Source organism: Lissotriton helveticus, chromosome 2_2, assembly GCF_964261635.1.
Source record: "Lissotriton helveticus chromosome 2_2, aLisHel1.1, whole genome shotgun sequence".
In the NCBI taxonomy this organism is placed as follows: Eukaryota; Metazoa; Chordata; class Amphibia; order Caudata; family Salamandridae; genus Lissotriton; species Lissotriton helveticus.
The window spans coordinates 114589564-115661789 of record NC_136060.1 but is presented as its reverse complement, the minus strand read 5'-3'; the positions used below and the strand labels follow the sequence as shown (position 1 = coordinate 115661789).

General features: G+C 45.9%; 2 protein-coding genes, 2 long non-coding RNA genes and 2 pseudogenes across 10 annotated transcripts in view; 2 read left to right on the top strand and 4 right to left on the bottom strand.

The window, feature by feature from the left end:
• Positions 1–221078, bottom strand: part of CLOCK (clock circadian regulator) — a 1757788-nt gene extending 1536710 nt beyond the window's left edge. For 3 of the 4 annotated variants that reach the window (XM_078678181.1, XM_078678183.1, XM_078678184.1), the window contains exons 1-2: positions 220942–221078; positions 70847–71084 (exon numbers count right to left, since the gene is read on the bottom strand). The gene's annotated coding sequence lies outside the window, so the exon portion shown is untranslated. The remainder of the gene's footprint in view (positions 1–70846; positions 71085–220941) is intronic. The other variant, XM_078678182.1, reaches the window with a different exon arrangement.
• Positions 221079–404372: 183294 nt separating this feature from the next.
• On the bottom strand, positions 404373–406588 carry LOC144821753 (uncharacterized). The gene is made up of 6 exons (XR_013608421.1): positions 406490–406588; positions 406007–406076; positions 405772–405870; positions 405548–405660; positions 405377–405459; positions 404373–404886 (listed from the first exon to the last, which is right to left on the bottom strand). It is a non-coding gene; the product is annotated as an uncharacterized LOC144821753 (long non-coding RNA).
• A 6575-nt stretch (positions 406589–413163) lies between these two features.
• On the top strand, positions 413164–415377 carry LOC144821752 (uncharacterized). Its single transcript, XR_013608420.1, has 6 exons — positions 413164–413270; positions 413684–413753; positions 413890–413988; positions 414099–414211; positions 414300–414382; positions 414873–415377. It is a non-coding gene; the product is annotated as an uncharacterized LOC144821752 (long non-coding RNA).
• Positions 415378–482929: 67552 nt separating this feature from the next.
• Positions 482930–957344, bottom strand: PDCL2 (phosducin like 2). Of its 4 annotated transcripts, XM_078678175.1 has the most exons (8): positions 957190–957344; positions 950558–950647; positions 884633–884753; positions 827733–827823; positions 709016–709159; positions 600113–600321; positions 581160–581258; positions 482930–483024 (listed from the first exon to the last, which is right to left on the bottom strand). In XM_078678175.1, exons 2-8 carry the CDS (start codon positions 950591–950593, stop codon positions 482996–482998), a joined length of 729 nt encoding a protein of 242 aa, XP_078534301.1. In that variant the 5' UTR covers positions 950594–950647; positions 957190–957344; the 3' UTR covers positions 482930–482995. The 4 variants fall into 4 exon arrangements, with proteins under 4 accessions (XP_078534301.1, XP_078534299.1, XP_078534300.1 ...); XM_078678173.1 differs by lacking the exon at positions 482930–483024 and having other exon boundaries at positions 580905–581258; XM_078678174.1 differs by lacking the exons at positions 482930–483024; positions 950558–950647 and having other exon boundaries at positions 580905–581258.
• Positions 633385–634645, top strand: LOC144821942 (uncharacterized; annotated as a pseudogene).
• LOC144821305 (hexosaminidase D-like) lies at positions 669288–671880 on the bottom strand (annotated as a pseudogene).
• Positions 957345–1072226: the final 114882 nt, after the last annotated feature.

The window sequence follows — 1072226 nt, the reverse complement described above, 5'->3', positions numbered from 1 at the left end:
CACTATTTTCGCCCTCCGCTGAGAACGGTTCCAGCAGAGCCTGAGTGTTTTCTCTTCTAAGGTCAATGCTCTAAGATCTAGTTTCTGTTGCAGTGCTATGAACGAGAGGACGCGGCGAGGGATGCCTCCCGTTCTCTCCAGACCCGGCCCTCTGAATTCTCTCGCTATTCCTTGCGTAAGCACCTGCAGCTGGGCCGCCAAGTAGTACAGCTCGAAGTCCGGGACCGCTAGCCCTCCCTCAGTCTTCGGCCTCATAAAGGTCGTCAGTGCCACTCTACGACGTCCCGTGCCCCAGAGGAAAGCCACCACCATTGATTTCAGAGGTTTAAACATGGCGCCGGGTATCCACACTGGTAGTGTCCTAAAGTAATACAGAAACCTAGGGAGCGCTATCATTTTGAGCAATGCTGTGCGGCCCGTCATTGATAGTGGGAGGGTAGTGGTAAATGTGCATGCCTAGGTACTTCAGGCAGTTAGGCTCCCATCGCACCGCTCGCAACTGGGTAGGCTGCGGCTCCCCCTGCCGCGCTGGGACCAATTCACTCTCAGTCCAGAGGTCTCCCCGAAAACCGAAAGCACTCCCTCGGCCCCTGTTAGTGCTCCGTCCGCATCTTCCAGAAAGAGCAACAGGTCGTCCGCATACAGTGATATATAATTTTGCCCATCTCTGCTTTGTAATCCCCTATAGTGGGCCCCCGTTCTTATCGCCACGCCAAGGGTTCCACTGCCAGGGCAAAAAGCAGCGGGGATAGCAAACATCCCTGTCTCGTACCCCGTTCCACAGGGTACTGTAAGGATATCAGCGTGCCAACCCTCACCTGGGCCACCGCCGACTTATATAATACATTAGTCCATTGTCTCCTAGCCCGAAGCGTCCTAATACAGTATATAAATAGTCCCATTCCAGACTATCGAAGGCTTTTTCGATGTCTACCAAAAGTATTACTGGCTGTTGCGCCCCCAAGTCGTCCTCTCCTAGCAGTCGCACCAGTCGCCGGATGTTCGTAGTTGTGTTTCACGTTGGTATGAAGCCAGCTTGGTCTTCATGGACTAATGTGGACATGTGGTGTAACAATCGGGTCGCCAGGATACTACTCAGAATTTTGTAGTCTGCTGTCAGCATCGACAGTGGCCTGTAAGAGGACGCGTCCCTGCCCTCTCTTCCCGGCTTCAGCAGCGGTATTATCAATGCTTCCCGCATTGATTGCGGCAACTGTCCGGATTCCCTCGCTTCTCTGTAGACCTCTTGGAGTCTCGGCGCCAATAGATCCACGTATTTCACATAAAATTCTATGGGCAGCCCATCCAGCCCTGGGGTCTTGTTTCGGGCCATACGTTTTATTGCTCCTCTTATTTCCCCTAACTCTATGTCCTTTCAAGCAGAATGGATTTATGTACAAATTTGCCGACCCGAAGTACTTTAAAAAAATAAGATTAAAGGTACTGAAAGATCTAGCAATGCTATGGTACAGAGTTAGGAGGGCAACAAAGACACCATATTTTAGTGCAATGGCACAGATTTGGAATACACCAGGAGCTCTGAGCTGGTCAGAGGACGCGTTGGCAAGTTCACTAAAACTAGTGGGTCCTCAGAGATGGGGGGATTTGTTTATAGAAGGTAGCTTAGCACCGTGGAGATATTGTGAACACAAGTGGGGACACAAGTTTTCTAAGTTTAAATATCTCCAGCTACAAAGCTGGGCCGCCGGGAAAGAAAATTTAATTGGGCATTATAATGTTTTTAAAGAAAAACTGGCTATGGAGACCCCGATTAAAAAAGAAGTGGCGATGTGGTATTGGTCAATAGTGGAAATGGAGGGTGGACCTTTTACATTGCCGGAGACCCTGTGGGGAGAGTGCTTGCCGAGGATCACGACAGAGGACCAATGGCAAGTAACTATGTTGATTCTTTACAAGGTGGTAAAACCGGCGAATTTAAGGAGAAACCACTTGATCACTCTCCACAGGGCGTATTGGTCACCAAAAAAAAAGGCGAAATTCAAAGCTGGCGGAACAGTGAGGTGTACCAAATGTAGCAGCCCGAATGAAGACTTGCACATGTTTGTCACATGCCCGGCGATAGAGGACTTCTGGAAAGCAGTGAGTAAATGCTTGTCAACCGTACTGGGCCAACATCTTGAGGTAAGCCCCAAACTTGTTATGACGGGAAGAACTGATTTACAAGGTAAGGGCTTCAACGACAAAGCAAAACTGGTGTTTTATGGTATAATGGTGGCACGGAGGGAAATTTGCAGGATGTGGGTATCTGCAGACCCTCCGTCAGACTTGAAATGGTTAAGAGCTATGAGACCTATAGTTAAGCTAGACATGGCTGGTCGGAATAAGAAGAGATACAGATTTTGGACTCCGTTCCTACAATACTATGGGTGACGGTGAGAGGGGCTAAGATAAAGGTGCAAATAAGTCCTATGATTAAGCCTCTCCAAAATCTCGGCGGAAACTTGCTTCAAGGAGGAAGGGTGAGTGGGACGCACCTACTTCCAATAGCACTATTTCTACCATATGAGATGAAATTGCCCTAGGGTGGAACCGCGACAGTAAGGGGTGAGGAGAGGCGAATGAGGACAACAAAAAAAAAGGTCAAATATCAGATCGCATCCAGTTACATATGTCCAGTATATTAGAAAGAGTACTTTGACCCTTCAACATGTTGATAGAGCACTACTGTGTAAGATCAGAACCTCCCCTTATAGACCACTAGCCCCTATATTAGAAATTCACAAGGCAAAGGGCTTAGGAGCGGCCCACTATGGGGCTGAGCTGTGGGGTCTGGATAATGTAAAAGAGTTGACCTGGGCCGAAAATAGGTTTATAAGGGCAATCGTGAACCTCCCAGGATGCACATCCTTCATACCCCATAGATCTGATTTAGGGTTAAGATGCATAGGATATTATGCTATCCTAAGGGCGCTCACCTTTTGGCTAAGAATCTGGGTGAGTAGAACGAAAGTACCCCTAAGGTGTGCTATGGGCGAACTCCTTGATTTACATAAAAAACGGGGCGGGTCAAATGGCTCAAACAATTGAGGGATTGGTTTATCAAGCTTAGTATGAGTTATCTATGGGATGAACCAGGGAGTATTCAGAAGGCGACTATTCCGTTTTTTAAAAAAAGGTTCTGGGCTTTTATGGACCATGAATACTTGATAAATAATTTTATTGGCCCGCTTACAATACATTTTCTTAACTTTAAATGCGAGCTTACCTTTGAATAATTTTTAGATGAAATTGAGCCCGTTCAGGCCAGAGCTATATATTTGCAGTTCAGATATGGAATTTTACCATTGTACGCTAGAAGAAGTACCTGGGCCAATGCACTTATTTCATCTATATGTGTGTTTGGATAAACCAGAGACCATAGGACATTTTCTCTTTTTCTGTACTGCATATAATGATTATGGGAAAAAATGGATCATCCCTGTGTGTCGCATTTTATCTTGCATTCGCCCCTCTGATGCCGTTAGGATATTTACGTCTGATAATAACAGATGGCTTGTATTTGCACTAACTAGGTATCTTTTGTACTCGTGGCGGAATCATATGAATCGTATGAAGTTGCTGGTTTAATCTTAAATACTTCAGTTTGAGATCACAAAACTTATTTATCTGTGACACAATGTTGAAACTCGACAGAGTTTGTTCCACTTTCACAGAGCGGTCTCGTTATTAACTGCAGGAGTTCACGGAGCACGCTTCGGTTTGAAGAGCACATCAAATGCAGGTTTCATTTGATACGTGTTTGTTGGGAATTTCTTAGGTTGATCTGTGTTAGAGTTCACAGAGCACGTTTTGAGCACAGAGAGTACATCTATTATAGGTTTCACCGTACATGTGCTGGTTTGGAATTTCTTGGACTTGTATGCTTGTGGGGAGTTGTGCACCTTTCATGTATGAGCGAGCATGTCTTTTTTTGGTGGCAATAACTTTATCATTTCAAACATCACAGTTAAAAACTTGCATGGTCGGCATTTCACTTTGACTTTTGGTGTCTTTCTTATTTGTCATTGATCTATACATAATTTTTTGGCTACTGAGGCCTGAATCGAACTATCCTCCGTTTCCTTTGCAGACTGTATTAAGAGACCCCTGATGAAGGGTCTGAGAGGACTCGAAATGTATTGGGTTTTGCGATAATCACAGTATTTATTGTGATAAATAAAATGAAGGATTATGAATAATAATAATCATTGTTGTGAGTGAATTAAAAGCAAACAAACAAAAATATCACTTGTTTGGAGATGATTTTATTGGAGAAGATCACTATAATCCATTTGAGGTTCAGAAGAAAAACTTTGCAGTTTTAAAGCTAGGAGCGCCCGTCTTTATCCAATCCTAGCATTCTTGAATTGCCTATTGTAGCGCTTACAGACATGCGCTAACGACAGGGTCGCACATTGATCAAATTGATTTTAAAGAGGAGTACACCTAGGTACTATTTTGTGCGAATAATGAGGACATGTCAGAAGGATAACCAAGCAACTAAGCATTACTACACCAAGCGTGATCCGATTTATATTTGGGAAGTTCTGATTCTCAGCTAATTAAGGAGAGTTTCGTAAATGTATGAATGTAAGAGTTCTTAATAATCCTCGCAAAAAACGGCAGGTACTAGTATATCTAGACAGACATGAAATAGACACTGCTCTCCTGCAGGAGACACATATTGTGGTACAAACACACCCTACTATAGCCTCCAAATGGAGCAGCCGTTGCTCAATCTCTAATTACTCCACATATGCTCGTGGGGCGGCTGTGCTGTTTAGACGTAGACGGCACTTCCGCTTAGAGTAGGAAGACTAGTAAAACACCAAATAATAATGTCCCCCCCCCCCCTCCCGAACTTTGGGTCCAGCACTTTAAAGGGCAACTTGATTCCTCGCATAGTATCTTCGTCATGGATACAGGCTGAGACACACTCATTACCCCTAGTGCCAGACTGCAATGGGAAACCGATCTGGGGCCCATCCTTTTGGACAAAGAGTGGACTTATTGTAAAGGTCAACTGCGAACATTCTACCTAATAGAATGCTCCGGCTCATCAACTTCAAATACATCCATCGAGTTTTTCACACTTCCCCAATACCTTTTTTCACACAAAACTACTGCGCTTCATGTGGTGCACCAGGACAGACTTCTTACCCCTGGTGTGGCTGTGCCCAGAGATAGCTTATGGAGATCACACCATTGACCCCAAAGGTCGCCTTACTGGGATGCACTAGAGGGGTACCACATACAATGCGCTGCGTTGTCTCATTGGCACTGTTGTTGGCAAACGGTGTTCTTTGCGTGAGGTAGAGATCATAGACCAAGGGATATAAGACCGGCTGGAAGATAATATTTTGCAGCGACCAGCTGGAACTATGCTACAATGCCACAACTCATCGCCCAAGGAGCATTTGGGACCTGCTATAAGTATACCTATTAAGCCAAGTTATCAGTGGCATTGTGGCAAGCGTAACAGATGAGAGCTGAGAGAGCAGAACTCAATTTGGAGATGGCTGCACTGTGTCATCACAGGTAACTGGGCAAAAGACTAAAAGAAAGGTTGATGTCACAGACGGGCAGAGAAATGCTGACCCAGCCCGTAAGTCAAAGGCCAGCACAACACCATGGTGGATTTTAGCCACTGTGTGCATCCCATGATCATGCAAGAACGCAAGATAATGTTGGGATTGTCTAGCATTGTTGATAATATGTTACAGAGCTGTGCGTGTTTAATTGTTATTTCTTGTTTTCTCTTTCTTTCTCACCTTTTTGTTTGTGTTGTGTAACTGATAAAAACTAATAAAAAGAATATATATAGTAAGGAAAAGAGCTATGTTGGATAATTGTTCAGGTTCTGAAGGGCAAAGTCTTTTTGGCCATTTACCTATGTAAGTACCTCCAGCATCTGTTGAATGCAATGAATTGAATTGAATTGAATTGAGCTTTTATATAGCGCAACTGTCACCCTACAGGTATCCTGGCGCTCAGACTTAGAACAATCAGCCTACACGCAACCGAAGCAACCGTAGGGGCAGTGTTAAAGGTCAGTCCTAGGGAAGAGCCAGGTTTTCAGGCTCTTTCTGAATTCCATCAACGAGTTGGCCTGTCTAATGTTCTGTGGCAGTCCATTCCATAGTTGGGCGGCCACCACGCTAAAGGCCCTCCCCCCCCATCCTGGAGCGCCTAAATCTAGTAGTTGCCAACAGGCCTGTACTAGAAGATCGCAGCTGCCTTTTTGGATTATACCACATAAATTTCCCTCGTAACGGGTTAGGACCCAAGTTGTGCGCAGCTCTAAATACAATGCAAAGTGATTTAAAATGCACCCTTTCCCTGATGGGAAACCAGTGAAGTTCTCTCAAGGCCAGCACTGTTGAGGACCTACGTTGTTTATTCAGCACCATCTTTGCCGCCATGGACTGGACTCTCTGAAACCCCTGAAAGATATATTGCGGCGCTCCCAAATACAGGGAGTTGCAGTAGTCCAGCCTACTCAGCACTATGTTCCTCACTACCAAGGTGCGCGTATCTTTAGGGAGTAGTGTAAGGATCTGGCGTAGCATACGCATCAAGGATAGGCATACCCCCACAGTCTTGTTAGCCTGTGATTCCATTTGAAGGTTGCTGTCCACCCAGACTCCCAAGTTTCGCACCGTTTTAGCTGGGGTAAGAGGTTCCTCTTCAGGTGTAAGCCTGAACTCCAGGGGTAACTGTAGGGACAGTCTGGCCGTGGGGCAGTAAACCACCTCTGTCTTCCCACCATTAAATTGTAGGGAGTTACTCCTGAGCCATCAAGCCGTCTACCGCATACACTCCTGGAAGAGGTCCATCGACACTGCTTGTCTCCCCTCAAGGGAGAATACCAGTTGAGTGTCGTCAGCATAATTGACCAAGTCAATGCCGAAGGATTTAATTATAGGGAACAGAGGCTGAAGGTAGATGTTAAACAGGACAGGGCTGATCGCAGAGCCCTGCGGTACCCCGTATTGCACTGAAGACTTACTAGAGGTGAAAGGTGCCAAATTCACCATCTGCTGTCTTCCTTATAGGTAGCATCTCAGCCATTTCAAAGCCTGACCTGACACCCCTATACTCTCCAGCCTTTCCAACAGTATTACATGGCTCACCGTATCGAATGCGGCCGACATATCGAGTAACACCAAAATGGTGTCACTCCCACTGTCGGCTCGCATCCGCAGATTGTCCAGTACGGTCGCCAAGGCGGTCTCTGAATATGAGGAAGAAGTCACAGATAGCAAATTCACTTTAAGGATGACACTAGCATCATCGTTAAAAGGAACAGATTCTTCACTCACTTACAACAAAAGCCTGAACTATAGACAGATGTTTGCATTAACTAAGAATTTTAGCATCCATGTACAAATTTGATGGAAATCTTAATAATTATTGGAGAGATCAAATTGTAGTCAATGTTTTGTTTGGAAAATTAAAGAAAAATTGCTTCATTGTAGGAACCCCACTCTACAGGAAACAAATAAAAATACTAAAGCAACTGAAATATCTCTCAAGCGATCTAAAAAATTAGGGAGGTATATTCAAAAGTAGAGAAAGTTAATGCCATCATTGCTAAACCATAAGTTGCATCACCTGGACTCAAGCAGACGATTAGAGCTCGGGCTTGCACCCACCTGGGTGATCCACTATTGAACTACAAGTACCAGAATCCCGAGAGGCGATCCGGAGGAGGGGCTAGCGGTGTGCGCTCCATTGCGGTGGTTTCTAGAGCTCGGGCTATGTCTACAGGTCTCAATTTTATATGTGGCTTTAAGGCCATATGGTCAATTATACGTCGTGTTCTGCAGTTAACAAATCTTTTCTTAAGTGCAGGAAAGTTGGACATTTTCCCAGGGTGTGTTAAAGTGCCTAAAAAATGCCACTAGTCAAATAGGTTGGAGAATGTACTCAAAGTGCAGAGGAAATGCATGAAGTCGATAGCAGAGTGATATTATCCAATCAAACAATGGAGACTTCTAAATATTTTTTTTAAAAGGCAGGTTGTCCTCTTTGCAAGGATCAAAGTTTGAGAAATTGATGTCAAGGTCAGGGTAGATTTTGATCACCAATTTCTACTGTGATAGACAAACTGTACTTCAAAGAATGGCAGCATTTGAAACTTTGTCCAGACATTCGTACAGTAGCCTTTGATGGTCATAGACATGATGGGGTAGTTTTGGGAGAATGTCTTGAATAAAGATAAAAATCTTTTTTCAAAAGTATTTGTAGCTTAAAAGGGTAACAGTGTTTTAGTTGGAGGGATCAAGGGTATGTGGGATTGTATTGAGACCTGGTACAGAATGTCCTATCTCTTCAGTGAATTCCCAAGACGTTCCTGTACATTCACTTGAACTTTTACTTAACAAATATGATTCGCTGTTTGAGGAGAATGGTCAAAGGCTTTGAGCATAGAATCATTTTAAAACCTAATCCATTCCCCTTTGTTCAAAAGGTAAGGAGGGTTCTATTGTCCATAAGGAAACAACTCAAAGATCACTTGGATAAACTTTGTTGTGAAAAAGTAACAGAGCCAGTTGACTCATCATAATGGATTTCTCCTACTATGGCAGCTAAAAAAAATCTGTAGATTTGAGACTATGTGTAGATTTGAGGACAATGAATAAAACATTTTGGCAAATTGTATTCCACTGCTGAAAACTGAAGAAATGTTGGCTCAGTTGTGGCATGCTAACATTTTCTCCATCCTGAGATTTGAGAGCTGAATATCACCAGGTGGAAGTCAGCAAAAATTATCTGTTGTTAACAGCTTTTAATACACATATTGGGGCATTTAAATTCTTCTGAATGCCTTGTGACTTCGCCTCAGCTGTGTCTGTATTTCAGAAATTGATGTTTCAAGTGTTTGGTTTCATGAAAAATGTGTTAGCTTATCAAGGGGACTTTCTTGTGTTTTTTGATAATGAGCATGACCATTTGCAGTATCTGTTTAAAGTGTTGGGAATTTTACGGATTCATAGCATCACAGTAAAAATAGAAAATGCTAATTCATGGTGAAAGAATGAGAATGTTTGGGCCATGAGAAGTAGCCCTTCCCCGGTAATCAGAAATCAAGTATGATCTTTCCTTGGCTTTTGTGAATATTGCTCAAGGTTTGAATACAAATTTGCTTTTCAGATTGAACCTTTGAGGAAGCTTTATGGTGGAGAAGAGTTTTGAGGGACCAGTGTAGAGGAGTCTAATTTCAAATCCTTGAAAACATAAATTAAGTCAAACTGTGGAATGTTTGTTTGTTTGTAAGGTTTTAAATAGCGCTGGCTGGACCCGGAGGTATCAGCGCGCTTTCCAGGAGTATCAGACCATATTTGCAGGTTACATCATTACAAAGGGTACACAGTTATTAGAGCATAGCTGTACAGTTACATGTTAGGTCAAGACAAACAATAAGGACATATGCGTAAGGGAAAAAAAGCAGGCACAGGGAGAGATTCAGCGGAGAGGGGGAAGGAGCAGGGGAAGTAGACAGCTAATTAAGGAGGGAAAGAGGAAGGGGAGAGATACAGCATGAAAGAAGAGGGGAGGGTGACAGGGGTACAAACCAGTAGACGAGTAATAGCTGCGTCCAAAGTCAGGTAAGCTGTGATCCCAGGAAAAGTGGCATCATGCCCCCCAACTCTATTGCGAGAGGCTCTTTTTACGCAGTGGACTCTCTCAGAGGGGTCTCTGAGACACGAAGGCCTATCAACTGGATCCTTCCCCAAAAGGGGGAGAGGGAGTGATTTGGCAAGGGGAGCCATACCATACCTCAACTGTGAGAGGCTGCCTTGGCACTGTAGACTCTCTAGGAGAGATCAATGAGACGCCAGAGTATAAGTAATTGGATCTTTCCCCAACAAGGGGAGAAGGAGTGCTTAGTTAAAGGTCACAAGGGACAGGGGCTAAGAGGCGTAGCAGGCAAGAGGAGAGAGTAAGGGGAGAGGGGATAGGAGCAAAGAAAGTAGACAAAGAATGAAAGAGGGAAAGCGGTAGGGGAAAGAGAGGGAGAGCATAAAAGAGGGGGGAGAGGGAAGGGGGCACACACCGGTAAGCGGGTAAAAACCTCGTCCAAGGTCTGGTAAGCTGTGATCCCAGGGGAAGTGGTATCATTCCAACATCTCTGCTGTTTGAGGCTCCCTTTATGCAGTTGACTCTCTCAGAGGGGTCTCTGAGACTCCAAGGGCTACCTACTGGATCCTTCCCCAAAAAGGGGAGAGGGAGTGCTTTGGCAAGGGGCACCATACCATACCTCAACTTTGAGTGGCTCCCTTGCCGCTGTGGACTCTCTCGGAGGGATCACTGAGACTCCAGAGTATAAGTAATTGGATCTTTCCCCAACAAGGGGAGAAGGAGTGCTTAGTTAAAGGGCACAGGGGACAGGGGGCTAGTAGGCGTAGCAGGCAAGGGGAGAGACTAAATGATTGTATATTACTTTTCAACGGAGTGAACAAAGAAATAAGATATCCAAGGTGGTAGAGAGAGGGAGAAGAGGCAGATGAGATGAAAAAGGTGATAGGAGAAATGGGGGCCTGGGGGGGAGAAAGAGTGAAGTCCTTCCAGCCAAGGAGTAATGTCTGAGGGTCGGCAGGATGAAGTCCAACAGTCTGAGGGAGAGGACAAGAAACAACAAAATGGTGGTTCTGTTCGCGACACACCATTTTGCGCCGGCAGTTCCCAGACACATCACTGGACCGTCACTCTGAGGCAACTCCAACTATGCAGTGATAGGGCAAACTATGCAGTCACATGTGTGGGATAAATGCGGAAAAACAAACTCCAAGGAGGAATGTAAGGACAATATGGTTCCTTTTGCCTCAAGGAGTTTGTAAAAGTACAAACATTGTTGTCATGGTTTCAGAAAGGATTTGGAGTTATAATAACACTCCCCGATCCACAAAGGGTGTGTCTCCTTTTATACTGTTGAGGATGAGACATTCATTGAATGAACTGCCCCCTAGTTGGGTGTTGAATAAACTCAAGTAAAAGAAAAGTTACTGGATTTCGAAGAAATATGTCAAAGAATAAATTATGTTCATATGATAACCTAAAATGTGAGAGAAAGGATTATTTTCAGGTGGTTTATTTGGTAAGAATCAAAAAGACTAACTTTCAAAAAAGAAAATTCAAAAATGTACTGAACTACTGATGCGATTCGAGTTTCTAAACATGCCATCACAGTGGACAGTGGCAAATGGTGGAGTAAAAGCTTGACAGCCAAGCTTAGAGACCTTGGGGATGATATAAATGTTCCTGTGTCAGATTTCAGTGAATGGGGCTCGATGGTGACAGTCAAATTAACAAGTCCACAATAGCAAATGCTCTTGGTGATGGAGGTTGGGCAGATATTCCAGTGTGAGCTGCTGTAAGCGGTTCTCTAGAGTATAATACATGCCTGGAGACTCCTATTTTTGTAAATAACAGAGCTAGGACACAAATCACACATATTTGGAAGACAATGAGTTATCTAAATGTTTTTCAGATATTTGGGAGACTGTTCTCTTTATTTTTGTTTTTCCTTAAGCTTTAACCAAGTTGTGTTTGGGGTTTATGTGTGCCCTGGAGTATACTTGTAGCTTTCTGATCATACCAGTACTTCATGAGCTCCTGGCTGGCCTCCAGTTTCCTGCTTGCCTTGGACATGTACTCTGCCATTCGAGATCACAGGCCAGCACATAGTCCAGCACATTGTCCTTGGCTTCCTTAAAAGCTTCTCCAAGGACTCCATCAGCAGGCACAATTTCCCCCTCTCAGGGTGCCCAAATAACGGTTCAAAGGGACTGAAACCAACCCTTTTTTGTAGGACCTCCCTGTAGGGAAACAGAAGGCATGGGAGGAAAGCATTCCATCTCCTCCTGAGTTCGTCAGACAACCCATTGATCATGCCTTTCAGGGTCTAGTTGAACCTCTACACCAGACCACTAGTCAAAGGGTTATATGGAGTGGTCAACTTGTAGTTAACACCACATTCATCCAACATTTCTTTCAGATAGGGGCACAAACTTTCTGTTCAACTATCTAGAAAAACCTTCTAGCCACTTTAGGAGCAGTAATGGTTTGGATGGGGACTGCCTAAGGGTGCATTGTGGCATGGTCCACTACCACCAATATATACTTGTTCCCTGCTGCAGTAGGTGGGTGTAATGGACCAACAATGTCCACGCCCACTCCTTCAAAGGGAGCCCCAATCACTGTCAGTGGTATGAAGGGAGCCTTTGTCTAGCCCCCTGCTTTGCCACTGCCATGACAGGTAGCACAGGAGCTGCAAAACTCGTTTACTTGCTCAGACATATAGGCCCAGTAGAAATGGTTCAGCAACCTGCTCCATGTCTTAGCCTGTCCCAAATGTCCTACCAAGAGGATATCATGACCCAAGGTCAAGATAAACTCTCATGTCCTTTTGAGGCACTATCAACCTTCTGATAGCCCCTTCCTTGAGGTTTCTGGCCTCGGTATAAAGAAGTCCATCCTCCCCAAAGAGTCTGTAAAATCCCTCCTTTTGCTTGGAGGCAATCCACCTCAAACTCTCAAGGGTGGGACGGTCTCTCTGTCCCTGAAAAAACTTCTCACTGGAGGGCAAACCGTCTCCTGTCAGCTCTGCCAAGTCTGACAGACCTGGCAGGGATGCAACAGCAGACAGTCCTGTCCAGCGGAAGAGAACATCTAAGTGGCCAGGAGGGGGGACAACAATAACCAGGGACTTTTCCTTCCCTTTATTATGATCGGGGTAATTCCGTGGTTGCAATGTAAAAGAACTGGCCCAAAGAGACATTCAGAATTGAACAGACAATTCTAGTTATAAAGACTCGGGACGCCCTTGCGTATTTTATCTGCACAGGGCCTGCAAGCAGAGATGATCTCATGAGTAGTTATGGGGTATTGCAGCACAAGTTACTTACCTTCGGTAACGATATATCTGTAAGAAATAGTAGTTCGTATTGGATTCCGGATCCAGTCTGACGCCTGAGGTTATTCTAAGGTAAGGAATCTAATACTAACCTGTTTCTTTCAGATACATTTGACAGCAAAAACTATTCCAGTCGATGCTGGTGGCTGGTTCTCCACCCTTCAATAATTGTTACCATTGCACAGCTAGGGCGACAGGCACAGGCACTCTGCGTGTTGGGGAGGTGGGAGGTTTCCAACTCACCTAGCAGGGCTGCAGGGAGAGTGGAGTTGGGGAAACTGTTTCATTTTGTTGTTCGCTATTTTCGCTCAAGACGGATATAGTCGTACCATAATGCATGTTAACACTAGCCCAATCGGGGAGGGGGAACGATCCGCATCCACCAACTGTTATAGCTACGATAATGGGTGAATCAGCTAGTATCCGCGCCTGGACCTGGAATGTGAATGGGCTGGGTAATAATATTAAACGGACACTTGTCCTTCAGCACATTAAGCAGCATTCCCCAGATGTAGTGTTGTGTGGCGTTTTAGGCTCCGATTGAATTTTCTCGATTCATGCCCTTATATAGGTACAATTCTCATCTATATCTATACTACTATTATAAAGGAAGAACTGTGAACCTTTGAGGCGGGTAAACTCGGGAACCACAGCGCCAATCCACACACCCGATACATCGTTGTAATTGTCAGGGTGTGCAGATGGACATAGGCTATATACCACAAAAAAATATACGTTCTTTAAAAAATATACGTCAAAAAAAAAAAGTAGTCCCTTGGAAGTAGCGCTGGCCGTGTGCGCTATCGACGTGCATGCTGACATCATCAGGAGCACGGGGAGGAGCGGCGGACAGGAGCGGTGAACCGTGAACTTTGGCGGACTGGAGCGGGCGGAGGTACGTGAAGCGCGGGGAGGAGCGGTGAACTTTTGCGGACTGGAGCGGGCTGAGGAAGGTGAAGCGCGGGGAGGAGCTGTGAACTTTTGCCGACTGGAGCGGGCTGAGGTACGTGAAGCGCGGGGAGAAGCGGTGAACTTTTGCGGAATGCAGCGGGCTGAGGAAGGTGAAGCGCGGGGAGGAGCGGTGAACTTTTGCGGACTGAAGCGGGCTGAGGAAGGTGAAGCGCGGGGAGGAGCGGTAAACTTTGGCAGACTGGAGCGGGCCGTGTGCGGCTGATTGGGGGCCCTGAAGGTGGCGATCTGGAGCGGGCTGAGGAAGGTGAAGCGCGGGGAGGAGCGGTAAACTTTGGCGGGCTGGAGCGGCCTGTGTGCGGCTGATTGGGGGCCCTGAAGGTGGCGGTTAACTTTGGCGGGCTGAGGAAGGTGAAGTTTGAGGCTGAGGAGCGGCGACGCCCACGGTGGGCTGACGTAGGTGAGTGTGTGGTTGCAGCGTGGAGCGGACAGGAGCGGGGAAGTTTGAGAGCCTGATTGCTCCCGGATAAGTTTGGGACGGGCTGCTAGTTACTCTTATATAGGCATAAGAAATCAAGCCCTTATTGAGGCATAGCCCATGCTACCCAAATACAGGCATGGCTACTTCCATCCGTTCACCAAACGTCACACCGATTTCTTGGAAAACCAGCTTAAGCCGTTAGGGACTTCCCCTTGCTTGAATATTGATTTCTTCAAGAACTCAGTTAGTCTTATGATGAACAACTATTCCCTAGGGGTTCATTCATGACGTTCATATGCCCAACTTTACGTTAACTATGGCATTCCTAAACACCTTCACTTGCTATAGCAAACTACGGTGGTTCGGAGCAGTTCGAAGACCTACTTGTTCGACGCAGTTCGCTACAGCAAGTGCCGAAGGAAGCCGACTCTCCAGCTGACGCACTAATCAGGAAGCTGCCCTTCTCTACCGAGAATCCAGCTCTAGTGTTTCTGACTCCCCTTGCTGGGTTCATTCTAAGGTATGGAGCTGATTAGAACCTAGAGAAACCTTCGGTAGATTCTTGGCAAAAACAAAACCTATGCTAAACAATAATTACTTCTTCCCTCGTCCTAGACTTATGTTAGGTACATTGGGGTTGGCGTATTTTAGAAGCACCAGTTGAGTATTTAGGTCTGTGTTATTTATGTATTTATTTTTATATAGCTTAGAAACCATACAATGCTCTTACAGTATTATTTCATATTACTGTTTACGCAGTAAACATTATACTTTGCATTCTGTCTAACGATTGTAGCAGTTCACCTCTCTTGCATGAGAAAGAAGACTGTTCAATAAACCTTTTCTTGAAAACGCCCGTCTCACTATTTCTCTGCAACTCTGTAGAAACGAAGCATGCACGATTGACTGATTAAAATAGTTATCTATTGTTTCCACGACTCAGAGATATATTCCTATTCTTGGGGAACAAAGTTGTCATGTTTATGCGATTGTCAGAAACTAATCCCTGAATTCGAGAAAGTTTCTAGTGACCCCTGAGCTAGCCTGCACTTACTATTAAGTTTCGTATCTTCGATAGAGACCTATTGGCATAAGTCCTATGTCAAGCCTATAGGACATATTATTCCAATACGCAGAGCCGATTGGGAATATAGGAACTACACTACATGACGCCCAACATTCGGTAAGGCAATCATTTAACGCTAGATTCTAAAGGAACTCAGTCGTGCTTTTCTCAGAGACCCCTTTTTCCGTAATACTCCAATAGACGTCTGGAGAGGGTAAAGGGATAATATCCGCCATAGCTGAGTAGGACTAAAAAATTCTATGTATTAGTTTTTGGTTTGTTCAAAGTTGAAGGATACAGTATTCCAAAATATTGTGCACCTTATCTTTGTTTTCTTGAAACTTACTTTGCAAACTTTCAGTCAACAAAATGGCCGACTAAGATAATCCCGGGGCCAGTGGAGCTACAGGGGACAACGCCGTACAAGCTCTTAACATAACAGGTTTTAATGAAACCGACGAGGATGATACATTCATTCCTCCAAATTTAAGGAAAGCCATCACTATAAAACCTATAAAAAATGGCCTATCAGCAAGAGGTGGTAGGGCAGTTTTTGTGATAGAGGTACATGAATATCATCAGACAGAGGCATTCTATTTGTGGATAGTGTTCCCTGAAGCAGATCCAAGAACACGTGTTTCACTTCTACAAAGAAGTAAGGGTGGGCGTGGTTCGCGAAGTAGCGCTACGCGAAGCTACGCCAAGTGCACTTCGCGAACTTCACGTAGCACTACGCGAGCTGCGTAGTAGCATGTTCGCACTGTGCAAGATGCGTTTTCAATGATTGCACAGTGCGGACAAGCATCCGGCACTGTGCAAGCATTGAAAACGGCATCTTGCACAGTGCGAGCTGTAGTTTTCTGATGCTCGAGTAGATTATTACTCGAGCGGCAGCTTTCTCAACGCGAACAGGTAGTTTCTCATTGAGAGCGGTCGCGAGCATGCGCAACCACTCACAATGAGAAACCTGACCTCCTCGCGTTGAGAATCTCGCCGGGATGTAATTTTGCTTGCTCGCGGTCGCGAACATGACGTTCAGGACCGCGAACAAGCAAAAAATGACCGCTGCACTACGCTACGCTGCACTACGCATGTTCGCACTGTGCTACGTGCAGCTCGCGTAGTGCGAAGTTGCGAAAACTTCGCAAACTCCGCGAGCGTAGCGTAGTGCTTCGCCCAGGGTTACAAAGAAGATGAACCACCAGAGGAATACATTCCTTTCGAGGATATTGAAATTCCACTAACTTACCAAGGGCATGCGCTCTGGTTTAACCATTTGAATGCTATGGGAATTCCCCTGCTGTGCTGGGATTCCGGGATCCTCATGCTTTCATGACGAGCTGGGCTCGTCATCAGCGTAGCAGCAGGCTACTTCATGACGAGCCCAGCTCGTCATGAGCGTGGAAGGGGTTAAAGGCGCCTTAAAACATATAAATCACATTACCAGGCTGGGTCCACTAGGTAGACCAGGAGCAACATGGCTGGTATTAGCCAGCTATACTTCACATCCTGAAATTAATGTAATGATGGATGCGGAACTACGAGCTCAACTAAAAGAGCTAATCAAAATCTATAGACAATTGGTTCAATATGTCATGCAGACTTTCACAGTCCAACCAGCAATACTGATTCCACAGCATCCTCCCCACCAGGGGAACACAAATAAAATTACACCACAGACTTTACATTCGGTCGTTGGTAGATTACCCGCAAAACGGGAACAAATTCCATTCTGGATAGCTCAAAAAATTACTCAAATCGAGGCAGTATTTCCTAATACTATACCCCTCATGAGAAACACAGAATTTTAACAATCTGTTTACCAATGGAGATCACACCACACCTGGAGGCCTACCACAATTGGGGTACAGTCTTTGCTGCTATCTACACTAAAACACATGGTGTTCCGTCTATGGCAGTAGTACCAGATGTCCTGAAACAGATTCAAAATGAATACGGGGCAGAGCCTGCTTTAAATCTAGGTATGAGGGAAGGAGCTACACTTGCAACCAAGATGGCCGCGTAAGCTCCCGGCTCCGCCGACCTCCGCCGGTAGCTGATAAATCCTGATACTTATCCTGAATTCGCACCAGACTCCCGTGTGGCTGAACCGCTGCTGATTCTAAAGGTACAATCCCGAACATTTTATCGCCTCCATTGATGAAGTTATGCCGTATTTAATTTTCGGCCTAACCCAGCGTGGAAGCCGGGGCCTTGCTTTCTGACCCATCCGGGTTGGAGTTGAACAACATCGGCCGTGAGACTTGGACGGAGTCCGGTCCTTCGAAGTGGAGTATATCCTGACCAGGTTGGATGGTGGTCCTGTGATCCGGCTGCCGCTAAGTGTGCGGCGGCAAGACGCATCTGTGGCTGTGGATGGGGGTCCGTTGCCCGAGGGCCCTGCTGGGCCCCCGGGGTCGAAGGGTCCGGATCCTCGCTCGCGGCGACTGGATAGAGATCACGAGATCGACTGGTCGCCCACCATTACCGTCCGCTCCGCCTGTGCCTGTTGCCCCGGAGTAGTCGACCTTCGGGGTTAATGATCTGATCTGTCGCATCGTGAGAGGAGATGGAGCGGGCGGAGTGTACGCCGTCGCTGAAAACCGTAATGGCCGACATTGGGGCGCTTCATTCCCGGATCACCGCCATCATCCACAAAATGGTCGTAACAGCTGAGGCTATTTGTTTGATACCGGACTCCGACCCTTTGCTAGATTCGAAACGCGTTGTGTTACCCGTGCAGCCGGTCTCGCTTGAAACAGAGGGCCCCGTGCGGAAACCAGGACTGGTGTATATTGTCAGCTCACGAACAACAGCTTGCGAGCGCGGAACTACCAACATTTCATCATTTTCAATGCCGCTATCGCCCAAGATGGACACAACTGATCTTCTATTCCTGTAGAACGCTCCAGTGCATATCGGATTGACTTCCCATTTTTCTCCTCCCAGCTGGTTCTACTACGTTCACTAGACTTACTGTCGATGGAAGGGTATTTTTGTTTGATTTGCGGACTTGGTGCACTGGAACTTTGGACTCGATCCTACTATCCTGATTTTGACTTTCTTGAACGCTTTACTTCCCCTGTCAACATGGCGGTTCTAGTGGTGAGAGCTCGCACGAAAGATCGGAAGGGTCAGGGATGAGTTTGATTGTCTGGGTTTGATATAACGGCTTCATTGGATGCGGGACTTGCAGTCTATAACAATGCGGGAGTCGGGCGGTTTTTATATACTTCCCCGGTTTGTTTGGCTTGTAATTGCTCTTTTTGAATGTTTTAATTATATTCTGGGGTCGTTTGCTTCTGGCGGGGGGTAGAGGAGACCGGGAGCCTGTATGACATTTCCTCCTCCACTCTTTTCCTTCTTTTAGGATTTAGTTAGTTGGGCGACAGGCACGCTGCTAGTGGGGTCAGGCCGTAGCCATTGCAGGGGTGCAGGGTGGGGGTATGGGGGGGGGGGTTGTTTTTGTCCTTATTTAGTTCTATGGCCTTTTTCTTCCTTCTTCTTTTACAAGAGGTGGGTTGCTTATCCTGAATCGATCTTTTTCTCATATCTGGGTGTCTACTTTGGTCTTACCTGTTCTGATTTGTGGGTGAACGGGCCTCGTAGGCCTTAGCTTAACGGGGTTGTGATCGTGCTATTTTTTCTCCCACTACATACCTGCTAATGTTTATGTCTTGTATTCCGCATTGATTTGTGCCTCGATGGCTTGTTCGCCTACTCACCGTTGTAATGTAACCCTTTGTATGATACCCGATATCTATACCATTTCCTCTTGTTTTTTCTTCTAATAATAAAATATATATATATATATATATATATATATATATATATATATATATATATATATATAAAAAAATCTAGGTATGAAATTACTGAAACAGGTCTCAACAATAATATTAGCTAACATTGAAGGTAGGGCAGCATCTGTGGCGATCTGCCAGAAGTTAAGGGAATTTGCTGTAACTGAGCAACCACAAGAACTGGCAAGAATAATTGAAAAATCCTGTGAAGAATTAGCCAGAGACAGTCTGGGTGGGAAACCAGTGAAACCCTAACTGTCTGAAAGTCCTGAAAAGGTCTTTACTAAAAACACTCCTACCCCTATTAAAAAGAAGTGGGAAAACACCAAACAAACTTCTAAAGAGAAGCGTTCTCAATCCTGAGGTAGGTCTCCTCAAAAGGAGCCCTCTGAAAGAAGGTATAACCTCAGGAATAGGGATAATTTGAGAAAACCTGATAGAGATCAAGATACTGATACACGTTCCTCTCGTACCTTTCAGAGTTCGTCACAGAAATCCGAAAGAAGAGGACAGTTAAAAAACAAGGAAGAACGCGTGAAGTCCAAAGACGATCAACACGTTCAGAAAAACAAGAAAACTCAATTCACCAAAAAGAAAGTAGCAGGTCTGAAAATCAGATATGCCGAGGATCTTGAGGACACAACTCAAGAACGGGGAATGGGGTCAGACAATGTTGGACAGCGCAGCAGAAGTCACCATAGCTCGCAATAACTTGAAAGATCATTTGGAGGCAGTGGACTTGAATGAATTTATTGAAGTTGAAACTGCAGATACTGGGGCGGAGTTAAGATGGCAGGTTGACGCCGCCAGGAGAAGGAGGCAGCATGGAGTAGCTCCTCTACCGCTTCCACATTGCGAGGAAAAAGCGTTCGTATAGTGCTTCAAGCCTCTGAAACTGGAATAGTCAAGAAGAAAGTAGTACAGTAGACCTGAGCCTGCTCTACGAAAAATGTGCTACGGGAGAAACTTAGAGAGGTGAAAATACCGGTCCTCAAGATGAGCGAACGCTAAGACGGGAGGGAAAAAGCTCTAAAACGTTAAAAACGCCAAGAACTTTAAGACCGAAAAATCCCATAATTTCTACAGAAGCTGTCTCCTACCATATTCAGCGCTGATGCTGCAGCTTGTTTGCTGTCTGAGCAGAAAGATCCTGCCGGTTTGGAGACTCAGAAGGGCCTGTTCGCTTCCAGGACGGGCGTTCAGCAGGGCCGCCAGCGGGGCGGGTCTCGGCTTGCTATCTGCTCAGCTGTGCGCAGGATCGGGCGAGGACCGGACGCCGTGGCTGACAACAGAATCGTGGCATACCATTGGATTGATGGCAGCGAGGCAGAATACCCGCTCCACCCGTACCGGCAAGATTGGAAAGACAGGGAAACTGGACGTTTCAGGTACGGCGTCTGCCAGTGATTTAAAATTGACAATGGGCAAATCTGTAGCTAATACGAAAATAAAGGCGGTCATGGGCGTCGGAGCTAAAGGTGTAACCATTTCGGCAGCTTAACAAATGCTCCGCCCGGCCGTGCTCAACATAGGCGCTGGTAATAATAATACTGATGTATCGGCTCACTGTGGTGAGACTCTGAATCACTCTAATCTGCTTTCTCCAAGCGAATCAGATGGAACAGTTAATAAGGAATCAGACGTTGTAGTTTTTAAAGGTAAGAATACAGTTCCTTTAACTGAAGATAATGGGGCAGCCAATTCAAACGCGGCTAACACAGGCAAAGAGGTCTTAAGGGACACGGACACGGACAAACCCGAGCTTAATATAGAGGATGGATCTGTCTACAGGGTTGGTCATACCAGAGAGAATGGATACGATATAATGTTAGACAGAGAGGCTGCCGAAGGGTATGTAAAGGTTGACAACTACTTAATTACTGTACCAGCAGAGATCCACGTCCTCACAAACATCAGAACTGATGTAATTGACCACACTGATGCAGCACAAACAACTCGGCCGAAAACAGACTCAGTCATAACCGGACTAGCCGCAGAGAAACAACTCGGCGAAACCCTATCCGGAAATAATGCAGTAGAGTGCTTACTAACCGACGCAATAGAGATAGCAGAAGAGAGCTCTAACCCCGACTATGAAGAGACGCTTGACGAGGATGAAACCGATACAGAAGCCTCACACAACAGACCTAATATCAGTAAACTATCTGGCGTAAGAAAAGCAAAATCGAAAGTTAAAACTAAATTAAAAACCACTGTCCGGAAACCACAGAACAAAGATCCCTCTGCTACCAAGAAGGGGCGAAAAGCTATTGCTGACGACAGCCCGCTGAGAAAATGGATCAAAGCTAAAGGGGGAGTGAAAAACATGGCCTTAGGCTATCTGGGGCAAGTCTTGATGAAGATTTGCACTCAAGTGACAAAAATACCCTTTCTAGACTTGAGAGCACAAGAACGCTAACACCAGGAAACGTGGACGCAACAAGCCCATCAACTTTGTTGGCGGATCCTGAATCCAGTGACTTGGATACAGTTACGGCCACACAGCTTAATACTCTCGCTTCAACTTTAGTGAATTCGACCACCAGCTCACAAATAGACTCTATAAGCTCAAGGCCAAGCTCAATGTTAATGGAAAGAGGAACAGATAATTGTTTATTGGGTCTATCAAACATCGATAAAGAGAAGGTGAACGCGTGCCCTAGCTCTCCCCTTGCCAACACGCTGGCCTTAACTTCGGACCACAGCAATGCACCAAGCCCTTCGCAGGCCCTATCAATGATGCAAGAGAAAATAGCAGACTATGTAACCATCTCCTCCATGGATCTAATTATGCAGACTCTCTTGGCACAAAGACAAGAAAGCCAAAAACATTTCTTGCAGCTAAGAGAGGACAGCACTAAACTACAGGCATTTATGAGTGAAGTGTGCCAAAAGCTTGGAGGGGTCTCGCAGGAGATGGAGGATCTAAAACAGAGAGTTGTGGAAGTGGAAGAAGGTGCAACTCGATCCGAAGCAATAACCAGATCTCACTCAATACGTGTATCTAAACTGGAAGCCAAGGAGGAGGACATGGAGAATAGGGCACGTAGGAATAACCTCAGACTTTTTGGAATCCCCGAGGGAACGGAGGGGGCTGACCCCAGATCCTTTGTTGTGAACCTATTTCAAAAGGCTTTCGGTGATCTATCAGATTGGGACTGAGATTCCCAATTGCAGCGGGTGCATAGACTACCTCTTTTTCAAAAGAACAAAGACAATACATTTCCTAGACCGTTCCTGATCTACTTTGGGAACTTCCTGCTGAGGCAAGCAGTATCTCTCAAAGCTAAACCCAACAGCCCGGTTACTATAGATCGCATCACTTTTTTTGTGCGCTCAGACTTGAGTAAGGGCACAATGGACCGACACTGGGAGCTTCGTAAGTTGATAGATTTTTTTAAGGCTATAGGCTGTACGGTTTATTTACAAGAGCCTGCCTGCCTCAAAGTGATTAGAAATGGTCAGACATTCTTCTTTACTGAACAAGAAGAGGCGGTCCTGTCTCTAGAAAAATTCACAACTGAGAGAGGCAATTGAAATGATCACAGCAGGATTTGTCCTCGATCTCTTGACTTTTACTGTTTGAATTCGAAGCAGCAAATGAAAGTATAAAGGGACATATTGGGATGAATTTATTTCTTATTCTTAAATGCATTCATACATAAACTTCTTTACTCTTCTCTTTTACCTCATTCCCTTTTTTCTTTTTCCTCTTTACGCTTTTCCTTTCTGACGAATCGAAGATTTCACTTGGAAGCAGGTGGGGGTCGCCTCCATGCTTACCACTTCACTGTGCTGCCACTACAGCGGCAGCAAGGGATAGAGGGGTGCTCCCCCTTAGGGACTTGAGGGTGATAGGGTGGGGTAGGGTAATGGGCAAGGGTGGGTTAAAAAAAGGGAGAAAAAATGTATTGCAAGAAAGAATTATGGTTCAGACAAAAGCAAGCCATGTTTGTTTAATAAAGATTATATTCAGAGGAGAATCAAAGGTACTAATATAAGATATGTTTAAGTTAAGACTATTGGTTTGGAATGTTGCAGGCCTCAACAGTAAGCAAAAGAGGAGATTAGTACAAGAGGAGGTCGATTTGTATAAACCCCATTTCGCGCTTTTATCAGAAACTCACATTAGCTACCAGGATAGAAAGCTGCTGTCCCAAATGGGGTATGACCTGGTGGTATGCTCAACTTTGGGAGCCTCAATTCGGGGGTGGCCATTTTAAAACAAAACGAATAGAGATCGAAATTCTTAAGACTGCATCAGACGCACGGGTGGGCAATCGCTCAAGTCCAATTCGAACCTAAAAAATGTGTTTTGTGTTTGGTATACGGGCCTAATATAGACGACCCTAAGTTGTATGAACAGCTAAGTATAGAGTTATTAGAGTGGGAGGGGGAGGTCTTGGTCATGGGTGATTTTAACTGTGTTATTAACTACAAAATAGACTCCACGGGACAGGGCTCCCTAAATAGGATGCGCAAGGTTAGGTCTGCAATTTTGGAACTTGGTAGATTGCTTAATCTGAAGGATGTATGGCGCTCTAAATACCCCTATATAGCGGGACATACTTACTATTCGGCGCCTCATAGATCCTGTTCCAGATTAGACATGGTTTGGACAACGGATCAAATAGCAAGCAACTGTAACATGGAACTATGTCCGAGGATCACATCCGACCATAATCGGATATTATTAGAATCTGAAATTAGGGATCAGAGGCGGGACATACGACATTTTACATTCCCAAGATATTTACTTATAGACTCTCGCTTCGTCGCATCATTAAAAGAACACATTAAAGAATTCATAGAGCTGAACATTAACTCTGCTAAGATTAACATAGTCTGGGACTCTTGTAAATGTAGTATTAGGGGGTTCGCTCAGCAATATATCTTGAGGGCAAACGCCGAGAATCGTCGAGCCACCAAGCTAACTACCTCTAATATACTACAAGTAGAACAGCAACTAGCCGAAGCTACCACACATGAAAAATCAAACATTGACGAGTTAAGAACAGAGCTGTGTAAATTATAATCATCTGTTAAAAAGACTCTTAGAGAGAGATACAGCGCAAAATCCATAAGTATAAAATGGCTCAATATGAAGGTGGAGATAGAATCGGCAAAGTGCTGGCTTACAAGGCAGCAGACAAGAAAGCGAGAACCAAGATTAAAACAATCAAAGGTCCCTATCTATGTGAATATGGCCAGCCAGATCAGATCTTAGACCAGTTTGTCAGCTACTATCGAAACTTGTTCACCCCAGACAACGCTCCCACTAAGGCTGCAATGCTGCAATACCTTAATAAACATTTACCCATTCAAAGAGAGATTGATATAGAAGCCCTCCAACAACTTTGCCCAAAAATAACACTAACTGAAATAAACACTGCTATTTTAGCTTTACCCTCGGGAAAAGCTGCTGGAGAGGACTGCCTACCCATGGAATTGTACAAAATCTGCTCACAGGAACTATTGCCTCTCTTAGAATCTGTCATCAATTCTATAGCTAAGTCTGGGAGGGCTCCAACATCTTGGAAAATAGCTAAAATAGTTTTTTTTCTTAAGATGAACAAATCTCCGGAGGAATGCGGTTCTTACCGACCGATTTCTCTGCTCAACTCAGCTGCAAAAATCTTTTCTAAAATTTTGGCAAATCGCCTAGCCCCTATTATGCCGTACTTGGTCAATGTGCAGCAGCACGGGTTCGTGATCGGGAGAGACACTATGGCCCATGTGAATACTGCAATTACAGCTTTCGACGTAGCCTCAAATACCCTCACCCCACTCGGAATGGTCATGCTAGATGCAGAAAAGGCATTTGACCAAGTGGGTTGGGAGTATCTCTGGGAGGTGTTAAAGAAGATGGGCATTCAGGGCCAAGATCTCGATTGGGTATGTTCACTGTACGACAATCCGCTGGCCAGGATCAGCTATGGGGGAAGGGAATCAGCGAACTTCCTGATAGGGAGGGGAACAAGGCAAGGGTACCCTCTGTCCCCTCTGCTCTTCGCTCTGTCTTTGGAGCTATTTCTAAATGCATTGTCTGTACAAGCCAATATTATTCCAACTCATCATGGCGGTGAGAGCTTAAAAATAACTGCCTTCGCAGATGACATTGCGGTATACACTACAGATTTAGTCAGAGCCATCCCAGAAATAGTAAGAGAAGCTGCACAGTTTGGCAATGTGTCAGGATATAAACTAAATGTAAGCAAGACACAGGTCATTGCTAATTACAAACCAGCGGTGTCAATCCCTGGCACATGTCAAAGTGCGACATACTTAGGAATCAAGTTAGCAGCAAATATTGATAAGATAATAACAATGAATTACGATTCTCTATTAAAGGAAATCGCCCAAACTTTGAAAAAATGGCACAAGATCCCGTTCAGCTTAGTGGGGCGTATCAACCTTGTAAAAATGAAGATTCTGCCCAAATTATTATATCTATTTATGGCCATACCTATACAACCTAGCAAACTTTTTTTCAAAAAACTGGAAGGTATCTGTAGTAGCTTCATATGGGGCTACAAAAAAGCCCGTAGGGCTATGAAATTCCTGGAGCTACCAATCGAAAAGGGGGGATTAGCTTTTCCCGACTTTAGGCTATACTTCCTCGCAACTTTTTTTCGTCGTATACGAAGCCTGATGAAAAATGAGAGCTCGTTATTTTACCATCAGTACATGTTGGGACCTGACTGCAACCAATTTTTATTTTGTGTACACTATCCTAACTATTTCAAACGAGTAAAGTTTAAGACAGCTAGACATATCAAAAAAATTTGGGACCAAATCATGATCATTGACAAGATCTCTTTCTATAATGCAGAGCTCAGACTATGGGGTAATCCAGGCCTACCAGATATTTTCTCAAACGGGGCAGGAAACCTTTGGGCTAGACACGGCATTAACACTTTGGGGGATTTGTATGGCCCAAATGGTCTCCTAGATTTTGACACGCTAAAACTCATATTCAAATTAAGTGACGATATGTATTTTAAATATATTCAAATAAGAGATCACCTGCTCCGAAAGATGAAAATTTCTGAAGTGGCCCAATCGGACACATTAGTATGTCTATATTCTGACAAAATAAAATCACTTATTAGCTTGGGTTATGGACACTTAATTCGGGGCAAAACTGACGATAGTATCAAAATAGCAGCTAAATGGTCTTCTAGATTGGGAATGAATATTAACCCCACACAGATCCTATCTTCACTATGTCACATAAACTCGATAGTCCATTCCTCTAACCTGAGGCTGCAGCTATACAGAACTATTACGCAGCTATATTACACTCCGCAGAGAATATCTAGTTGGGCGCAGGGGAATCAAGCAAATGACAGAACAAAATGCCCAAAATGCGATATGGAAGCTGCTGGCATAGAGCATATGCTTTTTTCTTGTCCGCGGTTACTCTCATTTTGGAAGGGCATAACTGATGTTTTAATTAGCAAACAAATCACTACCCCAATACTTACAGCACACTTGGTTTTACTGGACATTCAAGATGTTAGCTGTCAACAAAGATTTAATAACCATAATATTCGCCTGCGCCAGGCTAGTCATAGCTAGATCATGGATTTCAAAAGAACCTCCAAATATATTTAAATGGTGGACTTTCATAAATGAAATAAACGTAATGGAACTCTCGCTAGCAAGACTCAGAGGTCCTATGGTATTGAAAAAGAAGGAAAAAATCTGGCAAACTTTTTTTTCGAGCTCCGAACTATGAACTCTTTACTATCATGATTGAGGAGGCCAAGCTAAACCTACGGTGACTTCTGTTAAAAAATATATTTGTTTTCTGAAAATGTAACAGCTTCTCCTCTGTCTTTGATGTTAATCGATCTGATCTTTTTTTTCTTTTGTTTGCATAACTTATGTCATGTAAAATTTCATTGAGTTGTCTTTCTTGCAATAATAAAAATATTTAAAAAAAAAAAAAAGTATTTCAGGTGCCGCCAGGTCAGGAAAAAAAAAAAAAAAAAAAAAAAGAAACTGCAGATACCAGGGTTAGTTGTCCACATAAGTTATATGAAGTAACATACAGCTAGATTCATGAAAGAAAAATCGGCTCACAAAGGGCCAGATTCTGCGAATCTGGCCCTTTGCGAGTGCAATTTTTGCATTTGGGATTAATCATCCCAAATGCAAAAATGCTATTTGCAAAATCGCATATTTGCGAGAATTTGCATTTAAGGAATCTCTATTTGAGATTCCTTAAATGCAATTCATTAACCATTTTTGAATTGCGAATTCGCAATTTTTGGGCGCTATTTACCACGAAGTCTGACTTCGTGGTAAATAGCGAAAAAATAGAAAAAAGCACTTTAGTGCATTTTTCTCAATTGCATGTTACACACACACATGTCCTTTGGACATGTGTGTGCGCAACTCCTGTGTAAATTTGCATTTCAGGGGTGCTACAGGGTGTCCTTTGGACACCCCTGGCACCCTTGAATTTGCATCCTTATTTGCGATTAGCAAATTGCTAATCGCAAATAAGGAATAACTCCCCATTCATTCCTGAATGAATGGGGAGTTATTCCTTATTTGCGATTAGCAATTTGCTAATCGCAAATAAGGAAGCAGTAGGAATTGCAATAAATATTGAGATTCCTACATGAATCCCGTTTTGCAAGTCCTTAATAGCGATTCCTTATGAATCGCTATTAAGGACTCGCAAAACGGAATGATGATGAATCTAGCTGATAGTGTCTAGCCAGGGAGATTTTATTGCCGCATTTAGAGACTAGTATGCCGCATTATACGGGGCGTCTGACTCTGCCACTAGGGAACAAATGGAGGCTTTCCTGTCCACCTTAACATTCCCAGAAATACCGACATTGGTTCGGAAAGGCCTTACAGGACACATCACACCACATGAGATTAAGGTTGCTTTGAAAGGGCTACCGCGCAATAAAACCCCTGGCATGGATGGACTCCCCATTGAATTTTACGACACGTATGCCGAGGCTCTAGTGCCCCAACTAGTGGAGCTATACAAAACAAAATGGGAGAAGGGCTCCCTACTCATCACAACAGCACAAGCCCTGGTCATATCGCTGCCAAAGCTGGAAAGAGACCATACTGACATGGCTAACTACCGGCCACTATCGTTGTTACCCACTGAATACAAAATATTGAGTAAAGTGTTGGCTAACAGACTACTTCCACATTTATCGAAATTGGTTCATATAGATCAAACCGGATTTCAACCGGCGCGCAGTACCTCACTCAACATTAGGAAACTACACTACCTGATGACAGAGGCTCCGAAACGCTACCCACATGCGGGCTGTGTGTCGCTGTACCTCCGACAAGCATTCGACTCAATTAACTAGGGATACATGTTTCAGGTACTATCAAAACTTCGGCTACCGGAAGAGTACATAACATGGCTACGATTGTTATATAACGCCCCAAAGGCACGCACTAGAACCGGGGGACATATTTCAGAGGAATACACCATACATAAAGGGACCAGACAGGGATGCCCCTTATCGCCCCTCATTTTTATTTTGGGGCTAGAGCAGTTAGCCATAAAGCTGAGACAGAACTTTCTAGACTGGGGGATACGGATAGGGAACACAACCCACTTATTTTCGACCTAAGCTGATGACATTCTTATGTACATATATGATCTCCGCATGCCACTAACCCCATTGTTCGAGACATATCGACATTTCGCACTCCTATCGGGCCTGGCTTTAAACACTACTAAAATGCATGCCTTTTTCTTCACTGACCAGGGGGGCATTACTGACGTAGAAGTCGGGGGTACCAGAATTCAAGTCACACCGTCCACGTTTAGGTTTTTGGGCATCCAAATATACAGGACGCATGAGGATATGTTAGAAGGCAACTTAAATAAAGCAATTAGAGCTTTACGGTCTAGTGTCACTTTTTGGACAGCACTGCCACTATCTATCACAGGAAGATTGCAAAAATGGTTGTTTTACCAAGGCTTCTATATTATTTTATGAATTTACCGCTGCTGGTGCCACAGGCTACTTTTAAATTACTGAACACTCTGGTCACAGACCTTATTTGGGTAAAGGGCAGGGGACGCATCAGTCTTAAAAAGTTACAAGTGGGTACCCGGACGGGGGGTCTGGAAGTACCGGACTTTCGAGCTTCCTATTACGCATGTCAATTACAATGGTTATCGTATTGGACGGCGGGACGTACCTTGCAGGAAATAGACTACACAGACACGGATATTGACAACGGAGCATTGCATGCCTTGCTCCTGCCAGGCAATAGAACCCCGAAAGACCTTCCCCCCCTTATTGCAGATTGCATTGAGATGCTGGAAAGCGACGCTACAGTACACAAATACACCCCATGCGTACGCTGGCAACATACCGTTATTATGTATCCCATTGGCTAGCGGTAGGCTCACCAAACGCAAACTGACACCCTAGCTGGAGGTGGGTATTAGCACAGTGGCGGACTTATTTGGAGAGGAGACGCTGCTGGATCATGATACCTTCATAAATGAAACCGGTGCCCCGGTACAACTATATCTAACACATGCAGAATTGAGTCGCTACATAAAAACACACTGGGCCCCACAGAGGAGGGCACCCCCGATAACAAATTGGTCAAAATGGTATACTACATGGGAAGAGGGCGACACCTGATTAGATGGCTATATGCTGGTATTAGCTCCCACACAAGAGCATCCTTAGATGCGCTGAAGGCTATTTCGGGGTAGACATAGGCAGAGACCTGACAGACAAAGTATGGTCAATAGTACTTGAGCACCCTCGGAAAGTCTCAAGGAACACCAAGTTCAAATGTATTCAGACAATGGTCCTACATCGTGCGTACCTAACGCCGACTAGGCTGGATAAGATGTTCCCCCAGACATAACACTCATGCCCGAGGTGTATGCTAGAAGGGGAAGGTTTATTGCACATGTTATGGGAATGTTCGAAGATAAGGAGATACTGGAATGCGATTAGAAGAAGGACTGGTGCGGCCGCACACCTTGTCATTGATGACACAGTATAGGAATGCATTTTAGATCTCCATGTTCATATATCCAAACACAATGTACAAAACCAGTTCATAGACCATGCATTAATACTGGCTATCAGGACCATCACCATGAGTTGGAAATCACGTAAACCCCCTGAAGTGCATGCTTGGTATACAGAAATGCTGCGTTGGGGTGGCGCAGAGGACGCTGCGTTGCCCAGGGAAGAGATTAGAGTACTACGTAAAACGCCAATTTCTCTTGAATGGGAAGCTATGTTAGAAGGGATGAGGTCACATAACACAGATCCAGAACATTAAAATATTGTACACTTCGCAGGGCAGGATGCCCATTCCACGAGAACCTTGCAGGTCATACGAAATGTTGTACCTCTGTATGCGTTGATTATGTTCATGTGCTGACGGGACTGGCTAATGTATATATATATATATATATGCAATAGACAGATGTAGACTGTGGTTTGTGGGGTGGGGGAAGTTGGGGAAACTTTTGGTTGTTTATGTATGTCATTGGAAAACACGACAGATCCGAGTACTGCCGCAGTGCAAAGTGTAATGCCCGTGATTGGAAACACAAGTATTATTGTTCAGGGGAGGTATGCACATTATGCTCTGTAACACTGTCAGATAAAATATATAAGCGGACTGTCAGTAACTAACTGTACGTCATATTTTGCAAAAACCCAATAAAATAGGTTTAAAAAAAAAGTTATATGAAATAACACTCCGGATGGAGGGGGACATACCAAGAAAAGTGAGAGCACTCTTTTGGGAGTGACTCTCTAAGGGTTATGACATTCTTCTAGCCGAACAGGACAGGCCACCACAATTTGTCCGGGAATGCCCACATGGCGAAGACATCATTATGCCAGCCTTCTCCAACCATACTCCAATTCATTTAAAATATACGTATGCCAGGAAATGGTCAGTTGCCAAGGCTCCTGCATTATATAAAAGTTATGTAGGATGGGATGAGGATTCTCCTCACCATAAAATCCAGTTAAAAGAAATCAACCAACTGCACAAAGGCAGTACCCAGTTAAGCAGGAAGCTAAAAAACAGGTCAGTGAGATATTAGATCAACTTCAAAACCAGGGGGTGATTGATTGAAACCTGCACCTCGTCAATGAATAATCCTTTGTTTCCTGTCTCCAAACCAGACAATACATATTGTCTAGTCTTGGATTACAGACATCTAAATTCTTGTTGCAAAACTTTTTGTAGTACAAAATGCACACAGTGCAGCATTAATGAATAACATTGTGCGTAAAAAATATAAAACCACATTAGATGTTTCTAACGGTTTCTTCTGTCAAAACATTGCACCAGAAAATAGGTATTTGACCGCTTTCTCAATTATGGGGACACAGCGTCACTTCTGTCGTCTCCCACACCGATTCAAGAATAGTCGTGGGTTATTTTCAGTGAGGGTAACAGAGTTACTACAAACTTATGATGATGAAGCATTATCATATGTCGATGACATCTATCTGACAGACGATGACTTGGATAGGCACTTGAACAGGGTGAATACAATTATACTGGGATTCGCCTCTGAAGGGTACAAAATCAATTTCAAGAAATCAAGAATTGCCCACCTCAAAGTCCTTTTTCTGGGATATGAGTTATCAAGTGAAGGCAAAAGCCTGGCAGCAAACTTTCTAGAGAACTGTGCGCTGCTCCAACCTACAAAAACGCTGAAAAACTTACAGTGAATTCTAGGTTTCCTGAATTTCAGAAGAACATACATTCTAAACTACACAGAAAGGGTTAAACCTCTCTACGAATTAATCAAACCTGATTTCAAAACAGTTAATTGAACTCAAAAACACACAGTAGTTTTGCGTTCATTGCAAAAAGACATGTTAGCAATAAAACATTTGCAAACACGCGTAAACGTACGCAATTTAGTGATCCGAATCACTCCAGGACTATGCGGATTCACGTACTTAACTTTTAACAAAGGTGAAAAAGTACCAATAGCTTACAAATCTCACTTGTACACACAAGCAGAAATGAAATTCACTTCAACAGAAAAAATTCTGACAGCGGTTCAAACTGCAGTAGCAAAAGAGAGAGCCTCCGCACAGGGTAAACGCATACGGTTGTTACATCTGTACCTGCCTTAGAGGCAGTGATGAAAGCAAGCATTTCAAATGCTAAAGCTTTACATCCGAGATGGATACAATAGGTTAATTCTCTTGCTGCAACAGACGTTGAATACGTTTTTGACCCTTATTTGAAAAACATATGCATTTCTACAATACGAACAACAATGTCCTCTGCCTACTGAAATTCTGCCTCTAGAGCAGTATGAATGTATAATTTATACTGACGGATCAGCTCAACCCGCTACGAAGGGTAAACAAGCCTATAGTGCGGCATGTGCGATCGGTAAAGGTCGCTGTCGCGATGGCAAATTCCGACCAATGGTCACTAAAACTCAATCTCTAGGCGATTGTACAGCTCAGCGAGCTGAACTACAAGCTTTCAAGATGGCGCTTGAGAATACGGACCGCAAATTCCCCACACTCATAGTGTGCGATTCGTATTATTGTATTATTGTGTTCAATCTTCCAACAACTCAGGGAGTTATCACTTCAGCGCCAGGACACCGGTTGGTACTAGTGCGCTTTATAAGTGTTAAAAATAAATAAATAAATAAATAAATAATGAATACTTGCAGAACTGGATTCAAAACGGTTACAAAGATGCAAAAGGTGGCACAATCAAGCATAAGTTGCTTTGGGAACAAGTGGTTCAGTTATAACAAGGACTACAAAACACGTACGTGATACATACACTGAGTCATCAACGTGATGGCGTTCACGTTGAAGGGGATTCATTGGCTGATGGAGCCGCGAAGGCAGTTGTGCAAACGGCTTCCGTAGCTGCAATCACTCGTTCAAAAACGAAAATAGACCGCAAAATAATGTTAGCTGTCAATGCCACAAGCAAAGGCAGCGGTGCAGCGTTACCTAATAAGTTTCCACTCAAATACTCATATATAATTGATGCAAACTCCGTTCCTTTTGCTCGAAGGGATCTCAAAATCTATACTAGAATTAAAAGAGACGCACTGGTGGCCAAGGATGAATTCTCACATTCACACATTTGCAACTGCCATGACTGCAATAGAGATCGCAGCAGGGAACGCCGCCAGATACCGGACTACAGTGTAGCAAGCCCAGTACAGACACCATTATTAGACAGCATTAGACTTTCTACATGCAGACGTCCCTATGGACAATGCGGTCCCACAAATGTTAAGACAAGATTCATTTGGATGTGGCCTCAGCACTCGACTGACGCTCAAATTGTTATAAAAGATTTGCGAGTCTTTATCGGCACATACGCAGTCGGCACGCTACATTCTGACCAGGGTTCTGCATTTAGCTCTCAAGCTTACAAGGAGGCCATGGCTAAATTGGGCGTTGCATTGCGGTACTCAAGTCCATTCCATCCTGAGGGAAATTTGGTAGTCGAGAGAAAAAACCAGGACATTAAGCAATCTATAACAGCTAGGGTATTAGGCTTGGGTGACGCGTGGGTCAAACATCTAATAAGTGTCCAACGTAGTCTTAACAATCTGCCAAGAAGTTCCCTAGGCTGTATCACTTCATATGAGGTCCTTTTTGGGACCAGAATTTCAATTTCGGATCTCGATTGTCAGACTTCAGTGGTAGACCAAAAACGCTTTGATATCAAAGACCGTTTGGCAGTTTTACAGGACTTAAATGAAATAAGAACGAAACAAAATAACGTGTTCCTGAAGCCAACCACCACTGAAGAGAAACCGACAGTCCCAGCAAGGCCTGTCTGGAATCCTAAGCTTGGGGATCTAGTCAGAGAAAAGATCGCAGACAAGAAGGAATTTGGGCCTTCTTACAGACAACCAGTATCTGTCCTAGCAATCCATGGATCAAGAACAGTATTACTGCAGCCCCTTGCTGGTATAAAGGAGAACAGGTCCATGTCCATCGACCTGGTCAAACCACATCATGTGGCCGATCATAAGCAGTAGGCCAAGTGGACTCCTCCAATGTAGCAGACGCCCTAATCTGGCTACTATCCAAGAGGTTCAAACTGAGACACTCATCACCTTTGAAGAATCTACAGTGCGAAAAGAAGGACTATACGACAAAGCTATGGAACTTGTACCTCTTGAGACCCAAATAACAGTTCGTCAAGAAACACCTGTCTGCAACGAAGTAGCATCAGACTACACAAATGCAACACGTGATCAAGTGGTTCCAGCGGTTTCAACAAATCCTGATGCAATCCCAAGAATTGACAGAACTGCCTCTGGCTATTTCATTAACTTTGATACATTTTCCGAGGATCCCAGCGAACCTGAAACGACGCCAGAAAAAAGAACTTTCAAAGAACAAGCAAATTACTTTTTTCATCACCTGGAAAAGACTTATCTGGTTTCACCTCGGATTGAACTTTGGATTGTGTTGGGTGTGCTTTTTCTTCTACTTTGGTTGACTCTGGTCACTTTGGTAATGCTGATAAATGGAAGATATGTTAAAAAGGACACAGCAAGTAAGAACATCAACTTACTACTAAAGCCACGCAAATCATCTCATTGTGAACAAAGAGACCTGTCATCAGTGAACATCACAGCCGTTCCTATACCAGGGGGTATAGCTTGGGACAGAACTGAATTACATTTTTAGCCCGTCGGAGCTGTTGAAGATTCCACACCAGTTCAAGATTTCCTTGAATGACTTTGTTTTATCTACTACCTTTTTTGATGATTGGGACTTCGAGACTGTTAATATGATGTCACACTTGTCTGCAAAGTTTACAAATCATGAATATTTAGAAGGTTCATCAGATTATGAACAAATGTATTGCTATAATCACTATGGTCATCATTTCTTGCACAAATCTGCAAATCCTATAAATGTACTGATGTATAACCAATAAGAACATTGTCCTACGCCACCAAAGGGTAGCTCAAAAACATTTTTTAAGAAATTTCCATACTTTTCAGGTTTCAATGTATACAACCCAGAATCATTTTACTTTAAAAATGTTAATAAGACAGGAATGAAAAGTATGTTGACAAATACCAAGCAAATTTATTCTGCAGCCTTTTATGCTCAGCTGTCTTCACTAGGTTTCGACTTTTGGAAAGACAACATTGAGACAAAAACTGTCTGGGGCACAAACGATAGGCAAGTGCAGGGGATAGAAGCTTTATTTAGAGTCTGCATCATCCCAGAGCAAATTATGTTTTTGAATGACACTGCCAACAGACATCTTGTCTTGGGATAGCCAAGATCAAAGACCTGAACAATCCGTCCATACCTACACCTACACCTGATAGAAGAAAAACTTCAGAGGGGGAGGTTGACGTACATACTATTTTGCATCACAACAGAACAGATCCAGATTGGAAAAAATTATTAATCTGGCCCACAGACACAAACAACTGTCAATATAGATTCCTGAATACAACACAGGGGTTCAAATTCACAAGGCCAGATCCAAGATATGTTCAGAGACAGCACCAGGAATAGTAACAACATGCAGTGTAGGGAAACTGTGCCTTGAATGGTTACATAGATCTACACTCAAGGATGTAAAACAACACTTATCTTTAGTTAAAGATGGTGCTGACCTAAGGGACTTCTTGCAAGGACCTACTAAACCGAATCATAAACGTTTTATATATGCCGGTATCTATGCTGCTTATAATGAAGCATGGAAGATTACCCAAGCAGAGACTGCAGAACGTATACGAGAAATTGATCATATTAACTTAGAGAAAACTCTCTCTGTGGTTGACAATGGGTTAACTACTCTGTCGTCCAGAATATATTCTTTGGACAGCATAGTATCCTCTGCCATAGACATAATGGAACAGGACTTGGTCATGTTGCAACATGTCAGTCGCAAATACGTTCTATCATGCTATTAGGCTGGATGTTACAAAATCTTCGTTCAGACTATGTACCTTGGCGTTTAATCAATACTACGTCACTGTTTTCAGAATTCAATGTCACTGATAAACAGATCAAACTGGCACAGAAGGGAGCAGACTATACGGTGCTGAGCATTGAAAAACTGGAAAGATTGCAATTTACAGTCGCTGAAAAACCAGCCATTGAATGGATCACACACGGAACAATCACTCTGCCTGTTACAATTTTCCATTTTCAATATTGCCTAAAACATATAGCAACAGACACATATGAAAGGTTGGGTAAAGAATACATCAATACATTCTGGGAATTACCATACACACACAAATGTTGGAGTGGGGGGAAAGAAGTGTTTCTTAGTGGTAAAAAGTGTGAAAACGCACTAAGCGTTTCTCTCCTTTGTCAGGGTATTAATTTATACGGGGCCTGGGATGGTTCCTCTAACATCTTATCCTGCCACCTGCAAGGTTCACCAGCTGCGGTGATTGATCCAATTTTTGGACAACTTTCTAATGGAAGTTACTTCATGTTGAACGATCACAGCTGCTGTGGAATGTTGCCAGGTTTACCCTATCTCATAACTGTGTCAGCCAGGGTTCACTTGCTGTATGCAAGTATTGTTTCCAAAAACCAAGACAGACCGGGAGTCGCCGTTATGGCCTTCACTGAACATCTCTTCTATACGAATTGATACTTTAAGCAGAATGAAAGCCATACTTTTACAGAAAACTGTGCCACTGACCTCTGCCAAAGAGACCTATGCTCTGCAAGTCGCAAGGACTTCTGCAAGATTATTGGTCGGGACCTTTTAAACGGGACCTTTTAAACGGGACCTGAGTTTTTATTTTTAACTACAAACTTCCCTAGACATTTCTCAGAAATGTTAAGTCGTATCTTAAACATGTCTGATACGAGTGGTATTGTACATGTATTTAAGACAGTTTTTTCGAGATTGTTAGCACCCTTTGAAGCAGTCCTAGGAATATTTCCAAACTTCATGCACTCTGTGTTTGGTGGAATGCCTCTCATTTTGGGACTCGCTGCAGGAATACTATTTTTGCTCCTACTGCTTCGATATGGCAGGCCAATCCACGAGCGACACCTAGATCACCGTGGAGACCACTCTACTGGCGATGAAGTGTCATGAGCGCATCGTCCAAATTTTGGGATTGACTTGTTTAAGAGAATTAAATACCACACAGTTTCTGTCATTCAGACTAATTTGGCAAGATTGCATCTTACCTGTTCTACGCAGCTTGCTATGCGGAGAAGAATGTGTGTTAGACATCTGTCTCACACTCCCATCAGTCATGCCAACGGATGTTGATACTTTGCTTGAACCAGTAACGGCCCATGCACTGTGTTGTCCCCAGCGGCTACCAATTCTGATGACGACATTCATTGAGATCTCACAGACGCAAAATGCTGACGGTGAGGTACGAGAGGAAACAAGCACATAGGCCTCATCCACTACGAACATTGCTAATGTGACCAATGCTGACGGCGATGCTTCACAACTATGTGCGGTTGATCTTCTTAACGAGGTAATCCAACTCTCACCTACAATGGTAGACAACTTTTTTACAGACTTAGAAGATTTGATGTTTTCTTCAAACAAGAACACTGACTTTTGATTTGGCACACAGTGTTCTGAGAGAGACTGAATTCGACCTTCATTTTGCAAAAAAAAGTTCTAACTTTATAACTCTTTTTTTTTCTATGATTAATATTTTTTCCAAATTTGTATTTTTCATTTTTTGGCACAAAGTAATCTGCTTAAAGTAGAACTATTCATAGAGAACTAGATTTCTTCGAAAAACTTCCAGTGACAATATTTGACCTTGTCAACATTTATACAGTTTATGTAAACTGCCATGAAATGGTTTTGTCTTTTCTTTTCAGTATCTACGAGCCATTTCATAAATGTATTTTCATGATTCATTCAGATAGCATTTTTTTGAGAATGTCACCTATATGCTTGGAATGAAACATTGCTTTAAATGCGTACAGCACCAATGCGCTTTTCGTGTACAACCAGTACCAGTGCATTTTTTATGTATTTTGGGTTGGTTTTAACACATCATGTTTAGTTATTATAACGTATTTAGAACTTAGTAATGTTGTACATAAGAAAGCGCAGTGGGTGTTGTGTGGCGATTTAGGCTCCGATTGAATCTTCCCGATTCATGTCCTTATATAGATACATTTCTCGTTACCCTTATATAGGCATAAGAAATAAAGCCCTTATTTAGGCATAGCCCATGCTACCCAAATACAGGCATGGCTACTTCCATCCGTTCACCAAACGTCACAACGATTTCTTGGAAGAACCAGCTTAAGCCGTTAAGGACTTCTCCTTGCTTGAATATTGGTTTCTCCAAGAACTCAGTTAGTCTTACAATAAACAACTATTCCCCAGGGGTTCATTCATGACGTTCATATGCCCGACTTTACGTCAACTATGGCATTCCTAAACACCTTCAAGCTATAAATATACCTTCACTTGCTATAGCAAGATAGGGTGGTTCGGAGCAGTTCGAAGACCTACTTACCCGACGCAGCTCGCTACAGCAAGTGCCGAAGGAAGCCGACTCTCCAGCTCACGCACCGATCAGGAAGCTGCCCTTCTCTGCAGAGAATCCAGGTCCAGTGTTTCTAACTCCCCTTGCGGGGTGTTGGGAAATCGAGTCCCGAGAAAGAGATACCAACCTCGTTCATTCTAAGGTATGGAGCTGATTAGAACCTAGAGAAATCTTCGGTAGATTCTTGGCAAAAACAAAACCTTGCTAAACAATACTTACTTCTTCCCACGTACTAGACTTAGGTTAGGTACATTGGGGTAGGCGTATTTTATAAGCACCAGTTGAGTATTTTAGTCTGTGTTATTTATGTATGTATTTTTATATGGCTTAGAAACCATACAATGCTCTTATAGTATTATTTCATATTACTGTTTACGCTGTAAGCATTATACTTTGCATTCTGTCTAACTATTGTAGCAGTTCACCTCTCTTGCATGAGAAAGAAGACTGTTCAATAATCCTTTTTTTAAAAACGCCAGTCTCAGTATTTCTCTGCAACTCTGTAGAAACGAAGCATGCACGATTGACTGAGTAAAATAGTTATCTATTGTTTCCAAGACTCAGAGATATATTCTTATTCTTGGGAAACAAAGTTGTCATGTTTATGCAGTTGTCAGAAACGAATCCCTTGTTGTGAATTCAAGAAAGTTTCTAGTGACCTCTGAGCTAGCTGGCACTCCCTATTAGGTTTAGTATTTTTGATAGAGACCTATTGACATAAGTCCTACGTTAAAGAGGAAGAGGTGTGGCGCCGCGGCCAGGGCGACTGACACCGGACACTGGGGCTCACGGTTCGATCCCCGGCTCCGGTGCAGGGGTCTGCCCAGCACCATGTGACTCTGGGCAATAGCTCGCTTAATCTTCCCGACGGCCCCCAGCGCCGGGACACCACTTCGGAGGTATCTGTGCACTTTACAAATACTGGATTTACAAATACTGGATTTTCTTAGGTTTAGTATATTCAATAGAGTCCTATTGACATAACTCCTACGTCAAATCTATAGGATACATTTTTCCAATGCGCAGAGCCTATTGGGAATATGGGAACTACACTGCAGTAGTAATGATGCAAGAGACGCATTTTAGGGGGAGCTGATATAGGGCCATAGACAGTTTTGGGTACAAACTGGTAGCTCACTCTTGGTACTCGGTGGATGCCCGGGGGGGGGTTAGGATTTTTGATTCGCAACACATTGCCCCTCGCCATAGACGGCATCTGGTCTGATGATGCTGGCTTTTGCGTGGCAGTGGCAGGCAGATGAGAGGGGCGCTCGATTGTACTGTGCTTGTTCTATATACCTCCGAGGCTACACACACTCACTCTCCCAAAGATCAGCACGCTTTTGGTAGGGCTTCCCACTGGCACCCTTTTGGTGGGAGGGGATGCCAACGCAGTTGTAGATCCTCAGCTAGACATCTCCAAATTACCGGCGAGTCAGAAAGGAGAGCAGGCCACCTCGGCCATGGGTTTGGTGGACCTCTTGGAGGAAACATAACCCTTCGGAACAATATAGATATTACTCAGCGCAACATGGCTCCTTCTCAAGAATCGATTATTTGTTTACGCAAAACGATAAGGTGGGATATTTTTCAACACTGTTACACATGTCCAGGGGCCTTTCGGACGATTCCCCTGTCGGTTTTACCGTCCAGGGCCCGTCCACTAGCAGAGCAGCATTTCCGAAGATTGACCCCAGGCGGCTAAGGGACCCCATATTAAGAGATAAACTCCGTGAAGGAACTGACCTTTACTTTAAAGAAAATATAGGATCAGTAGAACCACACCGGACCATCTGGGGGGGCCAACAAAACAGTGCTGAGGGGTCAAGCCAGGCGCTAATAGGGGGAAAGAGAAAAGCTGAGGCATTAAAATTATGGTTGTTAGAACAGAAGATTCTTAACATGAAGAGGGAGGTGACGGCCAGTGGGGGTGGCGACCGGCGACATGAACTAGCTTTGCGCCAGCTGGAGCTGCATGCCTTGGCTGACGGTGAAGAGCAAACAAACGCTCTGGCTACGCAGCACCAGCTGCATGACATGGGCAACAAGGGCTTTAGGCTATTGGCCTGGCTTGAGAAAAGGGACAGGAAGCGATCGTTGGTGGTCAGCATTGGGGACAACGTTGGGACATTCCAAAGGTCCAGTGTAGGAATAGCAGAAGCCTTCGCTTCTTACTATGAAAGCGTATACTCGCTGGTGAGCACAAGGTCCGAGTGTGATTGTGACGAGTTGCTGAAAGACTTTTCCCTACCAACACTGTCCGTCGGGGCATAGGAGGCCTTAGATGCCGACCTAACAGAGGAAGAATTGTCCGGTGACCTGGGATCCTTAATGTCAGGGAAGGTAGTAGGTCCAAAACATGCAGGTGGAGGCCCGGGAGGAGGGACATTTGCCCGCTGACCAGCACGCAGCCACAATCATGGTCATATACAAGGATGGCAAGCATCCAGACCAGTGCAATTCCTACCGGCCAATTTAATTGCTCAATGTGGAGGCAAAGGTGCTGGCAAAGGGCTTGGCCAACAGTCGCTCACCCTACAACTGGAAAACAAATTAAATTACAACACACCAGTGACTGCAATACCCAGAACGTTGTGTACGGGATAAAATGTCCATGTGGCAAGATGTATGTGGGCAAAACGGAACGCAAGTTAAAAATTAGAATCACTGAACATAAAAGCAGGATTCGGAACCAAGCTATGTCATCACCTCTAGCCACACATTGGAATGAAGCAAAACACACCATCTCAAAATTGCGATTTTTCATATTAGAAAAAGTTACACTTCGCAAAGGGATGGACAATCATTAAAAACTGCTGCAACGTGAATTATATGGGATCAAAACGTTGAACACCATGTCCCCCATAGGTCTCAATGATAGGTTTGATCTATCGTGTAAGGTGACCAGTATGTTTCAGACACATTACTAGTCATAAGCACAGAACATACAGGCTCTTTGTGCAAATAGCCTTAGAACCTATATAGCCTTAGAGTTGAAACGGTTAACACACAGTGTTTGCTTACTTTTTCATTGATGTGTAAATGAGTACACTTGACAAATGATGCTTATAGTTTGTGGAGTACACCAAGAAATGTTATTTAAGTAGTTTTGTACATTTTATATGATGAAAGTGATGGTACCAATTATGTAAATCTAGCATTATCAATATGGCCCATATGTTACATACCAACATTAACAATGTATGAAATACCTCCATGAGCAGCCAACAGTCACACTTCCCCGTTGAGGGTACCATCTCTGTTGAACCAGTGATAGAAAGATGGGTTATTGTAAATTTTCAGTCACATGTACTACCTTCGCGCTTCATCTTAGGTTATCTGGTTTATCACTGTCACTTTGAAGAGGTTAATGTGATCATTGTAGCATATCTGTAAATTTGGTGGTAACACCGTTTTCTCAAACAAGGTAACATTAGCACACACACTCGAGCGTTTAGATTGATAGAACCACCATATCAAGAGATTCACCCGCTATCGATAACTTTTATTTACACATTGTATGATGGCGGCCTCTTAACCAGCAGAGGCCCCACATCTCGTTGAGCATAGTCTGTCATTGATGTTCACACGCAAATGCGGAAACAACGTAAATAAGGCTCTCGCCGATGGCGGCACATCGGAGCTTTTTCAGCGACCTCGGTGGTTTATACACAGCGCGCTAAACGACTGATAAGGTAGGAAAGGTTCTTTTGACCGGGCTACTTAACAGTTTAATATCGCTGTACAGCACGAGCATTAGCTCACATCTACAATATCTTCTTGGTATCTATCTGTTTTTAGGATACCGTCGATCTTAAGCATATGAGGTATGTGGCATATATAGTAACCAGACATAACCTAGGGTATGTTGATATCATCTCATCAATATGATTGGTATTGTTATGTCTTACACAAAGAGAGACATCTTCTTACACCACGCACAGGTATGACGTCTGTTTGTAACGATTATATTTTATGCAACAGTTTAGCCGGCTTAGGCAAATGGTGGTACTGACACAAGGATGTGTTTTGATTTTTTCACAGTTTCACAGCAACATAGACTGTGAACAGTCTGGTAAGATAACAGTTACGTATTACAGAGAGCAGCTAGTTTTCCGTGTGTGTTCTTGAACATGGTTACTCATAAGGATTTTTTTGATTCTTTTAATTCTTTCAATTCCCATAGATATCAGAGTGAGACATAATTTCACACAGGTACGAAATCCCTATATAAATCACATATCATACCAAGCAATACCACTCATAGACAAAAAGACAGACAATCATGGGCATTAAAAACATATATTGTTTATTTACTCTTTCAGATTGGCCCCTGAGGAAGGTACCAGGCTGGTACCGAAATGCATTGGACATGATGAAAAAAATGTGTTGAACTGATGTCGAATGTTAAAAATGTATAATGAGTAATAATGTATGTAATGATTTGTGCAATATCAGCAAGGATATGAACATATGTGTATATATTTTCAATAATTGTCATGATGAGTAGTTAATGACTGATATATATAAGATTGCAATTTGACAAAATTGTGGTGAAGTTTGATTAACGGTTCAGGTGTGATTTCAACACCAAGTGAACAGTGCGCGACTGGACAAGTATTTTTACTTGTTTTAACCTTGGCCAACAGTCTGGCATCCGTAATTATTTTTTAGTAAAATCTTTTTATTGTTTTCCACCACAAACAACACCCATGAGAATGTCTGAGCATGTATACATCAAATAAATTCTCGGTATAGACGAGGGAAAAACAAGGCATTAATTCTTACTGCCCAGAAAGATAAAGTATAAACAACACATGAAAACTGGTGGTCTGGTGAGGAAATATAAAAGATAGTCACAGAACTAAAACAAATCACTTGCCTATATGGCAACTAGTGGTAGTAGAAAATTCTGACACAAGTACAACTCCATGACAGAAGAGACCCTGAGGAGGGGAAAAAAAAAGGTAAGGATGACGAGGGAAGGGGACGACTGCGGCGATTAGGCTGCTTGAAGTGCGCACAGCGCTAAGCCTCATCTGTGCTACTCTTATCATTTGTTTTCTGTGTGATTTTACGACACTGTGTTCATTTGATGTCTTTTTAAAACTTGCCTAAACTTACCTGCTGTTCCTCTTGCTCCTGACCCCGTTCCGCCGCGGCTGTGTGCCGATCGAGCGGAGGGTCTTCTTGCGAGCAACACGCCCCACACTACTTCCTGCCTGCCACACTCTTCACGTAGGTTAGCGTGCTAGTTGTTCTTCCTTCACCTGGACTATTTAATATGGTGATCAAGCGCAGGCGCAGCGGGCGGGCGCAGCCGGGACCCGGGGCCAGTGATACTGCCCGTTTGCTCACCTATTCCTCCACCGACCTGTTTAACTTTCAAATCGGTGAGTCTTTGAGCCCTAAAGCCGAGAATATAGCTATGGCCTGTGGTATTTTACTCCCCCGTGACGCCTCCCTTGGCCCTGACGCTGTGTGTAAGCAATCTACAGGCGCTCCCTCAGTTGCCCTTGGAACTTTCATCTTCAAATCCGGACACTCTTGCGATCACCTCCTGAACACTAGGTCCCTGGTCAAGCACCAACTCGAGATCTTCCAGCTCCTGAATACAAATTCTATTGATATTCTCCTTTTATCAGAAACCTGGTTGTCTGAAGAGTCCAGCCCTGATATTCTCGCCGCTATTCCCTCTGGTTATTACATATTGCACACAAACCGGCCTCAAGGCAGAGCGGGTGGAGGTGTCGCAGCCGTCATTCGCCATCGACAAGTTCACGATCCTGGAAGAGGTTTCTCTCCCCAGGGTCGACAGCCTCATCCTGAAACTCTCCTCTGCTAGATCCTCCCTTGTCTGTGCACTGTTTTATCGCCCACCTGAACCTATGCCCCTCTTTCCTCAGTTATTCGGGGACTTAATCTCTCAGCTGGTAATTAATAACGCCAGGGTTGTCATTATGGGGGATTTCAACTATTGGCCCTCGGACACCCGCGAGAGTAATCTCTCGGTAGAATTCTCCGATCTTTTGCGGGGTCTGAACTTCTTCCAGCATATTCATGTTCCTACACACATAAAGGGTCATACTCTTGACCAAGTCTGGACTTCCAATATCGATATCACCCCTCCTTCCATTTACCCCTGTTCCTGGTCCGATAATTTTTTCATCTCTTTTGCATTGGCTTACACTCCCTTTGCTCCTCTGACCCCCGCAACTAACATTATAGCCCGTAATTGGAAAAGGGCTAACCTAGAAGATTTTCACTCGCTATTGGCTGCCTCCGTCCCCTGCAACCAGGCCTCTATAACCGCCCAAGCCTCTCGCTTCGACTCCTGGCTCAAAAGTAGCCAGCGACAAGGTGGCTCCCCCGAAAAAGATTAAGTCCAAACGTCCCCACGACGCCCAACGTTGGTTCACTGACCAACTAAAAAAGGATAAACTGACACTCCGCCAAGCTGAGCGCCGTTGGCGCCGTAGCTACTCATCCGAAGTAAAATCTGAATATGTTGCGCTGTTAAAACTATATAAAAACTCCATTCTTCAGGCAAAAAAGTTATACTTTTCCCAAAAAATCCTAAACTCTGCATCCAAGGTAAAAGATATTTTCTCCATTGTGAAGGAGCTCACACAACCTGATAGGGTGACTCTTCAAGCTGTCCCCTCACAATCACTGTGTGACTCCCTTAATTCATATTTTATTGACAAAATTATCACCATAAAAAATAACATCCCTAGCCCTTCCTCTCCCTTTGCCCCGAGCCCTCCCTCTCAGAACTCATTTTCACTGGCTGCCTTCCCCCCTATCACTAAAAGCGACTTTGTGGCTCTACTAAACAAAGTGAGCTCGGGCTCGCCAAATGACTGCTGCCCTCCGCAGATTCTCAAAGCAGCCTTTCTTGCCTGCCCTGACCCTCCACTTACACTTCTTAACGAATACTTAGCTATAGGTATCGTCCCGACTCTTTTGAACACGCAGCTGTGGTCCCTATCCTGAAAAAGCCTAACGCTGATCCTCTGGTCCTGGCCAATTTTCGCCCCATCTCCCTGCTTCCTTACCTAGGTAAGATCCTAGAGACGTTACCAACTGTCTTAGTTCTTTTATTGAGAACTCTAAGTTCCTTGACCCTCAGCAGGCGGGCTTTAGGCCAGCCCATTCCACCGAATCGGTCATTCTGGCGGTGATGGATGAGCTCAGAAAGGGTGCTGATAATAACATCTCCCAGGCACTCGTGCTATTGGATCTATCTGCGGCCTTTGACGCGGTCGATCACGACCTGTTGATCGACCGTGTCAACAACGCTGGTGTTCAGGGTCGGGCCCTTGACTGGATCCGATCATTTTGACATCGGTGCACTCAGGCGGTCTATCTGTCTACCTTTGTAGCACCTTGATCCAGTCTGACCTGCGGAGTCCCCCAGGGTTCTGCCGTACCGCCTCTCTTGTTCAATCTCTATATGCAGCCCCTGATTGCCTCTCTTTGTAATAGCCCAGTTACCATCTTTAATAACGCGGATGACCTCCAGCTGGTTTTTAATCTTGAAACCACCTCCACATCCCGCGCTAATTTTCAATCTACCATGCTCTCGATTAACGAGTGGATGTTCCAGAGCCAGCTGAAGTTAAATCCCGATAAACGGAACTTGTATTAACCAGGGGACTCGCTAACCCCTGGAATGCCAGTTTTTGGCCATCTTCTCTGGGCACCCCCTCCTTCTAGCTGACTCTGTGAAAAGTCTTGGCGTTATCATTTGCAAAGACCTCTCAATGTAACCTCAGATTAGCGCTGTCACCTCGGCCTGCTTTTTACATCTTCGCAGGATCCGTAAAATCTGTAGGTTTCTGTCTACGGAGGCTCTCACACCGGTCATCATAGCCTTGATTACATCTCGCATTGACTACGCCATCGCTCTTTACGCTGGCATTCCTGCCTACCAGTTGCGCCGCTTGCAACTCGTGCAAAATCAGGCAGCCAGGTTAATCTTCTGTCAGCCAAAACATCTACACATCTCCCCGCTATTAAAGAAACTCCACTGGCTGCCGGTTGCCAAGCGGTGTATCTTTAAACTCGGCTGCACCATTTTCAAGGCGCTACATGCTCAAGGTCCTGCTTTTGTTGCTTCTAGAATCTGCCGGTACATTCCTTCCCGTGATTTGCGCTCCTCCCATCACAACCTCCTCACCACTCCAGCAGTTAAACGCAAAAAGCATGGTAGCCTCCGATTTGCGCTTTTGGCTCCTAGACTACGGAATTCACTTCCGAGCGAACTCAGATCCTCTCCCAGTTACGCTCTCTTTAGATGTTTACTTAAAACTCATCTCTTCCGGCAGGCCTTTGTGTAATTCCGCACCCTTCTTCTCCCTGTTGTCTCTAGCGCAATGAAACCGCCTGGTGTCCGTGCGCTGAATAAATACTTTTAACATAACATAACATAATTTTTCCATCAACTGCCCTTCGTGGTCAGTGTCATCATTTGGAACTCCAAAGATACCCCTGTCACCTCAGTTCTTCTGGCAGCAAGCCAAAAGCTGGTGGACTAGGCGGGTTATGAGACCAATGATACAAGAAGGAAAAATGACAGGCTGAGTATCTCAAAGGTATACTGACCAAACGAATCAAAGATGCAGTGCAAAGACAGAAGTGTGAGTGTAAGTGAGTTAAAAAAGATACAGCAGTGGTCCAAAACACATTTATTGGTGACCACTGATGAACTTACTAAAAAACACAGTGTCGGCTTTGAAATTATTATTATTATTATTATTATTACTGAGTTTTATATCGCGCCTGGTTACCCTTGGGCATCCCTGCGCTCTTCCAGAAAAAACAGAGGCACCATAACAAAAGACAGAGGCATTAGGCAGGGAACAGGTGGGTCTTTAAAAGTTTACGGAACCGTAAAAAACTCGTTTCAGAGCGTAGAGATAACGGAAGGGAGTTCCACAAAGTTGCAACGTTTATGGAAAATCTTCTGCCGCCAGTCCTGGCCTTCCTTACTCGCGCAACTTGTAGCAGATGTTGGTGATCCGAGCGCAAGGTACGAGGGGCCTTATAGGGTTGGACCATCTCCCGTAGGATAGGTGGCCCTTTGCCCTGCAGGATTTTGTGGGCCATGCAGAGTGCTTTAAAATTCACCCTCTCTCTGATGGGAAGCCAATGAAGCGCCTTAAGCGCCGGACGGGCAGATTGGCGCCTGGGCAGATCCGTCAAAAGCCTAGCAGCAGCATTTTGTACTTGCTGCAGTTTGTTTAGGGTTGTTTCTGGAGCCCCCAGAAACAGCGCGTTGCTGAAATCCAGCCGTGAGATGATGAGTCCCTGGATTAGCAGCCTCCTCGAAGTCATCGGGAGGAGAGGTAGGATCTTCCGGGCAGACCGGAGCAGACCAAAACACACGCCTGCTGTCTTTTTAGCGTGGGTCCTAAAAGAAAGGTCCAGCTCTAGCCACACCCCCAAGCTCTTAATCTCCTGTTTGGGGGTGGGTGCCACTCCCAGGCAGCTGGGCCAGCTGCTCGATGAGAGGGAGGGAGGGGAGTTCCCCAGCATCATCAATTCGGTTTTCGAACCGTTAAGCTTGAGTGCAGAGCTGCACATCCACATAAAGATCTGAGATAAACAGGTGTGCAGCCGGTCGGGTTGGTTTGCCGCCTGGGGGAGCCCTACCACCAACTGGGTATCATCAGTCAAATTTTATCTACCGATAAAAATGGTCTACTAGTTTCAGCCGTAATGGGCAAGAGGACCCCGGCTTTCTTCAGGACCTAGTTGTAATAGCTACTGCATTAAGTGCAATTTTGAAAACAGTAGGAACAAAAAAGCAAAAATGAAATAAACTTAAGAATCATCACCATGTTATTCCATGTGACCAATCACAGTACCTCTATGCAGAAAGGATGGTTATTCATACCTATCCTGTGTGAGGTAACCAGCCTCACCTCACCTGGCTCTGACTCAGGTCAAGGGAGGCACCGCCCTCTCCGTCGATACCTCTGGTGGTGTCCTGAGGCACCTCCCCCTGCCAGGTCTACTAAGTCCTGAAGAAAGCCAGGGTCCTCTTGCCCATTACGGCTGAAACTAGTAGACCATTTTTATCGGTAGATTAATTTCAAAGCCGACACTGTGTTTTTTAGTAAGTTCATCAGTGGTCACCAATAAATGTGTTTTGGAGCACTGCTGTATCTTTTGTAACTCAGTTTTCAGTTTTTTAACATCTTTATTTCGAAGTTTTCCTTCATAAAAGACAAGCATATAAAATACATACACAAAACACATTTCTAATATATACAAATTTATACATACAGTTAGAATTTTCAGGAGTCTTGTTTAAAAACAAATAAATGACAGTGAAAGACGTTTAAGTACACGTTAATACAATTAATAAAAGTCAATTCAAGAATACTACCCAGAATACTAGTTTGAAGAGTAAACTTCATTACTCAAGCATTACAGTGTTTATACTGTAGATCTTGGAGGGGAGCAGTATGAGGTACATGGATAAAAATCATACAAGTCCCAAATGGAGATGGGGCCGTCACCTTCGTGGGGCTGGCAGGATCGTAAATAGGGGACAGTGTTCCTATTCCTAAATTTAACAAGGATTAGGTCCCCGGGAATGTCCTTAGGTAGAGAGCCTAACCAGCCCACCCTTCTGGCACTCAGTATACCTCCATCCTTATTGGGTGGCAGTGGTCTATTTTTATCTAGCCAGAAGGTGACCTTGTGTAATAGGTCCTGGTATCTCTCGGGTTTCCTGCGTGAGGGAGCTGGTACTCCAGAGAGAACTAGCACAAAGGGGGCGGCTTCCGGGGGCAGGTCTATATGTGCTGCTCTGTTTGCCTCTGCTCTAGCGGCTGAGTAGTTTGTTAATAAGGGTTTGGGGACAATTTTAGTGACCAGTGGAGGTTGGCACTTAGGGGGCTGTTTAGTAGTCCGGACATTTATTTTTGAGCTGTACAAAGGTTTATGGGCAGTTCTAGCATCAATTAGGGGTAGCATGCTGGGAAGTTGTCTATCAACGGAAGCAGATTTTGTTATGTCCGTCAGCATAGGGCCTGCAGGTACAGTAGGTGAACTGGTACAATTGGGTATTGCCATATTTATAACAGATGAAGAGTTAGTCTTAATAGCCATCTCTATACTTGCCAGCCTATCCCCTAAAGAAGTAATTCGTTCTAGCAGGGGTGCCATTACAGAATTTAACAATTGTTCAAGCTGAGGCATTAATTGCAATAGAGGATCATCCAAGCGTTCAGCGACCCCCCTGGGTATGATGGAGTTTGTGGCAGGCGTTGGGGGATCGATACAAAGTTTTTGGTTTTTAGGTTGGAATTCGCAATCATTTGTCCCGTTATGTTTCCTTTTCATACTTTGGGCCGGCAACACCACAGTGGCCTGAATGTTATCCTCATTGGGTGGTAGGGGAGGTTCACAAGTTCTGTCAGAGGGAGCGTTAGTAGTAAGGCCTTTTACGGGGGGGGGATGTTATTGGGATGAACTTAGTCCCACACAGAGCATTTAATTCCTCCCAGTAGGACAAGATTGGCAAGCTAGCTGGGGTGTGTGACGGGGATAACAATTGGGAACGGTCATCAATATCAATTTCGCAGGTATTGGTGGGTGATGCATAACTCTGGAAAAGATGTTCCATTCTCTGGTAGTGCTATGGAAGTTTGGTATGCCCCCTTATATGACACTGAAAAAGAAAAAAAAGAAAAACCAGGAATGTCCGCGAATAGTCATGTACATGGTATATATAACTGTACCTTCTATTGCTATGGGGCCAGGAAACGTGGCCCGTCCCGTCCTCCTCGTACCTCTGAGGGCCACAGAGGGCCCGCCCTTTGCCCGGGCCTAGCCCGGCGCTCCCGCGCGCTCCCGCGACGCGGGACTGTTGGGGGACTTTGTAGCGCCTCCTGGCGCGGAAGTGGTATCCCGCGGCTTCCTGCCGCAAATCAGGCTGGGGATTGTAGTCTCCCCCGCACGGCTGCCGCAGCGCGATGTCAGGGGCTGCGGCGGCGGGGGGAGACAGCTGGCAGGGTCCCGCTAAAGTGGAGGGTAAGTGCTCCAAGCCACACAGGGCTTCACAGGTCCGTTGTCTAGTGGCCGCCCGCTCCCCTGAGACTGCTGGGGGACTTTGTAGCGCCTCCTGGCGCGGAAGTGGTATCCCGCGGCTTCCTGCCGCAAATCAGGCTGGGGATTGTAGTCTCCCCCGCACGGCTGCCGCAGCGCGATGTCAGGGGCTGCGGCGGTGGGGGGAGACAGCTGGCAGGGTCCCGCTAAAGTGGAGGGTAAGTGCTCCGAGCCACACAGGGCTTCACAGGTCCGTTGTCTAGTGGCCGCCCGCTCCCCTGGGACTGCTGGGGGACTTTGTAGCGCCTCCTGGCGCGGAAGTGGTATCCCGCGGCTTCCTGCCGCAAATCAGGCTGGGGATTGTAGTCTCCCCCGCACGGCTGCCGCAGCGCGATGTCAGGGGCTGCGGCGGCGGGGGGAGACAGCTGGCAGGGTCCCGCTAAAGTGGAGGGTAAGTGCTCCGAGCCACACAGGGCTTCACAGGTCCGTTGTCTAGTGGCCGCCCGCTCCCCTGAGACTGCTGGGGGACTTTGTAGCGCCTCCTGGCGCGGAAGTGGTATCCCGCGGCTTCCTGCCGCAAATCAGGCTGGGGATTGTAGTCTCCCCCGCACGGCTGCCGCAGCGCGATGTCAGGGGCTGCGGCGGCGGGGGGAGACAGCTGGCAGGGTCCCGCTAAAGTGGAGGGTAAGTGCTCCGAGCCACACAGGGCTTCACAGGTCCGTTGTCTAGTGGCCGCCCGCTCCCCTGGGACTGCTGGGGGACTTTGTAGCGCCTCCTGGCGCGGAAGTGGTATCCCGCGGCTTCCTGCCGCAAATCAGGCTGGGGATTGTAGTCTCCCCCGCACGGCTGCCGCAGCGCGATGTCAGGGGCTGCGGCGGCGGGGGGAGACAGCTGGCAGGGTCCCGCTAAAGTGGAGGGTAAGTGCTCCGAGCCACACAGGGCTTCACAGGTCCGTTGTCTAGTGGCCGCCCGCTTACACTCACACTTCTGTCTTTGCACTGCATCTTTGACTCGTTTGGTCAGTATACCTTTGAGATACTCAGCCTGTCATTTTTCTTTCTTGTATCATTGGTCTCATAACACGCCTAGTCCACCAGCTTTTGGCTTGCTGCCAGAAGAACTGAGGTGACAGGGGTATCTTTGGAGTTCCAAATGATGACACTGGCCATGAAGGGCAGTTGATGGAAATCCTTACCTTTTTTTTTCTCCCCTCCTCAGGGTCTCTTCTGTCATGGAGTTGTACTTGTGTCCGAATTTTCTACTACCACTAGTTGCCATATAGGCAAGTGATTTGTTTCGGGTCCTGCTTCTACACTTGTTCTGGGACTACCTTTTATATTTCCTCACCAGACCACCAGTTTTCATGTGTTGTTTAGGATTAGAATTGGGGATTAAAACTGCATGGGTCTTTAAACACCCCTTCTCTCTCCCTCACCAGGAGTTGGGTCTTTTTTGAACAGAAAGATAAAGTAACAGGATCCATCTCAAATGTCCCGGAGTCACCCGCCAGAGTCAGTGACTATGGCAGTTACAGGATACAACACGAAGCAATACACCTCCGTTATAATGCCCCATGCATTAGTTCCATTCCCATTTCGGCCCCCAACTCCCCCGCCCAATACCCTCCCTCCCTCCCGCCGGCGTGTCAACTATGATAATGTGTGTAATAAAATGTCAGGTCCATTTAGTAATGTGGATCATACCTGTCATCTAATTTACATCTTGAGTAGGTATAGTAACTATGTGAGGAGGCACGGGGACACCACTCGCACTTCCCAGCATTGTTGTGGGCATTATTCTACTAGACCTCATCCCCCGTCAGGGCACTCATCTCTGATTCAGATTCTATATCCGCCCCCTTCCGTTCGGTGACAAGGGCCTCCCACGCTCGCGCCCCCTCTAGTGCTTTGTCATTGTGGGACCTATGTGCCTGCTGCAGGCAAACTGTGCCCTCGCTGCTAACCCACATGAGCAATGCAGCCCTCCATCTAAGGTAGCTGGGCCCCGCCGCAGCCTTCCAATGGGATGTAATATCTCTCTTGGCGAGCAGCAATCCCAAGTCCAAGAATTTACTTGTCAGTATCATTTTACTAGTATGTGAAAACCAATGCAACAAGCAGGTCCCCTTAACCGGAGTAAGCTGTTGCCCCTTTACTCTGCAAAGCAGCTCAACCACTTCCTCCCAGTACGTGCCCAATTGCGGGCCATCCCACAGCATGTGCACCAGGTCTGCGTTCCGCAACGTGCATCGGGGGCATTGTGCAGTGTCCACCTGGAAATATTGGTTGATTTTTGCGGGTGTAAGATATGCTCTGTGCAAAATAAAAAATTGGATCAATTGGAACCTGGTGTTACTAGTGCCCTTCCACGCTCTCTTAAGGATGTGCAACCAGGCCGAATCAGGTATCTCTTTGTTTATATCCGCCGCCCACTGCGCTTGCAGCTTCTGTAGCGGCGTCAACCCCTCCCTAATCATGCGCCTATATAAGCAGGTGACCGCCTTATAGGTACCCGCTGCCATCACTACATATTGGCACGCCTCGCTTACTGGTGGTTCCAAAAGGCCAGTGCCCCAGTGTTTTTGGATGGACGCAACCAAGGCCGCATGTATTAGAAAATGACCCCGAGGGAGCCCAAAACTCTCCTGCAACGCGCTATAAGGCAACAATACGCCATCTCCAAACAAATTCCCTACCACCTGTAATCCTAACATCTCCCACTCCGCAAGGACAGACCAGTCCCCCCCATGCAGCAGGGCCGTACACATCCCCAGTGGTATCTCTGGGGCATAGGGTCGCTGCACGCCAATTCTATTGTGGTATCGCTTCCAGCAGGGTCTTAAAGCGCTTTCCTCGACCGATAGTTCGGCAACTCGCAATTCTTGTTGTAGTACGACGTATGATAGTACGTGTCGCGGAACATCCGGTTCGAATTCCCGTTCCAGTCCTCGGAATTCCTGCGCCACCGCTTGAGTGAGGCCCTGGAACTGTGCAGCCAGATAATACAGCTCGAAGTCAGGGGCAGCAAGGCCCCCCTCAGCTCTTGGCTGCATCAGTGTGTCCAGTGCTACTCGGCCCCTTCCCGCTCCCCAGATAAAGCCTCCCACCGCTGAGCCGAGCTGTCGGAATAGCGCGACTGGTATTCGTATGGGTAAGGTACGGAAAAAGTATAGTAGTCGAGGAAGTGCCACCATTTTTAGCAACGCCACCCGACCCGCCACCGATAAGGGCAAGGTTCCCCAGAACTGCATACTGCTCCTAAGACCTCTTAATGCCCTGCCTATATTACCCTCAAGTAGATCCTCCTGGGTGTGATATACGTGCGTCCCCAGGTAGGGGAGGCATCTGGCCTCCCACGTTACCTCAGATAAGTGTGTAGGCTGGGCACACGCTCTGGAGACCGGAAATACACAGGTCTTCGCCCAGTTGACTCGCAGGCCTGAGATATCTCCAAATCGGCGGAGCATGTCTCGTGCTCCCTCCAGTGCCCCTCTAGCGCCTTTCAAAAAGACCAAAAGGTTGTACGCGTATAGCGAGATATAGTGCATTCGGCCACAACTCGTCAGGCCTTGAAACTCCCTTCCCATTCTGGCTCGCGTCGCCAAAGGTTCAATGGCAAGGGGGGGAGAGGGGGCAGCCCTGCCTGGTGCCGCGCCCCACTGAATATGAGGAGGAAATGACCCTAACCACCCTCACCCTGGCGCTCACCGAGGCGTACAATATGTCCATCCAGCGGATATAGCCCTCCCCAAATCCGAAGGCTCTGATGACAGAAAATAGATAAGGCCACTCCAAGCTGTCAAATGCTTTTGCAATGTCCACCGAGAGGACTATTGCTTGATCTTCTTTGCCATAGTCCTCGCCCAATATACGTATCAGCCTGCGTATGCTACTGGCCGTGTTGCGTGTTGGGATAAAGCCGGCCTGATCTGGGTGAACCAACCGTGTCATAAGGGGGAAGAGTCTGGTGGCCAGCACCCGACTCAAAATCTTATAATCAGTGGTGAGCATGGATAATGGCCAATACCCTGCCGGGTCCGTGGGGCCCTTACCTGGCTTTAGGAGGGGAATAATAATGGCTTCCCTAGTCGAGGTCAGGAGCACACCCAGCTGCTTAGCCTCCCTATACATTGATAACAATCTAGGAGCCAGGACGTCAATGTAAGCCGAGTAGAACTCAATGGGTAGCCCGTCGCTGCCAGGAGTTTTGTTACGGCCAACTGTTTAATGGCGCTAAGAATTTCAGCTATCGAGATATCCCGTCCGAGGGAGTCTGCGTGTTCCGCCTCCAGCGTAGGCAGCTCCAAGTCTTCCAAGAACACCTGTCTGTCCCCTTCTCCAGTCCGCAAGTGGCTCGTATATAAGGTAGCATAAAAGAAACGGAACCGATCATTTATTTGATGTTGTGTATATTCTAATACTCCCGATTCAGAGGTCAGCGCCAGAACAGGGGCGCATCTGGGGAGGAGGTTGGCCAGCCACGCTAACAAGGTGCTTGATATATTCCGTTCAGCGTGTGCGCGGGCTAGATAAGTTCTGTGGTCAAAGCACCGTAAGCGTTCCACCACCGCTGCCACCGCTTTGTTCAGGGTCTGGACCTTGTCTCGCGCCTCCGGGTTAATGGAATGGTCACGCTCAGCTGCCCCGAGAGACGTCTCTGCAGCCTCTATTTCCTGCAGTAAGAGCTTCCGCACTCCCTCCCATTTAGCGATGCAAAACCCTTGGGTAACTACCTTGAAAGCGTCCCATTCCAAGGCCACTGTCGTAGCCGTGCCTTCATTCTCAGCAAAGTATCTCTCAATCCGGGCGCAATCTCAAGGTCGGGATAGCAGAGCTCTCCGCGGCCCAGAAGAAGCTCACTAGCAGTGGATTGTGGTCCGAGATGGTGCGCAATAAATACTCGCTATTGACTACCATAGCAGCCAGACCTGGACTACACAAAACCGTGTCAAGCCGCACATGTAAACTGTGTAAAGCAGAGAAGTAAGAGTAATCCCGTTCAGCCAGGTGTTGTGCTCGCCAAACATCTACAAGATCCCAATAATCTTGCCACTGGGTCCTGACCTTCGCTAATTTATTAATCGGGGCGCCTGACAGCGGGGGGGGGGTGGGATCTATCGAATATCACATCTGTGATGGAGTTAAAGACTCCACCCATCAACACTGGGTTTGTAAAATAAGTCGCCAGGGCTTCAGATAAGTGCTCGAAGAAGGGCGGCTGCTCCACACTAGGGGCATAAATGCTGCAGAGGGTCACCTCTCCTCCATCTAGGCGCCCCTTAACCGCCACAGGTCTATTAGTTGAGCAGTCATCTGAAATGGGACCCCAGCCCTAATCCAGATCAACTCTCCTCGTGCGAAAGCTGAATAAGTGGTGTAATAAAGCTGCCACGCCACCTACGCTGCAGCGCCAGCCCGTCTGCCCTGGTCAGGTGTATTTCTTGCAGAAATGCTATCTGCGCGCCCCTGCGTACTAAATAGGAATGGACTTTATATCTGCGCTGCATGGAGTGCAATCCCCGTAAGTTCCAAGTTACACACTTCACATCAGGTAATAGACCCACAGTACGAGCACAAGAAACATACAAACTCTTCAGTTCTCACTATACAAGCGGGCAGGTGCCACCCCCCATTCCAACCAGCCCATCTCCCAACAATCCCACCCAACCCGCAATGTCACCCTCCCCCCCAAGAACAGGCACTAACGTAGTGAATCCCATTCAAACCAGCCCAACTATCACTACAAACGATGCTAAGGCTATCTAATGGGGACCATCCGGTGGGGGTTGGATAGAGCCTAGCAAATAACCCAAACAGTCAGAGCAGTTTCCAATTACTGCCCCAGGAATCCCCAAAAAACCATAGCCATCCCGCTACCCCCCCCACATAATGTTGCATTCACCGTCTACTTAGGCGTGGCGCTGATATATCCATAACCCAGAAAATCTATAAACGAGGTCCCATATATAGCCCGCCCCAATATTCACTTTTCAGCATCCAGTCACAGCAGCCCCCGACTCCCATGAAGCACGCAGAGTTTACTCATCTAGTAGTCCATCCGCCGTTCCCGGGGTGACCAGCAGCAGATGTGTATTGTCCGACGCTGTAGAGTCCGCTTCTGATTGACCCTTGTCAGTGTCCAGCTCGGAGCCTTTCGGCGAAGTCAGCGGCATTTCTCCGGATATTGCCGTTACCGCTTCCAGTGCCCCTCTGCGCTCCAGCTCCGTTTGTGAGGTATACGGTGTCCGCAATCCCCGCCATCGGCGCCTTATGCGTTGCGATCTGAGGTGCTGGGAATCTGCAGCCAACTCCTGTGCCTCTCGTTCTGGTCCATCTTTACCAGCTCTGTAGGACTCCAGCCACTCCCACGCATCCTCCAGCGTGTCATGAAAGTAGGTATTCCCATCTAGTATTGTGCGCAATTTGGCCGGGAAGAACAGGGAATATTGGATCCCCTCTGTTCGCAGTTCTTTCTTGACCGCCTGGAAGGACGCGCGCGCCGCTGGGTTTCAAAGGAACAGCGTGACCTTCTTGTTAGCCACCTGGAAAGGGCCATCCGTACGTGCCTTCTGGAGAAGCAAGTCTCTGTCCCTGAAAGGCAACAGGAGCGCCACCACCGGCCGGGGAGGGCGCCCCTGCTGCGGAGGTCTCGCAGGGACACGGTGCGCGCGTTGTAGAGTGTAGAAAGCAGACAAACCCTTCGGGGCCACCACCATTTTCAGCCAGTCTTCTAGGTAGCTCACCATATCCGATCCCTCTATCTTCTCCGGCAGGCCCACCACTCTGATGTTGTTCCGCCGGTTCCTCCCTTCTGCGTCCTCAGCGCGCTTTTCCAGCGCTGCAATCCGGTCCAATGCACCCGCCATCGTTTCAGTCAGCGCGGTCTGTCCTGGCGCAACCTCCTGGACAGCGTCCTCTACGTGTTTGACCCTATCCGACAATTTCGAGTGATCAGCTTGCAGAAGGCCCAGCTCCGTTGCCACCTGCGCGATGTCCTGCTGTAGGGCAGTGCGGGAGTCCGCTATGGCAACCAGGATCTTATCGAGCTGTCGCTGCAGCCCCGGGTCCTGAAACAATCCCTGCGGCACCTGCTCAGCCTGGGATGGGGGCTCAGTGTCGGAGGGTTTGGGGTCCTCCTCCTTTCTCCCTCTGGGCTGAAACGCCGGAAGTATCGCAGGCAGCATCGAGGGCCCGCCCTTAGGCCAAATGAGTCAAAATAGCGTCTCTCCGCTGCTCAATCTGTCATCAAAGTTGCCACACAATCAAGCCGCACCCCAGCCACCGGGCGCCACAGTTATAACATCCAGTCAGGCAGAAGTCATAGACCAGGTGTCTCACCGGTCGGCCCAGGTCTCGCTGGCCGGGTCGGAGGATGAGAGAAGGCCCAGAGCTAGGCCGCAGGGCACAGCAAGGCAAGTATCCCGGAATGTGCTTTCCGCGCAGAGCGCATCAAGCTTGTCGGGTCCTCATCGTACCAGGCGCACCCGGGCAGTTTGAAGTATGGGCACCTACTCCAAATCCTTACTTCGCCATCGCAGTCATAGCTGGCTAGTCGCTACTATGTAGCCCGCGGGCCGGCCTGGTGCACCCGGAGAAGTCGCTCTGTCCCAGCAGTGCCCACCTTCACCCCATAATAGATCCTTTGCGACTGATGCTAGTGTAAGCCCAGTGGCACCACAGGCTAGAGCAGTGCCGCTTACTACTAATTATTCCTTCGTCACTGCGGCCGCGTCGGGCGGGTCCCTGCACCGAAGCCCCCAGCGCCGACACAGCGCTCTCAGTTAGGCCGCTCCGCTCCTGCAGCGCTCAGCGCCACTCTCCAGTGGCTACTCTTCGGCCGATGCCGGTGCAGGCCCAGTGTCGTCGCCGCAAAGGGGAGGTGGGAGGCCACACTCACCGGATGTCACCCAACTTCGCAGATATTTGCCGGATAACTAGGTCCGGTCTCGGAGCTCCGCAGCATTCGCCGTCCTGCCCCGCCCAGTCTAGGGTCACACAGCCCACACTCGCCGCCTGTTCCTGAGTCCCAGCCGTTGTCTCAGCCACTCCCGATGCCCTGGGGTATTCCTGGGAAGGGGGGGACCCCCTGGGGGCCTTCGCATCAGCAGCCTGGGCCCCCAGCAGCGCAATCGTAGCCTCCTCTGGCCCGAGGCGCCCACCGATGCAGGCCGCCTCTCGCTCCAGTGCAGTGGAGCCAGCCACTCCCCCAGCGCCGTCTCCTGCCTGGGCTGATCTGCTCCGCAAGACCGACCGGGGCAATAGCTCACAGCCCAGCGGTCCTGGAGCTCTAGTGCAGGTGCGACTCCTCTGTTGTCGCAGGCTGCTTACGCCGTTCTGCCCCGCAAGGCGAGATGCCCCGGTACCAATACCAGCACGGCAGGGTTCCTCACGTGTGACGCGGCCCAAGAGCCGACTCAGTGTATGGCGCCTCCATTTTAATCTCCTCTGCAGCGTCCAATGCGGCTTGCGACACCATGCAGATCTCCCGGGTTCCGCCGTCCCAAGAGGCGAAAACACTCCGGATCAGCTCCCCTCAGCTTCACCTGTCCCCAATGGGAGTGTGGGGGGGGGCCTAGGGTTAATTATACAGGAGAAATGCGGGGTTCCCTAGCAGAGCTTGGTGCTCATGCTTCTCCTCGCCTCGTCATCACCACTGTAATCCACGTGGATCAATCTGGCTTTAATCCTAGTAGAAGCACTCGTCATAAGTTGCTGAGAGACTCTATGGTTCTCCACCTGACAGAGGACCTCTCATCCCAGCAGACGGCGCTGATGGCACTGGACGCCTCGATGGCCTTCGATAGTATAGAATGGCCTTATTTATAGGCAGGTGCTCACCAGGCCGGGCTTTTGCCCCAATTTCTGTCATTGGGTGAGACTGCTTTACTAAAGCCCAATGGCTCAAATAAGAGTCAACGGAGCACTATCTAGACAGTTCCCGCTGCGAAGGGGCACTGGGCAGGGCTATCCGCATCGCCATTGCTATTTGCCTTGCCATTAGAGCCATTGGCGCACTGAATTAGGACTGATCCGATGATCTGGAACCTAGAAGCACTAGGGGGCTGGGAGGAATGGGTTTGGTTGTACGCCAACAACATAATCCTATATCTGGCAAGGCCATATTATTCCATTGCAAGGGTTTTGAATAATTTTTTGTTGTTTGGGAGCTATTCTGGATACTCTAGAAATTGTTGGACAAAGTCGGTGGTCTTCCCGCTGTCAGGACCCCCTCCCTCCCGAAGCTGCCGGCGAGGTGTGTAGCCCCAGTCGTGACGGAAGGTTTTAAATACCTGGGCGTTCACATCACCATCGACCACCAGTTGTTCCTCAGGAGAAAGATCTCCCCCCAACTTGATAGGCTCCACACAGATATGCTGCATTGGCGCACCTTGCCACTGTTCGTCATGGGCAGACCTGCCCAATACAAAATGATGGTCCTACCACATCTTCTGTATATCCTGCAGAATACCCCATACCCCGTTCCCCCAGCAGTCTTCAAGCACGTGGCTCAAGAGCTCCGGGCGTTGTTCTGGCAGGGAGGTACACCCAGGACAGCACTACACCAGCTGCAAAAAGGGGTTTATGATGGCGGCTTGGCCATCCCAGATATTAGGCTGTACTACAGGGCCCCACAGCTACTAGTTATAAACTATGCGGACAATGGAGAACTGGCCTATAGGGTAGGTAGAGACACAACGCGGGGAGGGAGCTATGAATCATTCCTATACACCCGCAAGACATTCCCAGAATGGCCTACGCATACCGCAACTGTGGTTGCATATTGGATTGAGGAAAACAGGTTTCTGGGATGGCAGGGTAAATTAACCAGCACGACACCCCTATGGACTGGGGACCGACTGAAAGAGGTGGTCACACTAGGGGGTGTCAAGGGCTGGCTGACTATAGGTATTGAACGCTTGGGAGGCGTTTGGAGGAGCGGCGTTCCTCTTCCCTTCGAAGACCTAAAACAAGAATATAGCTGGACTCCGGCTCAAAGATTGAATTATCTGAGACTCACACACGCCCTACAGAGACACATACAGTGGGGTATGATCATTCCCGACCACTCCCCTTTGGAAGACAGGTTGCTGGTAGACCCCATCCCTGAGAAAGCGACCTCAACGATATATCGCAAACTCATAAATATTATACCAGACCCCGTATCGGCCCTCCGCGCTGCCTGGATTGACCTAGGTAATATAGAAGACGATGATTGGATAGAGGTGCTGCAAAGCCGCAGGGTAATCACAATCCGCACTAGATTTAGGCTGGTACAGCTTAGGATACTGCTCCGCTCCGCTCCCATTACCCATGCACACTCCTACACAAATGGGAAGAGCACAAACAGCGCTTTGTAACAGAGGCTGCCAGCGGGAGGGCTCCTTTTTAGATCTCGCCTAGCGATGCAGCGCATGCGCTAGGGGCCTTGGCGAGACCTATTGTTGTCGGTTTGGTGGGCGAAGGGGGACGGGACAGGAGTTGTGCACGCGTACGCACATCTCCTGTCCGTGCTCGCGGCGTTTGAGCAGAACGCGCGCATGGACGCACACCCACCTTATATTAAATTGGTAGAAGGATGGAGGGAGACACATAACAGCTCCCTTGGCAGGACGTTTTTTTTCACTGGGAAGGGATTTCAGGGTGATTAAAAAAGAGCAAATTTGAAATTGAAGTCTGCAGTTTCTATGGCTTCCGACATCCCGCTGTCCACCTCGCGCTTGCTGAGTCGGGCTGTACTGCTGGCTAGGCCACAGTCATTTTTATGACAGACACATTCTGTGCCTGCCGCAAAGATACAGCCATTTTTTGTTGCTGCCAGCAATTTTACGGTTTTGTGGCCACAAAATGTAGCAAATTAGTCTGCGGTGTCCTTGGAGTATCAGTGCGTCACTAAATGGCACAATGGGAAAATATGTGCTCCTTTCTAAGTGTCTGGTCCTATTTTGTAGCCTAAGCCAAACTCGGATTGTCTGGGGAAAAAAAATATACGAAAACATACATGTTTCTATCCTATTTTAGTAAGGTGTTTATATTTTATGTCAATTAATTCGACTGTGTAGATATTTCACCATACATGACACAGATATTAACCCTTACTATCAACCTGATTGCTCATCCAGTTCCATTTGCCTTGATTTTACTGGACCAACAACAAACCACTGTTAGTTATTATAGTTAATGAAAATGTGTTTACCCAAAAAAACCTCAAATGTTAATGTTTCGCTATGGTATCTAAATGGAACTAAAACTCAGTGAACTCAATGCACATATTAGAAATGAGAAATGCATTATTTCAGAACTGATTACATTGTTTGAGCTAATTAAAATATATGCTGGCTCTACCACATCTTATTTGTCCAAAATGTTGGCAGACACCAATTCTCACATGAACCTGCAGGCAGCCGGCTTGAAACTTCCAGTAATCTCAAAGCTTCCTAGCCTACTGCCATTGAGGTGTCAACAAGTAGCGACACAGCCACAACACAGCAGAACAACAAATGAGCTGTTGTCGGGACAACTGAATAAAGGTAATTTTTAGTTGGGAATATTGCCGGGCAATGACCAACACCGCGCGCTTTCCTCTGTAGTAGAGGCCCTTCACTACTCCCAGCTCGAAACTAATTTTCCTGGTACAGGGGTTAAGGAGGCACCCTACTGACACAACACAGCACGTGACACCAGGAGGCCCCAGTCCTTCCCTTATCACTGAACTCTCGTACGTATTTGTCACAAGACGGACAGCGACCTCAAGCGGTAGGTAGGCATGCTCTCATAACCAAGTAAATAACTTCTTTCACGCCTAGTCTCAGTTAACACGAGTGCAGACTAAAACTCCCAATATCCACCAAGGTGTGAAACAGGCACAACGCTATTAAAATATTTTGGGCTTATTTACAAGCTACTGTGTCACTGGTGCGTCATTTTTAACATGGGGAAAAAGTGAGGTAATGGCCACGCAAGGGGCTTGTAAATAAGCTTGCCAGTGTCAGGTCACATGACGGCGCACAATAACTGAGGTAAATTCCAGCAGGCCGGGGAGGATTCAATAGCAAGAGACAGAAAGAATGTGGGAGGGGGAAGGTTGGAAGAAAGCGCTCGGGAAGGAAAGTTAGAGAGAATGAGAGATAGAGACAAAAAAAATGCGGCCTTGTGTAATGGAACTGGTGTCCATGTAAAGAGCTCCAATACCTTTGAAAGGAGGATTGGACACCTGATAAGGTTACTTAAAAGTTACTCCTAAGCGGGGGCGGGGGAGGAGCAAACACACCCAGCAATGGGCAGGGCAAGCATTTCCAGAAATCGGGTCAGGCTAACCTGATAGCCATTATATGAGAAACAAGCATTTGCAAAGCAATAGGTCTCGCCTTTACGCGAATTTGAGCTATTAACATTGAAATGATAATGCCTTTTATTAAAAAAAAAATTAAACATAAATAAAAGGCATAGTCATTTACAATGCCAATAGCTCAAAGTCGCATAAATGCAAGACCTATTGTATTGCAAATGCTTGTTTCATATCTTATGATAATGTCCTGAGATCACTCAGATCAGGCAGAGAGTCACAATAATAATGTTGAGGGTATCGGGAACAGAGGTCCCAATAGACGCCAGATGGTTCCTTCTAATGATTAGGGGAGAGATAGGCCGACCCAGACATGTCAACCTCGGGCTGGCACTGGTGGCACGTATTGCAAAACGAAACATCGGCAGGTGCTGGGGTGCGCCCCAGCCACCGTCAGTGACTGAGTGGGAGAGAGATCTAGACTGGTGCCAATGAGCGGAAGAGACTGTGTATAAAAGTAGGGTGTGTGTCAAGGAATGGGAAAAGATATGGTCATCATGGCGCAGATACAGGAGGGCATAGTGTAATTGGGGACCTGCATCATAGTCCATTCACTCTGTAATGTATGATAAGATCTCTATGCTTATGCGTTTCCCACTCCTGATGATGACTTATCGCAATGCTGTTCTTTTCATTCCTTAGAGTAAGGAGTCTGCCTCACCTCCCTATGAAATACTTTTGTCACTAATCGACCAAGTGATGTGCATGCATATCTGCTTAAGAATGAACAGTCTTCTGAGCTTGTTTATTAAAAAGTTATAAAAAAAAGATCTGGAAGATCTGGCAGGGATGGAATCCCTTCCTTAGAGGTCATATATCCTCCCCATCAGGTTCAGATTCCTCCTGCACCTACGGAGTTCCCTGGGCTAGCTCACCAGACACAGTGCCCTTGTCCTTGGATGTTTGGCCCTTGGCCCAGGGTCCAGGCATCCAGCTTTTCCGTTCCGGATAGTCTGTGACGTGGTCACAGCACATATCCACTCAGGGAGCTCCAATATTCTCACATGGAGCCCTCTTTCCACCTCTCACCACTCATATGCTTTGAGATCATTGCTCACTAAACACTGGACTGGGAGTACAGGATACACAGCTACGTTCATAAGGCCTGTCACACCTCCTCATTCCAAATCCACCTCAGCCATGGTATAGACTTTGGTACCACCGTCTGCGTAGGTTATCTAGTGAAACTCACCAGGTGGGATTCTCTCTTGAGGCACCAGGGTGCCTAGAACCATAATCACAGTAGCCCCTGTGTCTCTCAGATCTCAACCTCCCACTGACTTTAGGTCTCTGCTGTAGGAAGCAGGCTTTGTGTATACTATACCAAAGTAAAGTACAGTGTGCATAGAGTCCAATGGATCCCCGAAGGAAAGGAAGAAGTAAAAGTAGATAATACCTTACTTTCTATTTTGGTAGTGTGGGTGAGCAGTAAGGCTTTATTAGAGGGTAGTGTTACGCATTTATTGTACACACTCAGGTAAGAAATGATTCCACACACTCAAAAAAATATTTTTTAGTTGTATTTTATTTCTAGAACAAAGCAAGGAAAGGTGCAGGTAAGTGAAATAATACTTTGCAGGAATAATACAGTTGAATTCAGTTGTATGTGATTGGTTTGGATACAGGTAGGTCAATTATTCAGAAACAGTTGAATTTACTTTTCAGTTACTATATGATTACTTTTTAGATTACTTTTTCTACTCAGTGTGATATGCCTAGATATCACACTGTGGCTTTTCGTAAATGAAAGGTAAGTGAATCAATTTTTTAAGCACACAGTTTCTTATGTTTTCATAATTCCACATTTAGAATTTTTTTCACAGAAAAGCAGTCAATGAAATCCTAAGGGAGCAAATGAAGTTATCGGTTTAGAGGTAAGTACTTGGTTTCGTGAGTTGGTGTTCTGGGATTAGAACAAGGGTTCCCCAAGGGTCAAGGATGCACTTTAAGAGCACCCTCAGTGGCACTTTGGCAGCCGGGTGCAGACTGCTGAGGCCCAATGTTATCCAATCGGGGAAACATCCTTTACAACGCGGTGTTTACACCGCGGGGCCTTTACGACAAAGCCATTACAACGCAAGTCGTTCCTACGACTTGCGCTGGATGGCGCTCTTGCTCAAAGAATAGTTTAATTTTCTATTAAAACACCTTCCCTACTGTTACGTGGGCTGGAGTTGGAATAGAACATTAAAATTATCCACAATCCAGCGCACTCCAACACAAGTCGGTGTAACGACTTGCATTGTGATAACTGCGTCGTAATGACATACATCCGGGGTTAGAGGGCCTCCGTTTGGTGGCTGCTCACGGACAGGCTACTAGGTTGAGGGAGCAAAGCTCCTAGGGTTTAATAAGGACAAAGGGGGATCTGATTTAGCACACAAGGTGTACCCACAGTGTCACAGGGGCAGCCGGGTGCAGGGTGCTGATTTGGCGTCTGGTGCCCTGTTTTTTACAATGGGAGTTGCCAGTTTTGGGTTTTGGCTGCAGGCTTGGTCCAGGAAGTCTTACGAGAGGAGCCGACAGCTGGGTAGGTAAGTTGGAGGGCTCGGCGACGTAAGTGCACCTGAGATTCTCTTCGCCAGGGCGCATAACGGATGCAGGGGTGACTTATGTACCTTACTGAGTAACTCGCGATGAGCTGGGTCTCCGGGCAGAGGCTGCAGGTGACATTGGGAGTCCTGGACGGGTCAACCCTCTGTGGGCTCGGACTCAGGAGCCCTGGGGAACCTCGCTTAGACTGGTTGGTGTTGGGTGCAGCAGTGGTTCGAGACATCAGGTTTCTTTGTCCTCTGCAGGGTCGGAGTCTTTCTTGGGTCTTTCTTTTGAACAGAGCCGCTGTTCACAGAAGAACCAGTCTTTGTTGAAGGCAGTCAGACATCCCAGGGGTTCTGGACATCGCTGGCTGCAAGACAAGGTGAGTTTTGGTGCAGGATCTCTGGAAACTGCAGAGGGTAGGGCTGGGACCAAGTCAGTTTTCTCTGCAGTCTCCTCTGCTGGGCATCTTCTTTTGTCCTTCTTCTTCGCAGGTTGTCAGAATCGCTCTCCTTGGTTCATGGCTGCCCCCTAAATACTGTATTTAGGGGGCGTTTTAGGGGTCTTAAGGTCAGTAGCCAATGACCTTAGGGTGACTACACACTTGACTTGGTGTGCTCACCCCATGTGGGGGAGTGGGCACAATCCGTAATCCTGATTGCAAGATGGCGGGAACTGAAGAATGGGCTTCACCTAGCCTCCCCCACCTGAGGAGTGGGGTTGACAGAGATGGGCACATCTTCTGGGCTGCTCTAATTTTTCCCACCTGTCTTCCAACAGAAAAGGGGGTTAGACAGGAAGGGGGGCTGCTGATAGCAGCAGAGGCTGAGGGTCGTGTTACAAAGGCAGCAAAGCCTTTGAAGCTCCCCTGCTACATATGGCTCTTCCTGACCTGGCGGATGTGTGAACACCTCTGCCCAATAAAGGCTTTGTTTCTGGGCCCAGGGAACAAAAAGCTCCCACCCCAGGGGTTCAGAAATATGTCTTGTGGTGGCAGGCTGGTGTTTACCTGCACGGGAACCCACCAGAGGGTGGTAGTTTTTCAGGGGCATTTCTAAGATGCCCTATGAGTGCGTTGTATAATAAAGCCCACACTGACATCAGTGTGGGTTTATTATGCTGTGAAGTTTGCTACCAAACTTCCCAGAATTCAGTAAAGCCATTATGGTGCTGTGGAGTTCTCAATGGCAAACTCCCAGACCATATACGCTTTAAGGCTTTACTGCACTTACAAAGCCTAAGAATGGACTTAGACAATGTAGGGGTATAGTGCTCCTACAACTGTACCCTAACCAGTGGTATACTGCACCCAGCAAGAGGGGTGCATCCCGAAATGCATTGGGCTATTGGATCCTGTAATTGTAATTGTGATGTTTGTGATTACAGCAATGTAGCATTATATGAAGGAATATGATAGCATGTTGCCACTCAGAATTATTTAACTGATGGACTGTCAATTGTAGGTGTTGTCTTTGTATTAAAACATAGAAAATGTTTATTTTTAAACATTCACGTATTGGTTGAAAATGTTAAACTGTTATAAAAGCGGTTTTTGTTCAAGTTATTTTTGAGTGTGTTTTATATCAGTGATAAAGTTATTCAGCAGTGCTCGTGGGGTCCAAAGAATCTTTGACTTTGGCCGCATTGTTTAGGTTAGGCAGTGTAGACAGCTGCAGATATACGCACTGTTTTAAATTGTCAACCCAGAGCAAACTAGGTGTGCATGATACATAATAATAGTTGCACAAGTATGTCTGCCATGGTGACTCTTCATTTTTCTCTGCACCAAAACACGCAGCCTGCAAGGGCAGTGTGTGTGTGTGTGTGTGTGTGTGTGTGTGTGTGTGTGTGTGTGTGTTAAGATACAGGCCCTTTAACGGTGACACAATACGTGCTGCAGCCCTTAGAGGCCTTCCCTGGTCACAGTGCCCTTGATATCTTTTATAAGGGACTTACATGTGGCCAGAGAGGTACCAACTGGGAGTACCAATGTACAGTTTTGGGAAAGAACACAGGCCCCGGGAACCTGATTGGCAGGGACCCAGGGAACATCAAGTCAAAGTGCATCAGAAATCTGGCAAAAGTAGGAGGTAGGGGGTACTGCAACAGAAACCTAGTTCCCTTCATCTGCCTGTACTTATCCATGATTGGAGATAAGGTGGCCAGGGTTGCACTATTCACCCTGCTCAAGGACACAAAGGTTGCATCTGCCACTTCCCCACAACTCTCTGGGGCACTCTCCACCCCCACACATACACTAGCAATCCCTGGGAATGGCCCACTTCTGGGGGGCTTCTTTGTGCAGACAACATCTCCTTGCTTGTGCCCTGGCGGATTAGTCAAAGCACTTGCCCACCTTTGAGAGATCAAACAACCTACCATTCTTTCCCTGATACTCCCTCCCTTTCAATTTGGTTTCGCTAGGGCACCCCCCTCCCCAACCAGGTTTTTGTGGGTCTTTTGAGGACTCCTTCTGTTTTTGGCCTTTTTCCCATGGGCTTTCACCTGGGAGTGGACCTGTCCTCCTTTCTTTTGATCGCCCGCCCCCTCTGATATTGATTGGAAACCCGGGTTCTCACCCACTCATCAGATGCTTGCCTGAAGCTCTTTGGGGTCTGTCAGCTTAAAGTCCACTAGGTACTTCTGTAACTACTCTTCAACACAATAAGTTAAAATGTATTCTTTCAAAAACAAATTACACAATCCCTCATAGGTGTCTACGGCATTACCAACAATCCAGCCTTCTAGTCCTTCACTGAAATGTCCACAAAGTCCACCAAGGACCGTGTGCTCACTTTTTGGGTATCTCTGAACTTCACTCTGTACTGCTCTGGAGTCAGACAAAACGTCTTGACTAAGCATTGCCTCATGTGAGACTAGGACTTTGCCTCTTCCCCCTGCAGAGTCAGGTGCCTATCCCTCACAGCTACTGGAATCAGTTCCCACAAGAGTGAACCTCAATACTTAGGATGAAGCCCCACCATTTCAAGGGGCACTTCAAATGCAGTCAGTCATTTATCAAGGTCATCCCCCTCTGTGTACCCCGGTATTATACCCATGGAAGCTTGTGGTCAAACCAACCACCCCTGGACATCACAATGTCATCTTCAATTTCACTGCCATTTCTTCTCTCCTCCTCCCTCTGCCATTTCTTATTAGCGAATTCCAGTTTCTCCCTCGCTAAGGCTATGGAAGCTGGCTGGGCCTCCATCTGCCTCTCTGCAGGAGACAGTGGTGGTTTATGTGTATGGGGCCCTGCCCTGCATCTACATCTGGTATTATGTATCTAGTCTTAGAAGCAATGGAGGGGGCATCATCATCACCCTCGTGGATGATGCTGGGTCCACTCCCCTTCATTCTCCGCAGCTGCCCTAGTCCAGGCTTTCAGGGACTTAAGCAGCCCTGCCTTCCTAATCTTGATGGATGCAGGCAGCTCCCTATGCCTAAACTGTGTCCTAAGCTCAGCCATCTTGTGTTTAGTCTGTTTAGCTAGGACTAGCTCCATGGTATCACTAGTTTTGGGTCACAACAACTATCAATCAGACTTAGAACAACTTTAGAAAAATCCAATCAATGGATCAAAAATCAGTTTAGTCCAAATTTCAAGAATTCAAAATCTTTGTTCTAGGCAATTCAGAGGATTTTTAAGATATTCATTTACTTAACTGTACGGTGTACTTTTAAACACAGCACTGAACACCAAATGCTGGAAAGTGGGTTATTAGTGATGGTAAATATGCATCTACCCTCTAAGGCCAATACATGGTCTAGTGCTCAGTTTAGGTCTCAAAACATTATTCCCATGCTCAACCCGAGCAGTCAGGCTTAACTTAGGAGGTAGGTATGTAAAGCATTTAAAAACACCAATTGAGTAAATAATGAAGAAACAACACATAATTTTTTTTTAAAATCAAAATATGAACTATTTTTATCTTTAAAATGACACCAAAATGACAAAACTCCACTCTAGGGAAAAGGAAATATGAATTTGAAAAGATCTAACACTGTCTAGCACTAAAAAAACATATTGCGCCACTTTGGGACATCTGGTCGCGCTGGACTAGGACAATGTCAAAGTTTCAGGCCATCCAAAATGGAGCCCTGCTCGGATACACTTAGTGGGAGGACCCGGTCAAACTTTTACCTTCAGAGTTTTTAAGCAGGGCGAACCTGGAATCCGGGCTTGGGTCTTGCGGTTGAGTCGGTCACCTGTATGAAGCTTTTTTCCAAAGTTGCTCCAAACTTCTGAAGCTCCAAAGGGTCCAACACAATGCAAGGCCCTGGAAGCTCCAAAATGGTTCTTGAAAGATTGGGACCACAATTCCCACAATGCACTGGACAAATCCCTAAAAGTCCAATGGACACACTCCAGGCAAGGAACACTTGGTGGTGATGCAGGAGATCCCTGTTAACCTGTAGCTTGCAGGGAGTCCACTCTTTAATCATTTAGAAGCAAGGTACATCCTCAGGGCTGTAGATCCAGATAATGCAACAAGACCAGTTAGCCAGAGTGCAGTGCCTGGTGGTACAAATAAAGTTTCTAGCATGGCAATCCCCCTTCTCTTAGTTTCAAGTAGCAGATCTGGGAGGTTCTGACCCTCTCACATTTGTATTCACTGTTCTCTGGGGTCACGCTTGACAGTAAAAATGTATACACAATTACAGTTGGCAACGCAAAATACTATCTCTCTAAATAGAGCCTAACAAGGATTATTGTAGTGCATATCTTATATCCTTGCGGGTTGGTCAGATGAATCACAAACCCCAAACCCCTTGCCTACTATGGTAATCCGTGAAATGCCATGTAACAGAATGTCTGCCCACAGGCTTTGGCACAGTGGAATAAAAACCTCCTTAAAAGTCTGATGTCTTCAACACATGCTTTTCACAGCAAGTAGGTGTGGTCCACTGTTATAGCATTTCATAATAAAAAGGTCTAACCTCTGAAACATGGCAATGCTTTTCCCAATGATCCGATAAAGCCTTTAGCCTTTACCATTGGGTTTACACCTTACAAGCACTTTTTTGTGGAAGCACACAACTTCTCACCAATCACCACATGTACTCCTGACTCCAAACGTGGGTGGAGCCAAAGCCCCTCTCTTTATGATTCTCAAATAATTGTCTTACGATTGCAGCGCTGTCAAACCAGTCCATAAAAACCAAAATAGTTTACAGCTTAAAGGAGAACTCTCACCTTGCTGCAAGGTTAAGTGCAGTCAGCGGTGTAGTCATCAAGTGTCCAACTGCATGACAAAGCAGCTCCTGTGCAGGTCCCGGCATTGGACAGAACCTGAGAAAGTAGCAACAGAGGTAGACGTCGGAAGCTGATTAGGTACTGCTTAGGTACGACATTTTCTTACTGACATGATGAGCAGATCGAACAGCCTTATTCTTTGTTCCTGCTTGTGTTGTAAGCCACTAGCCAACATTTCCTAAGATCAGAAATATAAAAAATATAGCTGTTGTAAGGGAGAGGTATCATGAGTGACGAGCGAACCCATACTTTACTAATATTATATCAAGTTGTACACAATGGAATAATACAATGCAACAATGGCAATACTGGTGTCAGTTCTAAGACAATGGGCATTCACGAACATTTGAGACCATTCCAGAATTACTTTTTTAGTTTCGTAATTTATTCAAACCCTAGGCATGCAAGGAGTTCATTTACATGTTCTAGATACCACACTTATATCTTAACTTGCTTAAGTCCTCTGACGACTTCTAACAAAAGTGAAACACTTCTATCTTAGAGAGGCTTGAATGATATTAAAGTATATGCTGAAAATGTTTCCGCACACAGAATAAAAAGGCTTAGCAGCAAAGGGAAAAACCTTTTTATAGACTTTCATGGAAGCTAAGGAAAGGAGCCCCTGATCGCAAATTGCTAGGATGGAGGGTCCCTTGAACAAAAAAACAAGCATTTGCAATGCAATAGGTCGCCGCATTCACGCGAGTTTGAGCTATTGGTATTGTAAATGGCAATGCCTTTTATTTATGTTTTAGGTTTTAAAACATAAATAAAAGGCATTGTCATTTACAATATTAATAGCTTAAACTTTCGCAAATGCAACACGTATTGTATTGCAATAAAGGGCCTTCTCGACCTCTTGTTAGATTGTAAATATCAGAGGATGAGACTGGCCTGCGACGTCTTTATAGTAGTGATAAATAGTGCAGTGAAGAAGATGTGTAAGTGTTGTAAATTACACAGACACAAAGTGTAAAGTGAGAGTTAACTCCTTTACCGCGGTGCAAATTCCGCCGCAGTGCGGGTTTTCTATTAGGTGGGCGGGGCCGCGTTGGCCAACGGACGTGCGCAGCACTACAGAGGTAGTGCTTGTGACGGCCGTTGGCTGACGTGCGCACGCAAGGGGTTAAATATGATCCGAGCTATAAACACTAACAAAGAGCTCCAACACCTTTTGCTCTGGGATTACATTGTCATGGGGGGGGGGGGGGCTATTTCCTGCCATCTTGTGATTGGAGTGTGCAGTGTGGAATTGCGTTAATGTCATTGGTATCTTTGGCCTCATAAAAAACACTCCAGCAGTAGTAGGGCCCTGGTGCAGGGTAGGCTGTGCTTTATGGCAGGCAAGGAGGGAGGGAAGTATGGTCTCGGCTGAATCTCCGGCCTCATACAGTGCCCCTGCTACTACTAGTGAGCGAGAGGCACAGAGGTGGTGGTATCGGTGGCGGTATTGGTTAAGCTATTGGTTTTGGTATTGGTGGCGGTGGCATTGGAGGTACTGGTGGTGGTGGTACTGGTATTGGTGGAGAAGGTACTGATATTGGTGGTGATGGCACTGATATTGGCGTTTTTGGTATTTGGTGGTGGTATTGGCAGTTAGTGGTGATATTGGGGTAGTGGTGGTGGTATTGGCGGTGGTAGTATTGGTGGTGGTACTGGTGGTATTGTTCGTGGTACTGGATTGTGTTGGGATTGGTGGTGGTGGGATTTATGGTGGTGATATTGGTGGTATTAGAGGTGATGGTGGTATTGCTGGTGGTATTGTGGGGGTGGTGGTGGGGTATTGGTGGTGGTGGTATTTGGGGTGGTGGTATTGCTGTGGGTGTATTGGTATTCATACTGGTAATGGTATTGGTGGTGGTGGTATTGGTGGTGGTGGTATTGGTGTGGCGGTATTGGTGGTGAGGTATTGGTGTTGGTGGTATTGGTAGTGGTGGGATTGATGGTGGTGGTTTTGGTGGTAGGATTAGTGGTGGTATTGATGGTGTTGGTATTGGTGGTGATGGTATTGGTGGTGATGGTATTGGTGGTGATGGTATTAGTGGTGGTATTGATGGTGGTGGTATTGGTGGTGGTACTGGATTGTGGTGGGATTGGTGGTGGTGGAGGTGGTATTGGTGGTGATGGTGGTATTGGTGGTGGTATTGTGGTCGTGATGGTGGTATTGGGGTGGTGGTATTGGTAGTGGTAGTATTGCTGGTGGTGGTATTATTGGTGGTATTGGTGATGGTATTAGTATTGGTGGTGATGGTATTGGTGGTGGTGGTACTGGTGGTGGTGGTACTGGTAGTGGTGGTACTGGTATTGGTGATGGTCTTGGTGGTACTAGTGGTGGTACTGGATTGTGGTGGGATTGGTGGTGGTGATATTGGTGGTGGTATTAGTCATTAGTGATGGTGATGGTGGTATTTGGTGTTAGTGGTATTGGTGGTGGGGGTATTGGTACTGGTAGCGGTGGTGGTATCAGTGGTGAAGGTGGTATTGGTGGTGCTGGTATTGATGGTGGTGGTATTGGTGGTGGTGGTATTGGTGGTGGCGGTGTTGGTATTGTGGAATTAGTGGTACTGGTATTGGTGTATTGGTGGTAATATTGGTGGTGGTAATATTGGTGGTGGTATTGGTGGTGATGGTATTGGTGACAGTGGTGGTATTGGTGGTGGTGTTTGTGGTATTGGTGGTGGGGTATTGGCAGTGGTGGTTATATTTGGTGGTGGTGGATTTGGTGGTGGTGGTATTAGTGGTGGTCGTATTGGTATGGGTATTGCTGGTGGTGCTAGCATTGGTGGTGGTTATGGTATTGGTGGTGGCAATATTGGTGGTATTGGTGGAGGTATTGCTGGTGGAGGTATTGGTGGTGGTGGCATTGGTGGTGGTATTGCGATTGTGGTAGTGGTGGTATTAGTGTTGGTGGAGGTATTGGTGGCATTGGTGGTGGTTGTGGTATTGGTGCCAGTATTGGTGGTGGTAGTGGTATTGGTGGTGGTTGTGGTAATGGAGGTGGTATTGATAGTGCTGGTGATATTACTGGTAGTGGTGGCAGTATTGGTGGTGGTACTGGTGGTGGTATTGATAGTGGTAATATTGGCGGTGGTGGTATTGGCGGTGGTGGTATTGGTGGTGGTGGTATTGGTAGTGCTAATATTGGTGGTGGCGATATTGGTATTGGTGGTGGCGGTATTGGTGGTGGTGGTATTAGTGGTGGTAGTATTGGTGGGGGTATTGGTGGTGGTATTGGTATTGCGGGTGTTTGTGGTATTGGTGCCAGTATTGGTGGTGGTAGTGGTATTGGTGGTGGTTGTGGTAATGATGGTATTGGTGGTGGTGGTATTAATAGTGGTGGTGATATTACTGGTGGTGGCGGCTGTGTTGGTACTGGTGGTGGTAGTGGTGGTGGTATTGGTGGTGGTGGTATTGGTGGTGGTATTGGTAGTGGTAATATTGGTGGTGGCAATATTGATATTGGGGGTGGCGGTATTGGTGGTGGTGGTATTAGTGGTGGTACTATTGGTGGGGGTATTTCTGGTGGTATTGCTGGTGGTGCTGGCATTGGTGGTGGTATGGTATTGGTGGTGGCAATACTGGTGGTATTAGTGGAGGTATTGCTGGTGGCGTTATTGGTGGTGGTATTGAGATGGTGGTAGTGGTGGTATTAGTGGTGGTGGAGGTATTGGTGGCATTGGTGGTGGTTGTGGTATTGGTGCCAGTATTGGTGGTGGTATTGATAGTGCTGGTGATATTACTGGTAGTGGTGGCAGTATTGGTGGTGGTACTGGTGGTGGTATTGGTGGTGGTGGCATTGGTAGTGGGAATATTGGTATTGGTGGTGGCGGTATTGGTGGTCTTGCTATTGGTGGTGGGGTATTGGTGGTGGTGGTATTGGGGATGGTATTGGTGTTGGTGGTGTAGGTGGTGGTATTGGGACTGCTGATGGTGGTTTTGGTATTGATGGTGGTGGTGGTATTGGTGGTGGTGGTGGTATTGGTGGTGGTGATATTGGTGGTGGTAATATTGGTGGTGGTGATATTGGTGGTGGTGGTGGTATTGGTTGTGATGGTGGTATTGGGGTGGTGGTGATATTGGTGGTGGTACTATTGCTGGTATTGGTGGTAGTATTGGCAGTGTTGGTAATGGTGGTGGTACTGGATTGTGGTGGAGCTGGTGGTATTTATGGTGGTGGTAGTGATATTGGTGGTGGTATTAGTGGTGGTGGTGGTGGTATTGGTGGCATTGGTGGTGGTTGTGGTATTGGTGCCAGTATTGGTGGTAGTAGTGGTATTGGTGGTGGTGGTATTGATAGTGGTGGTTATATTACTGGTGGTGGTGGCTGTGTTGGTATTGGTGGTGGTGGTATGGGTGGTGGTGGTGGTATTGGTGGTGGTATTGGTAGTGGTAATATTGGTGGTGACGGTATTGGTGGTGGTTGTATTAGTGGTGGTATTGGGGATAGTATTGGTGTTGGTGGTATTGGTTGTGATGGTGGTATTGGAGTGGTGGTGGTGATATTGGTGGTGATAGTATAGCTGGTAGGGGTGGTGGTGGCATTGGTGGTGGTATTAGTGGTGGTGCTGGTTGTGGTGCTATTGGTAGTGGTGGTATTGGTAGTGGTGGTATTGGTTGTGAAGGTATTGGTGGTGGTGGTAGAATTGGTAGTGTTGGTAATGGTGGTGGTACTGGATTGTAGTGGGATTGGTGGTGGTATTTATGGTTGTGGTGGTATTGGTGATGGTAGTATTGGTGGCGATGGTCGTATTGGTGGTAGTGGTGGTTTTGTGGTGGTAGCGGTGGTTTTGTGGGGGTGGTGGTGGTATTGGTGGTGGTATTTGGTGGTGGTGGTATTGGTGGTGGTGGTACTGGTGGTGGTGGTATTGGTACTGCTGGAATTGGTGCTGGCGGTATTGGTGGTGGCGGTTATGTTATTCATTTCTTGTAGAGCGCACGTTCACCGGGAGGTTTCATGGCGCTAGCTCTAGCATGTGCTGGGACCGTTGGAGGAGTTACATGTGGGCCTGTTTAAACAGCCATGTTTTGAGCATCTTCCTAAAGCTCAGGAGGCTGTTACAAGATCGGATCTCTAATGGAAAGGAGTTCTTGAGTCTGGGGGCTAAAATCGCAAACCTGCTGCCACCCTGATGTTGTAGGTTAAAAGACAGGGTGGTCAGAAGTTGGAGGTTGGCGGAGCAAGGGTTACGAGAAGGGGTGTACCTAGGTAGGAAGCATGTGTTAAATTTGGAGCTCCGGCCATGAAGATGATGCAGGCCATCTTGAATGCTGTGCATTGGGGGATGGGGAGCCAGTGACGTTTTTTTAGCAGGGGTCTGGCAGATTGCCATCTGGGTTGCTGATGGATCAATCTGGCCGCCTGGTTCTGGACTAGCTGGAGGCGTTTACTAAGGAAGAGTGGTAGGCCCAGGTATATAGAGTTAGCAGAATCCAGGTGTGATAGTACCAAGTCTATCACAACCTGAATCAAAGCCGAGTGGGTGAATATACGACTGATCTTCTTAATCCTGCGTAGCTGGAAGAAGCAGGTGGAGACCTCTGTGCCTACTTGGGTTTTTAGAGATAGCTCATTGATAATGATCACCCCTAGACTTTTGACCGAGGTGGATGGGGGGAGAGCCAAGTTCTGCTGGCCAATAATGTGGGCCCCAGCGGGTTTGACTATTCCCGTTCAAGACTAGCTTGGTCTTGCCGGGATTCAGTTTCAGATGGTTTCGGTCCATCCACTGGCATATGTGAAGCATGGTGCCCTGGAATTCCAGGATTGATTCAGGGGAGTTGTCTATCGTGAAGATCAGCTGAAGATCATCCGCATAGTTAAAAGTGGTAGTTTTTCGTGCCTTCAAGGACTGAATCAGAAGTAGCAGATACAAGTTAAACAGAAAGGGAGAAAGTGAGGATCCCTGAGGGACCCCCACATGTAGTAGATAGCTTAGGTGCAGTGAAAGGGGCTAAGCGTACCGCTTGAGTGCACCCGCTGAGGAAAGACCTAATCCAGCTGAGAGCTGAGTCACGGATGCCAGCCTGTTCGACACGGTCCACTAAGATGACATGATCGCCCGTGTCGAACGCGGCCAAGAGATCTAGAAGGACCAGATCTATGAGGGGAAAATGATCTAGAGTGTAGGGATTTGATATCATGGCAGGAGGGGCTCCTTGGAACAGGAGCTAGGGATACTGGCTTTGATGTTAACAATTTCTTACAAAAAATAATTATTTAGGGAATCACACAAGTCTTGGGTCGCAATGGGCTTGCGAAAATTCTCTCTGCATTGGATAGCTTGTTCACTATGGCGAAGATATCCTTCGATTTATTGTTAGACTTTGTGATTCTTGCCGAGAAGTAGGTGGCTTTGGCTGAGATAATGGCTTTTTTCTAATCTTTGCGGGCAGTCAGGTAGTGATGTGTTCCTTCAGGGGTATAAGTGAGTCTCCATTTCCTCTCTTTTTGGCGTATATCTAGTTTTTGAGCTCTTAGCTCAGGGGAGAACCATTTCTGAAGTTCAAACGGCGGGCGAGTTTGAGTTTTTTGAGCGGGGCATGTTTGTTGCTGGCTGCCAATAGCCAGGCTGAGATGTTGGCTTCAAAGATATTCACATCTGGATTGAATGCGGGGGTGGAGCTAGTTAGACAATCCAAGAAGTCCTGTTTATTAAGGGTGCTCCTTTTCCTGATCAAGCCCCCCTTGATCGTGGGGGTCTTACTGCAAATGGGAATTGAGACTGTAAATTTTATTACATGGTGGTGAGATTAGTTGTCCACACCTGGTCCAAAGTATGACCTTTGATATGTGTAGCCGAGGAAATATGGTGGGTAAAGTTGAGGTTAGATAGTAGTTCAGTCAGTTCAGTGGCATGGAGCCCGCCAAGTTCATCGTTGCACCAGTAGTTTAAGTCACCTATTAAAAGTATTTTTGCATAGTCTGTAGCAAGATTGGCCAACTGCTCGCTCAGAGAGAGGGGGGAATAACGGCATATATTGCGGGGGTCTGTATATCAGGACGCAGATTAATGGTCCCTTGCTGGAGTCAAGCTTAATGGTCATGTTATCTACTGCAGGGAGGTTTAGGGAGGACATGGAAGTGAATTTGTGATCTTTGTGGATGATGGCAGCTACTCCACCACCCACTGGTTGCCGGCTTACATGTAAGATATAATAGTTTTGCGGAAGGGCAGCCAGTATATCAGGAGTGGAGTCAAGATTTAACCATGTCTCCGTAATGAAGAAGATGTCAGGTTTGTCCGACAGTAGGAGTAAGAAAATGTCTAACTAGTGCTTGACGAGAGAGCTAGTGTTGAGGTATAGTATGCGTAGTGCAGTATTTTCGACATGGGCGGGAGTCGGCACCTGACACTGATGAAGAGTAATGTACGGGAGCTTGTGGGCTATGCTCCAAACTTGGTGGATTCCTGTGTATTTAAGATGTGCGTAGATGGCTGGGCAGAGCATGAGGTCCGCCTGATGGAGATTTCTTAGTTCCTCGGAGGAGTAGGTGGTGATTTGGACAGGGGGACTAGCCCCTGGGCCCGTCCTGGCGCAGACGTACTTGCCATTGGCGCGCCCGCTGCGCACGTCCACTGCGATCCCGCACTGCGTGTGGCATTTGTAGCTGCTCCCTGCCTCAGCCTCTTCCCCCATTCGGCGTGATTGGCTACAGCTTAGGGGTGTGCTTAGGAGAGCGCGAGGGAACCTGCTTCACTAGGAGAATGCGAGCAAGGTATTTTTAAGATGTCAATCACCCAAAGTACACACAAATTCAATTCTGTGACAATATTAAAATATTTTTTTTTAAAGATCAGAGGGCGTAACAAACAGTCTGCAAGGTAGCGGCACGAAAGCTAAAGTGCCAGCTCCCGCGCAGCGTGTGGCGTTTGTAGCCGCTCCCCGCCTCAGCCTCCTCCCCCGTTTGGCGTGATTGGCTACAGCCTAGGGGTGTGCTTAGGAGAGCGCGAGGGAACCCGCTTCACTAGGAGAATGCGAGCAAGGTATTTTTAAGATGTCAATCACCCAAAGTACACACAAATTCAATTCTGTGACGATATTAAAATATTTTTTTTAAAAGATCAGAGGGCGAAACAAACAGTCTGCAAGGTAGCGGCAAGAAAGCTAAAGTGCCCGCTCCCGCGCAGCGTGTGGCATTTGTAGCCACTCCCCGCCTCAGCCTCCTCCCCCGTTCAGCGTAATTGGCTACAGCATAGGGGTGTGCTTAGGAGAGCGCGAGGGTACCCGCTTCACTAGGAGGATGCGAGCAAGGTATTTTTAAGTTGTCAATCACCCAAAGTACACACAAATTCAATTCTGTGACAATATTAAAATATTTTTTTTAAAAGATCAGAGGGCGAAACAAACAGTCTGCAAGGTAACGGCAAGAAAGCTAAAGTGCCCGCTCCCGCGCACCGTGTGGCGTTTGTAGCCGCTCCCCGCCTCAGCCTCCTCCCCCGTTTGGCGTGATTGGCTACAGCCTAGGGGTGTGCTTAGGAGAGCGCGAGGGAACCCGCTTCACTAGGAGAATGCGAGCAAGGTATTTTTAAGATGTCAATCACCCAAAGTACACACAAATTCAATTCTGTGACGATATTAAAATATTTTTTTTAAAAGATCAGAGGGCGAAACAAACAGTCTGCAAGGTAGCGGCACAAAAGGTTCCCTGCTAACGACCTCAGTTGTTAAGACCCCAACGCCTCAAACTGTTTTTAAAATGTGCTTATTGAACTGCTGTTCGATGCCCAAGCACGCAATTGAACTTCGTCTACTGTTGGAAGAACAAGATACAGATGCCTTATTTCTAACCGAAACATGGCTCACCAACACATGAAATCAGGCGCTGGTTCAAGCATTCCCCCGGATATCTGATTCAGAGGTATGAGCACGAATTAAGTCGAGGAGGGGATTTGGCTATTATTTATAAAGACAAAATCAATTGTCGTATAGCAGCTAGCTTGATTCCCGACTGTGAAAGTCTCTCTTTTGCATTTGGTTTTTCTCATACCTGTACCATTTCTGGGGTCCTAATATATCAGCCTCCAGGAGCTATCAGTCATTTCGGTAGAGACCTATGAGAAGTAATAGCTAAATCAGTAAGTTCCCTCCCCAATTTCTCTGTGCTAGGTGATTTTAATATCCATTTTGACTATGTATCCCCACCCGCTGCAGAGGAACTAACCAATACTCTGAGTGCTCTTTCACTTAATCTGAAAGTGACTGGCCCCACCCACCAAAAAGGCCATCTTCTTGACCCGTTTTTTTCCAACATTTTGAACCTCGCTGTTGAAAAACCCATCCCCATACCTTGGTTGGATCATTACATGATTTCCTTCGCATGGACCCCTCTGGTTAGTAGTCAGCCACTGGAATTGGTTAAAAAAGTAGTCGTAATGGTCTAAACTCCCTACTGAGTCCTGGGCACTAACCCTCGATAATACCAGACCTGCGTTAGAGGGTGATCCTGAAAACGCTAACAACAAATTTAATAATTGGCTTGACTCCTCTTTAGACCTGTTGGTCCCCAAAAAATGGATGACCAATAAGAAAGGTCTGAAGAGAATAGCTTGGTACTCTCCCAAGCTCAGAGAGTTGAAACAAAAATGTTAACGCTTGGAGAGAAGCTGGAGGAAAGACTTCTCTTCCGTTAAGAAAACCAAATGAGAGAGGCCACCAAAGCCTACAAAGCAGAAATTATAAGTGCTAAATCCTTATACTATGAAAAAAGGATTATCGCAGCCTCCAACTCCCCTCGGGAAATCTTCCAGATTGCGAAATCTTTCCTTAACCCCCGTTCCTTCTCTGCCCTCTGATGACATTCTAGGACGGTGTAACAATCTGGCAAAGTACTTTAAAAAAAAAAAAGAAATTGAAGGTATTTATTCGACGTTTCCCCCCTATGTCAGCATTTTTAAACACCCCCACTTTGGAGGAGCAAACACGAATTTGCATAAACAATCCCCCCCCCCCCATGGATATGAAATCCCTAAAAAACGATCTCAACCAACTGAAATCTGGCTCCCCTAGTGATGTGGCCCCCCCCACTATTCTGAGTCAGGTTTCCGATACAGTTGCTACAACCATACTGGACCTTATTAATATCTCACTCTCCTCTGGATCCGTTCCCTCTCTCTGGAAATGGGCCATGGTCAAAGCCCTCCTCAAAAAACAGAGTTTGGACCCAGAAGTAATTACAAACTACTGGCCGATCTCGCTCCTGCCAGAGATCTCAAAAATTGGTGAAAAATATGTTAACTTCGTTCTCTCTGCCTTCCTAGAGAAAAACGCTTTCACCCCTCACAAACCGGTTTTTGACCCAAACAGAGCACGGAGACTGCCCTGCTTGCAGGAGTTGAGGAAACCAGGAAAATTCTGGATGTTGGCGGCTCCGTGGCGATTGTCCTGCTCGACCTCAGTGGGGCCTTCGACACCGTTAACCACCAACTATTGATCTCAAGACTTCGAGAGTTATTGGAACTGCACTCAAGTGCCTAGATTTCTTTTCTGGACAACAGATCATTCCAAGTATTCGAGGATAGCTTTATCTCTGAAAATATGCCTCTGAGATGCGGGGTGCCTCAGGGTTCTTCCCTGAGCCCCACGCTTTTTAATGTGTATATGACCCCCCTTGCCGAGGTTGTTAAGCCCTTCGGCATTCAGATTGTCACCTATGCTGACGACACCCTGTTGATTGTGTCTCTCAACCAATCTGACAATGTGGAGACTAATCGGCCATCTGCTTGGAAAGGGTCTCCGCGTAGATGGACAGCTCATTTCTAAAAACTAAATGGGTCTAAAAACGGAGCTGATGTTTTGTGGCAAAACCTCCACCCTGGATGCCAGCTCACTCTGGCCCAGATGCTTAGGTGCCATGCATCCTCCCAAAGATCAAATTAAAAGCCTTGGTGTTTGGCTGGACCACACCTTAAACTTCAAGGCGCAAGCAGGTAGGGTGGCAGGGACTTGCTATGGGATCCTGAAGATGTTTAGGAAAATTCTCCTGCTGCTGCAGTTCAATGCTAGGAGACTGTTGGTTCAAGCCCTAATTCTCTCCAGACTTGATTTCGCCAATGTGCTTTATTTAGGTTCTCCGTGCTCTACTATTAAAAAACTTCAAACTGTACAAAACTGTGCAGCACGTCTCCTTATGCAGGTCCATAATCGGGAATCCGCAATAACGCATATCGCCTCTCTCCATCGGCTTCCGGTTGCGGAACAAATTCAGTTTAAGGCACTGTGCATCGCCCCTAGGAGTCTTTCAGCTAAGGGTCCACCGATCCTTCGATCTATCATCTCCCCCTATCAACCCAAAAGATCTCTGCGCTTCGAGAATAAACATTTGGCATTTGTTCCCAGGATAAATAGATCTCGGAGTGGTGGGCGCATGTTCTCATATACCGCAGCGAAATGTTGGAACCAGCTTCCTAACTACCTTTGTCTGGGGGACAACTATCTGTCTTTTCGCAAACTCCTGAAAACTTTTCTGTTTCCATGATACCTGAATGTAGCACAGTGATGACTCTGCTTCTAGCGCTGGGGGGCCTTCTGGTAGCCATGCGCTTCATATTCATTCATTCATTGGTGGCAGTGGTGTTTTGGTGGTGGTATTAGTGGAGGTATTCGTGGTGGTGGTATTGGTGGTGGGGTATTGGTATTGGTGGTGGTATTGGTATTAGTGGTGGTATTGGTAGTGGTGGCATTGGTGGTATTGTTGGTGATGGTATTGGTGGTGGCATTGGTATTAGTGGTGGTTGTGGTATTGGTGGTGATGGTGGTATTAGTGGTGGTGATATTGGTGTTGGTATTGGTGCTGGTGATTGTGGTATTGGTGGTGTGGTATTGGTATTGTGGTGGTGTTAGTGGTACTGGCATTGGTGGTGGTGGTATTGGTGGCGGTATTGTTGTTGGTGGTGGTATTGGTATTGTGGTGGTGGTATTGGTGGTGGCTTTGGTGGTGGTATTGGTGGTGGTATTGGTGGTGGTATTGGTGGTGGTACTGGTGGTGGTGATATTGGTAGCAGTGGTGGTGGTGGTATTGGTGGTGGTGGTGGTGTTGGTATTGCTCATGGGGGTACTGGTGGTAGTAGAATTGGTGGTGGTTTTGGCATTGGTGGTATGGTTGGTGACGGTATAGGTATTGGTGGAGGTGATATTGGTGGTGGTGGAATTGGGGAAGGCGGTTTCATTGGTTGTGGTGGTATTGGTGGGGGTGGTGGTGGTATTGGTGTTGGTGGTAGTATTGGTGGTGGTGGTATTTGTGGCAGTGGTATTGTTGGTGGGGGTATTGATGGTGGTGGTATTGGTGGTGGCAGTAGTATTGATGGCAGTAGTATTGATGGCGGTGGTATTGATGGTGGTGTTACTGGTGGTGGTGGTATTGGTGGTGGTGGTATTGGTGGTAGCGGTATTGGTGGTAGCGGTATTGGTGGTAGCGGTGGTGGTGGTAGCGGTGGTGGTGGTATTTGTATTGGTGGTGGTGGTATTGGTGGTGGTTGTATTGGTGGAGGTGGTGTTAATAAAACAGGCTTTTGAAAACACTCCGTCAGGTGGCTTTAGTACAAATGGTTTGCAACGCAGATGTGCTGTTGTAAGCTACAGCCAATTAGCACAAGATTGTGTGCTCCCTAGAATTCGCATGACTTAATTCGCTAAGCATTTCTAAATCCATTTTACTTCGGGGGGGGTTTGCAACAGACACAAGATAATGCTGGGTTAAAGTGATTAAAAGAAGGACCCCGTGTTACAGGGGCGGCTGTGCTGCTTAAAGAAATACAAGCGGTTTCAGCTGAAGCAGAGCATGTCCAACCTGCAGTAAGAGAAACTCAATAAAGTAAATAGTGCTTACAGACTAAATAACAGGTCCTGTGTAACAACTGTAGTAAAAGGGCCGGTCACCATGGGCGGGTACAAATGTAGACAGCCTTACTAAGGAGTGACTAACAAGCCTATTAATGAATCTGAAGGCAGCATTTACGAAAGACAATGACGCACGTGAATGAAAAATTTAGGAGGAGAGTGGGCGCGCCTTCTCTCCCATACTCTACTACAGCAGTCTCGCAAAGCGAGCAGCGCATGCGCGGACCCATTAGGCTCGACCTAAAAAGGAGAAAAGACTACTAAGTTGATTAGACATATACTGCTAGACACAAATATATTTCGTATGCAAATGTATAAGTAAACCTAATAACAAGCTGAAAGGAAATGCATCAGCCCAGCAGCTGGCAACATAAGGGGATTGCAGTATTCAAACACTACTATGGTATGAGTCAGGGCATAATCAGAGATGCTTTATCATTGCTCTAATATAATACGATTTCTGTCATAATTTGTCGCTGCACTACATGGCACCAAACGGACAAGTGGATTTTGTTACATGACAAGTAGATTTATGAAGCAACCTGCCACATGGACAAGTAGATATTTTATTAAATTCCACACCCCTGCTCAGGCTTTCTTCAATAAAAAAACAATTTTGTGTTAAGACCGGAGGCTTTGTTTGCTTTACTTTTTCCACAGCGGAAAAAACAATAACACTACATTTCCCATGGATGCTCGGGAAAACAGTGGTTTTACAACAGCCAATAGGGATTCAACATCTCCCTTTTTGTCTTATGTAACAGGTGGGGTGCCTTCTATCTTCACAGCTCTGCAGCAGGTAAGTACCCATTTCTTTGATTTCCTGGCAATATTATTGTAGTGATTTACTTAAATTTGTTTAAAAACTGTGCTGTGTTAAGGTCCTGGAAGTGGCATTCATGGGTGATACCTAATTAACAGGCCCCCAGCCAAGGCAGCCCTCCCAGCAGTACTGTGGGGTTTTCTTACCACGATGGGCCAATAGTAGCGGCACGTGGAGCCAAGATCCTGTCTGACAGGCTGAATCGCTGATCAGAAACGAAGGCTTCAAACGTGTGCTTTTCATAGTGAGATAATTATGTGGGCTCTGTCCTTCCTGGAGCAAGTGGCAAACTATTTTCGTTTTCTGGCTGTTCTATATGATAATTAGGAGGAGAGTGGGCGCGCCTTCTCTCCCATACTCTACTACAGCAGTCTCGCAAAGCGAGCAGCGCATGCGCTGACCCATTAGGCTCGACCTAAAAAGGAGAAAAGACTACTAAGTTGATTAGACATATACTGCTAGACATAAATATATTTTGTATGCAAATGTATAAGTAAACCTAATAACAAGCTGAAAGGAAATGCATGAGCCCAGCAGCTGAAAAAGCTAAGGGTTGGTTTTTTTATTTTTTTATTGAAGGTTTTACTAACAGAACAACCAGGGTTACACTGCCTGGGTTTTGGGTTCAAAATCAAGAGGTGGGCAAAGAACAGAGTGTAGTCCAGTTTGAGACCTTTGCTACTGATGCAACCCTAGGTGGGAGGTGGGATTGAGGCGGGGAATGAGAGCACATGTCCCTGGCAGATAAGAGTGGCGGGGAGTGAAAGTGATGATACAGATTGGAACAGTGGATCTGAGGTAACGGGTTTTTAGGAACCCGTTGGTGCCAGGGGATAACACCCGAAGACCTCTGAGTTCTCCCTTGTTCCGGACCACAGAAACACGGAGTCTTCTAGTCACAGTCAGAGATCAAGTTTTATTGGCAGCTACCAAGTAACACGTGTCCCAGAAGTACACCACACGGGGAGTATATTCTCGGGAGACTGTTCGTTTTTACAGAACCAGCCTTCTCCTAATATACAAAAATAATGGCTGCAAGCAAGAATTCTTGAGTTTATGATATGGCTATACACATATTTCTACAATAATACAAAGAGCGAAGTCATGTAAGCAAGCCCACATTTTAGATGTTCAGTTCGTGATAGATTACCCGGTTAGGCCCGGAACTCCCATCAGATATCGATGAAACACCAATAAAGAAAGGCACCTCCTAGTCATAAAACTGGCCATAAAACAGGGAACGTGGACAGGTGCATGTTTGTAGAAAGCATGGTCTGTATGTAGTGAATAGGTTGTGGAATGTTATGCATTGATGTTATCGTTTGGGCCACTGGGCGAGGAGCTGCCCAAACAGGTTTGGCTAAAGGCAATGGAGTCAGTTGGGACAGGTCAGGGGGAAGTCAGGGAAGGTGGACGTGTCCTTTTAGATCAAGCTCGACCTTTAATTGACTTATCATGAGGGCAAGACGTAAGATGGACGTCGTTTACAAAATGGAGTCTAAAGGGTCGGGACGGAAACTACGATTTAGGGGTGTTGGCAACCTTCGATTATGATGCAAATGCATAGGAATGATGTCCTAATCATTATCGGTCTGTTGACACCAAATTCGTCATGGTACGTTGATATTTTGTGACACGGGTATTGGACCTCGATATCGGGATGACAACAGGGTCCAGATTTCCAGAACCACAGACCCTCCTTTTGCCCTTATGTAAGGCAATAACTCATGTTAATCTGAGTCTAAATCTGTATGCAGGAATTCGTGGAGATGATGCTGTAGCATCATTCTGTTGCTCAGTCCGTCCTTTAACACAGGCTTCCGTACACATGAAGTAGCACAGAGGCCACAGAGCGCAGGAGCGCACTGTACACACAGGCAGAACATAAACAGAAGTGCTAAGATCATCCCAATGAAGATCAGTGTTTTCCATCCCCAGGCAGTGATCAGGCCCCAGAACCACCCTAGCAAGGACCAATCTCCTTTTTCCACGTGAAGGGAACCAGATATTTCGTGTAGTTTAGAGATGGTCTGGTACACTGTCGGTGCGTTATCAGGGATGAAAATGCAACAACTGGATTGGATCACTCTACACACACCACCACGATCGGCGAGTATGATATCTAGGGCAACTCGGTTCTGAAGGGTCATAAGTCGATCCGACTGAAGCTCGGTTGTCAAATTGCCAAGGGCTCCGGCCGTTTCAATCACGGCGGATTCAACTATCCTTGCTAATTGACGGATATTCCTGCTGTTCACCATAGGCCCCCAAAATGGCAGAAAACCCTTTGCAAAGTCAGCGAATTCCTGACTTGCGGTGTCGTCTTTACTCACGACACCCCTAGCTGTCCTTGTCCGATGGTAATCTGCTCTGGCCGTGTAGGTGGGAGGCAGCAGAAATGAGATAAAACATTTACCTGAGAAGTCAGGGGGCAACCATGTGTAGGCTTGGTCGTGGCAGACGAAATACGTGCCTTTGGCTGCTAGGAGTATAGGGGAGGTTCGGGAAGCGAACACATGTTTCCGTGCATATGCTCTTTCCTAATTGTGCTTTGGGATCCATACCGATACCTTGTAAACATAAGTGACCTCGGTGGGGTACTATCCAAACTGGGCGGGATTTCTTCGCTGTCTGGCTCTTACTCAGGTAAACCCCATATTTAGTTACGTTCCAACGGGCGTACGGAGTGAGTTCATCTTTGGGAATCGTTAGATAGGTGTCGATATCCCTACTCATATTTCTTATCCCTGCTATTAGTGCCTTGTTACTGAAATCGCTCTCAGTGGAACGGGTAGGGTATGGTTCTAGGGCGAATAAGAACGTGGTCTGGAAAGCCCACAGAGAACCATGATAACTGAATGGCAGGACGAAGTATGGGATACCCTTATCAGTCGTGTGTGGCATGAGTCCGCATATCCAACAGTTTGATGTGTTCATTATGGATTGGTGTTGGTGTAGGAGTTGAATGAATGAGTTGTTTACGAATTCGAGTCTTCTGGCAGACTCGTGTTCGGGTAGAGGGTGAAAGGAGTGCGGGGAGAGAGTGGGAGGAGGCGTTGGTCGAGTGTCATTCGAAAACAAGGAAACTTGAAATACGAACAGAGCATAACCAGTCAAGAATATCACTATGCTACACAGCATTAAAACACATATTATTAAAAATCTTCTTCTGGACAGTATTGTACACAATTGTCTTTCAAAGTTCGTAAGTTTGGCAGGTCTCTCTACCCTTGGAAACTCCATCCTCTACTTGCTGCCCGCGGTGGTAGGTTGATTCTGCCAGGGAGTGCGCTCCGTTCAGTCCAGGGTAACTCCCTCGGACCAACCAGAACCGTTGACCTAAAACTTCCCCAGTTGCACTCCCCAGACTTCAACCGCGACCCTAGCAGCGGAACCGGATGGCGGTTCGAAAATCCAAAATGAGCAAGTTTCCTGAGAGTGAGAGAGCTGAAAAATCAAAAATAGTTCGTAGGGGAAAAGTAATCACATTAGTTTGCTTTTTTTTTTATTAGTCTCTTGGGCTAGATCTTAGGTTGTACCGTCGTTTCCCAGGTACGGTGTGGTCTTCAAACAATGTCTCAGGTTCGGTAGTGTCCAACTGCATAGACGGTGGCACAAGTCCTTGCAAAATATGATCACTCTCTTTTTCGGAACCAGTCTCTTTCAAACGTGCATCGCTGAAAGGGATGAAGCGAGGTACGGATTCTGTCTCTGAGTCGGCAAGTCCTTCATTGACCCACCGGTCGTATGGAAGGGGTAGAGGGACCCGTTTACAATGGGTCCCATGTACCCAGTTCTTTTTGCCTTCCACCCGAACGGCTGATCTCGTGGAAAGAAGTACCAGGTGCGGTCCGGTCCACCTCGGTTGTTCGTTGTTGGTGCGCTGGAAGTTCCGCACCAAAACCCACGTGCCGGGTACGATGGTGTGACCTGGATCGTCAGAGGCTGGCGGAGAGGAACTGTGAACCTGTTGGTGTAAAACACGCAATTTAGTTGTCAATTCGCACAAGTAGTCAAGCAGTACGGGGTGTTCTATTTCGCTAAGTTTCTTTGGTCTTGGCACGCCCCAGATGTTGACTGGGCGGCCAAACACTATCTCGTGGGGGCTAAGTCCTAATCTGGAATGGACAGTCATTCTGGTCGACAGGAGTGCTAGAGGCAGGGCGTAAGGCCATTTAAGACTTGTACTGGCTTGGATCTTGGCTCATTTCAGCTTTAATGTGCCATTGTAGCACTCTACTAATCCAGCTGATTGGGGGTGATTTGCAGCGTGGAACTTCTGGTATATGCCTAGACACTCACACACTCTCTTCATCACGCATCCTACAAATTCACTTCCATTATCACTCCAGAGAATTCTAGGCATACCAAACCTCGGGAAGAACTCTTTGACAAGGGCTTTGGCAGTTGACAAGGCGGTATTGTCCTTAAGGGGGTACGCTTCCACCCACCTTGAAAAGGCGCAAACAACAACGAGCACATATTTCAGATTGTTGCACCTCTCCATGTGGATGAAATCGAGCTGCAAAACCTCGAACGGATACATTGGAGGCGCAAAATGACCAGCTGGAGTTGGGGTTCCCCTACCGGGATTGTACTTTAAACATACCATACAGTTTCTGACCACATTCTCTGCATATTTTGGGATATTACTATTCTGCCATACTGGGGCCAATAGTTTACATATTCCTCTCGAACTGATGTGTGCAATTCCATGAGCCATTGTTACTACTGCAAGTACATATGCGTTAGGTAATAGCCATCGCTGGTGTTCCGACAATTCGACCCAACAACCATTCGTATCTAATCTACCTGTACTTTCTCTCCATTCATTCACCTCTTTCTCAGTCGCCTCGGCTTGTATAGATTTCACGCTTTCAATGGTGTCCTCACACATTCCCACATCAGTAATCCATCTAGCGGGATCTACAACATACATCCGACTCATCGTGTTCCTTGCAGTCTCTTTCGCAACCTCGTCTGCAAATGCATTCCCGCGGCCAACATCATCCTGAATCTTTTTGTGTGCACTGCATTTCATGATGGCAACTTGTAGTGGCAAGGTCAGTGACTCAAGGAGTTTATTAACTAGCTGACCATGTTGTATCTTTGCACCATGTGACGTAAGGAACCCACGTTCACGCCACAATCTCCCAAAACTGTGAGCCACACCAAAGGCGTATTGGCTGTCAGTGTACACATTCACTCACTTTCCTTTCGCCAACACACATGCTCTAGTAAGCGCAATCAGCTCTGCAGCTTGTGCAGAATTGTGGGAAATGCGCGCGGTCTCTATAATGGTGTGTAATGTCGTTACGGCATATGCTGTAGTCGTATCACCATTCGGCAATTTGAAACATGAACCATCAACCCATAAAGTATCATTGCATTCGGGAAGGGGAGTGTCCTGTAAGTCTACTCTCCCTTTTCTCTCTTCTTCTGTCCTAAAGCAGCAGTCATGTTTATCAATCTCGTCTGTTTCTGTCGGGATGGGTAGTAGCGTAGCGGGGTTGAATGTATCACACCTCTTTATGTGGATGTGACTTGCTAACAGTGTCAGTTCGTAACTGGATAGTCGAGCGCTAGTAAGATGTTGTGTCTTTGTCCTGTTTAGCAAAATGTCTACTGCATGTGGAACCATAACGATCAGAGTATTATTCATGACTAATCCAGCAGACTGTCGAATGCAGACAGCTGCTGCGGCGGTAGCCCTCAGACAACTTGGTAGGGCTTTAGCCACAGGGTCTAGAGTTGCCGAAAAATACGCGCATGGGCGCTGTTTGTCCCCAAAGTGTTGTGTTAGGACTGATAATGCACAACCTTCCTTCTCATGGACGTATAATGTAAAAGGCTTACTGTAGTTGGGGTTTCCCAACACAGGAGCCGAACACAATGCATTACGCAACTCGTGGAAACTCGTCTGACAATCTTCAGACCAGGGCATAGGATTGGGTGTGTCTTTGCAGAGTAGTGCCAGCAAGGGTTTAGCTAGTAGTGAGAAATTCGGTATCCATTGTCTACAGTACGATGTAATGCCCAAGAAGGCTCGAACCTCTCTCTGTGTCCTTGGGGCACTCAGATCTGCAATTGCCTGTATTCTTTCTGGTGTCAGTCTCCTTCCCTCCTTCGACAAGATGTGACCTAGATAGGTTACCTCTTGTCGGCAAAATTGTAGTTTGGAAAGAGAGACTTTGTGCTTCATGTCACATAAGTGACGCAATAATGATAATGTGGCATGTTTGCAAATTTCTTCAGTGTCTCCAGCGATCAGCAGATCGTCTACATACTGAATCAGAGTTGACCCATCTGGCAGAACAATAGTGTCCAGTTGTGCTTTCAGGGCCTGGCTGAATATTGATGGGCTTTCGCAGTAGCCTTGAGGAGCGCACTTGAAGCGGAAGCTCCGTCCTCCTAAATTGAATCCAAAAATATCCCTACTCTCCTCAGCAATCGGGATGCTGAAGAAAGCGTTCTTCAGGTCAATCACCGAGAACCAAGCTGCTGAAGCTGGAACCATGGTCAATAATGCAGTAATGTCGGGGACAACGGGAAACTGTGGGATAACTACCTTATTCACTTCTCTGAGGTCAATCACGAACCTGTACACAGGCGGTTGTGAAGGATCAGTGCGTTTTAAGACGGGCAAAACTGGACTGTTACAAACATTTCCTGTTGTTTCCTCGATAACATCTTTATCGATCAGATCATAAATGATCGTCAACAACGCCTTTTCGCATTCGCTAGATATTTTGTATTGGGGAATACGTGGCAACCTAACGTTGGCTTTCAAAGTTATGACATGCGGTGCTATCTCCAAACGACCGACATCATTAGAACCATTAGCCCAAAGTATATCAGGGAGTGATGACAATTCAGTTGGAATATTTTCCTTTGACACATACATTGGAGAAATGACTTTCTTACCTAAAGTAAGTTGTACTCCCAAGGGGGAACAGTATAAAGTCGCATACAACCTCTTTAGTAAATCCAAACCTAACAAATTTTCACCACAACCTGTTGTCAAAATGAGGGGTGCTTCTAATTCGCATGGGCCAACAGAAAGTGATATAGGACTAGAGATCGGGTTTCTAACAGGGGCGCCAGAGAAACCTACTGAGACATTCATTTCGCCAGACAAAGGTGCGCCAGGAAGTTTCGAGTGCATAATAGAACTTTTTGTAGCACCAGTATCCAGCAGAAATGGCTCTGACACTCCTGAGGCAATTACCTCGACATAAGGTCCATTCTGATCTACTGGAACTGAAACGACTCCCTCTCTTTGTCCATGGCTGTCCTAGCAATCGTTACCCTCAGTATCGTGTTCGGTGTAATAGTCGTCAGCATAGTACTGAGCTGACCTAGACAATGCATTATTCTGTTGGTCAAAGCTGTTCATGGAATTCTGAGGCGGAAAAGAAACTGTGTTCTGGGAGAAATTTCCACGACCCCTACCTCTAGGGGCATGTTGAACACCTCTTCCCCTTACACCCGAAACGCCGTTTAACCGTCGCGCAAGAGCCGGACAATTACTTTTGAAGTGACCCTCTTCCTTGCAATACGCACATTGATTCGGGCCATACGGAAGACGTTGATGGGAAAACTCATTTCCTTGCGTGTTTCTCGAATACTGCTGTTGTTGCTGATAATTGGGCTGACTAGCCACACGAGGCTGATAGGCCTGCTGGAGAAGAACTTTAGTTTTTAAATCTTTCGTCTTTTTGTCTGCCTTATCTAGCTCGTCTTTGCGCCTATTTTCATAGTACTGGGCTGTGGCTAAAATCTGCGCTGACGTAGAGACAGCCCAAGCACTCTCTGAATCTTTTAGTTTATTACATAATTCAGGAAGTAAGTTATGTACGAATTTGTCTACAAACAATCTTTGACCACCCTCGGTAGCCATATCTTGACCACTATGATCGGTGAAAGTCTCCTCAAATCTCGTGAAAAAGTCAGACACATTCTCATCTTTCTTCTGCTTACACGCAGATAGCTTATCCCAGTTTACGCGTACTTCGAGCATTATTGTTTTCATGTACGCGATAATCCTACCGGGAAGTTCAGCTATTAACGGCTCAGGTTTAAAACCACCAATTTGTCTAGCATCTGTAGCGGTAATGTTTGCCCATGAGTCACCTAGTTCCTGGTCATGGTTCGTATGACGAATTTTACTCCATAAAGGATGTGGAACAACGTTCCCAAACAGCATGTCTATATCCGCTAAATTCATTATACATGAGCTTGCAGTTTGCGATAACTCCTTATAATACCCAGTCGGGTTTTTACGAGGATCAGGTAGTGTCTGCTTGAGTGCTAAAACTTCTGATCTTTTCCAGGGGACATGTACCCATACACGCTGGAAATGAGGCAGAATTGGTGGATTTGCATTCGCATCACCTTCCCTCCAAACCGGAGGAACCTCTCTCATGGGGTACTGTCTCGCTCTTTTCCTACTAGATGTACCACATTCAGATGATGACCCAGAATTACCACCCATACTTCGATATGATAATATCTCAACTGCTTTTTCGACATCGGGACCTACGATCATACCTTCCCCAAATTTAAATCGTACGTTACACAATTCTCGAGTGTTGCTTTCTTGACCATTATCTTCCAAATCCTCACACAGAAAAACACACATCTGTTCAAAAACGTATCTTTGCGTTGGTTCATCCCATTGACGGAAGACGTTCATGACAGACTCTATATCATATCTCGCTGTATCCATAGCCCAATTCCGTGCTAACTTATTCAATGATTCCCTCTCCTGATAATCAGGCATTTGGCTTCGTAATTGTCTTTGTCCCGTATTAGGGGTCGTTGTAGGCGACCGAAACAGTGGTGAAGGAATGTTAGTAACAATGCTGGCCATTTTATGCCAGACAGAAGGTGAAAGTGGAGGAATAACTGGTGGCAGAACAGAGTCACGCAAAGCAGAAACAGAAGCATTCGTAGAACGAGTATCAGAAGAAATAGAAGGTGCGCTAGGCGAAGTTGTAGGAGGAACAGGAGGACAAGTAGATGTGATCGGTGAGCCTTGAGGAGGCTGCACCAGAGAAATAGAAGCCAGCTGAAGAGCGGCTGGTGAGTGTTGTAAAGGAGCCGGCATAACAGCTACCAGAGGTGCAACTAAAGGTTGCGGAGGTGCTGTGGCATTTTGCGCATAGGGTGGTGGCGAACTTAGCAAATGCGCCATTAATGGATCTTTTTCGCGCTCCTTTACTGTCTCTTGCTGAAGAGCTGGTAAAACAGGATAGCATTTATCTATTGCCATTTTACGTTGCCTGTGCAACTGCTCACTCATTTGATCTTCGTTGTCTTTAAATTTTATCGCGGCTTGCATTACCGAAATACCTCTTTCTCTCTTATTTTTCTTTTCTAATTTAATTTCCTTTTGTTTGGCCTCTTTACGCCATAAACGGAAAGAGTCAAACATCGCCGGCCGGGCTTTCTTCTTGAACAATTTGACCTCTAAATTATCTAAAATTTCTGAGTCAAAACTACCATATTGGGGCCATTTTAAAACACCATCCTTGCGGGTATTTTATCCATACTTCATTATATGTGATAGGACCTACACCATGCTTCACATAGAGCTCATACGTTGGAGTTCCAATTGGAGGAACCGGACAAGAATCCTCTAATCGGGAGTCCTTACTACAACCAAGACAAAACAAGTTTCCAAGTCTGCTAAAACCAGGCATCTTCGCTCACTAGTCTAGCTTCAAACTTCAAAGGATTATCTGTTACGATATTTTCTCGTGAAAACACGAGTCCTTCGGCTTTGGGGCTTGCAAGTACCAAATCAAAGCGTATCTCAAGGATACCAAAAACTAAGGACAAACTAAGGACTGGGAGACGCTCCACTCATACTTAACTGAAGTATTTGAAGATCTGTGACGTCGCTAGAAGACTCGTCTATCGTTTCGCTCTACCAAGGATCACTGGGTCCAAAACAAGGCGATAGTCAGGGCAGCAGTCCTTCGTAGCCGTCGGGACGCGGGGAACCTCGCAGCAAAGACCTTCGGAACCACGTCGACATACAGGGGTCGCTGAAGTGGCTGGCCGTCCTCCGGAATTTTCACACGAAGCTCCTCACGAACATCTGGCTTGGACCGTTGCCGCTTGATACCGCCCCGAGTTGGGCGCCAACTGAGGTAACGGGTTTTTAGGAACCCGTTGGTGCCAGGGGATAACACCCGAAGACCTCTGAGTTCTCCCTTATTCCGGACCACAGAAACACGGAGTCTTCTAGTCACAGTCAGAGATCAAGTTTTATTGGAAGCTACCAAGTAACACTTGTCCCAGAAGTACACCACACGGGGAGTATATTCTCGGGAGACTGTTCGTTTTTACAGAACCAGCCTTCTCCTTATATACAAAAATAATGGCTGCAAGCAAGAATTCTTGAGTTTATGATATGGCTATACACATATTTCTACAATAATACAAAGAGCGAAGTCATGTAAGCAAGCCCACATTTTAGATGTCCAGTTCGTGATAGATTACCCGGTTAGGCCCGGAACTCCCATCAGATATCGATGAAACACCAATAAAGAAAGGCACCTCTTAGTCATAAAACTGGCCATAAAACAGGGAACGTGGACAGGTGCATGTTTGTAGAAAGCATGGTCTGTATGTAGTGAATAGGTTGTGGAATGTTATGCATTGATGTTATCGTTTGGGCCACTGGGGGAGGAGCTGCCCAAACAGGTTTGGCTAAAGGCAATGGAGTCAGTTGGGACAGGTCAGGGGGAAGTCAGGGAAGGTGGACGTGTCTTTTTAGATCAAGCTCGACCTTTAATTGACTTATCATGAGGGCAAGACGTAAGATGGACGTCGTTTACAAAATGGAGTCTAAAGGGTCGGGACGGAAACTACGATTTAGGGGTGTTGGCAACCTTCGATTATGATGCAAATGCATAGGAATGATGTCCTAATCATTATCGGTCTGTTGACACCAAATTCGTCATGGTACGTTGATATTTTGTGACACGGGTATTGGACCTCGATATCGGGATGACAACAGGGTCCAGATTTCCAGAACCACAGATCGGGTGTGTAAATTCAATGATTGTTGACAAAGAACAAGCAAATTGCTTAAAGCTGTGACAGCCCATGGACAATCACAAACATCATCCCGTTTAGATGATTATTGAACAAGGACCTGACATAGAATACAATTATGACTTCAACAATGCACCAAAATTTTGCTTCAACTTAGGAACATCATGGATAGTTCGATATAATCCTGTCACAGACAAGAAGAATCACAAGTGGTCTTTTACGAACATTTGTGTCAGTGAGGCAGGCTTAGCAGCGATGTGGAATTCCTATAGCCCGACACCCAGGACATATTGTTTGGGGTCAAGGGTAACACATTTTCATGTGTATTTTGTCCTCCCTGCAGTACATACCCTTTGGCTGCCAGTTTGCAGCACCACATTATGGATCAGGGAAGGGCACTGTGTGTAGTTAAGTTAATATTTTTTCCATATGTTAATTCTGTTCAAACTTGTATTTATGGTCCATTAATTGAAAGCCTTTATTATTAGGGTGAGCGCTCTAAGTAAATGGTGGAAGCTCTGACTGCGCTACCGACAGTGGTTCCAGTATAAAAATAGCAAAAATAGATTTGGTCTAAAAAGAGCACGTACAGCCACAGTATTTGCTGGGATTGAACAAAACTACTTTGTGTGCAGATATGCTCCTTGTGAAAGAGCAGAAAGCTGTCACTCATAGTGAAGCCTGCCGATTCAGAGAGAGAGAGACAGAATTTTAATAAATGCAAAAGGTCATGGTCAATGCCATATCAAATTAGGGGCCCAATTAAAGTCTCAAATGTGCACCCATGATATATGTAATTGCATTAAGTGCAGCTATACAGCATTTGTGAATTCCCATGAATTTACAGAAGCAGGACAAGAAATAGTACTCCTAGAAAATATTTGTGAACTGCATTTTAGCATGAGCAAATATGCATGTGTAGATTTGTTCATACTAAAATCTGAGTGTTTGCAAGTTCACTTTCCTTCCAACCACTTTTTTTGCCCAACTCTGGAAGAAGGTTTACGTCTGCCATTGTCAGCAGCAAATGTCCACTATTTCTCAGTATGGGAAAAGATCAGAGATGAGTTGTTGGAAATCCTTAAAATATGCAAGTTAGTAGGTTTACACAGACTCAAAAGAACATTCTAACCCTGGAACTAATGCTTACCACTACCATCAGCCCCAGTATGTAGATCTGCAAAACGTGGCAACATAAGGGGATTGCAAGTATTCAATCACTACTATGGTATGAGTCAGGGCATAATCAGAGATGCTTTATCATTGCTCTTATATAATAAGATTGCTGTCATAATTTGTCACTGCACTACATGGCACCAAACGGACAAGTGGATTTTGTTACATGACAAGTAGATTTATGAAGCAACCTGCCACATGGACAAGTAGATATTTTATTAAATTCCACACCCCATCTCAGGCTTTCTTCAATAAAAAAACAATTATGTGTCAAGACCGGAGGCTTTGTTTGCTTTACTTTTTCCACAGCGGAAAAAACAATAACACTACATTTCCCATGGATGCTCGGGAAAACAGTGGTTTTACAACAGCCAATAGGGATTCAACATCTCCCTTTTTGTCTTATGTAACAGCTAGGGTGCCTTCTATCTTCACAGCTCTGCAGCAGGTAAGTACCCATGTCTTTGATTTCCTGGCAATATTATTGTAGTGGTTTACTTAAATTTGTTTAAAAACTTGTCTGTGCTGTGTTAAGGTCCTGAAAGTGGGATTCATGGGTGATACCTAATTAACAGGCTCCCAGCCAAGGCAGCCCTCCCAGCAGTACTGTGGGGTCTTCTTACCACAATGGGCCAGTAGTAGCAGCTGGTGGAGCCAAGATCCTGTCTGACAGGCTGAATCGCTGATCAGAAACGAAGGCTTCAAACGTGTGCTTTTCATAGTGAGATAATTATGTGGGCTCTGTCCTTCCTGGAGCAGGTGGCAAACTATTTTCGACTTCTGGCTGTTCTATATGATCTATCCATAAATGCTAAGGTTTCAGATTACTTATGTGTGACTTTTTCATGTATTTATGAGTGGCACTCAACAACAAAATGTGTGGCACTTAGAGTAACACGTTCTGGCATGCAAAACCAAGCAATGAAGTCAATGGAAACAGATAAATATCTGAAATTACACCCATTTGAGCAACGAGAAACTCTAAGAAGATCTTGAAACTGCTGCAAAGCGGCTGAAATGCAAGGGCACTAACCTAGCTCACTGTACTGTAAAACAATTGTGCAACTATGATATTAAACAATAAGCACGTCTTTCGGAGGCAGTACTTTATTAACGTTCTTTGAGGATATACAAAGACACATTCAGTTTAATAAAAAGAAAATACTCACTGGAGATTGTCACTTCCATTATAAAATAAGCAAAGTACTATTAAAGTCCATATGTACATGTAGTCAAGACCGAGTACAACACCTTCCCAAGTGGGCAATACTATGAATGTCAAACAGCACAGTGACAGACATCACTGACTCACTCTTTAGGAGCGAGCATTAGCACAGGTGGTGGCAGGAGCAACAATGTGTTTTGGCTTCCCTCAAGACCTCCTTGTAATGGATTCTCTTATTACGACTCTCCAAGAGTGCTAATCATCTCTCTCTAGTCCCTCTATCACAAACATTCTATTGCTTTTATAGTGCTGCTCATACCAGTGCAGGGTGTCAGAGTACTTTACATCACAGACACAAAACACAGAGAGAATGAACCACCCATGTGTAATTCATTCTAGAAAATGTTATATGAGACAATGAGGGTTACAAGGTGTAGGAATGACGTCATCCATACTAGTAGGCAATGTATTTCACGAGTTTTGCCTGAAGAAGCGCAAACTCTGGATTTAAAATGTACCACAATGGTTGGGATTGGTTTACTAATAAGAATGCATTTCTACTCATATTAACCCCATTTAGCAAAATTCAAATAATGGAACACTGGGGGGAAAAACTACTTTCAAACCTATGCTAAGCACTTTACATGCAGCTGATGTCTTTAATCACACTTTTTAGGTCATTACAATTGTAATTGTACTTATATAGCGCTTATACCCGGACAAGGCGTCAAAGCGCTTTTCGGCAACTAGCACCCTACTCCGGAATGAAAAAAGGATTAGTGTTGGATTAGTATAGGTAAACAGGAGTTAATTTGAGCAGTGGACATGCAAGGTTGTTAGTTGGCTTAAATAGGATAATGGAGGGATAGAAGAGGGACGAGTCTAGAAAGTGTTATTGGGGAGATCATAGTAGTAAGATGAGGTTTGGGATGGGTAAAAGGAGAGATGGAGGAGGGAAGCGTCTCTAGAAAGGGATTAGGGAGATCATAGTAGAAAAATGAGGTGTGGGATGAGTCAAAGGAGAGATACATGAGGGAAGAATTTAGAAAGGGTTATTTTGGAGATCACAGTAGTGGAATGAGTCAGAGTGGAGGTAGAGGATATATTGTGAGAGGTACAGGGTGTGACAGATTAATGCATTGGAGAAAGTGAAAGGTGTTTTTTTTTTCTTCTACAGTAGGAGCACAGTAATAAGCCTAGATACATAACTACATAGAAAGGGTCTGTATTTATAAGGAAGATAATATATTGAGATTTAGAGTGGTATTGAATAAACTCAGACTTTCAAGTTTTGATGTACTTGAAGCCAATTCATTTGTGTATTTTTATAACTTTTTTAATTCTTTTATCTTTTCCTAAATATTTGTTTAAGTGAAGTACTTGTAGATAACAGGTATTATACTATTTACATATTGTGATAAATTAATAAATTAGAGACCCATAAGCATTTAATCAAATAACGTTTACGAAACCTTTGCAATGACTTATAAACATGTTAAGCATGGAACAATATATATATTTAACCATATTTAAAGCATATTTGTTAAGCAGACCTAAAGAATATCTATATATTTTAACAACCATAGCTATTATACATATTTGTACGAACACATACACATATCTAGATACACATACACACATATACATACACACATATATATATATATATATATATATATATATATATATATATATATATATATATTATATAACATATATATTTATATATATTACCTACTGGCAATAGCCAGTAGGTATATATAGTTAGGACTAGCTACCATAGGAAATCCGCAACATTCTATTGGGAATAACTTTGGCGCCGGTTGAGGAATTTGCGTGTAATTTTCCCAAATGTTGGCCAGCTCCGCTGCGCTCCTTCCCTGAAAGTTTCGGGGAGATTCGTGAAGTGGGGGCTGAGAAAAAAAGGGGTTCCCAAAACGTGTTTTCCCCATGTTAATTTCCATAGGACGTTCTGACAAGGCTACAGCCCGAACCGCTGAATGGAATTACACCAAACTTGGCAAAATTGTAGGGACTGGTGTAGTATGTTTATCTAGGGACCTGTATCGATACTCCTATTTCTGACCCTTGTCCGGTTATAAATCACTAATATCCCTACAACGGCACAGAAACCCGTTTCATAAATTAGTCATAGCGCATGCTGTCACATTAAGCAAGCACTATTTCTCCAGCCCCCTAGAAAGCACACCGAGTTCTTAAACAAATCCAAGCCTCAAGCAACCTGGGAAATCTCCGCCTGCTATGTTTTGATTTTGTCCGAGAACTCCTGTAAAGCACTGCAAGAACGATCAGTTCTTAGTGACATCTATATTGACGTCTTATGTCCATCCTTACGTCAAACCCAGCACCTCTCAGGTATAAATATACCAACGCTGCCCTAAGCAGAGACACGGTGGTGATGACCTTGGAGCAGCGACTACTTGCCGGAGAGCCCAGCTGATGCAAGAGCCCACGGACGCTGCCCCTCCCCTTTTGACGCGCTGAGAAAGACGCTGTCTTTTCTCCTGCCGAGAAATCCAGCTTCCAGCGTTTCCAGCCCACCTACGCGGGTGACTGGGATACCGAGTCCTGAGAAAGAGATACCAGCCCTCCTGCCTTCTAAATCCCAGGTACTGAACTGACTAAACCCTTACAGAGAATTCTTGAGTCAGATTCTTGGCAAAACAAACTTAACTTAAACTGCTACTTACTTACTCCTTCCCACGTATTAGGCTTAGGTCAGGTACACTGGGGTAGGCGTAGTTAGAAGCACCAGTTGAGTACGATTAATCAATGTATATATGTATGTATATCTTTTATCCATTTTAAAGTATCATATGGCTAGGAAACCATATCAATGCTTTTACAGTATTATTTTATAATCCTGCTTTTACTATATGCATTCTACTTAACCCTAAGTATTGCAATTGTAGCGATTCATTTCTCTTGTATGAGAAAAGAGACTGATCAATAAATAACACCTTTTATTGAAAATGCCAGTCTCTTCTTTTCTCTACAATCTGGTGAAAGTATGCACGTATTGACTGAGTAAAATAGCTGTCTTTTGTTTTCACACGACTCTAGAGATATACTCTTGATCAGGGAGAGCAAAGTTGTCATGTTCTATGGTTGTCAGAAACTAAATCCCTTCTCGTCTATCCAGGGAGGTTAAACTCCTCCTCGTCTATTCGAGAAAGTTTCTAGTGAACTCTGAGCTAGCTGGCACACAAAACTTAAGTCTAATATAGTCAGTAAAAGACCTAGTTAACCTCTGTCCTACGTCTATACTACTGAAGATATTATTCCAATGCGCAGAGCCTATTGGGAATATAGGAACTACACTACATGGCGCCCAACGGTTTGGTAAGGCGATAAATCTAACGCAAGACATTAGAGTAACTCAGTCGTGCTTTTTCACACAGACCCTTTCTCCCGTAAATACTCCAAAGACGTCTGGAGTGGGTAAAAGGTTAAAATCCGCCGGAACTTAGTAGAAAGAGATTTCTATGTATAGTTTTTGGTTTATTCAACGTTGAAGGAAACAGTGTTCCAAAATATTGTGCACCTAATCTTTGTCTCCTTGGAAACCTGATCTGCAACAAAAAAACCTTCCTGTCAGTAAAATGTCAGACAGCAAAGGAGAAAAGGAGGCAGCTAGAATAGCAGCTCAACTCCTAGCGGATGACACAAGTCTCCTGCAGACTGACCCGGGTGCAATACTCATCCCGGTCAACATAAGAAAAACTATAACACTCAAACTTATAGAAAATGGACTAACACCAAGAGGTGGTACAGTCATATTCGTAATTGAGGCACATGAATATCGGCAGACAGAGGTATTCTATTCATGGATAAACTTTCCAGCAGCAAACGCTGTCACAAAAGAATTCCACTATTATAAAATATAGGAACCTCCGGATGCGTACACTCCTTTCGAGGAGGTGGAAATCCCATTAAAATACCAAGAGCACCTGCTCTGGTTTAAAGGCGCCCTAAAACATAATGATCACATCACCAGGCTCGGTCCACTAGGTAGACCAGGAGCAACGTGGCCGGTTCTAGCCGGATACACACCACATCCAGACATTGAAAAGATGTCAATACCAGAACTTTTAGCACAGCTAAAACAACTGATTAAAATTCATAGACAATTAGTTCAATATGTAATGCGGACTTCAACAGTCCAACCAGCTATTAACATTCCACAAGTGACCCCACATCAGGGGAACACAAACAAAATAACACCACAGAACATACAGTCATGTCTGGGTAAAGTACGCGCAAAACGGGAACAAATTCCATTCTGGTTAGCACAAAAAATCACTCAAATAGAGGCAGTATTTCCGGATACTACACCTGTTGAGAAACACAGAATTCTGACTATCTGTCTTCCAATGGGGATCACACCACATGTGGAGGACTGTGACGCTTGGGGCACAGTCTTTGCTTCCATTTACACAAAAACACATGGTGTTCCGTCCATGGCGGTAATACCAGATGTACTAAGACAGATTCAAAATGAATACGGTCCAGAACCTGCTTTATCTCTGGGTATGAAATTACTGAAAGACTTCAAGCAGGTCTCAGCTTTATTATTATCAAACATAAAAGGGGAAGCAGCATCTGTGGCGATCCGCCAGAAGTTGAAAGAAACAGATATAGCAGAACAACCATTTGAACTTGCCAGAATCATAGAAAAATCCTATGAAGAACTAGGAAGAGATAGTTTGGGTGGGACACCAGTAAAACCCCAACTAACTGAAAATCCTGAAAAGATATTTATTAAAAATAATCTAAACACTTCAAAAAAGAGCTGGGATGGAAATAAACAATCCACTCCCAAAGAAAAAAGATTCCAGTCCAGAGAAAGGTCTCCTCGGCGGAGAGAAAGATCTCCGGACCAAGGACACAAGTCTCCCCAGAGGGAGCCCTCTGAGAAAAGATACAACCTTAGAAATAGGGATAATTTAAAGAAACCTGATAGATATCAAAATATTGATACACGTCCCTCTCGATCTTTTCAGACCTCCTCGCAGAAATCGATAAGAAGAGGACGGTCAGAACACAGGGAAGAGCACGTCAAGTCCAAAGACAAGGAACCTGCTCATCAAAGTAAAAAATTACAATTTCCAAAAAAGAAACATGCCGAGGATACTGAGGACACAGCTGAAAAACGGAGAGTGGGCTCAGACAATGCTAGACAGCGCAGCAGAAGTGAGCATAGCTCGCAAGATCCTGATGAATCATCTGGAGACAGTGGACACGAATGAATACATACAAGTGGAAACTGCAGATACCAGAGTTAGCAAACCTCATAAAATATATGAAATAACATTACGTATAGAGGGAGATAAGACTAGGAAAATAAGGGGTCTATTTTGGGATAACCTCTCCAAAGGCTATGACATCCTTTTAGCTGAAAAAGACTGGCCACCGGAGTTTGTCAGGGAGTGCCTTCATGGCGAAGAAATGATTATGCCTGCCTTCTCAAATCACATTCCAATTCATAAAAAATATACACTTGCAAGAAAGTGGGCAGTAGCCCAGGCTCCTGCATTATATAAAAACCATGTGGGATGGGATGAGGACTCTTTTCCTCACAAAATCCAGTTAAAATCTCAACCAACTGCACAAAGGCAGTACCCAATTAAGCAAGAAGCTAAAAAACAGGTCAGGGAGATCTTAGATCAACTTGAATACCAAGGGGTGATTAAAACATGCACCTCACAAATGAACAATCCTTTGTTTCCTGTCTCCAAGCCAGACAATTCATATCGCCTAGTTTTGGACTACAGACATCTAAACTCATGTTACAAAACTTTTTGCAGTACAAAACTCGCACAGTGCAGCACTAATGAATAACATAGTGCGCAAAAAATACAAAACAACATTAGACATTTCTAATGGATTCTTTTGTCAAAATATAGCAGCTGAAAGCAGATATTTGACCGCTTTCTCAATAAATGGCTCTCAGAAAAATTTCTGTTGTTTGCCACAGGGGTTCAAGAACAGCCCAGGATTATTCTCAGCAAGAGTAACAGAGTTACTTCAAATGTATGATGATTATCTTATGTCGATGACATCTATCTAACAGATGATGACTTGGATACTCACTTGAAAAGAGTGAACACCATAATACTTGGGTTCGCAGCAGAGGGTTACAAATTCAACTTCAAAAAGTCAAGAATTGCCCATCTAACTGTCCTGTTTTTAGGATATGAATTATCAAGTGAAGGCAAAAGCCTGGCTGACAATTTCTTAGAGAAATGCGCTGTAATCCATGCACCAAGAACGCTGAAAAACTTACAATCAATTCTAGGTTTCCTGAATTTCGGAAGAACATACATTATAAATTATGCAGAGAGGGTTAAACCTCTCTATGACCTAATAAAACCAGATTTTAAAACAATCAATTGGACTCAAAAACACACAGAGATTTTGAGATCATTGCAAACAGATATGTTAGCTAAAACAAAATTGCAAACACGCGATAACACACGCAACCCTGTGATTCGGGTCATCCCAGGAAGATGCGGATTCACATACCTAACCTCTAATGAGGGAGAAAAGGTACCAATAGCATACAAATTACATTTGTACACAGAAGCTGAAAAAACATTCAGCATTAAGGAAAACATTGTTCATGCGGTTCAAACAGCTGTAGCAAAAGAAAGAGACCAAGCTGATGGCAGACAGATTACTGTTAGAACAGCAGAATCGGCTTTTGAGGCATTAACAAGCCCATGTAATTTACCTACTGTGGCACTAAATCCAAAATGGATACAATGGGAAAATTCTCTTGCTACAGACAAAGTGAAATACTATTTTAACCCGGAAATGAAAAGATTAAAAATTTAGAATATGAAAGAGAATATCCTCTGCCAATCGACATTCGGCCCATACGACAGTACGCCTGTGTAATATATACAGACGGACATGCACAAACCTCAGTTTGGGGAAAACATGCCTATAACGCCACATGCGAAATTGTTAAATACGTGTGGCGCGGAGGTAAACCGAGACCTCTGGTAACTAAAACACATTCAGTGGAAAATAATTCAGAACAACAAACTGAAATAATAGCGTTAAAAATGGCGCTGGATAATGCGGATCGCAAATTCCCGACACTAATAGTGTGCGATTCGTATTACTGCGTCAAATCATACAATAACGACTTGCAGAAATGGGTTCAAAACGGTTACAAAGATGACACAGGTGCCACAATAAAGCAAAAATCGCTTTGGGAACACGTAGTTCTTTTACAGAAAGAACTACCAAAGACTCACGTGATACATTCACTGAGTCATGATCGTGATGGCGTTCACGTTTCAGGGAATTCATTGGCTGAGACAGCCACAGCGGAAGCAACTAAATCGGCCTCCGTAGCTACAAAAAAGCGTTCGGAAAAATACATTGACGGGGAAACAATGCTGGTGGTAAAAACGTCATCGAAAGGCGACTGCTCAGCACTACCCATCAACTATCCACTCAATTATACATACATAATAGATGCAAACTCCGTTCCTTTTGCTCAAATCCCTGGAGTGGGGGATAGAGTAATTCCAAACACGAACAGGAGAAACTTATTAGTGGCAGACGCACATATGGGTGAGGGTCTAAGACACCTTAAAATCTTGGAATCTCTGAAAGAATTACAATCAATATACTGGTGGCCGGGAATGAGCCTGCAAAACTACAAATTTGCATTTTACTGTCAAAACTGCAACAGAGGCCGCAGTGGCGAAATGCCCGGAGGAGTACCAATGCCCTTCTTTTAGATATCATAAGAATAACAATGAAAAATACCCAGGAAAAATGCGTCCCTTAAATAATTATTTGAGACTAACTTCACTTAAAATGTAGACCCCAGCTCTCGGCTGACGCCAGAACTGTTATAAAAAGATTCGCGAGTCTAAAACGGCATATACGCAATGGGCATGCTACATTCTGACCAGTGTCCTGCTTCTAAGCTCGAGCTTGGGGGGAGGCAATGGCCAGCATGGGCATTGCGGGATTCTTATCACTTCCTTCCTGAGGGAAACGGGATGGTGGAAAGAAAAAACCGAGGCATAGAGCAATCTATAACGGCAAAAATATTAGGCTCGGGGGCTGGGTGGGTCAAACATTTAATAAGTGTCCAACGTAGTCTTAATAATCTGCCAAGAAATTCTCTAAAAGGTCTCAGTCCGTATGAACTATTGTTCGGGACTAGAATGCTAATCCAGGACCTCGATAGTCAAACTTCAGTGGTGAAAGAAAAATGCTTTGATATCAAAGATCGTTTGGCTATTTTACAGGACTTAAATGAAACAAGAAAAGACCTGAGCAACAAAGTTGAAACATCAGCCAACAGCCACTGAAGAGAAACCACCTGTCCCAGCAAGGCCTGTCTGGATTCCAAAGATTGGGGATCTGGTCAGAGAGAAATCGCGGTGAAGAAGGAATTTGGGCCTTCATACAGAAAAGCAGTACCTGTCTTAGCTATCAACGGAACAAGTTCAGTTGTACTACCGCCCCTTGCTGGTAAAAAGGAGAACCGAGTTGTATCCATCGACCTGGTTAAACCACAATCATGTGGCCGATAATAAGTAGTAGGCCAAGTGGACTCCCAAGAAATAGCAGAACACCAAAGTTTGCTACAAACTCAGAGGTTCAAACTGAGAGACTAATCACATTTGATAAACCTACAGTGAATCAACAAGGACTATGCAACAAAGCCATGGAACTTAAACCTCTTGAAATCCAAATCGCAATAATGCATCAAGAAACACCAGTCTACAATGACGTAACCACTGACTATGCTAATGAAACAAAGAAAATTCCAAAAGCAAAAAGAAATCCAGAAGCTAGTGAAACACAGGACAGAACTGCATCAGGCTACTTCATCAACTTCGATGACTTTTCTGAGGATCCGAGTGAACCTGAGGAACAGCCGACAGCATCAAAGACTTTTAAAGACAAAGCAAAAGAACTCTTTCATAAACTACAAGAAACCTATGTGATTTCTCCATGGATTGAATTTTGGGTGGCACTAGGTGTATTTGTCCTCATACTTTGGCTCATCATGGTACTATGCTTGAGACATTTCATTGAGGGAAAATATGTTACAATGGACACAGCAAGTCAGAAAATCAACTTGGTCCTAAAACCACACAAGTCTTCACACATTGAGAAAAGAGAACTTTCTTCAGTAAACTTCACAGCCAATCCTATACCCGGTGGGGTAGCATGGGACAAAACTGATTCCGACATATATGGTCCGGTCGAACTCCTGAAGTATCCTCATCAATTTAAGGTTTCATTAAGTGACTTTGTAAAATCGAGCACATTTTCTGATGATTGGGACTTTGAAAGTATTAATGATATGATGTCAGACCTAGTTATGTCAGCTAAATTTACAGAACATGATTATTTACAGGGTTCATCTAATTATGACCAGATGTACTGTTACAACCACTATGGTAACCACGATCTGCATAAATCTGCTCAGCCTAGAAATGTTTTTAATTATAATCAATGGGAACATTGTGCAACTCTGCCAAAAGGCAGTTCAAAAACATTTTATGATAAATTCTCATACTTCTCTGGGTTTAACACAAGTAATGCAGAAACGTTTTATTTCAAACTGTTAAATAGGACAGGAATGAAAACCATGCTTACAAATACAAAATTAATCTATTCGTAAACATTTTTTGAAAAAATGAATACATTCGGCTTTGATTTCTGGAACAATAATGTTGAAACGAAAACAATCTGGGGTACAAAAGATTGGCAGATCAAAGGTATAGAATCATTATTTAGAGACTGCATGATCCCAGAACAAATTATATTTTTGAATGACACAATTCAACAGACAACATGTCTTGGTCTAGCCAAAACTAAAGATTTAAACAAACCGTCTATTCCAAAGCCAACACATGAAAGTAATAGCATTATACAGATGTTGAGATAGACGTATCCCATATTTTAAACCAAAACAGAACACATCCTGATTGGAAAAAATGGTTGATCTGGCCCACAGACACAAATAACTGTCAAGATAGATTCCTGAATAAAATACAGGGGTTAAAATTGACCAGGCCAGACCCAAGATACTCCCAGAGACAACATCCAGGGATTATAACAACATACAGTGTAGGAAAACTCTGCTTCGAATGGCTACGAACATCCACACTGGCAGAAATTAAGCAACACTTAACTTTACTTAAAGAAGGTGCTGACTTGCGTGATTTCATTATGGGACCACGCAAACAGCGTAAAAAACGTTTCATAGCGGCCTCTATATATGCAGCTTACAACGAAGCTTGGAAAGTAACTCAAATTGAGACAGCAGAGAGAATACGGGAAATTGACCGTAGTAATTTGGAAAAATCACTTTCTGTTATGGACAATGGGTTAATGACTCTGTCTTCCAGAATATATTCACTGGACAGTATTGTATCCTCTGCAATCGATATAATAGAGCAGGACTTACTAATGTTACAACATGGTCAGTCTCAATTACGTTCTATTGTACAGCTTGGCTGGACGTTACAAAATCTGCGTTCAGGCTATGTGCCTTGGCGTTTAATCAACACAACGTCATTATTCACTAGCTTTAACCTTACTGATACACAAATCAGCTTGGCACAAAAGGGAGCAGAATATACAATTCTGAGCATTGAAAAACTTGAGAGATTACCATTGACAATGTCAGAACGACCTGTCATTGAATGGATAATACATGGAATCATAACTATTCCGATAACGACTTTCCAATTTCGATACTGCCAAAAATATATACAGGCAGGCCAGTATGAAAGGTTGGGTAAAGGATACATTAAGTCAACATGGAACCTACCTTATACACACACATGTTATAGTAAAAAAGGACAGAGTGTATTCCTTAGTGGAAATAATTGTGAAAAATCACTAAGTGGTATACTTCTGTGTCAGGGTATTAATTTGCATGGGGCCTGTGAGGGGACTTCAAATAACCTTTCATGTCACCAGCTCGGCACACCTGCAACTCGCATAGAGCCATTCTTTAGACGGCTTTCTAACGGGAGCTACATTCTAATTGTCTACATTGTCTACATGAGCCCCCTCGCAGACATCGCACGCCAGCACAACCTCAACATCATCTCCTACGCCGACGACACCCAGCTGATCCTCTCCCTCACCAACGACCCCGCCACCGCCAGAGCCAACCTTCACGAAGGGATGAAAGAGGTAGCCGAATGGATGAAGAACAGCCGCCTGAAACTGAACTCGGACAAGACGAAAGTCCTCATCCTGGGATCCTCACCCTCCGCCTGGGACTACTCCTGGTGGCCCCCCGCCCTAGGCAGCGCACCCAAACCAGCAGACCACGCACGCAACCTGGGCTTCATCCTGGACTCCTCCCTCTCCATGACCAGACAAGTCAACGCCGTCTCCTCGTCGTGCTTCAACATCCTGCGCATGCTACGTAAGATCTTCCGATGGATCACCACCGAGACCAGGAAGACGGTCACCCAGGCCCTCGTCACCAGCCGTCTGGACTACGGCAACTCCATCTACGCCGGAACCACCGCCAAACTCCAGAAGAGACTCCAACGGATCCAGAACGCCTCAGCACGACTCATCCTGGACATCCCCCGTCGCAGCCACATCTCCGGACACCTGAGAGATCTGCACTGGCTCCCGGTCAACAAGAGAATCACCTTCCGTCTCCTCACCCACGCACACAAAGCCCTACACAACCAAGGCCCAGGATACCTCAACAGCCGCCTCAACTTCTACGCTCCCAAACGCCAGCTTCGATCGACCGGCCACGCCCTCGCCGCCGTCCCCCGCATCCGAAGAGCCACCACAGGGGGACGGTCCTTCTCCTACCTCGCTGCCAAGACATGGAACTCCCTCCCGACCCACCTCCGCCTGACCCAGGACCACCTCGCCTTCAGGAAGCAACTCAAGACCTGCTGTTCGAGCAGTAGCGGACCCCCCTCCCCTTGCGCCTTGAGACCCTCTGGGTGAGTAGTGCGCTATATAAATGCTTTGATTGATTGATTGATTGATTGATTGATTGTGGATCACAGATGTTGTGGCTTGCTGCCAGGAAAACCTTATCTAGTAAGCGTGAGCTCCATGGTCACTTGCTGTGAGCGAGTATTGTTTCCAAATGACACTCCAGACAGGGAGGGAAAAATGTGGCCAAGTTTGAATATATCTTCTATTCGAATTGATACTTTAAGCAGAATGAAGACTGTGCTTCTACAGACGCCAGTACATTGACGTCATCAAAAGAAACGTATGATCTCCAAGTTGCAAGGACAACGGGAGAGATACATGTATTATTATCAACAAATTGCCCCCTACACTTCCCAGAAATGCTAAACGAAATCTTAAACATTTCTGATACGAATGGTATCGCAAGTGTATTTAAGCCAATTTTTTCGGTACTACTGACACCGTTCAAAGCAGTCCTGGGTATTTTTCCTAATTTTGTCCATTCTGTCTTTGGCGGACTTCCACTCCTGTTGGGACTCGTAGCAGGCATCTTATTTTTGCTACTCCTGCTTCGTTATGGCAAGCCATGTCATAGACAAGACTCCAGCAACAATGGAAGAAACGATCCTAGCTATACGCTATCGGGACCGCATAACTAAAGTCCTTGGATTAGCCCGGCTACGGGATCTGAATATGACCTGGTTTCTTTCATTCAGACCCATATGGCAGAACTGTGTCTTACCTGTGTTAAGATGTATGCTATGCGGCGAAGAATGCGTGTTGGACACCTGTCTTACACTACAATCAGAAGTACCATTGGATACAGATACTTTGTTGGGTCCAGTAAAGGCTCATGCATCGTGTTGTCCCCAGCGGTTACCTATCCTGATGACGGCATTCGTGGAAACTTCACCACTGCGATTAAAGGGTAGTGAAGTACAAGATGAGAGCAGCATCAGCCAGGTACGACCTTCTGTAAGCAATACTGATCGAAACATCATTGAAAGCGATCATGCGCACGACTGCATGGTAGCGACATTCTCCAACTTGGTCGAACTTTCACCTGAGGCGGTAAACTGTTTTTTTGAAAGTCTGTCTGAAATGATGTTTTCCCCAGAACAAAAGGAATAACTTTAAGCAAACGAGCACACAGTGTTCCCTGAACTCTGAATTTGGCCTTCAGCTTTGAAAAACAAAAGCTACCGGGACTATTTTTTTCCACTTCCCTTGAAAACGAAAACTATTTTCTCGATTCCAAAATATTTACTTTTTTTTGGCACTCATCCTCTGCTTAAAGTAGAACTATTCTTAGAGAACAGAGCTTCTATTTTTAAGAACTCTAGAGACAATACATTACCTCAGCCTCTAGCATATTTACAAATAACTGTATTTTACATGTGATGGAGTGGTCTCGCACTTTTCTTCTGTATTAAGAGCCATTTCATGTGTTATTTTCGCAACTCATTCTTGCTGATATAAATATGCATCTTTTTTTGAATGATTACACTGCTTGAAAGCATATAGTATCTATACTCATTTCCGTGTATTTCGCATATGCCATTTTTCAAATGCAAATAATGTATTTTGAGGTGGTACGGTATACACATGCACTATTAGTTATGTTTACTACTGCTTAGGTTAGTAACTATGGACATGAATGCGTGGAGTGGGTGTAGTATGTTTATCTAGGGACCTGTATCGAAACTCCTATTTCTGACCCTTGTCCGGTTATAAATCACTACTATCCCTACAACGGCACAGAAACCCGTTTCATATATTAGTCATAGCGCATGCTGTCACATTAAGCAAGCACTATTCCTCCAGCCCCCTAGAAAGCACACCGAGTTCTTAAACAAATCCAAGCCTCAAGCAACCTGGGAAATCCCCGCCTGCTATGTTTTGATTTTGTCCCAGAACTCCTGTAAAGCACTGCAAGAACGATCAGTTCTTAGTGACATCTATATTGACGTCTTATGTCCATCCTTACGTCAAACCCAGCACCTCTCAGGTATAAAAATACCAACGCTGCCCTAAGCAGAGACACGGTGGTGATGACCCTGGAGCAGCGACTACTTGCCGGAGAGCCCAGCTGATGCGAGAGCCCACGGACGCTGCCCCTCCCCTTTTGACGCGCTGAGAAAGACGCTGTCTTTTCTCCTGCCGAGAAATCCAGCTTCCAGCGTTTCCAGCCCACCTTCGCGGGTGACTGGGATACCGAGTCCTGAGAAAGAGATACTAGCCCTCCTGCCTTCTAAATCCCAGGTACTGAACTGACTAAACCCTTACAGATAATTCTTGAGTCAGATTCTTGGCAAAACAAACTTAACTTAAACTGCTACTTACTTACTCCTTCCCACGTATTAGGCTTAGGTCAGGTACACCGGGGTAGGCGTAGTTAGAAGCACCAGTTGAGTACGATTAGTCAATGTATATATGTATGTATATCTTTTATCCATTTTAAAGTATCATATGGCTAAGAAACCATATCAATGCTTTTACAGTATTATTTTATAATCCTGCTTTTACTATATGCATTCTACTTAACCCTAAGTATTGCAATTGTAGCGATTCATTTCTCTTGTATGAGAAAAGAGACTGATCAATAAATAACACCTTTTATTGAAAACGCCCGTCTCTTCTTTTCTCTACAATCTGGTGAAACTAAGTATGCACGTATTGACTGAGTAAAATAGCTGTCTTTTGTTTTCACACGACTCTAGAGATATACTCTTGATCAGGGAGAGCAAAGTTGTCATGTTCGATGGTTGTCAGAAACTAAATCCCTTCTCGTCTATCCAGGGAGGTTAAACTCCTCCTCGTCTATTCGAGAAAGTTTCTAGTGAACTCTGAGCTAGCTGGCACACAAAACTTAAGTCTAATATAGTCAGTAAAAGACCTAGTTAACCTCTGTCCTACGTCTATACTACTGAAGATATTATTCCAATGCGCAGAGCCTATTGGGAATATAGGAACTACACTACACTGGTACGCAGAAGTGCCTTTGCTATATTTGGTGAAAATTGCTCCAGTGGTTTTTATGAAAATTAACTTCAAAAACACATATATATCTGGGCGGAGCCTAACCACACATCTCATCGTGAGATTTGATTGGCTGTCAGCACTTCATCCAAGAAGTGTTGGCAGCCATCTTGGGACCAATATACATGATAGCACCTCATTAAAAAGCATTGTAGTTATTAGAGGGTTTTAGGACTTTAGTTACATTATAAATAATTTGTTGATGCTACCATACTCATTTTAGGAATTGTGGTGTGTTCTAAGGTGATTTTACCATGTGAAAAAGCCTTCTGCTGGGATATCATGAATCATGTTTGAAAGAAAACTATTATCTCATGCTTTTCCCACAGTGGTTTGGAAGGGGATCTATAAGCTAAACTGAAAGCATATTTTCTGTAAATTCACATTATCTTTCTCAGTCATGTGAGAATGAAGTCTGACATTCTCAGTAAAACATGTACATCCAACAAGGACAGAGACTGTCAGTGGATTCCTTTGTGTTCTACTGCAGCCTCCTAGAGTGTTCTAAAGAACAACTAGAGCGCTAACAGTCCTACTTATTGCAAAGGTATGGCACACCTGAAGCCATCTTGATTGGAACAAAGTGGTAACTCTTTAAACATTTAATTTAAAAAGGAACAAAATGAGGGGGTATATTTTGCCATAGAAATTATGATTAGTGCTGCAGAAAGAAAAATTAGGGCACATTTTGAGTGACTTCCCAAATCCTCTTCTATTTCATTAAAAAATTCTGACATGCAGTCTCCCAAGATGGCCACCAGAGACAAAAGAGCCCAAATATCACCCAGATGTAGCCCAAGTATAGCCCAATGACAGAATGTCCCAGAGTGTTCTAAAGAACAACTAGAGCGCTAACAGTCTTACTTATGACAAAAGTATGGCACACAAGAAGGCATCTTGATTGGAATGAAGTGGTAAGTCTGAAAACATCTAATTTAAAATTGAACAAAATCAGGGGGGTTCATTTTGTCATAGAAAGTATGAATAGCAGCAGACTCCCCTGGTGAGCAGTAGCTTTACTACAGTGATCTAATGAGCAACTAGAGTGCTAATATTCAGAATTTATGGAAAATGTGTGACACATCTGAATGCCTTCTTGATGGAACCAAAGAAAACAAGCATTGAAAATGCAATAGATCTTGCCCTCGTTTAAGTTAAAGCCATTCTGTTTGTAATGAGGTGGCTTTTTAGCTTTGCTTTTATTAGTGTTTTTAAAACTTTCATGTAAATAACATGCATATGTATGCATATATGTATATGTATGCATGCATTTATATTTGTATTTATATAGATATGCAGATTATATATGTTTATATATGTATGTGTATATATATATGTATATATATATATATATATATATATATATATATATACACACATACATAAATGCATATGCATATATATGCATATATATATGTGTATATGTGCGTGTAGAGAGAGGTGTAGAGGTAGAGGTAGAAGTGTAGAGGTAGAGGTGTAGAGGTAGAGAGGTAGAGGTAGAGACTAGTAGAGAAAGAAGTAGAGAGAGGTAGAGAGGTAGAGAGAAGAGAGTGAGTAATAGAGTAGAAGTGAGTAGTAGAGAGCAGTAGAGAGAGTAGCAGAGTGAGTAGTAGAGAGTAGTAGAGTGAATAGTAGAGTGAGTAGTAGAGAGTGAGTAGTAGAGAGTGAGTAGTAGAGAGTAGTAGAGAGTAAGTAGTAGAGTGAGTAGTAGAGAGCAGTAGAGAGTGAGTAGTAGAGAGTAGTAAAGAGTGAGTAGTAGAGAGTAGTAGAGAGTGAGTAGCAGAGAGAGAGAATAGTAGAGTAGTAGAGAGTGAGTAATACATCGAGTAGTTGAGAGTAGTAGAGAGTGAGTAGTTGAGAGTAGTAGAGAGTAGTAGAGAGTGAGTAGTAGAGAGTGAGTAGTAGAGAGTAGTAGAGAGTGAGAAGTAGAGGGTGAGTAGTAGAGAGTAGTAGATAGTGAGTAGTAAAGAGTGAGTGGTAGAGAGAGAGTGAGTAGTAGAGAGTAGTGAGTAGTAGAGAGTAGAGAGTAGTAGAGAGTGAGTAGTAGAGATTAGTAGATAGTGAGTAGTAGGGAGTGAGTAGTAGAGAGTAGTGGAGAATATTCCAAAGTTTGGCACAGCACCACTTGCACAATAAGTCCAATCAAATCATATCGCTTAGAGTCCTTTATTTGCACATTTAGCATTTTGAATTCTGTCTGAATAGTACCTTTTATTTTAGCTTTTTTGATTGATGACTTGCATATTCTGTTAAGTTTGCATAGGTGAAGCTTTATCTTGATTGCTGTTTGTTTTGAGCAAGAAGTGCTGCAGTTTTCTAATTTGCTGTTTTATTTTTTTAGTTCTATATTTCACCAAAGTGCTTGTTTTGTTTTGTCCTGTTTTGGTGTTCTTAGTGGTACTAGGATATCAAAAGCTTCCTGTAGCCAATCGAAGTATTTGAACATAATTTATTCTGTCTAGATCGGTGTTGGATGTTAGTTGTATTTCTAAATATTCAAAATTGAGTTTGCTCCACTGTAAATAGGTGGATGCATATAAGGTGGTCTTAGGTGTGTTGATTTGTGGTGTTTTATGTTGGAAAGTTACTAAATGGTGCTCCAACCATGTAACTGGAGTAATTCTTTGAAAGGTAACTAGTACTGGATTTGCAAAAATGACATCTAGGATGTGTCCAGCGATGTACTTGGGTTTGTGTATGACCAGATGTAGGTTCAGTGATGATAGTTATTGGACGGGCATAGTGGGTTTGTCAAACCAAATGTTTAGGCCACCAAGAATTTATAAGTTAGATTGTAGTGTTGTAAGTTTTGAAACTGTGTCGATAAACGTGTCTGGGAATGCTGCACTGCTAAGTGGTGGTCTATAAAGGAGGGGGAACATACAGGAGGAACTTGGTGTAGGGTTGCATCTGGTGATGAGGGTCTCACAACATTGTATGGAAATGTCATCAGCTTAGGTGATATTTATTTTATGCTTGAATATAACAGTAAGTCCACCTCCTCTTTTGCTTATATGATTTTGTGTGATAGTCTGACAGCCTGGAGGAACTGTTTCATGAAACACTGGAGCAATGTCAGCTCTCAACCATGATTTGGTTATGAAGAGTAAGTCAGGTTGTGTGACAGTGAGTAGGTCATAGATGTGGTGCTTGTTTTTAGAGAGTGATCAAGCATTTATTAGTAGGCAGTTAAGAGATTGTGTTTTGGTGGTGGTGTGACTTTGATTTCTAGAACAGTGAGCAGTCATTTTTTTTAAAAACAAATGTAATTAGAGTTTACAATTTTAGACAAACACACATCATGTAAAGTCCCTGGGCAAGGTGCATACATTAAGAGAGTGTGTTGGAGCCAACGTATTAGAACAGTGAGCAGTAATGTTTGAACTTGTAGCAGATGTGTCATTCGTGCTGGTATTACTGTATGAGGATAGCAATAGTGTTGTTTTTCTATATCGTATTCCTCCTCCAGCAGGCTTAAAGGCATTTTATTGGGTCTGCGTGTGTAGGTGGTGGAGAAGGTGGCTGAGAGTGAGTTGGTGAGCTGTGTTGTTTTTGTAGAGTAGCTTTGTTGTGTGATAGACCTGGAGATGCAAAGTTTTGAAGAGATGTGTCGGTTTAGGGTGAAAGGTGTATGGGTTAGGGGTGGTGGAGCATGTGAGTCATGTTTTAAGGCTCTAAATTGTGCAATGGATGAGAAGCAGGTGAAGGAGGGTCGTTGCATTAGGGCATTTGAGGTGGGTGTTGTTGAAGATAGAACATTATGGACTAAAGAGTAGTTAGGATGCATATTTAGTCAAGAGGGTGGAAGTTGATGTATGTTTCTAATTTTCAATGGAATGTATTATAAGATTGTGTGCGTATGAGATTTTGATGTGCTGGTGTGTGCGTTATGTTTTGTTTCAATGGAGCAGTAAGAAGAGATATTGATGTGGTTTCTGAGAAGGATTTGTATGTAAAGTACCGTTGGTGAGTGGAAGTTCAATGGTAAAGGGGGTGGTGATATGTTTTTGACAAGAGTGTATGTGGTGTGTGAAAGGGAATGTATAAGAGTTATGAGTGTTGCGTTAGATTTGTTAGCTTTTGTAGATTAGGATTACAATGTATGAATTGCAAATAACAAAAAGTGTTGCGTTAGATTTGTTAGCTTTTGTAGATTAGGATTACAATGTATGAATTGCAAATAACAAAAGGGTCTGTGTGACAAAAGCAGTAACCATTGAACTATCCACACAATAGAGAGTTCTGTGATATGCAGAATATGCGTTCTTTGCAGCAGGCATGTTAATCCCCTGTGATGCTGTTTAGTCTAAACTTGCATTAGACAAAACTACTCTCCTATCGAACGATTAGGAAAATTAATCACCACATTATCTTTGACTTAACAAATAAGTCACTGACAGTGCTGGGTAAATAGTCCTCGCTGCTTCGAGCTTGTCAGTGTAGCTTCAGTCTGTGGAGTCACTCACTGCAGACAGCTGCTCTAACAATGTTGTGATTTGCTGAAGAGAGGAGTCAGTTACCGTTCAAGAGAAAGCAGGCTGGAACAGTGGACCTCCTCTCTACTGACAATACAGTACTGCGTTGCATCTCATTTGCAGCTGTGGATTGAATTCACAGTAAGAGCTCACGGTGTGGCACACTGTCTTCAGAGCTGTGACCATCACCTTTAGACACTTGGAGCTCGCTCTCACTGTGACTGGCACAGCCCCCAGCAACCCACCACAAGCAGGCAAGGGCAGCACGGGTCGAAAAGGTCACAGAAGTACTTTAATTGTTAATGCTGCCAGTTGCATTAGCAATTCCTAAGAGACCAGGCTGTGGCAGGAATTTGAAATTAAAACATTCTGCTGCAGCCCAGTCTGCACTGAGCTGTCAGCTGACAAGAGTGCACTGGAATCGGCCCGTGACAGCGACAATAGAGGCCTGTACGGCTGGTGAAACTATGATGTCTGGGGGCTTGTGCAGCAGCAGCTGGGCCCAGAGGCAGCAGACAATGATTTAAGGTGGTAGAGACAGAATATGCTCAGGACACACTGGGCCTAGCGCACGTGTCCCAGAGGCCGAGGCCTGTCCTGACCACAGCAGATTTGTTTTTTCAACTCTGCACCAGTCGCTGCAAAAACACTGCATCAAAGACACAGTTGAATAAGTCACCATAGCAACGATTCAGCGATTCCCCTAAAGCTGACGGAGGTGAGCGCAGCTAAATAAACTGCAGGGCAGGTGGCGCACAGCATGCACCCAAATCGATTTTGTTGCTTAATTATGTGCAGTGCCTCATTGCACATTCAATTGGGGTTTAATGCAGTGATGGGGACACCAGCAATAAAAGTATGTTAGTCTAACTCCTGATGCTTGGTAATTGGTAGGCTGACTATAATGCTTCCTGTAACCATAACACCTCTCTCTTGAGGTCTGTATTAACGTTGGGACCCATCACAAGGGTACCCTATAACCATACATGTTTAGTAACCATCTGACTGAGCTAATTTTCAGACCCCACAGTGTTTTTTCTTTTGACCCCCACACACCCAATTGGTGTCATGCTTCATCATTGGGTCTCATCCTGGTCCCTATTAACCAGGATGGGCTCAACCATTTTCCAGGGAGCATGGTGGATATTAATCTTGACAGGATCTACTAGTGAGAAGAAGAGAATAAAAATATTTAAGGTCACCCCATTATATGAGTTTCTTTGGTATAGCGAAACATCAAGATTTCTGGTTGTTTGTGGAAGATACAGGGCCCTTACATCCTATTAATTAGTTGGCATGTTTCAGCCCTCGTGGATAGGCCACTAGGGGTTTGGGGCTTTCATCAGGACTTCTCTAGATGCCCTATAAATGTAATTATGTTTCCTAAAGTCAAGTCCAATTTTGGAAGAGTCTTGGTAGAACAACAGGCAACATAACTTATGACACATATACAGGCCTACTTGCTTGAATTATTGCTGCAGGCATATATTAATGTCCTTTATGGTATTTGATGATTGCGTGCGACAATGCAGTGGAAGAAATGGGTACTGCCAGCGGCACAGTACCTTTGGAGTGAGTTTTGTTATCGGGACATGCCCCCGCCTGTACCAGTTTGGTAACATTTGGGTGGTGCGGTAAGTCTCACTAAGTACGGGATTAAACTTCTTACACAACTCTTGCATTACCACTTGATTCATAGTTAGGCAGGCTTTCTTGAGTTCTTCTAAAAAAGAAGATCCTACAAAGAGAATCTGGTTTGGAGCAAACATGCACTGTGGTTTGAAATGTTACGGTGTTGAATCATGGTGGAACAAGACATCAGTCAAGAGACATTGTTTGACCAAGGAACCTATATGATCACAACGTCATATTGGGAGGGAAAAAATTAGCCCAATGAGTTTGTAATGATGTAGTAATACCTGAAGTTTTTGATGATCAATTTTGATCTGGAAATGATATTGGGATTTTAACTATAAACTTCTGCACTTTAAGAAAAAACTTCCATGATGACAAAGCTTGCACTCCATGACTGAACCGTTTTGCTCCAAGTTGTCATCTTGTTGCAACTGCAATTATGCTGTTCTAACAGCTTTTTATACAGCATATGTCATTACAAACTTCTTGGTAGCATCTGGGCCAGTGCAGAAGTTAGGATGCCATTAGAGCTTGAAAGACTCTTTTAGCAGTTTTCCCAATTAAAATCAGGTCTTCAAATTTTCTTTCTTAGGAATGCAAGAAATGCTACAGGAATAATCACAGGCATTCTAAATAAACTGCCTATAGAAATTGGCAAACCCCAAGAAGCACTGATGTTCCTTCACAGAAGGAGGAGATACTGACTCCAGTACTGTTTCAATCTTCTTTGTGTCCATGGATAATCCTTTCCGAGATAACATGAATCTAAGATATTCAACTTTAGTTTTTTCAAATACACAGTTCTCTGGCTTAAAGGTTAGATAGTTGTTTCTCAGTGGTTGCTACAGACGTTCTTCTAAAGACCTGGGGAAAAAATCAGGATATCATCTAAATACAGTATTACATTGAGGTTTAAGATGTCTGTAAAGATGTTGTCCATAAAGTGTTCGAAAGGCCAGTTTCCATTCCGCTCCTGGTTAATTTCATAGTAAATTATATGCTTCTCTGACACTGTGCGTTATAAACACCTGAGCGCTTTTGACCAACTGTAAAATGCCTTTTATTAAACAAGAGGATAGGCATGGCCTACTCCGCAAAATTTGAGGAACCAACTTATTTAGCCTGAGGCTGCCTCAAGAAGCACCTCAGATATGGGGGAAAAGGTGGAAGCATTACGGACTAGAGACTGCATTTGTAGGTGATCCAAGGAGCAAAGTACGTAGGAAGGGGTACTTACAAGCAATATATACCAGATTTTCTGCACGATCTTGTGATGGGTGTTGAGTATTATGTCCCTGTAATAAAACTGATAAAGTGTTATAAAACAAATATCTTTCGTTTTAAATGTTCCTGTTCATTTTTTGTTTTTTTCTTTACAATTGGTTTTTCATGATTTGGTTTCCTCAAATGTTGTTTCTCCGTTTTCGTTTTTCCTTTAATCCACATACATCCACATCCATAAGAATGCTGGCTTAGAAGTAACAAAGCGTGCATGTTCCACTAAGGTTCCTCAAGGGAACTGGGTAAAAAGACTTTCTACAAGCAATTCTATAAGGACATGAAATATTTCTTAGAAATTTTGATCTGCAAAGCATACTGTACCTCCATGGGCCTTTCCATGGGATTCACGGTCAGCTGTTTGGTCTAGATCTCTTTTCTCCCGTGCCCTGATTGTGGGGTAACTAATGACTGCACCTGAGCCCAATTCATTCTTTTACCCAACTACTAAGTAAGGGAGACCAACCTGAGAGGTAACCATAAGAGGCATCAGTGGTGAAGACCCATAATGGAGGAGTGCACCCAGGGACATGGTCTTGTATAATAAGATGGATTGTGCAGTATTTAGTACTGCTGTGGGATAAAACAATGTTCTTTACCTTAAAAGGTAAGCATTTCACTGGACATTGAAGATACTGGGTCTATTGTTTGGGTTTGCAGAGTCACAGTAGGACGGGCCCGACAACACTAGTGGCAAATTACCTCAACTGCCACGACTGAAGTACAGGAGCCCCTGTTTACGCTATTGTTCTTGGGTCGGACACTTGGTGGCAAGCAGTGTGAGATCTGCAACTGCCATATTGGCCAGAACAGAAAGTTCAGCTTGAGCACGCCTTTACATGCTCAGTACAATGGCATATACATGGTTAGTGGAATGGACCATAACACCCTGTCCTTAAATCAGTTAAGGGATCTGTGCTAGTGAAGGGCTCCCAGTAACAACGATCGAGAGAGCTTTATAATTTGTTAAGGACCAGTTGTAGAAACAGAGCAGTAAAGAAGAAACTGATAAATCTTGGGGAAGGGGAGTAGGAATGGTGGGAAGGAGTACTGTAGTATCAGGCTCCCGCTATACCTTAGCATAGGTTTTCCCCAGACATACTCCAAGTGTATTCCCAAGTTTTCTTTGGAGCAATTCCCCCAAGACATTCCTCCCTTACTTTCCCGTGTCAGAGCAGCGGGAATCGGAGGATCGGCCTTCGTCTGGCTGTCCTCCTTCCTGAGTGACCGCACCCAAGCAGTGCGCTTGGGTGATTTTTCGGCGGACTTTCGTGCGGTTCAATGCGGGGTCCCCCAGGGTTCATCCCTTTCCCCTCTGTTATTTAATTTGTATATCACCCCCCTCATCTTCGCCCTCCAACAGCTGGAGGTCTCCGTTTACAACTATGCGGATGACCTCCAGCTTTATTTTTTCCTTATCTTCTTCCCCCGAGTCCATATCCACTTTCCAGTCTGTCATGACCTTCATCCAGGACTGGATGAATTACAACCACCTGAAGTTAAACCTCGACAAAACGGAGTTGGTGTTGACAGGTGGTTGCTCCAGTCCCTGGTCTTCTCTCTTCTGGCCCCCTTCCTTAGGTCCCTCCCCCCCGACTCCATCTTCCTCTGTAAAAACTCTCGGATTCAAACTGGATGACCAACTCTCCCTTCATTCCCAAGTCAGCTCTGTTGTGTCCTCGTCCTTTCTCTCCCTCCGTACTATCCACAAAGTCTCTCGATTTTTCTCTCTCTCTGCCCTCAAACTCATAGTCCTGGCGATGATTACCTCCCGCCTGGATTACGGCAATGCCCTCTACTGTGGCATGCCCGCGTACAGCGTGCAACGTCTCCAGCTGGTTCAGAATCAGGCGGCCCGCCTGGTATTTAACTTGCCCAAATCACACCACGTCACTCCCCTCCTCAAGTCCCTACACTGGCTCCCCATACGAGAACGAGCCCAGTTTAAGCTGGGCTGCATCATCTTCAATGCCCGGTCCGGCTCAGCCCCTGCTTTTATCACTTCCGAAATTCAACCCTATGTTCCTCCCAGGGAGCTACGCTCATCCACCCAACAACTGCTCGTAGTTCCCCGTTTCAAACGCAAAAAATGGGGAGGCTCCAAATTCTCTACACTCGCCCCTGCATTCTGGAACTCCCTTCCGGCTCACCTGAGATCCTGCGCCCAGTACACACTTTTCCGTAAGGCACTAAAAACCTTTCTCTTTACACAAGCCTTCTCTCCATAAGCTCCTTTTCTTGTGTTCCTGCTTTCCTGCCCCTCAGGGTTTTAGTACTTTACAGCGCCATGAAACCGCTTGGTGTACGCGCGCTTAAGAAATATTTTTAAACTCAAACTCCCACGCCACAGTTGTAAGGGTACCACTGTCACCAACGTCAGGTTATTTTTTTTCCTGGAAGGTTAAGTCCAGCCTAGACCCTGAACTTGTAATTGACTTAAGAAAGCTAAGGCTGAGGAAGAGGAGAAGGCCAGGGAGTTTGAGAGGAAGAGGTTGAGATTAGTTTTCCTAAATCAAGAGTCAATGAGGCAGGAAAAAAAGAAACAATGGGCCTGTGAAGAAAGATCAAAGGGAGTGAGAGAAGAGGTAAAGAAAGAAGCAGGAAAAAGATAAACAAACGAGAGGATAGCTTTGGATAAAGAAAGGCTCAGGATAGTGGCAGAGACACCCAACATCTAAGAAAAGAGATTCCACTTCCAACTCAACAGGAGTACCTGCCAAGGGTCCAAGAGTGCTTGTGCTCAAGTATGTGGAACGCCAGGACATTTTGGACTAGTTTGTGAGTTTTGAGATCGCTTGTAGAGTACAGTTTTTAGATCATGTGATATGGCAGACTTTGGGAGAATACTTGTAGCTGGTCAAATGAACTATGAGCAAATGAATGAGATCAGACAGCTGGGGCTGAAGTCAGCTCAATACCTTTAAAGGTATAAAGGTAGCAAGAGAGCAGAAGGAGTCCCAATTTGAAACATGGATCATGGTGTGTAGTGTGACTGGAATGAAACCTGAAGTGAAACACCAAGTGCATTCTCATTATGGGCAGATGGCTACTCTCTGTGTCCTGGGTATAGTGAATATGGTGGAGAAGGCAGCATACCGTGTTTAGTAGGGCTCAGTACTGTAAGCAGATATGTTCACCTTTGTAACTGGGAATGATTGAGGTCTAGTCCCCCCTCCCCGCTGTTCCCCCCCCCCTTCTCGGCCAAAGTTCAGCTGTTATGTGGCTGCCCAGGACCTTGGCCATCATCCCATGTATATGTCAAGAACATGTGTGGCGCATGCAGTAGACTTGTGATAGTACACTGTGTGTACGTTTGTGTGAGTGAACCTGAGCACTTAGGCTAGTATGATCAATTTTGGATGCCTCTGGCCTAGCACAAGACAAGACAGAAGTGAATGGTTCGATCTCAGCTGCATTTCACATGATAACTTGAGGCCCGATTAGGGTTGCAACTGACATCGGCCTGGCTGGGACCCTGCATGTCATGAGCTTCACATCGGCCCAAGCAGGGCTGCAGCTGCCAATGTCTGGCCCGACATGGCCCATGATAACTGTGCTGTCAAAGGGGACCGCTGTAGCTTGCAGCACCTGGGTAAGAGCTACTGCATCGCAGGACTAAGCCAGTCGGGTGCACAGACTGATGTGGCCTGCACCTGGCTTACTGTAGCCGGCCTGAATATCCTCGTTCAGTGCGGAGGAGCTGACATAACTATTTGAAAAGATTGAGGAAAAATCACCCATCTGCTGCACAACAAGGAGGAAAGACTTGAGAACTGTATTGAATTTTTCTGCACAACATTTTTAAAAATGTTGGATGTGTTGCAGTGATGAGGTAATATTTCAGGAACCATGAGACCCATATACTTCATTTTGGTGTAAAAATATAGGTCTTGGGGGTCAAGTAGTCTTATAGAAACAGAAAATGACTTCTCAGAGCAACCCTTACACCATTTTCAGAAATGGCGGCAATAGTCTTTGGCTAGCGCTGGGACGCCGCGTTGCTGGGGCAGCTATGCACTATATAAATTCAAAAAATAAAATAAATAAATAAGAGGAACAATATATATAGAAATGTTTTAATTTATTTATTTAAGAGTTTTATATAGCGATGGCCAGACACGAAGGTTTCGGGGCGCTTTACATCATTTATCGTGATGAGATCAGCGATACAATTTTTCAATAAATAGCATTGTCTCGTGTCGTATCCTGTTCACGCTTGGTACTAGGAGCAAGAAATTAAACAAATAATGGTTTTTGATCCTTTTATGTGTTCACCAAACAATGTTTATGATCGGACTATGAAAAAAAAATAAGGTTTATCACTCCGGTTTAGACACATTTTCATAGTTCACTTTATATATTTGTTTCAGCAATTGCTCGTGGTACATTTGCAGAATGTTGAACATTTGAGAACAGCATATCGAATGACTTTTTTTGTAGCACAATTTTTGCAAGTACATGTACGTTTAAGTTCTGTGGGTAGAGGCTTTAGAAATAGCACCCCATCAATATCTTTCCAACCAAATTCACACAGATCTTTATCTACATATGAATGATCCAAAATATTTACACATGTTCTGATCAAGTAGAATGCTCTTTTAATGTGTCCACGCACAGAATATGACGTTTGTGGAAGGTCACTTAGATGGACTGATCTCCTAAACTCACTGTACCAAAGATTGTCAACTGTGTGACAGAGCTTGATTTCTTCACATGCAGGAGGTATTTTTCTACCTCTTTAAAGTCACATTCTACTTCTGTCTCAGCAAATCCTTTTAGAAATTTCACAGGTTAAGCAGTTAAAGCTCAAAGCAATGTTCCAATTTTGCTCATAGTGTCATCACCCGCAAGAATATGTGCCATGATGAGAACATTGGGCATTTCTGGGTCAAGTTTGTTGTACAGAAGATGAAGCGGGATTAAGTGTTTTTTCTTGCCTGTTCCATAACATATCCATAACTCTGAAAATTCTTGACTTTTGAACATTGCAACAAAACAAAGTAGCAAAATAATAACGTGTCATTTGACAGTACACTGACTCGACTGGGACCATTTCGAACAGCAAACTCGACACAAAGATCAGCTTTCTCCAATTTACTGTGAAGTTTTTGAACAATATGTCCCATATCTTTTAAATATCTCTCTGCACGCACCAACTCCTCATTGACAATCATTTAATTTGCAATAATTGGAAATTCAGTGTTCACTGAAGCATCAGCAATCTTTTGGCAAGTTAACATCTTCAGGTGCATCATTTTCAATGCTGATAACCAGAATTTATCAAGTTGCACAGGTATAGGTGTTGAATTTTTGTTGAAGGCAAGGACAATTGTGTCACTTGTAGACATTTGTCTGATTCTCTCACATTCTTTGACAGATAGTTCACGAGAACTGTCAAAGACAATGTGCAGACTGACTTTGATATCTTTAGAACCGTCTGAACGACCGCTCCGAAATTTGGCAGGGATGAAATCTTGACCACTCGCAATTATGACGTACAGTCCACAACAACAGCAGTTTTCAATGAGGACACCTTTTCAAATTGAAATTCTTCAGGTGAAAGGTTTTTTAGAGCTGTGGTTCAAGTTTGTGCTTCACTGGTTTGGTTGCAGCTTCTCCATCAAATAATGTTTTTGTTGAAAGAAGATTGTGCATCAGAATGTCCTTGATAAATTCACCCCTTTCTTTTGCTAAATCCATCTGTCTATGTGCTTGTGAAAGTTGTTTTGTAGTGGCTGGTTGAACGAAACTCTTACTATGGCAATTAAAGCGTGGAAGCTTAGATTTAGTAATTATGTCAAACAGCTTTTTCTCTTTCAATACAAATCTTTTCTGATAAAGTTCTGCATATAGTTTCGATCCATGTTCCATGACATTTAGTAGACATGTCTTTATATCGTTATCAACACATTGTTAATGTCACGAAGTTGTGTAGTCGAATAGGCTCAGTCATTTCAGAGGTGTTTCCTTACTGCTTCATGAAGCAAAGAAGGCTGTCAACATGATTATTAAAATGTTCCCTTCTCTTTCCCACAAGTTCATGGTGTGGAACCGTTTCATTATGGAGCATTAATTTTTAATTTGTCATCTTTCTGAAAACATTGCAAATAGAAAGGACTTCATGGTAAACTAGCTGCCACTGAGCAACATATTCACTTTTACATGTCTGACCAACAATTCCCTTGGAGCTTTTCTGTGATCTCTGGATAGTCTATTCCAGTTTCATATCTGGAGCCACAGCATTGAACCTTTCCTCTCTGTCTTTAACCACAAAATGTCTTTGGATGAATTTTCTGTATAAGTATAGTTTTTCAACCTTTAGCTTCTTCTGTCTTCCCAAATACCAGGAGCTAGATCTCAGGTAGTGTATGCGATCAAATTTGCTAAACACAGTAATCAGTGACTCCACAGTCTTCAAGTGCACCTTCCTGATCAGCATTTACCAAGTTTTTAACAAGAGCTATCTTGAATAAAACATTTTCCAAGTACCTGCAAAGTTCAGATTTTTCTTCACATTCTTTGACAAACTCTACAAACTTGTTTTCAGGTTTTTAGATTTTGAACTGAGTGTATTGAACGTTCCTTGGCTTTATATTATGTCTTTTGAATGATGTGCACCCTGTGCCTTGTTCACTTCTGAGATAAGATATGCAAAACTTAATTTGTGATTCTTGTTCCAGAAAGCATTCCAACGCAATTCTTCTATAGCCTCAGATATGGTGAGCCTACCTTGTAACAAAAGAACATAATGTGTTCCGCTCCCAGTTGCGCTAAGTGTATGTGATCCCAACAGATTTCTGACACGTTGCATGGGACTGTGTCATGTGCAGTTACAGATGTTTTGTGGTGAGGTACAGCAGGAAGTGCGCAGAGTGAAAAAGGGGACAGTGGAATTTACCACCCAACATTGCCTGCTGGAGCTGCTACTACAGATTTGCCCAATTGGGTTTAGTGCAGGCACAATGACACATAGCCATACACTGGACCAGCCCCACCTCACCAACTTGGTCTAAATGGAGGGCTGACTTTATGGAATGGGTGGCTGAGGAGAAGTACCAGCTCCGGAGGGTCCGCACTCACAATCACAAAAAATCTGCCTGATTCCTTCTCTATTCATCAATAATAGTGCAAAATGGAGATCTGCACCTGCGCACAAAGAACACGTTACTTAACTTTGATAATGCTCTTTGTTGTGGATACTCTATCAAACTACAGCTTCCTCACCATGTGAATAACCCTGGGTGCCAGACTGGGTCAGTATAGATTTTTTAGCAATTACCTCACACGTCGGTCTGTCCCACCCCATATATATTGTCAGGACTCCTACATAGCAGGCACCTCCGCATGTTGACATCAGTTTTTCTCTAATATCTGTCAAAACTTTCGGACATGGAGTCTTCAATAATCAGATTGTGCCAGTGTGCAGATCTCTAGATTGGAATCTTATTAGTATAGACTAGATGAGTCTATTACAGAGAAAAGGAGAGTAGGCGACTCAATGAGAAGCTGTGGTTAGATAGATTATCTACCAAAAAGTAACTTGGTATTCGGTTGGAAACTTCTAACCGTAGATTCTTCACCTTGTAAATATATACCAAAGTAGTACCCTCCCAGGTGGTTGGTCTGGTGAATAGCTCAGACCAGGAAATCCTGCAGGACAGGATGGGCAAAATGCCCCTCATGCCGGACCTGGTTATACAGACAGAGGGGCTTTGGGAACATGTGAAGTGATGCCCAGACAGCAGCCTTGCAGAAGTCCAAGACTGACCCACCAAGTACCAGAGCAGTAGTAGCTGTGTTTGCTCTAGTGGAATGAGAAAAAAGACCTTCAAAAGGCTGTTTCATGGCCAGTGCATAACAGATCTTGATACACATGACAATCCATCTGGAAAAGGATCCTTTCTGGGCCTCTCTCCCCTTTTTCTCCGCAGAAAAACACGCAGAGGGCCAATAGTCTATCCATTGTTCTTTGGTGCAATCCAAATAAAAGTGGAGGGCTCTCTAATTGTCAAGATGATGAAGTCTTCCTCATCAGATATATGAGGTGTGGTGAAGAAAGCTATATAGTTTTCTAGACTACTCTAAATGGAAAGGTATGACAATCTTTGGGAGAAATGCAGCTTACATACTAAGAACGAGATGGTCTAGGAAGAAGGTGATGTACGGCTGTTGGACAGACAGTGCTTGCAATTCACTCAAGTGACACGCTGATCTGATCGCTATGAGGAATGTAGTCTTCAGCATAAATAGGTGCAAAGAAAAGATTTTCATTGGTTTTAAAGAGGAGCACATAAGGAAAGTGAGAACCAAATTAAGGTCCCACTGAATCATCACAAACGGCGTTCGCAGGAATATAGGTCAGCCCTTTCAAAAACCACATACAACGGGTGATTTGAATAAAGATGGTTGATCAGGTAAACGTAGGAATGCCCGGAGGGTCGATAGATAACTGTTAACTGTTGCCACAACAAGGCCTTGCTGGCCTAGCGAAAGACAAAAACAACAGTATGTCGGACAACTATGTCCGGATATTTCTGGATGACAAGAAAATGTTTCCTAGCAACCTGCAAAGACTTTCAGTGGAGGGGTACCTGGCTACTAAGATGACCCCTACGACCTCATGAGGACGTTCAAATGGCATCAACTATCACTGCTCAAATTGCTTGCATGGAGGTGGAGGTTATGCAAGCTCGGGTGCTGGTCTCTGACCGGATTCTGCGACAAGAGGTCTTCCCAAAGAGGCAGCAGGATCAGGAGGACATATGCTCATGGTCAGAAGTTCTGGGTACCAAACATTATTTACCCAGCCTGGAGCCAATAGGATGACTTGGACTTTTTCAGAACTCTGGCAGAAGAGGTGGAGGCACAAAGGTGTAGAAGAGTCCCAAGCCCCAATCTAAGCGAAAGTTGTCTCCTAGAGAGAGGTGCCTTGGGAACGCCAACACACAAAAGCTTGGACACTGCACGTTCTCTGCGAAGGCAAAAAGATCAAGCCAGGTTTCTCTCCATTGCTGGAAGAAGCCCTGTGCTACCTGAGTGCAGTCACTATTGTGATTATTGTGATATGCTAGGCAATGTTGGCTGAGTTTGTCTGCCTTAGTGAACAAAGATCCTGCCCGGTATGATCAAGGGAATGCCCCGATGATTCAGCCACTTCCAAAAGGTGCAGAGCTTCCTTGCACAAGACCCACAACCTCACTACATCTTGTTTGCTGTAGTACCACATGGCATGGTCGTAGTGACGTCTGTGAGAACCTGCACCCATTTCCTCTCGGTGGCGGGGAGAAACACTTTCAGTGCCAAGTGCATCGCCCCAAAGTTCCAAAAAGTTGATTTGGAAATGGGATTTTGCCCGAGACCACAGTCCTCTGATCTCTCCACCTCTGCCAGATAACCTTCTCAACCCAGCAACAATGCATCCATCACAGCTGCTAGCTCTAGGTGAGGAAGGGAGAGGGGTCTGCACCAATCCAATTAAGGTCTAGCAGTTACTACTGCTGGGCTATTGCGGTCTCCTCTTACATCTGTATGTAATCTGACAGATACCCTTGGTGCGGGGCCCATTGCGACTTCAAACCCAACAGCGGAGCACGCATGTGCCACCTGGCATGGTCCACAAGTGGGATGCAGAAGGCCAAGAGGCCCGAGGCCTAAGGACCGCTCTCACTGAGACCCAGGTCAATGATTGAAACATTAGGATCATAGTCCAAATTGTCCTGAACTCGCTGAGGCAGAGTAAAGGCTCAGAAAACCACCATGTCCAGAATGTGTCCCCCCTTGGAGTTAAGGTGCTCTTGATGCTGTGAGCAGTCGGGAGGGGAGTCATGTGCATGGTGTCCTGTCCCTGTTGGACAAGGTTGGGGATGTTGTGTTGGTCCTGGCACACAAACTGGGTGGGCATGTGTGGGCCTGTTGTTGCACTATGTTTGTCTGAGGAAACGGGCATTCTTTGCTGTGGTTCAGTTGCTAAACAACTTGATGCAGCTACGGGGCTTGTCACAGTGCTGACGGACATGAGAAGGTTTCCTGCACTCCTGTGGCATAGGTATGGGGGCTGAATACCATCTTGACATGGAATGTCCACGGAATGGGGTCCTATACTAAGCGGCACAGGGTGCTCTACTTCCTGAAACGTCATCAAATTGTCATAGCATGTCTACAGGAGATGTACTTGGATGGTGCAGAGGCAAACAGGGTGGCTAAAAAGTGGAGGGGACAGGTCTTACACACTACTACTCTACATATGTTAGGGGGGGGCATTGGTTTGGGCGACACCGTGTATACCATTTTCCCTTACCTACACAAAGGCTGATGTTGAGAGCAGGTATGTGCTACTACAGGGTATGCTGGATCGGAAGGCTGTGTCCTTGCTCAATACCTATGCACCAAATATCAAATATGGATGATCCACACTTTTATAACAGGGTACAGCACTTGGTTAGTCAAAATGAAGGTGCACCCCTATTATGGTGATTGATGGGGGCCTTGGTAGATCGCCACCCCGCGCAGGCACTAAACCACGCATTACAAATGCCCTGAGGACGATGATGCCTAATCTGGCCCTAGCTGACGATTGTCGTTCGCTTCATCCATTACTGAAGGCATATGCATGCCATTCCCTTACTCACAACACATTAAGGAGATGGGATAGGGTGTTGGTGGCCATTGTGCCCCTCTCTAAGCAGGTGACTAGATCTCATTTAGCTACATTCTTGTCCGATCACTCCCCTGTTTGTTGTATGCTGAAGTGGGTGGGGGGCTGAGGCACAGAAAGGGGTGTGGAGATTCCCAGTGGAGGTCCTGTCGGAAGTGACGGGTAAGGAGGTGATGTCACAGGTGTTAACTTAATACATGGAGCCTAACTGGGGCACAACCATTTGTAGGGCCACCAAGTGGGAGGCTATGAAAGCAGTGTTGTGGGGACAGTGTCTGGGATTGATGTGTGGGTGAAAGAACTTCATACGGTGGAGACTAGTCTGGCCATTATGCAGGCGCGGAAGCGGTCTGATTCGATCTCATGCAGAGAAGAGACTAAGGTGTATCGGTGTATAGTGGAGAAGCTGGACAGATTGGACAACTATACACTGAAGCAATATCATCAGAGATTGCATCAGCAGGATAAGTCAAGCAGGCTACTGGTCTGGATTTTGTGCAGGGGGGGCATTAACCCCAATATCCCATCTGAACCCCCCAGAGGGCGTGACGGAGACCTTGAGGGCGGACATCGTGACAGCTTTTCGGTGCCACTTGGTGGGGAATCCATATATTACAGGAGACCAGATTCTGGCTTTCCTTGGCAGCTTAGTTGGACTTGAACCTCGCTACAGATTAGTTGTGTACAGGGCTGCGAATGCTCCCTAAGTTTAAGGCTCCTTGTGGAGGGGGCGGGGGTAACAGGTTTCTGGTGGAGTTCTACCCTGCCCTCACACGCGGTCTTCTCAAGGTTTTCCTGAAAGCTAGGGAGAAGGGGTGCTGCCGCCCACCATGAAGAAAGGAGACATCTGTATGTTACCCAAGCCAGGTGGGGATAGAGCGGACCCGGTGGCATACAGACCACTTACCATGATAAACAGGGACGTAAAAGTTTTATGTAAATTCTTGCCCAAGAACCCGGTGATGAGGGACCTGATGCATGAGAACCAGTGTGGGTTTATCCCAGGTCATAGCACGGGGACGCATCGGAGGCGTCTAACACAAGTGCTTCATGAAATAGAGGGCGGGGTACGGAAATTGTAATTGCATATATATAGCGCTTTCTACCCCTGACAAGGCTACAAAGTGCTTTTCAGCAAGTAGCAGGCTACTCTGGAACCCCAAATGTATAGGAACATGGGAGTTAATTTGAGCAGTGGACATGCAAGTATGTTAGTTGGATTGACTAGGATAATGGAGGGATAGAAGAGGGAAGAGTCTAGAAAGACTTATGAGAGTTCACAGTGATAAGATGAGGTTTGGGATGAGTAAAAGGAGAGATGGAGAAAGGAAGAGTCTCTAGAAAGGGATTAGGGAGATCATACTAGTAAAATGAGGTTTGGGATGAGTTAAAGAAGGGATACATGAGGGAAGAATTTAGAAAGGGATGTTTCATAGTAGTAAACTAGGTTTTGGGGTGAGCCAAGGAGGGATATAGGAGCAAAGTGTCTGGAAAGGGTTATTTTGGAGATCGTAGTAGAATGAGGTTTGGAATAAGTCTGAGAGTGGAGGTAGAGGATATGTTGAGGAAGGTATAGGGTGAGAGAGTAGTGCATTGGATAGAGTCAAAGTTTTTATTTTCAAGTAGAAATAAAGTAATAAATATATTTGTTGATGGTCTCCATTGACTTAGAAAAGGCTTTCAACACTGTGGATGGGGCGGGGGACCTGCTCGAGGTCCTGAGGGTCATGGGGTTTGAGTCGTAGTTTTGTGCACGGATTGAGTTACTTTACACTGGCCCCAGTGCTAGGCTCCGGGCGGGGGTTCGGTTGGACAGTTGGGAATTGGATAGGGAGACTCGACAGGGCTGCCCACTGTCTCCTCTCTTATTTGTCTTGCCGATTGAGCTTTGACAGTGTGGGCCTGCCAGGAATTGTACAGCTGAGGCATAGAAGGGCCTGCTAGGAATTGTATGGTGGAGGCATAGAGCTGGGGGTGACGCTGCACATCTTATCGTTATATGCGGATGATACTTTGTTTTGTCTTAAGGCCCCCAGAGAGTCCCTCAGGATTCTGCTGCGATTACTGGATGAGTCTGGTGACGTATCAAGTCTGAAAATGAATCATAGGAAGTCATTACTGTTCCCACCGGTGGCATTGGTGGGAACTCAGAGAAATGGTCTGCCTGATATCGTGCAGAGGAGGGAACTTGACCACTTTCGTTATCTGGGAGCAATGGTTGCGCGCACAAAAGAAAAGCAGCTGGGGGTCAATATCGGGATGATGCCAGACTCCCTGCATTCCTCAGTGTCCTTTTGGAACACGTTGCCATTGTCGCTCATGGGCAGAATTGCTGTCTCTAAGATTTATACCATTTAGAACTCACTGTGCTCTTTGCCCTCAAGTGTGTTTAGGCAACATTACTTCTTCGGGTGGGTAAGTGCAGTAGAGTAGCTCGGGTCAACTTCATGAGGAGTTATGAGGGTGGCCTAGAGGTGGCGCAGCTGGAGTTTTATTATTTTACTGCCACTATGCAACATGATGCCTGGTGGATGGCAGACAGCTGTAACTGGGAGAAATAACTATTGACAGAACTGGTTGATGGTACTTAGTTCTCGGCGTTGTTGATGGAGGGGACGGGCATTTCGGATGCTTTACCATATGTGTTTAGACATACCCCTTACATGTGGCAGAGGTTGGTGTCTACAGTACTGAGGTGTGTGCCCTTCCATCTGGAGCTACCGGTATTGATTCTTGCTCCGATCCAGCAGGTGGATGCCAATATGTCCTTCCAAGAGTGGCAGGTTGGACCACATTCCCCGCGGGCCAACAGTGTCTGGCTCATTGGGACCCTGTTGACCTGTGGTTTTGGGATGACACTTGGTGTCTCAGTTGTATAAAGCTATAGTGATGAATGTTGCGGGTCAGTTTTTGCATGCATGGCTGGCATGGGAGGTCAATGTCGGTTCACCCCTGTGGGACACACTCTGCGCCCATGTTTGTGCCCTAACAAGGACGGTTTCTAGCAACGCTCACTTTAAACCTGGTCCACTTTAATTTCCTCCATCCATTCTATTCTATAAAGCACTTATTTAGCATACAGCTACCCGTAGGTATCCCAGCGCTGCCATTGCGAAGGCGGCTATTTCAACAGATTGGAGGGAGTTATTCTGAAACAGCAAAGTGTTGAGTAACTTACGGAACAGAAGCTCCTTCATAGACAATCTGAGAGAGGTGGGGAGGGTATTTTATCATTTGGTTACATTCTTCTGAAAATAGAAATACAAGTAGAAATACAAGTAATATTTTATCTTTCCCTGAGCTAAATGAAGAGGACTTAATGGACCTAATGACAAAAGTTAAATAAGGGTCACCCAATGATACCAGTCCTTCAAGTGTTTTTTTAAAATCTGTATTGACCCATTTTCCAGACTTGGAGTTATTTCTTCTTAACCTGTTGCTCAATCAAGGAATCGTCCCCTGTTTCTTTAAAAAGGCAATTGTAGTCCCCTTACAAAAGAAAGCAGGTGAAGACCCCACTTGACCTGAAAAAACTATCAGCCAATCTATCTCCTCCCCTATTTGGCAACATTACTTGAGACGCATGTAGCTCAACATCTTTGCTCCTTTATAGAGACCTCAGGTTTCCTCAGTCCATGCTAAGCGGGCTTTTGCCCTGCTCATTTGACAGAGGCAGCGATCCTCTCGGTAGTAGATGGCATGCGAGGTGAAGTAGATAATGTCGACACTCAAGTCCTAGTCCTCTTCGATCTGTCAGCGGTCTTTGACTTCTTGGCTGACCGTGTTAGGGCTGTATAAGGACTTCAGGGCTCCGCAATCAACTGGATTGTCTCTTTTCTCAAGGACAGATCTCAATCAGTTAGACTTTACGCCTTCAATTCCCCTGAAGTCCAATTAAATTGAGGGGTACCAGAAGGCTGTTGTCTTTCCCCTCATCGTTTTAATGTATATAGATGCCCTCTGGTTCAATTTCTCAAAAACATTAAAGTTAACATTTTTAATTATGCTGATGACATGCAACTCCTTTTCATGATTGACAGCACTCCAAATTTTAGGTTGTATTTCCAAGACACCATGCTGTTCATCTGGGATTGGATGAACAGAAACCATTTGAAACTAAACTCTGACAAAGCAGATAGTGGTCACCAAACATAAGCTTGAACTTGGAGTCCTTCCTTCTGGCCCAATGAGATTAGTCCTCTCCCCTCTCAAAAAAAGTCAGTAAAAAGTCTTGGTTTCATGTCCGACGAGGACCTATCTCTGAAACTGCAACTCAGCTCAGTGATATCTTCCTGCTTTTCCCCAACTATGCAGAAGTAAGAAAATCAAGAACTTCCTTACTATCAACGCCTTGGTTCAAGTTATATTAACTGTGGTCATGCCAAGAATTGACTATGCCAATTCTCTTTATTTGGGTCTTCTTAAACATCTTACACAGAGACTCCTGTTGATCCAAAACCAGCCCATTTGGCTGAATTATCAGCTTCCCAAATATTGCCATATTTCTAAAGTGACAAAAGACCTTCTGTGCCTCCCAGTTCCACAGAGATCAACATTCAAAACATGTTGCACTATTTTCAAAGCTTTACACATGAAAATACCAGCTTTTATTAAATCTCAGATTCCAAGTATTCCCCCACCAGAGCTCTTGTGGTCCAGCAATTTAAGAAGAATAGGACAGGTGGAGTAAGCTTTTCAGTCACTGCTCCTCGTGTCTGGAACTCCCTGCCTCTGCAACTCAAGACCACCTTAAACTATGGGCAGTCCAGACAGATGCTGAAGACTAGGCTCTTTAAACAGACCTATTAAGTAGCCTGAGTCATGTTGGGACAGTAACCCAGCACCAAGAGACCGTATGGAATATGTGTGCCCAAGAAGCGACAGTAACATAACATAACATTGTTACGGAAGGACTGTCCTTACCAACGGCTCTTCTGACTGAGGAATCTTGGCTAGAGAGGCACTGGAGGACCGTAAAGTTTTCCCCAGGAGATATAAGGGAATCAGGGAACTGGAAATCCGAGGCCCTATTTTCTGAAAAGCTCTATGGGTAATACACAGTGATTTAATTTTAATCCGCTCTGCCACAGGGACCCAGCAAAGGGTTTTGAGGATTTGGTGAGTGGAGTGTTGTCAGGGAACATTATGGAGTAATTAAGCAGCTGCATTCTGCACCACTTACCATGTTTTTCTGTCATTTGGGAGCACCCAAGAATTTCTGTAGTCCAGGAGAGAGAGCAGAAGGGCCTTGACTACTAGCCTCTTGGTGAGCAGGTGAACTGGATAGAGGATCTTCTAAGCATCCTAAGAATGCAGAACAATGATGCCCCAACTTTTGTTGCTTGTGGATCCAAAATATGCTCATTATGGCCATTTTTGGAACAGAAGGAGGGCCAAGGCAGTTCTGCCAACCCAAAGCCATTATAGGATTAGGATTGTTGCCAAGGGCCAGGAGCTCCGTTTTATTTCCATTTAATTTCAAACAAGAATTGTTCAACCAGGTAGCAACTTTCTCTAGGAAAGGGCCCAGGGAAGGGGAGTGAAGATTGTATTGGATTGTGAGTAAGAGAGAGGACTAGTGGCATATCGTCAGCATAAGAGACGATTAAAATCCCATATGAATGGACAATGTTAACTAGTGGTCTCATGTATAAATTAAACAGTGTGGGGCTCATAGAAGAGCTCAGGGAAAGACCCTGTGGTACATCACACCTATGTGAGGCCCCCGGCTTTGTACAAGAAGTCCCGGACTATCTCATCTGCATATTCACACTGTGGGTGTTTGGGGGCAGATTTCCTGCATATGACCTGGGGTTGTGCACATGCTTTTTGGGCCCAGGTGGTCGTCAAGCTCACACATACCAAGGCACTGCTGGGAACCCTTACTTAAGATTTCTGTTTATTGGGAAGCATTTGTATGCCCAAGGGATGTATGTATTTGCAGCTGGTTTGTTGTTGGGTGACTATCATATGGATGGGCAGCACACCCCGTTAGAGGAACACTGGAATAGGGATGTGGTGCACCTTGGATGCTTAACTGTAATGTCATTTGTTGATTGCCTCCTACAAATCTATTATTGTTAACACAATGGAATATCCCTTCAGTCACTCCCTATGCACTGTGACTACTGTTGTAAGATGTGCACTGATGGTTGGCATTGATAACTTGAAACTGAATATATATATATAAAGAGTTTAAAAAAAAAAGAAAAGAAAAACAATGTCAACAGGTTGCCTATCATCTGGAGGGGGGTTACGACTGTTTGTGGTGAGCACGCCTTTTACCACCCAGTTGTGAAGGTATGAGAAGACTGGTATTCCCAACCTTCGCAGACGGGCAGAGACCACCATCATCACTTTTTTGAACATCAGAGGTAAACTGGAAAGGCTAAAGAAGAGCAATGAGAACTGAAAGTGATTGTGGCCGACCTGAAACTGCAGCATGATGCTGTGGAAATAGGCATCCTGCAGATTCGACTCAATCATCTAGCCTCCTGCACCCAGGGCAGACAAAACGTGGAGCAGTGTCAGAATTTTGAACTTGTCCTTCCAGAATAATTTCAGAAGGAGAAGATTGAGGGTAGGGCAGAGACCTCTGTCCTTTTTTGGCACCAGAAAGTAACAGGAATAGCAACCAGTCCAGATTTCTGATGCAGACACTCTATGCTTGCTTTGGGCAAGAGAGCTTGAACTTCTCCTCAAAGCATGGACAAATGGTCCTCCAGGAGGCATTGTGTTGAAGGAAGCCTGTTCGGAGTTGGGCAGAAAGAGCAGAGAGTAGCCATTCTGCACAATTTGGAGCATGCACTGGTCGCTTGTGATGCTCCTACACCTGGGGAGGTAAAAGCCAATGGGCCTCCTACTGGGCGATCTTGTACCACTGAGGGTAAATTAAAACTGATTAGCAGCGACTTTGGAAGGAGGAGCGAGGGTTTGAGTAGTTTGTTGCTCCTTGGGCCTGGATGCTGACAGCTAGACTTCCCTTCTTCAGCCTTGAAAGGTTTGGGAGGCGTAGTGCTGCAGAGACAAGGTCTGATGCTTCCTCAGTTGAAACTATCTTACCAAGCTTTGAAAAGGGCGAACCTGTTGGGGAAACTGCAGCCCAGGTAGTGCTGAACCAAGAGTTCATGCTGTCATACTGCTCTCTTAGAAAGCGCTTGAAGGATGCGTCTGCCTGTTGCCTTTGAATGTGCCATTGAATGACATGTCCATCAAGGACTGTTGGAAGTTGCTTGAAAAACTTGTGGGGAGAATCCAAGAATGGTGCCAAAGCACCACACTGGTTCTGACTGCCCTATTCAAGCAGTCGGTAGTGTCCAGGCCCAATTGGATGGAGTACTTTGTTGGGCCTGGCCATCCAGAATAAAGTGTTAGAAGTTGGGCCTAATATCAATGCCCAGGAGGCAGATGGTGTTTACTGATCAGAGGGCAAGCCTGGCATAGAAGATTATTAGTTTGGCGAATGCCTCCATGTGTTTTGGCTCTGTATAGTGGGACATGTAAAATGTATTTGGGTTCAACCTACTTCTGGAGGCCTGCACCGTAAGACTCTCTGGAGTTGGGTGTTGGAAGAGTACGGAAGGGTCTCCCAGAGTAGGCCAATGGCGAATTGCAATCTGCCGATTTACTGAGGAAAAGATCATGCCTTTCCCCAGGTCGCCTGAAATGTATCTGTCAGCATTTGATAAACATTAGGAGAGGCCCCCGAGATGTCTATACTGGGTGAAGGACCTCTGAGAGGATGTTGGTCTTTACTTCAGTAGTTGGTAAGGTAAATTCTAGTACAGCTACTGCTCTCCTTAAGACAGACACTGGAGGCAGATTCCTCTGAAACCAGAGCCAGTGTGGGTGAATGGAGGCCAGTGTCAGGGGATTTTTTAAGCCCGTTAGAACTCCGTTGGTCAAAAATGAGTTTTTGTGGTTGTGGATATGTCTTTCGTCTTGCATTTCGTATTGGTGTGGTAATGTCTCTGAATCAGAATGAGGATGTTGTTGGGGTGGTTGCAAATTCTGTTGAGGCTGTGGTGGATAACCATGCGAGTCTGAAAGGACTAAGACTCCCCCTCCGGTGCCAGTGGCACAGGTGCCAGCGTCAACACTCAGGATAGTGGCATTGGTCACAGTGCTGTCACTGCCATCTGGCTGGGCGCCTGGAGTCAGGGTAGAGGACAATACTGGGTCAACTAGCACTGTCAAGGACAAATATGTCAGCTGTAGATTGAATGGCGGCAATCTTAAATTCTTAAGGGCCAAGGACCCTCCAGAGAAACCCGGTCTGGTTCAATCCATGGCCTACTTGAAATCACAGAGTTGTTTAGGTATCTCCGATGGCCCGGAGAAGTCGGGAAGCATTAGGATGAGAGCCAGAGCAAATTCCAAGAACTGAGATAGAGTTAGTGGATTGTAACTAGGGCGTTGTACGACACATCATGGTAGGAGTAGCAAGACAACAGGGAGCTGTGCCTCGATTTTGACTTGTTAGATGTACCTGAAGATCTTGACATCAAAGATGAACGATTTACAGAGCGTTCAAGAACAAGACTGCATCTGCGCCATTGACTTCCACAGAGGCCTGGCCTTCTTCATTTTCTGACAATGTTCTGTGACATCGAGTTTAGCTTTGCAGTTTTGAATGGTCTTTGGGTACATTTTCACACACTTGTTGCAAGACCTTGAATCATGTTTTAAGCCCAGACACCGGAGAAAGACAGGCTGGGGATCCATCCCCGACATCTGCTTATGCCAATCCTTGTACGGCTTAAAACCTGGTGTTTTCAGTGGGGACATGTCCCTTTGTGTGAAAACGTCTGTCAGGTCTGACAGCAAGTCGAGGTTGCTCCTATGAAGGTGCCCCAAGGTCACAACAGGAGTGTGTTGGACCCAACACAAACCTGCAAGACACCACCTACTGATGCCAGGGAATTACTGGAAAAAATCTTTGGATCTATGTCTTGCGCCTGGGAGTATTTTCAAGACAAGGAATCTTTGGTCAGAAGTATCTATCAGAAATGTATAGCTCCGGGTGTCTCTGCAAACTTTAGGCTGCCTGTCAAGTCCCTAAAAAAATGAGAACTGCAAGTTTTTAAAAAATGGACAAATTCATTTAGCTACTTCAATAAAAAAAAATTGTAAAAATGTACAGAAACAGATAGTATTTTTCTTCATCAAAGTAAATAAAAATGAACACACTTCAATGAATAACTAACCAGGTGCATTACAGTTCTAAATAGCAACACTGCTAAACTATGCTAACAATACCAGCAATATCTTTAATACTACTACTTCAGCTTATAAAAAAATCCAAACTCAAACAAGCACTGACCTTGAAAGCCAGATCTGTCACACTGAGGGTTGATATGGTGGGAGAATGCGGATTTGAAAATAGATCCTTCATATGAGGGCTGACGTAGTAAAGGAGGAATGATTGATTATTTTGTGGAATGGCAGACTGGCGGCGGGGGTCGGATAGGCTTAGGTGTCGGATTGGGTCCTACACATCAAGGTAGGTTCATCTGTCACACTGGTGGGCTGCTGTAATTGTGGTTGGGGTGAAAGGAGGCGGAGGGGGAGTGTAAACGATTTCGCCCTTACCACTCATTTAGGGTAGAAGACTAGTTAGGTACCCTGGGCGGCGATATAGTGGGATGAAGTGTTTTCTGGCAAACAGTGAACTGACTTACTGCGGCAAGAATGAAGAGTAACTCCAGAGAAAGTTGATGGTCTAACATTGAAAGTAAGATGACCAATCTCCCTAATAAATGAAAAACAGAAAGAAGGTCAACTGACGCACAGAGGAAAGGTCGATCTATCACACAGTGGAATGATAAGGGATGATCCTAACAGAGTTCACTGTCCTACTTTGAGAAGATTGATCATGGACTGGAAAATCACATATTGAGGAAAAGTTGCTCTACCATATCAAAACGTGTCACACTAATGAAAGCATGCTCTGTCACACTGGAGATAACTGAGATGCCTTATCATGAGAGGCTGAAATATACTCTTCGGGAATGTGGGTGTATCATAATAGTGACAGACATGGAATGGAGTTAAAGGTTGATCTGTGACTGGGCTACTGACATACCGAGTCACACTGAGGAAGCTGATCTAAACTCCTTCATAAATAATTGTTCCCATCTGGCTTTATGAATTCTAATGAATTGAAGAGAGTTTGGTCTTTCACTGTGGGATTTTATTCTGTCCACATGTACCTCCGAACAAACTTTGCCCAAAGAGCAGACTCTTCCTACACATGCCGCCCCCTCACTGCCCAGCTCCTTCCAGCACATGGCACAGTACCTCTTTACATACAGAAACAACACCTTGTCTTGGCATGAGTACGCAGGGCGAACACAGCAGCCATGCACCAGCACCTCCACTCTGAGGCATATGTGCAGAGGTGGATGAAGGCAGGAAACCTAAGGTCAGGGTCAGCATTGGAAATTATAGAGACCTTTGGACACCGCAGTAAGCCCTAGGGCTACCCAAAATGAAGGGCCCGTCAGGGCTGATCAGTGCCTGCTGACATCTTGGCACTGCTCAGCCTATGCAGCTGGTGAGCAGCTAATAGGGGCCCAGAATCCAGGCTTCTCTGAGCAGACATGGGTGACATGAGACCGGCTCAGTTTCATGTCACCAGATTTCAATTTTCGTAGACATGAAAAAAGAAACACTGGAAATAGCACACACTTCGAATAGCTCTTCTTTGAAACTCTTTGTAGTGAGCTACAGCTGTCAACATACTCAAACAAGCATTTGCAATGCAATAGGTCTCGCATTATTAAAGTTAGAGCTATTGGCATTGTAAATGGCAATGCCTTTTATTTATGTTTTTGTTTTTAAACATTTACAATGCTAATAGCTTAGCTCCTTCGCTGCGGGGGTAATTCCCCCGCTGGGCTGGGGGAGAGGGGGGCGTGCACAGCGCTCCCATGCTCATGACGAGCTGAGCTTGTCATGAGCTACAGTGCTCCTGTGCTCATGACGAGTTCAGCTCGTCACAGGTGCATTGGTTCCTGTGGAATGCTCAGCACAGCAGGGGAATTCTCCCCGCACCTGAGCGTTCCATGGCCCATGATGAGCTGAGCTCGTCATGAGCAGTGGAGCACCGTGCCTCATGACGAGCTCAGCTCGTCATGAGCATGGAAAATGTTAAACTCTCGCAAAAATGAGATCTATTGCATTGCAAATGCTTGTTTAATGGTCGCCCCAGACACTACTTCCCCAACCTACCAACCTTCAGCTATAGGACAAAACTGCAAGCTTATCTTAACAAGTCCATACCTGAATACATCGTGCTTCGAAGAGCAGCACATGCGCTGCTCAAGAACGACCTTAAAAGTCTCTGTTTTAATAGCATTATACAATATGGTCGGGTATACAGGGAAGAGCCGATTCTGCAGCTAGGATGGCTAGAATGTTCAGGCAGTGTTGGATAGTTGTCAGGGGCTATTCATTTGTTGCCTTTTAGAGGATAAAGAACATTATTTTCTGCTCCTAAAAAATGTAATAGGTGTCAGGTATAAAGGGCTTTTATGTTAAGCGCTACACATGGAACATTGTTTAATGTAATGGATACCTAGTGTTAAGTGGTCCTTTTTTTCAGTGACTTTGTGTGCATGCGTGTGTATGTATGTGTATGTATGTGTGCGTGCTTTTGTGTTTGGGTTTGTTTGTGTGTGTTTGTATGTATGTGTGTGTGCGTGCGTGTGTGTTTGTGTGTGGGTGTGTTTGTATGTGTGTGTGTGTGTATTTATTTATGTATTTGTGTGTGTGTGTGTGTTTTTCTCAGCAGATTATAGGTTCACATCTCTGCTGGGCAGCCTCTGCCTTTCATCCTTTGGTGTCATTGTCCCTCTGACACGTCATTGGTTTTACACGAGGAGGGACTTGCTCTTGGCGTTTCCTTAAACCCTGCTATGATGCATGAATGAGACTAGGCAGCAACGGAGAGGATTCTTTAACGTTCTGTCCTGTGCAATGGGTGATCTAGAGGAGCTGGTCAGTGGACATTTCAGCATGCACAAAATGTTAACTAATATGCACTCTTACACCTGACCTTCTCTCGAAAACTGCGACATATGTGTTTTAGTGTAAGGTTTTTTGACGCCAGGGTAGAACATGAAAAACGGGGGCCCTGCAAGTCATTTTAGGACAGTACATCACGCTGCATGGATATGATCCACTGGTGCAGTGCATACATCACGTTACACAGCTATACACCACTGCTTGAGGCACTGCATCCATCTGCAGCTATGCCATACTGCTTCGTTACACTGTATCACACTGCATAGCTATAGGACACTTCTGAACTACACTGCACCATAATGTACAGATGTACAACGGCGTTTCAGCGGCACTGCATCAGAGTGCACAGATAAACAATACTGCTTCGTTGCACTGCATCACACTGCATAGACATGAAACGCCTCTGCACTACACTGCATCATGTCGCACAGATACACAGCCCTACAGTACATCACACCATTGTTTCGGTTACCCTGCACCACACTGCGGGGATCATTAACCCGAACCCACGGCACGGCATCACACACTGCACAGTTATGACATTCTGCATCACACTGCACTTCAGTTACACTGCAACAGTTGGACGCCATGACCACAGTGTTGGGGGCCAGGCCAGCCTACACCCCCACACCTCTCGGGGACCACCGTGACTATATCTGATTCTAACAACTCTCTGTGAACTGTTCACGCCATGAGCAAGATTACCTCACTTTTAACATCTAATACGGTTTAAAGCTTGGCGCTATGTTTGGCGCTATATAAAACGTGCAAGTATAGAAGAGTGAGCATACAGAGTGCAATGAAGTTGCAAACACTGCATGAAGCGCCCTGCGTGACCCCTCGTCCCTTCACTCACCTGCAGACACCCGCCAGTGGTGGGACCGCGCTCGTGTTTTGGGTTGGGGGTGGAGGCGGTCGCAGCGCTCCTGACACTCTCCGTCTTTGGAAGAATGCAGGGCAGCGGCGAAGGGGTGAGATCACTGCCGATTGTCACGGAGACTCGCGGGCTGTGAGGGGCTGTGCTTTTGGAGGCTGCAAAAGTTGGGGGGAGTAAAACCGTGGCCGGCCCTCCCTCTGTGGAAGGGAGGGGCGGTGCCTTCATGGGGTGGAGAGAGACTGGACAGTTCAGAGACAGGTTACCCAAACAGGGCCTGGTTTGAAGCACAATTCCTATGAGAGGCGAGTGAGGAATGTATATATATTTAAATATATTCACAATGTAGAGGAGGGAGTGGCTTTCTGCCAGCATTTAACCCCTACTTTGGTGCGTGCGCCCAGACTTGGCAGAAATCGAACTCGCAGCAGTGAAGCCATTTGACCAGGATCACACGGCGCGGCCACACAGATGCCTGGATTTCAGTGTAGGTTTATTTTGCCACTGGGCATTTTTTGCCTCCACATGAAAGGCTCTGCGACCCCTCGATGGCATACACGCAGCGTGAGGCTGCAGTTTTCCCGAAAAGCACCCATAGGGGCCTGTGGTCACAAAATGCCAGTGGGTGGTTTGGCGAGAGAGGGTGGACGGGTGCATTAGACAACATTTTCTAGAGGAAAGGCGGTGGGCAGATTAAATAACCTGCCTTTATAAGCGCGGGAGGCCCAGGCGGTAAACGGGCCCAAACAGGCCTGGGACGGAAATAATGGATGACTGGTGTAATGAAGGAGGCAGGGCAAAGCCGGGTACCGCGCGCGGGCCATGAGTCACGTGAGCAGGGGTGAGGTGAATGGAAACACGGGATCTGTCAGTCAAATGTTGAGTTTCTCCTACACCACATACCCCATAAGGATGACCCCCCAGATACGATTCATGACGTGCACCGCCCTCACACACCACACACACATGAAGTAGCAGAGCTCAGACGTCTGTAAATAGGTCACAGCGGGTGGTGGATTTAAGCCTGCGTGTGAAAAGGACACATGTTATAGTTCCGCTCACTTCAAGCGAAAACTTCCCAGTATTAATGGCTTTCCGCTGTTCGACGAGGCGCTGGGCTGCGTGTGTGTGTGTGCGGGGGAGTGTGGGAGCAGGGCGCAGTGCGGGAGACGCTGAAACATGTTGCAGGCAGAGGCGCTGTCATGGGAAGTTCTCATCGATAAACTCGGCTACGTGAACATTCCCACCATAGAGGCCTGGCCAGATGCTGGGCACAGCACCGCTGCTAGTGATTATAGCCGACAAGAAAGCCCAGCGGGTTAATGTGCCTGGCGCAGAGACGCCCGGTGCGTGTGTCGTGTTTTATCGAATGTCAGCAAGACAGCTCCGTGGATTAATGTGCCTGCCATGGAGATGTGTGCGTACGCATTCGGGTCCAGTTCCACTAAAACAGCTCAGAGGGTTGACGTGCCTGTTTAGAGATCCGTGTGCAACAGGCACGTCAGCTCAGTGGGTTAACGTGCCAACAAGGCTGCGTGGTCCCGATTACACCTCATGCCTTTTGATCCTACCCCGGGGCAGGTGAGGCTGGGGGGCATCGGTACCTGAAGGTGGGTGGCGAGGCCAGCTGCATCCCCAGGAAGGGCGAGGATCCGGAGCGCGGAGAGGAGCCATTCCCTGGATCCGCCTTAGCGGCCGAGACGGGGGGAGGGGGCGGGCCGGGGCGGGGCTAGTGGGGCGGACATTACATTTATGAAAGTGAAGATACAAATAATCGGTGGGCAAATTACCAAAAAGAAATGCTCTCAGATCGCATTTTCCTTTGAGATCAATCGTATCATTTATTGTGCGTTTGCCACACAGAAGAAGTGCTCACCCAAACAAGCTCAGTATCCGGGCTGGGAGGAGTGGGAGGGCGGGGGCTGCCTGCGCATGCGCAACATTTCAAAGTTTCGTTTTGAGGTCGGAGCGCGAGCCCGGCCCCGGAGCGACAGCGAAGTGCCGTACCTGAAGTCCCGGGACCCAGGAGGGGGCCCGGGTGAAGACCAGCGAGGAGACTTCGGGACCCCCAAGCCTAAGGGGAGAGCCTTGCATCTTGCAGGCAGGGCAGAGCAGCTCGAGTGCTCTGCGAGGCTCCCGAGAAGCCCGAAGCCCGGTTAGGTAAGAGAAAGGAGGGGAGAGGGGGTTGCCTGTCTGGGTGCCTGCGTGTGTGTGTCTGTGTGTGTGTGTGTGTGTGTAAGTAAGTGTAAGTGCGTGTGCGCGCGTGTGTGTGTCTGTGTGCATGCATGCGCGTTAGGCTGACTTGCTGGGAGTATGGGAAGGAAGTGCACGGCGCGGCGCGGGACGGAACGTGCGCGTTCGCGCACCCAAATCCGGCTTTCAAGCTCGTAACACCCTCTTGTCCTTCCTTCCCCCGAGACAGGCAACTATAAGTCTCCAGCCTGGACGCATCCTTTGGATGCTAATTCCAGGCGAGACCTAAAAAGCACTTCCAGTGCAAAGAGTATGTTTTTATTACTTAAACATAAATAAGGCACTCAAAAGACAAGTGGATGTGAGTACATCAGCACTGCCATCTTTGAATGCATTTTGCTAAGTTTATAACAAAATACATTCATAGATGGCATGCACACTGGCTATCTCTGAATACAAATTTTAAGTATTTTGTTAATGCACTATCAAAATATATTGAAATATGCCCTCTAGGTGTGTGCATACTCACAAGCAGCCATCATGAAATGGTTAAAACCATTTTAAGCTGAAAGCCCAACTGTAGCGTGGTGTGCAGCCCCGAAAGAGCAAAAGCACTTGGGTGGCAAAGAGCTGTTGGATGGGGAATAGTAAGGGTGAAAGTAAAAATAGAAGGGGTTGGGAGAGGAAAGGAGAGGAGAAAGAAGAGAGGAGAGGAGATAAAATAATTCCTCAGATTCACTTCATTGCAAGGCCAGATGTCAGTAGTAGATGAATACATCATTCAATCAAAACAAAGTAAGACAGGAAAGCTTCAGGGTGGGACAGACCGACGAATGGGGTGGTAACTCATCAAATCAGCAACAGAAAATTGATACACAATCTAGGAATTCATTTTGTTAATTCTTTAACAAAATTGATTCAGACATGGCCGCTTTGGATTTGCATGAATTCACGGTGGCCATTTTTTAATTCAAATAGTAAGTATTTTGTTAACGCACTAACAAAACATATTGAAATAGCACCTCGAGTGCTTGTGCATACTCACAAGTGGTCATCATGAAATGGTTAATAAACATTTTAAGCTGGTTGCCCAACTATTGTGTGGTCAGTGGCCCAGAAAGAGCAAAAGGGTTTGAGGGGTAAGGAGCTATTGGGTTCGGGGATAAGGGGAGTGTAAAAAGAGAAGGAGATGGGAGAGAAGCAGTAACATTGAGAGGAGCTAAAATAATCCCTCATATGCACTGTATTGCACGACCTGATGTCAGCAGTAGAATACATCACCCAGTCAAAATACTAATAACGAAATGCTACCGGAGTGGGACGGTCACAAGAATAGAGAGGAAATTAAATATTATATATATATATATGCCACACGTCTTTTTAAACCGTTTGAGTACTTTTTCTAGGTTTATCACCTTGCATGGTTTTTAGAGGAGATTGAGCAAAAACAATTCTGTAAACTGAGGCAGTGCCGATGACCCGTTCGGGTTGAAAAATGTTGCTGTTACAATTTGATGGAAACTTATTCACTGCGTGCGGGCTGCTCAATCTTGTATATACTTGTATATACACGAGATTCACCTTTTACATTGTGAACAGGACTCCCACCTGTTGCCCTGCACCTTCCTCACATGGTGGATGTGGCTGGGACTATTGCAGTAACCTACATGAGAAACCATAACCATCCGGCCCCCCTTCGCCAACCTATCGCTATTGACTGATTCACCGGAAAGCAAGGAGAGAAGCTGTAGCTGTGAAGATCGAAGCTGCGCACAAAAGAGCTGTTCAGAGGAACATGGAGGGTGAGGGTCTTGGCATTGCAACCAAGCTGTAATTACACAGCTGGTGGAGTGTGTTTTTAGTTTCCATCTGTGAATTATTTGAGAACTTGGAAGATTTCAGCCCTAGTTTTCTCAGGATATTATGTACCTCCAAGAATGAGGGAAGAGAAAGAATATTGACGACATGAACGAATCAAAGGAGAAAAGGATTGAGGCAGCCAGAAATCTCTTCAATGATCATGAAGAGATGTCAGTTGGCATATTAAAGACACAAACATATGGGAATCTTGAAGCCACTACGACTCTAAAACAATGACGCAGCCTATATGAGAAACAAAATAACCAGATGTTGGGAGGTAATGTCCCTAGAAAATGACATAGACCAGTAGGAAGGGTCCCTATGGGCCTCAGGGTTTTCATCACGCCTACATACCAGAACCGTTGGAACAAGTTGTGGAGGAACCTGCCAAACTGAAAGCCACTCTAGATAAACACAAGGAACAAGAGGAGTTTTTGACACAAATGGAAAACAGGCTGGCCAAGTATGAGGAGGAAATCAAAAAGAAGAAACACAAATTTTTGCGTGACAAGGAATATGCCCAGGGGCGAATCCTGACTTTTGGTCGCAGGTTTGATGACGCTATCCACCAATACAAACAAGTGGGAGCACTTAGGCAGCAGGAGTTGGTCAGCTCGGAGTCAGGTTACAACAACTTTCCATCTGGATTGGAAGATCACAAAATGGCTGTACACAGGGAATCGTTCTCGTTAACATCACTGGACGAATACCGTTTTTTTAGGTTGAGCTTTCGAGACCTCTTGTATATACTTTTAGTATACACTTTAGTATATAATTATATGTGTATGTACTTTGAGGGCTCTAGAGATCAGCCCTAGGACTTGTCAGCTTCTGCTTAGGGATTGTTTTTCTGTTCAACTGCCTCTATTTAACGGTTTTGATAGAAAACGAATGTTAACAAAAAAGGGAGAGAGAGAATATTACCTTGAAATGGATTCGTTCTCCCTGAGTTACATTCATAAACAAGAGGAATCCATTAGGAAGTGGGTAGAAGGTGTCCCTACTGTGGTTGGGAACACACTAGTTGGTTTTGGGTACCCCTCACACACCAACAGGCCCCTTGGTGTCATGCTTCATCATTGGGGTCCTCGCATCCCTCTACGGGATGCGGCGTGCTGCGACCGACGGTTGCGTGGGAGCACTCGTTTTGACTATGTGTGGTGTTTGTGAGGGATTTTATAGGTGAGTGCTGTGGTGGGGTTTAGATAGTGAGTGGAGTCTAAAAAGTGCCTGGCTCGTGGGGTAGCAAAAAACTTTAATTGGCCCCCGGGCTGGTACTCGTAAAAGGGTGAAGGAGGAGGTATTGGCGTGACCTATGTGCGCCACCTCCTATGTGTGTGTCAACATGTTTCGATGTAAAAACATCTTCTTCAGGACTGGGGTACACAAATCCCCACCTTACTCACGTTTTTCTATTTTAGGTTTTTTATTTCTAAAAAAGTGGAATTTACAAGTGCAGGTATATCAATTTACCTACTGAACAACCGCTATTTAGCTGACCTGTAAGGAGAAGGACAAAAACATTTTTTCAGGTGGTCCATTCCTTGAAAAACCATAGGTCTGTTTACCCGTGGCTACAGTCATAAAAAAGGCAGTGCGGTTCGAATTTGTCAAGACACGTTAGTGTCATTCTACACATGAGGAACGTGCCTATGGTGAAAATTATTTAACATATCAAAAAAGACACATACAGGACAGACACACATGTAACATAAAACACACAATCTAATGATCGGGTTGTAGTCAGCCCATGTGATACTTGTTAAGTCATAAACTTATTGTGGATAATAAGAATATTCTGTGAAGCTCACAGTGGGCATAACATACTGTTTTGTTAGGAGTTTATTACTCCATGAGACCGTACTAACGTAGGGGTTACCCGTGCTTCCTTGCTGCCTGTGAGGGAAAAATACAAATACCGCTGTTTGTCTTGGTACTCACATATTTGTAGAGGTGGTAAGTTCTTTCGTATTATGGTGGTATTACTCACGAGTCTATGAGGAGAATCCCTCTTCGCTGACCCTTACGCCGGCTCCGTTAGTTGTGCCTGTGTGTTTGCAAAAGAGCCCTATATATACTATCGCTGTCACGCCCTTAATTGGATTATTGGTAAGGTTTGCAACTGGGGATGTCTATATTTGGTTCGCCGGTAGTTGGGTTTGTTTTCTGCTTCTCTTCCGGATCGCGCATGTGCGGTAGTTAGTTTTACCCGGTCACGCATGCGCGTTGGGCTACAAAGCCCTGCTGTTAATCGCGCATGCCCCGAAACAACTACTGCTTGCTTCTAGACTTCCCCGAGCGCCTAGGGTTCGTGCCAGCACTGAGCATGATTGAAAATCGGGGATTTATTTTCAAAAAATGAAAATAAAATACAGTATGAATTTTACAAACTGGGCAATCTGTTTATAGTTCAAACATTAGTGTATACCGTTAGTTCAGAGGGATAGTGATACTATGTAAAACTAAAGGAATTTCATTCATCTTATTGTTTACCTCATCTACCCTACGAGCTGTTCTGGGTTTAGTACATTCATGGATTTCAAGGAAAATGGTGGTGTTCAGAATTATTGTTCCGAATTTTGGAGGAGGCGAATTCTTTTGTATTAAAATAGAGGGGGGGGGGAAGAAATATATATCCAGGATGGTACCCTCTTTTATATTAGTTGTTTCAAGGTTTTAATTGCACCATGGGATGGCGTCATTTAGTCCAGATATATGGGTACCTAAGCGGAAAACCCAAAGTTGCTCTTTTTCAAAGAGACCCTGTTCTGTGGGTAATTGCTCGATTACAGTCCAGTAGATGTCATTAACACAATGTCCCATCTCCAGGAAATGAGCCGCCATCTTGGTGGTACTTTTTTTACAGCGGATATTGCTCTTGTGCTCATTGAGTCGTGTTTTCACTGCTCTGGTGGTCATGCCAATGTACTCCAAGTGGCAAGGGCACACAATCATGTAAATAACATTCTTGTCGTTGCAGTTTGTCATTCTTCGTTGGTCCCATTTTGTGCCATTGGCGAAGGTCAGTTGTTTACTTTTTCTGGTTAGGTGGCAGCTAGCACAGTTGCCACAGGGAAAATGTCCCTGGATTCCTTGTACTGACGGTTGTTGTTGTGGAGTTGGTTTTGGGCGTGTGTGCACTAGTATGTCCTTAAGTTTTTTCCCACGCCTATGGGAAAACATTGGTTGGTGGAGATTGAGAAACCAATGTTTTCCCATAGGCACAAAATGGGACCAACGAAGAATGACAAACTGCAACAGCAAGAATGTTATTTACATGATTGTGCGCCCTCGCCACTTGGAGTACATTGGCATGACCACCAGAGCAGTGAAAACACGACTCAATGAGCACAAGAGCAATATCCGCTGTAAAAAAAGTACCACCAAGATGGCGGCTCAATTCCTGGAGATGGGACATTGTGTTAATGACATCCACTGGACTGTAATCGAGCAATTACCCACAGAACAGGGTCTCTTTGAAAAAGAGCAACTTTGGGTTTTCCGCTTAGGTACCCATATATCTGGACTAAATGACGCCATACCATGGGGCCAATTAAAACCTTGAAACAACTAATATAAAAGAGGGTACCATCCTGGATATATGTTTCTTCCACCCCCCTCTATTTTAATACAAAAGAATTCGCCTCCTCCAAAATTCGGAAGAATAATTCTGAACACAACCATTTTCCTTGAAATCCATGAATGTACTAAACCCAGAACAGCTCGTAGGGTAGATGAGGTAAACAATAAGATGAATGAAATTCCTTTAGTTTTACATAGTATCACTATCCCTCTAAACTAACGGTATACACTAATGTTTGAACTATAAACAGATTGCCCAGTTTTTAAAATTCATACTGTATTTTATTTTCATATTTTGAAAATAAACCCCCGATTTTCAATCATGCTCAGTGCTGGCACGAACCCATGGCGCTCGGGGAAGTCTAGAAGCAAGCAGTAGATGTTTCGGGGCATGCGCGATTAACAGCAGGGCTTTGTAGCCCAACGCGCATGCGTGACCGGGTGAAACTAACTACCGCGCATGCACGATCCGGAAGAGAAGCAGAAAACAAACCCAATTACCGGCGAACCAAATATAGACATCCCCGGTTGCAAACCTTACCAATAATCCAATTAAAGGCGTGACAGCGATAGTATATATAGGGCCCTTTTGCAAACACACAGGCACAACCAACGGAGCCGGCGTAAGGGGCAGCGAAGAGGGATTCTCCTCATAGACTCGTGAGTAATACCACCATAATACGAAAGAACTTACCACCTCTACAAATATGTGAGTACCAAGACAAACAGCGGTATTTGTATTTTCCCTCACAGGCAGCAAGGAAGCACGGTTAACCCCTACGTTAGTACGGTCTCATGGAGTAATAAACTCCTAACAAAACAGTATGTTATGCCCACTGTGAGCTTCACAGAATTTTGTTATTATCCACAATAAGTTTATGACTTAACAAGTGTCACATGGGCTGACTACAACCCGATCATTAGAGTGTGTGTTTTAGGTTACATGTGCGTCTGTCCTGTATGTCTCTTTTTTGATATGTTAAATAATTTTCACCATAGGCACGTTCCTCATGTGTAGAATGACACGAACGTGTCTTTACAAATTCGAACGCACTGCCTTTTTTATGACTGTAGCCACGGGTAAACAGACCTATGGTTTTTCAAGGAATGGACCAGATGAAAAATAAATGTAGTCCTTCTCCTTACAGGTCAGCTAAATAGCGGTTGTTCAGTAGGTACATTGATATACCTGCACTTGTAAATTCCACTTTTTTAGAAATAAAAAACCTAAAATAGAAAAACGTGAGTAAGGTGGGGATTTGTGTACCCCAGTCCTGAAGAAGATGTTTTTACATCGAAACATGTGGACACACACATAGGAGGTGGCGCACATAGGTCACGCCAATACCTCCTCCTTCACTCTTTTACTAGTACCAGCCCGGGGGCCAATTAAAGTTTTTTTGCTGCCCCACGAGCCAGGCACTTTTTAGACTCCACTCACTATCTAAACCCCACCACAGTACTCACCTATAAAATCCCTCACAAACACCACACATAGTCAAAACGAGTGCTTCCACGCAACCGTCGGTCTCAGCACGCCGCATCCCGTAGAGGGATGCGAGGACCCCAATGATGAAGCATGACACCAAGGGGCCTGTTGGTGTGTGAGGGGTACCCAAAAACAACTAGTGTTTCCCAACCACAGTAGGGACACCTTCTACCCACTTCCTAATGAATTCCTCTTGTTTATGAATTTGATAGAAAACGACCATCAGAGGTCAGTAAAATACCAGAATTGTTCTGCTGAGGGACTTTCTTTTTTTTACATTTTTCTGGCAACTGCCTCTATTTATTTTTCTTGATAGAAAACGACCACCAGAGGTCAGTAAAATACCAGAATCACTTTAGCATTCTCTAGATTTCAGTCTATAGAAATTGTGTTGTATTTTCAGTGATATGACCACAGAAGGCCCTGCTTTTATATTAAAACAGAGCTTTGGACATTTCCCGCTGAAAGGCAATATATCTCTCCATGTGTTCCTATACCTGGCGTGTCACGCAGTTTGGTGCTTACTTTACCTTCATGTTAAAGAACAATAGATGTTTTAGCACCCAGGCTAATGTGCTGCATAGCTAAATACATAAGGTCCCAAAGGTGAAACCGATTGCTTTGCAAATGCTTGTTTTACAAAGGAAGTAGACAGGGCGAGGAAGACCACCCGGGGAGGAGGACTAGGAGAAATATACAGAATAGGAAGAGGACAAGAAGAGGGGGTTGGAACAATAAAAGACAACATGCAGCATGGGAAGACAACAAGGCAAAGACAAAATGAAGGGTGAGAATACACTGACTGTGGTTAATCTTCCCTCACACAACCTGACTCCTCCAGAGAAATTGGTCTTGGAACTTGGTCTTACCTTTTGTCTTACAGCAGACCTGGACTACTGCAGAACTAAGGGCCACATGTATCAACCAATTTTGCGTTCACAGATGGGCCAATTGCGCACGCATATAAAGGCTTTTTACATGTATCAAAACCGATTTTGCATTCAGTAACCGGTTACCGAATCGCAATTCGGTATTTGGAAGGGGTGTGTTTAGGGCATCCCTTTCAAATAGGGAATCCTAATGGTATGTATGAATGTTTTGTGACCGTGAATGCACTCGCAAAACATTTGCATTTTACCACCTACTTCAAGTAGGTGGTAACCCTTTTGACAATGGGAAGGGGTCCCCAAGGGACCCCTTCCCCTTTTGGAATGGTTGTAAAAACGTTTAAGAGCAGGCAGTGGTCCCAAGGACAACTGCCTGCTCTTAAAAAATTTAAGAAAAAAAACGCAACCCGTTTTCCTTTATTGAGAGAGAGCTGCATTAAAAAAATTAAAGATTGCTTTATTTAAAAGCAATCACGGACAAAGTGGTCTGCTGACCTCAGCAGGCCACCAACCTTGTGATTTTAGCGATTCCTATGGGGTCGCAAATTGCGATCTACCTCATTAATATTAATGAGGTAGGTTGATTTGCGACCCGCTAGGAATCGGTATATGAAACTCATGGAGTTTTATACATTGGAAATTGCGTTTACCTAATTGTAATTCACAGAAAATCGCAAGTAGGTCAGTGCAATTTCCAAATTTGATACAAGTGGCCCTAGAAATATTTTTGTTTTTTCATATGTAAATTAAAGCTCAAAATCCTGTTTCTTCAAAATCCTAAGAAAGTCCATGAGGCTGGTAGTTCTGCAAAGGTCTAGGCTCTAGGCTCAGGACAACATTTCAGAGGATTAGCATATGGGTGACATCAGAGTCCTCTAGTCATTAGTGGAACTTGAAGAGGGTTTGACTAATTGGGATACAGAAAAGGAGTTCCTCTAATCTCTTGATTTAGAGCTTGGTAGAGCAACCACTACTTCTTTCAAACCCAAATCTCGATGTCATACTGCTACTCCATACGACATGATAGATACATTTGATGAAGTAGTCATAAGAGACCTCCTAAAAATGTGGTACAGTTTGAGGGACAGCTATGCCAATTACCTCAGTAGAGACCAGAGGGATGCACTTAGAACCCTAGGGGAAGATCAGGATGTGGTCATCAAACCATCGGACAAGTAAGGAAATGTTGTCTTGGGCGATGCCAACAAATACTGTAATGAGGCATTTAGACAGCTTGACACCATGGGCAACTATGAGAGAACCACCTCCAAGGCATACACCCAGGCAGTCTGTCAATATCCGTTGATGTTCCCCATATGGCGGGACCGAGGGCTTATCAGCACGGAGGAATTCCAATTCCTATGGGTGAAACAGCCAAGGGCCCCCTGTTTCTATATGCTCCCCCAAATATATAAGAATTGAGAGAATTCACCAGGGAGGCCCATAATCTCAGCAAACAACAGTTTCTTGGAACACACATTGATGTTATCAGACTTTTTTCTCCTACCCTATGTCTTGGTGTCACCCTCCTACTGTAGGGACAGCACAGATGTCCTCACCAAGATACAAGACATTCCCTGGCAGGCACACTACCTTGTAGTCACGTTAGTTGTGGTTGCTCTATACACCTGCATTAATCATAATGTGGGAGCAAAAGCATGTGAATACTTCTTAAGGGACAAACCATTGAGCAGATAGGATCACTCTACCCTATTATTTGAAAGGTTACACTTTTGTTTGAACAACAATTTCTTTTTATTCAATGACATTTGGTTCTGCCAGTTAACCTGCACTGCGATGGGAAGTTGGTTTGCCCCTAGTCATGCTGAGATTTTCATGGGTTGGTGGGAGGCAAATCATGGGTGGTCTGAAGAGAATGAAAAATGGACTAAGTATATTACATATTGATGATCTCTTTGTCATTTGGGAAGGTTCCAGGGAGGATTTAAATGAGATGTGAGGGTTGAGGTCACAGGTAAAAGAATCAGTACCAAACGGTATTGAAAATAAACTGCGGGTACCAGCATCTTGCACACAGACAGTCATCACCCACAAAATCTCAAATGAAGCATCTTTTATGGGGAATTGCTCCGTGCCAAATGAAAATGTATCACAGAGGAGGCCTTTGAGGAAGAAAGACACAGGATGTTCAATAATTTCAGAAAACGGGGTACCCCTGTAAGGTTTTGGAGGAAGCCAGAGTGAAAGCGGCAGGTACCTACATGGTTTGCCATCCTACAAATATAACTAAGAGAAAGGAAGAAAATACAGTGATACTGATCACCACCTATAACAACAAAAGTTAAGTTGTCATAAAAATGATTGCCAAACATTGCAATTTGGTCAGGAATTACCCCATAGTAGGCAAGGAAGTGAGCCATTTCCTACATATCACCTATTGTGAATCCAAATCCTTGCATGATATCATTGTGATTAGCTACACAGGCACAAACAGAAGGAGAGAGGGTTGGCAACATGAACAAAAGAGCTTTTTAATCGGGGGGGCGGCGAGAGTGGCGCTCCGCACATGCTTTTTGTCCACATATTGTGGTGGACTGGCGACTTCGGACGTCTTGTCCTACTACCAAGCTTCCCACCTCTTGGTGCTTAACGAATGGTGGTATGGGGAGCGGAGTGACCCTACCTACGCCCTGGAGCGCTTCCTGATGGACCCCGACACGCTGCACACGATCCTGTATTCAGCGGTTAAAAGGAGGAGGCTCCCGGCGGTCACACAAACCGTGTTCCGCATATGGCGCGGCGCGCTCCATAGAATGGGGTGGTGGAACAGATTGACGAGGGAGACCCCGTTGTGGCAGAACGGGCAGCTGCCGGAGTTGATGTCCCTGCAGGGTTTCCGAGGCTGGGATGCGATCGGTATCTCGGCCGTGGGTCATGTGGTCCGGGGTACGACTCTTAAATCGTTCCAGGACCTGCGCGAGGAATACGACATGCCTCAGACCCAATTTTTTAAATATCTGCAGCTTCGTCACGCCCTCGCCCCTACCCTGCGAGGTCTGGACTCGTTGCCCGAGTTCAGCCCCCTGGAGGCGAAGGTCTTCATGGGAGAATTGGAGTCCAAGAAAATCTCGTCCATATACCAAACGTTGGTTACGCATTGCTCGACACCCCTGGACTCTCTGCGGACCACGTGGGAACGCGATCTAGGAGCATTTGAGGAGGAAGACTGGAGGGAGGCACTCGAAGCTCCCAGGGGAGCGGCCATAGCAGTCCGGCTACGATTTATACAGTTTAAATACTTACATAGAGCATACTACACTAGGGACAGGCTATGGAAGGCGGGCTTGATTGCATCTCCCATCTGTTTGAGGTGTGGTAAGGAGACTGGAACGTTCCTGCATACTGTCTGGGCATGTGAGGGCCTGCGGAAGTTTTGGACGGGTGTCTGGAATTGTTTGTCTGAGGTACTGGGCTGGGACCTTCCTCGCACGCCACAGTTAGGCCTCCTTCATGTCCTGGAACGGGTGGGAGGAAATGTTTATAAGCGCCACTTGCTGCTGTTGGGTCTTGTGGAGGCCAAGAGGGATGTGGCCCGTGCATGGAAGGACCCCAAGGCTCCCCTGTTGGGTGTGTGGAAGAAGGGGCTGGACTATTCAATGGGCCTGGAACGCCCGATATTTGAGGCCCGGGGTTGCCCCAAGAAACATTACAAAATTTGGAAACGCTGGGCTGAGTACAGGGGGCTATGGCTGGAGCCGCCAGCATGTGATGGACCGGGGGAAGGACATTTGGACATTGTGCCCGAGTGAGGAGGGTTCCACACTTCGTCTACTATATTAGATTCTATGTATGGTCTAATTTGACGCTGTGCAGGGGGTGGGGTGGGGGGGACCTCGGGTGGGAACCTCGGGGGGTGCTGGGGGGAGGGCGTTGGGGCTAGTGTTTGTGTTTATATAGCTGCTTGAATTGTCCCATAATGTGATTTTTGCCTTCATGCTCGCAGCCTCCCCGGACTCGGGACGCTGTATGTTTTCTGTAACTCTTCAACAGCACAATAAAATTTGTTCTGAAAAAAAAAAGAGCTTTTTAAAGAGAGGCATTTGTAAATCCTGCAAGAGCAGCAGTAACACTAAGACCTATAAGACAACAACAGGTAAATAGCAGAAGATCAATAGATTAATTACATGTAGCAATAATTTCTGTATATATATTGTGGTGTGCCTATGTGGGCTCACGTATGTTGGGACCACCATTGGCCCAGTCAAGAAAAGAGTTCTAGAAACCTACAGGGCCATCAAGAATCTAGATGTAACTTACCCTGTTGCGAGACATTAGGCCAAGAAACACGGATGTGCTTTTTGGAATTGACAGGATCGAAATGAGCACCAAAGGTGGCAACAGTGAGAGGCAAATAGGACATTGGGCCAAGAAGCACAGATATGTTTTAGAGAGGCAGCTAAGACAAAGAGAGTCAGAGTATATAATTTTGCTCGGGAGCAAGTTCCCTGGAGGACTCATCAAGAGTGAAGTACTCTATATTTACGTTGGCTGATGTGGTAGCATTTTCTATTAGGTTATCCTGACTAACTCAGTTCTGCAGGTCCCTACGCCTCTGTACTCTTCACTATCAACTTTAGCTCCTTAGCTGTCTCTGTCTATAATCTTTAGTCTCTCCATTTTGGGCTATTGGTCTACCGTGCTGAGGGTCAAATAGGGAACAATCGATGAATGGGGAGTAACACAGGGGAGCAGCACAATAGGGTAAGGCACCCTAACAGGTATACGATGATCAGGGTTGTACCAGGCAATAAGGGCACAACGTCGGGTGAGCATTGGCATGACTCGCATCAGACACTTCAGATCTCAAACATGACGAGATGCAAATTACATACCTCCCTCGAAATGAGTCACTATGACCAGTGCACATTGAAATAGGTTGCACTAGACGATTCCCACCACACACAACAAAGAGTTCATTCCATACCTTCCTGAACAGGAGGCACCCCCTTCCGGTGCACGATGGTCGGGTTGCACCAGACGAGACTGGTCACACACACAGCCACAGGTTCATCATAGCCACATGAGGTAGAATGCGGCACTACTATGGGAACAACCCCCCACATTCGAGGGTTGCACCCTGTGAATCGGACACCGCACGCAATGAGTATGCAGTCAGCGTAGCGCATGAGAGAGATGCAGCACGATTGAGGAAGTGGGTCACCTTTGATCCTGCAACCAGTGAATCAACTTACCACCAACAAGAGGGTTTTGAATGTCTGGGCTTCTACATTCCGGGATCCACATGCCTTCGATGCAGGCAAGATTTCTGGGCTAGGTACTAAACAATCCGGTCCCCAGGCACAATCTTGTTTCAACGTTCATACCACACTAACTATTGAGATTCAGTAGCCGATGGCATAATTCTCAATGTGCACGCACTTCCACACTGCCTCATCAGTGAGGATGTGCTTGGGCCCAGAGGCACCACAAGAGAATCAGCAACACCTCAGCAGTATCCTCCTGGGAAGGGCCGGGCTTCAAGGCAGGGGATGCTTCCTGGGGGGAAGGGGAGGGGTGTTGGGAGGTGTCCCCACTGTATGAGAAGACACACTCGGGGCTGGCTGAAGTGTGAGTGATGCCTACCGGGGTGGGGGGTGCAATTGCTCCCCACAAGCCTGCACTGACGGACCAGCTACCTGGTTGATGGGCTATCGGGTGGGTGGTACACTCAGTGTGTTGTCCCACTACTAGCCAGTGAAGTATATGTGGTGAACTTGTTTACAAGGCACACTGAGGTACGGCACCTGAACCCATCGCGTACGCAGCCCCTTGCCCAGTGCAGGCGAGGCGAGTGCCCGCACCTTCCTTCTGCGCTACAGTGAGAAGGTGCCCAGATTCCTAAGTTCATGCAGAGAGAGTCGGCAAAGACTATGAGGATAAAGCAAAAGGTTTTGGGGTCATTTCCCTTAAGAAGGGCCATGTCCAACAAGCTGTCTTTTTCTAATTCCTTTACAAGGAACATTTCTGTGTAGATTCAAACACACTTCACATGAGGGCCCCTAATACTATGTTTAGTTCTCAAGCACAAGTTTACTTGATTTGTGGAGTAAAACTCTAAATCATCCCTTTATAATCCCTTTAATGATCCTGGAGGAAAACAAGAATAGTTTTGGTGGAGAGGGTTAACATCTGGGTATGGCTGGCCGCCAAGTGAACCCTTAAAAAAAATAATTGTGAAGCTTATAAAGCGCATGGTTACACTTACCAGTGTGTCCCCGCGCTGAATAAACCGCTGAATAAACCGCTGAGGAACCCGTCCTGGCCTGTTCCTGTGAGGCGCCCAACTCCTGGGCACCCCCCTGGTGAAGCCAGGCATCCTTAGCGATTAGGGCCTGTGTGGAGACTAAGCAAGCTATTGCCCAGAGTTGCAGCGTGGGACCCCATGATTAGAGTAGGCACCGTGCCGAGAATTATCAGGTCCGCGGACATTTGAGCTCAAGACCCTGCCGCGACGGGAATTGAACCCTGGTCCCGGGCCAGACCTCTGCATCAGGGTCTGCCGCTCTAATCAGTGAGCCACACTCCTCCGAAGAGTATGATAAACCTGAGTTAGCCAAAGGAAGGGAATAGAACTTGGACTTTATATTTGAAGTGGATTTAATTTATATGTGTTTGGCGAAGCACAAAATATATTCAGTTTCAGCATATAAGTTTTATTAGTGGAATCAGCTCTTGTTGCGTGCAGGGTCTTAAGGCAAGCTGGAGGTATTTTTATGAATACAAATGCTATGTCTGAACCAGCTAGCTAGTCAAGCTGAGGCAGGCTGGTTTGTGACTTAACAATTGGTCATGGTTTCTTCAGGTGATATGGGTCCATCTTGGCTTGCATCCGTGCGTCTAGTATGGTCTGTCCCACACTGGAGTGACAAGGGTAAGACATCAAGGTTCTTACTCAGATGATGATGAATATACAGAGGGATAAGACAGATGGCATTCAAAAGGTCTTGCCTTACAGACAATCAAACACCTGAATGGGATGATCTTCTGTTTGAGGAGGATGCCAAGGCGATGGCCCAAGAACAGCAGGCTAAGGATCAGGAACTCTTAGTTGAGCAAACAGTGGTCCAATCTCCTGATTGGGGGCGGGGTGGATTGTGGAGCAAGAACCGGCTGTGACCGAGGAGGCACAACTGACGCTGTTGGTTGGGGTCACTACTGCTGGGGTAGGATGGCAGGGTAGCATTTAAATGTGCATCATGAGCTTCATAGAGTCTAAACAAATCTGTGGGCACCTGAACCATTAGAAATATGGGGAAAAACAACAGTTCCATGAAGTGTTACCCATCCTCTTGAATCCTCCTCAGAGTCATCATGGTTGAAAAGAATGTGTAAACCCTGATGACTAGCTGTGGGTTCATCTTTATCATTCTCCACATGGTCATCTAAGTAAATCTGCATCTGTGTGTGTGCTTCTGGCATGTTGTGTTGTGATATAGGGATTTAGCATAGTGCAGAATGTCTCACTCCATACAGAGGATCCGGGCGCCATCATCTAGAAGTGGAGGCAGCGACAAGATTCATCCTGGCATTTACTATGAAGTGATGTTAAAAAGCCATGTTTTCATTACTTTTTTGAAAAGCAGAAAAACAATACTAGGGTGAATATGAACAGAAAACTTGTTCCAGTAGTGAGAAACCAGAAAAGAAAAAGAACGTCACCACTGCGGGTAGTTCAGATTCTACAAGAAACAGCCAAAGCAGTATCAGAAGATCTCACCGCACTCGCTGGAAAATAGAAACCGACGCCTGACTGAAGTTATAAAGGACCTGTCCCATACAAGGCCTTTTGTGTGAGACAAAGGAGTTTAAATATACACCTTTTCCAGATAGGTAGCCAGTGCAGAAAATTAGGTACTGGGCTTATCCTAGTATCTGAAGGTAAATGGCAAACAAACAGGCTGCTGAGTAGGATACCAACCGAAGCCGAGACATCAAGGAAGTGTTCATGCCCACCATCAAGGCATTGCCATAATTCAGACGGCTAGTTACCAATGCCCGAGTCATCTTCTTTCTACAGTTTAAAGGTAGCCATGTAAAAACCTTCCTACAAAGCTGAAGCATGCCAAAACAGTTATCGCATGTGGCTCTACAATGGCTTCTCATCCATTATGAAGCCCAGATTTCCTACTGCATTTCTAAGGCAGGGCAATCTCCCAATTTCAGGGGCCACCAATCATCTGACCATGTTTGTATAAAGTTTCCAAAAAGCATAACATCCGTCATAGGTCTATTTAGTTGGGGGAAATCGGTTTCATCCACGAAGCCACGACACACATGGAGTCTCCAAATTGATTTTTTTAGCTCTATTTCCTGACCAACAAAACCAACTGGGTATCATCAACATGTGAAAGTATCTCAAATCTAAATGATCTTACAACATTGGCCAAGAGGGCCACGTAGATGTTAATGAACGGAAGACTCCGTAGATTCCTGAGGAACACCACAGATGTTAACACACAGTTTAGATTTGAAAGGGGGTATGTAGACCATGTAATCCACGTAATCCAGGAATATAGGCAGTGGATCAGGAGTAATGTGTTTTGGTGAAATCCATGACTGAATTGGAACTGTAGACACCAGCAAACCGACAGGTATCGATATAATGAGAGCTGTTGTCACTCTTTACGATGAGGCAATCATCATCAATTTTGCCATCAATGTCACAGTCGTTTTTGGAGTTATTGATAATGTCATTGTTAGTGTCCCCACCACTGAAGGGTTGCTGTCAACAAGTGCACCATTGACAGAGTTGTCCTTGTTCAACAGTCTGGCTGATGACCAGGTCTTGCTGAGGTGCTGAAGATGATTTAAGGTCCAAAAGTGGTCTAAGATCCCGGGATATACACCTAAGGGTGGTCTCTGTGTGGCATATGCGGATTAAATTTGTTTGTTGTTTTGAAGGTGCAGTGCCTGAGACGTCATTATCAGAGAAGGGAACTTTAGGAGAGAGTGGGAAAATTAAAATTGGTGGGATTTTTCTCAAGTGCACAGGGATTAATCGCAAGAATTTGTAGGTGAAGTTGCGCTGGTTGAGATTTTGCTTAGGTTCAATTAATACTTTCTGGTTATATGGAGATCTATAACTTCTTTTAGTGGAGCAGAAAAGAATGTATTTGTGTTTAACAGGTTGTTAAGATCAGAGTTTGGATAAGTTTGATTGTAAAGGAGGAGTAAGTTGCTCGAGGTGTTGGATTGACATCAGAGTGTTGCGTTGCAAATGTTGGTGTGAAACCGCGCTGAGATTGGTTGACGGTGTCAGAGAAAGCCGTGCAGTAATTGGAAGCTAGAACGATAATAATGTAGTGTATTATCGGGAAATACAAATGAAATGATTGGTAAAGGACATTAACATGTGTTATTCAGAAATTTTACATTTTAAAAAGCATAAAAACATTGATGCATGTAAATGTGCCTGTACCTACTAGAGACGGAGTATCGATACCACCTGAAGGCTGCCCGCTTTGTAAAGGACTTTAGAGAAAGGATTTCATACATGGATAGATAATTGAATGAAATACACTGAAAAAGACTGACCTTTAGCTTTCCCACAAAATATTACCTTTAATGTACGAATTCTTGAAAATTCAATGAGACAGATTAATGATATTAAACCACCACCTAGACCTATGCAATATGAAGCTCCTGGAGAATGGGAACATGTGGCCCATCAGAAAGAGAAGGAAAAATATCAAGTGAGCTATAAGTACACTTTAAATAAATATGTAGAGGCTAAGTAGGATGCAGATGTGGAGGACGGATGTGGAGGAGGGATATTGCAGAAGGAACATGAATGTATCCTGTATTAGTGGCAGAAAGGAATGAGGGAGAGAAGGGCCAAGAAAAGAAAAAACAACATGAAAACTCTCAAACTCTTACATTAACTGATGAGAGTGGTGAAGAGATCAATGAGTTTTTACGCGAATTCTTGATATATCGACCACCACCAAATAATGCAGGACAGCTACAGACTGGGACAAATCAATTTGTGGGAATCTAACCAGATGCACCAGCATTACCAAACAGTTTAAATCCTATAAGTCCTTTTTTGATTGAAGAGCAAACAGCTAGAGGAACAGGGTTTAATAACCCCATTATACTGAATGCTCCAGATGCTCTTTCAGTTCCAGTAACCATAGGACCTGTGGTTCCTTTGTATCATCCAGGTATGATTTGGAATGCAAATACAGGCCTTAAATGTTCCCACTGGATTGGGGGTAGCACATATTATTTCACAGGAACATTATAGAGATCAAGTAAATTCCACTTTGACATTTCCAAATGTAGATACCTCACAATAAGGAAAATATTTAGGAGTTAGTGCAGGGACTATTCAAACTTTTTTATCACATAACCAAGTGAGACCAACCTCATTAAAAATACTGCAGAGGGAATTACAGAGACTCCTAATAGAGGACTGCCGGCTATGACAGGAAAAACTTTACAAATGGGAACTCGAAGTTCTGAAAACCTGTTTTACTCCACGGGTGGAGGGAGCTAGTGGAGTATCGCAAGAGGTTGTGTTAAATCAACTGGTAGGGCCTACTCCACAAGAAATTGATGATTGGATTAAGGACATAGCACCTTTTACTTTTGACAAGAAAACGAAAGATCAGGGAACTCTAGGGATGATAGCATTTAATGAAAACTCACTTGAAGTAGCAAAACTTAAGGTGCATTTGGAAGAAATTATTTTGGGAACCATTAGTCCTGGAAAAATTGGTAGCTATCAGGATGATGAATTATTGTTCCTATCTAAAGACATCTCTAGGAGAGCTAGAAATACTCATGAAAAATGTACTAAAAAGTTGCACAAAAATATGGGATGGACATCCAGAAATCAAAAACATTACGAAAGACTTATCACTTAGATTTTAGTGACAAGGATCTCGAGAGTCTAAACCCATCTGGAAAAAGATTACAATTTAAAGAATTACAGTCCACACTTAATAAATGGGGTGACTTAGAAAGATTGGGAAGGCGCATGGGCTAAAAAGAAGGAAACCAAAGCAATTATGCCAATGTACCCAATGTTCAAAGGAGAAACTGAAAATACAGAAACAAAAATATTTCCGATGAAGGAAGTGATAGGAGAAGGTTATGTACATGTTCCTTGGATAAGACCCGATATATTGTCCTTTACAAATTATTTTCTAAAACGGAGTAAAAAAAAAAGTTGGATGGTATAGGCAAATTGATCGATTTGTGAAGGTTTCAAAAGAGATCTAGATACATTGTTTGGCACTGTGGAACCAAATGATTTATGGACTGAATGTAAGATAGCTGTACACTGGCCAGAAACAGAACCTGCGAGGGATTCGAAAACTAGTGCACCCTCAGCTGGAGTAATGAAAAAATACAATAAGGTCATTACTTATCATTACTTATCTGAAAGGAAACAGATTGAGTAAATATTGACAGAACCACACGAGTTGAAAGAGACAGTGCATGCGTATTGTGAGAGACTTCTGCAGGCATTTAAGCAGTATAGTGGAATGGAAAACATGTCAGGAAAAGATATGGGACACTTTGTATGTTGATTAGTCTACGGATTAAGACTCGAAATACGTGCAAGGATACAGAAGCATTTGATTTGTTGGCAGAGCAATCCCATAGATTAAATGTTTTGGTATGCATAGTATTGTGGAGATGAAGTGGATTCCAAGCATAAGAGATTTAAGGAAAAGTTTATTTTGGCACAGATGAAGGCAGCAAAGAAGGGTTACATGGGAGTTGGTGCTGACGGTTCAGTTGTAGCGCAGGGTAATGGTCAACCGAATATTGTATGGGAGGAGTAGAAGGAGCTCAACAAAGGAATGCGACAAATCAAGGCAGAAGAAAAGGTGTTTCAATAGAGATGTTGAAGAAATACTCAATGATGACATATGTGTGAGAAGTTCGGGCATTGGAAGTGCAAGTGTAGGTTGAATCCACTGAATCAGATGAATGGACAGATATCACAGGGCAAATCTATGCAGGCTTAAGCAGACGATATGATGCAAAATAAGCAGACCCAAAGTCAGAAGAATTTAAATTAAAATATACCACAAGCTCCTATGCCCTACATTAATGGTCAGCTTCAAAAACATAATGTAAACATGGAATTCCAAACAAATTATCAAACAGACACACACCCGAAGGTAACTCAGCAATACTTAATACAGATTGATGACAGTGATTCTGATTGGTCCCAATGACTATGCCTGAGAGGGGAGGAGGATGCGTACTTGGCACCTCCTTAGAGGTAGATCAGAGTGGTCTTTATGTAGATGGCAAGGTAAATAGATCCCTATTTCACTTCTTGTTGATACTGGTGCTCCCCACCCTACTGCAAGAACAGCAGAAGTTCCCAACCTACACTCTCAGCAGAAAGAATCCAAGTTGTAGGTGTTTCAAACCGACTAATGTCAACCACAGTATCAGAGCCCGTCAGGATACAAATTGGAACATTTCAGGATTTGCACAGATTTACGTCAGGGCGCTGACGTGGGGAGGGTGAGGGGCAGGGTGGGGGGTAGTAATGTATGGATTACGGACTTTAACAGGTAAGTAAATATATAAATAAATATAACGAATTGTGTTGCGCGCACTGCATCGCATTTGGTGATGCAGTGTACACAACGAAATTCGTTTTATTTATTTATATGTTTACTTACCTGTTAAAGTCCGTAATCATACATTACTACCCCCCACCCTCCCCCTCCCCACGTCACCGCCCTGCAGTTACACCTACTACCGGCAACGGCTGCAGATATGTGATTCAAATCTAGTGAATCTTTTGGGTCGAGATTTGTTGTGCAAATTGAATTGTTCCATCTATTGTACTCCTAAAGGATTAGTTTTCATAAAAATAATGAAGCTATTGTATTCAAAATGGCAAAACAAAAGACTGAAATCGAAGGGTTATTTTCTTTATTGTAAATCATCACTTGTCTTTAGAATGGAGAGACACGGTGTTACCTGAATTTTGACATTTCATGGGAAAAGATACTGGGCTGATCAAAGGATTGGCTCCAATACAGATTACTTTGAAACCAAATTAAGAATTTAATCTGATTCCACCATACAATTTGAGCCCCAAGACGACTGCAGGCATAACACCTCTCATTGAGCCAATGATTGAACACGGGGTTTAGAGGGAAATCATGGGGAGCTCATGTAATTCACCTATTATGGCAATTCTGAAACCATCGGAAAATATCAGATCGTGCCGGATTTGTGCAAAGTTAATCAGACTGATGCCATGTTGTCCAATCATGCCAAATCCAGCAGTGATATTATATCAGATCCCATGTGGAGCTCAGTGGTTCTCTGTCACTGATCTGTGTCAAGCCTTCTTCTCGATTCGCTTACAACGAGATAGCCAATTTTTATTTGCTTTCCGGTTCGGACACCGTGTTTTGGCATGGTGCGGAGTTCCTCAAGGGTATACAGAGAGTCCTTCCATCTTCAAATATTGAAGAAGAATCTGGAATCTTTGTCATTGCCGAATCATTCTGTTTTGATAGAGTACATTGATGACTTGGTGACAGAGACAGGTACACAGGAGGCTTGCATATGTTACACCATAGCATTTCTGAATCATCTGGCAGTAAGTGGGCATAAAGTAAATTTTCAGGAGAGAAGTCCTTTATTTGGGACATCATATTGAAAAGGGAGCCCAAAAGGTGTCACAGGGTCAAATTACTGCCATTCTGAAGATTAATTCGCCAAGTACACAAAAGTAAGGTTGCATGTTGACAGACAAACTACTTCAGAGGCTTACAAACAAAGCCGAATTGTGGTGGTAAAATGCCCAGCCCATCGACAAGGAAATGATTATGTGACAGTCGACAACAGCTATGCGAATGAGAGTGTGCACTATTGCAATCTAAATTCAACAAACTGATGTCACAGAATGCAGGAAATAAAAGCTTTAAAAGATGAGGTGCCAGAAGCAGAAAGACAGGGATTGATCAAAGCAGGATACACACAAATGTGGAAGATGAGGTGTGGGTAAATATGGAGGAAAACCAGTCCTACCTGATAGTTTATTGTCACCAATGGCAAGAAACTACCATAGTCCCGCACATGTTGGGAGAGATGCTATGATGCAACTTCTCCAACAAACATGGTTCAATCCCCGATTCCAAGCTGTTGCAGAGATGTTGTGCTAGAGGTGTACAAGATGTCAACAACAAAATGTGGAAAGGGAAACATTAGTCACTATGAGTCATGTAGGAAGATCTGGAGGACCTTTTAATAGGATGCAGCTCGATTTTATTGAGATGCCCCCTTGCAATGGATAAAAATATGTTCTAGTGATTGTAAGTTTGTTCTCTCGTTGGGTGGAAGACTCTCCAACCAGGCGGAATGACAATTTAAATGCAGCTAAACTACTCCTTAGAGAGCTTATACCACGATTTGGATTTCAACCTTTTTGGAATCGGATAGAGGGATTAATTTTAACAATGAGGTGATGCGAATGCTTTGTGCACCATTACAAATTGAGCAGAAATTGCACTGTGCATAACAACCATGAGGCATCTGGAGTGGCTGAGCAAGTTAATGGAACGCTAAAGTCCCTTCTGGCAAAAGTGTGTGCGTCTGAGTCTCTGAAATGGCCTGAGCGCCTACAATGACAGGAAAGAGTAGGTGCTACACAAAGTCAGGTTAAGATTTAATTTTGTAAAGCTTACCACTGATGTGCCTTTAAAGCTCATATTGATGATAACATATGAAGTGCAAAAGAAACGTACAAAATAATATGTGAAATTATGCTGATGAATTAAAAATATGTAAAGAGAATGCTATATTTATATGGAGATATAGTAATTCATATTAATGGGATAATATGTTTCATTGAAGAACTATTGGTATTTTAGCACAATTTCATTGTATACAAACTGTATTTCATGAAGGCCTCAACTTTGCTTCCTTTCCTAGTACGAACTTATGAACATAATAGTCTAAAGTCTAAGGGAACTTTTTGTGAAGTTACCACTTGTGTTTTACTTTTCAATCGCCTTCTTTCATGGTTGTAGCTTACTTAACTAGACTTGCAACAAAAGTGTTACTTCTGAAAGCAAATACTTGAGAATGGATAGACAAAGGATAACAGCATGGAATCTCCTTCTCTTTAACCCCTTCCCTGCGCCGCGAATTCTGCCGCGGCGCGGGGGACTAGGGGGCGGGTGTGGCACTTCGGTGCTCATGATGGCTCCACGCCGTCATGAGTCACGGGCGGCGTGTGCTCATGACGGCGTGCTGCCGTCATGACCCCGCCCGCTCATTAATTCGCCTGCACAGGCGGGGAATTAATGCCACGTGGGCGGTGCAGCAGCGGCATGACTGCTCCACGCCGTCATGAGCACACGACTACCGTGACTCATGACGGCGTGGAGCTGTCACAAGCACGCAAGGGGTTAAATGCAACAAATTATTGTATGCTTGCACTTCAGAGGTTCTAAAGAAAATGCGAGCAATTAATTACTTAATTCTTCTAGATCTGTATACTTTTACATACTTTTACATACTACATCATCTCATCCTATCTAGAGTGACCAATGGAACAGAGTGGTCAGATAAATTTGTTGATGTCAAGGTGCGTAAACCTGAATCGATGGAGTAACTCGCTCTCCTTAGCACTTACTCGGTCTCACCTTTACCCGTTTTGCGGTAAAGAGACTGACAATTAGGACTCCAGAATTAATGCGAAATCTGACGGAATACTGCGATCTGCTGCCGGATGATATGCCAGCATAGAGGAACATTTTCGTCTGAAAGGGTCCGTGTCAAGCAGCTGTGGAATTCACGCTGCAGTGCAGACAGAGGTAGATGGATAGGAACTGGTCATTTGGAATTTGCTTAACTTTCCTAAAGGGTTGGTATGAGACGCAACTGATATTCTTTACTAATTAACCTTCTTTTGATATATATCTCCCTCGACTAAGGAAGATTGCTCCTGCATATTTTAATCTCACTGAGTTTGCAAAAGCCTATTAACCCGTTAAGTGCTGCCGTCGGCCGTTGAACGTTCGGAGCACTACCTGGCTGGTGCTGTGTACATTCAACGGCCGACGCAGCCCCGCCCATTCTTTAAAACGGCCGCACTGCCGCAAAAAAACGGCCGCGGTTACCAGGTTAAAATCCTGATTTGATTTTAGGCTGGATGCTGTGTCATTTAACCCTAAATAGATAATATAAATTGAGATCTATTACTCTGCTGATTCTGACTCATTATTTGTTATGCCTGAAACTTAATTTAATTTGGGGAATATTCAAATTTGAGATGAGGTTACTAAAAAGATTGCTCAAAATATAGGAGGTGCACATTTATCTTATTCCTGGTCATCATTTGATAACTGCTCATTCCCTGAATATTTCAGTCCCTTTGAGCACAGAACAAGAGCCATCAGAGGACCAAAGAGGTTTGACATGATGGTTAATGGTAATCTGGGTTGAGGAGAAAATTAAACAATAAATTAACTTTCATTGTAGTCCAGCACTTTTATGCTACATCACTCCCTTACCCTGACTAGAATGAGGGTCTCTACTTGGACAGTGTGCAAACCACTGCCAACTAGAGACTCCATTTCCAACAGGTAGTACTTATCTGCAGCAAAAAGAAAGCAGAGAGCACTCTCAAGCAACTGGAACAACCAGAACTTTAGAAGGAAGTGAGGAAGGGGTATGAAGCACATCCGAGAAGAGTAGACTGCCTCCTCGCTTGGAGGTAGGTATTGCAGCCTGTTTCTAGCATGCAGGGATAAGGTGAGAACTTCTGTAAGTAGAATCTTATTGATCTGACCAAGAAAAGAACTTAAATCTCCTGTTCGCAATTTTAGAAAGAGAACTCACCTGGGAACCTTTATTCAGTCATATTCTTGCATGTCTGAGTGTATTGAGAAGTTTATTTGAAGCTCCAATTGGTGGTGACCTGAATCCACCTTTAATCTGTAACAGTTTGTATAATGGAGACATTTAAAAAAACTATTTGGTTTACAGACTATGAATTTTCAGATTGGTTACAATCATGTAAGAAGAGAAGAAGTTGATTGTAATTCACTTTATTGTTTGTTCTTCACATCAGCCTAGGGCAGCGATTTCCTAAGAGTCATAAAAAAGTGCTAACTAAGGGAGGGAGAGTTTCACTTGGGCATTTTCAAATAGTAATTCAGTGTGTAAACTGTTATAGCCAGTCTTCACAAAGCAAAAGACACTGGTGTGTGCAATGCCACGCCTTTCTAATGCGCACCTACACTTTGTTGCGGAGTTACGCATTACTTTGCAGTTGAGTACACAATAAAACAAATGAAAAATATGGTTTTCAACCATCCTTAACAGCATTTGTTTTCCTGTACTGTCATGCTGAGGCTTCGCCAACTGCGGTTACTCAATTTCAAACGTTTACTCTAGTTGAGGCACTTAAGTTTTCCAGACTACATGGGTCGCCTTAGGTCATGAAGTCAATGAACGCCAAAACAAAAGCTGGAAGCTCTTCAGATACACAACATGTCCAAATTAGGAACAGGTTTACTGATAGCCACACTAATAACACCGACAAATCGAATACTTCTGTACAACGGAGGATTCAGACATGGCATGTTTTATAAATAAAAAGCAATTCAATCAGCCCTGAAAAAGCAGAGAACGCGATGCAACAATTGCATTTCAACAAGGTAATGGCTTGTTGCCGTAGTATTTTTTAGGTCTCGCTTGCGCCGCTTAGGCAAAAAGACCTATAGCTATCGCTTCTGCTTTTCAGCCAAAGACGTGCACGCCTTCCATTGCCTTCAATGGCAACGCATGCACGTCTGGCGATTCAATTGCGGGAGCGAGCTCCGCCATATGGTAGGAAGTATCGCTCCCGCAAGTAAATCGCGCAGGTCCCCCGCCTCCCCCCTGCTGCCACGAGAGCTTCTGCTTGTTGTAGTTGCTCTTGCTCAGAAAAAACAATTGTTAGGAAACCTTTTTGTCAATTATCATTGTATTCACAATTTGTCAAAACCTTCAAACAGTTATTGCTTCTTTTTTATGTTTGATCCCTGTTCTCCAGTGCAATCGACAATCTTAAAGAGAGCTTCACGGCCATTGCAATCGGCTGTCACTTCTCTCTCTCAAGTGAGTTTTCTTCTCCTCACCTAATGTCTCAGCAACTAAAGCACTGTTAGTTGGCGCGTGTAACGTTTTAATGCTATACCTGCCTTACCGGATTCCAAACGTGGAAGCTGGAGCGGGACTTGCTCAACAGGAGTCACGTTACAATGCCGTTTCTAGTTATGCGGTACAAAAGGAGGTGGTGATGGACGGAGCATCTGAATCAATCAAACACTCACAACCAGTCAAAAGATCTGGGTTTAATCCATCACCGTTCTTTAGCCCACTCTGCCACCCCAGTTCAGACATGGCTATATGCAAATCAGTCTGACCCTGCGCCTCATGGGAACAGTCCAGCCCGAACTGCCAAGCCATGCCTTCCCTGGACCGGAAACAAGCTTCCGAGGACCGGTTTCTGGCATTCCAGCCGTCTTCAGCCCGGCTTGCTTGAATCCAGTGGCAAAGTGAGCAAGGGACTCACGTCTGAGGGTCAGACTGATTTGCATATAGCCATGTCTGAACTGGGGTGGCAGAGTGGGCTAAAGAACGGTGATGGATTAAACCCAGATCTTTTGACTGGGTGTGAGTGTTTGATTGATTCAGATGCTCCGTCCATCACCACCCCCTTTTGTACTGCTTTTGGCCGCCATAAGTGTGGCAGGGTATGCTCAGACGTGAGTCCCTTGCTCACTTTGCCACTGGATTCAAGCAAGCCGGGCTGAAGACGGCTGGAATGCCAGAAACCGGTCCTCGGAAGCTTGTTTCTGGTCCAGGGAAGACATGGCTTGGCAGTTCGGGCTGGACTGTTCCCATGAGGCACAGGGTCAGACTGATTTGCATATAGCCATGTCTGAACTGGGGTGGCAGAGTGGGCTAAAGAACGGTGATGGATTAAACCCAGATCTTTTGACTGGGTGTGAGTGTTTGATTGATTCAGATGCTCCGTCCATCACCACCCCCTTTTGTACCGCTTTTGGCCGCCATAAGTGTGGCAGGGTATGCTCAGACGTGAGTCCCTTGCTCACTTTGCCACTGGATTCAAGCAAGCCGGGCTGAAGACGGCTGGAATGCCAGAAACCGGTCCTCAGAAGCTTGTTTCCAGTCCAGGGAAGACATGGATTGGCAGTTCGGGCTGGACTGTTCCCATGAGGCACAGGGTCAGACTGATTTGCATATAGCCATGTCTGAACTGGGGTGGCAGAGTGGGCTAAAGAACGGTGATGGATTAAACCCAGATCTTTTGACTGGCTGTGAGTGTTTGATTGATTCAGATGCTCCGTCCATCACCACCCCCTTTTGTACCGCTTTTGGCCGCCATAAGTGTGGCAGGGTATGCTCAGACGTGAGTCCCTTGCTCACTTTGCCCCTGGATTCAAGCAAGCCGGGCTGAAGACGGCTGGAATGCCAGAAACCGGTCCTCGGAAGCTTGTTTCCTGTCCAGGGAAGACATGGCTTGGCAGTTCGGGCTGGACTGTTCCCATGAGGCACAGGGTCAGACTGATTTGCATATAGCCATGTCTGAACTGGGGGGCAGAGTGGGCTAAAGAACGGTGATGGATTAAACCCAGATCTTTTGACTGGGTGTGAGTGTTTGATTGATTCAGATGCTCCGTCCATCACCACCCCCTTTTGTACCGTTGCTAGTTAGGCAGCATCATCTACATTTTGACTAAAGCCCACACCACCCCCACCACACCTGCGACAAATGCAATCATTGCTGTTTTTTATATTGCTTGCGACCTTGACGGGCACTGAAGCGTGTGTGTGTGTGTCTCCAGCACACCCAGGTGTGACGGTGCTCGGCTGTGTGTCTGGGGTCTGCCTGCGTGCGAGTGCCTCAATATGGTAACAGCCCCGTGAGCGCTGTGGAAGCTGCAGCTCTTCCCTCTCTGCCCCCGGCTCCTCTGTCTGCAAGGAAGTCGCTGCTCACGAATCTCCTCTCAAGTGCCTTTAGCAGGTGTGTGCCAGGTCATGAATGGACCCTCATTTCTCTCCAGCTGCAGAAGGGGCTGGAGAGACAAAACCGGTCCGAGGTTTTTTAGGTCTCGCCTGTCGATGCGCATGCGCATCGAGCAAGCGAGACTATAGGGGCTCATCCAGACTTTATCTAACTTGCAAGGAATCGTGGCGATTCCTTGCAGTGCCCGTGACTTTTAAGCTCAATGCGCATGTGCATTGAGCTTAAAAGCGCGTGCACATGCACCCAGCCGCCTACTCTCTCTCTCAGCCTTCCCACAACTCCGCCCCCTCACTACTTGATTGCACGGCCGCTAGGCCGTGCCTCCCCTACTCTCCTCCCCCCTCCTCCTCTCCTCCCATGCCTGCCTGCCTCAACTCTCCGCCTCCCGCCCCCTCCCCCTGCACGGCCGCTAGGCCGTGCCTCCCCTACTCTCCTCCCCCCTCCTCCTCTCCTCCCATGCCTGCCTGCCTCAACTCTCCGCCTCCCGCCCCCTCCCCCTAGTTTACAACGGATGCATGCAAACATGTTTTTTCAGATTGCAACGTTATTTTAATATTATATTATAATCTCTATATGTCATACTTACATGGGCAGGTAAATCCCCAGGAAGTACAGTGCCCGGTGGGTTAGTGTCCCTGAACGAAATGCCAACCGTACGGATATATAAACCGACTTCCTGGGTCGCAGGGCCGGACCCGGAGAGCGAAAATGTGTGTGGCTATGAGCCTGAGGACGCTGCTGGAATGAAACTTACTTCTCTGAGCATCGGGTTAAACTCCGAGGTCACGCGCCTCGGGCTGTCTCTGCCCCGACGAGCTGGGACACGTGTGCTTCAGACCCTGAATGCCCCGGACACGCTACGGGAGTCTCCCCTCCTCCCACCCTCCCAAGAAGCAGGTCCCTAAATTGTTCAGACCCCGAGACCTCCTGGGCATGTCTCACGGGGTCTCTCCCTCAACAAACAAGAAACGCGTGTTGTTCAGACCCTGAGAGCCGCAAACACGCAGCTAAGTGCCCCCTCCCCCAGCAAGCTGTTTCACTGAGGGTTCAGACCCTGAGCCAACCCCCCCCCCCCCTCCAGCCCCCCCCAAAAGTAACACCTTTGCTTGATTTCGGGTCCTCCGCAGAGAGGGGCCGGTGCTTACCTCGCCCTGTGCCCGGCTCAGGCTCCTGGGGTCGGCACTCGCTCCCTGCCTGGGACTCTCCGCCGGGCTCGACTGGCACAGCTCGGACAGGGCTGCAGCCTCGGTGGCGTGCCCCCTCCCGCCCCTGCACAGCCCCCGAGCTCCGCTGTGACACTGAGCGCACTGCTCACCTGACTGACGGACAGCCCCCGCCTCCACTGACTGACTGACACAGCTCCGGGACACAGCTTTCAGCAGCGCCTCGTCCTCTTCAGAGGCACAGCTCTTCTTTCAGCAGCACCTCGTCCTCTTCACAGCCACAGCTCTCAGCAGCGCCTCGTCCTCTTCAGAGGCACAGCTCCCCGCCTCCACTAACTGCCTGCCACAGCTCTCAGCAGCGCCTCGTCCTCTTCACAGCAACAGCTCTCAGCAGCGCCTCGTCCTCTTCACAGCCACAGCTCTCAGCAGCGCCTCGTCCTCTTCAGAGACACAGCCCCCGCCTCCACTGACTGACTGACACAGCTCCGGGACACAGCTCTCAGCAGCGCCTCGTCCTCTTCACAGCAACAGCTCTCAGCAGCGCCTCGTCCTCTTCACAGCCACAGCTCCCAGCAGCTCCTCGTCCTCTTCAGAGGCACAGCTCCTCGTCCTCTTCAGAGGCACAGCTCCTCTTTCAGCAGCACCTCACTCTCTTCACAGCCACAGCTCCAATTTCAGCAGAACCTTGGTCTCTTCACAGCTCCAATTTCAGGAGAACCTTGTTCTCTTCACAGCCACAGCTCCAATTTCAGCATCATCTCATCCTCTTACCAGCCATCGTCTCAACTTTCAGCGGCACCCCATTCGCTTGCTAACCCACTGCTCGACTTCAGAAGCATTTGCCGTCGCCCCGACCCCACAGCTGCAGTTTCAGCACCACCTAGCCACAGCTCTAAATTTGGTAGCACCTCATCGACCCCCAGGCTACAGCTCCAGATTTAGCAGCACCTCGCCCTCATCAGGAGTCACAGCTCCAGTTCAGCACCGACCCACAGCTCTCCAATTTTAGCAGCAGCTCCCCCAAACCACAGCTCCAGTTTCAGCAGCACCTCGCCACCCTACTGAGCCACAGCAACTGGATAGCAGCACTCCCCTCCCCCGAGCCACACCTCCAGCCTCAGCAGCACATCACCCTTCTCCCAACATCGTCTCAACCTGGTCCGGATCCGGGTCAAGAGCACCCCACCGTGACCCTCAGCAGCACCTCACCCTGACCCTCAGCAGCACCTCACCCTGACCCTCAGCTCCAGTTTCAGCAGCTAGAAACTCGATCTTCTCCAGTTCCACAGCTCCACTACCAGCAGCGCCTAACCCTATTCCCAGTCCACAGCTCCACTCCCAGCAGCACCCGCCCTATTCCCAGTTCACAGCTCCACTACCAGCAGCGCTCCCTTCTTTTCCCAGTCCACAGCTCCACTCCCAGCAGCACCCGCCCTATTCCCAGTTCACAGCTCCACTTCCAGCAGCGCTCCCTTCTCTTCCCAGCCCACAGCTCCACTCCCAGCAGTCCCAGCAGCCCCACCCTCCTCCCAGTCCACAGCTCTACTCCCAGCAGCCCCGCCTCTTCCAAGTCCACAGCTCTACTCCCAGCAGCCCCGCCCCACCTCCACTTTGTTGTCTAGTTGGCAGACTCAGCTGAGAGGCCAACAACTGAATGGGTGCATGCAATAGGTCTCGGAGCATTTGAGTTAGAGCTTTTAGATTTGTTTATGGCTTTTTTTCTTTGTAATTCTTTAGCATTGCCTACAGGAAACAAAAATGCTAAAGATAAAAAAAAAAAACCATAAACAATTCTAAAAGCACAAACTCTAATGCTGCGAGACCTATTGCATTTCCAATGCTTGTCTAGCAAGCCGCCCACCGCCGGGCTCTCGAGTGGCCTCTCGGCAGGAGTCAGAGGTCGAGCTTTAATAGATAAACTGAATTAGCTTTGATCTATGGCCAGCCCATAACAAAGGCACCCCCGTGAATGCAATGGACGCTGACACGGGGAAACACATGCCCATTAGGATTAATGAGGCGCTTATATGGCATTGTCACACAGGCACTTTGTGTCCCACTGACTTTTCGTCGGTTCACGGAGAGGGTGGGCAGGCTCGGCCTTTAATCGGATGCAGGGAGCGCCTGAATGCGGTGATTATATGGAGAGGCCAGTGGCGCAACGTAAACTGATGCTCACCCCTGCAGAAACTGACGAGGAGTCCCTGAGTCTCAGATATTCATAGGCCTTGGGTGTGAAATGGGCCCACTGAAGGGATGGGGCCCCTCGTGAACCGCAGGGGCTCAAGAGCCTCCGTCACGCCCCTGGGAGAGGCTTGCTGCGGCTCGGGGTGTCTGACACCCATGAAATAACTCTCTAACACGGAAGGGAAGTTGTGCATTCAGTGCAGTCAGATAATACTGTGCAAAGCCGCATATGCAGGTATCAATGTCAGGGGATGAAAGTGTCCCTAGGAACCCACTGCTGGCGCTGCTGAATGCCAGGGTTGTTGAATAACCAAGGCTGACTGTCTCGAGTCCAGCTCATGTCTCTTACACCACACAGTGCTTGTCCCTTCTCTTTGCCTCACTCTCATCCCTGCCTTCTCCTGTCATAGATGTTTTCGTATCTTTCGCTTCCTACTTTTTTTTTTTCTGCATTGATGTCTCTTGGTCAAAATGATGGAGGTATAGAAGACCCGGTTCCCAAAGATGAGCGCAAGTGCTCACCCCTGGCACTCGCCTGCACATACTAAGCACATACATCCAATCCTGTGGTGTAGAGTGGTTCAAGACTTCGGCATAAGCCAGCCTCAACCAGCGACATAAACACAAGATAAATGGGCAGCTTTATGGAATATAGGCTTTGGTTTGGCCTGTTGTGAGAGGTAATTCTCTTATAGTGATTAAAACACCCCTGTGAGAGAAAGCCATGATATAGGCACTTGAATTAGATAAGGATTTTTTTCAAGTACAATCTTAGTAAATATCTGTTGCAGCAAACGATCACTTGGGACTTTGAATTATTTATTGAGTTTGCCTAGTCCAACTTTGTGTAGAACTCTATTGCTATTCAGTAAGGGAAATGTATTTCTTAAATGTTGAGTGATAATAAGGAACGAGGGCCATTGATATGGTGGTGTACTCGGGGAAGACCAAGTGAATTATTGCATGTTCTCTTCCTTTGCCCTGCTGTTCTCGTCGAGAGGAAGCCATGTTTCTAGCCTATATTGAAAATCTTATCAGGGACCTATATGAAGCCGCTGCACTTCTCTGTTCCCTGGGTATGGAAAAGGTAAGAGTCGTGATGAGAAAGAAATTGTTTTGCATCGTTTTAAGAGAATTAATCGTTTTAGTATAGTAATTATGACCTTTTTTTATTATTAACAGTTTTAATGAAGTGATTTTGATGTAAGTGCAATGACTGTGGTAATACTGTTTATAAGGATTTGGAATCCTGAATACACGTATATGTTGATGTTAGCTGTCCACTCTAGGAAAAGTAAGCCTTGTTGATTTTTCTTCTAGCGGGCCTTTTATTGTTCTCTGGTAATAATGATTCTGTTGGTTTTATTGAACTTTATGTATTATAATTAAATGTGTTTTACAAGCTTTCATGTACACCTCCAGTATGTGAATTAAGAAATGTGAAAGAATGTCTTACACTGTTTATAAGAATTTGGAATTCTGAATAAATATATATTTTAAATAAAAAAGGACTAAGCCCTGTATGCTCGGCAGTACTACAGCTACATGATATTCTCTCCACTGTTTCTTTACAGGCTTGTAAAAACAAAATCAGTCATGAAAAGAGATTTCTAGCAATCACACACATTTTGGAAAATCAAGCAATGCAAGCTTATTCTTTGGCCATACTCACTGAATGGGACACATTATTTTTCAAGAAAATTTAAAATTAAGCTGGTTTAAAGTCCTAAGTGATTTAAAAAATGATAAATGTGCCCCTGTTCCTTTGATCAGTGGGTTTATTAATTTGGGTGTTTTGTAATTTAGCCATCCCACTAATACTCCTCGCAAGAAGCAAAGATGGAAATACTGAGTTTCAGCGTTAAGTAAGGGAAGATGTGAATCCTCGCTAGTACGGTAACACTGAATTATAGTCCGAAAAAATGCAAATCAGTCGCTGACCTTACATTATCTACTTGACTGGCCCGCCGATGGTTAACCATAAATAGGTATTTTTGCTATCACGGTTTCTTAAGTAAACAGAGCAATATTCACCACGGTATCTTTATAAAATTAATATTTGTACTGTTAATAGCCAGAAGATCTGTATTATTGCGGTCACACCCAAAACATCCTTCTCCCCTCTTCCCTCTAAACCACCCAACTTTTGGTACTGAATAGCTGGACACAATATACTTATTTATGTATTTCTTGTCCTACTTACTGCTGGATTGTGGCAAGCTGTTAGAGAGAGTCATAGGGCCATACAGTGGGAAGGAGAACCAGTTTCTATTTATTTATAGTAAACACACGACAAGCTAATTGCTCTTATGAAGTCATGGCTCACACGTTACAAATTGACGGCATTGAAGGCTAACTCACTCCATGACAATGTTCTTTGCAAATGGTTGAATGTAAATCGGGTGACGTTTTGAAATGTTTTAAATATTTTATATTCACAGATAATTAAAATGCTTGCCTGTCCACTAGAAGTAACCATAGAACCTTTCCTTAAAATAACACAATTCAAGTGCGACCCTAAAGTCCCTTAGATATCGTTTAACAGAGATGATGGTCCATGCATTTTCTGCTAATGTAAAACGGAATCATGTATGTTTTGCCCTGCAACTCGAAATTGTAGTATAACACAGAAGTTGTATCGATTGATGAAAGGAATATGTCAACTGCTATAAGAGTATACAGTTCTAGCAACGCAGAGGGAGTGTTTGCCCAAGAGGGGGGCAAGGGGGAGATGGGGTACTGCATGCATAAATAGTTTCTGGTGAGTGACTGAATGTACAAGTGCTTCTGTAGCTGTCACTGTACCTGAAAGAGAGGCTCTATGCATTTGTGAACATCTATGTCAATTGTTTGGCATAGAGGCCTGCAAGTGCACAATTAACGTATTCAACTCAAAAGGCCATCTGTCAATTTATTAACAGCATCCTTTATGGCATACCTAAAGCATATCTTAGAAGTATTTTATGTGCACTAAAGAATGGATTTGATACTTGAGAAAGACCTATAACATGCCAAGTGAAGCTTGAAGTAAGAATACACAGACAAGGTCTCTAGTAGCCATCACCCATGATTCATGAACTATTTCCTGCATGGTTCAGAAGGCTGTGTCAGTACTTTCCTATATATATGAGTGTAGCAGTACACCTGAAGGAGTACCATAACATATTTACGATGTATGTAAGTGCGCTGGTATGTGGCTGTATGTTTTAATAGCTCCATGGCTGTCTAAATGTGTACATAAGAGGCTGCACAAATACTTCAGTGCCTCTGTAAGGAATGTATATGTACTATTGTAGCTGTCTGATTAGGTTGCAAAGAGGGTTTATGCTTTTGTGAACATGTATATCAGTTACTTTAGGGGTGCATACTTTATGTAGTACTTCGCATAGGGGCCTACAAGTGCTCAAGTAACTTATTCAACTCAAAAGAACATCAATCAATCTCTTAAGCACAAAATCGCATCCTTCATGGCATATGTACAGCATATCTTGGAAGTGTGTTATGCGCACTAAAATGAGGGTTTGACAATTCAGAAAAACCTATAATATGCCTAGTGAAGCTTGCAGTGACAGGGCAGAGAGACAGCGGCAGCCGAGGAAGAGCCCCCCCCAGCAAATAAAACAGGTTTTAAACTTGATTCGTTGTCGTTTTATTTTAATTCCCTGGACCGGCTCACAGGACTCTGATGCGCATTGAAGCTCTCTGGGGCTGGAAAGAGCAGGCACAGGCTCCCAGTCTGCCTGGGAGCGCAAGTTGCAGGCGCTTAGGCCAATCCTGACGCTGGTTTCCTGCAGCGTCAGGCTTTGGCTCCAGTGCATTCCGGAAGCCTGTCTCCAGAACCAGGAACAGCGCAATGGGGGGGACTTAAGGTAAGTTGTTGTTTTTTTTCGGGTTTTTGTATCCCCCAAACCACTCCCCTCCCTTCGGCCCGGCCCACCCCGCCTCTTTGGCAGGTACGGGCCACTACTGCACAGACAGGGTCTACACTAGTAGCCATCACCCATTTTGGAATACTATGCCTCTGCATGGTTGAGAAGATTGTGCCAGTACTGGCCTACATATTCTGAGGGAGTGTAAAGATACACCTTTATCAGTGGCAGGAGATTATTAGTATATAATTTTTTTAGTTTCTATAGTGCAAACTCAACCCGAAGGTATCAGAGCACTTTACATGATAACCAGTTGTGTTACAGACGGACACATTCATTTTGTTAGGCACAGGGAGAATGAGTGATTTGCCCAGAATCACATGATGTTGAGCATCCCTGTCGAGACTCAAGCCTGGTTCCCCAGCTTCGAGGTTGAGGTCGACTGCTCTAGCATTAAGCAACATCCTCTCCCCCGATGTTAAGTAAATGTGCTATTATGTAACTGTCTGCTAAAATACCTATATGGCCATCTAAATGTGTGTGGAAGTGGCCATATTAATACTTCTGTGCCTGTGTTCGGCAATACAGAGCTATGCAGGTATGGCTGCGACTACCTTTGAGTCTGCTGCATGTATTACTAGTTTCTGATGAGTAACAGAGGCTAATGTTTTTCTGACCATATATGTCAGTTGCTTGTGGGATGGCATACTGTATGTAGTACTTGGCATAGGGACATGCAAGTGCACAAGTAACTTAGTGAACTGAAAAGAACATCTGTCATCTTTTCAGCACAAACCAGAATGCACCTACATTATCTCTCACATATGACTTGTGCATACTGAAATTTGGATTTAAGACTTGACAAACAGCTTTTACATGGCAAATCAAGCTACAAGTGAAAGTGCACACACACGACGTGTACTACTAAGCATCATCCATGATTGAAAGAGAATTTCCCTACATGAATGAGAAGGGTGTGTCAGTACTTGCCAACATATCTGATACATTGTAGGAGTGCGGGTCTTACAGGCCACTCTCAATTATTACAGATTCCAAAATCCTGGCTATGACCTCGCCTCGAGAATCCAACCACTATTATAAACGCTGGTACTGCCAGACCAACCAGGCTTCACACCAACCTGTTCCACAACACACAATCTTCGCACCATTTTCGCCTCTTCCACCAATTAGACCCCAACATGGAAGCAGCTGCAGTGTTATTAGATGCTGCCTAAGATTTTGATTCTATAGAATGGCCATTTCTATTCTCTGTGCTGCAGCGAATGAGTATGCATCAAACCTTTGTTAAGTGGATAAAACTGCTTTACACCGAAGAAAGTGCCAGGATAAGATTAAACAGCAGTACAACAGAACCAATGAGTATCAGAAGGGGCACACAATAGGACTGTTAACTGTCCCCATTACTACTCACTCTGACTCTCAAACCACTGGTGTGCAAAATACGGCGACAGCACACAGACTAGGCTCTGCAATTTGGTTGAGACTTATCAGCATATCACTATATGTGGATGATATGGTACTTATATGTCAGAAATACCACAACTCATTTATCTCTACTAATAAGAGAAGATATCTGATTCGAACACTACGTTGGGTTAGGTAGAAACTGGTTGAAATCAGTTCTCCTCCCATTGACTCCACACACACAACAGTTCCCACTTGACTTTCCTCTGGACTGGAGCCATGACCCGGCTATTTTTTGGGGAATTTGGGTCCATAGCGATACGGATTTGGTCATACGGGAAAATTATGGTAGACCAATCTCTCAACTGGAGGGACAAGTCGCCAGATGAATTAGACTCCCACTGTCACTAGCAGATAGAATTGGACTTTTAAAAATAATAGTCCTCCTTAGGTTCCTGTGCCTATTCATTCATTTTCCAATCACGCTGCCTCTTCACCTCTTTAATACCATACGCTCTCAAAAGATAACCCTAATATGGGCAGGCAAACAAACTAGTATTAAATGGGCAGAACAAATACTATCACATGCACAAAGAGGAATTGGAGCTCCTACACTATATATGTATTACCTATGCGCCCAAGTACACTATGCACGTTATTGGTACCAGCCCCACTAATATATACCACACTTAGCAGTAGAATCGTATAATGCCCACCCCTTTCTGCTCACAGCCACTTTCACACAAAAAAGGACCAGTATCCCTCTTGCTCAGAAATGAACACTGTAAAGTGCACAACAATGGTGTGGCAAACTATTAGCACCTTGGCTCAAATGTAGCCACTTTATGCACCAGCACGCCTCCTCACACACCATTCAGACTTATCAGTGACACATGACACTAGGACTTTGAATCTATTGAAAGACACTGGCTTTACAACCATGGGGGATGCTTTCCGAAGTGGATCATTCATCTAACTCCTGGAGCTTTCCACAGGACAACCACAAATCCCTCTCCTTACTTTCTCATATTTCTGTCTACTAGGCTTTATAACAAAGTTGCATCCTTCCTTTCCTGTAGAGCCCACCACTCTGGGATCCCTCCAAGCTGTGCTCACTAGCTCAACGCATCAACGCTTAAACGTGTTACCACTATACTCTACAATGCAATTTGGAAGGAGAGGCATGCTGGCATGCAACAAGCCCTCAACAGATGGAATGCACTACTAGACACACCCTCACTGTAGAAGAAAGGGGCTTCTGTTGTACGCTCACTGTCATGCTCACTTCCCAATACAATCTTCACATCATACTCTTCAAATATCTCCAACAAATGCACTACATACCAGCCAAGTTGTTCAAATAAGGGCTACGAGTAGATGTGAACTGGTCCAGATGCAGAGCAAAACCAGCTGATTTACTTAATCTAGCCTGGCCATGCAAGCAAATTAACCACTTCTGGCTCAAGATATTGAGTGTACTCACAACTATGATGTCGAAGTTGGTCCCACATACCCCTCAACTGTGCCTTATAAGTCATAATAAGCCACTCCAACCCGCTCATCTACGGATTATGGCAGTAGCATTGTTACTTGCAAAGCGAAGAGTAGCTATGAATTGGGGGCAAAAACGTATACCCAAGTTAAAACACTTGATTAAAGACATGGTATATTTTAGAAGGAGACAACGCGCTCGGCACGAAAACACACGATTGATGACTACAATCGGAGTGATTATAGAAACTCACTTCCGGAGTATCATTTTTATGCTCAGGCTCCTCAACAGCTGGTACAAGTTAAGTGGTTTGCCTGAGGTTGACATAGAACAAAGTGTCCAACAGTGGTGTGGCAACGAGGTGTGTAGCCCTGACGAATCTGCCAAAGATACTGAGCTAGAGAAACATGTTGGCAATAGGTAATGGTATGAGAGAATAGCTACCAGCCTTTTTAATTCGACAGTGCACATCCAGTTTCTATGAACAAAATTGCGGAGAGGTGTGCCTGCTGATTTTAAGCACTTTTGTTTGTCACTTGCAGACTGAATCTGCATCCACGTTTTCTTGCACTTTTTGGTTTGTTACTTTGGACACACTCTTCTTTTGAACGGAATGACGACCAGTGATGAGAAAGGGGCCTAGTCTGGAGATTACATGCCAGTTGCCCAGTGGGTGGTGCTCCCGTGAGGTGTCATTCGGTTCCTCACACATTTTTATGTAGAACTCTGTCTGTTTTCAATCTTATGTGGTGGATACTTGGTATTGATCAAGGTCTCAGACAGTATTTTGTTTGCTTTATGCGACTGTCAAGAACTGTTGGCCAATAGGTGTTCCTTTTAACTTTTCAAATATTGGACGTATTACAGTTAATACCCCCGAAGAAAAATACGGTATATAGGGGAGAGTAACAGTGATCAGGATTACAGGACTGGTCTGTTATACAATTCACTGATATAACTTACGTCTGAAGGACAGGGTTCTTTGTTGTTGACAGTTTTTTTAATGGAGGGCAACCCTGTCTGTTTCTTCCCCTCTGAGCTCCTTTTCTGTGATAGCCCACATACCCCTCAACTGTGCCTTATAAGTCATATTAAGCTACTTCAACCCGCTCATCTACGGATTATGGCAGTAGCATTGTTACTTGCAAAGCGAAGAGTAGCTATGAATTGGGGGCAAAACGTATACCCAAGTTAAAACACTTGATTAAAGACATGGTATATTGCAAAGAGTGCTGGAGCTCTTCTTCATCACGTCCAAAGGACATTTGGAGCTCGCTTATGGCCTATCTGTTGTCCTCCCCTGCCGAGTCATAACTTGATTGTAACATTTGTCTTACTGCACTGATATTAAAGGGATAAAGGATGTGTGGGATTCATACTGAATGATTATATTACCATGCTGTACTGTCACTGTATAAATGATATGCACCTATATACTACTTCTAACTGCCTCTGAACTGTACATTTATATGATTGAAAATTGATTTTCAAAAAATCATAACTTAACTTGAAATAATTATGAACCTTAAAACTAAAGACTCAAGGCACATTATCTCAAATGAAATGTTTAATAAATAAATATATTAATAACGAAATATTATTTAAAATTAGTTTTAAAAATCCCACCTTCACTAGCATTTTTACACAGTTATAATTGTTTTATAAATGAACTGAATTAGTATATATCTATGGAAGTTCAAATTCAAAATAAATTTAATTAACCTTATTTCCTATGGGATCTTATTTTAACCTGCTCCCTCCCCTGTTTTCTATGGCATGTGTTGCAGTACTGTTTTGGGTCCTTTTTGTTATAATAACTTTATAAGTGCAGTTTGTCACGGCAATGGGCTTACTTCTTTGTTGGTGGGTGTTTGTATTTGCATTTCCTAAACTGTTCTATAAGTCCCTGCAATTTAGGCGTAAGTAGTTCCCATTTTCCAGCCACGGCTCTAGGTACCTCCCACATTTACTAATAAAACGTACACCTGTGTTTGCAGGGTTCAACACATATGTGGGGGAGACCCCTACGTAGGAATGATGAGAGAGGCAGAGGTCTCTGTAAGTCAGTGAATCGCATTTTGTAATACAGGAGTAGTACTATTAAACATACTACAAAATGCAGTTTGAAAAGTCACCATACTCTGCTCTGGATGAACAACTATCTCTACTAACCGTACGCCTGACTTCTGACACAGTGGTGGCTGTGACTACTCCAATAAATGCACACTGTGATGGATGTGAGGCAATAGGCAGAGGGAGGGAAAATGACACACAGGTGGAACTGACTGTACTGGGGGGGGGGGCGCACATATCTTTATGGTACACTGAAACATCTTGAACAAAACAAATTAATGCCTTAAACTTTTGAAGCTGAACCATAACTGTATATATCTTTCTTCACATTGTCACCTTGCGCCTTACGCTGTTCTTCTCCACATGTCACTTGCGCCGTCACTTTTAATGTCATGAGCAAAACGTGCACCTATTTTCTTTGGCTTGCCTTCACAATTTATGCCCACAGTGCTGATATAACTGTATTGTATAAATTGCCATTCTAAAAACATGATGCCATGAGCACTTCCACACCAAATAATATGAGCATCCCTTCTTCCTTCGTGTAATGTCTTGTACATACATGTATATTCGCCCTTTTTTCACTAATACCAGTTGAAACACTGGTGCTAATTTTCGCTTATTTACCCAGATCTCAACATGGTTTATGGGTTTTTGCTCCTGTCGCTATCTACTACCTCTGGAAGCACAGCACCAGTGAGATGTGAACCTCAAGGATCCATTGACGAACAATGGGGCCGAGCCTGCACGTAAGCACAGGTGGCAAGCAACACTAGGTTTAAACTGACAATTCCACTTCCTTCATCGACCATATTCCCCAAGTACTCCACAGAATCGCCCCTGAGACATTTCTGCACAAGACCTAGACTTGGGGCAAATCTAGAACATGACTGAAAGTGCTTTCTATTTATATTTGCTCTTGAAGTATGCACAGCCAAGTACTGAAAATAGGCAACTTGCTACCAATAAGGTGCTGGCGTATCTCTGGAAAACAATTGGCAGACAAGTGATCCCATGCAAGCAAATCTGAAAGCGCTTTAAAAGTATCCACTTTGCTACCCTTCACCCAACCATCCATAGCTCTGCAAAAGAAGGACACATTTTCTACCCAAGTGGTTCCCTCCAGCTTCTTACAATTCCTGAATCTCTGTCTACAGAGTTCTGAGTCAAACCATACCTTGTCATCAGGGTTTACTTCATGTGAGCATAAGACATCCTATTCTCACTGGGAGGTCTAACAAAGTATCCCTTCCCTCACTCACAAAGCGGCCCCACAACCCAGATCCCCAAACTTTCTCAGGGACCCGGTGGGCCAACATTGTTATCCCATAGGCTCGAAACCACTCTCCAATATACTCATGCATATGGAAATCTTTGATGACATCTTTGGGGATATATACCCTGCCTTTTGAAGGCACAGATGGTGCGCTACCACCAAAGGGATTGGTCTCTAAGCCCTTTGCCTTGATCTCTAACTCCCTCAACATCCTCTCATGCTCCATTCTCATTCTCGCTCTCTCTCCAAGGACAACCTGTTATTCTCTATTTCCCTCTGACCCTTCATCTTAAGCTTAGCCTCCTCCAGCTTGTGTACCCTATTTCTCTCCCTGTCTTCCAGCTCTCTGGGGGACATGTCTTTGGAAGAGATTCTACTGCCAGGTGGGGACAGTACCCCTTCCCTAGCTGGAAACACTGGCCTATCCAGTTGCCCATTTGCATCTCCAGCTGGCTCCACCACCAGATCAGGGGCATTTCTTGCTTCTGCCCAGGCCCTCAGCGCCTTTTGGTAGTTATCCTTTTTGGAAATGCCTGGTGTAGCAACTTTCAACTTCTCGCAGAGCTGCTTGAGCGGTTTTAAAGTGTAGGTTTCCAACCTCTCTTCTTCAAAATCTAGATTCATAGATGCAACTGATGCTGGTTTACTCATGGCAGTAAGAATTGGCAGTTCTCAAGAAAAATAACAGTCCAAGGAAAACAAATTCTACCCAAAAAAGTATGTGGTCGCGTTTGGTCTGCACTCACTAGTAGTGTACACCAATCACTGTATATGAGTCACAAATTGAAATTGAAATTGAGTGGTATTTATATAGCGCATGGCTACCCGAAGGCATCCCAGCGCTTTGAGGAAACCAGGGCAGATGATCATGCGGGATTTAGGGAAACAGCCACGTCTTGAGGGATCTGCGGAAGGAGAGATGGTTGGATTCGGCCCGAAGAAGGTGTGGAAGAGAGTTCCACAATTTAGCGGCATTTAGGGAGAATATTCGGCCTCCGCTTCTGGCTTTTTTAATTTTCGGAATAGAAGCCAGAATAAGTGATTTGGAACGGAGGGTTCTATTGGGCTCATACCGTTGAATGATATCATTAAGGATAGGGGGCCTAGGTTATGGAAGGATTTGTGAGCGATGCATAATGATTTGAAATTGATTCTCTCCTGGATAGGAAGCCAGTGGAGAGCCATCAGAGCTGGCCTGGCTGATTGCATTTTAGGGACATTGAGCAATAGTCGGGCAGCTCGATTCTAGGTGGTTTGTAGCCTGGCAATGGTGGCCAACGGGGACCCTAGGTAAAGCACATTGGCGTAGTCCAGCCTGGACAAGACAAGGGCTTGTACCATGATTTTCCTGGCCCCGAACGGTAAGACGGGAAGAATTTTATGTGCAATTTGAAGGATGCCAAAACATGTAGGGGCTGTCTTCCTAGCTTGTGGCTTGAAGGACAAGACTTGGTCCAACCAAACACCCAGACTTTTAAGCTGGGGTTTGGGCGAGGGGGCAGGGCCTAAGACGGAAGACCAGATTTCTCTCACATTGAGTGGGGAACGATTTCCCAGGACCATGATTTCCCTCTGGTCCCCGTTAAGTTTCAAGAAGGAGTCCCTCATCCAAGAGGCTATCTCTTGGAGGCACTTATAGGGACCAGGGGAGTTACTGTCTGATTTGATAAGTCCAATCACTAGTTGCGTGTCGTCAGCATACGTAATAATATGGATTCCAAAAGGAAGAACTGCCTCAGCTAGAGTGCAAGTATAAGCGTTAAAAAGAGTAGGGCTCAGGGAGGAGCCCTGAGGAACTCCACAGCAAAGAGGAGTTTTCTTGGAGATAGCCTCGTTGTGAAAGACTTGAAAGGATCTATTTTCAAGGAACGACTGGAACCACGCCAGCCCTGTTCCAGAGATGCCTAGGTTGTGAAGCCTTTGAATTAAGATCTGATAGTTAACGGTATAAAAAGCCGCGCTGACATCGAGCAGCAAAATTACCGCTGTGCCGCCTGAGTTCACCACTTTCCTAGCTTCCTCCATTACCGAGATCAGGGCTGTTTCTGTTCCCTGCAAAGGGCGGAAACACGTCTGCGTTCGGTGGAGGAGATTATGAGTCTCTAAAAAGGTGGAGAGTATCGTGTTGACATATTTTTCAGTAATTTTACTGATCCCGGACAGGAGTGAAATTGGGCGGTAGTTTCCTAAGACCAATGGGTCAAGGGAAGGTTTCTTCAACAAGGCCTTAACAATTGCTTCCTTCCATGCGGGGGGGGACCACTCCTGAGACAAGTGAGGAGTTAACTAGGTATAGGATCACCGGGAGGACTACCCCAGCTACTTGCGCGAGCACTCGTCGGGGAACGGGGTCTTTGGGAGAACCGCTTTTAACTTTAGCAAACAGAATTTCTAACTCTGGTAGTTCTAAGGGTGGAATTGAATCAAGAAGCGGCTGAGTTCTAGCTGGAGAAGAAAATACCAGAACTTTGTTTGTGGGGGGAAAGGAAGAGGAGAGAGAGGAGAAAATCAGCAAAAATATCACACTGAGCTCCTGAAGTGTCCGGTGGGAAGGAATTGGGGGGGAGTTTTGAAAGGGTTTTTACAATATTGAAAATCTCACGCGGGGAATTGGATGCAGCTAGAATTTGTTCTTCATAGAAAGTAGCCTGAGCGGATCTGATTTCCGCTTTGTAAATGTTAATACTCTTTCTGTATTGTTCCTTTATTGCTGGGGAAAATCCTTTCCTCCAGACTCTCTCTATTTTCTTACAATTCCGTTTCAGCTCATGAAGGGCCGCTGTATACTAAGGTTTTTGGGGGTTTTTGATCTTGACTTTTATTTCCTTTTCAGGAATGAGGGTGTCCACATAATGTTTAAGCCAATGATTGAAATTTTTGTTGGCTGTGGCTACATCAGCCGATGGTGCTGGTTTAGTGGTTTCCAGGAGGTTGACCCATTGCTCTAAGGGCAGTTTGGACCAAGGCCTGGAAATAAGGAAGAGGGGAGCTCTGTTCGGCATTTTTCCTGGTGGTGACCAAGTGAATGGTATCAAAAAATGGTCTGACCAACGGGTGGGAATGGGATTTTCAACGAACAAGGTGTCCAGATTGGAGAAAATTGCGTCGAGTGAGTGACCCTTAATGTGAGTAGGTTTAGTAACCTTTTGTATGAGTTGATAGACCGTTAGGTCGTTAGTGAGCTCAACTGCAGAGGTCTGTGAGGTGTCATCGAAATGGAGGTTAAAATGCAAGTCCAAATCCTCACCGCTGACCACCAATGTTAGAACTGGGGGTCTCTAGTTGGCAATGGTATACACCTTTGACCAAATAGAGACCCCTGCTTCTAAGTCATGGAAAGGGGATTACACTACTGGAGAACCCGTGCTCACCCCCTTGGTAGCTTGGCACGAGCAGACAGGCTTATCTCAGAGGCAGCGTGTTAAGCATTTGTGAACACAGGCATTAATACAGTGAAAACACTACAGATGGACAGCACACAGGTTTTATAAAAATAAGTTTTCTTTATATTGACTTATCAAAAGACCATAAACAACAAAAATCCACAATACTGTACTCAATAATAATTTTTCAAGATGGTAGAAATAATTCAGAAATAGGTTATTCACTTAAAAGCTGTCTTTAGCAACAGATAATCCCAACTGGAGCTATCACAACGTCAAGGTCAAAGAAATCCCAGAGTATGGCGCCGACCGCGAGATGCACGGCGTCGGGCCGGAGTCAAAACAGACCAACAGAGACCAGTACCTGGGAAACGTGAAAACAAAGATAGCTCACGGAGTCGGGGAGGTGTGGCGTGGTTGGCGCATTGCGGCGTCAGTTCCTTACTTCGGGGGAGATGATGCGTCGGTGTCCTGGATGCTTGCGCAGGCAGGGGAGGTGTCGGTTCCTGACCGGAGAGGAGATGACGTCACGATGGCGCCAAAACCACGGTTCCGTACAATGTCACGATGTCAATGGATTCTTGACCACCCACTTCGACGATCGGCTCCGCGATGATGTCGGCTTTGGAGTCGATGCGGCATAGCAGCAGGCGTTGAGCCGACGTCCCAAGTCGGAGCAGCGCTCATGGCTATGCCAGGCTTACGATGTCGTTCGCTGGCGTCGATGTGGCACGGCGGCCGGCTTCGGGTCTACGCTGCAAGTCGCAGCAGCACTCACTGCTTCGATGCAGATGACTGCGTTGCTCGCCGGCATAGGTGTTGCAGAATTCCTTCTGTAGCAGCTAGAACAGCAAACAGAAGGAGTGAAGTCTGGTATCCCTGAGACTTCAGTCAGGAGGCAAGCTCAAATCAAGCCCTTGGAGGAAAATTTTGCAAGATGATGAAAGTCCTTTAGAAGTTCCTTCTCCTCTCCTTGGCACTGAAGACACCACTGTAGGCCAACCCAGCAACACAGCACACTGGCAGGGGGGCAGTACAACTCCTATCTTCCTTGGTTCGTCTCCTTGGCAGAGGTTTGTATTGTTGTTCCAGAAGTGATCTAAAGTCTTGGGGTCTGGCCCCAATATTTCTACTAGCAATTATTTTGTCCTTTGAAGGCAGAGGTTCCTGTGCCCAGTTCAAACCGGTTCGTGCAGTCCTGGAGCACTTTGTTAACAAGACTCCTTCTTTCCTTTGACAGTGTGGGCCAGGGACGTCTGACGCACCACAGTAGGTGGAGCCAGCATTGTGGAAGGCAGGCACAGCCCTATTCAGGTCCCAGGTGTAACTCCTCCCACCCATCTGCATGCAGATAGGTCCATTCAGCCTTGTGCTGACTCACCCTGTCTCCTGGAATCCCCCAGCCCCGGTCACTCACAAAACCAGACACACAACACACAAGCTAGCAGAGTCAGGCTGTATGGTTAGGCAAGAAAATACCTACTTTCTAAAAGTGGTATTTTCAAACACAGAATGTTAAAGCCAACTTCACTAAAAGAAGTATTTTTTCATTCTGAGTTCAGGCATACTAAACTCGAATTTCTACCATGTTCCCTGAGTCAGTTAGGATTATAAAATGTTCTAATCCAACTGCCCATTCTGGCCTATGGGGAACAGATAGCCTTGCAATAGTGAAAAACGAAAATGACTGTAATTCACTATTAGGACATGCCACACACACCAGGGTATGTCCTACCATATACGTACAATGCAGCCTGCCCTTGGGCCTACCTTAGGGGTGGCTGATATGAAGAAAAGGGAAGGTTTAGGGACAGGCAAGTGGGTGCACTTACCAAGTCGACATGGCAGTACTAGACTGCACACAGGCTCTACAGTGGCAGGCCTGAGACACACTTTACAAGCTGCTTCTGTAGGTGGCACAACCAGTGTTGCAAGCCCACCAGCAGCATTTGATTTACAAGCCCTGGGCACACATGGTGCACAGTACTAGGGTCTGACAAGTAAATCAAATAACCCAATCATAGAGTCACTAATCAATACATCAATTTAATATAGAGAGCACTTGCACTGTGGCACTGAATAGCAGTGGAACATTGCCCAAAGCATCTAACCAGCAAAACAGATCAAAAACAGATGAGGTAATCAGTAAAAAATGGAAGGGAGACTCACGCCAATGGCACCAGGTCTAACAGCTAGCAACACTAATCTTCTACTAAACAAAAGGCTTAATTAGGAGCAAGGTCCTGACAAAGAATTTGGATTGTTCCTGCAGGAACGTCCATTTGATAGCTGAAAAGTGCAGAATGCCCCAAGACAGAGAAATCTGTTGCCTACCTCAAAGAACTCCAGTGGACTAACTGGAACAGGATATTTTGACTTCTCGTCCTTTTGGAAATTCCCCTATGACTAGAAGTTGGAGAAGTTCCTGAGGAGAAATAAAGTTGTGCCTACCTAGAAAAATCCTGTGGACATATCTGGTGGTCCTAGAAGCAGAGTTTTGGGAACTCTACTGTGTTGCAAAGTCATCATGTGCGCTGGGCACCCCCCAACATTTTGCTGACTGATGCCTAACCAGGGCCATTGCTAAGCCGAAAGGAACAAATTAGAATACAGTTAAAACACCTAACATACACTAGGGTACACAATCGTATGGTGGGGTAACCGCCTGTAATTGGCATGACCTTCCCCATAAGACCCAAGTATATATTGTCCTCCACAATTACACAGGCCTCTGTTCCCTACTGTTGCTTAAAGTCTTCACCCGCTGGAGTTCACCATTATGCTGCTTTCTGCTCCCTCACGCCTTCACCCGAGTGTCCACCGCTGTAGTCTCCAGGTAAATCCATGCTCTGTTGAGCCTCACTCCCAATCAGGCAGCTGCCTGTATTGTAGTCCCTGCAGCCTGGGCCACTGCTCACCGCCATGAGCCCCGGCTGCCGATGCACCCAGAGGCGTCGTCACCGCTGTCCCATCGTTACGCGGTATAATTAGACGTGGCCATATGCGGGGCAATCAGAAGGGCAGCGGGTGTGCTACACATCGCCGACACCCACCGGGGGCCACAGGGACACTTCTTCAGTCCTCCGGTCACAGGTCCGGCCTCCAGCTCCCCGTGGGCTCCGCCAAGGGCTAAGGTCCCGGACACCTCCCCGGGCGCCACTACACTCGAGTCCCCGGCGTCTCCTTGCTGCAGGCCCAAGCCCCTTCCGTACCCGTCCGCGGCTCCGAGCTTCAGCAGCACAGCAGGGGGAAACAGTCCCGACTCACAGAAGAGAGGCCCAGCCAACGCTCAAAAGCTGGTGTCAGTCTCCTATTCTCCACCGGTGTCCACCGAGAGCGAGGCTCCTGGTCAGCCTCCCGCTCTCCCAGCCTTGCTCTCCACACCAGGCTCCAGCATCACTGCTCCGGGCAGGCCCGATGTTCGGATGTCACCGTCTGCGGGACAGCGATGCTCCGGCAGAATCCACTGTCACCGAACCAGGCGCCCGGGGTGTTCAGCTGCACAGGACAGTGTTGTGTCTTACGAAAGATTGTGACAGACAGACGGGGTATTGGGGAAGACATGGAGCTCTACTGAGTTGCGGCCATGGCGACACGTGGCTCAGCCACGCCCCCCCCCACAGGCCTGACTATTAAGGCAAGCAAGTGCCAAATAGGGCAGAGTTCCGTGGCGTTTCGGGTCCCTCTGGTAGGTGGGGGCCATGTACAGCCCTTCCAAGCTTGGACAGCCCCTGTTACCCAGACTCAGGTCAGGGCATTTCTTGGACATACGGGGTATTCACAAGGTTTGTTCAAAATTATGGGACCATTGTGGGGCCCCTAACAGAACTCACTTCTTTTGACACTTTGAAAGCTGCTATGTGTTCAGCACCAGTCTTACTGGCCCCTGATTACACAAAAGAATGTGTAGTTCAGACAGATGCTTCAGAGCAAGGGATTGGGGCAGTGTTGCCACAGCTAAATGAAGCAGGAGGCTTCCTCCCAGAGAGCAGAGGTGGAGTGTCATTGAGAGAGAGGCTTTTCCTGTGGTGTGGTCCTTGAAAATATTGAGACCATATTTGTTTGGGGCTCACTTTGGTGTTCAAACTGACCACTGGCCTCTCAGGTGGCTCATGCCGATGAGAGGGGAGAATCCCAAGCTGTTAAGGTGGTCCATTTCCCTACAGGGATTTGACTTTACAGTGGAACACATACCTGGGGTTGCCCATGCAAATGCAGATGGACTTTCAAGGTTTTTCCACTTAGCTGATGAGGACTACCAGGGTGTAGGTTAGTAACCCATCACCTAACGTTTGGGTGGGGGGCTATGTTGCAAAGTCATCCCGTGCCCTGGGCACCCCCCAACTTTTTGCTGACTGATGCTGGTGGTAACTGATTTTGACTGACGCTGGGCTCTGCCTAACCAGGCCCAGTGCTAAGCTGGAAGGACCACATTAGAATACAGTTAAAACACCTAACATACACCAGGGCACACTATGGTATGGTAGGGTACCTCTGTAATTGACATGACCGACCCCATAAGCCCCTAGTATATAATAGGGCAGGGGATTGAAACTGCCTAGAAGTCCCCAGCACCCTGGGGCATAGCAGTTTAGAGGCCAATAGCTTTTTCTGCACTTTCATGTGTGCACTGCTGAAGCCTGGGGTCAGTTTAAAAACAGCCCTGGGTGCCAGGACTGCTTTTAACAAGTAGATTGTGCCCAAACTCTACTTTGGTGGTAGGAGCACTTAAGAATGGAAAACCTATAATGTTTTGGCATATTAGGGAACCTCAGGGTCTCCCCTAGGTATCCCAGGGGTGGGGAGGGGAGTCAGTTATGTATAAGTTACACCCTAATAACATGAGTTTTTATATGCCTGGGTAAAGTGAAATTTCACATTTCACTCCCCACATTGCGGTAAAGTGCTGCTCAAATTCGACTTTGATGCTAGGAACACAGTAAAAGGATAATCTGCTATATTTCTACAGATTCAGGACCCCTAGAGTATCCCCTAGTTTCACCTGGGGTGGGGTTCCAGTAGATATAAGGCAAGTACTTATAAAATATGTTTTTGTAAGTCCTGGTGCTGGAAAAATGGTCCAAGTAATTTTTCCCATTGCAAACCCTTGTTACATAGATTAACATGGTAGGAAGTTATTGATTAATAATTATTGGTAGGAGAGGACTAGACTGGCCATTCAAAGACTTCCCAGAATGGTAGTAGTAAATCCAACAATATCATATAGTTGAATTTCTCCTAAAGTGTACATTCAAGAAGTTATAAGGCTTTCTTGTTTGTAAGTCCAAATTCCGCCTTTCAGTGGTCTACCCTGATTAGTCAGAGTTAAGTGGATTAGCCAGGCTGCTTTGAAGAGGTGATAAAGAGCTCCTGGGGTTACCAGCTCTGCTGGGAGGGCAGTGTGCTGGTCCATAGGACTGCCAGGCCAGGGGGTAGAGTCGTAAACCATGCTCTTCAAAGGCAGAGGGGAGGCATGGGTGTCAGTTGCACTTTTACACTTTTGACCCAGAGTCAGGGCTAGGCTTAAGGAAGGTATGTGCAGATAGTAGTGGGAAAGTCTAGGGAAATAAGCCATCCCTGGGGGTGTGTTTAGCCAGGTCCTGACTCTCTGCTGGAAAATCAGCCATTATGGATTTGGAAGATTTAATGCACTCTGGGACAAAGTAATGCCAGGATGTGGTCATCGCCTTGAGGAGTTACCCTGCTCCCATTGGTCAGGAGTGACCTGCTGCTTGACCCAGAGAATTTTGAATAAGTATTTGAGAGGGACAGATCCATCCAGATCTGCTGCTTGAAACTTACTGAAGGCCTGCTGAGAATTTTTGCTGGGCAAAAATTTCTAAGGCCTGACCCCTGAAGACTGTAGCAATTGAAGCTGAAGCCCTGTGGATTACCTAGCTGCAAAAGGACACAGAGTGGACTCCCTGCAAGCTACAGGTTAACAGAGCTCACCTGGACATCCCTAGAAAGAATTCCCAGCCTGGAGTACCAGTGGATTTGTAAGGGTTTTGTTCAAGTGGATTGCGGAATTGAGCTTTCACACTTTAAAGGACCCTCTTGGAGATTCCAGAACCTTGGATGTGTGTTGGATACTTTGGGACCCGCAAGCAGAACTTCAGGAAAGAGTTCTAACTGGACCCCGCCTGCTGGAGAAGGCGCACAACACATTTGGTGAGATTCTCCAGATCAATTTCTAAAGGTGTCCCTGTCAGAGAAAACAAAATGACTAAAAGGGGCACTGTTGGTTTCTAAGCACTAGTAAGTGACTAATCTTTAAGAATGCATATCTCTGGTTCCCTACAGTGTTTTTTTTCATTTTGGTGTCATTTTAAAGATAAAAATACTACTTATTTTTATAAATTGGTGTTGGATTTTTATTTTGTATTGTGTCTTAATTATTTACTGAAATAGTGTTTTTAAATGCTTTACATACCTGTCTTTGAAGTTAAGCCTGTCGGCTCGCAGCCACGTTACCAAGGGTTGAGCGTAGGAATAATTTTCCTATGCTGGGTCCCACCATGTGTTAGAGGCTTTATTGCCAGTGGCAGACCTACATTTGCCACTACCAATAACCCACTTTCCAACATTTGGTGCTCAGCGGTGTGGATGAGGACTTGTGTTTAAAAGTACATCTTTCAGTAAAGTGAATTATGATGATAAAAATCCTCTAAATTGCCTTAGAACAAAACTTTTCAGTTAGATTTTTGGAATTTGGACTAAACTGTTTTTAATCCATTGTTTTGATTTTTCCAAATTGTTCTAAGTCTGTTGTGCCTACTTGTTGTGACCCAAAACTAGGGAACCATGGAGCTGGACCTGGCTAAACTGTCCCAGTTCAAGATGGCTGATCTTAGGGTACAGTGTAGGCTTAGGGGGCTGCCTGCTTCCAGGAAGCTTAGGAAGGCAGGGTTGATGGAGTCCCGAACGGCCTGGGCCAGGGCAGCTGAGGTGAAGCAGGTGTGTTAAGATGTTCCCCCCAATCTCACCTGAGAGAGGGGTGAGGATGAGAACTTTTCCATTGTGACTAGTGTTTGCCAGGTGAATCAAGGTGGTGGTGGGAGTGAGGAAGGGTCCCTTAATCAGGTATCACTACTGTCCCTTGCAGAGAGACAGCTTCAGGCTCAATTACAGTTGATTGCCTTGGAGAAAGAGAAATTCGAATTGGCTAAGCGAAAATGGGAGAGGGAGGAGGAGAAGAGGAATGGTGGCAGCGAAAGTAAAGAAGATGCTGAGATGTCCAAGGGTGGTGGAAGCAACCTTAGTGTCCCTGGGTGGGGTGAATATTGCCACCATTGCTGACTTACCTCCAAACATGGCCAAGTACAGGCAGAGGCCTAAAGTGAATGGGACTGAGGTTGAGGCTATCAGAGACACTGGGGCTAGTGTAACAATGGTCCTGGATGAACTGGTGCCTCCAGAGAGGGTGTTCCCTGGTGAGTTTCACCAGGTGACATATGCAGACACCACTACCAAACTCCATCCTACGGCTGTGGTGGATTTGGAATGGGGAGGTGCGACAGGCCCTCTGCAGGTAACTGTGTCAAAGGTGCTCCCAGTCCAGTGTTTACTGGGCAATGATATTAAAGCCTCTGCATGGTCAGAGGTGGAGAGAGGACTCCATATGAAAATATTGGAGCTCCCTGAGTGGGTATGTGCTGTGGCTAGGTCACAGACTAGCCAGAAGGGAGGGGCTGGACACTTGGACACTGGAACAAAGGGCCGAGATTCCAAGGACAAGGGCACTGGGCCTGGTGAGCCAGCCCAGGGAACTCAATAGGTGCAGGAAGAATCTAACCCTGATAGGGAGGATCTGGCATCTGAGGGAGGGACGCCATCCCTGCCAGAGCTGTCAGATTTGGCAGAACTGACAGGAGCAGGTGGACCCTCCAGAGAGGAGTTCAGTGAGGGACAGCGTGACTGTCCCACCCTTGAGAGCTTGAGGTGGATTGCTCCTAAGCAAGAGGAGAGGGATGACAGTGAGTTTCACAAACTCTACTGGGAAGATGGACTGCTTTATACTGAGGCCAGAAACCTCAAGGAGGGGGCTACCAGGAGGTTGTTGGTGCCCCAGTAGTACAGAGAGTTCATCCTGACTTTGGGTCATGATATCCCTTTGGCAGGACATTTGGAACAGGCAAAGACATGGAACCGGTTGGTGAACCTTTTCTACTGGCCCCTAACATCTGAAAAGGTAAAGGAGTTTTGCAGCTCCTATGTTACCTGTCAGGCCAGTGGCAAGGCAGGGGGCAAGACAAAGGCTCCCCTAATACCACTGCCAGTGGTTGGGGTTCCTTTTGAAAGGGTGGAGATGGACATTGTTGGTCCCCTGGACCCAACTACTGCATCAGGGAATAGGTATATCTTAGTGGTAGTTGACCATGCCACTAGATACCCTGAAGCCATACCTCTTAGAACCATTGATGCTCCTGCGGTGGCTAGATCACTGCATGGTGTGTTCACCAGAGTGGGTTTTCCAAAAGAGGTGGTGTCAGGTAGGGGCACGAACTTCCTGACCTGCTATGTGGGATGAGTGTGGTGTGAACTATAAGTTCACCACCCCCTATTACCCACAAGCAAATGGTCTAGTTGAGAGAGCCAACAAAACCCTGAAGGGCATGATAAATGGGTTGTCAGAGAAACTCAGGAGGAGATGGGATGTTCTCCTCCCATGCTTACTGTTTGCCTACAGGGAGGTGCCACAGAAAGGGGTTGGTTTCAGTCCATTTGAGTTGGTCTTTGGACACCCTGTGAGGGGGCCATTGAGCCTGCTGAGAGAGTCTTTAGAGAAGTTTCTTAAAGAAGCAAAAGGACAATGTGCTTGAATATGTGCTAGGCCTGAGATCTAGAATGGCAGAGTACATGTACAAGGCAAACATGAAACAGGAGGCCAGCCATCAGCTCATGCAGCACTGGTTTGATCAAAAGGCTACTATACCAGAGTATACTCCAGGACAATGGGTGTGGGTGTTGGAACCTGTGGCTCCCAGGGTCCTCCATGACAAGTTGAGTGGGCCGTATCCAATCTTAGAAAAGAAGGATGAGGTTACCTATTTGGTTGACCTTGGCACCCCCAGGAACCCCCATATGGGTAATTGAACCATCTGAGAGTCCATGGGCCAGTCCAGTGGTGCTGGTACCTAAACCTAATCCTCAGGGGGACCCAAGGAGTTAAGGTTCTGTGTGAACTACAGAGGATTAAATGCATTCACAAAGACCGACGCTCACCCTATACCTAGAGCTAATGAGCTAATTGATGGTTTAGGTGCTGCTACGTACCTGAGTACTTTTAATTTGACTACTGGTTACTGGCAGATTGCCCTCAATGATAAAGCAAAGGAGAGGTCAGCATTCTCCACACCGGAGGGACATTATCAGATCAAGGGAATGCCCTTTAGATTAAAGAATGCACCTGCCACCTTCTAAAGGCTGGTGAACAGAGTCTTGTCTGAGTTGGAACAATTCAGTGCAGCTTACCTGGATGATATAGCTGTATACAGTTCTACCTGGGGGAATCACTTAAACCACCTAAGGGAAGTGTTTCAGGCCGTGCTGCAAGCAGGCCTGAATATATATTTTTTTAATAAATGTTTTTATTAAGCAGCAGACAAAATTCACCATTGTATATTACGAGCAAGGGCATTACCAATTCCGCATATTCAATCCATAACACAGTAAATCAAGTAGCATTTCACAGTACAAATCAAGGGGTATCAAGAGTCCCAGAGTCATGCAAAGGAGTCGGAGGAGTACAGAGATCACCTCTGTAATGGTTCCATGGCCCCCACACTGTACTCCATTTCCCAGGGCACCCTCTTGTAACATAAACCGACCTTTCCCGAAACATAGACCAGTCTAGGTCTTCCTTCCATTTTCCCAGTGTGGGTGGCTGACGGCCCCCCAGAGCTGTGCGATATTCCTTTTTGCAATCATTAGTGCCAGAGTCGCCCATTGCGTGGTGTGGGATGTGAGATTCGAAGGTTCCCAAATGTTCAGGTGGCACCTACGGCCTCAGGCCGTAGGTCAACATTAAGTACCTCCCGCAGAGTGCTATGTGTTGCTTGCCAATAAGTCTGTATGTGCGCACGGGACCACAAAATATGGATAAATGTGCCGATCTCCCCGCACCTGTGTCTGCACTCCCCAATTTTTGCTCTGCCCATTCGTACCAGGCCCGGTCCTGTGATGTAGATCCTCTGTAGAATTTTGAGTTGTACCAAGCGTAACCTTGCCTGGACTGCTACTTTCCTCGGGGAGGAGACCCCCTCTTGCCAGTCTTCCTCATCAAATTCTAAGCCATCTGTAACCCACTTCTGCTTCAATGATAGTAGTGGATCGCCCATATTATTAATCAGGTTTTTTGTAGTTCAGGGAGATGGCTTTCTCCGGGAGATGGCCATTTAGTAATCTGTCCTCCAAGAGGGAGGCCTCTGGCAGTATGGAGTTACTGGTAACGTGGGTGAGCTAGGCATGCCGTATTTGAAGATACCAGTAATATTCAGTGTCCACCAAGCTGTACTGCTGTTGTAGGGAAGTGAAGGGAAGAACAGACTCCTTACCCCAGATGTCTTTGATTTGTGTGTGTCCAAGAAGGTCTCATTTGTCAAAGCCTTTGATCCGCCACAGACTACCCAATTACTCAGAGCTCCACAGTGGCGTCGCCATGGTGTGTCTGCGATCCCAAACCAGCTGTTTATTAGCTACATGCCACACATGGACCGAATGTGCAGTCGATCCTGTAAGTGGATACCTGCGGGGCCCGGCATATAGCACCCTGCTGTACTCCCCCACCCTAGCCCCCCCCCCATTCCCGGAGCATCCATCTATCCATCCCAATCGTACCAATTAAGGGTTAATTTGGTGTGGGCGATTCTGGGCTTACCGTCCCATAGGAGTTCTCTTTGGAGGGTCTCTATGTCTTTAAAATAAGACGTGGGAACAGGGTCAATTGAGTTCTGGAGGGTGTATAGGAAGTGGGGCAGTGCCATCATCTTGAAAAGGACAGCCTTACCTAACAATGAGAGGGGTAGAGACTTCCAGCGCTTGACGTCACTTTTCAGTCTCTGCAAGGGTGGCACCAAGTTACGGATGAAGCGGAGCTCCGAGCTTAGCGTGATGAAGATGCCAAGATAACGAAAGCCGTCCAACGCTATCTGTATCTGGCAGTCCCTCGGGAGAGTAGGTGGTTCTCCCGTTAGGACGTAGAGCACAGACGAGAACAGTTTATGGTAAATTCGGAGTAGCTCCCGAACACTGCGAGAACGTCCAGGAGGCCGATCAAGGAGGCTCTCGGGGAGGTCAGGTACAGCAGAATGTCATTCGCGTAGAGCAAAATCTTATCCTCCCAGCACGGGGACCACCACATCCCAGGAATCACTTGATCCCTACGGATCGATGGCGCCAGGGGATCCAATGCTAACGCGAAGAGGAGCGGGGATAAAGGGCACCCCTGGCGCATGCCACGGCTCAGTTGGAAAGCTGGAGACTTGCGGTTGTTCACCACAACTTGAGACATGGGGCTGGAGTACAGCAGGCGAACCCAGCTCTTAAAGTTTGGACCAAATCCCAATTTATCTAGCACAGCAAAGAGATATGGCCACTCAACCATATCGAATGCCATGGTGGCATCCAAGGATACCAACATGGCAGGTTCTAGGATAGTTGGTACTCTGCCCAAAACACCATGCAAGCGGCGTAGATTGAGGGCGGTATTGTGATGTGGCATAAAGCCTGACTGGTTGGGGTGCACTAGTGTATCAATAACTTTAATCAAACGCATAGCTAATAATTCGGCAAGGATCTTAGGTTCTGCATTTAGTAACGATATTGGTCTATAGGACGCACAGCTGGTCTTGGGTTTCCCCTCCTTATTTAGGACGACAATATTTGCGACTCATTGATCAAAGAGGAGCATCCCCTTTCCCTTGCTTTCAACGAATATCAAACGGGGGTACAGGGCTATCTTGTCCGGTCTCAATTTGTACAGTTCAATCTGAATACCATTAGGACCTGATGCCTTTCCAGAATTCATTCCCCGTATTGCTTGTACCACCTCATCGCTCGTGAGAGCGTACTCGAGATATTCACTATTTTCATCTGAGAGGGTAGGAAGTCTGATAACTCTAAGCAAACCACTGCTGTAATCCTCTGTATATTTACCAGATGTGCAGTACACCGTTTGAAAGTAGTAAGCAAACTGGTCAGCTATTTCCTGTGGGTCAGTTATGGGGACAGTGTCTTCACTTCGTAACTCGGGCACAAGATGGGCCGTCCACTCCCTCCTATCCAACCATGCAATGAGCTTCCCTGCCTTATCGCTAAGCTCATAGATTCTGCTCTGCGTGTCCCTATCCAGAGCCGTGGCTCTATTCACAGCAATGATTTTAAAGTCGTCTTGTTTCAGATTAAGGAGATGTAATTTTTCGGGTGTCACCGCCTGAGCTAGCACCTCTTCTACTCTCAGTATTTCTTCTTCTGCTCACACTAAATCTATCTGTTTTTCTTTTTTCTTCCCCACAATCAGGTAGAGGGTCTCCCCGCGAATAACTTTTTTGTAGGCTTCCCATAACGTCTGAGCTGAATCAATCGTCCCCTCATTATGTTGAAAGTAGTTGCCTGTGGCTTGGTCTATTTTCTTCTGGATTTCCGGGTTGCGCAAGTACCAGGAATTAATAGGGCTATTTTCCCGGCGCTCATTTGACCCAAGACTACCTTCATCCAGACCGGAGAGTGATCCGAGATGCCTCTAACCAAGTGACCAACCTCCCGGATATTTAATGCCTCCGCTGCCAGGACCAGGATGTAATCAATTTGAGACAGACTATGATGGGCTCCCGATATGAACGTGTATTGGGTCCTGTCAGGGTTCCTCCACCCGTTTACCAGTCCCATAGAGTCAGGAAAATCCGGTAGCCACTTCTGTGTGGGTCTGAGTTCTCGCGGGGGATTGCGGTCAAGTGTTCCGGAAAGCACTGCATTAAAATCTCCTCCTATCACTAAGATGCCTACGGGGAGGGATAAGAGTATGGTACCCAGGTCTTTGAATGTGTCAATCTGAAATCCGGGGGGGAACATAAATTGAAACAAATGTGGCCGTCCTACCTTCCCACATACCAGAGACTCCGATATACCTACCCCTTGTATCAGACCATGTGGCTTTCACGGTAAGAGGGAACGAGTTCTTAGTGAATATGCCCACCCCTCGTGACCCGGTAGTAAAGCCCGCATGTGTCGTCAACTTGTAACCTCCCTTGTTAAGAGCCTGGCACGAGTTCCCAATGAGGTGTGTTTCTTGCAGGAGGATGACATCTGGGGCCTGTCGCCTAATGTATTGGTGGACCATGTCACATTTGACCTTGTCCCCCAGTCCATTTACATTCAAGCTGAGGACTCTAACCCCTATGTCACACTGTGTATCCATCTATCTTAATGTTTAGAAGTCGCTCTTGCTTGGTAACCCTGTTGATGTCGACAAAACAAACACAAACCACAAACGATAAATCTCAAAACAGATCAATCCTTCCCAACTGCCCCCTCCCTGCACCAGTTCCCATTATCAAACTTGCAGAGTGCCTGTCGCCCACAAACACCAACTAAAAGTTGTAAATTGGGGTACGTGGTGCCCCCCCTCTCATAATATTGCCCCACCAACTGTCCCCAGCTACGGATCGACCATTGCTCGCCTGTAGAAGATGCATGGCGACTCTGAACAAATCCCTGGCTCCCTCTCGCAACCAAGAATTTATCGGACAAACCTTTAAGGCCATGACTCCAGCTGTCTCGGACCTTCCCCTCGCCCCCATACATTACCCCCAGTCATTTACCTCTAGTCAATCAGCTGGCCTCCAACCAGTCCGCAGCCATCTCAGGCTGCTCGAAGAACCAGGCTCTGCCATCTGCTTCCACACGGAGCCTGGCTGGGAATAGCATTGCGCATTTATAACCCTTCTCTCGTATCGCATTTTTGATCCCAAGGAAAGAACGCCTCTGTCTCTGAACCATCTGAGTGAAGTCTGGAAAAAAGGTGATCTCTGTGTTGTCATATCTGAGACGAGGCCCCACTCTGGCATGTTGGAGGATAACGTCCCGATCTCTGAAGTTCAGTACCCTGGCGTGGATTGGGCGCGGGGGGGGGGGGGGGGCGGCTTCGGGGCGGCCCCCCGGCACTCTTTGGCCTCCCAATAACAAAGAACTTTCAGAGTCCCTTTGGCTGCAGGTGTTTAAGAATGAGGTCCTTTACAAAGAGGTCAGTGGCCTGCCCTCAGATTTTTCTGGAACTCCCAGGATACGTACGTTGTTGCGCCGCAGTCTTCCTTTGTAGTCATCCATCTTCGTTTCTGCGTATTTCCGAAAGGTTTGCAGTTCTTTAATATCAGTTTGCACTTGAGAGGTATCTTCCACCAGACTCGCGGTTGTAAGTTCCAGTTGCTTGATTTTCTCACCGTGTTCGTTTTGGTCCACCCTAAGTAGGTTGACTTCCACTGATATTGCGTCCATCTTTTGCTCCAATGATGTCTTGATTCCCGCGATTGCTTCCAGCACTTCCTTAGGGGTGGGTTCCGGGTCTGACTCAGTATATACTTCGCTGCTCTTACCCATGGGGGAAGGATCAGGTAGAGATGTCTTGGGGAGAGGGTAAGGGTTGAGTCTATTTTGCTGCACCGGTTTGCTTCCCCTTGACGATGCCATGGCGTCACTTATGTCTGTCTCGCCGCCACCAACTAGTCTGACCGGGCGGCCGTCCAATCAGCCAGGGACCCCAGGGAGCAACAATCACTCGGTGTCGCAGACAATGTCGCCAACTCAAAGTCGCCTGTTGGGCTAGGCTGTGTCGGGGGTTGGAATGCCTTCAGGGTGGAATTGTTTGTGTTGTGGCACGGGAAGTCAAGGCCAGCTACCGTTCAAACCCCTGAATCTGCTACCGTGGGCAACGGCGTGTACAGGGGAGGGCCTCAATCCCCATTGCGCCCAATATTCGAACTTAGTGCGAGGAAAGCCACCGAGTGGAAGTCTGGACCCACCCTCCACTCACCACGATGGCTGCTGGCACGAGGTACAGCACTTCATCTGGGGCTGATCACTCCGGATTGCTTCTTTCTGGTTGGGGTCCCAACCTCAGGGCATCCCTTTACGAGCTGCTATCGGCAGGCCCCCGGTAATGAGCGAAATATAACTGTCCCACGTCCCCACCAGTGCGTGATTCACCTGTTACACTAGGTGTTTATTCTTACTTGTGTGGAGCCTCTTTTCAAATGGCCACTAGGTCCACCGAGGGTATCCGCTGTTTTGTCCGCCTTGGCTAGGTAACAGGGTGTGATCAAGTCCTCCACACTTACACAGGCCTCTGCTCCCTACTGTTGCTTCAAGTCTTCACCCGCTGGAGTTCACCATTATGCTGCTTTCTGCTCCCTCACGCCTTCACCCGAGTGTCCACCGCTGCAGTCTCCAGGTAAATCCATGCTCTGTTTTGCCTCACTCCCAGTCAGGCCGCTGCCTGTATTGTAGTCCCTGCAGCCTGGGCCAGTGCTCACCGCCATGAGCCCCGGCTGCCGATGCACCCAGAGGCGTCGTCACCGCTGCCCCCTCGTTACGCGGTATAATTAGACGTGGCCATATGCGGGGCAATCAGAAGGGCAGCGGGTGTGCTACACATCGCCGACACCCACCGGGGGCCACAGGGACACTTCTTAGGTCCTCCGGTCACAGGTCCGGCCTCAAGCTCCCCGTGGGCGCCGCTAAGGTGCCGGATTCCTCCCCCGGCCGCCACTACACTCGAGTCCCTGGCGTCTCCTTGCTGCAGGCCCAAGCCCCTTCCATACCCGTCCGCGGCTCCGAGCTTCAGCAGCGCAGCAGGGGGAAACAGCACCGCTCCCGCTCCAGTCCCGACTCACCGGGCAGAGGCCCAGCCAACGCTCAAAAGCTGGTGTCAGTATCCTATTCTCCACCGGTGTCCACCGAGAGCGAGGCTCCTGGTCAGCCTCCCGCTCTCCCAGCCTTGCTCTCCACACCAGGCCTCAGCGTCACTGCTCCGGGCAGGCCCGATGTTCGGATGTCACCCTCTGCGGGACAGCGATGCTCCGGCAGAATCCGCTGTCACCGAACCAGGCGCCCGGGGTGTTCAGCTGCACAGGACAGTGTTGTGTCTTACGGAAGATTGTGACAGATAGACGGGGTATTGGGGAAGACACGGAGCTCCACTGAGTTGCGGCCATTGCGACACGTGGCTCAGCCACGCCCCCCCACAGGCCTGACTATTAAGGCAAGCAAGTGCCAAATAGGGCAGAGTTCCGTGGGGTTTCTGGGCCCTCTGGTAGGTGGCGGCCATGTACAGCCTTTCCAAGCTTGGACAGCTCCTGTTACCCAGACTCAGGTCAGGACATTCCTTGGACTGACGGGGTATTCACAATGTTTGTTCAAAATGATGGGACCATTGTGGGGCCCATAACGGAACTCACTTCTTTTGACACTTTGAAAGCTGCTATGTGTTCAGCACCAGTGTTACTGGCCCCTGATTACACAAAAGAATTTGTAGTTCAGACAGATGCTTCAGAGCAAGGGATTGGGGCAGTGTTGCCACAGCTAAATGAAGCAGGAGGCTTCTTCCCAGAGAGCAGAGGTGGAGTGCCATTGAGAGAGAGGCTTTTCCTGTGGTGTGGTCCTTGAAAATATTGAGACCATATTTGTTTGGGGCTCACTTTGGTGTTCAAACTGACCACTGGCCTCTCAGGTGGCTCATGCAGATGAGAGGGGAGAATCCCAAGCTGTTAAGGTGGTCCATTTCCCTACAGGGAATTGACTTTACAGTGGAACACATACCTGGGGTTGCCCATGCAAATGCAGATGGACTTTCAAGGTTTTTCCACTTAGCTGATGAGGACTACCAGGGTGTAGGTTAGTAACCCATCACCTTACGTTTGGGTGGGGGGCTATGTTGCAAAGTCATCCCGTGCCCTGGGCACCCCCCAACTTTTTGCTGACTGATGCTGGTGGTAACTGATTTTGACTGACCCTGGGCTCTGCCTAACCAGGCTCAGTGCTAAGCTGAAAGGACCACATTAGAATACAGTTAAAACACCTAACATACACCAGGGCACACTATGGTATGGTAGGGTACCCCTGTAATTGGCATGACCTACCCCATAAGCCCCTAGTATATAATAGGGCAGGGGATTGAAACTGCCTAGAAGTCCCCAGTACCCTGGGGCATGGCAGTTTAGAGACCAGTATATTTTTCTGCACTTGCATGTGTGCCCTGCTGAAGCCTGAGGTCAGTTTAAAAACAGCCCTGGCTGCCAGGACTGCTTTTAAAAAGTAAATTGTGCCCAAACTCGACTTTGGTGGTAGGGGCACGTAAAAATGGAAAGCCTACAATGTTGTGGCATATTATGGACCCCCATGGTCTTCCCTAGGTATCCCAGGGGTGGGGGTCAGTTATCTATAAGGTACACCCTTATAAAATGAGTTTTTATATGCCTGGGAAAAGTGAAATTTCACATTTCACTCCCCACATTGTGGTAAAGTGCTGCTCAAATTCGACTTTGATGCTAGGAGCACAGTAAAAGGAGAATCTGCAATGTTTCTACAGATTCAGATTCCCTAGAGTTTACCCTAGTTGCAAATTGGGTGGGGTTCCTGTAGATATAAGGCAAGTACTTATAAAATATGTTTTTGTAAGTCCTGGTGCTGGAAAAATGGCCCAAGTCATTTTTCCCATTGCAGATCCCTTGTTACGTAGATTAACATAGTAGGAAGTTATTGATTAATAATTATTGATAGGACAGGACTAGGTTGGCCATTTAAAGACTTCCTTGAATGGTAGTAGTAAATCCAACAATATCATATTGTTGAATTTCTCCTAAAGTGTACATACAAGAAGTTATAAGACTTTCTTGTTTGTACGTCCAAATTCAGCCTTCCAGTGGTCTGCCCTGATTGGTCAGGGTTAAGTGGATTATCCAGGCTGCTTAGAAGAGGTATTAAATAACCCCTGGGGTTACCAGCTCTGCTGGGAGGGCAGTGTGCTGGTCCATAGGAATGCCAGGCCAGTGGGAGGAGTCATAAACCATGCTCTTCAAAGGCAGAGGGGAGGCCATGGTGTCAGTTACACTTTTACACTTTTGACCCAGAGTCAGGGCTAGGCTTAAGGAAGGTATGTGCAGATGTAGTGGGAGAGTCTAGGGAAATAAGCCATCCCTGGGGGTGTGTTTAGCCAGGTCCTGACTCTCTGCTGGAAAATAAGCCATTATGGATTTTGAAGATTTGGTGCACTCTGAGACAAAATAATGCCATACTCTACAGGATGTGGTCATCGCCTTGAGGAGTTACCCTGCTCCCATTGGTCAGGAGTGCCCTGCTGCTTGACCCAGAGAATTTTGAATAAGTATCTGAGAGGGGCAGAGCCCTCCAGATCTGCTGCTTGAAACTTACTGAAGCAAGAAGTGTCCTGCTGAGAAGTTTTGTCGTGCAAAATGTTCTAAGGACTGACTTCTGAAGACTACACCACCTGAAACTGCAGCCTTGTGGATTACCTTGCTGCTAAAGGACTAAAGAGTGGACTCCCTGTAAGCTACAGGTTGACAGAGCTCACCTGGACATCCACACGAAGATTTCCCAGCCTGGAGTACCAATGGATTTGTAAGGGTTTTGTTCAAGTGGATTGCGGAATTGAAGTTTCACACTTTCAAGGACCCTCTTGGAGATTCCAGAACCTTGGATTGTGTGTTGGTTACTTTAGGACCCGCAAGCTGAACTTCAGGAAGTAGTTCTAACTGGACCCCGCCTGCTGGAGAAGGCGCACAACACATTTGGTGAGATTCTCCAGAACAATTCCTAAAGGTGTCAGAGAAAACAAAATGACTAAAAGGGGCACTGTTGGTTTCTAAGCACTAGAAAGTGATTAATCTTTAAAAATTCATATATCTGGGTCCCTACTGTGAATTTTTTTCGTTTTGGTGTAATTTAAAAGATAAAAAATATTACCTATTTTTATAAATTGGCGTTGGGTTTTTATTTTGTGTTGTGTCTTAATTATTCACTGAAATAGTGTTTTTAAATGCTTTACATGCCTGTCTTTAAAGTTAAGTCAGTCTGCTCGCAGCCACATTACCAAGGGTTGAGCATAGGAATAATTTTCTAAGACCTATGCTGGGTCCCACCATGTGTTAGAGGCATTATTGGCAGTGGCAGACCTACATTTGCCCCTACCAATAACCCACTTTCCAACATCCTGTTACTGGCAAAATGAAATCGGAGTCTTAGGATACAGTTCTGAAGATTTAAAGACTTTACTACAAGGTAGTTGTGTTATCAGACGGTCTGCAAAACTCTTTGAAAATATTTCTCTCCTGGAGGACCTGGTCAACCTGCCTAGCCTACCAAGAAAAAGATGCAACATCATTGTTTTTACATTTGCTTGAGTATAACATTGAACAACTTTTTCCACTGCATTGCACGAGGCACTTGGTTATTTCTAACCTTTGATCTTTGTATTTGATATTCTTTATTTATGTGACATTTTTCTTATGAATTTGTTGTATTTTTAACTATCTGTGTGCATTTTAAGTTCATTATTTCTTAACTATAATGTTGTTTGATTAATTGAATATCACATGCACATGCATTTTCTCTGAGGAAATCCTGCTGCTTATAATCCACATTTGTAAAGCGCACAATCACCCGTAAGGGTCTCTTGGCGCTGGGGGCCGTCGGGAAGATTAAGCAAGCTATTGCCCAGAGTCACATGGTGCTGGGTTAATCTGCCGCCGGTGCTGGGGATCGAACCTTGATCCCCAGATTCCGGAGTCAGTCGCCCTAGCCGCGGCGCCACACCTCTTCCACTATAAGGCAGCGCCGTGGATTCCTCAAGGATACTAATTTATCTATGTGGATCAGGTTGTTGGACATAGCAAGCGCTGAGCTACAACTCAAATGAAGACTGTGGCCTCTGTCATCCACATCTTAAAACTCCAAACTTGTAATGCCCGACAATTTTTGCCTTTTAAAAAAACGCTGAAAACAATCCCTTCTGGGATGTGTTAGAACCTGAAAAATACGATTTTACCAATGTGCCTGACAGACCTATCATAATTGTCTCCTCTTTCCAATCGAATGTTTTTGTGAAATAACTGAAAAGAATACTAAACATCTAATAGATCTAATATCTAATGAAATACAAGATTATAGTTGATGGAATGTTTTCTCTCTCTCTACTTCCTTTGCTGTAGGTTCGATCATATGTTTTGTTGTTATGTAGAGGGGGAACATTTCTTCTATACATTAATGCAAGCCTAGAAACGGGTCAGTACAAACAATATCTAGCTAGCTAGTTGTACTCAATACCTCTATGTTGCGCAATATTGCAATTCTTTCAATCAATTTATTTACAAACATATTGAAACTGCTGCTTTTCATTTATTGCAAATCTCACCCTACTTTACATGACCAGCACTCATTTATGGAATAATCTTTTCTCCAACTTAATGCCACATATAACGAGCATTGGCATAGTCAACAGGTCTCGCCTTTGGGACCTTATAATTGTTTAGACATGCAACAGTTGATGTTGTTCCACCAAGGATATTGTACTGCATAACTAAATACTTATAAGGGTTCAAAGGCGAGACCTATTGGCTAAGCCAATGCTTGTTTTAACATATTCATGCCGTCCCAATGCAATGACGTTAAAGCCTTGGGAATCAAAGGGCTTGCAAGGACAACATCACCTCCTCAAAGAAATCCTTTTATATGGAAATTGGGTCAGTGGGCAGATGGAAAACAGCAGGAGAGAGTGCCAAAAGGAGCTGGGGAGAAGGGGCCTACGAGGAGGGGCACTGGCCGCACGGGAGCGGCAGGGTGACCGAGTGGACACTGTCCTGTCCGGTTGCTCCCCTCGCCCTCTGCCTCCCCCAGACGCTACATTCACTGCTGGCTGCATTCGCTCCTGCCTACCTGCCTGCCTGCCTGCTGCTTAAGCGCACTCAGCGCTCGGTATCGTTTTTGTGCAGATCTAATTTATTTATTTAATTGTCTTTCTCTGTATTGTACTCGGCGCTCGCTAGTACTTGCCTGCTGATACTATATTGAGGTCCATCTGCGCACTACTGCTGATTTATCAGAAAAGAGACGATTGTAGAGTGCATTTTCAGTGTTTATCTACTTTGTAGCTGTGTTTACCCTCGGCAGCCCGTGGCTCCTCCCAGATCCCGCCTCCCAGCCGCCCCTCCCACGCTCCACCCCCTCCACCATCCATTTATGGCCAATGCCCCCACGCGCAGCGTCCACGCGCTACGGCCACGCCGAAGGTGCGCCAAAGGTAAGCCCGTCTACGCCCGTCCGCGCCTGGACCGCGCCCAGCGCCAGACCCCCTGCCCCTCGCGCTGCCCAGCCCTCCCGCATCACCTACGATGCCGCCACCCTCCTAGCCCTTAACCCCGGCCGCGCCCCCAACTGCGTCCAAGCCGCTCCTGGACACACCCATGGTCCTTTCTCTTGCTACTCCTGCAAATTCATCGGCACCAACAACATCTCCGCTACAACCACACCACAGATTCCCGACCCCAACCACCTACAATGCATCCTGCTCAACACCCGCTCGGTCCATAGGCATGCCATTGACCTCTGGAATCTACTAGACACCATCTCTCCAGACATCGCCTTCCTTACAGAAACATGGATGAACGCTTCCTCCGCCCCAGACATCACCATTGCCATCCCTGAAGACTATAAGATCACACACAAGGACCGTACCAGCCACACAGGAGGAGGAATCGCTATCGTCCATAAAAAATCAATCCACATCTCAACCAGCTCTGACGTCAACCTCGCCAACTCTGAACACCTTCACTTCCAGATCCACATCGACCCCAAGACCACACTCAGAGGCACCCTCCTTTACAGACCACCAGGACCCCGCGCAAAGTTCAGTGAAGACATCACGGACTTCATCACTCCACACGCGCTCCCCTCCAAAGATTACAACCTTCTGGGAGACCTCAACTTTCACCTTGAAAATAACAACGACCGCAACACCACCACCCTCTTGGACAACCTCGCCAACCTCGGACTTAAACAACTGGTCACTTCCCCCACCCACATAGCAGGTCACACACTCGACCCCATCTTCACCTCCAGCAATCATGTCTCCTTCAGCCACACCACGGATCTCCTCTGGACTGACCACAGCTGCGTTCACTTCACCTACAACAAGCCGAAACCCACCAACCACCTCCAACCAACTCTGCAAAGAAACTGGAACAAAATCACCATCGACCAGATCTCCTCATCACTCCTTCTAAACACCCCAGCCCACTCTTCTAACCCAGACCAAGCCGCCGCCAACTTCACCCTATGGTTATCCAACACCGCCGACATCCTAGCACCACTGAAAAAACGTCAACGCAAACCTGGCAGCAAGAAGGCCTCATGGTTCAACGATGATCTTAAGAAGTCCAAGAAACTCTGCCGCTCCCTTGAAAAGGCCTGGAAAAAAGACCCAACCACTAGCACCAAGGACGCCTTCAAAAACGCCACCCGCACACACCACCAACTAATCCGAAAGGCCAAGAAAACAGCATTCAAGGATCGACTAGACAACAACGCCCACAACAGCAAGGAACTTTTCAACATCGTCAAGGAATTCACCAACCCCTCGGCCAACTCCAACGACATCACCCCGTCTCAAGCCCTCTGCGACTCCCTAGCTCTATTCTTCCACAACAAAATTGCGGACATCCACAACAGCTTCGACAACCAACCCGGAGACCAACCCACCCAACCTCATGCTGAACATTCCCCCCCCTCGAACACTCTTAACGACTAGAACCCAATCTCCACTGAGGACACCATCCGCCTGATGAACTCTATCCACTCAGGATCCCCCACAGACCCATGTCCGCACCACATCTTCAACAAAGCAGACTCCGTCATAGCACCGCACCTCCGAGACGTCATCAACTGCTCCTTCAACTCCGCCACCTTCCCGGAAAGCTGGAAACACGCTGAACTCACCGCCCTTCTGAAAAAACCCACAGCGGACCCCACCGAACTCAAAAACTACCGCCCCATATCGCTCCTTCCTTTCCCAGCCAAAGTCATCGAGAAAGCTGTCAACAACCAACTCGCCGCTTTCCTCGAAGCCAACAAATCCCTCGACTCCTCACAATCTGGCTTCCGAGCAAAACACAGCACTGAGACCGCCCTCATCGCAGCAACAGACGACATTCGAACCCTACTGGACAATGGAGACACAGTTGCCCTCATCCTCCTCGACCTCTCTGCAGCCTTCGACACAGTCTGCCACAGCACCCTTTTACAACGCCTCAGAAACATCGGAATACAAGGAAAAGCACTCGAATGGATCACCTCGTTCCTCACCGGAAGAACCCAGAGGGTCCGCCTTCCACCATTCAAGTCCGAAGCCACTGAAGTCATCTGTGGCGTACCACAAGGATCCTCACTCAGTCCCACCCTCTTCAACGTATACATGAGCCCCCTCGCGGCCATCGCTCGCCAACACAACCTCAACATCATCTCCTACGCGGATGACACTCAACTGATCCTTTCTCTCACCAATGACCCCAGCACCGCCAAAACAAACCTACACGAAGGAATGAAAGAAGTTGCCGAATGGATGAAACAAAGCCGTCTGAAACTGAACTCAGATAAAACAGAAGTCCTCATCTTAGGTACATCCCCCTCTGCATGGGACGACTCTTGGTGGCCGGAAGCCCTTGGAAAAGCACCCACCCCGACAGACCACGCACGGAACCTAGGCGTTATCCTGGACTCTTCTCTCTCAATGAACAGACAAGTCAACGCCGTATCCTCATCCTGCTTCAACATTCTTCGCATGCTCAAAAAAACATTTCGCTGGATCCCCACCGAAACCAGAAAAACAGTCACCCATGCTCTGGTCACGAGCCGACTGGACTACGGAAACACCCTCTACGCGGTACTACCGCTAAACTCCAGAAGAAACTCCAACGAATCCAAAACGCCTCAGCCAGGATCATATTAGACATCCCGTGTAACGAACACATCTCTGGCCACCTGAAAGACCTCCACTGGCTACCCGTCAATAAGAGGATCACTTTCCGACTGTTAACCCACGCACACAAATCACTCTACGACATCGGACCAGAATGCCTCAACTCACGACTGTCCTTCTACACCCCCTCCCGCCAACTACGTTCTTCCAGCCAAGCCCTCGCCACTGTACCCCGCATCAACAAGACCACCATGGGAGGCAGATCCTTCTCATACCTGGCAGCTAAAACATGGAACTCACTCCCCACCTACCTTCGCCTTACCCAGAACCACCTAGCATTTAGAAAGCAACTTAAAACGTGGATATTTGACAAGTAATCCTCCTCCCCTCCCTAAGCGCCTTGAGACCCTCTGGGTATGTAGTGCGCTATATAAATTCTCTGACTTGACTTGACTTGACATGCAGGCATGGTGGCGTGAGCCATGGGGAACATGCATTGGTACCGTGCCCCTGGATACGGACGCCTTCCAGGTCGCAGTGGGCAGCATGTCCCAGGTAACGCATCTGCAATGAACAACACTGCTTGGGGTGTATTTTTAGGAGCTTGTGAGTAGACATGGTAGAAAAATACATGCAAGCCCACTCATTGATGCATGCAGAAAGGCGAACCTTTGTGGCCTTCACCAAGAGCAGAGCTCTGCCAGGCCGTTTGGCTGGCAGTCAGTCAAGAAAATGTTTCCAACTCTGCCGATGCAGACACAACTAAAAAGGAGTTTTCAAAGCACGGCTGAGATTTGTAGGACTTTTTTTAGTCTAGCGCCTTATCTGCAAGGAGGCTCTGGAGCACTATTATAGGCGCTCATAATTGTGTTCTGGACGGTCTAGGCAAAGAGAGAGATAGGGAGAGAGAGGGGAGCTGAGAATAAAAAGAGAGAAAAAGGAGAAGGACGGAGAGCGAAAGGGGAGAGAGAAAAAGAGGGAATGAGAAAAAGAAACGGAGAGAGATGAGAATAGAGGAAAGAGAATATGGGGGAGGGAGAATGAGAGAAAAAGCGAGAGAGCGCAGGATTGAGGGGAGGTTTGAGGTAGAGTCAGGAGTTCAAAATGCTTGGCGCCTGTTCAAGAGGTGAGGGGGCGGGACTTGTTCCGAGCAGATGACGTCAGGAGCTGGCATCACACCAACTCTCAAGGCACACTCAAGATCAAGCCACTGACCAATGTCTGGTGATGCTGAGCGAACAAAAGCAACAGAAAGCCAACATCTGGGCACTGGAGCTGCTCACCAGACTGGCAATGCCCACTACAACCTCACAACAGCACTGGCACGTTTCGTCTGCCACCAGCTCTTGGATAAAACAGCACATATAGACAAGAGACGTATGGTGAAGCAAGCGCCAACCTTTCATATGGGGGAAGACACGACCTGGTCGGTTTCTGTCAGTGTACGGTTCGCACAATACTACACAAAACGGCAAGAATTATACACAAAGCAACACATGCACAGCAGGGAATGTGAGAGGAAAGGCACGGTGTTATATACAGTAGCGAGTACAATGCAGCAGTCAGCAGTTCCTCACAAAGGTAGGCACATTAATCTGTTTGGGTTTCAAGGACCCCTTTCTGCATGTAAATGGGATAATAATCTGGAGCGAATCCAGGGATTGTGCGCAGTGAGAAGGCGAGCTTCAGTGGCCTTGGCGCCAGCCATGAGTGATTGATCGGATTCCCACAGCACAGAACACGACACGAAGAGAGCCATCACGGGCCAGCCCCTGGCAGGGGAGTACCGAAGGTGAGCGAGGAAAAGCGCCCAAGATCACAAGCTGTGCCTGCAGGGGAGCGGGTGAAAACACTGCAGGAGAGAGAGGGAGGTGAGGTAGGGTAAGCTGTTTTAATGCACTTGTGCTTGTGCTGGCATCCGCCTTGCGGGAGCGAGCAGCAGCGGCGCGAGAGCCATATGTTTTTAATTACCAAGCGCCGCTGCCTGCTTCCGCATGGTGGATGCCAGCACAAGCACGAGTGTGCTTGAAAAGGAGCAGACCGATGGCTAAAGGCCCTCCTAGAGCAGCGCATACTCGCTGCCGGGGCGAGACCTAAAAAGAGTTGTCTGATAAGAATATAACCTTAAACAATTAGACGTGACTGATGCCAGAATAGCGGTCAAAGAAGTAAAACCTATCTCAGTTGATGCTGCATGTGGTTAAAGTGAACAGCCTCTACTTGTGGTGCACAAGTCCAATTGTAACAAGCATTAATGTATCGGTTTAACCTCTGTAATGAATAAAGAGCGGTTTTCATCAATCATCATCCGGGAGAAGGAAAGAGCTCCCTGACAAATAACACAGGGTGGGGAGAATGTGGGGCAGCAACCAGAGCGGCTGATTCGAGAGCTGGGGATCCGGGTTTGAGTCTCGGTGGGGCTGCGCCACATACTGTGATTCTATGCAAATCACTTAAACTCTCCTGGTGATAAATTATTATATAAATATGCTGCAAGAGTAAAAAGCGAAACTTCATGGAAATATAGTTCCACCAAAGTGGATGTTAACAGTATTTCGGAAACAGGAAACCGATAAGGGAAGCAGACAAGGAAAAAGCATTGGTTAATGTAGGAAAATATGGTACAGCCCATAGAAATAGAAGAAAGGTAAGTTGCACGCCCAGTAACCAAAGAGAAGCCAGGAAAGAGAGGAGGTTGGAGGTAAGTTCCTTTTAATTTTATATTAAAAACTATAGATTCCTCAATCACAGCGTAAAAGTTACGCAGGGGAAACCTAACAATGTAAGTAAACTAAGCAAATTTGCTGTTAGTCTGAAGGATATGCTTGTAATCTAATTTTAAAAAAGAGAGAATTGGCTGTCAATCGATAGGAAAGTTGTGCTTCTCTAAAATACTCAGACCATTGGATGGACACAAATTAATAAAAGTGAACTGTATTGGGATTCTGGAATATTGTGAAGCATGATTTTTGTGTTTTAGACAATCACACATTAAATTACTTCAATTTAAGGAGAGGCAATATTTAATGAAAGAAAATTACAGAAATATCTTGTATCTATACATTGTGCCTGGGGAGTCTGGAAACATGTTTTATGCTCTTGCACTTAGCTACGTTTTTTTACAAGTAAAATACTTGAGTCCAGTTGTTTAAATTAAAGTAGTAGTAGGTGGTGGTTTCTGGGTCATCAAATAAAACTATAGACTCCAAGGAAAGGTTTGTACACATTGTGACTTCTAATTTACAAATGAAAGGTCGCATATTCTTTCAATTTGTTTTACTTTTTTATTTAAATGTTCCGTTTTCAACACAATATCAGGCTCAAAATATCTACTGCTCACTCACTATTGAGAGTTGGATTTTATCAGGGCAAGCAAGTTTTAGGGCCTACTGGCCCATCCTGTTGAACGAGCTTGCCCTGGCCTCATTAGCTTATTGAGAGGGCTCTTCTCTTTGACGAAGTAAGATGCATGCATTACATGGATTGTTGACTCATTTCGGAGTATGTGTATGAAGACTGTGTATTTGGTAGTGGCTTGGCAGTGCTCCGGTTAACCGCTTCAGCGCAGCGCAGATTCCTGCGCTGTGCTGAACGTTCCATTGGGCTTATGGAACCATGACGGAACGGTTCCGTCATGAGCACAGCTCAACCGACGCTCATGACGGAACCGTTCCGTCATGAGCATAGAAGGGGTTAAAACACAGCCCACCTGGTGGTTGGTGTCGATCATGGTCCACAGAATGATATTAACATGTGAGATATGTGTGTAAAATACCAACTGCCACCAATACATTGAGCGTTGTGTATAAAGTGTCCTCTTCTGGTAACATACAAATTCATAAAACTCTCGTGCATTAAGAAACAATTTTTTTAAGAATACAAGCTTTATTCAGTCTAGTGATACTCGGCCCTCTGGTGAACAGCAGCGCGAGCTACTGTTTAGCTGCTGAACACTAACATGCAGAAAAAAAGTTGAATAAACAGGTAAGCCTTTATTAATCTGCAAAGCAAATGCTTTCCTGTTTGTTTAACCTTTAATTAGACCTCTTTACACAATCCCTGACCCACCCAGACCCCCTACTGCCAACCTGCTGGCATCAGTTCGGCCCACGGGCACATCACAGACCGTGCTTTGTTGCCTCTGGGTAAATGTTTGTGAGTACCCATGATCCAGTCAATATAGTGACCCCTGTGGAACCATGTGGTTATCAACCATAATGGGATAGAATTATTTACGCAATACATTTGACAGTAGGTCTTTAGGTAATCCTTTAATATCTCTTTCTACCCAGAAACTCTCAAACTACAAACAAGTACTCACAACCAGGGAACGAAATCCTGCCCCTCTGAATAAAGTAAATAATAATATTAATAATAATAATAATAATAATAATACTAGATATTTGTAAAGCGTGACAGATACCTCAAACAGAAGTGTCACGGCGCTGAAGAAGACAGTAGTGCCACAGAAGTTGGACAAGACCAGTTCTCCGGGCCCTAGTCCGCCCCAAAGAGCCAGGTTTTAACCATTTTCCTAAAAAAGGTCTCAGTTTCTATGGTGCGGACGTTACTGGGCAGAGAATTCCACAGTTTTGCTGCTCCAAGCGTAAAAGATCCGCCCCCCCATGCACGACTTCTTGAAAAAGGGAAATACACAGTAAAAATTGTGAATCGGACCTCAAGGATCTAGACTGCTTATATCCAAGTAATCTTTGTTTTAGACTGTTAGGGCATTTTTCATGCATGGCTCGGAATGCCTGTGTCAAGGCCTTGAATTCAATTCTCTTGGCCACTGGGAGCCAGTGAAGTGTTTTTAAATGCGGAGAGACATGTTCACGAAAAGGAACTCGCCTGATCAGCCTCGCAGACGCATTTTGCACCATCTGCAGGTGCTTCCTCCCAAATGTGTGACTACAGGGTGGATTTCTCCCCCTCCCCCCCCAGACCAGTGAAGCTTGTTCCCTCTAAAATATTGGGTAAGTGATTGCACTACAGAGATGTGGCACTTTTGTTACACAAGTGCTGTCAAGTGTTTTCTCTCATGTGTGAGTAGCACCATTCCCTTACTGATCAAACGACAACGCACTGGAATTTAGTTGAACGAAAGCCACAGGTCACTCAGAATATGAGATGGATCTTATGGAGAAATGAGAATAAAAAGCAATGTCCGGCAAATTCGAATCTATGTTAGTACATTCTAGATCCAAAAGTACTACATGAGAAGAGAGGGAGAAAGCATATGCGTTATAAATGTGCATGTAAGCAACTCTCACTGAAATTAAACCAAGCTGCCATGTAATGTGCTTTTTAGAATATACGTTTGATAAAACCATGTTGATGCTGGAGACACATTTTGCAGTTCATCCGAAAATAAAGAGATTGAAAACGTGCAGGGCAGTAACACCCACGAATCACTTTGCGCGTTTGCCTTAATAGTACCAAATTGTAGGTAAATATTACTTTGAGGGAGCACACCCAAACAACTGAACTACCTGTTGCGCTTAAATGGTAAGTCTTTGCACCACCTTGTAAACCTACACGCGTTACTCAGAACTCAGGTATAAGGTACTTACTATTTCAGCAAATATGTCAGTAAACAGGTTGTGAAAAACATAGTGCAAGACATTTTCAGGAACACCTAACCTTTTTAGAATAAGGCTAACCTGTTGTGCACGCTTAGAATGAGATGCAAAGGACGACAGACCCACAAAGAGAATTTTGACTACTTCGGAAAAGAATGTAAACAGTCTATGAAAATCACAACAGGTGAACCTGGAGGAGGCCTGGCTGAGTCTCCATCAGGATCCAGACAGAACAGTTCCCTCGGGGCACAGGGCGCTGCAGTGCTCTACTACTTCCACGCCCTCCCCGGCTGCCGGCAAGGAAAAGTGGGTCACTGGGCCTAGCAGGCAACCCTCTCATCATTCTCGTGTACACCGGTCTCTTCTGTTCGCACTGCTGTGCCCACCGCGCTACGCTGGGTTTTGCAAAGTGGGAGGCAGCGACTGGGCAGAAACCAGCCGGCTGCCTACCACCCCGACAGCTACCTAGATCTGTCTGCTCGGCGGGCAGCGTCTTCTGGGCGCAAGGCTACACCTACCCGCACAGAGACACCACACTCGGGCGGTGAAGCCGTCTTTGACCCCCTTCGCTGGACTTCAAAACCGCACGGGACCCCCAGCTGCGACGGGTGACTGCTGTCAGAGCAGCTCTGCCATCGTCGACAGTGCGCATGCCATAACCACTCAGCGCGTCTCCCCCCTCGATGTCAGTACGCATGCGCCCGCTGGGAGGAGCCCGAGGACTCTCGTTGCGAAGCTTTTGCTGTATTCGAAGTGCGTTACCGTGTCTTTTACAAGTACATTATGATTTTAGGCTAATTTCTCTCCGACCTCGCTTCGCTTTTTTATGCAACTTGTTAACTAACCATCTTTGAGTGTGAAATAATACTTTGCGAGCTCAGACTTAAGGCGTAAAGCGTTCTGATACCTCAGGGTCAAGACAAGTTCGCGCTATATAAACAACCTACGATGAAGAAAAAAAGTCGCGTATTTATGAGTTGAAGTGTAACTGTGCATATCGCTGTTGCAAAACAAAACATCAGAAATTCGCAAAATATAAAGCAATGTAAAACTTGAGGATCCACAACGTTTACTTAAAATGGTTCCCTGTCCACTCTAGGATCGGGCCCTAGGCCCTCATGCTGGAAATGACTGGACACACTGGATACTGGGTGCAACTGGCCCAGAGCACGTGCGCTCGGCCACTTTTATTAGAGCTGTGTCACCTGACCAGTGACATCAGTGGTGGGTGGGTGTTTAGGGTAAATACATTGTTAGCACTAGAATGCTAACTGACTCTGGGGCACTACATCCCTCCCAAAATTGGTAAAAATCAAACCAAACGGAAAATGTCTAAAATCCTGTGGGGAAAAGAAAAGACACGAAAGTGTAACATTGGACCTATGTTTTCAAACGAGTCTCTTTTGCTGCTTGCAGGCCGCAAGCAGTGCAGTTCCTGCATCCAGGACCAACAGTTCTCTGTGGCACAGTTCGCAGTTGTTCGGCGGGTTCATTCTTTGTCTGTGCTGTCTGGACGCTGTTCTCAGCCCTGCTTTTGCTTCACCCAATTGGTGATGATAGAGAGATGGATGACATAGGTGTTGACTGTCTTCTGGCTTTTCTTCTCCATTCTGGCTTCGTGATGTTTCCGGGCAGGCTTCAATGTTGTTTCTTGGCAGGTGAAGAGAGTAGGTGCAAACATCCTTCTCACTAGGATGCCCCTCTCGCCGGTGTTCTTCTCTCACTAGATGTCCAGGAGAACCTCATTACCAGGTTTCCACTGGACTGGTGTTTTCGGTCGTGGTGCTCTACCATAGCCTTCGGGCCGTGAGCAGGGCGCTCCACGAGCCTCACCGTTGTGTCCTAGTTCCACCTGAAGGTTGGGTTGTCGACTCTTTTCCTTGCTCGCGAGGCTTTCATCCCCTTGGGTCCTGCAGACGCGCAACTGTGGATCTGTCTCCCGTGCGGGATTTGCTGCCACCAGAGTCCCTTGAGGCCTCTGCTTCCTGGGTTGCCACGGGCTGGTGTGAGGTGGTCAGTTCCTCAGCTTCCGGAGGCCTGAGCAGTCTCACCATCCAATCTTCCGCTCAACCCCAGAGGTAGATGTCGCCAACAGTCTAGCTTGCTCTCTTCTACGATCGCCATGTGGATGGCTCGTAGGTAGCTGTCCTTGATCTGTGCTGCAATTGCTCTTGCCAGGCCTTGTCTTCCAGTGCACTCAGATGTTCAAGTGCCTGTCACCTTTCTTCTTTTCGCAGGGGCGGCTACTTCTTCTTTCTTCTTCCTGTGGCGGAGGCCACTCTGATTTCTCCTTCCTTCTTCTTGCAGTGGCAGTGTGCCACTCTGACTTCTTCTTCCTTCTTTTTGCAGTGGCAGTGTGCCCCTCTGACTTCTCCTTCCTTCTCCTTCCAGTGGCGGTGGCCACTCTGATTTCTCCTTCCTTCTTTTTTCAGTGGCAGTGGCCACTCTTCTTCTTCTCGCGACGTGACCTGGCCCTGTTTTCTTTCATCTTCTCTGGCCAGGCTTCCCCATGCAGCGCGTGCACTCTGCACGTGTCCTCCTGGTCTTGTCCTAGTCCTAGGACACTATCTTCTTGTCACTTAGCTCCCAGGGTTAGCGTCGCGACCTTCACTTCCACTTTCTGTCGCCTCCATTAATTGTGAAGTTGAAGTTCGTTGGTCCATGTCCACGGACTGCGCCTTGGCTGAACTTCTTGGACCTCGTGCTGGTCCCTTCTGCCGAGGTCTGGCAGGTAGGCTTCGTGGTGCGACCATCTGGCTGGCCGACTTCTTGGTGCGCCATCTGGCTGGTCGGATTCGTGCTTTGTGACCAGGCTGAGTGGTCAGGTTGCTCTTGTGCTGAGTCTTCCATGCTGTGGGTTGTCGGCGCAACCATTTTTCTTACATCGCAGTTTGATTGCTTTGGTGCGCAACTGGGTGCGCTCTTCGGGTGTCCCTTGTGGTTTGCTGCATTGGGCTGGTGCAGTCTGCACTGCTGCGCATTTGTGTCATGCGGCGTCGCGCTTCCTGTTGCCGGGTTCCACAACCATTGTCGGTTCGTGAGGGGTGCTCCTACTTTCGCCATACTGCTGCAGCGATGACCTGTGGCCACTAGGCATCGCTGTGTTCTCTTCCGGCGTGGCTTAAGTGCTTCTGGAGTGTGTGCTTCTGGAGGGTTGCGTCACCACTCGTTGAATTTCTTCTGGTCTTTCCTTTCATGTGCGCTGATGGCTGCGCTCTTTGTTGGCTTTTCTTCTGCGCATTTGCTGCGTATGCTCTAGAATGTCCTGAGTGGACTTGCTGCACTCCTGACGCGCTTCTGGGGCTTCTGGCGCATTTCTGGGGTTTTGGCGCGTTCTTGTGCTTCTGGCGCGCTCCTCCGCCGACGCCTTTTATCTGCTCAGGCTGTGAGATGGCTTGGTGGCGCTCCGGCGTGGCTGTGTTCTTTGCGATTCTGGAGTGTTCCTGCGCTTGGTCAGACTTTCCTTGTGTGCCTGCTAGGTAGGTTTTTCCTTTCTATTGGCAGGTGCTCTTGGTTCCCGTGAGACGTCGCTGCCTCACTCTGGTACCATCGCGCGCTGTCCTGTGGTGTTGGCGTGTCGCTGTGCAGCGCCACCTTCTGGCTGTGTAGGACTCTCGCTGCTCTTCTACTTTCTGGGAATAATGGCAGTCTGTATTGTCCCAGTGCACCTGCCTACTTCCCATGGCCCTGTTCAGTGTCTCTTGGGTTGCCTTGTGCGTGTCTGTGTTTTACGCTGCTGCAGTACCAGGGATGGCCATTAGATGGCGGGAGAGCTCCTTGGCAGGCACCGGCAGTCTTTCCTTTCATTGCCTTTCATTTCTATGGCCGGTGCTGGTTTCTACAATGCAGTTGAGGGAGTGGGGCACCAAGACCACAGTAAGTGCCTTTCACTGCCTTTCTCGTCCTTGCAGGCCCGGGTGTGCTCGCTATCTCTTGGAGGGAAGAGTTCTTGGGGGCAGAGGAGCTTGAGGGCAGCCCAAGGCAGTCGCGGTGGTCAGCCTCCTTACAGCTGGCTTTTCACTTTCCCCCCATTGTACTGCGGCATGGGCAAACGCTGGGAAAGGCACGTTTTAAACAGCGACAGGCTGGACGCTGCATTAGTTCTCTTGCACCCCGCCGCTGCAGCTTCAGTCCCCACACGCTGCGCGGCGGGGAGGGGTGTCGGTGTCAGCTGGTCTCTGGGCCGTTCTCTGTCTCAGCTGCGCATACACATGTGGGGCGAAGCAGGCGGCCACGGCTTGATGGTTTCCTTGATGCGGGTGGGCTCTGCTTTGATTATTTGTACCTCTCCTCTTCGCTCTCTCCTGCTGCGGCAGCCACACACTGTTCATAGAGCTGCATGCGCGGGGAGAGGGAGTCGGCGGTGGTAATCCGCGGGTGGGCCCTGCTTCAATAGTCTCGGCAGCTCTCCTTTGAAGTTATTCGCACTTCACACACGCTGCGCGGCGGGGGATGGGGGATGCTGCGGGTAGGCCGCGGGTGGGCTCCGCTGGCCTCGCTTCACCGGGGGGCCAGTAGCCTGCGTCGCTCGCACTTTGGGGCAAAGTTAATGTTCATAGCGGGTGGGCTTCGCTTTACATGTGTTGCTGGCGGCGCTAGCTGGCAACCGCCATTATTACTGTTGTGAGCGTCGCGGGTGGGCTCCGCTTTCGGCGAAAGCAAGTGTCTGGGCTCACCTTCGGCCAACGGGCCTGTTCAACCACACGGGTGGGCTCCGCGTTGGTTCCTCCGTGGCGGGGTCAGTGGCGGCGGACGCGGGTGGGCTCCGGTTGGTCCGCTTATCTTCCTCGGGGCACCGCCACGGCAGGGCGGATCACGGGAGGCTTGAGAGGTGCGGGGTGGGCTCCCGGTCACCTTCTCATTTCCCTCCAGGCCCGGGGCTCGTCGCACGTCCCGCGGGCCTCTCGACTGCCGGCTCCTTTTCAGGGGGTGTGCCGTCGATGCAGGCAGTTCTCATCCCCTTTTTCCTCAAGGTTTTCTTTTAGCTGGCACGCGTGGGCACAGCTAACCCTCGTCGCCATTGTAGGGTCGGGCCCTAGGCCCTCATGCTGGAAATGACGGGACACACAGACACACTGGATACTGGGTGCAACTGACCCAGAGCACGTGCGCTCGGCCACTTTTATTAGAGCTGTGTCACCTGACCAGTGACATCAGTGGTGGGTGGGTGTTTACTGTAATTACATTGTTAGCACTAGAATGCTAACTGACTCTGGGGCACTACACACTCCAAACGCGACCAGAACTTGAATTAGAAATACGATTCTACAAAGCCAATACTTTTTGTTTTGTATAATTCATACAAGTAAAAGATATGGGGTTACAAATTCCGGTTGATATAAGGTCTCTGACCTCTCTAGCCCAGTTTAGGAAACAGCTGAAGACCTGGTTGTTCATCCAAGTATATAACCACTAAGTGATTTCCTTGCCACCGCTATTTGAGCGCCATGAAACCGTTGGTGTACGCGTGCTTAAGAAATGCCTTTAACATAACATAACAAATAAAATCCCCCCTTGCAATGGCCTGAGCGGGATCGTGATCCCAGAATTGCGGGCTAGGGGCAGGGGCATAACACAGGCCCCCGCAGCCCACGCGGTGCGAGGGGGCCCGAAGCTCCAGGGGTCTCCCTCGGCACTGCACTCTGTTCGGAGAGCTCCTAATTGAGCCAGGAGGAGGCCCCTCTACATACCTTGCAGGGAGACCCCCTCAATTTTCGTTACGCCAGTGGCTAGGGGCAACAAGAAATAAATAACATGCACCAGGAGGAGCCGGATTCCACATTCTAGACTTACTCTGGAGCCCCTGGTCGATGGCTCGTTGGTGCCTGCTTAAAAGTGTGGAGGGGCAAACAACCTGTTGTGTATGCATGCGCTCTTTCTCGTGTTTATTCTCGCGCATGTATTTCCTTTCAATTGTATCTCGTGCAATTATTATCTTTTGAATACATGTGTCTCGCTACACGGCACGATATGTTATCATGCCGTTCCACACTGTACAGTTACTGTAAGAGCAGTTGCTGCTGACTGTCCGGAGCCTTCAGATGTGTTGCTGGGAGTGCTTCTTTATCCACGATTAAACTTACTATATCCATCATCAATTCATGTGATTATTGACACGACAATTTGGCGAGGAGGGACGGAGCATCCGGAAGCATTTCTGGCTAAATTTTAAATAAAACTCATTTCCCTATGAGCATCGAAAATTTATAGTCACGTCTTTTGACGCTGATGATTTTTCCTGATCATCAACAACAAATATAATTAAGGGGGACCCAAGGGCAATTTATTGACCAGCTCTTAATACACGCCCCAATTACATATATCACAAAAGTATTAGAGGGTCAGAATCTCAAAGGTGATTACCAAGAACAGAGGTGGTTACCAAAAAAGCCAAACAAAGAGAACTATAACAACCAAGTCAGGTTTGTGTCCGATCTCTGGCACCCATCAGTCACCACTCGGAACCGCCCTTCATCATTTGGGGCTAGTATCTAAGGCCGCAGGGGCAGGTGATCAAGTAGATTAACTTGTCGCTATTGCAATTGGTGAATCTCAATTGCCTCCATGGTCTAGATGTACCAATGTCAATCTCTGTGGTTTTTGACGTCTGGGCACAAGATTGACATGTGCCACATGGGTGATGACCGGCTACTGGGGGGAGGTCCCATAGAGTACCTACTGCTCTCGGGGTCTCGTCACGTGGTCTAGTATGGACCATTCGGTCTCTCAAATTAGGTCCTCTCTTGAAGGCGAATAATGGCTGTGGAATCGAGTGGGGTCCTGAATTCAAGTGGTGGTCTATCTTGAATTCAGGACCCCACTCGATTCCACAGCCATTATTCGCCTTCAAGAGAGGACCTAATTTGAGAGACCGAATGGTCCATACTAGACCACGTGACGAGACCCCGAGAGCAGTAGGTACTCTATGGGACCTCCCCCCAGTAGCCGGTCATCACCCATGTGGCACATGTCAATCTTGTGCCCAGACGTCAAAAACCACAGAGATTGACATTGGTACATCTAGACCATGGAGGCAATTGAGATTCACCAATTGCAATAGCGACAAGTTAATCTACTTGATCACCTGCCCCTGCGGCCTTAGATACGTAGGGATGACCACTCGTAAGATCAAGGTGAGGTTGTCTGAACACAGAAGTACCATCAACTGTAAGAGGCAGGCTACAAGACTAACAAATCACTTTATCACCTTGAACCATCCCTCTACGTCATTTAAATGGACGGTCCTTGAAAAACCGTTCATCCCGTCCCATGTCACTAATGTGAGTAACTTCCTGCTTAGGAAAGAGCAAAAATGGGTTTTGACCCTTGGCACTGACCGCACAGGGTTGAACGACGACATACCGTGGTCTTCGTTCTGATACTATCACCCATATTCTGCGGTGTGACCTAGGTTAAAACTAGTGCTAAGGTTTGCTGGTTTATAAATGTAAAATCCTTTCCAACTTCTTATATCTAAGGAGTCTCTCAGGCAACATACCTTGATTGTCAGAGGGTAATGCTGTAACACAGGGCACATCGCCACTGCTGTGGTGATGTCCTGATCACAGGGTGACTCCTACTATCTTTGCAAGGCACAGAGGGACTATGTCTGGTTCTCGCTAAACATTATGTAGACTTCCAGCCAGGTTTAACATCTTAGTCCAATGGAAATATTTTTTCAAAATTTTTTCAATGATTTGGACAGCGCGGTATTTACTGGCCATCTGTGATTTTTATGCAGTGCTTGCACGCATGTCTGGAGGGTAAGAGGCATGAACATCGCACTGATCTGCCTCAGCCTAACACCATAAGCTCGGTGTCTATTGACGCTTGTTCAGTCTATGGTGTTTACTAACATTCACATAACAACGTGGTGACTGCCATTGATTGGCTAGTCGACCCGAGCAGCTACCCAATCCTTGCACGTGAGAGGACTCTCAATGCAGCGTCCAACCAATCACAGTGCGTCTATTCTATCGACGCATGACGCACCTCTTCCCCACATCACGTGGGCAGTTCTGGCCAATCAACGGGTACGAATTAAATAGAGAGTGTAAACACTCTACCGGTACCTCCCCAGACGGCACAGATGCCGCGTTGGAGTACCGACGGTTAGGTAAGGTGAATGCGAAAGTATTTTCCTCTTTATATCACGGGGGATAATACAATATTTTGTATTTGCCGACTGAAACGGCGTTTGCCTACAGGGTTCAGTGCTTTGGGCTGCCGAGTGTCACGAAGCGTTGAGTCTGTCACGAGGGGTCCATTGCATATCAGCTTGCACTGCTTAACTCTTGGTATTTTTAGAAACAACGAGGGAGTCACAGCAACTGATATGGCATTACTTCCTGGAAATACTTGTGGCAGTAAGATTAATTAACATAATAATAGTAAGTCTGTTGGAAGCTGGCGGCTTACTACGAGTGGACATTATTATGGACACTTGACTGCAGAGGCTGTGAATGGGCATGACAACGAGTATACCGTTCAACAGGGTCACACTGGCACATTATCAGACTCTGGTGTGCCCCAGCCTTATACTTATACTTATACTTAGACAATTGGTCTTGGCAGCTCCTCTAGTGAATCTTCTGTTGACATTTTGGTGAGTGATTCACTTGCTTGATTTACTCACCTTTTCCAGAGCGGTGCTTCGCCTTTGTCCTGAGCCGCAGCCAGGTGGGGTGAGGTGTTTACTTCTTACTAATCAGGTAAGAAGTAGTCCGTGAAATTTGTACTTAACTCTTTCACATTCTATTTTTACGTATGACACTAGTACAATACAGTGTGCAATGATTGAATATCCTGGATATAGATCTCACCTATGCTAAGAATGTACGATGGTGTATAAGGTAGTTTACTGTGGTGAACAGGTGGTGGTTGCTGTGTTTATGCCATGTCTTTCTTTTTCAGTGATTTACTGAATTGGTAAGGAGTAACGGAACGAGTACACCTAGAAGGTTCAGGTGACATACAAAATTAACAATGAAATCGTTCCAGTATTTTTCTAGTATTTTTCTTGTATAGAACACATTATCTCACATTTGGTTTTTTTTTTGTTTGCAGTAGCGTTAAAATTTAGGTCCTGAAGAAAGCAAGGCCGCATGGCCAATAATTGCTGAAACATGTCGACCACGTTCCACGGCTAGACAGTTTATTAATTTCGCTGTCTTGGCTATTTTTTAACCTTGGTGTCAGGAGCTGTACTTTAATAAAATATATTTTTTGCTCTTCAAACCAATTTTACCCACTTTCCTTATCACTCTTGGTATTACTTATCCCTAGCACTGCACTCTTTTTTTACCCCACAGCCACGTTGTGAGTATATATCTAACTCACCTCAACCATCCTTATCCCACAGGAGGGCTAGCCCTTCTCTGTCGGAGCAAACAACAGGTTTGGTGTTTGTCCTCGGAGCCCCAAATGATGAAGGGCGGTTCCGAGTGGTGACTGATGGGTGCCAGAGATCGGACACAAACCTGACTTGGTTGTTATAGTTCTCTTTGTTTGGCTTTTTTGGTAACCACCTCTGTTCTTGGTAATCACCTTTGAGATTCTGACCCTCTAATACTTTTGTGATATATGATTTTTCCTGATCTACAAAACAAACGCTGAGGATATTTCTGAGATTAACAAAGTGAAGTTGGGAAACTCTTTACTCACTTTTTCCTTGTACATCGACGCGTCTCTTCCTCAGCTTCCTACTTTGCGCTGTGTGCGCGAACATCGTCTTCACATCGTTTTCGTTTTCCACATGAGATTGCCGTGCTGACGTGTGGAAAATTTTGGGCAAAAGCGATTGGTTGATTCCGTTGAGACGCTACTCTCCCGTTTTTTCTTAACGAAAGAAAAGAGGTGACTTAATTTTCTTCCCGTTTGAATACAAACCACGAAGTGAAAAGAAAAGAGTTATCCACACCTTAAAAGATCGAGTGACTGGGAGTTATCCACACCTTCAAGATCGTGTGACTGTTTATTTTTATTTATTATTTGCCTTAATGTTATGTAGTAATGTCACTTACTATTTACTAGTTTAATTAACCCTTTTTTCAGACTATCATTATTATTACTAAGTGTGATTTCAGTCACACATCTTCTTCATTATGCGTGCGCAAGGTTACACCCTTTCTCCACCACAAAGTTATTGGTCAGCAGGTGGCTCTCCTTGTATGCCTTGGATTGAATGGAAGGCTTTTTTTTTTTTTAATTACATTGAAACTTTAGATGCCAATGGGAAGATGAAAGCTCCAGAAAAGAAAGGTATTTTCTTACATTGCTTGGGACCTGAAGGATTAAAAGCATTCAATCAATTGCCCATATCACAAGCTGGTGGTGATATGAATGTTTTTGATAAAGCTGTATATGACTTTGACAAGTATTGTTCTCCTAAGGTGTGTATAGGAATTTCCAGATTTAAATTTTTTCAGAGGAAACAGTTAAGTGAAGAATCTGTAGACAATTTTGTGTCTTCTCTGAAAACTTTGGCTTTAGATTGTAAATTTGGAAATTTACAAGAAGATCTTATAAGAGATCAGGTAGTTATGCACTCAAGTAATGATACCATAAAGGAAAGATTATGGATCAATGGTGATGAAAATTTAGATTTTGTTGTATCCATTGTAAGAAAAGCAGAACTTTCCTGTAGGAGTGCACAACAAGTCAAAGGTAAAGAAGTTTCTATCAGTAAAGATATTGTTTCCAAGATAAATCCTAAATATGATAATAGAAATAAGGATTTTTCAAAAAAGAAACGAATCTTTCCCTCCAAAGGGAATTCTGAAGAGTTCAAAGGTGACTTAAAGTGTTTCAGATGCAACAGCAAATCACATTTGGCAAATAACAAAATCTGTCCTGGTTTAAAACAGAAATGTTCAAATTGTGGTTTAATGGGACATTTTACTTCTGCTTGCAGAAGGGGTAAAATGAACCAAAAAGTGAAATGTATCGAGCAAAGTGACAACAGTGATGACGAATCTTTTACAAATGACTCTAACAACTGTTCTTTTGTGTTAAATGTAAAAGAGTCTATAATTTTAAATGTGAATGATACTGGGATAAAAAAAAAACCATTATGTGATATGGTTATTGGAGGTGTAAAAATCAACATGTATGCTGATTCAGGTTCACCTTATTCTATTGTATGTGAATCTGTCTGGAAAAAAATATTTGTGCATAGATTAGGTAACCATTTAGAGAAGAGTGATATTAATCCCGAAGGGTACTCTGGTGGAAGGATAGACATTTTAGGATTCAGAACATTAGTCTTCAGATTCAAAAACAGAAAGTGTATTGCAAAGTTGTATGTCTCAAAAAAAGGTCCTTCAGTACTTAGCTGGTTCGACCAGGGCAAACTAGACATTATTTTGAATCCCAATAGCCCTAATCCTGTAATGTTAATTGATGAACAAAATGGAATATCTACTTTGATGTTGAGTAAGTTTCCTAATGTTTTTTCAAAAGGCATTGGGAGGTTAACCAATTTTCAACACGAAATTCGCTTAAAGAAAAATGCCTGTCCTAAATTACACAAAGCTCGAAATATTCCTTTTGCTGTTAGAGAGGAAGTGAAGAATGAGTTAGATGCTTTAGTGGAAATTGCATAATAGAAAGAATTGAATCATCTGAATGGGTTTCGCCCATAGTGGTTGCCAGACGATCCAATGGCAAGGTCAGACTCTGTATTGACCTTCGCCACCTTAACAACATTGTTGTGGATCAATTTCCCCTTCCCCGCATTTCAGAAATGTTATCAGTTGTTGGTGGTTCAAAATTTTTCTCTACCATTGACTTATCCGCCGCTTACCACCAGATTGAGCTTAATGAGAGGAGCAAAGACCTAACTGCATTTATCCCTCCATTTGGGTGCTTCAGATTTAACAGGATGCCTTTTGGTCTGGCATCTGCAGCGGCCATTTTTCAGAGGGTGATGCAAGACATTCTAAAAGATTGCAAAAATGCCATCTGTTTCCAAGATGACATTTTGGTCTTTAATGATGACAGAGATAAGCACATTGCTGCTCTAGAAGAAGTTTTAAATGCTCTGAATGTACATGGTCTTACCATTAAGTATGAAAAATGTAAATTTGGTGTACATTCTGTTAATTATTTAGGCCATGAACTATGTGAAGAGGGTATCAAACCGAAATCTTCTCTTTTAGAAGCCATTGAATCTGCCCCTCATCCTCAATCTAAGGATGATGTCAGATCCTTTTTAGGACTAGTTGAGTTTTATGCAAGATATGTACCTGATTTTTCTTGTAGAACATTTAATATCAGACAGTTGATTAAGAATAGAGTTGTTTTTGATTGGACAGATGAGTGCGAAAAAGAATTTTGTGATGTGAAGAATGCTATTTGCTCAGCAAATGCACTTTCTTGTTATGATCCTTCTTTACAAAACATTATTACCACTGATGCTAGCTCAAAAGGGCTTGGGGCTGTATTTACTCAAAGAACTAAGGAAGGAAAGGAAGTCATTATTGCACATGCCTCTAGAGCCCTTACCCCTTCTGAAGTAAAGTATTCCACAATAGAAAGGGAGACGTTGGCGTGCATTTGGGCTCTAGAACACTTTAGAGTGTTTGTTTGGGGTAAAGAGTGTACATTGAGGAGTGATCATAAACCCTTAGTACGCCTTCTCACTACTGAAGGGATGTTGAGAGCTTCAGCCCGCATTGCACGCATGTCTATGCGTTTACAAGATTTTATTTGTGACATACAATATGTACCTGGAAGGGAAAATGTTTCTGCTGATTTTTTGTCAAGGATGCCTTTACCCATTCAAGAAGACTTGCGTAATGAGTGGGATGATTTTCAGATTGCTATGATTCATGATGAGGGTCCCATTTCTATTGATCAGACTTTATGGAGAGAGAAATTTGAAGAAGATGAAGTTTTGAAGAATGTGGCAAGTTACATCACTGATGTTTGGCCTGATAAGAGGTACATTAATTCAGAATTGAAGAGTTTCTGGGAGGTGAGATCAGAACTTTTATATTGTGATGATGTCATTAAAAGAGGTGAACGTATTGTACCACCAGTAGGTGTGAGGAAAGTCATAGTTCTACAGGGTCATGAAGGTCATAGTGGCATGGTCAGAACTAAACAACAAGTTAAGCAATTATTTTGGTGGCCAGGCATGGATGTGTTTATTGAGCGGTTGGTTAGGAATTGCGTTACTTAAGCGAATTCTGATAAATCTTTGGTTACTCTTAAACCCAATATGGGCGTACATACCATTCCTGACAATCCATGGGAAACTATTGCTATGGACATTATGGGTCCTATTGGTTGTGATTCTAAATACATCATTGCAGCTATTGACATTTTTTCTAAATGGCCCATTATCAAGATTGTGCATAAAATAGATACTGACTCTGTTTTGTGTTTTTTGGATAAAATTTTCATTGAAGAAGGCCTACCAGTTAGACTCATAACTGATAATGGGGTCCAATTTAATTCTAACAAAGCAAACAATTATTTTTCGAGACTTGGCATAATTCATTCCACTACTTCTCTCTATAATCCAAGTGGGAATGGAGTGATAGAGAGGTTCAATAGAGTTCTAAAGGGTGCTATACAGTCTGTTGGTAGTGAGAACCAAATATGGGAAGTGGAAATTTTTAAGAAAGTATGGATGTACAGAACAACTATAAATTCCATGACTGGATATTCTCCTTTTGAAATCATGAGAGGAAGACTTCCCAGAACCAAAGTGAATCCGTCATGGTTAGTAAAGTCAACTTCTTCTAATGTGGATCTAGGAAAAGTTAAAGAGAATCTTATTCGTACCCATAGTACCAATAAAAAGTACTTTGATGAGAAGTTTGGTTCAAAAACAGATCCGAAAGTAAAAATTGGTATGATGGTTAAAGTCAAAAAGCCTTGGAAGGTCAAGAAAGGTGAAAGTTTATTCATGGGTCCTTTCAAAGTTATTGAGATTTAAAAAAATTCAGTGAGATTATCAGACAATAAAGTTTGGAATCTCAGTAGGATTGCTATTCTCAAAGCTGATAAGGATGTTTACTGCAAAGGATCTACTTTGAAAAATTCAGATTTTTCATATTTGGATGAGGATTTGAGTGGAGATGTAGTTTGTTGTGATATAGATACAACACCCTGCTGTTCCAGTAGTAACATCACTCAAGATGTTGGTGTCCAATCTCAACCTCAATCTCATTCTCAATCTATCTACAGTAATGATGTTTCTTTGCAAAAATGAACTACAAGAAAACCAAACTGGTTATCAGACTTTGTTGCTTATGTTATAGGAAAATTTTAGGCTTAATTTATTTTATTGTTTTTTGTTTCATTTCATAAGGGAGGAAGGTGTGTTGTGTATGCATGCGCTCTTTCTCGTGTTTATTCTCGCGCATGTATTTCCTTTCAATTGTATCTCGTGCAATTATTATCTTTTGAATACATGTGTCTCGCTACATGGCACGATATGTTATCATGCCGTTCCACACTGTACAGTTACTGTAAGAGCAGTTGCTGCTGACTGTCCGGAGCCTTCAGATGTGTTGCTGGGAGTGCTTCTTTATCCACGATTAAACTTACTATATCCATCATCAATTCATGTGATTATTGACAAGACACAACCGTTAACTAATTATACATTACCATTCCTGTTGCTAAAGGAATACAGACTCTAAATCAAAGATTAGTGAGTTTATTTCAAAGTGAAGAAAAGTTGAACATATAAATACCTCAAGACAAGGGTGTAAAAATACATGGGCATTAATACAAAGCCAAACCTACGGGCAAAGTTTAGATGGTGTAACACGCACAAGATGACGCAAAAGATTACTGCGCCAACATCAAGAGTTCTCTTCATTGGAGGTTCATAAGTAAAAAGCATTAGTCTGTCTCTACACTACAACTAACATGACATCCCTTCTTAGCATTCCCCAGTCAAGCACAAGAAAAGGTGTCAGAGCTTGATGACTTCCTAAGAAGTACACTCACGTTGAATGGGTCAAGTAGCATAAAGCTAAAGAGCTCATTCTAAGATGCTCTCCCCTCTCCAGCACTGGCCGAAGTCTCCCCCGGACTCTGTCCCTAACCCCAACATCAAATCATAGGTCACACCCATTGTCACATCATGCAATCATCCCATCTAACTGGACACCTTACAGGTAACTTTCCATGGGGTAGCGATGCTCCCATGCTCTCAATCAATCAATCAATCAATCACAAGATTTGAAAAGTGCACTACTTACCTGCGAGGGTCTCAAGTCGCTGAGGGAGAGGAGGGGGGGGGTTGCCTCTACTGGTTGAATAGCCAGGTCTTGAGTCGTCTCCTGAAGGTCAGCAGGTCTTGGGTCTGTCATAGCTTGAGGGGAAAGGTGTTCCAGATCTTGGCGGCGCTGTGGGAGAAGGATCTGCCTCCGGTAGTGGTTCTCCGGATGCGCAGGACGGTGGCCAGGGAGAGGTCAGCGGAGCGGAGGTGACGGTTGGGAACGTAGAAGGAGAGTCGACTGTTGAGGTAGGCTGGGCCGGTCTTGTGGAGTGCCTTGTGTGCGTGGATCAGGAGTTTGAAGGAGATTCTCTTGTCGACGGGGAGCCAGTGCAGGTTTTTCAGGTGGGGGGTGATATGGCTGTGGCGTGGAATGTCGAGGATCAGGCATGCAGAGGCGTTTTGGATTCTTTCCAGTCATTTGTTGAGCTTGGTTGGGGCTCCTGCGTAGAGGGCGTTTCCGTAGTCGAGTCTGCTGCTGACGAGGGCCTGGGTGACTGTTCTTCTCGTGTCTGTCGGGATCCACCTGTAGATCTTGCGAAGCATGCGGAGGGTGTTGAAGCAGGAGGAGGAGACTGCGTTAACTTGCTTGGTCATTGTGAGCGGTGAGTCAAGGATGACTTCCAGGTTGCGTGTGTGGACGGTTGGTGTCAAGGTGCCCCTAGTGACGAGGCCCACCAGGAGTCGTCCCAGGCTGATAGGTTGGAGCCGAGGGTGAGGATCTCCGTCATGTCTGTGTTCAGCTTAAGTCGGCTGCACTTCATCCAGTCGGCGACAGCTTTCATTTCATCATGGAGGTTGGACTTGGCGGTGAGGGGGTCCTTGGTGAGGGGGAGGATCAGTTGAGTGTCGTCGGCATAGGAGATTATGTTACGGTCGTGCTGTCGAGCGATGCGTGCGAGTGGAGCCATGTAGATGTTGAACAGTGTTGGGCTCAGGGAAGATCCCTGGGGTACGCCGCAGATGATCTGGAATGGGAGGAGGCGGACGCTCTGGGTTCTGCCGGAGAGGAAGGAGGTGGTCCAATCCAGGGCCTTGTCTCGGATCCCTGCGTCATGGAGGCATGTGTGTAGTGTGCGGTGGCAGACAGTGTCAAAGGCGGCGGAGAGGTCCAGGAGGATGAGGGCCGCCGTCTCGCCGTTGTCCAGCAGGATCCTGATGTCGTCTGTGGTGGTGATGAGGGCGGTCTCTTGCTCGTTGACCTTGATTCCCAGACCTTCTTCAGTGAGAATGAACACCACCCACAATATCAGTACCGCTTGTTCAAATATATCCTCTCCTCCCTAAGCCTAACTTCCAAAACAAAAGCGTTATTCTGACAAACAAAGATGAATTTCTCCACCTGCAACAGAAACGTGAAAAAGAGAAGACTCTGCATACACATGAATTATTTAGAAAAGTTGCCTAGAGAGCCAGGGAAAAATACACATGAGGCATACAAATTCAGCTGACATAAGAAGCAACATGAGATTTCATTAAACACACATATAAATGAACACTATTACTGCGCTCGTTTTAAATCAATGCGTTACATAACAGCAAATTAATTTCTCGTTAGTCAATTGTAAAATCAAAACATTAAGGCTTCATCATGTAGATCACCAGTACAAAGTTACTTTCTCCATGTTGTACGAAAATATCTCTATCACTTTACTTTACACTTTATTACATGATGACTTCTAATAAACAAATGTGAACATGACAAAGGATTATATGTGTAGGTGCGAACTACTCGTGATTTTAATGCACCCCTACAAATGAAAGAGCACTATCGCGCTCTATCACACCCTTTGTAGTGCGGTTGAGACTGGACCACCTGAGGTCCACATCTATTTTATATAGCCTTCTAGCCATGCCTGGTAGTCAGTTTGCTTGGGGATCAGCATGGTATTATGCTAAGCCCGGTGGAACAAAACATTCCAGCGAACGTTCGTTCAAGATTGTCCAATTCACCCCATAGTACACACAAATACGATCCCTTTAGGAAGGCCTTCAGACGGTTCCGGAACGAGCAAATCCGATTCGGAGACTATGTTTCCAACCGAATCGTCCCCCGTTCCAAACGACCACGTACGATGCGAAGATCTCGTCCGTGCCGACCGAATCCTTTCCGAACCTGATTCTGTCAGTCTTTAGTCGTTCGGAGCCGTTTTGTGCTGTGCAATGGGGCAGGCTTCCGAACGAGTGAGTATGATGCCTGATTCTGACAGCCGTACAAACTCTGTTTTGGCGAGACAATAAGGATTTGGGAATCTGACTTTGGGGGCCATAGCAGGCCCCCCTTCACCCGGGGCCCTCCGTATAGGCCATAGGGGGGATGTCTATGGGTCCCCCCAATCCAAGCATGCACAGTGCATCAGGTACAGCTTTTCCCACCCACCCCTTTTTGCAATGGGAGCCTGTGTACGCGTTCGATACACAGGCTCCCATAGAATTTAATGGGAGTCCGAGCAAACCAAGTCCGTCACTATAAGGATGCATCGGAATCGGTCGCACGGACTCCCGGAGTGGGAATCGCTTGGAAAGTTCTCCAAAACTGAGTCATTCGGAGGGCTTTCCTAACAGGATCGGAATCGGGCCCAAAGTCTTTTAGTCTCTAGCTGTGAACAGGGTTGGGCCGCATGTAATACCTCTGACTTGGGGTTACAGCAGGGCCATAGCCAGGATTGTATAGTTTGGGGGCATGGCCTTACCATCAAGGACAGGGAAAAAATGTTCTCGGGTGGAGGAGGAGTAAGTTGGATGTAGCTTGCAGTGCTGGTGATTTTTAAAGCCTATATATATATATATATATATTCTTAATGGCTGCATTGCTTACATATTTAAAAGAGATGTTTCCACGTGCCAAAAAAGGTTATTAGGTGTCATTGCAGGTTTTACACTGCAGCATTCAGGCTTCTATGATAGACCTAAACCCATGTACATTAAGTGCTGCTGTCCACAGGTGACATTCATCTTTCAATGTCATAGATGTATTTCCACACGTTATATTATGAAATGGTAAAGAAGCCAATCATGGAGTAGCCAATTTCAACATGTTGTAGAGGTCAGAGTACATACACTGGGCACTGAAGCGCAGTGACCCGGTGTGCAGAATCTTAAAAGAAGTAATACATTGAGGAAAAAATGGGGGTAACCATATAAAAAGGGGCATTTTTTCCCAGCCATGTTCCAATTTTCTAGCATTTTAGATCTATATATTTTCTGTTTTCATTACAATCCTTAAACAACCTTACTCTGTTAAATGTTCATTCAATCTGTCTTGAAGATTATTATATCAAGTGCACTAGGTTTGTTTATTAGTTTGGGAAGTACTGCCCATTGTGTCAGGATAATGGAGATTTTCGAGGAAATCTAAAAAGTGAGAACCTACAAAGGATAGTTCTGTCAGGTGTGTGGCTATTTTGGAGTAGGCCATAGGCTTGCATTTAAATATTTGTGCAACAGGAGAACTATTGAGCACTGCTGGGGCTGTCATTTTTTGTGATAAGTAACACCTTTCTTCAAAATAATAGCAGGAGTTGCTGAAAGGCACAGATTTATGTTGTTGTTTAAGAACTGGAAATAATAGTTTAGAGTGTTTTTTTTTACAGACATATTGGTGGTCACTGATGGGAGTGCCAATGGGCAGCTGGCACTAATATGTATAACATGCAAACACTTTATTGATCAAACTCAGGGCTTGATATTAAACCATAACCAATGAGCATTGATGTTTTTTGACACACTTGCTAACAGTATTCAATTTGACTATGGATTCGTTGAAGTACTTATCAACTGCAACCCCGAACCTACAGAGGTATCTTTTAATTTGAGTTTTCATCAGTGTTACTCAGGGCCGTACTGAGATTTCAAACCAGCCCTGGCAATTTCGTCCGACTGGCCTGGGGGTGGGTGGGCACTGGCAGGAACACTGCTGCGGTGCTTTTCTTACAATGGGCCGATTTTGCAGCACTGCTGCAAAACTGGCCCCCAGTAACAAAAACGGCCCGACCAGTCCAAAACCGGCCCCCACCCCATCAGGCCCACCGGGGAAACGCATGGTGTCTGCTACGCCCAGTCTGGCCCTGTTGTTACTAACCCTTTGAGCTTAAAAATGTGACTTTGTCTTAAATATTCGCAAATAATCATGGGGGGGGGACGCTGGATCGTCCAATTGTAAAGTTGTCTTTGAATTGATCCCATTTTAACTAATTTGACTGCTCCAATGTGCTTTGTAATTATCTATTTGCCACCATATATGACTAAGTCTATGGCAAGAAAACGTCCAAGTGCTATGCAGAGTTGTTTTCTAGTTCGGGTTAGTTTTACTCCAGTATACCCTCCCGATGTACTGTATGTGTAACACTGGAAAGTCCTGTTCCCACAGATTGCATGAGGGACTCTGGCACCCCTAATGTAAGAATGCCTTTAAAGTAAGTTCAAGTTTGACTAACATGAACTATGTGTCTCCCGCTTTCACCTCTGGTGAGAACAGCATTAAAAAAACATGTGTAATATATATATATATATATATATATATATATATATATATATATATATATATATATATATATATATATATATATATATATATATATATATATATATATATATATATATCATGCATGGAGACGCCTACGCAGTTGGACAATTCACCTCCTTTATTGTGGGCAGCAAAGAAAACAGGTAGCACCCCACCACAAGAATTGCCAAACATGTTTCGGGCTCCATGCCCTTGCTCACTGGCTGCAACACACAAGTCCCAACAGCTGTGAGGACTTTTGAACACTAACCCCGCCCAAATGGGACGTTCCTTTGCCAAATTGCATTGTGGGGTGTGTAGTCCTTCTTTGCCCATAGTGGATGCTGTGCAGGCTTCGTGCTGAAAATAAACCCCATAGTGGGTCCTGAGGCAGGGAACCGCTGCTTAGACTGCTGATATGCTGTCCCCACAATACAGGTATGTCGAACTCCTCGAGGTGCTGTGAAATCCGTGCACCAAGGTCCGCTGTATAGCGCGGCGGGGCGTCTCCGCGGCGAGGCACGCCGCAATTAAGTCTCCAAAAAACAGTTACACCATGCATGGAGACGCCTACGCAGTTGGACAATTCACCTCCTTTATTGTGGGCAGCAAAGAAAACAGGTAGCACCCCACCACAAGAATTGCCAAACATGTTTCGGGCTCCATGCCCTTGCTCACTGGCTGCAACACACAAGTCCCAACAGCTGTGAGGACTTTTGAACACTAACCCCGCCCAAATGGGACGTTCCTTTGCCAAATTGCATTGTGGGGTGTGTAGTCCTTCTTTGCCCATAGTGGATGCTGTGCAGGCTTCGTGCTGAAAATAAACCCCATAGTGGGTCCTGAGGCAGGGAACCGCTGCTTAGACTGCTGATATGCTGTCCCCACAATACTGGTATGTCGAACTCCTCGAGGTGCTGTGAAATCCGTGCACCAAGGTCCGCTGTATAGCGCGGCGGGGCGTCTCCGCGGCGAGGCACGCCGCAATTAAGTCTCCAAAAAACAGTTACACCATGCATGGAGACGCCTACGCAGTTGGACAATTCACCTCCTTTATTGTGGGCAGCAAAGAAAACAGGTAGCACCCCACCACAAGAATTGCCAAACATGTTTCGGGCTCCATGCCCTTGCTCACTGGCTGCAACACACAAGTCCCAACAGCTGTGAGGACTTTTGAACACTAACCCCGCCCAAATGGGACGTTCCTTTGCCAAATTGCATTGTGGGGTGTGTAGTCCTTCTTTGCCCATAGTGGATGCTGTGAAGGCTTCGTGCTGAAAATAAACCCCATAGTGGGTCCTGAGGCAGGGAACCGCTGCTTAGACTGCTGATATGCCGTCCCCACAATACTGGTATGTCGAACTCCTCGAGGTGCTGTGAAATCCGTGCACCAAGGTCCGCTGTATAGCGCGGCGGGGCGTCTCCGCGGCGAGGCACGCCGCAATTAAGTCTCCAAAAAACAGTTACACCATGCATGGAGATGCCTACGCAGTTGGACAATTCACCTCCTTTATTGTGGGCAGCAAAGAAAACAGGTAGCACCCCACCACAAGAATTGCCAAACATGTTTCGGGCTCCATGCCCTTGCTCACTGGCTGCAACACACAAGTCCCAACAGCTGTGAGGACTTTTGAACACTAACCCTGCCCAAATGGGACGTTCCTTTGCCAAATTGCATTGTGGGGTGTGTAGTCCTTCTTTGCCCATAGTGGATGCTGTGCAGGCTTCATGCTGAAAATAAACCCCATAGTTGGTCCTGAGGCAGGGAACCGCTGCTTAGACTGCTGATATGCTGTCCCCACAATACTGGTATGTCGAACTCCTCGAGGTGCTGTGAAATCCGTGCACCAAGGTCCGCTGTATAGCGCGGCGGGGCGTCTCCGCGGCGACGCACGCCGCAATTAAGTCTCCAAAAAACAGTTACACCATGCATGGAGACGCCTACGCAGTTGGACAATTCACCTCCTTTATTGTGGGCAGCAAAGACAACAGGTAGCACCCCACCACAAGAATTGCCAAACATGTTTCGGGCTCCATGCCCTTGCTCACTGGCTGCAACACACAAGTCCCAACAGCTGTGAGGACTTTTGAACACTAACCCCGCCCAAATGGGACGTTCCTTTGCCAAATTGCATTGTGGGGTGTGTAGTCCTTCTTTGCCCATAGTGGATGCTGTGCAGGCTTCGTGCTGAAAATAATCCCCATAGTGGGTCCTGAGGCAGGGAACCGCTGCTTAGACTGCTGATATGCTGTCCCCACAATACTGGTATGTCGAACTCCTCGAGGTGCTGTGAAATCCGTGCACCAAGGTCCGCTGTATAGCGTGGCGGGGCGTCTCCGCGGCGAGTCACGCCGCAATTAAGTCTCCAAAAAACAGTTACACCATGCATGGAGACGCCTACGCAGTTGGACAATTCACCTCCTTTATTGTGGGCAGCAAAGAAAACAGGTAGCACCCCACCACAAGAATTGCCAAACATGTTTCGGGCTCCATGCCCTTGCTCACTGGCTGCAACACACAAGTCCCAACAGCTGTGAGGACTTTTGAACACTAACCCCGCCCAAATGGGACGTTCCTTTGCCAAATTGCATTGTGGGGTGTGTAGTCCTTCTTTGCCCATAGTGGATGCTGTGCAGGCTTCGTGCTGAAAATAAACCCCATAGTGGGTCCTGAGGCAGGGAACCGCTGCTTAGACTGCTGATATGCTGTCCCCACAATACTGGTATGTCGAACTCCTCGAGGTGCTGTGAAATCCGTGCACCAAGGTCCGCTGTTTGCGCGGCGGGGCGTCTCCGCGGCGAGGCACGCCGCAATTAAGTCTCCAAAAAACAGTTACACCATGCATGGAGACGCCTACGCAGTTGGACAATTCACCTCCTTTATTGTGGGCAGCAAAGAAAACAGGTAGCACCCCACCACAAGAATTGCCAAACATGTTTCGGGCTCCATGCCCTTGCTCACTGGCTGCAACACACAAGTCCCAACAGCTGTGAGGACTTTTGAACACTAACCCGCCCAAATGGGACGTTCCTTTGCCAAATTGCATTGTGGGGTGTGTAGTCCTTCTTTGCCCATAGTGGATGCTGTGCAGGCTTCGTGCTGAAAATAAACCCCATAGTGGGTCCTGAGGCAGGGAACCGCTGCTTAGACTGCTGATATGCTGTCCCCACAATACTGGTATGTCGAACTCCTCGAGGTGCTGTGAAATCCGTGCACCAAGGTCCGCTGTATAGCGAGGCACGCCGCAATTAAGTCTCCAAAAAACAGTTACACCATGCATGGAGACGCCTACGCAGTTGGACAATTCACCTCCTTTATTGTGGGCAGCAAAGAAAACAGGTAGCACCCCACCACAAGAATTGCCAAACATGTTTCGGGCTCCATGCCCTTGCTCACTGGCTGCAACACACAAGTCCCAACAGCTGTGAGGACTTTTGAACACTAACCCCGCCCAAATGGGACGTTCCTTTGCCAAATTGCATTGTGGGGTGTGTAGTCCTTCTTTGCCCATAGTGGATGCTGTGCAGGCTTCGTGCTGAAAATAAACCCCATAGTGGGTCCTGAGGCAGGGAACCGCTGCTTAGACTGCTGATATGCTGTCCCCACAATACTGGTATGTCGAACTCCTCGAGGTGCTGTGAAATCCGTGCACCAAGGTCCGCTGTATAGCGCGGCGGGGCGTCTCCGCGGCGAGGCACGCCGCAATTAAGTCTCCAAAAAACAGTTACACCATGCATGGAGACGCCTACGCAGTTGGACAATTCACCTCCTTTATTGTGGGCAGCAAAGAAAACAGGTAGCACCCCACCACAAGAATTGCCAAACATGTTTCGGGCTCCATGCCCTTGCTCACTGGCTGCAACACACAAGTCCCAACAGCTGTGAGGACTTTTGAACACTAACCCCGCCCAAATGGGACGTTCCTTTGCCAAATTGCATTGTGGGGTGTGTAGTCCTTCTTTGCCCATAGTGGATGCTGTGAAGGCTTCGTGCTGAAAATAAACCCCATAGTGGGTCCTGAGGCAGGGAACCGCTGCTTAGACTGCTGATATGCCGTCCCCACAATACTGGTATGTCGAACTCCTCGAGGTGCTGTGAAATCCGTGCACCAAGGTCCGCTGTATAGCGCGGCGGGGCGTCTCCGCGGCGAGGCACGCCGCAATTAAGTCTCCAAAAAACAGTTACACCATGCATGGAGATGCCTACGCAGTTGGACAATTCACCTCCTTTATTGTGGGCAGCAAAGAAAACAGGTAGCACCCCACCACAAGAATTGCCAAACATGTTTCGGGCTCCATGCCCTTGCTCACTGGCTGCAACACACAAGTCCCAACAGCTGTGAGGACTTTTGAACACTAACCCTGCCCAAATGGGACGTTCCTTTGCCAAATTGCATTGTGGGGTGTGTAGTCCTTCTTTGCCCATAGTGGATGCTGTGCAGGCTTCGTGCTGAAAATAAACCCCATAGTTGGTCCTGAGGCAGGGAACCGCTGCTTAGACTGCTGATATGCTGTCCCCACAATACTGGTATGTCGAACTCCTCGAGGTGCTGTGAAATCCGTGCACCAAGGTCCGCTGTATAGCGCGGCGGGGCGTCTCCGCGGCGACGCACGCCGCAATTAAGTCTCCAAAAAACAGTTACACCATGCATGGAGACGCCTACGCAGTTGGACAATTCACCTCCTTTATTGTGGGCAGCAAAGACAACAGGTAGCACCCCACCACAAGAATTGCCAAACATGTTTCGGGCTCCATGCCCTTGCTCACTGGCTGCAACACACAAGTCCCAACAGCTGTGAGGACTTTTGAACACTAACCCCGCCCAAATGGGACGTTCCTTTGCCAAATTGCATTGTGGGGTGTGTAGTCCTTCTTTGCCCATAGTGGATGCTGTGCAGGCTTCGTGCTGAAAATAATCCCCATAGTGGGTCCTGAGGCAGGGAACCGCTGCTTAGACTGCTGATATGCTGTCCCCACAATACTGGTATGTCGAACTCCTCGAGGTGCTGTGAAATCCGTGCACCAAGGTCCGCTGTATAGCGTGGCGGGGCGTCTCCGCGGCGAGTCACGCCGCAATTAAGTCTCCAAAAAACAGTTACACCATGCATGGAGACGCCTACGCAGTTGGACAATTCACCTCCTTTATTGTGGGCAGCAAAGAAAACAGGTAGCACCCCACCACAAGAATTGCCAAACATGTTTCGGGCTCCATGCCCTTGCTCACTGGCTGCAACACACAAGTCCCAACAGCTGTGAGGACTTTTGAACACTAACCCCGCCCAAATGGGACGTTCCTTTGCCAAATTGCATTGTGGGGTGTGTAGTCCTTCTTTGCCCATAGTGGATGCTGTGCAGGCTTCGTGCTGAAAATAAACCCCATAGTGGGTCCTGAGGCAGGGAACCGCTGCTTAGACTGCTGATATGCTGTCCCCACAATACTGGTATGTCGAACTCCTCGAGGTGCTGTGAAATCCGTGCACCAAGGTCCGCTGTTTGCGCGGCGGGGCGTCTCCGCGGCGAGGCACGCCGCAATTAAGTCTCCAAAAAACAGTTACACCATGCATGGAGACGCCTACGCAGTTGGACAATTCACCTCCTTTATTGTGGGCAGCAAAGAAAACAGGTAGCACCCCACCACAAGAATTGCCAAACATGTTTCGGGCTCCATGCCCTTGCTCACTGGCTGCAACACACAAGTCCCAACAGCTGTGAGGACTTTTGAACACTAACCCGCCCAAATGGGACGTTCCTTTGCCAAATTGCATTGTGGGGTGTGTAGTCCTTCTTTGCCCATAGTGGATGCTGTGCAGGCTTCGTGCTGAAAATAAACCCCATAGTGGGTCCTGAGGCAGGGAACCGCTGCTTAGACTGCTGATATGCTGTCCCCACAATACTGGTATGTCGAACTCCTCGAGGTGCTGTGAAATCCGTGCACCAAGGTCCGCTGTATAGCGAGGCACGCCGCAATTAAGTCTCCAAAAAACAGTTACACCATGCATGGAGACGCCTACGCAGTTGGACAATTCACCTCCTTTATTGTGGGCAGCAAAGAAAACAGGTAGCACCCCACCACAAGAATTGCCAAACATGTTTCGGGCTCCATGCCCTTGCTCACTGGCTGCAACACACAAGTCCCAACAGCTGTGAGGACTTTTGAACACTAACCCCGCCCAAATGGGACGTTCCTTTGCCAAATTGCATTGTGGGGTGTGTAGTCCTTCTTTGCCCATAGTGGATGCTGTGCAGGCTTCGTGCTGAAAATAAACCCCATAGTGGGTCCTGAGGCAGGGAACCGCTGCTTAGACTGCTGATATGCTGTCCCCACAATACTGGTATGTCGAACTCCTCGAGGTGCTGTGAAATCCGTGCACCAAGGTCCGCTGTATAGCGCGGCGGGGCGTCTCCGCGGCGAGGCACGCCGCAATTAAGTCTCCAAAAAACAGTTACACCATGCATGGAGACGCCTACGCAGTTGGACAATTCACCTCCTTTATTGTGGGCAGCAAAGAAAACAGGTAGCACCCCACCACAAGAATTGCCAAACATGTTTCGGGCTCCATGCCCTTGCTCACTGGCTGCAACACACAAGTCCCAACAGCTGTGAGGACTTTTGAACACTAACCCCGCCCAAATGGGACGTTCCTTTGCCAAATTGCATTGTGGGGTGTGTAGTCCTTCTTTGCCCATAGTGGATGCTGTGAAGGCTTCGTGCTGAAAATAAACCCCATAGTGGGTCCTGAGGCAGGGAACCGCTGCTTAGACTGCTGATATGCCGTCCCCACAATACTGGTATGTCGAACTCCTCGAGGTGCTGTGAAATCCGTGCACCAAGGTCCGCTGTATAGCGCGGCGGGGCGTCTCCGCGGCGAGGCACGCCGCAATTAAGTCTCCAAAAAACAGTTACACCATGCATGGAGATGCCTACGCAGTTGGACAATTCACCTCCTTTATTGTGGGCAGCAAAGAAAACAGGTAGCACCCCACCACAAGAATTGCCAAACATGTTTCGGGCTCCATGCCCTTGCTCACTGGCTGCAACACACAAGTCCCAACAGCTGTGAGGACTTTTGAACACTAACCCTGCCCAAATGGGACGTTCCTTTGCCAAATTGCATTGTGGGGTGTGTAGTCCTTCTTTGCCCATAGTGGATGCTGTGCAGGCTTCGTGCTGAAAATAAACCCCATAGTTGGTCCTGAGGCAGGGAACCGCTGCTTAGACTGCTGATATGCTGTCCCCACAATACTGGTATGTCGAACTCCTCGAGGTGCTGTGAAATCCGTGCACCAAGGTCCGCTGTATAGCGCGGCGGGGCGTCTCCGCGGCGACGCACGCCGCAATTAAGTCTCCAAAAAACAGTTACACCATGCATGGAGACGCCTACGCAGTTGGACAATTCACCTCCTTTATTGTGGGCAGCAAAGACAACAGGTAGCACCCCACCACAAGAATTGCCAAACATGTTTCGGGCTCCATGCCCTTGCTCACTGGCTGCAACACACAAGTCCCAACAGCTGTGAGGACTTTTGAACACTAACTCCGCCCAAATGGGACGTTCCTTTGTGGAAAAGTAAATTTTGCCATGTTCTGTGTCCCTACGTGTCATCCATAATATGTTATGTGTGCATGATTAAATATGCATATGCATTCCCCATGTCCGATTAATGACGCAATCACAGTTGTGTCCACCTCTAGTATGCCAGTTACTAGTCCTCGTGAATACTACGAATATCAGGCCTATGTAAAGATACGTTGCCACGTTTCTCAGTGTGCACGTTATTCCATTGTAAAGTCTCCGTTTCTAGGCCTCAAAAGGGCCTGGACACCAGATTCAGCTCCTGTCTCCTGAAGCCTCGCTGAGGAGCGATACAACCCCCACCTGTATCCTCGACCCTTCACTTACTTCCTGCCTCGCAGTGCCCGGTCCAGCCTGGCTCAGTCTCTGAGTCTGCCAAGAATATGTTATAGTTCCAGTTATCAGTTCAGTCCTCCTTCTCTGCATTCCTAAGCTACTGAACTGCATCAATAGTTTCCGTCATTGTCTAGCCTTCACGTCTCCACGTTAGAGAAATACTGCATTTAATGGTCATTTAATATTCTTCATCACGCACTACATGTAGAATAATGCATGGTCCAGTCTCAGAATCAAGTTAGCCTTTCCCCTCCTAACTTCTAGTTCCTATCAACATGTTCCCTAAACATCAGATACTAGATAGGGTTTAGGTACATGTCGCTCCGACCCTCCAGACTTCAGTCTCTGCTCCTAGCACAGAGTTCATAGCCCCCAGCTTCTCCTAGTGATACGTCATTGCCAGTTTGCGCGCACCATCAGGTTAGAGGTCCCGGCTCCTTCGATAGCCCCCTCCATGGTTTCCGCCCCATTCATGACATATCCTGTTACGTCTGCACCACATGTCTATGTATACGCCCCGTTACACCTACTTTCGCCCTTATCTTTCGCGACTGCTACGCGTCACACTTTCTGCTCCACCCACTGCTACGCCTACTGCAATGTAATGCTATGTGTTTGCGTTATGTATATATGCTCATGTATTGTTATTAAAAGTCAGCGCGCTCATCCCAGATCCAGCCCCAGCAGCTGCTGGGCCCTGTCATCCTATTCCTATGCAGGTTGTCCTGTTCCTGTCCTTATGCTGTATTAAACCTGCAAAACTCCTACTACCTCGAATCTTGACTCTTATTTATTGAGCTATCTGTTATGATATATGTCTAGTCAAAAAGAGAGGTATTATTTATTTATTTACCACATAATGGCGCCCGAATAGGGACTTGCCCTTTCCCCACGCGTCGGTGAAGCCACGCCGACCCCCTGACCCTCTGCAGTCGTGACGGAACTCTTCTGCGCAGTGGCAGATATTTCTGCTCAAGTATCCCTCAGGCCCACGGAGGAGACGGAGGAGGCGGTCCAGCATCCAGACGAGACGGTGGAGGAACGCGGCGAGTCCCGACCAGAGCCCAAGCCAAGAGTCCAAGGTCCGAGGTATCCGGAGGTCCACCCGTAGCTGAAGTCCGAAGTCCGAAGTTCGTCGTCGTAGCAGTCTAGTCCAGTCTGAGGCCTTCCGTTCTTGCTGCCCGGTGAGTACCGTTACTGGGGTGGTATCTAGACAGGGTCAATTTACTTGACTCTGGTCTGTGGGTTGGTGGTACACAGTCCCACAAACGAATTGTCCACTTCGGTGGATGCGGGTCCTGACGTGTCTCTTTATGAGACCGGTAAGTTTCGTACTGTTTCAGCAGTGCATCTAGTTTCTGCTCTAGTCAGTTTCTGTTCTCGAGAAAATTTATGTGTTCTGTTCTCAGTATTTCCAGGTAGTATTCTGTTCGAACTGTTATTTTAAATGTTTTTCATGTATTTTAATGTCGTGGTATGAATGGGGAATAAGTATCGTGTTCATTGTGTATTGTATTGTGTCTAGATTACAGTTCAGTCATGCCCATATTTTCCAAGTTACGTCAGTTAAAAACTAGAAAGGGTCTGCTGGAAGCAGCAGTTCCCGTCCCGCCCAGGGACAGTCCAGGTCACTTTATGTATCAGAAACATGGCATAAGTGCCATATTGTATCTAGATTTATGGGTAGAGTATACCAAACAGTTAGAAGAAAAGTATAGATGGCCCGTATCGGGTACATGGGATGCCGAATGCATCATGCGAGTAGAAGAAGCATTATGGAAAAAGAAAGCCAGACAGTCACAGAAAGATGCCATCGAGTTATGGCGCAAAGAAGCTCATAAAAGAACTGAAAAAGAAATCAGAAAGTCAGAATTAAGTAGAGAATCTCAAGAGCGAGCCCAAGAAAAAGAATTAATCGAGATAGGTGAACAAGTCAAAACTGAACAGAGAGACAGACAGAGGCATGCCCTTATTAAGGGTATGTATCCTCTTCTTGCCGAGGGCTTGCCAAAAGCGACCCCGGAGGCATCCAGTAATTTCCCGCCACCATTAGTTCCGACCAAGCTACGTCACAAACCGACCGCAGCTGATATTTTTATTTCGTCCTATCTGGACGACACAGTCCCTGAATATGCAGATCCTGTTCGCGCTCCGCCAGTCCCTGTAAATCAGGCACATCCTGCTCCTCCAGACACCGGGGCACCCCATGCAGTACCTGCTACGGTACCCCCGGTCCAGCCAGCATTTCAATTTCCCGCTCCGCCACGAAGAATATCAGTCGACGATTCTAGTCTAGGGGCCGCAGGAGGAGGTCCTCCTCAAACCCCGCCGCCACGCAAGCGTTTATCAGCACTCGAATTACATGCTCAAGCATCACAGCGTACTCCCAAGAGTAATAAGTCTGTTGCAGAAATCAGGCAAGCCCTTGGCGAATGTGCCTATGACCCAGTCCCAGGCGAGAATAATATGGTTTTATATTCAGTACGCGTAAGGAGGGTGACCGAGTATCTAGTCACCCTACCCAATATGAAAGAAGATCTAGACAGAATATATCGTTTCATCCGTACAGGGGATGATCCAGAAAGTATTAGTGATGCCATGTCTCAAAGGAAAGCTGAGATCCAGCGTATGATATTAAAGTTTTTAATTAACTGTCTAATAAGAGAACAAGATTACCCGTCTAAAGATCAGGCCGAAATGAAAACCCTGACAAAGTGGAGTGATAATATAGCCGAGGGTAAGCACAATACCATTAGTGCCATGGAGAGTATGTACAAGAAAATCCGTAGAGAAATAATAAAGATACACGAACAACGTAAAGCAGCACAAGTAAGCGAGAAAGAAAGTAACTCTGATACTGAAGAGGTAGAGGACGAGAATCCCGCCAGAATAGCGTATGTAGGAAAATCTAGATTTCCAGATCGCCATTTACGCCTAGAACACAAGCCAATTTTCCATCATTCAGCACCAGAACAAGGTTCTCTAGAACAAGTGTTTCAAGCTACCGATCACATTCTGAAATCACGAATCGGTTACAGTGAGTTAAGTACCATGCATGAACAGGAACTAGCCCGATCAGCAGTCCGATGGATTACTGATTCTACCACTTTTCCAGACGAAATAGTGGCACAAATGTTTCTGAAAATGCCCCCAGCCGAACAACGACTGGTGGGTATGTATATGATCCAGCACCTCATTACTTTGTATGAGGGTCAGCACTCTGATCCAGGTCCGTTACACGATATCCTGAACGAGTTACTCCAGTATAGATGGAAAGGTCTAGGTACCGACTTAATTAGTGTCATTCTAGAGCAGCGCCACAAATATAGAACGTTTCTGAACCCGCATTTTGTTCATGTCTCACCCCCAGAAAGTAAACCATTTTACATGGAAAGACAGAACCCGTTACGAGAAGTGCATCCAGTTAAGACAGAGGACGGTGAAATGCAACGAGTGTTTGTTTACACCCCGATTACAAAGATGGAACTCCTCGAAATGAAGAAATTAATTCCCTGTCATGACAAAGATCCAGCAGGGTTCCATAGAGAATTAAAAGACATGCTCCGTATGGGAGAATACACTTACCCAGATATCATTAAAATGTTAAAGGTCCTGTTGCCCGCAGGGGTGTATGAAAAGCTAAAGGAAAAAGAATGGGAGGTGGGAGAGAAAAAGATCGATTGGGCAGTTCTAGAAGCTGAAGACAAGGCACGCGTACCAGGTACCGGTCTAGGAGAGAAATGCAAAGAATTACCAGAATTATTGATTCAAGTTTTACCCAGATTATTGACAACTAGAAAAGAAGACTGGGATGCAATCTCAGCCTGTAAACAGAAACAAGAGGAAGATGTTAGTGATTTCTATTCTAGGTTTGAAAAATGTTTTAGCATCAATAGTGGCCTCAAGACAAGTAGTGAGCCATACCCTCACCTTTTTGTTACTAAATTAGTCGAGAATTCAAGTCCACAAATTAAGAATCGAGTTTTGAAAGTCGAAAGTACCTGGCAAGCTAATACCCCGTCCCAGATGTTGCAGATGCTTCAGTACCACCAGAATAGAATCAGGGAAGAGCAAGAACACGAGAGAAAACGTATGAAAGATACGAAAATGAAAGTACTAGTTGCACAATCTGTTCCTCAAGACAGTCAGAAGAGGGGTCCGAATCAAGCCAGTCATCCTGCAGCTCCCGTTAAAGGGAACTGCAATTATTGTAAACAGCCAGGTCATTTTATAAATGAGTGTGCAGTTCTGAAACACAACATAGCTACTGGTAAGACTAAAGAAAGACCACGTCCGCCTAGACAAGAACAAGTTTCACAGACTCCTCAGCCACAGAATGCACAACAGACAGTTACCGTACCGCAGCCTATCGCTGCAACACAGCATGTTACATCACAGATGTACCAGTATGCACAGTCTGAGTATCCAGAGTACCAGCAGTATTCATGAAACAGCCTAGAGAGGGAGGTAGGCTTGCCTCTCATCGAGATACCTGTAGATCAAGAAGGTCCCTATGTTCACAGTCAAGTATTAGGGAAAGACAGAAAGTTTTTGATTGATACAGGGGCAAGTAGGACCACAATTAGTCACGCCGAAGTTCCAGGGGCTCCGCTCTCAGGCTCAAGAAATGTTTCCCTTGGATTTTCAGGAAAACCTATCGTAAATGAGATTTCAAAGCCAGTTACTCTAGAAGTAGGTCCATTGTCCCGCACTACTGATCTGTTACTTACTAAGTCATGTCCAGAAAATCTATTAGGCATTAAAACACTGAAAGAGTTAGGCGCAGTTATATGTTGTTCCCCAGAGGGAATACGTCTGTTCCTGCGTGACTTCAAGGGTCACTATGTATTACGAGATTTTGATTCAAGACTGTCTAATGTTCCGCAGCACTTATGGGCGCAAGGTCCAACTGATGTAGGTTACATGCAAATCACACCCTATCGTGTGACTCTCAAGCCAGGTGTAGTGTTACCACGAATCAGACAGTACAGATTGCCACCTGAGGCTGTAGCAGCCTTATCCAAAATTATTGACGAGCTCATGGCTCAAGGAGTAGTTGTAGAAACTGACTCCAACGTATGTAATTCTCCGATCATTCCAGTCATGAAACGTACTGATCCAAATGCACCCCCAGTATATCGATTAGTGATTGACCTACAAGAGCTTAATAAATGTATTATTCCGCAGTACCCAGTTGTCCCAGACATCTCTTCTCTATTGACAGCCATTGATTCCGAAGCCACGTTCTTCACTGTCATAGACCTCAAGAACGCATTTTTTAGTGTTCCTATTCATCCAGACAGCCAGTTCCTTTTCGGATTTTGTTTAAATGGAAGGAGCTATATGTTTACACGAGCTCCTCAAGGTTTCACAGAAAGTCCTAGTATTTACAGTCAAGCACTTAAGAGACAACTTGATAATGTTCACATGCCAACTGACACTGCCCTGCTCCAGTATGTCGATGATCTACTGATCACAGCCCGTTCTGAACGTGATTGCGAGCGAGCGTCACTAACAGTTCTGTATTTCCTGGCCGAGATGGGGCACAAGGTGTCCCCTTCGAAGCTTCAATTCTGTGTCCAGCAAGTGGTATACTTAGGACACTTACTGTCCAAGAGGGGTAGGCAGTTGACACCAGACCGTATCCAGTTAATAGCGAGTCTTCCTCAGCCCAAGACCCAGAAGGAGGTACGTGCCTTTATCGGCCTTACTTCTTATTGTAGACAATGGATTCCTCAGTATGCATTTCTAGCCAAGCCACTGATACAGTTAACGACACAGGAGGCAGCCGCATCGACTGTTCTCCCTTGGACATCTGAACATACACTTAGTTTCAACGAGTTAAAGAAAGCTTTATGCCAAGCTCCAGTTCTAGCCACACCGAACTACAGTAAGCCTTTTACACTTTTCGTCACAGAACGCGAAGGTACAGCATTATCTGTTCTCACACAAGATCAAGCAGGACAATACAAGCCCTGTGCTTATTTTTCTAGCACATTAGATCCAGTCGCCCAGGCTTTGCCTGCGTGCCTCAAGTCAGTTGCAGCCACAGCACTAGCTATCAGACAAAGTGATTCCATAGTTTTAGGACACTCTCTGACAGTGCAAGTTCCACATTCTGTGGAAGTTCTTCTGAACCGAACACAAACTCAGCACTTGACAATTGCACGTTTAACAGGTTATGAATTGACACTGTTCCAGCCACACATAGAAATCAGACGCTGCAACATTTTAAATCCTGCTACATTGTTACCATCAGTTAATTCAAATTCTGCCACACATGATTGTGTGGAAGTAGTTAACATTACGACAAAGCCAAGACAAGATCTGACAGATACTCCGTTACCAGACCCCGACCTGACACTTTATGTGGATGGTTCATGTATGAGAACTAGTACAGGAGAACTAGTCGCCGCGTATGCAGTGACTACTGACACCGAAGTTATTGAGACACACCGTATTGACACTCTGTCCGCTCAAGCAGCAGAGCTAGTTGCTCTGACACAAGCCTGCATACACGCCAAGAACTTGAAAGTTAATGTTTATACAGATTCACGCTACGCATTTGGAGTTGTACACGACTTCGGAGTGCTCTGGCAAGAGAGAGGTTTCATGACCTCTCATGGAACCAAGATTCAGCATGGTCTCCTTATTCAAGCTCTGTTAGATGCCATACATTTACCGACATCTATCGCTATCATGAAATGCAAAGCACATACGAAAGTCACTGACATTATTTCCCAGGGTAACGATCTAGCAGATCGCACAGCCAAGCTTACAGCACAGACTCCAGACATTCCAGTTAACATGACACATACTCCAGATCCGATTACATGTATGACAGTTAAGGACCCTACTCAAGATGTCATAGATATCCAGTTACATGCTACTCCCGATGAAATCAAGAAATGGTCCGAACAAGGAGGGGTCCAGACAGATCAAGGATGGTTAACGAAGGGTAGAGCCACATGGTTTCTCCCCGACTCTATGGTTCAAGTCATTATTAATACCGCACATAGTCCAGCACATTTAGGAGAAAAAGCTATGTTAGATAGTATCCAGAACATTTGGTTCAACAAGCATTTACGAGCTGCAGCCAAGCAGAAAGTCCGTACCTGTATGATATGTTGTCAGTTTAATCCAGGTAAAAGTGTCCCGGTGGAACAAGGTGGATTCCAGCCCCCTGACCACCCTTTTGAAGTCCTCCAGATGGATTATATTCAGATGGAGCGATGTCGAGGTTTCAAGTATGTCCTTGTAGTTGTATGCGCTTTGTCCAGGTGGACAGAAGCATATCCAGTCCCAGATTACACAGCCACGACCACTGCCAAGCAGTTGGTTCGTGAGTTCTTCCCCCGTTATGGACTCCCTAGAGTCGTATATTCTGATAACGGCCAGCCATTCTCATCCGAACTCATGAAGCATGTTTCCCTTTTGCTAGGGTACCAGTGGAAGTTCCATTGTGTACGCCATCCTGAAGCAGCCGGTCTCGTTGAGAGACATAATCAGACTCTGAAAATCCGAGTCGCCAAAATATGTAAAGAAAAGGGTGTGGACTGGCTAGTAGCTCTGCCAGTCGCTTTATTTTATATGCGCATGGTCGCACATTCCAGATCAGGTCTGTCCCCGTACGAGGTCGTTTTCGGCCGCCCCCCTAATATGTGGGGTACTCCTAGACCCCGAAGTATTACCGATGTTTCAAGTAATATGCTGACAGATTACCTAGCTTCCTTGATGTCTGCCCTCAACTCATGTCGTTCACAGGTTGCCGCCGCATTTCCAGATAACACCGAGGTGACACCGCACAAAATCGTTCCAGGATCCATGGTGATGGTCCGCAACTTTGACAGATCAAGTCCGCTGGAGCCTCGATGGAAAGAGCCCCGACAGGTCCTCCTCACTACCCGTACAGCCGTGAAGTTGGAAGGACGCAAAGGCTGGGTACACCTTTCTCATGTCAAACTTTTTAATGGACTGAAACCCGTCTTAAAGAACATTTCCCAGGATTCAAAGGATTGCCAGAATATTGTTCTCAAGGACTGTCCCGCAAAAGACATTGCTACAACCCCTCCCCTGTTAGAGAAAACTCCGCAGCAGGAGTATAAACAGAAATTAAGGTCTAGTAAAATAAGTCAGCCAGTTTGATTGTCTAAGTCCTCCCCTAGGTGAAACGGTTAGACTGTTTCTGACATGTATAAAATAGACCCCCATAGTGAGAGAGTTAGTCAAAACTCAATCCGATGTATCGTTTTTCTATGTTTCATATTATTTCTCAGCATTATGATTTCCTGCACCAGTTATGCATTTTTCCTATGTTTCCCAGTTTCACATGTAAATAAGTCTGCTAATGCTACAGTAGAGCACACGTTTAGTGATCTGCCTCCTCACGAACTGTCCTACCGCCTCGCCATGCGAAATAACTCATTTATCCGCATGTTACATTACTCACACCAGACCAGCAATGCCACTAATTGTTGGGTGTGTGGTCGACTCCCCCCTTTCCAGACCCCGAAGGGAGTTCTGCCACTTTTTCCTTATCCATTCTCACATAATGGTTCGTGTGGAGCATGGTCCACGTTAACGTCATCCTCAACAGATATGTCTTTTCTTAACAGTACATGTTTTCCAGACAAGCAAGGTCTTCCTCACCGAACAGGTTTAGATCTAGAAAATGAAGTGTATAATTTAGGTAATTATTCGTCGAATTTCATGGTCCTGAATGTTCAGTCTGATACTACTCCAGACTTACCTGCTATTTCAGTACTACCAGTCAAAGGCGAATTATGTGTCCGAAATAATGGCTCCGTACATGTAGGACATAGTGATTGTACTACTATTGTCAAGTATAGTGACAGTGGGAAATCTATTTTCAAAGCTTCACGTCATTCTTATTTTATTTGTGGTCAAACCGCATATGTTCGTCTGCCCCTCGATTGGGAGGGAACCTGTTACATTGCCTTCCTACTGCCACCAGTTTTCCTAGCCCCACCTGATTATCATAGAAATACACATCTAGTACACGTTAGACATAGAAGGGAGTCCCCAATTGTCGATTATACTGAAACTACTCTAGAACAGTACACAGATTTCAATAGAGGTTTCTTTTTCTTTATAGGACCTATCCAGAATAGTAAACTAATCCGTAGGTTAACCAGAACCCTTGAAGCTGTAGTAAATGAGACTGCCTCTGCTCTAGGTAACTTAACTGAAGAGCAATCTGCTATGAGATTTGTCGTTTTACAGAATCGTCTCGTCCTTGACGTCATACTGGCCGATAGGGGCGGGGCTTGTAGAGTCATCGGATCTAGTTGCTGCATTTTCATTCCAAATAACGCGCCGTCTGTTTATTCAGCTATAACCAGACTCCATAAAATTGCCCATCTGATACACCAAGACCCAGGCACCTGGACATGGTCCGGTTGGTTCTGGAATATAATTTCCGCATGGGGATGGAAAATATTGTCCTTTCTAGGTATTGCAGTAGCGATCATATTCAGCTGCTGCCTCTGTATACAATGTGGCCCTGCGATTTGCGGCATTTGTGCTACCTCTTGTATTCCTAGTCCCAAGCCCAGTTCTAAATCCCGTTCCAGGATAATTCGAGACGAGCAAATGATACTGTATGAAATGATAGACGGTATCATGAAAATTGATGTTTCCTGATGGAAACGTAGTGACAAGGAGGGAATGTGGAAAAGTAAATTTTGCCATGTTCTGTGTCCCTACGTGTCATCCATAATATGTTATGTGTGCATGATTAAATATGCATATGCATTCCCCATGTCCGATTAATGACGCAATCACAGTTGTGTCCACCTCTAGTATGCCAGTTACTAGTCCTCGTGAATACTACGAATATCAGGCCTATGTAAAGATACGTTGCCACGTTTCTCAGTGTGCACGTTATTCCATTGTAAAGTCTCCGTTTCTAGGCCTCAAAAGGGCCTGGACACCAGATTCAGCTCCTGTCTCCTGAAGCCTCGCTGAGGAGCGATACAGCCCCCACCTGTATCCTCGACCCTTCACTTACTTCCTGCCTCGCAGTGCCCGGTCCAGCCTGGCTCAGTCTCTGAGTCTGCCAAGAATATGTTATAGTTCCAGTTATCAGTTCAGTCCTCCTTCTCTGCATTCCTAAGCTACTGAACTGCATCAATAGTTTCCGTCATTGTCTAGCCTTCACGTCTCCACGTTAGAGAAATACTGCATTTAATGGTCATTTAATATTCTTCATCACGCACTACATGTAGAATAATGCATGGTCCAGTCTCAGAATCAAGTTAGCCTTTCCCCTCCTAACTTCTAGTTCCTATCAACATGTTCCCTAAACATCAGATACTAGATAGGGTTTAGGTACATGTCGCTCCGACCCTCCAGACTTCAGTCTCTGCTCCTAGCACAGAGTTCATAGCCCCCAGCTTCTCCTAGTGATACGTCATTGCCAGTTTGCGCGCACCATCAGGTTAGAGGTCCCGGCTCCTTCGATAGCCCCCTCCATGGTTTCCGCCCCATTCATGACATATCCTGTTACGTCTGCACCACATGTCTATGTATACGCCCCGTTACACCTACTTTCGCCCTTATCTTTCGCGACTGCTACGCGTCACACTTTCTGCTCCACCCACTGCTACGCCTACTGCAATGTAATGCTATGTGTTTGCGTTATGTATATATGCTCATGTATTGTTATTAAAAGTCAGCGCGCTCATCCCAGATCCAGCCCCAGCAGCTGCTGGGCCCTGTCATCCTATTCCTATGCAGGTTGTCCTGTTCCTGTCCTTATGCTGTATTAAACCTGCAAAACTCCTACTACCTCGAATCTTGACTCTTATTTATTGAGCTATCTGTTATGATATATGTCTAGTCAAAAAGAGAGGTATTATTTATTTATTTACCACACCTTTGCCAAATTGCATTGTGGGGTGTGTAGTCCTTCTTTGCCCATAGTGGATGCTGTGCAGGCTTCGTGCTGAAAATAATCCCCATAGTGGGTCCTGAGGCAGGGAACCGCTGCTTAGACTGCTGATATGCTGTCCCCACAATACTGGTATGTCGAACTCCTCGAGGTGCTGTGAAATCCGTGCACCAAGGTCCGCTGTATAGCGTGGCGGGGCGTCTCCGCGGCGAGTCACGCCGCAATTAAGTCTCCAAAAAACAGTTACACCATGCATGGAGACGCCTACGCAGTTGGACAATTCACCTCCTTTATTGTGGGCAGCAAAGAAAACAGGTAGCACCCCACCACAAGAATTGCCAAACATGTTTCGGGCTCCATGCCCTTGCTCACTGGCTGCAACACACAAGTCCCAACAGCTGTGAGGACTTTTGAACACTAACCCCGCCCAAATGGGACGTTCCTTTGCCAAATTGCATTGTGGGGTGTGTAGTCCTTCTTTGCCCATAGTGGATGCTGTGCAGGCTTCGTGCTGAAAATAAACCCCATAGTGGGTCCTGAGGCAGGGAACCGCTGCTTAGACTGCTGATATGCTGTCCCCACAATACTGGTATGTCGAACTCCTCGAGGTGCTGTGAAATCCGTGCACCAAGGTCCGCTGTTTGCGCGGCGGGGCGTCTCCGCGGCGAGGCACGCCGCAATTAAGTCTCCAAAAAACAGTTACACCATGCATGGAGACGCCTACGCAGTTGGACAATTCACCTCCTTTATTGTGGGCAGCAAAGAAAACAGGTAGCACCCCACCACAAGAATTGCCAAACATGTTTCGGGCTCCATGCCCTTGCTCACTGGCTGCAACACACAAGTCCCAACAGCTGTGAGGACTTTTGAACACTAACCCGCCCAAATGGGACGTTCCTTTGCCAAATTGCATTGTGGGGTGTGTAGTCCTTCTTTGCCCATAGTGGATGCTGTGCAGGCTTCGTGCTGAAAATAAACCCCATAGTGGGTCCTGAGGCAGGGAACCGCTGCTTAGACTGCTGATATGCTGTCCCCACAATACTGGTATGTCGAACTCCTCGAGGTGCTGTGAAATCCGTGCACCAAGGTCCGCTGTATAGCGAGGCACGCCGCAATTAAGTCTCCAAAAAACAGTTACACCATGCATGGAGACGCCTACGCAGTTGGACAATTCACCTCCTTTATTGTGGGCAGCAAAGAAAACAGGTAGCACCCCACCACAAGAATTGCCAAACATGTTTCGGGCTCCATGCCCTTGCTCACTGGCTGCAACACACAAGTCCCAACAGCTGTGAGGACTTTTGAACACTAACCCCGCCCAAATGGGACGTTCCTTTGCCAAATTGCATTGTGGGGTGTGTAGTCCTTCTTTGCCCATAGTGGATGCTGTGCAGGCTTCGTGCTGAAAATAAACCCCATAGTGGGTCCTGAGGCAGGGAACCGCTGCTTAGACTGCTGATATGCTGTCCCCACAATACTGGTATGTCGAACTCCTCGAGGTGCTGTGAAATCCGTGCACCAAGGTCCGCTGTATAGCGCGGCGGGGCGTCTCCGCGGCGAGGCACGCCGCAATTAAGTCTCCAAAAAACAGTTACACCATGCATGGAGACGCCTACGCAGTTGGACAATTCACCACCTTTATTGTGGGCAGCAAAGAAAACAGGTAGCACCCCACCACAAGAATTGCCAAACATGTTTCGGGCTCCATGCCCTTGCTCACTGGCTGCAACACACTAGTCCCAACAGCTGTGAGGACTTTTGAACACTAACCCCGCCCAAATGGGACGTTCCTTTGCCAAATTGCATTGTGGGGTGTGTAGTCCTTCTTTGCCCATAGTGGATGCTGTGCAGGCTTCGTGCTGAAAATAAACCCCATAGTGGGTCCTGAGGCAGGGAACCGCTGCTTAGACTGCTGATATGCTGTCCCCACAATACTGGTATGTCGAACTCCTCGAGGTGCTGTGAAATCCGTGCACCAAGGTCCGCTGTATAGCGCGGCGGGGCGTCTCCGCGGCGAGGCACGCCGCAATTAAGTCTCCAAAAAACAGTTACACCATGCATGGAGACGCCTACGCAGTTGGACAATTCACCTCCTTTATTGTGGGCAGCAAAGAAAACAGGTAGCACCCCACCACAAGAATTGCCAAACATGTTTCGGGCTCCATGCCCTTGCTCACTGGCTGCAACACACAAGTCCCAACAGCTGTGAGGACTTTTGAACACTAACCCCGCCCAAATGGGACGTTCCTTTGCCAAATTGCATTGTGGGGTGTGTAGTCCTTCTTTGCCCATAGTGGATGCTGTGCAGGCTTCGTGCTGAAAATAAACCCCATAGTGGGTCCTGAGGCAGGGAACCGCTGCTTAGACTGCTGATATGCTGTCCCCACAATACTGGTATGTCGAACTCCTCGAGGTGCTGTGAAATCCGTGCACCAAGGTCCGCTGTATAGCGCGGCGGGGCGTCTCCGCGGCGAGGCACGCCGCAATTAAGTCTCCAAAAAACAGTTACACCATGCATGGAGATGCCTACGCAGTTGGACAATTCACCTCCTTTATTGTGGGCAGCAAAGACAACAGGTAGCACCCCACCACAAGAATTGCCAAACATGTTTCGGGCTCCATGCCCTTGCTCACTGGCTGCAACACACAAGTCCCAACAGCTGTGAGGACTTTTGAACACTAACCCCGCCCAAATGGGACGTTCCTTTGCCAAATTGCATTGTGGGGGGTGTAGTCCTTCTTTGCCCATAGTGGATGCTGTGCAGGCTTCGTGCTGAAAATAATCCCCATAGTGGGTCCTGAGGCAGGGAACCGCTGCTTAGACTGCTGATATGCTGTCCCCACAATACTGGTATGTCGAACTCCTCGAGGTGCTGTGAAATCCGTGCACCAAGGTCCGCTGTATAGCGCGGCGGGGCGTCTCCGCGGCGAGGCACACCGCAATTAAGTCTCCAAAAAACAGTTACACCATGCATGGAGACGCCTACGCAGTTGGACAATTCACCTCCTTTATTGTGGGCAGCAAAGAAAACAGGTAGCACCCCACCACAAGAATTGCCAAACATGTTTCGGGCTCCATGCCCTTGCTCACTGGCTGCAACACACAAGTCCCAACAGCTGTGTGGACTTTTGAACACTAACCCCGCCCAAATGGGACGTTCCTTTGCCAAATTGCATTGTGGGGTGTGTAGTCCTTCTTTGCCCATAGTGGATGCTGTGCAGGCTTCGTGCTGAAAATAAACCCCATAGTGGGTCCTGAGGCAGTGAACCGCTGCTTAGACTGCTGATATGCTGTCCCCACAATACTGGTATGTCGAACTCCTCGAGGTGCTGTGAAATCCGTGCACCAAGGTCCGCTGTATAGCGCGGCGGGGCGTCTCCGCGGCGAGGCACGCCGCAATTAAGTCTCCAAAAAACAGTTACACCATGCATGGAGACGCCTACGCAGTTGGACAATTCACCTCCTTTATTGTGGGCAGCAAAGAAAACAGGTAGCACCCCACCACAAGAATTGCCAAACATGTTTCGGGCTCCATGCCCTTGCTCACTGGCTGCAACACACAAGTCCCAACAGCTGTGAGGACTTTTGAACACTAACCCCGCCCAAATGGGACGTTCCTTTGCCAAATTGCATTGTGGGGTGTGTAGTCCTTCTTTGCCCATAGTGGATGCTGTGAAGGCTTCGTGCTGAAAATAAACCCCATAGTGGGTCCTGAGGCAGGGAACCGCTGCTTAGACTGCTGATATGCCGTCCCCACAATACTGGTATGTCGAACTCCTCGAGGTGCTGTGAAATCCGTGCACCAAGGTCCGCTGTATAGCGCGGCGGGGCGTCTCCGCGGCGAGGCACGCCGCAATTAAGTCTCCAAAAAACAGTTACACCATGCATGGAGACGCCTACGCAGTTGGACAATTCACCTCCTTTATTGTGGGCAGCAAAGAAAACAGGTAGCACCCCACCACAAGAATTGCCAAACATGTTTCGGGCTCCATGCCCTTGCTCACTGGCTGCAACACACAAGTCCCAACAGCTGTGAGGACTTTTGAACACTAACCCCGCCCAAATGGGACGTTCCTTTGCCAAATTGCATTGTGGGGTGTGTAGTCCTTCTTTGCCCATAGTGGATGCTGTGAAGGCTTCGTGCTGAAAATAAACCCCATAGTGGGTCCTGAGGCAGGGAACCGCTGCTTAGACTGCTGATATGCCGTCCCCACAATACTGGTATGTCGAACTCCTCGAGGTGCTGTGAAATCCGTGCACCAAGGTCCGCTGTATAGCGCGGCGGGGCGTCTCCGCGGCGAGGCACGCCGCAATTAAGTCTCCAAAAAACAGTTACACCATGCATGGAGATGCCTACGCAGTTGGACAATTCACCTCCTTTATTGTGGGCAGCAAAGAAAACAGGTAGCACCCCACCACAAGAATTGCCAAACATGTTTCGGGCTCCATGCCCTTGCTCACTGGCTGCAACACACAAGTCCCAACAGCTGTGAGGACTTTTGAACACTAACCCTGCCCAAATGGGACGTTCCTTTGCCAAATTGCATTGTGGGGTGTGTAGTCCTTCTTTGCCCATAGTGGATGCTGTGCAGGCTTCGTGCTGAAAATAAACCCCATAGTTGGTCCTGAGGCAGGGAACCGCTGCTTAGACTGCTGATATGCTGTCCCCACAATACTGGTATGTCGACCTCCTCGAGGTGCTGTGAAATCCGTGCACCAAGGTCCGCTGTATAGCGCGGCGGGGCGTCTCCGCGGCGCCGCACGCCGCAATTAAGTCTCCAAAAAACAGTTACACCCTGCATGGAGACGCCTACGCAGTTGGACAATTCACCTCCTTTATTGTGGGCAGCAAAGACAACAGGTAGCACCCCACCACAAGAATTGCCAAACATGTTTCGGGCTCCATGCCCTTGCTCACTGGCTGCAACACACAAGTCCCAACAGCTGTGAGGACTTTTGAACACTAACCCCGCCCAAATGGGACGTTACTTTGCCAAATTGCATTGTGGGGTGAGTAGTCCTTCTTTGCCCATAGTGGATGCTGTGCAGGCTTCGTGCTGAAAATAATCCCCATAGTGGGTCCTGAGGCAGGGAACCGCTGCTTAGACTGCTGATATGCTGTCCCCACAATACTGGTATGTCGAACTCCTCGAGGTGCTGTGAAATCCGTGCACCAAGGTCCGCTGTATAGCGTGGCGGGGCGTCTCCGCGGCGAGTCACGCCGCAATTAAGTCTCCAAAAAACAGTTACACCATGCATGGAGACGCCTACGCAGTTGGACAATTCACCTCCTTTATTGTGGGCAGCAAAGAAAACAGGTAGCACCCCACCACAAGAATTGCCAAACATGTTTCGGGCTCCATGCCCTTGCTCACTGGCTGCAACACACAAGTCCCAACAGCTGTGAGGACTTTTGAACACTAACCCCGCCCAAATGGGACGTTCCTTTGCCAAATTGCATTGTGGGGTGTGTAGTCCTTCTTTGCCCATAGTGGATGCTGTGCAGGCTTCGTGCTGAAAATAAACCCCATAGTGGGTCCTGAGGCAGGGAACCGCTGCTTAGACTGCTGATATGCTGTCCCCACAATACTGGTATGTCGAACTCCTCGAGGTGCTGTGAAATCCGTGCACCAAGGTCCGCTGTATAGCGCGGCGGGGCGTCTCCGCGGCGAGGCACGCCGCAATTAAGTCTCCAAAAAACAGTTACACCATGCATGGAGACGCCTACGCAGTTGGACAATTCACCTCCTTTATTGTGGGCAGCAAAGAAAACAGGTAGCACCCCACCACAAGAATTGCCAAACATGTTTCGGGCTCCATGCCCTTGCTCACTGGCTGCAACACACAAGTCCCAACAGCTGTGAGGACTTTTGAACACTAACCCCGCCCAAATGGGACGTTCCTTTGCCAAATTGCATTGTGGGGTGTGTAGTCCTTCTTTGCCCATAGTGGATGCTGTGAAGGCTTCGTGCTGAAAATAAACCCCATAGTGGGTCCTGAGGCAGGGAACCGCTGCTTAGACTGCTGATATGCCGTCCCCACAATACTGGTATGTCGAACTCCTCGAGGTGCTGTGAAATCCGTGCACCAAGGTCCGCTGTATAGCGCGGCGGGGCGTCTCCGCGGCGAGGCACGCCGCAATTAAGTCTCCAAAAAACAGTTACACCATGCATGGAGACGCCTACGCAGTTGGACAATTCACCTCCTTTATTGTGGGCAGCAAAGAAAACAGGTAGCACCCCACCACAAGAATTGCCAAACATGTTTCGGGCTCCATGCCCTTGCTCACTGGCTGCAACACACAAGTCCCAACAGCTGTGAGGACTTTTGAACACTAACCCCGCCCAAATGGGACGTTCCTTTGCCAAATTGCATTGTGGGGTGTGTAGTCCTTCTTTGCCCATAGTGGATGCTGTGAAGGCTTCGTGCTGAAAATAAACCCCATAGTGGGTCCTGAGGCAGGGAACCGCTGCTTAGACTGCTGATATGCCGTCCCCACAATACTGGTATGTCGAACTCCTCGAGGTGCTGTGAAATCCGTGCACCAAGGTCCGCTGTATAGCGCGGCGGGGCGTCTCCGCGGCGAGGCACGCCGCAATTAAGTCTCCAAAAAACAGTTACACCATGCATGGAGATGCCTACGCAGTTGGACAATTCACCTCCTTTATTGTGGGCAGCAAAGAAAACAGGTAGCACCCCACCACAAGAATTGCCAAACATGTTTCGGGCTCCATGCCCTTGCTCACTGGCTGCAACACACAAGTCCCAACAGCTGTGAGGACTTTTGAACACTAACCCTGCCCAAATGGGACGTTCCTTTGCCAAATTGCATTGTGGGGTGTGTAGTCCTTCTTTGCCCATAGTGGATGCTGTGCAGGCTTCGTGCTGAAAATAAACCCCATAGTTGGTCCTGAGGCAGGGAACCGCTGCTTAGACTGCTGATATGCTGTCCCCACAATACTGGTATGTCGACCTCCTCGAGGTGCTGTGAAATCCGTGCACCAAGGTCCGCTGTATAGCGCGGCGGGGCGTCTCCGCGGCGCCGCACGCCGCAATTAAGTCTCCAAAAAACAGTTACACCCTGCATGGAGACGCCTACGCAGTTGGACAATTCACCTCCTTTATTGTGGGCAGCAAAGACAACAGGTAGCACCCCACCACAAGAATTGCCAAACATGTTTCGGGCTCCATGCCCTTGCTCACTGGCTGCAACACACAAGTCCCAACAGCTGTGAGGACTTTTGAACACTAACCCCGCCCAAATGGGACGTTCCTTTGCCAAATTGCATTGTGGGGTGAGTAGTCCTTCTTTGCCCATAGTGGATGCTGTGCAGGCTTCGTGCTGAAAATAATCCCCATAGTGGGTCCTGAGGCAGGGAACCGCTGCTTAGACTGCTGATATGCTGTCCCCACAATACTGGTATGTCGAACTCCTCGAGGTGCTGTGAAATCCGTGCACCAAGGTCCGCTGTATAGCGTGGCGGGGCGTCTCCGCGGCGAGTCACGCCGCAATTAAGTCTCCAAAAAACAGTTACACCATGCATGGAGACGCCTACGCAGTTGGACAATTCACCTCCTTTATTGTGGGCAGCAAAGAAAACAGGTAGCACCCCACCACAAGAATTGCCAAACATGTTTCGGGCTCCATGCCCTTGCTCACTGGCTGCAACACACAAGTCCCAACAGCTGTGAGGACTTTTGAACACTAACCCCGCCCAAATGGGACGTTCCTTTGCCAAATTGCATTGTGGGGTGTGTAGTCCTTCTTTGCCCATAGTGGATGCTGTGCAGGCTTCGTGCTGAAAATAAACCCCATAGTGGGTCCTGAGGCAGGGAACCGCTGCTTAGACTGCTGATATGCTGTCCCCACAATACTGGTATGTCGAACTCCTCGAGGTGCTGTGAAATCCGTGCACCAAGGTCCGCTGTATAGCGCGGCGGGGCGTCTCCGCGGCGAGGCACGCCGCAATTAAGTCTCCAAAAAACAGTTACACCATGCATGGAGACGCCTACGCAGTTGGACAATTCACCTCCTTTATTGTGGGCAGCAAAGAAAACAGGTAGCACCCCACCACAAGAATTGCCAAACATGTTTCGGGCTCCATGCCCTTGCTCACTGGCTGCAACACACAAGTCCCAACAGCTGTGAGGACTTTTGAACACTAACCCCGCCCAAATGGGACGTTCCTTTGCCAAATTGCATTGTGGGGTGTGTAGTCCTACTTTGCCCATAGTGGATGCTGTGCAGGCTTCGTGCTGAAAATAAACCCCATAGTGGGTCCTGAGGCAGGGAACCGCTGCTTAGACTGCTGATATGCTGTCCCCACAATACTGGTATGTCGAACTCCTCGAGGTGCTGTGAAATCCGTGCACCAAGGTCCGCTGTATAGCGCGGCGGGGCGTCTCCGCGGCGAGGCACGCCGCAATTAAGTCTCCAAAAAACAGTTACACCATGCATGGAGACGCCTACGCAGTTGGACAATTCACCTCCTTTATTGTGGGCAGCAAAGAAAACAGGTAGCACCCCACCACAAGAATTGCCAAACATGTTTCGGGCTCCATGCCCTTGCTCACTGGCTGCAACACACAAGTCCCAACAGCTGTGAGGACTTTTGAACACTAACCCCGCCCAAATGGGACGTTCCTTTGCCAAATTGCATTGTGGGGTGTGTAGTCCTTCTTTGCCCATAGTGGATGCTGTGAAGGCTTCGTGCTGAAAATAAACCCCATAGTGGGTCCTGAGGCAGGGAACCGCTGCTTAGACTGCTGATATGCCGTCCCCACAATACTGGTATGTCGAACTCCTCGAGGTGCTGTGAAATCCGTGCACCAAGGTCCGCTGTATAGCGCGGCGGGGCGTCTCCGCGGCGAGGCACGCCGCAATTAAGTCTCCAAAAAACAGTTACACCATGCATGGAGACGCCTACGCAGTTGGACAATTCACCTCCTTTATTGTGGGCAGCAAAGAAAACAGGTAGCACCCCACCACAAGAATTGCCAAACATGTTTCGGGCTCCATGCCCTTGCTCACTGGCTGCAACACACAAGTCCCAACAGCTGTGAGGACTTTTGAACACTAACCCCGCCCAAATGGGACGTTCCTTTGCCAAATTGCATTGTGGGGTGTGTAGTCCTTCTTTGCCCATAGTGGATGCTGTGAAGGCTTCGTGCTGAAAATAAACCCCATAGTGGGTCCTGAGGCAGGGAACCGCTGCTTAGACTGCTGATATGCCGTCCCCACAATACTGGTATGTCGAACTCCTCGAGGTGCTGTGAAATCCGTGCACCAAGGTCCGCTGTATAGCGCGGCGGGGCGTCTCCGCGGCGAGGCACGCCGCAATTAAGTCTCCAAAAAACAGTTACACCATGCATGGAGATGCCTACGCAGTTGGACAATTCACCTCCTTTATTGTGGGCAGCAAAGAAAACAGGTAGCACCCCACCACAAGAATTGCCAAACATGTTTCGGGCTCCATGCCCTTGCTCACTGGCTGCAACACACAAGTCCCAACAGCTGTGAGGACTTTTGAACACTAACCCTGCCCAAATGGGACGTTCCTTTGCCAAATTGCATTGTGGGGTGTGTAGTCCTTCTTTGCCCATAGTGGATGCTGTGCAGGCTTCGTGCTGAAAATAAACCCCATAGTTGGTCCTGAGGCAGGGAACCGCTGCTTAGACTGCTGATATGCTGTGCCCACAATACTGGTATGTCGACCTCCTCGAGGTGCTGTGAAATCCGTGCACCAAGGTCCGCTGTATAGCGCGGCGGGGCGTCTCCGCGGCGCCGCACGCCGCAATTAAGTCTCCAAAAAACAGTTACACCCTGCATGGAGACGCCTACGCAGTTGGACAATTCACCTCCTTTATTGTGGGCAGCAAAGACAACAGGTAGCACCCCACCACAAGAATTGCCAAACATGTTTCGGGCTCCATGCCCTTGCTCACTGGCTGCAACACACAAGTCCCAACAGCTGTGAGGACTTTTGAACACTAACCCCGCCCAAATGGGACGTTCCTTTGCCAAATTGCATTGTGGGGTGAGTAGTCCTTCTTTGCCCATAGTGGATGCTGTGCAGGCTTCGTGCTGAAAATAATCCCCATAGTGGGTCCTGAGGCAGGGAACCGCTGCTTAGACTGCTGATATGCTGTCCCCACAATACTGGTATGTCGAACTCCTCGAGGTGCTGTGAAATCCGTGCACCAAGGTCCGCTGTATAGCGTGGCGGGGCGTCTCCGCGGCGAGTCACGCCGCAATTAAGTCTCCAAAAAACAGTTACACCATGCATGGAGACGCCTACGCAGTTGGACAATTCACCTCCTTTATTGTGGGCAGCAAAGAAAACAGGTAGCACCCCACCACAAGAATTGCCAAACATGTTTCGGGCTCCATGCCCTTGCTCACTGGCTGCAACACACAAGTCCCAACAGCTGTGAGGACTTTTGAACACTAACCCCGCCCAAATGGGACGTTCCTTTGCCAAATTGCATTGTGGGGTGTGTAGTCCTTCTTTGCCCATAGTGGATGCTGTGCAGGCTTCGTGCTGAAAATAAACCCCATAGTGGGTCCTGAGGCAGTGAACCGCTGCTTAGACTGCTGATATGCTGTCCCCACAATACTGGTATGTCGAACTCCTCGAGGTGCTGTGAAATCCGTGCACCAAGGTCCGCTGTATAGCGCGGCGGGGCGTCTCCGCGGCGAGGCACGCCGCAATTAAGTCTCCAAAAAACAGTTACACCATGCATGGAGACGCCTACGCAGTTGGACAATTCACCTCCTTTATTGTGGGCAGCAAAGAAAACAGGTAGCACCCCACCACAAGAATTGCCAAACATGTTTCGGGCTCCATGCCCTTGCTCACTGGCTGCAACACACAAGTCCCAACAGCTGTGAGGACTTTTGAACACTAACCCCGCCCAAATGGGACGTTCCTTTGCCAAATTGCATTGTGGGGTGTGTAGTCCTACTTTGCCCATAGTGGATGCTGTGCAGGCTTCGTGCTGAAAATAAACCCCATAGTGGGTCCTGAGGCAGGGAACCGCTGCTTAGACTGCTGATATGCTGTCCCCACAATACTGGTATGTCGAACTCCTCGAGGTGCTGTGAAATCCGTGCACCAAGGTCTGCTGTATAGCGCGGCGGGGCGTCTCCGCGGCGAGGCACGCCGCAATTAAGTCTCCAAAAAACAGTTACACCATGCATGGAGACGCCTACGCAGTTGGACAATTCACCTCCTTTATTGTGGGCAGCAAAGAAAACAGGTAGCACCCCACCACAAGAATTGCCAAACATGTTTCGGGCTCCATGCCCTTGCTCACTGGCTGCAACACACAAGTCCCAACAGCTGTGAGGACTTTTGAACACTAACCCCGCCCAAATGGGACGTTCCTTTGCCAAATTGCATTGTGGGGTGTGTAGTCCTTCTTTGCCCATAGTGGATGCTGTGCAGGCTTCGTGCTGAAAATAAACCCCATAGTGGGTCCTGAGGCAGGGAACCGCTGCTTAGACTGCTGATATGCTGTCCCCACAATACTGGTATGTCGAACTCCTCGAGGTGCTGTGAAATCCGTGCACCAAGGTCCGCTGTATAGCGCGGCGGGGCGTCTCCGCGGCGAGGCACGCCGCAATTAAGTCTCCAAAAAACAGTTACACCATGCATGGAGACGCCTACGCAGTTGGACAATTCACCTCCTTTATTGTGGGCAGCAAAGAAAACAGGTAGCACCCCACCACAAGAATTGCCAAACATGTTTCGGGCTCCATGCCCTTGCTCACTGGCTGCAACACACAAGTCCCAACAGCTGTGAGGACTTTTGAACACTAACCCGCCCAAATGGGACGTTCCTTTGCCAAATTGCATTGTGGGGTGTGTAGTCCTTCTTTGCCCATAGTGGATGCTGTGCAGGCTTCGTGCTGAAAATAAACCCCATAGTGGGTCCTGAGGCAGGGAACCGCTGCTTAGACTGCTGATATGCTGTCCCCACAATACTGGTATGTCGAACTCCTCGAGGTGCTGTGAAATCCGTGCACCAAGGTCCGCTGTATAGCGCGGCGGGGCGTCTCCGCGGCGAGGCACGCCGCAATTAAGTCTCCAAAAAAACAGTTACACCATGCATGGAGACGCCTACGCAGTTGGACAATTCACCTCCTTTATTGTGGGCAGCAAAGAAAACAGGTAGCACCCCACCACAAGAATTGCCAAACATGTTTCGGGCTCCATGCCCTTGCTCACTGGCTGCAACACACAAGTCCCAACAGCTGTGAGGACTTTTGAACACTAACCCCGCCCAAATGGGACGTTCCTTTGCCAAATTGCATTGTGGGGTGTGTAGTCCTTCTTTGCCCATAGTGGATGCTGTGCAGGCTTCGTGCTGAAAATAAACCCCATAGTGGGTCCTGAGGCAGGGAACCGCTGCTTAGACTGCTGATATGCTGTCCCCACAATACTGGTATGTCGAACTCCTCGAGGTGCTGTGAAATCCGTGCACCAAGGTCCGCTGTATAGCGCGGCGGGGCGTCTCCGCGGCGAGGCACGCCGCAATTAAGTCTCCAAAAAACAGTTACACCATGCATGGAGACGCCTACGCAGTTGGACAATTCACCTCCTTTATTGTGGGCAGCAAAGAAAACAGGTAGCACCCCACCACAAGAATTGCCAAACATGTTTCGGGCTCCATGCCCTTGCTCACTAGCTGCAACACACTAGTCCCAACAGCTGTGAGGACTTTTGAACACTAACCCCGCCCAAATGGGACGTTCCTTTGCCAAATTGCATTGTGGGGTGTGTAGTCCTTCTTTGCCCATAGTGGATGCTGTGCAGGCTTCGTGCTGAAAATAAACCCCATAGTGGGTCCTGAGGCAGGGAACCGCTGCTTAGACTGCTGATATGCTGTCCCCACAATACTGGTATGTCGAACTCCTCGAGGTGCTGTGAAATCCGTGCACCAAGGTCCGCTGTATAGCGCGGCGGGGCGTCTCCGCGGCGAGGCACGCCGCAATTAAGTCTCCAAAAAACAGTTACACCATGCATGGAGACGCCTACGCAGTTGGACAATTCACCTCCTTTATTGTGGGCAGCAAAGAAAACAGGTAGCACCCCACCACAAGAATTGCCAAACATGTTTCGGGCTCCATGCCCTTGCTCACTGGCTGCAACACACAAGTCCCAACAGCTGTGAGGACTTTTGAACACTAACCCCGCCCAAATGGGACGTTCCTTTGCCAAATTGCATTGTGGGGTGTGTAGTCCTTCTTTGCCCATAGTGGATGCTGTGCAGGCTTCGTGCTGAAAATAAACCCCATAGTGGGTCCTGAGGCAGGGAACCGCTGCTTAGACTGCTGATATGCTGTCCCCACAATACTGGTATGTCGAACTCCTCGAGGTGCTGTGAAATCCGTGCACCAAGGTCCGCTGTATAGCGCGGCGGGGCGTCTCCGCGGCGAGGCACGCCGCAATTAAGTCTCCAAAAAACAGTTACACCATGCATGGAGACGCCTACGCAGTTGGACAATTCACCTCCTTTATTGTGGGCAGCAAAGACAACAGGTAGCACCCCACCACAAGAATTGCCAAACATGTTTCGGGCTCCATGCCCTTGCTCACTGGCTGCAACACACAAGTCCCAACAGCTGTGAGGACTTTTGAACACTAACCCCGCCCAAATGGGACGTTCCTTTGCCAAATTGCATTGTGGGGGGTGTAGTCCTTCTTTGCCCATAGTGGATGCTGTGCAGGCTTCGTGCTGAAAATAATCCCCATAGTGGGTCCTGAGGCAGGGAACCGCTGCTTAGACTGCTGATATGCTGTCCCCACAATACTGGTATGTCGAACTCCTCGAGGTGCTGTGAAATCCGTGCACCAAGGTCCGCTGTATAGCGCGGCGGGGCGTCTCCGCGGCGAGGCACGCCGCAATTAAGTCTCCAAAAAACAGTTACACCATGCATGGAGACGCCTACGCAGTTGGACAATTCACCTCCTTTATTGTGGGCAGCAAAGAAAACAGGTAGCACCCCACCACAAGAATTGCCAAACATGTTTCGGGCTCCATGCCCTTGCTCACTGGCTGCAACACACAAGTCCCAACAGCTGTGAGGACTTTTGAACACTAACCCCGCCCAAATGGGACGTTCCTTTGCCAAATTGCATTGTGGGGTGTGTAGTCCTTCTTTGCCCATAGTGGATGCTGTGCAGGCTTCGTGCTGAAAATAAACCCCATAGTGGGTCCTGAGGCAGGGAACCGCTGCTTAGACTGCTGATATGCTGTCCCCACAATACTGGTATGTCGAACTCCTCGAGGTGCTGTGAAATCCGTGCACCAAGGTCCGCTGTATAGCGCGGCGGGGCGTCTCCGCGGCGAGGCACGCCGCAATTAAGTCTCCAAAAAACAGTTACACCATGCATGGAGACGCCTACGCAGTTGGACAATTCACCTCCTTTATTGTGGGCAGCAAAGAAAACAGGTAGCACCCCACCACAAGAATTGCCAAACATGTTTCGGGCTCCATGCCCTTGCTCACTGGCTGCAACACACAAGTCCCAACAGCTGTGAGGACTTTTGAACACTAACCCCGCCCAAATGGGACGTTCCTTTGCCAAATTGCATTGTGGGGTGTGTAGTCCTTCTTTGCCCATAGTGGATGCTGTGCAGGCTTCGTGCTGAAAATAAACCCCATAGTGGGTCCTGAGGCAGGGAACCGCTGCTTAGACTGCTGATATGCTGTCCCCACAATACTGGTATGTCGAACTCCTCGAGGTGCTGTGAAATCCGTGCACCAAGGTCCGCTGTATAGCGCGGCGGGGCGTCTCCGCGGCGAGGCACGCCGCAATTAAGTCTCCAAAAAACAGTTACACCATGCATGGAGACGCCTACGCAGTTGGACAATTCACCTCCTTTATTGTGGGCAGCAAAGACAACAGGTAGCACCCCACCACAAGAATTGCCAAACATGTTTCGGGCTCCATGCCCTTGCTCACTGGCTGCAACACACAAGTCCCAACAGCTGTGAGGACTTTTGAACACTAACCCCGCCCAAATGGGACGTTCCTTTGCCAAATTGCATTGTGGGGTGTGTAGTCCTTCTTTGCCCATAGTGGATGCTGTGCAGGCTTCGTGCTGAAAATAATCCCCATAGTGGGTCCTGAGGCAGGGAACCGCTGCTTAGACTGCTGATATGCTGTCCACACAATACTGGTATGTCGAACTCCTCGAGGTGCTGTGAAATCCGTGCACCAAGGTCCGCTGTATAGCGCGGCGGGGCGTCTCCGCGGCGAGGCACGCCGCAATTAAGTCTCCAAAAAACAGTTACACCATGCATGGAGACGCCTACGCAGTTGGACAATTCACCTCCTTTATTGTGGGCAGCAAAGAAAACAGGTAGCACCCCACCACAAGAATTGCCAAACATGTTTCGGGCTCCATGCCCTTGCTCACTGGCTGCAACACACAAGTCCCAACAGCTGTGAGGACTTTTGAACACTAACCCCGCCCAAATGGGACGTTCCTTTGCCAAATTGCATTGTGGGGTGTGTAGTCCTTCTTTGCCCATAGTGGATGCTGTGCAGGCTTCGTGCTGAAAATAAACCCCATAGTGGGTCCTGAGGCAGGGAACCGCTGCTTAGACTGCTGATATGCTGTCCCCACAATACTGGTATGTCGAACTCCTCGAGGTGCTGTGAAATCCGTGCACCAAGGTCCGCTGTATAGCGCGGCGGGGCGTCTCCGCGGCGAGGCACGCCGCAATTAAGTCTCCAAAAAACAGTTACACCATGCATGGAGACGCCTACGCAGTTGGACAATTCACCTCCTTTATTGTGGGCAGCAAAGAAAACAGGTAGCACCCCACCACAAGAATTGCCAAACATGTTTCGGGCTCCATGCCCTTGCTCACTGGCTGCAACACACAAGTCCCAACAGCTGTGAGGACTTTTGAACACTAACCCCGCCCAAATGGGACGTTCCTTTGCCAAATTGCATTGTGGGGTGTGTAGTCCTTCTTTGCCCATAGTGGATGCTGTGCAGGCTTCGTGCTGAAAATAAACCCCATAGTGGGTCCTGAGGCAGGGAACCGCTGCTTAGACTGCTGATATGCTGTCCCCACAATACTGGTATGTCGAACTCCTCGAGGTGCTGTGAAATCCGTGCACCAAGGTCCGCTGTATAGCGCGGCGGGGCGTCTCCGCGGCGAGGCACGCCGCAATTAAGTCTCCAAAAAACAGTTACACCATGCATGGAGACGCCTACGCAGTTGGACAATTCACCTCCTTTATTGTGGGCAGCAAAGAAAACAGGTAGCACCCCACCACAAGAATTGCCAAACATGTTTCGGGCTCCATGCCCTTGCTCACTGGCTGCAACACACAAGTCCCAACAGCTGTGAGGACTTTTGAACACTAACCCCGCCCAAATGGGACGTTCCTTTGCCAAATTGCATTGTGGGGTGTGTAGTCCTTCTTTGCCCATAGTGGATGCTGTGCAGGCTTCGTGCTGAAAATAAACCCCATAGTGGGTCCTGAGGCAGGGAACCGCTGCTTAGACTGCTGATATGCTGTCCCCACAATACTGGTATGTCGAACTCCTCGAGGTGCTGTGAAATCCGTGCACCAAGGTCCGCTGTATAGCGCGGCGGGGCGTCTCCGCGGCGAGGCACGCCGCAATTAAGTCTCCAAAAAACAGTTACACCATGCATGGAGACGCCTACGCAGTTGGACAATTCACCTCCTTTATTGTGGGCAGCAAAGAAAACAGGTAGCACCCCACCACAAGAATTGCCAAACATGTTTCGGGCTCCATGCCCTTGCTCACTGGCTGCAACACACAAGTCCCAACAGCTGTGAGGACTTTTGAACACTAACCCCGCCCAAATGGGACGTTCCTTTGCCAAATTGCATTGTGGGGTGTGTAGTCCTTCTTTGCCCATAGTGGATGCTGTGCAGGCTTCGTGCTGAAAATAAACCCCATAGTGGGTCCTGAGGCAGGGAACCGCTGCTTAGACTGCTGATATGCTGTCCCCACAATACTGGTATGTCGAACTCCTCGAGGTGCTGTGAAATCCGTGCACCAAGGTCCGCTGTATAGCGCGGCGGCGATGCTCCGCGGCGAGGCACGCCGCAATTAAGTCTCCAAAAAACAGTTACACCATGCATGGAGACGCCTACGCAGTTGGACAATTCACCTCCTTTATTGTGGGCAGCAAAGAAAACAGGTAGCACCCCACCACAAGAATTGCCAAACATGTTTCGGGCTCCATGCCCTTGCTCACTGGCTGCAACACACAAGTCCCAACAGCTGTGAGGACTTTTGAACACTAACCCCGCCCAAATGGGACGTTCCTTTGCCAAATTGCATTGTGGGGTGTGTAGTCCTTCTTTGCCCATAGTGGATGCTGTGCAGGCTTCGTGCTGAAAATAAACCCCATAGTGGGTCCTGAGGCAGGGAACCGCTGCTTAGACTGCTGATATGCTGTCCCCACAATACTGGTATGTCGAACTCCTCGAGGTGCTGTGAAATCCGTGCACCAAGGTCCGCTGTATAGCGCGGCGGGGCGTCTCCGCGGCGAGGCACGCCGCAATTAAGTCTCCAAAAAACAGTTACACCATGCATGGAGACGCCTACGCAGTTGGACAATTCACCTCCTTTATTGTGGGCAGCAAAGAAAACAGGTAGCACCCCACCACAAGAATTGCCAAACATGTTTCGGGCTCCATGCCCTTGCTCACTGGCTGCAACACACAAGTCCCAACAGCTGTGAGGACTTTTGAACACTAACCCCGCCCAAATGGGACGTTCCTTTGCCAAATTGCATTGTGGGGTGTGTAGTCCTTCTTTGCCCATAGTGGATGCTGTGCAGGCTTCGTGCTGAAAATAAACCCCATAGTGGGTCCTGAGGCAGGGAACCGCTGCTTAGACTGCTGATATGCTGTCCCCACAATACTGGTATGTCGAACTCCTCGAGGTGCTGTGAAATCCGTGCACCAAGGTCCGCTGTATAGCGCGGCGGGGCGTCTCCGCGGCGAGGCACGCCGCAATTAAGTCTCCAAAAAACAGTTACACCATGCATGGAGACGCCTACGCAGTTGGACAATTCACCTCCTTTATTGTGGGCAGCAAAGAAAACAGGTAGCACCCCACCACAAGAATTGCCAAACATGTTTCGGGCTCCATGCCCTTGCTCACTGGCTGCAACACACAAGTCCCAACAGCTGTGAGGACTTTTGAACACTAACCCCGCCCAAATGGGACGTTTCTTTGCCAAATTGCATTGTGGGGTGTGTAGTCCTTCTTTGCCCATAGTGGATGCTGTGCAGGCTTCGTGCTGAAAATAAACCCCATAGTGGGTCCTGAGGCAGGGAACCGCTGCTTAGACTGCTGATATGCTGTCCCCACAATACTGGTATGTCGAACTCCTCGAGGTGCTGTGAAATCCGTGCACCAAGGTCCGCTGTATAGCGCGGCGGGGCATCTCCGCGGCGAGGCACGCCGCAATTAAGTCTCCAAAAAACAGTTACACCATGCATGGAGACGCCTACGCAGTTGGACAATTCACCTCCTTTATTGTGGGCAGCAAAGAAAACAGGTAGCACCCCACCACAAGAATTGCCAAACATGTTTCGGGCTCCATGCCCTTGCTCACTGGATGCAACACAGAAGTCCCAACAGCTGTGAGGACTTTTGAACACTAACCCCGCCCAAATGGGACGTTCCTTTGCCAAATTGCATTGTGGGGTGTGTAGTCCTTCTTTGCCCATAGTGGATGCTGTGCAGGCTTCGTGCTGAAAATAAACCCCATAGTGGGTCCTGAGGCAGGGAACCGCTGCTTAGACTGCTGATATGCTGTCCCCACAATACTGGTATGTCGAACTCCTCGAGGTGCTGTGAAATCCGTGCACCAAGGTCCGCTGTATAGCGCGGCGGGGCGTCTCCGCGGCGAGGCACGCCGCAATTAAGTCTCCAAAAAACAGTTACACCATGCATGGAGACGCCTACGCAGTTGGACAATTCACCTCCTTTATTGTGGGCAGCAAAGAAAACAGGTAGCACCCCACCACAAGAATTGCCAAACATGTTTCGGGCTCCATGCCCTTGCTCACTGGCTGCAACACACAAGTCCCAACAGCTGTGAGGACTTTTGAACACTAACCCCGCCCAAATGGGACGTTCCTTTGCCAAATTGCATTGTGGGGTGTGTAGTCCTTCTTTGCCCATAGTGGATGCTGTGCAGGCTTCGTGCTGAAAATAAACCCCATAGTGGGTCCTGAGGCAGGGAACCGCTGCTTAGACTGCTGATATGCTGTCCCCACAATACTGGTATGTCGAACTCCTCGAGGTGCTGTGAAATCCGTGCACCAAGGTCCGCTGTATAGCGCGGCGGGGCGTCTCCGCGGCGAGGCACGCCGCAATTAAGTCTCCAAAAAACAGTTACACCATGCATGGAGACGCCTACGCAGTTGGACAATTCACCTCCTTTATTGTGGGCAGCAAAGAAAACAGGTAGCACCCCACCACAAGAATTGCCAAACATGTTTCGGGCTCCATGCCCTTGCTCACTGGCTGCAACACACAAGTCCCAACAGCTGTGAGGACTTTTGAACACTAACCCCGCCCAAATGGGACGTTCCTTTGCCAAATTGCATTGTGGGGTGTGTAGTCCTTCTTTGCCCATAGTGGATGCTGTGCAGGCTTCGTGCTGAAAATAAACCCCATAGTGGGTCCTGAGGCAGGGAACCGCTGCTTAGACTGCTGATATGCTGTCCCCACAATACTGGTATGTCGAACTCCTCGAGGTGCTGTGAAATCCGTGCACCAAGGTCCGCTGTATAGCGCGGCGGGGCGTCTCCGCGGCGAGGCACGCCGCAATTAAGTCTCCAAAAAACAGTTACACCATGCACGGAGACGCCTACGCAGTTGGACAATTCACCTCCTTTATTGTGGGCAGCAAAGAAAACAGGTAGCACCCCACCACAAGAATTGCCAAACATGTTTCGGGCTCCATGCCCTTGCTCACTGGCTGCAACACACAAGTCCCAACAGCTGTGAGGACTTTTGAACACTAACCCCGCCCAAATGGGACGTTCCTTTGCCAAATTGCATTGTGGGGTGTGTAGTCCTTCTTTGCCCATAGTGGATGCTGTGCAGGCTTCGTGCTGAAAATAAACCCCATAGTGGGTCCTGAGGCAGGGAACCGCTGCTTAGACTGCTGATATGCTGTCCCCACAATACTGGTATGTCGAACTCCTCGAGGTGCTGTGAAATCCGTGCACCAAGGTCCGCTGTATAGCGCGGCGGGGCGTCTCCGCGGCGAGGCACGCCGCAATTAAGTCTCCAAAAAACAGTTACACCATGCATGGAGACGCCTACGCAGTTGGACAATTCACCTCCTTTATTGTGGGCAGCAAAGAAAACAGGTAGCACCCCACCACAAGAATTGCCAAACATGTTTCGGGCTCCATGCCCTTGCTCACTGGCTGCAACACACAAGTCCCAACAGCTGTGAGGACTTTTGAACACTAACCCCGCCCAAATGGGACGTTCCTTTGCCAAATTGCATTGTGGGGTGTGTAGTCCTTCTTTGCCCATAGTGGATGCTGTGCAGGCTTCGTGCTGAAAATAAACCCCATAGTGGGTCCTGAGGCAGGGAACCGCTGCTTAGACTGCTGATATGCTGTCCCCACAATACTGGTATGTCGAACTCCTCGAGGTGCTGTGAAATCCGTGCACCAAGGTCCGCTGTATAGCGCGGCGGGGCGTCTCCGCGGCGAGGCACGCCGCAATTAAGTCTCCAAAAAACAGTTACACCATGCATGGAGATGCCTACGCAGTTGGACAATTCACCTCCTTTATTGTGGGCAGCAAAGAAAACAGGTAGCACCCCACCACAAGAATTGCCAAACATGTTTCGGGCTCCATGCCCTTGCTCACTGGCTGCAACACACAAGTCCCAACAGCTGTGAGGACTTTTGAACACTAACCCCGCCCAAATGGGACGTTCCTTTGCCAAATTGCATTGTGGGGTGTGTAGTCCTTCTTTGCCCATAGTGGATGCTGTGCAGGCTTCGTGCTGAAAATAAACCCCATAGTGGGTCCTGAGGCAGGGTACCGCTGCTTAGACTGCTGATATGCTGTCCCCACAATACTGGTATGTCGAACTCCTCGAGGTGCTGTGAAATCCGTGCACCAAGGTCCACTGTATAGCGCGGCGGGGCGTCTCCGCGGCGAGGCACGCCGCAATTAAGTCTCCAAAAAACAGTTACACCATGCATGGAGACGCCTACGCAGTTGGACAATTCACCTCCTTTATTGTGGGCAGCAAAGAAAACAGGTAGCACCCCACCACAAGAATTGCCAAACATGTTTCGGGCTCCATGCCCTTGCTCACTGGCTGCAACACACAAGTCCCAACAGCTGTGAGGACTTTTGAACACTAACCCCGCCCAAATGGGACGTTCCTTTGCCAAATTGCATTGTGGGGTGTGTAGTCCTTCTTTGCCCATAGTGGATGCTGTGCAGGCTTCGTGCTGAAAATAAACCCCATAGTGGGTCCTGAGGCAGGGAACCGCTGCTTAGACTGCTGATATGCTGTCCCCACAATACTGGTATGTCGAACTCCTCGAGGTGCTGTGAAATCCGTGCACCAAGGTCCGCTGTATAGCGCGGCGGGGCGTCTCCGCGGCGAGGCACGCCGCAATTAAGTCTCCAAAAAACAGTTACACCATGCATGGAGACGCCTACGCAGTTGGACAATTCACCTCCTTTATTGTGGGCAGCAAAGAAAACAGGTAGCACCCCACCACAAGAATTGCCAAACATGTTTCGGGCTCCATGCCCTTGCTCACTGGCTGCAACACACAAGTCCCAACAGCTGTGAGGACTTTTGAACACTAACCCCGCCCAAATGGGACGTTCCTTTGCCAAATTGCATTGTGGGGTGTGTAGTCCTTCTTTGCCCATAGTGGATGCTGTGCAGGCTTCGTGCTGAAAATAAACCCCATAGTGGGTCCTGAGGCAGGGAACCGCTGCTTAGACTGCTGATATGCTGTCCCCACAATACTGGTATGTCGAACTCCTCGAGGTGCTGTGAAATCCGTGCACCAAGGTCCGCTGTATAGCGCGGCGGGGCGTCTCCGCGGCGAGGCACGCCGCAATTAAGTCTCCAAAAAACAGTTACACCATGCATGGAGACGCCTACGCAGTTGGACAATTCACCTCCTTTATTGTGGGCAGCAAAGAAAACAGGTAGCACCCCACCACAAGAATTGCCAAACATGTTTCGGGCTCCATGCCCTTGCTCACTGGCTGCAACACACAAGTCCCAACAGCTGTGAGGACTTTTGAACACTAACCCCGCCCAAATGGGACGTTCCTTTGCCAAATTGCATTGTGGGGTGTGTAGTCCTTCTTTGCCCATAGTGGATGCTGTGCAGGCTTCGTGCTGAAAATAAACCCCATAGTGGGTCCTGAGGCAGGGAACCGCTGCTTAGACTGCTGATATGCTGTTCCCACAATACTGGTATGTCGAACTCCTCGAGGTGCTGTGAAATCCGTGCACCAAGGTCCGCTGTATAGCGCGGCGGGGCGTCTCCGCGGCGAGGCACGCCGCAATTAAGTCTCCAAAAAACAGTTACACCATGCATGGAGACGCCTACGCAGTTGGACAATTCACCTCCTTTATTGTGGGCAGCAAAGAAAACAGGTAGCACCCCACCACAAGAATTGCCAAACATGTTTCGGGCTCCATGCCCTTGCTCACTGGCTGCAACACACAAGTCCCAACAGCTGTGAGGACTTTTGAACACTAACCCCGCCCAAATGGGACGTTCCTTTGCCAAATTGTATTGTGGGGTGTGTAGTCCTTCTTTGCCCATAGTGGATGCTGTGCAGGCTTCGTGCTGAAAATAAACCCCATAGTGGGTCCTGAGGCAGGGAACCGCTGCTTAGACTGCTGATATGCTGTCCCCACAATACTGGTATGTCGAACTCCTCGAGGTGCTGTGAAATCCGTGCACCAAGGTCCACTGTATAGCGCGGCGGGGCGTCTCCGCGGCGAGGCACGCCGCAATTAAGTCTCCAAAAAACAGTTACACCATGCATGGAGACGCCTACGCAGTTGGACAATTCACCTCCTTTATTGTGGGCAGCAAAGGAAACAGGTAGCACCCCACCACAAGAATTGCCAAACATGTTTCGGGCTCCATGCCCTTGCTCACTGGCTGCAACACACAAGTCCCAACAGCTGTGAGGACTTTTGAACACTAACCCCGCCCAAATGGGACGTTCCTTTGCCAAATTGCATTGTGGGGTGTGTAGTCCTTCTTTGCCCATAGTGGATGCTGTGCAGGCTTCGTGCTGAAAATAAACCCCATAGTGGGTCCTGAGGCAGGGCACCGCTGCTTAGACTGCTGATATGCTGTCCCCACAATACTGGTATGTCGAACTCCTCGAGGTGCTGTGAAATCCGTGCACCAAGGTCCGCTGTATAGCGCGGCGGGGCGTCTCCGCGGCGAGGCACGCCACAATTAAGTCTACAAAAAACAGTTACACCATGCATGGAGACGCCTACGCAGTTGGACAATTCACCTCCTTTATTGTGGGCAGCAAAGAAAACAGGTAGCACCCCACCACAAGAATTGCCAAACATGTTTCGGGCTCCATGCCCTTGCTCACTGGCTGCAACACACAAGTCCCAACAGCTGTGAGGACTTTTGAACACTAACCCCGCCCAAATGGGACGTTCCTTTGCCAAATTGCATTGTGGGGTGTGTAGTCCTTCTTTGCCCATAGTGGATGCTGTGCAGGCTTCGTGCTGAAAATAAACCCCATAGTGGGTCCTGAGGCAGGGAACCGCTGCTTAGACTGCTGATATGCTGTCCCCACAATACTGGTATGTCGAACTCCTCGAGGTGCTGTGAAATCCGTGCACCAAGGTCCGCTGTATAGCGCGGCGGGGCATCTCCGCGGCGAGGCACGCCGCAATTAAGTCTCCAAAAAACAGTTACACCATGCATGGAGACGCCTACGCAGTTGGACAATTCACCTCCTTTATTGTGGGCAGCAAAGAAAACAGTTAGCACCCCACCACAAGAATTGCCAAACATGTTTCGGGCTCCATGCCCTTGCTCACTGGATGCAACACACAAGTCCCAACAGCTGTGAGGACTTTTGAACACTAACCCCGCCCAAATGGGACGTTCCTTTGCCAAATTGCATTGTGGGGTGTGTAGTCCTTCTTTGCCCATAGTGGATGCTGTGCAGGCTTCGTGCTGAAAATAAACCCCATAGTGGGTCCTGAGGCAGGGAACCGCTGCTTAGACTGCTGATATGCTGTCCCCACAATACTGGTATGTCGAACTCCTCGAGGTGCTGTGAAATCCGTGCACCAAGGTCCGCTGTATAGCGCGGCGGGGCGTCTCCGCGGCGAGGCACGCCGCAATTAAGTCTCCAAAAAACAGTTACACCATGCATGGAGACGCCTACGCAGTTGGACAATTCACCTCCTTTATTGTGGGCAGCAAAGAAAACAGGTAGCACCCCACCACAAGAATTGCCAAACATGTTTCGGGCTCCATGCCCTTGCTCACTGGCTGCAACACACAAGTCCCAACAGCTGTGAGGACTTTTGAACACTAACCCCGCCCAAATGGGACGTTCCTTTGCCAAATTGCATTGTGGGGTGTGTAGTCCTTCTTTGCCCATAGTGGATGCTGTGCAGGCTTCGTGCTGAAAATAAACCCCATAGTGGGTCCTGAGGCAGGGAACCGCTGCTTAGACTGCTGATATGCTGTCCCCACAATACTGGTATGTCGAACTCCTCGAGGTGCTGTGAAATCCGTGCACCAAGGTCCGCTGTATAGCGCGGCGGGGCGTCTCCGCGGCGAGGCACGCCGCAATTAAGTCTCCAAAAAACAGTTACACCATGCATGGAGATGCCTATGCAGTTGGACAATTCACCTCCTTTATTGTGGGCAGCAAAGAAAACAGGTAGCACCCCACCACAAGAATTGCCAAACATGTTTCGGGCTCCATGCCCTTGCTCACTGGCTGCAACACACAAGTCCCAACAGCTGTGAGGACTTTTGAACACTAACCCCGCCCAAATGGGACGTTCCTTTGCCAAATTGCATTGTGGGGTGTGTAGTCCTTCTTTGCCCATAGTGGATGCTGTGCAGGCTTCGTGCTGAAAATAAACCCCATAGTGGGTCCTGAGGCAGGGAACCGCTGCTTAGACTGCTGATATGCTGTCCCCACAATACTGGTATGTCGAACTCCTCGAGGTGCTGTGAAATCCGTGCACCAAGGTCCGCTGTATAGCGCGGTTGGGCGTCTCCGCGGCGAGACACGCCGCAATTAAGTCTCCAAAAAACAGTTACACCATGCATGGAGACGCCTACGCAGTTGGACAATTCACCTCCTTTATTGTGGGCAGCAAAGACAACAGGTAGCACCCCACCACAAGAATTGCCAAACATGTTTCGGGCTCCATGCCCTTGCTCACTGGCTGCAACACACAAGTCCCAACAGCTGTGAGGACTTTTGAACACTAACCCCGCCCAAATGGGACGTTCCTTTGCCAAATTGCATTGTGGGGTGTGTAGTCCTTCTTTGCCCATAGTGGATGCTGTGCAGGCTTCGTGCTGAAAATAAACCCCATAGTGGGTCCTGAGGCAGGGAACCGCTGCTTAGACTGCTGATATGCTGTCCCCACAATACTGGTATGTCGAACTCCTCGAGGTGCTGTGAAATCCGTGCACCAAGGTCCGCTGTATAGCGCGGCGGGGCATCTCCGCGGCGAGGCACGCCGCAATTAAGTCTCCAAAAAACAGTTACACCATGCATGGAGACGCCTACGCAGTTGGACAATTCACCTCCTTTATTGTGGGCAGCAAAGAAAACAGTTAGCACCCCACCACAAGAATTGCCAAACATGTTTCGGGCTCCATGCCCTTGCTCACTGGATGCAACACACAAGTCCCAACAGCTGTGAGGACTTTTGAACACTAACCCCGCCCAAATGGGACGTTCCTTTGCCAAATTGCATTGTGGGGTGTGTAGTCCTTCTTTGCCCATAGTGGATGCTGTGCAGGCTTCGTGCTGAAAATAAACCCCATAGTGGGTCCTGAGGCAGGGAACCGCTGCTTAGACTGCTGATATGCTGTCCCCACAATACTGGTATGTCGAACTCCTCGAGGTGCTGTGAAATCCGTGCACCAAGGTCCGCTGTATAGCGCGGCGGGGCGTCTCCGCGGCGAGGCACGCCGCAATTAAGTCTCCAAAAAACAGTTACACCATGCATGGAGACGCCTACGCAGTTGGACAATTCACCTCCTTTATTGTGGGCAGCAAAGAAAACAGGTAGCACCCCACCACAAGAATTGCCAAACATGTTTCGGGCTCCATGCCCTTGCTCACTGGCTGCAACACACAAGTCCCAACAGCTGTGAGGACTTTTGAACACTAACCCCGCCCAAATGGGACGTTCCTTTGCCAAATTGCATTGTGGGGTGTGTAGTCCTTCTTTGCCCATAGTGGATGCTGTGCAGGCTTCGTGCTGAAAATAAACCCCATAGTGGGTCCTGAGGCAGGGAACCGCTGCTTAGACTGCTGATATGCTGTCCCCACAATACTGGTATGTCGAACTCCTCGAGGTGCTGTGAAATCCGTGCACCAAGGTCCGCTGTATAGCGCGGCGGGGCGTCTCCGCGGCGAGGCACGCCGCAATTAAGTCTCCAAAAAACAGTTACACCATGCATGGAGATGCCTATGCAGTTGGACAATTCACCTCCTTTATTGTGGGCAGCAAAGAAAACAGGTAGCACCCCACCACAAGAATTGCCAAACATGTTTCGGGCTCCATGCCCTTGCTCACTGGCTGCAACACACAAGTCCCAACAGCTGTGAGGACTTTTGAACACTAACCCCGCCCAAATGGGACGTTCCTTTGCCAAATTGCATTGTGGGGTGTGTAGTCCTTCTTTGCCCATAGTGGATGCTGTGCAGGCTTCGTGCTGAAAATAAACCCCATAGTGGGTCCTGAGGCAGGGAACCGCTGCTTAGACTGCTGATATGCTGTCCCCACAATACTGGTATGTCGAACTCCTCGAGGTGCTGTGAAATCCGTGCACCAAGGTCCGCTGTATAGCGCGGTTGGGCGTCTCCGCGGCGAGACACGCCGCAATTAAGTCTCCAAAAAACAGTTACACCATGCATGGAGACGCCTACGCAGTTGGACAATTCACCTCCTTTATTGTGGGCAGCAAAGACAACAGGTAGCACCCCACCACAAGAATTGCCAAACATGTTTCGGGCTCCATGCCCTTGCTCACTGGCTGCAACACACAAGTCCCAACAGCTGTGAGGACTTTTGAACACTAACCCCGCCCAAATGGGACGTTCCTTTGCCAAATTGCATTGTGGGGTGTGTAGTCCTTCTTTGCCCATAGTGGATGCTGTGCAGGCTTCGTGCTGAAAATAAACCCCATAGTGGGTCCTGAGGCAGGGAACCGCTGCTTAGACTGCTGATATGCTGTCCCCACAATACTGGTATGTCGAACTGCTCGAGGTGCTGTGAAATCCGTGCACCAAGGTCCGCTGTATAGCGCGGCGGGGCGTCTCCGCGGCGAGGCACGCCGCAATTAAGTCTCCAAAAAACAGTTAAACCATGCATGGAGACGCCTACGCAGTTGGACAATTCACCTCCTTTATTGTGGGCAGCAAAGAAAACAGGTAGCACCCCACCACAAGAATTGCCAAACATGTTTCGGGCTCCATGCCCTTGCTCACTGGCTGCAACACACAAGTCCCAACAGCTGTGAGGACTTTTGAACACTAACCCCGCCCAAATGGGACGTTCCTTTGCCAAATTGCATTGTGGGGTGTGTAGTCCTTCTTTGCCCATAGTGGATGCTGTGCAGGCTTCGTGCTGAAAATAAACCCCATAGTGGGTCCTGAGGCAGGGAACCGCTGCTTAGACTGCTGATATGCTGTCCCCACAATACTGGTATGTCGAACTCCTCGAGGTGCTGTGAAATCCGTGCACCAAGGTCCGCTATATAGCGCGGCGGGGCGTCTCCGCGGCGAGGCACGCCGCAATTAAGTCTCCAAAAAACAGTTACACCATGCATGGAGACGCCTACGCAGTTGGACAATTCACCTCCTTTATTGTGGGCAGCAAAGAAAACAGGTAGTACCCCACCACAAGAATTGCCAAACATGTTTCGGGCTCCATGCCCTTGCTCACTGGCTGCAACACACAAGTCCCAACAGCTGTGAGGACTTTTGAACACTAACCCCGCCCAAATGGGACGTTCCTTTGCCAAATTGCATTGTGGGGTGTGTAGTCCTTCTTTGCCCATAGTGGATGCTGTGCAGCCTTCGTGCTGAAAATAAACCCCATAGTGGGTCCTGAGGCAGGGAACCGCTGCTTAGACTGCTGATATGCTGTCCCCACAATACTGGTATGTCGAACTCCTCGAGGTGCTGTGAAATCCGTGCACCAAGGTCCGCTGTATAGCGCGGCGGGGCGTCTCCGCGGCGAGGCACGCCGCAATTAAGTCTCCAAAAAACAGTTACACCATGCATGGAGACGCCTACGCAGTTGGACAATTCACCTCCTTTATTGTGGGCAGCAAAGGAAACAGGTAGCACCCCACCACAAGAATTGCCAAACATGTTTCGGGCTCCATGCCCTTGCTCACTGGCTGCAACACACAAGTCCCAACAGCTGTGAGGACTTTTGAACACTAACCCCGCCCAAATGGGACGTTCCTTTGCCAAATTGCATTGTGGGGTGTGTAGTCCTTCTTTGCCCATAGTGGATGCTGTGCAGGCTTCGTGCTGAAAATAAACCCCATAGTGGGTCCTGAGGCAGGGCACCGCTGCTTAGACTGCTGATATGCTGTCCCCACAATACTGGTATGTCGAACTCCTCGAGGTGCTGTGAAATCCGTGCACCAAGGTCCGCTGTATAGCGCGGCGGGGCGTCTCCGCGGCGAGGCACGCCACAATTAAGTCTACAAAAAACAGTTACACCATGCATGGAGACGCCTACGCAGTTGGACAATTCACCTCCTTTATTGTGGGCAGCAAAGAAAACAGGTAGCACCCCACCACAAGAATTGCCAAACATGTTTCGGGCTCCATGCCCTTGCTCACTGGCTGCAACACACAAGTCCCAACAGCTGTGAGGACTTTTGAACACTAACCCCGCCCAAATGGGACGTTCCTTTGCCAAATTGCATTGTGGGGTGTGTAGTCCTTCTTTGCCCATAGTGGATGCTGTGCAGGCTTCGTGCTGAAAATAAACCCCATAGTGGGTCCTGAGGCAGGGAACCGCTGCTTAGACTGCTGATATGCTGTCCCCACAATACTGGTATGTCGAACTCCTCGAGGTGCTGTGAAATCCGTGCACCAAGGTCCGCTGTATAGCGCGGCGGGGCATCTCCGCGGCGAGGCACGCCGCAATTAAGTCTCCAAAAAACAGTTACACCATGCATGGAGACGCCTACGCAGTTGGACAATTCACCTCCTTTCTTGTGGGCAGCAAAGAAAACAGTTAGCACCCCACCACAAGAATTGCCAAACATGTTTCGGGCTCCATGCCCTTGCTCACTGGATGCAACACACAAGTCCCAACAGCTGTGAGGACTTTTGAACACTAACCCCGCCCAAATGGGACGTTCCTTTGCCAAATTGCATTGTGGGGTGTGTAGTCCTTCTTTGCCCATAGTGGATGCTGTGCAGGCTTCGTGCTGAAAATAAACCCCATAGTGGGTCCTGAGGCAGGGAACCGCTGCTTAGACTGCTGATATGCTGTCCCCACAATACTGGTATGTCGAACTCCTCGAGGTGCTGTGAAATCCGTGCACCAAGGTCCGCTGTATAGCGCGGCGGGGCGTCTCCGCGGCGAGGCACGCCGCAATTAAGTCTCCAAAAAACAGTTACACCATGCATGGAGACGCCTACGCAGTTGGACAATTCACCTCCTTTATTGTGGGCAGCAAAGAAAACAGGTAGCACCCCACCACAAGAATTGCCAAACATGTTTCGGGCTCCATGCCCTTGCTCACTGGCTGCAACACACAAGTCCCAACAGCTGTGAGGACTTTTGAACACTAACCCCGCCCAAATGGGACGTTCCTTTGCCAAATTGCATTGTGGGGTGTGTAGTCCTTCTTTGCCCATAGTGGATGCTGTGCAGGCTTCGTGCTGAAAATAAACCCCATAGTGGGTCCTGAGGCAGGGAACCGCTGCTTAGACTGCTGATATGCTGTCCCCACAATACTGGTATGTCGAACTCCTCGAGGTGCTGTGAAATCCGTGCACCAAGGTCCGCTGTATAGCGCGGCGGGGCGTCTCCGCGGCGAGGCACGCCGCAATTAAGTCTCCAAAAAACAGTTACACCATGCATGGAGATGCCTATGCAGTTGGACAATTCACCTCCTTTATTGTGGGCAGCAAAGAAAACAGGTAGCACCCCACCACAAGAATTGCCAAACATGTTTCGGGCTCCATGCCCTTGCTCACTGGCTGCAACACACAAGTCCCAACAGCTGTGAGGACTTTTGAACACTAACCCCGCCCAAATGGGACGTTCCTTTGCCAAATTGCATTGTGGGGTGTGTAGTCCTTCTTTGCCCATAGTGGATGCTGTGCAGGCTTCGTGCTGAAAATAAACCCCATAGTGGGTCCTGAGGCAGGGAACCGCTGCTTAGACTGCTGATATGCTGTCCCCACAATACTGGTATGTCGAACTCCTCGAGGTGCTGTGAAATCCGTGCACCAAGGTCCGCTGTATAGCGCGGTTGGGCGTCTCCGCGGCGAGACACGCCGCAATTAAGTCTCCAAAAAACAGTTACACCATGCATGGAGACGCCTACGCAGTTGGACAATTCACCTCCTTTATTGTGGGCAGCAAAGACAACAGGTAGCACCCCACCACAAGAATTGCCAAACATGTTTCGGGCTCCATGCCCTTGCTCACTGGCTGCAACACACAAGTCCCAACAGCTGTGAGGACTTTTGAACACTAACCCCGCCCAAATGGGACGTTCCTTTGCCAAATTGCATTGTGGGGTGTGTAGTCCTTCTTTGCCCATAGTGGATGCTGTGCAGGCTTCGTGCTGAAAATAAACCCCATAGTGGGTCCTGAGGCAGGGAACCGCTGCTTAGACTGCTGATATGCTGTCCCCACAATACTGGTATGTCGAACTCCTCGAGGTGCTGTGAAATCCGTGCACCAAGGTCCGCTGTATAGCGCGGCGGGGCATCTCCGCGGCGAGGCACGCCGCAATTAAGTCTCCAAAAAACAGTTACACCATGCATGGAGACGCCTACGCAGTTGGACAATTCACCTCCTTTATTGTGGGCAGCAAAGAAAACAGTTAGCACCCCACCACAAGAATTGCCAAACATGTTTCGGGCTCCATGCCCTTGCTCACTGGATGCAACACACAAGTCCCAACAGCTGTGAGGACTTTTGAACACTAACCCCGCCCAAATGGGACGTTCCTTTGCCAAATTGCATTGTGGGGTGTGTAGTCCTTCTTTGCCCATAGTGGATGCTGTGCAGGCTTCGTGCTGAAAATAAACCCCATAGTGGGTCCTGAGGCAGGGAACCGCTGCTTAGACTGCTGATATGCTGTCCCCACAATACTGGTATGTCGAACTCCTCGAGGTGCTGTGAAATCCGTGCACCAAGGTCCGCTGTATAGCGCGGCGGGGCGTCTCCGCGGCGAGGCACGCCGCAATTAAGTCTCCAAAAAACAGTTACACCATGCATGGAGACGCCTACGCAGTTGGACAATTCACCTCCTTTATTGTGGGCAGCAAAGAAAACAGGTAGCACCCCACCACAAGAATTGCCAAACATGTTTCGGGCTCCATGCCCTTGCTCACTGGCTGCAACACACAAGTCCCAACAGCTGTGAGGACTTTTGAACACTAACCCCGCCCAAATGGGACGTTCCTTTGCCAAATTGCATTGTGGGGTGTGTAGTCCTTCTTTGCCCATAGTGGATGCTGTGCAGGCTTCGTGCTGAAAATAAACCCCATAGTGGGTCCTGAGGCAGGGAACCGCTGCTTAGACTGCTGATATGCTGTCCCCACAATACTGGTATGTCGAACTCCTCGAGGTGCTGTGAAATCCGTGCACCAAGGTCCGCTGTATAGCGCGGCGGGGCGTCTCCGCGGCGAGGCACGCCGCAATTAAGTCTCCAAAAAACAGTTACACCATGCATGGAGATGCCTATGCAGTTGGACAATTCACCTCCTTTATTGTGGGCAGCAAAGAAAACAGGTAGCACCCCACCACAAGAATTGCCAAACATGTTTCGGGCTCCATGCCCTTGCTCACTGGCTGCAACACACAAGTCCCAACAGCTGTGAGGACTTTTGAACACTAACCCCGCCCAAATGGGACGTTCCTTTGCCAAATTGCATTGTGGGGTGTGTAGTCCTTCTTTGCCCATAGTGGATGCTGTGCAGGCTTCGTGCTGAAAATAAACCCCATAGTGGGTCCTGAGGCAGGGAACCGCTGCTTAGACTGCTGATATGCTGTCCCCACAATACTGGTATGTCGAACTCCTCGAGGTGCTGTGAAATCCGTGCACCAAGGTCCGCTGTATAGCGCGGTTGGGCGTCTCCGCGGCGAGACACGCCGCAATTAAGTCTCCAAAAAACAGTTACACCATGCATGGAGACGCCTACGCAGTTGGACAATTCACCTCCTTTATTGTGGGCAGCAAAGACAACAGGTAGCACCCCACCACAAGAATTGCCAAACATGTTTCGGGCTCCATGCCCTTGCTCACTGGCTGCAACACACAAGTCCCAACAGCTGTGAGGACTTTTGAACACTAACCCCGCCCAAATGGGACGTTCCTTTGCCAAATTGCATTGTGGGGTGTGTAGTCCTTCTTTGCCCATAGTGGATGCTGTGCAGGCTTCGTGCTGAAAATAAACCCCATAGTGGGTCCTGAGGCAGGGAACCGCTGCTTAGACTGCTGATATGCTGTCCCCACAATACTGGTATGTCGAACTGCTCGAGGTGCTGTGAAATCCGTGCACCAAGGTCCGCTGTATAGCGCGGCGGGGCGTCTCCGCGGCGAGGCACGCCGCAATTAAGTCTCCAAAAAACAGTTAAACCATGCATGGAGACGCCTACGCAGTTGGACAATTCACCTCCTTTATTGTGGGCAGCAAAGAAAACAGGTAGCACCCCACCACAAGAATTGCCAAACATGTTTCGGGCTCCATGCCCTTGCTCACTGGCTGCAACACACAAGTCCCAACAGCTGTGAGGACTTTTGAACACTAACCCCGCCCAAATGGGACGTTCCTTTGCCAAATTGCATTGTGGGGTGTGTAGTCCTTCTTTGCCCATAGTGGATGCTGTGCAGGCTTCGTACTGAAAATAAACCCCATAGTGGGTCCTGAGGCAGGGAACCGCTGCTTAGACTGCTGATATGCTGTCCCCACAATACTGGTATGTCGAACTCCTCGAGGTGCTGTGAAATCCGTGCACCAAGGTCCGCTATATAGCGCGGCGGGGCGTCTCCGCGGCGAGGCACGCCGCAATTAAGTCTCCAAAAAACAGTTACACCATGCATGGAGACGCCTACGCAGTTGGACAATTCACCTCCTTTATTGTGGGCAGCAAAGAAAACAGGTAGTACCCCACCACAAGAATTGCCAAACATGTTTCGGGCTCCATGCCCTTGCTCACTGGCTGCAACACACAAGTCCCAACAGCTGTGAGGACTTTTGAACACTAACCCCGCCCAAATGGGACGTTCCTTTGCCAAATTGCATTGTGGGGTGTGTAGTCCTTCTTTGCCCATAGTGGATGCTGTGCAGCCTTCGTGCTGAAAATAAACCCCATAGTGGGTCCTGAGGCAGGGAACCGCTGCTTAGACTGCTGATATGCTGTCCCCACAATACTGGTATGTCGAACTCCTCGAGGTGCTGTGAAATCCGTGCACCAAGGTCCGCTGTATAGCGCGGCGGGGCGTCTCCGCGGCGAGGCACGCCGCAATTAAGTCTCCAAAAAACAGTTACACCATGCATGGAGACCTCGAGGAGTTCGACATACCAGTATTGTGGGGACAGCATATCAGCAGTCTAAGCAGCGGTTCCCTGCCTCAGGACCCACTATGGGGTTTATTTTCAGCACGAAGCCTGCACAGCATCCACTATGGGCAAAGAAGGACTACACACCCCACAATGCAATTTGGCAAAGGAACGTCCCATTTGGGCGGGGTTAGTGTTCAAAAGTCCTCACAGCTGTTGGGACTTGTGTGTTGCAGCCAGTGAGCAAGGGCATGGAGCCCGAAACATGTTTGGCAATTCTTGTGGTGGGGTGCTACCTGTTTTCTTTGCTGCCCACAATAAAGGAGGTGAATTGTCCAACTGCGTAGGCGTCTCCATGCATGGTGTAACTGTTTTTTGGAGACTTAATTGCGGCGTGCCTCGCCGCGGAGCATCGCCGCCGCGCTATACAGCGGACCTTGGTGCACGGATTTCACAGCACCTCGAGGAGTTCGACATACCAGTATTGTGGGGACAGCATATCAGCAGTCTAAGCAGCGGTTCCCTGCCTCAGGACCCACTATGGGGTTTATTTTCAGCACGAAGCCTGCACAGCATCCACTATGGGCAAAGAAGGACTACACACCCCACAATGCAATTTGGAAAGGAACGTCCCATTTGGGCGGGGTTAGTGTTCAAAAGTCCTCACAGCTGTTGGGTCTTGTGTGTTGCAGCCAGTGAGCAAGGGCATGGAGCCCGAAACATGTTTGGCAATTCTTGTGGTGGGGTGCTACCTGTTTTCTTTGCTGCCCACAATAAAGGAGGTGAATTGTCCAACTGCGTAGGCGTCTCCATGCATGGTGTAACTGTTTTTTGGAGACTTAATTGCGGCGTGCCTCGCCGCGGAGACGCCCCGCCGCGCTATACAGCGGACCTTGGTGCACGGATTTCACAGCACCTCGAGGAGTTCCACATACCAGTATTGTGGGGACAGCATATCAGCAGTCTAAGCAGCGGTTCCCTGCCTCAGGACCCACTATGGGGTTTATTTTCAGCAAGAAGCCTGCACAGCATCCACTATGGGCAAAGAAGGACTACACACCCCACAATGCAATTTGGCAAAGGAACGTCCCATTTGGGCGGGGTTAGTGTTCAAAAGTCCTCACAGCTGTTGGGACTTGTGTGTTGCAGCCAGTGAGCAAGGGCATGGAGCCCGAAACATGTTTGGCAATTCTTGTGGTGGGGTGCTACCTGTTTTCTTTGCTGCCCACAATAAAGGAGGTGAATTGTCCAACTGCGTAGGCGTCTCCATGCATGGTGTAACTGTTTTTTGGAGACTTAATTGCGGCGTGCCTCGCCGCGGAGACGCCCCGCCGCGCTATACAGCGGACCTTGGTGACACGGATTTCACAGCACCTCGAGGAGTTCGACATACCAGTATTGTGGGGACAGCATATCAGCAGTCTAAGCAGCGGTTCCCTGCCTCAGGACCCCCTATGAGGTTTATTTTCAGCACAAAGCCTGCACAGCATCCACTATGGGCAAAGAAGGACTACACACCCCACAATGCAATTTGGCAAAGGAACGTCCCATTTGGGCGGGGTTAGTGTTCAAAAGTCCTCACAGCTGTTGGGACTTGTGTGTTGCAGCCAGTGAGCAAGGGCATGGAGCCCGAAACATGTTTGGCAATTCTTGTGGTGGGGTGCTACCTGTTTTCTTTGCTGCCCACAATAAAGGAGGTGAATTGTCCAACTGCGTAGGCGTCTCCATGCATGGTGTAACTGTTTTTTGGAGACTTAATTGCGGCGTGCCTCGCCGCGGAGACGCCCCGCCGCGCTATACAGCGGACCTTGGTGCACGGATTTCACAGCACCTCGAGGAGTTCAACATACCAGTATTGTGGGGACAGCATATCAGCAGTCTAAGCAGCGGTTCCCTGCCTCAGGACCCACTATGGAGTTTATTTTCAGCACGAAGCCTGCACAGCATCCACTATGGGCAAAGAAGGACTACACACCCCACAATGCAATTTGGCAAAGGAACGTCCCATTTGGGCGGGGTTAGTGTTCAAAGTCCTCACAGCTGTTGGGACTTGTGTGTTGCAGCCAGTGAGCAAGGGCATGGAGCCCGAAACATGTTTGGCAAATCTTGTGGTGGGGTGCTACCTGTTTTCTTTGCTGCCCACAATAAAGGAGGTGAATTGTCCAACTGCGTAGGCGTCTCCATGCATGGTGTAACTGTTTTTTGGAGACTTAATTGCGGCGTGCCTCGCCGCGGAGACGCCCCGCCGCGCTATATAGCGGACCTTGGTGCACGGATTTCACAGCACCTCGAGGAGTTCGACATACCAGTATTGTGGGGACAGCATATCAGCAGTCTAAGCAGCGGTTCCCTGCCTCAAGACCCACTATGGGGTTTATTTTCAGCACGAAGCCTGCACAGCATCCACTATGGGCAAAGAAGGACTACACACCCCACAATGCAATTTGGCAAAGGAACGTCCCATTTGGGCGGGGTTAGTGTTCAAAAGTCCTCACAGCTGTTGGGACTTGTGTGTTGCAGCCAGTGAGCAAGGGCATGGAGCCCGAAACATGTTTGGCAATTCTTGTGGTGGGGTGCTACCTGTTTTCTTTGCTGCCCACAATAAAGGAGGTGAATTGTCCAACTGCGTAGGCGTCTCCATGCATGGTGTAACTGTTTTTTGGAGACTTAATTGCGGCGTGCCTCGCCGCGGAGACGCCCCGCCGCGCTATACAGCGGACCTTGGTGCACGGATTTCACAGCACCTCGAGGAGTTCGACATACCAGTATTGTGGGGACAGCATATCTGCAGTCTAAGCAGCGGTTCCCTGCCTCAGGACCCACTATGGGGTTTATTTTCAGCACGAAGCGTGCACAGCATCCACTATGGGCAAAGAAGGACTACACACCCCACAATGCAATTTGGCAAAGGAACGTCCCATTTGGCCGGGGTTAGTGTTCAAAAGTCCTCACAGCTGTTGGGACTTGTGTGTTGCAGCCAGTGAGCAAGGGCATGGAGCCCGAAACATGTTTGGCAATTCTTGTGGTGGGGTGCTACCTGTTTTCTTTGCTGCCCACAATAAAGGAGGTGAATTGTCCAACTGCGTAGGCGTCTCCATGCATGGTGTAACTGTTTTTGGAGACTTAATTGCGGCGTGCCTCGCCGCGGAGACGCCCCGCCGCGCTATACAGCGGAACTTGGTGCACGGATTTCACAGCACCTCGAGGAGTTCGACATACCAGTATTGTGGGGACAGCATATCAGCAGTCTAAGCAGCGGTTCCCTGCCTCAGGACCCACTATGGGGTTTATTTTCAGCACGAAGCCTGCACAGCATTCACTATGGGCAAAGAAGGACTACACACCCCACAATGCAATTTGGCAAAGGAACGTCCCATTTGGGCGGGGTTAGTGTTCAAAAGTCCTCACAGCTGTTGGGACTTGTGTGTTGCAGCCAGTGAGCAAGGGCATGGAGCCCGAAACATGTTTGGCAATTCTTGTGGTGGGGTGCTACCTGTTTTCTTTGCTGCCCACAATAAAGGAGGTGAATTGTCCAACTGCGTAGGCGTCTCCATGCATGGTGTAACTGTTTTTTGGATATATATATATATATATATATATATATATATATATATATATATATATATATATATATATATATATATATATATATATATATATATATATATTCACTGAAAAAACTATAGGTTTCAGGGGCGTTATAGTTAGTTGGACATTTCACTCGTAAAAAACCATAGAAATTCCCATGTTATAGTTAGTTCAGCTAACTATAACTCGCGCGCCCGCAATGCACTGCTGCTGATGAAGTCACACATTGGCATGGTCAGTGACATCACTCATGACATCACTGATGACATCTCAAATGACATCACTGATGACACCACTGAAGGCATCATCCAGTAAATCTGTATTTTTCTGAAAATTGAATATGTTTTATATATGTATATCTTAAGTTCGATGGAAGAATAAATGGATATATAAGTGTCTAAATAGATCATTTTTTTAATCAAATTGATTGTATAACTGACTGATTAAGTGTATCTTAGTGAATACATGGGTTAGCGAGTAATGTTTAAATATGTAAATATCTGTATCAGTCTCTCACTTTGTGTATAAATGACTGCATAGGTTGGTGAGTACCTACATGAGTTTCTATATGGGTTATTATTTGTTTTTTTGAGCATCAGTATGATAGTGTGAGTGTCTGTGTGGTTTGCTGGGGGGTATTACTTAGTGCATAGATGCATGAATGAGTGAGTTACTGTTTGTATGTGTTGAAGATAGTATGTGTGCAGGACTGTATTGTTGTGTAGCGTTTAGAGCTCCAAGTGAATTTTCCTGATTCATGCCCTTATATAAGTACAATTCACATTGCCCTTATATAGGCATAGAAATCAATCCCTTATTTAGACATAGCCCATGCAGACCAAATACAGGCATGGCTACTTCCACCCGTACCAAACGTCACAACAATTTCTTGGAAAATTGGCTTAAGCAGTTAGGGAACTAACTTCCCCTTGCTTGAATATTGATTTGTCCAAGAACTCATGTACTTTGCAAAGAACCACTATTCCCTAAGGGTTCTTTCCTGACATTATTATGCCCGTCTTTCCGTCAATCTATGGCATTCCAAAACACCTTCAAGGTATAAATATACCTTCACTTGCTATGGCAAACTATGGTGGTTCGGAGCAGTTCGAATATCTACTTGCCCGACACAGCTCACTACAGCAAGTGCCGAAGGAAGCCGACCCTCCAGCTGACGCACTGATCAAGAGGCTGCCCTTCTCTCACCGAGAATCCAGCTCCAGTGTTTCCAAGCTCCCCTTGCTGGGTGTTGGGAAATCGAGTCCTGAGACAGAGATACCAGACCTCCTTCATTCTAAACCAAGGTATGGAGCTGATTAGAACCTAGAGAAATCTTTGGTAGATTCTTGGCAAAAACAACTAAACCTATGCTACACAATACTTACTTCTTCCCGCGTACTAGACTTAGGTTAGGTACATTGGGGTAAGCGTATTTAGAAGCACCAGTTGAGTATTTTAGTCAACATTATTTATGTATGTATTTTTATATGGCTTAGAAACCATACAGTGCTTTTACAATATTATTTTATAATACTATTCTCGCTATACGCATTATACTTTGCAGTCTGCTTAACGATTGTAGCAGTTCACTTCTCTTGCATGAGAAAGAAGACTGTTCAATAAACCTTCTTATTGAAAATGCCTGTCTCTCTATTTCTCTGCAAACTCTGTTGAAACGAAGCATGCATGATTGACTGAGTGAAATACTTATCTATTGTTTCCGCGACTCTAGAGATATATTCTTATTCTTGGGAAACAAAGTTGTCATGTTTATGCGGTTGTCAGAAATTAATCCCTTCTTGTGAATTTGAGAACGTTTCTAGTGACCTCTGAGCTAGCTGGCACTCACTATTAAGTTTAGTATATTCGATAGAGACCTAGTCGACCTCAGTCCTACGTCTAATCTATAGATATATTATTCCAATGCGCAGAGCCTATTGGGAATATAGGAACTACACTACATGGCGCCCAACGTTTGGTAAGGCACTAATTTTACGCTAGATACTAAAGTAACTCAGTCGTGCTTTTCTCAGAGACACCCTTTTCCCGTAAAATACTCCAATAGACGTCTGGAGTGGGTAAAGGGATAAAATATCCGCCGTAGCTGAGTAGGATGAAAATCCTATGTATTCGTTTTTGGTTTGTTCAACGTTGAAGGATACAGTGTTCCAAAATATTGTGCACCTTATCTTTGTTTCCTTGAAACTTGCTCTGCAAACTTTCATTAAATAAACATTTCCCTAAATGGGGATAAAAACACCGCAACCGGTGGAGCTACAGGCAGCAACGCCGTACAAGCTTTAAACTTTACAGGTCTCCAAGAGACTGACACGGATGCTATAAGCATTCCAGAAACTTTAAGGAAAGCCATCACTATAAAACTTATAAGAAATAGCCTATTATCTAGAGGTGGTAGGGTCGTTTTTGTGATAGATGCACATGAATATCATCAGACACAGGTATTCTATTCATGGATAGTCTTCCCTGAAGCAAATACAAGAACAAAAGTGTTTCACTTCTACAAAGAAGATGAAGCTCCAGAGGACTACATTCCTTTCGAGGATGTTGAAATTCCACTAACATACCAAGAGTATGGTTTAAAGGTGCCCTAAAACATACACATCACATTACAAGGCTCGGTCCACTAGGTAGACCAGGAGCAACATGGCTTGCTTAAGCCAACTACAGACCTGACCCTGACATTGAAGCAATGTCAGACGATGAATTACTAAGTAATATACAGAATTTAGTACAATTATATAGTCAGTCAGTCATCATACTTTATTATCGGCCATGGGCCATAAAAACAATACAAGGATAAAACACATTGGACTGATCACAAATACAGAAGTGTAAAAACATACATTTTTAGTGTGAGACACAAAAGTTAGAACTGGATAAAATCAGATAAAATGCCTTAAAATTGAGTTTAAAATATTGATAGGATAAATAAACACAGGGCAGTTCCATTGCTGAAATAGGACTTTAGATGCTAGCTGGAGGACTGAACTTATCGATCTGGCCACTTGCCAGCCCCCTTCTTGTTAAGAGATAGAAACCACCTAGGCGCTGGAAGCAATAACAAGTGCCTTAAGCTTAACACTTCTAAGGCACCACATGGAAAATAGAAACCTAGAGGTCACAAATACCAGTAGAGGGGAGGAATCATATTTTAGAAAAGGTACACTTCTTGATAGTTCCTGATGCCTAGGTTTTTACAGAGTTGGATAATCCATTTGGCTCTTGCTTTAACATATAAAGGACAGAATAGAAGAACGTGCATGTCTGATTCTACACTGGCGTTGCAACCATGGCATCCCTCAGATGAAGAGTTTACACCTGCCCACTTATCCGTAGAGGCCCTTACCGTTAGCGTTCCGTGTCTAAATTGGACAAAAAGTTTTTTTGCTAGGGGGGGCTGGATACAGTCCAGGAATTGTTCAGAGCAATATGCAGACTTAACCTCCAGAAATCTTCAGCTTAACACCCCTATTGCACTGTTCTGTAGTATGTTAGCCATGTGATGATCCTTAAATGTAAGTGCAAGAGATTTTTGGGAGATACAGGGACATGTCTGTTCGGGTGTGAGCCATAAGTCAGCCCTTCCCAGTGAGTAACATAAGTGTTTAATGTGCATGAGCAAAGGGATCTTCCCTGCGCCCAGGGTAAGTAGGAAGTCCTTCAATTCCTCCCTAAAGTAAATAAGCTTGGGGTACTCCAGAGGCGTCTCAAATAAAATAGAGGGCGGTTAACTATTGTGTCCCTAATTGGGGTCAATCCCACATCTAAACGTAATGGAAGCAGGGGGTATTCTGGGGAAGACGTAAAAGACGTCTCAGAAAGCCATTCTCAATCGCTTCCAGGGAGGAGGCGTTGACATGTCCCCAAAGCTCGACTCCATACAGCGCACCTCCTCTTGCTTGGGCCTTGTATATTTGTAGTGGAGTGCCTAATATTTTTTGAGGGCAGTTATTATATACCTTCAAAATACCCACCGAAACTTGTGCAAGTTTTAAATTTGCTTTGGCGAGATGGGACCGCCAGTCCATCCAATCATTCAGGGTAATCCCCAGATAATCAAACGTGGAGGTACTTTCCAAGGCCAGACCGTTCATGTGAGGATGGGGACAGTTTACTGATCTGGCATGGTATACCATATATTTGGTTTTGGAAAGGTTAATCTCCAGGTTCCTTATAGAGCAAAATTTGCAGAATGCTTCCAATGTTCGCTGAATGCCCATTGATGATTTGGAAAGAAGTAACGTATCATCAGCGAACATTAACGCTGGTACAATACAATCTGCCAAACGAGGAGAATCTAAGTCCTTCGTTCCTCGGAGATGGTCAACCAGGCCATTGAGGAATAAGGAGAAAAGTGTGCGTGCCAAGACACACCCCTGCTTTACCCCCTTTTCAACTCTAAAAGATGCTGAAAGCTCCCCCTTTTTTCCGTAGCGCACCCATGCGTAGTTGTCTTGGTGCAGACGTTGTAGCATATGGCAGAGGTAAGTTGGAATTCCCATTTTTTTCAATATGGCCCAGAGCTTGTCTCTATGTACAAGATCAAACGCAGATCGGAGATCTACGAAGATCAAGTACAGGCTACCCCCTCCCCCCGATCACCACTTTCCGGTGAATTAGTTGTAGTCTGAAAAGTTGGTCTGTTGGTCCAAAAAATAAGAAAACTAATTTCACCAAAAAGAAGGTAGCTGGTCTAAAAATCAGACATGCCGAGGATCTTGAGAACACAACTCAAGAACGGGGAATGGACTCAAACGATGTTGGACAGCGCAGCAGAAGTCACCATAGCTCGCAAGAACTTGAAGGATCATCTGGAGACAGTGGACTTGAATCAGTCCATCCAAGTTGAAACAGCAGATACCAGGGTTAGTGTCCCACATAAATTATATGAAGGAACACTCCCGGATGGAGGGGGACATAACTAGAAAAATAAGAGCACTCTTTTGGGAGAAGCTCTCTCAGGGTTATGACATCCTTTTAGCTGAACAAGACTGGCCACCTGAATTTGTCAGGGAGTGCCCACGTGGCGAAAAAATCATTATGCCAGCTTTCTCCAATCATATTCCAATTCATAAAAAATATACCTATGCCAGGAAATGGGCGGTAGCCCAGGCTCCTGCATTATATAAAAATCATGTAGGATGGGATGAGGATTCTCCGCAACATAAAATCCAGTTAAAAACTCAACCAGTTGCGCAAAGGCAATACCCAGTTAAGCAAGAAGCTAAAAAACAAGTATGGGAGATATTAGATCAACTTGAATATCAAGGGGTGATTGAAACATGCACCTCATCCATGAACAATCCTTTGTTTCCTGTCTCCAAACCAGACAATACATATAGTCTAGTTTTGGATTACAGACCTTTAAACTCTTGTTGCAAAATGTTTGCAGTACAAAATGCGCACAGTGCAGCACTAATAAATAACATTGTGCGTAAAAAATATAAAACCACATTAGATATTTCTAACGGTTTCTTCTGCTAAAACATTGCACATGAAAGTAGGTATTTGACCGCTTTCTCAATCATGAGGACACAGTGTCAATTCTGTTGTCTCCCCCGGGATTCAAGAATAGTCCAAGGTTATTTTCAGCCATAGTAACAGAGTTACTACAAACCTAGGATGATGAGGCATTATCATATGTAGATGACATCTATCTAACAGACGATGACTTGGATAGGCACTTGAACAGAGTGAACACCATTATTTTGGGATTCGCCTCTGAAGGGTATAAATTCAATTTTAAGAAATCGAGAATCGCTCACCTCAATGTCTTTTTTCTAGGATACAAGTTATCAAGTGAAGGCAAAAGCCTGGCAGCAAACTTTCTAGAGAAATGTGCGCTGCTCCAACCTCCAAAAACGCGGAAAAACTTACAGTCGATTCTAGGTTTCCTAAATTTCGGAAGAACTTACATTCTAAATTATGCAGAAAGGGTTAAACCTCTCTACGAATTAATTAAACCAGATTTCAAACCAATTAATTGGACTAAAAAACACACAGAAATTTTGCGTTCAGTCCAAAAAGACATGTTGGCAACAAAACATTTGCAAACACGCGTAAACGTACGCAACTTAGTGATCCGAATCATCCCAGGAAGATGCGGATTCACGTACTTAACCTTTAATGAAGGAGAAAAAGTACCAATAGCTTACAAATCACACTTGTACACACAAGCAGAAATGAAATTAACTTCTACAGAAAAAATTCTGACAGCGGTTCAAACTGCAGTAGCAAAAGAGAGAGCCCGCGCACAGGGTAAGCGCATAATGGTCGTTACTCCTGTACCTGCCTTAGAGGCAGTGACAAAAGCGAGCATTCCAAATGCAAAGGCTTTACATCCAAGTTGGATGCAATGAGTTAATTCTCTTGCTGCAACAGACGTTGAATACGTTTTCGACCCTTATTTGAAAACACAAGAATTTCTACAATATGAACAAGAATGTCCTCTGCCTACTGAAATTCTGCCTCTAGAACAGTATGAATGTATCATTTATACTGACGGATCAGCACAGCCCGCTATTAGAGGTAAACAAGCTTATAGTGCTGCGTGCACGATCGTTAAATGTCGCTGGCGAGATGACAAATTCCGACCAATGGTCACTAAAACTCAATCTCTAGGAGATTGTACAGCTCAGCGAGCTGAACTACAAGCATTCAAGATGGCGCTTGAAATACTGATCGCGAATTCCCCACACTCACAGTGTGCGATTCGTATTATTGCTTTAAATCTTAGAATGAATACTTGCAGAACTGGATTGAAAACGGTTACAAAGATGCAAAAGGTGGCACAATCAAGCATAAGTTGCTTTGGGAACAAGTAGTTCAGTTACGACAAGAACTACAAAAAGCTCATGTGATCCATACACTGAGTCATGAACATGATGGCGTTCACGTTGCAGGGAATTCATTGGCTGATGAAGCCGCGAAGGCAGCTGTGAAAATGGCTTCCGTAGCTGCAATTACTCGTTCAAAAATTAAAATAGACGGCAAAATAATGCTAGCTGTCAATGCCACAAGCAAAGGCAGCGGTGCAGCGTTACCTCAAAACTATCCACTCAAAAACATATTTGACGCAAACTCCGTTCCTTTTGCTCGAATTCCTGGAGTGGGGGGGGGGGTAGAGTATGTCAGTGACTGTCTGGGACTATGTGGGGAACACAGTCAGGGACTTGGGCAAGGACTAGGAACTGGGTAGAAAACATACACAGGAAGGGGAGTACAGCGCTGCCCAGGATCATACAGGGAGTCAGAGGAGAAAAAGGGATCCAAAGGGGGAAACCTGTACAAGTGAACAAGATGGGTAAGACCCAGAAAGGAAGGGCACTCACAAGGCAATTTAGCATTCAGACTAACTACACCCAGGACAGACGTGCAAGACATATATATAATACAACATTAACAATAAAGGGGGGTGTGGGGTAAAGCATTTAGGAGCTCCACCTGGTAAGACTGAAGCTCAGTAAGTTTCTTACACGCAATTGCTGTTACAGATACTGAATGCAAATACCCACATGTAGGATATGCATGCTAAGGCAGGGTCTGTGGAGCTTATACCTATAGTGATGTTATAAATGTAACTCAAAGACAAAACTCACAGTGAACAAGAAACACCACCTAGGTAGTCAGCTGAGCCCACGGATCCTGGCGATCAAACAGGAACACGCAAGGCATTAACAGCAAGGGGGTAGAACTAAACACAAGCACAATAGACAAGGAGCTAGCGAGGAGGAGTGCCTAACAGGAAAGGAAGGATATCACAGGGCACACTTGGCAGAAAGCAGGTAACAAACATACAAGGTAACAGAAGTAAGACAGCAGAATAGAAAGACAGCAAACTAGGAACTGGAACCAATGAAATGGGAAGAAAGGCAGGGACTGGAAAGGGATATACAGAAGGGGAGGATACAAGAGTATAGTAGAACAGTGCAGGTTAAGGATTCAAGAAAACAAAGTATCATAGAAGGCAGTGCTGGGGCAGGAACAAGAAGTGAGCTAAGGCTCAGGAGTCAAAGCAGCACTGCAGAGAGTGCCAGTTCAGGAACAGGGAATTACCAAAGCTTCAGGAGTCAAGGTAGCACTGCAGGCAGTGCTAGTTCAGGGACAGGGAAATTACTAAAGCTTCAGGAGTCAAGGTAGCACTGCAGGTAGTACTGGTTCAAGGAAACAGGAAAGAGCAGCAGCTCAGGAAACATGAAATGCTGGGACTCAGGAGCAGAAACTAGAATTGAGCTAAAGCTCAAGAATCAAGGTAGCACTGCAGGCAGTGCTATTTCAGGGACAAGGGAAACTGCTGCAGCACAGGAACTCTGGAAACCAGGATAGCAAAAGCTCAGGGAACTCTGGAAACAAGGATTGGTCTCACCGGTAAACAGCTACAATGACCAACCTTTGCCTGAAGGGAGCTGGGGCTTAAAAGAGCTCACAGTAATCATATGCATCAGGTGTGAGCAGGCTAGCTGCAGCCAGCCACAGGGGAGCTGAATTCCTCCACCCATCGTTGGCCTGCAGTGGTGGAGACAAAGCAGTGAGCAGGGAATTCTGGGTAATGGAGTTTCAGGTATGAGTAGGCTGGCTTCAAGTATAAGCAGGCTGGCTTTCACAAAACCCGGCATGGATTGGGAATGAATGTCAATTCCTAAATGATGTCCAAATGCCTGGAAGTCAGGATATGCATACAGGGGAGTGTCTGGAGGCATATTAGAACACTGGAAAGCCCCACAATTCATCCCCCTGGTGGTGGGCATGAGAGCACAGGGAGCAAATCGTGACAGAGTAATTCCAAACAGGACACGCAGAAAAGCTTTGATACATGAAGCACATTTGGGAGAGGGTCTGATACATCAGGGGATCTCTAAATCTATAGTAGAATTAAAAGAGATGTACTGCTGGCCAAGGATGAATGGTCACATTCACACATCTGCAATTAATTGCCATGACTGCAATAGAGATCGCAGCAGAGAACGCCGCCAGATACCTGACTACAGTGTAGCCAGCCCAGTACAGACACCATTGTTAGATATCATTTGACTTTCTACACGCAGACGTCCTTATGGACAGATGCGGTCCCATAAATATTAAGACAAGATTCATTTGGATGAGGCATCAGTGCTCGGCTGATGCATGAACTGTTATAAAAGGTTTGCGTGTCTTTATCGGCACATACGCAGTCGGCACGCTACATTCTGACCAGGGTCCTGCGTTTAGCTCTCGAGCTTACAAAGAGGCCATGGCCAACATGGTTGTTGCATTGCGGTATTCTAGTCCATTCCATCCTGAGGGAAATTCGGTAGTGGAGAGAAAAAAACGGGACATAAAGCAATCTAGGATACTAGGCTCGGGTGACGGGTGGGTCAAACATCTTATAAGTGTCCAACGTAGTCTTAACAATCTGCCAAGAAGTTCTCTAGGGGCTATCACTCCATATGAAATCCTTTTTGGAACTAGAATGATTGTGCAGGACCTTGATTGTCACACTTCAGTGGTGGAACAAAAACCCTTTGATATCAAAGAATGTTTGGCTGTTTTGCAGGACTTAAATGAAATAAGATCCAGACAAAGTAACGTACTCCAACAACCACTGAAGAGAAACCATCCGTCCCAGCAAGACCTGTCTGGATTCCAAAGATTGGGGATCTAGTCAAAGAAAAGATAGCGGACAAGAAGGAATTTGGGCCTTCTTACAGACAACCAGTACCTTTCCTAGTCATCCACGGATCAAGAATAGTATTACTGCTGCCCCTTGCTGGTAAAAAAGAGAACAGGTTTGTGTTCATCGACCTGGTCAAACCACATCATGGAACAAAGCCATGGAACTTGTACCTCTTGAGACCCAAATAACAGTTTGTCAAGAAACGCCAGTCTAAAATGAAATAGCAACTGACTATACAAATGTAACAAGTGATCAAGTGGTTCCAGCGATTTCACCAGATCCTGACGCAATCCCTACAATTGACAGAACTGCCTCTGGCTATTTCATTAACTATGATACGTTTTCCGAGGATCCCAGCGAACCTGAAACGAAGCCAGTAAAAAGAACTTTGAAAGAACAAGCAACAGAACTTTTTCATCAATTGGAAAAGACTTATGTGGTTTCACCATGGATTGAACGTTGGATTGTGTTGGGTGTACTTTTTCTTCTACTTTGGTTGACTCTTGTATTTACTTTGGGAATGCTGATAAATGGAAGATATGTTAAAAAGGACACAGCAAGTAATAACATCAACTTACTCCTCAAGTCACACAAATCATCTCATCGTGAACAAAGAGACTTGTCATCAGTGAACATCACAGCCGTTCCTATACCAGATGGTATAGCTTGGGACAGAACTGAATATGACATTCTTGGTCCGGCGGAGCTGTTGAAGATTCCACACCAATTAAAGATTTCCTTGAGTGACTTTGTTTCATCTAGCACCTTTTCTGATGATTGGGACTTCGAGACTGTTAATAATCTGATGTCAGAATTAGAAATGTCTGCAAAGTTTAGAGAACATGAATATTTAGAAGGTACATCAGATTATGAACAAATGTATTGTTTTAATCACGATGGTCATCATGTCTTGCATAAATCTGCAAATCCTAGAAATGTATTAACTTATAACCAATGGGAACATTGTTCTACGCCACCAAAGGGTAGCTCAAAAACATTTTATGGCAAATTTCCATACTTTTCGGGGTATAATGTTTCAAATCCGGAATCATTTTACTTTAAAAATGTTAATAGGACAGGAATGAAAAGTATGTTGACAAATACAAAGCAAATGTATTCTGCAGCCTTTTATGCTCAGCTGTCCACATTAGGTTTTGACTTTTGGAAAGACATCATTGAGATAAAAACTGTCTGGGGCACAAAAGACTGGCACATGCAGGGATTAGAAGCTTTATTTAGAGCCTGCATTATCCCAGAGCAAATCATGTTTTTGAATGACGCTGTTCAGCAGACATCTTGTCTTGGGTTAGCCAAGATAAAAGATTTAAACAAACCGTCCATACCTACACCTGATAGTAATAACACTTCAGAGGGGGTGGTCGACATACATACTATTTTGCTTCACAACAGAACAGATCCTTATTGGAAAAATGGTTAACCTGGCCCACAGACACAAACACCTGTCAAGATAGATTCCTGAAAAAGACACAAGGGTTCACATTCACTAGGCCAGATCCAAGATATGTTCAAAGACAGCATCCAGGGATAGTAACATCATACAGTGTAGGGAAACTGTGCCTTGAGTGGCTACACAAGTCTACACTGAAGGAAGAAAAACAACACTTATCTTTACTTAAAGATGGATCTGACCTGAGGGACTTCTTACAAGGACCTAAAAAACCGCATCATAAACGTTTTATATACGCTGGTTTCTATGCTATGTATAATGAAGCATGGAAGATTACGCAAGCACAGACTGCAGAACGAATACGAAAAATTGATCGTATTAATTTAGAGAAATCTCTCTCTATAGTTGACAATGGGTTAACGACTCTGTCATCCAGGATATATTCTTTGGACAGCATAGTACTTCTGCCATAGACATAATGGAACAGGACTTGGTCATGTTGCAAGATGGTCAGTCGCAATTACGTTCTATCATGCTATTAGGCTGGACGTTACAAAACCTTCGTTCAGGCTATCTGCCTTGGCGTTTAATCAACACAACGTAACTGTTTTCTGAATTTAATCTCACAGATAAACAAATCAAATTGGCGCAGAGGGGAGCAGACTATGCGGTGCGGAGCATTGAAAAACTGGAAACCATTTATAGTGGTTGAAAAACTAGCCATTGAATGGATAATACACGGTACAATCACTCTGCCTGTTACAATTTTCCATTTTCAGTATTGCTTAAAACGTATACCAGCAGGCCTATATGAAAGGTTGGGTAAAGAATACATCAAGACATCCTGGGAATTACTTTATACACACAGATGTTGGAGTGGGGGGAAAGAAGTGTTTCTTAGTGGCAATAATTGTGAAAATGCACTAAGCGGTAATCTCCTATGTCAGGGTATAAACTTACACGGGGAATGCAATGGTTCCTCAAACAACTTATCCTGCCACCTGCAAGGTTCACCAGCTGCAGTGATTGATCCAATTTTTAGGCACATTTCTAATGGAAGTTAAATTATGTTGAATGATCACATCTGTTGTGGCGTGTTGCCAGGTATAGCCTATCTCGTAACTGTCAGCCAGGGTCACTTGCTGTATGCAAGTATTGTTCCCAAAAAACAAGACAGACCGGGAGTCGCCATTATGGCCTTCACTGAACATCTCTTCTATACGAATTGATACTTTGAGCAGAATGAAAGCGATTTTTTTACAAAAAACTGTGCCATTGACCTTGGCCAAAGAAACCTATGATCTGCAGGTTGCAAGGACTTCTGCAGAGATACACACCCTATTAACTACAAACTGCCCTGTACATTTCTCAGAAATGTTAGGTCGTATTTTAAACATGTCTGATACGGGTATTGTACATGTATTTAAGACGATTTTTTCGGGACTGTTAGCACCTTTTGAAGCAGTCATAGGAATTTTTCTAAACTTCGTGCACTCTGTGTTTGGCGGACTGCCTCTCGTTTTGGGACTCGCAGCAGGAATACTATTTTTGCTCCTTTTGCTCTGATATGGCAAGCCAAATCACAAGCGATACCCAGTTCACCATGGAGAACACTCTTCTGGCAATAAAGTGTCATGAGCGCATAGTCCAAATTTTGGGATTAACTCATTTAAGAGAATTAAATACCACATGGTTTATGTCATCCAGACCAATCTGGTAAGATTGCATCTTACCTGTTCTACAATGCCTGCTATGTGGAGAAGAATGCGTGTTAGACATCTGTCTCACACTCCCATCAGTCCTGCCAACGGATGTTGATGCTTTGCTGGACCCAGTAAAGGCCCATGCGCAGTGTTGTCCTTAGCGGCTACCAATTCTGATGACGGCATTCACTGAGATTTCACAGATGCAAAATGCTGACGGTGAGGTACGAGAGGCGAGCGGCACACAGGTACCATCTAATTCGAACATTGCTAACGCGACCAACGCTGACGGCGATGCTTCGCATCTTTGTGCAATTAATCTTCTTAACGAGGTAATCCAACTTTCACCTACAATGGTAGACACATTCTTTTCAGACTTAGAAGATTTGATGATTTCTCCAAACAATAACACTGACCTTTTAATTAACACAGTGTTCTGAGAGGCTGTGAATTCGACCTTCATTTTTTCAAAACAAATTTCTAACTTTGGAACTCTATTTTTTGGCACAAAGTAATCTGCTCATAGTAGAACTATTCATAGAGAACTAGAATTCTTTGAAAAACTTCCAAGAGACAATATTTGAGCTTGTCCACATTCAACCAGTTTATATAATCTGCCATGGAATGGTCTCTACTTTAGCTTCTGTAATTAAGAGCCATTTCATAAATGTATTTTCATGATTCATTCGGATAGCATTTTCAAATGTCAGCTATATGCTTTGAATGAAACAATGCTTTAAATGCAAACAGCACAAATGCTTTTCGAGTACAACCATGACCAATGCATCTTTATGTATTTCATGTTTAGATGTGTTTTAATGTGTTTAGAACTTAGTAATGTCGTACATAATAAAGTGGAGTGGGTGTTGTGTGGCGTTTAGAGCTCCGAGTGAATTTTCCCGATTCATGCCCTTATGTAGGTACAATGCACATTGCCCTTGTGAGAAGTTGGCCTGATATGTGATGTCCACTATTCTAGTGGGCACCCTGTATCAGTCCAGTCAACCCTTATGGTGATGGTTGTAAAGTCAACCTTATAGACCAGCTATCCTAGTGGTAGCATGGACAAATCAGTCTTAGGCTAAACTCAAGAGGGCATGTGAAGCCAGCTGTTTTACCATATGCAATCCTTTTAATACCAAATGAAAGGACACCACACAGGATATATATAAAATAAATATGTATTTATTACTAAATTAATCCTCTGAACTCTTTATGAAGTCAAAGGCACAAGCACATACACAAGATACTTACTAAACATACAATAAGTTGCACAAAATACAGTAATGCCCTAGGGGCACTTCGAACCATATACTAAAATAGTGGTATAAGAACCACGCCAGGAACAAAGGAAAGGCCTAGGGCCTGGTGGATCGCTGGGGCTATGCTGTACTACCAAAGGATAGGGAACAGGAGGCCCATGGGATGCGCGTGCAGTGTCTTTACACGCACGCGAGTTACCATAGAGTTAGAATGGGAACGAAAGAAATGGAAACTAGTTATTTTAGGACACTTCCGGAGGGACTAGGGAAAAGCTACTTGAAACTAGGACACTAGGATAGTCAATACCCACAGGCGTACCGAAATACTCGCGTTACCTCACCCACAGGAAGCGGTTGCATAGGTGTCAAAGTGTGTCGGGTTTCGTAGCTGATTCTTATGGAGCCTTGGAGAAAGATGCTGCAGGCGACCAGGAGAGAAGTGTCCGGTTGGATCCAAGGGCGGATCGAGGATGAAGAGTACCTGAAAGCAGAGTGACAGAGTCTGGTTCACTAGCCAGTGACCAGGAAGGAACCAGGAAGGAACTAGGCGATGTCGCGAAGCAATCAGGTGATGTCGTGAAGCTTGTCTCTGCAGCCACGTGGACCGGGAGGTGTCGACGATGACCAGGCGCTGGATATGGACTGTCCCACGAAGGCTCTCGCTGTCAGCGGTATCGGCTTCCGGATTGGAGTCAACAAGCCTTGGCAAAGGCGACCCACACAGGAATCGAAAATGGCTTCTTGATCAGACCAGCAAGGTCTGATGGACTTCTCCTTTTCAGGGAAGCAAGGGCCAGTCTGGAGCAACCAGACCAGCAGTGTAGATTCAAGGTTTCGTTGTCATAGAGGCCACTAGCCAACGGGCAAGTGACCGGACAGACGCATCAAGCAGGAAAATGCAGAAGGGCCCCACACCGAACTCTTGGAGTGTGGAGGGCTGATCTTTGGTGCAGTTGGTGCTCGGGGCTGGGGCTTCTCAATCCCCAATGCACAACTTCGAGAGTACCTCTAAAGTTGCACAGAAAGCAATTTGCTGGCTTCCCAAGATGGCTGGTCCCACGTCTCTCGTTGCCTCCACGGGTCTCAGCTCTGCTGTGACTGTGGATCGGGCTGTTGGAAGTCTGGAAGTCTGGGTCTTGTCAGGCTCTGTGCTCGGGCTCCGGCGGGAACGTCGACAAAGCAAACCATTGATCGCTTGATGGTGCCTGCTTGTGCAGGGTGGTCACTCCTTGACCACAAGGGAGATTCTTCATTCTTCTATGTCGAGTAGAATGTCGAAGGTCCAGAGTTTCGTTTCAAGTTTCAGTCAGGATACAATCTAAAGTCTTGGGACTCAGCTCCTACCTATATACCAAATTTAGGAGCTGGATTACCTGCTAGGTCCCTCCTATGGGTGGGACCAGGGAAGAGGGTGGTTACACCCCTTTCCCTTTGTCCAGTTTCGCACCAGAGCTGGGGCTGGAGTGCCCCAGCACCCGTTTGAACAGGACTATGCATGGGACACCTTGTGTGCCCCAGGCAGTGTCTCATTTCATTCAGCCCTCCCTGTCCCAATAAACTATGGCCTGTCTGGGGTGGTGCTAGCACCTCCCAAGACAGGAAACCTATTGTCCAAGGACTCCCAGCAGCAGGAGGTCAGACTTGTGTCTGTGGCAGCAGCAACCATTTTGTGATGCTGGGGCTCTGGTTAACTTTAACCGGGATTAGTAGGAACAACATGTCTTCTCTCTCTAGAAGGGTGGAATGCTACCCCCGTCGCCAGAACTGGTGAGGGGGTGGTATTCTAAAGCGTATGACACCTTACACGACATGTTTTGATAAAGCCAAACCAATGTTAGCATTTAACCGTGAGGTTCATAATGCACTTAAGAGTATATGGTATGGCTATATCCTTGAACAGCTATAAGGACATGGTTCCGAAAGCTGCAGACAGGCTCAACTCATGCTAGAGCACCATCTCACATAAAACCAAGTACTCTGCCTTCAGGATTGTTAAGGCCTGCCATAGGAGTGACTTATAGGTGTATATGTGTCTAGATATAAGGTTAGATATAGGAATACTATATCTAAGCAAGGTGTGATTACACAACCTTGCCCCAGCTGAGTGATCAGCCAGTTGTGTCAGTTTGGATGGCCAGCCAGGGGTGGCAAAAGATCAGCCCCTGGTAGGCCTTGAGTGCACCTATGCCCTGGGTACCTATGGTACACTGTACAGGAACTCACAAGAGTGACCCAATTTCCAATTAGTATGTACCTAAAGTACATGGTGTAAATTTAGAGAGAGAACAGCAGGGCTGTGGGTCTGATTAGCAGGCCCACAGCCACATCTAAGTCGAAAACCAGTGAAGCAAAAAGCAAAAAGTGGGGTGATCATAGGAAAGCAGACTCTACTCTCCTACAGCCCTTATATAGGCATAGAAATCAATCCCTTATTTAGACATAGCCCATGCAGACCAAATACAGGCATGGCTACTTCCACCCGTACCAAACGTCACAAAGATTTATTGGAAAATCGGCTTAAGCAGTTAGGGATCTTTCCCTTGCTTGAATATTGATTTGTCTAAGAACCTTCACTTGCTATGGCAAACTACGGTGGTTCGGAGCAGTTCGACTATCTACTTGCCCGACGCAGCTCGCTACAGCAAGTGCGGAAGGAAGCCGACCCTCCAGCTGATGCACTGATCAAGAGGCTACCCTTCTCTCGCCGAGAATCCAGCTCCAGTGTTTCCAAGCTCCCCTTGTGAGGTTTTGGAAATTGAGTCCTGAGATAGAGATACCAGACCTCCTTCATTCTAAACCAAGGTATGGAGCTGATTAGAACCTAGAGAAACCTTTGGTAGATTCTTGGCAAAAACAACTTAACCTATGCTACACAATACTTACTTCTTCCCGCGTACTAGACTTAGGTTAGGTTTATTGGGGTAGGCGTATTTAGAAGCACCGGTTGAGTATTTTAGTCAATGGTATTTATGTATGTATTTTTATATGGCTTAGAAAACATACACTGCTTTTACAGTATTAATTTATAATACTATTCTCGTTGTACGCATTATACTTTGCAGTCTGCTTAACAATTGTAGCAGTTCACTTCTCTTGCATGAGAAAGAAGACTGTTCAATAAACCTTTTTATTGAAAACACCCGTCTTTCTATATCTCTGCAAACTCTGTTGAAACGAAGAATGCACGATTGACTGAGTGAAATACTTATCTATTGTTTCCGCGACTCTAGAGATATATTCTTATTCTTGGGAAACAAAGTTGTCATGTTTATGCGGTTGTCAGAAACTAAACCCTTCTTGTGAATTCGAGAAAGTTTCTAGTGACCTCTGAGCTAGGTGGCATTCACTATTAAGTTTAGTATTTTCGATTGAGACCTAGTCAACCTCAGTCCTACGAGTAATCTATAGGATATATTATTCCAATGCGCAGAGCCTATTGGGAATAATGGAACTACACTACAGTATGGGTGGATGAGTGTGTGTATGGGTGTGTTAGTGAGTGAATGACTGTCTCAATAGTGTCTTTATGAGTAACTACATATGTTGTAAACTAGTATATGTCAGTATTTGTGTATATAAGTGAGTATATGTGAGCGTGAGAAATTGGAAGAGTTCCTGTATAAATAAGTATGTGTTTTTATAAGTGATGGTTTAAGAAAGTAAGTATGTGTAAGTTTCTGTAGAAGTAAGTGTGGTGGTGCGTGTATAACTTTATATATGTGTGACTATGTGTGTGAGTAACTATGAATAAGTGGCGGTGTGTAACAGGATGTATAGGTATATGAGTAGATATGATGAGTGAGTGCATGTATGAGTGACTGTATGGGACTGACAGTGAAATAGTGGATGTGTGTATAGATCTTGGAATTACTGGATAGGTGTGTTGTAACTGGTATTGTTATGTCCATTGTTTTGAAAATGTTAGTTTGTATTTTTGAGTGTTTGTATCAAAGGTTATATTAGGGTGAGAGGATGTTTGCCACTCTATCACAAGGATGATGTCATCAGTGATGTCATCAGTGATGTCATTTGAGATGTCTTCAGTCATGTCATGAGTTATGTCCCTGACCATGTCATGAGTGATGTAATATGTGACGTCATCAGCAGTGCATTGCGGGCGCGGGATTTATAGTTAGCTAAACTAACTATATTGGGGGAATTTCAATGGTTGTGTACGAGTGAAATGTCCAAATAACTATAACGCCCCTGAAACCTATGTTTTTTTCAGTGAATTTCTAGGGTTTTTTAAATGATCATTTCTAACTATAACATGACTGAAATCTATGTTTTTTTTAATGAATTTCAAAGGTTTTTCAAATGCTAATTGCGAACTATATTGTGCCAGAAACCTAAACCCAAGTGTTTTTAAAATGTGTGTTTCTGAGCCTTCGGTCGGTGTTTCTTGCATGCAGACATTGTTGGCACCCAATGCCTGTAATCCTACCGCTACTTTTTGCCTTTTAAGTGAATTTCTAAGGTTTTTTAAATGCTAGTTTCTAACTATGCCTACAGAGGTAGGACATGTGAAGAAAGAAGAAAAAACACACAGAAAGAAGCAAAAGAAATGCAGAAAGAAGCAATAGAAGTCCACAATGATGAAAAGATGAAAAAAAGTGCAGAAAGAACAAACAGAGGAGCAGAAAGAGTCCGTGTTGCAAAATCATCCTGTGCCCACAAGTTTTTTAGAAGGGTACTGGTGGTAACTGACTGACTCACCAGGCCTAGAGCCAGTACTATGCTAAAAGACACTTAGAATACAGTCAACCACCTACATACACCAGGGAACACTATGCGTTGGGGTACACTTGTGATTAGCATGGACTCCTCTGTAATGCCCTAGTACATAATAGGGCAGGGGGATTAAAACTACCTCTGAAAACGCGCTACGGAGCGTGTTTGCACAGTGGTGAAGGGAGGGGGGCTGAGGTGACATGTTTGCAAACACCCCCTGTGGAGTGTTTTAAGTTGGGGAATTAATTCCCCTTTAATCCTGAGGGTCCCTGGGGTCCAACTAGCCCACTAGGTACCTCTAGTAAGCGCCACAGAGCTGCTTTACACAGAGGTGTAAAAAGGGGCATGGCTGGACCACCTCTCTGCAACGCAGGCCTGTGGCGCTTACTGGAGGTACGTGGTGACCTAGTTGGCCCTCAGAGGCCCTCAGGATTGAAGTGGACTTAATTCCCCAATTTCGAACGGGCCACAGGGCATGTTTGCACACGTCACCTCTGCCCCGCCCCTCCCTTTACCACTGTGCAATGGAGCCCTGTGGCATGTTTTAAATTGGTGGAATAAGTCCCCTTGAATCCTCAGAGTCCCTGGGTCCAACTAGCCCACCATGTACCTCCAGTAAGCACCACAGAGCTTAGTTGCAGAGAGGTGGTTCGAGGCTACGCCCCATTTTACACCTCTCTGCAATGCAACTCTGTGGCACTTAATGGACGTACGTGGTGGGTTAGTTGGCCTCCAGGGACCCCCAGGATTCAAGGGGACTTAATTCCCCAACTTAAAACGTGCCACAGGGCGTGTTTGCACACTTGTAACATCAGGCCATGCCCCCTCCCTGCACCAATGCGCAAACGCACTCCCTGGTGCGCTGTAAATTGGGGATTAAGTCCCCTTGAGTCCTGAGGCCCACCTCCAGTAAGCGCCACAGAGCTGCGTTGCAGAGTGGTGTAAAAGGGTCATGGCCTGGGCCACCTCTTAGCAACGCAGCACAGTGGCGCTTACTGGAGGTAAGTGGTGGGCTAGTTGGCCCCCAGGGACCCTCAGGATTGAAGGGGAATTAATTCCCCAACTTAAAACGCGCCACAGGGTCTGTTTGCACACATGTCACCTCAGGCCTCGCCCCCTCCCTTCACCACTGTGCAAACGTACCCCGTGGCGCATTTTGATTTGGGGGATAAAGTCCCCTTAAATCCTGAGGGTCCCTGTGGTCCAACTAGCTCACCAGGTACCTCCAGTAAGCGCCACAGAGCTGAGTTGCAGAGAGGTGTAAAAAGGGGGGTGTCCTCTGAATACCTCTCTGCAAGGCAGCTTCCTGGCACATACCTGAGGTACCTGGTGGGCTAGTTGGCCCCCAGGGACCCTCAGAATTGAAGGGAAATTAAATCTCCAACTTACAACTCACAAGGGGACACGTTTGCACAGTGGAGAAGGAAGGGGGTGGGGCCTGAGGTGACATGTGTGCAAACACGCACTGTGGTGCGGTTTAAGTTGGGGAATTAATTCCTCTTGAATCCTGAGGGCCCCTCGGAGGCCAACTAGCCCACCAGGTACCTCCAGGCCATGCCCCTTTTTACACCTCTGTGGCACTTACTGGAGGTACCTGTTGGGCTAGTTGGCCCCCAGGGACCCTCAGGATTGAAGAGGAATTATTTAAGGCCTGAAACCTATGGTTTTTTAAGTGAATTTGCAAGGTTTTTTAAATGCTAATTCCTAACTATATAAGGCTTGAAACCTATGGTTTTTTCAGTGAATTTGCAAGGTTTTTTAAATGCTAATTCCTAACTATATCAGGCGTGAAACCTATATTTTTTTTCAATACATTTCAAAGGTTTTGTAAATGCCAATTCTATTAGCGGATAACGTTTATATATGTTATTATCCTTCTGGGACCACCTGAGCAGCCATCTTGTTTCTCAGGAGAAGTGAGGCACAAGAGAGCACAAAACAAGAGTGGAAAACTTGAAAGGGGGCAGGGTTGAGACCCCCTGACCCCCTAGTCCTTCTTAGGGGGTCCCAGAAGGACCACCAAGTGCAAAAAAATTATATATATTTTTTTAAATCGTGGGGTACGCGTACGGTGCGCGTACCCCGCGAATTTCTTTTTTTTTTGCCCTTGGGGGTCCTTTTGGGACCCCCTGAGAAGGGCTAAAGGGTTGGGGGGTCTCTACCCTGCCCCTTTTCGTGTTTTCCACTCTTGTTTTGGGCTCTCTTGTGTCTCAGTTCTCTTGAAAAACAAGATGGTGGCCAACACTTCCTGGTTTGGACAGTTTGGAATGTTGACAGTCGACTGCCAGCCAATCAGAAACTCACTCGCGCACGTAAGGGTACGCGCACGTACGCGTACGGTGCACGTACTGTGAGCGCATATAGATATATAATTTGCTCAAGTTCAATTTTCCCAACAACTACTGGAGGGATTTTCACCAAATATAGAAAAGGCACTACTGCATACCTGTCCCTACCATTTTGCCAAGTTTGGTGTAATTCCGTTCAGCCGTTCGGGCTGTAGCCGTGTCTAAAGGTCCCATAGAAAATGCCATTTGAAAAGTTTCAAATTCAATTCTCTCAAGAACTACTGGAGGGATTTTCACCAAACATGTCTATACATATACATCACAAATACATAAATATACACATAAAAATACATATAAATGTGAATGAGTCGCAATACTGATTCAGCCCATAACTTCACAAATCTTTAACTCAATTTGTGTACAGAATTTCACTGGTATACTTAGTAAATATAATACCAATCCTACATGTAAACGCCATGGTTCCTAATATCAGCATTAATGCTGGATTGTAATACTACCATACCAAACAGGTTATTGTAGTCATCACATGTGAATATACGCTTTAGTCCCAAATACCTCTAGCAGATGGTCATATCATATTTGCATTAATATTCATTTTCTTTATATTGATATTTCATATATCTCCATATTTGTGAATGCATATTCTATATTTTTAATCATGAGTTGATCATTTCATCTGAAAGTGCTTTTGTGCCTAGAAGCATCAGCATAATGTGCAAAGTTTTCTACCTAAAAGTGCTGAGTGCTAAGAAAGTGCAATACATGATCCAAATATAAAGTGCTAGTGCTAATATAAACCCCAAATAACTGTTGAAAACACCTGAATAAAATGAAATCTTATCGTGTCAAGGTTGCGGTGTTCATTTACTTCTATTGGATGTTGAATTATCTAAAAAGTCACAGTTTAAGATGAGTGGTAATGGGACACAAATTAGTTTGTTTACCGGAAATTATGCATATCTTCAGTGTTGTTTAACCCATTGGGTGTTTTACAGTCCAATTCAAGGATCATACTGGTCTCCAGTTGCCTCAGGAGCTTCTCCCTGTTACCACCTCTTCTAAACTTGCGGATAGCCTCAACAACGTAATAGCAATTTAAATTGTTGCTGTGAACGCTCCTAAAATGACATGCCACAGGGTATGCTGTGTCATTGTTTACAATTACTCTTAAATGCTGCAATATTCTGACATGTACCTGTAGCTTGGTACTCCCAACGTATTGCAAGCCATAGGTACATGTCAGAACATACTCTGGGGGATTATTGCCGAAAATTACTTTACCGAGTGGCGAACTTGTGGGCTCCTACCTGCTGCCCTTCATTTACGCGGACCCTGCTGCTTGACCTGCCGTGCTAGCCCACCTCCCGCTGCCGCACTCCAACTCCATCTTTGTGTGGCCGCAGTGTGGAGGGGGGGCCGGTGGTATAGCAGGACTACCAAGCCCAGCTGCCTTTGCGGCCGGTAGCCGCACCCGGGACAATCGCGCCAGGAGGCGCTTAAATAACTGCCTCATCTTCGGGGGAGCGGGGATTATTGCCGAAAATTACTTTACCGTGTGGCGAACTTGTGGGCTCCTACCTGCTGCCCTTCATTTACGCGGACCCTGCTGCTTGACCTGCCGTGCTAGCCCACCTCCCGCTCCCGCACTCCAACTCCATCTTTGTGCAGCCGCAGTGTGGAGGGGGGGCCGGTGGTATAGCAGGACTACCAAGCCCAGCTGCCTTTGCGGCCGGAAGCCGCACCCGGGACAATCACGCCAGGAGGTGCTTAAATAACTGCCTCATCTTCCGCGTCGCGGGAGCGCGCCGGGAGAAGCCCGGGACAAGGGCGGGCCCGTTTAAGCCCGGCCAAGGACGGGATGGGCCACCCCCCTTTCATCTCTTCAATTCTACACTCGGGGATCCTCTGTGTGAGTATTCTAGTCGAGTATACCTTTTACTTGGTATAACATGGCAGCAAGAGAGAGTAGGAGCAAGATGGCCAATGCAAATCTAACTGGAACCATGGACAATTTCATCGTCAGGGTTAATTCAGTTATAGACCAGGGGATTACCATAATGGAGAGACGGGTCTCACAGGACTTAGCAATTGCCAGAAGGTCGTCAATGGGGTATATTGCCAATGCTCGGACACCAGAACACCATGGGCTTATCAGCGACATTGGCACATCCGTTATACCCGAATTACCAAATTTGGACTTGGTAGCTCCTGATCTAGACAACCTATCAACAGGGGCCAGTCCACAGTATCTGAATCGCTATTATTGTCACCACTTAAACTACCTATAGCGGCCAGTCCCATCAAAGAGCAGAGTACTAGGCAATTATGAGAGAGACGCCAAGGGGCGATTCTAAATATAAGCATGGGCTGGACAATGATACTGTTGGGAAGAGAGGGAATCCACCTAAAAAACTGCGAGCAACCGTAGCCATAGGGAAACAAGCTGCTGTGATTACTCCTGTAAATCCAGCAGGGCTTAGTGAAGATCTAGTACCCAAGACAGTGGTATCCCAAACTAAAGCTGGAGGTAAGAGCTCAGGGAGCACAGGGCAAAATGCATGGGCGGAGGATCCCTTATTAGTTAAAATGGGTGAGCTTCTAAAACTCTATCTTCGTCCAGTGGAAGACAGACTAGCTAAGATCGAACACCAATTAAGTAAGATCGAACTCTCGTTATTGGGAATTGTTGACTCCCTAAAGATGGTAAATGTAAATGTAAATGTGGGTGTACTTGTAAAGCGCACTGCGACTCCATGGAGTATCCATGCGCTGAAGACCGCTGGGGAACCCGTCCTGGTTTTCCCTGTGAGATGGTCCCTTTCTGGGTATCTCCAAGGTGAAACCAGGCATCCCTGGCGTCTGTGGGGGGCCGTTGTAGAGATGAGGCAAGCTTAATGCCCAGAGTTGCCGAGTGTGTTCCCTGGTTAGAGTAGGCACCGAGGCGAGAATTATCGAGTCCATTTTTACCCTGGTCCACGACCCTGCCGCGTCGGGAATTGAACCCTGGTCCCGGGCCGTTCTCTGCTTACGGGTCTGCCGCCTCTAACCAGTGAGCCACACCACTCCACTAGTAGGTAACTATACCGAGGGTCAATGCTCCATTAAAAAACTCCCAGGGAGGAAACGTTGTCACTGATCGGGTGACCTCGGCAGCCCTGACCACTACCTTACAGGCTCCAGCGACTATCCAAACTAATCCATCTGTGGCACTAGCAGCTAACAATCCTACCCAGTGCAAACCAGTTCACCTGAAAGAGGGAGTTGGTGCCTCTATAGCGCAGGTCCATGGGGAGGTACCCGGGGGGGGGGGGTAATTAATATCGACCTGCCCCGGAGGCAAGCAATTATTTGGTGGTATTAGCAGGGGTCCCGGCGCTGAACAAACCCGGCCAAGAGTCTTATATGGCAATGAGGAATAAAGTTGTTGAATGGCTGAATAAACACAGACCATTACCATCGCATATTTCGAGTAAAATCCTTATGGTACGAAGGGTGTCCTGGGTGGGCCATAAGCCTAAGGATATTAGGGGGGTTGCGTCCTTGTTAATCTCAAAGACCCTAGGACAGTGGAGTATATTTGCAATTGGAAATATTACAGTCCTGGAACTTCTATTTTGTCACTCCCATTGTCCTATTTTTATCCCTCTAATTATTTCTCCCCTGTAGATGCCGGGTGGACACTAGTAGAGCGAAATGGAAGGGGGCTATTTAGAGGGGGCAGGCACGAGTCCCTATTAGCCCAGAGGGAAATTTTAACTCAAAATCGGTATAGTGGTCTTGAGGCTGTAGATTGACTCCAGGCTTACGAAGGGGTATTCACAAACACTTCTGTCTTACCTAGTAGTGGCACTGCCAGTCCACCCAAATTACCCCCGTGTCCTGGTCACAAACTGCCAATTATTGATCTAGTAACTCTGGGGAACAGTAAAGAAAATGGACGGAGCCCTGGTTTACCTCAAGAAGGCCTGACATCGTGCAGCTTTTCTATTGGGAACTTCAAAATTGTCTCATGGAACATAGCGGGTTTACGCAGCAAACTATCCCTTCCGGACTGGAATACTTTTATTGATGACTATGACCTATGTGTATTCCAGGAAACATGGAGTTTCGAGCCATTGTTTAAGCCCAGTTACTCGTGTTTCTGCATACCAGCTACCTCCTCTGGACGTGGACGCCCGTCTGGAGGTCTCATGGTCTGGGTTAGGGCTGCGCTTAACTACAAAATTGTCCATCACCCATGCCCGACACCGGACCTGATGAGACTAACAATTAAGGGCATAAAGGGCGGCATTACCTTAGAACTTTTCAACATCTACGCAAGAGGTACTCAAGGAGGGGCATAATCCTCAATTATTTCCATCTTGTCTGATGTGCTTCTCTCCTGCCCCCCTGACTCTTTTATTCTGATTGCTGGCGACCTGAACTGTACGTTTGAACCCCTGGCATCTGATGACATTTTAGGAACCCATGATGAAGACGCTAGATGGGGTATACCCACATTGTCGATTTTGCCAGTGAAGAAATGGTCGCCGGTGGCAATTCAACTGAATGCACTTATGTTGGAATTTGGCCTAAGAGCTGCTAATGGGCGCACGCCCTCTGATGCTTTGGGGGCAAACACATATAACAGGGTGTCGTGTCCGAGCAGAATTGATTACATAATACTTGATAAGAGGCTTTGGAAATATCTGTGTGACATGATTGTTATACCATCTATTGATAGTGACCACAACCCTTTATCCCTCTCCATGTTGGAATTGTGGCAAGATAGGGTGTCCTGCCCAAACGTGAGCCCTAAGATGTCAACAAAGGCAATTATACCATCCAACTGTAAAAGGTTTCTTAAGTGGCCAAAATTCATTTTGAATGAACAAAAAAATATAGCTCTAGCGGAAATCTTAAGGGATCAGACCACCAAGCTTTCGGCAGCCTGTCTGGAAGAGGCTGGGTCCTCAGTGGTGGAGACAAGCTATGTGGAAACAATTGACCAGATGAGTTTGCTTTTTCTAGAAGCTCCGTCTCATAGAAAGCGCCCCTCGAGCAGCAAGCCTCTGGATAAGTGGTATAATAAGGAGTGTAGGAAGAAAAAGTCAGCATTAATATCAGCTGTTAAAACCCACAATACTGTAGAGGTGCGTCTGACGAGAATACAGTACAGACAAGCCATTGTAGAGGCGAAAAAGGCATGGGAAGAACTATATTGGACTAGTCTAAAGACAGCGAGCCAGTCCAAGAACGGCGAGGTCTTCTGGGCCCTGGTCAGAGGATCTAATGATGGTGGCAGAGACCAAATCCCTAATCACATTACTGATGGGGAGTGGTTCGATCACTTTCGGAGACTCTATGCGGGAGAAGAGATCTCAGAGAGGTGTGGGTCCTCAAGTCTCCTTTTGGTATCCACCCCGACCCCTTTGGGCTCCTTTGACCGCATAGGGAAAAATGAGGTGGTGGCGGCCAAAAACAAAATTGTTACAGCCAAGGCCCCGGGACAAGATGGCATACCGGGTGATTTATTTAAAGCAAACGCTGATCAATGGGCCACCTACTTTGTATTTGTGATCAATGCCTTGCTAGAAGGATCTCCGGTCCCAGACTCTTGGAAGGGAGCGGAAGTGATCCCTATTTACAAAAAGGGCTCGAGAGGTGACCCTGCCAATTACCGTCCAATAAGTCTTATTGACGCTGGACAGAAGGTGGTTGGCAGGGTCCTCCTGGAGAGGATCCTCTCGTGGGCTGAGGAGAATAACATTATCTCGCAATTCCAGGCAGGGTTTAGGGCATGCATGAGCACAATTGACTAGGCCTTCCGGCTGGTACTTCTATACTGGAAGGTGGTAACCATTGGCAAAGGCGGTCTCTATCTAGCATTTATTGACTTGAAGATCGCCTTCGACCTGGTCCCCCGAGACCGCTTATGGTCGGTCTTGCAGGAGATGGGGTTTCCACCGCCCATTTTGAATCTCCTGGTCCGTATGCATGATGGAAATTTTGCCCGCATTAGATGGGGCACCCAGGATCAAAAAACTGAAAAAATTCCTGTTAACATAGGTGTTCGCAGGGATGCATATTGGCACCAACCCTGTTCACGTTGTTTCTGAACGGGGCTGTTTCTTTTTTATCAGAAATTAATGCCGACGCTCCTGTCTTAGCAGGTGTCAAAGTCCCTGCACTACTTTTTGCAGATGATACCCTGTTGGTATCGAAAATCCCAGCAGGACTACATAAGTTATTAGATAGGTTCCGTCTCTTTTGTAAGGGGAGGGGCTTAGTAATTAATACTTTGAAAATGAAGCTCCTATACTTTAATCCTAGTAGGTCGTCAAAATCCTCAATTGTACTCGATGGTGCACCTCTAGAGCGAGTGAAAGTTTTCGATTATCTAGGGATCAGAATATCAGATAATCTGAAATGGCACCCACATATTGAAAAAATGGCCCTAAACCACAAGCGGGTTGTGGGCGTGATAGGGAGAAAACACTGTGCCTCAATCTCTAGGCCCATTGCCCCAGCATTAGAAATGTATGCTGCCAAAGCTGTGGGCTGTGCATCATATGGAGCTGAACTTTGGGGCTTCGGTAACATAGATACCCTTGTCACCGCAGAAAACAAATTCTTTAGAGAACTTGTTTCGCTCCCTAGGGGGACCCCTAATAAGCTACTTTTGAGCGACCTGGGTCGTCGCTCAATCAGGGATTTAATCACTTTGCGTCCCCTTCTTTATTAGGCCCGATTATGGCGTACCACTGAGTTGTCAAGATATGCTGACGGGTACACAGTCAAAATATCGAGTTAATTATGTCGAATTGCACTAATATCGAGTTGTCAACATCGAAGGTAATAAATATCGATGTAGTAAATATTGTTGTGAAAAATATCGATTTGAATGTATAGGTAATAATATCGAGATAAGTAATGTCGATAATAGAAATATCGATATATATAATATCGAAATGTCAAAATATCGACATTTAAAAATATAAAAATATATGTTTTTAATATATTATTAATAATAAATGTTAAATAAATTTGCCATAATATTTAATTTTAATATAAAATATTTATATAATGTATTATCAATCAATCAATCAATCATGCCATTTGTATAGCGCACTACTCACCCGGGAGGGTCTCAAGGCGCTTGGGGGGAGGGGTATGCTACTGCTCGAACAGCCAGGTCTTGAGTTGTTTCCTGAAGGCGAGATGGTCCTGGGTCAGCCGAAGGTGGATGGGGAGGGAGTTCCAAGTCTTGGCAGCCAGGCAAGAGAAGGATCTTCCTCCGGCCGTGGCTCTTCGGATGCGTGGTACGGCTGCGAGGGCGAGGCTGGTGGACCGTAGCTGGCGGGTGGGCTTGTAGAAGGTCAGGCGGTCGTTGAGGTACTTGGGGCCCAGGTCGTGGAGAGACTTGTGTGCGTGGGTGAGGAGCCGGAAGGTGATCCTCTTGTCGACGGGGAGCCAGTGCAGGTTCCTCAGGTGGCTGGAGATGTGGCTGCGTCGGGGGACATCCAGGATGAGTCGGGCGGAGGCGTTCTGGATGCGCTGGAGTCTTTTCTGTAGCTTGGCTGTGGTTCCAGCGTAGAGGGCGTTTCCGTAGTCCAGTCGGCTGGTGACGAGTGCCTGGGTGACAGTCTTCCTGGTCTCGGTCGGGATCCAGCAGAAGATCTTGCGAAGCATACGCAGGGTGTTGAAGCACGATGAGGAGACGGCGTTGACTTGTCTGGTCATCGAGAGGGAGGGGTCCAGGATGAAGCCCAGGTTGCGTGCGTGGTCGGTTGGCTTGGGTGCGGTGCCCAGGGCTGGGGGCCACCAGGAGTCGTCCCAGGCGGAGGGCGAAGATCCCAGGATGAGGACTTCCGTCTTGTCCGAGTTCAGTTTCAGGCGGCTGTCCTTCATCCACTCGGCGACGTCTTTCATCCCTTTGTGTAGGCAGGTTCTGGCGGTGTCTGGGTCTCTGGTGAGGGAGAGGATCAGCTGGGTGTCGTCGGCGTAAGAGATGATGTTGAGGTTGTGCTGGCGTGCGATGGCTGCGAGAGGTTTCATGTAGATGTTGAAGAGGGTGGGGCTGAGTGAAGATCCTTGCGGGACGCCGAAGATGACTTCGGTGGCCTCGGAGCGAAACGGGGGGAGGCGGACTGTTTGTGTTATTATATATTTTAGGAGCGGGATGTTGGGTTTATAGGGGATAAGGGTGGGGAGTGTATTAAAAATATAAATATGAAAAATAATATTTAGAATTCTTTTTTCCTAAAAATTAGATTTCGAAATTTAAATTTTGAAATATGAAATTAGAAATTTGAAATAATATAAAAATTTTAGGAGCGGGATGTTGGGTTTATAGGGGATAAGGGTGGGGAGTGTATTAAAAATATAAATATAACAAATAATAATTAGAAAAAAAATCATAGAAATTAGAAATCGAAATTTAAAATTTGAAATATGAAATTAGAAATTTTAAATTATTTAAAATTTTTAGGAGCGGGATGTTGGGTTTATAGGGGATAAGGGTGGGGAGTCTATTAAAAATATAAATATAAACAATAATAATTAAAAAAAAATATCATAGAAATTAGAAATCGAAATTTAAAATTTGAAATATGAAATTAGAAATTTGAAATTATATAAAATTTTTAGGAGCGGGATGTTGGGTTTATAGGGGATAAGGGTGGGGAGTGTATTAAAAATATAAATATAAAAAAAATATTTAGAATATGTTTTATAGAAATTAGAATTCGAAATTAAATATTTGATATATGAAATATGAAAATCGAAATTATATAAAAAATTTAGGAGTGGGATGTTGGGTTTATAGGGGATAAGGGTGGGGAGTATATTAAAAATATAAATATAAAAAAATAATAATTAGAAAAAAATAAATCATAGAAATTAGAATTCGAAATTTCAAATTTGAAAGATGAAATTAGAAATTTGAAATATTTTTTAAATTGTTGGAGCAGGATGTTGGGTTTATAGGGGATAAGGGTGGGGAGTGAATAAAATATCTATGAATAAATATGTTTTATTGAAAACATAAAAATATTGATATAAAATTTTGTAATAAAATTTTAGATTTGGAATTTTTACATTTCACATTTCAAATTTGAAATTATAAAAAATATTATAAAATTTCACAGTGGGATGTTGTGTTAAATGGGATAAGGGTGGGGAGTGGTTACAATATTTATATAGAGATGTTAATATTTAGTCAAATAATACTATAGAAATATGAATATACATTTAAAATTTAGAATTTGGAATGTGAAAATTGAAATTAGAACTACAAATAAATGTTTATGAGTGGAATGTTGCTTTTATAGGGGATAAGGGTGGGGAGTTTTTAACAAAACCCTACATAGTTAGAGTTGCCAGCACCTACCCTAATTAAATGTAGATTGGATTTGGAATAGTAAATTAAATAGGTTCAGTGTCCAGCACCTACCTTAATTAAATGTAGATTGGAGTTGGAATAGTAAATTAAATAGGTTCAGTGTCCAGCACCTACCCTAATTAAATGTAGATTGGAGTTGGAATAGTAAATTAAATAGGTTCAGTGTCCAGCACCTACCCTAATTAAATGTAGATTGGAGTTGGAATAGTAAATTAAATAGGTTCAGTGTCCAGCACCTACCCTAATTAAATGTAGATTGGAGTTGGAATAGTAAATTAAATAGGTTCAGTGTCCAGCACCTACCCTAATTGAATGTAGATTGGAGCTGGACTAGTAAATTATATAGGTTCAGTGTCCAGCACCTACCCTAAATAAATGTAGATTGGAGATGGAATAGTAAATTAAATAGGTTCAGTGTCCAGCACCTACCCTAATTAAATGTAGATTGGAGTTTGAATAGTTAATTAAATAGGTTCAGTGTCCAGCACCTACCCTAATTAAATGTAGATTGGAGTAGGAATAGTAAATTAAATAGGTTCAGTGTCCAGCACCTATCCTAATTAAATGTAGATTGAAGTTGGAATAGTAAATTAAATAGGTTCAGTGTCCAGCACCTACCCTAATTAAATGTAGATTGGAGTTGGAATAGTACATTTAATAGGTTCAGTGTCCAGCACCTACCCTAATTAAATGTAGATTGGAGTTGGAATAGTAAATTAAATAGGTTCAGTGTCCAGCACCTACCCTAATTAAATGTAGATTGGAGTTGGAATAGTAAATTAAATAGGTTCAGTGTCCAGCACCTACCCTAATTAAATGTAGATTGGAGTAGGAATAGTAAATTAAATAGGTTCAGTGTCCAGCACCTACCCTAATTAAATGTAGATTGGAGTTGGAATAGTAAATTAAATAGGTTCAGTGTCCAGCACCTACCCTAATTAAATGTAGATTGGAGTTGGAATAGTAAATTAAATTGGTTCAGTGTCCAGCACCTACCCTAATTAAATGTAGATTGGAGTTGGAATAGTAAAGTAAATAGGTTCAGTGTCCAGCAGCTACCCTAATTAAATGTAGAGTGGAGTTGGAATAGTAAATTAAATAGGTTCAGTGTCCAGCACCTATTCTAATTAAATGTAGATTGTTGTTGGAATAGTACATTTAATAGGTTCAGTGTCCAGCACCTACTCTAATTAAATGTAGATTAGAGTTGAAATAGTAAGTTAAATAGGTTTAGTGTCCAGCACCTACCCTAATTAAATGTAGATTGGAGTGAGAATATTAAATTAAATAGGTTCAGTGTCCAGCATCTACCCTAATTAAATGTAGATTGGAGTTGGAATAGTAAATTAAATAAGTTCAGTGTCCAGCACCTACCCTAATTAAATGTAGATTGGAGTTGGAATAGTAAATTAAATAGGTTCAGTGTCCAGCATCTACCCTAATTAAATGTAGATTGTAGTTGGAATAGTAAATTAAATAGGTTCAGTGTCCAGCAGCTATTCTAATTAAATGTAGATTGTAGTTGGAATAGAACATTTAATAGGTTCAGTGTCCAGCACCTACTCTAATTAAATGTAGATTGGAGTTGGAATAGTAAGTTAAATAGGTTTAGTGTGCAGCACCTACCCTAATTAAATGTAGATTGGAGTGGGAATATTAAATAAAATAGGTTCAGTGTCCAGCATCTACCCTAATTAAATGTAGATTGGAGTTGGAATAGTAAATTAAATAAGTTCAGTGTCCAGCACCTACCCTAATTAAATGTAGATTGGAGTTGGAATAGTAAATTAAATAGGTTCAGTGTCCAGCACCTACCCTAATTAAATGTAGATTGGAGTTGGAATAGTACATTAAATAGGTTCAGTGTCCAGCATCTACCTCAATTAAATGTAGATTGGAGTTGGAATAGTAAATTAAATAGGTTCAGTGTCCAGCACCTACCCTAACCCTAATTAAATGTAGATTAGAGTTGGAATAGTAAATTAAATAGGTTCACTGTCCAGCACCTACCCTAATTAAATGTAGATTGGAGTTGGAATAGTAAATTAAATAGGTTCAGTTTCCAGCATCTACCCTAATTAAATGAAGATTGGAGTTGGAATAGTACATTAAATAGGTTCAGTGTTCAGCATCTACCTCAATTAAATGTAGATTGGAGTTGGAATAGTAAATTAAATAGGTTCAGTGTTCAGCATCTACCCTAATTAAATGTAGATTGGAGTTGGAATAGTAAATTAAATAGGTTCAGTGTCCAGCATCTACCCTAATTAAATGTAGATTGGAGTTGGAATAGTACATTAAATAGGTTCAGTGTCCAGCATCTACCTCAATTAAATGTAGATTGGAGTTGGAATAGTAAATTAAATAGGTTCAGTGTCCAGCACCTACCCTAACCCTAATTAAATGTAGATTAGAGTTGGAATAGTAAATTAAATAGGTTCAGTGTCCAGCACCTACCCTAATTAAATGTAGATTGGAGTTGGAATAGTAAATTAAATGGGTTCAGTGTCCAGCACCTACCCTAATTAAATGTAGATTGGAGTTGGAATAGTAAATTAAATAGGTTCAGTGTCCAGCAGCTACCCTATTTAAATGTAGATTGGAGTTGGAATAGTAAATTAAATAGGTTCAGTGTCCAGCACCTACCCTAATTAAATGTAGATTGGAGTTGGAATAGTAAATTAAATGGGTTCAGTGTCCAGCACCTACCCTAATTAAATGTAGATTGGAGTTGGAATAGTAAATTAAATAGGTTCAGTGTCCAGCAGCTACCCTATTTAAATGTAGATTGGAGTTGGAATAGTAAATTAAATAGGTTCACTGTCCAGCAGCTACCCCAATTAAATGTAGATTGGAGTTTGAATAGTTATTTTAATAGGTTAAGTGTTTAGTATTAATTAATATTTTCTTTATATTGGATTTGGATTAGTAAATGTTTTATGTTCAGTGTCCAGCATCTACTTAAATAAATTGTAGATTTATGTGTGAATAGTAAATTGATAACAATAGTTTATTATATATGTAAAAAATTATAAGATCTATATATATGTAGTTAAAAATATTTTATTTTTATATATTGGTAGTCATTATTTAATAATGGGTATTAGACCAAAATGACACAGTTTTACACAACATTTTTCTTTATTTGTTCATATAGTACATAAAGCAAATAATACATGTTTTTAATGATTTTATACAATTTAAACAAATAAATAAAACTAAATTGTCAAAAAAAACTTAGATTTTGGATACTTTTCCAGTAAAGTACATTTTTGGTATATGTAAATAATATAGTAAATGAGACAACATTGAACAATATAATATATAGAGTATATACATTTTAAGAGAAATTAAAATTAATCAAAATTGTTATTAAATGACATAGTAAAACATTTGTAACATATAAATGTGAACTTCAATATATGTTATATATGTAGATATATTTTCAAATACAACATAGATATTAATTATTGTTAATATCATACAATATCTTTTTTACAAATTTTTTACATTATAATATCTGTTAGATATTTGTAATTTATTAATATTAATTTTATAATATTAATATTAATACATTAAAAATATTAGTAACATTTTTTACATAAATACTAAAAAAACAGCTTTTATTTTCACTAATTTTAACACATTATGTTTTTCTTTATTATAACATTAAATATTAAACTATGTTAATAATTAATGTTATTATAAAAAAATAATATTAGAATAATATTGTTATAGAAAAAATAATAATACATAGCATAAATGTACAACATTAATTTATACAGTTTTAACAATTTTCTACTAGTAAAACAAATTTATTTGACATTTATTTCACTATTATTTTGGTAATACTATCATTTGGGTCTTTTATTTTGTAACCGCTCTTAGTCTTTTTAGGTCATTTTAGAGCATTCAAGCTCGCGGTTGGAAGCTACGTCACGTCTGAGAAGGTAAGAGTGCTATTTGTTATATTTTAACTAATTTAAGTAAATTTTGAAGGTATTAGTTTGTTATTTATTGTTTGTGGACTACTATGTTAGGGTGAACTTCGTATGTAGTTGGTTATTTACGTTTTTATGTTTTCTTAGCGTTTTCTCAGTAACGACCTTGGAGTTCTTGTGTTTGTGGCTTTTTATTTAGTTTTGGTTAGAAATATGTATGGTCTAGTTATTAATAATGTATTATTCTAAGTTTTATGTGGGTGGGAATGTTTATTTTTCTCTTGTAGGTTTTTGGAAAGAGCCTTTTCCGTTTCTGAGCTGTTACGTTTTTTTTTTAAGAAGTGTATTTCAGTTGTTGTAACTGATATGTGTTTTACACTTCGTTTATTTTTCGGGTTTCCTGGAGCGTTTTTTAAAATTTTGTACCATTTTTGGGTTTTTGATGGGTTTAGAATAATCGATTTGTTTGGATTTTGGATGCATTTTGCACTGTTGTATTTTAGCATTTTATTGGGCCAATTTTTTTTATGCTGTGGATTTATTACAAAAAGGGGGTGGTGATGGACAGAGTATCTGAGTTAATCAGAACACTCCTACCCAGTCAACAGATCAGGGCTTGATCCATCACCATTTTTTAGCTCACTGCACCATCCCAGTTCAGAACCTGGCTATATGCAAATTAGTCTGTCCCTGGCCCAGTGCATCATGGGAACAGGGCAGACCAAACTACCAAGCCAATTCTTCACTGGAAAGGAAACAAGCTTCCGGGGACCGGTTTCTGGCATTACAGCCGTCTTCGGCCCGGCTTGCTTGAATCCTGATGGTGCAATGAGCAAGGGACTCATGTCTGAGCATACCCTTCCACACTCATGGTGGCCAAAATAATTACAAAAAGGGGGTGGTGATGGACAGAGTATCTGAGTTAATCAGAACACTCCTACCCAGTCAACAGATCAGGGCTTGATCCATCACCATTTTTTAGCTCACTGCACCATCCCAGTTCAGAACCTGGCTATATGCAAATTAGTCTGTCCCTGGCCCAGTGCATCATGGGAACAGGGCAGACCAAACTACCAAGCCAATTCTTCACTGGAAAGGAAACAAGCTTCCGGGGACCGGTTTCTGGCATTACAGCCGTCTTCGGCCCGGCTTGCTTGAATCCTGATGGTGCAATGAGCAAGGGACTCATGTCTGAGCATACCCTTCCACACTCATGGTGGCCAAAATAATTACAAAAAGGGGGTGGTGATGGACAGAGTATCTGAGTTAATCAGAACACTCCTACCCAGTCAACAGATCAGGGCTTGATCCATCACCATTTTTTAGCTCACTGCACCATCCCAGTTCAGAACCTGGCTATATGCAAATTAGTCTGTCCCTGGCCCAGTGCATCATGGGAACAGGGCAGACCAAACTACCAAGCCAATTCTTCACTGGAAAGGAAACAAGCTTCCGGGGACCGGTTTCTGGCATTACAGCCGTCTTCGGCCCGGCTTGCTTGAATCCTGATGGTGCAATGAGCAAGGGACTCATGTCTGAGCATACCCTTCCACACTCATGGTGGCCAAAATAATTACAAAAAGGGGGTGGTGATGGACAGAGTATCTGAGTTAATCAGAACACTCCTACCCAGTCAACAGATCAGGGCTTGATCCATCACCATTTTTTAGCTCACTGCACCATCCCAGTTCAGAACCTGGCTATATGCAAATTAGTCTGTCCCTAGCCCAGTGCATCATGGGAACAGGGCAGACCAAACTACCAAGCCAATTCTTCACTGGAAAGGAAACAAGCTTCCGGGGACCGGTTTCTGGCATTACAGCCGTCTTCGGCCCGGCTTGCTTGAATCCTGATGGTGCAATGAGCAAGGGACTCATGTCTGAGCATACCCTTCCACACTCATGGTGGCCAAAATAATTACAAAAAGGGGGTGGTGATGGACAGAGTATCTGAGTTAATCAGAACACTCCTACCCAGTCAACAGATCAGGGCTTGATCCATCACCATTTTTTAGCTCACTGCACCATCCCAGTTCAGAACCTGGCTATATGCAAATTAGTCTGTCCCTGGCCCAGTGCATCATGGGAACAGGGCAGACCAAACTACCAAGCCAATTCTTCACTGGAAAGGAAACAAGCTTCCGGGGACCGGTTTCTGGCATTACAGCCGTCTTCGGCCCGGCTTGCTTGAATCCTGATGGTGCAATGAGCAAGGGACTCATGTCTGAGCATACCCTTCCACACTCATGGTGGCCAAAATAATTACAAAAAGGGGGTGGTGATGGACAGAGTATCTGAGTTAATCAGAACACTCCTACCCAGTCAACAGATCAGGGCTTGATCCATCACCATTTTTTAGCTCACTGCACCATCCCAGTTCAGAACCTGGCTATATGCAAATTAGTCTGTCCCTGGCCCAGTGCATCATGGGAACAGGGCAGACCAAACTACCAAGCCAATTCTTCACTGGAAAGGAAACAAGCTTCCGGGGACCGGTTTCTGGCATTACAGCCGTCTTCGGCCCGGCTTGCTTGAATCCTGATGGTGCAATGAGCAAGGGACTCATGTCTGAGCATACCCTTCCACACTCATGGTGGCCAAAATAATTACAAAAAGGGGGTGGTGATGGACAGAGTATCTGAGTTAATCAGAACACTCCTACCCAGTCAACAGATCAGGGCTTGATCCATCACCATTTTTTAGCTCACTGCACCATCCCAGTTCAGAACCTGGCTATATGCAAATTAGTCTGTCCCTGGCCCAGTGCATCATGGGAACAGGGCAGACCAAACTACCAAGCCAATTCTTCACTGGAAAGGAAACAAGCTTCCGGGGACCGGTTTCTGGCATTACAGCCGTCTTCGGCCCGGCTTGCTTGAATCCTGATGGTGCAATGAGCAAGGGACTCATGTCTGAGCATACCCTTCCACACTCATGGTGGCCAAAATAATTACAAAAAGGGGGTGGTGATGGACAGAGTATCTGAGTTAATCAGAACACTCCTACCCAGTCAACAGATCAGGGCTTGATCCATCACCATTTTTTAGCTCACTGCACCATCCCAGTTCAGAACCTGGCTATATGCAAATTAGTCTGTCCCTGGCCCAGTGCATCATGGGAACAGGGCAGACCAAACTACCAAGCCAATTCTTCACTGGAAAGGAAACAAGCTTCCGGGGACCGGTTTCTGGCATTACAGCCGTCTTCGGCCCGGCTTGCTTGAATCCTGATGGTGCAATGAGCAAGGGACTCATGTCTGAGCATACCCTTCCACACTCATGGTGGCCAAAATAATTACAAAAAGGGGGTGGTGATGGACAGAGTATCTGAGTTAATCAGAACACTCCTACCCAGTCAACAGATCAGGGCTTGATCCATCACCATTTTTTAGCTCACTGCACCATCCCAGTTCAGAACCTGGCTATATGCAAATTAGTCTGTCCCTGGCCCAGTGCATCATGGGAACAGGGCAGACCAAACTACCAAGCCAATTCTTCACTGGAAAGGAAACAAGCTTCCGGGGACCGGTTTCTGGCATTACAGCCGTCTTCGGCCCGGCTTGCTTGAATCCTGATGGTGCAATGAGCAAGGGAGCTAAAAAAACGGTGATGGATCAAGCCCTGATCTGTTGACTGGGTAGGAGTGTTCTGATTAACTCAGATACTCTGTCCATCACCACCCCCTTTTTGAAATTATTTTGGCCACCATGAGTGTGGAAGGGTATGCTCAGACATGAGTCCCTTGCTCACTGCACCATCAGGATTCAAGCAAGCCGGGCCGAAGACGCCTGAAATGGCAGAAACCGGTCCCCGGAAGCTTGTTTCCTTCCCAGTGTAAGAATTGGCTTTTGTAGTCTGGTCTGCCCTGTTCCCATGATGCACTGGGCCAGGGACAGACTAATTTGCATACAGCCAGGTTCTGAAACTGGGATGGTGCAATGAGCTAAAAAACGGTGTTGGATCTAGCCCTGATCTCTTGACTTGGTGAGAGTACTCTGCTTAATTCAGAGACTCTGTCCATCACCACCCCTTGTTGTAAATTATTTTGTCCACCCTAAGCGTGGAAGGGTATACTCAGATGTGAGTCCCTTGCTCATTGCACCATCAGGATTCAAGCAAGCCGGGCCGAAGACGCCTGAAATGGCAGAAACCGGTCCCCGGAAGCTTGTTTCCTTCCCAGTGTAAGAATTGGCTTTTGTAGTCTGGTCTGCCCTGTTCCCATGATGCACTGGGCCAGGGACAGACTAATTTGCATACAGCCAGGTTCTGAAACTGGGATGGTGCAATGAGCTAAAAAACGGTGTTGGATCTAGCCCTGATCTCTTGACTGGGTGAGAGTACTCTGCTTAATTCAGAGACTCTGTCCATCACCACCCCTTGTTGTAAATTATTTTGTCCACCCTAAGCGTGGAAGGGTATACTCAGATGTGAGTCCCTTGCTCATTGCACCATCAGGATTCAAGCAAGCCGGGCCGAAGACGCCTGAAATGGCAGAAACCGGTCCCCGGAAGCTTGTTTCCTTCCCAGTGTAAGAATTGGCTTTTGTAGTCTGGTCTGCCCTGTTCCCATGATGCACTGGGCCAGGGACAGACTAATTTGCATACAGCCAGGTTCTGAAACTGGGATGGTGCAATGAGCTAAAAAACGGTGTTGGATCTAGCCCTGATCTCTTGACTGGGTGAGAGTACTCTGCTTAATTCAGAGACTCTGTCCATCACCACCCCTTGTTGTAAATTATTTTGTCCACCCTAAGCGTGGAAGGGTATACTCAGATGTGAGTCCCTTGCTCATTGCACCATCAGGATTCAAGCAAGCCGGGCCGAAGACGCCTGAAATGGCAGAAACCGGTCCCCGGAAGCTTGTTTCCTTCCCAGTGTAAGAATTGGCTTTTTTAGTCTGGTCTGCCCTGTTCCCATGATGCACTGGGCCAGGGACAGACTAATTTGCATACAGCCAGGTTCTGAAACTGGGATGGTGCAATGAGCTAAAAAACGGTGTTGGATCTAGCCCTGATCTCTTGACTGGGTGAGAGTACTCTGCTTAATTCAGAGACTCTGTCCATCACCACCCCTTGTTGTAAATTATTTTGTCCACCCTAAGCGTGGAAGGGTATACTCAGATGTGAGTCCCTTGCTCATTGCACCATCAGGATTCAAGCAAGCCGGGCCGAAGACGCCTGAAATGGCAGAAACCGGTCCCCGGAAGCTTGTTTCCTTCCCAGTGTAAGAATTGGCTTTTGTAGTCTGGTCTGCCCTGTTCCCATGATGCACTGGGCCAGGGACAGACTAATTTGCATACAGCCAGGTTCTGAAACTGGGATGGTGCAATGAGCTAAAAAACGGTGTTGGATCTAGCCCTGATCTCTTGACTGGGTGAGAGTACTCTGCTTAATTCAGAGACTCTGTCCATCACCACCCCTTGTTGTAAATTATTTTGTCCACCCTAAGCGTGGAAGGGTATACTCAGATGTGAGTCCCTTGCTCATTGCACCATCAGGATTCAAGCAAGCCGGGCCGAAGACGCCTGAAATGGCAGAAACCGGTCCCCGGAAGCTTGTTTCCTTCCCAGTGTAAGAATTGGCTTTTTTAGTCTGGTCTGCCCTGTTCCCATGATGCACTGGGCCAGGGACAGACTAATTTGCATACAGCCAGGTTCTGAAACTGGGATGGTGCAATGAGCTAAAAAACGGTGTTGGATCTAGCCCTGATCTCTTGACTGGGTGAGAGTACTCTGCTTAATTCAGAGACTCTGTCCATCACCACCCCTTGTTGTAAATTATTTTGTCCACCCTAAGCGTGGAAGGGTATACTCAGATGTGAGTCCCTTGCTCATTGCACCATCAGGATTCAAGCAAGCCGGGCCGAAGACGCCTGAAATGGCAGAAACCGGTCCCCGGAAGCTTGTTTCCTTCCCAGTGTAAGAATTGGCTTTTGTAGTCTGGTCTGCCCTGTTCCCATGATGCACTGGGCCAGGGACAGACTAATTTGCATACAGCCAGGTTCTGAAACTGGGATGGTGCAATGAGCTAAAAAACGGTGTTGGATCTAGCCCTGATCTCTTGACTGGGTGAGAGTACTCTGCTTAATTCAGAGACTCTGTCCATCACCACCCCTTATTGTAAATTGTGGATTTATTACTACATGGATTGTTATGGATCATTGGATTTGCTAATTACGTTGTTGTGAAAAGGTAAATGCATTTATATTATTATTTTTTGTGGGTTGGGAAATGTTCTATTTTAAAACTATTTATGTTGAGTTAGATATTTTTTTTGTCTACAAATTTAGGGTTAGTATTTTCAGTTTAGTGTTTTGGCTATCATTTTTAAGTATTCTAGTCCTCTTGTTGTGGGGTAAAGTTGTACTTGTTGTTATAAATATTGGTACATTTGGGCTGTTTGTCTTGATAGTTTGGGCTTTAATTGTAAGACAGATTGCTCCATTCTTAATTCTTGAAAACTTTGTTCTTTTTGTATTGCTGTTAGCAGTTTGTGTAGTGTAGGAGTTGTTCGGCCAGTTGAAGATACAAAGGCATTATGCCAACCCTCCACTGCGTTGTTTGTCTTGGCTTCTTGGTTTAGGGTTGGTAGATATACATTCCACCAAGGAATTAGGAATTTAGGTTGTCGTCTGTGGCCTGACCTGTGTAGTCTCCCCACCCAGGTGTCCTCAAAATAATCCAAAAGTGGAGCCAATTGTTGTTCATTTTGTGTATAGAAAGGACTTTCTATTAAAAGGTTATAGTGTTCAGCCACATCGGTGATTGGCACTTATGCTAGGGCAATGAGGTGTTTTATTTGGTATGCAAATGTAATATTGGTTGCATATTCAACACTAAGTGTTAATTTTTGCAAATGTCGCCATAGACATTGGTTAAAATGGAAGTAACATCCTTGTATGGATGTGTGCGGATATGTTTTAAGGATAGAATTTATCATTGCTTGTTCAAAGTCTATTATAATTTTTAGGGGAAAGAAGTCTCTTGTTTCTTCTTTTATTTTGTTTAATATTTCAGTGTATGTAGAAGTTTGTTTGTTTGGTAACAAACAATAGATGAATGGTATGCAGGTATTATGGAATTGCCAATGTATAGTATATAATTGATAGAATAGTTTAGGGCATATGCTAAAAGTCACATATGATCAATTGGAGGAGGGAGAGAGAGTACGGATCCTTTCAGTCTCCTTTTAGTAATTCAAAATCAATGGGGAAAGGATCACTAGTCCTGCATAACCAAGGTCTGCAGGTAGGTAAATTGGTGTCTCCCAAGTAAAAGACCCTCATACACGTGTTTTTGAAAAGTCTCGTAGCGGTATATGATGTGTCCCCGCTTTTTCACACGTGTTTGTGCGTAATCCTTGGGTCAGTTTTTGTTTGCACCCTCCACCAGGAGGTTTTACCTTAGGTTAAAACAGTAGTGATCGTGGATTGTGGGTAGTGAAATAAGTGAGAAAAGGGGAAGGATATTAAAATACCCGGACAGCCAGGGATTCGTCTTTAATAAGTCTGGATTCGGGCAAAATAATGATGTTTGTGCAGCTGTGGAATTGACTATGAATTCGAGCGTACTCATTTAGTGAAATTAAAGGGCGGTCGACATGTTTCAGCCTTGGTTGCCGTGTGGTCGGTAGGCTTTCTTCAGGACCGTTAAGTGATAAGGTGAATGTGAAAGAATAGGTAAAATTATACCCTTATTCTTCTGACAGTAGAAGGTTACACTGTACCTGTAATGAGAGGAGAAAGGGTGCACACAACATGTAGGGAAAAAGGGGGTAAGGGAGAACACACAATTATTTACATTGACATAGTATCAAAATCAGTTGATTTTGGAAAGGAAATGGCAATACTTTACACAGGATCACAGTCACATCAGGCATCAACTTCCTCATCCTTATGCTTCAGTAAAGAGTGAATATCATAAGAAGGATTATTACAGTGCTGTGTTCTAAGCTTCATTGCTCTTTATGTCTATTAGTACCTCATTGGTACTACAGTGAATGATATCTTTGATATTGCACAATCATTCTTGGTGGTATTAGAGTATGTGACATGCTCGTTATCAATGGTCTTCAAAATACGTCAATACGACTATAGTGTTGTAATGGTTGGCATGATACTGTTTGCGGTTTTTATAAGTGCGCGCTCGAAATGGGCGTGTGTTTTTGGGGTGGTGGCCCTTCGTGTCCCAAAGTTCTTATTGTTAAAGTTGCTCGGTTTAAAGGCATGATACGTCTCGGCGCTATGCGATTATCGTTGTTTATTGCAAAAGAGGTGTATAGCCGGTTGAGCAATTTATCGTACCTCTAGTGTATCGAAGCATTGCTTCTTTGGGGAATACGGCAGGTGGGGGGAGGCTTCACTGTTGGAAGTCAAGGGTGTAATTAGTAGAGGGGTATGGTATACTTGCGGTTTTCTCCAGTTTGTAGAGAACAAGACTCTCTATACCTCTAGCCTTCTCCGCCCTTCTTGCAGCATGTGCTGTCTCTGCCTGTGATGACCCGGAATAGGTCGCGGGTGTGTTTCCGGGCTAGTTAAATCTCGAAGCCATAGAGATAGAAGAGTTATCTGGTCGTATTTACATGTATTCAGGTATATTTTCCAAACTAATGGAAAATCATGTTGACAGTGTGGCTGTAATGTTTACATTGGAGAAAACGATTTGTTAATTATGGAAAATAGGTCGTGCTCTTTGGGCAAGTATCAGCGGACTATGTTGTGTGTTACTTTTGTCCGTCTGGATCAGAGGTCATGCGTACAGTGTAGCTGTAATGTTTACATTGATCGGCTTGTGTGAAGAAAACGATACATTAATTACGGAAAATAGATCGCGCTCTTTAGGCATTGTCAGTCAGGGTCAGAGATCATATTCCTCATGGGTGTCCATAGTGAATCGCCAGGGAAACCAAAGAAAAGTTGTCATAACTTGGAGGCATCTAGTCACGATGTTTTTATTCTGGTTTATCTATTGAGGGATAACCAAGGAATGGCATCATTGAGGCCAGTGCTATCTGTTTTGAGCCTGTGCACTCAACGTTCCTCTTTTTCAAACAGGATTTTCGCTGCATTCCTGTCTATTGTGTCGAGGGTCTCAAGGATAACCCACTGTAGGTCGTTCACCGTGTGGCCTAATTCTTTGAAATGGGTTGACATCTTTGTAGTTGTTCTTTTGCAGTTAACATTGCTGCGGTGTTCGCAAAGCCTTTGTTTCGCCTTTTGGCATGTCATGCCAATATATCTCATTTGGCTTGGACAAGTGACCATATAAATGACATGGCTTGTGTTGCAGTTAGTATGTCTTTTTAATTTCCAATTGAAATCCGGGAGTAGCTGTAATTCTTTTGTGGGTTTTGTGATGTCACAGACTGAACAAGCTCCGCATGGGTAGTGTCCCGTTACTGGAGGGTTGTTCCACAATCCTGGTTGTTCCTTCTTTTTCTTTGGCGGTGGTCGTGTATGTACCAATAAGTCCTTAAGGTTTCGACTTCTCTTATTCGCGAACCTAGGTTTAGGCCAGTTCAGGGTGTTAGATGTAACTATTCTCCAATTTCTATTGATTATTTTCTTCACGTGATTCGTGACCGGGCTGTAGGTGGTTACACATGTGATCCTCTCTTCCTTTTGTTGAGAACAAGTCTCTAGTAGGGCTTCCCTTGGTTGATTGCGAGCCCGTTTTTTACATGAATTGATCACTTTTTTGGGGTACTGACGGACCAATAGCTTGTCACATAGCTCACTTGCTTGGCTCTTATAGTCAGACACTGTACTACAATTCCTCCTAAGGCGGAGGAATTGGCTGTACGGGAGATTCTCCCGTAAGGGACGGGGATGGAAGCTTTGGAAGGATAACAAACTGTTCTTGGCCGTTGGTTTGAAAAAGGTGCGGGTTTGTAATGTGTTGTGTTCCACAAAGATGGTGATATCTAGAAAGTCCAGGGTATTTGCATTTGCAATATATGTGAATTTTAAGCACTCATCCTGGGTATTTAGCCAACAGTGGAAATCTTTTAGGGTTTTTTGGTCTCCTTTCCATATCAATAAAATGTCATCTATATATCTCTTCCAAAAGAGAATATGGCAAAGGAAGGGGTTGCTCTCATTGTGGACAAAGGTGTGTTCAAAAGTGCTGACATACAGGCCTGCCACACTTGGGGCGAATGTACTGCCCATAGATGTTCCATGGCGTTGGAGAAAGAGAGTGTCTTTGTACTGGAACATTTTTTCTGTTAGAGCTAATCTGCAACATTCCAGTACGAAGTGTCTGGGGGTTTTGTAGGGCCATTCGATGCCAAAAAGTATTGTCTCTAAAGTGTCTAGTGTTTTTTGCTGGGGCAAGCTTGTATAGAGGCTCTCTACGTCTAGCCCTACTTGGAGCATTGTCTCTTCTGAGTATTCAAAGTTTTGTAACATATTCAGAAGGTCACGTGTGTCTTTTAGATAAGTAGGTGTTTTTTGGACCAGTGGTCTCAAATACTGGTCTGCAAAATCTGAGAGTGGCTCTAAGATCGAATTGATTCCGGAGACTATTGGTCTCCCTGGGGTGGCATTCTCCCTTTGTGTGTTTTCGGAAGGGAGTAAAAGTATGGCGTTGTTGGTGTTTTTATTTCCAGATATTCTGCCTCCTTCTTTGACACCCAATTGTTAGCTTCCGCTTCCTCAACCATCATGGATATAGTTCTTTGTAAACGAGCAGTGGGGTCTATTGTCAGGACCTCATAGAATTTCGTGTCTGCAAGGAGATCCATACACTGTGTGTCGTATCCGGCTGTTGATAATAGGACTATTCCGCCCCCTTTGTCCGCCGGTATTAATACGATCTCGTTGTCGTTCTTGAGTTCAGTGAGGGCCAGTTGTTCCGCCTTTGTGATGTTTTGAAAGGGTTTGTGAGGTTGTTGGTTCAGTTGGTCCACCTCTCTCATTATTGTCTGCTCAAAGGTACATATTTCGATCGGGACCTGTGAGTTAAGGGGGCAGAATGTCGACTTGTTCCTCAGGGTGGTATCACCTTCTTGTGTTGGTTTCTGTTCATCTTTGAAAAAAGCTTACAATTTCAAGGTGCGGCAAAAAGCTTCTAATTCGCACTTCATTTTGAAAATGTAAGTTTTTGAGGTGGGGACATACCCGAGGCCTTTATTTAGGACACTGATCTGGTCCTTTGTGAGGATTTTATCTGTCAAATTTACGATGAGGTCGTTGGACCCGATCCAGTCTTGGCCTAGGTTACGCTCCTGGTTTCGACCTGTCTAGTTTGGTCGGACCAGGTTACTCCTTTTTGTCTGGACCGGCGATTGGACTGGCCATTCCCTAAAAAAGGACGTCCTTGTTGATAATTATGGCCTCCTTGTTGCTGCATCTGATGATTCATTGGCACCTCAAAGTATAGGTTGGGCCATCCTTGGAAATGTGGGTTGAAAGGATGGAACGGCATGTGTTGGCCCCCATTCTGAAAGTATGGAGGTCACCAAAAGTTGTTGTGTCCTCTTCTGTTGCCTCTCCTATTCCGATAATTTCCTCTCCCATGATTTGTGGACTCGTCACCGCTCTGGTCCGAGCTATCATTGGAGGATATGCTGTTGGAATCATTATTTGAGGAGTTGTCATTTGGCTTGTAATCCTTACTACTGTACGGATGTATGCGCTCTAGCGAGGACCTTTTTAGTTCTTTGGCTAGTTTTTGCAGTTTCGTTTGAGTAAGGTATTCTTGACTTTCTTTCATCTCTTTGTTTATTTCTTCCAAGCGGTTCTTATAGATGGTTATATTCACAGTATTGTTCAATTTTGTTTCTAAGATTTCTATTTTTACCGTGAGTTCCTCCGTTAGTCTCGTAGCAGTTTTTATTATGAAGACTAGATAGTCCCTGGTACATTTCCAAGAAATGGACGACCAATCTTTTCGGAATGCTAAATCTTTTAGGAAGATCCGGGGGGGCATTTGTCACCCATAGTCCTCTGGGAGCTGCATTGACCCGAAGGTACTCGGTCATTATTATCCCATGTACAGCCGTTCTTATTTGTTTTTCTTTATTTCGCTCAGTTCATCCCATTCTGCAGTGGAAGATAGAGTTTGAGAGAGGTCACCTTCTATGAGTAGTGGTGGTCTGGTAAGTATTGCTTCAATTTCCTCGGTGGTATAGCTGAGTCCGAAACTGCCCGCCATGGTTGAATACCACAGTGGGGTTGTTTTAAGTGAACTCACGTTTTGGGTTCCTTAGAGAAGTCTCCCACAGCTGCACGCTGCTTGTCACCTATGATCAATTGGAGGAGGGAGAGAGAGTACGGATCCTTTCAGTCTCCTTTTAGTAATTCAAAATCAATAGGGAAAGGATCACTAGTCCTGCATAACCAAGGTCTGCAGGTAGGTAAATTGGTGTCTCCCAAGTAAAATTATTATTATTATTATTATTATTATTATTATTATTATTATTATTATTATTATTATTATTATTATGCGTTCTTATATAGCGCTCGATTACCCGCAGGCATCTCGGCGCTTGCCTTGGGAACCCGTCCTGGCTATTTTCCTGTGAGATACACGTAATGGGCATCCCCAAGGTGAAAGCCAGGCATCCCGCCGCGGGATGCCTGGCTTTCACCTTTGGGATGCCTGGTGCCTGGTGACCCTCATACACGTGTTTTTGAAAAGTCTCGTAGCGGTATATGTTGTGTCCCCGCTTTTTTACACGTGTTTGTGCGTAATCCTTGGGTCAGTTTTTGTTTGCACCCTCCGCCAGGAGGTTTTACCTTAGGTTAAAACAGTAGTGATCGTGGATTGTGGGTAGTGAAATAAGTGAGAAAAGGGGAAGGATATTAAAATACCCGGACAGCCAGGGATTCGTCTTTAATAAGTCTGGATTCGGGCAAAATAATGATGTTTGTGCAGCTGTGGAATTGACTATGAATTCGAGCGCACTCATTTAGTGAAATTAAAAGGTGATCGACATGTTTCAGCCTTGGTTGCCGTGTGGTCGGTAGGCTTTCTTCAGGACCGTTAAGTGATAAGGTGAATGTGAAAGAATAGGTAAAATTATAACCTGATTCTTCTGACAGTAGAAGGTTACACTGTACCTGTAATGAGAGGAGAAAGGGTGCACACAACATGTAGGGAAAAAGGGGGTAAGGGAGACCACACAATTATTTACATTGACATAGTATCAAAATCAGATGATTTTGGAAAAGGAAATGGCAATACTTTACACAGGATCACAGTCACATCAGGCGTCAACTTTCTCATCCTCATGCTTCAGTAAAGAGTGAATATCATAAGAAGGATTATTACAGTACTGTGTTCTAAGCTTCATTGTTCTTTATGTCTATTAGTACCTCATTGGTACTACAGTGAATGATATCTTTGATATTGCACAATCATTCTTGGTGGTATTAGAGTATGTGACATGCTCGTTATCAATGGTGTTCAAAATACGCCAATACAAGTATAGTGTTGTTATGGTTGGCATGATACTTTTTGGGGTTTTTATAAGTGCGAGCTCGAAATGGGCGTGTGTTTTTGGGGTGGTGGCCCTTCGTGTCCCAAAGTTCTTATTGTTAAAGTTGCTCGGTTTAAAGGCATGATACGTTTTGGCGCTATGCGATTATCGTTGTTTATTGCAAAAGAGGTGTATAGCCGGTTGAGCAATTTATCGTACCTCTAGTGTATCGAAGCATTGCTTCTTCGGTGAATACGGCAGGTGGGGGGAGGCTTCACTGTTGGAAGTCAAGGGTGTAATTAGTAGAGGGGTATGGTATACTTGCGGTTTTCTCCAATTTGTAGAGAACAAGACTCTCTATACCTCTAGCCTTCTCCGCCCTTCTTGCAGCATGTGCTGTCTCTGCCCGTGATGACCCGGAATAGGTCGTGGGTGTGTTTCCGGGCTAGTTAAATCTCGAAGCCATAGAGATAGAAGAGTTATCTGGTCGTAATTTCATGTATTCAGGTATATTTTCCAAACTAATGGAAAATCATGTTGACAGTGTGGCTGTAATGTTTACATTGGAGAAAACGATTTGTTAATTATGGAAAATAGGTCGTGCTCTTTGGGCAAGTATCAGCGGACTATGTTGTGTGTTACTTTTGTCAGTCTGGATCAGAGGTTATGCATACAGTGTAGCTGTAATGTTTACATTGATCGGCTTGTGTGAAGAAAACAATACATTAATTATGGAAAATAGATCGTGCTCTTTAGGCATTGTCAGTCAGGGTCAGAGATCATATTCCTCATGGGTGTCCATAGTGAATCGCCAGGGAAAGCAAAGTAAAGTTGTCATAACTTGGAGGCATCTAGTCACGATGTTTTTATTCTGGTTTATCTATTGAGGGATAACCACGGAATGGCATAATTGAGGCCAGTGCTATCTGTTTTGAGCCTGTGCACCCAACTTTGCTCTTTTTCGAACAGGATTTTCGCTTCATTCCTGTCTATTGTGTCGAGGGTCTCAAGGATAACCCACTGTAGGTCGTTCACCGTGTGGCCTAATTCTTTGAAATGGGTTGACATCTTTGTAGTTGTTCTTTTGCAGTTAACATTGCTGCGGTGTTCACAAAGCCTTTGTTTCGCCTTTCGGCATGTCATGCCAATATATCTCATTTGGCATGGACAAGTGACCATATAAATGACGTGGCTTGTGTTGCAGTTAGTATGTCTTTTTAATTTCCAATTGAAATCCGGGAGTAGCTGTAATTCTTTTGTGGGGTTTGTGATGTCACAGACTGAACAAGCTCCGCATTAGTAGTGTCCCGTTACTGGAGGGTTGTTCCACAATCCTGGTTGTTCCTTCTTTTTCTTTGTCGGTGGTTGTGTATGTACCAATAAGTCCTTAAGGTTTCGACTTCTCTTACACTGCAAATATGTTTCATTATAAGTCGTTCTCCGTATGGAATGCTTTTTATGAGATGCATTGGGTGTGAGCTGCTGGCATGTTATGTGACATTGCCGCCTGTCTCCTTTCGAAATAACGTTGTTTCTATACTTTCTTTATTTATATATACCCTTGCATCTTAGAATTCAATGTTTTTCCGACTCATATGTGAGGTAAATTTGAGGTTGACAGAATTAATGTTGATACTCTCAATGAATTCCCTGGCACTCTCCTCATTGCCCTTCCACACAATAAAAAACGTCACTGCATGACATGTTGATTATATACGAACTTTGTGAACTTTCCTAAGGACCTGTTCCTCCCACCAGCCCGCATGCCAGTATGCATAGCTGGGGGGGAGAAACAGGACCCTATGGCTACACATCACAGTTGCTTATACATTTCTGTGCCAAACAAAAAATAATTATTGTGCAGGCACCACAAGATAATGTCCAACAGCATTTTGTTATGATTATAACAATTAAGAGGTCTTGTATCAAGAAAATGTATCACCGCATTAAGGCCGGTTCCATGGTATATGCTAGACCTGCAACTACGGCACTACTCCTGAGGCGGAAGCCGGGAGGGGCGAGTTGCACATATTGTGATTTTAAAATTAATACTTTTCCACTATCTTGGTTACTTTGTTTTAACTGGCATTGCATCTTTGCCTGTCTTTTCACTCTCTCCTGAGGCGGAAGCCGGGAGACGATACCTCACGCTATCTCTGCTTATCTCTGCCTTTCTTCTCACTCTCTCCTGAGGCGGAAGCCGGGAGATGACAGCCTGCGCTCTATTTTAAAACTGTATTTTATTCCCGCATTGTAAACTCCTACCTTGCCACTTCTCATTTTTGCGCCACATCTTGGCCACCCTCTGCTGCTTTGAACCTGCGCTGCCCCTTCTCAGCCGACTAGGAGCTGAGGGGCATTGTGGGACTAGGAGGCTGAGTGAAATTGGAGCGGCCATCTTAGGAGAGGCAGGCTCGCTGGTCGGCGGACTAGGCGTGCTGACTCACGGTCGGGCGCTATAAATCAATAAGGGGATGGATCCGCGCAGCGGACGCGCCTCCCCCGCGCCAAAGGAGCGCCTAAGGAAAGCCCGTCTGTGCCCGTCAGCGTCCCAGAGGTGGCTGGTGGCGGACGGGTGGGCGTTTACTCGCGCAATTCTTCGGGTAATACACTGAGGTATGGTTCAGTACAACTTAAGAGTTTAAGGGGTAACAGCAAGGGTTGCGATTTAGCTTTGCTCCACTGCGCTAAGGACAACTTCTGCTGCCCCAGATGCCGTTGGAAATTGAATAAGAGCGGTATTAAGAAGTCCCCCCTGATATCAGAGAACGATTGTGCTCAGATGCCGGATAAGGGGTCTCTGAAAAAAAACGTTACCTGTGTGCACTGCTTAATACTCGGTCTTTGAGCAAACATGCTCTGGACCTTTTTAACCTATTATTAGAGTGCAAGCCTGCACGTCTTTTTTTAACTGAAATCTGGTTAGGGGAGTCCTCAGGGATATTGTCAATGCCCTCCCCTTCAATTACTTTAGGATAAGAAAGGACCGGGGAACTGGCAAGGGAGGTGGGGTTGCTTTGGTGATTGATAGACGCTTTGAATGCTCCATTGTCCCGACGGAAGAAATTCACGGGGCTGAGGCACTGGGCTTTTGTCTGACACTTTCTCCCTATCAATCCTGCGCTGGATTGCTGGTTTATAGACCCCCTGGCCAATTGGCTCCTTTCATGAGCAGCTCCACACAGTGATTTCTGCTCTGAGTATGAAATTTAAACATTGCCTACTGCTAGGAAATTTTAACATCCACATGGATCAGTCAGACGCTGTGGACACCATTAAGAGTCTGGATACCACCAAACCATTGGGCTTAATACCCTATCTGACGACCCCTACTCATAATAAAGGCCACAAGCTGGATCAAATATTCTCTTCCATCCCTATTGATGGGCCGTACCTGAACCAGTGTTGTGGTCCGATCACTATCTTGTGAATTTTGACATCTTGGATACCTTCGCGTTCACAATAAGGGCTCCTGGCCACCAACCCTTGAGCCCTCGTGCTTTTCACCGGGTATCTGTGGATACGATAGCACAGTACATGTTGTTTACGGGCCACCTTGAGGAAGATCTAGAGCTCTTTCAAACTTGGTTTGCCAAGTGCCTTGATGAAGTAGTGCCGTCCCTGGTAGGTCGCAAAACTTCCACCCGGGCCACGGCCCCCTGGTTCACGCAGGCACTTAATATCAGTCGCAGGCGCTGTAAGAAGGCCGAAAGAGCATGGCGACTGAATTATGATGAACCACTGCAGGAAGCCTATAAGCTGTGTGTTAAGTCCTATCATAAAGAAATCTACCTGGAAAAGAAATCATATTTCGCCAGGAGAATTGATGCGGCCACGAACACCAGTAAGGAAATTTTCATGATAGTGAAGGAATTTACATCGCCAGCCTCCATTACACCTAGGTGTTCTTTTTCGGAACCGTGGGTCGTTCAATTGGCAGGCTTTTTTGCTAGCAAAATACAAAACATCCAGGCGTCCTTCTCGCCCGTTACTCCGGTGATGGCGCCTTGTCCAGTGCTTTTTCCTCTTCTGTCCACCGCGGGGCGGCCAACCCTGTCTAAATTTCCTACTCTCGGACCGGAAGCATCGTTGGAGCTCTTATCCAAATTAAAATCAGGCTCCTCGCAGGACCCTTGTCCCGCAAAGTTTCTGGCCAAAATAGCACACATCATCAATCCTATAATTAATCCTATTTTGAACCAGTCCCTCGAGATGGGTGTGGTGCCGCAGGCCTGGAAACAGGCTCTTGTTCTGTCCCTTTTAAAAAAGGCTTCTCTTGACTCTGATGTCCACGCCAACTATAGGCCTATTTCTTTGCTCCCGGCTTTGGCAAATGTTGTGGAACTGTCACGACCTAGTATCCTCGGGGTCAGGGTGATGCTGTAAGGGGTCCACCTCCAGACTGCCCTAAGCTCTGAATATGAAACCACAGAGCTTAAAGGAAATCAGGCAAAAGGAAAGGTCAGGAAGGGACTGGAATGGGAAGGGAGGCTGAAACGAGAGAAAACAACAGAACACACTTAGGTTAATAAGCACACAATGCTGACTACTCTCGGTAATTCTCACTAAATCACCACCTACCACTCTTGCTAACTGTAAAACTTCTTCTCCCTCTTGGTAGGTAGCGAACGGAATCACTTCCTCCTACAAATCATATCTGTAACACAGAAAACAACAATTCAATAATCCAAAAGGCGGCTCCACACCCCTCTTGCACTCCTCCAATTATTCACCCTCCATGCGTACCTTCCAGCCTTCCTGGGATCAACTATAAACTAAATATCCTTTGAGATAGTCCTCTTAATCAGCAGAGGTTTATATCCAGAAAGACAACGTCTTGCAAGGCTTCAACAAAAATCCGGATTCCAAAAGTCAGCCAAAACAAAACGATGTTCTCAGAAACCAAAATCCAGCATTAGTAATGTACTTGGAAGCGCCTCACAACAGACGCTTTACTCACAAGGATCCAGGATGTGCACACACCAGCCGGTGAATGAACCGCGTGCAACAGCTGCTGCACTCCAGATCAGGAAGCCTTAGCTCCCTGCTAATGTATCCCCTCAGCCGAGAGAATAGGAGTTTTTCTAGGCAGCCGCCTGGAAAACAGCCGCGTCCCCTGCTCCAAACACGAAGGACTTCAGAAACGCTACTCCAGCCCAGCCGGGACGGAGAGCGCAGGGGGATCAGGAAAGACCAGCAAACACACGGCGGAAGCCTCACGCCGCTTTTCCTCGTAAGGAGCTCCGCTTGGCAGTACAACCAAACGCGGGAAAACACAGGTTCAAACCACCAACTCCAAGGAACCAAAAATCACGTACACAGCGCCCCCTCTGGTGGTGTCCTAAATAGATGATGACGCTTCCTACCATTTTAAGCCTTCTGGTAGTTGTAGTTAATGTCACTAGTAAAGCAATGTTAGCACATCCAGCGCTACTGGCACTCAATCCATGACAGGAACAGCACGCCCAGTCCGTTCTTTCAGATTTTCTGGAGACTCACGAGGTCCTCCACCCCACCCAGTCGGGGTTTTGTGCAAATATGACCACAGAAACAGCACTGCTGGAGGTGTCTGAGGCCATCAGAGAGGTCCAGGATGTCGGAGGTAAAGCACTACTGGTGATGCTGGATCTCTCGGTGGCTTTTGACACCGTCCCCCACAACCGTCTCCTCTCTAGACTCTCTGAGATTGGTGTGGAAGGGACGGTGTTCAAATGGTTTAAGTCTTTTCTTTCTAACCGCCAACAGTCTGGGCGCCTCTGTTCTCAGCTGTAGTGCCGCCATTGGAGGTGGGAGTCCCTCAGGGGTCCATCTTAAGTCCCACACTTTTTAACATTTATATGTCCCCTTTGGCGGCGCTCGCTGAGTCTTATGGTGCCCAGATTGTCTCATATGCCGACGACACTCAGCTTCTTTTTACGTGTGAGAAGAATATGGACTTCAATGGAGAGCGCATTAAGAGCTGCCTTGGAGCCGTCTTCGCCTGGTTCCAACTGAACCAGCTGAAGTGTAACTCGGACAAATCCGAGGTCCTCTTTTTTGGTTGTCCTCCAGATTCTAGCTCGAAGTCCTGGTGGCCGGCGGCTATGTTTCCACCGTCCGCTGACACGGCGGTTGCTAAGAATCTTGGTGTGAAGATGGACAATTGTCTCACTTTTAAACCTCAGATTCAGAGACTGGTTGGTCAGTGCTTTGGTCTTTTAAAAATGCTTAGAACATTTCTGCCACTTCTATCCCTTGCGCACAGAAGGACTACGGTCCAAGCCTTGATAGGCTCAAGGCTGGACTATGCAAACGTGTTATACCTTGGCCTCCCTGAGTACCTCCTGTCACGTTTACAGGTGGTGCAGAACTCGGCAGCGTGAGCAATCTTTGGCCTTAGCCGGAGAGCCTGCGCAACTGGACTTTTGAAATAGCTTCATTGGTTGCCTATACGGAAACGTATTGCTTTCAAGGCTCTTACCATAGCTTTCAAGGCCTTGCATGGCTCGGGAGCCTATTACCTTAGGAACAGAATTGGCTCGCACCAGCCGTCCAGAGCTTTGCGCTCTGCGTCACTGTCGCTGGCTACGGTACCGACTATTAAACAGGCTCGCATTGGGGGTCGCTCTTTCAGATATCTGGCGCCCCGATCTTGGAATGCACTACCTTTGTCTCTGAGGAAGACTGAGAACTTGCTAACATTCAAAAAGGATCTCAAAACGTGGTTGTTCGGCCAATAATTCCATCTCCTTTCCTTGTTCTGTGCCTTTGTCAGGTCTGAAAGCGCCGGGACACTCTGTTTGAGTAGCTGAGCGCTCTACAAAACACCGGGTAACATAACATAACATAACATATGCTTGTGTATGGGGACTCAATGTCTAATGTGATTAGCTTTAAGTCTTCTGCCCAATTTATTGTGTCCAGTTTGACTAAAAAGTCCCCTGTGCCTTTGACATAGGTTGGTAGCCCTTTAACAATGCCCTGTAAAAAGAAATCCACATATTGTGCAATGTGCTCCCCCATACTGTTGATCGCAGAGATGATGGTTCTGCCTGGTATGGGTATGACGTTCTTGTGTACCTTCGGGAATGTTACGAAGTAACAACATTTCACAAGGCGGGGCAGGCAGTAGTCCATTCAAATCAAAATCCACCTTCCTGCCAGTCATGCCAAAGGATGCCATCGACATTTATCACGAGAGAGTAACTGAGGACATAAAAAAACGATACCATGAAGTCAAACGTAAAAAACGCAACAAACAGTACAACAAAATACAACATGCCAAGCTAATCAAAAAATCAAAAGACAATCATGAGGTAATTATTAACAAATCAGATAAGGGCGGGAATATTGTGTTATGGTCCAAAAAAGTATATCTGCTAGAAGCCAAGAGACAGCTTAACAATGAAGAATGCTACAAAAAAATTACCATGGAGGAATGTAACAACGCCAAGGAAATCCTCAAGAAAGAGTTGCAACAGTGGAAAAGGAAGGGACTGATATCTACAGAAGAATACAAATATATGTACATTGAATATCCAGTGGTCCCCAACATATATTTTATCCAGAAGGCAGTGCCCAGCGCCAGGACACCCTAGGGTAACAGAGCCCATATGAAGTTTTATTAACATTAACATTATAAAATAATCTGGAGACCTTGCAGTGACCATGTAATTTGTGCTATTTCTATATATTGTGACCTATTGGTAGCGTCAACAACACAAGATGCGTGCAAACAAGGCACAATTGCCTTGTTGAAACATTTGGCTGAAAATGGACATAAAGTGTCCCTAACCAAACTGCTTTATTGCCAGAAGAAAGTCCTATATCAGGGACATCATATTGAGAAAGGATCTAGAAAGGTGTCTCAAGAGAAATTTTTTGCCAGTTTGAAATGTAATCCTCCCACAATTCAAAGAGAAGTCAGCATGTTTATTGAAATGACAAGCTACTGTCATCAGTGATTTCCCAACCTTTCTCTAGTGGCAAAGCCTCTACGGAGGCTTACACACTATGATGTGTCTGATGCATTACCATGGGACAACAAATGTATGAGTAACTTTCTCAAGCTGAGAGATAGTGTCATGCCTAAGCTCTTGAAATGCCTGACTATAATAAGGATTTTTGTTTGTACTCATGTGAACGCAATAGGTGGTTGCCATCTGCACTTACACAGACCCATAGAAATTCTAAATGTCCAGTCACCTATTTTTCCGCCACTCTTGACCCAGTAGCAATAGCATTGCTGGGTTGCCTAAAGTCAGTGGCTGCGGTTGGTGGCAGCATGCAGAAATTTGAGGATATCTTAAAAGGATACCTCCTTACTGTTATGGTTCCCATCTTGCTTACCCACAAGCAAACACAACACAGGATGCATAGTTGGCTCACAAAGTATGAATAGCTCATTCGTGCAGCAGATAACATTACTTTGCAAAGGTGTAAGAGTCTGAATCCTGCCACACTGTTTCCTTTGTCTGTTACTGATGAAAATGATGATGGGTTGACCATGCTTGTCTTGACGTTATAGATTTGTGTGCCAAGCGAAGACCCGACATTCAAGACGTCCCTCTGGAAGAGCCCGATTGTATGTGAACAATCGGGCTGATGCGAATCCTGAATGCAGCTCTGCAAGTGGATCAGAGGTTCCATTGTAGTCAAAGGCCTGAGGCATCAGGTTTCGTTGAATAGATCAATGGGACGCTGAAGTCCCTACATGCGAAAGTGTGTGCATCCACCAAGCCCTTCCCTTGGTGCTGATAAGTCTTCAAAGCACACCTGATCGGAGGACAGGACGGTCCCCCCACAAGATCCTCATAGAAAGAGCTATGAGACACAGTAAAAATTGATTGATTGATTTTGATTTTTGACTGCCATAATCCAGGTGGACTGTTACAAATGAACTGAAACTTTGCTGAAACATAGGCAATGTCTAAAGGCCCAGACTCCAGTAAAAGAGTAGGATTGTCACTTTAGAAGAAGCTGAAGTAGGGTTAGGGATAACTACTGAAGATAACCAAATATATATATATATGTTTATGTATATTCCAAAACACAGTTCGCTGCGATTCAAGCCTCTTTCTCGACGGCGGGCCGTGGCGGGTTAGCGACACCCTTTGGATCCCGCAACACTCCGTAATTTAAATTTTTTTGAAAAACAGAGCCACGGCACCAAGATTACTGATACGGTGATTTTTAATGGCAGCTCTCTACGCGTTTCAGAAACAGAGTTTCCTTGTTCACGAGTAATGAGGTGTTACACATTCACAGTTTAAATAAATATCACGTGACAGTGCTCTAAACAAAAAAGTGAAAAAAGACTTCTCGCATTCGTCGTCTTGTTTAACATTAACAAATCCACATTCAATGTTCGTGTATTTTTGGAAGCAGTTCATTATTTGAATCAATATTTAAAACAATAAATCATTATGTTTCTTTTCATTTGAACAGGCTATAACCTCATTTTTTATAGTCTATCAATGGGTTCAAAATGTCAGTAACTTTATTGACAGATCCAACTTTTTGATTCTGCTGCATCAGTGTATGGATGAATGGTTAACCATCTCATCTCTAGTGTATTTACACTTGAAGTTCAGTGTATTTATAAACTCATATTCTGTACAATTCTGCCCTAGTGGGCTTACTATCAGAAATGACAAAGCAAGAAACAAATAATAAGTCTAACAAAAGAGCCTGACATTGTCTACATGTATCTTTCCGTTGCGACAAATTTTCGAAACAATGCTTCCAACTTCAACAACATATTTCATGTCTGCGAGATCTGCAATTATATAAATGTACAAATGTAATTCACATGTATTGCCCAAGTGGGCTCGTGCTTTTGAAATGTCCCGCATTATTCTAAAGTCCATAATGCAGTTTAAGCTGCTCATCCATCAGACTGCCAAACAAGGTTTCGTCCCAGTGGGCTCAAATATCTTGCACGGTGTGCACAATGTTGAGAACTATTCAATTACATTTGTTGTTGCTGCTTGTGCTGTAAATTAGCCCAACTGCACGTATATATATGCATATTATCTAATGCGAATGAAGTTTTGTACATTTAATTTTATTACACATATTGCGAGCGGACTGCAACATTGTAGCCAGAAGTGTGTCTTTTATGTCTATGCACCACGTGGTACAGGATGTATTGTACCCGTTTCACTTTAAAAGAATGGCGATGTAACTTGTACTCCACCCGTGAGCAAGAGGTAGGCTTACCTCGAAACGCGTAGGGTTTGTTCCTTTGCCACTAAACCTAAGCACTGCACTAACGACTTGGGCCTCGACTCTGGTATCTTGAAAAGAAGAGTGTGCCAGGAATTTGAGTAATTTTGGGGTTTGGCGATCCCGCCGAGTGCCCGCTGTGAAAGCGGCAGAAGCACGCCACCTTCGTGTCTTTGGATATATATATATATATCCACACCCCCATTCCTTTACTACATTTTATTCACTTATCCTCATTCCCCATGTTCACTCTCCTTCTCCTCACTCACCTCCCACACTCACCTTCTTTCAGTCCCCCTACTTCACTTCCCTTCCCCTCTCGTCCCTTTCTTTGCTTTCTCACTCATTTTCCTCTCCTCTCTCACTGCACTCCACTTCAGTTACTCTTTTTGATTTTTTTAAGAATACAGCTCTTTTTTGAGAATTGGAGGTAGTTCTTAAAAGAACTTTTTTTTTCTTCTTTTTTCGTTTTTTTCTCAACAAAAACAAAAACAGGGAATGTCAAACTGCTCAACAGGAGCAAAAAAAAAGAATCAAAATTAGGGATGGGGACGGCAGCGGTGGTTCTCACAATGTTCAGACCATGTTCATAATACTTTGTTCACCATAACAAAGTAGTTCATCACACTCTTTGCATTTGATTGTGATGCCATCAAAAACAGGCTGAATATTTGGAATCAGCTGTTCTGGTCGCCCTTGCACCGATACATTTGCTCCTCCAGTTGAAGTAGAGGCACCATCCCTTGGAACCTCTTGTGCCAGAGCCCTGACACTCTCCCGGGCATAGTTTTGAGGATGCCTGCGTTGAACGTGGCGAATCATAGTTGAATTTCCGAAACTGTACTTCCTTGTGGGGTCTCCTCGGGAAAGTACAGTATTGCAAATTTTGCACTCCACCTTTGGAGCATTTACTTTCTTTTTATCAGCAGGTATTGAGAAAAATTTCCATATGAAGTGCTCCTTTACTCTAGGCTGAGGAGCCTCTTCTTCTATGAACCCATCTGAGTCCTCACTGCTACTGGTGGGTCTAGCAGCCATGATAATTCCAAAAAGGGTGAGCAGCAAAAAACAGGTCTTTCAGTCACAAAAGTGAAAGAAGAAGTGAAGGAAATGGGTGAGGTTTTCATTCTTTGTAAAAAAAAACTGTTAGCAACCAATGAAAAGTGTTAATTTAAGGTCACATGACTTGACGCGCTTACGCTGCGCGCACCGGAGCGCTTCCGGGGGTGCTTACGCGGCGCGAATTTAGGCGCTTCCGGGGGCGCTTACGCGGCGCGCCTGAGTGACGTTTTGGTAGCTTTACGGAAATGCAAAATCATTTTCATTCGGAAAATCAAAAATACTACTTTTATAGGCATGGTACTGAATGTCTTGCATTGTTGTTTACTTTTCATACATATGTTTTTTTTACGAACGCAGAAATAGCGCTCTCGCTGCGCTCTTGGGAGAGCTTACCGGTGCACGCACCCTGAGCGCCCCAAGTCAAAATGACACGGGTAAGCTTACCGGTGCGCGCACCCTGAGCGCACCAGGAAAAAAAGATAAAAAAATGAAAAATACATTGAAAATTTTAAAAAAAATAAAAAATTATAATAATTAATACTTATACAAAACAGCTAATAAAAAAAACACGAAAAATCGTAGGTTACAAACTCGATATACAGAGGAATTAGCTTTTAAAAAACCTTTGAAATTCACTGAAAAAAACAGAGGTTTCACAATCGTTATAGTTAGGAATTAGCATTTAATAAACCTTTGAAATTCACTGAAAAAACCATAGGTTTCACATTTGTTATAGTTACCTGAATATTTTACTCATACAAAACCATTGAAATTCCCACGTTATAGTTAGTTGGACTCACTATAACTCGCGCGCCCGCAATCCGCTGCTGATGATGTCACATATTACATCATTCATGACATGGTCAGTGACATCACTAATGACATCACTGATGATATCTCAAATGACATCACTGCTGACATCACTGATGAAAAATATGTTTTTTTCAGTGAATATATATATATATATATATCTGCAATACCTCGCAGCAGCAGCACTCCACCCATCAAATGGAAATACGAGGGATGGACCAACTTGCAGCATTCAATTATTTATTTTAGTTCCCAAACAGCTTGCCACGACGCGTTTCGGCCGTCCCTGCGGCCTTGATCACATCAAATATATATTCAAGCTCCAACTCCTCAAACAACAAATACCGCACTCCCGGGGAGACTTCAACTTTCTTTATTTAGCTCACAGTGACCACGGTGACCATACAAACAACAGACGCGTTTCGGCAAACGTGCCTTTGTCAATTTTATATATATAATACATAATTTAATTTCAAACAAAACCACATTTACTGGATGATGCCATCAGTGATGTCATCAGTCATGTCATTTGAGATGTCATCAGTGATGTCACCGACCATGTCATGAATGATGTAATATGTGACATCATCAGCAGTGCATTGCGGGCGAGTGAGTTATAGTATAAGGGAGGAATTTCTATGGTTTTGTACGAGTGAAATGTCCAGCTAACTATAACACTCCTGAAACCTATGGTTTTTTCAGTGAATATATATATATATATATATATATATATATATATATATATATATATTACCTACTGGCGATAGCCAGTAGGTATATATAGTTAGGATTGATTTCCATAGGGAAATCGCAACATTCTATTGGGAATAACTTTGGCGCCGGTTGAGGAATCTGCCTGAATTTTTCAGCAACTTTGCCTCGCGGCACTCCGGTCCTTCGCTAAAAGTTTGGGGGGGATCCGTCAAGCGGGGGTCGAGATAAAAGGGGGGTCCCAAAACGTGTTTTCCCCATGTTAATTTCCATAGGGCGGTCGGTCGCACTTTTAGCTCGAACGGCTGAATGGATTTTCACCAAACTTGGCAAAATTGTAGGGACTGGTAGCCCGATGTGCCTTTTCTATGTCTCAAGATATGTGCTCCAGTGGATTTTGAGTAATTTAGGTTCAAAAAAATGTATATATCTATAGCAGCTTACGTGTAAGCTTACTGTAAGCTTACTGTAAGCTTACCTTTTGAGCTCGAGATGCATTCTGATTGGCTGCCAATGTCTGTCAACACTCCAAAACAGAAACTGTTGGCAGCCATCTTGTGCCTAGGTAGACTGAGGCACAGGAAAGCAGCCAACCGGCGCCAAAGTTATTCCCAATAGAATGTTGCGATTTCCCTATGGAAATCAATCCTAACTATATATACCTACTGGCTATCGCCAGTAGGTAATATATATATATATATATATATATATATATATATATATATATTCACTGAAAAAACCATAGGTTTCAGGAGTGTTATAGTTAGCTGGACATTTCACTCGTACAAAACCATAGAAATTCCTCCCTTATACTATAACTCACTCGCCCGCAATGCACTGCTGATGATGTCACATATTACATCATTCATGACATGGTCGGTGACATCACTGATGACATCTCAAATGACATGACTGATGACATCACTGATGGCATCATCCAGTAAATGTGGTTTTGTTTGAAATTAAATTATGTATTATATATATAAAATTGACAAAGGCACGTTTGCCGAAACGCGTCTGTTGTTTGTATGGTCACCGTGGTCACTGTGAGCTAAATAAAGAAAGTTGAAGTCTCCCCGGGAGTGCGGTATTTGTTGTTTGAGGAGTTGGAGCTTGAATATATATTTGATGTGATCAAGGCCGCAGGGACGGCCGAAACGCGTCGTGGCAAGCTGTTTGGGAACTAAAATAAATAATTGAATGCTGCAAGTTGGTCCATCCCTCGTATTTCCATTTGATGGGTGGAGTGCTGCTGCTGCGAGGTATTGCAGATATATATATATATATATATTCACTGAAAAAAACATATTTTTCATCAGTGATGTCAGCAGTGATGTCATTTGAGATATCATCAGTGATGTCATTAGTGATGTCACTGACCATGTCATGAATGATGTAATATGTGACATCATCAGCAGCGGATTGCGGGCGCGCGAGTTATAGTGAGTCCAACTAACTATAACGTGGGAATTTCAATGGTTTTGTATGAGTAAAATATTCAGGTAACTATAACAAATGTGAAACCTATGGTTTTTTCAGTGAATTTCAAAGGTTTATTAAATGCTAATTCCTAACTATAACGATTGTGAAACCTCTGTTTTTTTCAGTGAATTTCAAAGGTTTTTTAAAAGCTAATTCCTCTGTATATCGAGTTTGTAACCTACGATTTTTCGTGTTTTTTTTATTAGCTGTTTTGTATAAGTATTAATTATTATAATTTTTTATTTTTTTTAAAATTTTCAATGTATTTTTCATTTTTTTATCTTTTTTTCCTGGTGCGCTCAGGGTGCGCGCACCGGTAAGCTTACCCGTGTCATTTTGACTTGGGGCGCTCAGGGTGCGTGCACCGGTAAGCTCTCCCAAGAGCGCAGCGAGAGCGCTATTTCTGCGTTCGTAAAAAAAACATATGTATGAAAAGTAAACAACAATGCAAGACATTCAGTACCATGCCTATAAAAGTAGTATTTTTGATTTTCCGAATGAAAATGATTTTGCATTTCCGTAAAGCTACCAAAACGTCACTCAGGCGCGCCGCGTAAGCGCCCCCGGAAGCGCCTAAATTCGCGCCGCGTAAGCACCCCCGGAAGCGCTCCGGTGCGCGCAGCGTAAGCGCGTCAAGTCATGTGACCTTAAATTAACACTTTTCATTGGTTGCTAACAGTTTTTTTTTACAAAGAATGAAAACCTCACCCATTTCCTTCACTTCTTCTTTCACTTTTGTGACTGAAAGACCTGTTTTTTGCTGCTCACCCTTTTTGGAATTATCATGGCTGCTAGACCCACCAGTAGCAGTGAGGACTCAGATGGGTTCATAGAAGAAGAGGCTCCTCAGCCTAGAGTAAAGGAGCACTTCATATGGAAATTTTTCTCAATACCTGCTGATAAAAAGAAAGTAAATGCTCCAAAGGTGGAGTGCAAAATTTGCAATACTGTACTTTCCCGAGGAGACCCCACAAGGAAGTACAGTTTCGGAAATTCAACTATGATTCGCCACGTTCAACGCAGGCATCCTCAAAACTATGCCCGGGAGAGTGTCAGGGCTCTGGCACAAGAGGTTCCAAGGGATGGTGCCTCTACTTCAACTGGAGGAGCAAATGTATCGGTGCAAGGGCGACCAGAACAGCTGATTCCAAATATTCAGCCTGTTTTTGATGGCATCACAATCAAATGCAAAGAGTGTGATGAACTACTTTGTTATGGTGAACAAAGTATTATGAACATGGTCTGAACATTGTGAGAACCACCGCTGCCGTCCCCATCCCTAATTTTGATTCTTTTTTTTTGCTCCTGTTGAGCAGTTTGACATTCCCTGTTTTTGTTTTTGTTGAGAAAAAAACGAAAAAAGAAGAAAAAAAAAGTTCTTTTAAGAACTACCTCCAATTCTCAAAAAAGAGCTGTATTCTTAAAAAAATCAAAAAGAGTAACTGAAGTGGAGTGCAGTGAGAGAGGAGAGGAAAATGAGTGAGAAAGCAAAGAAAGGGACGAGAGGGGAAGGGAAGTGAAGTAGGGGGACTGAAAGAAGGTGAGTGTGGGAGGTGAGTGAGGAGAAGGAGAGTGAACATGGGGAATGAGGATAAGTGAATAAAATGTAGTAAAGGAATGGGGGTGTGGAAGGGTAAGAAAAGAGCAGTGATGTTGAGGAAAGAGTGGAGATACAGACTGGATAAAGGCAAGTGAGTGTGAGACAAGGTGAGTAAGGGAGTGAAGAGATAGAGAAAGTGAAAGAAAAAGTGAGAGTAGAAGACTGAGTGAGGGAGGAAAGAAACATAAGTGAGGGAGTGTGGCTGTGTTATGGGGAGTGAGCGTGATAGAAGAGGAGTGACAGACTAATGGGTCAGAGAGAATGAGGCTAACAGAGAGAGAATGAGGGAAGGGGAGTGTAGAAGTAAGAGGACAGAGGCAGTAAGAAAAGGAATTAGTGAAGTGGAGTAAGGAGAGTAAGGGAAGGAAAAGAGGAAGGAAAGTAAAGGAGAAGGTTTCAAAGAAGGTGAGTGTGGGAGTATGGCTCAGTTATAGGCAGTGAGCGTGACAGAAGAGGAGTGAGAGACTAACGGGACGGAGAGAATGAGGGTAACAGAGAGAGAGTGAGAGAAGGGGAGTGTAGAAGTAAGAGTACAGAGGGAGTAAGGGAAGGAATTCGTGAAGTGGAGTAAGGAGAGTAAGGGAAGGGAAAACAGTGAAGGAGTAAAGGAAGGGAAGTGAGAGGAAGGAAAGTAAAGGAGAAGGTCTGAAAGAAGGTGAGTGTGGGAGTATGGCTCAGTTATAGGGAGTGAGCATGATAGAAAAGGAGTGAGAGACTAAGAGGACGGAGAGAATGTGGGTAACAGAGAGAGGGTGAGAAAAGGGGAGTGCGTAAGTTAGAGGACAGAGGGAGAAACAGAAGGAGTTAGTGAAGTGGAGTTAGGAGAGTAAGGGAAGAGAAAAGAGTGAAGGCGCAAAGAGACAGGAAGGAAAGTAAAGGTTAAGGTCTGAAAGAAGGTGAGTGTGGGAGTATGGCTGAGTTATACAGAGTGAGTGTGACAAAAGAGGAGTGAGAGACTAAGGGGACAGAGAGAATAAGGCTAACAGAGAGAGAATGAGGGAAGGGGAGTGTAGAACTAAGAGGACAGAGGGAGTAAGAGAAGGAGTTAGTGAAGTGGAGTAAGGAGAGTAAGGGAAGGGAAAAGAGTGAAGGAGCGAAAGAAGGGAAGAGACAGGAAGGAAAGTAAAGGAGAAGGTCTGAAAGAAGATGAGTGTGGGAGTATGGCTGAGTTATAGGGAGTGAGCGTGACACAAGAGGAGTGAGAGACTAAAGGGACGGAGAGAATGAGGCTAACAGAGAGGGAATGAGGGAAGGGGAGTGTAGAAGTAAGAGGACAGAAGGAGTATGAGAAGGAATTAGTGAAGTGGAGTAAGGAGTGTAAGGGAAGGGAAAACAGTGAAGGAGTGAAGGAAGGGAAGAGAGAGGAAAGAAAGTAAAGGGGAAGGTCTGAAAGAAGGTGAGTGTGGGAGTATGGCTCAGTTATAGGGAGTGAGTGTGATAGAAGAGGAGTGAGAGACTAAGAGGACGGAGAGAATGGGGTAACAGAGAGAGTGAGAGAAGGGGAGTGAGTAAGTTAGAGGACAGAGGGATTGAGAGAAGGAGTTACTGAAGTGGAGTAAGGGGAGTAAGGGAAGGGAAAAGAGTGAAGGAGCGAAGGATGGGAAGAGAGAGGAAGGAAAGTAAAGGAAAAGGTCTGAAAGAAGGTGAGTGTAGGAGTATGGCTGAGTTATAGGCAGTGAGCGTGACAGAAGAGGAGTGAAAGACTAAGGGGACGAAGAGAATGAGACTAACAGAGAGATTGAGGGAAGGGGAGTGTAGATCAAAGAGGACTGAGGAAGAAAGAGAAGGAGTTAATAAAGTGGAGTAAGAAACTGCTCATTTTAATTGGTTGTACTTTTGAACACTTTGAAAGTCACATAACTTTCACCCATCCCCCAGTGCTCATTCCCCTGTTACCATGATAACTCCCTCCTCACCCAGCACACAGTTCAGAAGTTCATCATACTATGTTGCAAAAAAATGCAGCAAGTGTGTTTGACCTCTCAATGTACCAGCTAATCATATGCAATGTTTCTTGAAATGACTTTTCCTCAACCATTGAAATCACTTATTTCAAAAAACAAAAGCATGCACCCTAATTTTCAGTGCAGAATTTTTAGAAAGCACCAATCATTTTTTGTTTTTCAAGTGCACTGAATCTCAACCACTGTTTTACATAACTCCTACTTTCAAACTGCCATTTCATTTCCACAACTCATCTGAATACAAGCACATCTACCTTCAAGATGCCAAAAGTCTGGATTGTGGGTCATAGCTTTGTCCACTGGAGTCAAAAATACGCAGCTAACAGAGGTATTTATACAACCTTGATTTACCAAATGTGGACATTGTATGGATTGGACAGAGAGGATTGAGAAGTCACCAATTGATACCATTGGTAAAATCCTTTATGCATCTACCACACCCTGACCTCATAATTGTGCACTGTGGTGGCAATGACCTGGGCACTTTGACTGGGGTAGGTCTGGAAATGCTTTTAAAGGACATCTTTGGGCAATTGATGTCACTTTTTCCCAAAACTGCCTTGGTATTGTCTAATATATGCCAAAGGCAAAAATGGAACTGGTCCAACCAATTTTGTCCACAGATTGAGAAAGCAAGGAAACATGTGAATAAATCTGTTTCTGCTTTCCTCAGAGACTATGGTATGGGTTCCATTTACCACAACAACTTGTGTTATTACATGCAAGACATCAATAGGAGAGATGATGTGCATTTTACAGATGAGGGGAATAGAGTTTTCCTCTTGAATATAAGACTCTGTATTGGTACCTACTTGTAGGTACAAACAACACTCACATAACACAACAGCTCTTTTCAGAGCTACCCTACCTCTAAGCACTCTAAATTATTTTTTACTATAATTTTTTACACTGTTTTTCCCTGTGGTGCGCTCAGGGTGCGCGTACCGGAGCGCGCACCTGGGAACGCACCCAGCGCTTACCCCGCGAAAATTAAAAAAAAAAAAAGTTTTTTTGCCCTTCAGGGTCCTTCTAGACCCCCCTCAGAAAACCTAGGGGGTCAGGGGGTGTCTACTCTGCCCCCTTTTAATTATTTCCCCCTTTCTTTTTCACCTCTTGTGTCTCGATTCTACCGAGACACAAGATGGCGGACTCTCCGGACTGTTTAGAATGTTGACAGACACCCCACATCCAATCAGCTTTCCGCTCTCGCACTCGCCGGTACGAGCACCTGTGAGCGCTCGGAGCGCGCCTATAGCTACATATGTGTTTTTGAAGGTAATTTTCAAAAAAACCACTGGAGCAATTTTCACCAAATATAGCAAAGGCACATCTGCGTACCAGTCCCTACAATTTTGCCAAGTTTGGCGTAATTCCGTTCAGCGGTTCGGGCTGTAGACTTGTCAGACCGTCCTATGGAAATTAACATGGGGAAAACACGTTTTGGGACCCCCCCTTTTTTCTCAGCCCCCACTTCACGAATCCCCCCACAACTTTCCGGGAAGGAGCGGAGCACAGCGCGGCAAATTTAAGGAAAATTACAGGCAGATCCCTCAATCGGCGCCAAAGTTATTCCCAATAGAATGTTCGGAATTTCCTATGGTAACTAGGTCCTAACTATAACTACCTACTGGCGACTGCCAGTAGGTAATATATATATATATATATATATATATATATATATATATATATATATATATATTCACTGAAAAAACCATAGGTTTGACACCAGTTATAGTTAGCTGGATATTTTACTGATATAAAACCAATGAAATTCCACGTTATAGTTAGTTGGACTCACTATAACTTGCGCGTGTAATGCACTGCTGATGACGTCACATATTACATCACTCATGACATCACTGATGACACCATCCAGTGAATGTGTGTCTTTCTGAAAAATAAATATGTGTTATATATGTATATATTATTGAATATCTTAGTGAATACATATATTAGTGAGTAATGCTTAAATAGTTCAATATATGTATTAGTGTTTCACTTTGTGTATAAGTGCCTGCATGGGTTGGTGAGTTGCTACATGTGTATGTATATAGGTTATTAGATGTTTTTCTTAGTATCAGTATGAGTGTTTGCATGGTTTGGTGGGGGTATTACTTACTACATAGATGCAAGAATGGCTGAGTCTCTGTTTGTATGTGTTTTGAAGACAGCATATGTGCAGGACTGTATGGGTGGATGAGTGTGTATATGTCTGTGTTAGTGAGTGAATGACTGTCTTATTAGTGTCTTTATCAGTAACTACATATGTTTTAATCTAGTATATGTGAATATTGATGTATATAAGTGAGTATATCTGAGAGTGAGGGATTGTAAGAGTTCCTGTTTAAATTAGTATTTTTCTATAAGTGATTTTTTAAGAGAGTAAGTATGTGTAAGTTTCCTTAGAAGTAAAGTGGTAGTGTGTGTATAGCTGTTTATGCAAATAAATGGATGTTCAATAGTTTATTTGCATCTGTGAGTATGTGTGTGAATAATTTTTGGATGACTTTCGGTGTGTAACAGGATGTGTAGGTGTATCACTACATATGATTAGTGAATATATGTATGAGTGAATATATAGAACTGTTGGTGAATTAGTGCATGTGTATATAGATGGTGGAATTATTGAATTGGTTGTTGTAACTGGTATGGGTATCTCCATTTTTTTGAAAATTTTAGTTTCTGTTTTTGAATATGTGTTTCAAGGGTTAGATTACAGTGAAAGGAGGTCTGTCACTGTGTCACAAGGATGGTGTCATCAGTGATGTCATGAGTGATGTAATATGTGACGTCATCAGCAGTGCATTACACGCGCAAGTTATAGTGAGTCCAACTAACTATAACGTGGAATTTCATTGGTTTTATATCAGTAAAATTTACAGCTAACTATAACTGGTGTCAAACCTATGGTTTTTTCAGTGATTTTCATAGGTTTTGTAAATGCTACTTCCTAACTATAACGTGTGTAAAACCTATGGTTTTTTCAGTGAATTTCATTGGTTTTTAAAATGCTAATTCAGAAATATCTCGTGTATGCAACCTATACTTTTGTCAATAAAGTTCTGGCAATATTTTTTTGGGAAAAAATCCGTTTTCTTCACCGTTCAAGTTGCATAGAGACTCCTTGTAAAGCGATACAGAATTAGAAAGTCTGTACCTTGCCTTTTTTTCAACGCATTAAAATTTGTCTATAAATAAAAATAGCCTTTCTAAACTTTCGTGCACGACCCGGTGTGCGCACTCTCGGCAACAGTTCTCAATAAAATGGATAGCGCATTTCCAAGCTTTCGTGCGCGACCGACTGCGCGCACCCGCCTATATATTTCGTGAAAACTTTGCAATCTGAACTTATTGAATTTCTTCATAGACGCATCAAAGAACTTATAATACGTCAAAGAGACTAAACCTAGGCTTCTTTTTTAATATTATGAACATTTTCATTAAATGGAGCCGAATGTCTTTTTAAACTTTCGTGTGTTACCGAATGTACACACCTTGGTATTTTAAAAAAATATATAAAAGGTTTTATACTTTAACAATTGTATGCTTGAATCGAGCTCAAAAGATATATTAAATCCGAATATGTTTGAATTTACTTCTTTTCACGTTTTGAAACTTCGCTGAATTAGACCGCTACTTCCAAATGGCGTACGTGACTAGATACTATCACCGCGTACACGTCCTGAGACGCGCATGTGAAGTCATGTGACTTGAAAACAACACTTCCAATTGGTTCTTAGTAGTTTCTATTCTGCAATTTACACGGAGTACTCCACCCACTTCTCTCACTATCTTTTCTACTCTCAAAAGAGAACAACGTTCAACACCCTTCGGAAGACTTTGCTGAAATGGCTGCCGCCCCGCATTCATCTTCCGAATCTGAAGGAAATGAGCGACTACCTTTAAAAAGAAAAAAGGAATCTTTTATTTGGCAATTTTTCACTTATCCTGAAGAACAAAAGAAAGTTAATGCGCCAAAAGTTACCTGCACGATATGCAATAAGGTTCTCTCAAGAGGAAATCCAAGAAAAAAATATTCCTTTTCCATACATACCATGGTGCGGCATGTCAAACAAGTGCACCCTGTTGAATTTGCAAAGGCATCGACAAGAGCCCTGGCCACGCTATTACCATCAGAGGTGGCCAGCACATCTTCTGGTGGACGACCTGTATCTCCATCGAGTGCTGTGATGGACTTGAGACCATATCTTGCAAAGGTGCACATGAAATGCAATGAGTGTGGAGAAATTCTTCTGTACGGAGAGCAGAGCCTCATTCTTACTAAACTAAAAATTGAGAGTCATAAATGCCCCGAGAAAAGATAAATTTCTTCATTTCATTTCGATCCTGTGTCACACATGAAAATGTTGTTGCAAGTTTAAAAAAATCAAACACAACATAACACTTGTTTAAAAAGAAAAAAAAAAAAAAAAAAAAAAGTTATTTTTAGAACTAACTCATTGTACCAAAAAGAGCTCCAGGAGCATATTATAAAGGGGGTTTATCTCCGCTTTTTTGGCTTTTGTTCGTGCGCGACCGTGTGCGCGCACTCGCCTATATATTTCGAGAAAACGTTACAATTGCAACTTATTAAATTTCTTCATAGACCCATCAAAGAACTTATACTACGTCAAAGACACTAAACCTAGGCTTCTTTTTTATTATTATGAAAATTTTCATTAAATGGAGCCGAATGTCTTTTTAAACTTTCGTGTGTGACCGAATGTACACACCTTGCTATTTTCAAAAAAATATATAAAAGGTTTTATACTTTAACAATTGTATGCTTGAATCGAGCTCAAAAGATATATTAAATCCGGATATGTTTGAATGTACTCCTTTTCACGTTTTGAAACTTCGTTAAATTAGACCGCTACTTCCAAATGGCGTACGTGACTAGATACTATCACCACGTACACGTCCTGAGACGCGCATGTGAAGTCATGTGACTTGAAAACAACACTTCCAATTGGTTCTTAGTAGTTTCTATGCTGCGTCAATACCTACGCCTGCTTCAAGCACATGCACAGTTTTGAAACAGCATGGGCCTGAAGGGAAACGACCACTACAACAAGGCCGTTTCAACGAAAACTTTAACCACGCATGCATTACAACGCATGCGTGGTTACAACGACAGCCTTTACCACGCATACTTTTACTACAAGGTACGTAGTAAAGGCATGTGTGGTAAAGGGTACATATAAAAAAGGGGGATTTGGGGGGGCTTTCTCCCCCCCCCCCAAAAAAAACCTCACCATTAGACGTGATGTGCAGGCAATCGGCATCTGAGAGGAAGGAAAAGGCCGGTTTCTTTTTTACTAATGACGTCACCACGCTAAAATACGTGGAAAAAGATAGGCGTGTAAATAGCATTCCGTTGTAACGCATGCGTGGTAAAGGCATGCGCTACAACGGAGTTCGTTGAAAAAACATACAACCGATGGCTGCAACATAGCTCGGCGCCGCCGCCCACCCCGCCCAAAATAACGACAAACCCTATGCAAATATTATAAATAAATACAACACACCAGCAAAGTAACAGAGTAAAACGTTTTATTAAATAACTATTTACATGCCAGCCTGCTGCAACATGAAAACAACACTTCCAAAATGATCGACTACCTTTAAGAAGAAAAAAAGAATCTTTCATCTGGCAATTTTTCACTTATCCTGAAGATCAAAAGAAAGTAAATGCACCAAAAGTAACCTGCACGATATGTGACTCGTTTCTCTCAAGAGGAAATCCAACAAAAAAATATTCCTTTTCCATACATACCATGGTGCGGCATGTCAAACAAATGCACCCTGTGCAATTTGCAGAGGCATCGACAAAAGCCCTGGCCACGCTATTACCATTAGAGGTGGCCAGCACATTTTCTGATCGACGACCTGTATCTCCATCGAGTGCACAGAAGGACTTGAGATATTTAACTATATATGGTCTATAACCTATGGTTTTTTCAGTGAATTTGCTCCGCCGCCCACCCCGCCCAAAATAACCACAAACCCTATGCAAATATTATAAATATATACAACACACCAACAAAGTAACAGGGTAAAACGTTTCATTAAATAACTATTTACATGTCAGCCTGCTGCAACATCGATCCAAATGCATGACACTGTTCCTGTCAAGGTAGCATAGCTGGCGGCCTAGGGGTGGAGGACCGTTGTGCAAATACCCCGGGGAGGACTCTGGATATGCTTGATTCCAGAGATTCTTCGATGTCACTGCCTTCCACAAATGTCATAAGTCCTGGATGTTCGGTGCCATACTTGAGGGTTTGACCTAAAGACACGTCCTGCGGTGCCCTAGTCCAACCATCACATATACCTCCGCCAGGAGACGGCGTGGGGTGCACTGGAAGGGAGAGGCGGCGCGAACGAGCCTCCCCCACCTCCCAGGTGAAGGTTTCTCAGCTACACCCCTAAAGACACGTCCTGCGGTGCCCTGGTCCAACCATCACATATACCTGCGTCAGGAGACGGCGTGGGGTGCACTGGAAGGGAGAGGCGGCGCGAACGAACCTCCCCCACCTCCCCAGGTGGAGGTTTCTCAGCTGCACCCCAGCACTTCACTCGACATAGGCGGCCGGCTCCCGGGGTCCGGCGGAACTTTTAGCCGTTTGGTGACTTTTCCATTCTGGACCTTGTCCCCCAATCCGTTTGACCTGAAGACACGTCCTGCGGTGCCCTGGTCCAACCATCACATATACCTGCGCCAGGAGACGGCATGGGGTGCACTGGAAGGGAGAGGCGGCGCGAACGAGCCTCCCCCACCTCCCCAGGTGGAGGTTTCTCAGCTGCACCCCAGCGCTTCACTCGACAAGCTGAGTTGCGCCCGCTCCTGCAGCACATTGCCTCGCTCGGCCAGCTCAATTACGCCTGCTCTTGCTATTACAGCGTCTCACTCGCCATCCGGCTGAATTGCACCCACTCTTGCGGTACAGCGACAGGCGGCTGCCACGGAGCTCAGGAAATGGCGGTCGGCTCCACAGACTTGGGCCTGGCCTGCAAGGATGGCTCTGGACAACCCTGAAACTCGGACGCTTCACTGCTACGGCATGGGCCCCATTCCCAAAAGCGTCCCATCAGCCTTGAAGATTCTACAAGAGTCACAGGGGCTCCCGACTCCCGCAGAGTTCCGGTGGGGAGCTTCTGCCATGATTGCTCGCAGAATGGCCACGACGTAGCCACGGGGTGCTCTCATGCTAACGCCAGCTTCAGTCTGAAACTTCCAGAAACACTGTAGACTACCAATTCAATCAGTTCCGGTGGAGCCCCAACGACGTATCGCGTTGTTGCATAATGCGTCATATGACACGCCGCGTTAGCGCACCCGGAAGTCCTCCGGTGTGCGAGGCGCGAAGCGCAGCTTCCCGGAAGCAATCCGGAGCGCGTAACGTAAGCATAACAGGTCATGTGACTTGTTAATAAAGCTTTTCATTGGTTTAGAAATATTTTTATGAGCATATTTGACTATTTTATTAAAGACACTACACATAACCTGTTTTTCAAGTTATGTTTAATTTTAAATGAAACGGTTTACATTTTCACTTTTTATTTCCAGTAAATTTTAAAAATAAATGTTTATAGTTCCATATGTACACACCTTGGTATTTTTAAAAAAATATATAAAAGGTTTTATACTTTAACAATTGTATGCTTGAATCGAGCTCAGAAGATATATTCAATCCGGATGTGTTTGGATTTACTCCTTTTCACGTTTTGAAACTTCGCTGAATTAGACCGCTACTTCCAAATGGCGTACGTGACCAGATACTATCACCGCGTACACGTCCTGAGACGCGCATGTGAAGTCATGTGACTTGAAAACAACACTTCCAATTGGTTCCTAGTAGTTTCTATGCTGCGTCAATACCTACGCCTGTTTCAAACACATGCACAGTTTTGAAACAGCATGGGCCTGAAAGTCACTGAGTGAAATATCATACATTACAGTCAGCCACTTTCAAGACGCATTCCTTCAGAGGAACACTTACCGTTTATTAGAGGTAGATCGTCCGACTCCACCGGAGGACACCCCTAATAAAAAAGACATATATATAAAATGCGGACTAGCCGCTGTATCGTACTAGCAAACTTTAACTTAAAAATCGTTAGAGAAAACAAAAGGAATCAAACAAAATCAGTAGGCCACTGATAGGATCTCTTTTTGACCTCGCTAAAATAGAAACATTAGGAACAACCCCTCATGAGAAATATGAAACTAGTGAGAGAAACCGAGCTCGACGCCATCTTGCCCCCTTTTAGGCCCCATCACGAACATACATAGCCCCACATAGCAAAACGTGATCTTATCGCCTGCCCAACTTCAGATCTGACCCCCCCCCCCTTTTGCTCTCATGTCCTGTCGGAATGTCCGGCTGTAGATTACAATCACATGTTACATTTGGGAGGGGAAACGACATCAGAGCGACAAATATTAGAAATATACCACACAACAGCAAAATAACAGGTTAAAACGTTTTTATTCTTGAACAAAAATATATTAAAACAACTATTTACATGACAAACGGCCGCAGCAACAAACCCACAATGCATTTCATCGTCTTCTTCACGCCGTCCCTGTCCCTCCTTCCCCAAAGTAGCAATGTTGGCCTACTTTCTAGTAGGGTTTTTGAGCGTCACAAAGTCTACAAAAGCCGTCGGCAACGGCCTGGGGTGGAGAACCATTACGCGAATAGTCCGGAGGCGACACCATGCGCCAAGGCCTGTCCCTAGGATGAACCAAGGGATTCGTTCCTGGGGCCGTGGCAAAGAGCAGCCGGCCGCCATCGGCCGGAGAAGGCATGGGCCCGACCCTAGATGAACTTGTCTTCCCATTCTCTTCCTCTTTCGGCGCCTTGCAGGCAACGAGGGGGGGATGTCTTGCATATGCCTCCGACCCCCCCCCTCTCTTCATCGCCTGGTCCGGCCATAACAAATGTCAGCAAGACGCCGTGGGGTGCACTGGGAGGGAGAGGCGGCGCGGACGAGCCTCTCCCGCCTCCCCAGGTGGAGGCCCCTCAGCTGCACCCCCAACGCTCCACGCACCCGTCAAAGGACTCGTCCACTCTTGCGGTGCAGCGACGCTCCACGCACCCGGCAAACGACTCGTCCACTGTTGCGGTGCAGCGACGCTCCACTCACCCAGCAGGGTCTCGTCCACTGTGGCGGTGCAACGATGCTTCGCCCGACAGACTTGAGTCCATCTGCTCCTGCAACCCAGTGACTGCCGGTGGTTGCAGATCTCCTAAAAATGGCGGTCGACTTTGCAGGAATGGGCCTGGCGTGAAAAATTGGCCTGGTCGCCTGTTAACCAGAAAATGGGCCCCTGTCTTTCCTTTCAAAATGCTGCCAACAATATTTTCTGAATGGAAGACACCTGTCCAGAGGCGTTCTCCTCAACTTTGAAGATTCTACGAGAGCTGCGGAGGGCCCTCGGCCTCCGCGGGCCTCCGACCGCCCCCGATGGAAAAGGACTGCCATGATTGCCCGCAGAACGACCAAAGCGTAGCCACGAGACGTTGGCGCTCTCATGCTGACGCCAGCCTCAGTTTGAATGACCAGCAATCCGGGGCGCGGCGCGGAGCGCGTAACGTAAGCATAACAGGTCATGTGACTTGTTAATAAAGCTTTTCATTGGTTTAGAAATATTTTTATGAGCATATTTGACTATTTTATTAAAGACACTACACATAACCTGTTTTTCAAGTTGTGTTTAATTTTAAATGAAACGGTTTACATTTTTACTTTTTATTTCCAGTAAATTTTAAAAATAAATGTTTATAGTTCCATAGGCTGAAGCACGTCAGCTTCCCACCCTATGTCATACAATTCTGACAAATCGGCATCCTCATCATGTTCTTCATCATCCTCAGGATTTAAATCATCTAAGGGATCCACTTCCACTGACGTTTCAATGACAAGTTCAACGATAAGATCGAGATCAACGGATTGCTCATTATCACTCATGGTTAATGTTGTCGTTATCTTTAAAGAAAGAGAACAACAATGAGATGTTGCAGAGTAAGAGACAAATCTCAGAGACTATAATAGTAAAATTGTTTAACAAGAGTAACATTTTGCAGCTATTATTTAGCCATGTCCAGCGATGCTGAGGAGGTGAGTCCTATGTCCAAGTTTTCAGTGAACAGGACTCATCTCTTTTTAACCTTGGATAAGCCTCACCAACTCTGTGTCCCCTGCTCATACTTAAATGTAAAGGGGCAGATTTATTAACTGGCGCATCCCCACAGATGCACCAGTTAATGTGCACCGCTGCTCTGCCACCCATGGTGTGCCGCATTTACAATGTGGAGCACCATTGAGCAAAAACAACACAGATGCGTCACGCATCTGTGCCGCAAAAGCAGCACATTGCAGGAATCACGTCGTAAGCGCGACATGTCTACTGCAATGCACAGGAGCAAGCCACAAATTGCATGGTGCATCACTCCTTATGCCTGTTTCAAACAGCCGTAAGGATTTGATTCAGCAATGCTATAAAGCTGACTCAGTGAAATCTTCTAAATTTCACTGTGTTAGTTTTACAGGGCTTTCATGCAAATGAATGCCCACCCTGCAACAAAACGCCTATATGAAACCTGACGCAGGTTTCATGTGGTGTAGAAAATGAAAATGTATATGTACATAAAAGGCGTTCATTTGTGTTCACCCTCACCACTGTTGGAGTTAAAGCGAAAGTCACGGCACAGTGGCCCCGCCATCTTTCCCCCTTTTAGGCCCCATCACGAACATAGATAGCCCCACATAGCAAAACGTGATCTTATCGCCTGCCCAACTTCAGATCTGACCCCCCCTTTTGCTCTCATGTCCTGTCGGAATGTCCGGCTGTAGATTACAATCACATGTTACATTTGGGAGGGGAAACGACATCAGAGCGACAAATATTAGAAATATACCACACGACAGCAAAATAACAGGTTAAAACGTTTTTATTCTTGAACAAAAATATATTAAAACAACTATTTACATGACAAACGGCCGCAGCAACAAACCCACAATGCATTTCGCCATCTACTTGACGCCGTCCCTGTCCCTCCTCCCCCAAAGTAGCAATGTTGGGCTACTTTTGGGCTGCTTTCTAGTAGGGTTTTTGAGCGTCAGAAAGTCTATAAAAGCCGTCGGCAACGGCCTGGGGTGGAGAACCATTACGCGAATAGTCCGGAGGCGACACCACGCGGCAAGGCCTGTCCCCAGGATGAACCAAGGGATCCGTTCCTGGGGCCAAGGCAAAGAGCGGCCGGCCGCCATCGGCCGGAGAAGGCATGGGCCCGACCCGAGATGAACTTGTCTTGCCATTCCTTTCCTCTTTCGGCGCCTTGCAGGCCACAAGGGGGGGATGTCTTGCATATGCCTCCGACCCCCCACCCCTCTCTTCATCGCCTGGTCCGGCCATAACAAATGTCAGCAAGACGCCGTGGGGTGCACTGGGAGGGAGAGGCGGCGCGGACAAGCCTCTCCCGCCTCCCCAGGTGGAGGCCCCTCAGCTGCACCCCCAACGATCCACGCACCCGGCAAAGGATTCGTCCACTGTGGCGATATAGGGACGCTCCACGAGCCCAGCAAAGGGTTCGCATACTGTGGCGGTATAGGGACGCTCCACGAGCCCAGCAAAGGACTCGCCCACTGTGGCTGTATAGGGACGCTCCACGCGCCCCGCAAAGGACTCGTCCACTCTTACGGTACAGCGACGCTCCACTCACCTAGCAGGGTCTCGTCCACTGTGGCGGTGCAACGATGCTTCGCCCGACAGGCTTGAGTCCATCTGCTCCTGCAACCCAGTTACTGCCGGTGGTTGCAGATCTCCTAAAAATGGCGGTCGACTTTGCAGGAATGGGCCTGGCGTGAAAAGTTGGCCTGGTCGCCTGTTAACCAGAAAATGGGCCCCTGTCTTTCCTTTCAAAATGCTGCCAACAATATTTTCTGAATGGAAGACACCTGTCCAGAGGCGTTCTCCTCAACTTTGAAGATTCTACAAGAGCTGCGGAGGGCCCTCGGCCTCCGCGGGCCCCGACCGCCCCCGATGGAAAAGGACTGCCTTGATTGCCCGCAGAACGACCAAAGCGTAGCCACGAGACGTTGGCGCTCTCATGCTGACGCCAGCCTCAGTTTGAATGACCAAAAATTCTGCAGACTACTGATTCGATCGGTTCCGGTGGAACATCAGTATGACCCGGTAGGAAAGATTGTTGCCCCTCAATTTCTTTGATTGATGGTTCATGTCACCGGTCCCTTCTGTTGCCCCTTAACGGAACTTCTGGACTGCCGAAAGAGATTCTGGTCCAACCCCGAGTTGGTGGAGACATTTTGACTATACTTGGGCTCGCCTGACCCCACCCAAAATGGCGCCGATATAAACGAAACTCGCAATTCCCCGTTGTGTTCCGGATGCTCAGACTTCAGATCATGAAATATGGATGCAGTTCTTGAAGCACATGGCGGGAGGGGATGAGTATTGCTTGAACATTCGGACAATGAATTGATATTAAGTTCTGACGCATCATTAATTACAGTATTATTGAAAGGTCGATTTTTCAACACTGATGGTACTTGCCCACAATGAATTTTCGATATGATTCTATTGCACTTATCGTACCTTGATGAAATAAAATGACCACCGACTCAGTTATGTTTTCCTCAGATAAATATGCCCTCTTGTACAGCCCCAATCTGCTCCGTGGCTGGCCCACGTAGTTTTAGGCCTGCATTTGTGCGTCATCACTTACGTGGTTGTATGCCTGCATTTGTACGTCATCATTTTTGAATAAAGATTTTGTGAAAACCAAATATAATAGTAGCTCTTGAATTGGTAAGTTCGAATACATAGCCATTGTTTCCGATCTACGTAAAATACAGGCGAAATAAAGCAAGTCGGTTACTGAAAGGTCGAAAAGCAAAGTGCCCAGAAATAGTGAAAATGTAAATGATCCAAGTCTGCTACGTGTATTTTTTTCTTTTGTGCAACATAACGCAATCGATAAAGGTCCCGGTGTTCTGTTTTACCTTGTATGCCACATATCTCAGGGAAATTGTTTCAGGTGTACACAAAAGAAAAACTCGAATTACTAACAATTTTTGGGGCAGATTTACAAACCCCTATCTCCATGGGAACGTCACTTTTTGCGATATTCCCGTGGCGATATGGGTTTCGCCCTATGTACAAGGCACCATTGAGCCACTTACTATGGCTTAACGCTGCTTTGCAAATAAGAACCACTTTCATGCAATACTTAACGTGAAAGAGGTGGGCAGTGGGTGTTGCGATGGGCGTTCCACTGCAACAGCCATTGATTTTTTAACGCTGCCTCCTATTTACAAGGGCAGCGTAAATAGGAGACTGCGCCATAATTAAAACCAGGAAACACCTGGACTTAACTTGACGAAACGAGGATAAATGCTTTATTTCTCCTCGATTTTGCTTTTTTCATGTGTGCTGCCTTATGCAGTACACATGGAAAAAGCAAAACGCCTTGGATTTTTTATGTTCAGGAAGGAGGATCTTCCTGTACATAAACAATCTTCCCCTGCACGCAGTCACACTTGCACTATGGTGCAAGGGTGCCTGCATTGCCGCTACCCTGCTGAGTGTAGCGCAAGCGCAGGGGGAAACACAGGGCTGCACCATATTCTTGTAAATATGGCCAAAACCCCCGTTTCCGAAGTGGTGGACCGTGTCATTAAGCCAAGGAGGATAACGACACGCTCCTCCACTTCTGTGAATTTACAAAAAACTAAATAATTTAATGGGAAGATTGGTGCTGCATCCCAGTGACAAACCTTTACATGGCTGGTTTTATTTTGCTGTTCGAGGCTCCTGATCCTGCAAGGGCCAGTCTGGAAACCAAAAGCAGCCCTAGAAAATGTTTTCAGACCACTCCCCATACGGTGCATACCAAGTGCAATGAGTGAGCCTGACCACTACAGAGGGTGCTTTGGCATGCTCTCCCCCAAAGGTTTTTGGGAAACAATGGTGCAGTCTACAACACAGTTATCATTACAGATTGAATTTTATTAGCTTTCAAAGAATAGTAAATGAAGACCTTATTATGCACAAGGATACGACAATCTGGGAAGAAAAATAAGTTACTTACAAAAGCAGTAAGTAACCCACTGACGTATGCATATAACATTTTTTTAAATTAAATACATAATACATATTCTTTGCAGTAACCCTCTGTGCTACATTAGATAAGTTGAAGTTGCCACTGGACAAAACTCTCCTCTCTCCAGCAGGTACATTAATCACTGGTGTTATCTTGACACTTTTATTGTTGCTCCAAAACTGATAATTCTGCAAGGAACTTTGAAGTGCTTTTAAAACTGCTGCCTGCGGACCCCCTGAGAATGGGTCAAGGACCCCTGGGGGTCCGCGGACCACAGTTTGGGAAACACTGGTCTAACCACTAGCATTTTCATGTATCGTTCCTAAACTGAAAGGCCAGAGACCTTCATCCATTTATTAACATATAATGAGCCTTATTTATGTTAAAAGTAACGCACCGGCGGCGCAAGGCCTTCATAAATCTGCCCCAATATACTTCCTCATAAGAGTGTATAATTAATTTTGCTAAACCATATTCATTTTTCATCAACTATACCGTTTGTATTTTATGTACTAGTGGCTATACCGATTACTTTGTTTTTTACAATGTCTGCACTCGTATTAGATAAGAAACTTGCCTTGAAAACAGTGCATTTCTGAATAAACATTTCAAATATACACGTTCTCTCTTTTAATCCATAATCTCAACTAAAATGATTGTATATTGAAACAGTATTCATGAGTTCCACGTAACTTCAGCTGTACTAACTTAATATTTTCTTTTGTCGACCTGATTTACTCATACTAGAACCCACAGGCCTATAACAGCCCGTGAACCCTTTCTTTTACAGTACATGACAAAACAAACAGTTACAGACTTACCTTTACCAATGCTTTGTACGATGTACAACAGTGACAGTCACAAAATAGATATTCGTTTGACGGAAGTCTCAATTATGCTGCTATCACTGCAACCAAAATTCAATGGCACAGATATCCAGTCAATACAGACTCATATATGTCTCTTCAGCCAATCATATTTCCTCCCGCAAAATTTTGTATTCAAATTTACATTTCAGTTGGTTGTCCCTCACAATATTTTCAATGTCACATAAAAGTCACCCATCACCCATTGCCATCTCTGGCTGTTTCCATGGTAACACCTCATTCTGCACCTGGCTGAAGGCACAGGTCAAAAGTTCATATCTCAACGTTCTACAGCAAACTAACAACACTGTTTTCCCTCCAGAAACACCTGCCTATCCACAGCTCTGTTACATGTCATTTTTTTCACACCCAATACTACTTTTTCTTTTACATAACATTAACATGCAACGTAGTCTTCAATCTTCACGTATTAGAATCAACCAATCATCTTTTGTTTTTCAACCACACCAAGCCTCATCCATTTTTTTATCCTGAATTTCAGCTTCTAACTGCCATTCCACTTCCACAACCCATCGGAGCACGACTGCATCTGCCTTGAAAATGAAGGTTTGGCTTTTAGGACACAGCTATATTCACTGGAGAGGAAAATATGCAGCAAGCAGTCGAATTTCCAACCTTGATTTACCAAATGTGCAGATAACGTGGATTGGGCAAAGAGGATTAAGATGTCACCAATTAATACCATTGGTGAAAACTTTTATGCATCTCCCAGAACCAGACCTTATAATTGTGCACTGTGGTGGGAACGATCTAGGCACATTGACTGGGGTAGGTCTGGAAATGCTTCTAAAAGACACCTTTAGACAATTGATGACACTTTTTCCTCGAACTGCCTTGGTATATTCCAATATATGCCAAAGACAGAAATGGAATTGGTCCAATCAACATTGTGCACAAATTGAGAAAGCAAGGAGACATGTTAATAAATCTGTTTCTGCTTTCCTCAGAGATTATAGCATGGGTTCTATTTACCACAACAACTTGCGTTACCACATGCAAGACATCTATAGGACAGATGGTGTTCATTTCACGGAAACAAAATCTTCCTCTGCAACATCAGACTCTGCATCGGTACTTACTTATAATTAATAATTAATTTAATTGTGGGTTTATATAGCGCTAGAATCAACTCCCGGAGGAGTATCTCCGCGCTTCGACCACTGGGGAACCCGTCCTGGCTCACCCTGAGAGATGGTCCCTAATGAGTATCTCTAAGGTGCGACCAAGCATCCCCGGCGGTCTGGGGGGCCGTTGTGAAGATGAGGCAAGCTAATGCCCAGAGTTGCCGAGTGTGGTCCCTGACTGGAGTAGGCACCGAGGCGAGAATTATCGAGCCCGCTGACCCTGGTCCACGACCCTGCCGCGTCGGGAATCGAACCCTGGTCCCGGGCCGTCCTCTGCTTACGGGTCTGCCGCCTCTAACCAGTGAGCCACACCACTCCACTGTATAAATGCAGAAACAACTCAATAAACACAAGGGCTCTTTTCAGAGCCACCTTATATCAAAGAACTCAAACTTCTGATTTATCTCCATTTTCACACTCTTGTAAATAGGTGTGCGCGCCCGAGTGCGCGCACCCCGCAACTTTTTTTCAGGAAAAAAATAAATATATATTTTCGCCTTTAAGGACCATACTGCACACCCTGAGAAAACCTACGCAGCAAAACAATCTCTACCTTCTCCCCTTTCCATGTTCCAACGCTTTGAAATGACAATATATTTACTCGCAGTGACAAAATGGCGGTCAACACTCCCTGATTTCCTTCGAATCGAACGTTAACAGACGTCACGCAGCAAAAAAAAATTCCGCTCGCGCGCAGCCGCTTCAGTGCGCGCACCCGTCCGCGCTTATAGATATATAATTGACTTTAACTTTAATTTTCTCAGCAACTACTGAACGGATTTACACCATTCCACAAAAAGCGTAATCTGCGAGCCGGACTCTACAGTTTTGCCAAATTTCTTATAAATCCATTCAGCCGTTCGACCTGTAGCCGTGTCTAAACGTCCTATGGAAAATAACATGGAGAAAACACGTTTTGGGACCCCCCTTTTATCTCAGCCCCCACCTTACCAATCCCCCCCAAATTTTCAGGGAAGGAGCGCAGTGGACCGAGCCATCTTCTTTGAGAAATTCGCAAAGATTCATCCACCAGGGCCAAAGTTAATCCAAATAGAATGTTGACGATTTCCTATGGAAACTAGGTCCTAACTATAACTACCTACTGGCGACCGCCAGTAGGTAATATATATGTATAAATATGTTAGAAGCGGCTGTCTCTAGTTGGCAGAGGTATACACTTCTGACAAATAGGGACACACCTTTTCTAGTCAGGGCAAGGGGATCACACACTTAGATAACCCCTGCTCACCCCCTTGGTAGCTTGGCAAAGCAGACAGGCTTATCTCAGAGACAGTGCGTTAAGCATTTATGACCACATACAGTAATAAAGTGAATACACTACAAATGGACACGACACAGTAGTATTATAAAAATAAGTATTTTTATATAAGGCTTAGCACAAGACCAAATAACGACAAAAATATACCACAGTCTTAATAAATACTCTTGGAAGGAAAAATAATAGTTCAAGCACGGTTTCTTCTTAGCACAAAAGTCTTTAGTATCAAAAGCAACTCTTCTTCTTAAAAACACAGTTCTTGGCAACAATGTAACCCACACGGGAGTCACACGACGTCGAGGCAAAGTTAATCCAAAGGTTCGGCGTCGACCGCGAGGAGCGCTACGTCGAGCCCGGAGTCACACAGACCCCAACAACACAGTACCTTGGAAAAGTGAAGCACTCGATGATCAGCGGCGTCGAGATGTCTGGCGTCGCGTCTTCGGCGTCGATCGGGCCTCGGAGTCGGGGCCATCTGCAGCGGCGTCGACCGAAGTCAGGCGGGAGCAGCGCTCACGGGATGAAGCAGGATACGGCGTCGTCGATGTCGATGTTGCAAGAGTGAGCAGCGCTCACGGCGTCGAGAGGGCTCGGCGTCGATGCGATCAGCGGCGGCGTCGACACAGGGTCACTTGGAGCTGGAGCCGAACTCGCTACTCACTGGCGTCGCTACTGGCGTCGATCGGGCCCGGCGGCCGGCGTCGAAGGTGCGGGACACTGGAGCCGTTACTCACGATGTCGAGCTGGATTCGGCGACGTCCGTCGGCGTTGAGATTGCTGGATTCTTCAGAGGTGCTGGATTTCAGGTTCCAGCAACAAGCACTTTCAGAAAACAAATGAAGTCCTTTGACCCTGTGACTTCAACAGGAGGCTGGCACTTCTTCCAGCCCTTGGAGATTTTCTTAGCAAGTTTGAGAGTACACACTCAGTTCCTCTCTCCTGGTTCCTTGGCAAAAATAAAGAAGCAACTGCAGGATTCCCCCAACAAACAGCACTCTGGCAGAAGGGGTAGACAGTCCTTGGATCAGCAGGATTCTTGTCCTTGGTTCAGGTTTCCTTGTCAGAAGTGATCTAAATTCTTGGTTCAGGGGTCCTTCTCTTATACCCCTTTTTGGCTTTGATCCCTTTGTCCATGCAGGGGAATTTCCCCCCATCCTGGGTTTGTTGTGGGTGTTGCCAGGCCTAGGCACCTGGCCTATTCACTGTGCAGGGCAGAGTCCTCAGCCGCCCAGCAGGAGCGGAGCCAGCATTGTCACTGGCAGGGGCAGGTCCATCAGTTGCCCGGCAGGAGGTGGGGCCAGGAAAGTCCCTGGCAGGCACAGAGTCATCAGTCGCCTGGCAGGGGGCGGAGCCAGCATTGTATCAGGCAGGGCAGGCTATCAGGAGCTACTCTTCCCCTACTCTCAATGCAAATGCCCCACTCATCCCACACTGACTCATTCAGACCTCTGGAGCCACCCAGCTCCTGTCACACGCACACCAGAACCAGCAGAGACCGGTAGACAGTTAGACAAGAAAATAGCTACTTTCTAAAAGTGCTATTTTCAAACACAGAGTCCAAAAACCATCCACACAAACGGATGCGTTATTAAACCCTGAGTTCAGGGATACCAAACTCGACATTGCACCATGCTCCCCGAGCCCGCTAGGATTATAGCATTAATAATCCTGGCAGCCCATTCTAACTGATGGAGAGAAGGTTACCTTACAATAGTGAAAAACGAATATGGCTGTAATTCACTATTAGGACATGCCAACCTTGTCAGGCTTGTCCTACCTTATGCTTACAATGCACCCTGCCCTTGGGCCTACCATAGGGGTGACTAACATGAAGTTAAGGGAAGGTTTAGGGACTGGCAAGTAGGTGTACTTGCGCAGTCCTTGTGACAGTCAGACTGCACGTGGTCTAGCAATGGTAGACCTTCAGACATACTTTTACTAGGCCGCTCTTGTGGGTGGCACAACATGTGCTGCAGGCCCACTCGCAGCATTTGTATTTACAAGCCCTGGCACTCCTGGTGCACTCTACTAGGGACTGACAGTAAACCAAATAAGCCAAACATGGAAGTCAATCAATACAGCAATTTCACATAGGGAGCACTTGCACTGTGGCACTGATCAGCAGTGGCACAGTGCCCAAAGCATTATACCAGCAAAAACATCGTAAACAGAGGAGGCAAACAGAAAAAATGGAGGAGAGACTCATGCCAATGATGTCAGGTCTAACACGTGTCCCCTCCAGCTGAAATGTGGGGAGAACTACCCTTACCCTAGGGAGTCCTCATCACTAAGGCGGAAAAATCTGGACAGACCATCAGCATTGGCGTGATCTGTGCCAGGGCGGTGTTCCACCGTGAAGTCCATCCCCTGTAGGGAAATGGACCACCTCAACAGCTTTGGATTCCCACCCCTCATCTGCATCAACCATCTGAGGGGCCTGTGGTCTGTCTGAACCCGGAAGTGAGTCCCAAACAGGTAGGGTCTTAGCTTCTTCAGTGCCCAGACCACAGCAAATGCTTCTCTCTCTATCGCACTCCACCTCTGTTCCCTGGGAAGTAACCTCCTGCTGATGAAGGCTACAGGTAAGTCTCGGCCCTCTTCATTCACCTGAGCTAGAACAGCCCCCACGCCATGCTCTGAAGCGTCCGTCTGGACAACAAATTCTTTAGAAAAGTCGGGTGCTTGGAGTATGGGTGCTGTGCACATTGCAGTTTTCAGGGTGTCAAAGGACGTCTGACAGGCGTCAGTCCAGTTCACAAGTCTTGGCTGCTTCCTGGAAGTCAGCGAAGTTAAGGGGTGCACAATGTTACCATAATCCTTAACGAACCTCCTGTAATAACCCGTGAGACCCAAGAAGGCTCTCACCTGAGTCTGGGTTTTGGGCGGTGCCCATGCCAGGATGGTATCAATCTTGGGTTGCAGGGGGGCCACCTTGCCACTCCCTACTTGGTGCCCCAAGTACACCACTAAACCCTGCCCAATCTGGCACTTACTGGCTTTGATTGTGAGACCTGCTCTGCGCAGGGCCAACAACACTTCCTGGAGGTGGCGCAAGTGTTCCTCCCAGCTGGCGCTGAACACTGCGATGTCGTCCAGGTAGGCGGCACTGAAATCCTCCAGTCCAGCCAAGACATGGTTGACCAACCTCTGGAAGGTGGCAGGGGCATTCTTCATCCCAAAGGGCATAACCCGGAACTGGTAGTGCCCATCTGGTGTGGAGAATGCTGACCTCTCTTTTGCCCCATCAGTCAAGGCGATCTGCCAGTACCCAGACGTCAGATCAAACGTACTAAGGTACCGGGCAGCCCCTAACCGATCTATGAGCTCATCAGCTCTGGGGATGGGGTGCGCGTCAGTCTTGGTGACTGAATTGAGTCCTCGGTAATCCACACAGAACCGAAGTTCTGGTGAAGCACCAGGCGCTGCAGCCTTTGGGACCAAGACCACTGGGCTGGCCCAAGGACTGCTAGAGGACTCAACCACCCCTAAGGCAAACATTTTGGAGACCTCCTCCTTGATGTATGCTCTGACCTTGTCAGTCACTCTGTAAGCCTTGTGCTTCACAGGAGTGCTGTCCCCGGTGTCCACATCATGGACACACCACTGAGTGACACCAGGAATCAAGGAAAACAGATCAGGGAATTGTCCCAACAATTGGCGACAATCCTGCTGCTGTTCAGGGGTCAGTGTGTCAGAGAGGACAACACCATCCACTGACCCATCTTGCTCTTTTGCAGACAGGAGGTCAGGAAGAGGCTCACTCTCCTCCTCCATTCCAGCATCTGTAGCTAGGAGCATGCCCACTTCGGACCTTTCTAAGTGGGGCTTTAAACAGTTGACATGCAGGACCCGCAAGGGGTTCCTGGGAGACTTCAAGTCCACCATGTAGGTGACATCGCTCTTTTTCTCCACAACCTCAAATGGTCCAGTCCACCTGTCCTTGAGCGCACAAGGTTCCACAGGGGACATGACCCAAACTTTCTGTCCAGGCTGAAGCTCTACCAGAGTGGCCTTCTGGTCGTACCACCGCTTCATCTCTTCCTGGCTGGCCTCCAGATTTGCCTAAGCAAGATCTCTGAAGCGCCTAGTCTGGTTCCTAAAGGCCAGCATGTAACTGTATACATCCTGGGGAGGTTTCCTGGGAGATTGCTCCCAGCCTTCTTTGACCAGACTCAAAGGTCCTCTTACCGGGTGTCCATACAAAAGCTCAAAGGGGCTGAACCCTAGAGACTTCTGTGGCACCTCACGGTAAGCAAACAACAGGCATGGCAAGAGGACGTCCCATTTACGCCTCATTGGTTCTTCAAGACCCAAAATCATGCCTTTAAGGGTACGGTTGAATCTCTCAACCAACCCATTACCTTGAGGGTGGTAAGGAGTGGTGAACTTGTAGGTTACCCCACACTCCTTCCACAGAGACTTCATATAGTTGGAAATTAAGTTGGTGCCCCGGTCTGACACCACCTCTCTGGGGAACCCCATTCGGGAAAAAACACCCATCAGTGCCCGTCCCACCACGGGGGCCGTCACTGTTCTGAGAGGGATGGCTTCCGGGTACCGTGTGGCATGGTCCACCAAGACCAGGATGAACCTGTTGCCCAGGGCTGTCTTGGGGTCCAGGGGCCCAACAATGTCAATCCCCACCCAGGGGGTACTGACCACGGGAAAAGGTTGGAGGGGAGCCTTCTGCTTCGGCCCGCTTTTCCCACTTGGCTGGCAAGTTTGACAGGTCTTGCAATGGATATCTGTATCCCTTCTCATCTGAGGCCAATAAAAATGGGTGACAAGCCTGTCATAGGTCTTGTCCTGCCCCAGATGTCCAGCTAAAGGAACGTCATGAGCCAAACCCAGTAGGAAGGCTCTGAAGCGCTGGGGTACCACCAGCACACGGGCTGACCCAGGCTCAGCAGCCTTAGGCTCGCTATACAGGAGATCGTTCTCCCAGTAGACCAAATGTGACCCTGACTGATCACCTGTTGTCTGGGCTGAGGCCTGCTGCCTCATACCCACAAGAGAAGGGCACACTTTCTGTTCTGCACAAAATTCTTCCCTGGAGGGACCACCATCCTGCTGCCAGTGGGTCAGCTCGGGCAGGTCTCCCAGTTCAGCAACTTGTTCACCTGTGGGTTCCAGGGCATACCCCTCAAGTTCTGCCTCCTCCTGGACCACGGGAACTACGGGGGACGGTTTCCCGCGCCCCCTGCCTCTACTCTTCACAGCTGGGTCCTGGGCCATACTTTCAGGCTCCAGAACCCCATCAACACCCTTACTTGCTGTCATGGATCGAGTGGTTGCACACACCCACTCTGGCACACCCAACATTTTCAAATGTGTCTCCCTCTCCACCTTAGCCCAAGGGGAGTCTTCCAAATCATTGCCCAGGAGACAATCAACAGGCATGGCGGGCCTTACAGCAACTTGAAGAGTACCTGAAACTCCCCCCCATTCAAAGGAAACTTGAGCTACCTCACACTCTCTCTGGGAATTGTCAGCAGCTATCACAGGGTAGAATGCGTGGGGAACAACCTGCTCTCTGGACACCAAGTGACACTTGACAGCTGTCACACTCGCTCCGGTGTCTCTGAGAGCTTCCACTCTATGGCCATTAATGGTCACCCACTGCCTATATTTCTTAGTGTTACTAGGCAGAGGGGGTGGAGGGACCATTTCCATGTCTCCTAAAGAGACCAGGGACATCTCTGCGGGACCCTCCCCACCATGGGCAACCATCTCCTCCCCTCCCAGGGCTACACTCGCCAGCTGACAGGGTGGTGCACTGGGTGGTGCACCAGAATTCTTCAAGGGACACTGAGGATCATAAAAACGGTGTCCCACCTGCTTACAAGCGAAGCAGGTCATTGGGCCCCTATGACCAGGTTTACCTGGCGGGGCCTCTGATTTCTTCACAGGGGGAGGCTGGGAACCCTTCCCTTGGTTCCCTTGGGGATTACTTTGGGGCCCTTTCTGGAACTCCCTCTGTTTACCCTTGTCCCCCCCACTCTTCTGCTGGGGACCCTGCCCACCTTTGGCTGAGTCTCCCACTGGACCCTTGTGGACCCTAGTACTGACCCAGCGGTCCGCCTCTTCAGCAAGTTTTCTAGGGTTAGATATCTTGCTATCAATAAGGTGCTGGCGCAGCTCTGGAAAACAGTTATTAGACAAGTGCTCCCAAGCAAACAAATCATAAAGAGCATCATAACTTTCCACTTTGCTGCCCTTTACCCAACCATCCATGGCTCTGCAAAAATATGACACATATTCCACCCACGTCGTACCAGGCAACTTCTTACATTCTCTAAAGGCCTGTCTGTACTTTTCTGGGGTTAGGCCATACCTTAACATTATAGCATCTTTCATATGAGTATATGACATCCTATCCTCAACAGGCATGTCTAACAGGGTATCTCTTCCCTCATTCACAAAGCGACCCCACAACCCCGCTCCCCAATCCTTCTCAGGGACCCGGTGGGCCAACAATGCTAACTCATATGCTTTAAACCATTGACCAATATCCTCATTCTTCTGAAAATCTTTGATCACATCGTTGGGAAAATAAAACCTACTTTCTGCAGGCACAGATGGGATGCTGCCACCAGAGGGATTCAATTCTAACTCTTTAGCTTTGAGCTCCAACTCCCTCAACCTGGTATCACGCTCCAAAGCTAACTTCTCTCTTTCAAACTCTAACCTTTTGATCTCCAGATCAGCTTCTCTCCTGCCTCTTGCATTCTCTAACTCCAACTGCCCATCTATCTTAAGTTTTGCCATTTCCATGTTGTATGCTCGCTCCTTCGCCCTTTCTTCTCTTTCTTCAGGAGAAAGACCCTTGGAGGAAACACTGCTGCCGGGAGGGGATGTGGGCCCATTCCCTGGCACCTCCTCCTCCCCTTCCCCTGTCGGTACCACCACCGGATCAGAGGGATCTCTGGCCTCTAACCAGGCCTGCAATGCTTTGAGAAATTCTGGTTTGTTTTTGCAGCCTGTGGTAGGAACTTTAAATTGCTTGCAAAAGGATTTCAGATCCTGTAACGTGTAATCCTTTATCTTACTCCTATCAAATTCCTCCACAACAACAACAGGGGTAGTGACTCCGGCATCACTCATGGTCAAAACTGGCAGTTCAAAAATCAAGCTTCAGGAAAGCGGAGAACAAAAATAGGATATCCAACCAAAACAGATTGTGGCTGCGCTATGGTCTGCTTTCACTATGTAGCGCACACTAATCACTGCACATGGGTCATAAATGCAAAGTTCAAATCCTCACCGCTGACCCACCAATGTTAGAAGCGGCTGTCTCTAGTTGGCAGAGGTATACACTTCTGACAAATAGGGACACACCTTTTCTAGTCAGGGCAAGGGGATCACACACTTAGATAACCCCTGCTCACCCCCTTGGTAGCTTGGCAAAGCAGACAGGCTTATCTCAGAGGCAGTGCGTTAAGCATTTATGACCACATACAGTAATAAAGTGAATGCACTACAAATGGACACGACACAGTAGTATTATAAAAATAAGTATTTTTATATAAGGCTTAGCACAAGACCAAATAACGACAAAAATATACCACAGTCTTAATAAATACTCTTGGAAGGAAAAATAATAGTTCAAGCACGGTTTCTTCTTAGCACAAAAGTCTTTAGTATCAAAAGCAACTCTTCTTCTTAAAAACACAGTTCTTGGCAACAATGTAACCCACACGGGAGTCACACGACGTCGAGGCAAAGTTAATCCAAAGGTTCGGCGTCGACCGCGAGGAGCGCTACGTCGAGCCCGGAGTCACACAGACCCCAACAACACAGTACCTTGGAAAAGTGAAGCACTCGATGATCAGCGGCGTCGAGATGTCCGGCGTCGCGTCTTCGGCGTCGATCGGGCCTCGGAGTCGGGGCCATCTGCAGCGGCGTCGACCGAAGTCAGGCGGGAGCAGCGCTCACGGGATGAAGCAGGATACGGCGTCGTCGATGTCGATGTTGCAAGAGTGAGCAGCGCTCACGGCGTCGAGAGGGCTCGGCGTCGATGCGATCAGCGGCGGCGTCGACACAGGGTCACTTGGAGCTGGAGCCGAACTCGCTACTCACTGGCGTCGCTACTGGCGTCGATCGGGCCCGGCGTCCGGCGTCGAAGGTGCGGGACACTGGAGCCGTTACTCACGATGTCGAGCTGGATTCGGCGACGTCCGTCGCCGTCGAGATTGCTGGATTCTTCAGAGGTGCTGGATTTCAGGTTCCAGCAACAAGCACTTTCAGAAAACAAATGAAGTCCTTTGACCCTGTGACTTCAACAGGAGGCTGGCACTTCTTCCAGCCCTTGGAGATTTTCTTAGCAAGTTTGAGAGTACACACTCAGTTCCTCTCTCCTGGTTCCTTGGCAAAAATAAAGAAGCAACTGCAGGATTCCCCCAACAAACAGCACTCTGGCAGAAGGGGTAGACAGTCCTTGGATCAGCAGGATTCTTGTCCTTGGTTCAGGTTTCCTTGTCAGAAGTGATCTAAATTCTTGGTTCAGGGGTCCTTCTCTTATACCCCTTTTTGGCTTTGATCCCTTTGTCCATGCAGGGGAATTTCCCCCCATCCTGGGTTTGTTGTGGGTGTTGCCAGGCCTAGGCACCTGGCCTATTCACTGTGCAGGGCAGAGTCCTCAGCCGCCCAGCAAGAGCGGAGCCAGCATTGTCACTGGCAGGGGCTGGGCCATCAGTTGCCCGGCAGGAGGTGGGGCCAGGAAAGTCCCTGGCAGGCACAGAGTCATCAGTCGCCTGGCAGGGGGCGGAGCCAGCATTGTATCAGGCAGGGCAGGCTATCAGGAGCTACTCTTCCCCTACTCTCAATGCAAATGCCCCACTCATCCCACACTGACTCATTCAGATCTCTGGAGCCACCCAGCTCCTGTCACACGCACACCAGAACCAGCAGAGACCGGTAGACAGTTAGACAAGAAAATAGCTACTTTCTAAAAGTGCTATTTTCAAACACAGAGTCCAAAAACCATCCACACAAACGGATGCATTATTAAACCCTGAGTTCAGGGATACCAAACTCGACATTGCACCATGCTCCCCGAGCCCGCTAGGATTATAGCATTAATAATCCTGGCAGCCCATTCTAACTGATGGAGAGAAGGTTACCTTACAATAGTGAAAAACGAATATGGCTGTAATTCACTATTAGGACATGCCAACCTTGTCAGGCTTGTCCTACCTTATGCTTACAATGCACCCTGCCCTTGGGCCTACCATAGGGGTGACTAACATGAAGTTAAGGGAAGGTTTAGGGACTGGCAAGTAGGTGTACTTGCGCAGTCCTCGTGACAGTCAGACTGCACGTGGTCTAGCAATGGTAGACCTTCAGACATACTTTTACTAGGCCGCTCTTGTGGGTGGCACAACATGTGCTGCAGGCCCACTCGCAGCATTTGTATTTACAAGCCCTGGCACTCCTGGTGCACTCTACTAGGGACTGACAGTAAACCAAATAAGCCAAACATGGAAGTCAATCAATACAGCAATTTCACATAGGGAGCACTTGCACTGTGGCACTGATCAGCAGTGGCACAGTGCCCAAAGCATTATACCAGCAAAAACATCGTAAACAGAGGAGGCAAACCGAAAAAATGGAGGAGAGACTCATGCCAATGATGTCAGGTCTAACAATATATATATACCAATCTGTATTGAACATTGAGTGGATATATAACTGTCTGGATGGAGGATTTAGTAGCTGCCTGACTGTCTGTTTAAGTGAGTAATTAAAAGTGTCTCACTAAATACATGGGTTAGTAACTAAACTATGTAAATGTGTGTATCACTGTCTCTGTTGTTGTATAACCTGCTGCATCAGTTGGTCACTAACTGCATGAGTGTTTATACTAGTTATTGATTGGTTGGCTGATTGTTTGTATGGAAGACTGAGTGTGTGTGTGGTTGGGTTGGGGGTGTGTAGCTCTATGCATAGATGTGTGAGTGGTTGATTGACTAAGTGTATGGTTTTAAGAGTGCATGTGGAAACAGTTGTTTGGGTGACTGAGTGTGTTTATTTGTGTGTTGGTAAGTGAATATATGTCTCAGTGGTACATCTCCAACAAAGTACAAAAATAAAAGGCATTGTATGTGAGAGTTGGTGAATATAAATAAGTATACGTAAGAGTCAGTGATTGTGTTACTATGTGTATGAATAAATGAGGTGTTGTGTGTATAACTGTGTAGGTGAGTAAATGTAAGTGTGATTGATTCTTTTCATGAGTGAGTAGGATGACTGCATAACCGACTAGGATTACTGGTGATGTGTCAATGTCTATATAGGTGTATGAGTGCATTTGATAGTGTTCTATTGATCAGTGACTGCATGTATAAGTGATTCTGTGGGTAAATGGGTAGACTTAGGAATCAGTGAGTGGGTATGTAGTAACTGGTATTGGTGTGTCAATGGTTTCAAATATGGTACTCTGTATTTTGCAGTGAGTGATCAAAGGTTATAGTAGTGTGTGATGAGGTGTATCAGATTGTCACGTGGATGATGTCATCAGTGATGTCATCAGTGATGTCATTAGAGATGTCATCAGTGATGTCACTGACCATGTCATGAATGATGTAATATGTGACATCATCAGCAGTGCATTGAAGGCGCGCGAGTTATAGTTAGCAGAACTAACTATAACGGAGGAATTTCTATGGTTTTGTACGAGTGAAATGTCCAGCTAACTATAACACCCCTGAAACCTATGGTTTTTTCAGTGAATTTCTAGGGTTGTTTATATGCTATTTTCTAACAATAACGTATCGGAAAACTATGTTTTTTTCAGTGAATTTCAAAGGTTTTTTAAATGCTAGTTTCTAACTATAACGTGCCTAAAACCTATGTTTTTTTAAGTGAATTTTTTTTTTTTTAAATATCTTTATTCAGTTTTTTCCACATACAAAAAAAACCTCCCCAAGCCCAGCCACCACCCTCCCCTGTCAGAGAGAAATATATACAGATCCTTGATTCGTTATAAGTTATACCCTTATCTGTCAACTTATTACAGAATACAATCAATTACAGTTTTCATAACTGTTACATACATCACTCTTAAAAAGAATACCCTATTGAGCATAGTATTATCAGAACTAAGAAATAGTCTAACTTTGATTACAGGTTATCTTAGGACTGACACCAGTCTAGTAGGGGGGACCAGATCTTCACCCCTTTTCTACGCTGTTTCCTACCCTTCCGTTTATAGATGGCAATTTCCATATTGGAGATTGCTAACAGCCTAGCTAGCCACTGCTGCAAGGAGGGGTGCCTCAAGATCCAGCCATGCTGAGGCAATGCAGATTCTTAAAACTGCCATAGCAATAAAAATAAATGAATGACCTATCCTTGCATTACTGGGATCTGCCGCCTCTAATAAGATAACATCATTAGACAGTACTATTTCAATTTGGAGTACATCGGTTAGGAATTTCTCCATTTCTTTCTTTAATGATATTAGTTCAACACATGTGAAAAAGATATGTATGCTGTCAGCGTTAAATAACTTACATCTCGGGCAGCAGGTCCCCTTACCACTCCCCCACTTAGCAATTTTATCAGGCGTATAATATAAAAAAAACAAGTTTTAAAAAACTGTGCTTGTAATTTCGTTGACATGAGAATACCCTATTGAGCATAGTATTATCAGAACTAAGAAATAGTCTTACTTTGATTACAGGTTATCTTGGGACTGACACCAGTCTAGTAGGGGGGACCAGATCTTCACCCCTTTTTTACACTGTTTCCTACCCTTCCGTTTATAGATGGCAACTTCCATATTGGAGATTGCTAACAGCCTAGCTAGTCACTGCTGAAAGGAGGGGGCCTCAAGATCCAGATATGCTGAGGCAATGCAAATTCTTAAAACTGCCATAGCAATAAAAATAAATTCATGACCTATCCTTGCATTACTGGGATCTGCCGCCCCTAATAAAATAACATCACTAGACAGTACTATTTCAATTTGGAGTACATCGGTTAGGAAGTTATCCATCTCTTTCTTTAATGATGTTAGTTCGACACATGTGAAAAAGATATGTATGCTGTCAGCGTTAAATAGCTTACATCTTGGACAGCAAGTCCCCTCCCACTCCCCCACTTAGCAATTTTTCAGGCGTATAATATTAAAAAAAAACAAGTTTTAAAAAACTGTGCTTGTGATTTCTTTGACATGAGAATAGATTGAGATATGAAGTATGCGTAATTAAATTCATCATTAGACATTCCTACTTTTTCCTGCAACTTCTGTGCAGTTTTCTCCATATCGTCAGAGAATACCGCAGTAATGAGAGAGTATATTTCCCCAATAGTACTTGTTTTAATGTGTATTAGTTTCCCCACAATACCCACTTTCTCAAATTGTGCCCGTCCCCCACCTTTCGTAACAAAAAATCTCTGATTTGGAGATATTTGAAAAAATCCTGCCAGTCCAGCTTGAAATCTTTTTTTAGTTCTTCAAAAGATTGTACTCCTGTAGCGGAAAAGAGACAGCCTATCTGAACAATTCCTGCCTCTTTCCCTTTATTTATACAGCTACCTCTGAAAATGTAGGTGAAGATTGGGTTATCACTTAAGGGGGTATAAAATTATATTCGCCCTATGCCAAGCATTCTTCTTACCGATCCAGTACCTTAAACCCCTGTAAGCATTTTATATCTGACTTTTTTGTGGTAGCTATCATGTAGTTGACGCTATAGATATCCTCTACTTTTGCTACCTAGGACCAGTTGGAAAATAGATGGTGTATTGTCTCCGGGTCCCTCAGCCCCCTCCATGTTCTGCATTAACTCTCTACTATATAATAACATGGAAGCCCATTAATATGCTTTTAAGTTTGGGAGAGCTAACCCTCCTCTATCTTTAGAGAGGGTGAGGAATTTATAGGCCCGCCGAGGTTGCAAGTATGCCCAAATAAAACTAGAAAACATACGCACTGTTGATTTAAACCATTGAGCTGAAAATTCTAGGCACATCGCTCTAAATAGATATAAACTTTTAGGAAAAAACACCATCTTCACAACATTAACTCTGCCAATGATAGAGAGATGCAGGTTATCTAGGCGTTGGAGATCTAACTGCATTTTGTCCATCATTGGTTTTAAATTTAGAGTAACCATATTATCAAGTTTAGATGACATACAAACTTCTAAATATGTAGCCTTTTCTATTACATGGATGTCATTCATACTAGCTTTGTTGTTCAATACTATCTGCGTTTCCCCTTGATTCAGTGCTTATCCGGAAACTAATCGGAAGTTGTCAGCCTCACTTTCAATGGCTATCATGGACATATTAGGATTGGCAGTTACCACAGCTATATCATCTGCATACGCTATGGATTTGGTGGGATAATCCTGTGACCAAATAGATTTTATTTCACTGTTTCCCCCAATTCTACGAATGAAGGGATCGAGGTATATGGCAAATAAAAGTGGTGAACATGGGCAACCCTGTCGTGTTCCGCGTGATATTGTAAATTCTTTAGTTAGAATCCCATTCACCATTACTGCCGCTATGGGTTTAATATACATTTTTTGCACTGCCTGGATATACACATCCTTAATTCCAACCCTATCCATGGCAGCCCACAGATATTGCCAGGAGACCCTATCGAATGCCTTCTCGGCGTCCAAAAGAACCAATGCTATAGGGGCTCCGGCAACCTCCATACAGTCAAACAGTGTGATCACTCTCTGAATATGATTTATAGTGGATCTCCCTGGCACAAAATCATGTTGGCACTTGGCTATTACTTTATGGATGATGGGTGCAATTTTATTAGCCAGGATTTTTTAATATATCCTTCAGTCGGCATTAATGAGAGTAATTGGTTGGTATGAGCCTAGTTGTTCAGGAGGCTTGTTGTTTTTTTGGAAAAATAACTATCTTAGCCCCAGACCAAGAGCTTGGAGGCTGGTCACCTTTAAAAATATGTATAATAGGATTTGTCAAAATACTACTAATTTGATCCAAAAACATAGAATTCAGATGGGATACAGTCCATTTCTGTTGCTTTCCCTTTTGTCTAGCTTTTAATTGTCGTTAAAATCTCTTCCATGTCCGGTATATCCTCTAAGGTTGCCTGGTCTACAACGTCCAATTTTTCATTATCTACCTAATCTAAATACATTTTGATATCTAATAGATCACCCCCTACCACCGCAGTGTATAAGTCCCGGTAAAACGCCAGAAGGCATCTCTTATAAGTTCAGGGTCAGTTATTTGGCCTAACAGAGGATCACATATCTCGCGTATCAGATTTGCAAAGGTCTGTTGCCTTGTGCGTACGGCCAGTTGGTTACCTATTTGTTCATTCACCTCGTACACCATTTCCTTTTGTGACAAAGCTTTTTTAATCAATCAATCAATCAATCAATCAATCAATCAATCAATCAATCAATCAATCAATCAAGACATTTATAGAGCGCACTACTTACCCGGAGGGTCTCAAGGCGCTAGGGGGGGGGGTGCTGCTACTGCTCGAACAGCCAGGTCTTGAGCTTCTTCCTGAAGGAGAGGTGGTCTTGGGTCAGGCGCAGGTCGGACGGGAGGGAGTTCCAGGTCTTGGCGGCCAGGTAGGAGAAGGACCTTCCTCCTGTTGTCGCTCTTTGGATGCGGGGGACGGCGGCGAGGGCGTGGTTGGTCGATCGGAGGTGGCGTTTGGGAGCGTAGAAGTTGAGGCGGTTGTTGAGGTAGCTCGGGCCTTGGTCGTGTAGGGCTTTGTGTGCGTGGGTGAGGAGACGGAAGGTGATTCTTTTGTTGACGGGGAGCCAGTGCAGGTCTCTTAGATGTCCGGAGATGTGGCTGCGTCGGGGGATGTCGAGGATGAGTCTGGCTGAGGCGTTCTGGATCCGCTGGAGTCTCTTCTGTAGCTTGGCTGTGGTTCCGGCGTAGAGGGCGTGGCCGTAGTCCAGTCGGCTGGTAATGAGGGCCTGGGTGACCGTCTTCCTGGTCTCAGTGGGGATCCACCGGAAGATCTTCCGTAGCATGCGCAGGATGTGAAAACAGGACGCGGAGACGGCGTTGACTTGTCTGGTCATGGAGAGGGAGGAGTCCAGGATGAAGCCCAGGTTGCGTGCGTGGTCCGTCGGTTTGGGTGCGGTGCCGAGGGCGGGGGGCCACCAGGAGTCGTCCCAGGCGGAGGGCGAGGAGCCCAGGATGAGAACTTCCGTCTTGTCTGAGTTCAGTTTCAGGCGGCTGGTTGTCATCCACTCGGCTACGTCTTTCATCCCTTCGTGAAGGTTGGCTCTGGCGGTGGCGGGGTCGTTGGTGAGGGAGAGAATCAGCTGGGTGTCGTCAGCGTAGGAGATGATGTTGAGGCCGTGTTGGCGTGCGATGGCCGCGAGGGGGCTCATGTAGACGTTGAAGAGGGTGGGGCTCAGCGAGGATCCTTGAGGGACGCCGCAGATGACTCCAGTGGCCTCTGACTTGTACGGTGGTAGACGGACTCTCTGTGTTCTTCCGTCGAGGAAGGAGATGATCCATTCCAGTGCCTTTGTCGGTAAAAGTGTTGGTAATTGCTGCCTTAGCAATGGCAACCTGACTTTGTATTTTTGCCAGTTCCTCTGCCCCACTGTTTCCTGTTGTCACCCTTACCAATTCTTCTTCGGCCAACCTTAAATTCTCCTGAAGTAGCTTTGTAGATTCCCTAGCCAGTTTATTGGCATTTAATGAAAATTTCAGTGTTTCCCCATGAAACTCCTGCTTTTAAGGTATCCCAGATGATTTCAATTGACATGCTCCCTATATTATCTGCTAAAAAGTTTGGGATCCACTCTCTCATGTGTGCACAATATTCAATATCTAAACGCAGGGATTTCTCGAAGGTCCAGGACCTTGATGGTAGGTTACCCATACTTATTTGTAAAGTGCAAATTAATGGGTTGTGATCCGATAGGACACGTGGTAGCGTTTCCAATTGGCATTTTGATTTCAGTGAGTTGGAGATAAATATGTAATCGATTCTTACATGAGTAAGATGGGGATTAGAAAAAATTATACCCTTGAACATTGGGTTTTAAAGTCTGCCAACCATCCACTAGCCCATGTGTCTGACACATAGTCTTAAAGGCCCTAAAGAGTTTAGGTTTACGGCCAGCATATTGCCAGTCCTCGTTCAGAGGCCAGTCATTAGGAAGGTTAATGTTAAAATCATTAAGGGAAGTGGCCAGTGCGTAAGTTCATTTGAGATCTCATCAAAGACCGTCGGATCATCAGTGTTGCTTCCATATATTCAGTCATAAGCTTTTATTCGATATGCAAGATATCTTATAAGCACATTTACAATATAATCATTACAGTGTACAAAAAAACATTGCTTTAAGAAGTCAGTATAAAACACATTTAAAAGGGATAAAAGGACATGAAGTGCCCATAGATAAATTAGCTAAAAAAGAGAATTAAACCGCTACTGACAATCTCTTACAACGAATAAGCAAAAACTGTTTTAAAAATTTTGCGGTTCCACACACAATAGGGGGGGAAGTGTCCGTAATTAGGATGCGCAAGGCTACTAGGTGGCTACGTGTACCCATATTTCGGAAGAGAGGTTTCAACCAGAAGCTCCTGGGCCTTGCATAGTCCGGGCATTCAAATAGGACGTGAGCAATGGATTCAACCTTGTGCGGACAACAAGCACAGTTAGGGGAAGATCGGGCCGCTGATGTCCACTTCGATACCACAGCACCTAGCGGGAGAGATCCAACTCTAAATTTAAAATAAAGAGCTCGGTCAAGGGGGAGGGTGATCAGGTCCAGGTAGGGTTCAAAGGCCACAAAGTCTTTAATTTGTAGGAAGGAGACAGTGGACTTACAGTGGTTCGAGTTTGTAATTAGGCGCTCCGCCGTCCATTTCCAGTAAAGCGTCTTGACCACTTCTTTTGGAGGGGCTGAACGCGATGACCAACAGTCCCCTAGTCCGATCTTCTCCAAGAGCTTTTTAGTTTCCCTTAACCATCTGATCTTAGCCCAACCCCCCAGACTCATTCCATATATTGCACAAAGTGTAAACTTTGTCCCACTCCCATATTGACATTCGGTGACTGCCCAGCGGCCAAATTTGTCAGCTTTAGATCGACTAAACAAAATCCCACTCCCTTTGGCTAAAATAGCTATCGCACAGACCCTAGCACCCTGCATTGTTGCGCATATCAACCTAAACCCAAGTGTTTTTAGAATATGTGTTTGTGAGCCTTCGATGGGTGTTTCTTGCATGCAGACAATGTTGGCACCCAATGCCTGTAATCCTACTGCTACTTTTTGCCTTTTAAGTGAATTTCTAAGTTTTTTTTAAATGCTAGTTTCTAACTATGCCTACAGAGGTAGGACATGTGAAGAAAGAAGAAAGAACGCACAGAAAGAAGCAAAAGAAATGCAGAAAGAAGCAACAGAAGTCTACAAAGATGAAGAAAAGTGCAGGGAGAAGTAAGACGTGCGGAAAGAACAAAAAGAGGAGCAGAAAGATGCCTTGTTGCAAAATCATCCTGTGCCCACAACTTTTTCAGACGGGTACTGGTGGTAACTGACTCTGACTAACCAGGCCTAGAGCCAGTGCTATGCTAAAAGACACTTAGAATACAGTGAAAACACCTACATACACTAGGGAACACTATGCGTTGGTGTACCCCTGTGATTAGCACAACCTCCTCTGTAGGGCCCTAGTACATAATAGGGCAGGGGGATTAAAACTACCTCTAAGTCAGAGGTGCAGAAATATGCTACTTTAACTAGTAGTCGCGTTTGCAGAGTGGTGGCGAAAGGGTGCTGGGCGTCCAACCAACGCTCAGGAATTCCTCTGCGTAGGACTACCAGGAGGGATTCTTAGCCCCCATACTCCCTCAGGACTAAATTGGACTTCATCCCCCATCCCGTAACCTGCCACGAGTCACGTTTGCAGAGTGATAGCGAAAGGGGGCCATGGCCTCCGAAGACGTCTTAGCAATCCTACTGTGTGGGACTTACTGGAGGTAACACGAGGGGTAGTTGGCCCGAGGACATCCTTGGGGGGCAACTTCCTAAACTATTACCTCCAGTCAGTCCCACACAGCAGCATTGGTATTGGTAAGTACTCGTACCAGGCCATGCCCACTTTGCCCACAACACTACAAATGCACTCCCTGGTACGCTCTTGGATGGGGATTTAAGTCCCCATCACTGCTGGGGGTCCTTTAGGGGCCAATTACCATACCTTTTACCTCCAGTAAGCCCGACGCAGTGGGATTGGTGAGAGGTAGACAAAGGCAATGCCCCCTTTCTCCACCACTCTGCAAATGCGCCCCCTGGCGCGTTGTAATTTGGGAGATTAAGTCCCCTTGAATCCTGTGGGCCCCTGGGGTCCAACTAGCCCACCAGGTACCTCCAGTAAGCGCCACAGAGCTGCGTTGCCGAGAGGTGTAAAAAGGGGTGTGGCCTGGACCTCCTCTCTGCAACGCAGGCCTGTGGCACTAACTGGAGGGACCTGGTGGGCTAGTTGGCCCCCAGGGACCCTCAGTATTGAAGGGGTATTAATTACTCATTGTAAAACATGCCACAGGGCACGTTTGCAGACTGTTGCTGTGAGGGGGCGTGGGTCCGGCACGATCCCGGGTTCTGTATTATTTTATTTCTTTGGAAGGGGGGGCTGTGTGGCCCCCCTTCTTTTGAATTTTTTTGGGCCCTGAGGACCCCATCCCCCAGGGCGTTACCCATATTTTTTTATAACAAAATAATTGACCGTGAAGGGTGCCGCGTGGGCCCCCCTGCCATGGCCAATCTCCATCCCCGGGGACCCCATCCCCCAGGGCATGGCCACATAAATTTAATTGTTTTCTTATGGCGGGGGTGGGCTGCGTGGCCCCCCTCCTGAGGCCTCTATTGGCCCCGGAGACCCCATCCCCCGGGGCTGGCCTTTATTTATTTTTTTCTTTTTCGAGGAGGGGGCCTGCGTGGCCCACTCCCGGGCCACTTCTATCCCCCGGGACCCCGTCCCCCGGGGCTGGCCCTCTCCGTTGGGGGGGAGCCCCAATGCCCCTACGGTCACTGCTGGCTCCCCGTGTTCTGCGGGAGCCGGCATTGCTTTTCCACATGGGGAGCTGCTGACATGCATCTCCCTGTGTGGAAAAGCAATCTGGTTGGATTTTGGAAGAGAGAGCAGGTTTTCCTGCTCTCTCTTCCAAAATCCAAACCAAGTTTGCTATGACAGCCATGCGGCTCCCGCCTTGCCATAGCAAACGGCAGTGTGCCGGGGTGGGCACCCCGGGACACTGCAGGAGCCGGCCCTGGGGGCTCCGAATTTGAATAATTAGTGCCCCAGGGAGGTGGCAGACCCTCGGGCATATGGGGGGGCTCAAGCCCCCCGACACACAGATGTATTCTATTTTATTTTTAAAGCCTCAGTGGGTGGCGGTCCCCGGGTGAGCTGGGGGGCTGTGTGCCCCCACAAAATAATTTATGAAAGCCCTGGGGGTGGTGGTCCCCAGGGCTTGGGGGCGCCTTAGAGGCCCCCCACCGATTAAAAAAGAATTTCCGAGGGTGGCGGTCCCCGGGGTTGCGGGAGGGGGCTGTGTGCCCCCTGCAAATATTTATAGAAAGCCCTGGGGTGGTGGTTCCCGGGGCTGCCTTTGCCCCCGCAAATATTTTTTGACATGTCCCACCCGGGGGCTAATTAATAACGAAGCGCGGGAGCCCTTTGATAAATCTCAAAACAATAGGAGACTTAATAAATAGGGCTGATCAGGTAAACACAGAAAAGCCAACAAGTAGCCCTTAACCGTGGCCACAGCACAACCCTGATGAGCCAAAGAAAGAGCAAACTAAAGAACATTTGACAAGTGGGCCTTTAAAGGGTCAATGGATCTCTCTCCACACCATTTAACAAATCTTGACTATCTGTAGGAGTAAATGGACTTGGTGGAGTGTTGCCTGGTCGACAAAATATCATCCACCATGTCAGGCGGGAGAGAGATGGTACTCAGGTTTCCCCGCTCAATCTCCAGACATGAAGGTGCAAACTCTGGAGGTGGGGGTGTAGAACCTGCCCCTGCGACTGCGAGAGGAGGACTGCCCTGAGAGGGAGACAGAGTGGAGGGTGCCATTAGAGGTAAAGTAGATCTGTGTACCACACCCTTCTTGGCCAATCCGTGGAGATCAATATAACTCGGGCCCGGCCTTGGCGAATCTTCCTCAGAACCTGAGGAATCAAGGGTATGGGAGGAAACGCGTAAAGGAGTTGTGAGCCCCAATGAATGAATGAATGAATGAAGTGGAATTTACACATGCGCAACTTAGCCCCATGGGCGTCAAGGCGCCTTGCAACTGAAACGCATCCCCCAACGCTCCCTGACTCGGAAACTGCAGAATGGCAGGCAGTGTGCATTCTCGAGAGTGGCAAACAGGTCCACCCACCTCATATACGGAAGACGTGATGACCTACCTCTGGATGAAGCCTACACTCGTGGTCAGCGGAGAACTGCCGACTGAGATTGTCAGCACGCACGTTCAGCACCCTGGCCAGATGATTTGCCATCAAGCAAATCCGATGATCCTGAGCCCAGGACCAGAGCCGCAAGGCCTCTCTGTAGAGACGGTACAACCCTACTCCTCCCTGTTTGTTGACATACCACATCACGGTAGTGTTGTCCGTCATGACTTGAACCGACTGACCATGAAGGGAAGGGAGAAGGCCTTGAGCGCCAAACGTACCGCCCGCAATTCCAGAAGGTTGATGTGAAGCAACCTTTCCTCTGGAAACCAAAGACCCTTGATCTCCAGATCCCACAGATGAGCACCCCACCCTAGGGTAGAGGCATCCGTTATCACTGTGGCCACCGATGGAGGAAGGTGAAAGGGCTTCCCTTGAGACAGATTGCCCTCCATGCTCCACCAGGAAAGATCCGCTGCACCTTCTCTGGAGATCCTGACTGACTCCCTGAGATCTCCGTTGTGCTGATACCACTGCCTGCGGAGACACCACTGGAGCGCCCTCATGTGCCAGCGTGCATGGTTGACCAACAGAATGCAGGAAGCGAAAAGACCGAGCAGGCAAAGGACCTTCAGAACTGGAACAACCGCTCCATTGTGGAATATAGGGATCATCTCCTGAATTTCGAGAATTCATTGCGGAGGAGGAAATGCTTGCACACAGTAGTGTCCAGTACCGCCCCTATGAACTGGTTGCGCTGTGGGGGCACCAGGTGAGATTTGGGCACATTGATTGAAAAACTCAAGTCAAACAACAGTTGAGATGTTACCCGCAGATGAGCAGCCAGTCGTACGGATAGGGGAAAACAGGAATCCCCGATCTTCTGAGATGAGCTGCCACCACTGCCATCACCTTTGGGAAGACTCGAGGTGCAGTAGTAAGACCAAACGGGAGGACTGCAAAATGGTAGTGTTGCAACCCAACCGTAAAACGGAGATTCTTCCTGTGGGACTTCAGAATGGAAATGGGAAAATACGCATCCTGTAAGTCGATTGACACCATCCAGTCCTCTTCCTGCAGCACTAGAAGAATCTGTGCAAGGGTCATCATCTTGACTTTCTCCTGTTTCAGGTAAAAGTTCAAGATTCTGAGGTCCAGGATCGGACGTAACCTGCTGTCCTTTTTGGGGATCAGGAAATACCCGGAGTAGCATCCCTGACCCCTTTACTGCTCTGGAACCACCTCTATTGCATCTTTTTGAAGTAATACAAGAACCTCCTTCTGTAGAAGAAGCAAATGGTCCTCTGAAAAATAACCTTGTCAAGGAGGGTAGGAAGGAGGAAATTCCCGAAAGGAAAGGGCGTACCCATTCGCCACAAGGTTTAAAAGCCAAAGGTATATTGTGACTGATTTCGAACCTTGCAGAAAGTGAGACAGCCGACCCCCTACAGGACCCACATGTTCCAGGATGGGGGATCTAGGGCTGCTTTCCTGCGATGCCAGAGGGAGCGGGAGAGGCAGAAGAGGACGAGGAGAGATTGCGGGCTGAACCACGTTGACGACCTCCACCTCTTCATCTAAATGATTTATAGAGTGGATTTTGCTGCTGCTGCTGCTGCTGTTGAGGTTGATGGAAGTTATGAGAGGAAGACCTTCCAAAGCCCCGATATGTCTTGAAGCCTAAACCTCTCGAATGGGTCTGCAATCCTAAGGATTTTGCAGTGGCTCTGCTATCCTTAAACCTCTGCAAGGCTCAATCTGCTTTTTCCCCAAAAATCTTTGACCCATCAAAGGGCACATCAACAAGAGTAGCCTGGACATCAGGGGAAAATCTAGAAGAACGAAGCCAAGTTTGCCTTCTTGTAGCAATGGAGGAGCCCATAATTCCTGCTACTGAGTCAGCCGTAACCAGACCTGACTGAATAACTTGTCTAGATGCAGCCTGCACATCTAACAGAACCTCCATAAAGCTTCCTCTTTCCTCTTCAGGTAACTTTGGGGCCAATTGCTTTGCTGAGTCCATCAAAGCAGGCAAGTAATGTCCCAGAAGACAAGTGGCGTTGGTGGATTTCAGAGCCATGCAGAAGAGGAGAAAACCTTTTTAGCTAACATCCATTTTCTTTGAGTCTCTGTCAGCTGGGGCCTGTGGAAAAGCACCTGAAGATTGCTTGAAGCAAGATGCCTGCACCACCAAACTCTCTGGAGATGGATGTGAAGAGAGAAAACATGGATCCCCTGGTGCAGTCCTATACCTTCTAGCCACAGCCTTAGAACCAGCAGGCGAAGGGCGGGTTTACGCCAAACCTCGAGGATAGGATCCAACAAATTCTCATTAAGGGGAAATAGAGGTTCAACTATAGAGGATGGTGCATGCAAAACCTCTGTCAATAAATTTGGCTTATATTCAGCAGTAGGTAGCTGCAAATCCAACAGCTCTGCTGCTTTCCCTATTACCAAATGGTAGGGAGCAATCTCCTGAGGTGGTGAAGCCCTTGTAGAAGAGAGTTCCCACTCTGGAGAGGTATCCAAACCAACTCGCCTTGTTCTACCTCCTCTGTACGGTACTGCTCTTCTTCTAAAAGCCTCTGAGCTTCTCTCCGTGAACGAATCCGTGGGCACGGCGCCGGTGGTGTCGAACGCAGCGCCGCCGTCAAAGATGGCTCCGAAGGTATCCTCTACTTTTGCTACCTAGGACCAGTTGGAAAATAGATGGTGTATTGTCTCCGGGTCCCTCAGCCCCCTCCATGTTCTGCATTAACTCTCTACTATATAATAACATGGAAGCCCATTAATATGCTTTTAAGTTTGGGAGAGCTAACCCTCCTCTATCTTTAGAGAGGGTGAGGAATTTATAGGCCCGCCGAGGTTGCAAGTATGCCCAAATAAAACTAGAAAACATACGCACTGTTGATTTAAACCATTGAGCTGAAAATTCTAGGCACATCGCTCTAAATAGATATAAACTTTTAGGAAAAAACACCATCTTCACAACATTAACTCTGCCAATGATAGAGAGATGCAGGTTATCTAGGCGTTGGAGATCTAACTGCATTTTGTCCATCATTGGTTTTAAATTTAGAGTAACCATATTATCAAGTTTAGATGACATACAAACTTCTAAATATGTAGCCTTTTCTATTACATGGATGTCATTCATACTAGCTTTGTTGTTCAATACTATCTGCGTTTCCCCTTGATTCAGTGCTTATCCGGAAACTAATCGGAAGTTGTCAGCCTCACTTTCAATGGCTATCATGGACATATTAGGATTGGCAGTTACCACAGCTATATCATCTGCATACGCTATGGATTTGGTGGGATAATCCTGTGACCAAATAGATTTTATTTCACTGTTTCCCCCAATTCTACGAATGAAGGGATCGAGGTATATGGCAAATAAAAGTGGTGAACATGGGCAACCCTGTCGTGTTCCACGTGATATTGTAAATTCTTTAGTTAGAATCCCATTCACCATTACTGCCGCTATGGGTTTAATATACATTTTTTGCACTGCCTGGATATACACATCCTTAATTCCAACCCTATCCATGGCAGCCCACAGATATTGCCAGGAGACCCTATCGAATGCCTTCTCGGCGTCCAAAAGAACCAATGCTATAGGGGCTCCGGCAACCTCCATACAGTCAAACAGTGTGATCACTCTCTGAATATGATTTATAGTGGATCTCCCTGGCACAAAACCATGTTGGCACTTGGCTATTACTTTATGGATGATGGGTGCAATTTTATTAGCCAGGATTTTTTAATATATCTTTCAGTCGGCATTAATGAGAGTAATTGGTTGGTATGAGCCTAGTTGTTCAGGAGGCTTGTTGTTTTTTTGGAAAAATAACTATCTTAGCCCCAGACCAAGAGCTTGGAGGCTGGTCACCTTTAAAAATATGTATAATAGGATTTGTCAAAATACTACTAATTTGATCCAAAAACATAGAATTCAGATGGGATACAGTCCATTTCTGTTGCTTTCCCTTTTGTCAAGCTTTTAATTGTCGTTAAAATCTCTTCCATGTCCGGTATATCCTCTAAGGTTATCTAGGGAGAGAGTACCCCACTAACACCAGGGAACAGGGTACAGTGACAAGTAGTCAATGGGAGATCCCTGGGTCTATATTCAAGTATAGACTATTTAACTTGCACAACACTCTATCTCTGCATGCAATCCTCAAGTTTGAACGGAGTCAATTAATTAATATAGAAAAAGGAATTTAAATTTCCACACTAAAATATGAACGTTCACAATCTTTTTAATCGAAATATAAAACAATACATATCAATTGACAAATTAAAATTTCAAAGAATGATCTTTGAAAAGAAATCTCTCTTTAAAAACACAAGGCAGGTAATAAAAACAAAACATTACAGTTGATCACATACATACTGACATTAACTTAAATAATTCCCAGTATACATCATAAGCAGGATCTGTAAATAAAAATAGTAACTGGTCACAAAATGAAATGTACAACAAAAAAGACAAAAAAGCCAAACCCCTATAATTTGTGGTTGACTGATATCTTTACCACCTTTGGTAGCTGGATCCAGAGGTCATTAGATAATCAAACCGTGACGTCAAATGTACCACTTATGCGTGCATATCACTTGCTCACTAGACCTTTCTTTGGATTCTAAATTGGACAAAGTGCGTCGACGCGTTTCGGTGCAAGGAACAAAGAGATATTGCAGCACCTTCCTCAGGACTTGCCGTTTCTTTGGGGGTCACCGGCTTCAGAGAATGTTGCTTTACACCCTTGCTGTAGATATATGAGGAAAAGCAAGGTATAACTGTTTTGCATGGATCTCAGTATAATTACACAATTTGCTGTATATATTCTGCATATATTGTCTACTCCACTCATTATATGAGTGTATATATTCTAAGACATAATCTGATCCTTGCCTATTACCTATGTTGACTATCCACTTCTGTTATTAGTGTACATATTATGGTCTTTACATTGGCAGGAAAACAGTTTATGTCACCTCTGTGTTCTTTACAGGTAAATCTCGTTACTCTCACATAACCCAACGTCCATTTCCTGAAGGTTCTATTAATCGTTTCCCTGCAGGTCATATACGCAAAACCTCACAAATATAGCATATTGTCACTTCCCTCCGTAGTCATTTTAGTGTGGAAATCGTGAATAGGGAAGGGGGTTAAGTGATCCCCTAGAGCCCCTCTCCCTCTAGGGACCACCCTTTGTTCCAGAGGTATGGGTTGTTATCCATGTAATTCGTGCTTACCGTTGGACATTACAACAGTGTATCATATACGATGTAGTTGGAGGAATAACCTTTCATCTTCCGAGGATGGTCTCCCGGTCTCTCTAAGTGGGAACACAGATTGCATTTCTCAAGGACTTTATTTCCATAGGAGTCACACTTATAATGCACCTAAGTATCTGGTATAATTACCTTTTAAATATACACTTGAAGAGAAGGGAAACCTGGGGCCTCTTATCTTCCTAGTTTATCAGAGATACCACTTTTGCCTTCTTTCGCCTTCTTTATCCCGGCTTATAGAAGTTCTTAACAGAGGCGGAAACACATAACACTGTTTAAAATTGTTATCCTGCTCTTTATTCATTTTTTACCACCTTCCTAGATTTACCATTAATATATATGTTCCCACTATTTACCTTGCATCCACTCTTAGATGGATAGTGGGAAGTTGATCCAAACTTTGTTTTTGGTTGATAGCGGAAATTCTAGGTTCCTTCATTCATGACCATATTTATCTATTTAAACATGAATTCTCACGTTAGAGGCATTAACTCATATACTCCCTACCCCCGCTCTTCTTATACTTGAAAAAGGTTTCTATTTAGCTATGTTAAAATTGTGCACCACGATAGGAGGATTATCTCGCCTTACCTCAAACTTTTAAAAGCATATCTTGAACGGGCATACACCAACTTAGCATCCACCTTGAACTGGATATGTTCTATTTAAGAAGAAAGTACATGTCGGTATATATTTAATCACGATTATATCTTGTATTATTTAAAACTTGCTACAGCCTGCATATCATGTACGGGGATGTCAGCTAAAGTGTGCTCGGCTGCATCTGTTCGTTACTATTTGTAACTTCCCCGTTTTTTGCCAAATTGCTTGGGTTATTATCGTGATCTGACCTCCGCCCTCTGAAATCAGTGCATGTAGAGGACCCTTAGTTTCTTTCAAATGTTGATAGTGACAATTTTATTTGCGGGACTATCGGAGCTTATATTAAAGGGGTTCCCTGCTCACTCGATGTATTATGGTTATGGCAGCCTTCCTCCGTAATCTGCCCTCTCTCTATAGGTAACCGGGAGGATCCCCCCGTAGTATGCCATTGTATCGATCAAGGGGTCTTACCGTTATATGGCGCGGGTTCTGCTTCTGCCTCGTTCGATCTCCTCGGGTACCTTCGCTTTGGGTATGCTGTATTTAGACGCGTTTTAAAGAGGTTGATTGATTAGTTAATTTCACCTGGATCGCGCACATGCGCATATCGCCCATCGTTCTTGGCTATTTGTGGCGCCATCTTAAGATGGTGTTGTTTTAGTTATTTTATCGCAATAGCCTGCATTGGACCACTAGTCTCGGTATATATATATTGAGAACATGTTTAATAGATCATTTCCTAAGGCTTATGCTGAGCGGTTTTGTATTTATACGCGTTTTGAAGAGGTTGATTGATTAGGTAGTTTCACCTGGATCGCACACATGCGCATATCGCCCATCGCTCCTGGCTATTTATGGCGCCATCTTAAGATGGTGTTGTTTTGGTTATTTTATCGCAATAGCCTGCGTTAGACCACTAGTCTCGGTATATATATATTGAGGACATGTTTAACAGATCTTTTCCTAAGGCTTATACTGAGTGGTTTTGTATATTTTATATTGTTTTAATTTCCTTTTTTTTAATATGAACCGCGCTCAGAAGTCTAAATGAAGTCCCTCTGCGTTTTTAGTGTTTTATGTCTGAAATTTAATATTGGCTAGGTAGTGTCGGTTTTTTTAATTTTAGAGTCAACTTTTACGGAGATTCTAAGGTATTTTTTATTGATGCTAATCAGAAAGGGCATTCACAGATCCCTTTTCCTATTATCTTGAAGGACCAGTGTAGCCATTATGTTGTTACTGATGCCTACCCTTTACAGTATTTCAAAATTGGGCTATCTTCTTCACTTACTCATTTATTCCGTTAAACTTCTACCTTTATTGCTACTAATTGAATACATTATATAGTATCTTTACTGTTCGTAACTGTCATTTTTTAGAGGTCCACTGTGTTTGTCCCTTAAGTTGCAACTTTTCTTTACTTGCTCCCCATTATATGAGTGATTCCCACTCTTCTCGTGAGTTAAGGCCGCATTTAATGGTGTTGAATTTTACCATGAACCATTGTTCCTGTTGCTTCCTCCTGTTTTTACTGTTTCCTAATCTGGTTTGTTCTATTATCCTCTCGAGAATGACCCATCTCAGATCTTTCTCACAGTGTCCTTTCTCTTTCCAGTGTGACACTAGTGGCGCATTTTCCTTGTTGTTCCTGATTGCAGATTTATGTTCTCCTATTCTAAGCCTCAACTCTCTACCTGTCTCACCTATATATGCCTGATTGCAGGGGCACAGGATCATGTATATTACATTTTTCGTTTTACAGTTGTTCAGTGTGGTGATTTCGTGAGTGGTTCCATTGTGTTCTACCTTTTTGGTAACCATACATAGTTCACAGATGCAGCAGCTGCCGCATTTGTGATTCCCTACTGCTCTGATTCCTGTGAGGGTAGTTTGTCTTTCTACAATGTCTTCCCGGTATGTGTGTACCAGGGTCGACCTCAGGTTTTTATTTTTCCTGTACGCAAATAGTGGCCGCTGTAGTGTATTTTCAGTACCATCATTAAGGATTTTCCAGTTGTGATTAATTATATTCTTCACCTGATTGGCTACCACTGAGTATTGGCTCACCATATCTATTTTATCCTGTGTTTTATTTTTTTATTTTTTGGTCAGCAAACAGTCCCTGTTGTAATATCTGGCTCTTTTTAAAGAATGATCTATCAATTTTTTTGGATAGCCCCTGTCTCTGAATTTTTGCTTCATCTCTTCAGCGTGTTTATAGAAATCCTCTATTTCTGTGCAATTCCTCCTCAGACGGAGGAATTCTCCAAATGGAATAGAGTCTTTTTGACTCCTGGGGTGGTAGCTACCATAGTGCAACAGTGTGTTGCGATCAGATTCTTTTTTGTATAGTTCTACCTTGAGTTGTTGGTCATGTGATTTTATGCAGATATCCAGGAAGTTAACTTTAGTTTTACTATAGGCGGCTGTGAATCGAAGGTTCACGTCGCCTAAGTTTAGCCAGGACAGGAATTCATCCAGTAGTTCTGCTGTTCCCTGCCAAATAAAAAAGATGTCGTCTATGAAACGTGCCCAACTTCGAATATTTTCGTAGTATGGGCTTACTTCATTATAAATGTGTTTGTTCTCAAACACACTCACGTAGATGCAGGCTAAGCTCGGCGCACAGGTTGCGCCCATGCTCGTCCCCTTTCGTTGGATGTATAAGTCTTTTTTGAATAAAAAAAGATTAGTCAGGAGAACCATAGAGACACACTGGACTATAAACTCCTTATTGCCTCCCACAATGTCCGTTTCTTCCAGGAGGGTCCTAATAACCTCTATCGTGTCTCTTTGAGGTATATTGGTGTAGAGTGACTCTACATCGAGAGTCACAAGGAGTTCAGTTTCTTCATCGTACTCCATTCCTTCCACTTTCGCTATCATGTCGGCAGTATCCCGGATGTAGGATTTCTGCTTCTCTACCAATGGTTTTAGGAACCTGTCAGCGTAGATGCTTAACGGTTCCAGCAGTGAATCAATAGATGCGACTATAGGTCTGAGGGGAGGATTGTCTATGCTCTTGTGGACTTTAGGAAGTCCATAGAACGCTGGTGTCTTAGGGTTTGTATTATTCAAAAATTTCAATTCCTCTTCCGTAATGTCTCCTTGTGTGAATGCTTGATGAAGAAATTTCTCTACCTCTTTTTTTAGGACGTTGAGTCTATTCTGAGGTACTCTAGTATAATGGCTCTCATTTGAAAGAAGAGTCATCACTCTCTTGTCGTAGTCGTCGGTACTGAAGACGACTACTCCTCCACCCTTATCTGCGGGTTTTATTGTGATCCGCGTATCTTTAGAGAGGGAGTCTATCGCCTCTCTTTGGGCTCTGGTGATGTTGTGGTCCTGGAAGTGTTTTTTATTCAGGAGTGTCCCTATTTCTAGTTTCACAACTGATTCGAAGATTTCAAGATTTTTGTCCACCATGCCTAGACTTGGGGTGAACGTAGACTTGGCCCTAAGGCCTGAGTCCTGTGGGGCTTCCCTAATTGGTCTATCCTCAAAAAAGCGACGGAGACGGATTTTCCGGAAGAAGGATCTCAAATCTTTTTCTAATTGAAATTTATTGATTCCTGCTGTAGGTACAAAATTAAAACCCATCCCTAGGACTTGTTCTTCAACCTCGGTTAGCATCCTATGTGACAGATTGATGATGGGTGTTTTTTCTACCGCCAGTATACCTTGTTCCTGGTGCGTTTGTATTCTTGAGGGGCCTGGTTATAATATTATACAGAAAACCAGATACTAATAGAAATGAAGGCACAAGAGTAAGATTCCAGCAAAGGAGACCAAGACATTTAAATTTCTCGGGCACCTCCGAAAGCAGTGGCGAAGAAGATACACACATGAGGGAAGACGATGATTATGCAGGACCTAATAGAGAGTATGAGAAAGCTTTTTTAGACCAGCGCCCACAGAGAACGCGGGGAGGTTTTCGAGGCAGAGGGAGAGGTCAATATACAAAGAGACCAGCTCCAAGGGAACAGGAACAAGAATACCAACAGAACCAGGCCCCTCAAGAATACAAACGCACCAGGAACAAGGTATACTGGCGGTAGAAAAAACACCCATCATCAATCTGTCACATAGGATGCTAACCGAGGTTGAAGAACAAGTCCTAGGGATGGGTTTTAATTTTGTACCTACAGCAGGAATCAATACATTTCAATTAGAAAAAGATTTGAGATCCTTCTTCCGGAAAATCCGTCTCCGTCGCTTTTTTGAGGATAGACCAATTAGGGAAGCCCCACAGGACTCAGGCCTTAGGGCCAAGTCTACGTTCACCCCAAGTCTAGGCATGGTGGACAAAAATCTTGAAATCTTCGAATCAGTTGTGAAACTAGAAATAGGGACACTCCTGAATAAAAAACACTTCCAGGACCACAACATCACCAGAGCCCAAAGAGAGGCGATAGACTCCCTCTCTAAAGATACGCGGATCACAATAAAACCCGCAGATAAGGGTGGAGGAGTAGTCGTCTTCAGTACCGACGACTACGACAAGAGAGTGATGACTCTTCTTTCAAATGAGAGCCATTATACTAGAGTACCTCAGAATAGACTCAACGTCCTAAAAAAAGAGGTAGAGAAATTTCTTCATCAAGCATTCACACAAGGAGACATTACGGAAGAGGAATTGAAATTTTTGAATAATACAAACCCTAAGACACCAGCGTTCTATGGACTTCCTAAAGTCCACAAGAGCATAGACAATCCTCCCCTCAGACCTATAGTCGCATCTATTGATTCACTGCTGGAACCGTTAAGCATCTACGCTGACAGTTTCCTAAAACCATTGGTAGAGAAGCAGAAATCCTACATCCGGGATACTGCCGACATGATAGCGAAAGTGGAAGGAATGGAGTACGATGAAGAAACTGAACTCCTTGTGACTCTCGATGTAGAGTCACTCTACACCAATATACCTCAAAGAGACACAATAGAGGTTATTAGGACCCTCCTGGAAGAAACGGACATTGTGGGAGGCAATAAGGAGTTTATAGTCCAGTGTGTCTCTATGGTTCTCCTGAATAATCTTTTTTTATTCAAAAAAGACTTATACATCCAACGAAAGGGGACGAGCATGGGCGCAACCTGTGCGCCGAGCTTAGCCTGCATCTACGTGAGTGTGTTTGAGAACAAACACATTTATAATGAAGTAAGCCCATACTACGAAAATATTCGAAGTTGGGCACGTTTCATAGACGACATCTTTTTTATTTGGCAGGGAGCAGCAGAACTACTGGATGAATTCCTGTCCTGGCTAAACTTAGGCGACGTGAACCTTCGATTCACAGCCGCCTATAGTAAAACTAAAGTTAACTTCCTGGATATCTGCATAAAATCACATGACCAACAACTCAAGGTAGAACTATACAAAAAAGAATCTGATCGCAACACACTGTTGCACTATGGTAGCTACCACCCCAGGAGTCAAAAAGACTCTATTCCATTTGGAGAATTCCTCCGTCTGAGGAGGAATTGCACAGAAATAGAGGATTTCTATAAACACGCTGAAGAGATGAAGCAAAAATTCAGAGACAGGGGCTATCCAAAAAAATTGATAGATCATTCTTTAAAAAGAGCCAGATATTACAACAGGGACTGTTTGCTGACCAAAAAATAAAAAAATAAAACACAGGATAAAATAGTTATGGTGAGCCAATACTCAGTGGTAGCCAATCAGGTGAAGAATATAATTAATCACAACTGGAAAATCCTTAATGATGGTACTGAAAATACACTACAGCGGCCACTATTTGCGTACAGGAAAAATAAAAACCTGAGGTCGACCCTGGTACACACATACCGGGAAGACATTGTAGAAAGACAAACTACCCTCACAGGAATCAGAGCAGTAGGGAATCACAAATGCGGCAGCTGCTGCATCTGTGAACTATGTATGGTTACCAAAAAGGTAGAACACAATGGAACCACTCACGAAATCACCACACTGAACAACTGTAAAACGAAAAATGTAATATACATGATCCTGTGCCCCTGCAATCAGGCATATATAGGTGAGACAGGTAGAGAGTTGAGGCTTAGAATAGGAGAACATAAATCTGCAATCAGGAACAACAAGGAAAATGCGCCACTAGTGTCACACTGGAAAGAGAAAGGACACTGTGAGAAAGATCTGAGATGGGTCATCCTCGAGAGGATAATAGAACAAACCAGATTAGGAAACAGTAAAAACAGGAGGAAGCAACAGGAACAATGGTTCATGGTAAAATTCAACACCATTAAATGCGGCCTTAACTCACGAGAAGAGTGGGAATCACTCATATAATGGGGAGCAAGTAAAGAAAAGTTGCAACTTAAGGGACAAACACAGTGGACCTCTAAAAAATGACAGTTACGAACAGTAAAGATACTATATAATGTATTCAATTAGTAGCAATAAAGGTAGAAGTTTAACGGAATAAATGAGTAAGTGAAGAAGATAGCCCAATTTTGAAATACTGTAAAGGGTAGGCATCAGTAACAACATAATGGCTACACTGGTCCTTCAAGATAATAGGAAAAGGGATCTGTGAATGCCCTTTCTGATTAGCATCAATAAAAAATACCTTAGAATCTCCGTAAAAGTTGACTCTAAAATTAAAAAAACCGACACTACCTAGCCAATATTAAATTTCAGACATAAAACACTAAAAACGCAGAGGGACTTCATTTAGACTTCTGAGCGCGGTTCATATTAAAAAAAAGGAAATTAAAACAATATAAAATATACAAAACCACTCAGTATAAGCCTTAGGAAAAGATCTGTTAAACATGTCCTCAATATATATATACCGAGACTAGTGGTCTAACGCAGGCTATTGCGATAAAATAACCAAAACAACACCATCTTAAGATGGCGCCATAAATAGCCAGGAGCGATGGGCGATATGCGCATGTGCGCGATCCAGGTGAAACTACCTAATCAATCAACCTCTTCAAAACGCGTATAAATACAAAACCGCTCAGCATAAGCCTTAGGAAATGATCTATTAAACATGTTCTCAATATATATATACCGAGACTAGTGGTCCAATGCAGGCTATTGCGATAAAATAACTAAAACAACACCATCTTAAGATGGCGCCACAAATAGCCAAGAACGATGGGCGATATGCGCATGTGCGCGATCCAGGTGAAATTAACTAATCAATCAACCTCTTTAAAACGCGTATAAATACAGCATACCCAAAGCGAAGGTACCCGAGGAGATCGAACGAGGCAGAAGCAGAACCCGCGCCATATAACGGTAAGACCCCTTGATCGATACAATGGCATACTACGGGGGGATCCTCCCGGTTACCTATAGAGAGAGGGCAGATTACGGAGGAAGGCTGCCATAACCATAATACATCGAGTGAGCAGGGAACCCCTTTAATATAAGCTCCGATAGTCCCGCAAATAAAATTGTCACTATCAACATTTGAAAGAAACTAAGGGTCCTCTACATGCACTGATTTCAGAGGGCGGAGGTCAGATCACGATAATAACCCAAGCAATTTGGCAAAAAACGGGGAAGTTACAAATAGTAACGAACAGATGCAGCCGAGCACACTTTAGCTGACATCCCCGTACATGATATGCAGGCTGTAGCAAGTTTTAAATAATACAAGATATAATCGTGATTAAATATATACCGACATGTACTTTCTTCTTAAATAGAACATATCCAGTTCAAGGTGGATGCTAAGTTGGTGTATGCCCGTTCAAGATATGCTTTTAAAAGTTTGAGGTAAGGCGAGATAATCCTCCTATCGTGGTGCACAATTTTAACATAGCTAAATAGAAACCTTTTTCAAGTATAAGAAGAGCGGGGGTAGGGAGTATATGAGTTAATGCCTCTAACGTGAGAATTCATGTTTAAATAGATAAATATGGTCATGAATGAAGGAACCTAGAATTTCCGCTATCAACCAAAAACAAAGTTTGGATCAACTTCCCACTATCCATCTAAGAGTGGATGCAAGGTAAATAGTGGGAACATATATATTAATGGTAAATCTAGGAAGGTGGTAAAAATGAATAAAGAGCGGGATAACAATTTTAAACAGTGTTATGTGTTTCCGCCTCTGTTAAGAACTTCTATAAGCCGGGATAAAGAAGGCGAAAGAAGGCAAAAGTGGTATCTCTGATAAACTAGGAAGATAAGAGGCCCCAGGTTTCCCTTCTCTTCAAGTGTATATTTAAAAGGTAATTATACCAGATACTTAGGTGCATTATAAGTGTGACTCCTATGGAAATAAAGTCCTTGAGAAATGCAATCTGTGTTCCCACTTAGAGAGACCGGGAGACCATCCTCGGAAGATGAAAGGTTATTCCTCCAACTACATCGTATATGATACACTGTTGTAATGTCCAACGGTAAGCACGAATTACATGGATAACAACCCATACCTCTGGAACAAAGGGTGGTCCCTAGAGGGAGAGGGGCTCTAGGGGATCACTTAACCCCCTTCCCTATTCACGATTTCCACACTAAAATGACTACGGAGGGAAGTGACAATATGCTATATTTGTGAGATTTTGCGTATATGACCTGCAGGGAAACGATTAATAGAACCTTCAGGCAATGGACGTTGGGTTATGTGAGAGTAACGAGATTTACCTGTAAAGAACACAGAGGTGACATAAACTGTTTTCCTGCCAATGTAAAGACCATAATATGTACACTAATAACAGAAGTGGATAGTCAACATAGGTAATAGGCAAGGATCAGATTATGTCTTAGAATATATACACTCATATAATGAGTGGAGTAGACAATATATGCAGAATATATACAGCAAATTGTGTAATTATACTGAGATCCATGCAAAACAGTTATACCTTGCTTTTCCTCATATATCTACAGCAAGGGTGTAAAGCAACATTCTCTGAAGCCGGTGACCCCCAAAGAAACGGCAAGTCCTGAGGAAGGTGCTGCAATATCTCTTTGTTCCTTGCACCGAAACGCGTCGACGCACTTTGTCCAATTTAGAATCCAAAGAAAGGTCTAGTGAGCAAGTGATATGCACGCATAAGTGGTACATTTGACGTCACGGTTTGATTATCTAATGACCTCTGGATCCAGCTACCAAAGGTGGTAAAGATATCAGTCAACCACAAATTATAGGGGTTTGTCTTTTTTGTCTTTTTTGTTGTACATTTCATTTTGTGACCAGTTACTATTTTTATTTACAGATCCTGCTTATGATGTATACTGTGAATTATTTAAGTTAATGTCAGTATGTATGTGATCAACTGTAATGTTTTGTTTTTATTACCTGCCTTGTGTTTTTAAAGAGAGATTTCTTTTCAAAGATCATTCTTTGAAATTTTAATTTGTCAATTGATATGTATTGTTTTATATTTCGATTAAAAAGATTGTGAACGTTCATATTTTAGTGTGGAAATTTAAATTCCTTTTTCTATATTAATTAATTGACTCCGTTCAAACTTGAGGATTGCATGCAGAGATAGAGTGTTGTGCAAGTTAAATAGTCTATACTTGAATATAGACCCAGGGATCTCCCATTGACTACTTATCCTCTAAGGTTGCCTGGTCTACAACGTCCAATTTTTCATTATCTACCTAATCTAAATACATTTTGATATCTAATAGATCACCCCCTACCACCGCAGTGTATAAGTCCCGGTAAAACGCCAGAAGGCATCTCTTATAAGTTCAGGGTCAGTTATTTGGCCTAACAGAGGATCACATATCTCGCGTATCAGATTTGCAAAGGTCTGTTGCCTTGTGCGTACGGCCAGTTGGTTACCTATTTGTTCATTCACCTCGTACACCATTTCCTTTTGTGACAAAGCTTTTTTAATCAATCAATCAATCAATCAATCAATCAATCAATCAATCAATCAATCAATCAATCAATCAATCAAAGACATTTATAGAGCGCACTACTTACCCGGAGGGTCTCAAGGCGCTAGGGGGGGGGGTGCTGCTACTGCTCGAACAGCCAGGTCTTGAGCTTCTTCCTGAAGGAGAGGTGGTCTTGGGTCAGGCGCAGGTCGGACGGGAGGGAGTTCCAGGTCTTGGCGGCCAGGTAGGAGAAGGACCTTCCTCCTGTTGTCGCTCTTTGGATGCGGGGGACGGCGGCGAGGGCGTGGTTGGTCGATCGGAGGTGGCGTTTGGGAGCGTAGAAGTTGAGGCGGTTGTTGAGGTAGCTCGGGCCTTGGTCGTGTAGGGCTTTGTGTGCGTGGGTGAGGAGACGGAAGGTGATTCTTTTGTTGACGGGGAGCCAGTGCAGGTCTCTTAGATGTCCAGAGATGTGGCTGCGTCGGGGGATGTCGAGGATGAGTCTGGCTGAGGCGTTCTGGATCCGCTGGAGTCTCTTCTGTAGCTTGGCTGTGGTTCCGGCGTAGAGGGCGTGGCCGTAGTCCAGTCGGCTGGTAATGAGGGCCTGGGTGACCGTCTTCCTGGTCTCAGTGGGGATCCACCGGAAGATCTTCCGTAGCATGCGCAGGATGTGAAAACAGGACGCGGAGACGGCGTTGACTTGTCTGGTCATGGAGAGGGAGGAGTCCAGGATGAAGCCCAGGTTGCGTGCGTGGTCCGTCGGTTTGGGTGCGGTGCCGAGGGCGGGGGGCCACCAGGAGTCGTCCCAGGCGGAGGGCGAGGAGCCCAGGATGAGAACTTCCGTCTTGTCTGAGTTCAGTTTCAGGCGGCTGGTTGTCATCCACTCGGCTACGTCTTTCATCCCTTCGTGAAGGTTGGCTCTGGCGGTGGCGGGGTCGTTGGTGAGGGAGAGAATCAGCTGGGTGTCGTCAGCGTAGGAGATGATGTTGAGGCCGTGTTGGCGTGCGATGGCCGCGAGGGGGCTCATGTAGACGTTGAAGAGGGTGGGGCTCAGCGAGGATCCTTGAGGGACGCCGCAGATGACTCCGGTGGCCTCTGACTTGTACGGTGGTAGACGGACTCTCTGTGTTCTTCCGTCGAGGAAGGAGATGATCCATTCCAGTGCCTTTGTCGGTAAAAGTGTTGGTAATTGCTGCCTTAGCAATGGCAACCTGACTTTGTATTTTTGCCAGTTCCTCTGCCCCACTGTTTCCTGTTGTCACCCTTACCAATTCTTCTTCGGCCAACCTTAAATTCTCCTGAAGTAGCTTTGTAGATTCCCTAGCCAGTTTATTGGCATTTAATGAAAATTTCAGTGTTTCCCCATGAAACTCCTGCTTTTAAGGTATCCCAGATGATTTCAATTGACATGCTCCCTATATTATCTGCTAAAAAGTTTGGGATCCACTCTCTCATGTGTGCACAATATTCAATATCTAAACGCAGGGATTTCTCGAAGGTCCAGGACCTTGATGGTAGGTTACCCATACTTATTTGTAAAGTGCAAATTAATGGGTTGTGATCCGATAGGACACGTGGTAGCGTTTCCAATTGGCATTTTGATTTCAGTGAGTTGGAGATAAATATGTAATCGATTCTTACATGAGTAAGATGGGGATTAGAAAAAATTATACCCTTGAACATTGGGTTTTAAAGTCTGCCAACCATCCACTAGCCCATGTGTCTGACACATAGTCTTAAAGGCCCTAAAGAGTTTAGGTTTACGGCCAGCATATTGCCAGTCCTCGTTCAGAGACCAGTCATTAGGAAGGTTAATGTTAAAATCCCCGCAAATCATTAAGGGAAGTGGCCAGTGCGTAAGTTCATTTGAGATCTCATCAAAGACCGTCGGATCATCAGTGTTGCTTCCATATATTCAGTCATAAGCTTTTATTCGATATGCAAGATATCTTATAAGCACATTTACAATATAATCATTACAGTGTACAAAAAAACATTGCTTTAAGAAGTCAGTATAAAACACATTTAAAAGGGATAAAAGGACATGAAGTGCCCATAGATAAATTAGCTAAAAAAGAGAATTAAACCGCTACTGACAATCTCTTACAACGAATAAGCCAAAACTGTTTTAAAAATTTTGCTGTTCCACACACAATAGGGGGGGAAGTGTCCGTAATTAGGATGCGCAAGGCTACTAGGTGGCTACGTGTACCCATATTTCGGAAGAGAGGTTTCAACCAGAAGCTCCTGGGCCTTGCATAGTCCGGGCATTCAAATAGGACGTGAGCAATGGATTCAACCTTGTGCGGACAACAAGCACAGTTAGGGGAAGATCGGGCCGCTGATGTCCACTTCGATACCACAGCACCTAGCCGGAGAGATCCAACTCTAAATTTAAAATAAAGAGCTCGGTCAAGGGGGAGGGTGATCAGGTCCAGGTAGGGTTCAAAGGCCACAAAGTCTTTAATTTGTAGGAAGGAGACAGTGGACTTACAGTGGTTCGAGTTTGTAATTAGGCGCTCCGCCGTCCATTTCCAGTAAAGCGTCTTGACCACTTCTTTTGGAGGGGCTGAACGCGATGACCAACAGTCCCCTAGTCCGATCTTCTCCAAGAGCTTTTTAGTTTCCCTTAACCATCTGATCTTAGCCCAACCCCCCAGACTCATTCCATATATTGCACAAAGTGTAAACTTTGTCCCACTCCCATATTGACATTCGGTGACTGCCCAGCGGCCAAATTTGTCAGCTTTAGATCGACTAAACAAAATCCCACTCCCTTTGGCTAAAATAGCTATCGCACAGACCCTAGCACCCTGCATTGTTGCGCATATCAACCTAAACCCAAGTGTTTTTAGAATATGTGTTTGTGAGCCTTCGATGGGTGTTTCTTGCATGCAGACAATGTTGGCACCCAATGCCTGTAATCCTACTGCTACTTTTTGCCTTTTAAGTGAATTTCTAAGTTTTTTTTAAATGCTAGTTTCTAACTATGCCTACAGAGGTAGGACATGTGAAGAAAGAAGAAAGAACGCACAGAAAGAAGCAAAAGAAATGCAGAAAGAAGCAACAGAAGTCTACAAAGATGAAGAAAAGTGCAGGGAGAAGCAAGACGTGCGGAAAGAACAAAAAGAGGAGCAGAAAGATGCCTTGTTGCAAAATCATCCTGTGCCCACAACTTTTTCAGACGGGTACTGGTGGTAACTGACTCTGACTAACCAGGCCTAGAGCCAGTGCTATGCTAAAAGACACTTAGAATACAGTGAAAACACCTACATACACTAGGGAACACTATGCGTTGGTGTACCCCTGTGATTAGCACAACCTCCTCTGTAGGGCCCTAGTACATAATAGGGCAGGGGGATTAAAACTACCTCTAAGTCAGAGGTGCAGAAATATGCTACTTTAACTAGTAGTCGCGTTTGCAGAGTGGTGGCGAAAGGGTGCTGGGCGTCCAACCAACGCTCAGGAATTCCTCTGCGTAGGACTACCAGGAGGGATTCTTAGCCCCCATACTCCCTCAGGACTAAATTGGACTTCATCCCCCATCCCGTAGCCTGCCACGAGTCACGTTTGCAGAGTGATAGCGAAAGGGGGCCATGGCCTCCGAAGACGTCTTAGCAATCCTACTGTGTGGGACTTACTGGAGGTAACACGAGGGGTAGTTGGCCCGAGGACATCCTTGGGGGGCAACTTCCTAAACTATTACCTCCAGTCAGTCCCACACAGCAGCATTGGTATTGGTAAGTACTCGTACCAGGCCATGCCCACTTTGCCCACAACACTACAAATGCACTCCCTGGTACGCTCTTGGATGGGGATTTAAGTCCCCATCACTGCTGGGGGTCCTTTAGGGGCCAATTAGCATACCTTTTACCTCCAGTAAGCCCGACGCAGTGGGATTGGTGAGAGGTAGACAAAGGCCATGCCCCCTTTCTCCACCACTCTGCAAATGCGCCCCCTGGCGCGTTGTAATTTGGGAGATTAAGTCCCCTTGAATCCTGTGGGCCCCTGGGGTCCAACTAGCCCACCAGGTACCTCCAGTAAGCGCCACAGAGCTGCGTTGTCGAGAGGTGTAAAAAGGGGTGTGGCCTGGACCTCCTCTCTGCAACGCAGGCCTGTGGCACTAACTGGAGGGACCTGGTGGGCTAGTTGGCCCCCAGGGACCCTCAGTATTGAAGGGGTATTAATTACTCATTGTAAAACATGCCACAGGGCACGTTTGCAGACTGTTGCTGTGAGGGGGCGTGGGTCCGGCACGATCCCGGGTTCTGTATTATTTTATTTCTTTGGAAGGGGGGGCTGTGTGGCCCCCCTTCTTTTGAATTTTTTTGGGCCCTGAGGACCCCATCCCCCAGGGCGTTACCCATATTTTTTTATAACAAAATAATTGACCGTGAATGGTGCCGCGTGGGCCCCCCTGCCATGGCCAATCTCCATCCCCGGGGACCCCATCCCCCAGGGCATGGCCACATAAATTTAATTGTTTTCTTATGGCGGGGGTGGGCTGCGTGGCCCCCCTCCTGAGGCCTCTATTGGCCCCGGAGACCCCATCCCCCGGGGCTGGCCTTTATTTATTTTTTTCTTTTTCGAGGAGGGGGCCTGCGTGGCCCACTCCCGGGCCACTTCTATCCCCCGGGACCCCGTCCCCCGGGGCTGGCCCTCTCCGTTGGGGGGGAGCCCCAATGCCCCTACGGTCACTGCTGGCTCCCCGTGTTCTGCGGGAGCCGGCATTGCTTTTCCACATGGGGAGCTGCTGACATGCATCTCCCTGTGTGGAAAAGCAATCTGGTTGGATTTTGGAAGAGAGAGCAGGTTTTCCTGCTCTCTCTTCCAAAATCCAAACCAAGTTTGCTATGACAGCCATGCGGCTCCCGCCTTGCCATAGCAAACGGCAGTGTGCCAGGGTGGGAACCCCGGGACACTGCAGGAGCCGGCCCTGGGGGCTCCGAATTTGAATAATTAGTGCCCCAGGGAGGTGGCAGACCCTCGGGCATATGGGGGGGCTCAAGCCCCCCGACACACAGATGTATTCTATTTTATTTTTAAAGCCTCAGTGGGTGGCGGTCCCCGGGTGAGCTGGGGGGCTGTGTGCCCCCACAAAATAATTAATGAAAGCCCTGGGGGTGGTGGTCCCCAGGGCTTGGGGGCGCCTTAGAGGCCCCCCACCGATTAAAAAAGAATTTCCGAGGGTGGCGGTCCCTGGGGTTGCGGGAGGGGGCTGTGTGCCCCCTGCAAATATTTATAGAAAGCCCTGGGGTGGTGGTTCCCGGGGCTGCCTTTGCCCCCGCAAATATTTTTTGACATGTCCCACCCGGGGGCTAATTAATAACGAAGCGCGGGAGCCCTTTGATAAATCTCAAAACAATAGGAGACTTAATAAATAGGGCTGATCAGGTAAACACAGAAAAGCCAACAAGTAGCCCTTAACCGTGGCCACAGCACAACCCTGATGAGCCAAAGAAAGAGCAAACTAAAGAACATTTGACAAGTGGGCCTTTAAAGGGTCAATGGATCTCTCTCCACACCATTTAACAAATCTTGACTATCTGTAGGAGTAAATGGACTTGGTGGAGTGTTGCCTGGTCGACAAAATATCATCCACCATGTCAGGCGGGAGAGAGATGGTACTCAGGTTGCCCCGCTCAATCTCCAGACATGAAGGTGCAAACTCTGGAGGTGGGGGTGTAGAACCTGCCCCTGCGACTGCGAGAGGAGGACTGCCCTGAGAGGGAGACAGAGCGGAGGGTGCCATTAGAGGTAAAGTAGATCTGTGTACCACACCCTTCTTGGCCAATCCGTGGAGATCAATATAACTCGGGCCCGGCCTTGGCGAATCTTCCTCAGAACCTGAGGAATCAAGGGTATGGGAGGAAACGCGTAAAGGAGTTGTGAGCCCCAATGAATGAATGAATGAATGAAGTGGAATTTACACATGCGCAACTTAGCCCCATGGGCGTCAAGGCGCCTTGCAACTGAAACGCATCCCCCAACGCTCCCTGACTCGGAAACTGCAGAATGGCAGGCAGTGTGCATTCTCGAGAGTGGCAAACAGGTCCACCCACCTCATATACGGAAGACGTGATGACCTACCTCTGGATGAAGCCTACACTCGTGGTCAGCGGAGAACTGCCGACTGAGATTGTCAGCACGCACGTTCAGCACCCTGGCCAGATGATTTGCCATCAAGCAAATCCGATGATCCTGAGCCCAGGACCAGAGCCGCAAGGCCTCTCTGTAGAGACGGTACAACCCTACTCCTCCCTGTTTGTTGACATACCACATCACGGTAGTGTTGTCCGTCATGACTTGAACCGACTGACCATGAAGGGAAGGGAGAAGGCCTTGAGCGCCAAACGTACCGCCCGCAATTCCAGAAGGTTGATGTGAAGCAACCTTTCCTCTGGAAACCAAAGACCCTTGATCTCCAGATCCCACAGATGAGCACCCCACCCTAGGGTAGAGGCATCCGTTATCACTGTGGCCACCGATGGAGGAAGGTGAAAGGGCTTCCCTTGAGACAGATTGCCCTCCATGCTCCACCAGGAAAGATCCGCTGCACCTTCTCTGGAGATCCTGACTGACTCCCTGAGATCTCCGTTGTGCTGATACCACTGCCTGCGGAGACACCACTGGAGCGCCCTCATGTGCCAGCGTGCATGGTTGACCAACAGAATGCAGGAAGCGAAAAGACCGAGCAGGCAAAGGACCTTCAGAACTGGAACAACCGCTCCATTGTGGAATAAAGGGATCATCTCCTGAATTTCGAGAATTCATTGCGGAGGAGGAAATGCTTGCACACAGTAGTGTCCAGTACCGCCCCTATGAACTGGTTGCGCTGTGGGGGCACCAGGTGAGATTTGGGCACATTGATTGAAAAACTCAAGTCAAACAACAGTTGAGATGTTACCCGCAGATGAGCAGCCAGTCGTACGGATAGGGGAAAACAGGAATCCCCGATCTTCTGAGATGAGCTGCCACCACTGCCATCACCTTTGGGAAGACTCGAGGTGCAGTAGTAAGACCAAACGGGAGGACTGCAAAATGGTAGTGTTGCAACCCAACCGTAAAACGGAGATTCTTCCTGTGGGACTTCAGAATGGAAATGGGAAAATACGCATCCTGTAAGTCGATTGACACCATCCAGTCCTCTTCCTGCAGCACTAGAAGAATCTGTGCAAGGGTCATCATCTTGACTTTCTCCTGTTTCAGGTAAAAGTTCAAGATTCTGAGGTCCAGGATCGGACGTAACCTGCTGTCCTTTTTGGGGATCAGGAAATACCCGGAGTAGCATCCCTGACCCCTTTACTGCTCTGGAACCACCTCTATTGCATCTTTTTGAAGTAATACAAGAACCTCCTTCTGTAGAAGAAGCAAATGGTCCTCTGAAAAATAACCTTGTCAAGGAGGGTAGGAAGGAGGAAATTCCCGAAAGGAAAGGGCGTACCCATTCGCCACAAGGTTTAAAAGCCAAAGGTATATTGTGACTGATTTCGAACCTTGCAGAAAGTGAGACAGCCGACCCCCTACAGGACCCACATGTTCCAGGATGGGGGATCTAGGGCTGCTTTCCTGCGATGCCAGAGGGAGCGGGAGAGGCAGAAGAGGACGAGGAGAGATTGCGGGCTGAACCACGTTGACGACCTCCACCTCTTCATCTAAATGATTTATAGAGTGGATTTTGCTGCTGCTGCTGCTGCTGTTGAGGTTGATGGAAGTTATGAGAGGAAGACCTTCCAAAGCCCCGATATGTCTTGAAGCCTAAACCTCTCGAATGGGTCTGCAATCCTAAGGATTTTGCAGTGGCTCTGCTATCCTTAAACCTCTGCAAGGCTCAATCTGCTTTTTCCCCAAAAATCTTTGACCCATCAAAGGGCACATCAACAAGAGTAGCCTGGACATCAGGGGAAAATCTAGAAGAACGAAGCCAAGTTTGCCTTCTTGTAGCAATGGAGGAGCCCATAATTCCTGCTACTGAGTCAGCCGTAACCAGACCTGACTGAATAACTTGTCTAGATGCAGCCTGCACATCTAACAGAACCTCCATAAAGCTTCCTCTTTCCTCTTCAGGTAACTTTGGGGCCAATTGCTTTGCTGAGTCCATCAAAGCAGGCAAGTAATGTCCCAGAAGACAAGTGGCGTTGGTGGATTTCAGAGCCATGCAGAAGAGGAGAAAACCTTTTTAGCTAACATCCATTTTCTTTGAGTCTCTGTCAGCTGGGGCCTGTGGAAAAGCACCTGAAGATTGCTTGAAGCAAGATGCCTGCACCACCAAACTCTCTGGAGATGGATGTGAAGAGAGAAAACATGGATCCCCTGGTGCAGTCCTATACCTTCTAGCCACAGCCTTAGAACCAGCAGGCGAAGGGCGGGTTTACGCCAAACCTCGAGGATAGGATCCAACAAATTCTCATTAAGGGGAAATAGAGGTTCAACTATAGAGGATGGTGCATGCAAAACCTCTGTCAATAAATTTGGCTTATATTCAGCAGTAGGTAGCTGCAAATCCAACAGCTCTGCTGCTTTCCCTATTACCAAATGGTAGGGAGCAATCTCCTGAGGTGGTGAAGCCCTTGTAGAAGAGAGTTCCCACTCTGGAGAGGTATCCAAACCAACTCGCCTTGTTCTACCTCCTCTGTACGGTACTGCTCTTCTTCTAAAAGCCTCTGAGCTTCTCTCCGTGAACGAATCCGTGGGCACGGCGCCGGTGGTGTCGAACGAGCGCCGCCATCAAAGATGGCTCCGAAGGAGGCACAGATTCCACACGAGGTCGAGAAGAAGGCTCACCAGACGGCGCTGAGGATTCCATCAACGGCGTCGAGACTCTCGGCGCCAGAAATTGCCATGACGGTGCCATCGGCATGAAGGGCATAAATGGTGCCTGGGCATGGTGTAGGGGCACACCCAAGTTGAATGCCAGCGGACCCACAGGACCAGAAGGTGATCCAGATGGGAAAGCAGCTCTTGTAAAAACCCAGTACATTGCATTTAAAAAATGCGACGGATCCGCACCTGGAGCCGGGAACTGTGGATATGGATTCGAGCCAGCATCCAAACGGGGAGTGTCCAGCGTCGGAACATTCGGATCCACTACCGAATCTACCGGTTCAATCTCTTGTACAGGAGAAGGTGGAACTTCCTGAATCGACTCGGCGTTTCAAGATGGAGAATCCCTCGGCACCGGAATGCTTCTAGGTGATGGAGACTTCTACGGGGTCACACAAGGAGAAGGAGATACTAAGTCCTTGCGATGACGTCGAAGTGCAGGCAAAGTCGACCTCGAAGCCTTACCCTTCAATGAGCGGCGCCGAGATCCATATCTTCTTTTTTTCTTATGTTTCCTCAACTTCAATGTATGTGAAGTCGACGACTTCGAGTTTGACTTATCTTGTTTCTTCGCCTTGGCCAGAAAAAAATTAGCTTCCCGTTCTTTAAGTGCTGTAGGATTCATTTTCCTGCAGAAGGAACAGTCCTCCACATCGTGACCCGAAGATAAGCACCACAAACAATCTTCATGGGGGTCAGTGATGGACATTCGACCCCCACATTCCCTACAGGGTTTAAAACCCGACTTCCTCAAAGACTACCTGACTTCTAGCAACAAATAAATCAGAAGAAATAACAAAGTAACCCCACAAAATATGGAGCGTGCTAGAAAACCGTTACGCGTCGACAGCGCAGAAAAAAGGGAACTGACGTCATCGTGCCGACAAGGCTCTCGTATGGCTCCTGTGACGTCATGCGGAGTCGTGAGCGAAGCCAACGTTCTCGTCGGCGTGGAGAGCTAGGAAAAAATTCCGCGGGATGCTAGCGCTGGGGATATTCATAAGGTGAGGAATCCACAGGCAGATGTATCCATCAGAAAGAGGGAACAGAGGTGCAGAAAGAGGTAAGAGGGATATAGAAATATGCAAGAGAGGTACAGAAAGGAGCAAGAGAAGTGCTGAAAGAAGCTCGAAGGGTGCAGAAAGAGGTAAGAAAAGTACAGAAAGAATCAAACGAGTTACAGAAAGAGGCAAGTGAAGTGCAGAAAGAAGCAAGAGCAGTGCAGAATGAACCAACAGAGGTGCAAAAAGAGGCAAGAGGGGTGCAGAAAGAGGTAGGAGAGGTACACAAAGTGGCAATAGAGGTACAGAAAGAGGCAGGGGGCAGATGGAAGGAAGAGAAGTGCAGAAAGAGGCAAGAGAATTTCTGATAGAAGCAACAGGGGTGTAGAAAGAAACAAGAGAAGTGTAGAAAGAGGCGAGTGAGGTGTAGAAAGAATAGCAGCGCAGAAAGAACCCTCAGAGGTGCAAAAAGAGGCGAGAGGGGTGCAGAAAAAGGTAGGTGAGGGGCACAAAGAGGCAAGAGAGGACAGAAAGTGTCAGAAGGAGTGCAGAAAGAAGGAAGAGAAGTATAGAAAGAAGCAACAGAGGTACAAAAAGAGGCAAGAGAGGTGCAGAAACAGGCAGGGAAGGTGCAAAAAGAGGGAACATGGGTGCAGAAAGAGGCAAGAGAGGTGCAGAAAGAGAAAAGAAGGTGCAGAAAGAGCAAAGAGGGGGACAGAAAGAACCAAGTGAGGTACAGAAAGAGGCAACAGAGGTGCAGAAAGACGCAAGAGAGGTGCCGAAACAAGCAAAAGAAGGGTTGAAAGAGACAAGAGAATTGCTGAAAAAAGCAACAGAGGTGTGGAAAGAAGCAAGAGAAGTGTAGAAACAGGCACATGAGGTGCAGAAAGAGGCAAAAGAAGAACAAAAAGAGGCAAGAGGGGTGCAGAATTATGTAAGAGAGTAGCAATAGAAGAAATAGCAGTGCAGAAAGAACTAACAGAGGTGCAGAAACAAGCAAGAGAGGTGCAGAAACAAGCAAGAGAAGTGCGGAAACAGGTAAGAGAATTGCTGAAAGAAGGAACAGAGGTGTAGAAAGAAGCAAGAGAAGTGCAGAAAGAGGCAAGTGAGGTGCAGAAAGAAGCAGGGGTAAACAGACATAATATCGACTACAAAATATCGAATGGACATAATATCGAGTACAAAATATAGGCTGGACAAAATATCGAATGGACAGAATATAGTCATCAAATATATCGTTTTGAAGGTAAGTAATGTAATATCGAATGTTAGAAATATAGAAAGTTAAAATATCGAAGTATATAATATAGGTTATTAAAATTATCGACTTTTTAATAATATCAAATTTTTATAGTGTTTGTTATGTTATTATATGTGTTAAAAGTGTGTATTTATGTTATAATTAATTTTAATTAATGAATTTTGTTTATTTATTTTTTGCGTAATTTAATTCTGTAGCGAGTTGTGGGTTTATAGGGGAATAGGGTGGGAAGTAATTTAATTATAATTAATTAAATATGTAAATTTATATATCGGTATTCATTTTTAATTAATTGTTAATTAATTTATATTTGGTAATTAATTAAATTTTAATTGGCAATTAATTTTAATTAATTGATTAATTGCTAATTATGTTAATTTTACTAATTTATTTTCTGTAGCGGGTTGTGGGTTTATAGGGTAATTGGGTAATTGGGTGGGAAGTAATTTATTTATAATTAATTAAATATGTAAAAATATTTATTGGTTTTTTTTAGAATTAAATGTTAATTAATTTTTTATGGGTAATTAATTACATTTTAATTGCCAATTAATTTTATTTAATTGATTAATTGCTAATTATGTTAATTTTACTAATTTTTTGTCTGTAGTGGGTTGTGAGTTTATAGGGGAATAGGGTGGGAAGTAATGTATTCATAATTAATTAAATAATTCAATTTATTTAATTGTATTTAATTTGAATTAATTGTTAATTAATTTTTAATTGTTAATTAATTAATTGTTAATTTGTAATTAATTTGAATAGGTAACTAATAGTAAAAATTAATTGTAATTTGTAATTTTAATTGTTTAATTATTATATTATATTAAATTGGTAATTACTTTTAATTAATTTTTTATAGATATTAATATATATTTTTTTAAATAATATGAGAAGTATTTACTTTCCCTACTGTTGCACTCTCTGGAGTGGGAATAGTAATTTTAACCCCAATGCTATCCAATGCTTTCCCTACTGTTCCACTCTTTGGAGTGGGAATAGTAATTTCAACCCCTACGCTATCCAACGCTTTCCCTACTGTTGCACTCTTTGGAGTGGGAATAGTAATTTTTACCCCTACGCTATCCAATGCTTTCCCTACTGTTGCACCCACTGGAGTGGGAATAGTAATTGTTACCTCTACGCTATCCAACGCTTTCCCTACTGTTGCACTCACTGGAGTGGGAATAGTAATTTTTACCCCTACGCTATCCAACGCTTTCCCTACTGTTGCACTCATTGGAGTGGGAATAGTAATTTTAACCCCTACCCTATCCAACGCTTTCCCTACTGTTGCACCCACTGGAGTGGGAATAGTAATTTTTACCCCTACGCTATCCAACGCTTTCCCTACTGTTGCACCCACTGGAGTGGGAATAGTAATTTTTACCCCTACGCTATCCAACGCTTTCCCTACTGTTGCACTCACTGGAGTGGGACTAGTAATTTTTACCCCTACGCGATCCAACGTTTTCCCTACTGTTGCACCCACCGGATTGGGAATAGTAATTTTTACCCCTACGCTATCCAACGCTTTCCCTACTGTTGCACTCTTTGGAGTGGGAATAGTAATTTTTAACCTTACGCTATCCAACGCTTTCCCTACTGTTGCACCCACTGGAGTGGGAATAGTAATTTTAACCCCTACGCTATCCAACGCTTTCCCTACTGTTGCACCCACTGGAGTGGGAATAGTAATTTTTACCCCTACGCTATCCAACGCTTTCCCTACTGTTGCACTCTTTGGAGTTGGAATAGTAATTTTTACCCCTACGCTATCAAACGCTTTCCCTACTGTTGCACCCACCGGAGTGGGAATAGTAATTTTTACCCCTACGCTATCCAACGCTTTCCCTACTGTTGCACTCTTTAGAGTGGGAATAGTAATTTTTACCCCTACGCTATCCAACGCTTTCCCTACTGTTGCACTCTTTGGAGTTGGAATAGTAATTTTTACCTCTACGCTATCCAACCCTTTCCCTACTGTTGCACCCACTCGAGTGGGAATAGTAATTTTTACCCCTACGCTATCCAACGCTTTCCCTACTGTTGCACTCACTGGAGTGGGAATAGTAATTTTTACCCCTACGCTATCCAACGCTTTCCCTACTGTTGCACTCTCTGGAGTGGGAATAGTAATTTTTACACTTCGGCTATCCTACGGTAATAATATTGATTATTATTTAATTATATTATTTTACTATATATATATGTTTTCACAAATATGATTGTAATTTTTTTTATATAACTTTCATTAATTATTTAATTATTATAAGGTAATTTAAGTATTTTTAAGTATATTTTAGTAATTAATTTTTAATATTAATTTAATTAAACATTGTTTTTAATAAAGTCGATATTTTTATAAACTATATTTTTGTAAACGATATTTTGTACTCGATATTTTTGTACTTACCTGTTTGTAGATACAAAGTCGATATTCTGTCTGTCGATATTTTGTCAACGATATTTTTGATAGTCAATATTATGTCCCTCGATATTATGTCAGTGATCCAGAGGCAGGATCAGTGCAGAATGAACTAACAGAGGTGCAAAAAGAGGCAAGAGGGGTGCAGAAAGCAGTAGGAGAGGTAAACAAAGAGGTAAGAAAGGTGCAGAAAGAGGCAGGAGGGGTGCAGAAAGAAGGAAGAGAAGTGCAGGAAGAAGCAGCAGAGGTACAGGAAGAGGCAAGAGAGGTGCAGAAACAGGCAGGGAAGGTGCACAAAGAGGGAACAGTTGTGCAGAAAGAGGCAAGAGAGGTACAGAAAGAGGCAAGAGAGGTGCAGAAAGAGAAAAGAGGGGTGCAGAAAGATGCAACAGGGGTGCAGAAAGAAGCATGTGAGGTACAGAAAGAAGCGAACACAAGGAGTTAATGGAAGTAGTGCTAAAACTTTTCAGACACTCACCCGCAGTCACAGATCTGGGTTGAATCCATCATCATTCTTTAGCTCACTTTGCCACATCCAGTTCAGACACAGCTATTTGCAAATCAGTCTTGATCCTGTGCCTCATGGAAACAGTCCAGCTCGAATTGCCAAGCCATGTCTTCCCTGGACCGGAAACAAGCATCCTGGGACCGGTTTGTATATGGCTGGGTCCAAACTGGAATGGCATGGTGAGCAAAAAAAAGATGGATTTAAGCCCAGGTCTCTGTACTGGGGTGAATGTATGACATTGTTCTACATTCGTGGTGATTAATACTGAAGACTATGAACAAAAAAATGCTATCTATGTTATATGATCCTAAATTCTATCTAAAAATAACATCTAATCCCACACAAAAAATAACTACAGAAATTCTACATCTAACAAATCGAGCTTTGAATGCAGGTGAAATTAACAAAAAAGAATATGATTACCTGAATAATTCTAAGGGCAAAACTTCATGTGTGTACGGTATTCCTAAAATACATAAAGACGTGAAGGATTCCCTTTATTGACCCATAGTATCAACTATTGGGTCGGATTACAGAACCCTTATCAAATTTTATTGACAATAAAGTAAGGCCAATTATCCCTAAAATTCAATCGTATATCAAAGATACAGGGGACATGATCAATAAAGTGGAACATCTGCAATTTAATACCATACCAACATTTAAGTGACATAGAGTCACTATATAGTAATATCCCAGAAAGAGAAGCTCTGGAAGCAGTCAAATGGTTCATCAATGAATTTGATATCCCATTTCCCAAACTATTCCTAATTGAATCCTAAAGATAGTCCTAATGGAAAATGTCTTTGAATTTGGTCACAATTTGTTTCGCCAAATAAAGGATGTAAGAATGCGAGCGTCTGTAGCACAGTCAATAGCAAATATTTACATGGCCCTATTTGAGCTCAAATTTATACATAATGAAATCGCCCCATTCTTTGAATCAGTTTCCCATTGGTCCAGATATATGGATGACATCTTCTTTATCTGTTCACTGCACACACTAGTACTAAAGAAGTTGAGTTCTTAGATATACTGATCAGACAGAATTTAGGTATTTTAGAAGTAGATCTATTTGTTAAACCTACTGCGAGAAACACTCTTCTCCATTTTAATAGTTATCATCCTCATAATCCTACAAGCGAGCAAGATTTTACAACAGAGATCATTTATTGAAATACTCCAAATGACCTAAAACAAAACAAAGTGTATGTGTCACCAAACATTCAACGATGAACGCTGTAGTTAGGCAAATCATCAATTCTAATTGGCACATTATTAACAGTGATCCTGAATAGGATCATCACTATGCTAAACCCTTATTTGCACATCATCTAAATAAAAACATTAAAGACATGATTGTTCATTCACGTTTTCAACCAAAAACTGCGGGAACTGTTTCTATTAAAAATACAATTGATGGCAGTAGACCAATCAAAGGAACCTATAAATGTTCATCATGTAAATCCTGTGAAACAGTTATGGAAGTAGAAAGGTTGATTCATAATGGGCACACCATACATGCAAACCAAATGTGGAACTGCAAAACTCAAAATGTGATCTATTTAATTATTTGTCCATGCTAACTAAGCTATATCGGAGAGACGTCCCAAGCAATTAATATCAGAATTACAGAACACTGCTTTGCCATTAGGGCTGCCAAATTAACAGCATCCCTAGTGAAACATTATATAGAATTGAATCACAAACCAGAAGACATGAAATGGCGCATTTTAGAATAATTTATAAATTGCAGATGAGAAAGGTGGACTAGAAATCCGTAAAAAAATAGAGGTGGATCGGCTTTTTTCACTTAATACCTTATCATGTGGATTAAAAAATGAATTACCGTGGGAAAACGCTGTTTAATAAACTATGGTAATTAAACATAATCTCTGCGAGATTATGATTCTATATATTTTATGCTAGCAAATTTATAATGTTAGGTAGAAGATAATACAAGATTTTTTCGAATAAGATAGATCTAAATGGTTTTGATAACTAAAACTAATAAAGTTATCTAAACACAAACAGGAAGTAAGAAGTGTCGCCTTGGCCTGAAAATAAGTTATCAGTTTAGTGTTTTTCAACTGTAACTAAAGATTTAAAGATTTTTTTAGAATAAGACAGATCTAAATGTTTTTAATAATGAAAACTAATAAAGTTAGCTAAACACAAACAGGAAGTAAGAAATGTCGCCTTGACTAGAAAAGAAGTTAGCAGTCTAGTGTTTTTTAACTCTATCTCTTATATAGACATCACGTACCTAGATATTTCATTACATTTTGTCAATATTATTTTATCCATAAATAGAGTTAGTCTAAATCAGGAAATAAGAGGTGTTAGCTTTGCGAAAAGGATAATAGTTAACGCTCGAATATCCCAAAGTATTAATTAGAACTACTTAGTGCAACGTCACTACAGCGCATCGAACCCAGCTGACTCTTAACCGAGTAGAATCACCGCTATTTAAATCTTTCATACGGTGACGATCCTTGATAGACTGAGCACGCATCTCACGAGCGCTCGCGAACAGATTCGACGACTAAATCGCCAACGCGATAAAAAACGGTAAGTGATGCATAGATAGGGAAACTGCCATCCAGAAAGTGGTCTATTAGGAAACAGACTCTGTTAATGTTTTCTTTATCCCCTTTCTCTTTCGTCTCTATTTAGAATCGTTTTTCTTAGTATAAGATAGATATCCACGTCCTTTAGTCCAGTATCGGGGTTTACGGTAAAAATATTTCACAGTAAGCGTTTTTTCATCGCAGAGTCTTGCTTGTTAAAAACATCATTGGAGAATTAAAATATATCTAATCCACAGTTTTTTGTTCCTTTTTTATCTAGAGACCTATCTGGCTAATTATTTGGAGATTGCAGCTATCCAACACACATAACGGGGATATCAAGTGCTTTAATGTTAATAACACACATGAAACTTGGAGATTACGATACTTATTAAATCTCCTCGCAAAACTATTTTAAAATATATAACCATGAGATACATTGCTAATATAATTCATGGTTTGGTACAGATTATATTTGCTGAACAAACCAAAATATCTTATTTGGTCTACTTCAAGGAGAAAAGCCTCATATAAATAAATCATCTTGTAAGCATCATTCTCTTCTTTAAATTCTTTTTCACAAGGTGTTGGAAACTGGCAAAGGGAATATCTAAACAATTTTCTACTATAATCTATAACTCCAAATATCACCCTCTTAACTTTAGCTATTTCAACTCATTTGTCTGCTATTCTGTATGGTTGAAGTCTTAGAGTCTTCCATTAAACTATATAGTTAACTCAATGTATATAAAATGAATTTCTCAGTGTGACCTGCAATGATTGATATTATTGCTTTTAGGTGAATGTGGTATTCCTGACGAAGGAATTACAACCGCCGAAATGCGCGTTGAAGATTTATCCTCTGCCACAAATTATTGTTCTTCTTTTTATTGTCATTTACCTATGTATTAAGATATTTTGTATAATGAGATATGTGTTGATTTAGTAACACATATTTTTTTAGAAATAAGGGTGTTAACCTTTTTGAGGTCCTTTTTTAAAAAAAACTGATTTTAAACTGTCATAGTTTGTTTTATTGTAAATAAAAAAATAAACATTTGATACATATGTTATCCATGGTCTACACACTGGAAACTCTTGATAAATTGTGATGTTTCTTTGGGTGATTAAATCAATACTAGTTAAACTGTCTTTTGCCTCGGAATATATACTCTGTTGCATTGTTCTGCATTCTGTCCATCAATTGTTCTTTTTGCAGTTCTCTTTGTACAGAAAGACGCAACAGAGGTGCAGAAAGACGCAAGAGAGGTGCAGAAACAAGCAAGAGAAGTGCAGAAAGAGGCAAGAAAATTGCTGAAAGAAGCAACAGAGGTGTGGGAAGAATCAAGAGAAATGAAGAAAGAGGCAAGTGAGGTGCAGAAAGAGACAAAAGAGGTGCAGAAAGAGGCAAGAGGGGTACAGAAATGTGCAAGAGAGTAGCAGATAGAGGCAAGAGCAGTGCAAAAAGAACCAACAGAGGTGCAGAAAGAGGCATGAAGGGTGCAGAAAGAGTCAAAAGAAGTGCAGAAAGAATCAACAGAGGTACAGAAAGAGGCAAAAGTGATACAGAAAGAGGGAAGAGAGGTGTAGAAAGAGGCAAGAGAATTGAACAAAGAAGGAAGAGGGGTGCTGAAAGCGGCAAGAGGGGTGCAGAAAGAAGCAAGTGAAGTGCAGAAAGAGGCATGAGAATTGCAGAAAGAAGCAACAGAGGATTAGAAAGAAGCAACAGAGGTGCAGAAAGAGACAAGAGGAGAGCAGAAAGAGGTAAGAGAAGTGCACACAATACAACAGAGATGCAGAAAGGGGGAGGATAGGTGGAGAAAGATGCAAGAGGGGTTCAGAAAGAAGTACAGAGGTATAGAGAGAAACAAAAGATGTGCAGAAAGAAGCAACAGAGGTACAGAGGCAAGAGGAGTGCAGAAAGAGGGAAGCGGGGTGCAGAAAGAGGCACAAGGGTTGCATAAAGAAGGGACAGAGGTGCAGAAAGAAGCAAGAGAATTGCAGAATGAACAACAGGTGCAGAAAGAGGGATGAGAGATAGAAACAGAGGCATGAGATGTGCAGAAAGAAGTAACAGAGATGCAGAAAGAGGCAAGAGGGGTGGCAGAGAGAAGCAAGAGAGGTGCAGAAAGAAACAAAAGTGCAGAAACAAGGAACAGATGTACAAAAAGAGGCGTGCAGAAAGAGAGAAGAGGGGTGCCGAAAGAAGCACAAGCGGTGCAGAAAGAGGCATGAAGGGTACAGAAAAAAACAAAAGAAGCGAAGAAAGAAGGAACAGTGGTGCAGAAAGAGGCAAGGGAGGTGCAGAAAGAAGCAGGTGAGGTGCAGAAAGAGGCAACAGAGGTGCAGAAAGAAGCAAGAGAAGTGCAGAAAGAAGCAACAGAGGTGCATAAAGAGGCAAGAGGGGAGCAGAAAGAGGGAAGAGGGGTGCAGAAAGAGGCACGAGGGGTACAAGAAGAAGCAAGAGAGGTACAGAAAGATGGAAGAGGGCTGCAGAAAAAGGCAAGAGGGCTGCACAAAGAAGCATGTGAGGTGCAGAAAGAGGCAACAGAGGTGCAGAAAGAAGCAAGAGAAGTGCAGAAAGAAGCAATAGAGGTGCAGAAAGAGGCAAGAGGGTTACAGAAAGAGGCAAGGAAGAACCAAAAGAGGTGCAGAACGAGGCAAGAGAAGTACAGAAAAAAGCAACAGAGGTGCAGAAAGAGACAAGAGGAGAGCAGAAATAGGGAAGAGGAGTGCAGAAAGAGGCACAAGTGTTGCAGAAAGAAGGGACAGAAGTGCAGAAAGAGGTAGGAGAAGTGCACACAAGTGCAACAGAGATGCAGAAAGGGGGAGGATGGGTGGAGAAAGAGGCAAGAGGGGTTCAGAAAGAAGTACAAAAGGTACAGAAAGAAACAAAAGATGTGTAGAAAGAAGCAACAGAGGTACAGAAAGAGGCAAGAGGAGTGCAGAAAGAGGGAAGCGGGGTGCAGAAAGAGGCACAAGGGTTGCATAAAGAAGGGACAGTGGTGCAGAAAAAAGCAAGAGAATTGCAGAAAGAACAACAGGTGCAGAAAGAGGGATGAGAGATAGAAACAGAGGCAAGAGAAGTGCAGAAAGGAGCAACAGAGATGCAGAAAGAGGCAAGAGGGGTGGCAGAGAGAAGAAAGAGAGGTGCAGAAAGAAACAAAAGTGCAGAAACAAGGAACAGATGTACAGAAAGAGACGTGCAGAAAGAGAGAAGAGGGGTGCCGAAAGAAGCACAAAGGGTGCAGAAAGAGTCATGAAGGGTACAGAAAAAAACAAAAGAAGTGAAGAAAGAAGGAACAGTGGTGCAGAAAGAGGCAAGAGAGGTGCAGAAAGATGGAAGAGGGCTGCAGAAAGAGGCAAGAGGGCTGCGCAAAGAAGCAAGTGAGGTGCAGAAAGAGGCAACAGAGGTGCAGAAAGAAACAGGAGAAGTGCAGAAAGAATCAACAGAGGTGCAGAAAGAAGCAAGGGAATTGCAGAAAGAACAACAGGTGCAGAAAGAGGGATGAGAGATAGAAACAGAGGCATGAGATGTGCAGAAAGAAGCAACAGAGATGCAGAAAGAGGCAAGAGGGGTGGAAGAGAGAAGCAAGAGAGGTGCAGAAAGAAACAAAAGTGCAGAAACAAGGAACAGATGTACAAAAAGAGGCGTGCAGAAAGAGAGAAGAGGGGTGCTGAAAGAAGCACAAGCGGTGCAGAAAGAGGCATGAAGGGTGCAGAAAAAAACAAAAGAAGTGAAGAAAGAAGGAACAGTGGTGCAGAAAGAGGCAAGAGAGGTGCAGAAAGATGGTGAGGGCTACAGAAAGAGGCAGGAGGGCTGCACAAAGAAGCAAGTGAGGTGCAGAAAGAGGCAACAGAGGTGCAGAAAGAAGCAAGAGAAGTGCAGAAAGAAGCAACAGAGGTGCAGAAAGAGGCAAGAGGGGAGCAGAAAGAGGGAAGAGAGTGCAGAAAAAGGCACGAGGGGTACAAGAAGAAGCAAGAGAGGTACAGAAAGATGGAAGAGGGCTGCAGAAAAAGGCAAGAGGGCTGCACAAAGAAGCAAGTGAGGTGCAGAAAGAGGCAACAGAGGTGCAGAAAGAAGCAAGAGAAGTGCAGAAAGAAGCAACAGAGGTGCAGAAAGAGGCAAGAGGGTTACAGAAAGAGGCAAGAAAGAACCAAAAGAGGTGCAGAACGAGGCAAGAGAAGTACAGAAAAAAGCAACAGAGGTGCAGAAAGAGACAAGAGGAGAGCAGAAAGAGGGAAGAGGAGTGCAGAAAGCGGCACAAGTGTTGCAGAAAGAAGGTACAGAAGTGCAGAAAGAGGTAGGAGAAGTGCACACAAGTGCAACAGAGATTCAGAAAGGGGGAGGATGGGTGGAGAAAGAGGCAAGAGGGGTTCAGAAAGAAGTACAAGAGGTACAGAAAGAAACAAAAGATGTGCAGAAAGAAGCAACAGAGGTACAGAAAGAGGCAAGAGGAGTGCATAAAGAGTGAAGCGGGGTGCAGAAAGAGGCACAAGGGTTGCATAAAGAAGGGACAGAGGTGCAGAAAGAAGCAAGAGAATTGCAGACAGAACAACAGGTGCAGAAAGAGGGATGAGAGATAGAAACAGAGGCAAGAGAAGTGCAGAAAGGAGCAACAGAGATACAGAAAGAGGCAAGAGGGGTGGCAGAGAGAAGCAAGAGAGGTGCAGAAAGAAACAAAAGTGCAGAAACAAGGAACAGATGTACAGAAAGAGGCGTGCAGAAAGAGAGAAGAGGGGTGCCGAAAGAAGCACAAGGGGTGCAGAAAGAGTCATGAAGGGTCCAGAAAAAAACAAAAGAAGTGAAGAAAGAAGGAACAGTGGTGCAGAAAGAGGCAGGAGAGGTGCAGAAAGATGGAAGAGGGCTGCACAAAGAGGCAAGAGGGCTGCACAAAGAAGCAAGTGAGGTGCAGAAAGAGGCAACAGAGGTGCAGAAAGAAGCAAGAGAAGTGCAGAAAGAAGCAACAGAGGTGCAGAAAGAAGCAAGAGAATTGCTGAAAGAACAACAGGTGCAGAAAGAGGGATGAGAGATAGAAACAGAGGCATGAGATGTGCAGAAAGAAGCAACAGAGATGCAGAAAGAGGCAAGAGGGGTGGCAGAGAGAAGCAAGAGAGGTGCAGAAAGAAACAAAAGTGCAGAAACAAGGAACAGATGTACAAAAAGAGGTGTGCAGAAAGAGAGAAGAGGGGTGCCGAAAGAAGCACAAGCGGTGCAGAAAGAGGCATGAAGGGTGCAGAAAAAAGCAAAAGAAGTGAAGAAAGAAGGAACAGTGGTGCAGAAAGAGGCAAGAGAGGTGCAGAAAGATGGTGAGGGCTACAGAAAGAGGCAAGAGGGCTGCACAAAGAAGCAAGTGAGGTGCAGAAAGAGGCAACAGAGGTGCAGAAAGAAGCAAGAGAAGTGCTGAAAGAAGCAACAGAGGTGCAGAAAGAGGCAAGAGGGGAGCAGAAAGAGGGAAGAGGGGTGCAGAAAGAGGCACGAGGGGTACAAGAAGAAGCAAAAGAGGTACAGAAAGATGGAAGAGGGCTGCAGAAAAAGGCAAGAGGGCTGCACAAAGAAGCAAGTGAGGTACAGAAAGAGGCAACAGAGGTGCAGAAAGAAGCAAGAGAAGTGCAGAAAGAAGCAACAGAGGTGCAGAAAGAGGCAAGAGTGTTACAGAAAGAGGCAAGAATGAAGCAAAAGAGGTACAGAACGAGGCAAGAGAAGTACAGAAAAAAGCAACAGAGGTGCAGAAAGAGACAAGAGGAGAGCAGAAAGAGGGAAGAGGAGTGCAGAAAGAGGCACAAGTGTTGCAGAAAGAAGGGACAGAAGTGCAGAAAGAGGTAGGAGAAGTGCATACAAATGCAACAGAGATGCAGAAAGGGGGAGGATGGGTGGAGAAAGAGGAAAGAGGGGTTCAGAAAGAAGTACAAGAGGTACAGAAAGAAACAAAAGATGTGCAGGAAGAAGCAACAGAGGTACAGAAAGAGGCAAGAGGAGTGCAGATAGAGGGAAGCGGGTGCAGAAAGAGGCACAAGGGTTGCATAAAGAAGGGACAGAGCTGCAGAAAGAAGCAAGAGAATTGCAGAAAGAACAACATGTGCAGAAAGAGGGATGAGAGATAGAAACAGAGGCAAGAGAAGTTCAGAAAGAAGCAACAGAGATGCAGAAAGAGGCAAGAGGGGTGGCAGAGAGAAGCAAGAGAGGTGCAGAAAGAAACAAAAGTACAGAAACAAGGAACAGATGTACAGAAAGAGGCGTGCAGAAAGAGAGAAGAGGTGTGCCGAAAGAAGCACAAGGGGTGCAGAAAGAGTCATGAAGGGTACAGAAAAAAACAAAAGAAGTGAAGAAAGAAGGAACAATGGTGCAGCAAGAGTCAAGAGAGGTGCAGAAAGATGGAAGAGGGCTGCAGAAAGAGGCAAGAGGGCTTCACATAGAAGCAAGTGAGGTGCAGAAAGAGGCAAGAGAGGTGCAGAAAGAAGCAAGAGAGGTGCAGAAAGAAGCAAGAGAGGTGCAGAAAGAAGCAACAGAGGTGTAGAAAGAGGCAAGAAAGGTGCAGAAAGAAGCAAGAGAGGTGCAGAAAGAAGCAACAGAGGTGCAGAAAGAGACAAGAGGGTTACAGAAAGAGGCAAGAAAGAAGCAAAAGAGGTGCAGAAAGAGGCAAGAGAAGTACAGAAAGAAGCAACAGAGGTTCTGAAAGAGGCAAGAGGGGGGCAGAAAGAGGGAAGAGGAGTACAGAAAGAGGCACGAGGGGTACAAGAAGAAGCAAGAGAGGTACAGAAAGAAACAACAGAGATGCAGAAAGGGGGAAGTGGGGTGGAGAAAGGCAAGAGGGATACAGAAAGAAACAAGAGAGGTACAGGAAGCAGGATCAGAGGTCCAGAAAGAGGCAGCATGGTTGCGGAAAGAGGGAACAGGTGTGCAGAAAGAGGCACAAGGGGTGCAGAAAGAATCAAGAGAGGTGCAGAAAGAAGCAAGAGAAGTGCAGAAAGAAGCAACAGAGGTGCAGAAAGAGGCAAGAGGGTTACAGAAAGAGGCAAGAAAGAACCAAAAGAGGTGCAGAACGAGGCAAGAGAAGTACAGAAAAAAGCAACAGAGGTGCAGAAAGAGACAAGAGGAGAGCAGAAAGAGGGAAGAGGAGTGCAGAAAGAGGCACAAGTGTTGCAGAAAGAAGGGACAGAAGTGCAGAAAGAGGTAGGAGTAGTGCACACAAGTGCAACAAAGATGCAGAAAGGGGGAGGATGGGTGGAGAAAGAGGCAAGAGGGGTTCAGAAAGAAGTACAAGAGGTACAGAAAGAAACAAAAGATGTGCAGAAAGAAGCAACAGAGGTACAGAAAGAGGCAAGAGGAGTGCAGAAAGAGGGAAGCGGGGTGCAGAAAGAGGCACAAGGGTTGCATAAAGAAGGGACAGAGGTGCAGAAAGAAGCAAGAGAATTGCAGAAAGAACAACAGGTGCAGAAAGAGGGATGAGAGATAGAAACAGAGGCATGAGATGTGCAGAAAGAAGCAATAGAGATGCAGAAAGAGGCAAGAGGGGTGGCAGAGAGAAGCAAGAGAGGTGCAGAAAGAAACAAAAGTGCAGAAACAAGGAACAGATGTACAAAAAGAGGCGTGCAGAAAGAGAGAAGAGGGGTGCTGAAAGAAGCACAAGCGGTGCAGAAAGAGGCATGACGGGTGCAGAAAAAAGCAAAAGAAGTGAAGAAAGAAGGAACAGTGGTGCAGAAAGAGGCAAGAGAGGTGCAGAAAGATGGTGAGGGCTACAGAAAGAAGCAAGAGGGCTGCACAAAGAAGCAAGTGAGGTGCAGAAAGAGGCAACAGAGGTGCAGAAAGAAGCAAGAGAAGTGCAGAAAGAAGCAACAGAGGTGCAGAAAGAGGCAAGAGGGGAGCAGAAAGAGGGAAGAGGGGTGCAGAAAGAGGCACAAGGGGTACAAGAAGAAGCAAAAGAGGTACAGAAAGATCGAAGAGGGCTGCAGAAAAAGGCAAGAGGGCTGCACAAAGAAGCAAGTGAGGTACAGAAAGAGGCAACAGAGGTGCAGAAAGAAGCAGGAGAAGTGCAGAAAGAAGCAACAGAGGTACAGAAAGAGGCAAGAGGGTTATAGAAAGAGGCAAGAGGAGTGCAGAAAGAGGGAAGCGGGTGCAGAAAGAGGCACAAGGGTTGCATAAAGAAGGGACAGAGGTGCAGAAAGAAGCAAGAGAATTGCAGAAAGAACAACAGGTGCAGAAAGAGGGATGAGAGATAGAAACAGAGGCATGAGATGTGCAGAAAGAAGCAACAGAGATGCAGAAAGAGGCAAGAGGGGTGGCAGAGAGAAGCAAGAGAGGTGCAGAAAGAAACAAAAGTGCAGAAACAAGGAACAGATGTACAAAAAGAGGCGTGCAGAAAGAGAGAAGAGGGGTGCTGAAAGAAGCACAAGCGGTGCAGAAAGAGGCATGAAGGGTGCAGAAAAAAGCTTAAGAAGTGAAGAAAGAAGGAACAGTGGTGCAGAAAGAGGCAAGAGAGGTGCAGAAAGATGGTGAGGGCTACAGAAAGAGGCAAGAGGGCTGCACAAAGAAGCAAGTGAGGTGCAGAAAGAGGCAACAGAGGTGCAGAAAGAAGCAAGAGAAGTGCAGAAAGAAGCAACAGAGGTGCAGAAAGAGGCAAGGGGGAGCAGAAAAAAGGAAGAGGGGTGCAGAAAGAGGCACGAGGGGTACAAGAAGAAGCAAAAGAGGTACAGAAAGATGGAAGAGGGCTGCAGAAAAAGGCAAGAGGGCTGCACAAAGAAGCAAGTGAGGTATAGAAAGAGGCAACAGAGCTGAAGAAAGAAGCAAGAGAAGTGCAGAAAGAAGCAACAGAGGTGCAGAAAGAGGCAAGAGGGTTACAGAAAGAGGCAAGAATGAAGCAAAAGAGGTGCAGAACGAGGCAAGAGAAGTACAGAAAAAAGCAACAGAGGTGCAGAAAGAGACAAGAGGAGAGCAGAAAGAGGGAAGAGGAGTGCAGAAAGAGGCACAAGTGTTGCAGAAAGAAGGGACAGAAGTGCAGAAAGAGGTAGGAGAAGTGCATACAAATGCAACAGAGATGCAGAAAGGGGGAGGATGGGTGGAGAAAGAGGCAAGAGGGGTTCAGAAAGAAGTACAAGAGGTACAGAAATAAACAAAAGATGTGCAGGAAGAAGCAACAGAGGCACAGAAAGAGGCAAGAGGAGTGCAGAAAGAGGGAAGCGGGGTGCAGAAAGAGGCACAAGGGTTGCATAAAGAAGGGACAGAGCTGCAGAAAGAAGCAAGAGAATTGCAGAAAGAACAACAGGGGCAGAAAGAGGGATGAGAGATAGAAACAGAGGCAAGAGAAGTTCAGAAAGAAGCAACAGAGATGCAGAAAGAGGCAAGAGGGGTGGCAGAGAGAAGCAAGAGAGGTGCAGAAAGAAACAAAAGTGCAGAAACAAGGAACAGATGTACAGAAAGAGGCGTGCAGAAAGAGAGAAGAGGTGTGCCGAAAGAAGCTCAAGGGGTGCAGAAAGAGTCATGAAGGGTACAGAAAAAAACAAAAGAAGTGAAGAAAGAAGAAACAATGGTGCAGAAAGAGGCAAGAGAGGTGCAGAAAGATGGAAGAGGGCTGCACAAAGAAGCAATTGAGGTACAGAAAGAGGCAACAGAGGTGCAGAAAGAAGCAAGAGAGGTGCAGAAAGAATCAACAGAGGTGCAGAAAGAGGCAAGAGGGTTACAGAAAGAGGCAAGAAAGAAGCAAAAGAGGTGCAGAAAGAGGCAAGAGAAGTACAGAAAGAAGCAACAGAGATGCAGAAAGGGGGAAGTGGGGTGGAGAAAGGCAAGAGGGATACAGAAAGAAACAAGAGAGGTACAGGAAGCAGGATCAGAGGTCCAGAAAGAGGCAGCAGGGTTGCGGAAAGAGGGAACAGGTGTGCAGAACGAGGCAAGAGGGGTGCAAAAAGAGGGAAGAGGGGTGCAGAAAGAGGCACAAGGGGTGCAGAAAGAATCAAGAGAGGTGCAGAAAGAAGCAACAGAGGTGCAGAATGAGGGAGAAGGGGTGGAAAAAGAAACAGGAGGTGAGAAAGAAGCAACAGATCTGCAGAAAGAGGGATGGAGAAAGAGGAAAGGGGTGCAGAAAGAAGCAAGAGAGGTGCAGAAAGTAACAAAAGATGTGCAGAAAGAAGGAACATTCTGCAGAAAGAGGCAAGAGAAGTGCATAAAGAAAATAAGGGTGCAGAAAGAACAAGAGAGATAAAGAAAGACGCAAGATAAGTGCAGAAAGAAGCAACAGAGATGCAGAAAGTGGGAAGAGGGGTGGAGTATGAGGCAAGAGAAGTGCAGAAAGAAGCAACTGCCATGCAAAAAGGGGGGAGAGGGGTGGAGATAGAGGAAAGTGGGGTGCAGAAAGTAGAAGACATGTGCAGAAAGAGGCAAGAGTGGCTTGCACACTATTAGTACCATATTAACACCCACATTTAGCAATGAGTACCAGATGACCATTCTAGGTTTACAAAGGACCTTTCACCACTCTGTAACACTTGTCGCTGCATTTTTGGTAACGTTTGATCCGTTTGAGTTAAAAATAGGGTGTTTTTTGTTCAAATCTGCAGATTAGGCAGCAAATGATGAATTATGTGGCTAATGCGGAAAATGTATAATTGTGAAAATATTGGTGTGGCCAAATAGTTGCATAATTCCAGTGGCCCTGCTCATACCTCTGACTAGGTCCAGACATGCTCCTCAGTGATTCCTTCTTTTTTTTGTCTCATTGAGTTCATAGTTTAGCTTCTATGGAAACTAGGAAGACTAAATCTGAGGTTACTACACCACAACAGAGACTACCATATCACATATTTACTCTCCATAACACATTATCCCACTCTACATAATTCCTATAAAATAAATACCACATACTTTCTATACACATAATTTCACTGCACAATTTACTACATAATTCCACTACACACAATGTAAATCCACTCCACTCCGAAAAACATGATTAAAATTTTGTTACATTTACATCACCAATAGCTCTAACTCTTGCAAATGCGTAACATATTACATTGCAAACACTTCTTTAACTAGTAGTCACGTTGCAGAGTAGTGGATAAAGGGTGCTGTGCCTCTGACCAGAGCTTAGGAATTCTGTTGCGCAGGACTTAGAGGAGGTACCAGGAGGGCTTCTTGGCCCCTAAAGTCCCAATCCTACTGTGTGGGACTTACTGGAGGTAACAAGAGGGGTACATGGCCCCAAGCATCTCCTGGCGCGTTCCAAGTTGGGGGATTAAGGCCTCTCGAATCTTGAGGGTCCCTGGGGGCGGTGGGGGGGGGCACTAGCCCCCCACGCATTTTCACAATGAATCCCCGGGGAGGTGGCAGTTCCCAGGGCTGCGGGGGCCCCGTGCCCTGTGGACAAATATTAAAGCCCTGGTGAGGTGGCGGTCCCCGGGGCTGCAAAGGGCCCCCTGGGCCCCCACGGGCCCACTGCATAAAACAACATTGCCCCCGGGACCAAGCCCACCCAGGGGCCTTCAAAAACAAAGAGCCGGAGCCCGCGCTTCATTTTTTTTTGTTTCTCTCAGCTGTATTCCTGCACCCAGCACGAATTCGCCTGATTTGTTTTTTTTAAAAAAATGCTTTTTTTGGCCCTAGGGTGTCAGGGTATTTCTACCCTGCCCCCTTTACTTGTTTTTTACCCTTTTTTCCACTGTTTTCTTGTTACTTGGTTACAGAGTCACAAGATGGCTGCCAACACATTCTGGTTTGGTGTGTTGGCAGTCAATCAGAAATGAGTTCATGCTTGGGAGGGTTCGCGAACCCTCCTCGGTGCGCAGATATCAATATTTTTATTTTTTTAATTTCTCTAGAACTTCTAAACGGAATTACACCATTCAAAGAGTGCTTTCTGAACCAAGAGTTACCTTTTTGCCACGTTTGTTGTAATTCCGTTCAGCAGGTCGGGCTGTAGCCTGTTCCAAAATTCCTATAGAAATAACATGGGGGAAAACATGTTTTTGGACCCCCCTTTTTTCTTGCCACGCCCGCCCCCCCCCTTGATGAATCACCCCAAAACTTTCAAGACAGGAGCTGACTGGAGCAGGCCATTAGTTTTGAAATTTGGCGAAGATTCGTCAACCGGTGCCAAAGAAATTGGCAAATCAAAAAATGCTTTTCCAATGAATAATAGGTCCTAACTATAACTACCTACTGGCGACCGCCAGTAGGTTATATATATATATATTCACTGACAAAAACAAAGGTTACAGGGACGTTATACTTAGGCTCAGATTTTAACCCATACAAAACCTTAGAAATTCAGCAGGTATATTTAGCTGAGCTAACTATAATTTACGCCACCGCAATGTACTGCTTAGAGGCTCATATATTACATCACTGATGACATGGTGTAGGAAGCTGACTCTCTGTATAGTGTACTAAAAAGAAGTAGACTGTGCAGAAACTCCAGAGAATCCCCAAATGGTACGTAGAGGTAAAGGGTCAGATAATTCTAATGCTCTTTTTGTGTTAGTGTGGGCGAGCAGTTAGGCTTATCAGAGGGTAGTGCTAAGCATTTTTGGTACTCCCAGATCAGGAGGGGGTGGAGGGTAGAGCTAAGGGCATGTTTATCCTCGTGAGGTGTGTGGGAGGCCAGTATTTGGGAGAGAGGGCGGTGCTGTGCTGCTATTCCTGGAAAGCGCCCTGAACGAATTTTCTGAACCACAGTTTTATTTCACATAAGATCCCTTTTGTTTCCCGCCAGCCCTGTGGGTCATGTTAATGCAAATGCCTAGAAAGCTGAGGTTTTGTTCCCTGCTTCTACCAAAGAGTCTCTTCTTAGAGGTCAGCGCTGAGGTTATGTAAGATTACACATATGAGCAAGGAAGGCACGCCTACGGCGTGGGTCTAGCTCAAAGAGCCAAGAAGCGCAGGTATAGCAAGCCGAAGTGATACAGGTACAAGTAATGACTGTTATGTGCGGAAGGGGGAGGGGATGGCACGTAAACAACACATCACCAAGTGTTCATCAGTAAACAGAACAAGCATTTGCAATGCAATAGGTCTCACATTAGGAAAGTTTGAGCTATTGGTATTGTAAATGACACATTTTTTATTTATGTGTTGGTTTTGAAAATAGCGAGATTAATAGCTGTCATTTACAATGCCAATAGTTTTAACTTTCGCAAATGTGACACCTATAGCATTTGTAATGCAACATGTTTTGTATTTACTTGACTTAGATGTATTGATATTACAAATAAAAATGGCTTTTAATTTTTTTAAATAATTAATACTAAAATAAAAGTTATTGTAATTTATAATGGCAATAGCTTAAACTTTTGTAAATAACTTTTGTGAAGATTAGGTTCAGTGTATTTTATTGTGACGAAAATCCAAGAACAGAAGTGAAATATTAACATCTTTTTGTGACATTTGTAATAAAGCTTGAAACATTGAGAGAACATATTTGAACCAGTTGTTGTTGAATGGTTGCACAGATTGATGCTGTGGTGGCGCTGAGTGATGTTGTGGTGGCGACGAGTGATGCAGTGCCATTCAGTGATGCTGTGGTAGCGAATAGTGATGTTGTGGTGCCCCTGAGTGATGCTGTGGTGCACATGAGTGATGCTGTGGTGGTGCGATAGATAGATAGAGGGAGGGCGATTGATAGATAGAGTGAGGGGGATAGATAGATAGAGGGAGGGCGATAGATAAATAGAGGGCGATAGATAGAGTGAGGGCGATAGATAGAGTGATGGCGATAGATAGATAAATAGAGTGAGGGCGATAGATAGATAGACAGAGTGAGGGCGATCGATAGATAGAGTGATGGCGATAGATAGACAGATAGAATGAGGGCAATAGATAGACAGATAGATAGAGTGAGAGCGATAGATAGATAGCTAGAGGGCGATAAATAGATAGAGGGCGATAGATAGATAGAGTGAGGGTGATAGATAGTGAGGGCGATAGATAGATAGATAGCTAGATAGATAGAGTGAGGGTGATAGATAGATAGATAGAGGGCAATAGATAGATAGAGTGAGGGCGATAGATAGATAGATAGAGTGAGGACGATAGATAGTGAGGGCAATAGACAGATAGATAGAGTGAGGCTGATAGATAGATAGATAGATAGATAGATAGATAGATAGATAGATAGATAGATAGATAGATAGATAGATAGATAGATAGATAGACAGATAGATAGATAGATAGATAGATAGGTAGATAGAGTGAGGGCAATAGATAGATAGAGTGAGGAAGTGGCGTAGCTAGGGAGGGGCGGGAGGGGCGGGAGGGACAGACCGCCCCAGGCTGCACTATTTTGGGGCTTGTGACACATTCATATGGGAGGGGGACTAGATTTTCCTTGAGTCAGAGAAGGTAATAACAAAGAGAAACAGGATTTGGAACACCCAGTGGTGCTCGAACAATTTTCAGAGTGGCGTTGCTGCCATCAATGTTTCATCACTGAACTCACAATGTTGCACATATATTATTAAAGCATGGTGTGTTCTCGCACTGTCATTTATAGACAGCACAATCTCCATTGAAGGGGTCACTTAACTTGCAAAGACATACAGTTTTACAGATAAAACTAATATAGTGCAAAACGATGTGTGGAAATCGGGTGTCAATCAATCAAATAAACGGGATTTGCATAGCGCTACTTGTCACCTCTCAGGGTATCTAGGCGCTGGGGGGTGGGGCGGTGCTGCTGATGAGGGACGTTCATCGAATGACCATGTTTTTAGGCCCTTCCTGAATTCCTTCAGGGTGGCAGTCTGTGTGTTCTCCTTTGTACTGCCAGTCACCGGTGGATTAAACTGTGTAGCCTTGGACCATGTCATGTATGTGCATGTAAATTGCATGATCGAGGTAACTATTAGCGGCGATACTATGTGTCTCTCGGTCCTTTTTCCCTGGCACCCCTCCAGGAGCGGCAATTTGAGAGATGGCCCCGGGCGCCACAAGCTCTAGCTACGCCTCTGAGGTTATGTAAGATTACACATGTGAGCAAGGAAGGCGCACCCAGGGCGTGGGTCTAGCTCAAAGAGCCAAGAAGCGCAGGTATAGCGAGCCGAAGTGATACAGGTACAAGTAATGACTGTTATGTGCGGAAGGGGGGAGGGGTTGGCACGTAAACAACACATCACCAAGTGTTCATCAGTAAACAGAACAAGAATTTGAAATGCAATAGGTCTTGCATTAGGAAAGTTTGAGCTATTGATATTGTAAATGACACTTTTTTTTTATGTGTTGGTTTTGAAATTAGTGAAATTAATAGATTTGTCATTTACAATGCCAATAGTTTTAACTTTCGCAAATGTGACACCTATAGAATTTGTAATGCAACATGTTTTGTATTTACGTGACTTCGATGTATTGATATTACAAATAACAATGGCTTTTAATTTTTAAAAATAATTAATACTTAAATAAAAGTTATTGTAATTTATAATGGCAATAGCTTAAACTTTTGTAAATAACTTTTGTGAACATTATGTTCAGTGTATTTTATTGAGACGAAAATCCAAGAACAGAAGTGAAATATTAACATCTTTTTGTGACATTTGTAATAAAGCTTGAAACATTGAGAGAACATATTTGAACCAGTTGTTGTTGAATGGTTGCACAGATTGATGCTGTGGTGGCGCTGAGTGATGTTGTGGTGGCGACGAGTGATGCTGTGGCATTCAGTGATGCTGTGGTAGCGCATCATGATGTTGTGGTGCCCCTGAGTGATGCTGTGGTGCCCCTAAGTGATGCTGTGGTGGTGCAAGAGATAGAGGAGGGCGATTGATAGAGTGAGGGCGATAGATAGATAGAGTGAGGAAGTGGCGTAGCTAGGGAGGGGCGGGAGGGACAGACCGCCCCAGGCTGCACTATTTTGGGGCTTGTGACACATTCATATGGGAGGGGGACTAGATTTTCCTTGAGTCAGAGAAGGTAATAACAAAGAGAAACAGGATTTGGAACACCCAGTGGTGCTCGAACAATTTTCAGAGTGGCGTTGCTGCCATCAATGTTTCATCACTGAACTCACAATGTTGCACATATATTATTAAAGCATGGTGTGTTCTCGCACTGTCATTTATAGACAGCACAATCTCCATTGAAGGGGTCACTTAACTTGCAAAGACATACAGTGTTACAGATAAAACTAATATAGCGCAAAACGATGTGTGGAAATCGGGTGTCAATCAATCAAATAAACGGGATTTGCATAGCGCTACTTGTCACCTCTGAGGGTATCTAGGCGCTGGGGGGTGGGGCGGTGCTGCTGATGAGGGACGTTCATCGAATGACCATGTTTTTAGGCCCTTCCTGAATTCCTTCAGGGTGGCAGTCTGTGTGTTCTCCTTTGTACTGCCAGTCACCGGTGGATTAAACTGTGTAGCCTTGGACCGTGTCATGTATGTGCATGTAAATTGCATGATCGAGGTAACTATTAGCGGCGATACTATGTGTCTCTCGGTCCTTTTTCCCTGGCACCCCTCCAGGAGCGGCAATTTGAGAGATGGCCCCGGGCGCCACAAGCTCTAGCTACGCCTCTGAGGTTATGTAAGATTACACATGTGAGCAAGGAAGGCGCACCCAGGGCGTGGGTCTAGCTCAAAGAGCCAAGAAGCGCAGGTATAGCGAGCCGAAGTGATACAGGTACAAGTAATGACTGTTATGTCCGGAAGGGGGGAGGGGTTGGCACGTAAACAACACATCACCAAGTGTTCATCAGTAAACAGAACAAGAATTTGCAATGCAATAGGTCTTGCATTAGGAAAGTTTGAGCTATTGATATTGTAAATGACACATTTTTTTTATGTGTTGGTTTTGAAATTAGTGAAATTAATAGATTTGTCATTTACAATGCCAATAGTTTTAACTTTCGCAAATGTGACACCTATAGAATTTGTAATGCAACATGTTTTGTATTTACGTGACTTCGATGTATTGATATTACAAATAACAATGGCTTTTAATTTTTAAAAATAATTAATACTTAAATAAAAGTTATTGTAATTTATAATGGCAATAGCTTAAACTTTTGTAAATAACTTTTGTGAACATTATGTTCAGTGTATTTTATTGAGACGAAAATCCAAGAACAGAAGTGAAATATTAACATCTTTTTGTGACATTTGTAATAAAGCTTGAAACATTGAGAGAACATATTTGAACCAGTTGTTGTTGAATGGTTGCACAGATTGATACTGTGGTGGCGCTGAGTGATGTTGTGGTGGCGACGAGTGATGCTGTAGCATTCAGTGATGCTGTGGTAGCGCATCATGATGTTGTGGTGCCCCTGAGTGATGCTGTGGTGCCCCTAAGTGATGCTGTGGTGGTGCGAGAGATAGAGGAGGGCGATTGATAGAGTGAGGGCGATAGATAGATAGAGGGAGGGCGATAGATAGATAGAGGGTGATAGATAGAGTGAGGGTGATAGATAGGGTGATAGCAATTGATAGAGGGAGGGCGATAGAGTGAGGGCAAAAGATAGATGAATAGAGTGAGGGCGATAGATAGATAGACAGAGTGAGGGCGATCGATAGATAGAGTGATGGCGATAGATAGAGTGCCATAGACAGATAGAGTGAGGGCAATAGATAGACAGATAGATAGAGTGAGAGCGATAGATAGATAGCTAGAAGGCGATAGATAGATAGAAGGCGATAAATAGATAGAGTGAGGGTGATAGATTGTGAGGGCGATAGATAGATAGATAGATAGATAGATAGATAGACAGCTAGATAGATAGAGTCAGGGTGATAGATAGATAGATAGATAGATAGAGGGCAATAGATAGATAGATAGAGTGAGGGCGATAGATAGATAGATAGATAGATAGATAGATAGATAGATAGATAGATAGATAGATAGATAGAGTGAGGACGATAGATAGATAGAGTGAGGGTGATAGATAGATAGATAGAGTGAGTGCGATAGATAGTGAGGGCAATAGATAGATAGATAGAGTGAGGCCGATAGATAGATAGATAGATAGATAGATAGATAGATAGATAGATAGATAGATAGATAGATAGATAGATAGATAGATAGAGGGCGATAGATAGAGTGAGGGCGATAGATAGAGTGATGGCAATTGATAGAGGGAGGGCGATAGATAGAGTGAGTGCGATAGATAGATAGATAAATAGAGTGAGGGCGATAGATAGATAGACAGAGTGAGGGCGATCGATAGAGAGCGATAGATAATTAGATAGAGTGAGGGCAATAGATAGACCGATAGATAGAGTGAGACCGATAGATAGATAGCTAGAGGGCGATAGATAGATAGAGGGCGATAGATAGATAGAGTGAGGGTGATAGATAGTGAGGGCAATAGATAGATAGATAGCTAGATAGATAGAGTGAGGGTGATAGATAGATAGAAGGCAATAGATAGATAGAGTGAGGGTGCTAGATAGATAGATAGATAGATAGATAGATAGATAGATAGATAGATAGATAGATAGATAGATAGATAGATAGATAGATAAATAGATATTTAGAGTGAGGGCGATAGATAGAGTGAGGGTGATAGATAGTGAGGGCAATAGATAGATAGATAGATAGATAGATAGATAGATAGATAGATAGATAGATAGATAGATAGATAGATAGATAGATAGATAGATAGATAGATAGATAGATAGATAGATAGAGTGACGGCGATAGATAGATAGAGTGAGGCAGTGGCGTAGCTAGGGAGGGGCGGGAGGGGCGGACCGCCCCAGGCTGCACTATTTTGGGGGCTTGTGACACATTCATATGGGAGGGGGACTAGATTTTCCTTGAGTCAGAAAATGTAATAACAAAGAGAAACAGGATTTGGAACACCCAGTGGTGCTCGATTAATTTTCAGAGTGGCTTTGCTGAAATCAATGTTTCTTCACTGAACTCACAATGTTGCACATATATTATTAAAGCATGGTGTGTTCTCGCACTGTCATTTATAGACAGCACAATCTCCATTGAAGGGGTCACTTAACTTTCAAAGAAAAACGGTTTTACAGATAAAACTAATATAGTGCACAAACGATGTGTGGAAATCGGGTGTTAATCAATCAAACAAACAGGATTTGCATAGCGCTAGTTATCACCTGTGAGGGTATATAGGCGCTGTGGGGTGGGGCGGTGCTGCTGATGAGGGACGTTCATCGAATAACCATGTTTTTAGGCTCTTCCTGAATTCCTTCAGGGTGGCAGCCTGTGTGTTCTCCTTTGTACTGCCAGTCACCGGTGGATTAAACTGTGTAGCCTTGGACCGTATCATGTATGTGCATGTGAATTGCATGATCGAGGTAACTATTAGCGGCGATACTATGTGTCTCTCGGTCATTTTTCCCCAGCACCCCTCCAGGGGCGGCAATCTGAAAGATGGCCCTGGGCGCCACAAGCTCTAGCTACGCCTCTGGGTGCTGTGTTTTCAAAGATAAAACCCCTTGTGATGTATTCCTTGTGTGTCCAGTTTTCTGGCAACAATTGAAATCATGTGGAGATCACTCTGGTGAATAATGTTCCTGCTGGAGCAAGATCAGCTTTTTGTCTAGTGGCTAGGGTGACCAACTGGCCTTGACGCAAATTCAGGACGGTGAGTGTAAAGATTCAGGACAAAGGGTCAAAATTCTGTACACAAATTCAGCACAGAAGGTCAACATTCAGGACAAAATTCATCCAATAAAATCAACTATTCATTACACATTTACCTTATTTCTAGAACCAAGTGAACCCTAGCCCTCTCCAACACTCTGTACAATTGTCTAGTTAAAGGCTATCAAGTTTGAGCAATTAATAAGCAGTCAGGTGTACAAGTCAAGTCAAGTCAAGCAAGCTTTATTCGACGATTGTCATAAAAGCATATTCCACATATAAAAAGTACATGCATAAAATGAATAAGACTAAGTTAAAATTCCAGATCATAAAATTCATGAAATACATAACATTCAATCAATTCATTACCAATACAGATATGGACGATACTATTGCACAATGGTTTAGGAAAGATGCTTGGCCTACATAATTCTTATTATTCTTTCAGCAATTGGCCTCTGATTGACCATGCCCAGCCTAAAAATTTCGCCACTGCAGTCAGGTGTACTTTCAAATGCACTATTTATCACCAATGTATTGGAGGAGAACTTTGTATTCACCAATAATATAGGCCAAACATGTTTTAAAATTAGCGATCATTTCCCCAAATCATCTGTAGAAAAACCCTCATATTTATGTAGCCCTTTAAAAATTATATACAATTTTCTCAATTTCTGCTGTCCCAGTTTAGTAAAATGCACTGTCTACCACATTATCTGAAATGTGGCACCGTGCTGCCTAAACAACATATAGATAATCGAGAGTGAGACTTAAAAAACAAAATCTGTATGCTGATTGGCGCCATTCTGACCCTGCTGTGAGGGGAGAGAGTTGGTTGCACAGACTCAGGGTGGGGATGCTGCAGGGCTTTAAGATCACTATAATTTCAAAAAGGGGGTGGTGATGGACAGAGTATCTGAGTTAATCAGAACACTCCTACCCAGTCAACAGATCAGGGCTTGACCCATCACCGTTTTTTAGCTCACTGCACCATCCCAGTTCAGAACCTGGCTATATGCAAATTAGTCTGTCCCTGGCCCAGTGCATCATGGGAACAGGGCAGACCAAACTACCAAGCCAATTCTTCACTGGAAAGGAAACAAGCTTCCGGGGACCGGTTTCTGGCATTACAGCCGTCTTCGGCCCGGCTTGCTTGAATGCTGATGGTGCAGTGAGCAAGGGACTCATGTCTGAGCATACCCTTCCACACTCATGGTGGCCAAAATAATTTCAAAAAGGGGGTGGTGATGGACAGAGTATCTGAGTTAATCAGAACACTCCTACCCAGTCAACAGATCAGGGCTTGATCCATCACCGTTTTTTAGCTCACTGCACCATCCCAGTTCAGAACCTGGCTATATGCAAATTAGTCTGTCCCTGGCCCAGTGCATCATGGGAACAGGGCAGACCAAACTACCAAGCCAATTCTTCACTGGAAAGGAAACAAGCTTCCGGGGACCGGTTTCTGGCATTACAGCCGTCTTCGGCCCGGCTTGCTTGAATCCTGATGGTGCAGTGAGCAAGGGACTCATGTCTGAGCATACCCTTCCACACTCATGGTGGCCAAAATAATTTCAAAAAGGGGGTGGTGATGGACAGAGTATCTGAGTTAATCAGAACACTCCTACCCAGTTAACAGATCAGGGCTTGATCCATCACCGTTTTTTAGCTCACTGCACCATCCCAGTTCAGAACCTGGCTATATGCATATTAGTCTGTCCCTGGCCCAGTGCATCATGGGAACAGGGCAGACCAAACTACCAAGCCAATTCTTCACTGGAAAGGAAACAAGCTTCCGGGGACCGGTTTCTGGCATTACAGCCGTCTTCGGCCCGGCTTGCTTGAATCCTGATGGTGCAGTGAGCAAGGGACTCATGTCTGAGCATACCCTTCCACACTCATGGTGGCCAAAATAATTTCAAAAAGGGGGTGGTGATGGACAGAGTATCTGAGTTAATCAGAACACTCCTACCCAGTCAACAGATCAGGGCTTGATCCATCACCGTTTTTTAGCTCACTGCACCATCCCAGTTCAGAACCTGGCTATATGCAAATTAGTCTGTCCCTGGCCCAGTGCATCATGGGAACAGGGCAGACCAAACTACCAAGCCAATTCTTCACTGGAAAGGAAACAAGCTTCCGGGGACCGGTTTCTGGCATTACAGCCGACTTCGGCCCGGCTTGCTTGAATCCTGATGGTGCAGTGAGCAAGGGACTCATGTCTGAGCATACCCTTCCACACTCATGGTGGCCAAAATAATTTCAAAAAGGGGGTGGTGATGGACAGAGTATCTGAGTTAATCAGAACACTCCTACCCAGTCAACAGGTCAGGGCTTGATCCATCACCGTTTTTTAGCTCACTGCACCATCCCAGTTCAGAACCTGGCTATATGCAAATTAGTCTGTCCCTGGCCCAGTGCATCATGGGAACAGGGCAGACCAAACTACCAAGCCAATTCTTCACTGGAAAGGAAACAAGCTTCCGGGGACCGGTTTCTGGCATTACAGCCGTCTTCGGCCCGGCTTGCTTGAATCCTGATGGTGCAGTGAGCAAGGGACTCATGTCTGAGCATACCCTTCCACACTCATGGTGGCCAAAATAATTTCAAAAAGGGGGTGGTGATGGACAGAGTATCTGAGTTAATCAGAACACTCCTACCCAGTCAACAGATCAGGGCTTGATCCATCACCGTTTTTTAGCTCACTGCACCATCCCAGTTCAGAACCTGGCTATATGCAAATTAGTCTGTCCCTGGCCCAGTGCATCATGGGAACAGGGCAGACCAAACTACCAAGCCAATTCTTCACTGGAAAGGAAACAAGCTTCCGGGGACCGGTTTCTGGCATTACAGCCGTCTTCGGCCCGGCTTGCTTGAATCCTGATGGTGCAGTGAGCAAGGGACTCATGTCTGAGCATACCCTTCCACACTCATGGTGGCCAAAATAATTTCAAAAAGGGGGTGGTGATGGACAGAGTATCTGAGTTAATCAGAACACTCCTACCCAGTCAACAGATCAGGGCTTGATCCATCACCGTTTTTTAGCTCACTGCACCATCCCAGTTCAGAACCTGGCTATATGCAAATTAGTCTGTCCCTGGCCCAGTGCATCATGGGAACAGGGCAGACCAAACTACCAAGCCAATTCTTCACTGGAAAGGAAACAAGCTTCCGGGGACCGGTTTCTGGCATTACAGCCGTCTTAGGCCCGGCTTGCTTGAATCCTGATGGTGCAGTGAGCAAGGGACTCATGTCTGAGCATACCCTTCCACACTCATGGTGGCCAAAATAATTTCAAAAAGGGGGTGGTGATGGACAGAGTATCTGAGTTAATCAGAACACTCCTACCCAGTCAACAGATCAGGGCTTGATCCATCACCGTTTTTTAGCTCACTGCACCATCCCAGTTCAGAACCTGGCTATATGCAAATTAGTCTGTCCCTGGCCCAGTGCATCATGGGAACAGGGCAGACCAAACTACCAAGCCAATTCTTCACTGGAAAGGAAACAAGCTTCCGGGGACCGGTTTCTGGCATTACAGCCGTCTTCGGCCCGGCTTGCTTGAATCCTGATGGTGCAGTGAGCAAGGGACTCATGTCTGAGCATACCCTTCCACACTCATGGTGGCCAAAATAATTTCAAAAAGGGGGTGGTGATGGACAGAGTATCTGAGTTAATCAGAACACTCCTACCCAGTCAACAGATCAGGGCTTGATCCATCACCGTTTTTTTAGCTCACTGCACCATCCCAGTTCAGAACCTGGCTATATGCAAATTAGTCTGTCCCTGGCCCAGTGCATCATGGGAACAGGGCAGACCAAACTACCAAGCCAATTCTTCACTGGAAAGGAAACAAGCTTCCGGGGACCGGTTTCTGGCATTACAGCCGTCTTCGGCCCGGCTTGCTTGAATCCTGATGGTGCAGTGAGCAAGGGACTCATGTCTGAGCATACCCTTCCACACTCATGGTGGCCAAAATAATTTCAAAAAGGGGGTGGTGATGGACAGAGTATCTGAGTTAATCAGAACACTCCTACCCAGTCAACAGATCAGGGCTTGATCCATCACCGTTTTTTAGCTCACTGCACCATCCCAGTTCAGAACCTGGCTATATGCATATTAGTCTGTCCCTGGCCCAGTGCATCATGGGAACAGGGCAGACCAAACTACCAAGCCAATTCTTCACTGGAAAGGAAACAAGCTTCCGGGGACCGGTTTCTGGCATTACAGCCGTCTTCGGCCCGGCTTGCTTGAATCCTGATGGTGCAGTGAGCAAGGGACTCATGTCTGAGCATACCCTTCCACACTCATGGTGGCCAAAATAATTTCAAAAAGGGGGTGGTGATGGACAGAGTATCTGAGTTAATCAGAACACTCCTACCCAGTCAACAGATCAGGGCTTGATCCATCACAGTTTTTTAGCTCACTGCACCATCCCAGTTCAGAACCTGGCTATATGCAAATTAGTCTGTCCCTGGCCCAGTGCATCATGGGAACAGGGCAGACCAAACTACCAAGCCAATTCTTCACTGGAAAGGAAACAAGCTTCCGGGGACCGGTTTCTGGCATTACAGCCGTCTTCGGCCCGGCTTGCTTGAATCCTGATGGTGCAGTGAGCAAGGGACTCATGTCTGAGCATACCCTTCCACACTCATGGTGGCCAAAATAATTTCAAAAAGGGGGTGGTGATGGACAGAGTATCTGAGTTAATCAGAACACTCCTACCCAGTCAACAGATCAGGGCTTGATCCATCACCGTTTTTTAGCTCACTGCACCATCCCAGTTCAGAACCTGGCTATATGCAAATTAGTCTGTCCCTGGCCCAGTGCATCATGGGAACAGGGCAGACCAAACTACCAAGCCAATTCTTCACTGGAAAGGAAACAAGCTTCCGGGGACCGGTTTCTGGCATTACAGCCGTCTTCGGCCCGGCTTGCTTGAATCCTGATGGTGCAGTGAGCAAGGGACTCATGTCTGAGCATACCCTTCCACACTCATGGTGGCCAAAATAATTTCAAAAAGGGGGTGGTGATGGACAGAGTATCTGAGTTAATCAGAACACTCCTACCCAGTCAACAGATCAGGGCTTGATCCATCACCGTTTTTTAGCTCACTGCACCATCCCAGTTCAGAACCTGGCTATATGCAAATTAGTCTGTCCCTGGCCCAGTGCATCATGGGAACAGGGCAGACCAAACTACCAAGCCAATTCTTCACTGGAAAGGAAACAAGCTTCCGGGGACCGGTTTCTGGCATTACAGCCGTCTTCGGCCCGGCTTGCTTGAATCCTGATGGTGCAGTGAGCAAGGGACTCATGTCTGAGCATACCCTTCCACACTCATGGTGGCCAAAATAATTTCAAAAAGGGGGTGGTGATGGACAGAGTATCTGAGTTAATCAGAACACTCCTACCCAGTCAACAGATCAGGGCTTGATCCATCACCGTTTTTTAGCTCACTGCACCATCCCAGTTCAGAACTTGGCTATATGCAAATTAGTCTGTCCCTGGCCCAGTGCATCATGGGAACAGGGCAGACCAAACTACCAAGCCAATTCTTCACTGGAAAGGAAACAAGCTTCCGGGGACCGGTTTCTGGCATTACAGCCGTCTTCGGCCCGGCTTGCTTGAATCCTGATGGTGCAGTGAGCAAGGGACTCATGTCTGAGCATACCCTTCCACACTCATGGTGGCCAAAATAATTTCAAAAAGGGGGTGGTGATGGACAGAGTATCTGAGTTAATCAGAACACTCCTACCCAGTCAACAGATCAGGGCTTGATCATCACCGTTTTTTAGCTCACTGCACCATCCCAGTTCAGAACCTGGCTATATGCAAATTAGTCTGTCCCTGGCCCAGTGCATCATGGGAACAGGGCAGACCAAACTACCAAGCCAATTCTTCACTGGAAAGGAAACAAGCTTCCGGGGACCGGTTTCTGGCATTACAGCCGTCTTCGGCCCTGCTTGCTTGAATCCTGATGGTGCAGTCAGCAAGGGACTCATGTCTGAGCATACCCTTCCACACTCATGGTGGCCAAAATAATTTCAAAAAGGGGGTGGTGATGGACAGAGTATCTGAGTTAATCAGAACACTCCTACCCAGTCAACAGATCAGGGCTTGATCCATCACCGTTTTTTTAGCTCACTGAACCATCCCAGTTCAGAACCTGGCTATATGCAAATTAGTCTGTCCCTGGCCCAGTGCATCATGGGAACAGGGCAGACCAAACTACCAAGCCAATTCTTCACTGGAAAGGAAACAAGCTTCCGGGGACCGGTTTCTGGCATTACAGCCGTCTTCGGCCCGGCTTGCTTGAATCCTGATGGTGCAGTGAGCAAGGGACTCATGTCTGAGCATACCCTTCCACACTCATGGTGGCCAAAATAATTTCAAAAAGGGGGTGGTGATGGACAGAGTATCTGAGTTAATCAGAACACTCCTACCCAGTCAACAGATCAGGGCTTGATCCATCACCGTTTTTTAGCTCACTGCACCATCCCAGTTCAGAACCTGGCTATATGCAAATTAGTCTGTCCCTGGCCCAGTGCATCATGGGAACAGGGCAGACCAAACTACCAAGCCAATTCTTCACTGGAAAGGAAACAAGCTTCCGGGGACCGGTTTCTGGCATTACAGCCGTCTTCGGCCCGGCTTGCTTGAATCCTGATGGCGCAGTGAGCAAGGGACTCATGTCTGAGCATACCCTTCCACACTCATGGTGGCCAAAATAATTTCAAAAAGGGGGTGGTGATGGACTGAGTATCTCAGTTAATCAGAACACTCCTACCCAGTCAACAGATCAGGGCTTGATCCATCACCGTTTTTTAGCTCACTGCACCATCCCAGTTCAGAACCTGGCTATATGCAAATTAGTCTGTCCCTGGCCCAGTGCATCATGGGAACAGGGCAGACCAAACTACCAAGCCAATTCTTCACTGGAAAGGAAACAAGCTTCCGGGGACTGGTTTCTGGCTTTAAGATCACAGCAGATGCGGCAGCTGGCCCCTGCAGTGAGAGGTAAAGAACTCTCAGACAGTTCGCTCTAATGGCCAAAATTACAGACAAAAGACGTCTATGAAGAATTCCTCACGGACAAGAGGCCCAAATAACGGGCGGTCCGTGCACTTTATGGACGGTTGGTCACCCTACTAGTGGCAGTTTTCACCCAACATTAAGTAGCACAGAGGGTTAATATGCCTGCTGCAAAGAACATGCACATGCAGATCACTAAAGTGCTTATGTGGGTAGCCTGGTTGATGAAGAGTAATACCAAGAAACCAGTCCCAGGATGCTTGTTTCTGGTCCAGGGAGGACCTGGCTTGGCAGTTCGGTCTGGACTGTTCCCATGAGGCACAGGGTGAAGACTGATTTGCATATGGCTGGGTCTAAACTGGCATGGCTTGGTGAGCAAAAGAATGATGGATTTAACCCAGATCTCTTGACTGCGGGTGAATGTATGATTTATTCAACATTCCGTCCATCATTTGTTTGCGTAGCACTTTTCACCCTAAGTGGGATGGGTATGCCCAGACGTGGATCTCTTGCTCACTGTGCCACTGGATTCAAGCTAGCCTGGCTGATGAAGGGTGATACCCAGAAACTGGTCCCAGGATGCTTGTTTCCGGTCCAGGGAGGACCTGACTTGGCAGTTTGGTCTGGACTGTTCCCATGAGGCACAGGGTCAAGACTGATTTGGGTGCTCCATTGAAGGTACAAGCACAAGATTGACAATCTGGGACACAAATAAGAAGCTGGCAATAAATAATAGTAACAATGAAAGCTAAACTGCCAGGCCCCATTATGTTCTTTGTAAGCCTCAAGATGCCTCACAGCAGACAGTGCATGCGCTGTCTTGTAAGCTTGACCTTAAAACAGTATTGCATTAACCATACATGAAAATCCGGTTAGTGCAGCATGCTTTTTATTAACATTGGTGAGCGGAAGGTAGTGGATCGGGGGGTGGAGGGGGTAGAAGAGAGAGCAAGTTGAGCAGAGCGATAGCGTGCTATTTATTTTTGTTGAATTGTTATGTATCTCTCTCTCTCTCTCTCTCTCTCTCTCTCTATCATTCAAACAAATATGCGACAGCAGGCATAATAATTCAACTCAATTTTCAACAACAGTGCACTTTCAATGTATGTATCCCTTCACTAAGAGTTCACTAAGGGTTCAGCTCAGCTATGCTCATCTCTGACCCGGTTCGAGCGGCAAGGGGTAGGTCTTTTAGCCGACTCCGGAAAATCAAATCGACACCAGATTATAGGTGTTGCCGTACTGCTTTGGACATGGATTGGAGCATGTGGTAGCACTGAGTTAGGTTACCCGACATTCATGCAGAGCCTGTTCCATAGTACTAAACGTGGTAGGTAGCACCTGCACCCAACACATTGTGTAGATGGTTCTTTTACACTAGGTCGTGAAGAATTGCCGAGGATCACTAGGACCGCTAAGCATGAAACATGTTGACCGTCAGAGATGAGCATAGCTGAGCTGAACCCTTACGACAGCAAGCTGCCACTCTTAGTTTGTTTTTAATCAGATGGATAGCCAGACTGAATAAAGTCATATTTTGGAGTATCCAACTTGTTTTAAAACCACCTCTATTCACTCACATCTACACCACTAGGCCCCTCATACACACCGCACCATGCGGCCAGGAACAAAAGATCTCTGCTAAAGAGGCCCTTTATGTGTCCCCTTCGGGTATTGCAGCACCAACCCGACGAGGGGCAGGTCCATATGATGAAGCATGACATGTAGCTTGCTGGGTGTGTGAGGACCCTAGTTCCGACAAGAGGAATTCCCTTCCTTCACTGTTGTGTTTCCTCTGTTTTTTCTCTCTCTCACCCACCCGAGGAACTGCATACCCTTTTCTCCTACTGCTTGACAGGGCATATATGCTGCACCTCTCCGTGTTGATTGAGTCAATGTAACAAACCCACATACCTGCATGTGTCAAAAATGTATCAATATTGCTGACAACCTGCTCCTCCCACCAGCTGAGGTAAAGACCTGCAAAACTGGGGCGAAACAGGTCCCCATTGCAGTACCAACTGTTTGGCTGTAGATCTTACTGTTAAATGTGTGTGGGGCATGTGCTCATCAAGTCTATTCGCATCTTCCTGTGCAATAAGTAGGAGAGAGATCTGTTGCGCAAAAAGTGACGACGTGAGGGATGCACGTATACAGACTATTCACGTCTAAGCACTTCAACAAATAATCTTCATTCCATACTACAGCCTGGATCTTTCTTAAGAAGTCCCTCGTATCTTTCACATACGCTGTGAGACTCTGCACCAGAGACTGTAGAAAAAAGTCAACGCATCTAGGCGTATTTTCAAGGCAGCTCCCCCTCGAGGAGACAATAGGTCTTCCTGGGGGATTAACGCTGTCCTTATGAATCTTAGGAAGCAAGTAAAGGGCTGGTAATTTAGGGAATCTACACATCAAATATTCATATTCCTCATTTTAAATGAGACCCCTTTCTTTCCATTCAGCTAGTTGTATTCGATATTTCTTATTAGATGCCTCATACTTAGCTCTGGTGCTCAATTCATATCTAGATGTATCACTCAATTGTCTGTTCCCTTCATTCAGGTATCTTTCTCTTGACACTACCACAACATTGCCTCCTTTATCTGACTTTTCTTTTATAATTGATTGATCATTTTTCAATTTTCAATAGCTTCTGCTTGTGCTATCGTGATATTGCTTCTCATAAAACATTTCTTCTAGACCGATTTACAAATTCTTATTTGATACCACTTTCAAAAACATCAATGGCATTATTGCAAACTTGTGGCAAAAAAATAGATTTTGGTCTGAAACCACTTTCACAGCTTAGATCTATACATATACAGTAGGTAGTTATAGGGCTTAGTTTTCATAGGTAAAAACATCTGTTGTTTTCCCAATCATTTTGGCTACTTTTGCGAATCTTCACTAACTTTTTAAAACTAGTACGCACCTGAGTTCTGCTGCTGTGTGGAAAGTTTCAGGGGGATTCATTAGGCGGTGCCCAAGAAAAACACATTTTCTAAATGCAAGTTTTTGTTGGGATTTTAGACACGACTATAGCCCGAACCGCTGAACGGAATTTATACCAAATTTGGCCGGAAGCTAGCTATTGTTCCAGGAAGAGCCTTTTATGCAATTTGGTGTAAATCATTCGTTCAGTAGTTTTTGAGATATTAAAAGAAAAACACATTTGTATTGCCTGGGGGCTGGTACGGGGTGTCACTAGTCCCTTTCTAACCCCTGTCTGGAGAGTGGGACCTGTGCAGCCTTTTCACACTTGTGGGCCAATAATCGAGTTGCAAATGATGAGGATGATCATTTCACATTGCTGACCTCTAGTGCTCCCTTTGAGGATTTTTGATGGAGTCCAACTGAATCATAGGTCGCTCACCCCATTTTGATTTGCTACTCTTCATTACTATCTTCCCATTGCGGCCATCTTTCCTGTTTATTTCTTTAATTCCCTACTTTTCAAGAATCCATTAACACTAGACTAGATCTAATTTTTCACGGCAAACTGATAGAATCCTCTAATCTTGTTTTAGCCTGGAGCTCCACCTTGTGGCCTAATTATGAACATCAACCCACACTTTTTTCTTATGGAACTTATTTCCTTTAACCCTCTGTCTGGATCTTCCTATATACTTTCATGTCTTCATTTGTGATAGCTTATCAACACTTAGCCGGTGGTCTGTAGAAATACTAGAATAGCAAGCTGATATCTTCTCCACAGGTACCCATCCCTTGTTGACAATCTATTAACCTACTTACACTATTGAATACTTTGTTGTTGAACTCACTAGCCCGCTGAGCCACTGCTAAGCTCTATCCCTTACCAGACATATATGGCAATGACTTAGCACTGTTCTTTCAATTCCTGATCTGTAAGTGTAATTGTACTGTCCAAGACCGTCTAGACTATTTTATCTTGCACTCCTGTGGAGGACCATATTACTACTTTTACTTTCTTATTATCTTGTTGGTTTTCAAAATTGCAGCAGAGTAAGGAACACTTGGGGGTAACGCATGGGCTGTGGATCACCATTTCAGTATTCCTCCGACTCTCCCCTCCCTGATACATCCCCCTTTACCGTACCCCTAATTGCCCTCACAACCTTCTTCTAACTCTCTACTTCTCAGCCCCGTCCCAACATGCCCCCCTTCAATGACGCACACATCCCCCATGACTATACTCTCTCCAAACATGGCCCTAATTCCTGGACCATCCTTTACCCCCCAATCTGTCTAAAAATACTAAGAAAAACTTCAAACATTAACTACTCATTGATAACCCTGAAACACTTATCGATATCTACCTCAGCCTCTCTTCCGCCATTAAAACCAATTACATCCTCTATTCCAAACGCCCCTCCAAATGGAAAAGCATTTTCCTACGTCAGCTCCCAGTCACTCACTCAATCAAAATTCCCTATGGATCTAAATTATCCACTACTCCCTCCCCAATTTTTCCAGGTGCAATCAACATCTCCATCTTCAAAACGGGTAACATCCTCATACAAGCCGCAGAATCACACCTCGCCATCTTTGAGCACTTCAGCACCTTGTCTCTCCACCTAGACAAAATGATCCCTTATCCTCCGCATACCCAACCGCTCAACACCCCCTGCTCCCTCCCTTTCCCCATCCTACTCTCCCCCTCCCCTGTCTTCCCTCCTACCAACACCATAGTCCAAACACCTATTCCCCACTCCCTTCCCCCGTCATCTCTATAGCCAATGCCATCTCCCAATCACTGTTGCCCATACATTATCCTCCTCCAACAATCCTCCCTCTTCCTGACATCCCCACTGCACTCCCCCTCTTCCAACCACTCACATACTCCAATGACTTGTCCCCCTCAACCCCTTCTAAAATAACTAACCCTATCCTCCCTCCTGGACCCCCCAACCTGAATCCCTACCCTCCACCCTGGCTCTCCCTCTGTACTACCTCCGGTCCCTCCTTCACCCTCTCCTAATCCTCCATCACTACCACTGAATTTCTCGCCAGCGTTAATCCCCAACACAGTCCTACTTCAAACTCTCTGTGCCCTCATATTATCTCTATCCACATCACATGAGTTCTCAAATCTCTTGTCCTCCATCACGCCACCACCCACGCCTAATAGCCTTAACTCTACTACTCATTCCACCACCATTGACCTCACACACCCTACAGACAATTGCCCCCTGTCTGCACCAAACACCATCCATTCCCTCTCACCCTCATCCTCCCCTTCTGAGATCCCCCTCTCCTCTATAAACCTGGCCCTACACAACATTGAACTTAATCTCTCTTTACTGACGAATGAACTCACTCGACTTAGAGAAGATGTTAAATCCCTCAGCTCTGGAACTCGACTCATGCGTGCAAATTCCCTGTACCCCAACTGCAAAATCCCCGCCAACTTCAATCGTCATCATTGGAATACATCCCCCCTCTACAACCGGATGTCTAGGCCTTGCCGCACCTCGAACCACATCTCCCCATTCAACCTCTCTGACCTACGCAATTCTTACCATCCTAGTACTTTAGTCAACAACCCACCTCCCCTATACATTATACAACACACCTTGACTGATGTGCAGGGTGGATACGCAGCCGCCACGGGACTCTGGGAAGGTAGAGTAGTGAATGTTGTCTCACTATATGCACCGCCTGGTTTGCAGCGTCCAACCCTGCAAGAGATTGGAAACTTGGTTTTGGAGTTACCGATGGGCACCTTGATACTTGGAGGAGACTTCAACCTAGTTATGGATGGTCTCTGAGATAGACTTCCGCCTAGACAAGATCCACCACGGGGCTCCCAACTCCAGAGGTTTGCTGACACTTTGGGACTAGTGGATGTGTGGAGATGGCTGAACCCCCAAAACACACACTATACACTCCAGTAGGGTGTACATGGCAGCCAATCCCGGCTCGATTACTTGTTCACGGATGCACAAGACATACATGACTTCGTGGGACCCTCAACTTTGGCACTTGGTATATCCGATCACTCCCCGGTAGTGGCAGTCTTTGGTGCACAGCGGGTTAGGCTCCCGGGTACTATTAGAATACAGCCATGGGCTCTGAAGGTCCCCCACATTTGGGAGGGTCTTCGCCAAGACACCGACTTTCACTTTGCAGAAAATGTGGGGTCAGTCGAGTCGGCGGCCACGCTTTGGGGGGCATATGGTGTGGTAATCAAAGGGAGTGCATTGTCGCGGATGGTGGGTCAAAAAACTGAACGGAACAAGAGGGTGGTTGAGCTGGAAACTTACATTTTGCAATTAGAGAGGGCCCTTGCCACTGCTCCGGATCCTGACACGCAGCATAATATTGGACTCAAGAGACATGATTACAAACAACCCCTTCTAGAGGACGCTACTCTGCGATCCCTGGCCACGAGACACAGTATATATGAGCAAGGTGAGCGCACGGGTAGGCTTCTCGCGCAAGGAACAGGCGACAAGGTGGGTTAAAGCGATAGCGGGCCCGGATGGCGCGCTCATAACGGACCCTAAGGGGATCACCCTAAGGGGATCACGAACATGTTCACCGCGCACTTTCAAGAGGTCTACCGGGTCATGCAGGACTCTCAGGCCAGTGGGCCGCAGACCTACTAGCCACTATAAACGTGGCATGCTTATCGCTGCTAGATAGCGAGTTACTCGACGCTGACCTTTCGGTGGCAGAAGTCCAAAAAGCTATATCAGCCGTCAAGTCGGGTAAAGCGATGGGTCCTAATGGCTTGCAGATTGAGCTCCTTAAACCTATGGCCACTAAGGTGGTGCCCCACTTGTTGAACCTCTATAATGAATGCTACGACTTGGGCCATCTGCTGATTGAAATCCACGATGCGGCGATGCGTCGATCGTGGTGATTTATAAACCTGGCAAACCGGCGGAAGACTGCAGGTCGTACCGTCCCATCTCGCTGTTGCCGGTGGAAGCGAAGATCCTCGCCAAACTGGTGGCAAATCGCCTACTCCCCTATCTTCCCGACCTAAACCATCCAGATCAGTCGGGCTTCATGCCGGGCAGGAATACCGCCAGGAACCTCCGCCGTGCGAACGTAGTACTGGGGAGATGTTAATACCTATGAGATAAAAGCTATACTACTGTCACTCGACGCTACTATGGCGTTCAATACGGTTGAGTGGGAATACCTCTTCGCTGTGCTCGCCCGTATGGGGTTGGGCCCTAAACTGGTTGGGTGGATCAGGTTATTATACGGGCAACCCACGGCGCATATCTCAGTTAATAATCACTGCAGTCCGCTATCACCACTCCTTTTTGCCATGGTGCTGGAGCCTCTGGCAGTGTGGGTGAGGGGAGACCCCGAGATCAGAGGCATAAAATAGACCCACAACCATGAGGATCGTATATCGCTCTACGCGGACGATATACTATTATATCTGGCCTCACCGGCGTGGTCCATGCGTCCGGCTCTTCACATCTTTCAAATATTCGGGGCACACTCTGGTTATCGGATCAACTGGTCCAAATCGCAAATGTATGCCCTTTGGGGCGAACCCCAGACCAGCCCAAGATGATATGACATCCGAGTGGTGGACCGGGGTTTTATATACTTGGGCATTTTCCTTACGCCCGACGAGAATCTTTTCAATAACCTCAAGAAGCCCCTAGAATGTCTGGGATCAGATGTCATGCATTGGAGGTCGTTGCCCCTGATGCTGTTGGGACGTGCTTCCCTGTTTAAGATGCTCACTCTGCCGGTTTTTTTGTATGCCCTGGAAAATGCTCCATACCCTATCCCTGAGTCGTATTTTTCGCAAATTGAGGGGGCGGTGCGGGAGTTGCTCTGGGATGGTCGGCCCCACGAATAGCCATTTCTAAACTTACCATGGGATGGTATGACGGGGGTATAGGTCTGCCAGATCTACGCCTCTACTACCAGGCGTTGCAATTGGGGCCTATTAAGAGATGGGCCTTTGGACCTCATGACAACCACAATTTCCGCACAGACCACTGGCTAATGGGTAGGGGTGGTTATAACAGGGCTCTGTACTCCAATCATCGGACGCTGAACCTACAGGCCCCACGGCCCGTACGGATGAGGTCTGGCACAAAGTACAGCACAAGTTGGGGTGGCGCCACCGTCTCACGAAGGCAATGCCGCTATGGGAATCTGATCTCTTGGGATGCCTTAGTTCATGCCCGGGGTTCGACAAGTGGGACTTGATTGGAATCTCCAGGGTTGGGGACCTTTGGGTTGGGGGTAAGAAAGCCAGGTTCGCAGACCTGCAAGCCAAATACCACCTCGCCCACTCAGAGACTTTTAGATATCTTCAAATCAATCACACGATTTACTCGGCCCTCCCTTGAGATGGTACCCTTCCAGAATCCTCCCCTGGAGGATCGACTGGTATTACACCCCATGGACCGCAAAGGAATATCCCTTACGTATAAAAAATTAGTCAATAACCGGACTGACCCGATGCTGAAACTGAGAGCGAGCTAGGAGCATGCCCTGAGTGCGCTGGAGGAGGATGATTGGATGGAGGCTCTTGCCTTCCCTAGAGAGGTGGCTATTCCTCAAAGACTACGACTGGTACAGCTAAATGTGTTACACAGGGTCTACTTTGATGCCCCCCTATTGTTTCGATTGGGTAGGACGGACGCACGCTGCTTAAGACACTGCAACCTGACTGGCACGTTCACACACATACTCTGGGACTGCCCCCACATACAAAGCTATTGGACTGATCTTACTCGGCAAATATCCAGAGCCTGTGGCAAATCCATTCTCCCCTCCCACAAGGCCTGCATATTTAACATATGGGACGCAACAGACCTCTCCCAGATGGAACAATCGTGGGCAGCAATGGGCTGGACTTTTGCCAAACGTAATATCGCTCAAAAGGGGGGTTCTGAGGTGACACCTAGGGTGAGAGATTGGGCGACTGATATGGACCATGCAATGGTGGCTGAGAAGACGGTGTTAAAGGATGCCCCAAAAAATGAGAGAGTAAATGGGGGAAGTGGAACAAATATAGAGGATAGATATGCATCTCTCCCACTGTGGAACTGCGGAGGGAGAGGCGGACAATACTGGGGCAACAGGATGGGTCAGGAGACATCATATTACCGGGGGAAGGCCCTTAGAGTACAGCGGGGTAGTAGAAACATGCTGATTCGCACTGGTTTCCATGGATCGTCAGGATGTTCCCGCTTGTCTGGATGGCTCTGTACCGTATTGAACAATGTGTTGCATATCCTTTTACTCTGTATAACTGATGAACTGTTGATCCTTGCTGCTTATTGCCTTGCCACTGATGACTTTGTAATGCCTGGATGGCGGCTGTTTTTTATCAATAAAATTGTTTAACAAAAAAACAACACCCCCCCTACTCCAACATCCCTGCCATTCTAGGTACCGACAGAATTCCCTCCTCCCCTGCCTCCCCCATACCTCCTCCATGACTCCCTACCATCCACTCCTGCCCTCCCCAAACAACCCTAAACCAATCACCTTCATGCTTGTTAACTGTCGATCTGCCATTCGACACGCCACTGAAATCTCCGAATCTTTCCTTAGTGAATCAATTAGCATTGCGCTCCTCACGGAAACCTGGCTCAGTGACCACTCAACAAGCATGCTTGATCTACTGTCCCCTCCCGGATACTCATTCCTCAGAAAAGTCAGACCTAACAGAGTAGGGAGAGGCCTGGCCATAATCTTCAAAAACAAACTTCAGCTCTCCCTTGTTAACAACTCTGGCCACTCCACCTTCGAATACCTTGAAGCTGAACTTAAAGTTCAAGATACCCACCCTATTCATTTACATTCTATCTACCACCCTCCTGGTGATCCACATCTCTTTATTGATGAACCTTCTGACTTGATGACACAATCCTCAATATCGAACTCAAAAAATCTCTTCCTTGGGGACCTCAACCTCCACTTGAATGACACCAATGATCCCACTACCACCCACTTCACCAACCTTCTCGAGATCAATGACCTCAAACAAATGTGTCAGTCCCCCACCCACACCAAAGGAGCCATCCTGGACGCCATCATTACCAACAATGACTAGGCCTTCCTGACCAACATTATCCCCATTGACTGGTCCGACCACCACCTCATATTGTTCTCCATTACCATCACGTCCCCTCCGCTCCCCTCCCCACTAAACAAATCAAACCCATGAAATGGATCAGAATTCTAAAATGTATCCCTCCTGACCAGCTTGAGTCCAAACTCCAAGCTTAACTGCTCCTCACTCCTCTCTCACAAAACGCAAATGAGCTTACTGATCACTTTAATAAAGCTGTCACGGATGTCCTAGACCAATTGGCCCCTCCTAAACTTAAAACTCTAAGAAACATCCCTTCCAAATCATGGTTTAACCTAGAACTTAACAACGAGAGATGCTCATTTATACTGATGGAAAGAACCTGGAGACATCATCCCTACCACTCAAACCTGACACTCCTCTGATCAGCTAGATCTACATACCCAAAACACATTTTTAATGAAAAGGCATCCTTCTTCCATACACAACTTGATCAGACTAAAAACAAACCTAGAGAACTGTTCAACATTATCCCTCACCAAACCTCCTCAGCTCCGCCTAACCAGACGGCCTCAACCGCTAGATGTGAAGAAATTGCCCTCTTCTCTGAAAAAATCGCCAAAATAGATCAATCCTTCCGCTCAATGCAGATCCCAACCAACCCTCTACTTACTCCTGACATCACCTCTAAATCACACACCACACTCCACCCTCATACTCACCCGCTTCCTCACCTCACCCTAACCCCTACTCACAGATTCCTTCTCCTATTACCACCCTTAACTTCCACCACACCTTCCCAGCACTACTCCTCTCGTACCACAACCAAAAACCAATGCCTCCTGGCAAAATGTCCTCCCTGTAACTGAGTGTGAAGTCCACAGCATCATTGCTAAACTAAAACCATCCTCCCATACCAAAGACCCCTTCCCTTCTAACCTTGTCCAAGACCTAAAGCACATCATTGTCCCATCCTGGACTACAATCATCAACACCTCCCCTGTTACTGGAAGTGTCCCTAGCTCCCTTCAACTTGGTCAAATCTCCCCCATTATTAAAAACACTAATGCTGATCCTAATGACCTAAACAATCCCCGCCCCATCACTAACCTCCCCCTTCTTTCTAAAGCCCTCGAAAAATGTGTCTTGCTCCAATTAGACATACACATCGAAAAATTCAACCTTTTGGTCTCCTTACAATCAGGCTTCAGAAAAGGCTGCAGCACTGAAACTGCCATACTAAACATTGTTGACGACACCCACCACTACCTTGATAATGGTGAGACATGTCTACATATCCTCCTTGAGCTCTCCGCAGCTTTTGACACTGTTAACCACTTTGCCCTACTTAATGTTCTCAAAGATCATTTCGGCCTCAATGGTACTACCCACAAATGGTTTGTCTCCTCTCTTCAACATTGAACCCAGCAAATTAAAATTCAATACTGTCCATCTAACCCCACTCCGGTCTCCCTAGGAGTCCCCCAGGGATATATTCTCTCACCCTCCCTCTTTATAGAACCCCTCACCCTCATCTTAAAGCAAGCTGGAATCAACTACCCCCTTTATGCCAGTGGCACCCAACTCTACTAAAAGATCAAAACCTACGCTGACATCATATACCTTAATAACACTCTCACTAAAATCCAATCCTGGTTCCACCTTAATCATCTCAAACTCAACCCCATAAAATGGAAATCATTCTCTTCTCCTCTAAAAACAACCCTCTCCCCGTTCAAACCTGGATCTCTGACCTCAATGCGCTCAACTGCTTTCTCTCCTTGTCCAACTCGGTAAAATCTCTTGGTATCTCCATCAATAACAATCTTAACCTCAATGTCCACATCAAAAATTTGACTAAAGGTGCCCTCTTCACTCTCCTTCATCTCAAGAAAATCAAGCCCTTTCTCCCAACTGAAGATTTTAAATTAGTGGTTCAATCCCTGGTCCTTTCACGAATCGATTACAGCAATGCGATCCTCACCGCAATTCCCAAGGTCCACCTAGCACCACTCAAATCTGTACTCAACCTTGCAGCCAGGCTCATCTCTGACTGTAAACAGTTTGACCACATTTCCCCAGCCCTCAAAACTCTTAAATGGCTCCCCATCGAAGGCAGAGCTGTTTACAAAAACGCATGCATCACACACAAAGTCCTCCACCAAAATGTACCACCATACCTCGTCGATAAACTCTGCAAAGCTAGCACCTCACGACCTTTGAGAAGCATTAACGCTCTCCTCGTTGTCCCACCCCTGCTAAAAAAGAAGTCCACACAATCCCGCTCTTTCTCCGAAATGCCCCTTACATCTGGAATGCCCTCCCCAAGGACCTACGATGCAACCCCTCCTACACCAGCTTTAAAAAAGACCTCAAAATGCACCTCCTCAATAAATATTGTGGGTCTTTACCTGCGGCTTAAATTCAATCTGCTGTATCTTATATTTATTTATCTCTACTCTGACTGTCTGTTTACTTGACATATATAATCTCAAGCCGTTCTTTCTCTGTTTTACCTGCTGTTATTCCATAATGTTGTAATTTTTTTTCACTGTTTCTAGCTCTGTCATGTAAAGCACTCTGATGTTTTGTAACTCCATGATGTTGTCATTTAGTTTTACCGTAATAAGCTCTATCATATAAAGCGCTTGGATACCTCCGGGTCCAGCCAGCGCTATATAAAACCTCTAAAATAAATAAATACATTTGCATATGGTTGGGTCTAAACTGGGGTGGCATGGTGAGCAAAAAAACAATGGTTTAACCCAGATCTTTTGACTGGGGGTGAATGCATGACTTATTCAGTATTCTGTCCATCATTTGTTTGCGTAGCACTTTTCACCCTATGTGGAATGGGTATGCCCAGACGTGGGTCCCTTGCTCATTGTGCCACTGGATTCAAGCTAGCCTGGCTGATGAAGGATAATACCCAGAAACCGGTGCCAGGATGCTTGTTTTTGGTCCAGGGAGGACCTGGCTTGGCACTTTGGTCCGGACTGTTCCCATGAGGTACAGGGTCAAGACTGATTTCCATATGGCTGCGTCTAAACTGGGGCGGCATGGTGAGAAAAAGAACAATGGATTTAACCCAGATCTCTTGACTGGGGGTGAATGTATGATTTATTCAGCATTCCGTCCATCATTTGTTTGCGTAGCACAGTTCCCATGAGAGCCCTGGACCCTACCCTGCAGCAGGATTTCACCTCAAAGAATAAGAGTCTCTTGACTGGGGGTGAATGTATGATTTATTCAGCATTCTGTCCATCATTTATTTTCATCATTTGTTTGCTTATCACTTTACACCCTATGTGGCCATATGTGGGATGGGTATGCCCAGACGTGGGTCCCTTGCTCACTGTGCCACTGGATTCAAGCTAGCCTGGCTGATGAAGGGTAATACCCAGAAACAGACCCCAGGATGCTTGTTTGCAGTCTAGGGAGGACCTGGCTTGGCAGTTTGGTCTGGGCTGTTCCCATGAGACAAAGGCTCAAGACTGATTTGCATATGGCCCGGTCTAAACTGGGGCGGCATGGTGAGCAAAAGAACAATGGTTTTTACCCATATCTCTTGACTGGGGGTGAATGTATGATTTATTCAGCATTCCGTCCATCATTTGTTTGCGTAGCACAGTTCCCATGAGAGCCCTGGACCCTACCGTGCAGCAGGATTTCAGCTCAATAAATAAGAGTCAGGGATGGTGAATAGCAGATTTATCAGATTACTTCATGCCTTGAGTGAGTCAGACATGCTCCATGCAACGGAAAACATCCCATGCTACATGCACTAAATACAATAAGCACATCCTTCCCTGACTTCCGCTGCACCTCTTTTGATGTGCTGCAGCCATTAGATGGCAGGTGCCAAGCCGAGGACGTTTGGTATTGGCTAGTAGTTGATCAGTGGGTGGGCGTGTGTTCTACGCTGCTCTGTGTGTAGCTGCTGCTGAATGCTGCTGCCAGCTGTGGGTGTTCTGCTTAATTTAAAACTTCGGTCCCCGGCAAGGTATATTACATGCCTTCCCTGTTAGCCGACTCAGAGAGGTGATCTGGAGTGGAAACCCTGAGCCCTTGGTGCTGTGTTCTTGCCTGATGGGCGGTGTCAACTAGGAGATTCCGTGGCACAGACTGTGAGCATGAGTAGGGAACCTGCCAGATGGAGGCTGGAGCGGCAAGAGAGCCGGGCAACCTAGTGAGCAGCACTGGAACAGAGCAAGGGAAGGAGGCAGGCTTTTGCCCAACTACCTTCCTGCCGGAGCCGCCACCGCCTACAGAGTAGCCACAGTAGTACTGGCGGAAAGATTTGGACACTCAGGCTACATTGGGTAAGTCAGGAATGTAGCCCCTCCGCTGTAGATGTGCTACCTCCAATGTCCCTAACTCCATGTTAGGTGGGACCCCTCAGCCCAAACGAACAAGTAGCACTTCTGATAAGCCAAATAAAATGCCTATTGATGCCAATGTCCGAGTGGGTGCTATCGAGGCTGGCTCCCGTCCACAGGAGAGAGATCTTAGTGGACGGAGTGTGATAGAACATGTTCAGGGGACCAGAATTCAGCCGCTAGCAGAACTCAGTGGAATCTCATGGAGTTTTTAGGTAACTTCTCGGAATTACTTGGAGTAAAACTCTGTGAGTTCCGCCCAACCCTAGAATGAAGTGAATGTGAGGTAGGCTTTCTAACACCTCAGAATTCTCCTGTGTTGAGGCCATCCAGACATAGACGTATTCACCAGAAAATACAGTCATAAAATACTGATTCTTTGCCAGCAGGCACTTGCTGTCATGTTCCACAGCGCCAAACGATCACGGGCAGCCTAAAAGAACAAAAGACTACAGTTCCCGGCATGCCTCGCCTACGTCGCGTACAACGCGAGTTGCGCGCGCATGCCAGGAAATAAAGGAGTGAAGCCGACGGCGGTGAAACGCCGATAATTCCGTTTTGGCGGGGACGTTTCTGGAGCCCAGGATCGTAGCGGTAGGATTCGACTTGTTGTCCCAAGTCCGACGAGACCGTGAGTAGTCTGGTAATTGGCGGTGTGAGGCGTTGGTTCCATCGATCCCAACAGCACACCTGCCAGCAGTATTCGGAGTGGATACTTCACTCGGCTGAGTGTTTCATGAAGGTTCCTAGACCTTCGCCTTCGGTCCTAGACGTTGTTTGGTATTGCGTTTGGTCAGAGGAACAGAGACCTTTTGTTGGTGCAGTGCCAAGCATAATATCACGCTGTATATATCTGTATATAAGTATTTCAGTTGCGATGGGACTCACTTGAAGCTTATCACTGAGCCTCGCTATGTCTAATCTATGAAGGAGTAAGCCCACAGATCCTTCAGGTGTGATAGCTTACTTATGAGAAACTGTAACGTAGTGTGATTTCAACACTGTGTTCAACACCTAAGGAGCATTCTCTCTGTTCTTCTCTGGGAGGTCCCCGTGGAGAGCAGTATTCATTATTCTTTCATTATCTCGTTTCTACAGGAGACAGGAGGGGTATTGGAGAAAGGGAATTGTGGATTACCCATAAAATAGGAATAATGTACTATTTATGGTATGTGTATGGCACCTTTTGATCTACAACAGAAACAATCGTTCCCATTTACCAGAAGGCATTGAATGGTGTCCGTTTTGTCTTTTCAGCTGGGTACAGTTCCTCATACCACCTCCAACCACTGTCTCCATTTGGATTTGATCTTTGTGTATTTTCCTTTACAGGTATTGGTTAGCCACAGTGGGGTGTTTTTGGTTAAGGGACATTTATTGTAGAAAACTACTGCTTAGAGTGAGGGAGATAGGGTGTTCTAAACTCTTGTCCTTTGTTGTTACAGATCTCCCTCCCTGCTGTCCCCTTCCTTTCCCTCGCCCCGCTGTACTATCTCGGTTGTTCGTTTCAATGCATATTGGACTCTGAGGTAGTTCGGTAGGGACGGGTATTGGACTCTCAACACAGCCCCGAGGAAGTCTGAAGCCGAGCCTGATAGAATTATCGGCCCAAGGATTTTGCCTCTTCTTGGCTGTGTTGAGTGTCGCCATGACTACCCTAGAGGATGTCCTGGCTGCTTTGGCCTTAGTACAGGTGGAGCTGGCAGCGTCCAATAGAGAGGTAGCGGCCTCGAGGGCGGAGAATGCGCAATTACCAGCCAGGGTGGATAGATTGCCCACAACTACAGCAACCACAGGGGCTACAAGCGGCTCTTCCCCTACCACTTCCGTGGTGGTGGAGATGCCGGCACAAATCCCTCTAGCCCCACCTGAACGATACTATGGGGACATTAAAAAGGTTCAGGTGTTTATGACACAGGTTCAGATGCACTTTATGTGCAAACCCAAGATGTTTTCCACACATCAAGCGAGGGTAGCTTTCCTTATACCATATTTAGAGGGGGAAGCTGCACAGTGGGCTGTTCCAATAGTCAGAAGGGATGACCCCCTCCTATATCACTGGGACAATTTCAGGGAAGAATTTGAAAAAACATTTGATAGGAGGGCAGAGACCTTCACGGCGGACAGAGAGTTGCTGAAGCTGAAACAGGGAGAGGCCGATCTTGTTACCTATCTCAACAATTTCAGAAGACTCGTGGCCGAAACCGATTGGCCGGAAGCCAAGAGAACAGCCTTGTTCTATCAAGGACTTAGCGAAGAAATGAAGGACGTGTTGGCGCAGATAGACCCTCAGCCCCGTACTTGCTCTGCCTTAATAGACCTAGCCTTACGCTTGGACCATCGCATGAAGGAAAGGAAAGGAGAGCATAAGAAGAAGGAACGAGCAGTGATGCCTTATGAACAAGCCAGTAGCGGGGACAAACCGGCTACCTCCTCTGAAGCAATGGAAATAGGGGCGGTGCGAGCCTCGTTAACCGCTAGCGAAAGAGAACATAGGCGCAAACAAGGATTGTGTCTCTATTGCGGGAAGAAAGGCCATTTCCTGCGTGAATGCCCGGTGAAACCTAAAAGTAACAGGTTTCGGGGAGGACAAAGGCTCGCTGGAGTAGCAGAAAAAGAGTCCGAAAACTCCACAGCTTGATGGTGGATGAAGGGAAACCCTCAAGCACACATATTATCCCTTCACTCACCCCGAAGCTAGAAGACGAGCGGAATCATCTCTTTTTGAACATGATCATGGTGATTGAGGACGTGAAACAGGACGTACATTTGATGATTGACTCTGGGGCTACGGGTTGTTTTATGGATTATACCGAGGCTCGTCGATTGGGAGTAAGACTCGTCCCCAAAGACATACCTGAAACGGTCTACGCAGTAGATGGAAACGAACTGCACGCAGGTCCCATAAAATACCATACGAGGGAGTATGAAGTTGTGTATGATAATACCCACCATGAAAAGCTGGTATTCAACATTATTGAAGCCCCACAGTATGGGATCATACTGGGTCTCCCATGGTTACAAAGACACGACCCTGACATACGATGGACCGCTAAAACGATCCAGTTTCTTTCTCAGTATTGCATTGAACACTGTTTCTCGACGACTTGGAGCCCGGCAACCACATTAGCGTCTCTGCAGACGATAGCCACAGCAGCGGAAAAAGACGTGTCCCTGCCTTCATGTTACGCAGAGTTTGGGACGGTCTTCAGCGATAAAGAGGCAGAAGAACTTCCACCTCACCGGGCATATGACTGCCGCATCGACCTCCTCCCAGGCTCTGAAATCCCCAACGGGAGAATTTATGCTCTTACTCTACCTGAAACGGATACATTGAGAGACTATCTAGATAAATATCTGTCTCTAGGATTCATTAGACCATCCAGATCCCCTGCAGCATCTCCTTTGTTCTTCATACCTAAAGCAAATGGTGAAAAAAGGTGCTGCATCGACTACCGAGCATTAAACGCCATCACCGTTAAGAACCAATACCCGCTGCCCTTGAACCCCAGTGCTACTGGAACAAGTCCGTGCAGCGCGCATCTATACGAAATTGGATCTGCGTGGGGCCTATCACCTTGTTCGCATTAGACGGGGTGATGAGTGGAAAACGGCCTTTAAGACGCGGTACGGACACTATGAGTATTTGGTGATGCCCTTTGGGCTCTGCAATGACCCGGCCGCTTTTCAGTTCTTTCTAAATGAAGTGCTTCGCGAATATCTGGATCGTCATGTAGTCGTCTATATTGACGATATTCTCATCTATTCGAATTCAACCGAGGAGCACGTAACACATGTAAAATCCGTGTTGCAAGCGCTACGGGAGCATCATCTCTTCTGTAAAATCACCAAATGTGAATTTCACGTAACAACAGTGGAGTTTCTGGGTGTAATGCTGACGCCATCAGGACAGGTGATGGCAGAGAGAAAAGTACAGGCCATTGTGGGGTGGCCAAGTCCTAAGAACGTCAAAGACATTCAGAGCCTGTTGGGGTTTGCCAACTTTTACAGGAGATTCATAGCTGGTTTCTCCGGAATGGTGTCACCTCTCACGAGGCTTACGAAAAAGAACGTACCATTCGTGTGGGATGAGGAAGCGCAAATCGCTTTTGACAAATTAAAGACAGCATTCTCCTCAGCACCGGTATTAACACATGCCAATCCTGATATCCCGTTCATAGTCGAGGCAGATGCCTCTGAAATTGCTCTGGGGGCTGTGTTGTCCCAAAAGGAGGGTTCTACAGGCACTCTTCATCCGATAGCCTACATGTCTCGGAAACTCAGTCCTGCGGAAATAAACTATACAATCGCAGAAAAGGAACTGCTAGCCATTAGAGACGCTTTCATGGAATGGCGTCACTGGCTGATGGGGGCTAAACACCAGATCACGGTGTATACCGATCATCGAAACCTGCAGTTTCTAAGGGCCGCAAGACATCTGTCCCCTCGACAGCTTCGGTGGATGCTGTTCTTCGAGGAGTTCCGGTTCGTGGTTACGTTCCGGCCTGGTACCAACAACAGGAAAGCGGATGCACTAACGAGAAGAGAAAACCACCTGCTCCCTTCGGAGAAACCCATTCGGTCAATCATCGAGCCGGGAAAGGTCATAGGAGTAACACACACCAACCACTTTTTGTCTGGAGTCAGGAGAGGAGTACAAACCTGTGTGTGGCGCACATGGCTCAGACATCATCCAGAATGGAAAATAAAACAAGGCGTTCCAATGAGAGGAAAGCAGGTCCTAGTACCCACGAACGTTTTGCGTAAAACTGTGTTCTCCTGGTGCCACGAGGTTCCTTGTGCCGGTCACATGGGATTCATCAAAACGTTGGAGAAAACCCAGAGACAATTCTGGTGGCCTTCCATTCGACCTGATTTGAGCCGATGGGTGGCAGAATGTGTCACCTGTAATCAAATGAAAACGGACCGGCAAAGACCTCAGGGACTGTTACAACCTCTGCCCACTCCGGAACTCCGTGGGAGAGGTTCTCAGTTGACTTCATTGTGGGTCTTCCGAAAGACCAAGGCAAAACAGCCATAGTAGTGGTAGTGGACTTTCTGACAAAAATGGGCCACTTCATCGCCTGCGCTCAGGTGCCTACTGCGGGCCAATTGGCTCAGCTACTTCTGGTGAACGTTGTAAGACTGCATGGCCTTCCCCGGGACATTGTATCAGATCGAGCGGCCCAGTTTACGGCCAGATTTTGGAGAACATGGTGTACCGCATTGCACATAACCTCATCAGTGTCCACCAGTTTCCATCCGCAGACGGATGGACAGACGGAGAGACTGAACCAATCCTTGAAACAGTATCTCCGATGTTATGTAGAAGGAAGCAGTGATTCTTGGGTGGATTGGTTGTGGGTGGCAGAGGTAGCCTATAATAGCACCCAACATGCATCCACACAGCACACTCCTTTCTATTGTTCCTACGGGCATCACCCCAGATTCACCCCCATGTTGTTACCATCAGATAATGTGAGGCTGCCAGAGGTAAGGGAACGATTGTTGCGGGTACGCAAAGTTCTTTTGGATACACGCAGGAATCTTGCACGGGCCAAAGCTAGGTACAAACACCAAGCCGACAAACACCGGAGACCCAATCCGGTATATCGGAAAGGAGATCTGGTGTGGTTGTCTACCAAAAACATCAAGTTTAAGAAACACAGTGTGTTTAACCCCCGGTTCATTGGCCCTTACCGGGTGGTGGGGCATGTGAATCCGGTGGCTGTGCGTCTACGCTTACCGGCGCAGTTGCGCATCCATCCTGTTTTCCATGTTTCGCTCTTAAAACCCTCCAAATGTCCTGTTCGTAGGGCCCCTTTGCCTATCTGGGTACAACGGGATAGGGAGTATGAGGTGAAGAGTGTCTTGGACTCTAGATGGGTGAGGGGTCGCCTGCAATACCTGCTCTCCTGGAAGGGGTTTGGTCCGGAGGAAGATTCTTGGGAACCGGCGGGGGCCGTTCAGGCTCCCCGGTTGGTGGCCAAATTCCATCGATTGTTTCCTGAGAAGCCGCGGGCGGGACTGGCCCCTTTGTGAAGGGGGATGTACTGTCATGTTCCACAGCGCCAAACGATCACGGGCAGCCTAAAAGAACAAAAGACTACAGTTCCCGGCATGCCTCGCCTACGTCGCGTACAACGCGAGTTGCGCGCGCATGCCAGGAAAAAAAGGAGTGAAGCCGACGGCGGTGAAACGCCGATAATTCCGTTTTGGCGGGGACGTTTCTGGAGCCCAGGATCGTAGCGGTAGGATTCGACTTGTTGTCCCAAGTCCGACGGGACCGTGAGTAGTCTGGTAATTGGCGGTGTGAGGCGTTGGTTCCATCGATCCCAACAGCACACCTGCCAGCAGTATTCGGAGTGGATACTTCACTCGGCTGAGTGTTTCATGAAGGTTCCTAGACCTTCGCCTTCGGTCCTAGACGTTGTTTGGTATTGCGTTTGGTCAGAGGAACAGAGACCTTTTGTTGGTGCAGTGCCAAGCATAATATCACGCTGTATATATCTGTATATAAGTATTTCAGTTGCGATGGGACTCACTTGAAGCTTATCACTGAGCCTCGCTATGTCTAATCTATGAAGGAGTACGCCCACAGATCCTTCAGGTGTGATAGCTTACTTATGAGAAACTGTAACGTAGTGTGATTTCAACACTGTGTTCAACACCTAAGGAGCATTCTCTCTGTTCTTCTCTGGGAGGTCCCCGTGGAGAGCAGTATTCATTATTCTTTCATTATCTCGTTTCTACAGGAGACAGGAGGGGTATTGGAGAAAGGGAATTGTGGATTACCCATAAAATAGGAATAATGTACTATTTATGGTATGTGTATGGCACCTTTTGATCTACAACAGAAACAATCGTTCCCATTTACCAGAAGGCATTGAATGGTGTCCGTTTTGTCTTTTCAGCTGGGTACAGTTCCTCATACCACCTCCAACCACTGTCTCCATTTGGATTTGATCTTTGTGTATTTTCCTTTACAGGTATTGGTTAGCCACAGTGGGGTGTTTTTGGTTAAGGGACATTTATTGTAGAAAACTACTGCTTAGAGTGAGGGAGATAGGGTGTTCTAAACTCTTGTCCTTTGTTGTTACAGATCTCCCTCCCTGCTGTACCCTTCCTTTCCCGCGCCCCGCTGTACTATCTCGGTTGTTCGTTTCAATGCATATTGGACTCTGAGGTAGTTCGGTAGGGACGGGTATTGGACTCTCAACACAGCCCCGAGGAAGTCTGAAGCCGAGCCTGATACTTGCATCCAGAATCGCCAAGTAAGTATTTTTGAGTGTGTGCTGCAGAAAGATGGACTACACCTGCCCACTGTTTCTGTCAGGAAGCAGGGTTGGAAGTATGTCTTTCCACTTACACATGGAGGTACGATACTCTAAACCCACTTGCTCTGAGTCCATTTCAGTGCAGGAGAGGTTCTTGCAGAGTGTGGCACTGTCTAAAGTGAAACTTCACATGCGTGAAGAACACATTATATGACAGTGTTCAGTCGACAAACTACATTTCCCAGCAGGCAAACAGCTCTCACTTATGTCAGAGGCCATGTTGAATATCTGGACTGGATGTAGCTACCTTAGAGGCCCACAGCATCTTTGCTAGATATTCATTTTTAGACCTATTAGTCTGACAGTCATTCTCTTGAGCACTCACTATTTGTTGATTTAAACAGAACTTCTGTATTCAGGGACATGCTTGCTTAGGCTCGAGCCTCTTTGTAAACATACAAAGCTGAGCTGAAATGTTTTGATTCAAATGTATAGTGGTGATATCGGCAACCCCCCACTCAGCAGTAATTAGTCGCGCTACGCAAAATAAACAGTCCACACAAGATTCTGTTGGAGAAAGTTTGCTGCAGGTTTATTACATACCAGGAGTATGCCAACTTGGTGGGTTAACTTTGTACTCCTGAAAAGGTACCCCTCGTACCAATCAGCCTCCGTTTCACCCTCTAACTACGCCTGCAACACAAATGAATACATTAATATGTTCAATTAATTAGCCAGCCCTCACATAGGCACGCAGGGTAAGTGGTGGGAGGGTGACAGCGCATCCAGCGGGAGGACAAAGAGGATGGCCAGTGGGTAGGGGCAGGTATAAGTACCTGTCTCCAACTCACCACACACCGGAAATGACGCCACGGAGGCGCCAGACCCGAGGAAGGACTCCCAGAGGAGGGAGTTCCATCGACAAGGATGGGGAGGCGCCGGAAGCAGCACTAAGAGGCCTCCCTCTTAAGGGGCCCACTGTGTGCACCGCGGGCAGCCGCATTCATCCACTACCTCCTCCGCCTCATCAACTGCTTCCACATTCCATGTATCTGGTGGATTCTTACTCATATTTAGTTCAATAAGGGTCTACCTCTGTCTTCTTGAGGTTCTGTTCCATGTCCGTTTCATCAATACTATAGTGTCTACACATAATAAAGTGACTTGTTATTTGAAATATCCACTCATCTGCTACTTTATTAGACGTCTGGCCAACAGATAGGAGAAAGACAGACATTCAAATGTAAAGGATCTATCATGAAGTTTAACAAAGACAACCAATATTTTGGAGAAATCAAAAATTCATGCTGAACGTCCCATCAGACTTTTGTCTCAAAAATTGTGAATTCCGTTCTAAAATCTTTCTTTTGCTACTGAGCAGAGTATTCACTCTTTAGATGACCACCCTAGACTCAAATTCTCTATTGAGTGAGCCACGAATATTAGATAATTGGACCAGCTCATGGTGTCCTTTGGTCATTAGGACACAGGATGTCCACCATCCAAAAGATGAATTGCTAAATGTTGTTCAGCCAGTATGAAGTATTGTCTTTTGAAAACCAACGCCCTCTTAGTGGGAGATGTATGGTTCCACGAGGAGCATGTCTCATAGAGCAGATTTGTATGCAGGAGATTCATTTATGGTATCTGCAAAGCTACCAGACAGAAGACTTACCATTTAATCACCTAACACTGATCCCTGGGCATGAATGTGGATAGCATGGCAGCACTGGAAGAAGCCATTTTCGTAAATTGTTTCATTAGGGTAAGCCCTACTTACAGACCTACAGCTTTTGTTATAAGATTTGTTGAGATACCACTTAGTATTCAGAAACAAAAATGTGAATCTATGAATGATCCAACCCTGGAGAAAATTTAAGTGACCGAGCAGAGAATAATTTAGTGACAGTTCTCTAAGACTTACGCATTTCATAGATTCACATGCGGTTCTCCCACCTTCCTGTAAAAAGTTTCACTTATCCTGCATGACCTTTCACAAATGTACTAGACATCTGAGCTAAGGAAACATTTTGGGGAGGGTGGAATCGAAATTTGCCTACCATAGTAACGGTAAGTTTAAATTCTATTAAGGACACGGAGGCGAGGATTATGCTTTTCTTTCCATGCTTTATTGTTATACAACCAAACACAGCAGCTAGAAAAGCACTAAAACTTTTTTTGTATTCCAATCTCATTGAAAAAACGTAAGGAGAAAAACAATGGGGTCCGTAAACTACAACCCCCAACAGTTCAACGGGGGATATGTTATCCTAGTACTTTCACAGTGTCAGTGCTGCATAGAAAGGGCGTCCATCCTATGAAATCCCCCTCTTTCTTCGCGCAAGTACGCCATTTGATTACTGGTCCTGTTTTGCAACATCATTCCCTAAAAGAAAAGACACCACATAAGAATCTACAAGACTAATTCCAATACTATCATGCCTCTATGAACAACTGCGAAACCAAATCTGCCATAGCAAGACATAAGTTTAACAAAAGAGCTTACTTACTCAAGTACGGGTGAGTTCACACCAGGCAGGTACTTCGGGTGGGATAATCCTCACCTCAGTGTCCTTAATAGAATTGAAAGTTACCGTTACTATGCTAGGCAAATTTTGATTCTATGTCAGGACCGGAGGCTCTGATTATGCTAGTTCAAAGCTTACTAACCACCAACCGAGCTACATCCACCACCGGTTTGAAGTAAAACCTTTTAAAAGTGGAATCGGAAGACCAATCCCCTGCACTCATAAGATCCTCTAATCGAGCTCCTAGAGAAAAAGCCTTGGAGGCCATCGCGCCCCTGGTCGAATGAGCTCCAAGCAGCTTTGTGTCAATACCCGCTTCTTGCATGACCCATCACACCCACCTGGCTATAGTGGGAGAGGAGACTGCTTTGTGCAGTTTTCTTAGTGCAATAAGGAGTTGCTGCACGCCAAGAGGGCAAAATTCAAGAGTCATGTCCTCATATGTTTTAAGGCAATTCACCACACAGAGTTTGGGGACACCCGAAAAGGCTGGGTATGAGATTGTTCTTGATGCCGACTTAGTTCGGCGAGCCACCGTAAAAGTAACCCCATCCGGGGAGAAAACCCTTGCTGTAATGTCCAAAGCGCAGACGTCAGAAACCCGGCGACAGGAAACCAGACATAATAGCATGGCCAACTTAGCCGAAAGCTCCTTCAAGGAAAGATACTGATTGGGTTGCCAGGATAAGAAAAGGTTCAAGACCAAATTGACGTCCCAGAGGGCGGAATATCTTGGTTCTGGGGGCAGTGACAGGAGAATCCCCCGCAGAAGCCGACAGACGAACGAATGCTCCCCAACCGGGGCCCCGTCTACCGGGCAATGAGCCGCAGAGATCACAGAGCGTATCGCATTAATAGATCGGTACACCAGATGGCCCGTTGCCAATTCTGCCAGAAAATTCAGAATAGGAACGATGCCTGCGACGACGCGATCCAAGTCCCGTTGAGGACACCAACGTATCCACTTAGTCCATGCGGACTGATGGCGTTTTGACGTACTATCTGCCCAGGCTTTTGCCAAGAGTGTTTGAGCTGATCCCGAAAGGCCTTGAAGCGACCAGCGTCTCCTGAAAGCCTCCATGCCATGAGGCAGAGAAAGTCTAGGCGGATGAGGTGATGCCGCTCCCCATCCGGATTGAGAAGAAGATGAGGAAGCGGGGGAGTAGGATTGAAGAGTCCCAAGAAAGTTCTAGAAGAACCGGAAACCAAACTTGAGGCTTCCAACATGGCGTCACCATCACCAAGTCTGCCTCCAGGTGCCGGATCAGGGCTGCCGTCCTCACAACCATCGAGAAAGGTGAGAACGCATAACCCCTCTCCTGGCTCAAGTCCTGAAGGAAAGCGTCCGTGGCCTCTGCTAGAAGGTCGGGTCTCCAACTGAAGAAACGCGGGAGCTGATGGTCGAGACGGGACGCAAAAAGGTCCACCGAGAACAGACCACAGAGGTCGTTCAACCACCTGAAAACTGGAACGCCCAGTTTCCACAGGCTGGAATCTTTCAGATTCCTGGAGTGCCAATCTGCCACTTGGTTGGCCTGGCCCGGGAGATATTGAGACTTGGTGAGCGAAGCAATACTCTCAAAACTCCTTCTCGAGATCCGCCAAGGCCCTGGTACTAGGGCCCCCCCAGGCGATTGACATAACGGACCGCCGAATCGTTGTCCATCTTTAGCAACACACACAAACTTGCTTGTTCTCTGGTCCAACAGCGGACTGCGAATGAACCCGCCAGGAGCTCCAAGCAGTTGATGTGCAACTTCTACCTCTCTAAGGACAAAACGCCGCCTGTGGAGAATTCTCCACAACGTGCATCCCATCCGGACCTGCTGGCATCCGACTCTATGACCATGTTCGGTGCTGACCAGAAGATCGTCCGACCATTCCAAGCCTCCATGTGCATCAACCACCATGACATTTCCTCTTTTGCTTCCTCCGATAGGGGGGACTATCTGATCGTACGATAGGCCTCCCCTGAGGTGGTGCGCTTTTAGGTGTTGCAAGGCACGATAATGAAGGGGCCCCGGAAAGCTTGCCTGAATGGAGGAGGAGAGGAGACCTACCACCTGGGCAATCGGACGGAGCGAGGTGTGGGTCCTGGAGATAGTCTGCCGCAACACATGATGAATTTTGGCCATCTTGAGAGAGGGCAGACTCAAGGAGAAATGGATGGAGTCCACGACGAACCTGAGGAAAACCAGACTCTGAGTCAGGAAAAGGACCGACTTTGTCCCGTTGATGATAAACCCCAGACCTTCCAAGATGGACACCGTCTGTTGCAAATGAGCTGTCAACTTCTGAGGGCACTGAGCCATGAGAAGGATGTCGTCTAAATACACTATCATCCGTACACCCTGACTCCTTAAAAACTCTACCACCGGATGAAGCACCTTTGTGAAGCACCATGGTGCTGATGAAAGCCCGAATGGAAGGGCAGTTAATTCGTAATCTTGTCACTTCCAACAAAACTGGAGGAACCGTCGATGGGGAGGGTAGATAGGAACCACTAGATAGATGTCCTTGAGGTCCAACATTACCATCCAATCGTGCGGCAGTAGAGCATCCCGGAGATGAATCACCTCCATTGTGAAATGCCCGTAGACCAACCACCCGTTGAACTCTTTGAAGTTGATCACCGGCCGACGCCCCCTTCGGTTTTGTCCACGAAATATATATGTTGCTGAGGAAGGCATTGGGATGCCAAGCTTATCGACAGATTGCTCCTTTCCTGATCAGCGGGGCATCGATCACGGAAAAGGAAATGGGGTTTGGAAGCTCTTCCTGATGCGGCAGATTGTAAAACTCTATATGAAAACCCCTGATGGTCTGTAAGACCCAGGCATCTGACGTCAGTTCCGCCCAAGTGTCCTGGAAGGCCGCCAGACGACCTCCAATACGCACTTGCTCTGCAGATATGACACTTACCGCCTGATCGGCCACCACCGGTGTTTTTCTTGAAGCCGCTGTAGCCTCGAAAGCGTTGCCCCCTGGTGGGGTAAAAGTTGTTGTAATTGGCTGAGGAGTTGTACTACCCTCGCCCGGAAACATGTCCCTTGTTACCATTCTGCTGACTACAACGGCCAGTCGTGCGGCCCCTACCGCGACCGGCCCCTTGGGAGAAACGAGCCTGGAAGACCCTTTTGATATTGGACTGGGCCTTGTCCAAGGAAGTGAAAGTGGCTACAAATTTACCCAATGCTTTCACGAAGGTGTCCCCAAACAGGCCCCCTTGAGCCACAGTGCCTGCCTCCGAAGAAGCCAAGTCGCCCAACTTTGGGTCCAGCTTTATTAGCAGAGAACGCCGGCGTTCAGTCGACAGGGCGCAGTTGGCGTTTCCCATAAATATTATCGTCCTCTGTGCCAAATTCGTCGGGAGATAGGGTGGAACCTGTCACTTTTGCCTGTTCCGCCATATCCAGGATCTTCGTCATAGGGCCTATGAGATCCAGGAGTTTATCCTGGCAGGAACCCCAGTATCGATCGATTCCTTTGCGGGGGTCTTCATATATTTGGCCAGGGAGGTAGCCATTTTCGAATCGAGCTCAGCAGTGAGGGCTACCTTCCCCTCTATCTTGAGACGTGGACATTCCGCCCTGAGACACCCTCTTGCCTCCTTTTCAAGTGGCTTGCGGAGGCATCCCCGCCACAAACTTGGCCACCTTATCCCCAAGTGCCCAGGCTGCGGAAAGCGGATGCATAGTGTCATCTGGATCCAGCATACCCGTGTCATCCTGTGGTAAAGTGACCAAAGAACCGTCCGGGTGCCAAGAACGCGAAGACCCCTCATCATCAGAATACGTCGGGGAATCTCCGTCATTAGATGGGGAACCAGGTGCCGTGGAAACTGAAGGCTCCGGCGGCGGAAGATGCACAGGGGGAGGTGGGCCAGGAAGACGCTCTTCAAGCGCTCAAAGGCATCCTTATCTACCCCCTTCTTGGGCAGTGGGGGACCCCCTCCCATAACGGGGCTTGGTGTGGGGGTAACCGCTAATAGGTGAGCTTGCGCCAAATTTGCGCACTCTGCAACAATGCAGTTAGAAAGGCGCTCCTCCATGGGGGCCACCACCTCATTGACACACTTAAAGATGGAGCTGTCAACTGCCTAAAAAATAATCATCATCTAATGGGAGATATTGGGCAGCCTCCTCCTCCTCATAATAACTGCCCTGCTCCATCTTGGCACCGAGGGGACAAACTCGAGGTAATTATTCAAGGAAGATGGACTCTTCACGAACCCTGGGAGGAACAATTCCCTTACAAAACTGAGGCAGGCTGGGCCTGTGCTGAATATAGGCAGACCTGTGGACTGCAAGAGGCTTTGATGTGGGCAGGGCCGCCGGGGTTGCACTCACCCCGAGCGTGCAGGCCTTCAGCGAAACTGACCCGGCCTTTCGGCCACCCAGCACGCTCAGCAATAAGATGTGTGCAACTTGCCCACAGACGATTCACAGGGACTCACAGGCCACGTAAGGAGCAAGGAAACGCTCCTGCGGACGTGAGGGGAACCTGAAATGCAAACAACAGCAATAAAACCAATGAACACATACGCGTTCCCCTCAGCGTCCGTCAGCAATTTCCTGCTGAACTCAGAACATTAAAAGAAACCCAGTCAAACCTCAATCATTAGAGAAAAAACAGAATGGACTTAACTGGCTGCGAAGCGAAGAAAGAGTAGGATTTCATAAGATGGACGCCCTTTCTATGCAGCACTGACACTGTGAATACAAAAAATGTTTTAGTGCTTTTCTGGCTGCTGTGTTTGGTTGTATAACAATAAAGCTTGAAAAAAAGCATAATCAAAGCCTCCGGTCCTGACAGAATTCAGGGTGCTCTCCTCTTATTCACTGGAGTTGGGGGTCTATTCAAATTATGTGATTATGCTACTAAAGTGATTCAGAAAAGGGGGTGGTGATCAACAGAGTGTCTGAATTAAGCAGACCACTCTTACCCAGTCCAAAGATCAGGGCTTGATCCATCACCGTTATTTAGCTCACTGCCCCATCCCAGCTCAGAACCTGGCTATATGCAAATTAGTCTGTCCCTGGCCCAGTGCATCATGGGAACAGGGCAGACCAAACTACCAAGCCAATTCTTCACCAGAAAGGACACAAGCTTCCGGGGACCGGTTTCTGGCATTTCAGCCGTCATCGGCCCGGCTTGCTTGAATCCTGATGGAGCAGTGAGCAAGGGAGTCATGTCTGAGTATACCCTGCCACACCTATAGTGGCCAAAAACGATTCAGAAAAGGGGGGTGGTGATGAACAGAGTGTCTGAATTAAGCAGACCACTCTTACCCAGTCCAAAGATCAGGGCTTGATCCATCACCGTTATTTAGCTCACTGCCCCATCCCAGCTCAGAACCTGGCTATATGCAAATTAGTCTGTCCCTGGCTCAGTGCATCATGGGAACAGGGCAGACCAAACTACCAAGCCAATTCTTCACCAGAAAGGAGACAAGCTTCCGGGGACCGGTTTCTGGCATTTCAGCCGTCGTCGGCCCGGCTTGCTTGAATCCTGATGGAGCAGTGAGCAAGGGACTCATGTCTGAGTATACCCTGCCACACCTATAGTGGCCAAAAACGATTCAGAAAAGGGGGTGGTGATGAACAGAGTGTCTGAATTAAGCAGACCACTCTTACCCAGTCCAAAGATCAGGGCTTGATCCATCACCGTTATTTAGCTCACTGCCCCATCCCAGCTCAGAACCTGGCTATATGCAAATTAGTCTGTCCCTGGCCCAGTGCATCATGGGAACAGGGCAGACCAAACTACCAAGCCAATTCTTCACCAGAAAGGAGACAAGCTTCCGGGGACCGGTTTCTGGCATTTCAGCCGTCGTCGGCCCGGCTTGCTTGAATCCTGATGGAGCAGTGAACAAGGGACTCATGTCTGAGTATACCCTGCCACACCTATAGTGGCCAAAAACGATTCAGAAAAGGGGGTGGTGATGAACAGAGTGTTTGAATTAAGCAGACCACTCTTACCCAGTCCAAAGATCAGGGCTTGATCCATCACCGTTATTTAGCTCACTGCCCCATCCCAGCTCAGAACCTGGCTATATGCAAATTAGTCTGTCCCTGGTCCAGTGCATCATGGGAACAGGGCAGACCAAACTACCAAGCCAATTCTTCACCAGAAAGGAGACAAGCTTCCGGGGAGCGGTTTCTGGCATTTCAGCCGTCGTCGGCCCGGCTTGCTTGAATCCTGATGGAGCAGTGAGCAAGGGACTCATGTCTGAGTATACCCTGCCACACCTATAGTGGCCAAAAACGATTCAGAAAAGGGGGTGGTGATGAACAGAGTGTCTGAATTAAGCAGACCACTCTTACCCAGTCCAAAGATCAGGGCTTGATCCATCACCGTTATTTAGCTCACTGCCCCATCCCAGCTCAGAACCTGGCTATATGCAAATTAGTCTGTCCCTGGCCCAGTGCATCATGGGAACAGGGCAGACCAAACTACCAAGCCAATTCTTCACCAGAAAGGAGACAAGCTTCCGGGGACCGGTGGTGCTGGATCTTCTTAACTCCTCCATCTCTTCCTGTACAGTACCCACTGGATGGAAGAGAGCTATGGTACGGGCATTGTTGAAAAAACCCACTCTCAACCCAGAAGATCACTCCAGCTACCGCCCAATCTCACTACTTCCCTGGGTAAGTAAGGTGCTGAAGAAGTACATAAATATCCAGCTAGTACAATTCCTGGAAAGCAACTCGCTCCTCGACCCAACCCAGACAGGATTCAGGCCCAAGCATGGCACTGAAACTGCCCTGCTTGCAGTCACTGAAGAGTCACGAAGGATACTAGATCAGGGAGGATCAGTGGCAGTGATCCTCCTTGATCTAAGTGCGGCCTTCGACTAAGCATGAGCACAAAATCCGCTACGCTTGTGGATTTTGCGAATTTTCGGTAAATCCGCGATCCGCGAACTCTCGCGAATTTACCGAAAATTCGCAATCCGCGAGCGGCGGATTCCGAGGCCAAAAGTTCAAGCCTTCCTGGCCTGTTGTTGTAACTAATTTACGATGGCGCCGGCAAGCTGCCAGCGCCATCGTAAAATAGTTACTAAATTAGCTTCAACAGGAAGCACTAATAGATAAAATCAAGCAGGCGCTCGTGCATCTGCTTTATTTTATCTATTCGAGCTTCCTGTTGAAGCTAATTTAGTAACTATTTTAGGATGGCGCTGGCAGCTTGCCGGCGCCATCGTAAATTAGTTACAACAGGCACAAAACGGTGGCGTCTTCTTGAATAAATATGAAGGGCAGGGTTCATTCTGGCACGACGGTCCTGGCACAAAAATTAAACCTCAACCGCAAGCACTTTCAGATATCGATTAAGCATGTGCCCTAGTTGAAGCTTAAATTCAGTGACTCATTCATTGGCCCAAAAACAATTGTGAGCGTTGTCAAGGCTAGGCATATGTGCCTTCTTCCCTAATATACCATCGCAAATCAGCTGTGATGCTGGACAGAGGCCTTTGCATCCTTGACTTTCACGAGCGCAATCCTCGTGCTGTTCCTGTGGCCAGGAGCTTCTGTATCTTCATCTGTTGCTCTGATCGGTCTCTGACCTTTGCTTTAATGCACACAAGAGGCATGTGCACTCGCATGGAAGCCCCGTCCGTTTGGCCCCGCCCACACACTCGCGGTGTGCACCGTCTTCCCGCCATTTACCCACTATGATGGACAGCTCACTCAAGGGACCCCTGCGCCCTTCGGCGCGATTGCATAGTAACACACACCTGGTCGCTGTAGACAACTCTCTGGCACTTTAGGCAGCTGTAGTGTAGTAAAAGCACTATACAGCTACCCAACGAGGTAGCACTTACTGATTATCTAGTAGAAAGTACTCCAGTTGAGTAGAGGTATGGCACAAAACGGTGGCGTCTTCTTGAATAAATATGAAGGGCAGGGTTCAATCTGGCACGATGATCGTGGCATGGAAGCCCCGCCCCAAATCCGCTGATCCGCAAAATCCGCGGATTTTGCGGATCCACGATCCGTGAATACGCAAATCCGCGAATCGTGGATCCGCAAAATCCGCCCATGCTTACCTTCGACACGGTCAGCTATGCCACCTTGCTGAACCGTCTATGCAACATCGGTGTCACAAGCGATGCTCTAAGGTGGTTTGATTCATTCCTGAACAACAGATCTTTCCAGATCTTTGACGGGGACACAATATCAGCCAGAAAACCCCTGAACTGCGGGGTACCGCAGGGCTCCTCATTGAGCCCTGCGCTGTTCAATGTATATATGAAACGGCTGGCTGGGATCGTCGAACCTTACGGTATAAAAATTGTATCATATGCTGACGAATCCCAGCTAGTGGTTTCATTGGCTCAAGAGGGTACCAGACATACGTCAGAAAGTCTGATGAAGTGCCTAGAGGACATCAAGGAGTGGATGACTTGCTCCTCCTTAAAACTTAATGGAGATAAAACCGAGCTCATGCTCCTGGGCCCGGTATCACCAGTGTCATTCACCTCCTTATGGCCTCCGTGCCTGGGCACCCCTCCCACCCCCAAGGAAAGCGTAAAAAGCCTAGGAGTATGGCTTGACAAAAATCTCTCCTTTTCCACTCAGGCGACCAAATTATCCGCCACCTGTTTTGGCCTACTTAGAACACTAAGGAAAGTCCTTCCCCTCCTTCCAATGGAAGCCAAACAAGTGGCAGTACAGGGCCTGATTCAGTCCCGGCTGGACTCGAACAACGCCCTGTATGTTGGAGCCCCCGAGATGACCCTGCGAAAGCTACAAGTGGTGCAGAACTGTGCAGCCCACACCCTGCTACAGATTCCACGGACGCAGTCTGCCAGACCCGCATTGAACAGCCTACACTGGCTTCCAGTGAGACAGAGAGTGGCATTTAAGACATTATGCCTTGCCCACCGCGCTTTCTGGAAGTCAGGTCCAGCTATCATCGAAAAGCTAGTTACTCAATACCATCCTAAGAGACACCTCCTATCTACGGAGGCCTTCCTGGCCGTGGTACCCAGAGTAAGGAGAGCCAGGACCGGAGGAAGGATGTTCTCCTTAAACGCCTCTAGGATGTGGAACTCACTCCCCCTACAACTCCGGACTGATTCAAACCTACTCTCCTTCCGCAAACAATTGAAAACCTACCTGTTTACTAGGTCCACTGAATCCTAATCTCTCCGCTACTCCCAGTTCTGTCTTCATGCTTCAGCGCTTGGACGCCCAATGGGCAGCAACCGCGCTATATAAATAACAATACAATACAATACAATACAATTCTTCACCAGAAAGGAGACAAGCTTCCGGGGACCGGTTTCTGGCATTTCAGCCGTCGTCGGCCCGGCTTGCTTGAATCCTGATGGAGCAGTGAGCAAAGGACTCATGTCTGAGTATACCCTGCCACACCTATAGTGGCCAAAAACGATTCAGAAAAGGGGGTGGTGATGAACAGAGTGTCTGAATTAAGCAGACCACTCTTACCCAGTCCAAAGATCAGGGCTTGATCCATCACCGTTATTTAGCTCACTGCCCCATCCCAGCTCAGAACCTGGCTATATGCAAATTAGTCTGTCCCTGGCCCAGTGCATCATGGGAACAGGGCAGACCAAACTACCAAGCCAATTCTTCACCAGAAAGGAGACAAGCTTCTGGGGACCGGTTTCTGGCATTTCAGCCGTCGTCGGCCCGGCTTGCTTGAATCCTGATGGAGCAGTGAGCAAGGGACTCATGTCTGAGTATACCATGCCACACCTATAGTGGCCAAAAACGATTCAGAAAAGGGGGTGGTGATGAACAGAGTGTCTGAATTAAGCAGACCACTCTAACCCAGTCCAAAGATCAGGGCTTGATCCATCACCGTTATTTAGCTCACTGCCCCCATCCCAGCTCAGAACCTGGCTATATGCAAATTAGTCTGTCCCTGGCCCAGTGCATCATGGGAACAGGGCAGACCAAACTACCAAGCCAATTCTTCACCAGAAAGGAGACAAGCTTCCGGGGACCGGTTTCTAGCATTTCAGCCGTCGTCGGCCCGGCTTGCTTGAATCCTGATGGAGCAGTGAGCAAGGGACTCATGTCTGAGTATACCCTGCCACACCTATAGTGGCCAAAAACGATTTAGAAAAGGGGGTGGTGATGAACAGAGTGTCTGAATTAAGCAGACCACTCTTACCCAGTCCAAAGATCAGGGCTTGATCCATCACCGTTATTTAGCTCACTGCCCCATCCCAGCTCAGAACCTGGCTATATGCAAATTAGTCTGTCCCTGGCCCAGTGCATCATGGGAACAGGGCAGACCAAACTACCAAGCCAATTCTTCACCAGAAAGGAGACAAGCTTCCGGGGACCGGTTTCTGGCATTTCAGCTGTCGTCGGCCCGGCTTGCTTGAATCCTGATGGAGCAGTGAGCAAGGGACTCATGTCTGAGTATACCCTGCCACACCTATAGTGGCCAAAAACGATTCAGAAAAGGGGGTGGTGATGAACAGAGTGTCTGAATTAAGCAGACCACTCTAACCCAGTCCAAAGATCAGGGCTTGATCCATCACCGTTATTTAGCTCACTGCCCCATCCCAGCCCCATGTGATCAAGCCACTTCTGTGGTGAAACGCGTTATGGCTGACTAGCGAGAGAATAAACGCTACTCTTTGCACTTACTTTGGGTTTGTGTCTGCTTTTTCGTTGTATGCTGGAGGACAACGTGCGGCATCCGATTTTTTCAAGCAGCATCTTGGATATATATATATATATATATATATATATATATATATATATATATATATATATATATATATATATATATATATATTTTTTATATATATATATATATATATTACCTACTGGCGGTCGCCAGTAGGTATATATAGTTAGGATTTTTTCTCTATGGGATTTTTGAAAATTCTATGTCTAATAACTTTGGCGTTTGTGGACGGAATTGGCTGAAATTTTCAGGAAAATGGCACATTTTGTTTCTGAGCAGCCCTTGAAAATTTGGGGGGGGTTCGTCAAGGGGGGCCGAGAAAAAAGGGGGGTCCCAAAACGTGTTTTTAACATTGAGTTTTCCATAGGGCGGTTGGCCTCACTTTTAGCCCGAACGGCTGAATGGATTTGCACGAAACTTGGCAAAATTGTAGGGACTGGTAGCCCGATGTGCCTTTTGTAGGTCTCAATATATGTGCTACAGTGGATTTTGAGAAATTAACGTTTAAAAAAAGATATATATCTGTAACAGCGGACCGGGCAGCGCTCCAGTACGCGTACTTTTCGCGCAACGGAGCTTTGTGAAGCGAAGCTGATTGGTTCTACGGCGTCTGTAAACATTCCAAACAGTCCGTAGCGGCCGCCATCTTGTCTCTCGGTAGGATCGAGAGAGAAGAGGAGGCCAAAGCGAAGGGGCAAATGACCATAAGGGGGCATAGTAGATCCTCGCTGACCCCCTAGGTTTGATGTGGAGGTTTTAAAAGGGCCCCGCGGGGCAAAAAAAAAAAATAATAATAATAATCGAACGGCTGAATGGATTTGCACGAAACTTGGTAAAATATTAGGGACTGGTAGCCCGATGTGCCTTTGCTAGGTCTCAATATATGTGCTCCAGTGGATTTTGAGAAATTAACGTTCAAAAAAAGATATATATCTGTAACAGCGCTCCGCTTCGCGTAACGGAGGTTTGCGAAGCTGATTGGTCATTCCTTCACTGGGCTATAGTTGGGCTACATCTGGCTGATATTTGGGCTACATTTGTTTTTTTTGTCTCTGGCGGCCATCTTTGGGCTACATTGGGCTACATTGGGCTTCATTGGGCTTCATTGGGCTACATTGGGCTACATTTGGGCTCCAACATATATATAGGCCAATGTAGCCCAATATATATTTTTCAAAGTTAATTTTCGTAAAAACCACTGGAGCATATATCTTGAGACATAGCAAAGGCACATCGGGCTACCAGTCCCTACAATTTTGCCAAGTTTCGTGGAAATCCATTCAGCCGTTCGAGCTAAAAGTGAGTCCAACCGCCCTATGGAAATGAAGGAAATGAATGGGTAATTTGTAATTAGCAAATAGCTCATCGCAAACTAGGAATGGTAAAGAATCGCTATTTATTCCTTAAAGTTCGCTATTTAGGAAATGCAAAAAACTTTGATGATACATATGGCGGTTCATCTCTAACAAGATAAGAAGCATAGGGATAGATTTATGATGACTGGCGCATCACCAGGGATGTGTTAGTCATTCTGTGCCGCTGTTCCGTCACCTATGGTGTGCTGCATTTACAATGCGGCGCATCATGGGGCAAAAACAGCACAGATGCGTGATGTATCTGTGCCGTAAAGGTGGCGCATTGCTGGAGTTGTATCGCAAGTGTGATGAACCTCCAGCAAGGGTCGGGGGTGCCCCTGTCGCAGGGTTTCTGTTCTCACACAGAACTGTGGACAGAGGATTGGAACCTCGGCGAATTAGGGTGTCCCAAAACTCACCTTAGTAATCAAAAACCCCTTAGCAAGCTAGGTACAGTGTCACATTGGATATAACAAACTCTCAATGTTTAGACAATCCAGAATATGAACTTATAGTACCTCAGGATACGTGGAACTCATGAACAGTCGGTCGTTATATATTTCTTAGAAACCAGAACATGGAGTTAAGAAGAACACATGTGTATTTGAAATGTTTATTTACTAATGCCGTCTTCTCAGGCGTAGTATCTTAGATAATACAAGTACACATATTATCAGTAGCAAAATTACCAGCATAGTTACTAGTACATAAAAAGCGAATGGTGACAGTATGTTAACATGCTGTAAATGAATAAGAGTTAGCAACACTTATAAGCAGCCGCGGGCCGTAGAGGGAGTTACGGTGGGGCAGGGAGGCGGGGAGGGGGAGGGGCAGGGTGGAGAGGGCTCCACCCTGCCCCTCCCCCTCCCCGCCTCCCTGCCCCACCGTAACTCCCTCCACGGCCCGCGGCTGCTTATATCTCACCCTCCCTAATACACATATTATATTATTTGCTAAGAAGGTCTCTTTGTGTTGGTTTAGGGTGTGCCCATACTTTAGTGTCTTAGATTTGAAGGAATCACATCAGCATACACCAGCTCTCTCTTCATGTGAACCGCATCAACTGTTGTGTATGTGTGTTCGGCAAAGCAATATAAAACCCGCCTCATGCCCAGAATTGGCAGAAGTTGCACTTATGTTATGAGTATGAAGTCGTGGAGATCAGACCTCATAACAATTCTGTATCGTGTTGTTCTTGAAACTTCAGCACTCGCTGTACAGATATAGTTTAACAAGCAAAGCAGATAGTAGAGCAATAACATATTATTCTCATGTAAACCACGATGAACTACTAGGTTGAAAGCTAAAGCAACAACTAAGTGTCGTGTGCAGAAGTTGCAAAAAAGGAAAAATGGCGTTTAAACCGGTAATGAGCCCATGCTAACTTAACACGGTGTAAAGATATCCAGGACCTAGATGACACCTCCCCATGATCCGGAAACGAACTGAATAAGATAATAGAAGTGCCATCTCATGAGAGCAGATTGCAAGTTTATATGTGGACGGTCCGCAAGGTAAAGCATTAAAAACTAGGAAAATTTAATGCTAAAGAAAAATAAAACAGCCAAGTACTTTATCGAGTCTTAAGCCAATAGGCAAGCTAAATAATAAAAACTTGACAAATAAGTCAATGAATTGTCAATGAAATGCTAGTACTCAGCATATCAAACATGAAAAAGGTCTATGACATAACTGTGTATACAAAATAAGCTGCAACAGCCTCCAATAGGAAGTCACCGTCTTCATCCGAAAAGAGTTCAGCCATCCAATTTAAAAGCGGAAAAGAACATACGTGCTCTCCCAGCACCGGATCCTCTATCACCATCAGAGGACAGCTCGGTGGGTTTTCAAGAAAGACTGTGTTGCCACCAGTAAATTCCAGGGACCAATTAGTCCATGCATCAATGCCACAGCCATAATCCTTTCGCCAGGACAAACCAACTCGTGAGTAATGATAGGAGTCATCAGCTGATTAAAGTCGACGTCAGGAGAAACCGGTCCGCAGAGACACAAATCAATGGCCCAATCGAAATCACAGGTCAGGCAGTGAAATACAGGCTGGACACAGGTGAAGTAGGAGAATCGAAAAGATAATCCATATGCCGTGCTTAATATCGCCAACGGCATTGTGCCATAATATTCTAGCATGCGATTGCGGAACAGTATCAGCAGCTGCAGGGCGGGAGCTTGCACAGGAGGGACATCCATATTTAAAAATGTAAAAAAGCACAAGAGCGTCCGCTGGTAATGCAAGTAAAAATGGGAATCCACGAAGCAGTGTGGAAAAAATAGAATGAAAGAAAGCAGGGATGACTCCAAAGATTTTCTCAAATGAAGTCACGAGACCACTGGTAACAACTTTAAAAAAGTGCGCCTGGGCCTTTGTGGAGGACGCGTTAAAGATAGTCCGAACCATCTTGCTGAAATGGAAAGGCAAATCTGTATTGAAAAGGGTCTGCACCTCTGTACGGGTGTTCGCTATGTGAAGCACGAAAGTTTCACGGGCCGAACTCAAGGCCACCTCTCTCTGAGACAAAAGAGCTCTTATTCTTGCCATGCCGTTGAAATCTGCTCCCAAGGTTGGTATTTGTGGCGAGATTGAAAACTCCCTATGTTCATGTGTGGGAGGAAATAGAACATTTCTGCAGCAAATAACCCGTTCACTTACTGTTACGATAAAAGGAATACTTTTAATTAACCCAGAACAATCTTCATTATTGAGCATCAAATAACTACCATTTTCCAACAACTTGAACGTGGGGATGATAGCAGGAACTGGCGTGCCTTGCAACACGCAAGCCATATTTGGTCGGTGTTTGTTGCATGAACCGTGTAACTGTATGTGCCTACACATTAGTGAATGATGTGGCGTCTCAGTGCATTCCTCTCCATTCAGATAAACTTCTTGATCATCTTTGAAACATCTGTATGTGTATGGAAGCGACCAGACCTCATGAAGAAAAGCACTACCTAAAGGTTCATAACGACCTATTGGTATATATTTCATACAATTTGAAAACTTATATAAAGCAAAAGGCAGCGTTATTAAACCGTGGATAAGGCACGTTGCCAAAAAACCCGCAATCCTCTGCTGATGATGTCACTGAGCATGTCATGAATGATGTAATATGTGACATCATCAGCAGTGGATTACGGGTAATAGTATCTCTAGTTTACTCCCTTATAGCTGTCTTTCTTTTAACATAAGTGTCTGTTTCCTTCCCTTATACTTACTGTTCTTTTTAAAAAAAAAAAATGTTGGTTCACTTCCGGTTCGCGTACCGGCGAGCGAACTGGGAAGCGAACTACGAGAAATAGAGGTTGGCACAGTTCCAAATATTGTACCAATTTTTTAATAACGGGGAGGTAGTTCTGAAAAGAACTTTTTTTTTATTGTTTTTGTTGTTTTATATTTTTTTTATTATTTTTCTGAACATTTTTTTACTTTTTTTGAATTTTTCTGAACAGTTTTATATTTTTTTGGGTTTTTCTTGGAGGGGGCAATGAAAACGATTCATTGTAAAGGGCTCAACAGGAGCAACAACACAAAAAAAAAGTATTTATTATTTTGGGCGTTTCGTACAAACTTGCATATGATAGTCAATAGCTCTGTTGATCAGAGTGATGCTTCTTTCTCCGTAGCAAATGAATCCATTGCAATGTACGCAGACGTGTTTTACTTCACCAAATCTCATTTGTATATTTGGCACCATCTCCCTGCCCTCTGGTCCCGTTACTTCCGGTACAACAGATCTTCTGGCCATAATAGGGAGATTATCTAGGTCGTTCCGAAACTGTGCAGCACTGTAGTTGTTAGGATGCCACCTAGTCATATGGCGATGCATTGTGTAGTTTCCGAAACTGTATTTTTTCTCGGTCCCTCTGGACAGTCTATCTTGACATATAAGGCAAGTTACGTATCTTGCATTTACTTTTTTCTGACCTTTGGGAATTTTAAAAAATTGCCAAATGAAGTTTTCTTTCCGGTGAGACGTCCTGGGCTCCTCAGGCAAAAACTGCCTCTCTTCGTGCTCATCGTCCTGTTCCTCTTCTTCCTCTTCTTGTTGAATTATAACTTGAGCAGGTGGTCCACTCTTCCTTGGATGTGGTGGAGGTGGTGGGGAAGCACCAGCTGAAGCTACTAAAGAAGCCATTGCTCACTGGTAACAAAGGGTCTTTCTCTCACAATGATGAAAGTCAGAGTGAGGAAAGAAGGAGGGATTTTCATCATTTGGGAAAAACAAGAGTTCTCAACCAATGAAAAGTGTTCATTTTAGATTATATGACCTAGTCTTACATCATTAGGAAACCAAAAGTGAAATGAACCAATGAAAAGTGTTATTACCAAGTCACATGACCTGCTGTGTTTACGTTAAGCGCTTTGCAGGGCCTCCCGGTTTGCTTCCAGAAACCTGCGCTTTGCGACTCGCTTCGCGTACCAGTTCGCTAACGTAGCACGTCATATGACGTATCACGCGACAACGGGAAACGTCATGCGGACGGGAGGCGTCACGATGTTGTTTTCTAACGCGGCAGTTGCGGTAAAGAAACGTTTACCGGCTCACGGTCTATTTCGCGGCATCAAGGTCAGCTAACGGGAAGCTTCCCGATTCGCGAAGCGGGAACGAAGAAAAAAAAATATTTAAAAAAAAATTATTCATAAACATATAAAATATATTTTTGGATTTAAAGAAGAATACATTTTACAGCTACAGATATTAGCTGTTAAAAAGCCAATGAAATTCACTGAAAAAACCATAGGTTATAGACCATATATAGTTAGGAATTAGCATTTACAAAACCTTATTTTACTCACACAAAACCATTGAAATTCCATATATAGTTAGTTGCACTAACTATATATCGCGCACCCGCAATCCACTGCTGACATCATTCATGACATGGTCAGTGACATCACTGATGACATCACTGATGACATCTCAAATGACATCACTGATGACATCACTGATGACATCTCATTTGACATCAATGACCACATCACTGATGATATCATCATGTGACAATACAATGCATCTCCTCACATTTTAATATAACCTCTGTTTCACCCAGTGTTAAATACAGAGTATAATTTTTGAAACCATTGACACACCAATACTAGTTACTACATACGCACTCACTGATTCCTATGTCTACACACACATTCACTCATTCACCCATACAATCATTCATACATACAATCACTCATCTTTACAACACTATCATATGCACTCATACACCTATACAGACACTCACAGTCTGCCACTCATCCATGGAGTTACTCACACACCTAGTCAGTCCTGTAAAGAATCAATGACACTTCCATTTTCTTGTCTATACAGTTAAACATAGAGCACCTTACATTTTCAAACATATACTAACACATACTTACCTTCTTATACAATCATTGATACAAGTACACATTGATCTGCACAGAGTCACACACCTCCCAGCCAGCCACACACACACTCAGTCTCCCATACAAATACTTGGACAATCAATCAGTAACCCATATAGTTAATCATATAGCTACTGATCAACACATGCAGCAGTTTACAGAACAACAGACATAATGATGCACAAATTAAGACAGTTTAGTCACTAACCCATGCACTCAGTGAGACACATTTAATCACTCACTCATACATTCAGTCATGCACCTACTAAATCCTTTGTCCAGACACTTATACTTCCACTCATTCTTCAATATGTAAGACACATTTTAACTTTACAGAAACATACAGTCACTGGATGTTGTCATCAGTGATGTCATCAGTGATGTCATTTGAGATGTCATCAGTGATGTCATCAGTGATGTCACTGACCATGTCATGAATGATGTAATATGTGACATCATCAGCAGTGGATTGCGGGTGCGCGATATATAGTTAGTGCAACTAACTATATATGGAATTTCAATGGTTTTGTGTGAGTAAAATAAGGTTTTGTAAATGCTAATTCCTAACTATATATGGTCTATAACCTATGGTTTTTTCAGTGAATTTTCAAGGTTTTGTAAATGCTAATTCCTAACTATATATGGTCTATAACCTATGGTTTTTTCAGTGAATATATATATATATATATGTGTATATATATATTATTTTTTTTGATACTCCTTCTTTTGTATCCACAAAGAAAAGGGAACGGACTCCACTTGGTACTTGCTTTGATATTTTATTTTGTGCTTCTCGCCGCCATGATGCGTTTCGGGCTACCCAGAGCCCTTGATCACATCACATGCTCTTGTTTTTTTCCCATTTTTAAAGTGACACAGTTCATTACGTGAAAATATAGATATAAAAGACATACTATCTGTTCGATCTCTGTTTTTAACTCTGCTTTTAACAAATATACCCGTATATAGTTTTAACTCATTTTGATAAAAACATGTGTGAACATATCAATAAGTATTACTGTATAAATACATATATAAAATATTAAACACATGTTTAAAAGAAGGTGAGAACTGGACATATAGGTTCATCTTATGCCTGCATAATGCATAAAAAGATTTTTTCATAAAATTAATTTTTCATCATAGAGGCCCCCATGTGCAAATTTGCGTTTTAAAACAATCATTGTATAAATACAATATGTTAAAACAAATTATACATAGTAAAAATCAAGTCAAATTCTAGTACCAATTGTTCATAATATTGGTCTACCTTTTCTTTTGAGCTGGCCTGACCTGCCCCAATGTCTATCCTTCAATGAGTTGATTTTCAATCTTTTTAGAACCCAAACATCTTCTGTAATTGGGTTCCTGTATTCTATATACAGTACAAAGTTAGTGCAAAGCGTGCTCTGAAAGTGCTAAAGTGATATTGTGATGACTAATGTTCATCTCTAAATTGTTAAGTAAAGTGACACTGTGCTTGTATGTTTGTTGTTTTCCAGTGTGCCATCAGCCCATGGGCACCACTGGCAAAACATTGGATTTTTTAGGGAAGAGAGGACGAAGATATAATCATATAATACATTACATTAAAAGGATATGTTGTCAGTGTAGATTGCTCGTATTATAACCAGGTATACAATTCTTCAGTCGTGTTTGAACTGTGTGGACTCTTGCTATCTAAGTCTAAGATGTATTTTGTCTCGAGTCGTCTGAGTATTGCATCTCTATTTCCTCCCCTTCTCAATGGGGGGACATTGTCAATTACGCAGTACTTCAACTGATTGAGATTTTTATTGTGGATCTCGTTTAAGTGGCATACTACCGGATAGGAGCTATCATTATTGGTTATTGCCGGTAAATTCTGTAATATCCTCTTGTGGGCCTGGAGACGTGTGCTGCCCACATATCTCAGTCCTCAAGAGCATTCTAATATGTAAACAGCAAATTCAGATTTACACGTTAAAAACTAACTGATTAAAATTAGTTTGTCATTAAAAGGTGTATGGAATGTGGTCCTGCTTTCTCCATATTTACATGCTTTACATGTTGTACACCTCACAAAGCCTCTGCGCTTTGTTAACCAATTGGTATTGATGGGAATTTCAGGACTACTGCTCACTAGATAGTCACTAGTACTGCATGCTTTTCTAAATGTTATAGTGGGTGAAGTTGACATTGTATCCCCTATAACCGGGTCACTTAAAATCAAGTGCCAATTTTTCTTAATTATTTTCCTGAAACTATGCCTTTTTTTGTTATAAGTTAGGATTAGCCTAGGATTGTTTGTTTTATTTTCTGTGTTGTCTGTCTGTTTTGTTTTGCTGTTCAAAGATCTGTTGTTTAGCCCCGCAGTGAAGGAGCTAAACAACAGATCTTCTCTTGACATAGATTTTGTACATGAAATTGCTTGATCTATGACTTTTTCCGAGTAGCCTCTTGCCAGAAATCTTGATTTACATTCCTGTTGGACTATATATAAGTCGTTGTCATTGCTACATATCCTACGAATACGCAGCATTTCCCCGTATGGAATACTCTGCACTGTATGTTTGGGATGAAAGCTGCTTGAGTGTAGGATTGTATTTCCTGCTTTGGGCTTGCAATGTAAGCGTGTATGTATCTTGTTGTTCTGTACATAAACCTCCACATCCAGAAAATATATACAATTTGTACTTATATCAGATGTGAATTGTAGATTCATGTCATTGTTGTTCAATTTAGTAATAAGATTTCAGCACTTTCTTTGTCACCACGCCATATTATGAACAGCTCGTCAATAAAGCGGACCCACTTGACCACATTTTCAGTTCAAACTTTTCTATGTTCTATTCTCAGCACCTTCTCCTCCCACCACCCCATATGGGGACAGGCGGAGCTGGACGCAAAACTCGCGCCCTTAGCTACACCTCTCTCTGGTGGTACACCTGCTGCTCAAACATAAAGTATTTATTATTCAGACAGAAATTAGTGAGGTCAATAAGCATTTTGTTGTGAACATGATATTCAATGGGCCTTGTGCCTAGATAATAGTCTAATGCCCTTAACCCATCCCTATGGTGGCTAGAAGTGTATAGATTGGACACATCCATGGACACCAGAACATAATAATCTTGCCATTTAAAATTATGTAGCTGCCTTAAAAAGTCTGTATTGTCCTGTATATATGACGGTAGAGCTTTTACGTGTTCTTGAAAGAACGAGTCTATATAAACAGATACATTTTCCAAAAGGCTTTCCTTTGCAGATATTATTGGTCTGCCTGGGGGTCTCAGTTTGTCCTTATGAATTTTTGGGATGAAATATATTACTGGCATTCTCGGGTGTTCTTTCTTAAGGAACTTGAGTTCTTCCTGATTAATCAATCCCATATTTTTCGATGCCAGTAATTTGATAAATAGTTCATCCTGCTTTGCTTTCATGATAGATTTTGAGCTTAGTTTGTAACAATTGCGGTCTCCCAGTTAGTTCAAGGCCTCCTCCATATATTGTTGTTTTGGCCAAATGACCACATTTCCCCCCTTGTCAGAATTTCGGATTATTATCGAGTCATTGTCCCACAATTGTTTCATTAGCTGATGGTATTTCTGCAGTTGCACATTATGTTTCTTTTTTTGATTCTGAGTTTTGAAGTGCGATTTCCTGATTTCAGAAGTTATATTCCCATTGAAAGTATCTATCGAATCCCTGGTCATTATTGGCACAAATTTAGATTTTGTTTTGAATTTTGTAACAGGTGCGGTATTGATGTTAATCTCCAAGTTTCCCATAGCCACTTGGGTAGGTTCCTCATTTATTGATTCCTCTCTTTGTGACATGTTGAGGTCACGAAGCAAGTTCACATCGGAGGCTGTAAGTTCCGCACTAGTTCTTTGCTGACTTCTACTAGGGGCCATTTTTGTAATTTATCTGTTCTCAGTTGATGGAACGTCTGAAGTTTTATTTTTCTGATATATTGATATATATCTGCCCGTATTTGTGGGTACTCAAAAATCCAAATTAATATTGGCCAGATTTACGATGGAGTTTTTATTTATGTTGTTACAACTTAATTGTGGCGCCATCCCCTCTTGTTCGATATTTTGTTGTTGTTTTGCGCATTCCCTCCTTCATTTCCTTCTGTCCCAGCGCCTGGCCTTTCTCCTTTGTTTATGTAGGTGTTTGGCTTCCTGGGATGGAGTGTCTGGCGCCTTTGCTTCCATGAAAAATTCCGCTCTTCAGCCAAAGTGTGTCCCCTTTTGTGATATTTTGTTACCCCTGATGTGCTTCGATTTGCTTCAGCTTCTGATTCTGTTCCGACTGAGGAGCTCAGATCCGACATTGATGATGCCGATTATATTCCCCTTTTCGATCCGGACATGGGTCCAGCTTCAACTCTATAATTTATGTTACTTTTCGCAGCTTTTGCTGCATCAAATTTGCGCGAAAAAGTAAAAATTTGACCATGCTCATAGTCATTTTTATCGCGCTGAAATTTGAACACTTTTCTTTTTTTTGGATTATTTCCTCTTCTTTTTTCAAACGCGATAGCATTTCCTCTTTCATTTTGTTCCCCATATTGTCGCCTTCAAGTCCCTGTAATGAAGTACAAACACGGTATTATGTTTGTACAAGTATTTTATTCACGGAGCGCCGGGGCTGGCTCCCTCTAACTGTAAGCGCCAGAGAACAGTGAACCCGCCTACCACTTCCTGTGACGTGGTTCCTGTTCCGTTCTATGAACACTAGAGCGCTACCATATCTCCCCCCTTTATGCACAATAAACAAATTTACAAATGTCTTACTTCCAGTCCATTTCATAGTCCTTGAATCTCTCAGGTACCTTAATTCTCCGTCCTGCTCGAGTTTCCACTCTCTCATTCTTTCTCTCTTCTCCCGTTGTCTCGTGTTCCCTTCTCTCTCTCGTACCTTCTATTTCCCCGTCCTTTGTCTTCTTCTCACTTCCTTCTTCGCCTCTGCTTCCTCCTTCCGTTGTCTCACTCCGCACTCTTCCTTCACCTGCCATTAGTCCTTCTGTTCCTTTCACATTCTTTCCTTGCCTTTCTCCCCCTTCACTTTCTCCTTCCTCAAAGACATCCTCTGTTCCTTCTTCCTCCTCATCTTCCCACTTCAGTATCCTGCTGCATTTAGCCATTCTGTCCATCGACCAAATCTTACCATCGCTCAGGAGAGCTGATCTAGCGTAGGGTTCCACCACTTTGAGGGGAGGTGAGAACTTGCTCTCCCCTTTCCTCTTCATGATGGCTAGCTTCACCCTTACCCAATCACCTTTGTCTAGTTCTGTACTGTGAGTGTTCCGTCTTCTGTTGTAGTGAGACGTGTATACTTCCTGAGCTCTCTCCAAATTTTTCCTGACTACTGCCGGTGACCACTTACTCTGGACAACCAACTTCCTCCATGCTGCATTGTCCTTGGTGAAAGCTTCTCTGCCTCTTAAGATCTTGAAGGGGCTGTAGCCTGTGCTACCCGGTGTGATTCGGTATGCCCAAATCATCTTCTCAAGCTCCCTTTCCCAATCCTTTCCATCCTCAATGGCTGCCTGTATGGTGCCCATTATCACCCGATTAAAACGTTCCACTTGGCCATTTCCCGCCGGGTGGTAGATCGGGGTGTGCTTCACTTCAATTCCGTTTCTGTTGGTGAAGGCTGTCCACTTTTCCGAAGTGAACTGGGGTCCATTGTCGCAGGTGATGATCTTTGGGATACCTTCGCTGACAAACGTGGTGCGCAAGAACTTTATCACTGCTTCAGTGTCCGCTCGCTCCAAGACTTGTATCTCGGGCCATTTAGAATACCTATCAATGGCAACCACCACATACTTTTGAGTCCCCTCCTTGTTCAGAACTGGTCCCATTATGTCCACCGACAACATCTCCCATGGCCCATCTGGAATCGGAAATCTTCCCAGCGGTGGCCTCAGCATGCTCTGAGCTTTGTCCGACTTTGCACAAGACTCGCAGGTGCGCACGTGTCTTTCTACCTGCGCATCGATGGCTGGCCACCAGTAGGCTTGTCTGGCCAAAGCTTTCGTTTTCGTGATGCCCTGGTGCCCTTCATGCAGCAGGGACATCAGTCGTTCCAACATGTTCCTGGGCGGCACCACTTTGTCTCCTCGGAGTAAGAACATTGGGTTTTCAGCCAAGGACAGTTCTTCTCGGACTTCCCAGTATCTCTTCAGTTCCTCCTTTAAGTGTTTTTTCTCCGGCCAGCCATGAACTACGTATCCTTTTACGGCCTCTATGTCTGTGTCTTCCCTGTAGGCTTCTTCCCAGTCCTGGGCGCTTATCACTTCTCCAGTGTCCTGGATGGTGGCTACTACGTACCCATCCCACTCTTGCTTTTCCTCATTTCTTGCTTCTTCCATGGCAGCCGCCCTACTTAGGAAGTCGGCCACTTTGTTCTGCGGCCCTGGGATGTGCTCAACCTCATAAACAAAGTCCAACAGCCGTAGGGTCATCTTGGTGATCCTTGGTGTAGCATGATCATGTCCACTTGATGTCAGGACACGAACTAAAGGCTTGTGATCGGTTTTCACTAAGAACTTGGCACCCCACAAGTACTGCCTAAATTTCTCCACCGCCCAGACCACCGCAAGCATTTCTTTCTCCACCACACTGAACTTCTCCTCATTGGGCGATAACGAGCGGGAGGCGAAGCTGACAGTCGACATCTCTCCTGACTCCTCTCTCTGCATCAGTACTGCTCCTAGGCCTCGGTCACTGGCATCCGTGGTGAGAATAGACTCTGCCTTGGGGTTGAATCCTTTGAGAGGAATGGCTGTTCCCATTTCTTGCTTGAGAGCGTCGAACTCCTTTTGCTCATCTATTCCCCACTGAAACCTGTTCTTTTCCTTGAGGAGTTGTCGTATGTAGTGTGTCTTTGTTGCGAAATGAGGAATAAATTTGCTGTAATACTCGGCCATTCCTAGAAATGACCGAACATCTTCCTTCCTTTCCGGAGTGGGTGCCTCCATGATGGCTCTCATGTTTGTTTTCTTCGGAGTTATTCCTTTTCCACTCACCTCATGGCCGAGGTATGTGACCGACTGGACTCCCAAATTGCACTTAGTCCATTCGGCAGTCAATCCGTTGTCTTGCAGTTTCTGTAGCACCTTGTGAAGTTTCACATTGTGATCTTGCCTCGACTTCCCCATTATCAGAATGTCATCCTGGAAGAAGAGGACATCCTTCAGGTCTTTTAAGAGCTTGTACATGATCTTCTGGAACACGGCCGCGGCCGAAGCTAGGCCGAAGGGCATCCTCACGAACTCATAGCACCCGAATGGTGTAATGAACGACGTGAGGTGGGTGCACGACGGATGAAGCTTCACTTGATGGTAGGCCGACGAGAGGTCCACCGTGGAGAACCATGTGACGTCCTTCGTTTTCGCCAGCATTTCACTGATGCGCGGCAAGGGGAATTTGTCTATGACAATGTTTTTGTTTAACTCTCTTAAGTCCACGCAGAGACGTACCTTGCCGTTGGGCTTTTGGGCTACAACCAGGGGGGACAGCCATTCTGCACTCTCAATCGCCCTGATGACCCCTTCCTTTTCCAACCTATCCAGTTCCATTTGTACTGCCTCCCTGCTGCGGAACGGAATGTTCCTTACTTTGTGAACTACTGGTACTGCTCCTTCCTTCAGTTTGATGAGGTGTGTGTACTTGCCCAGCTCGCCGATCTGCCCGTTGAATACTTTGGGGTATGTCTTCCGCCACAGCTGCACATCTTCTCTGACCTCCATATCCATGAGTAGGATTTTCTCTATGCCTCCCGGGTTGAGCTGGATCCCCAAAGCTCCTTGGTCCTTCCAACTCAGCACGGACGGGCCTCTCTCTGCGACGTACAGCTTGTATTGCGCGTGACGTCCTCTAAATTCAAACAAGAGCGGGCAGTATCCTAACATGGGGATCTTTTGTCCCGTGTACGTAACCGGCCTCACATCCATGGGTAGGAGTGTTCCTTTGATCCTCGACGCAAAGTTGTCTTCCCATACCTGTTTCTGAATGATTGAGATGGGTGCTCCACTGTCCGCGATCATCTCCAAGGGTATGCCCCCTATGTGCATATCAAGTCGGGGCCTGTCTGAGGTGGAACCATCCATCTCCAAGATTTGGACATCTATGTACAGGAATTCCTCCTCTTCCCCACAATTGTCTTCCTGATCGCTGGGATCCTCTCGCTGATCTTGGTCCACCAAACGCACCACGGCATTCTTCGGTTTCCTGCGACACACCTTCTCATAGTGTCCAAAGATGTTGCAGTAGGAACATCTGGCCTTGAAGGCGGGGCACACCTTGTCGTTTCCCAGATGGGTATTGCTCCCACACCTGTAACACTGGTTTTTTCCTGTTCTTTGTGTCTTGCTGTCCGCCTGTGATTTAGTGGATGAGTCAGCTCTATTTCCTCCCTGGGTCTTCCGCGTCTCATTCTGCTTCCTACGGTCGTTTCTGTTTGGCGCCATTACTCTACACACCGCTTGCGATTCCTGGGCGTCTCTCTTTGCTGCTTGGGCACACCTTCTCTATAGCTCGGCTTTCTTGACCATCGCCCAGATCTCCTTGAGTGGGGCGTCGCCATTCACCCACAATTTCTCCTGTATGTGGGAACTAGAGGTATGCATAATAATTTGGTCCCTGATGAGTTCATCATGCAGCCCCCCAAATTTGCACGTGACAGCCAACTTCCTCAGTGCTACGACGTACTCGTCAACAGACTCTCCGCTCTTCTGCTTCCTCTGAAAGAAGTTAAATCTGTCAATGGCGACACACACCACAGGCCTGTAATGTGCGTCCAAGTCTTCGATGGCATGATCAAACACCTCCGTATCCGTTGCGGCTCTTTCTCCTTTCACAATGGTGTCATAGATCCTGAGCCCTTCTGGACCTAAGTTATGGAGCAGAATCTTCTTTTTCCTCTGACTCGTGAATGCGGTTTCGCCTTCCTCTTCCAGCGCTTCCAGATAGTTGAGGAAGTACCTCTTCCAGTCTTCCCATTTTCTTTCCGGTTCTCCGCTTTTCGTGAGGAAGGGGACTAGTTGGGTGAGGGACGTGCTCTGGCTCGCCATGGCTGGGGCGTTCCTCTTGGCCTTAGGTGCGACGACAGTCTGCCTGGATGGACTCCCTGGGGCGCTTTGATCTCCTCCCTCGTCCTCTCTGTGCTCTCCCTCGCTGTCCTCTCCCAGTCCACCCTCTGTGGTGAGAGATTCTGCTCTTGAGCTGCCTCCTGCCTTCACACTCGATGGGCCTGCAGTCTCCGCCAGCGTGCACCACTATACTCTGTTGCTGGGGCACAGGTGAGGGCTCACAGTGATGTTTTAGGGCTGGGTACCTTGTTGTATCCCCTCAGGTGTCTTCTTCTGCCTTGCTGTGCTCTCAATCCCTGTAGGGCGTCGTTTTCCAGTGCAGTGGCCTTTACTGGGCTCTGGAATCGCTGTAAGGCCCCTTTCTGGCTCGTGGCTGTGCAGGTGCCTTTTTTCGCGCTTCTTTCCGCCTTGCCGGCTCCTCTGCCGCGCTCCGTGGTCGTTTTGCTTCTCACGCGAAATGCGTGCAAACGGTAGGGGTCGCGTGATCGTTCGGGTGTTTACCGATCCCATCCTCGTCGCCACTGTAATGAAGTACAAACACGGTATTATGTTTGTACAAGTATTTTATTCACGGAGCGCCGGGGCTGGCTCCCTCTAACTGTAAGCGCCAGAGAACAGTGAACCCGCCTACCACTTCCTGTGACGTGGTTCCTGTTCCGCTCTATGAACACTAGAGCGCTACCTCAATTTTTAAGTTAATTCCATCAATCTGTTGCAGATCTCTCCTATCTATATCCGCATATTTAATCAATATCTCCATTAGTTTTTTAGATGACTACAGGTTGCATTCCCCGCACTCTCTCAACATGTTTAGGTGTGTTTTAGCTCGGAGCGAGCATATTTCGAAGTGCCCTAGGGATCCTGCCCACTTCTAAATATTTAGATAGCGACTTGTGTTCCCACCATTTTATTTGTTCTGATTTTTACAGTTTCTCCAATTTTTGTAAAGTTCTTTTAAGCTTGTACAATTCGCTTCAGTGCCTTCCGTGCTCATTTGTCCTGGGGTCGGCATACATGTATACATGTATACATGTGTGTGTATATATATATTACCTACTGGCGGTCGCCAGTAGGTATATATAGTTAGGATTTTTTCTCTATGGGTTTTTTGAAAATTCTATGTCTAATAACTTTGGCGTTTGTGGACGGAATTGGCTGAAATTTTCAGGAAAATGGCACATTTTGTTTCTGAGCAGCCCCTGAAAATTGGGGGGGGGGGTTCGTCCAGGGGGGGTCGAGAAAAAAGGGGGGTCCCAAAACGTGTTTTTAACATTGAGTTTTCCATAGGGCGGTTGGCCTCACTTTTAGCCCGAACGGCTGAATGGATTTGCACAAAACTTGGCAAAATTGTAGGGACTGGTAGCCCGATGTGCCTTTTGTAGGTCTCAATATATGTGCTACAGTGGATTTTGAGAAATTAACGTTTAAAAAAAGATATATATCTGTAACAGCGGACCGGGCAGCGCTCCAGTTCGCGTACCTTTCGCGCAACGGAGCTTTGTGAAGCGAAGCTGATTGGTTCTCCGGCGTCTGTAAACATTCCAAACAGTCCGTAGCGGCCGCCATCTTGTCTCTCGGTAGGATCGAGAGAGAAGAGGAGGCCAAAGCGAAGGGGCAAATGACCATAAGGGGGCATAGTAGATCCTCGCTGACCCCCTAGGTTTGATGTGGAGGTTTTAAAAGGGCCCCGCGGGGCAAAAAAAAAAAAAATAATAATAATCGAACGGCTGAATGGATTTGCACGAAACTTGGTAAAATATTAGGGACTGGTAGCCCGATGTGCCTTTGCTAGGTCTCAATATATGTGCTCCAGTGGATTTTGAGAAATTAACGTTCAAAAAAAGATATATATCTGTAACAGCGCTCCGCTTCGCGTAACGGAGGTTTGCGAAGCTGATTGGTTCTCCGGCGTCTGTAAACATTGCAAACAGTCCGTAGCGGCCGCCATCTTGTCTCTCGGTAGGATCGAGAGACAAGAGGAGGCCAAAGCGAAGGGGCAAATGACCATAAGGGGGCATAGTAGATCCTCCTTGACCTCTTAGGTTTGATGTGGAGGTTTTAAAAGGGCCCGCGGTGCAAAAAAAAAAATAATAATAATCGAACGGCTGAATGGATTTGCACGAAACTTGGCAAAATTGTAGGGACTGGTAGCTCGATGTGCCTTTGCTAGGTCTCAATATATGTGCTTCAGTGGATTTTGAGAAATTAATGGATCCTGCGTTGTAATAGCTGCGTTGTAACAGCATTGGCATCTATGATGTTACAACGCGTTATTTTACAACGCAGACCGTTACATCGCAATTTTTACAACGCAGGAACTATTACAATGCAAACCTTTACAACGCATGTCATTACATAGTAGATGCTATTACAACGCATGGCATTACATCGTAAGTATAGGTAAGTATACCTTTTTAAAAAAAATGTAATTAAGTTAATTTAATTTAATTAATTTAATTAAAATACATTTTAAAATAGTAATTATTTTTATTTAATAAATTTAAATCTATTTATTTAAATTAATTTTAATAAAAATTGTAATTTTTTTTATTTAATTAATATAATTAAATTAATTTAATTTAAATATTTTTTTGATTGTAATTAAATTAAATTATTTAAAATAATGTATTTAATTTAATTATTTTAATTAAGAAATGTAATTAATATAATATAATTAATTTAATTTAACCTAAAAACACCCCTGTACCCCAAAACCCAAACCCTACCCTGAAACCTAAAAACACCCTTGTATCCCAAAACCCAAACCCTACCCTGAAACCTAAAAACACCCCTGTACCCCAAAACCCAAACCCTACCCTGAAACCTAAAAACACCCCTGTACCCCAAAACCCAAACCCTACCCTAAAACCTAAAAACACCCCTGTACCCCAAAACCCAAACCCTACCCTGAAACCTAAAAACACCCCTGTACCCCAAAACCCAAACCCTACCCTGAAACCTAAAAACACCCCTGTACCCCAAAACCCAAACCCTATCCTGAAACCCTACCCTGAAACCTAAAAACACCCCTGTACCCCAAAACCCAAACCCTACCCTGAAACCTAAAAACACCCCTGTACCCCAAAACCCAAACCCTACCCTAAAACCTAAAAACACCCCTGTACCCCAAAACCCAAACCCTACCCTGAAACCTAAAAACACCCCTGTACCCCAAAACCCAAACCTGAAACCTAAAAACACCCCTGTACCCCAAAACCCAAACCTAGCCCTGAAACCTAAAAACACCCCTGCACCCCAAAACCCAAACCCTGCCCTAAAACCTCAGTACAACAAAACATATACTCCTATACTCATACTTATTTAAAAAATTACTTAAATTAATAAATTTAATTTATAATATTTAAAAACATCAATAAATATTTTTATTTATTTTTATTTATAATTAATATTAATTAAATCAATTATATAATATTAAATAAAATTAAAATAAATTATATACTTACCAATACTTACGATGTTATGGTATGCGTTGTAATAGCATCTGCGATGTAATGCCATGCGTTGTAATGCCATGCGTTGTAATGGATCCTGCGTTGTAATAGCTGCGTTGTAACAGCATTACGACGTAAAAGTTGCGTTGTAAGTGATACACACCATCTGTAACAGCGCTCCGCTTCGCGGAGATAAAATTATATCTGTATTACCTAGCTGTTGCTAACACTAGTTAGCGACGGCTAGTAGGACCATCTTGGGCCCCACTTTGCATGTGAGTGATATTTATCACTAATGACATGCAAAGTGGGCATGCCAAGATGTTAGCGACTGGAAACAGTCGCTAACATCGCTATCTCCTATTATCTACTTTTGGAAATATTCGCGATAAGCGCGAATATCTCCAAAAGTTAGCACCTGCCCTGAGCAGTTCTTAGCCATGTTATCCAATGGGAGGTGGATAACATGGCTAAGAGCATTAGCTCGGTAATGCATGAATATCGCTGAGTTTTCAGCGATATTAATGCATTGCGGTCGTTTTTTATCGTATTTGCGATAAACCTTGATAATAGCAAGGTTTATCTGCGATAATTTCTGACGATGCTTAGCGGTAAAAAAATCGTTGCTAAGCATCGTTAGGGATAAATATCGCTTAACTTTGGTAATATGCCCCAACGTCTGTTAACGTTCGATTCGAAGGAAATCAGGAAGTGTTGAAAAACATTGTCTGCGCCATCTTGTCTTTTTTCAAATGCCACACTTTTGTCGTGCACGGCAGTCATTTTAGATGCCTTGACCAGACCCACTCTGTGCACGCTGTCGATCCTTAGCATGGCTCCCCACCCTCGCAAGCATCTCCCCCAGGCAGTGGTCACCCCCGCTCTCTGTCTTATGCATGGGTAATAAACCTCCCCCCATCTGCGCTGCTCTTCCCTGAGAATCACACCCTGTGCCCTCCCGACACCTCCCTTTCGCCCTATTCACTACCGCACCCTCTGACACTCCTTTTCCTCTGTGTCCGATTGTCCAGGCCGGTCCTAGGGTATCAGCTAGCCCTGCAGATGTAGTTTATGGCCCCAGCTGTAAAGAATCACCCCTCTTCAAAGGAGTTATAGTAGATCAAGGCCCACACTCGATGAGATCCGTCACAGCAGACGCGCTCCTATTATCTGAAAACCATCCTGTATTGTGATTGGGGAGGGGACCGAGCCTGAAGCGGAAGATTCCAGGGATGACTCTTTGTACATCAAAGTTTTTACAATTATGTGTCACATTAAAAATATATAGCACTCCGACAAAGTAGTAAGATTATAAAACTTTAATAACTTATAAATATATACAAGAAAACAAAAACAGTAATAACATATAAACATTTTTAGGGAAAAACAACGAAGTAGCGGTCGGCTGTGCGAATAGTCCCAACGCAGCACAACGTCCAGATTTCTGGCGTGGGGCGTCGCGGGGGGTGGGTCATCAGTAGCAAACTGTTGTGCGAATAGTTCCAAGGCAGCAGAACGATGGCACCAAGGTGATGTCCAGTAAGTGTCCGCACTGGTTTTGGTATCCTACAATGCTGCTCCGAATAACGGCGTGGGGCGCCCCGGGGGAGGCGGCGTGAACGGGCCTCTCCAGGTGGAGTCTCATCTGTTGTAGTGGGGCGCCCCTTTACCGTTTCAGTTGCCATTCCGTCCGTTTTTGGTCCACTGTGTCAAAAGCCGCAATTCAGCTGAGTTGCGCCCACTCTTGTGGTGCAGCGATAGGCGGCTGCGCCCACTCTTGCGGTGCAGCGATAGGCGGCTGCGCCCACTCTTGCGGTGCAGCGATAGGCGGCTGTCACAGGACTCTCAAAATGGCGGCAGGCTGTTTCCTTTTTGGGCCTGGTCCACTGAAATGGCCCTGGGACACCTTGGAAATCGGACGCTTGTCTGCTAGGTCTTGGACCCCATTCTCGAAAGCGTCCCCTCCGCCTTGAGGATTCATCAAAAGTTTTGGGGGCCCCCGACTCCTGTAGGCTTCTGGTGGGGAGCGGCTGCCATGATTGCTCGCGGAATGACCACGACGGAGCTATGAGATGGTGGTGCTCTCATGGTGACGCCAGCTTCAGTCTGAAACATCCAGAAACAAGGTGGGGCTTTCATCGTTTGGGGAAAAAAAAAAGTTTTCATCCAATGAAAAGTGTTGTTTTTAGGTCTTATGATCAAGCCTTCCATCATTAGGAAACCAAAAGTAAAATGAACCAATGAAAAGTTTTATAAACAAGTCACATGACCTGTTATGCGGCATAGGGTATAAAATGCGGAGAAAATACGTTGGCACGTGAGGCGGCGTCAGTAGCGGACCGATGTGCGAATAGGCCGAAGGCAACACAACGCGCCAAGATCCGGATGGCACCGAGGTGGTGTCCAGCAAGTTGCAGCACTGGTGTGGCCATCCTGCAATGCTGAAAGTCGGCGTGGGGCGCCCCGTCGGCCTGTGAGTTTGCGTCAGTAGCGGACCGATGTGCGAATAGGCCGAAGGCAGCACAACGCGCCAAGATCCGGATGGCACCGAGGTGGTGTCTAGTAAGTTGCCGCACTGGTGTGGCCATCCTACAATGCTGAAAGTCGGCGTGGGGCGCCACGTTGGCCTGTGAGATGGCGTCAGTAGCGGACCGATGTGCGAATGGGGCCAAAGGCAGCGCAACAATGTTTTTCTGAATAAAAGACACCACTAGGCGCTGAGATGCGAAGATCCGGATGGCACCGAGGTGGTGTCTAGCAAGTTGTGGCACTGGTGTGGCCATCCTACAATGGTAAAAGTCGGCGTGGGGCGCCCTGTTGGCCTGTGAGATGGTGTCAGTAGCGGACCGATGTGCGAATGGGGCCAAAGGCAGCGCAACAATATTTTCTGACTAGAAGACACCACAAGGCGCTGAGATGCCAAGATCCGGATGGCACCGAGGTGGTGTCTAGCAAGTTGTGGCACTGGTGTGGCCATCCTACAATGGTAAAAGTCGGCGTGGGGCGCCCTGTTGGCCTGTGAGATGGTGTCAGTTGCGGACCGATGTGCGAATGGGGCCAAAGGCAGCGCAACAATATTTCCTGAATAGAAGACACCTCTAGGCGCTGAGATGCCAAGATCCGGATGGCACCGAGGTGGTGTCTAGCAAGTTGCTGTACTGGTGTGGCCATCCTACAATGTTGAAAGTCGGCGTGGGGCGCCCCGTTGGCCTGTGAGATGGCGTCAGTAGCGGACCGATGTGCGAATGGGGCCAAAGGCAGCGCAACAATAGTTTCTGACTGACACCACAAGGCGCTGAGATGCCAAGATCTGGATGGCAACGAGGTGATGTCTAGCAAGTTGCTGTACTGGTGTGGTCATCCTACAATGCTGAAACTCGGCGTGGGGCGCCCCATTAGCCTGTGAGATGGCATCAGTAGCGGACCGATGTGTGAATAGGCCGGAACCAGCACAAGGCGCCAAGATCCGGATGTCACCGTGGTGGTTTCATAGTTGAGAGGCACTTCATCTGCAGTGGGGCGCCGAGATCCGGATGGCACCGAGGTGATGTCTAGCAAGTTGCTGTACTGGTGTGGTCATCCTACAATGCTGAAACTCGGCGTGGGGCGCCCCATTAGCCTGTGAGATGGCGTCAGTAGCGGACCGATGTGTGAATGGGGCAAAGGTAGCGCAAGAATATTTTCTGAAGAGGAGACACCACAAGGCGCTGAGATTTGGTTACCACCGAGGTGATGTCTAGCAAGTTGCCGCACTGGTGTGGCCATCCTACAATACTGCTCCGAATAACTGCGTGGGGTGCCCGAAGGGGGGAGGGGGGGGGAGGCGGCGTGAACGGGCCTTCCTAGGTGGAGGCTCGTCTGCTGTAGTGGGGCGCCCCTTTACCGTTTCAGTTGCCATTCAGCTGAGTTTCGGCTGCTCTTGATGCTACAGCGACAGGCGGCTGCAACAGGACTCTCAAAATGGCGGCCTGTTCTTTGGATTTGGGCCTGGTCCACTAAAATTGCCCTGGGACACCTTAGAACTCGGACGCTCGATTTTTTTTTCCTTTCCTGTACATGCAAAAAAAGGTAAATGCCCGGTACGTTACACGCTTCATCTGCCACGATGAACTCTCCAGAGGAACCGAAAAAAAATATAGTTATGGTAACTATACCATGCATCGTCATATGGAGAGGTGGCACCAATTAATTATAGTGCTGCATAAAAGAGATTTGGAGGAGAACCCCTGACCTGCTAGTACATTCATCAAAGAAGTGGCACTGATAGCATCAGAGGCAAGGGAAACGGTCCTAAATATTTAGAAGAACTTTGGAAAGATTAAAATGACATGTTTAGATTGTGGCAAATTAATTTCATGTGGACAGATGAGTGTTACTCTAATAAATACAGCATATGAACATCATCATAGTCGATGGTTGGTAGAGACATTTTGACTATATCCTGGACCTGCCCGTCCTCGCCCAAAATGGCGCCGGAATAAATGGTACTCGTAACTCCTTGTTGTGTACTGGTTGCAGAACCTTGAAATCACGAGATACGTATGCAGTTTTGAAGCACATGGCGGGCGGGGACGAGAATTGATTGAATATTTCGACATCCCTATTGATATTAAGTTCTGATGTGTTATTGATTACTGTACTATTGAAAGTTCGAATTAACGTCACCCATGGTACTTGCCCGCAAATGTATATCTAGATAATTTTATTGTAACTGGCCCTGTCGTATTTTAATTATAAAATGTACGTCCACCGATTCCGTAACTGTTAGACACCTTAGTTCTTGCAACCTAATGGCCCGCCCGTTACGTTCCTCTACAGTGTAAATGTCTACTCATCATATACGATTACAGTTTGCTCCGTGGCCGGCCCACGTGGTTATAGGCTCGTATTTGTATAATGAAATTTTCACAATAAAGGTTTTTAAAAGAAAACATGGTAGTAGTATATACATTGGTAAAGTTTTTAATAATAGTCACTGTTTTAGAATCATTAAAAGGCAAGTGAAATAAAGCAGACCAATTACATGAAGGGTAAAAGGTATAATACGAAGGAACGCAGTAAAGATAAATGGTCAAGGGCTGTTGTGTTTTCTATTCCTGCAACATAAAGTGATCGATAAGAATCTCATATTCAGGCGTATCGGCGACTAAGACAGCAGGTCGACCCTCTTTTGCTCAACGGCTCCGTCATGGGACGAAGAAACGCTCTTTTTCTCGAAAAAAGAATATATTTTACTTGCAGGACAGTTGTAAATTTTCCGGGAAAGTACATTAGCCTGGAACATTATAACATATATTTAAGAAAAAATAATGTTCGGAAGTAATAAAAAGCGTAATTTTTAGGTCATATGACCAAGCCTTTCATCATTAGAATAAGAAAAGTAAAATGAACCAATGAAAAGTTTTATTAACATGTCACATGACTTGTTATGCTTACGTTACGCGCTGCGCGCCCCGGATGACTTCCGGATGCGGTAACGCGGCGCGTCATATGACGCATTACGCGACAACGCAGGTCCAGAATATAGTCAAAATGTCTCCACCAACCAGCGGTCGGAACACAACCCCTTTCAGCAGGCTAAATAGTTCTGTTAAATGACAACAGAAGGGACAGGCAACAAGAACCATTAGTCAAAGAGGGGAGGGCTAGTTCTTCTCTACCGGGTTACATTGGGGCGCTACCGGAACTGATCGAATTGGTAGTCTACAGTGTTTCTGGATGTTTCAGACTGAAGCTGGGGTTAGCATGAGAGCAGCACCATTTCGTAGCTCCGTCGTGGCCATTCCGCAACCAATCATGGCAGCCGCTCTTTATCGTTATTTTGGGCGGGGTGGGTGGCGGAGCCGAGCTGTTTTGCAGCCATCATTGTGTGGAGTTCAGTTCATTTCACTAGTTTTGTATTTGTCATGAGGGGTTGTTCCTAATGTTTCTATTTTAGCGAGGTCAAAAAGAGATCCCATTAGTGGCCTACTGATTTTGCTCGATTCCTTTTCTTTTTTTTTTTAAACGATTTTTCGTTATCTGCAAAGACTAAACAGAGTATTGCGACTCTGTGTTTTTTTTTTTATTTTTTTTATTTTTTTTATTTTTGAAAATCTTTATTGGTCATAAACACATGGAATACAGCTCAGCGCCTACAACCCATATCCCTGGGCCGGCTTTCACAGTGTCTCGAAAGAGGATGGACAAGCAGTCCTAATAAAGTTATGGGATGCACACAGCAAGCCGCCTACAACCCATCCGGGCCGGCCGCGTAAGCATTAAACATGGGTCATAGAGGAAATTGCAGAAAATCCGCTTGATTACACTGTGAGATTTGAGCAGCAAAGCAATGAGGTTAATTTTTACATTTAAAACAACTTAACAACGTAGTTTGTTCATTTCCTTCCCCTAGCGACTCCCCCATATTGGAGCAGTGGAATGTTGGAGCTTAGTTGCGCGGGGGGCGCAAGGTCGAAGTCACTGTCCAGCACCGGATGCCAGGCAATGCCGGTCGTGTCATTACTACTGCAATAATGTTGACTTAACCTCGGGGAAGGTAGTTTGCTCGCTTGCCATGCAGAGAGTACGATATTTTGTCGTGCTATGGATGTGGTGCAGTGGATGATTGTCTGAATGAGAATATCCGTTCCGAACCAAGTCCGAATAATACAAGAGGTGAGAGGGGGGGGGGGACGCTCGTCACCCCGCAATCCCGTCACACCGCGTCCTGTATGTCATGTATCAGGGGGGGGGTAACAGTAGGTGCCGCGCGTGTTCACTTACGCAGGTCCCAAAGCAAGCCATTTCCAGCAGGGGGTAGCATATATTGGAGGCGCGCGTTAGAGTAATGCCATTGAAAGTGTGTGAATGAGTATAACCCACGTGTGTTAGCGGAGCGGTTATCGCTGCAGTCTACCCCTCAATTATCCTCCTCCGCAGAATGCTCATCAGTGTGTAAGTGAAGTAGGTACGAAGTAAGAGGACCCCATAGATCTTTGGGTCGTGATTTAGGTGGTAAGAGGTCAGCATAGTTGTGTAATTGTTCTTGCCAGGTAGCCATGCAACTCAACCAGTCCTTAAATTTAGGTGCCCGCCCCCTGCCCCATCTGCATGCCACCTGACGTTTGGCCAACAGGAGGCTTAGTGCAAAAAATTTGCGGTTCGTCTGAACAGCAGGGTGAGCTAGTCCGAGCAGTGCTATCTTAGGACAGGGGTCTATGGATAGTCCGAGCATTTCCGAAAGAGCTTCAAACACTTCCACCCAGTACGTGGCGACTGCTTGGCATCCCCACGCTAGATGTATAAAATCTGCTCCCGGGATGCCACATCGGAGACATCTATCGTCGTCTTTGAGGCCTAGACGGTGCAGCTTTGCCGGCGTGAAGTAGATCCGGTGCAAGAATTTATAGTGGAGCAGTCGGAGACGTGTGTTTCCGGTTACGGCATGTGTGTGAGAGCAGCTCGTCTCCCACTGCTCGTCTGACATGGGATCGGGTAGGTCAGCGTCCCAGTCCTGCCGGGCTCTAAAGGAGGGGGGCGATGGAGCTACCTGGACGTGTTTGTACAACATGGAGACTACATGCTTCGGGACCGTGGCCTGGAGCAGGGAGTGCAGAGGCGTCAAGATTTCTGGTTCGTCCGGAAAATTGGGCGTGACGGATTTTATGTTTTGTCGGAGGCGGACATAGAGGAAAGTATCCATCATCGTGGGGGTGTTGTCCCCAAAAATCTGCACAGCCGTGCGGAAGGCGCCCTGCAGGTAAAGATCTCCCCATGTGTTTATAGCGTATTTGGCAAGGAATTTACGTCCTAATTCTTCTCGGGCGATACTCACCCTGGGGTCATTAGCCACCGCCATTAGAGGCGAGTAAGCGAATAGTACTCCCATATGCCCTGCTATGCGCCTCCAGGCTCTGACAGTACAGTCCACCGTAGACGGGTCTCTGTCGGTCATACTGACCGTAGTGTAGAGATACCCAGAGGGTTTTTCTGGTCTCATATAACCATCCTCAACCGCCAGGTGGGCCATAAATGGAGGGGGATGGAACCAGTACGCAGCAAAATGCCCCTGGGCACAATCGTAGTATTTTCGGAAGTCCGGGACTTCAAACCCTCCCTGGTGGTAAGGTAACATCAGGGTTTTCAAACTAAGTCTAGCTTGTTTGCCTCCCCAGATCAGTCGCGAGAGCTGGGAGTCGAGGGCCCGAAAAAAGCAAGACCCCGGGCTATAGGGTATATTCGTAAAAAGATACAGTAATTTGGGGAGGACCACCATCTTAATAAGTGATATGCGGCCCGCCATGGATAGAGGAAGATGTAGCCACCTTGTAACGCTGTCTGTCAATTTGTCCAGGACCGTCCCATAGTTAGCCCTGATAAGGGCCTCTCTATTCCTGGTGATCTTGATTCCTAGATATTTTATTTCATCGGATTCCCACACCAGGGGGTATTCAAGAGGAAACTCCGAGGTCTTGTCTGTCAAGGGGAACATAGCAGATTTCGCCCAGTTGATCTGTATCCCCGCTATAGCCCCGAACTTAGTAATCTCGCGCAATAAGGGATTTAGATTATCTCGTGGATTGTCTACGTATAGGGTCATGTCATCAGCGTATAATGCGATCAGAAGTTGCCGTTCCGGGTAGACTAGTGCACGATGTTTGTGGTGTTGTCTAAGCTTCGCGGCTAGGGGTTCGATGGCGATCGCGAAGAGTATCGGGGACAGGGGGCAACCCTGTCGGGTACCCCGATAGATCTCAAACGGAGCGGAGCGCGCACCGTTGAGCAGCACCGTAGCTTGGGGTTTATAATATAACAGCCGAATCCAGTCCAGAAAATTAAATGGGACTCCCATCCTTTCGAGCAGGGTAAGAAGGTAGTCCCACTCCAGGGAATCGAACGCCTTTGTAGCGTCCAGGAAAACGGCAGCAGCTTCGCACCTGGGGTTAATATCTTGCAGCACTGCTTGTAAAGTACGCAAATTATGGGACGTGGCACGGTTCGGGACGAACCCCGCCTGATCTGGAAGGACGAGTCGTTCCATAAGGAGGTTAAGACGTGTAGCGAGAACTTTAGCTAAGATCTTGCTGTCCGTATTCAATAGCGAGAGGGGCCTGAAGGAATCACAATGTTCGGGTGGCTTACCTGGTTTCAGCAGCGACGTTATTAATGCTTCCCGCATCGTGAGGGGGAGTGAGCCTTCTTCCAATGCCCCATAAAAGACCTGTTTCAGTATGGGTGCTAATACATGTATAAAGGATTTATAAAAATCTATCGGAAGGCCGTCCGACCCCGGCGCTTTCCCTGACTTCATGGACATGATGGCATCCTTGATCTCATCAAGTTCGAGCTCATGATGAAGGAATTTTTGCTGGGACGGTCCCAGCCAGGCAATAGCAGTGTCATCTAAATATTCCTGCAAATTGAGCGTGTCGTTCCTATGTGAGGTGTAAAGCGAGGTGTAGTGTTCAGTTAACACTTGGAGCTGTGTCACGGTATCGTGGTGTGGTGTGCCATGTTTGTCCAATAAAGTTGGGACATAATTTTGATATCGAGGGGTTCTGACTGCATTGGCCAGCGCCTTGCCAGGTCTGTCTCCCTCACCATATACCCGAGCATTGAAGGGCTTACCCAGAAATTTGCCTTCCCTATCCGCCGCTTCTGAGTATTCGTTCAGTTTTTCCCTGATCTGAGCATGTACTGCGCCGTCCCAGTCTCCATTCGCCATTTCTCGCTCCAGCTGACGGAGCTCCAATTCAAGCTTGTGTATGTCTGTTCGCAGCGCCTTGAGAACTCCTCCCCCTTTGGCAATACAGCTCCCCCTCATTGTCACTTTAAAGGCCTCCCAAACTGTAGTGAGACTAGAAACTGAATTGATATTCCGTTCAAAGAACTCTGTGATTTCCAGCTCCAATTCAGCAGTGAAGGCAGTGTCAGTCAGGTGTGCGGGATTTAGGCGCCAGTTCAGGAAAGGGGGTGTTGTAAGGGGAATGGTTAGGGAGAGAAGAACCGGGGAGTGGTCCGAGTATGTGCGCGCCAGGTGACTTGCTTTGGTTAACCATGGGGACAGACCTGCTGAGACAAATATATAGTCAAGGCGGGCCCATGTGGAGTGGAACGCAGAGCAATGAGTACCCTGTTTGGCGGTGGGATGCATATGTCGCCACGCATCCACCAGGCGGTGCTCCTTCAGTATTCCTATTAGTGATCGCTGAGTATTAGTATAATGAGAGGCATGTGGGTGCGACCTGTCCTGTGCGGGTATGAGGGCCGTGTTGAAGTCTCCTCCCAGCACCACGTGATCTATCCCCAAAGCCTGTATTTTCCCCCACAGGGTGAGAAGAGCATCAGGGTCATCAGTATTAGGACCATAGTAACATGCAAACAGTATTGTGTGTGAGTGTAATTTCCCCCATAGCATACAGTAGCGCCCCTCAGCATCTATCTCAGTCCCAGCTGGAGTGAACTGTGTTCCTCGTTTCACCAGTATTACCACCCCTCTAGCGTAATTAGAATAGGAGGAGAACACCCTGCTCACAGCCCATTTAGAAGCGAATGGAGGGGAACCGCTAGGCATCAGATGAGTTTCTTGCAGCATAGCTACAGATATCCCGTGTCTGTCAAGATACCCCAGTATTTGTCTTTTTTTCTTCGGGTTATTCAGCCCACGTATATTCCAGGAGGTTACTCGGAACTGCGAGGCGGGCTGAGGTTCAGTTACGTCTCCCATAATTCTAACGGAAAAAATGAGCGCCAATCATCCACAACATCCATGCACAAATAACAAATGGCAGCAGATATAGGAATCGAATCCCAACTACCCTCTCGGTATGCCCAACTTCTAGCGTGAGCAACAAACAATTCTGTCCTGCAGGTAATATGTTGGAACATTCCCCCACCCACTCCGGCAACCCTAACTCGCCGGGCATCCTGAACCCACCCAATCCCTACTATCCCTCCCACTCCCCAACTTAAAAACCCTAGAAATGTCACGTATCCCTCCATTCTACCACAAGAAGGGGGGGTTTGGGGCTCGCCCATTGGGGTACCGTACTAGGGGCACCAAACTTGCCATCCACCTCCCTACTCGCACCCACTTGGAACCAGGTAAAGACCCGGTCTCTTGGCGTGGGACGGAGGTGGGCGATCGAGCCTGCCAAATATGTATACCAAGTCAAACAACATTATTGATTTGCATCTCACCATGGTGCAGGCGTCTAGTCCGTCACCACTTCTTGTCCACGGAGCGGTCATTGTGAATATGGACTATTCCTGCTGGTTCATAGGCGAAGTGGATCTGGAGCGATGGTTTTCAGCGCCTCCTCTGGTTTCGTCCGCCCTGTGGCGTTTAAGAAAGTCCTCCACCTGCTGAGGATTTTGAAAGAAGTGCTGTTTGCCCCCGCAAGAAACCTTCAATTTCGCCGGATACAACATGGCGTATGTCATCTCTCGATCCTGGAGCTTTTTCTTTACACCTACGAATTTCCTCCTGGCTTCCTGCACCGCCGGGGTGAAGTCCGGGAAAAATGAGAGTGTAGTGTTACAGTAACTCACCGTGCCAATCTCTCTCGCTCGTCGGAGCACCGCGTCCCGGTCTCTATAATTGAGAAATCTCGCTATGATGGGGCGAGGTTGGGCACCTGGCGGTGGGCGTGCGGCCAAGGATCTGTGGGCTCGCTCCACTATTAAGTGCGAGGAGAACGATTCCTTACCAAAGAGTTCGATGACCAGATTTTCAATGAACACCTCCATTTTCCCAGTGTTGGTGGACTCCGCAAGGCCCAGGACGCGGATGTTGTTGCGCCTGGACCTGGCTTCTAAATCCTCGTTTTTCTCCGCGATGATTTTTAAGAGCCTGTCCATTTGGGTCACCTGCCTGGCATTCGTAGTGGCACCATCTTCCAGATCTGATATTCTATCTTCCGCTTCTTTAAGTCTGGTGTCGTGCTGTTCCAGTTTGGTAACCACACTATCCATGCGAGTATTTATCGTGTCAACTTTGGCGTCAATGCTTGTTAGACTCTGTTGCATGGTCAGCAGCAAGGCTTTCCAGTCGTCACCCGGTGGTCCACGGGCGGGAGGGCTACCTTCGGGTTCGTGCGTGTTTCTGGAGGCCCGTTTAGATTCAAACGGTATTTTGGTCTGTTTGGCGTCATTGCGGCCCATGTCGTGTCTAGGTGCACGCGAAGCCGGCGTGGTAGGAGCAGCCAGTGTGTGGTGACGAGAGGTAGCGTCTATGTGACAGGGCGGAATTGCAGGGCGAGGAAAAAAACACTCTTGGAAGTGGCACTATGGGCGCAGTGTATTTCAGAGGTGATGTCTGTTTGAATTCTTCGGCTCACGAGCCCAAAGTAGTGAGGCAGGGCTAGTAACCAATGTCTCCCCAGCCACAGGTGAAGCAGGAGAAGCAATTGACTTTAGCTTGATCCGCCCATCGACACATCAGCCAGGGTCTCTCTATGCGGACCACAACAGGAGAGTAACCAGAAGAGCAACCAGGAAAGTGGTAATTATAAAGGGGGCCAGATCACATCGCAGGTTATGCCCTGTAGCAGATCAAGTGGTTTTGGTCAGATATCGCCGGCCCTGTGCCAATGTTCAGTGTAGCCGGTGGGCAAAGTCACGTAAGTAGGCGAAGGAGCGGTGAGGCGGCCTCCGCGCCTCGTCGATGTGTGCTGGGAACGATGAGCTCTCTGGGCCGGTGTGTTGACAACCCCCCGGCAGTGTACCTCGTGTATTGAAAGGCAGGAAGGTCGTCTCAGGGGAGCAGGCGGGTGCAGAGAGCGCCGTAGGAGGTGCATGCAGGGTCACACAAGAAGCATGAATGAGCCCACCGCCCAAGGGAGCCAGCAGGTAGATCACAGTAATGTGAGGGCGGCGGGAAGGTCATAAATAGCAAGTGGGACTTGTGCAGCCTCAATGCGCTACAGCGCAGGATGTATGTTTGCTCCCTGCAAGAGTTCAGTATTGTCCCAGCTGTATCAGCGCCTCTGCAGTCCAGAAAGTAGTGTGGGAGGCGGCGCCAGATAGTGCGTCTTGTCACTGCCCGTTGAAATCCGCTCCGCCGCTAATGGCCGTGTTCGCGCCTTTTTTTTTTTTTTTCGCCGTTAACGGCCGCCTGCAATCACCCCCAGGATGCGGCAGTAAGGGGAAGGGCTCACCTTCAATGTAGGGAGGTCCCCTTCCAGCAAGAAAACAGGCGCAGAGGAAGCGACGGCACAGCGTGCGCTCCCCAGTTGATGTGTCCGCAGCTCCGATTAGGCCGCAAATCCCCGGAGTTGCCTGGCCAGCCGGTCCCGGAGCGGCGGGTCACTGGCAGACAGCCCGAGCCGCCTCCGAGTAAGGCCGCTGATATCTCCGCTCCCAGACGGGTGATTTCAACGCTGCTGGCACCGCTGAGTGCGGAAAAGCGCTGCGGTCACCACGGTGGGGAGAGAGAACAGGTATCCCCGGTCAGGATGGTCAGCAGGATCGGTCAAAGGCTCGATCTGGCGAGAGCCCCACTACAGTGCGGCCATCTTGGTTTGGCGCCACCTAGCGCCCCTTGCGACTCTGTGTTTGTTTGTAAATAGAGAATGAACCAAAGAGAACCAATTCTAAAACAGTAAATACTTGGATAACAATCAATCAAATGGAGAGAGAAGCAGGCACGACGTATTACAACGGGGGCTAAGGCCTGCGTTAACTAGCCTTCACTATGTGCAAAGAGAGAGTACTCCTAATAGAAATGAGGGGGGGGCACCATTCAAAGCAGATCAGTGTGCATAAACACGAAAATGTTTTCACTTACCACGTACTTGACATTCGACAGCTTATGATATTTGCTATTAAAAAACCATTGAAATTCACTGAAAAAACCATAGGTTATAGACCATATATAGTTAGGAATTAGCATTTACAAAACCTTGAAAATTCACTGAAAAAACCATAGGTTATAGACCATATATAGTTAGGAATTAGCATTTACAAAACCTTATTTTACTCACACAAAACCATTGAAATTCCATATATAGTTAGTTGCACTAACTATATATCGCGCACCCGCAATCCACTGCTGATAATGTCACATATTACATCATTCATGACATGGTCAGTGACATCACTGATGACATCACTGATGACATCTCAAATGACATCACTGATGACATCACTGATGACATCTCATTTGACATCAATGACCACATCACTGATGATATCATCATGTGACAATACAATGCATCTCCTCACATTTTAATATAACCTCTGTTTCACCCAGTGTTAAATACAGAGTATAATTTTTGAAACCATTGACACACCAATACTAGTTACTACATACGCACTCACTGATTCCTATGTCTACACACACATTCACTCATTCACCCATACAATCATTCATACATACAATCACTCATCTTTACAACACTATCATATGCACTCATACACCTATACAGACACTCACAGTCTGCCACTCATCCATGGAGTTACTCACACACCTAGTCAGTCCTGTAAAGAATCAATGACACTTCCATTTTCTTGTCTATACAGTTAAACATAGAGCACCTTACATTTTCAAACATATACTAACACATACTTACCTTCTTATACAATCATTGATACAAGTACACATTGATCTGCACAGAGTCACACACCTCCCAGCCAGCCACACACACACTCAGTCTCCCATACAAATACTTGGACAATCAATCAGTAACCCATATAGTTAATCATATAGCTACTGATCAACACATGCAGCAGTTTACAGAACAACAGACATAATGATGCACAAATTAAGACAGTTTAGTCACTAACCCATGCACTCAGTGAGACACATTTAATCACTCACTCATACATTCAGTCATGCACCTACTAAATCCTTTGTCCAGACACTTATACTTCCACTCATTCTTCAATATGTAAGACACATTTTAACTTTACAGAAACATACAGTCACTGGATGTTGTCATCAGTGATGTCATCAGTGATGTCATTTGAGATGTCATCAGTGATGTCATCAGTGATGTCACTGACCATGTCATGAATGATGTAATATGTGACATCATCAGCAGTGGATTGCGGGTGCGCGATATATAGTTAGTGCAACTAACTATATATGGAATTTCAATGGTTTTGTGTGAGTAAAATAAGGTTTTGTAAATGCTAATTCCTAACTATATATGGTCTATAACCTATGGTTTTTTCAGTGAATTTTCAAGGTTTTGTAAATGCTAATTCCTAACTATATATGGTCTATAACCTATGGTTTTTTCAGTGAATATATATATATATATATGTGTATATATATATTATTTTTTTTGATACTCCTTCTTTTGTATCCACAAAGAAAAGGGAACGGACTCCACTTGGTACTTGCTTTGATATTTTATTTTGTGCTTCTCGCCGCCATGATGCGTTTCGGGCTACCCAGAGCCCTTGATCACATCACATGCTCTTGTTTTTTTCCCATTTTTAAAGTGACACAGTTCATTACGTGAAAATATAGATATAAAAGACATACTATCTGTTCGATCTCTGTTTTTAACTCTGCTTTTAACAAATATACCCGTATATAGTTTTAACTCATTTTGATAAAAACATGTGTGAACATATCAATAAGTATTACTGTATAAATACATATATAAAATATTAAACACATGTTTAAAAGAAGGTGAGAACTGGACATATAGGTTCATCTTATGCCTGCATAATGCATAAAAAGATTTTTTCATAAAATTAATTTTTCATCATAGAGGCCCCCATGTGCAAATTTGCGTTTTAAAACAATCATTGTATAAATACAATATGTTAAAACAAATTATACATAGTAAAAATCAAGTCAAATTCTAGTACCAATTGTTCATAATATTGGTCTACCTTTTCTTTTGAGCTGGTCTGACCTGCCCCAATGTCTATCCTTCCATGAGTTGATTTTCAATCTTTTTAGAACCCAAACATCTTCTGTAATTGGGTTCCTGTATTCTATATACAGTACAAAGTTAGTGCAAAGCGTGCTCTGAAAGTGCTAAAGTGATATTGTGATGACTAATGTTCATCTCTAAATTGTTAAGTAAAGTGACACTGTGCTTGTATGTTTGTTGTTTTCCAGTGTGCCATCAGCCCATGGGCACCACTGGCAAAACATTGGATTTTTTAGGGAAGAGAGGACGAAGATATAATCATATAATACATTACATTAAAAGGATATGTTGTCAGTGTAGATTGCTCGTATTATAACCAGGTATACAAATCTTCAGTCGTGTTTGAACTGTGTGGACTCTTGCTATCTAAGTCTAAGATGTATTTTGTCTCGAGTCGTCTGAGTATTGCATCTCTATTTCCTCCCCTTCTCAATGGGGGGACATTGTCAATTACGCAGTACTTCAACTGATTGAGATTTTTATTGTGGATCTCGTTTAAGTGGCATACTACCGGATAGGAGCTATCATTATTGGTTATTGCCGGTAAATTCTGTAATATCCTCTTGTGGGCCTGGAGACGTGTGCTGCCCACATATCTCAGTCCTCAAGAGCATTCTAATATGTAAACAGCAAATTCAGATTTACACGTTAAAAACTAACTGATTAAAATTAGTTTGTCATTAAAAGGTGTATGGAATGTGGTCCTGCTTTCTCCATATTTACATGCTTTACATGTTGTACACCTCACAAAGCCTCTGCGCTTTGTTAACCAATTGGTATTGATGGGAATTTCAGGACTACTGCTCACTAGATAGTCACTAGTACTGCATGCTTTTCTAAATGTTATAGTGGGTGAAGTTGACATTGTATCCCCTATAACCGGGTCACTTAAAATCAAGTGCCAATTTTTCTTAATTATTTTCCTGAAACTATGCCTTTTTTTGTTATAAGTTAGGATTAGCCTAGGATTGTTTGTTTTATTTTCTGTGTTGTCTGTCTGTTTTGTTTTGCTGTTCAAAGATCTGTTGTTTAGCCCCGCAGTGAAGGGGCTAAACAACAGATCTTCTCTTGACATAGATTTTGTACATGAAATTGCTTGATCTATGACTTTTTCCGAGTAGCCTCTTGCCAGAAATCTTGATTTACATTCCTGTTGGACTATATATAAGTCGTTGTCATTGCTACATATCCTACGAATACGCAGCATTTCCCCGTATGGAATACTCTGCACTGTATGTTTGGGATGAAAGCTGCTTGAGTGTAGGATTGTATTTCCTGCTTTGGGCTTGCAATGTAAGCGTGTATGTATCTTGTTGTTCTGTACATAAACCTCCACATCCAGAAAATATATACAATTTGTACTTATATCAGATGTGAATTGTAGATTCATGTCATTGTTGTTCAATTTAGTAATAAGATTTCAGCACTTTCTTTGTCACCACGCCATATTATGAACAGCTCGTCAATAAAGCGGACCCACTTGACCACATTTTCTGTTCAAACTTTTCTATGTTCTATTCTCAGCACCTTCTCCTCCCACCACCCCATATGGAGACAGGCGGAGCTGGACGCAAAACTCGCGCCCTTAGCTACGCCTCTCTCTGGTGGTACACCTGCTGCTCAAACATAAAGTATTTATTATTCAGACAGAAATTAGTGAGGTCAATAAGCATTTTGTTGTGAACATGATATTCAATGGGCCTTGTGCCTAGATAATAGTCTAATGCCCTTAACCCATCCCTATGGTGGCTAGAAGTGTATAGATTGGACACATCCATGGACACCAGAACATAATAATCTTGCCATTTAAAATTATGTAGCTGCCTTAAAAAGTCTGTATTGTCCTGTATATATGACGGTAGAGCTTTTACGTGTTCTTGAAAGAACGAGTCTATATAAACAGATACATTTTCCAAAAGGCTTTCCTTTGCAGATATTATTGGTCTGCCTGGGGGTCTCAGTTTGTCCTTATGAATTTTTGGGATGAAATATATTACTGGCATTCTCGGGTGTTCTTTCTTAAGGAACTTGAGTTCTTCCTGATTAATCAATCCCATATTTTTCGATGCCAGTAATTTGATAAATAGTTCATCCTGCTTTGCTTTCATGATAGATTTTGAGCTTAGTTTGTAACAATTGCGGTCTCCCAGTTAGTTCAAGGCCTCCTCCATATATTGTTGTTTTGGCCAAATGACCACATTTCCCCCCTTGTCAGAATTTCGGATTATTATCGAGTCATTGTCCCACAATTGTTTCATTAGCTGATGGTATTTCTGCAGTTGCACATTATGTTTCTTTTTTTGATTCTGAGTTTTGAAGTGCGATTTCCTGATTTCAGAAGTTATATTCCCATTGAAAGTATCTATCGAATCCCTGGTCATTATTGGCACAAATTTAGATTTTGTTTTGAATTTTGTAACAGGTGCGGTATTGATGTTAATCTCCAAGTTTCCCATAGCCACTTGGGTAGGTTCCTCATTTATTGATTCCTCTCTTTGTGACATGTTGAGGTCACGAAGCAAGTTCACATCGGAGGCTGTAAGTTCCGCACTAGTTCTTTGCTGACTTCTACTAGGGGCCATTTTTGTAATTTATCTGTTCTCAGTTGATGGAACGTCTGAAGTTTTATTTTTCTGATATATTGATATATATCTGCCCGTATTTGTGGGTACTCAAAAATCCAAATTAATATTGGCCAGATTTACGATGGAGTTTTTATTTATGTTGTTACAACTTAATTGTGGCGCCATCCCCTCTTGTTCGATATTTTGTTGTTGTTTTGCGCATTCCCTCCTTCATTTCCTTCTGTCCCAGCGCCTGGCCTTTCTCCTTTGTTTATGTAGGTGTTTGGCTTCCTGGGATGGAGTGTCTGGCGCCTTTGCTTCCATGAAAAATTCCGCTCTTCAGCCAAAGTGTGTCCCCTTTTGTGATATTTTGTTACCCCTGATGTGCTTCGATTTGCTTCAGCTTCTGATTCTGTTCCGACTGAGGAGCTCAGATCCGACATTGATGATGCCGATTATATTCCCCTTTTCGATCCGGACATGGGTCCAGCTTCAACTCTATAATTTATGTTACTTTTCGCAGCTTTTGCTGCATCAAATTTGCGCGAAAAAGTAAAAATTTGACCATGCTCATAGTCATTTTTATCGCGCTGAAATTTGAACACTTTTCTTTTTTTTGGATTATTTCCTCTTCTTTTTTCAAACGCGATAGCATTTCCTCTTTCATTTTGTTCCCCATATTGTCGCCTTCAAGTCCCTGTAATGAAGTACAAACACGGTATTATGTTTGTACAAGTATTTTATTCACGGAGCGCCGGGGCTGGCTCCCTCTAACTGTAAGCGCCAGAGAACAGTGAACCCGCCTACCACTTCCTGTGACGTGGTTCCTGTTCCGTTCTATGAACACTAGAGCGCTACCATATCTCCCCCCTTTATGCACAATAAACAAATTTACAAATGTCTTACTTCCAGTCCATTTCATAGTCCTTGAATCTCTCAGGTACCTTAATTCTCCGTCCTGCTCGAGTTTCCACTCTCTCATTCTTTCTCTCTTCTCCCGTTGTCTCGTGTTCCCTTCTCTCTCTCGTACCTTCTATTTCCCCGTCCTTTGTCTTCTTCTCACTTCCTTCTTCGCCTCTGCTTCCTCCTTCCGTTGTCTCACTCCGCACTCTTCCTTCACCTGCCATTAGTCCTTCTGTTCCTTTCACATTCTTTCCTTGCCTTTCTCCCCCTTCACTTTCTCCTTCCTCAAAGACATCCTCTGTTCCTTCTTCCTCCTCATCTTCCCACTTCAGTATCTTGCTGCATTTAGCCATTCTGTCCATCGACCAAATCTTACCATCGCTCAGGAGAGCTGATCTAGCGTAGGGTTCCACCACTTTGAGGGGAGGTGAGAACTTGCTCTCCCCTTTCCTCTTCATGATGGCTAGCTTCACCCTTACCCAATCACCTTTGTCTAGTTCTGTACTGTGAGTGTTCCGTCTTCTGTTGTAGTGAGACGTGTATACTTCCTGAGCTCTCTCCAAATTTTTCCTGACTACTGCCGGTGACCACTTACTCTGGACAACCAACTTCCTCCATGCTGCATTGTCCTTGGTGAAAGCTTCTCTGCCTCTTAAGATCTTGAAGGGGCTGTAGCCTGTGCTACCCGGTGTGATTCGGTATGCCCAAATCATCTTCTCAAGCTCCCTTTCCCAATCCTTTCCATCCTCAATGGCTGCCTGTATGGTGCCCATTATCACCCGATTAAAACGTTCCACTTGGCCATTTCCCGCCGGGTGGTAGATCGGGGTGTGCTTCACTTCAATTCCGTTTCTGTTGGTGAAGGCTGTCCACTTTTCCGAAGTGAACTGGGGTCCATTGTCGCAGGTGATGATCTTTGGGATACCTTCGCTGACAAACGTGGTGCGCAAGAACTTTATCACTGCTTCAGTGTCCGCTCGCTCCAAGACTTGTATCTCGGGCCATTTAGAATACCTATCAATGGCAACCACCACATACTTTTGAGTCCCCTCCTTGTTCAGAACTGGTCCCATTATGTCCACCGACAACATCTCCCATGGCCCATCTGGAATCGGAAATCTTCCCAGCGGTGGCCTCAGCATGCTCTGAGCTTTGTCCGACTTTGCACAAGACTCGCAGGTGCGCACGTGTCTTTCTACCTGCGCATCGATGGCTGGCCACCAGTAGGCTTGTCTGGCCAAAGCTTTCGTTTTCGTGATGCCCTGGTGCCCTTCATGCAGCAGGGACATCAGTCGTTCCAACATGTTCCTGGGCGGCACCACTTTGTCTCCTCGGAGTAAGAACATTGGGTTTTCAGCCAAGGACAGTTCTTCTAGGACTTCCCAGTATCTCTTCAGTTCCTCCTTTAAGTGTTTTTTCTCCGGCCAGCCATGAACTACGTATCCTTTTACGGCCTCTATGTCTGTGTCTTCCCTGTAGGCTTCTTCCCAGTCCTGGGCGCTTATCACTTCTCCAGTGTCCTGGATGGTGGCTACTACGTACCCATCCCACTCTTGCTTTTCCTCATTTCTTGCTTCTTCCATGGCAGCCGCCCTACTTAGGAAGTCGGCCACTTTGTTCTGCGGCCCTGGGATGTGCTCAACCTCATAAACAAAGTCCAACAGCCGTAGGGTCATCTTGGCGATCCTTGGTGTAGCATGATCATGTCCACTTGATGTCAGGACACGAACTAAAGGCTTGTGATCGGTTTTCACTAAGAACTTGGCACCCCACAAGTACTGCCTAAATTTCTCCACCGCCCAGACCACCGCAAGCATTTCTTTCTCCACCACACTGAACTTCTCCTCATTGGGCGATAACGAGCGGGAGGCGAAGCTGACAGTCGACATCTCTCCTGACTCCTCTCTCTGCATCAGTACTGCTCCTAGGCCTCGGTCACTGGCATCCGTGGTGAGAATAGACTCTGCCTTGGGGTTGAATCCTTTGAGAGGAATGGCTGTTCCCATTTCTTGCTTGAGAGCGTCGAACTCCTTTTGCTCATCTATTCCCCACTGAAACCTGTTCTTTTCCTTGAGGAGTTGTCGTATGTAGTGTGTCTTTGTTGCGAAATGAGGAATAAATTTGCTGTAATACTCGGCCATTCCTAGAAATGACCGAACATCTTCCTTCCTTTCCGGAGTGGGTGCCTCCATGATGGCTCTCATGTTTGTTTTCTTCGGAGTTATTCCTTTTCCACTCACCTCATGGCCGAGGTATGTGACCGACTGGACTCCCAAATTGCACTTAGTCCATTCGGCAGTCAATCCGTTGTCTTGCAGTTTCTGTAGCACCTTGTGAAGTTTCACATTGTGATCTTGCCTCGACTTCCCCATTATCAGAATGTCATCCTGGAAGAAGAGGACATCCTTCAGGTCTTTTAAGAGCTTGTACATGATCTTCTGGAACACGGCCGCGGCCTAAGCTAGGCCGAAGGGCATCCTCACGAACTCATAGCACCCGAATGGTGTAATGAACGACGTGAGGTGGGTGCACGACGGATGAAGCTTCACTTGATGGTAGGCCGACGAGAGGTCCACCGTGGAGAACCATGTGACGTCCTTCGTTTTCGCCAGCATTTCACTGATGCGCGGCAAGGGGAATTTGTCTATGACAATGTTTTTGTTTAACTCTCTTAAGTCCACGCAGAGACGTACCTTGCCGTTGGGCTTTTGGGCTACAACCAGGGGGGACAGCCATTCTGCACTCTCAATCGCCCTGATGACCCCTTCCTTTTCCAACCTATCCAGTTCCATTTGTACTGCCTCCCTGCTGCGGAACGGAATGTTCCTTACTTTGTGAACTACTGGTACTGCTCCTTCCTTCAGTTTGATGAGGTGTGTGTACTTGCCCAGCTCGCCGATCTGCCCGTTGAATACTTTGGGGTATGTCTTCCGCCACAGCTGCACATCTTCTCTGACCTCCATATCCATGAGTAGGATTTTCTCTATGCCTCCCGGGTTGAGCTGGATCCCCAAAGCTCCTTGGTCCTTCCAACTCAGCACGGACGGGCCTCTCTCTGCGACGTACAGCTTGCATTGCGCGTGACGTCCTCTAAATTCAAACATGAGCGGGCAGTATCCTAACATGGGGATCTTTTGTCCCGTGTACGTAACCGGCCTCACATCCATGGGTAGGAGTGTTCCTTTGATCCTCGACGCAAAGTTGTCTTCCCATACCTGTTTCTGAATGATTGAGATGGGTGCTCCACTGTCCGCGATCATCTCCAAGGGTATGCCCCCTATGTGCATATCAAGTCGGGGCCTGTCTGAGGTGGAACCATCCATCTCCAAGATTTGGACATCTATGTACAGGAATTCCTCCTCTTCCCCACAATTGTCTTCCTGATCGCTGGGATCCTCTCGCTGATCTTGGTCCACCAAACGCACCACGGCATTCTTCGGTTTCCTGCGACACACCTTCTCATAGTGTCCAAAGATGTTGCAGTAGGAACATCTGGCCTTGAAGGCGGGGCACACCTTGTCGTTTCCCAGATGGGTATTGCTCCCACACCTGTAACACTGGTTTTTTCCTGTTCTTTGTGTCTTGCTGTCCGCCTGTGATTTAGTGGATGAGTCAGCTCTATTTCCTCCCTGGGTCTTCCGCGTCTCATTCTGCTTCCTACGGTCGTTTCTGTTTGGCGCCATTACTCTACACACCGCTTGCGATTCCTGGGCGTCTCTCTTCGCTGCTTGGGCACACCTTCTCTATAGCTCGGCTTTCTTGACCATCGCCCAGATCTCCTTGAGTGGGGCGTCGCCATTCACCCACAATTTCTCCTGTATGTGGGAACTAGAGGTATGCATAATAATTTGGTCCCTGATGAGTTCATCATGCAGCCCCCCAAATTTGCACGTGACAGCCAACTTCCTCAGTGCTACGACGTACTCGTCAACAGACTCTCCGCTCTTCTGCTTCCTCTGAAAGAAGTTAAATCTGTCAATGGCGACACACACCACAGGCCTGTAATGTGCGTCCAAGTCTTCGATGGCATGATCAAACACCTCCGTATCCGTTGCGGCTCTTTCTCCTTTCACAATGGTGTCATAGATCCTGAGCCCTTCTGGACCTAAGTTATGGAGCAGAATCTTCTTTTTCCTCTGACTCGTGAATGCGGTTTCGCCTTCCTCTTCCAGCGCTTCCAGATAGTTGAGGAAGTACCTCTTCCAGTCTTCCCATTTTCTTTCCGGTTCTCCGCTTTTCGTGAGGAAGGGGACTAGTTGGGTGAGGGACGTGCTCTGGCTCGCCATGGCTGGGGCGTTCCTCTTGGCCTTAGGTGCGACGACAGTCTGCCTGGATGGACTCCCTGGGGCGCTTTGATCTCCTCCCTCGTCCTCTCTGTGCTCTCCCTCGCTGTCCTCTCCCAGTCCACCCTCTGTGGTGAGAGATTCTGCTCTTGAGCTGCCTCCTGCCTTCACACTCGATGGGCCTGCAGTCTCCGCCAGCGTGCACCACTATACTCTGTTGCTGGGGCACAGGTGAGGGCTCACAGTGATGTTTTAGGGCTGGGTACCTTGTTGTATCCCCTCAGGTGTCTTCTTCTGCCTTGCTGTGCTCTCAATCCCTGTAGGGCGTCGTTTTCCAGTGCAGTGGCCTTTACTGGGCTCTGGAATCGCTGTAAGGCCCCTTTCTGGCTCGTGGCTGTGCAGGTGCCTTTTTTCGCGCTTCTTTCCGCCTTGCCGGCTCCTCTGCCGCGCTCCGTGGTCGTTTTGCTTCTCACGCGAAATGCGTGCAAACGGTAGGGGTCGCGTGATCGTTCGGGTGTTTACCGATCCCATCCTCGTCGCCACTGTAATGAAGTACAAACACGGTATTATGTTTGTACAAGTATTTTATTCACGGAGCGCCGGGGCTGGCTCCCTCTAACTGTAAGCGCCAGAGAACAGTGAACCCGCCTACCACTTCCTGTGACGTGGTTCCTGTTCCGCTCTATGAACACTAGAGCGCTACCTCAATTTTTAAGTTAATTCCATCAATCTGTTGCAGATCTCTCCTATCTATATCCGCATATTTAATCAATATCTCCATTAGTTTTTTAGATGACTACAGGTTGCATTCCCCGCACTCTCTCAACATGTTTAGGTGTGTTTTAGCTCGGAGCGAGCATATTTCGAAGTGCCCTAGGGATCCTGCCCACTTCTAAATATTTAGATAGCGACTTGTGTTCCCACCATTTTATTTGTTCTGACTTTTACAGTTTCTCCAATTTTTGTAAAGTTCTTTTAAGCTTGTACAATTCGCTTCAGTGCCTTCCGTGCTCATTTGTCCTGGGGTCGGCATACATGTATACATGTATACATGTGTGTGTATATATATATTACCTACTGGCGGTCGCCAGTAGGTATATATAGTTAGGATTTTTTCTCTATGGGTTTTTTGAAAATTCTATGTCTAATAACTTTGGCGTTTGTGGACGGAATTGGCTGAAATTTTCAGGAAAATGGCACATTTTGTTTCTGAGCAGCCCCTGAAAATTGGGGGGGGGGTTCGTCCAGGGGGGGTCGAGAAAAAAGGGGGGTCCCAAAACGTGTTTTTAACATTGAGTTTTCCATAGGGCGGTTGGCCTCACTTTTAGCCCGAACGGCTGAATGGATTTGCACAAAACTTGGCAAAATTGTAGGGACTGGTAGCCCGATGTGCCTTTTGTAGGTCTCAATATATGTGCTACAGTGGATTTTGAGAAATTAACGTTTAAAAAAAGATATATATCTGTAACAGCGGACCGGGCAGCGCTCCAGTTCGCGTACCTTTCGCGCAACGGAGCTTTGTGAAGCGAAGCTGATTGGTTCTCCGGCGTCTGTAAACATTCCAAACAGTCCGTAGCGGCCGCCATCTTGTCTCTCAGTAGGATCGAGAGAGAAGAGGAGGCCAAAGCAAAGGGGCAAATGACCATAAGGGGGCATAGTAGATCCTCGCTGACCCCCTAGGTTTGATGTGGAGGTTTTAAAAGGGCCCCGCGGGGCAAAAAAAAAAAAAATAATAATAATCGAACGGCTGAATGGATTTGCACGAAACTTGGTAAAATATTAGGGACTGGTAGCCCGATGTGCCTTTGCTAGGTCTCAATATATGTGCTCCAGTGGATTTTGAGAAATTAACGTTCAAAAAAAGATATATATCTGTAACAGCGCTCCGCTTCGCGTAACGGAGGTTTGCGAAGCTGATTGGTTCTCCGGCGTCTGTAAACATTGCAAACAGTCCGTAGCGGCCGCCATCTTGTCTCTCGGTAGGATCGAGAGACAAGAGGAGGCCAAAGCGAAGGGGCAAATGACCATAAGGGGGCATAGTAGATCCTCCTTGACCTCTTAGGTTTGATGTGGAGGTTTTAAAAGGGCCCGCGGTGCAAAAAAAAAAAAAAATAATAATCGAACGGCTGAATGGATTTGCACGAAACTTGGCAAAATTGTAGGGACTGGTAGCTCGATGTGCCTTTGCTAGGTCTCAATATATGTGCTTCAGTGGATTTTGAGAAATTAACGTTCAAAAACAAGATATATATCTGTAACAGCGCTCCGCTTCGCGGAGATAAAATTATATCTGTATTACCTAGCTGTTGCTAACACTAGTTAGCGACGGCTAGTAGGAGATAGCGACCATCTTGGGCCCCACTTTGCATGTGAGTGATATTTATCACTAATGACATGCAAAGTGGGCATGCCAAGATGTTAGCGACTGGAAACAGTCGCTAACATCGCTATCTCCTATTATCTACTTTTGGAAATATTCGCGATAAGCGCGAATATCTCCAAAAGTTAGCACCTGCCCTGAGCAGTTCTTAGCCATGTTATCCAATGGGAGGTGGATAACATGGCTAAGAGCATTAGCTCGGTAATGCATGAATATCGCTGAGTTTTCAGCGATATTAATGCATTGCGGTCGTTTTTTATCGTATTTGCGATAAACCTTGATAATAGCAAGGTTTATCTGCGATAATTTCTGACGATGCTTAGCGGTAAAAAAATCGTTGCTAAGCATCGTTAGGGATAAATATCGCTTAACTTTGGTAATATGCCCCAACGTCTGTTAACGTTCGATTCGAAGGAAATCAGGAAGTGTTGAAAAACATTGTCTGCGCCATCTTGTCTTTTTTCAAATGCCACACTTTTGTCGTGCACGGCAGTCATTTTAGATGCCTTGACCAGACCCACTCTGTGCACGCTGTCGATCCTTAGCATGGCTCCCCACCCTCGCAAGCATCTCCCCCAGGCAGTGGTCACCCCCGCTCTCTGTCTTATGCATGGGTAATAAACCTCCCCCCATCTGCGCTGCTCTTCCCTGAGAATCACACCCTGTGCCCTCCCGACACCTCCCTTTCGCCCTATTCACTACCGCACCCTCTGACACTCCTTTTCCTCTGTGTCCGATTGTCCAGGCCGGTCCTAGGGTATCAGCTAGCCCTGCAGATGTAGTTTATGGCCCCAGCTGTAAAGAATCACCCCTCTTCAAAGGAGTTATAGTAGATCAAGGCCCACACTCGATGAGATCCGTCACAGCAGACGCGCTCCTATTATCTGAAAACCATCCTGTATTGTGATTGGGGAGGGGACCGAGCCTGAAGCGGAAGATTCCAGGGATGACTCTTTGTACATCAAAGTTTTTACAATTATGTGTCACATTAAAAATATATAGCACTCCGACAAAGTAGTAAGATTATAAAACTTTAATAACTTATAAATATATACAAGAAAACAAAAACAGTAATAACATATAAACATTTTTAGGGAAAAACAACGAAGTAGCGGTCGGCTGTGCGAATAGTCCCAACGCAGCACAACGTCCAGATTTCTGGCGTGGGGCGTCGCGGGGGGTGGGTCATCAGTAGCAAACTGTTGTGCGAATAGTTCCAAGGCAGCAGAACGATGGCACCAAGGTGATGTCCAGTAAGTGTCCGCACTGGTTTTGGTATCCTACAATGCTGCTCCGAATAACGGCGTGGGGCGCCCCGGGGGAAGCGGCGTGAACGGGCCTCTCTAGGTGGAGTCTCATCTGTTGTAGTGGGGCGCCCCTTTACCGTTTCAGTTGCCATTCCGTCCGTTTTTGGTCCACTGTGTCAAAAGCCGCAATTCAGCTGAGTTGCGCCCACTCTTGCGGTGCAGCGATAGGCGGCTGCGCCCACTCTTGCGGTGCAGCGATAGGCGGCTGCGCCCACTCTTGCGGTGCAGCGATAGGCGGCTGTCACAGGACTCTCAAAATGGCGGCAGGCTGTTTCCTTTTTGGGCCTGGTCCACTGAAATGGCCCTGGGACACCTTGGAAATCGGACGCTTGTCTGCTAGGTCTTGGACCCCATTCTCGAAAGCGTCCCCTCCGCCTTGAGGATTCATCAAAAGTTTTGGGGGCCCCCGACTCCTGTAGGCTTCTGGTGGGGAGCGGCTGCCATGATTGCTCGCGGAATGACCACGACGGAGCTATGAGATGGTGGTGCTCTCATGGTGACGCCAGCTTCAGTCTGAAACATCCAGAAACAAGGTGGGGCTTTCATCGTTTGGGGAAAAAAAAAAGTTTTCATCCAATGAAAAGTGTTGTTTTTAGGTCTTATGATCAAGCCTTCCATCATTAGGAAACCAAAAGTAAAATGAACCAATGAAAAGTTTTATAAACAAGTCACATGACCTGTTATGCGGCATAGGGTATAAAATGCGGAGAAAATACGTTGGCACGTGAGGCGGCGTCAGTAGCGGACCGATGTGCGAATAGGCCGAAGGCAACACAACGCGCCAAGATCCGGATGGCACCGAGGTGGTGTCCAGCAAGTTGCAGCACTGGTGTGGCCATCCTGCAATGCTGAAAGTCGGCGTGGGGCGCCCCGTCGGCCTGTGAGTTTGCGTCAGTAGCGGACCGATGTGCGGATAGGCCGAAGGCAGCACAACGCGCCAAGGTCCGGATGGCACCGAGGTGGTGTCTAGTAAGTTGCCGCACTGGTGTGGCCATCCTACAATGCTGAAAGTCGGCGTGGGGCGCCACGTTGGCCTGTGAGATGGCGTCAGTAGCGGACCGATGTGCGAATGGGGCCAAAGGCAGCGCAACAATGTTTTTCTGAATAAAAGACACCACTAGGCGCTGAGATGCGAAGATCCGGATGGCACCGAGGTGGTGTCTAGCAAGTTGTGGCACTGGTGTGGCCATCCTACAATGGTAAAAGTCGGCGTGGGGCGCCCTGTTGGCCTGTGAGATGGTGTCAGTAGCGGACCGATGTGCGAATGGGGCCAAAGGCAGCGCAACAATATTTTCTGACTAGAAGACACCACAAGGCGCTGAGATGCCAAGATCCGGATGGCACCGAGGTGGTGTCTAGCAAGTTGTGGCACTGGTGTGGCCATCCTACAATGGTAAAAGTCGGCGTGGGGCGCCCTGTTGGCCTGTGAGATGGTGTCAGTTGCGGACCGATGTGCGAATGGGGCCAAAGGCAGCGCAACAATATTTCCTGAATAGAAGACACCTCTAGGCGCTGAGATGCCAAGATCCGGATGGCACCGAGGTGGTGTCTAGCAAGTTGCTGTACTGGTGTGGCCATCCTACAATGTTGAAAGTCGGCGTGGGGCGCTCCGTTGGCCTGTGAGATGGCGTCAGTAGCGGACCGATGTGCGAATGGGGCCAAAGGCAGCGCAACAATAGTTTCTGACTGACACCACAAGGCGCTGAGATGCCAAGATCCGGATGGCAACGAGGTGATGTCTAGCAAGTTGCTGTACTGGTGTGGTCATCCTACAATGCTGAAACTCGGCGTGGGGCGCCCCATTAGCCTGTGAGATGGCATCAGTAGCGGACCGATGTGTGAATAGGCCGGAACCAGCACAAGGCGCCAAGATCCGGATGTCACCGTGGTGGTTTCATAGTTGAGAGGCACTTCATCTGCAGTGGGGCGCCGAGATCCGGATGGCACCGAGGTGATGTCTAGCAAGTTGCTGTACTGGTGTGGTCATCGTACAATGCTGAAACTCGGCGTGGGGCGCCCCATTAGCCTGTGAGATGGCGTCAGTAGCGGACCGATGTGTGAATGGGGCAAAGGTAGCGCAAGAATATTTTCTGAAGAGGAGACACCACAAGGCGCTGAGATTTGGTTACCACCGAGGTGATGTCTAGCAAGTTGCCGCACTGGTGTGGCCATCCTACAATACTGCTCCGAATAACTGCGTGGGGTGCCCGAAGGGGGGAGGGGGGGGAGGCGGCGTGAACGGGCCTTCCTAGGTGGAGGCTCGTCTGCTGTAGTGGGGCGCCCCTTTACCGTTTCAGTTGCCATTCAGCTGAGTTTCGGCTGCTCTTGATGCTACAGCGACAGGCGGCTGCAACAGGACTCTCAAAATGGCGGCCTGTTCTTTGGATTTGGGCCTGGTCCACTAAAATTGCCCTGGGACACCTTAGAACTCGGACGCTCGATTTTTTTTTCCTTTCCTGTACATGCAAAAAAAGGTAAATGCCCGGTACGTTACACGCTTCATCTGCCACGATGAACTCTCCAGAGGAACCGAAAAAAAATATAGTTATGGTAACTATACCATGCATCGTCATATGGAGAGGTGGCACCAATTAATTATAGTGCTGCATAAAAGAGATTTGGAGGAGAACCCCTGACCTGCTAGTACATTCATCAAAGAAGTGGCACTGATAGCATCAGAGGCAAGGGAAACGGTCCTAAATATTTAGAAGAACTTTGGAAAGATTAAAATGACATGTTTAGATTGTGGCAAATTAATTTCATGTGGACAGATGAGTGTTACTCTAATAAATACAGCATATGAACATCATCATAGTCGATGGTTGGTAGAGACATTTTGACTATATCCTGGACCTGCCCATCCTCGCCCAAAATGGCGCCGGAATAAATGGTACTCGTAACTCCTTGTTGTGTACTGGTTGCAGAACCTTGAAATCACGAGATACGTATGCAGTTTTGAAGCACATGGCGGGCGGGGATGAGAATTGATTGAATATTTCGACATCCCTATTGATATTAAGTTCTGATGTGTTATTGATTACTGTACTATTGAAAGTTCGAATTAACGTCACCCATGGTACTTGCCCGCAAATGTATATCTAGATAATTTTATTGTAACTGGCCCTGTCGTATTTTAATTATAAAATGTACGTCCACCGATTCCGTAACTGTTAGACACCTTAGTTCTTGCAACCTAATGGCCCGCCCGTTACGTTCCTCTACAGTGTAAATGTCTACTCATCATATACGATTACAGTTTGCTCCGTGGCCGGCCCACGTGGTTATAGGCTCGTATTTGTATAATGAAATTTTCACAATAAAGGTTTTTAAAAGAAAACATGGTAGTAGTATATACATTGGTAAAGTTTTTAATAATAGTCACTGTTTTAGAATCATTAAAAGGCAAGTGAAATAAAGCAGACCAATTACATGAAGGGTAAAAGGTATAATACGAAGGAACGCAGTAAAGATAAATGGTCAAGGGCTGTTGTGTTTTCTATTCCTGCAACATAAAGTGATCGATAAGAATCTCATATTCAGGCGTATCGGCGACTAAGACAGCAGGTCGACCCTCTTTTGCTCAACGGCTCCGTCATGGGACGAAGAAACGCTCTTTTTCTCGAAAAAAGAATATATTTTACTTGCAGGACAGTTGTAAATTTTCCGGGAAAGTACATTAGCCTGGAACATTATAACATATATTTAAGAAAAAATAATGTTCGGAAGTAATAAAAAGCGTAATTTTTAGGTCATATGACCAAGCCTTTCATCATTAGAATAAGAAAAGTAAAATGAACCAATGAAAAGTTTTATTAACAAGTCACATGACTTGTTATGCTTACGTTACGCGCTGCGCGCCCCGGATGACTTCCGGATGCGGTAACGCGGCGCGTCATATGACGCATTACGCGACAACGCAGGTCCAGAATATAGTCAAAATGTCTCCACCAACCAGCGGTCGGAACACAACCCCTTTCAGCAGGCTAAATAGTTCTGTTAAATGACAACAGAAGGGACAGGCAACAAGAACCATTAGTCAAAGAGGGGAGGGCTAGTTCTTCTCTACCGGGTTACATTGGGGCGCTACCGGAACTGATCGAATTGGTAGTCTACAGTGTTTCTGGATGTTTCAGACTGAAGCTGGGGTTAGCATGAGAGCAGCACCATTTCGTAGCTCCGTCGTGGCCATTCCGCAACCAATCATGGCAGCCGCTCTTTATCGTTATTTTGGGCGGGGTGGGTGGCGGAGCCGAGCTGTTTTGCAGCCATCATTGTGTGGAGTTCAGTTCATTTCACTAGTTTTGTATTTGTCATGAGGGGTTGTTCCTAATGTTTCTATTTTAGCGAGGTCAAAAAGAGATCCCATTAGTGGCCTACTGATTTTGCTCGATTCCTTTTCTTTTTTTTTTTTAAACGATTTTTCGTTATCTGCAAAGACTAAACAGAGTATTGCGACTCTGTGTTTGTTTGTAAATAGAGAATGAACCAAAGAGAACCAATTCTAAAACAGTAAATACTTGGATAACAATCAATCAAATGGAGAGAGAAGCAGGCACGACGTATTACAACGGGGGCAAAGGCCTGCGTTAACTAGCCTTCACTATGTGCAAAGAGAGAGTACTCCTAATAGAAATGAGGGGGGGGGGCACCATTCAAAGCAGATCAGTGTGCATAAACACGAAAATGTTTTCACTTACCACGTACTTGACATTCGACAGCTTATGATATTTGCTATTAAAAAACCATTGAAATTCACTGAAAAAACCATAGGTTATAGACCATATATAGTTAGGAATTAGCATTTACAAAACCTTGAAAATTCACTGAAAAAACCATAGGTTATAGACCATATATAGTTAGGAATTAGCATTTAAAAAACCTTATTTTACTCACACAAAACCATTGAAATTCCATATATAGTTAGTTGCACTAACTATATATCGCGCACCCGCAATCCACTGCTGATGATGTCACATATTACATCATTCATGACATGGTCAGTGACATCACTGATGACATCACTGATGACATCTCAAATGACATCACTGATGACATCACTGATGACATCTCATTTGACATCAATGACCACATCACTGATGATATCATTCATGTGACCATACAATGCATCTCCTCACATTTTAATATAACCTCTGTTTCACCCAGTGTTAAATACAGAGTATAATTTTTGAAACCATTGACACACCAATACTAGTTACTACATATGTACTCACTGATTCCTATGTCTACACACACATTCACTCATTCACCCATACAATCATTCATACATACAATCACTCATCTTTACAACACTATCATATGCACTCATACACCTATACAGACACTCACACTCTGCCACTCATCCATGGAGTTACTCACACACCTAGTCAGTCCTGTAAAGAATCAATCACACTTCCATTTTCTTGTCTATACAGTTAAACATAGAGCACCTTACATTTTCAAACATATACTAACACATACTTACCTTGTTATACAATCATTGATATAAGTACACATTGATCTGCACAGAGTCACACACCTCCCAGCCAGCCACACACACACTCAGTCTCCCATACAAATACTTGGACAATCAATCAGTAACCCATATAGTTAATCATATAGCTACTGATCAACACATGCAGCAGTTTACAGAACAACATACATAATGATGCACAAATTAAGACACTTTAGTCACTAACCCATGCACTCAGTGAGACACATTTAATCACTCACTCATACATTCAGTCATGCACCTACTAAATCCTTTGTCCAGACACTTATACTTCCACTCATTCTTCAATATGTAAGACACATTTTAACTTTACAGAAACATACACTCACTGGATGTTGTCATCAGTGATGTCATCAGTGATGTCATTTGAGATGTCATCAGTGATGTCATCAGTGATGTCACTGACCATGTCATGAATGATGTAATATGTGACATCATCAGCAGTGGATTGCGGGTGCGCGATATATAGTTAGTGCAACTAACTATATATGGAATTTCAATAGTTTTGTGTGAGTAAAATAAGGTTTTTTAAATGCTAATTCCTAACTATATATGGTCTATAACCTATGGTTTTTTCAGTGAATATATATGTACATACATATATTTATTATATATGTGTGTAGGCACTGAAGTCACTGCTGCCGCACCACTTGCCCTGGGTGTTGTCGTCGTGGTGGTGAGCCGCAATATATTGCTCTATAGCGGTACAATGAGGCCGCTAATAGACGCACTCACTGGTCAATTCTTGATGTTTTCTTTTTTGTGTGGACCCCCCTCCCCACCAACAGACGCGTTTCGGCGTGAAAACCTTTTTCAATGTCGGTGCCCTCAAGCCAAGCACTGACTTAAGTACAAACCCATTGGTGCATGTGGTAATCACGAAGTAAAAGTAAAAATAAAAAACGTTTTTTCCAGCCTTAATTCATGGTGGCCATGTTATAACGTCCAAAAACAAATAGTGGTAAATGATAATTAAACCAAATAAGTTATTTACATACACAGGGGTAAACATTTTTGGTGTGCACATTGATTTTGCTCTTCCTATTGAAGAATATATACAATTTATCTTTACAAAAGTACACAAAAGTCATACATGCTGAGATGTGATATAGTTTGTGTTTCCCCTCAGATTTGTGCCCTGAATGGGCTTATATCTGTAGTTGAACTGATGAACTTGTTCATAATCCCACATTATTTGCCTTCGACCATCATTACACTTATCGATGAATGTTAGAAAGAAAGATACACAATTCCTCAATCATCTTGCATGTATCGCTAATGTTTCGGAGCGATAGCTAGACTGTATACCCAAATCAATTATGTCAAATGCCAGGCTTGCTCACCAACGATTTAATTATGTTTTCAACCAAATTTAAGTGAGAATTTTACTCTTGACGACCCATTTTATCATTCACATTTTGACTAATGATAAAGGGTTATAAACACCTTACAGAATACCCATGTATGTAGATAAAAATATTGAAAGGTGCATGTTGGACCCGGCCTCATGGCGTGGTCCTACCCCTCCCGCATGGCGGGCCCAGGACGACATCGGCCCTCCATCGAGCCACGGTCACCCCCTGGGCACGACCCTACACGATCTACCGATGAGAGCAACCACCCTGGCAAACCACAGCTCTCCCCCCTGGAACATGGCGTACCCTGCACGCCCCACCACTGCCGGTCCAGCTACCACTCCGGATCCCCCCTACAGGCCCGCCTCCATCTTGGGCCCATCACGTCCCGAGCACGTGGCCTCGGCCCCGGCCAAGGCCCCAGCGAAGCCCCGACATCGAGGCACCAAGATCCCCCCGGGTGGTAGAGTGGCCACTCAACGGATCCAAGAGGAGGGGAGTTTCGATGGCCCTCCAGCCGTCCCCGGACGCCTGGTATCGATCGCCCTCCGGCCTCCCTGGGCGCTGGCTCCACCCCCCTGCTGGGTGTCTGGACACCACCATCCCGGCCCCTCTGACCCCCCAGGCGCGAGGATCCGGACATCAAAGGACTCCAGTCCTATATCTGGGCCAGCCCTGGAGTAGGACGCCAGTTGTATCCTGGAGTCAAGAGCCCTGCTGACGCTGTCGCGGCTGACCCGAGAAGAACTCATTACCCTGAAGCCTGAACCCATCTTTGGAGCCTGCTGGCGCTGCCGCGGTCCATCTTAGCTGAACCATCTTTGGAGCCTGCTGGCGCTGCTGCGGTCCATCTTAGCTGAACCATCTTTGGAGCCTGCTGGCGCTGCCGCGGCCCATCTTCGCCGAAACCACCTCGAGGCCTGCTGGCGCTGCCGCGGCCCCCTCTCCGTTAAAGACCATCTGTCGAGTTCTGCTGGCGCTGCCGCGACTCGACCTCTCGGAACCCCCCCGGCTCGAGGATTGAGAGCTGTGCGCAGGGTATCCCGTCCTTCACCAGTACTGAGACTGTCCCGCTACCCTGTCCCTTATTTACGAGACTTTTCAGATCCCTCGATCTGCCTGTACATATCGCTGAAGACAAGCAACCTTTATTCTTGATAAAGCCTAAGAACTTATCCTCTTGTGTGGTGTCCATTTGTAGTGGTGTGGTTACTCTGCTGTACGATCCTAGGAGAGGACCCTCACCCAGGAGGCCTCTCGATAACGCTCGGCTACTTCTAGACGGAGGGGTGGACCTAGGGGTGGTCAGTCAGACATCTTCTGCCTCCCCCGGGATCGCCTTTCTAACATTGGTGGCAGGCGGTGCGATCCGAGCCAACGCAAATAGTACAGAGAGTGATTCACCCGCTACCGATGAAAACACACCGCGACCATGACTACTCAAGAAACCAGACCGACTGCAGAATTCCGGAAAGAGAAAATGGAAGAGTACAGTCATAAGGAATTGAAACAATTCTGCAAAGACCTGGGCATCGCTACCACTGGCCTAAGCACCAAGGAAGACTTTAAATCGGCCCTGCAAACATGGGTGGAAGCCGAAGACACGCCACCCCAGAATGAAGATAACCCGGGCCAGAACGGATGCCCGGAGACCGACGCGTCCCCAGCGGGGGAAAGACCCGCAAACCTAGACACGGGCCTGTCCCACGAAGACGCCCGAGAACGAGAGAGGAACCGGCTCCACGAACTAGAGCTAGCCCGACTCCGGCTAGACGGAGAACTACAGCTGGCGGAAAGAAAAATAGCCCTCGAGCAACTACGGCTAGAAGGAGACCTGGAGGAGAAACGAAGACAAAGAGACCTCGAAGAAAAGAAACTCACGTTCGAGCATGAGCGTGGCTTAAAGGAACTAGAGATCAAGGCCAAGACGAATGAGGCCAGCGCCTCGGGGGGCAAGACCTCGCCCCTCCTGTGGACACGAAGGTGCACATACCCAAGGATTTCGTCAAAGAGTACTATAAGAACGACGACATCCAACAGTGGTTCAAAGCCTATGAAGTAGCCATGACCGCCCATCGAGTACCCCTCAAGGACTGGGGCGCCGGCCTGTGGGGGAAGTTCGTCAACGAAGGGAGGGACGCCCTGCTAGAGCTCCCCGATGCCGAGATGACCTCGTACGAACACATGAAAACTGCCCTCCTCACTCGCTACGGACTTACCCCCGAAATGTACCGGCAGCGATTCCGAGACTGTAAAAAAATCCCCGGTACCACATGGGTGGAATACTTGAACTTTTATAGCAGAGCCTTCGAGGGGTGGATCAAAGGCAGTCAGGTCACCACCTACCAGCAGTTGGTCGACCTCATTATATGGGAACATCTTTCCAACAACTGCTTCATCGAACTCCGGCAGCATCTCCTCGATAGCAAACTGACAGAGCCGCGAAAATGAGCTGTCGAGGCTGATAGATGGGTGAGCACCCGAGTCCCCCGGAGTCCGATGGGAGACTACGGCCGGGGATCCCCGGGGAACCACCGACCACGAGGCGGCGGAGGAGGCCAGAGCAGGGGCCGAGACGTCCCCACGGGGTCCTCCACTACCTCCACTTCGCCAGCCCTGGGCCGAAGGGGGGCCCCTCCAGCACGACCGGGGCCCCGCCCGAACGACACTTGCCACAGATGCCAGCGGCTGGGTCACTATGCTAATGATCCTCTCTGCCTGATGAACCAGCGATCCGGCACCACCGGTCCTCCAAACCGCCAAATCGCGGCCGCCGCCCTGGGAGAAGAAAGAGGCGAGGAAGAGGACGACGACCCCGAGCAGGCCGAGTGGGAGCCCGCTGCTATGTCCTTGGTGTGCCTGGGTGAAAGAGACATGATCCCCCGAGCCCCGATCCCAGGCAACACACAAAAGTACCGCCAATGGGTCACCATTAATGGACACCGGGCCGAAGCCCTCCGTGACACTGGAGCCAGCGTGACGGCGGTCCGCTGCCATTTGGTGACCCATGAACAAATTTTGCCCAACGTCCTGTGCCCAGTACGGTCGGCGGACAACCCCGAGAGCTTGTGCCAGATGGCCCGTATCCCCTTCGAATGGGGAGGGGTGTCGGGCATGCTGAAGGTGACCGTCCGGGACGATGCCCCCGTGGACTGCCTCCTCGGGAACGACCTGGAAAGTTCCCCCTGGGCCCACGTCGAGCGGAGAGAGCATCTGGGGATGCTAGGCCTTCCCGAGTGGGCCTGTGCGACCACTCGATCCATGACCGCCCGGGCCTCCGCCCCGAACGAAGACACCCCGCCTGAAGAACCGGAGTGGCCCGCACCTCCGCGGCCTGCCGTCCCCGAGGAGACCGACCCTGAACCCGGGCCCCAGGGGCCCAACCACGAAGACCTCACCGAGCTCGGCCACCTTCCCGAACTAGCCCAATGGCGCCAAGAAGGTGGCCCCACCCGCGAGCAGTTCCGGCAGGAACAGAAAAAGTGTCCCTCCCTCGAGGGAATCTGACAACAAGCCGCCACGCAAGCCGCCGGAGACCCATCGGGGTCCCACTGGGTCTATTGTGACCACGATCTCCTATACAGTGAGCAGGAAATTGCCGAACTGGGGGCCAGCCGAGTGCTGGTGGTCCCCCTACAATTCAGAGACTTCCTCTTGAACCTGGCACACGACGTGCCCCTCGCCGGGCACCTGGGGCAGGACAAAACCTACAGCCGCCTGGTGACCCATTTTTACTGGCCAAAAATGCGCAACGATGTGAACAGCCACTGCAGAACCTGTCCGACCTGTCAAGCCAGGGGGAAGAGCGGGGGGAAAGTCAAGGCCCGCTCCAACCTTTTCCCGTGGTAACAACACCCTTCGAGCGAGTGGGGATCAACATAGTGGGGCCCTTGGACCCCCGCACCTCTCAGGGACACCGCTTCATCCTCGTTCTGGTGGACCATGCCACCCGCTATCCCGAAGCCATCCCCCTCCGAACCATCACGGCCCCCGTGGTGGGCCGAGTGCTAATGGGGATCTTCTCTAGAGTCGGCTTCCCCCGAGAGGTTGTGAGTGATCGGGGCACAAACTTTATATCTAAATATATGTGGTCCCTGTGGCAACAGTGCGGGGTCACATATAAGTTCACCACCCCGTATCACCCCCAAGGAAATGGACTTGTAGAGCGGTTTAACCGAACACTGAAGGGGATGATCAAGGGCTTAGAAGAGCCGCTACGACGCAGATGGGATGTCCTGCTGCCCTGCCTCCTGTTTGCCTATCGAGAGGTGCCCCAGAAGTCCCTGGGGTTCAGCCCCTTCGAACTGTTGTATGGGCATCCTGTCCGAGGTCCCCTCAGCCTGGTCAAAGAAGGCTGGGAGACGGCTGTCCGAGATGCTCCACCGGATGTCTACCGGTAGCTCCTGACCCTCCGCAACCAGACTCGGAAGTTCCGGGAACTTGCCGAGGCCAACCTGGAGGCCAGTCAGGAGGAGATGAAACGCTGGTATGACCAGAACGCCTCGTCTATCGAGTTCGAGCCGGGCCAGCAGGTCTGGGTAATGTCCCCGGTCGAACCTTGTGCCCTTCAGGACAAATGGACGGGGCCCTTCAAAGTGGTGGAGTGTAAGAGCCCCGTCACTTACTTGGTGGACATGGAGTCCCCCCGGAACCCCCTCCGGGTTCTACACGCCAACCGGCTCAAGCCTCACTTTGCCCGCACTGAACTGAGCCTGCTGCTAGCTACAGATGACGGAGCTGAAGACGACTCCGAGCCCCTACCCGATCTCCTGAGCACCACCGAGAAGGACGGCTCCGTCGAAGGAGTCACACTCTCCTCTACCCTGACCCCCGGACAGCACCAAGACTGCCGAAAGCTGTTGGGGCAATTTGCAGACCTATTTTCCCTCACTCCCGGGGTCACCCAGTGGTGTGTCCACGATGTAGACACCGGGGACAGCCCGCCTGTACGACACCGGGCTTTTCGAGTTCCCGACCGAGTTCGGGCCTGCATTCAGTCCGAAGTTGCCAAGATGCTAGCTCTGGGGGTAGTCGAACCCTCAAACAGTCCCTGGGCCAGTCCCGTTGTCCTGGTCCCTAAAGCCGCCGCCCCCGGCGCACCCCCGGAGCTCCGGTTCTGTGTCGACTACCGGGGGCTGAATTCTGTCACCAGGACCGACGCCCATCCCATCCCCCGGGCAGATGAACTGATCGATCGCCTGGGGGCCGCCAAGTATCTCAGCACCTTTGACCTCACGGCTGGTTATTGGCAGATCGGCCTCAACCCTGGTGCACAAGAGCGATCTGCCTTCTCGACCCCCGACGGCCACTTCTACTTCAAAGTGATGCCCTTTGGCATGAAAAACGCTCCGGCCACCTTCCAGAGACTAGTGAATAGAGTGCTGGCGGGGCTAGAAGAGTTCAGTGCCGCATATCTGGACGATATTGCGGTATACAGCCTCCACTGGGACGAGCACCTGACACACCTCTGGGAGGTCCTGACGGCCCTCCGACGGGCCGGACTGACAATAAAAGCCAGCAAGTGCCAGATAGGCCAAGGGTCCGTGACCTATCTGGGGCACGAAGCAGGGAGCGGCCAGGTGGCTCCCCTCCAGCCAAAGATTGACGCCATCCGGGCCTGGGAGCCCCCGGTCACCCAGACAGCAGTCCGAGCCCTCCTGGGGCTCACTGGATATTATCGGCGCTTCATAAAAGACTATGGGAGCATTGTGGGGCCCCTCACAGAACTGACCTCCAAAAGACTACCACAGAAGGTGCACTGGACCCCCGAGTGCCAAGCAGCCTTCAAGACTCTAAAGACTGCCATGTGCACCGCCCCTGTGCTCCAGGCCCCCGACTACAGCCGAGAGTTTGTGGTCCAAACCGACGCCTCGGAGCACGGCATTTGGGCGGTCCTATCCCAAGTAAACCCTGAGGGAGTCGACCTTCCCGTGGCCTTCATCAGTCGGCGCCTGCTGGCTAGAGAACAACGATGGAGCACCATCGAGAGGGAAGCCTTCGCCGTCGTGTGGGCCCTAAAGAAACTCCGGCCCTACCTCTTCGGCACCCACTTCCGGGTACAGACCGACCACCGGCCCCTGCGGTGGCTGATGCAGATGTGGGGCGAGAACCCGAAGCTACTGCGATGGTCCATCTCCCTCCAAGGGATGGACTTCACTGTGGAGCATCGCCCTGGCAACGACCACGCCAATGCGGATGGCCTGTCCCGGTTCTTCCGCCTCGGCGAGGAGAACCCCCAAGAAGATGGGTGACTCTCCCCTGCCTTCAGCTGGGGGGTACGCGTGTTGGACCCGGCCTCATGGCGTGGTCCTACCCCTCCCGCATGGCGGGCCCAGGACGACATCAGCCCTCCATCGAGCCACGGTCACCCCCTGGGCACGACCCTACACGATCTACCGACGAGAACAACCACCCTGGCAAACCACGGCTCTCACCCCTGGAACATGGCGTACCCTGCACGCCCCACCACTGCCGGTCCGGCTACCACTCCGGATCCCCCCTACAGGCCCGACTCCATCTTGGGCCCATCACGTCCCGAGCACGTGGCCTCGTCCCCGGCCAAGGCCCCAACGAAGCCTGGACATCGAGGCACCAAGATCCCCCCGGGTGGTAGAGTGGCCACTCAACGGATCCAAGAGGAGGGGAGTTTCGATGGCCCTCCAGCCGTCCCCGGACGCCTGGTATCGATCGCCCTCCGGCCTCCCTGGGCGCTGGCTCCACCCCCCTGCTGGGTGTCTGGACACCACCATCCCGGCCCCTCTGACCCCCCCAGGCGCGAGGGTCCGGACATCAAAGGACTCCAGTCCTATATCTGGGCCAGCCCTGGAGTAGGACGCCAGTTGTATCCTGGAGTCAAGAGCCCTGCTGACGCTGTCCGGCTGACCCGAGAAGAACTCATTACCCTGAAGCCTGAACCCATCTTTGCAGCCTGCTGGCGCTGCCGCGGTCCATCTTAGCTGAACCATCTTTGGAGCCTACTGGCGCTGCCGCCGTCCATCTTAGCTGAACCATCTTTGGAGCCTGCTGGCGCTGCCGCGGTCCATCTTAGCTGAACCATCTTTGGAGCCTGCTGACGCTGCCGCGGCCCATCTTCGCCGAAACCACCTCGAGGCCTGCTGGCGCTGCCGCGGCCCCCTCTCCGTTAAAGACCATCTGTCGAGTTCTGCTGGCGCTGCCGCGACTCGACCTCTCGGAACCCCCTGGCTCGAGGATTGAGAGCTGTGCGCAGGGTATCCCGTCCTTCACCAGTACTGAGACTGTCCCGCTACCCTGTCCCTTATTTACGAGACTTTTCAGATCCCTCGATCTGCCTGTACATATCGCTGAAGACAAGCAACCTTTATTCTTGATAAAGCCTAAGAACGTATCCTCTTGTGTGGTGTCCATTTGTAGTGGTGTGGTTACTCTGCTGTACGATCCTAGGAGAGGACCCTCACCCAGGAGGCCTCTCGATAACGCTCGGCTACTTCTAGACGGAGGGGTGGACCTAGGGGTGGTCAGTCAGACATCTTCTGCCTCCCCCGGGATCGCCTTTCTAACAGTGCAATATTGTTTTTGAGAATATTCCAATAACTATATGATGGAGTTACATAACATAAATGTGTCATACAACAGAAATTGCAATGCAGTCACAATATGTTGGAACCTAAAGATGTCAGGTCACCTAGGGTAGCCTGGCCTAGGGTAAGACAATATCAATAGAGGCACATGTGTAAAAGTTGCAAACCACCCAGCAGTAACCCAACGCAATATCACTCAGAAATGACGCTACACCAATGTTTGGAAAAATACGGGCTTGTTTATAAAAATAATCTTTGCTCTTTTGTCTTCAGAAATCACAGCTCAGTGTATTACATTTACCCATGTGATTATTAGGGTTTTCAAAGTTGCCAAATCATGAAAATTAAGCAGTTTTTCCACTTAATAGCACATTACATTTTAGTCATGAGATTTAGTAAATTCCTCATAAATTGTCAAAACATTCACACTACTTGGCTTGTTAAAATTTGCATCACATTACAGTAGAACCTAAGGAGCAATGTCTGCACTCCGTTAGTAAAGGGTTTACACACTTACTCCCTTTCCACTACTGACATCAAGAAGTACTGGCTAACCCTTCACATTTCCCCTAGTTCTGGGCTTGCTCTTCTGGAGAAATGACACGCTGAAGGCAATGAGCCAATCTGGGTATATTCAGAAAGAATCAAACAATCTATGTATACCCTTATGGGAGTCTTCAAGGGCGCTGCACGGTTTGGGCCAGATCCTTTGTTTAGTCAATTATTATGCCTTGCTTCCCTGCCCTCGTTTCGATTTACTTGTGAGGACCACTTCCCCCTCTGAACCTTCTCCTTACTTGTTGTCGAACTGTTGGCTGGTGTCTTGGTTCACCAGAAGGGGGGAAGAAACGGCAAGAGAAAGGAGCCGAATGACGCTAAGGCTCACCAGCCTTTGGGGGCTCCTCGACTTTCCCCTCCTGCTCAAGCCAGCTCCTCCGTGTGGCGCTCGAGCAGGGGAAAGAGGACACCGCAATATTCCCGAGCCGCTGCTGTACTCTAGGCGCTTCCCTGTCCGGTCCCGCCTCCACCTTCCTTGAGGGAAGCGGCACGACCGGGCATGTGCGGGAGAACAGCGGCTCAGGTTAAAGTCTGCTCGGCTCTGTGGGACTGCCTCCTCCGGACCCGCCCACACGCGCCGACTGACGCGTTCCTTTAGCAGGGCCGGCACTTGACAAGAAACAGGGAAAGAGAGGGCGATTCTCCTCACGATGTCACCGCCGCAGCCTCCGGACTCATGGCGCTGTAGGCAGGCTGAATCAGGCGGCCAGTACACTCTGTGGCGCCTCGCTAGATACTTGATTCCAGCCCCACTCCAGTCGATCTACTCCTCTTTGGCAAAGGCCTACCCCAGGTAACGGGGAAGGGGGAAAAATAGGTGTGTTTTTAATGTCTGATGACTCCTCTGCTGCTCACAGTCCCTTTAGCTATTGATGGGAGTATCCAGGAGTCACTTCCCTCAAATTCCGCCCTAAAGCCTCTTTTCTTACTGGGCCGGGGGGCTTCACTCAGGTACAGTCTCCCTCACCCACGCCTTACACTGGGACCAGGGGAGAACAGGTGCCCAGGGTCTTCAGGATTTCCCACCCAGCGGGGTCAGGTCAAGTAACCAAAGGGAGAGAGGGTGGTGAATCAATAAGGAGCGTCCCTAGTCTGGGAGGTCAACCTTTTGACTATCCTACCCCCACCTTCTGCTACAGCCTATCCTCCAGCCAGCCCACTCTGCAAGACAAAATGGCTGACCAGCATTCCGCCTTATATAGGCTGACCCTCAGAGGTCCAGAAGGGACCAGAAGGTTCTGGAATGTCCTACTCTATCCTATGGGACAGGTTCCAGATATGTCAGTTGTGACAGTTGGTAGCCACCATTTTATGACTCCAAGGAAATTCCTGTCAGGAAAGGCCTCTAGGCCTGAGGTGAAAAACTATGAGGGCGAAAGAGCACCTATCCCCTAGACCAACACCTTGAAAAATCTAGTGGACACAAAAATGAATAAGGTTATGAGGGGCAAAAAGGGAACAAAAGAAATAATAAATTGGAGGGACTACGCAAAGGGCCAGACAGGTCTAACACGCGTCCCCCCCAGCTGAAAGTGGGGAGAGCTACCCAACCCCTTGGGAGTCCCCATCACTAAGGCGGAAATACCTGGAGAGACCGTCTGCATTGGCGTGGTCCACTCCAGGCCGATGTTCCACCCGGAAGTCCATTCCCTGTAGGGAGATGGACCATCTCAGCAACTTGGGATTCTCCCCCTTCATCTGCATTAGCCAACGAAGGGGTCGGTGGTCAGTCTGAACCAGGAAGTGTGAGCCAAACAGGTATGGCCGCAGCTTCTTCAGAGCCCACACCACCGCAAAATCTTCCCTCTCAATTGCACTCCACTTCTGTTCCCGGGGAAGCAGTCTCCTAGATAGGAAAACCACAGGCTGATCCAGGCCCTCTTCATTCAGTTGCGATAACACTGCCCCAATGCCATGTTCTGATGCATCTGTCTGGACAATGAACTCCTTGTTCCCGGCGGGAGGGGAACCCAGAGTCCACCTGAGGTGACCGGCTGAGGAGATTTGATACCAGCCATCAACTCAACCCCCCCCCCTTTTTAAGGAACTAAGAGACTGGTATTTACAAGGTCTCATGAAACATAAAGCACCAAGGAGAAACTAAACCACCAAAGGACTATTAAGGGATCAACCAGGTATTGGTGCTGAGTCACCTCCCCTGCGCTCCCTGACGCCAACTGGGACACCTGTGCTGGTCTGCCACTGTCGTGTGATCTGTCCTGTCTAATCTGCTGACCTGCTTCCAACTAAAATAAGCTGCCTGCTGGCTAAGCGCCCTATTCCCTAGCGCTAGCACCCTGGTCTACCTGTGCTGCCTGAACTGCCTTATTTATGGGAAGGCCCCCTGCGAAGCGCTGTACCTGAGAAGCGCTATTGCTTTAACTATCCCTGATTGCCCAGCACTGTCATCTGAGGATCTGTGTTTGCCTGGAGCGCTATTGAGAAGACTGGGAGCCTGCTGTTATTGCCCCTGAATAGCGCTGTTATTTGCTGACCTGCTGCGACTCCAGAGCCCCTTGGTCGTGCTTCTAAGCTCTCCAGAGCCCCTTGGTTGTGCTTCTAAGCGCTGGGTGTCCGTGAACGCCAATCCAGCCCAGCGCTCCTCTGCCCAACTAGGCACTGCGAAGTCTAAGTGCTGTGGGTGACCTGGAATCCGCTATTGCATATGTGAAGCACCGCCCGACCTACCGCTATAGTGTGGGAGCCCTCAGGACTCTCCTCACTGTCATGTGCCCCTTGGGCGGCCCTCGGTGCCTGGAGAGGGCCGCCGCCGCGTTGCTGTGTGCCGTGATCACCGCCGCAGCCCAGCCCAAGAAGAGAGAGTCTCCTCGGCGGACCCCGATGCCATTAGAGGGCCGCCGCATTGAAGAGAAAGGCCGCATTAGGCCTTGAAGCCTCGTTCCTGCCTCACGTGACCAGGGCGCTCGGCCGCGATCTTCACAGGCCGCACCCCGCCTATTGCCGCGACGCTTTTTGACTGGGCTGAAGCGGCCTTACTGCATGCCCTGCCAGTTACGTCCGGAAACAGCTGATGAGCGTCGCCGGGGGGCCCCGGAAGAAGCCCTGGCCCCCCCTACACCAGAACCGGCGCAAGGGTTCCTTGAGGAGCCGAAGAAGAGAGGTAAACCCTCGGGGAGGAGGGCGGGAGGCCGGAGAAGGCTGCGAGTACGCCCCTCCCCGGGGGAAAAGTTGTAGTTGGGCCCCGTTGGCCCTCATTGGCCCTTTGCAGCCAGCAAAGTCAATGAAGAGCTGGGCATCCAATCGACAGTCTTTAGATCTGTCCAGATAAAAAGACACCGCCCTCTTGGGGTCCAGACGGTGTAATCTCTCCTCCTCCTTGGAAGGGTGTGCGGGAGGATAAAAGGTAGGGAGGGTAACAGATTGACCAAGGTGGAAAGGAGTCACCACCTTAGGCAGAAAAGCAGCCCTGGTCCTAAGAACCATTCGATCAGCATGAATGGACAAGAAAGGGGGCATGGAACTAAGAGCTTGAAGCTCACTTACCCTCCTTGCCGAGGTTATTGCAACGAGGAAAACTGTCTTAAGAGTCAAAAGCCTCATAGGGCATTTGTGAAGAGGCTCAAAGGGAGCACCCATCAGAATGGTCAAAACAAGATTTAAGTCCCACTGAGGCACAATAAAAGGAGTAGGAGGGAACTTATTCGTGAGGCCCTTCAAAAACCTTAAAACCACAGGAGATTTAAAAAGAGATGGCTGGTCAGGCAAGCAGAGAAATGCCGACAGCGCTGAAAGATAGCCCTTCACTGTGGCAACAGCAAGCCCCTGTTGCGCCAGAGAAAGGGCAAACTGGAGAACATCAGACAAATGGGCTCTCAAAGGGTCTAAAGAGTTCTCCCCATGTCGTAATTTGGCAGTACCTGAGTTAGCGTTTAGCTCAGCTACACGAACTTTTCTGTGTAACTTGACCAAATGTTCGGGGGCCATTTCATATTTGGTGGCTTCCATTTTGTATGAACATGCGGCCTCGTGGTCAGCGTGCCCTTTCGTCCTTCCTCCATGCCAATGAACCTTTACCCTGCCCAGCAACAGGCTATTTTTAGCAATGGCCAGTCTCGCGCATGCGTACATCTGATCTCTGGACTAACGAGTGGTCACTCCTTAGGAATGTTCCCCAAACTGACCAGTGATATTAAGCCCCTCCCACATGCTGGCTGTGTTCCAAAAATGTCCTTATATGTACCTAAAACTGTTCCAATGTATACCGCCTACCTTTTTATTGCTTTTAAACTGTATAAAAGAGGTCGCGCACCGATGTTCGGTGTGATACTTCTTGCATTGCCGAAGGGTGCTGTAGGAATGTACCACCACCCCATGGGGTCCTAATAAATTTGTCTTTTGCATTTCCAGTTTCCGTGCCAATTTCCATTATATGGTGTTCGAGAGTTTTTGCAGAGTATGTAGGCCTGACAGAACCTGACACCTCAATTGGCGACAACGAAGGGACTCATCGACGACTCGGATGCCCGAAGGAGAGGTCACGACGAAAGATTGGAAACTCGCTATGGACGCGTACGCTGCCACTGAGTGATCCGAGTCTTGGCACCCACGGTGTTTTTTCCTTTCCTCCTGATCTGACCTTCCAGGTGGCGCCGGTCTTCGACTGAGATCCTGATCGTTTGGCTTGTCGTGTAGTGCCCGTTTGGCTGATTCGGCTACGGAACTTGGCAGTTGGAATCTGTACACTTTTCGAAAGTATTTGGTAAGCTTATGTTTGGTAAGGTAGTCTACTGACACTTACTGTGGCTTTTTGAATTTGAATTTGAATTTGAATTTGTATGAGTTAGCTAACGTTTGGACCTATGATTTGAATTATATGTGGAGTGCACCTCACATAGGCAGGCATGTAGGGATATTTCTCTGATTTTGAATTTGTTTGAACGACACATCGTGCGTAAAGTACATTTAAGTGCCATTTGTTGTAATATCGCGTTTTTGTGATATTTTGAACATGCCTGTTCTCAGCACACTCCCAGGAATGTGCTGCTTTGGAAATGGTACCACTTATCGATTAAATGAATGCCAGCCGGCTCCCCCAGAGGGAACTCCTAATCGCGAAATGTACATTAAATTTGGCCTTCCTCCCATAATGTATAGCGCATTATGGCACAAATACACCAAAACTGATCGTGAATTGCAATGGCCACTACATGGGTCATTTGATTTGCGAAAAGTTCAGTATGTGGAACAGTGTTTGTTTCAGTGAAGGTCTAGACAGGATATGTTTGATTGTGTGCGTATGTGGGAGAAAGCGGTGCGTGAACGAATGAAGCGTGCAGAAGCCTTGGCGGACAAAGAGCAGCGAAAGGCTGCTCGGGATAAAGCTTTACAGCTACAGGAGAAGGAATTGCAGGAACAAAAAGAGAAAGAGAGTCGAGAACGTAATTTACAAGTTAATGGTCAGTTTCCTATTCGACGTCTTCTTTATCCTGTCCTTACTAATGAATTAGATGATTTTTCATTGTTAGAACGTTGCCCGCCTCCGTATGTTCAGCCTACGGCTCCGGATGAGGATTCGGACGAGGATAGTCAGAATAAACAGCGTACCAGGTTACCTACCGATCGTATGATGGAATTGCGTTCGGTTGCTCGTAAACTTAATGTCAATACTATAACAGTTTCAGAGGTTGATGATCTTATGAGTAAATGGTCTGATAAGGAACGATTATATTTTTTAGATCATTTTGCAGATGAAGTTGTTGACCGGTTTAGGAAGCAATCTTCTGAGTTGGAACCTAAAGATATATCAGTTGGTCGTGATAATTTTCGTAAAGGCATGTTTGTTCTTTCAGAGGCGGATGAATTTTTCCGACGGTTGATCCTGCTACGGGATGAGGCGACACGATTGCGAGCAGCGAGAAAGGCATCGGATCCATCAGCGTCTGGATCGACGGATATTTCCAGAGAGTGCCCTATCTATGGATTAGATAAGAGTGTCGCGGTTAATGTTATGCCTATGCGAGAAGCTGCACCTTTGTATGTCCCTCCTAAAGGGGATGGTACGGATGATGATAAGACGTCTAAAGATGCAAAGGGCTATTTTGTGTATAATTGGGTTTATACGCCATGGAATAGAGCAGATGTTATGGCACTTAAGAATGCTTTGCTTGACCCCCGTAAAAATCCAGCAGCTTTCTATGAAGGTGTGGAGAACGCTATTTCTTCGTGCATTATGACATTAGTTGATATTGATCTTTTCTTTGGTTTGATATTGCCTCCTGATATGTGGAGGACGATTCGTAAGTTTGATGATCGAGCGATTTTAGGTGCAGAGTGGAAGGACATAGCTAGAGCTGATTTAGATAGGGAACCTGCATGTAAGCCGTGTCAATTGATTCTAGATTTACCGACGGCTATTTTGAATAAGTTAAAAACGCTTGTTCCCCCTAAGAAAATTGATTGGACAGTATTGGCGTCTGAATCGGTCTCTGATTTCTTTTCCCGTTTTGAGGAAGCATTCCATGATTACAGTGGTCAATTATTAACAGAGGACACGGGCAGGCACTTGTTTGTAGACAAGTATGTGGCTAATCTCCTACCGGAGATTGCAAAACGATTAAAGGCTAGCGAAAGTTCATGGACCACTGCAACGCCCGCTTCTTTATTGACAATGGCTCAGTATTATGAACGACAGGAATTGGAGGCTAAAGAAAGTAGTGATAAGAAAGCGAAGGACTTAAAGACGAAGGTGATGTTGGCTCAGGTTCATGCTACGCAATCGAGAGGGAATGATAGGGGTAGACGAGGATCGTATGTTACGTCTCCCCCTCGTTCTGACATTTCTGAGGACCAGTGTGCATACTGTAAACAGTTTGGACATTGGATCGCAGATTGTCCGGTACTTCGTGAACAGCGTAGTCAGAGGGGTCGAGGAAGTGGAAGGTCACGGAATAGTTATTCAGGGCCGAGAGGTGGAGCGAATGATCGTGGTAGGTTTGAAGAGAGGGGTCGTGGTCAGGTTGAACATAATACTTTTGATCGACGAAATCAATATCAGATAGCTGAAGGAGAGAATACTGAGTCTCAGGATAATAGATATGCATAGGATTGCGTAGGATGGGGTGTGGAATCGGTTGAAGTACCAGTCGATCAAAGGGGTCCATATATATCAGCACATGATTTGGGTTCTACTGATCAGTTTCTGGTTGACACAGGAGCTACTCGTAGCGCTCTGTCCAAACACTTGGTTCCAAGGGCTCCCCTGTCTGGCGAAACAATTACTGCAATAGGGTTCGATGGAACACCTTCTCTAAGTCCATTGTCTCAACCCCTTACATTTCATGTTGATAAATTCATTGCCCCATGTCCGTTCCTATTATCTCCAAATACACCAGATAATATTATGGGACTTGATATGCTAAAGCATTTTCGTGCAACAATACGCTGTGCCCATGAAGGGGTGCGGGTTATTTTGAATGAGAACTACCCAGAAATTGAGAGATCGTGCCCCCTGCAGGAGGCCGATGCATTAGCTTCCCTTCCAAGCACGTTATGGGCTGTTTCCGATACTGATGTGGGTCAAATGATTATTCCTCCTGTGCGTATTACTGTAAAGGAGGGAGCGATTTTGCCTCGTGTTCCTCAGTATAAGATCTCCAGAGAAGGCGAAATAGCTTTGACACATATTGTGAATGACTTGATAACGGCAGGGGTGGTAGAGGAAGTTCCCTACAATGTTTGCAACAGTCCAATTCTTCTGATCCTAAAGAAAGATACAGATACTAAGATCTATCGTTTCATTATTGATTTGAGGGAAATTAATAAGATAGTTGTACCGCAGTATCCAGTAGTATCTGACATTACAACATTACTTACTTTGGTTCCACCCACATCTACTACATTTACGGTGATCGATTTGAAAAATGCTTTCTTTTCGATTCCCATTCATCCTGACAGCCGATACTTGTTCGGCTTTACACTAAATAATAAATCTTATAGATTTTGTCGAGTTCCCCAAGGTTACACAGAAAGTCCTAGCATTTACAGTCAGGCTTTGAAACGACAGCTTGATTCTTTTGATTTGCAGTCTGGGGTGGCGCTTATCCAATATGTCGACGACATTTTGCTCGCGGCAGACACACAGGAGCAATGTGAGAAGAGTACACTCTCCCTACTTTCTTTCCTTGCTAACCATAATCACAAGGTTTCACGAAAAAAGTTACAATATTGTAGACCAAAGGTGACCTACATCGGTCATCTTTTGTCTAAGGAGGGACGTGCATTGACATCAGATCGAATTCAAGCAATTTTAGATACACCAGTCCCTTGCACGCAGAAGGATGTTCGTGCTTTCATAGGTTTGACGTCCTTTTGTAGGCAATGGATACTAGGATTTTCGCATATTATAAAACCTTTGTTAGCATTGCTGTCCAAAACTGCACCAATTCCCCTTGAATGGACGGATGAATATCATAATGCTTTTGAACAATTGAGACAAGCTCTTTGTTCTGCGCCAGTGTTAGGTACACCAGATTATACAAATCTCTTTACACTGTATGTACATGAGAAGGATGGGTGCGCATTGTCAGTCTTAGTACAGTTACATGGAGACAAACAGAGACCTTGCGCATATTTTTCAGCGGTACTCGATCCTGTGGCTCGAGGACTGCCTGGATGCCTTCGAGCAGTTGCAGCAACAGCAGTAGCTATACGGCAGAGTGAGGGAATAGTCTTGTCGCACAAATTGCTGGTGTTAGTTCCCCATGCGGTAGATGCACTATTGAACCAAACGAAAAAGCAGCATCTAACCAGTGCCCGTTTAACGGGATACGAGTTAACACTGTTGGCGCCACACATTACATTGAAGAAGTGCGCCACTCTGAACCCTGCTACTTTATTGCCATATCCTGTTACTGAGACCCAGGAGGAAAAACAACATGATTGTGTTTTTCTGACTGACGAACAAACAAAGGGTCGTGTCGATTTACAGGACACGCCACTTTCAAATGTAGACGGGGAACTGTGGGTTGATGGATCGTGTGTGAGGTTGCCAGATGGTACGGCTTCCGCAGCCTATGCGATCACAACACTCAAAACAGTGGTAGAAACAGCACGGATACCGCAAAAATCTGCCCAAGCAGCTGAATTGATAGCCTTAACGAAAGCATGTGAGTTAAGTGCTGGTCTATGTGTGAATATCTATACTGATAGTCGTTACGCCTTTGGAGTAGTGCACGATTTTGGCCTACTCCGGAGGGAACGAGGGTTTATGACCTCACACGGAACACACATCATGTACGGAGAATTAGTATGTGACCTCCTGAATGCACTATTATGTCCAAAGAAGGTTGCGATAATTAAATGTAGTGCACATAAGAAAGTGACAGACAAAATAGGGCAAGGAAATGCTTTTGCAGACCGCATAGCGAGAGAGACTGCCATGTTGCAAAATGACTCCCCTATGTATGTGGTGAGATCACAAGCTGAGCGATGGCATGACGCTAGAGAAGAAATCTTAGATATACAGAAGTCAGCATCTGAAGCAGAACTCGCAAACTGGGCAACAGAGGGAGTACTGGATGATGAGGGTTGTTGGAGAAGCAAAGATATGGAAAAGTGGAAATTACCTGCTGCTTACTTGCAAGCGATGGTTCAAATGACACATGGGCTGGCACATGTTGGAGCTCTTGCAATTACTAAATTGCTTACACGAGTTTGGGAGCATTCTGAGATTGCCAGCACGGCTAGGAGAGTAGTGCAGACCTGTCTGATATGCCTACAGTACAATCCTGCTAAAGGGACCTCTACTCCTAAAGGAGGGTTCGTTCCACCTACTGCACCATTCGAAGTACTGCAAATGGATTACATCCAGCTTGAGCGCTGTAATAACCTCAAATATGTCCTAGTGGTGGTGTGTGCCTTCAGTAAATGGATTGAGGCCTACCCTACGAAGGATAATACAGCATTGACAACAGCTAAGGTGTTACTCAAAGAGTACTTCCCGCGTTATGGTGTTTGTAAATTTTTGTGGAATGATAATGGTCCTCATTTCGTTGGGAAAGTAGTGGAGCATGTCCTGAAAGGATTGGGAATTAAGCAAAAATTTCATGCTGTATTCCACCCGCAGTCAGCAGGTCTGGTAGAGAGGTACAATGCGACTCTGAAGCTGAAGCTAGCGAAGATTGTGGCATCCACGTCTTTGAAATGGCCGGACGCTTTGCCTTTGGCATTGCTGTCAATTAGATCAGTGCCACATTCCCGATCTGGCCTCACACCCTATGAAGTGGTGTTCGGAAGGCCCATGAATATTTGGGGAGTTCCAAAGCCTCGTTTGATACATGATGTGCCTTGTATAATGATGAACGATTATTTGGCACGATTAACAAATGATTTACTTTCTATTCATCAACAGGTTCGAGAAGCGCTCCCCGACAATTCCATTGGAAAGGCTCACAATCTTCGTCCTGGCGATCATGTCATGATTCGAGCATTCGAGAGATCCAGCAGTTTGGAGCCGAGGTGGCGTGGCCCTGAACAGGTACTGCTGGCAACGCGAACGGCTGTGCGTGTCACGAATAAGAAGCGGTGGATACATTCAACGCACTGCCGACGCGTCTCTCCGGATCTAGTGAACCCTACCGTGTTGTCTGACTACCGAGACATCTTGGACGCGGAGAGGAGCCCAGCTGTTACGCCTCACGAGTCGGAGGGAGCCTTCCCGGACCACACTGTTTCTGGTGGAGTGAAGTACAATCTGCGACCAAGGAAATAATATTTTTTGTATTTTTCGAGACTGGTTAGTAACCGTTCCGAGGTTTGTGAAAACGGAAGCCGGGAATATCAAGGGGGGGATCAGTTCTGCCCAGTGTAGCGACACCCGTCTTGAATCTCGGAGAAGAAACCAGCGGCAGCCTCGGTTCTCAGCACTATATTTTTATTTTTAGTTAGGTTTTTGAGACTTTGTTCTTTGTACTATGGCACCTATGACATTGAGAAATAGAAGAATTCTGGGTGCAGTTCTTTTTACTGTGACAATAGTGGTAATAGCAGTAATAGCTTGGACTATAGAAAGACTGTTTCCTGCACGGGACTATTTACTGCCTACCACTCCAATTCCATCCGAACATTTTCATTTTACTTTGCCCTATCATGAAGAGAGACATAGACAGACTTATTTGAATAACAGTTTCATTCAAATTTTACACCATACACACAATATGACAAATACCTCCAATTGTTGGGTATGTGGGATGTTGCCTGGACATCAGAAGAAAGGAGGAACTCCACTTATTTCTCTTCCTTTTTCTCACAATGGTTCGTGTAATGCTTGGTACACTCTTCTCTTTACCTTAAGATGGCCAACAAAAGGTGGACTACTTTTCCGATTGAACAAGGTCTGTTACAACGATCGAGATGGCTATCCACAAGCTGAAGGAACTAAATTTGAGTGGGAAGAATATCGACCGGACAATGTATCTACACCTCGTATTTTCACCAATCAGAGACTTACAAATATGTCTAGTTTACATGTGATTACAGTTATTGATACCAAAGCAGATCTTTGTATTAGAAATAAAGGAACAATTCCAGTAGGGAGGAGTGAATGCAATACTACTCTCACATTTGATACACCTAATGGTATTTCTTTTGTGGCCTCACGAAACACTTACTTTATTTGCGGTAATAAAGGTTATCATCGTCTTCCTCTTGGATGGTTAGGCACGTGTTATATAACTTTTGTATTACCCCCTGTGTTTATTGCCCCGCCTATGTATCATAATGATTTTGTATTCTATCACGATTTTATATTGAACAGAGTTAAGAGAACATTGAATATTGATGATGTTGACCAAACGGATACCTCACTACAACAATATGTGGATTTTAATTTAGGCCTGTTCTCTTTTGTTGGTGCTGCTTTAAACAGCAGGAAAATAAGGCGATTAACACGTGTTGTGGAAGCAGTTGCTAATGAAACTGCCTCTGCTTTAGGGAATATAACTGAAGAACTCCAGATTACGAGAATTGTTACGCTTCAGAACCGGATGGTTCTGGACGTAGTGTTAGCTGATCGTGGGGGTGCGTGCCGCATCATCGGAAGTAGTTGTTGTGTTTATGTCCCTGATAATTCACCATCTGTGTATGATGCCATTTCTAAATTGCACAAAATAGCTGCTGAAATTCACACTGACAATGGTACTTGGACCTTTTCTGGTTGGTTTTGGACTCTGCTCAATACATGGGGTTGGAAACTGTTAACGGTTCTATGCGTGATTATTGGGATATTCTTCTTCTGTTGTTTATGTATTCAATGTGGGCCTACTTTATGCTCTGTATGTATTACTGCCTGTATCCCATCCAAACAAGCTATTGCTAAAAATGTACAAATGAGTAATGCCGAAGTAATGAAAATTATGATGATAGATATTGACGATGAACATCCGGATTACTTCCATTATGAGGTAGCTTCAGCTAAACGCTAAAAAGGCCGTCTGTCGTAATTTGGCAGTATCTGAGTTAGCGTTTAGCTCAGCTACACGAACTTTTCTGTGTAACTTGACCAAATGTTCGGGGGCCATTTCATATTTGGTGGCTTCCATTTTGTATGAACATGCGGCCTCGTGGTCAGCGTGCCCTTTCGTCCTTCCTCCATGCCAATGAACCTTTACCCTGCCCAGCAACAGGCTATTTTTAGCAATGGTCAGTCTCGCGCATGCGTACATCTGATCTCTGGACTAACGAGTGGTCACTCGTTAGGAATGTTCCCCAAACTGACCAGTGATATTAAGCCCCTCCCACATGCTGGCTGTGTTCCGAAAATGTCCTTATATGTACCTAAAACTGTTCCAATGTATACCGCCTACCTTTTTATTGCTGTTAAACTGTATAAAAGAGGTCGCGCACCGATGTTTGGTGTGATACTTCTTGCATTGCCGAAGGGTGCTGTAGGAATGTACCACCACCCCATGGGGTCCTAATAAATTTGTCTTTTGCATTTCCAGTTTCTGTGCCAATTTCCATTATATGGTGTTCGAGAGTTTTTGCAGAGTATGTAGGCCTGACAGAACCTGACACCTCACCCACACCAAGCGACAAATTTTGACCACCTATAAGAATAGATGGACTTAGTGGAGTCACGCCTGGTTGACAAGATGACATCCACCACGTCAGTGGGGAGAGAAAAAGAACTCAGGTTGCCCCGTTCAATCTCCAGGCATGAAGGTGTAAGGTCTGGAGGTGGGGGTGTAGAACCTGCCCCTCCATCTGGGAGAGGAGATCTGCCCTGTGAGGGAGAAGGAGCGGCGGGTGAGAGAAGAGGTGGGAAAGATCTGAGTACCACACCCTTCTTGGCCAATCCGGGGCGATCAATATAACTTTGGCCCGGTCTTGGTGAATTTTCCTCAGAACCCGAGGAATCAAGGGAATGGGAGGAAATGCGTAAAGGAGTTGAGAGCTCCAACTCAACTGAAACGCGTCCCCCAAGGCTCCTTGCATCGGATACTAGAGACTGCAGAATAAAGGGCAGTGAGCATTCTCTTGAGTGGCAAAAAGGTCCACCTGAGGAGTTCCCCACGTCCGAAAGACGTGACGAACTACCTCCGGATGAAGCCTCCATTCGTGGTCGGCAGAGAACTGTCGACTGTGACTGTCTGCACGAACGTTCTGAACACCGGCCAGATGATTTGCCATCAGACAAATCTGATGGTCCTGAACCCAGGACCAGAGACGCAGAGCCTCTCTGCAGAGACACAGCGACCCTACTCCTCCCTGCCTGTTGATGTACCACATCGCGGTCGTGTTGTCCGTCAGGACCAGAACCGACCGACCGCGAAGGGAAGGGAGGAAGGCCTTGAGCGCCAGACGTATCGCCCGCAACTCTAGAAGGTTGATATGAAGCAACCTTTCCTCTGGAGACCAAAGACCCTTGACCTCCAGGTCCCCCAGATGAGCACCCCACCCTAGAGTGGATGCATCCGTTATTACCGTGGCCACCGATGGAGGAAGTTGAAAAGGCTTTCCTTGTGACAGATTGCCTTCCACGCTCCACCAAGACAGATCCGCCGTAGTTTCTCTGGAGATCCTCACCGACTCCCTGAGATCTCCGTTGTGCTGATACCACTGCCTGCGGAGGCACCACTGGAGTGCCCTCATGTGCCAGCGTGCAAGGTTGACCAATAGAATGCAAGAAGCCATCAGACCGAGCAGGCGAAGGACCTTCAGGACTGGAACGACCGCTCCATTCTAGAACAAAGGAATAATTTCCTGTATGTCGCGAATCCTTTGAGGTGGAGGGAATACACACAGTAGTGTACAGTACCGCACCTATGAACAGGTTGCGCTGGGAGGGCACCAGGTGAGACTTGGGTGCATTTATCGAAAAACCCAACCTGTGCAACAACTGAGTTGTCTCTTGCAGATGAAGGAGCACCTTCTCCGGCGACTCCGCTTTGATCAGCCAGTCGTCCAGATACGGGAACACAGGTATCCCTGACCTCCTGAGATGTGCTGCCACCACTGCCATCACCTTGGTGAAGACTCGAGGTGCAGTAGTAAGACCAAACGGAAGGACCGCAAACTGATAGTGTTGCGACCCAACCGTAAAACGGAGATACTTTCTGTGCGACTTCAAGATGGGAATATGAAAATACGCATCCTGCAAGTCGATCGACACCATCCAGTCTTCTTCCAGCAGCGCTTGAAGAACCTGTGCAAGAGTGAGCATCTTGAACTTTTCCTGTTTCAGGTAAAGGTTCAAGATCCTGAGATCCAGAATTGGCCGAAGCCTGCCATCCTTCTTGGGGATCAGGAAATACCGGGAGTAGCACCCCTGACCCCTTTCCTGCTCTGGAACCACCTCTATCGCACCTTTTCGGAACAGTGTCAGGACTTCTTCCTGCAGGTGAAGCAGGTGGTCCTCCGAACAATAACCCTGACAAGGAGGGTAATTTGGGGGGAACTCCCGAAAGGGAAGAGCATACCCATTCCCTACAAGATTGAGAACCCAAAGATCCGATGTTATCAATTCCCAATCTCGTAGGAAATGGGTAAGCCGGCCCCCCACTGGGCCCACATGATCCGGAATGGCGGATCTAGGGCTGCTTTGCTGCGTTGGCAGGGGGCTGGGAAGGGGAAGAGAAGGAAGAGTAGGAGATTTGACGAATTGAGAACGGCCTCTCTGCTTGCCCCTATAAGATCTGTACAGCGTGTTTTGCTGCTGCTGTGGCTGCTGCTGCGTAGATTTGTAGGATCGAAAGGAAGATCTGCTAAATCCTCTAGTACGCCTTCCAAAAGTTCCCCTGGTCAGAAGGCCCAACGACTTAGCAGTCGCCCTGCTGTCTTTTAAAGGTTCTAAAGCAGCATCTGCCTTCTTTCCAAACAAACCAGATCCATCGAATGGTAGATCCATCAATGCAGACTGGACATCTGTTGAAAACTCAGACGATTTCAGCCATGCAGCTCTCCTCGTAGCCACCGAAGAGCCCATGACCCTCGCCACAGAATCTGCAGTGTCTAAACCACTCTGTATCACCTGCCTTGCTGCAGCCTGAGTGTCCGAGATAACCTCCTGGAAGTCCTTTCTATCATCTTCCGGTATCTTTGGCACTAACTGTTTTACAGTATCCATTAGTGCGTGAATGTAACGCCCCATCAGGCAGGTCGCGTTTGTGGACTTTAATGCCATGCTGGCAGGGGAGAAAACCTTTTTAGCAGCCTGATCCTGCTTTCTCGACTCCTTTTCAGCTGGAACTTGAGGAAAAGCTCCTGTTGATCGTTTGGAACAGGCAGCCTGTACCACCAAACTCTCAGGTAGAGGGTGAGTGGATAAAAATTCTGGGTCATCTGGAGCAGTCCTGTACCTTCTGGCAACAGCTCTAGACACAGCTGGAGTTGACAAGAGTTTCTTCCTAACCTCTAAAATAAGATCTCTAAGGGCATCATTAAAGGGCAGCAATGGTTCAGTCACCGATGAGGGAGAGTGAAGAACCTCCGTGAGTAGATTTGATTTGAACTCAGCAGTAGGTAAAGCAATGTTCAACAAATTTGCAGCTTATTAAATTACAACGTGGTAAGGAGCCACATCTTTAGAGGGTTCGTCTGTCACTGAAACCAAATCCCACTCAGGGGACAGTTTAAGACCACTGGCCACCGAAAGATCCTCATAAGGGTCCACAGGATCCTGTAGCTCACCCTCCTCCAAATACTCCTCACGATAGCTCTCTACTTCCATAAGCCTCTGGGCTTCACGCCTCGACCTATGCTTCACTTTCAAAGCCGTCGGATCCACTGTCGACTCCGTTGAAGCCGGAGCCGGCGCTGAGCCCGACGCCGGACGAGGAAGACTTCCACGACGTCGTTCGGGATTCGGCATCAGAGATGATGGAACCGGCGTCGAAGGATTCGGTGTCGTCGACTTCGGCGTTGATGGCTTCGGAGTCGAAGGCCTCGCCGGTGTCGGGAGATGCCAATACAGCGCCGGAGGCGGCATAAGGGGCATAAAGGGCGCAGGGGCATAGGTTTGGGGGACACCCAGACCAAATGCCATCGGACCCGTGGGACCAACAGGAATCCCAGAGGGGTACATAGCCCTGGAGTAGATGCCATACATTGCATTTAGAAAATGCGTTGGATCCTGACCTGGAGCCGGGAAGGTTGGATACGAACTCCCAGGTGGATCTTGAGGGTGCGGAGTCGATACGACGTCGACCTCCTCTTCAGGCTGGTGCACCGGAGTCGATAGACCTTCAGGCAACGGAGCCTCTCCCTCTCCCACTATCTCCTCTTCACCTTCATCCTCCCGATCCGGAGAATGGGATGGAACCGGAGACTGATTCGCTGTTTGCTTCGGTGAACCAGGCGAATTCGCATGCGACGCCTCACCTCCGGCGTCATGTTCTTCCGAAGCCGAAGACATCACTTCTTTTTCTACCAGCTTCACCTGCGACTTCGGCTTAGAACCCGAGTCCTTCTTTGAATGATGCCGGGATTCATGAGATCTTTTCCTATGCTTCTTTTTTGACGATCTCGAAGCATGGGCCGAGGACGAATCCGAACGCGACCTCGAGTGAGATCTGGACCTCGAGCGTCGAGTCCACGATCTCGATTTCTTCTTTTCTTTACTCCCTTTAAGCTTTGCAACAATAAGCTTAGCTTCTCTCTCCCGGAGGGCCTTAGGAGTCATCTTCTTACAGGATCGGCAGTCTTCGACATCATGGTCGGAGCTAAGACACCATAAACAACATTCATGCGGATCCGTAATGGACATGGTTTTGCCGCATTCTCCACAGGCCTTACAACCCGTCTTCTTCGAAGACATGTTGAAAGAGGAGATAAAGGAATACTAACAATATAGAGTAACAAAGTTACAGTTAAAGCTACGGACGATCCCTAGAAAACCGTTAGCGTCGACGACGCGGAAAAAAGGGAACTGATGTCATCACGCCGGCGTGGGCCTATTATAGGCGTCGGTGACGTCAGCGGAGTCGCGAGCGATGCCGTGCCTCTATGACGTCCGAGTCCACGTCGGCGCGAAGCTATGAAAATAATTTCCGAATGTTGCTGACGCAGGGGGATATTCACAAGGTGAGGAATCCACACGGCAGATGTATCTATCAGAAATGTTTTCTCCCACTTTGTGCTGTATTTACGGGAAGCCTACAGTTATTTATTTACATGTTTTCTGCTGTAAAACGCTCACCCTTGCTTGGTGTGAAGTGGGTAAAATGCCTGCAGAACCAATGAGATGCAATGTCATTTGGTTGTCTCCTTAATGTATTTCTTACAGGTGCTGACAAGAAGCAAGGCTACGGTCAGGCCTGTGGTTATCTATATTTAATATTATCTAATATTCAATATTTATCTGATATTTTATATTTATTCCTCTGAGTATTTATTACAAAGTGTTGAAACATATGTATTCTGAAGGAAAACTAATAAGTAATTGATACTGTAATTTTTGATTACCTTGACTCTGCTCTATATAAAAGTTATCTAATTTTTATACAAACTAACTGGAGTGGCGTCATTCATTGCGTGCCCATTTTTACCGTCTCAGTGGTTGTGTGTGCTGTATGGTCGCTTTACACATAAGCTTTCGGATGCCTACCCGCTCGTGCCATGCTACCCTCGGGGAACTGGTGATCCCAGTTCCAACATATTGGTGTCGAGCGGTGGGATCCAGGACCTGTGACCATGTAGCACCCTCCAGTGGGACAGGGTGCACTGTAATTAGGCTACACACCTATTGTTGGCAAGCCTAAGTAATTGACCCCTCCAATGTCTAGCCTGTAGAGTGTATCAATATCTGTTAGACCTAATCCTGTCACCCACGTCCTGGTATCTTTTCCCAGATTTATCTGAGTCCCCATCTGGCATAATGGAGTTTTGTCAGGGGATGGGGGTGCCTGTTGGGCGGAGAACCGGGAAGAAGAAACTCCGTACCGCTTTGAGTGCATGGGTAGGAGCCCACCCAGAGGGGAGAGGGGATGGGGAACAGGAGGGGCAGGTCACACCCAGGGAGGCGGGCACACCAGAAGACCCAGGCCTACTCAACATTGTTGTGTCTGACAATGTGCTACCGGGAAGATGTTCTGGGGCAGGGAGTAGAGTATCTCGGGGGTGTGCGTCGTCGAGGATGCTAGAGCATGAGAGGGAAAGTGAGAGTCTTGCAATGGATGAAAGGAAGCTGGCGCACCAGCTTCAGCTAACAGAGTTAGAGCTGAAAGCCTTGGAATTATGTGCGCCAGGTACTCCTAATGGTGGCAGCGTACCCGAGGTTCGGGGTTCAGACCAGTCACAGGGTGTAGAACCTGGACTGGGGTTTCAGGTTCAGGAGTTTCCTGACCTGGAGGGTGGGGTACCGGTAACTAAGGACCCTACCGGTGTGACTCCCAGGGGTACCTCTCGGGGTAGGAGGGTGCGGAACTCTGGGAGGGGGTGCGGAGGGAGGAAGGACTCTCCTCTGGCATCGGACCAGCCACAGGGTGCAGATCCTGGGTTGGGTGGCCAGGTTCAGGGGTTGCCTGACTTGGCGGGAGGGACCTCTGTACTCAGAGCCCCCTCAGTGGTGACTCTCAGGGGTACTACTCCAGTTGGGAGGGTGCAGAACTCTGAGAGGGGGTGCAGAGAGAGGGAGGACTCGCCCCTGTCACCAGTTCAACCTAAGGGTTTAGACTCTAGGTTGAGAGGAAGAGTGGTCCAAAGGTACCACGGGCCTGGGGCTACTGCCCCCACTCTGAGAGAAAGCAAGGGCCAGAGGCTTCTGGATTGCCTAGAGGTCAGTCCTGGCCGCATCCCACTAGGGAACACCAGTGGGGTGGTTTGATTAGTGAAGAGCTGGCGGATGCCATTGAAGTAACGGGCCTGCGTCCACCTTTTTCCGCCCCAAGCAGGGAAGCCCATCAAGGTGATGATCGGTCTACCCTGGCTTTTGGCTGGGGGGGAGACGTGTAGGACTTGGCCCTTTCCCCAGAAATGTTTCGCTTTTTATTCCTTTAATTTAGGATGTCCCCCATTGTAATAAAAGGGTATAGGCCTTGTGTAGTGGAGATGCCCTGCGTAATGTTAAATTAATGTTAAGGTACAGGTGCCCTCTTCCCCTAACATGGCTGCCCCTGACCCCTGCTACTGCAGCGTGGTCCATTCAGGCGCATTCTAGTGGTCAGGAGCTGGCTGGAACCCTCCAAACAATGTATCAATACTAGCCTGCCAGCCTGCCCATAGCCAGAATGGTGGAACCTCCTAGAACCTCCTGGAACCTTCTGGAACAGGTGAGGTGACACCAACTACTACTGCCAACTGTCAACTGGCACTATATAAGGAAAGGGAGGGAAACTTTCCTGTCAGACTGAGGGACCACAGACCTGGGGGAGAACCTACGCAGGAGTTTTAGGCAGTGGGGCCTAGTCAGGGACCTATGATACTGGGAGTGACAGGGCCTAGGTGTTGCCTTCCAAGTGTTGAGGAATCCTGAACTTACCCCCTGATCTAGCCCGGCCGGAGGGGAACCCAGAGTCCATCTGAGGTGACCGGCTGAGGAGATTTGATACCAGCCATCAACTCAACCCCCCCTCCCTTTTTAAGGAACGAAGAGACTGGTATTTACAAGGGCACAAGAAACATAAAGCGCCAAGGAGAAACCAAACCACCAAAGGACTATTAAGGGATCAACCAGGTATTGGTGCTGAGTCACCTCCCCTGCGCTCCCTGACGCCAACTGGGACACCTGTGCTGGTCTGCCACTGTCGTGTGATCTGTCTTGTCTAATCTGCTTACCTGCTTCCAACTAAAATAAGCTGCCTGCTGGCTAAGTGCCCTATTCCCTAGCGCTAGCACCCTGGTCTACCTGTGCTGCCTCGAACTGCCTTATTTATGGGAAGGGCCCCTGCGAAGCGCTGTACCTGAGAAGCACTATTGCTTTAACTATCCCTGATTGCCCAGCGATGTCAACTGAGGATCTGTGTTTGCCTGGAGCGCTATTGAGAAGACTGGGAGCCTGCTGTTATTGCCCCTGAATAGCGCCGTTATTTGCTGACCTGCTGCGACTCCAGAGCCCCTTGGCCGTGCTTCTAAGCGCTCCAGAGCCCCTTGGTTGTGCTTCTAAGCGCTGGGTGTCCCTGAACGCCAATCCAGCCCAGCGCTCCTCTGCCCAACTAGGCGCTGCGAAGTCTAAGTGCTGTGGGTGACCTGGAAGCCGCTATTGCATATGTGAAGCACCGCCCGACCTATAGTGTCGGAGCCCTCGGGACTCTCCTCACTGTCATGTGCCCCTTGGGCGGCCCTCGGTGCCTGGAGAGGGCGCCGCCGTGTTTCTGTGTGCCGTGATCACCGCCTCAGCCCAGGCCAAGAAGAGAGAGTCTCCTCGGCGCCCCCCCCGCCGCATTGAAGAGAAAGGCCTTGAAGCCTCGTTCCTGCCTCACGTGACGGGGCGCTCGGCCGCGATCTTCACAGGCCGCACCCCCGCCTATTGCCGCGACGCTATTGGCCTGGGCTGAAGCGGCCTTACTGCATGCCCTGCCAGTTACGTCCGGAAACAGCCAATGAGCATCGCCGGGGGGCCCCAGAAGAAGCCCGGGCCCCCCCTACACCAGAACCGGTGCAAGGGTTCCTTGAGGAGCCAAAGAAGAGAGGTAAACCCCCGGGGAGGAGGGCGGGAGGCTGGAGAAGGCCGCGAGTTTGCCCCTCCCGGGGGAAAAGTTGTGGTTGGGCCCCGTTGGCCCTCATTGGCCCTTTCAGGCACTGAGATGGGGCCAGGGCCCTATTTACACACGAAAGGCCCCGGAGTTGGGCCAGAACAGGGACAAAGCCCATTGGGGACAGTTGGGCACTGAGTTAACCCCTGGCTCGGGTTCCGTTAATGATTTGACTTAAATGATTAATCTGGCCTAATGAACTGGTCGCCCTGTCTAAGAAAATGTTTATTCATGGTTGATGAAATGTTTTACCTTTGCCTAAAGAAAGGTTTTACTCGTGCCTGAGGAAATGGGGTTCCTAGCCCCAGTGAAATGGTTGCCTTCCACCATGAGAGGGTTATTCTTATTTAAGGTGAAATTGCCTGATTCCTAATGAAAAGTTTTACATTAGGGAAATGCTTTGCCTCTAATGAAATGTGGGTTTTTGCATAATGTCATGTTGCCTGATCTTTAAGGAAGTGTTCTACATTCCGGCCTAATGCCATGGTTATTCGGACTCAATGGGATGTCTACCTAATGGGATGTTTACCTAAGGGGATGCCTATTCTTGCTACATGAAATGTTTTCCCTTACATGAGGAAATGCTTATCTGTGCAAAAGGAAATGTTTAGTCCTGTTTAGTTCTGCAATCCTGGAGGGCCTATAGGTAACTATTGAAAAGGGTGTCCCTATCTACTGGGAAGGTTTACCCTGGTTAACTAACTGTGCTACATTTAATGAAAGATTATCCTTACCTGATGAGATGGATAATTCTGTCCTAAATGAAATGTTTATTCTGGCCTAATGGGATATTCGTGCTCCTGCAAAAGGAGATGTTTCTATTTTCATAAGGAAAGGTTTTACATGCGTAAGCCAAGTCCTCTAAGCTCAGGCTTACCTGTTGAAATGTTTAGGCCTGCATAGGGGTCTGTTACTGTTTTCCATAAAGGTTGTCTGATTCTTGATGAAATGTTCTAACTTCTGCCAAAGGAACTGTTTATTCCTTTTTTTTACCTGAAGAAAGGCTACCCTGATTAAAAGAAATGTTTACTCTTACCTGATGAGATAAGTAATTCTGGCCTAATAAAATGTTTTCCGTTGGCTTCATAGGAAGTTCGAAATCTGCTCAAGGAGAATGATCTTTCTGGCCTATAGAAATGTATTATAACTAATGAAATACGTAGCCCTAATCTAGGAAATGCTTATTCCTACTGGGAGTGATTCCTAAAGTGGTTATTCCTGATTAAGGAGATGGTTAAAACTGCACAAGGGGATGTTTAATCTTAATGAAATGTTTTCTCTCACTTAGTGCTGTATTTACAGGAAGCCTACAGTTATTTATTTACATGTTTTCTGCTGTAAAACGCTCACCCTTGCTTGGTGAGAAGTGGGTAAAATGCCTGCAGAACCTATGAGATGCAATGTCATTTGGTTGTCTCCTTAATGTATTTCTTACAGGTGCTGACAAGAAACAAGGCTACGGTCAGGCCTGTGGTTATCTATACTTAATATTATCTAATATTCAGTATTTATCTGATATTTAATATTTATTCCTCTGAGTATTTATTACAAAGTGTTGAAACATATGTATTCTGAAGGAAAACTAATAAGTAATTGATACTGTAATTTTTGATTACCTTGACTCTGCTCTATATAAAAGTTATCTAATTTTTATACAAACTAACTGGAGTGGCGTCATTCATTGCGTGCCCATTTTTACCGTCTCAGTGGTTGTGTGTGCTGTATGGTCGCTTTACACATAAGCTTTCGGATGCCTACCCGCTTGTGCCATGCTACCCTCGGTGAACTGGTGATCCGAGTTCCAACACTCCATCTCTGCCCTGACGTCCAGAACAATATCTTATGGCACTGTAATTAGGGGGACAGTAACCTGATGCCAAACTCTAGGCCCTAAGTTTTGTTAGTACCCACAAGTTGAGATTGGAGAGAACCTGTATGTGCAAATGTTTTTAATGCTATGTTGCTAACCACCTGAAACTTCTGGAATGTTTCAGATCCTTCTCCATGCAGGAAACAATTATTAGCTACTTACCTTCACATCACTGCTTTCTGGTATTGACAACTTAGGGCCTCATTAGGATGGCGGGCGGATCGCCACCGCCGGCCTGGCGAGGACAATCCACCCGCCATCCGTGCCGGAATGACCCCCGCCATCTTGTTATGGCTGGGGGTCCGCGGCGGACGGAAAGACTGTCCGCCGCTTTTCCGCCCGGTCGACATGTCGACCGGGCGGAAAAGGCTTCTATATGGTGGCGGTGTCTTTCAGACACCGCAAGCCATATTAGCATGTACTATTGTGAATACCTTTCCGTGGCGGGCATGTGGAGTCTGCTTTGGGGGCCCCCATGGACTCCAGGGGGTGGGGGTGCACATGGAGGGTACCTATGGTACCCCCCTGCCTTTCAAAGAACAACGTGGCAGGCTCCGCACAGTGCCAGTCATGTTGTGCTTTGAAATGCACAAAATGTATTTTAGCATTGCGGCGGGTGGTGCTTTTAGCACCGCCCGCTGCAATGTTAAAAATACGGGATGTGCCCGCCACTGTGGTGGGCGCATCCTAATTGCCCCCACGGGACCCCCGCCCTTATGGCGGGCGGTCCCTTTCACCGTGAGGCCGCCCACCATCCTAATGGGGTCCTTAGTTTTGAAGGAGGGTCCTGCTTATTTATCCCCATTTCCTTTCTGTGTTCTTTTTAAAAAAAGAGAACTAAGGGCCAGATGAAAGGGAGCATATTTGCTTCACAAAAGGTTAGATTCACAGAATTGGGCCATTTGCAGGAGCAAAAAGGCTTTTTTGTATGTATGAAACACAAATTGTGATTTGGGAACATGTTAGCGAATCACAATTTGGGTTTGCATCTAAATACTGAATTGGAATTTGGAAGGGTGTGTTTAGAGCGTCCTTTCCAAATACAGATTCTGTATGGGATATATTTGCAAACAGGAAGGTGTCACAAAGGGACACTGTCCCCTTTTTGAATGTTGGTAAAACATTTTTAGGAGTAGGCAGCAGTCCCATGGACCCACTGCCAAGTCTTAAAATTTTTTGCTTAAACATATGTATTTTTTTAATGTGCCCTGCTTTTCTTTAAGGAAAACAGGTTGCATTAAAAAAAATTGCTTTATTAAAAAGCAATCACCAAACATTGTGGTCTGCTAACCTCAGCCAGCTACCATCTCTTTGATAGCTGCGATTCATAGTGGATCTTGATTTGCAATCTACTTTAATAATATTCATGAGACAGGTCGAATTATGATCCACAATGAATTGTGTTTTTGCAAACCGACCCATTAGTACGTAAGTCGGTTCGTAAAAACAGAATGGATTAGGTAAACGTCGGTGCACAATTTGCTTTCTTCATACATCTGGCTCCAAACGTTTAGTTTTTATGCATTTACCAGTATTTATAATTTAAATTATGGCTTGAAAAGACCAGAAAGTGTGGGTTTTTAATTTGGCAATATAACATTATCGAATTTTCTAAGACAGGGTCTTATTTGAAAGAAATATTGCTTGCTTCTAAATAGCAGCTGGACATTGAGTTTCTATGAATAATAATGATCACCTCTTCTTAGAGAACAGACAACACGTAGGTGCTTATTAAGATGTCTCTCGGAACTGCCTCCGACTGACACCGTCTCGGTACCGACCGAACTCCGGTTGGTGGTTGCGACTGATTGATTACGATGCGATCAAACACTGTTCGGTCAGATACTCACATTTCTCTATGGAAGCTTGTGTTACGGCCATAAACCAGCCGTAATACAGGCTCCCATAAAGAAATGTGGGAGTGTGCAAAGCCCCACACCCTGTGGTAGGCACCCCATGGTGCCTGTCACACAGTGCATGGATTTACAAGGGAGCACCCTAGGTACCCTCTCTGCCAACAACCGTAGGCCTCAGGGGCAAGGGGGACCTGCTGGGGACACCAAAGTCGCTTTCTGACAGCCTCTCAGTTTCAGACAGGCTGGTACGGAAAGGCTGTGGGAAACCGACATCGTAATCCCGACGGCGGAAACGGCGTCCATAGGGCATTACGGTGTGGTTCCCACAAGCCGGACGACTCTGAGAGCTGGTCCCAACTGCATCGGAATTACCGGATGTTTCATGCTCCGACCGTCGACATTATTCAGCAGTTGGACCACAAAGTGATCGTGTCGGTTGGAAAGCCTCGGACCGCAGTCGTAAAGCTTCCGACTGGAGGTCAGAGGCTTTCCGACCAACATCGTAATAGCCCCCATATTTTGAATTAAACTGTGTGCATTTATGCCGATATTCTGCCACTTATAAACATCAGAGAATTTCTTTGTAAACAGTACCAGACACTAAAACTTAGCAATTTGTCAAACAGCTGTATGTTTATTTTTGCTTTAATGTAACGCTTCATGTACAAAAACATTTTCTTCATATAACATGGTGCTGGGGGCAAGGTTGATGGAACGTCTGAAATAATTTATCCTAGCCAACATTCCAAATAGTACATGACAATTACATATTGCTATCAGTGCTAATGTTGGACTTAACAAGTTCCTCACATGAACCACCACAGTCACCACAGAAATTATCATCATCTGAGTAGTGAAAGGAAGTACTTCTAATTGAAGGCTTCATCTTCTCATCAATTTCTTTCCTGTTATCTTTTCTCGTGTCAGAGTGTATGGCACCTACTTCTGTCAGCTTCCATTCAAGTCCTGCAATAATACGTGCAGTTTTGTTAAGTAAACACACATTTGAAATATACTGACCAGAAAGTGAATATATGCACAAATTATTTAAACATATTATTATATTTACTCATTTCCGATAATTGTTAAGTTTTCACTTCTGATCCGTGCCAGTAAGAGTGAAGCAGAAACAGGGTAGTGTGTAAAATATAGCATTCAATAGGCAATTTATGAAATAAAGCAGAGAAGGAAATAATGAGTGCTGTGAGCAAACAAGTATTGGTAAATCTAATAGGTTTTACTTATGTGAGATCTCGTTTGTTTTCCAATATTTTTAGGTTTTGCCTGCACAACGCTTGCTTTTCATTTGTACCTGTGCTTGCCACTATATTTTCCTCTGTTACTTGTGGCTGTAGTATACCGTTTCCTGTTTCCTCTGTTTTCATCATGTGCTTTTCTTATCAGTTTCCCGGTGACCAAGTACTATTTCCGTCTGCATGTGGAACTTTTTTCTTTAAGGTTTTGCAAGCTGCGACCACCCCTGCTTGTCCCCTCATCCCCCAGCACAGCTGGTTTTTTTTAGGCGAGGAGTGATTGAGTTGCCCGGAATAGCATGCTGTTGAACTCACACTGTGACTTGAATCTGCTTTCCCAGTTTTCAGTGCTCTTTCTTTTAACTCGTCGTCTTCAATATCTCCATTAGTCCGTAAAGCATGGCTGTCCTTGTGCCAGATGTACTGCTTATGCTATATGGCCGCTTTTATGTTAACTTAAATCCCTACTCAAAACATGCTCGTCCTGTGTGCAATTTTACAGCATGTCAGCTGCATGAGACGCTTTGATCGTAAAGTGCTGATGTTTCTCGTGCTTTGCGGTTTTGTTGACAGCAGGCATTGTAAGCTAGTGAGTCTGACTGGGCTCCTGACCCAGACCAAGGTGGTGCACATATGTTCGGAACCTTCTGGCCTTTCAATTTTCACACTTTTTTTCCTGTTGCAACCCATACATTTCGGCAAGTGAAGCTTAGTTTCTGTTACACACTTTATTTCATGGGGAATTGTTTTTGTTATTTTCATCCAGCCACCTTTACTTACAACATAGGAGGTACTTTGTTTACAACGAGTGCAGGCTCTGTTAAAGGTATTATTTATGTACCAAAAGGGCTCTAGTGCATGTATTTGCACTGTGACTCTGGATGTCCTGGGGACAGAATGGCAGTGACTCAGGCTCTAGGGCAGTGGTTAATTATTACGCAATTTGCGTATCTTCTGGCTCAAGCAACTATTTTGACAGTCTTTAGGGAACCTGCATGGATATTGGCATATTTGTTCAATTTTTTTCTGCCTTTTACTCTGTCATTGAGCTACCCCCACCACATCCAGTTCAGTTTGTGTAACTGTTAATATTACTGATCCTCTGTAGCCACGTCCGAAGTGTAGTTTGCTAAAGATCACACAATCGTCTGAGATGCCGAGCTTCATCACCCATCACTTCCCACTGAACTACAGTCTTCTCCCAAAGTCCTGCTGCATTTAGCCGTTCTGTGAAAGCTCAGTGTGTGATTTTCCACTGCTCCCCATATTGTATTGTGTGCCCCATGGGTACTCCTGTACCACATTAGTAAATATAATTGCACTTACGACGACCATCTCATTCTATGCACAAATTGTGTTTTAGTAACTTGTAAAATGCACAATTATTTGATTCTAGATGAGCAAGTATCTGGTTTGTGCATTAATGCTGCATCGAACTAACCAGTTTTTTGCGCTCATGCATAACAGCTTGTTAGTGCCCACATTTTCAGTGGTATAAGTAGCCAGTTTGTGGCGCACATATTATCCAACGGTAAAAGGTGGAAATGTTCCTGTGTGGATAACCTGTGACCAGTAATGTTCCTGCGTGGATAACCCGGGGGTTCTATCCTCTCCTTCATGAGTAGGTGCCCACTTACAAGAGGTTTGCTACTTAATTGGGCCCTGCGAATCTCTCTTCTTCTCTCACCCCCATGCTCCTGTTACTTCTTCTCCTCCAACCCCGTGCTCATGTTACGTCTTCCCCTCTGATCCCGTGCTCCTACTATTACTTCTTCCCCTCCCACCCCGTGCTCCTGAGGCTTTTTTCCCTCCCACCCAGTGCTCTTGTTACTTCTTCCCCTCCCACCCATGCTCATGTTACTTCTTCCCCTCCCACCCCCGTGCTTCTGTTGCTTCTTCCCCTCCCACCCCATGCTCATGTTACTTCTTCCCCTCGAATCCTGTGCTCCTACTATTACTTCTTCCTCTCCCATCCTGTGTTCCTGATGCTTCTTTCCCCTCCCCCCCAGTGCTCCTGTTACTTCTTCCCCTCCCACCCAGTGCTCCTGTTCCTCCTCCCCCACCCATGCTCATGTTACTTCTTCCCCTCCCACCCAGTGCTCCTGTTGCTTCTTCCCCTCCCACCCCGTGCTCTTGTTGCTTCTTCCCCTCCCACCCCATGCTCCTGTTATTTCATTTCCTCCAAACCCATGCTCATGTTACTTCTTCTCCTCTGATCCTGTGCTCCTACTATTACTTCTTCCTCTCCTATCCTGTGTTCCTGATGCTTTTTTCCCCTCCCACACAGTGCTCCTGTTACTTCTTCCCCTCCCACCCCATGCTCATGTTACTTCTTCCTCTCCCACCCTGTGCTCATGTTACTTCTTCCCCTCCCGCCCTGGGCTCCTGTTACTTCTTCCTCTCCCACCCTGTGCTCATGTTACTTCTTCCCCTCCCGCCCTGGGCTCCTGTTACTTCTTCCCCTCCCACCCTGGGCTCCTGTTACTTCTTCCTCTCCCACCCTGTGCTCATGTTACTTCTTCCCCTCCCGCCCTGGGCTCCTGTTACTTCTTCCCCTCCCACCCCATGCTCCTGTTACTTCTTCCCCTCCCACCCCATGCTCATGTTACTTCTTCCTCTCCCACCCTGTGCTCATGTTACTTCTTCCCCTCCCACCCACGTGATACTGTTACTTATTCCCCTCTTACCCTTGTGTTCCCTGATTCTTCTTCCTCTCCCACTACTTGCTCATTTTAAACTTTCAAGTTCATTAGTTTGTACTATTTCTTTTCCATTGTGGTCTTCTTAATACTATTTTTCATATTACTTTCAGTTTGCCACTTCTGTTCTTCCTTTTCATTTTTTTCTTTCCGATGTCCTATCCTCTAATCATTACCTATTATGGATTATGTGGAAGGCTTCCCTTCCAACTGCTGCCGACCTTTCTTTTGATGTCGATTCTCCTTGCCATGCTTCCTTTGACTGCTCTTCATCCTCATGAAATTAATCGCAGTGCTTCTCGGCGCTGTTTCGAGTCTGCACAATCCTCCTCTTAGGTCTTTCTCACATTGTTGCTCTTTATTTCTCCACATGCTCCTGGTCTTGCTGGTACTTCTTCCACAACCTTGTGCATAAGGCTTTTCGAATGCTGCAGCTGTCTTCTCCTAATTCCTACGCTCCCCTCTGCTCCTAGTCCACATACCGCTTTTCTGTTCTTTCTCCTTGTACTATGGGTCATCCATTGCTGTTCATTGGCCTGTTACCATGGTTGCGATCTTCATGAGGTATAGCACTGTGTCAATTTTTTTTCCGATCTTCTGATAATGGTGCTAGTGCTCCACTCTAACTGGATGTACCATACTTCATCTTATGTGTTTAATTTGCTGGTGCATCATGGAAGATGATATTAACTTGATCGTTAAGTAGAGGTGGCAAGTCCATGGTGGCAGATGTTGGAATGCTATATTTTTCTCAGTTTCATGCACACTACCACCACTTACCACCTGTTACTGCACAATATATTGCCTTTCTCAATAAACAAGTCATTACACTTTATGGAGTTCCTTTAAATTACCTTGCACAACTGCTCACCAAGCTAAAACTTGAAAAAACTAAATTATTATTAATTACATAGGTGAATCCTAATGCATTTGCCAATGTTTGTTTAGAAATGTTGCACAGCAATCCGGGCTGATCTGCAACATGGATGAAAGTAAAGGAAATATTACCCTTGTAGGCAGCCAGTACTAAGAAAAGAACGCGGGAGGGACGGGTAGGTATAAAGAGGGCCTGCACAATACATGCACTCTGGTGGAGTGCTAGTTTGTGTTAATGAAGATGTTCTTTCTTAAAGAAATGAGCTCTACCAAGGCAGCAAGTTGGAGTATGATTAGCGTTGAAATGTATTGAAGTTGCAAACTTCTATCTCGTATTTAATGTGTTAAATGCTCGACATGCTACCTTGAAGAGTTAAGCATTCAGCAGGAGCAGCGCTTTAAATGGTCAGGTACTGTCTGGTACTGAGTCTCTTCCCTTCCTTTAATTTGAGAGGGAGAGTACCGGCACATCTCAGGACTACTGCTACACATTTAATGGGAGACTACTGGCACTCCTCAGGAGCAAACAGGTACTCAAATTAGTGAGTACCTGCAGTTTATATTTCCATTTAAAGCACTGAACAGGAGTAATTCTTCTACTATCAAACATGCCTACGACCCTAGCATACCACTGGTACCATCACAGAAACTGCACAGCAGCCACCAGCTGACCAAGGGCCGAGAGGTAAGGCCTTCCAATCAGAAGCAAAGGATTTGCTTTTTAAAACACAATTCATGTGGTCAAACTGTATGCAGTATTAAAAATGCGGTCACGTGCTTATGGCACATTTGGGTAAAAAGTCAAGCAAACGTTTCTTGCTAGTGGCAGCTGTCACCCGAGCATATTAAAAATAGAAGGCAGCGTGCAAGTGAATATAACGTGCCCATATGATGCTCACCTGTCGTCTGAACTCACTTAACTCCACCTACAAGAAGGCATACAATTAAGAGTCCAAGGGCTACTCATCATTGTCCTCGGGGATGTTCCTTTTGAGTTGACCTCCTGTAAAGTCTCTGTCAAGAAGCTGGCGGACTGCAGGTCCTGGAATGACATGCAGCCTACTGCTGCAGACTGAAGCACGCTTTCTCGCATCACACACGGAGCGGTGCTGTGGGCTAAAATCAGTCTGGGTTTAATCAGATTACTCAATACTCTTATCTTCAATTTTAAAAGAGCCCAAGGGGTTCAGTCTGTGCCATAAATATCTTAATCCTGGTCGATCAAAAGGGCCCCTATGTAGATTACATGATTATGTTAAATGTGCTATCTGTCTCATTGGCACTATTGCTAGTCACTCAGCTCTAAAAACTCCTGTCCATAGAAGCAGTCGGTATTTCTAATCAATGAGGTCCTCCCTATATTCCCGATCCTGTCTCCAATTCTCCAGGTCCCATTAGTAATACACATGACTTTTTGACAAACCGAATTTGCTCAACTCATCTGTTAGACAGGGACACATTCTGTAAACTGAATTGTACTGTATTTTCCATTCCGAAAAGGGTGTTCTTAAATATACCTCAACAACAAGAAAAGCAGGTTCTCACCTAATTTTGTGAGAGTTTAAGTTGCCAAAGTGAAGTTGATAAAACTTTTATGTCCTCTGATTTAACTGTGTGTAGAATCCTTTTTTTCCTGGATATTCACAAATAGGATTCCATTGCTATACACTCTTCTTTGTTCCGTCTTGATTTATGTTTTAATTTTTAACACCCAGTTCTTTTTGATCACCTGTACTGATATGGTAAGACGTACTTTCCTTTACATGTGCATGTTGCATTATGTCACAATTTAGCATGCCTGGCCCTTTTCATGGCTTGTTTGATTCTGTGTTTGCTAGTTTGTGACCTCTAGTATAGCCATGGCATAGCTCCTCAGCTTAGGCCATGTTGACGGTAGATTTTGTTGCTGTGCGATTGGGTTTGTATTTTGTTTGTAATGCTGTCACAAAATGGCTGCCACTTATCTGCGCTTGGGTATTTTTTGTCAAACAGTTTTGGAGTATTTACCCTTTCTTTTCCTTTTCAGGTATATGTTATGTTATATTGTATTTTGGTTTAGCTGCCCCTTTTCACAGCTTGTGTGACCCCTGGTTTGCAAGCTGGCAGACCTCCAGTATCGCCGCTGCATAGCCCTTTGGCTTACCTAATGTTGACAGCATAGTGCTTTGCTGTTTTTGTGCCATTTGCAGGACCATCTGGGACACTAGGCTGTGATGGTCACTGGCACAGGACCATTCGTAGCAACAGAGGCACACGCACTATCGGATACAATTATGGACTCCGCTCGGAGTAGCAGGCAGTCCCTTTATTTATACCTGAGGCTATGTCCGTCCTCAGGCTGCGTGCAACAACTGGAGCACAGCCTCACTACATTCGTCTCAACCATTACAGTTCCTGAAGGTACAGGATCGGGGCAGTTACTTATTTAAATATTTATTTTTTAAACTTTATTTTCAATTTTTAAATCATATCGTAAAACTACAGAGATGTGTAATCCAAAAAGAGAAGATGGCATATTTTGCCATTACACGTATGTAACGAACAATAATGAAACACTAGAATGCACATCATGTTAGCATCAAATTCCGTCTCACAATGCCACAGTAAGAATATTTCAAAATCTACACAATTACATCACTATTGAAAAAGAGTTGTGCAGAGTCTGCATTCCTCAAAGCATTACATTTAGTGGGTGGAGTCAGGTGTGGACAGTGTCAGATGATAATCCCTCAAAGGGTGGCAGATATCTTTCGGGTGAGAGGTGAGTGGTTGTAAGGTTGCATACAATTCACTATTAGTATTGCAATAGATTAGTCTGTTTATCCATGCTGCCACTGTAGGTGAGTGTCTGACTCACCAATGTTTGGCAACCTCTCATTTGGCCAGAAGTAAGGCAATGGCAACATACCTGTGCACAAATTTGGGGACGTCGTGGACATAAACCAATCAGGCTAGTATCGGGGAAGGTTCAAGCTACACCCATCATCTCACATATGGGATTATCATCCTGTCCCTTCCCTGATAAAACATCTCTGAGCTCCTTCTTTAAACACCGAAGTAGTAGCTCCCAGTGGTGACTAGGTTTTCCACACTGGTAAGGAGGACCCATATGATGAAGCATGTCACCCTCGGGTGAGTGAGGGTTCTTATCCTTAAGGGATGTCTCCCCCAGTCACTCACGCTTGTAGCATCACGTTTGAGAGAGGCACTACACATTTGCTTACATACACATGTCCAAGACTTTAGGTGTTCTACTTTTGTATTTAGTTTGCATGAGGGAACGTACACCTATCAGTCTATAATCTATCATCCCTCCAGACCCCTAATCTACGGTAGTGTTATATAAGGTTCAAGCGTAACCCGGGTCATCAAAGCAAGTCTGGTGAATACCTCTCTCCAGTATGTTGCTACACGAGGACATGCCCATGCTACATGGGCAAAGTTTGCGACTTCCATGTAGAATTTTGGACAATTTGATGTGTGATTGTAGTCATGGCGGGCCAATGCTGCGGGTGTGATGTAAGCTCTGCATACAAATTTATAATGTAGCAGTTTATGACCGATGGCAACTAGAGACAAAGCACGTTTGCACCCAACAGGCAACCCCACACCTTGTCCGTAAAGGAATGCCCCAAGTCCGAAGGCCATGCATTTCTGAGTCTGGAATCGCATTTTGATAGCAGGCTCAGGCAGGGGTGGTACAGTTTGGAAATAAGCCTGTCTCCTTCCAAATCACTAACGTCAGTAGTTTGAATTCAGCAGGGGCTAATAGGAAGATTAGATCTATGCTCTTAGTGCACTCTGAAGCTGTTGGAACACAAAATGGTCCATCTGGGCAGCGTCTATAAAGCATGGTTCTTCTGTATGGGAGATAACATGCCCATCTGGTAAAACGTCTTCAAATGTGTGCAGAGCATGGTTCGTCAGTGCGCGCTGGGCCAACCGTTCCTGAGTTATAGGAAGCCATGGGTTGTCTGCCAGGGGGCCAGCGGGGGAGTAGAGAGCCTGGCCACCCAACATCCGAGTCAGCCACCTCCAAGCCCAACAAGTTGTGGACAGTGTTTGTATGTCTTCTGGATTTAGTGGGAGGCCTGTCAGAAAGTAGTGCTCTCAGTGACTTTAGGGCTGCGAGGTCTGTTATGGGTTTAGAGCGTGGTTCGCAGGCATCTGCATGATACCAGTGTCTGGCATATTGGCATTGTGCATCAAAATAGTAAAGATGTAAATGAGGGACTCCAAAGCCTCTGCGCTCATAGGGGAGCGCAAGGGTGTCTCAGCCAATTTGAGGCTGTTTACCTACCCAGACAAGTTGTGTCAGTATGATCCACAAAGTCGCAGAAAACAAATTGGGGAATGGAATCGAAATGTTCTGAAAAAAGTTTTTAAAAAATGGGGGAGCACCACTATTTTGATAATGGCTATGCATCCCGCTATGGATAGTGGGATGCAGATCCAGGGCTACACCTGGGTGGTTAGCCTATCCACTGCCAGACCATAATTTAAGCGTATGACTTGTTCCTTTGTCTCGATGTATATGGATGCCCAGGTGGCGAACAGAGCTTTCACACTACTTCAAAGGAAAGTCACAATGCAATCGAGTATTCGCATCTGTTGGTGGGAATAATTCTAACGTATTTCAATTAATATGGTGGCCGGACATTTCCCCATACCGGATTAATTCCCTAAGTATCAGGGGCTACTTTGTCAGCAGGATGATGTACAAAGAGTAATACATCGTCGGGAAAGAGTGAAACCAGGAGTGGGTCAGGTTTAAATTGCAAACCTCTCTTAGCCTGAAGATGGATCACCAGTGGGTCCATCGCTGCAATGAAAAGTAGTGGTGAGAGGGGGCAACGCTGTCATGTCCCTCATGTTATTGTGAAAGTGGCTGACAGTGTACCGTTGACGCTAATTCGAGAAATTGATAGCGAGTAAAGAAGTACTATCATGGATGAGAAGTTATGTGGAAAGAACGTTTTAGAATTGACGCATCCAGGAATGGCCATTCCAATGAATCGAAGGCTTTCCCTACGTTCAAGAGGGCGACCAGAATGGGCACCATAGGAGATATTCTATTAAGGACAGCAAACACTGTACAACGATTAAGGACATTGAATGATGTGGAACAAAGCTCGAATGGGCCAGGTAAATAATCTGGTTCGTTAAGATGGCAAGGTGGGTCGACGATAAGGATAATGGCTGATAGGAACTGTAATGCTGTGGGTCTTTACCCGGTTTTAAAAGTAGTTGATCACCGTCTCTCGTAACATAGGTGGTAAGACACCCCTCTCCAGAGCTTCCGAGCAAAGAGCAAGGGTTAGGGGCTAGGAGATGTTTGTACGCCTTGTAGAAGGCACCAGTATAGTCATTAAGGACAGGTGCTTTACAGCCATCCATTGAGTAAATCACCTGAACAATCCCCTCAGCGGTGAACGACTCTCTAAGAAACTGTTGGTATGCAGTATTAAGCCAGACCAAGGTGCTCTCGCTCAGGTAGGCCATCCTTTCAGTGCCAGCAGTGCTCAGCCTGTATATCCACTGTCCCTGTGAGGTGAGTGCCATCTGCTCAGTGTAACTCTGAGATATATGATGTGCCCCTAGGGGGCTTTAGGAGCCTGGCTAGAGTATATCCCGCCTTCACCCCCTCTTCGTAGCGACGGGCCCTGACATATTTTCCCAAATAGTTGGCTTCATGCTCTGCAGTGTCTCTAAACTCGGGCCCCTCATATAGTAGTTCGGCTTTGGCCAGATCCGTCTCAATGTGAGTCAGTATCCGATGCAGATAGCGCAGTATTCAGGCATGTTTAGATATGGGAAACATCCTTTACAACGCAACTTTTACCACGCAGTGCTATTACCAAGCAGGTTTTACAACGAAAACCATTACAACGCATTGCGCTGGGGGGCGCTCTAGGATAGGGAATAGATTTAATTTACTATCCAACACCTTCCCTAGTGTCCACGGGGACTGGAGTTGGAATAGTAAATTAAACTATTCACTATCCAGCCCCCCAAAGCGCTATGCGTTGTAATGGTATGCGTTGTAAAAACTGCATTGTAACAGCCTGCGTGGTAAAAGCATGCGTTGTAACATCATACATCCTTAGATATACATGTGACCCTGGTGTATTCCTCAAATGCTTCCCATAGGGTAGCCTGTTATTGAACCGAGTATTTGTTGAGTTCAAAATATACAATGATAGCTGAATGGAACTCTGGTCAAAAGAGATCATCGTGAAGTGCCACATTGGGGAATCGCCAATGCGATTCAAAGCCGCCCGCAATAGGAACACTCAGTGTCATCACAACAGGAAAGTGATCAGAACGTGTTTGTGGGAGCTGCATGACCAAGCGGATCCATGGTGTAAGCGTGGCCGATAGAAACCAATAGTCTATTTGCGTCCAGGTGTCATGGGGCACAGAATAGAATGTGTATGCAGAGGAAGTGGAATGTGGTAGGCGGCGGGGCGGCATGAATCACGGAGCTTGGTGGTGCCACAAATGTCATGTAAAATATGTAGCGAGTAGGGCTTACCCGCCGTGTTCTGCACTGTGTTGTCTAAAGCTAGGTCAAGGGGCATATTAATGTCCTCCCCTAGGGCATAAACATTGGCAAACAATATTCGATATCCAGCTAAGAGACCTGCCACTAGAAGATACCTGCACTCCTCCTCAGATCGGGTGGCATAGGGCTGGAACGGTAGGCATTTATTTATCAACTTAGCCACTTGACATTAGTATGTACTGTAACTGGAGAAGAAACAATGTGGACCCCATGTGTTGTAATGAGAGGTAAATGAGTCTCCTGAAGGAAGGTTATGTCGACATCCTAACGTTGCAAATAATGCAATACCTGTTTGCCTTTACGTGGGCTGTTGAGGCCCATTTATTCCAAGACATGAAAGTGGTCTCTGTGAATGGGCGTGGATAGTACGGGGAGGCATTTGTCACGGGCAACATCAAATCATGAAGGATCAGGCATGGTATGTGAACATAATGGTGCATCATGGAAAACAAAGCAACATTAACAAACCAACAACTGTAGTTCCCTTCCCTCCACCCACACCTGGTGCCAAATTGCCAAGTGGATCCCCATATCAGCAAATATCTCCATTCAGAGGGCTGCGTCTCGGTACTGACTTGCGGCGGGCTTCCACATCAGGCCCAGTGTTCAGGTCTCAAGCGGTCCGTAGGTGGGACAGTCAGATTTCCTGCAGAATTCTATGGCCCTCCTTTGTCGCAGCTTCCCAGTGCAATCAGGGGCAATACAGATCGCATTAGAGGCACGGGCTGCACGGTGCGACCCGCCCTCCCTGTGCCTAAGGCTCGCCCGCGGCCCCTCTCACTGTGGGGCCTCCGAATAGTGAGGCCAAGTTCAATTCTACCCTCTGAAGTGTTGCAGCTAAAAAAACACAATGACCCCCATACCATGAGGAAGTCTCCCATGGTGTGGGGTCATTAGTTTGTCTTTTTTTCAAGAACAAACTCCTGCATAGCTGAGGAATACTATACAGGAGGTCACTCTCCCAATAGATCAGGTGATCCTCTGAGCTATCACACGCTGCTTGGCCTTATCTTGCTGCCTCAGGTCCTCAAGAGTGGGGCACTTCTTTTGAACTCAGCAGAACATCTTACTGGATAGCCCATCTTCTGCTTGCCAACCAGCCAGCTCAGGGAGGTTTCACAGGGCAGCAATGCCCTCCCCTGTGGGTTCCAAGATGTCATCCTCAGGCTCAACCTCCTCCTGGAGCATGAGAGATTTATAGGCTGATTTCCCATGCACCTTGCCCTTCTTCTTCTTGGCAGCTACCGGGGTCATTTTTCAGGCCACAGGCCTCCTTGAGTACCCTCCTGGGCTGTAATTGACCTCGTCATCAGGCAGACCCACTCAGCCAACACCTAACATATCCACATGAGGCTGCTGCTCCACCTACAGGCATGGCAGGACTCACAGCTACTACCAGGGAACTTGAGACCCCCTGCCCTACTCAAAGGGAACAAGAACCACTGGGTAAAACCTTTCACCTTTGTCTGCTACGACAACCTTCTGGAATGTATTGGGGATTGGATTACCACAGCTGAGGAGACACGGTTACATCTGGCAGAAGAAATACTGGCTCCTGTGTTCCTCAGAGTCTCCACCCTCTGCCCAATGATCGTGAACCACTGCCTGTACTTGGAAGTATTGGTAGGCATGGGGGCTTTGGACACTATTTCGTTATTAACCTGGGACACTAGGTAACCTCTACTCTACCCCCATGCTAACTACGACAACCTCTTCCCCAAGCAGCACACTGGACAACACTGGTGAGCCCTTTTGGGATATTTGGTGTCTGACTTTATGTGCCCATACCTATAGTACAGCTAGCACTTGGGGAGGAACTTCCCTGACTTTCTAGTGGGCAGGTTGGGACTCAGTATCCTTCCCCTGAGAACTATACTTGGGGGCCGTTTGGAGAACTTATTTTTAAGTTTGTCTCCCCCTCTCTCTTCTGGTGGGGACCCTGTCCCCCCTTTTGGTGATCCCCCAGGTACCTTCTTGTGGACCCTGGTACTGAGTCATTCGTCTGCCTCCTTCGCAAGCTCCCTAGGAGCAGTGAGCTCACTATCCACTAGGTGCTGGTGCAGGTCTGTAAAACAACTGCTGAACATGTGCTCTCTGGCAATCAAATTGTACAGCGCTTTGTATACCTCTACATTACTGCCCTTCACCTAACCATCTAGTTCCTTGCAAAAGTGAGCTGGCTGTCCCTAGATTTCTGCTTATCCTTCTTAGGTGTAAGACCATATTTTCTAACAAGTGTGTCCCTCAGGAGTGGACACTTGGAGGCCCCCCTTTGTGGCTTTCCATTCCACATTCAACTCAAACATCTTTTAACCTCATCGCTGCAGCGGCTATTCCGCCGCAGCGCTAAGGGGTCGGGGGGCCGCGCGGTGCTCCCATGCTGGTGACGGAACCGCTCCGTCACCAGCCGCGGTTGAGCTGTGCTCATGACGGAGCGGTACCGTCATGGCCCCGCCCACTTAATAGAACGCGCCGCGCAGGCGTGTCGGGCGGGCCATGATGGAACCGCTCTGCCATCAGCACAGCGCTACCGCGGCTGATGACCGAGCGGTTCAGTCATCAGCACGGAAAGGGTTAAAGCCTCTGTAGATCTGCCTTCTTGAGGTCATCCATGTTGATCAACTCTGTCTCCATTGTTAGCAAAAAAGGAGGTGAGGTAGCTTAAATTTGGAAAAAGGAAAAATAGCCAAATCAAGAACTAAATGAATTTAAAAAAATCTTACTTAATGTCAGATTATTTTCAGGGATTGTAATGTTACACAAAAACAGAAGTACTGGATCCCACCACTAAGTTCAAATGTAAGAAATTGGGTTTTTAATTGAGGGAGGTAAGGATCTTTCTAAAAACAATAACCATAATCCCTGCCAGAGTGAACCAGAAAAGTCACTATTAACCTGGGCTTAGCTCTCAAGTAGGTTGGCACAAAATCAGCCAGGCTTAATATAGAGGCATTATTGTTAAGTATTTATGCAGCACACAAATTTGTTGAGATTTATAGAGCGCAGCGAATACCCTAGGGCGTCTTGGCGCTAGTAAATTCCACCAGTCCACACTCGTTGCATGAGGCTCATTGGTTAAATAACCATGTTTTTAAGAGTTTCCGGAATTGATAAAGGGACGAGCTCGTCCTGATGTTGTGCGGGAGGGTGTTCCAAAGTTTGGGGGCAGCCACTGTGAAGCGACGGTCACCCCAGGAAACTTTCTTTGATCGTGGAATAACTAGTTGGTGCAAAGAGGAAGAGCGGAGCTGTCTTGAAGGTACATAAAGTTTCAGTTGGTCTTTAAGCGAATGTGGTCCTTGATTGTTTAAAGCCTTGTAAACTATACACAAAGACTTGAACTTAATTCTATTTTCGATTGTGAGCCAATGATACTGCCTTATTATTGCTGATATGGATTCAAATTTTGAAGTTCCTGAGAGCAGACGTGCCGCCGCATTTTGAATTGATTGTAATTTGTTTTTGACCCTAACCTGAGCGTTGAGGAAAAGACCGTTACAATAATTCAACGCTGTTAGAACTAAGGAACTCACCAAGGTTTTGATTAAGGTCTCCGGAAGAAAGGGTCGAATCTTACTGATCATTTTCAATCTGAAGTGTGCCGTTGAAGCCACTTTGTTTGCGTGGTCCATGAAACTGAGTCCATCATCGAAAATGACGCCTAAATTCCTGACTTTTGATGTGGGGGTGGGAGGGGAACCAAAGGCAGCTGGCCACCAGTAGGAGGACCATGCTGGAAGAAGCGGACCAAAAATAACTACCTCGGTCTTCTCCGAATTAAGTTTGAGGCAGTTAGTTGCCATCCATTCTCCGATTGCGAGCAGACCGTTTTTAAAGTTTTGCGCTACTTCTCCTCCATCACCCTTGATAGCCAACACCAACTGCGTGTCATCCGCGTACGATGTTAGGCTCATCCCATAAGCCCTGATGACATTGGCAAGGTCCGACACATAGATATTGAATAGTGTCGGACTAAGGGATGAGCCTTGGGGGACACCGCATGGCAGCGAGAGTTGGGCAGATCGAAAAGGTCCAAGGGTGACCGCTTGCGTTCTATCTGCAAGGAAGGAGGCAAGGAGATTTCTGGCTGAATGACAAATGCCCAGTTTTTCGACACGGTCGATCAGGATGTTATGGTCGACCGTGTCGAAAGCTGCTGATAGATCTAGCAGTACTAAAATTGCAGTCCCGCCTTGGTAACGAATGGCCCTGACATCATCGGCGGCCTTTATAAGGGCGGTTTCAGTCCCATGATGTCTACGAAAGCCAAATTGAGAGTCGTCTAGCAGTCGGTGTTTCTCGATAAAGTCTGAAAGTTGGAAATTCATGGCTTTCTCGACTACTTTAGCTAAAAACGGTAGGCTCGCAATTGGCCTATAGTTTTTAAGCTCGCTTTTATCCAAGCCGGATTTTTTTAATAAAGGTTTCAGCAATGTTTTTTTTAAGGCATTTGGATAGGTCCCGGAGGACAGGATGGCATTACAAACTTCAGTCAGCACCGGTATAATGGAATCCATGACTGGGGTTAGTGCTGAAACTGGACAGGGATCAAAGGCAGAGCCTGATTTAATGGTTGAGACAATGGTCATCGTTTGGTCGTCTGTAAGTTTGTGGAAACTTGACAGAGTAGTGGCTGGAGATGGACAAGGAGAGATGGTGTTCGTCCTGGATGTTTTGGAGGTGAAGGCTTGATAAATGTCATCCACTTTGGTAAAAAAGAAATTCGCCAGATCATCGCAGAATTCTTGGGAGGGAACCGGGGCAAGGTCAGAGATATTACCTGCCAAGATTTTAGTTATTTCATATAGGCGTTTACTTGAATTTATGGCTTGGTCAATTTGATTAGAGTAATATGATTTTTTTGCCTTGGTGATCATAGCTTTATAAAGTGCCAAAGCTTCTTTATATTCTTTCTTACTGGCCAAGTCATAATTTTTTCTCCAAATCCTTTCCAGATTCCTATTACTTTGTTTTTGCCGCCTCAGCTCGTCAGAATACCATGGGGCAGTCGGATTGGCTCGGTTTCTGGACAAAGATTTCGAACACACTGTTCGTTCGGTAGCCTGGGTGAGCCAGGTCTGGAATTTTAACGTAGCTTCATTGGGATTGTTGGGCACCGTAGGACGCATATTGTCCAGCTGTATTTTCAGTATCAAACAGTAATACAGTGACAACAGAACACAAAAACCACACTAATTAAGAAAAATAGAGTAACATTAAATAAATAAAATAACACCAAAACAAATTAAATCCAATCAGTAGAACTAGAGTTATGATTTTTTCAAGTTTAGGTGAAAAACAGCATCTAAAGATCAAAGCGCCAACCGCAGGTACTTGGTTGTGTGAGACCGGGGCAAAGTGGAATGTTAAGGCTGAACACGATGGAGCGCCGTTCTAAGGCTACTTTTTGGTGGAAATCTTCCTAAGTCTCAAATGTCAGGTTTTGACTGGAGGAGCACCTTCAACACCACTCCCAAGTGCCCAAGACTGGTTGGGCACCCCGTAAGGGGGGCCCGGACTCACTCCACACAAAGCTCAAGTGCAAGGTGTCTGGAGCTTTTATGTCCCTGTAGCTCACCCAAGAGTCCAACCATTGAGTCACTTTGGTAGTCCTGGGAGTAAGCAGCAAGACAGTCCTCAAGCAGCAGGGCAGTCCTCTGGGGGTACAAGGCAGGCTTCAAGCAGCAGTGCAGTCTGCTGGTAGCAGCAGGGTAGTCCTCTAAGGTACAATGCTGGTCTCAAGCAGCAGAGCAGTCCTCTGAAGTAAAAGGCAGTCATTCTTGGTGGAGGGGTCTTCCGTGGTCAGAAGTGTACTGAAGAGTTGGGCTTGGGGTCCAATATATATACCCGGTGCCCTCTATTGAAGTGGGGCCAACTTCTAGGCCATCGCCCATCTTTTTCTGGAACTGTCATTCATTCTGCTGCCCATGCTCCAAGTGATCTAGGGTTACAAAAGGATGCTGTTAAGTTTCTTTGTGAGTGTGCTGGAGGCAACCCTTTGAAATGTAAGTGGGGCAGGGAACTGCTCCCCCCTCATGCATCCTGCCAACACCTAGTCCTCCTTTGTCTCACTGTCTGGGAGGAATGCACAAAGGCCAACTTCCAACTATTCACTGTCACGTCACCCAGAAAACAGGCTGTAAGCACAACATGATCCAGAAAATGCTAACTTTCTAAAAGTGGCATTTTTAGAATTGTGATTTAAAATCCGAAGTTATCATTAAAGAGGAATTTAAATTACAATTCTTTTGAGACCAAACATGACATTTCTACTTCAAAATCAAAAGTTAGCACCTATTAAATGTAATCCAGTAACCTAATGTTATCCTACAGAAGAAGTAGGAACTAATGTGATCCTACGGGAGAAGTAGGCCTCACAGTGGTGAAAAACGAATTTAGGAGATTTTCACTACCAAGACATGCAAAACTTAAAACCACATGTCCTACATTTTACATACAATGCACCCTGCCCTATAGACTGCTTAGGGCCTACCATAGGGGTGACATATGTATTAAAAAGAGATTTAAGCCTGGCAAGAGGTTTATTTAATGCACAGACCCTGAGTACATGTAGTACCACTCTGCTGGGGACTTACAAGTAACTTAAATGTACCAATTGGCTGTAAGCCAATTTTACTATGTTTAGAGAAGAGAGCACAAGCACTTTAGCACCAGTTACCAATAGTAAAGTACACGGAGTCCTAATGCCAACAAATCAAAATTCAGAAAACAGGGGCAAAGGCAAAATGTTTGGGGGAAGACCACACCAAAGGCTGTCAGCTCTAACAAATGTAGAGTTCAAAAGACTTTAAAATGTTGAAGTTACATTGTAACTTGCTCTGGTTGGGAATTCTGATACCCACTTTGGACGAAGGTTACTCTCCAATATCAACTTGATAAAGTGAACAATTTAGTCCCATATCTAACACAAAATGAAGTTTCATTGACTTCAGAAGTTCATTTATTTTGAACTCCAGAAAGCACATGCTGTGGTAGATACAGAATGTCTACTGATCATACTGTACCCAACACACTTTGCTGATCTACTTGGTGCTGTTTTTAAATCCTCCAATACTACAGATGTTGCCTACACTCATAAGACGATAAACTCCACAATGCTTCCTGCTATAAGACTGTCTTTGGTGCGTTCCCATCTCTTCGGGGTTCACCTATTTCAAATGTGCGCAGTGGATTGTTACCTGTTTTCCCCATTGCAGGCGCAACCAGCCTCAATACATGCTCCTAATGTGATGAATTTACTTTATTCTTTCGCACACACTGACAGCATGCTATTGATGTTTATTTGGGGTGGGTTTGTTTTTCATTCTGCATGAACACTGACATTTGACTTTTATGGTCTTTAACCACCAGCAATAAGACTCATGTTTCAGTGCCACACCTGTTGTCACACAGCTACTCAGCATTCTTTTGGAGCATCAATCTGTGCACATTGTGGCAGTGGTTAATTAGTAAAAACATAAGTGCTGGGGTTCTCGTCCGGTGGCAGCTTGCATTAGCCCATTTCTCCTGTTGCCTAAAACAGAACCAACTACTAACCATGGAAGTGGGGATAAGAAGTGGTGTAATGGACAGAGCTGCCAACTTCGGAGCTGGGGAACCAGGTTCGAGTCTCCGCGTGTGCTCAACATCCTGTGATTCTGGGCGAATCATTTAATCTCCCCGTGCCTACCATAAATGAATGTGTCCTTAACTGGTGCTCATGAAAGGCGCTGGTGTTGATTAAGTGCCAGTGCTGAGCACCCGAAACCACCAGCTCAAATTAAGCACTGCTCTGTGGATAGGTCAAAGCTCATTCAGCAACTTGCAATGTATTGCTTGCTTTATGGCACATTACAACATTCATCATCATGACTGCTACCTTTGAATCACATCTCATGTGCCATAATGTTCTTTTACTTCACAGATTGTGTCATCAATATCACTTTACTCTTACTGCTTCGCCTACTGAGGCACATATGAAGTGTTCACATGCATGCACATTGCTGCCCTACTCGTCTCGCTATCAGCCCGTTCAAGTACAATTTTCAACTTCTTTTCAGCTACAGCATTTCACATTCGAAAAAATATTACCTTGAAGTGGCTTCCATTGAATGATACATTACATTGACCTATGGATATGGACACTCTGGGCAGTTATTGTTTAAAGACATTTTTCTTTAAAGTATTCAAGATGCCACAAATGCAACGGGAAATTATTCTAACATTTATGACTATCAAAGAAGATCCTATGATGCACAAGTTGGTATATCTGTACTTCCTTAGGGTAATCTACCAGGTGTGGTCAGGATAGACCATAGCACTCAACAAAGAGAGAGTTTGAACAGATGAGTTGTTCTATAATGTTAGCCGAATTTGATGCACAGACATGACAATATGTAGCTCTGAAGAATAATGTGTGACAATTACCTTCCACTTTGAGATGTATACCTCCGCATTCATTACGTCCAATGAAGTGTCCCATAATCTGACCATTTTTGTACACAATCACTGTAGGTAAATGTGTGTCGTGGTAGTTTGGGATACAGCTGTTCACGTTGGCTTTTAGGAACTTGGTTTCTGGATATTTTCTTGCCAGCACGCCAAGATGATTATCAATTACTGAGCACATTGGTATGCTGAAGAGAGAAGAAATACTTTTCAAGCTTCATTCTAGATCTCGAGTTATTTAGTTATTTGCCGAAATCTGGAAAGCACATTGCATGTATTCTCCATGTCTCATATATTTAATTATGTATATACTTTGAAACTGGTATTATTGTATTTCTCTCGCCCTGAAGAGGTCGTGGGGTCTTCCCCTATCGACGAAACACGTGTTGGCTGGGCATTGTGGAAGTAAAGACAAAGAAAAGAACACAAAGGAATACTCTTTCTTACACAATGAAGAAAATGTTATTTTTATTTTGAATATGTGCGTGTGCGGAGGATAGTAATTGCTATCAAATATAAGTCACCTACACATGTAGACTGCAATCAGCGGGACTGTGCAGTTTAAGGGCCTCAGGGTTTGAAGAACCAGAGCTGGAGTACAGGATGGTACTATAGATTATTAAATGATGCTAAAATATCTCATTAGGTTAAAATACTCACTTTAAGATACAGTCATCTGCAAGTCACAAGTCTGAGTCACAGCGAGACCAACTCTAGGTCATTAGAGTGAGTACCATTACATTCTGTATTTTGTAACAGTAAAACCTGCTATTTGCAGTAATCAGAACTTCAGAAGTGTCATACAAGTGACATATCTAAAAAAAGCTATTATTACTAAATTATTGTGTTGACCAAAATAATCTGTTTATGGTGTTTTATTTTTTAACACAAACTTTGTTGCAGTTTATCTATGTATACAAACCTCGTTATCATCAGCGTAAAGTTCAACAGCATATGTTACATCGAGTAAACATTACACTTCCAGTAACAGGAATGGAACAGTGACATTTTCTATCGTACAATTGAATCCTGCCCGTGCAAACGTCCCCACCCCAGCCCTCCCGTCTACATCTCTCTGTCGTCTCCTAAGTAGGGATGCAATGGTGTTGGGCAGTCGTTTTTGTGAACTGCGAGTGTTGTACAATACATGTGGGAGGACCTTTACAGCCCCTGGAGTACGGCTCCACTCTGATATCAGGGCAAACAACTCCCCCCACCGGTGTTGGGTAAAAGCCAGTGTCTTAAACTGAGGAAAGAGGGTGTTGAGGCGAGGGGGGTATGTACCTAGCATTCTTTAGTTCATTGGTCATGGTGAACATTCAATTCTCACTGTCGTCCTCCCCGTTCAGCGCCCGGAATGCCTCCAGCAAGACATCCCATTCTATTGATATTGGCCTCTTGCGTAATCTTCTGTATTCCTCGCGCCGGATTGCTCCACTCTCTGCTAAACCCCAGTGTATCACCTCTTTCCGCCAAAGGATGACTGGTGGGACTCGCAGGTACTTCCAAAGTCTGGTCAGCAGTCGTTTTGCTAACAGTAGAGATTTTAGGATCTAGAATATCAGCCTAGAATAAACTGATCTAGTGTGCACCAATGGTCTTTGTCAGTTAACTCCAAAAGTGTCGCCCCAATGCTAGCCCAATAAGCTGCTAATGAAGGGTAAGCCCACAACATATGCGTGAGATCTACGTACTGTGTGTGTCACCAGGGGCAGCTCTAGGAGGCCACAGGGAACATTGTATTGATTTTGTGCAGTGTGAGGTAGGCCCTATGGAATACAGAAAATTGAATACATTTGAATCACAAGTTACGAGAGACCTTCTTGGGTTGTTGTAAAAGAAAGGTGCATTCTCTGTCAGTGATCTCCCTAATAAAATCTGCTTCCCAACTTATTTTAAGAGGATCCAATGGTAGGATAAGCCATTGGATCCTGATACTGCCATTGGATCAGGTGTCTACTGTGGCTCATGGCGTACAGTGCATGTAGCAGCTCATGCTTTTCCGGTTCCTTCCCAACTGGCTCCCAGTGCCTGCAGACGTACCAAGAATACTAGCATGTGTTAAAAACAGTGTTTCGGCAACCCATGGGTGTGCGCAAAATCAGAGTGTTGCATTAGTAAGCCATCTCCAAACAGAGAGCCTTAGGACAGTTCCCCTTTTTCTCCCGGAGATGTAGCATCCTAGCTGTCAAGGTACCCAAGTGGGGTGGGGAGCCGCATAAGGGAATATTAGGGGCATTAGGCGTCAGGAACGCAATATATCTAAGGGCAATTCTGCAATAAGAGAGGGCTGTGCATAGTCAAATGGAACCTGATGAGAGCACAGGGGGGTGGGCGGGGGTTGGGGGGCGTCAGGGCAAAGCGGCCTATGCAGATGTCCTCTGCTAAGCATTCTGGCAGTGTATCTAGTTTCTTCTGCGTTGTGTCCAGCCAGCCAATATGCCAGCCATTGTAGCTCCCCAGCTGTACAATAGACCTTAAATTCTGGAGCACCCATGCCGCTCCTGTCCATCTGTAATCGCAGCTTAGTAGGGCTAATTCCGTGGAAACCGCTACCCCAAGTCGCCTCACAGGTCATTGAAGTACAGGATCATATTGTCCGCGTATAGCGTCACCGAGTGGACTGTACATTATATATAGTTTCCACAACCCCGACCTCCTGGTAGATACACTGTGCAAGAGATTCCACAGCTCTAAAACAAACAATAATGGTGACAGTAGGCAAACCTTTTGTGTCCCACGAGACACCCGGTATGGGGCTGAAATGTATGGGCCCACCCTGGCTCTTGTCGAAGGCTCTGAGTACAACAGATGTACCCAACAGATATATGCTGGGGACATCTCAAATGTGGTCCGCCAACATAAAGTCCCAGCTGATGGTGTCAAATGCTTGTTGGATATCAAGGGAGAGGCATCCAGTGAATGGGTAGCATTCTTTAACTGCATCAATTATGCGGAATAAACTGTGTATATTTAAGGAGGTATTGTGGCGGGGGCGAAGCCACATTGATCAGCGTGTAGTAAGTGGGGGAGTAGGGAGATACTCATTGTTTAATAAAGACAGGGCTTATAAGAGGACATGTCAGTGGGTGATATGCCAGGCTTGAGGAGTGAGGTCACCAGTGCTTCCCGAGCCGAAGGTGGAAGCATCCCTTCCTCCAGTTAGGTGGTATACATTTTTTCGAGGCGAAGTATCAGTCACGAAGCGTAAGTGGAATAGAATTCCACTTACAGTCCATCAGAGCCTGGTGTTTCATTACGAGCACGCTCCTTGGTGGCCTCACGTATCTCATTCACTGATATAGGATCTTTAAGGGCCTCACTGTCAGCCGCTGACACCTTGGGAATTTCGATATGACTTAAGAACGAGGTTATTTCGACTGGGTCAGAGGGAGGTGGGACGTATTATAACTCAGTGTAGTAATCCCAAAATGCATTGCTAATTTCCAATTAAGTCTCCACTGTATCATGTGTGAATGAAGAGGATGGGTGGAGGCGACCGTTCTGGTTTAATCAACCTAACAAGTAGCATGCCTAATTTGTCTGCCTCTGTGTGCATTCTCTGGCTATAGACTCTATAGTGTAGGACCTTGAGGCGTTCGAGAAGGTCAGCATAGGCTTTCCGAGCATTTTTTAATTGGGACGGGCTATTTGCATTTTAAGTCACTGTTCTAGTGGGCCTAAGCTGTTTCTAACCTGTGTGAGTGCCCTCAAAACGAACCCAAGGACCCCCACCAATGTGCTAATGGATGTCCCTCGCACCAGCACCTTAAAAGCTTCCCATTCAATCAAGAAGGAGAAGGCCGTGCCAGTGTTTTCTGAGAAGTACATGTCAATGGCTGTAGCAACGGTCTCTTGAAACACTGTGTCCTCTAGGAGTAAAGGTTAGAGGCGCCAGGTGGGGATCAAGGCTGGCACTTGGCCCCAAACCAGTGTGATTCCCAATAAGTTATGGTCCAACAGTGTCTTACCTAGGTAAGTAGCATGAGTAACCTGTGGTTGTAGATGGGATGCACAGAGGAACCTGTCTAGGAAAGAGTGAAGTGCATGTGGGCCAGAATAGAATTAGTATTCCTTCAAGCCGCTGTTACGTTACACCAGACATTAGAGAGATCCAAATCCGCTGCCCACTGTTGAAGCGCCTTGATCTGCAGTGATGGGAGTGGCAACCCAGAACTTGAAAGGTGGGGGGTGCAAAAGGTCCAAAAGAACATTCAAAACTGCATTAAACCCCTCCAAGAATCCATGAGAGATGTGCCCAATCCGTCAGAACTGTAGACAGGTGGAATAGGAACATATCTTGCTCCTGATTCATTGCGTACAGGCATCTGAGCACAATCGGTGCTCCCTCCAGGCTGCCTCGTAGCAGAACATAGCGACCCTGTGCGTCAAACTTGGACTCTTGGACCAGAAAGGTGACCCCCCGCTTGCACCCAAATCGTGGCTACCCTGGCAAAGGCTGAGTAGGATGTATGAAAGAGCTGACCCTTTCCTCTCTTGTGCAAGCTCTGGGCTTCTACAGTGGTGAGGTGTTTTTTCTGCAGATCGGTTATATTCGATTTGATTTGTATATTTGTAAAGCACAGCTATGGCTCCGGAGGGAGCATCCTGGTGCTACACAGAAGAAACCAGATTGGCTGGGTAAGTATGAGAGAGATCCTACTATACCAGTGAGGAGCAGAATGCATCCGTCAGCCCAAAAATCCAGGTTTTCATTGATTTTCTAAATTGAGTCTCTGATTCCATTGCCCTTAGGTGTGCGGGCATGAGATTCCATGCTGTTGTTCCCAAGAATGCAATGGGTTTTCCTCCTTTGGTTTTATACCTAAAAGAGAGGGGGCATAAGAAGGTTTGCTGTGGAGGATCTGAGGGTCCTAGCCGTGACATAATGATTGAACTTGCCTGCCAGGTATTTAGGTCCAGTGTCTCTAAAGGCTCTGAAAGTAATCACAAGGATCTTAAATAAAATTATTTTCTGAATAGGCAGCCAATGCAGCATCTTAAGAGCTGAAGTGGCTGATGAATGACAAGGGATTTTCAGCAGTATGCGAGCTGCTGCATTCTGTAAAATCTGTAGCTTTTTTACTACTAATTTGTTGGTTCCTGCGAAAATGCTATTGTATTAGTCTAATCTCAAAAGGATCAGTGCCACTGTCTTCCTTACAGAGCACGGAATGTAATCAAAACATTTCTTGATGTTTTTTATGAGGTTAGAACACATTCCTGCCACTGAGAGAGAGGCGTCAAATTTTACTGCAAGGTTCTTGGCGATTTCCACTATATTTGATGGGGCAGGTCCATCTTCTGGCCACTATTGAATCGGTTTGAAAAGATTGTCTATTCCTATCAATAAAATCCTAGTTTTATCCGTGTTACATTTAAGGTTGTTTAGTCTCATCCAGCGGATGACCTCTGTTATACATTGCCTAAAATGAAGCTATGTTTTGGTTGTGTCTTTATCCAGGGCCAAGATTAATTGTGTGTCATCTGCGTATGAGGTTGTAGCGATATTGAAGGAGGATGTTAACGGTATCAATGGAGCCATGTAGATATTAAAAAAGAGCGTACTGAGAGAAGAGCCTTGTGGAATGCCTGAGGTAATCTGGTGTTCGGTTGAGAGGAAATGTCCTAAGGCCACGGTTTGTTTACGGTTAGTAAGGAAGGACTGTAGCCAGGCCAAAGCTGTTGAGGATACACCGTTTTGTTTGATTCTGGACAAAAGAATGCTGTGCGAGATGGTATCAATTGTGGCTGACAGGTCTAATAGACCAGCATTAGGTTTAGTGTGTCTAATACTTCCAGCAATGCAGACTCAGTTGAATGTTTAGGGCGAGAGCCAGATTGGCTGGGATGAAGTATCTTGGCTTTCTCGAGGAAGTCGGTAAGTTGTCTACTGACAAGTTTTTCCGTAATTTTGCCAAGAATGGGTAGTAGTGATAAGGGATGAAGATTGGAGAGTGGAGGGGTCTATGGTCTGTTTTTTTTTTCAGTGGTTTGATAACTGCTATTTTCCATTCTTACGAAACTGTCGCTGTAGTTAAATATGAATTCATTTAAAAAAAAAAAAAGAACTTTATTTAAATTTTCATCTGGCTTACAATATTGCATGGTTATTCACTGCAATCAGAAACATTTGTAAAACAAATAGACATCATTTGTGGTTCAAAACAGAAAGTACCGTACTTGTGCAAAGGTTATCAATAGTCCATTCCAACAGGGTGGCATATAGCATATATTGAAACTATCCAGTCTGATAAACCCGGACCAGCGAGCCCACACCTGTCATCACAACCCCACATTTCCTGATGTAATAAACAAAATAACAAAGAAAATAAGGTGGGCCTAAAAATTACCCCATCCCCGTGGTTACAATCCCAGCAGGCTGTTGTGATGTGGGGGCAGAACCTCTCTCTAGTAAATAATTTTTTAATGGTTCCCAAATATCCCTTGGGCGAGAGGCCGGGGATAAAGTCGTAGTGTAGTGTGTGCAGTTAGTGTTGCAGTATGTGAGACTGAGTAGCCAGTCTTTTACTGTGGGGGAGACACGGCTGCAACACTTAAGAGCTATTTCCCTCTTAGCGAGCAATAATGCAATGGCGATGAATTTACGCAGCTTCTTTGGTAGCCCTTCCACATATCCCAGCATGGCCACTTCCAGGGTGGGGGCCAATACAAGGTGAGTCATTTGTTCTATAATCCTAAAAGTGGATCTCCAGAAGATCCCAATCTTAGTGCAGTTCCACCTCAGATGCGCGAAGTACGCCTGCGGACCACCACACTTAAGACAGGAGTGCGACCGATTTGGGTCCATGGAATGAATCCTAGCCGGGGTAATGTAGACCCTCCACAAGTACTTAAAATGTATAATCTTATGTCTGCTGTTTAAGGAGACCTCTTTGCTTTGCGCCCAACAAAATTACCAATGTGAATCCTGTATGAGGTGTCCGATGTCCCGCTCCCAAGCCTCCCATATCTTGGTGTCTCTGCTGGGGATTAAGGACATGCAAGATTTATATAGCTTCGAGATCAGGTGTTCTCCACCGGGACTCGAAATTAGGAGGGTGAGAAGAGGAAAAGGCTCGGGCTCCAATGGATATCTCGAAACCTTAACTCTGACTGCCCTCCGTATCCTACTAAAGATAAATTGGTCCATAAATGTTGCGTCACTGAACTTCCTCCCTCCGTACTAGAGAAGATATGTCCCTCTGGGAACAAGACCCCAAATGTATTCATAGAGCATGCAAGAAGTGTACACTGCACCAGCTTCTCCTCTGTGATGGGGAGTCAAGGGTTATTAATAACTGAGATCTCAAGTGAGTATAGGGCACCACCTTCCGTCACCCTAGCCAACTTCTGCCAGGAGCAGCTGGTGGGTGATACTGTCTGAATATCCCGGGGGTCTCTTGGGAATCCCTGCGGCAATACCGTGCAGAACGGCGCAGGAAGTACCAGATCTGTCTCAGGTCTAGAATATGGAATTTGTGCGTCTGGGTGGTACCAAGAGTGGGGAAAACTGCACTGCGCAACCAGATAATAAACCTGAAAATTCAGGACTATAAATCTGCCTCTCTCATATGGCAAAGTCATGGTGTCACAGCTAACTCTAGAACTTCCACCCCCCCAAACCAACCTGATAAGGTGAGATCGCATTGTGAGGAAAAAGGAATTGGGGAGAGGAATGGGAATGTTATGAAATTACTATAGAACTTTAGGGAGCATGATCAACTTCAGCAACACGACCAGCAAGAGAGAGGGGGGATTTCAGCCATCGCTCGACCTGCTGCATCAAGTTATGCACCTCCGGGCCATAATTTAGGATGATGATTTGCTCTGTGTCACTATGCACCCGAATACCTAAATATTGGGACGACTCCTCACACCACGCAAGTGGGAACTCGCTCTCCCATCGTGTAGTGCTCGGGGTTAAGGGAAAGATCTCAGACTTAACTCAATTTATAAATAACGCAGAAAAGACGCAAAATCGAATAATCTCACGGATGAGTGGTTCAAGATTCTCCCTGGTGTTGCGAACATAAAGTATAATGTCATCTGCATATAAGGAGGTTAAAAGGGGCCCCGTATCCTGGAAGTGGTGAACCAGAGGGTCTAATGCCAATTTGCAAAGCAACGGGGAGAGAGGACATCCCTGTCTAGTGCCACACGTAAGGGCGAATGGCGAGGACAGGGCGCCATTAAGGCAGAGTCTGGCTGTGGGCCTGGAGTAAAGTAGCGCAGTGAGGTCAATGAATCCCTTGGGGATACCCAACTTTCCCATCACCGCCAAGAAAAAGGGCCACTCCAGTGAGTCGAAAGCCTTTTCCGTGTCAAGTAGGCCCGCCGTGGCAGGGACATCAAGGGCTAATCTTTGTATCACTGCGAATAATGTGCGATGTTTTAGCGCAGTCGACCTGTGGGGGACAAAGCTCGACTGGGCCGGTGAGATTAATTTAATATAATAACAGTGCTAGTCGCAGCGCGGTCATTTTGGCCAGAATTTTATACTCGAGGTTTAAAAGTGACAGTGGTCTATAGGAGCCGCACAGTAGCGGATCTTTCCCGTTTTTGGAAGAAGAATTATTACGGCCTCGCGTAAAGTAGGGGGGAGCTCTCCACGTTCAAACACCTCTGTCAGGTTGTAGACCAGCGCGCCTGCCTAAAAACTTCAGTTCCCAGCGACCTAGGGCTCACAACTACTGTTCCCATGATTCCCGGCGGTGCTGCAGGATATCACGGGGCGGAGCCAGGCGATCGGGGCACGTGATTCTGTTTGGCGGCGGGAGCGGCTGCTCCCATGTGTCCTGGGATTCCTGGTGTGATTTTTGGCTGTTCCTATCGATCTGGAGGAAGACACTGTGATCGGTAAATGGTAACGCGCTGGCTAGCGCGTTTGTTGTTCTTGCTTCTAATTTCAGGCTCGGAGCAAGCTCTGATTTTGTTTTGCCTCGCGGCTGCGAGGGATCATTTCTGTGCATTGTTCTCTGAGTAGTGTTACTCGTTCTGGGACAAATTACGCAGCGGTGCGACAAAGGGAGTTCTGTTGTGGCATAGCAAGTGGCGGAGTGCAGGGGGGGATGAGGACCTCCGCACTACCGTCATGAATAAGTGACGATCGTTTTGCACAGCCTGGATTCGGATATATAAATACCAAAGCGGATGGCTGTAGTGAAATAACTACGCCATACCGTGTTTGGGTTACCCTTATGTGTTCCCAGTGTAAGGGAAACATTTTGAGATATCATGGTGTAGGAGGATTTTGTTAAAACTTCAGCTGGAACTCCTATTCATCTTTAGGCACGGACGTGCAGCATTTTTCCTTTGTGCTTTATTGATTTGGATGGAACTGATTCTTCAGAGCTTCCATATTACAGGCTATGGGGTATGCTACTTGTGAGAACTAATGTTTTAGGCAGATGGTGTTTTTTGCAACATTTTCATACGTTTTCTTGTGTTGTGCAGGATAGAAGGAAGTCTGAAGAAACAGCAGTATGGTGTATGCACACGTTTTCTACAGGTGAATCTATGGGGTGTTGCCTAGTGAGAATATAATGAGTGTAGGGTTAAGGAATGTATTAACCTTTGTATATTTGTCTTCCAGCTTCTTTTTCCCTGCTGCCCCCTTCCTTCTTCCCTTTATTCTTTTTTGTTTTTTTTTCCCCTTTTGGGGTTTTTCCCTCACCGTATCGTCTGAACACCCTGTGTTTACACTTCAGGGTGTTCGGAAGGTCCGGAGGTGGAGCATTGTTGCTGCATGCGGATCCTGCGGAGTGCAATCCCGACACCTCATTATACACTTCCAGTAAATAGGGTGATAGGAGATCTTTATGGCTTTTATAAAATATCCTGGTAAAGCCGTCAAGTCCGGGAGCCATCGAGCCATTTATGGCATCTATGGCACTACTAATTTCCTCGGCCGAGAATGGTTCCGCAAGGAATTTCTGCATAAACTTCTTGAGCCATACCATGGCAATCTCGGCGAGATAGTTATTATGGTCTTCCTCGCTGTGCGACACCCGAGTACATAGTGGAGAAGTATATTAAGTGTTCATCACAAATCTCAGCAGTGTCAGTTAGGGTCTGGGCAAATGCGGAGCGAATCACAGTAATACATGAACGCCCAGCCGCGGGTCTCAGCAGCTGCGCCAACATCCGCCCAAGCCTATCCCCCTCCCCATATCACCTCGCAATGGCGTGTTTACTTAAATAGCTACTCTCACGTTGCGCAGCCTCTTTAGACTCTGTAAGGAGTGTCAGTCGAGGGTTCTGGTGCGAAGGGTCATGCTTTATTATCTGCTCCCTATCTAATGCTTCAAGTTGCTTCTCGTTACGCGCAATCATATTACGGAAATCTTTGAGAATTCCAGCGCGCTTAGAGATACACACACCACGCATATAAGCCTTAAATGCCTCCCAGAGTGTGGCCCATGAGCCAACCAACCCTTTATTCAATTTGAAATATTCAACTATTGCCTCCCGAAGCTCAGAGAGAAACACTGCATTGGACAGTGCCGGCCCAGGCAATCACCACACCCTCTCACATCCCTCAGGCCTAGGGACACGCAACTGCAACACTGTACTGCATTTGCCATTTTACACGTGCTAAATCACATGTTGACCTCAATTCCATGCAATACTCTGATCTTCCATTTTATTTCATCGCACTTCCATTTTGTGCTGCTTTGCCCTGTAGTTACACTTAAGCAGAAACATAAACAGGTTTTTCACGTAAGTCAGTACAAATGGGTGCGAGGCATCTCGTGAGGATGACTCGTGAGGTTATGGTGTACCTTCAGAGTGTTTTTCATGCATTCCATACTTATCTCTAGGACATAGGGAGGATGGCCGTACAGAGCTCCAAGGCCGGGAAAGGAATGTCTTTGGCCTCAGCACAGCCCAAACAGAATCTGGCCAGGTCTGTCTGGGCGGGTCTGATGCAAAGATGGGGGCCAGCACCTGTGAATAGATGGGCGAGAGCGCCTGCTAGAGGCTTCTCGAAAAGGTTGATTTAAGCTAAAAAAAGCAGTGTCTGTGGGGTGGAGCTCAGGAACTCAGTCTTGGAGTGGACGCACTCGCGGGACAACTTTGGTGCCCGAAGAGATTACTCCCTGAGCCCCGGTCTACGGGTTCCCGACTTGGTGTTCAGTGCTTGGCCCAGGGATGTTGAAGTCTCCGGTGCTGCAAATGAATATGGTGAGGTGCTTTGTACATTAACTGTTTATATACCTGTATTCACGGTTTCATATTTATGTATATAGTATGGTGTATTCATTGTTTATTGCCTTTCACTCGGTGCCTAAGAATTTATTAGTTTCAGTGACTTATTGCCTTTGCTTACAATATTAATAAAGCTCATTTTTCACCTCCAGAGGAGTGTTGGAGTTTCTGTGTGAGCAAGTGGTGTGCGTAAGTTCAGATTACGCAAGTGGGCAAAGCAATACATTTTGGCGTAGTCGGTGGCAGGATTCGCGCTGGAGCATGAGTATTCTAAAAGCTCAGGATTAAGTGAGAGCTGGTTTGACTGTCTGGGTGAAGCAACGCCAGAAGATGTTTTAAATTGTTTACAGAAGGTTCCTGTGGAGAAAAGTAAAGAATTATGTACAGTGGGTCGCAGAGGTTGGGTTTTATTGCATGCCTACCGTCAAGTTTTTGACAAATGTTTATCTCTGCAGCGGGAACAGTTGAGCTTAGAAAAACAACTTGTTGAAGCTAAGAACATTTCTACAATGCTTTCCTGTCAGAATAAGTTATTACAAGATAAGTTAGAAACATATCAGACAATAGCAGAACGGGCAGCCGTGTTGCTGAATACAGATACAAGAAGAGGAGAGGGCGAGTTAGTAAACGGAAGGTTCATTTAGCGATTGCCAAAGCAGGCTTAGATTTTGACCCATCAAATTGGGACTCCAACATCTGGGAATCGTCAGAATTCTCCTCAGAAGGAGAGCAGCCCTTGCAAGGGGAGGGACGAGACGAGGAAGGAAAAAATGCTAAGAGATTGGAAGCACAGCCCATTCTAAGACGGAAACTTCAAATCGCTCCAGGGAACCCAGATGGAGTCATGTTAAATAGTTTGGAGGATTTTACCCAGCAAGAAATAAGTGATCTTTTAGCAAGGTTTAGACAGAGGCCTGGTGAGACGCTATTAGCTTGGATGGTGCGCCTCTATGATCACGGCGCTTCTGGGGTCATGTTAGATGAGGGGGACGCTGCTAAATTTTGTACTCTCAGTACTGATCCCACTGTGCAGGGATATTTTCGGACCTTCCATGGTGATGACCAAACTACCCTGTTGCAGCTAGCTGCACGGGGGTTTGGTCACAAGTACCCCACAGATTCAGACTGGCCTGGGAATGAAAAACCATGGTTTACCCTAAGAGATGCTTCTCAGAGAATTAAGGAGGAAGGGATTAAGTTGGCGGTTCTTGTAGGTGAGGCGCATAATTTAATGGGTCAGTTAATGACTGTGTCAATGCGGAACAAAATTATTCGTTTGGCGACCCCTGCATACAAAGCTGTGGTAATGACTTTGTTAATTAATCAAACTGGTGATACCATAGGAGAAGTAGTTGAGGCAGTCCGTGAGCTGGGAGAGTTTGGGGAATGGGCCAAGCCAGACAGAGCTTCACGCCCAGAGTCCCGTACTGATAACAACCGAGTGACCAGACGTGATATGTTTTTAGCACTGTTAAAGGATGGGGTGTCAAGAAGTGAGATTGGGGGGGCGTGGCTGAGCGCCGGCGAACATGGCCGCTTAAGCCGAAAGCTCCGGGCGACTGACCCTCCAACGGACATAAATCCGGCAATAATCCGATAAGTTCTGCTTACTATCGGTGTTGTGGGCTCCCTGGGAGACTGCGGCGCCCTCCGGTCTGACTCCGGACCCCGGTGACCCTCCACCACCGAGCGGTGGCTTGCGATGTCTCTGCCCGGAACAAGAGCCTGGAGCGGGACCGCGCATCGGGCGGCCTCCGCGCTCAGGTGAGGCCCCGGCTTCAGGGCCTACCCGCCTGTCCTTGCGGAAGCTCCGAGACCTCGCTACTGGAAACATCGGCACCATCGGAGCACCCCCGGCTTAGGTCACCTGGGGGGGGGCGCTTTCACCCCAACATAGCGCCGGTGATCCGCCACAGACGGCGAGGAGGTGAGACCAGCCCATCCTCTAACAGGACCGGAGACTGAGGCCACGACGTCACGTGGCAAACCCGGGCTGGGTCCTGCATGTCCACGGTCCCGCAGACGGCGTGGCCTGACGCAGGGGAGTATTGGACATCTGCGCGGCACGGTATACCCAGCAGCTTGCCTCGCTCTTGGTGCAGGACGGGTCAGGGGACCTCCATAACACCATCGTCGCCATTGCTGAGCGCAACCATATCCTGAGGGCCGTTGCGCTGGCCCGTTAGCCGTCGAAGGACACATAAGGAAGGTGCGTAGGTGCTTTTCCCCTGGTCCGTCGCTGAGGCAGAGCCATCTGTAGCAGTGGACCCACTCATCTGCTGTGACTATTGCGGCTGGAATAGGGACGGGAAGCCATCTTGTTGCCGCCACGTGGAGAGCACATAGCTTTGGTGTACGGACCGGTCCCAGTGGAAGCAGCGCAAAGAAGGGGCAGCGAATCTCTGTGTAACCCCAAGGTTCTTCCCCCCCAAGGGTTGCGAGTTACTTGCCTTTATTGGCTAGACGCTGAAGCCGCTTGACTGCAGATCGAACAGAGGGGACAATTAGTGTAACCATGAGATCCAAGACTGGCACCTCCACGCAAACCAACAAGCTGGATAAATACACGGTGCAGAAAAGCACGCCACAGAAGGCAACGCCGGCAGACGCACAACAGAACCAAAAAGAGCCGTCTTTATCTAATATCATGGAAGCCATCCACTCACTGGGGGCGACCCTGGAGACTAAAATAGATAAGATATCCATCGAGGTGAATCTCCTCCGCGCGGACCTAAACAAGACGTCCGAAAAGACCAAGGCCAACGAGGCTGACATCGTCGAGCTGAAAACGTCTGCGAAGCGGCTGGAACAGCGGGTGAGTGACCTGGTCCACCAACACCGGCAAATGGCACTTCATCTTGATGATCAGGAAGGACGGGCCCGTCGGAGTAACCTCCGCCTCGTAGGCGTGCCGGAGGGCCTTGGTGGACCCAGTATGGAACTCTTCGTAGAGGACTTGGTTCTCAACCACCTCAAACCCAGGCGTCTGTCGAAATTCTTCACGGTCGAACGCGCCCACCGGGCGCCCATCCTGAAGCCGAAACCAGGAGCACCGCCTAGGACGATCATCGCAAAAATCCTCAATTACAGAGACAGGGACGCCATCCTACAAGCGGCAAGACAGGTGGGGGACCTGCATTATGAAAACGCTACGATCCGCTTCTTTCCTGACTTTACCCTGCAGGTCCAGCGGGAGAGGAGATCCTTCATAGGTGTAAAAGCGGCCCTCAGGGAAAAGGGTATCAAATACATGATGTTCTTTCCCGCCAGACTCAAGGTCCTCGCTGGCGACAAGTCCTTCTTTTTTACTTCACCCTTGGAGGTGTAGGACTGGCTGGACAATGGCTTGCCTGCTAATGGGAGGGGAGCGGAAGATCACAACTGGAGGGAGACACAGGCATCATCTCCGGGCTCTGCGACTGGAAGGACAGACCTGGATCGACAAAGCCAACACTCCTGGGCGTCCAGATCTGCCAGTCCTCGATGGGACATCCCAGAAACGATGGATGGCCGGGGAGACTGAAAGGCCTCAAGACTACTGTTTGGTAAATCATTGAATAGAGACCGTTGCCATACCCGCATATGTTTGTGACTGAGGGGTGATCTATATCTGCTGAATGGGAATGTCATGAACACGTACCGGACGCACTTAATGCAGAACTTATCTCTTGCACAGTCTTTTACTGTTATGTTGGGGGGGGGGAGGGAGCCTGGGCGGCGGACATGGCCGGTGCCAATGCGCACCCCTGACAACAGGTCCACCAGGAAGGGGAAACAGGTTATTTAAGGTTGTAGTTTCTTCCTCTTCCGGGGTACGTTTGGGGCGAAAGGCACTCTGCTAATTGGGGATGTGGGTAGTTTCAGACCTACGGAGCAGGGGAGCAGGGAGGGGGGTTGGTACTTGGGGGGTGGGGGTTGGAGGCGGGGGCGGGATGGGAGGAGGGGCAGTTGGGGTCGGGTATGGAACTAAGACATGCTTAGTAACGAAACAATCCATGTGTATTTCTCACTTGCTGCATTGGTTTGATTTTTCGGGGGGGGAGGGAAGGAGGGGGGATCAGGATGTTTTTGCAGTCACAAATTGATATATCGAATAGAGTCGAAGGGCGCATCGGAATGCATGATCAAGTATTCTCGCACAGCAACGGCTATGGCTAAGAGGTGGGACAAGAGTCTTAGGGTCCTCAGCTGGAATGTGAACGGGCTGGGGGACAGGCTTAAGCGGACTATCGTTCTACAATTTATCAAACACCATCGCCCTGACGTAGTGCTGCTACAAGAAACCCACCTGTTGGGTAACACATGCCAAGCACTCAATAGATGGGGATGCACCCTGGCGGTCCACTCCGGCTTCACTTCTGGCTCTAGAGGGGTGGGAATCCTTCTGCGCTGTTCCTTGCCCCTCCTCATTGACCGCACAGATACTGACCCACAGGGCCGTTTTGCAGCACTGTCGGGAAGGTGGGAGTGTCGCAGGTTGAATCTTCTTTCCTCTTATATCCCACCTGGTCTTCAAACCCAATCTTACATAGACCTGGGCACACTCCTCCTCTCCCTTCCGGATGGCCAGTTGATCATTGGGGGGGACTTTAATGCAGTCGTCTCAGGAACCTTAGATAGACACCCTCCCAGAGACACGCCACAAGGGCAACGATGGCTAGCCGACTTTATAGAAGCCTTTGGTCTAACAGATGTGTGGCGACTTCTGCACCCCACTGACGCCCACTTCACATTTTTCTCCGGCCCGCACCACTCATTCTCCCATTTGGAGTACATACTCACCCCGCTTCAGCAAGACACGGTCATACAGGACGCCACACACTTAGCACGAGGTATATCAGACCACTCACCAGTTTTGGGCACACATTACGGTTGGAACCAGACGAGAGGGCTGCATAACACCGATAAATCCCAGGCACCTTAAAAGTGAAGAGCTCAAGAAAGCGCTGACCATTTCCATGACTAGATACTTCAAACACAATATTGGGACAGTGAACTCCTCTGTTACACTGTGGGAAGCATTCAAAACGGTGCTTAGGGGGGAGGCCATGTCAGCAATTGGCAGCCGCCGTAAAGACAAGGAGGCACAGGTCAAGACTGTAGAAAGAGATCTCGTGGCGCTGGAGGAGGCGGCGCGACTGGACCAGAAGCCAGAGTCGCTACAACGGCTGCACCTTAAAACGACAGAATATAGGGAGTTAACCACGTAGGCGGCCAAAACCGTGACCAGGGACACGAAAGGCAGGATATACGATCAAGGAGACAAAGCTGGTAAACTTGTGGCGTGGTTAGATCGCAAGCAGCAAGAGAATAGGGTCATCCCAGAGATACGCACGCCCTCTGGGGCGGTGGTCACGGAGCCCCGAGAAATTGTAGCGGAATTTGCACGACATTTCCGGCAGGTCTACAGTAGGAGATCTGACCGCCCGGAGGAAGACTCTGTGGCATTACTAGCAGACATCCGAATGCCATGCTTGTCTGACGAAGACCGAGACACACTTGACCTCCCACTCGACACCGTCGAGCTGGAACGTGCTATCGCAGACCTCCGTCCAGGTAAGGCTCTTGGACCTAATGGTCTTCCATTTGAGCTCTACAAGCTAAAACCGGACGCCCTTAGCTCACACCTCAAACATATGTTCGAGGATAGCAAGGCGGCGGGCTCCCTACCACGTGACCAGCGCATAGCCACCATCGTAGCCATACCAAAAGAAGGGAAGCCGAGAGAGTTGTGCTCATCATACAGACCTATTTCGCTACTCAACGCAGAGCCGAAAATACTGGCTAAAACTCTCGCCAACAGACTCCAATCGGTCCTACCCGCCTTGGTACATCCTGACCAGTCAGGCTTCATGCCCCATCGCAACACGGCACTCAACCTTCGTCGCCTCAACGGTGTACTGGGAAGGTGTCACACCCTACAGGAAGATGCGGTGGTAGTCTCTCTCGACGCCACCATGGCATTCGACACCCTAGAATGGCCCTACATGGTCGCGGTGCTCCGTAAACTGGGCTTCGACCCAAACTTCATAGCATGGATTCGTCTCCTCTGCACGGAGCCATTAGCCCAAGTGGTAGTTAATAACAAGGTCTCCGAGGTCTTTGGCCTAGAAAGGGGAACTAGACAAGGATGTCCACTTTCCCCCTTCCTGTCCGCACTCTCTCTCGAACCGATTGCTGCATGGATAAGACAAGACGTATACCTTAAAGGGATTAGATGGGCCGAGGGGTGGGAGGATAAAATCTCCCTATACACAGATGACATCCTCCTCTACCTGACGAGACCCCGAAGGTCCATTATGGCGGTACTTGACATATTTACAAGTTTCGGTAGAAACTCCGGGTTCCAGATCAACTGGAGCAAGTCTCTACTCTACGCCCTTCATGGTGGCCCGCCTGTGCTTCCCAGTACCTGCCCGATCACGTTGGCGACAGACGGTTTCAAATACCTGGGGATCTTTGTCTCCACAGACAGGGCCAGGATGTACGAGAAAAACCTGATGCCGCCTCTTAGACGTCTCCAACGGGACTCCATCACTTGGCGAAAGCTGCCTTTGTCCCTGTTGGGCCGCGCAGCCCTTTTTAAAATGATGGCTCTGCCGCGGTTCCTATATGCACTTCAAAACTACCCTGACCTGGTGCCTAACTCTTACTTTACAGGAAGTGGCACAGCGAGACCTCCTCTGGTCTGGTACGCCTAGAATTGCGCTACGAAAACTCACACTGGGTTGGTATGATGGAGGGATAGCCCTCCCAGATATCCGTAGATACTACTGGGCAGCACACCTCTCTGCGATTAACTAGGGAACATACAGTGACGGGAACGACCCAGGGTATGGGATGGACAGGTGGTTCCTCCCCGGAGGGAACTTTGAAGCCGCGCTTTATTCTCGACCCGGCAAATACCCACTTACAGGAGCGACTAAACACTCGGTACAAATATGGCAATAGCACAACGTAAACTTGGCTGGTACAATGTCCTCACCATGGCCACTTTGCTTTAGGCATCCGAAAAATGAGGCACCCTGGGGAAAACTAGAGGCTTCCGTGAATGGGATCTTATAGGTATCTCCCACATTATGGGGGCCCCAGGGAATCAGATCTTTCACCTACCTGCAGGAAACCTATGACCTAGCCCAAACCGAATACTTTAGATATATACAAATCAGACACTCGCTCCAGACTACCATAACCCCAGGGACCACACCCCCACAAGCCTCTCCACTTGAGGATAGACTGCTAGATGGGCACCTGCCAGAACACGCCATCTCCCTCACATATAAAAAACTAATAAACAATTCCCCTGATACACTTCTCTCCCTTAAAGGGAGGTGGGAGGCGGATGGGCTGGAGATCGACGACGAAGAATGGATGAGTGCTTTGGCCTCCCCTAAGGAGGTCGCAATTTCGTCTAGGTTAAGACTCATTCAACTCAAAATATTGCATAGAGTTTATCTCTCCTGTACTAGGCTGCAATTAATGGGTAGAGGAGGGGGGGGGCTCTGCAGGAGGGGTTGTGGTGAAACGGGCTCCTTCTTTCATATAATATGGGAGTGTTCGTTGGTGCAAAGATACTGGTGGCGTGTGACATGCTGCATGCAAGAGGTGTGGGAGGTAACATTGCGACCAGAGGCCAAGAGATGCCTCTAAACATCTGGGAGCCCACAGACTTGCCTGCTAAGGGGAAGCTCTGGGTCACGCTGGGACAAATGGTGACCAAAAGAAACATTGCTCGCTTATGGGGCGCCTCTGTCACACCGACACTGACCGAATGGAAAAGAGACATGGACTGCAGCATGCTGCAGGAAAAAACTGTTTACATGGCATGGGGATGCCCGCGAAAATGGGGAGAGGTGTGGTCGCGTTGGAACGACTTTAGAGGTAATTTGTGTGAGTCTCCCCAGGTCCGCCGCTCTGGCACAGAGACCCTGGACTGAAACCACTCCACCTCAACTACTGTTGTCTTATATGCTGTCATAATCATCACTAATGTATGCCTGATGCTGTACCTGACTTGCTCGTACAAATGTACTGACTGCTATGTTTTCGCTCATTTTTGCAAATAAAAAGAGTTAAAAAAAAAAAAGAAGTGAGATTGATGGTATTGAGACGAAAAGCATGTGGGAGATGTACCGTAAGCGAGGACTGGATAGGAAGGAGGGGAGTAGGCATGTGAATAGAAAAGATAACAAGAAAGTGAGTCGTATAGAACTGGAGCCTGAGGAGAAGACCGAAAAAGCAGGTCAGGAGAGAGAGAGGAAGTGGGAATCTCATTTGAGAGTGACAAAAGAGAAAGGTTGGGACTGAGATTGCACAGATTCAAATGGGGACCGGGAAGAGGGGGAGTTGTTCCCTGAGGGTTACCCAACATTGTATTCAGATCTGCGCCGGTGCAAGGATGGGCTCGCAAAGATAATAGACCACATGTGAGGGTTGAGATCTATAGGAAAAAGAGAAATGTTCAGGAGGTGCGGGCTTTGGTAGACACAGGAGCGGAGGCCACATTGAAACATGGCAATCCACGAAAATTTAAAGGACAGTATTTTACCATCACAGGTTTGGGAGGACAGGAGACACCAGCAGTCCAAACGGTAATTCAGATGAAAATAGGCAGACTTCCCAAGAGAGCATACACTGTTTTGATTGTGCCTATTCCTGAGTACATTATTGGCATTGACATTCTGAAAGGTATGACCCTATACTTAGATGACGGATGCTATCAGTTTGGGTCAAAGCAGTACTTCTCTGTAGCTGCTGTGAGGGTGGGGTGCTTGAAGATTCCCCCAGTGAAGGTGCCCCAAGCAACAAAAGTGGTTCACATAAAGCAGTACAGGATTCCAGGGGGACATGATGAGATTACCGCAACTATTCGAGACTTGGTAGAGGCGGGGGTGGTGAGACCGATTACCATGGCGTGGAATAACCCCGTGTGGCCCTTGCGCAAACCTGATGGAAGCTGGCGCATGACAGTTGATTACCGCGAGCTTAATAAGCATACGCCCCCATTGACAGCCGCGGTCCCAGACGCCATCACTTTGATTGAGAAAACTCAGAAACACAATGGGACACGGTATGCGGTACTTGATATTGCCAATGCTTTTTTCACAATTCCACTTGCCCCTGAGTGCCAGGAACAATTCGCGTTCTCATGGGGTGGTAGGCAGCACTCGTTTCAATCTCTTCCTATGGGGTATTTACATAGTCCCACGATCTGTCACCTGCTGGTGGCAGAGCATTTGGACGAGGTGTCAATCATTTCTGGAGTACAACTTTGTCATTACATTGATGATGTGTTGATTCAAGGAGAGACCCAAGAACAGGTGCAGGCTCAACTAGACAGAGTGGTAGAGCACTTGCAAAGCAAAGGGTGGGTGATTAACCCCAAGAAGGTGCAGGGACCCTCTCAGAGTGTGAAGTTTTTAGGCATTCAGTGGCATCAGGGGCACAGGGAAGTGCTTAATTAACAACAGAGGTGGTCAAGACTCACACATACATCCTGGTATCCAGCAGGAAAAAGACAGACTGTCTCCCTTAGTGTGCCCAAAGTGACTCCTGTATCACAGGAGAGAAACAAAAGAGGGCCTGAAACTCACCTTATGTTCCAAACAAAACGAAAACAAAAAAGTCGCCTTGTTTGTTAAGAAGGACCCTCACTCACCACTAGTTGGTGACATGCTTCATCATCGGGTCCCCGCTGGGGTGACCGAATGTCCCCCCAGCGTGCTACAACGCCTGATTACAGCGGAGCAGGATGTGGTGAATGTAACAGTGCCGAAATTAAGAGGTGACTATTTGTGAGGTTGTGAGTGTATTAAAAAATGCGAGATTGTGTCCTTTCAAAAAAAAAATTTAATATAGACCAATCTGCATTGTATAAAAACAGGGTGAGCGGATTCCACAGGTTCTGAGTTACGGAACCGGGATCCTGGTCAATAAACAATGGTCAACATGTTTCTGCTGTTAATTGCGTTTTGCTCAGCATTCATCAGGACCTACACCAAAGTCCTCCGGTGGTGTGCACGCGCTAAGGTGCACCCTCCCGAGAGGCTCAAAATGTGAAAAAATATTTACAGTGATCAAGAAATTGTCTTGATGTAATCACCACAAATTTAGTAGTGAGAAAAACCTGTAAATAAAATGGACAAACAGGAGACAAACAAACACAAAACATTAACAGAGATTAGCCAATGCTTTTGCTTAGTCTGAAGTACTTCTGATCACTGTTAATTACAGTTAGTGGCCTCGAAACTAATTGGTATCGTGCCAAAACGCAGGGTGTGACCCCGAGTCAAGAGGTTGCCTGCACCGAGATGTGAAGGCTTCCCGTCCCAAGAATGACGAGTATATGTCACTACCATCATTGTGTGAATCATAACAAGTAGTGCGTGTTACCACTATCGAACGATGTGGTTTGTTACATTGCAGTGCTTAGAATCGTATTTGTTTTTTATCAGACTCATGGGTGGTGGTCGGAATACCCTGGACAGACGAGGTGACCGCCCCACACACAATGTTGAAGAAATGAGAATGCACCCACCGCATCAAAGACGGAATCATGCCCTGTCGGAAAAAGTCAGCGCGGGACATTTTCACGCGATGGCAATCTATCATGAAATAAAAGCCATTGAGGATTTTAGCCGGGACCAAGCCCTGTTGAAATTGCGGACTCGCGCTGGTCCCTTTTTGTTGGAAACGCTAAAAATCCCCCCAGGAGAACTTACTTTCAACACCGCGGCTCCCCGTGAGGCACCTACTTGCTCGGCTGCTGACGTCCGGGAGTGCCGGGGGTGGGGCGTGTGATAGTTTTAAAGAAAGTCCAATGTGATTGGATTGGCGGCGCACGTGGGTAGATTAGTGGCGCGCCCTGACTCAGTTTTAAAGGGGAAGTGCCCTGAGCCTGTGGACACGGACCGGGGTTCGAGTCCCATGGCCGGTGTTTGGATATTATTACCATAAACAACTTGAACCAATGAAATGCATCATTATTTTAAATTTCAAGAGGACATTATATTAAACCTGCAATTTTCAAAGAGAGAAGAGGAAACCATGAATAGACAAGAATGTTTTTACTAACAAACAACCAGGGCACAGTGAAGATCTTAAACACTGGCGTATTTGGATATTATTACCATAAACAACTTGTACCAATGACAGGCATCATTCTTTTAAGAGGACATTATGTGGCACCAGCAATTTTCGATGGGAGGAGAAAGACATACATAGACAAAAGGGTTTACTGGCAAACCATCAGGGCACAGTGAAGGTCTTAAACACTGGCGTCATGGGTTGCTGTGGATCAGGTATGTGATTTCCTGAGGGTCTCTATGATGAAGGAAGGAGTACACAGTTATCCCTACGGCCAGGTAGGGAAAAATGGGCAGATGAAATTTATTTCTGCTGTGATTAGAACATGACCATGTTATCTCCTGAGGACACTGGCCCATGGTATATCGTCGTTGAGGCCGGTCTTATTGGTGCCCAAGCGATACACCCACCGTTGTTCTTTTTCAAACAACGTGGATTCAGTGGCACTGGCCAGGTGCTCCAGGATAGTCCAATTCAGATCATTAGTTGTGTGGTTAGATTGTACAAAATGAGCAGTCAATTTAGTTGAAGATTTTTTGCAACGAATATTGCTGCGATGCTCACAGATTCTGATTTTAATACGTCTGGAGGTCATTCCCACATATAATAGACCGCACCTGCAGGTGATTAAATACACCACATTTGAAGTGTTGCAATTTGTGTGGCAACGCTGCTCCCAGCGTGTGCCATCCGCCAGATCCAGAAACTTTGTGTGGGAGGTAAGGTGGCAAATGTTGCAATTCCCACATGGATGGTGACCAATGACCGGGGGTAGGCCCCATGCGTTGAGGACACTCGGTGTTTATTCATTGGTTGTTTTATCCCTCGGTCTAGTATGTACAAGAGAGTCCTTGAGACTGGAGGCTCTCTTATATGAAAAAAGAGGTTTCTGCCAATCCTTTTTATTACTGGTGATGATCTTCCAATTCTTTGAAATGCACTTGCTCACTGCATTTGATAGTGAGTTGTAGGTAGTTACACATGTTAATGGTATTTCGCCGTTAACTCGTTGGGGCTTATCTTCCAGAAGTGCCTCCCTGTGTTGGTATCTGGCCCTCTTCTGACTCTTGTTGATGATTCCCTTCGGATACCCTCTGTGTTCTAGTTTGGTAGTAAGTGCGGTAGCTTGTTGTTTGTAGGTGGACAGGTTGCTACAATTGCGCCTAAGCCTTAAATACTGGCCGTACGGAAGGTTCTCCTGCAGTGCCCGTGGATGGTAGCTGGTAAAATGCAACAGATTATTTTTTGCAGTTGGTTTGTAAAAAGTGCTGGTTTCCAAATGTGCCCCTGTCTTCCTAATAGCAACATCCAGAAAGGTAAGTTCATCATGGGAATATTCATGGGTGAATCGCAGATGGTCATCGCAGGTGTTAACCCAGGAAAAGAACTCTGTGAGAGTAGTTTCGTCGCCATGCCAAATCATAAACACGTCATCTATGTAACGTTTCCATACGGCGATGTTATTGCCGTATGGATTGGTGGGGTTCAGTATGTGTTGTGATTCAAAATCAAAAACGTACAGCCCTGCCACCGATGGGGCAAAAGTACTGCCCATTGAAGTCCCTGTTGCTTGTAGATAAATCTGACCATCGTACTCAAAGAAGTTGCGTTTCAGGGCAAGGGTGGCACAGTCAACAACAAATTCTCGTGTAGTATTGAAATTCCAAACCTCTCGGTCTAGTGCTTCTTTTACTACCTTAATGGTCTCATCCTGTGGGATGCAGGTGTACAGACTCTCAATGTCCATTGAGACCAAAAAACATGGATCACTAGGCAGGGTAACTGTACTGAGCAAATGAAGGAAACTCTTAGTATCCTTGAGATAAGTAGAGTTGGATTGAACTATAGGTCTTAAAAAGAAGTCGCAGTACTGGGAGAGTGGTTCCAGGAGTGAGCCCAGACCGGAAACAATAGGCCTCCCAGGGGGTGGTAACACGTTCTTGTGTGTTTTTGGTAATATATAGAAATACGGGACTCGCCCCTCTGATTTTGTCAAAAAGTCCGCCTCCTTCTGGGTGATGCAACCATCTCTCTCTGCTGTTGACACAAGCTCAATGATTTCATCTCTCAAGTCGTCTGTAGGGTCGACCCCAAGCGGAATATAGTTGACAGCATTGTTCAAAAGGCGTCGGCACTCTGTTGTATAATCATTTTTATTCAAGATTACAATTCCTCCCCCTTTATCTGCACTCTTAATGATGACCTCCTTATTCATTTTTAAGGATTGAATGGCCCTGAATTCCTCAGCAGTCAGATTCTTTTTTATTTTTTATATATTTTTATTAATTATAACACAAGAGTAGAAATGTACATTTCGGGTATCATTGGTATAACATATTACAGTGGCGAACGGGCAGATGAAATAAAGAAATACAATCCAATTGTAGGCCTCTGGAAAGCATCAATACCAGCCGAAGCTGGGTCAAAAGAATACAAGACAAATAATCATAAGCAAACATTATCAGAATCTGCCCACCAAGGATACAGGATATAAAATTAGACACTCGACACCCGAATATGCATAACAACAGGCTCAGGAGAATATGCCACATCTCTTGTGGAGAGGGGAAAAGGGAAAAGATAGGTCATAGAACAAAAGAAAGGAAAAAAAAAAAAAAACACAACCCCCCACCCTGCACCCCTGTGGATGGCTACGACCTAACCCCACTAGCAGTGTGCCTGTCGCCCCCTAAACTACACCCCAAGGAAGGGAAAAGACGGAGGAGGAATATCTTACGACCCAATGCGGGCTCCCGGACTCCCCTCCCCCCCGCCGCGAACAGATGTTCCCCACCATGGTACTAAGAGAGGTAAAGCAGACTTATAAGCAAACTGATGGAGAAATCACCAGGAGAGAAAATACCATCCCGCCCAGCCCCAGACATAACAGAGGCAGCAAATCCCATTCTCGAACACAGTCAGTACACCAAAGCCAAAAAAGAAGAATCCCATATGGCCCTCACTCCCACCGATACCACCCAGCAGTGTCAAAGGAAGTCTCTGTACAGAATTAAAACAGTCAAGTTCAACCCTGGCCTCTACGATCCATCACACAAACCCTCTCCAATAGGACCAGCACAATAGCAAAGGAGTCAGAACGTTGTAGAAAGGGGAGAAGATCTATATAGCATGAAAGGGTCAGAAGAGTCAATTCTCGAAGTCTATCAGGGATACGAAAGTCAATCCAATGAATATCGATGGAGGTCCCCAGAAACGAAGAAAGAAAAAAGTCCTGTGAGGGCGATGACTTTGCCGAGTTTGCTGGCTGGTTAGGGGCTCCAGTCGCGGGCCGCTGTAGTTGCGCAGATATAATAGGCGTCAGATTAGAACGATGCTCGGGGTTCTCCTCCCGGATAAAATCAAACTTTGCGGGGGTCACCATATGGTGCGGGTCTGACTCTGGGCTAGGGTCCGGTCTCGAACAAACAGTCTCAATGCGTACGGTTAGGTTGTGGAGAGCAGCCTCCATTTGCCAGTGAAGAGCCCCGATGGCGGCCATGACGGTCCCCAGCGTCGGTCTACACGCCGTCCGATCCATCTCCGCTTAATCGATGACAAAGCAGGTCATCAACCCCGGAGGTCGGCTACTCCGGGGAAACCAACTGGAGTGGGGTGGGCGAAGTCGACTGGCGACTGTCAGGCTGTGTGCTCGTTACACCGCTGCCAAGAGCGGGGGGCCCCCCCGCGGACCCCGAGGGCTGCAGCAGGGTCCCAGGAACCAGACCCCCACTCACCACGGCATCCACGTCTCGTCGCTGTCTAGCGAATATACGCAGGGACTCGAGACAACCACCAGGATCGAGAATTTGTGTCACTCCAATGAGACCGGACCCTGCCAGGTACCCGCGGCCGATGTTGTTCAACTGAAACCCGGCTGGGTCAGTACTCGAGGCCCCGGCTTACAGTCTGGAGAAGGCCCGAAAATGACAGACGGTGTAACTTCGTCAAAAAAGGTGATAAAGACTCCGGGATTGCGTTCCTGGACTCAGTGACGATTCGGACACACGGGAGTCTGGCGGGAGGTCAGGATTAAGTTCAGGATATATCCATCAGCGACGGAGGTCGACGGAGCCGGGAGCTTATGCGGCCATCTTGGTTGCTAGCGTAGCTCCTCCCTGATTCTTGAAAGGGGTCGGTTCTTGGAGTTCTTCCACTTCCTTGGAAACAGCCTGCTCAAATGCCAGGATATCTGGTGTAACAGTGTGTGGAGGGGGGGTGAAAGTGGACTTGAGTTTGAAATCAGTATCACCCTCCATCCCTTGAACTCGATCATGGTTAGAGGTTTCAAAAAAGTTCTTTAGCCGGAGCTTTCTAAAAAATTGGTTCAGCTCACAGTGAAGTTTGAAACGGTCGAGTCTAGGGGTGGGGATGAACCCTAGTCCTTTCTCCAGTACATCTGTCTCTGATTGTGAAAGGATGTGGGAAGATAGATTAACCACTAGGGTTTCACGTTGCTGGGCCCTGGCCTCTGGTCCGCTGTTATGGTGGTTGTGAGGTCCCTTGTTCCCTCCTGTATGTCCCAGTGTACCTGGTTGGAGCCTTTCTGCCTCCCCCGGTTGCCCCGCCTGCCTCTGTCCTGAAAAGGATGCGGGTACCCTTGGGGATTGAAATTGGGATATGGCATAAAATTCGGATTCAGAAGAGGGCCAGATACCAACACAGGGAGGCACTTCTGGAAGATAAGCCCCAACGAGTTAACGGCGAAATACCATTAACATGTGTAACTACCTACACCTCACTATCAAATGCAGTGAGCAAGTGCATTTCAAAGAATTGGAAGATCATCACCAGTAATAAAAAGGATTGGCAGAAACCTCTTTTTTCATATAAGAGAGCCTCCAGTCTCAAGGACTCTCTTGTACATACTAGACCGAGGGACAAAACAACCAATGACCAAACACCGAGTGTCCTCAACGCATGGGGCCTACCCCCGGTCATTGGTCACCATCCATGTGGGAATTGCAACATTTGCCACCTTACCTCCCACACAAAGTTTCTGGATCTGGCGGATGGCACACGCTGGGAGCAGCGTTGCCACACAAATTGCAACACCTCAAATGTGGTGTATTTAATCACCTGCAGGTGCGGTCTATTATATGTGGGAATGACCTCCAGACGTATTAAAATCAGAATCTGTGAGCATCGCAGCAATATTCGTTGCAAAAAATCTTCAACTAAATTGACTGCTCATTTTGTACAATCTAACCACACAACTAATGATCTGAATTGGACTATCCTGGAGCACCTGGCCAGTGCCACTGAATCCACGTTGTTTGAAAAAGAACAACGGTGGGTGTATCGCTTGGGCACCAATAAAACCGGCCTCAACGACGATATACCATGGGCCAGTGTCCTCAGGAGATAACATGGTCATGTTCTAATCACAGCAGAAATAAATTTCATCTGCCCAATTTTCCCTACCTGGCCGTAGGGATAACTGTGTACTCCTTCCTTCATCATAGAGACCCTTAGGAAATCACATACCTGATCCACAGCAACCCATGACGCCAGTGTTTAAGAACTTCACTGTGACCTGATGGTTTGCCAGTAAACCCTTTTGTCTATGTATGTCTTTCTCCTCCCATCGAAAATTGCTGGTGCCACATAATGTCCTCTTAAAAGAATGATGCCTGTCATTGGTACAAGTTGTTTATGGTAATAATATCCAAATACGCCAGTGTTTAAGATCTTCACTGTGCCCTGGTTGTTTGTTAGTAAAAACATTCTTGTCTATTCATGGTTTCCTCTTCTCTCTTTGAAAATTGCAGGTTTAATATAATGTCCTCTTGAAATTTAAAATAATGATGCATTTCATTGGTTCAAGTTGTTTATGGTAATAATATCCAAACACCGGCCATGGGACTCAAACCCCGGTCCGTGTCCACAGGCTCAGGGCACTTCCCCTTTAAAACTGAGTCAGGGTGCGCCACTAATCTACCCACGTGCGCCGCCAAACCAATCACATTGGACTTTCTTTAAAACTATCACACGCCCCACCCCCGGCACTCCCGGACGTCAGCAGCCGAGCAAGTAGGTGCCTCACGGGGAGCCGCGGTGTTGAAAGTAAGTTCTCCTAGGGGGATTTTTAGCGTTTCCAACAAAAAGGGACCAGCGCGAGTCCGCAATTTCAACAGGGCTTGGTCCCGGCTAAAATCCTCAATGGCTTTTATTTCATGATAGATTGCCATCGCGTGAAAATGTCCCACGCTGACTTTTTCCGACGGGGCATGATTCCGTCTTTGATGCGGTGGGTGCATTCTCATTTCTTCAACATTGTGTGTGGGGGGGTCACCTCGTCTGTCCAGGGTATTCCGACCACCACCCATGAGTCTGATAAAAAACAAATACGATTCCAAGCACTGCAATGTAACAAACCACATCGTTCGATAGTGGTAACACGCACTACTTGTTATGATTCACACAATGATGGTAGTGACATATACTCGTCATTCTTGGGACGGGAAGCCTTCACATCTCGGTGCAGGCAACCTCTTGACTCGGGGTCACACCCTGCGTTTTGGCACGATACCAATTAGTTTCGAGGCCACTAACTGTAATTAACAGTGATCAGAAGTACTTCAGACTAAGCAAAAGCATTGGCTAATCTCTGTTAATGTTTTGTGTTTGTTTGTCTCCTGTTTGTCCATTTTATTTACAGGTTTTTCTTACTACTAAATTTGTGGTGATTACATCAAGACAATTTCTTGATCACTGTAAATATTTTTTCACATTTTGAGCCTCTCAGGAGGATGCACCTTAGCGCGTGCACACCACCGGAGGACTTTGGTGTAGGTCCTGATGAATGCTGAGCAAAACGCAATTAACAGCAGAAACATGTTGACCATTGTTTATTGACCAGGATCCCGGTTCCGTAACTCAGAACCTGTGGAATCCGCTCACCCTGTTTTTATACAATGCAGATTGGTCTATATAAATTTTTTTTTTTGAAAGGACACAATCTCGCATTTTTTAATACACTCACAACCTCACAAATAGTCACCTCTTAATTTCGGCACTGTTACATTCACCACATCCTGCTCCGCTGTAATCAGGCGTTGTAGCACGCTGGGGGGACATTCGGTCACCCCAGCGGGGACCCGATGATGAAGCATGTCACCAATGGATGTATGACGTTACAACGCATACTTTTACAACGACTACCATTACAACGAATTTTTTACAACGCAAAAACTTTTACAACGCATACCATTACAACGCAAGATTTTACAACGCAAGTACCTTTACAACGCATACCATTACAACGTAAATATTGGTAAGTATATAATATTTTTTTTAATATAAATTATTTTAAATTATTAAAATATAATTAAATTTTATTTAATTTTATTTAATTAATTTAATTTAAATATAATTTTAATTTATGTTTACAAATTAACCCTGTGCCCCAAAAACCCAAAACTGACCCTGAACCCTTAAAATATTTTTTTTAATTTAAATTAATTTAAATTATTAAAATATAATTAATTTATTTTTAATTACATTTAATTAATTTAATTTAAATATAATTTTATTTTATTTTTACAAATTAACCCTGTACCCCAAAAATCCAAAACTGTCCCTGAACCCTAAAAATACCCCTTTACCCAAAAACCCAAAACTGTCCCTGAACCCTAAAAATACCCCTTTACCCAAAAACCCAAAACTGACCCTGAACCCTAAAAATACCCCTTTACCCAAAAACTGAAAACTGACCCTGAACCCTAAAAATACCCCTTTACCCAAAAACCCAAAACTGACCCTAAACCCTAAAAAATACCCCTTTACCCAAAAACTGAAAACTGACCCTGAACCCTAAAAATACCCCTTTACCCAAAAACTGAAAACTGACCCTGAACCCTAAAAATACCCCTTTACCCAAAAACCCAAACATATAATATTTTAAAAATAATTATATACTAACCAATACTTACGTTGTAATGGTATGCGTTGTAAAGGTACTTGCGTTGTAAAATCCTGTGTTGTAATGGTATGCGTTGTAAAAGTTTTTGCGTTGTAAAAAATTCGTTGTAATGGTAGTTCGTTGTAAAAGTTGCGTTGTAAAGGTTGTTTCCCGTCACCAACTAGTGGTGAGTGAGGGTCCTTCTTATCAAACAAGGCGACTTTTTTGTTTTCGTTTTGTTTGGAACATAAGGTGAGTTTCAGGCCCTCTTTTGTTTCTCTCCTGTGATACAGGAGTCACTTGGGCACACTAAGGGAGACAGTCTGTCTTTTTCCTGCTGGATACCAGGATGTATGTGTGAGTCTTGACCACACTTGCGACACCTAGCGGGATAATATCACTTTTTTCTCAGTCACTCCTCTGTTGTTAATTAATTACTTATTCGGGGTATAGGAGTGTCCTTTCATGCCCTTCCTCTCTTGTTGTTATTGAGGGAGCACAGGGAAGTGCTGCCACAAGTGAGGCAAAAGATCAAAGAGTTTTCAGTGCCAAAAAACAGGAAGGAAGCGCAGCGTTTCATTGGATTGTTTGGTTTTTGGAGACAGCACATTCCCCATTTGAGTCAGATTTTGGCCCCTCTGTACAAGGTTAAGCGGAAGAAGCATGAGTTTGAGTGGGGGGAGGCACAGCAAAAGGCGTTTGAGTCAGCGAAGGAGGCTATACAGCGTGCCTTGGATTTATGGCCCATACGAGAGCGACATATTGATTTAAATGTAACTGTCCAGGATCAATATGCAACCTGGAGCCTGTGGCAAAAGCAGGGGAGACAGAAGGTGCCCCTAGGGTTTTGGACAAAGAAATTACCTGATGCTGGACAGCAGAATACTCCTTTTGAGAAGCAGTTGTTGGCATGCTATTGGGCTGTGGTGGATACCGAGTAGTTGACCCTAGGGCACAATGTGTTTTTGAGACCTGAGATACCTATCATGCAATGGGTGATGAACTCACCCAAGACACACAGGATTGGGCATGCACAGGAGGCTAGCGTCATAAAATGGAAGTGGTATATACAAGACAGAGCACGAGTTGGTCCGAAGGGAACCGCAGTGCTGCATGAGCAAGTGGCACAGACTCCTGTAGCAGATGCAGAAATGTTGCACAATGTACCTAAAGTGCGGGAGTCCCCGGTGAAATGGGGTGGGCCTTTCTCAGAGTTGTCCGCAGAGGACAAAAAGCATGTGTGGTTTACAGATGGCTCAGCCAGATATGTGGGGACTAAGAGACATTGGAAGGCAGTGTCATATAATCCAGTGACCAAAAAGTTGTTGTCAACTACTGGAGAGGGGAGAAGTAGTCAGTTTGCAGAATTGTATGCGGTTTACCAGGCGTTAAAGCAAGAGCTCCCTGGTACATGTCACATTTATACTGATTCATGGTCTACGGCCAATGGGTTAGCCACTTTCCTTCCCACATGGCATGCTCACAATTGGATGATTCACAACAGGGAGGTCTGGGGAAAGGAGTTGTGGCAGGAAATTTATGAATTGTTGTCACAGAGTACAGTTACAGTGTATCATGTCGATGCTCATTGCCCGACTGACTCACTAGAGTGTTGGTGCAATTCCTTTGCAGACCAAGAAGCGAAGATTCATGAAGCTGAGGTGGAGACGCAGGATTCTGATTTGGTGGGCATGGCTAAATGGGCGCACCAGAAAAGTGGACATTTGTGCGAGCGAGCCACTAGCAGGTGGGCTGAAGGTAGAGGGATGTACATTCCCCTAGATTTGATTAAGACTGCAATCATTCACTGTCCTGTTTGTCAGCATACTCAGCACAGACCAGTTCCACAGGTAGTGAGAGGCCAGTTAGGCAGAGGGAAGTTACCAGGGCAAATATGCAAATTGATTTCATCGGGCTGATGCCAATGAGTCGAGGATGTCAGTATGCCTGCACGGTGGTGGATACCTATTCTGGCTATCTCATCGCCTTTCCATGCAAGAGAGCAACCTAGTCTAACACTCTGAAAACTTTGAATTTGGTGATCTTATGCTATGGAAATCCATTGCAGGTCCAAAGTGACAATGGGTCTCACTTTACAGGAAAGATGGTGCAAGATTTTTGTGTGCAGCATAACATTGAGTGGATCTATCACATACCCTATTACCCACAGGCAGCGGGTTTGATTGAGAGAATGAATGGTTTGCTGAAAGAGCAGTTGAAAAAGTTGTCTGATGGGTCATTGAAGGGGTGGAGGGATCACTTGTCTGATGCATTGCTTATTTTGAACAACCGACCCCTTGTGGATGCAGAGACTCCTTTCATGGGTATGTTGACCCCAGCTTTGCAGATTAAGCCCCATGTGGCCACAAACACGATTCTGTATTGGGAGACAGCTCCCGGAGCTTTGGCTCCATATCGTGCCACACCAGAGGCTGCGGGTCTTGATTTACATGCCTTGAAACTTTATCGATTGCAAACACGAGACATTACCTTGATTGAGACAGGAATTTGAGTTCAAATTCCCCCAGAGCATTTCGGGCTAATTGCTCCTCGATCTGGGCTTGCCCTTAAAGGCATCCAGGTTTTAGGAGGGGTGGTCGATGCCGATTACCAGGGGGAGATCAAAGTTATCCTATTGAACAGTGGAAACAATGATCTGATTGTGCAACCCGGTGACCGCGTTGCCCAAATGGTCATCATGCCGGTTTATGGAGGAAATGTCATGAAGGGGATGGCCCCAGCCCTTCTAACTGTGCGAGGAAAGGGCGGGTTCAGATCTACTGACAAGAACCCAGGGGCGAAATTGTGGGTGGAGTCCCCAAACAAACCTTCTGAACCTGCAGAATTGATCGCTAAGGGCAAGGATAATATCCTAGTCATCAATAAACCCGGACAGGAAAAGTGGGCAAATGTACCTGCTGAAAAATGTTATTTGCGAGAGTGATTATACCAGTTTGTTTTCTGTTTCTAGATCACAGTATGGCTTGCCGCTGCGATGATTGCGCGGTGTGGTCGGTGTTTGGGCGTGTCCGGAGGGGTCCGGGAGGGTCCGGGGATGCCGAAGGGGATCAACCGCCCGACTCGGATGACAGCATTGTTGCAGCAACCGGATAACATCTGGACCTACTTGGCCGGGAATGTGCTGAAAACTTCCCACTTCTGTATGAGAAATCTTCAGAGTACAGCTGATATAATATCCACCTGTCTTGTCGCCGTACCTACCCCTGCACATGTGCTCCTACACATCTTTAACCAAACTAACTTTGATGGGGTAGTGGAGGAAAGTGATGTTCGAACACATCTGAGTCTTTATGAGTACTGTCACTTTTGCCCGGAGGTTACAGATAGCCTCTGGAGGAACATGACGAGTATTGTTACTTACAATATCTCTGGAGATGTTTGCTATCAACTAACTTGTGACCCTGCCCAAATTGGCAAGTGTGGCCAATTGAAACTAGAGAAAAGCAAACAATTGTCCCCTGATCAACAAACATTATGTCAGTCACGACGTGACAGTTTTTGTAATAATGTGACCAATTATATGGTTTGTAATCACACAGTATTAGCCACTAGTCATGTTAACCATGTGAAATTACCTAAAGGATGGATGTTCTCGTGTGGTAATATTTCATACACTTACATACCAGCTAATATAACTGGAGGACCTTGTGGCTTATCACGATTAAGCCTTATGCTTTTTCCCATGCATTCTGGTACACGTATTCGCTCTTCTAGAGCCACTATTCAATTACCTGAGGATTGTGACTCCGATATTGAGTTGCTTTCTAGAACAGAATATACTAGTTTGGCTCTTTCCATTGTAGGAGTGCCAGGACTGTCCGTTCGTTTATAATGCCAGGACAATTGCAAAGCTTGTCTATTTAATAGTGAAAAATCTCAATCATACTTCTGCCGCTTTAGCTGAATTATTATTAGATGTTCAAGGAACGAGAAAAGCAGTTTTGCAAAATAGGGCAGCTGTGGACTATTTGTTGCTAAAACATAACCACGGTTGCGAGGACTTTGAAGGGCTCTGTTGTTTCAATTTATCTGATCATTCTACATCTATCCATGCACATATCAATGCTTTAAAAGATTTAGTGAAAGGGGTTACTCAACACGTTGACCAAGGATGGTGGGATTGGTTGTTTGGATGGCTGCCTAATTTTGGACAGCTTCGGTATATCTTGGGTGTTATTATAGTCATTATTTGCATTTTTATCTCATTATGTTTTTGCATTCAATGCATTCCTAATCTTTTCTCCCTTTTTCGTCCCAGATCGATGATCTTTAGGCCAATGGGGTATGATGGGTGAATCGAAGGTCAAGGGGTGGAATGTACTGCATTTGCCATTTTACACGTGCTAAACACCATGTTGACCTCGATTCCATGCAATACTCTGATCTTCCATTTTATTTCATCGCACTTCCATTTTGTGCTGCTTTGCCCTGTAGTTACACTTAAGCAGTAACATAAACATGTTTTTCACGTAAGTCAGTACAAATGGGTGCGAGGCATCTCGTGAGGATGCCTCGTGAGGTTATGGTGTACCTTCAGAGTGTTTTTCATGCATTCCATACTTATCTCTAGGACATAGGGAGGATGGCCGTACAGAGCTCCAAGGCCGTAGATAGGGAAAGGAATGTCTTTGGCCTCAGCACAGCCCAAACAGAATCTGGCCAGTTCTGTCTGGGCGGGTCTGATGCAAAGATGGGGGCCAGCACCTGTGAATAGATGGGTGAGAGCGCCTGCTAGAGGCTTCTCGAACAGGTTGATTTAAGCTATAAAAAGCTCTGTCTGTGCTGTGGAGCTCAGGAACTCAGTCTTGGAGTGGACGCACTCGTGGGACAACTTTGGTGCCCGAAGAGATTACTCCCTGAGCCCCGGTCTACGGGTTCCCGACTTGGTGTTCAGTGCTTGGCGTTGAAGTCTCTGGTGCTGCAAATGAATCTGGTGAGGTGCTTTGTACATTAACTGTTTATATACCTGTATTCACGGTTTCATATTTATGTACCTAGTATGGTGTATTCATTGTTTATTGCCTTTCACTCGGTGCCTAAGAATTTATTAGTTTCAGTGACTTATTGCCTTTGCCTTCAATATTAATAAAGCTAATTTTTCACCTCCAGAGGAGTGTTGGAGTTTCTGTGTGAGTAACTGGTGTGCGTAAGTTCAGATTACGCAAGTGGGCAAAGCAATACAAACACCACCGGATAATGGTCTGAGTTTGTACTTGGGAGATGCTGGGCCACTCTGTACCATGCTACCAAATTGGGGGAGACTAGCCAAAAGTTTAACCTGGTCCATGTGCCATATTGGGCCGCATAATGAGTGTATGCGGCATCCGCTGGGTTACGCTGGGTCATACATCGACAATACCAACCGACTCACATATGTCTAACAAAACGTTGCGTGCACGGGGTTTAGTACCTGGAGCCTTGGCTGCGCTGTCACGCCCCGGATCCAAAAGGAGATTAAAATCACCACCCATACATATGTGGTCAGCGTCTCATTGGAGAAGCTGTGTGTGAAGCCTCTGGAAAAATTCAGGACTGTCGACATTAGGCGCATACACGCTAATGAACGCAATTCTGTGTCCCAGTAAGCGTCCCTCCACAATAGCCAACCACCCCTCACTATCGTTGCAAGCTTTTGTGAATTGAAAAGTTAAACGTTTTTGGATCATGACAGCTGTACCCCGCGCATATGTGCTGTATCCTGCAAAATAGCGGTGTGGGCCCCAGCTCGACGCAAAAGTGGTGGTGAGAGTCATGGGAACGTGGGTCTCTTGCAAGAACACAATGTCTGCTCCGTGGCATTGTAAATAGTGAAGGGCGTGTTTACCTTTCCTGGGGTTGTTGAGTCCACAGACATTCAAGGTGATCAATATTAGATCGGAAAATGGTGTCAGCCTACCCTGTCTCGCCATCCCAGCATATTGACCCATCTCTCTCCTCATCCACCGCTGGTAACACCCAAAAACCAAGCTCACTGGTCCAATTTCAAAGCTTATGACAACCTCTCATCTTGAAAAGTCTATCCTCCTTAAAACTGAATAGCCACTTCAATGACCCACTCCCCTCCAACTACCTGGAAGTGACCTCCCCATTCATCATTCCCATTTGGACCACAATCATCAACGCCACCCTTCTTCAAGGCTCCATACCTCACTCCTTAAAAACCGGGCAAGTCATCCCTGTCCTAAAAAACCCCACTCTGAACCCTGCTATTCCAGACAGCTTTAGAACTATATCCAATATTCCTCTTGCTAAAGTGCTGGAGAAATGTGTGCAACTTCAACTGAGCCAACACATCGCTAATTTCAACCTATTAGATGAATTCCAATCCGGTTTCAGGCCTGGGCACAGCACCGAAACAACTATTCTTCACATTGTAGACGATGCTCTTCAAACCCTTACCCAAGGCAAAACCTGCCTCTTAATCCTACTGGATTTATCCTCTGCATTTGACACAGTCAACCACGAGAAACTACTTGAACGCCTCAAACACAGGATGGGAATAGGAGTTACTGACATCAAATGGTTTGGTTTCTTCCTCCGGAACTGCTCCCAGAGATTCTTAGTTAACAGCAACTTATCCGCTCCTTCTCTGATAACACTCAGTGTCCCTCGAGGCTCAACTCTGTCCCCCACCCTCTTCAATCACTACCTCAAACTGCTAGCTGAAATACTCCTACATGTACACTGGAAATACCCAGATCTACATCAAAATCTCCTCCATGGAGAAGATTAACTGTTTGAATGTGGCTCTGAAGTAAACGATTCAATGGTTCGCCAGCAACCAGCAACCAGCAACCAGCAACCATCTCAAGCTGAATGCACAAAAAACAGAGTTCCTTCTACCCCCCTAAAAACACTACTGACATCCTGGAATGGACCAACTCGATCACAGCACTTAATTTCACACCAACCCTAGTGGAATCTGCCAAATCTCTCGGCATAACCCTGGACAGCCAACTGAATATGCGTGACCATATCAAATAAATGGCTAAAACTGCCAGGTTCAACCTGAGCTATTTAAGAAAACTAAGACCTTTCCTTGAAACTGCAGTCCTAAAAAACGGAGTCCAGGTGTTAATTATCTCCAGGATTGAATGCAGCTTCTCAACCTTATCTGGCCTACCCAAGATCCCCACTGCCCCCTGAAAGCCTGCCTCAACGCCACAGCAAGACTTAACAGGCTCAAAACAATTTGACAGCATCTCCCCGCATCTGAAGGCGTTAAACTGGCTCCACTTTGAAGCCAGAGTCCAGCTCAAACTGGCTTGTATCACGTGCAAAGCACTATACACCAATTCCCCTGCATATCTTGCCAAGAAACTCTTGGCATCCGGGGGAATCAGAAACTCTTGGTCCGCCAGAGACCTTGTGCTCCAGCCACCCTGCTTCCGTAAGGATAAAACCTATGACGAGAAGTCTTGGGCTGCACCCAGAACATGGAACTCGCTGCCGTCCTCCATCAGAAGAATCCCTTCTCTGTCAACCTTCAAGAAGGAAGCTAAAACATTCCTAAAGAGCAAATTCCTCCCTTAATTTTATTTCACCTTGCACTCTGCTCTGCGGCAGTGCTCTGGTTATTCTAAAATATCTCTTGTCTGCTTGGCTGCTCCTATTCTCTGTACTGATTCATTATTCCTGCATATGTAATTGTAGACTCTCTCTGCATATCGTTGACTCGCCACCCCGCATATGTAATGTGGCTTTTCATTGCATTTTGCTGACTTGTTGCCCCCCTGAATATTGTATATACCCGGAGTATGTCCTAATGTAGTTACTTCCCTCATTTTCCTATCTGTGTTTTTGCTTTTTTTGCCTGTGTCAAACCTGTATGCAACGTCTTTTACCTGTAAAGCGTTCTGATACCCTAACCGGTCACGTTCGCGCTCTATAAAACTTTAAATAAATAAATAAAATTGAACATGATTTTACTTGTGAATTGTAAGTGAACCATACCATGCTGCAGTATAAAAAACAAGATTACAACTATTGAGTGCCCAACAAAGCTAACATTCCCCCTACATCCCCCCACCCAATCCCTGCCCGCCTTTCAGCAGGGAGTGTCCCAATTGAACAAGTGTACTCTTGCATCATGTAAACACCCATATGTCCAAAGCAGGAGTAATACTAGATACATTACCCGAAAGATAAAGTAACACAAACTGATACACACTTGGGGGGTGGCAACACCACGCCAGGTACCTGACCTAAAGGAACAATGAAGATGTGTCATTCGCCCAAAACAAATAAAAAATTAAATGTCACATGGTAGATAAAGCTGCCCATCATCAACCAGGGCTACACCCATTCAGTCATTAGAGAACAAATTAACACTGGCCGCCGAACCACTATGAGGGGGAGATGACCTAGACGAATCCTTAGTTTTATGGTCACTGTTGCCACCCTTGTAGTCTCTGCAGAGTTCTTGAACTGCGGAAGGATTGTAAAAAATGTGAGACCGGCCCTCAATGTCCACACGGAGACGAGCTGGATACAGCACACCATATCTCAACCCCAAATTTCCCAGCGTTGCCTTCACTCCAGTGTATTTGCCCCTGGCCACCTGAACCATTGCTATAAAATCCAGGAACAGGGCTAAGGTAGTACCTTGCCAGGAGACGGACCCTCTCACTCTTGAAAGCCGGAGCTCCCTGTCCCGGTAATTCAAGAGGCGGGCAATAATGGGTCTTGGTGGATATTACGGTTTAGGGTGTGGGCCAAGTGAGCAGTGCGCCCTCTCTACAAGAAAAGTGGGATTGAAGACTTCTTTGCAGAAGATGTCCGTGAGTAGGGTCATTATCGTCGTTTTTTGTTTTTTAATAAATCTTTTTATCAACATACATCGGCATCAAATACACACACAGTACAGAGGAATTAGCAAAATTATACATGTTGGAGACAATAAGTGAGAGCCAATGACAACATTACATTATAGGGGTAGGTTACAGGGTAAGGGGATCATCATGTTCAATACTATTTGGTGGTTGGCATATCTCTCCTCGGGATGAGTTTCACAGGCCCCATATGCAGGACCATTTTTTGGGGCAGCACCTGGCCACATAAACTGTTTTTCCTCTGTGCATGCACCAATCAAGGTCTTTTTTCTAGGCCTCTATTGTGGGTGTGTGGGCCGCACCCCACAGTTGTGCGATATTCCTTGTTGCAAGCATTAACCCCAGTGTGACCCATTGTGTCTGGTAAGTGTTCAAGTCCGTAGGCTCCCATATATTTAGGAGGCACCTACGGGCCCCTGGGTTAAGGTGGATGGCCTGTACTGCATTGAACGTGTTGTGTACTTTCTGCCAAAAGCAATGTATGTGGTCGCATTCCCATATGATGTGCATGAATGTTCCTAAGTGGCCACATCCCCTTCTACACTCCTCCTAGTCAGCCCTCCCCATCTGTACCAAGCGGGGCCCGTGTGGAGGATTTTGAGCTGCACCAGACTAAGTCGCTCTGGGATTGCAACCACTTACGGGGTAGATATTGCCTCCTACCATTCTCCATCGTCCATTTCAATACTATGCCTTATCCATCTGTCTCGTAACAATTAGAGAGGATCTACCATGTTGTTTATCAATTTCTTGTATATTAAGGAGATACTTTTTTCGGGTAGGTGGCCATTTAGTATTCTATCTTCAAACGGGGAAGACTCGGGAGGAGTGGAACCCTCTGGCAGAAGGGATCCTAATGCGTGACAGGCTTGTATATATCGAAAATACTCAGTGTTGGCTAATTCGTATTGCTGTTGCAATGTAGTAAAAGGATTTCACCTCACCGTTATCCCAGAGGTCTTTGATACGCCAGATCCCGATAAGTTCCCACTTGTCAAACCCCTTTGATTTCCTTAGGTTACCCAGCTTCTCGGAGTCCCACAGCAGAGTCGCTAAAGTCTGATGACCCCATCCAAGGAATTTAGTAGCGACATGCCATATGTGGACTGAGTGTTTGGTGGGGCCAGTCAATGTGTGAGGCTCAGGTTTGGAATAGAGCGCTCTATTATAGTTCCCTCCAGGAAGGAGCCACCTATCCATGGTATAGCCAGGATCGTCAGGCCGACAGTAGGTGCCATGGTTAATGGCTGTTAAGTGTGCCACCCAATGATATTTTTTGATGTCCGGGAGGCTGATACCCCCATCGTACCAGTTTAATGTAAGCTTGTTTAGGGCGATGCATGGTTTTCCGTCACACAGCAAGTCCCTCTGGAGGCCCTCGAGTTCTTTAAAGTAAGTCATCGGGACAGGATCTAAGGAGTTTTGCAGATCATAAAAGAGGCGGGGGAAGGTCATAATTTTGAAGAGGGCTGCTTTGCCTAATAGTGAGCGAGGAAGAAACTTCCAACTGGTTATATCTTGTCTGAGTCTGTGCAGTGGCGGGAGAAAATTGCTGTTATATCGGACTGAAGAGTCTAATGAAAGAAAAATACCTAAATACTTGAAACCCACTGTGTTGATTTGTATAGGGCAGCCCCTCAGCTGGGCTGATGGGTCTCCCTTGAGGATGTACAAAAGGGACTTGCTCCAGTTGACAGAGAATCCGGAATATTTGCTGAAGATTGCTAGTATATCCAAGATCGCCACCAAGGATTTCCTGGGGGAGGCTAGATAAAGTAGGATGTCGTCCGCATAAAGCGAGATGTGGTTCTCCCACTCCCAGGACCAGCGTAATTCTCGTATGACTGGGTCTCTACGGACCCATGCTGCCAGTGGCTCCAGGGCTAGGGCAAACAGGAAAGGCGAAAGTAGACAACCCTGGCGGGTCCCGTGACTGAGTGTGACCGATTTTTTGTTGTTAACCACCACTTGTGCCAAGGGCTCATTATACAAGAGCCGTACCCATTGTATATAGTTAGGACCAAACCCCATCTTTGCCAATAATGCCCAGAGATAAGGGCATTCAATAGTGTTGAATTGCCATGGTTGCGTCCAGGGATACTATCATGGCTGTCTCTTGGATCATGTTTGCTCTACCCAGCACCCCGTGGACTTTGCGCAAATTCAAAGCTGTATTACGGTGTGGCATAAAGCCGGATTGATCTCGGCGAACTAGGCCTCCAATTATCTTGACCAGTTGATTGGCCTAGAGGTTAGCCAGAATTTTGGGTTCAGCGTTCAAGAGAAATATCAGTCTGTACGAAGCACAATCAGTTTTGGGTTTTCCTTCCTTGTGAATGGTAGCTATGGTGGCGATCCTCTGATCTCCAGGCACTGTTCCCCTTTAAAATATGGTGCCCATTTATCAGGTCTAGGTTTATATAATTCAATGGGAATACCATTGGGGCCAGTGGCTTTTCTTGAGTTTAAAGATCGGATTGCCTGTGCTATTTCATCTGCCGTCAAGGCACTCTCCAGAAAATTAAGTTCATCTAAAGAGAGCTTGGGGAGCCTAATATCTCTTAGTAACTCATGAGAGTCTTCTACGGTGTAGGGTGCTACGGCAGTACAAACGGCACTGAAATGGTTGGTGAATTTGTCCACGATATCCTGCGGGTCTGTAAGAGGAGCATCTCCAACATCTCTAAGTTCAGGAACCAGTCTGCTTGCCTACTCTTTTTTATCGAGCCAAGCTATTAATTTTCCAGCTTTATCTCCTAGGTCGTATATCCTTCCCAGTTTGTCTCTCCCCAGGGTTTTAGCCTTATCAGTCACTAATGCCCTATATTTGTGTTGTTGGAGACTCAGAAGTGCAGTTTCTCTGGTGTGACTCCAGTCTCCCTTTCTCTTTCCAACCGACAGATCTCTTTTTGCTTTTCTTTTTTTGTTCCGGAAATTAAGGACAAGGCGTGACCGCTGGATCACTGTCTTGAAAGCTTCCCATAGTGTCTGGGAAGAGGTCACACTCCCCTCATTGTCTATGAAGTAGTTGGGCATGGCTTTGATGAGATCTTTACGGATTTTCGGATCCCAAAGGTACCATGGATTAATAGGGGCAAGTCTCCCCACTCTTATTTGGTTGAGAACTGAGTGAACCCATACCGGAGAGTGGTCATAAATACCTCTGGCTAGGTGTTTGATTTCGTGAATATGAGTAGCTTGTGATGCGGGGACTAGGAAACAGTCTATACGGGAGAGGCTATTATGTGCCTCCGAGTGAAAAGTGTGCTGTATCTTATCAGGATGATACGTTCTCCACCCATCTACCAACACCAGTGCCTCAAGAAAATCTGGTAATCAGCGAGAGGATGGCCCCACCGCCAGAGGAGGGTGTCGGTCCAGTGTGACCGAGACTACTAAGTTAAAGTCGCCCCCAAGAACCAATAGGCCGTCTGGTATAGAAAGTAGAATAGCGCTAAGATCTTTAAATGTGGTGTTTTGCAGGCCTGTTGGTATGTAGTGTTATGGACCGTCCTTTCCATGTGCCCGGTACTCCTATATATCTACCTCGATCGTCCGGCCATGTGTCGCTTGCAGCGAGGGGGAAGGAAGTTTTCATCATGATACCAACTCCCCTTGAGCTGGATGTTAACCCTGCATGTGCTTTCATGTTATACCCCTATCTATGCGTTGCTTTACAAGAATTGCTGACCAGGTGAGTTTCTTGAAGCATGACAATATCCGGGGCCTGTCTCTTAATATATTGGAGGACCATGCTGTGTTTGATCTTATCCCCAAGCCAGTTAACATTTCAGCTCAATATTTTACACTTTTGTCCCATTGTGTAGTCATAGAGCACTGAATAGATCCGTGCGTCCTCTGTGGATGATACGAGACATATTGCCGATGTTATAACCACAACAACAAACAAACAAAAACACCAACCCACAACACCCCCCCTGCTGCCCTGCACTCTGGGTGTAGAACTGCCCATTTTAAAACCTTGCAGATGTCTGTTGCCCTAGTGAATAACTAAAAGTAGGAAAAGTAGGGGTGCAGCACACCGTTCCTCTGCCCCACCTTCCAGACTGGAACCTTGCATCCCCAAAGGAGAGTCACACACCAAAGTCTTGGGTATCAACAGTTGGGAGAAAATCCCCCCTGGCGGTCTGCAAGAAAGCAACCCGTTACCTGTCTCAACCCAACCTTGGACCCAGTGTACTCAGACAGGTCTCAACCTTAGTCCCGTCCACATCAACCAGGGGGCTGGGATGTCACCTCATCTCCGCTGCTGCGACTATTGGGGCTACAAACCACCCGCTCTCAATCCAATCAGAAGCCTGCTCCGGGTGTTCAAAAAAACTGTCTTTTCCCTCCGCTTCAACACGAAGATGTGCCGGAAACAGCATAGCATACTTCAAGCCTCTCTCCCTGAGTTTTTTTTTCACCACAAGGAATGTTCGTCTCTGTCATACCAAAATACAAAACAGAGATGTCTCGGTCCACTGTGTGTGCTTCTGTACTAGTAACTAAGAACCAACAGGAATTATACAAAAGAAAAATGAGTTACATCTGGCTGAGAAATTCCCATCAGCCCACCCTTCTGGCGGAATCTCATCATGTGGGAGTTGGTAAACAATCCAAACACCGCCCAAACCATCAAGTGACGGTGCGGATGTGGATATCGAAACAAACTCTAGCCAGAATGTTACTCAAAAGGGTGGTGCTCATGAAGTGCAGTGCTAAAGTGAAAGTGATGATTAAAATTAACTACTTAGACAAAAAATATGTTTAATGAGGATTGTCCAAGTGTCAAGGTTAAAACCACGCCTGGTAGTCTAAATCTATAACTACACTATGGCGCTGTGCAGGACGGTCAACATGTTTCAGCCTAAATGGAAACTCTATCCGGCTTTCTTCGGGACCCTAGTGATGGTAAGCTACTGCAACGAAGAAAACAAAAATATGTGATAAGGATTTGCAAAAATAAAGATTAAATAATATACTTTACAATACTATTATCTACCAGGAACTTGGAGCCCCAATGTACACTGGAAGAAGTAGAATGTCTTTCTCCTGTTGAAAAAAGAATACACAAGAAACACACATATTTACATGTATATATCCACATAGTTACAAAGAAACAGTACAGACAGCACAACTGCGTGAGTAAATTGTACTCAGCTTAATCATGAGCATAATAGCCCTATCACAGAAAGGAAGTGCCTTTCGGTAATACTTACCCAGCTTTTTGTGGGAGACAGCCTCACCTCACCCGGCAACCGCTCGGGAATATGAGGCCCGCTCTGGTGTATAAGAGAAATTATGGACATATTTAGCAAGCACTGTCTCATATGCCCAAGCAAATTACTTTACATCTAAACCCTAACAATTTGTTGTGGACGCTATCCTGTCACCCCATGGCCTAATCTACTCAGGTGCCAGCAAAAAGAGAGAAACACAGAAAACTCAGGCTTATAAATAATACCAGAAGAGTTTGTGGCATTGTCAAAAATGAAAACAGAAACTACCCTGTTTCATTTCTTTCCATGTCTTATCTTATACTGAATATATAGGGTAAAGAAACAGATATCTGCAGGTTAAAAACAATTATTCAAGCCTACATCCCTACAGCCAAGTGCCAATGGCGCAAAGAATAATGAGGGCCTTACCTGTCCGTCGGTACCTCTCTCAGGCATCCGAGAGGAAGTGGAGGTACCGACTGGACTGCCCCTAGTGTTTTTATAACGGGGCTGATTGGTTAATTACCTACGTTTGCAGGCCAATTAAGATCGCGTTTGTAAAGCGCCATGCCAATCTGCGCATGTGCACTGCCAAACCAAGTTACAACTAGTTCGGCGGGCGTGCGCGGAGAACGCTGAACAAAGCGCACATGCTCCACAGGGTAACACTGCTCCCTCGCGCATGCGCTGATGCGTACCTCCCCAAAATACATAAACTGTACACAAAGTGAACTACTGTATCTTCGTAGCAGAATTAAAATCATGCAAAAACTGAGGTGAATGTATAGCGCTCTATAGTGACAGACACTCATTTTCTCTTCTTGTTAAAGAAAAGCATATCGTCTGATTGTCACCGCACCCTCCACTTAATATATCTTTAACATACATGTAATTTGTTTATAAAAGGAGAGGGATTTCAATGCATCCCTATTTATGTACATTGCTATTTATTTAGGGGATGCTATTTAGAGGAAGATCTCCATTCAGGGGCAATCACCGCACATGCCCACAAGAAGGGACACTACTCTCTCATCTAATCACTCACTGGAAAGCAGCCCTTTGCTCGAAGGCAATTGATTCTTAGATCCACATATAGAGGAATAAATCTTTTTCCAAGGTAGTCCGTAAACGTACAGTATCACTACACTTCGTGTTAGTTAAACCAGGGAGTATATAATATCTTAAGAGGTGTCAATATATCTGTTTGTCTTTCACTTGATGGTTTGGGCGGTGTTTGGATTGTTTACCAACTCCCACATGATGAGATTCCGCCAGAAGGGTGGGCTGATGGGAATTTCTCAGCCAGATGTAACTCATTTTTCTTTTGTATAATTCCTGTTGGTTCTTAGTTACTAGTACAGAAGCACACACAGTGGACCGAGACATCTCTGTTTTGTATTTTGGTATGACTAGATGAGGGAAGTGAGATGTCAGGTCGGTAAATATATTCCCTTTGACCCTCTTTAAAGTATTTTTATTGATGTTCGTCTCTGTCTCTGCACCCTCTATGTGAAGTCCGGGAAGAAGGTGATGTCAGCATTATCGTAACGGAGAGGAGACCCCATCCTAGCGTCCTGAAGAATCACATCTCTGTCCCGGAAGTTCAGAACTCTCGCCAGCATCGGGTGCGGGGGGCCCCTGGCCTCGGACGCCCCCCGGGACCCTGTGAGCACTTACGATGACAAAGAATTTGCTGAGGCCTTTGGGTGCTTTAGGATAAGGTCTTCAACAAAGAGGTCAGTGGTCTGCCCCTCAGCCCGTTCTGGCACCCCCAAAATGTGTATATTGTTGCGCCGAAGGTGCCCCTCATAATCGTCCAGCTTAAGTTTGGTGAATTTATGGAAGGCCTGTATGTCCTGGATCTCTCCTTGGAGCTATGAGACGTCTCCCACCAGGCTAGTTGTGATGATTTTCACCTGCTTGACTTTTACATTAAGCTTGGTAAGGTCCGCTCGAATCAGGTTCACATCGATCGAGATGGAGTCCATTTTGTGCTCTAGGGAGGTCTTAACACCAGTGATCGCGTCCATGACATCCTTTTAACGACAACTCCTGGTCTTCTCCTCCCTGGTCGCCCAAGGAAGTACCCCATGATTTGCGGCCCTGCAGTATGTCATTGGGTAAGGCGTAGCAGCCCAGTTTTTTGGATCCTTTAGACCATGTGGTTTTGTTTCTGTCCATTGTTACTTCGCACTGTCTTATAGGCCCTCTCAATGCGACCCGGTCCCCTCTCCGGTCCCAGCGGGGTAGTCATTGAGGGGAAGGTGCGTCCCCTCCCTCTGTCGTCAGGTGGCAGTCTGATAACAAGGCACAGGACCAGTAGAAGGGTGGGGTAGGACTGTCTGTCCCACAAGCACTCGACTGCTAACGTGGCGGACAGTGCTGGGGCTCTGGCTCAATCTCTTCCTGCACTATATGAAGTGAGCACACTGCCGCTTAGTCAGTGTTCATGGCTCTCAGCCCTAGGCGTAACGTAATAAGGCCGCTCTTCAATTCCCAAACGGCATACAGATGACCCGCGATGTTTTAAAGGTACATGTACCCCATTGCTCACTGCCCAACACCCTCGCCCCGGAATGGTGGGGGAAGAGTGGCCTCTACGTTCTCGCTTCTATGCTATTGACAAAGCGGGTCAGTCCAAGAAAGAGGGGGCCCCCCAGCACAGCTCCAATTTCAACACCTGGGCCCCCGCATCTTGCTGCACTCCCGGACATACACTGCTGGCCAGAGCTCCGCTGCAGCAGATCAATGGCGTCTGGTCCACACGTCTTGCTCGTGGCCACTGTTGGATTACCCGGTGCCAGCAGACACCCTCGGTCAGTCACCGCGGCGCACGGAGATCCTGCTCGGATCGCCCTCCTCGGGGACGGAAGCCCCCATCACTACAGACAGCGCCTGGAGCTCCCGTGTGGAGTGGGTGGCGTTACCCTGTTTCGGCCGCAGCTTCAGTCGGCACTCTAGTCCTCAGTTCTGGCACTGCAACAGGCCTCCGCCACACGGGACCCGTAACTTTGGGCACGGGCGGTCGTCGGGATCGGGAGTTGCTCGATCCGCCTCTGCTACATCTCCGATGTGTAACTCCACTCCGGGGAGGCGGATAAGTGTAGCGGATAGCCGTGGGGAAGACAGTGTCTACAGAGCTGTTGTGTTAGGCGGCCATCTCGTTCCGAAGCTTGACCACGCCCGCCCAGATCCTCCTTTGGCTACCTCCTTCAGGATCTTTTCCAAGCGGTCTAGACACTTGGTTGACTGTGCTGCGCCATCTTCCAGATCAGACACCCTAACTTCCAGGGTGTCCAGGTGCTTTTCACGTGTGGTGCCGCTAGTATCAGGGAGTTTTTCCAAGGTGTCAAATTGGCCAGCAAGGGCCCAGAAACCAGCCCTCATTTCCTGGAGCAGTGTTCCCGAAACCTCAGAAGGATCGCTGGGGCCTGTATCATCCTGACCACCCTCTGCCATATCCCCGCCGGACTCCGTAGACTGCTCGTTGGGTCTACCAAACTATAGCAAACGTTGCTTGGGGTCTTTATACCACATTGCCTCCAACACTGAATCGTGGCAGCCAGTCTATTCTCGGGGCTCCAGCTATGAGATAGGCCTATTCCTCAGTAGCCCAGCCCACCACGACAGACCACCGACCCGGTCAGACGATGCAGGGGATAGTAAGTATCCCACACGAGCACAGCAGGACACTGTATGCCTGAGTCAGCCTTCACCAGCGGGAGCAGGCTCTCACTAATCAGTCCGGGCCTCAGGTAGATGAGGAGTACAGCAGTGCCACATCACAGCCAGCCGGAACCACAAGGACCAGGGCCTCTCTCCGCATCGTCCAGCGGACCACAGCAGAATCCGCTGTCTCATGAGTCACCCAACCTCACCCACGGCCCCCCGACTGGCTCGAGCTGTCGGATAGCTGGTCCCTAGGCTCGCCCCCGGTCCCTCTCACTGGGGGGCCACCAGAGCTAAAACGGGCCCGTCTCAAGCAGCCCACCAGGGCTAAAGGTAATATGCAGCAGGAGGGGGGCCGTAAGCAAAGCGGGTTCACCTCAGGTGCATGGGGCCCATGCGCTCCTTTCTTCCGGGAGCAAGATCGCGTCTTTGCAATCTGCGCAGCCCGGTCTCGCCCGCGCCCCACTGATTATACCGGCGCCGGCCTTCTGCACTCGGAGGCTGTGGTCTGTGGCGGTCCCGGTTGCCCGATCTCCACAAATGGCACCGAGTCACGCAGGAACCTCCGAGGGGCCAGGGCAACTGTCTCGGGTGCGCTAGGGGCAGGATGAGTGAATTTTGCTGGGAACCCTAGCGGAGCCTCAACGCTGCGTGGCCATCTTGGTCGGCAGCTTGGCCACGCCTCAAAGATGAATTAATTCTCTTGTTAACTACTGGAGTCTCAATGTCCAAGAGCTTGTGAAAGATCGCAGGGGGACACGCGTCAAATGGGGATCCTGATTTACAAGCAATAATGACTCGGCGTGACTGTTTCAGTGAGATTTCCTCAAAAGCCTGAAAGTACGGTCATATGAAGGTAGGATCAGGTTTTAGGTCTATCAACTGTGTTTATTCTTTTTGAATATTAAGCATTTTCTTTTAAAAAAAAGACTGAGATCTGGTCGCATTGCATCTGGGATGGTGGAATCTCCTTAGCTAACGCTTTTGGGTCAGTGAAGGATTTTACCACTGTGAAAATAATTTTTTGATCATTACATACCTCTAGGATTTTGTTGGAGAAATACTCATTTTTTGCTAGCTTGATTTACGAGTTGTTTTTTTCTGCTTAGTCTAAAGAGGTTCCGTTCTTAAGCCCTGTAAGGTCTTCACTGGAGGTGGAGTCCTGCAAGGATAGGCGTATACCAGGGTGCTGAGGTTTTAACATTATGTTTGTTTTGCACTTGCTCTACAGGAGCTAGTTTGTCACTGATTTCTGTTACCCATGTGTTAAAGCGGTGAGTGTCCTCTAATGTGTTACCTGTTAGAGTTGGTAGGGTGTTAGCTAACTTCTTAGCCCATTTGCAGCTTGGCAATGAGGTTGACTTTTGTTTGGGAGGGTGAATTAATCCTGGGAAGTTGATTATAAATGGCATTAACTAGTATATGGGCTTGGAGCCTATGTAATTCTGCTAGTACCCAGTACCGCTTATGTAAGTAGACCATTCTACGAACGTTCCAGGTAAGTATGTTATATGAACTGGGTATAGTGGCCATTGTACTGATAGTGCAACTAGGTAGGCGCAGTCCGCACTTGTCGATACATATTATTCCACCCAATAACGATGGGAAACATCCATTACAACGCAGTGATTACATCGCACTGCTATTACAACGCAACTATTATAACACAACTGCCTTTACATTGCATGCCATTACAACACATGCCATTACAACGCATGTCACCACAACACATGTCCTTACAACACATTCCATTAGAACACATGCCATTACAACGCATTATAAGGTAATTAATGGATATTTTTTAGTTTTAGGGTGGGTATGGGTTTTGGGTTAGATGGGAATAGTAATTTTTACCCCCACACTATCCAACAATTACCCTACTGTTGTACTCACTGGAGTGGGAATAGTAATTTTTACCCCTACACTATCCAACACTTACCCTACTGTTGCACTTACTGGAGTGGGAATAGTAATTTTTACCCCTACACTATCCAACACTTACCCTAATGTTGCCCCCAAAGTATTATCCATTGTAACGGTATGCGTTGTAATGGTATGCGTTGTAATGGAATGTGTTGTAATGGTAGTTTTTAAAAATGCATGTTCTGACTGCCGTAGTCCTGCCAAAATTTTGCACTACGATCTATGCGCTGTGACTAAAACAGCAACAAAAGCTGACACGGTGATTTTTTTTTCTTTTAAAAAGGGAAGCTACGTTTTTAAATACTGCTTGACATGTGCTAGGCAACTCGAAGCTGATTGCGAGTTGCGAGGTGGTACATGGGCATATGTTTTAAAATTGTGAACCTTCACTTGTGATAACCTACCTGCACTTTGATACTAGCCCACAGCTCTCCCCAGTCACCCCGGTCCGTCACGGCAAGTGCCGATTGCACGGAGGGTGCAGCGGGGACCGAAGGAAAGCACACTTCCGGTCAGGGGCATTTCCGGCTGAGCAGTCTAGTCGCTCAGGCCACTTACAGAGCCCTACTTAAGACAGGAGCACAGCGGACGCGGAGTCGATGTTCTGACTGCCGTAGTCCTGCCAAAATTTTGCACTACGATCTACGCGCTGTGACTAAAACAGCAACAAAGGCTGACACAGTGATTTTTTAAAAAAAGGGAAGCTATGTTTTTAAATACTGCTTGACATGTGCTAGGCACCTCGAAGCTGATTGCGAGTTGCGAGGTGGTACATGGGCATATGTTTTAAAATTGTGAACCTTCACTTGTGATAACCTACCTTCACTTTGATACTAGCCCACAGCTCTCCCCAGTCACCCCGGTCCGTCACGGCAAGTGCCGATTGCACGGAGGGTGCAGCGGGGACCGAAGGAAAGCACACTTCCGGTCAGGGGCATTTCCGGCTGAGCGGTCTAGTCGCTCAGGCCACTTACAGAGCCCTACTTAAGACAGGAGCAGATCGGACGCGGAGTCGATGTTCTGACTGCCATAGTCCTGCCAACATTTTGCACTACGATCTATGCGCTGTGACTAAAACAGCAACAAAGGCTGACACAGTGATTTCTTTACTTTTAAAAAGGGAAGCTACGTTTTTAAATACTGCTTGACATGTGCTAGGCACCTCGAAGCTGATTGTGAGTTGCGAGTTGGTACATGGGCATATGTTTAAAAATTGTGAACCTTCACTTGTGATAACCTACCTGCACTTTGATACTAGCCCACAGCTCTCCCCAGTCACCCCGGTCCGTCACGGCAAGTGCCGATTGCACGGAGGGTGCAGCGGGGACCGAAGGAAAGCACACTTCCCGTCAGGGGCATTTCCGGCTGAGCGGTCTAGTTGCTCAGGCCACTTACAGAGCCCTACTTAAACCATGATAAAACGGACGCGCGCAGCGGGCGCGCCGCATGCGCGCCGAAGGCCAGGGCCATGACCCCTGTGCAAACCATGCCAAATCCAACCAAGAAGGTCTACAGTGGGGCACAATTGAGGGCACTTCAGACGAAACCAACTTGTGCCACCCTTAATCCCAGGGAAGAAGTTAAACACTGCACTAGTTGTGCGTTGCAACTCTGCTACATGCCATGCAAGACAACAGGACAACACAATGAGTTAGCGATGGCCACCACAAGTACACAGCTAAAGGCAGCTTTAATCAACACTAGGTCCCTGGTGAAACACAATACAGAAGTAGCCATTTTGATAGACACGTACGAACTAGATCTACTATTTATAACAGAAACGTGGGCCGATAAATCGTCGGAAATTGACCTAGCACTGGCAGTTCCGGCTGGGTACTCCATTCTTCGTGCAGACAGAATTGGTAAGAGGGGAGGAGGGTTGGCTATCATTAGCAAAAACACACTCAAGGTGAGGGGGTTGGAGGGAGCAAACTCCCCTGATTGTGAAACCCTGCCTTTTAAAATCCGCATCACAAAACATTACACATTCAATGGCCTGTTGTTGTATAGGCCTCCAAAGGCTAATGCCCCTTTAGCACAACTGCTGGGCCCAGCTCTGGAGTCCAGCATAACTGGGGCAGACTATACGATCCTGGGGGACTTTAATATCCACTTAGAAAAAATGGATGACAGCAACACAGCACGTATTATAGAGGCCATGACCAGCTGTGGCATGACCCAATTAGTACAACAGGAAACGCACTCTGCGGGACACACTTTGGACGGGATCTTCTCCAATACCAACATCAGTGTCAAGGAGGTGGTGCCTGTCCCTTGGTCGGATCATAAAGTGGTCCATTTCACCCTAGCTGTGGACCAAGTAAAAGCGGTCAGGGCCCAGCAGAGGGGGGCCCACACATACCAGAACTGGGACAGAATTGATATTGCCAAGTTACAAGCACAGCTTGGGGCCACTATATCCGGCTTAGATCAAGACTGGGAGGTAGCCACATCCCAAGTTGAGAATTGGATCAAATCTGCAGTCCTCACGGTGGCTCCAATAAAAACAAGCACTGTAAACACAGAAAATTCTCGGCGCCCTGGTTCTCTGAGAACCTAAGAATACAGAAACAGACCTGCAGGCGGGCTGAATGGAGATGGAGGGACAACTATGGGGCTAGAGAGAAAGAACAGTACTGCAAGGCATTAGCCACATATCAGAAACTGTTTGTGGAAGAAAAATCGGCTTTCTTTGTAAAGAAAATCAACGAGGCAAAAAATTCGAGTAAGGAACTATTTGCCACCCACCGTAAAGAAACTCACGGAGCCCGTGGCAAAACAGGTTGTAGGGAGCACAGAGCTATGTAATGAATTAGGGTTATTCTTTACCGATAAGGTGAGACTCATTAATGACTCCTTTACTCCTCCACACTATGATCAACAAAAAACAGGAAACTCCCAGCCCAATCAAGACCCACCCACAGTCTTTAGCTCCCCAAAATTCAGATTCTCAGCTCCTTCTATTGATCATGTCAATCATCTAGTTCTATCAACAAAATCAGGGAGCTCTTTGGACCCATGCCCCCCAAGGTCATGCACATGTTCCCAGAGCTGCTTAGCACCCAACTTCAGCGGCTCCTTGCCAACATAATACAGTCCAACTGCTTCCCGAAAGCCTGGAAGACGGCTTCCGTGTTGCCACTTCTTAAGAAGCCCAATCTCGATCCTACCATCCCCGCCAATTTCAGGCCAATCTCAAGAATTCCATTCCCGGCGAAGATATTGGAAAAATTATTGAATACACAACTCGCAGGGTTTGTCAGGGACTCCCATGCCTTAGATGTTTCCCAATATGGGTTCCGAGAGGAACATGGGACAGAAACTGCCTTATTGATGGCAGCGAAGGAAATTAGGAGCATACTGGACGCAGGGGGGAAGGCCGCCCTCATTTTGTTAGATCTATCGGCGGCCTTCGAAACAGTGTGAACCATAACATTCTCCTAACCCGGCTGGAGGAAATAGGCCTACATTCATCAGCAATTACCTTACTGGCCTCCTTCCTGGGAGAAAGATCTTTCTCGGTCCAGCTCGGTGAATTCACTTCAAGGTCCTTCAGTCTGCCTTGGGGGGTACCACAGGGCTCCTCGCTGAGCCCTTCCCTGTTCAATATTTATGGTGCCCCCTTAGCCAACATCATTAGAAATTGCGGGTTCATCCCACTCTCCTACGCGGATGACACCCAAATAGTGGTGGCAATTTCAAGTAACACTACCGAGACTGTGGAAAGATTTAGGCATTGCATGGGCCAGGTCAGTCATTGGATGCAGGCTAACTGCTTAAAACTTAATGGCGACAAATCGGAGGTGATGGTCCTGGGGGCTGAACCCAACATCTGGTCTAGCAACTGGTGGCCCGACAGCCTCGGAAGATGTCCATCGCCAGTCGACAACGTAAGGAACCTTGGGGTCACATTTTATTCCAAACTCACCTTTAAGACTAAAATAAACAAACTCGCATCCCCTGTATGGTACACACTAAAACTAATCAGGAAGCTGCTGCCATACATTCCACCGGACACATGCAAAACCCTGGTCACCTTGCTGGTTCTCTCAAAATTAGATTATCGAAACGCACTTTATGCAGGCTTACAAAAACAGCTATTAGCAAAACTGCAGCGGATGCAGAACGCGGCAGCACGGCTGGTAATGAACATTCCTAGGTTTGAACCAGTGGCCAAAAAATGAGAGGTCTACACTGGCTCCCTATAGATAAAAGGATCCAGTTTAAATCAGCGTGCCTGGCCTACAAAACACTGCATGGATCGGGTTCTCACTTCCTAAAGAGAAATCTAAAACCATACGAACCATCCAGGACACTAAGATCAAGTAATACTATACTACACATAACCCCCAGATTTAAACAACTACGCTGGGGGGGAAGAAGTTTCCTACGAAATACAGCAAAAACATGGAACAAGCTTCCGATGGAATTAAAAAACAGCCCCTCACTGATGGCCTTTCGGAAAAACCTGGAAACCTGGCTTTTCTCAGCTTAGACCAGCACTGTGCACCACTAGGCTCTTTTGACTTCTGCAGTTCAGATCATCAGCGCCAAGACGCCCATGGGCATTCGTGCGCTCTATAAATCCCCCAATCAAATCAAATCAAATCATGGTATGCGTTGTAAAATCATGCGATGTAATGGTAGTTGCGATGTAAAAACCATATTGTAAAAGCATGTGTTGTAATTGTTTGCGTAGTAACGTCATATATTCAATAACTATAGGTGATAGAGTCAAGAAAGCAACAAGGTCCCCGAATACTCAGTCCAGCGATAATTCTTCTTTCAACCAAACAACAATGAATATCATAACATTAGAACCAGAGAAAACCAAAGGCCTATGCTTGTGGGGTACATCGTCAATGCCAGATTGGCAGATGCTACTGGCATCGGTACTGAGTCTGAACCCGGGGTCCTTAAGATATTTGGACAGTAATGTGATTCTCATAAGGAGAAGAGTAATATGCATATGGGTGTCCAACAGTGATAATCGAAGCTGACATTATAGGCGCGTGTGGGTAGTGGACGAATGACACTCTCCCTGAGGGAACAAAGTAAAAGACTTGGAATAATACCTGTGAAGGGGCACTGGAACCCACATTGGTGCTTACAGGAGACCCCAATCAGAAAGCATAAGTATTATTGTCCTAATTTACTCACGATCTTCAGCCCAGCAGGTCATTAGCCATCTGTGGCGTAAGCGTGGGAAACAGTGCCATGCTGCGGGGAACATCCTTTACAACGCAACTTTTACCACGCAGTGCCTTTACGACGCAACTATTACAACGCATGTTATTACAACGCATAGCGCTGGGGGGCGCTCTAGGATAGGGAATAGATTTAATTTACTATCCAACACCTTCCCTACTATCCACGGGGACTGGAGTTGGAATAGTAAATTAAACTATTCACTATCCAGCACCCCTTAACGCTATGCGTTGTAACAGCATGCGTTGTAAAAACTGCGATGTAAAGGCATGCTTGGTAAAACCATGCGTTGTAATGTCATACATCCCCATGCTGCTATCCATGTCATAGTCCGAAGCACTACCACATGATAAGCTGGAAATGGAATGCAGGTCGGTGGCTGACAGAACGGTCGCCGATTGGCCACCAACTAGCCTTACAGGACTTGCCAGCTTGTGCTTTCTTCGACATGCCACGTCTCCGCCATCCGGATGGTCGCTGCAACTTTGGAGGCGAGAATCACGGCCAACTGTGTCTTTGGGAACCAGGGAAGTGGCGATCCAGCTAGTCTCTAGCTGCCGCAGGCGTGTTGAAGAAACTAGAGTGTTGTTCATGTATAACCTTGAGTATAGTCAGTAAAATTAAGGCATATGTGAGAATTCACCTCCTCAAATGAAGACCATTATCGTTGACCAGCTAGGGTGTAGTTGAGGAACTATGAGACTATTGTGCCTTTAACAGTTTTTGGTGTGTTTTCACATGCTGCATGAAGCAGCATGATCTGGTCTCTGAAGTAAGTATCTGCGCTACAATGGGCCTTGGGGTGTGAGTTTGAAATAGGTTTCCTCGTTGGTACAAAATGCCCTCTTCAACTGTGAAGAGGTACGAAATGTCCGTCGACCTCCGCAGTGAGAAGCCTGAATTGAGCATGAATGAATTGAGTGGCAAGTGGGTCCTCAGTGCCTTCGGGCATGACCACTATACACCCATTGTTTCTGTGTGCCCTTCCCTTCGCATTCTCGGCGCGGGTTGAAATTGGCCGACCTGTTAATGTAGCAGTGCCACCAGAGATATATGTTTCACTTGGTACTGCATTAGTGTGGACAGCACCTTCTCGTTTTAACTCTTGTAGCCAGTTTGCAGTGATTATCTTTAAGGAGGCTAATATCCGCGGTAATGATGCTGAGCTGTTGTCCCATAGCAATTCTGGAGTCTTGTATCTCCTGTAGGATAATGTCCAGCTTGTCCATGGGAGGGTGTGTGTCGCCATTGTAGGAGGTATACAATCTGCCGGCGTCAGGGGGGAATGAGCTTTAAGAGGGCATGGATCAGGAGAGAGAGCTTATATTCAGCTAGGGGGTTTGGTTTTGGTGCGCCCCTTATTGAATCACATTGGTTGTATGCGGCACCTCGTGGAAAGCAGGGCCTGTAGCTGTGTCTAGGACAAGATGGGGGTGGTGACAGCTCCATTTTCACAGTCCGCTCAAGGCCACCTCGCCAGGGTTCACAGACAGTGGATGGGCATGCAGAGAACCATTACTGCAATTGGCTCTTGTGCCCTTGATGCTGTAGGTGTCAGGTGATGGTGCTCAGGCTTCCATTCAGAGGACATTGCCCGTGGGAGGCTGAAGAGTCCACTATACAGGGAGAGTAGTTCATCCAGCAAGCACCAGGCAGTCCATTCAGTGTATCCCACTCTGCCTGCCTTTCCACAGGCGCTGTGCTCCAGCTGTCCACCTATCCGACACAGTATCCGTTCAGCTGTCTCGCATGTCTATGGTGTCTGCTTGCTGGCTTGCAAGCAGTAGCAGTGTAGTGGAGGCCTATGCAATCAAGGCCCACAGAATCCGGAACGAAGCTTTGTTCCAGGTGAGTCACCTGGAACAGCAGATGTGGGAGTTCCCCGTCTAGGAGTATGGGGTGATCAGGCCATACCATACGTCTGATTCTGTAGTACCAGGCCACACCAGCAGTCCTGGCAGTAGTTTAGGCCTTTCAGGTAGCTCAGGCAGTTCAGGCCTTCAGCCTCCCAGCCAGTGCTTACAGAGCTTGGCATTGTAACAGAGTCTTAGGGGGTACCTCATTCCTCTGCAGGCCCCCAGGCTGGTGTCTCTTAAAAGATTGGGCAACACGGGGAGGCAGTGTCCACTCAGCTTGAGGGTGGAGTTGATTTTGCTAACACTGGCCTTGCTTGTCCACTAATATTAATGGACCTGGACGTATAGCATGTAAGGTATATGGTATTCTACCCTGGAACAACATCCAGTGTGTTAGGTTACCAAGCAAACTTGTTCACCTGGTAGATTTCTCTTGGCTCGGAGGTATCATTTGGAGCAGTGAAAATTGACAGAAGTCTCGTGAACATCTTTCATAACTTACCTGGAAAGTATTCACATTAGGAACAGACAAAACCTGCCAGAGGTGTCCCAGTTAGATGTTTACGTGTCCCTATCTTCTTCCCTGAGCTAGCACATGTACAAAATATCTGTACTAGTGATGTTGTAGACTTTCATTATATGTTGAATTAGTGCAGAACCTATGCATAATGGCAGTAACAAACATGGCACTTATTGAGGCAATAATGAAAAGAAAGTACATTTTATGAAAAAAAGCTAACATGATAAACTCCCTTGGACAAGCAATGGGTGGGGGCAAAAATTACACCCGCTCTTGGGGAAGGTGAAGGTAGAAATTAGTATAAACCCCTCTATGCTTGGCAGGACAAGGAGAAGAGACCCCTAATGCCACCTGGTTACAAAAAATCACAAACTCCCCTACATGTATTTTAAATTCTATACAGATGTTTGTGAACATCAGGAGAGATTTAAAAAACATAATAGTTGAGCCCAGAGATACAGATACAAGCTGTCTGTAGTAGGGCCTTCCTTTTGGAACAAACTTTCTGTATTTTATAAACTTGGCTTTCTCTGAGCAGTAGTATACAGATTAAACACCGTAAGTAATGAGGGTTTCCCTTGTGTGACGTGTATGCTATTGGTGGAGTGGGCGGGGGTGAGAGCAGAAATGCAAAGCGCATTATTAAATCAGGCTTTTGGTTGTTGCCAGTGCACCCAGAGGACTTTCAATTGCTGCTTATTCAGTTCGAAGGGCAGTGGTATGTTGACACAGCCCTACCGATGGAATATTCGATTTTGTGCACTCTGTTCGAGCATTTCAGTTAATTCTTACAACGGATGTTTACATGGTGCATGGGGCACAAATGGGTTACGCATCTATCTGGATGACTTCGTCTTTGTTAGTCTTCTTTGTTAGTCATGCAGGCTCTGCGGACTGCCATCCCTTGTTGGTAGGTTTGCAAAAGCTCATGTAGAATATTGGGGTTCCTTTGGCACCTGAAAAGACTGTTAAGTTAAGTTATGTTATGTTATGTTAATTGCATTTCTTGAGCGCACAGTTACCCAAGGGTGTCCTGGTGCTGGCTACTGTCTTTCTAATTACAGAGTTTTATTGGCCTATGTGGCAAACAGCCAGGTGTTCAGCCCTTTCTTGTGAGCCCACAGACAACACTCTCCTTCTTGGGGATACAGCTGGACTCTATGATCATGGGGGCACGTTTGCCGGCGGACAAAAAACAAAACATGAAATATTTTTCAGGGTGAAGCATGTGCCAAGGATGGACAATGACTTTGCAAAAGCTTTGTCTTGTTCACAGTGGGAGAGATTCCATGGGCTGGCCACGGAGGCTGACAGAGCATGTTGACAGAGCTATGTACAGTAGGAGACAGAGGCTGTTCCAGCTGGTGGTAGGGTCTTTGGCGGCGTCCAACCGGAAATCATAAGCAGAGGTGTGGGAGGAGTTTTGAACCCTGGGGCGCAGAGGAGAATCACAGGATGGGAGAGATTTGAGAATTTGGTGCAGTTTATATTGGCGCTGATGGAAAAAGGGCTTTCGCTATTCACAATTGCAGGAAAGTTTACAGGCATTGCCTTCATGGGTACGTTGTTCTGGGGCTATGCACGCTTAGTGGAGGAATTGGGAAAGAGGATGTTGGAAGGATAGGCCAGGGCGCAGGTCTTTATGCAGGTGATTTGTTCAGTGCAAGCTATATGCAGTACAGAAGGGGAAACAATCTTGTTCGCCACCTTGATGATCTTGATATTTTTTGGTGCCTTCCATGTACCGGAATTGGTAGGCGCAGGGGTGATAGGGGCCTTCTATGGGAAGAAGTGTTGTCCCAAGAGTCTAGTGGTAGGAATTCGGCTGCAATGTTCTAAAATCGGTCAGAGGTCGACGGGAACGAGGGTAGTTTTGTCAGTTTAGGTGTAGGGACTCTGTCCGGTAGCATGGGGTAGGAAACGATGGGCGCATGGAGCATCACACGATGGGGAGGTTTTTAGGCAATGGGGATAGCGGGTGAGTGACCGCTTTCCAACTGCTGGCAATACTGCAGAAAGTCCTTGTTAGACTTGGGTTTGTAGCTGCAGAGTATGGCATGCATTATTTTCGAATCGTGGTGGCAATAGAGGTGGGGTAGATGGTCTTCAGATTGTTTTAAGAGGTATATCAGATCAAGTGGGGGGGGGAGGGGTGATGGTGAGGAAGTATTTTCTCCCTTAATGCTGTTTTGTATTTCAGTTTGGTTCTGGGCCCGGAGGCTACCGGCTTCTCTGTTTGGATCATGGGTCATTAGTTCATAAAATGGGTCGACCGGCAAGTTGGAAAGAGTCACCAGGGTCGAAATCTGGGTTTATATGCATGTGCACTTTTGGTGGCATGGTATAGGAAGGGTGGTATGTGTTGGGAAGAGCAGCTACCCAGCCTGAACAAGTTTATACAAGGGAATATTTGTCCTGTTGTTTTGCTGGTGCAATTAGGGGAAAATGATTTGGTTGTGGAGAATGCTTGGCATTGCTGCAGGCGATGAAGCAGAATTTGATGTAAATCAAAGCGCAGAGATCAGGGTGCTTTATGTTGTGGACGGAGTTTATACTCAGGAGAATTTGGGAGGTGCTTGCATGCCGGCAGCAATTGACAAGGCTAGGAGGAAAATACATAAGGATATGCGATGATTTTGCAGGAGAGGAAGGACTAGGCCAAGTAGAGCATTCAGACCTGCGATATGATACAGTGGAGATTTTTTGGGGGATGGGGTCCACCTTTCTCAGTATGGGATTGAGTTATATTTGTTGAAGGTAAAGGATTTTTTAGCACAGCGGTAAGCTAGACAGTTTGTTGGGGCAGAGTCAGGCTAGTGCCTTTTTACAAGTGGCAGTTAGAAAATGGCCACCTTCCTTGCAAAATTTGTGAAAGATCCCCTCAAAGGCATTGACCATTCCTAGCACTCATGTCAGGATAAGTTGCTGGATGCAATAGGGCCTGTTACTAAAATCCTTGACATGGCGAAGGAGGCGAAGGTGACAGGTTCTGCTATCTCTCCCGACGTTCTGTCGAATTGGGCACAAAGGGTGGTCATCTTCTTAGGGAACGCCAATTGCGCCCTCTCGACCGAACCTTGACGATCGCTCCTGATCTTATTGGACCCGAAATTGGGTGACTTGGCCTCCTCGGAGGCAGGTGTGGTGGCCCAAGGGGGTCTCTTCAGAGACCCCTTCATTAAGGAATTAGATGAATTTATTTCAACCTTTACCTCCCTGGACAAGGCCCAGTCCAGTATAAAAATGGTGTTTCAGCAACGTTTCTCTCGAGGGGCCGGTCGTGGTAGGGGCCACGCGACCGGCCGTAACGGTCAAAATTTTACCAACAACTGTCAAGGCTCCGGGCGAGGTCAATACAACACCTCTGCCCACTACCCGTTTTTTTTTCCACCAGAGGACAGCGCTTCAGAGGTCGAGGTGGCTTCAGGAATAACTCCTGCAACACCAATTCCAGCGGTAAGTGTTATCCATGCAGAACAGGTTCGTATTGGCGGCTGTCTAGCGGCCTTTCCGGAGGCTTAAGCAGCAGTTCCTGCAGATGCGTGGGTCTTATAGACGATTTGCAGCATTCACATAGAGTTTTACAATCATCCTTACCAGGCAAGACCCCTGCGCCCTATACTTTTCTTAATGACCGATGCGCAGTTGATCGACGAAGAGGTCTCGGAGCTGCTCCGCAAAGGGGCCATTTGTCGGTCAACTCGGCATCCCTCAGGTTTTCTCAGCAACATTTCCTGGTGGAAAAAGCAGATGAAGGCAAACGGCCGGTAATCAACCTCAAGGAATTCAACGGGTGGTTGGTCTATCGGCATTTCAAGATGGAAGGGATCCATCTTCTCCGGGACGTTCTTCTTCCAAACGATCAGATGGTATGCTTGGATCTCAAGGATGAGTACTTGGTGGTACCCATTCATCCCCCACACCATTGGTTACTGCAATTCATCTGGAAGGATCAGGTTTTTGAATTCACTGCCCTTCCGTTTGGGCTTTCTTCAGGCCCTTGGTGTTTCACCAAGCTGTTTCACCCAGCGGTGGAATTTCTGAGAAGTCAGGGCATTTGGATGATTGTCTATTTGGACGATATCCTCTTGATGGCCCAACAATGTCCCGAGAAGCTGGGCCTTCAACTTCAACAGATGGTTTCCCTGCTTCAAGGGCTAGGGTTTGTCATCAACAAAGACAAGTCGGTTCTCTCTCCATCCCAGAGTGTGGTATTACTTGGGTTTGTCGTAGACTCCCTCCAATCCTCTTTAAGTCTTCCGTCTCGGAAGATGGCCAAGATTCCGCATGTGTTGCGTCAAACAAAGTCTCACACCTCCCTCTGACAGATTGCCAGGGTGGTGGGGCTTTTATCCTCTTCCATCCAGGCAATCTTCCCAGGGCCCCTTCATTATCGAGCCCTCCAAAGTCTCAAGGCGCACATGACTTACGATCAGTCGGTCCCCCTCTCAGCAGAGGTGAAGGGAGAGATGTCCTGGTGGCTCACTCGCATTGAAGCCTGTAACGGCCGGGCGATCTTCGGGTCAGTTCCGGATCTGGTAATAGAGTCCGACGCCCGCAGGTCGGGTTGGGGCGCCTGCTGCGGGGATTTCGCCACAGGTGGCGCCTGGTCGTCAGATGAGCAGGAGTTGCTTGGAACTTCTGGCGGGGTCCTTTGCAGTACGCTGCTGGACCAGAGATTCAGTGCGATCATGTGTTCTTCTAAGGATGTACAATGTCTCAGCGGTTCGATACGTCAACCATCTAGGCAGTCCACGATCTCGGGCTCTAGCGAATTTGGCAAAAGAGTTTTGGGATTACTGTCTGGCCCACCATATCTCCGTGACAGCGGAGTACTTACCGGGTCAGGCCAATCAGGTGGCGGATTGGCTCTCCAGGCATCTGCGGGACTCCAGTCAGTGGAAGATGGACGTCCAGGTATTAGGATGGCTGAACGATCCATGGGGTCCTTTCTCAGTGGACCTGTTTGCGTCTCGCTTAGACCATCAGCTCCCACGGTTCTTCACCTGGAGGCTGGATCCTCTCGCAGAGGCCACGGATGCTTTCCTCCAGGATTGGAGTCAGGAGAAAGCCTATGCATTTCCTCCTTTTTCAATGGTGGTGCGGGCGGCGGCCCAACTTCGCCGCCAGAAGGTGGAGATGGTGGTGATCACACCCTTTTGGTTGTACCAAGTTTGGTTTCCAGTTCATCTAGAACTTTCTTGGAATTTTCCAATCCTACTCCCCCGGTTTCCTCGTCTTCTTCTCTATCCGGACGGGGAGCCACATCATCTCATAATGCAAGGTTCTCGCCACCTCATGGCATGGCGGCTTTCTGGCGACGCTGGTCACTCCCAGGCCTTTCGAGATCAGCTGAGGACCTTATGTCCAAAGCCTGGGCAGTCAGTACCGCAAAGCGTTACCGTTCCGCCTGGACTAGGTGGGTGCGTTGATGTCTTCGACGGGACCTAAATCCCCTGGTCGCAGGCTACATTTCCGTTCTGAATTTTTTGGCGGAGTTGGCGTCAGACGGCTGGTGTATCGCACCATTAACGTAGTGCGTTCTGCGATTTCGGCAGCTCACTACCCGGTAGAAGGAGCTCCGGTTGGTGAACATCCTTTTGTATGTAGGCTCCCAAGAGGTATCCGCCTTTCATTATCCCCAGAACCGCGTTACTCAGTCCTTTGGGATGTCAATGTCGTTCTGAATCTTTTTCTATCATGGCAACCTAACAAATACCTTTCTTTGAAAGAGCTGTCAGCTAAGTTGTCCATGATTTTGTGTTTGGTGTCTTCCCGTAGGGTCTCTGATGTACGAGCTTTGGACATCTCGGCAAGGGTTTTTTTCCCCGGAGGGGGTTATCTTTACAGTGGGGAGTCGCACAAAATATCTGTGTCGAGGACAATTTTGTACCCAGCATTTGTAGATGCCCCTAAGCTGTACGTTGTTCAATGCCTAAAAGCATATGAAGACATGATGTTGGAAATTTGTCCTCCGGGCGAACTACAATTACTTATTGCCTTACGAAAGCCACACATGGCAGTCTATTCCCCCACCATTGCCAGGTGGGTGCGATGGGTCATGCAAGAGGCAGGTATCGACACTAAACTGTTCGGGGCTCACTCAGCTGGAGGAGCCATGGCTTCTAAGGCTTTTTCTTTGGGAGCTCGTTTGGAGGACTTGATGCGTGCTGCGGATTGGTCCTCGGATTCCATCTTTAAGAAGTTTTATTTTAAACCAGTTGTGGATATTGCACATTTGGTGGTAAGTAAGCTTTAAACTAGCATAATCCGAAGCCTTCGGTCCTGACATAGAATTGAAATTTGCCTAGCTTAGTAACAGTAAGTTTCAATTCTATTAAGGACACGGAGGCGAGGATTATCCCTACCAGGTTACCTTCGGTTGAGATCCCGCCCGTACTGCAGTAAGTAGTCAGAGTTTAATTTACCTGTAGATTGTGCTTTGCTCAAGATGTTGTGATGTTCGACATTGGGTTATTGAAGAGTGTAGTTTTATTTTATGATGCTTACGCTGTTGTATTTCTTCTGTTAGGGAATGAAGGTTCAAAACAGGACCAGTAGGATGTTGGCGTGACTCGCGCGAAGAAAGAGGAAGATGGCACAAGATGGACGTCCTATCTAGCTGTCATGGACACTGTCAAAGGACTAATGTTGGACACGACCCATATGATGAAAAAAGGGTCATTCAGATCAGGTCGATTACCCCTTTTCAAGATTTGCCCGGCGTTAGCCGCCTCTCACCCAACTTACTGTTACCAAATAAAGAGGCAGGCGCTGGAGACTGGAAGACAGGAAACAGGAGTTTATTCCGACGGAGCAGAACACGTCAAATCAGACAACAGGGTATCTTCTCGAGGTGCTCTAACCGCATCTCTGAGGCCTGGCCTCTTATACACAGTTTTATGGCTTTATTACATTTGTGACATCCGTGGTATTGCTTTGAATTACGAAAAAGGCATCTTTGGAATCCCCGGTTCAGGCCCGTTCCCACACATATCTACAGTAGGAGTCCCCACCCCTAATCTCAGCATGATGGCTATCGCGCAGCTGGACATTCCGCTGGGAACAGAAATGCGGGTGATCGGTCGGGTCTAAGGGTGTGAGGGCATTGATTAATCCCCGCTCCTTTGAAGTGAGGCGAGGTCCTACTGTGGGGGCAATAAACTGCATCTGTTGGGCTAAGTGATGGCCTGGGATCAGGCCGGACAATCGGGCGAGGAGGAAGGGGTTATCAAAGGGCCTGTTCTAAGGGTGGGATGAAAGAGCGAGGGGGCTGTCAGGGCGCGGGGGAATACTTGCGAGGCTGGGGAGTGAGGGGGAGAGACGCGCAGGCTAATGGCAGTGGGCAGAGAGGTCATCACACACAAAATGGCTGCTATCTATGTTCGTGATGGGGCCTAAAAAGGGGACAAGATGGCGTGGCCACTGTTTCGTGACTTTCGCTTTACTTTCAACAGTGGCGAGGGTGAACATAAATGAACGCCGCTTATGTACATATACATTGTCATTTTCCACAGTCGCCGCTTTTTAACATAAGTCAGTTCATTTCCGTGTTTATCATAACTAACGGGGTGTACATATAGTCGTGTGTGGTCAATGAGATAGCGTTTGTCAGTACTGGCGGATTGCATATAACTATGTGTAGCCGATGCGACATACGAGGTGGAATACATATGAATTTACATTTGTCGTGTTTAAAAGTGACTGATGAAACATTTTGAAGGCAACAAAAGTGGTTGAGGGAGGAATTTAGTCCAATACAAGCAATTAGTCAAAAGGGGGGGTGGAAAGTTCAGAAAAGGGGGGGGGGTCTTCGCCACAGTGTCTTTTTAGTAGCGAGCCATCACTGGTAGGCTCTGGTAGTTCGTTTTCTTCTGTTGGCGCTGTTGAGCACCTGCGGTGGAGCTATAGGTCCAGCTCGGATCCTTCTTTACCCGTCGCAGGGTGCGATCTGTCCTCTGCTGTTAGACCACAGTCCTGTTTCCTAACTAATCTTTTTAAGGGTGCCTCATGCTGGGCACCTGCATTTCTTTCTCCTTCCGCGGCAAACCCTACTCTACCTAAATGCTGTTCTTCTTCTCTGAGTCAAAATCCACGTGAAAAGAAAAAGGGGGGGTTTGTCGGATAATCGAGGGAAGAGAGGGCGGAGTGGGACCAGATCTTCGAGACAAACCAAGGGAGCAAAGGGTGATGAGCAGGCAGGTCCATCAATCGGGCTCAAAGGGGCGGGGACTTCTGGCACGCGTGGGTCAACAAGCAGAGGGCTTCAAGGCAGCCCTCCATCCTTTCATTTTCCCCGTTTGAGAGTGGTGCCTCGTCCCGCGTCCCGTTGCTCTGCGGCTCCACCTTAGGTCGAGGTCACACGTGCCTCATGATCTGCGGCCAGGTTGTGCGTCACGTCCGGCCCCTCTCCTCCGGTGACTGTGTATCTTTGAATGGGTAAAAAAACAGGTTTTAGAGAACTGGCAGGAGAGGACATTTATACATTTCAATTCCGCCCCAAATCTAAGTAGTTGGGGGTACGTTCATCGGTTACGGTCAGAAGTTATCACTGTGGAGCATGTATACAGGCATGTCTACTGAGTACATACTAAGTCTATTTGGCGTTCATTCATGACGTATAGGGAGAGAGGTCAGACTCCTATCAACTGTGTATTCCCTCAAACTCGAAATCGGATCCTTCGGTAGAGACTCGTCTCTCTAACCCAAGCCCTGGCAGTCTTCCATCATCATGAGAGAGGGGTAGAGGCTAAACATTCTTTTCTCGGGGGGCAACAGTTAATCAGGGCCATCAGTTATACTTCGGGATATGGAGCTGGGGTCAATCGGGAGGAACGGGGACATTTTGGACATCCGTGTTTGGGTGCAGAGAGGTGGGGCAATCTGGGCATTGGGGATTGTGTTTCTAACGAACTGAGAACAGAAAGCCACTGACATATAGTCCCCCTGTAAAAAAGGCCAGATTTAGGGGACATCAGTCGTCTTACCTGTCCTTTCCTTCATAGCCAATTCGAGTTCCATCATTTTACAGAAAGGAGAGGTAGTAATATGGCAAATTACGATTGTTTTAGTTTCTGTCAATTTGCCGAACACCTTTGTGTTCGAAAACCAATTAGGCTCGTGCCGGCGGGGCACAACGTTACCACACAAAGGAAGAGGGAACAGGGGGACCCTCGGAGGGAGAGTCATCCGCATTTTAAATGAACTATTCGGTACACGTACGACATGGAGAGAGAGAGAGAGAGAGAGAAACGTGTACAATAATAGGCCATTTAGTGCGCACACAACACAAAACAGTAGGGGTCATGTTATATAGAAACACAGACTGAGGGACGACGTAAATCCACACACTACGTACACATGAATTCAGGCGGGGGGGGTAGTACATGTATTATATACAAAAACCCAAGACAAAACATAGAACAGTACTTGGCCAAAGAGATTTCCTCCTGCATGCTGCGCATCCTTAGTATCCTATTTAATTCACCTGGCTGTCTTTTGCTGTTGGCCTCGGTTGCAAATACTTACACCTTTGTCAATTGTTCGGGAACTAACCTGGTCGGGCTAATACTCACGGTGGGATCTTCGAATCGTTTTTTAGCGAATGGGTATCCAGGCTGAGGCAACGGAGGGTGTCAGTCGGGAGAACAATGGGCAGCTTTGAGTTTCACGGCTATGAGGGTGCAAGAAGGAGGTGGTAGATCTTAAGCATTGGCAATATTCCTAGTCTTCCAGGAGGAGGGTACTTGGGTAAACCTCACCACAAAATATTCCTGAACCTTCCCCTATTTAGTTACCGTATGAATCTACTCATAAGTGCACGTCATTCTTGGTTGCATTATTTGGGGTGCCGGTTGGAGTCATATTTTTGTCATAATGCAATAACTCGCCAAGTTTCTGCTTCAGGCCACCCTTCCAGTCGCTGGGTTCAGGGAGAGAGAGAGAGACAGTCGTTTCTAAGTAAGGGAGTGTTATATCTTTGTTTGTTCGTCGTGTATAGGCACCATGTTTAGACCCCTTTTCCCCATTCCATCGGCCGTTCGATCATCACTCAAAAACATCTCTCTTATCAAGTCAAACGTGTGCAACGTGTATCCAGTCGAGTTATACACATCCGGGCATACACGCGTGCATTCATATCACACAAATTCGTCACGTTCTCAGGGGCAGTCCCCATGGATAATATATAATTTTTCCCCGCGGAACCATGGCGTGTTGCTTAGGTCTTCTCCATTCTTTAATCGATGTTCTGATGTGACCTGCAGAAAGAAGGGGAAAAGAAGGGGTGGGGGCAGCGTTTTAAAACACATCCGCGCACATAAACCCGAAAAGGCTTTTACTTACCACATACTCGACCTATCTCCGCGGGATGCAGTCCCTTTCATCTCGGCGTTTTAAGCCCAGAGGGACTGGTAGTGCGGGAGAGATAATCATTGATGGACTGTGTATTGCATAGATCGCCCAAGTGTGGTATTGCGGATCGTGTGTAGGGGAGGGTCAAAACAAAAGGGCAGTCAGTGTAAAGTGGGGGTGCACGGAAACTAGAGGGGCTAGGTAGCATTCCTTCGGAGTGGCTTAGGGGCATCTGAAACAACTTCCCTGATATATGTGGCATATAAAGTAAAGGCTAAATACCGGGACCTTTATCGATTGCTTTACGTTGCACAAAAGCAAAAAAACACACGCAACAAACCTGGACCATTCACATTTGCAATATTTCTGTGTACTTTGCTTTTTTAACCTTTAAGTAATCGAATTGCTTTATTTCACCTGTATTTTACGTATATCGGAAACAATGGCCATTTATTCGAAACTTACCAATCCAAGTGCTACAACTATGTTTGCTTTTCACAAAAAAACTTTTATTTAAAAGTGTTGGCGTACAAATGCCGGCCTACAACCACGTGGGGCGGCCACGGAGCAGACTGGAACTGTACATGAGGGCATATTTATTTGAGGAAAACGTAACGGAGTCGGTGGTCGTTGATTTCATAAAGGTACGATAAGTGCAATAATATCATTTCGAAAATTCATTGTGGGCAAGTACCATAAGTGTCGAAAATTCGAACTTTCAATAATACTGTAATCAATGACGCGTCAGAACTTTTTTTTTTTTTTTTTTATAAAAATCAAACAATTTATTAAATTGCAAAAAAGAACCGAGCAGTTAAAAAAATAGCGAGCTATTTCAGTGACCTCCCTGAGATTTTGCGGTTGATCTCCCCTGATTTGGGCTAGTTTGCCTTCAGTGGCCTCTGAACTGCTTCAAGGGCCTCGTAGTCTGTTTTTGCTGTATGTTGGAGGCCTTTTCAGTTCTGGCTAGACCAACAACTACTCATCTGTATTGTACGCAAGCTAAATTCTGTGCTCACCCTACTATCAAGAGAAGCAGGGACTGGACCTTCTAGGATCAGATTAGTTCAGTATGGTAAACAGGGGACAATAGCCATATTCCATCACAACTCGAGGCCAACTGCCACTGAATAGAATGTGCCTGGTGTCCAAAACTAGAACCAGAGGAGCAAACATTAACACCAGAAACAAGTACTAGATCATGCTAAATCAGGAAGTAGGGATTCCACCTCTTCTTCATAGCTCATGGGGCTTTAGGACTGCCAAAGCTTCTATATATGGCCAAGAGTTCAAGAGTTCTATCTCGTAAACCACCCAACTACAGTAACTGCTTGTTCCATTCAACGCCAGATAGAAACCTAGAAAGCGACAACAATCTAACCATGCAACCAGATGTACAGCAAATGAACATAGTTCCCTGCTGAGTGGAATATTTGTCTAGATAGGTTCTCACAGAGAGGTCAAGAACTGGGACAAGAAATAACAAGGAACCCTGACAATTTCTTGATAGCTCATCTGGCAAATGTGTCCCAAATAATCTCACATTCACATCAGAGAGGCTCGACCGCTGTGCTCATTACTGCCACAAAAATGTTACTCGCGCAAAGTGATACAACTAAACTCAACGCTCAAAGGACCTCGGTTGTGAGAACACCAACATAACTCTCCAGCATGATATCATACAGTGGTTTAATTTGGGTAGGACCATGGGTGATATGCAATTATCAAACATGTCTGGTATCTCTAAGTTGAACCTACCTCTAAGATTCTTTGCAGCTCACCCATTCTGCAACCCATGAAATCACTTCCTTGAAAATTGACAGAGAGAGTGAGGTAGACTTATTGGCCCCTAATGCATTCTGCTAAAATAGTAGTATAAAAGCGAACTCACATTTCATCATGAATTTCGGAGCAGAGAAAGCTTCAATACCCAAAGTTGAACTCCTGTTCCAAAAGAAAACCCGAAAGCCCCATAATCACCAAGTCTGGTGGTGGGTGACCACATAGAATTAAACCCATCCAACCAAGGACACAAAAATGTAATTGTGGTTAAAGTCTTGTTCATAGGCACGTTTTCTCTTGGGCTTCATTGTAGGGTTTCATTGTGTTTTGCTTGGCTACCGCCTCTTCAGAATGGCCTTTGGTTGCGCATTGAGTTTGTGGATTTCATGGTAATCTTTAACAAACTCACGCAGAGGGTCCATATGTGGATTTACATACTCCTCCATCCACTCCTCCACTGTGTCAGGGAAAAAGACCTCCTCCAGGTGACCACGTAGCTGCTGAATCACAGCCTCCAACTCCTCGTGACTTTTCAATACTGTGCTGCCGAACAGCTCCATCTTGTACGGGTTCGCGAAGTGATGCTTGCGGTGGTAGCGCGAAAACCAACCAGGTATGTTGTGCCTGGCATCATTCATTACATCACGAACCTTCAATTCGAGCTTGTGATGGATCTGATTCACCAGCTGATAGATCTCGGAGCCTGGAAATGCTCCTTTCCCTTTGCAAATGTTTGAAGTCAAATTTAGGTCCTGAAATCCCAGTGATTCCAAAACATGCTTCTTAGCTTCCTTGGTGAAATTACCGTGTTCCAGGGTCTGCAGGCAGACGGCAAGGGAAGGAATACCCACAGGCAGCAACTCGCAAAGCGCCGAAAAGTGATCATATCTCTGCCACCCCGTCAGAGCGATGCCTTGGAAGGTGGTGTTAGGGAACTCTTGTTGAATCTGGAATTCAACACGCATATATCGTGAAAGATACCCCATTGTCGGCATCTCGCGGGTGCTTCTCAGGCGGTCTGGCTCCATCCACGGTGGTTCTTCTGGTGCATCTCTATCGGAGTCCAGACCTGGTCTGGGCCGCTGGCTCCTTTAAATGCACTAGCAAACCAGACGGTTTTAAACCCGAGTCCTTGGTACTTGGTGATATGCCGTCTGATCTGTCCCAGTTCCAATTTTGGTCCATAGAGCCATATCACAGGTGCTGCATGCTTCGTAATGCCAGATTTCTTAATGGAATCCTCGCTAATCCATCTCAGCATGTCGTCCCACATCAGGAGTTGGACCCCTTTGTACCTAGAAGTCAGGAAGCTCACCACCTTCTGAATATGGTTGAGGTACATCTTTCCCAGGTCTCCATTGTTGCTATTCATCCATGACTTGGAGTCGTGGCCTTCGCCAAGAGAAAAGACCTCATCAGCGCCAATGTGAACCCAGGTTTTCTGTGGGTGCTTGTCCAGAACCTGCTGCAGAATCAAGGTCACCAAGGGGAACGTTTCAACAGCATGGGGGTTCAAGCTGTTGGGGTACTTCTCGACCTCCCTCAAGTGCTTGTACTTGCCATGCTTCAGGACGAACTCCATGTGTCCGAAGCATTGCACCAAAGGGACCACTTCCAACTTATTGATCTCAGCCAAATGCAGGATCTTCTCAATGTCTTGTTCACTGTAAGCATACGGAGATCCGAGATCCGAGAATCTGGAGCTCCCCATGAAATGGAAACATGTCTTCATACTCTATCAGAAGTCCAGTGGCACCAAGCTTGGCAAAGAGCGGGAACACCTGTTCAAAATAGGATACTTTGGGAGCAGCCCCCTTGAGGTCCAGGTGGACAAGTCTCATCTGTCTGAAGCCTTCTGGGGCTAGTTGAACACTGCAGATCTTCCATTGCATTCTGAGCCACTTCCTTTGGGGGTTCAGGAGGCAGTTCCTTCCTCTCCTCATCGTGTAGAGAATCAATGCCTGGGGTTTTCTCCCAAAATAAATTCTGAGGTTTTTTTGGTTTGGGAACTAGTACGTCTTCCAACCTAGGAAGCCGTACAATACTTGAGGACTTTTGATTGAAGAGAAGCTTTGTAGTGGCCAAAATGACAATGACCAGGACTACCACTCGCAGGGTGTTCATCCGCATATATCGTGAAAGATACCCCATTGTCGGCATCTCGCGGGTGCTTCTCAGGCGGTCTGGCTCCTCAGAGCAGCGGGTATGACGCGTCAGAACTTAATATCAATTCATTGTCCGAATGTTCAATCAGTACCCATCCCCTCCCGCCATGCGCTTCAAAAACTGCATACATATCCCATGATATCAAAGCTGAGCATCCGGAACACAACAGGGAGTTGCGAGTTTCGTTTGTACCGGCGCCATTTTGGGTGGGGTCAGGCAGGTCCATGTATAGTCAAAATGTCTCCACCAACTCATGGTTGGACCAGAGCCTCTTTCGGCAGTCCAAAAGTTTCGTTGAAGGGCAACAGAAGGGACCGGTGACATGAACCATCAATCAAAAAAAAAAGGGGGGGGGGCAACAATCTTTCCTACCGGGTCATTCTGGTGTTCCACCGGAACTGATCAAATCGGTAGTCTGCAGTATTTTTGGTCATTCAAACTGAGGCTGGCGCCAGCATGAGGGCGCCAATCGTCTCGTGGCTACGTCTTGGTCGTTCTGCGGGCAATCATGGCTCCCCATCGGGGGGGCGGGGGCCCGCGGGGGTCGGGGCCCATTTTCTGGTTGACAGGCGACCGGGCCATCTTTTCACGCCAGGCCCATTCCTGCAGAGTCGACCGCCATTTTTAGGAGTTCTGCAGCTACCGGCAGTCACTGGGTCGCAAGAGCAGACGGAATCCAGCCTGTCGGGCGAAGCGTTGTTGCACCGCCACAGTGGACGAGACCCTGCTGGGTGAGTGGAGCGTCGCTGCACCGCAAGAGTGGACGAACCCTTGTCGGGTGAGTGGAGCGTCGCTGCACCGCAAGAGTGGACGAACCCTTGTCGGGTGAGTGGAGCGTTGGGGGTGCAGCTGAGGGGCCTCCACCTGGGGAGGTGGGAGAGGCTCGTCCGCGCCGCCTCTTCCTCCCAGTGCACCCCACGCCGTCTCGCTGACATTCGTTATGGCTGGACCAGGCGATGAAAGAGGGGGGGTCGGAGGCATAAGCAAGACATCCCCCCCCCCTGTGGCCTGCAAGGCGCCGGAAGAAGAAGGGAATGGGAAGACCAGTACATTCCGGGCCGGGCCATTCACCCCACGACTTCTCCGGCCGATGGCGGCCAGCCGCTCTTTGCCACGGCCACAGGAGCGGGTCCCCCGGTCAGCCAACCGCGGGGCTCGTCGAGCGGAACGCTGATACATCCTGGGGGCAGGCCTCGGCGCGTGGTGTCGCCTCCGGGCTATTTGCGCAATGGTCCTCCACCCCAGGCCGCCACCGATGCTACCTCGCCAGCTGATGGCATTTGTAGACTTTCTAACGCCCAAAAACCTACTAAAAAGTAGCCCAACATTGCTACTTTGAGGAAGGAGGGACAGGAACGGCGTCAAGCAGACGGCGAAATGCATTGTGGGTTTGTTGTTGCAGCCGTTTGCCATGTAAATAGTTGCTTAATATATAGTTGTACAATAAAACGTTTTAACATGTTACTTTGCTGGAGTGTTGTATATTTATAATATTAGCGTAGGGTTTGTCGTTATTTGGGCAGGGTGGGCGGTGGAGCCGGGCTGTCTTGCAGTCATCATTGCGTTGAGTTCGGCTCTTCTCACTAGTTTCATATTTCTCCTGAGGGGTTGTTCCTAATATTTTTTTATTTTATTAGGGGTGTCCTCCGGTAGAGCCAGATGATCTACCTCTAATAAATGGTCCGGGCTGAACCAACTACTGAACAATGGGGGGGAAGATAGGCATGACGGGTTACAATGGGGACAAATGTCTGCACTACCTATCCTTCACTACTTTGCGGAGACTAGGTAGAATATTTCTATTCTACAGTATTCGCAAATAGGGAATACCCAAAGAGAGAACCAATTCCAAACAGTCAGTGTTCGGACAAATAATCAATCAATCAATATGAGGAATAAAAATAGGCGCGACGGGTTACAACGGGGGCAAAAGCCTGCGCTACCTACCCTTCACTATCTGCAAAGAGAGAGATCTTCCTGTTCCTCCCTGTTTGTAGGCAGAGAAGATCCTTTCAGAGAACCAATTCCGAACGATCAATGTTCGGTCAAACAATCAATCAATGAGGGATAAAAATAGGCACGACGGATTACAACAGGGGCAAAAGCCTGCGTTACCTATCCTTCACTATCTGCAAAGACTAAACAGAGTATTGCGACTCTGTGCTTGTTTGCAAATAGAGAATGATCCAAAGAGAACCAATTCCAAAACAATAAATGCTTGGATAACAATCAATCAAATGGAGAGGGAAGTAGGCGCGACGGGTTACAACGGGGGCAAAAGCCTGCGCTACCCACCCTTCACTATCTGCAAAGGGAGAATACTCCTATCCTTCCCCGTTTGTAGACAGAGAATCTCTCAGGACAAAACAATCAAATGCGTAATACTAGTATTTTCCAATGACAATCAAACAATCAATTTGCAATTCGTCGTGTTACACGACCTTACCCGGACCGTATGGACAGTTTCTCGTCTTCCGCTTCCAGCGCCCGATCGTCCTCTATTCTCCATAATTGCTGTGGCACTCCTGATGGTTCCCAGTCAGGACCGTAGATCACTCGAGAGAGGTCTGCTCGGAACCAGTGAAGTTCGGATGATCGGCTGCCAGACAAGGGTCCATCGGGCAGGAGCTCTTCCCGATCGTTGCAGTCGTTCACTCTGTCGTTGGGACCTCTCCCACTGGATCCACGTGTCGCTGATGGGCCCCACGTTTGGGACGCCAATTGATGAAAAAAGGGTCAGGCAGATCAGGTCGATTACCCCTTTTCAAGATTTGCCCGGCGTTAGCCGCCTCTCACCCAACTTACTGTTACCAAATAAAGAGGCAGGCGCTGGAGACTGGAAGACAGGAAACAGGAGTTTATTCCGACGGAGCAGAACACGTCAAATCAGACAACAGGGTATCTTCTCGAGGTGCTCTAACCGCATCTCTGAGGCCTGGCCTCTTATACACAGTTTTATGGCTTTATTACATTTGTGACATCCGTGGTATTGCTTTGAAGTACGAAAAAGGCATCTTTGGAATCCCCGGTTCAGGCCCGTTCCCACACATATCTACAGTAGGAGTCCCCACCCCTAATCTCAGCATGATGGCTATCGCGCAGCTGGACATTCCGCTGGGAACAGAAATGCGGGTGATCAGTCGGGTCTAAGGGTGTGAGGGCATTGATTAATCCCCGCTCCTTTGAAGTGAGGCGAGGTCCTACTGTGGGGGCAATAAACTGCATCTGTTGGGCTAAGTGATGGCCTGGGATCAGGCCGGACAATCGGGCAAGGAGGAAGGGGTTATCAAAGGGCCTGTTCTAAGGGTGGGATGAAAGAGCGAGGGGGCTGTCAGGGCGCGGGGGAATACTTGCGAGGCTGGGGAGTGAGGGGGAGAGACGCGCAGGCTATTGGCAGTGGGCAGAGAGGTTATCACACACAAAATGGCTGCTATCTATGTTCGTGATGGGGCCTAAAAAGGGGACAAGATGGCGTGGCCACTGTTTCGTGACTTTCGCTTTACTTTCAACAGTGGCGAGGGTGAACATAAATGAACGCCGCTTATGTACATATACATTGTCATTTTCCACACATATGGATTGATGGGATTTGTAGTTGGTTTATTTGAAAACTGCATTTTATTCCTGGTTTAATGCTTTTTCCCTTTGTTCTGGGACATGTAAGCATTTGTTGAGCTTTTCTAGGCTGCTGTGAGTTTTGTACTAAATGAAGAGCGAAGAAGGAAAAGCACAATCCTCGCCTCCGTGTACTTAATAGAATTGAAACTTACTGTTACTAAGCTAGGCAAATTTCGATTCACCCTCCTTGTCGCCAGTGAAAAGATGCCTTAAATGTGCAGGTAAGTGAATTTTCTTTTTTCCTTTATTAAGCATCTAGGTACACAACTGGCAGGCAAGCAGGACCACTCCAACTGCCTCTCCAGATGTTGAAGTTAAACATTCCTAGAATCTATTTACATTCAAACCCCTCTTATATCACAATACTTCCACTACAAGCTAAATCCAACACTCAGGGTGAGCAGTGCCAGATACATAAGGCCGTAAACTGGGGAAGAATATGTCCGCGCGTTTTTTGTGCCGACACCCATGTTACTTTCAGGGCAGGGAGGGGCTCCGGAGGGTCACTTCCCTCTAGTGTTGCTGTTTTAGTCGGCATGTTTACTACTGTGTCTGCGCCCACCCAGCAGGTGGCACTGCAAGGGCACTAAGGGAATGTAGTTCAGGGGGTTTATGTGGCACAGATATTAAAAGCGATGAATGATGGTAAAGGTGCAGAGGAAGAAGTGGTTTACTTTATGGGCCGATAGCCATTCAGGACAGTATAGGGACCTGCATGATAATTTTATTGAAAAAACAGGGGGAGCTGCTGAATGTAGCTAAGTCAAAGGGTAAGGCAGTATTTAGTAGTGGTGAGGCTGCAACATTGGGGGAGCTGAAGAAAAAGGTGAAGAGGGTTTGGTTCAAAGGCAATTTTGGTGCAGGGCTGGTGGGTTTGAATTCAGGGACAGGCGATAGATGGTATGGGTGGAGAGGGAGCTGGTGTGACTCATGGGGTCCCTGGATCACAGGGCCACCCAGGAAGCAGAGGTCTGGAGGGATATGATCCTGCAACACCAGTATGTGAGGCTTGTGGTGATCGACAGTGTCTGGCAGGGTCCGTTACTGCCTGGGTAAGCCAGGCAGTAGTGAGGCGATGGTTGTTGGCAGCCTCTCCAACTCCGAGGGATAATTTGTCACTAAAGATGTTGTCACCTTAGGATGTATGATGGCGGGGTGGGTGATGGCAAAATTATTTTTCAAAACAAACTCCCTCAATTCGAAAAGCACCTTAGAATGCTGTAGGTAGCTTGCGCATTTCGTTTATATAAAGGCCTTCAATGCTTCTAAACTTTAACTATGTTCAATAATGGTATATAAACTAATTGCATCCTTGGTGACCAAACGGTAATCAGTTTCCCATGGGATTTCTGCAATTTGATTCAATAAATCTTTCCTGTCACGAACAAGCGAGGGGAGTGTTGCAACCAGAGGAGCTAAATACACATTAATGTATTCCAACACCCTTTCAGTATGAGACCCAGTACCTGAAAGAATTGGCCGTCTAGGTGGAATGTTTACTTTTTTATGTATATTTGGACAAAAATAAACCATGGGCATTCTAGAGTGTTCTATATTAGTGTTAAAATATCAACATTCCATTTTTTCAATTTGTAATCTTTATTCGATGATTAAAAATCACCATAAAAGTGCAAATATACATTCAATTCATTTCTTTTTTAAAAAACAAACCATCAAATTGACATGTATCCTAATATGAGTACAGCAAGAAGGTCCCAATGAGTTAAATAAAACATTGTAATCCATTAAAAACAATCACAGAAATCTCACAGTCCCCCCCCTCCCTCTGGTTGCTCTTAAACGAACAGGTACCTTGATAAAATTAATGATGCAGCACAGTGTGAGGGGGTCCGACGCCTGTTTTAAAAAAAATCAGAGCCTCTTTAGCACATTTTATATTAGATTTTTTCAGAATATCTACCAAGAATCTACGTCTGGGTTCAGAATAAAATGAACATAACAATACAAAATGAAGGGAATCCTGCGGAGACCTATTGTCGCAGCCGCAGGTTCCCTTCTGCTCAATAGTAGATGAATACCCTAATGGTGATCCCAATAAATATGGTAAAAAATGTAGCCTAAAACGGGTCATTAAAAACCTTTCCTGTGCGTTGTGTAACAGATACAGGTAAGGTTCCCTTCCCTCTGTGGTTATATGCGCACACCGTGATCTTAGCTCTTTCTTGTTCTGTTCTCTGTGCGACTTTGTGTGCAATAAACACTTTTTTAACAATTGTCTTATGCTGGAGGGTGATCGTTGATGGGTCGGTAAAAAGATTCCCTTGGCCCAAATTTACCAATACAGATTTTACGTAACTGAGCCACGGGATTCGCGACCATTTTTCTCTGCCCAGGCAGTCCTTCAGTATATCCCTGCTTAGGCTCGCCTCCGGGTTTATCCAGATTTTAAGCCAGGCTAAAATTGGCCTAACTTTTATCAAATCTTCACGGTAGGGGATACCTAGCTCCCTGTGTGCTATTGCGGCTGGTAGGTTGTGTGGGGCTTTCAGGACGGAGCGCAGATGTTTATTCTCCTCCCGCTGCAGTTGGCAAATTTTTACAAAGCCCCACACTTCTGCCCCATAAGTGACTTTAGAACAACACATTGAGTTGTATAGGATCATCACCTGTTTGGGGCACCACCTCCCCAACCTTCAGCCATAACCAGCTATTGCCCCATTAGCCGCATTCATTTTACGGCAACGATCCTCTATCAGGGCATTACATTTTAGTGACTCATCAAATAGTAAGCCCAGATATGAGAATGATTTAACCTTCTCCATCTTGAGACTCCCTATCGTGAAGGTGCATTTGTTAGAGGGTTTTTTTCCAGCACATAAAACATAGGATTTACCCAAATTGACAGAAAGGTCTAATGAACCCATAAAAGAAACAAAACCATCAATTAAAATTTGTAAATTCTTTGGTGTACGTCCGAGGAGGACCTCGTCATCTGCATAAAGTAACACAGGGAGATGACGCGACCCTACTCGTGGACAGTCAGATCCCAGCTGTAAGAGGTACTGCTCTAGGTTAATAATATAGAGGGAAAATAAAAAAGGTGCCAGGATGCAGCCTTGACGTACCCCACTTTTGCATTGGAAGGAATCAGTGCAGCCACCCTCAATGTTATACCTAACTTGCACTGAGGTATTACTGTGCAGTTCCCTTAAAATGTTAATAAGGCCAACCTCTATCCCCATACAGGTCATCATGTTCCAAAGCTTGCCTCTATTGACATGATCAAAAGCAGCTGCCAGATCCATGAACCCCATATAAAGGGATTCGTCACTGGCCATAGTGTATTTAGCTGCTATCATGTAGACGTTCAAGCATTGGTCACTCGTGGAACGACCCATCCTAAAACCGTACTGTACGTCTGAGATAATATTATTTGCTTCTGTCCACTCAGACAAACGGTTTAATATTCCCCTTCCCAAGATTTTGGGGGATACATCGATCAGGGAAATGTGGCGATAACATTGTGGGTCATCCCTGTTACCCTTTTTAAAGATGGGGACAATGATAGCAGTAGACCAGGAGGGCGGTAAACCAAAGCGGATTGCAGTGTTAATGACTCTCGTCATTATGGGGGTCCATAATTCCACCGAGCTGAGGAACAAATCAGGCGGGATTCCGTCCGGTCCAGGTGCTTTGTTTTTTGACAGCCCCTCGATCCCTGCCTTGATTTCTTTTAGAGAGAAAACTACAAGCTGACCATGGTCAGCGTTCCCTTTTTTGTGCTGTGTGTCTGTTTCGTGGTTATATAGACCCCTCTAATGAGTAATCCACCTATCAGGCGTGATGTTTGTTCCTAATTTTGGGGCCAGATCATCCTGGAAAGTAGGTCTATTTATAATTTTCCAAAATTCAGTCATATCCCTAATTTCCCCCGCTTCTCTAAGATCCGCCCATCCTTCTGCTTGTAATGCCTTTTTCCTCCTGCACAGCTCGCTTTTGTATTTTTTTCTGAAGGACGCCACCCGAGTGACGTCCCTAGGCTTTATTTTAAGGCTTTCCTTAAGCTGCCTCAGGGCTTTAGAGCAGTCTCGGTCAAACCATCGCGGCTGACTACCAGACTCTTTTACCTTGGCACTAGTCTTTGACATCCCATCTACCAGATGTGCTATGTGTGCGAAAGCTGTGAGTAGCTCCCTCCCTTCAATTGTCTCATCTAAACACGCCTCAAAAGCTGTTTTTCCCTTCTCCATCAGTGCTACATAGAACCTTTCCCCATCAATCTTAGCCCACCTTAGGCGTCTGCCCTGGTCAGTAGCCCTCTCGGATACTGCTACAAGCTTATCCCGAATTGGGGCGGGCTGGTACAATATGTCTAACACCAAAGGGTTATGGTCGCTAAACGGGTTCCATTCAATGCCAACCCTAGGGATTTTATTTGTAAAAGCCCTTGAGGCGATGATGTAATCGATATAAATTGAGCATCCTCTACCCTAAATATCAACATTCATTATCAAGAAGTAAAAATTCTCCATGATATCTTTTTAAATTCATTGATAGTTGAGTCTTTGATAACGGAAGGATCCCTTGATCTACAGGCACAGAATTATCTACATCACTCAGCTGTCTGACCATTTCCTTGTCATAATCCACGAAATCCATGATAACCACATTACCACCTTTACCATCAAATTATTGTTATTTTTCTTTTTCTAAAACGTAAAATTCATTGAGTACCAATTTCTGAAAAACATCAATCACATTATTGTTTCCTAAATCAGCGACATAGTTAAAAAAAGATTTAAGTTCACTATCAGGGGTTGCTATTTCTATTACACCCAAATGTTCATCTACATCATCAATATCTATGATGTTATCATCCTCTAGACTCATCAATGTTGCAACATCTTCAAGGTCCTTAATAACTTTACAGCTCACATCTTCAATTATTTTAACAAGAGATCTCTGTTAAGGAATTTTCTCAAAAAACACTTTCATTGTGAGGATCCTTGTGAATCTCAATAAATCTGGCTTAACTCATAACTCAACCATGTTCCTCAAAGGATCACAATGTAGTCCGTTATTTAACACTTTTGGTTTAATCTTTGTGAGTTCTCTTTGTGACAGACTGATTTTTTTTGTAGCAATGTTATTGGGTTTTAAAAAAGCAGGAAGACAGTCGAACCTTCATAGTATCAGCACCTAACCTATAATTACTCTAATAATAAAATTACCTTCCTATCAACATAGGGAAATGCATGCACACTGGTCTCAGTGCTAGTTCCAATAGGAACTCAACAATATAAACAAAAGCACTGGTGCACCACAGAATACCAACAGTAAAAATGATGATTTAAATCCAAATGATAACATGAGAGAGAAGGCTCCTCAGTTTCGATTTCTTTATTCTGTTATAGAGTAGAAAAAACACAGCACAGCCGATGCGTTTCGTCCAACTTGGGACTTCTTCAGGGCAGATTAGGAGTAATACATCATTTTCTATGTAGACTGCAATAAGAATGCGCTATGTCTCGAATTGGACTCCACCATATAAATATCGAGGGGGAAAGTCCAATATTCCCAAACGGAAGATATTATAAATAGCACTTCGAGGAGGTAGAATAACAGTGTTGCTCCACGAGGGATCTTGTTGTAATATGGATCCCAATAGTAAGCAAGCGAAGATTGAAGGGCAGATGCACAATGATATAGTCGGTTGTACCAATGATGCTGTCACCGAAAAATCAAGGGCTTGTAAGGTTGCGACCACGTCTAATAATTCTAGAAGTGTAATTCTTGAATCTCCTTAACTGTAGAAAGTAAATGCCCCATCAGGCATCACCACCGGGTTCTAGAAGTGTAATTCTTGAATCTCCTTAACAGTAAAAAGTAAAGGCTCATAATGGAACAGTCACGGCCAGAAAGACACTATCGTCACGAACGCCAAGAGTGCTGAGGTCCGTCCAGAGCTGCTAGACTGACCCCAGCACTCTTGGCGTTCGTGGCGTGCTTTTGTTTATAATGTTATATAAATATCGAGGGGGAAAGTCCAATATTCCCAAACGGAAGATATTATAAATAGCACTTCAAGGAGGTAGAATAACAGTGTTGCTCCACGAGGGATCTTGTTGTAATATGGATCCCAATAGTAGGCAAGCGAAGATTGAAGGGCAGATGCACAATGATATAGTCGGTTGTACCAATGATGCTGTCACCGAAAAATCAAGGGCTTGTAAGGTTGCGACCACGTCTAATAATTCTAGAAGTGTAATTCTTCAATCTCCTTAACTGTAGAAAGTAAATGCCCCATCAGGCATCACCACCGGGTTCTAGAAGTGTAATTCTTGAATCTCCTTAACTGTAGAAAGTAAAGGCTCATAAAGGAACAGTCACGGCCAGAAAGACACTATCGTCACGAACGCCAAGAGTGCTGGGGTCCGTCCAGAGCTGCTAGACTGACCCCAGCACTCTTGGCGTTCGTGGCGTGCTTTAGTTTATAATGTTAGTGGGTTTCTTTAAGCACAGCTTTCCATATGGCATTAGACGTAGTACATATCAGTAGATGCTTTGGATCATATTTGGTAACAGCATATCTGAAAATCTCTTTGTGACAGACTGATAATAGTGTTTAAACTCTGCCTTCTTCCTTTGTGCTCTGTGCCGTTGTCTTTTCCCCATATTTTTCTGTCTTGTCTCCTTTTAGTCCTCTCTTCCCACCTCTGTTTCCTCTGTTTGTCTGGATTTTTGAACTTGTTCCTCTCTTCTTTTTGCTTGGCTATCCACATGCTTTTTAGTTCTTGTAAAAAGGTTACAGATTTTTTACTCCCTGAGGTATCACTTGGATTTGGTATGACTGAATCTGAACCACTGATATTTTCGTCTACACTCAGCAATATTTCTTAGTCTACTAGGTGTGATAATTTTGCAGATTTTCATAAATATATTAGAAATTTGCTCTTCGGAGTGACCACTGCGCCTTTTACCAGGCCGGGTCACCCCCTTGCCTCCCACGCCTGCCGCTGCCTGCCTTCTGCTTGCTGCTAGGACGACCCAGCCGCCGCTGGGCCGCCCGGATCTCCCCCTGCCTCCCACGCTTGCCGCTTGACCCAGGGACAGTCCCGCCGCCGCCGCCGGACGCCCAGAGGTTCCCGCCGCTGCCCCCCTGCGGCCCCGCCCACCACCAGCCCATTGGCCGCCCCGCTCCCGCCACCCAGCTGACCCGCCCACCCGGCTCTTACTTATGACGCCCCCAGAGCGACCGCGCGCAGCGGGAGCACCGATTGAGCGCCGAAGGTGCGCCAAAGGTAAGCCCGTCTACGCCCGTCCGCGCCTGGACCGCGCCCAGCGCCAGGACCCCTGGCCCCGCAGACCCCAGCCCACCCGCCGGACGTACGACGCCGCCACCCTCAACGCACTCAACGCCGGCCGAACCCCTGGATGCTACCGAGCCACCCCGAGACGCACCCACGGACCCTTCATCTGCCAGTCCTGCAAGTTCTCCTGCATCCGGACCTGCACTGCACCAGCGTCCACCAAGCAGAACACCAGCAGCAACCACCTGAAGAACAATAGTTACTTACCTGTAATCTGTGGTTCTCCAGTATTGGTGTCTTTCATAGATTCACATGCCTGAATCATTCCCCGTCGTCGGAGTAGGAGTCCCACGGTATATAAAAAAGCAGTAATAAGCCATTTGTACATAGCAAATAACAGTTACAATAAACCAGGAAGTGAAGTAGCCTCAGCTACCAATGAAAAAACTTCCACATTAGTGACCATCCGAGTCATTATGTTAGACCAAACTGCAGCCAATCAGGCCACAGCTCCCACCTAGGTATTCTCCCCAGAGACCCAGGCTGTCAGATTTTTGTAGCACTGGAGTGTACCAGAGTATATACAGCTATATCATAACAGTCTGGGTGAGACTCTGAGGGGAGGTGGGTGGGTGCATGTGAATCTATGAAAGACACCAATACTGGAGAACCACAGATTACAGGTAAGTAACTATTGTTCTTCTCCAGTATTTGGGGTGTCTTTCATAGATTCACATGCCTGAATCCGAGTAGTTAGCAGTAATACAATATCTCGCTCTTATACGCCAAAACATAGTTATCATGCATAAAAAGAAAGCAATGCAACATCATAAGAAAGCGTAAAGAGTGCAAAGGAGGTGGGAGAGAACACCAGAGGCTCACCTTACTGAAACAGATTTCGCAGGACTGCTCTCCCCACCGAGGCATCGGTGTCGCTTGAAGAATCCAGACAGTAATGCCTCGTGAATGTGTGTCTGCTGGACCATGTTGCTGCTCTGCAAATATGCGGGAGAGGCACACCAGCAAACAACGCAGTTGAAGAGGAGACTGCTCTTGTAGAATGGGCTCTAGGTAAGGTCTGTAAGGGTTTACCTGCTTGTTGATGGCAGAGCCCTATCGTGGATGAGACCCACCTGGCGATAGTCTGTTTAGTAACAGCACAGCCTTGTCTTGGTCTGCCATATGCCACAAATAGCTGATCCGTCTTCCTGATGGCAGCTGTTCTTGAAAGATAAAATTTAAGGCATCTCTTAATGTCTAATGTGTGTAAAGTCCGCTCAGCTGGTGACTGCGGATTGGGAAAAAATGTCTTAAGTATCACAGGCTCATTGAGATGAAAATCCGATGGTACTTTGGGCATGTACTTCGGGTTGGTGCGTAGTATCACAGAGTCAGGTGTGAATTGCAAGAATGGTGGCTTAATGGTGAATGCTTGCATGTCACTCACTCGTCTGGCTGATGTTAGTGCCAGCAGTAATGCAACCTTCCAAGTGATGAACTTGAGATCGACCTTATGAATAGGCTCAAAGGGATGGCGAAGAAGCTGTGCTAGGACTATATTCAAATGCCAAGATGGAGGTGGCCGGCGTACAGGTGGAAACATACGAAATAAACCTTTAAAGAATTGTTGTATTATCCTTGAGGAGTATAGAGAAGTCTTACCGTCCTGACGGTATCGTGATATGGCGGCTAAGAACACTTTAAGTGTTGAGTGCGCCAAACCTGATTTAGCGAGCTGCAAAAAGAAGGGCAATATCGCTTCTGGCTCCGCAGTCATTGGATGCAAATTCATAGTTTGGCACCAAACACAGAAACGTTTCCACTTTAGTTTATAAGTTTTGTTTGTGGAAGGCGCCCTAGCATTGGCCAGGACTTCCTGACAGTCTTGTGGAATGTTCAAGTGCGCAAACTCGTGGTGTTGAGGAGCCAAGCCGATAATTTCAGAGATTGAGGGATGAAACACCTTGCCTTCTTGGATTGTTAGAAGGTGTGGAATTCGGGGCAGTTGAATTGGCTCGCACTCTGATAGAAGGAGAAGCTGCGTGAACCAATATTGTCGTGGCCACCGTGGAGCAATCAGGATAATTCGACACGGTTGCTTTCTCATTTTCTTGATGACTTTGGGTATTAGCGGAATTGGCGGGAAGGCGTAGGCAAAGATCCGTTCCCAATTGAGTGATAGAGCGTCCCCGCAAGAGTCCCTGTGGGCAATCCAGCTCGCAAAGTGAGTACATTTCTTGTTCTGATAAGTTGCAAACAGGTCCAGATCGGGGAGACCCCACCTCTGGAAGATCCGATCCAGCGCTGGCTGATGCAGTTCCCATTCGTGAGTGCTGTTCTTGGATCTGCTCAGCGAATCTGCCAGTACATTGGCTACTCCCAGAACATGCACCGCTGACAAGTTGATGTCGTGATCCAGAGCCCAAGTCCAGATCTCTTGAGCCTGTTGAGACAACCGGGCTGATCTTGTGCCCCCCTGCTTGTTCAGGTAATGCATGCTCGTTGTGTTGTCTGTTCGAATCAACACTGTGGAGCCTTGTAGGATTGCCAGAAAGGATTTTAGGGCGAGGAAAATGGCTCGTAACTCCAGCAGATTGATGTGCCATTTCTTCTGTTGAGCGTCCCATTTGCCGCTGATCGTCATCCCTTGAAGGTGAGCGCCCCAACCTTCTAGGGAGGCATCCGTGGTTAATATGAATCTTGGGACTTCTGCGAGGAAGGCACAGCCGATTTGTAGGTTGCGTGCCTGACTCCACCACAGGATTGTGTCCTTCATTCGAGGCGTCAGTGTAATGAGATCCTCGAAGGACCCCGATATCTGCATCCATTGGTGACTGAGTTCCTCTTGTAATGGTCTCATCCTCAGACGACAGTTTGGAGTGAGAGGGATGCACGAAGAGATCATCCCTAGGAAAGATTTGAATCTCCGAACAGAAACGTACTCTTTTCTGAGGAGTGTGGTTGCCATCGTTCTGATCTTTTTCTGCCTTTCGTTTGAAATGAAGACCTGGGCGAGCTTGGAATCCAGCGTTGCTCCTAAGAAGGACTTTCTTTGAGATGGAATTAGATCTGATTTCTCGAAGTTCACTGAAAACCCCAGGCTTTGAAACAGGCAAAGGCATTTTTGGACATGGTCGTTTGCTGTGGCGTAGGAATTGGCCTTGATAAGGCAATCGTCCAGATAAGGGTATATTTGAATTCCCTGCAATCGTAGGTGCGCCGCTACGGGTGCTAGCATTTTCGTGAATACCCTCGGGGCTGAACGTAGTCCAAAGGGAAGCACCTTGAATTGGAAATCACTGCCAGCCACTCTGAACCTTAGGAACTTCCTGTGTCTGGGGAAGATAGGGACGTGGAAGTAGGCATCCTGAAGGTCGAGTGTTGCCAAGTGGTCCCCTTCTGCCAAAAACTGTAGGATCTCCTGGAGTGTTAACATTCTGAACGTCAATTTTTTGATGAATTTGTTCAGGGCACGCAAATCGAGGATTGGGCGCCATTCCCCTGATTTTTTGCGTATCAAGAAAAAACGAGAGTAAAAACCTGTCCCTCTCTGGTGTCGAGGTACTCTCTCGATTGCCCCTTTTCGAATCATGGAATTGATTTGGATGAAGAGCTCCTTGAGATGTGCTGGGGGCGGCCCTTTTGGAGGAGAATTTGGAGGGGTTTTTACAAATTCTAAAATGTGTCCCTTGGATACCACATCCAGCACCCATTTGTCTGTAGTAATCTTGGACCATTTTGAGTAATGTTGGGATATTCTTCCTCCAAATCGTTTTTGGCGGGGACACTTTGGCGGCAGGAAGTGAACCTCACTTCTTGTTGGTGTTATCTCTTCCGCGATATGTTGCTTTTCCTCGGGGCTGTGTGTAAGAGTTACGTCTTTGGCCATAAGGCTGTTGCTTATATGGCTGGTACCTCTGCGTGTTTTGAGAAGTGGTGTAGTTGCGCTGTTGGTAATATCCTCCCCTATTGGAGAAATTTCCCCTTCCTCTTGCGCCACGAAAGGAAGATTTTCGAAACTGCAGAGTGCCCAAAGATCGTGCAGTTTCAGTATCCTTTTTGATGGCCTGCAAAGCCTCATCCACGTGCGAGCCGAATAGGAACTCGCCATCATAAGCCATATTTAAGACCTTGGACTGTACTTCATGTCTAAAGGATGTAGATTTCAACCATCCTTCTCTCCGAAGGACTGCGGCTCCTGCCAATTGTCTGAAGCCTGTAGCTGCTACATCCACTGCAGCGTCAATGATCTCTGACGACGCACACTCCCCTTCTTGTAAAATTTTGATAGCCTCAGACCGGTCCGGTTCAGGCAGTTTCTTAATATAAGGCGAAATGTCAGACCACATTTGCCTATCGTATCGGCCAAGAATCGCCATAGAATTAGCAACCCTTACTGTGGTTGCTGCAATCGTGGAAACTTTTTTGCCAATGGTATCGAGTCGTCTTCCGTCTCTGTCTGTAGGCGTGGAGATTTGAGATGATGGGTTTTTCGCCCTTTTTTGAGCTGCTTGTGCAATGACTGAGTCTGTCTTGGCCTGTCCAATCAGGCAAGCCGGTGAAGAAGCAGGCGCTCTGTATTTTTTATCCACTCGTGGCAAAACTGGAGGTAAAGAGTTTGGAGTGGCCATGATCTTTAGACCTTCTTTCCAAATAAACTCTATGATCGGTATCGACCAGCTCTGTCTTTGGGACAGATTTTTGAAATCATACAGGAAACAATCATCCTGTTTTGTCTCCATGGTAATGAGAAATCGTTTGGTAGCGTTATCCATAATCCTATGGAAATTTGCAATATCCACCGGTGGTGATTCAGCCTTCGGCTGTTCATCTGGAGCAGGGGAGTCAGCCTGATAATCCTCATACTCCGACGAATCCGAGTCATCCAATTCTCCTTCTTCCTGAGCCTCCTCTTCAGAATTGTCATCCACCGGTTGATTAGATGGTACCGGCATGGATGGGGCATGTATCGATTCTTCCATGTTAGGAGGGACTGAATGCGGAGTTCCTCTAGGCGGGGGGGAAGTGATGTGTGATTCGCCCGATTCCGAGGGTGGAAAACGTTGATAGTAATCATCCAACATGGACATTAAATTTCTAAATAATTCCATGGGCATTTGTGTCCCTGATGGGGGTGCAGGATCCAACCCTGTGTGTTGCGTCACCTGCTCCTCTTCCTCCTGTTCCTTAACGTGTATGAGCAAGTCAGATGGACTCGTAGCTGCCGGAAATAAGTCTCCACCAGAGTCCTCGTCGGAATCCAAGAGCCTGTCTGGCATCGTGAGTGGTGACATACATGCAGACTGTGATGGGCATTGTAGAATCGCCGCAGTGGTGGCTGGAGAAGGCAACGATATGGGGTTGCTCTTTGCAGACCATACTTGAAGATCTGTGCAAGTTGACAGCTTTGGCGTCATTGGATTCCCTTGGGCCACCGAGAAGTCCTGTGGCATTGACTTTGCTGTGAGGGACGAACTCGCCGTCGTCGACGACTGTGGCTGGAGAGGTCTCGTCGACGATCCATTTTTCGATGTCGACGACGTCGTCGTCGTCGTCGTCGACGGAACACCTTTCGTCGTCGACGGAACATTTTTCTTCGGCGACGGGGCCGTCGACGGGGCCGTCAACGGCGTTATCTTCTTCGTCGACGACGCCGTCGTCGACGACTTCGTCGACGGGGCCGTCGACGGTGTCTTCTTCGTCGACGGTTGGATCGTCGACGGAGTCTTCCTCGTCGACGATGAGTCCGTCGACGGGTGCTTCGTCGACGGGGAAGCCGTCGACGGCAAGGCTTTCTTCGTCGACGGTAGTGACGTCGTCGACGGGAAGGGATTTTTCGACGCTGAGGAGGGCTTCGTCGACGGAGGCTCGTCGACGGTAGGTGAAACTTTCTTCGTCGACGAGATGGGACGAATTTGAACATGCACATAAGTAGGTGAGGACACTGAGGACACCACCAAAGAGGGTTTTGGTGAGGAATAGGTCACAGTAGAAGTCACTGTAGTGGCAGTCTGACAGGAAACCGGCAGAGAAGCTGCTGCCTTGGTTGTAGGCCTCTGAGGTGACAATAAAGGGACAGTCTTTTTAATGACAGGCTGTTTGACAGATTTTTGACAGGCTTTCTTCACTTTAGAAGTCGAAGGTTCCTCAGCAGCGAGCGTGTGCTGGGCCTGTTTCGCCACCTTAGCCTTAGGGGTAGTTACTGTACCCTCAGCTATTCTCTTCCTAGATCCCATAGAAGACATAGAGGCCAAACTTCCTACCTCAGAGAGTGGCAAGTCCTTGTCCTTATTCCGTTGTATCCATAGTAGGAGGCGACCCTCTCTGTCCCTGAGGGTTTTTGTTGGAAAAGTGCGACAAATCTTGCACTCCTTAGCCTGATGGTCTGGATACAAGCAGTATATGCAGAGAGAATGAGGGTCTTCCTTGAAGAGCCTTGCCTTGCCACAAGAGTCACAAGCCCTGAAAAGGGACTTAGATGTGGACATGTTGGAAAGAAAGAAACTTTCAAACTTTCAAGTAGAAGAATAAACTGAGCAGAGCTCAGAGAGACTCCCTATCACACGACGTGCGGTAAAAAATCTGACAGCCTGGGTCTCTGGGGAGAATACCTAGGTGGGAGCTGTGGCCTGATTGGCTGCAGTTTGGTCTAACATAATGACTTGGATGGTCACTAATGTGGAAGTTTTTTCATTGGTAGCTGAGGCTACTTCACTTCCTGGTTTATTGTAACTGTTATTTGCTATGTACAAATGGCTTATTAATGCTTTTTTATATACCGTGGGACTCCTACTCCGACGACGGGGAATGATTCAGGCATGTGAATCTATGAAAGACACCCCAAATACTGGAGAAGTGCATCCTGCTCAACACCCGCTCCGTCCACAGACACGCCGTCGAGCTCTGGAACCTGCTCGACACCACAGCCCCAGACGTCGCCTTCCTCACGGAAACCTGGATGAACGCCTCCTCAGCGCCCGACATCGCCATCGCCATCCCGGACGGCTACAAGATCATCCGGAGAGACCGCGTCAACCAGACAGGAGGAGGCATCGCCATCATCCACAGGAACACCATCCGCATCACGACCAACACCGACGACACCATCGCACCCGCCGAACACCTGCACTTCCAGATCCACGTCAACCCCAAGACCACCCTCAGAGGCACCCTCATCTACAGACCCCCGGGACCACGCACACAATTCAGCGAGGACATCGCCGACTTCATCAGCCCGCTCGCCCTCCCCTCAGCCGACTACATCCTCCTCGGGGACCTCAACTTCCACCTGGAGAACAACGACGACCGCAACACCACCACCCTGCTGGAAAACCTCGCAAACCTGGGACTCAAGCAGCTGGTGACCACCCCCACCCACTACGCCGGACACACACTCGACCCGATCTTCTCTTCCAGCAAGGACATCGCCTTCAGCCACGCCACGGGACTCCAATGGACGGACCACAGCTGCGTCCACTTCAGCTTCAGAAGGACCACGCTCCACCATCACCAGCAACAGGCTCCCCGCAGAAGCTGGAACAAGATCACGGCAGACCAGCTCACTACGTCCTTGAGCAAGAACCCTCCCACCAGCACAACGAACCCCAGTCAAGCAGCCACCAACCTCACGAAATGGATAAGCGACTGCGCAGACGAACTCGCCCCGCTGAAGACCCCGCCGAGCAGACCCGGCAGCAAGAAAGCCCCATGGTTTAACGACGAACTCAAGAGCTCCAAGAAGAACTGCAGAGCACTCGAGAAAACCTGGCGCACAGACCCAACACCAGACAACATGACTGCCCTCAAGCTCGCCACCCGAAAACACCACCAGCTGATCCGCGCCACCAAGAAAACCGGATTCAAGGAACGACTGGACAACAACGCACACAACAGCAAGGAACTCTTCAACATCGTGAAAGAGCTCTCCAACCCCAACGCCGGAAACAACGACATCACCCCTTCGCAAGACCTCTGCAACTCCCTCGCCTCCTACTTCCACAACAAGATCGTGGACATACACAACAGCTTCAGCACTCAACCAACGCACGCCACGACCGAACCACCGCCTCCCACCACCACCCTCCGCGCCTGGACCCCGATCAGCACCGAAGACACCATCCGCACGATGAACTCCATCCACTCCGGATCTCCGACAGACCCCTGCCCTCACCACGTCTTCATCAAGGCCGACGCTGTCATCGCACCCCACCTGCGGGACATCATCAACACCTCCTTCGACATCGCCACCTTCCCGGAGAGCTGGAAGCACGCCGAACTCAGCGCTCTACTCAAGAAACCATCAGCAGACCCCACCGACCTCAAGAACTACCGCCCCATCTCGCTGCTCCCGTTTCCGGCCAAAGTCATCGAGAAGACCGTCAACAAGCAACTGGCCGCCTTCCTCGAGACGAACGGATCCCTCGAGCTCTCGCAGTTTGGCTTCCGGGCCAACCACAGCACCGAGACCGCCCTGATCGCAGCCACAGACGACATCCGAGCCCTGCTCGACAACGGAGAAACAGCGGCCCTCATCCTCCTGGACCTCTCCGCGGCCTTCGACACTGTCTGCCACCGCACCCTAGTACAGCGCCTCAGCAACGTCGGAATCCAGGAGAAGGCACTGGAGTGGATCACCTCCTTCCTCACCGGAAGGACACAGAGAGTCCGCCTCCCCCCGTTCAGATCCGAGGCCACCGAAGTCATCTGCGGCGTTCCTCAAGGCTCCTCGCTCAGCCCAACTCTCTTCAACGTCTACATGAGCCCCCTCGCAGCCATCGCACGCCAGCACAACCTGAACATCATCTCCTACGCCGACGACACCCAGCTGATCCTCTCCCTCACTAACGACCCCGCCACCGCCAGAGCCAACCTGCACGAAGGGATGACAGAAGTAGCCAAATGGATGTCGAACAGCCGCCTGAAACTGAACTCAGACAAGATGGAAGTCCTCATCCTGGGATCCTCACCCTCCGCCTGGGACGACTCCTGGTGGCCCCCCGCCCTGGGCAGCGCACCCAAACCAACTGACCACGCACGCAACCTGGGCTTCATCCTGGACTCCTCCCTCTCCATGACCAGACAAGTCAACGCCGTCTCCTCGTCGTGCTTCCACATCCTGCGAATGCTACGCAAGATCTTCCGATGGATCCCCACCGAGACCAGGAAGACGGTCACCCAGGCCCTCGTCACCAGCCGTCTGGACTACGGCAACTCCCTCTACGCCGGAACCACCGCCAAACTCCAGAAGAGACTCCAGCGGATCCAGAACACCTCAGCACGACTCATCCTGGACATCCCCCGCCGAAGCCACATCTCCGGACACCTGAGAGACCTGCACTGGCTCCCGGTCAACAAGAGAATCACCTTCCGGCTCCTCACCCACGCACACAAAGCCCTACACAACCAAGGACCAGGATACCTCAACAGCCGCCTCAACTTCTACGCTCCCACGCGCCAGCTTCGATCGACCAACCACGCCCTCGCCGCCGTCCCCCGCATCCGAAGAGCCACCACAGGAGGAAGGTCCTTCTCCTACCTGGCCGCCAAGACTTGGAACTCCCTTCCGACCCACCTCCGCCTGACCCAGGACCACCTCGCCTTCAGGAAGCAACTCAAGACCTGGCTATTCGAGCAGTAGCGGACCAACCCCCCCCCCCCCCCGGCGCCTTGAGACCCTCCAGGTGAGTAGTGCGCTATACAAATGCTCTGATTGATTGATTGATTGATATAGGTTTGGATAGCAGTTAGACCATTTCTCGGCCTAGGTAACCTATTGTCTTATTTGATTTCAACTATAGAAGTATACATCACAGAAATAGATGGGTTACTTTTGGGGAAATCTAAATTCAAGAAACTGTGTTGATAAAGCAAAAGAACCATAGTTGTCTAGTCAAGAATTTTTTTTAATCTGTAGATATTTTAAAAACTATTTTCTGTGTAGGCTTAATTCATTCTGTATTGATGGTAAAGATTTAAATGGAACATATTTAAAGATTAGCAGAGGGTACTCCATCCGTCAAGGTGGTGAAGGACATTTCATCCGCCACCCTGACGGAATACCATCTGTCAAATTTAAAGATCACCACCGGCCCAGAAATGATCTCTGTACCTATATTGGATCCACAGCCATAGTGGTTCCTGTCAAGGTACAGCAAGTTTGGTGGGCAGCCATCAGTTTTGATGGTTGTGCACCAAACCTTTACAAAATTTTATTTTTTAAAAACAAACTCCTAAAGTGAGAATTTTGTTTCTGTAAAACAAAAACAAATGACCCCTGCAACCAAGGAGTTTTTTTCCTGGATTTCGCTTATTCTGTCATGGACAGAAGAAAATAACATCATATAGTCCACCCTAAACAGGGCAGGCAGTGTAATGCCCTTTCTCTGACATCTGTCTGTCAGGTTTTCAGAAGAAGCTTTCCATTGATGGAGCCAACAGAAAAGTGGTGGTCCTCTCGACCTAAAATGAGGCGGCAAACTGTCAGTTTGGCAAACAGGGCACTCCAACACATATACAACGGAGTACACTGTCTCTCAAATTTAAAATCTGGGCCAATGTTTGCCCTTGAAATATGTCTCCTAGTTTGGTAATTACTAGCTTCAGCAATTATGAAAGCTCAGGGTTATCATGTGCTGTATCTTCTTCAAGCTGCCCAATATCTTACATTTAAACATTCTTGAAAATGTTTGGGTCGCACACCCCTCTGGAGTGATCCTTAAGGAGACAGTAAATCCAGTATCCAGTAGGCACGTCAACGTAATACAAAAATCAAAAAATGATTTCCCACGCAAGTTAAAAAATAAAGCTGCCAATCAGAAAGAGCACAGCAGCCCCTGTTGGTAGGATTGAATAGTTTCAGAGATGTGCTCCCATTGCCATGACAAATAACAAATAAACCTGGAGATGAAAGTATCTAATATCCTGATATAGGCAGCAGAATTATACAAAGGTGGAGCACGCAGAGACATAAAAGTTAAAACATTTGGGAAGCATGTTCATTTTAATAGAAGAATGTCTACCTACAAAGAAGATTGGTAGGTGCTTCCATTCCTCTAATTGATCCTTAGTGGACTGAAGTAGACTGGAATAGTTATATTCAAAGCAGTTATGGGAAGTGATAATCATGACTAGCTATTGTGCTGAGTGCCTAACCCGAAAATTGTACTCCCATTGCTAAAATAATTTGTGTTTTATGAATGTTGAGTTTATAGCGGAAGATTGAATCAAATTCTTCTGCTGTTTCTTCTATGATCTCCAAGTTTAGGGGTATTGTATAAAAAGATACAGCAATTTCATCAGCACATACAAAGTTGTTTCTGCAGGTGCCTTATGTACGGCTCCAAGTAGATAGCACATAGATCATGAGAGAGTGGCCATCCCTTATGAGTGCTGCACAAAATTAGAATTATGGAGGATGTGTTGCTGTTAATATTTATGGGCACCTTATGTGATAGCTTTAGAGTCTAAATCAATCTAAATCATTATAATAAAATCTGTGTGATTTTGCATAGCACATTCCACAGAAATTCCCAATTCAGCATCTAGTAATATAGTAACAAGTGGTTCTTATGATGTTTCTGCATGATCAGTCAGTGCTACCGCACTAGGAAGTGATGATTTTAGTAAAGATATGCCAACAAGGTTATTCTGGTCACTTATTAAAAAACTGTTAATTTCACTTTAGACCAGGATGGAGGGGTCTGCTTGTTTTGTTAGATCTCTCTGAGAATCTTGACATACAGTGGAGGTATAACATCTATTTTGAAGACTTCGACTGGAATGTTATCTGGTCCTGGATGGTGAGAGTGTAAAACAGTCCTAATTACTTCTGTTATGGATCCAGCCATTAGAATAGTGTTCCTGTACTTATCGATCGTTGGCATGCTCAGGTTAGTAATGTATTCAGAGGTGCTAAGGGTATTGTGCTTATATCATACAGATGTTTTTTGAATGTTCTATTTGTCTACTCATAAAAGTAAGCATCCTGCCAAAATGTTTTCCTAATTGGTTTTGGATTTAAGTTGAAAGGCTTTTTTGTTGGCTCTAATGATATATTTAGCTTGAATGTATTCGCAGATAGTAGAGATATTAGTATGTGCTAAATTGGGGTTGTCAATTACATGTATCGTCTGTATCTTAATTAAAAGTTCCAATTCTTTCATTAAATTACTCTTTCCCATTCAATCTGCTTTATAGATCTTAATTAAAAATGATTGTGTGATACCTCAGATATATGCTTTCATCCTCTCCCATACCGGTAAACAGCGTTCACAACGTTGTCAATACCACGCAGGTAGGTAACAACACAGTTGTTACAACGACCGCGTTGTTACCACGAGTGGCATTACATCGCAAGAGGTTTCAACGACTTGTGCTAGGTGGCTTGCAACACCAGGGAATGCGTTGGATTTTAAATCCAACACCTTCCCTGCTGTTGCGCGAACTGAAGTAGGAATAGTAATTAATGCTATTCCTAAGTCCAGCGCACCACCTTACCGACTTGGGAGGTAATTCCACGTGTGGTAATAACGAGGTCTTTGCAACAACCGCATTGTTACCTACCATGTGGTAAAAGCACACGTTGTAACGTGCTACATTCCCCATACCAGGCGGTGCTGTGCCTAATTTAAAGTTAAAAAACTCAGAGATGTCTCTGTTGAAATATTCAATACAATCTTCCCTATATAAAAGGTAGTTAGGTAAGAAACAATTGCTTGTAGCTAATGGCGTATGTTTGCAATGTCAGCTTAGAAAGATAGTGGAATGATAGGAGTATAAAAGGTGGGGAATGTATGGCTAATGACAGTACCAAGAAGAAGTCAACACATGGATATTGATTTTGATGGTGCCAGCCAACAAGGAGATTCAAGGCGGTTATCATGCTGCAGATACTGAGTCTAAAGAGTTTCATACAACCAGTCTTAGCAGGATCTAACTGAGTATCTAGAATACACTTGATGTCTCTACTAATGATAATAGAGTTGTCATGGGTGGGGCACATACAGATTGAAAGGTAACATTGCTTCTCTTCTGTGAAGCAGTGATGTTTGCTCTTACCCAATGGGTGTTTAACTGTTTTGTAGGATTTGCTCATATACATGTTATTCAGAGTCAAGATACTAATTCCTCATACACCTGTGGAAGATGAAGAACTCACCAAGTCATACATTTTGGGTATGCAATAGCCTTTACTGCATTTAGACAAAGAAGAATGGTGTGTTTAAGACAAAGTCCTGAGACAGGTTCCTTTAATTTCCCATGCCTCTCTTGCCCCCTTTTCTCTCCTACCTCCCAATCCTTCACCTCTTGCACTTCAAGTGACCAGGGAGTTGAATTTGCCCTTTGGATGTAAGGAGATACATCTAGGCAATTTGAGGGTATTTCCAGTTTTTCGTCCCTCATGAACTGGGCTGGATTCCTAGCAATAGGTATTGCTGAACATAGAAAATCTGTTAAGAAGATACATCCTACAGATTAGGCGAAGTCTTTAGTGGCGTTCTCATAGAAAGTGCTTTGCCGCTGAAGGGTCTATTAAGATCTTAAAAGAACTTTGCCATTTTATTTACAGAAACACTCCAGATATCAAAGTTTCAGGAATAGAGAAAATTGTAATTCTGCAATAAGGTCCCTCCATTCTTGTTGGTGGGATGCTGTCAGGGACTGTCCGGGACTATGTGGGGAACACAGTCAGTGACTTGGACAAGGACTGAGAACTGGGTAGAAGACGTAGACAGAAAGGAGGAGTACAGTGCTGCCCAGGATCATACAGTGAGTCAGAGGAGAAAAAGGGATCCAAAGGGGAAGCCTGTACAAGTGAACAAGATGGGTAAGACTCAGAAGGGAAGGGCACTCACAAGGCAATTTAGCATTCAGACTAACTACACCCAGGACGGACGTGCAAGACATATATATAATACAACATTAACAATAAAGGGGGGTGTGGGGTAAAGCACTCAGGAGCTCCACATGGTAAGACTGAAGCTCAGTAAGTTTCTTACCCGCAATTGCTGTTACAGATACTGACTGCAAATACCCACATGCAGGATATGCATGCAAAGGCAGGGTCTGTGGAGCTTATACCTATAGTGATGTTATAAATGTAACTCAAAGACAAAACTCAAAGTGAACAAGAAACACCACCTAGGTAGTCAGCTGAGCCCACGGATCCTGGCGATCAAACAGGAAAGCGCAAGGCAGTAACAGCAAAGGGGTAGAACTAAACACAAGCACAATAGACAAGGAGCTAGCAAGGTGTAGTGCTTAACAGGAAAGGAAGGAAATGACAGGGCACACTTGGCAGAAAGCAGGTAACAAACATACAAGGTAACAGAAGTAAGACAGCAGAATAGAAAGGCAGCAAACTAGAACTGGAACCAAGGAAATGGGAAGCAAGGCAGGGACTGGAAACGGATATACAGAAGGGGAGGCTACAAGGGTATACTAGAATAGTGCAGGTTAAGGAATCAAGAAAACAAAGTAGCATAGAAGGCAGTGCTGGGGCAGGAACAACAGGTGAGCTAAGGCTCAAGAGTCAAGGCAGCACTGCAGACAGTGCTGGTTCAGGAACAGGGAACTACCAAAGCTTCAGGAGTCAAGGTAGCACTGCAGGCAGTGCTAGTTCAGGAACAGGGAAATTACTAGAGCTCAGGAGTCAAGGTTGCACTGCAGGCAATACTGGTTCAAGGAAACAGGACATAGCTACAGTTCAGGGAACAAGGAGTCAAGAGAGCACTGCAAGCAGTGCAAATCAGGAACAAGAAATACCTAAGCCCAGGAACAAAGAATAACTATAGCTCAGGAACTCCGGAAACAAGGTAGCACTGCAGGCAGTGCTAATTCAGGTACAGGGAATGGCTACAGCTCAGGAACTCAGGAAACAAGGTAGCACTGCAGGCAGTGCTAATTCAGGTACAGGGAATAGCTATAGCTCAGGAACTCAGGAAACAAGGTAGCATTGCAAGCAGTGCTAATTCAGGAGAAGGGAAACTGCTGCAGTTCAGGAACAAGGAATACTAAGGCTATGGGGTCAGGGTAGCACTGCAGGCAGTACTAATTCAGGAACAGGGAAAACAGCAGCAGGTCAGGAACAAGGCATAATTAAAGCTCAGGAAACACTGGAAACAAGAATAGCAAAAGCTCAGGGAACTCTGGAAACATGGATTAGTCTCACCGGTAAACAGCTACAATGACCAACCTTTGCCTGAAGGGAGCTGGGGCTTAAAAGAGCTCACAGTAATCACATGCAGCTGGTGTGAGCAGGCTAGCAGCAGCCAGCCACAGGTGAGCTGAATTTCTCCACCCATCCTTGGCCTGCAGGGATGGAGACAAAGCAGTGAGCAGGGAATTCTGGGTAATGGAGTTTCAGGCATGAGTAGGCTGGCTTTAAGTCTAAGCAGGCTGGCTTTCACAAAACCCGGCATGGATTGGGAATGGATGTCAATTCCCAAATAGTGTCCAAATGGCTGGAAGTCAAGATATGCATGCAGGGGAGTGTAAGGAAGCATATTAGAACAATGGAGAGTCCCACAGTTCAGCCCCCTGGTGGTGGACACGAGAACACATTGAGCGAATTGTGACAGATGCAGTGTCCCAGGCAAGATTCTGCAAGATCAAAAATGTGTAGCCTTCCTCATTGACGATCTGGTGGTGTTCTTTAACCATAGAAGTTTCTCTTTGATGTTGAATTCATGGAAAAAAGATATTACTTGTCTATGGTCTATTGACTCGTGTCAAAGGTCCTGAAGGTACTCCATGTGCCCTGGCCACAGCCCCAAACGTTCCCAATATCCCAGGATTCAAACAGCTTACGTGACAGCTGGAGTTACAGGAAACAAGCAAGTAGGCATAGAAGTTGGGGCTCTAGCAACCAGGAAGACTGGAGAGAGTAAAGAAATCGGAGCCAAAGCACATTCAGCATTTTTATCTGCTTCACTGTGCCTGTTGGACACTGTCAGCTAGGTATTTGAGCTGAAACTGTGTCTTCTGTCATATATTTTTGTCATCAGTCAGTTCCAGTCAGCTTCAGCATCTTCAGGAAATTATCAGAACCATGTTCTTCTGCATTGCACCCGGGGGTTGTAGACGTTGGATTGCCTTACGTACAAGATTCAAGCTGGCTCCAGCCTTCAGCATAAACTATTTCCACCCAGAGATAAACTAGGCAAAAACAAAGCCCTTGTGGCCTACAGATGAACCTATAGGTATCACTGATCCAACCTTTTCGAGGATCTGTAGCCAGACACGGGATGCAGGGTGTTGAAAAAGTATTTGGAATTTTGAGTACTAGCCCTAATCATGAAATCAGTAGATTAGAGGACATGGTAGTGAGGCTTTCCTAAGAGTTAATGCAGAAATCAGTTGTCTGTTGTCCACCACATTGCCAGAGTCCGAATTTTGTCTTGTGACCCTTTTTACACCATTAGGTCTATATCCATAAAGGCCAATTCCGAGCCAGCAGTAGTCTGTAAAATGCTTCCTGACTCAGAGCCTCCAAGTCCTTTGGCGTCACCCTCTTCTTCCACAAGAACTTCTGAATCCAGGAGTATGATAGAGACTCATAGTTGAGGAGATCCAGGCATCTCAATTGTGGATTTGCATAGCACCCAAGACTGTGGCAGTCTGTTGAAAGTACATACAACCTTGTTTCGGTCACAAGCCATATTTTGTGTATGCCCTAAAACCAATGACAAACTAGGACATGGCAATGATATTGGTTTCCCCTTGTCTGGCATTGTATCTTGTTTTTCAAAGTTGTAGATGTGTTGTATGTATAGTTATTGACAGTAGCTTGGTGAAAACAAACGTGAACTGAATTGATTGAAAAGTGGTGTAAATCTCAAAACATTTGATAATAAAACAAGCACTGATAAAGCCAATATGCCTGACTTTAATTTGCTAATGCATACAAACACAGTCATGCATAAATGCTTTTGGCATGTATTTGAATGTTAATGTATGTGATTGAACCTGGAGCTCCTGGTTCCAAAAATAAAATTGTATGACTACGACATGTAGTGATAATATGGTTTCATCAAATGTTGCATTAAATGATGCCAGTCACAAGGACACCGCCACTACCCAATCAAAATCACATCAACAATACCTCCTCCATTACCATTATTGTCACCACGACCTCCAATACCATTACAACATTACCTACCACTATGTCATCATGGTAAGTATATATGTACTATTCTTAACTTTACATCCACTTACCTAGATGTATTCTTCAAGGTCAATAGAGTTTATGCAATACATTTGTAGGTCGATATTTTGACCGCGATATAGAGGCAGAGCAATTCTATGGAGTCAAAGTCAGGAAGAGGGTAATACATTCAGGGCACCTCCATGGTGTCGAAAATGGCAATAAGCAGGTTCCCTGCACATGCTACCTCACTGAATGAATGAATGAATTATGTCTTATACCGCGTGACTTAGCCCAAGGGCATCAAGGCGCCTACAGATCGTGCAGCTTGTGTGTAATGGAGAGCCAAATTACAGATAAGCCTCTTCAAAGAGGTACGTTTTCAAAGCTTTACGAAAGAGAGTGATGGATGATTGTCCTGCTAGTTCGGTGGGGAGAGAATTCCAGAGCCTAGGGGCGAGGGAGGCAAAGGCTCTCCCTCCCCACCTTACTTTGAAGGACCGAGGGACTGACAAGAGATTTTTGTTGGAAGAGCGGAGGGCTCTGCAGGGAGAGTAGGGGTGGAGAAGGGCCCTAACACCCTCCGAGCCGGAGCCGTATAGAGCCCCATGGGCAAGGCAAAGGATCTTGAAAGAGATCCTGGACTGAATGGGCAGCCAGTGAAGGTTCTTCCTGGCTATGGAAGCTGAGGAAAGTCTAGTGAGGTTAAGGAGCAGCCTGGCTGCCGCATTTTGCACTATCTGTACGCGCTGAATAAGGTTCTTGTTGATACCTGAATAAAGCGCATTACAGTAGTCTAGCTTCAAGGAAACCAGGGCCACGATAACCTGCTTCCGTGCTTCGGGAGAGAGGAAGTGAGCAATCTTTCTCAGGACCCTGATGATTCCACAGCAGGTTGAGACAGTCCTGCTGACCTGACGGTCGAAGGAGAGTATGGAATCGATCAATACCCCCAAATTCCTGGCAAATTGAGACGGGAGAGGACAAGCCCCAAGGGACGGAGGCCACCAGTCACTCGACCAGATGTCCCGATTAGCTCCAAAAATCAGGACCTCTGTCTTCTCCCCGTTTAACTTCAGGAAGTTCTGAATCATCCATAGGGAGACTGCTTCCATACACTTCCTGAAGTTAGAGGCGGAGAGGCTGACCGATTGAGTGAGGGAGACCATGATCTGGGTGTCGTCAGCATATGACAACACCTCTAGGCCAAATGATCGTACTAACCTGGCTAGTGGGGCCACATAGATGTTAAAAAGTGTGGGACTCAGGGAAGAACCCTGAGGGACCCCACACTGCACAGGTTTAGAAGGAGAGAGGAAGTCGCCCAGCTTTACCTTCTGTTCACTTTGACTGAGGAACGAGGTCAGGAGGTTCAAGGCTGAGCCGCCAACACCAATCTCCTGAAGGCGGGCAATCAGAACGGAGGGGGACAAGGTGTCAAAGCCGCCGTGAGGTCTAGCAGGACCAGCAGGGTGGTCTGGCCCGTATCGACCTTCACTCGGATGTTGTTAATAACCACTGTAAGAGCGGACTCCGTGCTGTGGGCTCTCCGAAAACCATGCTGGGAGGGGTCCAGCAGACTGGCGTCATCCAGAAAGGCGCTTAGATGATGGTTGAGGTGGGACTCAAGAATTTTAGCCGGGGTGGGTAACAGAGAGATTGGGCAGAAGTTCTTCAACACCCCAGGATCCAGAGTGGCCTTTTTCAGGAGGGGCTTAACAACCGCCGTTTTCCACGAGAGTGGAAAATTTCCTTCCATAATCACTAGGTTCAGCACCTCTAAGAGGGGAGGGATGACCACCTCCATGCACTCCTTGAGGATCTTAAGGGGACAAGATCCAAAGGGGAAGCAGATTTAGTTTTATCAAGGTGTACAGTAAGCGATTCACGGGTAAGGATGGGAAAATGAAGGAAACTAGGGCAATGTTCATTCGCCCGACATTCCGGAACGAAAGAGGTAGGAGGATAGGGGACACCAGAGTCCAGGTTGAGGGCTTCAAGCGACCGATAAATATCAGCTATTTTGGTATGAAAAAATGAGGAGATCTTATCACACAATTCTTGGGACCCTACTATGGAATCCGGTGACTGAGGGTTGGAGAGGGTGTCAATGATCTTGAACAGATCACGGGGGAATTTAACGAGGACGTTAGGCTAGCAAAGTGTGCCTTCTTTTCCTCAATTATTGCTAGTTTATATTCTGCAAGGAGGCGTTTCTGCACTTCTCTCTCCTTTGGGTCAAGGTGGGCCCGCCAATATCTCTCCTGTTTACGGCAGCCCTGCCTTAACAGTCTGAGCCAATCAGAGAACCAGGGGGAAGAAGGTCTCTTTCTGGCTGAGTAATGATGTTTAGCGGGAGCTAAAGTATCCGCCGTTCTCAAGATGGAATTAGAGAGTTCGAGGGCCGCAGCGTTAGTATCCCCCGAGGTGAGGGGCCTCAGGTTGGACAGGAAAGGGGCTAGAGTTGCATTATTAACCTCCCTGTAGATCCTTCTTAGTTCCCACCTCCTGGGTTCGGAGGAGAAAGGGAGAGAGGAGAAGGATTTTAACTCTAACAGGACCGCGAGATGATCTGACCACGCCAGAGAGATGGGGGGCCTATTCTTAATCTAGGATCGTTGAAAAAAACACCATCCTTCGTGTGGCCGGCCGAATGGGTGGGGCTATCCACAAGTTGCATCAGGCCACACGAGGCTGAGGATTCCACCAGAAAGGAAGTGTCGCCGTCAACAAACGATTCTAAGAGCTTTAAAAGATCATGGCTGAAGGCAGACCTAAGGCCGGAGGGGCCTGTAGAACAGAAGACCATAAAAGGAGATAGAAGGAGAGGAATTAAGTGAGAAGTACAGAGCCTGAAAGAGATCAGTAGGAGTGGAAAGATGTTCAGTACGGCAGGTAATGGAGTTCTTATATAAAATCCCCAAACCACCTCCTCTTCTCCCAATTCTATCCATCCGAGCTAAAGCATAGCCCTCTGGGATAGCATCAACGAGCTCGGGGCCTGAGGATTCAGACGCCCAAGTTTCCGTGATAAAAACCCAGGACGGTCTCCTAGCGGAAACAAAGTCGTTGAAGGCGATGTTGTTTTTAATTAAAGATCTAACATTGATCAGAAAGCCCTCTTCAGTGACAGAAGAAGGAGATTTTGACGTCCCAACTGAGGGGTGCATCTGAGAAGGCAATGGCATTATAGGACAGCAATGGTTAGACATACAACTACAGCTAAAATCCCCTAGTAAAGCCTCGGGTTTAGAGGAATAGTGACAGGGCAATCTGGGAGGCTTCCATGCCAATAATTCCTGAATGGAATAGATAGCACCTACTTGGGAACAGACAGAAGTGTGACCAGCATCCCTGGCCCCTGGCGCGCACTCAGCGCGGACGAGCGCAGACGGGCTGGACTTTGGCGCGACTTCGGTCCGCGACCGCTGGGCGCGGAAGGAAGCATGGAGCCTAAATAAGGCGTCGCTTGTGGTCTGTCACAACAAAGCCAAAAGTGGAAGGAAAGAAATTACCCAGCGATGCACAGAGAGGCTGCTTCTGCCCTCTTTTATCTTAACTGACTCTGCATGCTCTAGGAGCATGTTACAGCAGTTTGCCTTAAACCGACAGTATCAAATTCTATGTAGCTCCAATTTCCTGCCTTTTCCTCTGAAGGAAAACATTAAAATAATAGTTAACTTTTTCAGCAAAATGTAATTGTTGTTAAGAATTAGAAAAAACTCACAAATATTGTCTTTAAATAGGCATCTGAATAAAAACATATAAACAATCTCAATGTCTACTTCTCATTTGCCCATAAATGGTACTGCTTTCCCCGCCCTCCCACCCAATATATATTTACGGATAATATCTTATTAACATGGTGTTGTGTCACTGTGGGCCTGATTTAGATTTCAGCAGATGGGTTACCTCGTCACAAGGGTGACAGATATTCCGTCTGCCGAAATATAACTCTTATAATATCCTATGCGATTTATATTTCTGTGGATGGGATAAACGTCACTGTTGTGATGGAGTAATCCATCCGCTGAAATCTAAACCAGACCCTGAGACATCATCCATGTATCTGGTTGTTATCCATGGATGTGTGTCCTCTTTTCGCAGTGATTGTTAGGTCTCGACTGGCGTTGCAGCGCGAAAGCGCTGTTGCCAGCGAGACTTATTGTCAGCGTGATGCCTCCCAAGGGAGACAGACCGGGGCACGCGCTTATTCTGGTCTGTGGAAGCGCTTCCCAGAGTCAGCCTCTCGCCTCTCTCAATCGCACGCGCACACACACAGCCACCCTCATGCATGCACACGCACACACAGGCAGTCACACACACGCACTCACACACACGCATGCACACACACGCAGGCACACACCCCCCCCTACCACTAAGCCCCACCCGCCCCACTTACCGGGCTACAGGCTCCGTCACGCGGGGCTTCCCTCGCTTGCATCAGCGGCCTCTGCTCCTCCTACGTGCCTACAGCGTTTCACAGCCTCCCCTAGGGCTGGACTTCCGCCTTCTCGTCCAGTCACTTTGTGGGCGCGGGCTTCCCGCAGAAGGCGGAAGTCCCGCCCCAGGGGAGGCTGTGAAACGCTGTAGGAGGCATATGTCTCTTCCAAGTCCTGGGAGAGCGGAGGGATCCCTCTGCAGGGAGCAGCCATGAACGTGGACAACGAGGATGTCCTGCTGGAACTGGAAGGGGTGTCCGAGGACGGGGAGACGGACGTGGACGGAGAGATCGGAGAGTAGACGGTCCCTGCACTGGTGTATTCTACGATGCACTTTCGCCGAGGAAGGGAGTCCTTAGGACTTGGAAAGCCCGTGTGTTGTGGCACGTCGGTCTTTCATCCCAAATTGGTTCAATTGAAAGTCGTAGTCTGCAGTGACACTAATGTCGCACTGAGCATCTGTGACAACAGGCACGGAAACTTTGGAATGTTCCACACCGCACTTTTATTTGTTCGTTTTTTGTTTCTGCTGCATGGTGGTGGGCACGCCCAAGGGGTTAAGGGAAAAAAGACCATGCACTTCCAGAACCCTCATCATTGGAGCTGTCTTCTAAGGAACAGCGACAGGGTTTCACGTTTTATCTGAAATGTCTCCTTAGAGAAAAAAAACACACCTGTAGTGGATCAGAGGCGTGATACGCCCACTGCGGAGATCTTTGTGGTCACACCTCCAGGCTCCAAACCTTTAAAACACATGTGTGGGCCTGTGCGCCGTAAATAAATGTCTTTGGGACTTTCAGCCACAGGTTCCAACGCAGGTAAAACATCTGAGCTGGTAGCCCCCCTACAGTGTGTAAGTAGCATGTTACAATGCGAGTCACTGCTTAGACTTTCATCTTTCCTCAGTTTATAAAATGAGCACTACTTCGTTGATTGGTAGACCAGGTGGCTATACACTATTTACGAAGGTTAGGTAGGAAACTGCGAAATCGGCGGCAGTGGCTCGCGCAGAACCAGTTTTTTAGGTGTATCTATATTTTTTTGATATCTTTTGTTGAGTCAAAAAATCTAAAATAAACACTTTTCCCTGTAAATGCATTTCTCTACCTACCAGCAAGCAAGCAGTTGTTTTCCAGTCTCTGTCACCGTGTTCATATAGGGCAGTCGTAACCTATGTAAGACCATTGATTTTTGTTTAAATGTAAATCGTTCCATATCGAGCCATGTGTGCTTTCAGCCTGCAGGGGGCTGCACCGCTCTGCGACCAGACGTTTGAAGCCCATGTTTTGGGCCAAGCAGTACCCCGTCACATATAAACACAACCACGTGTATTGGAAATAGATAAAACAACAGAATGCGTCTTGTGACCCTAGAACTGGATGCAGCTCCTTAAGACACGCGTTTACTTCTTTGCAGTGGTATTTTTGCACAGGCAGGATTCAGAGTGTTATCAGTAAGCCATCTTCTTATGTTGACTCCTGCTCTTGTTTCTAGTTACAGTCAGATGGAGCAGCTGATAGCTTCACATTCCCTTCACCCCGACCACAGAGATAAAGGCTGGCTGCAGTTTTATAGCAGGCTGCCCTTCCTGCCAGAGGGGGGTGTGGAGTCCATAAGATTGGAGTCTGGTTTGGTCTCCTGTAATCACAGGAAGCGCTTGTTGATTTAGTGGATCCAGATTCTGAACTAGAACATTCTCTATTTTTCCACTCAATGCAAAATCAGAAAATCCTCATTCATGTGAAACAAGACTCCTGAACACGTGTGTGTGTTGTTTTTCATTTTCCGGAGGACATTTTCTGTGAGATGCAATCCACGTATGAGCTACATGCATAAAAGCTTGCAGTTATTTATGGAGGTATTCTGTCGGTCGCAGTGGGTCTTGTTGCATACCTGCTTGCATACCACTGCAGGGTGCTGCGCGTGTCAGGGAGGCAGGGTGGTTTGTCATGGATGTATCTTGCGCGGCCCCCTTCTCACCCCTCCAAGACATTTTACGTGCTTTGAAACCTAGGATATAGTTCAGTTTCGCTATATCATGCAAACCTCAAGGTTTTACATGTTTATTTCCCAGTGGAAATATATTCATTAGTGAAATGGTTGTTGGACTACACACTCCTACCCATCCCCCCCATCCCACCGGCCTCCCTCTTTTCCCACTACTAGTTCTTGTTAATTGTGGTGCAGCTCAATTCTACCTCTCTCCGTCTGGGAAATGAAATATCTTCAAATAAACGCGTCCTTAATCACATTATGCTATGGCGAACCAAGGGGGCTTACACTTTTGATAGTGATTTATTTATTTATTTATTTTGCACGTGATCCGAAACTGGGATAAATCCATTGCATACTCGACTTAACCATCAGCAACCTTTTACAAGAGCATCAGTTTTCTAACTAATGAACAAGGCAAACTCGGTCAAGATCCTGACTTTCGGGCACTATTTTTTCCTAAGTAAAAATAAAGCAGCCTCGAATGGGAGGACGCACAGTGCAACCGACAACTAAGTGATGTGTGTTGCAGCGACGCATTACCGTTTCTATTGTTTTCTTGTTATTGTTCTCATATATTGTGACTTATATTTAAAAAATAAATTGGACCATAAATATAATGAATAGCCAATTGGCAAAATAGTTTGAGCATGTTCCCAAAAAGTCTTGTGGAATTCACAGTGGAAGTGGCAAGAGCCCTCACCCGTTCGTCAGCACTGCTGCACTTTTAAGGCTGATGCGGATTGTAACACCCATGCATACGTTGGGCATTATGGAGTGACTGTTTACAGGCATTCGTCTAGAGAGACATTCTGGGCAAAAAACGATGGACTAGAATAAGACTCTAAGCAATTGTAGTGGCTGCGACTTTTGAAAGCACTCCACCCGTTATCAGTGTGTCTCAGCCTTTTATGTCTATGCATTCTACTATGCTTTCCTCCAATCTTCGTTGAAAAGCCCACTTGGCCAAAACATTGCACGGTTGAATAACTGACAGCACATTTCAGCGTTTATTTGTAAAGGTACAGGACCAGCACATTGCCACCTTCCGAGTTTTTGAGGGGCATTTTCCGCTGGCCTGCCAGCTTGACTCCTCCACCCACACCTTTGTGGCTCTTCTGCAAGTGGATAGGTTGCCTGGCAGGGGGCATTCACAGACTGAAGGCACAGCGATTCACAGTCCACTTGATCAAAAGGTCCATGCCATGATCTCCCCACACTAGCGTCCTGTCTTCTCCCACCCTTGCCTTAGTCTATGTATACTACAGCCAGACCAAACCCCCAAATCATACCTTACCATGCCTATCTTTGTCTGTTTATTTTAGAAGAGCAAATTTTTTTTCAGCATCTTTGCTAATAAATGTGGGTGCAAATTATGGAAGCAAACATCCAATGACCTATTATTGTGGGTACTCTGTAGGCATAGCCTCTATCTACTTTTCTTCCTTTTTTTGACCTCACTCTATCTATCACCCTCACTCTATCTATTGCCCTCACTCTATCTATCTATCGCCCTCACTCTATCTATCTATCTGTCTATCTATCGCCCTCACTCTATCTATCGATCGCCCTCTATCTATCTATCTATCTATCTATCTATCTATCTATCTATCTATCTATCTATCTATCTATCTATCTATCTATCTATCTATCTATCTATCTATCTATCTATCTATCTATCGATCTATCTATCTATCTATCTATCTATCTATCCCCATCACTCTAACTATCTATCGATCGCCCTCACTCTATCTATCGATCGCCCTCACTCTATCTGTCTATCGCCCTCACTCTATCTATCTATCGCCCTCACTCTATCTATCTATCGCCCTCCCTCTATCTATCGCCTGCCCTCTATCTATCGCCCTCCTCTATCTATCTATCGCACTCACTCTATCTATCGCATCACCACAGCATCACTCAGCACCACCACAGCATCACTCAGGGGCACCACAACATCACTATGCGCTACCACCGCATCACTGAACGCCACAGCATCACTCGTCGCCACCACATCACTCTGTGCAACCATTCAACAACAACTGGTTCAAATATGTTCTATCAATGTTTAAAGCTTATTACAAATGTCACAAAAATATGTTAATATTTCACTTCTGTTCTTAGATTTTCGTCACAATAAAATACACTGAACATTATCTTCACAAAAGTTATATACAAAAGTTTAAGCCATTGCCATTATAAATTACAATAACTTTGATTTAAGTATTATTTATTTAAAAAAATTAAACCATTATTATTTGTAATATCAATACATCTAAGCCACGTAAATACAACACATACTGCATTACAAATGCTATAGGTGTCACATTTGCGAAAGTTATTGGCATTGTAAATGACAAAGCTTTTAATTTTACTATTTTCAAAACCAACACATAAATAAATAATGTGTCATTTACAATACCAATAGCTCAAACTTTCCTAATGCGAGACCTATTGCATTGCAAATGCTTGTTTCATTTGGGTTTGCTGTAGTAAGTCTGATGAATGAGTCTTGTGCCTCGCTGTCCTTTTAATACTGTTTTAAAGTATTGTTCAACATAGAGGGGGTAATAGATCAGCTTCTAACACAGAGGGATAAACAGACATGCAAGCTTAAAGTTCTTATGATCAATCACACTAGATAAGATTGTATAGAAAATATACATTACCCAGATCTGTAAAGATGAATCACAACCCATATACCTTCTGTGGCATTTGTGACTTCGTTTATATACTGGTCACCAGGAATTTCTGTTAGCTCGCCAAACACTTGTGTTTTCTGTAGAGATTTCCATTCGAGTAACCGTTTTTGCCTAGTGAATAAGTAAAATAATTAATCATTTATTGTATGTAAATCTTTCTATAACAGAAACTTTCAAGTATTCAGCAGGGGCCAAATACATTTAAGTCAGTTGAGAACCAAGTACTCCAATGAAATAAAAATAAAATGAAACATATATATTTTTTTAACAATGTCAGCCCTTCATAAAAGCTGGGCTGCTTGTACTTTCTCGGTGGGCTGAAAAATGATTAGTTTCTCGAAAAGGGTAAGTTCCATGGTGGCATCAAACCGCTACTTTGTGGTCATCTGCCACTGAGGCAGCTTGGAGTAGTTGAAATGTTCTGATTGCTCTGCTTCATATTAATTGTTTTCACTAGACAAATGACTTATTAGCTTGCTTATCTAACATATCAGAGGTGACCTCATAACAAGCAATAAGCTAATGGCCAAAACCATCATTCCAGCAAGCCACAGTAAAATCAGGGTTATAATGTTGCAGGGGGAGGAGAATGTTGTCAGCACCACCCTTAATAAGGCTGCATCCAACACCTTCAATTTACATCTTTCGAATGTGCATATGTGCACTGCATGTGCCACTTCTTTCAAATGACCCACGACATATAGCATGTCCTGTTCTGATCACTCAAAAGTCTATCCAAATGCTCATTTTAATACGTTGGGCTGCCTTGTAAGATATCCTTATGTTCTCACAAGCAGTACTCCCTTCTTTCTCAAGGACATAAGAAAATATTTTGATACCTACAGGTTGCTCCTCTTCAAACATAACACATCGCATCACTTTGGATCTACATAAGGACATAGCTAGGGATTAGAGTGAAATAGATACTATAGTAAAATCACCAGATTTGTCCTCAAATAAGATTCTACCGAATTTAGAAACTACCTTCAGCATATATCATTATACGAGGACAAAGAGTTTGATTAGGTGTTATAATCGATTTGTCTTCTTTTACTTTAAAATCTGAATCCATCAAACATTTCACCAAATCAAGAAGAAGGGATTGGCATAGACATCAAATGTTGGAGATGGGTTATTATAACATTATTAGCAAATAAAGAGAGTTTATTTTCTTCACTGGTGTACATGTTTATTATGCCGTTGTTGCCTTAGATCAGTTAACCATCATTGCCATGTTCCTCTCAGTAGTACCATCTTATCCAAAACAAAGCCATTCAATAAAATTCACTTCTGAGGCTTTGCATTTAAAGCAAAGGCAAATTCAACAAGTCTATAACCTATATCAAATCATGGGAATACCTTTGTCAGGAAAGGCCTCTTGACTTGGCCGAGAGAGTTTTGTTTGTTTAGTAGAACCAAGAACCATGGGATCTTACAACATTTAGCAATGCTTATAGTGTCTGTAATCTTGGTCACACTGTCTAAATTCAGACAACCTTCCACAAAGCCTATATGGCTCCTATTAATAGCAGCCAGTAGGAGGGTCTTCAGCATATTAACTAGCGCAGTTGCGTAGAATATGGAGTCTATGTTCAGGTGTGCGTACTGCATATGATCATTTCTGGTTTTGGGAGCTTAGTATTCACACCACCTCTCATAGAGTATGAGACTGTACTTCTCACCAAAATGGATAAACATATCTATCAGAGGATGTTAACAACAGCATTTGGGACACTTTCCTGAAATGAGCTGAACAGCCAATTGGTCATGCAGACTTGTTGATTTTGAAAGATTTTGTTGCAGGGATTCTGCTCAGACACAGCAAAGGAACCAATGATTAGACAACCCAGAACATGCGACTTTGATTATACTCAGGAATGGTGGGAATCAAGAACACTCTTTCGTTTGTTATTCTCATACCAGTCCACAACAGGAGTAAAAAGAGACACAGGAAGGTTAAAATATGTATTTTAACAACGTGCTCTTAGATGCAGTATCTTTGCTAACATAAGCAGACATATGATTAGAAATACTATGATCAGCATTGTTACAATTCCATGAAATACAAAAGGAGAAATCATATTACAATGATGGTGAAAACAGGTTTTATACTGCCTAGTGTATCACCCTCCCTAGCTAGGACCTATGTTTTATAAAATATAGAAGGTCTCTTAGGCTTGTGTGGGGGACCCATACCTCTAAAATCAGCAATAGTGAATCACATCAGGATCTACAAAAGCTCTCTGTCTCTCTGGAAATGGAATTCTTCCAAGTGCCTAAAATCATGCCTACAGTGCAATATTAAAGGCGCCAGAATCTCAGTAGGCAGCAGCTGCATGTATGTTATGTCTAAAATGTGAGCCGATCAGCCCAAACAACAGCTACCTTGTTATGATAACCTTGGAGGCTTTAGCACTCACTGTGCAGACTAGGGTCGCAATGTTAGTCTAGGTATGCCGAAAACAAGCCCTTCTCATGTGAAATAATTCACGCAGCCTAACTTACAACAACAGCTATATTCAGTGTAGTGTGCAAAAGCAGCAAAAGGTGAAATGGCGTTTAAACTTCTAATAAGCCTATGCTAACATAGCAATGTGCGCAAACAAGGCCCAGCCCTCACTACAATTTCATGTCAGGAATCTCATCTTTTTTTCTGAGAAGACCTTCAAACCACTTCTTATTTTCCTTCAGAATATTGAGAAAAAACACAGCTTCCAGGTACCAGCCAGCTTCCAACTACTCCTCATATTCAGAGATGTAAACTTTCTGGTAGTACTCTCAGAACTGATTTATTTATATCTATCTTTAAATTGGTGTGCTCCTCTTTTGTGTGCCAGCTCATTGGTTTGCAGCTTGGCAGTGTCTTGCTTTTATTCAAGCAATCTTACAGGTTTCACTTATCATAAAACAACTGTCCAGAGCTAAAAAGTACAAACTCTGCTTCATCGGAAAGAGCATGGGGAGGTGCTCCTTGACCTTGACAGGCAGTTAGTCAGGGAAGTGCCTTATTGGACTCCATGTTCTTTGGTTCCATGCCAAGAGCATCCCACCTTATATTAGTATATGTACCATTCAAAGTATTTAGTGAACAGTATTCTAAGTTGGCCTGGCATGCTGTTTTTTTTTGCCAGGGCGTCATTGAGTAAACAAAATATCTTTATTTCCACAATCTGAGTCTTTGTTGAATAGTAGTTTGACAATTTCAGAAGACACCAGTGCATGATCTGAACTTCAAATAATGTTTGTTTATTTGTTTCAACCATTATAATTATTGATGAACAAAAGAAATTAAATCAATTCTTCATTAAGAAATATGGGAGAGCAAAAAGAGAATCCATTGCCGAGGTGTTTCTTTGCTAAAGCCCAGAACAATCTCAGCATAGATTGAATTAGAACTATGTGTATCTGTACCATACCTGCCTACTATGGTATTGTTGATGAGGATTAGATCCCTGACAAATACAATCTCTCTCAGTAAAGTCATCTACTCTGGGGGGTAGAAAAAGCCCCAACGTCATGCTATGTGGTTGTATGACACAATATTGAGACAAATATTATTAATATATACAAATATTGACAAAAAATATTCAAAAACATAAATATCCCAGCCCTGTACTTAAACAGTAAACACATAAATATTGATGACAAAAATATTGCAGAAAAATATCTAAAATACATCATAAACAAAAATAAAGAAATACCAACTATCGCCTACACAATCAAACTAAGGAAACATAGTAGCAATGATGTAAACCACCAAAATACTTCAAAATGACAGAATTTTAAATAAAGCACACAACATTACATGAAATATAATATAAACATATAAAATATGTAAAAATAAAATGAACTGACATTAAATATATAACAAATACAGTAATTAGTGTTTAGCATAAATGGGGCAAACTAGTCTCCAACCAACCTATCAAATTAAACTTTAAAATATTTTATAAATAAAAACTATCTACCCAATTCAAACCATATAAAAAGGTCACAAACGTACAACAAAATGCTTCATTAAAAAGGATTACAATAGGGAAGTGTCACTCTGCCTGATTGCAAATCCACAAATAAAGACTGCAACACTTCAACAAACCACTAAATACTACAAAGTAAGAATGACGATTAATAGAAAGCTAACAAAATTAATGCATACGTAAAAATATAACAAATAATTAAAACCTGCCATGTTTATTTCTACAATTTATAGATGCGTCCCATACAAGAAGGAAAGAAAATGCTAAAATAAAGATACATACACTAATTAACTCAAAGTAAAAAAAAGACCACCTCAAGAGTAACTATAGTAACCAAAGCACAAAACTCAAAATAACACTTTAAAATATTCAAAAAATAAAATACAAAAGCAAACACCTAACTAACGAAACCAACAACACTAACAGTTCTTTTTCTTAACTGCCTGCAACTACAGAAAATTGTAAGTAAAACAACAAACAGATTTGCAAATCAAAAATCTACAACTAAATCAAAGTAAAGACATCATACAGATTGTAAGGTGAAATATGCACCTGCAATGCAAACATGTTAACATGAATACCATTACATATTGTGAAATAAAAAAGCCAATAGCTTTAGCATATATCCCTGTAACAGAATTCACTAAAGTTATTATATTCTAATTGAATACTCCTATTAACAACAACACAAAACAAAACTAGCTCCCCAATTGGATTAATTGAGGCTGGTTGGGTTGGTTGCCAGCACCGATCTAGCCATACATGCTAACCCAAATATCACATTCCATGGTGAAATGTCAATGAAAGCACTATGTCCTATGAACCAAAGCCAAATGATGCAGTGGTAAGGTGGCACAATTCCTTTTAAGGAACACTTGAAAGAAGCCTTCCTGCACTCTGACAATTCCTTGAAATAATTATAAATAACAAAGCCAAGAAGCTAATAATAAAACAGTCCCTAACCCAACTCAAATCAAAACGTTCTCATCAAACTAAACAAATTTCTTAAACTTCAAGCATTCAATGTGAGATTCTTTACTAACACACCAGACCTACCATATCTAGACTCAATATAAAAAAATCCTACTTTAAAAAAACACATTAAAAACAACACCAGTTAATCTCCCTAAAATACAAACCCTTATATTTTATTAACATTTATATATGAATTGTTTTAACATACATTTTAAATAATTCATAAGACCAAAATTTTAATTGACAGTTAATACTGGCTATAATAAATATTTTAAAATAAATAAATATACAATGCAGAACAACTAGCATTATTTTAAATAAACAAACATGGGTCTACTGCCTAGAAAAATTTGCTAACCCCATAAAAAAATGCCACATATAGACAATAAAAAACAAACATGAGAACAAAAAAAATCAAACTTTCCCACCTAATAACAATAATAAATATATAAGATAACACATAGCTGAAGTCCTGTTCAGAGAAATGACATTCCCAAAAATACAATCCCAAAGAAAAGAGCACAAAATGAACCAAAAAATGAGAACATCCAACACAAGTCAGATATTCCAAGCAATTCCTTAAAACCTGAAAAATAGAAATTAATAAATTCTCCAGAAAAAACAAAAAAGGGAAATGAAAAAAAATATTTTGGTTTAAAAAACAACTCTTTTTGCTTGATATATCCAGATTAAAGGTTAAAATTAAAATCCGGCAAATAAAAATATAAAACTGGAAATGAAAAAATGTATAAACTCACTCATAAAACAGCACAGTTAAAAAAACATTAAAATGTATGATACATACAAACCACACACATAAAATACACATAAAAACAGATAAACATTACATTTCACAATAAGGCCTACCGCAATACTGTAAGCTAACTGAAAGCATTTTTTTAAATGCACTAAAACAATATCCAGTTACAAAGACCACCCTAAGGGCCTTATTGTAAGTTTGGCGATCTTACTGCCGTACTGCCGTGGTGGCAGTCCTAAGAAGATCGCTGAGCCAGCGCTCTTCTGCCTGCCCTATTATGATGCATGCAGACCGAAACATCAACTGTGTCAACAGATTGGGTCCCACCTATGCCGCTGTAGACTGCAATGTTGGCGATGCGTACTCCGTCGCCATCAGGGCCACGGGTTCCCGCTGAGCCGATTATGAAAACACAGTTGTACTTGCGGTCCCCTAGCGGAGGTTCCCCGACGGCAGTAGGCCACTGCGATACGCTCCCAGCAAAGCACCATAACAGTGGCTATTGGATGGGTACAAATACAACATACCTGATGTCCATTTGCCAAGTGAATACACCTGCAAATCACACCGTAAAAACACAGTCCATTTTGGACCATGATCCTTTGCCACTCTACTGCAGTACAGCAAGATAGATCCCATGTTTATAGTGTGGATAGGGAGCAATTTTTTCCCCATCACTGGTACCACTCTCCACACACTTTTGTTGCCCATTTTACTCACACCCCTTGGTTTTTTGTTTATTTTTTCATTGTCACTAACTTTAATTTGTAGTTATGTCAAGCCCAAAACATCCACGTTTTTCAGAGGTTGAGTTGTCAGTCATGGTGGATAACATCATAAGAGTAGAGCCACAATTGTTTGGAGCCTAAGTCCAACATACTGCTCTCAGAAAGAAAGGAAATGTGGTCCAGAATAGTCGACGGAGTGCATTCTGTCGGTATCACCCTGCACACACAGGAAGAAATTAGAAAGAGGTGGAATGACGTGAGGGGTAAGGTGCGTTCCATGGCCTCCAAGCAACACCTAGAGGCCCAGAAGCCTGATGGTGGTACTCCCAGTGCCCTATTACAACTGTTTACCTGGGAGGAAACGGTCTTGGCCATCCTGCATTCTGAGGGTATGACAGGAATACCTGGGGGAGTAGAGTCGGGTAAGTTACACCTGACTAACTGACACAATACCTCAATGTCCTGTGTTCTCTCAGCTGAGCTTTTGCCATTGTGTTGGGTACCTACTTTCCTAACATGCAATCCTCAAAATATCAGAGATGTAGGTTTTTCTGTGGTAATATGTATAGTTACATATAAGATCAAATGTATCTATCTCAATTACATGCCACATGCCTGAATGCTACCTGTATTACTATGAACAATATCATTTCAAGTCCCATGATATGTGTTAACATGTATATGTATGGTCCATCCCAACTTCCCACTTCAGTTTGGCAACAGGTTTGTTACACTAACCATTTTGTAAGTGTTGGCAAGTAGTGATTAAAATGACTACAACTACCACGAGGCCCTGTTTCTGTAGCTCAAAACAAGATGAAATTGTGATTTTGTCCATTCTCATTTGTCTGACGTGTTACAACTGATGTTTATATCTCATGGATTGAGCAATGTACATACAAAGCTTTACTCAGAGGCATATTTGCCTACTTAGCTTAATGTTGTCCTGGTCTCCTCAACTGAAACTATTGATGTCATGAGTTACACCATACCTAGTGTATAGCTCAAATATTGGTAAGGCATGAAGCTAACCCAGCTGATTAGAAGTGGCAGGTGACCCACTGACTCTGCACTGCTCTCATGATGACTAATGCTAAATATAAAACCAAGCTGTGTGATTGCCTGTTTTATACACATGTAGGCCTTGAATGGTCAAATACATGTTACCTTTCCACTGTGTTGATGTAAATGTTTGGGAGCTGTCATGTTTATTCCTTAATCCAAAATGCAACATCTCAGGGCATCTAATGAGCAGCTTAATTCAACTACATGTATTTAATGTCTCTAAATGTCTTGTTAACACATTCAATACCACTGATATATATCACAATAGTAATCTCCACCTATTTTGTTTTTCATAGGTTTCTATTTACTTTGTCACAAAACATTTAGATATAGATCTCACACTTTTACCAATAACAATATTCTCTATTTCACAACAGCTCAATCTGGCAGAGCACCTGGCTCGAGCTTGGCCACAGAAGAGATCTCACTCCACCCAGGATCAAGCCCTCAGTGATGACAACACTCCTGGAGATCTGGGCATGGATGACGGTGCTGGTCCATCTGGTCAGCCTGGGTAGACAGCAACATTGAGTCTCACTGTGCCCACACCAACACCTCCCACCCCAGCTGCAATACCTCAGGCAACCTCAATCTCCACTACCTGTGTCACTAGCACAGTTACCTCCATTATATGCCCCCAGTCTGGATCCTAAAGTGACAATCACCAGTTCATCTAGAGAGGAGCCAGGACCCAGTGGGGGAGGAAACCCTAAACCAGGGCATAGGTTCGTGGGGGTAGGGGTCATGGGAGTTGTACTGTGGGCCAGCTGAGTGAGGCCACTGGTGCCACTCACACCCAGGCCACCATTGATCACGTCTTGGGAGCCTATCAGGACTCCAAATGTGTGATGGGCCAAGTACTAACTAGACCCAGTCGGAGAGGAAACTCTGAGCCAAAGGAACAGGACTGTGGGGGTGGGGGGTCATGGGAGGGGTACTGTGGGCCAGCTGAGTGTGGCCACTGGGGCCACTCACACCCAGGCCACCATTGATCACGTCTTGGGAGCCTATCAGGACTCCCAAGGTGTGATGGGCCAGGTACTAATTGAAATCCAGGAAATGAAGCAGTTGCAGAGGGACATATATTATGAGATGCAGGCCCATAACACCAACATGTGTTCTCTCATAGGTAAGCTGTAGGGCATCCACACACACCTGTGCAGGACTTTTGCAGCACCATCTAACTTTTCCTGTGGTCTAACAACATTGGGTCCATCAACATCTGCGGCAGCCACTGGAAGGGAGGCCCTGCCAGATGAAGACACACCTGCAGACACCCATGGCCCCACAGCTGTGGATCCCCCGCACTGCCAAGCGGGGATGTCCACGCAAATTACCAGAATGTGTGGATGGCAAGAAACCACCAGCAAGAAACCTTGCACCTAATTTCCTCCAGTGTGTGTAACACATTCATTCTGTGGTCTATTTCTGGACACATTTACCTTTCTGATGGGAGTAGCATTTTGAACATGGGATTTCAAACAATTTGGCATTTACAACTATGGTGTCATTGACCATGACTGACTTCTGCATTTTGGGTTTTCCCTGTTTGGTTTTGCACAATGTTTATTTTCTCCTTGTTCACTGCAATACACTAGTCACAAAGCAACTGCCTGTGGTAGTATATCTCACATATATAAATGTATATATGTACTCCCATTTGAACTCTACAATGCCAAAAATATCAACTTGTGTAAGCATGGATATGTTGCATGTATACAATGTTTAGCTAAGGATCACAACTGCGTCTCACCAAGACATACATACAAGTGTATTATAATATACCATCATTCTTCCATTGTTCCAACAATAGGTTGGCATTATGTCAGAAACATAGCAAATCGCATATGACCTAAATACTCTGTGCCAGTGATCACATTTTCAGATGCAGACCTTAAAAACATGGAACGAGGGGATACATCAGGCAATTTCTTATTGAACAGACAAAATAAAAAAGGTTAATGTCATCAGCTTGAGCTATATCGCCAACCTCACAAATGGAACCCCACTTCAATAACACCATTAGACAGACACAGGGCAGTACTACATTTTCTAAAGACAGGATCATTTCAATACAGTGTTGCTGCATCTGGTGGAATGTCACAACCACATGTCAGTTGTTTGCCACAAACACTTTGCCCTACAATGAGGTGACACATCAACAGCTAAATACACTTTACATACAATGAGGATTTAGCCAATGTGAAGGGAGACTAGCTTGATTTGGGCCCACAAACACATTTTGTTGGAGCACATGATGGCACACATATTGTATTAGCACACCACACGACAAAGAACAAGTCCAATGGATTCCTCATAACTTCTCTCCTATCGCTGTGCAAGCTGTTTTGGTACAGGATTTGTACTCAATCAAAAAAAGCATACCCCAAGCCATATCTTTGGCTATAATGTTTAACAACAGCTTCCACAATGCTGGCTAATCCTAGGTGCACCTGTCTATTGATTTAAAAGTTTGTTTGGTGTCATACCCGAGTATACAACTATTAACGTGTAGTTCACGAAAGAAAAATAATGTGCAACGGTTTGGAAGTGCCTCACGGAAACACCACCATGGGAGCTGCTGGTAGGTTCTCACCAGTGTGCTCCGATTCTCATCATTGGCAACTCCCAAACCACAAAAGAATAATGTGTGAAAGTGCAAAAGAATTATTTAAATGTGTGAAAAAGGTAAACCAGGCACTTACAATAATTTCCTCATGCAACCCTATTTTCACCCCCTTCTGTAGAAACAAAATTCACAGTGAATCTCTCTTCTCCAAGCTAAAATGGAGCTATACGACCACTGGCAAAACCATTAATGTTAATCACTGCCATGCATCTGCTCAATCTGAAAACCAAGATTAACGACCGCAGGCGGAGCTCCCGAGATGTATGGCGTTCTTCCGATGGTCAGCTGATAGATCGGAGCCTCGGAGCTCTGTGTAGCCGGGTGATGTCGGAGTCTCCCGGCATCTTCACTTTTTGATTTTTTCAACCCACTGCTTTCTTTTGCTTGCAGCCTCGCAGCCTCGCAGCCTCGCAGCCTTGCCGCTGCCTTTTCTTCCATTCTGTTCCGCTTGGAGCCTCGCAGCCTCGCCGCTGCCTTTTCCTCCATTCTGTTCTGCTTGGAAAACGCGGAGCGGTAAACACCGATGGTGAGCGAGAGCGAGGCCGAGACCGGGAATACACTAGTGGAGCTGCCGGGCTGCCGCATATTGGACGCTGTGAGGGAGTGGAGGTGCCGTCTCCTAGCGTCCTCAGGAGTGTTTTTCGATATTGCACCACATCGGCGGCGGCGGCTCTCACATCTAGAGGCAGTAAGGTAGGGGAGGGAGAGGTGCCTGGGGGGAGCAGTGAGAGCGACAAGAGCTCACAATTATACTTTTGACTATTTTGCTCCTCTAATTGCTACCACCTTTGGAGGAATAGGAAGCATTGGGTTTCAGATCCCGGAGCGACAGACTGGGGGTCATCCATGGGGGGTTTGGTGCATCAAAACACCACCTGTGATTATAAAAGAAACATCAATAGTTTGTAGTGCATGGAGATTAGGGAAGAGTCTGAGTTGGACTGCAGCCCGTTAAAAACTAAAGCTGCCGTCTCCCCTAAAGCAGCAGTGGGGCGATACACGCTACGCAATAGAGCCCTGGCTAACCTCCCAGTCCAGCCCAAAACAAGGGAGGGCCTGCCACCAATAGTGAAAGTGAAAGCTGGTATTAGGCAGACAAGAGAAACCAACGGCCCACAAGAGACACCACAAGAAACTCAGGGCAAGGGAAGGCGGAAAAGCAAAAAACAAAAGAAAGCTTGTCTTTCCGCAAATCTAAAAATAACCCCATCGTTGAAATCCTTCTATAAGATCTGCAGCACCACCTCTACCTCTACGTCAGCCTCTGCTTCGGCCCTTAAACAAGGTATGGCCGTTAAGGGAGCCCTGGTTTCGGCTACTCTTGATCCTCCTGCTCCTGCTCTAAACTCCACTGGCTTGGTTAATGAGGCAAGTGACTTGCCCCCCTCTAGCGTCCCCCAGATACGCCAGGGTCTTCTCCTACACAGGAGTGCTTAATGGAAGTGCACCCATCGGTGGAGCTTTCAAATAGCTTCTCAGCTCATGATCTACAAGATCCAGGCATGGAGGATATGCCAGGTACTCCTTTGAAGAGGGGGGCAGGGGGGAAAGCACTAAAGAGTCAATTGAAAACACAATCTACCGGGCCCTCGGCTACCTCCTCAAATACTTATTCTGACTCTCCTGATGTCCCAGATACCCATGAAAATCTCCCTAGTGTATCTCTGCCACCCCATACTTCCACCCCTGGGACGCTGGCTGATATTCTGTTGAGTTTACGTGATGATATAGGTAGGAGATTTGATGATATTGGCAGGAGATTCACAACTTTGGAAGCTAATCAGGAGGCTATTCAGGCCTCATGTGATCTTTAATCATCAAGGGTCGAGGAAGTTTCGCAGAGAACCGACGCACTTGAAGCTGAGATACCAAAAATAAAGGAATCCATAAACGCTTCTTCCCTCACGATGAATTAGCTTATCCAGCAGAATCAGGAGTTACATGATGACATTGAGTGGCTGGAGAACCATTCTAGAAAAAACAACTTGAAACTACTGCATGTCCCGGAGGATATTGAGGGAAGCGATCTTAAGAACTTGGTAGTCTCCCTTTTGAAGACACATATATTAAAATCTTCGGATGAAGATTTGGATCTGTCTGCGGACATTCAAAGGGTTCATCGTGACCCATACAGAAGATCTACTGGGAAGGACCGCCCTAGGAAAATACTTGTTAATTTCCTAACTTATTCTCTTAAAGAGAGGATCCTATCCCTTGCCCTAAAAGCAGGTCAACTGAAATGTAACTCAACCTCCACCCCATTCTCTTTTTCTATTCGGTCAGATGTGTCCCATCGAACAGCCACAAGGCAGTGGGAACTGGGCAAAAGGACGGCTATATTGAATCAACTAGGCGCCAAGACCCAACTCAGATTTCCCGCATCTCTACGTGTTATGTGGGACAATCATATGTACAACATGCGTCACTTGGAGGAGGTGGATTCTCTAATAGACAAGATTAGAAAGAGAGGAGGCGGGGGGAAGATACAAATTACAGCAGTGGGGGGAGGAGCTGTTAGCAAAGTATAGTAAAGTATAAACATGATGTAGTATAAATTCTTATTAGAGTAATCTAACTTCCTATTTGAAGGAGTGAAGAGGTGTAGAGCTGAGGCTGGCACCATGTAACGTGGTTTTGTTTATGTCTATAGCCACACACCAAGAGGGAGCTCCGACCGAGGATGTATCCCCAAGAGAAAAGGGAGGGTTCCCCAGGGGTATAGTGGGATGGAGGGGTCACAAGGGGTTAGAGGGGTGGGAAGGGTGGGGGGTGCACAGGTGGGGTTGCAGTGGGAAAAAACGAAAAAATAATGTCCTCATACCCTGTTTTTGTAATACTGAATATGACAGCTCAGGCCATCGGATTTAGGAGGGAGTAAGGGGTAGGCAGAAAAAAAAATTATAACTGGTACAAAGATAAAGTTTATTTCATGGAATGTCAATGGGTTGCGGTGCAGCAGAAGACAGCGGCTGGTTATGAAATATCTGGAACAGTCGGCTGCAAAGGTGTTTCTTATACAGGAAACACATCTAAGCTACTCAGAGACTAAGGATGTCTTTGGTAAATATAAATGGATAGAGCACTCTCTCTGCTCTCAACATACGACACACAATAAGGGGGTTGCTGTCCTGATAAGAAAGGGAGTTAATAGTACCATCAAATCTGTCTTAACTGACTGCTCTGGTAAGTGGATCCTGGTGCGGGCAGCTTTGGGGGGGCCGAAGTTACCCTGGTATCCTACTATGGCCCTAATCTAGACGATCCTACTTGGCTACTCAAGGTACAGGCCAATCTGATAGAGGTCACAACCTCAATAATAATCGGGGGTGATTTCAATGTACTTCTTAACCCTGACGAGACAGGTCAAATCACAGTAAATGTGTGGCAGCTCCGCAAACACGGCGAGCAATGAATAATATGATCCACGATCTTGGCCTGGTCAATGTTTGGGAAGCCAAAGTGGGATTGGGAGCTGGGTTTACCTATTTCAGTTAAAAGCACGGCCATTCCTCGAGAATAGATTATATCCTCACCGACAGAGTGGGCCTGGAAAATGTGGTGGATATCTCCATCCTTCCATGTATCCTTTCGGATCACGCCCCTATAACATTTGTACATATGGGAAGCAAAGTTAAACCCCCCTCTCGGTGGACGTTAAATAGAGGTATGTTGCGGAATCAGGAGCTAATTAGCAGCATTAAGGAATCAACTGCCAGGTTTTTCCTAGACAATGTAGGGTCAACATCTCCTGACTACGTATGGGATGCCTTTAAGGCCTTTATTCATGGGGTTTCCATAGTTTGATATCCTCTAAAAACAAGGAAGATAGGCTGAAATTCCAAAAAATGGAAACGAGGTATCTAGACTAAAAAATGCTAGGATGCACTGTTAACCTGAGGCAGCCCCTCTAAATTTTAAGGAATTAGACAGAGTTCGCTCTGAGTATAGAACTAAGCTGGAAGAAAAAGTCAGAGCCCAATGGGAGGTGCATAGAATGGAGAATTATGAATATGGGGAAAGAGCAAGTGATACCCTAGCTTGGAAGATAAAAGCTGATAGAGCAAAGAATAATATCAATAAATTAATAATCGATGAGGCTGGTACAACGTCAAGTAACCATGAAGATATGCAGCAATGCCTTCTCTCTCTTTTCTCTCAATTATATAAAGAGGATGTTGCACCAAATACCGGTAGTATTCAAGCGTGGGTAAATAATAAGGCTTTACCACTATTGACTAGGGATAGCCAGGGATAGTTTGAAAGGCCGATTACTGAAGAAGAAATCAGGCTCCATATTAAAAAGATCAAAAATAATAAGGCTGCAGGGACAGACGCCCTCCCAGGAGAAGTTTATAAGGTTCTTGATGAGATAATTATACCTAGACTACATGAGCTATTTAATTATATCTATTTATTAGAGGGGGGAATCCCCCCGTCCTGGAAAGAAGCTACAATCGTGCTCATAGTAAAACCCTGAAAAAATCCACTAAAGGCAGATTCCTACAGGCCAATCTCCCTGCTAAATGCAGACTATAAGATCTTCACTAGCATTCTGGCAGGGAGATTGGTCAAGGTGGTACCGCAATTAATAGAAATAGATCAAAAGGGGTTCATTCCGGGACGTTATATACAAGAACAGACCTTACAATTAATAGGTTGTATAGACCTAGCAGTTGCACAGGCAGAGCCTCTTGCTGTGGCAGCATATGACGCAGCCAAAGTGTTCGACCGCGTCAGTTGGATCTTCCTTTGGAAAACCCTTAGAGTAATGGGATTTGGCCCAATGTTCATAAGATCTTTAGTTAAATGCTATGAGGGCGCTTCGGCCACTATCCTCCTTAATGGGATATTAACACCGAGGTTCGAAATTCAGAGGGGTACACGTCAGGGGTGTCCTATTTCACCCCTGCTGTTTGATATATACATTGAACCCTTAGCGCAAGCGCTTAGATTAGACCCTCAAATTACCCCCTTTTGTGTGCAAGACCTCAGTGTTAAACTCGCTCTCTATGCAGATGATCTGTTAGTCTGTACTAGTAATCCTACAGCGGTTTTTCCTAAAGTGGAGAATACTCTATGTGAGTTTGGACGGTACTCTGGGTATGCAGTTAATCCTTCTAAGATGGAGATAATGTGTTGGGGGATTGAAGGCTGGGAAAGGAGTGTCAGCTCTGGATTTAAATACCTGGGGATAAGTATAGAGCAGGACCTGGCGAACATACCCTTGACAAATCTGAGGAGAGTTTCTAAGGAAATTGATCATCTTTTCCTTAGGTGGAGGAATCTTCCACTCACAATATATGGTCGAGTAAATATAGTCAAAATGGTAATTTTACCTAAACCTACATATCTGTTCAGTAATATCCCTCTCGACTTCCCCGGTAAACTTCTTGGGGAGATTCAGAGCAAGAGTTTTATTTGGGCCAATAAAAGCTCCAGACTATCCTGGAAGAAGCTAAAGAGAAGGTTAATTAAGGGGGGCTTAGCATTACCTGATATCCTCTGTTACTGCCTCACCTTTCAGTTTAAAAATATCCGTTGTCTACTGGCCAGCCCCATCGATAACAATTGGGGGAGGATTCTGAATGCCATGGTGAATCAAGAGGGGGGGGGGAACTGGATTTTTGTATAAGTTCGGGCCCCCAGGTTCTTCAAGAAAGTCCGCCTAAAGGTGATTAGATCTGCACTCAATACTTGGCAAAATCTTAAAACAAGGTGGGGTATAAAAAACTACTCAGACTTTGCCCCAATCTGGGACTCCCCAGGACTTCCTGACTGCTTAAAAGATAGCCTGGCTGTTCCAATTGAGTGTGCAGGTACCCAGATGTGGTCTGATCTAATATCTTCAGATGGGGTCTTACCCTGGGAGGTTTTGAGAGCAAACGCAACCTTAAGAACTCTTTTGAACCATATTCTTGAACTGTGTATGTTGGATTTTTGTCGTTTTGGTCTTGTGTAGTTTAGATTAAATACCATTATTTTTCTAAACTGTTGTGGAGTCAGTTTGTGGTGTTTTCACTGTGTTACTGTGAGTGTTGGTACAAATACTTTACACATTGCCTCTGGTTAGCCTAGACTGCTCGTGCCAAGCTACCTAGAGGGTGAGCAGGGGTTATCTCAGAGGGTTTCCTCCTTACCCTGACTAGAAGCAAGGGTCCCTATTTGGACAGTGGTACCTACCCCTGCCAACCAGTTCTAACAGATTCCTTCTCTCGTTTTAAATTTTTACAACTCTGCTCATGGTATGTGGCAGAAAAGGCGAACATAGGTAGGAACTATGAGGTGCAGTTAAAGCTCCAAAACCCAGCTACCATGAAAAAGGAATTCGGGATATGGTATAGAAGCTTACTAGACAGAGAGGACACCGAGCTTCCTCCACCATATCTTGTTTGGGATTCATCTATATTGAAGAATAGCTCTGAAGAGCTTTACTTTCTATCTATTAATAACCTATATAAGTTTGTTAAGTCCGCCTCTCTAAAGAAAAATCATTTTTTCACTATTAATAGGTTGTACTATACCCCCAAAAAATTGCCAAGTTTGTTTCAGATCCACCTCCTCGATGCCCTAAATGTGGTATAATAGAAGCAGATGATCTGCACATGTTTTTTGAGTGCACACAGCTAAAGGGCTATTGGCAGAATATAGAGCTGGCATTGACGGGAATTTTTGGTTTAGAGATTAATCTAGATCCAGCATTGGTTATATTTGGTTTGAGCCCGGATCTTATACCTAGATTACAATTGGGCCTATTTCTATGTTTGATCTTGTTAGCCGAAGGGAAATTTGTATATTATGGAAGGATCAGGTTCCCCCCTCATATGAGAAGTGGGGTCGGGCGGCATTGAATATGGCAAGACTCGATCGAAGCGAAGGAAACATCTGGTCGCCCCTGGTTTGCTGGGGCAAGGAACTAAGGCTGGTTTAAGATAGTCCGATGATTACACCAAGCCTCGTACAAAGAAGCTGGCCTGGTGGGCCCGAAAGCGAATGCAGGAACATGGACCCAGGGCGTTCAGGATCAATAGGGTATTTTATGTTACGATGGCATACGCTTACGGTGGTATGAGGAAAAAAAAAATCTAAAAACCAAGACATACTGTCGCAAACCATCAGTTTTCATGGAAGGCCAACATGTTTCATTGCCATTCAAACTTTCGGCAATTTCTTCAGGGCTAGGGGCCAGTTCCTCGCCACACTGTCAATTTAGTGAAATACCTGGGAAAATATGACATAAACGACACGTAACACAAAGTTAGCACAGTACATGATTTTAAACCCAATAAACGCAAAGAGTGTTTTTAAGAATTTACTGCTCACACATATGGAATATTTACCGGGTGATATAACACTCCCACCAGCCGCGGGCCTTGGAGGGAGTTACGGTGGGGCAGGGAGGCGGGGAGGGGGAGGGGCAGGGTGGAGGGACCTAAAAACCGGCATATGGATAATTGCAGGTAAGTACACAATTTAATTATTAAAACGAATTTCGTAGCAAGCACTGCATCGCAAAATGCGATGCTGTGTGCGCTACGAATTTAGTTTTATTAATTAAATTGTGTACTTACCTGCAATTATCCATATGCCAGTTTTTAGGTCCCTCCACCCTGCCCCTCCCCCTCCCCGCCTCCCTGCCCCACCGTAACTCCCTCCACGGCCCGCGGCTGACTCCCACCCTCTTCCTGTGTATCCCGGTAATGTGACCATTTCCATGGGCTCCATCTTTAAAAGGGGATTTGATAGAGGGGCAAAAGTGGGGTCAATAGTAGGGTTAATCTTAAACTGCTGATGGGGACCCAGTGTGGATGTTTGGGCATGCCTTAAATACTGGAATGATTAAATTGAGAATTCCAGTTTACTGTTACAAGGTTGGTGGATTGTATGGGAGGATTATGTGGCCACCGGTAGAGAAGATATGCAGCCCTATATTTAGAGAATACTAATCTTAGGTGACACATGTACCAAGAGATAGTAAACTCCTAGCGAGAGATGTATACACTCTAAGTTATTGATCTTGAGTGTAGGTTTACATATGAGTTTCAATACAAATCCCCTTTTAAAGATGGTGCCCATGTAAATGGTCACATGACCGGGATACACAGGAAGAGGGTGGGCTTGTTATAGCATTTGCGCCCGAGGTTTGTGTTGAAATAGACGCACAGGAAGAATAGCGGGTGTGCGTGGAGTCCGATGCCAGACGCAGGAAAATCACTGGTAAGCGGGCAGATGGATTTGATTAAAAGGGGATTGGCTAAAGGAGGAAAAGGAGTCTAACGTTGAAATTGGTGACCAGCAGTGGGGTAGTATACAGTGGTCGCTGCTCTGAATTGGCTTGTGCAGATGAGGTCAGCGCGTATGCATACTGAACCCTCCTTATTTAAAAGACACAATAAGAGGCCAGCGTCTTACATGCGTAGTTTCTCTCCCGTTGTTTTTGGAGAAGGTTTAAGAGGCCTGAGTTGTGGGTGGTAGGGGTTGAAATCCCTTATCCCTTGCAATATCGTGTAATCGGGGGAGAACCATTATTTGACACCACCAACGACAAGAATTGTTTTTTTAACAGGTTGACATAAAGAAACCGTGGTAATACGCCTGGGGAGTCTGGACGTGTACACATCTCCTAGGAACAGGGGGGTTGCCGGTATTCACGGTGGGGGCTATCACCCTGTAAATATTCCATATGTGTGAGCAGCAAATTCTTAAAAAGCACACTTTGCGCATATTGGTTTTAAAATCATGTACTGTGCTAACTTTGTGTTACGTGTTGTTTGAATCATATATTCCCAGATATTTCACAAAATTGACATTGTGGCGAGGAGCTGGCCCCTAGTCCTGAATAAATTGCTGGATGTTTGAATGGCAATGAAACATGTTGGCCTTTCACGAAAACTGATGGTTTGCGACAGTATGTCTTGGTTTTTAGATTGAGCAGATGCACGGCAGTAATTAAAATTAATGGTTTTGCCAGTGGTCCTTTAGCTCGTTTTTTAGCTTGGAGATGCGATATTCAGTGGGAATTTTGTTTGTACAGAAGGTCAGAATAGGGTTGCACGCAGAAATTATTCTAAGTGCGTGGTTTACCATTTTCACACATTTAAATAATTTTTTTGCACTTTCACACATTATTCTTTTGTGATTTGGGCGTTGCCAATGATGAAAATCAGAGCACACTGGTGAGAACCTACCAGCAGCTCCCATGGTGGTGTTTCCGTGAGGCACTTCCAAACCTTTGCACAATATTTTTCTTTCGTGAACTAAATGTTATTGGTTGTATACTGGGGTATGACACGGAACAAACTTTTAAATCAATGGACAGGACCACCTAGGATTAGACAGTATTGTGGAAGCTGTTGTTAAATATTAGAGCCAAAGATATGGCTTGGGGTATGCTCACAAGGATTGCCCCATATTAGATCTGGTCCTTTTTTGATTGAATATTAAGAGAGGAGGGCGATCTGATCTGTATCCCTCTGCAGCTCCTTTTCTTTTTGTGTATGACAGGATTTGTACAGCCAAAGTCTGTGACAGTCATTCCCAGGAACAACCTATGTCCCCTTCGTACTTCCAAACAGCATCATATACCAACAAATGTCACAACTCTGAAATCTCCAAATGAAGATGCCACAGTGAAGGTAGTGGTACCTACTATAGACCAAAACCAACAGAATAACTATCATACCATACATTTAAACAATTCACATAATCAACTTCTGGAGACCACAGTCCATTAAAAAACGCAAAACTTAACAAAACAACAGAAGCAAAATGTGTATGTGTCAATACCTTCCTTAACAAACACCTTTCATCTGGATTTTCCAGAGCTTGGCCTTCCTAATATTTTGCCTCAACATATTCTTCACATCATCACAACAAGAGTTGCTGCAACAGTCAGAGTCATGACATTTAAAAAAATACACTCATGAGAAGTTGAGGATAAGATCTTGATGGAAGTCAGCTCCTTCACTATCATCATCATTTGGTATTTCAGGATCCTCACCTGGTGGCACTTCATGGTCTCCATCTGCTGCAATATGGTCCGTTGCAGGTCAATGATGTGGAGCATGAGGCATGTAGCAGGCCACGATGATTTGACACACCTTCTGGGGTTAGTAGTGGAGGGCTCCCCATGTCTTTTTCAGACATGTACATCTGGCCTTTCGGAGCCCAAAAGCACACTCCACGGACAGCCTTGTCCTTCCATGGGCCTCATTGAAGTGGACTTCCCCATATGTAGTTGGATTCCTCAGCGGTGCTGACAACAATGGACAGTTGGGATATGCTGAGGCTCCTAAATGGAAGACAGACGTAAATGCAACAATAAATTACACACCTTCTGATTCTTCTACCTGACATTACCTACACAAAGTTAGGACAGACCATACTAACCAACAAGCCAGGCATTCTCCAGTAGCATGTGACATCAGCTAGGGTAAGGTGCTGTTCCGCAGCACGAAGGAATCATGGGCTGATCCTGGGAACTGGGCACAGACATTTGAGATATACAAATCTGGTAAGCAGAGAACTTGCACCTTGATGAAATGGAAATGCTTCCTGTTACTGTAAACTTGTTCTCTGGCTTGTTGTGGTACTATGGCAATATGGGTGCCATCATTGGCTCCAACCACATGTGGGAGGCATCCAAATCCATAAAAGTCAATCTTCACAGTGGCTAAATCCTCACATTTTGGGAACTTGATGCAGTTGTCAATGTGTCACATCATTGCTGAAAGCACGTCTTGTAGTGCACCACTAAACATTGGTTGTGACATACCACCAGATATAGCCACACTGCATTGAAAAAAAAGACCAGACACATGCAACCACTTACCTGGCAGTCACCACTCTCACCACCACCCACAGCATACCCCCAGACACTACACCCTCACCCACAGACACATTCACATCCCCAACATACCACTGAACACCACACCCCCCAGACACACCCACTCACCCCTAGCATAAGCCCAGAAACCACACCCACACCCACAGACACATCCACCTCCAGACACCTCATCCACACCCCAGCATACCTATCACCTCAACATCACACACACCCAAAAAATGCAAATACCCTACTCACCCACACAAAAGACACCTACAAACCCCCCCCCAAATTGCACAAGGGACGTCAGACCCACAGACACCTGCACCAACAGCACACACACCTTCTACCTCCAACCTATACTCCCTCCCATGCATTCTACTCATTTTCTCTGTAATAACTTGCCATTTGTCCTTTCCCTTACCCCTGTCACAGCCAAATTCCCCCTCCCAAAGCCAAAAGTACCCCTTCCACACCCAAACCCATCCCTACCACATCCAAAATCACCCCTCATAAAACTGTTTCCTCCAGGAACTCAGAACTACCCCTGAGCAGAAAAAGAAAACACATCCCAAACTCAAGTCCATCCCTCCCATACCCAAGTCTACCACTCTCAAACCTAAGTTCACCCTCCCAAACCCAAGACCACCTTTCCCATGTAACATCATTGAGGTGTCAGGATTGCCCACCAGATGCCCCTTCTTGAGGAGCTTCCCCTCACAGTGTTATTGGGGGCAAGGGTGCTGCAGCACTGCAGTCCAGAACACTTGAACTTTACAGATGGACTGCCATTTGCATTAGTTTTGATTGCATTTCTTTTGGAATAATTGAAAGAGGTATCTCAATTGTGATAATAAATCACGATTTTGATTGCCACCAAATTAGTGCTTGCATTAATTTTGCTTTGCAATTGTTTGAATTCTAGCAATGTTTCATTTAAAGATGTGTAGTACATATGTTTGTTTAGCATGAAGGCAGGTACTCCTCCTTATTGTTTAAGTGTCTACTATGTTAAGTGCATACACTGGTTAACATAGTATGTGATTGTCATTTGAATTCAGGTGCAGCAGTTCAACATAGTAGGGGAGACTTGCTCCAAACATTAGTGGTTGACAATTGCTTTAAGGATAGTTAACTACAGGTGTGTTTGATTGAGCTTCTTTACGAATAGGTATGTACATTTAAACATTGCAACCTGTTATATGATGTTACCATTGAAGTAGTACACAATACTGGACTTTCTGTAGACAAAGGGACTAGTCACATGGATGATGTAGTAGAGAATGGATCATAATTGGGACTGCCATGTTTTAAAGGTATTGTATGGCTGACAGTTCCCCCTGTCTAGAGAGATTTCTACATGATCTTAGATTGAACTTCGCTCAATTATGTGTGATGCATATTTTTAATTGTGAAAATGTTCTGAATTATTTTAAACACAGCTATATGGTGAGTTTTTCCTTTTAGATTTGCTATCCCTTTTTGTGCAAGTATGCTTGCCTTGTTTGTTTCCAGCCAGCACCAAAGTTATGGCCACAATGTTGTTGTACAGGTGTGTTACTTTAAATGTTATTAACATATGCATGGCACTTGGTGATGCTAATAGTTATCCCTGATATACTTGGAGCCAGGGGGCTGTGCACAGAAACATTTAAAGGCAAAGTAAAAGTGGACTCTGGCCCAGGGAGACAGACTTTCAGGGATCCCCCTGATTGAGCCAACCCTGTTCTACAGAGAGTCTCTGTTGAAGCATTGTCCCGACAGTGGGCAACGTCACCTGGCTGCACTCAGAATTTTTTTTAAATGAAGTTAATCCAAATAAAGAAAAAGTTCAAGATGTGCTTTATTGCTTTTGTTTCTTGTTTTATTGTGATGTTTAGTTCTTCATCATAAAGATTATTTTTATCATAATCATTTCCTTGTATGCCCAATGCATTTCGGGACTTGCCCTTCTTCAGGGGTCATTATATATCTACAAACAAGTAGAATACAAAAACATTGTCCCTAAGGCTCATTGTACATTGCACTTATTAATGTATTGTTATGTTGTTGTTATGTCAATTGGTTGTGATGATCACTCAATTTGTTATTAAGTGATCATAACAACCAATTTTCATAACAACAATGTATCTAAATGTCCGTGATTTTGTCTCAGTGAGAACATTCGCTTTGTAAAAAAAATGTTGTTCAGTGAAGTTAGTGAAGAGCATGATGGGTGCCAACGTGACATACGAATTGTGAAAATCAAGTGACTGGCGTAAGAAGATTGTGCATTCGAAAATCGAGTGAGTGGCTCGAATACCATGCATAGAATCATGTCTGTCATAAAATTGCAGACCTGTAGTTTCCACCGTGAATACCATACATGAACCGATAGGACAATATTTGGACAAGCACTCACGACCCATCGTACAAAGCATGACCGCGTACATAAAAGATACCACACATTTTCTAAACAGCTTGAGAGAGAATCAATTCAATTTTATGACAGACATGATTCTATGCACTATAGATGTCAAATCACTTTATACATCTATCGCCCACAACTTAGGTTTAGAATCAGTGGCATCTTTTCAAATGATGACCAACAAAGATCAAGATTTAAAGGAATTTCTCATGGACCTTCTTCACTTCACACTCTATCACAGTTATTTTGAATGGCATAATGAATTCTTTATCCAAACATCTGGAACATCCATGGGAAATTGTGCGGCGCCCGCGTACGCCAACCTTTTCATGTACAGTTTCGAACAAGACAACATTTTGAACCAACCTGAATGGACAGATAACCTTTTGTTATACAAAAGATACATAGATGATATCTTCATTCTATGGAAGGGAACGGAACCGGCCCTGATTAAAGCCATTGAAACACTCAATCAGGTTAATGATCGAATAGGTTTCACGCACAACATTGACAAAAACGCAATAACCTTTCTAGACGTAACAATACATCACGTTAATGGAGTTTTGAAAACCACGGTACATACTAAACCCACAGACAGAAACAACTTGTTGCACTTTAGAAGTTTTCATCAGCCAGCTTTCAGAAAACATCTTCCATACTCACAATTACTAAGACTCAAACGAATTTCATCAACCATAGAATCATTTGAATAAAGCATGAACATCACCATCAGCAAATTTAAAGACAGACTTTACCTTGAGAATATCTTGGAGGAAGCTGTAACAAAAGCAACCAACAGTGAACAAGACCGATTACTTGCACCAAAACTCAAACCACCAGAGAATCCTAGAATGACTTCATCTCCAAATACTCCACCAGAAGTTTTAACATCAAAAAAACCATCTTGAAACATTGGTCACTACTCACGTTGGAGGAGGATTTTAATGGAATTTTTGCAAAATCACCCAGATTTGCATACTTACGCACGAGGAATATCAAAGAAATTCTCAATAGAGCTGATGATACCAAAATGCAGACACACAAAGGGACTTTACTGTGTCACAATTGTGGCAATTGCAATGCAGTAATAAAAGGTAGACAAATTACGCACCCCAACAAAGGCACACCTATAAAATTGAGAGTTACAGCCACCTGCGACAGCAGCAACCTTATATACATAACTAAATGCCCTTGCGGATTGGCCTATGTGGGCAAAACTGAGCAAAAAATTAAAACACGCCTCATAGAACACAAAAGCAACGTGCGCACTAAGAATTCCAAATTACAGTTGGCAAGTCACTGCAACACCTACCACCATAACCCCAGCCAGTTACGTTTTCTAGTTTTGGAACAAGTTAGAATGCTTCCAGGAAGAGACAACACACAATATTTGCTATGCAGGGAAATATATTGGATCAACTACCTTAACACTGTTCAACCGAAAGGTCTAAATGAACGAGTGGACTTACATTGTTTTCTTTAACACACATATAAATGTCTTTTTACCCTCACATTAACATGTGATATTGTGTTCCACTTGTTCATAGAAAATATGCATCAAGTATGACACTGCACTCAGTATGACCTGAGATTTTCTTAGATATGTCCATAAGGGCTCATTGTACATTACACTTATTAAAGTGTCATTGGACGCTTCGATGCATCTCAGTGATATTCACAACTATAATATTTCTTCAAAATATTGTTTTTTTCAAATATTTTGTTGTTTTTTCAAAAAAATTGCATTTTCAGAATAAATGTTAGTTGTATTGAAGGTCAACCCAACACAGTGACATTCGCATATTTCACATTCTCCAGCACCCTCTGTTTTTTTTCCCCTACTTTTTTCCACGTCTTATATTTGGGTTCATTGTCACCTTCGTATTTTAACGTCTTTTGCTTTTTTTGTACTACGTTTTAAAACATCTGTTTTGTGGCCCGACCTCATTCTGGTTGTCGGGATCTTTTTTCAGTTACCTTTTCTCCCATTTGAGGTAGCTTAACCTCCTTAAACTTTTCTATTTCTATTCACATTGCAGCAACGTGAACACATATTTAAGCGTCGGGTTACAGAATGTTAATTGCGATGGTGGATCCCGAGGAGGAACGCTCCCATATTACTCTCAAGTAAGCGGGGGAACGGACCAGAGGAATATATTATTTTACACCGGGAGAGGGTGGAAGACGGGTTTTTCCACAAGAATATTCTCCTTCTTGTTACAGTTCATAAAGAGACACTAGATAATACGGATTTTTCCGGCGCATAGCTCTGTGTAAGTTTTAGCATGCTCATGGTTTTTAGGACACTTGCTACTTATTTGTATCAATGTGGTAATTTGTATTACCGTACTTGTTCACAAGTCCATTATATCCACGCCTCGATATCTACCATTGTGAACCCACCGGGATCACATGAGCGGATTGAAATTTAAGCGTGAGCGTTTTTTAGTCATACTTGTTTACCATTGCACGTCTGCAGTTCTGCACATTCTGTTACTCGGGTCACTTCCTCAGCTTTCGAATTTACCTGTCTTTTCCCCCAGATTTATTTATTTATTTTAATTTTATTTATCATTTTCAAAAAGAAAAACAAAGGGAAAAAAACCCAAGCGGATGGTACAATGATGCATCTAAAATACAAATTATAATATACTGCCAATAACATAGGTGCAGAGGAGCAGCCTGCAACACACAACTAAGACCATAACAGTCGTTCGGACACTGAATATCATCTGACATAATAATGAATCAAATATAACATTGCTGTGTAATCAATGAAAAACAATAAATGATTTTGACATTTGGAACCAAAAACATTACAAATATCCTAATGCATACATTATTATACATCATTGGGGCAATTGCTAACACACCCTAATACAACCAGTGCGGCGTACGCAGATAAAGTAGAGTGGACAGCGTATTGTCAGTCATGTGCAAACGCTCATCCCACCCCTTCTGGAACAATGGAGCTCTCTGACTGTGACTGTCGCTCCTCGGTTATCTTAGCAATATATGAACGATATAGACCTCAAATATCAACGGGGCGGGATGCCAAAGGGACCTGCGTAGAATATTCCACACTATTAACATTACAGAACGCCATGCTCCAAAGCCAGGAACGTAAACTAGGAGGTCGCCTAGCACACCAAAGCAATGCAACTTCACATTTAGCCAGCAAAAATCCAAGTGCAGCGAGCTTGAGAACTGTGCGTGGGAAATTAGAAACATAGCCAGTAGCGCTATTTCGGGGGTAGGAATTAATACAATACCCAACATGTCGCCGAAGTTGCGATGTACCTGAACCCAATAGTCGTGCAAAAAAGGGCAGGTCCAGGAAAGATGGGCGAAGTCGGCATGGGGAGCTTTACATTTGGGACTACAGTGGGGTCTGTTGGGGTCAATCTTGTACAAAAGCGCTGGAGTGTGATAAAGCCTGCGAAGAAACTTGAAGTGTATGAGTTTGTGTCTACTGTTGATGGACACTTCTTTCGTGGCCCTACAACATTGTGTCCATTGATCATCTGATATTGGTTTACCCAAATCACCCTCCCATGCAGCACGCACCCTAGAGTCTGAAGAGGGAAGCAAGGCACCACACAACTTATACAGCTTAGAGACCATATGCGTCCCCGTCCGGTTTTGTATGATAAACGTGAGCGGTGCGGTGTCCTCAGGGGGAACCAGGAATGTGGGGAACTCGGCGCGCATCATGGACCAAACCCTAGTCAAAACAAAAGAATCCATGAATGTGCGGTCAGTAAAACGCTGGTCCTCCGATACAGAAAAGGCGTGGCCCTCGGGGAAGAGATCGCCAACCGTGTGTATGTGATATTTAGTCAATGTTCGTTGGACCACGGGTTCTCCGGTTATAGGGAGCCAATGAGCGTTGGGAAGAGGGAGGGAGGGAGAATACAATCGGTCCAGACGAATCAATCTGCGCACCTTGTCCCAAGCCCAACAGGTGGACGAGACAGTCTGTATGTCTTGTGGATCCCTAGGAATACCCCTGGGGAGTACGGTGGGAAGCGGCACAGGAAACACCAGGTCAGCCTCAGGCTTCAAATAAAGAATCTGGGCGTCTGGGTGGAACCAGGAATGTGCATAGGAACATTGTGCAACCAAAAAATAAAGATAAAAATCAGGGATACCAAAGCCGCCCCTGTCATATGGGAGTGTTAAAACACGCCAGGACACACGAGGAGCCTTATCACCCCAGACCCAACGCAACAATAAGGAGCGCAATTGGGAAAAAAAGGTCTTGGTGAGTGGAATCGGAATGTTGTTAAAAAGGTACAAAAAACGAGGGAGTACCACCATTTTTATTATGGCGATCCTTCCAGCGATGGAGAGAGGGAGGCGAATCCATCTCTCAAGCTGATCTTCCAAAAAATCCAGAGCACGATCATAATTCAATCTGATCATGGACACCGTGTCTAGGTGGACATGTACCCCCAAATATTTGACCGAGTCACTGCTCCATTCCAGAGGAAAAGCACAATCCCACCGCGAGGTGGCAGGGGTGAGCGGGAAAATTACGGACTTGTGCCAGTTGATGCAGAGGCCAGAATATTCCCCAAAGCGGATTATTTCAAGTACTAAAGGCTCCAGATTAACATGAAGCATTCTAATGTACAAAATCGTGTCATCAGCATACAAAGATATTAAAAGAGGGCCCGTGCGGAACTGCAGACCTTGATGGAGGTGCTTCTCCTGAAAATAGCAGACCAAAGGGTCCATCGCCAGGATAAACAGCAACGGGAAAAGGGGACATCCTGTTAAGTGCCCAGATGCACCCTGATAGAGCGCCCTTAAAGACGATCCTGGTTGCCAATACTACATGTCCCAGAATTCTTAGCGATGTGGGCGGAGTATAAAAGAAGGACTCAGACAACGCTGCACGTCGGATATTTTGACTCCGGACCTGGTGTGGAGAGCTACGTTATTCAGAGTTCCTGTTCTGTCTTGTGTTCGTGTTCTTGTGCTGTCTAGCATTCACCTTAGGGTTCCTACAGAAGAGTATTGTTTCTATCGGCTCGTTGAGGGAAGGTGAATTCTCCTTTCTGGTGGGCAAGTCCGTGTTCCTGCATGCATTCAAGATTGCATGTGTGTGCGGGGAAAGTTTGCCGAGTACGTTTTGGGTCATCACACCTTGTGAAAACAACAAGGTGTTTGCAATTCGTGTGGGCTGTTTTCTTATCCGGCGTCCCCGTTGGTTGAGCCTTCTTGCTCCGGCTCGTGCGGGGAACGCCAAGCTTGTCATCCACTCCTTAGGCGCCCCTGTTGGCTGAGCCTTCTTGCACCGGCTCGTGCAGGGTGCGCCACGTTTGTACCATCATTGTTTTCTACGGCGTCCCCGTTGGCTGAGCCTTCTTGCACCGGCTCGTGCGGGGAACGCCAAGCTGGTCATCTTTTCCTTCAGCGCCCCGTGTTGGCTGAGCCTTCTTGCACAGGCTCGTGCAGGGGGCGCCATTTCTTCGGAAAACAGATCTGAAGACCTATTCAGGTACTATCGTTTATTATTTAGGGGTGACGTAACCCGTTCTACTGTTTCATTTCTTCATGAATACTGTTTCAGTATAAACTTTGATCACTATTGGGAAGTACGTTCTGGGCTACCATCAGTTTAAGCATGGTATGTACTTAACCATTTACTTACATAAGTGTCAGGAAGGACGGTTCCACTCTAAGCCTTTATCTGCTTGTTTATTACAGGTGGAATACACATACGCTTCAGTCCTATACCACGGACCAAATAGTGGGGGAAGAGACGTATCTTCAGGGCCTAGCTTTAGTTTTGTTACAGGTATAGGATACAGAGTATTACTTAGTTTTGTAGTATCTAGACCCTATTCAGAATCGAGACGATTATTCTTTTCTCTTTTTGTCGTTACAGTTCTCCCTCCCTGCTGTTCCCTTCCTTTCCTTCCTGTTTATTATTTTATCCTTCTGCCCTCGCTTGATCCTTCCTGGACCCAGGCTATAATAGCCTTCTGGGTCCGGTTAGATCGGGAGGTGGCCTTGTCTCATCAACCTGCTGATTCCGAGGACTTGGAGGATAACAGAATATCCGACCCAAGGTTACACGTCCTCCCGATCAGGGTTTTTTGGGGGATAATGGCCACGTTGGACGACGTATTAGCAGCCTTGGTGTTAGTACAAGAAGAATTGCATTCGTCTAAACAGGAGACAGCTGAGTTACGCACTAGGCTGGATACTCTCCAAAGAAACACGCCAGGACACACGAGGAGCCTTATCACCCCAGACCCAACGCAACAATAAGGAGCGCAAAAGACACCTACAAACCCCCCCCCAAATTGCACAAGGGACGTCAGACCCACAGACACCTGCACCAACAGCACACACACCTTCTACCTCCAACCTATACTCCCTCCCATGCATTCTACTCATTTTCTCTGTAATAACTTGCCATTTGTCCTTTCCCTTACCCCTGTCACAGCCAAATTCCCCCTCCCAAAGCCAAAAGTACCCCTTCCACACCCAAACCCATCCCTACCACATCCAAAATCACCCCTCATAAAACTGTTTCCTCCAGGAACTCAGAACTACCCCTGAGCAGAAAAAGAAAACACATCCCAAACTCAAGTCCATCCCTCCCATACCCAAGTCTACCACTCTCAAACCTAAGTTCACCCTCCCAAACCCAAGACCACCTTTCCCATGTAACATCATTGAGGTGTCAGGATTGCCCACCAGATGCCCCTTCTTGAGGAGCTTCCCCTCACAGTGTTATTGGGGGCAAGGGTGCTGCAGCACTGCAGTCCAGAACACTTGAACTTTACAGATGGACTGCCATTTGCATTAGTTTTGATTGCATTTCTTTTGGAATAATTGAAAGAGGTATCTCAATTGTGATAATAAATCACGATTTTGATTGCCACCAAATTAGTGCTTGCATTAATTTTGCTTTGCAATTGTTTGAATTCTAGCAATGTTTCATTTAAAGATGTGTAGTACATATGTTTGTTTAGCATGAAGGCAGGTACTCCTCCTTATTGTTTAAGTGTCTACTATGTTAAGTGCATACACTGGTTAACATAGTATGTGATTGTCATTTGAATTCAGGTGCAGCAGTTCAACATAGTAGGGGAGACTTGCTCCAAACATTAGTGGTTGACAATTGCTTTAAGGATAGTTAACTACAGGTGTGTTTGATTGAGCTTCTTTACGAATAGGTATGTACATTTAAACATTGCAACCTGTTATATGATGTTACCATTGAAGTAGTACACAATACTGGACTTTCTGTAGACAAAGGGACTAGTCACATGGATGATGTAGTAGAGAATGGATCATAATTGGGACTGCCATGTTTTAAAGGTATTGTATGGCTGACAGTTCCCCCTGTCTAGAGAGATTTCTACATGATCTTAGATTGAACTTCGCTCAATTATGTGTGATGCATATTTTTAATTGTGAAAATGTTCTGAATTATTTTAAACACAGCTATATGGTGAGTTTTTCCTTTTAGATTTGCTATCCCTTTTTGTGCAAGTATGCTTGCCTTGTTTGTTTCCAGCCAGCACCAAAGTTATGGCCACAATGTTGTTGTACAGGTGTGTTACTTTAAATGTTATTAACATATGCATGGCACTTGGTGATGCTAATAGTTATCCCTGATATACTTGGAGCCAGGGGGCTGTGCACAGAAACATTTAAAGGCAAAGTAAAAGTGGACTCTGGCCCAGGGAGACAGACTTTCAGGGATCCCCCTGATTGAGCCAACCCTGTTCTACAGAGAGTCTCTGTTGAAGCATTGTCCCGACAGTGGGCAACGTCACCTGGCTGCACTCAGAATTTTTTTTAAATGAAGTTAATCCAAATAAAGAAAAAGTTCAAGATGTGCTTTATTGCTTTTGTTTCTTGTTTTATTGTGATGTTTAGTTCTTCATCATAAAGATTATTTTTATCATAATCATTTCCTTGTATGCCCAATGCATTTCGGGACTTGCCCTTCTTCAGGGGTCATTATATATCTACAAACAAGTAGAATACAAAAACATTGTCCCTAAGGCTCATTGTACATTGCACTTATTAATGTATTGTTATGTTGTTGTTATGTCAATTGGTTGTGATGATCACTCAATTTGTTATTAAGTGATCATAACAACCAATTTTCATAACAACAATGTATCTAAATGTCCGTGATTTTGTCTCAGTGAGAACATTCGCTTTGTAAAAAAAATGTTGTTCAGTGAAGTTAGTGAAGAGCATGATGGGTGCCAACGTGACATACGAATTGTGAAAATCAAGTGAATGGCGTAAGAAGATTGTGCATTCGAAAATCGAGTGAGTGACTCGAATACCATGCATAGAATCATGTCTGTCATAAAATTGCAGACCTGTAGTTTCCACCGTGAATACCATACATGAACCGATAGGACAATATTTGGACAAGCACTCACGACCCATCGTACAAAGCATGACCGCGTACATAAAAGATACCACACATTTTCTAAACAGCTTGAGAGAGAATCAATTCAATTTTATGACAGACATGATTCTATGCACTATAGATGTCAAATCACTTTATACATCTATCGCCCACAACTTAGGTTTAGAATCAGTGGCATCTTTTCAAATGATGACCAACAAAGATCAAGATTTAAAGGAATTTCTCATGGACCTTCTTCACTTCACACTCTATCACAGTTATTTTGAATGGCATAATGAATTCTTTATCCAAACATCTGGAACATCCATGGGAAATTGTGCGGCGCCCGCGTACGCCAACCTTTTCATGTACAGTTTCGAACAAGACAACATTTTGAACCAACCTGAATGGACAGATAACCTTTTGTTATACAAAAGATACATAGATGATATCTTCATTCTATGGAAGGGAACGGAACCGGCCCTGATTAAAGCCATTGAAACACTCAATCAGGTTAATGATCGAATAGGTTTCACGCACAACATTGACAAAAACGCAATAACCTTTCTAGACGTAACAATACATCACGTTAATGGAGTTTTGAAAACCACGGTACATACTAAACCCACAGACAGAAACAACTTGTTGCACTTTAGAAGTTTTCATCAGCCAGCTTTCAGAAAACATCTTCCATACTCACAATTACTAAGACTCAAACGAATTTCATCAACCATAGAATCATTTGAATAAAGCATGAACATCACCATCAGCAAATTTAAAGACAGACTTTACCTTGAGAATATCTTGGAGGAAGCTGTAACAAAAGCAACCAACAGTGAACAAGACCGATTACTTGCACCAAAACTCAAACCACCAGAGAATCCTAGAATGACTTCATCTCCAAATACTCCACCAGAAGTTTTAACATCAAAAAAACCATCTTGAAACATTGGTCACTACTCACGTTGGAGGAGGATTTTAATGGAATTTTTGCAAAATCACCCAGATTTGCATACTTACGCACGAGGAATATCAAAGAAATTCTCAATAGAGCTGATGATACCAAAATGCAGACACACAAAGGGACTTTACTGTGTCACAACTGTGGCAATTGCAATGCAGTAATAAAAGGTAGACAAATTACGCACCCCAACAAAGGCACACCTATAAAATTGAGAGTTACAGCCACCTGCGACAGCAGCAACCTTATATACATAACTAAATGCCCTTGCGGATTGGCCTATGTGGGCAAAACTGAGCAAAAAATTAAAACACGCCTCATAGAACACAAAAGCAACGTGCGCACTAAGAATTCCAAATTACAGTTGGCAAGTCATTGCAACACCTACCACCATAACCCCAGCCAGTTACGTTTTCTAGTTTTGGAACAAGTTAGAATGCTTCCAGGAAGAGACAACACACAATATTTGCTATGCAGGGAAATATATTGGATCAACTACCTTAACACTGTTCAACCGAAAGGTCTAAATGAACGAGTGGACTTACATTGTTTTCTTTAACACACATATAAATGTCTTTTTACCCTCACATTAACATGTGATATTGTGTTCCACTTGTTCATAGAAAATATGCATCAAGTATGACACTGCACTCAGTATGACCTGAGATTTTCTTAGATATGTCCATAAGGGCTCATTGTACATTACACTTATTAAAGTGTCATTGGACGCTTCGATGCATCTCAGTGATATTCACAACTATAATATTTCTTCAAAATATTGTTTTTTTCAAATATTTTGTTGTTTTTTCAAAAAAATTGCATTTTCAGAATAAATGTTAGTTGTATTGAAGGTCAACCCAACACAGTGACATTCGCATATTTCACATTCTCCAGCACCCTCTGTTTTTTTTCCCCTACTTTTTTCCACGTCTTATATTTGGGTTCATTGTCACCTTCGTATTTTAACGTCTTTTGCTTTTTTTGTACTACGTTTTAAAACATCTGTTTTGTGGCCCGACCTCATTCTGGTTGTCGGGATCTTTTTTCAGTTACCTTTTCTCCCATTTGAGGTAGCTTAACCTCCTTAAACTTTTCTATTTCTATTCACATTGCAGCGACGTGAACACATATTTAAGCGTCGGGTTACAGAATGTTAATTGCGATGGTGGATCCCGAGGAGGAACGCTCCCATATTACTCTCAAGTAAGCGGGGGAACGGACCAGAGGAATATATTATTTTACACCGGGAGAGGGTGGAAGACGGGTTTTTCCACAAGAATATTCTCCTTCTTGTTACAGTTCATAAAGAGACACTAGATAATACGGATTTTTCCGGCGCATAGCTCTGTGTAAGTTTTAGCATGCTCATGGTTTTTAGGACACTTGCTACTTATTTGTATCAATGTGGTAATTTGTATTACCGTACTTGTTCACAAGTCCATTATATCCACGCCTCGATATCTACCATTGTGAACCCACCGGGATCACATGAGCGGATTGAAATTTAAGCGTGAGCGTTTTTTAGTCATACTTGTTTACCATTGCACGTCTGCAGTTCTGCACATTCTGTTACTCGGGTCACTTCCTCAGCTTTCGAATTTACCTGTCTTTTCCACCAGATTTATTTATTTATTTTAATTTTATTTATCATTTTCAAAAAGAAAAACAAAGGGAAAAAAACCCAAGCGGATGGTACAATGATGCATCTAAAATACAAATTATAATATACTGCCAATAACATAGGTGCAGAAGAGCAGCCTGCAACACACAACTAAGACCATAACAGTCGTTCGGACACTGAATATCATCTGACATAATAATGAATCAAATATAACATTGCTGTGTAATCAATGAAAAACAATAAATGATTTTGACATTTGGAACCAAAAACATTACAAATATCCTAATGCATACATTATTATACATCATTGGGGCAATTGCTAACACACCCTAATACAACCAGTGCGGCGTACGCAGATAAAGTAGAGTGGACAGCGTATTGTCAGTCATGTGCAAACGCTCATCCCACCCCTTCTGGAACAATGGAGCTCTCTGACTGTGACTGTCGCTCCTCGGTTATCTTAGCAATATATGAACGATATAGACCTCAAATATCAACGGGGCGGGATGCCAAAGGGACCTGCGTAGAATATTCCACACTATTAACATTACAGAACGCCATGCTCCAAAGCCAGGAACGTAAACTAGGAGGTCGCCTAGCACACCAAAGCAATGCAACTTCACATTTAGCCAGCAAAAATCCAAGTGCAGCGAGCTTGAGAACTGTGCGTGGGAAATTAGAAACATAGCCAGTAGCGCTATTTCGGGGGGTAGGAATTAATACAATACCCAACATGTCGCCGAAGTTGCGATGTACCTGAACCCAATAGTCGTGCAAAAAAGGGCAGGTCCAGGAAAGATGGGCGAAGTCGGCATGGGGAGCTTTACATTTGGGACTACAGTGGGGTCTGTTGGGGTCAATCTTGTACAAAAGCGCTGGAGTGTGATAAAGCCTGCGAAGAAACTTGAAGTGTATGAGTTTGTGTCTACTGTTGATGGACACTTCTTTCGTGGCCCTACAACATTGTGTCCATTGTTCATCTGATATTGGTTTACCCAAATCACCCTCCCATGCAGCACGCACCCTAGAGTCTGAAGAGGGAAGCAAGGCACCACACAACTTATACAGCTTAGAGACCATATGCGTCCCCGTCCGGTTTTGTATGATAAACGTGAGCGGTGCGGTGTCCTCAGGGGGAACCAGGAATGTGGGGAACTCGGCGCGCATCATGGACCAAACCCTAGTCAAAACAAAAGAATCCATGAATGTGCGGTCAGTAAAACGCTGGTCCTCCGATACAGAAAAGGCGTGGCCCTCGGGGAAGAGATCGCCAACCGTGTGTATGTGATATTTAGTCAATGTTCGTTGGACCACGGGTTCTCCGGTTATAGGGAGCCAATGAGCGTTGGGAAGAGGGAGGGAGGGAGAATACAATCGGTCCAGACGAATCAATCTGCGCACCTTGTCCCAAGCCCAACAGGTGGACGAGACAGTCTGTATGTCTTGTGGATCCCTAGGAATACCCCTGGGGAGTACGGTGGGAAGCGGCACAGGAAACACCAGGTCAGCCTCAGGCTTCAAATAAAGAATCTGGGCGTCTGGGTGGAACCAGGAATGTGCATAGGAACATTGTGCAACCAAAAAATAAAGATAAAAATCAGGGATACCAAAGCCGCCCCTGTCATATGGGAGTGTTAAAACACGCCAGGACACACGAGGAGCCTTATCACCCCAGACCCAACGCAACAATAAGGAGCGCAATTGGGAAAAAAAGGTCTTGGTGAGTGGAATCGGAATGTTGTTAAAAAGGTACAAAAAACGAGGGAGTACCACCATTTTTATTATGGCGATCCTTCCAGCGATGGAGAGAGGGAGGCGAATCCATCTCTCAAGCTGATCTTCCAAAAAATCCAGAGCACGATCATAATTCAATCTGATCATGGACACCGTGTCTAGGTGGACATGTACCCCCAAATATTTGACCGAGTCACTGCTCCATTCCAGAGGAAAAGCACAATCCCACCGCGAGGTGGCAGGGGTGAGCGGGAAAATTACGGACTTGTGCCAGTTGATGCAGAGGCCAGAATATTCCCCAAAGCGGATTATTTCAAGTACTAAAGGCTCCAGATTAACATGAAGCATTCTAATGTACAAAATCGTGTCATCAGCATACAAAGATATTAAAAGAGGGCCCGTGCGGAACTGCAGACCTTGATGGAGGTGCTTCTCCTGAAAATAGCAGACCAAAGGGTCCATCGCCAGGATAAACAGCAACGGGAAAAGGGGACATCCTGTTAAGTGCCCAGATGCACCCTGATAGAGCGCCCTTAAAGACGATCCTGGTTGCCAATACTACATGTCCCAGAATTCTTAGCGATGTGGGCGGAGTATAAAAGAAGGACTCAGACAACGCTGCACGTCGGATATTTTGACTCCGGACCTGGTGTGGAGAGCTACGTTATTCAGAGTTCCTGTTCTGTCTTGTGTTCGTGTTCTTGTGCTGTCTAGCATTCACCTTAGGGTTCCTACAGAAGAGTATTGTTTCTATCGGCTCGTTGAGGGAAGGTGAATTCTCCTTTCTGGCGGGCAAGTCCGTGTTCCTGCACGCATTCAAGACTGCATGTGTGTGCGGGGAAAGTTTGCCGAGTACGTTTTGGGTCATCACACCTTGTGAAAACAACAAGGTGTTTGCAATTCGTGTGGGCTGTTTTCTTATCCGGCGTCCCCGTTGGTTGAGCCTTCTTGCTCCGGCTCGTGCGGGGAACGCCAAGCTTGTCATCCACTCCTTAGGCGCCCCTGTTGTGTGGAAAAGTAAATTTTGCCATGTTCTGTGTCCCTACGTGTCATCCATCATATGTTATGTGTGCATGATTAAATATGCATATGCATTCCCCATGTCCGATTAATGACGCAATTACAGTTGTGTCCCCCTCTAGTATGCCAGTTTCCAGTCCTCGTGAATAATACGAATATCAGGCCTATGTAAAGTTATGTTGCCACGTTTCCCAGTGTGCACGTTATTCTATTATAAAGTCCCCGTTTCTAGGCCTCAAAAGGGCCCGGACACCAGATTCAGCTCCTGTCTCCTGAAGCCTCGCTGAGGAGCGATACAGCCCCCACCTGTATCCTCGACCCTTCACTTACTTCCTGCCTCGCAGTGCCCGGCCCAGCCTGGCTCAGTCTCTGAGTCTGCCAAGAATATGTTATGATTCCAGTTATCAGTTCAGTCCTCCTTCTCTGCATTCCTAAGCTACTGAACTGCATCAATAGTTTCCGTCATTGTCTAGCCTTCACGTCTCCATGTAAGAGAAATACTGTATTTAATGGTCATTTAATATTCTTCATCACGCACTACATGTAGAATAATGCATGGTCCAGTCTTAGAATCAAGTTAGCCTTTCCCCTCCTAACTTCTAGTTCCTATCAACATGTTCTCTAAACATCAGATACTAGATAGGGTTTAGGTACATGTCGCCCCGACCCTCCAGACTTCAGTCTCTGCTCCTAGCACAGAGTTCATAGCCCCCAGCTTCTCCTAGTGATACGTCATTGCTAGTTTGCGCGCACCACTAGGTTAGAGGTCCCGGTTCCTTAGGTAGCCCCCTCCATGGTTTCCGCCCCATTTATGACATATTCTGTTACGTTTGCATCACATGTCTATGTATACGCCCCGTTACACCTCTTTTCCCCCTTATCTTTCGCGACTGCTACGCGTCACGCCTTCTGCTCCACCCACTGCTACGCCTACTGCAATGTAATGCTATGTGTTCACGTTATGTATATATGCTCATGTATTGTTATTAAAAGCCAGCGCGCTCATCCCAGACCCAGCCCCAGCAGCTGCTGGGCCCTGCCATCCTATTCCTATGCAGGTTGTCCTGTTCCTGTCCTTATGCTGTATTAAACCTGCAAAAACTCCTACTACCTCGAATCTTGACTCTTATTTATTGAGCTATCTGTTATGATATATGTCTAGTCAAAAATAGGGTATTATTTATTTATTTACCACATAATGGCGCCCGAACAGGGACTTGCCTTTTCCCCATGCGTCGGTGAAGCCACGCCGACCCCCTGACCCTCTGCAGTCGTGACGGAACTCTTCTGCGCAGTGGCAGATATTTCTGCTCAAGTATCCCTCAGGCCCACGGAGGAGACGGAGGAGGCGGTCCAGCATCCAGACGAGACGGTGGAGGAACGCGGCGAGTCCCGACCAGAGCCCAAGCCAAGAGTCCAAGGTCCGAGGTATCCGGAGGTCCACCCGTAACTGAAGTCCGAAGCCCGAAGTTCGTCGTCCGTCGTCGTAGCAGTCCAGTCCAGTCTGAGGTTTTCCGTTCTTGCTGCCCGGTGAGTACCGTTACTGGGGTGGTATCTAGACAGGGTCAATTTAATTGACTCTGGTCTGTGGGTTGGTGGTACACAGTCCCACAAACGAAGTGTCCACTTCGGTGGATGCGGGTCCTGACGTGTCTCTTTATGAGACCGGTAAGTTTCGTACTGTTCCAGCAGTGCATCTAGTTTCTGTTCTAGTCAGTTTCTGTTCTCGAGAAAATTTATGTGTTCTGTTCTCAGTATTTCCAGGTAGTATTCTGTTCGAACTGATTATTTTAAATGTTTTTCATGTATTTTAATGTCGTGGTATGAATGGGGAATAAGTATCGTGTTCATTGTGTATTGTATTGTGTCTAGATTACAGTTCAGTCATGCCCATATTTTCCAAGTTACGTCAGTTAAAAACTAGAAAGGGTCTGCTGGAAGCAGCAGTTCCCGTCCCGCCCAGGGACAGTCCAGGTCACTTTATGTATCAGAAACATGGCATAAGTGCCATATTGTATCTAGATTTATGGGTAGAGTATACCAAACAGTTAGAAGAAAAGTATAGATGGCCCGTATCGGGTACATGGGATGCTGAGTGCATCATGCGAGTAGAAGAAGCATTATGGAAAAAGAAAGCCAGACAGTCACAGAAAGATGCCATTGAGTTATGGCGTAAAGAAGCTCATAAAAGAACTGAAAAAGAAATCAGAAAGTCAGAATTAAGTAGAGAATCCTTAGAGCGAGCCCAAGAAAAAGAACTAATCGAGATAGGTGAACAAGTCAAAGCCGAACAATCAGACAGACAGAGGAATGCCCTTATTAAGGGTATGTACCCTCTTCTTGCCGAGGGCTTGCCAAAAGCGACCCCGGAGGCATCCAGTAATTTCCCGCCACCATTAGTTCCGACCAAGCTACGTCACAAACCGACCGCAGCTGATATTTTTATTTCGTCCTATCTGGACGACACAGTCCCTGAATATGCAAATCCTGTTCGCGCTCCGCCAGTCCCAGTAAATCAGGCACATCCTGCTTCTCCAGACACCGGGGCACCCCATGCAGTACCTGCTACGGTACCCCCGGTCCAGCCAGCATTTCAATTTCCCGCTCCGCCACGAAGAATATCAGTCGACGATTCTAGTCTAGGGGCCGCAGGAGGAGGTCCTCCTCAAACCCCGCCGCCACGCAAGCGTTTATCAGCACTCGAATTACATGCTCAAGCATCACAGCGTACTCCCAAGAGTAATAAGTCTGTTGCAGAAATCAGGCAAGCCCTTGGCGAATGTGCCTATGACCCAGTCCCAGGCGAGAATAATATGGTTTTATATTCAGTACGCGTAAGGAGGGTGACCGAGTATCTAGTCACCCTACCCAATATGAAAGAAGATCTAGACAGAATATATCGTTTCATCCGTACAGGGGATGATCCAGAAAGTATTAGTGATGCCATGTCGCAAAGGAAAGCTGAGATCCAGCGTATGATATTAAAGTTTTTAATTAACTGTCTAATAAGAGAACAAGATTACCCGTCTAAAGATCCGGCCGAAATGAAAACCCTGACAAAGTGGAGTGATAATATAGCCGAGGGTAAGCACAATACCATTGGTGCCATGGAGAGTATGTACAAGAAAATCCGTAGAGAAATAATAAAGATACACGAACAACGTAAAGCAGCACAAGTAAGCGAGAAAGAAAGTAACTCTGATCCTGAAGAGGTAGAGGACGAGAATCCCGCCAGAATAGCGTATGTAGGAGAATCTAGATTTCCAGATCGCCATTTACGCCTAGAGCACAAGTCAATTTTCCATCATTCAGCACCAGAACAAGGTTCCCTAGAACAAGTGTTCCAAGCTACCGATCACATTCTGAAATCAAGAATCGGTTACAGTGAGTTAAGTACCATGCATGAACAGGAACTAGCCCGATCAGCAGTCCGATGGATTACTGATTCTACCACTTTTCCAGACGAAATAGTGGCACAAATGTTTCTGAAATTGCCCCCAGCCGAGCAGCGACTGGTGGGTATGTATATGATCCAACACCTCATTACTTTGTATGAGGGTCAGCACTCTGATCCAGGCCCGTTACACGATATCCTGAACGAGTTACTCCAGTATAGATGGAGAGGTCTAGGTACCGATTTAATTAGTGTCATTCTAGAACAGCGCCACAAATATAGAACGTTTCTGAACCCGCATTCTGTTCATGTCTCACCCCCAGAAAGTAAACCATTTTACATGGAAAGACAGAACCCGTTACGAGAAGTGCATCCAGTTAAGACAGAGGACGGTGAAATGCAACGAGTGTTTGTTTACACCCCGATTACAAAGATGGAACTCCTCGAAATGAAGAAATTAATTCCCTGTCATGACAAAGATCCAGCAGGGTTCCATAGAGAATTAAAAGACATGCTCCGTATGGGAGAATACACTTACCCAGATATTATTAAAATGTTAAAGGTCCTGTTGCCCGCAGGGGTGTATGAAAAGCTAAAGGAAAAAGAATGGGAGGTGGGAGAGAAAAAGATAGATTGGGCAGTTCTAGAAGCAGAAGACAAGGCACGTGTACCAGGTACTGGTCTTGGAGAGAAATGTAAAGAATTACCAGAATTATTGATTCAAGTTTTACCCAGATTATTAACAACGAAAAAAGAAGACTGGGATGCAATCTCAGCCTGTAAACAGAAACAAGAAGAAGACATTAGTGATTTTTATTCTAGGTTTGAAAAATGTTTCAGTATCAACAGTGGCCTCAAGACAAGTAGTGAGTCATATCCTCACCTTTTTGTTACTAAATTAGTCGAGAATTCAAGTCCACAAGTTAAAAATCGAGTTTTGAAAGTCGAAAGCACCTGGCAAGCTAATACTCTGTCTCAGATGCTCCAGATGCTCCAGTACCACCAGAATAGAATCAGGGAAGAGCAAGAACACGAGAGAAAACGTATGAAAGACACGAAAATGAAAGTACTAGTTGCACAATCTGTTCCTCAAGACAGTCAGAAGAGGGGTCCGAATCAAGCCAGTCATCCTGCAGCTCCCGTTAAAGGGAACTGCAATTATTGTAAACAGCCAGGTCATTTTACAAATGAGTGTGCAGTTCTGAAACACAACATAGCTACCGGTAAGACTAAAGAAAGACCACGTCCGCCTAGACAAGAGCAAGTTTCACAGACTCCTCAGCCACAGAATGCACAACAGACAGTTCCAGCACCGCAGCCTATCGCTGCAACACAGCATGTTACATCGCAGATGTACCAGTATGCACAGTCTGAGTATCCAGAGTACCAGCAGTATTCATGAAACAGCCTAGAGAGGGAGGTAGGCTTGCCTCTCATCGAGATACCTGTAGATCAAGAAGGTCCCTATGTTCACAGTCAAGTATTAGGGAAAGACAGAAAGTTCTTGATTGATACAGGGGCAAGTAGGACCACAATTAGTCACGCCGAAGTTCCAGGGGCTCCGCTCTCAGGCTCAAGAAATGTTTCCCTTGGATTTTCAGGAAAACCTATCGTAAATGAGATTTCAAAGCCAGTTACTCTAGAAGTAGGTCCATTGTCCCGCACTACTGATCTGTTACTTACTAAGTCATGTCCAGAAAACCTATTAGGCATTAAAACACTGAAAGAGTTAGGTGCAGTTATATGCTGTTCCCCAGAGGGAATACGATTGTTCCTACGTGACTTCAAGGGTCACTATGTATTACGAGATTTTGATTCAAGACTGTCTAATGTTCCGCAGCATTTATGGGCGCAAGGTCCAACTGATGTAGGTTATATGCAAATCACACCCTATCGTGTGACTCTCAAACCAGGTGTAGTGTTACCACGAATCAGACAGTACAGATTGCCACCCGAGGCTGTAGCAGCCTTATCCAAAATTATTGACGAGCTCATCGCTCAAGGAGTAGTTGTAGAAACTGACTCCAACGTATGTAATTCTCCGATCATTCCAGTCATGAAACGTACTGATCCAAATGCACCCCCAGTATATCGATTAGTGATCGACCTACGAGAGCTTAATAAATGTATTATTCCGCAGTACCCAGTTGTCCCAGACATCTCTTCTCTATTGACAGCCATTGATTCCGAAGCCACGTTCTTTACAGTAATCGACCTCAAGAATGCATTTTTTAGTGTTCCAATTCATCCAGACAGCCAGTTCCTTTTCGGATTTTGTTTAAATGGAAGGAGCTATATGTTCACACGAGCTCCTCAAGGTTTCACAGAAAGTCCTAGTATTTACAGTCAAGCACTCAAGAGACAACTAGACAACATTCACATGCCAACTGACACTGCCCTGCTCCAGTATGTCGATGATCTACTGATCACAGCCCGTTCCGAACGTGACTGCGAGCGAGCGTCACTGACGGTTCTGTATTTCCTAGCCGAGATGGGGCACAAGGTGTCCCCTTCGAAGCTTCAATTCTGTGTCCAGCAAGTGGTCTACTTAGGACACTTACTGTCCAAGAGGGGTAGGCAGTTGACACCAGACCGTATCCAGTTAATAGCGAGTCTTCCTCAGCCCAAGACCCAGAAGGAGGTACGTGCTTTTATCGGCCTTACTTCTTATTGCAGACAATGGATTCCTCAGTATGCATTTCTAGCCAAACCACTGATACAGTTAACGACACAGGAGGCAGCCGCATCGACTGTTCTCCCTTGGACATCTGAACATATACTTAGTTTCAACGAGTTAAAGAAAGCTTTATGTCAAGCTCCAGTTCTAGCAACACCGAACTACAGTAAGCCTTTTACACTTTTCGTCACAGAACGCGAAGGTACAGCATTATCTGTTCTCACACAAGATCAAGCAGGACAATACAAGCCATGTGCTTATTTTTCTAGCACATTAGATCCAGTCGCCCAGGCCCTGCCTGCGTGCCTCAAGTCAGTTGCAGCCACAGCACTAGCTATCAGACAAAGTGATTCCATAGTCTTAGGACATTCCCTGACAGTACAAGTTCCACACTCCGTAGAAGTTCTTTTAAACCGAACACAAACTCAGCACTTGACAATTGCACGTTTAACGGGTTATGAATTGACACTGTTCCAGCCACACATAGGAATCAGACGCTGCAACATTTTAAATCCTGCTACACTGTTACCATCAGTTAATTCAAATCCTGACCCACATGACTGTGTGGAAGTAGTTAACATTATGACAAAGCCAAGACAAGATCTGACAGATATTCCGTTACCAGATCCCGACCTGACACTTTATGTGGATGGTTCATGCCTAAGAACTAGTACAGGAGAACTAGTAGCCGCGTATGCAGTGACTACTGACACCGAAGTTATTGAGACACACCGTATTGATACCCTGTCCGCTCAAGCAGCAGAGCTAGTTGCTCTGACACAAGCCTGCATACACGCCAAGAACTTGAAAGTTAATGTTTATACAGATTCACGCTACGCATTTGGAGTCGTACACGACTTCGGAGTACTCTGGCAGGAGAGAGGTTTCATGACTTCTCATGGAACCAAGATTCAGCATGGTCTCCTTATTCAAGCTCTGTTAGATGCAATACATTTACCGACATCTATCGCTATCATGAAGTGCAAAGCACATACGAAAGTCACTGACATTATTTCCCAGGGTAACGATCTAGCAGATCGCACAGCCAAGCTTACAGCACAGACTCCAGACATTCAAGTTAATCCGACACAGACACATACTCCAGATCCGACTACATGTATGACAGTTAAGGACCCTACTCAAGATGTCATAGATATCCAGTTACATGCTACTCCCGATGAAATCAAGAAATGGTCCGAACAAGGAGGGGTCCAGACAGATCAAGGATGGTTAACGAAGGGTAGAGCCACATGGTTTCTCCCCGACTCTATGGTTCAAGTCATTATTAATACCGCACATAGTCCAGCACATTTAGGAGAAAAAGCTATGTTAGATAGTATCCAGAACATTTGGTTCAACAAGCATTTACGAGCTGCAGCCAAGCAGAAAGTCCGTACCTGTATGATATGTTGTCAGTTCAATCCAGGTAAAAGTGTCCCGGTGGAACAAGGTGGTTTCCAGCCCCCTGACCACCCTTTTGAAGTCCTCCAGATGGATTATATTCAGATGGAGCGATGTCGAGGTTTCAAGTATGTCCTTGTAGTTGTATGCGCTTTGTCCAGGTGGACAGAAGCATATCCAGTCCCAGATTACACAGCCGCGACCACTGCCAAGCAGTTGGTTCGTGAATTCTTCCCCCGTTATGGACTCCCTAGAGTCGTATATTCTGACAACGGCCAGCCATTCTCCTCAGAGTTAATGAAGCATGTTTCCCTTCTGTTAGGGTACCAGTGGAAGTTCCATTGTGTACGCCATCCTGAAGCAGCCGGTCTCGTAGAAAGACATAACCAGACCCTGAAAATCCGAATTGCCAAAGTGTGTAAAGAGAAGGGTGTGGACTGGCTAGTAGCTCTGCCAGTCGCTTTATTTTATATGCGCATGGTCGCACATTCCAGATCAGGTCTGTACCCGTATGAGGTCGTTTTCGGCCGCCCCCCTAACATGTGGGGTACTCCTAGACCCCGAAGTATTACCGATGTTTCAAGTAATATGCTGACAGATTACCTAGCTTCCTTGATGTCTGCCCTCAACTCATGTCGTTCACAGGTTGCCGCCGCATTTCCAGACAATACCGAGGTGGCACCGCATGAAATCGTTCCAGGATCCATGGTGATGGTCCGCAACTTTGACAGATCAAGTCCGCTGGAGCCTCGATGGAAAGAGCCCCGACAGGTCCTCCTCACCACCCGTACAGCCGTGAAGTTGGAAGGACGCCGAGGCTGGGTGCACCTTTCTCATGTTAAACTTTTTAAAGGACTGAAACCCGTCTTTAAGAACATTTCCCAGGATTTGAAGGATTGCCAGAATATTGCTCTCAAGGACTGTCCCGCAAATGACATTGTTACAACCCCTCCCCTGTTAGAGAAAACTCCACAACAGGAGTATAAACAGAAATTACGGTCTAGTAAATTAAGTCAGCCAGTTTGATTGTCTAAGTCCTCCCCTAGGTGAAACGGTTAGACTGTTTCTGACATGTATAAAATAGACCCCCATAGTGAGAGAGTTAGTCAAAACTCAATCCGATGTATCGTTTTTCTATGTTTCATATTGTTTTCCAGCCTTATGATTTCCTGCACCAGTTATGCATTTTACCTATGTTTCCCAGTTTCACATGTAAATAAGTCTGCTAATGCTACAGTAGAGCACACGTTTAGTGATCTGCCCCCTCATGAACTGTCCTACCGCCTCGCTATGCGTAACAACTCCTTTATCCGCATGTTACATTACTCACACCAGTCCAGCAATGCCACTAATTGTTGGGTGTGTGGTCGACTCCCCCCTTTCCAGATGCCGAAGGGAGTTCTGCCACTCTTTCCTTATCCTTTCTCACATAATGGTTCGTGTGGAGCATGGTCCACGTTAACGTCATCCCCAACAGATATGTTTTTTCTTAACAGTACATGTTTCCCAGACAAGCAAGGTCTCCCCCACCGAACAGGTTTAGATCTAGAAAATGAAGTGTATAATTTAGGTAATTATTCGTCGAATTTTATGGTCTTGAATGTTCAGTCTGATACTACTCCAGACTTACCTGCTATTTCAGTACTACCAGTCAAAGGCGAATTATGTGTCCGAAATAATGGTTCCGTACATGTAGGACATAGTGATTGTACTACTATTGTCAAGTATAGTGACAGTGGGAAATCTATTTTCAAAGCTTCACGTCATTCATATTTTATTTGTGGTCAAACCGCATATGTTCGTCTGCCCCTCGATTGGGAGGGAACCTGTTACATTGCCTTCCTACTGCCACCAGTTTTCCTAGCCCCACCTGATTATCATAGAAATACACATCTAGTACACATTAGACATAGAAGGGAGTCCCCAATTGTCGATTATACTGAAACTACTCTAGAACAGTATACAGATTTCAACAGAGGTTTCTTTTTCTTTATAGGACCTATCCAGAATAGTAAACTAATCCGTAGGTTAACCAGAACCCTTGAAGCTGTAATAAATGAGACTGCCTCTGCTCTAGGTAACTTAACCGAAGAGCAATCTGCTATGAGATTTGTCGTTTTACAGAATCGTCTCGTCCTTGACGTCATACTGGCCGATAGGGGCGGGGCCTGTAGAGTCATCGGATCTAGTTGCTGCATTTTCATTCCAAATAACGCGCCGTCTGTCTATTCCGCTATAACCAGACTCCATAAAATTGCCCATCTGATACACCAAGATCCAGGCACCTGGACATGGTCCGGTTGGTTCTGGAATATAATTTCCGCATGGGGATGGAAAGTCTTGTCCTTTCTAGGTATTGCAGTAGCGATCATATTCAGCTGCTGCCTCTGTATACAATGTGGCCCTGCGATTTGCGGCATTTGTGCTACCTCTTGTATTCCTAGTCCCAAGCCCCGTTCTAAACCCCGTTCCAGGATAATTCGAGACGAGCAAATGATACTGTATGAAATGATAGATGGTATCATGAATATTGATGTTTCCTGATGGAAACGTAGTGACAAGGAGGGAATGTGGAAAATTAAATTTTGCCATGTTCTGTGTCCCTACGTGTCATCCATCATATGTTATGTGTGCATGATTAAATATGCATATGCATTCCCCATGTCCGATTAATGACGCAATTACAGTTGTGTCCCCCTCTAGTATGCCAGTTTCCAGTCCTCGTGAATAATACGAATATCAGGCCTATGTAAAGTTATGTTGCCACGTTTCCCAGTGTGCACGTTATTCTATTATAAAGTCCCCGTTTCTAGGCCTCAAAAGGGCCCGGACACCAGATTCAGCTCCTGTCTCCTGAAGCCTCGCTGAGGAGCGATACAGCCCCCACCTGTATCCTCGACCCTTCACTTACTTCCTGCCTCGCAGTGCCCGGCCCAGCCTGGCTCAGTCTCTGAGTCTGCCAAGAATATGTTATGATTCCAGTTATCAGTTCAGTCCTCCTTCTCTGCATTCCTAAGCTACTGAACTGCATCAATAGTTTCCGTCATTGTCTAGCCTTCACGTCTCCATGTAAGAGAAATACTGTATTTAATGGTCATTTAATATTCTTCATCACGCACTACATGTAGAATAATGCATGGTCCAGTCTTAGAATCAAGTTAGCCTTTCCCCTCCTAACTTCTAGTTCCTATCAACATGTTCTCTAAACATCAGATACTAGATAGGGTTTAGGTACATGTCACCCCGACCCTCCAGACTTCAGTCTCTGCTCCTAGCACAGAGTTCATAGCCCCCAGCTTCTCCTAGTGATACGTCATTGCTAGTTTGCGCGCACCACTAGGTTAGAGGTCCCGGTTCCTTAGGTAGCCCCCTCCATGGTTTCCGCCCCATTTATGACATATTCTGTTACGTTTGCATCACATGTCTATGTATACGCCCCGTTACACCTCTTTTCCCCCTTATCTTTCTGCTCCACCCACTGCTACGCCTACTGCAATGTAATGCTATGTGTTCACGTTATGTATATATGCTCATGTATTGTTATTAAAAGCCAGCGCGCTCATCCCAGACCCAGCCCCAGCAGCTGCTGGGCCCTGCCATCCTATTCCTATGCAGGTTGTCCTGTTCCTGTCCTTATGCTGTATTAAACCTGCAAAAACTCCTACTACCTCGAATCTTGACTCTTATTTATTGAGCTATCTGTTATGATATATGTCTAGTCAAAAATAGGGTATTATTTATTTATTTACCACAGTTGGCTGAGCCTTCTTGCACCGGCTCGTGCAGGGTGCGCCACGTTTGTACCATCATTGTTTTCTACGGCGTCCCCGTTGGCTGAGCCTTCTTGCACCGGCTCGTGCGGGGAACGCCAAGCTGGTCATCTTTTCCTTCAGCGCCCCGTGTTGGCTGAGCCTTCTTGCACAGGCTCGTGCAGGGGGCGCCATTTCTTCGGAAAACAGATCTGAAGACCTATTCAGGTACTATCGTTTATTATTTAGGGGTGACGTAACCCGTTCTACTGTTTCATTTCTTCATGAATACTGTTTCAGTATAAACTTTGATCACTATTGGGAAGTACGTTCTGGGCTACCATCAGTTTAAGCATGGTATGTACTTAACCATTTACTTACATAAGTGTCAGGAAGGACGGTTCCACTCTAAGCCTTTATCTGCTTGTTTATTACAGGTGGAATACACATACGCTTCAGTCCTATACCACGGACCAAATAGTGGGGGAAGAGACGTATCTTCAGGGCCTAGCTTTAGTTTTGTTACAGGTATAGGATACAGAGTATTACTTAGTTTTGTAGTATCTAGACCCTATTCAGAATCGAGACGATTATTCTTTTCTCTTTTTGTCGTTACAGTTCTCCCTCCCTGCTGTTCCCTTCCTTTCCTTCCTGTTTATTATTTTATCCTTCTGCCCTCGCTTGATCCTTCCTGGACCCAGGCTATAATAGCCTTCTGGGTCCGGTTAGATCGGGAGGTGGCCTTGTCTCATCAACCTGCTGATTCCGAGGACTTGGAGGATAACAGAATATCCGACCCAAGGTTACACGTCCTCCCGATCAGGGTTTTTTGGGGATAATGGCCACGTTGGACGACGTATTAGCAGCCTTGGTGTTAGTACAAGAAGAATTGCATTCGTCTAAACAGGAGACAGCTGAGTTACGCACTAGGCTGGATACTCTCCAAAGAAACCCTTTTAGCGCAGGTGCATCAGGAACGCCTCAGCCCAGTTCAGTGGTGGTGGAAATGCCAGCCATCATACCTTTGGCTAATCCCGAGAGATTCAAGGGCGATGCGGGTTCCATACAGGTATTCCTGACCCAAGTCACTTTACACTTTTCTTGCAAACCAAGATCCTTTCCCACCAATCAGGCCAAGGTGGCCTTCTTAGTGTCATATTTGGCCGGTGATGCTGCTCAGTGGGCAGTTCCTTTGATTCAAAGAAATGATCCCATTATTCATGATTGGGAAGCATTCAGGGATGAGTTTGTCAAGGTTTTTGACAGACGGGCAGATACGTATACAGCAAATCGAGAGTTGTTGCTTCTGAGACAGGGCACTCAAGACTTATTAACGTATATAAATTCATTCCGGAGGCTCGTCACAGAAACCAAGTGGCCAAAGGCCAAACAAGCTTCTATGTTTCACCAGGGTTTAAGCGAAGAATTGAAGGACGTCATTGCCCAAATCGACCCTCAACCGGCTACGTGTGAGGATTTGATAAATCTTGCAATGCGCTTAGACCATAGGATGAGGGCCCGCAAGGGTGATCATAAGGAGAAGAACAGAACAATCCCTACTTTTGTTTCATCCAAGACTGCTGATAACACTCCTGCCTCAGGAGCTGAACCAATGGACATAGGGGCGGTAAGAGCCGCGTTAACCCCGATAGAGAAAGAACAGAGAAGAAAGAATGGGCTCTGCCTGTATTGTGGAAAAAAGGGGCACTTCGTTCGAGAATGCCCTGTTAAGCCTAAGGTGTCTAAATTCCGTTTGAATAAGGGGGCATCTGTAGTGGGGGATAAACCGACGGAAAACTAGAGGGCTCCGAGGGTAATGAAGGGGTTCCTTGGAGTCGGTCAGTCATCCCTTCCCTTTTGAACGGTTTTGTGGGAAAAAACCATCTGTTCATACAGATCAAGTTATTTGTACAGTCAGAATGGGTGGAGGTGCAGGCCATGGTTGATTCAGGGGCCACAGGTCTGTTCATGGATACCACAGAGGCCAGAAGACTGGGTATACCCCTCGTTTCTAGGTCTGTCCCTGAAGAGGTATACGCAGTTGATGGAAGGAAATTAGACGTAGGCCCCATTAGTTATCACACAGAAGAGACAGACATGATATTCGGCAGTCACCAAGAAAGGGTTACGTTCAGTATCATCCAGGCACCTCATTATGGTCTGATTATCGGGATACCTTGGTTGCGGCTGCACAACCCTGACATTAATTGGGAAGAAGGTATTGTGACCATGAACTCCCCATATTGCAAAGAGCATTGTTATGAACACATTCCCAGACCATCCCTCTCCTTAGCAAGCAGTGTGCATGTAGCTACAGCAGCCGAAAAGGAAGTGAGGTTGCCTGATGTGTATCATGAGTTTTCCAGGGTATTCGATGAGGTGCAAGCTGAGGTGCTCCCTCCTCATCGACAATATGACTGTCAAATCGATCTAGTCCCTGGAGCAGTTGTGCCTAGTGGGCGTTTGTATGCATTGACCGAGCCTGAGAACGCTCATTTAAGGGAATATTTGGATAAATTGGTTGGGTTAGGGTTCATCAGGCCTTCCAAATCACCAGCTGCATCCCCTCTTTTCTTCATACCTAAAGCTAATGGAGAATTGAGGGCGTGTGTTGACTTTAGAGCCTTGAACGCAGTCACGGTAAAGAACCGCTACCCCCTTCCTCTCATCCACGTATTATTGGAACAAGTAAAGACTGCCACCATTTACACCAAGCTGGATTTGAAGGGTGCATACCATCTAGTGAGAATGAGGAAGGGGGATGAGTGGAAGACGGCCTTTAAAACCAGATACGGCCTCTATGAATATTTGGTTATGCCTTTTGGGATATGCAACGCCCCGGCTGCGTTCCAGTATTTCTTAAACGATGTGTTACGAGAGATACTGGACCGTTACGTAGTCGTTTATATTGATGACATTCTGATCTATTCAGAGTCAGTGGAGTCGCATATCCAGCATGTCAAGGAGGTTCTAAGAAGACTAAGACAGCATAGCCTCTATTGTAAACTGAGCAAATGCGACTTTCATGTCACCACGGTCGAATTCCTTGGGGTGATGCTCAGCCCCCAGGGACAAGAGATGGCAGAGCGAAAGATCCGAGCTGTCAAGGAGTGGCCTGTGCCCCAAAACATCAGGGACATTCAGTGCTTTCTTGGTTTCGCTAATTTTTATAGGCGATTCATCAAGCAGTTTTCATTGGTGGTGGCTCCCATTACACGTTTGCTAAGGAAGAATCAGCTGTTCAGTTGGACACAGGAGGCCAATGAGGCTTTCCAGACGTTGAAGGAGGCTTTCGTGTCCGTGCCAGTGTTGGCGCATCCAGACCCAGAGAAACCCTACATTGTTGAGGCAGACGCCTCCGATGTTGCCATAGGGGCCATTCTCTCGCAAAGACATGAGCCAACAGGGAATGCATCCTGTTGCGTATATGTCGAAGAAACTGAATGGGGCCGAATCCAACTACTGCATCGCCGAAAAAGAACTGTTGGCGATAAAAACAGCATTTACCGAATGGAGGCATTTTTTGATGGGAGCAAAACACATGGTGACTGTATACACTGATCACAGGAATCTACAGTATATGACAGCAGCTAGGCTCCTCACACCGAGACAACTTCGGTGGATGTTGTTCTTTTCGGGTTTTCATTTTACTATCACTTTCCGTCCTGGGGTAGAGAATAGGAAGGCTGATGCCCTAACCAGACAGTCATCGCTGAAAACACCAGAAATAGTGGGGGAAAAGGCCATCATTGATCCAGCGAACAGGATATGTGTTATTCAACCAGACGCATTCTTGCAGGGTATCCGTTTGGGTATCAAGACCGTATTCTGGAGAGATTGGCTACGCCTGCATCCTGAATGGCTGATAAAGGACGGATATCCAGTAAACAACGGACGGTTGTTAGTTCCCACGTTGCCTCTTCGCAAACAGGTGTACAAATGGTGTCATGAGTCACCTAGTGCAGGTCACATGGGGGTGGACAAAACCATCGATCAGCTCCTAAGGAGGTGTTGGTGGCCCTCCTTGAGAACTGACGTTAAAGGATGGGTTTCCCAATGTGCGGTGTGTGCAACAGCAAAGACAGATCATAGACGCCCGGCTGGGCTTCTTCAACCGTTACCCACTCCATCTGTTCCATGGGAACGCATTTCTTTGGATTTTGTGGTGGGTCTACCGAAAGATCAAGGGTGCACGGCGGTGCTGGTGGTTATAGACTATCTGACCAAGATGGGCCATTTCGTCGCATGTCCACAAGTCCCTTCAGCTAGTCAATTGGCAGGATTATTGATGGAAAACGTTGTTCGCCTGCATGGACTTCCGTCTGTTATAGTCTCTGACAGGGGCTCTCAATTTACAGCACGTTTTTGGAAGGCGTGGTGTTCATGTTTACACATCGAGACAGCCCTGTCCACCAGCTTTCATCCCCAAACTGACGGGCAGACCGAGCGTCTCAATCAAACGCTGAAACAGTTTCTGAGATGCTATGTGGACCAGGGAAAAGACAACTAGGTGAAATATTTGTGGTTGGCGGAGGTGGCCTATAACAATTCCACTCATTGTGCCACTCGGGTCTCCCCCTTTTATTGTACTTATGGGCGCCATCCACGTTTCTTACCATTTCTCCATCCTCATGGGGAACAGACGGTGCCTGAGGCGGCCGAGAGGGTATCTCACATCAAGGACACGTTGGTGAAAGCGCAAGCCAGTCTCCAGGCTTCTAAGGCGGCATACAAGGGAACAGCAGATAAGCGCAGAAGAGTGGGTCCACTGTATCAAGTGGGGGATCTGGTATGGTTGTCCACACGGAACATAAGATTCAGAAAGTACAGTGTATTCAACCCGAGATACATCGGCCCCTTTCCTATATTGCAGCGAGTAAATCCAGTGGCCGTGAGACTCAGATTGCCAAGGCATTTGCGGGTGCATCCAGTGTTTCATGTGTCGCTATTGAAACCCTCTTTGTCTCCGCGGCGTCAGCCTCCTCCTCCAGTTGCCTCGCCTGATGGACCGGAATACGAGGTGGATGGTATCCTGGATTCCAGGCGACGGGGTAGAGGCCTGAGTTATTTGGTCTCCTGGAAGGGGTATGGACCTGAAGAGAACTCTTGGGAACCGGCGTCGGGGGTTCATGCTTCACGACTGGTGGCAGAATACCATAGACTTTTCCCTATGCGTCCTGGTCCTTTGGGTCGCTCTCGGTGAAGGGGGATGTACTGTTAATTGCCCAGATGCACCCTGATAGAGCGCCCTTAAAGACGATCCTGGTTGCCAATACTACATGTCCCAGAATTCTTAGCGATGTGGGCGGAGTATAAAAGAAGGACTCAGACAACGCTGCACGTCGGATATTTTGACTCCGGACCTGGTGTGGAGAGCTACGTTATTCAGAGTTCCTGTTCTGTCTTGTGTTCGTGCTCTTGTGCTGTCTAGCATTCACCTTAGGGTTCCTACAGAAGAGTATTGTTTCTATCGGCACGTTGAGGGAAGGTGAATTCTCCTTTCTGGCGGGCAAGTCCGTGTTCCTGCACGCATTCAAGACTGAATGTGTGTGCGGGGAAAGTTTGCCGAGTACGTTTTGGGTCATCACACCTTGTGAAAACAACAAGGTGTTTTCAATTCGTGTGGGCTGTTTTCTTATCCGGCGTCCCCGCTGGTTGAGCCTTCTTGCTCCGGCTCGTGCGGGGAACGCCAAGCTTGTCATCCACTCCTTAGGCGCCCCTGTTGGCTGAGCCTTCTTGCACCGGCTCGTGCAGGGTGCGCCACGTTTGTACCATCATTGTTTTCTACGGCGTCCCCGTTGGCTGAGCCTTCTTGCACCGGCTCGTGCGGGGAACGCCAAGCTGGTCATCTTTTCCTTCAGCGCCCCGTGTTGGCTGAGCCTTCTTGCACCGGCTCGTGCAGGGGGCGCCATTTCTTCGGAAAACAGATCTGAAGACCTATTCAGGTACTATCGTTTATTATTTAGGGGTGACGTAACCCGTTCTACTGTTTCATTTCTTCATGAATACTGTTTCAGTATAAACTTTGATCACTATTGGGAAGTACGTTCTGGGCTACCATCAGTTTAAGCATGGTATGTACTTAACCATTTACTTACATAAGTGTCAGGAAGGACGGTTCCACTCTAAGCCTTTATCTGCTTGTTTATTACAGGTGGAATACACATACGCTTCAGTCCTATACCACGGACCAAATAGTGGGGGAAGAGACGTATCTTCAGGGCCTAGCTTTAGTTTTGTTACAGGTATAGGATACAGAGTATTACTTAGTTTTGTAGTATCTAGACCCTATTCAGAATCGAGACGATTATTCTTTTCTCTTTTTGTCGTTACAGTTCTCCCTCCCTGCTGTTCCCTTCCTTTCCTTCCTGTTTATTATTTTATCCTTCTGCCCTCGCTTGATCCTTCCTGGACCCAGTCTATAATAGCCTTCTGGGTCCGGTTAGATCGGGAGGTGGCCTTGTCTCATCAACCTGCTGATTCCGAGGACTTGGAGGATAACAGAATATCCGACCCAAGGTTACACGTCCTCCCGATCAGGGTTTTTTGGGGGATAATGGCCACGTTGGACGACGTATTAGCAGCCTTGGTGTTAGTACAAGAAGAATTGCATTCGTCTAAACAGGAGACAGCTGAGTTACGCACTAGGCTGGATACTCTCCAAAGAAACCCTTTTAGCGCAGGTGCATCAGGAACGCCTCAGCCCAGTTCAGTGGTGGTGGAAATGCCAGCCATCATACCTTTGGCTAATCCCGAGAGATTCAAGGGCGATGCGGGTTCCATACAGGTATTCCTGACCCAAGTCACTTTACACTTTTCTTGCAAACCAAGATCCTTTCCCACCAATCAGGCCAAGGTGGCCTTCTTAGTGTCATATTTGGCCGGTGATGCTGCTCAGTGGGCAGTTCCTTTGATTCAAAGAAATGATCCCATTATTCATGATTGGGAAGCATTCAGGGATGAGTTTGTCAAGGTTTTTGACAGACGGGCAGATACGTATACAGCAAATCGAGAGTTGTTGCTTCTGAGACAGGGCACTCAAGACTTATTAACGTATGTAAATTCATTCCGGAGGCTCGTCACAGAAACCAAGTGGCCAAAGGCCAAACAAGCTTCTATGTTTCACCAGGGTTTAAGCGAAGAATTGAAGGACGTCATTGCCCAAATCGACCCTCAACCGGCTACGTGTGAGGATTTGATAAATCTTGCAATGCGCTTAGACCATAGGATGAGGGCCCGCAAGGGTGATCATAAGGAGAAGAACAGAACAATCCCTACTTTTGTTTCATCCAAGACTGCTGATAACACTCCTGCCTCAGGAGCTGAACCAATGGACATAGGGGCGGTAAGAGCCGCGTTAACCCCGATAGAGAAAGAACAGAGAAGAAAGAATGGGCTCTGCCTGTATTGTGGAAAAAAGGGGCACTTCGTTCGAGAATGCCCTGTTAAGCCTAAGGTGTCTAAATTCCGTTTCAATAAGGGGGCATCTGTAGTGGGGGATAAACCGACGGAAAACTAGAGGGCTCCGAGGGTAATGAAGGGGTTCCTTGGAGCCGGTCAGTCATCCCTTCCCTTTTGAACGGTTTTGTGGGAAAAAACCATCTGTTCATACAGATCAAGTTATTTGTACAGTCAGAATGGGTGGAGGTGCAGGCCATGGTTGATTCAGGGGCCACAGGTCTGTTCATGGATACCACAGAGGCCAGAAGACTGGGTATACCCCTCGTTTCTAGGTCTGTCCCTGAAGAGGTATACGCAGTTGATGGAAGGAAATTAGACGTAGGCCCCATTAGTTATCACACAGAAGAGACAGACATGATATTCGGCAGTCACCAAGAAAGGGTTACGTTCAGTATCATCCAGGCACCTCATTATGGTCTGATTATCGGGATACCTTGGTTGCGGCTGCACAACCCTGACATTAATTGGGAAGAAGGTATTGTGACCATGAACTCCCCATATTGCAAAGAGCATTGTTATGAACACATTCCCAGACCATCCCTCTCCTTAGCAAGCAGTGTGCATGTAGCTACAGCAGCCGAAAAGGAAGTGAGGTTGCCTGATGTGTATCATGAGTTTTCCAGGGTATTCGATGAGGTGCAAGCTGAGGTGCTCCCTCCTCATCGACAATATGACTGTCAAATCGATCTAGTCCCTGGAGCAGTTGTGCCTAGTGGGCGTTTGTATGCATTGACCGAGCCTGAGAACGCTCATTTAAGGGAATATTTGGATAAATTGGTTGGGTTAGGGTTCATCAGGCCTTCCAAATCACCAGCTGCATCCCCTCTTTTCTTCATACCTAAAGCTAATGGAGAATTGAGGGCGTGTGTTGACTTTAGAGCCTTGAACGCAGTCACGGTAAAGAACCGCTACCCCCTTCCTCTCATCCACGTATTATTGGAACAAGTAAAGACTGCCACCATTTACACCAAGCTGGATTTGAAGGGTGCATACCATCTAGTGAGAATGAGGAAGGGGGATGAGTGGAAGACGGCCTTTAAAACCAGATACGGCCTCTATGAATATTTGGTTATGCCTTTTGGGATATGCAACGCCCCGGCTGCGTTCCAGTATTTCTTAAACGATGTGTTACGAGAGATACTGGACCGTTACGTAGTCGTTTATATTGATGACATTCTGATCTATTCAGAGTCAGTGGAGTCGCATATCCAGCATGTCAAGGAGGTTCTAAGAAGACTAAGACAGCATAGCCTCTATTGTAAACTGAGCAAATGCGACTTTCATGTCACCACGGTCGAATTCCTTGGGGTGATGCTCAGCCCCCAGGGACAAGAGATGGCAGAGCGAAAGATCCGAGCTGTCAAGGAGTGGCCTGTGCCCCAAAACATCAGGGACATTCAGTGCTTTCTTGGTTTCGCTAATTTTTATAGGCGATTCATCAAGCAGTTTTCATTGGTGGTGGCTCCCATTACACGTTTGCTAAGGAAGAATCAGCTGTTCAGTTGGACACAGGAGGCCAATGAGGCTTTCCAGACGTTGAAGGAGGCTTTCGTGTCCGTGCCAGTGTTGGCGCATCCAGACCCAGAGAAACCCTACATTGTTGAGGCAGACGCCTCCGATGTTGCCATAGGGGCCATTCTCTCGCAAAGACATGAGCCAACAGGGAATGCATCCTGTTGCGTATATGTCGAAGAAACTGAATGGGGCCGAATCCAACTACTGCATCGCCGAAAAAGAACTGTTGGCGATAAAAACAGCATTTACCGAATGGAGGCATTTTTTGATGGGAGCAAAACACATGGTGACTGTATACACTGATCACAGGAATCTACAGTATATGACAGCAGCTAGGCTCCTCACACCGAGACAACTTCGGTGGATGTTGTTCTTTTCGGGTTTTCATTTTACTATCACTTTCCGTCCTGGGGTAGAGAATAGGAAGGCTGATGCCCTAACCAGACAGTCATCGCTGAAAACACCAGAAATAGTGGGGGAAAAGGCCATCATTGATCCAGCGAACAGGATATGTGTTATTCAACCAGACGCATTCTTGCAGGGTATCCGTTTGGGTATCAAGACCGTATTCTGGAGAGATTGGATACGCCTGCATCCTGAATGGCTGATAAAGGACGGATATCCAGTAAACAACGGACGGTTGTTAGTTCCCACGTTGCCTCTTCGCAAACAGGTGTACAAATGGTGTCATGAGTCACCTAGTGCAGGTCACATGGGGGTGGACAAAACCATCGATCAGCTCCTAAGGAGGTGTTGGTGGCCCTCCTTGAGAACTGACGTTAAAGGATGGGTTTCCCAATGTGCGGTGTGTGCAACAGCAAAGACAGATCATAGACGCCCGGCTGGGCTTCTTCAACCGTTACCCACTCCATCTGTTCCATGGGAACGCATTTCTTTGGATTTTGTGGTGGGTCTACCGAAAGATCAAGGGTGCACGGCGGTGCTGGTGGTTATAGACTATCTGACCAAGATGGGCCATTTCGTCGCATGTCCACAAGTCCCTTCAGCTAGTCAATTGGCAGGATTATTGATGGAAAACGTTGTTCGCCTGCATGGACTTCCGTCTGTTATAGTCTCTGACAGGGGCTCTCAATTTACAGCACGTTTTTGGAAGGCGTGGTGTTCATGTTTACACATCGAGACAGCCCTGTCCACCAGCTTTCATCCCCAAACTGACGGGCAGACCGAGCGTCTCAATCAAACGCTGAAACAGTTTCTGAGATGCTATGTGGACCAGGGAAAAGACAACTAGGTGAAATATTTGTGGTTGGCGGAGGTGGCCTATAACAATTCCACTCATTGTGCCACTCGGGTCTCCCCCTTTTATTGTACTTATGGGCGCCATCCACGTTTCTTACCATTTCTCCATCCTCATGGGGAACAGACGGTGCCTGAGGCGGCCGAGAGGGTATCTCACATCAAGGACACGTTGGTGAAAGCGCAAGCCAGTCTCCAGGCTTCTAAGGCGGCATACAAGGGAACAGCAGATAAGCGCAGAAGAGTGGGTCCACTGTATCAAGTGGGGGATCTGGTATGGTTGTCCACACGGAACATAAGATTCAGAAAGTACAGTGTATTCAACCCGAGATACATCGGCCCCTTTCCTATATTGCAGCGAGTAAATCCAGTGGCCGTGAGACTCAGATTGCCAAGGCATTTGCGGGTGCATCCAGTGTTTCATGTGTCGCTATTGAAACCCTCTTTGTCTCCGCGGCGTCAGCCTCCTCCTCCAGTTGCCTCGCCTGATGGACCGGAATACGAGGTGGATGGTATCCTGGATTCCAGGCGACGGGGTAGAGGCCTGAGTTATTTGGTCTCCTGGAAGGGGTATGGACCTGAAGAGAACTCTTGGGAACCGGCGTCGGGGGTTCATGCTTCACGACTGGTGGCAGAATACCATAGACTTTTCCCTATGCGTCCTGGTCCTTTGGGTCGCTCTCGGTGAAGGGGGATGTACTGTTAATTGCCCAGATGCACCCTGATAGAGCGCCCTTAAAGACGATCCTGGTTGCCAATACTACATGTCCCAGAATTCTTAGCGATGTGGGCGGAGTATAAAAGAAGGACTCAGACAACGCTGCACGTCGGATATTTTGACTCCGGACCTGGTGTGGAGAGCTACGTTATTCAGAGTTCCTGTTCTGTCTTGTGTTCGTGTTCTTGTGCTGTCTAGCATTCACCTTAGGGTTCCTACAGAAGAGTATTGTTTCTATCGGCACGTTGAGGGAAGGTGAATTCTCCTTTCTGGCGGGCAAGTCCGTGTTCCTGCACGCATTCAAGACTGCATGTGTGTGCGGGGAAAGTTTGCCGAGTACGTTTTGGGTCATCACACCTTGTGAAAACAACAAGGTGTTTTCAATTCGTGTGGGCTGTTTTCTTATCCGGCGTCCCCGCTGGTTGAGCCTTCTTGCTCCGGCTCGTGCGGGGAACGCCAAGCTTGTCATCCACTCCTTAGGCGCCCCTGTTGGCTGAGCCTTCTTGCACCGGCTCGTGCAGGGTGCGCCACGTTTGTACCATCATTGTTTTCTACGGCGTCCCCGTTGGCTGAGCCTTCTTGCACCGGCTCGTGCGGGGAACGCCAAGCTGGTCATCTTTTCCTTCAGCGCCCCGTGTTGGCTGAGCCTTCTTGCACCGGCTCGTGCAGGGGGCGCCATTTCTTCGGAAAACAGATCTGAAGACCTATTCAGGTACTATCGTTTATTATTTAGGGGTGACGTAACCCGTTCTACTGTTTCATTTCTTCATGAATACTGTTTCAGTATAAACTTTGATCACTATTGGGAAGTACGTTCTGGGCTACCATCAGTTTAAGCATGGTATGTACTTAACCATTTACTTACATAAGTGTCAGGAAGGACGGTTCCACTCTAAGCCTTTATCTGCTTGTTTATTACAGGTGGAATACACATACGCTTCAGTCCTATACCACGGACCAAATAGTGGGGGAAGAGACGTATCTTCAGGGCCTAGCTTTAGTTTTGTTACAGGTATAGGATACAGAGTATTACTTAGTTTTGTAGTATCTAGACCCTATTCAGAATCGAGACGATTATTCTTTTCTCTTTTTGTCGTTACAGTTCTCCCTCCCTGCTGTTCCCTTCCTTTCCTTCCTGTTTATTATTTTATCCTTCTGCCCTCGCTTGATCCTTCCTGGACCCAGTCTATAATAGCCTTCTGGGTCCGGTTAGATCGGGAGGTGGCCTTGTCTCATCAACCTGCTGATTCCGAGGACTTGGAGGATAACAGAATATCCGACCCAAGGTTACACGTCCTCCCGATCAGGGTTTTTTGGGGGATAATGGCCACGTTGGACGACGTATTAGCAGCCTTGGTGTTAGTACAAGAAGAATTGCATTCGTCTAAACAGGAGACAGCTGAGTTACGCACTAGGCTGGATACTCTCCAAAGAAACCCTTTTAGCGCAGGTGCATCAGGAACGCCTCAGCCCAGTTCAGTGGTGGTGGAAATGCCAGCCATCATACCTTTGGCTAATCCCGAGAGATTCAAGGGCGATGCGGGTTCCATACAGGTATTCCTGACCCAAGTCACTTTACACTTTTCTTGCAAACCAAGATCCTTTCCCACCAATCAGGCCAAGGTGGCCTTCTTAGTGTCATATTTGGCCGGTGATGCTGCTCAGTGGGCAGTTCCTTTGATTCAAAGAAATGATCCCATTATTCATGATTGGGAAGCATTCAGGGATGAGTTTGTCAAGGTTTTTGACAGACGGGCAGATACGTATACAGCAAATCGAGAGTTGTTGCTTCTGAGACAGGGCACTCAAGACTTATTAACGTATATAAATTCATTCCGGAGGCTCGTCACAGAAACCAAGTGGCCAAAGGCCAAACAAGCTTCTATGTTTCACCAGGGTTTAAGCGAAGAATTGAAGGACGTCATTGCCCAAATCGACCCTCAACCGGCTACGTGTGAGGATTTGATAAATCTTGCAATGCGCTTAGACCATAGGATGAGGGCCCGCAAGGGTGATCATAAGGAGAAGAACAGAACAATCCCTACTTTTGTTTCATCCAAGACTGCTGATAACACTCCTGCCTCAGGAGCTGAACCAATGGACATAGGGGCGGTAAGAGCCGCGTTAACCCCGATAGAGAAAGAACAGAGAAGAAAGAATGGGCTCTGCCTGTATTGTGGAAAAAAGGGGCACTTCGTTCGAGAATGCCCTGTTAAGCCTAAGGTGTCTAAATTCCGTTTCAATAAGGGGGCATCTGTAGTGGGGGATAAACCGACGGAAAACTAGAGGGCTCCGAGGGTAATGAAGGGGTTCCTTGGAGCCGGTCAGTCATCCCTTCCCTTTTGAACGGTTTTGTGGGAAAAAACCATCTGTTCATACAGATCAAGTTATTTGTACAGTCAGAATGGGTGGAGGTGCAGGCCATGGTTGATTCAGGGGCCACAGGTCTGTTCATGGATACCACAGAGGCCAGAAGACTGGGTATACCCCTCGTTTCTAGGTCTGTCCCTGAAGAGGTATACGCAGTTGATGGAAGGAAATTAGACGTAGGCCCCATTAGTTATCACACAGAAGAGACACTCCACCCGGTTGGTACTAGAGACGGCGACTGGTGCCCGAAACCCCTGAAATCCATTTCCATACGCAGGGATCAGCCTCACAGGCAACTACGATACCTGTACTCCGGCTGGCACAATTTAGTGGCATATTCAATTTAGATGCCATATGGTTGGACATACAGATACTCACTGTATCTAATTAATTCCCTGGGTTACCGGACTGCCCTGGAGGCGCCGGTAGGAATTTTCTGCCACAAAAAATACCGGTCATAATCTTCTTACCACAATTTAATTACAACACGAGACCATCTGAATTTGTACCAGGTGAATCCTAACCAGCGAGAAGGGAGTCGCACCTATCCAGCTGTGTTGGTCGCTGATCCAGACAACGAGTGCGATCACGGCCAGCCCCCCCCCCCCCCCCCAGTCCTGAGGAAGACCCGCAGCCGAGGAAGCAAAATTCCCGAGAGCACGAGGGTCGAAACGTCGACAATTTTTTAGTTTCTGTGCCTGTACCCTTCATAGTCCCCTTCTCCCCCTTCGTAAACTATTTTGGACAGGACTATTTAACAAGCGGCAACAATACCGCTTTTTTGTTTATTGTAAATAATTGAATCTATGCCCTACATTTCTCTCCTCTCTTCTCCACCAGAGCACCCTTTTCTCACCTTGACTTTAACTCTTTCAGCTCTTGCGCCGTTTATTTGAAAATGTTGATGATAATGTAAATAATTGTGTCATCCTGTGTTTTTTTTGATAAATACAAATTTTGAACTTGTGGGTTTGGTGTACATTGCTCTTCCATTTACCTTTGTCTCCTATGCAGCTTGATTTTTTCAAATGCAGATTGAATCGCATTCCTAAGCTATAAATCAATCCATGGACTAAGCCAATTTAATTAATAGTCTAGGGCCACTGTTTTTGTATAACACAGAAGAGACAGACATGATATTCGGCAGTCACCAAGAAAGGGTTACGTTCAGTATCATCCAGGCACCTCATTATGGTCTGATTATCGGGATACCTTGGTTGCGGCTGCACAACCCTGACATTAATTGGGAAGAAGGTATTGTGACCATGAACTCCCCATATTGCAAAGAGCATTGTTATGAACACATTCCCAGACCATCCCTCTCCTTAGCAAGCAGTGTGCATGTAGCTACAGCAGCCGAAAAGGAAGTGAGGTTGCCTGATGTGTATCATGAGTTTTCCAGGGTATTCGATGAGGTGCAAGCTGAGGTGCTCCCTCCTCATCGACAATATGACTGTCAAATCGATCTAGTCCCTTGAGCAGTTGTGCCTAGTGGGCGTTTGTATGCATTGACCGAGCCTGAGAACGCTCATTTAAGGGAATATTTGGATAAATTGGTTGGGTTAGGGTTCATCAGGCCTTCCAAATCACCAGCTGCATCCCCTCTTTTCTTCATACCTAAAGCTAATGGAGAATTGAGGGCGTGTGTTGACTTTAGAGCCTTGAACGCAGTCACGGTAAAGAACCGCTACCCCCTTCCTCTCATCCACGTATTATTGGAACAAGTAAAGACTGCCACCATTTACACCAAGCTGGATTTGAAGGGTGCATACCATCTAGTGAGAATGAGGAAGGGGGATGAGTGGAAGACGGCCTTTAAAACCAGATACGGCCTCTATGAATATTTGGTTATGCCTTTTGGGATATGCAACGCCCCGGCTGCGTTCCAGTATTTCTTAAACGATGTGTTACGAGAGATACTGGACCGTTACGTAGTCGTTTATATTGATGACATTCTGATCTATTCAGAGTCAGTGGAGTCGCATATCCAGCATGTCAAGGAGGTTCTAAGAAGACTAAGACAGCATAGCCTCTATTGTAAACTGAGCAAATGCGACTTTCATGTCACCACGGTCGAATTCCTTGGGGTGATGCTCAGCCCCCAGGGACAAGAGATGGCAGAGCGAAAGATCCGAGCTGTCAAGGAGTGGCCTGTGCCCCAAAACATCAGGGACATTCAGTGCTTTCTTGGTTTCGCTAATTTTTATAGGCGATTCATCAAGCAGTTTTCATTGGTGGTGGCTCCCATTACACGTTTGCTAAGGAAGAATCAGCTGTTCAGTTGGACACAGGAGGCCAATGAGGCTTTCCAGACGTTGAAGGAGGCTTTCGTGTCCGTGCCAGTGTTGGCCCATCCAGACCCAGAGAAACCCTACATTGTTGAGGCAGACGCCTCCGATGTTGCCATAGGGGCCATTCTCTCGCAAAGACATGAGCCAACAGGGAATGCATCCTGTTGCGTATATGTCGAAGAAACTGAATGGGGCCGAATCCAACTACTGCATCGCCGAAAAAGAACTGTTGGCGATAAAAACAGCATTTACCGAATGGAGGCATTTTTTGATGGGAGCAAAACACATGGTGACTGTATACACTGATCACAGGAATCTACAGTATATGACAGCAGCTAGGCTCCTCACACCGAGACAACTTCGGTGGATGTTGTTCTTTTCGGGTTTTCATTTTACTATCACTTTCCGTCCTGGGGTAGAGAATAGGAAGGCTGATGCCCTAACCAGACAGTCATCGCTGAAAACACCAGAAATAGTGGGGGAAAAGGCCATCATTGATCCAGCGAACAGGATATGTGTTATTCAACCAGACGCATTCTTGCAGGGTATCCGTTTGGGTATCAAGACCGTATTCTGGAGAGATTGGATACGCCTGCATCCTGAATGGCTGATAAAGGACGGATATCCAGTAAACAACGGACGGTTGTTAGTTCCCACGTTGCCTCTTCGCAAACAGGTGTACAAATGGTGTCATGAGTCACCTAGTGCAGGTCACATGGGGGTGGACAAAACCATCGATCAGCTCCTAAGGAGGTGTTGGTGGCCCTCCTTGAGAACTGACGTTAAAGGATGGGTTTCCCAATGTGCGGTGTGTGCAACAGCAAAGACAGATCATAGACGCCCGGCTGGGCTTCTTCAACCGTTACCCACTCCATCTGTTCCATGGGAACGCATTTCTTTGGATTTTGTGGTGGGTCTACCGAAAGATCAAGGGTGCACGGCGGTGCTGGTGGTTATAGACTATCTGACCAAGATGGGCCATTTCGTCGCATGTCCACAAGTCCCTTCAGCTAGTCAATTGGCAGGATTATTGATGGAAAACGTTGTTCGCCTGCATGGACTTCCGTCTGTTATAGTCTCTGACAGGGGCTCTCAATTTACAGCACGTTTTTGGAAGGCGTGGTGTTCATGTTTACACATCGAGACAGCCCTGTCCACCAGCTTTCATCCCCAAACTGACGGGCAGACCGAGCGTCTCAATCAAACGCTGAAACAGTTTCTGAGATGCTATGTGGACCAGGGAAAAGACAACTAGGTGAAATATTTGTGGTTGGCGGAGGTGGCCTATAACAATTCCACTCATTGTGCCACTCGGGTCTCCCCCTTTTATTGTACTTATGGGCGCCATCCACGTTTCTTACCATTTCTCCATCCTCATGGGGAACAGACGGTGCCTGAGGCGGCCGAGAGGGTATCTCACATCAAGGACACGTTGGTGAAAGCGCAAGCCAGTCTCCAGGCTTCTAAGGCGGCATACAAGGGAACAGCAGATAAGCGCAGAAGAGTGGGTCCACTGTATCAAGTGGGGGATCTGGTATGGTTGTCCACACGGTACATCAGATTCAGAAAGTACAGTGTATTCAACTCGAGATACATCGGCCCCTTTCCTATATTGCAGCGAGTAAATCCAGTGGCCGTGAGACTCAGATTGCCAAGGCATTTGCGGGTGCATCCAGTGTTTCATGTGTCGCTATTGAAACCCTCTTTGTCTCCGCGGCGTCAGCCTCCTCCTCCAGTTGCCTCGCCTGATGGACCGGAATACGAGGTGGATGGTATCCTGGATTCCAGGCGACGGGGTAGAGGCCTGAGTTATTTGGTCTCCTGGAAGGGGTATGGACCTGAAGAGAACTCTTGGGAACCGGCGTCGGGGGTTCATGCTTCACGACTGGTGACAGAATACCATAGACTTTTCCCTATGCGTCCTGGTCCTTTGGGTCGCTCTCGGTGAAGGGGGATGTACTGTTAAGTGCCCAGATGCACCCTGATAGAGCGCCCTTAAAGACGATCCTGGTTGCCAATACTACATGTCCCAGAATTCTTAGCGATGTGGGCGGAGTATAAAAGAAGGACTCAGACAACGCTGCACGTCGGATATTTTGACTCCGGACCTGGTGTGGAGAGCTACGTTATTCAGAGTTCCTGTTCTGTCTTGTGTTCGTGTTCTTGTGCTGTCTAGCATTCACCTTAGGGTTCCTACAGAAGAGTATTGTTTCTATCGGCTCGTTGAGGGAAGGTGAATTCTCCTTTCTGGCGGGCAAGTCCGTGTTCCTGCACGCATTCAAGACTGCATGTGTGTGCGGGGAAAGTTTGCCGAGTACGTTTTGGGTCATCACACCTTGTGAAAACAACAAGGTGTTTTCAATTCGTGTGGGCTGTTTTCTTATCCGGCGTCCCCGTTGGTTGAGCCTTCTTGCTCCGGCTCGTGCAGGGAACGCCAAGCTTGTCATCCACTCCTTAGGCGCCCCTGTTGGCTGAGCCTTCTTGCACCGGCTCGTGCAGGGTGCGCCACGTTTGTACCATCATTGTTTTCTACGGCGTCCCTGTTGGCTGAGCCTTCTTGCACCGGCTCGTGCGGGGAACGCCAAGCTGGTCATCTTTTCCTTCAGCGCCCCGTGTTGGCTGAGCCTTCTTGCACCGGCTCGTGCAGGGGGCGCCATTTCTTCGGAAAACAGATCTGAAGACCTATTCAGGTACTATCGTTTATTATTTAGGGGTGACGTAACCCGTTCTACTGTTTCATTTCTTCATGAATACTGTTTCAGTATAAACTTTGATCACTATTGGGAAGTACGTTCTGGGCTACCATCAGTTTAAGCATGGTATGTACTTAACCATTTACTTACATAAGTGTCAGGAAGGACGGTTCCACTCTAAGCCTTTATCTGCTTGTTTATTACAGGTGGAATACACATACGCTTCAGTCCTATACCACGGACCAAATAGTGGGGGAAGAGACGTATCTTCAGGGCCTAGCTTTAGTTTTGTTACAGGTATAGGATACAGAGTATTACTTAGTTTTGTAGTATCTAGACCCTATTCAGAATCGAGACGATTATTCTTTTCTCTTTTTGTCGTTACAGTTCTCCCTCCCTGCTGTTCCCTTCCTTTCCTTCCTGTTTATTATTTTATCCTTCTGCCCTCGCTTGATCCTTCCTGGACCCAGGCTATAATAGCCTTCTGGGTCCGGTTAGATCGGGAGGTGGCCTTGTCTCATCAACCTGCTGATTCCGAGGACTTGGAGGATAACAGAATATCCGACCCAAGGTTACACGTCCTCCCGATCAGGGTTTTTTGGGGGATAATGACCACGTTGGACGACGTATTAGCAGCCTTGGTGTTAGTACAAGAAGAATTGCATTCGTCTAAACAGGAGACAGCTGAGTTACGCACTAGGCTGGATACTCTCCAAAGAAACCCTTTTAGCGCAGGTGCATCAGGAACGCCTCAGCCCAGTTCAGTGGTGGTGGAAATGCCAGCCATCATACCTTTGGCTAATCCCGAGAGATTCAAGGGCGATGCAGGTTCCATACAGGTATTCCTGACCCAAGTCACTTTACACTTTTCTTGCAAACCAATATCCTTTCCCACCAATCAGGCCAAGGTGGCCTTCTTAGTGTCATATTTGGCCGGTGATGCTGCTCAGTGGGCAGTTCCTTTGATTCAAAGAAATGATCCCATTATTCATGATTGGGAAGCATTCAGGGATGAGTTTGTCAAGGTTTTTGACAGACGGGCAGATACGTATACAGCAAATCGAGAGTTGTTGCTTCTGAGACAGGGCACTCAAGACTTATTAACGTATATAAATTCATTCCGGAGGCTCGTCACAGAAACCAAGTGGCCAAAGGCCAAACAAGCTTCTATGTTTCACCAGGGTTTAAGCGAAGAATTGAAGGACGTCATTGCCCAAATCGACCCTCAACCGGCTACGTGTGAGGATTTGATAAATCTTGCAATGCGCTTAGACCATAGGATGAGGGCCCGCAAGGGTGATCATAAGGAGAAGAACAGAACAATCCCTACTTTTGTTTCATCCAAGACTGCTGATAACACTCCTGCCTCAGGAGCTGAACCAATGGACATAGGGGCGGTAAGAGCCGCGTTAACCCCGATAGAGAAAGAACAGAGAAGAAAGAATGGGCTCTGCCTGTATTGTGGAAAAAAGGGGCACTTCGTTCGAGAATGCCCTGTTAAGCCTAAGGTGTCTAAATTCCGTTTGAATAAGGGGGCATCTGTAGTGGGGGATAAACCGACGGAAAACTAGAGGGCTCCGAAGGTAATGAAGGGGTTCCTTGGAGTCGGTCAGTCATCCCTTCCCTTTTGAACGGTTTTGTGGGAAAAAACCATCTGTTCATACAGATCAAGTTATTTGTACAGTCAGAATGGGTGGAGGTGCAGGCCATGGTTGATTCAGGGGCCACAGGTCTGTTCATGGATACCACAGAGGCCAGAAGACTGGGTATACCCCTCGTTTCTAGGTCTGTCCCTGAAGAGGTATACGCAGTTGATGGAAGGAAATTAGACGTAGGCCCCATTAGTTATCACACAGAAGAGACAGACATGATATTCGGCAGTCACCAAGAAAGGGTTACGTTCAGTATCATCCAGGCACCTCATTATGGTCTGATTGTCGGGATACCTTGGTTGCGGCTGCACTACCCTGACATTAATTGGGAAGAAGGTATTGTGACCATGAACTCCCCATATTGCAAAGAGCATTGTTATGAACACATTCCCAGACCATCCCTCTCCTTAGCAAGCAGTGTGCATGTAGCTACAGCAGCCGAAAAGGAAGTGAGGTTGCCTGATGTGTATCATGAGTTTTCCAGGGTATTCGATGAGGTGCAAGCTGAGGTGCTCCCTCCTCATCGACAATATGACTGTCAAATCGATCTAGTCCCTGGAGCAGTTGTGCCTAGTGGGCGTTTGTATGCATTGACCGAGCCTGAGAACGCTCATTTAAGGGAATATTTGGATAAATTGGTTGGGTTAGGGTTCATCAGGCCTTCCAAATCACCAGCTGCATCCCCTCTTTTCTTCATACCTAAAGCTAATGGAGAATTGAGGGCGTGTGTTGACTTTAGAGCCTTGAACGCAGTCACGGTAAAGAACCGCTACCCCCTTCCTCTCATCCACGTATTATTGGAACAAGTAAAGACTGCCACCATTTACACCAAGCTGGATTTGAAGGGTGCATACCATCTAGTGAGAATGAGGAAGGGGGATGAGTGGAAGACGGCCTTTAAAACCAGATACGGCCTCTATGAATATTTGGTTATGCCTTTTGGGCTATGCAACGCCCCGGCTGCGTTCCAGTATTTATTAAACGATGTGTTACGAGAGATACTGGACCGTTACGTAGTCGTTTATATTGATGACATTCTGATCTATTCAGAGTCAGTGGAGTCGCATATCCAGCATGTCAAGGAGGTTCTAAGAAGACTAAGACAGCATAGCCTCTATTGTAAACTGAGCAAATGCGACTTTCATGTCACCACGGTCGAATTCCTGGGGGTGATGCTCAGCCCCCAGGGACAAGAGATGGCAGAGCGAAAGATCCGAGCTGTCAAGGAGTGGCCTGTGCCCCAAAACATCAGGGACATTCAGTGCTTTCTTGGTTTCGCTAATTTTTATAGGCGATTCATCAAGCAGTTTTCATTGGTGGTGGCTCCCATTACACGTTTGCTAAGGAAGAATCAGCTGTTCAGTTGGACACAGGAGGCCGATGAGGCTTTCCAGACGTTGAAGGAGGCTTTCGTGTCCGCGCCAGTGTTGGCGCATCCAGACCCAGAGAAACCCTACATTGTTGAGGCAGACGCCTCCGATGTTGCCATAGGGGCCATTCTCTCGCAAAGACATGAGCCAACACGGAATGCATCCTGTTGCGTATATGTCGAAGAAACTGAATGGGGCCGAATCCAACTACTGCATCGCCGAAAAAGAACTGTTGGCGATAAAAACAGCATTTACCGAATGGAGGCATTTTTTGATGGGAGCAAAACACATGGTGACTGTATACACTGATCACAGGAATCTACAGTATATGACAGCAGCTAGGCTCCTCACACCGAGACAACTTCGGTGGATGTTGTTCTTTTCGGGTTTTCATTTTACTATCACTTTCCGTCCTGGGGTAGAGAATAGGAAGGCTGATGCCCTAACCAGACAGTCATCGCTGAAAACACCAGAAATAGTGGGGGAAAAGGCCATCATTGATCCAGCGAACAGGATATGTGTTATTCAACCAGACGCATTCTTGCAGGGTATCCGTTTGGGTATCAAGACCGTATTCTGGAGAGATTGGATACGCCTGCATCCTGAATGGCTGATAAAGGACGGATATCCAGTAAACAACGGACGGTTGTTAGTTCCCACGTTGCCTCTTCGCAAACAGGTGTACAAATGGTGTCATGAGTCACCTAGTGCAGGTCACATGGGGGTGGACAAAACCATCGATCAGCTCCTAAGGAGGTGTTGGTGGCCCTCCTTGAGAACTGACGTTAAAGGATGGGTTTCCCAATGTGCGGTGTGTGCAACAGCAAAGACAGATCATAGACGCCCGGCTGGGCTTCTTCAACCGTTACCCACTCCATCTGTTCCATGGGAACGCATTTCTTTGGATTTTGTGGTGGGTCTACCGAAAGATCAAGGGTGCACGGCGGTGCTGGTGGTTATAGACTATCTGACCAAGATGGGCCATTTCGTCGCATGTCCACAAGTCCCTTCAGCTAGTCAATTGGCAGGATTATTGATGGAAAACGTTGTTCGCCTGCATGGACTTCCGTCTGTTTTAGTCTCTGACAGGGGCTCTCAATTTACAGCACGTTTTTGGAAGGCGTGGTGTTCATGTTTACACATCGAGACAGCCCTGTCCACCAGCTTTCATCCCCAAACTGACGGGCAGACCGAGCGTCTCAATCAAACGCTGAAACAGTTTCTGAGATGCTATGTGGACCAGGGAAAAGACAACTGGGTGAAATATTTGTGGTTGGCGGAGGTGGCCTATAACAATTCCACTCATTGTGCCACTCGGGTCTCCCCCTTTTATTGTACTTATGGGCGCCATCCACGTTTCTTACCATTTCTCCATCCTCATGGGGAACAGACGGTGCCTGAGGCGGCCGAGAGGGTATCTCACATCAAGGGCACGTTGGTGAAAGCGCAAGCCAGTCTTCAGGCTTCTAAGGCGGCATACAAGGGAACAGCAGATAAGCGCAGAAGAGTGGGTCCACTGTATCAAGTGGGGGATCTGGTATGGTTGTCCACACGGAACATCAGATTCAGAAAGTACAGTGTATTCAACCCGAGATACATCGGCCCCTTTCCTATATTGCAGCGAGTAAATCCAGTGGCTGTGAGACTCAGATTGCCAAGGCATTTGCGGGTGCATCCAGTGTTTCATGTGTCGCTATTGAAACCCTCTTTGTCTCCGCGGCGTCAGCCTCCTCCTCCAGTTGCCTCGCCTGATGGACCGGAATACGAGGTGGATGGTATCCTGGATTCCAGGCGACGGGGTAGAGGCCTGAGTTATTTGGTCTCCTGGAAGGGGTATGGACCTGAAGAGAACTCTTGGGAACCGGCGTCGGGGGTTCATGCTTCACGACTGGTGGCAGAATACCATAGACTTTTCCCTATGTGTCCTGGTCCTTTGGGTCGCTCTCGGTGAAGGGGGATGTACTGTTTAGTGCCCAGATGCACCCTGATAGAGCGCCCTTAAAGACGATCCTGGTTGCCAATACTACATGTCCCAGAATTCTTAGCGATGTGGGCGGAGTATAAAAGAAGGACTCAGACAACGCTGCACGTCGGATATTTTGACTCCGGACCTGGTGTGGAGAGCTACGTTATTCAGAGTTCCTGTTCTGTCTTGTGTTCGTGTTCTTGTGCTGTCTAGCATTCACCTTAGGGTTCCTACAGAAGAGTATTGTTTCTATCGGCTCGTTGAGGGAAGGTGAATTCTCCTTTCTGGCTGGCAAGTCCGTGTTCCTGCACGCATTCAAGACTGCAGGTGTGTGCGGGGAAAGTTTGCCGAGTACGTTTTGGGTCATCACGCCTTGTGAAAACAACAAGGTGTTTTCTATTCGTGTGGGCTGTTTTCTTATCCGGCGTCCCCGTTGGTTGAGCCTTCTTGCTCCGGCTCGTGCGGGGAACGCCAAGCTTGTCATCCACTCCTTAGGCGCCCCTGTTGGCTGAGCCTTCTTGCACCGGCTCGTGCAGGGTGCGCCACGTTTGTACCATCATTGTTTTCTATGGCGTCCCCGTTGGCTGAGCCTTCTTGCACCGGCTCGTGCAGGGAACGCCAAGCTGGTCATCTTTTCCTTCAGCGCCCCTGTTGGCTGAGCCTTCTTGCACCGGCTCGTGCAGGGGGCGCCATTTCTTCGGAAAACAGATCTGAGGACCTATTCAGGTACTATCGTTTATTATTTAGGGGTGACGTAACCCGTTCTACTGTTTCATTTCTTCATGAATACTGTTTCAGTATAAACTTTGATCACTATTGGGAAGTACGTTCTGGGCTACCATCAGTTTAAGCATGGTATGTACTTAACCATTTACTTACATAAGTGTCAGGAAGGTCGGTTCCACTCTAAGCCTTTATCTGCTTGTTTATTACAGGTGGAATACACATACGCTTCAGTCCTATACCACAGAACAAATAGTGGGGGAAGAGACGTATCTTCAGGGCCTAGCTTTAGTTTTGTTACAGGTATAGGATACAGAGTATTACTTAGTTTTGTAGTATCTAGACCCTATTCAGAATCGAGACGATTATTCTTTTCTCTTTTTGTCGTTACAGTTCTCCCTCCCTGCTGTTCCCTTCCTTTCCTTCCTGTTTATTATTTTATCCTTCTGCCCTCGCTTGATCCTTCCTGGACCCAGGCTATAATAGCCTTCTGGGTCCGGTTAGATCAGGAGGTGGCCTTGTCTCATCAACCTGCTGATTCCGAGGACTTGGAGGATAACAGAATATCCGACCCAAGGTTACACGTCCTCCCGATCAGGGTTTTTTGGGGGATAATGGCCACGTTGGACGACGTATTAGCAGCCTTGGTGTTAGTACAAGAAGAATTGCATTCGTCTAAACAGGAGACAGCTGAGTTACGCACTAGGCTGGATACTCTCCAAAGAAACCCTTTTAGCGCAGGTGCATCAGGAACGCCTCAGCCCAGTTCAGTGGTGGTGGAAATGCCAGCCATCATACCTTTGGCTAATCCCGAGAGATTCAAGGGCGATGCGGGTTCCATACAGGTATTCCTGACCCAAGTCACTTTACACTTTTCTTGCAAACCAAGATCCTTTCCCACCAATCAGGCCAAGGTGGCCTTCTTAGTGTCATATTTGGCCGGTGATGCTGCTCAGTGGGCAGTTCCTTTGATTCAAAGAAATGATCCCATTATTCATGATTGGGAAGCATTCAGGGATGAGTTTGTCAAGGTTTTTGACAGACGGGCAGATACGTATACAGCAAATCGAGAGTTGTTGCTTCTGAGACAGGGCACTCAAGACTTATTAACGTATATAAATTCATTCCGGAGGCTCGTCACAGAAACCAAGTGGCCAGAGGCCAAACAAGCTTCTATGTTTCACCAGGGTTTAAGCGAAGAATTGAAGGACGTCATTGCCCAAATCGACCCTCAACCGGCTACGTGTGAGGATTTGATAAATCTTGCAATGCGCTTAGACCATAGGATGAGGGCCCGCAAGGGTGATCATAAGGAGAAGAACAGAACAATCCCTACTTTTGTTTCATCCAAGACTGCTGATAACACTCCTGCCTCAGGAGCTGAACCAATGGACATAGGGGCGGTAAGAGCCGCGTTAACCCCGATAGAGAAAGAACAGAGAAGAAAGAATGGGCTCTGCCTGTATTGTGGAAAAAAGGGGCACTTCGTTCGAGAATGCCCTGTTAAGCCTAAGGTGTCTAAATTCCGTTTGAATAAGGGGGCATCTGTAGTGGGGGATAAACCGACGGAAAACTAGAGGGCTCCGAGGGTAATGAAGGGGTTCCTTGGAGTCGGTCAGTCATCCCTTCCCTTTTGAACGGTTTTGTGGGAAAAAACCATCTGTTCATACAGATCAAGTTATTTGTACAGTCAGAATGGGTGGAGGTGCAGGCCATGGTTGATTCAGGGGCCACAGGTCTGTTCATGGATACCACAGAGGCCAGAAGACTGGGTATACCCCTCGTTTCTAGGTCTGTCCCTGAAGAGGTATACGCAGTTGATGGAAGGAAATTAGACGTAGGCCCCATTAGTTATCACACAGAAGAGACAGACATGATATTCGGCAGTCACCAAGAAAGGGTTACGTTCAGTATCATCCAGGCACCTCATTATGGTCTGATTATCGGGATACCTTGGTTGCGGCTGCACAACCCTGACATTAATTGGGAAGAAGGTATTGTGACCATGAACTCCCCATATTGCAAAGAGCATTGTTATGAACACATTCCCAGACCATCCCTCTCCTTAGCAAGCAGTGTGCATGTAGCTACAGCAGCCGAAAAGGAAGTGAGGTTGCCTGATGTGTATCATGAGTTTTCCAGGGTATTCGATGAGGTGCAAGCTGAGGTGCTCCCTCCTCATCGACAATATGACTGTCAAATCGATCTAGTCCCTGGAGCAGTTGTGCCTAGTGGGCGTTTGTATGCATTGACCGAGCCTGAGAACGCTCATTTAAGGAAATATTTGGATAAATTGGTTGGGTTAGGGTTCATCAGGCCTTCCAAATCACCAGCTGCATCCCCTCTTTTCTTCATACCTAAAGCTAATGGAGAATTGAGGGTGTGTGTTGACTTTAGAGCCTTGAACGCAGTCACGGTAAAGAACCGCTACCCCCTTCCTCTCATCCACGTATTATTGGAACAAGTAAAGACTGCCACCATTTACACCAAGCTGGATTTGAAGGGTGCATACCATCTAGTGAGAATGAGGAAGGGGGATGAGTGGAAGACGGCCTTTAAAACCAGATACGGCCTCTATGAATATTTGGTTATGCCTTTTGGGCTATGCAACGCCCCGGCTGCATTCCAGTATTTCTTAAACGATGTGTTACGAGAGATACTGGACCGTTACGTAGTCGTTTATATTGATGACATTCTGATCTATTCAGAGTCAGTGGAGTCGCATATCCAGCATGTCAAGGAGGTTCTAAGAAGACTAAGACAGCATAGCCTCTATTGTAAACTGAGCAAATGCGACTTTCATGTCACTACGGTCGAATTCCTGGGGGTGATGCTCAGCCCCCAGGGACAAGAGATGGCAGAGCGAAAGATCCGAGCTGTCAAGGAGTGGCCTGTGCCCCAAAACATCAGGGACATTCAGTGCTTTCTTGGTTTCGCTAATTTTTATAGGCGATTCATCAAGCAGTTTTCATTGGTGGTGGCTCCCATTACACGTTTGTTAAGGAAGAATCAGCTGTTCAGTTGGACACAGGAGGCCGATGAGGCTTTCCAGACGTTGAAGGAGGCTTTCGTGTCCGCGCCAGTGTTGGCGCATCCAGACCCAGAGAAACCCTACATTGTTGAGGCAGACGCCTCCGATGTTGCCATAGGGGCCATTCTCTCGCAAAGACATGAGCCAACAGGGAATGCATCCTGTTGCGTATATGTCGAAGAAACTGAATGGGGCCGAATCCAACTACTGCATCGCCGAAAAAGAACTATTGGCGATAAAAACAGCATTTACCGAATGGAGGCATTTTTTGATGGGAGCAAAACACATGGTGACTGTATACACTGATCACAGGAATCTACAGTATATGACAGCAGCTAGGCTCCTCACACCGAGACAACTTCGGTGGATGTTGTTCTTTTGGGGTTTTCATTTTACTATCACTTTCCGTCCTGGGGTAGAGAATAGGAAGGCTGATGCCCTAACCAGACAGTCATCGCTGAAAACACCAGAAATAGTGGGGGAAAAGGCCATCATTGATCCAGCGAACAGGATATGTGTTATTCAACCAGACGCATTCTTGCAGGGTATCCGTTTGGGTATCAAGACCGTATTCTGGAGAGATTGGATACGCCTGCATCCTGAATGGCTGATAAAGGACGGATATCCAGTAAACAACGGACGGTTGTTAGTTCCCACGTTGCCTCTTCGCAAACAGGTGTACAAATGGTGTCATGAGTCACCTAGTGCAGGTCACATGGGGGTGGACAAAACCATCGATCAGCTCCTAAGGAGGTGTTGGTGGCCCTCCTTGAGAACTCACGTTAAAGGATGGGTTTCCCAATGTGCGGTGTGTGCAACAGCAAAGACAGATCATAGACGCCCGGCTGGGCTTCTTCAACCGTTACCCACTCCATCTGTTCCATGGGAACGCATTTCTTTGGATTTTGTGGTGGGTCTACCGAAAGATCAAGGGTGCACGGCGGTGCTGGTGGTTATAGACTATCTGACCAAGATGGGCCATTTCGTCGCATGTCCACAAGTCCCTTCAGCTAGTCAATTGGCAGGATTATTGATGGAAAACGTTGTTCGCCTGCATGGACTTCCGTCTGTTATAGTCTCTGACAGGGGCTCTCAATTTACAGCACGTTTTTGGAAGGCGTGGTGTTCATGTTTACACATCGAGACAGCCCTGTCCACCAGCTTTCATCCCCAAACTGACGGGCAGACCGAGCGTCTCAATCAAACGCTGAAACAGTTTCTGAGATGCTATGTGGACCAGGGAAAAGACAACTGGGTGAAATATTTGTGGTTGGCGGAGGTGGCCTATAACAATTCCACTCATTGTGCCACTCGGGTCTCCCCCTTTTATTGTACTTATGGGCGCCATCCACGTTTCTTACCATTTCTCCATCCTCATGGGGAACAGATGGTGCCTGAGGTGGCCGAGAGGGTATCTCACATCAAGGACACGTTGGTGAAAGCGCAAGCCAGTCTTCAGGCTTCTAAGGCGGCATACAAGGGAACAGCAGATAAGCGCAGAAGAGTGGGTCCACTGTATCAAGTGGGGGATCTGGTATGGTTGTCCACATGGAACATCAGATTCAGAAAGTACAGTGTATTCAACCCGAGATACATCGGCCCCTTTCCTATATTGCAGCGAGTAAATCCAGTGGCCGTGAGACTCAGATTGCCAAGGCATTTGCGGGTGCATACAGTGTTTCATGTGTCGCTATTGAAACCCTCTTTGTCTCCGCGGCGTCAGCCTCTTCCTCCAGTTGCCTCGCCTGATGGACCGGAATACGAGGTGGATGGTATCCTGGATTCCAGGCGACGGGGTAGAGGCCTGAGTTATTTGGTCTCCTGGAAGGGGTATGGACCTGAAGAGAACTATTGGGAACCGGCGTCGGGGGTTCATGCTCCACGACTGGTGGCAGAATACCATAGACTTCTCCCTATGCGTCCTGGTCCTTTGGGTCGCTCTCGGTGAAGGGGGATGTACTGTTAAGTGCCCAGATGCACCCTGATAGAGCGCCCTTAAAGACGATCCTGGTTGCCAATACTACATGTCCCAGAATTCTTAGCGATGTGGGCGGAGTATAAAAGAAGGACTCAGACAACGCTGCACGTCGGATATTTTGACTCCGGACCTGGTGTGGAGAGCTACGTTATTCAGAGTTCCTGTTCTGTCTTGTGTTCGTGTTCTTGTGCTGTCTAGCATTCACCTTAGGGTTCCTACAGAAGAGTATTGTTTCTATCGGCTCGTTGAGGGAAGGTGAATTCTCCTTTCTGGCGGGCAAGTCCGTGTTCCTGCACGCATTCAAGACTGCATGTGTGTGCGGGGAAAGTTTGCCGAGTACGTTTTGGGTCATCACGCCTTGTGAAAACAACAAGGTGTTTACAATTCGTGTGGGCTGTTTTCTTTTCCGGCGTCCCTGTTGGTTGAGCCTTCTTGCTCCGGCTCGTGCGGGGAACGCCAAGCTTGTCATCCACTCCTTAGGCCCCCCTGTTGGCTGAGCCTTCTTGCACCGGCTCGTGCAGGGTGCGCCACGTTTGTACCATCATTGTTTTCTACGGCGTCCCCGATGGCTGAGCCTTCTTGCACCGGCTCGTGCGGGGAACGCCAAGCTGGTCATCGTTTCCTTCAGCGCCCCTGTTGGCTGAGCCTTCTTGCACCGGCTCGTGCAGGGGGCGCCATTTCTTCAGAAAACAGATCTGAAGACCTATTCAGGTACTATCGTTTATTATTTAGGGGTGACGTAACCCGTTCTACTGTTTCATTTCTTCATGAATACTGTTTCAGTATAAACTTTGATCACTATTGGGAAGTACGTTCTGGGCTACCATCAGTTTAAGCATGGTATGTACTTAACCATTTACTTACATAAGTGTCAGGAAGGTCGGTTCCACTCTAAGCCTTTATCTGCTTGTTTATTACAGGTGGAATACACATACGCTTCAGTCCTATACCACGGACCAAATAGTGGGGGAAGAGACGTATCTTCAGGGCCTAGCTTTAGTTTTGTTACAGGTATAGGATACAGAGTATTACTTAGTTTTGTAGTATCTAGACCCTATTCAGAATCAAGACGATTATTCTTTTCTCTTTTTGTCGTTACAGTTCTCCCTCCCTGCTGTTCCCTTCCTTTCCTTCCTGTTTATTATTTTATCCTTCTGCCCTCGCTTGATCCTTCCTGGACCCAGGCTATAATAGCCTTCTGGGTCCGGTTAGATCAGGAGGTGGCCTTGTCTCATCAACCTGCTGATTCCGAGGACTTGGAGGATAACACATCCTTGGCGTGTGCCGCGTGACAATGAAAATTGTTCAGTAATAGTGCCATTCAAGCGCAACTGGGCCTTAGGCGTGGCGTATAACAAGGCAACTGTAGAAACAAACACCTCAGGCATCCCCATGCGCCTCATAATGGACAAAAAAAAGGGCCACCCCAAGGAGTCAAACGCCTTCTCAGCATCTAGCAGTACAGCAGCGGCCGGAGTGGAGGGGTCTATTCTATGCAATACGGAGAACAGCGTCCTCAAATTCAAGGAATTGGAGCGGTGAGCCCCTCAACGCGTCAATGGCTTCTACTATACTATCCGGAGTGATGGGTGTGGCCAGGAATTCTTGCCTATGTTTTTCAAGATAAACCATGGCAATCTCGTTTAAATGAGGCCCAGGGTCTTTCTGGTCCCCCGACTGTGTGGATGCATATAGGGTCTTGTAATATGACAGAAAGGTGTCACAGATCTCCGGGGTGGAATGGTGCACCGCCCCCTGTGGGTCCACAATCTCCGTGATGTATGATGCATGATGTGGAGGTCGGAGCATCTGTGCCAATAATTTGCCAGGCCTATCACATTCCCCATACTGTCGCGCTGTATATTGCTTACTCAAAAACCCCAGCTCTCTATCTGCAGTCTCCCAAAATTCTAGCATTAGCTCTAAGCGCCTGGCCTCTCTGACACTTGTCGGGTCGTCTAATAACTCTTTATCTATTGCCGAGATATCCTTCTCAATGCGGGATAAAGTGGAACGAATGTCCCGCAAAGCGCCCATGTGTTTGGCGATACACACCCCACGAATAGTGGCCTTGAACCCCTCCCATAGTGTCGCCCAGGACCCCACCGACCCAGTGTTGAGGTCAAAATAGTCATCAATGGCACATCGGATCTCCTCAGTAAAAACAGGATCAGTTAAAGCCCTTCCAGGGAACCACCACTGCCTTTCATAACCCCCCAGTCTGGGAATCTGTAACGTGAGGACAACGGGGGAGTGGTCTGACAGCGTGTGCGGTAAGGTGAGAAGACATTCGACCCAGCCCGCCACCCCGGGGGAAAGAAGCCAGTAGTCCAGTCTAGTCCTTGTATTGTGGTACCCAGAATGGTGTGAATAGTACGGCGAACACGGGTGGAGTCGAGCTTCAATATCAATGAGGGAGAAGTGAGTGCATATAGCAGACAACACAGAACGGGAACAGGCTTTAATATCAGGGGAAGAGGAAGTGCTATCCCTGGCAGGAGTCATCAACAAATTAAAGTCCCCACCAAGAACCAACAATTCAACATCTATCGTGAGGAGCTTCACCCGTAGCTCCTGGAAAAAGGAAGAGGTGTCGACATTGGGGCCGTAAATCCCCACCTGTAATCTTGTATCCCATAAGCACACCAGAAACAATTAAATATCGACCCTCACTGTCTGTGATGCTACTGGTCAACACAAAGGGCACACGTTTATGTATGAGTATGGCAACTCCCCTAGCATATCTACTAAAATTCGAGAAAACTCGATGGGCCCCCCAACTCCTGGCAACGGAAGCTGAATCTGCAGGTGCCAAGTGTGTTTCCTGTAAAAAAACAATGTCAATATTATGACGAGAGACATAACTAAAAACCTGTCTGCGTTTCCTAGTATTATTCAGGCCCCGAACGTTCCAGGACATCAGTGATAGTCTGGAAGGCCCAGACTGAAGGCCTACCTTGGCCAGGGGGTAAATGAAAGCAAAGTTGAATTGAACTGTGTGCCACTCCATCCCCTCTCAATTGCACCATGAATGCCATAACAATCAAATATACAAAAAAAAACAATACACCCCACCCCACCCCACACCCACCACCCAGCCTCTTTACATCCCCGAAGAGGTAGACCCAATGTGAACGTACAATAGAACTTAAGGATGCCCATGACAGTGACCAATGAACTAATCGGTGGACCATTAAAAACAAACCCCAAAAGAATAAAGTCACAAGGGCATTCACCATGGGGGCAGCAACGCCACACCGAGCAGACGACCCAAACATCAAAGACAAATCAATACACAATAAAAAAGAAATAAACCCAAAGAGAGCAAATAGCAAGTCCTGCAACACAAGGATCATTACAAAAGGATATGTCGGAACGAGTCCTCATCCGGTCCCCGGGTCCGCAAAGAGATCGACTCTGTTCTGTGATCCGCCGAGAGTCAGGGACTGGGTTACAGTGTCAGTGGCTGAGTGGGACCCCTGCTTCCTGTAGTTCTGGCAGAACTCCTGAGCCTCCGTGGGAGTGTCAAAGATACAGAATCTACCAGCCACATCCACTCTAAGCCTCGCTGGATACATCATGCCATATTTAAGTCCCAGATTACGAAGGGTCGCCTTGACTCCAGCAAACTTGCGCCGCGTCTCCTGGACAATTAGCGTGAAGTCCGGAAAAAAGGACAAGGTGCTACCCTGCCATTGGATCTATCCCTTCTCTCGTGCAGCACGGAGGGCAGCATTCCGGCCGCGGAAGTTCATGAGCCTGGCAATGATCGGGCGGGGTGGTTGCCCAGGGCGAGGCCGGGGTCCAGTTACCTATGGGCGCGTTCCACCACGAATCCATGCGTGAACACTTCCCTGCCAAACAGATCGAGGAGTTTTTGTTCCACGAAAGTGTCCATACACCCCGTTGAGGTTGTCTCCGCCACGCCGATGATACGGATATTGTTGCGTAGGCTACGCGCTTCTAGATCCTCATTCTTGATGGCTACCTCTTTGAGAATCCTTTCGGCGCGTTCTAATTGTTTTAATGATTTCATGGCATTGTCCTAAATATCCGAAACCCTGGACTCCACCACGTCCAGGCGGCGGTCATGAGCCTGGACCTTGGACCCCATATCTGCCAGCTTTTGCTCGAGGCTATCGAAGCGAGTGTCCAATGACTTGAAACCCGCTCGCATTTCGCCCAGCTTGGCAGTGACTAAGGATGTCATATCTTCCCGCTCAGTAGATCCCATAGCCCCCACAGAGGAGCCCGGCGGTGCGTCCGATGTGAGGAGGAAGGACTTATCAAAACTGAGCTTACGCTGATTGGGATCCTTTTTCTCCATGATGAGAGCGAAAGCGGCGGTAAAGTGCGTAGAAGTGGCAGCGCAACCAGGGAAATGAAACAGGAGACCAAAGGGAGTGCTTGATTACCAGACACAAAGCAATTAGTGTCCCACACAGGCGTGCGGCGAAGGGCCAAAATAGCAGCGTGGGCAACTATATCACTAACGTGGGGCGGCCATTAGCAAGGTCAGCGTGAATGACCATCTGAGGTAAGGTTCACCAAAGCTCCCCACGAGAGGCAGTTCTCTTCACAGGCCCAGCGGTCCAACACCCAACCAGCAACAAAATGGCCTCCTCAACCGACAGCGACCCCTTCACTGGGATGCCCAGAACAAATAGAGCAGCCGTCCAGCCTCCAGGCTCAATGCAACTGACACCACGTTGATGGCCCCCACAGCCTGCTCCCACCTCAGCCAGGAGGCACCCTGGGCAAGGCCAGGCGCGGTGATCCCCCCTCAGCAGCAATGCTGTCGCAAAGATGGGTAATAGGGGGGGGGGCAAAAGCAGCGCGTCGATCAGGCGGGGCCGCCACAAAGCCAGCGGGGGGCCACCACCCGAAGCGCCCAGCGTCCTCCCCAGATTCCCCCACAGCCCACAAACCGCCCAGCCCCAGCCGCAGGCCCGCTACCTGAGACCCCAGCTCGGGGACGCACTTAGACCCGAGGCCACGAATGCGTCACCGCAGTCAGGCACCCAGTGGCGCGCCACAAACCAGGCAGGCAGTGGGGGGGAAGGAGAGAGGGAGCCAGCGGGCCACGGGAGACAATGAGGCGAGTAGGGGCGCCCCAAGCACAGCACTTACCCCACGGCCGGGCGCAGATAGGGATGACACCACCGAGGACCGGGAGGCCCTCGAACCCCTCCACCTCGCGCTCCACAAACGCCGTCCCCACAGAGATCGGAGCCGTCAGGAGGAGCGGGGGAGCTGCCGCTGTCGGATAGAAGTGTGTTGCAGGTAAAAAGACGACGGGTTACATGTTAATCCGTGATGTCGGGCGTCTGGACGGTGGAGCTTCACTCGGAATCAGCCATCTCGGTCGCCTCCATGGCCACGTCCCCCGTCTTTTCACGAGATTAAAACGTGAACGTTCCTAGCCACTTTCGTTTACCCGCTGCACTCCCTCGTATTCGAGTCACTCACTCGATTTTCGAATGCACAATCTTCTTACGCCATTCACTTGATTTTCACAATTCGTATGTCACGTTGGCACCCATCATGCTCTTCACTAACTTTACTGAACAAAATGTTTTTTTACAAAGCGAATGTTCTCACTGAGATAAAATCACTGACATTTAGATACATTGTTGTTATGTCAATTGGTTGTTATGATCACTTAATTCATTGTGTATTCTACTTGTTTGTAGATATATAAATTCCCCTGAAGAAGGGCAAGTCTCGAAATGCATTGGGCATACAAGGAAATGATTATGAAAAAAATAATCTTTATGATGAAGAACTAAACATCAAAATAAAACAAGAAACCAAAGCAATAAAGCGCATCTTGAACTTTTTTTTTAATCGGATTAACTTTATTGAAAAATATTTCTGAGTGCAGCCAGGTGACGTTGCCCCCTGTCGGGACAACGCTTCAACAGAGTTCATTCACACCCTCAAACTCAGGAGGGGTTTCCCAGCTGCCCCTATCCACACAATTACTTGGATTTACCACAGCATTGACCGAAGGAGTGCGACCGTTCATTACCATTCGAAGTTTAATTCACCTTCTACAGAGAGTCTTGCCATGATGACCTTAAAATAATTCTTCAACAGATTGGTTCAGTTTACATTTTACACAAACTACTTTATAATGTGAATGATGTGTGAGAGTCTGTTACGGAAAGTGTATTTCTGTTTCAGGCAACATCTATACTTGTTTATTTCATATCAACACAGGACCCAGCATATGGGAATTGGGAGGGTGTCACAAAGCTTATTTGACGTAATGTTAATGAGGAGCTGCTGTTGTGTTGCAATATTACCCACACACATCAGGATCCATAAATATTAGATGTAAACAAATTTGCAATTTGGAAGGATGTGCTTGTGCAGTGCCAGCAATCTGGCCAAAGAGGGCATCAAATAGGTGCATTTAAGTCATACTTTCCAAGCTGTTCCGAACAGGGACTCACAAAATAGGTTTGAGTCTGGGCACCCAAACACCTCAAGATGTCCCTTGCTGTATAACTGGGAAGTCAATGAAAATGGGGTAGAGTGCAACTTACCCATGGTTGAGTCCATGATGTTGTTGATTTTGGACCTCATCAAACAGCAGCTGCAGGACATGTACAATCAGCTATATGGCGGCACAGGACATGTGTAGCTGACTACAGGTGAATTTAAGACTTGTATTTGTCCCATTCCGCCAGCTCAGCTGTGGCCATTTGACCACCAAAGTCACGCTGGTGGTAAGGCACATTGTAATTGGGTCGGCAGTAACACTGGCGGTGCGCCCTCCGATAGAAGCATTGGCCTATCCCGCCACCGCTGCTGTCAGGATTTTCTTGTGGCGGCGGTAGCGCAGCAGGCTTTCGTCTATGAAACTGCATGCATCATATTCGGGCGGGAGGATCGTCAATTGGGCGGTGGTGAATCCGATGCCGTTTTGATGGAGAAACCAAGACCACCAAACTTGTAATCATGCCCTAAGTCTAAACTCCTCCCACATACAACTAAGAAAATAGGTTTGAAATAGTCTTATTTGAACCGGACACAGACAATGAGAAACTGCAATTGTAAGCTCCACAAACAAAATGACAAAAAAAGACTACAAAATCAAAGAAACTGGAATAAATGGTGAAACATTGAAATAAAAAAAGACTGTCATGCCATAGAAATCAATGTTAAAATAATATTTTATTTATTATTTATTTATTTATTTATTATAATTTTTTTCATTCATTAAACTTTATTCGGTTCTCAAGATAAAAACCATAAAAGTTACATTTTATCAATATAAAAACAGGATGAGAAAAATATACAAATCAGATAGAACAATTAGCCCATAATTTTAGCAAATTTAAGAGGACGGAGTACTTCACATTATTAAGTTAAAAGGCAGTTCATAAAGGTACATTACATCCCAAACAATTAAAATTCCTGTACCTTAAGCAGCATTTAAAAAAAGCCTACAATAAACAGAATATATTCGGGTTTTAACATTTGCAAATAGAACAGGGCTGGGTGAACCTGCGAAAAATTTAATTTTTTTAAAAGGGATTTTAAAAACAGCCTACGGGGGCTTAGTAGAAATTACAAAAAAAGACAAAGTGTAGCAAGTCCTGTGGAGACAGATTGTTGCAGCCACAGGGTGCTAACACCTGGCCTTTGTGGCTCCCCCTAGGTACTGCCAATAAAAGATGGAAATAATCCAATCTGAACCTGACTAGCAGGAATCTTCTTTCGTGCATTGACAAAGGCCACGAAAGATATGGCTCCATTTCGAGGGAAGTTCTGACCACTAGGTGCTTACGGACTCCATTTTTCGGCAGTTCCTGCTCCTCGCGCTTAATCTGCTTGCACATTAAAAAAGATTCCTTCACAAGGGCCACGTCTGCCTTTGTAATGCACTCTGGTGTTAAAAAGAGGTCCGAGCGGCCCAGCTCACTAAAACACCCCATTAGATAGTTAAGCCATGGTATTGCAGACATATGGTCCAAGTTCAGCGACTCCCTTAATATTTTGTGTGTACGTTCGAGGTCTTTATTTAGCCAGCTTTTCAACCAAAAGAGAAAGGGGCCAAACCCAAAGTATCACTAATATATTGACGGCCGGTTTCTTCATGGACAGAGAGGTTTGCTGCCCCTTGAGGGACCCCCAGCAATTGTTTTAGAAAGCTGTTTTCGGTCATCTGGATCCCTTCCACTCTAGTGTACCCCCACAGCTCGCTCCCATAAGTGGCTATAGATACGTCCTGGCTTGATAGATTTTCAGCATTGCAGCCACAGGGCGATTACCCATTTTACCTGCAAAGCTGAGAATCGCTGCATTGCTCCTAGACACCTCCCCCTCTTCTTCTTGGTCAGGGCATCCCAGTTCAAGTGGTCGTCCAATAGAACACCAAGGTAGGAAAAGGTGGAGGATATTGGTACTCTCCCACCATTTACCACAAAAGAATACTGGCGCTTTGGACGGGACCCTACCTGCATTATGTATGGTTTTGCGTTGTTTATGGCCAGGTCTCCCTCTGCCATAAACCCTCGGAATGTGTTGAGCAGGATTTGCAGGCTTTTGGGGGTACATGCCAGGAGGACCGCATTGTCTGCATATAGCAAGACGGGCAGTCCCCTGTCTCCCACATACGGAAAATCGGCCCCGGTTTCCTGCAGGGTCCAGTCCCGGTTATTTATATGTAGGTTAAAAAGAAAGGGGGCTAAAATGCACCCCTGACGTACCCCCCTTTCTGTATTAAAATTCCTTGTGACCCTTAGGTCTTGGGAGTACCTAATATTTGCCCTGGTGTCTCTGTGTAAGTCCCTCAGGAAGACCACAAAATGTGCTTCAACCCCCATGGCCACATGTACTGCCACAGCCTTTCCCAGTTAACACAATCAAAGGCTGAGGATAGGTCCATGAAGACCATGTAGATTGTTCCCTGACGGGCGATGGTGTATTTACCAAGAATGAGGTAGAGGTTGACACTTTGTGCCACGGTTGAGCATCCCGGTTGGAACCCAAACTGCACATCGGATAAAATCTTGTTTTCTTCCGCCCAGGCACTCAACCTGTTCAACACTACTCCACCCACAACTTTTACCACGGAATCAATAAGGGAGATTGGTCTATAGTTTGCGGTGCAGTTACGATCCCCCTTTTTAAAGACTGGAACTATTGTGGAAGTTCCCTAAGATTCCGGGCAGCCAACCTTTGCTGCTGCGTTCAACACTGCCACCAACACTGGCGCCCACAGTGATGGATTAGATTTAAAAAGATCAGGTGGGACACCGTTGGGGCCTGGAGCCTTCTCACAAGTAAGGTTATTGATACCGTCCTCCACTTCTTGTACTGTAAATACAATCTCGTTCCCGCGCTGTGAGCTTACCAACAGCGCGGGGACAGGTGTTGTACTTTTAAAGATAGCGCTAAAGTGGGCCACCCATTCCTCCTCTGTTATGTTTGTGCCCAGATCCTCAGATTTATTAATTGAAAAAAGTGGACTATTAATAATGTTCCAGAATCTGGAACTGCTGGATAAGGTCAGGGGTTCTAAAAGCTCCCGCCAGGTGTCCTCCTTTAATTCCCTTTTGCCAATACCTATCCGCTTTTTGTAATTAGCTCGTGCGGAACGAATTAAAGCATTGTCCCTAGGGGTAATCTTTAGGGCAACCTTTAGTGCTCTGGCGGCTTTCGAGCATGAGCGGTCAAACCATTTCGGGTTATCCGTAATCTTGCTCTGGCCTGGGACCGATAACAGGGTCCCAACTTTGACAATTATTCCTTTGAAGGCTTTTATAGTGCCCAAGGCTGTATAATCTGGGTTCAGACAATATAAACATTCTGCCTTACAGGATTCTTGTAAATTTTGATAAAAAAGGGATGGTATTACCTGAGTACATTTAAGACGTCGTCTACCACTAGTTGTCTTGAGGGTTCCCACCACTTGTACAGACTCCTTCCTTTTTAGAAGGTTCTCGCCTAACCTAGCACAGACGGGGTTATGGTCACTAAAAGGGCTTTCCATGGTTGTAAAACCCAATATAAGGGTGTGAAAGTTTGTAGAAATTAAGATATGGTCTATAAATGACCCGCCATTACGTCCTTTAAAGGTAGGTATATTTTGTGTACTCAGTGGCGGTAACAGACTCGTAGCGAGGAAAAGATCAAAGTCGTTAAGCACGTAATTTAGGGCGTCCCCTTGTATAGAGTGCTCAAAATGTAGCCCCTTGACCCTCGGACAGCCCAATTCACACATTTTGGAGGATCCAGGATCACCACACGGGTGTACATTAAAGTCCCCCACAATCATTATACTATTTCTTTGGGACAGGGGACCACAGGTCCACTTGACAAATTTATCCAGCTCAGCTATCTTACAGCCCTCATCCCTGTTAACTGCATTATAAAAATTGATCAGGCATAGGCTGAGATTACCTCGTTCAATAACAATGGCCTGTAAGTCTCTATTTATAGAGGAGATAGGTTTAATTCTACAATTCAGGGACAATGAGGTGAACATAACCAAACCTCACATTGCTCTCCCTCTAACTGCCGGAGTCGCGGGAACAAAGAAGGCTTTGTACCCCTCTAGAAATGGATTGCAATCAACCAGCCATGTCTCCTGAAGGCATATAACAGAAAAGTTGCTAATGAACTGGATCCACATTGGGTCAGTAAACTTATCAGCAAGCCCAGCTTTATTCCATGACAGTACATTAAATGTATGGGTCTTAAAAGGATCCGCTAGTGGGGCTATATTTAGGTTCTGTGATGGTATAACCGTGGGAGTTTCTGCCAGTTCGCAGAGTGTTTCCCCTTTGACCAAGGCGGAGTCTATTGGAGTTACACTAGTTGATTCAGTTAAATCTGTGGGCGGAAGCTCAGTACCCAGCAAGGCTGTTACAATATTTGCAGGTGGCTCAACTAGCTGGGCTGATTGGGCCGGGCTCTTACTTAGTCAGTCACAATCATTTAACCCTGATAGGGCTTCAAATCTAGTCTGTCCCTGGGTGAAGGCTCCCCAGGGGTTAGCCCTATCTGCATCAAATCTATTTTGTCCCTGTGTGGAAGCTCCCCAGGGGTTAACCCTGTCTATCCAATGGCTGGATTTGCTAGTTCTGCTGTGTACCGCTACGTTAAAGGACCATGGTGGATTTACAGTGTGCTGGTGATACTCCCTACTCTTCTCTGCCCTATAGAAGTAACCTAGGGGTAATACCTGTATACCTTGAACACTATGTAATGGTCCAGCTGCGGCCTCCCTAAGAATTCTCTCAGCATAAGCAGGGTTACTAAAATTCACCACAATGCAGTCCCCCCTGCCCAGTTTCCTAGATCCTCCTACCCAGGCAACTCGTCAAACCATAATGATGTTATGTGAGATGTTGGGGCAGACAGATGTATTCCGATTCAACCAATGCAGTACTTTGTTTTTTAGCTGGTCATGTTCCTCTATTGCGCCGTTCATGAGGGGCAGAACACTTCCCAGAATTACCACCAGCGGGGTTGATTGAGGGGCAAGTCAATAATTGCTAATTTATGCGGGACAGCATTGACTTGTAGCTGATGCAAACGTCCTATCTTTGCCGCGTCTTTGGCCACTGTTACAGTGCTTTCTGTTACATCTAGATTCCGGCCTCCCGGGGTTTTGTCCCCGGCTCCACTGCTCTATTACTTCTGCTGTGATCTGAGACCCCTGAAACACTGGTTCTTTGTCTACTTAGATGCTCTTCCCGCCTCATAACAGGCTCCCTCAAAGTGTCAGTGTTAGTTGCAGCGGTCGATACTACAGCATTAATGCTTCCAGATTGAAACAAATATTGTATATATTTGTGTTGGGCAGCTATAATCTGTTCAATGTTATGTAACTTTGTGATGATTGGACCTAATTTCTCCTCTAAGATGCTGTTTAGTGTACATTTGAAGGCTTCTAATAATGAGGAATCAGGCACTGTCTGTCCTACCCCTCCTGAGGGACATGGGACATTAGTTCTGGACTTTTTAGCCTGCTATTGGCCTTGGTATTACTGCGGGTGTTAATAACAGAACTTGCACCCCCCTCCTTAAATCCCGGCGTTGGTTGGGTGGATTGGGCAGCCCCTTGTTTGTTGGTTATAATAACAGTGGGGCTTAGGGGAATTGGCGTAATACCCAGCTCTGGCTCTATGCCCGGAGAGAGCACCACCAAGTTTAAGGTACTTTTCTCTGTGCCCTGCATGGAGGTAGGGATTGCAAGATCACCGGTGCAGGTAATGGGGTGGACTGACTCTCCCTCTTCTGGCAGCCCTATACAAGCAGATGGTGATCTTGATAGCCGCCTGTTAACCAACTCAATCTCCCTGTCTATAGCTGTAGCCGCCCTAGACAGGTACGCATCCAACGTGGTCACAGATGTTTTAATAGTCCCCAATACTTCCTCCCGATTCATCTGTGTTTTACGCTACCCCATCTTTTCACGTTTAACTTGCATTGCGCTGCTACCATACAAGATAAAAATAAACCCCCCCTTGAGAAGGACCAGCTTAGCTTGACAATTATCTAGAACAGTACATGTACAGTACAGAAGACTGTCCCCGAGTGGTACTCTTCAAAATCTGGTTCAAGTTCAAGAGGAAAGATCCATAATCACTAACCCAAGTTAAATTGTTGGCTCCTCTTGCAAGTGTTCAGGGGGTTGGCCCAGCACAGCCTCTATCTGCCGCTGACGGGCTCGGACGGGCCCGCCCTTGGCCCGGGCAGCGCCCGCTCCCGTCTCGCGCTGTGGGAGTGTGCGCTCGTAATTTGAGGGCCTCAAGTCGCCCTTTGCTGTCGTCACTGAGGTGCGCGCCGCGAGGCCCCCTGGGAGTTGGAGTTCGGGGCCTCGTGAGTCACAGCACACCACTCACCCCTCGCGCCTCCTCCAGCAAGTAGGGAGCAAGGAAGAGCCCCACAGCGTCCAGGCAAAAAGAACACCGGCGAGTCCAGGTAGGGGCAGTATCTTTAACAGTATGTATCTAGCAGCGTCCCGCATGTTAAAAATGTTAACAGAAATAATTCAGTGCCAATATGTAGAAGGGTTTTACGTATAAATATATGTTACAAATATTGATAAAAATATAAATTCCATTTTTCAGTACTTTGTAATATTTTATATTTAAACATGTAATTAATGTAAAAATGTATGTTTGTTAAAAGTTACTGTACATGTTGTTTAAAAAACTGTACAACCCCAAATAAAAATGTATGTACATTTCACCAATATCGTGTGGAATTGTAACTACTTTTAATGTAAAACATTATTTTGTTCTTCAAAATATAAATGTTCCCAAAAACTTGCAATTATCGGAAAATAAAGCACAGTAGAAATGGAATATACTAAAGAGATGTTTGGAAAATATATATAATAATACAATGTTGAAAGGCTATATTAATAAACACATTTCTTTACACTATAAATCACTGCAACTTTTGAATGTACTAAATAAAAAATGCAAACAAATTCTTTGAGTTTATGGATTTCATATTCGCTCTTCCCAATAAAAACGTAGCCTCAATGGAGAAAATGGTCTACAAGGGGAAAATCTAATTTCCTACTACCACTCCAGACTTTATTTATTTATTTATTATTTATTATTAAGTTTTATATAGCGCTAGCCAGACCCAGGGATATCGGTGCGCTTTACAACCATTGAATTGCATAGACCAAACAAACATTCACGGTAAGTACACAATATCAACTTTGGGGGATGGGTCAGATTTACTATTCCAACTCCAACCTTCACCACACTAAGAAAGTGCTGGACTTTGGAGAGTTTAGATTTAATATTCCAATTCCAAACATAACCACTCTTGGCAAAAGTGCTGTATTTTGATGGGGGCAAATTTACTACTACTATTCCATTACATAACCTATTGGGGAAAGTGCTGGACTTTGGGGGGGGGAGTTAGATTTACTATTCCAACTCCAAACTTAACCACATGAGGGAAAGTGTTGGACCATGGGGGCATCAAGTTTACTATTCTAACTCAAAACTTAAACACTTTGGGGAAAGTGTTGGATTTGAGAGGCTCAGGGTTTTATTCTAATTTCTAACTTAACCACATTGTGTTGGATCTGAAAGTTGAGTCAATTTTACTATTCCCACTCCACACCTAACCACAATGTTGAAAAGTGTTGGACTCCGGGTAGTTTAGATTTACTATTTCAACTACAAACATAACCACATTGGTGAAAGTGTTGGACTTTGTGGGGTTCAAATCTAGTATTCTCACTCCAAATGAAACCACACTGGAAAACTTGGTGCACTTTGGGTGAAGGGAGGTGGTTGAAATTCTTGTTCCTGCTCTATACTTAACCACAATGGAGAGTGTTGGACTTTGGAGAGTTCAAACTTCCTATCCCAAGTCCAAACTTAACCACATTGCAGAAAGTATTGTACTTTGAGGGGGACCAAATGTAACATTCTTATTCTAAACACAAGCACATTGGAGAAAGGGTTGGACCTTGGAGGGGGAAAGAGGTTGCAAATGTACTATTCCTACTCCAAACTTAACCAAATTTGGGAAAGTGTTGAACTTTGGGGGCGGGGGTCAAATTCATTATTCACACTCCAAACCTAACTGCATTGGGAAAAGTGCCGGTCTTGGGAGGGTGGAGACAGTCTTATTTATTTTCACTTTACTCTATTCAGGAGCTAGCCTGAGAATGCCCCCCAGTCTTCATTCACCTTCTCAATTAAACTCAAGGTACATGCTGGGTCTGGGTTAAGCACCGCAATGTCATCTGCTTATCTCAAAAGTTTGGTATCCCTCCCCCTTGTCCTCACTGGCTTGATTTGGGTGTTTCCTAGTAATCTTCTGATGCAAAACGAAGTGGGGAGCACAGACAACCTTGTTGAGTCCCCCTTATTACTATGGTTTCATCTGATTGACCCTCCTTCAATTGGGGTCTTGCTGTCGTCTTACAGTATAGTGCCCTTATGGCTCTAATCAGCCTATGGCAGAACCCCTTGTGTTGAAGGACTTCCCACAGATATTTCAATGACACTCTGTCAAGGGCTTTCGCTGCATCAAGCAGGATCATAGCCACGGGTGCAGCTGTTCTTTCAGGCACATCAAACAGGGTAATTGCGCGTCAGGTGATCTGTCGAACCTTTTCTAGGGAAAAACCTGTGCTGCCAAGAGGACACCAAGTTGGCTATGACCCTGCCAATGCGGAATGCCAAGATTGTTTAATATAATTTGGCATTGCTGTTAATTAAGGATATTGGCCTATAAGAGTTGGAATTCAAAGGAAGTTAATATTAGTGCAGCCCCATGAGGCAGGTGGGAACCCACGCCAATGCACACCGAAAAAAAATATCTGTCATGTCCTTGGCTAATTCCGGGGAAAAAGTTCTATAAAATTCAATAGGAATTTCATCTGACCCAGCCGCTTTACCTAGTGCCAGTGAAAATAGTGCTGTTTTGACTTCATCTATGGTAAACACACTATCTTTGTTTCCCAACCTTTATATGGTTCCATCCTCTAGGGAAGCTTTCATTCTGATCCTTTAGGTGGTCACATCCTCACGATAAAGGTCTTGGTAGTAGTCCCTAAATACTTTTTTTTTAAAAAGACCTTTATTGTACACTTCCACAATAACACAGCGTTTGGCCTACAACCCCCCGGGCTGGCCGCGTTGTTTCTGTATTATGCACAACGTTGTCCGAGTTAACACAGCCGTTTAGCCGACAACCCTGGGGTCCGGCGGCACTTCAAATTAAGGTGTACTCAGTTCAAACAGAACCTGTATCGGAGAACCCTAAGGTCTATGAGTTTTTCAATTTTGTTGTGTTTTCTTTAGTTTCTTCAAACCTGTAAACCAACATACACGTTAACATACTACACGACTACAGTTCCATAAGGTGCATAAGTACAACATGTTCCGAGACCATTAATCACAATTATCGCTTCTAGTGTGAAGTCCCCCCATACATTCTATCTCCGGCACCAGGGTAACACTTTCAGTCTCAGTCCCCTTCTAGCTCTTCCTCAGAACTGGCATCGTCATCCTTCGGCAATGGATCACACAGGTCTCCCCTATACTTATTCCATGGCGACCAGACCCTATTCCATTTACACGGGCAGGCTCCGGTTACGTACACTGCTTGCTCTGTAATCATTATCAGGTCCAGGTTCCTGCTCCACTGTGCTAACGTGGGTAGATCAGGTGCACCCCATTTTTGTGCTATGTCCCGTTTTGCCACCATAATCGCCAATGTACCCCATATCTGACCATACCTAGATAGGTCATTTGGATCCCAAATGTTCAGTAGACATTTACGCGGTTCAGGAGTCAGAGATATTTGCAGTGCTTGTGACAATGTGCGCATCACCTGACGCCAATAGGTGGCAATCCGGGGGCAGTCCTATAGGGTGTGGAAGAACGTACCCTCCTCCCCACAGTTTCGAAGACAGTAGGAATGCGGAGCTCTCTGCAATTTATGTAGTGTGGTTCTTGTATAGTATATACGGTGCAGGATTTTCAATTGTACTAGTCTGAGCTTGGTTGAAATGCCCACTTCCCTTGGTGATGCCAGCGCCTCATTCCATTCAGTCTCATCCATGTCCCCCAGTTCCTCCACCCATCTTTCGCGCAGTTTTAGTGTAGGGTCTGCTTGATTGTTCAGTAGTTTTTTGTAGGTAAGGGAAGTGGCGCTACATTGCATGTAGTCCATGAGTAGTCTATCCTCTAGTGGTGAGGATTCCGGGACTTCAGTGCCTGGGGGTAGTGCCTGCAGCAGTGCGTGTCGTATCTGCACATATCTATAGGTTTCGTTGGGGCCTAAGTCATACTGTTGCCGAAGACTTGAGAACGGCAGGACATTTCCCTTGTCCCATAGGTCTCCCACCGTAGATATACCTATGGTGTCCCATTGTGTAAACCCTTTACTATTTCTCAGTTGTCCTAGCGCCTTAGTGTCCCAGAGCGGAGTAAGCTTAGTAATTACACCCTTCCACCCCAGTTTTGTCTGTGCCGCGTGCCACAACAGTGCCGTGTGTTTCGTGGGGCCCATCAGTCGTGCCGCCTGACTTCTGTTGTATAGCGCCGAAAGCATACTGTCTGTGCCTAGTTGAGTTCTATCCGCTCTATATGCTGGGTCATCTCGAGGCGCGTGTATCCAGTAGGTGATGATTTTGAGTTGGGCAGCCCAGTAATACAATTGCAGGTTGGGCAACTCAATTCCTCCCTCGAACCAACTTTTATTCAGCTTGGCATGTGCAATGCGTGCTGGCTTATCGCTCCATAGTAGGTTGGACACCAGTGTTGTGACCTGTCGGAAATATCTCGGCGGGACCGGGTAGGGTGAGTTTTCCAAGACATAGAGGAATCTTGGGAGAGCCATCATCTTGTACAGTGCAGCCCTTCCGAGAAGTGTCAACGGCAAAGAAGCCCAATGTTTAACGTCAGTACGGAGTCGGGCCAGGGGCGGGACAAGGTTTTTATCAAAGAATTCCGATTGGTTGTCAGTTATATGAATACCAAGGTATTTGAATGAGGATGTGGTCAGCTGCAGCGGGCAATTTACGTCAAGCTGGGGCGGAGGTCCTTTTAGGACATAAAGGACTGACTTCGACCAATTGAGAGTATACCCTGATGTTGTCCCGTAGCCGTCGCACAATGCCAGCAGGGCTGGTACACTTCTGTCCGGGTCCGGCAAGTAGACCAACATGTCATCGGCATACAAGGACACTCGGTCCTCCCATCCCTCTTTCCACCCAATGCCCTTTAGTAACGGGTAGTTCGAATCAGTGCCGCCAGTGGTTCCAAGACCATGGCAAACAATAAGGGGGAGAGGGGACATCCCTGTCGGGTCCCTCTCATCAGTTGGAACATAGGCGAAATGTGACCGTTGGCTGTCACATGTGCCACCGGGTTCGCATACAACAACCGCACCCAAGCAATGAATTTGGGGCCAAAACCCATTCGTACCAGGACTGCAAAGAGGTGTCCCCATTCCACCACGTCAAACGCCATACTGGCATCCAACGACAGGACCACCGCTGGTTCTGTTAATGACGTGGCCCGTGCCAACACACCATGTACCCTCCGGAGATTGAGTGTCATGCTCCTGTGTGGCATGAAGCCAGACTGATCAGGGTGCAACAATATTGGGAGGTGGGCCATCAACCTCATGGCTAATAGCTTCGCAAGGATTTTAACTTCTGCATTAAGGAGAGAGATTGGGCGATATGATGTGTAAGCTGATGGTGGCTTGCCAGGTTTTGGGATCGCCACTATTGTGGCTGTCCGCTGATCTAGTGGGAGTTCCATCTTCTGCCTACTTTCCTCGTACATGGCCAATAGGGGCGGGCTGAGTGTATCTGACATTATTTTATACCACTCTATAGGGATCCCGTTCGGGCCTACTGCTTTCCCGGAGTGTATTGCTTGGATGGCGAGCTGAATTTCTTCAACAGAGAGGTCGGCTTCCAGATCCTGGGCCGCTTCTTGTGTTAGAGTTTGTATATCTATGTGGGTTAGAGCGTCTAGGACTATATTTTCGGTGATTACCCGATCCGGGGTGTATACTTTTTCGAAATGGTCTGCTAGTGTGTCAACAATCTCTTCTGGGTGTGTCTGCAGACGGCCTGCACTAGTGTATAGCTGCTGAATGCCTCTATGACTCCCCCCTTTCTTCTCCAACCAGGCCAACAGTTTCCCGGCTTTGTCTCCTACCTCGTAAATTTTATGGGCCGTAGCTGACATAGTATCAAGTACTTGCAGTCGGAGATGTTCCTTATGTCTCCGTTGGCAGAGCTGCAAAGCGTGGACTGTGTCTATTGTGGGATCTGCTGCATGAGACTCCGTGGCCGCCTGGACGGATCGCTCCAGCTCCGAGAGTTCTTGTCTCCGTGTTTTTTTGTGCCCCGTAATGGAGGCCACTGCTTGGCCACGGAGGACTGTCTTGTACGCCTCCCACAGGGTTGAGGGGGAGTGCACAGATGCCGCATTTTCAGTGAAGTAAAAATTGGTCGCTGTCTTTAGATCCTTTCTAATACCTGGGATTTTTAAGAAGTTGGGATATATTGGGTATATTCTTTTGCGAGTTGTTGCCCGACTGTGTAATGTCAAGACCACCGGAGAATGATCTGATATGCCCCTGGGCTGTATTTCTATGGTTTCCACGTCTTGTATACCGTCTCCCAACCCTAGGAGGTAGTCTATACGAGAGAGGCTGTTGTGTACTACTGAGTGATACGTGTATTGCCTCGCGGTTGGGTGCCTGAGTCGCCAGATATCTATCAGGCCCATGGCCTCTAGGAAGCCGTGTAAGTTGGTGGGGTTGGGTGTATGCGCCCTCATTGGGAATGTATCTAGCGCCGGATCAACCACTGCGTTAAAGTCACCCCCTATGAAGGTGTCTCCCGTTGGGAGTTTAGGTAAAAATTCTCCTAATGCTGGAAGTGCCACTTTTTGAAGGGCCGGCGGAATATAAACTGAGACAATGTTCAGCGGGCGACCCTCCCACTGTCCGTGTATTGATGCAAATCTGCCCTGATCGTCTACTTTGTGGTGTAGGAAAATGAAGGGGGAGGTCTTTTTCAACAGTATACCCGTTCCCCTGGATCCAGAGGAAAATTCTGAATGTGCCACCATCTTATAGCCCCTGCGGTCCAGCGCCTGACATGCTCTACCTGTGAAGCGTGTCTCCTGCAGCAAAACCAAATGTGGGCTCTGGCGCTTGAGTGCCTGTATTACCAGTCCTCTCTTGATCTTGTCTCCCAGACCCCGTACGTTCCAGGTCATCACCTTTAGAGGTGGGACTGCTGTATGTTGCAGTACGCCGCTATGCGCGGTATCTTGTGAGTGTTGTGACATTGGGAGGTATTGTAGGTGGGAACCTCTGCGACGTTCCCAAGGGTGCCGTGAGTCGAATAGCCCTGTGTGTGGTATATGTGGTCTCTTCGCCGTGTCGTGTCGCTACGTGCAAAACTTGAACAAGAACAAATAAAGTCCCTCTCCCCACCCCCCTCCCTGCCCCCCTGCTGCACGGACATAGAACCGCCAGCCTCCCCAACTTAGCAGAGTGCATATTCCCAACCCAACCCATTGTACTTGCTTGTGGGGGTAAGAAGTTCCATGGTGACAGCGTCCCCACCGTCTCTCTTCCGCTTCATCCCGTTTGGAGACTAAGGGCAACACGTCCACCCTGTTAGACTATTGTCTCAGAGCCGCCCCAGCCAAGTCTTCAGGAGTCTGGCTGTTGTTCGTCATCCACCCGCCCCGTGTCTGAGACAGTGTCCGAGTCACGTCTTGTCGACGTTTGCGAGTTCGTATGGATCTCGGTTTGCTGGTGTCGCTGGCCTCTGCCCGTGCGACGGGGTGGTTCCACCCGCCGCCATCCGTCCAGCCATTCTCGAGCCGCCTCAGGTGTGTCGCAGAACCATGCTTTGTGATTATCCACTACTCTCAATTTCGCCGGGAATAGCATTGAGTAAGGCAGTTCTTTTGCTCTCAGGGCCTTTTTAACGTCTTTGAAGGTTTTTCGTCGCCGTGCTACCTCAGCCGTGTAGTCCGGAAAGAAGGCAATGGTGGAGTTGTGCAGTTTAATAGGAGGTGAGGTTCGTGCTGTCTGGAGTATGGCGTCCCGGTCTCGGAAGTTAAAGAGTCTAGCCAGTACTGGTCTTGGTGGGGCCCCCGGTTTCGGTACTCCACCGGGGACCCTATGTGCCCTTTCAACGGAGAAGATGTGTGAAAGTCCCTTAGGCTGCAACTTGGACTTAATGAAATTCTCGATATAAAGGTCCATTGCTCGCTTGCCTTCCGATTCCGGTATTCCCAGGATTCGTACGTTGTTTCTTCGTGAACGCCCTTCCTGATCATCCAGTTTGTCCTGGAGCTTCTTGGTGACTGCCTCCATACGCTCCATTGCCAGCTGTAATTCCGAGGTGTCTACGACCAGAGACTTTGTAATCACTTCAACCTGGGCCACTCGCTCCATCATTTTGTGCAAGTCCGCTTTCAGAAGGCCAACGTCCGTCGAGATGGATCCCACTGTAGTCTGTACGTTGGATAGTGTTCTCATCAGATCTTCCAACGTCACCTTCTTGGTGCCATCGTTCTCCGGGCTCTTTCCTGTGAAGGGGCGTCCATCCGACTGCTGCGTGGTGGCCTTGTCGTACGCATATTTGTCCAGCTTTGACTGTGTCGTGCCACCTTTCGCGCCCCTGCCCGTCATGGCCTGTACCTCTGCTGCGCCGTCGAGTTCGGTCAATCTTGTGTCGGTACGTGGTATTGGATAGGTATGTCTGGGCCTGGGTCACTGGCAGTGGTGTCGCGACGTGTCGCGGAGGCCCTCCTGGACACGTGAATCAAGATGGCGACGCGCCACGGGGCTCCGGCGATCCTACGGACGGCAACACCCTGGTGGAGCATTAATTCTGGCTCTCCGTTAGCATGTGATTTGTAGGACCTCTCCTGCTCCTCCAAACCCGGCACTCCCACGATGGCCCACATGCTCTGGGCGCAGTAGGTCTTCCTCACTCCCGCGTCAGCCCTTGGTTGTCCCACTGTGCCACCTGCTCACCGGGGTGTCCCCAGTGCCCTCTGCTCAGACCCTCCGTGTGCCGTTGTGCCTGGCAAATGTCAATTCATGCCTCCGTTGCTATAGGCGGTTTGATTCGCCAAGATCTGGCCGCCTGGCGTGCATTCCCGGCCCTTTATGTCAGATTAGTACCTCCCTGGGTCTCTTGCGTATGTGCCTCACTCTTCCGATCTCCGCCGAACGTATGTGCACCAGGGGGCTAGGTGGGGGGCGGACTCGATCACTGGCAGGGACGCGGAGGCAGTAGTGGTGTGTCCGCCGCCTTGCCCCACGCCCGGAAACCGCGCCACCACCACTCCGGCGAAGTGAGTCTGGTGCCTGCGGGGGTGTAAAGAGGTTCTTCACACCCGGGGTTGAGGGACGCTTGCCTCTTTCACTTCGCTCAGCCTCCTAATAAAGATGTTTGTGTGCACTCTTCACAGCGGGCACTTCCGGCGGGTGTCCCCGGCTCCCAGGCAGTTCCGCCCGGGCAGTACGCAACTCCAGCCCGGCGTCACCAAGGCGGAGCAAGGCCCACACCGCTCGCGTCGCTCTGAGTCCGGCTCTCAACGTCGGATCCGCACCGGGGTTGCGGAGGACGGTGCCTCTCAGTCTCACCCTTGGGAAGCTGCCGTCGGAGGGAGACATTTATCGGATCAATGACCGGATTTAGTTAATGAGGCCGCCTAAGTCACGGAGCTCTTCTGCTACGCAGCCATTACGATTGGCTGCTAGCCACGCCCCCCTAAATACTTTTAAGATAGCCACCGGAGTACTTACCCAGGTCCCTTTTATATCTGAGATCGTTTCTATACACCTATTCGACTCCCTCTGCCATGTTTGCAGGGCCAGGAATCTTCCAACGCTCTCCCCATATTCATACACCTCTGCTCTACTAGTTTGAAACTTTTCAGCGAGAAACTGACTGATAAACATGAATCCTGGCCTTGACCATCATCATTCTCCGGTGAAGTTCCTGATAATCTTGTTTCCCTGTGATCAAAACATTATATGCTGCCTTTCGAGTTCAGACAACTCCTTGTAGAGACCATGGATTTTATTAGCCTGTTGTCTTTGATCATGAAGTCCGAAGATTAAGGTCTCTCCTCTGATACATGCCTTTAACGCATCTCAGACTAGCCCCTCAGCTGCACTGTTTTTATTAATAGCCAGAAACCCAATAAGCCATCTCCTCATGTGCTCCAAATTGTGCGTGTTCAGAAGTAGCTTTCTATCAAAAGTTCAGCACTGTGTTGCCCTCTTTGTTCCCATATCCTCAATCTCCAAAATCAGTGGGTTTTGGTTTGCGAAACCCTTGTGAACCCTCTTAATTCTCACTTTGCCTACTACAGCTGTGGAGCCTAGAAAGTAGTCAAGTCGCACATATTTCTAATGTGGTTGGGAAAAATAGGTGTAACCAGGGGCAAGAGCTTTGAACCTAGCCCAGACGTCAACCAGCCTATGATCCTCCGACAACTGACTTGGAACCCTGTACACCATAGGCTTTCTTCTATAATAATTCCCTGACTGCCCCCGGTCTTGGCTAATATGAATATTCAGATCCCCTCAAACTACTAAAGTAGTTGGCTAAGAAGCTATCTCAACACTCAGACTATGTATAACTAACGCCTTGTCCATATTAGAGGCATAGAGCAAATAGTGAATATGATTCCCCAATTCAGCATTCCACAATCACCCATCTCCCCAGCTTATCTACCAGAGACTGTTTAGCTACTGCCTAATTAATTCAGGGCAAAATAGCGACCACCCCCCTCTCCTCTAAATAACTCCCTGTGTTGTACAAGCCATAAGAAAACACCCCCTTATCTCTAACCAGGCTTTCTTGTCCCACGGTATGCGTGTCTCCTGTTTACAGATGATATCAGGCTTTAAAGTTCACATGCAAATTGATTAATAAATGTTGGCATTAAGTCATGTAGGTTGTCCCTTTCCCCTCCATCCATTTGTTCAGCTGTCCATCTTTTCCTCTTCGCTCCACATGGTCAAAGTTTTGTTGAATTTCCTCAGACGCCCAGGCTTTATAAATCGCCTCTTCAGCTTGCATGCAGTAGTCCATATTCCTCCCGCATTGCTTTATGCCTGGTGCAGTATGTGCCCCACAGGCGCACCACATCCCTTCTTGCCACTATTAGTGCACAGCAGCTCATCTTTAGGTATGGTCTGATCCCCCCCCCCCCCCCATATACCTATGAGATCTAGAGATGAGTTGTCAATGGTAAAAATGTACTTTTGATTAATATTGCTAAGTGCAAATCCCTCACCATTTGAATATTCTCCAGGCTGGAGTTCTGGACTTTTTGGTTCCGTCCAGAGGTGTCAGGGACAACACCCGAAGACCCCGGAGTTCAACCTGTCTTGGTACACAAACAAACAGAAACACGGGCTTCTCGATGGTGGCGTCAAAGACCAAAGGTTTATTACTGCAGGGACACAGAAGTCACAGAAACTACACATGGGCAGTATCTAGGAGCCTGTTCGATTTGTACAAAGAGGATTGCTCCTTATATACTAAATATTGGGCTTCAGGCAAATTCTTTACATGTTACCACAGTTCTAAACATTCGTGTCTTAAACAATAAATATTTGGCGTTGCACAGGAATCGTCAACAGTATCTGATGTCAAAACATTACGAATGAGGGGTTCCCACTAGTCCATCATAATCCCATGTCAATTCTTCATTCAAGACCCGGACCGCCTCATCGTAAATTTCGTTACCTCCCCCTAATAAAGGCCCAGAAGGAAAGGAGCAGAGCCAGGTGTAGAAGATAGAAAGACAGGATAAGAAATGTTTGTGGGTCGTAAATGGGCACGGTTACCAGCTTCGGCCGCCTAATCATGATCAGGCCAACGAATACAAGAACCAGTATAGCAGGACTGGCCTCAGGCTGGGGAGGCAGTTCTTGCCGAGTCATGCTGCTACAGTGTTGCTGGCCTAAGGTGCACGTGTCACTAGCAAGGTGAATTGCCGGTTAAAGCCTACGTGTCCTTTAATGAAAAAGAGATCATTGCGTGTCTATTGACTATGTAAGGGCAAGGAAAACAAAATGGCTTCCGTGATCTAAGATGGATGCCATGGGTAAATCACAAATGTGTTGGTAACAGGAGTGCTCTTGCTCGTAGCATAGCGAAAACACCAGGATATACTAAATGGATCATTTGCGGTTCACTGATACCAAAATTATGTATTTACGACAATGTTATAAACACGAGTAAAATCGTCACGGAACCTCAGACCCTCCTTTTGCCCTTACGTAGGCAATTACTTAGTCTATATCAGAGTCAGAGTCCAATTCCATGTTCATTAGGTCAGTGACATGTTGTTGCGTCATCATCCTGTCTCGTGCTTTTTCTCCAAATGCAGGTGGTTTTCTGAAACAGGTTGCAGCACAGAGGCTACACAGAGCGGGACCGCATTGGATAATAAGACAGCACGAGAACAGACATACTAGGATGACACCAATGACCATCAGGACCTTCCATCCCCACGCTGATACCAGAATCCAAAACCACTCCATGAAGGACCAGTTTCCCTTATCTACGTGTATAGAGTCGGAAATCTTATGTAGCTTAGAGATTGCTTCATAGACTGTTGGAGCATTATTAGGAATAAAGACACAGCAGCTCGATTGGATCATTCTGCATACCCCACCTCGATCTGCAAGTATTACGTCTAGAACCATACGGTTCTGCAACGTCATGAGACGATCCGCCTGAAGCTCAGCTGTTAGGTTACTAAGGGCACCAGCAGTTTCTGTAATAGTAGATTCAACTACCCGTGTTAGTTGACGAAGATTTCTACTATTGGCCATAGGCCCCCAAAACGGAAGAAAACCTTTGAAGAAGTCTCCAGCTTCTTGACCAGCGGTATCTTCCTTGCTGAAGACACCTCTTGCTACTCTGGTTTTGTGATAATCTGAAGAAGCAGTGTATGTCGGGGGTAACAATCGAGCAATATAACATGAACCTGAAAAGTCAGCAGGCAGCCATGTATATGCTCTGTCCTGACAGATGAAGTAGGTACCCCTAGCAGTCAGAAAGGCAGGGGAGGAGTCAGACGGAAATACGTAAGTCTCAACGCACTCACTGCTCCCTAGCTGAGCTCTCGGATTTCTCCCATTTCCTTGCAAACAGACCTGACCTCGGTGAGGCACGACCCAAACTGAAGTGGAGCTTTTACGCTTGCTTTCTCCCAAACCAAGGCGGTACTCTGTAGAGTTCCAAGTCAAATACACCAGCAATTCATCTCTAGGATAAGACGGAGTATTATTGACGTCTTTAATCATATCAATAATTCCCTGGACTAAAGCTTTGTTGGCTGAGTTGTATTTAGTGGACCGTGGTGGACGCGGAGGATAGGTCTCAAGGGCATATGAAAAAATGGTCTGAAAGGCCTGAAATGATCCATTATAGCTAAAAGACTAGATAGGGAATGCCTTTATCCATAGTGTGAGGTATCAAGCCACACACCCAGCAGTCTGTAGTATTAACTATCAGTTGGTGTTGATGCAAGAGCTGTACAAATGTATTGTTCATAAATTCTGAGCGTCGAGCTTGTTCGTGTTCAGGAAATGAGTGAAAAGAATGCATAGAAGAAACCGTAGAAGTAGTAGGATCAAGGGAAGGTACTGTAGTTACTGGCATAAAAATCAAATGTACACCAAAGACGATTCCACCCACCAACGTTATCAAAACAATTAAAAATGTAACTGCACATTGCATTAGAAAGCATTTGCTGTGAAGTATTCTGTACAGTCTATTTCTGCGAACATAAATTACATTTTCTCGTTGCAGCTCAGGAAGCTCCATCTTCTACGACCGTTCGCGACCACTGATGATGTGTACGTAGATGAAAATGCCTCTATCAGCCCTGGGAGTTCCCAAAACTAACAGAAAGATCGACCTTGTGTCAGACCCCTGCAGATTCAACTAGGCACACAGCCACGACCCTACGGCTACCCAGACGGCAAGGCAATTTTAAAACAAAAAGAAACAATACAAAGTATTAGCAAACTTCCTGGCTGGAGGCAATGTATAGCAAATTCAAATCTGAAAATAGGCAGTTTCCTGCTTTATTTGTCCATATTGCGAGAACGTAAGTTGTATCTCAGTTTTGCAGGAGCTGTCTGATCTGGAAACAATGTATTTTCAGCTGACGTTGCAATGTTCACGTTCGCAGATGACAAATGTTCTTTTGGTGCAGAAAGCAAATGTTCAGGGTTCAAAAGAGCAGTTTCAGGAGGAGAGTCAGAATTTGGTGAATCCGTGATCAGTTCTGCATCGCTGAAAGGTATGAACCTGGGGATTTGTTCCGTTTCAGAGGCACCGATTCCTTTCTTTACCCAGTTGTCGTAAGGAAGTGGCAGAGGCACACGTTTAGCATGAGTCGTATGGATCCAATTTCTTCTTCCGGCCACACGAATAGCAGTTCTCGTTGCTAGCAGGACTTGGAACGGGCCAATAAATCTGGGCTGAAGATTTTTCGTTCTTGCAAAATTTCGGATGACCACCTGATCACCCGGTTTCAGCTGATGGCCTGGACTCTCCGATGGCTTTGGCAATGCATCGAAAACCTGTTGGTGAATAAGACTCAATTTAGCAGTCAAGTCGAAAAGGTAATCAATTAACATTGGGTATTCCAGCTGCTTAAATTCTTTCGGTCTAGGTACCCCCCAAACATTTGCAGGACGACCGAAAACTATTTCGTAGGGACTAAGCCCTACTCTAGAATGTACAGTTGCTCTTGTTGATAGCAAAGCCAAAGGCAATGCGTCTGGCCAGGACAAACCCGTGGATGCTTGTATTTTAGCGAGTTTCAGTTTAAGGGTGCCATTGTAACCCTCGACTAAACCCGCGGACTGGGGATGATTCGCACTATGAAATTTCTGTCTAATCCCTAGGCCGGCACACACACTCTGCATAACTTTCCCTACGAACTCACTTCCGTTGTCTGACCATACAATCCGTGGCATTCCGTATCTGGGGAAGTATTCTTTAAGAAGAATTTTGGCAGTGGATAAGGCAGTATTGTCCTTCAGTGGGTATGCTTCGATCCATCTGGAGAAAGCACAAACTACCACTAGGACGTATTTCAGGTTATTACAACGATCCATGTGAATGAAGTCTAGCTGGATCACTTCAAAGGGGCAGGAAGGAGGAGCGAAGTGACCTGCAGGTGTGGGGATTCCCTTGCCAGGATTATGCATCAAGCATACCATACAATTCCTCACCACTCTCTCTGCACACCTACTAATCCCGTCATTCTTCCAGACCGGAGCCAACATCTTACAAATCCCTTTTGAACTGATGTGCGCTGTTCCATGTGCCATCGTTACTACTGCAAGCACATACGCATCAGGCAACATCCAACGCTGTTGTTCCGACAAGTCAATCCAACACCCACTCGAGTCCAATTTACCCGTGCTCTCTTTCCATGCAAGTTTTTCCTCCTCAGTCGCCTCTTTCTGAATTTCCTTCACGCTTTCCACTGTGTCTTCACACATTCCAGACTCAGAAATCCATCTTGCAGACGTTGCAACATACATTCTACTCATCATATTTCTGGCTGTCTGTTTTGCAGTCTCATCAGCAAAAGCATTCCCACGACCAACATCATCCGTGATTGCTTTATGAGCACTGCATTTCACAATCGCAACTTCAGTCGGTAAGGTTAGAGATTCCAACAAGTCATTAACTAGCTGACCATGTTGAATCTTAGTCCCATGGGACGTAATGAAACCTCTCTCTTTCCACAAACGGCCAAAACTATGGGCCACGCCGAACGCGTACTGACTATCTGTGAACACGTTCACTCTCTTTCCCTTAGCTAAAACGCACGCTCTTGTTAGCGCGATCAATTCTGCAGCCTGGGCAGAATTCTGACTCACTCTTGCAGTCTCCACAATCGTACTCAAGGTCGTTACTGCATAAGCAGCAGTCACATCACCATTCTCCAATTTGAAGCAAGACCCGTCAACATACAACGTGCCATCTGGTTCTGACAACGGAGTGTCTTTTAGGTCGATTCGTCCTTTTGTTTCTTCCTCAGTTCTGAAACAACAGTCGTGTGGTTCGGGATCACTCGACTCTTCACTAGTCGGCAACAATGTTGCTGGATTCAATACATTGCATCTTTTGATCTGAATATGACTAGCTAACAGTGTCAGTTCATAACCTGATAATCTAGCACTGGTAAGGTGTTGTGTCTTGGTTCGGTTCATGAGTGTATCCACAGCATGAGGAACCATGACTACTAACATGTTGTTCATTACTAAACCAGCAGATTGTCGAATGGAAGCTGCAGCTGCGGCTGTAGCTCTCAAGCAACTAGGCAATGCTCTAGCTACTGGATCTAATGTTGATGAAAAATACGCACAAGGGCGTTGTTTATCACCGAATTTCTGCGTCAAAACACTCAATGCACAACCTTCTCTCTCGTGGACATAGAGCGTAAATGGCTTACTGTAGTCGGGTGTACCCAATACAGGTGCCGAACACAGTGCATTTCGTAACTCAGAAAAACTCTGCTGACATTCAGCAGACCATGGTACCGGACTCGGGACACCTTTCCCAGTCAAGGCTACCAATGGTTTTGCTAGAAGAGAAAAATTTGGGATCCATTGCCTACAATATGAGGTAATACCTAAAAAGGCACGTACTTCTCTCTGCGTGCTAGGAACATTCATCTGTGTAATTGCTTTTATTCTCTCTGGGGTCAACTTCCTTCCCTCCTTTGACAAGAGATGACCTAGGTAGGTCACTTCTTGGCAGCAGTATTGCATTTTTGAAGGTGACACCTTGTGATTCAAATCTGACAAGTGATGTAATAAAGAAATCGTAGCTGTTTTGCAAGTTTCCTTGTCATCGGCAGCCACTAGAAGATCATCGACATACTGTACTAAAGCAGAACCACTAGGAAGTACGAAGGAATCTAACTGGCTTTTTAATGCTTGACTGTAAATGGATGGGCTTTCACAATAACCTTGTGGAGCGCGTTTAAATCTAAAACTTCGTCCTCCTAGAGAGAAACCGAAGATATCTCTGCTTTCCTCGGCTATCGGAATGCTGAAAAAGGCATTTTTCAAGTCGACAACCGAAAACCATGCTGCTGTAGCAGGAATCAACGTTAACAATGCAGTAATGTCTGGAACCACAGGAAACTGTGGGATCACAATTTTGTTAACCTCTCTAAGATCAATTACGAACCTATATACTGGAGGCTTTGTAGGGTCAGTTCGTTTCAAAATAGGCAGTACAGGACTATTACAGACATTACCTCTAGTCTCTTCTACAACATCTTTCTTGATCAGGTCTTGTACTATCAGTAGGAGCGCACGCTCACCTTCACTAGAGATTCTGTATTGTGGAATTCGTGGAAGTTTGACATTTGCTTTCAAAGTTACTACATAGGGTGGAATTTCCAATAGACCTACATCATTAGGACCAGTCGCCCAAAGAGTATCAGGGAGTGAACGCAGCTCTGGTGGGAGCACATCCATCGACAAGTACATAGGGGAGATTATTCTTTTACCCAACGTAAGCTGTACACCTGCTGGAGAACAGTACAATGTCGCGTACAGGCGTTTTAACAAGTCTAAACCAAGCAGATTTTCGTTACAACCTGTCGTCAAAATCAGGGGTGCTTTCAATTGACGGGGTCCAACAGAAATAGACAAAGGACCAGAAACAGGGTTGTGAACAGGGGCGCCCGAAAAACCTACTGAAACGTTTGTTGAGCCAGACAAAGGTGCGCCAGGGAGTTTCGCATGTATGATAGAACTTTTTGCTGCACCAGTATCCAACAGAAACGGTTCGACTATACCTGATGTTGCTACCGCGACATAAGGCCCACTCTGATCTACTGGTACTGATACTACTCCCTCTCTTTGTCCATGGCTGTCCTAGTACTCACTTTGCTGAACTTCCTCACTAGTTTCATAATAGTCTTCAACATGATACTGTGGAGACCTATTCTGTTGGGCAGATTGTCCATTTCGCTGATCGAAATAATTAGAGGGGCGATCACTTGTCTGTGGAGGCATAGCACCTCGTCCTCGACCTCTAGAGTTTTGCATAGAACTACCACGACCTCTCTGAGCGGCCGCATCATTATTTTGCGCCCGAACTGGACAATCACTTTTGTAATGACCTTCCTTTTTGCAATAAGCACATTGATTCCATTGGTATTGTGGCCTTTGAAAATTATAATCCGTTCTTTGATATGACCCTTGCTGCATATTAGTTTGATTCATGCGAGGCGGATAAGCTTGCTGTAAAAGTACTTTAGTTTTTAAATCTTTCGTCTTTTTATCTGATTTTTCCTTCTCTTCTTTATCCCTATTTTCGTAGTACTGAGCAGTCGCAAGTATTTGCGCAGTCGTAGAGACAGCCCACGCACTTTCAGAATTCTTTAATTTACCACTAAGTTCTGGCAACAGATTGTGCACAAATTTATCAACAAATAATCTCTGGCCCCCTTCTGTGCTCATATCCTGACCACTATGATCTATGAAAGTCTCTTCGAATCTTGTGAAAAAGTCGGAGACGCTTTCGTCTTTCTTTTGTTTGCATGCGGATAATTTATCCCAGTTAACGCGTAATGCAGGCATTAAGGTTTTCATTAAATCGATTATTCTACCAGGCAAGTTAGCAATTAAAGGTTCAGGTTTGGAACCACCTATTTGTTGACCATCCGCTGCAGTTATAGCTGCCCAGTCACCACCTAGGGCAACTGGATGATTCTCTTTACGAATTTTAGCCCAAATTGGTTGCGGTACTACGTTACCAAATAGCAGATCTATGTCAGCAAGATTCAATACACAAGCGTCAACTGTTTGAGCCAACTCTTTGTAGTACCCTGCAGGATTTTTACGCGGATCTGGCAAGGCCTGTTTTACTGCTAACACTTCAGCTCGTTTCCATGGAATATGTATCCAGACTCTCTGGAATTGGGCCGGAGCGGCTGCAATACCAAGCGGTGCATTAGCTTGCACAGCTTCGCGCCAAATTGGTGGAACCTCTCTCATTGGATATTGACGATTTCGTTTCGTACTACGTTTCTCTAACTCTCTCGGTGAAAGAAGGGATGAGTCGGATCTATAACTTAAAATTAGTTCCATCGCTTCTTTTATATTTTGACCAACTATCATACCTGTAGCAAACTCTTTCTGAACATTAATTAATTCTCCTAAATTTGATTCAGGGTCATCCTCTTCCAATTCCTCACGTAGAAGGAAACACATTTCATCGAACACATATCGTTGTGTCGGTTCGTTCCATTGCATAAATGTATCTAATACATTTTGTACATTATATCTTCCAACTTTCGAAACCCATCTAAGGGCAGTGGAATCTAGTATTCCTCTTTCTTCAGTACTGGGAAGCTGACTACGTCTCTGCACAGAGTCAGAGGTAGGAGTCTTAATCAGAGTTTTATAGAAGGGAGATAGAATATTAGAGACAGAATCAGTGATTCTTCGTCGAACAGAAATCGGAGTCATAATACTTGCAGAGGCAGTGAATAGAGTAGTAGTTGGAATAGATAGATCAGGAACAGTAGGAGTAGCAGGCAAGATAGCTTGTGAAGTAGCAGGTGTGAGTGACACAGGCATAGGAAAAGAAGCCGGCAACCCTAGAAGAGGGGTTGTCGAAGGAACATTAATATTGACCACAGGAGGTACAGGAACTAGATTCAGGGGAGCGGGAACAGGGACACCAGGTTGTCCAGCAACCGGTAATTGAACATTCGGTATAGGTGGAGCCGTAGCACCTTGTGCATACGGTGGGGGTGATCGTAACAAGTAAGACAAAAGGGGATCCTTTTCAGGGTCCTCTACTGTCTTAGCCGTACTCGATGGCAAAGCAGGATAGCACTTGTCTATCGCTAAATTACGCTCTCTATCGGCCACCTCCATCGCTTTCTCAGACTCGTTGAGTTGCAGCTGCCTAGCAGACTGTTCTAAAGTCAACTCTTGCTCTTTCTGTTCTTTCTTCAACTTTTTAATTTCTCTCTGTTTAGATTCTTTTCGCCAATAACGGAAAGAATCAAACATTGCCGGCCGGGCTTTCTTCTTAAACAACCTTCTTTCTAGATTATCGAGAATTTCAGGTTCAAAACTACCATGTAGTGGCCAACTAAGGACACCGTCTTTCTCTGTGTAGCGGATCCATACCTCATTATAAGAGATAGGGCCCACACCAAATTTGCAATATAGATCATAAAGGGGAGTTCCAATCGGAGGAACCAAACACGAGTCCTCCAACCGGGAATCACTGTTGCAACTAAAACAAGACAACATACAATTTTTCCGACTTACCATTTTATAATCCGGAACACAAGACAAACAAGACACAAACAGAAAAGATGCGCACTCGGACCACGAACTTAGGCCTACCAGAACTGACAAATGTATCGATACCTGAACTGAACAGAATGATTATCGTAACCAGAATAACCAGTGATAATCTTACAGAACTGAACTGAACTGAGAACTAAAAGGATTATCCAAACAGGAGCAACCCTCACAAAATAACCAACTAGCAACCACTAAATACTTAACTGAGGCACTGAAGACGTCACCAAGGAGAAACCCGTCACGTTTCGCCGTACTGAGGACTGCACCTCGGGTCCAAGACAGGGCGACGGTCAAGGCAACGGAGCACTGCAGCCGTCTGAACGGGAACCCTCGTGGAAGAGGACGTCGGGGCCACTTTTGCGATATGCCGGGATCGATGAAGTGGGGCGCCTCCCTCTGAAATCTTCACACGAAGCTCCTCGAACTCTTCAGGCTTTTGGACCGGTACCGAATGACGTCGCCCCACGTTGGGCGCCAAATGGAGTTCTGGACTTTTTGGTTCCGTCCAGAGGTGTCAGGGACAACACCCGAAGACCCCGGAGTTCAACCTGTCTTGGTACACAAACAAACAGAAACACGGGCTTCTCGATGGTGGCGTCAAAGACCAAAGGTTTATTACTGCAGGGACACAGAAGTCACAGAAACTACACATGGGCAGTATCTAGGAGCCTGTTCGATTTGTACAAAGAGGATTGCTCCTTATATACTAAATATTGGGCTTCAGGCAAATTCTTTACATGTTACCACAGTTCTAAACATTTGTGTCTTAAACAATAAATATTTGGCGTTGCACAGGAATCGTCAACAGTATCTGATGTCAAAACATTACGAATGAGGGGTTCCCACTAGTCCATCATAATCCCATGTCAATTCTTCATTCAAGACCCGGACCGCCTCATCGTAAATTTCGTTACCTCCCCCTAATAAAGGCCCAGAAGGAAAGGAGCAGAGCCAGGTGTAGAAGATAGAAAGACAGGATAAGAAATGTTTGTGGGTCGTAAATGGGCACGGTTACCAGCTTCGGCCGCCTAATCATGATCAGGCCAACGAACACAAGAACCAGTATAGCAGGACTGGCCTCAGGCTGGGGAGGCAGTTCTTGCCGAGTCATGCTGCTACAGTGTTGCTGGCCTAAGGTGCACGTGTCACTAGCAAGGTGAATTGCCGGTTAAAGCCTACGTGTCCTTTAATGAAAAAGAGATCATTGCGTGTCTATTGACTATGTAAGGGCAAGGAAAACAAAATGGCTTCCGTGATCTAAGATGGATGCCATGGGTAAATCACAAATGTGTTGGTAACAGGAGTGCTCTTGCTCGTAGCATAGCGAAAACACCAGGATATACTAAATGGATCATTTGCGGTTCACTGATACCAAAATTATGTATTTACGACAATGTTATAAACACGAGTAAAATCGTCACGGAACCTCAAGGCGTTACACTGGCTCTGGATATTTTCAGGCAGTACCCCTGTGTAAAGGTTGGTGGCGCCATGTAGTTCTGTGCCAATGTCATTCAGCTCTGGAAGTTACGTGGGGAACCGCACACAAGTGCCACCCTTGTGAGCTGACGTCAGTTGCTTTCTACTTTGTCTGCGCCCCCAGACGGACAGCCAAAGAGCAGATTGGTCCTGACCAGAGTGCGGATCTCTAGACTTGGGACCTTTTTAGACGGAAAAGAGTCCAGTTACCAGAATGGGGAGACAGGAAAGTTGCGAGGAATCTGCATTTAGACAGAGTATCAACCAGAAAGAGGGTTACCAAAGGTAAGTAACGTGTTCTTCTGATGGATACGTCTGACTATGGATTTGTCACCTTTTGAATAGATACCAAAGCAGTACCTTCAAAGTGGTGGGTGCGTGAACTGGCTCAAACCAAAAAGTCCTTCGGAGCTGAGCAGGCAAAGTGGTCTTATTGTTGGACCTATCTGTTCAAATAGTAGTTCTTTGTGAATGTCTGGAGTGATGGCCATGTAGTAGCCTGGCAAATGTCCAGGACAGGCACTCTGCGTTCCAATGCAATACTAGCAGCCTAGGCTCAAGCCATTTGGGGGCTGCTTCTTAGCCAGTGCATAGCAGATTTTGATGCAGAGAAAATCCAGCGAAAAAATTGTCATTTTGTACACTCCTCTGCCCATTTCCATTCTAGAGAATCGAACAAAAGCTGATCATCTAAACGATGTTCATGGGTACTGTTAATGTAAAGGCAGAGGGCTCTTCAGAGATCCAGTTGATGGAGGCACTCTACCTTCTTAGAGGAGTGAGGTAGAGCAAAGAATGCCAGGAGAGTGACTATTTTCCCAATGTGAAAAAAGGAGTGACCACTTCCAGGAGAAAGGAGGCTCTGGTCCTCAGCACCTGCTTGTCCTGAAAGAATGTTGTGTTCTGCAGGTAAACTGACAGGGCTTGTAGCTCACGGACATAGCCTTGCCTATGTTATGGTGAACCTTAGCAAACATACTGAGGATAGAGATCACTTCAGATTAGTAAGAAAATGACATTCATATTTGATTAAATATATCAATGCACATTGTGCTATGAGTGATGAGAGAGATATTGTTGTGATAGAAATACAAGATTATGTTTGTTTTCACAGTTGGTATTTTAAGGCAGCGCTTTAATTTGTGCAGCTGACCATACAAACTGACATCACGGGGAACCCTTCATCTTTGAGAACGCTGAACAACCAGATCGCTGGGTGTGGGAAAGGAAGTGGGAAGGGCAATGAGGGACTATGTTTGGCTTTCTGGAAAGCCGTTGTTACAGTGCACTGCTCACTCTGTCATCTGAAGGTCCACCATGAGAGATGACTTTGGTAAAAGTAAAGGTGCTGCTCCATGTTCCAGAAGGGAAATCAGTAGCTTTATGAGTGCTTCTCGTCCTCACAGGTTGCCCAACAGTTCCATGGGCAGTAGGTCTTGCTTTCCTGCTCACCCTCCTAGTGTGCGTTTTCATACCTAACTTCCTTGCAGATGCATGTTGTGCCTTCAATGTAATTCATTTATGCTTCTCGGACTATGCATTGAAATAATAGCAAAAACACATAAAAGAGAATCCCCATCCATAATTAGAACTCTACAGCTCCTGTTTCATTGGATTGTCCGGAACCTTAAAGAGGAAACAATCCACCTTGTATGACTGACATATTCAACAATGAATAGCTACAATGAAGGATAATTCAAAATGTAAAAAAGAAGTGGCTGAGTGATGCTGACATATTACCCCTTGTGGAAGCTGTCTCTGCCACGCCCACACAAAAGAGGTGAAACCAAACGCTCCCGTTTTTGACCTCCTGTTGAGTCCCCTTCCTATGCCAGTCTCAATGTAGCGACTTTTGTTAAAAAATGTTATTTGTTTTTTTTATCTGTACTGTTTTTTCATTAAAAGGGGACTGCAAGCAGGTGGGGTCACAAATTGAATGGGTGCGAATAGTTAGTACCTGTTGCAAAGGTGTATGCATTTGAGATGGGTTTGATACTGCTAATTATTCTTTTAGTCAACTGAATTTTGCAAATAGGCTGAGCCAGTACACTCATAACAAACACAAGGTAAAAGAACTGCACTATGCACTGGGGGCATTACAAATGGAACCGCTGCCTATCTGGCTGACAAACTAACCGCCTATGAAACAACTGGAGCTTGGACACCCCATGATGGAGACAATAAAATAAAGAAAGAAAAAACAGGAAAAACAATCATTCTCCACCACGGACCCATGATCTGGAACATTATCCACTAATGATCAGAACTGCGCCAAGCCTCCTCCAATCAAGGAAAAAGCTGAAGACTCACTTCTTCAATGAGCTCTACATATCTCTTCTACCTTAGGAAATTTACCTCCTTCTAAGGTCAACTGTAGCTCCCTCTCCTCCAGGCTAGAAACAAGCATCAATTGTAATCGAGGGCGCTGGATCTCAGCAGGATCTCTGAAACGTTCGGTTCTGTCAAGGTTGGGCTTGTGCTCACTGCCACACAAGTTAAAAAGCCATTTGCTCAGGTCTGTTTTCTCTAATAGACTGTGTTGTCGACTCAATGGGACCCAGGGGGACCTCGGCGCGAGCCGGTGTCCCCCTGGGAGGTTTCACACGGTGGAACAATCCCCCTAGTGCGATTGGGCAAGGCGGAGGATAGGGGCTGGATTAGGGGAGGGTATTTGGGGAAGTCGGTGGGCGGGAATGACGTCACTGGGGAAGGCGTTTGCCGGTGTGTGGCGACGTTTGTTTGTCCCACCCACCCTCCCTCTTTTTTAATTTAATTTTTTATTTATTTTGTTTTTTATAAAAAAAAGAAAATCTCATCACTTTAAGACAGGTTACAGTGATCCTTTTGTTGTTTATAAGTTTTTAGGCGCTTTGTGGGGGGGTCTGGATAGTCTAGAGCGGGCTTATCCTTTCCCTCTGGGGGTGGGGGGAGGGTAGGAGGGAACATGGTTATGGAAATATAATGAGGAGAGAAAGAAAATGTTGGGTTTGTACAGTATTGGGGTTTTTTATTAAGTTTTGTTGGGAATGTTTTGGATATATATTTATGGGGCGAAAATGTTTGAGAAAATGTGTCAATGTGTTTCTTTCTCTCGTATCAAGTTCAAGTAAAGGATTATCTGTTTTGACTGTCTTAATAAAAAGTGACCTTTTTTGCTAAGTTTATTAAGGTGTGGATTGCTCTTATTGTGCGAACATAAAGTGGTTTCAGCTGGGTTAAATTGTCCCCGGCAGCTTGAGAGACTGTTTAGGCTTCCAAGGTTCGGCCGAAATGTGTAAAACCACGAGATTTAGCGGCCATCTTGAGTAGAGCCTGGCTTTTGAAGTGACGCCATGCCCTGTCCTGGCCGTCAGGCGATGCTGATCCAGCATGGCAGTAGTAACGTGCAGGAGAGCTCTTGGAGACTCAAGTCTGTTCAGTCAGATTTGGATTTAAATACAGGCTGAAGACTACAATCAAGCGTGTAGGTGGGGAATCCATCGTTTCAAGGGAAGATCCGGACCCAGTGAGAACACCGATCATTGACATGGAAGGAAGACTGGAAGGAAGACTTGACAGTGTTGTTTTTTCTAAGTCTTGCTAAAATACATAGTAAATGTTGAATGATTACATTAAGGATCGAAAGGAAAGGAGTTCTCTTTGGGGAAGAATGTTGGCCCACAATCACGACCAGTTAATGAGTACTTTACAATTTATGTCGCAGGTTAATTGACAATAGAAAGACAGTAAAAGATGTTGTAGAGAAGGTTTGATGAAAGACCACAGTTAGAAGAAGAGCTTTGTGATTGTAACAAACAACATTAGGTCTTCAGTCTGATTTTAAAATGACTATACACTGACAAAAAAACTGAGACCTGTACAAGTGTGTGAATTCCCAATATGGGTGGTAAGGTTGCAGTGTTGATTATACCACTGATAAAAGATTCAGAATAACTGTAGTTTATCAATACATGGTTTTAGTTTAACCAGGGTTCTACTTCATTCTACTTCATTCTCATTCTTGGTCATGGAGTTGCTGCATAAGAGTAATACTTTCTCCATTTTGTGTTTCTGTGTACACTTAGGAGAAGACTTTCTTTAAATGACATTAAAGAGTATACTGCAAATGTTGAAATCATCAGTAACAACATTTACCTTGTCAAGAGAATTTACTCCCTTGCATCCCTACCCTAACCCACTCTCCCTGTATCTTGTATCCCATTGGTTTCCAATATGTAGTCCTTGGACCCCCATGGGTCGATGACACATTCCTAGCGGGTCCGAGGTCTTGAGGGCCTACCCAAGCCTTCTCTCATAATTTAAGGCATTGGGATCAGCTACTGGATAAGGAAATGCCCATGTGCCCTCACAGCACACAAGAGCTGTGAATGACAATGCAGGGGGGCTAAAAGAAAATCAGACCAATCATCATTCAGCCTTAGGTGCAAGCTGAAGGGTGATCGACCTTATTTTATTATCTGTCTCCGAGTTGCATTGGCACTGTAGTGCTGGTCTGGTATCCACTTGTGTGTAGGTGTGTGTGTTTGGGCCCAGAGCATTTTGATGCCCCAGTTTCCTCTCCACTTCTGGCTACGTGTTGCCCGCAAGCAGAAGCGCTGTGCCTCTTGTTATTTGAGGCTGAACAGCGTTGGGGGAGCTCAATGTCTGGGCTGGCAGGAAGGCATTTTTCCAGCTGGAGGCTCTCAACAGAAACAAGTGAGTGTTTTTATATTTGTCACTTCATCGGAAGATCTTGCGGAGCATGCGAAGGGTGTGAAAGCATGATGAGGAGACGGCGTTGACTTGTCTGGTCATCGAGAGGGAGGAGTCCAGGATGAAGCCCAGGTTGCGTGCGGGGTCTGTTGGCTTGGGAGTGGTGCCCAGGGCGGGGGGCCACCAGGAGTCGTCCCAGGCGGAGGGCGATGGTCCCAGGATGAGGACTTCCGTCTTGTCTGAGTTCAGTTTCAGGCGGCTGTTCTTCATCCATTCGGCGACGTCTTTCATCCCTTCGTGTAGGCTAGTTCTGGCGGTGTCGGAGTCTCTGGTGAGGGAGAGGATCAGCTGGGTGTCGTCGGCGTAGGAGATGATGTTGAGGTTGTGTTGGCGTGCGATGGCTGCAAGAGGTCTCATGTAGACGTTGAAGAGGGTGGGGCAGAGTGATGATCCTTGCGGAACGCCGGAGATGACTTCGGTGGCCTTGGAACGAAACGGGGGGAGGCGGACTCTCTGTGTTCTTCCGGCGAGGAACGAGATGATCCACTCCAGTGCCTTCTCTTGGATGCCGATGTTGCTGAGGCGTTGTACTAGGGTGCGGTGGCAGACAGTGTCGAACGCTGCAGAGAGGTCCAGGAGGATGAGTGCCGCTGTTTCCCCGTTGTCGAGCAGGGCTCGGATGTCGTCGGTGGCTGCGATGAGGGCGGTCTCGGTGCTATGGTTGGCTCTGAAACCGGACTGCGAGGGGTCGAGGGATCTGTTCGTCTCAAGGAAGGCGGCAAGCTGTCTGTTGACGATCTTCTCGATGACTTTGGCAGGAAAAGGGAGGAGCGAGATGGGGCGGAAGTTCTTGAGGTCGGTGGGGTCCGCTGTTGGTTTCTTCAGGAGGGCGCTGAGCTCGGCATGCTTCCAGCTCTCCGGGAAGGTGGCGGTGTTGAAGGAGGTGTTGATGATGTTCCGGAGTTGGGGTGCAATGGTGGAGTCGGCCTTGTTGAAGACGTGGTGGGGGCAGGGGTCGTTTGGAGATCCGGAGTGGATGGTGTTCATCGTGCGGGCTGTATTGTCGGTGGTCACCGTGGTCCAGGTGCGGAGGGAGGCGGTGGGGGGCGTTGGTTCGACGGTTGGGTGCGTGGATGGTGCGCCGAAGCAGTTGTGGATGTCGGCGATCTTGTGGTGGAAGAACGAGGCGAGAGAGTCGCAGAGATCTTGTGAAGGAGTGATGTTGTTGTTGCCGGTGCTGGGTTGGAGAACTCCTTGACGATGCTGAAGAGTTACTTGCTGTTGTGGGTGCTGTTGTCTAGTCGTTCCTTCAGTGATTTCTTCTTGGTGGTGCGGATAAGCTGGTGGTGCTTGCGGGTGGCGTGCTTGAGGGCGGTCATGTTGTCAGTGGTCTTGTCGAGGTGCCAGGCTTTCTCGAGGCTTTCTCGAGGCTTTCTCGAGGGTGCGGCAGGTCCTTGAGTTCGTCGGTGAACCAGGAGGCTTTCTTGCTTCTAGGTCTGCTGGGAGGGTTCTTCAGTGGTGCGAGGTCGTCGGCGCAGGCGGTCAGCCACTGCGTGAAGTTGCGGGCTGCTTCGTTGGGGTCCGTTGTGCTGGCGGGTGGGTTCTGGCTGAGGGAGGTGGTGAGCTGGTCGGCTGTGATCTTGCTCCAGCTCCTGTGAGGAACCTGTTGCGGGTAGTGGTGGGTACGCATTTGGGACCTGACACCACATGCCAGCAAAATTATTAGTACATTTATTTCTCTTAGGTGTAACATTAAACTATTAGGTCGAACGTTGATAGTTCAAAATTTACATGAATAACTCAGTAATGGCGCCCTAATATCCTAACCATTTGTCTGATTATTCCATGAAAATATCACTTCCTGATTGCAGGATAATAGAGTTATTTCCACAATCCAAAGATCACTATTTGAAACTAAAGAGCTTTCCAATATTCTTTGAATATGATTTACTGGAAATCACTAGAGTTTGAGAAAACTCCCTCTATTCTCCTCTAAACAAGGTTAAATATGTTTTTTTAATAAAGTGAGGCTTTACTGTGAATAGTTTTTAAAGAAAGAACTAACAAAATAATATGAAAAAAGACTAGCTGTTAAAAACAATTATCATATATCTTGACTATGTGATTATATTGTAAAAAAGGTTATGATGTTTACATACGGGAAATGATTTCTATCACACTTCGGTATTCACAGACATATTAGCTGGTGTTATAAAGCAGTTGTGTTTTTGAATGCTTTTTTGTTCAGTACATTTATATGTTATTGTACCTGTACAGTTCAATAGCTCTTTCATCCTCTTCATCAAACTCATCTTCAGCTTCTTTTAAATCCTGAAGAGTCATTTTTTCATGAGGTTTGACTGCAGGACAAATAACGATAACAGTATAATGTGCCATTTTGTCTTTAAATATAACACACAGATTCTAGAATTCTGTGCAGTCTCTGATGCTCAACAAAATATGTTTTCATCATTATACAACCATCTGCTCAGCATCTGACAAAACAAGATTCGAAAAAGTCATATTTTTCAAAAGTGTACGTAATATTTACTTTGTCACTGTATGGAAATGTCTTTCCTGGTCAATACCTCATACGACATATTGTGGTCTCCAGCTCATCCACAAGATTGTCCTGCACTTGATATTAACAACAAGGAAATAGGATCAGGCCTACCATAAATGATTCCACAAAACAAGGCTATTGAAGATTCCCAAGTCAATACCTTTGAATTCCCACAGTGATCAAAAAGAAAAGGCAATTTCCCTGTAGAAAAGGCACTCTTCTCTGAAGCGTTCTTTCAATGATACCATATTGGTACGTGTTGGAAAATGGCCCTCTCCAATGGGTCGCCCCAACCTTTTTGCCTTCCTCTTTTTTCTGAATTCTATTTGTTGGCTTTAGGAGTCTGAGCACTTTACCAATGCTGACCAGTAATTGTTTTATGCCTGTTTGACATATTTAATTTATTTGTAAGTCAGCTGTAAAAAAGGTATACCATATACCCAGGGCCTGTAAATGCTACTAGTGGGCCTGCAGAACAGAGTGTGCCACTCGCACAAGTAGCCCTGAAAACATGTCTCAGGCCTGCCACTGCAAATCCTGTGTGTGCAGTTTTATTGCCATTTCGACCAGGCATTTAAAACCCTTTGTCAAGTCTTAAACTCCCCTTTTATTACACATAGGTCACCCCTAAGGTAGGCCCTAGGTAGGCCATAGAGAAGGGTGCTGTGTAAGTAAAAGGTAGGACATGTACTTTTAAGTTTTGCATGCCCTGGAAGTGGAAAACTCCTAAATGTGATTTTTACTTCTGTGAGGACTACTCCTCTCATAGGTTAACATTGGAAACTCCTTAATACACTTCTAAGCTGTAAATCCTAGTTAGAACGGAGTAGAACGGCTGTATCATGTTTTATATTTTTGGAATGGTAATGACAAATCCTCTTTACTGATAAAGTTGGATTTGACATTACTATTTTACAACTGCCACTTTTAGAAAGTGGATATTTCCCTGCTTTTACAGCTCAGTGTGCCTGCAGCCAGTCTCAGGTAGGTGACGGCTACACTTTGTGTATTACCTCTAACAAGTAACAAGCACAGGATGGTTATGTGTGTCTGAGTACTCATCTAAATTTTGATGGCTCTTCCTGAGCAAGAAGGGAGGGAGGGGCTGACACTTACACCTGTTATAGGCAGTGCCCTCTCCCCATACAAACGGCTGATTACCGCCCACAGCTAGTCTGGAGCCAGGAGTGTGAAGAAAGGGCTTATGTGCACTTCAAAGAAGTCACCTCCACTACAGAAGTACAACTGGGTATAAGTATTAGGGCTCTGACCCCACCAAATCAGATTATCTTTTAGTTTGCATCCAGTTTACCCTGACTAGGATTGTGGTTCATGCTTGGGCAGGGTGTATACCAGTGATGTAGCACGGGGGCAGTCTGCCCAGGCGGCACTTTTATTGGGGCTGGTGGTGAGACGCAAGGTAAGTGGTAAGTTTTCTCTTTTTTTGTTATTCATCTTGTTGCCTGTCACCTCCCCCCTCTTGTCGTCGTCTGTCGTCAGAACCACCCAACGCTCATCTTAGTATGTCGACCGCAACCCCTGCCTCCTACCCCGCGCTCCGGCCGTCACTGGGTGGGAAAATCAGGGATCGCCTCGGGCGGCTAAAGCTCTAGCTACACCACTGGTGCATACCTCTGTCAACCAGAAACCCAACTTTTAACTGTACTCCGTCCCTCTATAGTTTAATAAGAAGAAATTGTTATTTAACTATAGTCCAGGTTCTGTATTGTAGGGATCTTTATTGAATATATAAACATAAGAATAATTCCCTGCTGAGTAGCGGCTGGCAGGGAATGAAAGTGAAAGGGGCGTGGGGCATGGTTTACAAAAAAAAGCCACTCGCCTTCTCACCACGTCTCGAATCGTCTCTCCTCCGTGTCCCTCGTCATGACATCATCTCTCCGCCGGAAGCACACAGGCTCCCTCCCCTAAGCCAATCACAACGCTGCAATGCAGGGTTATGATTGGCCTGAGCGCTGTGGCTCAGTGCTCAGATGGGGAATGGGAGGCTGGGTATGTTACCCACCATGCTGTGTAATGCAGCTTGGTGGGGAACATGCAAAGTGCGCAGGACTGCTTCGGGACGGCCAAGCAGTCATGCGCACTTTGGAGTGCAGCAACCACTCCTCCACCTGGACGTCACTGGAGTCCCAGCCAAGGCCAGCCCAGCTGGAAAAAAAAGTGATAATATCTTCTTTTTTTTTACACTACTCCGCGAGCATTGGGGCGATGCTCCTCCGCCATAGCGGAGGAGCTGCCACTGTCTCTGCTGTATGCGGGAGTTCAGGAACATTTAATTCACATATTTATCTATAAAAGGGCATGTAATTTCCCAACATTTTCACTATTCCAAATTAAAACCCCTTATTCAAAACTACATTCCCGCACATTTGAGTCTAAACTGCTGCCTAAGTCTGTCTACAATTAGGGAAAGAGGGTGCAGGGTAGACTTAACATTATAATTACAAAAACCAACCTGTCCATTTAAGACATCTGAAGGCTTCCAATACCATGGTTCCCTGTACTGGCAGTTGCTTCTCAGACTTAGTTCTTTTTGACGGAGATGTAGATATGTACAGAAACTAAGCTCTCTGGACTTTATTCCACATGACAGAGAAACAGTCGGGAGGAGGAAGGGTCATTTGTTACTTCAATGCAGATCACTACAAAACAGAACTAGGACTAGCAACCATTTCTATTGCATTGTAGGATCTTCATTTTTAATCATAAATGTTACAATAGAGTGGCAAAGAAATCTCTACGATTCTGAATCCAGCAATCTGAAAAGAGACGCTTTTACACCACTCTATGTAAAGCTTGGTGTGGAAAGGTTCTTAAGGGTAGCTTGACCTACAATGTCGTTAGCTCTGATTGTGCTTTTAAATCAATAGAGTCTCCATCTCGAACAGTAGTGAGCTCCAACTTGATGCTTGTGATATTTTGGAACTCTTGTAGATGTTGTGAAATACAATCCCCAGCTGAGTGGTGTAGATGGTGAGGATGGTAAAGTCATTTTCTGGAGTTGGATTGAGATCATACAGATAAATTGGCTGATTGGGATTTATTTGAAAAATTCTATCTGGAGCTATGCCTCTGCTGATTGGAGTATCTCTGCTGTTTTGCTGCTGCTGATGTGGTGGTTGGCAGGCTCATTGAGGGGATTGAACCATCTGGCTCTGGAAGAATCACCCGTCTTTGTGATGGAAATATAATCTAATGCCTGTTTTGCACTTCTCCAAGGCAACTGCTTTTAAGGTCCAAACTTTGTTCCTAATGTGGATCATTGCTTCCTCTGGTGCTAGGAACATAAAGCGCAGCCAAATGGACTATCTCAGTCTAGTGCTATGTCAGTAACATGACACTGTTAGGTCTGCTAAGTCAGTAGATACAGTTATTACCTAATTAGGTATCAGAAGATCTTCCTGTACCACCCCAGAGATCCCGTGTTCATTCTTTTGAAAGCTCTTTTGCAAATGTTTGTATTGTTTCCTATAGAGGCTGATCATTCCTTCCTAAAGAGCTGTAGTGGTGGAAGATGTAAAGTCTGTGACAGTTGTGCTGGTCATCCTTTTTCAAGCGGTGTCCATCCTCTTGCTTTCTCTGTCAGGGTAAGGAGATGTCTTTGGAGCTGATGCATGACGTTTTCAGTGAACTGAGACTGTAATTGAGTGAGGTTTAGATCTAATTGCACAAGGCCGAATCATGCTCTAGAGATTGATATATCTTTAGAAGCCAAGGAGCCATGCTTTGATCATTGCAGGCATAAGACATGTGTTCTACCCCTATGCCTATTATAAGAGACATTTGCAGCAGAGGAAGTAAAGGCTGGTGCACTGATCTTGGCTGCATAGTCTCTGTGATTAGTGAGACTGCTGTACGAGGCGCTTCCAGCAAAATGTGGAGTTTCGCCATGCAACATGCTAAGACATCATGGGAGATGGAGATGTCATCCAAATAGGAAACTCTTGGTGGTGACACAGTGATGGATGTAGGGGCATGTAGGGTGACATATCTGAGTTCCATTCAAACGATCTTATAAGTGGCCTTTTGTGCCTCTTCTTCCACAGTGGCTGATACTTCCCTTGATAGATATCTCTTAGGAGACTTCTGAAGAGACAGAGGCATATTTATGATGGGTAGCATGGAAGTCTGCATTGTGGCATGATTTTTCATGGTGTATACGGAGAAAGTTGCAGCGGTCTCTGGTGACCAAGGGAAGCAGGCATTGAAATTGGTATAGGTAATAATCAGAAACTATTCCTTGGTGATACAGTTTTTGCTACTGAGGACTTCGACACTGTTTAGAGCCTCGATGTTGGTCTATGTGGCGTTGAATGGTATTCAGATGTCAAATGCACTGACTTGACAAATGCCTCGATGGCAAATGGTGTGTGATAGAAATGGGTGGGAGATGTGAGTGTTTTGACATTGATGATCTACACCGTACCTGTATTCAAACACTGAGACCTTTGAAGATAAGTGGGATCAATGGCATTGGGAGCCATGTGAATTAGGATGCTACTTGTCTCTTCTCTATAGGATTTTCTCTTCCTTGATCTTCCTCTTCAAGAGGCCCTAAATGGTTGGAGTCTAGTCGCAGTAGGAAAACATTCTTCTCTGGAAGTCCTTTCAGTCTTGTTTTTGTCCTTTCCCTGAAGTCTTCCAAATTATCTTTAGAACATGATGATGCCTTCCAGCTCACACATGGGCCTGCCTGTCCTGTGTTTCACTAGCCAGACTGGAGCCAGACCTAGGGGAAAGGGACACACTGACCAGAACCAGTTTAGGATTAGATGATGGGATTGCCCCCCACACAAAGGCTAGTACTGGGCACACAAGTGGCAACCCCAGAACCGGAAATGAGAACACTCCTTGCAACTTCACTTCGAGGACCTCACAGGATCCTATGCAGAGCCCCGCAGAGCCATGCTGCACAGTTTCTGACTGATATCTTCACAAGAGCCGAGAAAAAGCAAAGCGAAGCCCCATAGAGCCTCTTCACAGCTGAAATCATCCCCAGATCTGATTTGAAGCTATGCTCGGCAGGGCAGAGCCTCACTCCGTGGCTGATCTAATGGAGAGCAACGCAGAGCTCTGGAAAGCAAAGCAGCACAGACCCTGCACCAAAGCCAGAAGGTAAAGCCCTCAATAGGGCACAATTGGTCCTGTATCTGGCTGGCACCTCATCGTGGATGGCCTGACCATGTTACTTTGGGACCTGTCCTGCATGACCAGGTGCATGCAGTTAATACTTTGAATCTTTTGATGCTATTTTTAGCCAAAACTTTAAAACGTGTTACTCGGGTCCATCTAATTGGATTGTTGCCATTTTGGTGTCATTTTTTTAAATATTGAAATGTAATCTAATGCTCAAAACTGTTTTGGGATTGTTTTTTGTTGTGCTTTTCTCGTTATTATTGTTTAAGTGCTGCATAAATACTTTACACTTTGCCTCTAAGTTAAACCTGACAGCTCTTGTACCAATTTACCACGCTATTGAAATTAGGGGGCTTACGTGGGACTGGTTAACTTTATACCTAGGGGAGGAAGTTAGGAGGTCTGGTGTCCAGTTTGTTCATCTGGATCTTATGAGGCACAAGTGGGTGTGCTAGAGGGCTTTGCTGTGAGCTCGACTCTTCAAAATCTATCTCACCCACTTTGCTCTTTTAGGAGAGGCCCTGGGAGCAAAAATCATTTCCTATGCTGATGACACTCAGCTTCTATTCTCGTTGGGGCATGGATGAAACTTTTCTGGGTACAAACATTAAAGCCTGTTTAACAGCTGTCTTTCAATGGCTTACACACCATCAGCTCAAATGTAATACTGGAAAGACAGAGATACTCTTTTTTGGTACAAGGGCAAAAGAACCCTGGCAATCCTTTTGGCCTGTGGATTCTTTACCTCCACTACATAAGGCTAGTTTGGTCAAGAATTTAGGTATTAAGTTTGATGGAGAGCTTTCCTTTCTACCTCAGGTCAATGCAGTGGTAGGAACTTGTTTTGCTGCTTGTGTTAAGAAGGTTTCTGCACTTCCTCTCTTTTTCAGCAAGGAAACCGGTAGTCCAGGCTTTGATAATATCTAGGCTAGATTACTGTAAGGCTCTGTACCTGGGCCTTACTGAATACATGATTAGTAAGCTGCAGGTAGTTTAAAACGCAGCGGCCCGGTTAATCCTTGGCCTGTCTTTGAGACTATATGTTCCTCCATATCCAAGGGAAATGCACTGGCTTCCCATAGAAAGAGGAACCTTTTTAAACCTTGTTGCTTTTATATAGTGCACTCCATCAGTCTGGAGCTGGCCATCTCAGAGCAAGGATTTGCTTTTATGGTCTTGCCAGACGCCTGCCATCTGCCAAGCTTTTTTTGGCCAAAGCACCTAGGATTCAGCGGTTCCGGTCAGGAGGCAGCTCTATAAATACCTGTTACATTACATTACTTTACATTATCAGAAGGTTATGCACAGTTTTATTTTGTGACTTTTGTGATTCACCCTAACAATGATTGTGAATAATAATTGAAGCGGGTTCTCACCCCCTTCAACCAATACAATTTTTTACAGCCACCATTTCAACACTATTCCTTTTCAAGTCAAGTCAAGTCATAAAGCTTTATTCGGAACATAAAAAACATGTCCATAAAAGCACATACAGTTACAAAAGCAAACATTTCATTAATTAAAAAGGAAAGAAAAGAACACATAGTACATTAATTATCCAGTGCGGGATGGAATAAATAATTAAAAAGAGAGTTAAAAACACATACTTTTCCTAACACCAATAGCCTTGAGTAGGAAGGTAGCTGTAAAAAAGCAAATGTCCGGATGATGCATATTAAAAAGCAATTTCATAGATTCAGTAATTGTTCTTACTCCAAATCTTTTCAGGATGGGCTTTAGGTAGATTTTCCGTAATTCACTATACAATTGGCAAGAAAAAAGAAAGTGCATAGTACTCTGTTCTGTCTTGTAATCACAAGCACAGGGACCAGTAGGGCGTATTTTTACATTAGGGCACGCAACCAGATGATGTACTATTCCCATCCTCATTCTAGTAAGTACAAACTGGTGTGAGACTCTGGTCACCTGTATCAGATAAGGATGAAATCCAATAAACTCATTCAAGCTATTGTACAGTTTACAGGTAGGTAGTTTTGATTCTTCCAAAGCACGCCTCTCTATACAGAAATTCAAAAACGTAATTTTCAAATTTGATTTGGAGTTATCAGATGCACAATACCGAACAATTTATCACATTGTATCCAAAGACTTTTTGAAAATTATCAATGTTATATTTAATCCAGGGGATCTTCAGGTGCTGGTCCAAGGAGAGGCAATCCTCGATGATAGCTCTGTTCAGTGAGGTGCCTTCATTCAACCAAACAGAGCACCACAATAATAAGGGTCTTAACATGATTAAATCATTCAAAACATGGGTCCCCGTTTCCTTATGAACCAAGATGTTGGAGGTAGATTTGGGTAAGCACAGGAGCCTTTTCAAGAAGTTATTCTCCTCTACCTGTAGGCACCCGGCAGATGTCACACCCCAAACTCCTGCCCCATAAAGGGCCGCAGATAGACATTTTGATTGAAACATTTTTAGCATGTCAGCTATGCGTCTATTCCCCAGCTTCTTGGCAAATACAAAAACCCCATTGGCACTTCTAATCATCTTAGTTTTAACTGCTTTGTGTTCAATATCCCAGCTACCATTTTTAGAGAAATTAATCCCCAAATAGCAAAAGTTGTCTACTTTTAAAACCTGTTCGCCTTCTATAAAATAATGAGAGTTAACTTTCGTTTTAGCTCGGCCTGGACCACACTCCATCACATAGGTTTTTGACCTATTGATCACCAGTTTCCTGTTTTTGATGAACTGAACAAACCTGTCCATCAAACGTTGGAGACCCAGGGGGGTCCTGGACAGCAGCACAGCGTCGTCCGCATAGAGTAACACAGGGATGTTGAGGTTGTTAACTCTAGGAACGTCTGCCGTAACTGTCTGCAGGACAGAATCCACCTCATTAATGAAGAGAGTAAAAAGTAGGGGTGCTAAAACACACCCCTGCCTGATTCCCCTCCCGATCCTAAACTTGCTTGTACATTCCCCTTTAGGGCCATACCGGACACTAGTACTAAGTTTTTCATACAGGCGTGCCAGGAAATAGACTATACAGTCAGGAGCTCCCATATCAATCAATTTAGCCCACAATAAGGCGTGGTCTACCATATCCAAAGCACTGCTTAGGTCAGCAAAGCATAAGTATAGTGACCCTTTTTTGGCCTGGGTATATTTCCCGACCAAAAGTTCTAAATTTAAGCACTGCTCAATTGTGCCACGTCCTTTTCTGAACCCAAACTGACTATTAGTTAAAATCTCATTCGTCTCTGCCCATTCCTCTAATCTGGTTAATAGGACCCGACTCCTAACTTTAACAGATGAATCCAGTAGGGATATTGGTCGATAATTTTTAGCTTCGCCCCGGTCTCCCTTCTTATAGATATGGATGATTATCGATTCTGCCCAGGTAGATGGTATTTTTGTGCTAACAGCTGCATTAAAGATCTTAACCAATAGGGGGCCCCAGATCTCCGGGGCGGTCTTATAAACATCTACGGGTACCCCATTGGGTCCTTGGGCCTTCCCACCCTTGCTAGCTCTTATACTAACCATAACTTCCTCTACAGTGATGTTTAGGGCAGCTGTAGGCCATCCTTTTCCATAGGAAGCTAATCTGTTGCCAGAGTCAAATATGGTGGAAAAATATTGGATCCATGACTCTATGCTCACATTAGATGTGAGCTCTGGAGCCTTCTCATCCTTGAGGAATGGGCTATTTACCGTGGACCAGAACAAATTACAATTCCTTAGTTCTGCTGCTTGACTTAAATTGTCCCACGCTTCCTGCTGTAGCTCAACCTTTCTGCGTTTAAGGACCAATTTAAAATCCTACCTAAGTTGGGTCACTAGACACTTGTCTCTTGGTTTGCTAAAGCTTCTTTAAGATCTCTCCGGGCATTAGAGCAAGCATGGTCAAACCACCCCCTATTTTGTCTATTCGTGTGCCCTGCCTCTTTGGTAAACTTCTTGCTAATGATTGAATTAATTCTATCAAAGTGATCAATACTGGCAACCACTGTTCCATCCTGTTCGAGGATTGCCGAGATTTCCATCAAACAACTATTAATGATAGAATCAGATGTTTCATCTGCTTTTTCTCCCTTCCACCTCAACCTGACACCATTTGTTCTGTGTGGTTCAATATTAACGATTGTACCCGTGTCGGGAGTGGTGGTAGGTTTCCAGATCTTAACTTCAGTGATTAAACAGTTATGGTCACTCAGCATCACGTCGACCACCTTGACCTCAGAGCACATGGGGATTAGGTTGGAAGACATGCATATAAAATCAATTACCGTATTAGCCCCCCTCCCTTTGAAAGTTGGGATACATTCTCCCAGATCATTCTTTACATTTTCCATGATTTCCATGTCATAATCTATCAAAAAGTTATTCAGGGTTTCACCATACAAATGATGAGGAAAGTGAACTTCAGCATCCCCTGAGTGATTATAGACACCACATAGATTCTGGGATGATAAGGGGCAAACAGATACATTAAAATCCCCCACAAAAATAAATTCATAAACACCGTTAAAATTCTCCACAAGGTTACACACTGCTTTATGTAAATCATTTATAACTTTGTGCCTAGTACCATCCAATATATTATTGTAGAAATTAATCAACAGTATATTTCTACCTACTTCTTGTGCAAGCCACAGGATTTGGGAATGAACCCCCACTTTTACATACTTTTTTACTAAAATAGGTAACTTCACTGAAATCAAAACTAGCAGTCCTCCTTTTGATCTGCCGTGAGGCGAAGCCAAGGCGGGAAGCTCATAGGAAACAAAGCCATCACTGCCCTTAAATTCTTTACACCATGTTTCCTGTAGGCAAATGATGTCGAATAAGCCAATAAAATCTTTCCATCCCAGCATTTCCTCTTTGGCCATCAGACCTGCAATATTCCAGCTAGCAATATAGCAAGTTACCTTGACCCTTTCATGGCTGACACTGGGCGTTCCATCAATAGATACGGACGTGTTATCATCTACATTAAAATGCTCTATGTTAAGCTCTAAATGCTCCTCTTCTCCCCCAATAGACAAACACTCCACATTCACATTATTAATCATTTCAGTTACGGACATAATTTGCTCTCCAGTATCATCTCTCACCTGAACTGAGTTACTCTTATGTCAGTCATTTTGATCCAGGAAACTCAATGACTGAAAACCCACCGCTGTTTGGCGGACCCGGTTCTGGGGAGGTTGTGGTTGCCGGCGGACATCTTGCCTTGGGCAGAGGAGGGTGAGCGCCATCTTGGAGCGTCCAGGTCATCAGGGACGCGGAGAGCACGCTATTTAGGGCGAGCATCACGAGGGGATTACCTGCTAAGGTATCCTGAGGCTGAGAATCACATCAGCACCTCGCTGTTGGTCGCGCTGGTCGCGTTTCCCTGTGCTCCGCTCTATACTATTTTAAGGACCCGTTTTTGGATTTGTTTTTAATTTTATTTTCCTTATCCCCTGTTCTTAGCTCCCCGCTTGCCCCCTACCTTGCACCATAATTCTGGAAAACCCACCGCTGTTTGGCGGACCCGGTTCTGGGGAGGTTGTGGTTGCCGGCGGACATCTTGCCTTGGGCAGAGGAGGGTGAGCGCCATCTTGGAGCGTCCAGGTCATCAGGGACGCGGAGAGCACGCTATTTAATGCTCGCCTGTTTCACGCAGCGGAGACGCGCAGCGGTAGCGCCTTCCCTGCGCCTGAGTCGTGCCAGAGTCCTGCCCGTCTGCGCCCGTCCGCGCTTCGGTCGCTCTGAGGTAGGACTCTGGCTCCCTCTCATACTTTTATTGTGTATATTAAGTCATACTATTGTTCCTGGGATGATTGCTTATGGCTCAGCTGAGCTGCTTACCCTGCGTCATCCCTCTCCGCTGTGCCAATGTTTACCACCGGGTAAGCGGATTCTGAGGAAAGGTTGTTCGACCTGTGGTTGGCGGCCAGTTGTCTCACTGGAACTACTGGTACCTTCCCCTTCCCAATACTGTCAATGCGCTCTTTTGAATACTAGGTCGCTTGGCAGACATTCTACGGACATCTGGGATCTACTTTCAAACTCTCAACTTTCATGTCTGTTTCTAACGGAGACATGGCTCGGGGAAGGCTCAGGCCCTGATGTGGCAAATGCACTACCCCCGAACTATACCATTCTCAGAAGTGACAGAGTTGGGGGGAGAGGAGGGGGAGTGGCTCTTATTGTGAAAAAGGACATAATGTGTTCCTTTTTTCCGATGGATAACATATCTGGCTGTGAAGCCATTGGCTTCAAATTGTCTCTTTCATCTCGCCAGACATGTACTGGACTTCTTGTCTACAGACCACCTGGTCCTATCGGTACGTTTTTTGAAGATGTACAGGCCGCACTTTCTGTTCCCTGCATGCGCTCAGCGCACTGTCTTCTGCTGGGGGATTTTAATTTGCATATGGACCTGGCAGCGGATCCAAATGTTGTTAAACTCCAAGACGTCGCGGCACTGCTTGGCCTTGTTCCTTATATTGATAGCCCTACCCATAACAAAGGGCATATCTTAGACCAAATTTTTTCCACCAAACAGATAGAAGTATCATCCCCACTTCCAGTGTTATGGTCTGACCATTTTTTAATAAATTTTGATGTCCCTTATCACATTACAACAGGGCAGAGAGGACAGAGTAGTGTGACTCGTCGATCAAGAGCTTTCCACCGCATTTCGGTGGAAGCGATGACTGACGCTATGCGTCTTCATCCTTGCGAGTTCACTGACGATCTGGAGTTAAATCTGGAGGCGGTGCAGAAGTGGCTGACCGCCAGATTTGATGAACTGGCTCCTGTGAAGACAGCCAATTCTGCCTATCATTTAGCCTCTGCTCCATGGTTTACCCCCTCACTAAGAAAAATGCGCCAAGAGTGTAAAAAAACTGAAAGACTCTGGCGACGAAAATATGAGTGTGAGGATAAACAAAGATATCGGGACATGATCAAAATGTATCATAAACATATTGCTGAGAGCAAGCAAAGTTATCTGGAACGTAGAATAGATGAAGCCAGCAATACAAGTAAAGAACTTTTCAGAATAGTCAAGGAGTTTACTTCACCTTCTGCCTGTTCTCCTTCCCACTCTCATTCTGAAGAGTGGATAAAGCAACTTGCAGCTTTTTTTTCCCAAAAAATCAAGACGATTCAGGAGTCTTTCCCTGTTCTAGACCCTACAACGTCAGCATACAGATCCACTCTTCCCTCTTCGAGTGAAGATATTACGCCCTTTTTTTCGGCTTTCCCTCAAATGACCTGTTCAACCTCCTATGATCTTTTATCCCGGCTTCAGTCAGGTTCTCCTATGGACCCTTGTCCGGCTAAATTCTTGGGCAGAGTGGCTTCAGCTGTCAACAGCTTGCTGAACCCTCTGCTGAACCTTTCTTTGTCCACGGGAGTGGTTCCCCCGGCATGGAAACATGCGTTGATTTCGCCACTAATCAAAAAGCCTACCTTAGATCCCCTGATGCATGCTAATTACAGACCGATATCCCTTCTCCCTGCTCTAGCGAAGGTTGTTGAAAAACACGTGCAGCTCTCGATTACCAACTATATCGAGAGCAACAACATCCTTCATGACACACAGTCGGGTTTTCGTGCTAATTATAGCACGGAGACAGCCCTTCTGGAGGTCACTGAAGCTATCAGGGAGACTCTCGATCTAGGAGGTAAGGCTGTATTAGTCATGTTGGATCTGTCGGCGGCTTTCGACACCGTCCCACATGACGGTCTCCTTTTAAGACTCCGGGAGATCGGGTTTCGTGGGACGGTGTTGGATTGGTTCAGATCTTTTCTTTCGGACCGCCGACAGGTGATCTGGGCACCACCGTTCTCCGCTGAAATGCCGCCGCTAGAGGTGGGGGTTCCCCAAGGGTCCATTCTGAGCCCCATCCTTTTCAATATCTATATGGCCCCTCTGGCGGCGGTGGCGGAGGCTTTTGGTGCCCAGGTCATATCCTACGCTGACGATACCCAGCTCCTGTTGACGTGCAAGAAGGGAGAGGCGTTTGATGGGGCAAAAATCAGGGACTGCCTTGGTTCTGTCTTTGCGTGGTTCCAACGGCATAGCCTAAAATGCAACTCAGACAAGTCTGAGTTGCTTTTCTTCGGCTGTGCTCCTGATCCACGCTGGAAATCATGGTGGCCTCAGGACATGTTTCCTCCCGAGACAGTATCAATGCAGGCCAAAAATCTTGGCGTGATCTGTGATGTTGACCTGTCCTTTAGATCCCAGATCAATGCACTATCAGGGAAATGCTTTAGCATCTTGAGGATGCTTAGAAAATTCTTACCGATGCTATCACTGCAATACAAGAAAATTGTAGTTCAGGCATTAGTAGGATCACAATTTGATTATGCTAATGCCTCGTATGTGGGATTGCCGAAATATTTGTTGGCAAGATTACAGATAGTCCAGAATTCGGCTGCAAGGGCTATCTTTGGCCTTCCACGTAGAGCCAGAGCCTCCAATCTGCTCAAGGAGTTACACTGGCTCCCTATTTCTAAAAGAGTTATTTTTAAAACTCCTACTCTGGTGTTTAAGGCCCTTCACTCTGTAGGCCCTGAGTATATTAAGAAGAGAATGGCTTTTTATGCACCAAGGAGGATGTTGCGGTCGGCGTCATCAGCCACGATTGTGGTCCCGCCGATTAAACGCGCCCGGATGGGTGGTCGGTCCTTCCGCTATTTAGCGGCCCTCCACTGGAATGGGCTCCCGATCTCTTTGCGGAAAGCCAACAGTCTCCTCATTTTTAGAAAGGAGCTGAAGACGTGGCTCTTTTCTGCGTGATCTCCATGACCACCTATGAGTTCGCTGTATGGACATCCTGGTCTCTGATCTCTTTGCTAAAGCGCCGGGACACCCTCTGGGGTAGCCGTGCGCTATAAAAGAGTGCGCACATAACATAACATAACATAATTAATTAATTGCGGGTTTATATAGCGCTAGGAATCGACTCCCTGAGGAGTATCTCCACGCTTCGACCGCTGGGGAACCCGTCCTGGCTCACCCTGAGAGATGGTCCCTGATGGGTATCTCTAAGGTGCAACCAAGCATCCCCGGCGGTCTGGGGGGGCCGTTGTGAAGATGAGGCAAGCTGATGCCCAGAGTTGCCGAGTGTGGTTTCTGACTAGAGTAGGCACCGAGGCGAGAATTATCGAGTCTGCTGACCCTGGTCCACGACCCTGCCGCGTCGGGAATCGAACCCTGGTCCCGGGCCGTTCTCTGCTTACGGGTCTGCCGCCTCTAACCAGTGAGCCACACTTCTCCACATTCTCCACATAACATTCTGGTTTGGAACTTGGTAACACATCCCATTAACAGGTGACAGAATACTATTGCATACTGATGGGAAATTAGGGGCATGTGTTATAAATCTATTCCCACCAGGGACCGAATTCAACATATGCATCGGCGTAATAACAGAACCATCCTGGGGACCGAAACAAAAGGTGTGTGGCCCTGGTCTGTTTGCAATAGATTGATAGTTGTTATTGTTCGTTGGCCCCTCCCAACTATTTACTGAGTGCAGCCAATTTAAATGGTTGTAGAAATATCCCAGTGGCCTAGCAACGACATCTGTCTCTGACTGCGTGATTGAGGCCGCTCTAAGGAGGACCGTCGCAACGTGTTGCGGATGTTTAAAGTTAATAATCACGCAGTCGCCCCCACAGGTTTTTCTGGTGTTGCCAATCCAGTTGACTCTTCTGATAGAAATAATCTGATCAGAGTAGCCAACTGGATAACCACAGTGTCGATTAGCCAAGAGATAGCTTTATTTTTTAGTGAGTCCGCCGACTCTTGGGTATAAGGCGCCTGTGTTATGGGTGGGACATTAGTTAGAACTACAACATAGGGTACACATTCAGGTGGGAGGTCTGCGGGGCGCTTGCTTGTTCTTACAGGACCCCTATTAGTCCCCCCTGTGCCTGCTGCTGGAGCTGTCACAGCTGGTACTAGACCAGTCTTCTCCCCATTTGAAGATAGTGTTGGTCTTACATCCTGATTAGGGGTAACCTGATTAGGGGTAACCTGTCCTACACTTGTTGACCCTGCTCTCTGTTGCTGGGAAAGTCGACCCTTATCCTGAATTACAGGGCATGTCGATACAGGTCGATCTTTGGATAGTTGTTTCCCAGCGGTAACAATAACAGGGGAGCTATTTATGTTTCGTGATTGAGCCCTTTCCTGTGTTGTAACTAAGATTGGGGGTGTTATATCTTTAATAATTAACACGGTTTCATCCAGAGTAACAGAGTGCTGGTCAACCGCGTCCCTTAATCTCAAGACTTCCCCGCACAAACCCTCGATTTTAGCAAGCAAGGGCTCTACAATCATTTTAAGTTTATTATCAATAGTGCTCACCAACAGATCTAATTGATCGGAATCAATGGAAACACAGCTTTCTATAATTAGTGCCCCTATATCCTCTGAATTGTCCTTGTGAATTATGTCCTTTTTGTATTTTCTACCTGAGTGATGATTTCCCCTTTTAGGGACAGTTTTCCTGCATGCTCTCATTAATCGTGTGGCCCTCTTAGACTGTTGAGGGGTACCCTCATAGGTGTCCCCCAGATCATCTTCCGCTACAGTCGCATTATCGGTAGCCTCAATTGAATCTACAGCGATACTAATATTGTCCATCTCAATTACTGTAACATGATCACTGGGTGTATTAATATCAACATTATTAAGTTCCAGAGGCACAACCAAAGGGGAGATTTCCGAGGTACTTTTCCTTAGAGATTTCCTCCTATCAGTATTTATTCTGTTAACTACCTTCAGTAGATAGTTATCAGGTAAAGTGGATTGAATAGACATATTGGGTGGTAGGTCAGGAGACTGTCAGCAAAGAATATAAAATAAAGTTAAGTGCACTGTGTACCACTTGGAAGTACTCACAAGTAGAAATAAGGGGGGTGGCCCGTCCCGACCCTGGTCGTCCCCGGACGGCCACAGACGGCCCGCCCTCTGCCCGGGCTCAGCCCGGCGATGCCCGCGCACGTCCCGCGACGCGGAGGGAGCGCCCTGGTTTAATAGCGCCTCCGGGCGCGCTGCGGCAGGAAGTGGCCGGAAGTGGTCTCTAAGCCCTCTGGGAGCTGTAGTCTCCAGCCGCCGCCAGCCGCGATGGAGTAGAGCGGCAGCGGCGAGACCACAGCGTCAGGGCCCCAGGAGCGAAGTGGCGTCCAGCAGGTAAGCCTCCCTTGGCCGGTGTGCTTTAGATGCTGCCGAAAATGACTATTCCTTTTCAAAATGAACTCAATGGTTACCCAACAAAGACAAATTGAGCTTTGATAACAAAACAGTATACTTGATATAATATATACTAATTTATATGTCATAACTGCTGCCTTATCACCCTCAGCTATTTTATCTTATCCAAATACATACCTATATCTTGCTTCACATTAAGGGTATGTAAAGTATGGTACCAGAATATTGTAAAGTTAGACATGAGTATTGTGTCCTAAACGTTATTTACAAATGATTTGTCCGTTTGAGTTAATAGTAGAAACTGTATTTCCAGTTGAGCAATATTTTTTCAAAAGAATTATTTAGGATGCAATATTTCTGTCAGACAACAACTTTGCTAACAGTATTCGCGCATAAAATTGTATGTAAAGGCTGCTCAACAGAAAAAAAGTTTGACACAGAAGCTGAAATGGAGGAACTCTCGAAGATTTATGGAGTAACACATATGGGATTTCAAATAGGAACAACATGGAAACCTCTCTTTAAATGCAAAACGAACACATTTTACATTATTTGCTATATTTGTTCAGAGTATAGTAATTGCAAAAAAGAGGTTGCACATGCAAATTACTTTAACTAAATTAATTATCAAGGGATGGAAAAGAGAGCTGGAATTTATTTTTAAAACATTGCTAACAGTGTCAAAAGCAACAAATCCAGGTAAGAGGGAGGAGTCAGTCTAGCTAGTTGAAGTCTGAGAGGAATCACTGTTGGGCAATGTTTTTCTCCTCTACTCCGCTACTGATCTCAGGCAGAGTTGCCACATAATCAGTTTTTGATCAACATAGGTCCTTATTATGATGTTGGGTGGCCTTTCGTCCGCCCGGAACCGTTGGGAAAAGGAACAGCCCGAACTCAGGTCGGCTGTTCTGAGCGCATTATTGTGATGTGACCGCCTATAGGGCGGTCGCAAACCTCCATTTCTCAATGGAAGCTTATGTGGTGGGTGGAAAAGACCCGCAGCACAAGCTTCCATTTAGAAATGACGCTTTTGAAACATCCCTGCACCGTCTGGCAGGCCCCATGCAGAGCCTTCTGCACCGTGCAGGGATGTTGAGGGGGCAGCATTGGTGCCCCCCAGGCTCTATTACGGAGGGCTAAGAGGAAGGGGGTCCTGCTAGTCAGTTCTGACAGCCAAACCAAAACTGATATGGATTGGCTGTCTGAAACCAACATGGTAATCCCAACGGCGGAGCCAAGCCTGGCTCCTCCCTCATTATAAGGATGAATATTCTGCTCCTGTTCTGACGTCGGAGGAGGAGTGGAATCTCCCCGCTGGTTTCGAAACAACCGCCGTCATCGAAATACGGCGGTCGGAGGGAGACCCATGATGTTGAGTGAAGGGACTCTGACCAGTGGTCGGAGGCTTACCGCTCGACATCCTAATCAGGCCCATAGTTGGAAGTTTTATGTCAAGACTTGTAGAAACACTTGGAATATCAACAAAAGCCAATAGATTGTTTTTCATTTTAAAATATAAACTCAAAACAGTCAATATAAAACCAAATGACTTCAAATGTGTTTTAGCGCTATCTAGATCAGTGGTTCTTAACCTGTGGTCTGCGACATCTACTCAGGGGGTCCGCGACTGCTTAGAAAATTAAATATTATTAACAGATTAATTAAGGGTACATTGATAAAGAAACAAAATGTAAAATATACATTTTTAAAGTTCTGTCAATATGAAGGAATTTTGAATTGGAAGCTAAAAATTAAGTTGATATCCTCAGATTGGTTTGTGCGAGCAGTTAGTAGAAATGCATCAAACAGAATATAACTCGGTGATGGGTGGCCTCAGTTGCACTTAAAATAGCTCCCACCTTCCTACTAAAATTTAAATTTAGATTTTTTATATTTATTTGTGAATTAAATAAAATATTTTGGCATTTGTATATTTGTTTGATGAATGCTTGTGACGGCATTATTGTGCATTGTTTTGTAGTTCAAACCATCGAAATTGCTTAGGCATGGGTCACCAACTTCCAGCAAGGAATCAGTGGGGGTCCCTGGAATCTAATAATGATTCAGTCGGGGTACCTAAATTACCGTAATGATTATTTGAGGGTCCGCAGATGTCATAAGGTTAAGAAACACTGATCTAGATGATTATTAGATGTATTATAGCAAACAGGTTTAGACTTGTCTTGTTATAAAAAAAATACAGAGGGTTTAACACAGTAAGTAGGAAAGTAGCCTTTCAAGAAAGGTGTAGTAATGAGGCTTAATGGATAGGTTCAAAAGCAAATGCCATGAGATGTGAGAGTACTATGTTTAATTCCTAATGTAGGGAGGGACGGCATATTGGAGGAAAAAATCTTTTTTTTATACCCCATAGGAAGTCTCTAATTACTGGGACTTTGAAAAAAGAGGTTTGAGAAGGACATTTTCTATAGGCAGTAATAGTCGCCAAATGGACTATAGTCACTGGAAACTTGTGCCCCCCCCCTGCAAAGTACATGAAGGGCCCCTCTCCATGCTCAATCAAGAGCTCTCTGGCCAGGGTACCATGCTAAGGGGGCCACCTGATGCTCAGGCACCTCGCACTGCGGGGCATGCGGGGCTGCGGGGCCTTTGTTACGCCACTGAATATAATGAAAGAGAATTGCAAGCCGGATTTGGCCAAATAAAACAATTATGGAAGTATAGCTACTACTTGGCACGTAGTTGGATCAAAGTTCTTGTAGGAACAACAGATACAGAATCTTTTCCATTTTAAAGAGAAAGCTGAACATATTGATGGGCATTTAGCCACTTTCATAATGCTCACGAATTCCTGTGGTGAATTTAAATGTCCGTATTGTATGAACTCAGAAACCATGCTGCCATACTCAAAGAGGATAGATTAGGATGCACCATCTAATCTACTTCATGTGTGGACGTCACGACATGTGGAGAAGGTCTGTGAACCACCACTGTCGGGGACACTCCAGAGCAATCAAAATCATCTGGCCTTCAAGTAAGACAGCTAGTTGATTACTGATAGAATCAGGGGAATCAGAGGAAAGGCATAGAGGAATTTGCTGGATCAGTTGATCCATAGGGCATTCCCCAGTGTCCCTGGTTGGAAGTAGGTCGAGGCAAAGCTTGGACATTTTTTGTTTTCTGTGGTTACGAATAAATCTATGCCTCGAAAACCCCACATGCGGAAGATGTTTTGAACAACACACTCATGATTTTCTTGAAGAATCCTGCTCAGGGAGTCTGCTGGAATATTTTGTACACCCCCAAAATGGTTTGCAGTGATTCTCAGGTCCCTAGTTAGCAGCCAATTTCATATTGTTTGGGCTTCCAGTGACAAGGCTCTATATGCTGTACCCCCTTCGTTGTTCAGATAAGTACATCATTGTCTGTCTGAACAAGAAGAGATTTTATTCTTGAAGGACCATAGAAAAGACTTCAGTGCCAAATTAACAGGTCAAAGTTCCAGGACGTTGATATGTTAAGTCATTTCCTTCATGGACCATATTCCCTGAATATGAAGGTGATCCATGTGCGTTCCCCAACTAAGAGGCATCGATCACTATCTTCTGAGAGGGAACATCCTGACGGAAAGGCATCCCTTGAAGGAGATTTTTCATCTTGCATCACTATTTGAGGGATTGACTCGCTTTGTTGGAAAGTGTGATCTTGTTTTCCTAGTTGCCTGAGTATTGACTCCACTGGTCTTACAGACACTCTTGTAGTGATGGCGGGCGTTTGGAGTCAGAAATATGCAAACGGCCATCGAGCCTAGAAGAGATGACACTTTCTCACCATTGGATGAAAGTCATTCTTGAGAGATTGACATTTCAGACATATAAATAAAAATCTCTCCTCCAAAGGATACACTTTTGCTTTTATAGTATCAATAGTTGCTCCGAGATGGCGTTGAGGTTGAATTTGGATGTTTCGCATGAAGACCTAGCCGATTGAGAAAAGATAGAGATAGTTATTCCATAAGGATGATGTGCTTGTTGTTGCATTGACGCCTTGATAAACAAGTTATCTAGGAATGGATAGACAAATATTCCGAGTTTCCTGAGATATGTGGCGACCACTGCCATGAACTTTGAAAATGTTCTGGTGGCTGATTAGAGGCCAAAAGGAAGTACTTTGTGCTGGTAGTGACCGTGCCCTACTACAAATATCAAGAAGGTGAAGTGTTTCCAGGCTATTGGAATGTGAAAGTACGCATCCTGATGATCAATTGACACAGCCAGTATCCTTGATGGATTTGAGAATACATTTGATGTAATGCTATCATTCTACATTTTTCTCTTCGTATCCATTTGTTTGTGACTTCTGAATCTATTATGGGTCTGAATTTATTTCTGGGACATTTCTTTTTCAACAAGAAATAAAGAGAATAAATCCCTGTTGGTTGGGAGGTACGAGCTCCACCACATGCTTCTACAGAAGGATGTTCACATCTGATCTCTCCATTTGTAGATGTTGATTGGATGGTTTCGTGAAATATTTGATGGAAGACAGTAACCATTCTGTACAATATTCAGAACCCAGACAAAGTTTATGATGGATTTCGACTCTGTTAGATATTATGAAATACTTCCCCTATCAGAGTGGGTAACAGAAGAAGGGGAAGCAGAGGTTCATTTGCTGGAGCCTATAGGAGGCTTTCCTGCTTTGGCAGATTGGAGGCCACCTCTTCTCTTTGGTTGACACCTTTGGTGCTGCTGGAAAGGTCTTTGCTGCTGTTGGTAGTGGTGTCCTTAAAACCACTGAGGGCTTTGAACCCTCTGTGGATCAAATCACCTTTTGTAAGGGTTAGAAGGGTGCTTTCATAGCTTCTTATGTTTCTCCAGACCAACCGCCTTCATGAACTTCATGTCAGCCTTCATTCGAGCCATTTCATCATCTGTATGACTCTCAAATGGAGTATTAACAGAAAAAGGAAGGTTAAATATTCTCAGGTGAGATTCCTGCTTGAGCTCCGTGAGACGAAGCCAAGAATGTCATCCGAGGGCCAATCTGTGACAGTAACCATGTGCAGCCAGCAAAGATGTATCGGCAGCAGCTCTGATTACTTGCTTCGAGATCATCATGGATTCATTTATAATTTCGATGACATCTTCTCTAAGGTCTCTTGGTAAAAACTGCTGCAGGGAATCCCATAAGGATCTGTCATACCTACCTAACAAGGCAGATGAGGTTGCAGCTTTCATGGTTGTGGCAGCTGTGCCACATATCTTGTGTCCTACTGAATCTAGTTTCCTGCTGTCTTTGTCTGGTGGAACTGTGGACGAAGGAGTAGTAAAATGAACTTTCTTTGCAGCCAAGATAATAACGGAATTAGGGGGAGGATCTGAACACTGGAATAGCGGGTCCTGCTCTGGAGGCCTATAATTTATCTCAACCCTAGACAGAGCTGCTTTGGCTGCAGCTGGCATAAGGGAAAATTCCATAGCTGGTTCTAATAAACCTGCAACTAGAGGTATAAGGAGCCTTGCTGCTACAAGTTGGTGAACAGTCTCAGAAACCATCTATGTAGATGCAATGAAATGTTCCGTTTTGTAGCTTCTCATACAAAAACCTCCTAAATGTGTTGATATCATCAACTGGGGAGACTTTGGCTGGGGATAATCCCTCAGAGTCAGTGAGTATCTTCCAGCACTCGATGAAGAGGTGTAATAAAATGACCTCTGTTTGTATCGTGACCTAGTTCTGGATCTGGACCTAGGATGATATCTATGACTGCGCCTAGAGGAGCCTCTCAATGAGGCGTGCCGAGAATTAAGTCGCTCTTGTTTGTGATATATGGCAAGATTTGGACTGAGGAGACTTCAATCTCCGAGTGGAAGCTGGAGACTTGCTGGTGAGGGAGTTCCCAAAAGTGTCTGTGTCTGAGGAAGAGATGGAGGCGGAATACATGTTAAGGAGCTGACGAAGGTGGAAATTAAGTGCTAATTCTGTCATTATTGAAGAAAAACGAACATCTACACTTAAGAATATATAAGGAGCTGACAAAGGTGGAAATTAAGTGCTAATTCTGTCAATTCTGAAGAAAAGCGAACATCTACACTTAAGAATATATATTGTAAGGAAGTGTTCCCGGATCCCCGCATGTGGGCAGGACCATTCAGTTCTTATGATTATCAATGGAGATCCCCTGAGAGAATTAAGATGTCTTTCTCAAATCATTTGTTTTGTCCAGGTGCAATCTTAATCGCCTTGTAATGTCTGTATTGACAGATTTCGAAAGATTTTAGGAAGAGTGACTGTCTGATTGCTATGAAAGTTAGAGACTACTTTTGGTAGGATTGAAGGATGGGTGTTCTCAGTACTCTGTTAAAGTGGAAAATATGTGAATAGTTCCACTCCAGAAAGTTGTTTTTAGTTGATGTAATAGCTATTAAGAATACTAGTTTCCATGATAAATGCTCCTATCATCTTGTGGACTCTACACTGTCCAGCTTCAGAGAGCTGGGTAGTAGGATAGCTGATGAGTGGGTAAGTACTTGGGTAGGTTCCAGGGGTAAGATACTAAGAAAGGGGATCAGGTTCCCCTACAGGGGAAGGAGGGAGGCAAATACCAAAAGGAGTTCTCTAAAGGGCCCAAAAGTCTGCCCAAGAAGGGAACCCGGAGACCAATCCATGTCCAAAGGGAGGGACTATCAGTGAAATAACTATGGCCCTTCACAGGTTTGGGATGTGCCTTGACTGTCAGCAGCCAGGGCACGAGAGAGGAGACTCAATTTGCTTTAAGGAGCCCCCTAGTGGTGGGCGGTACAAGGGGATTGCCTGTGTAGGGACTGGGATGATAGCTGGTCCATAGAAAACTAGGGATTGGACCTTGGTGTCTGTGAGAGGTGTGGCTGTAGAAGCCTTGGCAGCCTTACCTCTCAGTATGGTGAAGTATAGGCAGTGGCCAGAAATCAGTTGTACTGGGGTAGAGGCTCTGAGGGCTACAGTTGCTAGTCTGACCACTGTGGTGGAAAACTGTTTTCCCCGGGGTAGATCATCCCATATCTGTTACACAAAGTTGTTAACGCTGGCAATGAAGTGAAGTTCCACCCTAAGGCTATGTTGACCTTTGAGTGGGGAGAAGTTGCTGGTCTGAAGATGGTGGCTGCGTCACCTGCCATTCCAGTGGAGTGTCTGGGGGAAATGACTTGGAAACCTTTGCTTGGGCAGATGTTGAATGGAGGAATCCTGCAGAAACATTGAGTCTCCCTGAATAGGGGGCAGGGGGGTATGGTCATCAAGGTCTAAACTGGACTTCAGGGAATTATTTATGGCCCATACCCATAGGAGCAAAGGAAGTTGCAATAGGGCTTGGAAACCTTGGAAAATCCCAAGGCCCAAAAGTAGTCTGACTCTTAAGGGAAGGCTCTAGTCTGAAGGGGAAAGGGCTGCCCTGGGGTACCTGTCAGAACTTTCAGTTGCAAGGAGGAGGAAGACCTTCTACGAAGCGCTTTTGCCAAGGACTGAGGACCTGTCAAACTCTTGAAAGCCTTTGTCAGCAGGCTGAAAGGCAAGAAAAGGAAGATGTCAGTGATACACATAGGGTTTACTGAGGAAAAGGGAGTGCTGTACAGTAAAGCAAGGGAACCTAAACTAAGGGCTATCAGCAGACTGGTCCCCCCGCCAACAATACAGAGCATTCCTTCTAAACCTGCCAGATGACATACCCTGGCAGGACAGGATAGTCAACCATTTCTGTTGGCTCCAGATGTCAAATAAAGTTAAGCAGTTGTGTCGCTCCGGTGTCACCATTTATGCCAGTGGCAAGGCGGGGTGGGGGGGGGGCAGCCAAGGGTCCCTTCAATCCCACTACCTGTGGTTGAGACCCCTTTTGAGAGGGTAGGGATTGAGATTTTTGGGTCTCTAGATCCTTAGATCCTTAGAGATCCTTCATTTGCCTCAGGAAACAGATTTATCTTGGTGGTAGTAGACCGTAAGGAGGTCATTACTGCTATGGGTACCAATGTCATGTCTGCATATGAGAAAGCTTTATGGAATGGATGAGTGGTTATATACAAGTTCGCCACCCCCTAAGAGATTCAACAAAACCATGAAAGGCATGACTATGGGTTTGCCTGTCAAACTTGGCAGGAGATGGGATGTTCTCCTACCATGCCTGCTATTTTCTTACAAGGAAATTCCACAAAAGGGGGTGGGCTTCTGCCCCTTTGAGCTTATGTTTGGGCACCGTGTGAAAGATCAATTGAGTCTGGTTGGAGAGGGTTGGGAGAAATCCTCTCAAGCAGCCAAAGCAACATAGAGTGAACTATATACCAGGCCTGCAGTCTTGCATGGCAGAGTACATGAAGTAGGCAAATAAGAACCTGGAGGCTAGCCATGAACATCTGAAACATTGACACCTCCATAGGTGAGTACCAGACAGGTCAGAAGGTGTGGATGTTGCAGCCAGTGTCTCTCAGGGGCGTTCAGGACAAGGTGGGCTAGGCCTTACCCAGTACAGAAGAAAACATGGGATGTCAACTAATTGGTGGACCTAGGCGCTCCCAGGCATCCCCATAGGGTGATCCATGTTACCTGGCTGTAACCCCACCATGACAGGAGTAACATGACTATGCTCATGGTGACAGATGGTGGAGAGGAAGAGGAAAGCAAGCCTCGACCAGACCCTCTATCAAGTAGTATCCAAGATGGCTCTGTGAAGGAAGTTGTGCTCTCCACCCTGACTGCACAACAGCAGAAGGACTGTCACCAGGTGCTGGGACAGTGTTCTAGCCTGTTCTCACTAGCACCAGATCAGACATAATGGTGAGCAGATACAGGTGACAGTTTACCCATCAAGAGCAAGATTTACAGGTTGTCTGACAAGACTTAATCCAGTCATCAGGATTGATGCCCACCTCATCTCAAGAGCTGATGAGCTAATTGACAAATTGGGGGCTGCAAAGTACCTAAGCGCTTAAGATTAGACTTTAGGTTACTGGTAGATAGCTCTAACCTAATAGCAAAGGATACGTCTGCTATTTTAACTTACCTGCAACTTTTCAAAGGTTGGTGAAAAGGGTTTTTGTCTGGGTTGGAAGCTTTCGCAAGATCATATCTAGTTGATACTGTTGTATTCAGCTCCACCTGGGAAAAATACCTGAACCATCTGAAGGCAGCTGGCAAGCCTGACTATTTAGGCAAGCAAATGTCAGATAGAGCAGGGATCTGTTGTGTACCTGGGCCAGTTTGTAGGTAGAAAGCATGTCCCAGCACTCCAGCCAAAGATTCAGACAATTCCGGCTTGGGATTCTCCCAAGACTCAAATCCAGGTCAGGGCTCTTCTGGGCTTGACTGAGTAATACAGGAGGTTTGTGAAGGGGAATGTCACACTATTGTGCCCCCCCTTGACACAACTCATCTCTAAGATACAGCCAATTAAGGCATTTGATCTGCAGTATCCCAAATGGCTTTTGACACCCTGAAAGAAGCAATGTGTATAACACCTGTCATACAAGTGCCTGACTACGGCAGGGAGTTTGTTGTCCAGACAGATGCTTCAAAACACAGGATCAGAACACAGTTGTCACAGGTCAATGACGAGGGCCTAGAAAAAACAGTTGTCATTATTAGTAGTTGACTCCTCTCTAGAGAGCAGTGTTGGAGTGATATTGAGAGGGAATGACGAACTCACGCTGTCATTTTGGAAACATGGCGGCCGTAGGTTAACGCGGCTCGCACGCCGAGAAGCAGTCTCTTGAGACCTCCACCGCTACCCTTGCGGATGACGGCTGTTGCTAAGCGCGGATTCCACCCTTCACTGGACGGAGCCTGGATGCCGGATTTTCTGCAGTAATCTCCGAAGAACGGTGAAGAACGGCGAAGTCTCCGTGAATGTGCCCACCGTTTACGGTACCGCTCTCCGCCTCTCTCCTGCTTTGGGGGTGGGCAGCCGTGGAGATCAGGCGCGGCCGAGCGGCCGCTGCTCGCAACACGCATACGGCGGCAGCACTTGGTGGAAGGAAAGGAGAGGAAACATCGAAAGCTGTGCTATCGACCGGTTTGATTCTCAAGGAAAAGAATGACACAACAATAGCTGCAGCAGAGAAGGGGAGTGATGAGCTGAGTGACCAGAATTCCTTTTCTCACGATTCAAGTAAGGTCTTTAACATTTTCAAGAAGGGGGCAGAGGGGGCAGAGGCAGACGGTGATTTGAGTAAAACCCCACAAACAAGAATAACCAGGAGTAAGACAAAAAACAAGGGGAAAGAGTTAGGGTCGGAGGGGGACAAACTACAGGTCCCAGAAGGCACTTGGGGGGAGTTTAATAAAAAAGCCCGGGTAAAAAAGAAGCCAGAAACAGTGAAAGAAAAACATATTACCCAAATTGGAATTGGAATTGGAAATAGATTTATAAAGCGCGATTGCTGCCCAATGGGCGTCCAAGCGCTGAGCAAATAGATAGAGCTGAGCGGTGCAGGAGGTTAGGACTCAATAGATCTTGCAAACAAAAGCGTTTTTAGTTGTTTTCGAAAGGAGAGCAGATTCGAGTTTGACCGGAGATGGAGAGGGAGTACTAGGATATTACCCAAAAACAGCCCCAAAGCAAAAATAAGAATAGAAAAATAAAAGCTCCAGGGGATATAACCCCGTCTCTGCGATCGTACTTTAAAGCTTTGCCACAAGTACTGCAGATCACGCAGGATATGGCTGCTGCTCTGGAAAACACTAAACTAACGCAGAGCGAACAGGAGCACTCGAATAACCAAATAGGGCTAGCTTTATCTGCCCCGGGTTTAGGCTCACCTCTGTCTCCTTCATTAGAAGAGGCATCACTGGAAGCTGCTGAAAGATCTATTATGTCTGCTTTGCCTCTCACAGGAATACATACAGCAAGTTCCATCCAACTAAAGGAGACCTTAGCAAATGAGGTTTTGATAACTGAAGTGGGGAAAGAGAAAGTCGTAACTGCTCAAAATTTAGATTTAGCTTTTGGCAATGCGCTTGAGGCAATAGTCTCCTCTATTGCAGCAATGAGGGAGGAGATAAGACAAGATTTTGTGGTCTCCAAAACAAACCAGGCTGAGATAAGGGTAACCTGTGAGGAATTGGGCCAAAAAGTCGATAGTCTCTGCGGGAGAACGGAAGCATTGGAAAGCTCGGTAAGCTTACTGACCACAAATTTGGAGTCAGTTAGCTCTAAAGTACGTACTCTCCAAAGTGAGGGTGAAAGCATGAGGGAAAGGATTGAAGTCTTGGAAAATTATTCTAGGCGTAACAACATCCGACTTCTAAAAATCCCAGAAGGGAAAGAAGGAAGGGACCTTAAATGCTTTACAGTACAACTATTAAAAAGTTCTCTCACCTTGGAAGAGTCTGCTGAAGAACTTGAAAAAGACATTCAGCGAATACGCAGAGATCCATTTCGTCTGAATCCAGCAAGGACGAAACCAAGGAAAGTCCTAGTTAATTTTTTGACCTATACCCTCAAAGAAAAAATTCTAAATCTTGCTTTGAAAGCAGGTACAATGAAGGGCCCTGATTTCTCTTTTGAAATACGCTCAGATCTCTCGAAAACCACGCTGGATAGGAAGTGGGAGCTTGGGCAGCGTATGGATTCATTTAGATCATTCGGGGCGACAGTACAGATGAGATTCCCCGCATTTCTCAGAGTCATGTATAATAATAAGATGCACAATGTCCGATCTATACATGACGCTGATGATCTATTAAGCTCCATTAGAGACCACGCTCAAGCTCAGGCTCACAAATAAGCTAATATAGGTATTGTTAAAAGCAAAAACAAATAGATCTTAGCAAAAGACATAAATATAAAAAAAATAAAAAAAAGGGGAAAGGAGAAAAGGGAAGGAATTAAAAAAATAAGAAAAAAAACTTAAGTAGAACAATAAAAAATCATTAAATGAATTAAAAATGGATGCTCCTTATCCAATAGCACAATATGGTTATTAAAGGGTCATATGCATACACCTAAAAAAAAAAAAATCTTTCAGAGGAAGTCTATAAAAATAGGAAAATAGAAAAGGGGGGTATCGATGTAACCTCTAGATTAATTTTTTCGGATCAACCCTACCTCTATTGATAGAATTACAGCTGTTAATTTCTTTCTTCTTACTTAAGGAAAAGGTAGTGATGGAGGGTTAAAGAGGGCTGCTGAACGGCGTACACCTGGCTTAACACCAAGCCAGAATAAATAAGGGAGGGTTTCGAAGCAGGAGGGTGGGGGGGCTGGGTGGTAAAAAAATGAAAAATCCTCATTTGGAAGTTCACTTTGGTGTTCCAACCTTCATCTTCCTTCACAATCAAATATTTGACAGGTTAAAATCAAAAAATAATAACAAAGTCAATAAAGTCAAAGATATTAGTGGAAGAATGAAGTTACAAGGGAACGAAATTAGAACATGACAACAGTTAATTATATGTCCTGGAATGTAAATGGTCTGCGCGTGAGAGGGAGAAGAGAGCGTATTTTACAGTATTTGAGAGACTCACAGGCGCAGATCATTGCATTGCAGGAAACGCATCTTCTTAAATCAGAGGCGATCAATATATTAAAGAAACAAAGGTGGATAGACAAATTCTGTTCCACAGATCACAACGCGAACATAAGAGAGGTAATATTCATCTTCAAAAAATCGGCAAGAGCGCAAATACAGGAATGTAAGGAAGACAATACAGGGAGGTGGTTAATAGTTAGAGTCTCTCTCGATGGTCAAATGAGGACATTGATAGGATACTATGGCCCCAACTCAGATGATCCATCGCACCTGGACGCTGTAAGAGATCAACTAATATCAGTCCAGGACCCAATAATTTGGATGGGAGATTTTAATATTGTTTTAGATCCCAGATTAGATAAATCAATTAAATCTAGAATTTGCAGTTCCGTTAAATCCAGAGATACCCTTAAAAATATCATGACACATTTGGGACTGGCAGACTTATGGAGAGAGCGAGTCGGCAATAAACCAGGTGTCTCCTTTAGGAACAGTCGATTCAAACATAAACCTAGAATTGACTATGTCTTTTTCAGTTACTGTCTAAAGGATACGCTAGTTTCAATCGATTATATACCATCACCTCTCTCAGACCACTCTGCAATAAAATTCACTCTAAAATCTGAAAACCTGGTTAACCATCCATCCTGGTCTTTCGACCGGACATTGCTGCTTGAGGAGGAAGAGATCAAATTTTTGTCGATTGAATCTCTAGCTTTTTTTGATATAAACAGAGATTCCGCAGGCCCAACAGTCGTCTGGGAAGCCTTTAATGCCTTTCTAAGGGGACAGATCACTAGCAGAGCCTCTTATAGGCGGAAACTATACACTCAAAGAATAAAAAATCTTGAACAAGATATGAAACTTTTAGAATCTAAGATCGACCCGTCTTTAGTAACATCTAGTGAACATGAGAAATTGGCCGAATTAAAATCCCAATTGGAAAACACCTTACAAGATAGAATAAACAAAAGATGGGAAGCGAGCAAATCCTCTCAATTTGAATTTGGAGAAGCTGCAGGGAAGGTACTTGCGTGGAAAATAAGAGCGGACAAAGCCCTTAACTATAGCAGGGAAATTAAGATACCTGGAGAGTCAGAAACAAGATCTAATAACTCAGAGATAGGGAGAGCTTTATTCGACTTCTTTGAGGAGATTTATAAAGAGGACCTTCCCAATGACCAGCAAGCAAGGGACAGCTGGCTGGATGCCATAACCCTCCCAACTTTATCAACAAGTCAGAGCAATCTCTTGGAGGTCAAGAGTACTGAAGATGAGGTCAAGAAAGCAATCCGTCAATCAAAAAAAGGAAAGGCGGCTGGTCCGGACGGTCTGCCTGGAGAAATCTATAGATCTCTTGAGGGGATTATTGCCCCCGTGCTTACGATAGTTTTTAATGGCATTCTAATAGACAGGGACCAGCCCCCAAAAACTAGGGGAGAAGCTACAATCGTACTTATCCCGAAACCGGGAAAATCACCATTAGAGTGCGGGTCATACAGACCAATATCACTACTCAAAAATGACTATAAACTCTTTACAACAATTATCTCTACAAGACTGGCTAGTGTCATCGGAAAAATTGTTCATCCCGACCAAAAAGGTTTCATCAAGGGCAGACAATTAGCGGAGCTAACATATGAAGCTGTAGGGGCCATAGACATTGCTACTGCTTTTTCTTTACCCTTGGCTACTTTGATTCTTGACGCAACCAAGGCGTTTGATAGAGTCAACTGGCTGTACCTTAATGATGTATTGAAAAAATTTAATTGTGGGGAGAGTTTCTGTAGGACTATTAAACAGCTATACAGTGCTCCCTCAGCTAGGTTATTGGTCAACGGGTCTCTGACCGAAGCGTTTAATATATCCAGAGGTACAAGGCAGGGCTGCCTGCTTTCCCCTCTCCTATTTAATTTATACATCGAACCGTTCGCTCAGCTTTTAAGGGACGAGGCTAATATTCCATCCTTTAGCTTTGGAGAGTGGGAAAGGCGGGTAGCAATGTATGCAGATGATATCTTGGTTTTTACATCTGACCCAGTAAGAGCATACCCAGTAATCATCCAACGGGCTGAGGAATTCGGTTGTATATTGGGCTACGATATCAATTCCAGTAAAAGTGAGATAATGGCTTGGAATCTACCAAACATTCAGCTGGGGGCAAAAATATCTTCATCGATGCGCTACTTAGGAATAAGAATAACCCAAGAAGTGGCCAGCATCGGGCAAACAAACTTGGATAGGGTACACACCGAGAGCAAAAAGCTTCTAAAATCTTGGTCACATCTACCACTTTCAACAATAGGTAGAGTGAATTTAGTTAAAATGTGTATCCTTCCAAAATTCACCTTTGTCTTTAACACTATTCCCATTGCCTTTGACCCGAAAATGATTGAAAAATCTCAAAGAGAAATCAATTCTTTCATATGGAACTATAAAACCACAAGAATTGCATGGAAAAAGTTAAGAAGAAGAAGAGAAAAAGGGGGCCTTGCATTGCCGGACTTGCTGTATTACTCATGGGCCTTCCAGTTGTCACATTCAAGAATGCTCCTAAAGATGCCATCTAATCTTGCAACTGATTCTATGTATAAGGCTATGTTAATGGGGGCTAATCTAGCACTGGATGGTTTCATGTTTAAATTTGGATGTCAGAAATTCTTTAAAAACATTAAACTCAAAAAAGCACAATCATGGGCTAAAAATTGGTCTAACATCAGAAAGAAACTGGGCTTGTCATATAATTCCAACTACTCCCCAATCTGGGACTCACCCGGGTTACCATCATGCTTGCATGATAGTCTTTCCACAATAATAGAACAAGCAGGCATTACAAGATGGGGTCAACTATTCAAAGACGGTAACTTTATAGCTTGGGATGAGTTGCATGAACTAGTTGGCTCAGGGTTGTCAAGATTTAAATATATTCAACTAAACAGCTGGGTGAGATCTCAGATCCGTACTGACGCCAATTTAGGGAAAACAAGCATAACGGAACAAAAGTTGGTGGAAAGAGCTATGGGAGGGAAGGAGGTAGCTACATGGTACTGGCAGCTGTTGGAGGAAATTGATGGGGAATTCCAACTCCCAGATGAATTATGGGGAACGGCGATTGGTATCCCGTGTGAAGAGAGATGGCAAAATTCTTTCGGTCTATTATATAAAACTGTAAAGCCTACATGGCTAAGACGAAACCATCTCTTCTCCGCACATCGTGCATTTATAACCCCTTTAAAATTATCTAAATTTCTACCAAATAAAAAATGTAACAAATGCAATTTGGTAGGTGCTTGCGATATACATATGTTTTTGGAATGCCCTGACATCTTAAAATTCTGGGAAGATGTGAAGGAAACTCTAAACTCTATCCTAAACACATCTTTGGAAATAACCCTTTTACTTGTCATCTTTGGGTTGGAAGATAACATCAAAGGCAAGGCGAAATCCCTTCTCTTCTATGCAATTTTATTAGCGAGAAGACACATTTGCATACACTGGGTACAGAAAACACCCCCATTACATTCTCGGTGGCTTTCCTCCTTATATGAAACGTCTAAAATGGACCTCAAAAGAACAGCTAGTAAACGGAACTTGGCTTTCTGGGACCTCCTAATTAATTGGAGATGAACCCGGGTTTTTTTTTTTCCCCGGGTCCAATGATTATGCCTTAATTACTCCTGGACCAGGGCCAGTCAAGTTTCGATAAAGGTCCTACAGGTTGAAATATACCTTGATGGAGCTAAAAGCACCTGTACTTCTTCTGGGACATCTCTACTACCAATATGTCAAATCACGTCTATAAGTCGTGCAAGGTGGTTGGTATGGTCCTTATTGAAGAAAAGGCAAATGAGGACAAAAAAAAAAGATATTGAGAGGGAAGCCTTTGCTGTGATTTGGTCCCTGAAGAAGTTGAGACAGTACTTGTATGGGACTCACTTTAAGTTCCAACCACCGACCTCTCAGGTGGCGCATGCAGGTGAAAGGAGAGAACCCTAAACTGTTGAAATAGTCCATTTCTCTACAGGAAATGGACTTTTCAGTAGACCATAAACCTGAGAATGGCCATGCCAATGCAGATGGCATTTCCAGGTTATTCCACTTAGATGATGATAACTATCAGAATAAGCATTAGTTGCTTATCACCTTCCGTTTTGAGATGAGCCGTGAAGGAAAGGACCTATTTTTGTATGATCACCCAAGTTTTTGGACTGATGTTGCTGGTTTTTCGACTCTGTAGTGTACTGGGTCCCCCATCCTGGTCCCATTGCATGTGCTCTACCATGTATATGTACAATTGGCTAATACCTGATTTCCTCCTTTAACTTACTTATAAGTCCCTAACATGTGGTACAAGAGGTACCCAAGGCTAGTAAGTTAAATTTCACTAATGAAATGCAGCACTTAATTGTGCCACCATTGCAGTGACAAGGTGAAAGCGTGACTCCATTTGCCACATCAGTCTAGTCAGGAAGCTTTAAACCTGACAGGTCGACATGGCTAAATGTACCCCTTTGCCTGGTCAGTACCTTCCTTTTTAGTATTAATAAGCCAACCCTAGGAAAGGCCTTGGTATCCCACCAGGAAAAGTGCTTAGTATTAATAGTAAGAAGGGCATGTTCCTTTTGTGATTAACATCGCCTGGCGGTGAAAACACAAAATTGCTCTTTTCACTGTAACAAGCAATGGTAACATGGAATTTCACTAGCTACCATGCTGAGTGGTAACTTTCATTACGGACCACCAAAGATAATATTTTAAGATATCATAATATTTGTTACTTTACTCCTGACTCATTTTTGAGATTGGATTTATGGTAACTTTTAATAGAAAAGTGAATTTAAAAGGTCACCACTTTGTTGCCCAATACTCTGATAGCCTTACCTGATTATCTGCAGCAGTTGTCACCTGAGACAACATGCTGCCCCCATGCTAGGTAGTGTGAAGTGCTCCCATGAACAGGGAACTTATAGAACTACTGGAGGGAAGAAATGTAACCTCTTCCAGCAGGATGACTACAGGGCAGTGGTCCCAGATGGTAAGCTTCAAAGAGGCTACCGCCTCAGTGAAGCAATTGACGATCACACCTTCGCCTGCTCGTGTTTTTTTTGTAGGTAGACAGGCTGACATTGCCTCCAACTGGGGAAAACCCATTGCAGAACAGTAGAGCTCATTATGCTTGGTACTCCCCAGGGGAATGCCCAGGGCTCCTTACAGGGGAGAAAGGCTTGAACCATCTTGGAATAGGGAAGAGAAGGGTATCCTGGGATTGGTTGGTGGCCAAACCCCAAGGTAATGATGCAAAGTGGGAATAGGTGCCTCGTGGGAACTAATAGCTTATTTGCTAGTGAGTCCTCTACTCCTACGCATAATAAGATGGCATAAAAGTGGCATCACATCCCTCAGATCACTATTAGACTGGACTTTAAAGAAAGCATGAGGCCTACCCTGCTGCGCCCTGGACCCAGCAAAGAGAGGTTGCACCACACACTGTACTGCACCTGCTGCAACTGAGGGAGCCGCAAAGAGGACTGTGCCTATTTGTATAAAAAAGATCGACTCATGCCAGGACGGAAGTAATTACTCCAAAGGCTAAGTGGGTAGCCTCCTTTTAACCTACAGGACCACCAAAAGCTAAAGAACCCTGCACTCTTCAAGAGCTCAGCTGCCCAGGAACCCCTGACTGCTAATCAATGCTGAAGAGCTTGCTGAGCGGCAAAGTCCTGACCTTCCTGAGGTGTCCCCAAATCCATGGGAACAAAAATTAAAGTGGACCCTGTTCCCCAGAAAGAAAACAAATTGCTTACCTGTAAGCAACCACTGGACCTGCTGTAACTGCGAGACCAGTTGACCAGCGGCAACTGGACCTGCACTGGACTGCTCTCCTATACCATGGGAGATTGGGTGCTGAGGCCAGAGAGGATCCCTGGAGTTGGTGGCACTCAGAAAAACTTACCATATCTCTTCTGTGTCTTTAGCATCTCAACATCCTCAGCATTCTTCTTCCCCAGCCTCAGGACCACTTCTTGGCTGTACCGCGTTGATGGAGAAAAGGACACTGAGGACCCTAAGTATGCGGGAAGCAACAGGTAACAGATTCCCTGCATCTAAGTGGTTCGTGGAACAGGCTTCCATCCCGTTGTATCCTGTCCAAGCTAAGATAAGTAGTCATACTAGCCAGCTGGCCAAGAACGGCTCAACTGATTTACAATGATTTATTGAATCTTTAAAAAATAATTTACTTACTTTTGGAAAAATCATATCTATGGTTTCTTTCGATATATGTTTGTCCTTTTGGTGTCTATTTTAAGGTAAAACTACATTATTTTTATAAATTGGTATCTGATTTTCATTGTATTGTGTTTCTTACTTAACTATTTTGGTACTTTTAAATGCTTTACACTTGTTCTTTTGATTACGCTTGTCTACTGTGTGCCACAGCTACCAAGTTCTAGGCAGGGTTTTATCAAAGAAACCTAACTGGACCTGCCAACGATTGTGACGTTAATATGTGCACAACCACACCGCATAATAGGTCACTTTCCTCCAGCTGTCAAGCTATTTTCACAAGGGATGCACTACTGAAATGGCCTTCATACACATTATTGAAGATGTTCACTGCGTGATACACCATGTAGAGGCCGGCCTCCTTGGTCTTCTTGGCCTGTAGGTAGGCTTTGACACGATCGACAATCATTGAATTTCTGAAGTTATGAGCTGATTCCTTCCATGCCTCAGCAACTGCAAACAACTGGTCAGAATCAAAAAGTGATGGCATTATGTGTGTCTGTCCACCAGTATCTGGAGGTCTCACAGCGATAAATGAAAACTACTTCCTGAGCCAACACCCTGTCACTTAAGAACTGCTTAAATGTTCTAAAATGGATTTCATTAAAATTGCTCAGACCAATCTTGAAAATACTGAATTCACTCATTCTTGTTACATCAGAGCACCAATCACAATTCAACAGAAACTGGACTGAGGAACAGAAAATAGACTTTTCTTGCCCATACTGGAACATGAAGTAAAATTTCTCGGTTTTTAGATGGGCTCGAACCACACCATGAAAGTGCATATTTAATACTCAGCCAGGTTAGCGTTGTTCACACTAAAATGACAAAATTGAAGCCATTGTCCTAGCTAAAATAGATTATTGAAGCGCCTTTCTTATCAAGGTTCTCAAAAGAGTATTTGCTCCTGCAGAAGTCGTGAGACTGATTGCTGGTTTCTATTAGTTTAACCACATATCTCCTTCACTGAGGAACCTTCTCAGGCTCTGTCTGGATGTCAGAATCATATTTACGCTTACCTCACTTTCAAACTCCCTAAGACACCAGATACCTCATGCTTCCCTAAATATCTCCAGAAGTGCCAAAAGCCACGGGAGTTTGGGGGAACGCCATCAAAACCAAAAAATGCACTACCCTCTCAGCATTGTTCTGAATATTTTCTGGGACTGTCACTCTGAGGAAGTAACTGCCAGAAAATCAGACGTCAGGAAAGCAGAGGTCCTTTTCGAATTAAAAAACATAAAATAGAACTTTACTCAGCGTTTTCCCTCAATTAGAAAATCTGATCTTTCTACTTAAACAGATTAACGTCTCCATCATCTCTTGACTTGCTACGTCCTTTTGTGCACCCCATTAAACTTCTACGTTTTTCATAACTTTTTTCACTCCAAACCAACTGAACAAGGGCATTTTTCTTAAACCAGAATCGAGGATGCCTCTGGTTTGTGACTGGCACGAGCCTCACCTGGCCCTAAAAATTGGAACAGCAAATATATTGAGGAAATAAGCGTCACTGCTTTTAATCTGTGGTGGCTCCTCCGCTAAGGCGGAGGAGTGTCGCCCCACTACTCTTTAAGCAGTAGTTAAAGAAAACTAAAATAATAATAACTACTGTTATTATAATTTTAGTATTCCTTTCCTGGTGCGGGGAGGCGCGGGGCTGACTGCCAGAGCGGGTTAGGGGAGGAGTAGTTTGCCAATTGCATGGTGCGCAATGATGCTTTGACTAGCCCTCTCGGGGCAGCCAAACTGTCCTGCACACTTTGCATGTTCTGCACGGTGCAGAACATGCCCCAGGCTCCCATTCCCTGCCTGCATGCTGATCCGCGGCGCTCAGACCAATCACAGCGCTGCATTGCAGTGTTGTGATTAGCTAGGTGAGTCAAGAGCCTGGGTGTTTCCTGTTTTTGCTTCCAGGAGCGAGAGGCGGAGACGGCGGCGAGCGGACCGGGAGGCAGGAGCCGGCCAAGTTGCCGGCCTGAAGGTAAGTGTTTTTTTTGTTTGATTTCAACCCTCCCCATCTTCCCGCCTCACCCCCGCATATATCGCCCGCCACTGAATCTGGATATTGTTCACCTAAAAATGGACCTAACTGATCTACCGGCAAGGACGCGCCAAGTACGCATTCCTCTTCCCCCCCTCTCAGGCACCGTCATTGTGATTCTGCCTCAAAAAATTAATCCTGCAAAAGAAACTGTTTATGTTACAGAATTTTTCTTACCACTTCCCTCCCGGAATCTGGTGTCCACACGGTACTTGGCTTGACTCACAGAATCTGGCATAGGGGCAGGTGGCAATTGACTCTGTACAGCCTGCTGCGGTTGCCTCATTAACACTTTATTCTGCGTCTGTGGATTTAAATTTTGATTCTGGACATTATTATTCTCTATAAGCTTACACTAATTTCTCTAATGCCTCAATTTTCCGCACCCGTGACAGGGAATCTTTTTCTTTGCCTCTTCTTTTACGCCCTCTTGGTTTACCCCCACTATTTTCACCTTGACCCTTTCCTTGGTTTTCTGCCTGATTGAAGTTCTTGTGTAGTTACAACTTTTATGTGAGCCGCCAGATTGCCCGTCTCTGTCTTCCTTGGGTGTCAGTGTCCCATCACTAAGCAGAAAAGTCAAGCTTTTGCCTGTGCACATTTTAAATTGAGCATGTAGAATAACTCATTAAGCTAATGCCCATGCTAGAGAAATCTGTTTGCCACCTGCAGCTGACCACGAGCTGGAAACCGGAAAGCAAGGTGAAAATAAGGCTGGTAATAGAATGTTTATGTTTGACTCACATGCAAAGTGCTTCCGAACAGATTTGGAGCAGTCCTCCTTCAAATGTTCTTTTTAAGCTGTTCTTCCAGACATAGCCTTTGTGTAGTGATGTCCCTGACAGCAGGGCTGTCTCCAGCCTGGAGCACCCACAACAGTGACACAAAAAGGTGTTAGGTTTCTGTCATCAGCCCATCTGAAAGTGTGATTACAGAAGACAAAAGACTGGGCCTCACCTAAAGCCCCTCTTTAGCTTGCCCAATAAATTCTTCAATTCCACCCTCAACCCTACCACCTACCAAGCAGTGGCGTAACAATAGCTGCTCCAGCCCCTGCAGTGCAAGGGGAGCTGAGCTCCAGGGCCCCGGCACTGTGCACGGGCAGCAGACCACTGGCCTAAGAGTTCCTGACTGTATCCGGAGCAAGGGAGGGCCCCTCCATGTACTTGGCAGGGAAGCCCCCTCAAGTTTTGTTACACCACTGCTACTAAGGGCAGTGGATCAGGAAGCCTGATTAGCCGACCTGCTTGCTATCAAAGTCTTCATTACATGTCTACAGAAAGCCCAGTCGTTATCCTGATTAACTCAATATCTGGAACTGCAGCCACAGAAAAGCAAGCAATACATTTCCACTATCTGGGGATGCAGTCCTCACCCTTCATCTTGTGCCATGCCAATCAAAACATATCCATATGTATCCCTCTTTGCTTTTGTAATTAATACTGTGAGCTAAACTGGAGGGTGCACATCGGGAGACATTCACTCCAGCATTTTCAACGTTTTCATCTATTATCTATATATATTTCTTACATGTATTAGTCTCTCCTTTTTTTTTCTTTCCTTCCCTTCCTGCCTCTCTATGCCTTCTCTCACTGAGCTCAACCTTTTTGCCTCAATCTCTACTATTATAATTCTTTAGACAGTCCACAATTCATTTACAACTTCACAACCTCTCCTCCTCTAAAACTCATACCACTGCAACCTAACAATAGCTCACCTAATAAGCACACTGACCATCTGCATGAGATCACATACCCCGCACTAATGAACATAACTAACTCTTAGTTATTTAATCCATCATAAAGAAACTAGAGCAAATGCATGGAATGGTTATCCTAAACACAAAACTAATCTGAGTAGCCACCTCGGACCCCAGCAGAAGCAAGAAAGATATGCCCTATTTCAACACTATAAGATTCATGTGAGGCGCACACCAAATAATCCCCTTATGTGATTAACTGCCAAACCCAGATCAGGTATTACTCGGACTGTCACCAGACACGAAAATGGCACCCTCTGACAGCGGTTTCATGAGCTTTGGATTGATGTACTCCTTATCTTTGGAATGATGGTGCTTTGTTCTGGTACGCACGCCATGGCCACTGTCTCCTGCCCCCCGTCCCACTCCTCCAACCTCTTTGGGGACTTCTGAGGCGAGGCCACGTTGAATGTGGGGTTACTTTTCCACCCAGTCCAATGCACAATCCGGGGTGCCAAAGAAAAGGATCTTATCCTTGTAGATCTCTTTGAGGCGTGCAGGCAATAGAAGCATATACTGTATTTGCATTGTGTGCTGCTTGTTTGACCTCCTTAAAGGAGAGTTGTTGCTACACTTTAAGGATGTAATCTGGGAAGTCCCACACTTTTGTACATGAGGCCCTGGGAACGGCATCCCTCTCTGCAAAATTGAAGATTTGGGCAATCACAGGCCTCTGAGGCACCGAGGCGGGAAGAAACAGAGCAAAGGGATCAGTGGGCCTTTATCTCAGTAAAGCACAGTGATACCTCAGCTTGTGCTTCCCAGGACTGAAGCCACTTCTTGATAAATGGTGTAGGGGCGGCCCTTCCGACCCTTCTGGAATGTCCATGACCCTAACATTGTTCTTTTGAGATCGCGGTTTTGTATCCTCCGCTCGGGTCTCTAACTGATGAACCACTTTTTGGAGGTCAGTGACCTTAGTTTGGAGCAATGGAGAGTGTCTGCTGCTTTATGAATGTGGTTTTCAGTCTCTAATACTCTGTTGACTGTGTCCCTCCTGCCTGAGGAAAGAAAGATGTGAGCTCTGTTCTCCTCTAGTGAACAGGTTCAGGTTTATGGTGGTGTGGCTGCCCTGGGCGCTGACCTGAAGGGGGGCACTGAACTCAGGAGGGGGTGCAGTGTTTAGCAATAACTTAGCATTTAAGAGCACCTACTGCAGAGTTCCTTGTGCTTCAAGCTAGCAAAAAAAATGTAAAGATAACTCTTGTGAGTAATTTTCTTGCTAGAGAGAGAGATCGGTGTTCTGTCTAGTGGCAGTTTTGACTTGGCATTAAGTAGCGCAGAGGGTTATTATCTCTGTTGCAGAGAGCAGATCTTTATTTTATGTGGATAGCTGAGTGGATTAGGAAAGACAGCCTTTATCAGCACTATAAAAAAATGAAATGTATGTGAGAGAGGGGCTATGGAGAGATGAGGGGTACTTTTGCCGAGTGATAGTGAGGGAATCCGAGGAGGAGGTCCTGGGGGGAAGAGGGAGCACCAAAAAGATTGTCGCACCAGGCGTCACCAGGGCTTAAGCCTGCTTTGCTAGGGACTATTGCGACTCCTTGATAGCCAACATGATTGAGGTTGTGGGACCTGGGAATCCTTCCTCCACTGGTGCCTTGCCATGTTCAGCTCCAGCCTGCTCAGGATCGATCTCGGTTTGGTGAACCTATCGATTTACCCATTTGAGGACAGCAGTGCCTGCCTGTCTTTGCCAATGGTTGTCGCCAAAGAGTGTGTGGTAGAAATCGGAACACCAATGCCACAGTGCCCCACCCTGTTCACCCTGATGAGCACCATCTCTTGCCATCTGTGAATTAGGGGGGTTTTAAGTATCGATAAGATCAGAACGCTCTCTGTCAACATATTCCCCGCAGAGGAATACCACCCAGCAGTAACCCCGCCTCTGTTTCTGCTAAGCAGACTAGTTCTCTAGGAACAAAAGAGAGCTCGCTCACCCACAGCCAAAGCGTGCAGCATCCAGTGATGTTCCTCTGGGCTCCACCAGCGGATCAGGGCCCGCACAGCCCTAGAGATACTAATTGTGAATCCACCACACAACTTGGGTAGGGCAGACCTCTGCGCCTTTCAGTATTCAATCAAGAGGGTATGGCACTCTTTGCAGAAGGTCAGTCGACCTCTAGTCGGCTCCCAGTGTAAGTCCACCTCCTTAGAACATATAGGCTATGAGCCCACAGGTGCACTTCCTCCAATAGGCCGGTCTATCAATCAATCAATCAATCAGGGGTTTGTTAAAGCGCGACTACTCACCCGTAAGGGTCTCAAGGCGCTAGGGGTGGGGGGGGGGGGTGCAAGTTCCATTCCATCAAGGAGGGGGTCTGTCGAAGAGCCAGGTTTTGAGGTTTCTTGCGAAGATGGGGAGCGATGTTGTCTGTCTGAAGTGGAGCGGAAGGGTGTTCCATGCTTTGGCAGCGAGGAAGGAGAAGGAGCGGCCTCCCGATCTGGTCTTTCTGGTGCGGGGGACCACGGCATAGGAGAGCTGGGCTGATCGTAGGGTCCTTTGGGGTGCGTGGAATTTGAGTCGGCTGTTCAGGTATGCTGGTCCGGTGCCGTGGAGGGCCTTGTGTGCATGGGTGAGCATCTTAAAGGTGATTCTCGCCTCGACGGGGAGCCAGTGGAGTGTGCGCAGGTGCTGGGAGATGTGGCAGTGTTTTGGCAGGTTGAGGACCAGTCTTGCGGCGGCGTTCTGGATGTTCTGTAGCTTGCGGATGAGGTTTTTGTTTATTCCGCCGTAGAGTGCGTTGCCGTAGTCCAGTCTGCTGGTGACCAGGGCGTGAGTGACTGTCTTTCGGTGTTCGAGGGGGATCCATTTGAAGGTCTTACGAAGGAGGCGGAGGGTGTGGAAGCAGGAAGATGAGACAGAGTTGATCTGGCGGTCCATTTTTAGCTCGGAGTCCAGGATGATTCCCAGGTTGCGTGCGTGGTCTGTGGGGGTTGGCGGGTTTCCGACGGCGGTGGGCCACCAGGTGTCGCTCCAGGCATCGGGGTTTGGGCCCATGATGAGTACTTCTGTTTTGTTGGTGTTTAGTTGTAGGCAGCTGTTTTTCATCCATTTGGCAACGGCTTCCATGCCTTCTCGAAAGTTGCGTCTGGCGGTGTTGGGCTCGTTGGATAGGGAGAGGATGAGCTGGGTGTCGTCTGCGTATGACACGATGTTGAGTCCGTAGGTTCTGACGATGGGGGCAAGTGGAGCCATGTAGACGTTGAAGAGCGTCAGGCTGAGGGAGGAGCCTTGGGGGACTCCGCAGGTGATAGGTGTGGGGTCCGAGAGGAAAGGGGGGAGTCTGACCCGCTGCGTCCTGCCGGAGAGGAAGGAGCAGATCCAGTCGAGGGCCTTGTCCTGGATTCCTGCGTCATAGAGTCTGCGTATTAGGGTGCGGTGGGAGACTGTGTCGAACGCCGCTGATAGGTCGAGGAGGATGAGGGCTACTGTTTCTCCTTTGTCCAGTAGGGTGCGGATGTCGTCTATTGCGGCGAGGAGGGCGGTTTCCGTACTGTGTTTTTTTTCTGAAGCCGGACTGGGAGGGGTCGAGGATGTTGTGTTCTTCAATGAATGTGGCGAGTTGGCTGTTGATGGCTTCACCTCTGCAGTCCTTTCAATCCCTTTTGCTGCTGCTCTGCTACCAGTGGCCCACACCATCTTCGTGCAGGGTGTATCCCCATAGAGCATATCAGGGACCAAAACTACTGGGCTGACAGTGCCTCATTTCTGGGCCACAGGCCTCACTTCCGCTTGGCCGTACACTCCATGGCGGGGCCATGGCATGCCTCTGGACACCACAGTGCTCCATCTTCAAAACCACTGCCTCATGCGGTGCCCCTTCCAGCCGTTCAACACAGCCCTGGTGCCACCACTCTCACCAGGGACCCCTGCATGCCATGTTGGAGTCTCTTCCCCGCGGCCTCGACTTCTTTTGGCCATACGAGGCCCCCACCTCTGCTGCAGCCCTGGCACTGCTGGATGCTCTGCTGTGAGCAAGTGGGGGCTACAGGGACTGTCAGCCACATGCATCAAGCGATTTAGGAATCGCAAACGGTGCAAATCCCAAAAATCGGCCGTTTGCGATTCCTAAATCACTATTTGGGATGCATCAATCCAAAATTAAATAAATCGCTATTTTTAGCGATTTCTAAAAATGCGATTGCATTTAAGGAATCGCAATTTGTGATTCCTTAAATGCAATGCATGACACCTAAAACAAATTGCGAATTCGCAATTAGGAGGAAAAAATTACCATGAGGTTGGACCTCATGGTAATTTGCGAAAAAGCTGAAAAATGCAATTTTGTGCATTTTTCAAACTGTCATGTTGTGCACACACATGCCCTTAGGGCATGTGTGTGCACAACATATGTGCATAGTTTGATTTCAGGGGTGCAACAGGGTGTCCTTTGGACACCCCTGCACCCTTGAAATCGCAATCTCAATTTGCGATTAGCTAATTGCGAATCGCAAATTGAGATTGTCTTCCCATTCATTCCTATGGGCCTTTTGGCCCATAGAAATCAATGGGAAGGGATTCCTTAATTGCGATTCGCAATTTGTGAATCGCAATTAAGGAAAAATAAGGAATCGCTAAAAAAATTGCGATTTTTTGATGCATTGCCGTTTGCGATTCCTTAATTGCGATTCCTTAATTTTCGCAATTAAGGAATCGCAAACGGAAACAATGATGCATGTACCTGTTTGTTCCGTCCTCTGCAGTGTCCGGGGCCTCATCAACATAAGGAAAATGGTGGATTGAACAGGGATAGCAGCGAAGCGCAATCAAGAGCATCCGCCATCTCAGCAACGCTTCCGATCCCCCAGATGGCTTCCACCCCATCCTTAGTCTACTTGGCCACGCCCAATGCTTTTCCATTTAAAAACATAACATGTCCTTGTTGATCGACGCTTGGCTGCTTTTAAGATATTCATACATGCTAGCATTAGATTCAGATGGCCATATTGTCTGAGCTCAGGAGCTATGCAACCAAGTTCAATGATGGAAGGGTCAGGTGTCGGATTTGACCCGGACGTCTTATTATTTGAGATCCGGTTTGAATCACTGCCTCCTGTCTGGATACCGCCACTGTCTCAACCAGTCTGGGGCTATTAGTATCATCGTTGATGTGATTCTTTAATGCTTCAGAATCACCATTGGAATTCAAAGAATTGGTGGAAAGGAATAGAATAATGGTTTTAACCATTTGATCTAAAGGTCATTCCATAGGGATCCTTGTGTTGCAGCCTGGATGCAAATCTTAAGTATTTTCTGTTTTCTCTTGTTGTGAAGAGATCCAAAGAAGGAGTTTCCCATTCTTAAAAACTATCCTCTAGTACCTTGTCATCTAATACACATTTGTGACACTCTTCATAATATGTGCTAAGGACATCTGCTTGCTCATGTATCTTGTCTGGGATGTGAATTGCTGATAGTCAGATTGCTTTATAGAGCCCAATAACCCAAGTGCCTGTGCTTGCAATGACATAGGTTGTGATCTTTCCCTCCTTGACGGTTTATATAATGCATGGTGGGTTTGTTGTCCGTCTGTATCTGAATGGCTGATGATATCTTTAAAGACACGAGGAAGGCTTTGAGTGCTAGATGAAATGCTCTGAGCTCCAGATAATTTATGTGGTACAAAATGTCCCTATCTCTGTTTGATCACTCTCATTGAACAGTAAAGTCCTGTAAAGGAGCTCCTCAACCTGTAAAGGAAGCTTCTGTTATTAGTATTGAATTTGTTTTTGAAAAGGGGTTCAGATCAATAAATTCTCTCTGGCACCACCAAGAAAGCGATTGTCTTGCTTGAGTTAATTTGTCTTCCAAATTGTTTTCCCTTTGTGACCATTGGTTCACCAAGCATTGCTGAAGAGGTCTCATTCTCAGCTTCACATTGGGAACAATGTTCACACATGAGGCCATTGACCCCAGCACAGAGGCAACCCTTCTTGCTGCAGGGTGAAGATTTGACATGAGGACAAGGCATTTGTCCTGAATTGAAGATACTCTCTCTTCGGAAGTATAAACTTTTGCGTTTATCGCATTCAGCATTGCTCCTAGGTAAGAGATTCTTTGAACTGGAGTGGGTATGGACATTTAATAAATGATTTAAAAACCTAGACTTTTCAACAGATTTACAGTCATAATGTAACCTCTTTGTACTTTTTGTGAAATGCAAGCTTTTAGAAGCCAGTATTCCAAGTATGGACAGATGAATATTCTTATCCCTCTCTTGTGGGCCACCACTACTGCCATGCATTTGGAGAATGTGTGTGGTGCAGATTTCTGATTGAAGGGAGTACTGATAATTGGTGTTTTGCAGTCGGTTTTGGTGGGAGTGGAAAAGGAATGGGCCTGAAATGTAGAAAAGATCCACGATCTACAATACTTAATGCCCGTTAATCCCTTTAGATTAAAGTGCACCATGCCATATGCAAGGATACGTTTCACCCCACTAGACTGGGGAACATAGGAGGGGGTATGAGATTTTCACTGTCTTGTTCTTAAAGATTGTCTTCCTCTTGAAGTTGGGGATTTCCTCTGAGTTGTTTTTTGCTTTGAAGTGTGTCATTGTTAGGGGTATCTCTGTGACTGTGTGAATTGTTGTTGCTGTTGCTGACTGTAAGGCCAAAGAGGGGTTGGAACCCCACACTGGCAGAATCACTTTTCTTCAAGGCCCACTGCCTTCAATGTTTCTGCCTAATTTTTCATTATCTGCATCTCCTCCACTGCATGTTGGGTAAATAAAGACGTCCGCGAAAAGGGAGGTTCATAATTTTTTGTTGTGCCTCTTGTTTAAGTGTGATTAGATGTAGCTGTGAGGATTGTGTAATGGATATTGTGTGGCAATATTTGGTTACCGTCAACTCTGTGAAGTCCACCGCAGCACTAATTATTCGGTTGACAGCCAATTAATTTTCTTGTAAAGTTTCAGTATACTCTTGTTGTCAGTATTTAGGAAGATCCTGAAATAAATAAACCCATACCCTCACAAATTTCCCTTTTATACACCTAAGGACCTGCATTCTTCAGTTGTGAGGTAGCAGTGCTGCAAACATTTCTTCGAACACCATTAATGCATTTACTCTTATGCTCTGGGGGAGCTGTACTTTCTGGTGCTGAAGCAGTCTTTTTCTGATTTATGTAACTATGACAAGAGTATGGTTCGGGTTCTGATCCTAATAACTCAGCGTCCTGCTGTGGAGATTTAAATTTTTTAAGCAACACTGCTTTTACAGTGGCTGAAATAAAAAAAACATCTTCAACTATTTCCAATAGTTCTGGAACTAAGAGCAAAAGAGGCTTTGAGACCGCTCTATTCTTCTAGGTTTCCAGGATAACAGATATTGTTGGTTGTGGATTATCTAGAGCTATATTTCAATTTTTCGCAACTCTAATGAGGACTTCCTGAAAAGTAGTGATGTCACCCACTTGTAAAGATCGAGAAGGAGAAGCCACAGGTGAATTTGCCATGTGTGGCGTGGCGTTGCGTCATCTGTGAACATAAACAGAGAGGTAGTTCTCTTTGGGACGATCTCTGTCTTGTTCTTTGTGGAGACGTCTTTGGAGAAAGAGCAGGAAACATTGATGTCTGCCTTGAAACCATTTTAGGTGAAAGACTAACAGCCACATGCATCAAGCGATTTAGGAATCGCAAACAGTGCGAATCTCAAAAATCGGCCGTTTGCGATTCCTAAATCACTATTTGAGATGCATCAAACCAAAATTAAATAAATCGCTATTTTTAGTGATTTCTAAAAATGCGATTGCATTTAAGGAATCGCAATTTGCGATTCCTTAAATGCAATGCATGACACCTAAAACAAATTGCGAATTCGCAATTAGGAGGAAAAAATTACCATGAGGTTGGACCTCATGGTAATTTGCGAAAAAGCTGAAAAATGCAATTTTGTGCATTTTTCAAACTGTCATGTTGTGCACACACATGCCCTTAGGGCATGTGTGTGCACAACATATGTGCATAGATTGATTTCAGGGGTTCAACAGGGTGTCCTTTGGACACCCCTGCACCCTTGAAATCGCAATCTTAATTTGCGATTAGCTTATTGTGAATCGCAAATTGAGATTGTCTTTCCATTCATTCCTACGGGCCTTTTGGCCCATAGGAATCAATGGGAAGGGATTCCTAAATTGCGATTCGCAATTTGTGAATCGCAATTAAGGAAAAATAAGGAATGGCTAAAAAAATTGCGATTTTTTGATGCATTGCCGTTTGCGATTCCTTAATTGCGATTCCTTGATTTTCGCAATTAAGGAATCGCAAACGGAAACAATGATGCATGTACCTGTAAGAGGTGTTAATGGATGTTGGAATTGCTCCTCAAGTTGGATTATTGGCTTCATTGGCCTAAAATGTGAATGATGAGGCTCTGGTGTAATTGGATAAACCGTCTCTGAGATAGCCTCTGTTAGACGCTATTCTCTTTTTTGGTGTATTTGTAAATTGTGTGGTACAAAATCTGGGTGAATTTCAACACATCTGAGAAGACAATTGCGATGAATGTAAAGAGATTGATGACCACACAGAGAAAATTAAAGAGGTGGAGATCCAAATATATATTGTTTTGTGGACATCAATGGAGATGGAGTTCGACCTCGATTCCTAGTTATCGAAGATCTCGATGGCGAACGATGAGTTCTCATCGACAATGGCAGTTTTGACGACAAAGGTTCGTTTCTTGATGTTGAATGATGTCTGTGTCTTTTCACGATGCTGACTATGTGCTGTCAAACCTTCATTTGTTTCTTCAATAGCGGGGTGACATGGAAGTTTCAAGAAAGTTTACATACTAAACTAAAAGATACTAATCTTGTCTTTGGATATCCATGATGACCCAGTTGCTTTGAGCGCCCAGCAGAGTGTTGAGTCCGACTGATGATACTCAGTGTCTCTATCTTATCTCATTCCCTTTTCCCCATATCTACTGCTAACTAACATATTCCTACTGTGTGTGGTTGCCCGTGGATAGGAAAAAGAGATGGACAAGTTCATCACTCCAGTACAATACAATACAATACAATTTGTAAAGCGCGCTACATACCCGTGGGGGTCTCAAGGCGCTGATGGGGGGGGGGTGGCTGCTACTGATCGAAGAGCCAGGTCTTGAGGAGTCTCCTGAAGGTCGGCAGGTCCTGGGTCTGTCGCAGGTGCGTAGGGAGATTGTTCCAGGTCTTGACGGCGAGGTAGGAGAAGGATCTGCCGCCGGCGGTGGATTTTCGGGTGCGAGGTACTATGGCGAGGTTGGCAGAGCGGAGGTTGCAGGTGGGGGTGTGGAAGTTGAGTCGGTGGTTGAGGTATACTGGTCCGGTGTTGTGGAGGGCCTTGTGTGCGTGGATGAGGAGTATGAAGGTGATCCTCTTGTTGACGGGGAGCCAGTGCAGGTCTCTCAGGTGGGGTGTGATGTTGTTGCGTCATGGGATGTTGAAGATGAGTCGTGCCGCGGCGTTCTGGATGCGTTGCAGCCGCTTTAGGAGCTTGGTTGTTTTTCCTGCATAGAGGGCGTTACCGTAGTCCAGTCTGCTGGTGATGAGGGCGTGGGGGACGGTCCTTCTAGTGTCGTGGGGGATCCATTTGAAAATTCTGCGGAGCATTCGGAGGGTGTTGAAGCAGGATGTGGAAACTGCGTTGACTTGCTTGGTCGTCCCAGGCTGAGGGGGCAGAGCCGAGGATGAGGATCTCCGTCTTGTCTGAGTTCAGCTTCAATCTTCTGTGCTTCATCCATTCGGCGACGGCCTTCATTCCTCTGTGGAGGTTGGCTTTGGCGGTCTCCGGTGAGGGAGATGATCAGCTGGGTGTCGTCGGCGTAGGAGATGATGTTGAGGCTATGTTGTCGCGCGACGTGGGTGAGTGGTGCCATGTAGATGTTGACCAGCATCAGGCTGAGGGAGGATCCCCGTGGGACGCCGCAGATGATCTCGGTGGTCTTGGAGCGAAAGGGTGGGAGGCGGACGCTCTGGGTTCTGCCGGTGAGGAAGGATGTGGTCAGGCCAGGGCCTTCTCTTGGATTCCGGCGTCATGGAGGCTTGCTGTTAGGGTGCGGTGGCAGACCGTGTCGAAGGCTGCTGATAGGTCTAGAAGGATGAGGGCGGCTGTTTCTCCTTTGTCCATCAGGATCCTGATGTCGTCGGTGGCAGCGATGAGGGCGGTCTCAGTGCAGTGGTTGCTGTGGAAGCCTGACTGAGATGGGTCCAGGATGTTGTTGTCTTCGAGATAGCGGGACAGTTGTCTGTTCACAATCTTCTCCGTGACTTTCGCCGGGATGGGGAGCAGAGAGATGGGCCGGAAGTTCTTGAGGTCGTTGGGGTCCACCTTTGGTTTCTTCAGTAGGGTGTTGATCTCGGCGTGCTTCCAGCTCTCTGGGAAGGTTGCTGTCTCCAAGGAAGAGTTGATTGTTTTCCGGAGATGGGGTGCGATGATTGCGCTGGCTTTGTTGAAGATGTGGTGAGGGCATGGGTCAGATGGGGATCCGGAGTGTATGGAGTTCATGGTCTTGATGGTGTCTTCATCGCGGACGTTGGTCCAGGTGGTCAGACGGCTGGTGCGGGTGGAGGTCGCAGGACTGGTTGTCTCGGCGGTGTATGTCGGCGATCTTGCGGTGAAAGAAGGTGGCCAGTGAGTCGCACAGGTCCTGAGAGGGTGGGATGTCGTTGGGGTTGGAGCTAGGGTTAGAGAGTTCTTTCACGATGTTGAAGAGCTCTTGGAGTTGTGTGCGTTGTTGTCTAAGCGATCTTTGAAGGCGGTCCTCTTGGCGGTCCTGATGAGTTGGTGGTGTTGGCGGGTGGCATTCTTGTGGGCTCTGTAGCTGTCTGGTGCAAGGTCGCGGCACCATTTCTTCTCCAGCTTCCGACAGGTGTGCTTGGAGGTCCAGAGGTCTTCGGTGAACCACGCAGCTTTTTTGTTGGTGTGATTGGTTGCGGGGGTCTTGGTTGGGGCGAGGGTGTCGGCGCAGTTGTTGATCCACTGTTTTAGGTTGGTGGCGGCCGTGTCGGGGTTGGTGGGGTCGACCGGTGGTCTCAGGGCAAGGGTGGTGGTCTATTGGTCCTTGGTGACTTTGCCCCAGCAGCGGCGTGGCAACTGTTGAGCGTGGTGGTGCGTAGTGGGTTTCCTGAAGGTGAAGTGGATGCATCTGTGGTCGGTCCAGTGGGGTTCGGTGGTGTGGTTGAAGGAGACGTGGGGACTTGCGGAGATGGGGTCCAGTGTGTGTCCGGCGGCGTGGGTGGGTGTCGCCACGAGCTGTTTGAGTCCGAGGTTGGCGAGGTTGTCGATTAGGGCTGTGGAGTTGACGTCGTTGTTGTTCTCGAGGTGGAAGTTCAGGTCCCCGAGGAGGATGTAGTCCGTGGAGGCGAGGGCGTGGGTGCTGAATGCTGATGAGGTCGGCGATGGTGTCGCTGAACTGTGGTCGGGGTCCGGGTGGTCTGTAGATGAGTGTTCCTCTGAGGATTGTGTTGAGGTCGGTGTTGATCTGGAAGTGCATGTGTTCGGCGGTGGTGAGGGTGTCTTCGGTGTTGGTCGAGACTCTGAGGGTGTCTTTGTGGATGATGGCGATTCCTCCTCCCACTCCGTTAGTGCAGTCCCTGTGGGAGATCTTAAGTCTTAAGACTGTCTTAAGACTGTCTTAAGTCTGTCTTAAGTCTGTCTTAAGTCTGTCTTAAGTCAAAGTTCAGTCAAACTTCAGTCAAACTTAAGACAAAATCCTAACTTTACTACTACTAAATGCCTTCTGTGAATAACAAAAATAGTAGGACAGATTTAAGACAGACTTAAGACCGACTTAAGACAGACTTAAGACAGACTTAAGACAGATTTAAGACAAAATCTTAACATTACTACTACTAAATGCCTTCTGTGAATACCAAAAGTAGTACGTTTAGGATTTTGTATTAAGTTAGTTCTGTGAATCTGCCCATCGAATACACCACAAAAGAGACTCCTCACAGGATTATATAAAAATATAGTATTTTGTACATAAGATAGACCAAAACAACATGAATCATAAATACTATGCATATTATGCAAATCCTTAGATAGTACTTGTTATCCAGCACAATGCAAGAATCAAAAAGACATACGTCATAACATCAGTGCATGCAATGCCAGTTAGATAGAGGACAAATGCAAATCCTCAAATATCACCATAAGTACATGGATCATAAAGTATCCACATACAAACCATAAATACTTTGCAGGCAATGCAGACTGGTTTAGCAACATAACATGAATCCCACATATAACCATAACAATGTAGGGCCCAGCACATCTGCAGTCCTACTAACAGGGTTATGGTAGATTCTAGTGAGCCCAGCTGAAACAAGAGTATTTATGAATCACATTGGAGGGCAGAGGGACACCCGCGCGCCTACTAAATGTACTATGGTAAAGTGAGGAGCCCCTTCTGGGGAAATGCAGACAAAAATACACTCCCAATCAATAGGGGCTTACCGGTGATGGTTGCAACAGTTCCCGCGATCCCCAGGTGGGGCCAACCCTGGCGGACTTCTCCCAACTTGGAGCAGGAAAACAGAAAGGCTCCCCAAGACCCAAACTGGGCACTTGTGTGCCAGTGCGATCAATGTCCCCCTGGTCCTGTCACCACAGGGGAAAATGGGGGACAAGGCACCGACTGGCACAATCATGCGGGGAGACCTTGTTCAGTCCCTCTTGCTCGCCTCCAGAGGATTAAGTGCAGTAGCCCGCGAGTGCATGGTGCAGCCGCTAACAGTGAAAGCTCAGCCTTTCTTTTTTTTCAAAAAGAGACCAGGCCGTCCGCAAAGAAATACAGTATGGTGGAGTCTCCTCCGTAGCCCCACCATACCTCTTAGGGCCAGCACCGCAGGGAGAGTTTTGATCACGGCTCTCAAGGGCAGCGTCCACTGCTCAGCACTGTGACTGGCGAACTCTGCTCTCCTCGTCTCTCAATGCAGAGGTGGCCTCGCCAGGGGGGGTTCTGAACAGCCGGCGGTGATGTCTGGTGCAGGGGGATGGTGCTCCAGCACAGCACATCCTCACGGAGGTTGCACGTCGCGGTTTTCCTAGCTGGGGGGAAGACGAGTTAAAAAACACACATGCTGCTATTTTTAGAAAGTAGGAAGTGCCCCACATGAGTTTCTTGCCACTACAATCAATCACACGTTTGATAAGCGATACTATTCACCGAGAATGTCTCAAGACGCTGGGGGAGGGGGGTTTCACAGGTTCCAGTCCATCAAAGAGGGGGTCTGTCGAAGAGCCAGGTTTTGAAGTTTCTTGTGAAGATGGGGAGAGATGTAGTCTGTCTGAGGTGGAGATGGAGGGCGTTCCAGGCTCTGGCCACGAGGAAGGAGAAGGAGCGGCTGCCTGATCTGGTCTTTCTGGTGAGGGGGACCACGGCCTACATTCATGAAGGTGAAAGCGCTCCGTTGGGTTATCTGCGGAGCCTGGAGTAATGCTCACTACGCTTTTGTGTACTTTAAAGAGTGCAATAAACAGCGCTCACCCCGCGCTGAATAAGAGCATGCCCTCTAAACTCTTTTTGACTGGGACTCTCAGGGGATAGAGCCCCACAGCAGAGTTGCTTGGGGCAATCTTTTCTGGCCCTGAGATTGTGGAGAACAGGGGCCAGCCAGCATGCCCTAGGAGAACACTGGTGCACTAAGTAAGGAACAGGCAGGCAGGCTAGCACATAACGTTATTTGGCAGAGTGGCAGTCCCTCCAGCAGCCCAGCAAGCAGCAGGCCAGCACAAGAATCAAGTAGTCCATACGATGGTTCCTTTTGGCATCACAGCAGTCCTCTGGCAAGTTTCTGAGCAGATTCTAGAGACAGCAGTGCATGGTTACAAGTCCACACAGTGTCTAAAAACATTGCGACAAAGCCCCTTTACTTACACTCAAAATGTCTTTGATCAAGAGGTGACTTCAAAGGAACCCATAAAAGTGTGCAACAATCCCAGGCTCAAGATGTCATTGGGGGTAAATTAGCCCTTTGTTTGAGGGCCAGACACAACCTATATAAATGTAAAGTGTGAACAACCTCTCCCAGCTGAGGAAGACCATCAGCAAGCAGATAAATGCAGCTGTAACCACTGTCACACCCAGCCCTTCCTGTGTTGTGGCTGTCTAGAAAGTATGCACCAAGTGCAGCTGTCACCCAGCCCTAGATGTGTATTAGAGTCAGGCTGTAAAGCACAAAGAGTCATAAGCACAGAGCTATACCCACTTTCTAAAAGTGCCATTTCTAAAATAGTAGTGCAAAATCCAACTACACCAGTAACCAGGATTTATCACCACTATTCTAAACATACAAAACATAGCAATGCCACTCCTTCGTGATCAGGAATTACAACTTAAAAAATATATGAGGGAAATCCCAATGCAAGCCTATCAGAGGAGTAGGCCTCACAGCAGTGAAAAACGAAATAGCCTGTTGGTCACTACCAGTACATGCCACTCATAAAGGCACATGTCTTACCTTTTACTGACACAGCTCCCTGCCCATAGGGCTTACTAGGGCCTACCTTAGGGTTGACCTATGTGTAATAAAAGGGGAATTGCCACATCAAGGTGGCAGTAAACTGCGCACCCAAGCCCTGCCGTGGCAGGCCTGAGAGGGGTTTAAAAGACTACTTCTATGGATGGCACCAGTGCAGCAGGCCCGCTGGTAGCATTTAATTTACAGGCCCTGGGTATATGGGATACCACTCTACAAGGGAGTTACAAGTAAATCAAATAAGGTAAAGAGGAGTAAACCAATTATACCATGTTTAGAGGAGACAGCACATGCACTTTAGCACTGATTAGCAGTGGCAAAGTGCCCAGAATCCTAAAGCCTCCATAAAAGCGGGGAAGGTAAAAAGTTGGGGGATGACCCTGCAGAAAGAGCCAGGCCTAACAAAAACAGCCAGCAGAATTTTTCAATTCTGTTTAGTTTCTTGCATGAAATTTAAAAATAAACCATGCCATTTACAAAGAATAAATATATTGAATTCAGTACTCATTTTCAAAATACCTTAAGATCAGTGCTTACTGTTCTTCCAGTGTTTTATTTTCTTTTTACCTTTTTTTCAACAATGCCTTACCAACAGGCAGTGGAAAAGCCACTATCTTAGTACTTGCATTAAAAAGGCAGGACTCCGTGTCTTTGCCAATACATGTCTAAACATTTTTTGTGGTTAATTTCTAACTGCGCAACAACGTGTACATTGTTAAATGTATTGGAAGAGACCGAGAGTATAACAAATTGTAATATGAAATTATCTGCCCTACAGTCTACCTTAATTTGTTCTTACACACAGTGAAATATGATGCCTCACAATATTGAATTCAAAAGAGTTTCCTTCTCAACCAATTGCAAATTAGTATATGATCAATTTGATGTCCGAAACTTAGAGGTTAAGATAAGCGGGGAATGCATCCTGAGTGTAGAGCCAGCAAAACGCTCAGTCAGAATCCTCCATGATATTGCACTTTTGTGATTTGCAAACAAAGCACAAAATCAGCAATTCTGGAAAAATCTGCAGTTTTTACAAAAATGACTGCAAAATTGGAGTGAAACAAACCTGACCCGTCTTTACTGGTTCTGCGCTGCAGCTGAACCTGTAAAAGGCGGGTGAGCAACAGGCTAGCAGGCAGCAGAGGTGTTATATTCCTCTGGCGCCTGCCTTTAAAATGCACGGTGCCCCCTTCTATGCAATTAGCCTCCGGCCAGTCTCCTGCTGACACTGAAGGAGCTTTCACCTCACTCCTGCCCCCACACCCTATGCTGCACTTTCTTACTCCTCTCCCTTGGTTGGCCACACTCCCTCTGCTGCCCTCTGTCTCCTGTTTGACCCTAATCTCTTCCCACGTCTCCTCTTTTTATTTTGCATTTTTTTAATAGTGTGAACTTGGCACAAGTCATTAGTCCACCTTCCCTACCCTACAGATACGTCAGTATTTCTGACGTATCTGTATAGCGCAAAAGTGACGCATTGCTGGAGTGTGTCACAAAAGTGACGCAACTCCAGCAATGTGTCCTTTCACATGGGGCAAGCCCCATGTGAAAGGGCCTGCGTCAGAGAAATTGACTCATTTGTGTCCTAGAAGTGGCGCAGTGAAATCCTATAGATTTCACGGCATCACTTCTATGACCCTGTCTTGCGTCAGAACGCCCCCCCCTGCATACATTATACCTGGCGTAGGTATAATGTAGCGGAAGGGGTTTACAAAGTGACGCATCTACCTAGATGCGTCACTGTGTAAATATGGTGCAACAAGGCACATTTTTTACGCTGCTGGTGCGTCACAAAAAGTGACGCACCGGCGGCGTAAAAGTGACGCACGGCCCCATAAAGGAGGCCCCAGGTTTCCAGAGGCAGCTCCTTCACTAGGGCGGAGGAGTGTCGCCCCACTGCTTTCTCGCAGTGCAAGCAGAAACATAAAATGGTAATAACTACCACTTTTATGTTTCTGCTTCTTGCACTGTGGGAAAGCAGAAGGGTTTGGTTGCGAGTGAGCGGGGCTGCTCTGCAGGCAAGGATGGGCAGGGGAGGAGTGGTGTGCCCACTCCTGAGAGCGCATGACAGGTTTGGTCGGCCCTCTGGGGCGGACCAAACCGGTCATGCGCACTCTGTCCTTCTCCATGCAGGCTGCAATGCAACCTACGTGGAGAACATGGGCGGGCATTACCCCCTGGCTGGGCGGCGTCCCGACCAATCACAACGCTGCTTACAGCGTTGTGATTGGCTTAGGGGTGGGAGTCTGGCTGCCTGCTTCTTGTTCCTGCCGGAGGCAGGAGAGCAGGAGAGGAGCAGAGACAACGCGGGACCACGCCGGCAGGAAGGTAAATTAATTTGTTTTATCATTAAATTAAACCACCGTGCTACCCCCTTACCACTTGATCCTCCACCCCCCCGCCCCTCCCACTCGTGAGTCATGCCGGATACGACTGCTGGTGTCATATCGCAATCTGCTTTCGATGGTGCCAGACACCCCTCGGTTCCAGGGGATGTGCAGCTGGAGACTCTCTGAGGTTACAGATTGTGACTGCGCAGTCTCCAGTAGTGACAGAGCACAGGAAGGGCAGAATTTTTGTGACATGTACATTTTCTGCCTACCGCAAAAATACAGCGAAGTTTGACGTTTTGGACTTTAAATTTTGCTTTTTTTGGGTGCAAAATGTATCCACCAAAAAGCAGCAAAATCATGGGGGGGGGGGGGGGGTCTGAATCAGTATAGCAGCCCCAAGGTATATAATATTAAGAGTGAAAATTACCTATTTCTGGAGAATGACAAAGGACTTATACACTCAGGCCAGCCAGAATCAAGGCCCATTAGTAATTTTGATACTGGCAAGTAGGTTTTTAATTCCTGTACTTTTAGCCGAGGACATTCGACTGATAAATCCAGATGAAATCTACAATGAGGTATAGGGTATGCGTGGAAACTGACAAATGTTGATGTGCCGTTCCCATAAATGTCTGCACATTACTTTAAATTAAAATTAGCTTGCAATGAAAACATCTCATCAGTTACACAGCCTGATGCTGATTTCTTGGGATGGTAAATTCCTGAGGATAGTTCAATATTTAACCCTCTTTCTGGAGTTAAATGAATTTTTCAATGGGCATACGTCTATCTGGGTAAGTGAAATATTAAGGAAAAAAACTATATGGTAACAGATGTAGCTGGAAATGCAGTACTTGGGTATAAGTAGCACGTGTATGTGTTCTTTGTGTTACCTGTTGCGTCTGCCTGTAATTTTAATACCATTTCTTCAATTTCGTCCTTTTCCTCTTTTTTAGGAGGAATGATCCCAAAGTCACGCAATACATCGTTCCACTCAGTATCTTCATTGGGATCCTATGTATAAATGTGAAATGTTTTGAATTAGAACATTCACCTTCATGAAAAACCAACACTATACAATATTTACTCTTTACATGCGCCCTTCAGTAGCAAATAAGTTTCACCGGCTAGGTACTTCACTGATTCCCCCCCTGTCTTTCCAACCAATACCAGTTTGTTCACAATGGAACCGCATGTCACAAAAGATTCCTATCACATGTGAAGTACACCAGGTTCCATACTGTCTCCTGTCATCTCCAAAATCTTCTCTGCTTCAGGCATCCAAGGGCTCAAACACCACGTGTACATCACCAGCGCCTACCTGAAGCTTAATTGAACCAAGACAGAATTCCTATTGTTTGTCAAGAACAACAAACAAGATACAGTTGGATTCTATTATAGGACCGGAGGCTTCGTATTATGCTTTTATTTCATTTTAATGCCACACACAGCAGCAAATGAAATCTTTGCATATCAAAACAAAACTACATTTCCCATGATGCAAACACCACATCACTTCCTGCAATAGCCCTTAAGAGCCAGGTGATACCGGATATCGTCCTCTTTCTTTGCTGCTCACGCAGCCAGTTAAGTAACTTTTGATTGCCTTGCTATTGTGCTATGTGCTTGCAACTTGATTACATTGTGATGCTAATGTTTCTTTTAGTGCGCCGCTTTAGCGCTTGCTAATACGTGTGTTCGTGTTGTGTTTATGTGGGGCTTTGCCTTGGTTTGCACCGGGTCGCTGTCGCACCACCCCGCTGCCTTCGGGGGTGCGCGAGAAGCCCGTTGCCCGGTGTTGTTAAGCGCGATCTGTAGCGCGCGAGCGTTAGGCGGTCAGCGCTTCCCCCGTTCCTGGGAGGTGTTCGCTGACTCTCGAACGCCGGGAAATAAATGCACCTTACCCGCGATGCGGGTCTTTTCATTGTAACGCTGATAATAATAGAAACAATATTCACCGGTACCGCCCCGCCCCCGGCGGGCTTGTTTTTCATTGAAATTGAGCGCGGAGGCCTCCCTAATCGGCCGAGAGCGCTGGGTCATTTAGTTTCACTTTCCCCTCACTAGGTTTCGACGTGCATAGCCCAATTGGGCTGGTTTTGGTAGGATTGGGCTACGCACGTCGCTACTGCCCGTTTATAGGTCGTTTTAGATCGTTCTTTTCCCCATTCCAGCCAGGATAGTTGGTAGAGCAGGATTCCTACACCTCTTTGGCTGAAAAAATGTTCAGGGCCTGGAGGGAGCACACTTCCTGTATACTTTTGACTGCTTTTGCCCCATCTACGCCCTGAGGGCTGCAAGAACTCTTCTACAGCACTGCTGAGGAGCTGGGCACCGGTGATTAGACTGTGCTGTGGGTTGGCTCCCCCCTTACTCCTCTCCAAATAATTTTCTAACCTCATGAATAGGTCCATTTACAAATTTGGCACCACTATGGAGGATTGGGTTACCTATGAAGAGGATGATGCTGATTATCAAGAGGAAGTGCCTAATGCTTCCATTGAGGATAATATTGTTGATGCCCTGGACGCCTCCGTCCAGGATTCCGTCAACATGGCCCTGGAGAAGACAGTTCCGGGAACTGTACAACTAGCACTGGCAACTGCCTTAGAACCTATCACTAAACAATTGGAAAGGTTTGCCAAGCGCCATGGTCATTCTAAACCTGCAGCCCCTAATAAGGACGGGGCTCCCTCTTCGGATTCTCAATCTCAGGCTTGGCCTCATTCCTATTCCTTGTCCTCTTTGCCTGCGCATGAACCCCACAAGTCGAAGGACACGGACACTGACACCGATACGGACACTACCTCCACTGATACCCCTGACGAGTCTCCCCCAAGAAAGAAGACTAGGAAGTCCAAGAATGTGGAGTCTGCTCCTCCTGTGTCCACTCCCTTTACCTTCAACCCGGCTGACATTGTGCATCCGAGGTCGTCTGATTGGCTCCTAGCGCTGGAGGTTGCCGCCTATCTACATGACAACCTCCATAAAAGTTTCGATAAGGAGGTGAGGAATAGGCTTCGGTCTGAGTGCCCTAGACCGAACCTCTCCGACAAGGTCGCAGAAACTCCTGATATAGACTCTAGTATGCTGACCTTCCTGAAAAAGTTCACAAAAGACCCTAAAAAAGGCATTGACCTCGCCTGGAGGGTGTGACAGGATACACTCCTCGACGTTGTGGTACCCCTAGCAAAGATCTTAGAGATGGCAGGAGACAGGTGCCACGATGGATCCACATGTTCTGGCAGGTTGGACTCAGAGGACGATATGCCTCTTGGGCAATGCTAATTGTGCAATTTCCACAGAGCGACGTAAGTCTCTCTTTATGAGGATGGATTCCAACCTCACTGAGTTAGCAGCAGCTGAGCTGATGTGGGTACCTTAACAACCCTCGATAAAGCCCAGTCAGGAATAAAGAGTGTTTTTCAAGCTGGTGTTTTTAAAAGGGCCGGACGAGGTCGGGGATGCTCGTTTGGCCGCCAGTCATTCCAGGGCCCCCAGAGAGGTGATTGAGGCAGATGTGATTGTGATTCCACCCGAGGGGGAACTTTTTACCCGACCAGGCAGCGTTTCAACAAACAACGCTTCAACAGAGGAAACTACCGTGGTGGTTTCCAGGCAGTAGAATCTTCAGGTGAGCGCTTTGGATACTTCCCCGCTTCCTCTGGGGGGGGTCGTATTCGGCACTTCTTTCACAATTGGGCTCAATTGTCTCAGGACGCTTGGGTGTTAGAAACTGTTCAGGGTTTTCATCTCGATTTCTTTCAGGTTCCCTATCAATACCGTCCACCCAGACAGCTGTCTTTTTCTCGAATAGAATGCGATTTGATAGATTCAGAAATCAAAGAATTGCTGCAGAAACATGCGATAGCACGCTGCGACGAGGGCCCTCACGGTTTCTGCAGCAATATTTTTCTGGTTCAGAAGAAGGGCGGTGGTTACAGGTTGGTACTCAATTTGAAGGATTTCAATCATTATATGGTCTACAAGCATTTCAAGACGGAGGGCATCCATCTATTTACGGATCTTCTGAAACAAGGAGACTAGATGGTCCGTCTGGACCTGAAGGACGCCTATCTATCTATTCCGATCTTTCCTCCCCATCGGAGGTTTCTGCAGTTCCAGTGGAGAAACTGGTGGTACGAATATTTGGTCCTTCCTTTTGGTCTTTCTTCAGCTCCATGGTGTTTCACCAAGGTGTTGAAGCCAGTGGTAGCCTACCTCAGAGAGCAGGGGATTCGTATGATAATATATTTAGACGATCTCTTGATGGCTCAAACGCCAGGAATGGTGGCACAGCATCTGCGCACGACCATTGCTACGCTGCAGAACCTCGGATTTGTGGTCAACAAAACCAAATCCGTGTTATGCCCAATACAGCAAGTAGAATTTCTGGGGTTTGTCATAGACTCTCGATCGGCTCAGCTGAGTCTTCTCCATTCCAAATTGCGCAACGTTCAGAAAGAACTTCAATCTCTATTGTCCAAACAGGTAGTCTCGTTGAGAACAATTGCCAGGCTAGTGGGTCTCCTTGCATCGTCTATTCAGGTTATTTTCCTGGGGCCCCTCCATTACCGAGCTCTTCGGAGGTTAAAGATTCAACATCTACAGAAGGGCCTCTCGTACACGGACCTGGTTCCTCGGTCATCGGAGGTTCGTCAGGAGCTTCAATGGTGGCTCAGCCACGTGGATTCGTGGAACGGTCGGGCCATTTTCGGTTCCATTCCAGAATTAGTCATAGAGTCCGACGCCAGCCGTTGGGGCTGGGGAGCGCGTTGCGGAAATATTTCCACAGGAGGAGGGTGGTCCCTTCAGGAGCTAGAGCTCCATATCAATTGTCTAGAGTTGCTCGCCGGCTCCTTTGCCATCAAGACACTCTCACCCAAAAAGGTCTCATGTTGCATTCTTCTGAGGATGGAGAACATTTCGTCAGTTCGCTACATCAACAAACTGGGAGGTACAAGATCCTCCATGTTAGTAGAGATAGCGAAGGATTTCTGGCACTATTGCCTAAGTCACCAGATATCAGTCATAGCCGAATATATTCCGAGACAAGCGAACGTGGTGGCAGACTGGCACTCACGCCATCTCCGAGACTACAGCGATTGGCAACTCCAGCCACAAGTAGTTCAGTGGTTGCAGGCGATCTGGGGTCCTTGCCGGATCGATCTCTTTGCGTCCAGGTTGAATCGACAGATGTCTCAGTTTTTCAGCTGGAGACCGGATCCGTTAGCCCTAGCAACGGATGCTTTCACTCAGAACTGGGCTCAGTCTCTGAATTATGCCTTTCCCCCGTTCATATTGATTCCACGGGTGTACTCACAGATATTGCGCCAGGGGGCAGAGGTGATCTAAGTGACCCCCCTGTGGAAGTCACAGCCTTGGTTCCCGAGCCTTCTGGAGGTGAGTTGCGACTTCCCCAGGAAGATTCCAGAGTCCCCGACGATGCTCCAGGGCCCTCATGGAGAGACGCACCTGTTGGTAATGATGGGGCATCTGTCACTGATGGCCTACAGACATTCCGGCAACGGTGGCAAATGCCAGGAGTTTCGGAGCAGGCTCCCGCCTTTATCAATCAAGCCTGGTCTCCTTCCACCAGAAAGAGATATTCCTCAGCTTGAAAATGCTGGGTTGTTAGACCGGTCAGCCTTTTGGTAGTCCCTCCTATTATTTATTTATTTTTTTGTCCCCTTTTTGCCCCTCAAATCTCTTAATTTGGACGTTCACTGATTTTTTTGCGATGTTGGCTAGGGGTTAGATGCTCTTTGACCCTCGTGGTTCTTTTCCCTGAGGCCTAGGTGCCTCTTCTGACTAGAATTGTAAGACCCACAAAATGGTTGCTACAAACTGCCATAACTGTCACACCCAGATAAGGGACCATAGGGTTACACTAGGAAGGTACTAGAACCTTCTGGAGGGTTCTGATGACCAGGGCTAGCCTATATAAGGCCAGTACATGAGCGGCCATTTTAGAGTGCTGGGTTGGGAAAGTGTGAAGTGGGACTGGTCAGGAGCAAGGCGACTCAGTGAGGAGGAGCACGCACAAAGCGGGGAGAGATCGACCTTAGGGCAGGCTGCCCTTCTATGCTGACGTGCCCCCTTGTTTGTCTACCGAACTCTGCCTCCCTGGTGAACACACTTGCCCCAGCTTACAACCCTGCCTGCTACGGAAGGCCCAGCGGGAGGTGAGAAGTGGGGTGAAGCTGACCCTGGCGTGTCACCGCCTCAATGTGCGAAACTGGACCTCTCTGTTGACTGGGGGAAAGCTTCCTGACGGAGCCGCGAGCTCAGCCCCCACCTCTACGAGGCGTTGTGAAGAAAGGCTTACCGCATAGCTGATTCGTCCTGCGGTCAAACCATCCCTCGGTGAGGCCCGCGGAAGAGGACGGCTGCCGGAGGACCCTGATGCCGGGTGAGGAGGCGTGAGCACGCCGGAAGAAGTCGGGTGAAGGCGGAGCCCCGTGGGAGGAGTTGGTGAGGAGGCGTGAGCATGCGGAAGAGGACGGCTGCCGGAGGACCCTGATGCCGGGTGAGGAGGCGTGAGCACACCGGAAGAAGTTGGGTGGAGGCGGAGTCCCGTGGGAGGAGCCGGTGAGGAGAAGAGCGAGGAGGTTTGCCGGACGCGTTGCTACGGGGCACCTGCTCGACTGCCGGGGAAGCGCTGAGGACTGTCGAGTGTCGCACCAGGAAGGACGCCTGCTCTTCTGACAGGGGAGAAGGCAGGGAACCTTTACTCTCGGCGAAAGAGGACCTTGGAGGTGAAAGGGTCGGACGGAGACTGTCCTCGTGTGCCGCCAAGTAAGCCGGGAAGATGGGGGGAGCAGCCGGATAGCCCACAAGTTCTAGCAGAACGAAAGAACTGGGCAGCATTCAAATCTAGACATAACCAGGAGGTTCTCCTCTGCACTACCCAGGCTGCCTCCAAGAATATTCAGGCATTAAGGTCTGCAAGGAAAGGGGGATATAACGAGCCAACTGGCTCCCTGAAGATACTGATGTAGGGAGGGAGAGCTAAGAGTGGAGAATTTTTCAGGGCAGGGCTGTACATGATTAAAGCATAAACTCCACTTTGGTTAAAGGAATTTGACATGACAAAAGCCAATGTGATTTAACCTGCCTGTCCTTCTTCAGCTACAGTTGTGAGTAACCTTCTTTTTCCACAACAGGAGTAAGGGTACTCTAACCAGTGGGATTTCCTAGTAAATTGTTAATCTTGAGTCATCTGAGGAACAGTTTATGCTAGCCTGCTCTTCTTGAAAATACATGAGGTCTGGTTTAATTGAATGATAACAGTCTGAACTCTAGGAGAAGGTATAAAAGAGAATTCTGGAAAACTTTACTGTGTCACAAAACCTGTTGAAAGATATAAATGAATAGCTTGTTCATGTAGGAAAGAAATGGAATTGTGAAAACTTATTTGCATTGAACTGTGGAACAGTTAGAAGACAAAGATCTGAGATAATTTTTATAAAACAGCTCGTATTTTTCCACAAACATTGGTGTAGTGTCATTTTTGGGTGTTATTGCATTAAATTACTGCTGGGTGGTTTGCAACCTTTACACATGTGCCTTCGATAGAGATTGTCTTACCCTAGGCCAGGCTACCCTAGGTGACCTGACAACATTAGATTCCAACATGGGTGCATTGGTGCATGGACCAACACGTGTATCCCGTGGGGGCGGGATTACCCTGCGTTGTGAATTTCCTTTCCCTGAAAGCCTCAGAGGGTTTAGCTCCGCGATTTCAGCGTGTCACTCTCAAATTGAAGGTAAACCTGTGGGTATGCATGCGCTTGTTTGTAAACTTCTGAAAGGTATTAGGGTAACAAATCCACCTACACCTAAATATACCTCTTCATGGTACGTCTCTCGTGTTCTTTCCCTGTTCAATCTTTGGCCCCCAAATGATACATTAACAAGGAAACAGCTCTCGGCCAAGTTGGCAATGCTATTATGTCTTGCGGCATGTAGGTGGTCTTCGGATGTCAAGGCCTTTGACATTACAGGTAGAGTATTTTTTCCCCCGGAAGGTGTTTCCTTTAATATTACTGCTGAGGTACTGGGTTTTTAGGAACCGGTACCGAACCGGTAACCCAGCGGTGCCAGGGGATCAACACACCAAAGACCTCGGGTTCTCCTGAGTCAGACCCACAGAAACTTCAGAGTCTTCTAGGTGAAGTCAAAGATTAGTTTATTGGCTGCAACCAAGGTGACAGGGTCCTAGAAGTACAATGCCAGTATATTCAGGAGACTGCACACTTTCACAAAGTTAGGCTTCTCTTCTTATACATAACATTTGCCCTTTGGCGAAACATTCCTTGGGTGAGCGGTATTTCATTTATGGTTACTGATTACAAAAGAAAGCAGAGTCATGATGACATGTACATATTTCACGTTGTGATGCCCATAACAAATCATCCGGCAAGGCCCAACATTTCATCAGATATCGCTGGACCCCTAATAAAAAATGGTCGCCTCCCCACCATAAAATAAGTGAGGAAAAGGAAAGAAGAAAGATGTGAGCGAGATATGGCAGGTGTGCGTGCTGAAATGGCTTTATGGCCGGTTGGGCCTAGATACTATCTTGCTTGGTCACTGGGAGGGAACTGACCTAACGAGCTCGGCCTGGGGCAATGGTTCTAACTTGTACTGGGGTCAGGAAGAAGTCGATTAAGGAGTACGTGTCCTTGTGGAATCAAATTCGACTGGATTAAGGCCTATGAAAAGGGCAACATGCAATTAAGGGTTCAGAAGGTAAATGACGATTTCGAGGTGAAATTGTCACTCGAATATACTGAAAATACATGTGCTTGATGTACTCGTCATTTCCGGTCTTTTGATACCAAATTCGTCCTATTTCGACGAAGTTTTTATTCTCGAGTCCGGTACTGTTACGGATCCATATTTTTCAGAACCACAGACCCTCCTTTTGCCCTTACATAGGCAATTAATCTATCCTCATGTTAATCTGAGTCCAGATCTATATTCCTAAAGTCATTGAGGTGTTGCTGCAACATCATTCTAGTGCTGAGTTCGTGTCTTGACACAGGCTTCCTTACACATGATGTAGCACAGAGGCCACATATTGCAGGAGCACACTGTATGCATAGACAGAACAGGAAAAGAATGGCTAAGACCATCCCAATGACCATCAGAATTTTCCATCCCCAGGCAGATATCAGTTCCCAGAACCATCCCATTAATGACCAATCTCCGTTATCCACATGAATAGATTCGGAAATCTTATGTAGTTTGGAGATGGCCCCGTACACTGTTGGAGCATTATCTGGAATGAAAATGCAACAACTGGACCGGATCAATTTGCATACTCCACCCCGGTCCGCAAGTATTACATCTAAAGCGACCCGGTTCTGAAGGGTCATCAGTCGATCCGACTGGAGCTCAGCAGTCAGGTTACTAAGGGCACCGGCAGTCTCAATCACAGTGGATTCAACTACCCTTGTCAATTGCCTTATGTTTCTGCTGTTAACCATGGCTCCCCAGAACGGCAGAATACCCATTGCAAAGTCACCAAATTCTTGACCCGCAGTGTCTTCTTTACTCAAAACACCTCGGACTGTCCTTGTCCGATGGCAATCCGCCGCTGCTGTGTAGGTGGGAGGTAACAGGAATGAAACAAAACATGAGCCCGAGAAGTCAGGGGGCAACCATGTATAGGCTCTATCGTGGCAGATGAAATAAGTACCCTTTGCGGCTAAGAAGGCGGGGGAAGTCTGAGATCCAAAAACATACGTTTCTGTGCAGACACTCTTCCCTAGCTGAGCTCTGGAATTCCTACCAATACCTTGCAGACACAGGTGCCCTTGATGGGGCACGATCCAGATAGGGGACGATCTCTTAGCTTGCTGTTTCTCACTTAGTGTAGTGCCATATCCGGTCACATTCCAACCTACATATGCAAGTATCTCATCGTCGGGGGTATCTTCGTAAGAAGTCACTTCCTTGATCATGTCAACTATACCCTTCACTAGGGCGCTAGTCTTGAGGTTGTCTTTTACAGAACGTAGGGGTTGGATTTCTCGTGCATATATGAACATTGTCCTATATTCCCATACTGACCCATTGTGACTAAATGGCAGGACCAAATAGGGGATACCTCTATCCGTGGTGTGGGGCATGAGACCACACACCCAACAGTTGGTTGTGTTCATTACAAGTTGGTGTTGGTGTAATAGCTGAACGAAGGAGTTATTAATGAACTCTAATCTCCTATTTGATTCGTGGTCAGGCAAAGAGTGGAAAGAATGAGAGGAAACAGTAGGGGGAGGTATGGGTGATGTAGTAGGCGTGAATGTCATATGAGAAGAGAATAAAAAATAGCTTATCAAAAACACCATTACGCTAAATATCATAAAAATACACATCATTATAAAAATTTTCTTTCTCATTGTCTTCAAAAGTCTCTGCTTAAAGCTCATTTGTCTGGCAGTTCTCTCCACATCAGGAAACTCCATCCTCTCTAAGGTGCTGCCCGCGGCGGTAGGTTGTTTCTGCTAAAGGATGCTTCCGTCAGTCTAGGGTGGCTCCCTTCGACCAACTGGAACCAGCAACCTATTGTTGTCAGCTGCACCCAAAAGTCTTTAGTCAACCGCGACCCTAGCAGCGGAACCCGGATGGCGGTTAAAAAAAAACAAAAAATAAGCAAGTTACCTAGATGGGAGAATCTGCATTTTCAAAATAGCATTTTGGAAGGAAAAAATTCATTATTTTATTAGTCCACAGGTTTTTCTCTCGGATCAAAAATAAATCACTTTTCCTTTAGTCTGTTTTTCTCGGTCGGAAATTATAGCGTCTTTTCCCGGGTGCTGTCTGGTCCGGAAATAGTAGCTCAGGTTCCACAGAGTTCAATTGTTCTGCTGGCGGCGTAGTTTCTTGAAAAATGTTCTTACTGTCACAATCACGTTTAGCTTCTTTTACGCGTTCATCAATTGTGCGCTTTGAGTCAGTGCCTCCTGTCCGGACCCATTGGTCATGTGGCAGAGGGAAAGGTATTTTCTTACAATGGATCCCGTGGACCCAATTGGCCTTCCCCTCCACCTTAATAGTTGACCTTGTAGACAGGAGGACGAGGTGAGGTCCGGTCCATCTGGGCTGGTCGTTTCTTGTTCTCTGGAAATTCTTGACCAACACCCAGGTGCCGGGGTCAATGGAGTGACCCGGTGTCTCGGAAACCGGAGGCAAGGTGTTGTGGACCTGTTGATATAAAACACGCAATTTAGCCGTCAATTCATACAGATAGTCGAGCAAAATTGGGTGTTGCAGCTCGCTAAACTTCGTGGGCCTAGGCACTCCCCATATGTTGGCTGGCCGACCAAAGACTATTTCATAGGGGCTGAGTTTCATTCGCGAATGCACAGTCATTCTGGTGGATAGGAGTGCTAAGGGTAGAGCGTCGGGCCATTTAAGACCCGTGCTCGCTTGGATTTTGGCCAATTTAAGTTTAAGCGTGCCATTGTAACATTCCACTAATCCAGCTGATTGGGGGTGATTTGCAGCGTGGAACTTCTGACTAATGCCTAGCCCTTCACACACTCGTTTCATCACACAACCCACAAATTCACTTCCGTTGTCCGACCAGACCATTCTAGGCATTCCGAACCTGGGGAAGAACTCTTTCACAAGGGCTTTCGCTGTGGACAAGGCAGTATTGTCCCTTAGGGGATAGGCTTCTACCCATCTTGAGAAGGCGCAAACAACCACGAGCACATATTTTAAGTTGTTGCACCTCTCCATGTGTATGAAATCTAGCTGCAAAACCTCGAACGGATACGTAGGAGGTGCGAAATGACCAGCTGGAGTTGGGGTTCCCCTACCAGGATTGTGTTTCAGACATACCATGCAATTCTTGACAACATTCTCTGCACACTTGGGGATCCCTGAATTCTTCCACACTGGGGCCAATAACTCGCAAATCCCTTTCGCGCTGATATGGGCCATCCCATGAGCCATTGTAACCACTGCAGGCACATACGCATCGGGTAACAACCATCTTTGTTGCTCTGTCGATTCAATCCAACAACCATTTACATCCATTCTCCCTGTACTTTCTTTCCACATGCTTAACTCTTTCTCCGTGGCCTCAGCTTGGATGGACTTCACACTCTCTATTGTGTCTTCACATATTCCAACATCGCCAGTCCATCTTTCTGGGCTCGCAACATACATTCGGCTCATCACATTCTTTGCCGTTTCTTTAGCAGTTTCATCAGCAAATGCATTTCCACGACCAACATCATCGATCACTTTCTTGTGTGCACTACATTTCACAACTGCTACTTTCAGGGGCAACGTCAGTGATTCAAGAAGCTCATTCACCAACTGACCGTGCTGAATCTTAGCTCCATGCGAAGTCAGGAACCCACGTTCTCTCCACAATCGTCCAAAACTGTGAGCCACTCCAAAAGCATACTGACTGTCGGTATAGACAGTCACTTTCATTCCTTTTGATAACACACATGCTCTCGTAAGTGCCACGAGTTCGGCGGCTTGAGCCGAACCATGTGGTATTCGCGCAGTTTCAACGATTGTGTGCAAAGTTGTGACAGCATACGCTGTAGTCACGTTACCGTTTGGGAGTTTAAAGCATGAACCATCCACCCATAATGTACCATCACATTCGGCGAGAGGAGTATCGGATAGATCAACTCTCCCTTTGGTCTCCTCCTCCGTCCTGAGGAAACAATCGTGCTTTTCTGAAGCATCTGATTCCTCAGCAATTGGTAACAATGTGGCTATGTTCAGGGTACTGCATCTTTTGATGTGCACATGGCTTGCTAGTAGCGTCAATTCGTAACTGGACAGTCGAGCACTAGTTAAGTGCTGTGTCTTGGTCCTATTTAACAATGTGTCTACTGCATGCGGGACCATCACCATTAGTGTATTATTCATTACTAGGCCTGCAGACTGTCGAATAGAAACAGCTGCTGCTGCTGTGGCCCTTAGACAACTTGGCAATGCTCGTGCTACCGGATCCAAAGTTGACGAAAAATAGGCGCATGGCCGTTGTCTATCTCCGTGTAACTGAGTCAGCACAGACAATGCACAGCCCTCCTTCTCGTGGACATATAATGTGAAGGGCTTACTGTAGTTGGGGTTACCTAACACAGGGGCCGAACATAATGCTGTGCGTAATTCGAGAAAACTTTTCTGACACTCATCGGACCAAGGAATGGGATTGGGTGTATTTGTACACGTTAGTGCCAATAAGGGTTTGGCTAATAACGAAAAATTTGGAATCCACTGTCTACAGTACGATGTAATGCCCAAGAAAGCGCATACTTCTCTCTGTGTTCTTGGCACATTCAATTTAGCTATTGCCTGAATTCTTTCTGGGGTCAGTTTCCTTCCCTCCTTCGATAAGAGATGACCTAAGTAGGTCACTTCTTGTCGGCAATATTGGAGCTTGGAAAGTGACACCTTGTGATGTAGATCACATAGATGACGCAGTAGTGCCAATGTGGCCAGTTTACATATTTTCTCAGTATCCGCGGCTATGAGCAAATCGTCCACATACTGTACGAGAGTGGAACCTTTGGGCAAAACCATTGCGTCAAGCTGACTTTTCAGAGCTTGACTGTATATTGAGGGGCTCTCACAGTAGCCTTGAGGAGCGCGTTTAAAGCGGAAACTGCGACCACCTAAACTAAAGGAAAAAATATCCCTGCTCTCCTCCGCGATCGGGATACTGAAGAAAGCATTCTTCAGGTCAATCACCGAAAACCATGATGCGGATGCTGGAATCATAGTCAATAATGTTGTAATGTCGGGGACAACTGGGAATTGTGGCACCACTATCTTATTTACTTCCCTAAGATCAATCACAAATCTATACACAGGTGGCTGAGAAGGGTCAGTTCGTTTTAAAACAGGCAGAACAGGACTATTGCAAACATTCCCTCGTGTTTCCTCTATTACGTCTTTCTCAATCAACTCGTAAACAATCGCTAGCAAAGCTTTTTCGCCCTCATTCGATATTCGGTATTGGGGAATTCGTGGCATTTTGACATTCGACTTCAATGTTACAACGTATGGTGGAATTTCTAAAAGACCTACATCATTCGGACCAGTAGCCCAAAGAATATCTGGTAGAAGTGTCAATTCTGTTGGAAGCGTATTTCTCGACAAATACATGGGAGAAACCACTTTCTTACCTAAAGTCAGTTGTACTCCTGAGGGAGAACAGTACAAAGTCGCATACAATCTTTTTAGCAAATCTAATCCTAGCAAATTTTCACCACAACCTGTTGTCAAAATAAGGGGTGCTTCGAATTCACAAGGACCAACAGAAAGAGATAAAGGGTCAGAAATCGGATTTCTAACCGGGGCGCCAGAAAAACCTACGGAAACGTTCATTTCGCCAGACAAAGGTGCGCCAGGGAGTTTGGAGTGCATAATAGAACTCTTTGTAGCACCAGTATCCAACAGAAAAGGTTCTGACACACCCGATGTAATCACCTCAACGTAAGGTCCACTCTGATCTACTGGAACTGAAACAACTCCCTCTCTTCGTCTAAGGCTGTCCTAGCAATCGTTATTCTCCCACTGCTCATTTTCTGTGTAATACTCATCGACGTAGTATTGAGCTGTCCTGTCAGATACGTTATTTTGCTGGTCAAACCTGTTCATAGAGTTTTGTGGTGGAGGGGGACGTGCGTCCTGAGGGGTGTTTCCACGCCCTCTACCTCTAGGCGCTTGCTGACTACCACGGCCTCGTATACCAGAAAACTCGTTCGTACGTTGCGGCAGGGCAGGACAGTCATATTTGTAATGACCTTCTTGTTTGCAGTATAAACACTGATTGGGACCTACGCGGTTTTCATTGTAATCGAATCTCTGCAAGTTTCTCTGCGGTTGCTGAAAAGTGGTCCGGTAGTGATTCGGACCATTATTATTTTTATTACCACCACCACGTGGAGGATATGCTTGCTGTAGCAAAACCTTCGTTTTGAGTTCTCTAGTTTTCTTCTCTACTTTATCTTTCTCATCCTTGTCTCTATTCTCATAGTATTGTGCGGTAGCTAATATCTGGGCTGAAGATGAGACTGCCCAAGAGCTTTCTGAATCTTTCAATTTTCTACACAAGTCTGGAAGCAGATTGTGCACAAATTTATCGACGAACAATCTCTGACCACCTTCTGTGGTCATATCTTGACCGCTGTGGTCAATGAATGTTTCTTCAAATCTGGTGAAGAAATCTGACACAGTTTCTTCTTTCTTTTGCTTGCATGCAGATAACTTATCCCAATTTACACGTATTGCTGGCATTATTGTCTTCATGTAATCTACTATCCTACCAGGTAATTCCGCTATCAGGGGCTCAGGCTTTGCACCACCAACTTGTCGTGCATCTGCAACAGTAATATTAGCCCACGTGTCACCTAATTCCTGGTCATGATCTTCATGACGAATTTTTCCCCATAAAGGCTGTGGAACGACGTTCCCGAATAACATATCGATATCGGCTAAATTCATAATACATGATCCAGCAGTTTGCGACAATTCTTTATAGTACCCTGCAGGATTTTTACGCGGATCTGGTAGTGTTTGTTTGAGTGCTAAAACTTCAGCTCGCTTCCATGGAACATGTACCCATACTCGGTGAAAGTGGGGCAGGACAGGTGGGACAGCTGTCGCGTCACCCTCTCTCCATTGTGGGGGAACTTCTCTCATAGGGTATTGTCGTGCCTTTTTCCTACTAGATGCACTAGATTCTGGTGGTGACCCAGAACTACTCCCCTTACTTCGATGTGATAATAGCATTTCAACTGCTTCTTCCACATCGGGACCTACAATCATACCCAGACTAAAATGAAACCTTATACGACACATCTCTTGTGGAAGGCAATCCTGATCATTGTCTTCTAAATCTTCGCAAAGAAAAACACACATCTGTTCGAACACATATCTCTGTGTCGCTGTTTCCCATTGATGGAAAACTTCCATGACAGACTGTAAATCATATTTTGCAGTGTCCATGACCCATTTCCGAGCTAAATTATTCAGGGAATCTCTCTCTTGATAATCGGGCAGTTGACTTCGCAACTGTCTTTTTCCTATGTTAGGGGTCGTAGCAGGCGACCCAAAAAGTGGTAAAAGAAGATTAGTAACAGTACTGGCCATTTTCTGCCGAAGGGAAGGTGAAACGGAAGAACAAACAGATGAAAGAACGGGGTGAGGTAAAGCGGATGCAGAGATGACAGAAGAGGTATGAGGAATAATCATAGAAGGGGCATTTGTAGAAAGTACAGTAGGCAAGATCGTAGAAAACACAGGAGCAACAGAATTGGCCGGTGGGCCTAGAGGAGGCTGCACCGAAGAAGTAGGAGCCAGTTGAAGAACAGCTGGTGGGTGCTGTGGAAAAGCCAGAGGCGCAGCTTGTGCAACTAAAGGTTGCGGGGGTGCGGTAGCATTCTGCGCATAGGGCGGTGGCGAGGTTAACAATTGCGACATTAATTGGTCTTTTTCACGCTCTTTTGCTTTCCCTTGCTGAAGAGACGGCAAAACTGGATAACATTTATCTATTGCCATTTTACGTTGCCTGTGCAATTGTTCATTTATCTGCTCTTCCTCATTATCTTTAAACTGCACGGCAGCTTGTATTACTGAAAGTCCCTCTTCTCTCTTATTTTTCTTAGCTAATTTAATCTCTTTTTGTTTGGCTTCTTTGCGCCATATGCGGAAAGAGTCAAACATCGCCGGCCGGGCTTTCTTTTTGAAGAGTTTAACTTCAAGGTTGTCTAAGATTTCAGAATCAAAGCTACCATATTGGGGCCATTTTAAAACACCGTCTTTCCTAGTGTATTTAATCCATACCTCGTTGTAAACGATGGGGCCTACCCCATGTTTAGCGTATAGCTCGTAAGTCGGAGTTCCAACTGGAGGAACCGGACATGAGTCCTCCAATCGGGAGTCCCTATTATTATTACCAAGACAAAACAAATTCCCGAGTCTAAGACTAGGCATCCTCTCTCTCTAGTCTAGTTCCAAAACTTCAAAGGAGTTATCGATTACGATATTGCTCGTGAAAACACGAGTCCTTCGGTTATGGTACTTGCAAGAACCAATAAAAACCTTTATGTATCTCTAAGATATCACAAAGTAAGTCCAACTAAGGACTAGGAGACGCTCCACTTATACTTAACTGAAAATTATCGATGGCTTCACCAGAAGACTCGTCTCAGCGTTTCGCTCTACCGAAAATGTCAAGGGTCCAACATCAGTGCGATAGCCAGGGCAGCAGTCCTTGTAGCCGTCGGGAAGCGGGGAACCTCGCAGTAAAGACCTTCGGACCACGTCGACATGCAGGGGTCGATGAGGTGGTGGGCCCTCCTCCGGAATTTTCACACGAAGCTCCTCACGATCTTCAGGCTGATTGGTACCACTGGAATCGCTCCAACGCTGGGCGCCAAATGAGGTACTGGGTTTTTAGGAACCGGTACCGAACCGGTAACCCAGCGGTGCCAGGGGATCAACACACCAAAGACCTCGGGTTCTCCTGAGTCAGACCCACAGAAACTTCAGAGTCTTCTAGGTGAAGTCAAAGATTAGTTTATTGGCTGCAACCAAGGTGACAGGGTCCTAGAAGTACAATGCCAGTATATTCAGGAGACTGCACACTTTCACAAAGTTAGGCTTCTCTTCTTATACATAACATTTGCCCTTTGGCGAAACATTCCTTGGGTGAGCGGTATTTCATTTATGGTTACTGATTACAAAAGAAAGCAGAGTCATGATGACATGTACATATTTCACGTTGTGATGCCCATAACAAATCATCCGGCAAGGCCCAACATTTCATCAGATATCGCTGGACCCCTAATAAAAAATGGTCGCCTCCCCACCATAAAATAAGTGAGGAAAAGGAAAGAAGAAAGATGTGAGCGAGATATGGCAGGTGTGCGTGCTGAAATGGCTTTATGGCCGGTTGGGCCTAGATACTATCTTGCTTGGTCACTGGGAGGGAACTGACCTAACGAGCTCGGCCTGGGGCAATGGTTCTAACTTGTACTGGGGTCAGGAAGAAGTCGATTAAGGAGTACGTGTCCTTGTGGAATCAAATTCGACTGGATTAAGGCCTATGAAAAGGGCAACATGCAATTAAGGGTTCAGAAGGTAAATGACGATTTCGAGGTGAAATTGTCACTCGAATATACTGAAAATACATGTGCTTGATGTACTCGTCATTTCCGGTCTTTTGATACCAAATTCGTCCTATTTCGACGAAGTTTTTATTCTCGAGTCCGGTACTGTTACGGATCCATATTTTTCAGAACCACACTGCCAGGACTAAAACGATGTCCAGATTTATTGATTATCATGCGTTTCCCAGCAATGTTAAACTTTGTGTGGTGCAATGCCTTAAGGCTTATGAAGAATGTACAAGGTCTTTACGGCCTACAGGGGTTACGCAATTATTGATTGCTCTGCAGAAACCATTCAAACCTGTTACTGCGGCTACTATAGCCAGATGGTTAAAATATGTGATGCAGGAAGCAGGTATTGATACTCAGGTGTTTGGGGCACATTCTGTACGAGGTGCCATGGCCTCTAAGAGTTTCATGTTAGGATCTACTGTTCAGGACATTATGCATTCAGCTGATTGGTCCTCGGAATCTACGTTTAAGCGGTGGGTGATATTTCCTCTGTAGTGTTTCAAGAGCGTTAAACTAGCCTAAAACGAAGCCTCTGGTCCTGTAATAGAATAAAAAATTAGCTAGCTATTGCGCCAAGAATTTTCAATTCTATTAAGGACACGGAGGCGAGGATTATCCCACCTGGTTTATTACATGTATTGTAATATTTGCCCACCCATGTTTATAGTCTGTTTTTGCAGATGTTATGGGCATTTTTTCTCATTCTTCCAGGTTCTGAGAAGAAGATGGACTGAATATGTTTCCAGTTAAAGGAATTCTTTCCAGTTGGTTGTTCTTCCACGTTGGAGGATGTTTATGTTGGACTTCAGTTATTTACGGACTTATGTTCGAACCAAAGAAAGAGGACGATATCCGGTATCACATGGCTCTTATGGGCTATTGCAGGAAGTGATGTGGTGTTTGCATCATGGAAAATGTAGTTTTGTTTTGATATGCACAGATTTCATTGGCTGCTGTGTGTGGCATTACAATGAAAGAGAAGCATAATCCTCGCCTCCTTGTCCTTAATAGAATAGAAAATTCTTGGCGCGATAGCTAGCTAATTTTTTATTCACCCTCGGCACCATTCTGTCTCTCAAGGAACACATGAAAAAAAAAACAAAGAAGACCTGGTACTAGCCCTCTCTTCTAAAGAAAGTCAAACCGTTTCTTCCAAATAGTGACCTAAGAACTGTTGTTCAAGCCCTTATTCTCTCACACTTGGATGATGGGACCCAGACTCCACAATGGCATGAATTGGATCCTCCTACATGGCACAGCATATCTTGGTTAGGTTCGCCTTTTATAAATAACATATACATAAATATACTGAATATTGAAATAAATAAACACATTCAAAACAGGAAAGAGTATTTGTGGATGATAATAATTACATAAAATAAAGCGGAAGTGTAAAATACAACCAAGGATTAACTTTTTGACTAAAACATTGAAAAGGTAAAATAACAACAAAAAACAACAATATAACTTCCCAATATTATGTCAAACGTTTATTCTGGTGATTTGTGTTAGATTTTAATTCAGCAAAATGTGATGGCTCTCCTGTATGTAGATCTGATAGCATTGTGACATTGTCTATGTATTTTCATGTTTAGAGGTTTTTCTCAATATGGATTTGGATACATTTCTACCCTTTATGAAGCTGGCTTGACAGTGCAGCTGTAACCAGACCTTAAGTGAGCGGCAGAAAAAGAACTTTCAGATGCATTGGAGGACATATGAGAGATAGAAAATATAACGGGTAAGGGCAAAAAAGCTAACTAACTCTCAGCAAGCCCATGTTCCAGCCAGGGAATAAATAAATACAATGCTAGAATTCACTTCTGTCAACCAGGCAAACAATGTAGAAGAAGGAGATATTCGTTAGTATCTTTTTTACTGTTAATGCCTAGAACTTGCCATAGAAAAAAAAAAGAACTTGTCTGCTGTCCAAACCATAACTAGGATTGATAAAGCCAATAGTTCTGGAGTTAGCCGTCAGCCTTTTGACACTAACTTTATATTGTTTGCTCACGGTTTTGGCAACATTTTATTGTTAGGGAAGCTGCTAGACCCTTGTCAATCTAAACAAATAAAAGCATTGGCTAAAGGCAAAAATATTTTTTTGTCTCAAAAAAGCACAAATTACAATAGAAGTCCCTTACCCTGAACCGAACTGCTTTGTATGCGCTCCTTGTAAAAGGGCAGCATGCCGCAACTCACAGTGAAGTTATCTGATGGCTGAAGTTGACTGATGCACTGTGATGCATGCTGGAGTGGGTGAAAGAAAATGTGAATGACACAGTGTTGGAAAGTGGGTTATTGGTAGGGGTAAATATGCACCTACCACTAGTAATAAGGCCACCAGCAAAATATAAGGTTGAGTAAAAGTCTCAATAAATTAGCCCTTTGCTCAACCCTTGGTAGCTAACAATGAGCAGTCAGGCCTAACTTAGGAGACAGTAGTGTAAAGCATTTAAAAACACCAATACAGTAAATAAGTAAGTCACAAAACATAATAAAAATCCCACACAAATTTATAAAAATAGGAAATATTTTTATAAACAAATAGACATCAAAACAATAAAAATCCAATAAAGGGACTCGAAGATATGAGTTTTTAAAGATTAGCCACTTTATAGTGCTTAAACACATATAGCACCCCTTTGGGACATCTGGTTGCACTTTACTGGGACAAAGTCAAAGTTTGAAGCCAACTGCTATGGCGCCATAGTCGTATACACTAAGAGGGATGTCCTGGTCAAAATTTTACCTTTACACTTAAAATGTTTTCTGGAGCTTTTACTTCTGCCATCTCCCAACCCTCTGCAGTTTGTCGGCTTGACTTTTAGCGAGGTGCTGGTCAAATCCTGGAAGTCTTGAGCTCTGAAGTTTTCAGCAGGACGACACCTGAAATCCAGGCCTGGTGGCAGTGGAAGGCAGTCATCTTGACTCTCAGAGTTGGGCCAGTCACCTCATGAACTTTTTCACAAAAGGTGTTTCTTGAAGGTCTCCTTGTATGTTCAAAGTGTCCAAATCGCCAATCCAAAGGTCTGGATTCTCCTAGATGGTCTCTTGAATGTCTGGACTACAATTCCCACAATACACCTGGCCAAATCGTTAAAATCTACTGAATGCACTCCAGGATGGAGACTCTTGGTGGAGATGATACAGGTGGGCTCTGTTAACCTGTAGTTTGCGGGGAGGCCACTCCTTAATCCTTCTTGAAGCAATTTCATCGGTCCCTCCCAGGGCTGTATTGCCAAATTCTGCAGCAGGCAAAGTCATTCAGAGTGCAAGCCTCTGGGTGCATATCCAGATTCCAGCAGGGCAGTCATTCTTCTCCTTGTAGTTTAAGGCAGCAGATCGTAGAAACTATGCAGCTCTCACATATTTATTCAGTGTTCTGGAGCGACAAGCATGGAGGCACCTCTGTCCAATGAGATGCTGGATGCCACCCAAAAGCATGACAACTTCCTCCAAAGTGTGGCATCTTCTTGTCCCACAAAGCACTGCACTTCCAAAATCCAATATGGAGGCTTTTGCTCCAGTGAAGTAAGAGCTGGCTAAAACCAACCCACATTGTGGCTCATTTACATTATCTCCTCCCCCTGACCTCTGCAAATTTCTGTCCTAAGCCTGCTGTTAGAAATAGTGGTCTCTAGTTGGCAATGGTTGGCACCTTTGTCCAAGTAGTGACCCTTGCTTCTAGTCGGGGTAAGGGAGTTACACCCTTTGACAACCCCTGCTCACCTCCTTTGTAGCTTTGCAGGAGCGGGCAGGGTTATCTCAGAGGAGATGTGTAAAGCATTTATGCAGACATATTGTAACAGTGAAAACATTACAAATGGACACCTCACCAGTTTAGAAAAATAGGAAATCTTTATCTGAACCAAACAAGACCAAAATGACAAGAATCCACTATTCATTTATCAAAATATGACTTTTATAAGATAAAAACAGTTCTGTCCATAGCAAACTATGGATGTGTCACTTCCAACACAAAGTACCTGGGAGGCGTAAAAAATCACAAGCAAAAACAGCCGCACGGAAGGTGATGCGTCGGTTCCTTACACGCAGGGAAAGTGATGCGCTGGTTCCTTGCGCCAGGAGAGATGATATGTTGGTTCCTTACCACCACGCAGGGGAGGTAATACATCGGTTCCCTACTGGAGAGGAGGTGATGTGTTGGTTTCCTACTGTATGGGGAGATGATGCGTCTCTTTCTCACTGCTGCCCTAAAGTGGTAGATTTGGTGCCCAGGTGCGAGGAGTTGCACATTGGAGGTGAGGTGCATCTTCCGGCGTCAGTGCTGGGGCCTACGTGGTGAGGCTTTGCAGGGCTTTGCGTCGTCTGGCTTCAGTTCTGAGAAGTGGGAAGCTGTGCGGCCGGACTCTGCGAGCCTTTGCGTTTTACGAGGAGTGCGCTGCTGTGTGGTGGGACTCAGCGAGGCTTGGTGTCATCCGCCGTCAGTTCCAAGGAGTGCGCAGCTGTGTGGCGGGACTCGCGAGGCTTTGCGTTGCTTCGCTCCAGTTCTTACAGAGATCAGCTGCAAAACCCACTTCAGAGGCCTTTTGATTGGAGAGAGAAACCTCAGGCAAGGGTAGGACTCACAGATGGCAGAGTCCAGCATCACTAGCAGAGTTGCAGGAAGTCTTTTGTTTCTCTGACACTTCTTAACAGGAGGCAAGCACACACAAACCCTAGGAGAAACTTCCCAAGAGGACACAGAGCAAAGTCCAGTCCTTTGTCCTCTCTTTGGCTGAAGCAGCCACTGCAGGCCAACCCAGCAAACCATCCACACAGCAATGGGGCTGTGCTCCACCTTGAGCTTCTCCAGCTCTTCTCCTTGGCAGAAGTTCCTTTTGAGTCCAGAAGTATTCTAAAGTTCTGGGGCCTGGGCCATAATATTTATACCACATTTTTCTTTGTTCTCTCAGCTCAGCCCAAACCAGTTCTGTCCTCTCTGGTCTGCTTCTTGGCAGGAGGTGGAGACAGCATTGTACACAGGAGACAGGGCCTATTCAGTTGCAAGGAAAACTCCTCCCACTACTCCAAATGCAGCCAAGGTCTATTCAGCTCAACTCTAAGTCATCCAGGAAAGGCAGGACACACCACAACCCCCCTGTGGCTGTCTACAGTGAATGCACATTCCCAGCTCCTGTCACCCCAAAACCAGACTGTCAATACACAAGCAGCAGAAGCACACAGAGAGGTCAAACAAGAAAATGCCTACTTTCTAAAAGTGGAACTTTCAAACACACAATTTAAAAAACCATCTCTCTAAAAAGATGAATAATGAAATCCTGAGTTCAGAGAGCCTAAACTCCATTTCTCTGTCTGGTCCCAATGGAAATCTATACTTGTAAAATGTTACAAAGTAGCTCCTTTGTTAGCCTATGGGTCAGATAGCCTTTCAATAGTGAAAAGCGAAATACACAGTATTTCACTATCAGGACATGTCACACACACCAGTACACGTCCTACCTTTCACATACACCGCACCCTGCCTATGGGGGTACCTTGGGCCTACCTGAGGGGTGCTTTATATGTAAGAGAAGGTAAGGTTAGGGCCTGGCAAGTGGGTGCACTTGCCAGGTCAACATGGCAGTTAAAAACTGCACGTGCAGACACTGCAGTGGCAGGTCAGAGTCACATTTGAAATGGCTACTTGTGTGGGTGGCACAATCAGTGCTGCAAGTCCACTAGTAGCATTTGATTTACAGGCCCTGGTGCACTCAGTGCACTTTACTAGGGACTTACTAGTAACTCAAATATGCCCATCATGGATAACCAATTCTAGTAACAATTTACACAGAGAGCATACACACTTTAGCTCTGATAGCAGTGGTAAAGTGCCCAGAGTCCTAAAGCCAACAAAAATAGGTCAGGAAAAATAGGGGAAATAAGCTAAACATTTGGGGATAAGCCTGCAAAAAGGTTCATTTCCAAAACTTTCTATCTGGCTGGGGCACAGGATGTGGGGTAGGTACGCATGGCATTCCTTACTGATCTGCTATTTCTATGAGCTCAGTTTGATTTATACAGCCCATCTCTTTATGACCTATCCTCCTCAGCTTCAGAGCTCTCGCCATCAGATAACCTCTGCTCTGGCCAGGCTACTTATCACCTAATCAAAGCAGCCTGGCTAAGCCTGTTAAGGCTGGCCAATCAGCAGAGACCACTAGAAGGCTGGATTTTGGCTTACTGAAGAGAAAGTTCTATAACTTCTCTTCTGTACTAGTTATGATAAATTCAACAGTGGCAAGTTATTTACTTTATCTATACCAATCTTTTAAGTCCATGAAGGATAATCTATCTTCTTTTCTAGCAATAGTTATGCCTAAATAAAGTAATGTAATGTTAGTATATGGAGGTAAGTATCTGCAATGGGGAAAACTGAAATGGGCCATTTCCCCCTCACCAGGGCATATAAAACAACTTTTATAAGGTCCCTGCTTATAGTTACATGCCCCCGCACCCCTAGGACACCTGGGTGAGACCTTGGGGGTGCTTAATATATACAAATAATGTAGATTATCCCTTTGAAAGTGCCCATACCACCAAAGTCGAATTTGCACCCAATTTTCTTTTAAAGACAGTCTGCAAAGCAGGACTGCCTTTAAAAGTACAGCAGACACCCAGCGGTGCACAAATGCAAGTGCAGGAAATCTGCTGGGTCTCTAAACATCCATGCCCTATTATATACTAGGGACTTATGGGTAGATTGCACCCACTAGTCCTATTATTTAATAGGGACTTATGGGGTCTGTCATTGCCAATTGTAAGTGTAAACTCTAATACATGTATCTTTTCAAACATAGCACGGGCCCTGGACCTGGTTAGCAGAGCCCAGGGTACAGTCAGTCAGTTACTACCAATATCATTCAGCAAAAAATGGGGGCGAACAGGGCAAAAGGATGATTTCTGACACACATTGATAGACTAATGGAGGAAGTCTGGTTAAAACCCTTATAGCTAAACTATGTTATGCACTTAATTTTAATAAAATATTTGCAAAGGCTTTTTTTGTAATTTTTTTTAGGTCAATATTACAGACAGAGAGGCTTGCAAAGACAGACAGATAGATAGAGAGATAGACAGATTTGAAATGGCAGATATAGATAGATTTACTAAGAGATAGACAGGGATTAAAAGAGGTACATAGAATTGCTAAGACAGACGGATAAATAGGGCTGCATAAATAGATACATATACGGATGGCTAAACAGACAGTTAAAAAAAATAGATAGATAGAAGACTGACCAACAGGCAGTGTAGTGCAGTTCCTATACCCCTGATAGGCTCTGCGCATTGGAATAATATACACTATAGTTTTGACATAGGACTGAGGTCAGTATGTTTCTATCGAGTACATTAAACTTAATTACTTGTGTGTGCCAGCTAACTCAGAGGTCACTAGAAACTTTCTTTAATGAACAAGAAGGGATTCGTTTCTGACAACTGCATAAACATGACAACTTTGTTTCCCTTAGAGTCGGAACAATATCTTCAGAGCCGTGGAAACAATAGATAACCGTTTCACTCAGTCCATCGTGCATGCTTAGTTTCTACAGAGTTGTTGCACAGAAATAGGGAGACGGGCTTTTCAATGAAAAGGGTTTATTGAACAGTCTTCTTTCTCATGCAAGAGATATGAACTGCTACAATCGTAAGGCAGAATGTAAAGTATATTGCGTACAGCGTTAACAGTAATATAAAATAATACTGTAATAGCATGGTGTGTAGCTACAACATGTATAAAAATACATACATAAATAACACAGGCTAAAATACTCAACTGGTGCTTATAAAATAATCCTACCCCAGCGTACTTAACCTAAGTCTAGTACGAGGGAAGAAGTAGGTCCTGTTTTAGCTATAGTTTAGTTTAGTTGTGCCAAGAATTGCCAAAGGTTTCTCTAGGTTCTAATCAGCACCATACCTTAGAACGAGAGAGGTTATTATCTCTTTCACGGGACTCGATCTCCAACACCCCATAAGGGAAGTCAGAAACACTTGAGCTGGATTCTCGGCGAGGAGGATGACAGCGTCTGGTCAGTGCGTCAGTTGGGGAGTTGACATCCTTCGGGACTTGCCATGGCGAGCCGCGTTGTGCAAGTAGGTAGCCGCACTGCACCGTGCCTTGTCATAGCAAGTGAAGCTATATTTATACCTTGAAGGTGTTTAGGAATGCCAGTATTGACATAAAAGTCGGGCATAAGAACGTCATGAATGAAACCCTAAGGAATGGATGTTCATGCATAATAAATCAGTTCTTGGAGAAATCAATATTTAAGCAAGGGGAAGTCCTAAAGGCTTATGAGTCTGGTTTTCCAGGAACTCGTTGTGATGTAGATGAATGAATTTAAGTAGCCATGCCTGTATTTGGGTAGCATGGACTATGCCTAAATAAGGGCTGGATTTCTATGCCTAAATAAGGACAATGTGAATTGTACCTATATAAGGGCATGAATCAGGAAATTCGTACGGAATCTAAATCGATACACAACAGCAGGTCTGCAGATTTAAAGGTAGATAGATAGGTTGGTACACTGGGTAGGTAGACAGACGGGTAGTTAGATGACATACAGGTAGACAGCTAGATAGACAGGTAGGTAGATAGACAGATCAGACTAGTAGATAGGTAGATACACAGATAGATAGGGTTGTAAAGATAGATAGATATAGATAGGGTTGCATAACAAACATAAATAGGGTAACTTAGATAGACAGACCAATAGAGTTGCAAAGATAGGTAGATAGATAGACAAACAGATAAACAGATAGACACGTAGGTAAAAGACCGACAGGTAAATGGACAGGTATGTAGACAGACCAACAGGTAGAATGACAGGTAGATAGACAGGTAGGTAAGCAGATAAACAGACAGATTAAACTGGTAGATAGATAGATAGATAGAGCTGTGGAGCTAGATAGACTGACAGACAGACAGGTAGACAGATAGCAAGGTAGGTACAGACTGACAGGTACATTGACAGGTAGGTACACAGACTGACAGGTAGATAAAAATGTAAGTAAACAGACAGGTAGATAGACAGAAAGGCAGATAAGACTGGTAGATTAATGTTAGGCAGTTAGATAGGCCGACAGACAGATGAGGTTGCAAAGATGTATAGATAGATAATTTGAATAATTGGCACAATTTTCATTAGTAATATAATTGTTAAATGCCTATACAAGCATGGCATACAAGAGCACTCAAAGCAAACTAGAAAGTCATATAAGCAGAACAAACCAGCCAAATTGGTTTACAAGCATAATTGTAGTCTTTAATCAAATTACATACCCACGTGAGGATATGCTTATCTTTTTGCCTTTATTTTTAACTCCAGCAGACTTTCAACACTTAATAACAAACTAGCTTTCGAAATAACCAATGGGAAAGGAAATAAACAATTTCAGCCTGATCCAGCAGGCTATCAAATGAGTGTCTCCAATTTTTTTCTCGTGATTGTTTAATAATTGTGAAGTATGGCTCTTATATTTCTGGTTATCATTGTGGGAACGCGTCTCAGCACACCTTTTGTGGTGCAATGGACTGACGGGAACATGCAAGTGTGGTGAGACTCTCTGCCCACTATATGGCGTTCCAGAGTAATCCTTACGGATGGGCATGTGTAGCACGTCTTGCTGATCGATGGTTGGTGCACTATTTAAAAAGGATTAGTGAGTCACAGTCCCGTCTGCATGGAAGCTTTTATGCCTCATGGTGGTCTGTATTAATTTTGAATAAGTTGTATCAACGCCCGATGGAGTCAGGCCTGTCCTCTCCTCATTATCTACTATGTATGCTCATAATTAGCGATAGGCACTACAGGGGGAAGGCACAGGCCTTTTCATATTATAAACCCTCCAGTTTAAGGGTGTGCTGACCCAGGGCTTTACCCGTATCGTGTTTTTAACACATATATATATTTGCTAGGTTTGATCCAGTTCCACAATATAGCCTGCCTTTAGTTGCAATGCAAATTATGTCACATCCCTCCTCCAATATCATGCAAGGGACTCAATAGGAGTATGCGGAGGAAGAGTCAGAATCCATACTCCCCTTGGATGATGAATTCTGCTAGGCTGTGGACACCTCGATACACCATGCGGTGGCCTCAGCCATTAAAACTCTTGAGAGGCGCCTCATGCAAATGGCTTACACTTGCCCAAGACCCCTTAATCTGGGAATTAATCAGCCCGCTCTCGGGCCCCCTACAATTGGAAGACCAAGATGCCCTGGCTCAACTGCAGTGCCCGACCAAGTGCAAATCGGACTCAGGGATTGACCCAAGTGCTGCTGAGAGACTAAAGAAAGCTTTTCTGTCCCGCTCCTACCTCAATGAAGGGGACGGGGAACCGATGAAGACCTTGGGGCTTCCCCTTGAGGGTTCAGCCTCCCCATCCTTTATCCCAGACGGGTATGATAATGACTATAACATAGAATTTAATGATGAAGTGGGCCCTGCTAGGCCCTGGAGCCCTTCTCCAGTTGCACTTCCCACAACTCCTCTGTCTAAGTCTCAGAAACCAGGGGCTTTTAATATGTTGGAGCCTGAAGACCTGGTTCACCCTCTCTCCCCTGAGTGCTTACCGTCAAACATGGTACCTAGCTATGTGGTGTGAAGCTATCTGGTGTCCCCAACACCTGTGATGTCCTTTCTGGATGGGCCCAGCAGGCCATTATTTTCCTACGCCACGCCAATTGCACCCTATCCCTGGAGAGGTGCCATAAGGTGCCACTCTCTCCTTATTAAGGTTAACCCAAAGCTGGGGAATTTGGCTAATAAAAAGGTGGGCACAGTGGCGCAAGTGAGGCTTCTTCAGCGAGCCTTTATTTAAGGATCTGAAAATGCTTGGCATGTGGAAAAATGAACCCCCATGCAAGGGTGTGTAAATCGACCCCATGCCAAAGGGGCCCTCGAAAAAAACTGTCAACACTGTTGCTCGAAGAGAATGACGAGGACGATTACACCCCTGATGGCATGGTGCATGTAATTCATTCAGTAGAACCAACCCAAATGGGCCCACACAGCACCCCACTGCTAAATCACCATCTAAGGCCATCCACTCACGGCACTTGTGGACAGGGGGGCATCAATCAACATACTGCTGCTAGCACTACACCAATCTCTGCCCACTCCGCTCGAAGGTATATGCATTCTGCGTGGCCGCATGCCTCCCCTCGCAGGAGTCTTCACTCCAATGATTGCACACCAAGGCCACTCTATAAAGGACAAGATCTACATTTGCTGGGGACACTTCTATATATACCTTCCATATATACCTCTATGGGCATCCTTTCACAGTGAATACTGACCACGAGCCCCTGATCCCACTATTCAAAGGAGCTGTGACGAAATCAGCCCCATGCAACCCTATCTGGAACCTGGAAGGCCATCACCTCAGGACTCACAAACCCAACTGAAGCCGCCGAAAGGCCTTGGTGTCCCTGTACCATTTGCAGACTAAATTCACGGTCACTCCAGAAGGGTACCTTTTGCGTGGGTCCCAACTTGTCATACCATTCAGCCAGATTCAAAGGATTATAAACATTATACATGGGTTCCACCAAGGGTTGGTCACAACATAAAAATGTCTTCCCACCAAAGTATGGTCACCAGGCCTGGATTACCAAATTGAGCCGATCATCAGGCAATGTGGCCTTTGCCAAGCACAAGGCACCCCAGACACCACTCTACCCATCATAACTGATCCCATCCCTGACACACTCTGGTATTACGTCAGCAGCTGATTTGTGTAGCCTCCCTGATTGCCGGAAACTGTTAGGAAACATTGATAACTTTCCAAATATCCTGAAGTGGAGGTGGAAAGGTCAACAGCTGACGAAGAAGTCATCCTAAAGCTAGAGAAAATCATGGCTACCCACGTCCTAATCAAAGAACTGTAACCTGCTATTCGACTGCTATTTGACTGAGCATGTTTCCTAACAGATGACCAAGGTTCGGAGACTTCTGGAGTCCTGTAGTTGTATCCAGTCCTGGTTTTCGGAGTGACCCGCTTCCCGCTGCTTGCTTCTGCTTGCTGCACTGTGCCGTCAGCTTCTTCCAGCCTCCTCCAACCCCCGTTGCCACCCGGTGCGGTCCCAGTCACCGTCTGCCCCCACCGTCTACATCCCAGCAGGGGGAGTGATGGTGATGTATGCCGCGGACATCACGGACTGCGGCCCCCGGGGGAAAGCAGGTCGGCAGACCAGTCTTTTCCCGGTGGTGTTCGCGCGAGAGGGACAGGCAGGAAGTTAGGTAGGGGCTTAGGTTAGGGGTGGGAGGGTTTAGGAGGCTATTTAGGGGGACAGGACTTCCTCTTCCTGTCTCCGGTGCCTCAGGGAAGAAGTTAGTTTTAGTGCAGGCGGAGCATTATTTAGGTAGGCGGAGTGTGATTTGAGGGATTTGGTCGTTGCTACTGGTGCCCCAGAGCGACGTTTAGGCAGGTTTACTTGGTGGTTAGGTAGGCGGGCTGACATTTAGACAGTTTGCCAGCGTGTCGCCCCTGGTGTCCCGGTGCGGCGAGCAAAGGTGCCGAAGCTCATGCATCTCGCGGACGGGTCGAGGGTGCCAAATCTCAGGCATCTCGCGGACGGGTCGAATTTGAGGGTGCCAAACCTCACGCATCTCGCGGACGGACTGAAAGCTCAGAAATCATTATGGCAACGCCTGATGCAGAGGCGGTGAGGGCTGCACTCCTTGTGCTTGGCCGGGCTGGGAGGACGGACCTCCTCCAGCCCGGTGTACTGGACCAGGCGTGGGTCGGGATGACCCGCATGCCTCGGTCAGCGTCAGCGGGGGTGGCTGCGGTTGTCGCAGCATGCATGGATGAGCCCGCTGGGGCTCGGGAAGGCGCGCCTAAGAAGGGGAGCGGTAAGAAACAGCAGGAGGCGCCCAAGAAAGGGGGGAGGCGGCTGAGCCTCCCGGCCAAGATCGAGGTCAAGGAAGCGGTGCCCGGTGAGGAAGGGGGGGCCGGAGGGGCGGGGAAGACTTCGCTGGCATTACATGCCAGGGGGTCGGGGAGCATGGGCCAGCTAGTGGGGTATGATGAGAGCAGTGGGGGGGAGGACCTGGGTGAGTGGGAGGTGGTGGCCGGTGAGGATTTTGCTCTCACGCTGTCTGGGGGGGGGAGTCTGGGGGGGAGGAGGGGCTCTCCATCCAGGAGCAGCCGGTCGACCTTTCGGGGGGCCGGAAAGGGGTCGTTAAGCAGCAGGGTTCCAAGGGCAAGGGCCCTCTGAAGGCGCAGCAGCAGAGTGGGCGGGGGGTGCTGCGGCACCCGCGCCAGGGCGGAGGGGCCTGGGGGAGCCCGGGCGGTCTTCCTTGTACGACAGGTGGGAGCACATGACCGAGGAGGAGAGGGCCCGTGTTCAGCGTCGCGTCATTGCCGAGTATGAGAGGGAGTGGCAGCGTTTAAACGAGGACAGGGAGGTGAAGGCGGGTGGGGTGCTCATGGGCGATGGGGCCCAGGCACCTGCGCGTGGCAGGGGGTCAGCTGGAGGTAGAGGCAAGGGGGCCCCTGGGGCCCAGGGGCAGTGGGTCTGGGTGGAAGGTTCAGGGACTGCCTTGACGGATCAGAGACCTGGTGGCACCGGGGCCTCCCCGAGCGCATACGGCTCAGGGGGTGGGGGGGGGTGGGAACAAGCCGGCGGGGACAGCTGGCAGAGGCCGGGGTGGGCCGGCGGGGCACAAAACGGCCTCCAAACGCCGGGACGAAAAAGCAGGGGGGTCCGCGGCAGCCTGCCCTCCATCGAGGGAGCGGGCACCGGCGATGCTGGAATGCGAGTTTATGCCTGGAGTGAAAGGGAAGGGTGCCAAGAGAGTGGTGACGGAAGTGGTGCCGCTGGATGTTCAGGATGAGTGGTTGGATTATGAGGATGAGGAGGATGATTTGGAAGAGGGTGAGTTGCGTGAGTCTGAGAGTGTGGGCAAGGCTAGGGTGGCACCTGCCACTGTTGGTGTTTCCCATGAGGCAAGGCCAGTCGGGCCAGCAAAGGGACCATGAAGCCGGCGGACGCACGGCGACGGGAGATTGACGCTCCTGCAACCTTGTCAGGTGAGGGCGCTTGGTGGGACGCATGGACAGAAGGGGGGAAAGGAGGGAGGAAGAAGCCCTGCCGGTCTGTGGGGGTGGGGGATGGGTCTGTGCGGACGAGGTCCCCTGTTGGGGTGGAGCCGGTGGCAGCTGATGGGGGGAAGCAGGTCACGACGGCCAGTGCGCAAACTGACAAAGTGGAGGACTTGGGGGGTAAGAAGGATGGAGTTGAGAAGCTCCGGAAGAAATTGCCATACATGGGGTTGGCGATGCCCCTGGGTTCTCATTTGTCCGAAAAGAAGAAGGGGAAGATATGGAGGCATGAATATGTGGATGTGTTTAAGCTGCTGCATAGAGAGATTCAGGCGAAGGAAGGGTCTAAGGAGGAGGAGTGGGAGTTGACCAGGCGGCCGAGGGTGCCGGTAACGATGGAGAATTGGACGTCGGCTTTCTTGATTTACGCAAGTATATATTGCGAGAAGCACGGGGATCGGGCGATTGCTCTGTTCAAGTATATGGACGTGATCAGGAAGGCGCAGCTGCATTTCGGGGGTTTTGCTTGGATGAGCTACAACGAGGAGTTTAGGGCCAGGGTCAGCGTTAATCCGGACAAGCCGTGGGGGGAGGTGGACCAGGAACTCTGGATTCAATGGATGTCTTCGACGCAGGCGGCGGCTTCCACTCATACGGCTAGCGGTCTTCCGGTTACTTATCGGTCTTTTCAGTCGCGCCCCGCCCAGTCTGGGGCGGGTAGTCAAGGAGGTTCAGGTGGTCTGGGGAACCAGGCTGTGTGGTCAGGGGCAGCGGGGCAACAGTACAAGCCAGTGTCTTCAGGGGGCTGTTGGGGGTTCAATAAAGGTTTCTGCAACCGCCCCTCTTGTAAGTTCAAGCATGAGTGTTCAAAGTGCGGGGGGCGGCACGCGGTCACTCAGTGCCTCACGTTGGCTTCGCCGTCAGAGCAGTGGAAACTTGCCAAGGGTAGGGGGCAGCCTGGGCCGAAGGGCCCATACTCCGGTTAAGGTGGAGGCCATGTGTCTATGGCTCTCCCGGTACCCTGATAAGGAAGCGGCGTTGCGTTTGTAGTGGGGTTTCATGGAAGGTTTTCGGATTGGATATCAAGGGCCGAGGGAGAGACGTTGGGCGGAGAACTTGCGGTCCGCTAAGGAGTTGCCGGAGGTGGTGGCGCGTAAATTGGAGAAGGATGTTTCGGAGGGCAGGATTGCGGGTCCTTTTGCAGATTGGCCGATGTCGGATCTCATTGTTTCACCTCTTGGGGTGGTGCCCAAAAAAGAGCCTGGGGAGTTTCGATTGATTCATCACTTGTCCTGGCCGGAAGGTGGGTCTGTGAATGATTTTATTGCAGAGGAGGATTCTAGAGTGCTGTATGCGTCGGTGGATGATGCCATCGGCTTGGTGAGGTCCTGTGGGATGGGGGCTGAGTTGGCCAAATGTGACATCAAGTCGGCCTTTCGCCTTCTCCCCATTCATCCGGCGGATTTTCCTCTGTTGGGCATGCAGTTTGACGGGTCCATCTTCGTGGACATGGTTCTGCCGATGGGTTGTGCGATTTCCTGCGCGCTTTTCGAGACTTTCAGCTCCTTTTTGCAGTGGGCCTTTGTGGACCGCAGTGGACACCGGCTGGTGTCTCACTATTTGGATGACTTTCTGTTTGTGAGCGCGGGTCGCTCTGGAGCCTGTGGACAGGCTTTGCAACAGTTTCAGTTGTTGGCACAGGATTTTGGGGTGCCTTTGGCGCCGGAGAAGACGGAAGGGCCTAGTTGTTGCCTGACTTTCCTTGGGATTGAGTTGGATTTGGTGGCTTGGCAGGCGCGTTTACCGGTACGGAAGGTGGCGGAGATGCAGGAAGCTTTGAGAGGTGCGATCGAGGTCCGGAAGCTTGAGTTGAGGTCTGTGCAGCGCTTGTTGGGGTTGTTGACTTTTGCTTGCAGGGTGGTGAGGGCCGGGAGGACGTTTTGTAGGCGGCTCGGCATGGCCATGTCGTGGGCGGTCCTCCCACACCACTGGATCAGGATCACGCTGGGGATCCGGTCGGACTTGCGAGTGTGGCTGGTTTTCCTGGAGGATTTCAATGGTGTGTCCTTGGATTTTGCGCGCGACAGGATGGTGTGGCAGGTTCAACTCTACTCGGACGCGGCGGGTGCAGCTGGTTTCGGGATTTTCTGGGACGGCCGCTGGTGTGCGGAACAGTGGCCGGCTCATTGGCTGCGCCAGGGCAGGAGCATTGCGTTTTTGGAGTTTTTCCCCTTGTTGGTCGCATTGTTGGTGTGGGGTCCGGAGTTCAGGAACAGGTCAGTGTTGTTTCATGTGGACAATATGACTGTAGTGGACTTGGTGAACAACCAAAAGGCGAGGGACCTGTGAGTGCTGCGCTTGCTGGGAAGTTTCATGCTGCTGTGTCTGCGTTTCAATGTGCTGTTTCGCGCGCAACATGTGCCTGGCGTGAGTAAAGAAATTGCGGATGCGTTATCTCGTTCGCAGTGGCAGCGCTTCAGGGAGCTGGCGCCGGGAGCGGTAGCTTGCAAGACCAAGGTGCCGGAGGGTATCTGGGCCTGGGGGGAGTGAGAGTGGTTGGGTTGGTTGAGCGGTCGATAGTGGAGTCCACTAGGCGGGCGTACAGGTTGGCATGGGCTGAGTTTGGGTCCTTTGTGGGGGGGGAGATGGGAGTGGGAAGGTTGCCCAGAGGAGTGTGTGAGCGAGGGGTGGTGCAATTTGTGTTGGACTGCATGGATAAAGGGCTGTCGCAAACGACGATTGCTGGCAAATTGGCGGGTGTTTCTTTCTACAGCATGGTGTATTTGGGTTTTGATCCGGCTAGGACGGATCTGCTGAGTCGAATGTTGAAGGGGTGGGGACGGGTGAGGGCGGAAATGGGTGGGGGGGAATTGCCGCGTGAGGCGGTCACGTTTGATTTGTTGGAGCAGGTTTTAAGGGAGTTGCATTTCTGTTGTTATGATGGGGAAGAGGTGGCGCTGTTTCGCCTGTGTATTATTTGGATGTTTTTTGGTGCGTTTCGGGTGTCGGAGTTGCTGGGGACACGAGGGGTGCCGGGTCGGATGTTTGCGGATGTGCGTGTTGATGGGGTTCGGTTGGGTATATGGTTGGGGCGTTCCAAGACAGACCAGATGGGTCGGGGCAAATGGGTATGGCTGTCGGAGAGTGGGTGTGAGGGTGTGTGCCCGGTGCGAGAGTGCCTGGGGTTTTGTGGTCGAGTGCGGAGGTTGGAAGAGGAGATTTTTGTTCACGCGTCGCGGAAGCGCTTGACGTCATCTCAGTTGCTGGTGGTTCTGCGGATGGCTTTGCGGAGGCTGGGCAGGGACCCGGCGCGTTTTGGCACGCACTCATTTCGGATTGGGGCAGCAACTGCAGCGGCGGGTTTGGGTTGGTCGTGGGAGGAGATCCGGAGGATTGGTCGATGGCGGTCGCGGTGCTGTGAGCGTTACGTGCGTAAATGAAGAGGTGGGGCGTGCTGCTTGGCTGGCTGCACTGTTTGTTGTTGTTTTTCTTGTTATGCTGGGGTACTAATCTCTTTCTCTTCGTAGGTTGTGTTCGTGGACCGGGGGCCAAGACGGTCACCTGGGTCGTTGGGCACTCTTTTGTGCACTGGGGGGAGAAATACGCTGCCTGGCGGGTGTACGGCCGTAACCTGGGCCTGAGGAGCAGCCATCATGAAGTACAATGGTGGGGTAAGAGCGGAATGCGTTGGGGAGAACTGCTACCATGGCTAACAAGAAAAGTGTCGCAGCTGGGCTGCCCGGACATGCTTATCATCCACTTGGGAGAGAATGACTTGGTGAAGCAATCGGGGGTGTCACTATTGCATTTGATGCAGAGGGATTTGGAAGCGATGAAACACAATCTGGCTGGCGCCTGTATTGTGTGGACTGAGTTTATTCCACGGAGGGTTTGGAGGGGTGCACTGAAGCCTGCGGCTGTGGAAAGGGCCCGCAGGAAACTGAACAGGACAATAAGACTCTTTTGTGCGGATGAGGGTATCAACGTGCTGGCTCATGTCGGGCTTCAGCTGGAGCAGCCACTTCTTTTCTGGGATGACGGCGTGCACCTTTCTCACATGGGAAATGCATTTTACCTGATGGAGTTGCAGGATCTTATTTGTTGTCTGTGGAACGAGTCGATCTGGTGTAGGAGAGACTGAGCTCGAAAGGTGCACGTTTGGTGGGGCAGGTAACCGCCCTCCGGGGGTTCCCTGGGTGGCGGGAACTGGGAGGGGTGGGGAGTCCATGACGGGCAGAATCACCCTTTCAGGGAGGGGGTTACAGGTGCAGGATGGGGGGAGTGGTAGACGGGAGTGCGATTGATGGAGATGACGGAGGAGTTGGAAAGTGAAAGGGGGAAGTGAATGAGATGCAAAGAGGTCATGGTGTGAATTGGGAGTGGCTGGTGGAGCACGTGAGTGGATGATGGGGTGAATGGCAGGATGTTGGGGGGATTGTTCACGTTAATGATGTTATGTTTATTTCTGAATGTCATGCCTGTCCTAATAAATGGCCTTTTACGCTAACTGATGCGTGGAGTGGTTATTGTGCGATGCGGCCCCCGGGGGAAAGCAGGTCGGCAGACCAGTCTTTTCCCCGGGGTGTTCGCGTTAGAGGGACAGGCAGGAAGTTAGGTAGGGGCTTAGGTTAGGGGTGGGAGGGGTTTAGGAGGCTATTTAGGGGGACAGGAGGGGAAGGACTTCCTCTTCCTGTCCCCGGTGCCTCAGGGAAGAAGTTAGTTTTACCACCCACCCACCCTACAGCTGGAAAGAGGGGACGTGGGCGTTTTTGTTGAAGTTGCCAAGTTGGGCAACGTGCCAGTTTAGGACACGATGGCAAGATAGGGGAGTTGACGGGAACTGGGAGGGGTGGGGAGTCCATGACGGGCAGAATCACCCTTTCAGGGAGGGGGTTACAGGTGCAGGATGGGGGGAGTAGTAGACGGGAGTGCGATGGATGGAGATGACGGAGGAGTTGGAAAGTGAAAGGGGGAAGTGAATGAGATGCAAAGAGGTCATGGTGTGAATTGGGAGTGGCTGGTGGAGCACGTGAGTGTATGATGGGGTGAATGGCAGGATGTTGGGGGGATTGTTCAAGTTAATGATGTTATGTTTATTTCTGAATGTCATGCCTGTCCTAATAAATGGCCTTGTACACTAACTGATGCGTGGAGTGGTTATTGCGCGATACTGGTGTGACCGCAGTGTAGGCTGCGGAGGCAGCGGTTTCAACTGTGGTTTCAGCCTCAGTCAGCTTGCCGTTCGCGGCGTCTCCCTCTCACGGAGAGGAGTAGCGCAGCGAGGTGCAGTGAGCCGCAGGCGGTGGCTTCTACAATCAACTAATTGGCCAGCCTGTAGTCCCCTTCCTGGTCTGCCAGCCTCTCTTGACTTTTTAGGGCTCATCAGACTCTTGGCCCCCTGGTCCACAGTGCAGTCCACAGTATGACACTCAGGAGGACTTGCGCTAAGGCTGAGGCCCTCTCTCCTTGCCAGACTGCTGCTCTGGTTTTGCAGTTTCAGTCTGCAGTGTGAGTAGAGCGGAGCGGGACTGTGGAGTGGAGCTGTTGAGCGTGACCGGACCCGGACAAGAGTTATCGGCCAGAGGAGCTGGGGCAGAGCGGAGATATGTCGGGTTGAGCGGGAGTGATGGGTGTTAAGTCTTCTGTCCCCGCTCCCACAGATCTTTTTAAGTAGGGTTGAGCGGATCAAAGTGCAGTTGATAACTCTCGTGTCCCCGCTCCTGCGGCTTACGCGCCTCCCATGGCCTCCCACAGTTCCGGTTTCGGTTTGATATTGGAGCAGTTGTAGCCGAGAGCCGCATTGAGCGTCAGAGCTGCGTTGGAGTCCCCCCTGGCCTGCTTGCCTGCCTGCCGCTTATTGCCTGCTGTGCTGCTGTGCGGGTTGAACGGCGGATCCCCGGGGGGGCTTAAGCAGTAGCAGATAGTAGGTAGTGGGGAGTAGGTTGCACTGCAGTCTTGGGCTGTGGTGAAGGGGGAAGGTGAAGTATGCAGGTGTGGGGCTGTGAGGTGCTGCGAGGAGGGGAAACGAGCCAGGCAGCCCCCACACCTGGCGCCCTGAGGTGCTGCGACTGAGCAGGTGAGAAGCGGGTATGCCGGGTGGGCGAATTATGCCCTTGAAGTGCCCTTGAAGTTAGAATCCCATCCTACCCTGTCTGCCCTGAACTTGTGCCTCTGTGACTTTGAGTCTCAAACCAGCTTCAAAGCAGTGCCAATTTGAGTGAGTGGGTAAGAAATGGGAGTCCCTCACTATTTGAGTAATTGAGCAATCTGTGCATGAACTTATGAACTCAGGACTGAGGGCCAGGAGGAGGATTGGAGTGAGTTGAGGAGAGCGTGTTTGTATGCGTGCCTGTACCAGTGCTTGTACCAGTGCCACTGCACTTTTACCTGTGCCTGTACCTGTGCCAGTCCCCCGCAACAGGAATTGCTCCGGGTCCTATGCCCCGGGCTTGTGGCATAGAAGGTATATTTTCCAGGACCTTTCAGTAAAGATTGGTGAAGACCATTAAAGGACTGTACAGTTAAAGTCAACTGAGAGCCAGAGAGCATTGAATTCTTCACCTCCATTCCTTCAAGCAGCCCCATTCCTTAAAGCAGGCTAGTAAGCAGTAAGAGAATGTAATTATTTTGTAATACCATCTAGGTGTTTGCGCTCAAGCATAAAAGCGAAAACAGCAGCAAGCTCAAAAAGTTGTTATACGAGCCAGAGGAGTCCCCATAAGCTTCAGAAAACCATGCGGCGCAGGAGAAATAGGGATCACCTTTCTCATCTGAAAATGTACCCATCGGTTATGTCAATGTTTACAAAAGGTGTAAGGAGCTCCAAGCGTGGGAAGGGGCTAAAGCAGGAAATAAAGGAGGTCCAGGAAGATGAGGTGATGGACACTCATGTAACATCAGAGAACGAGGAGGGCAGTCAGTTCACTAATTTAGACGTTAAGCCAACTCTTTACCCTGCTGTAATCATTCAACAGAACAATAATAATGGTAAAAAACCTGTACAGCCACCATGTGAAATTGTTGCTTTACAAATAGGAGGGGTGGGTAGCAAAACGGAAATGGAAATGGATCTGTCGGTGGGCAAAGTAGAAAGCCCCCCGAATAAGAATGTGACAAGATAGGGACTAACCCCATTATCTCCATTGGCAGGATTGGTATCCCTCTTTGACAATTCTCAAGTCTATTCAAGAAGTATGAATACATTTGAGCCTGGTTTCTTGGCGACCAAATTGAGTGAACTATCATTAAAAGTGCCATAGGGTATAGAACGTAGCTTTAGCTCTGGGCAGGTGAAAAGAATGAAGAACTAACGGCACAGCTGAAAAAGACCGGCACCTTGGAGATGGATCCAGAACTGTGTCCGGTTTTAATAGCTGGTCAACCACATATGCCTGCTCTGTATAGTAGTACACCTACTAGTTCATCCCATGCTGCTGATTTATTAGAACGTTCTGTTGAAAGGATATCAGGAGTATCAATTGATAAGGGGGTAGAGAACATTATGAATTCATTTGAGAATGTGCAGATGGGGGAACTTTGGAGGTTTTTTAAGCATTAGAGAGAATTCTCTTCGTAAATGTGTCTTTGCTAGAAAAAAGCACAAATAAATACTGATCAAATATTAGAAGTCCTCTTGCCCATACTGATAGGGGTCCAAGAACTAAATCAGATAAAGCAAGCCATAAAGAATTTGGAAAAGGTTCCTGAAGTATCCAGTCATTTATGTCAAACAACATGTAATAGGATGCCAAAAAATGGTACTAAATTTGTGGACGGGGAAACAAAAGAAATGAATGTGGGATCTAAAAGTGCCTAGCTTAGAGGTAGTCCAATTGTAAGTTTACCCCCAGTTAAACTCCATGAGAGTGCACAGCTTACCAGCCAAGGGGAAAAATTCAATTTAAAAGGATCCCCAGTAACTCCCCCATTACGAATCTACTCTATTTTTTAAAAAATGTATTCAAATAACCCAAGCCTACAGTTAACTGAAGAATTAGCAAATACCTCAGATAGTGTACCCTTAGTGGAGGTCCCAGTATTGAGGGAAGGCAACTTCAGAATTGGTCCAAGGGGTAAGAAGAAGACTAGGAATCGACATATCCCTAAACAAAAACAGAAACAATTGTGGTTCCTTCCAGTAAGTGAGGAAGTAAATAGTACAAAATCTCCTCCTAGTAGAAAGGACACAGGAACTTTGGGGAAATTCATATTGAATGCGGATCAAACGACTGGGCAAGAAAATGATAATCAGCCAATCTGTTCGAACCTGGTGTTGATCGCCCCACAGTGTCAAGAGGGCCAGGAAGAAAGTGGGATAACTATGAGATAAGTAGAGACCCCATATTAGGAAATGTAACGGAAAATTTATGTGAACCGGTAATCAACCAATATGTAGCTTCAGGAGGTGCCGCACTCCATCCCGGTGGGCAGGATACTTTCACAGAAAGGTTTGATTCCAGCCATGGGACAGTTGGGGTGGGGGACCTGTTTACAGTTTTTAACAGTAAAGGGGGCAAGTTAGAGAGAGACTCAGTCTTAGGGCAGCCTGGAATTAGACCAATATGGAATACTGGTTCAGGAGTCGGGCAAGTGAGCAGGACCTTAATTTTTGTCTCTCGGTTCGAAACTGAACCAATGTTATTGAATAGAAGTGCCCTCCTACAGATGTTAACAGAAATAAAGGATTTGCCATTAATAACCAGTAAAGATATTGAGACGGTTACTTAGACTGGAGGAACGCTCCCCCAAGCACTAGAGCTACATTTTCATCAGGAGTAGTGTAAGCAATGTGTTATAATAATAGGGGTGTAAATATCCCCATAAACCTTAAAGATATCGAAATAACAGTGTGAAGAAACCTAGGAGATAGAGAAATTAACATTTTAGCACCTGAAGTCCGATGGCCCACTAGTCCCAATGGGGAGGATGAGGTAGCAAAGTGGAGTTGGGTCGCAGGTACCTTGTATGGGTCAAACACATCCACCATAAAGCCCATAGTGCGGGGGTAGCCAATTGGGAAACATCTAATCCTGGAATGTGGCGTGGTAGGAAAATCATGTTATAAGCTTAAATCATTATTAGAATTAGACCTCAAAATAATTTGCCTCCAGGAAACGTGGATGGGGGAGGAGTTTCAGTTTGAGAATTTTTATGTGTACTGTAGTACAGCAAAATAAATTGCAAAAGTGCATGCAAGTAGAGGTTTACCTATTTTACTTAGCTGTGACATGGTATGGGATCCTGTGATCTATAAGCATCCATCAAAAAGCTGTATTGGGGCAAAGTTGAGGATAGGTGAAGATAGCCTGAGGCAAGTGATTTTTCTTTTACTGGTAAACGTGTTTATTCTCCCAGGGAGAGCATCTAATGTACTGGTCTACTCTATCTGTACTTTTGTGCAAGGGTTAAGTAATAATGAAGAATGCTCACGTCTAATGATGGTGGGTGATTTTAACGCCAAATTACCCAATAGTGCAGTTATGTCTTTTTCTAGCCCGGAACTGGAGGAAGTATGGGCTATCCCAGATTCTGTACTGCTAGTCCATCTAAGGTCAGATAAACGAGGCCTGATACTTTTGCAAAATTTTAGAAGCGTAGATTCCCGGAGGACTCCCCCGCAGCTTATACCTTCCGGGGGGCACATGGTCACTCTTTAATCGATTATATGGCAGTTTCTCTTCAATTATTTAATTTATGTACACAATTTAAGGTATCTTGCACAAATATGAGTGACCATAATTTTTTAGTTGTAAAAATGGACATAGAAATTGAGAAGCCTAAACTTTAGAATCAGAGGGATCAAAAGGTCTCTTATAATCGTAATAATAAGCGAGCTTGCTGGTCAAATAATTTGCTTCCAAATTTTAAGAGGGTCTTTGAAAATACCGCCTTTATTCCTAGTCAAGAAACACCCTTTCAGAGGTTCGAGAGAGTCTTGGCTACAATTAGAACTTTCGGAAGAAAGAAGCAAGTTTTTAGTTCTACTCCATTAGTAATAATACCATGGGAAATTAAAAAATTGAAGAGAAATAAGTAGGCTGAAACAGGTACGGAAAAGGAAAATAACTTCAGACCGAAGGAGGGCCGAAGACAAAAAATGGGTTAGACTCCGAGAGGTGGCTCTGTCCGGGGAAACTAGGAAGTATTGGGCACTGATAGCAAAATTCTGTGATGGGAGAGAGAAGTCAAAACCTCTTTTAATCCCAGGAGCAGAATGGTCCGTGTATATTTCCCAGCTCTATGCTTTAAATCTCATAGTTGGACAGAACCAAGAGGTTAGTACTACTCTAACTACAGGGGCGATTATGATGCACCATCAAGCATGGAGATTGAGGGTTACATTAAAGGAGCAAGATATTCCAGCGCAATGGGCCCAGATGATGTATCATTAGCCATATTAAAACAGGATTGTGAAGAATGGGCAACATTTTTGCATCCGTTGTTTGTCCATTGTTATACCTATGGTGATATTACACAATCCTGGAAGTAAAGTATACTAGTTCCGCTATATAAAAAGGGTTCCAGCCAGTTTTAGACAAATTTCGCTCCTGGATGCAACCGGGAAACTGTTTGTAAAGAGTATTCTCACTCATCTTCAAGAGTGGCCATTTGGAAATAATTATATCCCTTTGGAACAAACAGGATTTCGTAAGAATAGTGGCACACTGGATAATATCTACATTCTGCAAACTTTAACTGAAAAATATCCAGTAAGTCGGGGTGTGCCATTACACTTGGCTTTTATAGATTTCTCCACCGCATTCGACAGGGTAGATCGGGGGAAGCTGTGGAGGAATTTTGGTCACTATGGGGATACCAGGGAATCTTTTAAGATTAATAATTGTTCTTTACTCTTCTAACTGGACTAAGGTATTATTGGGGGGAACACAAGGTCTTTTGAAGAAAATAGTAACCAACAATGGGTTTAAGCAGGGGTGCCTTCTGGCCCCTTTACTCTTTTCCATCTACATTATTGATTTACCAAGAAGAGTGGGGCTTAGTTAAGGGGATCCCCCCCCCTAAATTAGGAAACTCAGAGTTGAGCTTTCTGCTATATGAAGATGATGCAATATTAATGGATTTAACTCCAATCAGACTGCAAAGACGACTTGCTGAGCTAATTAGGTATACAGAAAAGTATTATCTAAAAATAAATATTTTAAAAAGCAAAGTTATGATTTTTAGTTATCAAGGATGTAAGGTCAGAAAACATTTGAACTAGTTCCTGGGAAAAGAAAAATTGGAAGTAGTAACATTTTATTCATACTTAGGAAAAATATTTACAAATAGGTGCTCAGCTAATAGACATATGGACCACTGCAAAGGCAAAGCGATTTCACAAGCCTTTGGAATTTATCGTCTGTACACACACTATGGGAAAAGACATTTCTCACATATTATTTCGGACTATAAAATAAAGATCCCACCCACCCACCAATAGATGCACAAGAGTGAGCAAATCTGGTGCCAAATATGTAATTTGAATCGCGCTGCACCGAATGCAGCGCTTAGGCTCGAATTTGGTCTTCTTTCTACATATGTGCTATCAATGGCCGCGTGCTTAAGATGGTGTAATGCACTGATAAATAGCACTGTACAGAGAAATATTTGTAAATATGAAGGAAAAAAGTGCTATTTTTAGAAATAATTTAAAAGCATTATCAATGTTTGGTTTAGATATGGATGGGGTGGTTGTTCTCTGCAAAAGGTCTTTGAAAATTATAATTAAGAAAACAATCTACGGGGTTTCTCGTGAAAGAGATATTAAAATGTGTTCTGAGAATAGAAACATTGATTGTATTGTGGGGAGCATTATTGTCAAAAATCCCCAACCTTATGTTTTATGGAATCTTAAACATGGAGTGTGCAGGGGGATTTTGCTACTGAGATTAAATCTTCTCCCCCCAAGAATTGTAACAGGAACTTGGGAGGGTTTTCATAGACATGAAAGGTATTGTCACTTATGTGATTCCTGTATACAAGATTTGAATCATGTTTTATTTGTTTGTCCCGCATTACAATCAATATGTCGTAGATATTTAAGGAATTGTTTTTTTTTTAATTTCAAAAGTTTTTTATTGGTATTTTCCAAATAAAAAAGAAATGATAAGCATTACAGACATTAAGAACATAAAAGCGAGAAGCATATGGTTGAGGTACATACGTTTAAAGTAGTCACTGTGAGATTGGCAGTTGAATGGGAGACATTACGCACAAGCAATCAGGAACATAACATAATATACCAAAAAAAATCATAAAAGTGAACTTACATATCGAGTCAGTAGAAGCAGTAATATCAGTGTCTCAGTGTCATGGCCCACAGGTGATTGTAGCCGCTGTCGAGGCAGTATGGTTAACCGGCTAGATAACATGGAGAGCTCAAGCAAAGCTAAAATAAAGCGAAGGTGGCCAGGGTAGAGGGTGCATTGTGAGTGGTTCATGGTGGTTTGTGAGTGCTGAAATAGTTGTCAAGAGTGGCCACATTTGTCTCTGAGGGGGATGCCATGGAGAGTGTTGTAGTGATATATTGTCAGCTCCTCTCAGGTTAGTTACCCAATTTAAAAAGCAGGCAAAGGAGGCTTTTCGAGTATCTTTCCAATTATTGAGAACACCTTTTACTGCAGCCATAAGGAGCAGGTCTAGTAAGGCTCTATCGTTGTCAGTAAGGGACACAGCTTTGAGGAAACCAAAGACTAGGTAGGACATTTCTTTGGGGGGGGGGGGGGGAGAATGAGAAAACATTATTGAGAAACTCGAAGACTTTATCCCAAAAGGGAACCGCGCACACGCATTTGAGTAGGAGACGTCACCGATTTTACAGTTCCAACAGGTTGCATCGTCTCTAATGTTGTGAGCGAAAAGACATGCTGGTGTCCAGAAAGCTCTATGGAGCAGCCAAAATTTTGTCTGGGAAAGTGTTGATTTTGTGTCTCATGGTTGATTCCCAGGTTCTGGCCCAGTCTGCGTCAGATATAGAGAAAGAGAAGAGTGATTCCCAGAACTGTGTAAGGTGTTTATTAAGATTGGAGTGTTGCGGGCGTATGAGCTTATAGATCCAGGACACCTGGTAGCCTAGTCTGTTTAGTCTGGAGAAGTAGGTCGGGAGAGAGGGAGTGCTTGCAGAGAATTTTGCTCCAGTGATCGCCGACTTTACCTTCAGAAAGTTATGGAATTCAAGTGGAGCAAGGCTGTATTTGGTTTGGAGTTCCCTGAATGAGAGAGGGTACGATCCCTTATACAATTGGTGTGGGAAAAAAATACCTTTTTTAACCCAAAGGTCATTGTGTAATGGTTTGTCCTTATACAGCACGGTACAGTTATGCCAGATAGATTCCCACCTAGAGCGTCGAATACTGGCATCTAGGAGTTTATCGACTTTTAACAGAGTGAGTTTTGTGTTCTGTAAAATGGATTTCGAGCAAGGGGTCGTGCTCAGACTCGCGTTCAAAACGGCTGCTGGGGAGAGATTACTAAAAAGGTTTTTTTCTATTTCTAGCCAAACAGGGGTGTAGTCAGAAGGAGGTGACAACCAATAAGAGCCTTGTTTGGCGAGGATAGCAGTTTGGTAAGGCTTGAAATCCGCTAGGTTGACCCCTCCTAGAGACTTGTCCAGGCGGAGTTTCTTTATGCTAATCCTTGCTCTTTTCCCTTTCAAGAGAAATTTAGTAAGTAGGACATCTAATTTGTTGTGAAAATCCGGAGATAAAGTGAGGGGCAGCAACTTGATGAGGTAGTTCACTAGAGGAGAGATTATCATCCTGATGGTCTCAACTCTCCCCCACCATGTTATGAAGCGAGGAAACCATCCATCTAGTTGTGATTTAATTTTTTCTTGGGTGGTTTTTTCGTTGCGCAGGAGGGTTTCAAGAAGGGTGCTACCAAATTCAATCCCGAGGTATTTAATGAAGCCGGTCTGCCAAGACAGGCCAGAATTTCCCAGCATGTCTCTGGTGCCGTATATGTTCAGGGGTTTAACCTCTGACTTGTCCTGGTTCAATTTGTAGCCAGAGTGGAGAGAATATCTTTCTATGGTGGTCATGAGAGCCTTGATGGAGAAGTCTGGATGTTCTGTAACCACCAGAATGTCATCCGCATATGCGGCCAGTTTTACTCTCATCTCACCGAATTCCACGCCCATGATATCATCATTACGTTTTAGATCAGCGATGAGAAGTTCCAGGGCCAGGAGAAATAGAGCTGGTGAGAGAGGGCAGCCCTGCCTGGTTCCTTGTTCTAAGCGAAAGGGTTCTGACAAGGAGCCATTTATGGCGATCTGGGCGGTCGGGGAGGAGCAAAGGGCCATTACCATGTCTATATAGAACTTCCCCAGGTTAAAAGATAGCATGCATTGTTCCATAAAGGACCATGACACCCTGTTGAACACTTTTTCTGCGTCCAGGGTGATGGCAACAGGGAGAGAGGCTGTTATTTTGGCTTTTTCCAAGACATGGAAACGTAGTCTTGTGTTATCGTTGGACATGCGGTATTTAAGAAACCCCACCTGAAAGTTGCTAATTAATTTTGGGAGGATTGCATTGAGTCTGTTGGCTAGGATTTTTGCATATATCTTGCAACCCAGATTGATGAGCGAGATTAGGCGGTACTTTTTTGTTAGAAGAGGGTCTTTACCCTCTTTCGGGATGACAAACATGGTGCCCTCACCCATCGATTTAGAGACACCACCCTTCACGGCAAAGGAATGGAATAATTTTAGTAGGGAAGGGCTGAGAGTTTTTTCAAATGCCTTATAGAAACCGGCCGAAAAGCCATCAGGGCCCGGTGCTTTATTACTTTTAAGTGATTTAATGGAGGACGAGAGTTCCTTGTCCGTGAAGGGGGATCCTAGTTTGGAGGTATCATCCACAGAGAGTCTAGGGAGGTTTATTGAGCTTAAGTACTTGGTGCATGCCTCTGGGTTAAACGTCATCTTGTTTTTGTAAAGGTCTTCGTAGAAAGACTGGAAGGTGTCTAGAATTTTATTTTGTTTGGTATCGATGTTGTTGGTGGGGTCCTTAATCAATGCTATACTGATTTTTTTTGTTTATGCTTAAGGTAAGACGCAAGCGATTTCCCTGCTTTATTACCCTCGCATAATTTCAGTGCTTTGAATGTATTTATCCATACTCCAGCGCGTTTGCTCACTATTGTGTTATACTCGTGTTTCTATTTAGTAACCAGTCTAGAGCGGAATTATTGTCGGCCGAATTAGAGATTTCTAGTGCCTTGATGTCTCTCTCAAGTGCTTTTAGTTCTGAGTTCCATTTTTTGTTGGTCTGTGCCCTGATACCTATAATGTCAAAAAACACAAAGGGCCTTGACTCAAAACTCAGCAAGGCTGAGCCAACTTTGAATAAACTAAACAACAACAACTGCCAGTGCTGAGAGCCTACCTAAACTGATTTTAATCTGAAACAAAATGGTTATTATGAATATAACAAACAACCTGCTTTATAAATTGCAACTGAGTATTTTATTTCCTTTTCAATGTTTGAACCATATACTTTTTTTATGCATGGAAATACAAAAATGTTTATATACACAATATACAACACAGTGAATAAACGCCACACTTAGACAAAACAATTTAACCGTTTATGCAAAATCACACACTCTTGGCCAATCAATCATACTCCATTCAACAATACACACATACTGTGATCTCGGTGTCAATGTCTCTTAAAACTTAACAAACAACTTAATGTTTCTTGTGGTAATGAATTCTATGTACAATTCTTTCGTAGTTCATCAAGTTAACAGTGAGACTTTTCACTCTATCTTTAACACAAACTTTTTTACAAAAAGAGAAAAAATATTTGAAAGACCCGAGATCAGGTTGGTCGGACCAACCTGATCTCGGGTCTTTCAAATATTTTTTCTCTTTTTGTAAAAAAGTTTGTGTTAAAGATAGAGTGAAAAGTCTCACTGTTAACTTGATGAACTACGAAAGAATTGTACATAGAATTCATTACCACAAGAAACATTAAGTTGTTTGTTAAGTTTTAAGAGACATTGACACCGAGATCACAGTATGTGTGTATTGTTGAATGGAGTATGATTGATTGGCCAAGAGTGTGTGATTTTGCATAAACGGTTAAATTGTTTTGTCTAAGTGTGGCGTTTATTCACTGTGTTGTATATTGTGTATATAAACATTTTTGTATTTCCATGCATAAAAAAAGTATATGGTTCAAACATTGAAAAGGAAATAAAATACTCAGTTGCAATTTATAAAGCAGGTTGTTTGTTATATTCATAATAACCATTTTGTTTCAGATTAAAATCAGTTTAGGTAGGCTCTCAGCACTGGCAGTTGTTGTTGTTTAGTTTATTCTGATACCTATAATGACGCCCCTAATTGTGGCTTTGAGTGCATGCCAGACAACAGAGATGTCCAAACCTGGGAGGTTGTTTAGTGCAATGTATTCCCGGATGGCGTTCTCTATTCGTTGTTTGTTTTCTGGGTCTTAGAGGATGCCATCATTAAAGCGCCAGCGTTTTGGGGGTAGGATAGAACGTGAACCTGCGAGTTTAGTGTTGATACAGGAATGGCCCGAAACTAGTTTGGGTGCTTTGTCCGTTTCTTCTATAAGGTGTGTGAAAGGGCTGGAGATTAGGATGTAGTCAATTCTGGAGTAAGAATTGTGGGGGGCCGAAAAAAGTGTATAATCTCTTCCGTCAGGGTGTTGTAGTCGCCAGGAGTCGTATAAGTTAAATTTTGAACAGAGACGATTGAGTATATCATGGGATCGTGAAGGATGATATGTGCATTTGGATGGCGATCCAGGAGAGGGTCTATAGGGAGATTGAAGTCCCCATCTACTATTAAGAGTTCATCTTGGGGAATGCCCTCAATGGATGTTGAGACAGATTCCCAGAATTCAGGGTCAGCAGTGTTCGGCCCGTAAATGTTTACCACATGAATGGGATCTTCATCTCTCATTAAGTGTGCAACTAACAATCTCCCATCATTGTCTTGAGTGTGTGAGGTGATGGAAATGTTAGATTTTTTTGTAAACTAGGATGATAACCCCTCTCTTCTTATGGTCGGCTGGGGAGCATAGGGTGTACGAGATCCAATGATGTTTAATGAATTCAATATCTTCTTCTGACAGTTTTGTCTCTTGGAGTAGGATGATATCGCCTTTGGATTTTGCTAAATAATCAAAGACTTTTCTACATTTTATTGGGTGATTAAGGCCTTTGACATTCAGGGAAACTATATTAAGGCTTTCTGCTAGGGTTTTAGTCTGAGTCATCTAAATGGTAGGGATTGCTAGGGGAGTGGTCAGCTCTGTGATAGGTGCGGCTGTCTAGGCGAAGATACCAATGTAAGTCACAGCAGAGGAATCTGCGGGATGGCAGGAGTCCGGTTAGATGTAGGGTCTGTCTCATGATAGAAAACCTGTGGTGACCGTTTTTGGGACTGCGTATTGAATATGGCACGTACAATACTACTAAAAATTTTGGACAGCGACTAACAAAAGAAAAAGTAAGAATAATAAGGAAACAGACAAAATGACATTTACACCAAAAGCCCACTCTCTCCCTCCCTCCCCTCCGTCAGTGACCTTGCACCCCCATCCCTCCCACCCCTCCCATCCCACCCCACTCCCCCCAGAGAACTCAAACTCAGGAGCTGCGACAGCAGTACCGTCTAAAGGCAACACAGAAAAATATAGTAGGGTGGTGTCTCAACAGGAGAAACGTACTTAATGATTAACCCCATTTCGAGAGAGCGGTAACTTATACTGAAGCATATGTGATTCTTAGAACAAAGATGAAACTTAAGCACATCTTAAGCACAATTTAACACCTGACACATAATGACCACATAAGTGGTCTACGAGTGTATTTAATCTTGTTGAATGAACTAACGTAATGGCCTATGTTGACTAATTGGCACTACATAGCCCTGGCTATACCAGTACACTTCCCCAGTAGGGGGCCCATCACAACGTGCCATGTATCCAACTTTATGTTAAGTAGTCAATTTATGGCATGTAACCACCTAGATTATTTGGCAACTTCTTGTAACTAAAGAATAGCATGTTGAGCACTCTGTCAAGAAGGGAATAAGAAAACAGCGATACCAGTGGAGCACAAAGGTTCAGCTTCAGTGGATAGTGACATCGGGGGTGTCTGTTTTCCGTTTATTGGATGAGCAGCTGGATAAGTCCATGTTCTATGGAGGCGGGTCTTCTAGGTGGAGTGCAAGATCTTGAGGAATTGAAAAGATGCGTGATCTGCCATGCTCGATGATCTTAAACTTTGACGGGCCAGAAAAGGAGAATTGAATATCTTTCGCCTTCAGTTTATCTCTTAGAGACAGGAATCCTTTCCTCGTTTCGACAGTCTCTTTGGAGTAGTCTTGAGTAAAGATAATGCGATCACCTTCCCAGGTGATGTGGTGATTTTTCCTGGCGAATAGCAAGATGGCCTCAGAGTGTTGATAGCGCAGCAGCTTACAGATCAAGGGACGAGGGCCTTTCTTTCCCTGGGCAATGAATGTTGGTATTCTGTGTGCCCTGTCCAGTTCTAGACCGTGATGGAAGGCCACGCAGGATTCCGCATCTTTTTCTGAGTCTTTCGGAACACCAAAGATGCGAACATTACCTCTTCTATTACAATCCTCTAATTCAGCATTCTGACGCTTGAGATCATTTGTGGCGCTCTGAAGATGCCTTATTATTCTGGATGATTGGGAGGTTTTGTCTTCTACGTCGCTTATACGTTGTTCTGCTTAATTAATGCTCTTGTTCATAGAACTCATGTCCGCTCTGATTACTGTGTGCTCCAGTTGCATAGTATCTGTATTATTTTTCGTTGATATAGCTAAGTCGTGGACTTCAGCAAGCTTTTTAAGAATCATGTCCATCGTGCTAGTCAGGTCTGATTTGGCTTATTATTCTTGCTGTCCCTATCCGCCATCTTCCACGCGTCCGGCAGGTTCGAAGAGGATGAGAGAAAGACAAGGTAATACAAGTTTGCTTTGAAGGGACTGCATAATGAGCATCTGTTTACACGCTTTTGTGCTCGTTTCTCTTTATTTTGCTGATGATTTAATAGATTGGCCCCTTCTTACCTGGTAGGTAAAAGGTTTTGTGTACCAGGACGCGAGGCGTGAGGATATGAGGTTTATTGTTCTGTGAGGTAGGATGGCCGTATAAGCCCCGACTGATGAAGGTGAGCATGCTTGCCGATGATGGTGAGCACGCTACAGTTGATAGGTGAGTGGTAGGTAAGTGAGTGTCACTCGTAGGGATCGAGCTGTACGGGTGCTGTTGGTACAATTGGGTAGATTGTAATCTGATGGAAGACTAGAGATGCTGGCTCTTCACTTGTTTATCTGGCTGCTACTCGCAGGCTTCGAGGCGCGGTATAGCGGTGAAAGAAGTTTAAGCTTGCCGCCATTAAACCCATGCAGAAAAAGGTTGGTAGGATGCAGGAGCAGATATCCACTCTAAAATACCCTTGTGAGAATGAACAACCCAATTTATATTCAAAAGGTGCCTGTGACTGGTAGCAATGGAAAAAGTCTCTGCCGCCAGGCAGAACAAGGGTGTCTAGCAGGCCTTCAAGCAGGGCTAGAGGTATAGCGCCGTCATTATGCTGCCATTTTGAGGAACACAATGCAAGGGTGCATAAAAAGGACTCGCCCCAGCGCTCCGGTTGTATTCACTTGGCAATGACTTAGTCACTTAGTAATCAGTTGGCAATCAGTGTTGAATCTCATGGTTGAGGCAGGACATTAAGATTCCCAGCGCTCCGGTTGTATTCACTTGGCAATTACTTGGCAGTCATTTAGTCACTTGTTGGCAATCAGAGTTGTAATCTCATGGTTGAGGCAGGTAGGTTGTTGTTGCAGCTCACATTAAGACTCTGTAGATGCAAGTAGATCGTGTTAGCAGTGTGGAAGTCTCTTTGCCGTCCCCACTTTCGTCACGGATCCCAGGCACTCTGCGCCTCTCATGCCGCCTGCCTCGCACATCTCGCTGGTTTATTCCTAGCGCCGCCGCCATTGTGGAGTCAGGCTGGCCGCTATAGAGCCGCTGCTTGCTGGGGCATGTCGTGGCGCTGGGATGCAGGCGAGAGGGGAGAAACAGAACACTCCGTACAAAAAACTGCCAGGGATCCTTGAACAGGGCTCACTCCCGCGGATACAAGATACAAGGGAGCTCGCAGCGCCGCCACATCTACTTCTCTGCCATTTCAGGGTCAGGCGATCCGAGCGCGAGGTGAGCGAGGTGAGCTTTGTTTCAGAATTCTGCATATGAGAGGCACCCACCTTAGGAATGCAAGGCTTGCGTGAAGTAAATGGACCGTCCAGCCTGAAAACGGGGTCCAACGTGTGATGATCATGGGTTAATTAGTGCCGGGAGTCGGCACCATTTTGCAGGCTCCGCAGTAAGCTCTGCAACGATCTGCTTTTCAGTGCTGAAATCAGCTGTTTACGGCATCTGAGACGTGGAATTCAGGCATCGGGGTGTGCTAGAGGACCTGCGCTTTTGAAGCCTGTGGTCCTGGGTTGGAGGGTGTAGATTTACCTCCTGGAAGTAGATTAAGTCGCTCTCCTGTGTGCCGAGCAACAGATTCAGGCAGCCATTTCCACTGCCATCCAAGCCACGCTTTTTTAAAGTATAATATCGCTACAGCAGAAGAGGCCCGAAATTGTCTGTTGTCCCCCCCATCTGAACTGCTGTGTTTTAAATTCTTTTGCTTTTTTAAACAATTTTTAAACATATGTTAAGGTCGTAAAGATCTTCTTAATACGTATATACAGAGCACTTGCACTCTTTCTTGACCTTTCGGTCTTTTTGACCGATTTATTATGTGTACAATTAAGCATGTGCACTTTTACAAACTTTTTCTGCTGCTAGTTACTTGCTAGTAAACATCTTCTTAATACGTATGTATAGAGCACTTACACTTTTTCTTGACCTTCCTGTCTTTATGACTGATTTATTATGTTTACAATTAAGCATGTGCACTTTTTCAAACTTTTTCCGTTGCTAGTTACTCATCTCCAGGATCCCAAGCACTTTACTAAATTTGTTCTGCTGCTAAATTATCATGTATTAGACGATTTTTGCCCGATTTACTAGGTTAGGAATTAAGCATGGGCACTATTATAAACTTCTTTTCTCCTCTAGTGACTTATCCTCTAGGATCTCAAGCACCTTACTAAATCCTTGTTTTGCTGCTAAACTAGTGTGTACTCTATACTAAAAAAGAGGCAAGTTATGGTATTGAACTACTTTGCACCGTTATTATGCTGCTGGTAATACAGTACAGTTTAGTGAATAGATAAATTATCTTTTTACATGGTTATTTCGTCCATGATCTAGTACCGTATAGCGAATTTTAAATCTTTGTATTTTATAATGTTTTAATACTGAATGTTTAGGATAGTATTAGATTAGAAATTCGATTACATCCGTAAGAATTCATGTACGACAATCTGATTACTTAAGGTTCACCCCTTTTTTCACTGGAAAACCTCAAGGCCGACTGTTACTTTTATGCTCATCCGTGTTTTTAGTTGAAATGACAATATAAATTTACATTGGTAATTTTTGTGGAATGAAATGTGTTTTTAAGATGTATTTTTATGTGGAATTCTGCGGAATTCCAAATCATAATAAATAAAAATTGAATTGGAATTGAATTGACAATGGATTGCACTTCAATGGGCAGGACATTGCAAGCTCCCTCTGCTTCCAAGGAATCAAACATCGCAAAATCACCTTTCGGTGGTCTCAGGCAAATGGGGAAGTAGAGAAGTTCATGAGGACTATCATCATGATAACCCACATTGCCCAATCAGAACAACAGTGTGTCAAGAAAGTAATTTACATTTTTCTAGACTATTGCCTCCCCTCCCTCCTCCAAACCACTACTAAAGTGACCCCCAGCATTCTCTGCTTTGCTGGCAGGTTACAGGTGCCATCCCGCACCACCCCATGTAGGCAGAGGTGGCCCAGCCGCACATCTAAGTGACCCCATGGCAACTAGCTCAAAATCAGCAAATACCCCGATGACGAGGAGCTAAACCTTCCACCTTATAAGTAAGGGAATGGGTGTTTATGAAAGATCGTCACCATGGTAGTAAGTTCCAACTCCTTGGTGGGTCACTCTGATCCGTGGAACCCTGGTGACAGCAGCGAGAGGCACAGAGACTATTACCCAAAACGCTTCTTGGTTCAAAAGTTTCCATGTGGCCCCAGAGAGCGATGGCGAGCCTGTGGACATGGACACTTCAACGACAATCCCGCTCTAGAGCCCGACAGCTAGGACGAGGAAAATTAACCACTTGAAGCAGGGCCGGGGCTAGGCATGGGCATTGTGGGCAGCTGTCCGGGGCCCTGCCAACAGCTCAAAAACATAGAGCCCGGCTTCCATTTGAAAAGCTGCCTTACAGAGTCAGCCCACATGCTCCTTCTGTGCCGTCTCACCCAGCTGATGTCAACAATTATGCATTTTGTAAATGAGGTGTCTTAACCTTGCAGGTCTAAAGGCTTGGTAGTATTCCTGGGGTCAGGGTGTGGGAGGATGGAAAGAATGGGTGGGAGACTTGGGACAGCAGCAAGGCTAGCAATTGTGTTGACTGACAAGGACAAGGGTGGGGCGCCTATGCTAAAACGGTGCCATGTAGCCTTGTCTACCCTTTTTTGTTTTGCATTTCCACGCAATAAATACTCCGCACTGCCAACATCTCCTTCCACATGTACACCAGTGGTACTCAGATCTACATCAAAATCTCATCTCTAGAGGATATTAACTGTTCGCATGAGGCTCTGAAGTTGACTGCTCAATGGCTCGTCATCAACCAGCTCAAACTGAATGCACAAAAAAACAGAGTTCCTTTTCATCTCCCCCCCCCACCCTAAAAACACTACTGACAACCTGGAATGGGCTAACTCGATCACAGTGTTTAATTGTACACAGACCAAAGTGGAATCTGCCCAATCTCTTGGCCTAACCCTGGACAGCAACCTCAATATGCTTGACCACATGAAATCGATGGCCAAAACTACCAGGTTCCATCTGAGCTACTTGAGGAAACTAAAACCCTTCCTTGAAGCTTCAGACCTAAAGACCGCAGTTCAGGAGTAGTTATCTCCCGAATTGAATACGGCTGCTTAACTCTATCTGGCCTACCCAAGATTTCCACGTCCCCCCTAAAAGCTTGCCTCAACACCGCAGCAAGACTCTTAACAGGCTCAAAAAAATGTGACCACATCTCACTGCATCTGAAGGTGCTGAACTGACTTCCTTTTGAAGCCAGAATCCAACTCAAACTGGCCTGTATCAAGCACAAAGCACTATACACGAATTCCCCTGCATATCTCGCCCAGAAAATCTTGGTATCTGGAGGAGTCAGAAACTCCTGGTCCGCCAGGGACCTTGTGCTCCAAGCATCTCGCTTCCATAAAGAAAAAACATATAACCGTGCCTTCTCTGGAGCTGCACCAAGAATTTGGAACTTGCTGCCGTCCTTCATCGAAAGAATACCTTCTCTGTCAATCTTTAAAAAGGAAGCTAAAACTTTCCTAATGAGCAAATTCCCCACATAATTCACTTTCATCGCGAACACCGCTCTGCGGTGTAGCTTTTGTTCTTTGCAAAATGTCTTGCCTGCTTAGTTGCTCCTATTGTTTCTAATGATTTATTACTCCCTCAAATGTAATTGATGGTTCTCTCTGCATTTTTCTGACATGTCACCCCTAATATGTAATTGCTTGATTTCTCTGCATTTTGCTGACATTTCGCTGCACTGATTATTGTATATACCCCGTTTATGTCCTAATGTAGGGAAGACATGGCTTGGCAGTTCGGGCTGGACTGTTCCCATGAGGCACAGGGTCAGACTGATTTGCATATGGCCATGTCTGAACTGGGGTGGCGGAGTGAGCTAAAGAACGGTGATGGATTAAACCCAGATCAGTTGACTGGGGGTGAGTGTTTGTATTGTCAACGCTCCGTCCATCACCACCTTTGGTTCTTCTCAATTAAGTGGACAATGCGGAGGGTGTTGTCGTGAGTTTGGCGCCCCGCAATGAAGCCAGATTGATCTGGATGGATAAGAAGCTGCATGAGACCATTCAGTCTCTTAGCCAGAATAGAAGAGTACAGCTTTGCCTCGATGTTTAAGAGAGCGATAGGCATATAGGAGGCGCATCGCGTGAGATCTTACCCCGGCTTGGGAATCACTGAGATCACTGCTTCGGCCATGGAGTCAGTCGTGTCCCCGTCCGCGGACATTTGATTAAAAAGCCGAACCAAGTGGTGACCGATATCGGCTGCAAATGTTTTGTAAAAAAATTGCGGTGTAACCGTCAGTGCCCGGCGCTTTGTGGGGTTTCAGTGCCTTGATAGCCGAGAGTTCCTCGTCAAGTGCGATCGGAGCTGTAAGCTCTTCATTCCATGCAGGAGAGACCTGTGGGATGGGCAGATCCCTAAGGAAGTCCTGTTGTTTGTCAGCCTCCAGCGCGACCACCGAGTATAGGGTCTTGTAAAACTCCACAAAGAGGTCCGCCTTGTCCTCGTCTCTATGAACAATCACTCTCGAGGGATCTTGTATACCCCCTATATACTCCCATTCCCTTTTATCTTTCAGTTACCTCACGAGGTGTTTCCCTATTTTATTGCCCTGAGTATAGGACAGATTGCGCAACTTGAGAAGAGTGAATTCTGCTCTATTGCTATAAATAGCTTGAAGTTTGCCCCTGATTGCCGTGAGTTTGCGTAGTGGGTGTAAGTTTGTGGGTGTGTTCCACAGCCGTTAGTTCCTGCTCTAAGAGATCCCGGTCTTTCGCCCGTTGTCTATTCAGGGTTGAATTAAGCGATATACACTTACCCCGCATCACGGCCTTAAAGGAGTCCCACGTGATATACTCAGAGGTGTCCTCCGGTCTATTAAGAGAAAAAAAATCCTTGATAGTCTCCCGTAATTGGGCACACGACTCCTTATCCCTCGCCAAGCATGCCAGGAAGTACCATTGAGGAGGCGATGGGGCATTGCCCAACCAGGAAAGACATATTGAGTATAGACCATAATCTGACACTGATATGGGGAATATCTTGGCTTCCTTGAGATTGCCCTGTAAGGACTGGCTGGCAAAGATGTAGTCTAGCCGGGAATAAGAGTGGTGGACGTGGGAGAAGAAGGAATAATCCCGGGTGTGGGGATATAGAGCGCGCCACATGTCCAAAAGGCCCATGTCTTGAATATGCCTCTGAGTGTCAATGGAGAAAGAGCCCAAGTCAGAGCAGTGAGTATGTGTGCTGTCAAGATCTGGGTGCCAAACTAAGAAAAAATCCCCCATAAGAAACAGAGGTCCCTCGGCAAAGTCCGTTACCTTACCCAGGAGTGTATGCAGGAAACCCTTCTGCCCGCTGTTAGGGGGGAAACATCCTTTACAACGAAACTTTTACAACGCAGTGCTTTTACAACGCAGGTTTTACAACGAAAACCATTACAACGCATTGCGCTGGGGGGCGCTCTAGGATAGGGAATACATTTAATTTACTATCCAACACCTTCCCTAGTGTCCACGGGGACTGGAGTTGGAATAGTAAATTAAACTATTCACTATCCAGCACCCCAAAGCGCTATGCGTTGTAAAGGTTTGCGTTGTAAAAACTGCGTTGTAACAGCATGCGTGGTAAAAGCATGCGTTGTAACGTCATACATCCTGTTAGGGGCATAAATCGCCATGAAGGTGCACAACTTCCCCTTCAGTCGCCCCTTAACCATCAGCCATCGTCCGTCTCTATCGCTCTGGATACCTAGGGGTTGGAACTGAGTGGTGGATCGAAATAAGAGTGCCACCCCCCTATGTTTGGTAGAAGCAGAGGATTTATAAATAAGTGGGTATTGCTTGTGTTTTAGACGGAAGTCTTCAGATTTCAATAAGTGTGTTTCCTGTAGAGCTACTATATCCAGATGATGGTCTAGGATGTACTTCCAGACTTTCTGTCGCTTCTGAGGGGAGTTGAGCCCCTTAACGTTCCATGTACCTACTGTGATCGGCATTGCAATGTAGGACCTGGGAATCTCCTTATTAACATTCTACCTAGCCTTTCACCAACATCCACTATGTTATTTCCCCATATGCTCCCCCATGGGCGTCGGCCAGGGCCAAAGCCCATAGGCATGTCAGAATTCTCCCCCGTGTCACAGCTTAGACCACCACCGCTTCTCATCTCCCCCATCTCCCCCCCCATGGCTCCACTCGGAAGTCTCTGCAGGCAAGAGCAAAGCTGTGCAACCACCACCATCCCCCCTTCCCCCCAACCCCCAAAAAACTCATCAGAATAGAAAACCAAAACAACAATTGAAAACAATTGTTTCGTCGCAGCGCGGTGCAATTCTGCCCACACATAGACAGGTGGGGACTATGGGTCCTGGGACCTAGTCCACACAGCACTTCAGCGATATCGTAATAAGGAATCAATGGATCAAAAGGCACTCACATTGTGTCTCAGACATTGCAGCGGTAGACACCCGCCCCAGCGTTTATGTCCTTGGGTGCCATGGCGTGAACCAAACTAGGATCGAAGTAGTCCTGAAACCCTCCTTAGCTAGAGGAAACTGTTTGGAGCTACCGCATCCCCTCACATAATAGAATATACCCTCACCCATCGTCGTCTTCAGCGGTTCTTGCTGTCCGTGTTCTGCGACCAGGCCAAGGTGGAGGGCGCGCCTCCCGCAGGATTTCCCGATGCACCCGATGAGGGGTCTCCCTCCTCCGCTGGCAGGCCCAGGAGGTGCAGGCCCTCTCTCAAGGTGGTGAGGTGGTGTCTCTTGTTGTGAAGATCAAAGCTAAGGCCAAAAGGGTATGTCCATCGATATTTGATCCTGTCTTCCTGAAGTTTAGCAGTAACAAGTCGCAGAGTTTGTCTGCGCGCAAGTGTAGATGGAGCGACATCTTGAAATATGGCACAGGAGAAATTCTGGAAGGAAATGGAGTCCTTGGCCCTGGCCGCCTGCAAGACTGCCTCCTTAACTTTATAGGAGTGGAATTTCGCCAGAATATCCCGAGGCTTCCGTCGTTCACCCCTCGGGGGGGCCCACTCAGTGCACCCTGTCAAGCTTTATTTTAAGCACTGTGGGATTTAGAATCTCCGCAAAGAGGCCTTCCATAAAAGCCTCCAAGTCAGGCCCCTCCGCGCCCTCTTCCAGGTCTTTGACGCGAATGTTCTCCCTCCGAGCGTGAGTTTCCAGGTCTTCGGTCTTCAGTTGCGTTTGCTGAAGTTGTTCCTTCAAAGATCTGAAATCTTCCTGGCACTCACCCATCGCTTGCTTGTGTTCTTGGTGGTGTGATTCTAGGTCAAGAACTCTGGTGCCCACAGAGTCTACATCGCATTGAAGAGAGGCCATGCGTTCTGAGATATCTGATCGTAGTTGGTCGATGGAGGATTTAATGTCCTGGCCTAGCTCATTAGGCAGCTCCGATTTGAAGTCCTTAAGCATGGACTGGAGCTCCGCCTTGGATAGAGCCATGGCTGTCTTCTCCGATGTGCCCCGAAGAGCCGGTCGTGCGTCAGCAGCGGCTAAAAAATCCGATACCCTGCCAGTCTCTTTGTTTGTGCCTTTCTTCGGAGGCATAAGGAATCGGGCAATCACCGTCCAGCCGTCTCAGAGTTTGCCAGGGATACTCTTGTTATCTCCAGTGTAGGGCCAGGGACAGAAAGTAGCAATATACAGTCCTCCAGCAGTTGTATAGGTCGTCCCGGCAGCCCCGCCACCCCTTGTGTCAGCCTGTGCGTCCTCACTCCTTCGTGAGAGCTCGAGGAGGAGACCCCGCTAGGTGCTCGGCCGCCCAGTCATAATGGTAGTGGCCCTCTCTAGACCCCTTACTGTGCAGGTGCTATCAGGCAATGCCGCGGTCCACGCCTCCGCCGTCCATCAGTGCCGCTGCCGCCCGCGGCTCATAGGGCGCCTCTCTCCATTGCCGATTTTCAGCCAGGCCATGCACGGGACTGCTGGAGTGTTGTAGACCCCCACGAGGCTAGGCGCCATCTCAGGGCGTCCCCGCGGCCGCCATTTTAAAGTCAGGCAGTTGGGTCTGCTGCCTCCGTGGTGTGTAGAGGACAGGTAGGAGACAGCCGACCGTCGGGACTCACCTCTCTGACTTCCGCTGCCTTTGCAGACCGAGCGCTCCCCTCAGGTGCCTCAGCAAGCACCGGTCGCTTCTCCCGGCAGCCGCGCTGTTACGCGCCAGCCGCCATCTTGTGTGCCGAGGAAATTCTTACCTCTGCTATCACTGCACACTAGGAAAACTGTGGTCCAGGCACTGGTCACTTCCAAACTAGATTATGTGAATGTCTTGTACCTGGGTCTACCTGAATATCTTCTCAACTGTCTGCAGGTAGTTCAAAATGCGACAGCGAGACTGGTTCTTATTTTAAATCCCTGACACATATGTCTCCTCACCTCAGTGCCCTTCACTGGTTACCAGTGAGAAAGAGGATCCAATTTAAGTCTTTGGTGCTTATTTCAAAGCCTTACATGGCATAGGTGCTGGCTACCTCAGGAAGAAAATATCCCATTCTGCAACTAAGGGCACAGGGGAAGTAGTTAGATGCCAATGACTGCCGGGACACTCTTGCTGAGTAGCCGTGCGCTCTACAAATGCAAGTTCATTCATTCATTCATGATAGCATTACTCAGATTTGTTCTGTTCACTGCAGTTCCCATGGCCAAAAGGCAGCGCGGGGGTGGGAGTAACACAGAACATGGCCAATCACTGTGTGGCTTTATATTTAAGCCTCATAGTTATGGGCCATGTTCTGTTCCTTGCGGTGTCACACAATGAAGTTTGTGCACACAAAAGGGACCGGAAGCGAATATTCACGAGATAGGGATACATGTTAGCTGTGTTTCACATGAAAGACCTGACAGCATCAGCGACCACTAGATTTGCAAAGCCTTGAAAGTAGGGCACGAGGTTTGGGACAGAAATCTAAGGGTCTCTTGCGTGTCTATTACGGGTCAGTTAAAAATGCTCATAAACTTTTGGCCTCAGTTTCTCAAAACCATACAGTAGTGTATTAAGATTCACTGGGATTTGCCAATCAAATATGGGTGCTATCTCTATGCATTGAATTTAGCACTTGTAGTGTCCTGAAATCGCCCGGTCTGCAGGCGCGGCTTATGCAGGTAAGAGCAGTGGGGCGGGGTGAGGGAGTCAACAGATGACGAAAAGGTAAACTTTAATTTCTAAAAAATTAAAACCATTTACCTTGCGGTCGCCGCATCGCCGAGTCAACGATGCGGGGAGCGCGAAGTAAGGGGTTTTTATTTAAAAAATTTAAGTTTTCCTCGTTGTCGTCTGTCGATTACCCCCCTCCACCCCACCGCTTTACCTGCACGAGCTGCGCCTGCCAGTCTGTATGTTTTTTCCTGAGAGCAGGCTGGTACTTCCACTACATGAGGAAGGGAAATGGGAGCTGGGCTGGAGGATCTGTACGTTGACGCAGGAGCACGAGAAAGACTCTCCATCCTGCAGCACACCATCTGGCTCTACTATCTGCGGATATGCATGCTTAGACCGGTTAGCCAAAATGTTTGTTTTTACCATAGATAGTTTGTAAAATAGATCGAGCGATTCATAAGATACTGCTTGGCTAGGCAAGCTCTGTGCATTTTTCTACAGTACAGTGACTGCGAGAACTCCACCAAAGGCAGCGCTAATGCTTTTTGTACAACTAGAATTTTGAACGCACATATTTGAAAGTACTTTCATAGGGGAAATTGAAGGAAAAGAGTTTTGGAAAAAAAAATGTTTGCCTAAGATCACACAGCTAAGGGGGAAGCTCTGATTTATCCAAAGTTTTCTGGTTTCACTTTGTACAAATCAGCCGGTAATCGGGTATCCATTAGTCATTCCTTATGTTAAGGCTTTGGTTTTTACCTCTTTGTACATTTCTCTGCAGAATTTATAAAGTGACTGCGAGAACTTGATCCAAAGGCAGCGCTAATTGGGTATCTATGTCTTTCCTTGTGATCCCAGTCACCTTCCTCCCCACAATTTTGCTTGTGCGTTTGTGATTGTTCTTCTGGAAAATGCATCATTTTACCCATTAATAAATTAGCACAGAAAATGGCAATTGGCAACCCAAAAAATTACTGTCCACCCCTAACGTACCCCGCTTGCTCTCCAGCACCCCCCCATAAGTCAAGCTCAGCTTCACCAATCTTAAACTTCACCAGACACCACTGCTGTACAGCCCACAATCAATCACATACCCGTGAGGGTCTCAAGGCGCTGGGGGGGTGGGGGGTTGGCGCTACTGATCGAAGAGCCAGGTCTTGAGAAGTCTTCTGAAGGCCAGCAGGTCTTGAGTCTGTCGTAGGCTGGTAGGGAGAGCGTTCCAGGTCTTGGCGACGAGGTAGGAGAAGGATCTGCCGCCGGCGGTGGTTTTTCAGATACGAGGGACTGTGGCAAGGGCGAGTTTGGCTGAGCGGAGGATTCGGGTAGGGATGTGGAAGCTGAGTCGGTTGTTGAGGTATGTAGGTCCGGTGTTGTGTAGTGCTTTGTGTGCGTGGATGAGGAGTTTGAAGGTGATCCTCTTGTTGACGGGGAGCCAGTGCAGGCCTCTCAGGTGGGGTGTGATGTGGCTGCGTCGGGGGACGTCGAGGATCAGACGTGCCGAGGCGTTCTGGATTCGTTGTAGTCATTTCAGGAACTTGGTTGTTGTTCCTGAGTAGAGAGCGTTCCCGTAGTCTAGTCTGCTGGTGATGAGGGCCTGGGTGACGATTTTTCTCGTGTCGGGAGGGATCCACTTGAAGATCCTGCGGAGCATTCGGAGGGTGTTGAAGCAGGATGCGGAGACGGCGTTGACTTGCCTGGTCATGGAGAGGGTGGAGTCGAGGATGACCCCCAGGTTGCGTGCGTGGTCTGTGGGTTTCCGGGGCTGTGCCTATCGATGTGGGCCACCAAGAGTCATCCCAGGCTGATGGGGTGGGTCCGAAAATGAGGACCTCCGTCTTGTCTGAATTCAGCTTCACTCTGCTGTCCTTCATCCAGTCGGCTACGGCCTTCATTCCTCTGTGGAGGTTGGCTTTGGCGGTGTGGGGGTCTTCGGTGAGGGATATGATCAGCTGGGTGTCGTCGGCGTAGGAGATGATATTGAGGTTATGTTGTCGTGAGACGTGGGAGAGCGGTGCCATGTACATATTGAACAGCATCGGGCTGAGGGAGGATCCCTGTGGGACGCCGCAGATGATCTCGGTGGTTTTCGAGCGGAAGGGTGGTAGGCGGACGCTCTGGGTTCTGCCGGAGAGGAAGGAAGTGGTCCAGGCTAGGGCCTTCTCTTGGATTCCGGCGTCGTGGAGGCGTGCTGATAGGGTGAGGTGGCAGACTGTGCCAAAGGCAGCTGATAGGTCCAGGAGGATGAAAGTGGCTGTTTCTCCTTTATCCATCAGGATCCTGATGTCGTCAGTGGCAGCAATGAGGGTGGTCTCGGTGCTGTGGTTGCTGTGGAAACCGGATTGGGAAGGGTCCAGGATGTTGTTGTCTTCGAGGTAGCGGGTTAGCTGTTTGTTGATAATCTTCTCTGTCACTTTTGCCGGGAACGGGAGCAGGGAGATGGGCCGGAAGTTCTTGAGGTCCTTGGGGTCCGCCTTGGGTTTCTTCAGAAGGGCGTTGATCTCGGCGTGCTTTCAGCTTTCCGGGAAGGTTGCTGTCTCGAAGGAACTGTTGATTGTTTTACGGAGGTGGAGCGCGTCGGTTGTGCTGGCCTTGTTGAAGACGTGGTGAGGGCAGGGGTTGGATGGGGATCCGGAGTGGATGGAGTTCATGGTTTTGATGGTGTCTTCGTCGCAGACGTTGGTCGAGGCGGTCAGGCGGCTGGTGCGGGTAGTGGTCGCAGGGGTGGTGGACTCGGTGGTGGGTGCGGGGGTCTCAGAGTTGAAGCTGTCGTGGATGTCAGTGATCTTGCGGTGAAAGACTTTCCCCTGGGCTTTGCAGCCGTTGAGTTTAATGGAACTGAGGAAATAGGTTTGTTTCCTGGTGCCTGTTGACCATCCTGTGATTCTGGGCAGATCACTTAATTTCCCCATGCCCGAAAAAAATTAATATATATTTTAGTAATTTAACTGGTGATCATGTATAGCTCTCCAATGCCTTAGGACTGAGTTTGGGTAATATAAGACTGCCAATCACCTCACGTCGTGGAACTGTGAGTCATGCCTGTCTTTGCTTCTACAGTCCATGAAACGCAGCGGAGCGGAGTTTTAAAATTGTGGGTGCATTTGCTGTGTAGGCAGTCCTGAGGAGTTCCATAAGCGATGGAAGTAGGGGTGAATGGAGTGCTACAGCACCCCCAAAATAACCCTACTGTTGTTCCAAAGGTGGAGGAGCAATAAAGATGCTTTTAAATTATTGTTTGTACCTTGTTACATTTGCTGTATGTGTTTACTTCTGGGTCTGCAGTGCAGTGCACCTTACCCTGCCGTTTACCCCATTACAATACAGTATGCCGTTAAAACAGAAAGTTGGGGAGAGGCTTTAAAGAAGCGAGAACTGTAAGGAGCTAAGTGGATGGGAAAAGCAATGGAGGGAAAATGGGAGACAAGATGTTGGAGGGAGGCTGAGAGAGAAGAGCAAAGGGGATAATAGAGGGAAGTGAATAACAGCAACACACGAGGAAGTGAATATGGGGAAATAGTAGAGTTGGAGGGAATGAGGTTGCATAGACAAGTAGAAGTAAAGGAAAAGTGTAAAGAACGCCACTGGGAGGGGACTGAGTGCGTGGGAAGGGCAAAAGAAAGGAAGGAAGATAAGGTACATGCATAAGAGAGGAAGGTATAGGACATAAAGGAGGAAATAGTTGCTGGAAGTAGGTGTGCAGGGGGAGCTGCATTACCCCCAAAATTACAATGCTGGAGTTCAGAAGGTGAATGAGCAAGAAGAGTTCTATAAATTTCGTACAATGAAAGGCGTCAATTGTTGCCTATTCTTTTAACATCGAGATTGTTTTTTTTCCTCTGAGTTCATAGTGAGAGGACTTTGCAAATTGAACTATCTGACAACCTTGCTGAAGGAAAGTCTATAGGATGTCACTTTTTCCTAACACACAATAAAATCTAAATAAATAAAAATGGGGTCAGGCGAGAGCAGGTTAGCTTCGAGGTTGGTTGATGGTGACTAAGGAGCCAGCGCTGCCAAATTTCCCAGGTCCATGCAAGGTGTGGTGCTAAAGCCCAGGTTCTTATTTTGAATTCTGGGGCTTGTAGTTGCATTTACCCCATTATAAAACAGGACTCCAAGTCTCAGAAATCAAAGAAAAAACTTGCACTGGAACAGCACATCATGCATGAACCTGGGAAACGCGGCAGTTATGAGGGCTTGGAAAACTTTTATGGGTGTTAGTAGAGAGCATCTTAAGAGCTTTGAGCACTGTACAAAGGAGTTGATGATTGAATAGCAGGGAGTAATCTGGGCCATTGCCACATGCATTCTAACCTTTAACTCAGTCTGGGAAATGCTGATTTGCTTTACTATATGTTTTGGGGCAGGTCTCTGTCCAGGACTGCTTCACTGTATGGGATCTTATCATTCTTCCATATTTACATCAATGCTTTGACCTGTAAAGGACATCAATACAGATGCCTCGCTGAAAGCACTGGCCCTGGGTTTATTCTGTTTACTTTGCTTTTGTACAGTCCTGCCTTTTACTGAATGTTGATCCTTGGGCCAGGCAGTCATAATGTATTGCTACGAAGCCCAGGCAAAGGGCCCCTTCCCTTGGAACTTGCAGCCCTGGATGATGGGTCCCAAACCCAAAAGAGAGGGACCCCTATACTAGGCCTCATTGCAGACATCATCCATCACTGTGAGGCCTAGGGGAGGAGGGCCCTCTTCTTGGTCTCATAGTGCTACATTATGACTGCAAGTTCCAGGGCAGGTAAAAGCATTCACTAAAAGGCAGCACTGAACCAAAGCAAGGTGAGCTGCATAAACAAAGGGTCAGGGCTGTCAGCGAGGCAGGTTGCTCTGGGTATCAGGCCCCTCAGTAATGAAAATCTGACTTTGAAAGACATTCAAATTGTGCTTTATTTTGATATCATTCACAGGGCAAAACACTGATGGATACCCCACAGTCATGCCAGTGAGATTGTTCTTATTTACATTTCACCCATGCTTAATTTTCTTCTCTAAGAGTTTTACATTGTTCGTGGATTTAGTTGTCAGTTCAAAATACTTTTATTGAAGTTTTCAAGAAGAAACACAGATAGACAAAACAGAAAAATATACGATATGTCAGTAAATTACAAAGAAATTGAATAATCAAAATTACAAATTGCAGTCATTAATAAATGAAATACAATAAGAAATAGTCTATCATAGGAAGAACTAAACTTAGGGAGAAGGAGGGAGGGGGAAGGAGGAAGGGGATGGAAATAACTTATCATATTACAATAAACTCGAAAAATAGAGTTACCATAAATGGAACAGCATTAAATATAACAATTAATAAATGACTGGAATCACCGCAATAAATATGAATCAATAGGGTACCAAAAAGATTGATAAGAAACTGAATTGTGATGAACGCCTTGTAGAGACAATTGAGCACCTCTTCTTGTAAAGATAATCCAGGACCACCAGGCATGAACTGAAAGAGAAGTAGCGTCCTTCCAACAAAAAGTGATTGATTTTAACGCAGCTGAAATTGAATAACTTTGCTTCAGCATCATCAAGAGGGTATGTTAAAGCAAGTGATTTACAAATTAACAATTTATAAGAAAGTACATCTCGTACAGGTAAAATTTTCAATATTACATCCCAAACTTCAGTCCAAAATTTCAGAATAACTGGGCAATCAAATAACATATGACGTAATAACCCAGGGGAGGCTTTACAGTGCCAACAGAGATCAGATAGAAGCAATTTAGCACAAAACAGTCGTGATGGGGACCATAAGGAATTAACCAAAATGTAAGCATTTGTTTGATAGAGGGATACTGGTAACCATCCAGAAACACTATCGGTCCAAACTAATGACCAAGAGTCAACAGATAGACAAATGGAAAGCTCAGTATTCCAAAGGGTTGAAATTGCATCAATGTTGGTTCCTAATGAAGTGGTGAATTTTTTATAAAAGACAGAAACTGCTTTAGAGGAAACAGAAACAACATTGAGGTATATCATCAAATCGGTTGTTGTCATAGAAGGGATACCATTCGGAAAGGAGTCTAAAATAGAATTACACAAAAATTGGTACTTAAGCAAATCGGACTCTGGTAAATTAAATTGCAATTGGAGCTGAGCAAAGGGGATAAAGGCACCATCAGAAAAAATATCTTTAAGATAGAAAATGCCCTTTGTAATCCATGAGGACCATAAAGTGACATTTCTGTTCAGTTTTATGAGAGCACTGTGCCACAAGGATAAATGTACCGTAGAAAGTAAAGGAGAGGCATAATTAAAATCCAAATCATTAAATAATAATCTGGATGATTTGATGATGGTCGAGTAATGTACAACCTTGGAGGAATGAGACATGGTTAACAGGGAGGGTAATGGGAAAGGGTCTACCAGAGATTTTTCAACATGAAACCAAATAGGAGGCTTAACAACGTGAGAAGCAGTAAACCATAATGAACTCTGCTTTAATATGAAAGCCTTATGGTAGAGATAAAAGTCAGGGAGGGCAAATCCTGCCCAACTTTTAGGGATTTTCAATTTTTTGTAAGCAATACGAGGAGGCTTACTGTTCCAAAGAAATTTGGACAATATTTTATCAATATCTTTATAAAATTTTAGGGGAAATTGAGTGGGGATCATAGCAAGGGAGTAAAAGATTTTCGGGGCAAGATTCATTTTTATAGATTCCATTCTCCCCCACCAGGAAAGATGAAGGGAAGACCATTTAGAAGTTTTGTTTTTGACATATTCATATAGAAAAGTACAATTTAATTTTAATGTTGCATGCAATGAAGATGAGAATAAAATGCCAAGGTATTTCAATTTGCTGTTTTGCCAAATAATATCAGATGAAGGTAACATATCGGGGGTACAAAGCACATTTAAAGGGAAAAATTCAGTTTTGGTAGCATTTAATTTATACCCAGAGACGGCAGAATATTTGGCAATCATATCTAATAAGGATGGAACAGAAGAAATCGGATTACTAATAAACAATAAAACATCATCTGCATAAGCTAAAGTTTTGACAGTAACATCTTTAATTGTGATACCCTGAATGTCTTTACAATGACGTATGTAATTAAGAAAAGGCTCTATTCCAAGTAGGAATAGCAGAGGGGAAAGGGGACAACCCTGTTGTGTGCCTCTAAAAAGGGAAAATTGAGTAGAAATTTGACCATAAATAAACAGTCGGGCAGTGGGAGCAAAATATAAGGCAGAAACCATACGAATAAAAGAGGGACCAAAATTAAATGACAATAAAGTTTTAAATAAAAACTGCCAATGAATTTTATCAAAGGCTTTTTCCGCATCTAAAGCCATGACACCAGCAGGGACAAGAAGGGAAGGGCTCTGTTCAATAACATGTAATAATGTTCTAGTATTGTGAGCAGAGTATCTATATTTTTCATAAAACCAGATTGGTCTGGATGAATAATAGAATGAAGGACAGGAGCTCATCTAGAGGCAAGGATTTTAGCATAGAGCTTACAGTCTTGGTTTATTAGGGAAATGGGATGGTAATTAGAGACAAGGGTAGGATCTTTATCAGGCTTAGGGAGCACAATAATTAAAGCTTCCGAAAAAGAGCCTGAAATGGTTCCCGAGGACCCAAAATGTGAAAAAAGTTGGGATAAATATGGGAAAAGATGAGGTTGAAATTCTTGATAAAATTCAGCAGGAATGCCATCAGGACCGGGAGATTTATTCTTTGAAAGTGATTTAATGGCATTCAGGATCTCATCATTAATAATTGGTGACTCTAATCCAAGACGATCTGAAGGAGAAATGTGGGGTAAATCACAAGTACTTAGAAAAGAATCAAGTAAGGAATCATCACAAAAATCTGGCTTGTTGTATAAGGTGAAATAAAAATGCAAAAATTCCTGGACAATATCATTATGGGAAAGAGCAACTTTACCATGAGGACCCTGGATGGAAGTTATTTGCATTTTATCCCTTTTAATGCGCAAGTAGTTTGCGAGGAGTTTCCCAGACCTATTGGAGTTGAAGCGAAATCTAGCATTGGATTTAGAGAGTTGAACCCCAGCCCTAGTACTAAGGATAGCATTAAATTCATATCTAAGTTTTTGTAGTTTAAGTTTGTATTGAGGATCATTAGAAGTAATGAATAAACGCTCAAATTTAGCTATTTGCTTCTCTAGGAGTTTTACATTGTTCGTGGATTTAGTTGTAGTGTGTTTTTTTTAACGCAGCATATCAGTCTTGTCTGAGTGAGCTCATGTTGTGAGTGGGTGTTTGTAGTGGACCATGCTTGAGAGCGCTGGAGTGGAGTATGAAGGCTGTGGGGAGTTCTCACAAAAGACTACCTGCTGGTCGCAAATGTGTTTAGAATAACTGCTCATTCAATCATGCTAGGCCCTTCTAGAGAGCATACAAAGCAGCCTCATGGCAATTGTAACTGTAAAGATATGCATGTGAATTAGATGAGGAGAGGTGGGTCAGTGGAACATGTAGCTGCCAGACCAGACTAGCATGGCAAAGCTCACTCTCGTCTTTATCATCAAAGCTCTACTCTGCAGCTTCAACACCCAGGGAAGGGAGCTCCACTCCCCTGGGCCCCTCAGTGCAGAATCATGGTTGGGAAGTCTGGGGTTGGACCTCCTTCCCTGGGCCTTGCAGCCATTATCCAGTGGTGTGAGTCAGATTGCAGGGAGCCACCCACTCCTGAGCCGCACAGTGCTACACTATGTCTGTGATGCCCTGGGGCTGAAACACCCTCCACTGAGCCTCACAGCTCATGGAGTAGTTTAATGTTGTGGACAGTCATTGTTGAGCTATCGATCAGTGTTTTACCCCGTAAAAGATGTAAATACAAAGCTTATCCAAATTACTGGTGGGCTTGAGACCCAGAGAACGAGCCTCACTCAAAGCCATAACCTCGGGTTTAAACTGCCCACTATACTTTGGTTCAGCACTCCCTTTTAACCCCTTGGCCACGCCGGTAATTCGGCGTGGCACGGGGGGGGGGGGTGGGAGCGCGCGGCGCCGCCATGCTGGTGACGGCTGTGGGCTGTGCTAATAACGGAGTGACTCCATCACGGCCCCGCCCGCCTAATAGAACGCTCAGCGCAGGCGCGAAATTAACGCCGCGCAGGCGGCCGGGCCGTGACGGAACCACTCCGTCATTAGCACAGCCCACCCGTGGCTGGTGACGGAGTGGTTCCGTCACCAGCATGGAAGGGGTTAACAAATGCTTTGCCCTAACCGGCTCTACGAGGCCCAGGAGAGGGGCCCCCCTGTCCTAGGTAACACAGCAATAGATCATTGCTGCAATGAGGCCTAGTGTGGGGTGGGGGGCTCTGGGTCTTGGCACCTATTATTCAGAGCGGTGAGGCTCAGGGGAGGGTTGAACCTCTCCTGGGCCTCATAGCACTACATTATATAGCAAGGCCCAGGGCAGGCGAAAATGTTCATTAAAATGCAGGACTTTGAAAGGACTGATAGCTGTCTCAACAATGACTTTAAAAAACATTACAGTAATCCATGTGAGTCATGCCAGTGAGGATGCTCCTATATACATTTCCCATGTCTTGCCAAATTTACTTACTCTCTAAGAATGTTCGTTTTTTCTTAGAATTTCTTTTTTAGTATGTTTGTCATGCAACACATCAACCTATTATTATCCATACTGAGTAATGACTCACCTATAAGTGTGTGTGTGAGTTCAGGTTGTGAGTGAGCGAGGAAAATGGTCCACGATTGAGAGCACTGGAGTTGAGTCTAAAGTCAGTGCGAGGTTCTCACAGTGGCTGCCAGTGGGTCACAAATGTTTTTAGAATACCTATTCAACCAATATTGTTTGGCCTCTCTGTGGAGGGCTGAGAACAATGGTGAAATGTACTAATTGTACTTGTAATTATGTGCAATGCGAAGAAGGTACAAAGCTCCTGTTGAAATAATGACAGGACAAATGAAATACAGTATTCACAGGTGAATGGCTGTGTTGTGTGTGTGTGTGGTGGAGAATGCTAAAATGAAGCTGATGCAAGAAAATATGTGCAGAAGGAGAAAGTGAAAAGAAAGTTCGTAAAGGAAATAGAGGTCTGAAATATGTACATGGAAGAATTAGGAAAGATGTGGGTAGAAAAAAGGGTATCTCACAGAGGGGTAGCAGAGTAAACTGGTGTGAAGAGAGAATCTGAATGGTTACGGCACTCTCAAGGCCACTACCCCTTCCACAGGCTTCAGTGGTGTTTAACTCAGTCTCATATTTCCAGAATTCTAACCATTTCATTTTTAATTATTCACAACGTCAATCTTCTAACCATTTATCTGATATTATTAACAAGCACTAAATAGACACATTGGGGTCGATTCCGATCCGGTAAAATAATCCGGCGTACGAATCGTATCCGGAGCCGTTTCCGTACGACTCGTACAGACGCCGTACGACCGGACGATTCCGATCCCGATCGGCCGACCCGTACGCGATTCGTACGGTTCACGTCGATTCGTACGGAAAATCGCGCGCTCACCTACACACCGTACGGCGCGTACCCCCCATGATCGCAGGGGTACGCGGCGTACCCCTCTGGTCATGCGGGGTACGCGCCGTACACCCAGCGTACATGAGGTACGTGCCGTACGCCCACTGTACATGGGGTACGGTGCGTACCCCATGTACGCTGGGTGTACGGCGCGTACCCCGCATGACCAGAGGGGTACGCCGCGTACCCCTGCGATCATGGGTGGTACGTGCCGTACCCGGGGGGGGGCCTTCCGTACCTGTTTCGGCGCGAACTCTGCGTTTACGACTGTTTTCGGCTCCCGTAGGAAAAGGGTCGTACGGCGCGTACCCGACACGGATCGTACTTGCTGGGTCGTAAAAACATGCCGCGATGTCGCGTACTGCGGGTTCCGAGTGAGATTCGTACGGAGATTTGAGTCGTACGGAGTCCTGTACGACTCGTACGGAGTTCGGCACCTAGTACGGATCGTACTTCATCGTACGTACGGGACGTCTACGGATACGATTCGTACGGGGGAAAAACTCTCCGTACGACCATTCGGAGCGCATTTTACCGGATCGGAATCGACACCATTGTATTTGAGTATTAATCTTTTAATGATGTTTCTAATATCAACACTAGGTCTTCTCAGCAATTCCAAAGAAGATAAATAGTCCTGTGATGTCACATTGCAAGCAAATTAGATGGGCCACACATCTTCCTTTCCGCCCAGGGCCCAAAGCTTCTATGACCTGTTCTAACTTCTTGGGGTTCGGAGGTCCCTAGGCACCCATCTCCTAACCCTGCTCCCTGGGCGCCAACGAGGATACAGAAGCAAGAAGAAAGTCGGTGGCCCCGCAGAAGCTCACCGAATCTGTCGGCCGAGGGTGGGTGAGATGCGCCCCCCACCACCTCCAGGCCAACTCCACTCCTCCTTAGAGGTTTCAGGAATATGTAATGGAAAACTGACGCCTACCAGTGAGTGAGTGGTCCAGTCTGCTGAAGTAGATACCCATTTGCCTATAGTATGTTTATATGTATTGTATATTTTTTTCTTTTTCCGCAATCGGTGTTGTTGCCTAAGGTGTAGATCGTCAAGTGTATTCTGCTCGTCTATGGTGGAGTGGAATGTAATATTATTGGCCTGGGGTGTTTGGGTCAACACCCAACGCCCGTCTTGATATTTTCTTGGTGACGTCCGGAGGTCACGCGACCCAAGGGCATGTAATGTAACCAAGAGGCGGGACCGAAATTAGGCAGTTCCCTCACTATCAAACACACACACGCGGGCCACGCTCTCATAACCGTGCACAGTAGCGGCTCAAGACACTACACAGTGCCCTGGTAACATCCAGCTGCGTGGAGTAGGCGGAAAACGCTAGTAAGACACGTGTGTGCAAAAGTCATACATGCCTGAGAGGTACCTGATTGGTACTACCTAAAATTGTGTTCAAAGCATCAAGAAAAGCCCAGTTGAAGATCTCAGCAGACCAAAATAAAGTCCTCTATATCTGTGGCTCCGTCTCCTACTTCAAAGGACAGTCAATGGTGCTGAGCAACAGGTAGGACAGAGATGAATATTTCTTACCTGCATATCTCGTGCTGCTCACTGGAGGGCGCCGTTGTTTTAAATAAGCGTTAGTGTCGCTCTGCTTTGGTGTCTCGTTGATTGGTTTGCCCGGTCCTGCACCCCGGCAGTTAAAGACGGTTGTTCGTCGCGTTCGGTCTGCGCACTCTCTTCAGTCGTTTAATTTCTCCTGACAGTGCTCTTTATGGCAGTTTATTCGTAAGCCGACCCCCAGGAGTGCTTGAAAAGCCGAGTAAGTTACCAAGTAGATATACTAAACCTAAGCGGTAATATTACAGTCGTACCGTGGCTTAGTGGCACCCGCTAAGAAAAATAGCGCAAGAATAAGACAAGTTAGTCATGATTAGAAAAAGGGCCTAAAAAAATAGAGGTGGCAGCTTTCGAAAGCATTTAAAAAGTATAAAATCTGTGATCCCGAGTGTAAGGTAAATAGTTTGTTGGCATTTCACCTACAGGTAACTCCATAAAATATATGGCCCAGGCACGCTACACGCGTAATTGATAGTGCAGCGTGTTTTTATTTGGTTTCTTAAGCATAGATTCTTTCTTAAGCATAGATTGACATTACAGCGCATACACATTTGATAAGCTTTCAGTTTTAATCAGAGACTGATCTAAACAGTCAGGGGTTTATTTACAAGCCCCTTGAGCCACCCGTACATCACTTTTCCCATGTTAAAAATGAGGTAAAAGTGGCGCAAGAGGCTTGTAAATAAGCCCCTTAGGGCCTCATTTATGAAGGCCTTGCGCCACCAGTGCGTCACTTTTTCCCATTTTAAAAGTGACGCACCAGTGGCGCAAGGCCTTCATAAATAAGGCCCTTAGTACTTTGCTGGGAGGGAGCTATCCAGGCCTCAAGACCTAACAAACAGAAGTGGGAACTCACCCAGTTAGGCAGAATGGGTGTGATATGATCACAGGAAGTGACATCATGGCAGATTACATCACATGTGGTATCTCAACCCAAGACCTCACAGGACGTGATATCAGATCTAAAGAGCTCACATATGTTTAGCAGGGCTATCATGAGTTAATTTGAGTGCTTTACAATATTTAACAAATTAGATTTTTGATTGGAGTTGTGCCAAAATATTGATGCAGCCCGATGTAAATAATGGGCCTCAACTTATATATATATATTTATATTTTAAACCCTGCCACAAAGAAATTGACAACAAGGAGAAACGTGGCAGTACATTTGTTCTGCGTAATTGGTTACAATGTCTGTATTTTAAAATATCTTAGGAGTTGAGGCACTTTCTGCAGAGATCTTTGTGTGCCAGCTAAATGTCAGGGAATAATATTAATAAAGGTAAGATAACTCTGGAGGATAACGTATTTGCCGGAGAGATCTGTGTGTTGCCATTCTAGTTTTGAATCAAAGCAGCATGGAGGGTAAATATGCTTCCTGCAAAGCACATTCTTTAACACGCAGATGACAGATTTTTATTTTATGTAAATGGATAAGTGGGTTACTGCTTTTAAGGCAGAGATCCTGTTGTTACTTGCAGTTCAGAAATAGAAAACCTTCTAATATAGCACAATGAGGTATGAATAATGCGGCCCCTACACCTTGTAACCCTCACTGTCTTATGTAACACATCCTTATATTGATGTATACACATATGATTTATTGCCAATGTATAATTTGTACTTGTGATGTAAAGCGCTCTGACACCCTGCATTGGGATGATTAGTGTTAAACCCTATAAGAGAAATAAAACAAAATAGAGGTGTTTAAATTGTTATTCGTGGAAATACTGGGTGACCAACACATCTGACATCTTGCAGTGTATGCATATCTCTTATATACAGGGACTGAACAAAGTCAAAAGCATGCCTCTTTTAAGTACCTGTGTTAAATGATAAGATGTGAGTCTTTGTTTTCCCTCCATTGCATCTAGGTGTGAGGCTCCCAATGGTTCTCAGCCAGGATACTCCAACAAAAAGAGGCTGAATAGCCCCTTAACCTGGCTTTTGTTATGGGTGAAGCTGTAATCTGTAAGCTCTTTCCCCACCTGCATGGAACAAAAGCAGACAACGTGCAGGTGCTGCTGAAAATGTCCCGGTTGTCGAAAAAAGATTGCCAACCTCACATTTCTTTTCTCCTCAGAATTGAGGAAAACAAACCGCAATTACTCTGTGATCTGTTTGGTATATCTACTTGATACCTTTTTACTTTTTATTTCAATATTTTTAGATATTTGTTGTTTGAAAAAAACACCTAAACACATTTAACACTTTCAACATAAATTCACTATACGGACAATTAGATTCTACATTACATATTTATATGTACACTGAGTATTTCATATTGATTTTTATCAACAGTACATTCGTATTCACACAATGGTCACTAATTTTGATTTAAAACCAAAGGACAAAGTAGACATTTGAGTACTTGTTGTTCAATGTACAGCAATTTCAGTTTCAAATATCGTTTAATATACTGCAATTTGATGCATTCATGTTTTAATGCCGAGGCGTTTCAAACCCAGTTCATTGCTTTGTGGGTTCTCATCAGGGCTCTGTCTCTTTTGTGTATTTAAGGACTTTTATTTGCATGTTCTTGGTGAGCTCGGAGAATCGATTGCAAAACAAGGAGACTGACATTTGGGTTACAAAAAATCATTTTCATAACTTGCAGGTAAAATACAGTTAAACTCCTACAAGCCGAGACGTGCAGCACCCCGCGCATGAGAGAGCCGAGTTGAGAGCAGGTACGTTTCTGAAATAACTGCTAGAAAAACATTAGAATGAAATCCATCAAAGGGAGAGAAATAAATATTAAATCATGGCATTTTACATTAATTACAGCCATCGAATATACCATGGAAGAGGTTAAAAAGTGATAAGGGTGCCTACACGAGGATAAATATCCGTAAAGGTAGGCTTTCGTAATGCTTTTGCAATCGATTCTCTGAGCTCACAAAGAACATGCAAATAAAAGTCCTTAAATATACAACTTATATTGTAGATAAAGAAACAGATGAGGTAGCAAGTGAATTATAGAGCAGACGACCGACCGTATTCTGGAATTCAGGTACAAGTAGTGCCACATGCGAATGGAGAAGCAAATAGAGAAAACAGTAGATAAATATAACTAAAATCGAATTCTTTTTTTGTTTTACATATACATTGTAGATACACAAAAGAGACAGAGCCCTGATGAGAACCCACAAAGCAATGAACTGGGTTTGAAACGCGTCGGCATTAAAACAAGAATGCATCAAATTGCAGTATATTAAACGATATTTGAAACTGAAATTGCTGTATATTGAACAAGTACTCAAATGTCTACTTTGTCCTTTGGTTTTAAATCAAAATTAGTGACCATTGTGTGAATACGAATGTACTGTTGATAAAAATCGATATGAAATATTCAGTGTATATATATATGTAATGTGGAATCTAATTGTCCGTATATTGAATTTATGTTGAAAGTGTTAAATGTGTTTATGTGTTTTTTTCAAACAACAAATATCTAAAAATATTGAAATAAAAAGTAAAAAGGTATCAAGTAGATATACCAAACAGATCACAGAGTAATAGCGGTTTGTTTTCCTCAATTGTGAGGAGAAAAGAAATGTGAGGTTGGCAATCTTTTTTCGACAAGTATTGATGGTCCAGCCAACATCCCTCACGCCCCAGGACCTAACTCCTTATTGTAAGAAAGAAAATGTCCCGGTGTCAGAAAATTACACCAGGATGATTTCAGCATATTTCTGTGAATCCGGGAGAAGTAGCAAAGGAATGTGGCACTCTACTGAAAGTGGCCAACTTAACAGCAGAGTAGACAGCATCTACCCTCTGAAAATAGTGGGTAGATTGTGTCTACCCTCATCTACCCTCAATTCGAGCCCTGGAGCTATCTTACTAGAAAGGAGGAACCTGTAGCAAACAAGTTTCCTACAAACCTGTCTACAGTAAGTGCATTAACTATTGCTTTATCTCAATATGATTGGAACCTGTTACCAATATATAAATCACACACATGTCAAAGGTAGATTTCTTATTGGGATCAGAATCTGGCCTGGGGGATACATGCACATCCAGTGCTTTAAATGGACCGGTACTCACCGGTACTGAGTACCGGCACTTCCGAATTTTCTAGCTTTCAGTACCAACACTTTTTTTTAGTCAAGGTTGAGTACCGGTACCCTGACAGATGGCATGGAAGGATAAAGTTTGGTATCGCCTCCAATGCGGGACAAATGCCGAGCTGCTTTTGAATCTTGCAGTCGCACGGAGCCCCTGAAGGAGCCTTTTGCAGAGATGCTGCTAACTTTCAGTTGTGCCCATTAGAATTTCCCCACACTGCAGGGGTTGGGGAGGGCTTGCTTAATGCCGTGATTAACAGTGCAGGGTCTAGGCAGACCCTGCTCTGTTGATTAGGCGTGAAACAATCATTATGCTAAACGTGCTTTAGCCCACCCCCCTTCCCTCGTCCCCCTCTGTTAGGTGTGTAAAATAGCCTGGCCTGGGGCTGTTGGTCAGTAAGCCAGTCCATCTTTCCCAAAGCCGGTTTACTAATGTTTTTTTGTTGTTTTTTTAGCACAGGAACTGCTTTCCTTTGTGTGGCCGAATTTACATGATAACAGCGAGGAATCCCTAGGTGTGAAGGCAGCCCTGCCCAAAGAGCAATAAATAGCAGGGAACACTGCAACACTCGAGAAATGAGCTCCCGTGACACCCGAGATGAACATAGAAGGAAGGGGGAGGGAGGATTGTTAAAAAGTGAGGTGACAGCTTAAGTTATAATTGCCACTTTTTTCATAAAACAATACCAGATATTGGTTTAGTTTTGAAATGGGTGCTTAGGAATTCAGTGGTTAATTTGTAAAATAAAACGTGCCGGGGCTCTCCTGAGAAGGCATCGCTAACAGGAGAAATGTACTGGTGCAAACTGCCTCCTGACTAGAGCCCTGACACTTATTCTGGGGAGGACTAGGCCTAATGGCTAAAGGTGACGATTTTGGTGCTGTGGAACCGGGTTCAAGTCTCGTCGTGGCTCAACATACCGCGATGTTGTGGAAAATCAAGTGCCTTCCAAATAAGTGTGTCTTTAACTTTTGCTATAAGCACCGGTGCTGAGAATTGGGTGCCGGTGCTGAGCACCGGAAAGCACCTGCTCAAATTAAGCACTGTAGGAATTGTATTTTAATGCAAATTCAAATCTGCTGTATTTATTGAAGTAATTGGTTGAACCACATGACTGATATTCAGTTTAAAACACTGCCCTGCAACATTTAGAGGGCCCGGCGGAGCGTGCACGCACACAGTCACACACACATGCACACAGTCACGTGCACACGCATACAAGCGCGCGCACACACACACACACTCTTTCACAGCTTGGAAATAGTTTTGTACGTTTGAAGTGAATAAATGATTTATGCTTTTATTTACTGGAAAAAATATTTAAAAATACATGCCTCAACAGTAAGCGTGCTCTATCAACACAAACAATGAAATATAGGACAACAGATTACAGGACAGGTGGCAAATTTAGGGTATGGGTACATCATGGAGGGGAGAAGAGGAGGCAAGTGGGGAAAAAAACTGCCAAAATGTAAGATACTTGTGGCGAAAGTAAGTAAGAGGTGGCAGTAAGAGGGCAGAACCAGGGAGAGAAGGTTAGAGGCTGGGTAGAAATGAGAGGTTAATCGTGAATGGAGAGTAGATGTGGATGTAAAGACACTGAACCAGAAAGGGACAGGAAGAGCCAGGCCGTGGGGAAAAGGGCTAGGGCAGTGCTTTAATTGGGCCGGTACTGGCACTTCTTATTTTTATCACTGTTAATACCGGCCCTTCGCCATTGCCTAGGAGAGTACCAGTACTCATGAAAGGTAAGCTCATTGGCTGCGAGTGCTGGTGGGCACCAGGCTGTCCGAGAAGAACCTGTCTCTGACAGCCAAGGCGCTTCTGTAGTCCTTAGTTCAGCCGCTTTTGTGTACATCTGCTTATTTCTTTGTGTGTGTGCACACTAGAGGATATATAGCATTGTCCCAAACAACAACAAAGAACGGTATGATATTAAGAAGTTGCAAATATTACAAAACAAGGGCATTTTTTAACATATTATCCTGTTTGCCTTTCATTTTGTGTAATGATTTAACCTGTTTTGTTAACAGAAATGCATTTCTGTTGTGTTTTGATATGTGCTGCAAATGGTATAAAAGTCATTATGTATCATCATATCTTGGCATTAGCCCCGCCCATAGCCCCGCCCACTTGCCACACCTCTAGATCATTTTAATGAGTACCTGCACTTCTTTTTTCCCATTTAAAGCACTGTTCACATCTCTACAGAAGGGGCATTTACAGACTCCGTTTTTTTGACTGAGGTTAGGGTATTTGACCTACATGCTACATAGGTTCTCTGCAGTCAGAGACTAAAGGGAAAGGAACGTGTGTTTCAGAGACAGAATATTATGTTTCATCAAGCCAATCTTGGGATCTGTACCCACTTTATATATGCTCTTTGAAGGGGTCTTTCAATCTATAGTGACTTTATGGATCAATTCTGTTTTAGTGGCTGTACTGGAACAAAAGGAAAATTAAACTATAGAAAGGAAAATAAGGTGGAAAGAAAACACAGCTTTATTGCCTGCAACCAGAGCGTTAGTATTATAAAGCATGAGTGACAGTGAAATAGAAACTAACCCCAACGACGCCATTCCAAAACAGAAAACGCTCCCCCTTGTACACTCTTATTTTTTTTTTGAGAGAACCTTTATTGTCACTTCAAGTAAGTACAAGCAAGGGCCTACAACCACCCCGGCCGGCCGCTAGGCAAGTCATGAGTACAGCAAAGCAAAGTAGAAAAATACAGCAGCCCGAAAATAGGGGTCTAATAAGTGTCCAGGATATAACTTGTATACAAGCGTATCGTGCAAGAATCAGGAATTGAGAAGGTTCATTTTACAGTAAAGAAAGAAAAAACTCAGGATCAATGCCATATGGTTATACATGGTCCTACAATAGCAAGCATGAAGCAGGAAATCCGCAAACAGTGAAAATACGGTTGAAGTATTGGGGGCAAGGTACACGAGTCAGGATAAATGTAAAAACAAACACTTTTAGTATCAAAGCTGCACCCCACCCCTCAAAACAAAACTTACTGTAGGAAACATGAAGAACGACGACACCAAAAAGGAAGAAAGACAAAGGGCCATAGAAACAAAGAAAGGTCAAATTAACAAACCCCCACCCCCTCCCCCCCACCCTGCACCCCTGCAGAAGGCTACGGCCTACCCCCCCCAGCAGCGTGCCTGTCACCCTAAATAAGAGACCCGAAATATAGAGAAGGAGAAAAAGAAGAAAAATGCGGGGAGGGGCCATCGATCTGGCCACCCGCCCCCCCCCCCCCCACCGCCGCGCACAGTAAACATCATAAAAGCAAGATCAGAATAGTCATGGACCACAGTAATCACCGATAGTACAATCAATAACATCCCCGCTGAATGTCCCCCAAATCACCGTCAGCCAACAATAAGTTCCACTATGTCCTAGACGGTCTCACCCATGGCCTTTTCTATCAAGAGGACCAACATAAGTCCACTTATCAATCGGCACATAGAGCAGCGTGGAGGGTCCAAATGATCCGGGCGGACCGGGCAGTGTTAGTACTCCATGAGACTGCAGCCACCAAAACCCAGCCGAATATGTATGGCGGAAATCCGTCTGTGTCAATATCGACCTCGAAGACATCCTCCAGGCCGAACACAGTCTCACCAGCCAGGGAAAGAGAGTCACACCATCCGGTAAGCGCTGAGACGCCGCCGGGGCAGCCCAACCCATAGATCGATGTTGTTTCCCCAGCCGCCGAATAGATGAGTGCCCCGACGAGTCACTCACATGTACAACAGATCCGTCCAAAGCGATCTCATGAACCGGGTCTTTCAGCGTCTCCACGAATATAGGCGTAGTTGGAGCACTCACCACTGACGCAGAGGCGGGCACATCGGCGCTTCCGTGAGATCGAACCATGCCCGCGTGGGACAACAATGGCGGCCATCCTTCTTTCCAGATCCCGGGCGTCTTGGAGCAGGGTCGTATACAGGGTTGTCAGCGCAGCCAGTATATCCCTGGACGTGTGCTCTTTCACGTGTCGCCAGACCACAGGATTCTCCCGCACAGCAGCTTCCCTGCCTGGGTGTGGTCTGTGGAAGAGGGTGACATCCGCCATCTTAGCTGATCCGGCAGGGACGTGGAATTCCTATAGCCCGACGCCCAGGACATATTGTTTGAGGTCAAGGGCAACAAGTTTCAATGTGTATTTTGTCCTTGGGACAAGTAGGCCCAACCCCCTGTTGCACAAACCCTTTGGCTGACAGTTTGCGGTACCACATTATGGATCAGGGAAGGGGACTGTCTGCAGTTAAAGTAATATTTTTGTCCATATGTTAATGCTGTTTAAACTTGTATTTATGGTTCATTAATTGAAAGCCTTCATTATTAGGGTGAGCGCTCTAAGTAAATGTTGTAAGCTCTGACTGCATTACTGACAGTGGTTCCAGTATAAAAATGTGTACACAAGTTTTTAAAGTTTAGCAAATATGAGGCTATTTATAATGTAAATGCTCCCAGAATGCTCTCTGATTTGATGCAAATATTTGCTGAATCTTGAAAGCAAGATTAAGGATTCTTTGCTGTCAAAATATAATGTTCATAAAAAAAATGAAAGCAGGAAAAAAACATTTAGCTAAACAACTGTGAAATTTGACATACCATTTCTTTGCAGCATCATTTAGGAACATGTTGATGCATGCTAATATTTCCCAAAAATATTCATAATAGAAAAATCAGTGTAACCAGTTTCAATAAGATTTTGGGAAACAAAAATAAACAATCATTGGCAAAGCCAGTGGGTCTAAAATTGGTGGTTAGTTTTATAGTTTTGTCAATTTGTGACTTGTTTTGGAATGTTTTTTGTAAAACCTTATTGGTATGGGAGCTGCCAGGCCCTCACCATTATAACAAACATTGGCAAAAGCAAGATTTGTTTTTGGTCTCAAAAAGCGCACACTGCCATAATTACTGGAAATGAACAAAACTACTTTGTGTGCCGATATGCTCCTTGTGAAAGAGCAGAATGCTGTCACTCACAGTGAAGCTAGACGATACAGAGAGAGAGAATTTGAATAAACTCAAAAGGTCATGGCCAACGTGAGATCAAATTAGGGGCCCAATTATTAAAGAAAGTTTCAAAAGTGCACCAATTGTTTATGTCCTAACATTAAGTGCAGCTATACGGCTTTCGTGAATTCCCAAGCATTTACAGAAGTAGGTCAAGAAATAGTACTCCAAGAAAATATTTGTGGACTGCATTTTAGCCCGAGCTAATATGTATTTGCTCTTTGCAAGTTCACTTTCCCTCCAACTAATTTTTTCACAACTCTGGAAGAAGGTTTATGCCTGCCATTGTCAGGAGTAAATTGCCAACATTTCTCAGATTGGAAACAGATTAGAGAAGAGTTGTTGAAAACCCTTAAAACATGCAAGTTAGTAGGTTTGCAGACTCAAAATGTCATGGTCACCCTGGAACTATTGCTTACCACTACCTTCAGCCCAAGTATGTAGATCTGCGGAAACGTGGCAACATAAAGGGATTGCAAGTATTCAGGCACTACTATGGTATGAGCCCTGGCATAATAAGAGAGGCTATTTCAGAGCTCTTATATAATGAGATGCTGACTTAATTTGTCGCCGCACTACATGGCACCAAAGGGACAAGTGGATATTGTTACAGGACAAGTAGATTTATGAAGCAACCAGCCCCCTGGACAAGTAGATATTTTATTAAATTCCACAACCCTGTCCGGCCTCGTCCTTCTCCACCTCAGCTCGGGACCGGGCCCCAGACCAGGGCGCCACAGGAGTCACCACGAGGACCCCGAAAGTCAAGGCAGGTTCCCAGCGGAGGGTCACCAAAAGGCTAAACAAAATTTCTGCCGCTCCCTGGGAGCTGCCCGCCGAGTCCGGGGGAAGGCCGCCGCCGTCGCAGCCGCGGCCGGCTACTCTCCTCACTCGACACCCCGGTCCCAGCTCCGTGAAGGCCACAAAACAGTCGGGGACATTTCCACGGGCCTGCCGCACGTAAAAGCCTCAGGAGCAAACGGTAAGTGAAAGTTGTCCTTCGCCTACTTAAATATGCCGTTACGGCTCAGGATAATTGCCAGGATGTATGCGCGGAGTGAGAAGGCTCACGGAGCCGAGCGTCTATGCAGCCATCTCGGTCGCCAGCTTGGCTCCTCCCCCCCTTGTACACTCTTATCATGCAGTGTTAAGAGTATTATCCCCCTAAGCATAGTGTAATGTGTGCGTCCCAATATTGACGCACCAGCCTGACTGTTCAGGGTGTTGCTGTTCCCGAATTCTCCTGGTCAGCAGGGAGCAGGTGGAGCAGTTTAAGGTATTTAGGGCATTTTAATTAATTGAATTCTGAAGCAAGAATATTGATGAAAGGGCCCATATCTTTTGGTATGTTTCCAGTTTGTTTGCCGCAGAGGGATTCAGTTTCTCCCTACCTAACAGACACCATCGTTTGTGTTGCCAAGTAGTGTAGTCTGGGGTCTTATCTGTTCCACAGAGCGAGAGAATCGTTTGGTACGCTGCACCAAGAGCCAGGGCCATTTGTTGCCATATGAGCGATTTTAGCAGGAATGTCAGCTGGTTAGGAAGACCAAGTATTGTGTATACAGGGAAACGTGGTATCTGTGTATGAAAGAAGCAATCAATGTCATTGAGTACCTGTTCCCAGTATCTGGATAGTTTGGTACAGTGTGCTGGTCCCGCCAGAACTTTTTGCTATACCAACAGGAGGCAATCTTGTTGGCACTCTGTGCCCAACACACTGTGTGAGGTATGATGAGCTTTGTGGTAGATGTCTGCCCATTCTTTGTGTGTGAGTGTTCTCCCAATTTCGGGTTCACATATAGCTTGGCCTGACTCTTGCTCTCCTGTGGATAGATTGCGATAAGAGGACATATATCTCTTATAATACATGTCTGTAATTGTCCTTTACCAGGGACAATTTCCCAAAAGGGAATAAGTGCCTGCTCTGGTAGGAAATGGTATGCATGGAGACTTGGGGAAAAGTCCGTTTATTTTTTTAAATGAGGGTCATCGGAAATGTTGTTAGGCATCTCTGCGTCGCAATAGTGTCAGAGACCGTCATTGTGACTTTAGTTATGGGAAGGTGTACAGTCTGAGATGTCTGTGTTTGTAGGCCAGCCCAGGGGCCTACCATATGTGAATCTCTGCAACTGCCTGATCCATAACACTGCACTGTTTCTCTGACACCTCTAAGCCTCACTACAGCACAAATCTTAATTGTGCCATCTGGAAGTATTGCGTAACATTAGGGACTCCCAGATTTCCCTCTAATGCTGGGCTATAGATGAAGAAGCTGTTGACGCACGCGCTTTTTCCGCCCCAAACTAATTTGTTTATGTCTGCTTGTATTGCTTGCAATGTGCTCTGGGGGGGGGGGGGGAGGGCTTGGAACATAAACAGAACCTTAGGCAGGATCGTCATTTTGAGGGCAGCTATATGGCCCAATCACAATTATTGGTATCGCTTATAGGTGGACAAGTCCGTCATCGCTTGTTTTAGAAGTGTATGGTAATTAAGCTCTGATGTTTTGGACGCTGTTGGGGATAGGGTTATCCCTAGATGTGTAACGGGGACTGAGCTCTTCTCTGAGAAGTAAGGGGACTGTTAGGTTTAGGATCTGGGATTTTGTAAATTTGACCTTAAATTCTGATACCTGACAAGTTTTGGAGCTCCTGGAGTGGAGTAGAGTAGGTAGGGAGGCCGTGGGGTTGGACATACAGTTATCAAATCATGTGCTTAGAGGCTGATGTTGTGGACTGTACCTCTGAAGCGGACCCCAGTGATGTATGTATGGGTCCACACGGATCCGCTGGGTCAAGGATCCATGTGTAGAGTAAAAAGAAGCAGGGACTAGGGGCATCCCTGTCGTGCTCCTCTACGTATGGGAAAACAGCCTTTGCAAGCAACGTGGCTGGAACCGCACACACCATTACCACGCAAGCGTCTATATTTACAGAAAAAAACAAAGGCTACAGGGAGTATAATTAGGCTCAGGTTTCAGTCGTAAAAAGCCATTGAAATTCAGCTGTTATATTTATTGAGCTAGATATAACTCCTATTCCCGCAATGCACTGCTTATGACCTCACATATTACATCACTCATGACATGGTCAGTGACATCACTGATGACATCACTGATGACATCTCAAATGACATCACTGATGACATCATCCAGTGACAGTGAGTTAAAAAAAAGTTTATGAGTGTTAAATATATATTCCAAGTTGTATTGGTGAATCAGTGGGTGTGTGAGTGCCTGTTTGGATAATTCAATGGGTGTACGACTGATGGTATAAGTGAGTGATTAAGGTGTCTCAGTGAATGTACGGGTGAGTGACTGGTTATGTGAATGCCTGTATCTGTATGTCAGTTGGTGTCTAAGGGGCTGTATGGGTGTGTGAGTGGGTACGTGAATTTCTGTTTGGGTGAGTGATTGGTTGTCTGAGTACGTCTATGGGTGTCTGAGTGTCTGTGTGGGTGGTTGAGGGTGTGTGTGCCTGCCAGTATGGATGAGTGAGTCGGTGTGTCAGCGGATGTATGGGTTAGTGATGGCATGTGTGGGCTGTATGGGTGAGTAAGTGTGTGTATGGATGTGTATATGAGTGAGTTCATGTGTCAGTGGTATGTGGGTGTGTAACTGGGTATGTGAAGGCAGCATAGGTGAGTGATTGGGTATGTGAGTGACTTTATGGGTGAGTGAGTCAATGTGAGAGAGGCAGTATGGGTGAATATGTGCTTGTTTCAGTGACTGTATAGGTGAATGAGTACGTTTTAGTATCTGTATGTGAGTGTGTGTGTAACGGTATGGGTGAGTATGTGGCTGTGTGATTGACTGTATGGGTGAGTGAGTAGGTGTGTGAGCAGCTCTATGATTGACTGACAGTGTGTGAGTGGCTGTATGGGCGTATGAGTGGATATGTCGGTGGCTGTATTAGTGAGTGGGTGTATGAGTGGCTATATGGGTGAGTGAGGGGATGTGTGTGTTGGTCTATGAGTGGGCTCCCGCTCTTAGTTTAATTGAAGCCCCCGGGTGGGGCAGGTCCTTGGGGCAGTAAAGAAATGTGTGGGGTGGACCCCAATTGCCCCACACTGCCCCAGGGACCGCCACCCCCGGGGTTTTTATTAATTAATTAGTGGGGGCACACAGCCCCCACTTCCCCGGGGACCGCCACCCCTGGGGCTTTTTTTTAAAATTAATACACCTGTGTAGGGGGGCTTACCCCACCCACATGCCCCCAGGGACCGCCACCTCCCCGGGCCACTAATATTTTAATACGGGGTCCGTAACTAACCTCCGAGCCCTGGGGACCACCACCCCGTGGGGCTTTGTCAATGTTGGGAGGGGGGACGTGCGCCCCCCTCCTGGAGCCAGTGATGACCCTGGGGATCGCCACCCCCAAGGGCCGGCTCCTGCAGTGTCCCAGGGTGCCCACCCCCGGGACACTGCTGCTTGCTATGACAGGGTAGGAGCCTCGTGGCTCCCGCCCTGTCATAGCTGTGGTATTCCATGCCCGTGTCATGTCTATGGTTCTTAGAACCTGTGAGGTCATGGCAGAATGTCGGGGTGTTGATAGCGGTTGCTGAAGGGAGCGGATGACTTTCTATACTGTTCCCTGCTGTGGATGTTAAGCTGTTCCATGCTTTGAATAAAGCCTACTTGAAACCTACTTCCTCGTGGACCCAATTACTACACAATTCTTGGCGACGTTTGGGAGTTCCTCATCTCAAGGATAACAAGGTTTCCGAGTACTTGTGGAACAGCGTTCACTTTTCCTTCGTTTAAACTTCGACTGGATTCGTTTCCGAGCCCGAAGATTACTTTGACCTTCAACATCAACTTGGCTACTTTCGTCAAATTGGTAACGCTTTTTGGACATTTCCTACTATAAATGCATTATTATTATTGCCGTTGGTGAGCGCGCTGTTTAAACTCACCCCAGTGTTCTCCTCCCGCGCCTCTCGCCTGCGTGCCTCCGAGCTTTCCAGGAGCGCGCCAGCAATTGTGAAGCATCGCAAGGCATTCTGGGACATCACGAGGCATTGTGGAGATCGCGAAGCACTGTGGGAGTTAACCCTCACCTCACATGACGCTGTGACGTCATTTACGTGCCTCCATCTTGGTTTTGTTGTCGTTTTTCTTTTTTTCAGCGTCTGGAGCCTTTCAACCTCATTTTCCTCCAGTACAACATTTCTCATTTGAGATAAGGTATTTAATTTTCAGCGTTTTTTCATAAAACTTGAAACACTTGATAGACTCCACCTTTTCTATTCAGAATGTCGAATATTGCAGCTCCTCCTCATTTTCTGCAATCTGCTGGTGATCCAAACATTGAGTGGGATTTATGGTTTCCAATGTTTATGGCTTATGTTGATGTTTTTGAAAAGGATGGTTGTTCAGCCAAACGGAAACTAGCCCTTTTAAGACATTGTTTAGGCGGCGCTGGCATCAAAGAATTTGACAATCTTCCTCCTATTGATGAGGCTGGAGATATTGATATTTTTGAGAAAGCTACCAGACAGATGAAAATTCGTTTTGGTAGGAAAATAAACACAGTTATGGAGAGGTTCAAGTTTTATTCTCGTGTACAGAAACAAGATGAATCCATTGAGGACTATGTTTCTGCTTTACGTTCCTTGGCTTGTTCTTGTGCTTTCGAAACAATTTCTTATGAACAAGTTCTCAGAGACCAGATCATGATGCGTACTAAGAGCAAAAAGATCCAAGAAAGACTTTGGTTAGGTACTGAATCTTCTCTTAGCGCAGTAATTAATATTGCCAAGGGAATTGAGCAGTCTGAATTATTTGTATCTGAGATTCGAGGTACTACATCTACTTCAAAGCCACAGACTACTGAACCTGAACTTTCTTTAGTTAAAAGCCAAGTGCCTTCTAATCCCAAAGGTGTTTTCAAGAAAGACTTTGATAAGAAGTTCGTAGATAACAGGAACTTTTCTGATAACAAAATGTTTAAAAAAAAAAATATTACATGTTATAGGTGTGGAAGTCCTAACCATCTTGGTAATTACAGAGGATGTCCTGCTTGGGATAGAATTTGCGTAAAATGCAAGAGGAAGGGACATTTTGGTAATGTTTGTCGTTCTCTCCAAAAAATTAATTACATTTCTCAGGAAGAAGAAGAAGTTCTCAACAGTTTTAATTGCATTCTTTCTGTCTGTTTCACAGATTTGAATGTACTTTCTGTGTGTTTAAATAATTCTTGTGAGATGCCTGAGAATTCCGTTTTTGTAAACAACCTTAAGTTAAATTTTCCTGAAGTGTTTAAGGATACTCTTGGGAAATTTACTAATTTTAAACACAAGATAATCCTCAATGATGACGCTGTCTCTGTTAGACATAGAGTTAGGAATGTTCCTTTAGCCTATAGAAGCAAACTTAGAGAAATTTTGGATGACCTTATTTTAAAAAAAATTATTGAACCTATTGAATCTTCCCCGTGGGTTTCTCCCATTGTTTTGTCACTTAAGAGTTCAGGAGATCTCCGTTTGTGTGTTGATCTCCGCAGCTTGAATCAAGAAATCTGGGTTGACAAACATCCCCTACCCAATATTCACGAATTAATTTCTTCTCTTTCTGGTGCCACTGTATTTTCCACAATCGATTTGGCCAGCGCATACCACCGGGTGGAATTGCACGAAGATTCTAAGAAATTGACTGCATTCGTTACCCCAGTAGGTATGTTTCAATACTTGAGAATGCCTTTCGGGCTGGCTAGTGCCGCCTCTGTTTTCCAACGTTTAATGAAAGAGTTGTTAAAGGATTGTAAAGGGGCAATAGCATTTCAAGATGATATATTAATCTTTGGCAAAGATTTTCAGGAACATGATTATAATCTACATTCAGTTTTAAGCAATGTGCAAGAAAAAGTTCTCACTTTGAAATTTTCCAAATGTAAATTTAGACAATCTCATGTTGAGTACTTGGGTCATGAAATTTCTCGTGATGGCATCAAGCCCAAAATCAACCATGTTAAAAGTATTACCTCAGCTCCTGTTCCTACTTCCAAGGAGCAGTTATTATCCTTTCTTGGTCTCACTGAATTTTATGGAAAATTCGTACAGAATTATTCTACAATTGTTCATCCTTTACGATCTTTACTTAAAAAACAGGCAAAATTTGTTTGGAGCAACGATCAACAAGTTTCTTTTGATACCCTCAAAAGTAAAATTGTTGAGGCCCCTTTCCTAAAACCATTTTCTGTTACCAAAGAGTGTATTGTGTACGTGGACACTAGCAATGTTGGCCTTGGTGCTGTTCTAATGCAAAAAGATACATTTGGAGAGTATGTCGTTTCTTATGCTTCTAGGACTTTGCGAGGGGCTGAGTTTAATTACTCTACTATAGAGAAGGAGTTACTTTCATGTACTTGGGCGGTCCAACATTTCCGCCAATTTCTTTGGGGCACAAAGTTTTCTTTGAGGACAGATCATAAACCTCTTGTCAGTATGTTATCAGCAGGTGGGGGCAGGATCCTAACTGCTCGATTAGCGAGACTTGCTGCCAAGTTGCAGGAGTGTCGTTGTGAGGTTGTTTATGTTCCTGGACGTTTGAATGTTCATGCAGATTTCATGTCACGTTTTCCTGTCAGTGATAGCTCTAATTTTGTGCAGTCCGATGAATGTGATGTCGCGTTTACTTTGTCTGACGTTAACATTATTTCTGGTAATGATCATTCCAACTTGATTTCTGAAACCTTATGGACACAGGCTATGCAACTGGATGATGTGCTGTTGAAAGTGAGAACCTTTTTAAAAGATGGTTGGCCTGAAGAGAGAAAATTGAGTGGTGATTTGGCCTCTTTCTTTAAAGTTAGGGACGAATTGATGGAAAACTTGGGCATGGTTTTTAGATCTGATAAAATTATTCCTCCCAAGGATATCAGAGAGTCTATTTGTAATCTCACTCACGAAGGACATATGGGGATATCTACTACAAAAAGAAGGATTAGGGAATTTTACTGGTGGCCCAGTATGGATGCTATGATTGACAGGTGGGTCAGGAACTGTACCCCTTGTTCTTTGAGTGATAAAACTGCTAAGCCCATTTCTGTTGGTGGCTTTACGCCCATTGAGTTTGTTCAGAGTCCTTGGCGTAAGTTAGGTGTTGACATTATTGGTCCTTTTAATTATCAGTCCGGTAAAGATATGTTTGCTATTGTTTTAGTCGACTACTTTTCCAAGTGGCCTGAATTGAAAATTGTAGAGAAGGTCAATTCTGATGTTATTATAGAATTTTTGAATGAAGTTTTCTGCAGAGAGGGTTTGCCTGAAGAAATTATCTCTGATAATGGTCCTCAGTTTGTCAGTGCTGTCTTTACATCTTTTCTTTCCAGCTGTGGAATTACTCACAAGAGAGTTTCAAATTATTTCCCTCAAGCTAACGGTCAAGTTGAGCGTTTTAACAGAGTCATCAAGGAATCTTGTCAGTTAGCTTTACGTAGTGGTTTGAAATGGAGAGAAGCTTTACAAGCTACTCTTTTTACTTATCGCATGTCCCCCAATTCTGTGACTGGATTATCTCCTTTTGAGATGTTGCGTTGTAGGAAACCTGGCTCCAAGCTCATGCCCTGGTGGTTAAAGGCCAAGGATAAGGATTACTTGGAATTGGATCTTAAAGGTGTTAGAAATCGTGTTACCAAATACCAAACTAAAATTTCACAAAGTTTTCCCCAGAAAACTAACTCTCCTAGGTTACGTGTTGGTGATTTTGTGCGTGTGAAATTTGGTGGTCTTGTTCGCAAAGGTGTTTCTAGATGGTCTAGTCCTGTTGTTGTCACTGAGGTTTTTAGTAAAGCTGTGAGAGTCGAGGGTGGGAAAATTTGGAATTTTCGACGCATTTCCTTATGCAAACCTAATTTTCCTCAGTCCACTCTTCAACAGCCCAATCTGGAGTCTTCTGAACACCCACTTGTTGTTAATGATGATTCTTGCTTTTCAGGTACTCATGATCATCTTTCTCATCAATACGAAGGATCCTGTCATGATAATGCAACCAATGTTAGCACTTTTGATAATACTGTTCAGGTGAATGTTTCCAATGATAATCTTTCAAATTCTCCTCTTCATGACAGTGCTTCTTCTAATGTTGCCACTAATTGTTTTAATGATTCAAATGTTTCCCGTAGGAGTTCTCGTGTGAAATTTATTCCTCAGAAATTCAGGGATTTTGTTCGTTTTTAGTGTTTTTTTAAATTTTCTTTTTCTTTCTTTTTGTTTTTTTTTTGTTTAAGGGGGGAGGTGTGTGGTATTCCATGCCCGTGTCATGTCTATGGTTCTTAGAACCTGTGAGGTCATGGCAGAATGTCGGGGTGTTGATAGCGGTTGCTGAAGGGAGCGGATGACTTTCTATACTGTTCCCTGCTGTGGATGTCAAGCTGTTCCATGCTTTGAATAAAGCCTACTTGAAACCTACTTCCTCGTGGACCCAATTACTACAATAGCAAACTGTGGTTTGGATTTTGGAAGCGAGAGCAGGAAACCTGCTCTCTCTTCCAAAATCCAAACCACATTGCTTTTCCACACTGGGAGCTGCATGTCAGCAGCTCCCCATGTGAAAAAGCAATGCCGGCTCCTGCAGGACGCGGGGAGCCGGCAGGGACCTTGGGGGAATTAAGGCTCCCCCCACGGTCCCCAACGAGAGGCCAGGCCCGGGGATGGGGTCCCCGGGGCCAGATCTGGCCAGGGAGGAGGGCCAGGCACCCTTCTCCCCCATATTAAAGTATATATATATATATTTTTTAAACACGCAAAGGCCGGCCCCAGAGGATGGGGTCCCGGTCCATAAATGACCGGAGGAGAGGGGCCACACAGCCCCACTCCAAATAATAATAAAAAAAAACACTGGCCATGCCCCGGGGGAAGGGGTCCCCAGGGCCAAATATGGCCTCGGGAGGGGGGCCACACAGCCCCCTTCTTAAAAAAGAAAAAAAAAGAAATGTACACGTGATCGTGCTGGAGGCCCTGCCCCCTCCAGCAACACTCTGCAAACACGCCCTGTGGTGCATTTTAAGTTGGGAAATTAATTCACCTTCAATACTGGGAGTCCCTGGGGGTCAAGTAGCCCACAAGGTGCCTCCAGTAAGCAACACAGGGCTGTATTGCAGAGTGGTGGTCCAGGCCAAGGCCCCTTTTTACACCTCTCTGCAACGCAGCTCTGTGGCGCTTACTGGTGGGCTAGTTGGACCCCAGGATTCAAGGGGACTTAATCCCCCAACTTAAAATGCGCCACATGGCGTTTTTGCACAGTGGTAAAGGGATGGGGCGGGGCCTGAGGTGACATGTGTGCAAACACGACTGTGGTGCATTTTAAGTTGGGGACTTAATTCCCCTTCAATCCTGAGGGTCCCTGGGGGCCAACTAGCCCAACAGGTACCTCCAGTAAGCGCCACAGATCTGCGTTACAGGGAGGTGGTCCAGGCAAAGCAACAAACAAACTCATTTCGGCGTAGCGCCTTCATCGGAACGAAATACGTTTGTTTGTTGCTTTGAGGCAATAAAGATTTTCTGCAACTACCCCATGAGTGCTGGCTTCTGTTCATCAGATGGTGAATAGTGGGGCTTTGGGATAATTCGCAGTGCACCTCCGCGATGCCGACATCCGTTTGAGAGTGCTTCCTGACTAAATATATATAATATATATTACCTACTGGAGGTCGCCAGCAGGTAGTTATAGTTCCAACCTAGTTTCCATAGGAAAATCATTTTTTGATTTGCTAATAACTTTGGCGTTGTTTGACGAATCTTTGCAAAATTCTCCCAAACAAAAGTCCATCCAGGTCAGCTCCTAACCTGAAAGTGTAGGGGTGATTCATCAAGCAGGGGCTGAGAAAAAAGGGGGGTCCCAAAACGCGTTTTCCCCATGTTAATTTCTATAGGAAATGTTGATGAGCGACAGCCCGAACTGCTGAACAGAATTACCCCAAAGAGTAAGATACAAGGAAGAGAGAAAGAGAAACAATGTGAGAGAGAGGAAGACAGAGAGAGAAAAAGTGAGAGAGAGGGAGAGAGAGGAAGAGTGAGAGAGAGGAAGAGAGAAAGAGCGAGCTACAAGGAAGAGAGAAACAGTGTGAGAGAGAAAGACAAAGAAAGAGAGAGAGAGTGAGATATGAAGAAGAGAGAAAGAGAGAATCAGTGTGAGAGAGAGGAAGAGAGAGATAGAGGAAGAGAGATAGAGTAAGAGTGAGAAAGGAGGAGAGAAAGAGTGAGAGAGAGGAAGCCAGACAAAGAGAGAAAGAGTGAGACAGAAAGGAAGCCAACGAGAGAAACAGTGTGAGAGAGAGGAAGAGACAGAGATAAAGAGAGAAACAGTGTGAGAGAGAGGACGAGAGAGAGAGAGAGAGAGATAAAGAGTGAGAGAGAGAGAAAGTGAGAAAGGGAGAGAGAGAAAGAGTGAGAGAGAGGAGAGAGGGAGTGTTGACACTGGAAAAAATCTTCGCAGCTCACCTTTGTGCCACCGGTGTGTCTCCAACCACGTGCCTGGACATAGTGCACCGTCAAGTTTAGTGATCTGAAAGATAATATAGATTTAGTTATTGCAAAGTACATACAACTGCACACACGTAATTCTCTGTTTCAAGGAAGAGAGAAAGAAAGAAACAGTGTGAGAGAGATGAAGAGAGAGAGAGAGAAAGAGTGAGAGTGAGTAAGAGAGAGAGAGAAAGAGTGAGAGAGGGCAAAGAGAAAGAGTGAGACAGTGGAAGACAGAGAAAGAGTGAGGGAGAGAGGAGGAGAAAGAGTGAGAGAAAAATAGAGAGAGTAAGATACAAGGAAGAGAAACAGTGTGAGAGAGAGGAAGAGAGATAAAGAGTGAGAGAGAGGAAGAGAGAGAGAGAGAAAGAGTGAGAGAGAGGAAGAGAGAACGAAAGAATGAGAGACAGAGAGTAAGAGACAGAGAAAGGGAAAGTGAGAGAGAGAGAGAGAGGAAGAGATGGAGAGGGAGTGTTGACACTGGAGAAAATCTTCGCAGCTCACCTTTGTGCCACCGGTGTGTCTCCAACCACGTGCTGGGAGATAGTGCAGCCCTCAAGTTTAGTGATCTGAAAGATAGTATAGAATTAGTAATTGCAGAGAACATACAAATGCACACGTGTAATTTTCTGTTTCGCCAATGCTCAATGAGGCTGGTGCACCTCATCCACTCCCACTGCTCGGAGGTGTCTGTGCGCCCAGACTGCTGCACACTATCCACTCCCACCGCCCAGAGGTGACTGCCCGCTGCTGCGGAAAGAAGTCTCTCTGCTCACCTTTCGCCACCGGCATATGTGTAAGAGGGTCCCCCACGTGCTGAAGCAACTTTGTCATGCGTTTAGGATGGCCACGCATCATCACAGATTTTTCACATATTCAGCTCTGGTGGTGTGGGGGGGGGTGAATATCGATTTGCGATTCACAGCCTGTTAGATAAAAAGCAAGATAAGATTGTGCGTCATGCGTCCATCAGAGGAGAGAGGAAGAGAGAGAGAAAGAAAGAAAGAAAGAAAGAGTGAGAGTTAGAGAAAGAGAGAGAAAAACAAAGAAAGTGAGAGGAAGACAGAGAGAAAGAGGGAAAGAGTGTGAGAAAGAGGAACAGAAACAGAGGAAGAGGGAGAGAGAGAAAGAGAGAGAGGAAGAGAGAGAAAGTGACAAACAAAGTAGGAGGAAAATAGAAAGAGTGTGAAGGAGCGAAAGGAAGAGATGAGGAAGGATACTGGGTGCCCACACTGTACAAAACCGTCACAGCTCACCTTTACGCCACCGCTCTGTCTCCAACCACGTGCCGGGACCTCGTGGAACTCTCAAGCTCTCACATCTGAAAGATAGTACAGAATTAGTAATGGCAGAGAATATACGACAGCTTACGCCTAAATCGCTCTGCCGTCTTTCTGCATCCAGGCTGCTGTACCCCATCCACTCCCACCGCCCAGAGGTATCTGCCCGACGCTGGGCACCAAGGCCTCACTGCTCACCTTTTTGCGGTCACGGTACCCTCCACATCATGCAGCTCCGTTCTGGAACCTAACAGGTCTCACATTTGGTACTGAGTCTTGATATCGCCATGGCAGAGCACATATCAGTGCACCTATCATCATCGCAGGTTGTACACCCACTCAGTGCTTGCGGTGCTCCTAACTCAGTGACAAGTGAAGCCACGGCGGTAGGCCCTCGCTGTTGAGCTCAGGCTTGCACTGCGGTGCAGCAGAGCACACAAAATATGAGGTGTCCGGACCACCAGGACGGGCCGTCACCATGGCGGTGTAACTGTGCCGGCCGCAGTGCATGCGTTGCAAGCAACTCTAAAATGGCATAAAGCACGTACGCCCGGTCTTTTATATTAGCAGGGTCATGTGTCCTGTGACGCCTGTGCTGGAGGAGTGTGGTCTGGGTGTATACCAGCCGTGAGGGAGTGACTGTGGCATCAGTGTTGCCAGATTGGGCTAGATCACGTTGGATTGTGCGGTAACATTTTGGTTTGTGCTAGTTGCCAGATTATAAATATATATACAGCACTCCAGCAAACTAGTATGTTAAAGCGCTTTACTAGACAAAGATTTATTTGGCAGCCTGCTGCAACATCAATTCCAATACATTCATCGCCTGCTTGACGCTGTCCATGCCCCTTCTTCCTTAAAGTAGCAATTTTGGCCTACTTCAGGCTACTTTTTGGTTGGCTTTGGGCTAGAGAATGCTGAAAAAAATTGGCAACACTGTGTGGCATAATAACAACTAGACCTGTGAGCAGCAGATCACTACAATGAAAATCTGGGCCATGTAGCGTTGCTGTCCTTCTCTGTAAGCGTAAGCAGAGTGGGCTGGCTTGGCGTATGCCAGTCCAGCGTGAGGCTGTGGAGAATGACTGCGCTGATAAGGGCGTGGCTCCGTTGTGAGTTCTATGAGGAATCAACTGATGCGGGTAGTGTTGCCAGATTGGGTAGATCACGCACAATTGGGCTATATTTTTCCCGGCTGTGCGGTAAAATGTTGGTTTGTGCTAGTTGCCAGATTATAAATATATATACAGCGCTCCAGCAAAGTAGTATGTTAAAGCGCTTTATTGCACAATTATGCGCTTGGCAGCCTGCTGAAACATCAATTCCAATGCATTCACCGCCTGCTTGACGCTGTCCCTGCCCCTTCTTCCTTAAAGTAGCAATATTGGGTTACTTTGGGGTACTTTTTGGTTGGCTACGGGCTATAGAAAGCTTAAAGAATCTGACAACAATGGATGCGGGTGTCCATGTTGGATTGCGGCCGTCACCCGGGTTGAAAAAGCCAAAGTGTCACTCTGTAAGCCAAGTCCCACAACATGGCCAAAATGGAAGGTATGGGGAATCACTGACCCTACATTCATCCATACTTCCACACATGAAAGATCTTAGACATCACACATCTGTGTGGATATGAATGTTTATTGCAAATTCAGTGAAGTGTTGCAGTTGTAACAATACAGGACCATGGAAAGTTGAAGTTTCAGTTTTTGGTACATGGAGGGCAGCCAATTAGAGGCAAGCTTGTTGTTGGAGTTAGCTGTGCCAACATATGTACTTATACAATCACTCCGACGATCCTCACGCACTTCACTATAGACTCTCCTTGCAGCACTCTAATGATGCAGTATGTATTTGTACAATGACTGAGATAAACTGGATACGGGCACGTGCGCTTGACTCCTTTTTATTACCAGGGTCACATGTCCAGTGACGTCTGTATTGGATGCTTGTGGGGTGATTGTAAGCCAACCCTCCGGGAATGGTTGGAGCTGGCAACAAGTACAACAGTAATCATTAGATCAGACACAGAGATTGAATCATAAAGGGTCAATGATTTGTGCTGCACTAAGTTACGGGCACCAGATATGAAATAATACAGAGAAGATTCTATCCTAAAGGGTTCATGACTTGTGGTACATTGAGGTAGGACAGCAGATGTGAAATTATACACAAAATATTGTATATTTGTGTGTAGTGACCACTCCACAGACGTATTTGTAATTTCAGTGATAATTTATTGGTAACTTCGTCCAGCTATAAAGAAAGGTGCAAGTACGATCTCTGCCACATCACATCTGGCATCGTAACGCTCTCCACCTCTCGGTGCTGTAGTCAGCACAGACATCGAGGAATGTTTTTAGTCACTTCCTCTTGACAAAGTTCGGAGACATAGAGTACAATAAAACATGTTGTGTGAGCTCTTCTGACCACAGTGTAGGTGTATGGAAAAAACGATGAAACGTTTATGGAATACACTGTCGAAATATGTAGGTTTCAGGGACGTTCGGAGGATCCAATTTCTCGATGTGAAAGCATCTTCAAGCTGAAGCTGTACAATTTTCTGCTAAGTGTCTTCTCCTGTGAAATTTCCTCCCACATTTCTTTCAATTCTGTCTTCTCAGACTTGGTAATATATGATGTGACATAGCGAGCAACAACAATTGAGTTATCTGCAACATACTGTATGTCCACATCTTCAAAATCACCGGATTGTAAGCATTAGCGTACTTCGATTCTTTTGTTCTTTTCATATTATAAGTATTTTTGGGTGATTTTCGAGTGATAGTATGCCTCACTGCAGACATAAAACTGTTTACTCTTCCTTGTGATGACTTATGGTGCACTGAGTTAGTAGTACCTTTGGTGCTCAGCGTGTACATACCCTGCGATGATGCGTGGTCCAGGGGGGTGCACTCGGAGCAATGTCTTTTGTCTATTGAATTCTGCCTCAATAAGGCCATGTGGCGATGACTTATGGTGCACTGAGTTAGTGGTACCTCTGGCGCTCAGCGTGTGTGCACCGTACGATGTTGCGTGGTCCGAGAGGGCCGCACTGGGAGCAATGTGTCTTGCACACTGGACTGCGTCATCTGCAATCGCTACTCCATCTGAATTTTGAGGCCTGCTGTCCGCAGTGTAGATCGAAGGCAGAAGTCTGTACAGATATAAGTCTGCTGTGCCGCTGGGTTCGCAGGGGGCCTGTGTCGAGGAGACCCGCAGTCATGGCGGCAGCCACTTGGCAGGGTGTGACCCGCCGCCCTGGCAGACTCGTTGGTCTTTACAGTTCACAAGTGAACCACGCCTAGAGCCCCGGCTTATTTATTCACACTCCTACGCAGGAGTGGCGTACGTTGGACCAGCCCACTGCGCTTCCGCTTCCAGGGGAGGACAACAAAGCTACATGTCCGAGATCTTCCCCACTGCCTGAGGTAACATGGTTGCGTCTATTGTGCACAACACTACAAGCACCAGCATTACATTTACACATGGAGAGGTTTGTGATCTGCATAGTGAGGTCTGTCTAGCACATCACCACTACACTTGGTATTGTGTGCATTATTATTATTGATGGATGAGTTGCGTTCTTCACACATACTTGCTTGCCATATCTGCCAACATTCAAGTATTGTGTGGCTGAGGGACCATACCGCTTTTGGAAGGTCCGCTGTCCTGTTCTGCGCTGCCTCAGTGGTAGTAAGGAGGGTGGTGGTCCGGGGGGTACGTCCTGAGGCTAGTGAGTGTTGTGGCCTTCATGGGTGTTTGAGCTGCGTCATCAGTAACTCTATGACATATGTTGCTCTTCAGATCTGACTCTGGGCTGCGATCCCTTTCACATTGTAGGTAGTCGTCCTGGTTTACATCAGTAAAATGCAGATGTTAGATTCCTACTGCAAACGTGGCTTATTCCCTGTTTTTGGATCGCACCTCAGATTTGGCTGCTTGTTGAAAATATTGGGAACTGGTGCTTTTGTGTTATTTTTGCACCGGGACGTCTACTGTGCATATTATTACTGTCATTTGTAAGAAAAATATTTTTTGGAAGCTATTGCTGGAAAACTTGGGATATCGGCTGTTTTCACTAGGTTGACAATGAAGTGATAATTTAAAATCACTGAAAAAACTATAGGTTTAAAGAAGAAAATAATTAAAAATAAGCATTTAAAAAACCTTTTAACTCACGCCCCGCAATGCACTGCTGATGACGTCATATTACATCATTCATGACATGGTCAGTGACATCACTGATGACATCACTGATGACATCTCAAATGAGATCACTGATGACATCATCCAGTGACTGTGTGTTTCTATAAAGTTTAAATATGTTTTATATATATATGCAAAGATGTATTGAAGAATGAGTGGGTAAATAAGTGTCTGGATGGAGGATTTAGTAGGTGTGTGATTTACTGTACAAGTGAGTGATTAAATGTATCTTACTGAATGCATGCGTTAGTGAATAAACTGTGTGAATGTCTGTATCAGTCTGTCTATTGATGTGTAAGCTGCTGCATTGGTTGGTGAGTAGCTACATGAGTGTCTATATGGGTTATTGATTGGTTGCGTGAGGATTATACTTGCCTGTAATTTTTGTACCATGCCACTGCCTTTACCATGCATGCTTTTACCATGCATGCCTTTATCACGAAAAAGTAAGTATTTTACAAGTAAGTATGAACCCTTTATATAGATGTATAAAGGGTATATACGTACCTGTAAAATACTTATATTGTCGTGGTAATGGCATATGTGTGGTAAAGCTTTTCGTGGTAAAGGCATGCGTGGTAAAGACGCATGCGTTGTAATGACGGTGTTGTAAAGGCATGCATGGAAATGCCATGTGTGGTTCCGTCATACATCCACATATGGGGAAAGATTTGGGTGAGACCCCATTTACCCGCACCAAGGCCCTGGGTGAGCTGTACCCACACCTGATCCAGTGACAAAATGTATTCTTAAAGCCAGAGCGTTTCAAAGTAGCAATGAGGGAGGGCCAATGGACTCTATTAAATGCTTCCTCAGCGTCAAGCGTCAACAAGAGCCCTTCTAACCGAGACCGTTGCACCTTGTCTATGAGATGAAATATCCTTTCCGTGTTAACCCCACAGTTCCTATTTGGAATGAAGCCAACTTATTCTGGATCTATTAGGCTGGGTATACATGAGTTTAACTGAGAAGCCAAAATGCCTACAAAGAGCTTTGCATCGAATGTGATCAACGAAGATAGGTATGTATGAGCTACAGAGTTGGGGGATTTTCCTGGGTTTGGGATTCACTGTAATAGAGGCCACTATCGTGGATTATGCGCCTTTTCCTAAAGGAATTGAAGACCATGGTGAGGATGGGAGCCGAAGCCTGACAGAAAGTATTATACAAGAGAGGCGTGAAGCTGTAACGTTCTGGGGATTCAAAAGGTTTCAAATGTGTTAAGGGAGAAATCACCTCAGTGGTCTCAATCAGCCTTTCGAGGTAGTCAGCTTGTTCTTATGTGAGTTTTGTCACTTGCTTTTTCCCCCAAGTATGGAGAGATGCCTTTGTCATTTAATGCCTTTGTCATTTAAATCGCGTGGAGAGTAGAGAGTGCTTTAGAAGTAACTGCAGTAGAGGCTATGTGTATGTGTTCGGCTGTGTCATGTCCAGCCTCATGTTGCACAAGTTGAACTCTATAATGGTCAATTTTAGAGCATAGACGATGCTCAAGCATCCTTCCACTTCTGTTGCTGTTTACATCAAATTGTGTTGAAGGCGTATTTTGGCGCATTCTGCCCTATTGAGGTCTAGGTGTCGTAGTTGTGTGCGTGCCTTGTCCATTTCATGCCTGGCTCTGGGGGCTCCAGTGCACTTGGGCATAGAATCTAACTCTTTTATCTCACACTCCAGTTGAGTTTGCTTGTCTAGTCTGATCTTGTTTTAATTGTCTGACAACACTTTCAGTTCCCCTCTAACTGCTGCCTTTGTGCCTCCAACAATTGGCCCCATCATTATCAGTAAGGTATTGCACTATGACAGTGTTAAGCATCCAAATGTTATCTGTAAGCTGGAGAAGTCTGTCTCTTACAGCCTGATTCATGAAGCGAAATAGCGCCCGCAATGGCTGCGAAAACGCAATTGCGGGTGCAAAACACGGAATCGGCATTCAAGTACGAAATAGCGAAATCGCTAAAACATAATAGCGATCGGAATAGTGATTACGCTGTAATAGTCGCAGACTCCGGGAAGTCGAGCAGTAGCGAAACGGAAATAGCGACCAACCACGGAATCTGCGAAATCAATAGCGAAACGCAATATTGTCTCAATCGGCATTCATGAAAGAAATACATTAGCGAAAAAGCGCAAAATCGCACGTTTGCGCGGCGCAATTTAAGGACAACTCAAAGCAGGTGGTAACCATAAAAGCCATGATTAACCAAAATTTGAAAAACTGTTAGCCAATCACCAACAGGTCCAGGCCTGACCAATCACACATAAGGACATTCAGCAGCAGCATTAGGCGTTCCACAATGCCTGGGATGTACATGGTGGTGAGGCGGCGAAGGCTACAGCGAGCAGCACGGAGGAGACGCATGAGGCAGGCAAGGATTTACCGGCAGCGGGTCACCTTGCTGGGCCAAACCAGAGAACAGATTTATGCAAAATACAGGCTGAATGGGGAAATGATCACCTGGCTGATACAAGAACTCGACCCCATCATGCAGCACCCAACAAGGCGAAACAATTCTGTGCCCACACATGTGCAGGTATTGTGCAGCCTGCACCTCCTGGCCTCCGGCAGTTTCCAGGGCATAGTAGCCGCTGCTGGGGGGATATCCCAGCCCACCATGTCACGCTGCCTCCACACTTTTGTTGACGCCATGCTCAGCCAGCTCCACCGGCACATCACATTTCCCACGAGCCAACAGGAATTGGACCTGACAAAACTACAATTTTATAATGTTGCCCATTTTCCCCATGTCCTCGGCTGCATAGACTGTACCCACGTCGCCATCTGCCCACCAGCTGGCACGGAGTATATGTACCGCAACAGGAAGTCCTACCACTCCCTCAACATACAGATGGTCTGCAATGCCAAGACCATCATCACTGACATTGTGGCCCAGTACCCAGGGAGTACCCATGACTCCTTCATCTTCAGGCACAGCGGACTCCACACACGACTGATCAGGGGAGAGTTTGGGGAAGGACACCTACTTGGTAAGTACACTTTGTCGACAATGTCACATTGCTATGAAGTAACTGCGCTGCACAGGCAATCAACATCTGCTCCTCTCATTCAGGTGACAGTGGCTACGCCCTACGGGAATACCTCCTGACCCCTTACCTCAACCCTGCCACACCTCAGCAACGCCGCTACAATGTTGCGCACATCCGGACAAGGAACTGTATTGAAAGGACATTTGGCCTGCTCAAGAGCAGGTTCCGTATACTGCACAAGACAGGTGGGGCCATGTATTACAGTCCTGCAGTGTGCTGCCGCATTGTGGCTGTCTGTGCAATGCTTCATAACATTGCAACCAAGCGCCGGATACCAGTTGACATATCAGGCAGTGAATCTGAGGGGGACGACCGGCCACCAGCTCATGCGCACCATGCACGCGGGGAGAACCCAGCTGAAGGCCACAGACGTCGCAACCACATCACAGCTAACAATTTCTAGCCCACCCCCTTCCCCCACCCCACATATCACAATTGCATGCAAAATGTAATGATTACACAAGGCGAATGTGTGCAGCAAAATAAATGTATTTGTTTGATTCACAAGAAAAAAGGGTCATGGTAACAACTATTTACAAAATGCAGTATTCCTGCATACTGCATGAGACGGTTCATGGCAGGCTTAGCTTCAGCCTGTGCCTGTGTCCCTGACACAATGTCATTGGCGCCTCTGGCGCACAATTCCCAGGCGTCTGTGAGGCTCTTCCTCATCCTGGGCAGCTGTACCAGGCGTAGCCCAGGTGCTGCGCCTAGGTGGGGGGGCCTGCGTGGCAGAGTGGCTGCTGACACTCGAGGCACCCTCACTCGCATCGTCTCCCCCCACAATGGCCGGTAGCACAGGTGCATGCAGTGCGGTGACGGCGGTGGTCAAGTGCTCCAGCACCCGGGTAATGTCTTCGCAGCACTGGACCAGTTGGTGCTGCTGGGTCAACGAGCGCCGCGCCAGCTGGGTGGTGGCATTTGCTGACACATAATTGGAGCGACTATAGGTGGACAGGCGGCTCAGCAGCTGGTGGTGGCGCCTGCTTGCAACACTGCGGTGCTTCACCAGCGCTGCAGTATTGTCCTCCATAGCCGCCGTCATGCGGTTCATGGCCGCCGTCATGCGGTCCATCCGCTCGCCGACTCCCGCCACATTGCGGCCAATCTTATGCAGCTGGAGCTGGATGGCTCCTTGCTGCTGCGACTGGCGCTGGTGTATTCGGAGCATGCGCCGCTCCACGCTCATGCAGGCATGGAGATGCCCATTGCCCCTCCTGCTGTTGTGCCGCTGTGTAGCGGATGTGGCTGGCCCAGATCTTGTTGGACGTGCTGCAGGTGTTGTAGCAGCTGGTGTTGCAGGTGCGGCAGGCACTGGAGGCACATTGGTGGGGGCTCTGGTGTTGGCAGCCGGTGGGCCTGCAGATGTTGCAGCAGGTACGGTGGGGGGCCTGGTCTTGGCAGCCGGTGGGCCTGCAGATGTTGCAGCAGGTACGGTGGGGGGCCTGGTCTTGGCAGCCGGTGGGCCTGCAGATGTTGCAGCAGGTAAGGTGGGGGGCCTGGTCTTGGCAGCCGGTGGGCCTGCAGATGTTGCAGCAGGTAAGGTGGGGGATCTGGTCTTGGCAGCCGGTGGGCCTGCAGATGTTGCAGCAGGTACGGTGGGGGGCCTGGCTGCTGGTGTTTGCGCAGCGGCAGGGGCTGGTGGCTGGGTATCGGGTAGGGATTCCTCCTCCTGGGCCTCCTCATCGATCAGCAGCCTCTCGCTGTCACTGCTATCATCCGCACCTGTGAGGGTAAGTGGATACTCATTAGGTGCATGTGACTGTCAGACGTGCAGAGGTTACATGCATGCTGGGTGTCATTCCCTGGATGGCTGTGGATTTGCGCACTTTGGAACCTTTCTGGCCGCATTGTGGTACTACTACATTGTGGACATACTACGTCTCCCACAATGCTTCAGGGCATTTCCTGATGCACAACATAGGCATGACTAAGGGCCAATGAGTGAGCCTATTTGGTCAGGGGCGGTCATAGGGGACAGGGTCGCAGTCGCATGCCACTTACCTTGGGTGTCTTGGGTGGGGCGGGAGGAGTCCAGAGGGGTCACGCCAACACACGCCTCCCTCTCCAAGGTGTCCTCTACCTGGTCCTCCAGGGGGGTGTTGGGTGGGACAGTCGGTCCACCACCTCCGGTGCCTGATGCCTCACCAAGGCGCTCCGCCACCCTCTCCTTGGCACGCCCCCGGAGGTCGTACCACCGCTTTTTCAGCTCCTCCAACGACCTGTCCGCAACGCCCACAGAGTTGACGCTGGAGGCAATCCCCACCCAGATCCTCCGCTTCTCCTGCTCTGGGACCCTCCTTGAGTTGGCACCAAACAGCTGGTCGTGGTTGGCCACCACCCCTTCTATAAGGTTCTCCAGCTCCTGCTCGGAGAACTTTAGTTTGCGCTTGCGGCCAGCGCTGGTGCTGGGGCCAGGGAGAGGTTCGTCGGACATGGCGGTCGCAATTTCGGCAGAATCGGGAGTCGCTAACGGAGGTTTAGCGGCAGCTTTCCGTCGTCAACACTCCAATGATAGCGTCACTGTGGTGTTTGGGGGTGGGATTTGGCTGCTTCCTGGTTGTGATGTCATCACGGTGCTCGGAATGCGTCTTCCCGTTTTCCAGATCCCGCGAGAATGCGACTCGCAATCCCGATCGCACGGGATTGCGAGTCGCAATCACGTGCGATCGGGATTGCGAGTCGCAATCACGTGCGATCGGGATTGCGAGTCGCAATCCCGATCGCAGGTGGCCGGAAATAGCGATTTTTCTGTGTTTTTTGTAGGTCGCTAACGGCTTTAGCGCCCGCGTGCGAGTCGCTATTTTTTTCCCGAAAAGTACATGAATGCCGTTTTGCGTTTCCTCAATAGCGAGTCGCTATTAATCGCTATTAGGGACACGCAAAACGGCCCGTACATGAATCAGGCTGTATATCTCCATGCACCTGCAGACCTACTGACCTGTCATACTCTAGTGGTTATGGTTATCGGTTCTAGGTTCGACAGAAAGGAGTTCTATACTTACACTGTGTGTGAGGATCTGTTACGCAGGGGTGCCCAGGAATAAGCCAATGTGCGCATAGGATTTATGGGCTGCGTGGAGTAAGTGTAGTCTCTAACGTCAGGGTGTCCCCTTCCCCAGAGGTCATCAAGACCACAGTCCTGAAGCCAGGTCTGGATTCCTCAGGAGAAAGCTCCAGTCTGGCAATAACGTTGGCAGACTTCTCTAAGTTGTTGTTTATAACCAGATTGAGATCCCCATCTCCCCACCAGTATATCTACATCAGGTTTCTGTAAGACCTCTGCTAGGGTACTTGTGATGAAGCATTCCTGTTGATCATTGGGCGCCTAAATCAAAGGCCAACGTTAAAAAGAGGCTGCCCACCTGTATGCAATAGGCTAGAACGTGTCCTTCGGATTCTGCTACCTTGATGAGAACTGTCCCTCTGAAAGTTCAGGGAAATAGGATGGTTACCCCCTCCCTCTTCGCTAATCCGTCCGACCACAGCTGATGGGGAAACCATTGTGATTTCATCTGTGGCTTGTCTATCACCAGAAGGTGTGCCATTTGAAGGAGGCAAACATTGCACCCACTTTGTTCTAGGAGAGACAGAATTGCAGCCCTTTTGGTTGGTTGATTCAAGCCTAACGTTGAGGCTGAATACTTTTATGTCGGCTGTCATACTGAACATTCACCAGGGCCGATCATGGTGAGCTCTGGATGAGTTGCAATGATGGGCAGACCGGGGCTGCCTGCATAGCGATGTGTTGATGGTGCAAGGTGGTGGTGGTTGCTAGAAATGGGGGATGTTTGAGTGTCATGTGTGAGTGTGCCCCTAAGAGAATCAAGAACTTAACATGGACTGTAACCCCAAACATTGTCCATCGTCAAGATGATTTCCAATTTGTGTCCATAGAGCAATGCCTGGAATGGGGCATAGGAGTCTCCCATTGGTCAAGACAAGGGCCATTAGCTTCCTGCCCCAGGCCCTCTTACTGAGGTGGTAGTTGCAGTTCCATGAATGCAAGAGCTGTTGAAGGGAGTGGTCAGCTGTGCAGTGATCTGTCTTCTCCAACAACCTGTCTGCCATTGCTTACCACTCTTGTGCTTTTGTGGTTGGGTCCAGACGGGATCGCCTTGCCCTACCGGTAGTCGAATTCCACTGGTATACATGTTGTGGGGAGGATCGGGTGGATCTCACAGGTGAGGTCTGATGTCCCCCTTTGGCAAAGCCCAATATGCGCGGGCCTCCATAAGAGTTTTACCTTGATGAAGCTTCCCTACCGATGGCAATCCGGAGAGGGTGGCCCCAGCCATTGGAAACCACATTGCTTTGCAGAGAGTCCATTACTCGTTTAACGTCCCAACAGTGTTGTAAAGTAATGGCAGATAAATCTTGGAACATTGGCAGCTTGTGCCCTTTGAGACTAAGTTTTTCAGAATCTCTGGCTTTCCTAAGAATATCCTCCTTCAGCTGAAAGTCATGTACACATACCAGGATATCGGGTGGACGTGCGTTTTATTTGGGGCATTTCACTCAGTGTGCTCCATCTAGTTGAACAGGCTGGTCAGTATCACTTACCAAAATTTGCCTGAATAGGGTTTGCACAAATTGTCGAATGTCTACCACTTCTGCATTAATGGGAATGCTACAGATTCTAATGTTGTTACGGCGTGAACTGATTCCCACTCTGTTTGATCTCCTCTCCTTGGGCAATCTCATTATCTTCCATGGTGGAGACTGTCGTCCAGTGATCCTAGGTCCTGTTTCGCTCTCTGTGTTTCTGGGTTACTCCGCGTTTCCCCGTCTGTATTTTGGATTTGAGGGAGTCTAAGAGAGATATCCTAAATGTCTTCATAACCAGTGCTTCTTCTTGCTTGAGGTCCTCCCCAAGCTGTTCACGCTGTTGAAGCAGAACCTCCTTTGATGAAAAGTTTGCAGAGCCGGTAAGGATTTTGCGCATACTGTGGTCTTTCTTATGTTTGGAGACTGCCATGTTGGAGGGTATACAGCACAAAATAAGGCTAACCTGGTAATGTGAGGACATTCTCTATGGGAGCCTTCTCCGTCTGTGTTATGTGGGTCCCCGTATCTCGAGAGCAACCTCCGTGTGACTCCCGGGGACCCCATGGGAGTGCGCTGCAGTCCCTTTGCCCACTGGTGCTATGCAGGTTTGGGCTCCTATCACTCTGCCTCGTGGCTCCTAAATCAGCGCTCCAAGTAGGCTTCTTTTGTGAGCCCTTCAGCGATACTCTAGCTGGACGCTATCTGTGTGGTAGCCTGTGTGGGCTAGGTGGGTATAATGTGCCCAGTCTGTGGGGATCCGGGTCCTTACCAGTTCGCGGACCCCACGGGAGAGGTACGGGTATGTCCGTTGAAGCACCTCACCGGCTCCCGTGGATCCCCAGCTTCGTCTGACCCTCATACTGGTGGCAGTAAGCAGGGGTGCCTATGAATGCAATGGCAGGCCTCTGCTGCACTGTGGTTATTGCCAGGTGAGAGAATGGTTGGGGGGGTGCACTGTCACTCACCGGCCACTCACGGAAGTGATCCAGCAGCTGTCAGAACTGCTCAGGGGTGGCCTTAGTCTCAGTTGGTCTCAGTTGGGGGAGAGACCTTGCTCAGCAGTTCCTTCTGTGGCTCGCTGCTTTGCACCTCAGTGCAATGCGCCTCAGAGTCAAGTTGAGGCTGCCATCTTGGCTTCGTTGTGGATGTGGAGCTGCGTTTGGATCCGCCGTTTTCCGGGGTCTGTCTATGCTACCTCACTTTCTGGCTCTCATGGCGGCCCTGGGGGGTTGCGATTACCGGTCAGAGGCTATGAGGGCTCCAGGTCCCCGCTTTTTGTTAGTTTTCATCTTGTCCAACTGTCTCTCCAGATCAGAATACAGACATTTATCTCTTCTAGGTTTTTTAGAGGGGGATTGTCTAAGCATTTGCACTAGTTTACATGATACTTATGTTCACTTACATATGTTTCTCTCTTCTCTGAGTCTACTGCAGCTTAAATGTATTCATAATTATTTACATTCATGCCTTGGCACCATCATATACTGGCTGTCCTCAGTATGCAAGGAACAACTGCGAATAATCAAGAGTGAGCATTAATGTAGGGTGGGCACTTTGATACGTGCATACCCACACTAGATCATGAATAACCACCATAAAGCAGTTAATAACATTTTAGGAGGCAGCTTCAGGCGCCAAGAAACATTACATACTGAACTTCTCAAATCCCTCCCCTGCCCCGTATCCTGATGAAGAGAGTGGTCCAGGGTTCTAGCTCATCTGTTTTCAGACAAGTGAGTTCTGGAACTAGTTTGATTTGGCCACACCATCAGGTTTATCCAGATTCCAAGACAGGCTCCACCTCACAGGACACCTCACAATTAGTATCTGCTCCAGGGTGAGATAGTCTTTGTGCTGCAGTTTGGCCATAGAGCCCTTTTATAAATCCCAGCAAAACATGGCTTTCTAGTCAGACAAAAGTTGTGTGACTGCAGCCCAAAACCTGGACTGTTTTGCATGGTTGCACTACAGCAGGTCCTAAAGCTTCTACAACAAGGGGCGTTCATGACTTTGTTGGACCAGTCACAGTGTACCCAAGGTGTTCTCAAAGGCCTCCTTTACCTTTGGAACCTCGCTAAACAAGGAGAAGTTTTCACTCATCCTTCAACAATGTTTCAGTTTCTCGGTGCAGTGTGAGGCACAAGTGGGAAGGCCTTTCCTTTGGAGGAACTGATTCATTTTCACAGGCCTTGTCTAAGGAAGTCCAAAACCTTTCCTCTGCATCACTGCAACTTTACAGGTCCCGCCTAGGAAAGATGTTTTCATGCATTTCTCTCAATCATTTCTGCTAACTGCTCATCTTGCACCTACGAGACCTGAAGCCCATAATCAAGGCCTCTCTTCCTTTTTTCCCTTTCATTTTGATAACATAAATGATTATAGTGTACTACAGGGATACATAGGTCTTTTGGGATCACAGATTGACATACATTTTCCGACAGTATATGAGAGATCACAAGGTATAGTTCTCCAGTGTAATATTTCTAACAAAACATGCCAGGGACAGTGATCTTACATCATAATCAGTTACACATTTGTACTTAGCGACCTATATTTCTCATTGTGCTGTCTAAGCCCTGAACGAATATGCCCCCGCAGGTCATTCTAGTATGGAGCATGGTTGTGGTGCCGATGGTTATACACATCATTTCGTTCCCTATCCTGCATAAAAAGAAAATATATGGCCCACGAGGGGTCATTCGCATGCTCAATCATATGGACAATTAGGAATGCAAGCAAGATATGTCTGTTTATATTTTAAACTTAAATTAACTAGCAAAGAGTGTCATTCTTAATGTATTACAGCTGGGGCAGGGTATCCGTTACGTGGGCCTGAATAGCTTTTGTCTCGCTGGGACAAGTCAGAAATGCTTTCGTGCAACTAGGGACTTAATACCTCAGGTGTTGGATAGGAATGTATGACGTTACAACGAATTCCGTTGCAACGCATGCCTTTACCACGCATGCGTTACAACGGAATTCGTTTAACACGCATAACCTTTAACTCGAAAACATGCGTGGTGACGTCATACGTCAAGAGAAAATGGAAGTTTATTTTCCGATTTCTCTTATACGACGCTGATTTTCTGCATATCGACGTGACTTCAGGTGAGTTTTTTTTTATTGGGGGGAGACCCCCCAAACCCCCTTTTAAAAAAAAAATTTTTCCTTTACCACATATGCCTTTACTGCAAACCTCGTAGTAAAGGTATGCGTGGTAAAGGCTTTCGTGGTAACCACGCATGCGTTGTACTGCATGCGTGGTTAATGATTTCGTGGAAACGGCTTCGTTGTAGTGGCCGTTTCCCGTTGGATAGATGGCTAAGGTATTGCATATATTACATGGGTGCAAATAGTGTGTCGGAAGGGGTCCTTATACCGGTTCTGCCTGCGGAGGTGTCGTATGTCTACACCTGGGCGGTCTCATTACTTTCATGAGCGTCCTGTGAGGAAGTATCACTATCTTCCCCGTTACCGTGTTTAAAGTCAGTAAGGATCATGTCCCAAGATTGTGCTATTGTGTATTTGGTTAGCTCCGCTGTTTCTTCCTTGTGTAGTGTTGTGCTCTCTACTAGTGTCCACACCAAGAAGGACTTTCTCCTACTGTCTACTACTGGAGGGGTGGTGTGTTTCCATCGTTTGGTTATGAGGCGCTTCGCAACAGTGAGCCCTAAATCCCTAAATCTAGAGGTGACTTGCTTTTTTTCGTTCTGAGGTATAGGCCTAGGATGCAGACTTCCCACGTATATGACAGCGACTCCTCCGTGCAAATTTTGAGTGCTGCATGTATTGTGTCCCAATAAGTGCAGAGAGAAGTACAGGACCATAACATATGAAGGAGATCTGTGTCTACCTGTTGGCATCGCGGGCACACTGAGGTGGCAATGTTAAGGTATCTATTTATTTTGTCCGGTGAAAGGTATGCCCTCCGCGTTATGTAGGTTTAATTTAGAGCTTCTCGGTATGTGTGTTGTGCTGGCTAGAATTGCGTCCCATTCTTTCTCCGTCCAAGGATGTCCTCTGTCCATTTCCCAGTGTTCTCGAAGAGTTGACATGGGCTTTAACGTGTGAGCAAGTAACGCTTCTGCCAGCCAATGCACTTTGTGGGATCCTTGCCCCATTATGTGTAGGTATTGCACTAAAAGGTGTGTTTTTGGTTCTGTCGTTAAGTCTCCCCATATCAAGACATCTCTTCCTTGATCAATCTCAAGATGCAAACAGAAACAGAGAATCTCCAAAATTCTTAGCAACGCACAGTGTAGTTACGTTTTTTTGTCTAAACAAGCAAGTCATACGAAATCTCATGTCCACTTGGAAAAAACCAACTACTGTGCAACCGGGAAAATAATTCCAAATGACACTGACTGCACAACATATGCCGGGCATCAGGATAGAGTGGGCGGATGAACTTAGCCAAAGCACAGGAAACTGCTTCAAGTATTTTATTTGTTTATTGTTTCAATTAATTAAAATTGTTACAAAAAGAAACTGCTTGGGTTCGATCATAAATAAGAATGGTCATTTCATTTAACAAGACTGTTAAACATATCTAAAACATAATAATTTCTGAGCCATTCTCATGATTACAGCAATAAAACATGGGTTAAAACTACTGTTTGTTTCTAGTCTTTGAATGAGTCATGGTGTAGTAGTTCTTTCAACATATTTGCAGATTTCGCTAGTCTTGCTAATTCCATTGGGATCTCCATCTCAAAGAGAACTTTCATAGCGTCTGTGAAGGTGCGTTTCCCATATTTTAAGAAGAGGGGTTTCAGTAAAGTGCGACGTGCATTATCCAAGCATTGGCATAAGCAGATCATGTGGGTCAACTGTTTCAAGTAGATATAAAGGAACAAGAGGTCCCTTACTGCAGAATATTCCTAAGCATAAAACATAGAGTTAAAATAAATTCGATGTCAGAAGATCCAAATGGATATATACATGTATTTATTTAGCCATATACCACACAAAGATAAAAAAAAGTGGGGAACAGCAGAACAAGAAGCAAGAATTACAAAGCTCAGACATTTCTAAGTCACTGTAAAAATAATTAACAGGTCGTGTCACGTCAGTTTAGAGTACCAATGCTGTCATGACTTATTTATAAAGCATTTGCAATAGACATGGTACTGTTTATTGACGATGTTTCGATCCCTCCTTACAATATAGGGATCATCATCAGGACTTACTTAAATATGCCTAAGATGCAAAATGGCTGTAAGGAAGATGAAAGTTAAAGAAGAGAGAGAGGTGGTGATGAAATGTAAAGATGAGAGAGAAGGAGAGATGACCAGAAAAAGTAGAAGCTGAACCATACCCAGCTGAACAAGCTGTTTTGCCTCTGAGGCCCATTGAATCGTGTCATCTTTATGACTGCAGTCAACAACAAATGTTGATTCTTCACTATAGGCAATAATATGTGGATCAAGAAGGGTTATATTTGTGATTGCATGGTGCAGGATATTTGAGTATGCCTTTCTACTGTCAGTCAGTCAGTCAGAATATCTTTATTCGACTTATTCCAAGTCATACAAAGAAACGAAAAACAATAAAAAGACACTAAAAAACATGACATGCGATACATTTTCATACAATTTCATGAGAAGCAATAATCTGAATACATTTAAAAGCTATATACATAATTAAAAAACAGATTTACATTTCATTTGTAAAAGGACATAATAAAACCACTAATTTTATGGTGAAATTTGGCCAGCAGCTTTCGCCCTAGCGGCGGCCACCAAAAAGTTAGCAGTGCAGAAAGCAATGCGAGGATTTGACAGGAGTTGTAGATAGAGCAAAGCCGGGCGCACCTGTGTGAAACCCGCTTCTTTTAGGATGGGGAGCAAATATTTTTTCCTCTGCTCATGATACAAACTACAAAACATGACAAAATGCATTGTATCCTGCACGGAAAAATGGTCGCAGCTACAAGGAGGGGCTAGGTCTAGCTTCTGCCAGCACTTAAAGGAACCTAAATAAAAATGTAACAGGTTAAACCTAAACTTAGTTAATAAAAACCTATGATAAGGGAATGTGACGAAGCTTAAATAAGGTGCGAGTAAAGGTGCGCTAACCAGGAGGCTATGAGCCCTTACTGCTGGTTTCAACAGTTCTTGTTCCTCACGGCTCATTTCCTTCCTTTCCCTGAATGACTTTTTTATGTAGTCCAAGTCCTGGGCCCTAATTTTCTCTGGGCATGAGAAAAGTTCCGGACGGCCCAAATCTGTAAATGATTTAGCTAAATAGGCCAACCATGGAATACTGCTGTATTTGTCAAGTGATAAAACATCGTATAATATTTTATGGTTCAAAGGGAGATCTTCATTCAACCACATTTTCAACCACAGAGTCAGGGGAGCTAGACTCAACGTATCTGATATATAGGGTAGGCCCACCTCTTTGTGAATAGAATAGGTTGGGGTTGACTGCGGTACGGAGAGAAGAGATCTAATAAATCTATTTTCAGCTCTCTGAATAGGGTCAAGATTTACATACCCCCACAAAGGGGACCCATATAGTGCGATAGCCACAGGCTTGCACTTATAGATTTTTAAGAGGGCTTCCATGGGCCTAGCTCCTAACTTACCAGCAAAGCCCAAGAGCGCGGAGGATGATCTAATTACGGCCAGCCTCTTTGCTCTTATCTGTGGGCCCCATGATCCTTTTTGGTCGAACAGTACGCCCAAGTAGGGGAATGTAGTTACCTTAGAGACAGGGACCCCACTGCAGAAGAATGATTTATGCCTTTTTTTAGTACACTCACGCCCCATTATCATCGTGTGTGACTTAGCGACATTGACCTTAAGGTCCAGATTTTCCATAAAAGAACCGAAAGCGTCTAGGAGGAGCTGGAGGCCAACGCCGGTACGAGCAATCAAGACGGCGTCATCCGCGTACAGGAGTGCCGGGATTTGGGCCCCTCCTGCACAGGGGACGTCCGCTTCCTGGCCTCGCAGGTGTGCCCCCAGGCCGTTAATGTAGATGGTAAAAAGCGAGGGGGCTAAAATACAACCTTGCCGTACCCCCTTAAAGGATTTAAACAATGGGGTACATCTGCCATTATTTGACACTCGGACGGCTGCAAAAAGCTCCTGATGCAAAGTGGCCATGAACGCGACCAAAGCTTCATCAATACCCATCTCCAACAGGATCAACCATAGTTTTGACCTGTTGACCAGGTCAAAGGCCGAGGAGAGGTCCATAAATGCAAGAAACACGGAACCCTCCTTGGCCACAGTGTATTTGGAGATTAGTAAATGCAGATTAATACATTGCTCAATGGTCCCTTTTCTCTCTCTAAAACCATATTGCAGGTCAGACAACCCACCGCAACCCTCAACGTTCTCCCTCAATCTGGCTAAAAGTACTCTCCCCAAGATTTTTACAGTTGAGTCCAGTAGGGATATGGGCCTATAATACACAGGGTCGTCCCGCTGACCTTTGTTTTTGAAAATCGGGACAATGGTGGATCTGGCCCACGAGGCGGGGGCTGGGTTACCATTGACTGCATTAAACACATTTGACATGACCTCTGCCCACAGTTTAGGTGAATACATAAAAAAGTCAGCAGGGACTCCATCGGGGCCAGGAGCCTTGTGTTTTGTAGTTGCCAAAAGCGCTTTTTCCACTTCTTGGGGATTAAAGATGATAGGATGTACAACTGCAAAGGGTAGTGGGGCCTTTTTAGTTCCTTCTTCATCGCCCCATAGACATTTTTGAAGTGGGACAGCCACTTTTCATCGGAAATCACGCAATCCATGGGTGCATTTTTGTCTTCAGAGAATAGGGGCTGTTTGATGATCTCCCAAAATCTCCTACTGTCCTTCAGCACTGCCGCTGAAAGGAGATTTTCCCATGTTTCGTGTTTGATGGTGTCCTTACGATTCTTTATGGCTGCCTTATAAGATTTCCTTAGTCTGGAAATATCATCTTTAACCCTAGGCACATTTTTTAGGGCAACCAGCAGATCTCTGTGAGCTTTTGAGCATGCAGAGTCGAACCAACGCTTTTGTCCCGGGGGTCCCTTTATAGGTTTGGCTAGCAGATCCTTTGCCACCTGGTCACATATAGCCTCATATGCTGCTACTATTATTTCCCCTTGGGCGCCAGATATTTTACAAATCTCTACATTGTCTTTGATTTTTGGGAAGTTTTTTCCATAGAAGTTTTCCGGGATCACTTTAGCCCACTTCACTCGTCTGTCTTGATCGGTGGTCCTCAGGGGGTGTGCAAGTTTTACAGTTAGTGGTGATACCCCCATCTGAGCTCCCCAGGCCACTTCAAGTAATACGGGGTTATGGTCGCTATAATGTGTTAGAACTGTACGATAATCCATAGTCCGATTTAGAATGCCTAGTGAAACAAAAATGTAATCAATCACTGTCCCATGTTGAGTGCCAGTAAAAGTTGGCATTCTCAGGCCACAATCAGGTTCGTACAGGTCATAGTTAGCGAGTAGTTCTTCAAGCTCCTGCCTCTGTGCGGAATGTTCAAAGTGAGGTTCCTGTAAGGCTACCTCGTCAAGCTCATTTTCACTATTTCCCTTACAGGCTAAGTTACATAAGTGAATGTTAAAATCGCCTAATAAAATAAACTCAAAAACAAACTTGATATTCTGAGATACTGTGTTTAAAATACTGTCTAGGTTAGCGATATTGGATTGGTGTCACTACAACGCATGCTTTTACCACGCATGCCTTTACAACGCGGTTTTTACCACGCAGTCCATTACAACGCATAATGCTTTTAGGCGCTGGATAGTGAATTATTTAATTTACTATTCCAACTCCAGTCCCCGTGGATAGCAGGGAAGGTGTTGGATAGTATATTAAATACATTCCCTATCCTAGAGCGCCCCCCAGCGCATTGCGTTGTAATGGTTTGCGTGGTAAAAGTTGCGATGTAATGGTAGTGCGTTGTAAAAAATTTGTTGTAACCGTGCTACACCGCGATATTACAACCTCTATACTCGCTATTCCCGGAATTATAAAAATTGACGAATAAGGTCCTGCTAATATTATTAATCACCCTTTCAACAATTAAGATGTTGTCAGAGTCAGTAATAATCTGCCTGTAGCTTCCTTTTAATTCCAGGGAAAACATAATTACTAGGCCACCTTTAGCTCTCCCCGCTCTGCTAGGGACTGCAGGTTTGGTGAAACTAGTGAACCCATCCCACCAAAGATTGGCTGATGTGTCCCAAGTTTCTTGCAGGGCAATAATGTAGTGGTTTGAGACAAAGCTCAACCATGCATTGTCCTGAAGTTTTGCATTTAAGCCTGCTACGTTCCAACTTAAGATCTTACAGGCATCAGTGGGTGTCCTTGTCTTGTTTGCCCCTTCCGCATCCCCTTCAACTATGTGCTGCGTTAATAATCCCTCATTAGATTCCACTAGGGAAAAGGTCTGTGTATCCTCACTAATCGTACTCAGCTTAACACAAGCCTCCAACCGATGTAAAATCGGAGGATAGTCGGGATTTGAGGGCTCTTGGGGCTCTAATACTTCCATGTGACTAGGATCACTGAAGTGTTCGATAATATTTAAATGGCCACTTTGTAGAGTTGGATTATTCAACCCTAGCCTTTCATGATCGACTCCACCTTTAAGTCAATCACATGTATTTAAGTCAGATAAGGGACCAAACCTATTTCCTGTTCCAAATCCCCACTCAAAGGGAGTGGCTACCTGACCCTGTCCGTAAAGCACTGAATTCCACATGGGTTGTGGAGTATTTGGACGTGTCAAAAACTGATCGTTTCTAAACCAGTTGGTATGCCTATTGCCCTGACCACTATGACCGTAACCCAGGGGGCCAGAGCCCCAGCCATGTGTTCTTGTCTCCTGTGCAAATGCAGGCCTGATGTTTGGCTCATTTAGGTGGTTACGTCTTCCTGACTCAAAGTTTATTATGGGTTGAGAACGATCGTTAGAATATCGGGGTCTGATGCCCTCTCCCCAGCTACTGAAGTTGGTATATCTCTTATATCTAGGGATATTGGGGAAGGTGGGAAGCTGAGTCTCATTATAAAAGAATTTAAGGGTAAGTGGAATTATGGAGCCACTACGACGTTGGGGTGGGAAAATATTGGCCAAAATATCTGGGAGAACCTCAGCATTGCCAAAATTTAAAATTACACAATCCCCTTTAAACTTTTTTGGTTTAGTCCCAATCCAAGATACCCTCCTAGTCATAACGATATCTCCTGCCAGTTTATCACACCCTTGATGTGCCATGTGCATGTTGTTAGTGAGCCAATGTAGTGCTTTATCTTTAAGACCCTGGTTGGACTCAGTTTTATCATGTGATAGAACAGGGACATTTGCCAATACCAGTGCTACTGGAGAGGCTTCCAAAATTAATTGGGCTGAGACATCCTCCTGTTGTGGTTCCACTATAACAGCAGTTGTACTGATGTGGGGGTCTCCAGCTTCTATTTCCTATCTAAGTACGGGTAGTGATGGAGATGGTGGCAATGGCAGCGGCCCTTGATGGATTGGCTGTGGATTACTTTCAGTTGGGATAACCTCCACATCCGTGACCGCTAAGTTTGTAACAAGGGAGGATAAATTCTCTACCTCTTCGGCCAGCTTGCCGTGTACCCCACCCAGCTTTTTGACCTCAGATGTTAATTTGTCCAGTTTCCCGATCAGGGGCTTAATTATAGTCCTGATTTTAATGTCTATCATGTTTTGAATCCTGTTAAATAGGTCATCATCGATAATGCGTCTTGACTCTACATCAATGTCAAGCTCCGCATAATTCCCTTCACGTCTTGGGGGTGGGGTGGCCGGCTTTTTCCTACTTTGTTGTTGTTTCCCTTCCCGCTTACTTTGGAATTTTCTGCAGGCTCTAACTGCCCGTGTTGCAGGCTGAAGGGGTAATTGGGCTTCATCCGTTGTGGCTATCTGGTGGTTGGGATCAGCAGCTGTGTTATCTGATACATCTATTAGATCCATTAATGGGTCCGAGTCATCAGCCTCACTGCCATTATCTTGAGGAGTAGGATCTGCTAAGTTTGTAAGGGGATTATCTTGCGGTATGTCCGATGTCGCTGTGCTCAATACACTTGTAGAAGGGCTTTCTGGAGGCAAAATAGGCGATTGGCTCAAGCCAAGAGATTGCCTTCTCTTATTGTTGATGCTGCTAACCACTTGTACTAGGTAAGAGTCTATGGTGTTCAATGGCTCAGTGGGAGCAGGTACCAGTTTCTTCCCCATATTTGCAACAAACTGTTAAAGGCTATCTAGGGCTGGACAGGTTTTTCAGAGCTTAACTCGGATGAGTTCAATAGTGGCAATACTATGAGGTATGAATCTCAATCAGCTACGGCGAATTGACGGGCCAATGTCATCAGCACAATGTTATATGTAATGATGTCAAAGCTTAAAACAGTACCTTATTGTCTCCACGCAATGGGTGTCAAGGGGGTGGCCTTGCCTGGCCTTTTCGTGCCTCTGAGGGCCACAGAGGGCCCGCCCTTTGCCCGGGCTTAGCTCCGCGGTTGGCCCCGCGCGCGTCCCGCGTTGCGCGTCACTGTTCTTGCAAAAGTACTCCCGGGTAGAGGGGGGGCGTGGCACTGGGAGGGGGCACGGCTCGCCCGGGAAGAGGACACAGCTGAAGATGTTAGAGGCTGTTCCTCGCAGTCCCGGGGCCGCGCCTCTCGCCTCCTCTGCGGCCTCGCGCTGGAAACTCCTGACACTGGCAGGGAACACAGTGATGGAACAGGTAGCTGCTACTCCAGTAGCACGAGCTTTCTACTGCTTTGCTTTATCCTGCAAGTGATCCACTAAATAAAAAGGGACTGTTAACACATCATTCTGCTAGCTCCAGGCAGGACACTCCATCATTGATTCACCATCTCTTGAAACTCTATTAATCCCACTAGGAAAGCAGCTGGATCTCCTGTCGAACAACCAATATCAGATCTTTCAACATGACCCAGAATCTATGACCTTATCAGGCAGGCTCGTGAGCACCTGGAGTTTTTTTCTCCCACTTAGAGATTCCATCGGACTACTAACAGATCTTGGTGCAGACCAGACTATCTTCAACTGCTAAAATGTAGCAGACTAGACAAAAAATATTCTGCAACTGATGGCCATTGTGTCTGCAAATGCCACACCAAGTACTGCCATGCTTGCTTCACCTGGTTAAATCGGGTCTCAAGCATGCCTCAATAAGAGTGGCTGTTTCAAAGTTCTGCTGTTCGAATGATTGCCCATAGTTGTCGTCATGCAGGATGATCAAAGAGGTCCTTTTGGGGCTGTTTAATAGGACCTCATCTCTGTTGTACGTCAGATTCTGTAGAGCTCTTTTGAGCTCATTCAATGGATGGACATTGAATGTTTCATGGAAAGGTGCCCTCCTTTTGGCACTTGGTTGCAAAAGGATGGTGCGCAAGAAACATCTTTTACCATCAAAAACGTCTTGCGGTTCCTTGAGGACAAAGTAATTTATAGGTTCATAAAAATGCATATGGGCAGCTAATATTCCCATGTTCTTTCCCTTTAAGCTTTATATAATGATTCACCTCACTGCGCTGCTATTCGGCACACTGGACAAAGAGTCTCTGATATTGAAATGTTAGTATGTACAATCTCAGCATTCCTGGACTGAATGCATATCTTGAGAGGTCACAGCAGGAAGCTACTCTGCTTTTTGGTGTGTGCCACAGTGGCCCCGTGTAGTGGTGCTGTGATGTGAATCTAATGTGGTTGTTTCCCTAAAATGATTCTGGGCACTATTTCAATTGGTAACCCACTACCTTGTGAATGTGGAGGTGCAAGAAACCTTCCAGCTCCACAACAAACAGTAAGAAATCATGGTAACAGCTTGCCTTTCTATGAATGGCAAAACCCACAAAAGGGGGGGAGTATCCGTGGTGAGCCCATCCCCACCTGCAGGAGTCTTTCCTGCCTGCCACTTCCCTCCCAGACACCCTTCTTGATCTGTTCGCCCCCTTTTACCAAAAATTCCCCATTGTTCCTTCCCCCAGGCACCCCAGCTTACCACCTCTCAGTGGCAACATACGTCACTCCTGTCTGCCTCTCCTTCCTCTTGGGAACAGTTTTTGGGAGCAGGATCCGGCTGTGTGAGTGGAAGGAGTGGCATCTCAGAGCAGCAGCATGAATATGGATACCAGCTCGGCAGTGAACAGCAAATTCATTTTTTTCTACTATGTGTGAGGTGTGTTGTAGCCACTGCCCACCTTGGTAAAATGCTGGCAAGATAGTTGTAATTCTTGGCCTCCTGTTGTCAGCCTGTTAGAACTGATATGATGATGCCCATTGCCCACCCCTCATAAAATGCTGTCCCTTGCCTTCTCCTCTTTTTGGCAGCTTTAGGGAGTCCTTAGAATGGTTCCAACCATCAGTACAGTTCTAACCATGTGACAGTGGTGGTAATTACTTGCATATTGTAGGCAACCATGTTATGATGGTGCTTACATTTGGCATAATGGTGGTCCTGACAAATTGACTGTCGTTCTTGGCATAGTGTGAGCACCCATGGCACTGTGGCGTCTACCCAGACCATAATTGGTGCCTGGTTGTATGGTGATAATTCTTGACATATTATGGGCATCCACTGCTTAATGGTTCTTAACCGTGATATAACGTTTACTAAGGCATAATGTCCTATTTTGGGCATCCATAGCAAAGTGATGGTTCTGGGAGTATGATAGAAAGTCATCTCATATTATGGGTATAAGTTGCACAATGGGAGTGATTGTTGCCACCTTGTGAGTATCCAGAGCCCCCATAACTGCTATGATACTGGCTCCTACATGATGGAAGTCCTGCAAGACAGTGTGGGCATGCATGGCATGATGGTTCTCACCTGGTATTCATTCATTAAGTATAGTAGAGGCAATGGAGGCTCATAGGATGGGATCTGCAGAATAAGGGATTTATTTTTATTTATTTGTTTACTTATGAACATAAGCCATACAATATACAGTATACAATAACGTTTCTGTGATAATTATAAAATAGTAATGATAGACATAAACTAGGAATTCGCAACACACATGGTTTTAGATGCAGCAAGAAAGCTTGAGTATGGAAATCTTCCTTTGCCATGTTATTAAAATGCCATCAGGGACCTAGGTAGAGTAGTCTATGCAAGAAATTGTGTATTAAGTGTGATGCATTTTTACTACTTAAAAGGGACACGGTTAAAAATGATATAACAACAATAAGATACTACAATTAAAACACTTCAACATTATACTAGCTAATGCACTAATACAATAAAAGTAAAGAAAGAGTAAAGGTGAAAATTAATAGTAAGTTGGCATCATGCGAAAATGCAAGAGACGACAAGGCCACTAAAAAAATAAGTCTAAGAATCAAAAAGGGTCTTGACTCCTTACTCAGCAAGGCTGAGTCCAACCAATATCATCAAACAAAACAAAAGCCAATGCTGGGACTCCCTGTTCACCAAACAATATTCTTCAAAATTAGCTGCTTTGAATTAAACAAAAACAACCTGTTTTTGATTTAACACCATACGGGATTTATTCTTTTTTAGTAGGATTATTTTCTTTTTTGAGCACTCGGGGTTTCTGTTGGCCCCGTCCTAAAAAAGGCTGTTGGTTTTGGGGTTGTTGTTGGTACTGATTTGATCGATTTCCTGCCCTATTTTGAGGAGGTCGATTGCTGTTATCTGGTTCACTCCCAGACGATGATGTAGTATCCAAAAAAGTTAGGAATTTTCGACGCGATCGTCCTTGGTTATCCTGTAAGAAGCGACGTGAGTCAGAATGTGTGTAAAAATCCTTATTGAGATACGGATAAATTGATTCTAAAGAAAAGTTCTTTTTGTCCAATTCAAATTTGTTATTTTTTTGAGTCACTGTAAAATCCTTGAATTACAAGATTTCCTTATCGATTTTTTCCAGAAGTGTTTTGGAATCTGTGATTAATTGGTTGGTCTCAATTTCCCTTTTTAGAGTTTCTATCTCCTCCAATTCCTTAAGTGATGTCCTATGTGCAGTCTCGATGGTCAGGACTATGAGGTCCCTGCTGCACTTTGTTTCAATCCCTCTGAAACCTTTTTTATACACTGGATCGTCAGGGAACACGACTGGTATATTGCGGATCACGAGTCCCGCTGGAATGGTACCTGACCGGAGGTCACTCCTTTGGGGAAATACAAATTAGACTCGACTTGGGGAATTCAACCGCCCATCACTGTTTGCGATTATTGACTATCAGATAAAGGTAGGGAGCCGCTTTGGTTCACTGGAGTACGTCCTTTTCAACTTTTTGAATAAGCTATCCTAAGCTAGCCATTTTTATTGTTTCAGAACCTATCCGGTCCTGAGGAGAACCCCACCAAGGTGAAGGGGTTTGAAACGCGTCGACCAGTCTTGTCCCGTATCTGGTTACCATTAGTGTTTTGGAACAGTCCTTTCATTAATGTGGTCACATGAGTGACTTTGGTAAAACTGTGACTAAAAACAGACTTTAAGAATTAGAAAATCACGAAAAGAATTATTTTCCATCAAATAATTTACCAATACGTGGACTCATTGTTTTCTCACTTCCAGTTGTTTGAATGGTTTGTGTATGACTGTATGGCCAAGTGTGTATGAAATTTGTATAATATTGTTTATAAATTCGTATGTATATATTGTATATATAAATTTCGTTGTATTTTGTATTTTGTATTTTCCATGCACGAAAAATAGTGTGCTCAAAAAAGAAAATAATCCTACTAAAAAAGAATAAATCCCGTATGGTGTTAATTCAAAAACAGGTTGTTTTTGTTTAATTCAAAGCAGCTAATTTTGAAGAATATTGTTTGGTGAACAGGGAGTCCCAGCATTGGCTTTTGTTTTGTTTGATGATACTAAAAAAATAAGTGGCCTAAGCCTGGACCGTGTCCTTAGAACAACAGAGGGCCCACGTAAAGTGCTTTGTGCAGTAAATTTCCGGTTGGTTGAAATAAGTTTTCAAGTTGAGGGTAGCTTCACAACTTGAACATTATGTTGCCAAATGCATGGCCGCAATACTTTCCAGGCTTCATAGATGTATGAGGATACTGGGTCAAGAATAGTAATAATCAGCCTGATTCATCAACGGGCCGTTTTGCGAGCCCCTAATAGCGAATCATAGCGAATCGCTATTAAGGACTCGCAAAACGGTATTCATGTAGGAATTGCTAAATAAATAGCGATTCCTACACATTCCTTATTTGTGCTTAGCAAATTGCTAATCGCAAATAAGGAATAACTCCCCATTCATTCCTATGGGCCAAAAGGCCCATAGGAATGAATGGGGAGTATTCCTTATTTGCGATTAGCAATTTGCTACTCGCAAATAAGATAGCGATTTATAGGGTGCCAGGGGTGTCCAAAGGACACCCTGTAGCACCCCTTAAATGCAAATTGAAACCGGTGTTGCGCACACACATGTCCAAAGGACATGTGTGTGTGCAACATGCAACTTAGAAAAATGCTTTTAAAAGCATTTTTCTAAGTTTTTGCTATTTACCGAGAGGTCTGACCTCTCGGTAAATAGCGGCCCAAAATTGCATTTTCGCAATTTTAAAATGCTTCATGAATTGCATTCAAGGAATCTCAAATAGAGATTCCTTAAATTCAATTCTTCGCAAATGTGCGAATTCTTAAATAGCAAATTTTGCATTTGGGATGATGAATCCCAAATGCAAAAATTGCACTCGCAAAAGGCAAGATTCTGAGAATCTTGCCCTTTGCGAGTGCAATTTAGCTTGATGAATCAGGCGGAATGTCCTCTCTTAAACATAAGTGCATGGCAGAATTGCAATGTCCAATACTAAAGTTTTAAAAAGGGGAGGAAGAAATCTCCTTCTTGCTGTCAAAGAAAAGGGGCGTAGCTGCATAAAGTGCGTGAGAGTCTCAATGCCACTTTGCAAGCAGGGACAGATGGAATCGCTGGTAGAGATTGACCAGTTCAGTGTAAAGGACTTTACAGAGGCATCCTAGCCGGAAATGTATGTACGATGCTCTCTTTATCGGTGGAAATATATGATCGATAAAGTTCTTGAAATTGAAAGCGGGGTTGCTCCCCACAGGGAAAACAACAATTTTCCATGGAACTTCTTAGAGATCCACGACCAATAGTTCACCTTTTGTCTGTCCAAGGTTGGGGAACCTATGGCCTCCGGATTGGCCAATATTCATAGCAACCAATGTTGTTGAGGGTATTAGCAATATGTTTGAGTCATGGTATCTTGGAAGAAGGGCTGCTCTCTCAAATGTCCCGGATTGCTTTGAGGTAGATTGATAAACTCGGTTTGGACCAGATTCGGTTCCAGAACAAGAGTGGCTTTAGGGCCATAATGGCTTCGATATTGACAAACTCAACTCATGTCTAAGAGCTGTCATTGAGGTTCTAGCACCAAGTAGCAACAAACGGCGTAGAAAAGTATTTTCAAATTTCTGGAGGCCTGCTATCTTGCTAAATCCCCAGATCTATGCTCTATATAAGCCTGTTGCAAGTGTTTTAGCTTTATTCACTTGTAGCGCTGGCTCAATCGCTCGCCACCCAATACCACTGCTGGAGCAGAGAACAGCATTTGACTGTTGTAGCATGCTCATTTTGCTCTTTTTCCACTATTTGCCCCAAGTTAAATTGGCGTAAAATCTTATCCCGAGCTAATAATATCAGTCGACCTGTTCTAGGGGCTGGTTGTAGGCTCTAAACGTATTCTTCAAGATGCACGGAGAATTGATCCAGGGGAAGGGGAGGCCTGGATGTTCTTTTTCTTCATGTGGGGTAAAAGGACTGTATTAACGAGGATGCTTTCGCTAAGACAAATGAATAAAGAAGTGAAATGCGAAGATAATGAGTTATTAGAAATTAATAGGACTCAACGAGAGAATGGGGGACAGTTTTAAAGCCGACAGCCATAGATAAAGTGTGGGGAAGGTCAGTAGGGAGACGTTTGTGTAGCTGAGTGTATAGTCAGAATTCAGCACAAGAACAGAGTTTTTGAGCTACTAGTTATGTCTGTGATAAGATGATTCATTTATTAGTGACGGGCGATATAGGCTGCGTAGACCTACATACTTTTTCGTTTGTTGTTTCTATATATCTATTTGATTACATTGGTTATTTACATATACAGATGAGCCTGACTTGATTGGTTTTACCTCACCTGAACCTTAAATCAGCAATACCCTGTGAAGAATGTACACTCCAGTGGTGTTACGTTTGGATACATTGTGTTTTTATGATTGTACCCGTGTTTGTGTATGGTGGCTTATGTTGGCAGTAGAAGGAAGCAGAGGAAGGTAGAAAATCCCTCATGCTGTCTTTGGCATTCAGTTTGTAGGCCCATGAAGATATTGTGCTTCTCTTGACCCCAAACTGTATTCCTCCGTTGTTGAAGCTGAAGTGGTGTTTATTTGCCCTACAATTCTATATCTCAGTGAGTTCAGTTGTTGCCTCAGATATCTGTGTGCCCACCATAGCCATCTCAAACCTTAGAAGATCTCTGTAGCAAATGGTTTCCGCCAATTTAGTCCCCAAGCATTTTTCACTTCTGACTATCTGGTTTTTGAAAAAGGGCTGGACTAAGTATTCAAAACAGCCTTGGCAAATTTTGTCAGACCAGCCCACTTACGGTGCATAGCGAGTGATCACAATGAGCGATCCTGACCACTACAGAGGATTTTGGAAGGTTCTCCCCCCAAGAAATGTTGGGAATAAATGTCAAAAAGTGTCCATTCTACAACACATTTTTGTAGTATATCTCCAACATTATTAGCTTTTAACACTTAGTAAATGATGACCTTACAGTGCACCTGGATACAACAACCTTTTTGGGACTCTTCAATGATTCCCTCATTATAAACATCCAACAGTGCCTCTCATCTCTCTATAGCCCCTCTGTCACATGTATTTAATTTGTTTTATAGCACCTCTCCTACCAGTGTAGGGTGCCGGGGCACTTTACATCACACACATAGAGAGACAATGAATCATACATGTGTAAATCAGTGTATAAAAAATGTTTCATAAGGCAGAGGGAACTACAAGGTGTCGGATTCACATGTCATCTATACCGGTAGGCATTTTTTATGAGTGCTTGGTCGTGGAGAAGCACTAACTCAGGATTCAGAACATAACACAATGGTTAGGGTTGGGTTTACTAATAAGAATGTATTTACACTCAAACACCCTTTTTAGCAACATCAGAATAATGAAGGACTGGACATAAATATACTTTTCTAATCTCTGCTATGCAGTTTGCATGCAGCTCTTTGATGACAGTTCATAGCTACTCACTGTTCTAGATTACGATTGTAATTAATGAACTTCACAGTAACAAAGGGATCAGTTGGCCTCCCAAATTGGGAGAACCCCCAGTCCCAAAGAACATAATAAAAACCCTGGGAATCTGGCTAGACGAAAGTTTAACCATGGAAACCCAAGCCAGGAAACTCTCAGGTATATGCTTTGGATTACTGCGTATGGTTTGGGAAATCATTCCTCTCATACCTGAATATAACCTCAGAACTGTGGTCCAACTTTTAGTGATGTCGCAGCTGGATTACGGCAACTCTCTGTATCTTGGTGCACCCAAATACGTCATAAATCACTGCAAGGATATTGCTCCGAATCCCAAGACAACAGTCAGCTAGGGCAGCCTTGAAGACGCTACACTGGCTCCCGCTCCAGGCCAGGATCAAGTTCAACGCACTATGTATTGCTCCTAGAGCTATAAATAACAAGGGCCCGGCCTTAATCAAAAAGTTTGTCACTCACTATAGCCCAGGCAGAAACCTAAGATCCTCAGCAGATCTACTCATGAAACAGACTAGGATTAAAAGGTCCAGATGGGGAGGTAGATCCTTCACGCACTTGGCCCCCAACCTCTGGAACACCCTGGTGACCAACGAACTAGCATTCAGAAAAAAACGTAAAGCATTGCTCTTCCCTTAACTCCCTTGCTCCCTAAATGTCACTTTCTCTTCTAGCGCTGGGAAGCCCACAGGCAGCCATGCGCTCTATAAATTCATAAACATAAACAAAAGCAGTAACCCACTGAGCAATGCAAATAAAATACTGTTCTGTGATATGCATGGTACATGTTGTTTGCAGGAGGCACAATAACAAAACTCAGATCTTTCTCCATAAGGTACATTAATCACCAGAGCTATCTTGACACTTTAATTGTTGCCTGAAAACTGCTAGATATTTAAGGAACTCTGCAGCATGCTTTTAAAACTGCTGCACTGTTACAAAATCAACTCCCAGTAACAAAACCGGCCCTTCACCCTTCCAGCTTCCCGGGGAAAAGCCCCTTGCCCGGTATGGCCAGTCCGGCCTTGTTTTGGACTTTAATGCGAGTGAGACTCACCACCTGAGTTTCACTCACTGTAAATTCCTGATAATTGGACTGAGCATGTTAATCACCAGTGTCTGCCTTTTTAGCTAAGACTACTGTTGCACAACTAGCGTAAGAGACTCTGGGCTGGTTACATGTGTATGCTTGAGCAAGTAGGTGTGCAGGCGCATGTGCAAGACAATTGCCGTGTGCAGCTCAGTTTCTGTGCACAGGTAGTCTGTTGCAGAAGGGACTCTGTAAGGATTGGTAGTTAACTGGGGTAGGCCTTATAATGTGAGTGGGTGTCCATAGTATAGAGCTGTAGTGCTTACTGTCGTCTTTGGTGTTTTCTCTGTGTACACATTATAGGTGAAATCTACTCTAAAATACAGTTTCATTCTACTTAGGCCTACTGTGTCCGGCAAAGTTTCAATTTGGGGATAAAAGTGCACCCCAAATTTGATTTTGCAGTTCCCAACAACCCAAATCCACACCTTTAGACACTTCAAGATTTGTCATAGTTCTTGCTCAGCTCATCATGATCACAATTCCGGCCTTTGTCCCCACCTACTGGGCCTAGTTAATTACTCTTCTCCCTATCAAAGGGAGGTTATGTTATGCAACTTTGTAGAGCCCTCTATCACCCAGTGCGGTATCCTGGCGTTGAGCAGGTGTGAGTCTACCCAAACTTATAACTAGCGGGACTACTCGAAAAGCCAGGTCTTCAGCTTCTTGCGGAATTCATGATATGAGGAAGAGGCTCTTATGTGTAGCAGCAGGTCATTCCACGCTTTAGGAGAAGCCTCGACCTCTGGATCTGGTTTGATGTATGCATGGAATGTGTGCAAGGAGGAGTCCGGACGAGCAGAGGTGTCTGGAAGGTTTGTGAAAGCAGATGCGATTGTTGAGGTATGTTGGGCCAGTGTTATGTAGTGCTTTGAAAGCGTGTTGATGAGTTTGAATTGTGCTTGTTCGTGAATGGGGAGCCAGTGAAGCTCCTTCAGGTGTGGTGTGTTGTGAGTGCAGCGTGGTAGGTTGAGAGTGAATCTGGCCACAGAGTTCTGAATGGTCTGCAGCCTTCGGGTGAATTTTTTTGTTGTTCCCGGCATAGAAGGTGTTCCCATACCCCAACCTGCTTGTGACAAGGGCATGCATGATGGTTTTTGAGGCGCTGATTGGGAGCAATTTGAAAATCTTCCTCAGCATCTTAAGGGTATGAAACCATTAGTTACTGAGGTTCTTGACTTGGGAGGTGGGGTGGGGTTTGGTCCTAGCCCTATTGGCCACTAGTTGGAGTCCCACCTTGAAGGGCTTTTACCAAAGCTCATGATTTCAGTCTTGTACCTGTTCACCTTCAGACAGTGGTTCTTCGAGTGGGCCATTTCAGTCATGTAGGCATTGAGCTTGATCCAGGTACTGGGCACCTTTTCGGTGAGGGAGAGAATGAGCTGTGTGTCGTCCGTGTAGGTGTAAGAGATCGAAGGCCTCCCCACACAAAATGGCAATTAGCAGTGCTTGACCTAGTTCCTGAGAAAGGAAGGACTAGGGAGAATTTCTGCATTTGTTAAATAGCTTGCCACACTTCATCTAGCTGACAGAAATAAAGGAGGAAGCCAATCCTCTGATGCCAATACAGATGGGGCTCGCCTTTAAAGTTTTAGTGGCAAGTGGTCAGGCAGTTTTGTTAGTGAGGAACAGAGCTGAGGCTCTCAGGGGAGTTCTTACCAAAGAAAACCTGAAGTCGCCATTTTGGATTGTCCCTGAATGCTGTGCCAATGGGTTGGGACAGGGTGGAGGGATGATGTAGCACTCTATGATTCTTCAGGGGTGTATGGGCCCTAAATGTTTCCGCCCCATTTAAATCCCCCTGCACAAGGCTGAGGCATTTGAGAAGACACTGAATCTGGGAATGATGACAGTGGAATGATGTCCAGCTGTAAGGAGCAGTCACCTGGTGCCCTGCAAGAGTGGACTATGGACCCCCAGGACTAGGACGAGTCTCTCCAGAGCCAGTGGTGCTGGCCCCCTCATGCCCCTGAGAAACCATTGAGGGAATGGGCCTGCTGGGGCCCCTTGGTGGTTCCTCTAGGATTTCTGGGGACTGGCCCTAGACTCCAGTACCACACAGGTGCCCTTCAGGAAGCCAGGAGACTCTGGGACTTTGGAGTGCAGCAGGGAGGGTCGTTAGCTGGCTGGTTACAGAGGGGCCTCCATCAGCAGGAGAATAGCACAGGAGCCAAGCAGATAACATGTCTGATGCAGTGAGCCACAGCATCCTGCTCTTCATGAAGAGTGTCCCATTAGAGACCAGGAGGCTGCAGGAAATGCTCCTGCTGGCTAGGGCTGGCCACCAGGAGCAAAATGAGCCCACAGCTTCTTAAACTGGCCATAATGGACCAGAGATGTGAAATAAACAGGACAAAACATGTGCATAAAGTTCTGCTGCTCTAGTCCCTGGGAAGGGCCAGGGCCCAGGAGGTCAAGGGAGAATTGTCTCCTTTATTCATCAAACACCGGATCACCCTTGGGGCCGGGCCTCCATCTCCCTGAGGTCCATCACATGGGGCTCTGATGCAGAGAGAATGTCGGAACCTCATTCCCGGAGACCGCTATCTGTAAAATTCTAGGCTGGGTGCGATTCCCCCCACATGCCTGGGTTTGACAAGGTGTTTCAGCCTCTTTTCCCCTTGCCCGTGCTCTCTCCGGGCAGGGAAAACTGCACTGCTCCTGCCTGTGGAATGAAGCGGAATCAAAAAACTGTCATAGCCCACTCCTATGAGATGATGTTGATTAGCATGTTTCGACAATAATTTTTAGGTCAGTCATACCATACAGTGTAAGCAGTCTTGCAAACGACCTGTTCTTGGCTTACTAAGAATTTAAAGGGACTTACAGCCAATTGATTGTGTACAGTTATCCTACTGTGCCAATGGACAGCGCCTGGATACCCTCACAGGTGATAAGCCGTGCTAAATAAATCTTCAAATGTATTTATTTATTTATTCACTCTCATTTACTTGCTTCTTTTTTGATTGCTTTCCGTACATATTGTGTTTGTTTCTCCCATTGGGCATAGTCTCTTTACAATCTCCCTAATTGCCTGTCTTCTATACTTCAACTTCTTTGTAGTGGTTTGCTTTAGTTTTTGGTTAAGCACTCCATGAGAGGGAACGTGTTTTTCAGCTCTCTCCTTGTCTCGTCGATGTGCTGCGCCCAAATGCCTACCTGCACTCTGTTTCTCTCTCATGGACTCATGCAGCCCCCCTCACTCTGTGTTGTTCTCGCTTTTTTGTGCTTCTCCCTTGCTCTGTTTGTTGCTGTCATGTCAGTGGGTTTCTTGCTTTTTTGTGTACTTCTCCCCTTCGCCTCTGTGTTTTTTTATCCCCCGCACTGTGTGCTTCTGTTTGTGCGCACGTGTCCCTGTGTTGTTCTATCCCTTGTGCTGTCTTTTCCCCCTCCTCACTCACCTGCTCCCCATTCACTGTTCCGTTATCTCTTCGCCTCATACCCCCTCTTTTAAAAAAAACCTTTATTCTTTATTTACCGATGTAAGTTGAGCCACCATCTTGCATCATTGAATTTAAAACTCAAATCAACTGCTGCTCATGTTTTTCTGCTGCGCACACCAGTGGAATGACAGACCTGTCTTGTGCCCTTATTTATTTTGATGATGCAGTTCTGTGTCGGTGAAAAAAAAGAGATGTTGTGCAGCATTGCCAAAAGTAACTCTGGGCTAGGTGTGTGTGTGGCCTCAGATACTCGGGCCGTTCATTTTTCTGCCCATGAATGGCGGGTGACACTCCTGAATCGGGCCTACAGAGGGCGTCGATGCGCGTTGTGAGCTGGAATGTACGGGGGATGCTGGACAGGATTAAGAGAGGGGCAGTCCTGCGGCAGGGGAAGAGGGACAAGGCTGATGTGTTACTGTTGCAGGAGACTCACCTTATGGGCACCAAGACCCTTAGTTTACAGCGCTATGGATTTCAGCAGGTCTATCATGCTGGGTTTGTGAGGGGATCTCGAGGGGTAGCTATCTTGGTGCACCGTAGGTTGTCCTATACTCATGAGACTCAGTGGGTTGATGCACAGGGCAGATATGTGTTTGTCCAGGGCAAGATAGGCACTGAGCCGGTAGTCTTCGGGAGTGTATACGCCCCACCTCCGCTGCAAGGTGCTCTTATAGAAAAGTTGTTTGGTGTGTGGGCCGAGATACCAGATGTTATGGCGGTGGTGGGCGGGGACTGGAATTATGTGATGAATGCACGGATGGATCGACACAGGCTGGGGGGTGAGGTGCCATCGGACTCACCTACTAAACTGAATGTCATGGTGAGAGGGATGGGATGGGTAGATGCATGGCGACACCAACACACCCAACGGCGTGAATACACATATGTCTCAGCAGTGCATAAGTCCTTTTCCAGAATCGACTACTTATTTGTCCCCCATGCCTGGGTTGGGAGGGTAGACTCCATGTCCATACTGCCACGCGGTCTGTCGGACCACTCCCCGATAGTGCTTGACTTACTTCTCGATAGGAGACGGTAGCCGTTCAGATGGCGCCTCTCCACGTGGCACTTACAACAAGAAAGCTACCAGACCCACATGAGGGAGGCTATTGCTCACTACTGGAGTGATAATGATAACTCTGCCACAGACGACACGACCCTCTGGGAGGCTCTGAAGCCCACGCTTCGCGGGGTGGACATTGCTTGGTGTGCGGCTGCCCGCAAGACACGGAGGGAAGATATAGTGAAGGCTGCGGACCGAGTCAGTGACCAAGAAAAAAGATGCCACGCAGGCGGGGGTGAGGAAGATGTGGGACAACTACTGCTGACGCAGCAGTCGTATGCCTCCTTGATGTTAGATGAAGCTAGACAGCTGTGGCTGGCGACTCAGAGTAGGATCTACCAGTGGGGCGACAAATCCAGTTCGATGCTATATAGGCTCTGCCAGAGCGCTTTTCACGCACAGTCCCTACCGTGTCTTCGGGATGAGGCGGGAACGCCCATGACGCCCCCGACGGCCCTAGCAGCCAGCTTTGCACGGTATTATGAGGCCCAATATGCCCCCCGGGAGCTTCTCTCAGCAGATGACATCGACAAATTCCTGGCTGATCTCCCGCCACGACCAAATCTCGGATGAAGGGCGGGCTCGCCTTGAACTCCCTTTGTCGGCGGAAGAGCTAGATACAGCCCTCGGAGAACTAAACGTGAGCAAGGCCCCCGGACCCAATGGGTTCCCCTGCGAATTTTTTAAGAAATTTCACCTCCAACTAGGTATTTACTATGGCAGGGCGCTAGAGGCAGCCAGAGAATGTGGCCGACTCCCGAGGGACTGGCGACACGCTGACATAGTGGTCTTTTGTAAACCAGGGAGGCCCCCTGACCAGCCCGAGTCCTATAGGCCAACATCGTTATTGAACACCGAAGCAAAGATTTTGGCGAAAGCGCTGGCCAATCGCCTTCTACCATACATTACCGATCTAGTCCACCCGGACCAGGCCGGGTTTATGCCCCATAGAGCAACAAGACACAATATTAGACGTGCGCAGGTGGCGGTGGAGGCGGCCCGAGCGGCAGGGATTCCGGCGGCACTTCTACTGGCCGACATAGATAGGGCCTTCGACTCTGTAAGTTGGGTCTACCTCCGTGCACTTCTGTCCCGCCTGAATCTGGGGCCCCACTTTTTGTCATACATGCAGCTATTATACACGGATCTAACGGCGTCGGTGAGAGTGGCTGGGGCAGTGTCCGATTCCTTCTCCATAGGTCGGGGCACAAGGCAGGGATGCCCCCTATCGCCATATCTATTTGCCCTGGCTATGGAACCGTTGGCGGCGTGGGTCCGAGTCGACGCACAGATGCGGGGCATTGAGTGGAGAGCGGGACCCTCTGATAGAATAGCGCTCTATGCGGACGATGTCCTCTTTTTCCTTACCGATCTGAACAGATCTGGGCCGCGGGTCCTTGACATCATGCGGATATTTGGGGGGGTGTCGGGCCTCCGCTTGAACCTGCGTAAATCGGTGCTGTGGGTACTGGGGGAGCGTTGTGGCCTGGGGTCCTGGGCGGCGGCATTGCAGGAAGCGACGGGAGGCCTTAAATATTTGGGAGTGTTCCTGACGGACGTGCGTGGGGTCTCCTGGACGCGCAATGTTGTGCCCGTATGGGAGCCTATCCGCTCAGACATGACTACATGGTCCCGCTTGCCCCTGAATGTGTACGGCCGTTCGGCCATATTTAAAATGGTGGCCCTCCCGCGTCTCCTATACCAACTACAAAACCACCCGTATCCCATTTCGCCGCAGTGGTTCAGGCAAGTGAATTCAACACTCAGTCAATTCCTATGGGCCGGGGGAGTAGCGAGAGTAGCGCTTCACACATGTTTCCTCTCCACGTATTGTGGCGGTCTAGCAACGTCAGACATCCTGTCCTATTATCAAGCATCTCACCTATTGATACTGAATGAGTGGTGGTATGGGGACCGGAGTGATCCAGCCTATGCCCTGGAGAGGTACCTGATGGACCCTGACACGCTACATACTATACTTTATTCGGCTGTTACGAGGAAGAGGCTCTCAGTGGTCACTCAAATAGTATTTCATATTTGGCGCGGAGCACTCCGCCGCATGGGGTGGTGGAATAAGCTAACGAGGGAAACCCCGTTGTGGCAGAATGGGCTACTAACGGCATTGAAGTCCCTACAGGGGTTCCGTGGCTGGGACGCGATTGGCATTTCGGCCATCGGCCACGTTGTCAAGGGCACGACCCTTAAGTCGTTCCAGGAGATACGGGAGGAGTATGACATGCCCCAGACCCAGTTTTTTAGATATTTTCAGTTCCGCCATGCCATCACACCCATCCTGAAAGGCCTGGACTCCTTGCCCGAGTTCAGCCCCCTGGAGGCTAAGGTATTTATGGGGGAATTGAAAAGTAAAAAGATATCCACTATCTACCAAACACTAGTTACACACTGTTCATCTTCCCTGGACACTCTGCGTGCCAAGTGGGAGAATGATCTGGGTGCATTTGAAGAGGAAGACTGGAGAGAGGCGCTTGAGGCTCCAAGAGGAGCGGCCATTGCGATACGCCTGCGATTCATTCAGTTCAAATATCTACAGAGGGCCTATTAGACCAGGGAACGACTGTGGAGAGCGGGCATGATTGCGTCCCCTGATTGTTTGAGATGTGGCAGAGAGGTGGGCACCTTTCTACATACAGTATGGTCGTGTGACGGACTACGGCGGTTTTGGTCGGGAGTGTGGGACTGCCTGTCTGAGGTGTTGGGCTGGGAACTCTCCCGCACGCCACAATTAGGTCTCCTCCATGTATTGGAACAAGTGGGGGAAATATCTATAAACGACATTTGCTGTTGCCGGGCCTCACTGTGGCCAAGAGAGATGTGGCCCGAGCCTGGAAAGACCCCAGGGCCCCCCTAGTGGGAGTGTGGAAAAGGGGACTAGACTTTTATATGGGACTGGAGCGCCCGATCTTCGAAGCCAGGGGCTGTCCCCGGAAGCATTATAAGATTTGGAAGAGATGGGCAGATTATAGAGGACTGTTGCTGGAACCGCCAGTACATGATGACCCTGAGGAAAGGCATTTGGACATTGATCCCGGGTGACGAGGAGTACACACTGAATGTTTCTTGACATGCTTTTTGTTTACAGACTACCTAGACACTGTGCAGGGGGCGGGAGGGGGGTTCTGGGTAGGGGGAGTGGGAGGGTGAGGGGAGGAGGGACGTCGGATAGTTATTTTCTTTTGAACTGTTGTTTGAATTGCCTGAATATGATTATTACTCTAATGCTCACAGCTTCTCCGGTTCCCGGGGTGCTGTGCTTGTCATGCAAATTTTCAACAACACAATAAAATCTTGTTCTGAAAAAAAAAAGTAACTCTGGGCTGCGTACTCCGCTCCACCAGCAGAGTTTGTGGACTTTTACCAAATCTGCGCTCCGCTGGGAACGTCAAGTGGAGGCAAAAGTCCGACTCAGTGGGGGAGCGGAGTACGTCCCTCAGCTCCTGCGCCACCGGGCCCAAAAAGGGTTAAAAAAACTACTTACCTTTGATGGAGCGAGATTTTAAAATATATTTATTTTGACTCGCAAAGTTTAACTCCCATAATAAAAGTAATTGTACTAATAAGAATGGAGTGAATTTTACTAATCAACCTAGATTAAAATGCACATACGACATAAGGGACTAATAGATGTGCCCATATATGTGCTCTATGTTGCAAATGCATGTTCGTGAGAAAAATAATAAATTAATCTTGTCTATTGTTTTGTCAGAATTAAATGGGGCAGTTTTATTAATGGCATGTGCTTATTTCTGTGTGCTCATGTTATGTCTTTTCGTCTTTATGTTGCACAATTTTGTTTGTTGTTGAAATGCTTTGGCTAGGTAACATTTATTAATGGGTTAATAATTAGCAAAGGTGGGTGGGTAACAGAACGAATTCTATTTCTTTCATTAATTGATATCTTGTGTTTGTTTATACATTAGTTTTACGAATGGGCCTAAGAAAATGGCTGGCAGTGCTTCAGATTATGAATCTTGACCAGAGTGAAGCCTTTTTGCTGAACAAACAACGTTTAATGCAGAAACAATTGAGGCCGAGTCGTATGTGTTCTTGGAGTCATAGCCAAGGACAGGAAGCTGTATGGCCTGCCAAGATTAGGAAGTGAAAAGTTTCGTCCCTGGTAAAAGTATCTTTTCTGAGGAAGCAAAAAGGATGGTGAAACTAAGAACAATAAGGGCTATGATGAGGCCCCGGACTATGGTCAGTAGAACGTGACCTAATAGTGGACTGACATGGCTCAGCCAATGAAGAGTTTGGATTCTCAGAAAGAATGTGTGATAAAGATACTTTAGTTAGTCAGAAAAGGTATAGAAACTGACCCCTTTGGAGGGAGGGCGCTTCTCGCTTTCCGAATCCTATAAGGCGTGCCATGCTGTAGGACTTTTGGAGCACGTAAGGATCAATAGGGTTTAATGACTTTTCTCTTTTAGGTGAAGTGAGTATAGTCAGGGAAAATAGGGCTTAGGTGATGGAAAACTGTTTATTCTTCATTAATCATGCTAATTGATTTTGCTTGAAACTGACAGTCTATTTTGCTATTCCTCAAATAAAGCTGCTAATTTTTATGCAAATAAAAAGAAATTAATAAAATGCACTTTCTTCGAATAAATAATTAATAAATAAGATTTTTGAAAAGACAAGCTGGTCTTGTTTATTCATGGTCTTGTTACCATCAGCAGATCCATTTGCCTAAGTGACTTAATTAAATGATGAGCTTTACAAAAACCATGGTGAATTCATTATACTGCAGTTGTATATAAATGTGTATATATTTTGTGAATAGGGTTTATTAATTAGGTCACATGATTCAGTTGCCTAAAAATATGTCCCGTTAGTTTATGGGCCTGTGTGAGTGTTTTATGATTAATGGTAAGTATTGTGGAGTTGGGTAGCGTTGTTATGACATATTTTCTATAGGGGCGCTGGATCAAATCTCTGGTAGCAGAGTCCGGTTGCTATGGTAACTGACATGTTACATGGTAATTACATAGGATCTATGACTAAAACATGTTAAGTTTGTCAAAGTTGTTATATGTTGTCGAAAGGTTTTTTCCAGCAGTGTGAAAATTCCTAGTTGTACCGGTACAATACAAGAGTAGTGTGAAAAGTAAAGTTGCACAGTGCATTTGTTCTGTTTCAAAATAGTGGTATTGTTATCACTAGTGTTGTGGACGTACAGCACAAGTTTAGGGATTTTTTTTAGGTGTGCTAGGTAGAATGTATAGTGAGGATTGTCTATGAAATTGTAGCTTTTGAGTATAGGGACTTGGAGCCTGTTTTAAAACTCACTGCGAAAAGAGTAGTAGATTTTATCCGAACTTGAGTGAAGGGTAAGGTAACGTTGTTTATTTTGCTGACGAATGTGGTTTTCTATGGTTGGTTAAAGTCCTACCAAGATTTCATGCATGTATGGTTAGGGAAACTTTCCGTTTGAAAGTGCGTAAATGATTTTGTAATTCCGTTCGAGTCAAACTTTGAATTGTTACTTTATGTGCATTCAGAGGGAAACAAGTTTGTTATTACCTGTTAGAAGGGTAGAGTAAAGTTTACTTTATCAACGATTGAATATTCTGTGAGAGTAGCTATCACTTTATTTTAGCGAAACAGACAAATGGTTTGTTTTTCTGTTGTTATTAATTGAAATTCATTGAAAAAGTGTTCTTAAAATGGCGCTGTGAAAAGATTTAGTAAAGGTGGGGTGAGCTTTAGGAGCGAGAGACGAGAAGCTGCAGCGGCAGTATACGTCACAGGGTCCGCGCTGTGATTGGCTAACATACGTCACAGCTAGCGCACTGATTGGTTCATGTGACTAAATCAAGCTGTAAGCTAATTGGTTTATCCTGAAAGCAGCGATTCTATTGGTTGAGCAAGGTGGTGACGTAGCTTAACCTGAATGGCTTGTTGGTGAGTTTCGCGCACGGATTGGCTGATTTTGCGGAACAACCAGGAAACGTTTACAATCATTTAGAATTAAGCGGATTTGATTAAAAACATGAGTTATTATTACAGAAAAGAGGAAAAGAAGCTTACATGGCTTCAGAAATTGAAAAATATATTTACACCTGATAAGAAAATTGAAACGCGAGTAGAATCTCCCGAAAGAGTAGAAACGAGAACTAATTCTAGTGTATATGGTGAAAATAGAAATTTCCCTGAAACTCCAGTTTTGAGAAATGAGATTCAAAGAAATGTATTGAGATTAGAAAGAAGTAAGGAAATACCAGATACTTCAGAATACTTCCGATCAAAAGAAGAATTAGTACAGCAGTTAACTAAAAGTATGGAAGCAGTAACAGTTCCAATAACGATTGGTCCAGTTCACCCAGTTTTTGGCCAAAGAGAAATGGGACATTCAGCTTTAACTATTCCATTAAATGCAGAAATTCAGAAAGTGGCTGAAAAATTTTATTCAGATTTATCTGAAATTCATCGAGAAAAAACAACAATGCCTGATTTAACTTATAATCAAAATTCATCATGTAGAACTCCAGTTGGAGCAGAATCAGGTACTGAATCTCCAGAAAAGAGCGTTGAAAAAATAGATTCATCCCCAAAACTTGATGTTGCCAGACTAAAAGCAGATTTGGAGGAATTAATCATTGGCACGATTGGTCCTGACAATTTAAAGCATTATCAAGATGATGAATTATTATTCATTTGCAAAAGTGTACAATGGAAAACGAAAAACAAATATGAACAGTTAGAAGAATTAGCTACTGAATTAGAGGTTGACTTGAGCAAACAGAAGAATTTGGGAAAACATTACAGATTAGATTTTACTGAAAGAGACATTGAAAATTTCAATCCAATGGGAAGAATTCTGCATATAAAAGATTTGATTGTATACATAAAAAGATTGGGTGACTTGAGCAAATGGAGAGTGAAATGGACAAAGAAAAGGGAGGAAGAAAGGAGAGAAAGAGGCATGGTAGCTAATCAATATCCAATGAGGGAAATAGCAGGAGGTGGATATGTGCATGTTCCCTGGTCTAGACAGGACATCTTGTTATTTACAAATGATTTTCCTCGGCTGAGAGAAAAGCCAGTGGAATGGTATCAACAGGTGGACAGATTCATAAAAGTTTCAAAAGTTCTGTGGATTGATCTTGATGGATTCTTCGACATTGTTGTCCCATCAGATCTTTGGACAGAGTGTAAAATTGCTGTAAGTTTGCCAAAGGTAGAGCCTGCTCGAGATACAATAACAGGTGCACCATCATCAGAAGTCATGGGACTGTATGACAAAGTAATTTACTGGTTGAAAAACAAGATTCCCCCGAAAGAAGTTGATTGGGTTAAAATAGACAGAACAAATCAGGAGCCAAAAGAGTCAGTACATTCATTCTATGAAAGATTACTCTTGGTTTTTAAACAATACAGTGGCTATGAAAAATTAAGTGAAAAGGATATGAGCCACTTCATATACAGATTTGTTTATGGCCTGAGACATGAAATTGGTGATATGATTAGAAACGGAATTGTAGGCTGGCAATCACTCTCAGTTGATGACATACTGAGAAAAGCTAAATACTGTAGTGACGAAGTAGATGCCAAACAGAAGAAGCTTAAGGAAAAGGCAATGTGGGCACAGGTGAAGGTAGCTGAACAGCAAATTGCAAATTTGGAAAATAAAAATGTCAATGTTAATCAGAATCAGAGTCAAGGAAAATTTAAGGGTAATTTTAAATAAACCAAAATGTAATGTTAATATTGAAGAGCTGAAACAAAAGCTGCCTTGTTTTAATTGCGGCGAAATTGGACACTGGAAGCGTGAATGTAAAAATCCGCCCAGAAATTTAAAAAATACATCATTAAATCCACAGATGCAGAATGATGTAAATCTGCAGTAACAGCTACAGCGACAGTTAAATGAGCTGAATCTGCAGCAACAGCTACAGCGACAGTTAGTGAATCAGCAGAGTCAGATTCCACAACCGCCACTTCCAAACTGTGTGAATGGTCAAAGGTACAATTCGGAAACAGGATTCTGCGGAGGTGATAAGGTAATCAGACTGCAAAGAGTGAATGTGCAAAATGTTTCTCAACCATTTTTGATGACAGAAAATGGTGGAAGTGATTCTGAGGATTACTTATGACGGTGCCTGAGAGAGGGGGAAGAGTGTATGCTTGAAGCCACTCTTGAGGTTGACCAGTCTGGTCCATTTGTAAATGGTAAAGTGAATGATGTAGAAATCACTTTTCTTGTGGACACTGGTGCTACCCGTTCTACTGTTAGATCAGTGGAAATAGAAAACCTGCCTCTCTCTGGGGAAAGCATCCAAGTAGTTGGTGTAGCTATTCAACAAATTAAAACATATTTGACAGAGCCTGTTAAGGTAGAAATTGGCAAATTTAAAGACAAACACAGATTTGTAGTATGTAACAGCAGTCCTGTAAACTTGTTAGGAAGGGACATACTTTGCAAAATGAACTGCAAAATATACTGTTCACCGGAGGGTATTGAGCTTCAAACACTAGAAGAAGATGGGCTGTACAAATTAACAATGTTAATAGTTGATGCAGAGGAAAGTAAATTATTTCCTGCATTTGATAAAGACAACTTACCTGAAGAACTGAAAAAGACAGTCAAAGCTGAGATTTGGGATTTGACAGGTAGTGAGATGGGTTTGATGAAAAATGTAGACCCAGTTAAAATTACAGTGAAACAAGGAATAGATTTTCCAAACATTCCTCAGTATAAAATGAAAGCAGAAACAATTGAAGGTGTCATTCCTGTAATTGACAAATTCATAAAACATGGTGTTCTAAAAGAAATTGAAAGCCGTCCTTGTAATTCACCGATTATGGGGATCAAAAAGCCAAACGGAACTTACAGGATAGTTCAGGACCTGAGAAAGGTTAATCAAATAGTTGTTCCATGTTGCCCAGTTGTTCCAAACCCAGCAGTCATTCTTTACCAGATTCCGCATGATGCAGAATGGTATACAGTCATTGACCTTTGCAATGCGTTCTTTACTGGTCCATTGCATCCAGACAGCCAGCAAATTTTTGCGTTCCGGTTCCAGGACTGCATATTAGCATGGTGTTGTATCCCTCAAGGGTATATAGAGAGTCCATCTATCTTTAAACAGTTGTTAAAGAAATCTTTGGAAAATCTAGATTTACCTGGAAAATCGACATTAGTCCAGTACATAGATGACCTCCTTGTAGCAGCAAAAACTTGAGATAATTGTGTCACAGATACTATTACTCTTTTGAATCACCTGGCAGATGAGGGACATGAAGTGTCTCCTGCAAAATTACAGTTTTGCAAACAAGAAGTAAAATATCTTGGTCACAGAATTGCAAAAGGAATCAGACAAGTAACAATTGAAAGAATAAAAATGATTCAGGGAATGCAGCCTCCAAAAACACAGAGACAGTTCAGGATGTTTCTAGGGATGGTTGGCTATTGTCGTCAATTGATTAGTGGATTTTCAGTAATTGCAAAACCACTGCAGAGACTAACAAAAGCAGATATAAAAGACCCAATTGTTCTCACAGAAATTGAGATGGAAGCTTTTGAAAAACTAAAAAGAAGCTTATGTGAAGCTCCAGCTTTAGGCATGCCAGATTATGGGAAGGATTTTGGGTTTAAGTATTTTTTATTAAGGAAGTACAGTGGTACAGCAATGTAAAACAAGAAAAAGAAAATCAGGCGATAATAGACAGTTCCTAGCGTGAAAAATTGATGCTTTCTCCAGAGCTCCCCGCCACCTGCAGAGTTCTACAGTCCTTGCTAGGCAAGAGCCGCCATGGGTGGCGTCCTCGGGCATTGCATTCGAGTGTCGACCAGAAAGCAAATAACAATCCCTCTGTACCTCACATTTAGTATAATAAACTACCCCAACAGTCCCTCATGCCCACCCCTTCCCCCACCCCCAACTCCCCGTCCGGTGTTCTGCAAAGAAGATCTCAGAAACTCACAAGCCCCTCCTGTTATTTACCCAACATGCGTACCCGGCCCTCTCACTCCCTACTGGCCGTTCAAGTGATCGGTGGTGTAAGCCTAAGGAGTCTCAGGTATCTAGGGCACGTAAGCTCCCTGAATTCAGTAGCTAGTAAAGTATGGAATGGTTGCCACAACTCAGTGAATTGGTCGACCTCCCCAGCCAGTGTAAGCGAAATTTTCTCCATGCCCAGTACGTGCCACAGCCTGTGCAGCCAACCTGTGATCGAGGGAACAGTGGAAGTGCGCCAGTGTATCAGAATGTTCTGCACAGCTGAGCCCAAAGCAATGGCTATGTGTCTCCCTCTCCGGGATTTCAATGGGAACATCAAGGCATTAGGCAGGCCCAGTAGAGTATAGGCCGGGAAACGAGGTAACTCTATCCCAAAACATTTATCAATTTCATCGATCACCTCCTTCCAGTAGTCCTGTATCAGTGGGCAGTCCCATAAGATATGCGTCAGTGTCCCAGTGTGCCCACAAGCGCGCCAACATGTAGTGTCTATGAGCCTGTTCATTTCGTGCAAGCGTTCGGGAGTGCGATACCAGTACGTTGACACCTTGGTGAAGGTTTCTGTGAGCCCCACATGATATGCAGAATGTCGCGCTCGGTATGAGATTTGTTCCCATTCCTTGTGGCTGAGCGTTCTCCCCAATTCCCTGTTCCATCTCTCCCTACCAGGATTATATATGTGTGTGGGTGGAGGCTGTAGCATTGTATACAGATCCGATATGAGTTTTGCATCCGATGTACGCGTCGCCATCCATCGCTCGTAAGGGAACAAGTCCCTGTCCGCCGTGTCCCGCACCTGCGGTTGTAGTGCCCAGTGTCTGACTTGCCAATATCGCATCCTATCCGCCTCGGCCAGCTGGTAACTCTCTTTAAGGTCCTCAAAGGGGAGGATCCCCTCCCTCCCGTACACATGAAAAAGCGCTCTGCAGCCTTTCTCACGCCAGTGCGCAAAGGCACCCGGTTCCGTCCCTGGCGTGAAGTCTGGATTGTTCACAATAGGAGTGAACGGAGAAGGGAACGAGGTAAGCTCGAATAGTTCACTAGTGGCATCCCACACCCTCAGCGGCACCCTAGTAACATAGGAGGCGTAGAGATTTGGGGGCCTGTGTTGTCTGCGCAGGAATGGTATTTCCTGCAATGGCCGGCCCGCCACTGCCTGATCCTGGAAGAGCCAGTGCTTATCCGACTCCCATCTGCTCCATTCCACCAAGTACCTCAGCTGTGACGCCTGGAAGTATTTGTGAAGGTCAGGGACTCCCAATCCACCCGCTTCCGGTGCTAGAGTCGTCAATGCTCTCTTCATTCGGGGTTTACGGCCTTGCCAAACGAAGCGGGATAGAGCAGTCTGCATCATCCGTATCCAGCCTTTAGGGGGCTGCAGCGGAAGTGCCCGGAAGAGATATAGGATCTGTGGTAGCACTGTCATCTTCAGCGCCGCTATCCTGCCTAGCCACGATATCGTCCCCTTATTCCACCTCCCCAGTTCCTCCTTCACCTTCTTGCCTAACACCTCGTAATTAACCGCCACCATCGCTGACAATGTGGGAGCCAGCAGGATACCTAAATAAGGCACGTGTTCCCGTGACCATCTTAGTGGGTAACGCCCCTGCAAATCTCGTCTCGTCCCAGGTGTCAGGGAGATATCTAACGCCGTGGATTTTCCCAGATTCATCTTAAACCCGGCCGTCCTCGCGAAAGCCCCGAGCTCTCCCATACACGCGGGTAAAGCCCTCTGCGGATCCTCTAGTGCAAAAATGACATCGTCTGCATATAAGCTAACCGTGTGGGTATAGCCCCCCATTCGCACTCCCGTAGCATCTGGATTTTGTCTCACTCTCTGGGCAAAGGGCTCCATATAGAGAGCGAAGAGTAGAGGAGATAGCGGGCATCCCTGCCTCGTGCCGCGCTCAATATAAAAGCGTTTCGATCCACAGCCATTGACACGCACCGTCGCCGACGGGAACTTATAACAATTAAAGACCATGCACCTAAATTTCTCCCGTATGCCCATTCGAGCCATCACCCGCTCAAGATACGGCCAGTGCACCCGGTCAAACGCTTTCTCGGCGTCGACCGAGAGGAGCATCCTTTCTCCAGGGATCCGCGAAGCTTTCTCCAGTACGTGCACCAAACGCTTGGTATTATCCACCGTTTGCCTGCCGGGTACAAAGCCGGACTGGTCCGGTTCAATCAGCCCAGGGAGATACTGTGCCAGCCTCGCAGCCAGGATCCCCGTGTAGATTTTAAGGTCAACGTTTAGGAGGGAAATCGGCCTATACGAGCCACACTGAGCTCTGTCCTTCCCTGGTTTTGGTATAACTGATACCGTGGCATGCAGAAGATCCTGTGGGATAGCACCGGGGCAGTCGAAAGAGTTAAACAGCTTGGTCAATATTGGAGCCAAGGTAGTGCAAAATGTCCTATAGAAGAGGGTGGTGTATCCATCTGGTCCCGGAGCCTTCCCGAGTTTCAGCCTAGCGATCGCCGTAATAACCTCCTCTATCCTAATCTCTCGGTCTAGGTAGTCAGTCTGTATTGGAGCCAGGGACGGGAGAGTCACTGAGTCCAGATATTCATCAGGGTCCCCAGTGGTCGCGCCGTCCTCCGCATAGAGCTCAGAGTAGAACTGTCGAAAAGCTTCAGCTATTTCGACGTCTTCTGTGACTGTGCGCTCACCTGGCACCGCAAGTTCTTTGACTCGACGGCATTGGTGTGCGATTCTGAGCTTAGCTGCCAATAACCTGCCACAGCGATCCCCTCCCGTGTAATATGCGTGTTTCAGACGAAGAGCCGCATATTCAGCTCTGTCTAGGTCCAGAGACGACAGGAGTTTCCTCGCCGCCTTTAGTTGCTTCCAAATTCTAGGAGCCCCCGTTCGTCGATGCACCTGCTCTAATTCCCTGACCTTGTGCGTGAGTTCCTCCCGTTTAACTTTCCTCTCCTTATTTTCGGCTGCCGATATTGTTATAAATTCTCCCCGTAGAACCGCCTTAAGCGCTCCCCATTGAGTCGCCAATGTGGTGTCGGGGTTAGAGTTACGCAGTTGAAAGTCAGTCACTGCCTCAGTGATACGCTGCACCACTACTTTTTTGTGTAGAAGGGTGTCTCGCAGACGCCAGACTCCGCGCTGAACCGGGGTCGACGGGGGCAGGAAGGTCCCCGAGACCGGTGCGTGATCTGATAGGGAGATGACCCCTACCTCAGAGGCAGTGGCCATGTCACGAACCGGGCCAGAGACCAGCAGATAATCCAGCCGTGCATATGTTTTGTGTGCGTGCGAGAAATAAGAATAATCCCTATCTGTGGGGTGAAATCCTCTCCAAAGATCGTGCATATCGAGGTCAGCTAAATGTGTTTTCATAGTGGACGACAATTCCCCGGTCTGTGGGAAGCGCTGCGCTGATCTATCCAGTGAGGAATCAAACACCAGGTTCAGGTCCCCCCCCAGAATGAGATGCCTGTCGGGAGATGCTGTGATATCCATCAGTGTAGTGTGGAGGAAATGTTCCTGACGCTCATTCGGGCAGTAAACCGACCCCACCGTGAATTGCAAAGGCCCCAACTTAAATCTGTACGCCAGCAGTCTCCCCTTTTGCTCAGCTAATTTGTGTAGCACCTCACCCCTAAAGGAATTAGAGACCAATATAGCTACTCCTGCCGTTTTAGTGGTGTTGGAGGAAAAGAACTGTGTGGGGAAGGAACGGGACCGTAACCTGTGACAGTCACCAACCAGCAAGTGCGTTTCTTGCAGCAGACAAATGTCTGCCTGTGAGGCCTCTAACAAGGAGAGAACCGCCCTACGTTTCGTGGGATTGTTTAGCCCTTTCACATTCAAAGTCACTACTTTCAATCCTGCCATACCAGATTAATGCAACCTTCCAGCACCTGACAAGCAAAAGCAGCAAGTGCCAATCCTGCCCTCGGATCGGCCCGTGAGGTCTGGCTAAGCCGAGCGAACATAACAGCAACACCGGACAGAGCTTCCCCGAACTCCCCCCTCCCGGATCCCAAGGCCCCCGCACCCCAACTCCCCGATCCCCGCAGTCCCTCCCCCGTAACCCCAACATGAACCCTCCAACCCATCCTTACCAACCGTCTGTAGTCCAATTAGTCCCAGGCCTGCCCCTCTCGGACAAGTCCGTGGTGAATTACCTTCGTGGGCGACTTGCCACCAGCACCCCTCCCTCACCTTCCCGCGCCCACCCCCCCCCCCCCCAAAGCCAGCTCCGTCAGTAATGCAATGTCAATCTCCCCCCGGAGACATGTTATGCGGTAAGCGCCACTTCTTCCTCAACCACCGAGGACTCGGCTGCTGTTCGAATTGCGTCCGCCATCCCAGATCTGATTGTGGGCGAAGCCGGTCTCTGTGAGGCTCTCTGTGTCCTGTGTCTCGAGACTCTCCGCCAGCCTCCATCAGTAGAATTCCTCCTCCTCCGTGGCGTGGACGATCCCTCTGCCTCTGCGGTGATCCCTAGTACCTCGCAGACATCTTGAAGAGATCTCAGCTGGTGCGACTCTTCATTCCACCGGAATATGAGGCGAAAAGGGTGCCCCCAGGAGTAGGGCGTGTCGTTCTGCCTCAGGAAGTCCGTTGCAATCTTGAATGCCCTGCGCTTCTGGAGCGTGGTCGCAGCGAGGTCCTGATACAGCGCTACTTGATGACCCCTAAATGCTATTGTCTGTTTCTTCCTTGCTTCGTACATAATCCGCTCCTTCAGCGGGAAGTCAGGAAGGAAAGCCAAGACATCTGGCGGCGGCCCAGTTGCGCGCCGTTGCGGACCTACTCTGTGAGCTCTATCTATCTTGACGGGGAAATCCGCAGGTTCGCCGAGGACAGTGCGGAACAGGTCCTGCAAATAGGCCACTATGCCGGAGGTCTCTTCCGTGGACGGCACTCCCCGGACTCTAATGTTGTTCCGTCGTGATCTGTTTTCCAGATCCTCATTATGCAGTTGAAGGTCTATGTGTTGGTCCCTGAGGCGGAGTACCTCCTGCTGCAAGTGCGTAATCTCCTCGTCCTGTCTTTGCGTTGAGCTCTCAACCGCCTCCACCCTCTCCCCGAGTCCATCCACCTCTCTGCGCAATTCTCGTACTTCACCTGCCACTTCCTTTTTCAACTCCTGAAAGTCGTCTCTCAGTGTCCCGAAGAGGGATTCTAAAAAAGATCTGGTGACCGGGGGTTCTCCGCTGCTCCCCCCTTGAGATCCGCATGCGCCTCCCGACTGCGTCGAGGTCTTGTCTCCTTTGCTTGGTGGTTTATTGAGCATTTCTGTGAGCGTGCGGTTGCTGCCTTTGCCGCCCTTCTGCCCAGCCATCTTCCTCCCTGCTCCGCAGCTCTTGAGTAAACCCGGTCAATCCGTCCCCCGACCAAGCTCTAATCCCTGGCGTGAGCCCTCGAGAGCTTCCGCTACGTAGGCCAGTCCCTGATGGCTTCCTCGACTCAAGGTCGGGCCCCCGGCAGTCGTCCACTCAGTGGGAGCCCGGTGCCACCCAGTTGCCGTCCCCAGGGCACTCCTTCTTCCCAGTTGTGCACCGGGTATCAGGTGCTGTCGTGTACCCCCGGCCACCCTGGTGCGATATATCGCCAACTTTGCGCTCCACTTATGGCAGTCTGTAGCTCCTCTGGGGGTTCCGCTTCCCCATGCACTCACCCAGCCCACACCTCACCTCTTCCGCTGAGTTCGTGGGGAGAGGGGAAAGTTCTGTCCAGGGCCTGGCTCCAGGCAGCCCGACGCCGATGCTCCAACCTGCACCACTCCGGCCCCCAGGCGTGATCCGCAGGGCGCCGAGGATCCTCCGCTCCCGGCAGCCGAGCACTCGAGAGGGGCCTTTCCCAGCCCCGCACCGCTCTCCTGGGCAGCGCCCCTGGTCTGGCTTGGTCCTTAGGCCCAGTGTCGCAGCGGCGCCAGCTCCATGCCGGTGTCGTGCTCCGCAAGCTCTGGCTCTGCTTGCGGTCTATCCGCAATGCCCCTGGTCGCTCTGTACTCTCCTCGTCACCCCGGGGCGCTTCTGCCTGATCGTGGGGGGAACTAACGCTGGGGCCCGGCTCCACCACAATCCGGCCTTGTTACCCCCGACCAGGACCACTGCAGTTCTCGGGGCAGGCCGCCGATCGCTGGTGACCAGCCCGACAGGACCCGCTACTCCGCTGGCGCCGCCTCACTGGCGCCCTCCGCCGTCGAGTGTCCCCTGCTAGGCCGCAGCCGCGGCCTCGCGTAGTTCCCGGCCCGGGACCGAGCCCTCCTCACTACCGGGGAACCGGTCAGCGACCATGAAGTCCGTGCACACTGCGCCAGCGGGTCGCCAAAGCTCCTCCGCGCCCCTCCTGAGCATCCGCCAGTGCCCGCTGTTGCACCTGTGCAGCCTCACCAGCGGTCCCGGCCTGCGTCTTCTCCCCGCCCGGCCGCAGCCGCGGTCTCGATTAGCCCTGGGGGCGTACCGGAGCCCGCCGCCCCGTCCACGGACCGCTCAGCTCAACTCGGTCCTGGGCCACCGGCACCTTCGGTATCCCTGCGGGCGATTCCGTCGCAGCAGGTCTCCCTCCGCAGCCCCCAGGGTCTGCGTCACCGATAGCCGGGCTTCCAGTCGGGGCCGCTCCGCCGCCGCTGCTCGGGGTACCAGCAGTCGGGTTCACCGCACTCGACTCCGTGAACGGTGAAGGAACCGGAGCACCACTCAGCTGCGCTCCGACGCTCTCCTGATCGCACCCGGACCTCCGGGCCGATTAGGGGGGAGAAAGGCGTAAATTCAAGGCTCGGGGCCTAGGCGGACGCGGGAGCTCAGGAGGAACACGTCCGTTCACTCCGCCATCTTGGCCACGCCCCCCATGGGAAGGATTTTGAGCTGTACTGCAGTGAGAGGGAAGGATGTGCATTGTCAGTTCTAATTCAGAGACATGGGAAACTGAGAAATCCAGTAGCATACTTCTCAGCAGTGCTTGACCCTGTTGCAAAAGCATTACCAGGCTGCTTAAAAGCAGTAGCTGCTAGTGTGAGTCTTGAGCAAAGTGAGGGAATTATAATGGGATTTCCTGTAAAAGTTTATGTACCCCATTCTGTAGAAATTCTCCTTACCAGAAGCAAAACACAGCATTTAACAAGTAACAGGCTTACTAAACATGAGAAAGTTATTCTGGGATCAGATAATGTCTCGATAGCAAGGTATGTGAATTTAAATCCTTCCACATTGTTGCCTGATGGTACTGTAACAGAAATCAGAAATGAAAATGATGTTGATCACGAGTGCTTGGATGTTTTGGAATATTGCACTAAGCCTAGGCAGGACATTAAAGATGTTTCTTTGCCTGAGTCAGACTTTGTTTACTTTGTTGATGGTTCTTGTCTGAGAACAGAAGAGGGTTTTCTGAGAGCAGCATATTCGGTATGCACAGTTGCTACTGTGGTAGAAGCATCATGTCTCGAAGGAATTCGTTCAGCTCAAGTGGCAGAATTGATTGCTTTGATTCGTGCTTGTGAAAGAGCAAAAGAGTTAAAAATCACCATAGTGACTGACAGCCAATACGGATATGGAGTTGTCCATGACTATGGTCAGCTCTGGTCTCAAAGAGGTTATTTAACTTCTGCGGGAACACCCCTCAGGAATGCAAATTTGATCAAAAGATTGATTGATGGCATTCAGTTACCAGAAAAAATTGCTGTCGTGAAATGTACAGCTCATAAAAATGGTGAGGATTACATCACGAAAGGAAATGCCTATGCAGATGAAATCCCGAAATATTGCGCGAAAAACAATTTCTCAATTAATCGGGATAAGGATAATGAACATGTTCTGAGTTCACTTATGCTAACATCTGTAGTTGAAACATGGCAGGGAGTAAAAGACTTACAAGATGAGGCAAGTGATGAGGAAAAAGACACATGGTTAAAAGCAGGTTGCAGACAGCGAGAAGAAGATGAGATTTGGGTTTACAAAGACTACAGACCAGTTTTGCCAAACAGCATGATTGCTGACATGGCTAGGATGTATCATGGTCCAGGACATATTGGAAGAGATTCCATGATTAGGCTATTCAGACAGACTTGGTTTAACTCAATGTTCAGAATAATTGCAGAATCTTTTTGCCAAAGGTGCTTAGTTTGCCAACAAATGAACCCAAACAGAACAAGCATTGAAAATGCAATAGGTCTCGCAGCATTAGAGTTAGTGCTTTTAGAATTGTTTATGGGTTTTTTTTGTAAATCTTTAGCATTTTTGTTTCCTGTAGCCAATGCTAAAGAATTTCAAAAAAAAAAAGCCATAAACATTTCTAAAAGCTCTGAAATGCAGTCTGAAATGCTGGATATATATTCAGTACAGATACACTATATTGTTAATGAAGACATAGGATATAATATGTTGTACTGTATACACACAATTAGATGGGAACGTGCTGTGTGTGTCAGCGATTGAAAGAGACTGCACTCAGAGTTGCTGTGCGCATCAGCGAAAAGATTGCAGAGTAGACACGCAATACTTGTACTAAAGTGTTGTGCGATTGTACTGTAGGCACGCAATTTAAAATCCAGCTAAACGCGTCAGCAGAGTTGCTGTGCGCATCAGCGAGTGAACTGTAAACTAGACACGCAGTTTTAAAATCAAGATGTGCGTATCAGCGAAAAGATTGCAGGGTAGACGACCAAATACTTGTACAAAAGTGCTCTGCGTGTCAGCGAAAGAACGTAAAAGTCTGCACTGGGCACTGCTGTGCGAGTCTGCAAGAAAGCATGGAGCTGCTGTGCGCATCAGTGAGTAAACTGTAAAGTAGGCACGCAATTTAAAATCCAACTGTGCGCGTCAGCGCCGCGGAGTTGCTGTGTGCATCAGCGAGTGAACTGTAACTTATACACACAATTTTAAAATCAAGCTGTGCGTATCAGCGAAAGGATTGCAGGGTAGACATGCAAATACTTGCACAAATGTGCTGTGCGTGCCAGCGAATGAGCATTAAAGTGCACACAGCGTCGCTGTGCGCGTGAGCGATAGAGCATGGAGCTGCTGTGTACATAAAATGGACACAAAGCTGGTGTGCACGTTAGTATTGGCACAAAGCTGTTGTACACGCTGTTGTCCGTCTGTAAAGGCTGCTGGGTGTGTCAGCCAAGGAGAATGAAGCTGGTTTGCGCGTCAAGGTTTCTAGGTGCGCAATCAAAGAGCAACGTCGGGTCAATGCGTTGCACGTTGCGTTCCAATGACGAATTTCTGGAATGCCACAGTTATATGGAGAAGTCCTAAAGTTCACAGAGGAAAGCACAGTGCCAGCACGAGGACGGGCAGTCACGAGCAGGTAGTTAAAGAAATAACATGGAACCACCCGGACAGCGGTAAAGTTAACAAGTGAAAGCGGGATGTAAGTAGGGGGGAGGAGAAGTCTGGGCAGGCAGGATGACTCAGGGGAGGGGGCGGAGCGGGGCAGAGCGGCATGTGGGTGTGAAGAAGCCGGGCCTTTGAAGTGAAGCTAAGCTTCACTTCAAAGGTGTCGGAGGAATGCGGGCGGCTGTGCACGCGCTTTTAAGCTCAATGCACATGCGCATTGAGCTTAAAAGTCACGGGCACTGCAAGGAATCGCCACGATTCCTTGCAAGTTGGATAAAGAGTGGATAAGCCCCCATAGTCTCGCAAGCTCGATGCGCATGCGCATCGACAGGCGAGACCTAAAAACAGTTGTGAGCATGGGAACCATAGGACGGGAGGGTGGTCCTTTCACCAGGTTACAAATGGATTTCATTGACATGCCACCCCACAACAAGCTACGTTATGTCCTTGTGATAATATGTTTGTTTTCAAGGTGGGTTGAAGCGTTCCCAACACGTCACAATGATTCAGTTACTGTTGCAAAATTGCTTTTAAGGGAGATCATACCAAGGTACGGTTTTCCGGTGACTGTGGAAACTGATCGTGGAACACATTTTGAAAACAGACTGTTACAAATGATTTGTGAAGCTTTGAACATAAAACAGAAACTACACTGTGCTTACAGACCAGAAGCATCAGGTGTTGTAGAGCAAGTAAATGGAACGATTAAGAATAGAATTTAGAAAATGTGTCTAGCGACAGGTATGAAGTGGACTGACGCACTTCCACTTGTTTTGATGTCTTTAAGAAGTACCCCTGATAAAAAGACAGGTCTAAGCCCACATGACATTGTTATGGGCAGAGTCATGAGACAAGCATTTATACCAGTAGGGAAGCTGATGAGTATAAATGATAGCGTCATTCTGGAATACTGCAGGAACCTTTCTGACGTCTTGACTTCTGTGTTCCATCAGGTGGGAACCGAAGTGATAACGAGAGAAAAGGAGCAAGCACATGATCTGTTACCAGGAGGCTGGGTGAGGACAAAAGTTCACCGAAGAAGAAACTGTCTGGTACCCAAGTTGCAGAAAGCAAGGCAAGTAATTCTTGTCACTACAAATGCAGTGAAGTGCAGGGGTTTGAAAAGGTGGACACATGCAAGCCACACCATTCGTGTATCTCCACCTGAAAATCCAGACGAAGGTGACACTACTTCTGATTCAGATTCTGAAGAAGAACCTGAGAGAAATCCAGATCCTCAAGATCGACAGGAAAGTCGACATCTGGAAAGTTCGAATGTGAATGAAGCATCAAATGAAAAAGATTTGGAAATTGTAATACTAGACTCTGAAAATTATGAAGATGTGTTAGAAAAAGAATCCGAAAAAGAGACGGATCAAGTTGTGATTCAAGATCAGGAAAGTATTGAAAAGCAGAATAGAAGCTCTGAAAGCAGGAACAGGAAATCTGAAACTGGGAAGTTGGAGATAATTGAAGAAGAAGAAGACGAATTACCAAGTACCAGCTATAAGGATGATGATCCTAACAGAGTGAAGCTGCCGAGTAAAGAAAGTCCTAAGTACAAATTTCAAGTATCAGATACAGAGTCTGAAGAGAGTGATGAAGATTCTGATATAAGAAAATTTAGAAAAAGAGCTTGGAGAGCAGAGTGTAATGTGTCTGAGCCAAAGAGGAAATTACTGAGAAAAGGTGATAACTGGCCAAAAGAAAATGAAGGCCTAAAATTCAAACTGGTGAACAAATCAAAAGAACAAGTAAATGAGGTGTCAAGTCAAAAAGGTGAACCTGAAAAGAAAAAAGAATCAGGAAAGAAAATAGAAGTCATTAGTAGTAGGGCAAAGAGAGTTTTGAAACCAAACCAGAAGTACAAGTCCCCTGAGTGGACTTACATTATCATCCCACCCGTGGTGGAGGTGAACAGCAGTAGTCGGGAAGAGATAGATGACAATAATGACAATGATTGAAATGTTTCTGTAAAAATTTAGGTTTTTTGTTTTTGGCATAAGGCTGAAGAAATTGCGTTAGGTGACACAAGGTCGAAGAAATTGTGTTAGCTGGAAGAACACATTGATGGAAGACGCAAGGTCGAAGAAAAGCTGTTAGAAGTTGGGGTTTTCTTTAAAAAAAAAAAAAAAAAGTTAAAATAGGGGGGTGTTAGAAATTAGAAATTTTAAGAAATTTAAATTTTTTTATTTTTGTTTTCTTTGTAAGGCTTTTTGTTATCAGAGTGAAGATGCCTTACACTTTTACTAATTCCAACTCAAGATGTTCCATTTTTAAGAGATGCTATAAAATGTCTGCTTTGATTTGTGTAATTCTAATAATCTTGCTTTGGTTAGTTTTAGCTGTCATTTTCCCTTTTGGAATAGACAAGGAAGCATACAAGGCTAACATGACGAGTAAGGCTTCAGTTAAGCAAGATAAACATAGTGCAACAGGCAAAACTAACAGAGTTATTGATCACAAACCAGAGATCCATCAAGTTAGATCTGTTGGTGATTTTTCTAGCAATACTTTTTCAAGGCTTCTGGCTGAGTATGTAAAGGTCATGGAAGTTAAAGATTGTTACATTTGTGTGAAATTACCTGCTTCTGTTTCGGAGGGAGTAACTTATAATATGCTTCCTCTTACTTATGGCATAACCTGTAGTGTGATAGCTAGCTTATTTTATCAGAATGGTCGTTTAGATTATTACTATTCGAACCATGACGAGATCTTTGCAAACCTGAAAATTGAGAAAAGTTTAAATAAGCACAAACAAGCTAAACAGATGAGGGAATTTTTCATTGTAACAAATGAACTCACCTATGAGTATGCTTTTAAAAACAATTTGACCTGTAAATTGAGAACTGAGGAAAAATCTTTCCTGAATTTAGTTCAGGAGAGAAGAGCAATTTATAAGAGAAATGAGATGCTCAAACAGACTAAATCAAAGTTTTGGCAGATTGAGGACGAAAAGTTAAATGGCAAATCTTTTGAAAATATTGCTATTCACATAGATAAACCTGTTAGCGGAAAATTCTGTATTAGGAGAGATAATACATTGTTTGATAATTACTTTGTGGGTGCAAGTCACTGTGAAGACACTTATCAAATCATAGGGGGTTGGGGATTCAAAGGTGGCAAGGATCCAATTTTCCCTGGAATTTATTTTGTATGTGGAGACAAAGCTTATTACAACCTCCCAGACCACTGGTATGGGACGTGTTTTGTGGGATTAGTTTTTCCAAAAATATTCCATGTTGACAGAAATGCAGACGGTTCATTTGAAATCAGCAATCATCTGAATAGATTTAAAAGAGAGAGTTTTTCAGAAATTTGGGGAGACATCTTTGAAGCAGTAATACCTTTAGTGGGTATAACCCTGAATGCAGGTAGAATCAGAAAATTGTCCACCATTGTTGATAGGTTGTCAACTGATACAGCTAGTGGCTTCCAATTAGTGGATACTGAGCTCATTGCTATACGGCCCATGGTAATGCAGAATCGTCTTGCTTTAGACATTCTGCTAGCAAAAGAGGGAGGAGTTTGTGGCATTTTACATGTCCAACACTGCTGCACCTATATCCCTGATAGGAGTCAGAGTATTGAGATGTATATCAAAAACATCACTGAGTTGCAATCTGAAATTGTACCCTTAGAAGAGGAAGATTTTTCAGAACGTTTGAGCAAAAGATTTGCAGCAATCAAAACCTGGTTTCAAGAGATTGGTGGTTCAATTCTTGGCAAAATACTGACACCTTTATTAGTTATAGTCTTTGTGATACTGTTGTTGAAGATCAGTTGCATGCTACACAAGAGAAAGAAATACCTGAGGGAAAAGAAGAGAATCTATAAGCTTAGAAAGGAGCAGGAGAGAGAAATAGAACTGGAAGAGTTTCGTAGAACTCAATATGAGAGTTGCAGACAAACAGCTGAGACAAGACTCTAGAAATACTAACACAGTGAAAATCAAAACATGTTCTTCAATGGGATAAAATTTTGCTAATTTTTTGGGTGTAGTTTGGTGATTTTGAAATCACCAGATGAGGGAGTTGATGGAGCAAGATTTTAAAATATATTTATTTTGACTCGCAAAGTTAAACTCCCATAATAAAACTAATTGTACTAATAAGAATGGAGTGAATTTTACTAATCAACCTAGATTAAAATGCACACACAACATAAGGGACTAATAGATGTGCTCATATATCTGCTCTATGTTGCAAATGCATGTTCGTGAGAAAAATAATAAATTAATCATGTCTATTGTTTTGTCAGAATTAAATGCAGCAGTTTTATTAATGGCTTGTGCTTATTTCTGTGTGCTCATGTTATGTCTTTTCATCTTTATGTTGCACAATTTTGTTTGTTGTTGAAATGCTTTGGCTAGGTAACATTTATTAATGGGTTAATAATTAGCAAAGGTGGGTGGGTAACAGAACGAATTCTATTTCTTTCATTAATTGATGTCTTGTGTTTGTTTATACATTAGTTTTACGAATGGGCCTAGGAAAATGGCTGGCAGTGCTTCAGATTATGAAACTTGACCAGAGTGAAGCCTTCACTCATGCGCAGATGAAAGAGCTTTTTGCTGAACAAACAACGTTTAATGCAGAAACAATTGAGGTCGAGTCGAATGTGTTCTTGGAGTCATAGCCAAGGACAGGAAGCTGTATGGCCTGCCAAGATTAGGAAGTGAAAAGTTTCGTCCCTGGTAAAAGTATCTTTTCTGAGGAAGCAAAAAGGATGGTGAAACTAAGAACAATAAGGGCTATGATGAGGCCCCGGACTATGGTCAGTAGAACGTGACCTAATAGTGGACTGACATGGCTCAGCCAATGAAGAGTTTGGATTCTCAGAAAGAATGAGTGATAAAGATACTTTAGTTAGTTAGAAAAGGTATAAAAACTGACCCCTTTGGAGGGAGGGCGCTTCTCGCTTTCCGAATCCTGTAAGGCGTGCCATGCTGAAGGACTTTTGGAGCACGTAAGGATCAATAGGGTTAAATTACTTTTCTCTTTTAGGTGAAGTAAGTATAGTCAGGGAAAATAGGGCATAGGTGATGGAAAACTGTTTATTCTTCATTAATCATGCTAACTGATGTTGCTTGAAACTGACAGTCTATTTTGCTATTCCTCAAATCAAGCTGCTAATTTTTATGCAAATAAAAAGAAATTAATAAAATGCACTTCTTCGAATAAATAATTAATAAATAAGATTTTTGAAAAGACAAGCTGGTCTTGTTTATTCATGGTCTTGTTACCATCAGCAGATCCATTGCCTAAGTGACTTAATTAAATGAAGAGCTTTACAAAAACCATGGTGAATTCATTATACTGCAGTTGTATATAGATGTGTATATATTTTGTGAATAGGTTTTATTAATTAGGTCACATGATTCAGTTGCCTAAAAATATGTCCCGTTAGTTTATGGGCCTGTGTGAGTGTTTTATGATTAATGGTAAGTATTGTGGAGTTGGGTAGCGTTGTTATGACATATTTTCTATAGGGGCGCTGGATCACCTTCCCTCTCCCATCTGCGGAACGCCATCCTTCTCCTCTTTGCCGGTCGCAAACCCCTACGTTTTACGTCTTGCGTGAACTGCAGTCCACGCAAGACGTAAAACATAGGGGGTTGCGACTGGCAACGAGGAGGACGGCGACAACGAGGGGAAACCACAGCGAGGAGAAGGGCGGCCCTCAGATGCAAGAGAGAAGGTAAGTGTTTTTTCCCCCTTTTTAAAACAAAATTGGTGGGACTGGGGCGGAGCGGAGTGGAGCGGAGTTCCACTCTGCATACTTCGCCCAGGCTTACACATTAGCAAAGGCAATAGGTTCCAAAGCCGAGACCAATGGGTTAATGTTTGCCTGGTGGTATGGGCTAGACTATTCTCAACCACCGTGAGATTTAGTAGCTATATAATTTCCGTGATAGCATATGTGGAAGGCACACTCACTGTTGCACCAAGTCTCTTATTGTACCATGTTCCTAAATACCTGAACTTTATAGAATGCATTTGGAATATGTGTTCTAAATAGCCATTGGGAGAGTGCAGCTTCTTTAGTAGTAGGAAAGGTGATACGCTCATCCAGCATAGCTCAGAGGGGATAACCAACCTAATCAAGACATTTAAAATGATTTGCCCTGTTTCACAGTTCAAAAAAATCTTAACCACATCCTAGTTAAAACACGTTGCCTAGAATACTAGATAACCCAAGATCCCATGGAGCTGGCAACACTTAGGGCATATGTATAAAGGGTTATCGCCACCAGAACGTTATTCTTTTGACGTTCTGATGACAATAACCCCTTCGTCTTATTTACAAGGTGACGTTAAGCCACTTAACATGGCTTAACGCTCCCTTATAAATAATGCCCCAATTCACACAGCAATTAGCATGAAAAGGTCGGGCCATGAATGTTGCGGTTGGAATTCCGCCGCAACACCCATTGCTTTTTGATGCAGCCCCCTATTTAAAAGGCTGGCGTAAATATGGGGTAGCATCAAAACATTTAAACTGGCGCAATGAGGAGAAAATATTAATTTCTCAATGTTTTTGCTGTTTCTATGTGTGCTGCATTTTGCACACATAGAAACAAATCACCATTAGTGATTGTTCATGTGCAGGAAGGTGTCATTATTTAATGATTGTTCATGTGCAGGAAGGGACACCATTATGTACAGGAACGGACACCTTCCTGCACGTGAACAATCATTCACTGCAAAGCAGGCACCCTTGCACTATGGTGCAAGTGTGTCTTATCACCATAGCCAACTTCCGCAGGAAGTTGGCTATGGTGATAAAATCTTACTGTACTTAAAAATAAAACTAGAACGTAACTGGAAAAAACTGTTGCCTGCCAACTGTTGTTGTATGGCTCTCTGGCTTGTAGTCTCACCCACTGTTTGCTCCTTGTCTGCACCTTTGCCTTTACTTATTTGCTTCTGCATCCGATGTCAAAGCCAACACTGTTGCACTTTGAACCTACCTAGCTGGCCAGCTCAACTGGTGCCTTTTCAAATAATCCCTTTGGCTTCATAGCAGCCTACAACTTGATCTTTCCTTTCTCAATCTTCAGCCTCTCTGGGTAGCTGGAGGTTTACCGGTATCCTTGGCCTGTTACCAGCAACCCCTTGCTGAAACCCTGGTGGTACTGTGAGGGCATGTGCAAGTAGAGTCGTGCCTGAAGAATTACAAATACTAGTGAATCTGATACGGAACCACCAAAGACGCCTCCTCTGTTTCTATGACCCTTACCCCCACTTTCCACCACCGAGAAATGGGCTCTAAGCCTCTATCCCTCAGAATTCCATCACTGTCCAAGGGTGGGTTCTTGGCCATTAGTGTAAGAATCCACCAAAAGAATGCCATATTACTGAATCTCACAAGTAGTCTCAGGTACATCCAAGGTGCGAGAATAAGGTGGTCTTTCTACCATGACTCCTTCTTCACGCTTCAAGGAGGGGCAGAGCTAGAGAGAAACCCCATCAAAAATAGAGGTGCCACTTCTGCTCCATGCAGAGGACAAGAAAACGTAAATATAATATCCCACTCCACCTGTTTTTCGTCACAAATAGCTCACAACAGCTCAATGGGCTAACCAGAGGCAATTCAATCTTAGCCAAAAAGGCACTTATTGCATTGACTTATTTCTTTATTTTCGCTGCATTTTTTATATAAACATTTAAAACACAGTTTATTACACAATGCTGCACATCTTCATCTACAATCCCACTATGTACTTGTTGATTATTTACATCATATTCCTTTTCTTAAAAACACATGTTGGTAAACTAAGAAACACTGTTAGTGTTTTTTAGATAGGAAACTATACATGTTTTATTGCATTCGGCAAGTCTGCCTTTTTCCAACCACCAATATCACACTCCCTCCTTCATTCCCACTGAAGCATTCATTCTCTCACATATACTATTCATAACCATTCCAACCGCTCACCACATACACTACGGGTTACAACCCAATCTCCAATTTCAGCTATTGTTGTGTTGTGTGCTAAGGTTTCTCACAAAGCCAGTCAATGCACGTTTTTGGTGGAATAATAAGATTGTCCGTACACCTTCAGGACCACCCATTAAAGCATATCAATAATGGTGGTTCTGTAGGGGTGAATCTGCGAAATAACGTATGCAAAAGCATCTGGTCAGACCAACCGGTTGATGAGTAATGCTTTACTAAGGCTGTGATTAAAAGACCCCAATGCTTAAACCCGCACAAAAGGGCGTGTAGAGACCTCCACCTAAGTGGCAAAAGTGATACAGCATAGAAGAGTATCCAGAACCTTATAGCCGTGCATGAAAGACGGCTCACCTCCAAATCCTATTCTCACCATGATGTCTATGGCACCTCACATACCCTAGACTCAATATCTCAAGTAGCAGAAATGCCCTAAATGACAGAGTCCTGGGATCCTGTTGGCAGTAAGGATAGCTGAAAATGAAAACATCAGAGAGAGGTTTAAAAACGCTTTCTGCAATGTAATAACTACCGGAGAATTGCACAAATAAAACCACATGTTGACATATCATGGACTAGTGGTTCCCAATCTGTGCACTGTGGCACCCCAGTGCGCCATCAGGGCTGCCGCACACCAAGTACGGAGTTTGATGGCCACTGTAGTAGGCTCGGATATAGAAATACACAGCTTGAAAGTGCATTTTCAAACTAAAATGTCAATGTTTTATTTTTTTAACAGAGTTTTATATAGCGCGAACTTGACCCGAAGGTATCGGGTATCAGAGCACTTTACATAGCACCAGTTGTGTTACATGAGGACACATTGATTTTTTAATTAGGCACGGGGAGATTAAATGATTTGCCCAGAATCACAGGATGTTCAGCGTCGTTGCCAAGTCTCGAACCCAGTTCCCCAGACTCGAGGGCGACCGCCCTAGCCATTAGGCCAAATCCTCTACCCTGTTACCAATTTTACCTAACAAAAAAACCTTGTTTTTTCTGTTTATATGCACTTTCATCACCTTTTTCAAACCGTGCATAGGAGAAATACTGTTTTCTATGGCATGTGCAGTTAAAGTGTACGCTTCCTCATCCTGGAGTATCTTTGAGTTAATATTGGGCTGCATGAACATAGGTGAACTGATATGAGGTGAACTGATATGGCCGTGAAAAATGAAGTTAATATTTGTTTAGAGAGGGATGAATGATAAAAATCCACGTCAAAGGTAAGATGTTGCACCTTTGAGACAGCGGTACAGGTTGCATTGGTATGGTGCTTTCGGTATTGTGATGTAAAGAAAATACTTAACAGGTAAAACTCGTCATGCTACAGGCACTAAAGTGATTTGGGGCACGTAGGTTGCAGCCTTTCCACTCTACATCCACCCCAATGCAAAGAAATTGAAACATTTTGACCTATATATATATATATATAGATATATATATATATATATATCTATATATATATATTCACTGAAAAAACCATAGGTTTCACACATGTTATGGTTAGCTGGACATTTCACTCATACAAAACCATCGAAATTCCCCCGTTATAGTTAATTCAGCTAACTATAACTCGCGCGCCCGCAATGCACTGCTGATGACGTCACATATTACCTCACTCATGACATGGTCAGTGACATCACTCATGACATCACTGATGACATCTCAAATGACATCACTGATGACATCACTGATGACATCATCCAGTGAATTTGTGTCTTTCTGAAAAATAAATATGTTTTATATATGTATATCTAAAGGTTGAGGGAAGAAAAAATGTGTAAATAAGTGTCTAAATGGATGGTTGTTTTTTGTAAAAATGATTGTACAACTGACTTATTAAGTGTATCTTAGTGAATACATGTATTAGCGAGTAATATTTAAATATGAAAATATCTGTATCAGTGTCTCACTTTGTGTATAAGTGGCTGCATGGGTTGGTGACTAGCTACATGAGTGTCAATATGGGTTATTAGTTGGTTTTTAGAGTATCACTATGAGTGTCTGTATGGTTTGGTGGGGGGTATTACTTACCGCATAGATGCATGAATGGGTGACTCACTGTTTGTATGTGTTTTGAAGACAGCATGTGTGCAGGACTGTATGGGTGGATGAGTGTGTGTATGGGTGTGTTAGTGAGTAAATCACTGTCTCAATAGTATCTTTATGAGTAACTACATATGTGTTAAACTAGTATATGGGAGTATTGATGTATATAAGTGAGTATAATTGAGAGCGAGAGATTGTAAGAGTTCCTGTATAAATAAGTATGTGTTTCTATAAGTGATTGTTTAAGAGAGTAAGTATGTGTACGATTCTGTAGAAGTAAGTGTAGTGGTGGGTGTATAGCTGTATATGCAAGTAAATGGATGTTTGATAGTTTATTTGCATGTGTGAGTTTGTGTGTGAGTAACTCTATAGATGAGTGTTCGTGTGTAATAAGATGTATAGTTGTATGAGTACATATGATGAGTGAGTACATGTATGAGTGCCTATATAGAACTGTTAGGGAATGACTGGATGTGTATGTAGATTTTGGAATTACTGAATAGGTTGTTCTTACTGGAATTGGTATCTCCATTTAAAAAAAAAATTTAGTTTCTATTTTTGAATGTGTGTATCAAGGGTTATATTACGCTGAGAGCAGTGCATTGCGGGCGCGCGAGTTATAGTTAGCTGAATTAACTATAACGGGGGAATTTCAATGGTTTTGTATGAGTGAAATGTCCAGCTAACTATAACATGTGTGAAACCTATGGTTTTCTCAGTGAATTTCTAAGGTTTTTTAAATGCTAATTCCTAACTATAACGCGTGTGAAACCTATGGTTATTTCAGTGAAGTTTCAAGGTTTTTTAAATGCAAAATTTTAACTATAACATGGCGGAAACCTATGTTTTTTCCAGTGAATTTCTAAGGTTTTTTAAATGCTAATTTTTAACTATAACGTGGCTGGAACCTATGTTTTTTTCAGTGAATTTGAAAGGTTTTGTAAATGATCATTTTTAAATGTATGAATTGTTATAACTTTTAACTCTCTTAGTTCGACGTGGAGACTGATAAAAGACCATTTCAAGATTGTATTCGAATACTGGATCTCCCTCTCCCTCTCAATTTCCTCCCAAGATTTCCATCTATTCCCTAGTAAAAAATCCTCAATTTTCTCAAAGCCGTTTTCCTTCCAAAGTCTCACAGTGTTTTTATCCAGGGTACCCCTCACTCCTATATTTAAATTCATTAAACTAGTTGAACTACTTGTTCTAAAAATATCATAGTATTTCAGGAGCTGTGTTTTCTGCTTAAATAGCCACTGTATAGACTTATAGCGTACCTTCTTGGGGTATTTCGTATTTCTTACTGGATCATTAATTTTGAGTTCAAACAACATCTTCCTCATAAAAAAATTATCTGCTTCATGATCTTCTGTGAAAAAAAACCGAAAACTATGATGTGCAAAAGTAGCAAAATAATATTCTCTAATGTTTGGAAGCGACAACCCGCCTTGTATGGTCGGGAGGTACAAAGTGCTGAGTGCTAATCTCAGAGTCTTATTTGCCCATAAAAAAGAAGAAAACATAGCATCCACTTTTTTAAAAAATGAAACCTGAATTGCACAAGGAGCTGCACTGAAGAGAAAATTAAAAAGTGGTAGAATGGACATACGAATTAGGGCAGCACGCCCCTTTATTGATAACGGTAATTGGTTCCAGCGATCTAATTGTGAACCGACCCTTTTTAATAGAGGTATATAATTTAGTGGATAAAGATCTTCCAAATTTTCTGAGATAAATATTCCCAAATATCTCTTAGGAAGGGTATTATATATCTGCCTAAATTCCATTGATAAAGTGTCTACCGTGCAATTACATAAAATGATTTCTGTTTTATTTACATTTATCTTATAGCCTCCTAGCTTTTGGAAATCAGAAAAGATTTTCAAAATTTCCACTTGACTTGTAGGCTTTGAATTTAGAAAAAGAACAATGTCATCAGCATAGAGTTTTATATTTGTCATTCCGACTACGGGTACCGTGCCGGCCATTTTCCCCCTGATTGCAATAGCCAAGGGTTCAATAAATAAGGCGAATAAAATTGGCGATAGGGGGAAACCTTGACGCGTGCCTCTGTTAATTTGACATATCCCAACATTTATATTATTAATAATAATCTGTGCCCTAGAGTTCTCGTATAGTTGTTTCAGAAGGGAGATAAAATCAATCGGGAAATCAACACTGTGCAAAATCGCAAAAAGGCAGTCCCATGACACTAGGTCAAAAGCCTTTTCGGCATCTAAAAGCCAAATCTGTGCTTCCACTTTATTAATTTTAAAATATTCCACTGCCTCTAATAAACCGCACTGATCTGGGCCGATAAGTGATCCTACTATTTATTCAACCGGTTCGCCAAGAGTTTCGTAAAGATTTTGTAGTCTGTGTTTAAGAGACTTATAGGCCTGTATGAGTTTGTGTTTTCCTTGTCTTTGCCTTTTTTTAAAATACTGACTACCACTGCAGTGCGAAAAGAGTCCGGCGGGGACCCTCCTTGTAACAAATAATTTGCTAGCAGCAGAAACTCTTTACGAAGGGTACCATCGAATTTTTAAAAAAAATTCCACGGGAAGACCATCCTCCCCAGTGGCTTTGCCGCTAGGGAGGGAACCAATTACCGCATCTAGTTCTGCCTTTGTAAACTCCTCAACTAAATTTTTTTTATACTCGTTGCCTAATTTGGGAATTTGAAGCGCCCCTAAAAATTCACAGATAATTTCTCTTGCAGCCCCTTCACTAGTCTGGTATACTCCCTTGTAGTGTTTTAAAAACATCTCACCTATAGATGCCGTGGTCTTCACATGCACTTTAGTAACAGGATCAAAGAGGTGCTCTATCCTATTGCGAACATGATTTTCTTTGGCTTGCCATGCCAAGAGTCTGCCTGTATATTCACTCTCTTCATAGAGCTTCTGGGCATAAAGATTACTATTTGTGTCACCTAAATGGTAATAGAATTCCCTCATTTTTTTTTTTGCTTCTGCTACCTTTTGCCCAGAAACTTGAGATCTCACTCTGTAGTGTTCTTGGTTCGCATACACAAGGTTTGTCTGTAAATTAATCTTCTCCTCTCTTTTTGCCCTTTATTTCGGTATTTCTTTGGAGGTAATTATTCACCTCAATGTGGCCTTGAATGCGTCCCAGATAACATTGCTTGGAGCAGACCCTCTATTCAACTTAAAAAATCCCTCTATCTCCTCCTCCATGTCTGTACACCATAGTGGTTCTGCAAGGTTCAATTTGTTGAAATACCATCTTCTAGGGGCCTCTATTTCTTGATTTCCTATAGTTAACTCCATTTTAAGTAATGCATGGTCTGAAAATGCATTAGGGAGATGATCATATTTGCGAACTTCTAAACCATAAGATGTTAAAAAGAAGTCCAACCTTGATGCTGAATTTTATTTTGCAGAGTGGCAAGAGTATTCATGTTTAGATGGATTATGGGAGCGCCAGTGATCAATGACATCCAGGTCTGTTTTACAACTTTGTAAGGCAATGGCTACTTGGTTTTTATTCTGGCGTCGGTCTCTTTTGGATGAGTCAATTAAAGGATTCTGTAAACAATTAAAATCACCCCCCCCATATTATTTGCCCAGGTAACCCCGTCAGTGCTTGTTTCAGTTGCAAAATTGGGAGTGGGTCATCTATGACCGGTGCGTATATTGTAACTAGTATTGTATTTACCTGAATTAATTTACCATACACAAATGCCCATCTGCCACTATGGTCTGTTATGGACCCGCCCGGAAGAAAACCTACATGTCTTCCTACTAGGATGCTTACCCCTCTCTGCGCCAGCCCGGCTACCGATGAGATTCTATAACCTGCCCAACCCTTTAAGATTTTATCGGAATCGGGCAGGGATCTGTGATGGGTTTCTTGTAGGAAAATAACATCTGGGCAAAGACTTTTTAACCAACATTCAATAGCGTTTTTTTTTACAAACATTCTTCAAACCATTTGTGTTAAAAGACAGAAAATTCAGCTTATTTATCATTGATAGTCATGTATAGAATAAACAACTAGCGATGTGCAAAGTACCCAACCACTGAGGCCAAAAAAAAAAAAATTAACACGAAGAATATGTGCAGAGTTAATGCATAAAGTGCAGAGCTCATAGGGTTTAAAAAACCTTCTTCTGTGCAAAATACGCAAACCACCACTGCAAGAAACAGCAAAAAGTTGTGCAAAATCGGCATTTAAAGTGCAAGTAAAGTGCAGCATATGCAACCCCGAGGTATAAAATTGGAGCCAGCAGAGTAAAAAAACATCCTTAGTGTAAAGATATAACTTCCTATACCCAGACATTGTGCAAAGTCAGCACTCAAATTACAAGTGGCATTAGACTTATGCTTTCGCAAAGTGCAAAATGTGCAAGCCAGAGCTCAAAAAAAGAAATCAACAATAAGGGCAAAAACATCATTAATATCAATACATTTTTGGGAAATATGACTTCCTTTGCCCAAAGATGCGTACTTGTGCAAACTCAGCATCTATATACAAATTACAACAGCTTCCAATATCTGACGAAGGTAAACTACCATAAAGTGCGTAAAGTGCAAAATATTTCTGATTAGAACCTGTAATGAGACCCCTAACTTGAATTGCAAAGTGCCTTTAAGTGCAGAGAGAAGTGCCTTAACAAAGAGCAAGCTACTACAGCTAACCTCTCCCATACGTAACTGTACAGCCAACTGACCATATAACTTTCTAAAATATGAACTCTCTTTTTTTCCCCCTGCTACACCCCCTTCACCTACCCCCCTCCCAGATCCCCCTAGAGGGGATGGCAACCCCCAGGGTCCCACTTCCGCCCCCCTCTGTATCCTTTTCTTCTTTATGGATGCCATTTTATTGCATCCTTGTGCGCTTCCTGAAACGCCTCACGACCGCTTTTTTTATTCTCACATATTCATAAAAATTCCCAAAAATATATACCTGGGGTCTACAGTCATCCAAAAATGTTCTACTGAATTTTAATTATCTTACGCCTGGCTATGCGGAGAGACCCTCCATGAATGACTGGGCTTCTTGTATATCTGTAAAAATAAAACATTTCCCTTTAACTAACACCTTCAGCTTGGACTGCTGAACAATCATAGCTTGAGCGCCCTTCGCCTTGAAGGAGTCGATCATCTTAACAAAGTCCCTCCATCTGTGGGCGGATGCCGCTGACATGTCTGAGAAAATCCGAAAGTTTTTTACTTCATCGGCATTAAAAGTTCATCTTGATAAGGCCGTATTCAGGATTTTCTCTTTCACCCTATAATCCGAGAAATTCAATAATATAGTACGTGGATATTTAAGATTATTAGGCTAATGGGCCGGGACTCTGTGTGCTTTTGTGATTGTTAGGTCACCTTGCAGCTCCGGTATGGCTTTTTTTAAAAGGGACTCTGACCATTTTACCACATCAGTACCTTCCGAGCCTTCGGAAATGCCCACTAGGCATAAGTTGGACCGTCTATTATAATTTTTTAAGTCCTGCAGCTTTGCCTCCATTTGAGATTTATCTTTATTTGCTGCTTTGAGGTCTTTCTGCATAGTGGTTAATGTATCTTCCAAGGTTGAGACCCGAACTTCAGACTCCGAGACCCTTCTGGGGAGATTTCCGAAGTGCTCCTCCATTTTTGTAAGCCTAGTATGAAGTTGTGATATCTCATGAGCTTGGGAGGCTTTAAGATCCCTTATTTCCCGAAGGATAGTTAACAACATCTCCTCCATCGAGTTCACTTTTAGTGTATTAGGAAGTGTACTTACAACATCTTCTTGTGTCTTTTGTAGGCTTAAACCTGAACCTAAAGCTGCCAGGTCTAATAGAGGTGGAATAGTTAACGAGGAGATAGTGTTCCAGAGTGGGGCTTCTTCTGCATAATGAGCTGCCTTTATGATCTTATCAGGACTGTGCTGAGGATGAGATTGTGGTTGGGGGTGAGGATGGGGCTTGGGTGTTGTCTGAGTCGAGAGAGTTGAAGAAGCCTGGGGTTGTTGTAGCTGTAATAAGGTAGTGGGGGGAGCAAAGTGGCATTTGGCACTGCCACTGCCTCTGTCATTTCTGCCCCTGCCTCTGCCACTGACAGTGCTGCTTTTATCACACCCCCTTCTTCTCTGCGATCTTCGCGTACTCTAGCCCCCTTCGACTCCTCCTGGTTTGACTCCTCCCGATTCGGTGTGCTCGTAAATCGCCCCTGCTGGACCACCGGTTTGGAGAAAAGGGGATACTGCTTAGTACTCGATTGGCTCTCCGTCCCTTTGGTTATGCTCTTACCAATTTTGCCCGTTTTATCCCCCGTTTTGTCCCCCTTGTTCTCCCCGTTATCCTCACTTTTGTCTTCAACCGTTAACAGACTCAACTCAGCCGATAGTTCGGATAGCATCTCTGCATCCTCATCTTCTTCCCCCAAGTCTTCGTCCTCCTCCTCCACAGATTTAATTGAGGTGTTGTATTTGCTTTGTCTATTCTTCTCCGCTGCTTCCATAGCTTTAAGTTTTAGGGTATTTCTTTGTTGCGCCTTTCTTCTGCCTTTTTTTCCCGCCCCTTTAGACACAAGTGCGGGTAAAGCCATTGTCGGTGATTTTAGAAGCTCTCTTACTGTGTCCATTTTAGCCTGTTTACCCCTAACTCTCGCTGCCATGCTTGTAACTCAAATACTGTTGAACCGTGGAGTAGGGGGGGCAACGCGGCAATGCAGCAGGGGGAATGGGAACGAGCTATATAAGTCCACTCAGTTGTACTTCACCAAGAATGAAAGAAAGGCTGAAAGGCTGTGTTAATTTGTTTGCTTCAACCCTCTGTGTGGAAGGGAAACCTTGGTTGACTAAGGCTGTTACCCCCAAAAAGCGCCAAAGAGCGGTTGGAAGCAGTAACAAGATAGATAGTTTAGTTATTCAGCTTATTAACAGGCAAGGAAGCACTGCGCCTTTTTTCCCCCTTTTAGCTCTCCATCGCTCCAGAACAGCTAGGCATGCTGGAACTGGTAGTCCTCCTGTAGAACGATAATAACTGCCAAGCCGGCACTTTCCTGAGTATCCGCAATTTATGCGTATTTGTTCTTGTTCTTGTATCTGTGGAGATGAAGCTGTTCCCAGTACTGTGCAAGCTACAAGCTTTTATGTGGCAATTAAGATTAGGGCTTGTAAAACCCCCGGTAGTCAGAAATCCATTCAGCAGCTGCCTCCGCTCGAACGGGCTACTTGACCTTCAGCCCCTCCACTTAGGAACGCATTAGTAACAACAGCATGTCGATAGCAGGGAACAGGGAGCCTGGAACACCTGAGAGCGTATTACCTCCCGTTTGGCGCGTGGATGCAAACAGCAAACAGCACGAACACTCACGAATGCTCACCTCAAGTGTGTTTTCTCGGGCGGTTTCAGGTCTCCCAGGATGTCAGGCTGTCAGGATATCGGGCTCCCAGACCTTCAGACACTCAAAACCATCGGGGAATTTCCCTCCATTTACTCTGCGTTTACACAGGGCCAAGCAAAGCAGCGAGCGAACGAGCAGCAGCAGCATCAGACGGCTTCCAGGGGGCGGGGCAGAGCAAAACAGGAAGCATACTGGCGACTTGCGTGGTTCACGTCAGCCACATCCCATACAAAATTGGAGTATTTTGAAATCTGATCCAATTATTGTTCGGGACATTCCCATCATCCTTCAGTAACCTTCCGTAGAACTAGATCTCTCAAAGACCATCTAGTTCAAAGTCACCTACCACCCACAAACAAAGACACACAGGGACTTGCAGGTTTCCATCCTTGCAGCAAATGCAAAGCCTGTGCTGACAGTAAGAATACCTTAGCCTATTCAATTCCAGGGCGTGAAGCACTGATCAAAATCAAATAATTTATGAATTGCCATACACCTTACGTTGTGTACTGCCTTAGCTGCCCCTGTGGGCTTAGGTAAGTGGGCAGCACGATCCATCCTGCCAAAATGCGTGTATTAGAACATCAAAGGGCCATACAGAACAACGATAGTAACTAACCAATCGCACCATGACAGCAATCGTAAACTCCTTAAGTACTTTTGCTTGGATCATGTGGCACGAGACCCGCGAGGCGGGGATAGAGAGAAATGTTTGAGGAGACTCGAATCTCGGTACATTATAGATCTGGCCACCAAGACACCCTTAGGACTGAATATGGAGGAAGAGCTTAGGGTACACCTGTAAATATTGACTGTATATATATTTTGTTTTGATTACCTGTCCTCACAATTTTTTCAGTAATGTAGGTCACTAGCTAAACTATTTATGTCACCCTTTCAACTCATTGATGCATTAATCTTGCATGTTATTCACACCTAATTTATTGTACATAGGAGGTTCTTTCCAATTTTTAACCAATATGCCCATTCAGGGCTGTTTTGAGAGTTTTTGTGTAGTCAACTTAGGCTGCAATTCATTTAATTCCGGTAGCCCATCCAGGGCGATATCATGTAGGATGTAAATGCAACAACGTGATATTGATGCCTCTTTTGGTTGATTTACAGACTTTTTTCAGAAATGTATTTAGACCAGCATGAATTATGGTGAAAAGTGCAACTCAGATTGACATGATTTGCAGATTTAATGTTATTTACACATTGATCAATTTTTGGTTCAGAACATCTTTATAATTATTACGAGTTGAGTTATAGGGTTTGGCTTATGATTGCACTTTTGATTTTATTGTTTTATGTATTTTGCGATGAATTGGCGCCATGCCTGACGTTAACATGGCGCTTAGTGGTGACCACCACTCACGTGACTGTGGTAATGATGTTTGTTTGTGTATGTATTTAGTTGCGTCATGGCGGCCGCCTTACAACTGACGAAGGCGTCCCGCCGAAACGCGTTTGTGTCTCATCATTTTCTGTGCTTAATATATATGAATGCATTGATGCGTATATAAATAAGACATGTTTAATAAAAATAAAGATTTTAGCGTTCATAAAATCTATAAAATGAAAGGGCAAAAATGTTTAAAACAATCATGGTTTAAATACCTAAATACCTAATTGATCCCATTTTCTCAATATATATCTATTAACTGTCGCACAACTGGACAGGTGATAGCTGTACAACAGGGATCTAAAAATTGTTATAGACTCCCTGTTTGGAGATAGAGACTAATCAGCCCACCTATCTTTTCACTCTACTGTTGTGTGTCTGGATCACCTATTGGGCATCTGAGCGAACAAGCATTTTTGTGCAAATTTGTGCAAAAGGTGTGTGCAAATCACCATAAACTTTATTGACAAAAGCCTTTGTCAATACTTATTAAATATCTAAAACAATTTGTGAAATACTATTAAAAAACAAGATAAAACTTGTATCTTATACAGACTTCTGTATGATGTGAGGTTGATTTTAGCTGCTTTATGACAGTTTGTAGCTCAGATATGTTGCTAGCTTCATAGGGAAAAGGAAAAATCATTTTATAATTCAATGAATACTAGGTTAGCAATCATGAAGAAGTAGAAGAGAGTGAGAAAAGACAGAAGTGGTTATGAAGTTTGGACAACTTAGTATGATTGGCATTTTACAGATATGTGTGCAGATCTTTTGTGACGTTCAGGCCGTTAGGGTTTTTAGAATCTAATTCTAAAATGTAACGGGTTTCTAGTTGTCTTAATATTTTTTCTCTGTTACCACCACGTCTGCTGAATGGAACACAGTCTAAGATGAAATATTTAAGATGTTTAGGATCTGATTGATGGTGTTAAAATGCCAAGCCACCGGATACACAGGGTCTTTATTGGTTATAGCTCTTATGTGCTGTAAAATCCTCTTGTGCCCCTGCAGCTTGGTGCTTCCCACGTACCTAAGTCCACAGGGGCACAAGAGAACATACACAACATATTCAGTTTTATAAGATAGGGGTTTATCGATGGTATATTCCTGTTCACTATATGCAGTTCTGTATGTTAATGTGTTTGTGCCAAATTGGCACGCTTTACAGATTCTGCATTTGAAGAAGCCTTTTCTTTGACTTAACCAATTGCCTTTTGGTTTGTCTACCGGATTATTCTGTACCAATCTGTCACACATACTGGGAGCTCTCCTGTTGGTGATGGAGAGTCAACTGTGCTAGCTGCAGTGATTACCGCTTGCTCGTTCTGTTCAGCGGCAGAAGATGCCAGTGCTTGCATGTCTCTGAAGAGTGGCATATCCTCATTAGTTCGTAAACTGAGGGGGAACCGCTGAGGGGGGGGGGGGCGATATAGCTGTATTTTTTGCAGTGCTCGCCGCTTTGATGAGATGATAATTTTGGAGCTTTAACTTCCTTATGGCCTTGAAAACATCTACCCTAGTTGCAGCATAGTTAAATGAACTTTCTGGGCAAAAGGAGAGCCCAAGTGAGAGCAATTGTAGTTCGGCTGAATTCAAAGTCATCGCTGTCAGGTTTGTCAGGTTTGTCACAGTGATGTTGTTTGCATTGCCCTGTGTTTCCATCATTTGCGGTTCCATCGACGTGTTTGGTACCGTCTGGTTTGTTGGTTTTGCCCTTCTCCTTTCTCTGGGTTTGACAGTTTTTTTTGTTGGTTGTTGTTGTTGTTGTCTTATATTAAATATTTTTTGCATATTTATATATATATATATATATGTACATTTATTTATTTTTATTTTTATTTGTGAAACAGCAATAATTGTAGGTATGCAGGTTGCTTTCTTAACCGCTTTGTAGAAAGAAGGTAGAATGCCAAAAGAATTCCAGTTTTCCTGTAGGGGTACGCTTTGTAGTACAGAGAGAGACACCACCTAGAGTCATATAAAGACCACTGTGAATAGTGGCCTTTATTTCCGGGTGACTAGTTTGAACAGCTGCACTTCTATCTGCTCTGAATCACAAGCCTATAAGGGATGAATCATATTTGAAATCCCAAAACTAGGGAGTCTGCACCATCCTCGTGAAACCTTGCTGCGGATTTTCTGTACCAGCATTTCCAAATCAACTATATTGTTTTTGTTGTATATATCAGTTTAATGTTTGCCACAAATGCTGCCCTTGTGCTTTGACATTCACCCTGAGCTTCAGTATGTTTGTGTGTAGTGTTGTCTCGGCCTCTTCTAACAGTCTTTGTGCTGTTAAGAAACAATGATGTGCTATCCAGTTGATCACCAATGTTTCTATCGTCAGTTACATGTTATTACTCATTTGTCTCATACTGTTGACAGGGATTGGCAGTGCCAGTGGGTCTTGCTTGTTTTGAGCGTGTGTTAATTTTTTGTGACGTGTCTAGGTATGATGTGGAGGGTTCAGAGAGAGCGCTCGGGTGCTGCTTGCTGTTTTGATTTACTTGCAGGAGGGTGTCACTCATTTGGCAGTGGGAGTGGAGTGTCACACACACTGGGGACACTGAAGTCTGGAGTCTTGGCAGCTAAGCACCCACATGGCATTACTGGGTATATTGTGTGCTTTGCAGAAGCACACGCATTAGGTCATTATGCTGGTGCTTTTTTTTTTCACTTGAAGGGCTTTTTTATGGGTGGTTCCGGGGTTAGCAGTGATTAAGACACCACAGGGGAGGGGAAACACTGGGAAAATTCCAGATACTTGTTTCAGGTGGAGAAGGTGGGCTTTTAGGGAGGTATGGTGGGCAGAGTTGAGCCAAGGACAGAGACTGCAAGTTTTGCCAAGGTGCGCCTTGGAAGGGCCACGGTGTTCAGTGGTCCTTCACAGGTGAGGAGGAACCGGGCTGCCTCGCTGATGCTGCACTGCACATTAATTGTAGTACCTTCAGCGGCTTCATCCCGGTTGTTTTTGGGGAGAAGGAAGCAGATACTCCCGGTGCCAGGCTTGCATCCCCCCACCCACCAAGGAAGATGTGGGGTGGTAGGGAGCCATGGACAACAGCCAGTGGGTCGGGGGAGCCAGGGATCGAAAATTTTTGGGAACCATTAAACTAGATACATGCGTGTATGCACAAGGCCGTTCCCTCATCAAATGTATAGCATGCCATTGACACCATGGTGAGAATAGGGTTTGGGGCTGAGCCATCTTTCATCAATGGGCTATAAGGTACGGGATACTCTACTATGCTGTATCGCTTTTAGCACTTCAGTGGAGGTCTCTACACTCCCTTTTGTGTGGGTTCTAAAATTGGTGTTTTTTAATCACAGCCTTAGTAAAGCATTACCCTCAACCGTTTGCTGTGACCAGATGCTTTTTGCATACTTTATTTTTCCAATTACCCCCTACAGATCCACCATTATTGATATGCTTCTGTGGTGGTCCTGAAGAAGGTGGATGGACAATCTTATTATTCCACTGAAACGTGCATTGACTGTTCTTGTGAGAAATCCTAGCCCGCAACACAACAACAGTTGGAATCTCTTTTCCCGTTGTAACCCATAGTGTATGTGATGAGCGGCTGGGATGGTTATGAATGGTATATGTGAGAGAATTAGTGCTTCAGTGGGAATGAAGAAGGGACTGGTAGTGTGATATTGGGGTTAGAAAAAGGCTGACTTGCCGAATGCAATCAAGCATGTATAGTTTAGGGATGGTCAGAGCTCGTGGAGTTCTGCTTCGCAAAATATCTGTGGAGTTCTCTAAAAACTCTGAAAAATTCCACAGAGTTCTGCATGTGATGGAGTATTGCTTTGCCATTGCAGTCACTTGTACAATAATGCTTTACTGTCAAAATTTCTAGAGATTCGGGATTGGCTGGGCATCCTTACATTACACCACCAGCACATGATGCCAAAATCCACCAATGGGGCAGCACCCTGGCATAGAAGCAGCACTGCACACAGAGCAGGCCCTCAGACCCATATTTATTAACCAACACCCACCATAAATGTCACCAGGAGACTCGTTATACCATAAAAAGATGCACATACAGGCTGTGAAAAAGTCCATAGCAGGGCAGAAAATCCTGTCCGATGTGCTTCTCCTCATCTCCTGCATCCTGCAGATGGTCTTGGGCAAAGCCTGGAGGCTCCAGGTGGCTGTTGGTGCTGGAATGGGTACTACAGAGGCAGCTACCCTGCTAGCCTGATAGTTACTCTGCTGGACACCTCCTCCTGCCGTGGCAGATAGCAGGATCGCTCATTCGTCTTGTCACAAGGCGGGGTGGGAGACAGTGGGAGCCCGGAGCCCTGAGGAATGAGGCAGTCTGCTCCCACTGCCTCACAGCCGAGTCCAGACATTAGGAGCATGTGCAGTTTGAGATATTAGTGTATTTTTTCTGCGCATGCTGAGCCAGACATCACAGACACGCACATGCGTACCATAGAGAATGACGGTTTCATAAAAGAAAATAAGAAATAAGGAATGAGTGAGCTAAGCTCCAGTAGAAACTCACGCTCCAAGTGGAGTGCGCAGTGGCAAAAGCTCCGCAAACACCGCCAGCGGAGCGGAGTATATCGCCCACCCCTAGCTATGGTTTTTACATTTTTTTTCTTTTTCTTTCAGCAATAACAAACATTTTAAAGTTGTGATTCCACACAATTACATATGTTTAGGCACTGCAGTACACCCCACAATGATCCAAAATCAGAAATAGGTATCATACATAGGCAATATGTGTGTTTTAGGCATTAGTCCCTCAGTCAGTTCTTCTAGGCATCTTGAAAGTTCAGCAGAAGGCCTGCTCCCGATCATGTTTCCATTCAGCAGCTGAATTATTGTTACAGCCTGAAAATAAAGTGAGCATCGAAATCTATGGGGAACAGTACAGTTGTAGAATTGATTATCCCTCACACATTCCCCAGAGTGGTAGTAATAGTCTTATGCGTGTCCGTGTGATTATTTTATGTAGGCGCTGAATTTGCATCAGTATGCAACGGGAGTGGGTGTTCCAACAGGTACATGGTGAGTGGGGCCCAAATATCACATGGTCTGGAAGGTGCGGGAATCAATTCGACATATGTATTCAGCTGTTCTTGCCACAGAATCAAGTCGCCAAGCCTGTCCTTAAATTTGTGAGCCCTACCCCTGCCCCACCGACAAGTTACCCTCCTTCTGGCTAATAAAATGCTAAAATTAACAAATTTATGTTGGGCTGTGGGATCGGCTCGGTGTACCCAGCTAGCAATGGGGACAACTGTAGTTCCAGTAGGGTCATGCGTGCCAGGGCTTCAAATATCTGCTGCCAGTACGAATATACTACCCCACAGGACCATGCCAAATACAGGAAATCTGCATTATCAATTTTGCATCTGTCACATTGTGCATGGTCTTGCAGGCCATAGTGGTGTAGTCTGACAGGAGTATAGTATGTTTGGTGTAGGAATTTGTAATGTGTGATGCGGAGTCGGGTGTTTGAGGAGATGAGCTCTGTTTGCTTGCAGCAATAATCCCATTGCTGGTCCGTGATATTGCATCCCAGTTCCATGCACCATTTGGCACAAGCTGGGCAAGGTTTATAATCAATATCTGTATATAAGCTGTGGTATAGAGTCAACACTAGATGGGAGGCTTCAGGGGCGTGCAATAAATGATGTAGAGGTGCAACTGTGGGGGGTTCTCTGGGGTATGACGGTGTGTATTCTCAAATACCTTGTCTCAACCGCACATATAGGAATATAACCATAGAGGAGGCTTGCGCTTATTGAAAAAGTTGTGTCATGGTCTTAAATGTGCCATTTAGATAAAGATCCCCCCAGTTATGAATCTGGAATTTGGATTTTGTCTTGGAGAAGATGCCCTCCAATACCATTGGCATCCGTGGGTGATATGAAAGGGGGAGCATCGGTGAGTAAAGCATTGGTGCCGTGAGTATTTGGAGGAGGCGCTGCCAGGCTTTAATAGTGCAGTCTACTGAAGATGGTCCTTCAGTCCAATTTTCAGGTTCAGCTAGGATTACTCCGTCTAGTGGGATTGGATGTGCCAGTCAATGCTCAGTGGCAACCCAAGGTCTATACCTGGGGAGATGATACCAATAATGTGCAAAGTGTGCCTGTGCGCATAGATAATACAATTCGAAATTTGGCATGTCAAAGCCTCCTTGTGAGTATGGCCGAGTTAGGATCTCCCATTGTAATCGTAGTTGCTTGCCCCCCCCAAACAAGTCTTATGAGCTCAGTTCTTAGCATTTAAAAAAAGGGTCACCCAGGGTATAAGGGAATGTTTAAGAAAAGATATGAACATTTGAGAAGTATGATCATTTTGATAAGCGAGAAGCGCCCCACTATTGAGAGGGGCAAGGCTATTCTCCTATTAATGCAGTTTGTGACTTGTTCTAATGCACATCCATAATTACTCCGGAGGAGCTCAGCGCGGTCATTAGTGACCTGTACCCCCAAATATTTCACCTGTTCAGTACACCATTCTATGGGGTATTCTGTATGGAAGGGCTTCGCCACTGCAGTTAATGGAAATATTTGTGATTTAGCCCAGTTAATGGTGATACCGGATAGGCTGCCAAATCCTGTAAATTCACCCCGCAATGGGTTACGTTTATGGATCGGGTCTTTTACTTATAAAGTGACATCGTCCGCATATAAAGAGACTAAGATAGGGCGTAGAAAACACCTAAGGGCTTTTTTCCGAATGGTGTTGCCGGAGTCTCGCAGAGAGGGGTTCGATTGTGAGGGTAAATAGTAGCGAGGAAAGATGGCATCCCTGCCTGGTGCCTCTTGTGAGTCTAAAGGAGGAGGAGACATGTCCATTTATGAGTATTCTGGCCATGGGGGAGGTGTATAAAAGTCAGATCCACGATAGGAACCCGATCGGGAGTCCCATGCATTGCAGAATGGTGAATAGGTAATCCTATTTGACCGAGTCAAAGGTTTTCGTAGTGTCTAAAAAGACAGCCACGATTGCCAGCTGCGAGTCGACACTGTGTATAACAGAAAACAGTGTGCGCAAATTATGAGATGTCGCCCTTCCCGGTATAAAACCCGCTTGATCCGGCAAAACTAACTTTTCCTTTAATAGACTGAGTCTCTTCACTAGAAGTTTGTCTGGGATGTTCGCATCCGTGTTAATTAGGGATAGCGGTCTATACAAATCACATTGATCCTCAGGTTTGTCAGGCTTTGCCAGGCAGATGATAAGGGCCTCTCTCATAGACACTGGCAAAATTTGAGACTCTAGTGATTCCTCGTAGACTGCACTCAATATTGGTATTAGCTGTTCAATGTAAGCTTTGTAAAAATCGACCGGTAGCCCATCAGACCCCGAGGCCCTACCAGATTTTATTTGCATAATCGCTTCTCTAAACTCATCCACCTCAGAAGGTGCAGCTAGAAACTCCAGTTGGGTGTCTCCCAGCCATCCCAGGGTGATGTCATTTGGAAAAGGGCTGAAGTCCGGGGGGGGCGGAGCGTCTGGAGGTATACCGTGCCTCATAGAATGATGTGAATGTGTCTAGAATTTCGCGACTATCCTAATGGCGCCTTCCAGACGTATCCAGCCCCTCCAAAATATAATTAGAGAATTTCGGTTGTTGTATGCTCTGAGACAGTGCCCTACCCGGCCTCTCACCTTCCCCATATTGGCGTGCAGTGAAATGTTTCCCCCCTAAATCGAGTTTCCCGTTCAGCAGTCTCCATATATACGGTAAGTTTGTTTCGAAGGTCAGTCCTCTGCGCACCCGATGGGTCTTGCCACATATTCGCTTCCAACAGCTTGAGCTTTCCCTGTAGTTTACGTAAATAGCGCCTTATGTCCCTAAGTACCCCAAAACTCTTTGCCATACAAAAACCACGGATTATCACTTTAAAAGCTTCCCAAAGAGTACCTATACTAGCCCCGACCCTTTATTACTGTTAAAAAATTCTGAGATCTCCTCTCCTAACTCAGCCTTGAATACCATGTCTAAGAGCGCCTCAGGTACCCCCACCTCTAGTATAATTTCCTATACGAAAAGCACTAACAGTGTTTCTTTGTTTGCCAACATGTGTTTTTAAGAAAGGGAATATGATGTAAATTAATCAATGAGAACATAGTGGAATTGTAGATGAAGATTTATAGAATTGTGTAATAAATTGTGTATCAAATGTTTATATAAAGAATTACAACAAAAATAAAGAAATAGTCCATGCACAGTGTATTTTTGGCTTACATTGATTTGCCTCTGGTTATCCCATTTAGCTGTTTTGAGCCATTTGTGAAGACATTTACGTTGAGTGGGATTTTATATTTATGTTTTGTTTTCCCCCTTATCAAAGACCTAAATTTTTTTATACAGGGAGTACCTTTGTTTTGTTTGCCACACCGAGGACAGGTACAGTACCCACCTGCTCTGCAGTACGTCTCAGAGAGACTAGACATCAGAGTGACATCCAATGTTGCAAGACACCAGACAGTCATCTGTGAGGCCTCGATCGACATGTCTCTGACTATATCCACAGCCAGATTCAGTGATTGTGTCTACTGCAAGGAAGTTGCATGCTGTAACCCCTTATTCCACTGTTCCACAGACAAAGAGAGAAAGTGGATGGATTTGATTGGGAAGAAGATTTGCGACTTCTCAGCAAAAACCATGAAAACTACCAGTGCCACTGCTTTACTAGGAACTATGAAAGATCACCCTGGGACTCCTTGCAAGGATTTACAGGATTTCCAAGAGATCCTTCTTGAGGGGATGCTTGTCTCCAATCAAGATATTGATGCCGTGACTGATTCCTGACCTTGCAGTTCTTAGCTACTATCATGGGATTTGTCTTAGATGAAAACCCTCTTGGAACACTAGACTTAAATTCATACAGTTTAACTATCTACATGTGACATACCTAACACCCAACCAACTGAACTTCATGCTTACGATATCACACAAAAATGTCCATGTTGCAATCAAGTCAATGCCAATTTCATTCACATGGTATGGGACTGTGAGATAATTACAGAGTTTTGGAGGGGAGCCCTGGAAGTCCTCTGTATAGCATTTAGGAGAGAGATCTACTGTGCCCCCAAGATACATTTGTTAGGAATTAGACTCGGACCTAAAGTGACAGGGGCAAGTAATAGGTTTTTAGATGTGTCCCTCACACTAGTGAAGGGGTGCATTGCTATGAGTTGGAAGGTAGACTATGCGCCGCTGCTGGGCAGTAGGAAGAAAGCTGTATCTCAGTGGGTCCCCGTGAACATTTAGTACTGAAGCAACAAGAGGAAACAGAGGCTGTAGGAAATACCGGATAGCTGAGATTTGGGGAGAGATTGTAATAGCCTATTAGCACCCGGACTTGGCACCAGACTCAGCCATATCGAGAGGTTTATCTTGACATTTAATAGAAGGACGCCTGCAAACTGATCCCAGGGACCACAGCCAGAAAATATGGAATGTATATACTAGTATGTATCCGCACCCTCTATTCTTTTCATCAGGCATTCCTAGTTTATCACAATGTGCACAAGAAATTGAGTTTTTTCTTTTGTTAGATGCTCAATCACTTTTGTAGTGGCATGCTTCATTATCAGGTATCATCCTGGTCCCTAAAAACCATGATGGGCTCAACCATATTCCAGGGAGCACTTTGGATATTTGGTAGCAGCCAGGATCTTAAAGAATAAACAATACCTTGAGCAACCCAGGTTTCCCCTTTATCGGTGGTTGCTCAGGTATGGTTACAAGTTAAAAATGGGGTAAAATTATGGAGTAATGGCTGTTACCCAACTCTCTTGTTAACATATTTCAGCCCATAAAGGTGGCAACAAAAGGTCCAGTTGTTAATGGCCAACCTGGTCACTTCAGAAAAATGACCGTATGCTGCTTGTTTTGTCTCTGTAGCCACATAGGAGGTCGAACAACTGACCCGTGGAGTCAATTTTTTTGTCCTGTATATAAGAAGGAGCAAGTCCAGTCCTCTTCTGATCTCCCTCAAGTCCAGAAGGTGTGCACAGGAGGGTGACTTAGGATGTTACATTTATGCTTGGCATGAGCTAGTGGGATTAGGGTGACTCCTGACTCCTCCATAAACAATTTGGTAAACATTCCCAGGTCATTCCTACCTACGTATTTAAGAGTTCATCTTTTCTGTATTGCAAAGAATTCCAAAGTGCACCTTACTCCTAAAATCTAGAAGGGTAAACCTTTCACCCTGTGCAGAGTCTGTGCCCATCCAGAAGTGTGTCCAGACAAATAAGTACACCCCTCCTTTGTGGGCACGCAAAACTGGTCCTGGGGGCAACACTAGCTGATCGGCTATCAGTAGGCTAATACTAATTAGTAGCTTCAGGCAGGTAGAAGGTAACATTCTAAATTTTACTTTTCCTAAATATTTATCAAAAATCCAACTTTACCATTAAATTGGATTTTAATAAATAATACAAAGTATTTCAAATGGCTTCTGTAATCATTTCCTGTCAAAAGGTACCGTTGAGTTTATAATTTGTACTTTGATATTTTCTAGGATTCCGCTACAGCCTTTCCACTGAAAAGGGGGCTAGTCACTGGAGGAACATGCCAATTTTAATTTTGCACATGTTCCACTTTTACATATCAGACACCTTACCTTGTTCTGTAACATGTCTCTTTTCTTTTTTCATTAGGTTCATTTTTATCATTTCACTCATGTGATATCCGTTCGTCCGATGATATTTTGTCATCCTCCTGTGTCCGTTCGCAAGAGCTCCTGTTGCTGCACCATTCCCCTCCTTTATTTGTGGCACCACCACCCTCGACCTTTCTTGTGTGTTTCTTCTGTATGTCATTTTTGGTATCTCATTCATGGTTTTCGTATTTCTCTTTTTACATGACTCTTTTCCTGTATTTTTTCTTTATATCTATTTTTCCTTTCCTTTTAATCTATGCAAGCTTTTCTTCGATATCTATTTATCTTTCTTCTCTTTTTTTCTTTCTCTAATCCTTGGCAATACTAGTTTCACTTGTTATTCTATCTTTATTCTTTCTTCCTGCTCTTATTTTCTATTTTTATTCTTTACTCTTTTTGCAAGTTCTTTTATTATACTTTCACCATTTCAAAGTTATCTTGTAATTCTCTTTGCATGTTGTTTTCATAGAACACCCAGTTACAAATTTATTATCACATATTGGTAATTGTTCATACGTTACTGTTAGGCGATAAATGACTTTAAGAATCATTACATGGAAGGTTAAAGGTTTAGGCTCTCCTATAAAGCGTCAAAGGGTTTTATCTCATCTTTCCTCTTTAAAAGGAGATGTTGTTTTGTTGCAAGAAGTACATATTGTTGATAAAGAAATTCCTAAATTAAAATGTCAATGGGTTGGTCAGGTTTTTGTCTCTCCAGGGTCAGGAAAACGTAACGGGGTAGCTATCTTATTTCATAAACGTCTTAATATACAAATGCTTGCTCAGGATGTTGATTGTGATGGCAGGTGGATTTCTGTGTCTTTACTTATTGATAAGATCCCTGTGAGTATTGTTAATTTATATGCACCTACTGCACCTGATAAATTGTTTTGGCCAGGAGTATTATCTAAGTTAATGACCTATTCAGACAATTATCTGATTATCGGTGGGGATTGCAATATGGTTCTTGACCCCTTTCTAGATAGACGCTCCAGATCCAAATTCATACCATCTCCTACACACTCTAAATTCACATCAACTGTCCCAAAGATCTCTTGTTGACGCTTGGAGATTATGTAATCCCTCCCTCCAAGAATACACTTTCTTTTCCCCTGCCCACTTTTCTCAAACCAGGTTAGATTATATTTTTATTTCCAGTAATCTTGCTCAAAGAGTTATTAATTCAGAGATAGGTTCTATACTGATTTCTGATCATGCCCCAGTAACTTTATATTTAGATTTCCTTCCTCAAGGGCCCCGACGATGGAGGTTTAACCCCTTCCATGCTCATGACGAGCTCAGCTCGTCATGCAGTACACTGCTCCTGTGCTGATGACGAGCTGACCTTGTCATGAACAATGGGATTCCTAAAATATCAGCACAGAGGGGGAATTGCCTTAGCACTAATGTGGTTAACAATACTCTTCTGTCAGATCCACAGTTGAGTTCACGCATTCTTTTGAAACTTTTTTACACACCTTTTTTAATGAAAACGAAACCCCTGGGATTACACCTCAAATTGTTTGGGATTCTTTTAAAGCCGCTTCTAGGGACTTTATTATTAACTTTGTTTCTCAAAAATGGAAATCAGCCACTTGTAAATTAAAAACCCTCACTTCACAAATTAAAGTACTAGAACATTCTTATTATAAATCCCAATCTACTGACACTTTGAATGATTTATTAAAGGCCAAATTTGAATTTAATCGAATCACTAAGGATAATGCTAATTCTTTCCTACTCAAGGCTAGTGGGAAATACTATGGTGGTCAAAACAAATCAGGGAAATTACTTGCAAATTATCTTAAAATCAAGGAATAACGTAAAATTATTGATTCCATCTTATCTTCTACCAACCACACTCTTTATAAAAGTGAGGATATTCTTTTTGAATTTACAACATTTTATCAAACACTTTATACCCAGAGGCTCAACCAGACATGCATGATACCTCTATTTATCTATCCTCTATCTCACCACCCTCTCTTCCTTATTGGAACACGATATTCAGACCCAAGACATCACTGCTGCTATTTGTTCCATTAAACGTGGTAAAGCTCCCGGACCGGATGGTTTTACTATTGAGTTTTATTCTCATTTCTCTTCTCTCCTTATTCCTAAATTACATCAACTTTTTCATTTATTTTATTTCCATTAATTCACCTAGTGGTTCCTTTCAAGAGGCATTGATTTGCCGCCTCCCAAAAGAAGGAAAAGATCATAAATTATGTAAGAATTATCGTCCAATTTCTTTGATTAATTTAGATTATAAAATTTTGGCAAAACATTTAGCCCTATGTCTGGAGAATTTTTTTCCACATTTAATTGAAAGAAAAATATGTGGGTTTATCAAGGGCTGACTTCTCTCTAATAACATTTGTTTATTTCTTAATGTTATCAGTATATCTAGTTCTTATAAATCATCCCTTGCAGCGATCTCTCTTGACGCAGAAAAAGCTTTTGATAGGGTCAATTGGTCTTTTATCTTTGCTACTCTCTCTTGGTTTGGGTTTGGTCCCAAATTCATTTAATACGTATCATAACTTTACTCTTCTCCCAAATCCTATATTCTTGCTAATGGTCTCTTATTTTCCTCTACGTAGAGGTGTAAGAGAAGGCTGTCCTCTTTCCCCTTTATTATTTATCCTGGCTCTAGAACCCTTTTTAATAAAGATCCGATCTAACCCTCTCATTAAAGGGTTTTCTTATGAGAAGCCTCAATTAAAAATGTCAGCTTATGCTGATGATATTCTATTATTTATTTCTCATCCTCAATCATCTTTACCTGCCTTTTTGTTAGAAGTTGATATTTTTGCTCAGGTTTCTGGGTACAAGTTGAATACTGACAAATGTGAAATTCTACCTTTGAATAAGTTATGTTTCCATGCTGATTTTATAGCATCTTCCTTTCATTGGAATCCCAATCACATTAAATACCTTGGCTTATTCTCTGATTCTGTCAAAAATTCTATCACTCTGAATTTCAATTCTTTATTGTTTTCCCTATGTTATCTTACATCTCGCTGAAATCTTTTATTTTTATCCTGGTGGGGTCGTCTTGATTCCATCAAGATGATGCTTGTTCCTGTTATTTTATTTGATATCTCTAATATGCCTGTTAATATTCCCAAACACTATTTTTAAAAATCTGTTCAATTCTACCTACATTTTCTATGAAATGGGAAAAAATCTAGGATGTCTTTATGTAAACTTCAAAAACCGAAACCTCTAGGGGGCATTAACTTTCCAGATTTTGTCAAATATCATCAGGCTTTCTGCCTTAAACAATCATCCTTTTTATTACAAGATAGCGGGGAGGTGTCTATTCCTCTATGGGCGGATCTAGAGAAATCTTGTTTCAACCCCTTTTCTTTGCTAAATTGTCTCTCTCTCTCCTCTAAACCTTTTTTCCTGTCTTCCCCAATTCTCAAAAATACTTGCAGGATTATGTCTCCCATTTTGTGTTTTTCCAATCTCCTAGAAAGAAAGTTTTAGTCTCTTCTATCTGGTATAATGTTTTGATTAAGGTTAGGAATTGAACTATTTTCCGGAGAGATTGGTACTCTAGGGGATTGAGGCAAGTATCTCAACTATATCAAGATGGTTCTCTTATTTCTTTTTCTGAAGCACAATCTCTTTTTTCCTTTCCAGCCTCCTATGAGAATAAATATAATTTACTTATGTCAATATTACAAAACACTTATCACGCTCTTTCTTCTGAGCAAACATTTCCATCTTCTCCTTCTTCTCTTTGCAATTTATTAGATACTCTCCATTCTGCATCTCAAATATACAAGCATATAACTACAATCCCAGAAGATAGGGTTAAGACTGAAGTCGAACTTTGCTGGGAAATAGTTCTTCAATCTACTATCCCCCTTTCTCTTCGGAGTAAGATTTGGTCTAAAATAAGAAAGTCTTCTAGATCAGCTAACACAACACAAACTATTTTTTTATATATATAATAGATTATTTATCACTCCTGCTAGACTCCATAAATTAGATTCTACTATTTCACCTAAATGCTGGTCCTGTACCCATCCTTTTGCAGATCTTAAACATATGCTATTTGAGTGCCCTCTTACTTATAATTTTTGGTTAAAAGTCTGGCAACAGATTACCTTAATTTTCAATTCCCATACTCCCTTTAACTTTGTTAATCTTTTCCTAGGTAGCACTTCTGAATGTTGGTCATTTCAGTCTCATGATGTTCATATAATTGATTTACTTCTAGCAGTAGCTTTCCAACAGATCACCAAATCCTGGAAAGATTCTTCCCAAATATCCTTTCAAGCTTGGTAGTATGGTGTATATCACCACAGACTTGATAGAGCTCAAATACACCCTGTTTCGTTGGCCATTAAAAGAGACCTCCTATGGCTCCCAATTACCTCTTTTTTAGATAGATCTGCTCATACCGCTAATTCTCACAACCCTCAAATTGAGGAAATCCCTAAACCTCCATGATGTAGTTTTATTATTAATCTTTGTTCTATTTTATGATGTCATAGTTTCATATATGGATTATTTCATGCTTCTCCCATTTTCGTTACATTATGGCTATTGTTTATGTATTTTTGCTGGTGTTATATTGTAATCTCTCTTTTCTTCATGGTTTAATATTGTACTCTTACTGATATTTTCATTGTTCTTTTAATTGCTTTTCCTTGCAAATTACTTTAATAAACTTTCACTTTAAACTTAAAAAAGACACCTTACCTTGTGGGCAACACGGTGTACGTAAGTGTGGCTTACTAACATTTAAAGAAGGATTTGCCACCTGAAAAGGGGTTATTGTGACTGGTTTGTTAGCAGGGTGTTGGGCTGCTGGAGCCAGGCTACATATAATAGACCTGCAGCTATATTTTCCATGTCCATTCTGTAGATGGTACAATAAGTGCTGCAGTCCACAGGTGGCATTTACCTTCCAGGCCCAAAATACATTCTCTATGCCATACACTAGGGACTTATTGGCAGGTTAGAGATGCCACTTAGAGGTAAGCCAATTTAACTATGTTTAAAAGGGGATCAGATGCACTTTTCTCCAGTTTAAAATGTGCACAGAGTTCTAAGTCTAGCAAAATTAGTTTCCAGAAAAAGGTGAATAATCTGGGTTGAGCAAAAGCTGGATTTCCTACCGCAGGCAAGTAGACTAGGTTATAGACATAAAAGCTGCACTACCCCTCAAGCCAGGGGAATGTTTTGCAGCATACAGATCATCCCAAAAAATGCATTCTCTTCAAATCCAGAACAGCACCAATCTGACCCTGTACAGAGATTGTCTCTACGTGAATAAGGTCAAAAGATACCTCAGATCTTCACACTTGCAAGGGTTACAGGAACAAGTGCCATACCATGATCCATTGTCACAACAGCTACCCCAAAAGAGGAATCATAGACTCAGCCAGAAGCCTGACACTAATGACTTTTAGCATGTGGATACCAATGCCCATTACAAACATTCTAATCCCACAGGAAGAGAGCCTGCATTCACTCATACAAAGACAGGACACACCAAACTCCTTGACATCCTGAAGAGGAGAGGAGTTTAGACTTAGTCCTGGTCGTAGTCAAGCACTGTGACACCTTTGTAAGTGGCCATGTGTTATAAAAGCTGACCAATTAATCATAAAAGATCCCTCAGATTCAAAGGTTAGGAGACCAGATACAGCTGCTGCAAGTGGCAGGGCTAGACCCATCTTGCCCCATTGTACATATCAGAGTCTGTTGGTGGATCTACCCGTAACAGCGGACAAGGAGCCAGATAAAAATGGTGATCATCCAAAGGACAACAGATGGTCCCAGCGTGGTGGCCCAAGGCCCATTTCTGAGGTACAGATGAGCCAGAACCCTCCCCCATGCTAGGGTAGGGCTGCAGGTGCATAAACAAAGTACAGCTTCTTCACCAGCTCAAGTCTTCTTGATGTGACCCAAAAGGTTCGCCCACAAATCAACCAAAAGTCAGACACTCCTAGCTGAACCTAAAGCAATTGGATTTCCTTTGTAGCCACAAGTACAAGCCCAAGGCTGCTGCACTCACCCTCCATCAGGAAACTGCTGCTGTTGGGAATGTTTTCAGATATCACTTGCCTGCTGGTAAAGTCAGTGTTCACAAAATTAGTTAAAATTCCTATCACGCAGAAATAGGATTATCCTTGTGTCAGTGGACAGAACTAGCACTAGCCCACCAGGCTTCTTTCTGACGGTTCTTATTAAAGAAATAAGTTTTAAAAAATCCCCGTAGGTGGGCCGTCCTTTTCCACCGGAGGTACTCTGTGTGCTCTGGAGAACCATGTGCCGATGATCGGTCGTTGTTTGGTTACTAAAACTAGGCCTTCTGATTAGCTCGTTATGGTCGCCTAGACCATATTTGTCTGGTGCTACTCAAGGGCAAGTGTGACCCTCCCTATGCCTCAGCCAATCTTGTCAGGCTGTTTGCTGCGATATTGTCTGTGAAAGAATGGAGGAATACAAGTTTTGACGGTCATATTTGTGGCAGTTTTCCAGAGACCACGGGGCAGATTTACAAGAAACAAGCGCAGCGTGGTGCTGCAAGTCATTTTGCTGTGCTGCATTAGTTTCGAAGCACAAGGATGCAACATACTTACAACAAAATGTCAAATCTCTGTGCTTCCCCATGCGCTGGAGCACAAACTGCTGCCATGCGCTGGTGCAGGTATCATTGCACCATGGTGCAAGGATGCCTGCGTCGTGGGGATTGTTTTGCGCCGTAAGGGGCATCTCCCTACACAAAAACAATCAATTGAGGTGATTTCCTCTTCCAATGCGTGCTGTAGAATGCATTGAAAGAGGAAAAAAACGGGGAGAAATGAAAACATTTCTCCTTGCTGCACCTCGCTACGCCACCCCGTAGCATTCTGACACATTTTCAGATTTACAATTGCTCATAAATCTAGAAATGCGTAGGTGGACATGGGTGTTGCGTGGAAACACCCACAACAACACCTTTATCACGCCCCTAACATGCAAAGTGTTATTTGAAAAGGGGCGATATTTAAAAGCACAGATAAAGCCACGCAGTCTGGCTTTACTTGTGCTTGTAAATATCACGCAGCTCGTTGCGCCGCTGGTGTGTCATGCAACTTGAAGCACTATTGGTGTAAGGGGCTTGTAAATCTGCCCCCACCTGTTTGTGTGCCTACAACCGCTTGGATAAGAAAGGAATACTAAATGGAAGTGAGACAGGGGAGCTTATTTACAAGCATCTTGCGCCGCCGGCACGTCACATTTTCCGATATTAAAAGTGATGCACTGGCGGTACAAGGGACTTGTAAATAGGCCCGGGTTCTCGGTGGAGTATAAAACAGAAACACAAGGGCGGGAACAAGTAAACAACTTGCTTTACCACTAGCGGAGATTGACCTAATCCCTCCACGCCTGGCATAAGTATTTATGATGAAATGCGGACCTCTCCATCACTTTGTATATTGGCCTCAAATCAGTGTCAAGAAGGGGCTATGTCGACAAAAACATGAGTAAACGCTAGAATTCGTCACTTTCGAGCTCTTGAATACGTAAGTTAACTGATTATGACGTACGAAATACCACGTTTAATTAGATCTCGTTAATGGTTTGAAACAACCGAGATCTGTCAAGAAGGGTACAAAATCATTATTACATTAAAATATATATATTTCTCAGAAGTCACACCTGCATGGCAACGCCCCGCTCGTCATCTGTAGCTGCCCCATGAAGAAATTCTGTGATGGA

What these genes read in the sequence shown, in the direction of transcription:
- PDCL2 (XM_078678173.1), bottom strand. Translation starts at nt 950,593, where the DNA reads ATGCCTGGTGGTCCTGGATTATCTTTACAAGAAGAG. An exon ending in ATTACAGGCAGACGCAACAG is followed by an intron (nt 827,824 to 884,632) that starts GTAACACAAAGA and finishes TTTGTCCTGCAG; the next exon opens with TCAAACCTCATGAAAAAATG. An exon ending in AGAGCTATTGAACTGTACAG is followed by an intron (nt 709,160 to 827,732) that starts GTACAATAACAT and finishes CTTATTCACTAG; the next exon opens with GCAAAAACGGTTACTCGAAT.